General features: G+C 41.6%; 2 protein-coding genes and 1 long non-coding RNA gene across 25 annotated transcripts; 1 reads left to right on the top strand and 2 right to left on the bottom strand.

Annotated features, from left to right (window-relative positions):
• Positions 1 to 81,059: 81,059 nt before the first annotated feature.
• Positions 81,060 to 933,376, bottom strand: IMMP2L (inner mitochondrial membrane peptidase subunit 2). 22 transcript variants are annotated; one of them, XM_073328095.1, is made up of 7 exons: positions 933,083 to 933,345; positions 903,375 to 903,462; positions 896,563 to 896,700; positions 883,707 to 883,810; positions 328,045 to 328,110; positions 224,161 to 224,263; positions 81,060 to 81,701 (listed from the first exon to the last, which is right to left on the bottom strand). In XM_073328095.1, exons 2-7 carry the CDS (start codon positions 903,405 to 903,407, stop codon positions 81,582 to 81,584), a joined length of 564 nt encoding a protein of 187 aa, XP_073184196.1. In that variant the 5' UTR covers positions 903,408 to 903,462; positions 933,083 to 933,345; the 3' UTR covers positions 81,060 to 81,581. The 22 variants fall into 22 exon arrangements, 19 of the variants coding, with proteins under 19 accessions (XP_073184196.1, XP_073184194.1, XP_073184195.1 ...); XM_073328093.1 differs by lacking the exons at positions 903,375 to 903,462; positions 933,083 to 933,345 and adding exons at positions 753,384 to 753,473; positions 932,432 to 932,621; XM_073328094.1 differs by lacking the exons at positions 903,375 to 903,462; positions 933,083 to 933,345 and adding an exon at positions 932,432 to 932,621.
• LRRN3 (leucine rich repeat neuronal 3) lies at positions 453,954 to 499,514 on the top strand. Of its 2 annotated transcripts, XM_073328081.1 has the most exons (3): positions 453,954 to 454,326; positions 469,832 to 470,011; positions 496,540 to 499,514. In XM_073328081.1, exon 3 carries the CDS (start codon positions 496,901 to 496,903, stop codon positions 499,025 to 499,027), a length of 2,127 nt encoding a protein of 708 aa, XP_073184182.1. In that variant the 5' UTR covers positions 453,954 to 454,326; positions 469,832 to 470,011; positions 496,540 to 496,900; the 3' UTR covers positions 499,028 to 499,514. The 2 variants fall into 2 exon arrangements, with proteins under 2 accessions (XP_073184182.1, XP_073184181.1); XM_073328080.1 differs by lacking the exon at positions 469,832 to 470,011.
• LOC140905219 (uncharacterized) lies at positions 771,317 to 781,502 on the bottom strand. Its single transcript, XR_012156796.1, has 2 exons — positions 781,260 to 781,502; positions 771,317 to 772,497 (listed from the first exon to the last, which is right to left on the bottom strand). It is a non-coding gene; the product is annotated as an uncharacterized lncRNA (long non-coding RNA).
• Positions 933,377 to 1,021,946: the final 88,570 nt, after the last annotated feature.

Genomic DNA, 1,021,946 nt, shown 5'->3' on the forward strand with positions numbered 1-1,021,946 from the left:
AAACATACCTTCAACCTAACTTTTCCTTCTCTTGTTTTCCCTGCAGCTAAAATAGGTAATTAATCTTGGAAGTATATGTTCTGAGCTTTGCAAATGAGAAATATCACTTTAAAAATGTATCAACTATTATATAACTGATTTCATCTGAACTGCGCTTGAGAGCGCTTTGTTCGTAGACAATTCACCCACTGAAAATTTGCCCTAGAGCAACTGTCCCATTTTTTTTCAGTTTTTTCGTTTTTAAGCATGTTAATTGTTTAAAAAAAAAAGTAGGTCCAGATCTCCAACTGGTGTAAATCAGCATAGGCCCTTCAGCTGAGGATCTGGCCCATAGTCTTTATTTTGATTCAGATATTTTACATTTCACTAGGGACTATTGCCATTTGGTGCAAGTTAGCAAAACCTCATGGCTTTTTTAAACAGGGCCAGGGGGAAAAAATCCATGGTCTGTCAGTCCCACAGCTGCTTGACTGATCTTAAACCCAGCACAGAAGAGAATTTGACCTTGACTTTCTTCTTCCTATTTCAGTCAATACAACGGACTGCAAGGGTGCATCCTAAAAAATAAAGTTTACCACACTTTTCCAAACTCATCACAGATTCAGGTTCTGGTTGTGTTTTTATTTTCTCCTAACTAACCCATCCCTCAATGTTGTAGCATTTTTGACTGGAAACTCTGACACAAGCAGTGATCATATCTTATACTTTCTCTAATAAGAGGTTATTCCAGATCTGGGGCTCAACCCAACAAAACCTGACTAATGCCATGGTCTTTACTGAGAGTCATCCTATTAGGCAACAAGACTGCTTGCATGTCTGGCCAATCATCTGAGTAAAGGTTTCCAGGATCGGGAAACGCCAGAGTATTATACTTTTAACTTTACTTTTGTCATTGCCTAAAATATTAATTCATATATGTCAGGGAGAGAGTTATTAGATGTGAAAATTAAGGGCCGTATTCTCTAGTCTGATTGACCTGTGTTCTGTGCAACAATGGGGGAAGGGACAAAAGAAGTTATAGGTCATCTTTGAAGTTTCCTGATCTTAGGCTAGCTCAGAACTGGAATGGTCTCCAAGTACAGTTTGGAGTAGCTCCAAGTAGCTCTTTTGAGAAATAGAGATCATCAGAGTACAAGGCAGTTACAGCTACCTTTTCATTGGAATATCTGAAGACAGGACGGGGTGGCTTTAGGATGCCAGAGAATTTCCTATTTGGGAAGGCTGACAGGCAGCAGTTAGTGGGCTCAGACCAATTGCTATTCAAGATCAAAAGCTTTTTTAGGTTCAGGGCACACCACACATTCTAGAGTATGTCTGACCTGGAGAAGCCAGGCTATTTCCATTATCTAATGATAGGAACTGAACAGATGTTCTACAGTATATTTTGTTCTCAAAGAAAATCTAAGCAAACTGATCTGAACATTCAAAATTGTTTGAACCACATTATCTGTAATGTCAATATGCCTTAAAAAAACTTTGTTTCAAACTTTTAAACTTTCACTAAAGTGTGCCTAATAAATATTTCCAAAGAATAAGGTGAAGATTAAGTAATTAACCATCCCAGGCTCTTCTCAGAACCTCTCTCTCTCTCACACACACACACACACACACACAGACATTCCTGAACTAGCATCACAAGAAGCCTGTATCGACAGGAATGAGATTATAGCCTCTGCTGATCATCTAAGTTAAATGTTTTTACACTGAGAGACGAAAGATAGGAAGACTAGTAAGGGGTCAATATGGCTGCATCAGGAGCTCTTTAATGACCTGAACACCAAAAAGGAATCCTACCGAAGCATGAACAAATGGCTAAACATGAACAAATGGCTAAGGATGAGTATGAAAGAATAGCACAAGCATGTCAGGGCAAACTCAGAAAGACTAAGGCACAAAATGAGTTATACCTAGCAAGAGGCATAAAAGGCAATAAGAAGATGTTCCATAAAAACAGTAGGTGCCAGATGAAGGAAAATGTAGATCCATTACTTAACAGGGAAGGCTCATAATGGATGACATCAAGATGGCTGATATGTTTAATGTCTATTTTGCTTCAGTCTTCTTTAAAAAAGATAATTGTGACCAGATACTTAACATAATTTATATTAAAAGTAAAACAAGACAGAATAGGAAAAGAAGAGGTTAAAAATATTTAGGTTAATTAGATGTATTCAGATTGGTAGGACCTAATGCAATTCACCCTAGGGTACTTAAGGAACTAGCTGAAGTAATCTGGGAACCATTGGTGATTATCTTTTAGAGCGTATGGAGGACAAGTGAGGTACCAGAAGACAGGAGAAGGGAAAATTTAGTACCTATCTTTTAAAAGGGGAACAAAGAAGACCCAAGGATTATAAAGCAGTCAGCCTAACTTCAATACCTGGAAAGATACTGCAACAAATTATTAAAAAATCATTTTGTAAGTATCAAAAGCAGGATAGGCAAACTTTTTGGCATGAGGGCCACATTGGGTTTCCAAAATTGTATGGAGGGCCAGTTAGGGGAGGCTGTGCCGCCCCAAACAGCCAGGCGTGGCCTGGTCCCCGGTCCCTATCGACCCCACCTCCCTGCTTCTTACTCCCTGATGGGCCCCCCAGGACTCCTATCCCATCCAACCCCCCCACCCCCCGTTCCCTGTCCTGACGGCCCCCCTGGGACTCCTGCTCCATCCACCACCCCCAGTTCCCTGTCCCCTGACCGCCCCCAGACCCCACGCCCCTGACTGCCCCCCACTGCCCCATCTAACCCCTCCTCTCATTCCTGTCTTTCCCCCCAGGACCCCTGCCCCTTCCAACCACCCCTTCTCCCTGTCCCCTGACTGCCCCCAGAACCCCTGCCCCTGACTGGCACCTGGCGCCCCATCCTACCCCTCCTCTTCTTCCTGACTGCCCTCCCGGGACCCCTGCCCCCATTCAACCCCCCTGTTCCCCGCCCTCTGACCTCCCCGATCCCTATCCACATCCCTGGCCCCTGACCACCCCGTGAACTCTCCTGGCCTCTATCCAACCCCCTCCCGCTCCCTGCCCCCTTACCGTGCTGCCTGGAGCACCAGTGCTTGGCCGCGCTGCAGCCACACCGTGCAGCACAGCACAGAGCACCAGGTCAGGCCGGACTCTGCAGCTGCGCTGCCCCAGGAGCTCACAGCCCCCCCGCCCAGAGCATTGCGCCGGCGGTGCAGTTACCTGAGGTGCGGGGGAGGGGCCCTGGTGAGCCTCCCAGGACAGGAGCTCAGGGGCCAGGCCGGAGGGCCCCGCGGGCCAGATGTGGCCCATGGGCCGTAGTTTGCCCACCTCTGATCTAGAGGATAATTGTAGTATAAAGAATAGCCAGCATAGATTTCTCAAGAACAAGTCATGCCAGACCCAACTTAATTTCCTTCTTTGATAACATGACTGGCCTACTGGGTAGACGGGAAGTAGTAGACATGATTTATCTTCATTTTAGTAAAGCTTTTGATTCTGTCCTACATGACATTCTCATAAGCAGACTAGGGAAATGTGATCTAGATGAAATCACCATCAAGTGGGTACAAAACTGAAAGACCATACTCAAAGAGTAGTTATCAATGGTTCAGTGTCATCTGGAAAGATGTATCTAGTAAGGTAAGATGGAAGTCTGTCTTGAGTGAAGTACTATTCAATATTTTTATTAATGATTTGGCTAATGGAGTAGAGAGTATACTCATAACATTTGCAAGGCTTCCAGAACTAAATAAAAACAACATGCTTCTCAACAAGTCTGGAGATACTGTGTCATGACTAGAACACATCTGATCCCGCTAGTGGCCACTGAACTGCACTTTTTGTCTAGTGAGTTCAGGTCATCTCCATTCAAAATAGAGATGATTTCCCAATTAACCTTTCCTTGTAAATCCCAAAACAAAACCATAAGTATCCCCTTGCTTTTATGAACACTAATAGTCACGAATTTGAATAAAAATCTCTTATTCCCTTTTGGTACCAATAATTTAAATCTGTCTCTGATTTTATAACATAGTAGACCTGTTTGTTATTTCACTTATTAAATAGTTGCTTATCCTCACAACTCTCTCACACAACAGGAGATAAAGTATCTCAATACCAGGAGTGACTAATATAACTTTCAACTTTGTGGGAGTTGACACTGCATATCAGACACACTTCTTATAATTCTTGAACCTGGCTCAGCAATGTTTATCAAAATCTTTCTGAAGTTTTCTATCACTTCTGCTATGAAACTGGATGTGGTAATTAGCTCCTAGACTTCATGTTTTGAAACTTGAAGGCCAGTTTACTAGAGCACCAAGTACTCAAAAATATTTTATAGAAAGGTCAGGTCATATCTGTGTCTGCTTTTTCCTTTTTTCAACTGGATATTGTAAAAAATGAAAGACATTAGAACACTATTTACCTTGCCAAGAATAAATGTCAAAGTCATATCTAAAGGAAGAATGCTGGACTTATTATTGAAGGCCAACTGCCAAAAAGCAAATTAACACCTACTGAGAAATATAGGAGAAGACGAATATGAACTTAAAGGTTGATGGCACATGAAATGCTCATTAATATAATATAATTAATATAATATGGTAGCATACAGAACTTCCCCTTTGTGAGAAAGGATATTAAAATTGTAACTATTACACTTTTAGTTTGATTCATTATTTCAAGCACTTTGCTAGATTTAACTTCAGTACTCTGTTTTCTGGTGCCCCTTCCTCCTCCAGATATCTACTACATATTCCTTTTCTCCTTTGCTTCTGATTTTGAGTAACAGCTAAGAGGTAACACTGCATTTTTGCGTGCTCTTTAAATCTGGACTAAAATTCTATAAAGATATTTTTATCAAGCCCCTTCCCACAGCCCCTTCTCTCTCTGTGCTTGGTTATTAGAAAATGCCTATTCTAAGGTCATGTGCCAGTAATTGTATCTTAGCAGCGAATATTAGAACTACTGTATAGGACCCTGATCCAGCAAGGCACCTATACGTAGATGTAACTCTGAGCACATGAGAATTCCCACTGATGCCAAGATGACTACTCATGTATTCAGTTATACCTTTGCTGTATCAGGGCCTCAGTCTCCATTTGCATCATATAAACTTGGTTCTCTCATACACACATGGTTCACCCTAAGGTTAACAAAGAACAACCACTCAAGAAAAGAGGCTGGAGTTTCTTCCTTCAAGATTTAATGATATAGGTGAATGTGATGAGACAGTGGAATTAAGGAGATTGTAAAAACATATACAAATTTCTTTTCAGGTGTGCCACTCACTGCACCTATTGAAATCAGGCTGATAGGTTTTTAAAGAAGAAAAAGATTTTTTCATTTTATGGCCACACACCAAAGAATTGAGAGCCCAGAAAAATTAGGCAATAGCTGTACAAAGCTGTACACCTTTTGGTTATGCCAAGCTGCCTTCTGTGACTTTCATTTACATTTTTGGGGAATCATAAAGGGATTAAAGGGGGGGACGGATCGCTCAGTGGTTTGAGCATTGGCCTGCTAAACCCAGGGTTGTAAATTCAATCCTTGAGGGGGCCATTTGGGATCTGGGGCAAAAATTGGGGATTGGTCCTGCTTTGAGCAGGGGGTTGGACTAGATGACCTCCTGAGGTCCCTTCCAACCCTGGTATTCTATGATTCTAAATCCTTCTACATGCTACTGAAAATGTGCCTCAAAACATGTCCAATGAGTAGGGCAGGAGATTGCCTAATTGCTTTGGTATTTTGATTTTTTTTTTTAAATCACTGGGACAGAGCTGCAAATCCTGACCCAGCTAACATTTCTTTTCCACAGTAATAAACCCCGCCCCCCAGCTAAAGCAGCTTTTATAAAAAGGTCATAGCTTGTAACATGTCCTCATCGTTTTGAAGGCCACACAAAGATATTGACTAGATGCTATCATCCGAATGTGAATTATGTCCTCACATCTTTTAAGATAACTATCAGTGTGTGTGAACAATTCCGAATTAGGCATGCAAAGCACATTTACAGACTATCTATATCTCCCTTGTACAGAAAACAAAAGTCTCAAAATATGCAACACTTTCTCATGGATGCTGGCTATATTTTTAAAGTTCTTCATTACTGTAATTAATCAGCAGCTTTAATGTTAAACTGTGCCTAATGTTCATTCATGTTCAGGCCACTTAGTTTACACTAGATTTACACCGGTGTAACTGAGAGCAGAATTTGGCTGACTTCAGCTCCTCCTCCAGGGAATATTCTTTTATAATAACTATAGATAAGACAACGTAGATTATAATATTCTTTATTCCGCAGTGTTCTATCCCCTTTTGTTATAGGATTAATAATTTTAGTACAAAAATAATGTTCTAGCTTTGCTAAACTGTAGCTAAAGTTTAATTAAGTTTTCTTCCTCCATGAGCGAAAACAGCTTCATTTTTAGAGACGGTTAAATGGATCCCTATGGCAGTGGTTCTCAAGGTGGTACATCAACTCATCTAGATATTTGCCTAGTTCTACAACAGGGTGCATAAAAACACTGTAAAGCCAATCAAACTAAAATTTCATACAGACAGTGACTTGTTTATACTGCTCACTATACTACATTCTGAAATATAAGTAAAATATTTGTTTCCAATGTATTTATTTTATAATTAAATGGAAAAAATGAGAAAGTGCCATTTTTCAGTACTGCGACACTTCTGTATTTTTGTGTCTGAGTTTGTAAGCAAGTAGTTTTTAAGTGAAATGAAACTTGGGGTACGCAAGACAAATCAGAGTCCTGAAAGGGAAACAGTGTAACCGGACACACCAAAATGAGGGCCCCAGTTCTGCAAAGACAGACACATACTCACTTTCTCACACTGCAAGTAGTCCCATTCACTTCAAACGTGATTGTTGGAAGGAGTGTACAGTTAAGCATATACATATGACTATTTTGAAAAATCAGCCTGTTATAGATATTTTTCTCTTTCTCCCCATACATTGAAAAGTATCCCATAAAATTATATTGGCCCTGGACCAGGCCCAGCCAGGCAGAGTTCAGCCTTGAACCTCCTAACAGCTTTAGACATAAAGTTGTTATGGCTTTAAAAACCCAACTTTAGAAACCTTGGCAGGCTTGGATATAGGAGTTTATACGCATGGAAAGGGAAGCTTCAAAGCTTTCCAGTGATGTCCAACTTCTGTTTCCAGGTCTCTGGGGCTAAGGTGATGGACATTAAATTAGTGACATTATAGTCAAGTTATTTAAGGTAATTTTACCATTTACTATTAGGCTATCTATGAATGCTGTACAGTTGGTCTCGTGGTAACTAGGACGCACCTGATTTTACAGACAGGGATACAAGAAACAGTCCAATACTTTTTTCTAAACATTCCTAAAATGTTTTTTTCTATATCATATGTAGTGTGTACAAAATGCATGATGACATGGTGTAAAGACTTGATCAGCGCTCATTTGGGATGGACTGAGTAGCACATATAATGACTTCAGCACTGGTGACTAATGCAGCCCTCACAAACTCAAGCTGATAAAACTGTTATACCACATTCAAGTAGTCTGCATTCCCTACACACATGCGCATGCCAACGCCCCTTTCCCAAACTTGAGTTTGCAGGAGTGCGCATTAGTAACAGTAGGTGGGAAAGGCTGGTCTGCTTGTGGTGATAAGGAAGGATGGGGGGTCTGGGGAAGAGGGTGCTGGAAGGAGGGCCTCTCTACTGGCTCAGCATTAAAGCCGTGATGGTTGTGCTCGTGGTGAGTGTCTCTTGTGATGAGGGTCGACTAGTGGGAAGGTGGAAGAGTGAAGGCTATGTACTACTGTTGGGTGCCTTAACTTTCCATTTCTTGGCTTTTGAGATTTGTATAAGGGTATCTTTTCTGTAGGCCAGTCTTAACTAACACAAAACATAGTGTCTTTATGTATTTTTAGCTATATAAAGTGTTGGAACTTTGTGTGTGAGTGTGTGTGTGTGTGTACATATACATACACATATCTCGAAAAGCCAAAGATACCAGAGACAGCCCCTGTCCAAATAAAAATAACAGGTGAAGTTAACAAAGCTACAGACAGCCTACTGTGTTGTTGTCAGCAGTACAGATGCAGTATTTAGAATAAAGCTTGTCACTGTCCCATCCTCAATAGATTCCTTTTTGGGAGCTTAATCCATATAATGTGTCATATAGTATAGCGGAAGCAATCTAAATTAGAACACAAGTTATCAGAACATTTTATGACTGGAAGTCTAAAACTACAGTAACTTGCTCAGCATGAAATATTTTGAAGCTTCAAAGACCTTAACAGAAAATTACAACTGTGATACAGAGTTGAAAACTGATTGCTTTTCCTTTGCTTTCAGGAAAGCAAGCTGTTGTGGCCTGTGGGTGGTTGTTTTCTTTTTCTTTTTTCCTTTTGCTTTTGTTTTTTCCTCTCTCTCTCTCTCTCTCTCTCTCTCTCTCTCTCTCTTTTCCTCGCGTCTTTTTTGTAGGCAACATCGTGGCAAAATGCCAAGTTACAAATTGGGACGTAAATACTACTAGTTAGAAGATATGTATTATACAGTGAGTTTTAACTGCAATGCCAAACTTAGTGGTAAGCATATTTCCTAGTATTATCCCAGCTGGAATGACTTTTAAAATGCTAAAAGTGAAATGAATAATTTAACACCACACTGGGTATCTTTATTAATTAACTTAAGAACATCTACTGGAGGTGTTATTTCCAACCAACTCATGCCCCAAAGTATATACCTATTTGCATAAAACACTGAAAAGAAAAGAATCATGATCTTGAATAAAAACTTTGCATTTGTACAGAGCCTTCCATCTGAGGATTCCAAAGTGCCAATAAACGTTAATGAATTAAGTCTCACAACAACCCTATGAGCTAGGTATTATCTCCATTTTATCACTGAAGAAATAAAAGCATCAAGAGCCTATGGGCAAAATCATGGCCATGCTGCCGTGTAGCGCAGAGTCATATTCTGAAGGGGGTTCCATGCCTGGGTCTCTGATGATTACAATGGGGAGCCCTGTTCAGATGCAGGGCTAAACCAACTACATGGAGGTGTGAGGCAGGGTACTTAAAAAGGACTTAAAAGCCGAAACAGTACTGTTGGATAAAAGCTAGGAAATAGAGCGCTCATCTGGTTAAATGGCCATCATGGCTGAAGAGCTCCTCCCAGCTTTGGGCAATCAGCCCACCCACCCCTCTCTTAGAACCCCTCTGACAAAGTTCTTCCCCACGTTCCTGCTCCTTTCTCTCTGCTCTGTGGCAGATCCATGGGTGTGAGGAAGGCGATAGTGCAACCCCTGCAGGATAGTAGAGGCCAGACTAGATGATCAGTGTGGTGCCTTCTGGTCTGATAATCTATGAATTTGTGTGGCCCACAAAGGAGAGAGGGGGGCAGTATCCACAAACAAAGTGTTCAGGCTGAGAGGGGAGGTAGGGAGTGCAGTCACAGGAACTCCCCTCTGCAGTTCTATGGGTCCTGGTCATAAAGCTGCTGCTGAGCTGCCCTGCAACGTCTTCCACACAAGCCTCAATCATGTCAGGATAAAATCAGGTTGGTGTAGAGTTTCTTTCTGTCCTGCTCAGACAGAGCCAGGAATAGACCCATATATGTATTGATTGATAAATAATCATCATCGTCATGCTTTACAAAAGTAGAGGAGAATGAGAAAATAGACCAAATGAAAGCCAAAATTATGTTGGATTAAATGATATCATAGGTGGACTAAATGGTAGAGGCATGGAGAGTCCCATCCCTCCAGCACAAAAGACATGCATTGCTAGGATGATATGAGCAGTAGGGGGAAGGCTGGCCAATACTAACTATAATGTTCCAGGCCTCAGAGGAGGTCATGGGGCAGAGTAGACATGTTGGAAGAGTAGAACTGGGATGTGCATGGGCTTAGATTAGAACAGAGTGAATAGTAAAAAAAAGAAACATTATGTTATCATTCCATCCCACACAGGCAACTGAAGTACAGAGCGTGATTTGCTCATAGTCATGCAGGAATCCGTGGCAGAGCCAAGAACTGAATGAATATCTGCAGAGGCACAAGCTAAACCCTTAGCCACAAGACCATCCTTCCTCTCAAGGATGGCTTAGGGTCCATCCCAAACACATAGTCCATTGTGTCTGAGATTTTATTTTTGATAAAGCAGGAGTAGTTAAAGATTAAGGGTCTACTTAAATGTTTAGTCTGAAATTCTTCATTTCCTCCCTGTTGTATGTCCAATTTAGACCTTTAGCATTACTTGCATATGATACTGGAGACTTAATAGTGCAGCAGTAGCATTTGTACATATCTGAAGTAAATATCAATGATAGTTCTGGGAGTTATTAACACAAATTTTAAAAGAGATATCACAGTATGTTCTATTTGCAAGCAACTAAACTGCCTTTCTCTCGATATGTGAATTGGTAACTAGTGTCATGGGATATCTCCTGATGTCTTCTCAGAAACGATGTGCCCTTTTAATGTTGAGAATAAATATTTTTTTGGTTTTCACTTAGTGTCAGAATGTATTAGAGTCAAGAGTTCTAGTATTCATAGGTAAACTTTTTTCATAAGAAATGGTATTGACTTAAAAAGCATTAAATACCACTCTTGTATGTTTACAGCATTACTTGTTTACAGATTTAAAAAAATAAACCATTATTAAATACAAAATTATTTTGAGTTAAGTGTCAAGCCATTAAAAATAGTGTCTTTCTGGAACAGCTCTTCATGTCATTTTTTGCTGAGAAAAGGACTGAAAACTTGAAAGTATAATGTATGGATTATGCAGTATATACCTGTCTTTCTGTCATTACAGTTTTCCATCACCTACTAACCAGAACCATACCTCGTCATGCCCATCAACTGAATTCAAAATCACTGAACAAAAATTAATCGTCAAAAGAACATAAGAGAGAATTAAGAACACAAGACTGGGAGGGTCTCCTCCTATGCACCAAGAGCAAAAAATATGTGTAAGCTTATTCTGAGACTTTCACAAGTCTACCTCATTAAATTTCTGCTCTTTCTTTTCTCTGTTTCATCTCCATATGTAATGTTCCATTACCTAATATACTCACCATCAACTCATGTCTAAAGTTGAGAAAATACTGAAAAAAATCACAAACATGTTATCTGATTTTTTATATATATATTTGGTGAATATTCAAGAATTATTCACATGCCTCTAGAATCTTCAAATAATCAATCAAGATTATTTTGTGAACAATTTGCAAACAGAAAAAAGGAGCCCAAATTCATTTGAATAATTATTTCCAATGAATTGGACACCTTTCTGGAACACTTTACAGTAACATTTCATTTTTGTCAAACAGATAATGAAAAATATTAAGTAAAAAAAGAGTTTCTCATGATCTAAAAAAAAAAAATGTAGAACATGCAATGTTTGCCAGTGTAATGTCCAACTATTTTCAAAGCATGTGTTTTGGCTATCTGTTCCGTTACTATATTAACATAGTTACAGAAATAATGTAATGAATTATTAATTTATTTCTCATGTGTATAGTATAAAAATACAAATAAACAATGGCCCAAATCTTGCAATCTTTACTTGGATCCTGCAAACATTGCAGCACATGTAACTTTACTCATGTGTATGGGATCACTGAAGTAAATGGCACTACGCATGAGTAAACTTCTGTAAGTTATTAGGTATTTGCAGGATCAGGGCCTTAGCTTATATTCAGTCTTCATTCAAGCAAAACTCCCATTTACTTAATGTAAATACTTCAGGATTTAGTAAAAAAAAAAGAGCATAAGCAACCATGAGGTACAAGGATTTCATTCTATTGAAGCAGTCATAAGATTAGAAGCCACAAAAGAAGAATTCAAATGGCTTATACACCAAGCCCTCCAAGGTGGAGCTCATTGTATTACAATAACTTATTACATATTTATTGGGGTTTTTTACTAAGAGAAATTTAAAATGTTTCAGTCTTGTTGGTTTCTGTTCCACATTCAAAAGAGTCAGGGAGGGAACTGTAGAGTACTGTCATTTGATCAGTATGTGAATCCTGTAGGACCATCCACCTTAAGAATGAAAATTACAGTGACAGCTCTTACAACATTAAAGGTTTTTTTTGCTTTAAAAAGAGTTAAAGTGCCTTCTTTTTAGTATTGGGACATTTAGAATAATAATTACCAAGCAAACACAATTATTTGTGATAGTTAAGATTGCAGCAGGACATATCCCAGCCACCTAAAAGCCAGTACAAGCATGGAAAAAGGAAGTTAAGGAGGTATGCATTCCTTTCAACCTTTCTATTGCCTGCAACAAGCCAGCCAAATTTATAAGGTTTTCTGCGGAAAAGGACCTAGGGGTGACAGTGGACGAGAAGCTGGATATGAGTCAGCAGTGTGCCCTTGTTGCCAAGAAGGCCAATGGCATTTTGGGATGTATAAGTAGGGGCATAGCGAGCAGATCAAGGGACGTGATCGTTCCCCTCTATTCAACATTGGTGAGGCCTCATCTGGAGTACTGTGTCCAGTTTTGGGCCCCACACTTCAAGAAGGATGTGGATAAATTGGAGAGAGTCCAGCGAAGGGCAACAAAAATGATTAGGGGACTGGAACACATGACTTATGAGGAGACGCTGAGGGAGCTGGGATTGTTTAGCCTGCAGAAGAGAAGAATGAGGGGGGATTTGATAGCTGCTTTCAACTACCTGAAAGGGGGTTCCAAAGAGGATGGCTCTAGACTGTTCTCAATGGTAGCAGATGACAGAACGAGGAGTAATGGTCTCAAGTTGCAGTGGGGAAGGTTTAGATTGGATATTAGGAAAAACTTTTTCACTAAGAGGGTGGTGAAACACTGGAATGCGTTACCTAGGGAGGTGGTAGAATCTCCTTCCTTAGAAGTTTTTAAGGTCAGGCTTGACAAAGCCCTGGCTGGGATGATTTAACTGGGAATTGGTCCTGCTTTGAGCAGGGGGTTGGACTAGATGACCTTCTGGGGTCCCTTCCAACCCTGATATTCTATGATTCTATGATTCTATGATTCTATGATCTAGCTCCAACAGATATCTAAAGGCAATCCATAGGCTAGCTTGCGCAAACTTGAACTCTATTGCAAAACCATACTATAGAGCTCAACAAATAACTGATTTTTTTTTTTTTTGGTTGGGTGGCAGAACTGAAAAATAAATAATAAATTAACTGATTAGTTTAAAACCAACACTGACTTTTTTGGTGTTGCTTTTTATTTATTTATTTATTTTATTTATTTATTTATTCACTAAAAAAATAAAAATTAATGTGGGTCAAACAAAATGATATTTTAAATGTCAACTTGAATCATGAATAGTTTTGGTTGCTCCGAAATTTCATTTTTTGGCAAATATACTTTTACTATTCTCTCCCTCCACCCCAAACAAAAAAATTGCTCAGTTCTACTTAACAGTGACCTCCTATGTTTTTATAGCAATGATATCAATAGATCAGCACATTTGACTGCTCATAGTCCATAAGTTTGGGAAGTTATTCTGACTTAATAGCTGAGGTTATTATTAAGTTTTTGTATTAGGATCAAAGTCTGATGTTGGGGTCCCTAGCACCGTACATGGAACATAGAGGCAGGAGTACAGATTGTAGGAAGGAAGACTTTGGAGGATACACCAGGAAGTCAGCCTAGGTGCACATGGCTAGAATGCTACAGCAGATTCAGCATCTCTGTAAATGTATTCTTAATAAAGAGTCAGATTAGTTTTAGAAACATGGAGTCCTCTCATGTTATTACCCAGCATGTGGTACACAAACTATGTATGCATCCTTAATTATGGTAAAACTAACAATGCACTACAATAATAATTATTTATTATGTATATCACAAAGATGCCCAGTGGCCCCAATCAGGATCAGGCTCCATTGTGCTAGGTGCCATACAAACATATAGAAAAAGGTATCTCACGGAACCCAGGATGATGAAATCTTAAGGCACTCCCATGTATTTAAGGAAATTAGTATAAAATTGCAATGAGCTCTGTTATTTTTAGCATTTTCTTTTTAAGCAAGGTTCACTGGGGTCATTCAGACTGGGTAAAAGCAACAGAAATTAGAAAATAAAAATAATTTGCAATCTTGTTGCTTGGAAGAAACAATTCCTGCAATAGTGTGTCATGTCAAATAATCTACCAGCCATAAAGCATCCTGCCTGGAATGCAAATTAATGAGGAATGTTGAAGTCAGGAACAATTAAACCTTTCAGCTAAACTGCAAGCTATGGACATGAAAGGGTATAATTCTGTCCAACACAAAGCAAACATACTGTAGCTCTTAATGTACTCCCTCCAGATAGATTTGGTCAATTAAACAGGAGAAATGACCAAGAAAATAAAGCTTTCACAAATTCAGCTTGTTCCCAGGCTTCAGTTTCTCCAGAAAGAAGTTCAAACATTCACTATTTTCTATCTGTACAATAGTTAAAAGAGTGTTATAAAGCCATTGGGCCTCTTCTTGCTTCAGTGGGTGGAGAACACCCAAATCTGGCCTAAGGGCCTGATGGAACATGGAGGTGAAGATGATGACAGCACTGTTGGGATTACCTCTGAGACCACTTTCTATTCAGCTTCCCAAGAACTCAGTTTGACTTCAGACTTGGTCACTCGGGTATCTTTATTTGGCATACAGCAGTGCTACACTGAGCTAATCATACTCAGATACAGAGGGATGGATGCAGGATACATTACAGCTCCAAAGTTACACAGAAACACTCTCTGCTTACATACATGTATGACAAGCTTGACTAGGTCCAGACGCCCCGTGCTGAAGGGTTCGCTGCCCTGCCTTAGTCTGCCCCAGAAAAGAGCAGAGGAGAAATCCTCCAGGCAGCCTAGAGTGACTGCCGGGCAAACAGCCAATCAGAGGGGCTGCTGGAGTGGCCAGTCAGGGGTCAGGATGGCAGTATAAAAGTAGCAGCAGAGCTGGAAGAGAGAGGACCAGGTTCCTGGTTGGTTGGAAGAGCAGCAGGACCATGCACAGCTCAGTGCAGGGAGGGCTGCTGAAGACGCGGGGAGCTAAGAAGGAGCTCCTGGCTGGCTGCGGGGACCGAGTAAGGAGTGAGCCTTACCTAGCCAGACCAAGTAAGAGTACCATGATGGACCCTGTTGATCTGGTTAAAGACTGAGCCTGGGGGTGAGGGAGCTGCCAAAAATGACGCACCAATGGAGGGTATCGCAATGTACCCTGGTGGCCTGTTATAGAGGGCAGTGGCTCTAGGGAGGAAGCTTTAGAGGAAGATAAAGTCTGTATACCCTGGAAGGGGTTTGTTTTTCTGTTCAGCCTACAGACGGTGTGTGTGTCTTGGCCGGAGGGCTGAGTCACTGAAGACCTGCAGAAGAAACCATCAATCATGTGGGGCATTCTTGCAAGAGGCAGGTGCCACCCTGTTACAACATGACACATCTTATTGCATTTAATATACATTTTTCCTTGGCTTGGTTACTTTATAGGAACCAATCCCTATGCAGTAGACTCATTGTCCACATTCGACATACTCTTTACCTTACCTCTACATTCTTATCTGGTCCATTGTTATCTTGTTTGTAGTAAATGGTTCCCTGGGTGTTCTCCCTCTTATCTTAGCTGTCTCAGACATTCTGTCTTTTTAGCCTACTGACCGATTTTACTTAAATTATTTAGCACAAATGTTCTATTTTTAGTGTGTTGATTTGTTTACCTCCCTAATCCAATCTTCCAGAAACAAGGCCTCTCCCCATGTGTTTAATTACTCATGTCAGGCTAGCCCTACCTACAAGCACCAGATATAATTTTAAACAGTTATGCTTTGGGGCACAAGTGAAAGCACCAAGAGGATGATCAATATCCCATACAAGTCAATGGAAAGACTAACACTGTCTTTGGTGGGCTTTGGTTCCAGCCCCACACAGGTTAGAAAGAAACTTCCTCTATGGGCAGGGTATTCCATAATTGCCCACTTTCTTCAGAAGTATCTGACATTGACCATGGTTGGACACAGTATGTCAGAGCAAATGAGTGCTCCATCTAGTCCGGTTACCTAATTCCTATTTCCACCCTTCCCCAGACCTTCCACGATCCTCTCCATGGGAATAATGTGGGGTAGGGGCTCTGTGAGACTGCAGAGGCAGGTTGAGGGCAGGGAAATGAGTTGCTTTCCATGGCTTTCTCCCCTACCTACAGAGTGGATGTTACAAACCAAATTGATGCCTAAATTAAAGCTGTTTGAAACACCACTAGCTTTGGTTCTGCACCTGCAGAGAAGGTTATTTTGCAGGGGATAGCAAGCAGTGCTGGAGGCAGAAAAAGCAAAGAGAGTCTGACCTTCCATGGAGCTGTTCCTTTTCCAGTGCAACCTGGGCTTATAAACGGCTGAGAGGTTTCAGCATCTGCTTCCTCTCCTGCCTCCCCTGAGGGAAGAATTAGAAGAAAACTCCTGGCTGCATCTCTACCCTCTCTCATGGGTATCTCTAGGGAAGGGTACAATTTGGTTCTTACTAACTACAGACAGGTGAACCAGTTTGTGCAATACAGGAACTGACAACAACCTTTACCAGTGCTTTGAACTGAAACCAAACTGCCCCATTTCAGGGTTTGGAAAGCTTTGTTTAAAGCTTCCCCTCCCATCATGTTTTATTTTCACACATCTGCTGGGAGTGGAAACTATAGTGGCAGAGTACCAGGAGAAAGGCATAGTGTATTTCTGATCTCATCAGGGGAAGGAACTATCAGAAATCTGGCAAAATGAAATAAAATAAAAGCCTATCCCAATGAGATTTCCAGCTTAGCTTTATAGTGCCATGCAATTCATGTTATCACATCCCGTGACAGAGAAGATACAGAATTCAGATGAAATAAACACAGTATTTAGAATGCTGGATGTGCAAACGTTGTGGCTCTTCCTGCCTTGTGAGCTTCCAGAATGAGAAACAGCCTGTGCTGCACAATATCTGCCTTATAGCTTCAACTAGATTAAGCAGTCGTGGAGCGGAGACCTGACTATACTATGTGGGTTCCTTTAAATACATGTAAAGGAACCATGTCAGCCTTTGGCTCCCTGCTAGCACTGTGTAAAATACTTGTAACATAAACTGAAGCCATTCAGACTTTGCCTTTTTGGGGTTGTGTTACAAAAGATCAGATGTGAGAAAAGGTTAGTTAAGGTTCACACATTTTTGGGGGTTAACATAAGACAATTTATGGCAGGGATCGTCAACAGGCATACAGTGGGAAAAATCCAGACCGCCAGATGCTTTTCAGCAGACCCCAAAACCTTTTTATTTACTAATTATTGTTATTTTTTATTATTTTCTCTGGAGTCTGGACCTTGACTATAACTTGACCAAGAAACTTGGACCTTGACAAAAAATAATTGACAACCCCAGGTTTATGGTTTTGAATCAAAATGCTTTGAAATTCATAGTTCAACATAGTTTATATGTGAAACATAACAATTCGGTCAGAGTTAAGCTTGAAATTTGGTTCCAATTAAATAAAAATATTCAGAGGATCTGAAGCCAGGCAGACTGCAACGGAAGAAAATGTGAACAAATCCCTGTGAGGCAGAACTGTTGACTTTCACACAGCTGTAGTGCTTAACCAGGCTGAACAGCTCCTCTGAAAATTTTGAGGTTAACACATTACATTTGGTCAACATTTACATCATCCATGAGTCATTTTACTCTTTAAGAAATAGCATCACTTGTGCAAGTTTCAGAAAGCTTGTTTCCATTTGGCTCAACACAGTCAGTATGAGGCATGGCCTGAGAATAGAATTTATGATAAAAGACAGGTGTACTAAAAGGCATTAAGTTATCAAACAGATTACAGATGGACGTTGTATTAGTAGTGATGAAAACATCATGCAGAGCTTGGCAAGATGAACTCGGTCCTACAGGATGGCTTGCACAACAGCTTCCAGTAAGAAACAGACAAAAAAAATCTACTCTAGATGTCTTACTGAAAATAAATAAATAAATAAATAGGTATATAAAAATACGCAGGAGTAAACTTTCTGAAGGAACTCAGTCAGCACACTCAAAAGGAGGACATTATATAGTGTGATAGAGCTGAAGAAAAATAATGGTATTTGGGGAAATTAGCCTCAAATATTTTAATATAGTATCATTCATGGCTGGGTAATCATCTTTAAAGAAAGCTATACTTAATCGTGTTCCAGAATATCTTTTAAAGCTGGCTAGAAAGTTTCCACCAAAACAGAACCTCAATGAAAGTCAGGAAAAAGAATTCCTGAGAAACCTCACAGATAACATTTCCTAACTGATGCTAATATATTTAATACAGTACAGAGTGAAATTTTAGCTGGTAGGGGACAATATTGGACATTTGCTCTGTGGAGTACATACATATTACTATATCAAACACATACACACACTCACTCAGTGTTCGACCTCACTAACACTGACCTTTCATTCTCAGACTATCAGTGGAACTGCACAACTATGCCTCACAAAGACAATTATTCTAGCAGTAAGATGATGTTTTTACTTAAATTTCCCATTTTATCAACAATTGTTCATAGATACACAGCTTTTCGGTCTCCAATAACACAGATGATTTTTAAATGTTAAAAACTGGCATAAAGCATTTCCAGCCTTTAAAACTTTATAAAACGGAGAAACAAATTATATTAATATCACAGCAAATATTATTGCTTATGCTGCTTAAGAGTTGAGAGGGTACTGGATTAATAGTGTTGGAGAAGGGCACTTTCATTGCATCAGCCTTTTGCTATTAATATTGTAATATCAACCTCAGATCAGACATGCCCTTGTGCAACATGCAACTACCTATGAGAAAACGCATTACTGAGTGAATTATTGGACACATTGAAGTCAGTAAAAAGAAAAGAAGTACTTGTGGCATCTTAGAGACTAACAAATTTATTTGAGCATAAGCTTTCGTGAGCTACAGCTCACTTCATCGGATGCATTCAGTGGAAAATACAGTGGGGAGATTTATATACATAGAGAACATGAAACAATGGGTGTTACCATACACACTGTAATGAGAGTGATCACTTAAGGTGAGCTATTACCAGCAGGAGAGCGGGGGGGAGGGGGGGGAACCTTTTTGTAGTGATAATCAAGGTGGGCCATTTCCTGCAGTTGATAAGATCGTCTGAGGAACAGTGGGACGTGGGGCGGGGGGAATAAACAAGGGGAAATAGTTTTACTTTGTATAATGATCCATCCACTCCCAGTCTCTATTCAAGCCTAAGATAATTGTATCAAGTTTGCAAATTAATTCCAATTCAGCAGTCTCTCGTTGGAGTCTGTTTTTGAAGTTTTTTTGTTGAAGAATTGCAACTTTTAGGTCTGTAATCAAGTGACCAGAGAGATTGAAGTGTTCTCCGACTGGTTTTTGAATGTTCTAATTCTTGACATTTGATTTGTGTCCATTTATTCTTTTATGTAGAGACTGTCCAGTTTGACCAATGTACATGGCAGAGGGGCATTGCTGGCACATGATGGCATATATCACACTGGTAGATGTGCAGGTGAACGAGCCTCTGATAGTGTGGCTGATGTGATTAGGCCCTATGATGGTGTCCCCTGAAACCTGTCATTATGCAAGGCACTGAATTTAGCCATATGGGGTGGAAATCTATCAACTTCATGAAAAAACTCATACAGTTACAGACAGACATCTTCTTCCTTTCCAAATGCAAACAGATGGACATCATACCAAAAGGACTGAAGGTAATAAATCCATTACACTCTACATACTACACAGACTATGCCGGCAGCTTGTGCCACATGATCTCAAAGAAAAAACTGCGGAACCACCTGATCAGCATCCTCTACAGCAAACAGGGAAAGATTAAGAATGAGCTCTCAAAACTGGATACTCTCATAAAAAACGAACCTTCCACACAAACTTCCTCCTGGCTGGACTTTACAAAAACTAGACAAGCCATTTACAACACACACTTTGCTTCTCTACAAAAGAAAAAGGACACTAAACTATCTAAACTACTACATGGGCCACAAGGGGCCACAACAGTGGTTCCCTTAACCCACCCAGCAATACTGTTAATCTATCCAACTATACTCTTAGCCCAGCAGAAGAATCTGTCCTATATTGGGTCCTCTCCATCTGCCCCTCTACGCCCACGAACATGATACAGTTCTGTGGTGACCTAGAATCCTATTTTCGACATCTCCAACTCAAGGAATATTTCCAACACACCTCTGAACAACATACTAACTAACAGAGACCTTCCTACCAACACTACAAAAAGAAGGATTCTAGGTGGACTCCTCCTGCAGGTTGAAACAACAGACTGGATTTCTACATAGAGTGCTTCCACCGACGTTCACGGGCTGAAATTGTGGAAAAACAGCATCACTTGCCCCATAACCTCATCCGTGCAGAACACAATGCCATCCACAGCCTCAGAAACAACTCTGACATCATAATCAAAAAGGCTGACAAAGGAGGTGCTGTTGTCATCATGAATAGGTTGGAATATGAACAAGAGGCTGCTAGGCAGCTCTCCAACACCACTTTCTACAAGCCATTACCCTCTGATCCCACTGAGGGTTACCAAAAGAAACTACAGCATTTGCTCAAGAAACTCCCTGAAAAAGCACAAGAACAAATCCACACAGACACACCCCTGGAATGCCGACCTGGGATATTCTAACTATTACCCAAGATCCATAAACCTGGAAATCCTGGGCACCCCATCATCTCAGGAATTGGCACCCTGACAGCAGGATTGTCTGGCTATGTAGACTCCCGCCTCAGGCCCTACACTACCAGCACTCCCAGCTACCTTCGAGACACCACTGACTTCCTGAGGAAACTACAATCCATTGGTGACCTTCCTGAAAACACCATCCTAGCCACTATGGATGTAGAAGCCCTCTACACCAACATTCCACACAAAGATGGACTAAAAGCCGTCAGGAACACTATCCCCGATAATGTCACAGCAAACCTGGTGGCTGAACTTTGTGACTTTGTCCTCACCGATAACTATTTCACGTTTGAGGACAATGTATACCTTCAAATCAGCGGCACTGCTATGGTTCCGCCCATGGCCCCACAGTATGCCAACATTTTTATGGCTGACTTAGAACAAAGCTTCCTCAGCTCTCGTCCCCTAATACCCCTACTCTACTTGTGCTACATTGATGATATCTTCATCATCTGGACCCATGGAAAAGAAGCCCTTGAGGAATTCCACCATGATTTCACAATTTCCATCCCACCATCAAACTCAGCCTGGATCAGTCCACACAACAGATCCACTTCCTGGACACTATGGTGCTAATAAGCGATGGTCACAAACACCACCCTATACCGGAAACCTACTGACCGCTATTCCTACCTACATGCCTCCATCTTTCATCCAGACCACACCACACGATCCATTGTCTACTGCCAAGCTCTACGATACAACCACATTTGCTCCAACTCCTCAGACAGAGACAAACACCTACAGGATCTCTATCAAGTTTTCTAACAGCTACAATAACCACCTGCTGAAGTGAAGAAACAGATTGACAGAGCCAGAAGAGTACCCAGAAGTCACCTACTACAGGACAGGCCCAACAAAGAAAATAACAGAACGCCACTAGCCATCACCTTCAGCCCCCAACTAAAAGCTCTCCAGCACATCATCAAGGATCTACAACCTATCCTGAAGGATGACCCATCACTCTCACAGATCTTGGGAGACAGGCCAGTCCTTGCTTACAGACAGCCCCCCAACCTGAAGCAAATACTCACCAGCAACCACACACCACACATCAGAACCACTAACTCAGGAACCTATCCTTGCAACAAAGCCCGTTGCCAACTGTGTCCACATATCTATTCAGGGGACACCATCATAGGGCCTAATCACATCAGCCACACTATCAGAGGCTCGTTCACCTGCACATCTACCAATGTGATATATGCCATCATGTGCCAGCAATGCCCCTCTGCCATGTACATTGGTCAAACTGGACAGTCTCTACGTAAAAGAATAAATGGACACAAATCAGACGTCAAGAATTAGAACATTCAAAAACCAGTTGGAGAACACTTCAATCTCTTTGGTCACTCGATTACAGACCTAAAAGTTGCAATTCTTCAACAAAAAAACTTCAAAAACAGACTCCAACAAGAGACTGCTGAATTGGAATTAATTTGCAAACTGGATACAATTAACTTAGGCTTGAATAGCGACTGGGAGCGGATGGGTCATTATACAAAGTAAAACTATTTCCCCTTGTTTATTCCCCCCCCCATGTCCCACTGTTCCTCAGAGGATCTTGTCAACTGCTGGAAATGGCCCACCTTGATTATCACTGCAAAAAGTTTTTTTACCCCACTCTCCTGCTGGTAATAGCTCACTTTAAGTGATCACTCTCGTTACAGTGTGTATGGTAACATCCACTGTTTCACGTTCTCTATGTATATAAATCCCCCCACTGTATTTTCCACTGAATGCATCCAATGAAGTGAGCTGTAGCTCACAAAAGCTTATGCTCAAATAAATTTGTTAGTCTCTAAGGTGCCACAAGTCCTCCTTTTTCTTCTTGAGAATACAGACTAACATGGCTGCTACTCTGAACCCTGTCATTGAAGTCAGTGACAGTTTTGCCTCTGACTTCCATGGGACCAGAATTTCACCCAACTTAGACCACATCATAAACTACTGATGTTAATGTAATTGTTTTAATTGTATATCTTTAAACCTGTTATAGTAATGTTCTTGCCAATTGGAAATGTGGCGGTTCAACGATGAGACAGAACAGAGCTTTATGCAAGCAAGCAGGCTGGTCAGCTGAGATGGGCTGCTCTGCCCCCAGCTTTCCACCTTCCCCTTTTATTATATTTCTCCCCCCTATGCATTACATACTTCTACCGCAAAAAGACACACAAAGGAATGTATGACGTTGATTAATATACTTGTTTACCATCTTTTTATCTACTACAATCCTGGTTCTCAGGCCTTGAGCCTAGGCTAAGAAAGCCTCCCACGGTCACTGTCTTTTAATCAACTTCTCATGGTTCATATCTAGTCCTTGTCCTTGGATAGAGCAATGCTCTATCTAGCGCATTATCTATCAGCTCTATCTAGAGCATTATCTATTAGCTCTATCTAGAGCATTGCTTCTACAAAACAGTCAGGGTGTGCCCTGCCTGCTTCCAGGTGGAATAGCTAGACATGAACCCTTTATGGAAATATTACTAATAACCTTGGATTCCCTTCATTTCTCCAAACTGGAAGTATCATCTCCACCACTAGAGGCTCACGGAAAAACGGAACATAATTTCCGTAAATTGTTGCCTGTAAGGTTCGTCGGACGGCAATCGAACTGTGGGTGTTTTGAAAAAATATTGCTGATGGAAAGGTTAAATTTTAAATTTGATATTTATTATTTCCAATCAGTAGATACACTAATGAATGAGAATATGGAATTTAAAGGAAGGAAGGAAGCTCAACAAGAATAAGGGAAGTAGTTTTGCCAGTGAGTCACTTGTTATAAATGTCTGTGTTATACAGATATAAGCATCACTTCACTATACAGTTGACATTAAAGAAACCAGACAACTGAAAACAGGCGCATCAATCGCAAAGATTATAGATAAACAGGTGACAAAGAAGATTATGTAATATAATGTTTCACAAAAAATTGTGCACCAGCTGCAAAAGTACCTTATAAACTTCTGATTGCACTTTAAATTGTAATTGTTGTTATTTTGATGAGTGATGTCAGTGGATTTTTGTGACTCACCCTACAATTGATGGCATTCATATATATTTTTTTTTAAAAATTGCTCCTAAGCCACAGGGAGAAATGTAGTAGAGAGGACATTTTGACAAGAACTTCAGGAGTTATTGCCATTGGAATAAAAAAACTTCCTGAAGGTATTAATATTGCAATTGGCAGCATCATTCAGTAATATGAAAGTCATGAAGCAATCTTTTGAAAGCTTAGATTTCCACTGGAAGCTGCATGAAAATCCACAAACTAACCTAAGCAAAGAGCTGGCAGAGAGTGAAATCTATCTTAAGTGGGAGTATCTCAATGAAAGCTGAAAGAAATAGCATGGATCATCCAAATGTTAATTCTAAAGGTTTGTCACCTTGACTTTCAACAGAACCATGGCACAAACATCAGGGTAGAATAACTCATGTTATCTGTACCCAGGCTTGGAAGGATTCAATTTTTATTGGTAAACATCAGTGAACACCAGTTTCACCAGACACAAACCACTGGGTAAAAAAATACTTCCACTGACAGTAATTGAAATGTACAAATAAGCAAATGCTGCTTGAGAACTTATTAGAGTTTAATTTAAAGAAATGTACTTAGTGTATTTTGACATGTGATGTTGACAGTTTGTGTTTTATCAGCTATAAGGATTAACTTTTTGAATGTAAACATCTAGTGTCATTACATAATTATTTTGTCAGAGCCCCCCATAGTTTCCCACAACTGTGAAAATGAATCAACAAAAATATTTTAAAATGTTTTAAAATAAACATCAATATTATCCACTGAAATTGCAAATAAACAAAAATCAAATTCTTCCAAGCCTATTTGTAATGTATTTCTCTGTACCTGGATTGGCAACCTCTTTATATTACTGAACATTTGGATGGAAAAAAACTAGAACCATTTGGTTTTAAGCTTGGATTTGGCCACATTAACCAAATTTGAATGTAAGATATGCTTCCAGTGGACCAGTGACAAGAAAGTGTATATTAAGCCCTGTCTAGTGGGTCTCATTTTGTAGATTTAACTGGTGTCAATCATCATAGCTCCATAGCAGGGATCCTATAGGCCATCTCCTGCCCAGGGCTCCTCTGATGTTCAGTAATTACTCGAGTCTCCAAGCCAAGGAATCTGTCAGATGACTGCTTTCTTCAGTGTCTGAGTTCTAACTGGTCAGTATTGGGTAACATGAGCCTCTGCATAACATAACCACCACACAGGTCTTTCCAGAACCTCTTAAAGATACAATTCCTCACACCTTCCAGCCCCAGCGAAACATAACAATAACACCACCTAACAATCAACATTAACATAATATGCAATTTCAACTATGTATACCAAATTACTGAGGAAATAAATATGTTCAATTAGCCTGTGAGGTTCCCTGCCCTGTTGCTTGGATGTGGGGCTCCCCTGGAACATCAGCACTACTACTGTCAGAAGGTGGCAAATTCACTTGGTCCGGTTATTCCATGTCCATTCTTGACCTTCTGTGATTGTTGCCTGCCAGGGACCCTCTCATGCAAAACAGCATGCCCCTTACCTCGCTGTTTTCTGGGATTTGTAGAAGGTGTTGCCTATTCTTCCATAATGACAGGTTTCAGAGTAGCAGCCATGTTAGTCTGTATCCGCAGAAAAAAAAGGAGTACTTGTGGACCTTAGCGATAAATGAAGTTGATAGATTTCCACTCCATATGGCTAAATTCAGTGCCTTGCATAAGGTGCCACAAGTACTCCTCTTCTTTATTCTTCCATAGTATGTGACCGCAGGGGTCATGTTTAAAGCCAATAATTTTTGTGACCTGGCTCATGATTTTTGAATACTGGGAGTACTAATTTCTTCTCTTTTGCTAACTGTTTACAAACATGTACAACAGACCAGCAAATCCACTGTGTGCAAATGATAACAAAAGAGCTTTTCAAAATGGCTGTCAGAGTACTTGAAATATTCTCTAGTATTTACAATGCTTTTCCTCTCTGAGAGCATCCATGAGCCCATGCACTTACTCACTTGAATGACTCCAAATAAAAGTGATTGTGAACACCAGCAAAGCAAATCAATAACTTGTATTTACAAGAATAATCATGATAACTCTCCTGCTGTACTTGCCCAGCTTTACTCCATTTCCACCTGGAAAGGCATTACCACTTCTCACTCTTTCAGCAGTATATATAGACTATATACTATAGTGCAAGGAAGGAGAGACTGAGCAAAACTGTTGGAGATCAAAGCTTATCAACAGGCAGCCTCTGGGATTGTGCCATTTACCTGTCTGCTTTTGAGGTCTGTCAACCTTTTCATTTGAGGAGAGAAACAAATCAGGGATTTAGTATCAGGGCTTACTCATATTTCAGGGGGAAAAAGTCAGCAAAGTACATGCTGGTGCCTACACACAGTCTCGCTCATACACACACACACACACACAGAGAATTTCTCTTTATTTTGTGCAGCTACAATTATGACAGCTTTCAGCTGAAATTTTCCATGGTGTTTTTTCCAGCTCAAAGCTTTTAAAGAAGAATTTGATTCTTGCAGTATGAAAACTGGAAAGAAACTACTCTCACTTGACATACACAGAATTTCAAGATCTTATTTCATCCATTCTTAAGGTATTATTGTTGGCATAGTTAGAGGGCTTTGAAATGAAAGATCCCAGCCCATAAAGTGAGAGAGAATGTCCCTGCTCTTTAGTTTGTATTGATCTCATCCTGTGTTTTCTTTTCAGAAATAAACAATTTTATTCAAAAAGGAAATAGATTTCTTAGCTGACTAGAATCCTTATAGTCAGTAATTTTAATGCACACCTTTATTCTAGGAGTGAGTTTCTTAAATAACATCTATTTGCTCTCTGAAAGCATGCTAACAGTCTCATACAGCACATTCCATTAGCATGGAAATGGATTTTTTGGTGTGTAATTTACTTTTCTGTCACTGTATTATATTATAGCTGCAGTTATCAAAAAGGGACTGGAAAACACATGCTGTACTTTAAAGTGTATAAGATTCCAACTGTTTTTAATTGTAATTCTAATGTGTCTATGGACTGGCAACCTATACTGGGGGCGGAATTTGTGTGTCTTTGTTTATGCACATATATGCATACATACACACATCAGAAGGCTATATATTTTAGCAAGATGTAAGCCACCAAAACACAAAGATAAACTGCCTCATGTGTTTGTTTCAGAGATTAATTAGCATAATACTGTGAGGTGTTGAATTAGTATTCCAGAAAGACCAGTGGAGTGAAAACAACATTCGGTGGGAATGAAGAGATTACTGTATTCACCTGGAGCTATTTATTGCTAATGTAAAAAGAGTCCTTAAAATACGTACTCTGAAGGAAAGAATTGGTAGGAAGCATGCTACCCCTTAATTCAATGGAAAAATTTCTTCAGTGAGGCTGCTGAGCAATCATTCTTAAAACAAATGCAAATTAATAAAATTCAACATGTGGAGAGATCATCACTGCAGCAAAGGTTCATAATAAATGGGGAAAATGCAAACATTTTAAGCCAAATCCTCAGGACTGGTCCTTCTACACTCACTGCTACCTTTGCAGCTCCCTGATCCTTGTGCCACAAAGCATCACGCTGTAAGTTCTGGGAACTGCAACTGCCCTCAAGGGGATCAGCAGAGCATGGCAATGCCCCAGATATGCCCCCTTCCTCATGGGCTCATGCTCCTATGCTGCGTGTGGCAAAGAAGTTTGTATACTGACTCTATGCTACCCAGAGGAATCCCCAGGTTGCCAATTAAGCCATTATTAGGCTATTGGTGCCTCTAAAGCAATGCAAAGGTCCCTTACTAGGGGCCAGTTTCTGATCCATCTATCATACAGATTGATTGTGCAGCTTCAGAAAAATCCAGTGCCTACAGGTAAGTATGCTATTTAGGTGTTTTCAGCTGGAGTCATCATTGAGCCTCTGAACAAAATATACATTTGCTGGGTTTTTAAATGCACAATGGAGTACATCTTGGGAACACATTGGAGCAATAAAAACACCAGTTGGATGATGTGTGTACCTGGTAAGTTGGTTGTAACAATAATTAAAAGTAGACTAATAAAACACCAGGAAGGTCATGATATGAATTTTTGCCTGTATTCTGCAAAAGAAAACTGTGTCTCACTGATCTATTAGAATTTTTTGAGTGTCAGTAAAGGAGAACTAGTTGACACATTTTATTTTGACTTTCAAAAAAATCTTGACAAGGTCCCTCAGGAAAGGCTATTAATGTAATCATAGATGAGAGGGGAAAATATTGTCATAGAAAAAAACTGGCTAAGCGACAAGAAACAAAGGATAGGAATAACTGGTCAATCTTCATCTTGGCCAAAGGCTTCATATTAAGTCTTGTGTTGGTTAATATGTTTATTAACAATCTGGAAAGGGCATGAACAGTGAAGTAACAAAATCTGCAGCTGACACAAAGTTATTCAGGTTAATCAAGTCAAGAGGTCTGTGAGGAACTACATGGAGATTAACCAAGTCTGGTGATTGGACAACGGAAAATTAAGTTCAGTGTTGATAAATGGAAAATAGCACACACTGAAGGAAAACATTTGAACTACTCAAACACCATACAAGGTTCTAAACTAACTATAGTAGCTCAGGAAAGGTACCCAGACCTGATTGTGAACAAGTCAATGAAGACCTCTGTTTAATGTGCAGCTATGGTCAAAAAAGCAAACAAGATGTTGCGATGCATAAGGAATATAAAATAATACCAAAGTATTATAACACCATTATATGGCCTCCCTTAGGCTACTGTGTGCGGTACTGGTCACCCCATCTCAAAAAGGATACTACAGAATTAAAGCGGGTTCTGTATGGGACATAGAGACGCTCTTTTATCAGGGGTGGGCAAACTATGGCCCGCAGGCTGGATCCGGCCCATGAGCCGCTTTAAGACAGCCCGCGAGCCGCACCACGTGGCTCAGCCCCTCTCCGGCCAGGGCACTGTGTCGGGGGCCGCACCACGCGGCTTGGCCCCGTTCCGGCGCTCTGGCCAAGGCACTAGGTCGGAGGGCCGCACCCATTGTTGGAGACAGGACACTGGACTACATGCCCCTGGGGTCAAATCCAGTCTGGCAATTCCTATTCTCCTGTGTTTGCTATCAGTCCATCAAGTACTGCTTGCATAGCAAACACTGCTGCATGCGCAAGTAACTCACTGCACCTTTTTGTATTAATTATCAATGGGCCAGAATATAAACTTTTACTACCTGCTGGGACCAACAACTCATATTTAAGCCGGTCACTTAGGCCCAGATCCTCAGTGGTATTTAGCTGCCTAATCCCTATTGAAATCAAGTTTCTCCACCTGTAAATTGGGGATAATGGGTCCCTACTTCACAGGGGTATTATGGTGATAAATACACTACAGATTGTGAGGAGTTCCAATACCATGAAATGGGAGACATAAAGTAGCTAAGGCAGATAATACTTCCACACACCTGGGCTAACTGTATGGAAATAGTTTTATTATTGTCTCTCTTACCCCACGCAAGGACTTCTGGGATTTCGCCAGTTTTCACTCTCGGTGAGAACTATACACGCCAAATATTCACTGAACATTTTACTAGTACTTAGAGTCAGCCTCCATCTTTGTGAAGTGCTCAGCAACTGGTTGGTAAAGTTGTCTATGCTGACACTCATGATTTTCCTGTTTCTGTGACATAAAAAGTAGCTGCTTCCACATCATGTTCATGCCACAAGCACTCTTAGGAGATGGAGCCAGTGGCACACTCTGCGGCTTCATATGCCAAGATGAGGAAAATCAACTCAGTCCCCAAAACCTTGTAAGGCTGCCAAGGTCAGTAAGACCTCAGGTTATATGTTGCCATAAGTGATGGTTGCATAAGTTAAATATGTTTGTTAGGGCAATGCATGTTTTTCACTTGCTGTTCACAGATAGAGAGGTCTACATCAAAGTGTTGCTGCTATTGATTTATATTTTTACGTGCTATTTTCGCACATTTTCAGTCTATTTGCCTTGGAGCTTGTTCACTACAACATGTAGGCAAATTAACAACCAAGAGATGCGAAAGGAAAAAATGTTGGTTGTTAGCTGGTGATGTTGCTGAACATGGTAAGGGAATATTGTACAAGTATACTGCACTCAAGTTTTCAATTTAATTCACTTTGAACCAGCAGGAATAAGAATCATCAGTTTATTTCAGTGTGTTTCGAAATTGAGATGCAAAACAATCTTTAGCTACAAAAGGACTGATTCAGTTACAGATTCTGGCAGCATAAAGGGGCTGGAACTGTGTTGCAAAGGATCAACAGAGCATTCTTCTGACATCGGCACAGTGTACAACTAGTGTAAGAGACCCTGCACTGCCCACCTCCCAATATCCCAGCACAAGGAGTATGCCAGGAGTGGGGGCAGTTTCCATAGCATGCACCAATATATATTGCCCTTAGCAGGCTGCAGTAATTAAATAACCCCCTAGGTTCCCTAATGCCAGAGGTTGTTATGATCCCCAAATAAGTCCAGAATCCTGAGGATGGAAAGGTGGCATAAAGACACTTTTTTTCCCACTCGGCTGTGACTACTCTGCTGCAATTTCCAGAGGCACAGCAAAGAATCACACACGCAGTTTTGAGCATGCTATTACCCCAAGTTGGATTTGTATTTGCAAGATAGAGGTTCAGCAGGCACTGGTTTTGAGTGGCCATGCAATGCTGTTGTGGAGCTCTGTATTAATGGTTGAAAGCACATGCAATTAAGCAGGCAGTGCTGGCCTTTCTGTGGAGAAACCTGAAATAGGTCTGTGGCCTCAGCAGAGTTTCAGTGGGATTTGGATGACTGGACTGGGATATTAAGGAAGGAAAATAGAGAGGAAAGAGAAAACTGAGTTGCAAGGTAAGGAAATTGGAAGGAAAGGAAGAAAATATTAGTGTAAGGTGGGTCTGAATGAATGCTTCTCTGACGGCTACCTGAGAGGGGGAGAGACTTTGAGTGTGTTTATGTAAATACAGTTTGCTCCTGCCCTGCTTAGATATTCAGAAGATGGAGCAGTGTCAAAGCAATCAACTTTGGCTGGTGTTCAGTACAAGTCACTTTAGTCCTGAATACAGGGGTAGTGAAATACAGTTACCAATGCTGAAATTATTGTAGGAATACAGGAAAGCAGGACTGTGCTTAACCTGTCCCAAATAAGGAGGTCACCCTCAGCTGAACCTCGCTAAGCCAGGGGCTCAAATGCCAGAGCCCTACGAAAGTAAAAGGAGTGGGGCTAGGTGTCCCAACTAGGAGGCTACAAACCCTCCCCAAGGTTCCTTCCTGGACTGGTTAAACCAGTTCCTCCCCACTGTTCAAAGAAAAAGCTAAATAGGCTTCATTAGGAGGCTCTTTGTTATTTTAAATGTTCAATCAGAGCTGAAATCAGTTGTGGAAGAACTGTGTTTCTGCCTGGCCTGCTAAGAGCTAAAAATCACTGAGAGCTGAAATCACTTGAGATGGGGGTAGTGTTTCTGCCCAGCCTGCAAAAAGCTGAAGATTACTAAGAGACTGATGTGTACAGGTCACAGCAGAGAGGCAGGTGGCAGCAGAAAGTGACTGACAGTCACCTGGTGAATGAGTGGCTGGTAAGGCAGAGAGATGCAGTATGTGGGCAGCTGATGCAGAGGCGCAGCATGCATCCAGAAGGGCAGCTGGTGGAGAGGCGTGGCATGTGGCCAGCTGGGCGGTTGGTGGCGAGGGCCAGAGCAGAGCCCCACAGAGAGGGGCGAGTAAGGTCCCTCTTTACGGTCCCCTCCACCCAGGGTGGGAGGTGAACTCTGCAGATCATAGAATCATAAAATATCAGGGTTGGAAGGGACCTCAGGAGGTCATCTAGTCCAACCTCCTGCTCAAAGCAGGACCAATCCCCAATTTTTGCCCCGGATCCCTAAATGGTCCCCTCAAGGATTGAACTCACAACCCTGGGTTTAGCAGGCCAATGCTTAAACCACTGAGCTAGCCCTCCCACCCTGGTTCTGCAGTGACCAAGGACAGCAGCTGTGAGCGGCGTGCAGAGAAGGGTCAGGCACATGAAAGGGACTTTTGGATTGCTGGACTTATGAATCTGAGGGGGAAAGAACACTGCCCAACTTATTTGGGGCATGGATCTTTTGCTCATGGTTTATGTTTATGAACCCTGGTTGCAGTGTTTTCCCAAATTAACACCCAGTTACATCCCTCTTTTATTAAAAGTTTCTTTTCTACACTCAGATTCTGTGCTTGCAAGTGGAGAAGTATTGCCTCTCAGAGGCACCCAGGGGTGGTGTGTAATTTTCCCAGGTTACTGGGTGGGGGCTCAAGTCGATTTTGTGTTGTATCGATGGAAAGGAACCCCCTAGATATTGAACCCAGCCCTGGTTGCTGCTGGCTCCACCTGGCAGAAGGGTTACATTAGTAAGAGATGGTGCATTCCCTCACTACACTTTTTAAGGGCCATGTCTTCAGCTGGTGTAAATAAGCATAGTTCTATTGACTTCAATGGAGCTATATGGATTTACACCAGCTAGCAATCTGTCTGATTTTACAATGATCAGAATGCTTAATACATAAAATGGTCCATAACCTTGCCTTGAGTCAACTATACTGATTTATAACAGGCAAGGATCAGGCCCAATTATACAAAAGGAGGAGCCCTCACTAAGATTGCAAAGACAGACTTATTCTCATTAAATATATAAATAAACTGGTTCTGTCTGTGATTGCAGCGTCAGTGATGGGGAATGTCAGAGCCAAAAATTAGTCTGAGTTTTACAGCCAGCTGATCAATGTGAAATTTGGGTTTGTCTGTCAAAGCTTGAAAGCTGCATCGGTTGGTCTGCTTGAAAAGGGTAGCAAAAGGCTATTTGCCAATGTTTCTAGGCTGAAATGTTCTTCCCTTGCAACCTGATGTGAGCTTGAATGGTATTCACATAATCACATGCCTCCATCTTACTTTGCAACTACATCTGCAGAGTTAGGATCGTCTCGGTAAACTTATGAAAAATGTTTTCTCCATCTTTAGGTATTATTTGAGGAAGTCATTCATATATCGATTGCTGATGTTGCTGGTCTTAGCAAGATAAGACCTCTAATCCAGCCACTGACTGTTACTCTGCCAATGATTAAACAGCTTTGACGCCAAAAAAGATTAGTGTGCTGGTGGGTTTAGGAAAGTCTGTTTTCAGAAATAAGAGAAAAAGCAGCAATACATGCCTCTTTGTATGGGAAAGCCAATTGCTGAAGTGTAAAGTCCACTTTTGTTCACAAGGGGCTGGGTCATAAACATGGGAGCAGAGCAGCTCTAGCTATTAATCTGATTCTCCAGAAAGTTGTTTACATTTTACCTTTGTGAGCTAGTGTTTTTAGCTCATATCACAAAGGTGCAGCTTTTTTCTATCAATTCTTCACCCTTCTTGTTCTGAGATGAAGATTAATAGGATTTTCTGTTAGTAATAACCAGCACACTGGGTGAGCCAAATGCTGCTCTCACTTACGCCTGGGTAAAGCCAAAGCAACTTGACTAATGGCAGTGGGGTTGTTCTGAACTGAAACCAGTGTAACTGAGAGTAGGATCTGGCTATATTACTTTTTCTGTGGGGGGTGGGGAAAGGAAGGAGTGGGGCATCAGAGTGGACAGGTAGAACTCCCAGGAAAAGGAGAGAAAGCAGTGGCAGAAGAGAGCCTCAAAAGGGTACTTCAAGAGGGAAAGAAAGGAAGCACACAGGGAGAAAGGAAGAAAATGAGGAGAGTACCAGTATTTCAGTGAGGCAGGAGGCAAGATTTTAAGGTGCAAGAGGAAGAAGGGAATACAATGAGATGCAGTGAGAATGAGGAGAGGAGATTCATCAAGTCATCATTTGGGAAGCAGGCATGTTACTGGAACAGGAAGCATCACTACTGAATTTCTCCAAACAGTGCCAGCGGGAAGTAGTAAGTGGCAACAAGTAGCAGGCCAAGGAGCCAGCAACAAGCAAGGTGAACCATACTTGGTGACAGAGGTGGTGTGTGAGGTGGAAGGTTGCCATCCTTGATGTGTGTTGGCCCTAAGAAATTGAGTTCATAGAATCATAGAATATCAGGGTTGGAAGGGACCTCAGGAGGTCATCTAGTCCAACCCCCTGCTCAAAGCAGGACCAATCCCCAATTAAATCATCCCAGCCAGGGCTTTGTCAAGCCTGACCTTAAAAACTTCTAAGGAAGGAGATTCTACCACCTCCCTAGGTAACACATTCCAGTGTTTCACCACCCTCCTAGTGAAAAAGTTTTTCCTAATATCCAACCTAAACCTCCCCCACTGCAATTTGAGACCATTACTCCTTGTCCTGTCCTCTTCTACCACTGAGAATAGTCTAGAACCATCCTCTCTGGAACCACCTCTCAGGTAGTTGAAAGCAGCTATCAAATCCCCCCTCATTCTTCTCTTCTGCAGACTAAACAATCCCAGTTCCCTCAGCCTCTCCTCATAAGTCATGTGTTCCAGACCCCTAATCATTTTTGTTGCCCTTCGCTGGACTCTCTCCAATTTATCCACATCCTTCTTGTAGTGTGGGGCCCAAAACTGGACACAGTACTCCAGATGAGGCCTCACCAATGTCGAATAGAGGGGGACGATCACGTCCCTCGATCTGCTCGCTATGCCCCTACTTATACATCCCAAAATGCCATTGGCCTTCTTGGCAACAAGGGCACACTGCTGACTCATATCCAGCTTCTCATCCACTGTCACCCCTAGGTCTTTTTCCGCAGAACTGCTGCCTAGCCATTCGGTCCCTAGTCTGTAGCTGTGCATTGGGTTCTTCCGTCCTAAGTGCAGGATCCTGCACTTATCCTTATTGAACCTCATCAGCTTTTGGCTCAATCCTCCAATTTGTCTAGGTCCCTCTGTATCCTATCCCTGCCCTCCAGCGTATCTACCACTCCTCCTAGTTTAGTATCATCCGCAAATTTGCTGAGAGTGCAATCCACACCATCCTCCAGATCATTTATGAAGATATAGAACAAAACCGGCCCCAGGACCGACCCCTGGGGCACTCCACTTGACACCAGCTGCCAACTAGACATGGAGCCATTGATCACTACTCGTTTGAGCCCGACAATCTACCCAACTTTCTACCCACCTTATAGTGCATTCATCCAGCCCATACTTCTTTAACTTGCTGACAAGAATACTGTGGGAGACCGTGTCAAAAGCTTTGCTAAAGTCAAGAAACAATACATCCACTGCTTTCCCTTCATCCACAGAACCAGTAATCTCATCATAGAAGGTGATTAAATTAGTCAGGCATGACCTTCCCTTGGTGAATCCATGCTGACTGTTCCTGGTCACTTTCCTCTCATGTAAGTGCTTCAGGATTGATTCTCTGAGGACCTGTTCCATGATTTTTCCAGGGACTGAGGTGAGGCTGACTGGCCTGTAGTTCCCAGGAACTGGCCTGTAGTTCCTTGGCTTTCTTCCCTTTTTTAAAGATTGGCACTACATTAGCCTTTTTCCAGTCATCCGGGACTTCCCCCGTTCGCCACGAGTTTTCAAAGATAATGGCCAATGGCTCTGTAATCACAGCCGCCAATTCCTTTAGCACTCTCGGATGCAACTCGTCCGGCCCCATGGACTTGTGCACGTCCAGCTTTTCTAAATAGTCCCTAACCACCTCTTTCTCCACAGAGGGCTGGCCATCTATTCCCCATGTTGTGATGCCCAACACAGCAGTCTGGGAGCTGACCTTGTTCGTGAAGACAGAGGCAAAAAAAGCATAGAGTACATTAGCTTTTTCCACATCCTCTGTCACAAGGTTGCCTCCCTCATTCATTAAGGGACCCACACTTTCCTTGGCTTTCTTCTTGTTGCCAACATACCTGAAGAAACCCTTCTTGTTACTCTTGATGTCTCTCGCTAGCTGCAGCGCCAGGTGTGATTTGACCCTCCTGATTTCATTCCTACATGCCCAAGCAATATTTTTATACTCTTCCCTGGTCATATGTCCAACCTTCCACTTCTTGTAAGCTTCTTTTTTATGTTTAAGATCCGCTAGGATTTCACTGTTAAGCCAAGCTGGTCGCCTGCCATATTTGCTATTCTTTCGACTCATCGGGATGGTTTGCCCCTGTAACCTCAACAGGGATTCCTTGAAATACAGCCAGCTCTCCTGGACTCCTTTCCCCTTCATGTTAGTCCCCCATGGGATCCTGGCCATCCGTTCCCTGAGGGAGTCGAAGTCTGCTTTCCTGAAGTCCAGGGTCCGTATCCTGCTGCTTACCTTTCTTCCCTGTGTCAGGATCCTGAACTCAACCAACTCCTGGTCACTGCCTCCCAGATTCCCATCCACTTTTGCTTCCCCCACTAATTTTTCCCGGTTTGTGAGCAGCAGGTCAAGAAAAGCTCCCCCCCTAGTTGGCTCCTCTAGCCCTTGCACCAGGAAATTGTCCCCTACGCTTTCCAAAAACTTCCTGGATTGTCTATGTACCGCTGTATTGCTCTCCCAGCAGATATCAGGAAAATTAAAGTCGCCCATGAGAACCAGGGCATGCGATCTAGTAGCTTCTGCGAGTTGCTCGAAGAAAGCCTCATCCACCTCATCCCCCTCGTCCGGTGGTCTATAGCAGACTCCCACCACTACATCACTCTTGTTGCTCACACTTCTAAACTTAATCCAGAGACACTCAGGTTTTTCTACAGTTTCATACCGGAGCTCTGAGCAGTCATACTGCTCCCTTACATACAGTGCTACTCCCCCACCTTTTCTGCCCTGCCTGTCCTTCCTGAACAGTTTATAACCATCCATGACAGTACTCCAGTCATGTGAGTTATCCCACCAAGTCTCTGTTATTCCGATCACGTCATAGTTCCTTGACATCACCAGGACCTCCAGTTCTCCCTGCTTGTTTCCAAGGCTTTGTGCATTCGTATCTAAGCACTTGAGATAACCTGCTGCTTGCCCCTCATTCTCAGTATGAGGCAGGAGCCCTCCCCTCACAGACATTCCTGCCTGTGCTGTGGATCAGTTCAGAGTTAAACATCTGAACTGATCCTGCATGCTGAATTTCCACCAATTAGTATTTATCTTTGGTGTTCTTATGTGTATTTTAAGTACCAAGACTTGCAAGTATTTTTGTTGTACTGATACTAACTTGGTGAAGGGAAATAATTTTTAGTAGTATAACTGAGGAATCCTTATGTATCTTCTGAAATATAAAATAGTAGCAGAGGTGACGTGTAGGAATTTTAGCACAGCCACAGTACAATTTCTGGGCCAGATTTGTAAAGGGCTGCCTTTTTCTTAGCCCAACAATTAATTGTGGCTGCAGTTAATTGGAGGTACAAATTCTACCACACAGATGTTTGCATGTCTGATTTGCAATGACAAAACTACAGGCACACAAAAAAAGGAAGTTAGCAGTGAAAATCTGGCACTTTGTCATGAGGTGTGAGTGTGACTGGATGATTGATTTGTTGGGCTCAGAGAGCTAGATTTGAAACCAGTGGAAAGACTCCTTTTGAGCTTGATGGGCTTTGCATCAGGCACATAATGTAGGGTACCAATAACCCAGCAGGGCTTTCCAAATCATAAAGTAACATACTAGCAACGCCTTCTACTCCTTGCCTTGGCTTTCTTTGCTGACTCCTTTAGGCCCAGATCATTCGTAACTTTGCATGTCAGGAAAGTCAGCCAGTTTTTGACTGTGAAACTTTTTTTTTTAACATAAAAATATCAGAAAAAAATGCTAACCGAAATCCAGAAATTATCGTGGTTTTTCCCCACTCACAGAGAGAGGACCAAACCAACGTGTTGTCTCTATCTAATTCCTCAGCACATCTGAGCACCTCACAGTTATTAACAGACTTTAGCTTTGCAATATCCCTGTGAGGTAGGAATGTATTGTCTGCCTATTTAACAGATGGGCTTTTGCGGCAGAGGGTAGATTAGGCACAGGAGGTCTGTGGCTGAGCTGGGAAAGAATGCAAATCCCTAAGTCCCAGGCCAGAGCCTTATCCACTAGACTGTCCTTCGTCCCCTAAACACTTTTTTGATGTGCATCCAGAATCAGTGCTCCGAATCTGAATATTTCCTGGATTTGGGGAAGTTCAGATCAGGACTCAGCTCAGATTCATCTCTCCTTCCTAGGTCCAGTATACAGACCACATTAACTGTGTAGGGTGAGAGGATGTAAGTGGCAAAGAGAAATAGTGATTTATTTTAAAAATAAATGTTCCATTTTCTGCAAACCCTTCTTAGTTTAAGAGAAAGACTGGTTAATATAATATGCAAGCAAAAGTATCTGTGCTATTAAATGTTAATGTGTTAGAAATATTATATGTGAAGTCATTGCATTAATAGCATCACTTAACCAGAACATGTTTTATTCTACTACTTTAACCTTCATGTGGGTAGATATAATGTATGCAACTTTTTCAATTATCTATTATGTCCTGCAATAGGTTTCTTGTAGACACTGGGGAAACTGTTATGACCCCTTCAAGTCATGAGAAAATTTGCTTCACACCAGGATATGTTGAACAAATTATTTTCAGTTTTAACATTAATAAGTCTAAGAATTTCAGGTTTCAGAATGGTAGCTGTGTTAGTCTCTATCAGCAAAAAGAACAAGGAGTCCTTGTGGCACCTTAGAGACTAACACATTGATTTGAGCACAAGCTTCTGTGGGCTAAAAGCAGTTTCTACAATTAATTTGCAAACTGGACACCACTAAATTAGGCTTGAATAAAGACTGGGAGTAGATGGGTCATTATACAAAGTAAAACTATTTCCCCATGCTTATTTTCCCCCTACTGTTACTCACACCTTGTCAACTGTTGGAAATGGGCCATCCTGATTATCACTACAAAAGGTTTTTTCCTCCTGCTAATAATAGCTCACCTTAATTGATTAGTCTCATTACAGTGTGTATGGCAACACCCATTTTTTCATGTTCTCTGTGTATATAAAATCTTCCTACTGTATTTTCCACTGCATTCATCCAATGAAGTGGGTTTTAGCCCACGAAAGCTTATGCTGAAATAAATTTTTTAGTCTCTAAGGTGCCACAAGTCCTCCTTGTTCTTTTTTCTAAGAATTTCAGTGGCCCTGTACTGAAAGTGTAGAGTGCTGCTTTTATAATTTAAACCACAAATATATTTTTTGTAATATAAATTGAGATAAAAACTAAAGGAAAGTGGGATCTTTATCTTTTGATTTTCTTCTTTTTTCCCCCTTCTTTCTCTCTTTCTTCTTCTTCTTCTTCTTTTCTTTTATTTATTTATTTGTTGGTGTTCCCGTGCCACAAGGAACACTTCAGAGTGCAATTATTTTGTAGGACACTTGAACATTTCTATGGCTTGAAAGACTGTATTGCAGCATCTCATCTCTCTTGGCTAGTTAAAGCAATGCTGCAGTTTGCATTCATTAAAGCCTACTGTAGTTATGCATTTTATAATTAGCCCTATTGTCGTTCATTGAGTTTCAATTCCCAGTTTTTGTTCTGAATCCAAACGTTAAAAGCCCCTTAATAATGCAATGCTCTAATAAATTCTGTTTAGATATTAGCACACACTACTTAGGAGTCACTTGTGTAAATTCTACTTTAGGGCCAAATCTTGTCGGCTGCTATATTGGTATGCAAGGCAAGGAAGAGCACATATAAGGTCTCTATAACCTTTGCCCAAGCAGAAGACAAACACTCCAGAGCATTTAAGGGCAAACCAGGAAATACTTCCTGCCTATACACCAGCCACTGCATACCCACAGGAATATGGTCTGGAGTCCAGGGGTACGTCTTGCCCCATTTGCGAACTAGAATCTATAAGATACTTATCAGCAAGCAGTGGCTAGAAGCAAGCAAGTTGCCCTGAACTTCTGTTCAGAGCAGCAGCAAAGTGTGCTTAACAGTATATTATATCAGCCCCACCCCCATAAGAAACACTGTGTATCAGGCAGCATCTCTGTTCCCCAAATGATCTTCTGTAAATTTCATTTTTGTATTAAATGAGCCTGTGCCCAATTTCTCCTAACTTGAATGTTTGTACACAAAAAATTTTGCTCAAGTATTTGCAAAAAAGAATATAGAAGGGAAGGCAAATATAGTCAAAGCAATATTCTAGTTAGACGTCACCAAATGCTTTGCATAATACTCATTCAGTTTCATGCTCAATTTCAGGTACATTTTCTGATGGGACTCACTGCAGCTCATCTGATTCAGAGCAAAGCTGAAGATCATTACTTTTCATTTACCTTCCAGTGATTTTCACAATGCTATGTACTTCCTCAGCATGGCAAAATCAACTGATTCCGGGATACTGCCCTTCTGAGATCCATAGTCTCCTCCTCGACTCAGCCAATCAGATTGTCAGCATCCATTCTGGGAAAAAAGGTCAAATAATCAAGGTGAGGATCATAGAATATGAGGGTTGGAAGGGACCTCAGGCAGTCATCTAGTCCAACCCCCTGCTCAAAGCAGGACCAATCCCCAATTTTTGCCCCTGATCTCTAAATGGCCCCCTCAAGGATTAAACTCACAACCCTGGGTTTAGGCAGGCCAATGCTCAAACCACTGAGCTATCTCTGCATTCCTCCCAATCACGACCAGTGCAGTCTTTAAACAAAATATCAGTACTGACTTTCATTTTACAATCCCCAGTCCAATAGGTGGCTCTAGCCAATGTTTATGCAGGGGCTGGATCCTTCACTCAGAATGGTATTGACCTTATATGTTGCATCATCTGTTCTGTAAGGGGTGATGCCATCAATGCATGGTGCAAAATATGGATCCAGATATGGATGTCAAGGAACTCAGAGATCAAGATGTTCCGATGCACTATAAAGAAAGAGACCATCTGCAAAAACTGTATGGAGGTCTGGGGTGTAAATAGTAGCTCTGAGGTGAGGAGGTGAGCTAAGCACTAAGCCTGCAGTATCATCTGGCCAAGTGTGAAGCAGCTTACATTTATCAAATTCCTCAGCACAATATCTGAGCACCTCACAGTCATTAATAGACTTTAATTGGCAACATCCCTGTGAGATAGAGATATATTATCTGCCTATTAAACAGATGGGATATTGAGGCTGAGGATAGAATAGGCAATTTGTTCACAGTCAGACAGGAGGTTATAGACAATACATGACTCCCTGACCTTGTGCCATGCATTGATTAACAGGAAGTTGAAGTCCTGAGGTTTATTTTCAGCTGTGGTAAGCTTTTGTGAAGTGTCTTTTACAAACACGAAGTGGATTTTGCCTAGCAAGAAGACTGAACTATCACCTTCAGTTATGATCCATGCTGTAGTTTGCTAGTAAAAGAGAATCCAGAGCATTTGGGACCCCCTACCAACTGAGATTGTCAACACTTCCTTCGATGTTGATGAAGGAAGTCTGCCCTCCCCCACAAGGCATGCTCGAATCCAGTTAGTACTTAAGAAATGATCACTTGATACACCTGACTTCCCGAATTGCCTCCAACTATTTACTAGTGATATCCTGGCCCCTCCCAATCAGGCTTCAGACTAGGACTCTCTGGTTCATGACCAATTGAAACTCTTATTACTGTATCTATAGCTTACATTGGTAAGCATCTTCAACAAATTGAGATAGTTAGTTTTATTGAATTTGTATTAAGTTAGAAAGTAAGGTATAGAAATCTTAAAATTAAAGGTTGATGAACCTGGTCACCAGAAAACCAAGAGCTGTCTGAGACGTCTCCTGTGGCCTCATTTGAAAAAACTTGTCAATTCAATGACATTCACTGATTAGGCTCAGTATGACAGCTAAGCTGGAGCGCTGCAGAATATCCCATGATTCAACTTTATCCTATAGAATTCAAGCACTTGAACGAATAGAACAATTGCCTGTACTACTGAAATAAGATAAAAAATGTTCAATCTGAGAACACTGTGTCTTAATCTCATTCTAAATGAGGTTTTCTTGCTGTGCATGAATGTCGGAGAGAGCACTGGCCTCAGAGTTTCTGGTACCCTGAGTGAAACTAGATTATATAGTTCTCTAGAATATGAAAAGGATTTCATTTCTATTACCAAACAAAAAAACCCTTGAACATTTCACTTCAGAGTAGATATGTTAATAGAAGCCATCTCTTGTCTTCTTGGTCTTACTGGGAGGCAAAAATATTAACATAATTAGTGTAAAACATGGAAAGTTGGAGGAACAGAATTCTGCCTCCAGAGGCAATGCTACAGGGCAGGGACTATTTTAAATTTCAGGGGACAGATATAGTGATATTTTTGTGGAAGAAAAGTAATGCCACAGCACATTTACTTGGCAAGTAAAATATATACATATTTATCATTTTAGTTTTATCTGACCGGTGATCGAGAAAGAGCTGGAGGGAAAGAGAGAGAAATCCAGTAAGCTAAAAACAAAAGCTTAAGTGTTTCATTTTATTTTCTTAAAGACACGTTTGTTTAACTTTAGTTACACTTGACCTAGTCTCATATGTATTAATTGTAGAAGTCTATGTACAAATGTTGTCCTGGTGCTGAACAGTAGCAGATGTCTATGGCCTTGCAGGTGAGCTTCCCAGAGAAGGAATAATCTGTGATGCAAAGTCTGGGTATATTCTAATTGTGACTTGTTTTATTTACACATATATACCAGTCCTGGGTGGGCAGAAATAGCAGTCAAGACAGTCCCTTTCTTTCACAAAACTCAACCAAACACTATGCCTCATTCCCAGTGAGCAACTCTGCCTCAAAAATTGGCTCCAGTCAGAGAACAAGGCAGAGGACAAACTCTACTGCTGCTCAAACAGTCTTCATCTACCCAGAACCTGGCACGGAAACACTAACCACAACAATACAGCCTGTCTTCCCAAGACTAAGGACAAGTCTACACTACAGTTCTACATCAGCACAACTGCACCGGTGCAGCTTCACCGTTATAGCGCATCTGGTGAAGACATGCTATGCCGATGGGAAAGCTCTGGTGTGGATAACACAAAACTTGTGTTGCTGGGGGGGGGCGAGGGGTTTTTCACACCCATGCACGACATAAGTTATATTGACTTAGGCTGTAGTGTAGACCTGCCCTCCAAATTTGCTTGCATGCTAAGAAAAAAAGCCAGGAAGACTATATGTAACCATGTCACCTGGTGACATCTACCATAACACTACTCATCAACTATCCCTGCCAGGGGAAAAGTCACTGATGAGACTTAAGATGGCTGAGAAGTCCAATCCATGCTCTATAGGGTTTTCCATATATGTGAAGGTGGTTGCTTGGAGAAAGCACTACTGCTGGCCGGGATGCTGTACACTTTCCTTCCTTCTCTGTTGTTTCACAGCCTCTTGAGCAAGGCGATTCTTTTCAAAACGGGCTGAAGCTTGATGTATGATACGATGCCACCGCAGTCTATTGCCAGCCAACTCTTCCCAATTCATGGGGTCAATGCCTTCCTTCTTAAGCTATACTTTCAGGTGTTCTTGTAGCATTTCTTCTGTCCTCCACGAGTTCTCTAACCATGACTAAGTTGAGAAAAGAGGATTTGCTTCAGAAGACTGGTATCAGTCATCTGCACACAATGGCCAGCCAAGCAAAGTTGATGTTTCATAATCTTCGCCTCAATACTGGTGATGTTAGTTGCAGACAGAACTCTGTCACTGGTGGGACGAGCTTTCCCTTTGGTACAGAGAATCTTCCTAAGGCAATGCTGTTGGTCCCATCCAGACACTTAAGATGGCTTTGGTATGTCGTCCATGTCTCTCACCCTTAAAGAAGAGTGGGGATGACTACTGCATTGTAAAACAGGATATTTCTATCCTCGGATCTCTGTCAATAAACATATGAGGAAGCAACTTTCCAAAGAATGCACTGGCAGAATGCATGAATATATGTACTGTCACGAGTGTGGACATACCTTCAAAAATCACATTAAGTCCACTTTCCTGAGGAGCTAAAGATGTGTCCCTATAATTATGCCAGAATGTTTCTGTTACTTTCTTTCACATACCCTGACAAAATTCGTGAGTCGGTACATTTGGCTGGCAACCAGAGGATGAATGCTAGAATAAAGGGATGCTTTGAAAGCTGCAGAGAGGTTGGTTATTTTTGTTTATCTGCTCTCTCTATATGCTATTAGATTTCATTTAATTTGAATGGGTAAATAGGTGTCTCCTGTCAAAGAATTATACAGATGTACAAGACTAAAGTCAGCATTGATGTATGTACTACTCTCCTAGATATGGCTAAATATAAGAACGCCCTTTATTCACATTAATAAAATAGACATCTAGGGCAAAACATTCAGTTAATAGAGCTCCATTTGCCCTGGGAAAATATGCATTCAATTGAGCATCTATATTTCTACATGCAATTACCCAGGTGACATATCCATTTGCATGTGTCATTAACTGTGCATGAATGTCTGGCTTCATTTCTTCAAAATTTAGCCCACATGATCTCATACAGAAATCATTTCTGGAGTTGTCTCTGTAAGAAGTTGATATATAGGCCTTTTTTATCACTAGTCTATTCATGTGCTTGGATGGATTATCTGTGTTAGGGCTGAGCATCCATCAGGATGTTTTTTGTTTGGAGGAGGTAGTTTGGCAGTTTAATTAATTAATTATTAAACCTTTTTCTCTCCTCTGTTCCTTTTTTGCATTTTCTAGACTTCTAAGCCTTTTAAATAGCTGTTCCGTATGCGTGCAATACATTTATTATTGATTTCCATAGGTATACGACTGTATCAGGAATGAGTATGGCACTGTTGTATTTAGCAGATGTAATCTCTCCATTCTCTGTGTATTAAATTGTGTAAATAAATTTGCATATTTACTCAGTTTGGTGGTAAAGATTTTCACTATCTTGTTTTTGACATATCTGGTGGCACTGCCCTAGCCCATGGTAGAACGCATTAGTCAGGAGCACTCAACATTAAGGGATACATTTTTGGAAAAAACATCCTCGTCATGTTGAATAATCCTCATCCTACCTACAGTATCTATATTTACTTTACAGGCAGTCATAGCTCTATCAGTAGAACTGCGATTGATTCGAAACACAGAGTAGGAATATTTAAGACATGAGACCATATAGTGTGTCAAATCCTGATCCTAATCGCTTGAGACTATTTTGTTTTACTTAATTTGCTTTCATCTAGATCAAAATCAAACCAATCCATATATAACCTCTGAAGCCCACATTCTGGCTCTGCTCTCCAATTCACTCCAACAATTTATCCAGCTCCTTATTTAGCTAATTCAAACTCTTGTTAGAGTTGAAGTCCTTGACATGTTCCATATTTCAGCATCATGTTTATAGGCTTACTTATAGGTCAGTGTCCTATTTAACTTCAATCCATGACCTTTTGGTTTTGACTTAGTCACTGTTTGAAACACTGCTTAGCCATCAGTCTGTTTTTTTACTCTCAGAATGTATAATACATTCCAGTCATTGTTTAATTCTAATCACTAAAGGCAAAATCTGGCAAACCTCGTACAATACCTTAAACCTCGTACAGACTAAACTCTGTTTCAGTTTGGTGACCCTGTTCTGTGCTTTTTGAATATCTGAGATATTTTTTCTCTAAGATGAGGACCAAAACTAATGCATTATTTAAAGACAAAAATTCTGAAGCAAAAACAGCAGATGTGCCTTAAGACTTCTTCCTTAATTAAGATAATATCATTGATGGATTTAGTGTATTATCCGTAATAAGCCCCTGGTCTTTCTTCTGGTCTGGTATCTTTATTGTGTTCCAATTACATGTAAGTCCTCTGCTTATTTTGCTCCCTAGCTGCATTACCTATAATTTTCCAGCATTTGACTGGATGATTCATTAATAGTCACATAAGAGGCATCAGTCTAGGCCTGTTAGGTATCTAAGTAATTACACTTACTTCCAGGAAAAGTGTCAAATATTAAATAAATGAATGTACTAACAACATTCCAAAGGTACAAACGCCATCAGGAAAAAAAGGTAGCTATCTTATTTATTTAGATTAGTTCTTTTTTCTTTATGTCTGAAAAGTGGCGCAACATGAAAATCTCTTGTAAAAAAAAGGCTTCTGAAGCAGTAACAAAAAAATGTCTAGAGAAAAAGAAACAGGATGAGTCTGGAATTAAGTAATAGAGTGAAAACTGAGAATGGCAGGAACTAGGAAGTAAGAGTAAAAGGATTTTCATCAGCTCCACTCAGGAAAAAAGGTGATGATAATCAACTTGACCAGGAGTGCAAAAATAAAGCGGAATTATGGACAGCTACTAATGCACAAAGGCTGTCGTCGAAGACACAGAAGTCTAAAGTAAACATCAGAGCAATCTGAAGAGAGGTGAAGTGAGCACAAAACAAGAAGCTGTCGGAACAACATTTGCAGACTGATATTTTTTGTTTTTTTCAGTGTATTGATTGAATTCTTCATACTGATTTCAAACAATCAAATCTGAGCAACGTCACACGGAAGGAAGTTAGAAGACAAAGGGAAAGTACAGCACCTGGTGAGCGTGCTATATCATACGCCAGAAAACATGTCAAGACAGGAAGTGTGGCTAATCAAACGTATAGGCACTGTGCTAGTTTGATGAGCTTACAACTGCATTAGAGCTGTGTGAACTGTTTGATTTAAACCATTAAAATACCCAAAACTGAGTGTTGATTCAGGAAGTGGTATGCTCAAAATTTCCTCTCACCTCTGAGCTGCGTATAATTTTTTTGTGAAAATCGGAGCAGCTCGTTCCATTGACAACACCTCGTAGAATGGGCCTTGATCCTAGCTGGGGCCTTTTGTTGCTACTGCAATATTAATAGTGAACAAAAATCCAGCTTTAAACTTTGAGTGTGATTTAATGTCCAGAGAGACAATGGTGGTTCTTTTATTGATTTCTACTGGTGTTCGATTGGGCTTTTTATCAGGCTGGTTTAAACCTAAGACTGGTTAATTCAAAGAGGTGATTTTGCCAGTCACATAGGACTCTGACTGAGCAGAATCTTGTGATCAGTATTGTTAGCTCAGTTTAACAAAAGCTATTTTCATTTGCTTTTTCAGAGAGAGCTGGTATTTTAGTTGAGTCCTCTGATCCACCAGGAACAATCAAGCGAAAAACAGTTTCTCCTAGCTAGTGCTGGCTGAAAATTTTCCCTCAAAACATTTTTTCAATGGCAAATTGGGTTTTCAACTAAATTAAAAAATTTGCATTGAGGCTTTCTTTCCTAAAAAAGGTTCAGTCTTTTGACAGAAAAACAAGAACTCACAACACCTTAAAAGTCCTATTCTATTTTTTCACTAAAATGTTGAAAAAAGTCCTTTTTATTCATTTTGTCTACATTTTCTATGACAACACCCCAAATATTTTCCACCCAGCTGTCTTCCTAGACCAGGGGTGGCCAACCTGACCTGAGAAGGAGCCAGAATTTACCAATGTACATTGCCAAAGAGCCACAGTAATATGGCAGCAGCCCCACAGCAGCTCCCCCCACAGCTCCCAGCGCCTCCTGCCCATCGGCAACTCCGCCGATCAGTACTTCCCCGCACCTTCCGATCAGCTGTTTTGTGGCATGCAGGAGGCTCTGCGGGGGAGGGGGAGGAGCAATGTCACAGCAGGCTCAGGGGAGGGGGCGGGAAGGGTTGGAGTGTGGGCTGGGCCTGTGGCAGAGCCAGGGGTTGAGCAGTGAGCACCTTCCGGCACATTGGAAAGTTGGCGCCTGTAGCTCCATCCCTGGAGTCGGTGCCCATACAAGGAGCCTGTCAAGTTCCTTCCCCACTCTGAATCCTAGGGTACAGATGTAGGACCCTCATGAAAGACCCCCTAATCTTATTCTTACCAGCTTAGGTTAAAAACTTCCCCAAGGTACAAACTTTGCCTTGTCCTCGAACAGTATGCTGCCATCACCAAGCATTTTAAACAAAGAACAGGGAAAGAGACCACTTGGAGACGTCTTCCCCCAAAATAGTTCCCCAAGTCCTACACACCCCCTTTCCTGTGGAGGCTTGAGAAAAATATCCTAACCAATTGGTTACAAAATCATCAAAGACCCAAACCCCTGGATATTGGAACAATGGAAAAATCAGTCAGGTTCTTAAAAGAAGGATTTTATTTAAAAAAAAAAAGAAAGGTAAAAATCATCTCTGTAAAATCAGGATGGAAAATACTTTACAGGGTATTCAGATTCAAAACACAGAGGATCCCCCTCTGGGCAAAACCTTAAAGTTACAGAAAATAGGAATAAACCTCCCTCTTAACACAGGGAAAATTCACATAAAACAAAAGATAAACTAATCCGCCTTGCCTGGCTTACCTATATTGGTTGCAATATTGGAGACTTGGATCAGGATGGGTTAGAGAAGATGGATTTCTGTCTGGCCTCTCTCAGTCCCAAGAAAGAACAACCAAGTAAACAAAGAGCACAAACAAAAGCCTTCTCCCCACCTACCCCCCCCCCCAAAATTTGAAAGAATCTCAACCCCTTATTGGTCCTTTGGGTCAGGTGCCAGGGAGGTTATCTTAGCTTCTTAACCCTTACAGGTGAAAGGGTTTTGCCTCTGTCCAGGAGGGATTTTATAGCACTGTATAGAGAAAGGTGGTTACCCTTCCCTTTATATTTATGACAGAGCCGCATATTAATTTCTGAAGAGCCACATGTGGCTGGCAATCAACATGTGTGTTTTTACATTGTGAGGATCTCCTAGCTAATGGAAACTGTCATACTATCTATAATTTGTCCCATATGATAGTTGTATCCTAGTTTTAGAAATGAGGATTTCCCTCAGATCAAAGTTCTCTGGTCACCTCGGAAGTGAGGTGAAATCTCTGAATGGGAAATTGAAAATCTCACAGGGTCACTTTGCACCCAAGTCTCAAGTGGTTCTCCCCTGTGGTTATTAAGCATTTCCTGTGCTGCATTAGGACACAGCCCTGCAAGTCATACTCTTTTGGGAGAGGATTCCTTTTCCATGCGCTCTTGATGAAGCCTCCCAGTTGGGGTAGTTCACAGACACTGTTCCTTCACTACTTCTTTAGGAGCTGCAGGTTGCTTAATTTCCCCAGGGCCGGGCACCTGAAATTTCACAAATCATAGTGTAAAACCTCTTAGAACCACATGGGATGTAGTAAAACAAGATTAAGAATATAGAAAAAATCAAATTAAAACAAAATAAAGGCGTAGCATAACACATCTAATTAAGATAGCTATCATTCCAGGCAATAACAATACCTAAAATTTCTTCAAGCCATTCGCTCTTCTGCTTCTATTTTTCCTAACCCATTGGCAGGCCAACATATCAGAGACTCATTCTCTGGTATCAAATATCTCATGTCACTTTCCTTCCCCCTCATTCCTGACATACATTTGAACTATACCTTTATTTTAGTCATTTATAGAGTAAAAATGACAATGTTATTGCCCATTATAAATTGCTATGTCCTTTGTTACTCCTTTCTACTCACGACTGAGGCAAGATTCCACTTTAGTGTCCAATACAAAGTCTCATCTCCAACTTTACCCTGGTATAGTCTCATGGATCATCCATTTTCTACAAACAGCTATTCATATAAAAAGAATACTTTGTCTCTTTCGAGCTTATCTGCCAAGGTACTCACTTTTGCCATGATTATAGAGCTTTCTCGGCCCCTTTGGAACACTCAGTGCACACGTTCCTGAGATGTGGCACAATATAGCCAAATGAAATTGAGATACAGCATCTGGATAACATGTCTCCATAGCTCTTTGATTTCCCTTGCTGAAGTTTGGCATGTCTCCGTGTAAACTTCACAATGAGGGGATTTCAAAGTCCTTTTAGACAGAAGATATGTCTGTATCTTGAAGAGTGAAAGCCAAAGTAAGAACATGGAAATGACAACTTAATGAAACATTACAAAAGTGACTCACCTTATTCACTTAACATGAACATAAAGAAAAGGACCCATTCCTGGTATATTTTGTCTATCAATGAATATAAGTCTTCTATGGGCCATCATCAGATGCCATATAGAGGAACAATAAAGGATAATGAGCACATTGTGTACTGAACATCTGAGTAGCAAGATTAGTGTCATTCAAGTTTTTTCCTCAGCCTTTCACTTTCAATTAAATATATATTTAAATGTAATTAAAATGTAATCGTTCATTTTTCTAGTATAAAAAACTTTACCATCCGGCTTGAGAAAGAGTTAGCATGTGGCTAGGCTGTCCAATAAAGTACCACCATATCTTGTTAAGAGTGTTTTAAAACAACACTAAACCTAACTTTTACCTGGATTTTTTCTCAAAGTTTCTTTAGCACTTTGGTGATGGGTGTGATATAAGGAATAGAATAACACAGAGATGTGTATTTGTGCACATTGTTTAGATAGGCCCTTATTTGCTCATCAAAACCTGCTGACTGTGCTGGTTTCAGATAACATGCACACCTGTAATGAAAGCTGATCGCTGATATCTAGTCTACAAATATAAGAAACAACTCAGCTGAGAAATTTTCTATCAGAAATGGGAAACAACAGCTATCAGATGTTGACTAAATGTTACAGACTCATGCATATGTGGTTAATGGGCTTTTGAGCTTTTCTTTCCCATTAGGCACCACGGAGATGATATTTCTTCTCCATGTTTCTAACAGGCATAAAACATCACAGTCTATTCCAGCAGTCAAATTTAGAAGCATTAAACCCTGTATTTATTAGGGTCATGAAACTACCATGCTTATTGTACAGTTAAAAAGGTTGGGGTGGATCAAAACAAATAACATTTATCCAATGAACAGAATCACTTTCTCAGTTGTACAATACACATACAGCTGATTTTTTTCATATAAAATTCAAGGGCCAGATGTTTATACTTTTTTGCAGTTTAGTAGCACCTTACCCCACAAGTAGGTCCATTTACTTCAATCCACCGCCTCGTGGAGTATGTTACTTTTCAGTATGAGTAAGGGTGTCCAAATCCGGGCCAAATTAAATTGCAGGTAAAAGCTTTTCACACTGCGACAACTGCTTCATTAAATACATATTTGAGGTAGTATGGGGAAGCTCTGGGTCAGGTAGTGACCCTATGCCATCCAGAGTAAACATCTTTTCATATACAAATCTTGTTATGTTAGATTCATGAACTCTGTTCACTTTGGTAACTGCCAGCCTGTTTACATAATTGATCATGGGAGCTGCCCTTGGGATCCCAGTGACTGTCAATTATGTTTTTTTTCTCTGAACACTACAGCATGTAGATAGCTACAGGCAAAGACAGATGACATTGCTGCTTTAGGGTGACAGAATTTGAAAAGCATAAGAAATCCTTCTGGAAGCCAGAGCGGAATATACAGAAGTAAATCTCTCTTTACATCAGCAATATAATATTTAGCTTTCTCAGCACTGATAGCCTATAAAGAAGTTTCCTCTTAGATGAAACAGTCTGCTGAATTTAAAAATGTACATTTAGCCTTTGGAAACTGACAGGTATTTTTCATGAAAAGCTTGCAAAGATTTTTGTTTTTGAATGGCAAAACTAGCAAACAAAAATGGTTCTCACAGTCACTTCAAATTAACTGGGGGCATTAATGTTACCCATTTAATTATTTTCTTCTGCTGGTTTCTCTTGCATCATTTCATGTATGGAACAAGGGGAGCTGGCCTGTGGAAAATAATACCATCGTCGTGATCTCACATCTCTGTTAATAGTTACTGTAATGATAACATTCCTCTTTTTCCACCCGGAGAGTTTCATATTCAGATTTAAACTCATAGTGAGTGCAGATTGCAGCAACATTGTATATTCATATGTAAACCATAATTCAGCCATGTTGCACGTGACTGGGATGATTATGTGACTTATCCTCTTCATCCACAGAATACCACATTAAAGTTTAAACCAAGATTTATCACCGACTGCAGGCTCTCTAGGCTCAGTGGAAATCAGCAGGTACACAGATTTGGGAGCAGAGGGTATTAGCAAAAGCTTAAGTTTTCAGAATAGCTGTTTAATACGAAAAGTGCATGCATAAAGCATGAAATACTAACACTTCATCTCTAGTTTACAAGCAGTGGTACAGTTAATTATTGCTGGAGGTACGCTTGAGCACAGCTGTAGATAGGTACAGTAAATGAAGGAGCTAATAAATGAAAAGCAATACATGGATAATAAATAAAAAGAAAGAGATGGGACCTGCATTCTTTACGTGGGCAAACGTTCCACTGCTGTTAATGGCAGTTTTGCTTAATTCTTGTTATATAATAAATGAATTAATGTTCTATTCCTGTCATCATTTCAATTGTATAATGCGCTGTGCTGTTCTAATAAGCAGAGGGGGACAAGGTATCAGGAACAACTTTCTAAGTGATGAAAAAAATAATACACTTAAAGGTATATGCCAACATTTTCAAAATTAGAAGCTGAACGTTAGGCTTCTAAACCAACCATTAGACACCTACACAACTGGCCAATGCTCAGAAGAGCTTTTAGTCACTAACTACCACTAATAGTTGCTCCTCAAAACAGATAATACAAGCTAATTTTTTGTTTTCCTTATTTTCGCTTAGATTATAGCATGTCAGTTCTTTTCTCTCTCTTCAGTTATGGTACAATGCACAAAATCCTTTTATGATTTTTTTGCAAGAAAAAACAACTTATTGAAAAAAAAACCTTCTCAAAATGTGTCCTTTTTTGACAATGATGCAAACAAAGCTGCATTTATTTAAGTGTCTAAACATTTATTTTAGTGGCCTAACTTTTGGCTTCTTGGTTTGAAAATGTGGGTGAATAATGTTAATGTAGAAGGTGCTGTATTCTCACCAATGTATTGTCTATGAAATGCTTCCCCTTCCATAGCCTCAGAGGTGGTGAGGTTTGTTGGGTTGGCAGATGAAAGCAAAACCTTGGCTCCTATACAGAATGTGCACACACACTCGTCTAGTGGCCATTCGGTCTCTTCATGGGCTTGAGGAGGTGGGGGTCTCTGTGGCTGATTGGTTAGACAGACAGGTACTGTATAAGCCTATTGGCTTCCAAGGACCCAAAGGGAGGGTTTATATAAGCCCATCCCCCAACCTGGGAGAAGGGGTGCCATTCTGCATTGGAAAGGAAAGTTTCCCCCTTTCCCCTTTGGGATCAGAGTAGGATTAGGTTTGGGGGCCTTGCTGTGGGCATCTTGCCCATTCCCTTTTTTGTGGTGGGAAAGAATTTTTCCCTCGCTGCCAGATTTGCCTGAGTGGGTTGGGAGTTTTTCACCTTCCTCTTAGCAGCCCAGGCACCTGGGGGAAAGGTTACATTGTAAAATTCATTTTGTCACAACTTGGCAGGTGTGCCGTGCAGTTCAATAAGTCCCTTCAGTAAGGGATCCAATTCCCTGATAAACTGGAATTGGAAGCAGATTAGGAGAATTCATCTCCTAAAATGGGATTGGGGCTTTTACTGACTGGCATAGTGAGGGGAAAAAAACAAAACCTCTTCCCAAGCCCCTTAACCCTCATATGAGGGGAGGGCAGTGGGATCCCAGTAATGATGCCGGGACTACTTAATGGGGTGGGGTGCTGATGGGCACTGCCAGACAGAGCAATCACAAAGGAAAAATGACCTACACTGGATGAGTTATTTCCAGATAGCTCCCAGATGTGTTACTTAATACAGCTGTGGCAGAGTTAAATCACATTTCTGCTGTCTTTTTTTCCTGCAGGGTCCACTTCTGTGTATTAGAATGTGTAATTCTGAATATCTATGATTATTTGAATATACTAACCCATTTATTAATTCAAAAGGGAAAAGCAAAAAAGTATAATGTGCTGGCATTATGCTCCCTTGATCCAAAACCCAATAAAGCCAATGGGCATCTTTCTATTACCTTCACTTAGCTTTGGATCAAGCCCTAAGTCCTCACATTGAGGGTGAAAGTCACTCGTTAGAGAAGGGCATTAGAGAACCCCATTGCCGGGGCACATGTAGGTCAGCCATGCAGGGGTGACTTGTGCACCCTCTGCATGTTAGAGAAGTGGGCTCTCTGCCAGTATGGTGGGGAACAACACAGGCAGGACAATATCAACAGGCTTGTGCAGATCCTGAAGCTTAGAACCCCCCCGTACAGAGGAGCAAGCACTGCTATTCTAAGCCAAGGGCAAGTCACAAAATGCTACAAAGTGGTTGCACTGCAGACTCCATCCCCACCAACTGGTAGTTAGCTCCTGGCACAAAGTTCAAATACTCATACTGCATGCAGAAGTGATGTGAATTTCACCTATGGAGTATACAGCCACACATATACTTTTAGACAATTAGATACACTGAGCTCCAGATTTCCAGGAAGATTGACATCAGACCCAGTAAGTTATAGTATTCCACAGTATACTTTTAATTATTCTTCCTTTGAACATATTATCATCTGGGGATACACATGGCATCTTATTTAATAAATAAATAGCAAGTGCTTGGATTTTTTATTTTAATTAAATATAATTTGACAGTCCAGTATTTGTAGCACTTATTACTATTTAATGGTGTTAAACCACAAGCAAATCCAAGGAAATTCTATCATTGTATAAGTCCTGAGAGGACAGAGGATCTTCTAAAGGAAACTCAGAAAAAAATAAGTATTTGAACATCAAAGATGTGTTATTTATTTTATATTCTGGGAGAATGGAAAATTGATTCCTTAAGTATGTATAATGGAATGACTTTCTTTTTATGATATTTATTCAGAATCTTCTTCTGCAACTGGAAATTGTACCAAGGTAAAAAGACATTTCTGCTTGGATATTATAAATGTCTATGTTTTCTCGTGCCAAAAGATAAAATCTCTCTCTTTCTCCATTGCAGCCTTTTCCTTTCTCAACAGAATACTAACTACCTACATTAATTAAGGGAATTATACCATTCCTGTTCAAGCATTGGCAAGTCTTGTAATATGCTAAACCTTCGATGAGGCCCATCAACTTTGATTGCTATGTAACAGTGTAGTTTTCCCCCTGGTAGCAAATTAGTTTTATTCACATAGTCACCTTTCATTCATGCAGCTAGACATGAGTAAAACATGTATTTGAACCCATTCGAAGGCTGAAGGGTAGATTACTGGAAATAAACACTGTTCATCAGTTCAATATCTCCAATTTAGTTAATGGGCTGGTGTTTAAAGAGCTGAAGCAGCATCAGTGCTGAAAGTGTGGGATTTTTTTAATTAATTGTCTGTAATTCTAAACCCTTCAGTCCATAATTAAAGAGTTTGCATCTATATGGTAATTTAGAATAGTTTAACATTTCCACCCAGTCAGAATTTGGTTGCATTTCACTTGTCATCTGAGCAAGCCACTGTAGCTATCGGACAATTGAAAACTAACAACAGAAAACTCCATGCTTAGTATTTTCAGTCAGCGTTTGCTCTTGCAAGGTGCTGAGAACACCTTCAAAGTGATGAGCACCCTCATTGCCCAATGAAGTCTTGCTCAATTCCTCACAAGGAAGTCACCCTCATGCAGAGGGCCAACACGAGGTCTATGACCCACTTTAAGGTCCTCTTAAAGACTTTAGTGAGGCATTGGCCTTGAGCTGGTGCTTTGCACAGGAGTGAATTTCATCCAAGAGTGCTCAGCACTGTGCAGGATTGAGCACAGAGAAGGTTCTTTTCCATCTCTGTGAGTGTATGATTTAGTAAATGGTGTATCTCGTTTCAATTGATTTATTGATTTTTACAGTGATACTGCAAAGAATACACAGCTATTAGAGTGTTTTCTTTAAAGTTGTTGCTGATCTGGGAGATTTGCAAAAGCCATTATTTGTGCAGTGTTTGCAGCTGGTGACTGTGTCTGGGTGCAGAGGAGCTGAACTAACAGTGAGCAGAGGACATTGTTGCTGCCCTTAGAAAGAGCCCACAGACCTGCAGACAAGGCCAAAGTAGAGCTGATTTTTCCAAGGCTGCTAGGAAAGAAAAGCAGCCCTAGAGGAGAGAAGGACGGAGTAGTAGAGCAGATCAGAAAAACCTGGGAATGAGAAAGAGTCGATCTGAGGGAGGACTTTTTAAAACGAAGTTGGGAAGGAAAAACAAGAGAAGATGACATGTTTGAAACCCTGGGGGAAAGACAGAGGGGAAAATATTCAGGATCCATTTTAAAAGTGCAGAGATTACAAAAGCTCTCTGCAAAGAGAGATTTTAACTAAAGGACACCACAGAGGACCAGATGTGATGCTGGGATAAAAAGTATGCTACGAAGACTAGAGAATCAAAGGACAATAGTATCAGGATCCACCACCATGACTAAAAGCCACAAAGGCCAAAAGCCAGGAGCAGCTATTTACTGTGTGCCTGTTAAAATGCAAGTCCAAGGTGGTTATTTCATTATAGCCATTATATCTGTCTGTGACTGGAGAGTTAACTTCAGGACAGCCAGAGGAACTCAGTTATCCTGGGAGATGATACATGGTCTTTCCTGTATTAATGGGAGCTTATTCTATACAATAACAAGTTTTAGAAATACTATATTTTGTGGATGTTTTCTGTGATAGTTAAGCGTTGAATGATAGCAAAATAATGCAATTGTTTCACCTGTGTCATGTATGGGAGTTGACTGCAGTGTAATTTTGAGTACACTTTACCTCAAAGTGCAATAGCTTCATTCAGCCTCATCCCAGCCTCTAAAGCTACAGGCGTACATTGAATGTAAGGCATTCAAATTATAGATCCTGATCCTGCAACCAGATCCATGCAGAAGTCTGAGGCAGCCCCTGGGTACCCCCACTGATGTCAATAGGGTTGTGCAGATGAACCTGGGGCTGCCTGTATCAAACTGATGTATTATCAGGATCAAAGGTAGCACAACCTCTACCTTGTGTTTTGTGGGTTTTTTTAAAATAGGGCCTTAACTCAGCCAGCTGGTTAAGCTCACATCGAACTTCAAGCACATCAGTAGCCCTTTTGATTCAATGGGATTATTCACATGCTTAGGGTTGGCCGTGTGACTAAGTACCATTTTTGAATCAGGACGTACATTAGCTTTGTCTAGCCAACCGGTAGGCCATGTATCATCTGTCAGACATAGTTTGGCTGTGTAAATTGCTATGTAAGGAAAGCTCAAATTAAACAGACCGAAATGAAAAATGAGCACTGCACCTCTGATCCACACTCGCTAGCAATTCTCAAAGAAGAACAATGCCTCTGTGAAACACAGTATTTGGGTGCTGCTTCTTGTAATGTTGTCCATAGAAATTCCAGACAAATACAGGTGTGGACATCAAAAGGGCAACATTTACGACTTTGTGATTTCTAAAAGACACAGCATTAGTGACACAGTATTTTGCTAGACTAAGGAGAAAATTAAAATGTTAAAATTACAATGTATAAAATAAAGCAGAAATAACACGAGATCAAAAGAACCCTAATTAACGCAAGATGATGTTATTGTGTGTGAATCTCATCCCTATCTTATTCCCATCCTTTGGCAGTTCTTCTCTCACCCTGTGTCACCTCTTCTGGAGAAATACAAGGGTGGGGGAAGATTGGGGATGTAAAATTAAGCCCTAACGCAGATCCTAGATAGGGGATGCAGTGCAGCCGGGCCTTTCCACCCCCCAAACACTATGGCATACCAGACACTGTGGTATTCACAGCCCATGTTCATCTTATACAGTTTATTATGGTAACTGAAGTTTATAAAAATGGCTCCTGTTGCCTTTCTTCACCACTGCCCCTATGTGGGATAATGCCTGGACCTCATCTGCAATGCACAAAGGGCACAGGCTCCTCCTTGTAGCCCCCTTGCATAAGGCCCTCTACAACAAGGTGAATTCACCCTTTTACTGTAAACTCTTCCTTGCGTACCTGTAGTAATGGATTAGCTGTGATCAGGAGAATTGTAGGTTTAATATTTATAAGGAACACGTTTGAGAGGAACAAGTTCAAAAATATTATAGTTGCATATCACATAACTATATGGTGCAGCATCTCATCCAAGACGTGGGATTATTTGCTATAAAGGAAAGACTCTTTTCCCTCAAGCCCACTCAGCACAGGCAGGTAAGCCTCCTGTGACTTGAAAGTTTTTAATAGCTTTATCTCTGCCCCTCGGACCAAGACACCACTGCCCTCATGCATAAAGCAAGCTGGGAAACATTAACCTCTGCTCTGATGTCTCAAGCAACAATAGATAAACACAGAACGCAAAATAAGCAGAGAGAAGCCTTGCTCAGTACAGTGAGGTGAAAACTGATGAATATGTGCTGGGGGAGGGGACCATCATTCAGGCTCACAAACAATAATTCTTCCACACATTATCCCACTTTTTCTTACTTCGTGTTACCTCAGCATCACCATGCCTAAATTTTAGGTGCCTAGAAAAATCACTGGAATTTCCAAAGCCTGAGTTAGGCGTCCACACTTCATATACAATGAATGGGGCACCAGACAATGGGAATCACGAAAACCAGCATGCTAGGCAGTTCCCTGCTTAAGCGAGCCAATGGGAGGGGTGTGCCCTAAGCCCCATCCATCTCCGGGAGTTCAGCGACAAAGCCTGGGCTGCAGGGAGGCTCCTCTCTGTGTGGGATTTTCAGTTGCAAACCCTCTCTTGGAAATAGGCACCTATGCTGTTTTAGTGAGGACAACAACCTCCCTCATAAGTTTAGCCTAGTTGTTAGGGTAACATTCTGGGATGCGGGGAAAAAACAGTTCCGGTCCCCCATTGGCCTGAGGGGGAGAAGAGATTTGAACTGGGCTCTGGCACCTCTCAGGTAAGTGCCCCTGAAGCTAGGGTGTTCACTTGAGAGGTGGCAGATCCCTATTCAAATCCCTTCTTCCTCTTAGGCAAAGGACTAGGGGTCTGCTACATCCCAGGTGAGTACCTTAAACACTGAGTTAAAAGTTATGAGGCGGGAGCTCCGCATGCCCGCTGTTTTGTGTGGGTTTGCCTACGGGAGCCAGATCCATTAGGTGAGCTCTGAGCTCGCCTAGTGATCGGGCCCTGCAGGAGATAGGCAGAAGAATACCTCTCTTTCCCTGGATCATGCATCAGTCTGGGTTTAGCATCTGGATGCCTAGAGTGAGGCAGCAGTCTGCATGCACGGAAACGGAGCCCTAGGCACCTAGGGAACTTTTCCTGAAAAAATTTAGACACCTATAGGGTTCAGCAGCAGCTGAGTGGGGGTTTTGTGAATCCCAGCAAGGGCCTGATTCTAGGATTTACATACCTAAAGTGGCACTTAGGGACCTTAGTTTTTTTTATGAATCTAGTTCTGTGTGATCCTTTGAACTCTTGCTCTTGAACTCTTGCTCTTTCCTATATAGTACGTTCCTAAGATGCATTTCTCATCTCCACAATGTGATGTAATCTATCCAACGAACACATATGGTCCAGGGAAGAATTTAAACATTTATGTGAAAAGGAGAGATTAGTTTGTGGAGAAAAGAAAAACCTGATTTTAAAATCAGTGTCTCCTTGGATACTCTCAGGAAGGGAAAAAACCTGTCACTTAAGTATGTAATTAATTCTTGCAGGAAAAACCGGTGAGAGCAAAAACTAGTTTTCAAGACAGACACCTTAATTTGCCTGCTCTGATGGGTTCAAATGCAAGCTCAATGATTCCTCTGAGTAATATGAAAAGGTCCCAAGAATGAGCTGGCAGATGGTTGTGGGGGGGAGGTTACATTTTTAATTCCTTAGACAGATCTCTGAGTTATTTTGTGGTAACTTGCCTTGTAAAATTCCAGTCATATGAAAAGCTAGGATAGTCTCCAAGTATACTGTGGTGGGTTCTGTATATCTTGATGAGAGTGATCTGACACTTCTAATTACAAAGTGGGGTTTTATAATAGGTTTTTAAGTCTCCTTTGTCTTACAAGGCAGCAGCAATTTAAATTACTATTATTTAAAGGACCAAATATCGTTAGTTTTCTTCATTAGTTTTCTTTCTTTCTAGCTGAAAACATTCAAGGAGCATTTACATTCAAGTAGTGCTAATCAAGTGTTCGCTTTTCTCTTGGGGAGTCAGTTCACATCCAATAAGGTTGATTTAAAAAAGAAGAGATTTGAACTCTAGCCCAATTAGTCCTTCAAAGCCTCAGGTGTGAATGGATTTTAAAAGTTATAACAGAATGGGAATGCAATTCCCCTTGCTTAAAAGTTTTTCAGAAGAAGATCACTGCATGGCATTTAATGCACCTAGTGACCCTTTAGAGTTCTGGCAGCAGGAGGAAATCTTGATAATTGTTGAAATAAAGTTCAAGAACGTCTAAAGGTTTAAAAGCAGAGCTTTCTATCATAGTCATAATGCTGTCAGTCTTTGTGAATTCCTTTATTTTAAGTTTTCCCTTTTTCTATTTTTATTTTTGATGGTTCTTTCCCTTTGGAGACTTAACAACCTTCTTTGTACTGAGAATGAAACCCTGGTAAGAGCCATCCTAACTCCTGGGCCTCAGCATCTCTGATGTTAGCATAGGCCCTGCTGGACATTTCCAGGGAATAATTTGCCATTCTAAAATCATGCTTGGAGTCTTGTCAATGGTACCATGGTGACACATTAAAATAATGTCTTGTTAATTGGTATATGACAAGAGATTTCATTTTCCACAAAAATGTATACTCTGAAAAATGTGCCTTTGCCTGGGCATCAGTACTAGGTATACTGCACCCAAGTGGCTCCGCACTTCAGGTGCAATGCCTGACTTTGCAGAAGCAACTTTTCTAACCATTACAAGTTCTACTCAACTGGCAAGCAAGTTTTGTGTCAAAGCTTTATTTTCCAAAGAATCTTTACAGCAGTTGATAATTTCTTAATGAAAGATACTGTAGCTAGCGATTCCAGGATTGTCCACAAATGGCTGCTGAAAGACTAAGACACTGGGATAACAAAAGGCTAGGAATCTGACACGTGACCACACTCTGCCCCAATCCCTTTGATCTCCATCAGCTGTATTCTTATGGTATAAGCTATCATGATTATAGCTATATTAATAGTTTGCATTTATATAGTATTTTTCATCTACATATCTCAAAGCATTTTACAATACTTTCTTACCTTTGGTTGTGATTAAAATGTATTCATGATTGTGAGGTGCACAGATACAATGGATATGAGGGCCAGGTACATCTATCTAGCTCCATTTTACAAGTGGTTGAGACTAAAATTTTCAAACTCTAGTGAGCCAACCATCACTTGAAACATATCGGCTGACAGATTTTTCCTATACTGTGGTTGAAAGTAAGGATTAGACAAGTATCTAGATAATGAGAACATCCACATTTACATTAGAAAGGATCAAAAATAAATAAGGAAGTTAAATGTTCATGCCTGAAGGCATATGACTAACATTACCAGAGGTTGGAAAGAAACTTTCCCTATGGGCGAGTTAATACATAGTTGTTCATGATAGGGAACATCAGGTACTGACCACAATCTGAACCAGTGAGTTAATTCATTCCTATGTCCCTTTCAGGACCTAAATTCATACTGAAGGGCTCAATGAGAGAAAAAAGAAAATACATTTCTTTAATTATAGCCGTGTGAAAAGCAGGTTCAAGTAGAATATGCAGCTCTTAGATCTTTAGGCATCAAAGCACTCAGAATGATTTGGTAATAATTTGTATGATGAGCCCCTGTAATAATCAACTGTGTAAGGCTATGGGGAATGTTAAAAACAAATTTCTGTCAATTGCTTCATTTATTAATTGAAGTATATTTAAGAAAGATCCTGCAGGTGATCTATAGCAGCCCCCGAAGGATGTACAATTCAATTTTAAAGTCAATTAGAAAAATATGGGGCAAAGTTAGATGTTAAATAAAATGCAGAGCCATCTGTGACTGGGTTAAAGATGAGAATGCATAATGTGCAGTTTCAGCATGACTTCAACTAGTTAGCCAAAATGAAAATATTTTCTCAGCCCTCAGGTTTTTTTCAACTGTATTATTAAAACAGCCTGATATTTGGAAGAGGAGGTTACTTACTGTATCTGGAGGTTCTTTGAAATGTGTGGGCCCTATCTGGATTCCTAATGTGGGTGCGCATGCGCACCCTTCACTGGAGCTGGAACTGTTCATGGTAGTATCCGTTGACCCACACTTGCATCATGTGTTGATTGCATGGTGCATCCAAAGCTTTAAGAGACTGTACGTGTCGACGCTGCTCCAGTTCTATCGTATCAGGAAGCAAAAGAGTCCAGAGCAGAGGGGCAGGAGGGTGGGATTAGAATCCAGATTGGGACCACATATCTCAGAGAACCTTCAGCTACAGTAAATAACCTCCTCTTCTTTGAGTGATGGTCCCTATGTGGATACCAAACATGGGAGAGTAGCGAGCAGTGTTCAGTGCAGAGGTGGGTGCGAGGGCTCTTGAGAAGACACAGTTTGAAGGACCACCTGACCGACTGCCACATCTATCGCTGTGGCAGGAGTGATGACATAGTGGGTGGAAAAGATGGACAGAGGGCCAAGTGGCTGCCCTAAAAATGTCTTGCCATGGAATAGCCACAAGGAAGGCTGACATTGCAATATATGCTCAAGTACAGTAGGCTGCGACTCCCAGAGGGGGGGAACACAGGAGAGTGTATAGCAGTCCACGATACAACGAGCGATCCACTTAGAGAGTCGCTGGAAAGTTGAGGCCCCGGTAGCTCTCCACAATGAAGACTCAGTGGAGGTAAAGGGCTAATACGCGGCATACACTGAGGGTGTGAAATGTGTGCTCTTGGAAGGAGGTGTACAGTTTTGGGTAGAAGATTGGGAGGTGTTCACACTGGTTGAGGGAAAACGGGGAGGCCACCTTGGGGAGAAATTTGGGATGAAGACACAGGGAGATCTTGTCTAATGGTGGGTCCTGCCATCATGGCTGCCAACTTGCCATGATGAGGTGACACTAAAAAGATCACTTTAATGGAAAGGTGAATGAGGGAGCAGGTTTCAAGTGGTTCAAATGGAGGTTTAGTGAGGGTAGAGAGGACAAGATTCAGGTCCCAAGAGGGAATAGCTTTCCTCACAGCGGGGAAGACATTGAGAAGCCTGCAAAGGAAGCGGGAGGTAGTCAGGTGTGTGAAGATGGAAAAGCCATCCACAGGGGGAAGGAAGGCACTGAGAGCCACCAGATGGATTTGGACAGAGGAATGGGTGAGGCCCAACTGGCAGAGGTGGAGGAGATAGTCCAGAAGGACGGGAATGGAGACAGAGTCCACAGGTTGTTGGTGATGGAGTGCCCAAGTGATGAAGAGGTGCCATTTAGCTTAGTAACATGCCCAAGTGGACAGACCTCTGCTATGGGTAAGGATGTCGTGGACGGGGGCAGAGCATGCTCTGTCTACACATGATCCCCATCCAAATATCAAGCTATGAGATGGAGAGGGCTCAGGTTGGGGTGCTGCAGCCAACCATGCGCCTGTGTGAGGAGATCCAAACGGCCTGGGAGGTGGATCGGAGGGCAAGTGGAGAGGTGAAGGACATCTCTGTACCAGTACTGGTGAGGCCAAGAGGGGGCTATGAGAATAACCATCACCCAGTCGCACCACACTTTGCACAGAACTTGGGGAAGCAGAGGACTGGACAGAAAGACATAGAGGAGTTTGGTGGTCCAGGGAAGGCTGTTGTCTTGGGAACCTGGGCTGAGGGCCCCCGGAAAAAAAAGAGGAAGTTTGTGGTTCTCTGGCATCGCAAAGAGGTCCTAACGCGGCATACCTCATAGGCGAAAGATGGACCAGAGAGTGGGGTCATGGCGCTCCCACTTATGGTAGGCATGGAAGGAGTGGCTGAGCATGTCCAGTCCGTTAGTTGCTGGTACTCGGAAGCTGGACGGTGTGTAAAGTGGCCCCATGCCAGAGGCACCAATTACAAAGGAGGATGCTTGTCGATATATACAATCGCCCTGCTTGTAGATATATACAACCACTGTCATGTTGTCCGACACCAGTTAAATATGGCAGGATTAGGTGAAAGGCAGGAAGGCCCAGCAGGAAAGGTGGACCGCCCATAGCTCCAAGATGTTGATGTGTATCCGTACTTCCCTGGGTGACTAGAGGCCCTAAGCTGTGTGGCAATCCAAATGACTGCCCCATCTGATAAGTAAGGCAACTGGGGTGATGGTGGTATAAGGTGTCAAGGTTCCTCCCCCACTCTGAACTCTAGGGTACAGATGTGGGGACCTGCATGAAAAACCTCCTAAGCTTATCTTTACCAGCTTAGGTCAAAACTTCCACAAGGTACAAAATATTACACCCGTTATCCTTGGACTGGCCGCTACCACCACCAAACTAATACTGGTTACTGGGGAAGAGCTGTTTGGACACGTCCTTCCCTCCAAAATACTTCCCAAAACCTTGCACCCCACTTCCTGGACAAGGTTTGGTAAAAAGCCTCACCAATTTGCCTAGGTGACTACAGACCCAGACCCTTGGATCTTAAGAACAATGAACAATTCTCCCAACACTTGCACCCCCCCTTTCCTGGGAAATGTTGGATAAAAAGCCTCACCAATTTGCATAGGTGACCACAGACCCAAACCCTTGGATCTGAGAACAATGAAAAAGCATTCAGTTTTTTACAAGAAGACTTTTAATAAAAAATAGAAGTAAATAGAAATAAAGAAATCCCCCCTGTAAAATCAGGATGGTAGATATCTTACAGGGTAATTAGATTCAAAAACATAGAGAACCCCTCTAGGCAAAACCTTAAGTTACAAAAAAGATACACAGACAGAAATAGTTATTCTATTCAGCACAATTCTTTTCTCAGCCATTTAAAGAAATCATAATCTAACACATACCTAGCTAGATTACTTACTAAAAGTTCTAAGACTCCATTCCTGGTCTATCCCCGGTAAAGACCAGCATACAGACAGACACAGACCCTTTGTTTCTCTCCCACCTCCCAGCTTTTGAAAGTATCTTGTCTCCTCATTGGTCATTTTGGTCAGGTGCCAGCGAGGTTACCTTTAGCATCTTAACCCTTTACAGGTGAGAGGAGCTTTCCCCTGGCCAGGAGGGATTTCAAAGGGGTTTACCCTTCCCTTTATATTTATGACATAAGGTATGGGGGGAGATAAGGCGATGAGGACAGAGGGGGATATCAGGACCGGATTGTCTAGGTGGTCGGACTGGAGATCATAGACAGAGCGGAGACACAGCTGGAGACAATGCATATGAAGATGGGCATACGGTGTGACAGAGATGCAGGCTGCCATATGACCCAGGAGGGAAAGGCACCAATGGACACACGTATGTGGATGACAGCAGAGCTGCGCAATGAGAGTGGTGAGGTCAACGGAAGGTGTCAGAGGGAAGAAAGGCATGGGCCACAACAGAGTCCAGGTGAGCCCCTGTCAAGGTTCCTTCCCCACTCTGAACTCTAGGGTACAGATGTGGGGACCTGCATGAAAGACCCCCTAAGCTTATTCTTACCAACTTAGATTAAAAACTTCCCCAAGGTACAAACTTTGCCTTGTCCTTGAACCGTATGCTGCCACCACCAAGCATTTTAAACAAAGAACAGGGAAAGAGCCCACTTGGAGACGTCTTCCTCCCAAATATCCCCCCAAGTCCTACACCCCCTTTCCAGGGGAAGGCTTGATAATAATATCCTCACCAATTGGTACAGGTGAACACAGACCCAAACCCTTCATTGATCTTAAGGACAATGAAAAAATTAATCAGGTTCTTAAAAGAAGATTTTTTATTAAAGAAAAGGTAAAAGAATCACCTCTGTAAAATCAGGATGGTAAATACTTTACAGGGTAATCAGATTCAAAACATAGAGAATCCCTCTAGGCAAAACCTTAAGTTACAAAAAGACACGAAAACAGGAATATACATTTCCTCCAGCACAGCTTATTTTACAAGCCATTAAACAAAAGAAAATCTAACACATTTTCTAGCTAGATTACTTACTAACTTTACAGAAGTTGTAAAGCTTACATTCCTGATCTGTTCCTGGCAAAAGCATCACACAGACAAACCAAACCCTTTGCCCCCCCCCCCTCCAGATTTGAAAGAATGTTGTCCCCTCGGTGGCCATTTTAGGTCAGGTGCCAGCGGGGTTAATTTAGCTTCTTAACCCTTTACAGGTGAAAGAATTTTGCCTCTGGTCAGGAGGAATTTTATAGCACTGTATACAGAAAGGTGGTTACCCTTCCCTTTATATTTATGACAGCCCTTAGGAAAGTTACTGTGCGGGTAGGAACAAGGACTGATTTCTCCACATTAATGCAAATTCCTAAACTGTTGAGGAGGGTGCGGAGGGTCTGTAAAGTGGTAAGGAGGCGGGCATGGGATGGGGCCACAGGGAACCAACCGTCCAGATAGGGAATGACAAAGTGACCCAGGTGCTGCATGTAGGATACCACAATGGCAAAAACCTTCATGAAGACATGGGGATTGGTGGCAATTACACAGATAAGGACCCGAAATTGATAGTGGAAATGTCCCACCATGAAACAGAGGAACGTGATGAGCGGGGTGGATGACTATATGGAAATACGCATCCTTCATATCAAGAGCCACAAACCAAGCTCCATGGAGAAGAGATGGAATAATAAGTGGGAGGGGGAGCATACAGAAATGGCTTGTGGGTGAATTTGTTCAATGATAAGAGCTCCAGAATGGGGCAATGGCCACCCATGAGGAAATAAGGGAAGTAGAAATCTCGGCCCTGGTAACATCACTGGACATGTTCTATGGCGCTCTTTTGGAGGAGGGCAGCCAATTCCTCCCAGAGGAGGTGGCACTGGGAAGGATCTGGAGGGCATGCAGTGGAAGGGCTGCAAGGATGGAAGGAGAGGAATACAATGAGGTGCCCATGGTGAACAATGTTGAGCACCCAGCTATTGGTGGTGATCTTGCCCCAGTGGTGGGCAAAGAGGGAGGGCAAGATGACTCCCAAAGATAATCTGCAGTGTGACTGGAGAGATGGAAGAAGGTTAGAAGGTCTCGAGCAAAGAGTCAAAAGGACTGCTTAGACAGACATAGTGGAAAGGTGGAGTCAATGGAGGTAGTAGTACAGGCGCAATGAGGACACTAAAAGTATAGTTGGTGGCAGGACAATTCAGGCGTCTGTTGAGGGTAGGGCTAGTAGGCAGCATGATGACAGGGTCAGAAAATTGACCATTGCTGTCTGAGAGCAGGAGCTGGGATATAGATGCCTAGCAACCGGAAGGTGTCCTTGAAGGAGTGGAAGGATTTATCAGTCTCACCACTGAACAACTGATGATTGTCAAGAGTACCTCCTTCGGAAGCCTGCTGGACTGAAGAGTGGTGGCAGAGCACTACCCTGGATGCTAGAAGGTGGGGATGCAGTGTCAGCAGCATCAACCACAGCATAGAGAGCCATCTTGGCAACCAACTTGCCTTCATCTAGGAGATCTTGAAAGTTCTGTTGATTCTGCAGAGGCAGGAAGGCTTGGAAGTCTGCTACCTTAGAGTACGAAAGGAAGTCATAGTTGGCCAAGATGGCCTGATAGCTAGCAATGTGGAACTGCAGCCTTGCAGATAAATAGACTTTATGTCCTAGAAGATCCAGCTTCTTCGCAGCCCAGTCAGGAGGTGTGGACCACAAATGTTGCTGGCCAGCACACTCAGTGGCCACATTTACCACAAGGGAGTTAGGCAGCGGGTGGGTAAATAAAAAGTCCATACCCTTGGATGGCATGAAGTAGCAGCATTCTGCCTGCTTCAGGGTAAAGGTGTAGGAGGCTGGGGTGTGCCAGATAGTCTGAGCCAGGTGTAAGATGGCTTTGTGGATTGGCAGTGTAGTACAGGATGATCCCAGGGGTTGTAGAGTGTCCAAGAATTGGTTCTGGGGGCCCTGGATGTCCTCCACAGGATGATTGAGAGCTTCACCCATGCAGCTAAGTAATCCATGGCACTGGGCATGGCAGTTGAGTGGAGAAAGGATGGGAATAGAAGCAAACCATCCAGTGATGAGGAAGTGCCAGTGGGGTCTGGGGGTGCCACTGGTGCAAATGGTGCCAACAGAAATGGAAGCAGCAGTGGCATGGGTCATAGTTGACTGGTGATGTGGGCATGGTTGCACTCCATGGTCATGGTAGGGGTCCCAAGCAGCCCAGTAGGACCAGGTCTAGGGATCACTAGGCATCGGCAGCACACACAGGTAGCAGAACCATGGGGCGACTGACAGGTAGGGACAATGCAGAAAGTCCAGGCTGTAGGATTGGGCAGGTGAGAAGGCTAGTCTGGCTCAGAGGACCACTCCAAGGCCAAAGACAGGGCTGGCAGAGGAGGGGCCATTGGTGCCATTGGCAGAGCAGGACGGTACATGAGGAGAAGGGGTTCATCCATTGGGGGTGCTGGCAGAGAAGGTCAGAGAGAATGCTGGAGGAGTAGGAGGGGCTCATCTGCCGGAGACAGAAGTTTTGAAGCGGGCAGAGGACTGGTGCATGGAGGAGAGCCAGCGTAAGCTCAACTGTTGGCATAAAAGGGGACAAGCACCCCGGTGTACGTGGGTCTGGGCATGAAAGACCAGATGGTCCCAGAAGTGTCGACAGTGCCAGAGGAGAGGATGGTGGTGCAGGCCCCAGAGCTGAGGATGGCATCTGTGGAGCGGCTTGTGCTTCGTATGAAACTTCATTGCAGCAGGGGTATCTGCATCGATGCATGAATTCTCACCCGACTTGGCAGGGCTCAGGGAGATGAGGCTGCATTTGGACATGATCCCCAATGGGGATCCACCCTTATGCCCATGGCCATGCTTCTTATAGATGCATGGAGAGGCTTTGACGGATGTGCTGGTACTGTTGGTACTACATGGGAAAGGCCCAGAGAGACACGCACTGATGGTGACACATGCCACTCCGGCGGAGCCGGTGGTGCTGGATTTGACTGTGCACGTGGGCGCATAGCCTCCTCCACAACATACTTGAGGAAGAGAAGTTCTCAGGCTGCTCGAATTCTGGATGGGAATGAGTGGCAGATGGAGCAACAGGTGACAGTGTGGGCTTTGCCAAGGCAGTAAAGACAATGGTGGTGTTCGTCCCTCACAGAGACGGTGCACGGACATGAAGAACAGTTTTTAAAACTGTCCCATTGGGGCATAGTTCAGGGAAATGCCCCACAGAGGGGAAAGTCCAAGAAAAGACCTAACATTCTACAAATGGACAACTAAATACAACTAAAAACAAAAACTATATACAAAGAGCAGTTCTCTTAGCAAGCTAAGAGCACTGAGGGTTCATACTCTGGCCATGTGACAATAAGAGGGAACTGGAGCAGTGTCGACCCGCACAGCCTGTTAAAGCCTCGAATGTGCCACACGGGTGATGCATGACGCACATGCGGGTCAACAGTCTCTACTATGAACATTGCTGGCTCCGGTGCATGATGGACATGCGCACCCACTTTTGGAATCTACTTAGGGACCATCGCTCAGTGAAGAAATAGCTGCTGTTTTTTAAAAAAATAATTAAAGTCCAGGTTTTCAGCTGTTAAAAGATAGTAAAGCAGCCCACAAAAAAGTCCCAGCAAAAAACAACTTTGGACAGAAAAATTACTTGCTTAATGGCAATATTTGCCATGAAAATCTCTATCTTACAAGGTGAATCCTGAGTGACAGTGGTGATGATTTACCTTGTAAGCTAGTATATTTGCAAGCAAAACAAAATATAAAAACCTTCACTGCCCAGCTGGTAAGGCTGAGCACCACTGTTCCAGGCAACACAACTTTTTTTTTTAATTAAAAAAATTGACACTCAGCAGGAAAGGTTAAATTTTAAAAATTGACACCAAATTTACTGCAACATTCAGTAACACATGACCAAAGGCTGCAAATGCCTGTATGTATGCCAATCTCAACTCTCCCCACTAGCATCTAGCCTCTTCTCTTACCTTAAAACTCAAGCCTTAAAGCACTTAAAGGTTTCGACCCAGACTTCTTAGAGATGGTTGGATAAGCCTCCATATAGTAGGGGTGGGCAAACCTTTTGGCCTAAGGGCCACATCTGGGTGGTGAAATTGCATGCAGGGCCATGAATGTAGGGCTGGGGCAGGGGGTTGGGGGTGCAGGAGGGAGTGCAGAGTGTGGGAGGGGTATGGTGTGTAGGAAGGGGCTCAGGGCAAAGGATTGGGGCACAGGAGGGGTGCGGGGTGTATGCAGGGGCTCAGGGGAGGGGCTTGGGGTACAGCAGGGATGTGGCAGGGGGCTCAGGGCAAGGGGTTGGGGTGCAGGAGGGGTGCGGCAGGGGGCTCAGGGTAGGATGCTGGGGTGTGGGCTCCAGCCTGGCGCCGCTCACCTTGGGAAGCTCTGGGGTGGCAGCGATGCACAGTGGGATTAAGGCAGGCGCCCTGCCTGTCCTGGCGCTGCGCCACTCCCGTAAACAGCTGGCACCACATCCCTGTGGCCCCCGGGAGTGGGGGCAGAGGGCTCCACACACAGCTCTCGCCTGTGGGTACCTCCCCTGTAGTTCCCATTGGCTGCAGTTCCCTGTTCCCAGCCAATGGAAGCTGTGGGGGGCAGTGCCTGAAGGTGAGTGCAGTGCATGGAGCCCTCTGCCCCTCCCTACCTCTCCCAGAGGCCGCAAGGACTTGGTGCCGCCTGCTTCCGGGAGTGGCGTGGGGCCAGGGCAGGCAGGAAGCCTGCCTTAGCCCTGCAGCACCCAGGGGGTGGTAATCCCATGGGCTAGATGTGGCCCACAGGCCATAGTTTGCCCACCCTTGCCATATAGTAAACGTTCGGTTATGAAGGACTTTTCCCAAGTCTTTTACTCTGACAGCAACTGCATTACAGTGGTATATTGTCATGGACTTTAAGGTCAGAAAGAACCATTGTGATCATCTAGTCTGACCTCCTGCACTTTGCGGGCCACCCACCTACTCCTGTAATAGACCCTGACCCTCTGGTTGAGTTACTGAAGTCCTGGCTTAAAGAGATCAAGTTACAGAGACTCCACCATTTAGTTTAAACCAGCAAGTGACCCGTGCTGTAGAGGAAGGTGAAAAACCCCCAGGGTGTCTGCCAATAGAAACCATACCACTGAAAAGCATCATCTCATTCCTTCAGCAACCTGGCATAAGGAGCTTGAGCAATCTGCAATAGTTACCTGCTCAGCGGGCTGGATAGTTTTTCAATTAAGACAGTGGTCTGAAATCCAGGAAATCTTGGTTTAATTCCTAGTGCTGTCACAGACATTCTCTGTGACCTTGTGCAAGTAATTTAATAGGCCACACAAGGTGGAACACTGGCTAGTGACAGGATGGATTAGTAATTTTTCTGTGTCTGAAATATTGGTTAAATATGCCAAACAGTATCATTGATACACTAGGTAAGGAGACACTCAGGGATATAGCACAGGCTCAAAGGCTTGTGCCAGCAGTCTAGCCGACCAGTGGCTAGATTCTGACTCCATGCACTTACAGTAAATTTGGGACCTCCATGCGTTACTCCTGCTGTAGTTTGCTTCTGAAAAACACAGCAAGCGAGAATGCTGTTTGCACACAGCTTACACTCTTTATGAATTTTTCTGGGGGGAAAAATCTGAAAAAAAAACCCTTGTGAAAGAAAAATCAAAGACAAATATTCAGCAGGACAGCAACTGATTTTCCTGTTTTGCGCTCGCGTAGTTTGTATGTCGGTGCAGTGGTCTCTGATGCCTAACAGGGGAGTGGTATTCCATTCGTGTTCGTGCTTCAGGAACCATGTAACTGTGGAGTAAGCCATTATTTATTAAAGTACTGTGTGTTGTAACTGGGCCCTATGTTGCCCCTTCTAGTGCTGCACTGACCTCTTACCACTGTGTGAATTCTTCGTGTAGCAAGCACAGGCTTCACCACCGAACACATGGTGCTTTGTGAAATGCTATGCTAAACTTTCTTGCTACATTTCTAAGTATGTTACAGGAAGAATGACTGTAAGAGGGAGCTTGCTCTGTCTGCTCTGACAATTAATGTCTCTCTGTTGCAGGGAAATCCTGAAAGACAAATTTAGAGCACCAATGCAATCCATTGCACCTGCTCTCCAGTTTCTTTATTGCTTCCTTTTAGTGTATTGATGCATTGCAGCTGTATGTAATTTCATTCTGTCAGCCTCAGCTGTTGCTGCTCATGTTTGCCAGTAGTACCAATAGCTTGGCTGGTATACCCTGCCTTTCACTGTGGCTGAAATCTAGAACTCAGCACCAGGCCAGAATAGCAATGCTGCATAATAGGGAGGTGCACACGGGAGAAGGAATGCATGGCTGAAGTAACCTCTTCAGGGCACTTATGCAGCTCCCTGCACAGAAAGAAACTAAGATCTACATATGTATTTTTCTTCTACTGTTGTAATATTGTGGGTGTTGCCCCAGTAATTGAGGGTCTAGTCCTAATCTCATTGAAGTCAATGGCAAAACTCTTATGGACTTCATGGTGGCTTGACTGGGCCCGTAAGGCCAACCCCAGCCAGCCCCCTCCTCTGTGCAGTGGAACCAGTGCAACACGAGAGAAGGTTGAGGCATGGCCAGGGTGAAGGAACCTACCATTTTTTGTGTCTCTGTGCGGTTGCGGCTGCTTCTGTGTGTTCCTTTGTCGAACCTTCACATTCAGTGATGTGAATTTAGTGATTTTTAGGTGGCCTTAGTTGCAGTTTTGTGTCATGCTGTGAATAATCTCTGGTCATCATTTGCATTAGGACATAGGGGAATATGTCACCCACGTTTATCTGGTGCCAAGATTATAGCAGAACACTTTTCTGTTGCAAGAACTAGTTTTGCAGACCTAGCAAGGTCAATATACTGAAGACCAAATATTTTCAGCTCTTTCATCTGAATGTAATGTTTCTTGTGTTGGTCCAGGCAGACGGTATTTGAGGCCCCAAACCCACAGTTGGGTCCATGCATGCTGAGTTTTATACCTGTGATGAGTCCCACTGAAGTGAATGCAACAGGTGCAAGTGTCTGCCTGCACAAACTCAGTTGTATAAATTGGGGCTTAAGTTAACTAAGTACCAGGAGGTTTTGAAGCATATCACATCTGAGTCTATGGGACAGAATTTACTTTACCCTTTGCTCAATCCCTTAAAATCTCTCCCATCTCCATGCTCTGCCTTTCTGCCACTCTCTGCTACATGAAGAATAGGCTTGCGAACCTAAGGAATCTTATCAAATGTTCTTGTTGCTGTGCAACTGACTTGAATTGAAATATTATAATTAAGATAATCATGGTGCTTTTCATGAACTAAAAGGACTTTAGTGCTGTTGACAACTGTCTGGCATTGCTGAAGAATGGATGTCAGTGAACCAAAAGGGCAAAGAGGACTCTGCCAGCCTGTCAACATATGTGAGAGCTACTGCCTAGCTGATACCCAAGAGGCAAACAAGGATGAAAGGACTGAACTAGAGAATCAGAAAGAATGACAGACCTACTGTCACGGTTCCTCCCCCACTCTGAACTCTAGGGTACAGATGTGGGGACCTGCATGAAAAACCTCCTAAGCTTATCTTTACCAGCTTAGGTCAAAACTTCCCCAAGGTACAAAATATTACCCCCGTTATCCTTGGACTGGCCGCTACCACCACCAAACTAATACTGGTTACTGGGGAAGAGCTGTTTGGACGCGTCCTTCCCCCCAAAAATACTTCCCAAAACCTTGCACCCCACTTCCTGGACAAGGTTTGGTAAAAAGCCTCACCAATTTGCCTAGGTGACTACAGACCCAGACCCTTGGATCTTAAGAACAATGAACAATCCTCCCAACACTCGCACCCCCCCTTTCCTGGGAAATGTTGAATAAAAAGCCTCACCAATTTGCATAGGTGACCACAGACCCAAACCCTTGGATCTGAGAACAATGAAAAAGCATTCAGTGTTTTACAAGAAGACTTTTAATAAAAAATAGAAGTAAATAGAAATAAAGAAATCCCCCCTGTAAAATCAGGATGGTAGATATCTTACAGGGTAATTAGATTCAAAAACATAGAGAACCCCTCTAGGCAAAACCTTAAGTTACAAAAAAGATACACAGACAGAAATAGTTATTCTATTCAGCACAATTCTTTTCTCAGCCATTTAAAGAAATCATAATCTAACACATACCTAGCTAGATTACTTACTAAAAGTTCTAAGACTCCATTCCTGTTCTGTCCCCGGCCAAGACGACTACAGACAGACACAGACCCTTTGTTTCTCTCCCTCCTCCCAGCTTTTGAAAGTATCTTGTCTCCTCATTGGTCATTTTGGTCAGGTGCCAGCGAGGTTACCTTTAGCTTCTTAACCCTTTACAGGTGAGAGGAGCTTTCCCCTGGCCAGGAGGGATTTCAAAGGGGTTTACCCTTCCCTTTATATTTATGACACGCCCCCCAAATCTCAGCTAGGGTGAAACACTGGCTGGGATTTCTTCCTGGAGCTCTAGGAAAACAGAGTTAATAAGACACATGCATCTCTAAATATACTACCAAGTACATAAAGACTAACAATATTTTCCACATCTCAAGGACGATTTTAACCAGTTGATTCTGGGAAACTTTCACGGGAGAGTGCATCAGCCACTTTGTTAGAAGCTCCTGAGATGTGTTGGATGTCGAAATCAAAATCTTGGAGAGCTAAACTCCACCGAAGAAGTTTTTTGTTAGTTTCTTTGACGGTGTGAAGCCACTTTAGTGCAGCATGGTCGGTTTGCAGGTGGAAACGCCGTCCCCAAACATATGGGCGTAGCTTTTCCAGAGCGTAGACAATAGCATAACATTCTTTTTCAGTGACTGACCAGTTGCTTTCCCTCTCAGACAGTTTTTTGCTGAGAAACACTACAGGGTGGAATTCTTGATCAGGTCCTTTCTGCATTAAAACTGCTCCCACACCACGCTCGGATGCATCTGTGGTTACTAGGAACGGTTTGTCAAAGTCTGGGGCCCTTAGTACAGGGTCAGACATGAGTGTCGCTTTAAGCTTGTTAAAGGCCTTCTGACACTTTCCGGTCCACTGAACAGCATTTGGCTGTTTCTTTTTGGTTAGGTCTGTCAGTGGGGCAGCGATTTGGCTGTAGTGCGGTACAAATCGTCTGTAATAACCGGCCAAGCCTAAGAAGGATTGAACCTGTTTCTTTGACTTTGGGACAGGCCACTTTTGGATAGCATCCACTTTGGCCTGTAGGGGGCTGATAGTTCCTTGACCCACCTGGTGTCCAAGGTAAGTCACTCTGTTTAGGCCTATTTGACACTTCTTAGCCTTAACAGTTAGTCCTGCCTCCCTTATGCGCTCAAGGACTTTTTGTAGATGTTCCAGGTGGTCTGCCCAGGAATCCGAAAATATGGCCACATCGTCAAGGTAGGCGACTGCATATTCTCCTAATCCCGCTAGGAGACCATCTACAAGTCTTTGGAAAGTGGCGGGTGCATTTCGCAGCCCGAAAGGGAGTACATTAAATTCATACAGCCCGAGATGTGTGATGAAGGCTGACCTTTCCTTGGCAGATTCATCTAGCGGTACCTGCCAGTACCCCTTGGTTAAGTCCAAGGTAGAGATGAACTGGGCCCGTCCCAGTTTCTCTAATAGTTCATCAGTGCGTGGCATTGGATAGTTGTCTGGGCGAGTTACAGCATTTAGCTTACGGTAGTCCACGCAAAAACGTATTTCCCCATCTGGTTTGGGAACTAGAACCACTGGAGATGCCCATGCACTTTCAGAGGGGCGGATTACACCCATCTGTAACATATCCTGGATCTCCCGTTCTATAGCAGTTTTAGCTTGAGGAGACACCCGGTAAGGGTGGACCCTAATTGGGTGAGCATTACCTGTGTCAATGGAGTGGTATGCCCGTTCAGTCAGTCCTGGGGTGGCTGAGAACGTTGGCGCGTAGCTAGTGCACAGCTCCTGGATCTGCTGTCGCTGCATACGCCCAAGGGTCATGGAGAGGTTCACCTCTTCCACACCACCAGCACATTTCCCTTCGTAATAGACACCTTCAGGCCACTCAGCGTCGTCTCCTCCCTGGGCTGTAAACTGACAAACCTTTAATTCTCTGGAATAAAAGGGCTTTAGAGAATTAATATGATACACCTTAGGCTTTCGGTTGGAGGTGGGGAATGCTATGAGATAATTAACAGCTCCCAGGCGTTCCTGGACCACGAATGGCCCTTCCCATGATGCTTCCATTTTATGGGCCTGGAGCGCCTTTAAGACCATGACCTGGTCTCCTACTTTGAAGGAACGCTCTCTGGCATGTTTATCATACCAGGCTTTTTGCTCTTTTTGAGCATCCTGTAAGTTTTCTCTAGCAAGGGCTAAAGAGGTTCGGAGGGTGTTTTGTAGGTTGGTTACAAAGTCCAGAATGTTAGTTCCTGGAGAAGGTGTAAATCCCTCCCATTGCTGCTTCACCAACTGCAATGGCCCCTTAACTTCACGGCCATATACAAGTTCAAATGGGGAAAACCCTAAACTGGGATGTGGTACAGCTCTGTAGGCAAAGAGCAACTGCTGCAATACTAGGTCCCAATCATTGGAGTGCTCATTTACGAATTTACGTATCATGGCCCCCAAAGTTCCATTAAACTTCTCCACCATGCCATTTGTTTGATGATGGTAAGGAGTGGCAACCAAGTGATTTACCCCATGAGCTTCCCAAAGGTTTTTCATAGTTCCTGCCAGGAAATTAGTCCCTGCATCTGTGAGGATGTCGGAGGGCCAACCTACCCTGGCAAAAATGTCTGCTAGTGCCTGGCACACACTTTTAGCCCTGGTGTTGCTTAGAGCTACTGCTTCCGGCCATCGGGTGGCAAAATCCATGAAAGTCAGTATGTACTGCTTTCCTCTGGGTGTCTTTTTCGGAAAAGGACCCAGAATATCCACAGCTACTCGCTGAAATGGAACTTCAATGATGGGGAGTGGCTGGAGAGGGGCTTTGACCTGGTCTTGGGGTTTTCCCACTCTTTGGCACACCTCACAAGACTGGACATAGGTAGAAACATCCTTGCCCATTCCCTCCCAGTGGAATGACCCCCCCAAACGGTCTTTGGTCCTGTTCACCCCAGCATGGCCACTAGGGTGATCATGGGCTAAGCTCAAGAGCTTGGCCCGGTATTTAGTTGGAACTACCAACTGTCTCTGAGGATGCCAGTCTTCCTGGTGTCCCCCAGAAAGAGTTTCCTTGTATAAAAGTCCTCTTTCTACAACAAACCTGGATCGATTAGAAGAGCTGAGAGGCGGTGGGTTGCTCCGTGCCGCCGTCCAAGCTCTCTGGAGGCTTTCATCTGCTTCCTGTTCGGTCTGGAACTGTTCCCTTGATGCTGGAGACATCAGTTCCTCATGGGATTGTGGACCTAGGCTTGGTCCCTCTGGAAGCGATATAGGGGATGGAGCTGTTTCTGTTGACTGTGAACCGCTCTCCGCTGGTGCACTATGTTGGGATTCAGGCTCCGGCTGAGCCTCTTGTGTAGGGTTATCGGCTGCTGCCAGTTCAGGTTCAGTGGGGCCCTCTGGCATTGAGGTTGCAAGTACTGGACTCAGTGCTGGCACGGGGTCTGGTGTTGGTTGTTTGGCTGGTTCCGGTTCTGGGACTGGTTCCGTCTGGGTCTCTGGGACTGGATCCATTACTGCTGTTGCAGACATTGGCCTGGGGTCCGGGTCCATCACCTCTGACTGGGTCCTGATAAAAGTTTCCGGAACAGAGCTAGGCCTCACGGCTTGTTTAGCCTGGCTGCGGGTGACCATTCCCACCCTCTTGGCCTGCTTCACATGATTGGCCAAGTCTTCCCCCAACAGCATGGGGATGGGATAATCATCATAGACTGCAAAAGTCCACATTCCTGACCAGCCCTTGTACTGGACAGGCAACTTGGCTGTAGGCAAATTGAAAGAGTTGGACTTGAAGGGTTGAATCGTCACTTGGATCTCTGGGTTGATTAAATTGGGGTCCACTAAGGAAGCATGGATAGCTGACACTTGTGCTCCGGTGTCCCTCCACGCGGTGACCTTCTTCCCGTCCACACTCACAGTTTCCCTCCGCTCCAAGGGTATCTGGGAGGTATCTGGGCCTGTGGACCTCTGGTGTGATTCCGGTGCAATGAACTGTAATCTGTTGGGGTTCTTGGGGCAGTTGGCCTTTACATGCCCCAGCTCGTTACATTTAAAACATCGTCCAGCTGACGGGTCACCGGGGCGAGGTGGGTTGCTGGAGAACGGGGTGGTGGGACGATAAGGGGTCTGGAGGGTTCTTTGGGAGGTAGGTGGGGCTTTGGGCGGCCCCCGGTAATAGGGTGTGGTCTGGGGTGGTCCCTTCTGGTCTCCGCTCCAACTGCGACCAGTTTTCTTCTTCTCTGCCACCTCCACCCATCTGGCTCCAATCTCTCCTGCCTCGATTACAGTTTTGGGTTTCCCATCTAGGATGTATCTTTCTATTTCCTCAGGAACACCCTCTAAGAATTGTTCCATTTGCATTAGGAAGGGCAAATTTACTGGAGATTCAACACTTGCTCCTGATATCCAGGCATCCCAATGTTTCACAATGTGGTAGGCATGTCGGGTAAATGACATGTCTGGTTTCCACCTTAGGGCTCGGAACCTCCGACGAGACTGCTCGGGTGTTATCCCCATTCTGACTCTCGCCTTGGATTTAAACAGTTCATACTTGTTCATGTGTTCTTTAGGCATTTCAGCTGCCACCTCAGCTAAGGGTCCACTGAGCTGCGGCCTCAGCTCTACCATGTATTGGTCAGTAGAGATGTTGTACCCAAGGCAGGCCCTTTCGAAGTTTTCTAAGAAGGCCTCAGTATCATCACCTGCCTTGTAGGTGGGGAACTTTCTGGGATGGGAAGTGGTACCTGGAGAAGGATTGCTAGGGTTTGTTGGTATATTCTGCTGGGCCTTTATCCTCTCCATCTCCTCCACATGCTTCCTTGCCTCCATTTCCCTCTTGTGGGCAGCCTCCTGTACCTCCTTCTCCAGCCGCATGAGTTCTATCTGTCTTTCATGTTCCCTTTGTTTTTCCTCAGCCTGAAATTTGGCTAATTCCAGCTGTAGTCGAGCCGAGGATTTGGCCATTCTAACCTCTCTGTTTTTAACTAACTTTACACCCGAGGTTTAGAAATAAACAAACAAAACTTGGCTGTAAAATTTTGCTGTGCTGGAATAGAATACCTATTCTTTGATAGTGATTGTCAGCCTACAGAAAAAGACAATTCCCTTGTCTCTGCTCTGGGCCCAAATTAAAGCAAAAAACCTCCAACTACTTGGAAACCTGCTTACCCAGCCCAAAGAAAAAAAAAATTTCTTTTCAAACCTGTGCTCCTTGTAAAACAAAAAAAAATCAAAATCCTAAAAAAAACCCTGCCACTTTTGTCTCCAGGCAAATGGGTAGAGCACACACCCCCTATTTACTTTTAGGAAGAAAAGAAAAAAAACACCTCTGGGTTGGAAGACTGTGAATTTCCCTGCAGGAGTTAAGTACCCTGCCTCCAGGCAAAGAAAACCTGCAATTCACAAGATAATCCCCTTTTGTCTCTGCTTGGCCACAAAGCAGAGAGAAACCAAGCTGCTTTCAGTTTCAAAGCTGCTTTCTGGACTTCCTAAAAATTCCTTTTTAAAATCTGTATTTCTAGTTCAAAAAATCTCAACTGGATCTCAAAATGATTTCAGGTTAATCCCACCACTGTGCCACCATGTCACGGTTCCTCCCCCACTCTGAACTCTAGGGTACAGATGTGGGGACCTGCATGAAAAACCTCCTAAGCTTATCTTTACCAGCTTAGGTCAAAACTTCCACAAGGTACAAAATATTACATCCGTTATCCTTGGACTGGCCGCTACCACCACCAAACTAATACTGGTTACTGGGGAAGAGCTGTTTGGACGCGTCCTTCCCCCCAAAAATACTTCCCAAAACCTTGCACCCCACTTCCTGGACAAGGTTTGGTAAAAAGCCTCACCAATTTGCCTAGGTGACTACAGACCCAGACCCTTGGATCTTAAGAACAATGAACAATCCTCCCAACACTCGCACCCCCCCTTTCCTGGGAAATGTTGGATAAAAAGCCTCACCAATTTGCATAGGTGACCACAGACCCAAACCCTTGGATCTGAGAACAATGAAAAAGCATTCAGTGTTTTACAAGAAGACTTTTAATAAAAAATAGAAGTAAATAGAAATAAAGAAATCCCCCCTGTAAAATCAGGATGGTAGATATCTTACAGGGTAATTAGATTCAAAAACATAGAGAACCCCTCTAGGCAAAACCTTAAGTTACAAAAAAGATACACAGACAGAAATAGTTATTCTATTCAGCACAATTCTTTTCTCAGCCATTTAAAGAAATCATAATCTAACACATACCTAGCTAGATTACTTACTAAAAGTTCTAAGACTCCATTCCTGTTCTGTCCCCGGCCAAGACGACTACAGACAGACACAGACCCTTTGTTTCTCTCCCTCCTCCCAGCTTTTGAAAGTATCTTGTCTCCTCATTGGTCATTTTGGTCAGGTGCCAGCGAGGTTACCTTTAGCTTCTTAACCCTTTACAGGTGAGAGGAGCTTTCCCCTGGCCAGGAGGGATTTCAAAGGGGTTTACCCTTCCCTTTATATTTATGACACCTACAATGACACCAGAGATGGCATTCATGTAACATGTTCTACTTTTGTTTGTTTTTGTTTGCCCCGCCTCCGTCTTTTTCTTTAATGTAGGTTTGTATGTCCCTGTCTCCCAAACTAATTATAGCTGTGGCAAATTCTTTGAATCCATTCTAGTGTTCTTGATTAATTTGTGAAAGAATTACAAATCAGTGTTTTCAGTCTCCCTAAATAAATCCAAGTAATCAAAGACTGACTGTAATTAACAACGAAGCAAACCACATTAGTTTTAATAAAGGGGGGTGTCACACTGGGGAGAGGCTTTGGTGGAAGGAAAGGGAGCCTGGTCTAGGTTTATGATGTTCAAGGATACCAAAGTGCTGGGAGTCATAATAAGTAGATGGGGTAGATAGATAGATTTAGCAGTGGCTGGAATTATTGAGCAACCTGTATAGAATAGAATAGCTAAGTCCTCTCAGAAGTTCAGTTTAGCACTGAAACCCAACACCAGGCCTAGTTTCACCTTGTTTTGGAGTCTGATGAGAAAGGTTGCATAACTCTAGCGCAGGTGTGCCAGCTGTTGAATCCTTCTGAATATTATCCCCTCTGAAGTAAAATTCAGTATGTAGGAAATGAAATGTCACTCATCAATGGAAATCAGTCAAAGCCCCTTCACTGATAATGCGGCCTCTGGAAACTTGTGCATTAGTAGAGGAATGTGTTTATAATATTAAAGGAGCTTTTTACAAATTTCCAAATAAATGTGGCAATCTATATTAACACTAAGCGATTGTACTTAAGAAACCAACAGAGTGTATTTTGTGTAGATGCTGTGGTGTAATGAGTATTATATTTTGTTTGGAACTCTGTCTCAACAAATGGATATAAAAGGAATGTTTATATTAAATGTCAATGAAAAACAACATTTAAAATATTATGTATTCAATTTATTAATAAAAACAACAAGCTGCATTAAATGAAAAAGAAAATAACTGGATTAAAGATGCATTTTTATTCTTTTTTGGACAATTGTACAATTAGCTTTTCATCTATAGAAACGCTGCTTTTTCAATTTTAACAATTATAGTGCAATTCAAAATGATATATTATGAGTAAATGCTTCTACATATTCAGACAACTGAAATGATGAAGTACTGGATTGACTTCACATTTTTAACAAAATATTAAGTTTCAAGGATCTGTCAAGCTGTTAAAGAAACAAATCAAAACCAAAAGATTAAAACATTTTATAGACTGTTATAATGTCTTATCAACAGGAGCACTGGAACAGACAATGGCTCATATATTTTACTGTTTCTGGAAAATTGAACATTGGAATACTCCACAATCACAGAATAATTACTCCAAGACAAAATAATGCACCATGTGATTTTAAAGTGACACCTTAACATAAGGGAATTTCTGCTGCAGCAGTACCTGTTATAGTACAATTGGTGGTCTTATTTGTTGTGTTACACCATCAACCCCTCTTGATGGTTAATCCTAGTATCAATATTTCATTTCTCCATCATGTACATGTAGGTCATTCTTGATCACTGCGAAGTGGTATACGTTCTGGGGGCAGCATAGGTTGTAACTTCTGCCAGCGCCTTGGAGGCCACAGGATATGGGTAGCACGAGCATGTAAAAGCCCAAGAGAAACCTGCACCAACAACAGACGTTAATAAAATGTAACAATTATTTTTTGAAATAATATATAGTGAATGATTTTATAAGACAAATAAGGGCAAACAAAGCAAAGAATTTAGAACTGTATTGACTTGTGCTACAGACATAATGGAAGAGAAATGTAAATGCTATTTGCAAAATACCTAAAAAGACTTATGTTAAGTTCTAATGATTTTGCAGACCCTGGAGTTCAACAGAGTTTTCCCACATTCTGTTTAACAGTCATTCACTCAGTCATTTTTATTTTACGTCTGCAAACCAAAAGAGAAGCCATTATTATTGTTCTACTTAGAAAGTACCAAAAATTATAAACAACACTATATTTGGACAGCAAATATGGGAATTTTGGTTGACTCTGTGCTGATTTAAGGGCTAAAATGAAAAATTTGGGCACCTAACTTAACCCACATTTGATAATTGGACACAGTCTGTATCCTTTAAGCTCTGAGTCTTGACAGTTACTCACAAATTTTAGTTCTCTTATAATGCAAAAGCAGTTTTCCCAGACAAGATTTATATTTAATCAGAAAACACTTTGGGTACCTTCCTAGCCTCTTTATTATTAACCCAATACAACTACAGTAGACACGTATCTTCAATTCCATCGTCACTTCCCACCACAAAAAGATTTCTTTGAATAAGTAGGTATTTTGACATTTTATGCAAATAGACACCAAACAGACCCCTACGAATATCTTCAGCTAATTTTCCTGATTTAATTTCATAGGATTAGATGTATATACACCAATCTCTCTCTTCTACATAATCAAATCACTGAAGTTGAAGTGGCAGATATCTAATTCCATATTTTGTAGCTTGATTAAGCAGGTGCTGAATTACTTGCATATAATTTGGTGAGTTAACAAGCCACAGTATCTAACAGAAATTACTGTGTGTTATCTTATTTCACTTGCTGATTGCCTTGGAACACTGCAGTTTTCCTTTTACGTTAAGGGGGAGGCCAACTAAGTCCATGCTTCTGAGTGATCGTTGTTTGGTAGCTTCTTTTTGATAGACTTGTTACATTTTGATTTCAGTATTGCTGTTGTTCTGGATAGCTGGTTGAGTGTTTTGGGCATAAGAATACTCTCTATTTTAATTATCTCACTAACTGGAGTTCAGATGCCATGGCAGCACACTATCATCACAGGGATTTGTACTCTTAGTTAATCACATTATATGATATCTTTTACAGTGTTGGCTACAAATAATAAAATGGATGCAATCACCAGTGCAGCATATAAGAAGCAAAGATGTATTACTGATGTGGAGGACTACGTTCTCTTCTCACATCTAGCCTGTATTCTCTCAGTACATGGTCACCTGTTGATTTCAATTGAATTTCTCCATATACAGAGAGAACATAAATAATGGAGTCAAAATATATTTGAATCTGACTGTGAACACTGCTTCTGGCTGCATGTCCCCTAGTGTTCAGGCAATGGGGAGCCGTGCCTTAGTTTCTCCTCAGCCAGGTACAGACAAGTCAAACAGACCTTCTGGGTATTAAAGAGTACCCTCTTCTGAGGGGCTCATTTATTGACAACAGAAATTAATATAAACATAAGCAAGGACTTATTCTGGTACTCCCCAAGGCATTCACCATCCCAGCCTCAGTACTGTTGGAGACCCCAGGGCATGGCCACTATTTAAGTCGAGGGGATGGAAGGCCATAAGGGTCGAGGAAGTCTCCCTGCTGAAGGCCTAAGGGCTTCTTCTCAACCCCCCTTAATAGAATTCAGGCCTGGCTGGTTTAAGTAAGCTCTTTTGCTCTTAAAACAATGTTGCAGCCACAGATAATGCCTTATAGTGTAAGGTTTGCTGACGCCAAGTTAAAGATAATAGGAGAGAGCTACAAGGCCAGACAGAATGTGTTGGTTGTTCAAGTTGCTAGGAATGCTTGTCAGAGGTTGCAGGAAATAAACATTGTTGTAACCCATATAAGGAAGGCAGAGTATTTGTGCAAAGTTTTAATTGGCTGATGTGTAGTGCAGTAGCATTAAGGAACATAAAAGTGTGTGTAATGACCTGCTCTGGTGTGCAGGATTTGAGATTCTATTCTCCCTGTACCTTGTTTGCAGCTGCAAATAAACTTTTCTGCTTCTCCACCCCATTTTGATTATTGAGTGAAGCACACCGGGTAACGACCCCCTGCTGTTGTTTTGCCTCTCGGCACTGAGTGCCGGCAACAGCACAACTCTCTTTGGAGAGCAAACTTTTGGTTCCTACCTTCAGAACCACTATTCCTTCCCCTGGAAAGTCTCTAGATCCTTCTCTAAGGATATTCCTACTCCCTTCACCTGGGGAACAGTCTCTCTCTCTCTGGGTCCTTCCCAGTTTCTCCCTTTAAGCTACTCCTGTTCTCTCTTGGGGTTGCATTCCCCTTATAAGCCTTTTCTCCTCAGAGCACCTTCCTCCTGAGCACACTCACTGACTGAGCTCAGGCAGCCTGTTTTCTAGGGTGCAGATGCTCCTCTACTAATTGAACATTAAACACTTACCTAGGGCAACCAATTACTCCCAGGTGGTTTTTAGAGGGCCTCCATGGGTAAGCTAGGCCCTGACTCTCCTTAAAAGGCCAATGGCCCCATGACACTGACAGAATGTCATGCCCTGAAAATTGCTTCTACTGACCATCTTCTGATTTGTTTCAAGAAACAAAACCTCTTCCTAACAAAGCTGATTTACAGAGGAACATGACTAGTGGTATCCTGTGTTAAATGGGCATTTCTGGAAAAATGCTGGATTGGAAGACTAAAGTCAGCTCCTACTCCCCATTCTGCTGCTCCAGCTTCCACCCCACACTCTGTATCTCATGCCTCCATTTTCCTTCTACTGTGCATGCTCCCCCCTGACTTCCTTTGCCATCTTCTGCTGCTTTACTCCCTCAATCCCTGGATGCTGCCACTGGGTCTTTAATGGCAGAGACTAGGTTGAGACCCGGATTTCTGCACCAAAACACAAGGTGAGAAAGAACAGCACTGGGGAACACAGCTTAACTGAGACACTCCAATGAGGAACCAAGAGCATGGTCCTCACAGCAGTTTCTTTATTGCTAATACACATGGGCAGTTGATTTGCTCACATGAAGCAATACAGAGGTAGAGACACGCGCAATCAGAGGAAAGGGCAGAATTACCTATGTATCTCTACAGCATACCATCCCTTTTTGGCCTCTGACTACTTAAGTCTTAGGACCCTATTATAATTATACTAAAGATTCCAACAGAATGTAAGGGGAATCTTGGATTGTCCACTTTCTGTCAGAAGGTAGCAAACCACAAGCACAAAATCTAAAGCATAACACGAATTCCTCAGCATTAGTTTAGCACATTGTTCCCTTATTGAGCTGTATTTGAAGAAGAAAAGTCTAATGAGAATGTACTTCTTCTTGAGAAACACTAATTAAAAACATTAACTCTGACTGATCTTGTTTTATCACTTTCAAGCCTGTAAAAAGTTTAGTCTTTTTCATTTGTGTTTTGTCTTTTAGTCTTGTTAATGTGTATTTAAACTGTGTGAAGCCTATAGAATGCCATTGGCAGAGAGGAACTCTAAACTCTTTAAAAACAAAATCAGAAAGAAATAATACTAATGCCACAGGTTATATGGTATGTGAGAAATTCCATCAACTCTTAGAAAACAACATTGTAAAAGCATATGCCAACCTATGACTCTGACGTGTCTCTCGTGTTTTCACCCCTCAATTTGAGTTATAATCTATCTATATGCCACAGGCATTCCAAGTGCTTCAAAACAATGATAAACAAAGCACAAAGAGTAAAATTCACCCAAGCTTGGAACAAAAAAACAATAAGATCAATAAAAGTTGTTGTTTCTAATTAGGGTTTCTTTCCCCTGAAGTAGTATATTCATTAAACACTTTTTTTCTGCAAATAAGTTTAATAAAGGAGCAATGTGCAGGTCCAACTCTGTGGAATTCTTGTTACATTTTAGATTTTCTGCTCGCAGTTTGTTACCTTGTGACAGACAGTGGACAATTTTGGATACTTTTTGTTCTTTTAGATTAGTTTAACTATTTGGGGGTCCTATTCAGGCTAAACATTGTTGGCTGAATCCTGCATCCCACAAATTTCACTGCACAAAGTGGCCTTAAAACAGCCCTAAAAGGGCAAGGGAAAATTCCTCCAATATGGAGAAATCCTGGGCTGGTGTAAAGTTGGCATATCTGGGCCCCTTTCTCTAATGGCATTTTGGGGGCATTTGGGCCACAGAGAAGGTGTTTCAGAGTGGGGCTAGAGTGTTATGCATTTTGTTGACCTCCAGCCAGCACGAAGGTCCATAAGAAACTATTCTAGCCATCATAAATTAGTTTTATCCAGTGTTGTTGTAGGTGTGTTGGTCCCATTAGAGAGACAAGTTGGGTGAGGTAATATCTTTTATTGGACCTTAACACACTCAAAACCACCTTCACTGAACAAGGACACTCCACTAGAGAAGTAGATTGCATCATAGAACAGGCCACCCAAATGCCCTAAGAGAACCTGACCCAATACAGCTGTCACCTACCTCCCCACACTGCAACCCATATGAGGTATCATCAGACAACTACAACCCCTACATGTATGCCACATGAAGTGGACACTGATATGCAAAGGGACAAAAACACTGGAAAAATTTCAGCCCCAAAGGTGAATGCTTTGGAAAGTTATGGAGCAACTGAAAACAGGATCTTAGAATGGAAACACTTCCGCAACTAGCTAGTATGCCAGGTATAATACTAACCAAAATGTATTGTGCGGGATAGCTATGTGTCAAATTAGATCGTTTGTCTTTAAGAAAGACTATTACACAGGGTTTTGATATTAGATCGTAGATGTAAAACTGTCTCCGAGTATTTTCTCAGTAAATTAGCCTCTTAAAAAAATCCATAGTTTAATGGAAAGTAAACTGCTATTACATTTCATTTTTTGTACATTGCTGAACTTTGAATCAACCTCTCCCAAGTATAGCAGCAGGAGAAAAGCTCAATACACATAAAATCCTGTGGATTAAAGTAGTACCCCAGAGAAACCACTTCCTCCAGCTGAAGTACCTGTGGTAATGAACAAGAGTAGAAGAAGCAAATGTTGATATTCTTTCATGCATGTAAGAAACACACCAAGGAGAGAACTAAGGAATTATTTTATTTAAAAAGCACATGGCACCTCAAATTGTTCATCTTAAATAATCCTGCTGGCTGTTACTGCTGCAAGATGCTACCTTGTTTATCACAATAAAAATGCAGTAAGCGTGTGTCAACTACAGTAAGAAAAGCAACATACTGACAACTTCACTCATTCACCCCAGCCTTACCCCACTCCTACAAGTCAAACCTAATAGAGCCATCAACTGATGAAGAAAAGCACGCAGGACACTACTGTTGTTACAGGTTGAATCTCTCTAGTCTGGCTTTCTCTGGTCCAGCAACATCCATGGTCTGGCATGATTTTATTTTCTGTTTTGTTTTTTTTTTTGCTTTATCTACTTATTTCCTTGTGCCAATACAGTAAAATTGTGAAACAACACTAACACTTTGTTATGAAGAGAGCCGGTAAGCCTTGGCTAGGTGGCATTGCAAGTGTTCCGATTATTCACCTCGGCGAGATAAAAATAAAAAGAGACCCACTCGCTACATGTTGACCTCCCATGGTTCAGCAAATTCTCTGGTTTGGCACCGGTCAGGTCCTGAGAGTGCTGGACTAGAGAGGTTCAACCTGTACTAAGTGATTTGTTAGTATTATAGCTGGAGCAGTAGTTCCAACATAGATAAAGCATAACATAAGTGTTTCCATTCAAAGGCCCTACTGTAGACTCAAACAAGGATTCAGCTGGAGTTCCCAATATTCTAATGAGATCATTTTAATTTCAAACAAAACACACACACACACACACACACACAGAGGGATGGTGTAGTCATAATCATTATTATATGAATTTCAGACAGGTATTCTGTGACAAAATATAAAGAGTATTCTTTCTGAAAACCAGTTTTAACATTTTGTATATGCAATAGAGGTGGATAGATACACACACAAAATGCTGTATACATACTGTATGAGTTTGTGTGTACGTGCATGCATGTATATCTATATACATTTTAGAGATCTCAAAATCTAAATGCTAAGACCAATTCTCAGAATGAATAAAATTCAGTGTGGCATAGAATAGCTATTTGAAATTTGTAGAAGAATTGTACCTACCCCATTCCAATGTGTCTTTGCAAATTAAGATGTTCATATCAGAGTAGATGGGCACTAACTGAATTCTTAATAAGGTTCATATTCTTGACTGAATCAAAATAGGGTAGTGAATTAAGTAACAAAATAAGTGAACTGTGTTCTCTTAGTCAATCAGAACTGAGTGGCTAGATTAGGCCTGAGTTCTAAAAGGGGCAAAACAAAGAATTTTTTTAGTTATCAAATGATAAATTTCACACATAGATGAAGATATTACAGAGGCAAGAGAGAGCTTGGTTAACCTTTTATCATCACTTACATTCATAACAGTATCAAAGTACTGGGGATTTAAGGACATTAAGAAATATGCAGGATTTTTCCCTGCACTTTCATAAGGAAGCAGCTACGAATGCCAATGACTGACTTAGATAAACTAACAAAAAGGCCTGGTACATACATTCCTCTGACTGAATGCACTGAATTCTTGGAATTGTCAAGGATATGTTATTGAGATGACAGCAATAACTAGTAATGTTCTTTTTCCATTTCTTCCTCTGTCTTTTCAAAAGTCCTTTTTTTAAACTGAGGTTAATTTACAATATTTTATGGTAAAATATTGCTTATGGTTTACAGAACTATTATTCTAGATAGGCCTACAGAAAGATTTATAAATCATTCTACTATTTTAAAGATTTTTAGCCCAAAGAGTTGCAAAAATTAAGACAGACTTTGCTTTAGTGCACAGCATGATATGCTTGCTTGGTGCATATACCAAAAAAATGATCATTTAATAGTTTAGAGCTGTTTAATATTTCACTGACTGATGCACCAAAACTCTAAGCCTAAATAAGGCTGTCACTATGTCATGTTACTCAACAGAAGACCCGAACGTATTAATAGTCTTTATGAAACAGCCCCAGATTAAAAAGCACTAGTCTATATGCATTTCAAAAATGTAAAGAACTGGTAATTTAAGTGGCAGGAAATTGTCATTACAATACATTTATTATCTTCAAATAGAATGTAGCAGATACATCCCAAGTCTATATATATTAATTATTCAGAAATGCATACAAATTTTGAAACTTCTGTGTGAATTCCAGTCAAGCATACTTTGCACCAGTACCTTCTGAGAGTGTCAGTATTAGTTACATTTTTCACCTGATTATACTGCCTCTGATTGTGTAACATTGTCTGCTTTGACTGAACACCCCATTTAGAAATGCTGTACATTACACATGAAGTTGATTAACATATTTGTTCTGCTGCATGTCAGTAATATAAGGCTTAATTGTGCCATTTAGGCATGACATAGTTAGGGCCAGTGTGGAATCCTGCTCTCCCTAGGAAACACTGGAAAAACTGCTTTTGGAGCTCCTGGACACCCAAAAGCTGCACATTCACCCATTACATCACTCCTTTATAGGAAGGGCCTCTTCCCCCTGGCTGGCCGGTGCTTGGCACAGGAGGCAGGCAGGATATAGGACCATGGCTTCCCCTCCATTTGTGATGTTGGGTGCTCCCCAGGGAATATAAATAGAGTTGTTCCCATATTCCTTAGAGTCCACAAACTCTCATTCTGACTGGCCCATATGCAAGAGTACACAATGTGGGAGCGGCTCCTTATACCCTCTGCTTCCACTATGAACTCACACAAGTGTCAGGCAGAGTTTGGCTCTTAGAAAACCAGTCTTTAGTGTGAGTGTTACCAGCATTGCTGAGCTGAGTAAACTGGTTAAAATACAAATCAGGTTTTCATTGGGTTTTTAAGAAGTAGAAGGGGAGTTATATTTCAGGGTCAATGTTCACTATTGAGAAAAGAGTTCTTTTCCTGTCCAGGAACACTCTGACAGAAAACTGAGATCTGGACCTTATACACCCAGACCTTGTGCCCTATGAATAATATTCTGCCCTCCCCCACACACACACTATGTTCTACATTAGTTAGTATGAATATTTTCCAGTTCCTGAGTGGCTAACAGGAGATGTCCTACAGCACAATTCCAGGAAGTTATTTTTAATATTGATGTCTTTATTCTTTTTTATTTAAATGCAGAAGAGAAAAGATTAAAGCAGGGATGGCCAGCCTGTGGCTCCGGAGCCACATGCGACTCTTCAGAAGTTAATATGCGGCTCCTTGTACAGGCACCGACTCTGGGGCTGGAGCTACAGGCCCCAACTTTCCAATGTGCCAGGGGGTGCTCACTGCTCAACCCCTGGCTCTGCCACAGGCCCTGCCCCCACTCCACCCCTTCCCGCCCCCTCCCCTGAGCCTGCTGTGCCTTCGCTCCTTCCCTCTGCCCCTGGACCTCCTGCACGCCATGAAACAGCTGATCAGGAGGTGCGGGGTGGGAGGGGCAGTCGCTGATCGGCAGAGCTGCTGGCGCGTGGGAGGTGTTGGGAGTGGGGGTGGGGGAGCTGACTGGGGGCTGCTGACATACTACTAAAAAGAAAAGGAGTACTTGTGGCACCTTAGAGACTAACAAATCTATTCGAGCGTAAGCTTTCGTGAGCTACAGCTCACTTCATCGGTAGCTCACGAAAGCTTATGCTGTAGCTCACGAAAGCTTATGCTCAAATAGATTTGTTAGTCTCTAAGGTGCCACAAATCCTCCTTTTCTTTTTGCGAATACAGACTAACATGGCTGCTCTGAAACCTGACATATTACTGTGGCTCTTTGGCAATGTACATTGGTAAATTCTGGCTCCTTCTCAGGCTCAGGTTGGCCACCCCTGGATTAAAGGGTGCTCATACTTGTCTTATCAATATTTAAACACACTAGTCTTATGTTTTACAAGTCCAACACCTTCACCCACACCAAACAATGAGCAAGCAAAACAAAACAAGAACAATTTATCCACCACTCATCACACTCATAATTCCCTAACCTGCTCAAAAGTTGAGGAGAATAAAAATGTTTTGCTACATACCTCTTGACCTTGAGGGCACTGGCTAGTTCATACCAAAGTGGGGAAGCTCCAAAGAAAACAGATTCTCACAGAGAATGCCCCTCACTAATTTAACTGAGGGTGATATTGCTCAAGTGCCTTTGGTGATCAACATCCCTAACACAAGAAGACAGACAGGCAATCTTTTAGTTAGGCAGGTCTCAAGCCATTTATGGCTTTACTGGGCAAAATTTACACCTTAAACTCCAACCAAAAGCAACCAGCAGACAGTGCAGATCATAGCGCACCTCTGTTAAAATGCTTCTACCAAGATACAAACTGTAGAATTGCGCACTAGCTTTGCTTTCTGGGTGAATTCAAAATCTAGCCCTCCTTATAGAGTGTACTTATTTATTTTTATTTTTAAAACAAGATGGGACTTATCAAAAGCTCCATTTAAATTGATCCGTTTAAAATTACATACAAAATTAAATAATAAAATAAAGCATTCCAGTAAGCATTATCCCTTAATCTTCACCCATAATTAAAAAAAAAATCAGCAGCCCATTCCCCCTGTTCCCACTATCTGCCCCACAAGCCCAGGAAAATAGCTGGTCCTTACAACATACCCTGAATTGCAACAAATTATGACTATTTAGGACCAAGGAGAGGAGTGGATTTCAATGTTAAGGAACCCTTAGTGGACAGCATCCTGCGTGTATCTTCCTCTGTTTTATACTAGGAGGCTCCAACTTGAATGTTTCCACTGATGATAACTGTGGTAGTATCTGGCATTGGGAGAGAGAACGTCTCTAAGTAGATAGGTCCCATGCCATTTAGCTTGTTTCACTACTTTACATTCTGCCTGGAAGTTAACTGACAACCACTGTAAATCATACTGTTCAGCAGTCTAACCCTGAGGTGACAAAGACACAGATGATGCTAGCTAGGTTCACATCTGAAGAAACTGTTACAACCTCCTAGATATATTTAAATGGAAAAATCTGTTCTGAGAATTACTATTCCCTGATCAGGCCCTCTGATCCTGACTGGGATTTCTAGGCACTAGTGCAATAGAATAGCGTTACCAACTATACATATGAAATCATGACCTATGACCATAATTTGTTTCCTCTGGTATGACAGTACTAAGCAGTAGCTAGAGTACCTAGTTCAAGAAGACGTATGTTAATAAAAAATGGATGTGATAATAGACATTTTATCCTTGTTAAGACAAATTGGAAAAGCATGTTTATGATACTACAGTTTTGCCTGGTAAGAAGGAGATTTTTAAAAGGTAGATGAATTGTTTTAAAATTTTCAAAAGAACACATTTGTAGGTTGCAGCAAACAGATCTGTAATCACACTCATAGTTTTCCCAGTTCTTACGTACTATGCAAGTTCATGTTTTTTGATTGACATGAATCATGCTCTCTGGGTATTTTTATCAGAATCATTTTGATTTTCTCTTACTCGGCAGAAAAAAAAAAACACTCAGCAGACCATTCCACTTAATTAAATCTTTCAAAAAGCCCTACTGTGAGGCTTGTTTATATTTTCTTATATAATGACATACAAAAGCAGTCTGGCTTACAGAAAACATGCTGTTGAAAACCAATAGGGAGCAGATATTTGATGGGTAGCAAGGATATCAAAGTGTCATTAGATAGCTGCATGGTATGTTATTAACATTGTAAAAGACTTTCTGATATAGGTCTCTGTGTGAAGATACCCACAGCTCATTGAAAATGGTACATTCTATCAAAACCATTTGCAGTCTATATATACTCACACTGAGCTGAAAGATTTACAGGGAGAAACATAAATATGCTTAATAGATATTTGATTCCCCTCCAAAACACACACACCATAGCTAAAATAGACAGCTCAAAAGAGTGTTTAAATACCTTGAAGGATGATTAGGTGCAGGGAAGGGTGCAGAAGAAATTAACCTTCTTGCATCCTTTCCAGCTGTCCTTCAGCAAGAAAGACCCTCCTCTCACACAGGGATCTAGTGGGAGGTAGCAAAGGAACTGGTGAAGAGGCAATCTCCTCTCTCAGGATTTGAGCCCCACTGTATGAAAGTAGAGTCCAGCCCGATTGAGGTGCTAAGGCAGTTTTTTATGCTCATTGAGCATTTGGCATATCAATAGTTCAAGTATGTTCAAGTATGTTCTTGACTAGAAATACAGGAGGCCAAATTTATCCCTGGCTCAACTCCAGTGTTCAGGTACTACATTATCTGGAGAGCTAGTATCACCTGATGGTGCCCTAACTTTTACATATCTACATATTCTAACAGTGAAGGCTGAGAAGGAAGGATATTGCATTCTCTTGATATTTTACTGTGTAGTGTTTAAAAGCATAGACTATCATATTTATTCATTTCATATTCATATAAAAACTTAAACTTTATATAACTATCTTTTCTATTTCATTAGTCATGGCAGTAATAAAATATTTCCTATTATATATATTGTCAGAGTTACAATGGGAGTCTTAGACCCCATTTCAGACCCTCTCAAGTGCCCCCCTGAGATGACATGCTCAGCTTCCTTCACCTCTCAAGTGTGGTACACCATGGTCCAGCCACTCTTGGACTGGATCGCTTGGTTACAGACCCCTGTTTCTGAATCATGTAAACATGATAGGCCCAACTGTGTTTGGCACCTGCAAGGAAATGTCTCTCAGGAGCCTGTGGCCATTGGCTGATTAAAGTGACTCAAAACAGTTTTATCAGAACAAACCTCAGGTTTATTCACTCAAAGGTAAATAATAGACAGTGAAGATGGATAAAACAACAAAAGCCTATATGTCTGTGTCTGATCTAAACCTTATCCTTTGCTTGAAAGTTTTTGGTACATCCCACTGAGTTCAGAGACCTTACTTCTGGGCTGGGAAAAAACCTGTGCTGTTATATTCTGGCAGTGTCTCTGTCCGTCTCACCTCCAACAGCTGATGCTCTCTTCTGAAATAGGTGGAAGGGCTTAATAGTTTAGTGTCCCTTTGATCCTAAGCTCTGACCTTGGGAAAATAAATGTGTTAACCTGGCTAGAGCTAGGTAAGCATTTCCTGATTAACAGTCCCCCATTGTTCTCTAAAAGACTCTTGGAGGTATCTTCTCTCTGTCTGTTTCATTTCCTGCTTGTTCTCCCAAACTACCTTCTTTTCTTAACACTGTGGAGTCAGACGGAATCACATCAGGCAGGTAAACTGAGAGCCATGCTCTACATAAAATACATAATATGGATATCTCCCTCCTTCTCCATACATTATAATTGCATTTAAGCTACCACCGTGTCCTAAAAAGCTATAAAAAAAGGAGTACTTGTGGCACCTTAGAGACTAACCAATTTATTTGAGCATAAGCTTTCGTGAGCTACAGCTCACTTCATCGGATGAATACCAATGAAGTGAGCTGTAGCTTACAAAAGCTTATGCTCAAATAAGTTGGTTAGTCTCTAAGGTGCCACAAGTACTCCTTTTCTTTTTGCGAATACAGACTAACACGGCTGTTACTCTGAAACCTAAAAAGCTATGTTTTTCTCACTGAGATATTAGGTTCTACTTTTAATACACACACAGAGCTGTTCACCTTTTTGCAGTGGAAGATTAATGAATTCAGTTATTTGCGTAGTTAATAAATATTTTATTGTAATCATTCTTGAGCAATTAAGCCCAACTTCAGCATGTGCTTAACCTGAAGCATAAGGTTCATCTCTATTCAGCAAAGCACTTAAGCACATTCTTACAGTTAAGTAAGATAAAATAAATCAATTTTACATTCTGGTTCTGAGCTAACTGGTCTTAATTTGTTATCCTCTTAAACCACCTAATTTCTCAGTATTTACACAAATATCAGTACTTCCTGATGCAGTTGCACTGTAAATCATCACGTGGAGCTCTTTCACTTCTTGTCAAAATATTAACTAAATCCAACTGAATTTTAAATGTTTGACTTATTAAGTAACACAAATCTATTCAATATGCACTTGCCTCTGGCAGCTGTAAAACTCAGGAGTTATTTTGTATCTTAATATTTTGGGGCTTGAAATCACATTTTAGATCAACAACAGACTGCTTATCCATCACTATTTCTGCAATGCCTGGAGATCTAGTAGCATCTGAGAAATTAGCTGAGGAGACAGCAGTAATGAGATGCACAGATCACATGATCAGACAAATTTTCATTATTCTACTCTAGCGGAAGAAAAATCTAGGGCTCCTGTACATTCACTCTGAAGTTTAATTATGTTTCAGGGATCTTGAGAGTCTTACAAATAAAGTAGATGATCCACATATCAAAATCAAGATGTTTCTGAGACCATCACTAATAGAACATAGATTTCCCAGTTTGCTCTTAAGAGTCATAGAATCACATCAGCGATTCTTAAGGTAAAGGGGAAAGACTACAACTGAAACTGCTACTTTACTAATGGAGGTGTGCTGAACTATTTGTAAGGGGGCTCCTGTTCCTCAGCTACTAAACGACTTTGCTTAGCACATTTGGTCCTTGGTAAAAACTATACTGTCTTCTTTTCACAGTGATGTTTTGTGCTTTTTCTGTTGGGTTATTGTAGGAAGATCCCTGAAAAGGCAAACTAGCCACCAAAGCTTCTGTATAGCAAATAGCAGTAAGTACCCTGTGCTTCAGTATAGCAGCATTCTCCCGCTGTATTTTCAGTCTCCAGTCTGAAAGGAGTCACAGTCAGCCAGAGGTGAATGAGAAGTAGCCTTCTCTTCAGAAGCCTCAAACCAGATGATCTTATACACCATGAATACAGTTGAAGAAAGAAGAACTGGAGGTATATGCACCCTATGTTTCCAGACTTGAGGATATAAGTTTTAACCTTTTAGAAGGAACTACATACTGTGAGTCAAAATCATGCCATTTTAAATAAAGAATTTGAAAAGGTTAAGCATGTATCTTTTGATAGAAGAAAATGTGTTTCTTACAAGAACTGAAGGAAAACCAGGCCAAGGCAAGAATCTGAAGGGAGCTGGAATTAAGTAAGACATAGATAGAATCAAAATTTTGGATGGGATTACAGAGTTGCTTGAACTTTTATTTTAACTTTGATAACTTTCTGAAGATGGAGAAAATCTGTTGTCCCTGTTGCAGCTCCCAGTACAGAATGGAAATTTGGCAGGTGCCAGCTGCATTTGGACACGCCTTTCACCAGTCCCAGGATTTCAAGTAGGGGGATCAAGCTCTGAAGAGGACAGCACAGCACAAGGGGATCAAACTGAGCAATAACAATCCCTAAATTCTCCAATAATACTCTTTAAAAGTCCACTGCAACAACTGCCAAATTCTGCACCAATATTAATTTATTCCACCACTATCAAATAGTTTCATTCCCATCCCTTCCAATTCCCACACAACTACTGCTCAGTGACATATAGTTTATCAAGAATTATTTTTGACACTGATTATTTCTGAGCATGTTTTTGTCACTATACTTTCCAGTCACCATGGCTCCACTCCCTGAGCCACTGATCCTGTGATGTTGTCCTAGGAGCCCAGCTTAGAACCTCCTTCCCACAAGTGTGCCAGGAAAGAAGGTGACAGGTAGCTGTTGACGAGGACAAGCAGGCAAATTAATGGCAAACACATGGGATTGGCTTAAATGGCAAACAGCAACTTTATTAATTAAACCTTGGGGAGGTGCACCACACTGCCCTCAGCCTGCTCTCAAGTATCAGGCTTTTAATTTGTTCCACTGAGAGTTATAGGGCTTTAACCACAAACCAAACAACAACTCAGGGTAGAACCTCCTTACAGACTCAGCACTGTTGTGGAAACTTTTTGGAGTGATAGGAACCTCAGTCTGCAAAGACTTCAGGCTACTCTCCTTCTTTGAGTACAAAATCTAACTATACTATCTCACGTCTCATTTACCTCCGAGAGCTAGCCCTTTTAGCCTTTGCCCACACAGCACATGGGCCCCAAGTTGCAACAAGTCAGTAATTTCAACTGCATTATATGAACTTTGAATCGTACCATTTCTACCCAACTGTGCCTCCAAGAGGTTGCAAGGAAGGTTAAAAAAGACCAGACCACATACTAAGTTAGCCCCAGGGGAAAAATTCCTTCCCTTTCCCTAAAAACAGGAGATTGTTCAGAAACATACCATCATAAGCAGTAGAGCTTCTAATCTACTTTTAAGGGGAGGGAGAGCAGTGCAGCTAAGCAGAGAGAAAGAGGCTTTTTGAAAAGCCATGGCTAGCTTAAATAGGCAAGGGGACACCCAGCAGCTAATCAGCTGGCTCCACCCCACCCCTTTGTTCAGCCAGTGGCAAAATGGAAGGAAGGAGGGAATGGGAATGGGCAGGCCCTCTTTCCTGTTACACATGAGTTTTGGATTTTTCTCATTCCCTGCTGTCCAGGTCCTCCTCTGCTAAAAGCAGTAAAAGGGTAGCCTCAGTGGCTCATCTTCCAGGCTTCCTGGGTCTTGGCTACTACATTGTTCCCAAGGCAGCACAGCTTACCAGCCTACACTTCTAGCTTCCCCCACTCCCTGGTAGAGTTGGACTCCAGCTCTGGCTCCCTGATCCTTGGCTGGCTGGCTCTATGGAACAGTGCATCCACTGTAAACCAATTAACTCCCCTTGTGGGGAAAGCTGGAGAACAAGATGCCACAGCAGGTGGGTCCAGACAGAGCAGTGAGTCAGAAAACAAAATGCCCAGTATCTGGTTGCAGCCAAATGGTAATTCTATAGCATCCTGGAAAAATACTAAATTCTATGTCCACAGAATTATAGCATATACAGGGCCTTGACTGAGATTAATGGGGCAGGGCACATCTTCAAAGTTACTGTTTCAAACTTTCTGTAGACCCAGGCAGGTACCTCACGCATCTGTTTATCCTCAGATCATATTTTCAAGGTCGCCACCTCAGCTGTAAAGGATACTTTTTCTTAAGCTGAGATTCAGAAGCACAAGCCGGTGCCAAGGGATGAATTCTGCAGCCACAGAATCAGGGAATATCGGGGCCCTTATTATAGCAACAAGTATACAGAGCAGAAAATTACACATTTTACGCACAAGGAATATAGTTAACATATGTTGATCATTCTCACCACACAAAACAAAACAAAACCTAACTCATTTTAAAAAGCTGACATTATAAAACCTATTCAATTTCTGTTAAAAAAATCAATTTATCCTAGCTAGCTCCTTATGATAAAATACACGTAACTGAGAAGCTCCATGCAGCCTAAACTGCAGAATTACAACCAACACCTTCATCATCAGAAACTACTTATTAATTAAAAGCCTAAAGTAACTTGTTGAAACACATGAACCTATTAGACATAAGCAGAGCCCTTCTCTAAAAAAATTAAGGTTTACCTCAAAAGTAGGATAAAAGTAAAAATCAAACAAACAACTGGTTCCAGGCCTAATCCCCAATACTTTGTATTTCGTGCAGTCATTTACATTAGTGCAATGTGTGTGTAAAATGCTACCTGATTTGCTGTAAGGATCTATCCAAGGTACAGAGCAACGGAGAATCAGACCCTATATCTGAAACCTACAGTACACCAAGCCTTGCCTTAGTTGTTCTACTGAATTTATGGGTGCTACACAATAAAAGTTCATTCAGTATGATGAATATCATTTGTGATTTGTTACTTAGAGTCAAGGCAAAATTAACCCCCCATATTTAGCAGCAACTCTTTAGGAGGCTTAAAAATATCAAAACAAGAAGTCACACTCAGAACTTTTTGTAAATAATCTAAAATGATATCTTATAAATAATTTATGACTGGATCCTAAAGCCATGTCAGAAATAGTTTTCAGACAACAACATGTCACATTATTTTATACTTGATATGTTGCTCCAGTTAGAAACCAAAAAGTGACTTGTATTACTTATTCACTTACAAAAAATATTTTGTAAAGACTGAGTTACAGTTGCTGCCATTACAAATGCTCCCTTTAGTCTTCCAGAATATGAAACATAGACACCATAAACTCAAATGTTAGTCAACCAGGAAATGTTCATTTTAGATCCCATAGCATATCCCTTGTTGGGTGTTAAAATATAAGAAAACCAGGAAGTGCATAGTTAAGGTAGCACTTGCCCCACAACACATTCATACACCCTTAATTCTGCCCCTTATTAGGATGCCAGCATCTGGAGACACAGTACAATGATACTTGGTGAACTGGGTGTCACACCGCATCAATCAGGACTTTGCAAGTTTCTCATGACATTGGGACATTAAAGGATGTCAAGAGTTTGGATTCTGAAAATCCCTTCAGCCTTCAAAGTTTGGGGAAATTTTGGTTAAGCCCATCTCTACAATATTTTCATTCATAAATATAATGCACTTTATTCTTCATAACCAAGCTGCTTAGAATGAGAAAAACTATAATATATAAATGCTAATAAGAAGCATTAGAGTTACTTCCGTAATAATGTATTTGAATTTTGTTTAGTTTACAGAAAATATACTTCATGCTTGTTAAAAGTCTGTGAATATACTGCAATAAGAATAAATAAGTCAAATACTAAAATAAAAACAATGTTCTGATTGTTTAGTCATACTAGCAGGAAAGAAAGTAAAATTTAAAGATGGAATTAAACACACATATCCCATTAGGGTTTTTACTCTTTTGTTGATTGTGGTTATAATCCATAATGGCGACTGTTGTCTTCAGTTCACAAAAAATGGCAATTTAATAGAATATCTCCTGTGACTGCTGATCTAAACTCTAACCCCCTCCTGATGAAAAAAACAAAACTATTTATAGCCAAAAATATATTCCTATGTTCCTTTAGAATAATGGTATAACTTTAAAGATGAACTGTCACCTCAAACTGAATTTCTTAATCAATTAGTTTAGAACACAACTTTAACATTAAGGGCCTGAGCGTGCAAACCTCATACAGAGTACTTACTTGGCAAAGAGTCCCATTGAACTAATAGAATTAAGGTGCTATTCACCCTGAGTAAGGACATCAAAATCAGACCCCCAAAATATATTATTTTTGGATTTAATTTTCTTTAGAGAAAGAAAGAAAGAAGAATCTGTCTAACCCAACCTCATGAATCCTACTGGTTTCAACAGATAATACGTGGAATACTAGTAGTTGCAAGACTTGTCAGTACCATTACCCCAAGGTAAGTGGACAACAGTACATTATTGCGCTGCATTTTGCTTTTGACCAAGGATATTATTTCCAATGGGTATGATATCTAGCAGTGCCACACCATGTCATCACATCTCATGGAAACATGCACTTTTCTAATGAGTACAGAAGGAGATTTATGGAAATTACTAGTAGATAGTGACTTTTAAAATAACCTTCCTGAAGTATTGTGAACTTAGCTTTAGAAATAAATATATGGGAAGGGCAAGTTTCAGTAGAATTCTAGGTTTTGCCAACTTTATCAACATTTTTTCCAGAACACTTTAGGTTTGGCAGCAAAAATTTGAATGCCATGAAATCTTTTTGTCAGCATACTAAACCCATGTTTCTGATCATGGAGACTCACTCAAAAACATGCTTTTCTACCATAAAAAAGTCTTTATTCTTCAAACAGTGGGAAGGAAAAAAACACGGAAGACATCAGCGTCACTTGTCCAGTAATATAAGACCCAAATGGTGGCCAATTGCATCAGAGACATTTGACTGGGACAGCTACTGGTGTGTAATGCAGATTACTGTGACACTTGTAGATTGCACTAAAAATAAAATGCACCATAAGCCAGATTTAGTGATCACTGGATTCAATGGGAATCTTTTCGTTTACTTCAATGGGCACTGAATCCCTAGAATGATCAAAGCAAATGGAAAGACTCCCACTGACGTCAATGGGAGTTGGGTCAGGCCCTTGTATTAAGTATTCAAGGCTACACATCCATAAGTGGAGGGGGAGGGGAGAAGAGGAATGTTTGGCAACAGGACTATTTATTATTGCTACCCAAGGTTTATGCATTCTTTTGGCATTTTTTCTGATTCAGTTTTGTGTGGTTCAAATTTGTCTGAACTTAGGGTGTGTAGTGTTAACATGCCTTCTTTAAAGCAGCTGACTAAATCAACTGGTTACATCCATGAATTACCCTATCTGACACAAAAATTTGAGTGTTACTGAGCTTTTTGAAGGCTAATAAATTATGTACAGTAAGATTCCCGATTGTCCAAACATATGTAATTCCAGCCATCTAGGGTGGTGGGCAGGGCCGGCTCTAGGTTTTTTGCTGCCCCAAGCTCTGAGAAAGCAACCGCACAAGCGAAAAAAAAAAGGATGGCTGGAACGCCGCCTCTGGAATTGTGCCGCCCTAAGCACGTACTTGCTTTGCTGGTGCCTAGAGCCGGTCCTGATGGTAGGGAAAAAAGTAGAAGTAGTGGGTGGAAAAATGAAAACTTTGGTCTGGAATTTAAGTATGCTTTGATTCCTAATATATAAACTGGGAAGTGCAGTGATCACTGGATAAAGGCATTATGATTATTTGGATAAAGCCAGAATACTTGGATCTGAATTAGGTTTAGGCTAGAGCTCAGGCTTCAGATTTGAGGCTAAATGATCGCTAGTATGTGAGTTCTGATATTAGCACCATTCCTGGATGGTAGAAATCCTGAGTTCTGCTCTTCTAATGAGATTTCTAGTAAATTGGGAACTTAATCCTAGGTTAACAGAAATTTAATTTTCCCCATAACAAAAGCTATTTGGACAGACGATATGAAATAGAGAAAAGACATCAGGTAGCATAAAAAAAAATGGACAAGTTGGCATCACTTCCCAAAGGACTTGATCCCAAACTTATTGAAGTCAATGGCAAAGCTCCATTGGACTTCATTGCTGCAGGATCCGTGCACAGTCTCTAAGAATATGTCCAAACCACAAAGAAAACATGCAGCACCAAGTCTCAGTGCCTAGGTCAATTGACTTGGATTGTGAGGCTAAAAATAGGAGTGTAGGTGTTCCTACTTGGGCTGGAGCTCAGGCTTTGAAACCTCATGGCGTGTGTGTGTATCTGTCTCTTAGAGCCTGAGTTCGAGCCCAAGGGGGAACATTTACACTGCTATTTTTAGTCCTGCAGTCTGAGCCCCAAGAGCCCAAGTCAATTGATTTGGGCTCTGAAACTCAGTGCTGGAGGATTTTCTTTGCAGTGTAGACATACACTAATACTACATTTCTCAGTCTCATTAATAATTGGTTATTCCTCAGAAAAAAGTATAACAAAAGTCCTCCTTTTTATTGTGCAAAGTTAAAAGCGAATGACTGCCCTGCACCTTTAAGCAGGGGGGCTGAGGGTATATTTGGCTGGCTGGTCAAATGAAGGGAACAGTGCTTTATGGCTGGGTGGGGAGATGAAAATTGCTGTAAAATGGTCAGTGTGGTCACTGACTCATCCCCTAGGAATGCAGGGTTTAAAAGGGGTGGCTCTGCATCTGAAGCCTCTCTTTTACATGGAGCAGGCTGAAGCAGCATCCACCCTCCTTCCCCTTTAGGTGGTGAAATACCAGATTTGGTCAAGACCTGCTGTGGGCATTGCACTGGCCGCCCCCTTTTTAGGGGGTCTGGGAAGGAATTTTTCCATTACCACCATATTGGCTGGGTGCAGTCAGGGTTTTTTCATCTTCCCCGCAGCAGGCTCAGGAAGGGCTCTGTTCATCCCTGGCATGAAGGGCAGTAGGCTGTATGTCACAACTCATTATTTGCGGGTAGGGTGGGGGTCCAATGCAGGTACTCCATAGGAAAGGTATAAAGTGACTGGATAAATGGCTTGGAATGTTCATTAAAGGAACAAACTGGGGGCAGTTGAGGACTCCTATGATTGGTACGGCATGGAGCCAACTCCCCCCTTTCTTACAGCCCACCTTAAAACTCCTACGATGGGGGTGGGGTGTATGGTGAGGTCCCGGTAATGAATTTGCTGAAGGGACCTGGATGGAAAAAGAGGGGAAGGTGACAAAAGCCCCACGGGGGAATTATGGAATAAACATGGGGTTACCTGCTCTGTACACTTTTATCTGCCGGGTAGTCCCAGACAGATAATAAAGTTACGGCCCGATTAAACCCATGTCAAATGTCTCCTGTCCTTCTTTCGGTATAGCCGGACAATAACAACACCTGCCGATAGATCATCAAGGCAAGGTTGTGTGTGTGGTGGTGGTGGGGGGGGGTGAGTGTTGAAATCTGAGTGCCTTTGACTAGAGAAAAAAGATTCCCAAATACAATTCATTAAATACCATTATACCAGATAACAGTTCTGGGAGTGAGGAAGTATGAGAATATTAAAGCCAAAGCCTTGGGTTAGACACATAAAATGACTCAGAACCCGTCTAAATAACATATTTGTTATATCTAGTTGTGTGGCTTTAAAATTTTCACTCAAGAAACAACACAGCTCAGTGGTAGAGATACCCTCATCACAGCCATCACAAACACATTGCTGTATGCTGGTCAGAATTGTCTGTCTGTGTTCTGTGTCATGGTAACATACTTCCATTAAAAATAAAGCCGGCTCGTAGAAGGCTTGAATTAAAGATATTCATTTCTACTGACAAGACAACTCTGTTTAAAGAACAAAGGAATTATTGCCCATAATTAAATTCTAAAATATCTCTTTAAAATTATTGGTTTAATTTTAATGTCTAGTGTTTCTTTTTTTTACATTTCATTGCCTGTGTAATAGATAGTCCACATTTTGTCTAAGGCCCGGATCCTGAACTCTCACTCAGTCACGCATACTACTTGCAAAATTGCCAGTTGACCAAGTTTTACCTAAATACTTCAAGACTGAGGCCTAAAAATGACACCAAGCAGTCCACAGACACTGAAAGGCAAAAACATTAGAACCCCCTGGCTGTACTGCTGGGGATGGTAGATAGAGAGGCAATTTCAAGGCAATGCCATAGATTGGTGTGCCCAGTGTGCTCCAACTCAACAAGAGCACAGTGCCCAGCCTTAGGTGTCCATCCAGCTCCCACATGAAAAGTCTAGATAAATGGTATTAAAATAGCAAATATGAAATTCCATCAAGACCTGCCCAAGGGAAGAAATGATTGACGTGGAATGAGCATAAGATGGCCAATATAAATAGTTTGCTGTTTCATTATTAAATACTTGACAGAGTTACTGTCAGAAGTCTGGAAGCTTGAGTCCAATGTGACTATCTCTCCATCACAACATCGCACTGCAGAACAGTTTTGCTTTGGGTTAATGAAAATGTAACCTTTTGTAATGGTTTATGGTTATTATTTTTATAACATTTTATATAGTTGTGTTAATCCTAATAGAGTTTGAATTTTAGCTCTCTTTCACACTACTTGTATAATTTAACTAGAGAGCATTTTCTGGAGTTACAAACTGAGAAAAGGTTGAAGAGGTGGATATATTTAAAATTTTATGTTGCAACTCTGCATTTATTGTTAGTGTACGAATATTTTATTCTGACCTAGTAGGTCCCCACTATAATCTTTTCGTAATTTCTACAGGTCTATAAGAATCCACACAGACTGTTTACGCTAGTAAACTACAAGTAGAGAAAGACAGGTTTCAGAGTAACAGCTGTGTTAGTCTGTATTCGCAAAAAGAAAAGGAGTACTTGTAGCACCTTAGAGACTAACCAATTTATTTGAGCATAAGCTTTCGTGAGCTACAGCTCACTTCATCGGATGCATACTGTGGAAACTGCAGAAGACATTATATACACAGAGACCATGAAACAATACCTCCTCTCACCCCACTCTCCTGCTGGTAATAGCTTATCTAAAGTGATCACTTTCCTTACAATGTGTATGAAAATCAAGGTGGGCCATTTCCCATTATTTTTTCTTATAATAAACTAATAAAGGACTAACACCAACTAAATCAACCCAGCCAGGGCTTTCTCAAGCCGGACCTTAAAGACCTCTAGGAATAGAAATTCCACCATCTCCCTAGGTAACCCATTCCAGTGCTTCACCACCCTTCTAGTGAAATAGTGTTTCCTAATATCCAACCTAGACCTCCTGCACTGCAATGTGAGACCATTGCTCCTTGTTCTGTCGTCAGCCACCACCAAGAACAGCCGAGCTCCATCCTCTTTGTAACCCCCCTTCAGGTAGTTGAAGGCTGCTATCAACCTCCCCCCCCCACTCTTCTCTTCTGTAGACTAAACAAACCCAGTTCCCTCAGCCTCTCCTCATAAGTCATGTGCCCCAGCCCCCTGAGCATTTTTGTTGCCCTCCGCTGGACTCTCTCCAATTTGTCCACATCCTTTCTGTAATGGAGGGCCCAAAATTAGACATAATACTCCAGATGTGGCGTCACCAGTGCCAAATAGAGGGGAATAATCACTTCCCTCAATCTGCTGACAATGTTCCTACTAATGCAGCCCAATATGCTGTTAGTCTTTGTCAAGGTTCCTTCCCCACTCTGAACTCTAGGGTACAGATGTGGGGACCTGCATGAAAAACCCCCAAGCTTATTTTTACCAGCTTAGGTTAAACGCTGTCACCACCAAAGTGTTACACAAAGAACAGGGGAAGTGCCCACTTGGAAACGTCTCTCCCCCAAAATATCCCCCCAAGCACTACACCCCCTTTCCTGGGGAAGGCTTGACAAAAATCCTCACCAATTTGCATAGGTGAACACAGACCCAAACCCTTGGATCTTAAGAACAATGAAAAAGCAATCAGGTTCTTAAAAGAATTTTAATTAAAGAAAAAGTAAAAGAATCACCTCTGTAAAATCAGGATGGTAAATACCTTACAGGGTAATCAGATTCAAAACATAGAGAATCCCTCTAGGCAAAACCTTAAGACACAAAAATAGGAATATACATTCCATTCTGCACAACTTATTTTATCAGCCATTTAAACAAAACAGAATCTAATGCATATCTAACTAGATTGCTTATTAACTCTTTACAGGAGTTCTGACCTGCATTCCTGCTCTGGTCCCGGCAAAAGCATCACACAGACAGAGAGAACCCTTTGTTTCCCCGCCCATCCCCCTCCAGCTTTGAAAGTATCTTGTCTCCTCATTGGTCATTTTGGTCAGGTGCCAGCGAGGTTATCTTAGCTTCTTAACCCTTTACAGGTGAAAGGGTTTTTCCTATGGCCAGGAGGGATTTAAAGGTGTTTACCCTTCCCTTTATTTATGGCAGCCTTCTTGGCAACACAGGCACACTGCTGACTCATATCCAGCTTCTCACCCCCTGTAATCCCCAGGTCCGTTTCTGCAGAACTGCCGCTTAGCCAGTCGGTTCCCAGTCTGTAGCGGTGCATGGGATTATTCTGTCCTAAGTGAAAGACTCTGCACTTGTCCTTGTTGAGCCTCATCATATTTCTTTTGGCCCAATCCTCCAATTTGTCTAGGTCATTCTGGACCCTCTCCCTCCCCCCAGCTTAGTGTCATCTGCAAACTTGCTGAGGGTGCACTCCATCCCATCTTCCAGACCATTAATAAAGATGTTGAACAAAACTGGCCCCAGGACCAACCCGAGGTACTCCACTTCATACTGGACACTGAGACATTGAGCCGTTGATCATTATCCATTGAGCCCAACAATCTTGCCAGCTTTCTACCCACCTTATAGTCCATTCATTCAATCCATACTTTTTTAACTTGCTGGCAAGAATACTGTGGGAGACCATATCAAAAGCTTTGCTAAAGTCACGATATATCACATCCACTGCTTTCCCCATATCCACAGAGCCAAACTCTATATGGAAATCAGCAAGAAGTCAAAGCAAATCATTTAGCAATGGCATGATGTGCTTCAGACTTATTCAGTGATAGAAGATGATATAAATTTTGCAAACCTGGCAGACCCTGATCAGTAGCTGGCAGGGGAGCCTCCACACAGATCCTTCCCATCCTGCATAGAATGGGGTTAATACACCACTACCACAGTCTGTCTCCCTATACTGGACTGTTCAGGGCCCTCCATAGGCACAGAACATCTTCATCAAGGAGAGCACAAACTTAAGGTCAAGGGTATGCACATCTTCCTCCCCCAGGATCCCATATGGAATCTGGTGAAAAGTTAAGGTGTAGTATCAGACTTCTCTGCAGCCCCACCCCCTACTGGGGAAAGCTTCTGGAGGACAGTCCCAAGACAGTAGGAGTCAGGGGAAATCCTGACAGAGTGGCCAGAGGAAGAAGGAGGAATAGGGAGTGATTGAGCTCTGTGGTGTTTGTCATATGAGTGTGTGATCTGTCACAAACTGATTATTCAGCATTTTAGGAAAGGGTCTCTTCCCCCTATTCATATCAGGTAGTACATTACTACACCAATAATCCCATTGAAACACACAAGTTGGCTCACATAATAAGGTATTACTCTGTGTGCATAAGGACAGTAAAATTAGTCCCTTATTAAATATCCAGGCCTGATCCTCAGCTGGCATAAATCAGCTGATATTAATCAATACCAGTGGGGCTGTGCCATTTACACCAGGCTGAGTAACTCCCCACATCGGTAACTCCCAGAGGATTCTATACAATGCCCACTTCTGTGCTTGGAACACGGAAAGCAGCAAAGCACAGCAGCAAACAAGGAGACTAATGTAAAGTGAATACAGCAATATACCAAATGTAATTAATAACTCCTCAAGTAAAAGTACAAAAAGCTCTTGCCCTTGACATCTCCAAATCATTTTAGCAGCATGTAACTTATGGCCTTGAGATGGCAAACTTTTTTCTTTATTCATTTGTTTCATCCCCTGCAGGATGCAGAAAATAAAGTTTCCTACAAAAAGGCATGTTCCAGAAATATTGTTATAGCTGACACCCCTTGACAAAAACATCTTAGAATCCTTCTATTTAGAAAAAAATCCTACTTACATGCCCTATATTCTTCATCACTAACTGGTTACTGTTGAAATAACTATGTCAGAATTTTATGGTTGCTGGGGAATATTAAAAAATAAATGCCAGGAATGAAAAAGGTAGAACACATAACATTTATATAAATGCTGAATTGTTTAATAACAATTTGCTGTGACACATTATCCATTTTTAATGACTCTGCTTAATCCCTTAAACATTCGGATGTTTAGAATGAAGGATGATAAATTGCCCTTACGAGACCTGGATGAGAACAATTTTTCCTCTTCTGTGAAAATTAGAGATTTAAAAAAAAATCCCATTCCAAATTGGGACAAAAAGTCGATCACAAAAATGTTTATGAATTGAAAATCTGGGGAAAAAAAAAGATTTGGGTTAATTGAAATATTTCATTTCAATTTTGACCATTTACTATAATTAGCTTAAATTTCAAAACAAAAAAATAATTTTAAAGTGAAAAACGAATTTTTATCAATTTGAAATCTTTAAACCACGATTTGAGGACTTCAATAGCTCAGACATAGGTGAGAGGTTTTTCGCAGGAGTGGGTGGGTGAGATTCTTTGGCCTGCATTGTGCAGGAGGTCAGACTAGATGATCATAATGGTCCCTTCTGACCTTAATATCTAATTAAATATCTATGATAAAGTCAAAACAAAACATATAGAAACTTTCAAAAAATTTCAATTTGAGAAATTTATCAAAACATAACCTTTCCTGCAAAAGGGTTCAGTTTTGGTTAATGGCATTTTCCAGCAAAAAAAAATTCAGTTTAAAAATTCCTGAGCACTAGAGCTTACCCTGCTACCTGTGCAAAGGGATTTCAACAGATGAAATCAAGTAGCTAATTCCAGGAAGGTGCTACATCGTTAACTTTGAATTTTCCCGTTTTTTTGCTTTAAAGCTAGACCATGAACATTACATTAACATTGTATTAGGGAGCAGACCTATATGGGAGAGGGGTTCCCATATATAATTAGTATCGGAACAAATTCGGTATAGAAGTCCTGGTTGTCAACTCCCCTTCTTGTCACAGATGTATAGTATACAGAAGAAAACATGAGCTCCAGCTGTTATGGCTTATTATGTATTTAGGTGCTTGTAAATATATAGTTTTGTATTTATTTGCTACACTAGATTAGTTTCCCCATAGTTGATTAAGATTATCCATATTTACATAATTTTAAAAACATGTATCAGGTACTCAACAGATCACACAACACAGAATACATCAAGTAAATCAACAGATCCCAATCCAGACAGACAGATAGATAGAGAGATATAAAACTGAATATCTTGTACTGTAATTTGGGTGCCTCAAATGAAAACCCAGCAATGCTAACTGCCATATTTCTCTAAATCTTCAGTAAAGCATTCAAAAGCACAGATTTAGATTCCAGTAGAAATATGTTTAGGAGAGAATTTCACATTAAACCGGGTTTTATTCTTAACAGATAATATAATAATCATAATAAATAATTCATATGACATTCCAACCAGAAGTCATTTGAGTGCCTAACAAAAATATAACTAAAAGCATTACTTTCAGATGGTTGACTGTGATGAGAAGGAACTGAATGTCTCAGCAGTTGGATATGGAGACTTTCACCTCTGACCTACAGATTCAGAACTGAATGAAAGGCATTACAGTCTGATTGCTGTTCACTGGTATATGGAAAATGAGTCTTGGTCTTTGTTTACTTTTAAGCAGGTTAGCCAAGATACCCCCAAAAGCCCACCTACACCGGCTCCTGTTAGATCTAGTACTGCTCATGGATTCACACGTGACTTAGAATCATAGAATACCAGGGTTGAAAGGGACCTCAGGAGGTCATCTAGTCCAACCCCCTGCTCAGGGCCAATCCCCAATTTTTGCCCCAGATCCCTAAATGGCCCCCTCAAGGACTGAACTCACAACCCTGGGTTTAGCAAGCCAATGCTAAAACCACTGAGCTATCCCTCCCTGGGACTTTTCCCGGAGCAGACCATTCCATAGTTATCCATGCCTCTGACGCAACTGCCTGGACTACTGTGATATGCTCTGCGTATGCTTACTCTTGAAGCTGCTCAGAAGCTACAGTTTGTGCGGAATACATAGTTCTGTATTATAAGCAGGTTAGTATAATATGAGTATATACCACTTACAGTCTGCGCTCTGCTTTGGCTCCTGTTTGGGCTTGTAAGTGCAGTTCACAATGCGAGTTACCATTTATTCAGCCACAAATGGGCTTGGGACACAGCAATTTTAGCAACCACCTCTCCCCATACTCCTCCACAACAGTTACAATCCACTGATGCTTTTACCATCTGTCACCAGGGTTGAAATAGTTTCTTTACACATATCGAAGCCATAGAGGCTACTTCATATCATGAATGCAGACGCTCCCTATGGTCTTGTAAACATGGACTTCCTAAAATTCCCACCACCAGTGGAGTTCCATCAGTAAAAAGCAACAGTAGGGGATCTAGAGTAGTAATGTACCTGGAAAGTTTTTATGACCTTATCAGCTAGACTTGATCTTTGCAGAACTAGATGACATAGAAATGGCACCTTATCTACATTAAATCTCCCTCCAGTGGAACTGTACCACTGATATATACTACCGACAAATTTTAAAGTAAAAGCTCAGCAAAGACACTGCATATGAGGCAGCAGTGTACACAACCATCCAATTCTTCTGCCTTCCCAGGGGTGAAGTCTATGACTACTATATCCCATTGCCGACGTGACAAATAGGCTTTGGGGAATGAGATCAGGAGAGACTATGCTTTTGCAGTCCCTTTTCTGATATACCAGCAGGGTTCTTCCTTCTGACAGAGCTAGGAAGGACTGAAAAAAAAGCTAAATCCTTATGATCATTTCCCCCCGTAAATAAAGGGGAAAAGCTGGAGTGGACAGGTCAAAATCTGATTGCCAGCTTAACACCAAATCTTGGCTACTTGGAAATAGATTGCCTTCAGTTGTCTATCCCTTCCTGGAATAGGTCTGATGTTAATAGCTCCTTGTACTTCACTGTGCATTCTATTATTGGAATATCTAGTTCCTATTATATGTATTTACTTATTTTGTATAAAATGTGATAAAAATTCAAATGCCTTTGTTAAATGTAGATAGATAGAAAAAAAAACCCAAGACATGTATTAGATTTAGCACAAGACTAATACTATTCTAGGACATTTATTTTAATGATGATTTTTTTAAAGGTTGTCAGTCTACCCTGTAGCATATATGCCTCCTACATGTCACCTTATAGCAATCACGGAACATATAATTTGCCGCTGTGACATGGTACACTCCAAAACTGGATGGATAAAATTGTGTATGAGAAAACTCAGAGCTCTTTTTGAGTTCTCTTAGTGTAGGAATAGAGAAAGCAATCTAAAGCCACCAACTGGTACATCTAAAGCTTGGCAAAAAATATTAAATGTTTGTTGTAAAATAAATTGTTGACAGGATACGATTAGCTGCCACTTTTTTAGCTCAGATACATGTAGAAGTTCCATCACTTCACAAATAAAGAGTTTTGAGTAAGTTTGGCTGGCTTTTAATTACAGTGGCAGAAATATTCCACTGAAATAAAAATTTCCAGTATCCAAATGTTGCAGGGATTGCTTTATTGAGGATTCTGAGGGTGAGGCCAAATCTGAAGTGACAGTAATGATTTCTTTTGGCATATTTCCTTCTCTAGTATACACTTTTCACGCTTTCTGAAAAATGAAAGCACAGTTACAACTCCTGTATACTGATATGCCTTGAGCAGCACATCAACACATTCCGCCTATTGGAAACAGTTGCAAGAGCATATTTGTCAATGTAAAGCTACTTCACAGCAGTAGAGGACTGACTTGCTAGTCAGTTTAGTTCACTTTCGTAATAGCATAGGCGTTTTAAACAGGACTGTGCAAACAAAAAACAAACTTATCACAGCCAGTGAAACAACAAACCTGAAAACTTTGGGGGCAAAATTCTGGCTTGAACTGCACCTCTTCATGCAAATGAAAACAAGGTATTGTCTGTAAGGTGACAGCAGGGTAGAAATTATACACTGAGATATTGGCTCGCCTCCAAACTATAGGACTTCTATCTCTAAAACTACAAACAAACGGCATTCCAGGGCAGTATTTATAATAAAATAACAGTAATAATACCTAGCTCATATAGGAAAAAGTATTATGATCCCAATTTTACAATTGGGGAAACAGGCACAGAGCAGAAAATGACTCACCCATGGTCTTCCAACTGGTCATTGTCAGAGCCTGGAAAATAACCCAGGTCTCCTGAGACCCAGTCCAGTGCTTTATCCTGTAGATAACATTTACTCTCATTTAGGCATCAAGGTTTACTCATCTTTCACCCCAACTTAGTCCCACACAAAACTCCACTTTAGCTGATGACTTCCAGCACCAGGTCTTCCATAGGATTAAGACCTGCCAGAAATCGGCTCATGCTAATGATATGCCCCTTTTGTGGAAATTATGAAGCTTTCACGTCTGAACACAAATTCCAGTAGGGGAAAAAAAAACTGTGCTTGCCAGAGGGAAAGACAAATTTTCATGAATTCATTTGAAAATGTCATAGTTTGCATGTGAACACTGGCAAATCAATAAACCAGTAGTTTCACAAAGTTTTAGAATGCAATGTTAAAATAACGTACACAATATCTGGAGCCTACATAAGGAGAGTAACAAAGATTTATGGGAAAGATGCCTTACCTTACATGCTCTTTCAAAAATATATTTTCAGCCTTCTGTTAATTCTGCTTTGTTTTTCTTTAGTCTAGACATTTCAACTCCTTTCTTCAAGCCTTTTACAGACAAATTTAAAAAAAAAATTCAGCAGCCAAGCACAATCAAGAAGCTTCAAGGAAATGAGATGAAACATCCAGAAGAAACAAAAATAGGAGTATTGAAGAAAAGAGAAACTAGGATAACACCAATATTATTCATAGCTCAATGCTCAAAGAAATTCTTTTTTGTACACCAAGAGAACACACATAATATATTACAACAGGTTAACAAATAGATCCAGATTGGCACCCAGAAGCAAGTTAATGACAGAAACCTTCTGATGTAAGATTCTTTTAATAAAGTGTGAAGGACCAAATACTAGTTCTTCTGATGTCAATTGCAGAAATCTCATTAGTTTCTATGGGGCCAGAAGAATCACTGATAGTTCAAGGGGAGGCTAATCATTTAGAGCTGGTTTAGGACATGTGACTTACAGGCAGAGCAGCAGCACACCACGGAGAGCCAGTTGCATGGGGTGTACAGAAATCCATAACACCCTTTTAAGTGGTGCAGTGTATCATGATCAATAGAACCGAAGTCAGAGGACCCATGTTCCCTGAAGCGATTGTTATTGGGGGGATGCAATGAAAACAGGAAATGTGGGGAGTTGGGCTAGAAGCAGTGCAGCCATATGGACAGAGCAGTGCACAGGATTGAATAAAGTTCCGCGTGATCAGCTTAACCTGTATTCAGCTTCACGCTTTGCTAATGAAACATGGTGACAGTATCTGAGCTGTGAGTTCTCTGCAGTGCAGCACCTGGCAGCATGAGCTATGGAACTTGGTCTGAAGTCCCCCTGGATTTTGCAGACACAAACCTAGCCCAGAGATGGACCCGGTGGAAGGAGGAATTTGAGCTGTACACAGAGCTGGCCATGCAAGAGGATGGCAATAGCAGAAAAGTCAAACTGTTATTTTACCTTGTTGGGGAAAAGGGAAGAGAGGTCTGCACCACTCTGAAGCTCACCTAGGAGCTTTGCGGAACTATTTGTCTCTGTAATGGGGCACCTGCCCCACACTGGCCTCTCAAGGGTTAACAGAGCCCTAGGGAGGCTGTGCGGGAGACAGCAAATCAGAAAAGGGCTGTGAGGAGCAGCCGATCAGGGCCAGGCTAGCCCATATAAGAAGGGCTGCAGAGCAGCTTCCGTCACTCCCTGGAGCTTGAGGAGGGAGATGGAAGGGCTGCCTTGCAAGCTGAAGGCAGCAGGCACCCCGGACAGAGCAGTGCTGTGGCAGAGACCCGGGGAGCTAAAGGCAGCTTCTGGTGGGCTGCAAGGATCTGCAGGCTGAGGCCCTAAGGCAAGGGCAAAGAGGGTCCTGGGGCTGCAGGGAAGTGGCCCAGGGAGATCTACAGAGGAGTCCGAGGGGACACAGCAAGTGGTGGCCATCTACAGGGTCCATCACCACGAAGGATGTGACCAAACATTGGGCAGCAGTTGCCATTGAGGGAAGTGGCTGGATCATCAGACTGCAGTACACCCCCCCCCCCGACCCCTGGAAGTGAGGAGCACAGAGTGCGGCACTGCTGGAGGGCTGTGTCCTGAAGAGTGATATGGGTCCTAGAGCAGAAGTGATGGCGGCGAGACACCACCAAAAGAGGGCGCACTGGTGAACAGAGCTGATCCCCAAGACATCCAGCAGGGGGTGACGCAGTGGCGAGTGAACCCCATCACAGTCTCCAAAGCAGAACAAAACTGCAGAGTGACACAGGTTTTTCAGTAAAGACCAATCCGAAGGGGAAGGGTGTAGATCCCTTTCTTATTGTCTTACTGGCTGCTACAGGAGAGGGAGTGGGGGACTTGACAGACTCCCTAATTCAAAACAGGGATAGTCTGTGGCACTTGGGATCATAACCTCTGGGACCAGCTGCTCCAGGAAGGTGATCTCACATTAGACAGATGCTTAGAAATGGGGCATGCAGTGGAGGCCTCAAGAGAAAGGATGAAAGCCCTATGAGGCACAGTACCCCCAGAAGTACATGTCATGAGACAACAGCAAAGGAGAGCAGGTGGCAAGGGTTCCATACCATGGTGAGATGCATTACGGTGTGAGACAGCATGAACAGGTAAAGAAGTGCCCTGCACTAGAACAGCATTACAAGGAAGTGGCAACTTGAGCCATTTTAGCTGTGTGTGCAAGAGCAGAAGCAGTTCTCAGAAAGAAAGATTCAGTCAGTCATGTACATGAGAGGAATTGCACATAAGACAGTGGTCATGATACCATGACTCTATCCTTGAGTCTGAGCATATCGAGTTCAGGCTGTCAGGATAGGAAAGCAACAGAGGACAGTGCAAAATTCTGTGCATGTGACAACGGCAACAGGGAAATGCCCTGTGTGATTTCAGCTGGATAGTGAAGCCTCCTGCAATGTGATTCCTTGGAGTAAATTGGACTTGAACAAATGCATTACAAAGAGAAGGCACAGTCTAATGTACAACAAGAGCATAATGCAGCCCACCGGAAAACTGTGACCTCATAGTAACTAACCCAAAAAATAAGAGATAGCACCACTGCAGTTTGCAGTGGTGGATGGTAAGCACCCCAGATCCCTCTTGGGGAATACAGCCATACAGGCCACAGACAATGGAAACAATTTTAAAAGCATATAGGAAGTTCTCGAAGGCGATGGGCACCTCGAAAGAAAGCTGCAACTGGAAGTAGACCCCACAGTGGAAGTTGTGTGTTTACCACAAAGGAAAATTCCAGTGGCACTGTGTAATCCAGTACATAAGGAGCTTGAAAGTGTGCAGAGCAGGGTTACAATATTGCCTGCAGAGGCCAGTATATGCTGGGTAAGCAGCATGATGGTAAAGAAGCCATCAGGGAAATTATACATCTGCATATTTGTCCAAAGTCACTGGACTTAAGATGGACATGAGATGCCACTATCTACTGCCCACAATGGATGACATCTTGCCAGAATTCTCCAAAGTCAGAATCTTTATAGTCTGTGATGTCAGGAACAGCTTTTGTCACATAAACCTGGATAAAGAGTCCAGAATACTGACAGCCTTTGCAACACTATTTGGTCACTACAGATATCTATGCATGCCAATAAGCATAAATCCAGCTCCAGAGATGTTCCAAAGAAGACTCACCCAAGCACTGATAGGACTCCTTGGTGTGAAAATAATTCCAGATAATATTCTCATGATATTAATATCCTCATGATATTATCCTTAATAATTGCAGATAATATCCTCATGATAGGTGAGGTGATATCCTCATTGTATCATGATCACTGGAACTAGAGTCAGAGGGCCCTTGTTCCCAGGAGGGGCCATTATTGAGGAGACACCAGGAAAACAGGAAATGTGAGGAGATGGGCTGGAAGCAATGCAACCACATGGACAGCGCACAGGATTTACTAACGTTCCACTTTTTCAACTTAACTTGCATTTAACTTCACTCTTTGCTAATGAAACTCTGTGGGGGGTCGGGGGGGAGTTATGGTGCCTGTCAAGGTTCCTCCCCAGCTCTGAACTCTAGGGTACAGATGTGGGGACTTGCATGAAAACCTCCTAAGCTTACTTTTACCAGCTTAGGTTAAAACTTCCCCAAGGTACAAATTAATTTTATCCTTTGTCCTTGAAATATCCACTGCCACCACCAAACTCTAACTGGGTTTACTGGGAAACGTAGTTTGGACATGTCTTTCCCCCCAAAATCCTCCCAACCCTTGCACCCCACTTCCTGGGAAAAGTTTGGTAAAAATCCTCACCAATTTGCATAGGTGACCACAGACCCAAACCCTTGGATCTGAGAACAATGAAAAAGCATTCAGTTTTCTTACAAGAAGACTTTTAATAGAAGTAAATAGAAGTAAAGGAATCACCTCTGTAAAATCAGGATGGTAGATACCTTACAGGGTAATTAGATTCAAAACACAGAGAATCCTTCTAGGCAAAACCTTAAGTTACAAAAAAGACACACAGACAGAAATAGTCATTCTATTCAGCATAGTTCTTTTCTCAGCCATTTAAAGAAATCATAATCTAAAACATATCTAGCTAGATTACTTACTAAAAGTTCTAAAACTCCATTCCTGTTCTATCCCCGGCAAAAGCATCACACAGACAGACACACAGACCCTTTGTTTCTCTCCTTCCTCCCAGCTTTTGAAAGTATCTTGTCTCCTCATTGGTCATTTTGGTCAGGTGCCAGCGAGGTTACCTTTAGCTTCTTAACCCTTTACAGGTGAGAGGATTTTTCCTCTGGCCAGGAGGGATTTTAAAGGGGTTTACCCTTCCCTTTATATTTATGACAGTGCCACATACTTGGCCTTTGCCCCCAGTTAGGGTTGCTATCTTTCAAATACAAAAAAAAACTGGCACCCCCCCACAAGGCAAGTCTGCCGAAACCCCAGCCTCCAATCACCAGGCAACCCTGCAACTGCCCCTTCAACAGCCACTTATAGTATCTAGAGAGATTACATGTATAGATAAGATTGATAACACAGCACATCTCCTCACTCTCGCGTGACTCATAGCCGCTCTCACACACGCATGGTGCTCTTGCATGTTGGTGGGCAGACAGCTGCTGTATTTTCAATTGTTTAGATCTGTTATCATTTAAACTGTGGAAGTGGGAACATTGCAGCATCTTTAGCTGGATACAGAAACTTTTAATATTAGATATCCCAGTGTATTGTGATAATAATGCAAATCTTTAGACCCACATAAAAAATACTCGCAGATTAAATTATTTTTTCTGGCAACTGGCAAATCCATAAAAAAACCTGCCTGGCCAGTCAAATACCAGCTATGTGGTAACCCTATCCCCTATGAACCTAATTGTTCCTTGTGGAGAAGCATATCACTAAAAGCAGCTCAGTACTCCGCTGAGAACATGATCTGCGGTTCTGGTAGGCCTTTACATGAGCTACGTAAGGGGCTGGGAGAAAAGGCTCCTTACTCCATCCCATCACAGCTTGGCCATGAAAGGGCTGGCCAAAACCTTGCACTTCGCAAGAAATGGGAGAGATCTGCGGTAGAATGGAAAGCAGTGATTTGATGCTTTGTTAACAATCTTGCACTCTTTGCACATGCTAAACTCCCACTGAATAGCTGAAAAATCAGTGCAAGTTTGAGGTATGCAAGGAACGCAGAATCAGGCCTTCTGGCATTGTATTTATCCTACAATATGCATACATAATTTGCAGTAACATCAATGGGAAGTTATGCCTTTGTACTAAGAGAACAAAGCAATGAAAATTTCATAGTGAATAAAACATTTTCCTGTGTATTTACTACTTTCATATAGTATAATATTTAATTGCATTTATTCAATTTTCAGCTTGACAAACCAAACTAAATTAATAATGTATCATTTTTTACAAAAGACTATGAGACAACAGTGTGATTTTGAAGGTTTCTGCAACACATTTCGAATAGCACTTGTTTAATGTATCATCTAATTTTCTTGCATGAAGGTTTCCTGTTACGGGAACAGCCAACTTGAATTTTGTAAAATGGACTATTTTTTTAAAAAAATCCAGTTTTTGATAAAGCACCTTTAAAATAGCATGTACTGGATTTCCTTTGTTGTTTTAATTCCTTTTAAAAAGAACAAACCAAAAATGTTTTCTGCTCTCATACTCAGGTGCAAAAAGGGATATTTTCAGCACAGGGGAAACTCATAAAGGCCTTGATCCTGAAATTTACTGTATGGGGGTGAACAGCTGCATCTGCACAGATCCTCTTTGACTTTATTGGAGCACCATGTGGGCACAACAGTCTGCCTGTATGCAACATTGTCAAGGTTCCTCCCCCACTCTGAACTCTAGGGTACAGATGTGGGGACCTGCATGAAAAACCTCCTAAGCTTATCTTTACCAGCTTAGGTCAAAACTTCCCCAAGGTACAAAATATTCCACCCGTTGTCCTTGGACTGGCCGCTACCACCACCAAACTAATACTGGTTACTGGGGAAGAGCTGTTTGGACGTGTCCTTCCCCCCAAAATACTTCCCAAAACCTTGCACCCCACTTCCTGGACAAGGTTTGGTAAAAAGCCTCACCAATTTGCCTAGGTGACTACAGACCCAGACCCTTGGATCTTAAGAACAATGAACAATCCTCCCAACACTTGCACTCCCCCCTTTCCTGGGAAATGTTGGATAAAAAGCCTCACCAATTTGCATAGGTGACCACAGACCCAAACCCTTGGATCTGAGAACAATGAAAAAGCATTCAGTTTTTTACAAGAAGACTTTTAATAAAAAATAGAAGTAAATAGAAATAAAGAAATCCCCCCTGTAAAATCAGGATGGTAGATATCTTACAGGGTAATTAGATTCAAAAACATAGAGAACCCCTCTAGGCAAAACCTTAAGTTACAAAAAAGATACACAGACAGAAATAGTTATTCTATTCAGCACAATTCTTTTCTCAGCCATTTAAAGAAATCATAATCTAACACATACCTAGCTAGACTACTTACTAAAAGTTCTAAGACTCCATTCCTGGTCTATCCCCGGCAAAGACCCAGCATACAGACAGACACAGACCCTTTGTTTCTCTCCCTCCTCCCAGCTTTTGAAAGTATCTTGTCTCCTCATTGGTCATTTTGGTCAGGTGCCAGCGAGGTTACCTTTAGCTTCTTAACCCTTTACAGGTGAGAGGAGCTTTCCCCTGTCCAGGAGGGATTTCAAAGGGGTTTACCCTTCCCTTTATATTTATGACAAACATAATGCAGGATCAGGGCCTAAATATATAGCTTTACTGAATATATATAAAGTGCTATGAGATACACAAAGTAAACACTCTAAAAACATGGAGAAAATTCACCAAGTCCTGGTAATCTTAGGTCTTATTTATAGCGAGAATGAGACTAGCACATTCAGACAGAAGTGTGATTTTCAGGTTGAAAGTATCCTTTAACAATTGACACCACTTTTCCATGGTGATTTAAGGCAGCTTTTGTCCTATAGATCTTATAGTGCAATATGGACAGCAAATGTCTGGTAGCAACAGATGAGTCTACAAGTTCTGTGCCAAGCTAAGGCTGCCCTCATAATTAGGAATTACACATTCCTTAGAAGTACAAAACTCTCAGTGACTGAGCAGCTGTGGGGGGCATCTGTGGTTGCTACACCCTGCTTCTCCCAGAAGAGGTCCCCATGGTGTGGAAATAATTTCCAAGAGTGTTACAGAAAGGACTGCAAAACAGATTTAAATATATATATTTCTAGTCTTAATTCCAAACCAATACATTTATTAAGAGTGCAATTAAAAACTGATTCCACTATCCCAAAAACTCCAATCCCTTTCTAATGCTTAGAAGCATTATGTGCAGCCTAAACTTAAGAACAAATAGTTGAAAAACTTAAAATACTTCACAAAAAGCATAAAATAATTGCCAGATTTACGATGGAAAAACATGTGCTGTAGAGTTTTAAGGATATATATTGTGCAAAGATACCTCTGAGCATAGCAATAGTATTATAGCTAAGTGAAGGATTTCAGCCAATCACAGCCACATCCCCTTCACCCCACCAACATACTATTACAAAATCAAACAATGACTCACTCACAAACCAAAGTTCTTTTGGGTGCCAAACATATGAAATTTCTGGCTCCCTGAAGTCCAGAGAGACAAGCATGGCTTTTGGTAAAAAGCTCATCCTTCTATACTCAACGATATTTACACCTCCCTGTCACCTTACCTACTCCCACTCAGCCAAACCTGGTGACAAATGCTCAACGTTGAGACAATCTGGAGATTTTCTCTTGCTTGTCACAAAGTTTGTATCATTTAAAGTGCAAAGCATTCTTCCTGAACATTCAGGAAACTCATCTGCCCTCTGCCCACTAGGGTCTATCTCCTTAAACACAAATTTCTATTTCTAGCATTGAAATGTAAGTACATTTGCAAGATAACAAGTGAATCATGCAGAGAGTCTTCCACTACATTGCCTTCTTCACAATCCTGCCAGCTTGGATTTTACATCAAGATGGTGATGCTGTGAATATGATCCACAGTATCATTTCAGGTCCCTTCTGATGGATATTTTGAGGCTAGCACACTTTGGGACACTGTACAAATAAACTAATAAATAATAAGAAAACAAACTAGTAGTTTAAAGCTAGTAATGTGATTATTTTAGTAATCTCCAATTTATACATCAACTCATTATCTCTATTACAGGTAGTTTAGTCTTACATTGGACTTACAACTGTAGGATTTACCTCTAAGCACCAGGCAATCAGTTAAAAACTGGTACAAAGGAAGAATTCTAAGCCATTGTGTCCTCAGTAAATATCTCAAAAATCTCAGTCTTTTTCCAGTGAGAGTGTCAAGGACACCAAGACACCCAGGTTATCATCTGCTTTCTGAAACTTGTGGCAATATTAACTCCAGTGGGGCTGCCACCAGTGACTGCCAGAAGCAAGTTTCCTGCACAAGATGTACAAACTTCAAATATGTTCTTTGAAGGATCTATTAGATAAGCCACTAATGATTCTTGCTGTGAACATCTCCAGTGGAATTATAATGGTAGAGTATGAAAACCAACTGGAAAGATTAAATTAAAAGATTAAATTACATTTTAACTAAGCAAATGTTTATAATGAATTATTTTGTCAAACTACCCACCAGTCACTAATAAAATTTTCAGCTAACCTATGCCAGCCCCCAGTTTTGCAGACTCAAATGGGTGAGTTCCCATGTTCAGTGCAGTCAACTGCATTTCAGAAGTGGGCTTGCAAAACTCCAGGATGCAAAATTAAGACCCCCTTATTGAACTATTGAAATAGCTGCAGGAAATAAAATGGTATTTTCAATGCTGCTTGTTTCAATGAAACAAGATACTGTCAGAAAGCACCAGATCTCAATTGTATTTTAAAGATACATTGCTACCTATCACATTATTTTACTAATTTTTGCTTTATCCAGAATTAAAGTCTGAAGAGCCTTCTGTAACATTATAATGGACCTCAAGAGTCAGAGTTAGAGAAGCATGAGAATTCTGGGCTCCCTTTTGTACTTATTGGTATTCTTGCCAGCATATTAGTTTTTACACACCCACATGCTTGTGCACACGTGTGTGCACGCACACACACACAGTACTGATATGATACACTGGCAGATTTGGATTCTCTGTACTGCTCGCAGTGTTGGTGGCTCCAGTTTGCAGAATGTATGCCTTCACAAACTAGGTTACCTCTGAGGAATAACTAAAGGACATTCTGTTTATCTACTGCCATCATTTATCTTCTGTACTCCCATGTCTCATGAGAGTCACCAAAACCCCAATATTCATCACAACAAAGTAAAAGTTGGAGAAGTTCTGAGAAAATGAAATACAATAAAATGTTTCTGTTGGACAAATGAAAGATCCAAGTACAACACATTTGCTTTAAAATTCAATATTCTATTACAGATTCACTTTTTAATGAAGGAAAAGACACATATTCATCATCATTCTAGTAGCTTTATTGTATTTAATTTTGGTTTTGTTATCGCACTAGAAAAGGAATCAAAATTAAAACATGCTGAACATCCATTAGGCCATATGGTGAGGCCCATTATTGTATCACTCTGTTCCAGCAAAAGGGGCACCACAATTCTATCCAATGTTATGTAGGCAATAACCTGAAAGATCTTGTGTTAGAAGTTAGAGGAAACCCTGCAGTTTTCTGTAACAGCACATCCAAAGTTATCTGGCTGTCAACCAATTTTGATACTATACTGATTAAAGAATTTTTTGCTATAATTTCCACAATATTTGCCTAATCTAGGCCCAAGATGGTTCAAAATGATTTTGAAATATATTAAAAAATGTATTGAAATGATTAGTGAAAGCATCATACAGTTACAACATGATACACAGGTGAAAACATGTTTAAAATGCTCAATAAACCTTTATTTTATCTTTGAATTATGTATGAAATTGTTTATAAAGCCCAGAATTCTGTTCCATCTAGTGTCTATTATACACTAATTTTTTTCTCATTGATCATGCAAAACAGAAAATGTGCAATAACCAGCCATATCTCTCTATTTTGGTACAATTTCTGGGGCAAAACATTACCCCTCACCGCCAATTTTTCTATCATCAGTAATACTCATGGTTCAGTATAGATATTAATGTGTTCCATTTTAACTCTGGGCAAAGTAGTTGGATGATAAATGACTGATACTTTAAATTAATTTCTTCCTAAAGATTCATAGGTGCATGCATTTTCCTGACAAACTGCAGATTTGCCTTAGTGTCAGCATTGTAGAAAAATAGCACAGAAGGTCTTTATAACTTACAGGGAGGTTTTGATGTCTCAGAAGATGATAAATTTAATTTCTAACAAAAAAAGATAGAGTGGGAACACAGTAAAAGCTGCTTGCACCACCACATTTTCCTCACAATAATTAATATTTATGGGATATTGCAAGCACAACCATGTACATTGTCAACCATGTAGATTTTCAGGAAGCGACTTCACTGTTGTCTCCTAGACTTTCTTTGTTTGCTTTTTTCTGTTTGGCATTGAGTGTGAAAATGTTGGAAAGTTGGCCCAAAGGTCTGTACTGGGTTTAGAGCTGAGATGATTTTCTCCAAATCAATAATGTGGCTTTGATTGCCAACACCAGAGAAGAAAGGCAGTTAACCCAGTACTGACCTTGCGACGCGGGGGGGGGGGGGGGGCATTTAGGGTCCTGTGCCTCCCGAGATTTCCCACTTTGCTTGTACTGAGCAGGCTGAGATGGACTGAGCATCTGCTGAAGCTGCTGCCCTTACTGCCCCTCCTCCACTATGGGCAGATACGGGTAGCCTCTGGGGGGTGGGAAATTCATGTTTCTTTTATTAAAAACTGGGGGGACCATGGCCGTAGGCCCCCCCCCAGTTCCAGACCCAGTGGTGGAGGGTCTGGAGTTTCCCTTAAAGGCACTAACTCCTCTTGCACCTTTATCTAGTTCCCAGTCTCACTTTTTCAGCCTCAGCAGTGGCTCAGGATCAGTATCGGATGTCATGCTCTAGGGAGGGGCTCTAGAGTGCTTTGGAGAGGGGTGCACATCCCATTAATAATGACCAAGGAGACTGAACAGGAGAAAGGAACCTGGACAGCATCCCATTAGAGAACAGCCCTCAGATCAGAGTTAACCTTTTGTGGGGAAACAATCTCTTATCGCTGCAGATTCTCACAACAAAGAGAGGTTAACCCTTTGTGTGACAGACACATTTTTATACAAAAGATAACAGCAGGAACAAGGAAAGAGCACCGAGCTATGCAGCTAATGCCAGTAATGACTGGCTTAATAAAAACTAATTAAAGTAGTGATTCTCATCGGCAGGTACAATAGAGCTGCTTGAAGGGAGCTAGAGAATTAGTAACTTTTCAAAGCACCTTAGAAAGTAGATATGGGGAGACAGTGATCGATTGATGTCTGGAGAAAGAGATACTGATCCCTTTCTCAGGCAAAGCTCTACATGCTAAGGACCTCGGCATTTGAGGCATAAGCTTTTATAAAGTACGCCCCCAAAAAATGCACAGGAAAACACAGGCCAATATGCCTCAATGGTGCAGAGAAGCCAACAGCCATAAGATGCAGGAGCGCTAACAATAACCAGTTCCAGCAGCTTGGAGCACTCCAGCTGCTGCAGCAGGTCATCCTTGAGGTGGCCATGGCACAGTGGTGTGAACAAGGGGCAAGCACACAGGACTCAAGCTCCTGGCTCTTCTAGCAGCTGCGGTCAATCATTTGCAGGAGAGCTTTGCCTACCCACTCCTGAGTCCAAAGCACTCAGACTCTTACCCATGGCTGCAAGCCGGCTTTGAGGCCCCTTCTCCTGGCACTCGTGCCTTGCTGGGGCCAGTGGCCGCCAGCTTCCAGTGCTGTCTTCTTCCACTCAATCCCAAGAAGCCAAGGCTTTGTCCAGCCCAGCTCACGGCTAGGTGAATAACTCAGGCACCCCATGCCCAATTAGCAGGGACACCCAATAAGCAACCAGCCCCTGTTCTGATGTGGCTTCTGTCTTGGTCCCCAGCACCTCAGAGTTTCTATTCTTCCTGGGAATGATTGTGCCAGAGCAACGGCTTGGGCTCTGCTGCTATGGCTGGAGCACTTACCTGCAGCCCAGGGCTCACAGCTGGCCAAGGCATTAACGAGGGAGCTGTGACCCGGGAATTGCCAGATGAACAGGGCATGGGAAATCAGGCACCTTTGGAAATAACCATGGGAAATAACGTATGTTTATTTTGTTAAAAAGTGGGAGAGACATGGCCCCCTGCCCACCCACCACCCCTCCCAAGTTAGGGTGCTGTTGGGTTACACTCAAGGATTGTGACAAAGACCAGGAAATCCTTTCTTAATCATCTAAGATTCACAAGAAATCCAGTTTTATAACTGTTTTGCATTGTTAGATGCATGGAGCCTCAGTCAAAGAGTCTGCTGTAACTATTTACACACCAGGTGGGATAAATACCATGAATGTGCTCAAGCATTGGTTGGACTTGCATGAGGATAATTGATACATTGCTGAATCATTTTAACAGCACCTGTCAAAAGAATTTGATTACATCACCAGTGACACAGGGCTCTACCCCACCTGCTGTAGCCATTTTATAGGCAAAACGTTCATAGAGAGTGCAAGAAAATGCTGTGCTCAGCTGTCAATATTACAGGGAAACAGGCTGATAGACAGTCTACCTCTTCCAGCACCAGTTTCACACCTTTGCCCAGCCCCAGGATGACATTTTGGTCAAGATCTAGCCTCCCTGTTCATGCATCTGGACAAGTCCTTCCTGACATCTACATCATAAACAGGCAAAGAGAGTGATACACCACTGGAACCCATAAACACAGGAAGGATCATTTAATCTAGGCAGGCAGCACAGATTCAGGAAAGGTAAAAAGAGCTGCAGAGTTGAAAGAGGATCAGAGCATTGCCGTTCACATACAAGGATAAGATTGTGTGGCAACTGAAGTCTGGTACTATAAAATATGTTACAGAGACTAGCCAAGATTTTTGACAAGGCAGTAGATCAGGATAAGACTAACTGTGCTGAGCACAATGTACAGTGAAGCCTACAAGATTTCCTGTGCCACTATCATCCACCAAAGGTTCAATGTAGACCGGGAGGTGTTGCGGTTGACAAGACATACACACAGTTTCATGTTAATAAATCATGAAGGTCTTGATTCTTCACATTACAAGTAAGTCATTGTATAGGCAGACTGTTTCATAATCATTTAGGCAAAAATCATGGTAAAGACAAATGGAAATTTAAACATCACATCATTTTTCTAATCTTTAAGTTGGCAGTAAACTTTGAAAACAATAATAAAATATACATTTAAAACACAGTAGCAAGACCCATGCCTCAAAACTACAATCAGTGTTCCTGTGCTCCAGAATCCTGTTTTTTAGAAATCATGCAAGTTTTCATATTACAGAGCTGACAGATTGAAATGTTGTCTGAAACATGACTTTCCTCACCTCACCTTTCATTAACCATGCCATAAGAATGTTTGATGTCCATTGACACACTATCAGCAACTATGCCTACTAATAGACTTCCTTATCAATCTGAGGCAGGAGCAGCTACAAAGATAATTCTGAGTGAAAAGCACCAAATTCATTCTCAACCACAAGCTGAGTTACCATCACATAGATCAACAACGAGTGCGCTAGTTCTGATATGCAGTCAACTAGGACTGCCTACAATCCAGCATTGATCATAAAGAGAATACTGGATGAAAGTTCTAGAATGAGTTGTCCCTGGCCACCAACATCAATCAATTTAAGTGTTGATGCTGCAAAGTCTGTCATGCCAGTTGAATTTTACAATTCGATTGCCTGGATTTCTGGAGCAGCACAGGCACCAACTCTGGCTGGTTATGTTGATCTTCCAGATGATCTGGATCTTAAACTCATATCACTTTGCCAAGATATTATTTACCTCGCATCTAAGGATCAAAACCAGACACCTAAATCACTTTGCCTTGTATTGATAATTAGACACTTGATGGGATCATCTCAAGTGGTTTCCATTCTAAACAAACTGTGACATTATACTTCTTGGAATACAATAATTAGCCATGACACAAGCCTCGCTCACCTCTGGCCCTTGGCATTTGGCCTGTACCACACGAACACCCCACTCCTCCCCTGCATGATCTCAAGCCGGCTGTATAATCTCCAAACCGCATTTAGGAAAAAGCTGTACGTGCTCATGCTCCACACCTCTCATTTCCTCACCCTTGTGTCCTGCCCTGACACCGAGTAGTAGGACCTCCTACCACCTGTGGAGGATGAATAACTCCAGTGGGCAGGTCTGTCAACCGCCAGGAACATTAGTTGGCGGCTCCGTCACAGAGCCATGAGCATGGCCATGTACTTGGTACAGTTCACCCCCACCCTAACATCTGTACCGTTTGTGGCATGAGGGGGATTTTTGCACACCCTATCCATGTATCCACAAAGTCATGAAACCTCCTTGTCAACCTCCTCCAGGTGCTGGCCATGGTGGCCATCTATCATACCAGGAGGAGGAGGCGGATGCTGAACATGAGAGAGCTGCTATAATGAGACAGTGTGAAGTGATGGCAGGCATGACTGCAGAGGTACACAAACGGAAAAATCCATTTTAGCGTACATGATTAAGCTTGCAAGAAAGTACAAGTATATTCATTTGTATTTTGTCATAGATCAGTATCCCGATGTGAGCACCAAAAATATGGAACTGTCATACCGAGCAGCTTGTGGTTCCCAAACCCTACAAATTTATGGAAGGGACCAGAAAACCCCAGTCAGTAAAAGAAGTTTCTTCCTGATGGCAACAATAAGGAAACAATTCAGAAATTCTTGTACTCCATGTGGAAGGATGCAGATTTGCAAGCTGTAGGCAAGGACTCATAGCCCATGGAGAGGATGGTCACTGCCTGGTTGTACAGAATCGTTCAGTGACAGTCATAGCTGTTGAGAATTAAGTTGTGACCGTAAAGAATGTGACATGTAAATTTCTTCATTTGAAACATACTGCCAAGGACGATCAGAATGTGATAATTAGGAGCCCAGATACAAATATTGCTGTCATAAGCATCAGTCTTAAGTCACAACTGCCAGTCAATTTGCATTTCTTCTCTGGTGTTGGCAATCAAAGCCACATTATTGATTTGGAGAAAATCATCTCATTTCTAGGCCCAAAGGTCTGTACCTCCCTTATTGGACTCCACACATTCACAAGTGCCCTCTGTGGGTAGGGAAAGAGAAAGCATTTGCGGTGGCCTCAGAGTGAAGAGTTCCCTGATGTTTTCACAGACCTTGGGGAAAACTTCACAATTAAAGTGCAACATTCCTCATGCTTGAGAAATGTGTGCGCCAGTTGTATGGCCAAACTTCACCATAGGAGTCAATGATGCCATATACAAGGTGTTCTGTCTAGCATCACCTTCACTGACTTCACACAGCATGCCACCAGCATGTGATGCTCTACATCAACATAGCAAACAAGCAAATTACCAGCCTGCTATAAAGAAGCCCTCTCTTGTTAACAGGATGAATGTTCCTTCATCTGCTGGCCATGGATGGCATTTAGAAAACAAAGAGCTTGCCATCACTGGGATGACAAGTCATCCAACACCAGCTAGAATGTTGCAGGCAGTCCACTGTGCCTGCTAACATGTGAAATGTCAAACAGGGAGGTGTTTCTGTCTTGCTGTTAGGCTTTCCTGCACAGACTTGTATAAGTGTCAGAAGTGCGAGAACATTGTCAAAAAAGCTGCTGATCCTGTCATCCACAACGATGAGGTGTTTGACGAGAGTGACTTTGATGAGTAGGATGCCTTGATTGTCAGACTGTGAAATAAAAATGTATTTTACTCTGGGAATAAGCACTACAGTGCCAACAGCAAGGTACATAATTCAAAATGAACACTGCATTTGAATAACAAAACAAAATTTTGATTTATATCAATTACGCCAATTCATACCAGTCCAAATAAATTGTTATTTATAAATATTTGAAAAATAAATGTCATATAACAAGGAGATACCAGCAAAAAGGTCTGTGTTTTACTTTTTTCAGTGCTGTTGCTGAGGAAAATATGCTGGTTGTCAAAGAAAATAGCAATATACCATCAATAGCATCAAATGTATTAAATTTATCATTTCACGTAGTTACAAGTGTAGCGGTATACAAACACTTCTCCTGAAGGTAAATGGTAATAGAGTCCAGCTTACAGTGAAAAGTGAGTATTGCTAAGCTAAACAAATTATGAGGATGGGGTGCTGTGTTGATCTATACTTACTGCCAAAAGGTAGACATGGTAATTTATTGCACTTTACCTGTTAGACTGATGACTGAAGAAAATATGGATGCATAAAACACCACAGAAGGCCAAGAATTTTTAGTTCTTTATTTTACATAAGAACATAAGAATGGCCACACTGGGTCAGACCAAAGGTCCATCTAGCCAACTATCCTGTCTTCCAACAGTGGCCAATGCAAGATCCCCCAGAGGGAATGAACAGTACAGGTAATCATCAAGTGATCCATTCCATGTCGTCCATTCCCAACTTCTGGCAAACAAAGGCTTAGGACACCATCCCTGCCCATCCTGGCTAATAGCCATTGATGGATGTATCCTCCAGGAACTTATCTAGTTCTTTTTTGAACCTGTTATAGTCTTGGCCTTCACAACATCCTCTGGCTAGGAGTTGCACAGGTTGACTGTGCATTGTGTGAAAAAATACTTCCTTTTGTTTATTTTAAACCTGCTACCTATTAATTTCATTTGGTGACCCCTAGTTCTTGTGTTATGAGAAGAAGTAAATAACACTTCCTTATTTACTTTCTCCACACCAGTCATGATTTTATAGACCTCTATCATATCCCCCCTTAGTCGTTCTTATTAATCTGTCCTCATATGGAAGCTGTTCCATACCCCTAATCATTTTTGTTGCCCTTTTCTGAACCTTTTTCAGTTCCAATATATCTTTTTTGAGATGGGGCGACCACATCTGCATGCAATATTCAAGATGTGGGCATACCATGGATTTATATAGAGACAATATGATATTTTCTGTTTTATTATCTATCTTTATTATTTCTTAATGATTCCCAACATTCTGTTCGCTTTTTTGATTGCTGCTGCACATTGAGTGGATGTTTTCAGAGAACTATCTACAATGATTCAAAGATCTCTTTTTTGAATGGTAACAGCTAATTTAGACCCCATCATTTTATATGTATAGTTGGGATTATGCTTTCCAAAGTGCACTACTTTGCATTTATCAACATTGAATTTCATCTGTCATTTTGTTTCCCAGTCACTGAGTTTTGTGAGATCCTTTTGTAGCTCTTTGCAGTCCACTTGGAACTTAAGTATCTTGAGTAGTTTTGTATCATCTGCAAATTTTGCCACCTCACTATTTACCCCTGTTTCCAGATCATTAATGAATATGCTGAATAGGACTGGTCCCAGTACAGACCCCGGGGGACACCACTGTTTACCTCTTTCCATTCTGAAAACAGACCATTTATTCCTACCTTTTGTTTCCTATCTTTTAACTAGTTACCAATCCATAAGAGGACCTTCCCTCTTATCCCATGGCAGCTTACTTTGCTTAAAAATCTATGGTGAAGGACCTTGTCAAAGGCTTCCTGAAAATCTAAGTACACTATATCCACTGGATCGTCCTTGTCTACATGCTTGTTGACCCTCTCAAAGAATTCTAGTAGATTGGTGAGTCATGATTTCCGTTTACAAAACCATAATGACTATTTCCCAACAAATTATGTTCATCTATGTGTCTGACATTTTTGTTTACTATAGTTTCAACCAGTTTGCCTGATACTGAAGTCAGGCTTACCGGCCTGTAATTGCTGGGAATCACCTCTGGAGCCTTTTTTTAAAATTGGCATCACATGAGCTATCCTCCAGTCGTTTGGTACAGAAGCTGATGTAAATGATAGGTTACAAACTCTAGTTAGTAGTTCTACAATTTCATATTTGAGTTCCTTCAGAACTCTTGGGTGAATACTAAAAAATAAAAGGATTTTCATCCAGGTTGGCTATTTGCAATGTATTTTCTTTTGTCTGACTTTTAAGTTCCACATTCCATTCAGTCTTGCCTTCAATATATTTCCATATAATTTTCAATCATTTTCAGCCAATCTGGGTCTTACAAGGGAAATAAGAATGAAGTTATGAACAAGAACTCTTTGTTGGCATAGTATCAAAATAAGTAACTTTGGATGTGCTTTGAGAGAAAACGGCAGGGTTTCTTGCAGAGAACTGTTAACACAAGGTTTCTCAAGTTACTGGCTATATAAACCTGCAGAGATTAAATAGTGCCCGTGTTCCCAAACAAAACTCATTTTCTAAGCACACTAATAGAGCCTACATGGGGAAAGTGTCAAACATTATCACCAAGTATTTCACTTAAGGCTTCACAAGTCAGACACTACATAGCCAAAGTAGGAGATGCTACATATTAATAGCTTTGTAAATTAAGTCTCCCAGGCATTAATTTCTGAAGTGCAGCAGAACAGCTGGTTCATCCCAGTAATAAATTTCTATTCCAGATTTACACCTACAATATAACAAAGCCAAAATATCTAAATTAATTGAATGTGCAAGTTCTAATCTACACCCATGAAAGTCATGAGAATCAGAGATAAGGTTTACATGGCAGCCCTACCTTTGCCCTTTTGCGTAAATTCATTATGATGTATATACATATAAATCTCATGTACTACTTTGCATCTTTTATTTCATAAACGATGACAGCTCCATTGTCCTCTTTCTTCTTCTCCCATGGACACTTTTGTACCTTCCTTCACACTGCCCAACTGGCAGGGAACCACCTCTCAATTTTAGGGTTCCAAGTACCCTTCAGACTAACAGCCCACTAATGCCTCATAATTCAAATGCCTTCTGCATCCCAACATTATATAAGAGACAAAACAAGGAAGAGTAAAATAATAATAAAAATATTCAGTACTAACATCTCCTCCAAATCTCCTAACTTGTCTGGTCTGAGTCTTTGTTTTGTCCTATCGCTAATGTGTGCAAAGAGAGAGAGGCCTCCAGGGGCCTGGAAGGCAGTGTTTGTGTGGCTAGAGGCTGGTGTTTTCAGGGATCTGATCCACAGCAAGCATGCACAAGACTTCCTCATGCTAAGTGCAGGAGGTGAGCAGGTGCCTCACAATGCTGGGCACTCCAGGGAAGCATCACATATACACCACGCTGGGAAGAGGTGTATATTATATGAGAAATATAGATTTTGGAAAATGGGTTAATGTAGCAGCAAAGAAATATTCCATCTTGTCCAGGACAGTCATCATACAGGTAAACTGACACATTGTAAAACCCACACTCCTTTTGAGTTGCCAATGTTAAATTCTGAAATGCTTTTGATCAAAAATTTATAAATGTCCAAAATATATTTTTGTTTTACATTTTCATAATTAAAACTGGGCTGAATTGGGGAGGGGAGACAGTGGGAAGTGTTCTCTCTCAGATTTGGTGAAAAAATTCACTTTCAGATCCAATTTAAGGCCATAGGGAATATTTATCATAGAGTTCTATAATGGAAATACTAACACAATTATAGCATAGCTGTCAGGCTGCCATTCCTTGTCCTAATACTGTTTAGTTAGCCACCTAAATTAAGAATTTTTAAAACAAAAGAAACACCACATATAATATACTTAATGCAAACACAAGGAAATCTAGAGCAGAAAATATAAACAATTATGTGATCAAGATAATCACTAAAAAATGTAAACCAAATCAAGTTCATTTTTTCCATTATTTATTTTTTTATTATGGCTTATGAGATCTGTGCACCCATTTTAATCAACATTCTTTTCCTGTTTGATTGTATGCAATGAAAGTATCATCCTGTGTGTGTGGTAATATCTCCATGGTAACAGATTATAAAACATAAGTACAGGGTTGTAATTTCAATGCATGATCCCTGTTTAGAAAGGAAGATGGTTGAAAGTGAAGGAAGTTGCACATCCAATGCCTTTCATTTTCTTGGTATATCAGGAGAGATATAATATGCATTGTCAATCCCAAGAATATAAATAAAATACAAAAACAGCCAATCAAATTGAAAACAAACAGATGTCTTGATTTTTTTGTGCTGTCTTCTGATTTTTAGAGGTAAGAATACCCGCCCTCTCATGTCACTGTGACCCCAATCCTGCAAAAATTCATTCATGAGTGTAGTTTTAAGCATTCAAATATTCCCTTTGAAGTCAACTGACTCATAGCACTGATGCGCTTAAAGCTAAGCACATACATTTGGCTTCGCAGGATTGGGGTCCTTGGGAGCATTACCTATTGAATTTTCAACCTAAATTCAAGCACACATAAAAAAGTCAAACATCTCTCATTCCTATCCCATTAGGCTGCTTGGAGGTGGGGGGCAGAGGGGGAGGCAGCATATTTTTCTTTTTATCTCAAATGCATAGGAAACATCTCCACTTATCTCCTCCTACAGGAGAAGGAGCTACCAGCAAACTCTGGATCAGGAGGAATCTCCATGGGTTGGATTAGCATTGCCCATTCTACTTCAATGTGTAGGGTGAGGAACACACCAAGGAGGGAGTGGAATTATTCCGGCATGTCCGGAAGTTATAACTAAGATTTTTATATAGGAGGAACCTAAACAAAATCCATTTTTAGCTGATTATTTAGAAAAGTAACACTATGTAGACGTACTAGACTATGAGATAGCCTCTAAATGACAACCCTATTGTTTGAGCTATTTGAAAGGAGATTAGATAAATCTGAAAAGCCTGCCCTAGGGAACAAACCTGCTTTGCTAGTGCATGGACAAAATGCGGTCTGTGGCGTTTCCAGCCTCACCAATATTACACTTTTCTTCCATGAGCATGCATGAACTGTGAACAGTATGAAAGTTGCCCAAGTTCATGTGGTAGTTTACTTGCATTACTCATGGTAGTCCTCCAGCTAAATTCCTTCTCAGTGAGCTGAAAATGCCCACATGACTGTGTCTGTGGCACTTAAGTTTACTGAGATGAATAGTTATAGTAATACAGTGAGAGTCTCCTTTTCTTGATATGACCAGACCATCATCTTAACTTCTTCTGAGCTCTTGTACTTCTGGTCATTTGCCAGTGTCAAAGTATTAAGCCTCCTATTACCATGTTTCACATAGTGAAGTGTCACCTTTCCACTGCCTTTCAAATGTTTAGTTTATTTTTTAAAAAATTACAGTGTTCTAATGATATTTCTTAAAAAGTTTTACATATATGTCCTTAGCCCTAGCATAAGGAATGTTTATGCCTGGGAATATATGCATGGTGGGCATATACACAGCAAACACTCCTCCAGCAAAAGCAATGTCCCAGATTGATGTGGCAGCTGTCATAATCTACTTCATCACACAGTTAATGTCATCACACAGTTAATCTTTCCTTTTTCTAACCTGATAGTTGTGATTTTTGAGATGACTGGTTATGGATTTCAAGGAGAAAGCTCAATGCAAGAGCCAGTGAGTGAAAAAATCTAGGGCCTGTGTCATACAAGAGGCCAATCTAGAAGATCTAAAGGTTCCTTCTGGCCTTAAAAATCTATGAATCTACGAAAAAATGCTATGTCCATGTGGCGATGAGTGTCGGTGTGCTTATACAGCGTTTTTCATAGATTTTTAAAGCCAGAAGGGACCATTATCATCATCATCCAGTCTGACCTCCTCCATAACATAGGCCATAGATTTTCACCAAGTGATTTCTGCATAAAGCCATAACTTCTGTTTGAGCTATAGCATATCATTTAGAAAGATCTTGATTTAAAGACTTCAAGTGACATAGAATTCATCCCAGTCCAAGACAGTGGTGCAAGTATGGTGGTACAGTATGGTACACCGGACCAGTAAGATATTTATAGCCAGTATGGTGTACTGGAAAGACACAGGAGAAGCCCGCCCCCAGCCCTTCCAAGCAGCTGTGTCGTCTGAGTCCTCCTGCCTTAGGTCTGTACAGCAGCCTCGCCAGAGGACAAGGCTGCGGGGACCTGAGGGCGGTACAGCTGCTGCGCTAGAGGAGATGCTGGCGTGAGGCCGCCCGGCCACCCCATGTTCTGCTCCTTCCGCGGCTGTTCCTGGGAGATCAGGGCTCCCATGAGTGCAGCGTACCGACAAGAAATGATTTCTGTTAGTGCCACTGGTCCTAGATAAATTGTTCCTATAATTAAACATATTCATTTAAAAAAAAATTGCACCTTTATCCTGAATTTGTCTAGCTTCAGTTTCCAACCTTTGGATCTTGTTATGCCTTTGTCTGCCAGATAAAATAACTTCTTACTATCAAAAATTTTCTTCCCATGTAGTCACTTACACAATATGATCAAGTCACCTGTTAACTTGCTATGGAATACACTGAATAGATTGCGCTTCTTTATTCTCTCACTGTAAGGCAGATTTCCATACCTCAAATCATTCTTGAAGCTGAACCCCATCTAAACCCCATCCAATTTCTAAACCCCATCCAATTTATCAACATTCTTCTTTTACAGTGTGGTTACCAGAACTGGAGACTGTACTCCAATAAAGATCTCACTAATGTCAGTGTAATATATAACAGTAATACCAACCCCCTTATTTCTACTCAAATTACCCCTGCTTACACATCCAAAGTTCACATTTGTTCTCTTAGCCACTATATCACTCTCAGAGGTTCAGCTTAGTTGCTTCTCCACCATGATGCCTAAGATCCTTTCAGAGTCATTGCTTTTCAAGACATAATTCCCCATCCTATTATTAAGTATAACATACATTCTTTTCTCCTAGCTGTATGACCTTACATTTTAGCTGTATTAAAATATGTTGTTCCAGCGAACTTACTTTACCATGCAATCCAGATTGCTCTGTAGAATTGATTGTAGATTATAAAATTTTTGCATCATGATTACTTACTAAACAGTCCTCCAAATTGATGCTTAAACTTCTTTACCTCCTTTCGTCCTATTGTGCTGCCTTATCCTATGTGCACCACTTCTTGTCAACGTAATACTACACAACTTTATAACCCAGCAAGATTACATAAGGGCTCATAGTTTTGAATTTGAGTAGTTACTATCCTTGTGTGCTCAGTGGCATATATAATTTTCTTTTCCATTGGGATCTTATGCTGTAGAACACCGCAGTGAAAATTTCCAATATGATTTCCAACCTTCAGAAGCAGAGATGGTCAAAACTGGTTAATCTTTTCTCATGACTCACACCTTGAATCAGTTTAATTGTCCTGTTCTGTTCTGACAGATTTTGAATTCACAAAGGCCCTTTTATTCTATAAAGAACCCAAGGTTGATCTGTTAAAATTGGAGTTTTGCCATTCTGTTCACCAAATAACTCCTTCAGGTTCAATGTTCATAATTGTTCCTTTACTCTGGGTTGGTGAGGACTCTTTGTTTTATCAGCATAAACAAACATAATACAATTTGAAAAAAGCAATGGAAAAATTTAAATCTGAAATATTCTGTAACATTGAGCTCTAGCCAGGGATGGGATAGGACTATGAATCTCAAACAAAAAGGAAGAGTGGGATGGGAAGCTACATATGGAGATATCAGAGATGTCGTGAGAAGTCTTGTCTTATTTTAAACATACTGTATTATCCCCTTCAGTACTGCACATAATATACTTTCAAGGACCATGTGGGTTCAACAAGACCCCATTCATTTGAACAGAATGCATTGGGATATGTTAAACAAGTGGTCATAGTGATTCCATTTTGCAGTGTAATGCCTCCAGCCTAGTGAACTACATAATCCTTTCCACAGTTAGACTAAAACTATCCAGCAGATTGTAAGTGTGTAGATAGAACCTCTATTTTTGTCCTTTATCACCCAAACCTGCCAGATATCCTATTTGTTTGACATATGTCAATAAGCACCCAACTGGTGGGTTATGGCTCAGAAGTGGAATGAACGTTACAAATGTGCAACTGGAAACGTCACCAAATCACTGTTAAGGTAGAACCCAAATCAACTGTCTCTTTAACAAGTTTTCCAAACCAAAATTGACATGCAGGACCAAGACATGTCACATTTTCCAACAGAGAAACTGCTTTTTACTTCACATCTTCTTCTCTTTTTTCACATGTCTTTCCAGCAACTACTTTCCACTTTGCACATTGCAGCCCAGAGTTGCACATGCTCAGGGAAGCTAATGTCAGTCCAGTTCCTCTTCCTTCAGGTTTACAAAGTTTCAGGGCTGTTCGTTTGTTTGGGTTTTTTTCCAAATAGCAGATACGTTGAAGTTGAGGATTTCAAAGTTTTGTGATATACTATGCTTTGTAAAATACATTTTACAATCTACTTTTGAAGAGTCCACTGCATTCTGCAAGCTCCTTGTATGTTGTGGATGATATCACTAATAAGTCTCATTGAACTGTGACCATCTGCTGGCATGCAGGAACTAGATTCATGCATCTGGTCTGCCACAGAAAACTGAAGAGGGAAACATATTGTATAGAAAATGTTTTGATAAAAGATGGACTTCTTACTTTCAGGGAAGTGGGAATCTTTTCTAGATGTACTTATTTTTAAAGGTGGGAATACCTTAAGTGGGGATAGGGGCATCACTGCAAACTAACTCTAGCAATACGAAGTTCCTTTTATCTTTTTCAACTTAAAGAATAAAAGCTAGCCCTATTGCCTCTGTCCCAGTGTAAGCGGGTGTGGCTGTCCTTTCACGTTGGATTCTGAAAAAGGCCATGCCTCCTCCCAGTCCGAGTGGCAGGGATAGCCTCAAAAGAAAAAGTGGGTTTAGTGGTAGGCTATAATCCCAGCCCTTAAGCAGTGTGTGGCAGCGAAGAGTTAGGGCTCCGGCCAGCAACCATGGCAGAGCCGTAACAGGCTATAAGCCCAGGCAGGGGTAAGCATCAAAGCAGGACAGGGGTTCAGGCAATGGTGAGCACCAAAGCAGTCTGTTGTCATGGCTCCGGTGAGCGACAGACAAACGCAGGCCTCTTGGAAGAGGAGGAGTGCTGCCACTCCAGGGTTGGGGTGACAGGGTTAGTAGTGTTACACCCCAATGACCCCCTTCCTCTGGTTTTTTGGGGAAGCACAGTAGTAGTATACGTTGCTAACGCTGTTGCAAAATCAGCAGGGAAAGCGAGAAAGCAGATTACTAACCAGGCAGCAACCCAGGCCTATGTTCAGGACAAGTTGCAAGCCCTGAGACAGGACTTCCAGGCAGAAAAGGCAGAACGCACCCACCTGGAAGCACTGGCTAAGCAAGTACCAGTCTTTCAGGGACTCGTCAAAGAATTAACCCTTTGTACTCAGAATACGCCACAGCGGCAGTGTGTTCGTAATAAAAGGAAGATAGAATCATAGAATCATAGAATATCAGGGTTGGAAGGGACCCCTGAAGGTCATCTAGTCCAACCCCCTGCTCGAAGCAGGACCAATTCCCAGTTAAATCATCCCAGCCAGGGCTTTGTCAAGCCTGACCTTAAAAACCTCTAAGGAAGGAGATTCTACCACCTCCCTAGGTAACGCATTCCAGTGTTTCACCACCCTCTTAGTGAAAAAGTTTTTCCTAATATCCAATCTAAACCTCCCGCACTGCAACTTGAGACCATTACTCCTCGTTCTGTCATCTGCTACCATTGAGAACAGTCTAGAGCCATCCTCTTTGGAACCCCCTTTCAGGTAGTTGAAAGCAGCTATCAAATCCCCCCTCATTCTTCTCTTCTGCAGGCTAAACAATCCCAGCTCCCTCAGCCTCTCCTCATAAGTCATGTGTTCTAGACCCCTAATCATTTTTGTTGCCCTTCGCTGGACTCTCTCCAATTTATCCACATCCTTCTTGTAGTGTGGGGCCCAAAACTGGACACAGTACTCCAGATGAGGCCTCACCAATGTCGAATAGAGGGGAACGATCACGTCCCTCGATCTGCTCGCTATGCCCCTACTTATACATCCCAAAATGCCATTGGCCTTCTTGGCAACAAGGGCACACTGCTGACTCATATCCAGCTTCTCGTCCACTGTCACCCCTAGGTCCTTTTCCGCAGAACTGCTGCCTAGCCATTCGGTCCCTAGTCTGTAGCGGTGCATTGGATTCTTCCATCCTAAGTGCAGGACCCTGCACTTATCCTTATTGAACTTCATCAGATTTCTTTTGGCCCAATCCTCCAATTTGTCTAGGTCCTTCTGTATCCTATCCCTCCCCTCCAGCGTATCTACCACTTCTCCCAGTTTAGTATCATCCGCAAATTTGCTGAGAGTGCAATCCACACCATCCTCCAGATCATTTATGAAGATATTGAACAAAACCGGCCCCAGGACCGACCCTTGGGGCACTCCACTTGATACCGGCTGCCACTTGATACCGGCTGCCAAGACTGAACAATCAAAACATCAATCGGCTGTGCATTCAGGTGGCGAGCCTCACGGGGGATGATTCGGGTGACCCTTGTGAGGGCTTTAATTTCTCCCTTGGTGAGAATCCCCAAGTGTGGGTGGAACCTTGCTGTGTCCCCATAGCAGCCCTCATTAAGACCGAGAAGAGGTTCACTGAACAACTTCAGGAGGGGAACTGGATCCAGACTCAGCATGTTACAGCCAGAATTCAGAGTCCGCTGGGCCCGGCGGACATCTCCATGCTGGCTCGCAAGCTTGGTCCCTTTAAAATGGCTCTTTTCCCTCTTAAACATTATACATGTAAATAATCTGTCCCAGCAAAAAACTGAGCAAGTGCTCACCGCTGCCAGCCCGGAGCTAGCTTCCACCATAAGAATCATGGTGGCCAACTTACACGGATAGGGGTTGCTTATTGTTCAAACGGTGGCAAACGTCCTTCTCTCCACCAGGAAGAAATGAAAATATTTATCCAATCTAGATCAGGCCCCGGGGCAAACAGGGTTAGATTATTTTTATCAACAAAGTTTAATTGCAGCGGTCCTGGAGCAAAGCTGACCCATCAACGAGGCACAGCACCACTTGTCCCAGCTTCTGTGGGCTGTGGCTCAGTTATGGGAACTTACAGAAGGGATGAATACTTGGTGGAAGGATAAATTGGGGCTTTGGGCCGAGGGTGAACCGGTCATATGGGAGGCCCTAAAAAAAAAATTATGCAAATTACTAAGCATTTCAGGGAACCAGTGAAAAAGGCAAAAGTAGTGACCCTCCAGGCCAGTCCGGGGGAGGGAGGTGCCCCCACATATGCCAACTGGGTGCTGGCAGCAGGGGGAAAGGGATCAATGGAGAGCCGGTCCAATCGGCGCTCCAGGTAGAGCCAGCCCTCGCCAGTAACTGAAGTGGATAGGGAAAGAACAGCAATGTGGGTGTGTACACAAACTTGGTGCACCCTCCGGGCTCTGGGGGAGGATATAAGCCAGTGGGATAAAAAACCCACCATCCTGCTGGTGGAAGGGAGAAACGGGTCACTAGCATCCACAAGACTCGGGCTCATATGGCAGGTGATCAGCCGCCGCCACGCTGTCCCGTGGCAGCAGCCTCCCTGTCTGCCCCTCTGGTGGAAGATTATAGCCAGCTCTGTGACCAACTTCTATGGGCTGGGAATCCCGGGGAGGGCTCCAATTAGGGCAGCCCCATTGTCTGCCAGGGGTCCTGCTGGCAGTAACGGGGTAAAGTAAACTGGGACTCAAACCGCCGCCCCAGAATCGCTGTTGTGGTTGCTAAACATCCCTGCATGACCCTCTTGGACACTGGGGCTGGTATTAATGTGTTAAATTTTACCCCTGTTGAGGGGAATCTGGGACCCCCTACTTAGGTATCTGCCTTTAACTCAGGACCCCAGCAGAGACAGACCTGGGAGGGGTTACCATTGTGGGAACTGTTTTTCATGCCTCGTTCACCATTGATCCTTCTTCCATGGAAACGGCGATTCTGGGGATGCCATGGCTGCTGGAACAGGGCTTTGGTTTAATCCTTACAACCAAAGGGGCACATTATAGCAGGAGAGGTGTGTACCTCTGCCCTGAGATGAGAGGGGGAGGTTTGCAACCACTGCTGTAGCAGCGCTGACCGCAGAGGAGGAAGCATAGTGGAGACGGGCCATACCAGGGGTGTGGCAAAGGTATCCATCCGAGTGTGGAAGGCATAAGATGGCACTGGTCGAGGTGGTAGGGTCCCCCGTTCCCCCACAATGTCAGTATCCTTACTCCAAAGCCGCAAAGGAGGGTATAGTGGGAGTAACTGCTGACCTGGAAAAACAGGGGGTGCTCCGGACTATCCACAGCCCCTTTAACAGCCCAGTTTTCTAAGTGCTGAAAGCGGTGGGCCAGACCTGGCGCCTCACCATAAACTACCGTGAAATAAACCAAAATACCCCCATGATGGCACTGGTGGTCGCTTCAATGCCTGAGGTTTTGCTGCATGTGCAGCCACAAAACAAATGGTTTTCGGTAATCAATCTAGCTAACTGCTTTTTTGCTTTACCCCTTACCCCTCCCTCCCAGTACTACTTTGCATTTCAGTTCAGGGGGAGACAATTTACCTTTACCCGAGTCCCCATGGAATTCCATAACGCCCCCTCCATTGCACACCAACATGTGGTGGCTATGCTAGATAAACTACCTTCTGAAGTCCGTTGCCACGTCATTTTATATGTAAATAGTTTGTTAGTGAACAGGGAACCGAAGCCCCGGTGCGAAACATTACTAAAACTGTGCTACATAAAGTGGAGGAGACTGGGTTTAAGGTATCACTAAAAAAGGCACAACGGGTTCAGCGGTCAGTCATCTACCAGGGCATTACCCTGGGGGAAAACGGGAGGCTAGTAGAGGTAGCCAAAGTCTGTGCATTGTGTGAGATGAAGAAACCCACCAATTTAAAACAACTGTGCACCATTTTGGGGGGGTTTAATTTTATTCGGAATCACAGTCCTGATTTTGCCACTCTCACCCGTCCCCTGCGGGCATTACTCAAAAAAAAAAAAAAAAAAAAAGCACAATGGCAGTGGGAGGAACCGCACAAAATTGCTTTTGATGCCCTAAAGCGAGCTGCCTTGGAAGCACCAGCCCTCGCTTTCCCGGATACAACCAAACCTTTTTACCTCCGGCTGTCCTGAGGTCCAGAGGCACTGGGGGCCGTCCTCCTCCAGAAAAACGTGGTGGGTCGGCTAATCCCAGTAGCATACAATTCCCAGGCACTGCAGCAGCCAGAGGTAAAATATAGACCCTGTAAAAAGAAGTGCTTGGCAGCGGTATGGGCAATACAGACCTTCCAAGCATACACGGGGGCGGGGGGGGGTGGCACCAATCAGATTGCAAACCCCACACACACCCCTAAAATATATTTTAACCGGGTCCAAAATGAGCTCAGTCTCAAACACCAGCTTGGCACAATGGACCCTGTTTCTCACCCAAAGTGGGGTGACGTCGGAGAACAGGGTGCTAAAGCCAAAGTCCTGACTAAAAGATCACATTGCATTTTTTGCAAGGCTTTGACTATTACTGTCCTATTACTGTACTATTTTACTGTCCTGAGCAGACTATAACTTGTGTAATCATCTTTACTTAATCTATCATTTCCATCAATAGTTTCAGGTTGAAAATTATTCTCTGCATCCCCTCAAACAAACAAAACAGTTTTCCAGTGTTGCTGGTGCAGAATGGCTGCATGTCTGTTGGTAGGAGAGATGGAGTCATCCTATTTGAAATCAACAGAGAATGCCCTTGCTATAAGTGGGAGGGAGTTCCTGACAGTTTGTTCTTCATGAACAATGCAATTGACTATGCAATCTGTTTGCTCTAGTCCAGATTTATTAACCTTTTGGATATGCTACTACAACCATGTTTTCTAGGAGGCATTTGAGTGGGAGGTTGACTGAGAGGATGAGAAGTTATCATGAGAGTTGTTGGAGGTTATGAATTTATGATGTAATTAACAGATTGTTTGTCAGTTTTTATATTAGTAAAAGAACATAAATTGTAGCTGCTGTAAAAGGTGCCCAAAGCAAGGAATGGGTGCTTATTAAGTGATTAACATCTTCATAAATCAAAACTGGGATCCTTCTGAATTGTCAACACAACTAGGTATTCTTACAGTGGATCTTTCTATCACAGGATACCTATATCGTTTGGATAATTAAGACTTTGCTGAACGGGGCATCACAGATTTGCAGACTTAAGGTCTTTAGTAGATAATACATTTGTGATTACCCAGGGAACTGGGACACCTTGCCCATCACCAGTCAATTAAAAAAAAGAAAGAACTAGAGAGAAGGCAGGAAGGGAGAAGGCAGGGTGGGGAAATCAGCCAGTTGAGTCCTTTTGCTCCCCTTTCTGCCCAACATTCATTAGACAAAGTTTTACACACTGAAGCCTATAAGGACACAGTGTCTTCAATACATACAGGTCCCCACTGCAACCTTCTGTCCTGCCCCCACTAAGCTTCTCACCAGTTTTGCTGGCCACCTTTGCACGTTTGCCAGTATCTAGGAATCACTTTCTGAAACCCCAGTATCTAAAACAGAGGACCCATTTAAGGTGATAGGGAGTTCCAGGACAATGAGGATCCTATGAGATAGCACTGAACTGTTATCTAGAACTATTCCAAAATATGTTCTCCCTCACTGTAAACCTTCTATTTTTACTTATGCTCACCACTCCTCCAACTACCTTTTATGCCACCAAATATTTCAAAAGAAATTAGGGTGCATGCAGTTACTTACACTTCTCCTGGTACTGGAATAAACTCTGTAGGGTGCACTTATATAACTATGTTATTGAACTTTGTCAATGTTTTTAATCTCAGTGGATGAGAAAACTTTTTCTTTTTTGTTTACATTGGTAACTTAGGTGGAATTCTATGCTATTTGTGACTGTCTGAAGAAAATGAAAAAATGTTGAAAACCACTGGCTTAGAGAGATACAATACTTTAGAGTATGAGTAATGTTGCTGCTGAACTGACATGTCTTACATGACATTAGCTATACCCTTTGAATTGTTTTGACAGTAGTGTAACGATACATTTTTGCTACCTTTATGTGGACTACATAATATAGTGGAAACCAAAATACTTAAAACCCCATACTGACATTTTACCTTAGAAAGTTCACTCTCTCTCTTTGTCCACCTCCTCCAACGTATGTCCGAAATGTGATTACATTTGATACTCTTGTGCTCAGCTATCTAAAACTGATTTATCCTTGTTTTGAATCTGGGAAATAAGATGTGTTTTTCTCCCCTAGTTTCAGATGACTTTTGGATACTTTTGATTTTTACTTGAAGGTAATCAGTATTTGTTTTATTATCCCTTTGGGTATGTATAAGCAATTTAAAGTATTACATTGAGCACCAAAGAATGAGGCCTACTGAGTTAGGCAGAGGGTACTTCCAGGAAGCATGTGAAAAATTATTAATAAAATACAAAACTATTCAGCATTTAAAGTTTCTCTGATTTATCTGTTTTGGACCCCAAATGTGACAATCTCAGAATATCTTGTTATTTTGCTCATGCAGCATGATCCAGGGGATAGGACACTGGACTAGTTTTAGGAGATCTGGGTTCCAGTCCCAACTGTGTCTCTGACCTGCTACATGAGTTTGGGCAAGTCACTTTACCTCTGTGTAGTTCAGTTTCCCCATTTGAAGCATAGAAATAACAACATTCACTTCCTTTGCAAAGCACTTGAGATCCATGGATGAAAGCACTATGTGAAAATAAAATATTCAGTTTCATAGACTTTAAGACCAGAAATGGTGATTTAATCTGATCTCCAGCATAACACAGGCCATAAGGCTTCTGTGAATTAATTCCTGCTTCAATTCCAATATCTACGTTTGAAATACAGTACAGCCAATCTTGATTTAAAAATGTAAGTGATAAACCAACATAATCCTGGGTAAATTGTTCTAGTGGCTAATTATCCTCACTAACAATTTGTGCCTTATTTCGTCTGCAGTTGTCTAGCTACCACATACAGTGATTCAATCTTGTGATGCCGTTGTCTGCTAGACTGAAGAGCCCTCTATGATCAAATCTATATTCCCTATGTAAGTATTTGTAGTATTGTGACAGAGTGTGGCCCTCTGCTCCTGTCTTCTCACACAAATGGTTCTAACACTTCTGGTTTGTAAACCCCAACATGTAGTTTATTTGTCTCATCGCAGCCACCAGCAATTTACATCCCAGGCACGCAATCTAGGATGGCTGTTTTAGCCATACACATAGCACTTCCCCTGCCAAACAGCGTGCTAGCTGTAGGGCCCAAGTTCCCTTGTCCCAACCTGCACCCATAGCTACTCTTTCAAAAGTGACCAAGAATATGTCGGAGTCAACCACAGAGTCCATCTTATACAAATGCCCACCACCTGTGCCTGGTTGCCATTACCATACCTTGGATTAGCCGACACTGCACAGGAGCTTGCTCTCAAATACAGTGTTGTAGGTTTTTCTGTTGCTCAGCCTGCCAGGCAAGCAAGGACTATCTCTCCAGGGAGTAGGTCTGCTGGAAGGCCTGCAGGGTCTTCTGCATCTTCTGCTGTTCTTCAAGCCATTGCAATGTCTCCTCCATTGCCGAGCCTGCCAAACCTTTGCACTGACTCCCTTATCAGGTCCTCCATTAGCATGGATAAAGGAAAGATTCCAGACAACCCACCCCACCCCCACCCCATTGTGACAGGGCACAGCCCTCCACTCCGGTCTTCTTGCACAGATGGCTTTAACACCTACAGTTTGTAAGCAGCAATCCCTTTTATAGTGACACACAAACAACACCCTATTTTGCCAGAGAAAAGAGAGGGAAGAGCTCTCTCCACACAGATCTTCCTTTACGCTGGCCCTGCTAGCCTCTCCCTCTTTCTCTCTCTCATTCCCTCTTTTGCTATTTCAGTTAATAGGTTAACTAGCTCATTAGCTCTTCCAGCTCAGACTGATCTAGTAATTAGCCCCAGCTTTTCTCAGTCAGGCCTTTCTCTGGGGAAACTAATTGGATTGACAGCAACCAGAGTGCTGAATCAAACCTTCTCTTTGATAAATGAAAATGATTGAGCTGCTTGATTCTCTTGCTATAAAGCATGTTTTCCGTTAACCATTTTTGTGGCTCTTCTATGAATCCTTTCCAATTTTTCAATTTTCTTCTTGATGTGTGGACACTGGAACTGGACACAGTAGTCCAAAAGCGGCCACACCAGTGCCACGTACAAGGTAACATAAACCTCCCTTCTCTTACTCGAGATTCCCGTGTTTACACATTCAAGGATTGCGTTAGCTCTTTAGCCACAGCATCACACTATGAGCTTATGAACTATGACTGCTAAGTTGCAGTGGGGGAGGTTTAGATTGGATATTAGGAAAAACTTTTTCACTAAGAGGGTGGTGAAACACTGGAATGCATTACCTAGGGAGGTGGTAGAATCTCCTTCCTTAGAGGTTTTTAAGGTCAGGCTTGACAAAGCCCTGGCTGGGATGATTTAACTGGGAATTGGTCCTGCTTTGAGCAGGGGGTTGGACTAGATGACCTTCTGGGGTCCCTTCCAACCCTGATATTCTATGATTCTATGATTCTATGAAGTCTTTTTAAGACTCAGTGGTTCCCAATATAGCATTCCCTCATTGTGGTAGTACAACTTATACTCTTTGTTCCCCGATATACAACTTAAATTTTGGCCATAATGAAATGCATATTGTTTGACTGCACCCCGCTTAACAAGTGATACAGATGGCTTTCTATCAGTGACCAGCCCATTTCACTATTTACCACTCCGCCAAACTTTGTGTCATCTGCAAACTATCAGAAATAATTTTACATTTTCTTCCAGGTCATTGATAAAAATATTAAATGGCATAGAGTCATAAGCCAAATTCTGAGACCCCATTAGATGCACTCCTTCTCAATGACAATTCCCCATTTACAATTACGTTTTGAGATCTATCAATTAGCCAGTAATCAATTTAATATGGCCATGTTCATTTTGTATTTTTTTAGTTTCTTAATCAACAGGTTGTGTGATACCAAGTCAAATGCTTTTCTGTAGTCTAAATATATTACCTTTATCAACCAAACTTGTAAACTCATCAAAACAAAACTTGTTTGACAAGATCTATTTTCCATAAATCCATGTTGATTGGCATTAATTATATTACTCTGTTTTAATTTTTGATTAATCATGTCTCATATCAGTCATTCCATTATTTTGCCCAGGATCAAAGTCAGGCTGACAGGCCTATTACTCATGATATTACCTTTTTGAGCAAAACCAAGTCCATTTTCCACTGAGCACGAAAACGAATAGTTTAGAGGTAAAAATAATCATCTCCATGAAATTGCAGTTAAAGTAAAATTCAGAGGCTAGAAAAGCACATGAAACAAAATCACAAACTTTTGTCAAACAACAATTGTGACTTTGGAAACTCTCCAATATCTAACCTGTAGACTTTAGCAAACCCAATGTAAAACTCTGATTTGGATTTAAGAGTTGCACTGAAGATTCAACCAACTCTTATTTTCACCAAACTTGTATAACCATCCCTGTTCATAATTGCCTATTCGTAGTGACAAAAGTGAGGAAATTCAGAGTAAAATGTGACACTCAACCTATAGTATTTAGATATTATGACGATATAAGGAAAGGCATGATATTACACATAGTGCCATCTATGCCAATAATGTTGTTCACACTGCAGTATCTGAATGCAATTCTCTATTGTTCTCAGCTTTGCATGATCTCCTTATGGACCACTAAAACCATTTTTACTTACATATACTATGTGTGTGACATTAATAAGAAGCCACCTGAAAAGGCTGTGATTTTTCAAGATAAATTTATTCCCTATTATATTCCTAAGGCATCCAAGGAATAAAGTTATTAATTTGACAGATGAAGAAAGAACAGCGCATCTTCTTTTTTAAAAGCATAGAACATCTATATTCATTTGGTGTATTACTCTGGGTAAAAAAGTCTCAGCACATATCTATAAACATATATTCCTTCAATGTTTAAATATTATTAAATTGTGAATGTAAAATATGTACATTATTAGGTTTTTCAAATAATATAAAAGCCTATTAAGTCGTTGCCTAGTCTCTCTGCAGAATTCTGAATATCCTTTTCCTGCATTCCACCTTTGAAATTTTTTCAAAAATAGTGTGACATGAAAAGCAAAATAAATGTAGCTGCTACTAGTGTTTGGGGGTAGTCATCAGTAATGTGACAGTTCCCAAGACAAATCTTTGTAAAAAATATATTTCTATGGTGTAATATTTTGTCTTTCCAATCCAAAACTGAAAAATACCACTGGCAGAGTAGATTATGTAATTGATTTCTTATCTCTTGAAATCTGGTTCAAATACCACTTAGGCTATATATACCGTTATTTTTTTCTTAATAGCCTGAGTTTAAAATAAACACTTTGCAAAGTCAAAGGCAGGAGATGAAGAAGTTACTCACCTGGAGCAGAAACGATGGTTATGTGAGATGTGTTTCCCTATGGGTGCTCCACTGTAAGCATGCTAGGGTCCCTGCGCTGCTATCGGAGAACTTTGGTCTGTTAGGCACATGCAGTGTCTCTCCTTGTGCCCCACCAGTATGCCCTGGCTAGCCCCACTCAGTTCCTTTTCTATCGCAGAGTCATTGACAGGAACTCTGAAGTAGAGGGGAGGAAGGTGAGTTGTGGAGCACCCACAGGGACACGCATCTTGAAGAACCATCATTACTGCACAAAGTGAGTAACTTCTTCCTCCCCCTAAAATGCTGGCCTGTGCAGGTAAGCTAGTGCATGCAGTGCCATAATTTGCTGTGGGTATAGACCTGATACTTTGCTGCTGACATGGCGTCAAATTACTATTACATCCTGGAGAAAGAGGGAAAAAGGAAGGGGAACTGTGCTTCAGAGGGGTGTCATAGACACAATGCCTTCTGGAGTAATCCTGGAGTGGTGCAGCTTACACACCTGCCCTCATCCAGGGAAGTTCATAAAGGCACAATCTAGCCCTAAATCTAAAAACATATACTCTAAAAGTTTACTGCCCTGGTATCTCACATTAGTCTGTTAAACCCCACAGCAATCTGATCAAGTGTATAATAAACGGGCATAAATTTTGTTGGTTTCCATCAAGAAAGAGGGACCTTTGCTTATAGTGACATCTCCAGAATTAAACTATCATCAAAATTGTTCATATCATGCCAGCCATATCAGCCTCAGCTGAAAAGAATTATTCATTACATTTTAAGTTACAGGAAATTTGTTCTGTCTATATAATGAAATGTTTTCTAGCACAGTCACTTTGTGAGATACTGTAGAATAACATCACAATGGCAGATGTAAAGTACTGCAGCTTCATATATTGATTTCTAAGACTTATACTCCCTTTTTAAAAGGTTTAATTATCATTTGCAGTCATTATGGCCTGATCTTGGATAGAGTTAGAGACAGCATCTTTAAACTACAGCATAACAAATAAGGAAGTTTATTGTGTTAGTTGGAAAAGTAAATGCTTCCTCTCCTTTAAAAAATGAAATTATTTTATGGTACAGATGATGTAGAAGGGCTATCACATCCCATTGTAGAGACAGGTGCATTTTACTGGTGAGTGAGTGATTTCTGCATATTCAGGGTTCAATTCACTCTTCCATTTCTGCCAGCAGAATCTGCCATACAGGCACTTCATGATGGAAACAGAAGTGCAACCAACGGTTCGATATGGGGGGTAAGGCACAAGTGTGAGAATGTATCACTCCTACAATGCCATTGCTAGGGGGCACTGCAACAGATCAAGGCATCTGCCATCACTTCTCTGTTGGAAGGCCTCGAGCTAGGCAGTGTAATCCCCCCAAAATACAAGGTCTTGGCCAGGGAGAGTTTATAACAAGGGCACCTCCCAAAGAAGCTTGGTCACTGTGCTTGCCAATCAATTGCTCCCAATGTGATAGGTAGATTCCAAGGTTACTAGACAGGGGTTCAAGCCAGAGTTATTAAAATTTCAGAAAAAAATTGTGAGTAAGGACCTGGCCATTAATCACTGGCAGAAGAGTTACATCAGCAATAGCCCTTAACTTGCTGAGAACCCATTGTGTGGCACTGAGACTGAAGATGTGTGGTGAAGGCCTAAATAAAAGACAAAACACCAAACAATGGGAGAGGAAACTTTAAATGACATGGGATTTATTTGTAAGTTCTGTCTGAATCTCTTTTTCAAGATTTGGTATTTTCATGTCATTAATTTACCAAAAAATAAAAAAATAAAGAACAGGTTTGTGTTGAGACACAGGTAAATTTGGGTTTAAAAATGAGTGGCCCTGTAGTGAGATGTGGCAATATGATATATGTCATTGAGGTCTGCTCCAAAGTTCTCTGAAATCAGTGGAATTTTTTTATTGACTGCAACGGGCTTTGGATCAGACTCCTATACCATGCCTATTTATCAGAAGTGTCAAATTATACCTTCGTGCTACACAAATGAGTTCCACTGTGGGTCTTGAAATGAATTAGTAAAGAGGGAAATTGGCACCAGAGGCTGCTCTCTCCAGATTTTCCAGAATCACTTTGAACAGAAATTTACTAGGAGAGAATTAATATTCTCCAACTATAAAAAACAGGCAGGTGCTTACATATAGGTAAGTAGAAACTAAACTCTACAACCTAAATTAGCAATGAACTGCAAAGTGCCAGCATTGATTACAGGATATTAATATTCCTAGATAGTGGAAACACTACCAGTGTAGTGTTTCTGCATTATAGAACAGCAGAAGTTTGCTTCAGAAAATACAATGAAGCCAGTATTGCCAACTCCTATGATTTTTTCACAAGTCACAGGATTTTATCTGGGGTTGGGAGCCTGTCCGGCCTGCCCTCATGAAGATTTCAGGTCTGCCTGGGAGAAAAAGCCCTCTGTCTGGCTTCCCCAATTTCCTAGCGCCTGGTAAAGAGCAGCCAATCAGGGTTACTGCAGGAGGCAAGCAACGCTCTCTTCTCCTTCACCTCAGGAGCTAACACCATTCTTCCAGCAGGGGAGCAGCGAGCAGAAACAGCCTAGCACCTCAGGGTTGCCCGCTCCTTGTTTCCCACTCCCTTCCTGTGAGCAACTGGACAGCTGTTCTCTACTACTTATCACTGTCCCCCTGCCACACCCGCCATGCAAGAGGTAGGAGGATTGGATGAAGAATCTGTGGAGTTGCCCACCCCCTTGCAGTATCCCCCAGGTCTAGGAGAGGGGGATGAAGTTCCCCAGGAGATGCAGGAGGAGTACAGGTGAGGCTGGGGGGACAGAACTGATGTGGGGGCTGGGGTGAAAGGATTGATTTGTGGGTCAAGGGGATGGGCCGATGTAGGGGGGCCTGCAGCAGGGGCCAGAATCTCCTTCCTCTATGCATTTAGGAGATTGGGCAGCACTAATTGTCACACACATGGGGGGGCGGGGAGGAATTTAAGAAACAAAGACAAACCAATACTTCGTTTAAAAATCTCATAAATCATGATTTCGGGAGTCTGACTCTTGATTTTTGAAAAGTTGGGGTTTGCAATATGATGAACCTTAATCAATTGCAACCCAAAATTCCTCCATACCCATCTTGGGGCAGGGGAGATGTTTGACTGTTCCAGCAGGAGAAAACAACTGCTAGAGCCCTGCAAGGAGTGGGGAAGGGAGGGACAAGCTTCTGTCCAAAATACATGTGGAGACCATCCCTGGACAGGGAGGAGGGCTGTGTAGAAGGAGAGAATTCTCTGCCTCTCGCTGCTGCCATTGGCTAGGCTGTGGCAGAGGGAGGAAGAGTTGATTGTCTCTCATGCTCCTCCCCTTCCCAGATGTGAAACCCTCAGGCCATACAGTAGCAGCCTGGCCTTATGATAGCAGTATAATCTGAACTGCACTTCCCAGAGGCTTTGGCTCTGATCGGTCAACAGGTTTTGGAATCCATATGCAATTTTTCCATTCGGATAAGACTGACAGGGTGTCCAGCAGCTTTTAATTTTCCTTGAAGCATTCTGGAGGCCCATTTTCAGATTAATAAGAAGTAAAGACAGGGATTTTAAAAGCGGTGTGCGAGTTTGTCATTTCATGATGACTTGCTCCCAGTGTCCAATGCAGGTGAAAGGCTCAAAGGAGCCATGTCAGAGGTAAACATGAGACTGGGGAGGTGACTGGTGGACCATACTAACCTGGAAGAAGAAAGGGAGACCTTAAGTGTGCACACCCCTGCATGTGTAGACTCATTTCCCCTTGCAGTGAAAGGGAGAGAGGGTTCAGAGATGGGCGGAATCCCAGGGCTTAGGCTGAAGAGTGTCAACCCTGAATATTACTATTTGGCATGGTAATTATGACAGACATATCCCCACACTGGGGAGCAGTGTGAAGACGGACCACCCTGGAGGAAGCTCTGGAAGGCACTGGACTGGAAGAAGACACAATGACTTGTGCAATTTTGGGAAGCACAACAAAAACACAATAATAAAATCACAGAAAAATAGGACTTGAAGGGATCTCGAGTGGTCATCTAGTCCAGTCCCCTGCCCAGAGGCAGGACTACGTATTATTTTGACCATCCTTGGCAGATGTCTGTTTAACCCGTTCATAAAAATCTCCAGTGACAGATTCCACAAACCCCCTTAGGTAATTTGTTCCAGTGCTTAACTACTTTACAGTTAGGCAGCTTTTTCCTTGTGCCTAACCTAAATCTCCCTTACTGCAATTTAAACCCATTATTTCTTGTCCTATCTTCAGTGGATAAGAAGAACAATTTATCACACTGCTCTTTTTAAGTACTTAAAGTCTGTTATCATATCCCCCCCCGCCCCCATCTTCTCTTCTTCAGACTAACCAAACACAATTTTTTTCAATCTTTTCTCATAAGTCATGTTTTCTAGACTTTTAATCATTTCTGTTGCTCTCCTCTGGACTTTTTCCAGCTTGTCCACATCTTTCCCAAAGTGTGGTGCCCAGGACTGGACCCAATACTCCAGCTGACGCCTTAGTACTGAGTAGAGTGGAAGAATTACTTCTTGTGTCCTGCTCATTTGACTCATGCTAATATATTCCAGAATGCTGTTTGCATTTTTTGTAACAGTATTACATTGTTGATTCATATTTAGTTTGTGATCCACTAAAGGCCCCAGATTGTTTTCTGCAGTACAACTTCCTAGGCAGTCTTTTCCCATTTTGTATTTGTGCAATTGATTATTCCTTTCTAAGTGTAGTACTTTGCATTTGTCCTTCTTGAATTTCATCCTATTTATTTCAGACCTTTTCTCCAGTTTGTCAAATAATTTTGAATTCTAATCCTGCCCTCTAAAATGCTTCAACTCCTCCCATCTTGGTATCATCCACAAACTGTATGTGCACTCTATGCCATTATCCAAATCATCTATGAAGTTATTGAACAGAACTGGACCCAGGATGGATCCCTGCAAGACCCTACTGGATATGCCCTTCTAGCTTAACTGTGAACTCTATCATCTTCCAACCAGTTGTTCACTACCTTATAGGAGGTTTGTCTATATTTCCCTAGTTTGCTTATGAAAGGGTCATAAAAGAGGGTATCAAAAGCCATACTAAGTCAAGATATATCACATCTACTGCTTCTACCTATCCACAAGGCTTGTTACCCTGTCAAAAAAGAACATTTGGTTGGTTTGACAGGATTTTATCTTCTAGGTGCTTACAAATTGATTGTTTGATTATTTGCTCCATTATCTTTCTTGGTATCAAAGTTAAGCCGATGGTCTATAATTCCCTGGGTTGTCCTAATTCCCCTTTTTATAGATCATCATCATGTTCACATTACACCTCTGCTGTTTAGGGCAGCAACGAAGCTCCTCCACTCGTGTCTGTTTCTGGCAAGACGTTCAATAGTTCCCCAGCTGGGCCTCAGATTTTTCAGCTCAGCTTCCACAGCTCTTCGCCATGTTGTTTTCAGACAGCCTCATTTTCACTTGCCTTCAGGTGTCTATCTTACAGCTACTCTGGTGATGGAATCAGTTTTCATACGACGTACATGGCCAATCCATCTCCAACACCTCCTGGCAATGTGATGCCAATATTGTAGTGCCAATATCCTGCCATCTCCCCCTTCAAAGAAAAATAAAGGACCTTGATTTTCTCCTCCTTCCCTCCAAATCAGGGGAGCAGGCTGAGGATGTAGGGAGGGAAGTGAGAGCAGGCCTCTGGGTGCAGCTAAAAGACTGAGTAAGCCAGCTGAGAAGAGAAGAGAGGACTAGTCCAGACTCAGCTGAGAAGAGCTGAGCTGGCTGGAAAGGAGGATGAGAGGAGTAACCAGATCAAAGTGAAGGCCAAGGGATTAGCTTTGATTAATGGGTTGTAGAACTCCATGACTACAATAACTTTATGTTTTCACTAATGGAGGGGATGCCAGTCAACACTGGCCATCTTTGCTTCCCTTGTACATAAAAGGTGTAAACACCGAGGACAGAGAAGAAATATTTATAGGAAATATTATAGTATGGTAAAAGGAATTGCAAGTAAGAGGGAAACATATAGGCAAGATATTTAGAAAACCTTCATGGCAGAGTGATCAGTTTGAATCTGAAACAGTGTTCCAAGGGCAGATCAGGCAAGGTAATTCCAGTAGAAACAGAGATGTATTAATATCATTGTACAAGGTACTGATAAGATCTGATAGCACCCTTCAACTACCTGAATGGGGTTCCAAAGAGGATGGAGCTAGGCTGTTCTCAGTGGTGGTAGATGACAGAACAAGGAGTAGTGGGCTCAAGGTTGGATATTAGGAAAAACTATTTCACTAGGAGGGTGGTGAAGCACTGGAATGGGTTACCTAAGGAGGTGGTGGAATCACCATCCTTAGAGGTTTTTAAGACCCGGCTTGACAAAGCCCTGGCTGGGATGATTTAGTTGGGATTGGCCCTGCTTTGAACAGGGGGTTGGACTAGATGACCTCCAGAGGTCTCTTCTAATCCTAATTTTCTATGATTCTATGATCTCATCTGGAATACTGTATACAACTCTGATCACCCATATTCAAGAAAGATGAAATCAAACTGGAACAGGTACACAGAAGGGCTACGAGGAAGGTCAGGGGGAAGGGAGAACCTTTCTTATGAGAGAAGACTAAAAGATCTTGGCTTGTTTAGCCTAAGAAAATGAAGGCTGAAGAGAAGATACAATTGCTCTCTATAAATATAATGGCGGGGAGGGGACACGACACCAGGGAGGAAGAAGAGCTAATTAAACTAAAGGACAGTGTTGGCATAAGAACAAATGGGTACAAACTGACCCGAGTAAATTTTGGCCGGAAATTAGGAGGTTTCTAGCCATCAGAGGAGTGAGGTTCTGGAACAGCCTCCCAATAGTAGTGGTAGCAGGAAACCTAAATACTTTTGAGATGGAGATTGATAAATTTATGAATGAAATTATATGGTGGGGTTGCTGGCAACAGCAGGGAACTGGACTTCAAGACCCAGGAGGTCCCTTCCAGTTCTGTGTTATGTTATGTTGGCTGACTTTGAAACCAACACACTTCACCAATTCTCTGTTTATAAATAAATTAGCCAATCCCTATTTAAAGGATTTAGCCTCAAACCCCACAAAAAGTGAGTGGGAAGTTGTGGCCTCCATTTTCACATGTAACTAGTGATTTTAGGTGCTTCAGTGTTGGGGTGCCCAATTTGAGACCCTTTAAAGAGGTTGAATCTGAGAAAGTGCTGAGCACCAAACCCTGAAAAAGCAAGTCCCATTAAGGTGTCTCATCTTGGGGGCACAATAACTGAAGCACCCAAAATTCCTAGTAATTTTTGGAAATGTAGGTTTGAGGTGACTAATATCTGTACAACTTTGAAAATTGAGGGTTAAATGTCTTACTTTTGATGCACAGATTTTTGCTTGTTAAAATGTTTTGCATTTTTGTAGTGTATATTAATGTAACTATTCTAAGTGAGATGTTTGAATAAAACACGTCATAAAAGTTTTAAAAACTTTGTTGGGTTCTTCGTTGTACTTAACACTAAACACAGTGAGTTATAATGAAGCTAGTAGGCTGTTTATGAGTCCAACATTAATTGTCTAGTATGTAACTCGTAAGTTAAATTAGATTCTGGCATTGGATGATAATGGAAAAAATGGATCATAATAATAACAGCAAAGTCATTATGATAACATTAATTATTACAGTCATTGTGTGTAACAGCATTAAAATCATGCCAGTATATTAAAGTGCCACTTTATAAAGGTCAGCTATTTTCTGCTGGTATTGAGTCTTTTTAACATGAAATTTAGACAGATGGAAACAAGATTCTAGTAAAAGAGCAGGATTCAAGCACAATAGATGATTTTCAGGCAACAGTTATGTGGAGATGAGCAAGTGAGACAAATATTTCCTGAGCATTTTGATGTTTACTTAATTATTCTGTAAAAGAAAATGTAAAAGAGCTATTGTCTACAAGCTATCATTGTTCTGTCCGGTGTCTGAACTTCTCAGACCAAGTTCACTGTACAACATATTTGGAGAAAAATAAGTATGAGGGTGCTCTTTAAAAGAATTGCTTTCATAAAACATGGAAAGTTGCTCTGAATAGCATTGTTATGCTTTGAGGGGAATCAGACTGACGCATCAAAAGAGCAAGGAAGATTCTAGCTAAATGAGACAACTAGGGCAGAGATGGAAAAGAACTGGTCTGAGTGGCAAAGATGTTGTAATACTATCATGGTAGTAAAGGTGCATGTGTTAGTGATGCATTCCTTAGTCTAACACCAGGGTAGCAGATCAGGCTAATTAAGTTAGTAAGAGATAAACTAAATCAGAAAGTGAGACCTCATAAAGGGGAATTGTTACTTTAGTTCTAACACCACACTTCTAACTGTGGCTCATTGGGTGGTAGTCTCACTTTTACTTGCTGTCACTAATACAATATAGAACTAGGCTTATTATTTAGTAGCTTATCCTCTTTATTATTAGTAATGTTCAGTTCACTGTCTTCTCCACCTGAATCCATCTTTTCCTGTCATGAAGATGTAATAATATTGACTTGCAGGTGTGTTGTTTGGCCACTGGATGTCTCTGCGCTATGGGGAAGGAGTGTGGTCTCAGGGACAAGCCAGTATGGAAGAAGGCTTGTTTTTGTGGCGCTTGTACTACTCCTGTGCAGTTTTTGGTGGTCTTAAATGAGTCCTAAATCCTGTAGACCTACCTCAAGCACAACTCTACTGAACACAATGAGAAATTACAGACCAACCTGGAATCAAATAATAGGTGCAAATATGGATTCAAGCATCTAAATTCTCTCCTCTCCCCTTTAGAAACAGGGAGAGGTTTGTATGTAAGGGTTGAGTTTTGGCTCAATTAATTTTTAAAATGAGTACCATAACTGCTTTAACCAATAGTTAAAGTGGATGATGCTAAAAACCTTCCCCGTCTTGGGCCATTTGTAGCAGACAGGCACAATAGTAGTCCATGCATTCCCCAAGTTACTGACAGCTATCCCCTCCTACTTCCCCTGGTGCTCAAGGAGGATAGGGAAACAGCAGTGGCATGGTCCCAGGGGTGAAAGTAACTTAAAGGACTTACCGGTACCCCGGAGTCCTGAACAGGGGGCGTGGCCTCAACCGGAAGAGGCGTGGCCTTGACCAGAAGAGGCGGGGCCTTTAAATACACGAGCCCTTTAAATCAAGATTTAAAGGCCTCAGGACTCTGGCTGGGAGCCCTGGGGCCTTTAAATCACCCGCAGAGCTACCAGCTACAGAGGCAGCTGGGAGCCCCGGGGCTCAGGGGCAATTTAAAGGGCCCCAGCCGCTACTACTGCAGTGGAGCTCCGGGCCCTTTAAATCACCCCCAGAGCCCTAGCCACCACTACCCCAGGGCTCCAGCAGCAGCACTCAGGGGGTGATTTAAAGGGCCCGGGGGCTCTGGCCGCTGCGGGGAGCCCCGGGGCCCTTTAAAGTGGCAGCCTAGGGAAGCCGGTCCGGTCCGGCATGGCACACTGGCTCTTGCCAGTACACTGTACCGGACCGGACCAGCTTACTTTCACCTCTGCATGGTCCCCTCTTCCCTCTGCCCTGGTCAGCACAGCTGGGGGTGCAGGGAGGTGAGTGTGAGCTACTAAGTGACCCTATGGCAGAATCCCAAAGCAGGACTATAATGATAAGGCATCACTGAGCCCATTCTAGGTATATTTAGGGTAATCCCATTGTGATTTGTCTGCAAAAATCACACTGGAGGAGAGAAACAAAAAACAGCAAAAAAATACTTTTTTGATTTTCCACAACATAACAGCATTAGCCCAGTCCTACAGCCCTTAAACATGCATAGCTCCCACTAAAGTCAGGGGCAGTTTTGCATGCAAATATAAGGATTTGTAATAATGCAATACCATAGAAAACAGCTAGATAGTATAGGAATGGGAATTTACATTTTTATGTTGCACAGATGCTAATATAGCATGCTCAGAATGGGTTATTCAACAATATCAAGAATCAGCAGTCTGAAGCTGTCTCCTTTGCATGGCAACTTTAAGAAATGTAATATGTTGCTTCCTTATTTTAATAAATAGATGTAGGGAATAGATTAATACTCAAAGCACTACTAAAGAACTTGTTTTTCTTCAGTGGCTCCAGTCTTTTGCTTTAAGCTAAATTCAACAATAAATACAATTCAAACACATGACACCTCATTGTACTTGCATTACAGCATGCACATATAAATAAAATTATCACAAATTGGTGAACAATTAATGAGATTCATTGCTGAGACATTTCATCACTGAATGGTGTTTTCCTGCCAACTTAGATATGATGTACTTAATTCTAAATGACACCACCTGCTCCCACCTCTAAGTGAAATGAAAAAGCTGCCAAGGGGCATGTTGGGAATTAACTTGCAGGCTTTCTTTTAATCAGGCATTCCTCCATGATGCTGAAAGCCAACAATATTACTGAGGGGAAAATATAATTGTTGTATACATCTGCAGTTCGATTTAGAGCTCTCATTGTAATGGTTAACTGAAGCCTAATGCATTTTTTCTTGCCAGGTGATGTTGGTCACCAGCTACTTGAAGCCAAACCACGAAATGAATGTCAAAGCTAACATCTGACCAGGACAGGATAGTATAAAAAAACATTTTAAAGTGAAATGCAATTTTTTTCTTTTTTTGATCAGCTGCACAGACTTCTAATTTATATATAGGTGCTTACACTTCCCCTTTTTGCAGCATCAAACTAAGGTATCAAGGCCCTCTGGGGAAGGAAAAGACAAAAGCCTTGAAGAGTTAAAAATTCACACACTTTGAAAGAGTGTGGCAAATAAAAATGACTATTCTCTTCTATATAGCCATGCAGCTTCTGAGGACATCCTAATTAGGGGTGGGGAGAGGTTGATAACTTTGTGCTCAGATGCTCCCCTGCCCTCCAAGACTTCTAATAAAGAGGCAAAATGCAGTATCTTGTCAAACATAAGGTGAACTCTCACCTAATACAGGTGCATGTTGAATGCTACCTCTTGAATGTCACATGTGCTGTTTAGTAATAAGGACCAAGCTACACCACCACCACATGGGTTACTCTTTGAAAAAGATGTAATTATCCAAGTATTTTGTATGGTAGAAAAAAAGCAAGTAAACAACCTCTCCAACTTATAACTACTGGCAAGGAAGGCAATGCTGAGGTTTTGCAATGAGTCTTCAGAAACAGTACCTTGCAGAAATAGCTGCGAATATTTTCATTTTTATGAGCTACAACAAGATCATTTCATCCAAGTGACCCCCAAACAACAGGTGTGCTTCACATGTTAAATGCATTCCATTTAAGTAGCACACGTTTCAGGCTTTTTCCCCAGCATTTGCTCATGTTGGCAGCATGTTGGTGGTTGTTGTTTTTTATAAACTCACACACTCATGTAGTGACCATCACACTTTTCTGCACTGAAAGCAGAAAGGGGAGGAGGGACAGAAGAAATACAAGAATTTAGAAGACTGGGAGCACAGGCTTTCTCTGGCCCTGAAATACAGTAGTGTCCTTGGAGAGAGTTGGTTCCTTTCTCCACATCTGGGTTTCCTTTTCCCTTCTCCTCCTTCTGCTTTCAGAGGTCTGATCTGCAAGCTCAGCCTGGACCTGAACCAAAGCCCATCAAAGTCAATAGGAATCTTTCCACTGATTTCAAATGAGCATTAAGCTTGGGCTCTATCAGAGGGCCTAAGGGATGGCTAGCTAACACCAAAGCCAGCTCACCCTCACTTGCCTCTGGACTCACATACATCCCTATCATGGTGAGAGACACTGATCAATCACTTTCACAGTGCTGAATATTTCCTTTGGTCGTGCACAGTTTAAAGAAAATAAAAAGAAAGGGGAAAAGTTTGAACTTCACATTTTGCAAAGGTTTTCCCAGCCATTGCATAATTTCATGTTTTCGGTAAATCCAAGCTTATCAAAATATTACAGCCTTAGTCATAAGTTTGAGAACTAGAGAGGACTGAAATATTTGAAATTGTGAAAATTTCTATCAAAAATGGGATGTCAGGACAAATAGTGAAAATGTTCACAATTTTTTCCCCATTTTTCACCATCTCTACTCAGCATTCGTTCATGTCTTTCCAGTTAGAGCAGCCATGAACAATCTTGAGGAAAATAAGGTAATGTATATACACCAAAATGCAAAGAGGTAGTGTTGTGCTTTCTAATTTCACTAATAGAAACTCATGGAGCAATGCCATACTTCTTGCTGCAGAATCACCTTGAGTTGCAGCTTTGGGGTTGAAAATCAGTGAGATCGTCTAGGCAGAATGACCCAACTACAGAAAGCTATTACAAATGGGGAAAAGTTGGTTAAAAGATCAAAGAGAATAATTCTGACAAGTAAAGAGGGTGAAAGTGAGTTTGTGTACCAAATTGCTGACTAAAAGTAACAATGAATCAAAATGAAAACTTTTTAATGTAATTAATTTATTTACAGGAATTTTTACAGTGCTCCTCATTTTAATATCTACATTTCATATTCCATAATGGATTTCTCATTGCACCAACCTAGTCAGCTGAAAAAGGATGACTATGCCCATGTAATAGATAAGGAAGTGAGGCACAGAGTGACTTAGGTTACATCTACACTGCAATTAAAAATCCACAGCCTGTGCCAGCTGACTCAGGTTTATGGGAACCAGGCTAAGGGGCTGTTTAATTGAGATGTAGATATTCTGGATCAGGCTGGAGCCCAAACTTTAAGACCCTGCAAGGTGGGAGGGTCCCAGAGCTTGGGCTGCAGCCCAAGCACAAACGTCTACACCACAATTAAACAGCCCCTTAGCCCGAGCCCCAAGAGCTCGAGTCAGCTAGCATGGGCCAGCTGTAGGTGTCTAATTGCAATGTAGATGTACCCTAAGTGACTTGCCCAAAGTCACACAGAAACTCTGTGACAGAACCAGGAACAAAGCCCAGATCTCCCCAAGTCTCAGTATCTTATTCATAAGCTTATACTATATCATATGATAGAAATAGTCCAAAAAACTAACTGTAAAAATATATTTTTATTAAGAGGAATGCCTAGAAAATAACTTCAGGGAAGACTTCATAGACATCATCATAGTATGCAAGCTATAAGTATCTCTATGAAAGGCAAGCTACTGTAGTATTCAGATTGTCAAGGGGATCTAGAACTGTGAATGCTGCAATACACAACTGACTTACGTGGCTTGGACTCTAACATAAGCACTGAAGTATTCAAAGACTAACTTGTAGGACATTTGGGGTCAGGAGTGAATCAAGGATTTGTGGCAGTAAAGATGGTTATTATCATTATATGGGGTTACATGGTGTCTTGAAGGAACAAGTTAACTGGCCATACTTCTCACTTAACCGCTGACAGCCAGCTCAAGCACTGGCATATCAGCCATAGATCAATTGCTGTAGCAATACCCACAAACAAAAGCAGACATGTTAGGTACTGAAAAGAGGGAACAACAGCACTAAGTCTGTAGAAGTGGAAGAATTGTCACTGATAACCACAACTCAGGGTCAGACACTTCTGATTTTTAAACCAAGACCTGAGACTCTACTTTATGTCAAGTAAAAGATGGATAGTCTCTTTCAGGGGTCCCGAAAAATGTTTACTATTCTCATCATTTTGCCACAGTTAATACTCACACTGCACATAAATATAATACCTACCAGTCTAGATTTATTGCTTTGCAGCAATTTAGTAGTGCTTACTTCAAAGGAAAACATGACCCATGCCATACAATGGATGAGTGATGATAATGACAAATAAAAAGATATATTAGAAACTTTGTGAATAAAATACATGCTTATTCTGTAACAGCAAACTGTGTTCTACTTTTTTGGTCCCACACTGTTCAGGGATATGTTTCCAAGTTCTCTATAATAAGCGGCATCCTTACACAAGAGAAAGTCAATCCATTATCAGATAAAGAATAGGTCATTAAATAGCACAGTCCTGCTAATCAACAGGTCTGATCACTGTTGCCACTTTTCTATTTCTTTCTTTCTGTGTCTGTCTCACTTTCTTTCTTACTTTTTACCATGCAATATTTTATACATGCAATTTACCCTTTCCTTAAAGCATTTTTAAAAGAAACAATTATGTCAAACAACCGTAGCCAACTCAATGACTTTACTGATGCAAACACTGAAATCACTCTTTCAGTGGCCTCACATTCCATATATCAATTGGTGCCTGTAATATTAAAAACTAATTCAGTTTAAAAAAGCCAAACTACTTTAAATATAGCAAAAAAACATCCAACTGCAGCGTCGTACATAATCTGAATCTTCATCAACATCATATGGCTTGCCTTGTGCAAAACAACAGAACTTGGAAAGAAATTCATGTTGATGTTAAGAGAAGAAAGGCAATTAATCATCCCCTGTATTAAATGTTCTGTAGTAACTGTCATATACAATTTTATCAACTGCACTGAAGCCACAGCACAGTCTAAATTTTACACTTCAGGGCAGGACACAGAGATGCGACATGGCTGTCTGGGTTAAGCTGTGCTGTTTTGGTTAAGCTGTTTTGATTCCCTGGCTTCCATTAAGGGTGTTTGAGGTAATACATTTCAGATAATCGGAGGAAGAACTGATTACAACTTCTGCAAGTTTTCTTCAGTTTCAACCACAGGCACGTTGTCAAAATGTTGCAGAACCCACACAGGAGGCACTTGCCTTGTAGTCATTGCACCAATGCTGGTGGTTTAGTTTGTCTTTATGCTGAATGAGGTTTAGACATTTAAAATGATTAACACCTTGTCTAAACTTAACAGCACTGCAGAGCTACACCAGGGCAGCTGTGCTCCTGTAGCGCTTAGTGAAGACATTACCTATGCTGGCAGGAGAGTTTCTTCTGTCAGCATGGGTGCTTCCCCTCCCCAAGAGGGGGTCGATATGTTGACAGGAGAAGCCCTCCCATCGACATAGCGCTGTCTACACTGGGGGTTATGTCGGGATAGCTACATCGCTCAGAGGTGTGGATTTTCCACATCCCTGAGTGAAGTAGTTATACTGACATAAGTTTGTAGTGTACATCAGGATCAAGATATAATAAGCTGCATCCTTACACAAGAGAGTCATTCCATTATCAGATAAAGAATCGGTCATGGAATAGCACAGTCCTGCTAATCAACAGGTCTGTTGTCACTGTTGCCACTTATCTGCTCTATTGTATCTGTTATACAATAGGCCCAAATAACATCTGAGCAAGCAAAAAGCATGGTTATTAGTGTACCTGAAATGGATTATTATGATTAACTTACATGCAACAGGCATAAAACAGACATAAACCAGGCACGCTACAGCACTGAATAGGGTTTCTCTGTTCCTTCTCTCATGTGTTTTTTTAAATAAAATAAGTAGTTTCAAACTATAAACTCTCTTCTTTTCTGGAAACATACATACAGAACTAAGAACTACAGTCTATCTAAGTATTTAAATGGCACCCCATCACTACAGTTAGTGCCTACTTTTCTAGAGGATGCACTGAACTCAAGTAGTGAATTCATCACAGAGAAAACCAGAGTAGAAAGGTTGTACTTGAAATCTGTCTTTTGGAAATACAGTAACAAAGATGGATATGCGTGTTTATCTGTTTTCTCAGAGCTAAAGGACTTAGCACCCAGCCAAACATGGGGTTAGATCCTCACCTCTGTTCCTTTCTGCCAAGTAAAAGGGCCAGAATGGTGTAAAACAGAACTCAGAGCCCCATATCCAGCCAGGGAAGGGATCCCCTGACACAGGCTCTGGAGAAGACAGCCATATGGCTGCATCCTGATTACCCATTTTACAAGCTCCACTGTGGAGGTTAGGCTGTGATTGGGGCTGAAAGTGAAGGAGCATGATAGGACTAAGGCAGCTCACTGCGCAGTTGTGATTTTGGCTAGTGCTGAAGCCTATAGGGCAACCATGGGAGGCTGATGCAATGGAGATAGGCTCCCAGGACTGTTTAAGTTAAACAGGGGGTCCCAAAGCTACTCAGCATTGGAAGAGCACAAAGATGGCTTAAAATCATCTCAGCTACCCCTTTCCCTGGGAGTTCTGTGCTGTGTCTTTTAGTTTCTGTGCTGCATCTGTGATGCGCCTTTTAAATCTCATCTTTGCTGTTTTGCACAGGGCATCTTCTTGGATTTGAGCAAAGAAATCCTGCCCCATGAGGCCATGCACTGAGGGTGATGGGCAAGGAAACAAACCAGTTGTGGGCCCTCAGGCTATGTCTACACTGCAGCTGGGAGTGAGCCTCCCAGCCTGGGTAAACAGGGTTGTGTTAGTGAGGCTTGAACTAGCTCACTAAAAATAGCAATGTTGATGTTCTGGCTTGGGCTCAGAAGCTTAAGGGATTCTGTGTATGTGACAGTCCAAGCTTCCATCTGAGCCAGACATCCCCATTGCTACTGCTATTTTTAGTGCTCTAGCTCGAGCCCCACTAGCGTGAGTCTGTCTACCCAGGCTGAGAGACTCACTCCCACCTGCTGTGTTGACATACCATCAGAGCCCAGGATGAGTCTGCAGTACTGTTAGCTAGAAATGTACTGTAAACTGAGCATATTTGATCTGGAATTCATTTACAGGCAATTAACATGGAGCCACACAATTCTATTTTTACAGAACCACATTTCAGAGTAGAGCTGCACTTTGAAGCAAATCAACTTTTCCCCGCAATAAAAACTGGTTTCATTCCATTATAAACTGCTCAATGTCCAGGTGTCAGGCCTTGCTAGCCTAAGAAAACACTGGGGATGGAAATAACCATGCTACCAATGGTTCATTCCTACCTCGTGCCAGAGGTTCTCATATCCCTGCTGGGCTACTGACCTTTGGCACAGAATCCTTCTGCCTTCTTACATGTTTTGCTTAGAACAGAAACAACACTACAGCCACCATTTTCAATTATTAAGACCACATAGGAAATTGCATTTTGAAAGATCTGGAAAGTGCTGCTGACTTCCAGAAAGTAGTCAGTGATAGGCAAGGATTACATCTCCTAGAATAAGCTTTCTAGGCCTGCAGGTTCATTTTGTAGTGCCAGTTAAACTGAAGAATATCATTCAGTGGTAAACCTTCCATATTTATTATGTCAAAGCTGCTGAGGATGAAAAATCGCTCATAGCGTTAGTAAAACCACAAGCCAGTTGTGTGAAATGGGGTTTGTCAGAAAAAATTTCAGTAAAACAGTAATGTGTCACCTTCATAATGCCTTCAAAAACTTTTACTCATTCTTGCTTCCCATATGACTTGCTACAGTGCTGTTTTTATTTTGAAGCTTCGTATGCGCTAAACAAATTGTATTATAGATGTGGTGAATATATATTTTATGGCTTTTGAATCATTTTTATCAGATATTTATTATGGATAGTATGTGCAAGAATTGTCACAAAGGAGCATCGTTTTCTTGGAGTAGCTTACTTCTTCGTATTGAAGCATTCTGTATGGGGTAATCTCTTTTTGTGTCTCGGGAAAAATAATTGGTAAAATCCACAGTATGTGGCCTAATATTCAAATCTGCTACGTATTGAGATCCACACTGAATGTTCACAGCTTCTGTGTGTCGTATGTAGTGTGTAGTATGACAAGTGATGCTTTCAGCTTAATAGGACTGGTTTAAAAAACACGCTAAAGGTTTAAAAAAACAGAAGGTAAATACCCTATATAGTTATTTATTTAAATTTCATTATATTTAAGCCAATGTCATTATTTTCTAGGGTCTGACTCACGATTTTTGAACATTTAGGATTGACAATGACTGTCATATCCATACTTTGCTGGGTGCTATCTGTTTTCCACTTTCACAGGTGGTTTTCATAGTCTCATAAAAAATTGCTTTTTGCATTAAATGCAAGTTGGGAAATACCAAACTAGAAAGAAAATTTATTTTTAGTCTTTCTACAAAATTCACAAAAATATCTATATAAGCAGTTTCACTACATGAAAATGATCTGCAGACTATAGTGGAAATCTAATGTGATTTGACAGATACGATGTAACCCACAAGCTGTGAATTTTATTTAGGTAAGTGCAAACCAGTTTGGAGACAATAAGAACCGATTTGAAACTTTGCCCATAAATCAAAATAAGACTGACACAAACCTTTAGTGTGGTTTAGACAAGTTCAGATAATTTTATTCTTTATCTTTCATTTTTGCTTCCTGGGAAGTTCTTGGTTTTAGCTAGAAGCAAAAGTGCCAAATCCTACATGAGAGGCTTTTTTTTTTTTTTTTTGCAGCCTTTATGGCTGTACTGCAAGCAGGGAGCTCAAGTAATCTCATAAAACAATTTATTCTCATAAGATTTCCAACCCAGTTTTGCAGATTCCAGAGATTCAGATAAGCACTGAACTTTTGATTACACTTGAGCCACATCAGGTCTCTGAACTTGGAAGTTTGACCATCTCTAATTGTGGTAACATTTTCAAGCTATTACTAAGTAACTGGAGTCCATATTCTTGTTCTCAGTTACATATGCACAATCCCTCTGAACACAATGGGGCAGATTGTCTGCTATGACCAGCTTCTACTGAACAAAGCACACAGGCAGGGCTGGACAAAGGTCGTCGTGGTTCCCTGATTCTCTGTCCCAGCCTCAACACTAGCACTAATCCTTACAGACTACAGTATAGCCAGCTGTGAATTGCCAAAGCCCACTGTGCTCTAATCACTCTCTCTCTCTCTCCTGCTGCAGACCTGCTCCTCCAGTCACCCAATGGGAGAGAAATTTAGGAGAAAATTCAATTGGCTGTACACATGTTGGGACTCCCTTACACCAGGGGAATCCCAGACAGGAATTTGGAATTGATTTTGGTTTCCTTTGCACCACCTGAATGATGGAGGAGGAGCAGATCAGGGCAAAGAAACTGCCCCATTGTGTCTGCATGCATGTACATGAGAGTAGAATCTGGCCCCAAAATGATATAGAATTTAACATATCACTGCTTTTGTTTCTGACAATGTATTCTGCATGGTAAAGCCTTACAGGTATATTCTTATATATATATATATATACACACAAGTATATATGGGGTTTGTACCTTTTATGTTAATGTAATTTGTGGTGTTTCAGAAATAGTCCTTGTAAAAGATAAATGGAAAAGCCAGTTTTAAATATGTACAAGCTGGTTACATAGAACAGTGTGACGCACTCAAATGCCTTCCTAATAGGTTTGTCTTCACAGAGCATCTGTGAAAAAAAGAAATTAAATTTTGAAAAATTGATTTACAGTGGCACTAGCTGAAAAGTGTATCAAAACTTGAGAAAACTGCAGGCTTCACAGTGCGCGCCACACGGTATCTTTGTAGTTCTACAGAAACCCTGCACATCTCCACCAAATCCTACATTGGTTCACATCTAGCAGGAGTGAGACAGTTGTTGATCATGAGACTGGGTACACTGGAAACTATGTTGCAATATGGCAAATAATGAGGTAATTTTTGATCATGAAGTTGGGTACATTAGAAACAATGTTGCAACATGGTACGCACTCTGCAGAGCTCTGACAGGAAAATATAAGCAAAAGTAAACAAAACAACTGTCAATCAAATCTGTCAGCAGAGTGTGTAAAGAGTGTCAGAGACAGACAGATTTTGGAATGTGGTCACTCTCGGAGACACAGAAGAAGAAGCAGGAGAGAAGCAGCAGAGGAAGAAGAGAAGCAGAAACCTGAGAGGAAACCAGAGAGAGATGAGACTTAACCTAAAGAACAGCTAAGAACTATTGCCAGCAGCTGTCAGCTACCTGTGGAAGATTGGCCATCTGAAGTGGGGCGCAGCCACTTAGGATCATCTTAACTGTATGTTGTGGTTCAGGTGCTTTTTAGCTTGTGTTTAGAGGTTTGTGTTTGGACCACTAACGGGTGCTTTGTTTTGCAAAAGATACTACTTGTGTCAATCCTTTATCAGAATCCTGTATCTGTACCCTCTGGGGGTAATAGGTGAGCTGTTCTGGGGACTTTCTGAAACAGGGAACCCCTGGCAAGCCCAAGATTCTTTGACCACCCTGGAGATGCATCACTGATGAGAACAGATTGGTTATAACAGGTGAGCTGTTTTACAGGGGAAACTCTTGGGGAATATTTGAATTCTGTTTTTGAGGTAACAACTGATGTGCTCTATGCTCCCTCTTTAATATCATTAATGAAGATGAGGATAAGGCCAGTGCTAAAATCTATCCCTATAGTAACCCACTTGTCAAGTACCACAACCTAATATATTGCTATTTAGCATTACTCTTTGAAAATTGGCTAAATAGCCATAAACAGAGGATATGAGGGTATTCCTATCCCAGTCAATTTGAATTAATGTTTTTAATTACTATTTAGTGGGACACAGTTTCAAATGCTTTACAAAAAGTCAAATATATTGCATCTACTACATTCCCTTTGTTTACTAATTTTGCAATTCTATCAAAAAATTAGTGAAGTTTGTCTGACAATTATTTTTCATAATCCCACTCTGCCTAATTGCTCAGAATTATTTTATACTTTAGGAGTCCAACCCTGCTCCCATATAAATCAGCAAGAACTTTACCACTGTCTCCAGTGAAAACAAGATCAAACCCTAGATGTTCAGTGATTTTTTTCCCTCATAAAAATTCCATTATTTTGTTTAGAAGAGAAGGCAGATATATGGAATAGTAATTGCCAGGATCACTAATATTTCTTTATTGAAAATAGCCTCTGTAATTGCTTGATTTCACTATATCAATACTTAATCTTTTGTCCATGATTTTTCATAAATAACTTTTGGTGGTTCAGTAGGTTTGAACACCAATTTCCTTAATATCCTGACTATTCTGAATGGCTGCTTTGTATGTTTGCAAATTTTTCTTTGCCTGTTTGTTAGTTTATAAGATTTCCATTATTTTCTGATCATCAATATTTTCATTTTTGTTAGAGATTTTTAAAAGTTCAGTATCTCAGCCATTTTAATCATTAATTTTATCCTGTTCATGTATTAATTGACCTACTATTTCTACATAGTCAAGTCAATAGATGTCTTTCTCCACAGTGAAAATCAATAGTTACATACATGGGCACAAAATTGAAGTTACACAGCGGTGAATCAGACCCCTCCATATCGATATCCATACACCTGTATGTTCTATATTATGTGCAGGTAAGGAATTTTCACAAAACTTCGTTTTAACTTTTAATTTTCCAAGTCATTCTTCAAGTTCCACTAAGTGTTTCTATGTGGGCTATGCACAGTACGCTGGCTGCCTAATAAGCAGCATTTGAATGAGTCCTTTTAATATAGCCTATAACTATGGGCTATTTTCAGTTTGAAATTGCAACACTTTCTCAGGATGTGGCTATTATTATATCCAAATATCATCAGGGAACATTTCAAAGGTCAACCCCTCCTATCCATGGAAACAAGCTTAACAAAAATGTTTAATTAATTAATGGGGTATGAACTTGCTGTTAAAACCAGCAGTTACCTTATGCATTCTTTTTGACAGCACCTAAATGTGAACATTGTTTCATTAAAACTTTATGCTGATCTTTCTTTCTCTCCTCATGCCTCTCTATTCCATGTGGGGCACAGGGTCTCCACCACTGCCTTCCATCTTTGCTGGTCTCCTGCTGCAGTCTTATTGTGCATTTCCATGTGCAATTCTTCTGCCAGGTGGAGTCAGTATCAACAAGGACTAGGTTCACTATCCAGTGGTCCCTCTTAACAATACAACACAGAAACAGTTCAAATCCCCACCTAGTAATCTGGGAAAATTAAACACCACCCCGGGTGCCTCTAGGGGGGCAATAATCTAGGGTGCAATACTTCCCCACTTGCCAGCAGTGAATCTGTGTACAGCAGAGAAAACTTTTATTAAAAGGGAAAAGGAACCGGGCATTAATTTGGGAAAACATCACAACCATGATTTGAACACATCTGACCATGAGCAAAACTTCCACCCCAGAATACATTGGGCGGTGTCCTATGCCTCTGTTTCTCACCTTGTGTCCAACAAATGTCCTTTTAACATGCCATTCCCCTCTCCCTTCACCACACCCCACTCACAGCTGCTCTCCTTGGTCAGCGAAGACCCAGAGTTCAGAGTTGCATTCATGAGAGTTCACTTCCCACCCAGGGCGGAGGAGGGGAAGAAACATCATCAATCTAATGCTTCCGCTGTTGCCGCTGCCACAACAACTGCCTCACTGTTGCCGCCATCCACTCTGTGCCGCTGCCTGCTGCCACCGCACCATCGTTCACTCCGCTGCTGTTGTTCGTTGTGCCATCGTTCACTCCACCACATCATCATCTGCTCCGCTGCCAATGGCCCTGTGTCATCACCTTCTGCTGCCACCTGCCTCTTTACTGTGACCTCTGTGAGTCAGTCTCCTGAGGTTCCACCTCTGGCATCCAAACCCCCTGCTTGGCAAGTTCAGTTTAGTTGAGGTGAGCCCCCCAATCAGGAAACACTACATACAGTCCTGCTGCCCTTTACTCATACAATAAGAAAAACAACATTTCATTACCTACGCATTCAATACTAAGGTGATTTGTAACGCAACACCTATCAATACTGATCACTTTGGCAACACAACTGTCTACTGGATACCTAGGCAGAGTAGGTGTGTTCATGTAAATACAACCTGGCCCTGAAGTCCTTCCCCCCAACCTGCTCATCTCTAGATATCAGGGGAGAGCTCATTCAGATCTTGCTTACACTTGTCATTCTTGGCCTTTTGCCCTGCAGGTTCTATTGCAATTTCTGTCTTGTTAGGTTATTAGGATCTTTCCTCCATGTATGTCTTAGCCCTCTCCTCAATTTTGTTCCATAATTTCCAATCTTATTGGGTTCTGTTTTGTCCTCCCCCTATTTCTCTCTTTTGATTTTGTCTGTCCATCTGATATTGAGGATTTGTCTAAGGCAGCTCTTTATGATAACCTGGAGTTTAGATAGTAAGGTCTGAAGTCTCCAAGTTTCAGTACCATATAGTAAGTCTGATTTTACAATGGGGTTAAAAATTCAAAGTTTGGTGTGGAGCACAGATATCTTTTTCTCAAGTCTGGCTTTGCTATTCTGCCTTTTTCCACCTGTTGTATTTACAATGTTGCCAAGATATGGAAACAGGTAAAGAAAACTTTTACTAAAACTTATGCAGTAGTGCTGGGATTCATGAATAATCATCACAACAAATGTTTATCTGAGGATATATGATGGAAATAGAACTAAACTGAAACTAAATCAAAGAAGAACAAGAGCACAGACACTGAATCCAGGAGGAATAGGCCATAAAGAATAAAGTGTCCAAAAAGAGTGCTAGGAAGACTTTATAGACAAAATGGCAACAGATGCACAGACTGCTGCAGCACAAAGTGACATGGAGACTCTGTACCACATCAGAGGACAGTTAGATTTAGAAAAAACAAATACTAACAGACCAGGTCAAGACAATGAGGGCAACATAAAAATGAAGATATCAGAACAATTAAATATATAAAGGCAATACTTTTGTCAAAGCTACCTGAATGGTGAGCCAGTGGCCAATCCCTCCCTACAGAGGGGGAAGAAGAGCTGGATGTCAGCCTAGGACCTATCAGTGTTGATCTTTGCTATTTTTTTTAACCTTTATTCATTTAATTCAGCATCTTCTCTCATCTAAGTTCTTGTCTACATGGTGAGTTAGTGCACGGAAAGCCAGGTGAAAATCTACAATGCATCTGTAATAAATATAAAGGGAAGGGTAACTACCTTTTTGTATACAGTGCTATAAAATCCCTCCTGGCCAGAGGCAACATCCTGTTACCTGTAAAGGGTTAAGAAGCTCAGCTAACCTGGCTGGCACCTGACCCAAAGTACCAATAAGAAGACAAGATACTTTCAAATCTTGGGTGGGGGGACTGAGAGAGGCCAGACAGAAATCCATCTTCTCTAACCCATCCTAATCCAAGTCTCCAATATTGCAACCAGTATAGGTAAGCAAGGCAAGGCAGATTAGTTTATCTTTTGTTTTATGTGAATTTTCCCTGTGTTAAGAGGGAGGTTTATTCCTGTTTTTCTGTAACTTTAAGGTTTTGCCCAGAGGGGGTTCCTCTGTGTTTTGAATCTGAATACCCTGTAAAGTATTTTCCATCCTGATTTTACAGAGATTATTTTTACTTTTTTTTTTAATAAAATCCTTCTTTGAAGAACCTGACTGATTTTTCCATTGTTCCAAGACCCAGGGGTTTGGATCTTTGATGATTTTGTAACCAATTGGTTAGGATATTATTCTCAAGCCTCCACAGGAAAGGGAGTGTGTAGGGCTTGGGGGGATATTTTGGGGGAAGACGTCTCCAAGTGGTCTCTTTCCCTGTTCTTTGTTTAAAAAGTTTGGTGGTGGCAGCATACTGTTCAAGGACAAGGCAAAGTTTGTACCTTAGGGAAGTTTTTAACCTAAGCTGGTAAGAATAAGCTTAGGGGGTCTTTCATGTGGGTCCCCACATCTGTACCCTAGGGTTCAGAGTGGGGAAGGAACCCTGACAGCATCGTATGCTAAGCTTCATTCCAGGACTTTCACTGCACTCTAGCAGGGTCCACGCAGTGAGTTGGTGCTCAGCAAGTTAGTGAGCTGTAGAGTCACAACTGGCTTGTCACACACTGTTCAAAGCCCATGTTGTTAAGGCAGAGCCATCCCTTGGGTATGGTGAATCGGGATGACTGCCCCGAGCCCTGCGCTTTGGGGGCCTCCATGGGCCAGTGTGATTGGTGGGTGCGGCTGGTCCTGGAAGTGACGGATTCATCACTTCCACTCCAGGCCCCAAACCCCCCTAGGGACGGCCCTGTGCTGAGGACTCTGAAAAAGTGGGATAGAGGGTGGCTTGCAGTATTCACACAGCTAACATCTGAAAGAACCACAGGTACTGTAGAATAACTAATCATTCTTTCTTCTTCTAGCATGTGTCAGTGTGAATCCCACTGTAGGTGAGGGGCAAACTGCATCATCCTTAGATGGTGGTAGTGAGGAGTTTCATCTGTACTAGTGAAACAAAAAGCATAATGTTTAACAAAATTCAGTAGGTTGCTCCACATTGCAGATCTCAGAAATTTCCAAGTTCATAAATCAGGCCGAAGATGCTGCCTCTGCCCTGGTGGAATGCACTTTTATGTTCAAAGGGAGAGGTTTAATCTGTCAATCTGAAAGCAGATGGAAATGCACTGAGTGGTCCACTTAGATTATGTGTAATGAAATGGCTTGGCCTTTTGAGGGGCCAGTTATAACAACAAAGTGGCAGGGAGACTGCTTGAAAGGCTTGGTTCTTTCAAAATAATAAAGGAAAGCTCTGAACATGTCCAAAGTATGCAATTTCTTTTCCCCTGGCATCAAGGTAATTGATTGGTTCTGGTGGAATTCTCAGACCACCTTAGTGATGAACTTGAGTTGTCATTTCAGCACCACCTTGTCAACATAGAAGGATGTACATGAGGTCTTGGAGCTCACTGATTTACCATCTTTAGGTGATGACCATGAGAAAGACAGTCTTGTTGGTAAGGTGGTATACTGAGCACTCTGACAGTAGTTCAAAAGGAGGCTGCATGAGTTTCAGGACAACATTGAAGTCTCACGTGAGAGTCAGATCTTTAACCAGAGGGCAAGTTAAAGAGGATTTATTTGAATTTTGATATTCTTGATGGGAGATGATTGAATCCAACTATACTGGCATGTGACACACCAATACTGGTGCCAGAAGAACTGTGAGAGAATTAAATGGTAGCCCTGTATCCTTCACAAGCATCACATAATCTAGGATCTTCAGTGTGAATCTTAGGCACTTCTTGCAGCTGGAGGGATAGCTCTAAAAAGGTATGCACCCTGCAAGTTGAGAGCAATCACAAAACAATCTTGAGCTCAGAAAGATGGAATGATCTGTAGAAATTTAGCTTGAGCTAAGAAGTAGCAAGTCAGACACCTCCCAAGAGGTAACTGAGGGAGAGTCACAGTTGCCCCTCCCTTTGTGCTCTTGTACAGGAGCACAAGGAGGCACAGGCCACACATGAGGCCCCTATGGACATTGCTATTATAAAAATTCCTCTCACAAGAGTGAGGTGCATGCATACCTATTGTGAGATCCACCCCGACACATCCTCGAAGTAGTAGTAAAATGTCTGTGATTCCAGTGATACCGGGACTAAGTTTATATAAGACCAGACTCTGCCACCTTTGCTCAAGTAATCATAATGATTTCAAATGGGACTTCTTGTGGGGTAAAGTGCTACTCAGCAAGTGTTTGGGTTGCAGAATCTGGCCACAGTAATTATAATACAATAAGCCTTGGAAAACAGACATTTTAGATTTGAGAACAAAAGACAGAGAAACATAACTGTTTGTTTGTATCACTGTTCATCCTTTTATAAGGAACATCCACCCACTGTGCTTATCCCACAATCCTAAACTGCCTCCCAAATCTTGCCAGCTGCTAAACATGCCCATTGTCCTCTACCCACTACCAAAACCTGAGGCTCTCTCCCTTAAAATTTACACAAATCAGCTTTGCATTTGTAGTATAAATATCCACAGTGCCTTGAAGATTAAAAATGTAGGGCATTGTAACAAACTAAATTTAAGCTTGAACTGAATAACACAAGGAATACTGTAGTGATTGACAGGTTTCAGAGTAGCAGCCGTGTTAGTCTGTATCCGCTACAAACCCTACTCCCACCCCCTGCTCTCCTGCTGGTAATAGTTCACCTTACCTGATCACTCTTGTTACAGTGTGTACGGTAACACCCATTGTTTCATGTTCTGTGTGTATATAAATCTTCCCACTGTATTTTCCACTACATGCATCCAATGAAGTGAGCTGTAGCTCACGAAAGCTTATCTCAAATAAATTTGTTAGTCTCTAAGGTGCCACAAGTACTCCTTTTCTTTTTGATTGAATTACTTCTATATTATTCAACAGAGCACTTAAATTTATCTCAATCTGCAATCCACTGCAGCACAGTGCTGCAGAATCCAAGGGACTTTTAGAATTTAGGTCAAGAAGTACACACAGGGTCTTGAGCATGGGGGGAATCTTGCACTATATATGGACCCTTCTCAAGAAAGTTAATTAGTTGCAATGTTTACTACACAATTCAGGAGTCAGATTTCTCATGAGAGAAGGTAGAGAACTTTTATTAACTTAATGAGTATGCAGATCAGACTGAACCTGTTCAGGCATCTGGAAACAACTTGTTCGCACTGGGCATGCTCAGAGGTTTAAGGACTATTAGCATAGTTACTCCCATTCTAGTGACATGTTCTCTATTCTTACTATAGTCTCTGATTTCCTTGAGCAATAAATACACACAATGTTGTGTTAGAAAAAGGTATATAGTCTGGTAACAACCTCTTTCAAAACCACCTGGTTAGAATAATTATAAAGAGAAATAAATGTAGATGCTGGGACAAATTAAGCCCTGGGAGTTAAGTCTGCTTATTCCAGAACTGAATTGGCCTTTACTGTAAAGGTCACAGTCACCTGTTTTCTTGATGTTCATATGGATACTTCCAAAACAGTCAGTCATTAATGTAATGCTGAAAATTCAATCAATGAGAATTTTGACCTTTTGTGCCCCTTAAACATGAGGCAAATCGTATCAAGTATTCAATAAACTCTATCAAATAGGCACCTAAGTTCTACCCACAAAGGGGAATTTAAGAGCTAATATACCAGATCTCTATCTCATAGTTCAAAATACAATCCCAAGAACAGAGAACTGTGCAGAAGTTCCTGGTGAGATTTTATTTAATGTGTGCACAGTGAGACACACTGAGGACCATAAATGGAAAATACAGATATGAGGGGAATAACAGTTGAAAAATGGCAACAAAACAAAAAATGCAACAAATACAACTATGCTTTCAGTGTAAGTTTATAACGTACATGCATCATCAACCTCAGCAACCTTAACCCATCCTGGCTGTAGAAGCAGAGGAAGCCTATATAACCCCTTTGGCTTGTTCATCTCCTCCTCTGTGAGAATGATTGACTCCCTTGATTTTTACCGCTTTCGCACAAACGAATCAAGTAACACCAATCTTTCTTTGGACAGCAGCAAGATCTTGTTTACTTTCTGGTCCAAATGCATTGACAGGAACAAACTCTAGAGCGTGTGCAAGGAATCCATTAAAACATCTTCAAGGTTCCCATCAAAGTCAATCTTTGATCCCCATCAATTTCAGTGGGACTCTCAAAATAAAACAATACTGCTATTATTGACTATGATTGTTTTTCTGCAATTTGCTGTGCATACATTGAACTTCAGTAAAGTTCAGGGTATTGCAGGGAAAAATAATTTCAGTTTTCACATATTTGTAATATATTAACACAACTTCATCTTCTTATTCCCCCCCACTTCAGTCCTCTTCTGCTAAATTTTGCCTCCTGGCTTTCTGGGGAGTGTCCCACTATCTTGGGCTAACAAGCACTTTTCTGATATTTAAGAGTCCCTTCAAATCATTAGCTAGGATGCATACAAGAAAGCAGAAAATGAAGACTCTACAGGTGTCAAGGTTCCTCCCCCACTCTGAACTCTAGGGTACAGATGTGGGGACTGCATGAAAAACCTCCTAAGCTTATCTTTACCAGCTTAGGTCAAAACTTCCCCAAGGTACAAAATATTCCACCCGTTGTCCTTGGACTGGCCGCTACCACCACCAAACTAATACTGGTTACTGGGGAAGAGCTGTTTGGACGCGTCCTTCCCCCCAAAATACTTCCCAAAACCTTGCACCCCACTTCCTGGACAAGGTTTGGTAAAAAGCCTCACCAATTTGCCTAGGTGACTACAGACCCAGACCCTTGGATCTTAAGAACAATGAACAATCCTCCCAACACTTGCACCCCCCCCCTTTCCTGGGAAATGTTGGATAAAAAGCCTCACCAATTTGCATAGGTGACCACAGACCCAAACCCTTGGATCTGAGAACAATGAAAAAGCATTCAGTTTTCTTACAAGAAGACTTTTAATAAAAATAGAAGTAATTAGAAATAAAGAAATCCCCCCTGTAAAATCAGGATGGTAGATATCTTACAGGGTAATTAGATTCAAAAACATAGAGAACCCCTCTAGGCAAAACCTTAAGTTACAAAAAAGATACACAGACAGAAATAGTTATTCTATTCAGCACAATTCTTTTCTCAGCCATTTAAAGAAATCATAATCTAACACATACCTAGCTAGATTACTTACTAAAAGTTCTAAGACTCCATTCCTGGTCTATCCCCAGCAGAAGCCAGCATATAGACAGACACACAGACCCTTTGTTTCTCTCCCTCCTCCCAGCTTTTGAAAGTATCTTGTCTCCTCGTTGGTCATTTTGGTCAGGTGCCAGTGAGGTTACCTTTAGCTTCTTAACCCTTTACATGTGAGAGGAGCTTTCCCCTGGCCAGGAGGGATTTCAAAGGGGTTTACCCTTCCCTTTATATTTATGACAACAGGTCATCTCTTTGAAGAGCTTCACGTTAAGTAAAGTGCTAGTTCTACCACTTCTCGTCTCTTAAAACTCATGAAACCCTTATCTTTATCATGAACCAATGGAGAAAAACAGAGCAAATGTCCAGAGATATGTCCAGGTTACATTTGGTTTCCTACTGAAAAGCAAAAGTGAAGGTAATCCCTCTGTAGCTGCAGTGCAGATAATTTTCTTTATACTATTTCACTGAATACTAAACAGAAATTGGAAAAGTCTGAAAACATAATAAACAAACAGATGAGCATGAGCTTAAAAGCTCTTTGCATTTATCAAATAGATACGTTCAGAATCTCTGGATGTTTACCAAACAGTTAAAGGGGGGGAGGGGGAAGCCATTATAAGTATATATCTACATTCTCCTCTATCTTAATCTAAAAAAAAAGATGAAAATTATTGAGGAAGAAAAATTGAGGTACCCGAGCTATTGGTGTCACATACAAGTCTCAACAACAGCAGAAATGGATCGCGAGGCAATGCTGAACAAAAATAAGCAGATATCTTATCTTTAAAAAATGTGCAAACTCACATTTTATTTCTTAAGTAGATCAAATCAAAACTGCTCACATGGGAATGAACAGATTTAACATCTGTGAATACTAAAGATGAGGCAGGACTGAAATATCTGACTCATTAAGTGACTGTGTACTGCCAAAATAGTAGGTAATTAGGTAACTTAAATGATCTGTCACCCAGAGAACTGTAGGGCAGATTGCTATTCAATTCTATACATTTAATATATATATTGATTACCTTGCATAAACCAGTCTTGGCATCCTTTTCATTGCACATCCATCTGACCACTCAGGACAATGCCATCAAGGCTCATGTCTACACAAAAGCTTGATCCAAAACCCACTGAAGTCACACAATGGGCTTTGAATAGGGCTTTGGATACGGCCCTAAGTGGACAGGTGAAAATGTTATCATTAAATCATGGGTTATTCACTGATAGCGTGTTGATTTGAATTCAACACAGGTGGAAGTGATAGAAAGTAATCAATTGATGGCTTTTCAGGAGGCCTGTGTAATGAGATGCAGTCTCAATTTCATTCCTGCCATGCATGCATCTATAACACAAAAATCACCACGATTTGTTATTCTTAAATAAAAGGAAGGCCTGAATGGGATTAAAGACTAAAATAATCTCACAACCCTAGATATACAGTAGCAGAGCAGTATGGTGATACTTGTGTTGCTATTGTTTATGCTACACATATTGTGAGAATAAGCTCAACACTGAAGCTCTACTGACCACTACAGTCACCACAAAATGTTATAGAAGAAAAAAATTCATTGCAAATGATGCAATGAGAGCTCTGTCCCCGTAATACCTGCACCTTGAGACTGAAATTGGAGTTTTCTCATAGAGAAGCAGACACCCATTCCTTTTTTAGCTTGATTCAGAATCGACATGAGTGCTTGCCACTCCTACTGAACTTAATGCAAACTTCAGTATTCAGCTCCTCTCCTGGTTAAATCCAACATTTGTGCTGCTCTGGATACCTGGAGGCAGCTAGGGAATCAAAATTTCAGGGCCAATTGTGGAAATTAAAGTGACTTGAACTTGATCCCACTGTATCCTTTTTAGAGCCCCTCAGAACAGTGGAAGAAGAGGGAAGGCAAACAACCATAGAGCAGAACAATTAAGGAATAAGTCATCCACCTCCCAGCTGCAAGGCCTCCGGTACTATGTGCAGACCAAAAATAGTTGGTGGTTGAGATGGGAAGCAGTAAGATTCATATAGTGCAGGCCACATTTGGAATGGCTTGTTAGCTATTTCTGTGCTAGTCACAGGAAGGATGAAAGGATAGGGACTATCCTATTAAGATCTGCACAATCTACTGTGAGTATTACCTCATTTTGATGACTCCCTTTTGCATGTCAGGTGACTGGAGTTAGATTTGGGGATGCACCTTCTTATACCAGTTACCAACCCACATTTCAGTCGTTAGCATAATGAAAACCCAATCCGTTACACTCTGATTTTGGGTTCAACCCTTGCTCAGGGGAAGGATGATGTAAATCGTAAGGGGTCCATATACCTGGGGCAGGTTATTTCTACAGCTGGTCAAAACTCAGAAGTTGCATTCTGCAGATAATTTTAATATTTTGACATTTATTTTTGTTCACATTTGGAACAAAAACATACTTTCTAAATTTCCTGGGAAACAGTAATTTTGAAAAAAACCATTTTGCAAAATTTAGTTTAAAAAAATTTAAAATTTCCTCTCGGAAATTTTTTTGTTTCAGATTTCATTTTATGGGATTTTATTTTTATATTATGTTTACATTAATTCATGACATGTCTGTAGTAGTGGTGTATAATATGACATCATGGCCTCACATGACATGTCCTAATACAAGCTACTACTACTGACATATCATGAAGTAATGCAAAAACAATATAAAAATAAAACCCTATAAAATATATAAATAATCAATGGTTAAAGAGTCTGAAAGAGACAATTATTTTCATATTTTGTATTATTTTCAGTTAGACTGGACCTGATTCTGGGAAATATGCTGTAGAGAACAATCCTCTACTCTACTGGAAAGCAAATGGACTAGATACTCTTACGTGTCTTTTCTGTCTCTAAATTATTCTGACCTGTCATCAAGGCCTGTAAGCTGCTTTTTGTTACCAGTAATTCTATACATTTCCTTTTCACAGTATCATTCAGAAACCGCTTTTCTTCTCATGAATATAGAGCATTCTAACATATCTGCAAGTAGCAATCCAGAAAAATATGCTCCTTGTTATGAGATAACAAAAATAATTCACAGCAGAAATAGAAATTACAGAGTATTTCTAAAAGACACAGAAAAATACCAAAATGTTGTTTTGTGGGTTTTTTACAGAATGTAATGAGTACAATAAGGTTTTGTAAACACCAACTGTTGTTTTGTCACCAGTAGCATGGTCTTTCTGACTAATAAAGAAGGTGTCACAGAAAAGTCTAGAAATTGAATCTACTCACCATTAATCCAAAGAATTATTCTTGTGAGAAATGTGATAAAGGGTAATATATTCATAAACTAAACAAAGATATAAGAATTTATAATAAACAGCTATTATGATTTTTCATCACAGCTCAGACAATTGTGAAGCGCTTTAGATGAATACCTCTTTTGCTATATGCTAGAGCTACTTAGATTTTGTTGTTGCTCATTTTTGTTTTTTACACATATGTACAACAGGAAGTAACTGTGAGACGTATATAAATCTATTGGCCAATGTTGAATATTTAAGATGGATCACTGTACTTGTGCATCCATGGATATGTTTACATTTCTTGTAGAAGCAAGTGACTCCGGAATTTTGAAAATTTGGGCCTATAGGATGTGCAGTTATATAAGGAGATGAACAAGATGAAAAATATCTAACCGCTAAAAATATTAATCACAATATTATGTATTTTATACTGATTTTATAAATAGAAACCACTGAAACTTCACCTAAAGAGTTTGTTTTTTAGGATGCTCTAAGACCTTATGCAAAAGCTTTCAAATAAATTAATTATAAATCTTCACAAGGACCCAGTATAAAAGTCAGTATGTTTCTAGATATTAAGGGCTGCATTGTAACATAAGAAAATCAGCATATTGTGTATAACAAAAACATACTGGAGTTGAATAGCTGCTAACCAGGATTATTATTTTCTTCCTTTCTGTGCCTCAAAACACAAGTAAATGCAACCTTCTATACTGTAAGTATCCTTCAAGTTTTTCAAAGTACACAAACACAAATATCACTTCAAAGGACTGCTGAATTTTTCTCTATCTAATTAGCTTAATAAATCTCTTTCCAGCCTTAGGCAGAGCAAGGAAAAACTTTGTAGAAGATTTTGAGAAATAAATTATTTCAGTGTTTCTTCCTATATTTCAGACCATCTCTTGTATCTCCAGTGACAACTGCACTGTAAGAGAACTGTCATAAAATCAAAGACTATTTGGACTGAGACAGGATCATGAAGAAAGCTAACCAGCTTATATAAACTTGAGCCCTTGATAATTACCATTCACTTTTAATTTACATCTACATCAATAACTAATTAAAATTCGGAAGAATGTTCTTTGTTGTGGACTTCTTCTAAGTGACAATGAAAGGTCTGGTTAGAGTACAGGACTAGATGTCATAATACTGGAGTTGTATCCTTGACTCTGTCAAAGACTTCCTGTATCACCTGAGGCAAGGTACAATGCCTCTGAGCCACAATGTCATAATCTGTAAAATGAGGATAACTTTTGCCTACTTCAAAGCAACATTGTGGGGCTAAATTAGTGCTTGGAAAGTAATTTGAAATCTTTGGATTGAAGGTGCTATCTTAATGATTAATAAAGTATTAAAGTGATACCAAATTACTTTTTACTGGTTCTAAAAAATGCTAGTTTTCCTTGACATTTGACATGACTACTATAATTCTACTCTGCTGAAAATTTGTATTGTACTCTGTAACAAAAAGGTTGTTAAGAGATATCCACTTCAAAATGTCCTTGAAAATGGCTGGCTTCTCTAACTCTTGTATTATCTTTGGGAAATCTCTCACATTTTGTAGTTGAAAAAGGCAAGCTAATGGAAGAAAGCTAATGCTTTATTTTCATTCATAAAAAAATAACAACTGATCTAACGATACTCGGGGGGGGGGGAATCAACCCTGATAATCCTGTCACCTTGGACTAATCTGACATTAATTTAAATATTTTAAACACTTACAGGAACATTAACATAACAAACATTATTTGTATCTCACCTTTTTAAAAAAAATTATGGTTTTCCCCATTTTTTCCCTAGAATAAACAGTAAAGCGATCATTATATAATGAGGCCATAATATTTCGGTAAAAAGCAAGAAACCAAAAATAGGCTTTTTCTGTTCGTTTTAGGTTTTACTGACAAAAGGTAAGCATGCTAGTTGTACTGTATTTCATACTAGTGTTTTTAAATAGACTAACGCAGATTGGTTCAAATAAACTTGCCCTAACCTAGCTCACAGACCTTCTCTTTCCCTCCTGCAAATTCTTTGCTGTTGTAGGACAAGATTATGTATACATTTATGTGGGTATGCAAGGATTACAGTACTGTGTGAAGAGACGTGTGGAGCAGAACAAAAACACCATGTGTGCTACTGAGAGGGCTACAAAAAGCCCCTGAGTCAGTGTCAGTCCGCCACCACTACACTCCAGGAGTCCATATCCTTTCAACAACTGATTGAATCTGTGTTGCCACTTGTTTTAATGCCATTAATTAACTATACTTGCCCATCCTGCCTTCACCCTTCCATTCTTCTGTTCCTTGCCTATACCTGTTCTCCTCTCTTTCCATTCCTTTTTCTTGTTCCAGTCTTTTCTCCACTGTTCCTCTCCATCTCTGTGTTTTTCCTTCTAACATCTCCCATTTCTCCTCTTTCATACACCTTAGCTCCACACTGACCCTGTCCCTCTATTGACCATGTTAATTTATAAACAAGCAAAATATTTTAAAACAGGCTAGTGAGGTATATTTTATATTAAAATATCTATATGTGAACCATCAAAATGTACACCTAGCCAATCTACTATTAAGAACATAAGAATGGCCAGTTCCTGTCAGTTTAGGGAAACCCAGAGCATGGAGTTACATCCCTGCCCTTCTTGGCTAATAGCCATTGATAGACCTATCCTCCATGAACTTATCTAATTCGTTTTTGAACCCACTTATACTTTTGGCCTTCACAGCATCCCATGACAACAAGTTCCACAGATTGACTGTGTATTGTGTGAAGAAGTACTTCTTAAGTTTGCTTTAAAACTCCTGCCTATTCATTTGTCGGGTGACCCCCACCTCTGATATTATGTGAAGGGGATAAATAACATTTTCTTATTCATTTTCTCCACACCATTCATGATTTCACAGACTGCTATCATATCCCCCATTAGTCTTCTCTTTTCCAAGGTGAACATTCCCAGTCTTTTTAATGTGCACTCATATGGTAGCTATTACATACCCCTCCCTAATTATTCTTGTTGCCCTTCTCTGTACCTTTTCCAACTCTAATATATCTTTCTTTCGATGAGGCAACTAGAACTGCACGCAGTGTTCAAGGTGTGGACGTACCATGGATGGATATAGAGGCATTATTATATTTTCTGTTTCATTATCTATCCCTTTGCTAATGGTTCCTAACACTGTTAGGTTTTTTGACTGCTGCTGCACATTGACCAGATGTTTTCAGGGAACTATCCATGATGACTCCAAGGTCGCTTTCTTGGTAACAGGTAATTTAGATCCCATCATTTTGTACATAGAGTTGGGATTTAATTTTCCAATGTGCATTACTTTGCATTTATCAATATTAAATTTCATCTGTCATTTTGTCACCCAGTCCATCCAGTTTAGTGAGATCCCTTTGTAACTCTTCACAGTCATCTCTGGACTTAACTATCTTGAGTAATTTGAGTATTCTGTGCAAATTTTGTCACCTCACTGTTCACCCCTTTTCAAAGATCACTCGTTTGTTACAACTTTCATCCTCTTATTCCCCCATTGTTTGTTGCACTTGCCAATGGTGTTTTGTCTAAGAGCAGACCATCGCTGTATAAATGATGATACTTTTTGTGTGGCAGTTTACAAAGATTTAAAAGACATGGTCCCTGCCTTTAAGAGCTTACAGACTAAATCAGAGAGAAACAGAAAGTGAAGATAAGATGAAGGTGAAGTCATGGGAGGGAAGAGAATTAAACAAAAAGGATATTATGAGTTATGTTACTGTGCAAAGGAAGATTATAAATGGTGGTATTTTGACACTGAGACCGAAGGGATGAGTAGATAACACAGATTTGGTGTTCTGCAGTGGAAAGCAGTGGGCTTTGAAGGTGAAAAGTGAGGACTCTTAGCTGATAGTTTATGAATAGGGCTTCTAAAGTTGAAAGGGGATTTTCCACATTAACAACCGCCCACTGGACAAGTTTTCTGTTTCTATCAGTTTGATTGGCCGTGGTCTGGATAAAAGCTCTATTCATTAAAACAAACAAACAAACAAAAAAACCTACCACCACACTGCACAAAAACCAACAAAAACAAATTATGAATAATTCAAAGTACTAAATGTCATGGATAGATTAATATTTTAATGTATGTTATGTTTGTCTTTTAACAAGATGCAACTTGGAACATAATAAATTCTGTTTAAAGAACTGAAGATATCCATATCCTCTATTTTCCATCTTTATTTAACTATTTATTTTAACCTCTTTTTAAAGACTGGAATGTTTATGATCATATGCCCGTAGCATGACAAAATGCAGAGAAATACACTGAGATTGTCCCCAGCATTCTCTGCTCACAATCTGAAATCTAACCAAAGGTATCTGCTTTTTGTTAGCTTGTAAACATTTGCGCCACAACTTTCTATAATTCTATTCATAGAGCCATAAAAAGAGCACTCTACAGTACTTAGCAGAAACAAATGTGAAGAAATATTTTCTGAGGCTGGGCTGCAGGCTACTGAAATATTGCAATCCAGCTAGTGGAATGCTTCTGGGAATGTTCAAGAATTCAGCAGGAAGGAGTGATTCACTCACCTGTTTTTGTGACATGATTAAATTTATTTTGAGGAACTCATTGCTAATAAAGTGCAGACATTCTGTATCTCATAGTATAAAAACAAAAATTGAAAATGCTACCGGCCAACAAAAATACTGCGCTTTGAATCAAGTTGGACACACAACTAGAATCTCAAACAAACATGACATGGACATGGAGTTGTAATTTTCAAATTTCCCTATGTTGAGGGGCTCCAGAAGGACTGGATATTCTTCACTCTGGAGCCTTTCAACACTGATCCTTGCAACAGCCAGAGGCGATTTCTAAACAGCAATAGGAAGCAATACCTGCCCATTCTGACACTACACTATACTGTAGGTTTATCAGCATGGAGGCTTGTGACTGAACTTGGACACCTGCGATCACACTATCACTAGATCATGAAGCAAGCCTAGAATTCTGCTTTCCTCATCCACTGCTTTGTTTTGTGAATTCTGTGCTACAGAAATTAATTTCTGTTTCATTAAAATATATATTCCCAAACTATTGCAAGTAGAAGCATCTTGAATTAAAGATCATTGGTGAAGAATTCATTTCTAATTTTATCTAAAAGTTATTATTAGTTGTTCTTGCAACAAAAGCCTTTTTAAGTTCCCAAAATTTATAATTTATCTTAACATAGGAACGGTAGGCTGGAAACTGTAAGGAAAGGAGAAAAACCTTAGAACACACAAATTCTGGGTTGGTTTGTTGTGGTTCTTTTGCTGTACAGTGTTCAAATATTGCTTTAAGGTAACCCCTGAAGGTTGACAGTCTGATAAACTAGAATGTTGGAACATGACAAAGCATGTGCCAAGGTGTAAGGGGAGCCAATTTGGTTTCAGTATTACACTTATTTGTGTTAGTTCTGTCATATGGATTTTTTCTGATCCACCCATGCTTTCAACTGTTACTCCAGAGATATGGCATAAATGGTGGGAAGACAAAGGTAAGTGGGGTAAAGCTCCATTCAAGCTTCATGCCAGTGATCTGGATGCCTGTTTGGTCTCCAGGTATACAACCTTGGGTAGCTTCAGGAGCTGTAGCAGCATCTGCTACAGGAATTCAACTGGCTCCATTTCTCTAGAAGATTCTAGGATTTGCCCTCTAGAGCCAGAGCTTTCTCCTGCTAGGTTTCTCTCAGACTGGCTTCCTTTGTCTCTATTTCTTCAGCAGTTCATGTCAAAGCTGATATCTGGTCTTCAACTTCTTCTATTGGAGCAGTAAGACCTTGCTGTATAGACTGGACTATGCCCATGGTGGAGTTAATGCTGGCTATGTCCTCTGACATAGCTTTTAACGGCAAGTATGTTTGTTCTTGGCCCTCCTGTTTCATGGTCAGACTACATGAATGAGATTCCATTTTGGGGGCTGGATTCTTTAGTCTGCTGTGGCTGCTTTGTACCACTGAGAGTTTTGCTCTGCCTACCCTCCACTGTAAGGTCATTTAGAGACAGTGGCTTAAATTAGAGCAGTTACTGAGCTGTTGTAACTTACATCAAAGGTGGACAGTGCAGGATCAGGCAGCTGCAACAAGCTCATACAACCCTCCTTTCCCCCTACATCAAGTGAAGCCCAGCCACATGGGAGAATCAATTTCTCAGGGTATATTTGGTGTATGAGTGTCAGACACCTTGTTGAGGGCTATAGAGGCTTTGAGGTGAGAATCAATTTGGTAAAAATCTATTTTGGAGGAAGCCTGATCATAAGAGTTCAGAATCAGCCAGTCATCATCCTTCTCCAGTGTCTGAGGGCAAGTCTACACTAGAAGTGCTACATCGACTCAACTGTATCAATGCAGCTGCGTCACTGTAGTGCATCTGGAGAACATGCTCGATGCCAAAGGGAGAGAGCTCTCTTGTCGGCCTAATTACTCCATCTCCGTGAGAGGTGGAAGCTATATTGGCAGGAGAATGTCTCTTGCCAACATAGCGCCGGTGTGGACAGTGCTTAGGTCACTGTAACTTGTATCGCTCAAGAGGGTGCTTTTTTCACCACCCGGAGCTACATAATTTAGGTCGACTTAAGTGGTAGTGTAGCTCTGCCCTGACTCCCAATTAGTTTTGTTATACTAATTTATCAGGGTCTTTTTCAAATAATTTTCAATAGCTATTTAATCATAGTTGTTTTAGTACTCATCTCAAAAAGTTTCTGAACACATTTAAAATATAAATACAACCTACAGTTGCCATGCACAGCTTTTCCCCACAAGTATATGCAAATGAAGGGACTTATTTAGGTAAAGAATTGTGAGGAGGAAGAGAATTTACAGTGCGTTATGTTAAATTGTTACATTTAGGATATGTGTTTAAATTACCTCGTCAGCACTAAAGCATATGGATAGCCTTACCCTTTTGGGCATTTTTGTAAATTGAAATAAATAAAAATAAAATGACTAACAACAACATATTTGACATACATATCTAGCGTTCACAGTTACATTTCAGTCACAGCTCACAAGAATAGGAAGAGCCAAATCCTTCACTCTGACCCATACTGTATATCTTGTACCCACATTTATCAGAGATCTCTCTTTCACATGCTGCATTCTAGCTATGAATAAGGCTTCTGTGGATGTCATGGGATCTTTGCATAAAAACTATGTGTAGAATATCAAGAGATAACTATATCATGAATTCAAAGGCAGAAAACTGCCCCAAGGGTAATAATGAATTCTTGGGCTTTTAAATCAGAGTTTACCTATTATCAACAATCAGGAACTTGTCAAAGACAAGATGTTTAAATGTAAATTTAAAAAATTACCACAAACCGAAATTTTGCTTACAAAACTTTCTTCAAATATATTTTCTCACAGAGCATTTCATCCTGCTGCAGTTCAGTTTGGGAAGGAGGCAAAGTGAACATTTATAGAACAAATGAGCATTCTTTGCAAAAATAACAAGCACATAATGTTGCCTGGGAGCGCTGAAATTCACAGCCAAGAGTGAAATGTTATCACTGAACAACCTGCATTAAAGCACTTAGTGTGAAAGTGACTGGCCTCTGTAAATGAAGCATACATAAGATATTATGTGCGCTTGTCTGTCTACAATTCCAAAAAGGATTGTAATTCAGAACATATGAAGGAATCAGTTATGCAAAATGTGCTAACTAGACTTTCAAATATATAGAACAAAATAGACAATATGCATAAAAAACAGTTTGAGAAATACTGAAACCAGCTGAATAGGGACTTTCTGGAGAAAACATTTCTGCAATTAATTTCTTGTTTGTTTGGCTATTATAACATGTCATGAAACACTCACTGAACATAATTAGCTCCTTCAGACTCCTAATTCAAACCTCTTTGGATGCAGACACTGGCTGGCCAGATGGTGAGTAGCAGCATGATGTCTCACCAACTGGGAAATATGAGTTCAGGTTCACAAGCCACAGGACAGCAGAGGCTGTATGTGTGATGGAGGTGATATATGAAAACCATAGGGGCAGGAAGGGTCTGCCAGTTATATGGCTTTTGCCAGACAAGACACAAAGTGCTGCTCTCTCACGATAAGGAGTGTAATAACACATGGCACACCGTTGGGGGAACGGATGTGAAAGCAGGGAGTAAAAAGGGAAGGCACAACTTTTCAAAGGACAAATTAAAAATCACCACATGCAGAAACTGCATCTAAATTTATGAAACCACCTAGAGGGCCAAATTCCCTGCTAGATTCCCTGGCATAGCTCCATGGAAGTCACAGAATTTGTTCCACAGTTGTTGTTGGCCCCTCCTCCCCAACCATGCACGACTCTTGTGGGGTTTTTTAAGTTTTTTTTTTCTTTTCTTTTTTGGCCCCCTAATTAGAATGGCTGGTAGTCATGCAGCCTCATGCTTGAGCCTGACAGTGCTTAATGGAAAACCACTTTAACTGCAAAAAAGCTTGGGCTGAAAATCATTAGATTTTTCTTGAAAACGAAAACTTATGGGCAAAGCAGGACACTGAACTCAAAATAGCACAGTTGAAGATGCCTTAAATTAGAATCAGAAACCAGAGATTAGAATAGCCAAATTAGCTGAATTGGGTCAGATCAAAAATTTTCTCTGGGAAAAAAATACACACCAATATTTTTAGTTCTCTTTTCTTAAGTAGCTCATTATTTCTAAAGTAGAGATAAGAACCATATATATTGTCTTATTTACACATAACTTTGATTTCAAATGAAACAGGAAATAGCATGGTCACAAACAGACTTTGAGAGTCCCCTATGACATCCCCAGAAAGAGCTCTCAAGAAAATTTCTTTTCTCCAATATTTTCCTTAAAAAGTCAGGCAAACACACACACTGTGCAATCAGTACCCAAACCTGCAGAACTAAAAGGCAACTTGGCCCAGGCTCTAGGCTGACTTAAGAGCAGTTAGAACTTGATCCTCACATGTGCTCCATATGGGAAGACCAATGCATCAGCCCATAGCCCCACTGATTTCAATGGGGGGTTCATGAAATTTCTTGTAGGATTGGGGCATTAGCTTGCAAACTCATTTACACAAAGAGAGTCCTGTGCCATCTGTGAAATGTCTAGCACTCCCCTGGGTGACATAAAATAATAAGTAATAATAAATGTTCTGCACACTGCTAGCCTGACTCTAATCTACCATAAACCCCAAAATTCTTTAAATTGCTAGGCATTTTGCCAATAGAACGTAGAATTTCTTCTATTTAAAAATATCAACTTGACAATTAGTCTACTATTATGTTCAACCCTTTATCTTTTTCCAGTGTTTTACTTTATATAGTAAAGGACCTGTGTACTGCATGGTAACATGGCCCTTCTGTAGCAGGGTTCTCTGCACCAGGGTCTGGAAATTCGGCAGCAGCAACAGACAAATTAAAACATGGAGAGTTTTATGAACTAAATATGAAAATGCTTAATACAATCCATGTAGTACCTGTGTGTTATTAATTCTGGTGTTAAAATCATTGATTCCACTCCTCTCGTTTGTTTTCAGTGCACTGTGGATTTTTGTACTGGCAACATGGAAGCACGCTGTAGTAGCTGTGTGGGGGGCGGAGGAGGCAGCTCGATGTTTGGTTAGCTGTGTATAGGGCACTTTGTCAGGTGCCAAAAGCCCACTCAAAGTCCAGACACTCGAAGGGGAAAACAGGAGGTATGAACCACAAAAGAATAAGCAGTTGAATGAACTGATTATGTACAATGTTACTGTACTATAAAAGTATACGCAGTAAGCTTGTAGTGTCTGAATTCGATGATTATGATACAATATGTATACAGAGAATGTATTTGTGTATATATACAACTGTGCTCAATTTGTGCTACAACATTCAGCTCCAACCCACAGCAGGCTGGTGGGCAGTCAGGTCGGGAGGGACTGCATCCGTGATGAGACAGGACTAGTTCCAAGCACCTAGCATGGTACGAACTAGGAAAAGACAAAAATGATGGGCCACTGTGGTTTTGGGATGTCACTGGCTTCCCAGCTAGAATTTCCTCAATCTGAATAACCATTGAGTGACCATACTCAGAGAGAAGGAAAAAGGAGAAACCTTTTATAAAGGAAGAGGTTTGAACTGATGACTGAGGGACAGGTACTTGTTGGGTGTTCTCCATGAAAACACTGGATCCTCTCTATGGCAGGGGCAGGCTGGGAAAATATTCAAAGGCAATAGGTAACTTGTATTCGAAAACTGATTTTATCTAATTTGAAAGTGTAAAGTCTGAGTGTCTGTTGTGTCTATTTTCTGAGTAACTTGGATAGATTTGCTTTCTTGCTATTTCCTTTTTTTTCAGCTGTTGATTTTTATATTGAATAAACTTTTTGTTTATTTTTATCCTAAATAGGTCTCTGGTGTGCAAACTGTGTGGAGTGGTGTGCCAAAAGCAAGCTCGTATCTGGGGGTCTGGATTCACATGGGGGAACTGACAAACCATAGGGGAAAAGTCAGAGTGTTTGGTAATCAAGAACTCTGAGGGGATGGATTTGGGGAAACTTGGGACTGAAAGGGCTATTGGTGTCACCTTGCTATGTTATTTATTATTATGAAGGCATATTTCTTCCTACCTTTCAAAAGGAAAAAAAAGCAAAAATGACTAGAAAGTCCAGAAGTCACTACAATAGTCAGCATTTTACTGGAATCTTAATCCTTCTACATTTCACTAGATGATAGTATCTTTGTAGAGCCCGTAATATTTCTATCAAGCTACATTGTGTCTTACATTTTGATTCTGCTAAGAAACCTTGCTTTCTATTTACAGCAATGAGCTGACTGTCAGTAGGAAACAGTTTTGTGTGTATGCAAATATGACTACCTCATTTTGCTTTGCTAAATTCCACTGTAGAAGATTATATGGAAACTGAAGCCGTGGCAACATAAACCTTTTCTATGGAACAATGCTAACAAACAAACCCATAGAGGAGGACTGTGTGGTCTTCCCTACTGTAAAAGACTGGAGAGTGTTACATTTCTGCATTAAGATTCAAATTTGTCAAGATGCTAAGTGCACACTCTTCACTCTCAACCAAGATAAAGGTTTAACATGAATCACACACACTTCAAACATTACTGAGAACATATATTACTGAGCACTAAGCTCTGTCATGACAAATAACATTTATCTGACAAAAAGTAACTGAAGTGACAAGAAAAGGAGTACTTGTGGCACCTTAGAGACTAAACAATTTATTTGAGCATGAGCTTTCGTGAGCTACAGCTCACTTCATCGGATGCATACCGTGGAAACTGCAGCAGACTTTATATACACACAGAGAATATGAAACAATACCTCCTCCCACCCCACTGTCCTGCTGGTAATAGCTTATCTAAAGTGATCATCAAGTTGGACCATTTCCAGCACGAATCCAGGTTTTCTCACCCTCCACCCCCCCACACACAAATTCACTCTCCTGCTGGTGATAGCCCATCCAAAGTGACAACTCTCTACACAATGTGCATGAGAATAAAGTTGGGCCATTTCCTGCACAAATCCAGGTTCTCTCACCCCTCACCCCCCTCCCAAAAACCACACACACAAACTCACTATCCTGCTGGTAATAGCTCATCCAAAGTGACCACTCTCCCTACAATGTGCATGATAATCAAGGTGGGCCATTTCCAGCACAAATCCAGATTTTCTCATCCCCTCCCCCGCATACACACACAAACTCACTCTCCTACTGGTAATAGCTCATCCAAACTGACCACTCTCCAAGTTTAAATCCAAGTTAAACCAGAACATCTGGGGGGGGGGTAGGAAAAAACAAGGGGAAATAGGCTACCTTGCATAAATGGCACAGTAATTTTGAAAAATTATTAATAATTATGGAGTGTCAAAGGTGTATACAGGTTTTAGCAGACACATGAAACACATGGTCCCTGCCCTGAGAATATTACAGTCATTTCAGACAGAAAAATACAGTACTTGGGAAGTCAATTCAGACAGCAGTTGGCAAAAGGAAAATCACTAGTGCAAAGGTCAGCACTGGAAGGCAAAACAAAAGTTGTGAGTTTTCTTGAGGTATTGGGTGGAAGCAGAGGTGAAAGTAAGCCAGTACATCCTGGTACGGTGTACCAGCAAGAGCCGGTGTGCCGTACCGGGACCGGCTTTCCCAGATGGCAATTTAAAGCCCTGGGGTAGCGGCAGCAGGGCTCCAGCAGAAATTTAAAGGGTCCCGGAGCTCCAACCACCGCTACCACCCCAGCACTTTAAATCCCCGCCGGAGCTCTGGTGCAGAAGCCCTACGGTAGTGGCGGCGGGGCTCCGGAGGGGATTTAAAGGGCCAGGGAGGTAGCGGCGGCTGGAGTCCCGGGGCCCTTTAAATTCCTGACGGAGTCCGGCCGCCGCTACCCCAGGGCTCAGGCAGCAGGGCTCAGACAGGGATTTAAAGGGCTCGGGGCCCTGGCAGCCTCTACCACAGTCGAGCCCCAGGCGCTTTAAAGTTCTGCCAGAGCCCAGAGCCCCGGGGTAGCGGTGGCAGCCGGGAGCCCCCAGCGCTCCTCAGTGATTTAAAGGGCCTGGGGCTTTAAGGCCCTGCCTCTTCCGGTTGAGGCCCCGCCTCTTCCGGTTGAGGCCCTGCCCCCTGCTCAGGACTCCGGCATACCGGTAAGTCCTTTAATTTACTTTCACCCCTGGGTGGAAGAAAGGGAGGTAATTCAGGGAACTACAAAAAATATCTGAAGGTCAGCCTCAGTAGCATTTTATAAAAACCTCTACCTGCCAAAAATAAGATTAAAGGGATTATATTACTATATTGGTAAAAGAGACCTGGCAAAAGAAAATGCCTTTGGATTTTGTTAGTGATGCCATTAACGGAGTGCCTAATACTGCAGTTGTTCCAGCAGAAGGCAGCAAGATGAGACCCAGAAATATTAAGATTTGGTGGTTGTCATAAATATAAAGGGAAGGGTAAACCCCTTTGAAATCCTCCTGGCCAGGGGAAAGCTCCTCTCACCTGTAAAGGGTTAAGAAGCTAAAGGTAACCTCGCTGGCACCTGACCAAAATGACCAATGAGGAGAAAAGATACTTTCAAAAGCTGGGAGGAGGGAGAGAAACAAAGGGTCTGTCTGTCTGTAGTCTTCTTAGTCAGGGATAGACCAGGAATGGAGTCTTAGAACTTTTAGTAAGTAATCTAGCTAGGTATGTGTTAGATTATGATTTCTTTAAATGGCTGAGAAAAGGATTGTGCTGAATAGAATAACTATTTCTGTCTGTGTATCTTTTTTGTAACTTAAGGTTTTGCCTAGAGGGGTTCTCTATGTTTTTGAATCTAATTACCCTGTAAGATATCTACCATCCTGATTTTACAGGGGGGATTTCTTCATTTCTATTTACTTCTATTTTTATTAAAAGTCTTCTTGTAAAACACTGAATGCTTTTTCATTGTTCTCAGATCCAAGGGTTTGGGTCTGTGGTCACCTATGCAAATTGGTGAGGCTTTTTATCCAACATTTCCCAGGAAAGGGGGGGTGCAAGTGTTGGGAGGATTGTTCATTGTTCTTAAGATCCAAGGGTCTGGGTCTGTAGTCACCTAGGCAAATTGGTGAGGCTTTTTACCAAACCTTGTCCAGGAAGTGGGGTGCAAGGTTTTGGGAAGTATTTTGGGGGGAAGGACGCATCCAAACAGCTCTTCCCCAGTAACCAGTATTAGTTTGGTGGTGGTGGCGGCCAGTCCAAGGACAACGGGGGGAATATTTTGTACCTTGGGGAAGTTTTGACCTAAGCTGGTAAAGATAAGCTTAGGAGGTTTTTCATGCAGGTCCCCACATCTGTACCCTAGAGTTCAGAGTGGGGGAGGAACCTTGACATGGTGGCATAGTGGTGGGATTAACCTGAAATCATTTTGAGATCCAGTTGAGATTTTTTGAACTAGAAATACAGATTTTAAAAAGGAAATTTTTTTTTCCTTTGGAAAGGAAGTCCAGAAAGCAGCTGAAACTGAAAGCAACTTGTTTTTTCTCTGCTTTGTGGCCAAGCAGAGACAAAAGGGGATTATCTTTGTGAATTGCAGGTTTTCTTTGCCTGGAGGCAGGGTACTTAACTCCTGCAGGGATATTCACAGTCTTCCAACCCAGAGGTTTTTTTTTTCTTTTCTTCCTAAAAGTAAATAGGGGGTGTGTGTTCTACCCATTTGCTTTTTCTTTGGGCTGGGTAAGCAGGTTTCCAAGTAGTTGGAGGTTTTTTGCTTTAATTTGGGCCCAGAGCAGAGACTAAGGGAATTGTCTTTTTCTGTAGGCTGACAATCACTATCAGAGAATAGGTATTCTATTCCAGCACAGCAAAATTTTACAGCCAAGTTTTGTTTGTTTATTTCTAAACCTCGGGTGTAAAGTTAGTTAAAAACAGAGAGGTTAGAATGACCAAATCCACAGCTCGACTACAGCTGGAATTAGCCAAATTTCAGGCTGAGGAAAAACAAAGGGAACATGAAAGACAGATAGAACTCATGCGGCTGGAGAAGGAGGTACAGGAGGCTGCCCACAAGAGGGAAATGGAGGCAAGGAAGCATGTGGAGGAGGAGAGGGAAAAAGAGAGGAAGCATGTGGAGGAGGAGAAGGAAAAAGAGAGGAAGCATGTGGAGGAGATGGCGAGGAAAAAGGCCCAGCAGAATATACCAACAAACCCTAGCAATCCTTCTCCAGGTACCACTTCCCATCCCAGAAAGTTCCCCACCTACAAGGCAGGTGATGATACTGAGGCCTTCTTAGAAAACTTCGAAAGGGCCTGCCTTGGGTACAATATCTCTACTGACCAATACATGGTAGAGCTGAGGCCGGAGCTCAGTGGACCCTTAGCTGAGGTGGCAGCTGAAATGCCTAAAGAACACATGAACAAGTATGAACTGTTTAAATCCAAGGCGAGAGTCAGAATGGGGATAACACCCGAGCAGTCTCGTCGGAGGTTCAGAGCCCTAAGGTGGAAACCAGACATGTCATTTACCCGACATGCCTACCACATTGTGAAACATTGGGATGCCTGGATATCAGGAGCAAGTGTTGAATCTCCAGAAAATTTGCCCTTCCTAATGCAAATGGAACAATTCTTAGAGGATGTTCCTGAGGAAATAGAAAGATACATCCTAGATGGGAAACCCAAAACTGTAATCGAGGCAGGAGAGATTGGAGCCAGATGGGTGGAGGTGGCAGAGAAGAAGAAAACTGGTCGCAGTTGGAGCGGAGACCAGAAGGGACCACCCCAGACCACACCCTATTACCGGGGGCCGCCCAAGGCCCCACCTACCTCCCAAAGAACCTCCAGACCCCTTATCGTCCTGCCACCCCGTTCTCCAGCAACCCACCTCGCCCCAGTGACCTGTCAGCTGGACGATGTTTTAAATGTAACGAGCTGGGGCATGTAAAGGCCAACTGCCCCAAGAACCCCAACAGATTACAGTTCATTGCACCGGAATCACCCCAGAGGTCTGCAGGCCCAGATACCTCCCAGATACCCTTGGAGCGGAGGGAAACTGTGAGTGTGGGCGGGAAGAAGGTCACCGCGTGGAGGGACACCGGAGCACAAGTGTCAGCTATCCATGCTTCCTTAGTGGACCCCAATTTAATCAACCCAGAGATCCAAGTGACGATTCAACCCTTCAAGTCCAACTCTTTCAATTTGCCTACAGCCAAGTTGCCTGTCCAGTACCAGGGCTGGTCAGGAACATGGACTTTTGCAGTCTATGATGATTATCCCATCCCCATGCTGTTGGGGGAAGACTTGGCCAATCATGTGAAGCAGGCCAAGAGGGTGGGAACGGTCACCCGCAGCCAGGCTAAACAAGCCGTGAGGCCTAGCTCTGTTCTGGAAACTTCTATCAGGACCCAGTCAGAGGTGATGGACCCGGACCCCAGGCCAATGTCTGCAACAGCAGTAGTGGATCCAGTTCCAGAGACCCAGACGGAACCAGTCCCAGAACCGGAACCAGCCGAACAACCAACACCAGACCCCGTGTCAGCACTGAATCCAGTACTTGCAACCTCAACACCAGAGGTCCCCACCGAACCTGAACTGGCAGCAGCCGATAACCCGACCCAAGAGGCTCAGCCGGAGCCTGAATCCCAACATAGTGCACCAGCGGAGAGCGGTTCACAGTCAACAGAAACAGCTCCATCCCCTATATCGCTTCCAGAGGGACCAAGCCTAGGTCCCCAATCCAATGAGGAACTGATGTCTCCAGCATCAAGGGAACAGTTCCAGACCAAACAGGAAGCAGATGAAAGCCTCCAGAGAGCTTGGACGGCGGCACGGAGCAACCCACCGCCTCTCAGCTCTTCTAATCGATCCAGGTTTGTTGTAGAAAGAGGACTTTTATACAAGGAAACTCTTTCTGGTGGACACCAGGAAGACTGGCATCCTCAGAGACAGTTGGTAGTTCCAACTAAATACCGGGCCAAGCTCTTGAGCTTAGCCCACGATCACCCTAGTGGCCATGCTGGGGTGAACAGGACCAAAGACTGTTTGGGGGGGTCATTCCACTGGGAGGGAATGGGCAAGGATGTTTCTACCTATGTCCAGTCTTGTGAGGTGTGCCAAAGAGTGGGAAAACCCCAAGACCAGGTCAAAGCCCCTCTCCAGCCACTCCCCATCATTGAAGTTCCATTTCAGCGAGTAGCTGTGGATATTCTGGGTCCTTTTCCGAAAAAGACACCCAGAGGAAAGCAGTACATACTGACTTTCATGGATTTTGCCACCCGATGGCCGGAAGCAGTAGCTCTAAGCAACACCAGGGCTAAAAGTGTGTGCCAGGCACTAGCAGACATTTTTGCCAGGGTAGGTTGGCCCTCCGACATCCTCACAGATGCAGGGACTAATTTCCTGGCAGGAACTATGGAAAACCTTTGGGAAGCTCATGGGGTAAATCACTTGGTTGCCACTCCTTACCACCATCAAACAAATGGCATGGTGGAGAAGTTTAATGGAACTTTGGGGGACATGATAGTAAATTCGTAAATGAGCACTCCAATGATTGGGACCTAGTGTTGCAGCAGTTGCTCTTTGCCTACAGAGCTGTACCACATCCCAGTTTAGGGTTTTCCCCATTTGAACTTGTATATGGCCGTGAGGTTAAGGGGCCATTGCAGTTGGTGAAGCAGCAATGGGAGGGATTTACACCTTCTCCAGGAACTAACATTCTGGACTTTGTAACCAACCTACAAAATACCCTCCGAACCTCTTTAGCCCTTGCTAGAGAAAACTTACAGGATGCTCAAAAAGAGCAAAAAGCCTGGTATGATAAACATGCCAGAGAGCGTTCCTTCAAAGTAGGAGACCAGGTCATGGTCTTAAGGGTGCTCCAGGCCCATAAAATGGAAGCATAGTGTGAAGGGCCATTCACGGTCCAGGAGCGCCTGGGAGCTGTTAATTATCTCATAGCATTCCCCACCTCCAACCGAAACCCTAAGGTGTACCATATTAATTCTCTAAAGCCCTTTTATTCCAGAGAATTAAAGGTTTGTCAGTTTACAGCCCACGGAGGAGACGACGCTGAGTGGCCCGAAGGTGTCTACTACGAAGGGAAATGTGGTGGTGGTGTTGAAGAGGTGAAACTCTCCATGACCCTTGGGCGTATGCAGCGACAGCAGATCCAGGAGCTGTGCACTAGCTACGCGCCAACGTTCTCAGCCACCCCAGGACTGACTGAACGGGCATACCACTCCATTGACACAGGTAATGCTCACCCAATTAGGGTCCACCCTTACCGGGTGTCTCCTCAAGCTAAAACTGCTATAGAACGGGAGATCCAGGATATGTTACAGATGGGTGTAATCCGCCCCTCTGAAAGTGCATGGGCATCTCCAGTGGTTCTAGTTCCCAAACCAGATGGGGAAATACGTTTTTGCGTGGACTACTGTAAGCTAAATGCTGTAACTCGCCCAGACAACTATCCAATGGCACGCACAGATGAACTATTAGAGAAACTGGGACGGGCCCAGTTCATCTCTACCTTGGACTTAACCAAGGGGTACTGGCAGGTACCGCTAGATGAATCTGCCAAGGAAAGGTCAGCCTTCATCACACATCTCGGGCTGTATGAATTTAATGTACTCCCTTTCGGGCTGCGAAATGCATCCGCCACTTTCCAAAGACTTGTAGATGGTCTCCTAGCGGGATTAGGAGAATATGCAGTCGCCTACCTTGACGACGTGGCCATATTTTCGGATTCCTGGGCAGACCACCTGGAACATCTACAAAAAGTCCTTGAGCGCATAAGGGAGGCAGGACTAACTGTTAAGGCTAAGAAGTGTCAAATAGGCCTAAACAGAGTGACTTACCTTGGACACCAGGTGGGTCAAGGAACTGTCAGCCCCCTACAGGCCAAAGTGGATGCTATCCAAAAGTGGCCTGTCCCAAAGTCAAAGAAACAGGTTCAATCCTTCTTAGGCTTGGCCGGTTATTACAGACGATTTGTACCGCACTACAGCCAAATCGCTGCCCCACTGACAGACCTAACCAAAAAGAAACAGCCAAATGCTGTTCAGTGGACCGAAAAGTGTCAGAAGGCCTTTAACAAGCTTAAAGCGACACTCATGTCTGACCCTGTACTAAGGGCCCCAGACTTTGATAAACCATTCCTAGTAACCACAGATGCGTCCGAGCGTGGTGTGGGAGCAGTTTTAATGCAGAAAGGACCTGATCAAGAATTCCATCCTGTAGTGTTTCTCAGCAAAAAACTGTCTGAGAGGGAAAGCAACTGGTCAGTCACTGAAAAAGAATGTTACGCCATTGTCTACGCTCTGGAAAAGCTACGCCCATATGTTTGGGGACGGCGTTTCCATCTGCAAACCGACCATGCTGCATTGAAGTGGCTTCACACCGTCAAAGAAACTAACAAAAAACTTCTTCAGTGGAGTTTAGCTCTCCAAGATTTTGATTTCGACATCCAACACATCTCAGGAGCTTCTAACAAAGTGGCTGATGCACTCTCCCGTGAAAGTTTCCCAGAATCAACTGGTTAAAATCGTCCTTGAGATGTGGAAAATATTGTTAGTCTTTATGTACTTGGTAGTATATTTAGAGATGCATGTGTCTTATTAACTCTGTTTTCCTAGAGCTCCAGGAAGAAATCCCAGCCAGTGTTTCACCCTAGCTGAGATTTGGGGGGCGTGTCATAAATATAAAGGGAAGGGTAAACCCCTTTGAAATCCCTCCTGGCCAGGGGAAAGCTCCTCTCACCTGTAAAGGGTTAAGAAGCTAAAGGTAACCTCGCTGGCACCTGACCAAAATGACCAATGAGGAGACAAGATACTTTCAAAAGCTGGGAGGAGGGAGAGAAACAAAGGGTCTGTCTGTCTGTAGTCTTCTTAGTCGGGGATAGACCAGGAATGGAGTCTTAGAACTTTTAGTAAGTAATCTAGCTAGGTATGTGTTAGATTATGATTTCTTTAAATGGCTGAGAAAAGGATTGTGCTGAATAGAATAACTATTTCTGTCTGTGTATCTTTTTTGTAACTTAAGGTTTTGCCTAGAGGGGTTCTCTATGTTTTTGAATCTAATTACCCTGTAAGATATCTACCATCCTGATTTTACAGGGGGGATTTCTTCATTTCTATTTACTTCTATTTTTATTAAAAGTCTTCTTGTAAGAAACTGAATGCTTTTTCATTGTTCTCAGATCCAAGGGTTTGGGTCTGTGGTCACCTATGCAAATTGGTGAGGCTTTTTATCCAACATTTCCCAGGAAAGGGGGGGGGTGCAAGTGTTGGGAGGATTGTTCATTGTTCTTAAGATCCAAGGGTCTGGGTCTGTAGTCACCTAGGCAAATTGGTGAGGCTTTTTACCAAACCTTGTCCAGGAAGTGGGGTGCAAGGTTTTGGGAAGTATTTTGGGGGGAAGGACGCGTCCAAACAGCTCTTCCCCAGTAACCAGTATTAGTTTGGTGGTGGTAGCGGCCAGTCCAAGGACAACAGGTGGAATATTTTGTACCTTGGGGAAGTTTTGACCTAAGCTGGTAAAGATAAGCTTAGGAGGTTTTTCATGCAGGTCCCCACATCTGTACCCTAGGGTTCAGAGTGGGGGAGGAACCTTGACAGTGGTAATCTCTATTCTTTCTGCTGTGCACGTGCTTTCTCTAACAGTTTATTAATAATTATTATTTGTATTACAGTAGCATCTAGAGGGCCCAACAGTCTGAGGCCCCACTGAGAAAATATACAAGCTTACAACCTAAGAGCTTACAACCTGAAAGAGCTTACAATCTTAACAGATAAGACAGCCAAAAGGTGGAGACAAGGAAATATCATTATGCCCATTTTATAGATGGAGAATGGAGGCACAGAGGGATTACTGAGCTTGCCCAAGGTCATGCAAGGACTCTGTGGAGGAATCAGAATATGAACCCAAAATCTCCTAAATCTCATCTACAGTCTTAACACCCCAACTCTAAGAGGAATAATCACTGATATCTAAACCTGTTCCACTACACAAACATCATAGTAGTTTTCTTCATCACCAATGGAATTTCTGATCATTCTCTCCACGTCTTGAACTTACTATCATTCAAAATTATCGATAAATTATATTCCTTCAAAAGAAGAAGAGTCTCTTTAAGAGTTGTTACTAATTTAAACACAGCTAATGTCTACATACAGCAACTGATGGTAGTGTGGGGCAATGTACTACAAATTAGCAATCAGTAAATCTCAAGAGTGTAGATGTTTGGTTTCGTTGAGATAAGTATTCCAATGTGTGAAATCTAATCCAAACCACAATGATCCAGAAATCAGGTGGAAATCCTTATGAGGTCTGAGATAGTACATCTTCTTAATTTCAACTGTCCTAGAAGTAATGTGAGAAAATACATTAAAATATTTATCTGCTTCAGCTTCCGGAGGTGGAGGTGGAGTGGGGGAGGGGGAGGAAGCCAGATGCTCAGAAAACTTCAAATAAAAAAAGTTAAAGCCTGGAATTTCATAAATGAGAGCCTAAGGAAGCCAGACGCTCAGAAAACTTCAAATTAAAAAAAGTTAAAGCCTGGATTTTCATAAATGAGAGCCTGAGGTTGGACTTTTAAGTTCATAGTTAGGTACCTTATTAAGATGCCTAATTTTCTTAGATTGCTGACCACTCAGCATCTCTTAATGAAGTCAATAGAAAGAGCTAGGTGCTCAGCAGTTTTGAAAATCAGGCCACTTTTTAGGTCTGTAACTATGGATTTAAGAACCTAGCTTTAGACCACTCAGATAGTGAAAATCCTGGTCTATATATTTTCTTTGAAGAGTCAGGTTTAGCTTGACTGCAACTTTGGTTAAACATTTCTGTCAGTCCTGACATTATCAAACTCCTCTGTCCATCCCTCCTACAAAAAAATAGTACAAATTCATTTCAGATGGACCATTGGCTGGGACATTGTCACAGTTCTCGGCTTCCCTGATGAGACTGCAAAGAGTGCCAATTAGTGCCAGTTTAGTAGTGGTTTTTGTGATCTTGCCATGTACTCCAGAAACCAGGTTGAGAGCAGAGAGGTATTTTACAGAAGAGAATGTCTCTGGCATGAAGTATATGAGTTTTATACAGTCTCTGGCCCTGTGGTGTTTTCTGCCTGTGAAAGACAGAAATGGAAAAAAGTGCTGAAAAATATGCCATCCATTTCAAATATTAATGTTTTTCCCAGATGGTGTACTTCCCCTGATGTTCTTATTGTCTTAGCTGTGGTCATTTTCAATATACTTTCTCTCAGTTAAACTATTCCTAATTTGTAAATCTGCTTATGTGCTATTACTGAGAGCACTGTCTCATAGCAGATGCAACTGCCTACTCATACACACTACAACTACAACTGAACTCAACTGGGATTTTTAAAAGCATTTTAACTACCTTGAAGTATAGAAGACACCATATAAAAGCAAATTTTCTGTTCCATCTATATAAACAGAAATCTATAGTCCCTTTTCCTGTGAACTAACAATGGCTGCTGTGTCTGAGAGATGAAATGCCTTTCCAAAGGCTTATCACGTGAGACAGCCCTTTCAAATGCATCTAGACTTTCTCAGATGCTGAAAGAAAAGGAACCATGAATATCCACAGTTTACTTTAAAGAAAGAGATTTGGGGTAAATCAGACTCCAAATAAGATTAGGTTGAATGAAGGATACATTTGTAATTTATACCAGCCTTTACCATAATGTCTGAATCAGTCTATGAACCTGCTAATGTATAGGATAAGGTTTGGGTTTGAATATTTACAGATAAAAATTCAGTACCAAGTTTCACCTAATTTATATTCAATTATTTAATGACAGACAAGTTTTAGAACTAAAAAACACTCTCAAATCTGAAAGATTGTCTGACAGTATTATAATCTTGGCACAGGCATTATGGAAGAGAGCCATAAGGATGTCTTCTGAAAGCTGCCCTTACAAGGTCAGTCAGAGGGGACAGGTTGGGGCCAGAGCTAAGAATGGGAGGTGTGTGTCAGGAAAAGGGACACAGCACATAGCACAGAGGAGATTTTGAGCAGCATTGCATCCTATAAGGCAACCTTAGGAGGCTGCTGTAACAAACAGGCTCCCCAAGACTGTCTAAATCACACAGAGGCCTTTCCAACTGCCATAGCAGCCCCAGATTGCAAAGGTCCAAAAGTGCCGTAAAGTCACTTCTCCCCATGATATGCAACTTCTCTGCTGTATCTCCTGGAGTCTCAGCCAAGTCTTTGAGAAAAGATTGGGGTGAAATCCTGGCCTCCCTCCAGTTAATGGTGAAACTCCTATTGACTGCAATAGGGACAGCTAATGAAACTACTTCAAATACTTCAGACGACCAGAAGTCTCCATTCCCTCCACCCTGTTTGACACCCTGATGCCACACTACCCTGAAAAAGTTAATTTTGAACTTTGTTTACACTTTTAATATTTGACTTATTTCAAAAGTTTTCTAGAGCAATAGAAATGAACCTTTGTAGCAAATAAACAGATTCCTCTTACTCCTTTATGGAGTCTGGTAGCTCCCAAAGAGTTTGTTCAATGTCACTAGTACATTACAGACATCATCATCACCACCACTCCCATAACTGCATTCATTGTTGGGGCACCATCACTGATGACCAATCAAGCAATTGTCTCTACTCTTGACGATTGTGTGTCAGTGCTTGAGTCTCTGCAAAGTCCATTCCTGTCCACTCTTTTAAATTGTCAATCCTTTGTGTTGTCAATCTCTTCTTCTGTCTACCTCTTCTTCTCTTCCCCGTACTGTCCCCTGGAGGATGATCTTGGATAGGCCAGATGATCGTGTTACATGATCATACCAGTTCAGTTTGTGTTTCTTCACGGTTGTCAGGAGGTCTTCATATGACCCAGCGCATTGGATGACGATGTTGCAGACCTCTTCATTGGTGATGTGGTCTAAGTAGGAGATGCCTTGGATTTTACGGAACGTCTCATCTCTACTACCTGTATTTTCTGTTCAGGTTCTGCCATAAGGGTCCATGTCTCGCACGCATACAGAAAAATGGAGATGACCAATGCGTGCAGCAGTTTCAGGGAGATGTTCTTATTCCTCCAAATTGGCTTTAGCTTTGCACTTGCTGATGTCTGCGCAGTTCTTGCCTAAATTTCTGCCTTGGATCCTTCATCAGTGATGATTGCCCCAAAATACTTGAACGGTTTCACTGTCTCCAGCTCTTGTCCACTGACTGTGATATGTGAGCTGATCCCATCACGTTTGTTTGTCATCAGCTTGGTTTTCTCTGCACTGATTTCCATGCCATATTTTTCAAAGCTTTCATCCAATCGTTTCACAAGGTTGGCAAGTTCATCTCCGCTGCCTGCCAGGCCATCAGTGTAATCAGCAAACCGAAGATTTGAGATTGTTCGCCCCCCCGCAACGCTGACTGTGCATATGTGATTTTCTAGGGCATCAGTCATTATGTCCTCCAAGTAGATGTTGAACAGTGTGGGAAAAAGAAGGCAGCCTTGCCGGACTCCAACAGTCGGACTTTGCACCAATTTGGAGTCCGGCAAGTACATTACAGTACTTATTTGTAACTCCTTGTGACAGGGTCAGGACTTGGTACCCCTGCGGCACCTCCTGCTGGTTTCTGGGAATTAGCTCTGTTTCCAGCTCTGGAGCATCCTCTGCAGGCCAGTGTCCTGCATCCATGGCCCCCGTGCTCCTCCAGGACACCAGTGCCCCTTTCTCTTGGGGTGCTGCCCCCTGGCAGTAACCTCCACACTCTGGATCTCCCCTCCCAAGGGAACCCCCACCCTCTATCCCCACCTTGCCTCAGTCTTTGGCCACTGCCAGTCATCAACTAGCCCCCGTTCTCTGGGGCAGACTGCAGTACATAAGCCACTCAACACAGGTAAGGGGGTTTGGACCTCCTGCCTCTGTCTGCCCTTGGGCTGCCCTCTGGAACCCCAGTACCTTTCTTTGGCCTTACACTAGGCCTGCAGCATGGGGGGTTTCCAGGCCAGAGCTCCCCAGCTCCTCTGGCCTTCCCCCAGCCCTGCTCCACCTTAGGTACCCAGATACGCTCCCCAGCAGCCAGGCCCTTCTCCCACTAAAGGCCAAGAGAGAGTGTCCTCCTCCTTCTGGCCCACTGCCCTCTTATAAGGGCCAGCTGGGCCCTGATTGCACTGGCTACAGCTGTGGCTGCTTGACCAATCAGCTTTTCTCCAGCAGGAGCCCTCTCCTGGGCTGCTTTTAACCCCTTCAAGGCAGGAGCAGGGTGACCACCCCACTACACTCCCCTTAACAGCAAAGCTGATGGTACTCTAATTAGCAAACATTTCTGAAATTTTAAAATGATGAGCACATAATTGCTTGAAAAATATGAGTCTTCTCTCTTCTGTTCCAAACTTAATGCCAAAAGATTTCATGGAAATGAAGACTCATGGTAAGACATGAAAAGTAAAACTGTCATTAATGCTATGTAATATTGTTATTCTGTGAATCATTTAAATTAGTCCCCAGAAAGCTGGCACTGTTCCATTTCAAAGGCATAATGCAAGTTTTTATTTCAGAAACTATAGAAGCAACTCTGCATTTTTTTCAATGAAAATTTAATTGTTTTAGTTCCCTGTGTCTCATTTTAAAATACATACATTCAAATGTAGATTGAGACCTTCTCTAGATGGCTAAGTAGAAAGTCTTGTAAAGTGAAATTCTGGCAGAAGAGTAAACTGTTTGATATTATTCCCAAGAATTAATTTATCTTTCCTGGTTATCTTTGGATCTTCAATTACCTCAACTTGCAGACAATACTAATTTCTCTTGGATTAAATTGTTTTCTTTCAAAAAAAGAGATTGCCCATTCTGACACATAAAACCATGGATAATATTGAATATTCATATATTAATATTTCATATTATCCATGGATAATAATGAAAAAGTTTTTTGTCAAGTGAATTTGATATCTTTGAACACAATTTCACCCTAAGTAGAGTCATGTTATGGTTAATTTTGCATGACTGCTATTTCTCACTGAGGCAAGAGATTTTCTAGAACACAAGATGGCACTAAGCAAAGAAGAAACCATCACATACTATAGGAGACTAGTGTACAGTAGTTGTATTAGCATTTAAATGCTACAAAACAGTTGGTAAACAAAATTCAGCGCAATTACATACAAATTTAACCTACGGTGCTGATGTCTACTCAGACGGATGACTTAATTTGGCGTTCAGATATCAGCCACTGATGTGGAAGGATTTATTTAAAAACTTTTCATCTGATGGGTTGTTTTTACTAGCTCTTTGTTATACACAATAGACTCATAGCATAATTAGTTTCAGGGGAGGAATCATCTACTGTAAATGGTTTTGGGGGCCACACATGTGCTGTGGAAATGAGATGTGATCATTTGTCTTCTGTGATCTTACATGCCTTTGAAAATAGGAATGGGAAAATCCAGAAAAGTTGCATTTTGCAGAAGCTAAGGCATAGAGATTTTTATTTTTCCTCTCATTTTCCCTTTCTAAGCTGTAAGCTGCCATCAGATTCTCAACTTTCTCTGCAAACCGACAAGATACTTTATTAGAATTTGACATATGCAGACCTCGTAATACTCAGTATCTCAGTTTAACAGATGCAGGTTCTTTACTCTTTATCATCTGTACAACATAACTTGATTATTTTCTCAGTTTATCAAACAGTAGAGAAGAAAGGGAAACACTGGGTGTCAGGATAGATTTTTCTATTATTTTCAGAAACTTTCATCTTGTTTGTATGTTCTTAATTCTTTTGAGTTTTCAGAACTTTCAAAACTAGGTGAACAAAGTGGTTCTGTGCTGCTGTTTTATAAACATGGGCCTCCATTAAATTTCTCAGGAGAATTAGGAAGGTGAGCCCTCAATAGATGTGGGGTGATGCAGCTAGGAGAAGAGCTTGTAACAGTGGGCAAAATTTGTGTGGTATTGAATGTGTGTGTCAGGCTGGAAGGAATAATGCACTGTTTTTCAGAGCAATTGTTTTGAAGAACAAAACCCTAATAAGTTGATACATAGCAACAAGAGTAAAACTGATATCAGCATGCCCATGTAATTCAGATGGTGTTAATGTTCACAAAGAATTTGCAGAGCCTGTGAGAATGGGAACTATGTTTGGGTTATAGACTTCACTTGACTCTATTTTTTTCCTTTTTTGTTATGTGAAGTGTGATATTTCTGTGACTTCTAAAACTTTGTTCCTATCTAGTAACCCACAGCAATGGGCTGAGGAGTGGAGATTTCACACACACAGACAGCCAATGAGTGACAAATTGAAATGACATGCTCCATTGCTACTTTGTTGTTGAGGTAACCCAAGTGGCTTTTCAGTTTGTGATCCTGTCAAACAAATTTTTGTATGATGTACCAGGACAAAACTCTCAAAACCCTCCAACAAAAATAGAATTTCTGTTACATTGTATTTTTTAAGATGCAAGTCTTCTTTTATGTAGGTGCACCTTGTAACAGTGTAGTGAAATAAGGATCGCCATGACTGCCCAACTATATTAAATGATCAAGTAATTTGTTTATCTTTCTTATTTATTTAAAGAGGCAGCTTAAAGATGAAGCAATCTATTCTGCATTTCTTTATCACTTGAGAAATAAGAATTCCATCTAGTTTACTAATGCAAATGTAATACATTATTGCAGTAGAATGGTTGCCTCAGTTATTTAATATATTGGTATAGTACATCTTTAACTGAAAGTTATTTTGTTGAATGTACTTCATGCTAATGTACCTTATTATGATACCAGATAGTTCTGTATCTCATAGATATTGTGACAGTGGTTTAGAGGAAAGTGCAAGAAAGCCCGTAATGGATCACTATGCAATATCCTGTAAATAAGGGGAATTTCTTCCTAACCTATACAGGTCAGTGATTAGCTTACATTATGAATCATGATGATTTTGTTCCTCCTAAAAATTGTTTTATCCTTTATAATGTAATTGTGGATGTTCTCATTATCCATCTAAAATATCTACTCTGTTTTTGAATCTTACTAAGCTCCTCTAAATACAATGGATATTTTGAAAGCCAATGTAAAACTGAAAAATGGCAATCACAGAACATACACATCTTCGCAAAAAATCTCTACAGCAATAAATGACTTTAGGGAAAACAGACATCTTCTCAACAATTACTCCACCAATTAAGTATAATTTAATTTTTCTGAACTTGTTTGACTAATTAACCTTTATGGATCTACTGAGATAATACAAGTAGAATGGATAGTAGTCAGCAAAGAAAAGCTGGACATGCACAAGTCCATCGGTCCAGATCTAATGTATCCCAGGGTGCTGAGGGAGTTGGCTGATGTGATTACAGAGCCATTGGCCATTATCTTTGAAAATTCATGGTGATCGGTGGGAGGTCCTGCATGACTGGAAAAAGGCAAATATAGTGCCCACATTTAAAAAAGGGAAGAAAGAGAACCCAGGGAACTACAGACCGGTCAGACTCACTTCAGTCCCTGGCAAAATAATGAAGCAGATCCTCAAGGAATCCATTCTGAAGCACTTGGAGGAGAGGAAGGTGATCAGGAACAGTCAACATGGATTCACCAAGGGCAAGTCATGCCTGACCAAGCTGATTGCCTTCTATGATGAGATAACTGGCCCTGTGGATATGGGGAAAGGATGGATGTGATTATATCTTGATTTTAGCAAAACTTTTGATACGGTCTCCCACAGTATTCTTGTCAGCAAGTTAAAGAAGTATGGATTGGATGAATGGACTATAAGGTGGATAGAAAGCTGGCTAGATTGTCGGGCTCAATGGGTGGTGATCAACAGCTCGATGGCTAATTGGCAGTTGGTATCAAGCGGAGTGCCCCAGGGGTCGGTCCTGGGGCCAGTTTTGTTCTACATCATTATTAATGATTTGGATGATGGGATTAATTGCACCCTCAGAAAGTTCACAGATGACACTAAGCTGGGGGGAGAGGTAGATATGCTGGAGGTAGGGATAGGGTCCAGAGTGACCTAAACAAATTGGGGGATTGGTCCAAAAGAAATCTGGTGAGGTTCAGCAAGGACAAGAGCAGAGAGTCCTGCACTTAGGAAGGAAGAATCCCCTACAGGCTGGGGACCGACTGGCTAAGCAGCAGTTCTGCAGAAAAGGACTTGGGGATTACAGTGGATGAGAAGCTGGATATGAGTCAGTAGTGTGCCCTTGTTCCCAAGAAGGCCAATGGCATATTGGGCTGTATTAGTAAGAGCATTGCCAGAACATCAAGGGAAGTGATTATTCCCCTCTATTCAGCACTGGTGAGGCCACACCTGGAGTATTCTGTCCAGTTTTGGTCCCCCCACTACAGAAGGGATGTGGACAAATTGGAAAGAGACCAGTGGAGGGTAACAAAAATTATTAGGGAGCTGGCGCATATGACTTATGAGTAGAGGCTGAGGGAACTGGGGTTATTTAGTCTGCAGAAAAGAAGAGTGAGGGGGGAATTTGGTAGCAGCCTTCAACTACCTGAAGAGGGGTTCCAAAGAGGATGGAGCTAGGCTGTTCTGAGTGATGGCAGATGATAGAACAAGAAGCAATGGTCTCAAGTTGCAGTGGAGAAGGTCTAGGTTGGATATTAGGAAACACTATTCCACTAGGAGTGTGGTGAAGCACTGGAATGGGTTACCTAGTGAGGTGGTGGAATCTCCATCCTTAGAGGTTTTTAAGGCCTGACTTGACCAAGCCTTGGCTGGGATGGTTTAGTTGGGATTGGTCCTGCTTTGAGCAGGAGGTTGGACTAGATGACATCCTGAGGTCTCTTCCAAACCTAACCTTCTGTGATTCTAAGAACAATGAAACCATGTAACAGTTCACCACTGACTACATATAGAGCCCTGCAAATCCATGGATATCTGTTGTATATCCGCGGATATTCGCAAACTATTTTTGTGGATCGGATGTGGTTACAAATTTTGTATCCACACAGGGCTCTACCTACAGATTTTGAATATGGGAAAGGAACTTCCATTTCGAGCTTTTTTTCTATCTAAGAGCAAAGTACAGCTAAATAGAAACAGTATAATGTATTTAGCAACAGGGAGCTTTTATCCGTCACTGTGCAGTATGAACATACTAATCCTCACAATATAATGATCTCCATCTAGAAGCTGATGTTGACATTTGTGCCTATATTCCAAATGTGCATGGCAATTCTGGTGCATTTCAGTTTGAAAGTGGCACCTCTGCAAGGATATAGATTTTGGCTTTAAGCTGTATGTGGAGATCTAGGTTTGGAGTTGAATGAGTATTGGGGAACACGGCTGTATCAGAGTAAGTACATGGATGAGTGTGAAAGGAATGAGAGCAGTGCTATGAGAGCGAGGAAAGAGGAGTTGGAAATCTACACGAACTAAAGGAGGTATTGGGTCAAGGACAAACCTGGACGAAAAATCATTAGTGGATAGAAAGGTGAGTTAGTGGCAGTGAGAGAAGCACAACTCTACTACATTTATTTTTTTAAGGAACAGGGCTCTGATTTCTTATCTCTGCATTATTTCCTTCAACAAAGAGGTTGTATTGTTTTCAGGTCAACTGAAAGTGTCCTCGTACCTTCAGGTCCAAGAATCCTTTGTACAAGTTACCAGGTTGCCTTGTATTAGCCATCACAAAACACCTTAGAGTATCATGGAACAAAAAAGACCAGGCTTCACATTACTTAGATGTAAGGAGCAAACATCCCTTTAGAAGACACTTTTAACGGATCTGAATGTAAGCAACAAAGTTCCTAATACAATATACACAGACTAAAAAAAAAAAAAATTATGTGAAATTGAAAGATACAGGGAAAGAAAGCAAGAAAAGTTTTATTCTTTGGCACTAAAAATATGTCTACATTGCATCAATGTTACAAATGTGTAGAGTTTGGGGAGGAGAATCACACACACATGCTTATCTTAAAGTACTAAAGTATACTTTCATGCTCCCCTTCAGTTTGAGTACTCTTCTCACTTCCTTCCTATCCCCAACAAGCGGGAACCCTGGCTTCCAGTCAGCTGTTATTCCCTTATTTCTCCTTCCAACAGGCTCTCTCTCACCTCCCTAGCCTGTCACCCAGTTCCCTCAGCCAAGCATCAGAACATTTTACCTCCTCCTCCAGTGGCTTGATAGATTTGAAATTATCCAGTTGACAACCAACCAGGGACTAGCTAGTTTCCAAAGGGTTGTATTTGGAGTTCAAAACTTCCAGTAATTTATCTTCTTCCTTTGGCATCTATTTTCCTCCTCCTCCCGCTTTTCCATTCATTGTGAGCTATTGTGTCAATGTCTTACCACCAGAGCTGTTTGTGAGGGCTTTATGGACCACCACAGACCCATATAGCATGCAATTTGGCCCTATCCAGGAATTAGTTTTTAAAATTTTCATTTCAATGGGTTAACCTAGACCAGCTGCATTTCAAAAATCATCAATACATCACTGGCATGAAGTTCTTGGAATCAGGTTGTTTTCTCTTATTACAATTTCTCTTATTTATTACTGCCTAAATCCATCCTGCTCATACTGATGCTCCTCCTAATGAATTCCCAAAGACCTAAATCCTGCTGCATTCATAGCCTCTGCAGCTATCATTTCTTTGGTGAGAGCAAGGGGCATGCTCTGCATTTTCACATGCCAAGAAAAGAAAAATCTGTTTTGTTGGCCAAAAGGGCTACACTAAACACTATTTTTTGTCAATTAAAATCCAAAAGGCAGATAAAATCAACATGAGAGTTTGGAACAAGATCAACCTAGCAAATTGTGAAAAACAGCTCTTCCTCATGTAAAAACTGATCCACAAAGATGCCCAAGTCAGTGAGATTTGAAGTTAGCTATCACAGAAAGGCAAGCCATACAGGTAAAACTTTCCAAGCAACAGTTTTAGGGAATTTTGGAGGCAGTTACTTTTTCTGATTCCACTCTTCTTCCAGTGTACTACACCTTGTTTTGATCTTATGCGTCTCGTCTTATATTAGATATAGCATGTACATGGCCAAAAATCAATGTTAGATACTAGTTTCAAATCTGCTATAGAGCAGACCGACAGTCTATCACTTTGGCACCTAAATTATACAAATCCCAATCTCAGAAAAATGAAGTTATCTGAAGTTTCAAGCTATATAACCAACCCTTGGTATTAAAACAAAATATATCAATCGTCCCTGGCACAACACAAAACTGAATGCTCTAAACTGCTAACATTGTATTTGGTGAGCTTTCAGTCCTACTTCAAAATTTTCAACTAGCTTAACTACAGTGGAACCTGAGTGTGCTAGCAACATTGTGGAAACCCATAGCTCTTCAACCTTTTGACTTGGCTACATGCCAACCAAAAAGCTATATTCTACAAACAACATTTCTGAAATCCATACAGGAAAGTGTTTAATAAATTCCAAAAAGGTGTAATATGGCAGAAGTACCACTTAGCATACTCTACTCCAAAGGGGGGAAAGCAATGATTACAGGGATAATTTACTCTACTATTAAGAAATGCAATCGAGTGTCTCCTTAAGAAAATACTAGATAAATCACTTTTACATTATATGAATTCTAAGGATCTCTTTTTTTTTGTTTTAATTGCAATGAACAAAACAGATTTTCACTATTAATATAACTGGGTATGCAACTTCCACCAGTTTATATTATCTGTCATGACAGGTGATAGCAAAACATCTTTCTTTCCTTTCCAATTACTAGTCCAGCACCCGCACTGGCATTGGTGTATTTGTGGTAGCCTGCCCAGGGATTCTAGCCCCGTAGGCTAAGAAATATTAAATCTTAAAAATCACCTCATTTTTATACAATCTTGCTTCCCCTCCTCCCCCCATTTCAATCTGATAGGCATTCAGCAGCTGATATCTCACAAACCCACAAGGATAACCAGATCCTGCTTCAGACCATGTGTAAAGTGGATCTCCTGCTTCCAGATGGTATAAAGCTACAGCTCTTGTATACAGTTCTCCTACTAGTTTTCAAGACAGTGCCCACGAAAATCACGTTGGAACTGAAGTGGATGAAGGAAGAAAGAAAGTTAGTAATTAGAGTAGTGCAATTTTATATTTCAAAATCTTGCAATGTGACAAGCTCAGAAATAAATGCTATATACCTATGGCAGGTTTCAGAGTAACAGCCGTGTTAGTCTGTATTCGCAAAAAGGAGGACTTGTGGCACCTTAGAGACTAACCAATTTATTTCAGCATAAGCTTTCGTGAGCTACATCCGATGAAGTGAGCTGTAGCTCACGAAAGCTTATACTCAAATAAATTGGTTAGTCTCTAAGGTGCCACAAGTACTCCTTTTCTATATACCTATGGTTATCAAACGGTTGTAGAGAGTACATGCTAGTGATCTGTAGAGAGCTGCTGGTTCTCTTTTATGAGTCCAAATGCTAAACTGCATTAAAAGGCTGCTAAACATACGTTAAATACTTCCATGTAAGGAAGTGCTGTTGTCACAGAGTGGTATGTCACCATAAATGGGAGAGGAAGAGTACGTTTCTAAAATGTGGTCCACAATATGAACAAGTTTAATCCCACAAGAACCTCGATAAGATTCCCAGATTTATGACTGAACACAGCATTCGCTGGTAGCCCTCAAGGGTCACAATATGTCAGAGTTTAAAACCTCTTGCTGTTCCCCTGATCGGACAGTGAGAATTTTTGGTACTGGTCCATGACTGAATGAGATGATTCACTGAAAATTACATTTATTTGAAATCTCTGACAAAGGTTAATTTTTAAGCACTGAAAGCCCTGAGACCAAGTGAACAAAAATAACTATAAACAATGTTAGCAACACAAGGTGGGTCTTTTATTGGACCAAACTCGGTTGGTGAAAGAAACAAGCTTTCAAGCATACACAGAGTTCTTCTTCAGGACTGGGAAAAATATTCAGAGTGTTACAGCTAAATACAAGGTGGAACAGATTGTTTAGCATAAAGAGTTAGCACATGTTGCAACAGACCATTCAAGGTGAAGTGGACAGCTAACACCTCTACAGCTGTAGGACAAAGGAAGGTGAATAGGTTACAGATTGTTATGATGAGCCATAAAACCAGTGTCTTTATTAAGTCCACGATGTTTAGTGCCTAGCAAAGTTATGACTAATTCCCAGACTCGTCTTTTGAAGGTATTGTGCAGGTTTCCTTTGAAGATGAGGATTAAGAGGTCAGATATGGAGTGATCTCTTTGTGAAAAATGTTCACCCACAGGATATAGGGGGCTTTTGTCTTTTTTCATTTTCCTCTGCGAATTCATTCCAGAGCATAGTGATTCTCTCATTTCAAACATTAGGAAAGAGCTGCGTGGCCAGAGAACGGGGGCTGCTGGCCAGGAGCCCAGCAGCACAGAAGTAAGGGTGGCATGGTATGGTAACGGTATCCCTGGGATCCCAGTCCCACTGCAGGGCTCTACCCCCTACCTTTTTTTCCCCCACCCACCCCATTTTTCTGCACGTCCTCTTCCCACCAGCTTTGTACCCTAGGCAGCTGCCCCGCTCGCCCCACCCTGGTTATATCCCTGGTAAAATATGTGGTTGTAAACATCTAAGCCACTCTTTCAAATAAACTTGTTATGACTGAATGTGTTGTTAATGACAATAACTGCCATATATTCAAAGTCATAACAAGTTTAAAATTTAAAATGATATCATTTCTTGAGCCCTGGCACCTCTTTCATTACCAATTAAGCACCGGCTGTGAAATTTTTGCCTTGGAGTCCCCTGGGCAACAAATTATTTCAACAGAATGATCAGTTTAATAACCTTTTCCAACACAAAAGCTGTTTTTTCACAACACATAAAATAAGTATCTTTCTATGTCAGAGGAATGTTTATTATTCATTGTTACTTATCTGTACTGCATCATAGTTGCATGTGATACTTTATAAACAAGAAAGAACTTGAGGTACCTCTTTCAAGGATCTTATAAAGTAATTAACAGTTAACTAAAACAGGCCAGTGAAACCTCAGGACTGAGTAATATGGGCATAAAGCATCAATACACTGAATACAACACATCTGGTATGTTTGGATATACATGAACACAGAAATGTCAACAGCACTTCGGATGGATTTTACAAGAAGCAACATGGTTTACAAATTCTTTCAGTTTCTCAAACTTAAACCTGTTCCTGCTGTTTCCTAGAAAATACTATACATGTAAAACCTTAAACCTTTTATCAGGAGTGAATGAATTCATCTCTGAACTCCTGTTGTTTATGGAGTTTCTAAATGGTTTGGTCATGGCTCCTCAAACTGGAAATTCTGTCAGCAAGCATGAAGGATCAGTCAAATTCTTCCTTCCCTCTTTTCTGCCAGACTTGCTCACACTTAAGAGCAAATTTTTTTTATTATCAAGTACCATGGTCAAACATATTAAGTTTCTTCTGTCTATTTTCAGGAATGTTACCCGCTCTATCTTATATGGCTCCTACAATCCTAGTGTGAGAGTGCCTCACAACAAAGATTAATGCATTTATCCTCACAACATCCGTGTAATGTAGAGAAGAGGTTCCAGCAATTTTCTCCCAATAGAACCTTTCAGAGTGGAAGAAACATTGAGGTCAACTACTATATATCATAATTTTGAATCACACAAACCATTACAGAAAGAACTTTGCAAGACTGTTTGAATCAATATTCTTGCTCAGAAAAAAAAGTTGAACTTACATGGCCATTTTTAATCAATGAAAGTATTGTATTATTACCAACTCTCCCTACATTGAACCAATTTATTTATATTTGGGAACATTTTTATCTTATTCCTTTAAAAGGAACAAAATGTATATAACTATTAACATTGCTAATTCTATATTAACAGTGGACCACATATTTCACTAATGTTTTGCTTTTAACCCACTGCCATTAAATATACATTTCTGACAACATGACATAGGGTGACCACCCATCCCTTACTTCAAGGAACAGTCTTATTTTATTGATTTGTCTCTTAGGGTGACCACTTGTCCCTTATTTTAAGGGATATCCCTAGACTCCCTTATTTCATAAGTAAGAGAAGGCTGAATCAAATCTTTGCAGACCAGCATTAAGCAATGTTTTCAGTGTAGAATTCAGACTGAAGAAACCAATCTTAACAAAAACTAGCCACAAAGCTTTAAAAAAAGATTTTCCTTTTGCATTGTCCTAAGACTGCAATGAATTGCACACCTGCAATAAAAATCATGTATCTGGCTTCTTGTTTGAGACTTTGTTAAAACATGACATTACATATTCAGAAATTTCTCCACTCCAATCCTCAGCTTTTGTACTTGTAACGTAAGTAAGGAAGTGCTAAGAAGAAATCAGAAAACTTCTGGAAAGGGAATGGTTCTTTAGTGGCGAAATAAAGAGCACATGCTTGCCACATAAGGGCACTAGTATGTTTTATCCCAAAGAAGGCTCAGTGAATACTGTGTGCAGGAGAAGGGGTAGGCTTTGAAACATGGTAGCCAGCTCCTTCTCCTCATTTCTTAAAACTTGAGGAATTTATGCTCAAATGCAGCAGAGGAAACAATATTTTTCTTGTGTAAACATACCTGGACAGATTGCAGAAACCTGCTAAATATTGACAGGTTTCAGAGTAACAGCCGTGTTAGTCTGTATTCGCAAAAAGAAAAGGAGTATTTGTGGCACCTTAGAGACTAACCAATTTATTTGAGCATAAGCTTTCGTGAGCTACAGCTCACTTCATCGGATGCATACTGTGGCTACAGTACGCATCCGATGAAGTGAGCTGTAGCTTACGAAAGCTTATGCTCAAATAAATTGGTTAGTCTCTAAGGTGCCACAAGTACTCCTTTTCTTTCTGCTAAATATTGATTCTGTTAAGGCTGAGCTTGAAATTAAAGTTAATTTCAAATTGTACATGTAAGGAGTTTAATGAATGGATTTAAAAAAAAGTCAAAGATATTATGAGTTTTAATACATTTCACTATAAGTACTATTTTAAACATTAAATTGATGCTTATGATGATGGCAATGTATACTTGAGGGTAGTATAAAAGCACACACGAGAAAAAAATATACATGGTATGCCATGGGAAATGGTGTTTCCTTCAAGTGTCCCTTAAAATAAAGTGTCATCCCTTATTTTTCATGTGATTTTTTCCTTATTTCTGTCCAACAAAGATGGTCACTTTACATGACTACTAGTGATTTACACAAGGCATTGAGATCAAATGGACTAAATGCCTACCTTAATACTGAGAAACCCACAACATGGTAACATTTCTCCTATCTGAAAATAAAATCTGGTCAAAAATAATTCTTTATAGTGCTGCAGTCACCAAAACTGAAAACTGCATTTGAGTTAGTAGTGATGGAGCTATAGATACTCTTCATGCCCAGAAAACAAAAATAATCCCCAAAATGTACGTTCAATGAGTTTCTAAATTAAGTACAAGTATATCTTGCTAGGAACACCAGCATAGGTCAAAAAATCGTAGTGTGAAGCCATAGAAAAGTTCTATTTCTACTCAAACAGGATCACTTTAGGATCCATGTAGAAGAGGATATAATGCTGCAGATTCTGGAGAATGATTTATTAAATTAAAGAGCATTTCAAACTATATCCTGAGTACTGATAAAGTCAATGGAAAGTCGATAAAAGTCAATAGAAAGTCTCCCATTGGGCTTTTGTACAGAATCATAGGATTGGAAGGGACCTCGAGAGATCATCTAGTCCAGTCCCCTGCACTCATGGTAGGACTAAGTATTATCTAGACCATTCCTGACAGGTGTTTGTCTAACCTGCTCTTAAAAATCTCCAATGATGAAGATTCCACAACCTCCCCTTATTCCAGTGTTTAACCACCCTGACAGTTAGGAAGTTTTTCCTAATGTCTAACCTAAACCTCCTTTGTTGCAATATAAGTCCATTGCTTCTTGTCCTATCCTCAGAGGTTAAGAAGAACAAATTTTTCTCCCTCCTCCACGTAACAACCTTTTATGTACCTGAAAACTGTTATGTCCCCTCTCAGCCTTCTCTTCTCCAGACTAAACAAACCCAATTTTTTCAATCTTCCCTCATAGGTCATGTTTTCTAGACCTTTAATCATTTTTGTTGCTCTTCTCTGGATTTTCTCCAATTTGTCCACATCTTTCCTGAAATGTGGCACCCAGAACTGGATACAGTACTCCAGATGAGGCCTAAATAGCACAGACTAGACAGAAGAATTACTTCTCATGCCTTGCTTACACAATCCTGCTAATACATCCCAGAAGGATGTTCACTTTTTTTGCAGCAGTGTTACACTGTTGACTCATATTTATCTTATGGTCCACTATGACCCCCAAATCACTTTCCACAGTACTCCTTCCTAGGCAGTCATTTCCAATTTTGATGTGTGCAATTGATTGTTCCTTCCTAAGTGGAGTACTTTGCATCTGTCCGTATTGAATTTCATCCTATTTACTTCACACCATTTCTCCAGTTTGTCCAGAACATTTTGAACTTTAATCCTATCCTCAAAAGCACCTGCAAATCCCCCCCCCAGGTTGGTATCATCCGCAACTTTTATAAGTGTACTCTCTATACCATTATCTAAATGATTGATGACGATATTGAAAAGAACTGGACCCAGAACTGATCTCTGTGTGACCCCACTCATTATGCTCTTCCAGCATGACTGTGAACCACTGATAACTACTCTCTGGAACAGTTTTCCAACCAGTTTTGCACTATTCTTATAGTAGCTCCATCTAGGTTGTATTTCCCTGGTTTGTTTATGAGAAGGTCATGTGAGACACTATCAAAAGCTTTACTAAAATCAAGGTATACCACATCTACTGCTTCCTCCCTATCCACAAGGCTTGTTACCCTGTCAAAGAAAGCTATTGGTTTGGCATGATTTGTTCTTGACAAATCCATGCTGACTATTACTTCTCATCTTATTATCTTCTAGATGTTTGCAATCTGATTGCTTAATTATTTGCCCCATTATTTTTCCTGGCACAGAACTTAAGCTGACTGGTCTGTAATTCCCCATGTTGTCCTTATTTCCCTTTTTATAGTTTGGCACTATATTTGCTCTTTTCCAGTCTTCTGGAATCTCTCTCTTCATGGGGTCTTCCATAACTTTTCAAAGATAATCTGTAATGGCTCAGATATCTCCCCAGACAGCTCCTTGAGTATTCTAGGATGCATTTCATCAGGCCCTGGTGACTTGAAGACATCTAACTTGTCTAATTTTTAACTTGTTCTTTTTCCTATTTTAGCCTCCGATCCTACCTCATTTTTCCTGACATTCACTATGTTAGACATCCAATCACCACCAACCTTCTTGGTGAAAACCGAAACAAAGAAGTCACCTCTGCCATTTCCACATTTTTTGTTATTATCCCCCCACCCTTATTGAGTAACGGGCCTACCCTATTCTTGGTTTTCCTCTTGCTTCTAATGTATGTAGAATGTTTTCTTCTTACCCTTTATGTCTCTAGCTAGTTTGATCTCGTTTTGTGCCTTGGCCTTTCTGATTTTATCCCTACATCCTAGGGTTATTTGTTTATATTCATCCTTTGTAATTTGACCTAGTTTTCACTTTTTATAGGACTCTTTTGATTTTTAGATCATTGAAGATCTCCTGGCTAAGCTAGCGTGGTCTTTTGCCATACTTCCTCTCTTTCCTACGCAGTGGGATAGTTTGCCCTTGTGCCCTTAACGTCTCTTTGAAAAACTACCGTCTTCAATTGTTTTTCCCCGTAGACTTGCTTCCCATGGGATCTTCTCTACCAATGCCCTGAGTTTGCTAAAGTCTGCCTTCTTGAAATCCACTGTCTTTATTTTGCTGTTCTCCCTCCTACCATTCCTTAGAATCATGAACTTGATTATTTCATGATCACTTTCACGCAAGCAACCTTCCACTTTCGAATTCTCAACCAGTTCCTCCCTATTTGTCAAAATCAAATCTAAAACAGCCTCTCCCCTAGTAGCTTCCTCCACCTTCCAAAATATTTTTTTTCTCCAATATATTCCAAGAACTTGTTGGACAATCTGTGCCGTGCTATTTTCCCAACAGATGTCTGAGTAGGTTGAAGTCCTCCATCACCACCAAGTCCTGTGCTTTGGATTATTTTGTTAGTTGTTTAAAAAAAAGCCTCATCCACCTCTTCTTTCCTTGTTAGGTGGTCTGTAATACACCCCTACCATGACAATCACCCATGTTTTTTTACCCCTTTTATCCTTTCCCAGAGACTTTCAACAGTCTGTCTCCTATTTCCATCTCAACCTCAGTCTAAGCGTATACATTTTTAATATGCAAGGCAACACTTCCTTCCTTTTTTCCCTGCCTGTCCTTCCTGAGCAAGCTGTACCATTCTATACCAATATTCAAGTCATGTGTATCATCCCACCAAGTCTCTGTGATGCCAGCTATGTGCAGGCTCATTATGAAAGTCAATTGAACAAGTACCATTTGACTTCAATGGGCATTCTATCAGGCATTAATTGTGTAAAGCACTTTCAAATCCTAAACTGGGAAACATTCTGAAAAGTAAAGTAGTAGCTATAGAAGTAGTACATTTACAAAATGAATCCTGGTATTTAATTTGAAAGAATTTGTTATTACTACTGTGTAGTACTACTGCCACAATTCTTTCCCAAGAAACATTTCTTAGATGAACTCACAACTGAATAATAGCTTTACTGGAATTAAAAACATAAAGCAGTCTCTTAAAAGCAAAACCATATATCATCCAACACTGCATTCTTAGGTCTCTGTAATATTCCAATTAAACCAGAATAAGGTGATATAATAAATGTTTGGCTTTACCCTCATAAAAGCTTGAAAACAGAACTGGTTCACTGAAGATATATCACTAACCCAGTCCAGCTAACTGAACTAAAATCATTCTAGATGTAATTTTTTCATCCCTTAAATTAAAAAACAAAACAAAGGCGGCAAGGATCACCGAGTTCTTTTCGTGGTTATTGCCTGGCATTTAAAATAGCTTATTTCAGCCAATATAAATGGCAGACATGACTTGCAAAACTTATGCTATGTCTATACTGCCCCACAGTTCAGACTGTGGAGTTGTGAATAGCAGTGCATACCAAAGAGCTGTGCTGGAATTCCCCTGTGTGGATTGCAGGCACAAACTTAAAGGTTCCTAGGTTGCTTTATTATAATGCTCCACAAACAAGAAACTTTAGTTCACACCTTCAGAGTCCTATGTGGAGTGTTACAGCTCAGCACTTTGGTGTGCACTGCTATTCATTCTCCTATAGTCCAAACTGTGGGGCAGTGTAGAGAAGACCTCAGATTGAACCAGGCAATATCAAAGTAACAACAATGCAGTACCTTTTTGTCTGTGCTGCACAAAGCAGTTTTTTAAAGGACAAAATTCAACAACTGCATTACTTAAATAACTTCCTTGCATGCTGGATTACATTAACATTTAAATCAGTAGTCGTCCAGCTATACTATACAGTTATCTGTGTTACTAATTCAGCACAGTTTATAGATGTAGTGGTGTTTGAATTAAATTAATGCTTAAATTGAAGTCAGAAAAAAAAACCTACTAGACAGAGAGGAACTATAAAGCCATTTTGAGGGTCCCTTGACTTTTTCTGCAATATATTTTCACTACAGTTAAAAAAAAAGTATTTTAATGTATAAACTTGAGAAAAAAAGAAAAGGAGGACTTGTGGCACCTTAGAGACTAACAAATTTATTTGAGCATAAGCTTTCGTGAGCTACAGCTCACTCTTATGCTCAAATAAATTTGTTAGTCTCTAAGGTGCCACAAGTACTCCTTTTCTTTTTGCGGATACAGACTAACACGGCTGCTACTCTGAAACTTGAGAAAATTGTCTATACATGCCTTGAAATTCTCATCTTGGTCCTACTAAAATCAGATAGATACAAAAAGGCTAAAGGATACAATGGATAAAATGTTTTAGGAACTATATAATGATTATCATCATCTGTCAAAGGTCGTTCACATTTTAGGATTCATAACCCCCAAAGATGACATATAAATTAGCCCTTGAATGATCCCAATATGTTTGTCTTATCACCTAGTCCATTAAGCCATTACACATTATTCTACAAGTGAAAAAATGATTTCTATCTGTTCTCAATTCCATAATTTACATATATGCCCATGTAATTCATTATGCTTATCCACAAAACATAACTATATCTGACTTTATCTATAGTATATAAGCTTTTTTTTTATTGTAATTAAAGGAATACCATCAAAGTTAATAGCCCTAAAATGTAATCTACATTAAAGATAATTTTTTGTACTGGGCCCTTTTAACCCAGGAAAATGCATTGGTTCCTCCAAATTGGAGTTGTGGCACAGATAACATTCAAACTACTCTCTAGAGTGACCTCTATTACAACAAAGCAAGGACATTGGGTTCCTTTCTTGCCATTGTGCAGTCTTTTCATTCTGACTGACTGTTCTATTCTTATGAAAGAAAAGATATTAAAAAGAAGAAGAATATGCCTCTGAATGCCTTGAGAGTACAATCCTAATATATTCAGTATCCTACAAGAATTGGTCAGGCAGAGGAATGGACATTGTGATATGCCAATCTGTTCATAACATATGTAAGTCTGCCTCCACAAACCAAAACACGTGTAGGCGAAACATTAGTCAATAGGAGCTAAAGAATCCCTAAGTCTGCATTTTATCTTTTTCTGCAGATGTACATATTTATGATTTTTAGTCAATCCTCATAGCTAGTTTCTTCCCACAAGAGCGCGCTTGTCACCTTTTCCTTTATATTTTCAACTGCTGCTATAATTTAAATCTGAAGAAAAATATCTATTTACATTTGATACTTACTCAAAATTTAACTCAACCAATACAAACCTTTTAAATGGTTCTATACATATTTCCCAAAGTCAACTGTGTGGAATGCTAGAAAGCTTGCATTGTCAAAAGTTATCACAATAGTTCTCTGACAGTGCCTATTCACTCAGAAAAGAGGTGGGAACTTATCTCATGGTAACAAACATGAGGTAAATCGCAGAGAAAAGGTAGTTTATAGTTTTCACATGCATTAGCACAATGGGGGAGACTAGGATGTACCTTGACCTACCAACTCCTGTGAAAACTACTAACTGCCTTGTCTTCACTAGGATTTTATCACATGTTGTTTAACATGTGTTAGCTAATGCAAGTTAAAAACACACCTTTTTCCTAGTGAACAGAAGGCCTAAATATTTCAGAGTAGTTTTACACTGGTGAGGTTACCATGACAAAATACAAGAAGTAACAGGAAAATGGTGAGGATGGGATTGTGGGTATTGATGGGATTGTGAGAGAGACTGTGGATAAAAAGACAACCAGTAACAATACAGAGAGGGAGAGATATGCATGGGTCAAGTGGGAAAAAAAAAAGTCTAGTGGCCAGAAGAAGAAAAAAAAGAAAAAAAAGGGGAACTCTAAAATTTACTGTCAAAAAACTGACAGAGCAGAAAGGGAGAATAAAAAAAAAATCATTAGTGATGTGGCCCTTGAAGCAGATAGTGAGACAAACTACAAGGGAGGTGAAAGAGATTAGGGCAATAGCATCCCACTGGTCCAGCCAGGTCGAAGGTCTTTGAATCTTAGATACTCTCACGCTTTCCTCTTCATGTCACGTTATTGGAGGTAGATTATCAGAGGCCAAACTCTGCCACCCTCACTTAAATTGAGCAGTATCTACTCCACGATAGTCTAATTAAATTAAATGGCCCTACTTCAGATGTAAAGTGCTAACAGAATTTGAGTAAGGGTCACAGAATCTGGCATGAATTTCCCATGACAACCAGTCGTTTTATCATTTTAGAATAGAATCATTTCTAAGTAAAGAGGTAAACAAAACTGCATGTATAACATGAGAAAAATGATTAATATCTCCAGGGCAGAATGCAGAGAAGATGAGCCTAAATTTCTGTATGTCAGACAAAGTGAGCAATTAAAAAAAAAAAGCCAGAAAACTGAAACCCTGAAAAGGACATCCCGTCTTTCCATAGAGACCAAGTGTATCCAGGTCATGTCATTTTAGCACTCTAAATCTGAGTTTTTAGCTTTTGTTTTGTAAATACTTGTATGCAACTGGAGACACTCGCCATTTAGGGTGAGTTTTTTCCCTCTTACATTGAGAATTGATTAGACAGACAAAGTGCCCATTACTTCATACTTTCTTCAACATATTGATTTATCAGTTAACATTTGCTGAGTATCGTTATAGCCCACTGGCTCCAAATCAGGAGAGAACTACTGGGAGGGAAAAACTTGAAGTTGCATCAGCTGGCAACAGATCCTAAGGGACCATCTGTCAGCTGCCCCCATCCCTCAAAACTGCTTCCTCGCCCCTCAGTTCTTCCCTCTGCTTCTTGCAGGGGAGTTAAAGACAATCTCTGTTATTTGTGCCACTTAGGTAGTGCAAAGAGAATGGAGCAAGATCTGTCCCTCCATCTTGATTAGAAGAAACATTTCAAGGCACATGGATTCTCTCTAAAATCATGACTGCTAATACTGGAAATGAATACTTATCTGAGTAACGCATCAGATATGATTTGCTCTCCAACTGCAAACATAAAATGATACATAGTGAATGTGACTTACCGGGCCAAAAGCATTACTGTCAAAGCTGTGCCCGTGGTGATCACCTTCCACCCATATATGGCCATGAGGAATTTTCACATACTTGTTTTTGTACCCGATGGTTCTAAAAGACAGATGCAACAACAATTAGCAGTGTACATATATATATATACACACAGGTCAAAACAAATAAATAAACATAAAACATTTTTGTTAAGAAATTCCTGTTATTTATTACCTTGTGGCCTGATCCTTCAAACGGAGCTAAATGCATGCAGAATTTTACTGCTTGTGAGTAGTACCATTGACTTCAGTATGCCTACCACATGAGAACACATGTGCTAGTGTTTCCAGTATTAGGTCCTTCTTTAATAAACACGTTTTCTTTTTGCAAATACTTAACACAGCAAGAAACAAAAGACATGTACGTTACTGAATGACTAAGCAGGTAATCAACCTTTTCCATAATCATTAGTATGAACTCTTTGAAGCATCACATTTTCACTCCAGTAAAATTCAGGTGATCATATGTTGTACTTAAATATGAAGGTATTTTAAGACAAATTTCCTATGTGCAGTGCAATGTTTGCACCATCTTATTTAGCAAAAATAACCAGACAGCTCTGCGCTGGCTGCAGATTTAGCATTTAGACTCCTGCAGTCATGTGATCTTGGGTTATGATCTCCTCAAATTTCATAAGCTAAACAGGATTGAGTTGGGCAGTCCTTCAGGGGAAGCCCAAGTGCTGCAGAAAGTGGTACATGGGGTTCAAGAAGGGTCACTCTTTGCTGCAAGTCAGTACTGAACCAGTGCCCCAGAATGAGACTAGGAAGCACCATGTTACTAGATGTGTCAATTTTGGAGAAGAACACAAACCCAAGATCCTGAATACAAAAAACTGTTACATTTCATTCATGGAATTTAACATCAATTTTCAACATCTTTCACAATTCCAACCTGCCCAGTACCACACATAAGCTTGCCAACTTTCTAATTGCACAAAACCAAACACCCTAGCCCCACCCCTTCCCTGAGGCCCTGCCCCCACCCACTATATTCCCCTTCCCTTGCTGGCTCGCTCTCCCCCACCCTCACTCACTTTCACTGGGCTGTGGTAGGAGGATAGGGGGTGGGGGTTCCAGCTGGGGGTGCGGGCTCTGGGTTAGGGCTGCGGACGAGGGGTTTGAGGTGAAGGAGGGAGCAGCCATTCAGCATCAAGACAGGGGTCTGTCCTGTCTCCTTTTTTGTTTATGCTAGTCATCAACTATGGATTAAAACAATGTGACAGTGATACATACGGCCTAAAATGGAACAGTTCCTGGCTAACGGATCTAGACTTTGCTGACGTCATCACTCTTATCAATGAAGAAGCCAACGGACTACAAAAATGTACAAACCAAGTAAAAGAAGTAATGGAGAAGATAGGTTTGACATACCATAGGAAAAAATGTGAAGTCATGTTAATAGGGACTATAGGGACAGAATCAAAACTGAAGAGGAGGTAGTTGTCCCACACTATTTGGCACTGGTGAGACCTGAGCTGGAGAAGTGTGTCCAGTTTTGGGCATCAGACTTTGCTAAAAAAAATACTGCAAAGAGTCTAGAGAAGAGCAATCAAAATGATAAAAAGTTTTGAAAACCTGACTGATGAGGACAGATTTAAAAAACTAAGCATGTTTAGTACTGAGAAAAGAAAATGGATTGTGGGGGAGGAAGGGGCAAACAGTTTTCAAATACGTTACAGATTGTTACAAAGAGGATTGTGATCAATTGTTGTCCATGTGCACTGGAAGTAGGACAAGCAATAATTGGCTTAATCTGCAGTAAGGGAGATTTAGATTATATATTAGGAAAAACTTTCTAACTACGGTACAACCCAGTTTATTTGAGCCTCCATATTAAATGAACTGGCCATGTGGGGCTTGAGCTGTCAGCCCCAGATGGCCTGAGCCCTGCCGCCCAGGGCTGACAGCTGGAGATGGGAAAGATCTTTCCCCAGTCTCCTGAATATCTGAATTTTCCATTATCTGATCTGGCCCTAGTCCCAATTAGATTAGATAAACAGAGTTCCACTGTATAAGGGCAGTTCACCCCAGGAACAGGCTTTGAAGGGAGGTTGTGGAATCCCGGATACTGGAGGTTTTTAAATATAGGTTGGACAAACACCTGTCAGGGATGGTCTAGGTAGCTTTAAATTGCCTCAGCCCTGGAAGCTGGACTAGATGACCTCTCAAGGTCTCTTCCAGCCCTATATCTCTATGATTCTATGAAATTATCTGCAGTCCTTAGGCTTCTAGCAAGTTGTCCTGTGTGCAAAAGTTGGGCACAAATGACCTAGAATGTCATTTTTCAGGTTTACATGTAGCTGGTATAAAACAAACCTAAAATGTTCAGACCCTATCAGACATGTATGCTATACATTTCAATACAATGTTAACTCTACTAGAGGTGTAATAGAGCATGATGGTAAAGACTGTATTCATGCTTACTTCTGGTCTTAGATCAATAATTTTATTTTGGGGAGAAAGGTTGTTTATTCTAGTCAATGCACTGGATCTGGTTAAGGCTAAGGAGATCTGAAGAGTATTCCTGGCTTTTACACAGACTTTCCTCTGCGACCTTGGACAAGTAACTTAATTTCTTTTGTGACCTCAGTTTCCAATAGGTAAAGTGGGGACAATCATACATCTCTATTTTACAGGGATGTTATGAGGATAGTTACTGTTTGTGATGTTCTGAGATACTACAGTGTCCTGGAAAATAGTCTATAAATATATAAATTAAAGGTTCTTTTATGCTCAGATTCTATCTCTTGACCAAAAAAGTGAATTGGGCAATTAACTTCAATTTGTATTTCAATAACTATTGATTCATCAAGCCACAATGCATTTTTCATCTAATTTTAATCCACATTTCCAGCTACCTACGATGTGACAAGAGATACACTGAAAATGGATACATAACTCTAGGCAGGTTTTAGCTTGGAAGCAAGTAGGAAGTAATGATCAGCACTAATTATTTATTTTACAAATTGCAAACCCCAACAATCCCACTTTAAAATAGCTTTGTGGACAACTAAAAGAATGACGCCAGGAGAACTATTTTTTCAGTGGAAGTTCCTTCTGCAGTTCAGCTGACAAGGTAAGAACCCACTTCTTTGAAAATGGACTCAGAGACACACATAATCAGAAACTGGCCTGATTAAAGATTAGTTTCCAAAATTCAGTTAATGAATCAGATAATTTAACAGATCCAAAAAATGTCTTGGGTTGGTAAATATATATACCTTTTAAGGAATACAGCCCCAAATTCTGCAAGATGTAAAACACTGTGGCATTTTGCAATTCTACCCATGACTTATAATGTTTTATAAATGTGACACAGCTAAACTTCCTTGAAGCTATAAGGTTGTACTTATCAAAACATATTTGAGATAACAACAGAGATGTTTTCATGCTATTAAGAATTCTCTTAGGAAATAAGTTAAATGCTTTAAGCAGCTCCCCTGCTCTGTTTCAATAATACTTTTATAGAATACTATACAAGAACACGTTTTAATAAAGTATTTCAAAATGAAAGCCCAGAGAAGTGGTCTACTTGTCAAAATTATTTAATACCTACTTTCTATTCCACTACTGTTATGGACATAGCTAGACATCACTTAATTCCCACTTAAATTCTGTTTTGAAGGTAAGAGACTAAAGTATTCTACAGATTTTGGGCTGGCCCTCTGCACATGGGTGAATTTTACCTGGAGAGCTTAGGGACTTGATAAAGCCTGTAGTAATATTTTAACTCTACCCTCTTGTCTGTATGCAGTGCAATATGGTCATTAATAATATAATCACATATTATGATTGCCACAGACTCTCTGCTTCATTCAGTACATAGGCTGGTGAGTATGTAGTGAATGACGTAACGGAAATAACGAACAAGACAAAGGTACTACTATTCTTGACGTCATTGTAGCCCAAATTCTTGGCCCTATCATACTAACTCCCATATGAAAATTTTTGCTAATAAAATTTGATTGTTCATACGTTCATAGAAAGAACACAAAAGAGCATGAAGCAACAAACCAAACTATTCAATATTTTCCCAACTCCAGTCAAAGCAACATCCTCTACTCAAGGACCTCTTCCAGCGCAGCTCACTTTTACAGAAGTGCTCCTCTTTATTTCCTTCCCATTCTTCCTCCTACATTTCCCCAAATTATTTTCATGAGAGAGAGTGTGTCACCAGAATGGAAGGAAAACTTCACACAAATACTCGGGGGGATGGGGGCGGTGGGTGGGTTGTGGCACTCAAAGACTTCATTTGTAGTTCATAGATTCCAGGTCAGAAGGGGCCGTTGTGGATAGGCGCTCAGTTAAAAATTTACACTGTATTGCCAGTCTCAATTTGTCTAGCTTCAACTTCCAGCTGTTGGATCATAGTATACTTTTTTCTGCTACACTGAAGAGCCCATTATTAAATATTTGTTCCCCATGTAGTTACTTAAAGATGATAATCAAGTCAGCCCTTAACCTCTTTGTTAAACTAAACAGGTTGAGCTCCTTCAGTTTATTGCTATAAGGAATGTTTTATAATTCTTTAATCACCCTCGTGGCTCTTCTCTTCCTGAATTGTGCGCACCAGAACTGGACACTGTTTCAGCAGTGGTCACACCAGACCCAAATACAAAAGGTAAAATAATCTCTCTACTCCTCCTCAAGATTCCCATTTATGCATCCAAGGATCACATTAGGACTTTTGGCTGCTGCATCACACTGGAAGCTCATGTTCTGCTGATTATCCACCACAACCCCCAAATCTTTTTCAAATTTGCTGCTTTCCAGGATAGAGTCTTCCATCCTTAGGTATAACCTACATTCTTTGTTCCTAAGATTATACATTTACATTATGCTATATTAAAACACATATTGTTTGCTTTTGCCCAGTTTACCAAGTGATCCAGATTTCTCTGAATCAGAGACCTGCCCTCTTCATTATTTACCACTCCCTCAATTTGGGTGTCATCTGCAAACTTTATGTTTTTTATGATTGTATGTTGTTTTCCTGATCACTGATACAAGTGTTAAATAGCATAAGACCAAGATGCAATCCCTGCGAATGCCCACTGGAAATTCACCTGCTCAATGAAGTTTCCCAATTACAGTTACATTTTGAGACCTATCAGTTAGCCAGCTTTTAACCCACTTAATGTGTGCCATTTTATATCATTCTAGTTTTTTTAATCAAAATGTCTTCAAGAAGCCACCACAAAATCCCCAAGAATATCCTCTTTTATTATGACTAGCACACCTTGAGTGGGAGGAGAAACAGCTTTTCCAAATCTATTAACACAGAAATGCAATCTGATCTGTATGGGTGGATCTTACACCTGCACAGAGCTCCACCTACCTCAGTGGGGCTTCTATAGGTACAGGAGTGCAATCAGAGACTGCAGGGGCCTAGTGCAAAAGGAAAGTTGTCACAGGCACCGACTTTTCATTGTGCCGGTGGGTGCTTGACCCCCAGCTCTGCCCCAGGCCCCGCCCCCATGCCACCCCTTCCCTCAATTCAACACTCCCGCCCCACCTCTTTCCGCCCCCGCTCCACCCCCACCACTTCCTGCCCCCTCCCCCGAGCATGCCATGTCCTTGCTCCTCGCCCCGCTCCCAGCCTCCTGCACGTGAAACAGCTGACTGCGGTGGAGAGGAGGCATGGGGAGGGAGTGGGAGGTGCCGATCAGTGGGGCCTGCTGGCAGGCAGGAGGCACTCGGGGGAGGGGGAGGTGCTGACGGGGGGCTGTCAGTGGGTGCTCTGCACCCACCATTTTTTCCCCATGGGTGCTCCAGCCCCAGAGCACCCACGGAGTCTGCACCTATGGAAGCTGTTACAGATGATAGGAGTTATAGTTGGTCTTTCTTTTTACTTTTAACAATATTCAGTGCATAAGTATTTCTGCCCCTAAAATAAGACAGAAAAAATCTTTGTTACTGTATGTAAGAGGATTATGGACATTGTAGTCATTAAAAGGAAATAATCTGCAAAATTCTCATATTGAGAAGCAAAAAATAAATAAATTAAATGAGGATAATGATGTCATGGTTCTTGGGTACCCAGGACTGAGGTCCCCTTGTTACTCCCAGCCTCCAGCATGAGGGAATCTTGCCTTTTGCTGACTGGGTGTCAACTCCCTATCACCACCAGCCTTTCAGCCACTTAAGCTCTCTCCTCTAGACTATTCCAGCCCTATCTTTGCCTGGAAGGTTCACAGTAGGTACAACCCAGTCTTAAATCATTCCTCTGTAATATCCAGTTCCTGACATTGGCTACTCACAGAACTCCCAAATCCTCTGCTCCCAAAGGAGCAGTGTACCTCAGTTTACTAGTTTTACCTTAAACCAACACTCCTGTATAACACACAGCACTTGTGAGCATTTATCATAGAACAAAAAGTTGGTTTAAGAAAGAATACAGACTCAACTAGAAACAAGAGTGTCATGGAAGCAAATGTTTACAATACCAAATAAAATAATAAAATGTGAACCCGAGTCTACTCGTAACAGTTAGTTTCCTATCTAATATGGTAGGTTGCCTCTCACCCCGCCGCCAAAGTTTCAGTCTGCTGCCAAGCTAGCTGACTTCACAGGAAACAGGATCCAATTTTTCATGGATCGCCTCGCTCCTGAAGATGCTGCCACAGTGAAAGGATTCAAAAGGACTTCTCCCTCCCCGGTGTTTACTCAAACAGTCTTCTGTTTCTATTCATAGACAGGGCAAACCTCAGTCTTGTTGTAATGTTCCTTTTTTAACCTCCCAAGTGGTTTTGACTGTTTGCAAACTCAAAGTCTGTAATAAAGGTTATTTATATCTTTCATTATGTGCATTAATAGCAAGTTATAACAGTAAACTCATGCTAGTGTAAACTGGATCCATTACTTAATGCTGTTTTTAATTTTCAAGATAATTTCATTGTTGAATTACTGTGCAGCAAATCAATAAATCATTCCTGCAAGCAAGCTGGGCTACAGAGTTCAGAAACCCACATTTAGTTACTGACAGCTGTTAGTTTTTAATGACTTTTGTGAAGAAGTGTTTCAGATTTCTTAAGAAGAGCAAAAACGATTTGTAGGCTTATTTCTCCCCTGTCCCCTGCATCGCCACCACCGCCACCACCTCCTTAAGTCTAGCACATTTCCCATAATTACAATTAGTCAATTCATTGTTGACTCTGCTGCTTTCTCACAAGAACTTCATGGAAATTTAATACCCCTTTGGTAATAAGTAACAGTGAGGAGACCGCTTGCATTAGATGGTTGATGAGGCTCTCTCTCCAAGTACATCAAAACACCATTCATACATTTCACTAGCTAAGTGTTTTGGGCAGATATAGTGAAAGAAAACAATTCCCCATTTGTCTTTTCATATAATCACCCTGGGCAGAGTCACTAACTTACAACAGCATTTCCAAGCAGAAAAAGAAGGTGCAGAGTCAAGCACATTTTTCCAGCAAACTTCTGCAGGAAAGTGCAATGCAGCTTCTAGATTCAATAGCATACAAATAAAAAGTGGATGATTATGATAGAAACTGACTCTAAAAAATGGAAGACTGTAAGCAATAGCTCTGTCTCTCAAAAACAAACAAACAAAGAAAACCCCTCAAGTAATTAAGATATAAAGCACTTGAGGAACTATTATATTTAGTAGTAATTTTTTTTCTTCTGTACTTGACTTGTATTACAAAAAGTCCATTGAATGAGCTTTCATTCTGACTTTTGCAAATGATGCAAGTGGTTGGTCCTCTTCCTTAGTTAAGAATTAATATTGCTACAATTAACAACATTTCCCTGAAATCTTCCGCGCTTTGTGAGCTCTCGGATACAAAGCATTTAATGGAAAGTTTATATTATGTCTCAATGAATTCTTAGGAATACAACTTGCTTAAATAATTGCTAATTCAGTATTTTTTAATTTAGTAATCTTTTACTAACTTTCATGGGGTTACAATTAGACTTATTTTGGATGGAAGAACATCACTCTTTACAAACAATACTCTTAATTTCTGAAGCCTTACGTCTTGAAACAGAAGTAAAGAAAAATTATTTTTCCAATATCTCAGTCCCTTGGGCATCTCAGAGACACAACATGGGAATAACATAGAATGCAGATACTACTGTGCTCAGATGGAGGTACTTAGAGATGTGATGGGAGTCATATAAAGTCTATACCTCAAATGCTATCGCAGCAGAGCATCTACACAATATATATATACTAGCTGTATGGCCCTGAGGATGTCACATGGGCCACAGTTGTGTGCTGATTGGGCCGCAAGTGTCCCGTGGGTTGAGAACCACTGCTACAGTGCTTCAGCGTAGACACTCACTGTAGCAACAGGAGGGGTTCTCCCGTTGCTGTAGTTAATCCACATCTCTGTGGCATGGTAGCTAGGTCAGTGAAAGAATTTCTTCCATTGTAGTGCTGTCTACAGCGGGAGTTAGGTTAGTATAGGTATGTCTCAAGGGTGTGGATTTTTTACACCCCTGAGAGACGTAGGTATGCTGATGTAAGTTCTTAGTGCAGGAATAGATGAGACAAGGGAGAGATTCAGATCGCTGGCAGATCTATAGTGGAAACATATGCTACTACTGCCCACATATTATCAAACCTCTCACTATTACAGTTTTCAAGATTTTAGCCTCACCTTTCCTAAAACATGTAAATACCAAAAAAAAAAAAAAAAAAAGTAACTTGTTATGTTGAGGACACTAATCCCATTTAGGATCAGTGGATCTACAGAAGTTTTGGTATTTTTTAGCATCACAGAATATTTTTGAAATTAATTTGCTTAAGAAATTATTATGGAATCACTGCAAATCAAGGATACATTTCTAATCCAGCATAATGTTTTTACCTCTCTCAGATGATTTAATAGTTAACAGATGCTCTTATACCTATCCCTTGGCTGAGAAGTAATTTCAATCTTGACAGTCAAAAATGAGCTCTGTATGGTATTCTAACCACCTGCCCACAAAGCAAGAGGAATCTGCTTTTTTAGGGCTAGCTGTGAGTGCCAGAGAGAGAGACTTGGCTGAGACAAATTAGATGAGGAATGATTACCTTCAGTTTCATGTGACCTTGAGAAATCAGAAAGCCTTCTCAGTCTCTGTGCCTTTGGGTGTCACCAGGGGACAGACACTGCATGAATAAGTCCCTCTTTATACACAGTAGGTAAGTGGTTCTCAACCAGGGGTACGTGTACCCCTAGGAATACACAGAGGTCTTCCAAGGGGTACATCAACTCATCTAGTATTTGCCTAGTTTTACAACAGGCTACATCAAAAGCACTCTAGCAAAATCAGTACAAATTAAAATTTCTTACAGACAATGACTTGTTTATAATGCTCTATATACTATACGCTGAAATGTAAGTACAATATTTATATTCCAATGGATTTAGTTTATAATTATATAGTAAAAATAAGTAATAATTTTTCCAGTAATAGCGAGCTGTGACACTTTTGTATTTTTATGTCTGATTTTGTAAGCAAGTAGTTTAAGTGAGGTGAAACTTGGGGTGTGCAAGACAAATCAGACTCCTGAAAGGGGTACAGTAGTCTGGAAAGGTTGAGAGCCCCTGAAGTAGATAATGAACAAATGCAAACCCCTCTGTAACAAAGGTAATCTATAATGTATTTGTAGGGCAAATCCTCCTGTGGTCAGGTAAGGGACGTACTTGGGTGGCGCAGAGCTGCTACGGTCAGTCATACATCTTCTTCCCTACATTAGTAGCGGAGCATAGCTACAGAAAAGCAAGCACGGTCAGAGTGCCCCAGTAATCTCTGGTCACTGTAACAGCTTGTTTGGGGGGGTGGGGTGGAGGGGGCGCACAGGCTGCTGGTGTAAATCAAACCAGCCTCACTGTATTCTCCAATCAATATCTACCCCCATTGTTTCCCCAAGAACCCTTGACATTCTCTGTGATAGTTCATTTTTCTTTGCCATTGTTTCATTTCCTGCTGATTCACCCCTGAGGCCTTGTCTACATTACAAAGTTTTGTAGTGTAGACAAGGCCTGACAGCCTCCTTTGATTTAACTCTATGCAGCCATACAGGTAAACTAAAGTACACCTAATAGTTATATACATTATAATAGATATTTCCATCTCTCTAGATAGTGGGTTTGGGGCATTTGGAGTTGGGGGTGAAAAAAGAAGGGGGAGTGAAATGTTTGGAAGATTATATATGGCACTCTGGATGTTTTTATTATTAGAATACATTCTACTGAGAATAAAGTTGCATAGTAAAGACAAATTTTAAATAACTTCACGTTTATGCTAACTTAATTAAGCACTTGAGAATTAAGCACAAGAGAAAACATGCAATCTTTGAGGATGAGGTAGGCTTGAAAGATCAAACATCTGTCTTTGGGCTCTGGAGTGTTGTTGCCAGTGCCCTTACAGCATTACCTAAACTATTCCTGAGTCAATAATATGCACCTATTTTACTGCCAGAATGCAACTGAAATTTTGGGGGTTTGATTCCCAAGACTGAAAAGCCCCTCTGCTAAGCTCTTGTAACAGAGATCTAGCAAATCTCTGCAAACTTGATCATGGTTTTAGTCACCACCAATGAAATAAAAAAGAAAATTAGTTCACAGGAAACACTGATGGAGCGAGGTGTTGTATTAAATCTCCCACATCTATAGCCTGATGGCTAAAGCACTGGTTTTGGATGTGAGAGACCTATAATCACATCCCTGCTCCACCTGACTCAGAGTAACCTAGGATGAAAAAACCTGTGCTCTGAATCAGGCAGGGCAAGGACTTGAACCTGGATGTCCCATATCCCAGGCTAGTCCCACATGCACATACCCCCCTTTCCAAACAGAAAAGCTCAGGTTTTGATCCAAAAAATGGACATTCTAGCATCGGACATTCTAGCATTGGAATGTTTTTGTTTCACATTGGAATGAAATAAAACCAAAGTCTGAAACTTCAAAAGTTGCTGCGAGTTTGGAATTGTCACCTCTGGTCAGCTCTATAAATAATCAAGAATAGCTCTGGGTAAAGCAGTTGCCTGGAACATGATTTTACCTTTCACAGCGGATGGATCAACCCACCAGCTTACCATGCTAAATACTGTAACCTAAGCAAAATCTCATCTTAGAAACAGTGGGTGAAATCCTGGCCATAGCAATCAAAACGAATGGGTGTTTTGTCATTATGGGGCCAGGATTTAATCCAACATACGTTTAACAATTTATAGGAAAGCATAACTTACGTAAGCTGTTCATCGTTAAACGCTTAAAAAAAAACTGGAGGACATAAGCACATATAAACACAAAATGAAAACAGGCCTATTAAATCATTTCACATTAGTTTCTGATGTTGTAGCTGTGTATGGTGGTGACTAAAGCACAACCCTGTCACTTTTAGACATTTGTCTTAACATCCTGAAGATACTCAAATGAAAACAAGTCAGGTGATCTCATCTGCTTCCTAGTATATAGTTATCTATGTCACTGAACCACCATAGAGTTACTCCAGAACAAACAGAATAAATTTATTATTTTCCGGAAGACAAGTTAGCTGGAAAAAATATTCAACTTAAAGCTGAACTAGAAGTCAAACAGAGCAATAGATTGTAACATGCATTATATTTTATTGTTTATTATGTCAATTTTACTAATAAAGCCCAGTCTCCACAGTTAAAAGTCCATAGTCTCATGGAATACAACTAATAAGTTTTGTTTTAATTCCAGTTATTTTGTACTGTTGTCATAACATTAAGATGAATGCATTGCCTCTAGAGTAAGTGGGCATACAGGATTTACAGCCAACTCCCATTCTCCATAAAAACATTTTGGCAACAAAATGATTTCTGAGAAGTTTTCTTCTTCCAAAAATATCATTTTTTCCTTCTAAAATATCAAGTGGACTAATGTACTCAGGAATGTTAAACAGCTTTCTACGAAAGCTCTTTTGCATATGCTATTGATCTAATGCGTTAAGTCTAATGAAACTATTTGCCACTTTCATTAAGAATGGCAAAATTATATAAAAAGTGAAGAATGTAGGTATCCTGCCTAAAGAGATTGCACATAGCTCAGATTCACAGTTGCTCACTGCTCCTGTATTCACTTCTTTATGTTATAACAGAGAAGGAGATGGCAAAGAAAGAAAAGTCAGAAGGACCAAGGGGAGGACAATATGGTCTACAATTAAAGACAATGAGAGAAAAAGTGATCGCTGCTATGGGGAGGGACCACAATTGATCTGGGCTTCCTCATCACCTCAGTGTCTCAAACAAACTATGCTGTCCACCATCTGAATTGGGAAGCATCTGAGCCAGCCTTACCATAAGAAAGGAAGCACTGTCTCTTGACTCTTATTCAGCCTTAATAACATTTTACACTGAAATTTGCCCAAGTTTCTATTCAAGGCTAATTCCAGAACAGAACTGATTTAAACTCAATTAGTAGTGCCAGGTTTGGAGAGAGTCAAGACTGAAATAAACGGAATGTTGTGGATTAGGTATGAGGTGTCATCAGGAGAGTAATGGGGGAAGTTTGCATGATACTGGGAAAACTAGACCCTATACATTACTGAGCAAAATTCAGACAAACATTTTAACATTTCACAAAAACATTAAACTGAGGAGCTGGGGGCAATAAGCCTTTGCTGTCTGGCTCTGTGCAAATCCCATCCAATGACTAAAATAAAGTATTCCTCATGTTAAAAGAATAATTCATATTCTGCCAATATGCAGCGAGAGGGATCTCCTTCAGAAACAGCTATCCTCTTATAGATAAAATTAGGTAAATTTAGTATCCTCAACCTTTCTCCCATGCTTACAATGAAGCTCTATAGCTGCCCTTATCAATTACTAAAAAGTTTCAACAATCCTTCCTATAACAGTTGACTAATGTTAATGGATTATTTAAACTTTCCTAGAATCAATTGAACCAATGTATTTTTGGCCTAAGCAGTTGCAAGTCCATTGACTTACTGGAATTCTTCATCTTATGCCAATATAATATTGACCCAACATGATATTTTCCCATAAAAACTGTGTCACCATTTTGATTGCTCTTTTGCCTCTCTCTACACAATTTCAGATTTTCCTGCATCTTTTCTCTTCTGGTATTGTGAGTCTTGTGTCAAGAGCAATCAAACTCTGAATAGTCTATTAGGCATAAGACAATATTTTGGTGCTTTGGGACAGAATGCAGTTCCAATTAAAGTCAAAGGAAAGACTAACATTTAAATGTTTGTTGAACATGAACAATTTCACTTTTCATGTAAGAGTGTACCTAAAATTACACCTTACCATTTGTTTTTGAAATCTGAAGAAATGTATTTTGTGTTTCGTTAACTCATTTTCATAGGGTAACCTCAGTGGCTAACAAGTTGTTTTATTGCTGACATTGTATTAATACTAAAAGGACTTCAGTGCTATTGGATTTACATTACAAAACATTTTTTGGGGTGGGGGATAACTGAAAAAGCAGATTTTGGGGGGTTGGGAGGTCTAGTGTTTTACTAGAGATCCATTATCACCACTACTACTTTTCATGTACAACTGCACACGTATCGTGTAATTATATTACTCAATATTCAAAATGATAAGCTAAGTTTAATTTTTTTCCTATTTTATTTTTTATTCTAATAAGGATATAAAATCTTTTCTGTCTCATGTTTCTTTCTACATTCAAAGATCAGTCACTATCTTCAGATCACTCTCAGACTGCTACTATCAGTCATGTGAACATTTGTTGGTAATGCCCATAAATGTATCTTTTGTCCAAAGATTCCAACTTTAGTATCTTCAAGCCAGTTCAGGCTTCCTTTTGGTAGCTCGATGTTCATTTTGCCTAAAAAATAGTTTTAGGAATAACTTTCTCTACTCTAAATTATCTTTTCTTCTATCCTAAGATCTCAGTCTCTCTGACATCTCCTCATAGATGTCTAGCCATCAGAGCAAGCTCAACAGGGCTCTGAATCTTCCTCCCAATCTCACTCCACTACCTTCTCTCTCAGTCAGAGTAGACATCACCACTATATTGCCTGTCATTCAGGCCCATAACCTGGGTATCATCTTCAACTCCAACCTGTCTCTAGGTCCTCATATCCAGGCTAAGTCTAAGTCTTTTATAAGACCTCTAAGATATGGCCTTTCCTATCCATCCATATAGCTAGACTTCTTGTCCAAACTCTTATCATTTCAAGTCTTACAAATGCAATCTTGCTCTGCTCAGATCCATTCAGAATGCTGTTTCAAAGATCATTCTCCTAGCCCATTACTTTGACCATGTCACTCCTTCTCTTTGCATCCCTCTACTGGCTCATCTTGTCTATTGTATCAAACATGCTGTCCCTTGCCTTCCCTTTCAAGGCTTTTCATGGTCCATCCCCGTCCTACCTATCACCTCTTATTCATTATTGAATGGTCAACTCCCACCTCTGATTGGCCCCACAAAGCCTGCTTGTTAAATTTTCAAACAAGGGCTTACGAGCTTTCTCCCATGTTGTCCCTCATGCTTTGGGGGGACTCAGCAAAAACATCTGCAGGATGAACTCATTATCCTCCTCTGACGCCCGCAAAACTTGACAACAAATTAGGCTGTTGGTGTGCTGAGACCACAGCCTTAGAACTAGAGGTTGGATGGCCTGACCTAAGTAGAACAGACCAATCTCGTTGGGCACAAGAGGGCTAGAGTAGGGACTCAAACAGAAATCTATGGCCAGCAGAGTTAAGGACAATAAGGAGTTTTTAAAGTATATTAGGAACAAAAAGAATCCTAAAAATGGTATTGGTCCCTTACTACATGGAAATGGTAGAACAATTTACAGGAACAATGCAGAAAAGACACAAATGTTCAATAAATATTTCTGTTTGGTATTGGGGGGAAGAGAAGAGATGATGTAGTCATACCATACGATATCTCTTACCATTCCACTAGTATATCAGGAAGATGTTAAACAGCAGCTATTAATTAAGTCAGACATTTTAAAATCAGCAGGTCTGGATAACTTGTGTCCAAAAGTTTAAAAGACCTGGCTGAGGAGCTCGGTGGATCATTAAAGTTGATTTTCAATAAGTCTTCCAACACTGGGGAAGTTTCAGAAGACTGGAAGAAAGCCAAATGTTTTGGCAATATTTAAAAATTAGCTAATAGGCCTGTCAGTCTGACACTGATCCCAGGAATGATAGCAAAGTGGCTGATACAGAACTGGATTAATAAGAGTTAACCCGGGAAATACAATTGATGCAAATCAACATGGGTTTATGGAAAATAGATCCTGTCAATCTAATTTAAGAGATTACAAGTTTGGTTGATAAATGTAATAGTGTTGATATAATATACTTAGGTTTCTGTAAGGCATTTGAGTTGGTATCACATGACATCTTGATTAAAAAACTAGGAAGTAGAGCTGTCAATCAATCACAGTTAACTCACATGATTAACAAAAAAATTAATCGCAATTAATCGTGTTGTTAAACAATAGAATACCAACTGAAATTAAATATTTTTGAATGTTTTTCTATTTTCAAATATATTGATTTACAATTACAACGCAGAATACAAAGTGTACAGTGCTCACTTTAAATTAGTTATTACAAACTTTTGTGCTGTAAAAATGGTAAACAAAAGAAACAGTATTTCTCTATTCACCTCATACAAGTATTGTAGCACAATCTCTTTATCATGAAAGTACTACTTACAAATGTAGGGTTTAACTGCACTGAAAAACAAAACAATGTAAAACTTCAGAGCCTACAAGTCCACTCAGTCCTACTTCTTGTTCAGCCAATCGCTCAGACAAACAAGTTTGTTTACATTTGCAAAAGTTAATGCTGCCTGATTCTCGTTTACACTGTCACCTGAAAGTGAGAACAGGTGTTTGAATTGCACTCTTGTAGCCTATGTTGCAAGATATTTACATGCCAGATGCAGTAAAGATTCATATGTTCCTTGACACTTCAACCACCATTCTAGAGGACATACATCCATGCTGATGCCGGGTTCTGCTTGATAACAATCCAAAGCAGTGCAGATCGACACATGTTCATTTTCATAATCTGAAGCAGATGCCATCTGCAGAAAGTTGATTTTCTTTTTTGGTGGTTCAGGATCTGTAGTTTCTGCATCAGAGTGTTGCTCTTTTAAGACTTCTGAAAGCATGCTCCACACCTCATCCCTCTCAGATTTTGGAAGGCACTTCAGATTCTTAAACCTTGGGTTGACTGCTGTAGCTATCTTTAGAAATCTCACATTGGTACCTTCTTTGCATTTTGTCAAATTTGCACGAACGTGTGCTGGGCCACCATCTGAGACTTCTAACATTAAATATATGGCAGAATGCAGGTAAAACAGAGCAGGAAACATACAATTCTCCCCCAAGGAGTTCAGCCACAAATTTAATTAACACCTTTTTTTTTAATGAGCCTCATCAGCAAATAAGCATGTGTTCTAAAACAATGGCCAAAGCATAAAGAGACATATGAATCTTTAGCGCATCTGGAACATAAATATCTTGCAACACCAACTAAAACAGTGCAATGTGAACACCTGTTCTCACTTTCAGGTGACACTGTAATTAAGGTTTCAGAGTAACAGCCGTGTTAGTCTGTATTCGCAAAAAGAAAAGGAGTACTTGTGGCACCTTAGAGACTAACCAATTTATTTGAGCATGCATCCGATGAAGTGAGCTGTAGCTCACGAAAGCTCATGCTCAAATAAATTGGTTAGCCTCTAAGGTGCCACAAGTACTCCTTTTCTTTTTACTGTAATTAAGATGGGCAGCATTATCTCCCATTAATTTAAACAAAATTGTTTCTCTTAGCAATTGGCTGAACAAGAAGTAGGACTGAGCAAACTTGTAGGCTCTAAAGTTTTACATTGTTTTGTTTTGGAATGTGGGTTATTTTGGTACATAATTCTATATTTGTAAATTCAACTTTCATGATAAAGAGATTGCACTACAGTACTTAGATTAGATTAATTGAAAAATACTATTTCTTTTGTATTTTAGAGTACAATTATTTGTAATCAGAAATATAAAATGAGTACTGTACACTTTGTGTTCTGTGTTGTAATTGAAAATCAATAAATTTGCAAATGTAGAAAACATCCATAAATATTAAACAATAGAATACCATTTATTTAAACAGCATGATTAATCACGTGATTAATCACGTTTAATTTTTTTAGTCACTTGACAGCCCCACTAGAAAGATATCAATTTAATATTGCACACATAAAATGGATTAAAAGCTGGCTAACTGATAAGTCTCTAAATGAAACTGTAAACATGAGAACCATCAAACTGGTATGTTTCTAGTGGGGTTCTTGGCCTGAAGCTATTTAACATTTTTATTAATGACCTGAAACAAAATATCAGTGATAAAGTCTGGAGACAACATAAAAATTGGGGCTAAATAATTAAGAGGACAGGTCACTATACAGAGCGATCTGGATCACTTGGTAAACTGGGCTCAAGCAAACAATATGCATCTTAATATTATTAAATGTAACTGTATACTTCTAGAAACAAAGAATGTTTGATGATGGGTAAATTATCCTGGGAAGCAGTGACTCTGAAAAAAAAAATGGGGGTTATGGTGGATAATCAGCTGAACATGAGCTTCTAGTATGATGCTGTGGCCAAAAGGGCTAATGTGATCCTGGGATGCATAAATAGAGGTGTCTGGAGTATGACTAGAGAGATTATTTTTACACTTTTTTGGCACTGGGTGACCACTGCTGGAATACTGTGTCTAGTTCTGCTGTCTGCAATTTAGAAGGATGTTGATAAATTGGAGAGGGTGGAGAGAAGAGCATGAGAATGACTGAAAGGATTAGAAAAAATGCCTTACAGTGATAAGCTAAATAGATTGAGCTCCGTGAGTCTAACAAAAAGAAGGCTAAGGAGTGACTTGATTATGTCTATAAATGTTACCCATTTAGATATTGAAATTAAAGCTAGAAAAATTCAGACTGGAAATATTTTTAACAGAGAAAGTAATTAACCATTGGAGCAACTTACCAAGGGTCATGGTGGATTCTTCATCACTGACAGATTTTTAAATAAAAATTGAAGTTTTTGTAAACGATATGCTCTAGGAATTATTTTGGTGAAGTTCTATGCCCTTTATTATAAAGGAGGTCATATTAGGTGATCACAAATGGGCCCTTCTGGTCTTGGAATCTATGAATCATGCGGACAATATTGTCTCATTGTTTTCTTGTATTCCCCTAGTCTGTTTCCATCTAAGTGTAAGACAAGAGGCAACAGATTGTAAGCACTTTGGGGCAGGAATCATCTTTTTGTTCTGTGTTTTGCTCAGCAATTAGCACAAGAGGGTTTAGGTTCATGTCTGGGGTTTCTAGGTGCTACAATAACACTACTGCTAATAAAGAAAATAAAAGAAAATATCTTATTTCTTTATTTCTTGGGGTTCCAAAACATTATTCATAATGTTATTATACTGTTTAATGTATAGTCATATCCTGAGAATTTGTTTCATGGTCAAATTTTCCTACCTGGCAAACATGGATTATATCCTTTAAAACACCCCTTTTCTCTGATTTATAGTTAATGGGTTTAATTTTATCAAACTGCTTTACTTTCCATGCCCAGTTTTTGTACCCTTTTATCACAGATCTTATATCACATGGTAGTCTTCTTTTGTGTATCTGGCTATTTTATTTTCTGGTGTTATTCCTCGTGGTCTCCTCCACATACCATTTACTTCCTGCTACAACCCAAAATTCATTTGATCTTGCAAGAGTGTTACATGAGGTGATTCCTTTTGTAGATAACTTTTTGCTTAGTCTTTCATCATTCTGTAACAAGTTTTAATGATGCAATGTACAGCTGGAGCACAGATTTTGCACATGCCTTGAAATGCTTTTCCTGTATACAAGAAACCACCATACATTTCCTTAACTGGCTGTGGAACTGTAAACTGGGTCCCCTAGTTATCAGCCACGCACTCTACAGTTTAACTAAAGACTAGGCAATAGAAGCTAAAGCCACTACAGATAATTTTATAATTACTGGAATCAGATAAGTTACAGGATCAGGCACCAACCAACAGAGCCAGGAGGAGCTGTATTTTAAAAAATTGACTTCTCTCTGGGTCAGATCATCTTTATTCATCTTTCAGTTACTTTCCATGACATCTTCTTCCCTTCTCACAAAACATTTCTTTCTGACTCATTCAATTGCATTCCAGCTGAAACCGCTTTCAAGTCACTTGGCCTGTCATATACAGCACACTCAATGCACAGGGAATCTCACTTTTCCCCACAGCTCTGCTTGCATGAACAGGGGGAATCTAGCAAGCCTATGCTCTTAGCACTCTTCTTCCAGGAAGTAGAGATTCTTCTGCTCTTTTGGTCCAAGAGTTCAACCTCTAGCATTAGAAATTTGGTCACTGTTGAAGGCCCCAGAACCAGCCTGCCCCTTCCAACGCCACCACTCCTCCAACACTGTCATTCTTGCCTCTCCTGCACCATCCCTTTTACACTGTTTCCCCACCTCTTGGAACTACCTCCTTTTCACTGTCTTTCTATCCTTCCCAACACAGATATCCTTCTCACTATGAGTCTCCTCCACTCCAGTACTTCCTCAACCCTTTGTTTGAGAAAACCAGGAGGAGTTCTGCTGATTTGGATTTACAATGGCACAGCTGAAGGCAGAATTTGGCCCTTTATTTCCAGATTTGTTAGACTGATGCTATGAGACCAATACTAATGGGGTATTGTGGAATGTTTATGTCAGGCCCGTACTCCTTTCAATTAATGATCATTGTTACGTGTATCTGACACTACTGCATGCTTCCATTTTAAAGGAGTGTAAGAACATATTAAAGTTGCTGTTTATATATAATGTGCAATATGTTAACATTGAAAGATATGCACTATATTATGCAATCTAAAGATGTGAATGAAGTAAGTGAATACAAGTATTTCTACACATATTTATACATGAATCTTCACTGTTATTTGACATACTGAAGTTATCTTAGTCTACTGATGTGCACATTCCCCTACTCAAAAGAACTATAATTCTCTTTAATTTAAAAATATCGTTTTTAAAGACAGTAATTTTCTGTAGAAAAATAGCAGCAATTCACCTTTAAAAATCAGCTAATTTAAATGGCTAATGTGCCTGCAGATTCAGCAAAAGAAAAATAGAACACAATAAAAGTCATCTCTCTACTACGCTTATTCTTTCACTTGCAAATCTTTATTACTTCATTGACAATACCATACCCATCTTCCAAGTTATGATTATGAAAATTATTCTGCTTGCTATTTATTGATAAAAAGTACCACTGATCATACCAGTTCAGTACCTATTCACATTAGGAATTAACATGCTAGATTGATTGTGTTCCGTTTAGCACTACAGTACAATATTGTGAATGGTTAGCTACCACAGTTGCCATCTGTTGAATACATTATCACAAGCCACATAATTTTACCAGCATAAAAATATTTACTAGATATTCAGGGGTAACTAAATAAAAATAGTAAATCCTAATGGTGTTACTCAATTGGAGATTTTGCAAGTGTACAACAAAAGGATAAATAGAAGCAAAAAACAAAACCCAACAATACTGCTAACTGTATAAGTCAAGAGTTCAAATATCCATATCCAGTTTTTACATTTGATCTACTCTTAAAATTAAAATACATTGGGCAAAATTCTACTCACGTACACTGGTATAAAGTCTGAAGGAACTCCACTGAAGTCAACTGAGCTGAAGTAAACAGTCCAGATATACTCCAGAATAAGTGAAAGCAGTATTTGACCCAACAACCTCCTGCAGAAATGCTTTCCAATAGTTGATTACAAAATCCTCCTATCCCTCTTTATTATAGTAATGGTTCAGATTCTGCTCTGTTACTTACACTCATGCAATCCAATTACCTAAAAGCAGAGTTGGCCCAGAATCTATTTAGTATCACAACTTTATGTATTTTAAATTCTCCCAACCATTCAAATTTATTCTGCAGAATGTGCAAGTCTTATATGATGCCCTAGGCTATTCCTCTTAGTACTAATCTTTTGTTTATATTCATCTAGGCTTTTTTTCTTGACAATGCTGCCTTGACACTTTTTTGCCCTCTCACCTAGCATGTTCAGAAATTATTGTAAAAGCTCTTGACCCTACTATATTTTGACAGTACATTCAATAGTATAGAGGAGTTCTGGTTTTTATACTGAATGAATTTTGATATGACAAAGAGGCTGAACTAACAGAAGAGAAAGCCCCATCATCTCCTATGCAGGAGAATCAAAACTCAATTTTCTTCTAATCCTTCCAGTTGGAGGATGGAGTTTCTTCCCCACCACATGCAGATGGTTCAGCCCCTCAACAAATATGGAGGAAAAGAAAGGTCATCCTCAGACAGCCACCTGGCCTTTGCATTGCTACTCAGCCCCCTTGCCAGAGCTGCTCTCTGCAGCCCACAATGTCTATATCCACAGAAGCCTACATGATTTAAGGGGGCCTAGAGAGAGAGAAAGAAGAGAATTGCGGGGGGGGGGAGGTTGTAAGGGTAATGTCTAGCACTCTACTTTGTGAAAAGACCCTTTAGTGTAACAGATAGAAACAGATCCTTTGAGTTCAAAGTTAGTCACAGATTTTTCATAAAGATCACATATTCATGATCCCCATTACAGTGCTCAGTGTTAGTGTTTGAAATCTGTGAAAATGATGACCACAGATCTTGATTTTTCAGAAGGAACCCAAGTCAATTCACAGCTTGGTGGGAAGCTCTACCTGGCTTCTGCTGATAGCACTTGGGCCACCACTAGGCACCACACAGATGAGTGCCAGAAATGGAGATGGCTACACTGTTGAGCAGACAATGTGACTTCTGGCTGCACATTTTGAGGGGAGGGACAAGACAGCTCAATAACAGAAGAGGCACTATGGGCAAGTGCACTAAACAAATGGCTGAAACTGTGAGACTTAGGCATACTAATTAAACTCTGACACCAACTTTCTCTGTGGCCTTGTCATGTCTGTCTAACTTCATATCTGTAATAAGGATACTTGTACTTACCTACCGCACAGGATGAGTGATGAGTAAGTGGTTAAAGTGCTATGGATGTACTAAAATTCATGAAAATGCAGACTGAATCTTATAATAGTTGAGATAATAGTAGTGCACAAACCCTCAGTTTATTTGGGTAAATTACCCTTACAAAAAGGCCACTATGCACAGACCCCAGAACAAACAGCTCTGCTACACTACTGTCGCAAGAGTAAGGTGAAGAAAACTACACCTGACTTATACTTTTTAGGTGAAAAATTGAGGAATTTTCTCAGATTGAGGTGTCAATAGAGGAAATTTTGGAACAAATTTATAAATTAAATAGTAGTAATTTCTGAGGACCAGATGGTATTCACCCAAGAGATCTGACAGAACTCAAATATGAAATTGTAGAATTGTGGTATGTAATCTATCGCTTACATCAGCTTCTGTATCAGATGACTGGAGGATAGCTAATCCTGCACCAATTATTTGAAAAGGCTCCATGGGCAATCCTGGCAACTATAGGCCAGTAATGTTAACTTCATTACCAAGCAAATTGGTTGAACTATAGCAAAATTATCAGATACACAGATTAACATAATTTGTTGAAGAGACAACATGCCTTTTATAAAAGGAAATCATGCCTCACCAATCTATTAGAATTCTTTGAGGGGGTGAACAAACATGTGGACAAGGGTGATCCAGTGGAGAGAGTGCACTTGGACTTTTAGCAAACCTTTGACAAGGTCCCTCACCAAGGGCTCGTAAGCAAAGTACACAATTATACGATAAGAGGGAAGATCTTTTCATGGATCAGTAACTGGTTAAAAGTCAGGAAACAAAAAAGGTAAGAATAAATGGTAAATTTACACAGTGGAGAGAGGTAAATAACAGGATCCCCCAGGGGTCTGTACTGAGACCAATGCTGTTCAATATAGTCATAAATGGTGTGGAAAGAGGGGTAAACAGTCAGGTGGCAATGTTTGCAGATGATTCAAAATGACTCAAGATAGTTAAGTCCAAAGCAGACTGAAGAGTTACAAAGGGATCTCACTAAACTGGGTGACAGGGCAAAAAAAAAAAAAAAGGAGTAGATGAAATTAAATGTTGAAAGTGCAAAGTAATGCACATTGGAAAACATAATCCCAACTATACATACAAAATGATGGGGTCTAAATTAACTGTTACCACTCAAGGAAGATCTTGGAGTCACTGTGGATAGTTCTCTGAAAACATCCACTCAGTGTGTAGCAGCAGTCAAAAAAGGAAGCAGAATGTTAGGAACCATGAGGAAAGGGATAAATGATAAGACAGATAATATCATAACGACACTGTATAAATGCATGGTACCCCCACACTTTAAATACTGCATGCGGGTCTGGTCACCCAATCTCAAGAAAGGTATGAGAATTGGAAAAGATAGAGAGAAGGGCAACAAAAATGACTAGGGTTATGGAACAGCTTTCATATGAGGAGAGATTAGAAAGACTGGGGGTTTTGAGCTTGGAAAAAGATGACTAAGGGGTGGGAGATATGATAGAGGTTTATAAAATCATAATCATTTATGATGTGGAGAAAGTGAATTGGGAAGTGTTATTTACCCCTTCACATAACAAAAGAACAAGACATCACCCAATAAAATTAATAGCCAGCAGGTTTAAAAAACAAACAAAAGGAAGTACTTCTTCACACAATGCACAGTTCTACATTTTTCTATACATTGCCTAAAGCAGATTGAGTTTGATACTTTAAAAAATTAATGTTAAGTTATAAAGAAGGTATAACAATTAACTTCCATGTCAGGAGTGGTATCAAATAAGTGTGTATGTAGAGAATTATCTCTTGCATTTGGAACTATGCATAAATATTTTCATTTACTTACTTTTAACAGACACCTGATCCACTAGAACAGGGGTGGGCAAACTTTTTGGGCCGAGGGCCACATCTGAGAGGGGAAATTGTATGCAGGGCCGGGGCACTATAATCTGATTGTAAATGGAACTGCTATTCACCATTTTGAACTCTTACAAGGTTTTTTTTTAAAAGAGACATTGTGCTGTTTGATATGATAAGACTTCAAGTTAGCAGTTGTAAAATGCCATAATAAACTCTATAAATACTCTTTAATATTTGGTGAATCTAAGAAGCGTTCAGCTTTGGGAGGGGGGGTTTATTAGCATATAATAGTAATTAAATTAGTCATTCTGCACTTCCATTTCTGGTCCCAGGCCCAAGTGATGCCATGCTGTTCTGAGGAGAGTGAAAACAAACTGAAAAGAGTCAACTTGTTTTACTGAACTTGTTCACAAATATCTCAGGAAAACTTAGTGCAAAGTTTCATATTGGTCCTCGTTTTGTTCACATTTGCCAGACTTTTATCAGTTTCACGCTAATACCAAGATGTCCAAACCCTAAAATGCTCCCTTCTTTTTACTTTACACCAATTATTGAAAATCTTCTTTCTCAATTGAAAGTGTTAGTTGACTAGTCTAGTCATTGAGAATTAAATCATTGTTACAGTTCTCATGTAATTTGAGATAAAGAAATTCAGATATTTATGAGTTTTTTAAAAAACCCTCAGTTAAGTCCTACATCAGTAAAGAAGCATTTTAATTTGTGTAATTATGCAGAAAGTCATGCAAATATTTTTCATAACCGTTTCTAAATTACTTATTTTGAAAGTTCTGTCTCTTGAATATGAAAAGAGAGCTTTAAAGCAGAAGTAAGGCATCATTTGTCCTTTTTGTTTCTACAACTCAATTTGAGAGAAAAGAAAGAATATAAAATATGTTAGGGCTGCTAATGTAGAAAAGGTACCCACTTCCCCTCCCAAAAATAAATTATCTCTAGTACAGCTTAAATTTAACTCAATATCAATTTTACATGTCATCATTCTTTCAAAAGGAAATGCAAGGATGTATCCTAAATACTTTCACTTCCATGAATTAAAGATTGACACTTTACTGGCACTTGAGGCCTTTTGGCAGCATTTTCATGTGAAAGTATCAGGGAGGTTTTCAAAAGCGGCTAAAGGACTTCTGTGCACAAATCGTATTGTGAGGCAATGAGAGTTGTGCTCCTAAGTCCTTTTTTGGTGTTTTTTTTAAAAAAAATCTTCCTCAGAATTTCTTAGCCTTACATCTGCAGCCACATATATCAATAAACTATATTTACAAAAGTAACTTGGAAATTACTCACACAGTGCATTCAAATTAGCATACACTCAGCCACCATTTTTGCTGAAGAAAAAAGGCTGTAAGCTTCACTTATGTCAATGGAGCTTGGTGGCTAGAAAGTGGATATTGCATAGCAGCAGATGTACTCCCCTACTGCTCCTATTCACTGGAGATCTTTAAAGCATTATGAGAGAGATATGGCTGTTAGGTGTCAAATTCACATTTATCCCTTAGAAAGTCTCCCTCTCCAATGAAGGGTAGCACCTACAGGTCACAAATCAGCCACTCGTAATGAATAATCACTCTATTATATTCTGGCAGAAGAGGTCATAGTCTAGTTTCAGAAGAAAGATATCTTTCTGTCTCAGGACAGAAGGACATTGGATAAATAGGTTCCAGTGGCATTCAGGAAAAAAAGGTTAATTGTTATGCTCATGTACAGTTTCCCCAAAACTCTGCAGACTTTAGATATCAGATAAAAACAATACGGTGGTATTTTATAATTATTGTGTATTATTGACTTGTACAAAGTGTGATGTGTTAAATTAAATCAACAGCAATTCATTGGCAGTTTAACTGGAATTGTAAAGTGATCACCGAGACTCGACCTTTGTCACAACAGCAACATAAAGACAAACTCTGAGAAGAGGGTGGGTAGGAAGAGAATTACAATTTAAACAGAATCTAAGCCAAATTATTTTAGCTCCTGTCATAAATATAAGGGGAAGGGTAAACCCCTTTAAAATCCCTCCTGGCCAGAGGAAAAATCCTCTCACCTGTAAAGGGTTAAGAAGCTAAAGGTAACCTCGCTGGCACCTGACCAAAATGACCAATGAGGAGACAAGATACTTTCAAAAGCTGGGAGGAGGGAGAGAAACAAAGGGTCTGTGTCTGTCGGTATGCTGCTTTTGCCAGGGATAGAACAGCAATGGAGGCTTAGAACTTTTAGTAAGTAATCTAGCTAGGTATGTGTTAGATTATGATTTCTTTAAATGGTTGAGAAAAGAATTGTGCTGAATAGAATGACTATTTCTGTCTGTGTGTCTTTTTTGTAACTTAAGGTTTTGCCTAGAGGGATTCTCTATGTTTTGAATCTAATTACCCTGTAAGGTATCTACCATCCTGATTTTACAGAGGTGATTCCTTTACCTCTATTTACTTCTATTTCTATTAAAAGTCTTCTTGTAAGAAAACTGAATGCTTTTTCATTGTTCTCAGTTCCAAGGGTTTGGGTCTGTGGTCACCTATGCAAATTGGTGAGGATTTTTACCAAACCTTTCCCAGGAAGTGGGCTGCAAGGTTTGGGAGGATTCTGGGGGGAAAGACGTGTCCAAACTACGTTTCCCAGTAAACCCAGTTAGAGTTGGGTGGTGGCAGTGGATATTCCAAGGACAAAGAATAAAATTAATTTGTACCTTGGGGAAGTTTTAACCTAAGCTGGTAAAAGTAAGCTTAGTAGGTTTTCATGCAGGTCCCCACATCTGTACCCTAGAGTTCAGAGTGGGGGAGGAACCTTGACAGCTCCTGAAGCAGTTAAGAGTAAATTTGAGACAGATCTAATAAAGGTTGGCTGTAGAATTAAGTGGGGGGAGGGATGGCTCAGTGGTTTGAGTGTTGGCCTGCTAAACCCAGGGTTGTGAGTTCAATCCTTGAGGGGGCCATTTAGGGATCTGGGGCAAAAATTTGGAATTTTTTTTATTTTTGGGGGTGTGGGGGTGGGATAGCTCAGTGGTTTGAGCATTGGCCTGCTAAACCCAGGATTGTAAATTCAATCCTTGAGGGGGCTGTTAAGTTGATCTCGGGCAAAAAATGGGGATTGGTCGTGCTTTGAGCAGGGGGTTGGACTAGATCATAGAATCATAGAATATCAGGGTTGGAAGGGACCCCAGAAGGTCATCTAGTCCAACCCCCTGCTCAAAGCAGGACCAATTCCCAGTTAAATCATCCCAGCCAGGGCTTTGTCAAGCCTGACCTTAAAAACCTCTAAGGAAGGAGATTCTACCACCTCCCTAGGTAACGCATTCCAGTGTTTCACCACCCTCTTAGTGAAAAAGTTTTTCCTAATATCCAATCTAAACCTCCCCCACTGCAACTTGAGACCATTACTCCTCGTTCTGTCATCTGCTACCATTGAGAACAGTCTAGAGCCATCCTCTTTGGAACCCCCTTTCAGGTAGTTGAAAGCAGCTATCAGATCCCCCCTCATTCTTCTCTTCTTCAGGCTAAACAATCCCAGCTCCCTCAGCCTCTCCTCATAACTCATGTGTTCCAGTCCCCTAATCATTTTTGTTGCCCTTCGCTGGACTCTCTCCAATTTATCCACATCCTTCTTGAAGTGTGGGGCCCAAAACTGGACACAGTACTCCAGATGAGGCCTCACCAATGTCGAATAGAGGGGAACGATCACGTCCCTCGATCTGCTCGCTATGCCCCTACTTATACATCCCAAAATGCCATTGGCCTTCTTGGCAACAAGGGCACACTGCTGACTCATATCCAGCTTCTCGTCCACTGTCACCCGTAGGTCCTAGATGATCTCCTGAGGTCCCTTCCAACCCTGATATTCTGTGAAGTTTGCAAACTTTAAGGAATTGAGCCTCATAAAACCCTGTGAAGAAGGTACTGTTGATATGAGCAGAGATAAAGAGTGAGTTTGAATGGAAAAGAAGGCCAAAACAAAGCACAAGGCGCTGTGATTAAAGTTTGCCTCATGATCACTTGTGAAAGTAAAATATTTGGAAACAGGAGCTTATGATCTGGAGAAACACAAATGAGCAAGGTCTACTGAGACGGAATATTTAGAATATGGTGAAGGAAAGAAGTCCTAAAAAAACTGTGAATGGCTGTTACTATTAAGCATAATAGAACTGTGTAGTAGTTCAGTATTGAGTCTCTGGTCTAAGGGTGGTGATGAGCTGTTCATTGATTGCCACTAGCATCAAAAATCATCCTTTAGGGGTAGAACTTTGGGAAATAACTTTTTTTAAAAAAACAGGGAATATTAAGGAACATACAAATATGCTTGAACAAACAAATAAGTGTTTAGTGACTTGTTCCATCACCTTATGTGACTACAACACAAAGAAATTGAAGTGCATTTTTAAGAAAGCAATTCTTAATAAAAACTATAACAAAACACTTGAAACAGCAAAAGGAGTTCTCCTTTTTGCCAGAGATATAGGGAACTTCTGCCATGGCCATTGAATGAGTATTGGATCATATTGAAAAGCTGAGCTAAATTTTAGATAATAATTATCGATGAAATTTGGCTAATTCTGATACTCACATTATTCAGTCTAGTTGTATAGTGTGTATTAATGGCTCCACTGAAGATAGATCATTCAAATCTATCCAAAATTTAGATATGCCTGAAGATCAAGCAAGTCAAATTTGGACAAAAGAAAAAGACGTGAAGCTAAACATTTAGGCCTTCTCTACACTACATAGGTTTGACGACAAAAGTCAGGTTTCGTCAGCAAAACAGCGGAGATGTACACACTGAAAAACTCCTCCTGATGATGTAACTCCCCTACTATGCCGACAGGATGTGTAGGGCTTATGTCGGTGTAGTTAGGGTGATCTAGTGTCTGTGTAGACACTGATTTCCTTACATGACTGTTGGCTGTTATTTTTGTCAATTTCACAGCTCGTAGCAATTTTGTCTGAAGTGAGAATCTGCCACAGTGTACTGAAACAATTTTATAGGGGGGGGTGCTAATGATGAAAACTATGTTTTTGGTGTTTGTTATTACTACTGCAAGCCAGAGGGTGCAGCAGTACCCCTAGTTCCAGCACCACTGGCATGCCACTTTGCTAAAGTCTAATATACACAGTGTTCCAAAGAGACCTCAGTAATGATTTCTAACAGAGGACACACAAAATTACTGAATGGAAAGACTAAAAAAATCCCAATAAAGTCATTTTTATATTTCAGGAAGAGGAGTCTAAACATGTTTGGACAACTGAAGTCACAGGTGTCTAATTCCATGATTTCTTTACAATTCTAATTAAACTCATTAATTAAATGATGTTGGTATCTTCATGCCTGACACTCAGTACAAGCAAAAAACAGAGAGAACATAGTACACAACAGCTGGTTTTAATTTCCAGCCAACTGTCTAAACATTTGGAGCAACAGTTTCAAATTCTTCTCTTCCCCGCCCTCCATCCATTCTATAATCCAGATTGAAATGAACAGGAAGAAAGCCTCTCTCTCTCTGTTTCTATATTTCAAAGTACAATAAACTTAAATTTGTGTGTCTTGGTTTATGTTATTTATTCCACCATCAGGGAAGAAAGTAAAATTCAAGTCTCCCACTAGCATCTGTCTATAAAAGCAAACACAGGACAAGTAACGGTACTCAGGACAAGTGGTGATCTATGTCTCCTATAGCTCCTGTTTTGTTTTTTTTTGAAGTAAAATAGATTACAGTGAAAGGTGTATCTGAAGTGAGTTATCCTTTAATGACATGTATTTTAAATGATTGAATCTAGATTATTTTCCAGAAGGTTTCACTATTTAAATGTACTTTTATCATTTAAGGTAAATGTTATTAGTATCGAACAAACCCTTTCCCTGGAAGGATAACCTAAGATATCCCTTGGTGTTTCAGTTTAAGGGCAAATATGGGTACCTACAGAATGTTTGGTGGAAAATAACTCATCTGGAATCCCATTTGATTATTTTCCGTCAACCATGCCTATAGCAGCAGGAACTGCAGGTATTCATGAGTATTTTATTTGAAATTTATCCTGTCAAAAACAGACCGATTTTTACTGTTTGCATGTTGTAGCAGCCATGTTGGTCATAGGATATTAGAGAGAAAAAGGGTGAGATAATATCTTTTATTGTACCAACTATTGTTGGTGAAATAGACACGCTTTTGAGCTACATGGAGCTACTTCAGACCCAAGGAAGAGCTCTGTGTAGCTCGAAAGCTTGTCACTTTCACCAACCGTAGTTGTCCCAATAAAAGATATTATGTCACCCTCCTTGTCTCTCTATATTTGCTGAACATTGTTATAGTTGTACAGTTTTGACCTTAGAACCTACAGCAATGTGGGGCACTTCATAGGTGGAAAAAATTTACCTAGGGCTATCCTGACACCTTCCACAGTAGAATACTGCTTGTCGTTTGATTCCATCTTTAAACATTTTCCCGAATGAGTTCACTTGCGGGCAATCCAGCATTGGACAATAATAAAGAGTGCTTTGTTGAGCCTAAAAACCCCTTTAAAAAGCAGATCCTGTATTCTTAGGGTCGGGCATTAATGGAGGTTTTCTTTTTTCCAAAACTCAATACTGGGATTCCATATTGCTTTGGTAACTGCAAAACCCTGAAAAGTAGTGAAAACTTCAAACTGCAGATCCTCAAACAAGTCATCTAAAATCAACTATAAAAGGAAATGGCATTATCCTCAAAAATATTCTCTCTGCATCCAGTAACCTCACAGTGTTGAGTGAGCTGATCTCTCATTACGCTCGCCGATTTCCATCTCTCAGCATGGTTTTTCTGCTTTAATGTTACTAAACCAAGCAAGTGTTCATTCAATATGGAATTTTCAGACTACTTTGAACATCTTTACTTTAATACCAACAGAATATCCCAATCCTGTGTCCATTGAGTTCAATGGCACAACTCCCATTGACTTGAATAGGAACAGGAGCATGCTCCTATTGAGCTTTTTATTTGGTGCTCTCTCTTCTGAGAAAATTCTGTAGAATAAAAGGAATGGAAGAATTCTTACATTTCCTCTTTTGGAACTATGAAGTGTTTCAATGGATGTATTTCTGATTTGGTTTGGTGTAATCTTGCCTAGAGTTTTGTACATTGATCCTGAACTCTTGCTATAATTATCAACAAAAGCAGAAAAGAATCAAGACAGAGCAGAGAAACATATCACAAAAATGATACAATCAGCTTAAAAATAGTTTCATATTGGATCCTTCTCCCCAGTATGAAATCACAGTAATAGGAAAATGAATCTTGTATTATTTTCACAAAGACACAGTTGCAGCTGTTCTAGTTTTATTAAAATAGAAAAGTAATTTGAGAGACCTTTATATATGACCTGAGGCACCCAGCATGTGGTCTTTCTGGAATGAAGTGGCTATACTGTTATTAGCATGATCAGATGATCCTAAAGAAGCAATACAACAAGATTCAATGATGACAGGCAAGTTAGAGTAAAGAAGAGTCTTAATTCTAATAGACAGAGAAACAGACATGTTTCGGGTTTATCAGCTGCAGGGGAGAAAAAAAATCTATTTCACCCAACGTTGAAATCATAAGTCTAGCTAGGACTAATTTACGGGGGGGAAACTCCACTAAGTGGTTATGACCCTGAACTTATTGAAAACTATGGTCTTTAAACCACTTCTCTCCCCTCTTCTGTGGAGCGCAGTGGAGGGGGAAAGTTACTCATGCAAACCTGAGGCCGGGGAAGCATGTAGAGCAAACGATGGGAATGCAGCATAATCCCCGACACATAACTTCAGACATTTCATGACAAGAGCATATTTAAAAATACAGGTTATATGTATATGCCAGTCAGAAGAGAGTGAAATTAGGGATGAGTTACTCTCACTTGTAATAGAGTGTCTTTACCAGTCCTTTAAGGTTCAGCGGAAGAGCCAAGCTGTGCCAAAAGCATCCCATCCCAAGGTGGTCACTGAAAAGGAAACATATTAGCTATGTATCTACTGTAGGGTGATAGCTGGGACTAGTAGGGGTTAAATAATAGATATGCTGGGTATTCTGGAATATTTGTTTCTTTTTGGCTTTACTTGCTGTAAATTTAATGAATGAGAAACATACCTGGCTTGGACACTAGGTAGAGAAGGGCCCAGGGGTGCTTTCTGTATTCCCCTCCCCCTTTGTTAAGAGGCTAAAACAAACACAGCCCTGCAGTCAGTGGGGGGATGGGGATGACTTTATTACTCCAAGTAACCCCTGTCTTTTATGACAGAGAAGCCCAGGGTCACTACAGCAGCATGTTTTATAGCAATGTTCCATAAATTACACAGCAGCCTGCACTGTCAATTGATGCTGAACCTTTCATTAACTTCACCTCCATTGCTTCAGCCACACTGAAAAAGGAAATAATGAACAACCACAGCAAGGGAACCAAAAGAAGCATGGCACAAGGCAGCCACACTGCCAGTTCCGAAAGGATCAGAGGGCAATTGGATGACCTGAGACTCAAAGGATTGAAGACATCCTTTCCCCCAGATCCTTGTGCAGTAGTTGCCAGGAAAAAAAGTTTGCTGCAAGCATCAAGAAGAAAATTCCAACTTCCCCCACCCCTCATAGAGATCTTTGGCACAAGACCTGTATACTAGGCCTTTGCATACAGTGGGAAGATTTAGCCCTTAGTGAAGTGCATACAGTAAGTTTTGTATTTGCATACCCACTTTCCCATTGGTACTTTGATGCTGTATTTATGGTTTTGATGATGTCACGTCTTCAACTCTGAAACATGTCTTCAACTCTGATCTTCTTGGTCACCACTTATTGCAATAAACACAATAGCAAATACTTTATTATTAATTGTTTTACAGAAGTACCTAGAGACCCTAACGAAAATCAGGGCTTCACTGTGTTAGATGTTCTATTCAGCATATACATACCAAGAGAAGGTCCCTGACCAGAAGAGTTTACAATCCAAACAGACAAAACACACAAGAAATGGGAATAAGGAACCACCATTATCCCCATTTTACAATCACATAGGTAGATCTGGGAATTTAACTCTGATCTCCTGAGTGCTAATCCAGTACCTTAACCACAATACTATCCTTTCCCTATTTTAGTGCTTATGTGGCATCCTTTTATAGTGACAGCTTTAAACATGCATTTCCTCAGTTTTTATAGCAATAATGATTACCTTAATAGATCAAGAGAAACCAATTTTTATACCTTGTTCTAATAATCTACAACTGTATCACCAATCCCATCTGTTCACATTTGCATTTAGGAGTTCAAAAAAAGTGTTTCATCAGTTTTGCTGTGAAGAAAATAACTTTATTTCTATGGGCCCAATTTGGCACGTCCTTACTCATATGAGTAACACATGTAAGACTGGATTTTCGGAGTAATATATGCATCACAGTGCAAGAAGAGGTGCAAATCAAGATTAAAATGCAGCTTTTTGCACCACATGTTCTGAATCTAAACTAGAGATGAGCCTAGTCCAAATCTCACCTTGGACTGCTTCCAAACTGGATGTTTAGACTCCCATCTGCACTTAGTGGTGTGGACCCATTTGTAACAACCACAATGTTACTCACACAGGGTCTGTGGCATGTAGACATATTCCTGCACTGGGGAGAATGCAAAGTGGCCCTACTTCAGCCGGAGCAGTGAGAGCTCCCTAGTTGGGTTATAGGGGGGACCAATACAGGTGTGTAACACTGACAGACCCTGGTTGTTGCAGGATCAAACGTGGGACCTCTGAAGCTCAATGCATGAGCCTCTACTGCATGGCTGTAGCAGACACATTAATCTCTAAGTGGTCTCAGTACAACTAGAGGGGGACAGAGTACCACACTCAGGAGGTGTGTGGGTTACAGGTGCACAGAGTTTAAGGACAGAAGGGACCACTAGACCATCCAGTCTGAACTAGAGGGGGACAGAGTACCACACTCAGGAGGTGTGTGGGTTACAGGTGCACAGAGTTTAAGGACAGAAGGGACCACTAGACCATCTAGTCTGCCATCCTGCATATTGCAGGCCATTAAGTTCCCCCAGCTAACCCTGTATTGAGCCTAATAACATGGAATAGAATAAAGCATTTCAGCCATCAAGAGATTAAGCTGTTGTGTGCTACAGGCAGAGAACAGCAGAGACAGAGGTGCTATTAATGCCCGAGGCCCCTGAATGGCAGGAAATTGATTAGGTAAGAGATGATCCATGCCCCATGCTGCAGAAGAAAGTGAAACAATCCCAAGAAATCTTGTCAGTCTAATTTAGGAGAAAATTCCTCCCTGATCCCAATCTGGTTATCAGTTTGACTCCTAGCATGTGAGCAAGACACACCAGCCAAGCAGCTAAGAAAGAGGATTCTCTGTACTGCCTCAGAACACTAAGAAACCCCATGTTCAGTTTTGACCAATCACTGCTCTTCAGAGAAAGGCATGCTCCCCCGCCCCCAGAATACATTTGAACATCTTACAACCCTTTTTTGGAGGTGCAGCATATTTCCCTACTCCCCTTGCACAGTTTACCAGTTCTGCTGACCAGCATGTGGCAGAGGGAGATATAGCTCCAACCCTCCTTTAAGCTGAGTTGCTCCAGGACAGAAGCATCTCAGTAGTAGTCCTTGCATTCCCCAAGCCTCACGACTGCAATCCTGCCCCTGCTGCTCAGCTACTTAAGGGAGGGAAAACAATCTAGTCCATAATCATTAGCGTTCCCTGTCATAATGGAGAATCTTTAGAAATCATGTTGTGTGAGTGTCAGAAGAACATTGTTTAGTGATTTCTTGAGAAAGTTTGTTTGAGAAAATTGTGTAGGATCACTGAGTATGACAAATTAGATGTAAAAGTCATTCTGTTGTCTTATGGGAGAAAACAGGTGGAAAACTGGAATGGGAAATAAAACTAGATAGCAGAAAAGAAAGAAAAAAAAATCAACCCTCCCCCAAATTTGATGAATCAGTTATAGCGCATTTGAGGGAAAGGATACTCACACTATCATCTGCTATCAGATGTTAAGAAACTAAAATCTGATAGCAGCAGTTTATAATCTCCTGCCCCAGTACACATTCATTTCACTCTGCTATGCTTCTTCTAGGCTGATGAGTCAGTACAAACTACTGTATTAAAGCAGAGGCAGATTACAGTTTTGTGGGGCCCTGGGCAAGCGGCAGGCCCCTTCCCATCCCTTCAGCCTCCAGTAGTCCCCCGCATCCTCCCAGGCGCTCCTGCCAGGGAGCTGGGTCGGGGCGTGGGGATTTGCCCCGCTCCGCAGCAGGAGTGCTGGATGGGCAGGAAGAGCAGGACAAGCCCCTATGCCCTGACCCCGCTCCCCTGCAGGAGCAGGTTGGGGTGTGGAGGTGCCCATTTTTCCAGGAGCCTCCAATTGGCCAGGGCCCCTGGGCATGGGCCCCATTGGCCTAGTGGCTAATCTCCCACTGCATTAAAGAAAGACAATGAAAGGCAATGGAGTGCTTAAAGTGAACAGAATGTCACCACTGAAAAGACAAATTAGCTAAAGAGCTATTTGCAGTAATGCTGTGGTTGTGACAGAAGAAGTGACAAGCATCAGTAAGAGCGGCTTATAGAGGAAGAGGAAGGAAGTGATGGCTCTGCCTATACCATTTGCTCTGCCAGCTCACAGTAACTTTTAAGTTAAACCAATACTAGCAGTGATGTGCTGCTAGCAACCTGAGAGCAAAACTTGAAGAATTCCACAACAACTGAGTGGCCATTCCCCTGTGAGGCATTTGTGAAGTGTTATGGCTCATTTTGCTCATGGTCCCGTCTGTTTCCTGTTTGTTACCCTTCACACACCTTCCCTTTCTCTTTCCCATGTTACCAGACCCTTTGTGCTTCCTCATCCACCAACTCACTGTCTATCTGCTCTATGCTAGCCTTTGTGTTTTGCAGCAGCAGAAGAGACTTTCTGGAGGGAGGAAGCACCTCTTTTGACATTGTGGTATCAACCCAATGTATTTCGACAGAACATGCCATTTTTGTGAAATATCAGGGACATTTTATATGTCAGCCCCTTGCATAGAACATCTCTTCTTAACAAGGTCCATAGCTGAGCCCTTCTCTCTCTTCACAGGCCTGTGTCTCATTCACCTTTAAACGTCCATTAAAAGACTCCTCCATTCTTCACAGCTACAGCTATTCCCATATACTGGCCAGCACAGATGCACCTTCTAAAATACATGTTCAGTAGTCAGCCACTCCTCAAAGTCCCATTGGCTACGTGGCTCTCTGTTGTGTCTGCTAGTCTCCTGCCTGTCTATTCAAAATTGAAAACCTAGTAAATAATAAATAATAATAATAATAATCTGGCCCTGATTAGTGGCACCTCAGTATAGGTACCAGCAGCTGGAAGACAGAAGATTATCAGGTGGATCTGTGAGCCCCAACTCTCTGGGCATTTCTATGGCCACAGAACCCTAGGAAGCTATAGGGTCTCCTTGAGAGTTAAGGAAGCAGTGTTTGTGAAGGTGTAAAAAAAACAGTGAGTACAAAAATGATGGAAACCGTGACAAAAATGCATAAAGAAAAGCAGTTCCAGTGGGGATGAGAAGGAAGGGAAATGTACACCATTGCTAAGCAGCTTGAAAAGAAAAAACAAAAAGATCATTGGTGTAGGGCAGACATGTAGGGTTATTGCAATAACTGACCTGATGAGGCCCGAATATACTCCCACACAATTGCTAAACTATGAGTCTAATGATGATACTCAAAACCGTTTCAGCTGGATGTTCCACACCAAAAATCTATTGTTACAGGAAAACTTTCATAGCATGATTTTGATCATTAGCATTCAGCAACAGTACTGTAGCACAAAAGAGTAAGTACAGAAACAGGAGGAAGACAGATAAAAGAGAGCAGCAAGGGGAAAAAATACTGCAATGTGGACTTTCGAGCTTTAGATTACCTATCACTCCTGTCCTACACCTCTTTAGTAGCAAGTGACTTTGTAGATGGAGCATCAATAAGAATAGAAAAGTGCCACAACATCCAGATGTTGATAATATCCAGATAACTTGAGAACAAATATAATCCTATATTCTACTTGCCTTTAGTTTTCTTATGGATTTCCAAATATCCGGAAGCATCTCAGTCTAAGAGTACAGTTTAAAGATTTAGTAGCAGTGATGGAACCCAGGAGGAAGCTTGTGAGTTTGTCTGCCACAGGAGTGGAAGGGCGGCACGGGGGGAGGATTGTGGACATACAAGTCACCCATCCCACTTAAGAAACAGACCAGACGGATTAGGGAAGCTGATTTCCCTAGGACCAACAGCTACCTTCACAATAGCAAGTAAAGGTGACAGAGCTAGCTAGTATTTAGTCATGACTCTAAAAAAAGGAAGGCAAGTTCTCATGCCACACTCCAGGCATAAGTTTAAAAGGGGAGGGCTCCTGTGGAAGACAAGGCCAGCATGGGAGTTATTATATAGACCACTTTGTTGCTCCAGCTACTTCATACAATCAACACTTTTTGGATTCAGGGAGTCAGTGGAAATTTTTCCTCATATCCCAAGTGCCTGTCAGAGAGGAGTTTTTCTTTTCCATTCTCCTCATGGGCCAGAGAAGGGAGCCATTAGGCAGTCTCAGTCCCCTCACCCCCAGTTTCAGGCTAGAAGTGGGGAAAGTACTCAGGCAGCAGCTTGTCTGATCCAGGACGGCAGAGCTAGACCAGGATTTCTTTGATTACTCTCATGTCCTGCATGCCAACAGCAGCTCACAAAGGAATCAGCAGCAAAACATTTGGATACTAATCATGCTAACTCTTAGTACAACAGAAAATATGAAGACAGGACAAAATTTCAAACTTGGCTGCCTAATATTAGGCACCTGTGTCATGTACCCAAATTCTTCTATAATTTTAGTAGAGAAATTATGAAAGGAGATAAAAATGGAGAGACACCAACAAGATCATGAGGTCAGAGACACACGTTCCAGTGGATATTATTATTGCTTATTTCCAGTAGTGCCCGAAGTGTGTTAAGCACTGTAGAAACATAAAATGAAGACAATGTCTATGTCCCAAAAAGCTTACATCTGGAAACAGTAAAATAACTTTTTTTAAGGGTGGGTGGCTCAGAGGGTAGCTAATGATACATGAAAGCATTCACCTCTAAATCACTGGTTCAGATCCACTCCAGATCAATGGGGACTGAAGTTTGTTACCATTTGACCACAGTTTGCTGAAAATAGTTGGTGGTCTGAGTCTAGTTGCTAGTGGACAGTTTGTCCACACCACAAAACAGGGTATTTCCCAAACACCAGATGGCCTTTGGGATGTGGATAAAAAGGTTAATGCAACATTAAAGTGAAGAATTTAAAAGTAGGGATGTCAAGAAATTCAAAATAATGGATCCCGTAGATACTACAGCTCCTTCCCCTGCACATTACACTACATGCTGCTAAAACCTGATGCCCTAATAGAAACGTGTAATGTGATACAGTTACGGTTGCTATGGGAACTATAACATTGAATGTCCTGATGTGTGTGCATTAATTCTCAGATATGATTCATTAATGTTATTCCCCTCTCCCCCGCAAGTAAATCTCTCTCATATGCCAATGTCCCATGGACCATCTCTACACAAGAGGTAGATTATTCTCCATGGGTGAAATCCCACCCTGGTTAAAGTCAATGGGAGTTTTGCCATTGACTTTAGTGGGACCAGGATTTCACCCCATGTTTCTGTGCCAAGTGCAGTCACTTAGATAAATCCACCAATTGCTGAGTCTGATCTCACTTATATCTGTTTTACACCAAGTAGCAAGCAGAAAAGAAAACCTTCTGTGGCATTTCAGATTTATTGAAAAGAGCTTTTTATTCTGAGGCAACAAAATTGCCGAAACCACCAATCTTTGGCCACTTTCCCTGCATTCAGTTTAACAATCTGTAATCCCCTAATAATACAAAACCAAACAAAATGTTATAATCAGGGCAGCTGTTGTGTCTCCAGAGCTTTTCAAATTGAGGGTGAATTTTCAAATGTTGGCATTTTTCCCAGCAAAAGTGTTTCATGATGGGGCTTGCATTGCCAACGCAAACTACAGGGAGACCTGGGCATGAAGAAAAGTAAAGGATCCTCAGCAGTTGTGGGGTAGCACTGTGCTATTCTTCCCCGAGTCCCATCTTGCCTTTCTGGATAAAGGCACTCACATTTTTTGTGGATTACACACACAATATTATTACAGCTGGCGGTTGATTTAGGAAACAATCAACTTCCAGAAGTTGAAGAATGGTCCTGTGGTTAGGACACTAGCCTGGGTTTGATTCCCTGCTCTTTCAAAGATTTCCTATACACCAATGCAGCTGTGCCACTGTAGCATGCCTGGTGAAGACGCGCTATGCTGACAGGAGAGTGCTCTCCCATCGACATAATTATTCCACCTCAATGAGAGGAAGAATCTATGTCCATGGGAGAGCATCTCCCACTGACATAGCATGGTGCAGATACCGCTTTAAGTCGATGTAACTTATGTCACTCAGGGATGGGTTTTTCACACCCCTGAACAATGCAACTTACATGACTTAAGCAGTAGTGTAGACAAGTCTTACTTACCTTGGGCAAGTGACTTACTTTTTCTGTGCCCATCTGTAAAACTAGGATATAGCCCTTCCCTACCTCTAAGGGTGTTATAAGGATAAATTCAGATTGTGAGGGACTCAGACATATACATCAATATGATTTTTTTAAAAATACTTAGTTACTGGGGTAGATTTTACATGCCTATGAATGAGATCTTTTTAAAAATTAAGTACTATGTACCTGATTTCCAGAAGAGTCAGCCACCAACAACTTTAATTTAATCAATGGGAGTTGCAGGTGCTCAGCACCTTTGCAAATTAAGGACAATAACAGTATGGCTACACTGAAGTTGGAAGTGATTCTCCCAGCCTGGGCTTCAGTTGGCATGCTACAAATAGCAATGTAGACATTCTGACTCACGGAGAAGCTCAGGCTCTCAAGCCCATCCAATCCCCTTCAGTTAAGGGCCCATCCGGAATGTCCATTTTGCTATTTTAGCATGCTAGCTTGAACCCCGCTAACAGAAGTCTGTCTACCCAGGCTGGGAGGCTTACTCCCAGCTGCAGTGTAGACAAACGGTATGGCTAAGTCTACACTGCATACCTCTTGTGGTGGCATGTAGGGTATGTGTAGCTACATGTCATAGTGAAAAGCAGACTGAATCCACACTGTAGTGTGTAGCAACAATCAGTGAAAGAATCTGACAGGGGAGAGGCAGTGGGGAAAGGCTCAGCTACAGAGAGTAACCAAACCTTCCCTCCCTGGCTGGAGCTTTTCCCTACTGCAGTAATCTGTCAGTGTGGCAGGGAAAGGGTCCAGTAGCTCTGTGCAGCACAAGTCTTTCCCTGCTGCTGAAGTCTTTCCCTGTGGCAGGGGAAATCTCCAGTAATGGGGAGGTAGAAGGACACTACACTGCTCGAAATAGTGTATGCAGGTAGCAGTGCTGGGGCGAGGAGAAAACCCTGTAGGGTACATACCCATAGGGTTCAAGAGTATCTTTACTCCACTTGCCCACCGCATACAGAGTTATTTATACCCATGATAGTGTGTGCAGTGCCTGTACTCTACACACCGCTGAAAGGAGTGTACAAGGTAGCTGTACTCTAAGTGTCATACTATATACTACCATAAGTAGCATGGTCAGAGAAAATGGGTGTAAAGCTATTTCTGGGCTTTTAAGAATTTCCAGAACGTATACAGCAAACAAGAAAGAACAGTGTTGGAATTAAGGTAATAGACTGGACTGTTTGAATGCTAGGTTCAATTCCTGGCTCTCCCACACCCTTCCTAGTCACGTCATCTTTCTGTGCCTCATTTTCCCATATGTAAACTAAGGATCATAAAAATTCTGTTCTCCTACCAGTCATCTGTCTTGTCTCTTTAGGTTCCAATCCTGCAATGACCATCATGTAACTCAACTGCAATGACCACAAGCAACAAATTGAAGGACTGGGGGCTTGGAGTGCCGGGCAAGGGTTATCTTTTACAACACTAGTATAAGGCAATTGTAAATAAACCACAATAACTTTTAAAATACAGGTTTCAGAGTAACAGCCGTGTTAGTCTGTATTCGCAAAAAGAAAAGGAGTACTTGTGGCACCTTAGAGACTAACCAATTTATTTGAGCATGAGCTTTTGTGAGCTACAGAAGTGAGCTGTAGCTCACGAAAGCTCATGCTCAAATAAATTGGTTAGTCTCTAAGGTGCCACAAGTACTCCTTTTCTTTTTTTAAAATACAACCCCTAATGATTTTTCAGAAAAAAAAAACACTAGCTTAACCAGGGACCGTCATGTTCATGTAGTACAATCTTTTTGGTATAATATATCAATCCTTTTGAAATAGTGAAAGGCTTGTAATTAACTGAGGCAGAAATTCCACACTAATAGCAATTTTTTTTTAAACTTTGTGCAAGCTGATAGTTAGAGTTGCCAACCCTCCTGGATTGGCTGGGCGTCTCCTGGAATCGGCCTCAATCTCCCAGTGGCTATTGAAAGCAATCCAGCAGATTTTAATAGGCTGCTAAAAGTCTGGTTGGCGGCACAGCACAGCTAAGGCAGGCTCTCTACCTGCCCTGACTCCGCGCGGCTCCCAGAAGCAACTGGCATGTCCCTCTGCCCCTTAGGCACAGGGGTTGCCAGGGGTCTCTGCACTCTGCCTCCACCCCAAGTGGGGACTCCACAGCTCCCACTGGCCAGGAATTGTGGCCAATGGGAGCTGGGGGGACAGTGCCTGCAGGCAGGGGCAGCATGCAGAGCCGCGTGGATGCCCCTGAGCCAAAGAGCCAGTCACTTCCAGGAGCCTCCCGAGGCAAGTGCCGCCCAGCCAGAGCCCATACCCCAACCCCCTGCCCCAGCCCTGAGCCCCCTCCTGCACCCAAACTCCCTCCCAGAGCCTGTACCCCTCTCGCACCCCTGCCCCAGGCTCAGCCTGGAGCCCCCTCCCACACTCCAAATCCCCCAGCCCCACTCCCCAGCCCAGAGCCTGCACCCCTTCCAGCATCCCAACCCCTTGCCCCATCCTGGTGAAAGTGAGTGGGGGGGGGGAGCGAACGATGGAGGGAGGGGGGGCAGGGCCTCAGAGAAGAGGCGGGGCAAGGGTGTTTGGGTTTGTGCATTGAGACTGTTGGCAGCCCTACTGACAGTAAGATCTTTCAACCCTTAAACATCTCTCCCTTTTTACACATAACTCTTCTTGGAGAAGTTTAAATGTTAGTGAGTTGATAGAGAAAACACAAAGATTTAAAAAGCTGACAAGAACAAATTACCTAATATTCTATTTCAGACTTACCGCCACATTAAAATCTCAGACACTATACTTTTCTATTGTACTTTCAGTGTACCGGTCAGACAAAGTTCTTAACAGAATTTCAATGGAATCTTTTGTGAGAGCTTACTGCTTTCCTTTTTTAGATAATTCCAACTGATTGTTGTTACTATTCTATGAATTTACTTAAAAATTTATTTTTAAAGTATCTCAAGTTCTATCTTTGGCTAATCACATACAAAGTGTTTATTTCCACACCAAATGGCAAAAGGCAAAATGGGGGCAAAAGGCACCTTCAACTGCCTGAACTTTCGTGCATGTCACTTTTTATGACAACTGTCTGAAATGAAAGGTCCACATGACAGTAGTTTTTGATTATATGCAAGTGTTGTGTAAAACATTTCAAGGCCAGCGCACTAAGGAATAAATTAAGACTTACTCTATGAGATTTGAATATTTAAACAAAATACAGCTTACCTTTACCAGGTTTTACTATTCTGACACAGTAGAATGAATATAAAGGACTCCACATACAAAGGAGTGTCACAGTTCATCTGCACACACATGATTATTTTTAAGGGTCCAAGATATGGCATTCAGTAGATATATAATTATATGCATGCTCTGTCTGAAATAGGGAAACAGACTGGAAGGGAAAATGCAGGTCCTAATATCTGGATCTTCAGTTTCTAATGGGGCTATGCTTTTCTGTGGTCACCGCTGTAAATTATATCAGCAGAACACTGAGATTATTTTGTTAAGTAGCTGTCCAGCAATTATTGTACAGTTTTTCCAAGTCTATCATCATGATAGCACTCTGTTTTTTACTGTGACTGAAAGGACACTAAAGGGAAAGTTTAATGATGCCCTCTGTCATATGGACACAGAAGCTAGGAATATCAGTGTGATTCGGCATTTTACTATTTAAAAAAAAAATTGTATACTCAAAAGTACTATACTTGAAAAATAAGTACCAAAAGCATGTCCATTTAGTCATGTGTATGTATAGTATGGACTAAAGTCTAAAAATACAACTATTGCATAAGCATATGTACACTTGCCATGTTATGTTTTCCATTTATTTCATCCAGACATATGGCACACACTGATTAATTGTTCCTATTTCCAAACAGTGGCATCAGGTGAATTTGTCTTTTATATCTAGTAGAAAAACTGCAACTACTTCAACTGGTACCTACTGCACATCACTAAAGGTTGCTGTAATATTGGAGACATCTGTCTCAGTCCAAGGTTTATCAAACTAATGACCTGTTCTAAATTTGTATTTTGTCTGAGAAAATTGGGAGATAACTAGTGCTGCTCAGCTGCAGATGAATCTTTCTGCCCATGAAATTTATGGCGTTTCACTCCACTTCATCTTGCCACATTACAGAAAGATCCCTGGTTTGTACAGTACATGACTAGCTCTTTCTCTGATATTATCACATTTGATCTGCCAGCAGGTTTTGTTACATCTGATGGAGAGGTTAATAACATATGTTTGAGAGGTCTGAATTATATGTTGGGATATTCACATTTTATTACAGTGTGGTCCTGGATTATTTAATCAAAATTTGAAATCAAAATTTTTTGGTGGATTAGGTCAGTATTTGCTGAGATTCATTTCCTTCTTTACCTTATTAATATGCCTAGTAGCACTAGTTAATGACTGGGAAGACTGATCCTGACTGAATCTTTTCCTGTCGCTGCACATTTGATTCAGACCATAGTTATCTAACTCAATTTTTTTAATCTTTGTAGAGCTTCATTTAAACAATCGCCACAAAATATTACATGGGATACTTTTATTACAGTTAAAGTTACTTAGTAATAACATCTTACTGGAAGAGACATCAGCCTCAGCCTGATTAGATTCCTTTGTGATTAATTTAACCTTTTTATACTATGAGAGAGCAGTCCTATCTCAAAGAGTTTACAATCCATAAGGAAAACAGACAAGGGACACAAGGGGGAAAACAGAGGCATAGAGAAGTGAAGTGCTTTGCTCACTCTCACATAGCAAGTCAGTGGCAAAACCGTGCACAGAAGCCTGACTCCTAATCCAATGGTACCCTATTTACCAGACCACATTGCCTTGATGCCACAGAACATCCATTACCAAGGGATTGGGGTGCCATAGCAGTAGGTAAAACAAAATAAAAGTCTCAATTAGTAACTTCATTCAGTTTAAATTAATAAACTGTAGGATCTGCCAAAATAATTATGTAAAGGCCTAATTACACAGACATTCCTTATATTATGCCCTGTCCTTATAAGAAAACTAGTCTATGCCAGACAGAACTGAAGATCATACAGATAAATGTTTTGACACTTTTTCTTGTTTAAAACTGTTAGGGTGTGTGCAAGAGAGAGAGACTGGAGTATTTAATAGGGATATACAACTGAGCCTCAGTGAATGTACATAAACATCACTTTTGAGGGAAAAGAAAAGAGCAAGGGACAGAGTGGTGGGGGCTATTGATTGCTACAAGCCTTCAAAGCAAAATCTGTTATGTTCAGTGGAGCTTAAGAGATAGTGAGCCTGTGCTACCTGTATAGCATCTGTTCTGTGGGTAAGTTTAGTACAACTTTACTCTCCAAGGCTGCCAGGCCAGCACCTTTCAGTAGTCAATAACTCCAGATAATATGAAACAGTGAAATGCAGCAGTACTTTCTATCATTAGTCACACCTGCACATTTAATGAGAAGAGAAATCAAAAAAATTTTCATTTTAATTTACTTCAGTTCAAGATGCTTAGTGTTAAAAAAAAGTATTTTATGCTGAAGTGAGACAAGAGGGAATGTGAGGGTTGCCAAGTAGAGGGATCCTTCTCTTTTCTGAGTGGGAATGGATGGGCTTATAGGAGGAAGTTGCTTTCATCTTATTGTTACCACAGAGCATGGAAGAGTGGTCCAAGAACTGCATCTCATTTTATCTTGCCTTCTCTAGAGGCAGTGAAAAGGGAGAACAGACTGGTGGCTTTCTCTGAAGACCTGCACTGTAGCACAGACTAGTGACATGACACCAGGCTTGTTAAGTCACTGCATTATTTTCCAAAATTAAACTGGGAGATTTTGCTTAAATAATAGAAGGCAAGAAAAATATATATATAATTGACTTCTACAGAGATTAATTAAGCTCCTTATTATCAATGAATCATTTTCAAAACTTCCAAATCAGGAACTTAGAAGTGGAAGTCAGAGAGACTAAAAAAACACACACAAAGATAATTGAGCAGATGAGCTTGAACACCAGTAAAATCTAGGACAGGTTTAGAAACCTCCAAATAGTAGCTGTCATAATGAATACTAAGCTGGTCAACCATGAGAAATGCATTGATAAAGCCAAAACAAATGTGGGTCCTTTAGAGGACAACCCATGACAGTATAATGATTTTCCCGTCACAAAATGCATTTACCTTTTCTAGCAAAGGTTGAAATGGATAATTGAAAAAATAGGTCTCAAGAAGAAAATTTTATGAATGAAAATACTAAAAATCACCTATCAACAGGGCCAACTTTAAGGATTTTATCTCATACAAGTAAGTGAGGGGAGAGGGAGGAGGCAAATGTTTGCTGCATGTAAAACTCCCCAAAGTTTCTAAAAACTTAAGAAAATGTAACTGGATGAAGTCTTAATTTAGGGGCAAGAGAGAATAAATAAAAGTACTACTGGATCGCCTTTCCCAAAGAATGTAACCACCACAAATATTAAAAAATACACTATAGTCTTCATCCAAACAGTTCAGGTAGTGCAGCAAAAGAGATTGAATGTGTTTTCTGTATTGGAATACAAAGTAAATAACAGCAGCGTTTTGTAGTATAGAATTTACATATTTGTATATAATTTATAAGTGAGCAAAATTGGTCTTGATTTTTAAGATTGATTTTTCTCTTCCTAGCATCCATTAACATTTTAACTACCCTAGAGCATCTCCCTGACTAACAGAACATGGTTTTCAGTGCCTAATAAGGATATTGTGATATGCCATTGTCATAAATATAAAGGGAAGGGTAAACCCCTTTGAAATCCCTCCTGGCCAGGGGAAAGCTCCTCTCACCTGTAAAGGGTTAAGAAGCTAAAGGTAACCTCGCTGGCACCTGACCAAAGTGACCAATGAGGAGACAAGATACTTTCAAAAGCTGGGAGGAAGGAGAGAAACAAAGGGTCTGTGTGTCTGTCTATAGTCTGTCTATATGCTGTTCTCTGCCGGGGATAGACCAGGAATGGAGTCTTAGAACTTTTAGTAAGTAATCTAGCTAGGTATGTGTTAGATTATGATTTCTTTAAATGGCTGAGAAAAGAATTGTGCTGAATAGAATAACTATTTCTGTCTGTGTATCTTTTTTGTAACTTAAGGTTTTGCCTAGAGGGGTTCTCTATGTTTTTGAATCTTATTACCCTGTAAGATATCTACCATCCTGATTTTACAGGGGGGATTTCTTCATTTCTATTTACTTCTATTTTTATTAAAAGTCTTCTTGTAAGAAACTGAATGCTTTTTCATTGTTCTCAGATCCAAGGGTTTGGGTCTGTGGTCACCTATGCAAATTGGTGAGGCTTTTTATCCAACATTTCCCAGGAAAGGGGGGGTGCAAGTGTTGGGAGGATTGTTCATTGTTCTTAAGATCCAAGGGTCTGGATCTGTAGTCACCTAGGCAAATTGGTGAGGCTTTTTACCAAACCTTGTCCAGGAAGTGGGGTGTAAGGTTTTGGGAAGTATTTTGGGGGGAAGGACGCGTCCAAACAGCTCTTCTCCAGTAACCAGTATTAGTTTGGTGGTGGTAGCGGCCAGTCCAAGGACAACGGGTGGAATATTTTGTACCTTGGGGAAGTTTTGACCTAAGCTGGTAAAGATAAGCTTAGGAGGTTTTTCATGCAGGTCCCCACATCTGTACCCTAGAGTTCAGAGTGGGGGAGGAACCTTGACAGCCATGTTCCAGCGGTGTCAATCAATTTTTGCAGACCACAATGGATGTAAGGAATTGGATTTAAGTGTCTTTTCCATACAAGGCAGCTATTTGGGGTTTCAGAAGTTTCACAATGTACAGCCAATGAAGAACTGGTTTATAGGGTGAAGTTTAAAAACATGGGAATACTTGGCTAAATATAGTTCTATAAAATAGAGAATTCCTTTTATTGTATCCTCTTTGGTGCCATTCCTGAAATAAGATGATTTATGTACTCAAATGTGTACATGTTTCAAACCCATATCAACAAAAATGTGTTTTAAGAGAAAAAAATACATTGCTACAACAGTACCCACCCTGCTCTCTGAGGAAGGAAGAGGATTGATTTAGTTATGCCTCTGGTTGTTCTCTCTTTTCTCCTAACATTTTTTCAAGCTGACAATGTTTGCAGCTTTCACCACACATTTACATCCACTTAGTAATGTGACTCTTACGTCTTGAAATAACAAACAGGCTTGACAACCCAAAGGAGGCCACAAGGAAAAAACTATTTTGACACATCTCAAAACTGAATGTTGAAATCATTCTAGCGCAAGAGAGACAATCTGTTGAAAGGTGACAATGAAGTGCTAAAACAAGAAAGGGTCATGCAGATTCTCTACTTTCACTTCTACAGATGCACTTTTATTTAGGAATGCTAATCTACTGTATTTTCTAAGCACTGAAGCACACTTTGCAGGCTGATTTGTCATTGGGTAGACAGTAGCATATTGCCTAGTAAGTTAAGTAAGTCAAAGACATGCTGCTTCTCCAATGAGCTTCCTGGGATTCTCAGCATTGACCCCACCACTACTCCCAAATGCAGCGTGGATACCTCCCAGGAGTCTGAGTCCCAGGCTACCTCAGGCAACGAGGAGGACATCTTGGATGAGGAAGAGGAGGAGGAGGAGGAGAATGGGAGACAGGCAAGTGGTGGATACATTCTCCCAGAGAGCCAGGAACATGTGATGCCGGGGAAGGCACCCCTAGTGAGTATGAATTCCAGTTAAACTGTACGGGTTACATGCTATTCTATTTTGTTTAATCTGAAGGGGGGGGAGTGAGATGCAGTGGGTATCTGCTTCCCAGTGACCACTCTAGTTATACAGAGGGTGCCCCCAAGAAAAGACTGTTCATGTGCACAAGGACGGTATGGGAAACCTCTATGGAGATCTCTAGGAAATTTTAATGGAGGTACTCTGCAGTCCTTTGCAGAAGGTTTCTGAGGAAGGCTGCCTTATTTCTTCCACCAGGCTAGGACACTTTCCCATGCCACTCCAGAATTAACTCTGCTGGCATCATTGCAGTACACAGCATAAATCGTACCCAGACAATTGCAGCATCTGCTCCCTTACCACCTCTGTTACCCTCAGGAAACTGATATCACACAGGGGAGACGGTGGAAGTTTTCATTACAAGTGCTCATACAACAAACAATAGAGCATGTGCTCCACTATCAATGGTGACTTCTGGGTCCTTCAGCCACACTTTCCCTAACATGCGTGTGGTTCGGTGAGCAGGGATTGGCATTGAACTCAGATTCTGCAAGTCCAAGGTGACTATTACCAGCAGTGTTAAGGAAAGGGCGGGGTGCTTCCTGTATTCTCTCATGGTCACAAACCTCCCAGGCTAGGCGCTGCCCCAACACTGATCCCTGGTCTCAAAGCAACGTCCATGTTGCTAGGTGGAGGGGGTATTGTCCACCTGCCCACCTGACATGGGTTTCCCACAAGTTGCAGCACAAGGCTCATGTTTCTGGAACATACTCACCATTACTGGAAGCACAAATGAGTTCATTGAATAGCTAAAGATTCTGATTATGTTCTGGCTTGCACTTGAGTGCAATAAGGGGAGTGATTTTTTTAAACTAGAAACCTTGCAGTAGACTCAGGGTATGCACTGACAATGGTTGCTTTGTGCTTTGCATACCTGATAGTGGAAAGCTTGGTATTTAGCACATCCTCCATGCTGGCAGAGAGGCTTTTGCAGATTAGAAGGTGGAGAGAGAGAGCACATGATGACATGTTCAGTGAGATAATGAACTCCTCTGGGACCACTGACATGGAGCTAAGAGCCTGGAGGATTTCACTGTCTGAAAAACTGGACATGAGAACATCCCAGGAGCATGAGTGTGCCATGCATGATGAGATGTTGCACATTATGAAGTACCAGTGAGATATGTTGAAGCATCTTCTTGAAGCTCAACCAGAAGAGCTAGACTCCCTCTGCAGAACTGCCTGCAAGCATTGCCCTGTTCCCAATCTCCAATCCCCAAACATTCCAGGAGACGGCGGGGGGGGGGGGAGAAGAGAGGGGGAAGAAGAGTCAGTATCCCTTAGTTCCCTCTCCCAGTGTTGAGTGTAAGAACAAAAGGTGGCCATTCGAAGTTCTATTGGCAAGACTACTGTGCTTTAATAGACAAGTTGACTTGGGTTTTCCCCCTCCCAATTTTATGACACCGTTTGCCCAAGGTTACATTATTTTCTTGTTTCTTCAGGTTCTTTATGTTTATGCAATAAAAGTCAATGTTTTGAGAATGAAATACTCTTTATATATTCCAATCATGGGGTGGGGGTAGAGGGAAACTGATTCAATGGAGGGGATGGTATGGGAAGGCACAACACAGAGAAGTGGTGCGCATTGCTGTAGATCATTACTGAACGGGTTTTCAAAGCCTCCCAGAGACACAGAGCTCCTTGCTGGGCTTTTCTTATTGCCCTGGTATATGGCTGCTCAAAATTAGCTGCCAACCTATCTGCCTCCACCCTACCCCTGCAGAAACTTCTCTCCCTTTGCCCCACAGATACTATGGAGCAGAGCATGCATTGATAACAATGGGGATATTGCTTTCACTGAGGTCTAACCTAGTAAGTAAACTGCACCAGCAACCCTTTAAACATCCAAAGGCCCATTCCACCATCATTCTGTGCTTCCTCAGCCTATTGTTGAACCGCTCCTTACTGCTGTCCACTGTGTGGCTTCATGAGCCACGGGAGCAAGGGGTAGGCTGGGTCTCCCAGGATCACTATTGGCATTTCAACATAATCAATGGTTATTTTGCGATCTGTGAAGTAAGTCTCCGATTGCAGCTTTCTGAACAGACCTGTGTTCCTAAAGATGCATGCATTATACACCTTTCCTGACCATCCCATGTTGATGTCAGTGAAACGCCCCTATGGCCCACTAGTGCTTGAAATACCATTAAAAATCATCCCTTATGGTTTATGTACTCTTTGGATAGGTGGTCTAGTGCCAAGATAGGGATATGCATGCCATTTAGTGCCCCACCACAGTTAGGGAACCCCATCATGGCAAAAACATCCACTATGTCCTGCACATTGCCCAGAGTCACTACCCTTCTTAGCAGAAATCAATTAATGGCCCTGCACACTTGGATCACAACAGCTCCCAAAGTGGATTTACCAACTTCGAATTGATTCCCTGGTGACTGCCACTCACTCTGACAGTAAAGAAGTAGGTCTCATTTTAGTGTTCCTGTGTTTCATTGCAGGGGAAAGCTCTGCACAAACTTCCTTGAAAGTGGCCTTTCACATTTGAAAGTTCTGCAGCCACTGCTCATCATCCCATAGCTGCATAACGATGAGCTCCCACCAGTCAGTGCTTGTTTCCCAGGACCAAAAAAACAGCACTCCACCATGTTCAGCTACTGCATGACTGCCAGCAGCACCCGAGAATTGTTTCGTTCTATGGCTTGCAGCAGGACTGCTTGCAGGACATCACAATGTTCTGTATGGCAGCTCCTGTCTCTACTCTGGAAATGCTGCAGGATAAGGTGTGAGATGCTGGTAATGCTCACAGCAAGAGTGCATAGCTGAGCAGAGTCTACGCTTCTCGGGCTATGGTGTATGCATGGACAAACCAGGCTCTCGAGAAAAGGCACGAGAAAGTATGGATTGTTTTCCCTTGATACCAAGGGAGGGAGGGAGGTAGGAAACTGCATCATGGGAGGCCAAAGCCATGTTCCCATGCCCCCCTGCGACAAAATGTTTTGGTCCCATGAGGCGTTGCAAGCCCTTCCCAAAACCACCTGTGGCTAGTTGCACTGTGGGATAGCTACCCACGGTGCACTGCTCTGTGTATTGACGCAAGCGCTACTAGTGAGGATGAACTCCCCCGACACAATGAGCATGGTGTGGACACACATGACTGACTTCATTACTGTTGTGGCTGGATGTCAACCTACCTCTAGTTGACTTAACTTCATAGCGTACATATGCCCAAAATACTCTAGAAAAAAATCTGCACATGCAAAAAAAAAGAGAACTTGATACCAAAAGGTCTTCAAATAAGGAACAATGACATAAACCATAGCACAGAAATTCAGTTAGCCTCACACGTCATCCCTAGTGTCTTACTTGGTTGGAGTTTTGGATAGAGGAAGTGATATAAAACCAGCAATAAATCCAGCATCTCAGAATGGTTCAAAGCCTCATTAGATATTGTTTTCCAAAGAATAACGCTCTGAATTGTTGTTAACATTTAACCAATTTAATTGGTGAAGTTAATTTCCTCATGTTGTGCATTAGCAAATGAAAGAACTATATTTGATGGTCCATGTTCTCCAAAGACATATGCAGTACAGGGATTTTAAGGCTCCAGGATTGTATTTCAAAGCAACTGAAATAATTAATATTGAGTAAAGAAAAGATACGTTAGTTGCATTTTAATACAAACAACAAGACAGCCATTGGTTCTAACCAACATCTGTGCGTGCTGTGCTAGTCCTCTTTATTGCTTTCAAATTTTAATGTATTTTGATGTTATATTTTACGAATACATTTTTTTAAAAAAATTCAGAAAGCACCTGCAACTGGGTAACCTATTTAGTGAAATTTCTGGGTCACATATATTGTACTATATGTCAGATCTAATAAAGTTTTAGCTATTCCAGGATTATACATGAGCAGATAAAGACAACGTTATATTTTAAAAATACCCATGTGTTTATTTATATAGAAGATATTAGTACCTCATGTTTCATAATCCAAATTTATAGTAAAAATACTGCCCTCAGATTCTTGTATACCAATCCTGTTAATGCCAATGAAGTTCACAAGGGAACTTACAGAAAGTCCACAATGTTCAGTGAAATCTCTCTGCTTTTTAAAATAAGCAAAGTATCTTCTATTCTGTAAAAATAATTGTAGGTGTATATTTATGCATTTTAATAAACATCCTTTCTCAAAATATCCACTAAAATTTTAAGTAATGGGTTGGCTCCCAGCAGCCCCCTTTTATGTGGAAGAAAGCAAGGTGATATTAATCTGTGTTTGGAAGCCGATCAAAGAATTAGCTATCTAATTAGTACTTATAATTTTGAATCAAATTTACCAGGACTTTAGTAAACAAGCATTCTGCATCAAAATCTGCCTTCACAAGTTCTTCGATCTAGTACAGGTTTCAGCTCTTCCAACAACAGTGTGCAGTTTGCCACCAAGCTTCTACTCTGCCACAACCAGAAGGTCAGTCCACCACTGGGGGACAAATCAGCAGATTACTTGCTGATGCCATCTAACCAGTGGGTGATATCATGATCGATATTCATGGAGAGATAGGTCTTCACTTATGGGAGAGAAATATAAAAGGGATTTTTAAAAATTGAACAAGTTTATGAAACAGTAGCTCAAAACTGAGGAGGGTAAGGAAGGATTGGGATTTGTAGAATGGAAGGATAGGGCAGCAGCAGATCCTCTTTTACTGGAAAATGACATTTGCTGGATCTTAAAACTAGGGCTAGGGTTGAGAGTCTAAAGTTTACAATAAGGAGAGGTACAAGGATTACTTTTGAGGGCATTCTGTGCCAAAAAATTAAAAAATTATGCTAAATACTGCAAACTGTATTTGTTAAATAAATGTGGAGGCTCCAGTGTGGCATTGGGGAGCACAGGCCACTTGCTGCATAGAGGTGGGAGATCACTGTGCAGCTCCCCCGCACCAGGACACGGACTCAGCGGTGAGGCTGCACGCAACTCTGACACAGCGCAAGGACCGGGCCTGCCCCAGAAACACCCCAGAGCCCTGCCCCTCCATGCCAGGTGCACCAGGTGTGGGCAGGCAGGCTCAGCAAGGCAGGATCTGTGTGTGGAGGGGCTTAGTGTGGGGGGATCCAGGTGTGGGTTGAAAGAATTCTGTTTTGGGGGGAGATCTGGATGCACAGGGGCTTGTTGGGAGGTTCTGGGTACAACAGTAATGGGAGTTTGCAGGGGGATCCAGGCAAAGGTGGTTGGTGCTCAGCGGGGAGGGGGGCTGAATGTGGGGGGGATAGAGCTCAGCAGGGGGGGTCTGGGTGTGGGGGGGCCGTGTGGGAGTCCAGATGCTGGGAGAGTGGGGTTCAGTGGGTTTGGGATCCAGGTGCAACTGGTTGGGGCTCCATAAGGTGGGGATGCAGTTGCGGGTGGCTCGTCAGGGTGGTCCAGGTGCGGGGGGGCTTTGGGTGTGGGGGGGTGAGGGTCAGCGGGAGAGTCTGGGTCTGGATGCATGTGAGTTGGACAGCTAGGGGAGCAGCTCCCTGTACAGCTCCCTGCAGCTGAGGAGCGACCGGTGCAGGAAGCACTGAGGGCTGGGCAGGGGGAAGTTTGCCGAGCTTCCTACAGCTGGGGGAGAAATCTGGGGGTGGGTCTGACCTGGCCCCAGATGCCGTGAAGGGGAAGAGGAAGTCCCGTCCTCCCCAGCCCAGCCGGGACTAGCAGCTGAGCCTAGCAAAGGGTAGGAGCCACCAGCCGTGTCTTCCCCGTCCCACTCCACCCCACGGTGATTTGCCTCTCGGCTGGCTGCCCTGGGCACCTGAAAGATTCTGCTGGGGAGGGTTGCACGATGGCTTTGTGGATTCCTTTTGCTTCCCCATCAAAAAGTCATTTTTCCGTGGGGAAACAAAGAAATCTGCGGGGAACATAAATTCTGCGCATGCGCAGTGGCATACAATTCCTCCAGCAGTAAAGTCATTTTTAGAAGTGCTGTAGTAATACATTCATCCCCACTTCTGTGCTGTATTTGATGGGCTGCCTGAACAGGTGGCACCTAGTAGCAAAAAAATGATTGCACACTTACTCAACAGACTAGAAAGAACTGGATGGGCCAGAGGCACAGGCGTCTGTTTAAGCATGCAAGGCCATTTTCAACATAATCAGTTATCTAATTGCAAACCCAAACTTAGTCAATGTATTTGCACACGTAATTAATTACAATTTATTTAAAAGCACTCTGTTTGTAGTACTTTGTTCTCCATTTCCCACACATCACATTACCAAAGGATAGATTGGATTTTTGAAAATCAACAGAGACAAATGAAAAACAAACAAACAAAACAAACCAGCAAAACAACACATTAAATAAAAAGTTACTGAAGGGTAAAGTGTCATTCTAATAATGATATTCTACCATGGTGATACCCATGGAATAAAAGATTAGTAAGACAGATGGGAAAAAAATTAAATGGAGAATTCATGCAACAAGTTATTTTTTCTCTTCATATGCTTCAGAGGCTAACATTACATAATTATTCTGTCTAAAGGGAAAAAAATCATATTTTATTTTAATTCATTTTCATTGTCCAGCGTTAGGAAAATAATTTTTTTTAAAAGAGGTATTTTCCCTACTACTTGTTTTTTGTTTTAAAAGCTATTGTTTATGTGAAAGAAGGGGTGAGATTTGTGGGAAGCACAGAACTATCAGAAGCCATTAACATTGCATAAAAGAGAGGATGATACTGAACAAAGGGTGATACTGCACTCAGTTCAATGTGCAGAGTGTCTTTTTCCTATATACACTGCTAGGTATTATTGTGATTATTATCAAGCAGAGCTTTCCCGCCTCCCCTCTTCAACAGAGTCCAGGGCAATATGAGCAGATTTTTCTAGTGGCTCCATCTAAATGAAGCCCAGTGGTACAGCCTGAGCATGCAGCTCCTTTCAACCTATTCCCAGGAACTCTACCTTCTTCCCTCTAACATTCACTGTTTCATGTGTAAGTATTATTATTATTATTGTTTTTAAATGATAAAAAAGTGGAACAAAATGTGCCCTTTATAGAGAGGAACACAAAATGGCTGGATCACAAGTTTTTGCCTATTGCAAACAATTTAAAATGTCACTGTAAGGATAGGCATCCATTTGCTAATATCATGCTACTAGTATAGGATACTATAGGACAGATTTCTACAAGTGTTTAAGCACCTACTCTGCTTGAAAATTCACTAGACACCTACCTGCATCTTTAGGTGTCTAAATACCTTCAAACATCTAGCCCTCTATGAATGTGTTAAGCATCTGAGCATGCCCAATATGAAATAGATATTTCCAGGACATAGAGCAAACTCAGACTGAGCTGAACACTCATGCAATTAAAGTTCTGTGTCCTTTCTTCAACCAGCATGCCCTCAAGTGCTTATTCACTACTGCAGACAACATTGACAACTTATTACCACAGGTTGATCAGAACTTTAGGGGGAATTGGTCATGGAACAGGAAAAGTAATTTTTTTTCAGGGTCTAAAGCACATTGTCCTTGTTCATTCAATTTTTTCAGTTGTACAGGTATATATTAGACATCTCAGTGCACCAAGTCACTTAGGCACTTTTGAAAATATTGTTCTCTACATGGCCTTTTCATGTTTCACGACAATGAAATGCACATAACTACTGCAGAGAGAAGTCCAGGGCTTTAATCCTCCTGTTGCTACACACTGTAGTTTGAATATTTATAAACCAGATGACTATACGCCAACCCAAAATGTTGGGATAAAACATTTGTCAGAACCTAACTACAAATGCCCAATTTTGCTTAAGTAAGTCTCATTCTCAACAGAAAATAATTCAAATTAATTCTTCATGTCATTATCATGTAACAGCTGAACAGAAAATGTTTCTAGTGGTCATACTCTTGCCTATTCCTCCCAAACTTGAACCCTTCTGCCACATCCCCCGCAAACTGCTCCCCTTTACAATAGGGCTATTGACCCCTTTACAGTCCTATTTCTTCCCACCCCAACTTCTTGTCTCAGTTCCATTTTCCTTGCCTACTCAGTTCCAGTCTCCATTCCTCAAGCTTCCCATCCCAGTTCCAACCTCTTAGTTACGCAATTCAGACTCCCAGTCTCTCCTTCTCCCCTCGCAACTAGTCCCAGTCTCTTTACCCAATTCAAGTTTCCCCCCAGTAACAGCATGGCACCCACCTCTCACAAGCATCCCATTCTGTACTTCTCTCAGTTTATGGTGACTTCTTCTAGCAGTTTCTTGCTGTCCAATTGTGGGCCAATTCCCCAGTGCCTATCAGTGAAGGGGAGGACCCAGGCCTGCCCAGTACTCCGGGTCCCAAGCCAGGCTCTCTAAGAATAGCAGCCTCATGATGCCATGTCCCTTTAACTAAACTCTTTTCAGTTCCACGGGCCACTTCCCCATGGCTCCAGCCTTCACCGGTGCTTCATCCTTACTTCAGGGATCTTCTATTTTCAGGCCCAGTAGCCAGCTAGGAGCCCTTTCTTGCTCCCCCAAGCCCTGCCAGCACTGATCTGTCCGTGGTGCTGCAGTTCCCTTTGGCCAGCCAGGAATACACACTCCTCTTGCTCCAGCAAGGAACGGACTCTGGTCTACACTGCAGCTCCTTTTATGCTAGCCTGGAACCCTCCGATTGACTAGCCTTTGCAGCCTCCCCCGATTGGCTGCTTTCCTGCACAGTCTCTCTAGGCCACTTGGAGGACTTGGCTCCACTGCCGCTTTCCTGGGATGGGTGCTGCAAGACGGGTGCTGCAAGAGGTCTCATGTAAGGAGCCTCTGAGCCTAGTCCACCCAATCATATTGTCCAGTGTCTCTCTCAGGGATGAGTGTGGCAAGAGGGAGGGAGGGATAGCTCAGTGGTTTGAGCCTTGGCCTGCTAAACCCAGGGTTGTGAGTTCAATCCTTGAGGGGGCCATTTAGGGATCCGGGGCAAAAATTGGGGATTGGTCCTGCTTTGAGCAGGGGGTTGGACTAGATGACCTCCTGAGGTCCCTTCCAACCTTGAGATTCTATGAAGACCCTGAGGCCTCTAGTAGGGGGCCTCTGGGCCAAGCCCACCCAATCACATTATCCAAAGTCTCTCTCTCTCCCCCGATGCCACTGGCTCCTAGTCCCAGTCTCCCTCCTTGGGCTTCTCATCCAATCTCAGTCTTGCCAATTCTTGTCCCAGTCTCCTGCATCACTGGGGTCCTTGTCCCAGTCTCTTTGCCCAGACAGGCCTGGATCCCCAGTTCTTGCTCCATACTTCAGTTACATTTCAGATCACTCTCCCATCCCATCCCTTCCACACTCTAGCTCTCCTCAATTGTTCTTAGTGCCTGGTACAGCCAGTCCCAGTCTTCTTCCCTCCTCCCAGGTCCTAATCCAATCTCAGTGTTTCCCTTCCCCAGACAACTGACTGCCAGTCCCATACTGGCCAATGGAAATCTTAAAAGAAAAAAAAAGGTGACTTGAAAAATAACAATATCTACAGCACTCAGTAAACTCAACAATGTATGGGAATCAAAGACATGCAACACCACAATTGAATACAATTTTTAAGTCAAATGTAATTTCAGTGCTTACATATAGCTGGAGATCTATTAAAATATTAGAATCATGACTAGATGCTTTGAAAATAAGTGCCTGGGCATTTGTTGGAAAGACTATCACCATGTACCAGATCAGAGAACTCACTAACCAGTCTCCTGTCTCCACTAGAATTAGAAGGAAGTGTTGGGGCATGTACTCTACATGCCAACAAACAGACTCCCACATAAAGCTGTCAAGTGGAAACCAACCAGTATGAAAAAAACAAGGATGCTCAAAAGAAACCTTATGAAGAACCCTTAGCAGGGAAGGCAGGACAGTCAAACTTAACACCACAGTGCAGATAGAAGCAGCCAGTGACAGAGAGGGATGGAAGAAATCAGTTTCTACCTGCATAAGAAGGATGTAATAATAAATAATAAAATGAAAATATGTACATTAGAAAAAAATAATATGACAAAATTTAGTGAAAATTTAGGCTGAATAGAATACATAGATTATAAAGCCAAATGGGACCACTGTGATCATCTAATCAGATCTTGAAAAACCTTCCCAAGAGGAAGATTTATTAGATTATGCAAGTCTTCCTCGGGAAATGATGGAAGCCCCATCACTAAGGACTAGAAAACTCAACTAGACAAATCAATAGAAAATGTATGTCAGGTAACAATGCTGCATTGGCAGGTAGCTGGCCTAAACAACCTAATTTAATCTCTAACGCTGTGATTTCCAGTATCGTCCATTGTTCTGCTTGTTTTAGGTGCAGACCTGCCTTGAAGTGGGATTTTCATAACCAGATAACAGGGTCAATATGGCAAACAGGGTCAATATTTTACTCATAATCATAGCACAACCAAGTATAGGTTTCCATGCATTTTGTTTTATTCACCAGAAGAGTCATACTATCTATTTAATCCAGAACCAACTCCTTAGCCATTTCTTTTCAGGGCACAGCATACAATAGACACGACTGATAAGTAACTGCTTTCATCTTTATTTGAAAATAGTAATTTTTTGCCAAAATTACAGAATTTTTTGCCAACATACACATGTCAAGAAAATAAGATCTATATAATCTCTGTCCTCATTTCCCATGTCTTATTTGTTGTAAGTACATGTATACCCCAAAAAACATATATTGCATATGACCAATATACAGTATATTACAATATTTTGCACTTAGGTTTGCAACATTTTATGACATATGTCCTGTTTCTCAATTAAATAAGCAGCACATCACAAACTGGCTTATTAGCTGTGATATGTCACCCAAGCTGCAGCATACATCAATAAAGTGAAAGACATGTCACGCTGGGTTTTTGGTTTTGTTTTGTTTTAAATGGAAAGGCCTGATGCATGCCATAATATGCTCTTACTTTTTTAATATTATCACTTTCCTTTGCACTGTATTCTCTCATACCTGTTGTCCTAAATACATTCTTTTTAAAACCATGTATTAACTCTTTAGTGTTATGCTGCCCTTAGCTTACGTATTACATAAAAAGAGCATCCATTATCTAAATGCCATGGAAGGGAAAAAATGTCAGTGTAATCCATTCGTCAGTTTATTGACAAAAACTCTGCCAGCATGTGTGTCAAATCCATTTGATATTACTGAGTGCATGATTTTGTACCTTGACCTTTGATTTAGATAAACAATATGTAGAATAACAGGCAGGCAGGCGGCTCCCTGTTGATCCACATCTGAGAAAGCTCATTTACATTGATTATTCTGACACTATGTATGCAACATATCACACTCATCTAGTTAGATCTTGATAAGCTAGTTGTGGACAAGACATGTGGATAACAGATGTATTGGAATAAAATCTTTCAGGTCAAATATTGCCCCACTCATTACCACAGACTGAGGCACTTTAGACATTCATATCCAACCTAACACTTCCAGAAAAACTATCATGTCCTGATGGAGCAGCAGTTTCAGGCAGAGGCTATTACTAGCCCCTGAAACACACAGAGTATTTCAACTTTCAGTGCAACACAGTATGGATCACAGCACAGAATAAAGTACTAAATGAGGACGATTAAACATAAATTAACTTACTCAATATAAACTTCCTCCAGGCTAAAGCCCTGCAGTGTAATTTATTATTGTGCCATTCCATAGTAATAAAATAAGGAAAAATGTAAAACCTACTGTACTTGATTATACCAATGATGAGCTGGTAATGCAGTCACAGATTTGCTCTAGGGTTTTCTAGGTTACTGCTCTGCACTTTCTTGAAGCAAGTGACCACAGCAAAGAGAAGCTGTGAAGACTAGCTAAGGATTATTTACAACTACATTAACTATGTCTTATATAGTGATGCATTCAGCACATAGATCAAAATCTTGAAAATACTATTTTGGAATATCTATATAAATCAAAGTATGCCATCAAGACTCGAGAAAAATATATTTCTTATTGCATCTGCTCCTGACATATTGCCCATCAGGTGTAATACTGTGGCTGTGGAGATGCCCCATACTGTGACAAATTTCCAGAGGCTCTTCCAAAATACAGCTCAGAAATGACATCTGCATCCTTTATTTGAGTAGGATGTAGAAATATATGTCAGGTTTTCCAATCATATACACAGATAGAATAGGGCCAGCAGATTAAGTTCCACGGATACTCAATAGTGTATACTTGTTCATTTATATAATATAAACTATTTTCAGTGGTACAAACCCCAAACCACAAAAGGTGAAATCCTGACTCCATTGAACTCAGTGGCAAAACTCACATAGACATCAATAGGGGCAGGATTTCACCCTATGTTTTCTAAAATAACCTCTGAAGGGGAGTGGCCAGTCAGAGTGGAATGAGGAGAGCATGGGTGCCGACTCTGTGGGTGCTCCGGGGCTGGAGCCCCCACAGAAAAAAATAGGGGGTGCTCAGCACCCACTGGGATGACCAACGGTTGGCAGCCAGGGATCAACTGTTTTGCGGGTGCCTCCGCAGATGAGCTGTTTCCTAGGGGCAGCCTGCGGCAGCTGCAATCAACTGTTTGGCAGGCAGGCTCAGATCAGCTGTTTCCCACCTCCCTGCTCAGGCAGGGGCTGAGTGAGTCTCACAAAAAAAGCCTTAGGGTTAGGCATGGGCAGCAGTGCTGGGCTATCAGCAGCAGCACAGCCAGCCCCTGCTCACCAACTCCAGCCACAGCAGGCATCAGGTGACCCAAGGGAGCTCAGCCAGGCTAGGGCTGGGTGCAGTGGTGGATTAGGGGGAGGAAAAGCCCTGGACCCCGGCAGGAGCCGCGCTGGGGGTGGGGGGGGAGAAGCCCCAGACCCCAGCAGGAGCTGTGCTGGGTGGGGGTGGGGGAGGAGAAGCCCCGGACCCCAGCAGGAGCTGCACTGCAGAAGCGGAGAAGCCCTGGATTCTGGAAGGAGCCGCGCTGTGGGGGGAAGGGGGAGGAGAAGCCCTGGACCCTGGCAGAAGATGTGGGGCTGAAGTCCATGGCTCAGGAACCCCAGCCATCCTACTGGCAGAAACTGCAGGGCTGAAGCCCCAACCCCACCCTGTGTGGAGCTGGCCTGTGCCCGTATCTCTCTCCCGTCCCCCTGTGGAGCTGGCTCTCACTCTCAGGCTGTGGAGAAATTCTACTCACCTCGGTATCTCCATTTCCCCCATCATCACACAGCCATGAATGGATTTAGCCTAGGAGGCAGGGTCAGTATTGGCCCCATTTGGCAGGTGGAATCTAGGGCACACAGAGGTGAAGTGACTTCCCCAAGGCTAAGCAGGGAGTCTGTAGCAGAGCAGAGAATCAAATCCTGAACACCTGAGCCTGAGGCCTGTGCCTTAACCACTCAGCAACCTTCCCACCCAAGGTGTGGGGAAATCTCCTCTGCCACTTTGAGTGTGTGTGTATGGGGGGGGGAAGCTGGCACTAGACAGAGCCGTCAGGAGGTGGGGAGTAGAGAGAGATGGGAAAAGGGACATGGGTGGGAAGCAAAAGGGGGAAACATCAGGAAGGGGAGCAAGGACTTAGAGAAGAAACAAGAGAAGGGAAAGGGGCAGGGAGAGCGAAAGGAAGGGAAAGGAGAAAGAGTCTACTGCTTGTCCCGCCCAGCCACCTTCTTCCCACAGCCATCAGTGGCCTCAGCTCCCAAACAGGCTCTAAGCAGGTGTGAAGCCCAGAGTGAACGTAATGTCTTTCCACTGGGATGTTAGTGAAGACAGCTTGTAGCTGAGTGTAATGATTTTAATATACTGTAATTCACGATAATGTAATGATATATTTCATTACTATTTTAATGATTACATTAAGATGCCAATGATACATTCAATAACAGAATATGAAAGAAGTATACAAATATGCTGAAAATTGCTAGTTTTTGGGGGAGGCTGAGGCCCCCCCAAACACACACCCACCTCGCCTTCAAGGCAGGAGGAGGCAGAAAGGAGTGAGCAGTGGGCAGGAGATGCTCAGGGGAGAGGACTAAGGGGAGGGGGCAGAGCAGGGACAGGAAGAGGTGGAGTGGGGCAGAGTGAGGCGGGGCCTTAGGGAAGGGGGCGGAGCTGGGATGGGGCACCCACCAGCAAAACCAAAAGTCAGCACCTACGGGGGAGAGAGCTGGACAACTGCCCTAGTAGATTGTGAGCATGACAAGGCAGGATAGCAAGCCACATTGTGTCGTAGGGGTCTTGGATCAGTCTTTACGTGAGAAGGATTCCACATACAGGGATTGGATACAGGAAGGCTCCAATTAAAAGTTCCCGTGAGGAATAAGCAGCAGGAACAGACATTTTAAAAATGAAGATCTTTATCTTCTCTTTATCTGGTGTCCCTACCACTAAAATGAGAAGGAAAAAACCCTCAGACATATAATTTGTTTCGAAGTATCTTTCAATAGGCTTCAATGGAGCTATGCCAATGTACCATAGCTAAGGATCTAAGCCAATATCTTTTATTCTCTTTTTAAAAATGGATTGAAATGAAGCTAAGTTAGGAAAACGGCTTGGGAGAACTGCAGTTAGCACTGCCTCAGTTTCAATGCAACTAAACTGAAATTAACATGGTTTTCTGATCATTTAAAATAAAATGACTGCTCTGAAAATTTTTTTTAACAGAATCTGAATAAAGTACATTCTCCCCCTATGAAAGTAAACCTGATTTTTTTTAAGTATTCCAGAAGGAGAACTTCAAAATATAACAACCCTGAGAAGGAAATAAACACAAGTGTTGTACAATCAGACTAGCAGGAATAGAAGAAGCATATTCCAGAATTATATTCCCTAGTTGAGAGTATAACAGTAATCATGAGAAGAGACTGGCCTGAAGTTGGAGATATTTGCATTTTTGGTTCAAACAAATATTTTATTCACATTTCTCCTGCAATGGGGAGTGTAATCACAACTTTCACCTCCCGAGTCCCAGCTAGAGTCTGGGTGCAGTGTTACAGGGGTTCTCTCAGTCAAGTGACCCTTTTACATGTGCTGGTGCCACAAAAGTCTGTCATTATTCATGGGCTAGCCCTCTGGCCAGTCCCTATTCAGTTCATTCACCTTTCAGGAGATAACAGAAGAGTCCAGAAAATAAGAAACTCAAAAGCTAATAGCCTTCAAAACCATCTCCCAGCCCCTCTTTTATTCTGAACACCATGTTTCCCCTCTTGGTCTGGGGGTGGTGGTAGGGGAACTCAGGTCCACCCTCTCCTCTGGGTTCCAGCCTGTGGACCCTGTTCAAGTGGATAAGTACCATTCCTTCAATCCCTTTGTCACTTTCCCTGGACCACTCCTGCCTTTACCTTGCTCACTGGCATCTTCACCAGATCTGCAGATTTTGCTCCCCCACCTTGATGTTATGGCTTCTCATAGCTTCTGGGTCAGCTACAGAGGCATTTCCTAAAAGCCAGTCTCACAGCTGGATTGTATGGTTAGTAGTTTTCTCTGCCCCTTACCTTAAGACAGTCAGTACCTCTCACCTTAAAAAAGAAGTTCCCCCTGAGCCTTCTCTCTAGGACAGGAGCTATACCTCAGACAGCTTCTCCGCCTTACAGTAGTCAATATTACCCTCCTTCCAATCTGGAAGGTTCAGCAGGCCAGGCTTCTCCTTTCAGAGTTAGTCCTGCTATGAGGAGGAGGCAGCCTTTATGCTGTTCCCCTTCTCCCAATTCCTTCCCAATTGGTGGGTGAGAGGGAAGCCTTGCTCCAACTTCTCTCAAAGGCTCTTGGCCCTAGGTCCTTAAGATACAATAACAAGATTCCCTCTCCAAGCAGTCTTAGTTCCCTGGTTTGCTTGTTCCCTATCCCTATTCCGCTTAGATTTCTATATATCTTTCTACTGGACCTTTCAAACCTTTCAAAGGCCATGCCAGGTGGCAGAGTAGGCTGACCACTAGCACTAATGCCTTTGACAGTAGACTACCCCATCACAGGGAGAAAGCCCTTTCATTACAGCTATGAATGAAAAGTTACACTGCTTATAAGAAAATTTTGTAAAAATAGAATAAAATATTTCTTTAAAAACAAAACACAAATCCCTAAAATAATTTGTTTGTGTAAAAGTGCTCAGTTCTAATGTCTCAGTATAAATGAGACTCAGGCAGAAATGCATTAGAAAGAGTAAAAAAAGATGCCGATTTAATGAGGTATTTAATGCTTCTTGTCAGTTTTCATCAAGACACTAAAAAACACTTCAATCACCTCCCCCAAAGCACAAGCACACATTTTGTAGTAGTGGAAGTTTTTGAATCTGTTCCAACTTTTCAGTGGACCTTCAAAATCCAAAAGTGATGTGAGAAGAGGAGGAGCCATATGATAAATCAACAAAAGCTTTTATAATGCATTTAAAAGGAAGTAGCCCCTCCTAGCAAATCCTTTGAGCATACCAACAATCTACATTCTCAAACGGTCACTCCAACTATTTGATACTCAGTCCTGATTACTGAGAATAAATAATCCGAGCAACCACGAACAGCAGAAGCATCTTTTACATCCCATTTTGTGACACCAGTAATGTCGGGAGTTTTTTTTTATTCCAGTAATTGGATTTAAGCATCATTCAAATCTAGATTGCAAATATTGAGATTTCAACTGTCCTTTTCTGGTAGATTAAAATTGGCATATTACTCGCTATGAAAATATGACTGCTTTTTGGTACTCCACTGTTGCACAGAAACCCTGAAGCTAAAGGGTCCAACCATACAAGAGGATTCTCCCTGCCTAGGAGCATCTCTGTGTTGTCTTAGCACTTCCTATACTAACTTGCTTCTGATCCTTGCTGTCTGAGGCATGACCAAGAAAAAGGGACATGGCTGAGGCTTCTTAATGGCCCTATGATCTGGGAGTGCTGGAATGGCCCTGTTGAGTTGCTTGCTCGATATGACCCCTAAATCCTTCTCAGAGTCACTGCTTTCCAGGATTCAGTCCCCCATTCTGCAGGTCTGGCCTACATTCCTTGTTCTTAGATATATAACTTTGCATTTGGTTATATTAAAATACAGTTTGTTTGAATAGATCAAGTGATCCAGACTGCTCTGTAGTCATTATTTACCTCTCCACCATTTGTGTCATCTGCAAATTTTATCAACAGTGATTTTATAATAATTTCCAGATCATTGATGAAAACGTTCAATAGTGCTGAGCCTAATACCGATCTCTGCAGAACCCCACTAGAAACACTCTCCGCCAATGATGATTCCTCACTGATGACTACTTTTTGAGATCTGTCAGTTAGTTAGCTCTTAATATATTTAACGAATGCTTTATTGATATTCATAGTGCTAATTTTTTAATCAGAATGTCATGAGGTACTGAGTCAAATACTTTCCAAAGTCTATTTTATCTATACTTTTACCAGCCACAATACCATGATGACTGGCATTAATTATATTCCTATCCTTAAATTGAATCCCATACCAACTTTTCAATATTTTGCCTGTGATTAATGTCAGGTTAACTGACCTATCATTACCTGGGTCATCCTGTTTGCTCTTTCTAAATATTGGCGCAACATTAGCACTCTTCCAGTATTCCATATTATTCCCATTATTCCAAGATGTGTTTTGATTAGCAGGCCAGAGATCTCCTCACCCAGGTCTTTAAGGACTCTTAGGTGCAAGTTATCCAGCCTGCTGATTTTAAATATCTATCCTTAGTAGATGTTGTTTACCATCATCTTTGCTCACAAATGGACAAGAAGGTACATCCTCATCCTCATGTGACAGAATCATAGAATCATAGAATATCAGGGTTGGAAGGGAGCTCAGGAGGTCATCTAGTTCAACCCCCTGCTCAAAGCAGCACTGATCCCCAATTAAATCATCCCAGCCAGGGCTTTGTCAAGCCTGACCTTAAAAACTTCTAAGGAAGGAGATTCCACCACTTCCCGAGGTAACGCATTCCAGTGTTTCACCACCCTCCTAATGAAAAAGTTTTTCCTAATATCCAACCTAAATCTCCCCCACTGCAACTTGAGACCATTAGTCCTTGTCCTGTCATCCGTTACCACTGAGAATAGTCTAGATCCATCCTTTTTGGAACCCCCTTTCAGGTAGTTGAAAGCAACTATCAAATCCCCCCTCATTCTTCTCTTCTGCAGACTAAACAATCCCAGTTCCCTCAGCCTCTCTTCATAAGTCATGTGTTCCAGTCCTCTAATCATTTTTGTTGCCCTCCACTGGACTCTCCAATTTTTCCACATCCTTCTTGTAGTGTGGGGCCCAAAACTAGACACAGTACTCCAGACGAGGCCTCACCAATGTCGAATAGAGGGGGATGATCACGTCCCTCCATCTGCTGGCAATGCCCCTACTTATACATCCCAAAATGCCATTGGCCTTCTTGGCAACAAGGGCACACTGTTGACTCATATCCAGCTTCTCGTCCACTGTAACCCCCAGGTCCTTTTCTGTAGAACTGCTGCCGAGCCATTTGGTCCCTAGTCTGTAGTGGTGCATTGGATTCTTCCGTCCTAAGTGCAGGACTCTGCACTTGTCCTTGTTGAACCTCATCAGATTTCTTTTGGCCCAATCTGCCAATTTGTCTAGGTCCCTCTGTATCCTATCCCTACCCTCCAGCATATCTACCACTCCTTCCAGTTTAGTGTTGTCTGGAAACTTGCTGAGGGTGCAATCCACACCATCCTCCAGATCATTTATGAAGATATTGAACAAAACCGGCCCCAGGACCAACCCTTGGAGCACTGCGCTTGATACTGGCTGCCAACTAGACATGGAGCCATTGATCACTACCCGTTGAGCCCGACAATCTAGCCAACTTTCTACCCACCTTATAGTGCATTCATCCAGCCCATACTTCTTTAACTTGCTGACAAGAATACTGTGGGAGACCGTGTGAAAAGCTTTGCTAAAGTCAAGGAACAACACGTCCACTGCTTTCCCTTCACCCACAGAACCAGTTATCTCGTCATAGAAGGCAGTTAGATTAGTCAGGCATGACTTGCCCTTGGTGAATCCATGCTGACTGTTCCTGATCACTTTCCTCTCATCTAAGTGCTTCAGAATTGATTCCTTGAGGACCTGCTCCATGATTTTTCCGGGGAGTGAGGTGGGGCTGACTGGCCTGTAGTTCCCAGGACCTCCTTCTTCCCTTTTTTCAAGATGGGCACTACATTAGCACATCGTCTTGTTTCTTTCCAAATACAGAACAGAAAGGTGTATTGAACACTTGTGCCTTTTCCTGCATTATTATTAACAATTTTAACCACCTCCATCTAGTAATAGGCCTATACTGTTGCTAGGATGGCATAGACTCATAGACTTTAAGGTCAGAAGGAACCATCATGATCATCTAGTTTGACCTCCTGCACATTGCAGGCCACAGAACCTCACCCACCAATTTCTATATTAGACCCATAACCTCTGAGTTCTCAAATCATGATTTAAAGACTTCAAGTTATAGAGAATCTACCGTTTACACTGCAAGTGACCCATGCTGCAGAGTAAGGCAAAAAAAAAAACCAAAAAACCCCAGGGTCTCTGCCAATCTGACCTAGGGGAAAAGTCTTTCCCGATCCCAAATATGGCAATCAGTTAGACCTTGAGCATGTGGGCACCAGCCATATACCTGGGAAATAATTATCTATAGTAACTGAGAGACCTCCCCATCTAGTGTTCCCTCACCAACCATTGGAAATAATTGCTGCTAGCAGTCGCAGATCAGTAAGGTGACCAGATGTCCCGATATTACAGAGACCGTCCCGATATTCGGGGCTTTTTCTTATGTAGGTGCCTATTACCCCCCCCCCCATCCCGATTTTTCCCACTTTCTATCTAGTCACCCTACAGATCAGCTACATGCCATTGTGGGTAGTTTCATCATACCATCCCCTCCATAAACTTATCAAGCTCAGTCTTGAAATTAGTTAAGTTTTTTTGCCCGCACTGCTCCCTTTGGTTGACTGTTCCAAAACTTCACTCTTCGAATGACTAGAAACCGTTGTCTAATTTCAAACCTAAACTGGTTGATGGCCAATTTATATCCATTTGTTCTTGTATCCACACTGGTGCTTAATTTAAATAACTCCTTAAATATCAAATAAGAAATCTAAACATAAAATGTCAAAAACATTAATGAAGTGGGTGAGGTAATATCTTTTATTGGACCAACTTTTGGTGTCAGAAACAAGCTTTCAAGCTTACATGGAGCTCCTCTCTAATATCCTGGGACCGACATGGTTGCAGCAACACTGCATACAAAAACATTGACATAATTTTTAATTGCAGCAGAAAATGTTTGGATATAGTTTATATGAATAATTTTGTATTGTGAAATTGACAACATATTATATTCTCATTGGCAAGTCATCATTTCAACACAGAAAGAAATTTTGCCCACTTGTTTCCCAATTACTTTCTACTTATGTAAATATGTATTGCATCACTATTAGTTTCCTTGGATTTGAAATAAATCATTTTAAAAATATGAAACAGTTGTACCACACTGAAGAAAATGGAAACTCCAGTAATTCAATCAACATAAGAACATAAGAACAGCCATAATTGGTCAGACCAAATGTCCATCTTGCCTAGTATCCGGTCTTCTGACAATGGCCAATGCCGGGTGCCCCAGAAGGAATGAACAGAACAGGTAACCATCAAGTGATCCATGCCCTGTCGCCCATTCCCTGCTTCTGGCAAACAGAGGCTAGGGACACCATCCCTGCCCATCCTGGCTAATGGCCATTGCGTCAAATCCTAGACACTTTGAAACTTATTCTGACATTTAGGCTAAAGCTTCAAATAGAGGCAACTAAATTACACAGAAGATAAATTTAGCTAATGGTGCAAATTAGAAGGAAGAGTCTGTGTATGTCAGTGAGGAAAAAGGCAATCTGGAGACTAGAAAGGTATATTTGAATGTTCAGAAAATGAATGTAGAAGTGTAACATCTGTTTGGGAGTGTATTCATTTTGCACATGTAACTTAGTTACGGTGCCACATAAAGTGGAATCTAGGTCCAGTTGTGTTAGCCCTTAACTTCCTAAAATTCTTTCAGGGCTAAAATTGTCCATGCTTGGTGTAAGTCCTATTTGTACCCAAAAGGAGAATTGGTCAAGGACTTCCCCTAGTAGCAGTCTGTTTTACTACATATACATCTCTCCATTTTTTTAAATAGTTTGATCATTACTGGCAAAACTGATGTAAAATGTACATTTTGCTTGTTACCAGTCCATCATGAACTCTGATTTACTGGATTTTCAATTTCAAGGAAACTTTTATTTTAACAAAGCTTTGTCTGTAGGTTGTTGCTGTTTAATGAACAGTTTTGAAAGATTTAAGTTTCTTTGAAATGGGCTTTGGTAAAGGAATCTAGTCTGATCTGAGTAACTCTTAATGTAGATGACTTTTTATCTGCATGCAGTAATAATTCATATGATTGCCAGCATATGATGGCCTTATTTTGGTCATTAATAGTCAGATCATGGCCTTTATCTGTTGAGACACTGGAGAGCCCCTCTCAAATATTAACTTTCTTAGGGATTTAAACTGATTCTGGGATGGTGAATTTGGACTTTCTAGGGAAAAAGTGTTGAAACTGCAAAACTTTAGAGGTGAAAGCAAAGGTCACCCTGTGACACTGGCAATCACTCTTGAAACATCTTTGTTTTGTATGGAGGGTGGTGGCTCCTGTTAGGGCTCTTTGTTCTTAGCTGGTCTCTGTAATGGCAAGCATGTGATTCCTTCATCACTTCATCAAAGTGTCTCAAAGCAGTGCACGATGATTTACTGGGTTAGGAGACATTCCTAAATAAATAAGAGATTTTATTATGGAGCTCAGAGTGGGGTTCACACTTCACAGATATTGTGTGTCACAGTTGGTGATTTGGTGTTGATATATTTTTACAAGGATCTGGACTTCTTGGATGGAAGCAGCCACAGTAAAAGACATTTTTTTCAAATCTTTGGTGCAATGGCTATATAGGGGTGGATGAGAGGGAATTAATGAACAGACACATTTCATTTTGGCCTGGAAATTTGTCTGTCTTCTATATAATACATAATCAATCATCTAAGTCTCCCTTGCTAATTAAATTATTAGGGAATTTGTTTTGCATTGTATCGGACTCAATATATTTTTCACTCTAAAGAACATTCCAGGTATTAACAACGGCATTGCTGCTGTGTCCTCCCATTTCCAGGATGACAAGATACAAGGACTGGCATGGGGCGTTGAGAAGGAAATGTCAGTGATAACTAAATTCCTGTATTTCTGAGATGACTGAGAGAGTTATAGCTAACTGGAATATAATTTTTTGTGCAGGAATGTCAGATTTCCAATGTTATGTTGAGGTATCTCGGCTTGATGCCACATGGAAGTTCAGGCCAGGACTATGGTGATCCACAATGATATGCATTAACCCATCTCTTAAAACCTCTTGAGCTTGCTGTTGTGTAAGGACCTGATCAGATGTTCACTGAAGTTAATGGAAAAATTCCCATTGGCTTTATTGGTTTGGAGGGTCCCTTGGTAATATTTGCATGAATGGGTGTGAGACCCTTTTTTTTTTAAAGAAATATCTTGTCATTGGCCTTCTTTGGTGCCCTGAATGTAAGCAAATTGATTCCTATTTCTGCAGGGGATTCTTTGCAGCACACTATCATGGCACAGGATTTAGACAGTTAAAAGAAGTTAGACATTAGCTAAGTAATCAGTTTTCAAAAACTGACCAAAAAGATACAGGATCAGTAATTTCTATGCCGAAGTGGGGAAACTCTGTCCTGCACAACAGTAGGCAGCTTATTTACCTTCATAACCTTGCAGTTTAGAGTGTTTAAATTAAAAAAAAATAACATGTGAAAATCAGTATTGTTGCGTCAAAAACTGAAGTTGGGGTATTCTCACAAAACAGAGCTCTTGATCATTAAGTCTTATTGGTTCCTATAGGCTATTTGGTCTTTTATCAGGATTTCTCATGAATTGCATGGCAGATTAGATGGTGCAACACAGCTGTAATTTACAGTAGTTGTGTTTACACTATTTGTGTTTTCTTTAATTTTCAGGTGCACAGTTCTCCTTCTTGAGCTTGAAAGCCTAAATATTTAGCACCATCTGGTCTACTGGGTACATAGATGGGCTGTGGTTGTAGGCTTGGTTCAGAGCTGGGCATTGGCAAAATGTTGGTCAATGTGTTTTGATATGGTGTGCTTGGATGTGTTGGAATTAACCTGAACTGACATTCAATTTGCAGTGACAAGTCACGAGGTACTAACACATTTTGATATTACCTTTTGAAGAGCATGATCTGACAACTCATCCAAGGTTGACTTAATTTTAAAGATAAAAAGGAAACTTTGTTGCATGAAAAACCCCTCTCCAATAGGTCTGCTCAGAAACTGGGGTTGGCATTTTTATTTTAGACATCCAGAACTAATCAGGCCATTTTTGGTATGCCAGCAGGTTGTGGCTGTGACAGATTGGAAACATGCCTGTGTCAGATTGTGAACTCCATCTGCTTTTGTGAATGCCATTTCTTTTCAGATGCTCCACTCTTGTGCTGTAACATTCATTTTGGAGTATGACCTTCATGGTGTATGCCAGTGGCTCTCAACCTTTCCAGATTACTGTACCCCTTTCAAGAGTCTGATTTGTCTTGTGTACACCCAAGTTTTCACTTCAGTTAAAAACTTACAAAATCAAACATACAAAAGAGTCACAGCACACTATTACCAAAAAATGGCTGACTTTCTAATTTTTACCATATAATTATAAAATAAATCAATTAGAATATAAATATTGTATTATTTCAGAGTATAGTATACAGAGCCGTAAAAACAAATCACTATCTATGAAATTTTAGTTTGTACTGACTTCACTAATGCTTTTCATGTAGACTGTTGTAACACTATGCAAATATCTAGATGAGTTGATGTACCTACTGAAAGACCTCTGAGTACCCCCAGGGGTACATGTACCCCGGGTTGAGAATCACAGGTGTATGCAGCCTCCATTGTGGATAAGAGCATCCATTTTGTAATAGAAGCATAACATGTAATTGAATGGCTATGCAGACTGTAAGCTCTTCAAGTCAGGGTTCATCTTCTACTTTGTGTTTGTATAATATCTACCACGATGGAACCCCCACTTTTGACTGGTCCTTAAGCACTATCATAACAACATGTTAAATAAAGAAATAAATATATCTGAGAAGCTGGCATAGAGAAATCTAGTGCCATCAACTCTGATTGTCTCTCAGCTACTGGACCATCCACAAGAGCAGTGAACTCTCTACACAGAAGCCTGCCTGGAGGAAGGGACAGGAGTTTCTCACCCTGGTCACCTGGAAGAGGTCAGAGACATTATTTAAAGGAGGGGTGCTCTTTGCAAAGGGAGACTATCCACTGCCACATAAGGAAACCTGGCCCAAGAGTGAGAAGATAAGAAGGGCTGCCTAGCCTATTGGTACTGACCTAACCCAGGGCTCACAGGAAGGTGAGATCAGACTATCGGGGAAGTGTTCAGGACTCTTATTTTTCAAAGATCTGTAACTCTCCAGTGCTGTTTAAGATTAAAGTGCTGTGGTTAAAAAAGTCCTTTGCTAAGCCTGTCTTCCTTGCTCGCCTGCCACACCATCCCTAAAGGCATTAACTGAAAAGCTAAGGACACCTCATGGTGAGGTGGAACTCTGAGGGAACCTGTCTAAGCAATTTGGAGTTCTGGAGGGATGGGGATTGGTTTGGGGTGGGGCACTAGGTGGCTGGACTGCAGGGTCCCACTGCCCAAGGAGGGTGTCAGACACAGGATCTGCACCAGTCAGTATGACTGACAGATCTAGAGCTAGCAACTCTGATCTGTCACTGCTAGAGCTATATAGACAATGGATTTGAGGGGGGGGATTCGTCTGGCAATTCTGAAATCATTTCAGGTCAAACAAAGATTTTGTTTAAATTTTGAGTAATTAACTTATTTTAATTAAATAAAATTGTAGGAAATTTCAAAATAAAATATCAAAAAAATCAAAGCTTGTAATATTTTAACCCAGCTCTAGTCACTATCCAGACCCAGAGGTTTAGAAGCATGTGGGATCCATTGGTTGGGTCCACTAACAAGAGACTGGTGTCCCTCCAGAATGTAAGATTGGGCCAGGTTGTTACATATGGTAAGGAACATTCAGTCTGACTACTGAAGAGGTAGTCCATGTGTTTGAGTTATTAGTGAGGTCTCTAAACAAAGTCAATTTTGAAGTCTGCATGTAGTGCTGAGATTAATGATTTGTAAATATGAAGCTGTCATCCTGTAAATTGGGTGGGCCATAGGGCAAAGTATGACTGGGAGATTAGGGAAATTACTGCTTTGTACTCCCCGTGGAGAAGGGCAGAACTGTCACATTACATATGTGATCTTTCATGTATTGGAGCTGTGTAAATGTTCTCATTTGCAAGTATATTATATTCTGCAAAACTCTACGAAGCTATTTATTATTGCCTGCTAATTAGTATTGTGACAAAGTTCCTCCTCTACCTTGGTGGGTCTTGCGCTTATTGGCGGATTTGCTCACCTCAGAGATTCACAGCATTCCTCAGTTTGGCCATTTTCGTAAACCCACAGTCCAGGTCAACTCCTCCTGTGTCAGAAGGTTTGGGGGAAACCCAGACCCACCCTCTACTCCAGGTTCCAGCCCAGGGCCCTGTGGAATGCAGCTATCTAGAGTGCCTCCTGGAACAGCTGTGCAACAGCTATAACTCCCTGGGCTACTTCCCCATGGCCTCCTCCCAACACCTTCTTTATCCTCACCATAGGACCTTCTTCCTGGTATCTGATAATGTTTGTACTCCTCAGTCCTCCAACCGTACATGTTCTCACTCTCAGCTCCTAGTGCCTCTTGCTCCCAGCTCCTCACACGCCCACCACAAACTGTAGTGAGCTCCTTTTTAAACCCAGGTGCCCTGATTAGCCTGCCTTAATTGATTCTAGCAGCTTCTTGATCGGCTGCAGGTGTTCTAATTAGCCTGTCTGCCTTAATTGTTTCCAGAAAGTTCCTCATTGTTCTGGAACCTTCCCTGTTACCTTACCCAGGGAAAAGGGACCTACTTAACCTGGGGCTAATATATCTGCCTTCTATCACTTTCCTGTAGCCATCTGGCCCGACCCCGTCACAGTAGGTTAATTCTAATTAAATTTTATTGGCTAGAAAATGTGTTCAGGCTTGTCAATTCTTGGGGACACAGCATAAACAGCTAGCCCAAACTGAAATCAATGGCTATATGTCAATTTGTACCAGCTGATGATATGGCCCTTTATTTTAATAGTGTTATACATGCAGTTAAAATGACAAAGATAACCTCAAAGATAAAGTCAAAAATATTTATCATAGTAACGAATCAAAAGCTACACCATTGCCAAGATTTATTCAGTATGGCAGAAGAAATAACTACCATAGTGGGTAACACTAATATTTATCAGTGATAATACTTTAAATTGAAGTCAAAACCAAAAATAGAGTAACTATATTAAATTTATCTGACTTTCAGGGACAATTGCTGGAGGAGTCTCATCTTCACTATCAGTGAAAAACATTCTGTTCTTTCCAGGAACCTACTGGGACACAAATCCCATTTTCAACGATGTCCTGTTGATGATCATATTGTAGTAGCATAATAGAACAATTCAAGAACAACAAGACTGCACACAAAACAATTTAAGTTGTACAACGTAATTTGTTTTCAGATTTGCATTTATTGCTAGCCACTGTGACTGTCAGATGGGGAACAACAGGTACTTCAGAACATCTTAGCAATTTTTGGTTGTTTGGAAAGACATGAAGTCTGTTACTCCAATCTGTTTTGTTTAAACTAACCAGAATATCAGAATTTGTCTTCAATGAGCAACAGATGTTTTGAAGTCCTTGTAATTAGATGCAATGCATTTAAGCATATATTATATGCTTAATTTATGCTTTATAAATATACTTAGGCAAAAAGCTTCCATTCACTGTAAAGTGAGAAACAAGGTGGATTTTAAATAGTGAATAATTGAAATGAATCATGATTCTGTTATGCATATCACTTTTGTTGCCAGCAGGTCTAACTTACACTTTCACTCTTTAAAACTTTTGTAAGTTTTTCTTGCATATATAAATTTTCATACTGTTTGAATGATTCCATAATCTTTCATTGTTCCCCACTTCTCAGGACCAAATACAATATCTCAACATGGTGCAAAAGGAAAGAAATGTATAAGGAAAACTACAAGCATGACTTAGTAGACTTAATGCACCTTTGTATCTCCTATGCCATGTGACTGACAAGGAACAATTTATATAAAGAAATAAATAGAACTAACAGAAATATGAGCCTTTTCTCCCGCTGTAGATGATTATAGATTACCACATCAGCAGTTCTATCCAATCTCTTCTCCAAAGCAGAGTGACTGTCCTCAGAGAGGAAACCATGCCTGCTGATAGCGGGGTTGCAGACTGAGCATGTTCAGTCCATGTGAGCATGCTCAGTAGAAGACAAGAAGCAAATGGCAGGGCGGGGGGGGGCATAGAGGTCATATGTCTCCCATGTGTAGCCTCTGACTGTCCTTATTCTGCCCAACTGCAACACATAGTAATCAAAGGTTTGGTGAAAATAGGATGAATGCCCTGAGAACAGCCCATAGCTGTTACTAGCATGACCATTCTTGATGCCCTAGCCATGGAGGATTCTCAGGATAAGTATGGTAGGCTTTCATCAGCTACAGTATGATTTCCACCCACTGCTGTAAAATAGCTCTAAGCATATCTTGACAAGACACTTTTACATGTTAACATCTTCCAGTATGCAACACTAGAACTCTAGAAGCAGTAGAAGCAAACGGATTAGCTATATGCATTAACCTTATGATGATGCCACAAATAGAGATGTCAGAACATCAAGTAAGATTTTTAAAGGGTTATTGATTCAAAAATGTAAGCACATAAGGATCTTTGATGTTTTTTTCTTTCTTTTCCCCTTCCAGTACTCTGGTAGGATAAAACAAAAACAAAACAAAACGGATGCTCTCCCATTCTCCATCAATGAGTTACAAACCCAAGCCTGTAAGATTCACTGAAGTCATAAGGGTGTTACAAAGAAAATGTAAGAAAGCAAGAGCCTTCTACTTCATCAATCCACTTCTAAAGGCTGGTTACTTCTATTTGATGGTCTTCTTCATGCCAGCTGTATAAACTAGCTGAGCATGGAGGTTATGTTTTGTGGTTTACTGAGCCCTATGCAGTCTTCAAAAACACAGTAGCCACAGATTTTGTATGGTTATTTATGTTGATAAATGTAGATCTACCTATACTGAGCACCATGTGCACATGTAATTTAATTATTTCATTCAGAAATATACACATGATCTTACCCAGAAAGGCCGACTGTCAAAAGAAACCAAGATTTTCAAGTTTTCAAAACATTCCATGCAACACCATAAAGAGGCCTCTATAAAGTATCTCAGAATATGGGCACCCAAAATCTCCAGACATTTTTGACCATCTTGGACAGAGTCCCCCCTAGATTCAGGAAAACAGAAAATTAGCCCTCTTTATCTCCCTCAGACCCCCTTCTCAGAAAAAAACAACAATAAAATAGATAGGCCTTTCAATGTGCTCTGAATTTCAACAGGCCCAGCTTCCATAGCATCAAGGAAGAAAACTGAATGCCAACTTTGAGAACCCTCCAATAAGAACATTCTGCCTCAACACAAACATGTCCAGGGACTTTAAACTCAAGCTGATCTCAAACACAGGGATACAACATGAAAGAGTTGATAACTAAGATACAGAGGATCCAAACTTTAAAGGGCTTTATTGTCCAAAATATATCTTGAATTGCCCCTCCAAGTTACATAAAAGCCAATTCAGTCTTGTGAGAAGCCCTGCTGTTTAAATGATCCACTGCATTCTGCACCAGCTAATTTATCTGAATGGGCTTCACCTGTAGCCTCAGACAGAACACATTACAATAAGATGGAGGCAGTAAAAGTGAGGGTCACAGTGGTGAGGACCACGACTGACAGAAAAAGTTGCAAACTCCTGGCCACGTGATGATGAAGCACACACTCTGGCCACTGCTAACGCTGTGTCTGGACTATTGAAGCAGTTGAGGATCCAGTAAGACCCCTAAACTATGAACCTGAGAACCAAATGTAGGCAAACTTTCTTCATTAAAAAAGCAGATTTTATCTCTACCAGTTGTTTCTCCCAGTTTACAATCAGTACATCTGTCTTAACCAGGTTCTACTTTAATCAGGCAACTTTCAGAAAAGCTCCAACTTCACCTAAACTCTGGAAAGCCCTATCAATTTCACGATCCAGGTCTGATAAAACAGAGATGTAGTGCTGGGTGTAATGGTCATATAGCAGGAAATGCAGTCCTTCACTAACTCCCTTAACTGTCTTACATACAGGTTGAGAAGTGTAGCCCTATAGCACCCCACATGACACAGCTCTTAGGATAGAGGAGCAAATGCCCCATACTAACCTCTGACTCCTCTCAAAGAGAAAATAATTAGTTTTAGCTGAATCCAGTTTACTGGAATGTAAAATATTCTGGTGCCTAGATACATTTCCGTATCAATTTTTCTCTTTTCTTTTCATCAAAATGGCTCAAAGAGTTAACTGTACTGAAATACATATTAGCATAGTGCCTAATAATATAATTTTCTTACCTGGCTAAGAAACCTTGGCAGCAAAGATGCTAAACTTAAACTGTAGGATAACTTCTTAGGAAATATGCAGCAGCTGTTGCAAGATTTACTACAAATATGCTAGAAGCACTTTTAAAAATTAATACTATACTGCTATGCTTGGCTTAATTAGCTTTCTTCTTCATTTACAAAGCATATCTCTCTGGTTTATTAACTTAGTCTCTATTCCCCTTTCTTGCAAACCTGAATAATTAAACTTTTAACTGCATAAGCTTTAGAAACAGTAGAATGATTTTTATTGCTATAAATCCTAAATCCTCCTTTTAAACATGATCACACCCTATGTATATTATATTGGAAACATGACAAGAAATGGTTTGTAATACCATAGATTGCACACAGCATTGCTACTTCTAATTATAAGTTCCAGTCCATCTCCATCATGTTCTATGTAGGCAGTTTTATTTTTATTTTGCCCAGAAAGTTGCATTGGCACTGGAGCGCTGATTAATTTGTTCAATCCCCAAAGTTACCCCCTAAAGTCCAGTCAAGGTCACCTTTCTTTTTAGTACATACCTATTTCTAAATTGTTCATTGATTTCCTCATCCATTATTATATTCCATTCCCTTTATAGACCCATCACTTGTTAGAGTTTTATCTCTAATAGTAAGTCACTAGGCTTTGGTTTTCAATTATAGAAAATCCTATTAAAATCTATTTCAGCATATATCACTTGCTTCTCTTCATGTTATAGGATTAAACAGGGTGTGTATGTGTGTATCACTTGCTTCTCTTCATGCTATAGGATTAAACAGGGTGTGTGTGTGTGTGTGTGTGTGTGTGTGTGTGTGTGTGTGTGTGTGTGTGTGTGTGTGTGTGTGTGTGTGTGTGTGTGTGTGTGTGTTGAAGCCTATTTCCTAGAAATGCTACCTTGGAAATACCTGAAGTTCCAGAAATATTGAACATAGAATGTATCATCATACGTTTCAGGTTGCATATTAAAAAGCTTTTAGCATAATGGTCAGTGAGCACAAATTATTTGTGCAATCAGTACCAACTGAGTACACCAAAGCAGAAAATATTTTTGGCTCCTTAATATACAGATGCTGAAGCCCCAACTTCACGGCTTGCTACCTGACATACCCCAAATATACTACAGTTTCATCACACAATTTACTTCACTGAAAGTGTCAACAATAGTCAGTTCCATAATAATGAAAAAAGATAATAGTCATTTTCACTCCTATTCTCATTTGAATCGCATAACCAGTAAGATGATCAATTTCAAAACCTTATTAGTTCTGCTAGTGTGAACCATTCAGACCCACATTTCAATATCACTTTGCAGTGCAAAACTATAGAGGCAGTCTTTGTAATGAACAATTTACAATTAATATTTCTCCCAACATATATTTGCCAGTTTTACATAACAATAAACACAATCACTTCAAAGTTTAAAAATTAAAACATGGGTAATTATTGTTTAGTCTGACAAACAATGCAGTAATGTATGCGCCTGTACTAAATAGACTTGACAAAGTGTAATTTTAATGAGACAAAAAAAACAACAAATAGGGAATTTCAGTACCTTTCCACTGTATTTTAAAACAAAGGGTAGCAAACCCACTATTAGTCTGTATATAATTCTATATTCCCCCTTTCCAGGTATTTACATAATGGAGAAATTTTAAAATATAACTGAATAAAATCTTTAAAGCACTTGACTTTTTGTGGTGTACTGTAGGCCACATCCTACTTTCCCAAGGAAAATCTTGCAAGAGGGTAAACTCAGTATAACAGTACTTCAGTCAGTTGTGCAGCTGGAATAAATTGGCAAAACTCTGGTGACATAAACTATGACGGTTTACACTAGCTGAGAATGTGACCCTTTGAGTTTGAACTTGTGGAATTTTTGCTTAATTTTCCCATCATAGAAAACAGAGGGACTCAGAGAGTCAAAAGAGTTGCAAAAGAGTTGTGGCTTGCAAATCCAAAGCAGAGGACAATGAGAAGGATGCTCACCCGGTGCAGTAACTGAGGTTCTTTGAGATGTTTGTCCCTGTAGGTGCTCCACTTTAAGTGACTGCATGCCCCTCGACTTGTAATCGGAGATTTGTAGTAACAGTGCCTGGTTGAGCTGCACTTGTGCTTTCCCCGTCTCAAACCAGCTCAGGCAGTTACATAGTGCCATGCAACCAGCAACCCCCCCACAACCTCCTCCATGGTTCCTTCTCTGCTGCACAGTCTCCAGTGTGAAAACTCCGAAGTAGAGGGGAGGAGGGAGGATAGTGGAGCACTCACAGGGACAACCACCTCGAAGAACCTCAGTTACTGCACAGGGTGAGTAACCTTCTCTTCTTCTTCAAGAAGTGTCCCTGTGGGTGCTCCACTTTAGGTGACTATAGAGCAGTACCTCTCAGTGGAAGGAAGGGGCTTTGGAGTTGCAGTCGTGGTGGATGATAGAACTGTAAGTCTGAATAAAGCATCTGATGATGAATGCTGCTCTATGGCATAATGTTGTGTGAATGTATGGGCTGACGCCCAGTTTGCCGCTTTGCAGATGTACATAATGGGGACATTGTTAAGGAAGGCTATCAAAGCGGATAGTGCTATGGTGGGGTGTGTGCGGGTCCCTTGTGGGGATTGTAACTATTGTTGGTGATAACAAAAGTGAATGCAGCCAGAGATCCATTTAAACAGCCTCTGTTTAGATATGGCATCTTCTTTGATTGTTCTGTGATAGAAAGGAATAATTTTGGTGACTTTCTGAAAGTCTTTGTTCTCTCAATGTAGAAGACTAGCGCCCTTTGGATTTCTAGGGTGTGGAGTGCTGCTTCTCATTTATTCCCATGGGAATTTGGAAAGAACAATGGGAGATGAATGGGCGGATTCAGATGGAATAAGACGGCAACTTTAGGTAAGAACTTGGGACATAGTCTTAAGCTAACTTTGTTTTTGAAGAATGTTGTGTATGGGGAGTTGTGCAAGGAGGGCTCCCAGTTCCCACACCCGGTGGATATGCTGGTGATGAGGAAGGCCACCTTCATTGAAAGGTGGAGTAGTGAACACACGGCTGGTGGTTCAGTGAGGGCCCAATAAGGCCTCATAACACCAGACTGAGGTCCCATGATGGAGTAGGGGCTCATATTTGGGGGTTAATGTTACGAAGGTCCCTGAGAAAATGCTTGGTGACTGTGTGAGCAAAGATTGAGAACTCATCCACCTTGTGATGGAATGCTTGTGACAGCAGCGAGGTATACTCTGACCGAAATTATGGAGAGGTCCGATTTCTTAAGTTCCAATATATAGTCCAGTAACAGTGGTAGAGGAGGGAAAACCACCATGACTTGTCTATTTTGGCACCATGTATTGAATCACCTCCATTTGTGCAGGTATGTATGTTGCATAGATGGTCTGCAACTGTTTAAAAGAATGCCCCTTACTTCCTCTGAAAAGGTCATTTTGATTTCTTGGAGCCATGAAGTAGCCACGCCTTGAGGTGGAGTCTTGTCAGTTTTGAGTGGTGGGCCTGGCCCACATCATGAGAGAGGAGATGAGGTAGAAGAGGAAGAGTGCTTTGTGGGCACGTGGGCCTCTTTAGGAGGTAAGGAAACCACATTTGCCAGGGCCACATGGTGACTATCAAGATGACTCTGGAGTTGTCTGTCCTGATCTTGTGTATGACCCATGATAGAAGAGGGGTCGGAAGGAAGGCATACAGTAGGGGTGCATCCCATTAGATGAGAAAAGCATAACCCAGGGAACAGTGTCTTGATCTCGCTATGGAGCAGAAGTGTGGGCGCTGGTGTTTTGGGTCATTTCAAAAAGGTCTATAGTTGGGAATCCCCACAGTTTGAATATGCTCTATAGCAGTGCTACTCAAAGTGGTGGTCCGCGGACCGGTGCTGGTCTGCGAGCCATCAGCTGCCGGTCTGTGCGCACATTGGAAAAAAAATTGCTGGTCCCACACATCAGATAGCTTGAGAAGCACTGCTCTATAGTACTTCAGTGTTTATTTTCTATTAATGGTCCTGGGAAATTTTTCTGCTTAGTGCATCTGCAGTGGTGTTTTGGCCTCCTGGTAGGTTGAAGGCTCAGATGTCGATGTTGTGACTGATGCACCAATTCAATAGTAGCATGGCTTCCATGCATAGGGAGTGTGACCACGGCTTTCCCCTTGCCAGTTGATATAAAACATGCAAGTGACGTTGTCTGAGCGGATCTTTATAGTTCTGTCCTTGATCACAGTTAGGAAATGGGAACATGCACTGTGAACCACTCGTAGCTCCAGTAGGTTTATATGAAGAATGGATTCCGACAGGAACCAGCAGCCTTAGACAGTGTGATTGTACAAGTGTGCCTCTCAACCTAGTAGGGAAGCATCCATAGTGATTATCATCATTGGAGGGTTCTGTGCAAAGGGGACTCCTACGAAAACATCATTTGGTTGTGTCCACCATTGTAGAGAGTCTTTTACTTTGTTTGGCACCATGAGACATTTGTTTACGCTGTGTCTGTGTGGAACATACACTGTCCGGAGCCAGGCTTGCAGACATCACATGTGCAGTCTGGCATATTTGACGACTAACATCGTTGCAGACATGTGGCCCAACAGTTGGAAGCAGGTCCGGGCTGATGTCTAGGGACTGTCTAGTGTCATGGAGATTAGCTTTAGTAAAGTCGTAAATCATTGTCGATCAGCGAGGGTGTAGCCTCCAGAGAGCTGAGGTAGGCCCCAAAAAACTCCAGTCTCTGCAAAGGTGTGACTGTTGATTTCTGGGTGTTCATTTGTAGGCCTAGACATGTATAAAGAGCTGCTGTGTTTTGAGTAGCTTCTAGTGCCCCTTGTTAAGTCGATGCTTTGTGTGAGTAAACAATCATCCAAAAAGGGAAATATAATGATCCCTTGTCTGCAGACGTGAGCCACCACTACCCTGAGAATTTTTGAAAATACTCATGGGGCAGTGGACAGTCCAAAGAGCAGTACTTTGTACTGAAAGTTGTCAGCTCCTAACCTCAGGACCTCCTGTGGAAGGGACATATTATTATATGCATCCCAGCGTGATTAATTATGTGATTAATCGCAATTAATTTTTTTAATCACTTGACATCCCTATTAATTTCCTAATATTAGGGGGGAAAGGTTGTTTTTTTTATAAAGGAGAAAGAAAATAAACAGTGAAGGAGATGTAACTATAAAACTAACCAAAAACTAACTATTGACTAAATATCTAGACTAACTAGGTTAAAGTACAGAGGCTCTGCTAAGTGCTCCATCTCAAGCTAAAGGCGGTAGAAAAGGAACTGGGGTGGGGGGGTTGGTCATACGGTGTTCTGTAACCATCTGAGGCAGCGTGACTCCGACCAGGCAGTACTACTGCAAATATCTGATTACAAGTGCAGCGAGACACAGTTTCCTAAAGTATCAGGGGGTAGCCGTGTTAGTCTGTACCCACAAAAACAACGAGGAGTCCAGTGGCACCTTAAAGAGTAACAGATTTATTTGGGCGTAAGCTTTCGTGGGTAAAAAACCCACTTCTTCAGATGCATGGAGTGAAAATTACAGATGCAGGAATTATTATACTGACACATGAAGAGAGTGACATTACAAGTGGAGAACCAGTACTGACAGGGCCAACTCTATCAGGGTGGATGTAGTCCACTCCACTTATCAATAATTAATTGATAAAAAGGTGTTGTCAAGGTTCCTTCCCCACTCTGAACTCTAGGGTACAGATGTGGGAACCTGCATGAAAGACCCCCTAAGCTTATTCTTACCAGCTTAGGTTAAACGCTGCCACCACCAAAGTGTTACACAAAGAACGGGGAAGTGCCCACTTGGAAACATCTCCCCCCCAAAATATCCCCCCAAGCACTACACCCCCTTTCCTGGGGAAGGCTTGATAAAAATCCTCACCAATTTGCATAGGTGAACACAGACCCAAACCCTTGGATCTTAAGAACAATGAAAAAGCAATCAGGTTCTTAAAAGAAGAATTTAAATAAAGAAAAAGTAAAAGAATCACCTCTGTAAAATCAGGATGGTAAATACCTTACAGGGTAATCAGATTCAAAACATAGAGAATCCCTCTAGGTAAAACCTTAAGTTACAAAAATATACATTCCATTCAGTACAACTTATTTTATCAGCCATTTAAACAAAACAGAATCTAACACATATCTAACTAGATTACTTATTAACCCTTTACAGAAATTCTGACCTGCATTCCTGCTCTGGTCCTGGCAAAAGCATCACACACAGACAGAGAGAACTCTTTGTCCCCTCCCCCTCAGCTTTGAAAGTATCTTGTCTCCTCATTGGTCATTTTGGTCAGGTGTCAGCGAGGTTATCTTAGCTTCTTAACCCTTTACAGGTGAAAGGGTTTTTCCTCTGGCCAGGAGGGATTTAAAGGTGTTTACCCTTCCCTTTGTATTTATGACAGGTGTCAATACCAGGAGAGGGAAAGTTGGCTCACTGCAAAAGCAACTTTCCCTCTCCTGGTATTGACACCTGCAGTAACAAGCAGGAGAATTTACTTATGTACAGTGCTCATTTTGTTCCATATGTATCCCTTTGATTTGTAAAAATACCAAAGGCCTGAACCTGCACCATTAGAGTTAATGGGAGTTTTGTCTTGGATACATTGGGAGTAGGGGCAAGCCTGAAACACACCTAAATCCCACAATTTCAAGCTTGTCTACAATCTGCTACAGACAGTACCCTGAAACTTGCATTTATCAACTTTAAGGAGGATTAATGCACTGGGATAAGGAAGCAAGAGATATGGGTTCAACTAACAGCTGTGCCACAGGCTTTCTGTATGACCTCAGGCAAGTGACATAATCTCTCTGTACTTGAGCTCCCCATCAATCAAACTACTACTTCCTTTCTCCTATGCTTTGTCTTTCTTTTCTATTTAGATGCTGCAATGAAATTCAGACAGGTAAAGCTGCTATGCTCACACAGAGCCCCATTGACTTCAGTGGGACTGTTCATGTGCTTAAAGTTAAGCATATGCCTGAGTGTTCACAGGTTTGAGTCTTTACACTCTAAGCTTTTCAGGGCCGTGGCTGATTCTTACTTTGTACAGTGCACAGCACAATGGGGCCCTGATCTTGGCTGAGGGGTCTAAGCACTACTGTAATAATAATAAATGATGACAACTTTGACCATTAATACAGTCATTACAATATTTGTGATAATTCCCCCACCCCGTTTCAATTGGCAATTCTTAGATAAAGGAAAGTGAGGGTACCCAGAACTTCTGAAAAAACAGGCCATCTTTTATTTAGGTGCCTAAATAAGGCTATTGAAGCTTAGGTTTGGGCACCTAGGCTTGAAAATTTTTGTCTGTTGCAGAGATTATAATAAATGAAATAATATAAGTTGTGAAATGAAAATAAATAGAGTAATATGGTTGTTATTATTATTAAATACCTAGTTCTCAAACTTCCATGCATTTTACTGACTTGCTACTTATCTTTAAAAAAAAAGACTTCATAAAGACAATCTTTTTGAGCCTCCCATTGAGATTATTAGTTTCGTGTGTTGTTTCCAATCCCTGACATCTTGGCACTACATCAACTTTCATTGAAAAATAGAGATTTTTTTGGAAAGCAAAAGCTCTACAAATGATTGCATGCCCAGGTTTTCCCAAAGAAATCATGACAAAACTTCTATACCTGTCTGACCCTCTAACAAAGAAAGCACTACACCAAAAATGGGTAATGTGTCTGAAAACCAACAACAGACCAGGTGCAACTGGTATTTCCCTCCTCCACAACCTCTCAATAAGGAATCAACTTTATGCTTTTTGGGACGCCATACCAGCAGCAAGTGAGTGCCATAAGTAGTATCAACAGACAAAGAGAAAAACTTCCTCCAGTGCAGGAGACACATAGGGCAGTCATACTCACCCTTATACTTCCCACCACTTTCTGTGCCCAGAATTGTGGGGCGCATGCAAGGGATTGGGCCAGAAGAAAAGAGAACCACAGTGCCCTGTGATATAGCTATTCTGTTCTGCATGTAAGTTGTATGCCCCAGGGCTGCTGTAATTTACAGCAGGGATTGCACTAGCCCCTAGTACAGCCAGAATCTGGGTGGCCAAAGCCATTTTTTTGCCCCCTCGCCTCCTGAATCACACTTTGTGCTGTTCTTGGCATTAGGTAGTTTCTGACAAGAAAATATGAGCTTATGGATTTTTTTTTTAAATTAACTGCAATATCTTTCTTCAGATTCCATGCAATATTTACTAACACATTGGCAATGTGGTACTATACACCATTATTGCTAACAATATTTTATTGAATATTTGAGAGAAATGTTTGAAGAGAAAGAATTATGTCATTACTGCATCCACATACTGGTGTATACTGTGCAAAGAACCGTGCAGTGCTTTAGCCATATGATTTCCATATAAAGTCAGCAGGAATGCTACGCCTAAAAGTCTACATATCTTTTAAAAAGTTTTCTCCCCCATCATCATTAATGACAATAGTAGATTAGAATTATTTTTGTAGACCACAGTTCATAATTTTGTAGTCTTAAAAGAGATGCTGTCATTGAGTTCAGCGAACTGCTTCTTTAAATGTAACTCTCTCTCTCTCCCTGTTGCAGGATCAACTGTGAGGCAAATGCCATTTGTGTTTCAGTGCTGATACAAATGCTATCAAGTCAGAACGCTACCGAGAACGTCACTTTGTGTTCTCTCTTCCACAGAAATTTTATATTTGTTCTTTGTTTGAGCTCCTAGTTCTACTCGGAATAGCAACTCTGTAAAAATAGTGTTGTTGGGGTACCATGTTTATTGTCTCTCAGTGGTTTCTCTCTCAAACATTCTCATTTCACAAACAAGAGGATGTTTTACTAGAAGCCAAGCCTACACATTCTATATGGGGAGAGGTTTACAAAAATCAAGTGCAAAGCAATCACATCTCTTCTAGATCCTTAACAATAGATCTGAGTAAATTAAAATTTTGGAAGGTCAAGCTTTGTTGTCTGACTTTGGTCTCTGAGCCAACAGGCCAACTGATCCTTTGAAGCTAACTGTACACACAGGAAAACTAAACAAACTCTCAAAAGCATTGCCAGGATATTTCTCCAGCTTATTGATACTGTACCAATACATATTCATATCATTTTCATTTATAGAAATGGGATGCAATCATGTAAGGCCTCCATGTATGGAAATCACATTGAAATCAATGGAAATTCCAAGCCAGGAAGCTTTCAGGATTGTTTCAGTGCTGAAGACTCATGATCAAGAATTATAACTTAAGTCTAACTGAAGTTTACAGACTTGACAGATCCCATCAGAATCTACAAATTAGTGTTGATAAGTGTATTGCATAAGCCTTAACTGGGATGTTTCCTAAAACTCCAAACTAAAACTATGGTGAACTACAGATAGAAGACAAAGTGGTTCCACCACAAACGTTTAATTTATGGTGAAATTTCATAATACATACATATTTCACACACAAAAATTCCTACATTAACAGAACATTATTAAGGTTGCAGTGTCAAAAGTTGCACTCAAAAGTTAGGAAGTGCCAGAATTAAGGTTGCCCGAGCTATCTTATTAATGTTCTTTAACATAATGTGTGTGAGACAGAGAGAAATTTCTAAATTTTTTTTTTAAAGCAAACAAAATAAAAACATAAATTCCATCATGTGGCATTACACTGATACCTACATGAGTCATAAGCAGGCTTGGAACTTTTAGGTCCACCACAGAGACCTCTGCTACTTGAGCTAATGGAGTAACTGATAGCGATAGTAGGTTGTCATCCTCTCTGTGGACCAGAGCTAGAAGCCTGGGAAACAAGCAGGAAGAATTGGAAGTCCTGGCACAATCAAGGAATATGATGTGATTGGAATAATAGAAACTTGGGGTAGTTCACATGACTGGAGCACTGTCATGGATGGGTATAAACTGTTAAGGAAGGACAGGTTCGGGAGGAAGGGTGAGGGAGTTGCACTGTATGTAAGAGAGCGGTATGATTGCTCAGAGCTCCAGTATGAAACTGGAGGAAAGCCTGTTGAGAGTCTTTGGGTTGAGTTTAGAGGTGACAAGGGTGATGTCGTGGTGGATGTGTGCTATAGACCACCGGATCAGAGGGATGAGGTAGACGAGGCTTTCTTCAGACAACTAACTGAAATTTCCAGATCACAGGCCTTGGTTCTAATGAGGGACTTCAATCACCCTGACATCTGCTGAGAGAGCAATACAGCAATGCATAGAAAATCCAGGAAGTTTTTAGAAAGTGTTGGGGACAACTTCCTGGTACAAATGCTGGAGGAACCAACTACGGACCGTGCTCCTCTTGACCTGCTGCTTACAAACAGGGAAGAATTTGTAGGAGAAGTAGAAGTGGGTGGCAACCTAGGCAGCAGTGACCATGAGACCGTTGAGCTCAGGATCCTGACAAAAGGAAGAAAGGAGAGTAACAAAATATGGACCCTGGCCTTCAGAAAAGTAGACTTAGACTCCCTTAGGGAACTGATGGACAGGATCCCTTGGGAGGCTAATATGAGGGGGAAAGGAGTCCAGGAGAGCTGGCTGTATTTTAAAGAAGCCTTATAGATGGTGCAGGAACAAACCATCCCAATGTGCAGAAAGAATAGCAAATATGGCAGGCAACCAGCTTGGCTTAACTGTGAAATCTTTGGTGAGCTTAAACTCAAAAAGGAAGCTTACAAAAAGTGGAAACTTGGACAGATGACTAGGGAGGAGTATAAAAATATTGCTAAAGTATGCAGGGGTGTAATCAGGAAGGCCAAGGCACAACTGGAGTTGCAACTAGCAAGGGATGTGAAGGGTAACAAGAAGGGTTTCTACAGGTATGTTAGCAACAAGAAGGTGGTCAGCGAAAGTGTGGGACCCTTACTGAATGGGGGAGGCAACCTAGTGACAGATGATGTTGGAAAAGCTGAAGTACTCAATGCTTTTTTTGCCTCGGTCTTCACAGACAAGGTCAGCTCCCAGCCTGCTGCACTGGGCAACACAGTATGGGGAGGAGATGAGCAGCCCTCAGTGGTGAAAGAACATAAGGATTATTTAGAAAAGCCGGACATGCACAAGTCCATGGGTCCAGATCTAATGCATCCAAGGGTGCTGAGGGAGTTGGCTGATTTATTTGCAGAGCCATTGGCCATTATCTTTGAAAATTCGTAGCTATCAGAGGAGGTCCTGGAGGATTGGAAAAAGGCAAATATAGTGCCCATCTTTAAAAAAGGGAAGAAAGAGAACCCGGGGAACTACAGACTGGTCAGCCTCATTTCAGTCCGCAGCAAAATCATAGAGCAGGTCCTCAAGGAATCCATTTTGAAGCACTTGGAGGAGAGGAAGGTGATCAGGAACAGTCAACATGGATTCACCAAGGGCAAGTCATGCCCCGCCAACCTGATTGCCTTCTATGATGAGATAACTGACTCTGTGGATATGGGGAAAGTGGTGGATGTGATGTATCTTGATTTTACCAAAGCTTTTGATACGGTCTCCCACAGCATTCTTGCCAGCAAGATGAATGGACTATAAGGTGGACAGAAAGCTGGCTAGATTGTCGGGCTCAACGGCTAGCGATCAACGGCTCCATGTCTAGTTGGCAGCCGGTATCAAGCAGAGTGCCACTGGGGTTGGTCCTAGGGCCAGTTTTGTTCAACATCTTTATTAATGATCTGGATGATGGGGTGAATTGCACTATCAGCAAGTTCGCAGATGACACTAAGCTGCGGGGAGAGGTAGATATGGTGGAGAGTAGGGATAGGGTCCAGAGTGACCTCGACAAATTGGAGGACTAGTCGAAAAGAAATCCGATGAGGTTCAACAAGGACAAGTGCAGAGTCCTGCACTTAGGAAGGAAGAATCCCATTCACCGCTACAGGTTGGGGACCAATTGGCTAAGCAGCAGTTCTGCAGAAAAGGACCTGGGGATTACAGTGGATGAGAAGCTGGATATGAGTCAGCAGTGTGCCCTCGTTGCCAAGAAGGCCAATGGCATATTGGGCTGTATTAGTAAGAGCATTGCCAGCAGATCAAAGGAAGTGATTATTCCCCTCTATTCAGCACTGGTGAGGCCACACCTGGAGTATTGTGTCCAGTTTTGGTCCCCCCGCTACAGAAGGGATGTGGAAAAATTGGAGAGAGTCCAGCGGAGGGCAACAAAAATGATTAGGGGGTTTGGGCACATGACTTAGAGTCATAGATACTAGATCCTAAGGTCAGAAGGAACCATTATGATCATCTAGTCTGACCTCCTGCACAACGCAGGCCACAAAATTTCACCCACCCACTCCTGCAAAAAACCGCTCACCTATGTCTGAGCTATTGAAGTCCTCAAATCATGGTTTAAAGACTTCAAGGAGCAAAGAATCTTCCAGCAAGTGATCCATGCCCCATGCTACAGAAGAAGGCAAAAACCTCCAGGGCCTCTTCCAATCTGCTCTGGAGGAAAATTCCTTCCCAACCCCAAATATGGCGATCAGCTAAACCCTGAGCATATGGGCAAGATTCATAGAAAATTCTACAGAAAATTCTTTCCTGGGTAACTCAGATCCTACCCCATCTAACATCCCATCACAGGCCATTGGGCCTATTTACCATGAATATTTAAAGATCAATTACCAAAATCCCATCATACCATCTCCTCCATAAACTTAACCAGTTTAATCTTAAAGCCAGATAGGTCTTTTGCCCCCACTGCTTCCCTTGGAAGGCTATTCCAAAACTTCACTCCTCTGATGGTTAGAAACTTTCGTCTAATTTCAAGTCTAAACTTTTTATATCCATTTGTTCTTGTGTCCACATTAGTACTGAGCTTAAATAATTCCTCTCCCTCTCTGGTATTTATCCCTCTGATATATTTATAGAGAGCAATCATATCTCCCCTCAACCTTCTTTTAGTTAGGCTAAACAAGCCAAGCTCCTTGAGTCTCCTTTCATAAGACAGGTTTTCCATTCCTTGGATCATCCAAGTAGCCCTTCTCTGTACCTGTTCCAGTTTGAATTCATCCTTCTTAAACATGGGAGACCAGAACTGCACACAGTATTCCAGGTGAGGTCTCACCAATGACTTGTATAACGGTACTAAAACCTCCTTATCTCTACTGGAAATACCTCTCCTTATGCATCCCAAGACCGCATTAGCTTTTTTCACGGTCATATCACATTGGCGGCTCATAGTCATCCTATGATCAACCAATACTCCAAGGTCCTTTTCCTCCTCCGTTACTTCTAATTGATGCATCCCCAGCTTATAACTAAAATTCTTGTTATTAATCCCTAAATGCATAACCTTACACTTTTCATTATTAAATTTCATCCTATTACTATAACTCCAGTTTACAAGGTCATCCAAATCTTCCTGTATGATTCCCCTGTCCTTCTCTAAATTGGCAATACCTCCCAGCTTTGTACCATCTGCAAACTTTGTTAGCACACTCCCATTTTTTGTGCCGAGGTCAGTAATAAAAAGATTAAATAAGATTGGTCCCAAAACTGATCCCTGAGGAACTCCACTGGTAACCTCCCTCCAGCCTGACAGTTCCCCTTTCAGTAGGACCCGCTGTAGTCTCCCTGTTAACCAATTCCTTATCCACCTTTCAATTTTCATATTGATCCCCATCTTTTCCAATTTAACTAATCATTCCCCATGTGGCACGGTATCAAACACCTTACTGAAATCGAGGTAAATTAGATCCACTGCATTTCATTTGTCTAAAAAAATCTGTTACTTTCTCAAAGAAGGAGATCAGGTTGGTTTGGCACGATCTACCTTTTGTAAAACCATGTTGTATTTTGTCCCATTTACCATTGACCTCAATGTCCTTAACTACTTTCTCCTTCAAAAGTTTTTCCAAGACCTTGCATACTACAGATGTCAAACTAACAGGCCTGTAGTTACCCGGATCACTTTTTTTTCCTCCCTTCTTAAAAATAGGAACTATGTTAGCAATTCTCCAATGATACGGTACAACCCCTGAGTTTACAGATGCATTAAAAATTCTTGCTAATGGGCTTGCAATTTCATGTGCCAATTCCTTTAATATTCTTGGATGAAGATTATCTGGGCCCCCGATTTAGTCCCATTAAGGTGTTCGAGTTTCACTTCTACCTCAGATATGGTAATATCTGCCTCCATAACCTCATTTCCATTTGTCATGCTACCATTATCCCTAAGATCCTCTTTAGCCTGATTAAAGACTGAGGCAAAGTATTTGTTTAGATATTGGGCCATGCCTAGATTATCCTTGACCTCCACTCCATCCTCAGTGTTTAGCGGTCCCACTTCGTCTTTCTTTGTTTTCTTCTTATTTATATGGCTATAGAACCTTTTACTATTGGTTTTAATTCCCTTTGCAAGGTCCAACTCTACTTGACTTTTAGCCTGTCTCACTTTATCCCTACATGTTCTGACCTCCATAGGGTAGCTTTCCTTGCTGATCCCTCCCATCTTCCACTCCCTGTATGCTTTCTGCTTTTTCTTAATCACCTCTCTGAGATGCTTGCTCATCCAGCTTGGTCTACAACTCCTGCCTATGAATTTTTTCCCCTTTCTTGGGATGCAGGCTTCCGATAGCTTCTGCAGCTTTAATTTAAAATAATCCCAGGCCTCCTCTGCCTTTAGATCCATAAATTCTTCAGTCCAATCCACTTCCCTAACTAATTTCCTTAATTTTTGAAAGTTAGCCCTTTTGAAATCAAAAACCCTAGTTGCAGATTTATTTTTGTTAATCCTTCCGTTCAGTTTGAATGGAATTAGCTCATGATCACTTGAGCCAAGACTGTCCCCTACAACCATTTCTTCTATGAGGTCCTCACTACTCACCAAAATCAAATCTAAAATGGCATCCCCTCTAGTCGGTTCAGCAATTACTTGATGAAGGAATCCATCAGCTATCGCATCTAGGAAAAGCTGAGCCCTATTATTATTACTAGCACTCGTCCTCCACTCTATATCTGGGAAGTTAAAGTCTCCCATGATCACACAGTTTCTATTAGTATTTACTTTATTAAAAACATTAAAAAGGGCTCTATCCAGATCCAAATTAGATCCCGGCGGTCTATAGCACATCCAAGCACTATCCCAGGGGAGGCTCTAATAGTTTTCTTCCCCAATTTAATTTTTGCCCAGACGGACTCAGTCATATCCATTTCATCGCTTCTTATTTCTCTACATTCTACCTCATCATTGATATACAATGCTACTCCACCACCTTTACCTTTATTTCGGTCTTTCTTAAACAGCACATACCCTTCAATAGCTGTTGTCCTGTCATGACGACCATTCCACCATGTTTCTGTTATCCCTATAATATCTGGTTTCACTTCCTGCACCAGTAGCTCTAGTTCCTCCACTTTGTTACCTAGGCTCCTCGCGTTGGTGTACAAACATCTTAATTTTTGCTGTTTGCCTTGCTCACATTCTGTACCCGATTAGGCACGGTCATTCTACAGCCAGTATAACCTATTAGACTGGTATCCACACTGCCCTTCCTCCTTATATACATTCTCCTACCCACGGCTGTAACCTTTCTTACTTCGTTTTCTTCCCTCTCAATGCTAAAATCCGGTGTGGAGATTACCTGGACATCTCCCAACCATCTCCCCCAGATTCCTAGTTTAAAGCTCTCTTAATCAGTTGTGCCAGCCTCCATCCTAGAAGACTATGTCCTTCCCTCCTCAGATGAAGTCCATCCCGAGAGAACTGTCCTCTATCCATGAATGCTCCCAGTTGCCATACACCCCAAAGCCCTCCTTATAGCACCACTGCCTAAGCCATCTGTTGATAGTCATAATCTTGTCAGACCTTTGTTGCCCTTCTCTAGGAACAGGCAGAATCCCACTAAAGATCACCTGAGCCTCGATTTCCTTAAGCGACTTCCCCAGCCTAGCATAGTCTCCCTTAATACTTTCCAGCGAGAATCTAGCCATATCATTTGTTCCCACATGAAGGATAATTAGGGGATTCTTTCCTGCTCCCTTTAGGATCCTTTTCAACCTCAGGTCTACATCCCGTATCTTAGCACCTGGAAGACAGTACACCCTTCTATTCTCTGGATCAGCTCTGGTTACGGGCCTGTCTATTCTTCTCAGTAAAGAGCCCCTGATCACATAGACCTGCCTTTTCCCGGTGACAGTGCTATTTTCCAATCTATCCCATGTTCCCTCTGGCTGCAAGTTCTTTCCATTCCTATTCTCCCTTGTAATCCTCTTCAACCCAGCCTGTATCCTCCTGGGGCTCATATTTGGTGTAGTCTCCATTGACTCTTCCCCTTTTCCTATAGGACTAGCCACTCTTCTCTTTTTCGTTGCCCTTCCACCTTCAGTGACCACCTGCTTAGCCCCTTCTTCATTTTCCAACTCTGCAAAATTGTTCTTGAGCTCTATTTCTCCCTCACTAGCCTGTCTTTTCCTCTGCCTGGTTCTTTTAGTCACATGCTTACACAGACAACTTTCCTCACCCAGTCTCCCCTCAGAATTCCTCAGCCCTGCTTCCATCTGCAAGTCTGAGCTTTTCCCTTCAGATACCTCATGTTTTTGCTCCATAATCTGCTCGAATCCCTTTCTAAACTCAACCAGACCTGCATCTCCAACGTGGAGAGGTTGAGGGAACTAGGGTTATTCAGTCTGCAGAAGAGAAGAGTGAGGGGGGATTTGATAGCAGCCTTTAACTACCTGAAGGGGGGTTCCAAAGAGGATGGAGCTAGGCTGTTCTGAGTGATGGCAGATAATAGAACAAGAAGCAATAGTCTCAAATTGCAGTGGGGGAGGTCTAGGTTGGATATTAGGAAACACTATTTCACTAGGAAGGTGGAGAAGCACTGGAATGGGTTACCTAGGGAGATGGTGGAATCTCCATCCTTAGAGGTTTTCAAGGCCCGGCTTGACAAAGCCCTGGCTGGGATGATTTAGTTGGGGTTGGTCCTGCTTTGAGCAGGAGACTGGACTAGATGACCTCCTGAGGTCTCTTCCAACCCTAATATTCTATGATTCTATTATTCTAGAGGGGGATGGGACACTTTGCCAATGGTTTCCACAGATATTTGCTGATAGAAGGAATGGTGAGACTCGGCATTCTTGAGTTTTATTCTAGGCTCTGGAGGGGAGTGTGTTCTAGTGGACCCAGACTATGCTGCCCCATAGCCTCCATCCTCTCTTTGTCCCAGTCCCATCTCTTCCTCATTTCTGATTCCTTGTTCCAGCCTCATTCTTTTCACCTAGCCGTCCCAGTCTCATCTAGTTGCTCCTCTTCCAATTTCAGTCCCACCCATATCCTCCCCTAGCTCCCACTCCCCCTTGCCCACCCAGTCCCAGTCTCCCCCCACTATAACCCCCAGCTCCCCTCTTTCCTCTACCAACCTCCAGTCCCACTCTCACTGTCATTACAAGCTTTGTCCCAATCTACTTCCTCACCCGCTTGTGTAGATCCAGATCTTGTCACCTCTGAATTCAAATCAGGCAGCTTCCTCCTCCATGATGCCTGACACCAATAGGGAAGTCACTCAGAGCACAGGAGAGACAATCTTTGTACTCTCACTTCAGGTGCCTGAACCCAGCTCAGCCCATAGCAGTACAGTTCTGCAACTGAAGTGAAAATCCAGCCCTGAGCATGCAAATACCCAGTGTGTAAAATTTCAGCACATATGGCTATAATAGGAGGTGTCAAGCAACCTTAATAGGTGGTACTGCCATCTGCCTCCCACACCCCATAATTAGTACTAGAGATACAATCCCTAAGAGACACAGTCACTTCTCACACAACTACCCAAAGCTTCTGTTATTTGCACTTAGTTTGAAGATAGGCAGACAGATAAAGGGAGAAGCAACAGCAAGAAACACTTGAAAAATTCATTGATCTCATGTTGAAATATTCAGGATTCTGAACATCGACCTCTAATAATCTAATGATACCCCTGGACACAAGTCTGTCTGTTGTTTTTAATACAGACTTCCTGGGGTGGGGGAAAAGGGTCAGTCTATAGTGTAGAGCTGAATATCAAACTATGGTCTAAGTCAAGTAGACTCATAACATCAGATTATGGCAGTGGCCATAAAAAAGCAGTACAGTAGGTTATTAAATAGCCATCATTTTAAGTTTTACTAGTAAAAACCCAATTTTGGTACAGTTTTTCTTCTCATAAAACTTCATTATTTCTGGGACTGTACATAGCATGACTCAACTATCTGTGATAGATTACTATAGATTTTTGTAGCTTCAACAGCACGTTTAAGATAAATTGGTTTTAAAATGTTTAATTTCTAGTGATTCAATATGTTTTCTAATACCAGCACTTATTTTTAATAAATTAGATAGTAATGACTTTTTGTAACGTAGCCTCTCTCTTGAAAGAATTATCATTTAAATAGTCTCCAGTGATTTTTTTTAACAATTTCCTTCCTACAAAGTGAATTCTGCTGTGAATTCATGGAAGACAAATAAAGTCTTGTCTATGGGATATGGACTGTGTGAGATTTGCACACTGTCCATCAGTGCTATTAGTGTTAACCTATAACATCTCTCTAGGGCTGAAAGGTGATTTTCTGCCTGTTCTTTGAAATCTCCCAATGAAGAATTGCTGCTACCTACTGAAAGTCAAATGGTCTGTGATGGGTTGGTGATGTGGACTGCACTATGCTGGGAATTTAAAAGACACCACATAACTCACTTCATTGGGACTGCCAGCTAGACTGGAACCAAGCTCTCAGAAGTGAAATGCCAGGATTTTTTATTCACTGAGTTCGCAGTATTTTCAGTCCCTAACAGCAGGTTTTAAAGGATGAAAAAATGTGTGGTCTATTATTTTCGACTACATGGAAAATCTACAAAACAAAGCCACACTGGTCCCAGGGCTGATCTTTCCTCTGTTGTGGTCTGCCAAAATTACATCTGAACCCTGTATATTTTAAAGTTTATGAATTTATTATTTTATATTTAGTCTCTGCTTTTACACATGAAGAACGCAAAACTAGCCTTTTTATGCAGCAGGGGTCATAACAAATTAATATAAAAACAAACAACTGTAAAGAAACCTATTCTATAGACGTAACGGCTTTGCCTAAATATTACTTTCATTGTCTACAGTACTCAAGACAAGACATAATAAAAAGCTAGCTACACTTGTTTTGGTTAATGGCATGAAATACACAGCATTTATGACAACTTATTCTGAAAGATAGGTCAACACGCTTTTGTATAGTCTATTCAGAACAAGCGAGATAAAGATATATTGCTGTTCCATGACAGTTATTTTAAAGGCAGATAGCTTTTTAGATAATATCAAATTTAAAAGAAGCAGGATGCTGTATTTCTTTACACTGGTAACATAATCCAGTTTTTATGTCAATTTGTATTATGTTGTGTTTGTTGTATCTGATAACAGTGTGATTTAAGACCTCAGCTAAGCATTTTTCTTCACTTCTGTTTGTGTGTGTAACATTTCTCACAGCATTGTTCTGAGTTTGCTATTTCCCTTTCCCAGGTTAACACTAAAACCATATTAAACCTTGCACTCCCCATTATTACAATATGCAGCAGTGATACCCTTCATTAAGGGTAGGCTGGGATTAGAGCTGTGCGTATAATTGATTTTTTCAATTTGCAGGCAATCAGGAAAAAATTGTACTGAATTTTTTTTTTTAATTTTCTGTGAATTTAAAAAAAAACAATTTTGAGTTGAACAAAATATTTCAATTCACCAAAACTAAATGTTTTGTTTCAATTCTGAGCTTTTAAATCATTTAAAAAGTTAAAACTAAAATTGAAGAAAACTTTAAATTTAACACAAAGTCATTTTGAATCAAAATCTTGAAATGTTTTGTTTTTAAAAAGTGTAAATAAAAGTGTAGATTTTTTTCAATAGGTATTTTTAAGGGTATTTCTCAGCTGAAACAATTCAGTGAATTCAACATGAATTCATAAAATGTTTTGGTTGACCCGAATCTACATTGTTCTCCAAAAAATGTTCTGGTAGAAAAATTTTGCTCACCTCTAATTGGGATCCCTATTTGTTCAATTCCACAGATTATTACTCTATGGGAAATTTAGGCAGGGGGTCTGATACTTATAAAAAGAGGGAAAAAGACGGGAGGGACTTAACAGTAGCTGTTCTACCTTGAAAATCACTCTGCACCTTCACATTCGTGGGATATGGCAGCTCTGTTGTCAAGCTGCAGAACGGCTTTGAAAGTCGTGTCTGCTGGGGAGTGCACAAGGGTGAAATAATTGCCTTGCTCTCTATGAGAAAGTGCACCTCCCAACCACCTGAGTTCCTTCTCTGAAATCACAGGGTCCTGATGTTCTATAGACCACCAACATAGAGGGGAAGGTGAGTGAATAGCGTCAATATACCCAGACAACTCTCAAAGAACAACAGTTACTGGTAAATAACCTCTTTCTTCTTACAGGGCCTCTGGGCATTCCTCCTTGTGAGAGATTGATCAAAGTGAACTTCCAATTGTGATTATGTCTGCTGGGAGGGTGCGTGAGCTTAGTACTTCAAGGTAACTCTATTTTGTCTGTGGTCTACAAGGACAAGTCACTATCTCAGCTTCACGTCTACTGTGGTCGTAGATTTCCACCTATCTCAATGCAGAATTCTCACTCTCACCAAAGGAAGCATGTCATCAGTACCCAAGATGCAAATAAAGTGTTCTGTTTTTGCATGGAAAAGACCAAGCCCTTTAGAAAATCTAACAGGTTATTCAGAGAGATACATAGGAGAGATTCCTGGGAGAACCCATTACCAGACTTTCATACTGGATTAGGAGATGTATAGAACATTGTTACATCTTAGCTAGGAAACCAGTACTTCCTGGTTTAAAATCTACTCCATGAGAGCCTTAGGCACGTTCCCTTGGTGGAAGTGTCTAAAGTAGCAGCGTGGAATTCAGTGCACACTTTCACCAGGCATTACTCTTTGGACTTAGCATCATTCTCTGATGCTCAGTTTGGGAGAGCGGTGCTACAGTCCACATTTCGCTAAGAACTCCTTGCCCATCATCCACCCGGGGAAGCACTGCTTGCTAATCTCCCACTAGTTCCACTCCCTGGCAAAGCCCCTCTTATCACTGCCACAACTGAAATAACAAACCAATTGATTCAGTCACCCAACACCAATTTTTTCTGGCACTCCCCACAATACAAACCATTTCATTCTGTCTTCCAACGTTATTTCTGTTCTCACCAATCAGTACTTGATACAGACAAGATCCCCACACAATGCAGATCCTCACTACAACTGATACTGGCCACCCCATGCAGAACGACACACACACTCACACATACCTGTTACAAAACTGCTCGTGTTTGACAGACTGCACACACACTACAGACCCTCCACATACCCAAAGCTCCACATAAATCCACACACACACCCTCACAAAGACCTTCAGCCACAATCAATACACACACACACACACACAAACCTCCTCAACTGATATCACCCTACCACACACAATTAATACAAACACAGCCTCCTCCCCCACATCCCACAATTGACTTACTGCCCAAAGACCCCCTCAACAATTGGTACACCTCACACAGTTCTCTTCACAACTGATATGCACATGCACCCTAAGGCCTGGGGATATCCACCCCCCAGGCTGAGTGAGGAGTGGAGAAGGCAGGAGCTGCCATTACGCAGCCTACTCTTTGCTGGCACAATTCCAGTCCCATGATTTCCAGAAGAAAAGGAGAGGGAGCACTGGGTTGTTCCATGTGTTGAGGGAACAGCTGTCCTTCAGCACATGGAGCAGCTCTGATTAATCAGTGAAGTGACAGGTGTGGGAAATAATGAAAGTACCAGTGTGGCATCTGGGCACAAACCATCTGTATCCAAACCCTGGAATTAGGAGTGGAGCAGCTTGCACACTCGACCTCTAGGACAATAACAAGTTTTGTCCCTACCAAAAGAGTGTATGACCAATTAATTTTCAAAAGCAAGTTTTCTAAACAACTGTGGACAGTACCTCTACCATAACTCCTATAAACTGCTTTAAAACATAGTTCAAAGTACAGATAAACCTGAAGAGCAGCAAAATTCTTTCTAGGTACAGTAGGGTAATTTTTCTGCTACTGAAGTGCTCGAGACTTCCAAACATTTTCATTGCAATTATTCAATGAACTAAGCAGAGGATGAATTTAGTTCTCATGAATATATTTTGTGCATATTCCAATCTATGTTTAGTTTAACTCATAATATAATTTCATACTGGCCAGATAATTTGATACAACATATTAATGGATACATAATCATAGTATATTGGGTTGATACAATACTAACTTCATGTTGCTTCTGAAAAATACTTGTCTTCAGATTCATCAACTGGAAAGGAAAATGTCTGATTGTGTTTTTTTCACCTATCTTAGGTTACCAAATTTACTGTGACTTCCTGTTTGTTTCCATGTTTTAGTCACATATCTCCTTTTAATACCATAACTGAAAATAATCAATAAAAGAACTCAAATTTTAGGGAAAAATTGTCACACTTATATAAACCTGTATTTATATTCTGTATGTATTTCTACTCTCAACAGTTAAAGGAGAAAAGTTGTAAATTTTTCAAAGATCTGTTCCAATGGTACAAAATGTGTATAGGTAAGTTATAAAATGTAAGTATTTTTCTGAGGATGCTTCTAACCAGAAATTAACCAAAATAGTTCAAGAAACATTCAATATTGGAAGGCATTTGAGGTTTGTGTATATTTATCATCATGGGTGGGATTTTTCAAAAGTATCTCTGGGAACTGGATGACTAATTACCTTAGATGTTTTTGAACCTCTCCCCCCTCCCCCCCCCGATCCATCTACTCAAGAACCCATTGTAAAATGTTAATATTATAAAATAATAAGTAGGATAATTTGGGATTGATTTATTTTGCTATCCATTTTCAACAACATTCCTATGGAAATGAATGAGGAACCACTAAACTGGTTGTTAATCGTCCCCTTTTTAACTACAACATTTTGGCAAATATATTGCCAAATGGCACAGAAAGAAGCTATTGTGTGAAGACAGATTGCTATAGAAGGCGTCACTCAGTGCTGTTGTTTCACATAGCCTTCCAAGTATTATAGGGTTTTGGCATGTAAGCAAATGTTCAGACTTGGGAAGACATACTATGTTGTTGTTAATTTTGTTACTTTTTGTTATGCAAGCTTTGAGTGTAAGCAATGGTCCCTGGAGAGTCAGCTGTATGAGCAGCATCAGGGTTTGCGGTCCACATTGGTCTCAAAGTAGAATCAATTCTTGAAGCAAGTTGTTCCCTAGGAACTAGACAATGGTTTTGGGCTGGCAGTCTAGATTTCTCCTCCAATGACAAGCCAATCTGCAAGTCCTCATGCATCTGTGAATACTTTGCAGAGGGGCAATGCTGGTGCCAGAAGGAGTAACCACATTATGCATGCTAATTGTAGTGGGATCTTATTAGAAAACCCGGTGCTAATTGTAGTGGGGTGGTCACCCACTCCTGCCTTAAAAGGCTTAAAACAGCCCAGGGAGAGGGCTGTGGCAGAGAATGAAAGGTGGGGCTGATTGGGAGGAGCAGCCTCAGCTGGGGGCCATGCCCCAATCAGGCCACAGCTGGCTTAATCAGGGCCCAGCTGGCCCTTATAAGAGGGCAGTGGGCCAGGAGCACACAGAGTCTCCTCTAGCTGTGGAGGGAGATGGGCCTGGCTGCTGGGGAGTGTACCAGGGTACCTGAGGCGAAGCAGGGCTGGGAGGCTCCAGGCTGGAAAAACCCCAGGCTGCAAGCCTGGCAGATGGCCCAAGACAGGGTACTGGGGTTGCAACAGGGCAGCCCAAGGGTAGGCGGAGGCAGCAGGTCCAAACCCCCCTTGCCTCTGATGACTGGCTTATATAGACTGCAGTTGGCCCCAGTGAAAGAGGGCTAGATGGTGACTGGCACTAGCCCATAGGCTAAGGCAAGGTGGGGATAGATGGTGGGGGGTTCCCTGGGGAGGGGAGACCCAGATCTGTGGGATATTGCCTGGAGGGGCAGCACCCCAGGTAAAAGGGCACTGGGGTTTGGGAGGGACACGGGGGCCAGCAATGGCAAAACACCGGTATTGGGTGCTCTGGAGCTGGTAAAAAGAGCTAATTCCCAGACAGCCAGCAAGAAGCTGCCATGGGGTGAGTCTGTGCCCCGTTGCACTTCTCAAGAAGACAGACGTTCAAATACTTAGATTTCTGTCAATAACTGTCTATACAAAGGAGTGTTGGGCTTCAACCCTTTGGAAATTTACCATTTATTATCTATTATATATTTAGAAGACCAGTACACTGAGCTAACTGTAGTAATAACAAAAATAACTATCAGTGTACTTAAGGGTCTCTCTGGAATTCTAAATATATTGAACAAAGTTCTCTGCTGGCATTAACTTCACTGAAGTTAATAGAATTAATGCCAGCACAGAATTTGTCCAGCTGCAAATGCATACAGTTACCATATCCATAGATCTGTTGTGAGTCATTGTGGCCCTTGTGGGTGTGTCAATGGCCAGGTGGGTTTAAGGTTCAAATAAATAAGAACATATGAACGGCCATATTGGGTCAAACCAAAGGTCCATCTAGCCCAGTATCTTGCCTTCTGACAGTGGCCAATGCCAAGTGCTTCAGCGGGAATGAACAGAACAGGCAATCATCAAGTGAGCCATCCCCTGTTGCCCATTTCCAGCTTCTAGCAAACAGAGGTTAGGGATACCACCTGTGTCCATCCTGGCCAATAGCCATTGATGGACCTATCCTCAAGAATTAATTTAATTCTTTTTCTGAACCGTGATATAGTCTTGGCTTGTACAACATCTCCTATCAAAGAGTTCCACAGGTTGACTGTGTGTTGTGTGAAGAAATACTTTTTTGTTTGTTTTAAACCTGCTGCCTATTAATTTCATTTGGTGACATCTAGTTCTTGTGTTACGAGAAGGAGTAAATAACACTTCCCTATTTACTTTCTCCATTTAGGTCTATAAAATCATGACTGGTGTGAGGACAAACCTGTTCAGAGCCAGTCTCCCCCAGAGCCATATTAAACAATAGGCCCACCAGATTTAAGAATAAGTAACAGGATTTTGTGAGTCCCTTTTTTATTGTATTTTTTTATTTTTCCTTGGTTTCATTTTTGTTGTTGGGCAGGGCGGAAAGACAGGTGGGTGTGCTGAATAGGCAACAACAGCAGTAAGAGGTACCAGTGAAGAGGGAACTGAAGAATAGCTGATTAACCAGCTTAGTAGTCTCAGCTATGTTGGCCACTCTAGAGGTAGAACTCCAAGTGTCCAATTGCAGCACACAGTAGAAGAGTAACCTTTTGGCTGGGGCAGGGGGAGCAAACCAGAACAGTGAGAGGAGCCAAACAGCTAGGTAAGGAGAGCCAACTCTATGCAAAAGAAGTGGTTGTAACAGAGTGAGAACATGACAGCCTTTGATCTCTGAGCAAAGCAGGGACGATACTGACTTCCTCTGCAAAGCACTAGGAGAACTACTTATGAAAAGTGCTGCATAAGAGCAAAGCGTTATCATTACTGAGGGTTTAAAAATGTGTGGAAAATGCAAACACTTTTAGGCATCACATAAGCTTGAGCCTTAATTTCTCTTAGTCCTAGAAAAGTCTAGTTCCCAGGACATCCCAAAACCTAGAAACAGACTCTTCAGAGCTCAATTTGTCTATAAACCCTCCTGATACAGTGCTTTGCTGTAAGGGGGCTGTATATTCCCCCAAAAACCTTGCAATGACGATGGATACCTGTGTGAACCACTGTACTCAGTGTGTGAACTTTATATCTGCCAACCGCTCTATAAATATTATCAGTCCTACCAGAAAGACTGTGCTCACGTATAAAAATTCCTTTACAATTGCCTGGCATAAATTTGCAATGGGGGAATCAAATACTGTATACGGTGAGCAGGATTTGCACCTTCATAAGATTACCTTTGTGTAACATTTCTTATCTCATTCAAAAAGATTGACATGTACAACACTGACATTCCTGTTAAGAATATATAGCAAGAAAATACAAAAAGTTGTCATTTAGGATACTCATTCAAAATTTACTGAAAAGCCAGTGTTCCTATAATAAGTCAGATTAAGGCCAAAATACTTACTTGACAATGTCTCCTTCAAGAGCAATCACTCGTTTAATGATCTTCTGTTCAGGGTTTTTAGGAGACCTGGGAAAGGGATAAGGTTACACAGTCAGTAATGTGCCTGTTGTTTTAAGAAAATGAAAAGAAATTCAACAAAGAAATAGGCACTATTAAAGTCATTATGGGATTCCATGTTCTCCCTGATATGGCATCAATCATGATGTTCCAGCTCAAGTGAATCTATTGTTATCATTCTTATTTCAAACCATCATGAAAAAACTGAGGGTAAAATATCAGCTGAATACAAAGTCTAAGATAATCAACACTCTTTTTATAAAAAGAAAAGGAGGACTTGTGGCACCTTAGAGACTAACCAATTTATTAGAGCATAAGCTTTCGTGAGCTACAGCTCACTTCCTCAGATGCATATCGACGGCTGTTACTCTGAAACTCTTTTTATAGCAGAAGAAATGGGGAAGACACTTGACACTGATGAAGTTAGAATGTCCCATTATTGATGATGTGGGGACCTTTGCAAATAAACCTGAATTTTCCATCAAACTTTAATAGTATAGTGTATTTAAATATTCATGTCATTCATTCACTTTGAAAAAACTCAAAATGAGATTAATATTTATCAAACTAATTGAGGCAAATCTTGCATAGGTGAGCAAAGAAGGACTTTAGAAAAAACAGGTAGAATTTTCTAAAACTTTCAGCTTTATACAAAGTGCCATAATGTATCAAGTGTTAGCTGAAAATTGTTTCTCATATAACACTATGTTGAGTGTGATACAGTTGCACACTTAAGCATGCAATTATCAGGAAGCAAAGATAACCCTGCATATACAATCTGAATTCTACACCCTTCTGCATATACATTAAGATATACACTCATACTACTACTTAAATATGCAGTATAATATAAAAAAACATTTCTGTAATCTCACATTAGCATCATGTATCTTTTTGTGATATACTCAGACTTCCCCAGTTTTTGACTTGGAAATACTTAACTGTGCAAACAATATAATTTTTCCATGTTCTCTTAATATAGGTTTTCATTTGTTTACTTTTAAGAAAGGCCATCAGGTAGCCCATGTTTTGATTTTCTCCTGGCACTGACTGACGGTCTGTACTTTAGACTCCAAGCATGGCCAGCTTGTTAGAAATGTCACCACAGAGATTTGCATCACAGTTCCTGCTCCTGACATCCTGGGCCCTGTTAGTCTCACTCCAGAAATCCACCAGTGTCGTGGTGTCAGCCTCTGGCCAGCTGGCAGCATGTCTTCTTCTTAGGGCACATTCTTCAAAGGCTAAGCTAAGATGACTTTGGATGGGAAACTCACCAGAGAGGAGTTCAGTCATGAATACTGGATGCCACATGAAACTAGGGGGACAGAACACCAAGAAGGCTTATTTGTAGTGGTAGATGACTTATGATTAAGGTTACATTTATGTCACGGAGGTCATGGAAGTCACAGATTCCGTCACTTCTGGAGACCTCCGTGACTTTCTCTTTTTCAGCCCCAGGGGTGCAGGACTCTGGAGCTGTCAGCCAGCTGGGCCCTGGTAGGGTTCCAGTGACAGGCGATAGCAGCAACAAGCAACAGGGGGCACCCTACAAGGTTCTAAGAACAGGTGACAGACTCCTCAGGGTTCCAGCAATGAGCAACAACCTCAGGAGGAGAGGTGGGGAGGGGGGCACCTCGGGTGAATGGCTGGGGGTGTCCCATTTTCTCTTTGGGAAATATGGTCACCCTGTAGCTCCCAGCTTCCGTGGGTGGAGGGGGTCACCCTGCAGCTTCCAGCTGGCACAAGCAAAGGGGAAACCCCACAGCTCCCAGCCACCATGGTGGCGGGGGAAACCATGGAGTCACAGCAGCAAAAGTCACAGACAGGTCACAGCTTCCATGAATTTTTGTTTATTGCCTGTACATGTCCGTGACCTTTATTAAAAATAACCATAACAAAATCTTAGTCTTACTTATGGTTAGGAAACGGGCAAGAAAGGGCCACAAAGGTCTTGGATGATTATGGGAGACACTGGAGAACTGGTGCCCCAAGACTGTTGTGTTACAGTACTTATCTACAACCCTACAAACCCAACAGGTCAAATTAACAGCTATCAATAGAAATTCACTTGCGGTCTGTCCTATACCCCTGGTCATGCCAACTCATGTTACTACTACCTCCACACACATAATGGAATTTTGTTTGGAGGCATGGATCAAGTTAACAGGAACAATAATACAATACTTCATGTTAATTCAATAGTGAAGACAAGCCCAAGGAAGGAAATGTCATCTTAGGGACTGATGCAGATTCAAATCCACAGTTCCAGTCTCCATAAGAGAGATCAAATTGCTGAGAGGTCCAGTCCAGAGTCTCAGAAAGAAAGGGATCAAAGCAGAGAGACATCTGCGCAGCACAGATAAGGAAATTATAATTCCTATGTGGGAAGGATTCCTATGATCAAAGGATGTTTTCTCCGGAACAATATGTGGCCATGGCAGTTCGAACCTGGTGAGGCCATAATTTCAAATGTGATAATTCAGTCATTATTAGAATTAAGTCCTGATACTATTTACTGTCATTTAAAGTCATTTAATGTGACACTTCTTTGAAGTACCCTTCCTTCAAGCTAACTCATCTCATCTCTTCAATTTATCTCTACCAATCTGAGAATAGAGATGGTTTTTGTGACCCCTTTGCATGTCATTCTTGGGAGGAACCCACCACATTTTAGATGCCCACGTAGTCGCATCTAGTAGTTGGTGCACCAACAGTACTTGTCACTGCTACCATCACTAGCATCTCTATGTGCCACGGCTCACTTGAGATCAGGCCTAAGAGAAGAGCTATTACTTTTTACCCCCTAGAGTTAATGTAAATTAAACCATTTCAGTAAAATTTCACAGGTAATTTATTTAATCTCTTATTCATTTAGGCTAAGTATGAACTTGTACTTCTGTAAAATGTATTTTAACCAATGGGAAATAGTAATACATAATGTATGTGCTAAAGTGTGTGTTTGCTAAAGACTGAATAAAAACAGCCATCAAATTTTAAGTCTGCCCTTTCAAAATTCTATCTCACACATTACTTTTAAAGGTTCTTTTAAATTCCCCTCACAAGCATTTCTGTTTGATTAGCATGTACATTTTGTAATGTAATTACTGACCTCTGTGTTAATTTGCACCCACTCAGCAATAATTGTAATGACCTTGAATAAACATCATTCTAAATCAGAGGTAAGAACATTCATTCTCACTGTGGTCACTTTTCTGCCAGTAAGGACACATTAAAAAAACTGATTTATCAAAGAGACTTTCAAGAAACCCTTATACATCATTATTATAAATCACGAATGTTTTTTAACATCTGAAGCCAGAACAGATATAGTAATATAAAATACATATTATGTTCATATTCTGATTAGAATTCATTTAAATGGCAAAAACAAATGTAAGACAAATAAGAATTGGACTTAACAGGACGCAAAAATATAGATACTGCTAAACAAGGGATTTTCAGTTGGCTAAAGATAAAAAATAATAGACCGTAGATGAGAGAGAATATTCTAAGGTCACAGTTTTCCACTGAGCTTAGTGTAATCACAAAGGTTCACCTGAAAGGTGCTCAACGAAGGATAGGAACCTTAACTGGCAATGGAAGACATATAAAGAGGAAATACGTAGGCAATTTCTGGCTTCAGAATCTTTCTTACTGAATGTTACTGAACATTTTAGCCACTCTCTGGCTTCAGATCTGGTCAAAAAGTGAGAAAAAACATTAGACTCATAGACTATCAGAGTTAGAAGGGACCTCAGGAGATCATCTTGTTCAACCCCCTGCTCAAAGCAGGCACAGTCCCCTATTTTTTTTTGCCCCAGATCCCTAAATGGACCCCTCAAGGATTGAACTCACAATCCTGGGTTTAGCAGGCCAATGCTCAAACCACTGAGCTATCCCTCCCCCCAATTGTTTACAAAGTATTTACAATTATTTAGTGCAAATGTTGGCAAAGTTTGTAATTATTATTCACTCTTCTTTCTCTAGCTGTGAGATAGGCAACTCCTTCACACGTTTATTTACATACATTCTGTCAGGCATGCCTGTGACCAACACCCTCCATCAACTCCCGTCTCCTACTTGGTCCTTCAGTCTCTCCCTTTGTGTTCACCCGCCATACCCTAATGGCAACACCACTCTCTGGGACATCTTTGTACACACTCTGTACAGAGCCTGACGAAGGGGAACAGGTTCCAGAAACTCTTTGGCAACTGTCCTTACAAGTTATTAAGTGCTTACTCAGCTGGTCTCTCAAGCTCCCCTGATTCAGTGCCACAGCCTGCAACTCTCTCTCTCTCTCACACACACACACATTTCCCCTTGTTATGAAGTTGAGTATCTATCAAACTGTCCAGGAATATTACAAAAACTTTTAAAGCAGAAGCAATAGTAGGAAGCATATCAGTGACCCATTAGAAAAACAAATCTCCTGAAAACCATTTTAACATAGACCCAATTCCATTCCATCTCCCAGTTTCTCTCCTGATGAAAACTGTAGGAAAATAGGTGAGCCGTGCAGTGGGCCCCAAAAGTTACCAAATCTGAGAATAACTTGCTGCTACCCAATTCCTCTTTAAATGAGGTACTCTTGTCAGGACCCTACTTCAGGGGCACAGGTCAAGACCAGGGCTGGGTTGGAGGGGGACTCAAGAACATGGTCCAAGTCTAGAGGATCACAGTTAGAAGGAAAAGTTCATACCAGTGTCCCACTATAGGATCAGGTCAGAGTTGAAGTTGATCAGCCATATTGGGTCAGAGCCACATGAGCCAGCCAAAATAGGATTATTGAAACAGAAATGCAAAAAGTCAGGAATGGAGTGGGGACTAAGAACAGGAGAAGGACTGGGTCGGAAACCAGGTGCAAGGTATCTTGCAAGGTTTCTGCTCCCATGAGCCTTCTGAGAGGTCTGCCTCCTTTTCTACTACCTACCCAAACCTTTCACTCACTAAAACACCCACAAAAAGAAAAGGAGTACTTGTGGCACCTTAGAGACTAACCAATTTATTTGAGCATTAGTCTCTAAGGTGCCACAAGTACTCCTTTTCTTTTTGCGAATACAGACTAACATGGCTGTTACTCTAAAACACCCACAGACATCCATAAATCCATTCACTAGATCAGTTCAGCAGCACTCTCACTCATTTCACCTTCACACATTGACACACCCACCATCTGTACCTCCATATACTTCCACCACACACCTACTATCTCCATCCCATATGACACACACCACCAATTGCCCACAACTGTTTCTCTCTCAAGGCACTCTTATTACCCCTGCTTAGAAGTCCTTCACTTGCTGGGAAGCTCCTGCTTTCAGGGCCATTTCCCCTTGGTGTGGGGTGTCTCACTTCACCTTTTGGCTTGGGAGCACTTATCATCAGTGGCTTTGGAAGGAAAATGGGATATTTCTCCTCTTATCTCCTGGATGAGAGTGGATATTCTCAAAACAGGGGAAGAAAAAGAGTGCCTTCTCCCCTTTTTTCCTTAATGGGGATATATCTCAGTCAAGACACTCCAATGGAGTTCCTTATAAAAACATAAGAAGATACGAAAGGCCATACTGAGTCAGACCAAAGGTCCATCTAGCCCAGTATCCTGTCCTCTGACAGTGGCCAATGCCAGGTGCCCCAGAGGGAATGAACAAAACAGGCAATCATCAAGTGATCCATCCCCTGTCACCCATTCCCAGCTCCTGGCAAACAGAGGTTAGGGACATCATCCCTGACCATCCTGGCTAATAGCCATTGATGGGCCTATCCTCCATGAATTTATCTCATTTTTTTAACCCTGTTATAGTCTTGGCTTTCATAACATCCTCTGGCAAGGAGTTCCACAGGTTGACTGTGCGTTGTGTGAAAAAATACTTCCTTTTGTTTTAAATCTGTCACTTATTAATTTCAAACACTGTCCCCTACTTCTTGTGTTATGAGAAGGAGTAAATAACCCTTCCTTATTTACTTTTTCCACACCAGTCATGATGTTATAAACCTCTATCATATCCCTCTTTAGTCATCTCTTTTCCAAGCTGAAAACTCCCAGTCTTATTAATCTGTCCTCATATGGCAGCTGTTCCATACCCCAATCATGTTTGTTGCCCTTTTCTGAACCTTTTCCAATTCGAATATACCTTTTTTGAGATGGGGTGACCACATATGCATGCAGTATTCAAGATATGGGCGTACCATGGATTTATATAGAGACAATATGATATCTTCTGTCTTATTATCTATGCCTTTCTTAATGATTCCCAACATTCTGTTCACTTTTTTGACTGCTGCTGCACATTGAGTGGATGTTTTCAGAAAACTATCCACAATGACTCTAACATCTCTTTCTTGAGTGGTAACAGCTAATTTAGACCCCATCATTTTATATGTACAATTGGGGTTATGTTTTCCAACGTGCATTACTTTCCATTTATCAACATTGAATTTCATCTGCCATTTTGTTGCCCAGTCACCCAGTTTTGAGAGATCCTTTTGTAGCTCTTTGCAATCTGCCTAGGACTTAACTATCTTGAGTAGTTTTGTATCATCTGCAATTTTTGCCACTTCACTGTTTACCCCTTTTTCCAGATCATTTATGAATATGTTGAATAGGACTGGGCCCAGTACAGACCTTTGGGGGACACCACTATTCTGAAAACTGATCATTTATTCCTACCCTTTGTTTCCTATCTTTTACCAGTTACCAATCCATAAGAGGTCCTTCTCTCTTATCCCATGACAGCTTACTTTGCTTAAAAGACTTTAGTTCAATCTTGTCAAAGGCTTTCTGAAACTCTAAGTATACTATATTCACTGGATCCCCCTTGCCCACATGCTTGTTGTCCCCCTCAAAGAATTCTAGTAGATTGGTGAGGCATGATTTCCCTTTAAAAAAAACATGTTTCCAGGACCTCTCTCCTATCCTTCCCTATGTCACTGGTACCTACATGTACCACGACCACTGGCTCCTTCCCAGGACTACACATAAGTCTATCTAGATCCGCAACCTTTGCACCAGAAAGACAAGTTACCATGCGGTTCTCCTGGTCATCACAAACCCAGCTATCTATGTTTCTAATTTTCAAATAGCCCATTACTAATATCTGTCTCTTCCTAACAACTGGAGTTCCCTCTCCACGCGGAGAGGTATCCTCAGTGCGAGAGGATACTACATCATCATCTGGAAGGAGGGTCCCAACTATGGGATCTTTTCCCTCTGCTCCAGTTGGATGTTCTCCTTCCGTGAGACTTTCACCCTCCCCAACAGCACAGAGGCTGTCAGATTAGGGGTGGGACCATTTTACTGTGTCCAGGAAAGTCTCATCTATGTACCTGTCTCTCTTAGCTCCTCCAGTTCAGCCACTCTGTTCTTCAAAGCCCGTACATGGTCTCTGAGGGCCAGGAGCTCCTTGTATGGAATGCACACATAGGCCACCTGCCTATAGGGCAGGTAATCATACATGCTGCATTGGGTGCAATAAACTGGATAGCCCCCACTCTGTTGCTGGACTTCTGCCTGAATTATCTTTTAACTCCTAAAGCTCATTCCTCTGTTGTTCTTTGTTTTTTGTTTTAATCGGGGGGTGTTTGTGGCTTTAAGTTTAAAGAAGTTTAAGGACTGTTAAGTGTATCTAACCCCCTCACATTCCCCCTGTAAACTCCCTCGCAAAACTCCCCTGTTAGCCGCTCCTGTTTGCTAGCTCTTATGTTCCCTTACACCCCATGCTGGGACTCTCTTGGAGAAAAGAGGAGGGAATTTCAGAGCAACAGATGCAGAAGAATCCTCCCCAACCTACTACACCCATTTCAGAGCATGAGGAGCAAGCGAAGGAGCAGTAGTGCTTTATGTTCCCAGGCAGATAACCTCATCCGGAAGGCAACAAGCTGAGAGGGGGTGAGTATGAGGAATGTGTTAGAGAAGCTATTTACAGGATGAGAATTGTAGAGGAGAAGGAAGAGACAGAAGAGGATCTGAGCAGCTGCAGAACCAGCTAGAATGTCTGCTCTCAGATTAAAGGGCTGCAGAGTACCTGAAGGCTCTAGGCCTTTGCTTATACTGCAGCAGGGGGTTGGGTGGGCAATTGCCTTATCCTCCCATTCAGACTATTTACACTGAGTGGAAATCAATTAGCACAATTTCAAACAATGATTCTCATAAATTCATTTACAATTATAATTAAACTTCCATTGCATTTTTGCTTATATTATTTCAGATTCTACTATTCCCTTCATTCTTTGATTCATCTTAGTAACTTCTTCCCAATAGTTGTCTACAGCAATTTATGTATAAGAACTTGGAACTGATGTTGCGGCAAGCTTTTCCATAGACAGTGCTTATTACGGTCTGTCCCAAGGTCCCAGGAGGCTAAGTGAAAGAAGGCAGTTGCTTTATTTTTCACTCTCTAAAGGGACATAGGAACACATATCTCCAAATACCATGCAAGATCATAGCCTGCTGAGTGTGAGGCCTTTTATAAGAATAAAAAATAACCCACAGATCCTGGATAATGGTCATATACAATGTTTGATGCTCAGAGGCAGTGGATAAGCCAAAAGCAATTATGTTTTTCAACAGACATTAGTACTGTATCTGATACTAAAAGAATAAAGAAATTAGACTTGAATGCCAGCAGAGCCCATTTAAATTACTGCTGCATCATAAAATAAAGATCTACTTCAAAGAGCACCCAGGGTTTATAGGTGCATGTATGGAACAAAGAGAGGATAGTTTTACTATTAATCCACCATCAAGAATCATGTAATGCAATTTAAATAGAACTAGACTGCATTTGATGATAAGCAGTACTTGTTTAATATATTACATTTCCCTGGTAAGCTTTTATTTGCGGGGATTGTGCTCTCTTTTGATTTGTGATGTCAACTGATCATATATAGAATAGGTCCCAGAAGAGATATTTAAACTTCATTTTGAGAGGTGCCTGAAGATTACAGATCCTATGTGTCTGCATGTGGCTTTGCTCTTGTATACTTTGAGAATGTTTAAACAGCACGGTTTATTTTCAGATTATACCAGATGGGATTTATGCCAGCCAGTGACTTAACTGACTATTATTTACACAAAGAAAATCAAAACAGACAGAACACTTAAAGCATCTTTCATAGAGGACACTATGCTTTTAAGAATATTTTGAGCATGATTTACCCCACTGTTCCTCTCCCAAGAAGTTTCCACTACATCTTTAAATTCTAGTGGTGATGCCACAGGAGAGTGACCATTCTAATAGCATCAGTGTACAGGTACTGTGTTTGGCCTGCCTGATAATAAATCTATTATGATATTTGCTATGAGCCATGTGGTGCATGGAACACCTATTTAAGAGCTCAAAGAACTGCTTCAGAATTGGACCCTATTTTTACTATGTATTTTCTAATATGTTCTTTTGAGAAATACCCCATTTAGTGTTGTCCTCTTTTTCTGGCCATCATTATAGGAAAACCATCTATTTTCTGAAGAAAATGTAACTTGTATCATGGTAAAAGCTTGGATGTGAAATGAATAATCATGTAACATGACGCAGATTTAAAAAAGTAGGGGAGCTAGGTGAAAGAATGATTAATGCAACACATTTTCTCACATATCTTGTGTACTTATACGGCCCCTGTTACCATAGTATTTGAGCATCTCACAGTTTCATGTATTTATCCCTACAACACCCCTGTGAAATAGGAAGTGCCAAGACAACCTAGTTCAAATCGTAGTGTCCTCATTAGTGGACACCACAAAAACAGTAAACAGTCGCTCCAGATCTGTTCATAGGAAGTTTGTGACCACATCACAAAGCCATCATCAGATCATCCTTAGTTCCCATCTTGTTGGCACTCTCAACAGAGGGGTCAAGAATTGAAAGATCATGCAAAACACATTGCCTTCCCACCCTTAGAAGTGATTTCTCCAGCTCAGGACTGAGGGAGTGCCCATGCTGCACCTGGCCTCTAGCGTGACTAAAGTGAATGCATCCACTTCACATTAGCACTAAACGCACAGTTAGAAAATTAACCTTAAAAAAAAAAACTAAAATACATCACACATCTTGCTATGATTGACAAATTTTGCTCAGGAGGGGTGCTACAGTTATACTAGTCAACAGCGGGGGTGTTGCAAATCAGAAATGAAGTGCATTGACAACGGTATGTAGGAAAGCCTTTATAGCACTTGATGGCATTGCAGGGCAAAAGAGGTCCTTCCCTGACCAACCCAAAGATTGCAGAGAGAATGAAGGTGGGGTGGAGGAAAATTCCCCTTGGTACACAGCAGCACTGCCAGCATTCCACTGCCACAACTACATTCTGCAGTTACAGCCAGATCCCTTTCACATTCCCTAGCAGGGGTTTCAGCTCTATGGATATGGGATATGGTTGATCCACTGACTACTCCCCTACCCTTTTCTCTTCCCTGCCCCTGCATTGCTGAAGAAAGAGGCACACCAGAGGTATATTCCTTGATACCCTGAACTGCATCATTACTGTTGCAATTTTGTAGTGTTTTATGCCATTCTTGCCTACAGAGCAGGGGTAACGGGGATGACAGCATTTGGCTCAATTTCTGGCTTAACCTGTGCACCTTTTCTCTCACCCTTTCATAAGCGTGACATATATGCAAATTTTCCTAATAAAAAGTCTGCCAAGTAACCATCCATAATATTGGCACTATGAACAGAAAGTAAGAGCAACTCAAAACATTCTTCAATTGGTCTTGGATTCCTTGTAGGCTAAACTTGAAGAAGCAGACTTCAATTGTAATGAAAGCTGATTAAATGAATCATATGCTGAATATCCACTATTTTTCATCCATCTTGGAAACTTAGTCTCATTACACTTTAAGGCTGGAGTTGTGCCAGTTGACTGAGTGTAAGCTTCAGCAATGCTTGATTAGCACTGTATCTCCAGTGGAAAATATGTTTGCAGTAATAAAATTAATACCAGAAAAACTATTTTTGTAATGGCATACAGTAATTCTTGATTTTAATTCCACGATTCAATGTTCTGAACTATGTTAGCATTTCATATTCAAGCCTCTCGCTTGAAAAGCAAAATCTTGCAATAATCCTAGATCACAAGCTAGCCTTATGGGACAGGTACTGGGTATTTTGTTTTGTTTTTTTACATTTGTACAGCAACTAGAACAATGGGTCCCTATGACTTGAGATTCTAAGTGCTACTGTAATACAAATCATAATAAATAATAACCATCCAAATTAATTGCCTGTACAAAACTCCACTGTAGGAGTCGTGTGCCTAGCCAAATAGCCATGAAATCTTTTAAAGCAGCAATTGGCAGTTAAGAGATGCATACAATTCCTCAACCTCTACAGACTCCTGATGTACATGCACTCCACTCTCTAGCAATCCCTTAGTTCCCCTCTATTTCCAGAAGTCCTGTTTAGATTTGGGTATTGAAACAGAGTGGGAGGGAGAAGGTCAGTATCTCTCTTTGGACATAATTCATTGGGAAAACAAGAGTTGCTATTGATAAATAATCCCGTTTTCTCCTCCTTTGTGACAAATAGCACCCCTTTGGTAGGATACTAACTATAAGTGACTTCCTTTGTGAAATGGGATGAGGAATCAGCCCTGGTGTTTTTTAATATCTGCCAGGTGCAACGCAGAAAGGGTCACACTGCTCCAAATACTGTGAAGCGTTGACTGCTGAAGCTTCCAAAGAACATGAACAATTAAAGATTCTAACTATGTTCCCTAACCTAGACTGTAGAATTTTTATTTGGAAAATTTGCATATACACCTCTGACCCAATATAACACAAATTCGGATATAACGTGGTAAAGCAGTGTTCCGGGGGGCGGGGCTGCACGCTTCGGTGGATCAAAACAAGTTCGATATAACGCGGTTTCACCTATAATGTGGTAAGATTTTTTGGCTCCTGAGGACAGCATTATATCGGGGTAGAGGTGTATATGCCATGCTCATGAAAGTGTGAGCGATGAAGAGCACAGGTTAATGAAGAAATAGACATCCATGTCTACCCTTATCTGAGGAATGGGCTCAGAGAAAGGCATCCCCTTCAAGACATTTTCTGGCAGTGTCCTCCACCATAAAGAGTCTTTGTACCGCTGTGGGGAAATACTGGCACATACAGTCTATATGCAGACTCACCCACATTAGCAAAGGTTGATCTATAATCTTGTAAAGCAGGCAACAAAGGTGCTGGACAACATTAGGCCTAATACTTGCAAATTAAATCTCATTGGGACTTCTAGTCTGAATTTTTCTAGGTCCAGTGCCTGGATGAGATCTCAGCACCCAATCTGGGTGCAAACTAGGGCCCTTGTTTAATCTGGGAGCAGGATCTTAAACTCAGATCATCACGAGGGCCACATGAGGCCTAGCACATTGGCCTGAGGGCCGCATCACTGAAACCTTTTCATACAATGATACAAAAGCCCCCCCTCTGCCCCAGACCCACACCCACTCCACCCCTTCCATGAGGCCCCGCTCCTGCCCACCTCTTCCCTCCCCTTCCCTGTCCCCATTCCAAAGTGCTGGGAGGTAGGCGGAGGAGCAAGGACGCAGTGCCCCGGGATGGGGGGTAGGGCAGGAGAGAGGATTGGCTGCCCGTGGGTTTGGCGCCTATGGCAGGCCACAGGAAATAACTCCGCGGGCCAGCCACATGTTTAAGACCCCTGATCTAGGAAGCCTCCACAAAGGTTAGAAAAACCTGAGAGTTGGATCAATGTGTATATTTTTGTTTATTAAGTGTCCTGCCGCGGTGAGCTACTCCATTTTGAGAATGAATTCTTTTGAGCCAATCATCCAGATACAGATTATGGATTTTGATTTTACAACTGCCAAGTACTTGGTTAATACCCACAAGACTGACAGGATACTGTCTTCCACTTGCCCATAATGAACCTGAAGTATTTCCTGTGCTTTTGCCTTAATGAGACATGGAAATAAGCTTTTCAAAAGAGGAAGGCCCAAAACCAGTCCTGAAGGTTGAGAATGCAGAATAAGCTCCACAGGGAAAACCCTGTGAAGTTTGATTTTCCTTCAGTATTTGTTAAATTAGTGGAGGTCCAGAATAGGGTGCAAGCAACTATTCATTTTGGGCATAAAAGACTTTCCCTGAGGTAAACTCTACCACTGCCTATATGACTCCCATTTTCAAAAGAGCCAAGACCTTTACTTGCAAAGAGGAAGGATGTTCCAGTAGTTAGGGTGTAATTCCCTGCTCCATTACACACTGCCTACATCAGTGGTTCTCAAAGCCGGTCCGCCGCTTGTTCAGGGAAAGCCCCTGGCATGCCCGACCGGTTTGTTTACGTGTCACGTCTGCAGGTTTGGCCAATCGTGGCTCCCACTGGCTGCGGTTCGCCGCTCCAGGCCAATGGGGGCTACAGGGAGGGCAGCCAGCATGTCCCTTGGCCCGCGCTGCTTCCCGCAGCCCCCATTGGCCTGGAGCGGTGAACTGCAGCCAGTGGGAGCCGCGATCAGCCAAACCTGCAGACGCAGCAGGTAAACAAACCAGTCCGGCATGCCAGGGGCTTTTCCTGAAAAAGCAGCAGACTGGCTTTGAGAACCACTGGCCTACATGATCTTGGGAAAGTCACTAATCTCTGTGCCTACGTTTTCCATCTGTAATATGAGCTGTTGGAAGAATAAATACACTCAAGATTGTGAGGAGCTCAAACACTGCGGTGATGGGGCCACCTAAGTACCTCAGACAGATAGATGTAGCAGTTTCCTGCGAGAGGGATTTCTGAAACTGAAGAGAGTGCCTCAGTATGATTATTCCTAAATCACAGCAGTCTGAAGGAATGGTTTGCCATGTGTTAACAAATCTGGGACAAATGGTTCCCAAAGTGTGGGATAGAAGAGGAAGAATGAGAGGCTTGGGGTACTCTACGACTGATTCAGAGATCTTTGGTATATCCTTGACTTGTTACATAGCTGCAGTCTCACCAGTAGCTGAGATGGCCCAGATGGAAGATTTTTGTCACCTCTGACTGGTGGTGGAAGGTCTTTCCAGATTGGGTCTTTACCAGTAGCCAACTCCACAAAAGAAGTGCAGCAACTATCTTGTATGGAAACAAAATGGATATTTTCTATCATGAATCGAGCAAAGCCATCTTGGTATTTTCCCCCCCTTTTTAAAAAAAGTGGACCTAGCAATCAAAATTGTGTATCCTATATGTAGTTCTGAAAATCTGAAAGGCAAAGTCAAACGCAGGCTCAATTGAAGATGAGCTCTCATTTTCAGATTTCAGCCAACTGGCTCAAGTGCAGTAATAAGAAAAACAAAAAAGAAAATTGAAAGCTCTAATTAAAACACTTCAGTGCAATAAAATTAATGGGTAGACTGCAAAACAATGTGACTAGTCAATCTGAAAACCTGGAAGTACTATATTAACTTGAAAATATAACTACTCTTCTGAATTAAAATCTCATTTTAATTAGTTCCCAGCCCTCCAGTCTAATCACTCTGAAATTAAATGACTCAGCTGTTTAGAATGCAAACTGTGTAACTGCGGTGGTTATGTGTACTTGACCTCCTCTCTGTTAACAAAGAGACTCAATTAATTATCTGCTGTTTTACCCTTGCCATTTCACCTCACTTCCACCTTTTCCTAAAGTGTTGAAAAATTTCATCACCTCAACCTTTGCTTTAGAGAGTGCACTTAGAATTACTTACCTGCTGAATTCTAAGCCAAACTAATATTAAGCAAGCTAATCGGAGACCAGGGCATCTGGACTTCTTATGCTTGTTATGCTAAAGTAAACTATTGACTGACTGTTATATTATCCTGTTGCTTAGGCTTTTATGTGTGAACTAAACTATTTTTAACATAACTCCCAAAACACTTTATGCTATAACAGAAACAGAATGACTTAGTTCTGTTACAAAAGGTTGCAGAGTACACAATCAAAGCCTCTGGAAAGGAACAATAATAAAATACTCATAGAAAATTTCTGAACTCTAATATGAGTTTTTTATGTAATAACTGTAAGCTAGCTATACTTATTTTTAAAGTATTTTATACACTGAAAATGTACATTTCTGTGTTTTCATGCTTCCAGAGCATGGACTTAGTTTCTGCTTGGATTCAAAGTGTCCAGCTTCCAACAGAGAGGTGTTATCCTAAGCCATCCATAGTGGTTTAGTACAACCAAAATGAATAGTTTCCAAACATCCATTCTTTTCTACAAGGTTTCAAGAAGGTTCTTAGTGTAAACATCCCCACAAATTATTGAACAAATAATTGGTAGCAAATGTGTGTGTATGATAGATTTCTCAGAAGTGCCTCAGTGATTTAGGAACCTATGTCCAATTTTCAAAAAGAACTTGGGCACTAATGAGTCTACGCAGCCCAGCAGTCTGGACCATGGGGGTGTGAACTGCAGTGTGCACTAATATGTTGCGTTGTAATTCCCCTGTATAGTTCCCGTTAACTTAGCCCTGTTAAAGAGGACTACATTTAGGGAAACTACCTTTTAGTTTACACCCACAGCGTCCAGAGAGGGGACTTACTCCAGTTGTAACTATCCCTAGGGGAGAGAATCCAAGGAAGACAACAAAAAGCAAATAGAGTTCCAATCATGGAGTAAAGGAAAGACTAATACAAATGTGTGCTACTTGGTAAAATGAAGACTATAGGTCTGATCTTCTGAGGTGTTCAGCATTCTAATCTTACTTCCACAGAAGAAAGGGGTCCTGCACCGCAAACAGGGGATTGCACTGAGCAGAATGCAGGATCAGACCCTGAAAAGGGACATGAAAGCCTTCTTTAAGTATTTGAAAAGTATACGCACTAAGGAGCAAGACACATTTTACAATGGTGTAATTGGGTATCAAGTACAGTTTTGTAACCGCAAACTCCACTTGCTCATGGAATAGACTCCCATGAAAGTGGGAGCCCTATTGCCCAAGCCATATAAAATTAAACTGGACAAAATACCGAAGGCAAAATCCTGACCTCATGGAAGTCAATGACAAAACTTCTATTGACTTCCATGGGGCTAGGATTTTAGCCTGAAAGCATACTGTAGGGAATACTGCTACATTGGCTGGGAGATGGAAAAGATAACCAGCTGCTCCTTTGCAACTCTCATTACTAGAATTCCAGGATGTCACACAAAATAAGATGCTCAGACTGCCAGAAAAAATAAAAAATAAATTGTTTTAAGAGTAGTGCCATTATGTCAATGTAAATCCATTGAAAAACTCATTAAGAACAGCTCTTTTGAGGTCAATAGGAGTTTTACCCTTGTTATAATGATTCTTATAAAAAGAGTTTGGTGTACACAATAGATGCTTTTTCAGTGTTTATGTCTTAGGAAAATGAAAGCAAATTATTTTCCAGCTATCAAAAGGTAAAGACAAAAGTAATGGCAAATTGTATTTCTTAAAGTCAGCCTTTTTATTGCTATAGAAGTACAATCATGTATGAAGACATCATAAAAAGCTATATATATGGTTTACATGCAAAACACACACAAAAACAAAACCGAAAACCTGGTATTTCTGAAGTTATATAATGTTCTATTCACTTAAACCTTGTATGCAATGCTAAGGAGTTATAACAGTTCTAAAAGGAGCTGGAGATAATGAGACCATATTTATAGCCTTGACAACATGATATTGTAATAATAGAATAGAAAATGTAAATCCCCTGCAAAGTGGCCAAACATTTTTAGAACAGTAATTGTGAATGTTATTATACATTTATATCAATAGGCAAACTACCATGTGCAAAGCTTTGGAATATTGTAATAAGCAATACACAGACAGGGGTGGAGATATTTGAACATGCCAGCATCTAAAAGCTGTTTCAATAAAAAGAAGTTAACCTACTTTTTTTTTCTGTAAATAACAGCTTTTAGTCTAACTAGCAGCATTTGGTAAAAAGTATAAAATGAGCTTTGGCTGCCCATTCTACTGATCAAGTGAGTCTGAACTAACCACAGATGGGCTACTATGAATGACATGACTCTAATAGTATGGACTATGACCTGCATATGATTGCCCAGCAAAGAACACCAATGAGAAATACACTAAGAAGTACTTTTTTATATGGTATTTTTAGCCAGAAACTGACCTTCTGTGTCAGAAGGTCATGCAGCCTTTGGCTGTATTTGATACTAATTGCAATATTCTTCACTTGTTTTGTGTCCAGAACTCTCAGTGACATCAGTGGGAGCTCTGCACAAAAACTGCCCTAAGAGACTTTGGTCATTTGAGCAGATCCAAACAGATCTTTGAAGATTCTACAGAAACATCAGGATATCTTCTGCTATTCTCTCTAGGAGGTTTATAGGTCTCATACGTAACCCACAAATATTTTAGCCTACCCTCTCACATTTAGATATCTAGATTATTTTTCCCCACCAAAAAAAACAAACAAACAAACAAAAAGGAAACTCAAGGAAACAGAAACACAGCAGCTAATGGTACTAACAAGAAAAATAGATAAAATAGATAAAATTACAGATAATTTTCTTGGTTAATTAAATATAAATATTTGTGAGTGGATATTGCAGTCTGCCTGGTAGCACCCTCTGTTGCAGAGATGACTCAAGTGGTGATGGGATTCCTGTAGTTTGTAATGCACTTCGGGATCTTCTGGGAGAAGCTGTATAGTAAACATCTAAGATAACAATTACTATTTTTTAGAGCACCAGGTGCATGCACCCAGTAGGGGCATAATTTTCTATGTGCACAAAATAATGCATATGTCAAAGATCTATCGCACAGATAGTTTAACTGAAAACTATATCATAAAATAATGCACCCAAAATGTTTCCAGCTACCATTTTTGAAAATCCTGTGCCCATTTATCACCCACTAGAAACTCCAAAAAAATCACCCATGTGGCATTTGTCCACATGCACCATGTTTTATTTCCATGTGGAGAACACTAAGAATGATCTCACTTATTTATTGTATACATGGAATACAGGAGCAGATGAAAGAATCATTTACAGCTGTAATGTAAAATGGAAACTCAAATCAAAGTTCCTCAAATTGTATATCCATCATCTTCATAGTCATATGGTTCTTCCCAGACTTAATGCCTGAACTTACAAGCCAACTTCTACAATTTCATAAAATGGTAAACAGTTTATGCTCCTCTTAACTGTCACTTTTAACTAAATGACCATAATAAAATGTTTAATTCTTTTAGATTTTTTAAAAAGCTCTTTGAACAAAAAACAGGTAATCTTATAGACTGGCCAAGTGTTGGCAAAATAACCCCAAAACAACCTGAATGCTGGACCAAGTGAAACTTAGAAACTCACTCAGAAGAATGCAAATCTTTTTTTTAAAAAAGCATGGGGAGAATACTTTCATAGTTGAGTATTAGAGTATTTTCTTTGCTTTAGCATTATAGTAAATTCTCAAAATCTCATGACCTCCTGATTGCCTTCCATAAACCTCCCTTGAGGGTCACAACCCACTAGCTAAGAAACACTGCCTTGAAAGGCATCTAGTACTGGATGCTTTCAGAGACCAGTCTACAGATATAGGATTGTAATTCCTGTGTTCTTACTAAGGTCAAATAGAACTATCATTTGTAAAATTTATTTTAATTATAAGTTAAAGTGCCCCAATATTCTTGCATATGGTTGCCTGGAAATTAAAGTTATTATAAAAGAAAAACGTTTTCACCATGGTGAAGACTGTGTGGCCCACTTGAAGGAGGGACTAGAATAACATTTTGATGTTTAGCATGTTAATTTAATTTATTTCTCAGTTTGCAGTGACTGAACAAAACACACTGAGCAAAGAAAGCACAGCCTTTCCTAAACAAACTATTAACCAATTCCTACAGACATAGGTTTGTCTATTGGCTGATGGCCTCCTTATAACTTGACGATTGGCAGCAGAATCAGTTGATAGCAGAATTAGACTTCACAGGCCTTGCTTTCATATAATTCTCGTGCCTTTTAAGTACACCTCACTTCCCTTCCTCTCTTTATTTAAACAGAATTAGCCTCATCCCTTCCTGAGCACTGACATCGCTTTCCCATTTTCCCCTCAGATGGTTCAGAAAAGAGACTCATTCAAACAAGGAAGGGTAGCAGAGCTTCATCTTTCTACTTGCTGGATGGAATGCTATTTTCTGCAACAAGAACCCATCCATCCTGTGATCAATTTATTTTTATTGTGCAGATGTCTCCATGCCACAATGAACTACTCTGAATGCAATGTGCTAGCAAACAAAAGAAACTCCATTGGTGACAACTGTTACTATCCGCATTATCGTGTTGTGAAATGATTGTATTGTACAAAGCCAATTACATAAAGTGCCTGTTTCAGTTGTCATTGGTTTGCTTTTTATTATTAGGGTTTGAAGTGACATGTCACACCAAAAGAACCCCACGTGTGTGTTAGCAGTAAACCAGTAAGGCCAGGCAAAAGGTAAGAGTGCTCTGAGAGAACAAATTTGATATCCTAATGCAACACAGTTACCAGAAACATGCAACTGACTATTCATATCAAATCACTGCAGTATCTTAATTGGTTGGAGAATTTTGGGGTAAGAATAAAAAGTAGATATTTATAAAAAAGAGAAAGATTTCCCAGTGGCTTTACAGCTATTTTACTGGCTTAATCACAGAGTAAAATGAGACCATTTAAACAACTTCATAGGCATAAAAGAGGGTTCACCTTCCGAGCAGAGATAAGCCACAAAGAGTATGTCTACACTTTGAGCTGCAGATGTAACTTGCAGGTTGAGGAGACATACCCACATTAGCTCTGATTGAGCTAGTATGCTAAAGGTAAAGTGTAGCCGTAGTGGCAAGAGCAGTGGGAGAGTCTAGCTGCCCAGAGACACGCCTAGAATCTCAGACAAAATTGTACTTGGGGCAGCTAGTTCTTCACACCAATGTGGCTCTACTCCTTACAGCATGCTAGCTCAGTCACAGCTAGTGTAGGTAGGTTGCCTTGAGCTGGGAATTATACCTCCAGCTCCAAGTGTAGACATACCCCAAGACTGCATCTGGATTTTGTTAAAGTTTGAGTACTTAGATCTGGGGTTTTGCCTCAGGGCAAGCAGAAAACTTTGGATTCAGATCTGGATCTGAGCTTCCCCAAAGTTCAAGGGTGTTCAGACTCAAGATTTGGGTTCAGGCTTTTCTCACTTGTGACCTTTCTAACAGCTAGAAAGAAGCCTTGTTGCTCACTGACCCAGAATATAGGTTTGTGATTTTGATTCTGGTAGATCAGATGTCAGCTGTTGCCAAGTCGGTAGGCATCAGCTGAGCTCTGCTAAATTCATAGCTGGAAACCAGATCAGGTCACCTGGATTTTAGTATTGTTCAAGACAGATATTAGACTTGTAAGGATGTGTTTAGTCTCTATAAAATGTTGTAAGTTGCTGCATGTATAAACTAGAGTTTACTTCACTGCCTCTCTCCAGTGCCTAAAAAACCCAGCTCCCACAGAAAAGCACCTGGAGACCCAGAATTCAGCCACCGCAGATTTCCAGCAAGGGTTGCACAGGGTCAGCTTCCCCACAATCAAATCCAAAGGAATAAAAGAAATTAACTTAATTCTTAAGTATCAACGTTATAAAATCTTATGATAAAGAAACATAAAAATCTCTCAGTTAGCTAGTCAGCTAGCCAATTAACCAACCACTCCATTAATTATATATCTATATCTATATATGTCTATATCTATATCTATATATAAACTGTTACAAGAAAACACAAAGTTGAGGCTAGGAAAATAAATTACTCTTTCCCCATTATCACATTTCAGTAAAAAAAAGCTGGTGCATCACACTAGTTGAGACAATTTATAACAGTTTGGCTAACATCCAACAGCATCCAAAGTACAGAATTAAACTATAAAAAATATTTTTCAATTCCAGGTTCCCCTTTCTATAATTAACAGTCAGGGCTTCCTGCTTGGAGGGTTAACCATATCACTAACTGGCTGCCAAATGCTTCAGAATTAGAGAAAACAGCCTGGCTTTCTGCTCTTGGGGCTCAGCTTCTCCCAAGCCAGGCATGTCAGGAGGCCTTTGGCAAAGCAGCTGCCTTCATGGAGTCTGAGTCCACCAACAGGGAACCTGATGACCACGCCCAAAACTAGCACACCACCTTCCAGAAACTTCTGAGTGTGGACAGCTAACTGTGCATCTGCCTAGCAACAATGATCCCGACATCATTTATTCCTACCCACCCCCAATCGATCTCTTAAAGAGATATCTCCCTACTAGGCACACGGGTTACACATGCATTAATCTTACTGGTAATGTCTGTATCCCATGCTCTAAGGCAGTGGCCCCCAAAATTTTGAGGGTCATGCCCTCCCTTACCCTTGTCTATGCCCCCCCTTACCGCACCCCTCAGCCAGGGCTGGGAGCCGGGATGCGGCTCAAGAGGGGATGCGGACAGGGGTAAGGGGGCCGAGGCTCGGCCGAGGCTGGGGGTGGTTCTGGGGCCAGGAGCAGGGACAGAACCACAGTCAGGGGCTGAGGCGGGGCGCAGGACCGAAACTGCAGTTGAGCTGCAGTGGGGGCTGGCAGCCAGGCCTGCAGCCAGGTGTGGCTCTGCTACCGGTCCTGCCCCCACCGCTAGCCTCGGCCCCAGGCTGGAAGCAGAGCCGCGCCAAGGCTGGGTATAAGGCCAGTCTTGGGGCTAGGAGCCGGGACCTGACTGCAAACAGGACCAGAGCAGAGCTGGAGGCGGGGAGGGACTGAATGGTGCTCCCTCCCCACCCCCATGGGAGCAGGCCTGGGCCCCACTGTGCTCCCCCAATGTTTCCTCTGTGCCCCACTAGGGGGGTGCACCTCACAGTTTGGAGACATCTGCTCTACCGTAACAGGTAAGTTTTGCTTTATAACTGTAAAAATGCCTGCTCTGAACTTGTGAACCCAGGCAGGAGTAGTTCTCCTGCCCAACAAGAAGGACTATCAAAACTAAATGGGCCAGTGTAGAACATCACAATACAAAGACTGGGTTAATAGCCCTCACACACCCATGAAGGTGCTATATTCAAGAAAGGTCCTCCAGTCAGCTTGAATTCTGAAAGAAGGAAATAAAGATAGCTGACTTGAAAATTTTTCATCTCTGTTGTTTGGACTCTAAAATGCATCCAGTGCTGACAGATTACAACTACTCAATCACCTTTTGTAACCATAGACTGTATGTAACTCATTTGTGTATATATGCAGTGGTGAGCTGGAGCCGGTTCGCACCAGTTCACTGGAACCGGTTATTAAATTTAGAAGCCCTTTCAGAACTGGTTGTCCTGCTACCAGTTCTAAAAGGGCTTCTAAATTTAACAACTGGCCAAAAGTGGCACCTTAGACACCGACTCCATGGGTGCTCCGGGGCTGGAGCACCCACGGGGAAAATTTGGTGGGTGCAGAGCACCCACCGGCAGCTCCCCACCCCGCACCCAGCCCCAGCTCACCTCTACTCCACCTCCGCCCCTGAAAGCACCGCCCCGCTCTGCTTCTCTGCCTCCCACTTCCCGTGAATCAGCTGTTCGCACGGGAAGCCTGGGAGGGCTGAGAAGCAAGCGGCGGCTTCGCGCTCAGGCCCAGGGAGGCAGAGAGGAAATGAGCTGGGGCGGGTGGGGGGGAGCAGCATGAAGAGGGCCGCCCGCGCCGCAGCAGGTAACCTGGGGGGCACGCAGGGGAACCGCTCCCCGCCCCAGCTCACCTCCGCCTCCCTGGGCCTGAGCGCGAAGCCGCCGCCTGCTTTTCAGCCCTCCCCGGCTTCCCAGATGAACAGCTGATTCGCGGGAAGCTGGGGACGGGGAGAAGCAGAGCGGCGCGGAGCATAACTCAGGGGTGGAGGCAGAGCGGAGGTGAGCTGGGGCCGGGGGCAGGGAGGGGAGCTGCCGGTGGGTGCTCTGCATCCACCAAATTTTCTCCGTGGGTGCTCCAGCCCCGGAGCACCCATGGAGTCAGCACCAAAGGAGTCACTTTTGATGTGATCGGGGGGGGAGTGGCCACTCCCCCTCATCCCTCCCTAGCTACGCTACCCCGCCCCTAGCAGCCAGAGGTAAGTACCGCCAGGACTCCCCACCTCACCCCCCGGCAGGTCCCTCTAGCTCTTAGGGGTGGGGTGGGGTGGGCACCCACTACAGTGGCCCACAAGACCCTCCTGCCCGGTTCTAGGGACAGTCAGGGGAAAGGGGTGGATGGGACAGGGGTCCCCAGGGGGCATCAAGGAACGTGGGGAGTTGGATGGAGAAGGAGTCCTGGGGGGCAGGGGGTCCACAAGGGGGTCCACAAGGAGTCCTCGTGGGGTGAGGAGGGAACTGGTTGTTAAGATTTTGGCAGCTCATCAGTGTATATATGTTGCCTGCTTCAACTAGTAAATAGCGCTCTCATTTCTTTTCCTAATTAGTAAATCCTTAATTAGTTTACTGTAGGATTGGCTACAAGCATTGTTTTTGGTGTGAGATCTGAGGTACAAATTGACTTGGGGTAAGTGACTAGTCTCATGGGACTGGAAACAACCTGAATCTTTTGTATTGTTGGTGTATGGCAACCAACTATCTCTCAGTTATAAATCAATTTAATTAAACAAATGCAAATTCCTAATGTAGATACACTTAAACCAGTTTAATACTATTTTAGCATCCATAAATTGCCAAAGTAAGATAACTGATTTAAGCAGGGATGAAACCAGTTTAAGTAGATCACTTTAACATCAATGACAGGTTTCAGAGTAGCAGCCATGTTAGTCTGTATTCACAGAAAGAAAAGGAGTACTTGTGGCACCTTAGAGACTAAAAAATTTATTTGAGCATAAGCTTCCGTGAGCTACGGAAGCTTATGCTCAAATAAATTTGTTAGTTTCTAAGTGCCACAAGTACTCCTTTTCTTTTAACATCCATGTTGCTAAAACAGGGCAAGTTTTTTAGTGTAGACAAGGGATAAGAAGGATCACATTATAGATCAAAGTTAGTATTCATATTATCATGTATTTATTTTGTAGTAGTAGGGCACAGTAACAATGATAAGTAACAACAAGGGAAACAAAATGGTCCTTGCTCCCCCCTAGCTCAATGCCTCTTTGCTCACCACAGTCGGTGTAGACCTTAAACCAAGTACCATCATCTGCCCCAGAACACCAACCCAACTACTTTTCAGCTACTTTGCTTCATTAACCTTAAAGGTAATCTCATTAGGGATTCTCTATAATACATATAAAGAAACTGTCATAAATATAAAGGGAAGGGTAAACACCTTTAAACCCCTCCTGGCCAGAGGAAAAACCCTTTCACCTGTAAAGGGTTAAGAAGCTAAGATAACCTCGCTGACACCTGACTAAAATGACCAATGAGGAGACAAGATACTTTCAAAGATGGGGAGGGGGTGGGGGAAACAAAGGATTCTCTCTGTCTGTGTGATGCTTTTGTCGGGACCAGAGCAGGAATGCAGGTCAGAACTCCTGTAAAGAGTTAATAAGCAATCTAGTTAGATATGCATTAGATTCTGTTTTGTTTAAATGGATGATAAAATAAGTTGTGCTGAATGGAATGTATATCCCTGTTTTTTGTGTCTTTTTGTAACTTAAGGTTTTGCCTAGAGGGATTCTCTATGTTTTGAATCTGATTACCCTGTAAGGTATTTACCATCCTGATTTTACAGAGGTGATTCTTTTACTTTTCTTTAATTAAAATTCTCTTTTAAGTACCTGATTGCTTTTTCATTGTTCTTAAGATCCAAGGGTTTGGGTCTGTGTTCACCTATGCAAATTGGTGAGGATTTTTATGAAGCCTTCCCCAGGAAAGGGGGTGTAGTGCTTTGGGGGATATTTTGGGGGGGAGACGTTTCCAAGTGGGCACTTCCCCTGTTCTTTGTGTAACACTTCAGTGGTAGCAGTGTTTAACCTAAGCTGGTAAGAATAAGCTTAGGGGGTCTTTCATGCAGGTCCCCATATCTGTACCCTAGAGTTCAGAGTGGGGAAGGAATCTTGACAGAAACCCTTAGAGAGTCTTACTTTTTCCCAATAAGAGTTTATTTCTGCTTGTCTTTTACTGCACAGATATCAGGAATGTCAAATCTTGTTTTCCTTAACTTGATAGAGATGTAGGCTCAGGGCTTTCTCTTCCCTTAATTGCATAAGTGTGTAATCCTTAATAAAAAAACCTCATTTTTCACACTGTTTATTGTGGTTTTTGAGTTAAAAATATTCTAAACAAACCCGTTAGCCAAGTTTTTTGTTTGTTAAAATATTCTAAACAAACAATATTCTAAACGAACAAAAAAGAGAGTATTAGACAGTGTGGAGGGGTGGGTCTATTTGAATTCCAGTCTCTCTACTGGGACAGCAGGAAGCTCCACCCTAGTGGTGAAGGTTCATCATAAGAAGAACTGAATGCAGTATGAAGGACAGTGTACTTCATCTCATATTTTTTCACTCCTCTCAAGTTACATGACCATTCACTTGGTCAACCCCATAAAGCTGACATATTTCACTACTGTATCAAAAGATGTTTATGCTTCAAAATTGTACAGTTTTTGTACAGATGGAGGCTCCCCTTACCTTTCTCACATGACTACAAAATACAAGGGAGCCCTTTTTCATGAACACTGAGGTAATACTTCTCACCTTGACGATTTAGAATGAGTATGCACAAGATGAAATTCAAACATGTTAAATTCAGTATGTTTGTTTTGAGGACATACAGGAAGAACTACATACATTTTTAATAGTCACTTTAATAAAAGTATTGGAAGAGAAGTGTGCTATTATTATTACTAACCCTACTTGCCAGTAAAAATGAACGGACAAAGGATTTTCAAGCCCAATGACAACAGCAAAATGGGAAAACAATAAACTTCAAGATGTAGGTCAAGCCAATGAAGACTTATGACTCTGGCAATGTTCCTCTTTAATGTTCCTATGCTATTTTGGCCTCCAGAACAGTGAAATGACTAAACATCTCAAAAAGAGACAAAGTGAGTGCAAATTGCCATTGTGGCAACTTTACATGATTTAAATAATCTACAGAATACTGTCTGCAAGGCACCCAGACAGCACTAAGTGAATTTTCACAAGTAAAACTTTACTTGCTATTAGTCCATTCTTGTAAAAGAAAAGGATAAACAGATTTGACATGTATTCACAATGTACAATATTTTCCTGTACAAACCTATTTTTGAATGTACAAATACATTCTGCATTTTACAACAAGCAGTTGAAAGACCATACTGCTCTTGAGTTTCTATAAAATAAAGAATATTATTCTGTAGTTTCATAACAGAATCATTGAAGACCCAATGATCCTTGCAATTAAAAAAGTGAAATTAAATTTTAAAATTTAAAAAATACAAGTAATTAAGATAGAAGGTTTCATCCAAATGGGAAATTATTGAAACCTATTCAATTCCCCATTATTTGTATATTATGTTATTTACCTGTCACAATGATTATGTATGTACTAGTCACACAAATTTTATGATTTGTGCTCTAGCCTGCAAGGTGCTGTGAACTCCAGCTCTGACCCAGCAAAGCATTTAAGGATGTACTTGACTTTATACATGTTAGTAGGCTCACTGATCTGCAGGATGGAGGAGAGCTCTTTTTATATATATACAGGTCAGATTCTCTGCCCTGCTCTACCTTCCTTTCCTCTGCTAGGAATCTCCCTTGTGCTAGTGGGTCCTCAGGAGGCACAGAACTAGAGATTAGCCATAACTCCTATGTCATCCCCCCACAGCCCCAGTACAGGAGGCATGTCAACAAATGTTGGGGAGGGAGAGCAGAATGCTCCAAGTATCCTCAGCTGATAGGATACTTGGGGACTGTTGTCCCCTAGTGCAAGTTAGAACAACCCTGAGGATGAAGCTGGGCAGAAAATCAAGGAGGCATAAGCAGCTCCCTTACAGCCCCCTCTCTGCTGCATTGAGCAAAAACTCAGGGAGGCAGAGAATCTGGCCCATAATTTCTAATTAACATTCTTTGTAAAATAAATACATGCAAAGCAGGGGAAAAGTTTCTCTCTATTTTCATTAACTTCTGACAAAAATGTTATCCAAGGCGACTTGTGTCTATGCTGCTAGACCTACTAAACAATATTACCTCTCAACCATGTTATCCAGTCATGATTTCCCCCGGATGCCACTTTCTGCTACTATTTCTTGCACCATTTCTTTTGGGATCCCAAACTACAGTGTGATTAACTGTTTGGCTAAGAAGAGGTATCAACTGTCATGCAAGAGTTACCCAAAATTAATTGTAACTGGAGTTGGGCATAAGGGAACATTTCTTATTTAAATATAAATAGGTTACATTAAAAAGGCATTCATAATATAAAAATATTAAACTCCATAACAACAAATCATCTTAAAAGTGAGAGTGTGGAATTTTATCTAAAGGAAAATGGTGGAACCCATGTTGTTTGATCAGTCCATTTTTTCCTCCATCAGCTACATTGTTGAGGGATCTTGATCATGAACACAGAATGCCTTGCTTTCAAATTGTCATTTTAATATCCCTTTTCTTGGAAACTGCCTCTTACATATACTGATGTCAAAAATCAACCTTTTTCCAATTTTGAAGTATAATGCGATTCTATAGGGTAGGCAGAGGACCACAAAGAGACATTAGACACTTGGCAAAATGTTCAAAATGGAACCATTTTTAAGTATCGGATAGACTACAAAATGTATTTAAAATCTTCAGACAATGTTCTACTTACCAAGGACACAAAATTAAAAATATGAATGCATAAAGATTTATTTAATTACAGAGGGATCAAAATAAGCCTGACAGTGGGCATGTAGTAGCAACCTTAACTATGGAGAGACTATTACCTCTCTAATCAATGCATAGCTACATAAGCTAGGCTGGAACTGTGGCTCTTTGGCTCCAAACAAATAGGCTTCTACCATCTGAGCCAAAAAACAAGATCTTTGTTCACTGTCTTTTATAGAAAACCTCACCCAGTCAATAAAGACAACATGCTCCAACACAACACACACACACTCCCCTGCTGAAATAAATGGTAGGAAAACTTCCACTAATACAAACTGCAAAAAGATTGGGCCTATAATTCCCACTTGAAATACCTGGAACTGGGATAGAGCTTAAACTATCTACAACACAAAATTGTGAACAGCTTCACTTAACTATAAACCATTTTCTTAAATGTAGGTAGTGCATGTGTTTTTGTGGAGATTTAAGCATCTGGGTAAGTTGGAAGTTACAAGCCATTTTTCATGTTAGAACATTCGTCTTTGTCTTCAGAGATTTTAAAGCAATTTTCCAGACAAACCTAGTATAAAACAAAAGATATAAGAGTGCTGAAATAGAGCTCTTTAAAGAGAGCTGAAGACAACCTTAACTATGCAGAAACTGCTGCCTCTTCATAGAATATTAGGGTTGGAAAGGACCTCAGGAGGCCATCTAGTCCAACCCCCTGCTCAAAACAGGGCCAAACCCCAATTGTTGCCCTTATCCCTAAATGGCCCCTTCAAGGATTGAATTCACAACCCTGAATTTAGCAGGGCAGTGCTCACACCTCTGAGCTATCCCTCCCCCCAAATAGACAGGAAAGGTTTTTAAACTCTCAGGGATCTATTTTAACAATCCACAGGTGAGTGAGCATAGATTCCAAGGCAACAAAATGAGAATATACCTATATGCTATGGAATACCTAGTTTTAACATTTTACACCATAGAACTGTTATTAGTAATATGCATGAGAATTATTATTCATTCACTATCCCTTTTAAGAATGCCAAAGACTAGATATTTAATTTTCATCTAACAAAATGTCACAACGAAACAGCAATGCCTTTAAGAATGTAATCTAAACATTATAATGTAATGTACAAATATTTTTTCTTCTATGAAAGTAACTTCCACTGTTACACCTTTATTTTAGTTAACTGCATTCCCAAATATCATGGCAAGAATTTCATAGTGTACAGCACTTTCATTAAGCAGCTTTAATAAGATCACTCAAGCATTTGTTCAGATGAATAGTTCATCCAAACGTAACCAAATTTTCAGCCAATATCAAGACAGTTATGATTAAGAATATATTCAGGCATAATACTACTTTTAATATTTATTCAGATTGCCAACTTCACAGTGACTATAATAGTGTTGTCCTTGTATATCACTTGTATTCAGTCCCCAGAGTCAAAGTAATTTGGCTAACATCCAGCTACAAATCACTCAGTTAAAATTATCATTCCCTTGGTGAATATTCATTGCATCACAAAGGATATATAGTATGAAAGATGATTATAAGCAACTTGTAGCTACTTGAGCTTTAACCTAACCTTGTTGTTATCCACAAATGGATAGTTATTTTACATTCATGTAAAGGACTCTGTGCACTATTATTAATTAATTTACAAAATGCACTGCATCAAACCAAGCAATACTATACTTGACAAACCACACCCCTTAATAGATAGTTTGTATACTGTGAATTTTCAAAACAAGTAAAAAAAATAATTTAACAACATATTGGATAGCAACTGCATAGTGAGGACAAAGAATTATTTCCTTAAGTCACAAGGCAAAAACTGGCTCACTGTCTAAATAGTTATACGATTAAATTGATATGAGCAAAAAGCCACCACTGAAATAACATTAGTAAAGCACTTACTTTTGCTAACCTACTCTTGCCGTGAATAATTCAAATGTGCAGGTGTTTCAATAACTGTATTTGTTTAATCACATCCTGGGTTTTACTGAAAATCTCACCAGCTCTTAGTAAAATTACAGCAGGACATACACCCTTTGGATGCCCCCTGAGAAAGTACATGTTGTATAGGTGATGTGCAAGATCTCTGAACAGAAAAATGTAAAATACATTGTTTAATTTCCATTAGGACTGCACCTTTTGCCATCTATGGGGATGGAAGGAAAAGCATCACAATTGTCAGAGCCAGTCTTTCGCATTCTTTTATTTTATGTGACTCATTACGTTTGGAGATCCACTGAGCCAGGACTCAAACTTAAGCTTAAAAACAGTCACTAGAATTTCTTGTTTAAAAGTTAACTGCTTTTATTAAAACTTTGGTAATTCTACCAAAATTAGAGGGAGAAAAGCTCAGAAATGGTTTGTAATCTTGAACAAAATTGTTATATTTCTAAATGCCTGTAACAGCACCTATTATATTGATGGGCACCTATGGAATATATATAACAATAAATAAAATCATATTAAGCAATAACAAAAAATAAAATTAATAATGATAATTAGACACCCAGGTACAATCTTGCAAGCCCAGGAGGATCGGTGTTGTTCCTCTTTGGGGGTGTAAACTGGACTTCTAACTAATGGAACTAGGGTTTCTCCATGTTTCCTCTCAGCCACCAATGGCCTGTGTGCAATTGAGCATGCTCCTCCCCTGATTTGCCAGTGGAGCCTCTGGTCACATGAGCAGGCCTCAGGAAATGACTGTATGAATGATTTACTTAGCTGTTAGCTACTGGTACATAATGGGACAGGGAAAGATTGCACCAGGTTCTCTCCTTCACGGCAGAACCAAGTGGAAAAGGTGGAAAAAAAGTAAAAAGAAAGTGGAGATGTGTTTCTACTGTGGGATAATTAAAGCTATCCCTCTATAAATTCCTTGCAGAGATGAGGCACTGTCGTTTTTATATAAAATAAACGAGGCAAGATCAACTCCAGGCAAAGGGACAGACTGCTGTCCTCACCTCACTACCTCATGGTAAACACAACAGGCACCAAGACACTTGTAAAAGGATTTTGCAGAGAGATGATTACTGTGCATTTATTTTCTCTCTGTAAAAACCACCCTATTTAGCCGTGAAGAGAAACCTGAGGAGTGAACCCAAATAAGGGGAGAGAAAGGAGGCTGGACTTCAAAGGGGCAGAGGGAGAGGATGAACAATGGGTGTTCAACAGGAATTTAATGGGAACTGTGATAAATAGGAGAGAAGCAAAAAGAGATGGGTGGGATGATCCCTGAGAGACAATACAGGGGAAAACAAGGGTGAGAGCACACATTCCAGGTAGGTGCTAGCACCATCAGCTCTCATGACCATCATAAACCCATCACCTGATGTGAACACTAAACCATTTGAAGAATTAGACATAGATAAGGGCAGTATAAATACCCTGACAGACAAACAGGGAGGAAGGGAGAAGAGACAACATAATACAGGAGAAAATACAGAGTGGACAACAGAGAATGCAGGCAAATACCAAAAAGATAAAGAATGACATGAAATGAAACAGTGTTCATCAAAGTAAGACAGACCAGGAAAAAGAGGGAGAATAGTAAAACCAGGGAATCCATTAGTCAAAAAACAAGCAAGAGAACTGCATGAGCCTGGACAGAATGAGTCCAAGATTGGAGAAGAGAAAAGGAAAGGAAAGTCATACTCACAACTTTTAGCTTGATATATTTTCCTGAATTTATTCCCACCGCTAACAATTGTCAATAAGTCAGTTACATGCAAGATACCCCCCAGTATTCTCCAAAATTCCAGCCCTGACGTGTTGTCAGCAATAGGAAGAAGTCAGTAAAACATGGGACAAAGCAATTAGCATGAAAATGAAGACAGATCCTTAACCAGAGGGGGATGCTCTGTGGGATGCAGGTGGGCTAAGGAGAAACAGGAAGCCTGTATTTACAAAAGATGGAACTTTCTGGGCCCTGCAGTATCTGGTTAGTACATAGATTAAATCTCAAGGTTTTGAACTCTCCTGGCCTTTGTTGTGAGTCATTATTGGACACAGATATTGCAGAAAGCACATCCTTTAGTGAGCGATCAATAAATCTTTGTAAGTGGGGGATTTATATATATTGAAAAGCTTCTACCAAACATTAGCATTTGTCAGTTCAAAACCACAAAACTATTAAGTAGAAAAATCAGGCAATTCATCCCTGTAACATTGAGCTGTTCAAAGTAACAAGGACATTTTGTTTAACATAACAACATGTGCTTTGAAAGGGATATTTAACAATAGAATCAGTGGAAACGGGAGACCTTATTTTTTTTGTGATGGAAGGGTCACTGTTCTTTTTTTCAAAAAAAAAAATTGCTTTCCTACATGCCATTCATTTCTTCCAGTCATGTTTATTTGGTAAACTATTTTCATAGTTAATAAAGCTCTTAAATGTTAGTTACTATTGTCTGTTGTGTGAAATAGTCATCATCTTAAGCAGTAAATCACATTATTTCAGCAATACCCTATTTACCTATTTTGATTCTGATATGGGATTGGAGATTTAATGATTTTAGAATCATGGACCTGCTGGGAACCCTGCTGGGAACCAGTTCTTGAAATACACACAGCTCGCAAATTACAGCTCTTGCTGCTGCAGCCACAGTACTGTTTGGAAGCATTCCTTTGATAAGGACAGTTTAAATGTGTAAAATATAATTATTTATAATGGCTTTTTGTTTCTAAACGTTACCGAATAACATTTTGACTGCCACATGGAGCAGATTCCAGGATTAAATAGATTTCTGTTAATTCAATTAATGGGTTTTGTGACTGTCGACAATGGCTCCTTGGCATTTTACTTTCATGACTTTCCGTTACCGTGTCTTCAGTCTAACCATTTCTTTGGTCTTAATCATATTTAATTTCTATGTCCAAATTCACCTTATTTAAATTGGGTAGACCAGTTCATCTGCTCCACTTCAGGGGCCTCAGTTATGTCAGATCTACAGTGGAGTAAATAGGGCCAGAGAATGCTTTTCCCACCTTTTTGGCCCACTCCATTTAATTCCCTCTGCATCACTCTTACTTCAGCAGTTGCATTTCAGAGCTTGATAATTTTAGTGTTATTTGCATCACTGTAAATGCAGGATTCCACATTATTTCACATTCACAGATATGTCAACCTTGCTCTGAGATTTTAGGGATGTTTATGAAAAAAATTAGGGATGTTGCTTAAACCTCTCTCTTCCCCTGGAGCTTCCCAGGGGCTTCTCCCCCCTCCACTCCCCTTCCTGTCTATCTCCAAGGGGACCTGGACCCCCTGGATTACTCCATTGCCCCCCCCCAGACAGGGAGAAAGGAAGGATCAGCCCCAGCAAACCTGCCCTCCTATACCTCCTAGGGCCCTTAAATATCTTGGCCAGCCCCAGGCCTGGACCTTCTTCCCAGGATGATCCTCCTCTTCTTCTCCCTCTTCTGTCCAGATTCTCCTCCCACACAGGCTGTGTAGTGAGGTTCTGATAGGAGGCAAGCTGCAGCGATTGTCAGTGGTGCTTGGGGCACTGTTGGATTCACTGACCAAGCTGTAGGCTGTGTGTTGGGCTTGTGCTCTAAAGCCCTGGGTGGACCAGGCTGGTGCAGCTCTGTTAATGTAGCCCAGCAGAGTCCACACAAGGCAATAAAGCACAACATGTAGCTTGTGGCTTGTGCGGTAAATCCAGCAGTGCCCCAACCTATTCAAAATTGCTGCAGCTTGCCTCCTATGAGACCTTGACTGAGCAGTCTGCAGGAGTGGCGGGGAGGAGAAGCCATAGCACATGTCTGCGCACATGCCATAGGGGTGGTGGAGAAGAGTGCCCCCAGCCATGGCAAAGTTATTTGCTGTGTTCAACGGTCCCAAGTGGTGGTGATTCTCTCTCTCTCACACACACACACACACAAAATTAGTAGCTTTAAGCCTGAATTTTGTAATTACATGTAAAAATTGGGACGATTACAGAAAATTCAGGAGAGTTGGCATCTCTGAATTCATGAATGCTATCAATGCTACAGTAAAGTTAATTTTACTAAACTGTAACTTTCAAGTTTTTAAAAGGTAGCCACTGAACGACCAAATTAAAGCTTTCCTCTTCTGGAATCTGAGGTTTCTTTCCAGGCTTTCAGAGTGGATGATCAATTGTCTGCCAAAGCAATTCCATTATGGAGGCTCAACAAGAGGGAGAAGGAAACATTGCAAAAAGCACAGAGCATTTATGTAGATGGCCTGGACTTTCAAGAGATCACAGGAGAGCCACAGGTTTTGAATCCTATTTACATTCCACTGTTGGGGGAAAGGCAATCCCTCTGCCCAGAGGGAACAATCCGACAGTATCCCTCAGTCAAAACCCACAGCCGTTTCCAGCTCTCTACATAGGTAAAATCCAAGACAATCTGAGTCTTTTTAAAGTTATTGTTTCGTATCATTTATATAAAGCCATTGGTGTTCATAAGTCTTAGAATGTTATGACTTGCAAAACTTTGTTTTGTCTTACAATTTATGGAAGTAGCATCATTTCATACCTATGGCTGAATTCTGATGGTCTACATTGAGTTGAACAATTCTATTTAGATTTCCAACAAAGATTATGGGGGAGGAGATATCTTCCCCACCATACACTGTTTATAACATATTTTTCATTATGTGCACTAAAAACAGATGAATGGGCCTCTTATATCAACTTACGAATATGGCATCATTCTCAAATATTTTGACATAGAAAGTTGTGAGTCTTCTACATCTAGGGCCTCATCCAGAGCCCACTTAAGTCAATACTCCCATGAATTCCAATGCGCTTTGGACCACGCCCTTATAAATGTATTGAGAAAGAGTATGAAAAAAGAAAACTGACCAATGGTACTTGAGCATCCAACCAGAAAAATAATTATTAGACTTGCCTTGTCTGCACTTAAAATGTTACAGCGGTACAGCTGCAGTGCTGCATCTATGCTGCTATAGTGCTTCAGTGTAGACAATACAGCAATGGAAGGGTTTGTCCTGTTGCTATAGTTAATCCACCTCCCTGAGAGGCGGTAGCTAGATTGACTGAAGAATTCTTATGTCAGCCTAGCACTGTCTACACGGGAGGGGGTGGTGGTGGTTAGGTTGGCATAGCTACATCACAGAGGAGTATGGATTTTTTACACACCTAGTTATGTCAATGTTTTCAGTGTAGACCAGCCCTTAGATTAAGTAACCATTGTCCACAAATTTAAATGCAGAACAGATCATCAAATAATCAAAAAGGATACAACTGTATAATGAATTTTCCCAGACATGGTAAGCATTTGATTCAAAATAACAAGTGATCTTTAGCAACACCATCTTATTTCCATGGCGCACAATAAAGCAAACGTTTAAATGCATTTCCAGAGTCTTTGTGGGGCATTGGAAAGGCTTGATATAATTAAAACCTATCAATGCATAACTCTCAATTTACATGTTTTTCATACCTCATGTTATTATGTTCAATCACGTACAGCAATATGAAATATCACTGCTTCCTGAAAACTACTAAACATCTGCAGTTTTCTTGGTAAATAACAGACAACTCACCCAGTCAAAAATGGCTCTTGCCATACCCCTTTTCTGGATCATAGCATCCATCCTTCCCCCTTCCTTTCCCCACTGGCTCCCTCTTCCCTAACCAGTTACATTCACACCTCTACAGTTTCCAGAACCTCTGCCTACTCCTGTTCCTCCTCTTCTCCACCAGCACAAATCGAGGTTCCATATACATCTCCTCCTCTTTGCCTCTGATGACATCTGCCCAAGCCCCGGCACTCTCTACTCCAACATCTGCTCCTACCACTACTCTGCCCCTCATAAGCCTCCATTCCTAATCGCATGGCCACCTCCCTCCTTCCCCCTTCCATCCTCTCCTTCTCTTGCTGTCTCTGGGACACTCACTCCATCTCTAAAAAGATTACAGCCATCCATAGCCTCTTCATCTCTCTCCCTCTGCATCTCCTGGCTCTTACAGAGAGTGGATCCCTTCATCTGACACTGCCTTTACAGTTGCCTCTTCTGAGAGCCTCTTTCCTCACACTCAGACCATGTTACGGGGTGGGGGGTGGGGATGTTGAATCATAGAATCATAGAATCATAGAATATCAGGGTTGGAAGGGACCCCAGAAGGTCATCTAGTCCAACCCCCTGCTCAAAGCAGGACCAATTCCCAGTTAAATAATCCCAGCCAGGGCTTTGTCAAGCCTGACCTTAAAAACCTCTAAGGAAGGAGATTCTACCACCTCCCTAGGTAACGCATTCCAGTGTTTCACCACCCTCTTAGTGAAAAAGTTTTTCCTAATATCCAATCTAAACCTCCCCCACTGCAACTTGAGACCATTACTCCTCGTTCTGTCATCTGCTACCATTGAGAACAGTCTAGAGCCATCCTCTTTGGAACCCCCTTTCAGGTAGTTGAAAGCAGCTATCAAATCCCCCCTCATTCTTCTCTTCTGCAGGCTAAACAATCCCAGCTCCCTCAGCCTCTCCTCATAACTCATGTGTTCCAGTCCCCTAATCATTTTTGTTGCCCTTCGCTGGACTCTCTCCAATTTATCCACATCCTTCTTGAAGTGTGGGGCCCAAAACTGGACACAGTACTCCAGATGAGGCCTCACCAATGTCGAATAGAGGGGAACGATCACGTCCCTCGATCTGCTCGCTATGCCCCTACTTATACATCCCAAAATGCCATTGGCCTTCTTGGCAACAAGGGCACACTGCTGACTCATATCCAGCTTCTCGTCCACTGTCACCCCTAGGTCCTTTTCCGCAGAACTTCTGCCTAGCCATTCGGTCCCTAGTCTGTAGCTGTGCATTCGGTTCTTCCGTCCTAAGTGCAGGACCCTGCACTTATCCTTATTGAACCTCATCAGATTCCTTTTGGCCCAATCTTCCAATTGGTCTAGGTCCTTCTGTATCCTATCCCTCCCCTCCAGCGTATCTACCACTCCTCCCAGTTTAGTATCATCCGCAAATTTGCTGAGAGTGCAATCCACACCATCCTCCAGATCATTTATGAAGATATTGAATAAAACCGGCCCCAGGACCGACCCTTGGGGCACTCCACTTGATACCGACTGCCAACTAGACATGGAGCCATTGATCACTACCCGTTGAGCCCGACAATCTAGCCAGCTTTCTACCCACCTTATAGTGCATTCATCCAGCCCATACTTCCTTAACTTGCTGACAAGAATACTATGGGAGACCGTGTCAAAAGCTTTGCTAAAGTCAAGAAACAATACATCCACTGCTTTCCCTTCATCCACAGAACCAGTAATCTCATCATAAAAGGCGATTAGATTAGTCAGGCATGACCTTCCCTTGGTGAATCCATGCTGGCTGTTCCTGATCACTTTCCTCTCATGCAAGTGCTTCAGGATTGATTCTTTGAGGACCTGCTCCATGATTTTTCCAGGGACTGAGGTGAGGCTGACTGGCCTGTAGTTCCCAGGATCTTCCTTCTTCCCTTTTTTAAAGATTGGCACTACATTAGCCTTTTTCCAGTCATCCGGGACTTCCCATCATCCAATTGTTAAATTTTCTAACAAGCAGTTTCATGCTTTATCCCAGGTTGTCTCTCAGATATGGGAGAATCTCTCCACAAACTGTTGTGCTACAAATTCCTCTCTTGCTGTGATGCCTACAAAACACTTGACAATGGCTAGGCTGCTGGTGTACTGAGACCACTGCCAATCAGGCTGGCCAATATTATCTCATTATTTCCTTGTCACTCCCCTGTCTGTCTGTCTGTCTCCATCTGCTGTCTTTTGTCTTATACTTAGATGCACGCTTTTGGGGATAGGGACCATCTTTCTGATTTATGTTTATACAGAGCCTAGCCCTGTCCATGATGCTCTGGTCCATGCATAGAGCTACCTAGGCACTATGGTAATACAAATAAATAATAAAAAAGCAGCAATTGCTTTAAAGGGCTAGAAAGTCAGATAACAAAAAGAACACCACAAATTCAAAGTATGTCCTCATGAATTCCATATGCATTCCAGGCAATTCCTTCTTATATGTTTTACATCTATAAGACTATGTAAACTATAATTAGGAACAATCTGCGTAACTAATGAGCAGCTGACAAGCTTGGTAAAATAATATAATGCTTTGATCATTTATTTGTAAGTATTTATAAAGTAAAAATTTACGCATTGAGCACAAGAACTACTGGATGTCAAATTCAAATGGAAATGTTGGTCAAATAATTATTAATTATTTAAAGCTAAGAAGTTGCTAGGACTGAAGTCAAGGGTCTGTTCTTTGTGCCCCTTCCCACATTGTCCAAAAGCCCTCCCTCTTAGAATCATAGAATCATAGAATATAAGGGTTGGAAGGGACCTCAGGAGGTCATCTAGTCCAACCCCCTGCTCAAAAGCAGGACCCATCCCCAATTAAATCATCCCAGCCAGGGCTTTGTCAAGCCTGACCTTAAAAACTTCTAAGGAAGGAGATTCTACCACCTCCCTAGGTAACGCATTCCAGTGTTTCATCACCCTCCTAGTGAAAAAGTTTTTCCTAATATCCAACCTAAACCTCCCCCACTGCAACTTGAGACCATTAGTCCTTGTCCTGTCCTCTTCCACCACCGAGAATAGTCTAGAACCATCCTCTCTGGAATCACCTCTCAGGTAGTTGAAAGCAGCTATCAAATCCCCCCTCATTCTTCTCTTCCGCAGACTAAACAATCCCAGTTCCCTCAGCCTCTCCTCATAAGTCATGTGTTCCAGACCCCTAATCATTTTTGTTGCCCTTCGCTGGACTCTTTCCAATTTATCCACATCCTTCTTGTAGTGTGGGACCCAAAACTGGACACAGTACTCCAGATGAGGCCTCACCAATGTCGAATAGAGGGGAACGATCACGTCCCTCGATCTGCTCGCTATGCCCCTACTTATACATCCCAAAATGCCATTGGCCTTCTTGGCAACAAGGGCACACTGCTGACTCATATGCAGCTTCTCGTCCACTGTCACCCCTACGTCCTTTTCCGCAGAACTGCTGCCTAGCCATTCGGTCCCTAGTCTGTAGCTGTGCATTAGGTTCTTCCGTCCTAAGTGCAGGACCCTGCACTTATCCTTATTGAACCTCATCAGATTTCTTTTGGCCCAATCCTCCAATTTGTCTAGGTCCCTCTGTATCCTATCCCTGCCCTCCAGTGTATCTACCACTCCTCCCAGTTTAGTATCATCCGCAAATTTGCTGAAAGTGCAATCCACACCATCCTCCAGATCATTTATGAAGATATTGAACAAAACCGGCTCCAGGACCGACCCCTGGGGCACTCCACTTGACACCGGCTGCCAACTAGACATGGAGCCATTGATCACTACCCGTTGAGCCCGACAATCTAGCCAACTTTCTACCCACCTTATAGTGCATTCATCCAGCCCTACTGTGGGAGACCGTGTCAAAAGCTTTGCTAAAGTCAAGAAACAATACATCCACTGCTTTCCCTTCATCCACAGAACCAGTAATCTCATCATAGAAGGCGATTAGATTAGTCAGGCATGACCTTCCCTTGGTGAATCCATGCTGACTGTTCCTGATCACTTTCCTCTCATGTAAGTGCTTCAGGATTGATTCTTTGAGGACCTGCTCCATGATTTTTCCGGGGACTGAAGTGAGGCTGACTGGCCTGTAGTTCCCAGGATCCTCCTTCTTCCCTTTTTTAAAGATTGGCACTACATTAGCCTTTTTCCAGTCATCCGGGACTTCCCCCGTTCGCCACGAGTTTTCAAAGATAATGGCCAATGGCTCTGCAATCACAGCCGCCAATTCCTTTAGCACTCTTGGATGCAACTCGTCCGGCCCCATGGACTTGTGCACGTCCAGCTTTTCTAAATAGTCCCTAACCACCTCTTTCTCCACAGAGGGCTGGCCATCTATTCCCCATGTTGTGATGCCCAGCGCAGCAGTCTGGAAGCAGCCTCTTCCTGTCTATTCAGCTGTTTTTCTACAACCATCAACACCACAGTATTTGAGTACCCTCTATGAGGCACAGCATTACAGAATGTGTTCATCCTCACTGGGGAATCACAGAGTGATACATCTGAGAGAGAGCACCAGCTGGCTCCGTTTTTTACACAGTCCTGCCTATTGTAGTGGCACTGCATTGAAAAGTCCTCCTTCCAGCCTTGACAGGGTGCCTGCTCCAAAGTCCAGTGAATTAAAAAATAATTTAAAATATACAAAAATAAAATGTCTTTTTTGTTTGTTTGTTTCTTGAAAAGGGAAAACCCTTTTTTGTAAAAATGCAGGAAACATCTCTGGGAAAACTGAATTCCAGTGGAAGGAGGAGTTGATTGACACAAAGAATCATAGAATCATAGAACTGGAAGGGAACTCGAGAGGTCATTTAGTCCAGTCCCCTGCAGTCATGGCAGGACTAAGTATTATCTAGACCATCCCTGACAGGTGTTTGTCTAACCTGCTCTTAAAAATCTCCAATGATGGAGATTCTACAACCTCCCTAGGCAATTTATTCCAGTGCTTAACCACCCTGACAGTTAGGAAGTTTTTCCTAATGTCCAACCTAAACCTCCCTTGCTGCAATTTAAGCCCATTGCTTCTTGTCCTAGCCTCAGAGGTTAAGAAAAACAAATTTTCTCCTTCCTCCTTGTAACAACCTTTTACGTACTTGAAAACTATTATCATGTCCCCGTTCAGTCTTCTCTTTTCCAGACTAAACAAACAATTTTTTTTAAATCTTCCCTCATAGGTCATGTTTTCTAGACCTTTAATCATTTCTGTCACTCTTCTCTGGACTCTTGCCAATTTGTCCACATCTTTCCAGAAATGTGGCACCCAGAACTGGACACAATACTCCAGCTGAGGCCTAATCAGCGTGGAGTAGAGCAGAAGAATTACTTCTTGTGTCTTGCTTACAACACTCCTGCTAATACATCGCAGAATGATGTTCACTATTTTTGCAACAGTGTTACGTTGTTGACTTATATTTAGCTTGTGGTCCACTATGACCCCCAGATCCCTTTCCACAGTACTCCTTCCTAGGCAGTCATTTCCCATGTTATAAGTGTGCAACTGATTGTTCCTTCCTAAGTGGAGTACTTTGCATTTGTCCTTATTAAATTTCATCCTATTTACTTCAGACCATTTCTCCAGTTTGTCCAGATCATTTTGAATTTTAATCCAATTCTGCTCCCCCCTCCCCTCAACACCCATCCAGGCCAGCCATATGGCTCCTTCTTTGACCCCCCCAGACCCTTTGACCTGGGCTTATGCTGCCTCTCTGTCCCCCCATGATTGTCTCCAGTGTTCCCGGCAGTCCCCACTTCCTCTCTCCCCTGAGCCCTCCCATTTTTCCCCACCACTGCAAGAAAGAAGGTCCCCTTCTTTGCTCACTGGGCAGGTAGAAGCAGGCAGAGCGACTCCAGCGAGCTCAGGCAGGCTACTCTTGTCCAGGCACATACCTAAGCACAGCTGTAACTGGATGGGACAGACAGGACAGGGACAGCTTCCTCCCCTTCCCTCTGGAATGTGCCCCTTCCAGGAGTCTGGGAAGGGCATTTGACCATTCATGCCCCTCCCTAGCATTGCCCCTGGTTGAAGGCTAGGGGGAACACTTTGCACTGGGTTTCACGGGGTTATAACAGATCAGAATGTGTTTAATAATATTGTTGTTGGGATCACGGAAGTAAAGGAGACACTTCAATTAAAGAGGCCCCCTGGGCACAATTATCCCCAAAGGAAATTTTGATCAGTTGGATGCAGAATGGAGCATTAGCGATCCAGTCTGATACATTAAGCAATCAATTTGCAAACATCTAGAAGATAATAAGGTGATATGTATGGATTTGTTAAGAACAGATCAACCTGATAGCTTTCTTTGACAGGGTAAGAAGCCTTGTGGATGGGGTGAAGTGGTAGATGTGCTATATCTCGACTTTAGTAAAGCTTTTGATACTGTCTCACATGACCTTCTCATAAACAAACTAGGGAAATGTAACCTAGATGGAGCTACTATAAGGTGGGTGCATAACTGGTTATAAAATGATTCCCAGAGCGTAGTTATAAGTGGTTCACAGTCATTCTGGAAGGGCATAACGAGTGGGGTCCCGCAGGGTCGAGTTCTGGGTCCAGTTCTGTTCAATATCTTCATCAATGATTTAGATAATCATTGCACAGTGCACAGAGAGTGTTCACTCATAAAGTTTGCAGACAATACCAAGCTGGGAGGGGCTAGCAATGGGGAGGCGGTGTTTGGCGGAGGCAAAGCCCATGGGGGATGGGGGCTTTCTGTGGGAGAGAGAGGTTTCTTGGCCTGGGTTCCTCTGGCCACACAATAAGCTGGATGGAAATTCCTAATGTGCTTTTAGCAATGCACAGGATTTCTTTAAAGCCATAAGGGTAGGAAACAGGTATTTTACTTTAAATAAGGCCCTGCCTGAGTTCCAAATATTGCATGAGTGCAGAATCAGTCTCATATTTCATGAAAGGAAATCAAACTTCTCATATGATCTGGGCCAGCCTACTAGTAGCTAGTGGGCTTCAGCCTCCTCTTGTAACTGTTCTCTGATCCAAAGCTGTACAAGGACACAAAAGTGAAATGATAGTAAATATTTGTTTTACTGACTCTGATCTTGGGTCTGCATCATGTGTCAGTATTATTCCATCTTTGACATAAAATAAATAAATAATACATTTAGCTCTATCAAAATAAATAAATAAGATAATGATAGTATTATTCCACATTATTCACATTTTGAATGGGGAAACATTAATTTGATAGAAGTTTCTTGTTAGTCATTTCAAATACTCGGATTAGTGTGATTTTACCTGAATTGTACTTAGCATAAAGCTTATATGGGGTGGAGGGCAAGATTAGTCTTTTAGAGTACATTAAGGCTAGGCAAAGACTAGGAGGTCTGTCATTTAAAAAATATTTGCTGTCTTCAAAGGGGCCTCTCACCATTAGCCTACCCAGAGGAATTGGAAGCAGGCAAATGAAAGCCTTTGCCTTCACCTTCACAATTTTAATGCTTTCAAAGGGGAAGGAAAGAATTGATTGTGAAATGGACTTCAACTCCCAGTCCTACTGCTTCTGGAAACAGAGAAGTAGGACAATTACTGGGTTTTCTACATTATCCTAATGTCATGCTATGGTGGGATTCCAGAACCCCAAAATCCTAGAATTCTATTATATGTCATTTAATTCTAATATTGGGCTTTATTTCTAGCGGCCATGTAATCTTCCATTCTTTAGGCTCCCAGCAGTGGAAGGTTTGCCCTGGGAGGTGGCTGTGGCTGAAATCTCCCTTGTACTAAAGGACATGCTGAAAGTAGTAGAGAGGGAACATGGCCAGTGTAGCTATAAGATGCACATGCCTCAACAATCTGTACTCAAGGGGCTTCTAAAAAACCCACAGTGCAGATGCCCAGCCTGGTGAAAACCCAAAGAGAATGTAGATGATCACCACACCATCTGCCCTTCATTTAGGTTAATTACCCACTTGTGTGAAGGAAGGCATGCGGATGTAAATTATCCCCTCCCGTACCAGCCAGCTTCAATGACTCTGGCCCCCATTGTGTTTTAGGAGCCTTATACAGATGTGTCAAACTGCATGGAAAGAAAAATAATAATAATTAAACCAGTATTTAGTAAATTTAAGGTAACTTTATAGACAGTACATCAAGAAAAAATATGTCTCCATAAATAAATCTACAACAGAAAATATGCTCGGAGTAAATAAAGCATCTTGAGTGCAAGTTAAGAATCCTATGGTTATGATAGCAATATAACTGGCACTGAATAGACATTAAATAGAATCCCTGAACCTTGTTTGTGCTCTGTAACACTGCTTCAAGGCAATATTTTTATTTTTAAATATATTCCCTTATTTGCATAGTAAATTAAGACATGAAATCTCTGTGTCAGTATCCCTACTATTATACCAACCTACCCCCTGGCTTATTTGAAATTGGGTGGTAATTGGACAGCTATGGTTTTAACTGTATCAGCATGCCTACAGTTTCTTCAGATAAATATTCAGAAAATTTCCCAAATATGTCAGTGGCAAAAGAAAGAGTAAAGATATCCTTAAGGAAGGCTAGATTCACTATTGCATGAACATGCCATTATGTATGTCCTTTTTTTGATTGTGGTTTCAATATTTTTTTCATTTGTATTCTTTCACTTTTTTTTAGCAGTCTACAAACAAAGAGCAAAATGCAGCAGGTCTGTTCTTTAATACAAAGATATTTCCTTAGAAAAACTAAAATGATAGTGAAAGTGTTCCTAGTAATAGTATGCAGATTACAAACATTACTTGTTTTGAAGTATAAGTTGTAATCATCAATTCAATTGCACTTTTTAAAATTGCATACAATCATTTTAAGGAGTACGTGTGAAGTACACATTTTCACTATCTTCTCCCAGAAGCTTTAGAATAGTACAAAGATCAAATCTCCAAAACTATATGGGATATATATTTGGAGAGATAATGTCATACCGCTGCCTGAGAGATACCCTAATACTGCTGATTAGCATGCTTTTTTGGTAGTGCCAGGATACACAAATTCTCATCACAGCTTTTGATGCTCAGATACCATACTGATAAGCACAATATAAATGCTTAGGTAAACAGACACATTTAGATTGGAGTCTGGAAAGAAAGACTTCAGATTGTTTTATCCCCCAGCAGTGGCTCATCTGCTAGATTCTCAGATCAGTAGGTTAAAATGTGATGATATGAACCCATGCTAAGAAATGGAAATATACTACTGTCATAAATATAAAGGGAAGGGTAAACCCCTTTGAAATCCCTCCTGGCCAGGGGAAAGCTCCTCTCACCTGTAAAGGGTTAAGAAGCTAAAGGTAACCTCGCTGGCACCTGACCAAAATGACCAATGAGGAGACAAGATACTTTCAAAAGCTGGGAGGAGGGAGAGAAACAAAGGGTCTGTGTCTGTCTGTAGTCCTCTTTGCCAGGGACAGAACAGGAATGGAGTCTTAGAACTTTTAGTAAGTAATCTAGCTAGGTATGTGTTAGATTATGATTTCTTTAAATGGCTGAGAAAAGAATTGTGCTGAATAGAATAACTATTTCTGTCTATGTATCTTTTTTGTAACTTAAGGTTTTGCCTAGAGGGGTTCTCTATGTTTTTGAATCTAATTACCCTGTAAGATATCTACCATCCTGATTTTACAGGGGGGATTTCTTTATTTCTATTTACTTCTATTTTTTATTAAAAGTCTTCTTGTAAAAAACTGAATGCTTTTTCATTGTTCTCAGATCCAAGGGTTTGGGTCTGTGGTCACCTATGCAAATTGGTGAGGCCTTTTATCCAACATTTCCCAGGAAAGGGGGGGTGCAAGTGTTGGGAGGATTGTTCATTGTTCTTAAGATCCAAGGGTCTGGGTCTGTAGTCACCTAGGCAAATTGGTGAGGCTTTTTACCAAACCTTGTCCAGGAAGTGGGGTGCAAGGTTTTGGGAAGTATTTTGGGGGGAAGGACGCGTCCAAACAGCTCTTCCCCAGTAACCAGTATTAGTTTGGTGGTGGTAGCGGCCAGTCCAAGGACAACGGGGGGAATATTTTGTACCTTGGGGAAGTTTTGACCTAAGCTGGTAAAGATAAGCTTAGGAGGTTTTTTCATGCAGGTCCCCACATCTGTACCCTAGAGTTCAGAGTGGGGGAGGAACCTTGACAACTACTGACACCATAATCGAGTACAAAATTATGATCAAGAAGTGACAGTCTCATATAATTTTCCCCCTTTGATAGTACTGTAACAGGATACCCTTAGACTTCCATTGATTAAGCTACTGCATAAATGAATAATATTCTAGATAGCAGAGGGAGCTGTAGTATTTTATAATAATCTATTAGGATAATACAGTATGCAACACTTACTAATGTTGCTGAGTGCTTACTCACTTAAGTCAACCAGTAAAATCAGGGAGACTATTCATGAGACTAAGCATCAAACAACATGGTAAACCTTGCACAATTGACCCCAAAATTACTCATTATAATTTGTTTGTGGAGGAAACACTAATTTAATGTAACCATTTGTCTTGAGCTATTCACGTTATTTCTCTCTTGACTTTTTTTCATTAACATGGAATTAAGAATTATGAAAAACACAACACATCTGAGAGTAGCCATGATCTCCTGTGCTGCATTTTGAACTTTACTTGATAAAAATAATATCTAAAACCAAATAACTTGGGACCAGATTGCAAACCCCTTATTTCCATTGCTGAGCTGTGACAAACTGACAATATTCTGTAATACCCTGAACAAACCTTATGAAATTAAGATAAAGCTTACATTAATTCAATAAAATTTATGAAATTAGGGTTAGTACATTTGTGGTCCATTGTATTAAAAATGCATTTGTGTATGTGCAACTGAGGCATTGTACATACCTTCTCTAGCACGGAAGGGGGAGAATAATGTACTTCCTCCGTTATCAGCCCTTTGAAGCCACTAACCTGGAGAGGTTCACATAAACTAGTCCAAAGTGGTTTCTCCAGGGACCAACAGACAAAGAGAGGTATTTTTAGATAAATAGCCGGGTTTTAAACTGACTCAGGGCTTTCTTCCTCATCCAGGAAACAGACAGGGCCCCTGATCCATGGATGGCCCCAATCCCTATAGTAGGGTTGGAAGGACTGGAACTACTGAGGTCCCATAAGCCTGGATACTTGTTCTGAGCTGAAGCTTTGATGAACTCTAACCACCAGGAATCCCCTTGGATGAGGGGGTGAAGGACTTAGCCTGCCAGAATCCCTGTTAGGGTTGAGGTAACTTTGGTAAGCTTATTAGCATTGGGTAGATTATTTGATTGTTTTAATATATTTCTCTGCAATGCTTTTTACCTTCAGAATAAAGTAGGCTTGCATAGGAAGTGCTGTGTGGTCACATAACTGTGTCAATTACATCTGTTAACCGTCTCTGAAGGGAAAACAAGCAGACATCCTTGGGCAACCTGTCAAGCCCAGGATAACAGAGTAAGCAGGGAACTCTGCAACCTGGACATACCGCAGTCAGAAGGGAGGGAGACATATGTCTCCACCCAGAAAGGCAATGGCTGGGAAGATAGAAACTTGAGAGTGGGTGCCCTTGCTGGACCACTGAGGGGAAATACAGGTGCAGTGGCCCTGAACTGTGACAACTTTGAAGTCAATGGGAATTCTAGTGTAAGTAACCTGTCACCACAGGAATAAAGGTTTCACAATCTGCCTCTTGGTGAGTAAATGTTTGTGAATTATTTGTGACTTTATTGAAAATTAACTACCAAAATCACTAGAAATATGGGTTTATAGGAACCAAAAATGGCCATAATGTTAGCTGTCCATTGCTACCATTACAAGCATAACTTGTGTGAGTGCTGAAGTTGCAGTATAGTTTTTACAGTGATTTTTTTGACTTACACATTTGATCATCTTGCCATGGTTTCAAGATAAATGAAAATGTACATGAACTACACAGATGAAAGAGATTTGCCTCCATTCAGTGATATGCAGGAAATCAATCTGGCAACTCAGGAATTTATTTTCAGTGACCCTATCTGATGTGAGGTGCCTCAGAGTCATTTGGCTTCCTTGCATTAAGCCAAAGACCCAAGCATACTATAACTTATCATTATCTCCTTGCCAGGTAGTCAGTATCCAAGATTCTCTGAAGTTCTCTCATAATTTTGTGAATTCTTGAATGGCTGATAAGGAAGCATGGTTTTTCTATGTGCAACAAAATTCTATTATACAGTGAGAAGTGAGTTCTCACCTTTAAAAAAAATAGGGAAAATTAAAAACATACAGAGGGGCTGAGTATTCATTTTGGTAGAGAAACCAGAATAAGGAACAGAAAATTAAGATGAATACCATAGAGTTTTCAAATAACTGTCCTCTCAAGATGGGATGGGGAGAGGAGTAGAGAGACCAGGAAGTAGAGTAATCATGTGAACTACAGAAACAGCAAAAGAATTTGTGTACAATTTGGTAAAAGAAACGTTGCAAAGTTTAGACAGTTCTAGGTATAAAGGGTGAAATCCCAGCAGGCCCCACTGAAGTCAACAATAAAATTGCCATTGACTTTAGCAGGATCAGGATTTCACCCAGAGCCTCTAGATTAGAGATGCTAAGGGATCCCCAACAGAATTCAGCCTATATCATCACTGTGTCACATACGAAAGTGCCAGTAACTTCATTTCTTCACCACAATTACACAACACAAATCAGGGTTACAAAAGGTTATATCCCAATGGGGCCAGGTTCAGAATCCACTGACTCCAAGAGCTATTGTTACAAGTACAATAGTGTCCAATGGTTGTTACTATCTAAAGGTTGTTTGATAGCATATGTGAACTGAGTTGGTGGGCCTAATGCAGTCCTCACCAGAAAATGGCTGCATCATTAAAATCACCACTGTTGTTGGCACTTTTTGTTGTATCACAGATAGGCTAGCAGGTCAATGCTCATGGAAACTGAATTATCCTCCATACTTAAAGGTGAACCTCCAGGTCCAGGTTGGGGCAGAGTGGAAGGGCAGCATGTGCAATCCTGCACTGCTATTGCCCATGCACTAACTGTTGTGCGAATAGAGAACTTCAGTGTCAAGAGCTCTTAATCTTGTACCTTTCACAAGTACTAAATTCACACACAGAAAAGTTTTTAAAAGAAAATTATGTATTGATGTTTATGCTATGCACTCTTTGATGTTACCCATTCAGCTGAAGTAATTATAAAACAAATTGAAAGGATAAGGCAATCTCAGTATATTAAAGTGACAATTATTACAAGACCAGTTTTCATCAGGGTATGAATTAATGGACAACTGTTTCCAGTGAAGGATTTAATTTGTTTTTATGCTTGTCACATCTCTGTTTGATCAAACTATGCTGAAAACAGACTAGTAAGTGTCTGGTCCATTGAACAGTTATTGAAATGTCAACCTATTTCATTTGTTTAACTCTACAAATCATAGTCACAACAAAGTAATGATGAACACAGAGCTCTTCTCTTAGGGTAATTCTTCACATATTTTTTAAGTGTGTGACTCAGTAAGATTAAATAAATCACCTCAAAGCCACTTAAACGTATTTTCCAAAGTGATCAAGAGAAGACAACAGAATTAATTGAAAATGTAACACATGCACACATTTATAACCCTTCTCAAAGCTTCAGAAGAAGGGATAAAACTTGCTCATTCTGCTGCAGCATTGTGATAGCATTAATAAAGAATTTTTAAAGCCTGAAACACTTCAAAATCAATTAACATTGCACTCCAGAAGTGGCTGCATTTCAGTGGTGTCCAAGATGGTTTTCGCATTCCTATATATTTTGTAGAAAGAGTTGCTAGTTCTCAAGATGAAACACATTGGGCTCAATCCCTAGGAGTACTGAAAATGCTGGCTTCTAAACCACATTTCCTCCTCCCCCAAACATGGAGGAGCTATGGACCAAACCAGCCCCTAGTATAACAGCAATCTACTCTGACTTTTAATGGGACTTCAGATCCCAGATGATTCAAGAGCAGTGTGCCCCCAGCTCCTGACTCACCCACTATGCTGGAAGAGGAGTGGGTGACAGAGAGCCAGACATGCAGGTTTGAGCCAGCCTACAATTCCTCTACACCAGAGAAATCTTGAATTGCCACTTCAGGGTAGCTTTCCAGTTGCTTTGTGCTGCCTTACAAAGGCAGAGCAAAGAAAAGTGAGGCCAAAGAGATGGACCCTTATTACTCATTTTATTTTTTCAGTAACAGCATATATCCCATTGTGACACTTCCCTGGGTTGTAAGGCACCCCGCTTTAGCGTTAGGTAGTCTTGTCTGTACTGATTGTGGATCAGCTCTCTGAAAATAACCCAGTCTCTGGCAAGACAAACACTGCCTTCCAGGCCTCCACAGACCTCACTCTCTCTGTACAGGGTAACTGTAGGCACACTCCAATCTCCGAGTCCTCTGTGTGTCCCTCGGGAGTGCTCAGACCCTGCTCCACTGAACTCCCACAGAACTCTTAGATCTGCTATTCCCAAAGGAATAGTACCCAGCCGTTCGTAATATTCAATTCTGTATCACCACTCTGCTTAACACACAGCACACACACATACACATATATGAGCATTCATTGAAAATGATACAATACTCAATTTACATATGACCAGCCAGTGAGATAAGTGACTCTTCTCCCTGCCTGCCAGGAGTATGTGGATTACCTTTTAGAGACCTCTTAACTCACACACCTAGAGAACATATTTTTTGGTATGTATACATAACTCTTCACATATTTTCTATACATACATTTTGCAATGATTATGCTGACCAGTATGATGCAGGCTTTCATTAGAGACTTTTCATGACATTCTGTTGGAGAATTCAGGGGACCCTTGTATCCTATGTGCCCTGGTTCCTTCTGGAAGTTGGCATCAAGAGGTCTTTAAGTCACATCCATATATTGTACATAGTTTTTAAAGATACATAAATAAACCCACTTTTTTGAATGAATATTGCTATTGTATATTATCTTTTTCTTTTTACAAATAAATCCCTTCCTAGTTCCTAGTAGCCCTAACCTCTTGTACAAAATAATAAAGTTATTTCATAGTGAGTTTCACAGAAGTTGAATAGAAGTTATGGAATACCGTGTTAGCATGTCCTGGACTATAATTGTATGACAAAATTTAGTATAAAGTAAGAAATCTCTGCAGCTGTATGACTAAAGAAAAATTGAAACCAACAACTGACATAACACTTTTGTAGGAATCCTGGGCTCTGACTTAAAGCCCAGCTGAATGCTTCCAAACCTGAGTTGCATGAATTTTTATTTTTATCATTTAAACGTTGGTTGGCAAGTGACAGTACTTCACAATGATTCATTGTCTGAAAGGACATTTGAAGGAAGGTCATTTGATCTTGTGAATGTTCAGGAACTTCTCTGGTGGAAAAAACAACAACCCCACACAGCCTTCTAGCGTGTGAAAGCATTATAGGCCACATACATTGGCTGTGCAGCAAGCTGTTTTATCCAAATAAAAGACCTTTCCACTGCACAAGGCCAAAACAAAATAAAAATGAAAAGCAAATTCCTGTCTCCAAATCCCTATTTTCTGAGAGTAATAGTTCTCAGACATCATTACTATACTATCAACCCTAAAGCTGAAATAACCCTGTTAGTTAGTCAAGGTTTGTACCATGCCTTGAAGAATTAAAGTTGTTATTAATTTCCTGACTACTGACAATGTGCTTGGCATCGTACAAGACACAAAATGGGGACTGTTCCTGACTCGAAGAGCTCACCATCTAAGGCAATGTCTACACTTAGCAGTGTCGTGTAGCGCACATACACTGTGTGACCCCCTAGCATAGGTATAAATAGCAGTATAGGTGGTAAGGCACTTCTTCGGCAAGAAAAGCCAGACCCACAGGGTATATATTCTACATAGCTCTCTACATGCCCACACAGTACCTCCCCTGTCTACACTGCTATTTTTAGCAGTGTAGTGTCCTGCTGCCAGAGCCTTTCCCTCTTGCTTTTCACCCCCATGTGTTGATACACATACACACCTCAGTGAGCATGAACACAGCCTGCTTTTCACTGTGACATGTAGCTACACATCCCCTACACATCACCACCAGTGTAGACAAGGTGTAAGAGGAAGATTTAATGTTAAGCCTTTTTCCACCCCACACTTTTTATTGGCACTGTGAAAGAAGTGAGTCTTAAAAGCCAAGTATCAGCCTTGAATGGCGCAGTCCCAGCAGGAAGGATACACACTTTACAGATTTTTAATTATTGTGCATAAAGTTGTGCTTAAAATGTTAGTTCCTTTTCCCACCAATAAGTGGGGGCAGGCTGATGGGCAGGCTGATGGACCTTTGGGCAGAAAGGTCTCTTCTTCTTGACATCAATAACATTTTGATCCTGGTCGAATGTTAGGCAGGCGGGCAGGCACTTGCTCCGTTTAAGATGTTTGGCATGCTCAGTATATACCCAGATTGTCAAGAAATAGGTAGGGTAGACTCTGTGACTCCAGGGCTGGTTCTAGGGTTTTTGCCACCCCAAGCGCCAAGAGCACAACTGCCCAAGCAAAAAAAGAAAAAAAAAGGGTGGCTGGAATGCTGCCCCTGGAATTGGGCTGCCCCAAGCACGTGCTTGCTTTGCTGGTCCCTAGAGCTGGTCCTGTGTGACTCTACCTCTGGGAATAGGGTGGGACTGGGCAGCACATCACAGTGATCTGGAAAGGGTACTATCCCCTTGGAAAGCTGAGGGCATGGCTACACTCGAAACTCCCACAGCAGCGCTTTGAAGTGCGAGTGCGGTCGCGCGCCAGGGCTGGGAGAGAGCTCTCCCAGAGCTCCTGGTACTCCACCTCCACGAGGGGATTAGCTTAGAGGCACTGTTTACACTGGCGCTTTACAGCGCTGTACCTTGCTGCGCTCAGCGGGGTGTTTTTTCCCACCCGAGCGAGAAAGATGCAGCGCTGTAAAGTACCAGTGTAGCCATAGCCTGTGACTATGTAGGAAGGAGGCTGAGGAGTCTCCTTTAGATCAGCTCCATAGATGATTCGCTTCTTGACATGGGCCATGATTATAGCTTAAAATCTGAATTCTGACGTGAGACAGAAATGTTGACAGGTGAAGGAGACATCAATATTTCACTATGAAGCAGGGAAAGAAAATGTATGAATACAATGAAGTCCCTAAAGCTGCTTCTGTGTTTGTAATTGCAATGTAATCTTCAAAGCCATTGAATACATTTATTTCTGTGCAGTAAAAGAGCAATCTCATATTATTACTGTATTGTAGTAAAGATAAATGCATATCCTCCTCTTTTTGTAGCATTTCTGATAATATATAGAAGTATGTTCTCAATGCATGGAAAACAGTAATGAGGCAGCTAATCCAAATAAAACATATGTCAGTTCCACAGTCTGTTTACATGTAAATATGATTGCATTCCTTCTGCTATACTATTAGAAACTCCTCTCCCTGGCAATTACAGAAGGAGCTCAAGTGTTGCAATGGGTACATGTGCCATAAAAACTAAAAGAAAATTAAAGCAAAAGCAGGATGTACTTTTAACAAATACACATAAACCTTGTTCTCCCTATATAACTAATTAGATGCCTAATCATCAACAGTACGCTTCAAAATCCAGTGAAAGCACCTCAGAAGGCCCTGGAACAAAGACAAACGAGTATGAATAGTGAATTGAAGTTATTTCAGCTATTATGAGTAATCACAGATCTCTTCCGCCGACAAAGAGCGGCTACACTGCGCACCTTTAGCGGCATGGCTGTAGCAGCACAGCTGTGTCGCTAAAAGGTGTGTAGCGTATACACAGCCTAAAAGTCCTAGATGAGAGGTAAGGTCATATAAATTTAGAGTGACTCAACAAAAATACCTTTTCATCTCTGTGTAGGCTTCCAGCATCTGGGAACAGGGGTCTGAAGACCCCTGTATTCTTATGATGAGTCCTAAAAGTTTCTACTCTGTTATGCTGCCCTCTTCTCTGCCCACACAGTTAAAAGCATCATTCAGTTCAGGCCCTTATCACCCAATGTTTTTTTAGCTGTAAGTAAGCCATTATGGCTCCAGATTTAGGCACATGTTTAAATATGGGTACATAAGGAGTCTTTAGGTATGTCCCACAATTTGTTAATTGACCACATTTTAAGCTAAATTGACGTAAACCAGTTGTTACTGAATTTTAAGTGTGTACACAGAGGGGTTTGCACTGGAATAACAAATCGATTTAAAAACTGATTTTAGTTAAATCAGTGCAACTTGTGTGTAGGCTCATAGATATCATATTTTTTATAGTCAGAGTAGGCTTACCTTTAATGTAAACATTTCTATCTGCAAAATAAGTACATGGAAATCTTCCATATGGACTGGACCCAAAGTCCATTGAAGACAGGGGAAAGTTTCCCATTGACTTCAGTGGGCATAGAATCAGGCCCTCAGTGAAAGATGTATTCTCTATCTGCCTGATGTAAGGTATGCTACATCTTGACTCTCAACTCAATTAAATCCCAGTTTTCCACCATTTCCTATTCCCCTCTCTCTGTCTGAAACAAACAATTCAAATCTTTTTTCTTAGCATTTAGAAGCTAATAGTACCTTTTTCTCCCTCTTCAGTTGTTGTGCGATATCTAACATTGTATGGTACTGAAAAATAGCCACATTTAATCCTTAAAACAAAGTTTCCTTCTTTTTCTATTATTACACAGAAAAGTATGTTGCCTGTTTGCCCTCCGATGCCATTATGAATGGATAACAAAGAAAAAATGTGCAACTTAGATTACATTACTGGGCTGCTAGCAGGCTATTCAAGTACCAATTACAGAAGACTTGCCTATTTACATATAAATAGCTAGGAAATTCCAGCTCAGAATGTACCTGAAAACACTGAATCAGTAGTTCAGTAAAACAAGAATTAAGCATAGTTCAATTTGAAGCTGATTACCACAACCATGCATCTAACAAACAACAGAAAGAAACAGAACCATTAGAAAGTCTTTATTAGAAGAAATAAAACAACGGATTTTATTAAATATACTCCCACACCAACAAGAAACTTAACGTTACCAGTTCCCATTTCCCTGTACTTTTATTTAGAGTTAAAAAAATAATTCAACCATTTTGGGGCAGATTTGGTTTTAATCTGTCAATAACTCATACTTAGAGAGACAAAGTGGGTGAGATAATATCTTTTATTGGACCCACTTCTGGTGGTGAGAGAGACAAGCTTTGGAGTCACACAGAGCTCTTCTTCTTGGGACCAACATGGCTACAATTACACTGCAATAACTCATACTTGACAGAGTAGAAACACAGGTAAGAGGAAACAACTAAAAACAGAAATACTGATGCTTTAAAGACAGTATTTTAACATCTCCAGCCAGAAATAATTCACCTGCAAACCAGGATTCAGTCAGCTTGATTCCTCTGGGCTAATTTAAGCCTGGTCACCACTTAAAAGTTTTGCTGGCATAGCTACATATCTCTATCCAACATGGCTATGCCAGCAAAAGCCCTAGTCTAGACAGAGTTATACGTGCAAAAGAGTCCTTTTTCTGATATAGTTTATTGTGTTTGATATAAGGAATATATGCAAAATAACTCCCTCCCAGTGGACGCCAAGCATATATCAGTAAAAGAGTTATTTATTATATAGCTATACTGGCAAACCCTTTCTATCCATAGACAAGGCCCAAACTGTATGCAAGATCAAATTGGTATTTCAAAGACTTATATGCAGGGGAAAAGAGGGGTTGTTAGATTGTATAGGAGAAAATAACCATTTTATGGAGAACAGTGAGTTAGACCTCACTCTTCCCTCTCCACTGCCTCCCCCTCACACCGCATGGTACACTTAAAAAACATATTTTAAAGGCTGATTTGATAATGATCCTTTATCAGAAAAGATCACAGACTTTAAAGGACTGGAATGTGAGGGAAACAGGGGATACTTAAGACACCTGAAACCAGAGACTGCCCCTCTAAGACGCTTTTTGGCCATGACACTCAGAAGGGAGAAAAGACTTTCTATAAACTTAAAATGTTTAGACATTATAATTAAATCCAAAGGAGACCTATCTAGATGAGCTTGCTGAGTGTCAGACTAGATATGACATACAGAACATTTATTTTCTTCTAATCTTGAACAGCTTCTCTGTTCTTAATACATTTTTATTTTAATTGGACCACTCGAGTCTTAGACTTTGGTATGGAGAATTTAATGCACTGTCCCAAGGAAATTAAACCTTCAATCTCTAAGAGGAAGTAATGAATGAATGGTTGTCTGGACTCTACCCCTTTGGGGATTCTCAGATTTTTTTAAAAAAGGACTATGGAGCCCTCCTCATATAAAGGTCCATCACTTGTTGGGCTGTGGTCATAAGATGCATGGGAAACTGACCACAGACCAAAGACAAGAAGCAAGTTCAAAGAGAACAATGATGACATGCCTTTATAGTAAACTTGAAATAGTGTTCAATGTAGAATGTTCACTTCTTTTTTCTTTTCTCCTAATTTTAAATACACAGAGCAAAACAAGTAGTTCAATACAGATATTTAGAGTTAAGTGGCAAAGTCCCAAAATATGAAAACGTGATTGCAGAGACTAGAATTAAGTGCTGAAATTTTCTAAAGTGACTAGTGATTTTGATGGCTTCCATTTTTTTCTGTGTACAACTTGAGACACATTGAAGTGGCTTGATTTTCAGGAAGTGCTGAGCACTCACCTCTTGGTTTAGATTGATGATAGACCCAACGTCCTAATAATGGAGCCATGACAAACAGCATCCTTTGGAAGTTAAAATTAATACTGTCATCCTGTAAAGACAGTACAATGGGTAAGTGTCCACCCCTTCAATAAAGAAAGGACCTGTGTGTTTTAATAGCTAAAGAGCTTTAAAAATCTCTCTTTATTTAAATATGTGTCAAAAAATTATATGATAAAATATATAAGTAGCATTTTGCAGGAATTCTTGTGTACTGCCATGCAATCTTCTGTAATCTTCTTTCCTGCACAAGCATACAACGACACCACAAGGGAAAAGAATGAATCTTTATTAATGTTTGCAAATAAGTCATTGAATATGACTTTCCAAGTGTGGCACGTATAACATTAAAGAATACTTTGCCAGCTGTAATGAATTGTTATTTCTACTACGACAATAGTTACTTTCTAGTCACTCCCTGCTTTGCTAATTTTTCTGATACATCAGACACTGACAGCAAGTTATGTTACTGCAAACTAATTATTAATTTTTTCTTAGTGGAGACTTTGTCTGCAAATTATACAAATTTGATATTGCAATCACCATAGATGAGTTAGAGCTGCCATCACTATTGTATCTGCTTAATAATCATCTTCTTACAGAAACAAAATAAATATATAAACCAACACCAATGGCTAATCATAAAGTCTCTGTACTCCTTTCTGCATAGCTTCTTATATATTCACTACTGAATAAAGGTTCCTATGGGTCAACCCTCCCCACCCCAAAAAACCCTATCATCGTTATTCTCATTATCTCTGAGGGATCATCCTCCCCGGCCCTCCTCCATCTTTATCTATGTAAAGGAATTGTATGTCACTAATAAACTTCTATCTTTTTCTTTTAACCCTGTGAATTTTCCCTTCGTTGCCTTCTCTCCTCCCCTGATATCTAAGTATGTTGCTATAGAAAAGACATAAAAGTGAAAAGGAATAAAAGACATGTCTGTAATCTAAAGCAAGGCAGGGACTAAAATGGAAAAACTCTACAATAGCTCTGTGAAAAATGAGTTTGAGAGAAAAACAAAACAAAACAAAAAATCTCACAAATATTATTCTAACAACAATTACTCTACACGTATTTTTCTCCTGAGCTGAAAATGAGCAACTGAGATAGGCTTAGCGAACCCTACTGCAGCTAAGGAATACGCTCATAAAAGCCCAAAGCACAACTTGTAAGCAGCAATTTGTTCAAAAGAAGGGAGGGAAATTCCTCTTCTCTCCCACTTCACCCAACTGATGTGGTCCCTCACTCTTGTTCAGTAGCTTCTTAGAAAGGGAAGAATGTTCTCAATTCTCATATTTTTCTGTGGTCTGTTTCACCATTTCCTAAATATTTTATGATCTGCTCTGTACACCTCAGGTCCCAGTTATAGATCAAGAAATGACTAAGTATGAACTGAGCGCCATTATTGTGTCATTGATTTTTGAGCAAATTTCATCCTTGTGTCAATGGGGGATCCACTTTAAAAATAGACTTTAAAAAATCATGGTACGTTATTGTCCTAAGTTGGAGCTGCAGAATCTGGCCCAATAATTCTTCATTCAATGAATGCACAACAGTTATGTTTGATGAGCCTTAAGTGTATTCCATAAACAACTGTTTACATATTCTTACACATAATAATAAACTTCAATATTCAAACAATGCCACCAGTCATTTCCATTCAGGCAATGCACTTCTCTTTACACAGTGGTATTCAGACTCTTAGGAGCCACAAGCAGAGCTTTGAAACTCAGAGGTAATATGTCTAGTTTGAATTTATGCCATTGCAATAAATACGCAGTATCATTCCACATAAAACTGAAGAAAACTAAATTATCTTTATTTCTACCCCACGTTTGTTTTTGTTTTGGGGGTTTTTGGGTTGCTTGTGATATTGTTAATATTTGTCACATTTGTCCGACTTTTGTTACCACAGAATTTAACAGAGTATTACCACACTAGACTTACGCTACAGTAACTGAGCTACTGAATGATCATTTTCTTTGTAGTCCAGAACCATTTAATGTTTCTATTTAAAAACTACTATACCTATCATTTTAAATGAATCTTAAATTGTTTTTATAATGTTGGTTATGATTGTTTCTCATTTGTTTTGGAAGCTATTTGTAAATAATAATAATGTTATTAAACTAGATAACACCAAAGGATGAGGGCAAGGAAGAGGAAACACAGAGCACCAAGGGGAAGAAGATTAGTCTCTCTCATGGAATATTGCAGCAAACAGAAAATTGCTTAATTTGTAGTGATGGGACTAATGTCTTAAAGTGCAATACTGAGTTGGACTGTATAGCTCAAGGCAGGGTAATGGGATACTAAGCACTTTACTTCTAGGTCACTACTTGGAATCCAGCCCAGGTTAGGGTTGCCAATTTTGGTTGGACATATTCCTGGAGGTTTCATTACATGACATAGTATTTAAGTAACGATTAATCTTTTAACTCCTGGAGACTCCAGGACAATCCTGGAGGATTGGCAACCTTAGCCCAGGTCATTAGTACAGTATGCAATGATTCTCTGCTGCATATGTATACAGACACCCTAGTCATCGGTTAAATACAGAAGTAGGACATGGGAAACAGAATCCAAAGCATCCTTCTCTTGGAGAATTGATAATAGCATTCAGTACAAGCAAAATGGCCTCTATCATTTTTGAAAGCCAACCACTATAGAATGAGACATGTACAAACTATAAACATTCGAGCAGGTATGGTCCTATCCAGTAGAGAATAGTGATGTACATTCACCCAGGACGGTGTCAGAGAGTGATACATGTTCATCGGCTTATGTGAAGTGAATTATTGATGCTCTTAGTGTCAGTTCCCAGAGGAGAGCTATCCACATTACAAAGGGGAAAAAAAATACTTGTGGAAACTGGAAGCTGTGTTGGCAGTTTCAGCAGAGAAGCCAAGGCCTGTGTGAGTATGGAGACTGAACTACCCTGTTGTGGTAGGTTGGGTTAAACCCCATTGAAGGTGATGGGTGTAATGCCTCTCTTCATTTAAGATAGTAGGAACAGTTAAAATCCTTTATGAAATAAAAACAGATTCCTCCCAAAACAAGGGCACACCCTTCTAGGCTACTCAGAAATTTGAACTATGTGTTCAGATGTCTTTACTGGGTATTGTTTGAATATGGGGAGTGGGGAGGTGGGAAGAGAGGATGAAAGACAAGCAAAGCAGCATGCAGAAGCCATCTCTCTTATCTCTCTAAGCAAAGAAACAGAAGCAAATGCCAGGCAGCCTGGACAAGCAAAGCCTGTGGATCTCAAAGAAGGCTTTTGAATCTGGTGCTGATTAAAAGATGTTTGATTTTGTGAAAAAGAAAACTGTCTCCTGTTTGGTTCCTCTTATGTTCAGTACATGATTTTGTACATTGTTTGTAAATAAACAGGATTGTATCAAAGGTACCTGATGCCATCATCAGTTTCTCCTCCTAATTGGAACAATCTGCAAGACCCTGAACTTTGGCTAGCCACACAGGTCACAAGGGTTAACATTATCATACCAATAGGATATGGAAGTGGAGACGTTGTGAAGTACATAAGAGACAAATGCACTGTCATTGCCTGTGCTAGACCACTTCAATAGACAAATGGGGGATTTCCAGAGCAGATCCTCAGCTGGTAGAAACTGCCATAGTCCCATTGAAGGCAATGGAGCTCTGACAATTTACTTCAGCTAGATATCTCCCCTCAGTCTTCAGTGCTGTCATTCTGAATTCTTTCAAAAGCTGCAGTCACTTTCAAACTAAAGAATAAAAATATAACCTTGATTGTAACCATAATTTAGGCACAGGTTTCAGAGTAGCAGCCGTGTTAGTCTGTATCCGCAAAAAGAAAAGGAGGACTTGTGGCACCCTAGAGACTAACCAATTTATTTGAGTATAAGCTTTCGTGAGCTACAGTTCACCTCATCAGATGCATCCGATAGAGTGAGCTGTAGCTCACAAAAGCTTATGCTCAAATAAATTGGTTAGTCTCTAAGGTGCCACAAGTACTCCTTTTCTTTTTAACTTTGGCACAGAGAATATTCATAAAAGTTCCCACTGATTTCAACACAGTCTGATCTTGAAAGGTACTAGAAATACAACAACAAATATTCTGACGACCACAGGGCACGGAGTGGCAGGGATGTTGCCAGATAGTGATGCCTCTTTCAGAACTTGGAGAAGGTAGACTAGACATTTGAAGGATGTCCTCCAGATTTTTCCCATCAGCATCATCTCTGGTGTTTTCAGGACTGAGCTTCAGAAAGCTATCTTTCATACAAGCACCAATTTTGGTCAGATATGGTAAAAAGTCACATTGTCTGGGTCAGCTGAAATGGATATACAGAGCTGAATAACATCAGACTATAAATGACATTGCATCACTATCTACTCAGCAGTGTCACATGCCACAAATAATTAAGAGGAGTGATAGAATGGAACCTTGCAGCACTTCACATGACAGCAGCCACGGGCAAGCCTTTAATATTACATTTGGGGGGTTTTCTGAATGGCCTGTGATGGGATATTAGGTGGGATCTGAGTTACCCAGGAAAAAAATTTCTGTAGTATCTGGCTGGTGAATCTTGCCCATATGCTTAGGGTTTAGCTGATCGCCATATTTGGGGTCGGGAAGGAATTATCCTCCAGGGCAGATTGGAAGAGGCCCTGGAGGTTTTTCGCCTTCCTCTGTAGCACGGGGCACGGGTCGCTTGCTGGAGGATTCTCTGCTCCTTGAAGTCTTTAAACTACGATTTGAGGACTTCAATAGCTCAGACATAGGTGAGAGATTTCTCACAGGAGTGGGTGGGTGAAATTCTGTGGACTGCGTTGTGCAGGAGGTCAGACTAGATGAAAATGGTCCCTTCTGACCTTAGTATCTATGAATCTATGAAAATAATGAAGCCATTAACCCAAAATGACTTCTATCCCTGCCACATTCTTCAAATGTGTCAAAACCAACACTTGATCAATAGTATCAAAGGCAGCTGGGAGCATAAATCTAAAAGAATCAATATGGACATGTGATGTTTCAAGATCAACAAAAGGAGACTACTGACCATGAGACCAGATCAGTCTTTGTGCCCATACCCAAGTCTGAATCCAACTGACGGAGGTCAAGGTTCTCTGAGCATGGTGCCAGAGCTGTCTCAACAATCTTCTTAATAATTAAACTTTTGAAGAAAGAATGATTAGAGACAGGATGATAATCATTGAGATTGTCAGTGTCAAAAGATGGTTATTTGAGCATGTGGCTAATAATCACTCGTTTGGGAGAAGTTTACACCTTCTCCTCCAAAAGGAAGGCACTCACAATCTCTACCAAACAGATCCATGTGCTACCACAAGAGTTTACCAATGAAAAGAAGTATGGATCCAGTACACTGATCACAGCCAGAAGGTCCTGAGCTCCTCTAGAACCTCACTGAGAAGCATTTGTCCCCACCTTCCCATAACATCTGCTGTCACAGAGGTTGTCAATCGAAACTGAATCAGAGTGACTTAATCCATGAAACAGATTAAAACTTGATGCTGTATTGAAGAAGAGACAATTCAGTTTCCATTTCTTTGGCTTTTAGCAGATGATATATAATGGAGAAAAAGAACCATTTCCTTGCCTTCATTACATCCACAGGCTAAGATAAGAAACAATCATTCAGATTCAGAATGCAGTTTCTACCATCAGTTCTCTAGCCTCTTTCCTTCTTGAATCCTCTGTTACAGGTCATCCATATACTACATGAGGGTCGAACAAAGGGAGAAGGTGTTTCATCATACTGATATAGTCAATGACAGCAGAAAACCATAATTTTAAGTTAACCTTTGAGCGAGAGGTCTACTGGCTGAGCCCTATTTCTTAACAGGGGTCTGAAATCCAAATGCTCCATTATTCTCCAAGAGCAGACTAATAAAACAGATCCTCCACCCTAACTGGAGAAAACCTAAGAAAGACAAATAAATTGCAGAGGTGAACCCACTGGACAATAACCAACCAGGTCGATGCCAGTGCTGAAATTACACAAGGCAATAAAGCTTGATGACCCTAACCTCAGAAGAAACTAGGCTCAGTCAGGAGACATGAATTGCAACCAGGCACTCCGCACAACAGGAGAATTTCCATTATAATTCAAACCCAGACATACACATTAGGTGGACCCACTATAAGGAATTCAGTTTTGGAGTAGGAGATATATATTACATATAGTCATCATTTTTCATTAACTTTGCACACGATGCTAAATTAGAGGGCATCTCTGTTCATCAGGTTAACAACAGAAACATGTCTATATACCAGCACCATGGATAATTTGTAATGGAATGCACACACTAGAAAGTTTTAAGGAGATGCGTAAGACATTATTTAGTTGCCTTCAGAGGGTTCTCCTGCTCAAGAAGTATTTTGTAAGGCTATTTGACTGCAAACGAGAGTAGCTACGATGTTACCACAATCAGTCCCAGAATCATGATCAGATTCCTCACACTCTTTTTCCTGGCTAGGAAATTATCTAGATGTGGGTTAATGGAATGTTGCCATTAATATTGTAAAGCAGCCTCGTTTTTTAAAAAGGAACATTTTTAGCACACGCTTCCACAAGTTTGATAAGCTGTGCAATAAAGATAAAACAAGAAACTGGTGACTAATTTTGAATGCGAATAAATCCAAATGAGCACTTAGTTGTGTACATTACTTATATTACTCCACAACAAAATTCACTATGTGGTTATTGCAATTAAAAGGGAACACTTTAATTTATAAATATTCTTTAAGTGATACAGTGCTTTGCAACAAAATAAATGTTCTTGTAAACTAAATGTCAAGGATCAATAATGAGCAGATATCTAGGTTACAGCTCATAACACTCTGTTGTCTAGGCTCAGTCAGACTGAAAATGAAAATTTTTTACAAGAAAAAATTTAATTAACATTTTGCAGTCATTATGCTGCTCCGCTGTTACCTGATTTTCTTGATCAAGCTGTTAGCTACTTTAATATTTAAAAGGCTGAGCTGTCCTTTAACTACTTACAAATGGCAAAGAACATTAATTATAAGACTTATTTCTTCAAATGTGGGCAGGTGTGCTTTGTTTTGTAAATATACAATACCTCTCATGTATGTATTTCTCTTAGATTTGAAACACGACCAATGGGATACATAAAATCAGAGGAGAAAGAAAAAGGGGAGAAAAGTCTACTATTGGGGAATTATAAGATGTAATTGAGGCCAAAAGCAAAAGTCATTAATTTCACAAGAGTGCCTTGGATGGTTTTAAAACCCACTTCAGATGCATTAGCTGGATATCATTTTCCGTTTCAGTCGGAGTAAGATCAAATCAAGGCGGCTTCATAGCAAATGAATCCTACAGTTATATTTCATGAAGAAGGGTCATTTTAATTTCAGGGTCTTTTATTACACAGCAAGGTAACTGATTGAACTGTGAAATAATATTTACAGCATAAATAAACTCTGGTGTCCTCTCTTCAATGCATTTAGAAACCATTCAAGTATTTTTCTTTTCTGATACTTAAGAATTATTATGATTCCTCAATTATTTTTGTCTATGTAATATTTATCTGAAAGAGTGAGTTGATAAATTATATACCATTGCTAAATGTTTAGTACCACACACTACTTGACCAATCCGGTCAAGGGAGATGACTGTTTAATGTTTAGACCTGACAGGGTATTTGGAGTTCTTGTACAAGCATGAAGCTGTTTGTTACAAACCCATTACTCCATTTCTTACCTTTTGGAAGTACTTTCTTAGTGCAGCAGATTTTTGTAAAAGATTAAGAGCAATACATTGCAAAATAATGGACATTTCTATTATAGTAAAATTGCTCAAAATATAAAATGATAATTTCCAAAACTTCAGGAGATCGACTGTCCACAGAAAGACTAGAAAGGAATCATAGCTATTTTAGCTACTATAGCTATTTTAATATCTATAAACAATGAGGAGTCCAGAAGAACTCCAAAGTAATAGACTGACCTGACTTTTTGAGGGCATACACCCTCAACAGCAGAAGGTGCTATGAATGAATGAAATATTTCACTCTTCCTGTCAGCATTAAGTTAGGCCAAAAATATGATGCTACTCAAAGTGATGAGTGGCGGGAGGAGAGGAGAACAACCAAGAAAGCTATTAAGTATATTATCTATTCATAGCAGCTATCAACAATTTGGACTTGTGTATTTCCACATGCTGGTCAGTCAGGTAATCCAAAGTCTACACTGAAGAACTTAAAAGAATGTTTTGCTTTTAGCATATCTGCCCCTCCATCATTTTCCTAAAGAAACTACCAGTTAAACTGTTCAAAGAAAAGAAGTGCTTTTGTGGCACCTTAGAGACTAACAAACTTATTTGAGCATAAGCTTTCGTGAGCTACAAGCTCACTTCATCGGATACATTCAGTGGAAAATACAGTGGTGAGATTTATATACATAGAGAACATGAAACAGTGGGTGTAACCATACACACTGTAACGAGAGTAACTCTGAAACCTGTAACGAGAGTGATCACTTAAGGTGAGCTATTACCAGCAGGAGAGTGGTGGTGGGGGGGGAACCTTTTGTAGTGATAATCTACCAATGTACATGGCAGAGGACCATTGCTGGCACATGATGGCATATGTCACATTGGTAGATGTGCAGGTGAACGAGCTTCCAATAGTGTGGCTGATGTGATTAGGCCCTATGATGGTGTCCCCAGAATAGATATGTGGACACAGTTGGCAACGGGCTTTGTTGCAAGGATAGGTTCCTGAGTCAGTGGTTCTGTTGTGTGGTGTGTCGTTGCTGATGAGTATTTGCTTCAGGTTGGGGGGCTGTCTGTAAGCAAGGACTGTCCTGTCTCCCAAGATCTGTGAGAGTGATGGGTCGTCTTTCAGGATAGGTTGTAGATCCTTGATGATGCGTTGGAGAGGTTTTAGTTGGGGGCTGAAGGTGATGGCTAGTGGTGTTCTGTTATTTTCTTTGTTGGGCCTGTCCTGTAGTAGGTGACTTCTGGGTACTGTTGACTTCTGGCTCTGTTAATCTGTTTCTTCACTTCAGCAGGTGGGTATTGTAGTTGCAAGAATGCTTGATAGAGATCTTGTAGGAGTTTGTCTCTTTCTGAGGGGTTGGAGCAAATGCAGTTGTATCGTAGAGCTTGGCTGTAGACAATGGATCGTGTGGTGTGGACCTAATCACATCAGCCACACTATCAGAGGCTCGTTCACCTGCACATCTACCAATGTGATATATGCCATCATGTGCCAGCAATGCCCCTTTGCCATGTACACTGGTCAAACTGGACAGTCTCTACGTAAAAGAATAAATGGACACAAATCAGACGTCAAGAATTATAACATTCAAAAACCAGTCAGAGAACACTTCAATCTCTTTCGTCACTTGATTACAGACCTAAAAGTTGCAATTCTTCAACAAAAAAACTTCAAAAACAGACTCCAATGAGAGACTGCTGAATTGGAATTAATTTGCAAACTGGATACAATTAACTTAGGCTTGAATAGAGACTGGGAGTGGATGGGTCATTACACAAAGTAAAACTATCTCCCCAGGTTTATCTCCCCCCCCTCACGTCCCACTGTTCCTCAGACGTTCTTGTCAACTGCTGGAAATGGCCCACTTTGATTATCACTACAAAAGGTTTCCCCGCCCCCCAACTCTCCTGCTGGTGATAACTCACCTTACGTGATCACTCTCCTTACAGTGTGTATAGTAACATCCATTGTTTCATGTTTTCTGTGTACATAAAATCTCCCCACTGAATTTTCCATCGAATGCATCCGATGAAGTGAGCTGTAGCTCATGAAAGCTTATGCTCAAATAAATTGGTTAGTCTCTAAGGTGCCACAAGTACTCCTTTTCTTTTTGCGAATACAGACTAACACGGCTGCTACTCTGAAATCTGTCATTAAACTGTTCAGTGACTCAGTAGATAGGATTTGCTACTGTATTAGTGGTGAAACAGACAGCTTATTCCCAACTGCGAGACAGAGTTTCTGATCACTGAGACATTCTCCATCTCTCGTCTAAAGCAGAGTCACAACTATTTCCTGTTCTACTTCTGAACCATTCCTCCAGGCCAGCAGCTCTTCTCTTTAAAACTATGAATCCTAATAGTTTGAAGCACATTTTGTCAATTTCTGTTTGTAGCCTTCTTTACTTTTTTGTTTGTTTGAATATATGCATTTGTCATCAATATAAAGGGAAGGGTAAACACCTTAAAAATCCCTCCTGGCCAGAGGAAAAATGCTTTCACCTGTAAAGGGTTAAGAAGCTAGGATAACCTCGCTGGCACCTGACCAAAATGACCAATGAAGAGATAAGATACTTTCAAAAGCTGGGGGGAGGGAGAAACAAAGGCTCTCTCTGTCTGTGTGATGCTTTTGCCAGGAACAGAAAAGGAATGGAGTCTTAGAACTTAGTAAGTAATCTAGCTAGATATGTGTTAGATTATGATTCCTTTAAATGGCTGAGAAGATAAGCTGTGCTGAATGGAATGTATATTCCTGTTTTTGTGTCTTTTTGTAACTTAAGGTTTTGCCTAGAGGGATTCTCTATGTTTTGAATCTGATTACCCTGTAAGGTATTTACCATCCTGATTTTACAGAAGTGATTCTTTTACTTTTTCTTCAATTAAAATTCTTCTTTTAAGAACCTGATTGTTTTTTCATTGTTCTTAAGATCCAAGGTGTCATAAATATAAAGGGAAGGGTAAACCCCTTTGAAATCCCTCCTGGCCAGGGGAAAGCTCCTCTCACCTGTAAAGGGTTAAGAAGCTAAAGGTAACCTCGCTGGCACCTGACCAAAATGACCAATGAGGAGACAAGATACTTTCAAAAGCTGGGAGGAGGGAGAGAAACAAAGGGTCTGTGTCTGTCTGTATGCTGCGCTTGCCAGGGACAGAACAGGAATGGAGTCTTAGAACTTTTAGTAAGTAATCTAGCTAGGTATGTGTTAGATTATGATTTCTTTAAATGGCTGAGAAAAGAATTGTGCTGAATAGAATAACTATTTCTGTCTGTGTATCTTTTTTGTAACTTAAGGTTTTGCCTAGAGGGGTTCTCTATGTTTTTGAATCTAATTACCCTGTAAGATATCTACCATCCTGATTTTACAGGGGGGATTTCTTTATTTCTATTTACTTCTATTTTTTATTAAAAGTCTTCTTGTAAAACACTGAATGCTTTTTCATTGTTCTCAGATCCAAGGGTTTGGGTTTGTGGTCACCTATGCAAATTGGTGAGGCTTTTTATCCAACATTTCCCAGGAAAGGGGGGGGGTGCAAGTGTTGGGAGGATTGTTCATTGTTCTTAAGTTCTAAGGGTCTGGGTCTGTAGTCACCTAGACAAATTGGTGAGGCTTTTTACCAAACCTTGTCCAGGAAGTGGGGTGCAAGGTTTTGGGAAGTATTTTGGGGGGAAGGACGCGTCCAAACAGCTCTTCCCCAGTAACCAGTATTAGTTTGGTGGTGGTAGCGGCCTGTCCAAGGGGTAATATTTTGTACCTTGGGGAAGTTTTGACCTAAGCTGGTAAAGATAAGCTTAGGAGGTTTTTCATGCAGGTCCCCACATCTGTACCCTAGAGTTCAGAGTGGGGGAGGAACCTTGACATGGTGGCACAGTGGTGGGATTAACCTGAAATCATTTTGAGATCCAGTTGAGATTTTTTGAACTAGAAATACAGATTTTAAAAAGGAATTTTTAGGAAGTCCAGAAGGCAGCTTTGAAACTGAAAGCAGCTTGGTTTCTCTCTGCTTTGTGGCCAAGCAGAGACAAAAGGGGATTATCTTGTGAATTGCAGGTTTTCTTTGCCTGGAGGCAGGGTACTTAACTCCTGCAGGGAAATTCACAGTCTTCCAACCCAGAGGTTTTTTTTTTTCTTTTCTTCCTAAAAGTAAATAGGGGGTGTGTGCTCTACCCATTTGCCTGGAGACAAAAGTGGCAGGGTTTTTTTTAGGATTTTGATTTTTTTTTTTGTTTTACAAGGAGCACAGGTTTGAAAAGAAATTTTTTTTCTTCTTTGGGCTGGGTAAGCAGGTTTCCAAGTAGTTGGAGGTTTTTTGCTTTAATTTGGGCCCAGAGCAGAGACAAGGGAATTGTCTTTTTCTGTAGGCTGACAATCACTATCAGAGAATAGGTATTCTATTCCAGCACAGCAAAATTTTACAGCCAAGTTTTGTTTGTTTATTTCCAAACCTCGGGTGTAAAGTTAGTTAAAAACAGAGAGGTTAGAATGGCCAAATCCTCAGCTCGACTACAGCTGGAATTAGCCAAATTTCAGGCTGAGGAAAAACAAAGGGAACATGAAAGACAGATAGAACTCATGCGGCTGAAGGAGGAGGAGAAGGAAAAAGAGAGGAAGCATGTGGAGGAGATGGAGAGGATAAAGGCCCAGCAGAATATACCAACAAACCCTAGCAATCCTTCTCCAGGTACCACTTCCCATCCCAGAAAGTTCCCCACCTACAAGGCAGGTGATGATACTGAGGCCTTCTTAGAAAACTTCGAAAGGGCCTGCCTTGGGTACAACATCTCTACTGACCAATACATGGTAGAGCTGAGGCCGCAGCTCAGTGGACCCTTAGCTGAGGTGGCAGCTGAAATGCCTAAAGAACACATGAACAAGTATGAACTGTTTAAATCCAAGGCGAGAGTCAGAATGGGGATAACACCCGAGCAGTCTCGTCGGAGGTTCAGAGCCCTAAGGTGGAAACCAGACATGTCATTTACCCGACATGCCTACCACATTGTAAAACATTGGGATGCCTGGATATCAGGAGCAAGTGTTGAATCTCCAGTAAATTTGCCCTTCCTAATGCAAATGGAACAATTCTTAGAGGGTGTTCCTGAGGAAATAGAAAGATACATCCTAGATGGGAAACCCAAAACTGTAATTGAGGCAGGAGAGATTGGAGCCAGATGGGTGGAGGTGGCAGAGAAGAAGAAAACTGGTCGCAGTTGGAGCGGAGACCAGAAGGGACCACCCCAGACCACACCCTATTACCGGGGGCCGCCCAAAGCCCCACCTACCTCCCAAAGAACCCTCCAGACCCCTTATCGTCCCACCACCCCGTTCTCCAGCAACCCTCCTCGCCCCAGTGACCCGTCAGCTGGACGATGTTTTAAGTGTAACGAGCTGGGGCATGTAAAGGCCAACTGCCCCAAGAACCCCAACAGATTACAGTTCATTGCACCAGAATCACACCAGAGGTCCACAGGCCCAGATACCTCCCAGATACCCTTGGAGCGGAGGGAAACTGTGAGTGTGGGTGGGAAGAAGGTCACCGCGTGGAGGGACACCGGAGCACAAGTGTCAGCTATCCATGCTTCCTTAGTGGACCCCAATTTAATCAACCCAGAGATCCAAGTGATGATTCAACCCTTCAAGTCCAACTCTTTCAATTTGCCTACAGCCAAGTTGCCTGTCCAGTACAAGGGCTGGTCAGGAATGTGGACTTTTGCAGTCTATGATGATTATCCCATCCCCATGCTGTTGGGGGAAGACTTGGCCAATCATGTGAAGCAGGCCAAGAGGGTGGGAATGGTCACCCGCAACCAGGCTAAACAAGCCGTGAGGCCTAGCTCTGTTCCGGAAATTTCTATCAGGACCCAGTCAGAGGTGATGGACCTGGACCCCAGGCCAATGTCTGCAACAGCAGTAGTGGATCCAGTCCCAGAGACCCAGACGGAACCAGTCCCAGAACCGGAACTAGCCAAACAACCAACACCAGACCCCGTGTCAGCACTGAATCCAGTACTTGCAACCTCAACACCAGAGGGCCCCACCGAACCTGAACTGGCAGCAGCCGATAACCCTACACAAGAGGCTCAGCCGGAGCCTGAATCCCAACATAGTGCACCAGCGGAGAGCGGTTCACAGTCAACAGAAACAGCTCCATCCCCTATATCGCTTCCAGAGGGACCAAGCCTAGGTCCACAATCCCATGAGGAACTGATGTCTCCAGCATCAAGGGAACAGTTCCAGACCGAACAGGAAGCAGATGAAAGCCTCCAGAGAGCTTGGACGGCGGCACGGAGCAACCCACCGCCTCTCAGCTCTTCTAATCGATCCAGGTTTGTTGTAGAAAGAGGACTTTTATACAAGGAAACTCTTTCTGGGGGACACCAGGAAGACTGGCATCCTCAGAGACAGTTGGTAGTTCCAACTAAATACCGGGCCAAGCTCTTGAGCTTAGCCCATGATCACCCTAGTGGCCATGCTGGGGTGAACAGGACCAAAGACCGTTTGGGGGGGTCATTCCACTGGGAGGGAATGGGCAAGGATGTTTCTACCTATGTCCAGTCTTGTGAGGTGTGCCAAAGAGTGGGAAAACCCCAAGACCAGGTCAAAGCTCCTCTCCAGCCACTCCCCATCATTGAAGTTCCATTTCAGCGAGTAGCTGTGGATATTCTGGGTCCTTTTCCGAAAAAGACACCCAGAGGAAAGCAGTACATACTGACTTTCATGGATTTTGCCACCCGATGGCCGGAAGCAGTAGCTCTAAGCAACACCAGGGCTAAAAGTGTGTGCCAGGCACTAGCAGACATTTTTGCCAGGGTAGGTTGGCCCTCCGACATCCTCACAGATGCAGGGACTAATTTCCTGGCAGGAACTATGAAAAACCTTTGGGAAGCTCATGGGGTAAATCACTTGGTTGCCACTCCTTACCACCATCAAACAAATGGCATGGTGGAGAAGTTTAATGGAACTTTGGGGGCCATGATACGTAAATTCGTAAATGAGCACTCCAATGATTGGGACCTAGTATTGCAGCAGTTGCTCTTTGCCTACAGAGCTGTACCACATCCCAGTTTAGGGTTTTCCCCATTTGAACTTGTATATGGCCGTGAGGTTAAGGGGCCATTGCAGTTGGTGAAGCAGCAATGGGAGGGATTTACACCTTCTCCAGGAACTAACATTCTGGACTTTGTAACCAACCTACAAAACACCCTCCGAACCTCTTTAGCCCTTGCTAGAGAAAACTTACAGGATGCTCAAAAAGAGCAAAAAGCCTGGTATGATAAACATGCCAGAGAGCGTTCCTTCAAAGTAGGAGACCAGGTCATGGTCTTAAAGGTGCTCCAGGCCCATAAAATGGAAGCATCGTGGGAAGGGCCATTCGTGGTCCAGGAGCGCCTGGGAGCTGTTAATTATCTCATAGCATTCCCCACCTCCAACCGAAAGCCTAAGGTGTATCATATTAATTCTCTAAAGCCCTTTTATTCCAGAGAATTAAAGGTTTGTCAGTTTACAGCCCAGGGAGGAGACGACGCTGAGTGGCCTGAAGGTGTCTACTACGAAGGGAAATGTGCTGGTGGTGTGGAAGAGGTGAACCTCTCCATGACCCTTGGGCGTATGCAGCGACAGCAGATCCAGGAGCTGTGCACTAGCTACGCGCCAACGTTCTCAGCCACCCCAGGACTGACTGAACGGGCATACCACTCCATTGACACAGGTAATGCTCACCCAATTAGGGTCCAACCTTACCGGGTGTCTCCTCAAGCTAAAACTGCTATAGAACGGGAGATCCAGGATATGTTACAGATGGGTGTAATCCGCCCCTCTGAAAGTGCATGGGCATCTCCAGTGGTTCTAGTTCCCAAACCAGATGGGGAAATACGTTTTTGCGTGGACTACCGTAAGCTAAATGCTGTAACTCGCCCAGACAACTATCCCATGCCACGCACAGATGAACTATTAGAGAAACTGGGAAGGGCCCAGTTCATCTCTACCTTGGACTTAACCAAGGGGTACTGGCAGGTACCGCTAGATGAATCTGCCAAGGAAAGGTCAGCCTTCATCACACATCTCGGGCTGTATGAATTTAATGTACTCCCTTTCGGGCTGCGAAATGCACCCGCCACTTTCCAAAGACTTGTAGATGGTCTCCTAGCGGGATTAGGAGAATATGCAGTCGCCTACCTTGACGATGTGGCCATATTTTCGGATTCCTGGGCAGACCACCTGGAACATCTACAAAAAGTCCTTGAGCGCATAAGGGAGGCAGGACTAACTGTTAAGGCTAAGAAGTGTCAAATAGGCCTAAACAGAGTGACTTACCTTGGACACCAGGTGGGTCAAGGAACTATCAGCCCCCTACAGGCCAAAGTGGATGCTATCCAAAAGTGGCCTGTCCCAAAGTCAAAGAAACAGGTTCAATCCTTCTTAGGCTTGGCCGGTTATTACAGACGATTTGTACCGCACTACAGCCAAATCGCTGCCCCACTGACAGACCTAACCAAAAAGAAACAGCCAAATGCTGTTCAGTGGACCGAAAAGTGTCAGAAGGCCTTTAACAAGCTTAAAGCGACACTCATGTCTGACCCTGTACTAAGGGCCCCAGACTTTGACAAACCGTTCCTAGTAACCACAGATGCATCCGAGCGTGGTGTGGGAGCAGTTTTAATGCAGAAAGGACCTGATCAAGAATTCCACCCTGTAGTGTTTCTCAGCAAAAAACTGTCTGAGAGGGAAAGCAACTGGTCAGTCACTGAAAAAGAATGTCATGCCATTGTCTACGCTCTGGAAAAGCTACGCCCATATGTTTGGGGACGGCGTTTCCACCTGCAAACCGACCATGCTGCACTAAAGTGGCTTCACACCGTCAAAGAAACTAACAAAAAACTTCTTCGGTGGAGTTTAGCTCTCCAAGATTTTGATTTCGACATCCAACACATCTCAGGAGCTTCTAACCAAGTGGCTGATGCACTCTCCCGTGAAAGTTTCCCAGAATCAACTGGTTAAAATCGTCCTTGAGATGTGGAAAATATTGTTAGTCTTTATGTACTTGGTAGTATATTTAGAGATGCATGTGTCTTATTAACTCTGTTTTCCTAGAGCTCCAGGAAGAAATCCCAGCCAGTGTTTCACCCTAGCTGAGATTTGGGGGGCGTGTCATAAATATAAAGGGAAGGGTAAACCCCTTTGAAATCCCTCCTGGCCAGGGGAAAGCTCCTCTCAGCTGTAAAGGGTTAAGAAGCTAAAGGTAACCTCGCTGGCACCTGACCAAAATGACCAATGAGGAGACAAGATACTTTCAAAAGCTGGGAGGAGGGAGAGAAACAAAGGGTCTGTGTCTGTCTGTATGCTGCGCTTGCCAGGGACAGAACAGGAATGGAGTCTTAGAACTTTTAGTAAGTAATCTAGCTAGGTATGTGTTAGATTATGATTTCTTTAAATGGCTGAGAAAAGAATTGTGCTGAATAGAATAACTATTTCTGTCTGTGTATCTTTTTTGTAACTTAAGGTTTTGCCTAGAGGGGTTCTCTATGTTTTTGAATCTAATTACCCTGTAAGATATATACCATCCTGATTTTACAGGGGGGATTTCTTTATTTCTATTTACTTCTATTTTTTATTGAAAGTCTTCTTGTAAAACACTGAATGCTTTTTCATTGTTCTCAGATCCAAGGGTTTGGGTTTGTGGTCACCTATGCAAATTGGTGAGGCTTTTTATCCAACATTTCCCAGGAAAGGGGGGGGTGCAAGTGTTGGGAGGATTGTTCATTGTTCTTAAGATCCAAGGGTCTGGGTCTGTAGTCACCTAGACAAATTGGTGAGGCTTTTTACCAAACCTTGTCCAGGAAGTGGGGTGCAAGGTTTTGGGAAGTATTTTGGGGGGAAGGACGCGTCCAAACAGCTCTTCCCCAGTAACCAGTATTAGTTTGGTGGTGGTAGCGGCCTGTCCAAGGGGTAATATTTTGTACCTTGGGGAAGTTTTGACCTAAGCTGGTAAAGATAAGCTTAGGAGGTTTTTCATGCAGGTCCCCACATCTGTACCCTAGAGTTCAGAGTGGGGGAGGAACCTTGACACAAGGGTTTGGGTCTGTGTTCACCTATGCAAATTGGGGAGGATTCTTATCAAGCTTTCCCCAGGAAAGGGGGTGTAGGGTTTGGGAGGATTTTGGGGGGAAAGACGTTTCCAAGCGGGCTCTTTCCCTGTTCTATATTGGTGGTGGTGGCTTGGTGGTGGCAGCAATAAAGTCCCAGGGCAAAAGGTAAAATAGTTTGTACCTTGGGGAAGTTTAACCTAAGCTGGTAAAAATAAGCTTCGGGGATTTTTCATGCAGGTCTCCACATCTGTACCCTGGAGTGCAGAGTGGGGAAGGAACCTTGACAGCATTATTTGCTGAGACTCCCTGACCAATCATTTTGATGAGCAGTAAGGCTGTTTATTACAGTAAGGGCTGCCATGCTCTTTGTCATGTTGTTTCTTTAAAAATCAAACAAACCCAAATAAACAAACAAAAAAAACCCCATTACTGTTCCTACCTAATATGGTCTCACAGAAGTCTATTAATCCTTATGCTGTACAAACAACATGATTTATTTCCAGGAGGGACTGGGGCAAGAATATGAGGTTTACTTAGCAAGGCATTTTCAGATCTATTTTTGTTAATGATAAATAAATCACACCCAGGAGGCAACAGGATCAGATCTGGCTGATTATCCCTCATGTAAACGTTTCCGTTGAGTAAAATTAAAAGATGTGACCACTGCAAACTCCTAATTACTTGCTGTTCCTAAAGGGGACTTGAGTTGTGACCAGCAATAACATGACAGTAAGGGCTAGGGTACAGTACAAATTTAGGTCAGCTTAACTACATTGCTCAGGGTTGCAGAGGGCTACATATGCCATAAGATGTAGTTTCTGCTCCTGCACTTACCGAAGACAATGGCAAAATCCCAGGGCCTTCAGTGAGAGGAATACTGGGCGTATGGGTATTAAAGTATCTTTCAACTGAACCAATACCTAGATTTTTAAAATAGTTTCTAGTTAGAAATGTGTGATTCTTCTAAAATCAATAGGCAAAATCCTCAGCTGATGCAGTTCCACTGATGGAGTTCCATTGGTGGAGCTATGCTGATTTACACCAGATGAAGATTTGCCCTATTTGTAATACAATTTTAAGTAGCTGTACAAAGTGTTAACAATATTGGTATAACTAAATTATCGCACAGTGCCATTCTAAACCAACATTTGTGAAATGAAAATCTAAAGTGTGTGCCAATGATACTGTCATTCTGGCTGAATTGTGTATCACATCCTGTCTCTTTATATGAAATCTTCAGAAAGATGAGACTGCATAAGGATGTATTAGCAGCTAGGGCAGATATTTATAAACCCCCCCAAGGATAAGGAAATTGAATCATTGTTATCCTGGGGCTCATAAGTTCTTGCCTGTAAATATATCACTCATTTGTGGCCAACAGAAGAGTTTTGTTTGTAAAGAAACACTCCAAAGTTTGTCGAATAAAAAAATTAGTGTGAAAGGAAGATGTGATGATTCTGAATTATTTCGTTACTATACTGCGGTAAGATAGTGAGCCCAAACATTTGTAGTGTGTACCTTATTTCTTTGTTATAAAGACTTGTTAAGGCTTCCCTGAATGGAAAATACTCTATTGTGTTTATTTCACAGTTTTTAGCCAGCTATGTGGAATATAAACCGCAAAAGAGTCTGGGCTCAGGTATTATGCTGGGTGCCATCAGTTCAACATCAGTTCCAAAGTCACTTAGCAAGAAACATTGTGACAGCTTTATTTACATGCTACCAAAAATACCTAAACGTTAAATGAAATGCAAATTTGGCATCTGTTAACTCAAACCTACCCCCATTGCAATTGTGTGTCACACAAGCTGGCTGATCTGCAGATTTTGAATCTGACGAAAGTTTTTGTTAGCTGTAGATTCATTCACACCTTCATTCTTGCAGCCAAACCACCACCAGATAAGAGACAGATTTAGGCTACCAAAGGAAGAGCCTGTTGTGGAAATGAGATTTGATACTTTATGTAAGGTCATGAATACCTATACCAAAGGAACAAGCTGTACTAGTTGAAAGAGTAGAATAAGTCACCATTTTTTGAAAAAGGAAAGTATCTGGATTGCAGCAGTCAGTTGGGAAAATGTTTTCTATTCAGATGAAATAATAATTCAAATGCATTGAATTAACCAGCTAACTGGAATTCCATTTTAAATTTTCTATGGTAGTACTTGGACCATTTTCAGTGGTTAAACGGTTTAAAGATAAAACAATGTTCTTTCTCTTCAGACATGAAGATTTTTGTGACACGGAGATAGCTTTATTGCATACCTGGTATCTTCATTTTGAGCATCTCTGATTAAGTTCCATGTTACTTTAGTTATCATTAACACTTTGAGGGTCAGATCCTCTGTTTACTGTGACCATTTTGGAACAAACCATGAATAAAATCTGGCGCTCAAACCTCAGATATTTATGAAAAATTGACAAACTTCAAATCCTGATTTTCATTACCTGTACTAACTACCAGACAACTCTCTTTCTTTCTCTCTTTATATACATGCAGTTATGCTCTTACTCTTCTTTGAAAACACTTAAATTATATTTTAATGCCAGCCTAAAAGTCATTTAATTCAATCTTTTTAATTCTTAAGTCTCACAGTTATTTCACTGCCTCATGTGGACTAACAATACCTTTATGGTGGTTTAAGTGTTGATATTTTAAATGGATTTTTTTCTCTAGTCCATTTTAAATTTATAAGTAAACTTCCTTGCTTCATACACAAATCATTAATAATTGAACTAAAATAAAAGTGAATATGACTAGTTATCTGTCTGTAAGAATTCAGCTGTTATCTTTAAAAAAATCCTGCTCTTAGAGATCAAAGAGTTCTTCTGTTCTTTGTTATTTTGCCTTAAGGACTACCAATTAATGTTTGGATACTACCATGTGATCTGGTTTATTTTCCAAAATGCTGAAATTTATTTCATTGTGCTACAGTTACAGGAAGAAAAAGAAGTTTTGAATCATGACAAAGCTTTTTTCCCCCCTATCTCTTGTTTGAGCCCAGTATAATTCCAAGAAGAATTCCAGTGGTGGCAAGAGCAAGAGTAGTGAGCTACATTGAAGACAAAGTTGTTTCCAGTGTAGGAGCCATTCTCTACCATGGATTGTGAGTGAAGAAAACAAAATACAGCTACTAATTGTTGTAGGTATAATCTTCAACTTCCTAAGGCCCAAGTGTGTTACCCGAAGTCTGTGGCAGATTCATAAGGAGCACTTAGTTGAGTCCAGCAAGAGACATCTGACACTCTCATTCATGTTTGCAATGTTGTTGCTGTGTTGGTCCCAGGAGATGAGTGAGTCCCACTTTGTCTCTCTCATTCTCCTTAATCACAGCGTTTCCCCTGCTGCTTTATTTATAGAACAGAAGAAAAGATAAGGCACAGTGACTATGCTTCAGGTCCCAGGTCAGGTGCTTTTTCTTTAATCATTAAACTCTAGTAAGGAAAGAAAAGGAAACAAAAAACCAAAATCACAGACATTTGTGTTTTGTAGGCTTTCTATGATCACTCAGCAGATCCTTCTTAGGACACATTATATGCTTCTGGCAGGATTAATTGACTGGATAACTCAGACCACCTGCCAAGCAAACTCAATTGTTTACCTCTTCCTACTCTAGGATGAAATCTGCAGTAGATACACATTCCTTTGTGGGGACCAGTTTTGGATAGAGTGTCCTCAGCTCAGAAGGGTTCTCTCCTGAACCTTTAAGGGCTAGTATATAGAAAGCTACACCAAAAATAGAGAAGAATTAAGAGTGAATTAATGGAAAGGGAACACTTCTAGTATCCAGAGCTTCTAAAGCTTCAGTTTCAAGATTTAGTATTGCTGATGGCAATAATCTATGGTAATAAACAATAGTACAACAATAGATTTGTACAAGAGGGAAATTTAGATATATGAGTGATATAACTCTTAGAAAGATGGATGCCTTTGGGTAATGGCAAAGGCCACAACATTCAAGATTGATTGATTACATATAAGCTCCTGAATAAGAGTGGTCTGATAGTTCAGAGGTACTAATCACACACAGTTCCCAATGAAGTCACCAGAAGGTGCGCTTGCTTGGAACCTCTGAAAATGAGACTTTAGTTAACCTAAGTTTAGGCACCCAACTTCAAACATGTTGGTCTAAGTACTATATATGGTGAACCAGAAATATACAGTTTCATACAGAATGAACTGAAATTCCAGGAAGAGTAAAAGAAAAATAAAGAAAAGGACTGAGACTGCAATACATTAAAAGAGAGAAAATAAGGAAAATAGAGAAAAGGAGGTTTCACCATAGAACACGTTGAACTAAAGATTTTACCTCACATTGCATCCTTATGAAAGGGCTTTTTTCCAGTTTGCAGAACTGATTCTCTGTCTTCGGTTTTATAGGACAGTTAATCAAGGATTGTCCCTTGTAAAATACCTTGTGAGATCATTCTGTATACATTGTAATATGCAATCAAATGACCAAACCACAGTAGCGTACTGTACTTGTGTTGGCCCTGCTGTCACTCCGATTTCAGACCTATTGAGCTCTTATACCTATAACATAAGAGATAGCAAAGTCAGGAACCTACCAAAGAAACAAATAAAGGCCAAGGTTGAATTGATTTATCTGGCCAAATGAACCAGAGCAGCCATCTATGAATGCTGTAGATAATTCAGAAATTGGTCTTCTGAAACAGAAAAATAGATGTAACGTGTAAACACATTTCTGCATCTTCTCCACAAGTAAAGAGGCAAAAATGCTGTAGAGTAATGTTGAACAAATGTTGTACTATAGCAGGGATTGGAAACCTTTGGCATGCGGCCCACCAGGGTAAGCCCCCTGGTGTGCCGGGCCAGTTTGTTTACCTGCCATGTCCGCAGGTTCAGCTGATCGCAGCTCCCACTGGCTGCAGTTCTCCACTCCAGGCCAATGGGGGCTGCGGGAAGCGGCGTGGGCCGAGGGCCAAAGGTTGCCGATCCCTGTACTATAGTTCTCCTGTGACCTTAGCCATGGCCAGTTTCCACGGTATTCAAGCACATGCCTAACTTCAAGTACGTGTGTAGTTCTATTGAAGTCAATGGACTCTTGGAGTCAACTACTCGTCCAGACCATCTTTTCAAAAAGGGGCATAAGGCTGGATGTAGGAACTATGGAAATATTGTACTCTTGTTAGTCTCAGGAAAGTCTTCACATCTCTGTTAATGTCTCAAATCAATGATACACTTCATGACAAAGGGAAGGCTTTAGACCTTTAGACCATATAGTCAGTGTGGCTTTAGACCTGTTTGTTCCACTGTCAACCAGATCTTTACCTTAAGACAGATTTTTGAGAAGATGACTGAATTTAATAAGTCATACAAAGCACTTTTTATAGACTTCTGTGCATCAAGCAAGTTTGTGGGATCTGATGAGGTGACTCGGCATCCCTGAGAGGAGTGTCATTATAGAGTTCTATAATGAAATCAAAAGCTGTGTTCAAGGTGGTGGCAGTTACACAGCTTGGTTTCCTATCTCTGTGGGAGTTCAGCAAGGCTTCGTTCTGTTACCGTCATTGCTGAATATCAGCATTGATTCATAGATTGGTTGGTGGATAAGGATAAGCTTGAGGAGGCAGCTGTGGGTGGCATTGAGCTGAATACCATTCTGCTTCAAGAACTCATATACTCAACGCCACTGTCTTATTGGCTCAGTTTGGTGATTCACTGCAGCTGATGGCCAATCTGATCAGACAAGAAGCAGAGCACACTGGTTTGGTTATTAATCTGGATAAAACTAAGCCCCTGGCCATTACCATCAAGCAGCCTCTAGCCCCAGATTAAAAATAGCTCAGTATTAACCTGTCCTGACAGGACATCAAGCAGAAGGAACTGTTAATTACTTGTGCACTGTCATAGACAGTGCTGGAGGATGTTCAAAGGATATGGATGCTCATACAGCAGCAGTTTCTGCTGCCATGTTTCAAGCCTTTCAGCAATCTCTGTCAAGATGTCATGGCATCAGGCTTGCCATAAAATGGTTTAGTTACCTTCTCATAACTGTTGATCTTCGAACTGTGTTCCATATGTCCCTTACACTGTACATGTGCGCATGCCTCATGCATCAGCACCAGAGAGTTTTCCCTAATGGTACCTGTAGGAACAACCCTGCCCACTATTGAGTTTCTTATGCTGTGTGCAAGAGTAAAAAGGGCAGAGATGTCCCAGAGATGTCTGGTTACTTGGCAGTGGAAACTTACAGCAGACTCTGATGTGTCAGGAAGGACGATGGACTGTGTAACAGATATATGCAACACATCTCAAAGAACACCAGTGACAAGAAAGGTAAGTAACCATTTTTTTCTTCAAGTGCTTGCATATGTCCATTAAACAGTAGGTGACTCCCAAGCTGTTACCCTAGTAGGTGGGGCTCAGAGTTTCATCAGACCACCTTGACTACATTTGCATCTTACCTTGAGGAAGCAGACATTGCATAATGTCTGATGAAAGTATGGATCGAGGACCACATCACTGCTCTACAAATAGGAACATGTACCAGAAATGCAACCAAGGATAAATGTCCTCTGGTCGAGTGTTCCAGGAGTATATCAGGAGGTGTTACTCCCTTAGTAGTATAAGCTATTACTATGCAGCCAGAGGAACAGCACATCATTACAGTTGTTTCCATAGCTCTGGCAACAGTCCGGTGCATCCAGGAAACTCTGCAGTGCTGAATGAGCAATAAGGCAACCCTCTGCCATGAGCAATTGGAACTGCTTGACTAAATCTTTAGGCAACTTGGTGACAGAGTGTGATATGGCTTTCCCGTTGGAAAAGTCATATACATCAACAAGGTGTGATCGTTGGCTTGCTGTGGAATAAATTTTTCAGCCAAAAATGTCAAGCTTTTTTGTCTTTGTCCTTGAGGGTAGTACTGATGACTTCTCTCATTCACCATGGCCATGATTAATGAGCAAGGAATGGGATGTAGACAGACCTGTTCAAACCCTGGGACAGAATCTGGTATCTCTGTTCCATTTGTTTGGTCACCGGAGGAATGGAGGAAGGGGTCTGCCAGATCACTTTGGCTGTCTGAGTGATAATCTTGTTTATAGGCAGGCCACCTTCCCTGCCACAATGGGAAGGAGAATGTCAGTGAACTTGTGAGTGTGAGTGTATTCTCCGCTACAAATTCCATTTGAATGCACGGACAGGCTGCCATTCTCCTGAGTAACTCCTGGTATGCTTTAATGTCATCTGATACCAGGGATGATGCCACCAGTACCAGGGCCTCAGTAAGAGAAGAGGAAAAGACGATTGAACTGGAGGCAAAATGGATGGATCTCTGTGTTGGTCTTGCAATACCTGAATAGCCTATGGTACCGGGTGACTGTTCCCGAGCCAGCAATGTTGTCAAGTGTACGGGAATCAATTCAGTATGGACTGCCACTTAGAGCCTCCTGGGAGATCCTTCCTGGCACATCTACGCTTACAGTACAATGTGATATTGCTCTGAATGCTTGAGGCATTCCCAAAGGCAACCAGTAGGGCCATTGGGGTCAGACAGTGGGGGCCTGCTACAGTACCTGGCCCCAGCCTTGCCCAGCCCAAGTGTCCCATTCCCTGGATGGACCCTTCTCCAAGCCCTGGCAATGAGAACAGTGACGAGAGTGGACTCTAGACTTTTGGTTCCAGGAAACATGAGAGTCAATTTCAAAGTCAAAAGACAACTCAGAGTTCCTGGCAAACCAGGGTTGTGTGGTGCTATGAGGGGGTCTTCGGTTACCTTGATTGGGACCTATTCCTGGAGCATGGTTCTATGGGCAGAACAGACAGCATCCTAGCTGACAGTAATACTTAGCACAGGGGATCTTGAGTTGGCCCCATGGAAGGTGATAGTATAAGCCTGAGGCAGGTGGTGCCATGGACAAGCAGCCCAGTGCCAACAATCTAGAAGGATGCGTCAGTGCCAAGCAAGAGTCTTCACCCTGAAGCAAAGGCAACAGTGGTACTGACAGGCATAATAAGCTTCTAGCCATGGCATTAACCACTGTCATAGCTAGTACCGGGCTGTTGACCTACAGCGATCAGGAAAGACTGTTCTGTTGCCATTGGAAAGGTAGCCAGTCTTGAGAGTCCCTGAGAGGGCACTGGAATCAATGGCTCAGTCTTTCTGATTGAGACAGTACCAGGGCATGGCGGACCAAAGGGCATGCTCAACCTTCAGTACACAAAAGACACTCCATCGAAGATCCCCACACCAGGACCCAATTGCAGACTACTGCTTGTGTTTCTGAGACTGGGACTCCAATTCCCTGGGCCTCAAAGAGGATAGTTTCAGAGACCTTCTGCAGTCTCTTTCAGGTGACACAGCCAGGGGACCACTTCAGGAAGGAGTCTTCAAAGAGCTTCCCTTAACTAATTAAGGGGACTCTGCCACCAGTCTAGGGCCAGCCTCCATGAGGATATATTGAAGGCACTCCTCCCTCATCTTCTTCATCTTAGTCTTGAAGCCACGACACATAGAGCACCTTACAACTGATGTGGACCTCACCCAAACACTTTTGGCAGAGGGAGTGAGGGCCACTAGCAGGCATGGACTTCCTGCAGCCTGCACAAGGTTTGAACCTCAGGGACCTTGGCATAGATTCCCTGGTACAGGTGGGATTCAGAGACCCACCAGACTGGAAAACCCCAAATGATGGACTAAATCAAATGAAATCAACTTAAAATTATTTTTTTAAAACTTTACAAGAAAAGCAAAAGTCCATAGACTTTCTGAGTATCACTAGGTACATTGAGTAGTTAGTTGTTCTCAGGGAACACCAATGCTTCAACCACCGATAATCAGAAGGAACTGGAGGAGGGGCCAAGCTTCTACACCCTTCATACAATCAATCACAGCATGAGGAGGTCAGCGGTGGATGTACCTACTAGTTTCAACTGTTTTAAACTAGTTTTAAACTGTCTGGCACCAGTACACAAGGCGCACACACCTACAGTGTAATGAATGTATGCAAGCAGTCAACAAAGAAGCTGTGGAGCTCCAGAACTATAGTTATACCAACTCTATTGTACACAACTGAAATGTGGGTGCTGAACAAGGCTAAGGACATGATGTTTTCAAGTCTCCTCGTCTTTGTCAGCTGCTCCATATTAAATGGCAAGACAAGATCAAAAATAAGGATATTCAAAATCGAACCCAGCAACTACCTGCATCAGCACTGGTTTCGTTTTGGTGGTTTTCTTAGTATGGACATATTATTAGAATGAAAGACCAATGAATTCTGAAGCATGTTTACCAAGGAATGCCACTTCACAGCCAGTGATCTTGTGGGATCCAAAAGTTTGATGGCACGATAAGATTGCCAGTGATGATCTGAATATCCAATGAGACTACCTTACCGACGTAGCCGATACCAGAGAAATTCCCCACACTCCATTTTGTATTCTTGATCTCCATTTTGAATAAGCAAGAGTCACTCCACCATGAGAAGCTGCAGATCACATACAATTGGAAGATGTAGGGAACATGATATTTCTAAGCAACCAGTAGATCATAACTTTGAAGTAAACAGTGAGTATGAATGAATGTGTAGTATAGCAGATTGTGAATGAATGTGTAAAGTAAGCTGAAAGTTCAGCAGATTGAAAGTTCAGCAAGTCAAAAGTTCAGCTGGAGAAAATATATATATATATTGGCAGACAGCCAAACAGGTGCAGCACAACTCTGTGGTAAACAACTGAGTGATAAGAATGAGCAGTAAGGGGCTAATAGCTAACAGAACTGTATAAAAGTAGACAGTCAGAGCATAGAAAGTCAGTCAGGAGACGAGTGGACAAGGAGGTGAGAAGCTGCCAAAGAAGGAAAAGACGATGAAGCAGAACCAGGCAGAGCAGAACCTGATAGCTGACTGAAGCTGACAGTGGCGGAGAAAGCAGCAGCAGGCAGCAGCAGCCACAAGCAATGCAGCATAGTCCACAGATAGAAGAAGCTCGCTAGGTTTTTATTGTAGTTTAATATAGGATTAGAGTTAGAATGGGTGTGTTTGAAATGTATGTGTGTGTTAATTGTATTTTTCTATTTTTCCTATGTAAAAATTAAAGTACATTTTAAGAACTGCTGTCAGCGATCTGTAATGGACTGGCCATCCAGCATACAGAGTGCAATGCTTAGAATAATTTAAACTGTACACTATTGCAGTTTAAATGCTCTTTAACTTGCAATAAGGGATTTGTGTCTGGTTTTCAATTTAGGATAAATTGTAGTAGGAATTATTAGTTACATTAATAAAAAACATTATTTAAGGAAAATAATACTGCCTGTGTCAATCGTTTTATCAGAAGGTTACATTTGTGTCCTTTCAGTGTTTCCTTAACTACCCCAGAAACCTTTACCTTGGGAAGAACAGATGAAGGGGGCGATAGGCAGGTTATTCTAGGGATGCCCCCAAATCCATTTTTTGGGGTAACATAGCCAGAGATTTGATCCAGGTGGTGCTCAGTTTGCAAGGAGACTACTTCCCTTTGCAGTTTACCATAATGAGGATAAAATTAGGCCCTTCCATTTGCCTGTTAATGTAGGATTGTTCTCCATGGTATATTTTCTAGTATTTTGTCAGTGAAGTTTTGAATGTGATGTACAATGGGATCTTTTGCCAATTCTTTCAGGAGATCATTTCACTGTTTGATACATCTAATTCTGAGGAAGCTTTTCCCAGTACTCAGCCTAAATTTTCCCTGGCTTAACTTCAATCAATTACATCACTGGCGCCAGCTTTCTCCGGGCCCCAAAGGTGCTCAAATCCCCACTCCGTCCCAACCCCTATTGGACCCCTTCTCTGAAGCCCCTTGCCCCACCTCGTTCTGCCCCCCACTACTTCTGTGTCCTGTCTATTCCTTCCCTGTTCTGTAGGCCTGGGACCTGCTCAATACCCTCCCCCCTCCATCCCATATTAAACCAGCCTTGGGTGAAACTCAGGGAGTTCATCACTACAATTGAAAAAAGGAATGTTCTGCTGCTGATAAATGTCCCTAACGAAAGTTATAACCACCACGGTTGTAAAGACACTGGGAAATTAGGGAGGATACAGAAAGAGATTCATCAAATGGTAAAATAAGCTCTGACCAGCATTTTATGCTGACCAAATAGAGAAGGTCACAATTAAGTTACAATTTTGGCATGAAAGATAAAATGTAAAGAACTTGGGCAGAAAGGAGGACACCTAGATGCCAGTGTGTAATTGGTTAATTTTTTTGTTATTTAGGAGTGTGGGATAATGTGATAGGTTTAGTACATTTGAAGGAAGGAGCTAGTTTTACCTATATAATATAAATGAAAAACAATGCTCTTTGGGAACCACTTCCAGACTGCAGTTCAACATCAACCTGCTGGAACTTTGACCCCTACGCACAACTGTGACGTGCAGAGGCATCGCCGGGAACCCCCAGATGAATGAATCCTGACTGGCCATTGGGTGAAATTGGGAGTGGGAAACATAAGAGATTTGCTTGGTATGTCTGTGTTGCTAATAAATAAATGTTTAGAGCACAACTGTGTAAGGATCTTTCACTGGGAAAAGGTTCTGCAGACCCATAAAGCCCTGAGCCCAGAGGGAAAGAGCAGGTACTTAAATTGACCAAGTTTCTTCCTAAGCCCCATGGGTAAGGATAGGTGCCTTACATACTGAGCCCTTGGAAGGGAAAGGGTAGGGGTGCCTAAATTGATTGGGTCATGCCTTGAGCCCTCGGTAAGAACATAAGAAAGGCCATATTGGGTCAGACCAAAGGTCCATCCAGCCCAGTATCCTGTCTACCGACAGTGGCCAATGCCAGGTTCCCCAGAGGGAGTGATCTAGTGATCTCTGTCCTGCCATCCAGCTCCACCCTCTGAAAAACAGAGGCTAGGGACACCATTCCTTACCCATCCTGGCTAATAGCCATTAATGGACTTAACCTCCATGAATTTATCCAGTTCTCTTTTAAACCCTGATATAGTCCTAGCCTTCACAACCTCCTCAGGCAAGGAGTTCCACAGGTTGACTGTGTGCTGAGTGAAGAACAACTTTCTTTTATTTGTTTTAAACCTGCTACTCATTAATTTCATTTGGTGGTCCCTAGTTCTTATATTATGGGAACAAGTAAATAACTTTTCCTTATTCACTTTCTCCACACCACTCATGATTTTATATATCTCTATCATATCCCCCCTTAGTCTCCTCTTTTCCACGCTGAAAAGTCCTAGCCTCTTTAATTTCTCCTCATATGGGACCCGTTCCAAACCCCTAATCATTTTAGTTGCCCTTTTTCTGAACCTTTTCTAATGCCAGTATATCTTTTTTGAGATGAGGGGACCACATCTGTACGCAGTATTCAAGATGTGGGTGTACCATGGATTTAGATAAGGGCAATAAGATATTCTCCGTCTTATTCTCGATCCCTTTTTTAATGATTCCTAACATCCCTTTTGCTTTTTTGACTACCACTGCACACTGGGTGGACGTCTTCAGAGAACTATCCACGATGACTCCAAGATCTTTCTCCTGATTAGTTGTAGCTAAATTAGCCCCCATCATATTGTATGTATAGTTGGGGTTATTTTTTCCAATGTGCATTACTTTACATTTATCCACAGGGTATAGATGGGGTGCCCTCAATTGAGTGGGTAACAGTTCCACCCCCTCCCCAAGCACGCCTCATTCCCCTCCCTTCCAGAGCCTCCTGCATGCCACAAAACAGCTGATTGTGGCCAGTGGGAGGCACTGGGAGGGAGGGAGGGGGGAGCTAGCTGCCAGTGGGTGCTAAGCACTCATTGATTTTTTTCCATGGGTGCTCCAGGCCTACTATTTCTAGATTTATCTTCCTCAATCCTCTACCCAATTAGCAATCTTTTAGCCAAATTATAAACATATCTCTTCAGGAGCGCAGTGGCCAGACCTGAAAACAATAACCCAAGTGATGTCACACGAGAATGACATGGAGAGGAATTATTACCTTCCTGTTTAATGATGTAATGCCTTTACACATACAGCCTGTGACAGGGTGCTGGGCAAAGTGTTGCTGATTCAGCCCTCTGTCACGCCAGCTCCCATTTACGGGGATAAATTAGAGCCGGCTGGAGATAACCTGGCCCTAATTGCGGAAGCAGAGACAGCTGTCACCTAATTAGCTGGATGCTGTATAAAAGCCTCAGGGGAAGGAAGCCAAAGGGAGCAGAAAGAAAGGGAAAAGGCAGGGAGTGGAAGCAGAGAGATAGCTCGTCTCTCCTGCCTGCAGACAGTGAAGGGCCAACTGTACATGGTAAAATGGTGGCGGGAAAAGCCTGTGAATAAACTGTACCAGTGGTGACTAGCCCTAGGGTCTCAAAGTGACTTTGTGGACCTAGCAGAGGCAGGAGCTGGGGGGGGTCCTGCCGTGCTCTGCTACACAGCCAAAAATTACATTAACTAATTTTGCAGCCATGTAACATTGCAAACTTGCATCTAATATATCTGTATAATAATATATGTTAAAAAGAAAAGAGTTTAAGAGGCATCCAGAATATTAAAATATAAGAGTTCTTTACAGTACTAAGTACACTTTCAAGAGCCTGGACTCATAAGTGTTTACCATGTTTTGCCACCAGAGGCAACTTCTGTTACATTAATGGAAGAAATTTCATTCTTGCTGTGGAATACTAACAGCAGTATGGGAAAGTGTTATGACTTCTTTACACTTGATTAGCCAACTACAACTGTAGGAATTAGTCTGAAACCTTGAAAGAGTTGATGATTCAGTTTGGATAGATATCAAGATGTGTATACTTATCTAAACTTCATCTAGTCTCCTGTGATATGGAAACAAGGATGATTATTTCACAAGAATAGATACTTGAGAGATTTCATGGCAACACTTGTTTTGGAAAATCATAAAAACAGTCTCTATTGTGTGGTTTCTTGGTAAATCCAATTCCCAGCTGGAATCTGAAAGTGCAGAAGCATACAAAATAAATAAATAACCTTAGAAAATTAAAAAAATTAACTTTTTTTTCTGACCTAAGAAAGAGTAATATCCAGTTCAGTTTGGCCAGAATTGAAATATTCTTATTTTTCCTTTTCTCCATCTTAGTCTAAATCTCAAAAAGTTGTCATTTCACAGTGCTGCTTTGGCCCAGATTTAGAAAGAGACTCAGACAGGTGCCTAAGCTCACTAGATGTCTTGCTTGTGGGTCCCAATCCAGTAGGCATATTCAGAGACTGCCTAATTCCACAAAAAATAGGAGGAACTCTCCCTTTAGGCCAGCGATTAAGGAACTCAACAAGGATGCAGGAGACTAGTTCAATTCCTTCTCCCCCAGGATGAGGAGAAGCCATTTAAACAGGATGTTTTCTCACCTCTGAGGTCAGTGCCCTAGTCACTGGACAATGGGATATTCTGATGTTGGTCTCTCAATCTCTTCTGTTGAAGCTGTTCCACTTTTCATAAATAATAAATATGCATTGGGCCACTGAGTGAGAATGACTCTATAGGCCGGGGTTGGGGCACCACCTGAGGGGTGGGAAACCCCTCTTCAAAACCCTTGTTCTCCTCTCAGCTTTGAAACACTGATCGACTGCACCCTTGTATTCATACCCTACATGCTAATGTAATAATCTTTGTATAAAATATGCCTTGTGATGTATCGTTTGAAAAAATGTATAACTCATTGGTAAATAATATGCTGAAATGGGTGTAGCAACATTACATGTAAAGTTCGAACATAAGTGGAAATCATGACTGAAGTGTGTTTACCGAACAAGTCTGGGGAGTGAGTAAACCTGTTTCTCAAAGACAATGGACAAGCTGATGCCTCTGGAAGGTGTCATTAAAGTTGATGGGCCATCACCTATCAAATGGCCATTCTTTGGGAAGAAAGTGTGGGGCAGGAACAAAGAGATTTGCATCTTAGCAAACAACAGAATGCAACCTCTTTCACCACCAGACTCTTTGTCTCCATACTCACAGATGGAAGGAACTTTATCTCGGACTAACCCTCAAGAGAAAATGAAGAGCAAAAGCACTCCAGGTATTTTCCTTATCAATCTCTCTCCCTTTCACCCAAAAAGACAAAAGAAACAGCCTTTGGACTTGGGGAGCAGATCCTGGCCTGAGAATTTGGTCAGCAATGTTACTGGGAACATGTGGTAAGGGACTTTACCTTGAACTAAGTCTAGTTGATTAAGTTTTAGTACTAGTTTTAGTCTCTTGTAACCATTTCTGACTTTAATGCTGTGATGGAGTGCACTCACCTCTCATGAGCACCTCATTGGCTGGGTGAAATAATGCACTCTTTCCTTTCTCTGTTCCTGGAGCCCCACATTGGCTGTTGCCCTCATCAGGCGAGTTTTTAGTGGCTCAGCCCTTCCAGGGTAACAAAGGTCCAACAAGGCCTATCACTGTGTCCTTGTGATTATCTGCAGCCCTGTCTCTGGTCTCAGTTCTCACCCCCTTCTGGGCCAGCTTTTAAGTCTGTTGCTGCACTGTTTTAGAGCACTGTCCCCACAGCTTTGTCCCTGGAGACTCTTTGTCCTCAGTGGTTCTCTGATGTCCCTTTAGGTCCTCTCATTCACTTGGGGGTTCTAAGCAAGCCTTATCCCCTCCTCAAGGCTCAGGCCACTTCCCCAGTGATGGGACCCCAACCTGCCCACTACTCTGGGTCCCAACACAGCAGCTACATACTGCTTCCCTTTAATAGTTGTTGCTGCCTTCCCCGGGCTGCTTCCCACTCGGTCCCATCACCTTTTGGGTTCTCTGTCTTTTTGCTGCTTGAACAAGGTATCTCCCAGGCCTCCTTGCCTGGAGAGTTTCTCTGTGATCCAGTCCTTCTTCCCGCTTCTGGTCCCAGCCAGCAACTGACCTGCTTAGTCCCTGTAGCTCCTCTTAACTGAGCCAGCTGCATTCTCATTGGCTACTTCCCTGCAGCCTTTCTAAGCAGGCCTAGAGGACCCACCTTCACTGCTCCTTTCCTGAGGCAGGTGGTGGTAGGACATCAAGGTCTCAGGCTGGAGGCCTCAAAGGGCCTGGTACACCCCATTATAAATGCCTTGTAATTGTACTCACTTAAAACCTGTAGTTAAATAAACTTGTTTTATCCTCTAATCAAAACTAATTCAGTGTTGTGAACTATGTGGGTAAATCCATATAGGGTAGCACACTGTCGTATACTGAGCCTCTTAGAGGGGCAAAGGACCTAGTATATCTGAACTGTCCAGGGGATGGCAATGCAGAACACACAATTTTGAGGGGAAAATTTGGACTGGGAGTGGGCTGGGGTCATTCTGCATGTAGTAACCAAGGCTGCTGGAAGCCAGAGTGTGGCTGGTGTTTACTCAAGACTGCTGGGGTCCGAGTTGCTGGACCAGGGCTGTGGCTATACACAGACACTCCGAGTGTAACCTGAATGCTGTTTTGCTGTTTGTGAGGGGCCCAGGTTGGGAGCTACAGCAGCAGAGCATTTTGAGGCACCCCAGGGAAAGGGTGACATAGCCCTTCAGTGGTCTGGACTGCACCACAGAATGCCATAACACCTAAGTCCCTTTGTGGACTAGCTAAAAGTTACTATCACACATATTCCAATCCCAGAAGGAATCCTAGTGACTTGTCATTCCACGCAGGGGTAAGAATATGCACAATAACAACTATTTATAGAATCAGACCTGAGTAGTAACCCAGCAGATGATCATACAAATGAGAAGCTAAGAAGATAGGAACTTCAACACTACCTTTCAAAGACACAGAACAGCTGGTCAAGTAACCTCTGCGGGATTCTAGATTCTATGGATCACCATGTGATTGACATGAAATCTAGCATCAAAAAATCCTTGATAACTTCTGGGCTTTAGAAAAAAAGGAAAAAAGAGCAAACCCATTATAAAAATCACTTATTGATGGAGTCTTGAAACCTTAAAAGTTAAACAAATTAACTTTACATTTAGCATCTGTCAAGGTTCCTCCCCCACTCTGAACTCTAGGGTACAGATGTGGGGACCTGCGTGAAAAAACTCCTAAGCTTATCTTTACCAGCTTAGGTCAAAACTTCCCCAAGGTACAAAATATTCCCCCCGTCGTCCTTGGATTGGCCGCTACCACCACCAAACTAATACTGGTTACTGGGGAAGAGCTGTTTGGATGCGTCTTTCCCCCCAAAATACTTCCCAAAACCTTGCACCCCACTTCCTGGACAAGGTTTGGTAAAAAGCCTCACCAATTTGCCTAGGTGACTACAGACCCAGACCCTTGGATCTTAAGAACAATAAACAATCCTCCCAACACTTGCACCTCCCCTTTCCTGGGAAATGTTGGATAAAAATTTGCATAGGTGACCACAGACCCAAACCCTTGGATCTGAGAACAATGAAAAAGCATTCAGTTTCTTACAAGAAGACTTTTAATAAAAATAGAAGTAAACAGAAATAAAGAAATCCCCCCTGTAAAATCAGGATGGTAGATACCTTACAGGGTAATTAGATTCAAAAACATAGAGAACCCCTCTAGGCAAAACCTTAAGTTACAAAAAAGATACAGACAGAAATAGTTATTCTATTCAGCACAGTTCTTTTCTCAGCCATTTAAAGAAATCATAATCTAACACATACCTAGCTAGATTACTTACTAAAAGTTCTAAGACTCCATTCCTGGTCTATCCCCGACAAAGACCAGCATATAGACAGACACACAGACCCTTTGTTTCTCTCCCTCCTCCCAGCTTTTGAAAGTATCTTGTCTCCTCATTGGTCATTTTGGTCAGGTGCCAGCGAGGTTACCTTTAGCTTCTTAACCCTTTACAGCTGAGAGGAGCTTTCCCCTGGCCAGGAGGGATTTCAAAGGGGTTTACCCTTCCCTTTATATTTATGACACGCCCCCCAAATCTCAGCTAGGGTGAAACACTGGCTGGGATTTCTTCCTGGAGCTCTAGGAAAAACAGAATTAATAAGACACATGCATCTCTAAATATACTACAAAGTACATAAAGACTAACAATATTTTCCACATCTCAAGGACGATTTTAACCAGTTGATTCTGGGAAACTTTCACGGTAGAGTGCATCAGCCACTTTGTTAGAAGCTCCTGAGATGTGTTGGATGTCAAAATCAAAATCTTGGAGAGCTAAACTCCACCGAAGAAATTTTTTGTTAGTTTCCTTGACGGTGTGAAGCCACTTCAGTGCAGCATGGTCGGTTTGCAGGTGGAAACGCCGTCCCCAAACATATGGGCGTAGCTTTTCCAGAGCGTAGACAATGGCGTAACATTCTTTTTCAGTGACTGACCAGTTGCTTTCCCTCTCAGACAGTATTTTGCTGAGAAATACTACAGGGTGGAATTCTTGATCAGGTCTTTTCTGCATTAAAACTGCTCCCACACCACGCTCGGACGCATCTGTGGTTACTAGGAACGGTTTGTCAAAGTCTGGGGCCCTTAGTACAGGGTCAGACATGAGTGTCGCTTTAAGCTTGTTAAAGGCCTTCTGACACTTTCCGGTCCACTGAACAGCATTTGGCTGTTTCTTTTTGGTTAGGTCTGTCAGTGGGGCAGCGATTTGGCTGTAGTGCGGTACAAATCGTCTGTAATAACCGGCCAAGCCTAAGAAGGATTGAACCTGTTTCTTTGACTTTGGGACAGGCCACTTTTGGATAGCATCCACTTTGGCCTGTAGGGGGCTGATAGTTCCTTGACCCACCTGGTGTCCAAGGTAAGTCACTCTGTTTAGGCCTATTTGACACTTCTTAGCCTTAACAGTTAGTCCTGCCTCCCTTATGCGCTCAAGGACTTTGTGTAGATGTTCCAGGTGGTCTGCCCAGGAATCCGAAAATATGGCCACATCGTCAAGGTAGGCGACTGCATATTCTCCTAATCCTGCTAGGAGACCATCTACAAGTCTTTGGAAAGTGGCGGGTGCATTTCGCAGCCCGAAAGGGAGTACATTAAATTCATACAGCCCGAGATGTGTGATGAAGGCTGACCTTTCCTTGGCAGATTCATCTAGCGGTACCTGCCAGTACCCCTTGGTTAAGTCCAAGGTAGAGATGAACTGGGCCCGTCCCAGTTTCTCTAATAGTTCATCTGTACGTGGCATTGGATAGTTGTCTGGGCGAGTTACAGCATTTAGCTTACGGTAGTCCACGCAAAAACGTATTTCCCCATCTGGTTTGGGAACTAGAACCACTGGAGATGCCCATGCGCTTTCAGAAGGGTGGATTACACCCATCTGTAACATATCCTGGATCTCCCGTTCTATAGCAGTTTTAGCTTGAGGAGACACCCGGTAAGGTTGGACCCTAATTGGGTGAGCATTACCTGTGTCAATGGAGTGGTATGCCCGTTCAGTCAGTCCTGGGGTGGCTGAGAACGTTGGCGCGTAGCTAGTGCACAGCTCCTTGATCTGCTGTCGCTGCATACGCCCAAGAGTCAGGGAGAGGTTCACCTCTTCCACACCACCACCACATTTCCCTTCGTAGTAGACACCTTCAGGCCACTCAGCATCGTCTCCTCCGTGGGCTGTAAACTGACAAACCTTTAATTCTCTGGAATAAAAGGGCTTTAGAGAATTATTATGGTACACCTTGGCTTTCGGTTGGAGGTGGGGAATGCTATGAGATAATTAACAGCTCCCAGGCGCTCCTGGACCGTGAATGGCCCTTCCCACGATGCTTCCATTTTATGGGCCTGGAGCGCCTTTAAGACCATGACCTGGTCTCCTACTTTGAAGGAACGCTCTCTGGCATGTTTATCACACCAGGCTTTTTGCTCTTTTTGAGCATCCTGTAAGTTTTCTCTAGCAAGGGCTAAAGAGGTTCGGAGGGTGTTTTGTAGGTTGGTTACAAAGTCCAGAATGTTAGTTCCTGGAGAAGGTGTAAATCCCTCCCATTGCTGCTTCACCAACTGCAATGGCCCCTTAACCTCACGGCCATATACAAGTTCAAATGGGGAAAACCCTAAACTGGGATGTGGTACAGCTCTGTAGGCAAAGAGCAACTGCTGCAACACTAGGTCCCAATCATTGGAGTGCTCATTTACGAATTTACGTATCATGGCCCCCAAAGTTCCATTAAACTTCTCCACCATGCCATTTGTTTGATGGTGGTAAGGAGTGGCAACCAAGTGATTTACCCCATGAGCTTCCCAAAGGTTTTTCATAGTTCCTGCCAGGAAATTAGTCCCTGCATCTGTGAGGATGTCAGAGGGCCAACCTACCCTGGCAAAAATGCCTGCCAGTGCCTGGCACACACTTTTAGCCCTGGTGTTGCTTAGAGCTACTGCTTCCGGCCATCGGGTGGCAAAATCCATGAAAGTCAGTATGTACTGCTTTCCTCTGGGTGTCTTTTTCGGAAAAGGACCCAGAATATCCACAGCTACTCGCTGAAATGGAACTTCAATGATGGGGAGTGGCTGGAGAGAAGCTTTGACCTGGTCTTGGGGTTTTCCCACTCTTTGGCACACCTCACAAGACTGGACATAGGTAGAAACATCCTTGCCCATTCCCTCCCAGTGGAATGACCCCCCACAAACGGTCTTTGGTCCTGTTCACCCCAGCATGGCCACTAAGGTGATCATGGGCTAAGCTCAAGAGCTTGGCCCGGTATTTAGTTGGAACTACCAACTGTCTCTGAGGATGCCAGTCTTCCTGGTGTCCACCAGAAAGAGTTTCCTTGTATAAAAGTCCTCTTTCTACAACAAACCTGGATCGATTAGAAGAGCTGAGAGGCGGTGGGTTGCTCCGTGCCGCCATCCAAGCTCTCTGGAGGCTTTCATCTGCTTCCTGTTTGGTCTGGAACTGTTCCCTTGATGCTGGAGACATCAGTCCCTCATTGGATTGTGGACCTAGGCTTGGTCCCTCTGGAAGCGATATAGGGGATGGAGCTGTTTCTGTTGACTGTGAACCGCTCTCCACTGGTGCACTATGTTGGGATTCAGGCTCTGGCTGAGCCTCTTGTGTCGGGTTATCGGCTGCTGCCAGTTCAGGGTCGGTGGGGCCCTCTGGTGTTGAGGTTGCAAGTACTGGATTCAGTGCTGACACGGGGTCTGGTGTTGGTTGTTCGGCTGGTTCCGGTTCTGGGACTGGTTCCATCTGGGTCTCTGGGACTGGATCCACTACTGCTGTTGCAGACATTGGCCTGGGGTCTGGGTCCATCACCTCTGACCGGGTCCTGAAAGAAGTTTCCGGAACAGAGCTAGGCCTCACGGCTTGTTTAGCCTGGCTGCGGGTGACTGTTCCCACCCTCTTGGCCTGCTTCACATGATTGGCCAAGTCTTCCCCCAACAGCATGGGGATGGGATAATCATCATAGACTGCAAAAGTCCACATTCCTGACCAGCCCTTGTACTGGACAGGCAACTTGGCTGTAGGCAAATTGAAAGAGTTGGACTTGAAGGGTTGAATCGTCACTTGGATCTCGGGGTTGATTAAATTGGGGTCCACTAAGGAAGCATGGATAGCTGACACTTGTGCTCCGGTGTCCCTCCACGCGGTGACCTTCTTCCCACCCACACTCACAGTTTCCCTCCGCTCCAAGGGTATCTGGGAGGTATCTGGGCCTGTGGACCTCTGGTGTGATTCCGGTGCAATGAACTGTAATCTGTTGGGGTTCTTGGGGCAGTTGGCCTTTACATGCCCCAGCTCGTTACATTTAAAACATCGTCCAGCTGACGGGTCACTGGGGCGAGGTGGTTTGCTGGAGAACGGGGTGGTGGGACGATAAGGGGTCTGGAGGGTTCTTTGGGAGGTAGGTGGGGCTTTGGGCGGCCCCCGGTAATAGGGTGTGGTCTGGGGTGGTCCCTTCTGGTCTCCGCTCCAACTGAGACCAGTTTTCTTCTTCTCTGCCACCTCCACCCATCTGGCTCCAATCTCTCCTGCCTCGATTACAGTTTTGGGTTTCCCGTCTAGGATGTATCTTTCTATTTCCTCAGGAACACCCTCTAAGAATTGTTCCATTTGCATTAGGAAGGGCAAATTTACTGGAGATTCAACACTTGCTCCTGATATCCAGGCATCCCAATGTTTCACAATGTGGTAGGCATGTTGGGTAAATGACATGTCTGGTTTCCACCTTAGGGCTCGGAACCTCCGATGAGACTGCTCGGGTGTTATCCCCATTCTGACTCTCGCCTTGGATTTAAACAGTTCATACTTGTTCATGTGTTCTTTAGGCATTTCAGCTGCCACCTCAGCTAAGGGTCCACTGAGCTGCGGCCTCAGCTCTACCATGTATTGGTCAGTAGAGATGTTGTACCCAAGGCAGGCCCTTTCGAAGTTTTCTAAGAAGGCCTCAGTATCATCACCTGCCTTGTAGGTGGGGAACTTTCTGGGATGGGAAGTGGTACCTGGAGAAGGATTGCTAGGGTTTGTTGGTATATTCTGCTGGGCCTTTATCCTCTCCACCTCCTCCACATGCTTCCTCTCTTTTTCCTTCTCCTCCTCCACATGCTTCCTTGCCTCCATTTCCCTCTTGTGGGCAGCCTCCTGTACCTCCTTCTCCAGCCGCATGAGTTCTATCTGTCTTTCATGTTCCCTTTGTTTTTCCTCGGCCTGAAATTTGGCTAATTCCAGCTGTAGTCGAGCTGCGGATTTGGTCATTCTAACCTCTCTGTTTTTAACAACTTTACACCCGAGGTTTAGAAATAAACAAACAAAACTTGGCTGTAAAATTTTGCTGTGCTGGAATAGAATACCTATTCTCTGATAGTGACTGTCAGCCTACAGAAAAAGACAATTCCCTTGTCTCTGCTCTGGGCCCAAATTAAAGCAAAAAACCTCCAACTACTTGGAAACCTGCTTACCCAGCTCAAAGAAAAAGCAAATGGGTAGAACACACACCCCCTATTTACTTTTAGGAAGAAAAGAAAAAAAAAACTCTGGGTTGGAAGACTGTGAATTTCCCTGCAGGAGTTAAGTACCCTGCCTCCAGGCAAAGAAAACCTGCAATTCACAAAGATAATCCCCTTTTGTCTCTGCTTGGCCACAAAGCAGAGAAAAAACAAGCTGCTTTCAGTTTCAGCTGCTTTCTGGACTTCCTTTCCAAAGGAAAAAAAAAATTTCCTTTTTAAAATCTGTATTTCTAGTTCAAAAAATCTCAACTGGATCTCAAAATGATTTCAGGTTAATCCCACCACTATGCCACCATGTCAAGGTTCCTCCCCCACTCTGAACTCTAGGGTACAGATGTGGGGACCTGCATGAAAAAACTCCTAAGCTTATCTTTACCAGCTTAGGTCAAAACTTCCCCAAGGTACAAAATATTCCCCCCGTCGTCCTTGGATTGGCCGCTACCACCACCAAACTAATACTGGTTACTGGGGAAGAGCTGTTTGGATGCGTCTTTCCCCCCAAAATACTTCCCAAAACCTTGCACCCCACTTCCTGGACAAGGTTTGGTAAAAAGCCTCACCAATTTGCCTAGGTGACTACAGACCCAGACCCTTGGATCTTAAGAACAATGAACAATCCTCCCAACACTTGCACCTCCCCTTTCCTGGGAAATGTTGGATAAAAAGCCTCACCAATTTGCATAGGTGACCACAGACCCAAACCCTTGGATCTGAGAACAATGAAAAAGCATTCAGTTTCTTACAAGAAGACTTTTAATAAAAATAGAAGTAAACAGAAATAAAGAAATCCCCCCTGTAAAATCAGGATGGTAGATATCTTACAGGGTAATTAGATTCAAAAACATAGAGAACCCCTCTAGGCAAAACCTTAAGTTACAAAAAAGATACACAGACAGAAATAATTATTCTATTCAGCACAGTTCTTTTCTCAGCCATTTAAAGAAATCCTAATCTAACATGTACCTAGCTAGATTACTTACTAAAAGTTCTAAGACTCCATTCCTGGTCTATCCCCGACAAAGACCAGCATATAGACAGACACACAGACCCTTTGTTTCTCTCCCTCCTCCCAGCTTTTGAAAGTATCTTGTCTCCTCATTGGTCATTTTGGTCAGGTGCCAGCGAGGTTACCTTTAGCTTCTTAACCCTTTACAGGTGAGAGGAGCTTTCCCCTGGCCAGGAGGGATTTCAAAGGGGTTTACCCTTCCCTTTATATTTATGACAGCATCTTTTAAAAAAAATATAGTTAAGGTCTTTACAACTGCTGAGGAAAAGTGACCCAGAAAAGGCATCTCATTTTTAAAGTGAAATTAGATGGATCTATAGTATCAGGAACAATCGCTGAAGTGCTAATTTGCAGTAATAGGCAAAAGCTCAAATGGCACACCTGGGAAAGAAGCAGCTCTGTGGACTAAAATCTTTCAAGTCCTTTACACTCAGCACAGCCATCTTTATTCCAGCCAAGCACATACTAAGCCAAGCTCTCTCACTCTGTTAATGTTTCAACATGTAATAAAGTTAACGTTCCTACACATATTGATTTTTCACTTCATAAAAACATAAACTCTGTGGAAGAGAGATTCTTCCCATTATGTTTTATTATTTTATTTATTTATTTTCTTGGTTTTAGCCTACTTCGACTGGCAGCCGATGTTCCCCAATTCAAATGCTGTCTCCCGGTTGCACTGGCAGAATGATAGCTCCTGCTGTCCAGTTAAAGTAACACATTGCAAGTGTCAAGTTATTGGTATATGTAAAATCCCAAGGAAATATTTTGTTCTCAGTGACATGCAGTCAGTAGCAATGCACATGTCTAAGAGAATACAAAATATAGCTTAATTAGTGTACATGAAAGCAGTTTTAAATGAGGGATTCTCCACTTTCTGGGCTTGATTATACTCTCACACCAGGTTTACTTTGAAACACTATTCATTGAAATAGAATTGATCCTAATGTACACTGTATGAGAGGTAAATCACACCACCCTTTCTGTCCTTTGCCAAGAACTATTATTAATGTATATATACTTGAGAATTTTGGAATGACAAATGTTGCAAAAAACTGACAAAACAGAGTATTTTGATCTGCACATCTGTAAATGTCTGCATGCAGTACCAAGGATATCAAAATCCACACCAATGATATTCAAGTAAAAAAATGCTGCCTTGAGATGAATGACATCATGGCATCAAGCTGAGAAAGGTTTCTACAACTACCATCTCAGTCTTAGAAGAGATGCATTATGGGGATGGTACTTCTGGGAACAACATAAAATATGTTGGCCGCAACAACTGTTTCTAAGAGACCTGGGAAACAATGTATTGATCCCATTCCAGGGCCTTCAAACACAGCCAAATTCAGAGGAACTGAATGTCCTTTAACAGGTCTGATCTTTCTCAAGTTTATATTCACTGCATAAAGTACAGAGAGGATTTTATTAATACATTAGTTTAGTTCATCAGTGTTTATATTCTGTATCAATTGGTCCTGAACTTCATAGCCTCTTTAAGACTCATTTAAATTTCTTAGCTACTTACAGTGTAGTGACAGGTAAATCTCAGTGGATTTCATTTGGCTGAGCATCATGCTTTTTGAATCAGATATAAATGCCTCTATATCTAATCCTGTAAGTGACTCTAAGGATACCTTTGTGCGTCACTTTTCCTACATACTTTCAGATTCCACCCTCCCCCGGCCCCCTGCATTAGTTTGCATGTTTATCCCAATCTCTATTATATAGAACTCTTCACAATAAAAAAAAAATCACCATTTTAATGGTGTGGTACAAGTTAATTTATTGGTTGAACAAGAAATATTGGAAGCATTGCTAAAATAACAGGCCAACATCCCCACTGAGGCAAACTCAATTACCTTAGTGAAGGGGTTCCCAAACTTGGTTCGCGGCTTGTTCAGGGTAAGTGCCTGGCGGGCCGCGAGATACTTTGTTTACTTGAGCATCTGCAGGTACAGCCGCTTGCAGCTCTCAGGGGCCACAGTTCGCCATTCCTGGCCAATGGGAGCTGCGGGAAGCAGTGCGGGCCAGGCCACCGCTTCCCACAGCTCCCATTGGCCGGGAACGGTGAACCACGGCCACTGGGAGCTGCGAGCGGCCGTACCTGCAGATGCTCAGGTAAACAAAGCATCTTACAGCCTGCCAGGGGCTTACCCTGAACAAGCTGCGAACCAAGTTTGGGAACCCCTGCCTTAGTGCAACTCAATGCGATTACAAAAAATGTAACTGCAAGAATAGAATCTGCTCAAACATACTGGGACTCCTCATAGTAAGAACTAGGGGTCACAAAATTAAATTAATAGGCAGAAGATTGAAAAAAAAACAAAGTATTTTTTCACACAACGGCAGTCAACCTGTGGAACTCCTTGCCAGAGGATGTTGTGAAGGCCAAGACTATAACAGCATTCATAAAAGAACTAGATAAGTTCATGGAGGATAGGTCCATCAATGGCTATTAGCCAGGATGGACAGGGATGGTGTCCCCTAGCCTCTATTTGCCAGAAGCTGAAAATGGGCGACGGGGGATGGATCACTTGATGATTACCTGTTCTGTTAATTTCCTCTGGGGCACCTGGCATTGGCCACTGTCGGAAGACAGGATACTGGGCTAGATGGACCTTTGGTCTGACCCAGTACTGCTGTTCTTATGACACTTTCTGGGAGCACCCAGGATTGTGAATCACCTCATTACCCTCTTGCCTCAGCAAGCTGGTGATAAACTGATGTCAGGTCCCTGTCACGCCAATCTGCTAGCCACCCAAACGATCTACTCAGAAGCTCTACCAGTCTTTACTTCCCCTTGCAGGTTAATTTTAGGTGCACCCAAATCACCACCCACTTTGAAAAGCATTCCCCTGTAGTATCCAGTCCCAGACAGTCACAGAAATTACAAAGTTTTCTGTCTTCACAGAGACAGTGAGCATACCAGCCTGTTTGGTTCAGGGAAGAATTCACACTTCACTTTAATATTACAACACTGAGGTGACTATATAATAAGTTTATTAATAAAGAACAGAGATGCTAAGTGATGCTAAGGATAGTGAAAACAGAATTGGGTATAACACACTTCTAAGAGACGAAACATAACTTTAGCAGGCTACGATCCTTTGGCTAAAGCAGTTTTCTCACCCGTAAAGTCTGTTTATAGAGCTTGCTGGTTTTCAGTCAAAACCAGGATCCAAGAGTTTTCCTCAGTGCAATGGATAACAAAATGTCTTTTTGCTTCTGCTTATATGTCCCCCAAAATCATGGTTTTGACCCCAGAGATAAGACAAACCCATGTGGTTTTAGTCTCCAGTGTCTTCCCATGCTAATTTCACATCCCCCCATCAACCTGGCTTTTCCTGTTGACTTACATGCAAGTGTCTCTCCCATTGGTGTTTTGGATTTATAACTGCTTGATTTACATCAGAGACCGAGGCAGACAGGTAAATCAAGTTTCCTTTGTCTAAGGGTATGTCTTCACTACCCGCCAGATCGGTGGGCAGCGATCGATCCAGCGGGAATAAATCGATGTCCGAGCACTCTCCCGTCGACTCCTGTACTCCAGCGCCGCGACAGATGCAGGAGAGTTGACGGGGGAGCATCAGCAGTCAACTCACCGTGGTGAAGACACCACAGTAAGTCGATCTAAGTATGTCGACTTCAGCTACGTTATTCACGTAGCTGAAGTTGCATAACTTAGATCGATCCCCACCACTACCGCAGTGTAGACCAGGGCTAAGACAAATTTGTTTATCAACCCTGCCTTGTTACCTGGTTTAAACCCATTATTAGTACAAACATACATACAATTATCACCCATACATACATCACACAACCCTTATGATGACTAGAATAATATAAGCTTTCATTAGATACCTTACACAAACTTCTTTACAGATACATACTATGGCAACAATGTGTTAGAAGTAGTGAGTTTGTCAGGTTTGCTGTAACAGGACAGTGAACCCTTTGTCAGTTGACACTGAGGAGCTTTGAGGGTCTCAGTTTGTAACTCTGCAGATGCAAGGTTCTCAGTTTTCAATGAGAGACACAGAATTTTATGATGATTTCAGATGCTTCATTTCATCCTCCGTATTACCTTTCCAATAGGGTTTGTATGAACATTATTTCTGTAGAGATTCACAATATTTTCAGTGTCACTATTTTTGGTAGCCAAAATTTGGGTTGTTCAAAGTTGATTGAGGTTGTATGGGATTTTTTAATTTGGGATTTTTTTCATTTGAAGCTTAATAACAGACAAACTTTAGAATTAATTTAACATTTTGCATTTTATTCACCTACCCATTTATAACTATGTTTATGATTTTTAAATTACCAAAACATTGATTTTGTATGTGCATGAGTATAATATCCATTTACCATTGATGCTGATCTTTGAGAACATTCATGTTATTAACAAAAGCTAAACAGTTACAATAAAATTAGAAACATTTACAATTACACATGCTTTACTATGTATATTCTCACCTGTATTATATCCAATTATGCAAAAAAGCTACATTAATGTTATCCACAGAATTAATGTCAATATTTGACAGTACAGTAATTCAGTCAATTTGTTTTCTTTCTATGATCACCATTTAAACATTATCAGCCAATGACCAAACATAACAAAGTACTTCCCATCTAGAGAAAAGATAAAATAATTACAAGCCTGATGAACGCTTCACTAAATGTAATAAAATACAATTTTAGAAGAAAAAAAAGAAAGAAATTCAATGTATGAGCATGCCTGTTGTGCTACACATTATAAAGAAAAGTTAAGTAGCTTCCCTTCATTAGAACAAGCATAGTAACTTACACACACAGTATGTCTTCACTACCCATCGGATCAGCGGGCAGCGTTCGACCCAGCGGGGATCGATTTATCACGTCTAGGCTAGATGTGATAAAGCGACCCCCGAGTGCTCTCCCATCGAGTCCTGTACTCCAGTGCTGCGAGAGGCGCAGGCAGAGTTAATGGGGGAGCGGCAGCAGCCGACTCACCGCGGTGGAGACACCACCTTAAGTCGATCTAAGTATGTCGACTTCAGTTACGTTATTCACATAGCTGAAATTGCATAACTTAGATCAATCCCCCCACTCCAATGTAGACCAAGACACAAGGACAATCTGTCTTACTGCGACATCTTAGAAATTCAGCCTTGGTGTAAGCAGGCACAACTTCATTGACTTCAAGACAGTTGTGCCCTTTTCCACTTGGGATCAAATGGCCCTGTATATTCAGAGTTCTGTATAGAATTACATTTCTCTTTGGTGATACAACTGAGGATTTCTAACCTCATAAATACATCATAGGATGTGCCTACACTAGCCATTTTTTCCTGAAAAACCTCCGACCGTTACTGACACGCTAACAGGTCCATCAGTGATAAAAACAACAGGCACACCAGTGCAGCTGGGGCACCAGGCACCGGCTGGTATTTTAGCAGAAAGTCATCTAAACCTGCTCAAAACAGGTCTGTACAATATGGTAGAAAAAAGACCAGTAGCTGCCGTGCCTTGTCTACAGCACTTCCACCATTTTACCACAGATGGAGGTCTATCCAAGGGTTAAAATAGGTTGAAACAGGAGGCGGAGCTCTCACTGCACCAACCAGGGAGAAGAGCTTCTCTTATTCTGTTAGCAGCTACACACAATGAGAAGGGGGAGCTTTTCCTCTGGGTCCAGGAAGGAAGTGGAAGCTATGCTTCTCACTAGTTCCTTTCTACTTGCCAGTTTTATCAACCATGAGAAATTTTTCAGAAAAGAACCTCGTGTAGACAAGGCTTTCATGTTTTATTGTCATGGTAATGCAGCACAGCATTTTGCAGTTCAATTACTCATCAGCACTTGAAGTAATATCCTTCATTCTACAGTCAGTGTGAAATCAGTTTGTCAGATGATTTTACTCCTTAGTGTTTTGTCTCATTGCTTTGTCTCTGAAATCCAGAGGGTTCATATTTCTTGAAACTGTTTGTTTTGGTAGGCCCCAAATTATTACAACAGGCATGAACAAGACTACCATAATTTCCTTCCCTGGAAAAGCAGAACTGACTGTGGCTTAACACTGTCATCTGTAGAATTTACATAAACACATTAATTAGCTTTCCTTTGTTTCTCTCCAAAGCCATATTAAAATAATACACTGCTGTCTCAATGAGAAGTTAAAGCCATGTCCTTTCTAATTCATGGTGTCACACCAGTCAAAGGCAATTTCCAGTCATCTTGGTTTCAAAAGAAAGACAACTAATGAAAACATTACTATAAATTGTACACATACAAGTTTTACAGACATTGTACAACAACATTAATATCCATTTGAGAGTTTTTCTCATACTGCTGCGTAGAGATATGTCGGCCAGCATGCCTGAAGCTAATTCAAACTTCAGTTCTAATAGAACAGGCTGCTAGTATGAAAGAGAAAGCTAAAAGCTTTGGCCATTTTTTCCCCCACTAGGACATTATATTCTTCCATTCATTTGGTACATAAACTTATTTGACATAGAACATGATTTAAAGATAAGACAAATCTACTATTTTTGGATTGTCCAGCTATACCGAAAGAAGGACAACAGACATTTGACATGGGCTTAATCAGGCCGCAATTTTGTTTGTAGATGTCTGGGACTAACTGGCAGATAAATGTGTACAGTGCAGGTAACCCCGCTTATTCCATAATTACCCAGGGGGCTTCCACCAGCTCCCCTTCTTTTTCCATCCAGCCAATCTATTGCTCGGACCTTACCATCCACCCCGCCCCCTTGTAGAAGGATTAAGGTGAGCTATAAGAAAGAGGAGTTGGCTCCCTGCCACACCAATCATAGAAGCCCTCCCATCCCCATTCCCTTCCTTTAACGAACACCGCCTTTTTAAGTCCATTTCCAATCCATTTCTCCGGTCACTGTATATCTTCCCTATGGAGTCCCTGCACTGTACATCTGCCACATACTTATAGAATGAGTTGTGACATACAGTCTACCACCCTTCCTGCCACTCATGAACATAGCCCTTCCTGAATCTACTATGAGGAAGGCGAAAAAAACCAGACTTCACCTCAGCCAATCTGGTGGTAAGGGAAAAATTCCTTCCCAGACCCCATAGTAGGTCTTGACCAATGCCCACAGCAGGTTTTGACCAAACCTGGTATTTTTCCACCTAAAGGGGAGGGAGGGTGGGTCCTGCCTCAGCCTGCTCCATGAAAAAGGGAGGCTTCAGACATAGGGCTGCCCCTTTTAAACCCTTCATTCTAAGGGGATGGATCAGCGATCACGCGGACCCATTCTTCTTTTTTGCAGGAGTTTTCCTCTTCCCCCTCTCCCCCCAGCATAACGCACTGTTCCCTTCATTCGGCCAGGCAGACAAATCTCCCCCTTGCCCCCAAAGGTGTGGTGCAATCATTCTTCTGAATAGCAAATAATGACCACTGATATTGGCTGAACAGTTAACACAAATACAAACCTTCGTCATGGAAGGAGAAGGGGTAGCGGGAGGTAACAGGTCAGTCTGAGGAGAAGGGGATTACTGGTTCTGTTATTCTCATCATTCATAATTTACAAAGCACTCAAAAGTGTGCTAGCTGCCCTACAGATCAAAGGCAAAAGAATGGTCCTTGACCTAAAGAGTTTACACAATAACTTTAGATCTATCATCCTGAATGAGACAAACAGGAAAGACTGATATGAGGACAGACAAGGATCACAGTAATAAGATCACATGATTTCTAATTATGATGGGCATGCCCTAGAGAAGAAGTGGAGCGAGAAAAAGGTCTGGGCAGTGAGAGGGTTGCTTCTCTGGAGCTGGGGACAGGATTAACAAAGGTGTGCTGGTGAGGAGGGGTACGCAGCAGCAAGTGGGAGCAGCAGACTAATCATAGCATGTATAAAATGTGCTATGATAAGCACATGTGATGCCAGTCATCTTACCTAGTCAAGACTTGGGTTGTTGGTATTTGATAAATATAGCCTATCTAAATCAGTTCTCATTTGACTCTCATCAGCATAATATCTGAGCACCCATAATCATTAAAGCATGTATCCTTATGACAACGCTGTGAATTAGGGGCACACTATCTCAATTTTACAGATGGTGAACTGAGGTTCACAGTACATTTCTCAAGGTCACACAGGAAGCCTGTGAATGAGCCAGCGACTGAAGCCAAATCTCTTGCGTGCCAATTAACTGCCCTATCTGCTAGCCCATCCTTCCTACTTTGAATGCGATTTATCCCTTCCCTAATGTAATTTAATCATAGTGACCATATAACTTCCTGTGAGAATTAAGTACTCCTGCGGGAATTCTGTTCCCCCAAAAAATAAACATTCTGCACACAATATTTTAAAATTCTGCAAGTTTTATTTGTCAATAAATGAATGTAGTGGCTCCAACATGGCAGCAGGGAGCACAGGCCACTGGCTGCAGAGAGGTGGAAGATCACCCTGCAGCTCCCACTCCCGGGACATGCACTCAGAGGTGAGGCTGCACTTGACCCTGACAGTGCAAGGGCTTGGCCTGCCACAGAAACACCCCAGGGCCCTGTTCCTCTGTGTCAGGTGAGGGCAGGCAGGCTCAACAAGGCAAGATCCAAGTTTGGAGGGGGTCAGTGTGGGGGGATCCAGGTGTGGGGTGGGACAATTTGGGTGCAGGTAGCTCGGTGGAGGGTCCAGGCATGGGGGGGATATCTGGATGAAAATAGGCTTGTTGGGGCGTTCTCAGTGCAGGGGTAATGGGACTCTGCAAGGGGTTCCAGGTGAAGGGGGGTGGGGCTCAGCAGGAGGGGGTCTGGGTGTGGAGGACTCAGGGGGGGGGTCTGGGTGCTGGGGGAGTGGGGCTTGATGTGGCTGGGTCTGGGAGCAGCTAGTTGGGTCTCAGTGGGGTAGTGGGGTGGAGATCTGGGTACGGGGGGGATCATCATGGTGGTCAGATGCAGGAAGGTGGGGCTCATCAGGGTGGGGATTCGCATGCAGGGGGCTCAGTGGGGTGTGGTCTGGGTGTAGGGGTGGGGGTCTATAGGCAGGGGCCTGGGTACAGGGGGGCTCTTGATGCAGGGGTTGAGGTTCAGCAGGGTGGATTTTGGGTGGGAGGGCTGTGGGAGGGGGGTATGGGTGTACGGGGTGAGGCTTGAATTCTGTGAACGTGCAGTGGCACAGAATTTGCCCAGGAGTAAATTAAGGTATAAGAACAGAGAGAGCTCAGAGACAATAGATTCCAGTTAGAGAATTTATGGAACAAACCCTCTAGTTTGGTGAGCCTTTCAGACCTCACCTGCTCCCCTCCCCAGCCTATGGGGGAAAAAAACAATTTAAAGAGACACAAACATCAGGATACTCACAAGACAAAGACAATATAAAAGTAAGTTATAACTAAAAAATACTAATTACTTTGCAATTCTTTAATGCAATACATTTCTTGCCTTTCATCCAGCCATGTAAAACACTTTACGATCAATAATGAAGGGGCCAGATCCTGAAAGCACTTACTAAGGCATTTATATAAGCACGAAGCAATATTAACTCAGCCCATAATGAGTGTTTGTAAGATTGGGTCTTAAGTCCCTGTCCATAGAGAGTCATAGTTGCACTTTAAATCTTCAAAATGCATTACCCCCAAAGGTATTATGCTGTACATAAAAATTCTAGTCAAGATTATCTCTCATTTTTACTATGGAATTCTGAATTAGTCCTCTCTTTCTGAATGTATCCTACCTCTCTCTCTAATCTCCAGAGACACAATATTGGCAGGCTTTGATGTTTAATTAAACAATCACCTCAGAGGGTTGGAATACTAATCATAAACTAGTGCTAAATAACTTTACCGTATAGCTCAAAATACATATTAAGTACAAAAAGGCAGTGTTAATGCACCATTAAGTTTAGAAATTTAAATGCAGCAAAGCCAGGGAATGAAAAAAATAAGATTCTCATGGTCACAAGAGTGCAGCGACACACACACTTCTGGGATATACCAACCATTTACAGATTTAATCATAAAGGAGAATTTTCAGAAAATTATGAAAATTGGAAAACTAAGGATTATAATGGAAGCATGAACACTAATCTCTCCACTGGCCAAAGCCATAGATACCAGTTTAAGCTTTATTTTCTATTCCTGTACCTTATTTTAGTTGAGATTCCAACTCCACACCATTTACTTTTTAAATAGCTTACTTCAGTAAATGCAGCATCACGACAGAGTTTTTGTATACGCAACTTACGGTACCTACACGCAGGCTAACACGTACTTGTGGTGAGGGATTATTCTTGCCAAAATCTAAATTCTGTACAAGTGGCCAACATCACCTCATTATTTAAGCTACTGGAAAAGTTGCCAACATCTCTTTCACCAATGAAAAACCAAAGTCTATAACATATCACACTTGCTGATTTATTTTTTGTATACAGAGGAGTAATAAACTTCAACCAGGCCAACAAATCAAAGATTGTTTAAGATAAATATGCACTTGTTTCCAAGATGAATATAACCCAAACTTATTACTGACAATTCAGAGTAAACAAATTGTTTAATTATCTGTCTCATGTATGTAGGTGCTGCAAGCTACAGAACACACTCAATTTTTCAAGCTTATGTATATGTACTGATAAAATGTGATCTTTGCAAACAGCTGTAAGTATATATAGGTTTGAAAAACTGACCCCTATGTACACAGTGAGACAGATAAGCATGAGAGATTACCATGACTTCATGCAGCAGAAAGGTCAGACTAAAAGACTATATGTAGTATATCGTATAATATATATAAAAATATAACTTCCCTTCTCAATCAATTTCTTGATACCTGTGATGTCATAAACCTTGTTTATGTAGTTCTTTAGATGTCACTAGAAAGAGTAAATCAGTCCTGTATTTCTAATGATAAAAACAAGCAAATATTTGTTTGTTTGGGAAAAATTTTTTTTTACTCTCCTCACCCATGGCTGGAGCAACCGTCTGATCAGCCCTTCCTGATCAGCCCTAAAGCCATAAGCTAGAAAATAAACTCCCCCGCCCAGAAATAGTTCCGACCTGTTTTGTGCCAAAGAAAAGCAAAAATCAAGGCAGAACCCCTTTTCGTTTTCTTTTATAGGTCATCTTTAATATTATTATCCTTTGGTCTGAGTGGTTAGTCAATATTCAGGACCTTGCTGAGTTGTTTCCATTAGGAGGAGAAATTGCTGATAGTTGGGCGTTTCTTCAGTGCAATTCTGTCTATTTGCAAAGGATGTACACAAAGTCCTGTTTCCTTGAACAGAGTAGGAACAAGCAGCAGGAGGCAGCTTTTCTTATTCAGAAATCCAAGCCTGCTTTCCAGTCAGTACTCTGTCCATAAGGAGCTCTCTCTCTCTCTCTGCTTCCTCTGAGGGCCACATTCACACATCTTCTCTGAGTTCTGATCTTGTCTGATTCTGACACACAGCTACACGGGCAATGTGCTTTAGTGAAGATGCTCCTACACTGAGGGGAGAGCTTCTCCCATTGGCATAGTTAATCCACCTCTCTGAGAGGCAGTTATGTCAGTATAACTACGCTGCTCAGGGATGTAGTGTAGACCTGGCCCTATTCTCTGTCAGTTAGTTCTTGCTCCCACCTTACCATGTGGTGCAGTGCCTTGGGCAATGGCTTCTGTTGTTTCCGCTATCTCTACTCAAAAGGTCTTTAAATTGCTCTGTCATTTAGCCTGAAGGATAGGTGGCTAGCACACCTATTAGCTTCAGCAAGGTGAAGCTGGTTGTCCATAGTAAAGACATGCTTGCTGGCAGCCATCAATACCCTCCCACATGTCACTATTGTCGCTTACCTGATTTATCAATACCACTTTAAAAATACTGTAGTTTGAGCCTACACTATTGAAAGGCAGAGTATGGTAAGATTCGTACACTGAAAAGAGCTAATTTAAGAATGATTTCCCCCTTCCCCCATTTTTGCTTCATTGTTATGGCAAGTTATATACTGGGTTAAAGTTGCATGGTAAATAAAAATGTGTTCATTTCAACTCCGGTGATACTGGAACTACCTACATTGTATATTTTACTCCACTGCAATGCAGTTCTCTTTATTTTGTATTTCTTTTCTTTCCACACTTCCCTTTTTATCATTAAAGGTTTTAGCACTTGGTAATAGCAAAATAATTAGCAAAGTATTCAGTGATTGTATTTGAATTGCTGACTATAAACCAAATAAAATATTATGCAGTGTAAAATGCAGTACTGTGGTTTAGAATTTTAGTGTTTGAAATGCATTTACCAAGAAGGAAATTCACAAATTAAGCATTCAGGAAATTCAAAGCTTTACTTCACCCACATTGCATGACATGGATAGTGTGGCATTTTGGGTTAACTAGTTAAAGTACTTAAACATATGCCATAAAACATAGGAGCACAACGCCCAGGGAGCCTACAAACAGGTCATGAGGAGTCTTTATCACTCTCTCTTTCTTTATGACTAGATGGGAAGCGGGTTCCAGAACTAGGGGAGAAGAAATCTAGAACATTTTTCTGTTGTAATATAGGGTTAATGGTTGAGAATCACTGCCTTAAAGCATAGCATGGACACCGTGCTGCTAACACAACTGCAGAGTTTTGCGCAGCATTATGTGGGATAGCTTATACAAATTATTTATGAGCTAATTTACATATTTGCATAGAGAAGAACTTCAGCTTAAAAAATTGTCCAACATTAGCAATGTTAAAAGGCATCAGAATGATAACCCTGGTAAATGACATCCTATGTTTATCTATAGCAGAGATTCTCAAACTTCATTGCACCTTGACAACAAAAATTACTTCAGCACCCCAGGACGGGGACTGAAGCCTGAGCCAACCCAAGCCCCAGCGCTCCAGGCGGGGGGCCAAAGCTAAAGGTCAAGGGCTTCACCCCCAGGCAGGGAGCCAATAACCTGAGCACCGCTGCCCCTCGGGCTTTGGCTTCGGCCCTGGGCAGTGGGGCTCGGGCTTCAGCTCCGGGACCCAGCAAGTCTAAGCCAGCCCTGGCAACCCCGTTCAAATGGGGTTGCGACCCACTTTAGAGTCCTGACCCACAGTTTAAGAACCACTGATCTATAAGGTATCAGCAGGGAAAGCTTTTTCACACCTACTGCACAGCTATGAGGTGGAGAAAGTGGTTGACAACTCCACTCCACAGGCTCAAGGTAACTTTTCACCAGACAGGTAAAGCTCATCTGTGCAGGAGACAGAACGTTCTTGGCAGCTGGTCTGAGACTACAGAATGAACTCCCACAGGCACTAAGGATCTTCACAAGTCTCACCACCATCCGCTCAAAGTGTAAGGCACACTTCTTCAACCTTGCCATTTATAACATAAACACATAGCCGTGGGTACTTTTTATTATGTTTTTTTTTTTTAAAGAGACCCACAAAAACAAAACACGACCCTGCACACACTATTCTCCCCCTGGGGAGATGATGAGAGAAAGAACAAACCACAGATGCCAAATCTTAATGCTGACTGGAAGACACTCAGATATCATGGTGACGAGGGCCATATAACAACTTATTTATAATAAACAGAAAGATATACCCTGCCAGCATGGCTCAACCCTGATTTGACCATTCCTGTACAGAGACCCACCAAATTCCTCTTATATAAGGACCATCATATATCCCTTAGATGAGAACAGTATTTTTCTTACTGATTTAACACTACCATTCTATATTTGTGAAATATACAATAGAATGCATTGGCATAGATTATTGTGTAAGTTCAGTCAGTAAAGAAACTTGTGTTTTTCCTCAACAATTTAACAAATTGGTTATTGTGTCAATTTGAATTTACAAAATCAATGTTATTGCAACTCAGATGTAAGTTACATTACAAAGATGTTTTCACCTCATGCCCACCTCATTTAAAAACAGGGGAATCAACAAAACAAGAAAACTCATATTGGGGAGGAGGACAAAACAGGCAAAGTTTCAGATCAAATTTTGAGAAAGTAACAACTACCTGAAAACAGAACAGGAGTACTTGTGGCACCTTAGAGACTAACAAATTTATTTAGAGACTAACAAATAAATTTGTTATTCTCTAAGGTGCCACAAGTACTCCCGTTCTTTTTGCGCATACAGACTAACACGGCTGCTACTCTGATACCTAAACACAGTAGTTAATCATGAATCATTGCACCCAGCACCATCAACACATCTTAAAGTTCTGAGTTCATACTATTTTATGTGCTACTGAATGGCACATTCCAAACTTTTACTTTCCCTATCTCACCACCTGCTTTATTTATTCTCAGCAGTGTCATCCTTGTCACTAGATTACTTGCCTACATTTCAGTCATGAACCATTATCAGGCTCTGAAAAAAGAAAAATGTCCTACCCACTTTTTCTTGCTAGGAAAATCAGAATAAGTGTGTTATCTACTGTAAAGTTAGTTTCTTATAGATAATACAGCAAAAACAAAATCATTCTCTAGTACTGAGAATGTTCCTTGTTTTGACCCTGGGTACAGAAGATTTGTTTTGTATTAATATACTTTATTAGTTTTAGGGGTTTTAGCCACGCAGTTGTCATAATGCACTTCAATCTTCAACTTTGTTTTAATAGAGATTTTGCAGGTCACATGGTAAGAATGCTGACATGAACACTGGTAGTAAGTAATCTTGCTGGTATCCAAAATATTTTCAGAAGACTTTACTTTTTGTAGTTTTTGATTGGCTTTTCCATGTTTTTTGTAAATAATTAGGGGCCTATTTCATAACCCAATTCACATATGATCCTGTCACAATCCATTATTTAAATTTAAGTTAAACCATTCTATAAAGCCAATTATTAATGAAGCCTTGAAAAATGTAGCAGGAAAAGTAAGTTCATTTCAGTCCTCTACTCAGGGCCGGCTCTACCTTTTTTGCCGCCCCAAGAGGCAAAGCAAAAAAAAAAGAAAGAAAAGCAGCCGCCAAAGAAGAAAAATAAACCAAAGTGCCACCGAGGAAGGAGTGGTGTCCCAAGAACGGCCGAAGTGCCGCCCCTTCTGATTTGCCGTCCCAGGCACCAGCTCCCTTAGCTGGTGCCTAGAGCCGGCCCTGCCTCTACTGTAGCTCCTATGCTTTCACATTCCACTAATGCTTCCATCATTGAAAACAAAGGAATTTCAGGATTTAAATACCTGGTATGTTCAACAAATAGTTCATAAAAAATAGTATGAAAGTGAAATAATAAAGTGATACGAATGACAAAACCAGAAATAGCAGAATAAAGTCTGTGACAAAGAATGTGCACTACCTTATAAAAATATTGTACCACAGTATTCTCCAGTTATGGTCCAAATCATTATAATTTACAAAAGTGCTATTGTAGTATTATAGAAAATATTACAAAATATTGCTTTTCTCATATATAAGAATCTATTTATCAATCTTATGTTTTGTATAGGACCCATTACAATAGGATCTAAGCTCTTCATAATGAGAATGAACTACATCAATTCCTTCACAATATCACTGGAAGCTAGAGTTATTCCTAAGTAAGTTTAGCAAAAAAATAATGATTTTATTTTCTGCACAAAGTTTTGTCATGGTTAGAAAAAATAAGGTTATTGTTATGTTTTATGTATAGAACTACAATAAAAATTCTCACTGGAAAAGAGCATCCACAGAGAAATAAAGAGCCTAAGATACAGGCCTGGGATAATATAGTATCAAATTTGATCAGAAAGAAGGTGAACCGTAAGAAGAAACATATAAGAACCGTTCCATATAAAATATTAGTGGCTCTATTAGTCAATGTAGATTCTTTGATTATACTACAAACAATAGAGAGATCTAACTGCAAGACTGGCAAAGTATTTCCAGAAATCACTCATTCTGAATAGACCCTTCCACACTTGAAGAACAGCCTCATCACATCACATCACTGAGTGGAGCATCTCATACTTTGTTTGACAGCGGAGAAAAGTTAGCAATGGAATGATAGCTAGAACATATAGCCACCAAAACTGAAAACTTTCTAAAGAATTGCTTTTTATTTTGAAAGAAAATTCATAAATGCAAAGGGGAAAGCCATAGTTGCTTGAAGAGATCTATAGTTCAAGCCATAGTTGCTTGAAGAATAACATGAAAGATTAAATAAACTGCATGTAAATGAAACAAGTTAAATTGACATTTTAAAAATATATATTTTCCAAAAGCAGATATAAAACTCATTTTATCATTGTTAGCTAACAATATAAGTACATAGCAAGGGTGGCTTAATCCTCTAGTCCAATGTTACATATTTATGAGGCAACTTTTTAAAAATTCAAAAAGTCAAGAGAATTAACTGTACATTATGAAAAATAATGCTGCTTCCCTTTTTTATCCTTTGCAAATGCCCTGACACAAGTACTTGTGCCCTTCTAGAGGCCTTGGGTATACCTATGCCTCTGAATTTTTGAGCTACAGAGCTGGTGGATGGTCAGCAGAACTAAACATTTTGAAAACTAATCATTTTTTGGTTGTTGTATTCAAAGGGGAGGTAGGTCCATGCAACTTCAGTGCTTAAATTCCAAGGTGGCATGTGCCTTAGAAATATTTAAACTAATGGTATGACTAGATGTACTTAGATAGATAGGAGGATCTAAATACTTTGTTGAATGATAAAGTTCCAGAATAACTGGAGAAAGCATGATATAGAAACAAAGTGTACAATTGGAGAGGCAGAGAAAAAACAAAACTCTTGCTCACAGACTTAAAGAGCCAAATTTTCAAAGTGGGCTAAAACCAGAGAGTGAAATCCTGGTCCCACTCACGTCAATAACAAAATTACCACTGACTTCAATGAAGCCAGGACTTCAAAGGCTTTCAACTTGATTCATAGGTATTGCACATACAAAACTCACAATTGTGTATCTAGTAGGTGAAAAATTAGATGATCCCAACCAGCAAATATCTCTGTGTGCTCTGGCAAATTTATTGGAAATACAGTACAAAAAAAGAAAGAAAAAAAAAAAGCATGCCAGAGGTGAATGTAAACTGTGTGAAATCAAAATCTACCCAAGTACAGACAGAGCAAATAAACCCACAAGCTACATTTTTCAAAACCAATCTCTCTTCCTCTTTCAGGATCCCTCAGGAAATGGACTTCAAACTTCCTCAGATTGTCACAGTACTGCTTATGCCAAAATTACAGGTGAAATTCTGACCACATTGAAATCTATGGCTAAACTTCCATTGACTTCAATTGAGCTAGGATTTTACTCAGAGTTTACATTTACCTGTGTTTCTCACTATTATTTATTATATCACATAGTACATTTGTTTTCCAAATGCATAAAAATAACAAGCACCCTGCCTCACAGAGTTTACAATCTGATTTGGGAATTGGCAGGATGACACAAGGAGAAACAACTTAAACACAAGCCACCATTTCTCACTTTTCATGATGTCATTGGACCTCATCCTTAAATCCTCACTCAGGCAAAAGCAGATTATTACTGATTATCTCCATGTATGAACGCTTTTATTCCAGAATGAGAGTGCTTTATTTCTTTGCATTTTTTCTGGGAGGGAGGAGAAACAGACGGGATTATGCTAATTTGGGATAGAGCACTTTTATTCTGGAATAAAAGCATCCACATATGGAGTTAATCAAGAACAGTTAATCAAGCATAGCTATTTCAGAATAACTTCCAATGTAGACAAGCCCTAAGGAATGCCATATTGCTGCTATTGCTAGCATCTTCCCATCAGGAAACTAAATGCTTAATTTCCATAAGACCACTCTTTAGCAGAGCCAAATGTACTCAAAGCCCTATTCCACTGAGCTCCCAGTGTGACACTGGCCAAAAGAACTAATGAGATCCTACGATACATTAGCAGGGGAACCTCAGATAGGAGTAGAGAGGTTATTTTACTGCTGTATTTGGCACTGGTGTGACTGCTGCGGGAATACTGTGTCCACTTCTGGTGCCCACAATTCAAGAAGGATGCTGATAAACTGGAGAGTTCAGAGAAAAGCCACGAGAATGATTAAAGGATTAGAAAACACGCCTTACAGTAGTAGATTCAAAGAGCTCAATCTATTGATCTTAACAAAGAGAAGGTTAGGGGGCATCTTGATTACAGTCTATAAATATCTACATGGGGAACAAAAAATTAATAATGGTCTTTTCAATCTAGCAGGCAATGGTATAACAATCCAATAGCCGGAAGTTGAAGCTAGACGAATTCAGGCTGGAAATCTGGTGTACTTTTTTAATGGTGAGAGTAATTAGCCATTAGAATAATTTACAAAGGGTTATGGTGGATTCTCTCTCACTGTCAATTTTTAAATCAAGTATAGATGTTTTTCTAAAAGATATGTTCTAGGCATTATTTTGGGGAAATTCTATCACCTGTCTCATACAGGAGACCAGAGTAGATCATGGAAGTCCTTTCTGGCCTTGGCATCTACGAATCAAGCCACTGAGCCTTGGTCTACATTACAGAGTTAGGTCAATGCAATGCAACTTAGATCAATCTAACTATGTAAGTGTCTACACTAAAACTTCGCTCCTGCTGATTTAAATGCCTTGTTACGTCAACATAATAACTCCGCCTCCACAAGAGGCATAGAGTCAATGTTGATGTAGTTAGGCGGATGCATTGTCAGTGTAGACACTGCATTGCTTACTTTGACTGTTACTGGCTTTCAGAAGCCATACAACAATGCCCAACACTCACAGTACAATTGATACAAGTGCTCCTGGTGAGGACATGCTCCACTGACACAAGGAGCAAAGTGTACACACACACACAAGCGATGTAATTACTGCAGCAGCTGTATGCTGATGTAAATTAGGTTGACTTAACTTTGCAGTGTAAACATCTGAAACAGATGTTGTGCAGCATTTAAAAGCAAGGTGTCTGCATATCCATCATAGAGAATGTCTTCAGACAATTACAAACTAACTTTCGGTTGCCAAAAAAATCTTTCTATTTCTTGAACCTCTTGACAAAGTTTATGAAGATTTTAATAATGACACGATTCAGATGATGCTAAAATAAAAGAGGTTTGGTGGTTGTAACAAAAAGTATTACTGAGCCTTCTTACCCTAGATCTCTTTTCAAAGGATCTATTAATCACATTGTTTAATGATCATGACACTTTTACATTCAGCTAGCACAAGAAGAGTTAGTAATTCACAGTTACTAATAGGTGTAAGAAATTGCATACTTGATAGGATACTTGATTTTAATACCTTGACCTTTTTTGCACCCTGTCCAGTTGCTTTGTGTTGAGGCAGGTTGATTCCTGCACTTAACTCTTTAGTGATTTGTGTTTGAGAACAAAGGTTTCATTTGTGTTTGAGTACTTCCAGTATTGAAAAAAAACATTTGTTACTTAGGATGGCTTGGGAAAGCAATAAAAACTATCTAGAATAACGGATAACACTTGTGCCTTGCCTTAGCCAAGATCATAAAATTTTGAACTCAGTTTAACAGAAGCCTTCTACAGAGCATTTTTTAAACACAAAAATAAGAATGGAAAGTAAGTAAGTAAATATACTGAGGTTCTCCATATAATTTATAAAGAAATGATGACAATGTTTTGGAGTACTTATTGAACACTTTGTAGTATCATAATTTATTCAAGGCACTGAGCAGTTCAAAACTTATACAGACATAGGGCATTTAGATTTAGATCATCAACTTCAGAATCATGAGACATAGACCCACTGGAACTGGTGAAGAAAAAAAAATATAACAATAGTAGGCAGGTAGGGTGATAAGTAATAACCTCCTCCACCAGTTAACTGGGACATCCCAAGAGTATAGTGTGAGCAGCAAGATTGGCCTTAGCATTATTTTGCTATTCCTGAAAAACATTTTACCACCACTGAGGCACACCCCTGTCCCAGCCCCCCTTACACCTTCAAAAAATCCTTCACTGCAAACTTAGGTGGCCAGTCACAATTTAACCTGTCCATGTTTATCTGATCTCCAGACAGACTGTCTCTCTTTATAAGTTACCAGAAACCTTTCTCCCAAACTCACGGGCTCAGCAATCTACTGTTAACAGCGTCTCAAGTTCAACAGCACCTATCACCAAATAATACTGTGCTAGCTGTATCTGAAGTGGCTGTTAACCTTTTCTAAGGGTTTCCATCTCTCAGATATTTTAAGTTATTAGTTTAATCTCCTTTGCCACAATACTGATGGAAGTCATGGGCTAAGTCCCTATGCATTGTCTTGGAAATGCAGGGATTAGCTTGTAATGGCAATTATCAGTGTTACCATACACTCAGGCCTGGTCTACACTTAAAAAATCAGATTGACCTGTCTATGTCACTCATGAGTGTGAATAATTTTCCAACCCGAGCCCTGTAGGTAGGTAAATCTTAACTCTTGGTATAGACACTCCTCGATTGATAGAAGGATTCTTCCATCAACCTAGTTATCGCCTCTCAAAGTGGGAGATAACCTCCTTTGGTGGAAAAATCCCCTCCATCAATGTAGGAAGTGTCCACACTACAGCACGACAGCAGCACAGCTGCAGCGCCATTGTTGTGCTGTGGTAGTGGCTATGGAACAGGAGTCTCCTGAGGAGTACCCTTAGAATAGGAGTGCCCTTATTTCTTGCTGCAAGCAGAAATATAATGATAATGAATATCAGTGTTTTTAGTGTCCCAGGAGACACGTTCTGAATCCACACTACAAGAAAACAGAACATAACCAGGCTAGGAGTAAACCAACAAATATACCCTGGAATGTTAAAAATTGATATTTCTTAGAGGACACAATACAGCTCTGTGTCATTTAAAGTCGTCTACTTTATAACACCCAGAAATATTCAACTGAGTCAGCCCAGGGACATTTTATCTTCACCACAGCTGTCATTCTTCCTCTCTTCCACAAGTCAGGGAGTTAAAAGAAAATTTATATGAGACCATTTGCTTATTAATTGTGGGGAAAAAAGCCAGTTACTCTATATATACTAGCTTCAGAACAATTCTCTTGTCAGCAACAATGTCACCTGAACTACTAAACATACACTTAAAGTAAACACTCTGTGGACACATCAGACGCCCCCAACAGCTGGCAGCTTTAGGCTTCTCATTTCAAAATAAATTAAACAGTCATCACCTCCACCAGAAAAAAAATTAGCATTAGTAGAGCATGTTTGTACTTTCAGAGGAAATCAGCTTCTGTAGACAAACCTAGCACCATCTTTGATGTTATATGATTCCATGAAGTCATGTAAAAGTCCGAGGGCAATACTGAAGGATTTAAGTAATGTGATATCTTTTTCTGTCTGTGTCTTCAGTCTTATGTAATGTTTGCTAAGCTAATTCAGGCACTGACTTTGGAAAAGCTGAATAAGAACATTTATTTGTCAAGATGCACATGCTAAGATTTCTCCACTACTCACCTCATGTAGGGAAGGGGGAAAGAAGGAAGTAAACCCATTTGCACTATTCTTTGATTACATGCTTCCTACTTTAGTTCATGAACACTCATTATCTTTGAGTGTACATAGCAGAATATGTCTTAAGAGTCAATGCCTTCAGATTCAAATGCCTACGTTTGAGCATATTAACTGAGCACTATGCAGTCAATAATAGGGGGACATTTTAATTGAATTTTAAAATGGGGTTTGATTCAGAGTCATTGGCCAACATTTCTGGGACCTGGATGAACATTGTGGGCATCTGGAAGCTTGGCTTACCCTGATGGAATGTCAATGTATTTATGTGTGTATTGGCAGTTACCCTTACCAGTGGATTGGGCACTGTTGCCAAAAACATACAGACACTCATCTCCAAGAGAATGTGTGATCAGCTGTGGAATCCACAGACAGCATGATAACCACAATTTTGCCCTTGTTATTACAGCAGCGCCTTCTTTTATTTCACAGTGGTATCACATTTCGTTTCAGAGAGTAAGGGTATGTCTACACGGCCGCTGGCAGCTTGCCTCCCAACCCAGAAGTCAGATATGCACTAGCTCTGCCCTAGCTAGATCATTACACATAGGCGTGTGGACTTTGCAGCACAGGTGGCAGCCCGGTTAACTACCTGAGTAAGGCTCCAGGGAGTCCGGCAGGCTTGTTCCTGGGGAGCTAGTCCATGCTGCCAGCTGTGCAGCAACCATCCACACTGCTGTTTTTTGCACGCAAGCTCACAGAATGTGTCTGTCCACTCGGGCCGGAAGACATGATACCAGCTGGAGTGCAGTCATACCCCAGATCATTCATGGTCCATATTTGGAGCCACACAAGTTGCATGCTGAATTTCTCAGCAGTGTCATAGCAAGGGAGAAAAGGAGTATAGGTCAAAAAGTCTGCTTTACCTATTTTGTTTACTAACACATGGTCAGGCAAAGCCTTCAATTTTTAAAGGATCTGTGAAATATTGTGTACTCACACATCCAGTCACACACACTCTACCTCTTGCACAATATTGTTAGATTGCATTCGTTAAAGTTGTGGTATTTAAGCTTCTTTTGTTTTCCCCATTTCTTTCTCAGTGCCATAATGCAATTCTCATGGTTTGAGCACCAGACTTCAAATGAGAGCTCTATTCAAAGCATGTACAGACAAAATAAGTGGTTTCCTTAGTAATGGGAACTGTGTGAAAGCCTTTGAAACAGCCCTCTCCCAGTAAGTCCCTCCCCTGCCCAGTTTATTAGTGCACAGATAGGCTCACAGAAAACATCATGCAGCTTGTGAGAATCCCTAAAGTCTGTGATGGCAAAATTATAGAGGGTGGGGGTATATGTATTGCTTTGCTAATTAAACATATGTCCTTCTTCAAAATACAAGTGTAATATATTTGTGTCCTTTTATAAAAAATCATTTGCTGGATCTGTGGATTGAAAACCCAAAATTATGTACCATAATTACTAGTCAATTCATTTCAACATTCATTACATTTATATATATTAAACTGTACTTGATCTAACCTAGTATTCTGAGCTAACCATACTCTCAACATGTGCTGCACTCATCCTGCCTGTTCCTTGTTTTGCCTTGTTCATGCCATAACAATTATCCATGAAGTAAGTTTGAGTTTATGCTATTGATAAGGGAAAAATCATTATTTTACTTTTTTGAGCTCAGAAGTAAAAGTAAATGCAATCATAAGGATATCATCTACAATATCTAGAATGTGGTCCTGTTTATACAGGTTTCCAAGGCAGCAATATAGCTCCCATAAAGACAGCTGCAAATTGTAAATAATCTAGAATTGCTATTATCTCCCTACATAACATTGCAGAGACAATACTACGATAAAATAGCGTTAGTCTGATTTTAGCCAAAAAAGCTAGGAAAATCACATCTGAAATTCTGTCCTTAGGAGTGACAACCAACACAGACAGGTATACAACAAATAAGCTTAATATTGCAGAGGAAAATGTCCCATAAAAACTCAAAAAGACTAGGACCTGGGAGCATGTGACAATTTACGCCACCTGACAACCTGCCCCTAAGAATCTTGAACAGAACAACAAGGCCCTCTCTGGAGGAGAAACCTGGAAAATGGTCTCTACGTCTAGTACATTTCAGCTCTATAATCACTATTATATACTTTGTCAGACTGACAGGCAAACTGATGAAAAGTGAGTGAGTGTGTGTGTGTGTGTGTGTGTGCAAGAAAAGTCAATTTTGGAGAAGGAAGAGAACTTGCTGGCCTTGTTCAGTTGAATCTAATACAGTTTGACTGAGGCTGTTGAGAGAACCTTTACATTCTGGATGGGTCCTATTCCAAATCCAATAATTTTGTCCGAGGAAAAAGCATTCTTGTATTTCATTTTCAGCTGAACTGCCTTTGTCTCGAGAGAACTAAAATCCTTCAGTGTCCAGTGCTTATAAATTATACATTCATTAATATTATTAATATATTATGAGCCAAACATCTCAGTTATATCCCTGTGAAGTGGTTGAGAAGATCTTTCTGTCTTCAAAGATCTAATGTCAAACACAGCTGAGGCAAAATCAGTTTTAAAGTGTAATAAGGAGTACACTGTGCTTGAAAACATAAGAACCTGTGGTTCTTAAATTCCGATATGTTCTGGCTGCTTTGCACCACTGTAGCTCCTTCTGGATTCCCTTTGAATAAGGGAATTCCAAGGTGACACAGAGAAGCGGTGCAGTCTCTATTCCACTCCCTCGCAGCCCCAATAAAGGGACATGTTCTAAGGAAAGGGAATATGGACGGATCCCACACTTAGGGCTGGGGTATTTGGCCAGAAATTAAAGTAGTTCTGATATTTTTCCAAGCTGCACCAGGAACCAGACCAGTTCCAGTGCAGAACACATTCAGACAGATGCCTTCATGTCAACCTTGCAGACAACTTGCCCTGTCTGCGCTCTGTAGACTGCAGTTCTGGCATAACCCAGGAGTTTGCCCTAAGTCTTTATTTTGAATTCCAACATATGAAGCACAGTTGCCATTTGATTAAGAACTTGAGCACACCTGGAAACATGCAAAACTCCCATGGTTATCAAGTTAAGCAACAGATCATTAACTAAATCCATATTCAACCTCACTTAAGTCACCTTCAGATTTAAACATGTCTTATATGAAATTTAAACATATATGAAATTTGCCCTTATTGTGCTGCTCACTAAGGCCCAGATCTTACAAAGACATATATTTGGGTGGGCTCTTACACCCACACAGAGTCCCGCTGAAGTTAATGAGTCCTTACATGGATGTAACGGTAAGTCCATAGGGGATCCCTTTTACAGGACTGTGGACTAAATTTCTTGCGTCCTTCTGCTTAATTGCCACCCTTTTAGGATCAGTAACCCTTAGTACTTGCCAAAGAAGGAGTTGGTGGCAACACCCATATTTAGGTTGCCTAACTCTTTCCATATAAAAGATTCTAGCAAGCATTTTTAGAAGCTCTAATACCAGCAACACTTTGAAATTCAGAAAAAGCTTTGGGGCTAGAAACATGGCCTTTTTTTTTTCTTCACTCAAAAATCTGTTCATGTTTGGCTGAAATATAAACTATTAAAAATCGCTATTCCCCTTCCCTCACTTGTGTTCCTCAGGAAAATTTTGCCAAAGTGCCACAGTAATTTGTGAACATTAACATTCTAAGTCTGGGCCCATGCCACCACACAAACAGCAGCACACATGCTGTACTGGAAACTCCTGTGAGCTGCTGAATCAACTGTAGAGAAAGACTGAGGAGTGGGCCAGGCAAAGCTGTCATTATTCCTCACCACAACCCCCCCTGAATACAGTACTTGGCCCCAGTGGCCACCCTTCCATCTGGGACACCCCATATGACAGGAGCGCCTTCAACTCCTGGGGGAGGATGGAGACAGAAAGAGCTGGGCATAGTTTCCCCAACCAGACTCAGCACATAGCCCCAGTGGCCCATTTCCCTCTTCCCCACCAAAGATAACAGGCTTCTCCTGTAGTCAGCTACAGTTAGTTTTGTAGATCAAGCTGTACTGAAGATTCAGGTTTCAAACCCTGCTGGTGATTCATACAGTTGTAAAAAGTAGAATTTATTTCTATCTTTTTCCTTTAAACAACTAAACACCTAGAAAATTACATACATAACCTACATTAAAAGAATGTTGCTTAGATTGCAAAAGCACTCAAAAGTTATGAAATGTCAGATTCACAGTTGCCCATGCAACCTCAGTTCAACCCCCTTGTGTGTCTGCATTATTCTGCGTTACTTACACAATCACAAACTATGTTTTCCACAGAACCGCTGCCTCATGCAGTTCACAAGTTGGATGCAAAAGGAGGCAGAATCAAGGTTGCATGGAAACCTTAAATCTGGCATTTCCTAACTTTCAAGTGTTTGACTTTGCGACCTAAGAAAACAGTCTTTTAACATATTTTTTTAGTATGTAATTTCCATTAAGCTTTCTAAGCACTTCTGCTTATCTCTTCAACACAGTTCTGTGTGCATTCAAAGAGCTAATTTCCAAATAATGGCAGTAATAAAAGTTCTGTCACCATCAACTCTCTTAACAACTGTAAACATACAACACATTAATAGTCTAGTAAAGTGGTTCTCAACCTTTTCCATACTATGACCATGTGTTACAACAACAAAAAATTTTCAACCTCCCTCCCTCGCTATAGAGAAGAGTGGTTACAACTCCCAGATTAATTACCCTTGGTCTACTGCATCAAACTAACTCTCCATTTCAACCAATAATTATTGGGTTTGTTCTGATGTTTCACTCATCTAGTATGCAAAACCCAGTGAAAACAAACTCCATTTTAGTGTTTGCACATCTTATTTTCTCCCTCACTCTGCCCCTCAACTCACAGTCTGACGAAAAAAAATTGCAGAGTGAAAGCTAATAAACTATATATAAATCTGGTGAAATAAATTATGTTGCTATTTTAAAACTACCAAACATGTTGGTGAAATCAGCAGGAAAAGAGCTTCTAATGAACCTTAATCATCATAATTGTATCAGTTATAAAAAGTAGTTTACGTTGCAAGCATTTTGAAAACATCTTTAAAAAAATCTTTGGTATTAGCTGAAATGAAAATTAAATTATTTCTCTTCTTTGATATAATTAAAAAGTATATTCTTATATCAGTTAAATTGTAGTTTCACATACATGTCAATCAAGGAGGTATTTTAATTACATATCAAAACTTACTTTCCTTATGCAAGTGCACTCTAATTGATTTAATTATTTAGCCCTCCAAGTATATAGCCCATATGAATCAACCAAAATGAAACACTTATGTAGTAAAAATATAATCTGAATTTCATATATCAAATCATTGCATCAGTTTTTGCATGATTCTTACACAATATATGTTACTTAGAAACTGAAGTGTACAGCTCCTTAGTATTCTTGAATGATTCATTGAAATTGTGTGCGCACACACGTGCACGTATATAAAAGTAAGAAGAGACCTGCACATACCTTTAAACAACTTGTAAAAGATGTTTTCATCATTCAAAATAAATTCAGCATTGACATATTTTTGAAAAATCAAGATGTGTGTGTCCTTATATCTACTACTAATGTAAGTATCAGCAAGGAATGTGTGGGTTTTGCACCTATTTGCTCTTAACGTGTTATTCCAAAGCGACTTTTATTCCAAGTATTTAGCACTATTTTTAAATCACATGTTATAAAATAAGCAACTTTATAAAGCATAAAACCAATTCCTCAGGGAATTAATAAAGCCTATAATCTAAGATTCAATGTGATACTTAGTGCTCACAAAACAATAACTATTATTTTAATAGTACTGTGGCATTTTGTTGCTGTTTCATTTAGGAAACAAATATTGATCCCTCGTGCAATTAGACATGACTGTCAATCTTTCTTCAAACAAAGCTGAAGAAAATGAAATGAAAACCACATTTCATTTCATTCCACTAGAGGGTGGCCTGTCTCAGTCAGGGTTATAGTAGGAGATTTATGCAAGATTTATCCTTTCTAGTTTTGACCTGTTGATAAACAGATCTTTATATTACACTATTCTTTGTCCCCCGTTACAAAGTCATTTCTTTACACGATACAGTTTTCGTAATGAGGAGGTTTTTTTCTGAACAAGATCCACCTAATTGTTGTTGTTTGGGAAATAAAGTGGTAATAAATTTTTGGAAAACAAACATTTTCTGAACTGTTCTGTAACCTCAGAAGCCTGCACAGATGCATACTATAGTTTGCCTGCCTTTTGTTTACAGAGATACGGACAAACACAGTGTCTGTGCCTCTGCAATAGTCCCCAAAGTACTAAAGAAAATATTATAAGGAGGAAAAAAAAGAAAATTCTGTGCAGTCAATTGCTTCACTTTACTAAATGGCCATACAGTAACCAGTGAACTGGACAGGAGGGGGAAAAAAAACCCAATGATTTTTTAAAACAAATCTGTTCATTTTATTAATACTACATTTTACATGTGTAAAATTGATTTTTAGCCAACCAATGCACATAAAAAACTTTAATATTCTATCTTTTAAAAAGAGGGAAAGAGAGATTGGTAAATCATCTATACTGTCCAAAATTAAAACAGCAAAAGATACAGGAAAAAGAAAATGCTTTACCAAATGACTTCAATCTGTACGTGATGGCTTTTGAACTAAAGCAACCTGGGTAGAAGTTTAGTGATCTCTGATCTGTTGCTTTGAGCATAGATACCCTCCTTCTACCTCTTAAAGATTAAATTAAATATCCTACATTGTCCCACAAAAATATGAAAGCACTGCTCCATACCCTTCCCGAATCAGAAGAGATACCCAGAAACATATAAAGACTTGTTCCCTTTATTCGTACCCTAAGCAGCAATGTCATATAACAGACAGGATTTTTCAGCCAACCAGACTGGAGTAGCTGCGAGTGCTACATCTTGGCACTCTGAAGCTATTGGCTCCTCTCTGGGGAGTGGAGGATGTTCAGTTATTAATGACCGCTGAGCAGGCAGCACCATGTCAGTGTGACAACTGATCGGGTGAACGATGCAGCTCTAACCACCATGGAAACAAGGAGAAATAAGAAGAGCTAGCAGGCATCTTTCTCTTCACTGGATTGTGAGCCTCAGCCAGCCAGCAACAGAGCTCTGGCAAACATAAGGGATCTCAGCTGGCAGCACACAGATTCTCTCTTTTTGTAGGATATCTATAGATAAATGTATCCTATGCTATATATGCATGCAACTCTTCACACCCTGGCATTAACACAAGTATGTGGTTACCTGCACTAAGGAATCCAAATATACAGATGCAGAAGTCCTCCAGCACTGAAACGACTCTTGCAGGGTAAGTTTGTTTATATATATATATATAATGTGATGCGTTCTACAGTTTATATTTTCATTTACACAATCACTGCTTTCTTGTTTTCTTCAACTTATTCTATTAGATTCTTTCCAAATTTTAGTTTACGTTCAGAATACAAATGCAACCACCTTTTGGCTCACAGATGATCTAAATGTGTTTGCAGGTCTCTGAGATGTGTGCATTTGCTAGCTTGAAAGAACATCAAAGGATTTAAAAAAACAAAACAAAACATTTTCCCCAGTCCTTGCAACGCAAAATCAAATTACACAATTGCCCTGTGTTTTGAAACCAATAAAACAAGATACAGGACAGCTATTCTTTCCTCTCTCTCTCCAATGGTTGGATTAAGGCAAATGCCGTTGTCTGTCAGGACCTAAAGCCACTGAGCACCAAAGCTGAATGAGCATATCACAAACAGTTATTGAATTTCTGCCAGGTTACATCTTAGGGATTGTGGCAAATGACTTCCCCTAAAAAATATATTCCTTTTTAACAGTCAAAAGGGACAGTGTGAAGCTCTGATTGCTACGGTAGCTAGAACTGACACATACTAGGTAAAAAGAATAACATTAAGCAAAAGAGTTCTAATCTTTGGTAATTAACAAGACCACAGCAGGCTGGCTCTAAAGTACATTTTTCATTTGAGAAGAGTATTGTTCAAATCAATTGCTATATTTCCACTAGCCTGTTTTTCTACAAGAAGGCTTTTCAGTTTATTTGTAAGAAAATGTCTTTGTTTTCATATGTCTAGTTTTTGCCCAGGATTGCTGATCAGAATGAGTAAGAGCCTCACACAGGGGATGTTTGGGGAGGGGGGAGGGAGAAAAGGAGAGGAACAGACGGGGGGATAAGAGCTAAAAATTCTCTATATAATCAATATGAAATATCATGATTGATTTGATGATGCTTAGTATGTGTACTTGTGTGTCATACCTTTCACCCAATATAAGCAAAGGCTTTAGTATAACTCCCTTAAGATGAAAACATGTTCAGTAAAGTCCATCAGCATACATGGATCAGTGACTTAGGCAGCTGCGAAAGCTAGGTTAAGAGATTTTACTTCATAGCCATGCAAAGGGGAGGTTAGCTGTCTAGTGTATGCTTCCAAAGCTTTCTACATAGCTTTTCTGTTTTATGGAATAAAATGTAGGTATTAAAGCAGTTCACCCCGTTCACCCTACAAAAACACCAACAGGAATCTGCTCCTTTGTAGCAACATAATTATATGCTTGTACAATTGCAACTTCAGAGTTATTCTTTTCAATTTTCTTTTCAAATATGTCTTTTCAAATTTTCAAATTACAGTGAAGACAAACATGAAAAGACAGTCAACTGCTGCATACCTGTCACCTTCTCATAAACATATCAGAAAAGGGGTAGTGTAACAATATATACGGGAAGATGTCAATTAATTCAGATGACCCTTGTAAATGATGACAGTAAAGCAGCTCTGACAATATGCCACAGCATTTTATTTTCCCTCTGGAAAATATGCAAGCTTAATAAAAGGTTTCTTTTCAGAGTGCAAAATGAAAGGTACTGGGGCAAACTTGCTTTATGAATGGAAGACTGTTTAGAACATATACAGGTTTATCATACAACATAACTTCTCCTTTTATTACTTAAATCTACCTTTTCAGCCATACTGCATGGGGTTTTTTAGTTGTTTAAAGGAGAACTGCAACCCTGTGTTTTGTACTGGTACAATATGTGGCAGTGCAATGAGGAAATTGTTTCTTCTTGTTACATGGAGAGCACTATTGCATGAAAACTTTTTCTGAATTATATGTCACAGTCCAGAGTTCTGAATCTTTATTTTCATTCACATTTTACATAATCAATACCATTAAAAGTTAACCCTGATAACTTTAAACCTAAGACCCACTGTTCTTTTTTGCCACGAATACTATTTCACATACTGTTACACTATTTACAAAGATACTCCAGCTTTTGAAACATGCATTCATTGCACTCATGAGTACAGAGGAAACACAGATGTCCTGATAAACAGCTAAGACATTCTTACCCATTAACCCAGCCGAACTGTATTGTGACCCTATATTATGGTTAATACTCCCTAAAGCCTCCCTAAAGTATATCACAGTGTCAGAGACAATGACTGGCTGATATTGTTATGGCAACCCTCGAAGTACCCCCTTTCAGAGATGGTCGATTTGGGAATTACATCACAATTCTTGTTTGGAGTACCCAGGAGCATGTGGGTATTTTTGGTTTGTACCATATTAGACCAGACCATCTGTAACATGCTGCCACCTGCAATGCATATAATAAAGTATCATGCATAATCCTTATTAATAGGTTTAGCATAAGAAGCTTTATAAAAATATTAATGTACTGCAACCACCTTGTGATTAACAGGGGACACAGGAGGACAAAACTCAGACCTTGTGTAAATCAGAATAATTCAAATTAATGCAGTTGCACCTACTTTCTCTGAATTTGACCCCTAATCTGAATAATTTTATATGGATTCCAGGAACAAACATAATTCTGTTTTATTGATCAAAAAGAACTACTATCACTTTAAATAGCTGGCAGTTAAAGAGCTCGTTCAATAGCTAAGTTTTTGTAGAAGCTAATGTAATAGAATAAGATAAGCAGTAAAAAACACACAGCCTGGTGTCAGATAAGCACTATCTTGCTTCAATAAGGAAAGCCTCCAGATAGAGACAATTAAACATAATTTGATTTCTTGCATTGTATTAAGACATTTTTAGCAGGTTATGGGGCATCAGAAATATAGTTCAATGACTCCAGTAACTCATGTATCCCTCTTCTACCCAATAACGTATTAAGGTAAAGAAAAGCATAAAAATCAGAAGGCATAGTTAATATCTCTAGATTATTATCAGAGACACTTGTAAACTCTTCTACCTTGTACTCTGAAAATACTACTAAAGACAAACTACAAAGTGGCATAATGGAAAATTTATTTGACATAAATCACTCATAAAATTATTTTTTGTTTTTTGTATTTTTTGAAGTAAAAGATTTCTCAAAAGAAGGTCACCTTTTAAAATATACCTGTACAGTTCTTCCTGTATAATACACTCAAGCCAAACTGTTATTTAAAAAAAAATGTAAATTTCCTTTTAATAAGAGGGCTGTGGTTACATACATAGATTTGGGAAGAAATTTCAGTAAGCAATTAAAATGTTTTACTTTACTGAGTGGAAATGCCATTGGAACATAAAGAAGTGCAGCAGATGTCATTAGGTGCATCAGTATGAGAAAGAAATCAATATTGTTCATTGTAAGTCTTTGTAAGTGGGAAAATGCAGTACATGCTATTTATTTATTCAACTGAGCAGTTTGTAAACAGCTGAATGCTATTATTGTAAGTCATCTATAGGTCACAATGAGCATTCCTCAATGTTTTTGGTACCAAAAACGCTTTTTAGACATCTACAGTCTAGATCAACAGTTCTCAACCCACGGCCCACAATTGGCCAAATTAGCACACAGTTGCGGCCTATCTGTGTGCTAAAAAAAATTCAAAATTTGTGCTTTGATTTGGCTGGGGGCAGGGCTGGTTGAGGGGAGACAGCATGTGGCAGCCTGTGGGAGCACTCCTGCCAGCAGGGGGCTGGTGAATGCCACAGTGGGGCAGGGTGCAGGAGAGTGAGGCTCTGGGCAGGTTGCGGGGAGGGGGAGGGTGCTCTGGGCAATGTGTGTGGGGGGTCTCTGGAAATGAGGGGCTTGCAGGGATGCTGCAACACCCCGAGGTTTTACGTTGGGCTCTGCTCCTGGCCCTGGGCAGCTGGGACTCGGGTCCTGGCTGCCTGTCCTAGCACCCAGGGCCTGCCTGGCCCCGCTCTGTGGAGGTGTCTCTGGGCAGGGGGCACTGAGCATAGGGGGCTGGGGCTTTTTTGGGAGTGGTGCTGTGCTTCTCAACCTGCAGCCCACATCACAGGCATATGCAGCCCACAATGATAAATAGGTTGAGAACCACTGGTCTAGATGAACTGTAAGGTTACAAAGACACAATTTGAAAGTAATAGACATGCTAGATATCACTGATATCAACCTCCCTAATATACGGCCCTTTCCTCCAGTGGGATAAACTGGCACACATTGAGCGAAGTGAATGGAGCAATTTCGATTTGTATCAGTTGAGGATCCCTCCTGGATCTGAACTGGATTATTCCCACTTTAGGCTTTAGGTAAAGTAGCTGGGGTCCTAACTGGTGAGGAAGAACAATATGGTGAGAATACACAATAACTACAATTTTCTCAAAAGGCTTGTTAACTTTAACCTCTCCAGATAGGACTCCAGTTTGTACTAGTTGAGAGCTATGTTGAAAGATTCAAAAAGTGAAATAATAATAAAATTTTATTTATATACACATAAAATGTGGCACTATATAGTAAAACACCTAAAATCCAGTATAAAGTGAATGACAAAGAAAAACCATAGACTCCAGTTACTTGCTGTTGGAGGAGCAGTCCTTTTCCGTTATTCAAAGACATTTTCAAAGGCATCACTTGATAAACATGATTACATTTATCAGGCTGTTTTTCCTTCAACTATATGCTTAGTCTTAAATTATGAAACATTTGGAAACTGGCTTATTCTTGCATCTCTCTCATTCTTCCCACTCCCAGTTCTACTTATCAGTTTGCCTTGAAAGCAATTCACACTTATAAATACATTCAAATGACCCAATTTTGAATGGAAATATAAATAAAAGCACACAATTTTACATTAAAAAATTAAATTTTGGTATAGTGCAATATGGAGACATTTCTTCTTGATCTAACATTTTTATTCATTAACATATTTTCTTTTAGACAGCACATTTTCTGTAGCTGCTATGCCATGGGACATAAAGCTATGATCTAATGTAAACTGGTCCAAAACCAAATGCTGTGGGCTTCACATTATTTTTGTTACTACTATTTATGGCATTAAATGCAATCTTTGGGCCAAATTCTCTGGTGGTGTAACTCCAATGACTTCAGAATTATGCCAGAAGAGAATCTGCCCCCTTCTACTTAAATCAAGCTGAGAAATAGCTTTCAACAACATTAGTACAAAATAAATACTTAATCTCCTTTACTGCTTAAGCTTCTGTCTTTGGAGGTAAAGTCCGCAAATCTGAGTAAAAAAGCTGACAAAAAAAATCTTTCAAAATGCCTACGGTTTATTAGCATTATCCCAGGAGTCTTTTACTGGAGGCTTCTTCTCATGTGAATAACAACTACTCTGCCGGGAAATACATTAAAGTCTCTAAAGAAGTCTTCTAAGAAAAAAGTTGAAATATCAGCTTTAAGTTCAACTATATCAAGAATCCCCTGGACATCTAGCTACCTGCATTAAGAAAAAAAAATAACTTTTTATACAATACTCTTATCTAGGAGGCTGCCAATTTCTGCAAAGGCTTGCTGAATAAATTAGAGACTAACAACAACATGCACCATAATAGATACATAGAGAGAGATAGAGAGACAAATATACACAAACACCAGCAAAATCATCTACTGGGACATACTTTACTGAGCCTCTTAGGACCGAAAATCACAAGAGGGTGGACAGTGTCACTGAAAAGAAAACAGAAATCACCTTGTGGGAAATTCCTCATGCAGGGAATGTGGTGCTATTAACACCAAGTTCAGCAAATTAGTGGGCTGTTAGAATGATTTTATACAATTAGAGGAAATTGCAAATGACAATAAGGTTGGTTAGCTTCATCACTATGGTCATAGTACAGGAAAGCACCCAAGCATTCTCTTGAGTAAGGATAACTTAAGCATACACATGTGGTTTCCTGAATCAAGACCTATGGTTCAGTTTCACAGCAGTGACATAACTTTGCTGTGAATAGAACAAAACATTGCATTGTACATTAGGTCTGAGTTTCTCTTTCCTTCATATGCCATGTAAATTTGCATTGTGCTTAAAATCAGTGTGAAATTTGTCACCTGCGTAAGATTTTTTAAAATGTAAAGAGAAGTTTTCTCAATCCTTGAAAAATTATAAGGTTAGTTCTAAATTTAAAAGGATTTTATATATATTTTCCTCTCCCTTGTCCCATTCCTGTTCCCTTATTTCCTAATGAAGTGCTTCTCTACCTTCCCTGGCTCTCCCATCAACCCCTGAAAGGGGCTTCTTCCAGAGCAGGCATAGAATATCAGGGTTGGATGGCACCTCAGGAGGTCACCTAGTTCAACCCTCTGCCCAAAGCAGGACCAATCCCCAATTTTTGGCCCAGATCCCTAAATTACCCCCACAAGGATTGAACTCTCAACGTGGGGGTTAGCAGGCCAATGCTCAAACCACTGAGCTATCTCTCCCATCATTATCCCTAGCCTTCCCTGTGCTGACACTCGCCTAATCACACACATTGCCAGCAGCGGTGTGCTGAATCCTCTTCACCATCAGCCTGATGGCCCAATGCAAACTCTCTCCTCCTTCATGGTTCTGTCCTGGTGGAGAGGTCAGGAGCAGGCAGTGCAGGGAAGTGGAACATTTAGGAAGGAAGAGGGACCAGTCAGGACCTGTTCTAGACAAGAATCCCAACATGGCCCAGACTCCCAGAAACCTTTCCTCTACCCAAAACAGCAAACTCTAGCTGCTCTCATAACCGTCACAAAACAGCAGTCTTCTAGGTGTTCATTATGGAAAATAGCCAGACTCCTAAAAGTTGTTCCCCCCACTCCCAATTTTAAAGCTTAGAAAACAATTAAATGGGTCAAATTTTCATTTATTTTTCTTGCAAAGCTCTAAACAAAAATCTATTAATATGAAAAATAAAATATTGCAGACAGGCAGAGTTCCATTTCCAGCATTGTGGGAGTCAGATTAGATTCATAACTCCCATTAATGCCACTTAACAATAAATAGGAGCGGTGTGACTAATTCTCTATGCCTGGTGCTGAGAGTTTATCCCAGATACTTTTACTGGACTAAGCCCTTTAGAGTATATTTTTTCCCACATGACCAGGTATTAAGTTGAAAAACAACTGCTGAGCTTGTACAATAGTTATTTTTATGACACGTGCGCAATAAGGTGATTTCATTATTCACTCTAATTCCCTTTAACAGAATTTGCTAGCATGGTTATTACTTGATAAAGTGTGGAGAGATCACGCTGCCTTAAGAAAGGCAAAATGATGAATGATAGTAATGCTACTTTATGGGGACAATGCTGAGATGTGAGGATAGACAAAAATGATGTACCTGCAAATATGGGGCTAAGCAGATTCACCTGGCACACACTGCTCAGATTATGCATCCTCCTGACTGTTCCTTTGGTGTAGTTTATTCAGACATTATTTTTATATATGTTTTATATATATATCTGAAGTGTCAGAAGGATATGTACACACACACACACACACACACACACCAGCTTCTGACACTTCAGTTGCTTGTCACGTGTATTATAATAAGGGAAACATTTTGTACTTACCATATAGCCCAATTAAAGGCTGTGCACTGCAGATATTCATGGGGAAAAGGATCCTGTCCCTAAGAGTATCAGCAAAGTCACAGTATCCCACATCCATGAGGGGCAGAGAGAACAGCTAGCAGATCCATGTAATTACAGATCCATTGGCCATACTTCCTCCCTTCCAGAGACCCAATAATTCTCTGAATGTTTGGACCCGGAGATCCCTACCAAATTCCCTAAGCCCAGCCCCTTCTGTGCAGCTATACTGTAACATTGGTCACTAACAGGATTTGATCCTAAGTGCATAAGCCAATTAAGGCACTGTGTGAACTCTTCAACTTTTCTATAAAATATTAATCTTCACACCTGACCATGCATTTTGTTTTAAGAGTTACATTTTCAGAATGTGTACTGTCTTTTCCAAGCAAAATGCGTGCCAACATTTTGTCACCCCTCACCATCCCTTCCAATTCAATAGCAAGTTCAAATCCAGTAGGAAGAGGAGCAAATAAGTCACATTTGCATCCGCTTTGTAGCTGGCACTAACATACAGACACAACATGCACCCACCAGTGAGGAAGTTGAGCTTCCACCCACTGGAAACATACCCGTAAATATGATTATCAGATTCTGTAACATGTACATTTTTCTTTCTACAATACAAATTACATTATATTACTAAATACAACTCACAAAATGGAAAGAAATGAAAAGGGAGTAATAAAACAGTGCTAGTAGGGGTATAAGCCAAGGAAATTTTGCTTAACAACTCATGTTGATGTTCGTAATTCTTCCTCATTAGCAACAGATACTACAGCACAAATGGCCCTCTATCATGTTGTCTCTAAAGTGGGCAATTTCATATACTCCGGGTGATTTTGGTTTATGTTCAAGTATCCCAGTACAACTGAGCTGGATAAAAAACATCGTGGGAAGCCTTAACTGAAATTGCTCTCTTTTATTCATACTTGTTTTTCACTAATTGTGTTGGTTTCTGTTTCCCCTTAGCAACATTTTAACTGAGTTCTGTGTAAAGCTAATTATAAGAGAATGTTATGCTAAAAAACCAACAAAATGAAACTATTAACATTAAAACGTCTATAACAAGCAGAGCAATTTAAAATCCTTTCACAGATGGCCCTAAGAATTGCCACCACTGGGCCCAATCCTACTTCCATTGTAATAAATGACAAAAGTCCGAATGATATCAACAGAAGCAAGAGTGGGGCATTAAGAGCCTTTTCTTTTCACCTGTTGGTGTTTTCATCATTTTTCCATCTAAGAAAGCAGAACTCATCATGCTGCTTCATTTGAACTCATACAGGAAGGTAGCAGACACAAAAGAATAACTCAAAGAGGTCTTTTTTTTCATTGTTTGGAAAAATTCTAGTCATTTCACATATTTTAGTGCAATCCTATTTCTTCGTAGGTCTAGAGGACATCCAAAGCCTTCAGATAAACAGGATTTCAGATGAAGGGAGGGGGGGGTGTCAAGCCAGCCAGCTTTAAAAGGCCTGCCTTCGGGATCTCCATCCCCAGAATCCAGAGAAGAGTCCACCATCTGGTTTTTCAGATGCTGTGCTCTGAGAGATCCTGGGAGCATAACCAGTCTTCAGTTAATCAGTTTTTGGTTAATTGGAGTTTGATTAATTTGGGTTGCCTGTTGCGCATTTTACTTCACATGTGTGAGGGAAACAGTTGTGCAGGAAGCCAGCCAATAGAACATCTGACTGTTACTAAAGTATTACATTCTCAATGAGGAAGACCAAACCTCCTCAATATTTAATATGTGTCTAGCCTTGAAAAAATAATTCATGAGGAATGAAACACAAATTTCAAAAATGAGCATATATGAGTCCAGTACTGTAACATCACTATCAGTACAGCTTTCACACTTTAGCATTACACTAAAGGAGCACTTTTCGTTAATTTTATATTGCATATTTCAATGCACTGTAGTTAAACATATTTCAGTGAAGCACTTCATTATTTCCACAGCCAACAGAATATCTGGGTGAGGTGGGGAGGGGCACTCATGGATATTTCAGTTTTTGAAAGCTACAATAATTCACCATAAAAAGGAAGAACCAACTTTTACGTCACATTTGTGTGACCAGGTGCCTAATATGAGACAAAGTTTTGTGCTCCAGAAGTATTTTGAAATGTAGTTATAGAAAATAAACAAAGGATTTACCCTTATACTTCCGTTCGTAGTAATGAGAGTTATAAACTTGATTCCCCTGCATACTGAAAGCAGGGTTATGCCAAAAGCCTGCAATGAAACTTTGCCTCTACTTACTCTACACTCAGGTTTACTCTGAATCTTTTGGCAAACCTGGCCTGAACCAAGCCCACTCATCTCCCCATCAGCCTGAATTCTCCTCTCTGGTAACGGTTTATGTCCTTTGGGAAGAGGAAGAGGGATCGCAGTAGCACTCAAACCCCTTCAGCTCTTCATGTATCAGATCACAAACCCCTTCTCCTTGGTCTTTCAAAAAGATGTTATTACAATACTGAAACAAATACTACACAAAGGACTTAATTCTGCATCATTCACTCTTGTGTAAGTCAGCCATAATTCCACTGGAGTTACACTGGTGTAAAACTGATTCTAGTAACCTGAGAATCAGGCCCAAACTCTATAAAGAAACAATTCTCATAAGACCTGATTCTGCTACTTTTACTTACATTGTGCCACAAGTAAGACACTACCTAGCATGAGTAAAGGTGACTGAAGTGAGCTCAGATGCTTAGTAAATGTGACAAGAACACTGTATAGTAGATTATATTGAAGATATACGCAAACTCTAGGGTATATTTTTACAGGATATTTGCAGGGGTGATCAGAGTAACATCAGATTGCTTATCCTTGATCTTTGTGCCATTGCTGATATCATGTCTATTATTACTATTCCGAGACAGCATTAGGTTCTGTACTTCATGCTGATTTCATTGTTTAGTCTAAACTGGACACCTACATAAATCCATAGTGTACACATATGTAATAGCAGGTATCTTTTCTCAGCTGGATTCCTATTACTATTGCCTCCTGAAAGCAGTTGTAAGATGCTTTAAAAAGAATAGAAAGGCTTACATTATGCACCAGTAAAAACATGATTTTATTGCAGAACTTGACAGAAATAGAATAACTTTATTTTACAATAATTTCCTTAAAATTATGTATTTGCCACAAGCCAAAGTTTTCAGACATGGGTGTCTAAATTTAGGCTCCCAATCTATATTTAGGCATCTAAATAAAAGAGATTTGCATCTGAAGTTTCAACTGATTTCAGTGGGATTTTTGGTGCTCACTCCTTCTGAAAATTACTTTTATTTGGACATATAACTATGGATTTAGGAGTATAACGACATCCAGTTTTGAAAATGTTGGCCTTAATGAGTAGCATTCAATAGTAAGCCATGTTATACAAAGCACTGTAATAAATGTGGGTGTACTTTTAAAAAATTATTGGTTGAACTATAAAATTATCCATATGTTTTCCAAACTTTCAAGTGCTTTTAGGGCTCTGGCCCAGATCCTCCATCGAATTCAATGAAGTTGTACCAATTTCCACTAACCAGGGATCTGGCTCTCTGCTTCTGAATAAAAGTTCTTTTACTATTGCATTGACTGGAGAAATCACAATGTTACTGAGGGAGTGTTCTTTATATTTCAGTTTCTGGTTTTTAAGAGCTCTTCTGCATCATTACTCTGACACTCTCTGGGCCTGATCCATAGGCCAATGAAGTCAATGGGAATCTTTACACTGACTTCCATGGGATTTGGATCAGCCCCTAAGAATCTTATTTTTGGTATAATTTGCTTTTTATTGTTTTTTTCCAAATAACAAAATCGCAGTAATTATTTCACCCCAATAATATTAAATAAGGTATACGACATTACAGTTAAGAAAAAAAATCAACTGATATTATATATAAACAAAAAATATAAATATTCAACACAAATATGACAGGCAAATGTTTATAATTGGGTCAGGATATAAGACTACTTGATAAGAGCTAGGATATCATAAGTGTACAAGCTGCAGAATAAGCCTTGGACACCATTTTTAACCTCTCTTGCAGAGGCTAATCATAAACTTTCAAAGGGCTGACCAAATTTCATAGATGACATCAACCCTGTCACTGCATTGAAATGTATTTCTTTCAGGAGCAGCAATATGCCACTGACCAATATTCATGACTGAGGAAAATGTTAACTCCTGTAAAATCAATCTTGTTCGCAGAAAGACTGCTCATAAAACAAAGTTTTTGATAGACAGATAATATACTTTATTGCACCCACATGACCCAAAACGAACAGGGGATTTTCTGAGAATCCCAGTATTAAAGATCAGATCAAGTCAGTTTAGTATTTCATAAGCAAAGGCCTTGGAATTATAGTAATTCTATAATGTATGTGCTTGTATGCCTCCGATCGAGTACATAAATCCTACACAGCAGAACCCCAAAGCTAAAGTCCTTTCCTTCCATGGGGTAAGTGAAGAGCATTTGTTTCATCCCGCAAATTTGATTCAGCTGTCAGGCAACAGAGACTGATTAGGTATCCCAGCACGGCAGGAATCTGATGGGAGCCATAATATACTTGGAACAGGTGAAAGCAATGTTTCTGATCCTTCTCCTTGGGGCTTGCTACATAATTCAGGTCTCAAATTCAAAGAGGCAGCACTGAATAATCTGAGAACAGAGACAATTTAGCCCAAACACACAAAGGGACTTAGGCTTTGCAAAAGGGTTCTCACCAGGGAGGAGAGAAACTCAAGTTCAAATTCCTTCTCTTCTGGCAGCAGGGGGTATTGAATCAGGTCCCCGACATCCCAGGTGAAGCCACTAATGAGAAGGCTAAAGGTTAAGAGTTTCACTTCTGCCTCTTCCTCCCCTCATCCCACTGGTCATTTTGTGTGGGTCTAAGCATGCTTTGAGCACGCCTACTGGCTCAGGCATCACAGGCAAGATAGTCAGGAATTCAACAAGTTACATCTGGCTTAAGGATCCCATTGCAGCTTAAGTGTGAAATAGGGACTGGGCACCGAGACTGAGGCAACAGTGCGCATGCCCAGAGGCAGAAACTTGGGTGCCTCTGGGACTTTAACAATGGAACTTTAGTTGTCAAGGGGTTTTAGCCACCTCTAGGGTTTGGCAGCAGCCAAGTGGGGCTTTGAGGATCTCAGTGAAGTCTAAAGTTTAGATATAGGCACCTCAAGTGGGAGTTAGGTACCTGAGTCCTGTGGCTCTGGGTTTCTGCTCCTATGTTTGCGACGAAATTGACACCTGTTTATTCACAAGAAGAGAATTTTTTGTATTTCCCATTCTAGAGAGGGGTCACTTGTCACTGTAAGCTTCTTCTCCACCTCCCACAGTGGAGAGGTGGGGGTCAGTGCTAACGAGGCCAATTCTATTAAGGTGGAAGTGGCCTATTCTCAACAGTTGACAAGAAGGGGTGAATATCAAGAGAGAGAAAATTACTTTTGTAGTGCTAATGAGGCCAATACAATCAAGGTAGACATCGCCCACTTCCAACAGTTGACAAGAAGGTGTTAGTATCACCAGAGGGAAAATTACTTTTTTGCAGTGACCCATCCACTTCCAGTCTTTATTCAGGCCTAATTTGATGGTGTCCAGTTTGCAAATTAATTCCAGTTCTGCAGTTTCTCATTGAAGTCTGTTTTTGAAGTTTGCATTGGCCTCGTTAGTACTACAAAAGTAATTTTCCCTCTCTTGATATTCACCCCTTCTTGTCAACTGTTGAGAATAGGCCACTTACAACTTAATTGCATTGGCCTCGTTAGCACTGACCCCCCACCCCTACTTGGAAAGGCAACTCCCATCTTTTAATGTGCTGTGATATATATATATACTGCTTCCTGTATTTTTCACTCCATGCATCTGAGGAAGAGGGTTTTAGCCCACGAAAGCTTATGCCCAAATAAATTTGTTAGTCTTTAAGGTACAACAAGGACTCCTTGTTGTTTTTGCTATGTTTTAGAGTATCCATATGTAGCCAATCAATATCTTTTTATTCCCAACATTAAAAAAAAAGGGACAAGATTTTACTTTACACAAAGGATTTCAAATTATGATCTGATTTATAAAAAGAAAAGGAGTACTTGTGGCACCTTAGAGACTACAAGTACTCCTTTTCTTTTTGCGAATACAGACTAACACGGCTGTTACTCTGAGATCTGATTTATAGTACAGTACTTGTAACCCCACTGAAGCCGTATGGAGTGTAAATCGGGAGAAATTGGTCCCAAACATTAAATTCCAGAATTCTCAATAATGGTATCCATACTGTAAGACAAGTTTCATTTCCATTTTAAGGTATATCTCACTGTAATGAGTTGTACTTAGCACTAATTTTAGGGGGAACAGTCTTGAAGTATTCTTCTATTAGTCACTACTTTGGGAGTAGGGAATGGAGAGGGAGCTTTTCATGCTATTTTTTTTAATATTTTGAGACATTAATTATTTGCCCAATAATTTTATTTGATTATTTATATATTTCTACATTAAGCAAGTCTGTTGTCAGTATTACTAAAATAAGGGCACTGTGTGCACCATGAGTACCTGGAGACATGGCTCCTCCTACTCCACGCACCTCTCTGCTTTGCTCTCATAGAGGTGATAATAGAAGCACAACCTCCTGATCTCATCTCTGTATCCAGACCTACGATCTGGGTAGGTCCTGTGTAACTGCGCAGGGGACTTTTACTCCCCTTTACTGATCAGGACAAGGGCACAACCGAGCCCTTAATGTTTTGGTCCCTAATCACGAACAAATTAAATGTTCTATAGAATACTTTTCTGAAAAATTATTTCCTGAAAGAAATTATTCAACGAATAATCTTTACATGTGATTGGGGCTTAGATAGCAAGGTGAGAGAGGGCATAGAAATACCTGAAGATAAAATGATAAAATGAGCATAAAAAGATCTCCCCAATTATGCAACATAGGAATGGGTGGTGCAAAAAAAGGGCAGAATATGAGAAAGAGCAATCATTTGCATATTGAGATGTATATACTATATAGGTATCTTAATAGAAAACAAATTGACAAAACAAGAGTACATATATTACTGTTTTCCAGAACAGCAGTAGCTCATTGTCAATTTACATGTGTTTTACTCTTAGACTTACTCCGTGAATCACAAAAATTGGTTACCCTAGCAACTGCCACAGATTACTCAGCTTGTCTGTGAGACACAGAGCAGTGTCTGAAAAAAAAAATATTGCCATGTACTTTTAACAGAATCTCTCTATGCTGCAAAGATATGAGGATTAAGTGACACAACATGTACACATATTTCCCAAGAGTTTTAATGATAAGCATGTTCAAGAAAGGCTAGTTTTATATCAGTGTTTTGTATTTCAAAACATTTCAAAATTTCATTATGTCTAATAATGTATATGACGCTCAGAGAAAATAATAAAGAGTGTTGAATGGGGAGGGACAGTGTATTTGTCCAATCTCATAGTTGTTTTCTGCATTCCCTTTTTGTTACTGCTCTATTATAATGTTACATCGGTACCAGACATTGATGTGTTAAAATTTTCAAAAATACCTAAGTGGCTTCAGAGCTTTTGACAGCTTTCCCTATACACTCAAACCTATCGGAAATTAAAAGGGGATATTTACCAAAAATGGTCATATTGGTAAAACCATGATTAAGGAGCTTAAGGAGCAGGTTTTCAAAGGCCCAAATTGCAGCTGGGTGCCTGCTATTGACTTTCAAGGAATTAGGTGCCGAACTGCTATTTAGGCCTTTGAAAATCTACCCCTACATTTCATTTTCAAAAGTGACATAGGCAGTTGTACTCCTAAATCCCACTGACTTGCAGTGAGACTCAAGCTCCTAAGAGACTACATTACTTTGAAAATGAGACTTGGGTGCTTTTGAAAATTTGACCCACCATGACCAATTACTGAAAGGCCAATGGTTTTATTAATTTCTCAAAGTCTTCATGCAGAGACCATGCACAGACATATTTTGTTGAACCTGGGTCTACATCATGCTGTGGAAGATATATTTCGGTTTTGTGAATTTCAGGCTCATGAAAGATGCCAGACTGCTAGTCATTTGAGAGTGAAGTCTTTTTAGCCAGAGGAGAGATACAAGAAAGGAAGCCTAACTGCCAACATGTAAACATTTCTCCATAATACTCCAAATAACCTTGGGCTCTAGGAACTGACAGGTCCCCAGACACCAGAAGGTTGTGTGTCCATTCAGGTGATTTTTAAGTAAATTTTAAATAACTTTATATATTATATTTTAAATATATACTTTAAACCTTTAGGACCAGGATGTAAAAGCTGTGGGTTTAGATAAACATCTAGAAGTAAAGGATACTTATCTGAACCTTTGAAATCTTTCATAAGATGTGTCTGCCCAAGGCCACCTCAGATTGGGGCGGGGCATGTGTTTGCTAGGGGAGAAGCATATGCTCGCTCTTCCCCTACTTATGTACGTGGACTTCAGCATCTTTGAAAGGAGGACAGGAGTCATAGTCTCTCCTCCAGTATCTTCAGGAAGTATCTTCCTGTTTCTCTTTTTCTGGGAGATGGGGAGGCATGTGGCTTTCTCACACACTCCCTCTCTCTTTCAGCACAGAAAGCCTCAGGTCTTCTCTCCTCTTTTAAGGAGAGGGGCATTGCTTCTCCTCTAAGCTTCCCCATAGAGGAAGTAGTTTCAGGCTTCTTCATCTCTGCTTCCAAACTAGTACCTCACTGTATCCCTTTTCTATCCCCATCTTGTTCCCCCATCCATCTCCCATATATGTTTACTGCCTGTCTTCCTATAATCCCTTTGCTTTTGTCTGTGCCCCTTTATGCTGAAATGAGAAGAGGGAAAAATAATCAGTCCCCCCTGAATCTTCCCCATTCCCCATTTTCTGCAGCATTAATGGGCAAGAAGATGAGCAAATACAGCTGTTCTGTCTACTTTCCTTGCCTCTGCTGATTTCTGCTATGTCCTCAGAGACTCTGGGCCAGAGGAATGAGTCTAGTGGCTGAGGCATGTAGATGGGGGAGCAAAGTTCAGAAACATGTGTTCTGCATCTATCCATAGCAACCCCTAGGGGAGAAAGGACTTTTGAAAAACTTAACCAACTGCCGTTTATTTGGGCCAGGAAGTCAACATGCGCCACGTTCAGAAAGGCCAACTGTCACACAGAAAAAAAGCTGGATGGTGCGCATTCAATGACATCAAGGACATCTTCCAAGGAAAGATCAGCAAAACAACTTGTCCGAATCTTTTTAATTTGACCATGCTTCCAGTGATGTTATATGGCAGTGAAACATGGTCGCTGACAAAGATTGAAGAACATCAACAGTCTGTCACACACGGCGATGGAACGAACATTTTTGGGCATTTCACTCCGCGATCACATCCCCAGTGAAATAATTAGGCAGCAGTCTGGAGTGCAAGACGTTGTTGTTGAAAGCAGGCTCAGCAAAATGCGGTGGGCGGGACACATGGCCCGACTCAGCGACAACAGATGGATGGCAGCTATATCCGAGTCGTGTCTGTGAGAACAGAAACGGCCATGTGGTCGGCCTCCAAAGAGGTGGGATGATTTCCTAAGAAGGAGATATGGACAAGCATGGTGAAGGATGGCCAGAGCGAGAGAAGATTGGAAGACGTGTTGTGATCGGCTCAGTCTCAACTGATGAAGGACCAACAGTCTACGCAGCCTGCGCAGCCAACTGCCTGGAATTTGAATAAAATACAAACACCCAAGACTGAATTAAAAAAAACCACAACACATATGGCATTCCTGGCAAGAATACAAACATACTTCTTTATGCTGCTCTGCGAATGTGCCTCAACCATGTCCTGGTAGGCCTACCTCTCGGAGTGAGAGGATAGTCTTTTCCATGTCTGTTCCACACTTGGTCTCTCTCAAGACAATTTGCCAATTAGCACAAAACTGTAGTGATGGTTTATTTGATGTGGAAATCTGTCCAGGAACTGGACTAAGATCAAGTTCATTTCATAAGGACCACAAATAGCCATCTGATGATGGCAGAATGCAGTGGCTACCACACTTGCTGGATTCAAACTTGTAGTCTAAAGGTGAAAGGCGCATGCCTTTATTTCCACACAAGCAGAATATGTAAGTCCATGCTGCCGACAAATAAGCAATAAACATAATTAAGAAATGCAGATTCAATGTCTTAGAATGTGCCTGTCTAGAAAACAGAGAACCATAAAAAGTCATTAGACTCTTGAAAAACATACTAATTCACCTTCAGAAGTGTATAATAAAATGAATTTTTTCTGATGTTTAATTTAATCAAACTAAAGAAACAGAATAGTAAAATACATACAAATGGACTTTTTGCATTCCCTTGGGCCACAATATAGAGAAATCAATTGTAAAATAATTGGGGAAAATTTGTGTTTTGTTCAGAAGAGAGGTAAAGCATTCATTAATTCAGCAATTCCATGTAGAATCATTTGCTTAATGGCATTTCTAATATGCTATGCATTTATTCAACCTACTTCTCTATATATTAAGATGCAAAACAATTACTGATGGTTATAAATCCTAGTAAAATATAATCAAAGTTTCCATTGAAAACAGTGAAACCAAAGTCAAACTATTATATCATTTGCAATTTCTACCAAATAGTACATACAGTACTTGTTAGAGCAAAACATTTCACTCATCAGCTAAATGAGGTTTTAAGGCCTAATTCAAAATTTAGTCACATATATAGAATAGACATATAAAGCCAAACATGCACCCATTTCAACTTTGTGTGTGTGTTAACACTACAAAAGTATGTTTAATGTAGATCCATGTTCAGGCCATCCTGTGAGTACCAAAAAAAACCCTACACAACTTCTCACGGAGATCACATATAATCAGGTGCATGATTAATCTCAGTAGAAGAGTGGGGTTGGGGGTACTGAGTGAATTAGGACCTAACACTTTCCATGGTTCCCAGAGGACTTGCAGAGTGCAAACTATATGAATTTTGTGGGAGGGTATAAAGATTGCATCTTGTGGTTCCCCACATGCTTTTTAGGTACTTCTAAGCCTGAATCTGACCCATAGCCTAGAGCTATCTATATGTAATCATTCAAGAACAGTAACCCTATGCACAGCCAGTGCTAGGTCTATAGCACATTCCTTCTTCTAGTCCTTATATAATGCCACTTCAGTAGGACTATCTGCTCTCCTTAAATTTCAGTAGAAAGTTAATCTTATTTCCTTTTGAAACTGTAAAGTTATAGCTGTCCAGTCTCTAGCATTTGCTTCCTTTGTTACTCACACAAAATTTGAAAAATGCCTTGTACTTATGATAAAATATTGTTATATTGTATTTTACAAATAAAGTGACCAAATAAGTATATCCAAGAGAAATCACTAGCATATGAGGTGATGAGTGGGAAGTCTGTACAAAAACAACAAGCATTGTGCATTTTTCTGGCTTTCAAGAAAAAAAATTACATTAATTGGTAAGTTACTGAAATAATAATCCTGAATATGAGATTCAATAAATGCCATTCTTGCTCTGATTAAATGTCAAGGCCATAGACTTGTTATTTCAAAGCTAGTGAACAGTAATTTGGAGGTAAAATGAACCCTCTAAAGGATTTATCTCTGGAATCCTATTCCATCCATATCAAGGAGCCTTCATGGCCCACAGTTTTACACATTGTATTTTCTTTCTGCTGCTATGTTTGTGCTTAGTGTAATTAGGCTTTATTTCACAATGGTAGCAAGCAAAAACAAGTCTACAGTGATTTAAGGCCAGATTGTGCCTGGCCCTTATGTGTCTGCACATAAAGAAATCAAGGGTTGTAGTATTGGCTTCTGTGCCCATGTGGGCTCCAGAAGGCATTCTATATCCATATCCTCAACCTGGAGAAGTAAAGCTCATGCTTTAGCTCTCATCAAGCTAGCATGAGTATAAACAGCAACACAGCCAAAGTGGGTATGTACTCAGCATAGCTAAGCCATGCCTTCACTAGTGCTACGGTGGCTACACTGCTATTTATACTTGCGCTAGCTCGATGAGAGCTAGCACAAGTATAAGTACATGGGGCGGGGGGGAAGAAATCACACCCCTAACTCATAGTGTAGCTGTAGCTTAAGTATTCCTAAATGAGGGAGACCGCCGCCTAGCTGCACTTTGGCAAGGACAGCCAAACAACAAGCTAATCTGGGCACTTTTAGCTGAATCTAGTTCACAGAATGGACCTAGATGCCATTTAACCTTTTAACAGTGCCCATGAAGGGGAATGATATACAGTATCAAAAGAGTTCTTCGGTCCTGACAGTGTATTATCTAATCAGGTAATGCCACCACAGATGACAGTGTTGTGGGAGCTGAGTTGGGAGATCCCAGCACTCAAGTGCTAGAGGAACCTTTCACAAGCTCTGTTACTCCACAGCAGCTTCATAAGAAAGGGGTTTCTAAGGCAGACCAGCCTATCCTTTGAATAGCTCAGCCTGCTGTGAAGCCAGTGTTTGCAACCTTCCAGGGCTTGCACAGATCATAACGCTGCCAATATTTTCAGCTGGAGAACCAGCCTTATTGCAACCTTATCAGTATGTAGAAATAATCTTCTGGTTTGATTTCTTACATGTAAGCATGGGATTTATGTAACTGAAAAAACTCAGTAATATATTTTGAGACCTTAGTTAAAAAACTTGTTTAACAACCATTAGTAATGACCTCTTGTGTGATGTAACAGGGTACTCTTAACTAGGGCAGAACATAAAAATGATCTGTTTTAAACACTGACCTTTATAAGAAGTATCAGAACTAACAAAGCAAGGATTCATCCTAAGATGGGCAATGAGAAGCTTTACAGTGCAAAGTAGATGGTACCACATTCTATCAGCTCATTCTCTGCTGAAACCCTTTTTTACTATGAATCCAGCATTCTGAACAGGCCACACAGACATTTATCTTCTTTTTCACAAAATGTTCCATGTTTGAGATCTGCAACACAAATGGACTGCAGCAGAAATATTAATAGAAAGGATATGATTTTTTTTTATTTAATTTGCACATGCTAGACAGTAGAAAATGTGGAAGAAAAATATTAATAAAATGAATGAATTCTGATACTGCATATGGCAAGTTATTTGTATAACTAGGGCCGCAAATAGAATTGCCAGTACTGGTTGGATGTATACCTGGAGATTTCATCACATGACCATCTTTAATTAAAGATTAATCTTTAATTCCTGGAGACTCCAGGCCAATTCTGGAGGGTTGGCAACATTAGCACAAACCGGTCCCCAGTCTGATCCAATGCACTTGATGGACTATGCAGAGAATCTTCTATGACTTTAGGGGATAAAATACACAAAAGTAGTGGGAGTTTGAAAATTTAAGTGCAGCTGGACCAAAATAGTAAACTAATTCATTTTAAAAGGTCCACTGAAAGGATAAGGCCCATCTTGATATTTAAAATTCCCTTTTTTTAACCCCATATCATTGTTTACTAATTCTCTCCCCTATCTTCCTAGGAACCAAGTGAAGCCCTGCCTCTTCACTGTGATACCACAGATAATCCTCAGGTTCTTTTCCCCATCAGCAGTAACTAAGTGTCTGCTTCTCACTAGTATGAAAAAGTAGTTCTGAGGGATCAGAAAGACCCTTCTGCCGCCAAGAATATTTTGCTCACCCCAGAGTAGATTGAGTCATGGGTAGGATAAAGAGAAGCAACACCGTAAGCAGACAGTTTAATTTCATGTCAAGGTAGTGTAGATGAGACTGGAAAGTTCCCAAATTTTCCACAGTCCTGCCAGCATTATATCAGCTCCACAGTCATTCACACACTGGGTGACTACAAGGAAATGACAGATTCCCTCCCACCATCAGACAACTTCCAGCACTACCAGCAGGGCAAGCTGCCATCTGTAACCCTATGCAAGGGTGAGAAAGAGCTGCTGCTGGCTTCCCAATTTCCCCATAAAGGACCTGCTGCTTGTTAGCTATCACACTTCAGGGAGATGGCAAAAAGGGAAGAGGGAACAAGCTGGCCTCCATCACAATTCTGCACCAGCAGAAGCACAGCTAATACTCTGAAAGCCCTATTGGGGGAGCAGTTCACCTGGATAAAAACACTACAAATGCAGATAGTTCATAATCCTTAACTACAACTGTTTGATTTCTGGAGTGTTTCTTTGATAATATTCAATTTTAGACTAACCTTTATCAATGATAGTCAGAGTAATTTTCATATTGTTAACATCACATTTATTAACCGTGATTTAATTGATCAAGTCAATAACCCTGAAAAGCTGTATCCTGGAATGCTGAAGGCCCAGATTCTTATAGGCCTTACCCACATGGCTTTTTATCCCTGAGCACTATCTTCAGATTTATGTCTGAAAGGGTCAAGTAGATCATTTCTTGTTCTACTGACAGCTGAAATAACTTTCAAGCTCTACTTGATATTTCTTTCGCTCTTTCTTTATCTCATGTTGTCTCTCATGAAGGATGGGAGTTTGAAAAGCAGAAGATCCTATCACTTTTAAGAAATGAGTTAACATACTTTCCATGCTCCCAGTCACTCAGCTGTAGAATTTCACCCAATTGACTACTGCTGAATGGTCCAGGAATGCCATGTCAAACACACGGGCTGTGCTTCTGAGTGTACTGCATCAGCAACATTCTGCCATTTCATTGATTGCAATGGAATCTTGATGAGCAAGGCCAATACAGAAAGGGCAGTGAAGGAGGGTCAAAGAGGTTAATTGTCACTGCTTCCCATTACACAGAAAAAATTTCATCTGATTTGTCACAGCATGAAAACATACATGTTAGGAAGCTTAAGCAGCTCTGTACATTAAGTTATGTTCCACATTATCAATTTTAACTTTGGAGATACTTTCAAAACTTGCTTTTTCTAGGAGATATAGTATACCAGGATAGGGAGGTCAGAAATATAATGGTAAGAGATTAACAACAGAAAAGCTAAATGTACCAGTTTACTTGCTTCAACTTCAGCTTTGAGAATTACTGTATATTTGCTGGCATTGCTGGGCTAGCTACTGTATTTAATACCTAGCTTTCCATCAAGTAATGCTATTTTTTAAACATTCATAATTCACTTAGGCCTACTATTTTAGGCGCTATTCCCCATTATTGCAAGAGACTGAACCCACTTAGGCTCCATGTACAGAGGAATCATCTTTCCAAAAGGATCTCCTCTTCCTGGATGAAAGGGTGGGCGGGAGAAGGTGCGGGATCAGCCACCTCTGAGACACCATTTTCCTGCTCCCCAAGACTGATGTGTAGGAAGAGGAAGGCCTAAGAGGGCTGAGCATTGTCACTCCCCAAATTTCACAGGTAGTGCACTAGAAAGTTATGATACTTCATTGGCTTGGCTCCTCGCTGTGGGCAGACACTCTTCCCTTATGTAAAGGGTGGAAAGTCCATGACAACATTGCTCATTGGGGCCAGGCTGCGTGAGAGCAGAAGCTGGTGCCTCTACGTGGAGAGCCTTATGCCTTTAAAAGATCTTGGGAGTATGTGGGATTTGGGATCCATACCACTGCTTTTTCCACAGGGAATAATAGAGGCAAATGCCAACACCCCAAGGAAATTGTGGGACATCTCTATGAAGGGAAGCTCGTGGAAATTTCCTGCTCCCAGGATCCCCTCCCAAAGGAGGGATTCATCTAGCTTATTATGTGTAACTAAAATGTTTCTTCCATTTTGGAGATACATTACATCTCTGAACACCTGTGCAGAAACTTCCTTATGGCCTTCAAAACAGCAATGATTTTTTATTCTGCAAAAGTGAGCAATTTAATCAGCAATACAAATTTGATGACAATCCCTTTACTGCTACCTTCAATATAGTATATACTTCCTCTATGTATGCCTCCCCCTTGAGGATGGTACAGCATATACTTGGGGCACCTGATAAAAGAACTGTAAGACTTTTCACTATATTTGCCAGTCAAGTTCTTCCTTACAACAGCCTTATACATTCTGGAGAAGATTGCTTGTGAATTCAAAGAGCAAGAACAACATGCCAAGATCTATTAAATATAGATATTTTTAAGAGAGAACTGGAGTAGCATTTCTGTAATGAATTGTTTATGAGCCCTTTTTTAGTGTAGATCATTTCCATAATATTAGCATTTGGACACAGAGAGAGGAACAGTTCTTGAGTTTTTCAAAAGATGTGCCCTCTATTCACCTGCCTTTACAAATAATATATTAGGGCACACTATATTTTGTACCAACAATAATAAAACCTAGATCTCATATAGCACTTGTCACCCACAGATGGCAAAGTGGTTTACAAAAGAACATATTGCTATTCTCTGTAAGCTGAGGGAAGGGAAGAGTGGAAATTTCAAATATTTGCTGAGTTCAATTCTGTCTGTGACCTTTTATTTTCACTTTTCACAAATATTAATGGTTTTCATTCTCAGGAATATTTGTGGAATGGCTGTTCTTAAAACTATCCAGGTAGTCAACATGCAAAACATCAGTATTCCTTATTCATTCTCCTCTTGTTAGTGAAGTTTTAGACAATCACTTAGGTAACAGAAACAATACCACATGGTTCTGGGGACTAAGTTTAGGGCTGCAGGATTGTCATGGTAGTAAAAATGTCATGGATATTGGGATTTTTCTGTCTGTATGGGATTTTTCTTCATTTTCCAGGATTTCACAGGCTGCCCAGCCAGTAGGCCCACAGGGGACATGGCCCAACCACTTTTGCCACCACAGACCAGCTCAGGGCAGGCTATCCAGTGGTGCCAGGGCCAAGAAGGTGGGGGGATACGGTGAGGCATTGCCCAGGAGCAGGCCCCACCTGCACACTATGGCAAGAGGAATGGGCTGGAGCGCAGAACCTGACAATCCTGGGTGACAGGAGTTGCTGCTGTGGAGTAAGTGTGGACCAGGCTCCACTCTGCAAATCCCAGTCCCTCAGGGCCTCCGACCGCCCTCCCCTCATGGGCTGGACTTGACATGCACCATGTAGCCCCTGCACTTTAAATGGTACCCCATGACTTTACACACTATTTTTGCTCTAAATTCCATGACTTTTACTAAATTTACCATAACTGGTCCGAAATTTTTGATAAAAAATGCTGAGACAAATCTGCAGCCCTACCAATAGTACATATCATGAAAAATGAATTGTAAATAAATAAATCACAGAGTTGAATCAGACAGCTTGGGAACAATGTATTGGCTGAAGTATGTTTGCATAAACCATTTGCACAAATGCAAATATGAGTAAAAATCATAACATGGTTACAAATAGTTTGCAAACTGAAAAAAGAGCTAATTTTGTTGGATAATTTCTTCCCAGTGAATTTACAGTAGCTAAATCTCTGAAAGACATAGTAACTTGAAACAAGAAGAAAGTCAGAGAAAATGGCTGAATAAGATCAATCATAAATAGCTGAACAAGATCACTCATACCTAAAGTCAAACCTAGCTCAGTTTACTCAGACAAATTGTTCCACTGATGGGCAGGAGAATTTGACCAATTATGTGGAAACAAAAAATAAAAATGGAGAAATGAAGGCTGAATACAATGCTTTGAAATAATCCATCCTCCTTGACAGTTCTATAAGAAGTGGTCCTTTGACATGAATAAATAGTCATTACTGGTGTCCCAACATTCTATCTAGATCCACTATCTGGCTTCACCTTTACAAGCACAAACAGAAAGAATAATCTGAATGGCTAATCTCTCTCACTTCACCCACAACAAATAACAAGATTGTTCACTTTAACATCCCCACTCCCACTACTAAACATGAGAGGTATTTTCATATAACACCAAACTCAGAATTCTTAGTGTCCTTCCTTCCTATTGATTTGTAATAAGGGCCATATTTTCAAAGTTAGGTACATGCACCTACACACATACGTTTGTGCACGCCTAATATATGCCTGGGCATGCAATACCCAGCTGGCTATGCTCATGCACAAAAAGCTTATTTGTGTGCCTACATATTTGCATCATATACTAAGATGACACCAATGTGTAAGTGCACTTATGTGCACAAATTTGGAGAACCTTCCCTAAATCTTGAACAGACAAACTGATAACACAACGGGTCACGGTAAACTTATTAACAGTAAAATACTGTACAAAACTATGCAAGAACATGCACATTAGACCCAACATTAGAATTTATACTATAGATCATGCTCAGACATTGTGTCCAAAATGCAGAAAGACTGAGTAAGAATGATAAATGCTGGAACAGGTGAGAATCAAATACAAATTTATGATATGGATATGTCCTCGGCCTTTCAGGGAACAAATTAAATTAAAGTGATCCTGGCCAGTGACATTGCTAGTGAGCCAAATCATCTAATATTAAGGGATTTGAGTGATCCTGTCAATTTAAACAAAGCACAGAAAAAAATCCTTTTAAGAGCAAGTACTAAAAGGATTATACTAAAAAAAAAAGGAAATTGGCTGTAAGTCTGAACATCACAGATTGGTAAAATGGGTTAAGTGAGTTAGCAAACTTGGACTCAAATTACCTTTAGTTTAAAAGGAAAGCAAGAAGACTTTAAGGAGATTCAGTCAATGTTTCTGGAAGTGTATGATTAATTCAAGTTCAATACCAAATCTAGAAATGTGATATTGGATTTAGTTATATGTGCGATATAGTATATTTATCCTTCCCTTTTGCTCTTTTTTTAAAAAAAATAGAAAGGATTTGCATTCTAATGTATCTGTTCCTGGGACAATACGAAAGGAACCATAATAATCCTACATTGTGGATTAGAGCTGATGAAGAGTTTGAATATATTCATATAGGCATGAAATGACAATAACTTCAGATTTGGAAACATCATTTGTTTTGCTAATCATGTACAAAATCAACTTGAACATGTATTATTATTAATTAAGTGCTCAGCTGAGCAAAAACTATAATTAAAAATAAATACAAATCAAAACTCTTTCTGGAATTAGAAATGACAGTATCTCTACCAGCTGGTAATTTATGAGCATGAATAAATCACTCCAACACTGTAAAACACTGCAGAGACCAGAACTTACTTTTCCCATTCTTAGCAAAGAATATTATAATGAGTAATTTCTGCTTTACAAATGATCACTTGTCAATTTTAGCATCCCATAACTGTCTTTTCATCAATCCACTTCTTCACAATGCCTAAAGCAAAGTTAAAAATACCTATTTGTGTTTAACTGTCCATTGTAAACCTGTTTGCCCCTGTGGCTCAGGATAAAATTAATAACCCCAAATTATAAAGTAAAAGAAATTGGACCTAAATTACAGGGAAAAATACATGTCATATAAAACATTATTTTTCATCCACTATTTTTTAACACATCAAAATGAATTTAACAGTGCTATTTGGTGGACATTTCCACTTATCATTATGCCTAAAGATACAATTTACGAAGAACTTCAATTTACATTCCTTAAACTGTGTAGAATGTTGAGACAAAACATTAAGGGGTGTTGATTCTGTTGATACAAATTATAGTCACAATGCCTTTGTTGGTCTTTCAGGGTTTTCCGATTTAAAGCAATACAATATGCACTGGAGATGATTTCTCTCTTTAAAGAAAAAGATATTTAACATCATATGCCTCTCTCTAAAATTGACTCAAACTGGCACTACATCCATTATTGCAAGGGAAACTAACTAAACATTTGGGCCTAAAAGCCATTCCAGACATTAAAAACACTGACAATATAAAATAAATTAAATGAACATGACACAAACAGTCAAATAATAAATACATCTTTACCCATCTTTTAAACCTAAACCCTAGTCTTTGAAAAAATATATAAGTGAAGCAATAACCAAAATAAAGTCAAATTTTGCTATGATGGCTACTTTGTTATAGTTCCTAAGGATCTGTGTTTGGCTGAGTGATAAATCAAAATCCAGAAGGGAATATATTTAGGGGGAAATGTAATGTGATAAACACAAATCAAATAACCAAATTAAATGACTTTTTTCCCTCTATCTATAATGCAGCCACCTGAGGGCATCCAATTCTAGATGTTAGGTGCATGTTTATCATTCATGTTTTAGAAGCCATAAAGAGGAAAACATCAAATATACTTTTTGTCAGCCACTGTTTGAAACTGACTGGACTATTTTAACAGCCATAAGCACTTCATTTCTCCTGTATGGATTTGGTGCCTTTATATAATCATGCCCAAAGTGGCTCTCTTATCTTTAATGCTGGCCATCTGCTTGAAGAATCTGGTAACTGGCTACAATCACCCACACCGAGAACTTGACTGTTTCCCTGCCTATTACTTGCCTTGGTAACTGCCAGTAAATGCTTTCCAATACCGACATAATGACTGGCAAAGGAAGGTTGAGCCTCTATGGATGCACCTAAATTAAAATAAACTATAATTGTCTAAATCCACAGTTGTTTGCAGTGTAGTTGTAGCCATGGTAGTCCCAGACCTGAAGAAGAGCTCTGTGTAAGCTCAAAAGCTTGTTTCTTTCACCAACAGAAATTGGTCCAATAACAGATCCACACACTCTACAGTGGTACTATATTTGGCATAATTGTTCTGTAGCCTTTACTGGCTACATAGAGAAGTCAGTTAGGTGGTGGTGAAATGTTCATACAGCACAGCATTGTTAACATAACATACTTAGAGAAGAAAACCAAAGTTATAAGTATTTGGAAAAATTCTCCTTCCAAAGTATTTTTTGAACATTCTGACTATTTTTCTTTGAACTTCTGAGAAAATACGTTTTTTTATACAACACTATACATGCCTCACTTTCATGCTTAGATAAATGTATATATGACAAAATACTAACATTTTTATTGTAAGAAATGAAAATCCTTTGGGAATCAATATAGGTAATGCATTACTGACAAAAATTATACATAATAGTATCATGCATTCATCATATGATATTTAAATCAGGAATCACATAATCTAATCACATTTCAGATTCATTCTAAAGTTTCCTTTATAATTAGTCCAAATAGATGCAATTCACTAAACAGAGTCTAATCACTACAGACTGCAAGTAAATGCGGAGAATGAGCATAAATGAGAAAATTGCATATCTTGTCCACAATTTATTTCCAATTTAATTAAAGCCTATACTTTTTAATATGTTCCTATCATTTTACATTTTATCTCCACTCATTTAAATACCTCACCTGCCAGATTGTTTTGTACACTTTACACTGGGATTATTAAAGAAATGTAGCTGATCAAAATTCAGTAAAGGAGGTGGTTTTGTAGTGTTGAAATTAAGATTTCCCTCTAGAAAATATCCTTTAAGGAACTCTTCCCCTTCCCCCCCCTTATTTGCTAACCACTCAGACAAATTGTCAGAAATGCTCAATGGATAGAAAATTTCCAATTAAATCTAAAAAGCATATAAAACAGACATCTACATAGAGGAAATCTGAAATGTTGGAAAAACTAATCCAGGATCCTCCTGACAATGAACTCACATAGTAGCTTGCTACTGTAGTAGTTTGCTATGGTAAAATCAAATACTGTGCCTAACAGAACACCTTACCCTACCTGCTTCCTACAGGCAAGTGTCCACATAGCTAACTGCCACTTATCTGGTCCAGCTTTTACCAGCCACTGGCAACCTACTTCAAAATAAGTGGGGTAGAGGTGCCATATTAAAGCTCCTCAACTACTTAAGAATGGTCCTTTATCAACTGCTTATCCAAGTCTTTTGGAATGTTCTTCCAACAGAACACATGCAATCAATTCTCTGAGAATATAAACGTTCATGTACACTGCATCTCACTCTGCTGCATTCCTAATAGAGGATACCAATATATCATGTTATTTCTACTACTTGAGTTACTTTATTTTCCAATGCTATACATCTTATTTACTATAATACTTTTCAAAATACTACAAGAAGTCCTAAGTGAATAGGGATAATTTCTGATATAGGTTCCTGATATACCACTGCCTTATTCTAGTTCTATGCCTGTCCATAGATATAAGTTGATTAACTCCAGCACAAAGTGAAGGTCAATGCATTCGTGAATCGGATCCAACTAACAGAAAAGAAACTGTAGGCCTCTTTAAAACTGTAAATTCCTTCACACCTGTTTTCCAGAAATTATCTTTATTTTTAGATTAAAGAAAATCTCAAGTGCATGAGATGCCCACAGGTATAAAGTATTTTTTATGATGCAAGAATTCCTCTGATTGTTTTAAAATGAGAGAGTTTATCCTGTCTTAGAGTAACAGCCGTGTTAGTCTGTATTCGCAAAAAGAAAATTAAACGATGGTCACATAAACACAACCCTATACCGGAAACCTACTGACCACTATTCCTACCTACATGCCTCCAGCTTTCACCCTGACCACACCACACGATCCATTGTCTACAGCCAAGCTCTGCGATACAACCGCATTTGCTCCAACCCCTTAGACAGAGACAAACACCTACAAGATCTCTATCAAGCATTCTTACAACTACAGTACCCACCTGCGGAAGTGAAGAAACAGATTGATAGAGCCAGAAGAGTTCCCAGAAGTACACCTACTACAAAGAAAATAACAGAACGCCACTAGCCGTCACCTTCAGCCCCCAACTAAAACCCCTCCAACGCATTATTAAGGATCTACAACCTATCCTAAAGGATGACCCAACACTCTCACAAATCTTGGGAGACAGGCCAGTCCTTGCCTACAGACAGCCCCCCAACCTGAAGCAAATACTCACCAGCAACCACATACCACACAACAGAACCACAAACCCAGGAACCTATCCTTGCAACAAAGCCCGTTGCCAACTGTGCCCACATTTCTGTTCAGGGGACACCATCACAGGGCCTAATAACATCAGCCACACTATCAGAAGCTCGTTCACCTGCACATCCACCAATGTGATATATGCCATCATGTGCCAGCAATGCCCCTCTGCCATGTACATTGGTCAAACTGTACAGTCTCTACGTAAAAGAATAAATGGACACAAATCAGTTGTCAAGAATTATAACATTCATAAACCAGTTGGAGAACACTTCAATCTCTCTGGTCACGCGATTACAGACATGAAAGTTGTGATATTACAACAAAAACACTTCAAACCAGACTCCAGCGAGAGACTGTTGAATTGGAATTCATTTGCAAATTGGATACAATTAACTTAGGCTTGAATAAAGACTGGGAGTGGCTAAGTCATTATGCAAGGTAACCTATTTCCCCTTGTTTTTTCCTACCCCCCCCCAGACGTTCTTGTTAAACCCTGGATTTGTGCTGGAAATGGCCCACCTTGATTATCACACACATTGTAAGGAGAGTGATCACTTTAGATGAGCTATTACCAGCAGGAGAGTGGGGTTGGGGGAGAGAAAACCTTTTGTAGTGGTAAACACCCATTTTTTCATGCTTTGTGCGTATAACAAGATCTTCTATACTTTCCACAGTATGCATCCGATGAAGTGAGCTGTAGCTCACGAAAGCTTATGCTCAAATAAATTGGTTAGTCTCTAAGGTGCCACAAGCACTCCTTTTCCTTATCCTGTCTTATTCGCATATAAAACATTTTAAGCCTTTGGCTTTCCCTTAGGCAAAATCTAGACCAGGGAAGGAAACAGAAAGAAAGAGGATGAAGTAAGAGGGTAACAAAGTAAGATTAAACATACATGCTGAAGTAACAATTCAGCCACTGTAAATTGCTTCTAGTATATATCAATCTGCTGAATACAAAGGGTTTTGCTGTCTTCTTTGCACCCCACAACGTAAGTAAATGCCGAGCACTGCAAATTCTAGTTTCACAAATGAACCATTTGAAGACAGAACCTGAAATTTACCAACTTTTTTAAAAAAACCAACAATAAACAATAACCAGAGCTAAAATTGTCAAACATGACTAATGATTTTGGGTGTCTCAATTTCGGGGTGTCCAACTAAGGATACCTGAAAGAAGCCTAATTTACAAAAAGTGTTGAGCACTCAGCCTCTGAAAAGCAGGCACCTCTAAGGAATTTCAAGTTGGACATCTCAAAATTGAGATACCTAGAATTAATGGTCACTTCTGAAAATCTTGACCCATGGTTTTCAAGTGAGAACATATAACAGTCCCTTTCTCCTCAACTGTTAGGATCATGGCCATAAAAAGAAGCAGGATTCTAAATAAACTATTCCCATGTCCAACCTTGGAGAAGGAAAGAAAGCAAGCCAATGTAGTTAGGTTGAAATCCACTTCACCTTTTTCACAAAGCCAAAGTAACTGGACTTTAAGCAGCTGAAGCACAAGGGACTGAGCAGGTGAAATCCATCCCTTATCCCAGGACGAGGCCTATTATAAAATATCTGTTTGAATAAAATGTCTTTTGCTGGTTTATCCTGAAACTGCATCACTTACCTTAGCGCTGCTCATAGCTCATCACAAAAATCCCTGTTCCACTTTGTCTGTTAAAATCACAATCTCGCACCAAACATAATTCTTCAAATGCATCAAATAAATAGGGATTTTAGTTGTAAATAAAAAGGTTGCTTCCTGTTAACAATACTTCTCTAGTGTTAATTTTTCTTATAATATTAACGACAAGAAATATACCTAAAGAAAGTGTGTATTGTGCGTTCAAAAGGAAAAATGAGGAAGAAGCACATATTCTCAGCAATTGAACATGTGCAAAATTCCATCTATCTCAACTCAGACATGCATAACTTTTCCACTTTTCATTAGAAAAATGAACCTTTACATAGTGCTATAATTATAATAAAGCAAGGTATAATATCTTCCCTTCCCTTGTTTCTGGTTTAGTGACATGTTCAGAATTGTTGTCCAGTGAAACAGCTGAAAATGTTTGTAATGGCAGGAATTGAGAAATGCCCCTCTCAGGACATATCTGAAAGGTAGCTGTGTATAAACAGCTGTGCTTTGAAAATGCTTGCCACCTCAAAATTGGTCCTTGTGAATTGAAATGTTTGCCTTATTGCCAGCAGGGCATATTACAGTGTAACTGCTGCATTTTTACTTTTTATCACTGTCTCTCTAACTGCTGAAGTGGAAAAGAAAGATTGCCAAAGCCTGACATGCTTCTTTTCCTTTCTGTCCACTCTGACTTGGTTCTTAGCTGTCTGTTGCTTCAGTGATGAGAAACGACTTTCAGTTTATCCATTCCCTGAAGGTCTTTCCCAGCTCAAACAATGGTAACGCCCCCTTGTGAATCAATGACAGAAAGTGAAACAAAGCTAATTAAGGCATACCAATCATTGCTCACAGGACAGATAATTAGTCTGAAAAGGGTCACACACTTTCAAAGAGTACTGAACGTATTTGTTTAAAAAAACAACAGACATCACTATAATGAAGGAGTCTGGGTGGATTTCAACCAGTGGTAAAGGACTTCCAAAAAGGATAACAAACCTGCCCATAAAGATTTGGAACAGATTCAAGTTAGATTCCTAAGTAAATAAAGACAGTATTAAAATTATAAACAATACTTAGAGGTTTAGGCAAATAGCAGCAGACATCATGGACGCCTCTGTTTTGGATTCTTATATGTCTGTACTGAATTAGATGAGAAAATATTGTATACACACTAAAGGAATAGTTACTGATTACTCTATTCACTTGCATTAAGCATTCTTTATAATATAAAAGATCTTCACTAGCTCATAAATGAAAAGCTATCACATGAAAATTCCTACTTAATAGAACTGTGTAATTTTTCATTTAAATTAAATGTTGATGAAGCAGCACTACTTGAATGAGTGTGTTCTTAAGAAATTTAGCAAATGCCATACACATTGTTCATGGGATCTGGATAAATTCTCCTAGCCCTTCAGTTTCTCTTTGTATTTCTTATTACTACTTTCAAAATTGCAAGTTTAAAATTTATCCATTTCTATTAGGGACAAATCCAAAAGATTTTGCTCAGTTTTTATTCAGACCTTATTCAGGACTGTTGAAATGGGAGTTTTGTGTGAATATGGATTGAATAAAACTAAGCAAGTCCTTGTGGATAATTCCCCCCAAAACTCCAGATTGGGCTGCACAAAGATCTAATTTACCAAAGTATTTCAGCTTCAAAAAATCAGAAGTAATTAATACCAAAAAATGATAATTTTCAGTAGGAAAATTTTGGTTTGGAATTTGTATTGGAATTGGAGGGGGTAGGGAGAGTACCCTTTGTTTACTATTATCGGCAATGTTTAATGGAGACAGGGAGTACCAGTCAAGGTGTTCAGGAGACTCTTACCTTAGAATAAAATCATCTACATATCTAATAAATTTGTATTAAGCAGGAAGCATCTAACTGCACTACAGCAAGAAAATGACAAACCTGATAATTCCTCAGTATATGAGTTTTAGTTGACAGGTAATAGTACTGGATAATCTCTTTGCCAGAGGCATATTAGCTTTCACAAGAAGTCTCCCAGTATACCTGGGTATCTATTTTCATAGTTCATCCAATACTGCATATGCAATATAAACCTTGAGTAGGTACGTGAAGGTAGGTACAATAATCTCTCTCTCTCTCTCACACACACACACACAGAGTGGTATTTTGCATACAACGTTAAAGAGGCTGCACATTTTATATTGTTTCAAAAGTGAAGCCTTACAGAGTATTTACTTTCCAATATAAACATTTAATGCAGTAAGGCTTCATTTTTTAAAGGAAAATGAAATTTTCACACTCTAATGTTGAATGCAAAATATCAATTTATATGCAGGTTAGTTTTTTAAACAGTAAATTGCAGGTGACTCCTGACTTTGAAGTCCCTTGTACACCTCTGTTCAATCTTAGAAAATAATCATACCCAACACCCCTCCCACCCAAAAATCAATACAACCAGTTGACATAAAGAAAGTTCACAGTGGCCGGAGTAAGAAACATTTAACCTTCTACATATCATTTTATACATAATGCATGAATGCTGCACAACTTGATTCTGTGGTTTGGTTTCATAGTGTAGCACCAGAAAATCTACATTAGGAATCCAGGGATTTGCTGCTCTCCCATTCATTATGGTACCTGAAGTCAGACATAAAAATGTAATTATATTTTTTAAAAAACCCGCTAACCTGACACACACTTTACCACCCAAACGCCCCAATAGTCTTGTTCTGTACATTATCTATTTCCTTCCCCCACCCATGTTATTACCTGAGCATCTTCTCTTCTCATGATTAATCAAGGCTTAATCCTGCAAAAATGTATACACAGGCTTAACTTAATGCATGCAAGTAATCCTTCTAAAATCAAACCGACTACCCATATATTAAAAGCAAAGCATGAATGTAAGTCGTTGCAGGAGCTAAATGTCAGTCAGTAAGCTCTTTGGGGCAGAGACCATGTCCTAGACATTATGATCCTGATTGTGCAAACCCTGAAGTTAATGGGGCTGCTCATGTGCATAAAAATAAATACATGCATAAGGGTTTCTAGGATGGGCACTAAGTAAAGCACCCTGCACACGCATAGTACTAGATAAAATATTTAATATGATACTAGTAATAAATAATAACTCCATTTCAGATACAGAAATTGCCCAGGAACATTTTCAAAGCTGTCAAAATTGTAATATTATTATTCAAAACCAAAACCACATGCCTTTTAAAATGAAACATGGTATCTGCTAAGGATGAGTTTTGTGGTTAAGACTCAGGACTGAGAGTCAAGTATTTTAGGTACTTTCCTTGACTCTGCCACAGGTGTCCTGTTGGACTTTGGTTATAGAACAATCTTTCCGTACCTCAATGTCCTGTACAAAAGGAATAACAACACTTATCCTAAGTGAGTCTGAACTGATGTCTGCAAAGAGTGTGGTGATCCTCAGGCGAAAGATTTTACCTAGTCTAAATGAAAATTATATTTATAATAAAACAAAAAGAGAGGTTTTTGGTTCCCCCTTCCAGATATGGCTGGGATTTTCATAAAAGTCTAAGTGAGTTTGACCCCCAACTCCCAATGAATTCCAATGGGAGTTTGACACCTAACTCACTTTGGCTGGGAGTTTCAAAGGAGTCTGAGTGGTGCAGGTACCCAACTCATTAAATCTCAGTGAAAGATGGGTAACATACTCACTTAGGCTCCTTTGACATCCTCAGCCATGGTATTCATACCATTGCCTTTTTAACCCGACTATAGAGCAATTAATTATCAAGTGTAAGAAGTTCAAATAAGCTATCAGCAAAAAGATTGTTTTACTGAGTGCTTGCTTGGCCTGAGTTCAGGGATGAGTGACTGTATATTAAAAGTGACTGTAAGTGTTACTAAATGAGTCAAACATGTTTTAATACTTTCTCAGTTCAAGGGAAAGTGGTACTTGAATTTGTACTCTTCACTGAATCACAACAAAGAAACCAGTCCTTGGGTTACCTCTCACACAGGTTTTTAGAAATCAATCAATCGTGTCAGTCTCTAGTGGAACAATGTCAATTAGATTTCCTGCAATTCCTATCCAAGTGATAGAGCGGTTTGTAACAACATGTGGAAAAAACAAACAAATGCCAAAACACAATAATTGCTTTCAAATGACAAGTTAAAGAATTAGCCATACAAAAGCTTAAAGTAAAATCTAGTCCCCCTAGTTTGCATCTTGTTTTTTAATTTTAACCCCTACACTAACTGTAGGAGTATAATTGTCTTTGGGGAAAATGAATGGACGTGGCTTGACTCAATGATTATCAACAACACTGATTTGGCCCAGTTCTGAGGTCATTTAGGGCAGGTCTACACTTCTGCTTGTGTCAATATAACTTACATTGCTCAGGGGTGTGAAAAAGCCACCCCCACAAGTGACACAAGTTACACCAACCTAAGCGCTGGTGTGGACAGCACTATGTCATCAGGAGATGCTCTCCCACTGACATAACTACTACCTCTCGCAGAGGTGAAGTAATTACGCCGACAGAGAGCTCTCTCCCATCAGCATAAAGCGTCTTCACCAGATGTGCTGCAGTGGCGCAGCTGCATCAGTATAGCTGCACCGAGCTAGCACTGATAGTGTAGAGTAGCCCTTAAGGCTACATTCACAAAGGGGCTTAGGCATGTGGATTGCTCTGGGGCTCAGGCAGGAGCTAGGTATCCAACTGCTTAGAGTGAGGCAGCAGTGCACGCTCCCAGAGTGAGGAATATAGGCATCTAGGGAAGTTTTACTGAAAAATCTTGGGCACCAATTGAGTTTAGGCACCAATACACTTCAGCAGCAGTTAAGTGGGAGTTTTACGAATACCGGTGGCACCTAAATCTGGGACTTCCCTAAGGCCCTCTGTGAATCTGGCCTCAGTTAGGTAAAATTTCCAATGACTATTCAAATACTACTAGTTTAGTTTTGCATTTTTCATCCTTATAAAAAGGTTTGAATTCCACAGAAATTATTGTAATAAAAAACCCTAAGTAGAATACCAGAAATCAATAGGAAGTTTACCCAAGTGGGGATTTTGGACTGGGCCCATCTTTTTAGCCTTGCTTTTAACATAGGGAGTTGTGTCTGTGCATTTTGAAACATAGTTTGGTTATAAGGACGTGGCACTGCAAGCTGATCCCTGCAGATGGACCATTAGTAAATGGGGCAGTACACAGAAACAGGGGTTTGCATGCAAGCATCAGCTTGCAGGACTGGGACCTAACAGTCTGGTAGTAGGTTTAATTCCATGGGCAAGTTAATGAGAGAAAGGTAAGGGAGGTGTCATTTGATTTGTAAAAATCTAGAGAATTATAATTTCAATGATGTTACCCTCTGCAGCATGATGGGGGGAACTCCCTCTCCCCTCCACCCCCGCATCCAACTCCTCTGGCTGATAGAAATTTTGAAAATATAATGTCAATTGAAATGAGTCAAGTTGGGCTTCATTCAAAAGCTCTTTCCTTCCAAAAAATACAATAGTGCTAAACATGACAAATCTAGAACAATTATGTACATATATCTTTGAGAAAATGTTTTAAATTATAATTTTTAAAAAGTTGATTTTTAATACAAGCATGTCAAACCTTTGCAAAGTTAAATTGTGGCCCTCAATTGACAGTAGTGTGTTATCAGCTAATGCTTAGAATATGGTACTTTATTAATTTTTTTAATGCTACAGATTATAAATGGAAGGAGTGCTCCAAGTTGGTTTGCTATCACTGGCAAAAAAAAAAGAAGCAGTTCAGTGGTACTGATTATCAGCTTTGTTTATTATAACAAAAGTGTTGTAATGAGGCACTGGTTAAGATGTCAGCATCCAGCCAGAAATTACTGGAATCCAACTGCAAATGGTATGCACAGAGTTACATTACATACATTACCAAACATAATGAATAACAATCCCAAAGTAATTTATTACAAAGTCCTTATTTTTACTTTGGTCTTAGTCATTTTTAGGCATCAATGGGGAGCCAAAGAGTATTCACTAGTAGTTGGATCTTTGGCGGATACTACAGCGGAGAAGCTGGTTAAAACACAATGCTTGGTGGCACTTTACCGAACGTTGGCAGATGTTTTCCAAGAAACAGACAAAAAGAGAAAAACTGCCATTGACAAGGGGAGCATTTACCAATGGCAATTTATCAATCTATGGGATCCAATCAAAAAGAACAAACTAAAGTTGTGCTCAAATGCAAAGAAAAATGTCAGAATGAAGGTAGCAGGGCAATTACAGAGCTAACCACAGACATGTCATAGTTTGTTCTTCTCCTGGTCAGGTTGAGATCCCAGCATGATGTTGATCTACATAACACTTTGGGAAAGTACAAGTTCTCCATGGAAACACAATTGATATTCCAATGCAGTGGAACAATGCATATGTGCCAGGCCAAAAGAAAACTAATGCACATTCATACTTTTGTTAATCCAGCACCTGATGACACCTGTGTGAGGGTAATTTATGCCAGCAGAGACCTTTCAGTGAAGCAATCATAAATGGTACACTTGCAGTATGAGCTCTCAACAAACCAGAAACTTTCAATACCTGCCAAGACTTGGCTGAACACTTCATTATGAAGCTACAGAGAAAATACTGGACCAATGACAAAATCCACTTTGTGTTTGACATGTATGCAGAGGAATCAATTAAAGTATTACCAAAAAGAAGAGATTCCATGGTATTGCACCTGTCCAGTACAAAATCATTGACTCAATGAACATCTCCAGTGTCACAATGAAGAAGTCACTGTCTGATACTCCAACGAAGGTCTAGTTAACTGCATACGTTGCAGGAAAAAGCTCCAACATGCGAAAAATTGCTCAAAGAATTTCATTGTTGCATGGCAAAATGAAGCTGCTACCTCACACTGGTAAGTGGAGTTTCTTCATAATTCCCATGAGAAACTAACACTAAAATTATCTTGCATGCGATCATTGCCACAGGGAAAGGTGCTACAAAACTCTAGATCTTTTCACAAGACATAGATGTTCCAGTGCTAGACACTACCCAAGACTTCATTAATATTCTGTTTTAGCGTCTGTTGCTGCGGAACTGAATCATTTTAGATTCCTCAGAGATGTGTTCCTATCACTTGCACCATTCAAAGCACTACTAGGTTTCCATTCCCTTTCAGGATGTGACACTAATGGAAGGAAATTATCTTACTGGAAGGCCTTTGATTCAGCCTCCAAAGACTCTCTCCTTGTTCTGAAGGTGCTCGGAATAGCTGAGACAGACACTGATGAGGTAATAAATGCACAGGAGGCATTCATATGCCAAGTTTACCATTTGAAGACCAATATTATGACACATATAGACCTACTTTGGTGGATGTTTTCCAAGAAGTATCTGGAGAAAAACTGCCACTCATCAAGGGTACATTTATGTCTGCTATCAAGAGGGCAAATTATCAAGCAATATAGTGGCTCCACATGATCAAGCACATCCAAAACTACTCCCCTCCCACCATAGGGTATGGATGGGTCTTGCAGGATGGATTGATCACAGCAGTTATGCGTGAAATTCCATGCACTCCTTAAACAATCCTTCAGTTAATAAAATGCTCCTGTGCAAAGACCAGATGCTCACCACTCTACAAATATTTGGCCAACAGCCCCCCTTGTATGAAGATGTACAAGTGTGGCATGGATGAGGCTCAGTGTGACAACATGTCTAGCAGTTGTGCCTAGCTGGAAACGACACCAATGATGACTTTGATGAATAAACGTTTTCAGCCCTACAAGGCTAGGTGTCTTCTCAAAGATTTCCAAAATCAATGTATTTTTTTTTGTGGGCAATGCATCCCTATGTTAAAGTATAATTAAAAGTGTTCATTTTAAAACATTTTCTCTAATTTATATCTACATACTTGTTCTAGATTTGTCATGTTTGATACCAGGGTGCTCATGAAAAAGGGCTTTTGAATGACACCCAACTCAACACATTTCTGACCACATTGTATTATCAAAGTTTCCACCAACCAGAAGAGCTGGAGCTGGGGGTGGGGTGGGGGGTGTGTGTGACAGCACCACCCCCTGCCATGCCTCAGAGGGTGACTTCATTGAAATTATGATTCTGTAGATTTTTTTGAATCAAATGATATCTCCTTACCTTTCTGTCACTCACTTGCCCACAGAATGAGATTTTATTCCATTATGCTTCCAGACTATAAATTAGTAATGTGAGGATTTACCTAGGCAGTTAGAACGCGGTAGTAGGGTCCACCTGGAGACTTAGTGTGCAGCATGCTAGTGCACTGTATATTTAACTACCCAGCTTTTCGCACACTAACTCTCCATCTAGATAAGCCCATAGTTACAAGAATTAACTGACCAGGCATATGTTTATTTCTTTGTAAATCTAAAGTTTACCTCATTTCAAGAAATGAAGGAACAGATTATATTTTAATTATCTTATTTTGTACCAGGGTTTCTTTGCATTTCAGGATGATCTGGACCATTGCCGTAAAAATGTATTATAAAACTCCAAAGCAGCAGACTGTTTTCTGTATGTTTAGCTCACACATTTTCTGTTCATTTTATTAATATAGTTATATTGTAAAGTTAAGTGATGAAAAATCTTTACATGTATTCAAAGAGCAGACCTCAAAAACTTGCCAAATGTCTTAGATAATTATTAATTACTTGCAGTTATTTAACTATGGTATTTACAGTAATCAAGGTATTTGCTGGAGTAAGCATGAGGAAGTTGAAGAGAATGCTGAAGATACTAAAGCAACCTTATCTATTTTTCTTAAATAAAACTGACAACTTTTTAAGAGCCATCACTGTACCACAAAAAAAAAAAAAAACAACAAATCACATATATTTGTTAATGCAAGCAACTAAAATTATATACAGTATTGAATGGATAAGATGCAAATAAGAAACAGAAGGCAAATATTTTAAAAAAAGGAAAATATAGGCAGTAACGTAGATCTTAAATAAGTGGATTGGACACAAGATCAATCGGCATTCCTTCTAAAGCAGAAAAAGGAAAGGATGGAGAAATTGCAGTATGCCTCTCTTGCTTACTTCAGCAATTTTAATTTGAGATAGCTTTTATCACTAGCAGAACACATACTAGTTATCTGTAACATGAAAGTCAGTTTTATAGATAAGGACTTGGTGCCAACAAATGGCAGGAAAACAGCCAAATCAGATGCTATTTCAGATTTTATATGCTTTACATCTCTGAAGACAGGAACCTTTTGCCAAGTGTGGAGTGTTTCCGTCTGTCCATACCAGTGACATTTCAAAATGCATTTATCAATATTAATGAAGCACTGACCTTATCTTAGTGTTTGTAAACTATGCCATTGTGAATTTTAATACTAGAAGTAAAAGACAAAGTGAAAAATAAATGTATAAGGTATGGTTGATTCCAGAGACAGACACTGTATGGTGAGCTTTGGTACACAGTCTGCTGTTTTAAAATAAATGCAGTAGTATGTGTCCCATTTCATGCATAAAGACATCAGAACTTTCTCACACTATAGTTTTGAATGTGCTCAAAGCAGTTTCTTTAAGAGGGAAAGAGCTACCACACATCTGGAGACAGGCTATATTTTAAAGTATAATTCTACAAGATAAGCACAGCTCAGAAGGCAGTGAGAGCCCTCAGTACCCACTGAAGTCAGTGAGGACTGCGGAGACTTGGCACCTTAATGGTGGAGCTCAGACTCTGAGTTGAAAGCATTATCAGCTAAGTGTGCTTTTTTTCCCTGACTGCAATAAAGGCACTTTCCCTTTGTTATCCTAATGCAATGTAAGATTTTTCAAGTAAAAATAAGACGGGCAGTAATTAGATTGAATTTCCAATATGACAGACAATTTATTACAAAGTACACTTTCCCCTCCAATTATATCTTTAAAAATCAAGCTTGCTCCCAGAATAGCGGCTATAAAACAATTAGGAAAAGATAAAACACAGGCATTATCAATTTTGTATGTTACTGTATAAATATCTCATGGGCATGTCTCAGGATGCACTCATTTTGGGTGTATATTAATGCAACTGTTCCTTTTTCCTTGATTACATATAAATTGTGTTCTTTATATTTATAAACTCTGTGTTCAAAGAGTAAACATTCATACTCTGCAAGATTTAGCTCAGTGGTTAAGATTTCAAAGCCAATATAGCAGAGTCTGCTTTTAGTGATAACAGTAGGAAAGAAAAATATTTTAAAATAGCCTGAAATATGTGGAAAAATCTCAGTGATATATTTTGTTTTTTATTTTTTGGAACTTCAGCTTGCTGGAGAGCTAAGTACCCTAGTGACAAGCTGCAAGACATATTACTATATTAACTTTATTTATGCTGAATAGATGCCACTGCAATACTCTAGAAACCACAGCCATTTTATTTTCTTATGTGCAATAATTAATATTATAGAGAGATGGCTAATTATTTCCTCTTCTTATATTTTAGGTCATCCTGTCATTCCTGCCAACACTAATCAATCATGGGATCTGAAGTTAATACTAGTAAATAAATGAATTGCTTAATCTTCTATGACCATCTATACATGCTTCATCATCGCAAATCTTATCAGTTTTATGGCATCAAGGAGACAGTGACCTTCATTTCCACAGCATGCCTGTTATCATTGGACAAGGTGGTTACGAGGTTATCACTTATTTTCAGGAAGAAAGTCTTTGTGCTTCTTTGGCATTCATCATTTGACAAATGCAAGTATTTGTTTTATCAAATGACTAGCTCTTACTGAAGTTAAAAACAGCATCTGTGGTATCCTTAAGGGCCATTTACTTTTCTGAAGACTTGAGCTAAGATGAAGGACATGCCACTCAAAATTCATTTCCTACTTGGCCTAGCTATCACTGCATTTGTACAAGCTGTAGATAAAAAGGTAGACTGCCCTCAGTCATGTACATGTGAGATCAGACCTTGGTTTACCCCAAGATCCATATACATGGAAGCTCCAACAGTGGACTGTAATGATTTAGGCCTTGTTAATTTCCCAACGAGACTGCCTGCTAACACACAGGTTCTACTTCTACAGACAAACAACATTGCAAAAATTGAACACTCAGTATATTTCCCAGTGAACCTTACTGGTCTTGATTTATCTCAAAACAATTTATCCTCAGTGATCAATATTAACCTTAGAAAGATGCCACAGCTTCTTTCGGTGTACCTTGAGGAAAACAAACTTACTGAGCTGCCTGAAGAATGTCTGTCTGGACTGAACAATTTACAAGAACTCTATATTAATCACAATTTGCTTTCCACAATTGCATCAGGAGCTTTTATAGGCCTTGATAATCTTCTCAGACTTCATCTCAATTCAAATAGCCTACAGATGATCAACAGTAAGTGGTTTGAAGCTATTCCTAACCTTGAGATTCTCATGATTGGGGAAAATCCAATAATCAGAATCGAAGAAATGAACTTTAAGCCTCTTATCAATCTGTGCAGCCTGGTTTTAGCAGGCATAAATCTCACTGAAATACCTGATAATGCTTTGGTTGGCCTTAACAATTTAGAAAGCATCTCATTTTATGACAATAGATTTGTTAAAGTGCCCCATGTTGCTCTTCAAAAGGTTACAAATCTCAAATTTTTGGATCTAAATAAGAATCCCATTAACAGAATACGAAGAGGAGATTTTAGCAATATGCTGCACCTAAAAGAATTGGGAATTAATAACATGCCTGAACTAATTTCTATAGATAGTCTTGCTGTTAACAATTTGCCAGATTTAAGAAAAATAGAAGCTACCAATAACCCCAGATTATCATACATCCATCCAAACGCTTTCTATAAACTTCCCAAGCTAGAATCACTCATGCTCAATAGTAATGCACTTAGTGCCCTATACCGCAATACAATAGACTCTTTGCCTAACCTCAAAGAAATCAGTATACACAGCAATCCAATCAGATGTGATTGTGTCATCCGCTGGATTAACATGAATAAAACCAACATTCGATTCATGGAGCCAGATTCATTATTTTGTGTGGATCCTCCAGAATTTCAAGGCCAGAATGTGAGGCAGGTACACTTTAGGGAAATGATGGAAATCTGCCTCCCACTGATAGCGCCTGAAAGTTTTCCCTCAACTCTGGATTTAGAAACTGGCAGCTATATTTCTTTACACTGCAGAGCAACAGCAGAACCAGAACCTGAAATATACTGGATAACACCATCAGGTCGCAAACTTTTGCCTAATATGGTTACTGATAAATACTATGTCCATTCTGAAGGAACATTAGACATAAGTGATGTTACACAAAAAGAAAGTGGACTATATACATGCATAGCAACTAATCTAGTTGGAGCAGATTTAAAATCAGTTATGATGAAAGTGGATGGTTCCTTCCCCCAAGACAGCAATGGATCTTTGAAGATTAAAATAAAAGAAGTGCAATCTAATTCTATTTTGGTGTCTTGGAAAGCAAGTTCTAAAATTCTGAAATCCAGCATTAGATGGACTGCATTTCAGAAGACCGAGAACTCTCCGGCTGCACAGAGTGTTCGAATTCCATCTGATATAAAGGTGTATAATCTTACTCATCTAAATCCATCAACTGAATATGAAATTTGTATAGACATTCCCACCATCTACCAGCAGAATAAAAAACAATGTGTCAATGTCACCACAAAAGGATTGGACCTTGCAGTGAAAGATTATGAAAAGACAAACATAACAGGATTCCTTGCCTGCCTTGGAGTTCTTTTGGGAGTCATCTGTGTGGTATATCTCTACAGTTGCATCTCACAAGAAATTAACTGCGATGCAGGACACAGCTATTTAAGGAATTACCTGAAGAAACAATCCTTTTCACTCAATGAACTTTATCCTCCTCTAATCAGTCTTTGGGACACTGGCAAAGACAAAAGCACAGCCCTGGAAGTAAAAGCAACTGTGATAGGAGTACCAACGAATATGTCATGAAACATCAATGTAAACACCAATGTTGGAAAAGCACAAGACTGCAGTTGTGCTAAATAAAAAGGCAAAAAAAGTATTACTCTTTAGAGATCAGAAGTCTGGGCATTGCTGCTGGTGTTGACAAATGGGAATATGTACTGATTCAGCATAAAAAGATTTTTAACTAACTGGCTTCTAAGGGTATTGTGCCAACCAAATACAATTACTCCATTTTTTTAGAACTTCCATGTGACTTTTCAGTCTGGAATACAGTGCAAGTAGCCAAGAACATTTTCTGTATTTTTTTTATTTAAGTAAGAGTAGTAGAACTGAGCAATACCTCTTCCTGTGCTGTATTACACACACTAGCAGCGTGTTTTTGCAGTGACCAGATAAATTAGAATTGACACATGGTGTAATGAAATGGACAAATTCTGTAGAGTAGACGCAGTGAGTATGTGAAACATTTTTTATGAGGAAAAATACATTTTTGATTAAAATCAAAAGAGTTTTTGGCTTGTTTGTTTCTTAAAAAAAGAAAATCCATCTGGGAGCTCCTCTCTGACAATAAACAAATTCATTTTCATGTCTTATAAAATCTTTCTCTATAAATCTCTTTATATATTTTCCAGTTGAAATGCAGGCTTGACCGCATAGGAAATTTTTGCTGTTTTTTTAGGCTGTATAACAGCAATAAACAACACAATAAATACCTGTATAAAGCAGTTATCCATATGGTTAAGAAGTAATAACTATATATTTTACCTGTTGGTCATTAAAACACACACACACACACACACACACACACACACACACACACACCCCTCTCTTCACCCAAAGGAGAAACATACAGGGACCTACTGCTGTCAGCGAATTAGATTTATTTTTTTTACTTGGTGCCTGAAGATTGGATTTAATTATTAGACTCAAATAATGTAAATCCAATACTTTGGCTGCAATAAAAAGGCCAATTTAATTATTAACAGTGTCTAAAGTTTACGTTTCTTGGCACACAGAAAACTCGCACAATTTTTAACATAACTTAGCAATCTTGTTGACATTTAGGATCTCTATATGGGTCTGCACAATTCTGTTCTGATACAACAGCAACCACCACCAATTAAAGGTTTCTTAAACTCTCCAGCTTTGAAGATGTGACATGCAAATAACTGAATGATGTACACTGAAATAAAATGAATGCTTGATCCCACTCACAATGGCCTTCATGGCAAAATTCCCCTTGTATTCATTAGGAGTAAGGCTGGGCCTTGAAACAGCAAATGGACACTGTTGCTGACTTTAAATTTAAATCCTAATTCTGTTATATGGATGGAGTAAATCTGACTATTCCTGGATTCAGTGGAAAAAGTAGTTCAAAACTGAGATATGACATGCTAAAGGAGTGTTGACCTCCAGGTGGTAGAGACAGATGAAGAACCTAGCAGCAAAATTGATACCATATTCCAGTTAGTGGTTGTGTATACAAATACAGAGAACTAAGCCAGAAGGAAAAATGGAGTTTCCATTTAGGGAATGAAAACAGTACATTTAGGGAATTAAAAATTATTAAAATAACATGTAAGTCTCTTGCATATGAAACAAAAAATAGGACAAAAGGCATTTTGGTTTTTACTATGCTTTAATATTTTTAAAGTATTGTAATCAAATAGATTTTATCTTTCTGAATTCACCTGAAAGAAACATTTCTCTGGAATTATTGGCAGCATTTGTGTAGGTCAGAACCCTAACTTTGAAATTCTCTAGTGCTTTCTTGTTCATTTTTGTGTGTGTCCACTAGCAAACAGACATTTAACATTTCCACTTATTCATGGCCTGCTGCATAATGCCATTGGTCTGTAAGCATTCCTAATACAGAAAATCATCTCATTTGATGTATTACAAATGAATAATTTACTTTCAAGTTAAAGTTGACACTTTCTGATTAAATCCTAGTGGTTTCTGAGCATGTGCAAGTTATTTTCAGAAAGATGTTTAAAACTAGAAAGGAGAACACGCCAGTACTAATTTTAAAATATCCCAAATTTGGATCTTTATAAATTCAATACGTTTTGCTGAACACAAATTTTACAAACCTGATGAATCACTATCACACACAGGCTGGCATCAGAATTTATCAGCTAGACATGCTCATATATCATAAGAGATTTCAGAACCTTGGACAGAGCTTTTAGAGCCAAGCTATTTATCAAAAACACAGGAGTTGAAATATGACCTATTACAATGCAAGTACTGTATAGGTCAGCAAGAACTTGCTCATGTATCTTGTATGTTAATCTTTGGAATCTAGCTACATTTAGAACATGTTACTGATACAGCTCAGAGGTGAGAATCTCATTTGTTTCAAGCAACAGTAACTCAGCACAATGGTGTGAACCAGCACACTAAATGAACACCTAATGATAAGCACTGAAACGAAAAAAAAATATTTTTGTTTCAGCTGAATAAATACATCTGTTCACACCAAATCATCATGCTCTTTATTTAAAAATCTAGTCTTGACTTTCTATTAGTGAAGCAAATATGTTTGTTTGGCTAGTTAGGAGGGCATTCATTCTCTCCTATAACCCTGATACCTGACATATGTAATACCTAAATGTTGGTCAAAATCACACCAATTTTGAAAATATACTTAAACATTTAAATTAGAGATTGATAACTCTATTTCTAGCTGTTCAGATGGAAAATCTCTTGTAAGAAGGAGTGTCAAGGTTCCTCCCCCACTCTGAACTCTAGGGTACAGATGTGGGGACCTGCATGAAAAAACCTCCTAAGCTTATCTTTACCAGCTTAGGTCAAAACTTCCCCAAGGTACAAAATATTCCCCCCGTTGTCCTTGGACTGGCCACTACCACCACCAAACTAATACTGGTTACTGGGGAAGAGCTGTTTGGACGCGTCTTTCCCCCCAAAATACTTCCCAAAACCCTGCACCCCACTTCCTGGACAAGGTTTGGTAAAAAGCCTCACCAATTTGCCTAGGTGACTACAGACCCAGACCCTTGGATCTTAAGAACAATGAACAATCCTCCCAACACTTGCACCCCCCCCCTTTCCTGGGAAATGTTGGATAAAAAGCCTCACCAATTTGCATAGGTGACCACAGACCCAAACCCTTGGATCTGAGAACAATGAAAAAGCATTCAGTTTTTACAAGAAGACTTTTAATAAAAAATAGAAGTAAATAGAAATAAAGAAATCCCCCATATAAAATCAGGATGGTAGATATCTTACAGGGTAATTAGATTCAAAAACATAGAGAACCCCTCTAGGCAAAACCTTAAGTTACAAAAAAGATGCACAGACAGAAACAGTTATTCTATTCAGCACAATTCTTTTCTCAGCCATTTAAAGAAATCATAATCTAACACATACCTAGCTAGATTACTTACTAAAAGTTCTAAGCCTCCATTGCTGTTCTATCCCTGGCAAAAGCAGCATACCGACAGACACAGACCCTTTGTTTCTCTCCCTCCTCCCAGCTTTTGAAAGTATCTTGTCTCCTCATTGGTCATTTTGGTCAGGTGCCAGCGAGGTTACCTTTAGCTTCTTAACCCTTTACAGGTGAGAGGAGCTTTCCCCTGGCCAGGAGGGATTTCAAAGGGGTTTACCCTTCCCTTTATATTTATGACAAGGAGAAATTCCTTACAATAAAGTGGCTCTGCCACTCACCTCCCGTGTGACCCTGAGCAAGTCACTTCACCACTCCACATCTCATTTTTCCCAGTTCTAATGAACTTTAACTTCCACTGAAAAGCACTTTGATGTATACCAACAAAAAATGCTATGTGTTATTTTTAAATAGGGCAAGGCACTCCTATCCTTAAATGAGCATATATCCATTCACTTCAATGGGAGTATTACCTGCATAAAGACTATGAGATTTATCCATTAGATCAGTGATTCTAAAAGTGGGATCTATGGACCACAAGAGACCTGCGGAATTCTTTGTGGTGGTCCGTAGAATTAAATGTTTTGAGAACCAAGCAATAGGTTGGTTGGGAGCAGGGGGGTTGGGAGCAGGGATGTCCCAGGAAAGATCTCTCTCTTGTGATTTGATCTAAGGAGTGGAAAGTTTAAAGAACCCTGGATTTTGATGGTAACTTTTAGGGTTTACTAGTAGGAAACAAATGATACTGGTTGTTTTAGACACTAAGGAAAATAACACTATCCCATTATACAGGTATCATAAATTTCAGTATCATTATAGTTTTGTAGGATTCCATCAGAGTGCAAATTTGCTTTAGTCTGAGATTTTCCTGAAACTACAGGAAAGTGAGTAAGCAGAGTCACATTTTCTTTGATGAAATTCTGTTGACCATAAACATTAAATGGGAAAATCGTTTGGAGATGGGATCATTTAAAAACTTGTATCTGATCTTAATGTTTATATTTACTCACAGAAAGTTTGTTTCAGGGTTTTATTACAGAGGCTACATTTTTTCTCAGATCATATTTCTTTGAGTAGCTCTATGTTAAGATGGTGGCAGAGATCTATGTATTAACTACTCAACAGCAATTAAACAAAAAAAGGCCAGGGCTCAGAATGAGAATGTTACAACCCCATAACTAAGTATGTGCAAAAACCACATTGTCACTTTATTTAAACAATTACAGAATAAACTCAAACATTGCCATAAATTAGGCTCCCCACTTGTCAATTCTAGATTCTACACAGTACGGGCACACAGTTGTGCCTATAAGGATAAGATGAAGCATGATGAGCACAACAGGGATCTAAGGAAATCCACACCTGCATTAAAGAGAGTACGGCTGCACAGCCATCAAGTTACTTCTACTCAGAAACAGAAGTAAGAAGTAGATACGTGCCTCATTTTGATGTGAAGGGTTGCACTTAAACCCATATCTCCTCAGATGCACCCATTCTCAGACCCCTTTCAACCTGTGCTTTTGAATCATAGAATATCATAGAATATCAGGGTTGGAAGGGACCTCAGGAGGTCATCTAGTCCAACCCCCAACTAAATCATCCCAGCCAGGGCTTTGTCAAGCCTGACCTTAAAAATATCTAAGGAAGGAGATTCCACCACCTCCCTAGGTAACGCATTCCAGTGTTTCACCACCCTCCTAGTGAAAAAGTTTTTCCGAATATCCAACCTAAACCTCCCCCACTGCAACTTGAGACCATTACTCCTCGTTCTGTCATCTGCTGCCACTGAGAACAGTCTAGAGCCATCCTCTTTGGAACCCCCTTTCAGGTAGTTGAAAGCAGCTATCAAATCCCCGCTCATTCTTCTCTTCCACAGACTAAACATCCCCAGTTCCCTCAGCCTCTCCTCATAAGTCATGTGTTCCAGTCCCCTAATCATTTTTGTTTCCCTCCGCTGGTCTCTTTCCAATTTTTCCACATCCTTCTTGTAGTGTGGGGCCCAAAACTGGACACAGTACTCCAGTTGAGGCCTCACCAATGTTGAATAGAGGGGAACGATCACGTCCATCCATCTGCTGGCAATGCCCCTATGTATACATCCCAAAATGCCATTGGCCTTCTTGGCAACAAAGGCTCACTGTTGACTCATATCCAGCTTCTCGTCCACTGTAACCCCTAGGTCCTTTTTCTGCAGAACTGTTGCCGAGCCATTCGGTCCCTAGTTTGTAGCGGTGCATGGGATTCTTCCTCCTAAGTCCAGGACTCTGCATTTGTCCTTGTTGAACCTCATCAGATGTCTTTTGGCCCAATCCTCTAATTTGTCTAGGGCCCTCTGTATCCTATCCCTACCTTCCAGCGTATCTACCTCTCCTCCCAGTTCAGTGTCATCTGCAAACTTGGGGAGGGTGCAATCCACACCATCCTCCAGATCATTTATGAAGATATTGAACAAAACCGGCCCCAGGACCAACCCTTGGGGCACTCCACTTGATACCGGCTGCCAACTAGACATGGAACCATTGATCACTACCCGTTGAGCCCGACAATCTAGCCAGCTTTCTATCCACCTTATTGTCCACTCATCCATCCCATACTTCTTTAACTTGCTGGCAAGAATACTGTGGGAGACTGTGTCAAAAGCTTTGCTAAAGTCAAGGAACAACACGTCCACCGCTTTCCCCTCATGCACAGAGCCAGTTATCTCGTCATAGAAGGCAATTAGATTAGTCAGGCATGACTTGCTTTTGGTGAATCCATGCTGACTGTTCCTGATCACTCTCCTCTCCTCTAAGTGCTTCAGAATTGATTCCTTGATGACCTGATCCATGATTTTCCAGGGACTGAGGTGAGGCTGACTGGCCTGTAGTTCCCAGGATCCTCCTTCTTCCCTTTTTTAAAGATTGGCACTACATTAGCCTTTTTCCAGTCATCCGGGACTTCCCCGGATCGCCATGACTTTTCAAAGATAATGGCCAATGGCTCTGCAATCACAGCCGCCAACTCCTTTAGCACTCTCGGATGCAGCGCATCCGGCCCCATGGACTTGTGCTCCTCCAGCTTTTCTAAATAGTCCCGAACCACTTCTTTCTCCACAGAGGGCTGGTCACCTCCTGCCCATGCTGTGCTGCCCCGTGCAGTAGTCTGGGAGCTGACCTTGTTGGTGAAGACAGAGGCAAAAAAAGCATTGAGTACATTAGCTTTTTCCACATCCTCTGTCACTAGGTTGCCTCCCTCATTCAGTAAGGGGCCCACACTTTCCTTGACTTTTTTCTTGTTGCCAACATACCTGAAGAAACCCTTTTTGTTACTCTTAACATCTCTTGCAAGCTGCAACTCCAGGTTGGCCGTAAGGGTGAGGCCATGCAAGGCTTTTAAGATTCATTTCAGCTCATTAAGATTTTAAACAAGTCTCTGACTACAAGTAGCTTCCACTCATGTTTGTAATAGAGCAAAACAAACCTTACCCTCCCTCCTGTCCACCAATTGCACAACAATGTGATGGATTAAGACCCACAGGTGAAAACCTGGTCCCAGAGAAGTCAAAATTGCCATTGATTTTAATAGATCAGGATTTCATTCCAGCAGATACACTCCCCATTTTTTAAAGAAGATTCCAGTTCAGTGCATAGGTATGTAGTACATAGGAGGTGCCCAGTGAGCCGGTAACCACATTACAAACAATAGTACATTCTCCACTCACAATTTTGACAATATGGTATTAAGGTATATATCTGTGATTTAAGTGTAAATTCATTAGCTTTCATGAATTTCTGAATTAAAAAAGAAAAATTAGAAAGAAAATTAAAAATTAAATTTACACTTCTCAAACAAGGTATGGACTCTCACCCAAAGAGCGACCACAACTTTACTCTATTCCAGCAGATACAACACAAGTGAGCTGAGCTGCAAAAGCTAACACAATACAATGCACAAGTTAACACCACTAAAGCAAAAAGGCATAATATTTGGAGGTCTCATTCATTCTTCCATCAATTTCCAAACCACGAGTGTGTGCGTGCATGCTTGCTCACACTCACACTCACACACACAGACACACACACATATAAATTAGCCAAGAAATGATGGCATTAATGCTTTTTACACCACACTTGCACTGAACTCCTTTAAGAACTAAATTAACAAAAAATCTTGAAAAGACATTCATTAAGGAGATTCTTATGGTACCATTATAAATCATATAGTCATTGGCCTCCATTCATTGCCTTGTTTCCTCAAACTTTCACTTACATATGGTTGCATTGGGCATATTTTTACAAGATTAACTTTAAAAACTCCTATATAACATTGTCCTCTTTAGGCTACTACTACGTTGCTCTAAGTCCAATGGTGCAGTTAAAGTTGTGGCTGGTTGAGTAAGAGTCAGCTTGTTTAAGTAGTGAAAGCTTTATTTTTAATTTCCTAATTTCTATCAGTATTAATAGGATTAATTATTTGTATTACCAGAGTGCCTAGAAATCCTAGTCATGAACCAGGACTCCATTGTGCTAGGAGCTGTACAAACACACAACTAATGGTTGTTTTTAACGCAATGCTCATGAGATAGTATATGCTTAAAATCACCTGAAACCTCAACTCAAAAGCAAAAGTTTTTGTCTGGGTGTTTTCTAATTTTTCAAAAATATTTCTAACCTAGGACTGAGGGGAACAGGAAATGTTATGCAGAGGTGGGAGCAGACTATTTAACAAATGCCTCTTTCATAAGATCTACAGACACAAAGTTCTATTCTTCCATGATATGCAGGAGTGAAGCCTCTCTCCTGCAGACTTTCCATGGTTCACACTTTGTAGCTGCCTTATATGGCCTACTGAAAGGGGAGAGCAAGAGGATTATGGGAAACAGCCAATCAGAGGTGTTGCTCATGCCACTCCTGTGACTCTCCTCTTTCTTCACATGCAGTCCCCTAATAGGATGTGCAGAGAATACAGCTCCATGTGAGTAAGTGTACGAGTCACAGACTATCCTGAAGGGGCTCATTGTGCTGCCCCGCATGGAAATTGATGGAGGTCCCTCCCCAGACACACATTCCTGAAAGCCTAGGATTTCCAGTGCTCAACCAAACCCTCTTGTCTCCCTGAAAGTCTTAAGGAAGATTCTAAGCTCCCAAAATAAAATGACATCACTGGCCTGCTGATGAACATAAGTAGAATGGGCTGTCTCCCAATGATCCTGTTTAGGCTTGTCAGGGATCTGACAATGCTATTTAAGTTTGTCAGGGTCTGCCATGCCTAATAAGGGTCTGAATCATTAAAGGTGGTTGTTGTTTCTAAGCTTAATGAGGCTTGGTTCAATAATCACACTCAGGCTCACAGCAGGGCAGTGGGGTGCTGCTGAACTTTCCAAGATCATAGGCATTCACCAAAGGACCTGCAAAAGGGGAGAATTACCCCACTCTACCACCACCTTATGCCACCACCATATGCTCTTCTTTTCCACTATCTCCATATGCTCCGATTCCCATTGCTCTCCCTCCTCCACCACTTTCCCCACCCAACTGGAATTACCTATAGTCACCTTCACCAATGTCCTTCCCCTCCAAGCTCCATGATTTGCCATTACACTAACCCACTTCCTACAGTCTACCTAAGTTCCATAGGAAGTGAGCACACTAGGAGGCCTTAGGTTCTTGGGGCTAGTGGGGGGACTCAAAAAGGGCATGAGGAATCTCAAATCAGAGAAAGGAGGCAGTGTAAAAGGCAATCACACTAGTACTTAAATTTCAGCTTTTCAAGGATAGAGAATAGAATTGTTTTACACACAACTTTGCTTCTAAAAAAAATTTAGAGTTTGGAATGCAATACCATAAAATCAGTCTTAACTGACTTTTCACTTCAGTGAAATGGTCCCTGTCAAATGGATGAATGCAATAAAATTAATTTTAAATGTCTTCTACTTTCTGTTCTGAAACTAAAATCTGCCAAAAAACATTAGAAAAAACTTTCTATTAAATTAGTCTTTTTGAGTGTCTTAATTTTTAGAGAGATTAACTGATTAACTTCAATTTACATTTTAAGGATTTTTGCTATATGGCTAAAGGCTACATTTCCCCCCTCCTTTTATTAAATGAAAGCTTAGCTGTTCAGCGCTAATTTGTGCTATTTTGAACTCATCCAAAATTACAATCCAGTCTGATGTTACTATTTAAAATCTTACTAGTAGATCCTTATCTATATTGTGTAGCCCTTAAAGTTTAGTCCATTCTAATCTTTGGTCATATCTATTAGATCTTGATGAACTGAATCCAGTACATTAGATTTATCTACTTCCATCTATCTTCGTTTTTGTCTGTCTCTGCCCACTTCCTCCCGCCTTCTTCTGTAAGGTGGCAAATAAAATTTGAGAATGTTTTGGACTCTGGTTTCAGAGTAGCAGCCATGTAGCCCACCTTGATTATCATTACAAAAGCCCCCCCCCCCCACTCTCCTGCTGGTAATAGCTCACCTTACCTGATCACTCTCCTTACAGTGTGTATGGTAACACCCATTGTTTCATGTTCTCTGTGTATATAAATCTCCCCACTGTATTTTCCACTGAATGCATCCGATGAAGTGAGCTGTAGCTCACGAAAGCTTATGCTCAAATAAATTTGTTAGTCTCTAAGGTGCCACAAGTCCTCTTTTCTTTTTTTGGACTCTGGTGTACACCTCTGTTTAAGGTGTCTTATTTCAGGGGCCCCTGGCTTAATTTAGCTTCAGATATAATCCAATTTTCAGGCTACTATTTCTTTGTTTGTGGATTTTAGGTGACCGGGGGGGGTGGGGAGGAGGGGAGGGGGCTCAATCAGTTTTATTGTGGAAATTCAGTGACAATCTTAACTCTACAATGGTGGTTGTTACATCATGATGAATGCCTTACTTCATATTTACCCAAGGATTTTGTGTAATATGCTCTAAATGGTTCCAGTTCATGACTTTTCTGAGTTTCATGAAATTATATTCCTGAGTTTCTCAGTGCACAGTGAGTGACTTGGACAGTACTTGGGAATGCACAGCTTCCAAATTGCCACAGTAAAAGAAAAGGCAGAATAAATCACATGGATCAGCAAACTACTGACTAAATTTTTTTTCTGAAATTGTGTGTTTAGGATAGGTCTACATTATGTGACCAGAAACTGCATAGTTGACACAAATTCAGAACTTTCCCGAGAATTATCTATATTTTAATACCAATTATGATTTCAACCCTTCAAAGTTTTCTTGTCTTATTTTCTACCTAATCTTGCTCTAACTAGCATATTTATTCTGTACACTGTAAGCACAAACCACTACATAGTTATATTTCATTTTTTCAAGGATGGGAAATGGGATTATGTTACACAACTTTGCTTCTTTTCTTAAATAGTTATCTTTCAGGAATCCAATGCATTAAAGCCACTGTTATTGTAGTTTCAAACTATTAAATACAGAAGCTGAGCAGGATTTGAAATTTATTTTCCTTATCTTCATATTTGAATATCTGCAGTACCAGTAAAGTAAACCTCACTTTGGAATGTGGTACCAACTATAGAAGATGTTAAGGCAGTAGCTGGTTTTAAGATATCAGAAATGGCATTATCCAAGACAAGACTGAAAAGTCTTGTTGATGCAGTTTTTCAATACAACATATATAATACCCAAGTTCTTTCTGTTGGGCTGATATTACTACATCGATGAATACTGTGTTCTCTTGATATAAGGTTAAAACTTTACTTCCTAGTAGCTGCATTTCATATAAGAACTCTGGCATACATTTGGGCAAACACTGCTTAAATGCTAGTAAACAGCTCACATATATTTTAGTTTAGATAATTGTCACATGCAGCCAAAATATAACTCCAGTTATTACACAAAAGCCTTGGATTAGATAAAAATACACCCAACACACTGATTAAAAGGGCACCTAAATATATGTTTAAGTTATTCTTAACATATTTTTCCATTACTCACAAATTGTAAATGATCTTTATCAATAAAAGAATGAGTCAGTGGATGGGAAAATACACCTCTGTTTCCCAAGACATGATTTTCTGATCTCTCAGATGACTCTGACTAAGAATAAAGTTTTTAACATTTTTACATTTTAAAAAGGGGGCAGAAGTGGGGGTGGAGCCAAAGCTCTGGTCATGATCTGCAAAGACCAGTGTCCTATCCTGTCGCTTTGACGATGTCATGTCTCTTGTTGTATCCCTCCACTGCTTCCCTCTTCTCTGCCATATTCTAAGATACTTGTCTTCATTGTCAAGGTCTCACCCCACCTAACATCTCTCATTCAGTATTGAAAGGTTGACTCCCACCTGCAGTCGGCCCATGATGCCAGCCTGCATTGCCCACTTGTTAAGTTTTCATAGAATCATAGATTATCAAGGTTAGAAGGGACCTCAGGAGGTCATCTTGTCCAACCCCCTGCTCAAAGCAGGACCAATCCCCAATTTTTGCCCCCAAAACGAGCACCTTTGTTTTCTCCAATGCTGCCTCTTATGCATGGGAGGCTTTCCCCATAAACACCTGCAAAACTATCAGATTATCGTCCTTCAAATCCCTGCTTAAAACTTTCCTTTCCCATTATGCCAACAAAAAAAAACTTGACAATGGCTAGGCTAAAGATGTGCTGAGATCACAGCCTACCATGTTGACCAGTATAGTCTCATTGCTTCCTTGTAATTCCCTGTCATTTTATATCCATCTTTGTTTTATACTTAGATTATAATCTCTTTGGGGCAAGGGTTGTCATTTTGTTCTGTGTTTGTACAGCACCTAGCACAATGAGGTCCTGACCAAAACTAGGGCTCCAAAGCACTAGGGTAATACAAATAATAAATAATAATAATAAATAGCATTCCCTGCTCCTTCCGCCCAGTTGCTTCCCCTCCCTTTCCCCCACACTGCACAGCCTGCTTTCCCTTTAAGAAGGGGTTCTAAAAGTTCGGCTTTTTAATGTTGTTCAGTGCCCAGTTAAAGTATGACTGAAACTGTTCTAGTTAAAAGAAAATTGCTTTATAAAATAATACACTATATATGAATATATGCCCAATTTCAAAGCCCTAGTTCCCTTCCAGAAACTTATCCTTTACTCACCATGTGCAAATATTATTAGTATCATCAATGAAATATTTAAGTATATCCTCTAGTACGCAAAACATATTGCTCTGCTGCCAACGCTATAAAGAAAGCATCTTTGACAACCAGCCTGCATCCCGAGAGAGGATGAAACTGGGGGTAACACAAAAGATTGATGGTAGGGAAACCTATATTTACCCATCAGTAAAATGGGTCATTATTATTCAACAATTATACTTTCCTACCACACAGGGAGGCTGTGAGCCTTAGTCTACTAATATTTGTGAGGCACTCCGCTGCAATGGCAATGGTTTCAATAAAAAAAATTAATAACAGCCACCGTCACTAAAGATTGAAATGTATTTTTTTTGGAAGCAATACAAAGAAATCTCTCTAAAACATAGTCACTTCTGTTTACTCAAGAGAAGTCTGAATGCATTGTTTGACGCTGTCATTAATAATTATTACTTATAGTGCTATAGCATTCATGGCAATTTATTGACAAACAAAATAAGGCTACTCCTGAAATGAGGAACATTAAGTCTAAATTAATCTAGTTTAATTATCAATATTTCTGTTGCTCTTATGCTTTCTGCAGAAGGATATAGGAAATGGATTTTGCCATATCAAATCCAGTGGTCTTCCTCTGGCATTGTTCAATGCCCAGAGGAAGACAAAAATCCCACAATGCATCTGACCAACTGATTCCTGCAACCAGAAGGTGCCCTGAAGCAATAAAATCGATTACTCTTATCTTAGCTTGCATGACTACAAAGTTATTTTTATTTTAAAATTACCCACTTGCAACATCTGACACTAAAACCTTGTGCATATTCCACAGACTGACTAAACGCTATGTGAAGAAGTGTTTTTATATGGTTGAAATTTTTCTGGCATTAACTTCATTGAGTGACTTCTTATTCTCTAACTCTATAAAACAGTGTGCAAAGAGTAAATAAAATGTATGTGATTAAATTCTATTCATGAATAAAAGTCTGCTAGAATTCTCAAGCTATCACCAATAAATGCATAATGCAAAATATCATTATAACAAAGACAAAGCAAATTAAAAAATGCATATATATATGTATATATGGCAAAAAGTAATAGTGGGACTTGCCAGTGATTAAAGGAAACTGACCTTACAGTGGCTGATTGAACATATGATAGTACACAGACTACAAGAAGCCTCATTGCTATAAAACTATATTTCATTGCTAAAACCACAACATTTTCTGAAAACAAAAATAGGCTTCTACTTGGTTAAGGCAATGTCTTTCAAAAGCCACTTTTGACAAATTAAGAGAAAAAACTGCAAACAAAAGTAATGCAATTTCATGTAGTTGATTGCAACACTATCACAGAGGGATACAAAACTGCAATTGTTATAGAAAAAAGCTTTCCAATCTCCAATAGAAAGAAAAGGATTGATCTGAAGAAAGGAAAACTACAGAGATGGCTCCCAAATGATCACAAATCTGGACTGTGTTTTTAGAATAATGGAAAGCACTGGCTAACTTCTGCTATGAAAAAGCATGCAGTGGCACAGCTTTTGCCCACTGCCTCCCATGTAATTATTATCAGCATTTGTCAGAGCAATCAGAACCTGAGCAAAACCGAAAAATGGTGGCAATGGAATTTCCTTTTACTCCTAGTTACAGAAAAATATATTGAACAAGCTCAAAGTCTTGCTTCATGGAAAATATAAAATGAAAAAGCCTGTTTAACTAAAGAAAACCCAGCAAAACACTTACACATGGTCATAATGCTAAGCACATGGATAGTCCCACTTACATCTGTGGGACTCCTCACATGCTTAACACTGCACACATGCTTACGTACTTTGTTGGGCAGGGATCTACATGCTGTCTCTAATCTTCAATTTCATAGCTCTTGACAATGAGAGTTCAACCATAGACTGAGACATCTACAGACCTACTATTGCAGGTGTATGTATAAAGCTACACAAGCCTTTATTCCACATCATATACTGTGGGAGGGGGGGCGGATTTGGTAATATAAGAGGATAATTTTCTCCGTAAATCTTTAAAGCAATCATCCAGTAGTTTTTAGGCAGTCACAACACATAACTGTGTGTTTAATTTGCAGTAATAAAATCCCTGTGGAAATATTTTATTCTTTAGGGTAGGGTTAAAACACACCCTCTTCTACCAGTTCTTGTCATACAGTCTACCATATCGTTTTCCCTTGCTTGTGCTACAGAAAAAACTGTCTACAATAAGATACTATCACTACTATTTTCCACAGCCAATGAAAAAATACTTTATGCACATATATAGTCGCAGATTAGATTTTTTTCTCTCCAAATTTACTTTTTATGCCATATTTCTTCCCAATCTCAGACAATGCAAATGCAATCATGCTTAATAGAGCCATGAAACCAAAAATAACAGGAAAATATTCTGGGATCTAGAATTAGAGAGAGATTAAATTACAATCTCATTTTTCTGAGTGATGAAGGTGCAGTGTCAAAAGCAGTTTTATTTCCATTCTCCTTGACCCTCACTAACTTTTCAACATCTCTAAATCTAACTTGAGTTGATTGGAAATGGGTGTAGAGTGTTTTGAGAGCTGCAATAATGTAGAGTCAAACAATTTAAGAAGCTGCTTCAAATTCCCAGAAGCTGGGAATGCACGACAGGGGATAGATCACTTGATGATTACCTGTTCTGTTCATTCCCTCTGGGGCACCTGACATTGGCCGCTGTTGAAAGACAGGATACTGGGCTAGATGGACTTTTGGTCTGACCCACTATGGCCATTCTTATGTTCTTATGAGAATCAGCAAAGTTTAGCTTGAATCGTCACGCCTCCAAGATTTTTAAAAGCATTTTGGAGATATTTCTCTTGTGTTTGTTTACATGTGGTGATATCATAAACATATATTATAATCCGGTATACAACCATTAATTCTTCCTGAATGAACAGATTCCTTTCACTAAATGTTTCTCCCCTTCAGTCTATTGTGCACATGCATAAGAGGGTGACAGTTTAATAAACAAACACAAAACAGAAGCTCTGAATTTCTTTCAACATATTGCCTTCTGTCTAGTACACACCCTGCCTCTGCCTGCTGTAATTCATACAGAAGATAGTTTAGTACAAAGGCAGCCTGTCTTTATTACACAAAGGAAATACTACATCATTCATTCTTTCAATATCTAGAAATAAAGTGTGCTTTCATGTGTCATAAAATACTTCCAATTTTGTGACTGTCTCTCTCTATGTAAGAAAAAGCAAATTTAACCATCAAAAATAACCCTGAAGATATAATTTAATTTACCTATAATAAATGAATAATGCACTTAATCTACCAAAAACTTAAACTAACTTTAAAGGTCTGATTTAAACCTTCAGAACCAAAGATATTACTTAAGCCTATATTCTCCCCTTCTGCAGAGAAATCCCTGGAAGAGAATATCCTTTAAAAAAATCAAGAGTTTAAACAGATCTTAGTTCTTCACTCAGCATGTATGAAGCCACACCAAGAAAGTAAGCCTGCTAATTACACTGGGCCTGAGGACCCATGGATAAACCCTGCTGACCATAAGTCCCTTATGCAATGTCCATGCATTCTTCATGATGCTGCCTGCCCTCCTCTTCCTTCCTTTCAACATGGATTCTCTAACAGCTGCACATTTTTAACAATATATTTGTAAGGTCTGATCCTGCAAACACTTACATACATACTTAACTATATGTGTGCCAGTAGTCACAATGAAGTCACTGTTATTATTCCTATGCATAAAGTGAAGCATGCATGTAACTTAAGCATGTGTTTCTGGAGCATCAGGGCTGTAGTGATTTGTTTACATGAGATCTAACAGACAAACACTAACCCTTAAAATTAACTTGCCCAAATAAACAGAACTAACATCAAACTATGGTACCTTAGAATCATAGAAGATAAGCATTGGAAGAGACCTCAGGAGGTCATCTAGTCCAACCCCTTGCTCAAAGCAGGACCAACCCCAACTAAATCATCCTAGCCAGGGCTTTGTCAAGCTGGGCCTTAAAACCTCTAAGGATGGAGATTCCACCACCTCCCTAGATAACCCATTCCAGTGCTTCACCACCCTCCTAGTGAAATAGTGTTTCCCAATATCCAACCTAGAACTCCCGCACTGCAACTTGAGACCATTGCTTCTTGTTATGGCATCTATCACCACTGAGAACAACCCAGCTCCATCCTCTTTGGAACTCCCCTTTCATTTGTCCTTGTTGAACCTCATCAGATTTCTTTTGGCCCAATCCTACAATTTGTCTAGGACACTCTGGACAATCCCTACTCTCCAGCATATCTACCTCTCTCCGCCAGCTTAGTGTCATCTGCAAACTTGCTGAGGGTGCAATCCATCCCATCATCCAGATCATTAATAAAGATGTTGAACAAAACCAGCCCCAGAACTGACCCCTTGAGTACTCCGCTTGATACTGGCTGCCAACTAGACATCAAGCCATTGACCACTACCTGTTGAGTCCAACAATCTAGCCAGCTTTCTATCCACCTTATAGCCCATTCATCGTGCTGGCAAAAATACTGTGGGAGACTATATCAAAAGCTTTGGTAAAATCAAGATACATCACATCCACCACTTTCCTCATATCCACAGAGCCTGTTATATCATCATAGAAGACAATCAGGTTGGTTGAGCATGACTTGCCCTTGTTGAATCCATGTTGACTGTTACTGATCATCTTCCTCTCCTCCAAGTGCTTCAAAATGGTTTCCTTGAGGACCTGCTCCATCATTTTTCCAGGGACTGAGGTGAGGCTTACCAGTCTGTAGATCCCAAGTTCTCCTTCTTCCCTTATTTAAAGATGGGCACTATATTTGCCTTTTTCCAATTGCCCGGAACCTCCCCCGATCACCATGAGTTTTCAAAGATAATGGCCTATGGCTCTGCAATCACATCAGCTAATTCCCTCAGCACCCTCTGATGCATTAGATCTGGACCCACGGACGTAGGCACATCCAGCTTTTCTAAATAGTCCTTAACCTGTTCTTTCACCACTGAGGGCTGCTCACCTCCTCCCCATACTGTGTTGCCCAGGACAGCAGTGTGGGAGCTGAACTTGTCTGTGAAGACCGAGGCAAAAAAAGCATTGAGTACATCAGCTTTTTCCACATCATCTGTCACTAGGTTGCCTCCCCCACTCATTAAGGGTCCCGCACTTTTCCTGACTTTTTTCTTCTAGCTAACATACCTGTAGAAACCCTTCTTGTTACCCTTCACATCCCTTGCTAGCTGCAACTCCAGTTGTGTTTTGGCCTTCCTGATTACACCCCTGCATGCTCAAGCAATATTTTTATACTCCTCCCTAGTCATCTGTCCAAGTTTCCACTTCCCGTACACTTTCTTTTTGTGTTTAAGCTCACCGAAGATTTTACTGTTAAGCCAAGCTGGTCTAATGTGGTCTAGGGAAACAACCCCATAGTTGGGACCCTCCTTCCAGATGACATCATGGTATCGTCTTGCACTGAGGAACCCCTCTGGAGAAGGGGACCTCAGTTATTAGGATACAAAACCTTAACAAGCTAAATAGAAATTGAAACCCCTCAAATTTTCTGGATTAGTTGTTGGATCCCTCCAAGATCCTCTTGAGTCTTGACTTGTAACTGAACAGTTCTCATTCCTTGCTAATAAGCACTTTTGCAAATCTCTTATTCTCACTTGTCCAGACCTTCTCTCTCCCAGTTCTTATTATTTCACAGTCCTCTACTTGCAGACAGTATTGCCTTGATGCAGCTGCTCAATTGCTCTACCTTCCAACATCCCTTCTGCTCCCTAGCTTATCTCCCAGTAGCATTATTGCCAGCACTGTCACATCATCCCCCATGCTGCCAGTTAGGACAGATGCTAGTCTGACTCAGTAAATAAATTATCACTCAAATTCCATATTTCTCTTCTGCTCCACTCCCTCCCCCCACCAAAAAAATAAATAAAAAAGATGTTTTATTTGAATAGCAAAAGTGTAAACCTTTTAATAAGTTCTGCAATCACTTTTAATAAATTCTGCAATCACTGAAACACTTGGGTGAAATGTTAAAATCAGTGACTGAGAAAAAGCACCATATAAGGTATGTTTACTGCCAGTTAGGAAGATGCTAGTCTGACTCAGTAAATAAATTATCACTCAAATTCAGTATTTCCCTTCTGCTCCACTCACCCACTCCCCACCAAAAGAACAAAGACATTTTATTTGAATAGCAAAAGTGTAAACCTCTTAATGAGTTCTGCAATCCTTAAAAGAAACACTTGGTTGAAATGTTAAAATCAGTGACTGAGAAAAAGCACCATATAAGGAAGCAAAGCATAAACATACAATGCAATTCAGACAAAAATAGTGACAGTAATGTGGGAGTAAGGTAAAGCTGAAAACGCCAGGCAGTTTGGGTCAGATGGGCTTTACCAGGTCTTAAAATATCTGATTTCTTTCTAACGTTACGGTTTACGGGAGTGGAAAACAACTCCATCTGCCTTACCTTAAAGTAGCTATTGTTCCTCATTCATGTTGATAATTTCATGCTGTGCTCCAAACAGCCTTTACGCTTCTGGGAAAGTCACATACCCTACCTCAGCTGTGAAAGGAAGTTTGGCATTGATGTCCAAAAGATAGACATTACTTCCCATAACAATTGTAGCTCTTTGAGATGACTGTCCACAAGGATTCACACTATCAAGAAGTGTGCCTTGTTGGCATGCAAATTCAGAAGCTCTTAGCAAGCAGTGTCCACACACTCTCTCCCTTCATGTTGAGGTATAGATGGGAATATTACCCCAACTGCCATTTAGAACCTTCCATTAATTCAGAAATCCCTCAAAGAAGACACAAAAAAAGTAACAAAAAGGCTAACAGAGAACACCGATCCATATGGACAATTATCTTGAAGAACCATAGTTACTCTGGTAAATAATTGTGTTTTCCCCTTCAAGAATTGCCCAGGTGTGAGATTAACAAGAGTCTTAATCTCTGCAAAGAATGGCACTAGTACTGACATTTAAAGAGTGGAAAGAAAGAGGAGGATCCTTGCCAGGATTGACCAAACCGGAAAGAATCCATGGAGGCATAACTGGAACAAGTTCCTCTCACCACCTAGAAAATGTTTTTGGGGTCTATACCAAAGCCTTCACAGTTTTCAGTAAAGGGGACAATAGCAAAGGAGCCAATGCCAAGGCATCATCTGTACCAATCTCCATTAATACTGAAGTGTTGGAGAAGGATTAGGTCTCAATGCAAATGTAAATGTAAAAAAATCTCTTGTCTTCCTTGGCACTGTGTGGGAGCAGAGGAATCTGTCGGCATTATGCCTCCCTCTTTTCTTTCCAGATGGAAACAATTGTGTTCTGATGTTAAAATCCCAAAGAAATGTTGAGTTGGATTCTTGAGCTCCTGCACAGAGCTTGATACAAAAGAACATCATGCTCCTACCTAATTCAATAAGGGAGAAGCCAGGCACCAAAACTCCACTTTTTCCAGTCCCAAAGTAGCCACTTGCAGAGACCAGAATTTTGGGGTGAAAGCATCTTTCAACATTAGTGGCACTGGATGCTCAATACCAGAACTGGTTGACTGGGCAACAAGAACCTTATTCAATTAATAGAACATAGAGGCAATCCTCCCAAACTTTTAGATTCTAATGAAGAAGACAAAGCAGACAGAAAATCTGTCCAGGATATGGCCTTCTCCTAGGCACCAAAAACAATTAATATGTTTGCCAGTGATCACACAGCACAGGTTCATCGATTCCAAGGTCAGAAGGGACCACTGTGATCATCTAATCTGACATCCTTTAATAACACACGCCAGGCGGGGCCAAACTTACTGACCCTCCAAGTAATATACAACAATGTTCAGAAGTTTGAGAGCCAAGGTGCGCCTGCCAGGACTCGGGGCTTCAGTCCCGTGGGAGGTGCTTGTCGGGAGTCAGGACTTCAGCCCTGATCCTACTGAAGCCCCAAACTCTGGCAGGTGCACCCCGCTGTACAGAAGTCCTGAGACCGCCCCCCATCACACTCTCCTGCTTGCATGAGCTTCCCACAGTCTGGAAGATGGAGAACGGGGGAAGGGGGAAAGATGTGCGGGGCTCTGTGAGCCGCACTTTAGCAGTAAAATTGCTGCATGTGGCTCACAAGCCACAGTTTGACCACTCCTGACATAGGCCATCGAACTTCCCTAAAATAATTCCAAGAGTATATCATCTAGAAAAATCCTCAGTGATGGAGAACCCACCACGACCCTTGGTAAATTGTTCCAATGCTTAATTACTCTCATTGTTAACATTTTACACATTATTTCCAGTCTGAATTTGTCTAATTTCAATTTCCAGCCATTGGATCATGTTATACCTTTCTCTGATAGTGAAGAGATCATTATTAAATATTTGTTCTCCAAGTATGTACTTATTGACAGTTATCAAGTCACCCCTTCCCCTTCTCTTTGTTAAGCTAAATAGACTGAGCTACTTGAGTCTACCAGAATAACACGTTTTCTAATCCTTTAGCCATTCTCATGGCTCTTCTCTGAACTTTCTCAAATTTGTCAGCATCCTTCTTAAATTGCAGACACCAGAAACGGACACACTATTCCACAGTCACACCAGTGCCAAATACAGAGGTAAAATAACTTCTCTACTCCTACTCAAGATTCCCCTATGCAAGCAAGGATTGCATTAGCCCTTTTGGCCACAGTGTCACAATAGGAACTCATGGTCAACTGATTATTCACCACAATCCCCAATTGCTTCCCAGGATAGAGTCCCTCATTGTATAAGTATGGCCTACATTCTTTGTTCTTAGGTGTATACATTTATTTAAGCTCAGTTTACCAAGCAATACAGATCACTCTGTATCAATTATCTATCCTCTTCATTATTAACCACATTTTTGTGTCATCTGCAAATTTTATCAGTGATGATTTTGTTTTATTGCAGGTCATGAGTATAAATATTATAAAGCATAGAGCCAAGAACCAATCCCTGAGAGAGCCTACTAGAAACACACCCATTCAGTGATAATTCACCATTTATAATTACATTTTTATACCTAGCAGTTAGCCAAATTTTAATCCATTTAATATGTGCCATGTTAATCTATTATCTTTCTCGTTTTTAATCAAAATGTCATGATACACCAAGTCAAATGCCTTAGAGAAGTCTAAGACATCAACACTATTTTCTTTATCAACCAAATTTGTAATCTTATCCAAAAAAGATATCAAATTTAATTTGACAGGATCTATTTTCCATAAACCCATGTTAATTGGCATTAATTATATTACCCTTGTTTAATTCTCATACCTCACTTCCATATTAGCCACTCCATTATTTCGCCTGGGAGTGTAAGGTGGGAAACTGAGTAACAAGTCCACCCAATTTAGGCTTAAACAATTTTTGCCTTTATTTAAACAATTTCAAACAGAATTATTATCATTTACAGTATTTTGAACATACATTTATCACAGACAAATAACAGACAAGATGGGTAAATGGGCCCAAATTACCTCATTATGGGGCAACAAGAAGTTCTTGCACCTTTCATGATAATCGCCTCCTGGGCTGGTCCTTCAGTTTCTGGACCAGTGTTTGTCCAGTTCTAGGCCCCCATTCATTGGAAAATTACACATTTTCAAATTGGAGGAAAGCTGAGCAATGGCCAATCAGTATTTAACAAGTTACCCACATTAAATAACCTGTACATTATGTAGGTGCAAACTTGAGTTCCCTAACTTCTACATTTTTACTACTGGATTTGCATTTTTCTGGGTTGAGTCATCCTGGTCACCCTGTTCCTGAGTGTTCTCACAAAAGGGTTTTTTTATTTATCATTTCATGTTTGTATATCTCCTACTTACATCTTCCAACGTGACACATTAATTATTTTGCCATCAGTAACATCATCTTAAACAAATCAGCTGTTTATATGAAAGAAGAACTGGCAAAAACCACACTCATGCCAGGCCATGGTTTGTCTTAAGTGTTAACTTATCTATACTCATTCACTATCCATTATTAAAACTTATTAAAAATATTATCAAATTTTAATTTTAACATTAAACAATCCTTCAGATTTATTTCAATACATGTATGTTACCCAGCTCTACCCTTTAATCTATTAGAAAAAAGAGGGTTTTGGAGAGCACACTGTGATTCTTTAATGGTCAACATTTCTTTATCTTCTGCAAATATAGATTTGTCAGGGAATTTTATTATAACAAAATCCAAAAGCTTGTACTTGTATAATGACCAAATCTTGTCTGTTTTTTAACTTTTGGATACAAATGTTGAGGTGATTTGGTTTTGGGGCTTTGGTATTTAGTTGCATGTAATTCTACCCCAACACTGAGATTGATGTCAGACTGAGAGGCCTATAATTACACAATTTACATTTACCCTTTCTACATTTTGGCACAACATTAGCTTTCTGTCAGTCTTCTGGAACTTTCCTAGTATTCAAAATCAACATTAACAGACCAGTGAGTTCCTCAGCCAACTCTTTTAAAATTCTTGGATGCAAGTTATCCAGGCCTGCTGATTTAAAAATATCTATCTTTTGTATCTGATGTTTAACATCCTCCTGTGATATTAGTGGTATGGAAAGAGTGTTGTTATATGATATGACTACATAACCTTTTTTCCCCAAATAAGGAACAGCTTCTAATTTATATTCATTACTATCAAATTCCCCTTTCTTCTATTTATTATATAGTACTTTTTTATTGCTGTCTTCATTTCCCCTCTAACCCAGGCCAGTTTTTAACCAATATGGTCTTCTTTCTTCATTATAGCATTGTGGCTGTTGGGGTATCTAGTAAAGTGTTCTTAAAGACGTATTATCATTCACATCATTCTATCTCCCAGCGGGCTTTGGCTCATTATTGTTTTCAGCTTTGTGAAATTGGCACTTTTAAAGCACCATGTATATATATACTATTGTTCTGGACTTCATTTAGTATGCACTGCAGGACCTGTGCTTGTCCTTTCCATCAATTCCTGCAATTAATGGAAAATCCACAAGTTTGAAAGTATTTTCATCAGTTTTATGTTTTAAATATTTATAATATAAAAGACATTTCAAAACAAAAAGTAGTTTAGAAACAAAAATTAAAACATTCTATTCAGAAAATGTCAAAATGGAACCATTCAACATCAGAATGTTGTTTTTCTCTTTTCTTTTTTTTCCCAAAATTGAACATTCATAAAATTAAAAACATCCACAAAATGTTTTGCTCTCAATAAATAAATTCATCAGAAAATTCCTGATCAGATGTAATGGGTATGCATGTGACCCCAAAATAATATTGATGCCTGTAATCTGAGTTTCATGCTAGGGATGTATGATCCATGTGGGTAAACCGAGAAGAAAACATTCAGTATGAAAGTCCATTTTTGAAACAGCAATGACATACAGTCATTGTTTGTCTGTACTCATCTCCCCCATTCTACTGTAGATTCCATATAGCAAGCATTATAGCATGGGATTATTTCATTTTGTAGATCAAGGGTCCAATTCTGTTTCTTTTGCATGCACATTTCAACAGGTGTTGTGCTTATATATTTGAGTGCAGAATTTTGCCCTGTATTCTTATTACTAGGGCTGTTGATTAATCGCAGTTAACTCACGTAATTAACTCAAAAAATTAATTGTGATCAATCACACTTTTAATCACAATGTTAAACAATAGAATACCAATTGAAATTTAGTACATACTTTTGGATGTTTTTTTCTACATTTTCAAATATATTGATTTCATTTACAACATAGATACAAAGTGTACACTACACATTTTATATTATTTTTTTACAAATATTTGCACTGTAAAATGATAAAAGAAAAAGTATTTTTCAATTCACCTCATATAAGTATTATTATAGTGCAATCTCTTTATCATGAAAGAGCAACTTACAAATGTAGATTTTTTTTTTTTGTTACATAACTGCACTCAAAAACAAAACAATGTAAAGCTTTAGAGCCTACAAGTCCACTCAATCCTACTTCTGGTTCAGCCAATTGCTCAGACAAACAAGTTTGTTTACATTGATGAGAGATTAAAAAAGTGATAACAGGTATTTGCATGGCATTTTTGTAGCTGCCTTTGCAAGGAATTTATGTGCCAGATATGCTAAACATTCAGATGCCCCTTCATGCTTCGGCCACCAATCCAGACGACATGCTTCCATGCTGATGACACTTGTTAAAATGCATCTGAAGAAGTTGGTTTTTTACCCACAAAATCTTACGCCCAAATAAACCTGTTAGTCTTTAAGGTGCCACCGGACTCCTCGTTGTTTTTGTTAAAAAAAATGTGTTAATTAAATTTGTGACTGAACTCCTAGGGGGAGAATTGCATGTCTCCTGCTCAGTTTTACCCATATTCTGCCATACATTTCATGTTATAGCAGTCTCGATGATGACCCAGCACATATTGTTCATTTTAAGAACACTTTCACTGCAGATTTGACAAAACACAAAGAAGGTACCAATGTGAGATTTCTAAAGATAGCTACAGCACTCGACCCAAGATTTAAGAATCTGAAGTGCCTTCCAAAATCTGAGAGGGAGGAGGTGTGGAACATGCTTTCAGAAGAGTTAAAAGAGCAACACTCCAATGTGGAAACTACAGAACCAAACCACCAAAAAAGAAAGTCAACCTTCTCCTGTTGGCATCAGACTCAGATCATGAAAATGAACATGCGTTGACCTGCACTGCTTTGGATTGTTATCAAGCAGAACCTATCAACATGGATGCATATCCTCTGGAATGGTGGTTGAAGCATGAACGGACATATGAATCTTTAGTGCATCTGGCACGTAAATATCTTGCGATGCCAGCTATAACAGTTCTTCTTCTCCTGAGATGCCTGTTCTTACTTTCAGGTGACATTGTAAACAAGAAGCAGGTAGCATTATCTCCTGCAAATTGTAACCAACCTTGTGCTCAGTGCAGATAGAGAGGAGGAGAATGGGCTAGAACCAGGGAGAAGGTAGGTACCTACTCTATGTGGGCAGGGCCGGGATCCCAGACTGGCAGCGGGCTGAGAGGGGCCGGCAGTCAGGACGCTGCCTGGCAGGGGCCAGTGGATGAAACCCCAGACTGGCAGCAGGCTGAGTGGCAGCGGGTTGAGCCGCTCAGCCCACTGCCAGTCTGGGGTTCTGGCTGCCGACCCCTTGCCAGCTGGGGTCCGGGCCGCAGGCCTCGCTCAGCCCACTGCTGTCCTAGGTGAATGGAACTCCAGGCTGGCGGTGGGCTGAGCGGGCCGGCGGCGTAAGATCAGCATTTTAATTTAATTTTAAATGAAGCTTCTTAAACATTTTAAAACTTTGTTTACTTTACATACAACGATAGGTACAAAATATATTGTTTAGTTATATAATATATAGACTTACAGAGAGAGACCTTCTAAAAAATGTTAAAATGTAGTGTTGACACGCGAAACCTTAAATTAAAGTGAATAAATGAAGACTCGGCACACCACTTCTGAAAGGTTGCCGACCCGTGCTCTAAAGTTTTACATTATTTTATTTTTGAATGCCGGTTTTCTTGTACATAATTCTACATTTGTAAATTAAACTTTCCTGATAAAGAGATTGCGCTACAGTACTTGTATGAGGTCAATTTTTTTGTTTTTTACAGTGCAAATATCTGTAATAAAAAATAAATATAAAGTGAGCACTGTACACTTCGTATTCTGTGTTGTAACAGAAATCAACATCTTTGAAAAAGTAGAATATACCCAAAAATATTTAAATAAATGGTATTCTATTATTGTTTAACAGTGCGATTAATCGTGCGATTATTCATGATTAATTTTTTTAAACGCTTGACAGCCCTATTTATTTCCTATTTTAAGTATGAAGTGATGTTCAAGATAATTAACATTTACTTAGTGTTTTTCTCTCTGTCTCTAGTTTGAATTTTAGCTAAACTTAAATATATTTAGCTTATATACTTCTATCAGCAAGGAAACCGAGCTATTGTTTGGGAGGTCACCAAAGACAGTAGGAAAGAAAATGCTTTGATGAAGTTATAGTAATGACAGAATGACTTCATATTTATACAGAACCACAAGAGAAAAATCATGTAGTCCTATCATACACCACATTTAAATACATTACATACAATACGCAGAGTTGGCTGAAATATCATTTTTAAAGTATATGCAAAGAATCCAATAAATTTGCAAAAATAAAAATACCCATTCAGAAGTTGCTTTCTGTAAAATAAGGAATCCATCCTCATTAAACTACTATTAGGGAAACATTATGTTCTAGTCTATTTTATCTATTAAGTAATAAAGGGATTAAGTGAAATTAGACTGATTCACAGCAGCAGTCTGTTTTGTTAATTTAATTCTGCCCCAATATTTCTTGAAAAAAAAAGCAATAGATAAATATGTTGGTGAGGCGGCTATTTACCTTCTTGCCTTCTTAAATTATTTTACTAATAAAAATACTGTGACAGCTGGTGATAAAAATAAAATTCGAAACATTTATTATTGTTATTAATCTCTGCTTCATCAGACTAAAAATGGTTCTATAAGCTGTATCAGTTCTGTATTTTTTGTGTAGTTTGAAAATCAAAGTGCTTACCAACCTTAACATTTAAGATTCTACACATTTTAATTCCATAAATACCAAGAAGTTTTCAAACCAATAAATGTTAAGTATTAACAAATTATGTGCGTATACAATACGTTTGCACACATACAAGGGCACAAATTCAAACCCATTAACAATGGTGTTCAGGACAATGTAAAACTGAACATTTTCTCTCTTCCGATTTCCTAATTCCTGCAGATCTCCTATTACCACCTCTATAACATAGCACATTCACATCACTGCCTCAACTCAAGCTCTCCTATAATCCTCATCCACTTGCATGACTTTATCTCCCCATACCTTGATTAATGCAGCTATCTCCTCTATAGCTATGTCTCAAATCTGCAGAATGTTGCTGCCTACCCACTCACACATACATAGAAATATGATCACATTATCTCTGCCTTCAGTTTTTTCTGTTGGCTCCCCAGTCACTAAGGAATCCACTTCAAAATTGCCTCCTCCTTTCTAAAATCTTCAAAACTGATCTCCATTACCCTTCTCACTCCCTCCATTTATTTAGCATTGCTCTCCTGTCTGCCCTTCCACACAATCTCACCACTGGTGGCATGACATTCTTCTCTACAGCTACATTCTGTCTCATTAACTCCTCTATTTTTAAAATTCTCTTTTGAAACATCTCTTTTCTTCCTTGACTACTCTCTCTATTAATTTATCTCTCCCTGTGCTATTCTTTATTATTTAATTCTGCACAATGGTATGAACAACATGAAACAAAAGGGTTGTATTGTGTTATGGATTCGAGTGCAGATTTCAGGTATAATCACAAGCAGACTCCTTCTTTGATAATATAAAAAAGATGATACACAATAGTAGACTTCGCAAGCTATTCCTCATTATGAACAGCCCTACCTGTTCAGAGCCAGCCAGAGCACTGTGAAGAGTTTTACGCTCCCGGGCCAAATTTGCAAACAATAACTCTGGCAGCACTGAAAAGTCTGCATTCCAGTTCCACAGTCCATAGCTTATTTAAGTAATTAGCCCCTGATAACCAAAGTTTCTTGTAAACCAAAGCTCACTTTATGTCCCTGAGCTTTCACAAGCTGGCTGCAACATAATACTTCCACCATGCTCAGAGTGATTTTATATACATTCAGCTTGTATGATGTCTATATGAGGATGGTAGAGTTCTTATTATCCAGCCCGCTTGGCTCACAATCATTGGTTAAATAAATAACTGATCAAAAGACAGAACCAGATTTCCTAAAAATGCAGACAGGTGGCCTACTGAGATTTTCAAAAACACCTAAGAAGTTTAGGCATCTAACTTTCATTGAAAGGGTTTAATAATTAAAGGTTCATAAAAACAGAGGATGGTTTGAGTTCCAAATGGCAGCACAGGAACAAATAGAATTGTGCTGCTCAAATAAATACCTATTTACTAGTCAATAAGGCTGGACTTTATTGTCACTATTTGATAACTAACATGTGTCTCATCAACAGAGCTAGACTGGTCTGTCAGAAAGATAGTTGTAGATTCAAAACTGAAAAAGAGTCAGAAGTAACTTTGGAAATTTAAGCATAAGGATGGTAATCGAAGAGATGAGAACACAGGAAAACACCCAGGCCATTCCAACACTCATCTCTCTGATTAAAACTGTTTTTGCTCCTTGTTCTTAGTTTTATGTACCACTTATTCAGTGTTATTTGACAAATTCAGGGAGGTAGGCTGTATTGGTTCCTTCCTTTTTTTTGAAAAGGTCCTTCAGGCTGCCAAAATTTACCAGATTATTGTAGTGGAAGTTTTTTTGTTTAGCAATTCATTAAACCAATGGTCAGAGAACATCTGTTACATGTATTTGTTGGAAGACAATAAATTCCCTTCAGGTGTCTGGGGAGCCATACTTAGTTTCACATACTGGGTAGTTATGTTCTTCAGTGGTAGGAACCACACTGGGGGAGGAGATGTCATCCTGCTAGCACATATGAGGATTCATCAGGGCAGGCAGCTCATTTTCTTGAAAAGGAGCAATGTATGACCTTGTCTAGAAGGTGCTACAGACAGCATTGTTCCCTCTAGGAAATTTGTGACTCAAGGATCCAGTACCCCAACCAATCGAGCTATACTTGCAAAGAACCTAGTATAGGCAGTCAGAGTGGTATAGCTTATTATGTTTGGGGAAGTCGTATAAACTATACCAGCAAAAGGATTCTTTTGCCTGCATAATCTGTTTCCAATAGGAGGATGTGCCAGTCTAGCTATAACAATATAGCTATATCAGCAAACTCTGGGGAGACAAGGCCTCAGACTCAACATGTCAAAGGAAATCTCCTCTTTCCACTACACCATCGACTCTTAATAATTCCACTAGCTTTTTAAAAAAAAATAGGAGTACATGTGGCGAAGACAGACTAACATGGCTGTTACTCTGAAAACTAGCTTTTTTAGCATCCAAGTTCACAACTCTGGCATAATTCACCCACATTCACTCCTTCACGCCCATATCCAAACCAATGGTATCCTTTCTGCCAAAACAGTGGCCCAAGCCCTAATGTCTCTCACTTTGAGTACTGAATTCTCTTTCATTATGGACTATTCAGTTTTCTCACTGCATCCCTCAAGTCGAACCAAAATCATATTCCTCACCCGACATGCCACCTGTATAATCTCATCACCCCCATTTGAGAACTTCTACAGGCAGAAATAAAGTTTCTTGACACCTTAAATAACTGCTTCTTGGAGCAGTCAGTCCTGGGACCCACAAGAGAAGAGGCAATTCTTGATTTAGTCCTAAGTGCAGCATAGGATCTGGTCTAAGAGGTGAATATTACTTGGTAATAGTGATCATAATACAATTAAATTTAACATTCCTGTGACGGGGAAAACACCACAGCGGCCCAACACTGTAGCATTTAATTTCAGAAAGGGGAACTACACAAAAATGAGGAGGTTAGTTAAACAGAAGTTAAAAGGTATAGCGCCAAAAGTGAAATCCCTGAAAGCTGAATGGAAGCTTTTTAAAGACACCATAGTAGAGGCTTGACTTAAATGTATATCCGAAATTAAAAAAACACAGTATGTTAATGAAAAAAGTTCCACAGTGGCTAAACAACAAAGCAAAAGAAGCAGTGAGAGACAAAAAGGCATCCTTTAAAAAGAGGAAGTTCAATCCTACTGAGGAAAAGAGAAAGGAACATAAACTCTGGCAAATAATTATAATTAGGAAGGCCAAAAAAGAATGTGAAGAACAGTTAGCCAAAAGCTCAAATAGTAATAGCATTTTTTTAAAGTACATCAGGAGCAGGAAGGCTTGCTACGCAACAAATGGGGCCACTGGACGATCAAGATGCTAAAGGAACTCAAGGAAGAAAAGGCAATTGTACATAAACTAACGAATTCTCTGCATCAGTATTCATGGCTGAAGATGTGAAGGAAATTCCCAAACCTGAGCTATTCTTTTTAGGTGACAAATCTGAGGAACTGTTACAGATTGAGGTGTCATTAGAGGTGGTTTTGGAACAAACTGATAAACTAAACAGTAATAAGTCACCAGGGCCAGATGGTATTCACCGAAGAGTTCTGAAGGAACTCAAATGTGAAATTGCAGAGCTACTAACTATAGTCTCTAACCTATCATTTACATCAGCTTCTGTACCAAATGACTGGAAGAGAGCTAATGTGACGCCACTTTTTAAAAAGGGCTCCAGAGGTGATCCTGATACTTACAGGCTGGTAAGCATGTCTTCAGTACCAGGCAAACTGGTTGAAACTATAGTAAAGAACAAAATTGTCAGATACATAGATGAACATAATTTGTTAGAGAAGAGTCAACATGGCTTTTGTAAAGGGAAATCATGCCTCAACAATCTACTAGAATTTTTTGAAGGGGTCTACAAGCTATGTGGACAAGGAGTATCCAGTCGATGTAGTGTACTTAGATTTTCAGAAATCCTTTGACAAGGTTCCTCACCAAAGGCTGGTAACTGGTTAAAAGATAGGAAACAAAGGGGAGGAATAAATGGTTAGTTTTCAGAATGGAGAGAGGTAAATAATGGTGTCCCCCAAGGGTCTGTACTGGGACCAGTTCTATTCAAGATATTCATAAGTGATCTGGAGAAAGGGGTAAACAGTGATGTGGCAAAATTTGCAGATGATACAAAACTGCTCAAGCTACTTAAGTCCCCATCAGACTTCAAAGAGCTACAAAAGGATCTCCCAAAACGGGGTGACTGGACAACAAAATGGCAGATGAAATTAAATGTTGACAAATGCAAAGTAATGCACATTGGAAAAATATAACACATATAAAATGATGCGGTCTAAATTAGCTGTTACCACTCAAGAAAGAGATCTTGGAATCATTGTGGATATTTCTCTGAAAACATCCACTCAGTGTGCAGTGGCAGTCAAAAAAGCAAACAGAATGTTGGGAATCATTAAGAAAGGCATAGATAATATAAGACAGAAAATATAATATTGCCTCTATATAAATCCATGGTATGCCCACATCTTCAAGTTTGTTCTACTTAGCATCCAGAGCATATTTATTCCACTTTTCAAGGATTTAAGCAAAGGAGCAAAAAAGTCCCTGCTTTACCAGAGAGATTAAAAACATGTAAACAAAAAAGAAGCCTTTGTTAAAAAAAAAAGAAAAGACAAAAAAAAAAAAAGGAGCAAGGCAAGGGATAAGTGAAGATTCCATTGCATGAGTATCTAAACATGTAGGGAAGTAATCTCTGAAGCAAAATTGCAAGAAGAAAGCACAGCAGCTGAAAACATTTGGAAGAAAAATAAATTATTTGTAAAAATCAAAAGCACTGGGGTAAATACACTGTGGATCCACTGAAAACCTGAAAGCCAGGCAGACTGTACTAGAATAACAGTTTCTAGGAGCCTGCATACAAAAGCAGCACTGATGTGTTAAGCTGTTAGAGGCTTGCATAGAACTGCAGAAGTATTTTTGGTTAGCTAGTCCAAGCTTAGATCAGGAGTGTCCAATTAATTCCTAGTAAGTAGTGGAAGATAGGATGAAGTGGCTCTCTGAAACAGTAGAGATTTTGCAGGGAAGCCCTAGGAACAGCCAAGATTTAGGAAGAAAACAAAGTATAAACTTTGTGTTAAGTTATTTGAGTGACTTACCCATATTGCCAAACCCTAGTCACATTGAAGGTCTGGAAGTGTGTGCATCCTCTCTCTCCAATTTTAATAGCTTCCATTTCCTCTTAAGTGCAAATAAAACATAACTGACACCCACTCCTTCCAAGATGACAAAAACTATAGCTGTCCCCTAACAAAGCTATCAAAATCGCCAGCTGTCTTCCAAAAATTTCTAACATGCAACCATACATTTTTCACTATGAAATTTGTGGGACAGCATAACATAAATTGAATTTAAATTTAAATGATATTGTGCTAATTTTACTGGACTAGACTGGTTGGGGAAATTAAGGGCAGATACAACAGTTGTTACTGATACAACAGTTCATAATGTAGGTACCTTTGTATAATTCAGATTTAATGAGCCTCATCAGACATGAGGCATGCCCATAAGGGCAGTTACCAACCCTCTTCAGTCAGAAGTTGCCTTGTGCCCTGAAGCATAAGATTTTATTTCCATTACAGATTTTTATTCTACACAATGTAACCATGGATGCATTTATTCTATAAGTTGTCTAATTTGTCTCTGAGCAGTTGTGGACTTCATTTCTTCAGGTCTTCCTCTTCTGAGCCCCTGTGTTTTAAAACTGTATTCATAAGGCAGAAAGAAAACACCTTTCAAATATTCTTCCATATACAAGATAAATACTTTGAACTACTAATGTCTAATATTCAAGAGGACATTGAATATTACAATTTTTTCTATTCTTTGTTTTCCAGTCATTCCATGAGCACAACTAGACCTTTCTATCCCTCATTGCTCTGGATGATAAAACACATATGGTAAAGCCATTGACATACAAGAAAACAAACAGGTTCAAATACTTGCTTCCTCCCAAATACAAGAATGAAACTTTGATAATCCAGTTTTACATTGTGAGGTAAAAATCTTTCATCCTGTACTAGCACTGGTCATTTTAAAATATAATTTATTAGTTTTGTTTGCAAAACTAAAACTAAAGATTGCAACCATAATATGCTAAACATTTTCCTTTTCTTTCAGGCTTGCAGTTTCAGGCTGAATTCAGGTTTATTCTTGTGTGCAACTGAGGGGAGTCAACGACACAGGAAACATAAATCTACAGCTTTACCATGATGACAACAGAATCACTAAAATTTCAGAATTGGGGAAAGCACAGGAATATTGTGCAAAATAAATATGCTTTGAAAATGATCCAGAGGAAATCTCAAACCAGGACAAAGCCTGGAGTTTTGGCTGGCACTCTCGCAAAGGAATTTTCACCAAATAGTTAAAATATTCCCAGGATAGAAAGGGCAGCTACAAGAAGTAGATGGAGAAGGAAGGACAATAGAAAGAGAATCCACTTGTCACTTAAATGACACAGGAGGAGAAAGACCTGGGTGTCTCAGTTGATCACAGGATGACTATGAGCTACCAATGTGATGCGATCGTGAAAAAGGCTAATGCAATCCTAGGATGTATCAGGTGAGGTATTTCCAGCGGAGACAGAGAAATGCTAGCAACATTATACAAGGCGCTCATCTGCAATACTGTGTGCAATTCTGGTCTCCCATGTTTAAGAAAGATTAATTCAAACAGGAACAGGTGCAGAGAAGGGCTACTAGAATGATCCGAGGAATGGAAAATTTACCCTATAAGAGGATACTCAAAGAGTTTGGCTTGTTTAGCCTAACCAAAAGAAGGCTGACGGGAGACATGATTGCTCTCTATAAAAACAGCATAGGGATAAATATCAGGGAGGAAGAGGAGCTACTTAAGTGCGAATGTTGGCACAAGAACAAATAGATACAAATTTTAGGCTTAACCACCAGAGGAGTGACTTTTTGGAACAGCCTTCCAAGGGGAACATGGGGGGCAAAAAAAATCTAACTGGCTTCAAGACTGAGCTTGACAAATTTATGGAGGGAACCGTATGATGAGACTGCCTACAATGGCATGTAGCCAATCTGTGACTGCTAGTAGCAAATATATCCAATGGCCATGATGGGATACTAGATGTGGAGGGCTCTGAGCTATTACAGAGAATTCTTTCCTAGATCTGGTTGGTGGCTCTTGCCCACATGCTCAAGGTCTAACTCATTGCCACATTTGGGATCAGGAAGAAATTTCCCCCTGGGTCGGATTGGCCCTATTACAGAAATGGGTGGGTGAGTTTATGTGGCCTGCAACATGCAGGAGGTCAGACTAGACAGATCATGATGGTCTTCTGACCTTAAAGTCTATGAGCTAGAAGGGAGAACAAATGGCCACGGCCAGCTGTTGGGAAGAATAAAATAGGGAGAGTGGCTAGGTAAGAATATGATCAGGTCTGAAGTAGTAGTATTAGCAGATGGTGAAAAGGGAAATTCTAGAAAAGAAAAATTAAGATGTCTCTGATAAATTTAGAAAAGTTTGTTTAAGGATGCCTTGGAGGGATTATCTAAACCAATACTTCTCAATTGGTGGGTCATGACCGCAGAGGGATGATTAAAGAAAACGGGGTTGTGAGAAATTGAAAACTTTATAATAATTTAAAGCAAAACTTTAAAAAAAAATCTCACTTGCCCACTCCCCACTCTCTTTCAAGGTCAAGTATTTTCTGTCAATCTCTCGAAACAAATACACAGACACAGAAATAGATTATGTTGGCTCATCATTATCGCTGATATATATTTTACTCCTACTTTTGTGGTAAATGTAAGGAGGGGTATGCCATGAAACACTAATCTAAAACAGGCAGAATATCTCTATATTATGTATTTCTAATGAACAAATGATCATAGAATACAGGTGCCACAAACTCTTCTAAAACGACTCAATCAATAAAACTATCACAGGCAAAAGTACTTGAGATTAAGCATTAAACATGGTCTCTTACAGATTTAATTTCTGTCACTATATATTAAGTATAAATAACAAGAGACCTGTACATTCCAAGTTCCAAATATTTCAATCATTCATTTCACGATTTTTCCAAATTATTTTTTAATTTCTCTGTCATATGTATAACACATAGTGCACTCACACTGCAACATCACCATCACAGGCGACCAAGATTGATCAGTTTTAGGATCCTTGTTTCTGATGCCTGCTGACGAGTCACTTTGTCTATTTTCCTGTGAGACTTCAAAAACAGACTGCAGCTCCAATCATTTTTCTTTTCTCCACACGCAAATGAAGTCCCTGCCACCAGAGAGAACAACCTGTACTACTACCTTTGAGATCTTGTAACTAACCATTCAACTTGATAGCACAAACCAATTGTGTCCTGAGGAGCATGTTTAATGGAGCAATATATTAATTGTTTTTCCACCCTGCCACCTTTTTCAAAATTTAAAAAGGCATCCAACAAAAAGTATGCAGTATTCATTTTATCTTCTGACATTACTCTAATTAATCATTTTAATCACATAATAAACTATACTAATTTAGAGTTTGCTACCTTGTGCCCACCAAAAAACCAGACACAGCCTTTGCTTGTTTGAACCTTGCGTCTTCCTGACCTCAGTGCTGCCACTGATCTTGACATTACCTCTTGGTCACCTGGCACATTTAAAGTCTTCAGGAATCTAGTTCTCCTCATCCCAAAGTCAACCACTCCTTTTTGAGACTGGCAATGAATATTCCTTTGCTATTGATCCTCTCCTTTATGGGGTCTTCAACAGTTAAATCCATAATTAGCTCCATATTCTCTATTTATCTAATCTCTATAAATCCTTCTTATCTCATTTAACTTCCAGATGTTGGTAAACAAAAAACATTTCTACGATTAAAGAAGGAACAAATTTCACGTTTAAATTCTCATCTAATAAAACAGACACTAATGTGAAATTCATATTTTCTTTATAGGTACACAGTATAATAAATGCACAAATTTCCAACAAGTTACCAAGTCTAAGATTCTGCAAAATCAATTGTTCCCTGAATGACTACTCATATCCCCCTCAGCATGAATTCTTGCCTTATTAAGAACCAGGAATTTTCTTCCTAAATGCACACCACATTATACAGAATCTGGTTAGATGAAGCAGAAACAAATTCACATTTCCAAATCCTTATTCAAATTCTTTGGTCTAGAAATCACATTTTCTGATACTCTGGAGACATTCCATTGAGTAATTCTCCCAGTCAAATTCTTACTAACAAGTCTCTCACGTACCATTGCTTTTTTGCTTTTGTTTTAAAAAAAGATCCCCAGTAATTTCACAGTACAATGAGACAATCGTTACTTAATCTCTATTCTTCTCCATATTCCATATTAAAAATTATAGAAGCATATGTTCTGTAGGGTTACATTACTGTTTTCAACCATTTACTTGTAATAAATAAACAGCAACTACTAAATAATGTTAATGTTCTGTCTTAAAACAACAAAAGCAATAGCATTCAGAGTTAAGATTTATACGCTATAATAAGTTCATCTCTTATAGGAATATATTCACGGTTCCTCAGAATAAAGCGTGGCCTTGATCATGCAACCACGGACTTGGGGGCTACTCACTTGAGTAAAATTTAGCATTTGCTCACGTGACTACAGGATCAAGACGTATGATCCTCACACACAACATATGCTGCAATATCAAGACAAAAACCAAGACATTGTGTCAATTTTAACCGTGAGGTGAAATCTTGGCCCCACTGCAGCCAATGGGAGTTTTGGCTTTCCTACCATTGGTTTCAATCAGCAGTTCTCAGACTGTGGGTTGGGACCCCAAAGTGGGACCCCATTTTAAAGGGGTTGCTAGGGCTGACTTAGACTTGCTGTGGCCCAGGGACAAAGCCAAAGCCCAAGGACTTCGACCCTGGGCAGCAGGGCTCAAGTAACAGGCCTCCTGCCTGGGCTGAAGCCCTTGGGCTTGGATTTTGTCCCCCAACCCTGCCCAGGGCAGTAGGGCTTTGGCTCCACCACCCCCTCCCGCATCTAGGGCAGCAGGGCTTGGGCAGGCTCAGGCTTCAGTCCCCCCTCCTGGGGTCATCTAGTAATTTTTGTTGTCAGAAGTGGGGGTCACAGTGGAATGAAGTTTGAAAACGCCTGGTTTAAACTGATCCTTATTAGTATTTAAAAATGTTCTTGCATTTTAGCCTTTTTATTAAATTAGTAAATAAACTGTGAAACACTTATGTATTGGTAGCTCTGAACATCACAAGTATCCATAGTTTTAATAAAGAATTTGGAAAAAAGAACTGCAGCACAGTAAAAAATGATTTATTGTACCATGAAATTACAGAGTATTTATTTTTTTAAAGAAAGGACAACCGATAGCCCCAAAAGACAGGGACTCTAAAAGTAAATAGCCATATTGTACATCTTTCTCACTCCTGAAAATCAAGAAAGAACAAATAAATGAACAAACAAATGTTTTGGTTAACTCAAGTTCACACATACTTATGAACTAGATGTGAACTGGAAGTGCATTCTGCGTATTCATATGCAAATACTCATCCCAAATGTATGACTTTGCTTCTAGCATTACCATTCTAAGAAATAATGGCTATTTTAATGGGAATCAGCTCAGCAGCCGTGGAACACGTTTCTTTTGACATCTAATAGGAAGAAAAGTGTTTCATGGCTGCTGAGCTGACACCCATTAAACAAGCTATTATTTCTTAAAATGGTAGTGCTAGAAAGAGAAAGATACATAGCAAAGCAACTAATCTAGTACAAGTAGAGGACACAAAGTAGGGAGGGGGGAAAATTTTGATGTAAGAAACTTATTAAAATTTGACTCATGTACCATGCAGTGAAGTCTCTACACCAGGGGTAGGCAACCTATGGCACATGTGCCAAAGGCAGCACACAAGCTGATTTTCAGTTGCACTCACACTACCCGGTGCTGGGTCCTGGCCACCGGACTGGGGGGCTCTGCATTTTAGTTAAATTTTAAATGAAGTTTCTTAAACATTTTAAAAACCTTATTTACTTTATATACAACAATAGTTTAGTTATCTATTATAGACTTATAGAAAGAGACCTTCTAAAACGTTAAAATGTAGTACTGGCACATGAAACCTTAAATTAGAGTGAATAAATGAAGACTCGGCACACCACTTCTGAAAGGTTGCCAACCCCTGCTCTACATAATCAAAATTACAAAAATGCAATTTCTAGATCAAAGAATTTGAAAATGTAACCAACTAGATCAGTAGTGGGCAACCCTGTGGCTCGTCAGGGTAATCCACTGGCAAGCCACAAGACAGTGTTTACATTGACCATCTGCAGGCACGGCCACCTGCAGCTTCCATTGGCCGCGGTTCACCATTCCTGGCCAATGGGAGCTGCATTTCGTGCCCACCACTGAAATAGATCCTATGATAATAACTGCTAAATTGTCCAAAGTGGAACTCTTCAAAATGTCTTTTATTGTGATGGTGTAACGGGGTCGGCACCCAACTCTCGCAAGCGCCCTGTCTGGCTGGGTGTATCTGCGTTCTTTCCGTTCCAGTGACCCCTTTAGATGGTTTTCAGGCGGGTTTTTTTTAGCAACTCAGCCCTCCAGCTGAGTCACACACACTGTCTGCATATGAGCCAGAACAGATCCCTTCTGGGGCTATACAGTCCACCAAGACCTATCTCGGTGTCTTTCTGGTGGTGTCTCTCTAGCCCACCCTAGACTCAGTCTTTAACTAGTCCCAACCCCGGTATGGGGCCATATCCCCAGGGCTTCTTCCCTGGAGACACTATCTTCCTGCAGCCCTTCCCTGGCTCCGTCCCTATTCAGTCCCCGCAAACAGCCTGGAGCTCATTCATTGCTCCCCCAGTCCCTGCTAGAACACTGTCTTTGGCTTAGTCCTAGCAGCCAGCCAGGAGCCCCTCTTTGGTTCTGCTGCTCTTCCAGCCAGCCAGGCATGCAGTCCTTTCTTCTCCAGCTCCAAACAACAATCAATTTGCGCTCTGTTTTGCAGCATCTTTTTATATGGCTCTCCTGGTCCCTGTTGGCCATCCAGCAGCCCCTCTGATTGGTTGCCTCCTCAAAACCATTCTAGGTCACTTGGAGGACCTCTCCACTGCTCCTTTCCTGGGATGGGTGTGGCAGAACCCTGACCCTCCAATAGGGGGCCTTTGGGCCTAGTCCACCCCATCACAGATGGCACCAAAGAAGATGTGACAAAAGGTGAGCATGCCTCTAGTTTCTTTCATTCTAATTATTACTATACAGCCATAAGAAGAAAAACAAAACCCAAAACACCAAAACCCAAAACGCTCACACACACAAAACCATTTGGTGTGACTGACAGTCTCTTTTCAGGAAAGACTCAAAATCCATGCTTTGGCAAGTCAGTGTAAAGGCACAACTGTGGAAAACAACTTTCACAGTGTCCATCCCCAATGATTATCTCTGGCAAATGAATATGCCTTTGGTAGCCATCGTTAACCCACAAAATTGTTGTTTTAAAAAGTCCCCTAAAATGAAAACCAAACTATAGCAGTTTGGCTTTCTTGAATAACTGCTTAAATGTCAATTAAAAAATTCTTTGTGACTATTGTGTGCCAATAATTCTGAACTCCAGGGAAATTTCAGTAACTGTCTATTGCTTAATGGGATTGTTCACTTACATTTTTTTTTAAAAAAAATATAGACAGAGAAATATATATACAGTTGAGAGAAGAGAAAGAGAAAAAATATAACAAAGGAAAAACAATTTTTCACTAAAAATTACTTAACAGTGGGATACATCTGGAAATACACCTCTACCCCGATGTAACGTGACCAGACATAACATGAAATCGGATATAACGCGGTAAAGCAGCGCTCCGGGGGCGGGGCTGTGCGCTCCAGTGGATCAAAGCAAGTTCGATATAACACAGTTTCACCTATAACACGGTAAGATTTTTTGGCTCCTGAGGAAAGCATTATATCGGGGTATAGGTGTATGTATTAGTAGTAATAGTGATGTCCAGGTATATAATACTCTGGGATGAAAGTGTCTTTTACTAATATTAAGTAAGTGTCAAAAGTTATTAAAATAATTCTACCTTTCCTTGAATTTTCTACACTACTGTAGATAAGATACTGTAAGATTAATATATTAATATCACAAATACATTGGCTGGTTTCAATTATGAGTGAGTTGGTTACTTATTAATACCAAACACTTTTTTCGCAGCAGAAGAATCTGTTTACAGAGGAATAGACATTAGCAATAATATACACTAGCATGAATGCACAGTATCTGCCATTCACTAAATACTATAATGCAAAGGAATTGTGTTAGACAAAAGAAAAAAGGCATGCCTAAATGATAGATATATTTTATAGTTATAAATATTTGAAACCAATACTGCTACCAGTATGAGCCCAAGAAAAGATCAGTATATTTGTGAGTGAGTACCTTTACAAGACATTACTATAATCACTATTTGTTAGAATCCTTATAGTATGCAGGCTTTTTAATGCTTTCTTTCTTTTCTATTTAGAAAATGAATATTTTACTGCAGCTTTGCTATTCAGACACAGAAAGTGCTCCAGCATAGAATCAGAAAATTATGAAATAAGATTACTACTTTTTTGTATGACTAAGAGAAATAATGTGATTCTTTCCAACTGGTCAAATCAGTATATGTAGATTGCATTGTCTATAATTTAAAAACTGTAAAAGAAAATATACAAAACAAATTTCAAGGATTATATATTAATATTGTATAATGCAATCTATTATGCTACAGCATTTTTGAAATACTGTCACAAAAATTTAACAACCAGCATAAATTCTATTCCCCTACCCTTTATCATGATGACAGATACTAATCATAAAACAAATATACTTTTACCTAGCATCAACAACAACAACAGAAGCTTCCACATGGTGAATGGACAAGTAGAATTTTGCAAGGCAGTGCTACAGTACTTCTAATTTAAAAAAACCCTAACAGTTTCTTTATACCAGATCAGACCATCTTTCTAACCCAGTTTCTTCTCTGACAGTAGCCAGTACCAGATGTTTCAGAGGAAGGAGCAAGAAACCGTGTAGTGGACAATTCTGAAATAACTTGCCCAAGGGGATATTTCTTCTTATGTCCTGCCAATTAGTGGTTAGCTTATGACCTATATATTTTTTGTATCCCAACTACTTTAACAAGATGTCCTCATTATCCATAAAAATATCTCATTCTTTTTTGAACTCAACAATTTTTCGTAACCTTATGGCAATGCATTCCACAAGTTAATTATGCTTTGTGTAAAAAAAATACCATTTGAATCAATTTTAAATTTCTTGCTTTTCAGTTTTATTGGATGTACCTTTCTTCTTGGTAAAAGGTAAACAAGAATGCTCACTTTACTCTCATTATGCTGTTCATTATTTTGCATACCTCTTTCATAAATTGTATTACTGATCCACTCTCCAAATGAAACAGTTCCAATATTTCTGATCTCCCTTCATAAAGAAGTCTCTCCATGCCTCTAATTACTTTCATTGCTCTTCTCTGGACTAAGTGGTTAAACTTCATTTAATTTGGCAACATATACGGTCCCACTGCTCATCTGTAAACACTGAAATTGATCTGGCACCTCCTTCCCAAACAACAGAAGCCTTAGTGGGCAAACTGGGTCATCACCCCACTGTTAACATTTTGCTATGTTGAAAATTGACCATTTATTCCTATTATTTCAATTCCTTTCTACTTCTTTTTTTCTTTCTTTTTATCTGTTTTATGGCACTTCTCCCTTTACATGGTCAGAATTCTGCTTGAGGTAGGTTGTTGGGGGGGGGTTGTTGTTTTGGGGATTTTTTGGTTGGGAAGGGTTGAGAGGAGCTTAGGAATTAAAATTGTTCAAATTGTGAGTGTTACTTATGGTTTAAAAAAAATCAAAACAAAACAAAAAACTCATCTGCTGTTCTTTGTGCATGATGATTTGCAATTCAGAGTAAGACACAGTTGTGTTAAGTATCAGCATAATGACTAAAGTGATACGGTTTAGAACTGCAAATGATATACATATATCCTTAATCACATAAAACAAACAGATGAGAAATAGCATCAGATGAAGGAAATAAATCATGTAAGAAATTCTCGTGAGAAAACAATCTACTTGCTTCCATAATATCCATTATTACCAACAGCCTCACCAATTACAAGAACGAATTATGACCCCAGTTTACAGCTGCCATATTTTGATTAGTCCAAAATAGGAATACACATTTTCATTTATAATTGTTCTTAAACCTCATCTAGATGAGCTACTTTCAAGTTTGCTACTTTAGAAGTGCTTTTTGAAACAGCCACCTTTGTTACAGGCTTTTAAAATGGCCAAATTCATCTCCAGTGTAATGAATTTGGCAGTGGCGGATTTAGAGTTAGTTGGGCCTTCATTTTTGGGGCCCCCCACAGGACCCAGCCAAGAAAAAGAACATTCTCTCTTATCTCCTCTACCCCCAACCCCATTTTTCCTTCTTTTTTCTTCATCCTCCTCCTATACTATAAGCAATAGGAAGTAAATGAAAATAAAGTGAGGTACCTTGATTGTTTTTGTAGTCTAACTTTTTTTCCACAGACCACTTGAAAAGTGCTGAGGGTCTCGGCAGATCACTTAATGATCTTTCCAAATATTGTTTGTATCGTTAGCTAACTATTGTAAAGTGCCTTGGATAAGAGTGCTTTATTAAAAAAAAAACATAATAACCTCTCCTCGGTCCACCTGAATGGAGTTCTGAGACCACAGTTTGAGAACTTCTGCTCTAGATGAAAGCTTGTATTTGCATTATGCTAACATGAAAAATGTGTAAAAATAAAAAGTATAAATGATGCATGAATGGAAAAATAAAAGTTAACTTCCTCTGAAGAAACTTATTCAATTTGAAAAAAAAATTTATTCAGATAGCTTTTTTCTATACTTTTTCTTTACAAAATCATCAATTAAGTCACGTACAAGTCTATACAAATCAACTAGTGATCTTGAAGCACAAACCTCATCATTTTCAATGAAATGAATGAAATGTTTCACTTCATCTTCAAAAAGATTTATGTCTATGCCCATTCAGTAGAATTCACTTAATTTCTTACTGTAGTGTCTTTTAGCATTTTCGTCCATACTTCTGTCAAAAAACACGCAAAATAAATCAACAGTTTTCTTTAGAGATTCACCTCTACTCTGCAACTGCACTATTATTGTGTCACAAATAACATTAACTGTCTCAACCATGATCTTCTTTTTCCCTTTTAAATTGATTTCATTGTGTCTCGTTTCATCGAAAAATAACTTCCTGGTGTTTTTATGCTTCTCAACAGCTATATCAAAGGAAGCTATATTTTCTGTTAATGTTAGTGCCTCTGCTTTCACCGAGCTATAGTCATTTTGAACTTCTATGACAAAACTTGTAACCAAGGCTAACAATTGTGCAGCATTCAACAAGTTTGTATCAACCTTTTGCAGCGATTTGCTGATGGCATTAATTCTTTGAAGTAAATGGTTCCACAAAAAGGTAAAAACAGCAATATTGTACTGTTCAAACTTTTCTGCTAAGGATTTTGCTTCAGTTTTCACATGTGGTTTTTCAAAATTTGATGTGGCCCTGTGCTGGCTGACCCGGAGAAGCAGGCAGAGACCAGCGTGGGCTGAACACACACCGGAAGGTGAGGGGGGAGTATGGTTCCATCAGCAGCCACCTGGACGCCCTGCAACTTCTGCGTGCTCATCTCTGCTCGCCTATCCCGGCCAGCGCCCCTTCCTGTGGGCTCTGCACCAGCTCCTACGACCAGCCCCATCCCCTGGCTGCCCCCGCCACCCCCGTGGTCTGAGCCCAGCAGCTGCTCACCAGGCAGCGGCGAGTGGTGCCAAGGTAGGCCAGAGGTCTCAGGAGGAGCAGGGGGCACACAGGCAGCTGGTGGCCGGAGAGAAGTGATTTGTATCAAGTTGCATTTGGATGAAAATTGGAGCTCAATTAAAAATACATAAGACAACATTTAAAATTTGTTTTTTATTAGTTAAATAAAACTACTTTCAATATTCTGGATACAAAAGAAAAAAAAAGGAAGTTTATCAAAACATGTTTTGTATTTAAAACTAATTGATTTATTAAATAAAAGATTTATTATCTATAATTAGCAACTATGACTGGTCACCACATCCTTCAAGATTTTAGAATTAGTAGATTTCATCCTATCACACCTAATTTTTATTCATAGATTGGAAGAAGAAAACAAGCTTTCGTGCTTTTTAGCTCCTAATTACTTTCTCAACTTTGAATGAGCTAGTCATTGAACAAAACTAGTTGGATAAATTGAAATGAGAAATATATTCTCTCTGCTCCTGCAGAAGAGATCACTACTGCCGAAAGCTGGGTTAGCACGTCAGCAAACTCTATTTCCATGTGCATAGCAAGCAACTTCAACCAGTTGAGTGGTCTGATTTTCTTTAAAACTTCAGCAGCAAACAGGTACTGTTTGGGTTTTATTTTATTTAAATTATTTTAATATTTTAGTAAGTTTAGGGATTAATGTAGGTTGTCATAGTAATTTTTTAAAAAAAATTAAACATATTTATTTTAAATTTTATAAAAGCTACCAATTTTAATATATATATATATATTATATATTTTACTATTTAAAAAAATCAATTTTTATCCACTCAGGAAAAAGCCATGTAGCTCCTACAAACACCAATAGGTGCTGCTGGGTCAGGAAGAAGGAAAAGGGGGAATCATGTACCTTTACTCACTTCCTCCCACAGGGATACCATCAAGGACCTGGGACTTGAAATGGGAAGAAAAGGGTGGAACAAACCCCATGTCCTTCTTCGTCCCTGAGTCCCCTCTTAGCCCCTAAACAGAAGAAGAGAAAGGGGTGAAGAGAATACCGACTGAATTTCTATAGCAAGATACCTTGATTTCTGTTACACACCAACAATTTATTATGCAATAAATTGGAAATTCTAGGGTAGCTAGAAATGGTTGGAGAAGCATTGAAATACAGTGATTGTTATTGAATTGAACACAGTATTACATGTAATCAAGGACTGCCATGCGATATTGGATATTATTAATATTTCTATTTAAGTCAATAGAATACTTCTGTATTTCAATGCTTTTCATCCTACTGTAGAATTGCTAGTTTGCTACAAAAATCAAAGTCCCAATGAGCTGTTACAATCGTGTAGTCTAATCTCCTGTGTATCACAGACCATAGTACTTCGTCCACTGAACCCAACTTGTGAGAGCGTCTCTTTTAGAAAGGTTTCAGAGTAGCAGCCGTGTTAATCTGTATTCGCAAAAAGAAAAGGAGTACTTGTGGCACCTTAGAGACTAACCAATTTATTTGAGCATAAGAGTGAGCTGTAGCTCACGAAAGCTCATGCTCAAATAAATTGGTTAGTCTCTAAGGTGCCACAAGTACTCCTTTTCTTTTAGAAAGAAATCCAGTCATGGGCAGTGGGTATCATGGGCTAGGGAATGCAGAGACTCCCCAAACAGCCTGTAATGGCCCCGCCCACGCACAACCTACCCAATTCTCCGGGGCTCGGACTGGGGGCACTGCAGCCATGCTGCCCACCCGGCACTCAGGCTGGGAGTGCTGATGCCGCACTGCCCACACAACACTCCGGGGCTGGGGACGCTGGGGCTGCTCACCTGGCACTCCAGGGGTGGGGGTGCTCAGACAGCCAGGGCTGCGGTGGGAAAGCCGGCGGCCACAATGGGGGTGCTCTGGGCACTGGTGGGGGACATGGAGGAAAAGGGTAGGGGTAGGGGTGGGGTCTTGGGCAGAAAGGGAGAGGCTGGGGGCCTAGCTTCCCCCAAAGGCTGGCTCACCCGCTGCCCATGAATCCAGTCTTGATTTAAAGACTTCAGTGATGGAAAATCTACCAAAGTTCAAGAACAACACATAATTTAGGTTCAAACTGCTGCTAAAAATGTAGGATTCATGTTGTAGGCTCAGTCTATTAGTACATTTTTTTATAATTCAATAAAAGCTGAAGGCAAACTAACCTCCAACCAATATCTCTGTTGTTATCTGAGACTTGAAACTTGGCAAAAGCTCTTTTGTTAAATACATTTGAAAAAGTAAGATAGCATCTTGTGAGGAGAACAACTTGAGATCTGTATATAGAAAGGGACACTTAGAGTAAAAGGAATGATCGAAAACTTAATCCAGATTTCAACAAGTTTGAATTATTATTTTTTTAAAGTATTACCTCCCCCAGGTATAAAGAACAGATTTTTTTATTTTTATAATGTGTTGATTTATGCCATAGACACTGATCTTTTCCTATGCTTTCTCTGTGCTTTCCAGACACTACTTAGGTTATTGAACAAGCTCATAGACTACCATTACTAAATAGAAATCTACTTGAAAAACTGGCTAACAGAATGAAGGACATTCATTATCACGAGAGATTCCTCTGTTGATTTCTACCAGACAAATTTTGCTGTCTGTTGACATTGCAGAAGCAACACATTAATTTTACTTTCAATGCTGTTTTTATCCAAGACAACTTTGTTAAAAGAAAACTTGCACTTGGCAAAAAACATTTACACTTCTAAGGTAATAAAATAATCAGAACTTTATTTTGGTATGTACAACAAACCTATATTTTTTAGGGTGTCTGTCTCTCTTTTTTGTACCCTTCACCTGAATCCTTGCTCCTCCTGTTAAGCATTTTAAACTCATTTAGCTGGAAGTCCAAATTTACGATCATCCCATTAAGTATGTTACTAAGTAAAGAGTACAGCAGTAACTATAAACAGTAGACTTGGTTGGGAGCCAGTTTTGTAAGCTCAGAGTAGGTCAGTACATTTTAAACCCTCACATCATTAGAAAAGAAAGTAGCCTTGCCAATTGCAGCAAAGCCAGCTTGGTTTTCTTTCATGTGTTCCTCTGCAAAGAGAGAGAGTTATTGATATCCACTAAATTTCTATCACTAGTATTTCTACATTAACAGATGAACCACATTTAACTATGAATAAACTGTTTTTATTTATTTCATGTTTTAAACGCTTTTTAATCATTAAATCTAATCAGATTTCTCCATCTAATCAGATTTTTGAAAAATAGCCAGTAAATCCATTAGTGCCCTAAAACTGAACTTTATTTCATGAATACTGGTATTAACTTTACTATATTGGTGTTTTTGTTACCTCCCTTTCATTTTCTTGATATTATGTTGAAAGACTCTGCAGCCTGATCCTCATACTAATTCAAAGCCAGAACAATGTGTACCTGAGAATAGTGAACTACATTACATATTACATAAACTGAACGGCAGAACCATGATGACGTAGCCATGCCAGCATGTTGCACTGCCCTGTAGAAGAGACCCACCTTAGACGAATGAGCTCCGACGTAAAAAGAAAAACAGTCTCTGGTAATGTAGACCCATAAACCTTCACTATCCATGGTTTAGCACTGATCACATGGAGAGCTTATTATCTGCTCTGTTCCCTGGAGAACCAGAGTAGATGTTAGGGGGTAGGGTGCTATCGGCAAGAAAACTGAGATTTCCTGCAGTCACTGCCTTGAGGTATATCCCTATTACAACCAAGAGAAACAATGCCACAGCAGCAAATGAAAAAATAGTTCCTCTGAGAAGTTTACAAATTCAGCTGAAAAATTCAGCATCAAGGTATATTTGTTCCTGGAAACATGACAACTAACAAGTTTGTTACAGGAAACAAAATACTGACAGTACCAGCTGCTGTAAGTCAGCTAGTTTGATTGCTTGTTTGCTCATTGTCTGGCTATGCCGAAAGAATGACAGGAGACATTAGATATGCGTTTAATCAGGCCACAACTTTATTATTAGACAGATGTCTGGGACTAACCCGATGGATAAAATGTGTGCAGTGCAGGTGCAAAATTTATGTCCCTCCAGCAGATTCCCTGCCGGGACCTTACCAATTCCAGACAATTTGGGGGTGGGAGGGCTTCCACAGCTGCCCCACTATTTATCCAGGTCCTGCCAGCAATTCCCTTGCTGGGATCTTACCAATTCCAGAGAGGTGGGGAGGCTTTCACCACTTTTCATTCAGGTCCCTCCAGCAATTCCCTTGCCGGGACCACACCACCTCGTAGGAGGGGTTAAGGTGGACTATAACGATGGGAGGGGGTTGGCTCCCTGCTGTACCAATCGTAGGAGTCCCCAGCTGCCCCCGGCTTGCTCGATTACCAAGCACCTCTCCTTAATTCCTTTTCCAAGCCATTTTTTCATTCTTTTGTGCCTTAATTTATGGAGTACCTGCACTGAACATCCGCTATACACTTAAATGAAGAGTTGCAACATATGGCCTACCGCCCATCATGCTATGCATGAAGAGAGCCTACCTGAACCTGCTATAAGGAAGGCGAAAAACCCCCCACTGTACCTGGCCAAAGAGGGGAGGGACCAGGCCCAGCTGACCTTTGCAAACCCCTCGTTCTTAGGTGGTGAGTTATCCACCACGCTGACTGCTTTCTCAGCAGCCCTACATTTCCCCTTCTCCCCCAAGCCAGAAAGCATTGCCTTCTTCTCCCAGCCAGCCAGCCAAACTCCTCCCTGCTTAAGTGCAGGGTGGCGATTGCCAAAAACATTCTAACTTTTCACAATGATACAGTAGCACCAACATTCTGCAGCCTTTACGCTTACATATAAGAAAAAGGATTTTAAAAACAAGAAGTAGACCTGCAACAATCAGGAGATCACCAAAAAAAAAAAAAGGCTCAAATGATGATGATAATACTCATGGTTTCTCTCGACTGTCAAGTGGCAACCAACTGATGGCCAATTCTATGGATACCATACCCTCTCTGTCATCGTGTCATTTTTCTATCATAACAAAGCACTGCTGATATGATATTTGTTTCTTCATATCTGCAAGAAGAGTCCAGTGAACAAAAACACAGACAGAGTCGCAACTGACTAGATAAAAAATTTTGAAACTATCAGCTCTTCCTGGAGGTGCCTTGAAAAATTATGCCCTCAGATAAAATGATCTATATTATCCAAAAACTCTGGTGAATGCATGGATGAGCCTGTACAGGGAAAACAATGTGACCCTCCTGGTATTATAAGTTATTTGGACTTTTCTTTAAAGTAAGGTTAGATAAAGCAACTCATGACCTATCACTGAAACTGAAGTTTAAAATCCACTCAGGCAGATTTTTTAATACATCTCATTTAAGTGCATTAACAGAGGTGTCAGAAGCACTTATTAAAGGAAAAGCCCTTTGTGAATAACTGTGTGCTCAAAGAAAGACCTGCCGATAATGACATCCTGTTTTGCAGCTGCTCTTGTAAACCGTGGCATTAAAATTTGCATTTCATAGATTGAGGTTATGTACCAACCAGCACCAAACAAAAACATATTGTGTGTTGAAACAGACCTAAGCATTATTAGCACACTGTTAAACAAAGTGACAAAGTTTACCTACCTTACATTTGTCATAATTGTGATACCTTTTTGCAAAAAGGTTGCCTTGCATTTGTTGAGTTGCACACTCATGGGTGGAAGCAACATGGTTTTTGTCCTTCCACATACACACATAGCAACATAAAAATCACAATAGAAATTTTTTCCATAATATTATATTGTATGACCCAGAGATATAGACTTACCACTAACTGAATCTCAAAGTGTCAGAACACTTTCATGAGAAATGTCTTTGGTCACTCTTGGGTATGTAATGACAAGATGAACAGCACTGAACTGAAGCATGTTGGTCTCAGTGCCATGTAGGCAACACTCATGAATATGAACATTGGTCCAGAACACTAAGTCAGATTTTAGAAAGGTATTTAGACAGATAAGGACCTACTGGGATTTTCAAAAGTATCTAAGTTGGTTAGATGTCTAACTTCCATTGAGTTCAGTGGGTTGGGAGGTAGATGCCACAATTGCTTAGGCATTTTCATAAATCCTAATAGGTCTCTATCTGCACCTTTAGGGACCTAAGTAGCTTTGTAAATCTGGCCCACCTTTAATTTGTTCTCTAGTTGATTTTAAAACATGAGTTAAAAGTAGTTTCGGGTACTATATTTGCTTGAGTCCTACTGCCAGTAATCCTGTTTTGTTTTCTTTTTTAAATGCTTCCTCTACTGATCCTGTGAGAAAGACCCAGAGATGGTGTAGTCCACCATAGAGGGTAGCAGCGTCTAGTGTTCAGCCCACTCTGCCACCTGTCTTGGCCCTTTCTGGGTTTAGAAAAGTCCAAAACATACATGTAGAGAGCTAAGAGACCTGAGAATGAACGGTGCTCAGGGAAGGAATCAGGAAATTGGCCCGAAACATTGCAGAGAGGACAGGGCAAGGCTTCCCTCTCACCCAAACAATGAGAAGGGGCTAGGAGAAGGGGAGCAGCATAAAGACTGCCTCCTCCCTCGCAGCAGAGAGATGTTGATAGCAAAATACTGGCCTGCTGAACCCACCAGATTGGAAGATTATTAAGGAAGAGTGTTCAGTAAAGGGGAGCTGCCTTGCAATTGACTTAATGTAAGGCAGGGGGCCTGAGGCACACCCCTAGCTCCAGGGACAGGGGAATCTCCTGTTGGGAGGAGAGTAAGATAGATTACTCTAAGACAAAGAGGACAGAGACAACCCCAGTCCCAGAGAGGAAACCTCTGTTCAAAGGAGAGGAATACAGATTATTCTAAGGCAAAAAAGTCCCAGAGAAAGAGGGCTGAAGGGGAACCTGTATTCAAAGGAGAAAGCTAATGACTGTCTTAAGGCTAAGGGCAAAGAACTGCTAGTAATACAATCTGTGTAAATTCTAGTGGGTCTAGAACCTAAGCCGAGTAGGCAGTGCTGATAGGTAAAAGACACCTCCATGCTGCCACACAGCAACAGCTGTAACCACCTTGTGCTCCATTGCCCACAACCTTCTTTGGACACAGACCATGGGAAGTCCTGCATCAAGGGGTCTGACAGGCAATAGTCTCATGGTTCCTGATTGTCTTCCTGCCCTAAGGGGTGTCCTAGGAAGTATCCAGGTAACAGTATGGCTCTCCTGTAGCTGCCAGGAGCATTCCTGCTCCTGAACCCCTGGCTTTGACCTTAGTTTGATTAGGACTTTGCCTCTTAATCTGGAACCTGAAACAAGACTCAGACTCTGACTCTTGGTATTGACCCTGGCCTGGAATCTGACTACGAATTCCTCTGCTACTACCAGCCTCAGGTTTGACTTTGCTCTGATCCTTGGTCCTATCTGTCTTTGTCAGGATCCTGATAGTCCACTACAGAGAGGAACAGAGACTGGCTTGTAGGTGATGCGTCTGAGCTTGTCCCAGGAGAAGCTGTGAAAAATCACAGTGTCAAGGTGGGGGCAACAGAGCCTGCTGATCTTATGACGATGCTGATGAGTGAAGTAAAGGTAGCAGTAGCCCAGAGAAAATGGTGGAGAGATTGGAGGAACCTAAGTAGGGTTCCTGGGCTGGAACCCAGGGGAGAGGGTGGTCCTGGGTTCCCCTACCTCTTCTCTAGACCAAGATGGGAAGCATGAGTGACAAAGATAAAAGAAACCAAGAACAGCTAGAGACCATGAGACAGGCTTTGAAGCCATTAGGCTTTGAGTTTCCTGTTTGGGGGATTTTTCTATTAACCCCGAAAAGGGAAAGAACTGAATAGTGACCTGGCTGGAGAGCTAGGTCATATACAATGACAGACTATTGTGGCCCCTAGAAAAACAAAAGGGGGTGCTAGGCTTAGACAATCCCTGCAATACCATACCTGGACACCAGGAGACTCTCTGGAAGTGAAAGACTGGATGACAGACCCACACAAACAAAAAGACAGGGAAACTCACTAACTGAAACAGTGAAAATGACTAGATGAAAAGTGCTGTCAGATGTACACTTGAAAAAGAGAGATATTTTCTCTAATCTTTTTCAATTAAAATAATTGTGTTACTTGTAATTATATGTAACAAATGTTCAGATAGTATGTGAATTTTATATTGACAGTGTCCCTTCTACTGAAGCTTTAAAAAAAAACAACCTATATTAAGGTTACAAAGTTAAGGCACTCAAAGTCAGAAAGTATAAGCATTTAGCTAGAAGCAAAATTTTTCAGAAGTGACCAGTGATTTTGCCCAAACTGATTTTTTCAGAAAGCGCTGAGCAACCAATCTCTGAAAGTCATGATTTTAAGGCATCTCAAGTTGGGCACTCAAGAACTGAGACATACAAAATCACTGCTCTCTTGAAAATCTTGGCCTGAATGTGCAAGTTTTATTCTGGCCCCATGACTATGTACATCTCACATAGTCTCTATGTGACCACAAAACTTCCTCTCAGATTATGCAATACAAAATTGTAAAGCATTTTTCCAACACCAGTCTGGTCTGTCAGGGTCAAGGTCTTAGATATACATGTGAAATGGCCTGTAGGATTTCTGAAAACATGCGCAATGTTGTCTGGGTTGGTTCGGAGCTATTCATTGAGCTTGCTGGAATAATACCTAATGTTTTTTCATCTCTGCAAAAGCCTGGCTGTACAGTCTGAGTAGGACCTCATCTTTCCAAATCCACAAATAGTTTTCAGTTTAAGCCACTGAAAATGTTACGCTTTTCACCAAGGGGTTCTGCAGGAGCTTGCAGGGAAATGAGGAGGCAAAACTAAACCTGCAGGCTATCAGCACCAGGGTCACTGCCACGCAGCCCAGGGCTGCTTGTTCTGGTTCTATCCCTCTGCTGTAAGAAGGCTGAATGCCCACTGAATTACCCTTCTTGCATAGAAGAATCTATTTGAAATATGTATTTAAATACATACTCTTCCTCGACCATTCCACAACACCTCCAGAGCAATCAAATTCTCAGCACCTTTATCTCAACTAGAAAATCTGAATAATGATGATGCCTTTCATTTACCAGATGCTTTGTAATCTGTAGCTCTCTAAACACTTTAAAAACATGTGTAAATCTTATTTTTTAAAACATCTGTAAAATGGAGAGCATTCTTTGTGAAACTGCAAGAGGTAGCATTAGCAGCATAAGACCTCATCAATAGGAATAACAAAGTGCAAAGAATTATTTAAACCAGTCAGGAAAGAGGGGCAATAGAATGCAGGACCTCCTGTCACCCAGATCTGTGCAGAGTTCCATAAACCATTATTCTACTACTTGTAAGAGAAGGCTCTGTTTGCCAAAACTTGGGCTTCCCAAGATATACACAACATTTGTCTCGGTTGGGATCATTCTTATAAATTAGGAGTTAAGTACTTCACTTGTATGTGCTGTCCACCCTTTCTTGCATGCCTACTTAATATGCATAACCGAAAACTCTGTACCATATGTATGAGGTAGGTAATTTTCAAATGCTCATATCTCAGTCAAATCTAAACCCATTTCCTACAGAGTAAGGCTGATTTGACTCACTTTCGCAGTAGTGATAGCTTTTAGGCACTGACTATAGTGATCACTTATTAGTAATGGATAAGAAACGTTAAAAAAAGCAACAGTGAAAGGGTATAAATGGACAATATTTTTAATAGGCATACTCAAAAACAACTACCCATATAGACTGACACAGAGCACTTTACAAGTACAGCTTCTGATCAAACCTTTCAACAATGAAGAAAATATGCTGGATTGATAATAAGAGTTGGCATGCTTGTGCAACACAACATCTGATATGACTGCAATGGCAACCTCATTCAGTATACTCATCTTGGCCAGCAACAATAGCACACCTGCTCTAGCCATGGCAGAATGTGAAATCACAAAAGCTTACATTCTTAACTGGACTCACAAGTGATACAACCAACATTCTTTAATTGTGAAGTGGCAGCTTCATTGTCTGAAAATGGAAAGACTACAATGTCATGATGCAATGTATAAAAGAAAGTGAACAGTTTATAGTTCATTTTTAACTTGGGTGATAAATACTATATATAAAAGTTAGCAAATAACATAAGGACAAAATTAAGAGTGAAATAATAAACCAGAATTGCTACATGAAAAAGAAACCTAGTTCAAATGGTTATGGCGGAGATTAGGAAAAATGTCACTGAAGCTGGTGGGCATGACAGCTAGCTTTCAGTCAGGATAAATGTTAGAAGCAGTTAAGCTCCTTTCTGGAATAAGACAATATGCAATATGAAGCAATATGAGCCATAACCCAAAAAAACCAGGCCACATGCAAGGTTGGTCAGAAACTGACCTACGTAGGCAGAGTGATTCACTGGGGATTATTTGATGGAGCTGTATGTGTCGGTGAGCAGAAGCACCAAGAAGCAGGCAGAGAGAAGTAGCTAAAAGTCAAGCGGATAGCCAGAGAAGGACTAGTAAGGTGGCCCTGAGAGAAAGGGAAGAGAGGGAGCACTTTTGATTAAGTGCTGGCTGAAAGAAGCTTGGAGATGTGAGCAAAGAAACGGCTTACTGTTTGTTCCTACTGTGTTCTGGGAAACAGGACTTTGACTTCTTTGTAAAGAAACAAGATTGCATCAAAGAAATACCTGCCTTTATCATCAATTTTTCCTCCTAACAAACAACCCGCAAGACCCAGAATATTGGCTAACTGTTCGGGTCAGTGAGGGTAACAATATTAATACATTTTAAATAGGTATAGCACAGTGTAGAACAATTAAAAGTCAATTTGCACAAGGGTTGGCATGAACATGGAATGAAATATCTAAAGATCTAAAATTTCACTTTGGTTTGTTGAGAATAAGTACAGTTGTTGTTGTGGCAGAAAGGAAAATGTAACCTGCCAAGGCACTGTTATTACACCATGTGCCATACACAAAGGATGTCAGTGTACTCCACTGAAGAACAACAGTTAGGTGATAAAAAGTCTGTGGACACACTCATCTAAGTACAGTCTCTCCTTCAGCACTGATTCTGTTTATCCAAGGGCTATGATGTAATTAGACTGTGAATAAAAATTTATTTACAAAATTAAACTTCTAATTAAAATTGTACTCCCAAATGACCTCATTTTTACTAGGTTCCAGACAGCAAATACATATATTAAAAAATGCACCTTCTATTTTCATGTTTAACAAAACACTGACTCTAAGAAAATGATCAAAAGAAATGCATATGCTCTGAAATCATTTTCCACAGCAGTACTCAAATAGAGCAGTCCATGTAAATTGAAAATACATATAATGAGTCGAAAGGTTAATAAAAAGAACCATTATAACATATTGAAATAGTAGAAAATAAAAGCAAAATAAAGCACCTCATCCAGAGGCAATAAAAATGTGTAATGAAGAAAATGTGATCTCAGATTACTAACTTTGCTTCAGTTGTTTTTATGTCAGACTTTTCGAGGGTAGTTTAATTTTGTTTTGAAGGTGCTAATGGTGGTGAGATTGATGGTAATTACCAGAGTCAGGCATAGTGAAGGAAAACTGTACCACTTCTTCAAAATGTTCCAACTCTGGATCTTAGTTTTGGGCCCCAATCCTGTGAACACTTATGCCCATTATTAACTTTATTACCATGAATAGCCCCCTTGAAATCAAAGGGGTTGCTCATGGCAAGAAAGTGAAGCATCACACAAGTGTTTGCAGGCTCTGGGCCTTAGTGTGCAATACAACTGCTTATCATTTCCCCGTTCTGAGCTTCTTCTGAAGAGAGACTTAAAATCATACCAACACATGTAGCAGCTTTTTGACAAGGATGAATGTTCACCTGAGACTAAACTGAGACCAAACTCATTTTACCTGTGACTTAATCCCCTTTGGAACCCAGGTCTCCAGAAGTATACTACCCGTACATTATATCTACGATGCCATCTCGCTCACTCATTAACTCTTTTTTCTTCCCTTTCATTTCCTTGCATTTCCCTGATCAAAAATATAAACTTTGTAACTGAAAACAAATTTCTTAGATCAAAGGCCCAGTGGAAATTATACTGTATTGACCAAGCTAAAACTATCATTTGTTCTCTGGACAGATGATAAGGCCTGTGTGAAGAGAAACCCTTCTTCAGACAGCATAACAGATGATTTTCACGTAGCCACTGAATGGCACAACAGTCAGTAAGATTCATTGCCACTGTCTAGCTCATGCCACTTGACTTGACAGAATTTAGGTGACACAGGAGCCTCCTAATAGCAAATAGTTAAACACACTCACCTAATCAATAACCTGAGTAATGACCTTCCTTAGAAACATGAGGTACGTGTTAAAGTGGAGTTTATGGTTATTTACAATCATTACAACTTTAAATGACAGTCCAGTATTCTCAATTTATTTTAGTTAATAAACAGAAAGATGTAAGATGCACTAAAAACACAAAATAACTATAATTCATTCAAGCAACTATATTTGGTCACAAAGCAGATGAATTCAATACTATACAATAATTTAGACAGCCCTGGTCTTAAAAAGGTGGTACCATATGAAGCTCCTACATAATATTTGGGATTGTAAAGAAATTGAGCTAAAACAGAGACACTTTGTATTGAATATTTATATCTATATTCACATTTCCCTCCAGGTTCCAAAGACTAAAACAGGCTCTGTTTGTAAAGTGCATTGCATGTTTTGGGTGCTAATATCTAAAGATTCTCTGTAGCCTACATCATCATCATTTCCATGCTGAATGTACAAAAAAAAAAAACAAGAATAAAGACAAATTTGCTCACTACTCCTGCTTGCCAAAAGGCAGTGCTCATTGCTATATACTGTTGATTGAGAAATCAGCCATGCAATTGAACATATTGGCACATATGCACAATAGCTGATTTTATCAAATACACAGCAATTGCTGATGCATTCTAGAGGGCATGTTTGAACCTCAAGAGGAGCTAATAGCACTTCTAGAAATATGCAGCAGATGGAGGGAAATCTGGTTTGAGGAAGAGAGGTGGGGTCTCAGAATGCAATTTTTTTCATCTGAAATAATGGGCTTTGAGGGGGGGACGCGATAGGGTGTACAAACCCCACACTGGAGAACAAGGGTAAAGAGCAGCTCTGGGTTCATGGTGCCCTTCCCAGCCACCCCAGCACAAGCTGAAGGTGGACCTTAAAAGGGAAGCAGAGCAGCTCAGAAGAAGGCAAGCTGTGGAAGGGAACAGACCTTTGCTCTGAGCTTTAGGAAATAACGGCCCAGGGTCTCTACTTGCCTAAGACCTGACCACACTGACATGAGCACACCTGCAAAAGTGATTGGTGATTGTTTGCTTGGGAAGGTCAGAAGAAACTTTATTTTCAATTCAGTTCTTTAATTTATCCCATCAGAGGAAAAAAAGAGGGACGGCGGGGACCTCAGGTAAGAAGTGATCCAGGGAGGCATCTATTTAGCACTCCAATGTGCAGAACTTAGCTGTCCACAATTGGCCCTGGATCAGAGCCCAGTGGAGAGGGTGAGCCCAAGCTCCCCTATTAACTCCTGAAAGTAGGACAATAGGAGTCTACATATCAGTGGGGAATCTAGCTGGAGATGACTCTGACTACACAAGGGTCCAGACCCCAGGTCCCAGAGTTAAGGAGAAAGTCCCGAAGCTCCTGCAGGCATGAAAAGACTTCTGTGTTATTGAACTTCTTCTATGTATATCATAAAAAAAGTGAACCACAGTGTTTCTCAAATGCGGCCACCAAGGCCGCACGCAGCCACCAGGGCTTTTCTTGCGGCCATAGCCTCTGGGGCTGTGAGTGTGGGAGGGACCTCAAAGCAGTGGCCCCTTTTCCAAGGCCGCCAGCAGTGGTTGGGCCCTGCCCCCCTCCAGAAACACAAACGCTGGAGGTGCAGGCAGCTGGTGAATTCCCCACTTTCCCTGGGGTAGGCGAGGCAGGCTTTGGCCACAGGGCTGTGGGCTCCATCCATGTGGTGGCAGGCTCTGGTTTCAGGCTCTGGCCCCAGGCTCATCAGCCCTGTCATTGTCCCTGGGCCACACTGCCTCCCTTGCCACCTCCCCATCCAGGGCTTAATTTGTCTCAGGGCTTGCCAGGGCTGTTAACAAACATACAAATATCACTTTACACAGCAGAAGACTTACCAGCTAGCAAGTCTTAGAAGAAAAAAAGCGCAATCAAAAAAGCAAAAGAAGCAACAACAACAAAAAGATAAGAACATGCAAAGCACCTTATTTGTGTTTCTATTCTGTTTAGGTCCAGTGAAGAATAGCAACAACTGTAAATTATGATTATTACGGAGTCTGAAAAAAACCCTACATAAATAAATTATGATTCAGACATGTATATGTGCATATTTATTGGTTTTTCCTAAAGTTAATTAAGTATTTTAGGAAAACTTATCAGCGCGACCACCAGCATGTTGGTGGCCACACTCTGAGGCCACCAAAAATTTTGTTGTGAGAACCCCTGAACTAGAATGTGTGACCTGACTGAAGGGGTGAGCCGCAAAAGAAGAAACTGACGCCAATAGGTGGAATTGTAGACGATAGGGGGACCACCAGCCACACCCCTGCTTGACCACGGGCCAGCACTGCCAGTGAGGGTCACCTTTCACAGGGAAAAAACATTTTGCATGCAGAGGTTATTTAAATAAATAATTATTTGGAAAAAAATATTTCAAATTTTGAAAAATGTTTAAGGTGTTACAGACCAAAACCAAGATCAAAAATCTGCAAGTGACCTTTACAACAGTCCAAAATAAAACGCTAATCTTCCAAACACTTAGAGGAGCTTAACTTTAAGGAATGTGAGTAGCCTCACTGAAGTGAGTAAAGAACTATTCAAATGCTTAATTTTATGCATGTGCATGAATATTTACAAGTTTTAGGCCTACAGCTCCAGCTCTGAAAACTGCCAAAAGTTGGAAGGGTTCAAAACCCAAGTCAGCATCCACATTTTGTAACTTGAGTCTTTACTAGGCATGTGATTTTAAAAAGACTTTCAATGCTACCCACAGTGATGATTTAAGTGAAATTATTTTTAATTTGTGGAAATTTAGAAAAAATGCTTTTTACTTATAAATTACATATTCTGTCTATCCAAAATACAGCAAATGTACATTTATTTCTAAAGCTTTGGGGTTGGTCTGACTTTGCCAGTTGCAAGAGAAACTTTATCCAAGCAAAAGCTAAAGTGCTTTTAAATGTAAAATGTGCTTGCTTCCACATGAGTAAGCAGCCAGCAGCTAAAAATCCAAGCCATGGAATGGAAAGATAATTGTGGGATTTCAAACTCTCTCTTCAGAAGGTTCTATTCCTAACAAAACTTCTTAAGCAGAAGTACACTAAAAGGCACACATGACCTGATAAGTTGCCATCTTATTTTCCTCTGCACACCTGTTTTTCTGTTTTTAAAAGGAGCCATTTGCTCTTGCAGCAGGTACTACAAGGGTGAATTGCAGATCCTATAATTAGAAAATGCATAAAAATAAGGATACTCCATCTCCTAATTCATTTTTTTAGCCCCAAAATACCACATCCTAAAGCAGGACCATTCTATCGTCCTTCTGAATGTGTCTGGCTGGGAATGAGAATTTCTAGGACTGAAAAATACTACCACACCAAATTTGAACGAACTCATATAAGACAATATTGTGAATGGAAGAGGGTCAATGAACATGGAGTTAAGAATTACAGTCTTCTGACCAAGATTACACAACTTTATTAAACCTTTAACTTAAACAGGATCTTCTAAGGAAACCTGTCTTTGTAGCAGTGAAAGGAGGCAGGGGGGAGACCATAGCCACTGTGTGCAGTTACAAGAACTTCCCTGCTTTTGCTGCTCAAGTCCTGAGCATTGTCAAATATCTCATCTCCTATGTCAATCAAAGACTTATCAAGGCCTGTAGTCTTGTAAATGTAATTTATGCCCACTATAAGGCCCCTTTACACCACCAGAGCAGTGTAAAGGGGCCTCAGTATAAATGAGAAAAAGGGTCACAAGGATTTTTTTTAAAAAACTGCAATATTCCCTGATATACAAATCTATTAGCAACCATAACGAAAATATAATCTATGTGTTTTATAAGGCACTCACCACTGTTATATAAGCACTGTGACACTTTTTGTGTGTTAATACACATACTAACACACATACAGAGTTGGGCAAATAATACAGAAAGTGATTCATAAATATTTTTCCATATAAATAAATAAAGTTCAGTGTTCTGCTATTTTTGATGTCATGTTATTTCTTATTCATATATATTCAGACAGCCACCAGCTACTTGTGAAGATATAACCGAAGGGTCACACCCTCCTTTGCTCATGTACATTGAGCTGTGTACCCAGCTGCACCTCATATCCCCACTTCAACCAGCCCTCCCAACAGCCAGACCACTTCCCCCCATTCCAGCCAATCCGGTCTCCACCAACCAGGTCCCTAGCCAGGCTTCCATTTGCACTTAGAAATGTTAGATAACAGAGCTCAGCCTACATGAGCAACAAAGTGTGTATGTAACCTTCCAGTAAGCTCTAGTCTGATATGTGTAGACACTAACAGAGAATGCCAAAGAGCACAGTGTGGTCCTCACTTTAGCTTTTGAAGCTTTCTGTTTTTTGCCAATATCAATAGAGTTTTGCCCATCAGTACCTAGAACATACACTGAAATTTTGGAGTGGATTGTATGCAATTTTTGAAACTTATCACACAACAGACAGACAGATAAATGCCACTGAGTTGAGCGTACGACTTAGATTTGCTCAGTTATCTAGCTTTACCTGTGGTTACCTGAGGTAACTTAGCATAGGCATCCACCCCATTTGTTTTGTAATGAGTAATCAGATTCAGAAACTTGAAAGCAGATAAAAAATTCTCTCAAGACTTTGGACTGAAATTCACTTCCTGTTTAAAACCATGTACACCACATTTGGCTTTGATGATCAAAGTTTGATCAGAAATATACATTTGCTCAGTTTTGCTTAAAATTGAGCCCAGGTTAATCTAACAGCAGATATGAGTTCAAGTCACAAAATTCAGCTCAGTATCAAGATTTCAATCAACAGTTTTCAGTTGCCCCATTTTTAAGATAGTGGTCACTGGGGAAATTTAGATATGGGTGTGGCTTCTGAACACCCAAACGTTTGGCTATGTTTAGGTCTCAAAAGAAACTTGAAAGATTTACTTGATTTGAGAGTTTCATTGCAAATGTTTCACAAACCTCTACAAACATTTCCTACAATACATGATTTCTGGCAAAAGATGCCGAACAAACATTGTGGCATGCCCTCTCTATTTTGTTACAAAATAAGTTACAGTCAGAAATAACAGTAATAATACAATTTGTACACTTGGGACTATAATAAACCTAAAGAGAGAATATAGAGAATGGTAGAGAATATACAGTGGATAAGAATCAGCTTCCAAAAAACTCCCCTCTAAATAACATTAATATCATGAAGAGGTGCAGTAACAGCAAAGAAGAATGAATCATAAGACTAGCAGAACATGTGAACAACCTCATACAAACAACTACTGTACAAGTTTCAAGATAATACAGAAAAATATCAAGCAATATGAAAATTGTTTTTGGATAATATAAAAATAAACAGATGAAACAAATAACACATGAAAATAGACAGAACAACTTCTCTTACGGTTTTCTACCCCTATTGTCTATCCTTCAAATATTTTCCTTTTATCTAATGATTAAACCAATGTATGTTCAAATAATAATTATAGGTTTGTAATGATAAAAAAAGGATTGGTGGGCAAGGAACTATGTAGCCGAAGCATGTTCACATTATTGATATATAAACATTGCCAATTTATAGTTAGTTATAGAATATATTTAAAATTATATTAAATTAGTGTCTAACAGCAAAAAAAAAGAGTTTCCATTAAATATCTCCATTAAAATGGAAGTTTTATCTGTAAACATTTTAAAAATCTGGTTGATCTGATGACATCTGTCCTGTATCTACAATATTACTGTAAAAGCTGTGAGAACAAAAGTAACAACAACATCAATTTAATAAGAATTTATGATGGAGAAAAGTTTCTGTGCTAACTTAAACATCTGTCTAGTTTAGAAATCTGATTGTGTTTATACCAATAGTATTTTTTTAGTGTATAGCTAGTATATATTTATTTTATAAAGAGATTTTGAATCATATTGATCCTATGATCAGATGGATGTGTAGGAGAAGAAACAGTTTCCAGGTTGTTTAGCTATAGCCTGTGGCTATGGCTTTGATTAATAAAGAATTAAAGGAGGATAATATAATTAATGCTGATCAACATGGGTTTATGGAAAACAGATATCTTGTTTTAATAAGATTACAAATGTGATTGATAAAAGTTAATGCAATATACTTAGATTTCTGTAAGGCATTTGAGTTGGTAAAGTACAACTTTTTGATTAAGAACTAGAACGACAGAAAACCAACAGAGAACACATAAAAATTATTAAAAACTCTACACGGGGAACCATCAAGAAGGATGCTGATAAACTGGGGTTCAGAGAAGAGACACAAGAATGACTAAAGGATTAGAAAGCATGCCTTATGATGATAGACTCAAGGGGCTCAATCTATTTAGCTTAACAAACAGACCATTAAGAGGTGATTTCATCACAGAACCGAAGTGATATTCTTAAGAAATACACTGGTCTGTCATAAGGTTAATATTAACGTCTCTTGATTAAAACATGCTAAAAACATATAATAGTCAGACTAAACTCACTTCCCATTAATCTACTGGCTGTGTGGACTAACAAGCAGTAGCAGGACTCCTTGAATCATTCTCACTGACCCAAATGGAAAGCCTCTGGGTCCTTGTAGGAGTGTTATTGCAGAACAGAAGCTGCAATGCCCTATAAAAGTGTGCAATATGCAATTCCCTGGCTATCAGGGGATGGGCACTAAAACTAAGGTCCTGTCCCTGTGCTACACCTCCCAATGCCTTTGAGGAGCCTAGCCCCAAGTCCATGAACTTTGGGCATACATGGATTGGGATTGTGCCTTGCCCCTCTGAATGGGGAGGAGGGGAGAAGAGAGTGTTCTTTCTTCCGCCCTGCCCAGTGCCAGCCACTTTCTATCCCAGGAGTATTTTCCAAAGAGACTTTTCATAGGTTGTTTTTAATTGCTTGCACAATTTCCATAGAGGAAATACGTTTATGAAATAGACTGAGCATTAATGCAGAGACAGTGAGAGGGTCAAATTTGGCCCCAAATTTAAGTTTTTAAAACAAGCTTTAGAAAAGCTATGGTACCATTATAGTTTCTCCTTATGTTTCAGTGGAGACCATTTTTAAAACAAATTACCATTCCCCTGCAGTGTTTGTCATCCAAGGATTGCATTGTTATGCTGTCATGTATCCACAATATTGGTGCTACAACCCCAACATGGAGTAGTCTCTTAGAGAAACCCCTTTTGATGTGACAGACCCCCAGGGGATCTCACTCCTCCTTCAGGGTAGACTACACAGACTCATTACCTCTTGACACTGAACCTTGGGGACTTCAGCACTCCTGCTTTACACCGTGAGCTCTGCTCAGTGAGCTCAACTGAGACAGACTCCTAATAGAGTCTATTTGTACTTGGGGTTTAATGCACCTCATCAAGTATTTACTGCAACACAAACCACATTTTCAAAACAGTAGGGGTTACTTGTAAACTGGAACACAGCACAGGAAGTCCTTAAATTAGCATAGAGAAATTAAGGTTAAAACATAGGCCATTTTGGTCATTCCAGAGCAGTCCATTAGCGAAGCTGCTGTGAACTGCATTTTCAGGCTGTCTGTCTCTCTCACTGACTTCCTTCCTTAGTCAGTTCCCAGGCCAGCGAGCCCCCAGTGTCTTTCAGAAGCCAGCTCTTATTCTCACACTTTGTTTTCAGGCTAGGGCCTCTGCTCCATTTCCCTGCTAAAAGGTGGGGAAATTTTCCTCCATCTGGGTTGTTGGTTGCTAGATGTCAATTGGACTTTCCATTGATTGGACTTTCCATTGATATGGGTTGGCCGTGGCTAATGATCCATTCAGTCCACTTGGAGAGCTAGATGACACATACATCTCTTAGCCTGCACTGGGAGCAAACAATCCTTTTTTCCCCTACTGGGGAATACAAAATATAGGGGGAAACTGAGGCACACATAGGATTTTTAAAAATATTACAAAAAATCCCCACTTTCTCACATATGCTACCACGTGAGAGACAGAAAGTACCATGGAGTAGAAATTTAGTATAAATAAAAGTAAAACTGGTAGATTATTTTCATTTTTCCAAGCTGAAAAAAATCCACCCTGCGTAAATCATAACATGGAGATTTTATTTTAAATATGTTTTATTTCTAATATTTCCAAGTGTTCTTTTAAACTCAGGCACAATATAAAACACTATAAAAACACTGTGTGATGTACTGTGAACAGGGAGAATTTACTACATATGTAGTATGTCTATACATTTTAATTCTGGAGAGTGTATTGCATACCAATAATTATTTTTGACATTTTGCCTAAGAGCAAAACAGTCTGCCTATGAACACACTTTCCATCCTTATAATTATCTATGGCCAATGAAGGCAATCTCATGAAAGTATATTCTAGTCATAATATTAAGGACTCCTAGCCACTGTGTTGTTCTATACCAGAAAGTATTGCATGTGATTAAATAACAGCCTGTCTGAGCAGGGATAATTTATTCAGATGTCCGGTTTATAAATGAATACACAGAACACTGTTCATGATCCTCATCAAGAACAAACTCAAAAACACCTGAAATCCAGCCCAGCCTCTATTGCCACAGGAGCTACCTATGCAGCTGAAGTTGAGCAGTTCAGCTGCCCGGGGGTGGGGGAGGACCTTCAGTCTGCTTAGTGACCCCTGTTGTTGTTCAGTCCCAGCATGCAGTTTGCAAAGTCTCTATCCTTTCCAGATTTCCCCAAGGGGTGGGAGTGGGGGGTTGGAAGAACACGTTTTTGTGTCCTCCATAACAAGGTGATTGGTAGGGGAGCCTAGGCCCTCCCTATCCACTGGTCTCCTTTCCCGGGCCCTGTGAGAAGCAATGATGTCCAATACCCAGAAAAAAGAAAAGGAGTACTTGTGGCACCTTAGTGACTAACAAATTTATTTGAGCATAAGCTTTCGCGAGCTACAGCTCACTTCATCAGATGCATTCAGTGGAAAATACACTGGGGAGATTTATATACACAGAGAACATGAAACAATATACACTGTAAGGAGAGTGATCAGGTAAGGTGAGCTATTACCAGAAGGAGAGTGGGGGGGGAGGGGCCGGAGGGAGGACCTTTTGTAGTGATAATCAAGATGGGCCATTTCCAGCAGTTGACAAGAACTTTTGAGGAACAGCGCCGGGGGGGGGGGGGGGCACACGACACAAGTGACTTATGGCTGCATCCCTGGGCCACTTTCTACCACTCAGTACCCCACCAGCCTAAAGGCTCAAAAACCAGGAGGCAAATAAAAATAACCCACATTTATTATTTTTAATTACAATTTTTAAGCTATTCTCACGGTCTTCAGGGATATTCCTCATGATTTCTGAATGTTTGCGGTTGGCAATACTGCTCTGAGCCTGCAGGAAGATAAAAGCTCAGCCAGACTTTGACCTGGGGCATGGATTTATGGCTGCTTGTCACTGTTTACAAGAAGTATCACAAACATTTTCACTTTATTACTGTAAAGATACTTAGTCTGCATATCTTTAAAGTAAGGTGGAAGAGATTAAATACAAAACTGTAGAAAAACTAGAAAAAAACACACACTACTTACAAATGTCATTTAGTGTAGAGTATGCCAAAAAGGAGAAAACAAAAAGCATGTTCTATTCACAAATATAATTTTACAAACTAACTTGAGAAGACAGCATTGAGGGCTTTTTATCACTGCCTCCATATTATTGATTACTTCTTACACTAGTCCAGCATCAGTAGAATTTCCGGCTGGAGTATGCACGATTCAGACTTGCTAATATAGCAACTGTTGAAGAAGAGACATCACCAAAGAGGTTTCAAGGACATATAAACTAGTAAGGCTGATATAAACATTTCATCTCACCAATCTCTCTTATTTATACTAAAAATATGCAAACTGTTTCATAAAAAGAATAAAAGGAAACAGTTGCAGCCTATGTTCAATTTCTTTTCCATATGACATCCTACTTGCCTTAAAGAGGCTGCAATAATGCCTTGTAAGTCACTAATACAAAACACAGAAGCATAAAAAATAAAGTCTGCACAGTACTCGTGTTTTCCAGAGCACAGTAGGATAGTTGAAGGAATTTTCCAAGCTGTGAGTGTTAATGAGACTCTCCATGGGCACCAATAATATATAAAAGTAATCATTTACAGTACTCACCTTTCTAAATCTGTCTTTCATGTAATTTAGTAACAGTAAACATTAATAAAGACTAGGGACTAAATACCACCTTCATTTACTTCTATGCAACTCCACTAAAGGCACAGACGAGATAAATAAAGGCAAGTTCTATCCTTTGAATATACAAACATTCCAGTAACATAAGCAATAAAGTCTGAGAGGATTTGGGATTTTTAAGACTCTAATACAACAGTCCTAAGGATTTTTTTTCCTGATATGGTCAAGTCCTTTTATTGGAATTACTGGTTAAATGAAATGTTTTGTCTCTTTGGATCCCAGCTCTCTTATTACTTTGGATTGTATGGGTATGTGGCAAGGCACAAGATTTTGACAGTGGAGATCAGCACAAGGAAGGCCATAAAGGAGAATTCAATTTCTCTCCAAAATGTGTTTATCTTTTGGCTTACTTTTTTCTTCATTTAAATAAATGTAGCCAAATTCATTGAAAGCCCAACAACCTGCCTTGTTTCTACTTTCAGACTGCAGCGTCCCCAATATGGAGTCACATACTAAAACTTGGCATGCTCACTTAGTAGTGCCCAAAAAATGTTTGGTCTTCCCTTCCTCTGCATCCCATCAACCAATTACAAAAAAACAGATTTCACCACTGTTCTGGTTTCCATATAGCAGACGCTGAATTACAGGTCTTAAAGGCAGAAGGCTTTAAACACCATCCTTGTGCTGTGTTAAGCCACTACATCAATTACTACTACAAAAAGATTACACAGTCTCTTACATATAAGCTCCTTTTTTAATGAAAAAGTGAAATGCTTCCTGGACTGGCCAGACAGAAATTTGCCCAACATTTATAAGTAAAACTGCACTATCACTTAATAAATGGAGGAGAGAGATATCTTCATAGAGCTTTTCTTAATGTTTTCATTATCTGCTGCATAGATACTTCAATACTTGCTACAAGACCACTGACAAAGAGTGCCAAAATGGCCTGATCCATAGTCCACTGAAGTCAATGGAAAATCTCCCAGAAAGTTTAGGTTTACATACAAGCATATAAGTAACCCAAATCAAAATGACTTTGAGATGTTGTTTATGGTGCTTGCTTGTCCAGATGCTCTTCCATGACTTGATTCATATAAGTCAGGGGTGTCAAACGTACAGCATTTCATACAGCTCACAGACTTCCCATGAATCTTTGGACTTGTCTGCATGACCCTGGAGACCACACAATGGGGGTGTGATTTGTAGACCACACAAGTATGTTGTGCTCTAACTCCCCTATGCAGATCTTGGTAGTGTGCACTGATGTAGTATTGTTTCAAACAAGTTGGGGGATTGTATGTTTATGAGCATCTTTTATTTTTATCTAGAAAAGTTCCAGTATACTAATACCCCAGATATTGTCATACCTAAGGTGCTGGTGTTCTTGAACTGTCCTAAAAGAAACCTGTTATGAAGACTTATCCTCTGAAATAAAAGGATGTCTTCCCCTATCCAAATGCTTGCACACACAAACTGCTACCATAGACTAGCCTCAATATGTCAAGCTGCATACATGTATCATTAGGTTTTATTTATAGGACATTCCTAAATGTCAGCTTTTGGTGGTGTGTCTACTGATGAGATAATTTTTTTCTATTAGTACCAGTTGAAGTTACCTAAAGTGGTTGGTTGTCAGTGTGTCAAAACAAACAATGATACTGGATTTATGTTCTAAAGCACAGTTTCACACCATTTTTTACGCTAAATTAAATGTCTGGCCAGCAGCTAAGAACACTGAACACTGAGCTACTTGGTGTTAGCTATATCATTTCCTTATTTTTCAGAGTAGCTTGCTTGGAATTGTCTTTTTTCAGTGAGTTCTTCAAGTGTGTGATCTATTTTTCAGGCTCTAGTATGATGACAACAAAATACTTTTTTCTCTGCCTCCCCTAACGAGAATGTATATGGCTTCCAACACTTCCTGTTATATCTTATTTCATTGTAAATTTGATCATTGTTATTTTTTATGTTTAGAAAGATTAGTCTTGTCTGAGGGAGGGGGGAAAAAAGTTTTCCCTTACTCATATGACACGACTTTTCCCTAGCTGTACCTGCCAGAGTGATTCTGCAATACAATGTCTTTCTATGCAGAAATCTCACTAGTATCAATTAAAAATAAACAAAAGTATACACATCCAAAATTTTATCCTATTAAAATGAGGGATTATAAACACCATAAAAATAAATTGTTTAAATAGGGAAATATCAATAACAGAAATAGAAAGTAATCCCAATTGTGTTGGACCTAAAAGCTAGGATCAAACTATACAGCATTCTGTATACTCTATCTGGAAAATGGGTAGCAGACATACATGCACCAAAAGAGACAGACTGTATACACTAAGCAGAATGAGCTAGATATTCAAAAGCTGTGTCCACTGAATGACTAAAAAAAAAAAAAAAAAACACATTTAGGTGTGCAAATCAATTTTCCAGCTCCCAAGCAAGAATTTGGACGTAAACGGCATTTTCAAAGTGAGTACAAACCTACTCGGGCAACATCTTGGAAAATGGGCTGAGTGGATAGTGTTATGTATCTAGGGGTGCTAATGAAATCTTCAAAGAAAATATATGTAAATTCCAGATTCAAACTCATGCCTGAGGGCATGTCTACACTTACAGGGGATCGACACTCGGCAAGTGATGCACTGGGGGTTGATTTAGTGGATCTAGTGAAAACCCGCTAAATCAACCGCAGATCGCTCTCCCATCGACTCTGGTACTCCAGCGGAATGAGAAGCGAAAGGTAAGCCAACGGGAGAGTGTCTCCCATCGGCCCAGTGCGGTGTAGACACCGCAGTAAGTTGACCTAAGCTGGACAAAACACTAAAAAATAAACTTCATTAGAAAATAATTTTGCACTGCCAGGAGGATGGACAAGATAATCTAATAGATCTTTTCCATCTATAATTTCTCTGAGTCTAAGATAAGAAGTTTCTAAAATTGGGAAAGTAGTATTTATCTTCCACACAGGAGTCTGTTCACAAATGCTCACAAAGTGCTTTGAAGATGAAAACTGCTACATAAATGCTAATACAATTACTAATAAAATACCTCTAATTGTTTGAAAAGGCAAAAGGCTTTTGAAGGCCCAGTTTCATAAGACAGTTCCAGGGTCCCATCAATTTTGTTGTGGGCTCTGATACAAGTTTCTGTACAATCAGCCCATTTGCTATCTATCCTAACTCTAATCTCTGTGCTCCTCTCTCTTTCCCTTTCATCTCTTTACCCTGTCTCTGCCTCAGTAGTGTTTGCTCAATAACTCCCCAAACAAATTTTTTTTTTCCCATGTGTCAAGAATCATATGCAGTTGTAGGTGAGATCCTGTTAAGACATACTTATCTGGCTAGCATCTGTTGGGACCTCATTCCAATTCTCCAACTGGGCTCCAGTAGAGCTAGTCAGGAAATCACATATCCATTCCACTGAAAATTCTGATATTTCAAAATTTGTTTTTGTTCCACAGTTGGAATGAAAAGTCAAAATTTCTCATGGAATGGAAATGCTAAAAAATGTTGATTCAGAAACATCAAAACATTTCATTTTGGTAACGTTGAATCATTTTGTTTTGATAATATCACAATGTTTCATTTTGATAAGGTAATACAATAAAATATAATATTAAAATTAAATGTAATATTAAAATTATTATAATACAATAAAGTGGAAACTAAATGAAATGACATGTTATCTTATCAAAATGAAATGTGTCAACATCAAAACAAAACAGGAAATCAGAATGACCAGACGTCAAAATGATTCTTTTTTGCACATCAGAAATGTTATTAAAGTTAACATGTTCTTGCAAAACATTTTGATTTCAGTGAAACTCCATTTTCTGATGGAAAATTGTTCTCTCAAAAAAATTTCAACCATCTCTAGGCTTTAATTAACTCATTTTTGTAAAGTACTATACGTGTTGCCTTCATTACATTCCTGGCAATTTGTGCCTCAAATGATTACTCAGTGAACAATAATCAGCTGAGAGTAGCAAGACTAGTGAGATCTGAAAGTAACAGACAAAACTAGAGAAAGAAGCTGGCTGAGGTAATATCTTTTATTGGACCAACTTCTGTTGGAGAGATGGACAAGTTTTTGAGTTAAGAAAGCTCTTCTTCGGGTCTTGGAAAGGTACTAACAATGTCACAACAAAATACAAGGTGGAACAGATTGTTTAGGGTAAGTAGTTAGCACAATCCTAATGGACCATTGAAGGTAGGGTGGTCTGTTAACACCTCTGTAGTGATAGGACAAAAAAGAGGGGGTTAGTGGGTTAGATTAACGCGCCCTTGGGGAAGGCTAGCCCCGTGCCTCTCCCCCTGTGCCAGAAGCCCCGCCTCTTCTGCTCTCCCACTGGAGCCTGGAGCACACCGCCCTCCTCAGCTGCTGCCCCCCATGCATCCCCAGCCCCAGTGCTGGGTGGGTGAGCAGCATGGCCAGAGCAGCCCCAGGCCCAGCCCTGGGCAGGTGGGCAGTGTGGCCAGAGCGGCCCTGGCTCCAGCCCCGGGCAGGCGGGTGGCATGGCCGGAGCCACAGAAGGGAGCAGCAGGCAGGAGAGGGCCTAGTGGAGCGTGGGTGGGGCCACGCCAGGCTGCTTGGAGAGGCACAGCCGCCCCCTGCCTATGATACCTGCTGCCCATGGTTAGATTGTTGTAAATGCAGTGTCTCTGGTAACTGTCTAACAGAGTAATGCAGGTAAGCTCCCAGGCTCATCTTTTGTGCAGGTTTCCTTGCATTTTGCTGTGATGCTGGGAGTACCTTTCCCAGACCTGAAGAACTGTGTCTTTCTCACCAACAGAAGTTGGTCTAATAAAATATATTACTTCATCCACCTCGTCTCTCTAATATCCTGTGATCGACACTGTATACAGACAAAACTAACATGTAAAAACTCCTCTGAGTCCACTTTTAGCAACAGGCTTTATCTGTCTCAGAACAGGACAAGACTGGAACAGTTACATTCACTCCGGTTTACTCTCTGTGTGTACAGTCAGGACACAGCTTGGGCTAATATGCAGCGGTGGCAAACTGGCACCTCTCTGAAGCTGCCCTCTTGTTCTCCAGAATCTCAGTTCTATTTCTCCCTCTCTCTCTCTCTCTCTTTTTTTTTTTTTTTTTTAAGAAAGTCTGTGGTTGTGAAGAAAACCTCAGGGATGGTGTACACTGAACACTTACATCAGGATAGCTACATCTATCTCAGGGATGTGAAAAATCCACCCCCCGTGAGAGACGTAGCTATGTCAACCTACTGTATAGACCGCACTAGGTTGATAGTAGAATTCTTCCATCAACCTAGCTACTGCCTCTCAGGGAGGTAATAGCAGCTGTGCTGCTGTAGCGCTGTAAGTGTAGCCGTAACCTCAGAAATGTGCGCCAAGTGTAAGGAATACAGAGACATCTATTTGAGTCTGCAGAAATCCTGGAACAATAGCTCCGAGAGATATAAACTGCCCCATTCAACTCAAGTGTTAACTTGGATGTCCAGTTGAGCTCCCTAGGGGAAGCCCATTGGAGCCCAAGGAATATGCATGATCATATTCTGAACATTCATATCAGGGGTGGGCAACTTTAAGCTATTAGAGGGCCATAAAAACCACTAACTTCCTTTGTCAGGCCAGGGGGTCTAATTCTTGGAGCTGTATTGCCACCTTTTGTTTCCCAATTCAGCCCTATGTATAAGGTATGTCTGCCACAACAGTTATCACCTTTGATTTTTGTTGCTGCTGTTAAATGGTATATCTGAGATAATGGTTTTGTTACCAGTGATGCTGTGGATTTGATTTAGACAATGTACAAAAGGGAAAGTAATCAGTAGCATCCTGGAGTAGGAACTTCAGCATCATTCTTTAATTCTTATTTCAACAATCTGATGGTGGAAAATCTGCAACAAGAATGTGATGTAGATAACTGGAAAGTCATTCTTCTAAAGTTCGTAACAGACATGCTTGAGCCAATAAAATACTTATACTCTATGTCTTCTAGCGATAGGGATAAAGTTGATTAATGGGAAATCATGGATCTGAAGCAATGCTAGAAGTGGTGCAAATAATACTAAAGGGTCTCTGAAGTCACTTCAGACTCTTGCGCTCAAAGTTGGCCTGGGGGTTTTTGGGAGGCTTAAACCCTCCCACTCACACTTTCAGGGACACTCCTCACTTAAATGACTCTGATAAAAATGAAAGAGGGAATTTTCAAGACCGCAGCAACCTCCTCTCAAATTATTTAACTACAGAATCAAGAATAGCCAGAAGTATTAGTATAAATGCAGAGAATATCCATGCATTCTTTTCTCCCCAAGCTTGTAGAGACAGAGTGTGTATGTCAGGGAACCACATTTAAAAAAGAAACGGTAATAAAGTAAGTAAAATTCATTAACCTGAGAGTTTATCTTTTCTTACTTTATTCCTGATTTCACATCTTTCTTCTCTCTTTCTTACTCTCACTCTCTCCATTTCCATACCATTTTCTCTATTTCTCACTTCTATCATCATTTCCTCTGTATTACTCTCTGTGGAGGAACAGTCCCACTGGAGAGGACTAGTATTTTCTCTAGTCCAATATCATATCTCTGATAGTGGCCCATACCTCATGCTTCAAAGTTATGGAATATTTCTGTCCGTAAATGAAATGTTCCCACCCACTTGCGCTATCTTGTGTCCAGTGCCTCCAACCCCTACCCTCCTCTGTGCCCTCTGCCTATAAGAACATTCCCTGACACCTCATGTAGACCCGCCAAAGCTAAAGGTTTTCCTTGTAGAGAAGGTTTTTCCCACCTTCCTACAGGTACATAGGGAAAATCCCTAGTCTAACAGGAAGTCCCTTTTGCTTGCTACTCTTTTCCATTTCCCCTGTCTTCTGGGCCATAGATTGGAGCCTTAGCACATGGAACAGATAATGCTCTCTCCCCTTCCCTTGTTTCAGGGCTAGGAATACTTCTGTATGCTACAACCAGCTAGGGACTTGCTGCTGCTTCTAATTGCACCTCGTGCTTTGACTTCCAGCAGTGACCCTCCCTCCAACCCCATGCCTGGGAGGCAGGAGGAGAGGCCCCATTGCTGCCCCTCTCCCAAGCCAGTGGGGAAGGGCAGAAAAAGAAGAGGTTTCCATTATTAACAGAGAATTGGGGGAGAGAGGAGATAGACTCCTGGAACTACCCCCCACAGACTTTTAATGTTGAGAAGAGGGATTCAAATGAAATGCCTGGAGGGGTGAGGTTTAAAATGAAATGGCCTAGGGAGAAGCTTAATGGTTAGCTTAATCAAATGCTGTGAGAAGGCATTAAAATGAAATTCTTGCGGAAGAGAGTCAGATGGGGAGTAAAATGAAATGCAGAGAGGGATACATTGAAAATCCTGGTAGATGTTTCATACCTTATTGAAGACTTCTTTTTTATGGGATTGGGAGCCTGAGAAGGACAAAGACAGATCTGAAGTGTCATTCATGTCTAAGATAGTGGTCTTATTCCCTGGGGCCTCAGGAGGAGGTTGCCTGGGCAGAAGAGCTGGAACTGGTAGGTTCTCAAACACAAAACACAACTCTCCAAAGAAGCTGTCCAGTGACTGTTATATGACCACACCAACAGCATCACATTCTGGAAAATGGGGGGCTCCAGAGGGACTAGCTCCCCCAGAAAGGACAGCCCTAACGGATCAGCAGTATGCATGGCAGGAACTGGGTTGGCCCATATTGAAGGAAAGGATGGAGGGTTTGATGGCCTATCCATCTCTCGGGTGCAGGACACATGCCCTTTGGCCAGAATTGTCCGCATGTCACACAGGCCCTACTTTTGTCCATATCTAGTGCTGACACTGGTTCTGCTGGACAGTGCTCTACTCTCTCCTGTAACCCACGTGGTTGCTCAGCCCCTATGACAGCAGCAGCACATTGTGAGGACCCAGCTTCAGCCTATCTGCTCAAGTATAATGAGGGGCCCTCTCTGACCAACAAGGCCCACTGAGGATGGGGCTAGCACACCCTCCTCCTTCCCCCCCCCCCCACCGCGGACGCAACCCTTCTCCTCTGGGCACAAATATTAGCCACAAACTAACCTGAAGTCAAAATTTGGGGCCAGACTGCTGGTAGGAGTGGGAGAAGAGGAGAGCAGAGGAAAGGATGCCTGTTACCAAAACACAAAGGTCTGTGATCTAAATCTACCCACACAGAGCAGAGCTGCTTGCTGTGGCACAGAAGCAACAGAGTGGGAGGGTGATGCAGTTCCAGGGCTTACACAGGGAAACTAGTTTCAGAGTCTTTCTCCCTCCCTCCATCTGTGCCTCTCTCCTCAGGTCCAAGTAGTTTTATTTAAAATGCATACTTTTTTTCAAATGTATAAAAACCTACATTCTTCAGGTTTTAGCTGTGAGGATGGCTGCAGATATGTTAGTCTTGTCTGCAAGTGCCATGAATAATGTGCTTGGCAACAGGAAATGTTTTGGGATGCTAAAAGATGATGTAGGGTTGATACTTAACTGGTCCCTCCAACCATACTGCCAAAAAACCCCAAACCCTTCTTCTGCTCAGCCTACCATTGTGTCCTACCTCCCCCGGTGGGTACATCTTTACTGAAGAACTAGCCCAGGCGTCACTCTAATCCCCTTCTGTCCACACAGAAAAATCTCTAAAGCAGGCTTGAGGGTGATTTAAGCCCAAGTTAACTGGCATAGCTAAGGATACAGGCTTGAGCTTGGATTTTACTTCAGCCTAAGTTGGCACATCGAGAGAATGCAGGATGATCTAGCGTGGGTGCTGTTAGTCCCCCTGTCCTATCCCACAACTCTACCTGGGTTGTATTCTCTTGTCTAACTCCTCCCTTCTTCTGAAATGTGTTTTAACTCCACATTTGCCCCCTCCGTTTCTGCTGAACTTCCACAGTATTTGAACAGAGATACCATTCAGGAAATCCCTCTCCCATGCTGCCAGTTGGCCAGAAGTTTACGCCTGTGGTAAAGCTGTGGTATGATAGCCGTAAAACCTATAAGGGCACTTCCACATAGAAACCAAGGAAGGACAGACAAGTTCTTCCACAATACACTGCAAATTAATTCATAGAGTGGCCTAGTTTAATGCACCTTGTGACATCCTGCTAGAATCACATGACATCCTGCTAGAAATCCAGCCCAGCAAATGGGCGGATGTAGCCACACGGGTGCTGGCATGTGGGGATGCTCCACTGCACTAGGCCAGCCAGTGCTAACCTAACCTGAGCTAACTACTCTGCATGGCCAGTGAGGCGCACAAGCTGCAGGGTGATGGGGAAGGAGGGGGAAATGATACACATTAGGAAAACTGCAGGTGGTAAAAGACAACTGGCAGAGGAGCCTAGGGTACTTTCAGGGAGTAAAGGCTGGACCGCAGCAGGTATAAGGCAGGCAGAATGTGAGCCTCTTTTGTCCTTTTGCAGTGCAGTTGCATGTTCTCTAGCTTTGTAGCTAGGAAATGGTTCATATGGTATCAGAGAAAGCAGAGAAGGATATGCTTCCAAGACTCAGGACAAAGAGAGAGACATCTAGTCAGGTAATAAGTGTTAAGGAAGGTATCACCATTTTGAAACAGACTTCATTCATTCTGCTGTCCATGCTCACTCGCTTTTCTAATTCCCAACTGTACCCAACCACTCTCCTTCATCAGTAATTTATTTCAGCTATACGTATTCTGCCTAGTCCTCCCATTATTTTAATTGTAGTCTTCCACCCATGAATGGATTCCTGGTCTCCTAGCCCAAATCTCACAATAGCCTTCTAAAACTTCATTGATTGCCTTAATGCTCTTGCTTCACTGCATGTTAATCTATTTCTAAGACATAGATCTCTAGAGGACAAATCAAGTAACAGGTCACACAGTTCTATATCCTGTCTTATTAAACAGTAATCTGCTGTACACTTAATATTACATGACTGTGTCTGAATGACTGACTGTCCTTCCTATTTTGCCAGCACATATGCTAAGGCAATGATTTTCAAAAGTGACTTGTGATTTGGAGTGCCTAAATATTAGAGCGCCCAATCTGACACACCTTAAAGAGGCCTTATTTTTGGAAAGTGCTGAACTTCTACCTTTTAAGGTGTCTCAAGTTGGGCACGCAAAAACAAAGGCACCTAAAATCACAAGTCCTTTGAGAATCTTGCCCCAAATCCCTAGTTACATAAATTGAGTGTGTGTGTGTGTGTGAAGTATACCAAAGGGTATTCTGTTCATTAATTCAGTACACAGAGAATGCCAATTTGTATGGAAGCACAGAGCAACCAAAGAAAGGTAAGGAGCCATCAACCACTGCTGAAAGTCTTTAAACTGACAACACTACGTGAAAAAGTTACCGTTCTCATTCTCTTCAATTTCCATTTTCTTTTCCCTATGATAATCATAAGTATGATAATGTATAAAGTCTTGTAACAAGATGTATGCTAATTATGAATATTAACATTGATATTTATGTTTGTTTTTAGTATTTAATTGTTTTAATAGTGTCACATTCTGTCCAATTTGCTAAGCAAATTCAAGCAGGAATGAGAAAGCTGTGTGGTACAGAAAGAGGAATCTGGTTGAGTATCTTTTTTAAACTGAGTCTCAGCTAATCAAAAATAGTAGAGAACCGCCCATAATAAACTGGTCAATTTAAACATTGTTTTTATGTTGAAACATCATTTAGGCTCTAATAAACCAAGCTTGGTAAGGAAATCTCAGTGGACACTTTAGACTCAAATGTTTAGAAATCTAACATCCATAAATGCAGAATACATACAAAGCAAAAGGTCTACCGCCTTTTTTCCATAATGGATGATGAATTAAAAAACTCATGCATTGAAGTGGTATAAACATGTCTCCTTTTATTATAATGTGGTTATTTTTCCTGCATCCAGTTTGTTAAAAAAAATGAAACAAAACAGAACAGTATTTAATACGTGTGAAATGTCAGAAATGGTTTAAATTTCCCTGGGGCAGTAACTCAAAGTTTTCATTTTTGCACTTATTCTCATGTACACTTAGAAGGCTCTCTTGAAATCTGTCTACTTGAGGTTATTCACCACCGTTTTCAGTGATAAAGATAGTGGAAACTGAAATTTCATTAATACCTATGGAATATCAGATGCACTGTTGGGAATGGATTTTGGAATGTTGTCTGTTCTATTTCACTTGATGGCTGCTACTGTACATCTGGTACAAATTGGACTGATAGAAAAATGGGTGACTCTAAACACTAATTTCCAAACAACATCAAGTTCCATTGAATGCACAGAGACATATTAGGATAGTTTTCAAAAGTTGCTATTCATGGAACAAGGGCAATATGCTCATTAATTATAAATGAGTCAACAATTTTTAGCTGCAGATTTTCAATCAAAATCTTTTTGCCAACTGCTACACAAGGGTAGATTTTTGCCTTGCAACCCAGTCTTTACATTATTTAATAGGTTACAATTTTGAACAATTCTAGTTACATGTTTTCTGTTTGCTTGACTTTTACATCATGCTGAGTTGTTTAAAAATAGTTTTAATCAGAAAAGATTAGATTCAGTAAAATATAACCCCTCAACTTCCCCACAACTCTCAAAATTAGATATTTTGGGACTAACAGAGACTCAACAGTATGGAACTATGAGCAACATATTAATAGAGTTGATCCTAACAGTGTCAGACTTAAGCATCTAAAAGCAATTATCTTTTTGAATTACATAAATTCAAAGGTCACACTGCAATGTTTCAGTGAAAAATATATTTTAATAGACAGCATGCATTTTAGCCCATCTCACACACAGAACTAACAAGAAAGTCAAAGTAAATGTAGGAGAGAGATAATTAAAAGCACAAAAGCAACCTGGGATAAGATCCTTGAGTCCTTTGTTGTACTAACAGTCAAATCTACAACAGTCCCTAAATTTAACATTATTAAACTCAGTCACCATTTGCATTCAATAAAACATTGGTCAGACAGGCAGCATACCAAAATTTAGGCAAAAAGAATTGAAAGACATTGCATGTGACAAAACAATTAATAAAGGTATTTAAAATTATTCCAAATTAGCAAGTAGTGTATTTACAGTTATTGATAAAGTTCATAATAAACAGCAAAAGAAAGTTACCATTTCACTTTATGTTAATGATTGTTCCATATTTCTAGTGTGGTTTGTCCCCATATTCTGGCATCTTAGACTCTCCTCCCTAATATACATTGGTTCTTCTCTATGATGGTCTCTCAGACCACAAAGGACATAATTTAAAGAGTTCATTTAATACACTGACAATTTCTTCTAGCTTTACAAGAAAAGGAGGATCCACTGTATTGAACCTTTTGTGCCACAAAAAATTCACTCACTGAATAAAGTACCTTGGCATTTACTGTTCACATAAAGGAACCATGATGAACCAGTGGTTCCACAAAAATTTGGGAAGTTTCCTTATGTCCCCTTTTTCAATGTCATCATTTACACGGCAAAAACAAAAAAAAATTAAGCCGTCACAATTTTCAATGGCAATTCTTGGTTGCATTCAGAAGAGGATTATGGACTACTTTAAACAGTGGCTGTTCAATCAGTGTCATGGGAAAACAAGAATTCCTAGTTTTGGTCACGGTACACATAGGGTCAATTGTTCTATGTTATCATAGCAAGTGGGTGGTCATCCACTCACCAGTAAGAGTGAAAATGAGAAACTCATGTATTAAGCCTTTAAATAGGAGTCTTTTATGACCTAGCTGTAAGTCTGACCACATATGACACAGGTAATAAGGGCCACATAGTGTAAGTATCTGGAACCAAAAGGAACAGTAAAACCAACCATCTCTCATAGTGAAGGGTAAATAAAGGCCTTTACCTCCTCGGCCAGACAGCCTCCCCACTACAGAAAGGGAGAAGGAAAAAAGGAGTACATTACAGGATAAGAGGTGGGGGAAAGAAAACTATTCACTTTTCTGAGTTTGTTCCCCTCTTACAAGTTTTTCCAGTTCCAGGCCCCTTTACTGTATTTGCTATCTTATACCACACAATACCTGCTCCATTTCTGTGTTTATCTCTGTTCATAGTCCTACCTTATTCCTCATGCCTCCAGACTCGGCTGCCCACCATGATGGGATTTCTATTCTGAATATTCTGTGCATGAGAGGAAAGTGATCAGGAACAGCCAGCATGGATTCACCAAGGGAAGGTCATGCCTGACTAATCTAATCGCCTTCTATGATGAGATTACTGGTTCTGTGGATGAAGGGAAAGCAGTGGATGTATTGTTTCTTGACTTTAGCAAAGCTTTTGACACGGTCTCCCACAGTATTCTTGTCAGCAAGTTAAGGAAGTATGGGCTGGATGAATGCACTATAAGGTGGGTAGAAAGCTGGCTAGATTGTCGGGCTCAACGGGTAGTGATCAATGGCTCCATGTCTAGTTGGCAGCCGGTATCAAGTGGAGTGCCCCAAGGGTCGGTCCTCGGGCCGGTTTTGTTCAATATCTTCATAAATGATCTGGAGGATGGTGTGGATTGCACTCTCAGCAAATTTGCGGATGATACTAAACTGGGAGGAGTGGTAGATACGCTGGAGGGGAGGGATAGGATACAGAAGGACCTAGACAAATTGGAGGATTGGGCCAAAAGAAATCTGATGAGGTTCAATAAGGATAAGTGCAGGGTCCTGCACTTAGGATGAAAGAACCCAATGCACCACTACAGACTAGGGACCGAATGGCTAGGCAGCAGTTCTGCGGAAAAGGACCTAGGGATGACAGTGGACGAGAAGCTAGATATGAGTCAGCAGTGTGCCCGTGTTGCCAAGAAGGCCAATGGCATTTTGGGATGTATAAGTAGGGGCATAGCGAGCAGATCGAGGGACGTGATCGTTCCCCTCTATTCGACATTGGTGAAGCCTCATCTGGAGTACTGTGTCCAGTTTTGGGCCCCACACTACAAGAAGGATGTGGATAAATTGGAGAGAGTCCAGCGAAGGGCAACAAAAATGATTAGGGGTCTAGAACACATGAGTTATGAGGAGAGGCTGAGGGAGCTGGGATTGTTTAGCCTGCAGAAGAGAAGAATGAGGGGGGATTTGATAGCTGCTTTCAACTACCTGAAAGGGGGTTCCAAAGAGGATGGCTCTAGACTGTTCTCAATGGTAGCAGATGACAACTCAAGTTGCAGTGGGGGAGGTTTAGATTGGATATTAGGAAAAACTTTTTCACTAAGAGGGTGGTGAAACACTGGAATGAGTTACCTAGGGAGGTGGTAGAATCTCCTTCCTTAGAGGTTTTTAAGGTCAGGCTTGACAAAGCCCTGGCTGGGATGATTTAACTGGGAATTGGTCCTGCTTCGAGCAGGGGGTTGGACTAGATGACCTTCAGGGGTCCCTTCCAACCCTGATATTCTATGATTCTATGTCTTTTGTTTCTTTTTCTTACTTTGTCCTCAGCACCTCACTCTTCTCTCTTTCCCACTTAGTGCTATATAGATGGGCTGGTTCTTCCTTCCTTTATCATCTCTCCTGAAAAAAATCACTCTCCTCTTCCTCCCCCCACCATTCTCTCTCTTCTCCTCTTTCTTCCATCCCCCATATCCAAGGTACTTGGACAGGTGGAAAATTAGAGCTCTTTAGGCTGGTCCATGTGGCCAGTCTGATGATTAGGGACATTCCTATTGAACAGCACTATTTCTCAGTCATAGTGATGCCATCCTCCACTTCCACTTCCCTCACCCTTTGTTGAACTTAGGCATGCTAATGTCTGAGCAGATTTCACTGATGCCAGATATGATTTGATTTCACACAATATTTCACATGCTTTGATCTGATGCCAGAATTGATTTGACTTGACATGTTTCAGTTACACGAGTATGAAAATGGTCCCAATAAAAAGAAATTTGGAGAAGCAGTCCACATATAAAACTTCTGATAATTAAAATCTATGGAAATAGACACTTCAGGAAGGAAATTTAAAAAATGACCCTCCAGCATGAGATAGTCCATGTCATGTTAATTGTCAAGGGATCAATATGCTATAAACATCACATAGTCCACAAATCAACTGAAAGTGGTATTATTCTAGAGAGTCAAGCAATACTGCAACCTAGTATGGATTACACTATATATATGACCTATCACAAGTTCTAGGAATCTAGCAAACAATATTGCTAACATACCACTTATGAAAAGCATACACTTTCCCTGTCATAAATCAAGAAATGAAAAGTAATTCAGGGTCTGCAGACAGGAGCCTGTTATAATCAGAAACTGAGTATTCTACACTGGGAGTTGTAATCTTATGATGTAAAGGGCTGTCCATTAGGAGAGCATGTTAAAGCCACCAATCTCATTTCACTGGACATCATCTGAGACATAAACCACATTACTAGACACAAGATGTCACTGGTTTGTCCCTTAAGTAATTCAGATCCAGCAGGAATAGCAGTAGTAGTTTTAATAAAATGGGACTCGTAAGTTTTTATTACATTTATAATGAATGCTTTTCAGTTTTATTGGCTCTTGGAAGGAGCACTTTAGCATCTCTATTAAAACATTTCTTTATATCCTTCAGAACTTGTAGGCTTCAATTTTATGTTTCTAACATTATAAATATAAATGCAGATATTGAGATTTTAATAAAGGTATAACATTCTTTTCACTGATATATACAGTATGAGAGTTTAGAACATTACAGGAAAAGGAACAGAAGATTAAAATCTCTTCTCTAGTCTGATTCATTCAACATCGTTTTTGCAAAGCCCATATTCTCAAAATGGTTATCTGCAGTCATATCAAGTTATGTAATACATTTAGATATTAATAAACCTGACCTTATGCTGTTCAATTTTCACAGTAGAAAGCACAATGATATCTTTCAAATTCCTTAGTAATACCTTGGAGTAAAAGGTCCTTTTATTTAGGCACATGACCCTTTTCTTGGTTTATTTAATCTACTTGGGCCAACCGTATAAAATCTTCAACCAGCTCATTTTTATTTGCACTGAAATATAGATTGAATCAGTGCCCCTGTGCAAGTGGTACCAAAAGAGAACACCCAAAGACATCTCCTTATATTAGTGTATGTAAATCTGCCTTTACACACACACATACTACTAAACCCTTACCACAGGTTTCATTTCTATTAAAACATATTTTGTACAATTACAATTAATAATTTCCGTGTTTCTTCTTTTGCCAAAGACAAAGCCTTCTTCATGTTAGACCTCCAAATCCTTTTATCTGAAGAGTAACTATATAAAGTACTCTTAAATAATTATTTCCTCTTCTGCAAAAAAACTATTTCAGAAGGAAGCCTTATTTTGTATCCACCTACTTCATATCCCACTACTACTATCTTTAAATCAAGTTCTTGCATAATCCCTTCAGTAAATTTGTTTAAAGTTCTAATGTTTACAGCATAATTTTTACAGACTTACATGTGGAACATAAATAATGCATTAAGAAAACAGAATAATGAGAATCAATGGAGAATTTCTGTTCTTTCTATTCACTGAGGTAAAAGTACAACTGATATAAAACACGTTCTAAAATATGCAAAACTGGCCCCAGTCCTAATTAAAGTGATGCTAGATGATGCAGAGAAGCATATACTGAAGGGAAAAGAAAGAGCCTGTCAGCCTTCTAAAGGGACTAATATGGATTGCTTACTTCTAAATTCAAGAACTGTTTTTGAGGATTTGATCAACATCTCAGGAAGTAAGTTATCTAGGATGGAATATGGACAAGGACCACAACATGGTTTCACATGAGGAGAGCAGTGGCAGCCTGGAGCAAGAGGAGAACAGTGACTAGGAGATCAGTGGCAGGGAAAGTTTTAAACACCAAAATTAAAACTTGTAAGTTCCCTCTGCATTAGCATGTTAGAAAGGAAAATGGTTCTTTGCACCAGAAATATCAAATTTTAAACGTGATAGTGCTGATGCTGAATATTTTCCAATACAGAAGGTTGAAGCTGAAAGTCAAGTCTCTAGCACTGAAAACTTTCAGTCCTAGCCAAAAGATAGACATCAGTGACAATCAGGGTTCTTCTGATACTTTCCCCAACCTGATAAAAATGTCCTTTCTGAACAAAAGACATTGAAAAAATTCAGGTAGAGACTTGAAAATACACCACAAAGATATTCTGAAAGGAAACAAAAAAACACACCCAATGTAGTTCATTCCATACACATATTTATTCCAAGAAAAAAATTGTAATTCTGTGAGCAAAACACAAGAATACAAATAATCATTTCCCCAGCCTACTAAATTAAACCTGCCACTTCTTGTGTATGTCTTTAGCTACACTTAAGCCAAATTATTTGACTTTCACCACAAAGGCTATTACTAGGGTTGCCAACTGTCTAATCACACAAGCCCAAACACCCTTGCCTTGCCCTCGGCCCCTTCCCTGAGTCCGCAACCCTACCCCACCCCTTCTGAGGCCCCCACCCCCACTAACTCCATCCCCCGTCCCTCTGTCACTCGCTCTCCTCCACCCTCATTCACTTTCACCGGGTTGGGGCAGGGGCTTGTGGTGTGGGAAGGAGTTCAGGCTCCGGGCTGGAGGGTGGGGCCAAGGGGTTCGGAGTGTGGGAGGGGGCTCTGGGCTGGGGCACGGGTGCGGGACGGGCTGCAGCTCTGGGAGGGAGTTTGGGTGTGGGAGCAGGCTCAGCGCTGGGGTGGGGTTTGGGGTGTGTGTTCTGAGAGGGAGTTTGGGTGCAGGAAGGAGCTCAGGGCTGGGGCAGGGGGTTGGGGTATGGGAAGGGGTGCAGGGTGCAGGCTATAGGAGAAAATTTGGGTGAAGGAGGAGGCTCCGGGCTGAAGCAGGGGGTTGGGGTGCGGGATAGGGTGAGAGGTGCAGGCTCTGGTTCGGCAGCACGTACCTCAGGCAGCTCCCAGAAGCAACCAGAACATCCAGCTCCTAGGCTCAAAGGCGGTCAGATGGCTCTGCGCACTGCCCCTGCCTGCAGGCATGGCCCCCGCAGCTCCCATTGGGCATGGTTCCTGGCCAATGGGAGCTTGGGGCAGGGCAGTGTGCAGAGACCCCCTGGCTGCCCCTGTGTGTAGGATGTGCCGGTTGCTTCCAGCAGCTGCGTGGAGCCAGGGCAGGTATGGCGCCTGCCTTAGCCCCGCTGCGCTGCCGACCGGACTTTTAGCAGCTCACTAAAATCTCCCATATTGGTTTCAGTAGCCACAAGGAGATTAATTCTGATTCCAGGAGATTCCTGGCCAATCCAAGAAGGTTGGCAACCCTAGCTATTACAAAAATTCACTTGAGGTAATCTGACTGTGGTAATAATAAGCTTGCCTGACGAGGAGCAGGTTGGACAAAATCCTGACATCAATTGCGTTGTCTCTGGCGATTTTGCTTCCACCATTTCCTACCATTATAAGCAACAAAGTGTGACACAATCTCTTTCACAATTATAGATCTGGAGAAGAAACTTGGATCTTTAATTTTAAATGCTAGAAAAGGAAGGAAAGAAGAACCCAGGATCATGTCCCACTGTTCACATTTCAGGCTGTTCTTGGCTAAGTCTTCAGACCTTGCATTTGGTATCAGTCATGTTTGCTAAATAATGGAATAATGTGGTAGCTTCTCTAAATCATTTTTCAATTTTGTCTTTGTATTTTTCCAGGTTTTTTTTAAATTACTTCAAGCCATATTTCCACTGAAACTGCAACAGTACTGTCATCAGCCTGTAATCTGTCAAATCCTTTTGAAGCCTCCTTCATTTTTTAAAAACATTTAGTGCTTCTAAGTAGAGTATAAAGTAAGTGCTATATATTGAACACTCTCCTCATGCTCACTACAAATTCCAACATATTTATAGTAGATAGATGCAAATATAGAGATTCAAGGTGAAATCCTGGCTCCTATTGAAGTTAATGGGCGTTTTGCCATTGACTTCAATGTGGCCAGGATTTCACCCACCATCTTCCTCAGAGGTGAACTTTTTAACTTAGCCAACTATCAGACTGAGAGTGGCTACAGAAAAAAAACTGAGCTTCTATACTGTGCTTTAAGACTTTGTTAGAAACTGCTGCTTCTTCAAGAAGGTTAAAAATGTGTGCTAACTACCCATACATCAGAAGCTTAGAACGATTGCTCCTGAGAAGTTCTTTTCTCTGTTCCAGTTTTGTGGATATCACAAGACTTCATTTTAAAAATGTTACTTTTAAAGCGTTTACTTTGTCCTTTTCCATTTATCTTTATATTCACAGAAGATTAACTTTCCAGCTGATTTGATACTTGTACAGTCTGATTTCAAGACGGTGACAGTTTCTTAGTGATTGGTAGAATTCTGACATCATGGATGACTGTTAAACAAACAGCTGTCATTAACTACATGTCATTAACTACATGTCTACTATGATTAAATTACGTAAGATGAAGAGATCACAGCTGTGAAGCATAACCTTATAATTACATTATATCCATGAAACCTGAGTTTTCTTGCTTTCTCCTTTATGTCCAATATGATTGTTCACACTGAAGCGATCAGGGAAGGGTGGAGAAATGTTTTGAAATGGCCTCAACTTTATCACTGGAAAAAATTAGAAAGCTTTAAACTAAAAACAAAACAAAAACCATGAACAGCTTATTTTTATGTTTATGCTATAGCTGAGGAGCATATGGTGGAAGTTAATTTCCAGAGACATCATAAATTTCACCATTGTACTCCCACAGTCCTGGTTTGGTTATGTGCTGGTTGGTCCGCAGACATAAACTAGAGCAGTCTTCATAGATATACAAGCTGTTAATGGTCAAAATGGCAGCCACGAGTATAGTGTTGGTGCCTCAAGGCCTCACCACCTATACCAGCAAGCAGAGAGGGGTGGCATAGGAGCCTCTACACTAATTCTTAGTCACTGAAAACAATGCAGTGTAATGGGGTGCCATGAAATCATCTCCCAGGGCTGGATATGCTGGCTTTAGGACCAAAATTCTCTGGTGTTGGCATACCACATCAGAGAATCTGACCATAAAGGTACATGAGGCTACCAGGTGTATGTGCAGGATTATAAGGAGTAGAAGTACTTTAGAAACAGAAATATGGAAGAGTATTAAATGAAAGTGTAGTAAAGCTGCCCCCCTTTAGGATCTTATGGGGAAATCCTGATTACCATATTTGTTTATTTTAATTATTTTTTTAAACCATGGCTGGCAGTAACTGAAGTTTCACAGTTGCTAATATGTTATCATTACTCAAATAATTAGGCTTGGGAGCAATAGATTTTTTTTAATTAGCTATCTCAAAGCAAGTATCATTATAATAATCTAATTATCCTTTGAGGCAGCTTTATGCATAAATGCTTTAAACATTCATTGCCTTACGGCTGAGGCCCTGCCTCAGTGTGCATAGCTTAAAACAAAAACAAAGCTGGTGTTATGCATTGACACACATTTGTTAACAGAAAAATGTCAGAAACTGAAAGACTGATTTTAAAATTCTTAAATATTCAAAAGGTGACAATATAGAATTCTTTTTAGTGTTCACCAAAAAGCACCACTATGTAAACTAAAAATAAAATAGGTCAGATAAGGTTTTGCTGTCATTTAAACTCTCTGTACCTCAGTTTCCCCCTCTTCTAAAGCTAGGGTAATGCCACTTATCAAATGATTGTACTAATGAAATACTAAGTAATTTTAAATAAGCAAAGTTTTAGGTTTCCATGAACACTTATTAGTCACAGTTTATTAAATTTCAATATCTTAAAACAATGATTATAAAATGTATATAGCAATATTTAAAAACTAAAAGGACAAATGTAAATCAGAGTTTTTGCATGGTATGAAGGGACAATATGTTTGGTCCATGGTGTTTAGTAGGCACCTATTTATTTCAAAATCCTTAATTCTGAATAAATATTATGGTAGTAATCAATTTGTATATATTTAATGTACAGATATAGGAATATCTGATTCAATCTCACAAGGTAAAGTCTCTTTTCTCATTCACATCTTGTCTGAGAGTCTCCTTTCACCACTCCTGTAACCTTGCCAGAACTCATTCGTACTACAACCATGCTCCAGCTGGAATCTATATTCTTGCCTAAAATAATTTACTTTCTTAAATGAATTTATTATTATTTCCATGTCTTCTCTTTTAAGTTGACAATATGGCTTTAGAACCTAAAATGCGCTGGCCAAAATGTATTTAGGAAAAGGGACCAAATCACTCTTATCTTCCATCACTCTCCACTTGCTTGCTATAACTGAATCTACTTCAAAACTGGCTTCCTGGTTTTCATCTTAGCCTTCCGATCTGACATTGTATGTTCATTCTCCTTTTCTTCCCTCTCCTGCTCTACTCACCATTCCAGCTCATTTTTAGCTGGAGGTTGTTCTTTCACTTGCAATTCCTTCCTCTCCTCCCAAGAGGGAGTATTACTTTTATTTTGAAATCTTGCCTTAAAACTTTCAGGCATAAGTTTAGGAGTGTCTTTCTTTAAGTGTCTATCCTTTTTTGTAAGGCTCTGCATGACAGTGCTACATAGAAATAAACTGTATAGTACAGTTACAAAATGGCCAGTTGGAATCAAAGCCAGACAGCTCCTTGCCTTACTCCCAATTCACCATATTTAATAATAGATACCTTATGAAAAACATGTTAAAATGTCCCCATTCTCAGGTTTGGCAGATCACAAGTAGGAATGAATTTCAGAAATGGGGTCCCTCCATCTCTGCTGCAAGCCTCCTGTTGTTTAACTCTAGGGACAGAAAGATAATCTTGGCCTAATTAATTACTAAAAAGTGGTGCTAGTGATAGAAGGAAAGAGTCATTATTTGTGAACCAATAGCTCATAATGCAGCTGATAAGAAAATGCATTAAAATATAACTGTTCACTGGGCACTGGGCACTATAAATGCCCGTCCTGCCTAGTGATTTCTGATTTCAATACATATTTTACATAAAAAAGGTAAATAGTTTAGCTATTTTATTCTAGGAACAGTTCAAATCTCAATAGTAAGTATATCATCAGTAGAAAATCATTCAGAAAAGAGCACTGGGCACTATAAATGCCCGTCCTGCCTAGTGATTTCTGATTTCAATACATATTTTACATAAAAAAGGTAAATAGTTTAGCTATTTTATTCTAGGAACAGTTCAAATCTCAATAGTAAGTATATCATCAGTAGAAAATCATTCAGAAAAGAGGCCCTTCGACTTCAAAATGCTTATTTTTAATAGCTGATGTCCAGTCAATCAATAAGCATTTTGAAATTGACTCTTAAGATCACCAAGTAATGAGGGGCTTTTTGTATACAGAGAACAGAATAGTTCATTTAATGGAGTATGCTGCTTTGTACTATTGTTTATATCAAGGTTTGCTAGTATCTGTACACAGGTGTGCACTAATTGCATCCAAGAGGCAATTAAACCAATTGCAAATTCTTAGAGAAACTCATTCAATGTGATTCTTGCAAGATAATTATGTAGTTTCCATGTTAATTTAGAGGAATGAAATAGAACTAAGGTGCTCAACATTTTCAGAATACTAGATCAGAGAGCATTTTCCATAAATCTACTGTATTATACCCAGAAAAACTAATCTGCACCTATTCTCAGGATATGCAAGTCTTCCCTTGGTTGTAATTCAGGATTGTAAATTATTAGTAACATGAATACAATGGCAAAATGATGCTGATGCTCTCTATCAGTATATTTCACACATAATATAATAACAGAATCAATAATCAGCTACACTGTACTCAGGGATTTGTATCTTTGATTATTATATATGACTAATCAAAATAGCTACTCTCTTCTTGTGAAAGGATATGTGTACTAGTCATCTCCGGCAGCAAACTACCAATTTCAGGATAATGTTGCTAGAAAAAAAGAAGAAATAGTTCTAGAGAAGTAATTTATGTATTATAAACAAGAAGATTTGTTACAAATGAAAATGACTAGAAGCCTTCACTACTGTACAGAGCTCATTATTTTTGTATCTATAAATTACCTATTTTTTTCATATTTCTATGGCATCTACTTCAGATATGTAAGAGTAACAGGTTTTTAATAATGGTTTTGTACTGTTCATTTTTTCCTCTTCTGAGGAAAAAACTGTTCAAAGGCAACAATATTTTCTGTGTCCTCTTTTACTTCTCTATTTAATAAATAACAAAGAATACCATTGGGCTGCCAGGCTGTGCCTTAATTATCTAGCAAAAAGATGGAAGTTGTACAGTCATACCCATTTAAACTTCACAATCCATACCAGTATCACAACTCTTTATGAAAATAAATGTCTTAGTCATGAGAGAACTGCAAAGTTATGGACGAGGTACCTGTAGGTTTTATGTACTCATTATTATATAATTAATAAAAGTTAAGAAATATTTGGGGGATATTTTCACTGAAATTTATGGGGATTTAGGCATGCGTCAGCAATATTCTTCTTGTTTATTTTGGTGTAACCTTGGATATTCCTGGAACATGCATGTTTTACTCCGAGACAGATCGCATATAAGGATATGACAAATGTTTAAAAGTTCCTGTATCTTTAAAAGTAACTGTGAGTATAGATAATAAAAGGAAGCATTTCTGGAAGAGAGAATATTTTGAAGGCTAATCGTATAATATGTATGCAATGATTGGTAAGATGATAGCTTATTTTATTTGGTGAAAGTCAGTTACAGGTGCTTGAGTAACAATCAGTGACAGCTCAAAACTTTTATTTATCCTGGGTGTCCTTGAATTTAGGAGTTTCTTGTGACAAGGATCTGGGTCTTTTTATAGCTGAGGTGGTGTTCACTTGGACCCTAGACCTATAGGGCGAAATCCTGGCCCCATTAAAATCAATGGGAGTTTTGCCACTTCACAGACCTGTGAAATAAAATTTCTACAATTTATCCCAGATGGCTGAGGGGTACACCCCTTTGATTGGCTGCTTCCCCCACTTGCCCACCTCCTGGGGAAGAGCAGCCACTTATAATTGCTGCTGGAAGTAGACAGAGCTTTCTCCCGCTCCCTCAGGAGTTAAAGATTCTCAAAGGAGGAGGGAAGGGATCAGCTCAGGCCAGTTCTGGCTCCCTCTTCCCCCTCCCTTCCTCTGAACAAAAAAAACAGCTCCTCTGCTCCACCCTTCTCCTCCGGGTAGCACCGAGCCTTGGAAGGAGGAGAGGGTACCTTGCTGCAGTCCCCCAGGCCTGGCGAGAAGAACCACAGGATCTGCAGAAGTAAGCTGGGGGGGGAAAGGAGGGGGTGAGAAAAACTGATATGGGGCAAAATAGATGGAGGACAGGGGCAGAACAGACATGGGGGCTAGGGAGGGAGAGCAGATGGGGACAGGCAGATGTAATAGCACTTTCATTTCTGTAGAAAATGATAGACTCCCACTTTTTTCAGACCACTTTAAACACTGCATTTAGCATGTGCATTGACTGCAGTGCAATGCCTCACATGCTTAAATTTACTCATGTGCTTAAATGGTGTGCTGGACTAGGGCCTTAACTGGCTTTAGGCAATGTTGGAGGTAGCACAAGAGTAAGACAGAACTCTAGTTTCAATAGTGAGCTTTAGACTACCAGCCTTCCCAAGAAATGATGTAATAGACAAGTTGCTAAACTGCATACCAGTAGGTAAGATTCCTTTTGGTATTTGCATTTTATCAATTTTCTCCTTCTATTCTTTATAAACACTGCGGTATTTGTATATAAAGTTTCCTTAGTTCTTCAATTATATGTTATATTTTCATTAAACCAATATGAGTTATCCTGTTATTCAAATCACTATTATTATGCCAAAGTGGTGTCTTAACTAATTCATAGCTTTCTCTTCCAGACTGCAAAAACTTCTAAAAACTCCCATTGTTTATAACGTGGTAAATGTCCCCACCAATCTCACAGAGACTATCTGTGTGCTGTGGCTATTTGTGTCACCAGCACATGACATGTTAACAATGACAACCATCATGCTTTCCTGATGGATTGTACTATCATTTGGGCCTCCCTTGAGGGGGCCAAGGGCAAGCTGACAGATAAAAATCAGCAGCAACTGATTCCCAGCAGAAATCTTGGAAATTACAGACATACATCTTACTTGTCTCTTCAGATATAGAAATTACACTTTTCTTTCTAAGTATGTAATGCAATAGAAAATACCCATGAAGAACTGATGGATCCATTGAATACTTTTAAAGTACCATAAAACTGCTATATCTTGGAAAATGATAGCATGTTGTGTTATCGCCGTTTTCAAGCCAGCAACATGTACCCCAGAACTATGGTAGCTGCTCACTGAAAGTGAACTCTCAATTCAACCTTGGAAGTTGAAAATATAAAGATGAAAATGTAAATACACCTAATGTTAGACAAGCAGCACAGTCATGTTTATTGTCAGGCCATTGTGTTCACTTAGAGAGACTCTATTTGGCTTTACATAGATGTACAGTGGGGATGGGGAAGCACAAAAAACCCACATAATGGCCAAGCAGAGTTGCACTCCCCTGTACATAGGAACTGCTACATCCATACCCTTCCTGTGCCTTAAAGGGAACAGGAGGAGGTAGAGCCATGGTTTTACCTCCCCATGCATAGACCAACAGCAAGGGCTGAGGATGTTAGCTGCACCTCATAAAGAAATGCAGAAGTAGGCATGCATCTCTATGAGATAGAATATCTCCTGGTGCTGCCTGTCACCACGTTGTGGCTTTGTTTAAATGGCACAATTGTGAGTTAAATAACTCATTAATATCAGACAACTGCTGAAGACAGAATAGGTTGCAGACATTGAAACTGAGAAATGTGCAGCCCTGCCTATGCATTTGTTCTCTCTCTAAATCCAATAATCCAAGCCATTTATTTAGCTTTTCCCACCTTAACTATCGTAATCTAACTGCAGCAGTTTAAAGCAATCAGTGTTTTTCTGGCATCAAATATCTCCCATAACAACTGTCCACGCTGCTAAACTAAAAATGATGTCACCCACCTATGAGAGAAGACCGGCCCTGCTTGTGGATGAAATGTAAGAGTAAAAAGAAAAGAGTCACCTCCTATACTTCAAAAATAAAAAAGCTAAAAGCAATACTAATGTAGATGGGAAACTGTTCTCTTCTTTTTTTGTCTTTACAAAAATGTTCTAATTTCATGGCATGCAATGTACAAAAGGGAAAGAAATACATTTATCAAAGAAGAGAAACAAATGCCTACATATTCATAAGATAAGAATTTGGCTGGAAACTGAGACTTCATAAGATATTCATGTGAAAAAGCTTTCAACTCCCAAAATCACTAGTCACACAGAGAAATCATGCCCCCTCTTGTAGGTGCAGAGGGCCTTTTTATAGCATAACTCACCCAGATGTGCACAAAGAAAATGCAGCACTGGGGAAGAGCAATCAAATTTGAGGAGGTCTCATAGAACGTACACCTCCCCTATATAGCATGATCCTTCAGTTCAGCAGCAAATCTCTGTATTGTGCAGGAGGGCTTGAGGATCTACTTCATCCAGCTTCTCTGGTGATTCCTCATCACCTACGAGAGTCAAGCAGGCTACCTCAGCCATTAGACACATGCCATTCTCCCCTAAAGATCTCCACAGCCATGGCAAAATAATTCAGGGTGAGTGCTGGAGAGGAGCTTTTCATCAGAAAGAGATGAACCCTCAGGACCAAAACTATCTGTTGTAGAATTTTATTGATATTACTTATGTCATAAATATAAAGGGAAGGGTAAACCCCTTTGAAATCCCTCCTGGCCAGGGGAAAGCTCCTCTCACCTGTAAAGGGTTAAGAAGCTAAAGGTAACCTCGCTGGCACCTGACCAAAATGACCAATGAGGAGACAAGATACTTTCAAAAGCTGGGAGGAGGGAGAGAAACAAAGGGTCTGTGTGTCTGTCTATATGCTGGTCTTTACCGGGGATAGACCAGGAATGGAGTCTTAGAACTTTTAGTAAGTAATCTAGCTAGGTATATGTTAGATTATGATTTCTTTAAATGGCTGAGAAAAGAATTGTGCTGAATAGAATAACTATTTCTGTCTGTGTATCTTTTTTGTAACTTAAGGTTTTGCCTAGAGGGGTTCTCTATGTTTTTGAATCTAATTACCCTGTAAGATATCTACCATCCTGATTTTACAGGGGGGATTTCTTCATTTCTATTTACTTCTATTTTTATTAAAAGTCTTCTTGTAAAACACTGAATGCTTTTTCATTGTTCTCAGATCCAAGGGTTTGGGTCTGTGGTCACCTATGCAAATTGGTGAGGCTTTTTATCCAACATTTCCCAGGAAAGGGGGGGTGCAAGTGTTGGGAGGATTGTTCATTGTTCTTAAGATCCAAGGGTCTGGGTCTGTAGTCACCTAGGCAAATTGGTGAGGCTTTTTACCAAACCTTGTCCAGGAAGTGGGGTGCAAGGTTTTGGGAAGTATTTTGGGGGGAAGGACGCGTCCAAACAGCTCTTCCCCAGTAACCAGTATTAGTTTGGTGGTGGTAGCGGCCAGTCCAAGGACAACGGGTGGAATATTTTGTACCTTGGGGAAGTTTTGACCTAAGCTGGTAAAGATAAGCTTAGGAGGTTTTTCATGCAGGTTCCCACATCTGTACCCTAGAGTTCAGAGTGGGGAGGAACCTTGACAACTTACATTTCTCTAGGGATTAGTCTGGCTCATAATACTTCTTCCATGTGTATTGTACAGAATACTTGACTTTAAGAGAAGCTTTTAAATCTGAAGTGACCCCTAGGATACATCTCCCACACTAGTAGCTTAAAAGAAACTATACACTGGTCCCTAAAAGAAACTATACACTGGTTGCCAGACTGGAACTTTAGACCAGAATAAGTATATTTGCAAGAGTTTCCACAGATATTTCAGAGTAAATTCATTGCTGGTGAAAGCAGGTACAATTCCACTGAAATCAAAGGAGTTGTACTCACTTATGCAAACAGAGACTTATGTCCTTTACACAACTATTGGCAAGAAGACAAAAATTGACTTTCAAAAGAATTAAAGCTTTACCTCACAAAACTAATATAGTTAGATCCATCCTGTAGAGTAGGAAACAGCCTTTTGCTTTTTCCTCTGACTAAAAAAAGAAGATACTTAATAAAAATAATGTTTAAAAGACTTCCCCGGAACATGGGAGTAGTACATGACTTGGTTCCATCTGTCTCCTGAGTTCAGCCACAGAAATCCTCTCAGCAGTCCACTGGAAATCAAATCACACAAAGACCAATAACATTACGCTGTGATTTAAACTCACAAAGCCTGATAATTCAGAGTTAAGGCTGAAACTCCACCTTCTACAATCAAGTCCACTCACTGGTTGTTTCATTATTACCATCAAATCTTTTACTCCATATATTTCAACCAGTTTATAATTTTAGATAGTACATTTTATTGGCCATTTATGTTCAGTTACCTAGCAGACCTATTTTAAAAATCATGTAGAATGTTATTTGCTGATATTTCTACTGCTCTTTAAATTAGTTATCTAGTGAGCAAAATTTTACCACTGGATTTGAATCACTTGCATAAAATATATTAATACTCAGTTTCAACTATAACTAATGCTTGCTATGCAAATTCTTTCTCATGACACAGTGCCAGCAGCTACCCCAGACTCTTAAAGGGATGAGACCCTTAGGAACACTATGGCAGCCAAACGCCCCATACACTGGAGATTAGTTGAACCTGGTAACGTCTGGGTGCTCTGATTGTGACACCCAAGAGAAAGGGGGGCACAGTTCTTGCAAAAGGAAATTATATACAACCAGGAGCTGCGGTGAAGCCTTGTAGCCTAATTGTCCCCAGAGTTGTTAGCAGACTGCTAGCAGGAGCTGTACAGAAAGGACTGCCACAACAGTAGGGAGACAACTAGGGTGGCCAGCTGACCAGTTTTCAACCAGAAAGTCAGGTCCACTGACTGGACACCCAAAGTACAGTTACTGCGGGCAGGGAAGGTAGGAAGGCATCAGGTCATCACCCGTGCAGGACCCCTACTCAGCTGGCACCACCTCCTATCTGTGTTGGGCAGCTGCAACTCCCAGCCCCGGCTTTGCAGGTGAGTCCCTCCTGACCTGGATAGATTGGGACAGGGGAAAAGCAGTGAGTGATGTGGGGAGAGGGAAGAGGAGCAAATTGGGGAGGGGCCTTGGGAAAAGAGGCAGGGCAGGGAAGAGGTGGGGGCAGGGCCTTGGGGGAAGAGGCATGGGGGGGGGTCTGGTTTTTAAATATTACAAAGCTAGCAACCCTGTAGATAACCCAAAGGGGCCCTCAACAATATGACACAGACCATGGACTGATCCTGGCCTCGAAACTCACAGATACCTAACTGCCTCTAATTAAGGAACAGACAGGAAAGGGCACCCTGTGGAGCTGTATCCCTCTATAGGACTACTCCCAGGGACCAAGCTAGGAACCATTATGTTTTATCTTGATGTGTAACTGGTTAACTCACTGTACCTATGGTATTTACAACCTCTGTCTTAACCTGGCATCCCTAGAAAAATATCCCTTCCCTTTAGTCAAGTGTCTGAGTGATTACTGGAACTCACCAGAGCTAGCGCCTACAAGGGCTAGCAGCTGAACTGCCTTGAGCACTTACCTGCAAATCATGGCTCAACCCATGTACTATTGAGTACCTTAAAGGTTCAGTATACCACAGCTCTGTACCGCCATAATAATTACAGCTTCTCAAAGAGTACAGTTGGGTTCTAAGCACTTTTGAAAGCCCAGTCACTACATTTAGGAGGCTAAATGGGAGCAGAGCTCTTTTGTAAATCTGGCCCCCATTATCGGTACTGAACAATGCTGAAAATCTGAGCCCATATTCGTACTGTATTATAGAACACAGGATCACTGCATGTAAGAAAATTACCTACACAACATAAAAGTGCCAGTATAATTGAGCATCACATTCATAGCACAAGAATGACTTTACAACACTAAATACATCTGTAAATACTGTTAATGTCAATTCAAGCTCATTCCCTTACAAATATTCATTTGAGATACCAACAAAATTATTGCTGCCAATCCTTCAATTTTTTAAAAATCAACTGCATTCAGACATAAAGATGTCTATTCTTACACTTCCTACAACATTATGTTGTTATAAAGTCACAGAGCTTTGCTCTCCAGTTTTTTAAAAAAACCCTTAGAATTTTATTGACTTTTCATAATAATTACATCCATACACACATTGAAGAAAATTGCATACTGAAAGATGACATTCATTACGTTTATCATCATATTAACACCTGATCTATTAGAGTCTATTAAAGAAGAAAGAAAATCAAGGAGGGAGAGAAGACAAAGGATTTTTTTAAAATCAATCAGTTTGTTGCTGTTCACCACTAATTCCCAACACAGACTGCATAAGCATGTATGCTAAGCAAGAGAAAAGGTGGCCATCCCAGATGACCTTTACTCACTATACAACATATTATTGTCACAAGTTGCAAAGCCTGTAATGATGATTCTATATACTATTGCATAAATTTATAACAGGATAATTTTTCATACAATTTGAAAATGAAATATATTCTCAGGAAACATATCTATTTAATTAATGTAAGTATAGGCATTTCTCTGATGCTCACCATCACAGTAGACTCTGATACACAGTATTTGCACACAGATGTGTTGTACATACAAAAGTCAAGAGGGAAGTAAGATATCTGGCAGTGGTAATGGTAAATAGCAACTGTAAAATTTGCACTGAACAATCAGTTTTCACATCTGTTCATGTACCTCATTTAAACCCTAAAGATTGTAAAATTAAAATAAAAACAGTATTCTACAAGCAAGAGCTGCCTTTAGAAATAATTGTCAGAAATGTGTCTGGTTCTATATTTTGTAATAAAAGAAATCACAGTTAGCTTGTGATGAGGTGTCCATCCCACACAGGACTGGAAGGAGTTAAGATGGCCAGGTGGGCCAATTAACTCCACAAGTTGCATCCGGAGAGGAGCCAGGGAGCGGGGGATTGACTGGAAGCAGGCTCAACTGGGCAGGAACTGGTAGGACCTATATAAGCCAGGAAGCTGGCAACAGAGGAGGCTGCAGTCTCTCCCTGGAAGAAGGGAGGTGCATTTGGGGCTAAAGGGTAGTCCACAGTTACTCCCTGAGAGGTGTGAGTTGGGAGGCTGTGAACACAGGAAGGCAGGAAAAGGTTCAGGGGGAATGCAGAAAGGTAGGACAGTGCAGGCCTTGACTGCTGACTGGAGGGCCCCTGAGCTGGAAACCTGGAGCAGAGGGTGGGCCTGAGTTCACCTACCAGCCACTGGGGGTGAGGCACAGGCCAGCAGAGCAAAGCAGACTGCCTGGGAAAATTTGTCCTGGAAAGACTTCATTACACCACCCCTAGAAGAGGAACACATATGATGACCCGGCTGGAGGGCCAAGTCACAAAGAGGAGGCTACAGTTCCTGGAATGAGAGAGGTCTGCAGGACGAGAGGATGATGGGATAGACACTACCAGAGTAGGGCGCAATGCCTGGCCAGATCTAATTCTCAGCATAGCCAGGAGGAGGCACTACTAGCGGTGAGTACATCCTGTTACATAGCTAAATAGCTGCATACTCTCTGTAAGATCCTACCTTTTCTGTCCATCCATACAGCTAAATCTCTTGTCCAGGCCTTATCATCTCACATCTTGACTACTAAAACATCCTTCTCTCTGACCTTTTTTACCCATTCAAAATACTGCATGCAAATACCATTTTCTAGCTCATTGCTTCACTATCTTGTATATATGCCATCCCTCCACTGGCTCCCTCTCTACCAGTGCATCAAACGCAAACTACTTTTCTTCACTTTTAAAACGCCTTTACAACCTGTCCACAAACCACACAACTTCTTTTATACAGTACACTTTCACTCCACAAATGATGCCGGTCTCCATTGCCCATTTTAATTTTTTTCCAATAGCACTTTCTCCCATGCTGCACCTTAGGCATTGGAAGGAGCACCCCATACATATGCACAAAACCAGCTCATTGTCATCCTTCAAATCGGTACTTAAAACTCTTCTCTTTTGTGATGTCTATAAAAAACAAGAAATGATTAGTCAGCTGCTTTGCTTCAAATATAATGCTATAGTTATTTCAAATCTTTTTTAGTTTTGAAATTTAAGATGCTAATCGTCTGCTTTTATACAAATATTTGACAATTATGAAGAAATAAAGGTCACTCCAATGCTACTAACTATTGTGACGCTAGAAGTCCAGGTGCCACTTCATGCCAAGGTCCCCATGTAACACTGGATACAGAGGTATATCATTGGAATTAATGTAGCTCACTTGTGCATTAATATCGATTAAAATAAGTAGCAGAATTATAAGCAAGTGTTTAGTATTTAGACTATTGAATGATTGTTAGTTGCTACATACATTAATCTCACTTGTACTATTTGTGTGCCATACTGTAATGTAATATTTGAGTGGCTGTTTTGTGAGCCTCTGAGACTGTATGAATCTCCATACAGGAGAAGGACATCAGCATGAAGAGCTGCTCTTCTACAGAAATTGTTACACACCTCCTTACTGAGGAGACCCATTGATACCAGATAGACTAGGGTTGAATCTTACAACTGGAAACTTCCTACATCTGGATTGAGAAACCATCAACAAAAAGGACTAAAGACTCTTATTATTGTTCTACGTTCCTCCTTGTGAAGATGAATCATTCAAGTGGACTCCTCCTATTAGCTCAGTTTGCAGCTCAGAGCACATGGCAGGAGGGGGATAAAACCCCAAACCAAAAGAACTAAGGATCTCTGTTGAGCTTGGATTATGGGAGGCAAGGAGTTTCTAGACATAAGCAAGAGATCTCCAGCTGCTTAGCCTGGGTTAGCTCTACAGGACAAATAGAGCTTGCTAATCATAGAAGCCTATATTAATTTTTGAAACCTAACACTGTAACTCGTTCATGTGTCTGCTTGCTTGCTTTAACCTTGCAAATAACTCTCTAATTTCCTTTTCCTATTTAATAAATCTTCATATAGTTTAGTATAATATTGGCTACACGTGCTATCTTTGGTGTGAGACCTACAGCACAATTGACCTGGTATAAGTGACTGGTCCTTTGGGATTAGAAGTAACATGAATATTGCTGTGATTCTTAGTGTAAGGGGCCAGCTATCACAGAGATATGCTCACCTGAGTGGCAAGACAGACTGGAGTACCCATAGGGACTGTCTATGACTCCATGTTAAGGCTCTTAAAGTGCCTGAAGACTTTGCATTTGGTGAAGTTGGTTGGTAAAATCTAAGTTTAGAACTCACAACCAATTTGGGGTTTGTGGCCTTGTTTGTTTTTAACAGTCTGCCCTGGGGTTGGGACTCACGCTCTTGCATTGTCATTGGGAGCTTCATAACTATTACAACCTTCACTCTCTATGTGCCTCTAAGCTAAAAAAGTGAAGCATGATTACAAAAATTAAAGTATGTATTGCTTCTTCCCATAGGAAAGAGCAAAAGGAAAAGGAAATTTCCCACTAAGTTTTCCTCATAGATTTGTCTCCAATTGTTTCATCATGGCAGTGGGATTTGTTCCTTCCTCTCACAGAAAAGGATATGAATCCTGCCCCCGAAGCATCCAGGATATCTGGAGACCCCATGGCTGCATGCCAGCCTTAGCTCTTCAACAGTGCCATGTTTCCTGACAGTGCAGTTCCAATGGAGGCATGCTGCCAGAGCCTGCATTGCAAGCCACAGCCCTCAGGACCCTTATTAAAAACAAGGATCCCTAGTGCAGAGCAGGAATTGTAAGCTAGGGTCAGAAATCAGTGTTTCATCCAAATGGTATCATCTATTCGCATAGATGCTGGGAATAAGCATTTATACAAAAAGATATCAGGCTAAGGACCTAGTGAAAAACCAGGACATAGGTAAACTGTAAATCATACCTTTTAAATATTCCTGCGTTGTATCACTTTAGCTGCCATATACCATATGAGAGAGATCTTGCTATGTACTAGTATTATAATTGCTAGGAAAGATAAGTTTATAAATATTCAGAGCAAAAATGGTCCCAGTCCTACAAAGCCACACTGGGCAGTAAGGTCCTCTTATCCTCCCTATAACCACATGAGACCTGCGCACATTGAAGCAGATGAACTAGGGAAATTACCTGTAGCCAAAAATTTGTTTCCAGTGAAATTCAGACAAATGTTTTATGACCCCATCCAAAATAGTATAAAACCTGTACTTAAGGACTTAACAGTGCAAAAGCATTTTACACATTTGAAGCAGGTGTAAGAGCATCAGCTAATCCAAATATTTATTAAATCCAAACTTCTTTCAGTTAGGTTAAGTATTATCCACATTTTACTGGTGGGGAAAGTGAAGTAAAATATGACTTGCCCAAGAAGCCTGATAGTAGAATTTGACAGATAACAGATTGTTTGGTTCACTGGCAATTCCAAAAAAAAAAAAGAAAAAAGAAAATATGTTTTGTTTCAGATCGAATCAAAAATGGGTAATTCCTAGCAAAGTAAAGTAAAAAAAATATTGAGTTGGATTGAAGCAATGTTTCCTTTCGACCCAATATTTTTTGTTTTGATTTCAGGCATTTTTACAAAAGCAAAAGACTAGACTCACAAAGCAGATGGGGAATGGGTGATTAGGATACTCTCCTGAGACATGGGAGATATGGGTTCAATTGCCCCCACTCTGCCTGATGTGGAGAAGGGATTTGAACTTGGATCTCCCATGTTGCAGGAAAGAAGGCTGTGGGATGTTTTAGATCTTTCTCAAGCCTCTCCTGTTGAAGCTGTTCCATTGCGTATAAAAATTAGTCATTGCAACTCAGACTTGAACTTGAGTCTCCTACATTTCAGGAGAGTTCTAGAACTATCAGGCTGTAGAGTGTTCGTTCTCTCTCCTTGGACCCATGACTATTCACTGTTGTTCACAGTGGCACTTCACAGTCATTTATGATGACAATGGACAGTCACTGGGCCAGGGAAAGAGAGTGAGAATGACCGCTTCGTCCCTCAGCATTTTGTGAATCTATTCCTTTGCTTTTGTAAAAATGTCCAAAATCAAAACATCTAGGTCTGTGCTTATTCCCCCAGATCATTCTACCATACCAACACATAGAGAAGATGGACCAAAACCTCCCATTATATACTCAAATACATTCATGGCTCATGCAGCTAACAAAATCCAGTAGTCTTCTGCCTTGTTCTAGATGCTTGCTACTGGGGTGCATGGAGGAGTGTCATGACCATTAATGGGAGCTGTAAGCACCACAGACTAGGTGGAGAAAATATAAATGTCCAAATGTTTCTTATCAGTTCCTTTTTAATCCAGAGAATGAGTAATTCTTATTACACATAATATTTAAGATGAAGTAATGTCTGCAGTGTGTAATTCTGATTGGAAAAAATCTCCTCTCTTAAAGATATCTATCCTTTTTAAGGAATGACAGAGGTACACCAGTATTCTTTTAAGAGCTGTCTTGTAGACTTTTCATCATAACAAAATGTTCTCTATTTAATGCAAGGTATCTTTCTAAAGTACTTGTTAATATCCAGTTAAGTATTTGTGTAGGCTTACACACTAGATAATGCATTACAGAAGCTTGCCTTAAAACTGCATTCTGGCCGCTGTGTTTTCCATACAAATACAATGTCATACTATGCCAGAATGAAAGCTCTTTACTAGTTCTGCTTAAGCACCCTGACTGGAACCCATCATTACTTTAAAAGTCTATTCTTCTTGGAAGGGTAATTCAATAACTTGACATTTTATGTGGGTTTGCAATTTGAATCAGACATGTAATCAAAAATGTTTTTAAAAGAATTTTTCTTCTAATAGGAAAAGGTTGTTTTATTAAAGTTAGATGTTTTTGACATGACCACTGAAAAAACTGAAACATAGAAATTGCACTGAGGTAAGAAAAAAATTCACACCTTTTGCCTGTCATGCTTCAAACTCCTAGGCATGAACTTTAGTCAATCAAAAATGAGTGAAAAAAAATATTTTGTTCTGACATGATAATTACAAAGAAGGGCCTGGTCCTTGTACCCCTGCTCTTTTAACTTTGCACTCTGCCTCTGAACAAACTCCTTCATCAGATAGTTTCAACCACCATCTCTCTTTGCTGATAACTCACATATCTGTCTGTCTCTCCCACATCCTGCCCTGCGACCTATCTACTATCCCATTCCGTATCACAACCTATGCCTCTAACACCACTTCTTGGATGTCTCCTTGTCATCTTAAACTGAATGCCCCAAAATGAACTTATTAAAATTATTAACCTTCCAAACCATCTCTGCTTCTCCATTTTCTGATACACTAGTATCTACACTAGTATCCATATGTTGGTGGTGGTTTTTTTTAAACTTCTTCCTCTTCTTTGCCCCACATTCACCTACATCCAAATCCTACTACCTCCTCCGCCACGGTATCTCTAGGATCTGTCCTGTTCTAAGCACTCTTATTCTCCTCATCATTTTCCAATCATTGGCACATCCTTCTCTTTTGCATCCCTGCCAGCCACAATGACCTACCCCCACCATTCCAGACATGTTGTTCCTGAAGTCACTTTCCTTACTACTTTTTTGATTGTAGCAGGTTTTGAATCTTTCCATTTACTCCTGCCTTTGTATTTCATCAATGTCAAGCTTATCGTCACAGCTTTCAAAGTCCTCCATAAGTCTGCCCTTGGTCTATTTTCCATTGCCCAATTTCCTGCTGATCGTCTGCCTATGCCAGTCTTCTCGGCTTCTTGCATATATATCTGAGCCTTCTTTCAGAGCTCCTGGTATGCATGGAACACACTTCCTGAGCTTCTCCACCAAGCCACTACTTTCCTTCCAATTAAGTCTATCTCAAGACCCACTTTCTTCCACTCTGCCTACAGGGAATCTAGCTGATTTATACAGACAAGTAGATGTGTATGTGTGTGTGTGTGTGTGTGTGTACACACGCACACAAATACATATTTAATTATTTATACATTTATGTAGCTTGGAAGAGTTGGCTAGGTGGGTTGTAGTATGCATGGAACCAGGGGCTGCTGGTAGGGCAAAAGTAGAATCATAGAATCATAGAATCATAGAATATCAGGGTTGGAAGGGACCCCAGAAGGTCATCTAGTCCAACCCCCTGCTCAAAGCAGGACCAATTCCCAGTTAAATCATCCCAGCCAGGGCTTTGTCAAGCCTGACCTTAAAAACCTCTAAGGAAGGAGATTCTACCACCTCCCTAGGTAACGCATTCCAGTGTTTCACCACCCTCTCAGTGAAAAAGTTTTTCCTAATATCCAATCTAAACCTCCCCCACTGCAACTTGAGACCATTACTCCTCGTTCTGTCATCTGCTACCACTGAGAACAGTCTAGCGCCATCCTCTTTGGAACCCCCTTTCAGGTAGTTGAAAGCAGCTATCAAATCCCCCCTCATTCTTCTCTTCTGCAGGCTAAACAATCCCAGCTCCCTCAGCCTCTCCTCATAACTCATGTGTTCCAGTCCCCTAATCATTTTTGTTGCCCTTCGCTGGACTCTCTCCAATTTATCCACATCCTTCTTGAAGTGTGGGGCCCAAAACTGGACACAGTACTCCAGATGAGGCCTCACCAATGTCGAATAGAGGGGAACGATCACGTCCCTCGATCTGCTCGCTATGCCCCTACTTATACATCCCAAAATGCCATTGGCCTTCTTGGCAACAAGGGCACACTGCTGACTCATATCCAGCTTCTCGTCCACTGTCACCCCTAGGTCCTTTTCCGCAGAACTGCTGCCTAGCCATTCAGTCCCTAGTCTGTAGCTGTGCATTGGGTTCTTCCGTCCTAAGTGCAGGACCCTGCACTTATCCTTATTGAACCTCATCAGATTTCTTTTGGCCCAATCCTCCAATTTGTCTAGGTCTTTCTGTATCCTATCCCTCCCCTCCAGCGTATCTACCACTCCTCCCAGTTTAGTATCATCCGCAAATTTGCTGAGAGTGCAATCCACACCATCCTCCAGATCATTTATGAAGATATTGAACAAAACCGGCCCCAGGACCGACCCTTGGGGTACTCCACTTGATACCGGCTGCCAACTAGATATGGAGCCATTGATCACTACCCGTTGAGCCCGACAATCTAGCCAGCTTTCTACCCACCTTATAGTGCATTCATCCAGCCCATACTTCCTTAACTTGCTGACAAGAATATTGTGGGAGACCGTGTCAAAAGCTTTGCTAAAGTCAAGAAACAATACATCCACTGCTTTCCCTTCATCCACAGAACCAGTAATCTCATCATAAAAGGCGATTAGATTAGTCAGGCATGACCTTCCCTTGGTGAATCCATGCTGGCTGTTCCTGATCACTTTCCTCTCATGCAAGTGCTTCAGGATTGATTCTTTGAGGACCTGCTCCATGATTTTTCCAGGGACTGAAGTGAGGCTGACTGGCCTGTAGTTCCCAGGATCCTCCTTCTTCCCTTTTTTAAAGATTGGCACTACATTAGCCTTTTTCCAGTCATCCGGGACTTCCCCGGTTCGCCACGAGTTTTCAAAGATAATGGCCAATGGCTCTGCAATGGCCAATGGCTCTGTGGTACAGAGTAACACAGTGACAGTGCAACATGATGTTGTTCTTGCTCAGAGGAAGTGCATTCACAAGGTAGTGTGAAAACATATGCACTGTTGCATCCATGTGTGTGCACACACAGGGCTTCACAGGCTTGCTAGAGAGTTTCAGTGGTATTGGTAATACCAAAATGTATGGTTACTTGACCTACAGTAACTAGGTATGAATTTGGGTAGACAACATCTCTTGTTTGAACAGCAGCATCTGTTAGGGCCATACCTGCACCCTGGGAGCCCTTGCAACCATCATAGCTGAAAATATAAATGGAGGGTTGGCCTCAACTGCCTCTGAGTTTGCCAAGTGTCCTAAAAACTGCCAAGGCCCTAACAGCGAGGGCAGAGAGTGGGCCATAGAATATATGTGGTCAACACATCTTGAAAAACTATGATTACTGTATGGTAAGTAACAATACTTTCTTATTTGAGTGATAGCAAGCACTATCCTGTTCTTGGAGGTAGGTAAGAGACATCCTACTTGAATATCGACTGGAGGACCACTCTGCCAAAGCTTACATCTGACCTAGAGGCAAGTGTACCAAGGCATAGAGAGTGGTAAACATGTGTACTGAACTCCACACTGATCTACAAATCTCAGTCGAAAGTATAGTTCAAAGAGGAGTCACATAAGCTTGAGTCAAACTGGATTTATTGTGTTCAGATGGCTCTATATTCAAAAGAAAATAGCAGGTACATATTCTGTCCAAAACACACTTAGTTAGTCTCCCTGAGGATATCCGCTGTCCTCTTATCCATTCGGCAAATGTCACAAATAGTCTTGGTGAGGTTCTAATTTATCTGGTCCTATCCAAGTAAAAAGACAACAACTTAACCACATCTAAGGTGTGAAGTTTGGGTTCAGCCATTGAAGAATGACGTTTAGGAAAGAAGACCAGGAAATGAACAGATTGTTTCAGATTTTTATATTACTCAATGTTAGGCAGGAACTTAGGGTATAGTCTTAAAGTAACCTTGTCCTTGTAGAAAACGGTATAGGGAGGATCTGCCATAAGGGCCTGGATTTCCCCTATTCTCCTGGCTGATGTTATGGTCACTGATGTTTCGGTCTTCATTAAAAGTTGATTGACAATGGAGAAGTCTGGTCTGATGCATGACATAAGTACACTCCAGCACGCGTCCCAGAAGCTTCAGAGCGGTTTTCACTTGCATTAGTGGTTGTGTGTGAAGCTGTCATACGATATCTGTCATTGTTGGGAATCTTTGTTGCCGTTAGGTGTGCCTTTGCTAACCTAGCAACCTGACACTGCTCCTATTAATTTGATGCTTTGTGTCTCAGCCAGTGTGGATTTGTCTTTGTTGACCTTGAGGCTGGGGTGGATGTATCCTCCTGATTCAATGGCTGCCCTATACTAAACTCTAGTGTAAGTGTGATTTTAAAAAAAACAAAAAATAAATACCAAGAGAGCATGGAACAATGAGTGCCTGGGAGGCAGACTGACGGGCCCAGGCCAGGGCACAATCTAAGTGCAGGACCTGCTATGCATGCTGGCCCCAGGGCTGGTCCTTGTTACTTACAGCAGTGAAAGAGACCATGCCCAGGATACAAAGTAGGAGGCAGCTCCACTCAGCATCGAGACCCGTCTGCTCAACATGGGGAGAGGTTTCACCATGATCCCAACACCCTGTCCGCACTTTCCTGCTGCCTGGAGATTGGGGTGGGTGGGCCAGCCAAACCTGAATTAGTGGTGTTGGGATCTGGCCTGTGGAGTTGCAGCCTCTCTCAGTTTTGACCCAGCCACCCCTCCGTCATGATTGAGGCTGTTGGTGGCAGTGGTGGTGTTACGCCTAAGAGCTGGGCCATCACTCACATCTTTCACACCTTATCTGGTTCATGATTAAAGAAGTTGTCTCCCTGAAGTGGCAATTCCTCTATGGTCAGGGATGCCCAATATTTGCAGCCAGTAGAACCATCTCATTTTTCACCACTACTGCCATGGTCCTAGCTGCCATGTCTGACATGTCCAGTGCCTTCAGGAGCACAGTTCTAGCACTGAGCTGCCCTTTGGATCTTAGCTCCTCCTGACATCCATTAGGGAGTTTGTCTGCTAATGAGGAGAGTTGATCTCATAGCAGAAAGTTGTACTTTGCCAGGAGCACCTGATAGGTAGTGACTCTGAGTTAAAGATCCTGAGAAATACACTTTCCATCTGAAAAGGTCCAGTTTCTTAGGATTCTTTTCTCTGGAGATTGACCTAGTTTGTTATTTTGACCTCTCCTGTGCAGCTTGGGTGATCAAATATCCCAGGTGGGGCGCTGGAAAAAAGTACTCAAATCATTTTCCTGGCATCTGTTTCATCAGCACATTTTGAAGTGGCAGGATTCAATGCAGGAGTGTGCCAGATAGCTGGTTTTAGCAACCTCTCATCGATCAATAGGGCCATTGTACCTAATTGAGAGGACTGGAGAGAATGTCCAACAAGTTGTGCTTTTTTTTCTTGTATGATCTTGAACAGAATGTCAAGAGTATCTACTAGACTTCTACTCAAATCCTAAATGATTTTCAACTTGTCTAAAGAGGGTATGGATAGAGGGTTGGCTGCTTTGTGCCAGGACAAGAAGGATATGGGCACTGGCTGTTAGTGTTCAGGGAAAAGATCATCCACACTCATTTCTTGTTCTTCCTCTACTATGAGTTGTTGAGGAGTGGGCATCAAGGCCAGTTTCAGCAGGTGTTTGGGCAAGGATGTTCTTGGCTTGGAGTTCATTGAGGCAGCTGATGTATGGATTTACTCCCCAAGAGGCCCAATATGGCCAAGGTTAATATGGGTACTGGGCTGAGGGAGGGGCAAGGAGGGTACATACGTGGAAACCAGCTCAGTGTTTGTTTAATGAAATCTGCTGATCTGTGAGTGCCTCTTGTGAATTCCTCCTTGCATTGTCTGTTCAACACCCACTGAGTCACAGTCTGATGAAGATGGTCTGCTGCAATTGTCTGAAGACACTGGGAAAGCAAAATCATCCTCCATTGGTGGGGAACAGTGCCTGATGAGTCCAGTCTCATTACATCGATGGCCAGTACCAGTAAGTCATAGGATGGATCTGGCCTGTTGATTGTCTCTGTGTCTGTCTATGATCAGGGAATCCAGCACCAGTCCCATTCCTAATTCTTCTCATGTCAAGAAACATTATGATGCTGATGAGGCCATCGATACCAGTAAAGATGCTCTAGGGTGCAGATTCCTTTCGCTCCATGGTGTTTGGTGCCAATGAGCTCAGTGTTGGGTTCCTTGGTGTCAGTGTGGTTGGTACAGGGTCAGCTGGTTGGGCAGTACTAGGAGCAGCATGGTAATTACTCTAGGAATCAACCGTCAGTGCTGGTTTTGCTTTAGAGATTATACAAGGCTTTGTCTTAAGGCTCTGGTAAGTCAAAGCCTTAGGAGAGGCCTTCTGCCTCCTAGCTGGAGGGGGATGGCAGTGTGGCTCACAGGTCACCGGAGGAGTGGCTGGGAGGAAGGTCTCCCACCTGGCTTACCTGGATCTGAGGATGTTTGAATAGAGGTCTCCAGGATATCTAATGTCAGTCTTCTCTCACTGGCTTTCAGGGTGTGCTTTCAGAATGTCTTGCACACCAGGCAGCATTCAGGCACGTGCCCTTGCTTAAGCATAGACAACACCTTGCATGACCATCACTGATGGGCACTGCTGTGTCACAGGAGGGGAAGATCTTGAATCCTGGAGATTTGCCTTTGGCCTGGGGCATGGCAATGGTCCACCCAATTAGCATGCAGGCCTACCCAAAGTTCATCGGCTCCTGTCCGATGCCTCCTGCCTGCTGCCCACCACCCTGTTCAATATTTCTGCTTCCAGAAAAAGGGGAGGAGGCAGCACGCCTGGTCCCTTTCCTCTCCACAGCCAGAGCTGGGCCACGAGGGCTCCTGACCCATCCCAGCACTAGACTCTTCTCTTAGCCAGGTTCAGTGTGACTCCAGAATACAGCTGGTGGTGAAGATTTGGAGCAAGGGAAGGAAAGAGTCTGTCCAAGTCCAAGGACCTGGACTGATCCTACACTCAGCTCGGAGGTGAGTCCTGCCCACAGGCATGCAGGAGAAGGTGCAGTATCCCTTATGAGCAAAGTTTGGAGCCCAGCCCAGCCAGGGTTTCAGTCTCCAAACCCCTGGAGTTGTCCCAGTGACAAGGCAGGGATTCATTGTGGGGCAGATGCTTTTTTGCCACCTCCCAACACAGCAATACAGCCCAGGAGCCTTCCCTTCCCCATCCCCTTCCTCCACGCCTTCCCAGGCCTACTTGTGGCTATGCCCAAAGATAAACACGAAGACCCACTTCCCCATGCAACTGTAGGTAAGTTCAGCCTCCAACCCCATGAATTGTCCTAGGAACAGGTCATTTCCTTCTCTTATAAATTGAGGCCCACCCATATTTCCACTTCTAGTTATGTCATTACTTCAGTCATCTTGGTCTCATATACAAGGCAGTCTAGCCCTGTACAGGAGGGTGGGGAAAGTGCACAGAAACCCTATCCACAGGGAACTTCTATCTAAACTTGTTTTCGCTTTTAAACTAATGGGTCTACTACCTACCTATCTAGCTAACTACTAGGAATTAGAATAACAAAGCCAAAAAATCTCTTGCTGGTTAAGAGGTTCCACCACAGAGTTCCATCTCTCAGCAAGGGGCGGTAAGAAGGAATTGAGAGGCCAGTGAGGCAGCCCTGCTCCTAATAACCTTGGCTACAGTGGTCACACGGCTATTAAAAAGAATCCAATCTCCTATGCATCTGGTACATGCACACTGAGAATGGAATCTGTGTGGATAATCAATTGAAGAAGAACACCATATTTTAATGCAAACAAAGCTGATGTACTGTGTTTGTGACAGTCACATTGTTTTATGTTGGAAACAGTTCCACATCCTTTCAACAACTTCACACTGCCATCCTGCCTTTTATATTTGGCACCTACACGTAGCCTATCAATTTGATTCATATTAATGGTTTGTTCAATTATGTTTTCTTAAATTCTCCTCTGCAGTAAACACATCTGATATTGTCAAGACAATTAAAAACCCACACTGAAGTCTCTGCAGCAGTACACTGTACATTAACATCACATTATTTATCTGATCAGATTTACTGGTATGTCTCAGAGAGACAAACATAGAAGCTGTGCTTTGTTAGTTTTCCAAGTGCTGTCTATGAAATGCTTAAAGAGAGCACACACTATAAATCAGCTAACTCAGCAGTAAGAAAAGCCACTCTCCTACTGTTTTATTATTTTACATTTTAATTAGGCATTATCACTCCTCCACTTCCTTGTAAAAAAATTTTTTTGGAAGATGCCAAAAAGCAATAAAATGTAAACTAATTTGATCAACACGTGCATCTAGCACATCCCAGATTTGCTACTCATATATACACAGTACAAACTTGCTTTTTTGTGGGAATTATTAGCTAAATGATTGCAAGTGTGCTCTTTTACCTTGTGATACTATTTTACGCTCAGCTAAATTAAATGTGTACTTTCCCCTATGAAAGGTTATATCAGCAAACCACAAAATATAATTTAACATTAATTAGCATGATTATCTCTTTGCAAAAATAGCTCAGATTAGAAGTACTGTATTTTGGAAGGTAACTTGCCCAACCAACACTAGATTAGAGGTAGCTGGCTTAGAAGTGTAAGAATTTACATTGTCGCTCTCACTACCACACAGCCTCAGGATGAAAATAAGATATTATTTAGCAGTCCTAAAGATCTCTGGGCATGGTGTGTGGGTGTGTTTTTTAACAAGCATTTTTTACACACCCAAATAAACAAGTGCAAACATTTAGAATGGAAAATGTAAAGGCAGCAGGATTTCCAGCAGCTCATAAAGACATGCTGTTAAATTTCAAAGTGGCCTAACACTGAATGTGAAAAATGGTTACCAGCTGACCTGACTGTGGAAAATGCCCTTAACCAATCTATGAAATGGCTTTCCTTTCCAGATAATGAAGAATTATGCACTATCGGGGCTGTGAATCATGGAGCTGAATAAGAAAAAGTTGGGATAAACAATAAAAAAAATCCTAGAAAACAGAGATTCTTTTACTATAACCTTTGCTGAATATGCTTTAGGGAAATAGAGATGATAACAACATGGCAGAACAAGGACAAGTGTATGTTGTTCAGTGATCATTCAATTGAGCAATAACTCAGTCCCTTTTAGATGCTCTGAGTTTAATCTACAGCCGAAGAACATCAGCAAGGAGAGAAATCCAATCTCCTCCAAGATAATTTATAACAAAGTGCATCTAAATGAGGTCCAATTTGTTTATGGAATTGCAGTAATTCCATTTCAACTAAACAATAACCGAATCTATCTTTCATAGGACTAGTTCAGGGTATAAAATAAGAGGGAGAACAGATACAATGCTTCATTTATACACCAGAGGCTCAGTTAGAGGAATGATTGGATAAAGCAATCCTTTGGAAGTACGGAAATATCTGATGTATTGGAAACAGAAATTCTTCAAACCACATCTACCATATTCCTTTTATATTAGTCATGCTTCATTTAGTGAGCATATCATATTACAAAATATCCCTTGTTATCTTAAAACCCTAATTTTGCTTCACTATATTATAGTTGTCAATTTTATTCTACAACACAGAGTTTTCTAGTTTAATCAGACAACCAAAATTAGTCCATAATTTACATAAATTGTAAGAGAAACATACCTCTATTCAATTAAAAGAAGAAAAGAAGGCTTTCCTGTTTTCTAAGAAGACAGAAAATTAAATTTTCAATTTTAAACCTGTATTTTTAAACTCCAAACCTGCATGGATTTATGCTTGTGAATAGTCCCACTATTCATATGCATAAAGTTAAGACAAAAGTCATTGCAGGATCCAGGTCAACATCTTTTACTTACTATAGCTATCTGTTTTTCCCTCAAATACTCTGCTTAGCCTGTTATGTACATTCATTTTCTTCTAATTAACTATTCTGCCCTTAAGTTTACTTCATCTTAATTGCATTTTTATTTTTCAAAACTAGCGAAGTATAGTATTGGTTTATCTTATCATTAAAAAAAACAAACCCCATCCATTTTACCAGAATAGACCAGAGCACCATCCAGTTTGATAGCCTATCTTGGATAGTGGCAAGAACCAGATATTTTGGAGGACAGTACCAGTATAACTGCATCAGAACCAGAGTTTTCATTGGCATACCTATGTCAGTAAAAAGAAATCATAGCCCTGACCAACATCCCTATGCTGGCAAAACTTTTACCGATAGATCAGACCTAACTCTATTCCATCTTTTCAGGTACCCCTAGATGTGAATCAGGACCTGAATACGGAATTATATCGTTTGCTGATCGTTCCTGTTACATAGAAATAGTAGGGAATTAGGAAATCTCTCAGATATTCCTGTTGTGAATAAGAATTAAGCTATGTGGGCTAATTACAGAGATCAGGCTAATGAAGACTATCCAAGGTCACTTCTCCACTAATGATGTTAACTGGGCCACAAAAGGAGGCCCCAGGGGAGACTACCACAAAGAGAAGAATGTGTCAGGGTCACTTGCCCTTGCATTGGGAATTGGAGATCATATTAAGCAAATGCTGCCTCCCAACAGCTCTGGTCCAGCCTCAAATGGACTATTGTGGGGGCGAGGGGAGTGGGAAGCCAACTATGACTGTTCCTACCGACAATGGGTAGAAGTGATTACCCAGTGGAGCCTCCATAACCACCAAAGCATGCAATGAAGGCTGCCCCATAGTTATTGTGAGTTAGGAGAAAAGAACACCCCTGAAGATTTGTTTCTTAACCCTGGCATGCTATTTGGTGGGTGGACAAAAGGGGGAGAACAGATTTTATTCTTTTTCTGCTACTTTGTCTAGTAAGCTGAATTACAATTAACTGAGCATTTATTTTATTGGTTAAGCTATGGCAATTTTTATTAAAGCTTAAATTTGTCATCTCAGTTTTGAATTTCTAAGTGGGAACAAACTTGGACACAGTTTGGGATCTTTTTGCCAATTCTAGATCAAAACATGATGGATATTTAAAAATAAAATTCTGCTGGCAGCATGTGCTTAAACTGTACTAGTTCCATTTGGCAATTTGGAAAATATAAACCATTAAGGCAATTCAGTTTGACAAACAGCTGGTGAGCATATGTCGCATTGCTTCATATTTTTTTTTAGTCATGATGCTATTGACAACATCATAATTAAATTACAATGCCATTACAATGCAAGATTGCAATAGCAAAATAACTTCAAAATACAGTAACTCTGAAGAACCTATTACATTTTCACAGTGATAGCAAAATAATTCCAATGCCTGCCCACAGAAACCCAGTTTAAAACACAGTTGTGATCTGAGATTACAATAGTAAAGCAATTTCAGTGCCGGTCCACATAGATTCTATTATGATTATACCATTATAATGTTGGATTGCACTAGAAAAATGATTTCTATACAAGCCAGGGTAGTCCCCATTACAGTGATGCCTTTACAGTACAGTATGAGATTACTTTGGCAAAACAATTTCAGTATAAGTCTGAAAACTATCACAAAAGCCAAAAACAAGCTAAATGCTAAGTATACAGCCATGGGGGGGGGGGAGTAAATTTGGTACCAAAAATACCAAACAGGAAGACTCTTCTGCCATTCTTTTGCCCAGTTTACACTGCAGATCTAACATGTCAGAAGATCTGGTTACAGCACAATTCTCTTTTGTAGCATAGAAGGGTCTTAACAGTGTTTTATAACTTGCTATCATGAGCAAGACCTAAGCTTGGCTACAAGACACCATTAAGGTCCTGTCAACACTTCAACCATATATATATATACACAGAAAGGTTTCTAAGTCTACAGTATCCTAGCTCCCCACTCCTGTGATCCTTAAGAAGTCTGCAGGGCTGGATTTACACCTTACACGTCCCTAGGCACAGCATCTTGCCTACTGCTGACCTTCATGGTCTACACAGTTTTAGAGAAGTAAGGCACCCCTAGACATATGCCTACTGCACCTAATTGGAAATCCAGCTCTGGAAGTCTAATGGAATTGCTCATCTGGTCTAGCATCGAGTATGGATGGTCTCAGTTTCCCTTCAGGGGTTAGGTAGTTAATGTTATTTAGCCCTCTAAACCACAAAATTCTCCCATTCAATCTGAGGTAGTGAAAATTCCAAACAAGAAAACAGTTGTTTGATATTCCTCAAGCTAAACAGTCCAAGATGTGCCTAGGGACGTGTAAGGTGTTTTACAGGGGAGTGAAGGGATTTCCTGCCATCCTCTCTTGGACCCCTGGACCTGCACTCCTCAATAAGAGAAGTTGCACATACTAGCCTAAAACCATATAACATCTCTCATTCCAATCCATTTTCTTCTTCTGCTTTCACCATACCCCTAAATCATAAATTATCCCTCAGTGCAGTGCTCGCAAGCAGGCTTTTACACCACTATTTACTCCAAGCCCAGGTTCCTTCTTTCCCTCCTAGGCCTTTTCCAAAAGGACAGTCACTCCAAATCTTGTCTTTTCTTTGATCTCCTATGACTGGGCAAAGAGCTTTCCTTCTATAATTCTATCCCAACCCCCAGGAAGCTTCATTTCCAGCCTGTAGTCACAGAGGCCTGTTCCTGCTCCAATTTAAGTTAATGGCAAAAACCTTGGGTTGCCAATTTTGGTTGGATGTATCCTTGGAGATTTCATCACATGACATAATCTTAAAGTTTAATCTTTGATTCCTGTAGACTCCTGGACAATCCTGGAGGGTTGGCAGCCCTACAAAAACCCCGCTGGCTTTAATGGTGCATGATCATGCCTACAGGCCCTAGACTGCAAGTCGCAGAATTCTGTTAGTTCTTGAATAAACAAGGAACCCCATTAAAAGGGTAAGTACAACCTATTACAAAGTCGAAAGAAAATTCCCAGACATAAACATTAAGTAACAATTAGGACTGAAAGCACCTATCACAAACTCTAGCATTAAAGCCTCACAAGAATGTAGAGCTTTGTTTAAAAAAAAAAAAAGGGGTGGGGGACAGCACCATTGTCTCAGATTTTCAGCTGTTCACAGTACAGTAATAATAGAGAATATTTAAAGTAATTTGCATGGCTGTTATTGTGAATATTCTTGCTTTTGAATTTTTATTTTTGAAGGTTAAATTTAAATTATAATCTCTTGTCTCTACTTTTTTTTAAACAAAAGAACAAGCCTCATTGTGCAGTTGGTAATATTCAAGTAAATGACAGGTATTTTCAACCTTAAATACAGTTAAACAAAGTTTTTTATCTTGGCATTTCAAAATATGTGATGGAGTCTCTTTATTCTGTTCTCTTTAGTTTCTTACACAATACCCATCATCATGAGACCCAAGTGCCTGCTCAGATGAAATGTACTGCAGCTAAATATTAGACAGAACACTGTTGAATAAGTCTGTCACTGGACCTTTGAGATAAGCTGTTTCTAATATCTTTGCAGGTTACATTAGTTATGACATTTAACTATGTGCTATAAGGTTTATTCTATTAGGAAGGACACAACTTAAAACATAGCTAAGAATATCTTTAATTGTTTGATTTTCTTCTTAATGCACAGTAACATTTATCTAATCTCATTGCTTGTCTCATCTGTGAAGTTGGGGGAAAAGGCTAGAAAAATACATGAAAAAGCTTTCACAGATGACAAAATCCTTTGAGGCAACAGTTAGAGAAACAACTTTTTGTATTCAAGGTCAAATAAATCTGTCTCAATGGCAGATTGTCAAAATACACAGTATCTTACTGATTAGATAATCGATGGGTCTAGTGTATTGGAATTCTGTAGCAGCAATTCAAATTGGTTACTAGTGCTCATATAGAAACCTAAAAGTTTTCATCTCTTCTTGTGTCTCCTAAAATTGTATATGGATTCTTCAAACAGGAAAATACATCAAATATAGAGGTAAAAATAATATAAGTGGCACCTTTTCAATACAGGTTTTTAGAACAGAAATAAGCTCCCACATACACACAAATACAAGTTTTCAGTGACAAAACATATCAGTCTATCTGCCTTCCATTACACATACATTTTGGAAAAAATACTCCTACCCTATCCATGTTGCAAAGGAGGTCTAACAAAAATAACAAATATTGTTTTATATCAGCTCTGGTACACTATAACCAAATGGTTCTAGTATGGCTGAGCTATATAAATTCAGGAATTCCATTCACGCTCTCCTTTTCAGCACTCCTGGTACAGGAGACAGCATAATGCTATTGTCCAGTGTTTCTCAAACTTTTTGTGCTGGTGATCCCATTTGGACTTAAAAAATCATGACAACCCTACTAGTAAAAATTGAGAACCCTCCGTCCTCCCCCCTTCAGCCCTGTGGTGCTTGGGGCTTCAGTCCCACTAAGCACAGAGATCAGCTTCAGCCCCCTGCCTACCGCAGAGCTCCCGGCTGCAGCTTTAGCCCCCTGCCACCTGTGGAGCTCCCGCCTGTGGCTTTCTGCGCTGGCAATCCCATCAAAGCAGAGTCGTGACCCACTCTGGGGTCATGACCCACAGTTTGAGAATCATTGCCAGGTATTGCCAATGCTCCAGGGATAGCATACAATTAACTCCCTGGCATACCCCACGGGAAGCAGTTTCCTGGGCAAGGGGAAGTACAGATGGCCCCAAACCTAATAGCCACCAGCTGATCAGCACTGCCGCTTCTGTTGTACAAGCGTAAGAAGTGTCACTAGCCAGTGTACTCCAAACAGACATCCAGAAGACATTATGCTTTTACATAGGCATACTACTTCCCTTATTAGTGCTCAGATACTAAATGCACTCTGCATTACCACACCCAATCTCATATGCTTCCTTTGCAGTCAAGGGGAAAATTTGGCTCACAGTGGTTAGCACCTAGCATTTGATCTACAATTACAACAAAAGATGGTCACACACACTTACATTAAATGTCCATTCTGATAACTATTAAAGCCATAACCTTCACATTTTTTAAAACTATCAAAATGTTATTGCCTTGGCATATGAAAACCAATGAGAACATCAAGCTGGCTGATAGACAATATCTAGGATCAGCCATTTGTTGAATAAGCATTAAGTATCATTATATCGGGATAAACAATAAAGAGTAAAATAAGAATGATCACATTCAGAACACAATGCCAAAACCCATCTCTTCAACTTAGCTTTCCCCCATTAACCCTCTCAAACACATCAGCATCCCCACACCTTAAATAGTTATAAAACAAATAAAATAAAATAAAACCCCCAAATAGCTTTAAGCACGTTCCTGCCAGCAAGGCTGGAGGAGAGCTATCCCTGTGTTTTCTTGTAGAAGGCACCTAGATAAACCAAAAACATTTAGTGGATTCTGGATAACGAAAAAGTTAATGTTGATTTAAAAACCTACATAACAGAAATGTTAATGTAATATGGAGTATACAGCATACTTTCTCAAGTAAATATACACATGAAGCATTCTTGAAATAAAAAACAGACACAACAAATTTTTAAACTGAAAACCTCCCTAATACTTTGCAAAGGTTTCCTTGAAGGGGGGAGGGGGGAATATAGAAAGGGAATATGAATATTCCTTTAGGAACTTCAAAGTTCAAATCCTCAATCAGAAAGAAAGAAAAACCTCCAAATCATAAAACGTTTGCACTTTGGACATAGGTTTATTGGAAGTTAATACTGCCTCTTCCCCACTTGGATCTAGGATGCAGTTTATTTTTTGTAGTCAAAGATAAAGCGGCATATAAGTGTAAGATATTCTTATTAAAGAGCTCCCACCATAATCCTTCAGACATGGGAACTCCAGCATTCTGAGTCCAAGTATCAAGAGCATTGTATTGACCCCCAAGACTGTGTTTTCTCAGTATCATATCCAAATAATAAAGGGTCAAACCCAGGAAGGGATATATAGAGCTCAGTGAAAGCAGAATCGTATCAAAGATGAGACAGAAAAAAGGGAGTCCATGAAACATTGAAATTTCAAAGATTTCCTAGTAGAGAGATCTATCCTCAGAAAGGCCTAGCAGAGTGTCAAGCACAGGTCACAAAAAGTAAGTGTTTGACAAAGTAGGAGCAAACAAGGAGAACAAGGTGACTGAGATACCAGAAAATTGTGTCATAAATCAAGAAGGATGTCATGACTGAGAGTGTCAAATGTAGTAGTGCGTTTATAAGTATGAAGAGAGGGAGCAAAGGTTAGAGAATAGGTTGAAAAAGGAGAGTTTCACTATTATGAAAGTGGTGGGAGCCAGATGGAGTGATCTAGATGGTTAGGTAGGTTACATTATTACTGTTTCCAATTCTAAATTAATATATGAACTTTACAGTTGACAAATGTATAGTTATAGATATGTCAGCATTCCTTATCTGTTTGAAATAAAAAGTTATTATAGTTATTAACAAGCACTATCCAAAGAGATAAAACTCATTTTTTTATTTTCTGTATATTTGCAGCCTTTCTAGGTCACTTTATATAATTTGTCTGGCCTCCCTAGTATTTGCAACTTGTCCCACTTTAGCATCATCTGAGAATTTAATTTACTAGCTATTTGGTCTCCTACCAGATAATTAATGAAGATATTTAATAAGACAGGATCTATCCCTTATCACTCCTAAACTTGCAGTGAAATTTCTCCTCTATACAAAGTTTTTTAAAAAAAATCTATTTCTGATAGCAGTACACCTACCTGGGATCCAACACAAGCTCTTTGAGATGTTCTGTTCTTTCATTAAGAATAAACACAGTAAAGTAATCCTATAATTTGTTTATAGTAGTGTTATTAAGTTATTTCTTTTAAAGTTAAAATTAATACAAAAACATATTATGCTGCAGGAAAGACTGATTCAGGTCACCCGTCACAAAATTACACATTTCCCACTTTCACTGCATCTCATTAAACATGCTAATAAAAGTTTAAATAACTCCATGAATTCATTTGAACACTCAACCATTTTGTTATTGTTTACAGCAACCTAATTTGGCACATAACAATTCAGGCACCATTGGTTTCAAATTACACTGAAGTATTAATTTTTAATATATTTGCATTCTTTTGTCCAAAAAAGGCTTGTTCCATTGGGTTTTTATTCAAGTGATTCATAAGTTATTCCACAAGGCAAATTCTTCCAACTTTTACATCTTCTCTTTGCCCCACTGATTCCTTTCTCTCTAAATTAAAAACTCATTATGTGTTTATGTATACTAGCTTATTTACTTACACAATATACTGAATGATTGCAGTTGTGGGTACAAAATGCATCATCTTTTCATTTTTAAAAAAAAGAATATCTTAATTGGTAACAAGAACAACAAAATCCTCCCACCCCCAGTCCCACATCCTTTTAGGAACTCAAAAAAACCCCAAAAAACTGTATTCTGCTTCAAATACTGCAAGGAATTGTTTGCTTCCATCAACATTTTCAGAGAACACTAAATCATTTTACTTAGGCCTACAACCCTCAACGTACCGTTCCACAATTATGTAGCACATTGTCAGACATAGTTTACAGACTATTATTAATGTCATAGGAAGTGGCATATTGCAAATGCTTATATATTTGGGACTAGCCTGCACGGTTTCAGCAGGTACAAACTCAGGTCTTCTAATAATTCTTTTCAGAACCTATGAAAATGACACATCAGACTTTTAAAGCAATGTCGCACTAAATGGCTTGGTTTAACTGCAAACTGCCTTGAATCAAAACTTTACTTTAACTGAGCATATTGCGTCATTAAATAAACCCTCTGAATGACAGAAGCTACTATTTAACTGTTCTTCTCAATAATTTGTAGACAAGATACTGTATTTTTAACAACAAAATAATGGGAAAGGAGTACTACACTTGTTAACTTTTCATTGATCAAATGGTGAGGTTCTCCATGAAAAATAGTTTATAAGCTTGAAAAGAAAATGCAGATTGAAAACAGTTAAAACAAAAGAAATCCAATTATATTTCCAATGAATTTTCAAGGGTACTGTTATTTTTTTTCCCAGACAGCAATTGGATTTGAAGGACTGTGGGGACCAAATCAAGCTGGATTTAGCCTAAATGCTGCTATGATCCACCAAAATGTGAGACCCAGCTCTAGAGGTGCTTTAACCTTGCTCAATCATTCCTAAATTCTCCAGACAGATTCTACCCCCTATATTCCTAGTAGGGCCTTATCTTCTTTCTGAGTGACACAACCCATCCCATCCTAATAAGGTAGGCACTGCAACCTGCTACTCTACCCCTAGCTCACTGCCCCATTCACTCCCCCTATGACCACAGAGCCCTGGGAATCTCATTTCATGAGGCCACATTTGCCCACTTTAAGTTTCCATTTTTGTGTACTTGGGTAGCGACCTCACTAATAGGGAGATAAAAGTAGTCCGGAAAGATCTACAAATTCACTCTCGTGAATTTTCTTTTGTCAGTTACAAAATAAACTTGAGAAATGAGAGGATTTATTTGCTAAACCACACAGCAGGTATTACATGTTTTATCTTAGATTCAAATGGGTTTCTGAAATGGTTTCACTAGCCAGATCTGAATTAACTCAGAACAGTCTCCCAATTTCTATTTTTGGAAGGTTAAGGTGTAGTAGTTATTTTTCATGCATCTGACTGAAAAAAAGTAATGGACACAGCACAAGAAAACTTGTAGTTCATCCCATGAGATGGATCCTTGTTCTTCCATTACTTTCCTGTCTTTCTTCATCATGTTCAGGCTTCCCCTCCCTCTCCTAACGCTCTGCACAGAACCACTCAGACTCGTACCAATATCTCAGCAACTGCCTCCTTCTACTCCCCTTATGTGCTTACCTACTACCTAAGAAACACCAGAAAAAATGCATCAGGAGGGTGTCCTTTGCTCTACAGTGGCTCCCCTTTCAGTTTCAGAGCTTGTTAAAGATCCTGATACTAACCTCTTTGGCAATAGCCCCCGATGGCGGAACTCATTGCCCTGGAAGTCAGGATGACTCCTATTCTTTCCACCTTTGGAATCCAATACAAAACCTATCTTTGTCACAAGCCTGCCCACAAAAATCACTGCAGAATGTTGGTAATATTTACCTTCTGGAGACAAACTAGTGACAACAGTCACTTAAAAATATTGAAAATGGAGGGATGAAGAGATTTGGGGTTTGGATGAAATTTTGATTCTCTTAATTGTGTATATAGCACTTAGATTGGATAGAAAACTAAATTAAGTTTGCTAGGTATTTGCAGCATGCACACTAGATATCTTCAACTTATTTTCAGATGTGGTGTCTTTCCACAATAAGGTCTGAAAAATATTTGTGAAGTTAGTGTGCAGTCTTGTTAAGATTTTCAAAAATTGGTCCAAAACTACATCAAACATTAATGCAAATTTATGTAAGAGCACATTTATGTCTGAGGTTTCTATCTTATAGCATCATCATCATTTGTTTTACCATATCACATAGGAACCCAGTTATGGATCAGAACCACACTGTGCTACGTGCTGTATGAACACAGAACAAAAAGATGACCCCTGCAAGGAACAGCCTACAATCTAAGTATAAGACAACAGACAACACATGGATATAGACAGACAGTGGAGAACAAAGAAACAATAAGATAATATTGGTCAGCATGATACACTGTGGTATCAGCACACCAGCGCCTTAACCATTGTTATTTTTTCTTTAGGTATCATGGAAAAGAAAGTTTTAAGGAGGGATTTGAAGGAGGACAGTTAAGTAGCATTGCAGATGTTTACGTCCTCTCAAATATGAGGGGCAGCATGAGAGAAAGCATGAAGGTGCTTGTTTGAAAATTTAATGAATGGGTGATGGTAACACAGGCCAATCAGAAATGGGAGTCAACATCTCAACACTGAATGATAGGTAGGGTGGAGCCAGGCCGTGAAGGGCCTTGCAAGTGAAGACAAGTAGTTTATGTTTAAGATGGTAGAGAAGGGGAAGTCAAAGGAAGGATTCTGCCTGAGGTCCTGTGGCCTGCAATGTGTAGGCGGTCGGACTAGATGATCATGAGAGTCCCTTCTGGCATATGAGTCAATGAGATGCAAAGAGAAGGCTGACATGGTCAATGTGATAGGGTAGGAAAATGATCTTTGCAGCAGCATTCTGAATGGAAATGAATGAGGCAATATTGCATTTGTCAAGGACAGAGAAAAGGATGTTGCAGTAACCAAGAAGTGAGATGATGATAGCCTAGATGAGAGTTTTAGCTGTGTGGGTGGATAGGAAAGCCCATATCTTGGAGATGTTATGCAGAGTCAAAGATCATGCCCAGGTTATGGGCCTTAGTGACAGGCAGGATGGTGGTAGTATTGTGATCAAGCAATGAGATTGGAGGAAGGCTTAGGGGGGAGATTCAGAGCTTTGTTTTAGCCATATTGAGCTTGAGCCTATGACTAATCATCCATGAAGAGAGATCAGAGAGATAGGTTGAGATTTTGGTTCAGACAGAAGGAGACAGAGGTTTGGAGTAGAGGTATTTGTATTAGTAATTTGCATGATAAGAAAATGACTATTAATTTTGAGGTTATAAGGGTATAAAATTAATTATACTCATTTTTAGTTGAAGTAATGAACATCGGCAGATGTTTTGTGAGTATATTCAGTTATTCTGTCTTGTTTATTGAAAAAACTGGTGAAGTAACAGTCATTATTTCTAAGATTCCACCAGGAATAATGTAAAATTACATTTTAGAAACCATTCAGGGTTTTCTCCCATTTCCTTATTAGAGGTACAAAAATTCAGTACAACTAAGAACACACGCAACGTCTCATGAGAGAGCGTGTGCACATTATAACTGTAGTACAAGCAACTGCTATCGTTAAAAGAACGAGGAGTACTTGCGGCACCTTAGAGACTAACAAATTTGTTTGCGCATAAGCTTTCGTGAGCTATTATCAGCAGGAGAAAAAAAACTTTCGTAGTGATAATCAGGATGGCCCATTTCAAACAGTTGACAAGAAGGTGTGAGTAACATTAGGGGGAAAAATAGCATGGGGAAATAGTTTTTAGTTAGTATAATGACTCATCCACTTCGAGTCTTTATTCAAGCCTAATTTAATGGTGTCCAGTTTGCAAATTAATTCCAGTTCTGGAATTTCTCGTTGGAGTCTGTTTTTGAAGTTTTTTGTTGAATAATTGCGACTTCTAGGTCTGTAATTGAGTGTCCAGGGAGGTTGAAGTGTTCTCTGACTGGTTTTTGAATGTTATAATTCTTGAAGTCTGATTTGTGGAAGTGATTGGGGGTTAGTAACCGCACTGCTTATAGAACTGACTGTTGTCAGCAGAAGCAAAGGGGATTTTATCCATCTTGTGTTCCATTTGTATGTGGTAGCTATAACATTAGCTTGTACCAATGTATTGGATTTTGTGTTGCTCTGAAGAGCAAAAGCCTTTTGGTTTTTCAAAAAAACTCAACCTTTACTTCTTTCAGGAAGCTCGGGGGTGATTTAAAGGGCCTGGGGCGCCCTGCTGCCACTACCGCAGCTGGAGCCCCGGGCCCTTTAAATCAAGATTTAAAGGGCCCAGGGATTTAAGGCCCCGCCTCTTCTGGTTGAGGCCACACCTCTTCCGGTTGAGGCCATGCCCCTGCTCAGGACGCCGGCATACCGGTAAGTCCTTTAACTTACTTTCATCCCTGTATGTCTGTCTCAAAAATAACCATTGAAAGATTGCCAGGGAACACTACCAAAGCCACGATAAGAGAAAAAGTTAGACTTACACCCAAGACATTATTTCTTGCCTACCCAGTAGAGCAGGGGTGGGCAAACTTTTTGGCCCGACGGCCACATCTGGGTATAGAAATTGTATGGTGGGCCATGAATGTTCACAAACTTGGGGGTTGGGGTTTGGGAGGGGGTGAGGCTGGAGGCCGGAGGCCGGAAGGCTGGGGGTGCAGGCTCTGGGGTGGGGCCAGAAATGAGGAGTTCAGGGTGCGGGAGGGGGCTCCAGGCCAGGGCAGAGGTGTGAGGGCTCTGGCTGGGGGTGCGGGCTCTGGGGTGCAGGAGGGTGGAACCGAGGGGTTTGGAGGGTGGGAGGGGGATCAGGGATGGGGCAAAGGGTTGGGGCACGGAGTTCAGGGGTGCAGGCTCTGAGCGGCCCTTACCTCAAGCAGCTCTCCGAAGCAGCAGCATGTCCCCCCCTCTGGCTCCTACGTGGAGGCACAGCCAGGAAGCTCTGCGTGCTGCCCCATCTGCAGGTGTCACCCCTGCAGCTCCCACTGGCCCCATTTGCTGGCCAATGGGAGCTGCGGGGGCAGCGCTTGGGGTAGGGGCAGTGTGCGAAGCCCCCTGGCTGCATGTATGCGGAGGAGCCAGAGGGGGGACATGCCGCTACTTCCAGGAGCCACACAGAGCAAGCCCACAACCACGTGTCCCAGCAGGAGCTCAAAGGCCAGATTAAAACGTCTGAAGGGCCGGATGCAGCCTCCGGGCCGTAGGTTGCCCACCCCCGCAGTAGAGGATGGACACACCATAGGCTGTCAACATCTCTCATTCTCACCTCTGCTTTGGAGAAATTTTCAATAATAAATTACACACAATGCAAGTACAAATTTTCTGCTTACCAGGCAACAAATATATTACTACCTATACCCCTAATTTGTTCAGGTCTGAGCAATAATTTATTCTCCTTTAGACCAGTGTGGAAATCCGGTCTATGTCTAAATCAAAAACTGTATGCCACTGCTTAACAATTGTTCATAAAATTTTTTAAAGTGTTTATAAAAATAAACAGCTATATTTCAGTTTAACCAGGATATTCCTAGTGAACAAGTTCTATGTCTAAGGTGTATTTTAAAAATAGGTTCAGCTTCTACCTCAAACTCAACAATAAGAAATTCCTACATGGTAAGTAAAAAAATATAACCCATCCATAGAACTAAGAAAAAATCATGGATATAAAGATGTTTTAAATTATTAGCACTTTACTTCATGAAGTATGAAAGGTTTTATTGCTGCTAATTTGGGTTGATGAGTGTAGTTAATAACCAAAAGCAGAATCTTTCTGCTTCTTTCCCAAATCCCTACCCTCTTTTGTTTTTTGGACAAGCTGCTGTTGGACTCATTTACGCTAAAATAATAATCAAGCTCCCAAAGTAGCATTCGCTAATCCCCAAGCAGGACAGAGAAGGTTATCTACCGTTGCTCAGAGGGCTGTTGGGCTGTTACTAACAAGCTTTCCAAATTAAAATAGCTGTTATATTCTAATTAACAAACAGAAATAAATCACCAATATAGTTAAATCCCAGAAACCAGAGAAGAGGATGTTTGAGTATACTGCTGCGCTTGTTTTCTGAACTACTGTTTTGCAACCTTCAATTCAATAACCAGTCTTTAAGCAAATAGACATCTCTCCAAAGAGAGAGGAACAAAGATAGAAAAAGCCTTTTTTGCCTGATTCCCCACAGAAAGCATAAAGGTATAATGATTTAAAGTATTAACACTGTGCAAACAATAAAGACACCAACATTTCCCCCTCAGTATGTAAAGCACTCACACGCTATCATTTACAGCTTTGTCTTCTTGACATCTCCCAGCCTCAGACTCCAAACCAGCAACACCAAGGCACAACACTGCCTTTCCATTTGCATTGACATTCTAATCTTGAGATGTGTCAGAATTAAATCTGGCTTTCTTCCACTCCATTTGAATCTGATCACATTTGGAGAAATGTGCTTGTTCTGTGACCATTCATACTAATCTAGAACAATCTACCCATGGGACTCCCTGCAGTAACCAAGGTCATTATGTAAGGTCAATAAAATATTGCTGACCACTTACAAAAATGTTCTGAGGAGACCTACAAACAAATACAGTATTTTAATGTTATATTAGTTCTGTTTAAACAAATATCAGAGAAGCAGCTTGTCAACCTTTAAGATTACACTATCTGTGCCCTAGGATTCCTCCCATCTCACCACACAATTTTTAACCTATATGTAAATTTTGTATTTGTAAAAATATAGGGAGAGTAAAAAGAACAGGAGGACTTGTGGCACCTTAGAGACTAACAAATTTATTAGAGCATAAGCTTTCGTGGGCTACAGCCCACTTCATCGGATGCATAGAATGGAACATATAGTAAGAAGATATATATATATACATACAGAGAAGGTGGAAGTTGCATAGAAACTGTAAGAGGCTAATTAATTAAGATGAGCTATTATCAACAGGAGAAAAAAACTTTTGTAGTGATAATCAAGATGGCCCATTTAGACAGTTGACAAAGTGTGAGGATACTTAACATGGGGAAATAGATTCACTCTGTGTAATGACCCAGCCACTCCCAGTCTCTATTCAAACTCAAGTTAATGGTAACTAGTTTGCATATTAATTCAAGCTCAGCAGTTTCTCATTGGAGTCTGTTTTTAAAGCTTTTCTGTTGCAAAATTGCCATCCTTAAGGCTTTTACTGAGTAGCCAGAGAGGTTGAAGTGGTCTCCTACCGGTTTCTGAATGTTATGATTCCTGATGTCAGATTTGTGTCCATTTATTCTTTTGCATAGAGACTGTCTGGTTTGGCCAATGTACATGGCAGAGGGGCATTGCTGGCACATGATGGCATATATTGCATTGGTAGATCTGCAGGTGAATTTAGCCCCTGATGGCATGGCTAATGTGATCAGGTCCTATGATGGTGTTACTTGAATAAATATGTGGATAGAATTGGCATCGGGCTTTGTTGCAAGGATAGGTTCCTGGGTTAGTGTTTTTGTTGTGTGGTGTGTGGTTGCTGGAGAGTATTTGCTTCAGGTTAGGGGGCTGTCTGTGAGTGAAGACTGATCAGTCTCCCAAGATCTGTGAGAGTGAGGGATCATTTTTCAGGATAGGTTGTAAATCTTTTATGTTCTGGAGAGGTTTTAGTTGGGGGCTGAAGGTGACAGCTATGGAGTTCTGTTATTTTCTTTGTTGGGCCTGTCCTGTAGTAGGTAACTTCTGGGTACTCTTCTGGCTCTGTCAATCTGTTTCTTCACTTCAGCAGGTGGGTATTGTAGTTTTAAGAATGCTTGATAGAGATCTTGTAGGTGTTTGTCTCTGTCTGAGGGATTGGAGCAAATGTGGTTGTATCTTAGAGCTTGGCTATAGACAACGGATCGTGTCGTGTGTCCTGGATGGAAGCTGGAGGCACGTAGGTAAGTATAGCAGTCAGTAGGTTTCCGGTATATGGTGGTGTTTATGTGACCATTACTTATTAGCACAGTAGTGTCTAGAAAATGGACCGCTTGTGTGGATTGGTCTAAGCTGAGGTTGATGGTGGGATGGAAATTGTTGAAATCATGGTGGAATTCCTCATGGGCTTCTTTTCCATGGGTCCAGATGATGAAGATGTCATAAATGTAGCACAAGTAGAGTAGGGGCATTACGGGACGAGAGCTAAGGAAGCGTTGTTCTAAGTCAGTCATAAAAATGTTGGCATACTGTGGGGCCTGAAACAACTATGTTAATTCCACTCCTAGGCCTGTCTTGAGCATAGTGTGCCAAGAACAATAAGTAATGGTCTGATTAATAGAGCAGCAGAGAAAGTAGTGAAGTTCCCATCAAGGAGTTTCCTGAAAATATTCTCTGGAAGGGATGATAGTTGCAGACAGCAAATGTCACTGCAGTGAGACCCTCTCAACTTGCAAATACTGTGATCCCCAAGGAAAGAAACCTGGTCCACTCAAGCCAGAGTAAACTGTGATAACTGTGCCGACCTATCCCTGAAAGTATGGTTCAAGCAGCATTAGCTCCAACTATCATAGAATTATAAAACCGTAGGGTTAGAAGGGACCACAAGCATCATCTAGTCTAATGCACTGCCAAGATGCAAGATTTGTTGTGTGTAAACCATCCAAGACAGATAGCTATCCAGCCTCTTTTTGAAAACCTCTAGTGAAGGAGATTCCATGACTTCCCTCGGCAGTTTGTTCCATTGTCCTACTGTTCTTATAGTTAGGATGTTTTTCCTCAAATTTAATCTAAATCTGCTATGGTGTAGTTTGAACCCATTGCCTCTTGTCCTGCCTCTGTATCAAGAGAAAACAAATTTTCTCCATCTTTTTTATGGCAGCCTTTCAAGTATTCATGCCCCCCCTTAATCTACTTTTTTCCAAACTAAACATACCCAATTCCTTCAGACTTTGCTCATATGGCTTACATTCCATCCCTTTGATCATCTTTGTTGTTTGCCCTTCCAGTTTCTCTACATCCTTCCTATACAGCGGTGACCAAAATTGGACACAGTACTCCAGCTGTGGCCTAACCAGCACTGAGTAGAGCAGTACTGTCACCTCCCGTGACTTGCATACTACGCTTCTGTTAATACAACCCAAAATTAGATTTGCTTTTTTTGCAACAACATTGCATTGTTGACTCATGTTGAGGTTGTGATCCACCACAATCCCCAGATCCTTCTCAGCAGTGCTGCTGCCAAGCCAGTTATCCCCCATTCTGTATTTGTGCATTTGGTTTTCCTTCTCTAAGCGTTGCACCTTACATTTGTCCTTGTTGAATTTCATTTTGTTGTCTATAGCCGAGTTTTCCAATTTATCAAGTCCCTTTGAATTTTAGTTCTACCCTCCACAGTGTTTGCAACTCCCTTCCAGCTTTGTGTCATCTACAAATCTGACCAGTATGCTCTCTATTCCTACATCTAGGAACACAGATGTTAAATAAAGATGTTAAATAACACCAGACCCACAACAGATCCCAGTGGAACCCCACTTGAGACCTCCTTCCAATCTGACATCATTCCATTAATAGTTACCCTTTGTTTGCAGTTGTTTAACCAATTATGTATCCACTTAATGATAGTTCTACTGAGCCCACATTTTTCCAGCTTATGAGAATGTCATGTGGGACTGTGTCAAAAAACTTGCTAAAGTCTACGTATATTATGTTCACTGCATTCCCCCTATCCACCAAACCAGTTATCTTGTCAAAGAAGGAAACCAAGCTGGTTTGGCATGATTTATTCTTAGTACATCCATGCTGGCTGCTAGCGATCACCGCTTCATTCTCCGGGTATTTGCAAATGGAATGTTTTCTACATTGCTCTAGTAGCTTCCCAGGTATCGAGGTCAGACTGACAGGTCTCTAGTTCCCTGGCTCCTCCTTTTTAAAGATGGGCACTATGTTAGCCTTTCTCCAGTTTTCCAGGACCTCTCCTGTTATCCATGACTTTGCAAATATTATTGTTATTGGCTCCGAGTTTTCTTAAGCTAATTCCTTTAGCCCTGTGGGGTGAATAGCATCTGGCTCTGCTGACTTGAATTCATTCGAATTAGTCAGAAGATCTCTGACATAGTCTTCACTTATCATGATCTGCATCCCTTCTCCTTTATTGTCTATAATTTTGGTAGTACGGTCACATTTCATTTTTTGTGGCAGACTGATGTCATCCATCTCCATCCTGGCCCTGTACACAAAAATCCTTGGTGCTCTTTCCAAATGAAGAATGAGCAGAGGGGCATTTGTGGGGTCCCATCAAAACTGAGACAGTGTCACTAAGTTTACTTCCTCTTTCACATATTACTTTGAAACAAGAGAAGAAGGATGGTCTTGTGATTAGGACACTGGGAATCAAGTTCCATATCTGCCACAGATTTCCTTGTGACCATGGGCAAGCCATCAAATTTTTCAGTGAGTCAGCTACCCTTTGTAAAAGTGTATAATACTTCACTGCCTCAGAGAGATGTGTGAGAATAAATTCACTAATATTAGTAAGGAACTCAGATACTATGTTGATGTTGGCCATATACATTCTTAGAAGGTAGTTTGGGCTGGCAGCATCTAAAAAACTGTATGCCCAAGGAAAGGTGGCAGAGAATATGCTTAGATAGCTTTGACTGCCTTCAAAACAAACAGGATTTTTGGACATAACCATTTGCTGAAACATACAACATCAGCCAGAAACTTTATAACTACAAACTGCAAGGCAAAAGTAGGATTCTCACTGACCTCAGAAACTGCAGCTCTGCACCTGGACCTTGGCAAAGTCTTGAACCAATAACACATACTCAGCACTTCCCATGGTTACCTCATACCCTCGCACCATCAACTGGACTCTTCAGGGATCCTGCTCCCTCTCCAGAGCTGATGGAGACTTCAGGAGGACCAGTGCAATGCTAGCATCCCACTATATAATTACTGGAGACCTTCCAGACACCCATCAGCAGTCCACTGCCCAAATATGACTTACTTCTTCCCTCAGAGCTACTTGTCCCTCCAGAGCCACTGGTAGGTGTCTCATTGTACAGAGCTACTAAATATCTTCAGAAGATGGTCCAGCCATCTAGACTCTAGAAGAACAGAAGTGTTTTGGATAACAGCAAACATCACAGCTTGTTATACCAATAAAATAAAAACCAGCAGGATCTTATTAACAGGAATAAGGCAAAATGCCACATTTATTGTGAATACAGAAAGAATCATAGTAAGCAGTTAGTTATAGCTATAACATTCCATTCAATTTCATATTTATTCACACATTCATTCATACACACACACACACACAGGTTTTGCAAGCTTGTTATCATAGTTACCAGCCTTAGAGTTGCTCGTGCCAACCCACTGGCCATGTGGCCTGGACACAAGGAGGGAGCAGGGCCTTGTCAGATGCACATCTGATGCTCCTGGAAGTTTGTTTGCAGAATCAGACCCCAAAGTTCTCAGTTTCTAGAGTCCATTTTTATAGGAATTTATTCCTATGGCAGTCTATGGGAATTGCTTCATCATGCTGTTGCTGAATCAATCAGCAGACGGCACATTCCTGATGGCTCCGTGCTGCCAGATGTTATCTTGTTCTTCGGTTCTCCCATCCTTGAAGCAGTTAGGTGGATTCCAGTTTGCCCTCCAGGGGTCCTCTGGTTGTTTCCACTTGACGCCTTCTTCGGCGGATCGACACTGGATTCTTAGGCTGGCAGCTCCCTGATCATTCATTTATTATCTGCACCAAGCATCCATCACATACATCCTCTATCTCTATTTTAATCACAATTGTTAACAAAGCGAGATAAATACAACAAAAGGGTGGGGAATCTCTGTGTGCTGTTTCTGTTGTTACAAAGTATTGCTTTGAGTCTCTCTCTCTATGTGAGTAGTTGTTGTTACAAAGAATTGCTTTGAGAACAGACTCTGTCTTAGGATGTACTAACACAATTAGCAGCTTGCAAGTTTCACACAGAGAGGGAGAGTAAAAACAAGAAACCAAAAACTAAGAGACCTCTTAATTAGTAATACCCTGGAATTTAAACTATGGGGAATCAAACTCATTTGTGATTTTAATACAGAACTTCTTTAATATGATCCAACAAACTGACTTACATTTACATGAAGAAACAGCTATTCAGTGAGAAAAATATTTATGCGACTGTTATATTTTGGCTGCCCAATAATATGTCTTCTTTTCCTTTTTAGTGGCATGAAACTACACAAAATAAAAGTTTTTAAAGTTATATTAACTTGGGGCCTATCAACCTTAACAGTGTCTGATGATCTATTATTCAGGCTGGTTATCATGTGTAAGATGTGCATCCCTGGCATGGCTCCTTTATTCATTCCTTTGAGGACATAAGTCATCCTTCACATGTGTCTTGCCATTCTTCTGCTGAATTTCTTCATATCAAGTGACAAAATTATCAAGCAATATACTGTGGAAAATTCCACAAGCTGAAAAAATGTCGCATTATTTCAGGGTTATAGTGTAATGCACCCTATATGATAATAAGATTTCCATTTCCTAAAAACTACTGTACTTAGTACTGGAAAGTTTTTGCAAATGTATAATTATGTCTGTACTCTGCAAGAACATAGGTTTGCTTAATCAGAGTCATTAATCATGTTGGCAGAGTGCATTCTGTGTCAACAGAATCAAATATAAGAAAGCAAAATATGCTACCAGGTTTCTATCGATATTATATATATAGTCAGTTTACAGACTACTCACAGCTATGACATTCCTGCATATTACTTGCTTTTGTTCAGCTAATAAACAGCTGAAGAGACTAATGAAGTGACTAGGATGTACTCGTATCTTTGTCTTCTACTGGATTGAATCAAAACCACTTAACTATCCTAAGAGGCTCACCGCTAAGAATGTTTCTCCTCTACTTCAAATGGTATCAGCAGTGGCCTTTGTTTTAGAGAAGGAGGATGTAAATTCTATCACTGTGAAGTTCTTAATAGCCAACGTATCAAACAAAGTGACAAGTGTGTAAGTGCTAGGTGGCCACAGACATGTTGCAAATTCCTTATCTTGGGTAATAAATCATGGTACTGTTTTCCAACAAATGTTTTCCAACATGGCTGTAGCTAGTATAGTTTTGGGGTTCAGTGTGCCTTTGGATTGTTTAACAGAACTATGCTAACAAGAATCATACTACCCATTTTACCAAGTCTATAATATATAGTAAAAATGATTGGAATAAGTAATTTTCACTAGCTGGCAGTAGTACCCAAGAAATTATTTGCCAGGGTACAGTTGAAGCCCCCAACATTCCCTCTTTACTTCCCATCATATACATCCCTGTGCCAATGGCTGCAGGAAGGTTGTCCTAGGAACTGGCAAGATAGTAATGGTGAGTCACCACACCTTTACAATGCCTGAGTGGCAAAAAAGGAGCAAAGCAGGGGCTGAGAATCTGCCCCAAACACTCTTTCCTATCAGAATATATTTCAAAGACCCTATTCCTGCTAGCATTTGAACTGCTTGCCACCATTTTCAAACACATTTATGGCAAAAAAAGGATTATTTTGTGCTTGGCATCCACAAATAACACTGTGACTGAATCTGCAAACATGCACATGCGGAACTTTACTGGTGCCAGAAATCAACAAGTTTCCCCTGAAATACTGCTGGATCAAAACTAATCCTTACTACATGGCAGAGCTAAAAAAGTTAAGGAACCTGTGATTTTATCACTGGATTATTTTTTAGTACTTTTAGGATTTTGTACTCTGTTGTATAGGTTTTTTGCTTTTCTGGGTTTGTTAGTTCTGAACTAAATGGTTTCTTTTTTTTTTTTTTTTTGTATCTCCCTTTTGTAAGGGCAGCATGAAACTGTTATTTTGTTCTCTTAATTCTCTTTGAATCAGACACTTAAACTCACATCTAAACTACTTACCAAAGTGTGCTATGTAGCAAATCAAATCAAATTCTCTTATTTATTGTATTCTTGACCTGTATCAGATAATACATAAACTTCCATAACTTCCACAATAATTCAATCAGTTGGGTATCTTTGTGGCCCTTTAATGAATCCCCTACAATTATCCAACAGGTGCAGATAGGATTACTAATTCAGATACAGTTTAACTGATGCACAACAGAGAAATACTTATCCTCTTCCCAAGGATGTGCAGTGGTTTATGCCTACACTACAAGTGCTACAGAGATGGATGACATCAGTCTGTCACTGTAGTAAATCCATCTCTCCTAAAGGCGGTAGCTAGGTCAATGGAAGAATTATTTCAACCTAACTACGTCACATAAGGCATGACATTTTTCACAGCCCTTACCAATGTAGGTAGGTCAACCTACGTTTCAGGTGTAGACCATGCCTTAGGTACTTCTGAAGTGCCTATCACTGTGATATCTAAGTGCTGTTACTAGTTACATAACTTTCAAAAGCATAATTTTCAAAAGTAAACACCAAAAAGTATTATGTCTGTTAAGTGAGAGCACTGTTTCAAATCAATGGATCCTAGGAATAAATTTACTCTCCAAAAAATTCTGTTTCTGCTCAGTCACATTCCTGAATATTCGTTCTGATGCTCATGCATTTAGAATATGATCAAAATAACAAAATATATGTAAGATGTGATTTGTTTTCCAGGACAAATGTGATGTTTAATAAATCAAATATTGTTACATAGATTTTACTGAAGGGCAGCCCTACGAAAATAGTAAATGTAATTATTTTAAAATATTAATTTTGCTCTATAAGCCATATGATACTTAATACAAGATTTAGAAGGATGAAATGCATAGTTACGATTATTAGTTAAATAATTGAGCTGTAAAACACCAATCCTTCAAGTTGCTCTGTGTAGGTGAACCCCCTCCACTGGCATTGAACAAGTAGCAAGTTTAGGAATCCAATATGCTAGGTGCTTTTCAGACACATAGGGAGACAAGATCCCTTCACGAAGTTGCTTATGAGTCTGATTTAGATGCCATTGGGCTAATTTTGTCATTAGCTAATGAATATGATTTAGATGCTATTGCATTCTGCCCTTCATCAAACCTTTCTTAATTCAAGCTACATATTTTGGGGAATGTAAAAATGTGTTTCCAATTGGCTTTTGAGGGAGTATATTGCATAAAAGGGAAAAAAAGGAAAAACTCTAAAAATTATTGGGGAAATTGTCTTGATTTTAAACAAAATAGTTTATCTGGAAGTTTGAAACATTTCAAAACACATTAATGCATTTTCTCAATGCCCTAATTGTTACTTCATAACTGATCAATGGAAGAAAACAGTCTCCAGAGGAATAATAATTTTGATAAAATTGGAAGCCCAGAAAGATTAGATGTGCATTGACAGACTTCCTAGAAAGTTTTATACCAATGATAAATTATTTGGTGTATTACCGGATTAATCCACCCTCACATACACAAATGATTACTTGTGAATTCATTGGAAAATAGTTAACAATCTCCACTTTACTTGTTGTAAGCATATTATTTTTTAAACGTAATGAGAAATTTAGGATTTTCCATGAAGAAAGAGAGTTGAGATCACTTAAGGACTGATTATGTTCTGAAATTCACGAGAGTGGATCCCTGTGCCAGTGTGGCCTTGATGAGACTCCTGAGCCAATGAACTCAATTGGACTGCACAAGAAGGACTGTGGTCCATGCTTAGGGGTCTACTTAAATTGTGGAAAAATCGCACATTTTTCGTGGGTTGTCCACGACATAAATTGGAAATTTTGCAGATGGGTTACATCCACGAAATTTCCCATTTATGTAGTGACCAACCCATGAAAAATGTGTGATTTCTCCACAATGTTTCTCAAACTGGGGGCCCAGACCCAAAACGGGGTTGCAAGCCTATCGTACAGGGGGTCACAGTACAGGGGGTCACAGCATTGCCACCTTTACTTCTGTGCTGCTGCTGGTGGCAGTGCTTCCTTCAGAGCTGGGTGCCCAGCCAGCAGCCGCTGCTCTCCACTCTGCCTTCAGAACTGGGTGGTCAGAGACCAGATTTCACAGCAGAGACCAGATTTTGTGATGCAATTTTCACGGCCGCGAATGTGTAGACCCCATCCATACTACTGATTCTCAATGCATAATCCAGGCCTTACACTACAATTTCTTCAGAACAATCCTCATTCAAGGAGACTGAGAGGACTAGTTCAGAGAATGCATTAATTTGGAATTGGGATTAGCATAAAATTACAAGAAGGATTTTTATTTTCTAACATTGTTTTTTTTAATCCTCAATTTACAAAGGAGACTACTTAATGTTCTCTTTAAAACAGCAAACACACTTACAACCAGAAGGATATGAATACTTCCAAAATTGATATGCAACTAATCCAACACCATAGATATATCAAATATAAATGTTTTACTTTCACTCTCAATTTGACTCAGTCTGTCTTTCTGTGCAAGGATTATGACAGACATTTGTAAGAACTGCATAAATATTTTGCATTAATGAACAGACAATTCAATCAATGAGATGATAGCTAATATTTTAGCCTATGAAATCATTATGTAAATTAAGCTAGTTTCCACTGCAGTCATTTGACTTCAAACAGCTGTTCAAAACAAGATTTTTTTATTTTATTTATGAAGTTCCAAAATTTACATACCATTGCATTTTCTGTCAGTTATACAGCACTAGTTTTGTCCTTTTCCTGAATAAGACCTTCAAGCCACGGTTCATATTTTAGGTGCTGCTGTGATGTTCACCTTACCATCTGTTCACATAAATCTCAAGAACAAATCTGCTAAAAACTGTGCAATACACTGACAGTTTTACAATAAAATAATCTTCATAATTAGGAGTGGAAGCAAGTATTTGAAAATTAAAAGAGAAGCAGAGTTCTATATGTAAAATATATATCTAAATCAGTTACTTTTAAGCCCATATTAGCATAAACTGAGAGAGTCTTTGTTCTTTTGATACTAAAACGAAGGTCACAGAGAAATAAATGACTGGTGAAGTCATTAAATGGTAAATGCTTAGCTAGCCCATGTAGGAGTATAAAGTTCAATAGTCATTTTCTTCATTCATTTCTATAAGAACTCCTTCTAAAATTAATACTTAAAATGATTTTAAGAAGGAAGAGGAAAATACCCTTTAAAAGATTTAGGCTCTGTTTTTTTTTAAATAAAGAAATGTACAATAAAAATATACTTAGATAGCTATTTATAAACTTAACTCATTCTATTAATTTTAAAATAAGATTATAAGACTGCTGAAAACACATAGAAACACACCTATTTGAAAGTCAGGAAATCTGAAGTTAAGTTTGAAAAACAAACAAACCCTCCAACTAATTTTCATGTAAGTGGCACAGATCCCCACCATTTCAGAAAAATTCTGAACACTCTTATTAATTATAAGCTAGAGATCAGCCTTCCCCACTAGCCTCCACATATGGTCCACACTGGTACCAGACTCCTTGCTTTATCCCATTTCCTCTCCCAATATCCTCAAAACACAAACTTGATGTCAACTTTCTCCATGCTTCCTTTAAGATATGGATCACATAACCTATGCACCTTCGCAAGGGGGGCTTCAGATAAATTGGTAATCATACATACTAGAATGGTATGTGCAAGTTATATTATCATTCAACAAGAGATCATGCCATTATAATTTGTATGCACAAGAAGGAAAGCTTAAATTGAAATTTTAGAACCTAGTAAAGGGTCACACTTAGAGGCTAGATGATCTGCAGAATAATGACAGCAGTATCCACTCTTTTACAGAGTCTTTGTGGCTTGCCTCTGCCCTGTTGGTGGCTACTAACTTCCCTCCTCCTCTCTCCCCAACCCCAGTTCTCCCAGATGACATTGTCCACTGATTCATCACCCTTCCCCTGGAGGCTCCCCATCTCACTTAGTGGAACTGCTCAGCATCTTTTGCTCCTACCAGTTACTCTGCTCTGACTTTTTTTTTTCTTGGAGCGTTCTGCCTAACAGGACAATGTGCTTTCAAGGCTCTATGGGGAAACAGCAGCAGGCTCTTACTAGGTCCACCAGTGGCAAAAGCAGCAGCAGTACTATCAATTTACAAGGTAATACATAAACCTTTCCCTGTAGGTTCAAACACCAGCTTCTTTCACTCCACATCTTGGTCGAAAGGTTTCCCTGTCACTGTCAGCTTCTCTCCTGGTGTCACCTACCTCCAGCTGCTAGGGAGCCTTCCAGCACTCTCTCCTTTCCTTTGACTTTGCTACCTTACTAACAGTCCCTATTCTAAATTTCAACAGGTCCTATTTATGTGAAGTGCCCAATTCCTGTTTGGATGCCATATGGATACATATGATGCCATAGTATCCACTTAACTTCTTGTGGGACACCTGAAATGTCCTGGTTTTTCATTTCACGAATCATAACATCTATTTGTTTTTTAAAATTACAAAATGTTGTTTAAGGCATTTTGCTATAGTAAACACAATTTGCCCTGTTCAGGGGATCAAACAGTTCATGGAACAAGCATCTAATACAATGAAAAGTGTTTGCATGGAAGAGAAAACCCAAATGAATTTACAGGATAACTAAACTGGTCATTTGCTCAAAGAGAAGGTTAATGACAATTAAAGATAGACTAATTCAGACCACTAACTTACTGGAAAAAATCTTGCACTCTGATAAATATACCTGTATTGGGTTGAATCAAAAGATGGTGGTAGTGACCCCAGCATATATGAGGGGTGAAACATACTTTTGTCTTTTGTAACTACGGTCAACTTATATTTACACAGAAAGTAGGATGAGGCAGACAAGATGCTCACACTCCATAGAAGATATTAGACAAAGTAGTTGAGCATAGCCTGCTTTAACTTCTCCAAGAAGACATGAGATGGGATCAGACCTGTTGCCACCACCTGAAAGTTCAGAAGAGAGAAAGGGGGCAGCAGCCTTCTGTGGAAAGGTGTCTTCAACGGGAAGGTGAATTTCAGTCCACTGGGCCCCACCAGAATTTACAACACAGATAAGTGGGAAGATGGGATGTCCCACAACAGGCCCTAACATCTCTTAGTGAGAGATTTAACACAAACATATTTAAAAGGTTTGTTTTAGTAACAAAGCTGAGCTTTGCCTGATTTCAGGTTTTGTTATAAAAGTTTCTCATAGCCTTATTTAGTAAACATGGGTAAAGATGAAACATGCATGACTTAAATATTTTCTTACTAAGAGCAATTCAATTAAACTGCCCACAAGTCTTCATGCAAATGGTTCCCCTAAATTGTGGGTTTAGTTTCTAGTTTAGGAGTGCAAATGCCAACCAGATCTACCTTCCTGGGCCTCTGCAAAGTGCAACTCTCTCTGGTGCTGGTGCCTATGAATGTCATAGAGACATGCAGATAACCATCTATACTAGAGGGAGACAAGCTTGACAGCAACTGTAAGGGGCCACAGTGGGCCTTGCACAGAGGACAGAGTTCTTATTCCCTGCAAGGTGGAAGATCCAGGATGTGGTGAATGTACAAAAGAGACCACAAAAGAGGGCAGAAGTAAAAATAAATGGGGAGGGAAAGAGGTCTGGAGTTAACATATATGAACAGTTATTCTGAGAGAGAGAGATGTGGGAAAGAACAGAAGAAGCAAAATATCCCAGATATGGAACAACACAGAGAACATAACACTGTTTGTTGTACAGCCTCATGGTAGATAAGATAGCAAACACTGGTCCTCTTATGAGGACAGGTTTGTTTGTTTGTGCTTTTTCTATCTTCCTCACTCTCTATCACCAGGCTTTCTGGTTGCAAGCTGCATAAAGATTGAGAGACCACAAAAGAGTACTCATACAAAATACGAGGCACATTTCCAATACTTCCTTTCACTAAGAAAAGTACCAAAAATATTGCAATCCCTTCAGTAAAATACTGCAATAAATAGTCAAGTGTGATACTTTGCTTACTTGTGGACTGTATGTATTTTGTGACTCTTAACAACTATGTTTAGGGTACAAGTAGGGTTGCCAGGAGTCTGGTTTTCCACCGGAACGCCTGGTCGAAAAGGGACCCTGGTGGCTCCAGTCAGCACCGCAGACTGGGCCATTTAAAGTCTGATCGGGGTGCTGCAGGTCTAAGGCAGGCTTGTCCCGACCTCTCCTGGCACCGTGCTGCACCCCAGAAAGAGCCAGCAGGCTTGGCTTCTAGGTGGGGCGGGGCCACGGGGCTCCATGCACTGCCCCCACCCTGAACACTGGCTCCGCAATCGCATTGGCCAGGAACCATGGCCAACAGGAGCTGGGGGCGGGGGGCGGTGCCTGCGGGCGAGAGCAGCACATGAAGCCTCCTGCCCCCCCGCCCACCTAGGAGCTGGACCTGCTAGCCGCTTCCGGGACACAGTGTGGAATCAGGACAGGCAGGGAACCTGCCTTAGCCCTACTGCGCCCCTGACTGGGAGCCACCTGAGGTAAGCCCATGCCCCAACCCCTGCCCCAGCTCTGAGCCCCCCCCCCCAAACTGGAGTGCCTTCCTGCACCCCAAGTCCCTCTTCCCTGGCCCCACCCCAGAGCCTGCACCCCCAGCTGGAGCCCTCACTCCCCTGCACCCCAACTCCCTGCCCAAACCCAATGAAAGTGAGTGTGGGTGGGAAGAGCAAGCCGCCAAGGGAGGGGGGGATGTAGCGAGGGCTGGGGTGTTCGGTTGTATGCAATTAGAAAGTTGGCAACCCTAGGTACAAAAACTGGGAACAACACATCAATTCTTACTCATACATAAATTGAATGATAAGTCAAAACCCACAGTTTCAGTGAAAGATGATTTAATCCTCATATATCACCAATCAAAGTCACTGTGTTGTGTTATGTTATGTGTGTAAAAGAAATGTAAAGAAATCCCATTTGGAACTGAAAGCCAGAGCAAGACATATGGTAGGCACAAGAATGACTAAGAAGAGCCCTATATCTGGGCATATGGGTAAACATTGACTATGTTTGGCAGAAGTGTAGATCTGGGAATCCCACCCACATCTAGATCTACAAACAGCAAATCAGTGAAAACTGAAGAGCAGATCGATTTGAGGCAGGTATCATATGCAGTGATCCTACAAATAGGCATGTTAGGCGCATGGACCTTCAGAAGAACAGAACATAATCCTAAATATCTGTACATTTCTATTATTCATGATATTTAAAAAGAGTAAACAGGATGACCCAGATATTTACAGGCCTGCCAGTCTGACATTGATCCCGGACAAGAGCGGCTGATATGGGACAAGAATTAAAGAAGGGTAATATAATTAATGCCAATCAACATGGATTTATGGAAAATAGAGCCTGTCAAACTAACATGATATCTTTTTTTTTTTAATGAGGTTACAAGCTTTGTTGATAAAGGTAATAGTGATGATATAATATTGTTACACTTCTGTAAGGCATTTGACTTGATACCCAATTACATTTTGATTAAGAAAGTAGAATGATACAAGATTATATGGCACACATTAAAAGGACTAAAAGCTGTTGATAGCTCTCAAAATGTAATTGAAAACAGGGAATAATCATTGAACGGCTGTGTTTCCAGTGGGGTCCTGCAGAGATCAGTTCTTAGCCCTACACTATATGACATTTTTATTAATGACCTGGAAGAAAACATCATATAATCACTAATAAAGTTTGCAGATGTCACAAAAACTGGGGGAGTGGTAAATAATGAAGAGGACAGGTCACTGATGCAGAGCGATTTGGATTGCTTCATAAGCGAGGTTCAAGCAAAGATTAAGCGTTTTAAGATGGCTAAAGGTAAACGTATACATTTAGGATCAAAGACCTTAGGTCGTACTTATAGGATGGGGGACTCTATTCTGGGAAGTAGTGACTGCGAAAAGATTTAGGGGTCATGTGGATAATCAGCTAAGCATGAGCTTCCAGTCCGATCCTGTGTCCAAAACAGGGGAATCTTGAGTAGTAGTAGAGAGGCTATTTTACTTCTGTATTTGGCACTGTGTGACTGCTGCTGGAATATGGTGTCCAGATCTGGTGCCCACAATTCAAGGATGATGTTGGTAAATTGGAGAAGATTCAGAGAAGAACCACAAGAATGATTAAAGAGTTAGAAAACATGTCTTATAGACTCAAAGAGCTCCATCTATTTAGCTTAGCAAAGAGAAGGTTGGGGGGGTGACTTGATTACAGTCTGTACGTACCTAAGCGTGGCGCAGCACATTTAATTAGGGTGTGCACCCAGGGAATTTTTTTTTCAAGGCGAACATTTATTGAATAGTCAATCATAAAGGACTTTATTTTTATTCATCAAACAAACTAAAGAAACTAAAACTTAACTCAACTTAATTTTTTTTTAAATTAACAACTAAACTTTACTTAAAAAATACAAACTTAAAAAATAAGACACAAAATACCAAATTTTTGCTGTAGTGATAACCAGGCGTATACAAAGATACAGTCAATTTTCATGATCTTTACCTTTAACCAGATAATGAGCTAACCCAAATTGACCAAAACAGATTAAGCTTTCTTCATCTTCCTGTCCTATAGAATGAGATGTCGCTCACCAGGTGTTACGGACTTAAATTCCTCAATCATGTCATTGTAATTAACTGACAGCCAATTCTTGTTCAATGTACAAAATCATGAGTGAGTCGAGGCGCTGTTGGGACATTGTACTTCTTAGTTTGTTTTTTTACATGTGCTAGTTTTGAAAAGGCTCTTTCACATGAACAGCTTGTAACAGGTAAGACTGCAAAGCATTGAACAGATTTGTAAAAGGCCTAGAACATGGAAGACCGATCCGATTCCTTTAGCTAATCAAGCCACTCTCTGGTGGTGTTCGTAGTGCTACCTTTAGGAACAGATCCATCATAACCCCGACGCAATCCGACTTCAGCTTCCAACTCATCCAAGGACACTTCAGATTTGTTGGCAATGATTCTCATATTGTCCCTGCCAATGTCTAAGTTCAGCAGTTTTCCCATTGCAGTCACAATTTTACAAGTCTCCTGTTCAAATCGCTGGTCCATGCCGGTAATCATTGAGTCTAGGAGTGGGTAAAATGAAGTTATTTTTTCCTGCTCCTCTTTTGTATCAAAGTGATACTGGGATTCAAACGCATCATCAATATGAGTGGACGTTTTTCTCTTAACTGGAGGAATCGATATATCATTCTCTACACACATTTTCACACTGTCATTGAAAATAGATTGAAAATATTCTGGGCCACTTCTCGTCGCAGCCAAAGAGTTACACAAGCTTTTCACCCCTGTCATTGTAGTAAGTAAGTTGAGATCTGGAGCTTGAAGAGACTTACTCACTTTTACCACCATCTGGAGAATAGCTTGCATCATGTGAAAGGGCAAAGATGAACGCGAATGAATTTAGTTCATGGATAAGGCCCCTGGCTTTTATTTTAGCGTCAGCAAGGTGAGTTGTTTCAATAATCTCTTGTAAAGCTTGTAAAATGATGGAGTAGTTTTGTTTTACAGCAGCCACTGCTTCTGCTCTGCATGCCCATCTTGTGTTTGACAGGGACTTTAAAGTCTTCGACTGGGATCCTACTTCTTGTGAAATCTTCTCCATTACTGCATGTCACACAGGACTCCCCTCCATGAAGGCATAAAGAGTCTGAACAACACCAAAAAAATCAAAGACAGTTCTCTTTTGTTTACTTGAAGTGCATGCATCTACTAGGATGAGGTTCAAGCAATGCGCATAACAGTGTACATAGAGTATTTCATGGTTTCTTTCTTTACATTTCATTTGAACTCCCGCAGTACATCCAGACATAGTAGATGCGCCATCAAAACAGACAGATATCACTGATGACCAGTCAGTTTTAAGAATGCCAAGGACGTCATTTAACTGGTCAAAAACAGACTGAGCATCAACTGTTAATAGTCTCTGAACAGACATAAAATGTTCAACTGAACTATGTTTTTCATTGTCAAAATACCACGTCACAATGAACATCTGTTCATGGTGTTCACAGTCAGTAGTGTCGTTGGCAATTATTGAGACCATTTTTCCATTTAGTGGAGACACAATCTTTTGTTGCACAACGTTGTGCAAGGCTACAATTAAATCATTTTGGATGCGATTACTCAGATAGGTAGCGTTTCGAGGAGATTGTTGCACGTCCTTTGCCATTACGGGATCATATTTCTGGAGCATATTGACAAGTTTTAGAAATAAACCTCTCTCAAAACTGTCAGCTTTTTCATTGTGACCCCTGAATGGTCTCCCATTTTTCGCCAAACACAGAACAATGTCAGTCAGTCACTCCATTACACTTTGGTTATGGCACTGTTCTTCTTGTTTACACAGATAAGCCTGTTTGCCCTCATCCAACAATACATCAATAGGTTTTCCTTCATTAAAACTTGACCATGAAGAACAGCTCAACACAAGAGATTTTGACAGTTGGTGGTTTTTAAAACATTCGTTAGCCCTATGCCAGTTTCTGAATCCCTTATCAATAAATGCTGGATCAGTGTGACCTTTTTTGCTGCATCATTAGAGGAGAAGAAACCGCAGTAAATGCAAAATGCTGCATCCTTTGATGGGCTATATTCTAACCACCTACACTTTTCATACCAATCAGACTGAAAACTTCTTTGTTTATTGGCTATTTTACTTCTAGGAAACATGGTCAATCTAGGCTGATACGGACCTCTAGATAATTGAGACCGACATTCTAATCTATTTTTTGGAATATCAGAGACTGGGTCATCAGAAGGAATCTTTGATGGCTTTGAATAGGAACTACACTGACCTGAACTAAGAGACAAAGTCTGTTTCTGTTGGTCACTACTCAGTTTATTGCACTACTCAATTTATTGCAGTTTATGGAACTGGTGGCGGCACTATCTTCATGTAAATTCTTAACCGAGGAGTCCGAGGTATTTGCACTACTATCAGCACATTTATTATAATTCAGTTAGTCTGCTCCTTTTCTTATCTTGACAATGAACCGATCCATATTTTAAAATTAAAAGGGGGTATCATATGATTGAATTAAAAGTAAAGCCACGGGCTTGTTATGCTATTTCAGTAGAGTACACGCGACAAAGATTACAAACACTGTAGACACTGTGCTGGGCATGCCTGATGCGGCCGCTTATACAGGTCAAAGAATTTTCTAGTAGTCGGAGGGGGAAGGGAGGACCAGTGGTAATGCGGCGCTGCAGTAGTGGGACGCATGCTGTGAGTGAACACGGGCTTTCTATACATTTCTACAACATCTCTCTTATGTAATTAGGTGCTTATTCCATAAGACAACAATCGACACTTTAAAACTAAAAGAGCATATCATGCGATTAAATTAAAACACAAAGCTACTTTTTATTTTTTTGAGACATTAGGGCAGGGGTCGGCAACCTTTCAGAAGTTGTGTGCCAAGTCTTAATTTATTTACTTTAATGTAAGGTTTCACGTGCCAGTAATACGTTTTAACGTTTTTTAGAAGGTCTCTTTCTATGAGTTTATATATTATATAACTAAACTATTGTCGTATGTAAAGTAAACAAGGTTTTCAAAATGTTTAAGAAGCTTCATTTAAAATTAAATTAAAATGCTGATCTTATGCCACTGGCCCGCTCAGCCCACTGCCAGCCTGGGGTTCCGTTCACCTAGGCCGGCAGCAGGCTGAGCAGGGCCTGCAGCCAGAACCCCGGCTGGCAAGGGGTTGGCGACCAGAACCCCAGACTGGCAGTGGGCTGAGCGGCTCAGCCCACTACCACTCAGCCCACTGCCGGTCCACTGTCGGTCTGGAGTTCTGTCCGCCGGGTCCTGCCAGCCATGGTCCCGGCTGCCGGCCCCACTCAGCCCACTGCCAGTCTGGGATCCTGGCCCAGCCCACATAGAGTGGGTACCTATCTTCTCCCTGGTTCTAGCCCATTATCTTCCGCTCTCTCTTTGCACTGAGCTGAGGGTGGGTGTGCACTGAGCACAGGGCTGGGGGTGAAGGAGCAGGCTGGGGGTTAGGGGTTAGCTCCTTTCTGGCCAGGAGCTAGAATGAGGGAGAGGGCTCAGGGTTGGGGCAGGAGGTTTGGGTGTGGAGTGCTTACCTGGGCAGCTCCCATTTGGTGCAAGGGGTCCGGTGGGAATGTGGGGTGTGTGTGCAGGAGCTCCCTTTGGTGTTCAGCATGGGGGTGGGAGTGTGAGGGATGCAAGAGTCAGGGCATGGGGTGTGGGGGGGCTGGGTATGTGTAGGGGGTGTGGAGTCAAGGCTGGGGTCATGGGGGAGTGCAGGGGTCAGGGCAGGAGGCTGTGGTGTGGGGAAGTGCAGGGGTCAGGGCAGAGGGCTTGGGGTGTGTGAGGGGAGTGCAGGGGTCAGGGCAGAGGGCTGGGTGTGTGTGAGGGGAGTGCAGGGGTCAGACACAGGGCTGGGGGTGTGGGCTAGGGTCATAGGGGTGCTCCCAGCCCCCTGTCCAGAGTGGCTCACGGCAAGGGGCTGGAGAGGATATGTCCTGATTCCATCCCCCTTCTCCAAAGTCCCGTCCCCACCTCTTCTCCACCTCCTCCCCGGAGCAGCGAGTGTGCTGCAGCTCCACTTTTCCCCCTCCCTCGCAAGGGCCATCAGCTGATCAGCAGAAGAGAGGGAAAGGAGGAGGGGCAGGAACCCAGCATGCTGGGGGAAGAGTGGGGGTGTGGCACAGAGAAGAGCGGGCAGGATTTTTAATGGCATGCTGCTGCCTGCCGGGTCCCAGCCACCAGCCCCACTCAGCCCGCTGCCGGCCTGAGTTTGGCAGCAGGCTGAGCGGGACCGGCGGCTGGGACCCGGCAGGCAGCAGCATGCCATTAAAAATTGGCTCGCGTGCCATCTTTGGCATGCATGCCATAGGTTGCTGACCCCTGCATTAGGGTGAGCCTGGGCACACCCAGCACACCCCATACACACGCCTATGTATATGCACCTATGCGGTGAACAAATGTTTAATAATGGACTCTTCAGTCTAGCAGACAAAGGTATAATATGAGCCAATGGCTGGAAGTTGAAGCTAGACAAAGTCAGATTGGAAAAAAAAGTGTAAATTTTTAACACAGAAATTAATCTTTGGAACAGCTTACCCAGAGTCATGATGGATTCTCCATCACTGACAATTTTCAAAGCAAGATTGGGTGTTTTTCTACAAGATATGCTGTAAGAATTACTTTGAGGCAGTTCTATGGCCTGTGTTATGCAGGATGTCAGATTAGATTATCACAATGGTCCCTTCTGGCCTTGGAATTTATGAATCAACGATATTTGGTCCTGCGCCAGATAATTTCTCAAAGTTTTCCAACAACTAATTTCTGACACTAAATGAAGATGATGACCTTACATGGGCATAATTAGAAAAATATAAAGCACATCTAAAAGGGAGATAAAGTATTTTTTGTTTTACATTATATATGTATGTGAACACAATATTACAAGCAGTACTTAATTGTTCCATCTATGCATACGTAAAGGTTAGTATCTCTTGCCTCAGAACTCGAGTGATCCAGCCCTGAATGAAAATCATAGATCTACATGGTAATTGTTCAAAATATGTAATAGTAGTTAAGTACAGATATTCAAGGACTTGGACGTTCACTGTTCTCCACAAATGAAGTGAGTTTTTCGAAAAAGAGAAAATCAGCACCTTCAGCTGAAGTCTTGTGGGATTCCACAAAGGCTTTCTGCAGAGCTCAAAACATTTGCTGGGCAGCCATGGGGGGAAAAAAACCCACAACCTGATTTTGAAAATGCACATCCCTGAAAGTAAATCATAAATGTTATGGAGAACAAGATACATAAATTGGTCCTCTTGAATCTTACTGTTGGTTCTGGAGCAAAAAACCTGAATATGCTGGAAAAGTATAATGCAACATGACGACTAAGGATTCTGATATACTCTTAGAGCTTCACATACTTCAACAAATGACTCAGAAATTAAGATTGGCCTTTGGGAAACACTGTTACTAAAACTGATCTAATAGTCAGAGTCTGTCTGGATTATTATCATGAATTAAAGTAACCATATGATGCAGATTTTTTAACAGAATTAGAAGCTTTCTTTAAATGCTAAATAGTTGTCGTAGGGTAAGAAGTCAATGCTCAATGTTAAAATAACTTTCACTGAAATAAAAAGGGCAACTACAATTTTTCAAAATGGCAAATCCCCTGATATACATTATATTATTTTTAAAAAATCCAATATTAAACTTCTCCATTTTGAGTGCTTATCTTCAGTATTAGTTTTTGAAATTCTATTGCTGATATATCACATCACCATGATTGGTTTTATACGTAATGCAAGTACATTTCCGTATGGGCTTTTAAAATTGTATTTTATTGCTTATGTAAAGTGATAGATTGACAGCACTAAAAATCAAAACTGTTTATCTACAGAACAAGCACAGCACTGGCTCTAGAAATGAAAGTTCTTGCTCCCCCACTGCCATGCTGGTATGCTTCAACCCGGTCCTGAAGGGGCCACAGCCAGGTGCAAGAAGATAGTTCACGCTCCAGGCCGTTAATCACTGGCTTCTCTGCTGGTCTCCTCACAAGGTTGAGTATTTATACCAAAGGTGTTGATACTTTTTGTGACGTCAATATTTATCTCCTAGGAGCCGAACTGAGATAACCAACTCATCTCACAGACATCACTGACCAGCTATAATGTGTAATAGCTGTCCAATTCTGAACGACTGTCGAGGCCCCATGTACTACGCAGGTCATAAGATGCAAGTTATATGACCCTGAATTACTTGGCAGGAACCCTAGTGCAGTTGAGCCCTGCCCTCTCCCCATCACTCTTCACCCAGAATACAGTGCAATCCTCCTTCTGTTTATTTTCAGGTTACATTTAGTTTCCTTTACATTCCACCAAATTTTGGAAGTCCTGCAGATTATTCTATCAGCCCCAAACCAGTAGTGCATAGGAACCACAAACAGGCTGTATTTCACAAGCTGAAAATCGCCTAGCCTAGGAAAGTCCTCATCTGGTTTAACAAGCTTCTACATCATTACCAGTCCTGATGTTTGTATAGGGAACATACCAGGACAGATGGCAGGAGCGCTACTGTGTTCTCAGCTGACAGATTGCCTTTGAGGGGCCATTACCAGCTGGCATGGTTAAAACTGCATCAGGGCCAGAAGACGGCAGGTCTGAGAAATAGGTAAGCACCATCAGTTACTTCTTTGTCCATCCATTTCTCTTTCCACGCTAAGCCCAGCAGACACTATGGGACTATCTGGATAATCATCAGGGCTAGAGACTTTATTTTTAAAAACAAATGAAAGCTTAGATTCCACAGCACATTAAACAGCAAAATCAAAAAGAACAAATATTATGCTGCAATCTTTGGAGCCACACAATCACATTATGCAGTGAGCCCTAATTACAGTCCCAGAGGTGAAAAGCTCCATACCCTATTACCATTCTGGACAAGCACCAATTTATGGGACCTCAAACAAATTAGAAAACAGGCCACAAGAAAACTGCTTCTGCATCGTTAATCTTTAGCCATTTCCCCCACAAATTTGAATACAACCTGACTATGACCCTAAATGTTTTACTTAGAAAAATACCCCTTCCACATAATTAGATAATGTAAGCTACATATGAAAATAAAGGGGAAATGCTAATGATTGTTACATCCAATTTCAAAAGTTATCATTTGATAAAAGGATTTAAAGCAGACCTGATTTATTTGTAATGGGATTTCTCATATCAGAATGAATTAACAGGAAAGGGATAATTAATTATAATTAGTAGTAGCAAGCTCCAGACAGGGACATTGTGCCAGGCATTGTACAAACATATAATGAAAAGACAGTCCTTGCTCAGAGGGTTTACAATGATAAATAGTATTGATTCTTTTTTAGGTTTTTTTTCCTAATAATGGTAGGAAATAATGGTAGGAAAAGGAGAAAGGGATTTTAGGGAAACTGCTGACAGGTGTATTTGGCTTAAGTTCCTTTAATATGATATGATAGTATCATGAAACATAGTATCATGAAGCATTAAGATCAAATTGACGCAATGTAGTTCCTGTCAGTGAACATATTTCACTCCTATGTGGAACTATAAAACAGACTCCAAGAATTCAGATGGATATTTGTTTGAATTGTGTCCAAAATTATGTCCACATGTAGATGTGGTTGACAGCCGTTAGCCTTCAGTTCCAGCAAGCAGCGTACAAACTATCGACCAAAGCTATTCATCTAGAGTTGTCACTGTATTCTTTAACTGTTATTTTCACACCAATAAGAGAAGTCATCTGAAACACCACTGCCGTAGTATTTGCTGCTGCACAGAAAGACTATAATTAGCTTGTAACTTCTCTATAAGTATAAAACACAGGGTAATTTTAAATATTTCTTCATTTCTTTCATAGCTAAAGTACTCTTTTCAATATTTTCCATTATGAGACCCTGTTTTCAGTTGCTTATAACTTTACCAAACTTAACCGTTTAGACTGAAATTTTCCATGATATGTCCCTACTTCGGGTTGATTTTATTCATTTATTTTTAAAGTTTCAGCTAAAATGGCTCAGCTGTTTCTGACAATGAGGTAAGGGAAAAAATACATTGTTTTGCCAATATTATAAGATTCTTACAACCATTTCACTGAGAATCTTGAAGGCCTCTGTGCTTTGGAGCAGGAACTTGAAATCTGGCAGGGGGTCCCCCTTCTGTCAGGTTATACCTTTTGATGTTCCTGCGAAAATCCACCCAAATCTGGACAAGTTATAAACCCCTGAGAATCACAGTTTGAACATGCTCAGTAGAGGCTTGATAGAGACTGCAGCAAGGGCACTGGATGGACTGCAAAAAAGTTTGGGGAGGTGGAAGTGGGAGCAATGCTATTCACCCAAATTTGGCTCAGCCTCTGTCCTACCAGCAGGGAAGGGACTCCAGCCATTACACCACCCAGCTCTGCTCAGGGGCCAAGGGCCATGGGCTGCAGTATTATTCTCTGACAAGACCATCTACACAGAGCATGCTCCATCCCCTGACAGCTCCTAGATGTTAACAGTACTGAGCACACATAATTGCTATCAACTAGATCAACACCTCAGACTGAACGAGGAATCTCCAGAGCTAAAAGCATGAGTCTCTACAACTTGAGCTAACGAACCAGGCTCTCTAGTTAAGAACTGTAACAGACAACATCCTCTGTGGATCAAGCACAGAGGGAGACACATAACCAGGGATTCTAAAAACACAAAATTCTCCAATAAAAAAACCCAAAATTTGAAAATCCACATTTTTCTGCACTTAAAATGAAATGCTGAACATTAGTTTCCCTATCCACAATGTACAGTGGAACCACATTTATCCAATCGAATTGAGATTGGGGCCAGATCGGATAAGCAAAAATTCAGATAATCCAGAGAATGGGGATTCAGCCCCAGGTGGGGCTCCTGCTGTCACCCCTCAGCAACAGGGCTCCTGCCTGGGACTGACAGCCCGAGGTCTGCTGCCTGGGACTAAAGTGCCTTGCCCATTCTCCAGATTATCCAAATTTTTGCTCAACTCATCTGGTCCCGGTCCCAATTAGATCAGATAAATGGGTTCCATACATTGTAGTTAATATATGTTTTTATTTTTTTACAAAACATAAATACTAAAGATTCTCTGTAAAAATGTAAATTCTGCATTTTTCCATGGCAAACAGATTTCTAGGATCCCTACAGATAGCACACTGACTAGGGGGTTACACACACTCCATCTGAGCCACAGAGTATATAGGGGCTCAGCAGAACTTTTCTACCAATTACTCCTCTGCATGCCAGGGGTCCATTCTGGGCTGGGCCTGAGAACTATGTGGAGACTGTCTCTCCTGTAATCTCAACATCACCAGACTCCCCACTGCTGGCTGTACTTGGACTTGCTTGAATGGAAGTGTGAGAGAGGAGGACAGGGCAGGTTAGGACAGACAGAGGCAGACTAGGAGGTGCAGATGTGTGTGGGGTGGGGAAAGCAGACTGTGGGGTAAAAGGAACAGATGGAGACAAACTGGGAAAGGAGCAGCAAAAGGGTCTATGTACACTTGAGCAGTCACTCCCCTCCAGAACCTGAAATTGAATCCAGGATTCCAGAGTTTCAACATTACTCTACAGTATTTGCTGCATTTCCCAGCAAATATCTGGGAAATCCATTGTCAAAGTAGATGTCCATTCCCCTATACTGGCTGTTTGATACAGAGCCGAACAGAATCTGCTACTATTAATTACTTCATCAGATCAACCAAGAGAGAGGTCTGTGCTATGGATCTAAATGTTTCAACTTTCAACTTGACATTTCTTAACTTTTGAGTGTTTGACTTTGCAAACGTATTGTTCTTTTACTACAAGATTTTTTTTTAAATACAGAGATTGGTGTTTGCTTTTATCTTTTAATTTCCCATGAACCCTTAGTATGCAATATGCTGTTAGTAGGGAAAATAGTTTCATTTCAATGGTTGTTCTGCTATCCTCATTCTTCAGATGTGGTTGATAAAATAAAATATGTTTAAATGAAAAAGTATCACTAAATGTTCCATTATTACAAATAGATCCCAATATAGTTTGTTTAGCTATTAGATGATTATGCAATTAAAATAATTCAATAAACTGATTCAACTTTTAACTTTTTTTTCTTAATGAAGAAACATACTGTGAACTTCTCCTCCTTACTTATACTCAGGCTCCTGTTGGGTCCGAAAGAGACTGATTTTGTGGCCTCTTCAACCACCAGGGGCATCTACTGCCTTGGACCAGCCTACAGATCACACTCCACCACCTGAGAAGTTCCAGCCTACTAGCATGTGTAATGCCTCTGCTCAGCCCTTTCACTCTTTCTTCATGTAGAAGTGTTTCCACACCTCATCATTTTTATTGCCTGTCTTTAAACCCCTTTTATTTCTGCATTTTGGAAATGTGTTGGGTAGAACTGAAAAGAGTGACAGATGCAATGCTATAAACAACAGAATATTCAGAGACTACTGTATTAACTTCATAAATGTTATATATATCTTTATGGGGTTGTTAATGATAGTATTCCTAACTAAATGGTCAGATGCAGAAACTAAACAAAATGGCGTCACTTTCATAGAACATACAGAACTCACAGAGTCCACTGTGAGAACTGACAGGCATGAGACTGGGACCAACAGAAATAGGCCTGCCTATGGGAGGACCTGAAGTATAAACCTATCAGAGTCTCCATGTGGAAGATGGTTGACGACCTGGTAAACTAGGCATGCATGTAACTTATGAAACTTTTTGTATCATAGATTTCTCTGTTTCTACAGTCTATGGAATACTCATGAGATGTTCTTGAAATGAAGTCATACAGCATCAGTACCAGTGCTGACCGCACTTCATCAGGTGACCAAAATAACAGGTCCTGAGGTGGTGAAGTGGAACATTGTTGTTGGTCTTCCCCCAGGTCACATTCCATTGGGTATTCTTCCCTGTCTGGTGCTGCTGGTTTGGCCAGGGATGCCATCAGGGAATGAGATCTCCTTCTCTTCCTCGAATGTGGTGCAGATCAGCTCCTAGAAGCATCTGAATACAGACCCCAGTAATATCAATAAGACTACAACAGCATGCAATACCGTTATTGGCCAGTCCAGTGTCTTTCCTGGTGTGATGGTGGCTGAGTCCTGTAGGTAGAGGCAGCTGATCTTTCTGCTCTGGATCTGTTTGGGGAAGGTGAGAACATGTGCACAGAGCAACAGGAATATGGGTCTCTTCTAAACAGAAGAGACATCTGCTGTGCCCATCTTTCAGCAGAATTAATTTGTCACAGGATGGGCAGGGCTTGAAGCCCACAGGTTTAGAATCCAACATGTTAAGATGGCCTGTACAAGGAGCATTGACCATCAATATTCAGTCCAGAGAGGTCAATTTCCCTCATGGTGGTTCTTTATCATTGGATCAAAAGACTCCTGTAGCTTTTGAAGAATTTTGAGATGTAGCCAGAGCTAACGAGTAGCAAGTCAGATACAGGTTCATCTCATGGACATGGATGGTAAAAGGGAACTGAAGGAGGGTCACAGCTGCCCCACCCTTTATGGTCTCTCATGAGAGCACAAGCAGGCCCTGATGGACACTGATATTTAAAGTACCCTGATCTCACATGCATGAGACACAAACCCACACACAGTGAGATTCACACTGACATATACTTGAAGAACAAAACATTTTTATAAGGTAGAAACAATTTTTTTTAAATATATTTCATTTCTCGACAACATTTTTATGTTTTGTCCCAATTCAGGACAAAATGGAATTTTAAAATCTTAGCATTTTCTACAGGACAGGAATTCTGTTTTTCCACTAGCTCTAATGAACAAGTGACCTTAGGGGATTCATTATGGATACCAGACCTAAGATATAGGTACCCATTTCAAGAACCTGTGTTTTCTGACTCCAAAGGTGTGAAGGAGTGACTTATCAGCAGTCTAATGGAGATAACCACACAACCTTATTGAGGTTTCATTTTCTTCACCCCCAGGTACTAACTACAGTTTTGTTAAATACTTTCTCACCTTTGTTACATCATGTCTTAAAAGTTCTTTGGGAAAGGGACTATGTCCTCTTACTTGCATTGTGAGGTACCTAGCACACTTTTGTACATTGCAAAATAATAAACAACAGCAATTATTACTTCCTGCCCCTTTCTTAATAGTACATTCAAATATGTTGTTTGGTTTTTCGACCATCACTAAATATTGTTCAGGTGGTTTCATTGAGTGAACCACAGTAGCAGCCAGATTTTTTTTCCTTGATTAGTTACAGTTAGAATGCATTAATGTTTAAAAATAGTTCAGATTATTCCTTATGATGTTCATCAGATTATTTCTTATGATGGCATCTGTCAATCTTGAAGTTAAACTGGAAAAAAAAATATAATAGGCATCAGTTGTCTGGTAAGCTTTCCTGGCTCAGGTTCCAATTCATAAAGGATATTTGTAATCTGCTACTATGAACAAGCTTTTTTCATGATTAAACTTCTTGCAGATGGCAGTATAGTTATGTAGGGCATTAGCCATTTAAAGGTAGCAATGCATTCTGGTATTGATTTGTTTGGAATAGCCATAAAAAGATCCTCATCATCCCCTTTCCTCACAAAACAAGGCTAACAACAAAAGTTCTAGTGTTCACTGTATTTTCTACAAATGTAAATATGGTTTCTCAGTTTGAAAATGGAAAAATGTAAACAGCTGAAGTCCTTGAGATTCAGAATAACTTAACAATGGTATGTACTTGCACATTTTTAACAATGCCAAACATGGCTGTACAAGAGTGAAAACAGGATGTTGTTGTAAGTTAAGTTCCCCACTTAGAGAGTAGCATTCTTAAGGGGTACCGTACCTGCGTAATACCATTCATTGTCCCAAGTAGCTCACAGTTTAAAGACAGACAAGTAGATAGCAGGATGGGGGAGGGGAAGAAGAAGTGCATGGTTATGTTCAGTATCAATAAATAGGGCATGTAACTTATGCTCATGAGTGACAATTTAGCAAGTTTCTTTTAGGCATCACAGGAAAGATGGGAGGAATTTGAATGTAAAGAGGGCAGCGGTCTTGCAAATGGGCTGAATAAAGTATTTTCATACTGGGGCAAAAGACGACACAGAAGAGTAAGACCAATAAATTAAGGCCTAGAACTGAATGGAACTCTGGAAAACCGATGCCACCTGCCTTGTTAATGTGGCAAAGGATAAATAAAGGAATCAATGATGCCAGTTATAAAATTTACATAAAGTTACAACACTGAAGTATGTTCTCTAGGGTACAAGGCAAGATAAAACAGCTGAAAGCTACTGAAAGCCAATCTGACTGCTTTCGAACAAGTTGTTTAATTATATATTTTACCTTTAAATATAATTGAATCTTACAAGTGCTGCCACAGGCAAAGGTCATTCTCAACAACTTCTGTTTAATTAGTTTGCAATTTAACATATCAGCACTTGTTGTGCTTTTTCATTACTACAGGAAGTTTAAAAAAACTGTATAAAAGCATTGTATTATTAGCAGATATTTGTACTCTTTGAATAATTTAATTACAATTCGTAAAAAAATAAATTAAAGGGTTTTCTTACCTCAATCTCATTTGAAGTTGCAATAAACTAAGCATCTAGATTCTAAGCTAAAAACATAATCTTTAAGGTCAATTTTGAGTAGCTTCTTCCAATGTCAGGCTATAATCTTAGCTTGTCATATCTCACAGGCTAAGCAAAGCTACTTAGTACTTGGAAGAGATCGCCCCATTGAAATCTCCAGGTTTTATTGGAACAGGAGGATTGGATTCAGTAGGTGGGGTTCTTCCCACAGACAGTACTGAAGTCCTAGTCCCAGTATTAGCAGCTGCTGTCCTGTTGGAGGCGTCTTCTTATTTTATTTTTTTATGAGCAATAATAAATTATTTTTATTGGTATAACCACCGTGCCTAGGAGTCCTAGTCACAGATCGGGACCCCATTTTGCTCGGCACGGTATGAACGCAGAACAAAAAGCCGGTCCTACCCCGAAGAGCATCTTACAATTGGATGACAGGCAAAATTAAATTCCTCCAAATTCCTTGTAACCCACAGTTCAGATTGTACTACATGTCCATATCTGTGCCTAGTCCACAGAGGATATCTGTTACAGAGCCTGGCCATTCAGCTCAAGCTGTGGAGACTCGTTCTTTCAGATCTGGAGGTCAGTCCTCACAGTTACTCAGAATGGTGGCTGTCACACCTTTGGCACTTTTTTCAAAAGTAGCAGTAGCAACACGAGTGCCCTCAAAAGTACAAATCTTGTAATTACCTTCTGCATACCTAGAAGTTCATTATGATTTCAATTAGATACATTCTTCTTCACTTCTTTGGCCTAAATTATTGTGAAATGTTGCAATGAGTAATAAAAGAACGATTGTTTTCAAATCTATAGTTGGCTAGATTTCAGTGTGGAGAGGAAAAGGGAAGTAAAAAAAAATATTTACTTTATGTCAACCTTGTAAAATTCTCTTGGAAATTTACCAGCCCAGGCACAACCCCTACTTCTCCACTCTTATGAAGTTGACAATAATAATAGAAAAAATCAATGATATTTTATTCACTTGTCAGAATAAATAAATATTACTCCCCCCAGGAAAATGGATGAGTGAAGCTTAGCAAAGCTGTCTTACATTTTTGTTATTTATGTAGTGCTGTAGGTGGTCATGGCCCTTTACAATATGCACAGTAAGAATGGATTTAGAAGACATACAAAAACACAAACACACTGTAATGGGGAGGGACTCACCACCGCAGTGCCTCCTGCTGGCCGTCCTGGGAATTAGCTCTCATTTGGCCGGAGCACCCTCATCTAGTGACGTCTCACCCGTCGTCACTCTCGCCTCCATCTCTAGGATCCACGTCACTCCCCAGACCACAGCATCCTTTTCTGCACACAGCCCTCCAGTTGTGCCCCACTAAGTTCTCTCCCCAATTCTGGGGGACCCAACAGTCCTAAGTCCAGCCACTTGCCTCAGGGGCAAACTGCAGTCCATGCACTGGCCACTCCCCTCGGTGGCAAGTGGGGAAGACTGAGGACTGTCCCACACACTACTGCAGGTCCCAGCCCAGGGACCCTATAGCCAGAGGCCACATACTGCCCCTCCTCCTACTCCGCCATCTATTTCCCTGGGCCACTTCCCGGCAGCCCTAGCAGCTTCTCCGCCCTTGTGTCAGGGCCTCAGTCTGGCAGCTGTCAGGCTGGAGCTCCCTCTTGCTTCCCCTAACCCTGCCCAATACTGCTCTTTCCGTGGTGCTTTCTCTCTCAACCCTCCTACAGGACAGCCAGTCCTCCTCCTTGGCCTCCAGGAAGAGACTACCTCTGTTCTGCTCAGTAGCCCTCCTTATATGGGCCAGCCTGGCCCTGATTGGCTGCTCCACTAAGCCTTCTTCCTATTGGCTGGCTCAATAAGCCCTCTTTTAATTGGCTGGGTTCTGCGCAGCCTCCATTTAATCCTTCTTCTACCTGTGTGCGGCAGCTGCCCCATCAAAGACACAAATTCTTATTTTGGTTAGGCTGGTGTAATCCCATCATAATGCACTGATGTCAATACAGTTATCTAGACTTGTAAAGTGTTCTGGGATCTTTCTGTATTAAAGGGCATTATAGAAATGCAAGATTCAATTAAATTAACCTAAAGAGGTAGACTACAATGCACTTAGCATGATCAATATTTACAGACAGGTTATAAGATTAAAAAAGGAAAATCAATTCTTTGTCGCAGTCTTGCTCTCCTATATGAAAGCAAACATCTCTGTATGACTTGTAAATTCAGCCACAACCACTGCAAGCTCAAGTACAGTGGCTATTTTTATAAGATACGAATCAAAAACATCCACCTGCCTGAACACCATGGTTTTTTTATTGGAGTCACATTCTTCCACTTTGTCTTCAAAAGCTAAAATACAATTTTTTGATAAATAAAATTTTAACTACAAATTTTAACTAAGCAGTAATGAGATAAATGGGAAGGTTCTCTCATGGACTGGTAACTGGTTAAAAGATAGGAAACAAAGGGTAGGAATAAATGGTCAGTTTTCAGAATAGAGTGAGATAAATAGTGGTGTCCCCCAGGGGTCTGTACTGGGCCCAGTCCTATTCAACAGATTCATAAATGATCTGGAAAAGGGGGTAAACAGGTCACAAAATTTGCAGATGATACAAAACTACTCAAGATACTTAAGTCCTAGGCAGATTGCAAAGAGTTACAAAAGGATCTCTCAAAACTGGGTGACTGGGCAACAAAATGGCAGATGAAATTCAGTGTTGATAAATGCAAAGCAGTGCACATCGGAAAACATAATCCCAACTATACATATGAAATGATGAGGTCTAAGTTAACTGTTACCTCTCAAGAAAGAGATCTTGGAGTCATTTTGGATAGTTTTCTGAAAACATCCACTCGCTGTGCAGCAGCAGTCAAAAAAGCAAACAGAATGCTGGGAAGCATTAAGAAAGGGATAGATAATAAGAAAGAAAATATCATATTGCCTCTATATAATATAGAATATATCTTGAATACTGCGTACAGAAGTGGTCGCCCCATCTTAAAGAATATATATATTGGAATTGGAAAAGGTTCTGAAAAGGGCAACAAAAATGATTAGGGGTTTGGAACAGCTGCCGTATGAGGAGAGATTAATAAAACTGGGATTTTTCACCTTGGAAAAGCGATGACTAAGGGGGGATATGATAGAGGTCTATAAAATCATGACTGGTGTGGAGAAAGTAAATAAGGAAGTGTTATTCTCATAACACAAGAACTAGGGGCCACCAAATAAAATTAATAGGCAGCAGGTTTAAAACAAACAAAAGGAAGTATTTTTCACAGTTAACACACAGTCAACCTGTGGAACTCCTTGCCAGAGGATGTTGTGAGGCCAAGACTATAACAGTGTTCAAAAAAGAACTAGATAAATCAAGGAGGATAGGTTCATCAATGGCTATTAGCCATGTTAGGCAGGCATGGTCTCCCTTGCCTCCATTTGCCAGAAGCTTGGAATGGGTAACAGGGCATGGATCACTTGATGATTACCTGTTCTGTTCATTCCTCCTGGGGCACATGGCATTGGCCACTGTTGGAAGTCAGGATACTGAGCTAGATGAACCTTTGGTCTGACACAGTATGGCCGTTCTTATGTTCTTAAATGCTATTTTATATCATCATGAAATATTACACATCAATTTTTTACAGAATACATTATGTCCAGTCAGATATAGATTGTCACCATCATTTGAAAAAATACCCGACACCTACTAGCTTGAGGATTAAATCTGAGAACCCAGGTGGAACACCTGTGTAGCAATCCCAACCTCCCAGCCTCCCCTGAGAAATGACCGCTGCAACTTAATGTAATAAAATTGTGTAATGTCTGTCATACACCATACTTAGTTGTAACATACTGTCAATTATCTTTCAATTTAATAATTTTTAAGGAATTATGTCTCCTCCTTTTGTTATGTAGTCTTTTCTCAGTGAAATTAGAGAGGATACAAAAAACAGAAGACCCAATAATAATGGGGGGTTTCAACTATCCCCATACTGACTGGGTACATGTCACCTCAGAGTGGGATGCAGAAGTAAAATTTCTAGACACCATTAATGACTGCTTGTTGGAGCAGTTAGTCCTGGAACGCAATTCTTGGAAGAGGCAATTCTTGATTAAGTCCTAACTGGCATACAGGATCTGGTCCAAGAGGTGAATAGAGCTGAACTGTTCAGTAATAGTGACAATAACATAATTAAATTTAACATCCCTGTAGGGGGAAAATACTAAGCAAACCCACCACAATAGCATTTAACTACAAAAAGGAGAACTATACAAAAATCAGGGAGAAGTTAAATGGAAATGAAATGAAACAGTCACAAGACTGAAATGCCTGCAAGCTTCATGGAAACTTTTAAAAAACAACATAATAGAGGCTCAAATCAAATGTATACCCCAAATTAAAAAAACACACACAACAAGAGGACCAAAAATATTCCAGCATGGCTAAACAGAACAAAAGAAGCAGTTAGAATAAAAAAGCCACACTTCAAAAAATGGAAGTCAAATCCAGTTGAGGAAAAAAGAAACAAACACATTCTGGCTAAGTCTACCCTAGAAACTTCAAAGCGCTGCCGTGGGAGTGCTTTGAAGCATGAGTGTGGTCACACGCAAGTGCTGGGAGAGAGCTCTCCCAGTGCTCTTGTTAATCCACCTCGATGAGAGGAATGGCTCCCAGCACTCGGAGCCTGTCCACACTAGTGCTTTAAAAGCACTCAAACTTGCTGCGCTCAGGGGGGTGATTTTTCAAACTCTGGAGCCAGCAAGTTGAGTGCTATAAAATGTAAGTGTAGACAAGCCTTCTGACAAGTCAAGTGTAAAGCAATAATTATGCAGGCCAAAAAAGAATCTGAAGAACAACTAGCAAAAGACACAACAACAGTACAAAAAATGTAAGTACATCAGAAGCAGAGAGGCTGCCAAACAATCAGTGGAGCCACTGGACGAACAAGGTGCTAAAAGGTTCACTCACAAAAGACAAGGCAATTGCAGAGAAGCTAAACAAATTCTTTTCCTGGGTCCTCACTGCAGAGGAAATGAGGGAGATTCCCACACCTGAGCCATTCTTTTTAAGTGACAAATCTGAGATACTATCCTAGACTAAGGTGTCAAAAGAGAAGGTTTTGGAACAAATTGATAAATTAAAGAGTAAAAAGTCACCAGGACCAGATGATATTCACCTAAGAGTTCTGAAGCAACTCAATTATGAAATTGCAGAACTTCTGGTTGCAGTATGTAACCTATTGCTTAAGTCAACCTCTGTACCAGATGACTGGAGGACAGCTAATGTACACTTATTTTTAAAAAGGGCTCCAGATGTGATCCTGGCAATTACAGGCAGGTAAGCCTAACTTCAGCACCAGACAAATTGGTTGAAACTATACTAAAGAAAAGAAATATCGGACACGTAGATTAACACAATATGTTGGAGAAGAATCAACATGGCTTTTGTAAAGGAATATCATGCCTCTCCAATCTATTAGAATTCTTTCAGGGTAACAATAAGCACGTAGACAAGGGTTATGCAGGGGATATAGTGGACTTGGACTTTCAGAAAGCCTTTTACAAGGCCCCAACCAACAGCTCTTAAGCAAACTAAGCAGTCACAGAATAAAAGGGAAGGTCCTCTCTTGGATCAGTAACTGGTTAAAAGATAGGAAACAAAGGGGAGCAATAAATAGTCAGTTTTCACAGTGGACAGAGGTCTTCCAAAGGTCTGTACTGAGAACAATGCTGTTCAACATATTCATAAATTATATGGAAAAAGGGATAAATGGTGAGGTGGCAAAGTTTGCAGATGATACAAAATTACTTAAAATAGATAAGTACAAAGTAGAGTGTGAAGAGTTATAAAGGGATCTCACGAACCTTAGTGACTAGGCAAGGATATGGTAAATGAAATTCAATGTTGATAAATGCAAAGTAATGCACATTGGAAAAAATAATCCAACCTATGCATACAAAATGAGGGGGGCTAAATGGTTGCTAACATTCAAGAAAGAGATCTTGGAGTCATTGCGGATAGTTCTCTGAAAACATCTACTCAGTATGCAGCAGCAGTCAAAAAAGCCAACAGAATGTTAGGACCCATTAGGATAGAAAATAAGACAGAAAATATCATAATGCCACAATATAAATCCTTAGGACGCCTACCCCTTGAATACAGTGTGCAATTCTGGCCATCCCATCTCAAAATAGATATACTAGAATTGGAAAAAGTACAAAGAAGAGCAACACAAATGATTAGGGGTTTGCAACAGCTTTCGTATTAGGAGAGATTAAAAAGACTGGGACTGTTCAGTTTACAAGAGAGACAACTGGCAGGGAATACGAGAGAGGTTATAAACATCATAAACGGTGTGGAGAAAGCAAATAGGGAAGTGTTATTTACACTTTCACATAACACAAGAATTAGGAGTCACCCAATGAAATCAGTAGGCAGCAGGTTTAAAACAAACATAAGGAAGTACCTCTTCATACAGTGCATGGTCAACCTGTGGAACTTGTCGCCAGGGACTGTGAAGGCCAAAAGTATAATTGGGTTCCAAAAAGAATTAGATAACTTCATGGAGGATAAGTCCATCCATGGCTATTAGCCAAGATGGTCAGGGATATAATCCCATGCTCTGGTTATCCCTAAGCCTCTGACTGCCAGATGCTGAGACAGGATTACAGATAATTACCCTATTCTGTTCATTCCGTCTGAAGCACCTGGTGCCAGCCACTGTTAGAAGACAGGTTTCAGAGTAGCCATGTTAGTCTGTATTCACAAAAAGAAAAGGAGTACTTGTGGCACCTTAGAGACGAACAAATTTATTTGAGCATAAGCTTTCGTGAGCTACAGCTCACTTCAACGGATGCATTCAGTGGGAAATCAGTGGATTTTCCACTGAATGCATCCGATGAAGTGAGCTGTAGCTCACGAAAGCTTATGCTCAAATAAATTTGTTCATCTCTAAGGTGCCACAAGTACTCTTTTTCTTTTTGTTAGAAGACAGGCTATTGGACTGTTGGCCCAACAGTATAGCCATTCTTATGTTCTTACTACATACAATAGTTACGATTATTTCTAAATATGGACATGGAACGTAAAAGCTGGGATTGGTCCAAAGTTCAATGGTGTTCACATCCGAGGAGAAATCATGGCCCCGCTGAAGTCAAAACTCTCCTTGGCTTCAGTGTGGCCAAGATTTAACCCCTGGAGCTTTCTATGGTCCTGTCTTTAGTTGCAGTATATTAGAATTTCATAAAAGAAAAGTTTAGGATACATTTGCATATCTCAGAGCTGGCTTTACTGTGGAGTACTTAAAATCTAAAAGAAGATCAAAAGGAGTAGAAATCTTTGTTGACTCTGGGGACTAGAAGATTCTGGGGTCTGGGCAAGAGAAGCAAAAAAAGCAGATAACTTGCTGTGGATCCTTTATAATCATAGTAAATTTACTTTTATTGGGTAAAGAAATATGGCAAATGAAATATTTTCTTAGGACTGCTGTTTTGACAAACAAAACAAAATGTCAAAAATACAGAACTCTGTACAGTAAGTACTTTATAGAAAGAATTTTGCTTTATTACAATATAAATAGGTATAGGGATTTTACATGTCCAACTATTTCTTCATATATTTCCTTAGTGGAAATATCTATAGTCTTTATATTCTGAGTAAACATTTAAAGACATATTTTAATATGCATTTTCATGCATGTTTCACAATGGCTGAAAATGTATATTAATACTGTATAATTCCTGTAATGTGCAAGTCAATAATCTAGGAATCAGCATACAACATTTATGTACAGGTAGCGTTTTTTATAGAGCATTTTATAATTGAAATTATGTGCACAAAGTTGAACCCACTGTGGGATGGCCTCAGCAATGCTATGGCAGAATAATTTCCCTAATGCATGGAATGTAAGATACTCATATGTGCTGATTTGTTGATATAATTGATATGAGATCATTGTTCATAAAATGATATGAGGTCACTGTTAAGGTTTTACATTAGATTGCAAGGTTGAAGAAGTTGGGTATGTATTACTTCTGGTTATCTGCTGAAGATGGAATTGAAAGCCCTTTTTGGTACTGGAGTTTTTTATTGAGAGCGTTTCAGGCAATATGAAAGTGGAAAGGAATGCAAAAGTCTTTCCCCTCCACTTCCTATTTTTATTCTTTATCTTTTTGGGGAGGTGTCCTGCTACAACAGTTGTTTGCCAACTGTTTTAAGATTCTGTCCTTCTCTGTCATTGTGTTCATTTTTCCTCTTTCAGCATTGTGGACCCTCCCATTGACTTTTCTCCCCCATTTCTCCCCTCAGCAATCTCTTTGACCCATCCCATCCCTCACGCACATAGTTTTAAAAATGTACAAGGCACCTAGTAGTCAGTGGAACAAATTAGGACAAGAGTCCCCACTGCCTAGGGGCAATACCAAGGTGAAAATGTCCCCTCCCACTCTAGCTCCAGTGAAAGTGGAAGGTTCTGCAGTTCCTACCAGGATGGTATCCATTCTTTCCTCTCTACCTTCTTCATACTTGCCACCTTAGAGCTGCCTGGCTGCTGCAAGATAATGGTCTGAGGGTCTCTGATAATCCAGCTCTACCTCAACTTCCATTTTTGAATCTTCTTCCACAGTGAATAGCTCCTGTGTCTACCTCCACTGTTCTCATAGCTTCTCAAACTGCAGTATAGTGACACTGATCTGATTCTTATCTAGTTTCACTGATACCCACAGAGTTCTGCAGACACAGGATGATGACACTGCTCTGGTTTACATGTAGAAGTTTTTGTGTGCAAATATAAGAGGTAAAAACATATTTATTTTAAATAAAATCTTAAATTCTAAAATTGACGGCACATGCCCAGAAAAGATTCTTGCTCACCAACAAGTGGGCAAGTGGATTTTTCAATCCCCAATTACAAATAAAGCAACTTTGTTCTATCATTGTGTATCTGCTAATACTATGTAATTATTCATGATGTTATTTGCTGAAAAAAATGGGATCTTTTAGATGCAATTCCATTATTATAATTGTTAGTTCCCCCCAAAACAAGCAAATCAAAGAAGCAGCTCTGTCATGCTGTGCCAGAAATCCCACAGGCCATCTCTGAAAATGTGACTTTGCTCCATTTTAAGCATATGTGACTTTGCTCCATTCTCACTTCATCTTCAAAAGTGAGAAAAATAATGAGCTACAAGACTAATACAGCATTTATCTTTTCATGACGTCGGACAAGAAAATACATTTGTAATGAACACAGCAGTTTCTGTAAATCAGCCTTAAATAAACAATAGTAAATATGAACAAAAAATGCAAATTGTGTCACAAGTGTCAAAAGTACCCACCATTACATGTTTTGAAACATAAAAAGAGTAGTAAAAGAAAAATAAACAGATAACTGTACCATTCTGCCCTTATTTTCAATTACCTGAAGATACTGAGCTAACAGACTGGGATGAAGCTAGTCTGGCTTCTTTACCTGTTACAGTAACTATAGTTTTTAAGCTTTCTTTGTAAAGTAGGTGATGTTTAAGAAACAGACAGTAGAATCAAAATGTCATGTTGTCATGTCATGTCATGTTTAATCCCCCCCTAAATACATGGGGATTAAAAATGTAAACATGTGGAAAGAGACAGTTCAGACTATTCAGTTTTGCTGCTCTTACATGAAATAATTAAATCATATTCAGCATACAGTGAGAATGTGTATTACAGTTCACCAGACAGAGTGAAGAACAAAGGCTGCCCATCACCCTGAGACATTATCAAACCTGCATTGCTCTGTTCTGCTCTGCCAACTTCAATGAATTTGGGCTGCAGCTGCTGTATGTTACACACTTTTATATTCCTCTTACTCAAACCACTACAAAGAAACATGAGAAGTGAGGGCTTTCACTGCTTAAGATTGTTTCCTTTGCAGGGGCATCTCTCACTTCGATAGTTATGTGATTAGGGTGATCATTTCTGTGTCTCACTATCTCTGTGAAACATATTGCTGCATACCCAAAAAAGAAACATTTTAAAATATTTGAGGATGATAATGTCTCATATTTTTAGCCTGAATTTCTTCTGATGAATATTTCTTAAGTAATGAACATCGCTTTAGAAATAGACACACAAAGCAGACACACTTTCTCAGAGCAACTAAATTAAACCTATATTTTACATAGGTCACTGAACAGACTGGGACTTGCCTACCTTTGAAGCCACCTTAACCCAAACCCCAAAATAACTATACTCCACAGGAAAACACAGCTGGAAAAACCCAGACTCAGCTCTCAGGCAGGATCCTAGATGCGAAAACTTTTGCTAGGGGAGATCAGACTGAGCTAAGTTTGACAGCATTCAGTTCAAGGCATAGGTCACAATTTTTCAATTAAAAGTGTTCCACAAGAATAAAAGCAAACATTCTGTGTTGGTTCACATTCCTTTTTAAATCTATTAAATAAAAATTGTTTTAAAAAAACTGTATACAATAAAGTCATGCTCCTCTGCCTGGAGGAGTAAAGAGAAACAAACACCTTTTATTTCCAGGCTTTTGTATACCTTAATTTTATATAGTGCTTAGATACCTTCATGACAGGCACCACGTAAAAACCTAAACCAGACAGATTTCATTAATAGTTTCTACTCTAACAACACGTGTGATAGACAATACTACTCAATGATTGGAGATTTCTGAAATATCTTGGTACAGTGAAATGTGTCACTGACACATTACTATTTTAGTCTTAATTCTTAATTCCTTGTTTTAGTGTGGTTGAAGCTTTAAGCATGATGTTTTGTGTTCTAAATTTCATTTTTAGTGGTAAATGATAAAGCTAACCAGTAAACATTAAAAGATATTATATAGAGGAGTCTAAATTTTAATGTCTAACTGTGAGTTTTAGTCACTGCAAGGAATCATACAGTATTAATATACATTTGCAGCCATTGTAAAACATGCATGAAAATGCATGTTAAAAATATTTCTTTAAATGTTTACTCAGAATATAAAGACTATAGACATTTCCACTAAGGAAATATATAATGAAATATTTGGACATCTGACCAGCTTGGCTTAACAGAGAAACCTTCGGTGAGCTTAAACACAAAAAGGAAGCTTACAAGAAGTGGAAACTTGGACAGATGACTAGGGAGGAGTATAAAGATATTGCTTGAGCATGCAGGAATGTAATCAGAAAGGCCAAAGCACAATTGGACTTGCAGCTAGCAAGGGATGTGAAGGGTAACAAGAAGGGTTTCTACAGGTATGTTAGCAACAAGGAGAAGGTCAGGGAAAGTGTGGGACCCTTATCTAATGGGGGAGGCAACCTAGCTACAGGTGAAGTGGAAAAAGCTGAAGTAGTGCATGCTTTTCTTGTCCAGCTTTTCTAAATAGTCCTTAACCTGCTCTTTCACCACTGAGGGCTGCTTACCTCCTCCCCATACTGTGCTGCCCAGTGCAGCAGCCTGGGAACTGACCTTGTCTGTGAAGACTGAGGCAAAAAAAGCATTGAGCAACTTTAAGAAAGTTCAGAAGAATAATGTTTAGTGTTAGATTTACCACTGATGGGTAAAAAACTAAAGCTCCTGCTTTGTGAGATAGAAACAGGAACTAAGCCAAGGCACCAAGTATGCAAAGTTAACCCAGGGTTTACAAGATGATGCACAATCTCAGTGTGTGGCTGGAAGTTGGTGCTTTCCGAGTGTGCTGCCAGCAGTCAGTGCTATCCCAGCATGCTGCTAGAGGTATGTGACATCTTAGTGTTAACAAGGCGCAAAGAAGCAGCATGTTTTACATCTTGATTTGAAGCTATTACACCCAGGACAAATCTCTTGCTTCATTTGGAAAAATGAAATCAAGTGCAAGGCTTGCATGATGAAAATAAAAGCTTTAAAGTTAAGAGAGGAAGTGACAAATATCATTATTTGATGGCCCATTGAGACTTTCTTTCAGAGCATGAATGAATCATATAGTATATATGTAGTTGAAAAAAAAAGATCATAAATCATAGTAAATTTACTTTTATTGGGTAAAGAAATATGGCAAATGAAACATTTTCTAGTTAGGATTGCTGTTTTGACAAACAAAACAAAATGTCCAAAATACAGAACTCTGTACAGTAAGTACTTTATAGAAATAAATTGGTGAATTACAATATAAATAGGCAATAGGGATTTTACATGTAATAAAATAATAGAATCATAAAGGATTAGGGTTGGACGAGACCTCAGGAGGTCATCTAGTCCAACCCCCTGCTCAAAGCAGGACCAAACCCAACTAAATCATCCCAGCCAAGGCTTTGTCAAGCCGGGCCTTAAAAACCTCTAAGGATGGAGATTCCACTACCTCCCTAGGTAACCCATTCCAGCGCCTCATCACCCTCCTACTGAAATAGTTTTTCCTAATATCCAACCTAGACCTCCCCCTCTGCAACTTGAGACCATTTCTCCTTGTTCTCTCATCTGCCACCACTGAGAACAGCCTAGCTCCATCCTCTTTGGAACTCCTCTTCAGGTAGTTGAAGGCTGCTATCAAATCCCCCCTCACTCTTCTCTTTTGCAGACTAAATAAGCCCAGTTCCCGCAGCCTCTCCTCGTAAATCATGTGCCCCAGCCCCTAATCATTTTTGTTTCCCTCCACTAGACTCTCTCCAATTTCTCCATATCCTTTCTGTAGTGGGGGACCCAAAACTGGGCACAATACTCCAGATGTGGCCTCACCAGTGCCGAGTAGAGGGGAATAATCACTTCGCTTAAACTGCTGGCAATGCTCCTACTAATGCAGCCTAATATGCTGTTAGCCTTCTTGGCAACAAGGGAACACTGCTGACTCATATCCAGCTTCTCATCCACTGTAACACTCAGAACTGCTGCTTAGTCAGTCGGTCCCCAGCCTGTAGCAGTGTATGGGATTCTTCCATCCTAAGTGCAGGACTCTGCACTTTTCCTTGTAGAATCTTATCAGATTTCTTTTGGCCCAATCCTCCAATTTGTCTAGGTCACTCTGGATCCTATGCGTACCCTTCAGTTTATCTACCTTTCCTCCATTTTAGTATAACCTGTGAACTTGCTGAGGGTGCAATCCACCCAATCATAATGAAGATTTTGAACAAAACTGGCTCCAGGATCCGACACCTGGGGCACTCCGCTTGATACTGGCTGCCAACTAGACACTGAGCTGTTGATCATTACCCACTGAGCCCAACAATCTAGCCAGCTTTCTATCTGCCTTATAGTCCATTCTTCCAATCCATCCTTCTTTAACTTGCTGGCAAGAATACTGTGGGAGACCATATCAAAAGCTTTGCGAAAGTCAAGGTATATCATGTCCACCACTTTCCACAGAGCCAGTTATCTTGTCATAGAAGGCAATCAGGTTGGTCAGGCATGACTTGCCCTTTGTGAATCCATGTTGACTGTTCCTAATCACCTTCCTCCCTCCAAGGGCTTCAAAATGGATTCCTGAGGACCTGCTCCATGATTTTTCTGGGGGGACAGAGGTGAGGCTGACCAGTCTGTAGTTCCCCGGATTCTCTGTCTTCCCCTTTTCAAAGATGGGCACTATATCTGCCTTTTTCCAATCGTACAGGATCTCCCGCGATTGCCATGAGTTTTCAGAGATCATGGCCAATGGCTCTTCAATCACATCAGCCACGTTGTGTCATATAACAAACACTGGGCTTTAATAATATTGTTATTTTTCTTTCTTCTTCTTCTATACTCTGTGAAAATGTGCCATCTCCTCAGCAATAAGCAGAGGAAAGCATAAGAGACACATTTAATTGGAAGAGAGATGCAAAATGGCCACTTTAGACCTACCAGTCTTTGGCTTTGCAAAAAAGAAAGGGCCAAGCCAAGAAAGTTATGCTGGCTGTCCTGTTCTTCTGTACCAAATATGGACTGATCACAATGCCTGATTATACAAACCAGATGTGTCTGTAATAAGATCCTTTAATGTCAGATATGGATGAGGTTTATGTAAATGAGGTATTTTACACACAGCGCCACCTAGTGGCTGAATAGTACAATATAGTTTGCCATTCCATTACACTGGGAAAACCAATTCATTTCAAAAGGGTAACTCTATTCTGGGGAAGGTTATTTGGGTCTAGGAAGTCACCAGAGAAAGTGCTCCTCAAAAAGGATTGCCATGATGCCGTGCCTACATTACTACAACCACATGCATACAGAAATAAGCCAAATTTATTCTATTGCTAAAATGTATCTTTGTCTTTAAATGGACTACATAAACCCATGAGGCCAAATACAACAAAGATATTGTAAGAATGTTAATAATAGTTAAAAGAGTACAAGAGAGGAAGGGAAATACTGTAATTGTGTATAACAGTGAATGAAAGAATTGATAAAGGAGAAAATAATCCTTCTCCAAACCAAATACACAGTTTAGAACATTCATTTAATAAAATATGTCCATTTATTGAAGTCTTTGGATGTCTGCACAATATATAATTAAAGTACTTGTACTTTTAAACCAAAAAAGCTATACATAAACAAAATACTTTACCAGTCTCTCCCACAGTCACCGCTCACTTAGGTTAGTGCCTGTGAAATGAATTATTAATATATTAAATGATCTAAATCTGTAAATTGTTATAAGGTCAAATTCAGGCCTTGCACCAATTTTCCTGAGTGCAGGAGTACAATTAATACTGCAAAAGCAATGTCATTATGAGCCCATATCTCAGCTGCCCACGGCAGGAAAAATCTGTGTAAAATGTGAAGCAGCTACCGAGCTAGTTTCAGAATAGATAGTGTAAAAAATACAACATCACCACCCCCAGGACTCATGCAAACTACATCGTCTGATACTGTGTCCATAGTACATTTCTAGAGTACAAACTCTCTAGGTTTTAAGGAGCCAAGAGTGGGACTTAACATTTGGATACTACACTCCTAGTTGCCTCTTTTTACCTTTATATGTACCAGAATGGACTGTCTGAATTTGGCCAGTAAAATATGCAAATACTATACATGTCAAAATTCCTTGAAATCCATAGTGAGCCACTGTCTTTTATGCAACTTATCAGCAATTTTGTACTCTACATTTTATTTCTTGTTGCAATATGCAGTTTTCTGGAATCTCATGAAAACTTTGGTAAAAACATCCTCCAGAGCTTTACATTAAGCACTGAGATTCTAACATCAATAGTGCTGGCATAGTTGCTATAAAGGAGATGCAAGAAATAGTTTAGATGGGAAAGACAGGAAAGGAACCCAAAACAGCTCTCGATGTTCCTCTTTCACAGCCAATATTCTATTAGCTCATTAGGAATGGACAAAAGTGGGGACCTACTGGTTAAGCAGCAGTTCTGCAGAAAAGGACCTGGGGATTACAGTGGATGAGAAGCTGGATATGAGTCAGCAGTGTACCCTTGTTGCCAAGAAGGCTAACGGCATATTAGGTTGTATTAATAAGAGCATTGCCAGCAGATCGAGGGAAGTGATTATTCAGCACTGGTGAGGCCACACCTGGAATACTGTGTCCAGTTTTGGTCCCCCCACTACAGAAGGGATGTGGACAAATTAGAAAGAGCCCAGTGGAGGGCAAAGAAAATTATTAGGGGGCTGAGGCACATGACTTACGTGGAGAGGCTGAGGGAACTGGGCTTATTTAGTCTGCAAAAGAGAAGAGTGTGGGGGGATTTGATAGCAGCCTTCAACTACCTGAAGGGGGGTTCAAAAGAGGATGGAGCTTGGCTGTTCTCAGTGGTGGCAGATGACAGAACAAGAAGCAATGGTCTCAAGTTGCAGTGGGGGAGATCTAGGTTGGATATTAGGAAACCACCCTTTCACTAGGAGGGTCGTGAAGCACTGGAATGGGTTACCTAGGTAGGTGGTGGAATCTCTATCCTTAGAGGTTTTTAAGGCCTGGCTTGACAAAGCCATGGCTGGGATGATTTAGTAGGTGTTGGTCCTGCTTTGAGCAGGGGGTTGGACTAGATGACGTCCTGAGGTCTCTTCCGATCCTAATCTTCTATGCTTCTGAAAGTGAAAGGCCATATTAACCCAAATGAGAAGTGACCAAAAGTCTAATTTTATAGACAATGTTTTACGAAAACCATTGTTGAGGTGTCCATAGCTATTTCTTCTAATTATTCCTAACATTTTTCTCAGGAGGTTCCCAGTATTTTTAAAAAACAAAAGAGCTATCATAAACTAAATGGATGGATGGATGGATTCACCAAGGGAAGGTCATGCCTGACTAATCTAATCGCCTTTTATGATGAGATTACTGGTTCTGTGGATGAAGGGAAAGCAGTGGATGTATTGTTTCTTGACTTTACCAAAGGTTTTGACACGGTCTCCCACAGTATTCTTGTCAGCAAGTTAAGCAAGTATGGGCTGGATGAATGCACTATAAGGTGGGTAGAAAGCTGGCTAGATTGTCGGGCTCAACGGGTAGTGATCAATGGCTCCACGTCTAGTTGGCAGCCGGTATCAAGTGGAGTGCCCCAAGGGTCGGTCCTCGGGCCGGTTTTGTTCAATATCTTCATAAATGATCTGGAGGATGGTGTGGATTGCACTCTCAGCAAATTTGCGGATGATACTAAACTGGGAGGAGTGGTAGATACGCTGGAGGGGAGGGATAGGATACAGAAGGACCTAGACAAATTGGAGGATTGGGCCAAAAGAAATCTGATGAGGTTCAATAAGGATAAGTGCAGGGTCCTGTACTTAGGACGGAAGAACCCAATGTACCGCTACAGACTAGGGACCGAATGGCTAGGCAGCAGTTCTGCGGAAAAGGACCTAGGGGTGACAGTGGACGAGAAGCTGGATATGAGTCAGCAGTGTGCCCTTGTTGCCAAGAAGGCCAATGGCATTTTGGGATGTATAAGTAGGGGCATAGCGAGCAGATCGAGGGACGTGATCGTTCCCCTCTATTCGACATGGGTGAGGCCTCATCTGGAGTACTGTGTCCAGTTTTGGGCCCCACACTTCAAGAAGGATGTGGATAAATTGGAGAGAGTCCAGCGAAGGGCAACAAAAATGATTAGGGGACTGGAACACATGAGTTATGAGGAGAGGCTGAGGGAGCTGGGATTGTTTAGCCTGCAGAAGAGAAGAATGAGGGGGGATTTGATAGCTGCTTTCAACTACCTGAAAGGGGGTTCCAAAGAGGATGGCTCTAGACTGTTCTCAATGGTAGCAGATGACAGAACGAGGAGTAATGGTCTCAAGTTGCAGTGGGGGAGGTTTAGATTGGATATTAGGAAAAACTTTTTCACTAAGAGGGTGGTGAAACACTGGAATGCATTACCTAGGGAGGTGGTAGAATCTCCTTCCTTAGAGGTTTTTAAGGTCAGGCTTGACAAAGCCCTGGCTGGGATGATTTAACTGGGAATTGGTCCTGCTTTGAGCAGGGGGTTGGACTAGATGACCTTCTGGGGTCCCTTCCAACCCTGATATTCTATGATTCTATGATTGAAATTGGTTAGTTGGAGATAGTTTGTGGTATAAAATACTAAATGCCCGGGAAATAAAACACAAAGGAATTACAGATTTTACATCTTTAGAAATAACCTTCCCTCCGTAACAGCAGGGAAATTTAACAAGCATAATATAAAATCTATTAAATCCCAGAAGCAAGAAATCTGCAAACTAATGTTAAACTTCAAAAACTACTGTCAAGGATTTGTGAAGGAAATTAAGATATCACTTTCTCTACAATTTTCTCTCTCTTTCAATCTTTATAAGTGGAGACAAAGATTGAGAGAGAAAAAAATTGGCTGGACAGAAAAAGATATTATGAAATTAATGATATGGAGAATGAACTGCTGTGATTTTAATACACCAGATTTCTTCCAGCCAATCTTACTATACCAATATCATCATACAAAAGACAGAAAATTACTTGGAACTCATGAGAAAAAGTACATCTGTCATAAACTTTGAAACATTATATCATAAGGGAAGCTTCACAGAGGGACTTTATGGAGCCAAAATAGATTCTCCAATAATCACTTATGTTATTCTGAAATCTTAAAACATATAGACATAATTTCTATAAATTGCATCCCAGGTACTGCGAGCATCATTCCTTTGTGTAGTGCTGTGATAAGCAACCAGATTGTCTGAGGACTGCACAAGCTCAGATGAATAAAGAAGAATACCAAAGTACCACCATACTTAAGTAGTTATTATCTAGTTGAAACTACCATTTGAAAAGCAAGGCAACATTCCACACCTGGAGTCGTTATGTTTAATTTTGCTGACTATAAACTGGTGCATAATTAATTTAAGTACTGATTAATCAAATAAAGCTTCGAATCTCACCTGCAAATAATCCAATAAAGATAATAATTTGTCATATCCTTGTAAGACTGTTGTCAATCTAACTTTGAAAGATTAAACAGAAAAAGCACTAATAATTTCCTAGTTATGACTGCTTTTAATAATCCGTTATGTATATAAATAGACACTAAGGCAAGGGCGGGCAAACTTTTTGGCCTGAGGGCCACATAGAGTTTCCAAAATTGTATGGAGGGCCAGTTAGGGGAGGCTGTGTCTCCCCAGACAGCCAGGCATGGCCCGGCCCCCGCCTCCTATGTGACCCCCCAGCTTCTTACCCCCTGACGGCTCCCCCGGGACTCCTGCCCCATCCAACCCCTCTGTGCCCTGTCAGGCCCCCCAGGACTCCTAGCCCATCCACTACCCCTAGCTCCCTGTCCCTTGACCACCCCCAGACCCCGCACCCCTGATTGCCCCCCCTTCATTCCTGACTGCCCCCCCGGGACCCCTGCCCCATCCAGCCCCCCTGTTCCCCGCCCTCTGACCGTCCTGACCGCTATCCACACCCCCGACTCCTGACCACACCCCCGAACTCCCCTACCCTCTATTTAACCCCTCCGTTCCCTTACCGCGCTGCCTGGAGCACCGGTGGCTGGTGGCGCTAGAGCAGTGCCGTCCAGAGCACCTGGTCAGGACACAGTTCTGCAACTGCGCTGCCCAGCCACCCAGAGCGCAACGCGCTGAGGCTGTGGGGGAGGGGAACAGGAGGGGAGGGGCCGGGACTAGCCTCCTGGGCCAGGAGCTCAGGAGCCGGGCTGTAGTTTGCCCCCCTCTGCATTAAAGACATGATACATAATTTACAACTATTAAAATTCTAATGTAAAAGTATAATTAATAAACTAAGATGTAAAACCAGAACCTCAAAGGAAAAAACAGACTCACAATATATTTTCTTTGTGTCTGTTTAAGCTTTGTATTCTATAGCTGAAGGTAATATATATTATTATTAAATATATTATGTCATATATATGTCATATATATCATATATTATGATTAAATAAAGTATTTTAAATGCAAAGGGACCCATATAAATTCCACACGTGGACTCATGCGGGGGACAGGGGAGAAGGTTCCACACATACACAGTGCTACCTTATGGGCCAGAGACATTATGCCTATTCATCAGATCCAGTGCTCATTAAAGCAAACACTCCAGTAGACTTCAGTGGGGCACAGGATCAGGCTCAAAATGCCTCCAGACATTCTGGTGAGACTATAAAAAGAAAAGGAGGACTTGTGGCACCTTAGAGACTAACCAATTTATTTGAGCATGAGCTTTCGTGAGCTGTAGCTCACTTCATCGGATGCATACCGTGGAAACTGCAGCAGACTTTATATACACACAGGGAATATGAAACAATACTAAAAGTCTTTGCTCTACTTTTAGGAGAGGCACAGAACGTGTGCCATTTGGCACAGCTCTGCAAGAAAACGAGACACCAGAAAATCTTTGGCCAACTTGGAACTTGCTAACAGAGATGAGCTGCAGCAAAAACTTAAGTAGCTTGAAAAAAAAAATTTTGAGAAGGAAATCAAAGGATCACAAACTGCCACCTGTATGGGGAATTGGGCCAGTCAGAGAACTTGGCAAGACAGGACAATTACAATGCTTCTACCTCCTTTGTAACCCACCGAGACCTGAAGGGAGGAGGTCAGACTATCCCAGCCCAGGTAATATAAATATATTTCAGGGGAAAACTCCCTGGGAGGCTTATTTACTTGAGATCAACATCATAGCCCAAATGTATAGCTGGGTGATGAACAGAGTGAACAGTTTCTAGCAGCCAACTTGAATTGCCCAGATCTGATGGTGCTGCAGAATTTACAGGCAGAAAAAAGACTGAATTAGCCAGATAAGGTACACTCTCTTGATATGAAGTTTGGATCAAGCAATCAATCTGAGCTCGCCAAGACACAGCTAAGAGCTAGAAGGAGAAGAAAAGAAACACCTGAACTGGAAGAGGACCTAAGGAGACCTGTGTTCCTGGCATATCCAGATATCCATGAGGACTTCCAGGATAATTAGCAATGAATCAATTTATAAATGCTTAACTGGACTTGGACTTACAGATCAAGATCAGTGAAAGGAGATCAAGTATACTCCAAAAGGGTGTGGAATTTGTCACAAAACCTGAATCTTTCCTTGCAGCAACCCAACAATAAAGGAAGTAGCTGCTAAAGAGAAATAGGGAAGTTGACTGCCATAAGCCCTGAAAGTACAGCTCTATATTTAATATGTGTGATTGAAGAGGGTATTCTATGTGGTTCATGACACATTCGAACAATTAGAAAAAATGATACATTTGATTTGTAAATCAGGGGATAGTGGCAAAAATGCAAAAATTAGGGGAAGTAGTTAAGTTAAATGCTGGTACTGCAAAAAAAAAAAATGTTCCAAAAAGAAGGAAATGTATAAATTATAGGCAGGCCAATCTCAGCTATGGTTCTTTAGATTTAGCAATCCTCAGGGGCAATTCACCAGGTGGCTGGAAAAAAAGAAATGATATGATTTCCCAGTCACACACAGAGCTGGGCACAGGCATGGTAATACTGATGCCTTGTCCAGACACCCTTGTTAGAAGGAGAACTGAAACACTCCCCTAAGCAGGATAGCAAGGACTTGGTTGCTCTGGTGGAATGAGTGCGCTCAGGAAGAGATTGCTGTCTCCTCTTGGCCCATAATTTGCAGAACTACAAATGTTCCTGGTTCATCCGCTAGAACCGCAGATGTTGGACGGCAAGAGTGGACTGCAGAGTAGCCAAAAGTTTCCCAAACAACGGCCTGAAGTTTACCCAATAAGAAACCAAGGGGCTGTGATAGTAGTGAAGGTAATAGTGAATGAATGTTTCACCAGATCTGAGGTTCTGGGTGAGTTACATGCAAATCAAGAGAAAAATTTTGAATCTAATGTGTGAGATTCTAAGGATCCATAAAACTCTCACCATCCCAAAACACCCACGATTTGATCAGATAGTGGAAAGATTCAGTTCGACTCTGGAGGTTCAGCTGGCAACATTTGTAGAATACCACCAAAGGGACTGGGACCAGCTTATCCACATCCTTTTGATGGCTTATAGAACAGAAGTCACTGAGAGCAGAAAGTGAAACCCAGCACTCCTCATATTTGTGCATGAGTTAAGAACCCTAGAAAACCTCTTGTACGGAGTCCCTGAAGAGGAAGAAAGGAATCTGGACCATTTGGACTCTGTAGAAACCCGACAATCCAAAACTGAAAAAGTTCACATCTTTGCTAGAGAAAAAAATGAGGATATCCTCTGATAAAACGAGAAGACTACAATGTAAAGTGATAACAGGAAACTTTTAAAAGGCACCTGATCTGGGAGCCACAGTCCTAGGAGAAAGGGTAGGGACACTAAGATGGATAAACATCTGGAGGGACCAGATACTGTCTTAACATGAATAAATGAGGAGGATCTGGATGACCTTGTAAACTGGAGTAATAGCAATAGGATGAAATTTAATAGTGAGAAGTGTAAGGTCATGCATTTAGGGATTAATAACAAGAATTTTAGTTATAAGCTAGGGACGCATCAATTAGAAGTAACGGAGGAGGAAAAGGACCTTGGAGTATTGGTTGATCATAGGATGACTATGAGCCGCCAATGTGATATGGCTGTGAAAAAAGCTAATGCGGTCTTGGGATGCATCAGGAGAGGTATTTCCAGTAGGGATAAGGAGGTTTTAGGACCGTTATATAAGGCACTGGTGAGACCTCACCTGGAATACTGTCTGCAGTTCTGGTCTCCCATGTTTAAGAAGGATGAATTCAAACTGGAACAGGTACAGAGAAGGGCTACTAGGATAATCCGAGGAATGGAAAACTTGTCTTATGAAAGGAGACTCAGGGAGCTTGGCTTGTTTAGCCTAACTAAAAGAAGGTTGAGGGGAGATATGATTGCTCTCTATAAATATATCAGAGGGATAAATACCAGAGACGGAGAGGAATTATTTAAGCTCAGTACCAATGTGGACACAAGAACAAATGGGTATAAACTGGCCACCAGGAAATTTAGACTAGAAATTAGACAAAGGTTTTTAACCATCAGAGGAGTGAAGCTTTGGAATAGCCTTCCAAGGGAAGCAGTAGGGGCAAAAGATCTGGCTTTAAGATTAAACTCGATAAGTTTATGGAGGAGATGGTATGATGGGATAACATGGTTTTGGTAATTAAATATTCATGGTAAATAGGCCCAATGGCCTGTGATGGGCTATTAGATGGGGTGAGATCCGAGTTACCCAGGAAAGAATTTTCTATAGTATCTGGCTGATGAATCTTGCCCATATGCTCAGGGTTTAGCTGATCGCCATATTTGGGGTCAGGAAGGAATTTTCCTCCAGGGCAGATTGGAAGAGGCCCTGGAGGTTTTTCGCCTTCCTCTGTAGCATGGGGCACGGGTCACTTGCTGGAGGATTCTCTGCTCCTTGAAGTCTTTAAACTACGATTTGAGGACTTCAATAGCACAGATATAGGTGTGAGTTTGGGTTTTTTTTGGTAGGAGTGGTGGGTGAAATTCTGTGGCCTGCGCTGTGCAGGAGGTCAGACTAGATGATCATAATGGTCCCTTCTGACCTAAATATCTATGAATATCTATGAAATGAAGTGGTGTACAGAATACAATTGGGTCTAAACTCACAAGAATGATCTGAAAAGGTATCAGGACACAATCTCAGCTTGGCTGCCCGCAGACAGTGAGAATGTAGGTGTGGATGCTGAGATTGGAAGAGTTGTGACAGAGATTTTTAAAGAATTGATATTTATTTCAGCAAGACCCCACAGAAACATAAATACTGATCAGAGGTCCACTGAAAGAGACATCTCTCAGTTGGCTGAAAGGAAACCAGGCAGGGAGAGAAAAGCTCCAAGGAAAGTTGGATGGGAGTAAAATTGGTATGGGTTAGTGATGTGAAAATATCCTGACAGAACAACTCTAGGTAAATCTATAAATAGCTACGAATCATAGAACTTTTAATTTGTTAAATGATTGGTAGTTATTTATAGATTTACCTAGTGTTGTTCTGTCGGGGTATTTTGACATCACTAACCCAAATTTTAATTTGTAAAATGATTTATTTCCTTCCTGTCTGGAATCGGTCATTAAGGGTATCACCATTTTAAACTTCATGCAGGGTGAGCTAAAATACTGGAAAATATTAATGGCTGCTAGCAAGCATGTCTTTGATCTATAGTCAATCACAGACCTCATTAAAGCTGATAAGCCTGCTAGCCACCCTTCATTCAAGCTAATCAGAAGAAGCAATTAAGCTCTTTTATGGATTACAATTCCTAAAACAAGAGAAATCACCACCCAAGGCTCTGGGCTGCCTGGGAAGGCCTGATCAAGAACTAAGTCAGAAACAAAAAGATGTGTTTCCCTGAGATTGATTACAAATGCAGGGTCTGGGGAATTGAATTGTTGCATCTGTGTTTGTGCATCTGGCAAAGATTAACCAGAAAGCCAGGGAAAGGCAAACAGAAAACCAGAGAAGTAGACAGGACTTTGACTCCGAGAGAGAGCAGAGCCAGAGTTCCTTGGGGCACAACACTGGCTAGAAAGCAGACCTGGGTTTCTGAACAAGGTAACTGACTACTATAGTTTGTTCCTACTGTGTTCAAGAACACAGGACATTGTGTACACTCTTTATAAATAAAAGGATTACACCAAACAGATATCTGACTCTATCATCCATTTTTTCCCATAAGGGAATCATAGAATTAGAGTTGGAAAGGACCTCAGGAGGTCATCTAGTCCAACCCCCTGCTCAAAGCAGGACCAATCCCCAACTAAATCATCCCAGCCAAGGCTTTGTCAAGCCTGATGTTAAAAACTTCTCAGGAAGGATATTCTACCACCTCCCTAGGTAACCCATTCCAGTGCTTCACCACTCTCCTAGTGAAGAAGTTTTTCCTAATATCCTGGGAAATAACCTGGTAAGGTCCCAAATAATGTCTAACAGTTCGAGCCAAGGGGGCAATAATACATTTAAACCACTTAAAGACAAGAAAGATTGCAACACGTCCCATGAGCTTTTGAATAAGCTTTCAAAGCCACAAATACTTTTTTAATGAATGACCCTTCTGGTTGGATTTAGTTGGATAGCATTTATGGAAGCACTAATTATAGCCGCAATCCTCACATCTCCATCAGTTCTCATAAACTGTACATATGTTCTTTAATTAAAAAGTGCCAAATGACAAAGTAAAGTGCAAGTCAATTTATCATCCTTCCTTAACCTTTTGCAAAATAAGTCAGTTTTTACAAGGAAAAACAGTTGTAAATAAAATAAAAACACTTCAAATGGAATCCCACTACAATATGATGTCTTCTTGCATTTAATGATAATATATTAACTTCATCAAATGATATCAGTAACATATATATGCCTCTTTCACACACAGTTTCAGTTAGGTATGATTTAATTAAATAAATTAAATTAAATTAAATATTTTATTAAATAAAAAAATGTTATATTGTTTTAAAATAGCAGTATTCCCCTTCCTGTATAAGTATAGCTGCCTCAGCATAAAGCATCTTTATGCCAATAGAACCACATCCACATTAACAGGTTTGTACCATTTTCACTTTACTGGTATAGTTAAAGTGGTACAACTTGTAAATGTAGGCAAGCTCTTAAAAACGTTTTTGATGACATTCCGAAACACGTATCCTAAAGCAGCTTAGTGATTAGTGAAAATAGGGCTAAGCCTATGCTTATACTTAAAGTTCAAATTCTGATATATGTTGCCCAAGTTTATTGGAGGAATTGGAATACAGGGAACCTCTTGGTTCAGACTAATTAAATTTGTAACAGTCGTAACAAAGTTAGACAAATTAAGAGGACACACTTGTCCAGTACTTAATTTTTACTAAACTGAGAATTGCTGAATTTCCACAGAATAAACCAGGAAGTGAAGTGAAACCATCTGGATTTTAATCCCTTATGGCATCAGTATGAAAGACAAACCATAAATAATGATGCTGTGTGGTGAACTAAGAGACACAGCTAATCACTAAAATCTACAAACAGTAAAGGTAAATATTATAGATGTGTCCCAAATGGGACACCTGATATGAAAAAGAAAAAACACCCCAAGCTTGCAGGTGACTTTAGCCCGTTTTAAAAACAAGCCCAATTTTTCCAAAGTCAATAGGACAGGCTCTGATTTTGTACACTACAGTACCTGATGCATATGCACACATTGATGTACATAAAAACACGCAGACATAACAGGGAGCACTCTTAGAAGTGAGTATCACTTCTGGAAAATTTGAGCTGTCTGGTATCAAAGCCTCTAAAGTGTAAAGAATTAAAGCAGGAAGAACATCAAATAAACAAAGTAAAGTAGCAAAAATCAGATTAAAAACGCAGTAAATGTAATTCATAGAACTGAAGAATAGTAAGGAGGCTTCAAACGAACTGATTTTTGAGCTCTTGGTTCAGGATTTACCCTATAGTTGACTGTCTATATGTTTAGATTGCATAACTGTACTCATGCCTGCTTCTGTACTACACCAAAAATATTACGAGTTCCAGGACACAGACTATAAGTACACAAGGCCAATTCCAAAGCAAATATGGATTCTTTTTTCAAAAGTCTATAGAGGCTCATGTCTTTGCAGACCCTTAGCTCCTACCTGAGGGGTCAAGGGTGGTGTCTTATCTACTCATGAATGGAAAAGTAAGATTTTAATAGCTGCAACACAACAAATCCATTTATAGGAGGCAGCTAGTTTTGGTACATTATAGTCTGAACAACTATCTCGCAAGTATACCAATCGAAAGATTCTGTTGGATACTATTCTAGTCAACCAGGAAATCTAAAGTAGATAAGAAACTTGAAATGGTTGTGATGATCTGAGCTGAATTTAAAGACTAAAGGCAGATCTGATATCTGTTCTAATTTTTTTTTCTATTTTTTAAAAAAAGGCAAACTATCACTGTCCCTTTAAGAAGTGCAAGTATGTAGAACAGAATGATATAAGATGCACTATCAAAACCCTGGCAAAAGAATTTGATTGGCTTTTGAAAAAACTAAATCCCAACACTCTAAAGGAAAGAGAGCTGTAATGCAGATGTATGCATAGTTAAATAAAAATGTACAGGGAAAAATGTAGTGCACATGTGGACTGAATAAACCTGAGTGCCAAAGACAATAAATGTGCTCTCTCATACAAAGGACAGCAGGTAAAATTTTAAAACTTCAAAAAATCTCTAAACCAGCTTAATTCTTAATATCTCTCTCCCAAAAATGCTTCCTTCCCCAGTCCATTGAAAGAATGGGAACATGGTTTATATTCTTCAGGTACTCCCCCATTCTGAAAAGGTTAGAGCATTCAATAAGCAAACAGAAACAATTGCTTGTGACTTAGTTCAACCCCCAGGTAAAAAAAACAAATCACAAAGAACAAATGCTTGCATCAAAATTGTTAGCAGTCAGTCTCCAGTCAGAAAATTATTCACATAGACAACTCACTAAACATTTATGAATAGTCAACAAATGTGTAAAAATTAATTACCTATTTATGGATAATTCATGAAGAGAACGAGGTAAATTCACAGAATAAATTATTCATTGTGAATTGTCTGCCAAACTTCTTAGCCACCTGTAATTGTTAAAAGTATGTTCTTCTTTGAGTGGTTGCAGATGTATATTCTACTCAGGTGTGCACACACCTAGCGTACTGCAGCTGGGGCGCACGTGCTCTGCACCTCCTTGTGGCCTCCCCTGAAGCTACGTATCACCCTGACTTCCCTCTGTTCCTTCTCACTGCCATGGCTTTAGTTGGAGCTCCCCGGGAGGTTTACCGCACAGTTATTGCATCAACAAGTTTTCTCCTTGTCTTTCTTAAGAATAGTTAGTTAGTAGTTAGTATCCCGTAGTTAGCTTAAGTTAGTTTCATGCGAAGCCTGGTGGTACGCACTCACCAGGCTTTAACATGTCTGTCATATGGGGTAGCTATTAAAAATACTGACACCACCCCCCCCCGCCCACACACACACATTGCCCTTTGTGTCTCAGCAAGGGACACCTTAAAAAGAGGTACAATATCTGCTGTTCTTTCAAGAAAAAGATGCTGATAAGAGTTCTGAATCTCAAACAGCACCTCATATAGCAGGTGATGAGGTCTGCTTCAGCCACATGAAGTCTGCTTCATCTGATTGCCCAGTCACTCAGACAGTTATAGAGGCTATGGTAGTTTCTGACAGGCCTCTGGACTCAGATTCTTCTCCTTGGATAAAGAGAGGCCAATCTTCTTCCATGCAGCCTCCATAATAGAGGACCCATAAAACAAATTGGAGCCATTCCTGATCCATGAGAAACTTCCTCCTCCTCCTCGAAGAAGGGTTCGCAACATCACTGGGAATCCTGAGGTACCCAGGTTACAGCCAGGACCTCAACCTATGTCTCCCTGGTAACATGACAGGAACATATCATTGACTCCAGTACCATATGCGGAATAGCTACTGAGCCTGAAATCAATGCACATGACTGCAGCACTCACTTCTGCTCTAAAAAAAAAACTGATAAGACTTTACACTCATATAAGGACTCCTGTACTATGCTCTCTTAGTTAGTGTGACACTCAACACCCCAAGGGACACCTGTAACCCCCATATTCATCATTTGTATATAATTGTGATATTGCATATAAAACATGTCATGTGAGGTATCATGGGAAAGGTTATGATCCGCTGAAACCTACTGTTCTACATATTTTTATCATTAATGCAAATGAAGTTATGAGAATGTGTTGTATGGTTGTCCCTAAAATATGTTGTAAGTTGGGGAATAACCCAGATATTAGATCCCCAGAGACGAGGACAAGTGAGCTAACCAATGCCCAGGCGGGTGCCGAAAAAACATTACCAGCCACTGTCCAACAGAGGAGTTACAATTAAATGACTCACTCACAGGAGACACACCTGGGATATTGCTTCACCTTGTGACTCATCGATGCCCATCAGACATGCCTGGACTTATGTTCTCCAAGCACATGGGCAAAGGGTATAAAAAGGAACAAGTGGCCTCGTGCTTCCCCTTTTCTCCTTCCCCCACCTATGCTGCAAGCAACAATGATGCTGAGAAGGCAAAAGATTTTAACAAGGGAGACTGGCCCAGGTTTAAGGGACAAACTGTATATTAAGGACTGTAAGATCCAGTGGGGTGAGAACATTGCTTGATCTAATACTGTCTAGTACGATAAGGGTTAAGATTTAGACTGAGTGCTTATATTTTATTTTATTTTGCCAACCACTCTGACATTTTTGCTGATATATAATCTTATACATTTATAATCACTTAAAATCTATCCTTTAATCAATCAACTTGTTTTACTGTTGATCTTTACCAGTGAGTTTGCCTGAAGTGCTTGATAAATCTGCTCAGGTTTACAAAGGCTGGTGTATATCCACCTTCCATCGATGAAGAGGTGAAACAATTAATAAACTTCAATTGCTCAAGAAAGGGTCTTGAGCAGTGCAAGACGATATATTCCTGAGATACAAGGCTGGGAGCTGGGGGGGGGTGTGTGGCTGGTGCCTTTCTCTGTGTGATTCATGAGTGGCTCTGGGCGCATTCATGTAATCTAGCTAGCTGTGGGCCTCCACTGTGCTGAGTGATAACAGCACCTGAAGGGGTTTGCTGCTTGTCACTAGCAAAACATTGTGAGAGACAGCCTAGATAGACAGCCTGGAAAGTTAAGGGGGCACAGCAGTCCCACAGTCCCAGGCTGCACCCTGTGGATCCCACCACAGTTAGAATCTATACTCCAGCCACAAAAAGATGGCAGTACAGAGCCTGGCAATCACAGCAGTATCAACAATGCTCCCAGGAGTATTACAGGCTACATACTTATACTTCTAGACAACATGATTTTTCCAAGAGGAGGCATAAACTGCAGAGGAAGAGACCCTTTGGCTCCAAATCCAGCCAGCCAACTAGTCCTCAATCATTTTTTTGAGAAGCAACCCTTTTGACTTCCACCTCAAGGATAGCAATCCATTTAGGAGTGATCTTCCTGTCATTTTGCTCCTGTTTGGGCCTTACTGTCCCACTTCCTCAACATCTGGGAAGCCATAACCACAGTCAAGTGAGACTTAAAGTGCTGTTCAACTGGGACACTGTATCCAATTCCTCCCCATCCCCCTGCCCCACCTACCTACCCTGACCCCTCCCAACAAGGGTGAAAGTAACACAGAAGACTTACCAGTACAGGGGCCTGACTCCAGGCCCCTGGAAGGGGCAGGGCCTCTTGCTGAAGGGGCTGGGCTGGGGTCAGCGTCCCCCTGCCAGCCCATCACGCTGCCTGGCCTGCACCGCCCAGGGCTCCGGCGGCGATTTAAAAGGGGGCAGGGCTTCAGCTGCTGCTGTGGTAGTGGCGACAGCGGCTGGGAGCCCTGAGCCCTTTTAAATCACCAGGCCCTGGGGCAGCTGCCCCTTTTACCCACCCACCTTGTCAACAGCCTACTTTCACCCGTGCCTCTCACAGACATATCTCATGAGTCACCCCTTCTATAAATTCAGACTCTACTCATTTCAGGGGCCATAGAAGAAAGGAGCAAGAGATTTTATTCATGGTATTTTCTGATCCCTGAGTCCAATGGGGGTTTGACAACCATACTCAACCTTGGAATCTCAGCAAATCCATAAAATATATGAGATTTTGCATGGTCACCATAGAAAAAAATCCTTCCCTCATTAAATCATGACTGGTTCACTACCCTCGGTCTTCACAATGCTTACTTCCATGTGGCAATACTCCCCTTCAACCTGTCTTCCATTCTGTGTGTATTTACCAAATACATGGCAGTGGTGGCAGCTTATTTGAGGAGGGAGGGGATTCAAGTCTTCCCCTACTTCGACAATTGGATAGCGCAAGGCAGATCCGAAGGCCAGATTCTCTGCCACATCCAGTTCATACTATGTCTATTCTATCATTTGGATCTTGCACTGAACAAGGGAAAGTCCACATTAGTTCCAACACAGAAAATAGAGTTCATTGGGGTCCTACTCAATTCTACTAATTCAATGGCTTTTCTCCCACAAGATTGGTTTGAAGCAATTCACCAGTTTTTCCTGTCTCTCAAGTCTCACTCCATCACACAGTCTATGTTTAAGGCATCTGGGCCACGTGGCCTCATGTACTTATATAATTCACTACACAAAGCTGCATCTCTGCACTCTTCAGGGGTAGTTGATGTTAGTCTGTCACCCAAAATCACCATCCTCCAGACAAGTTGATCCAGGTTCATCCTGCAGTCCTAGAGTCCCTAGTGGGGTAGACAGATCAGAGCAATGTATGTGGACGTACGCCTTTATTCTCATCCTTCTTTGGCCAAAGCAATAGTTACTGATACTTCAGTGATACGCTGGGATGCATTCTTAGCAACTTTGTGAACCCAAGCATTATGGACAGAACAAGAGGCACTGCTACATAACAAACTCTTTAAGCACTGAATGATTTGCCACACCTGCCAGGCTTTCCTCACTAACATCAGCGACTTGCTGCTTCAGATACTTAGGACAGGACAACTGCAATGTAATACATAAACAGACAAGGTGGGGCCTGATCCAATCAGTTCTGTTAGGAAGCAATGAAGTGCTAGCATTTTTGCATCAAAGATAACATTGTCACTCATTTAGCTGGCTCCCAGAATCAGTTGGCTGACTATTTCAGCAGGAATTTTTCCTGGAATCATGAATGGTCCCTAAATAATAGTGTGCTGAGGACCATCTTCAGTACCTGGGGAATTCAGTCTGGGGACTTATTCACAACACAGGACAAGAAGAAATCTCAGTTCATTCTCAGGAATGTCACAATCCAGGTCCGCTTTTCTGCTGAGTCTGGGACAGAGGCTAAATATATTCTTTTCCCCCAATCCCTCAGATCATCCTCAAGTTGCGCCAAGGTAATCCTCATTACATCAGCATGGTCAAGACAGTGCTGGTTCTCTAATCTTCACAGGCTCTCAACACAATTTGCATGTCCTCTTCCACTTCTGTCACAAGACCATGGTCAAATATGGCATCCAGACTCGAGCAGCTTGTGCCTCACAGCATGGATGTTGAATGGTTAGATCAGTGGGTCTCAAACTTTTGTACTGGTGATCCCTTTCACAGAGCAAGCCTCTGAGTATGACCTCCCCCCCTTATAAATTAAAAACACTTTGTAATATATTTAATACCATTATAAATGCTGGAGGCAAAGGCGGGGTTTGGGGTGGAGGTTGACAGCTCGCAACCCCCCATGTAATAACCTCACGACCCCCTGAGGGGTCCCGACCCCCAGTTAGAGAGAACCCTTGGGTTAGATCAAGCAGAAAAGGGCTGTTCAGAGATGGTTCAACAGATCCTGCTTAATAGTAGAAAGTAGTCCACTAGGTCAGTTTACTTGGCTACATGGAAGTGATTCTTGATCCGGTCTGCATTTCAGGGAGTTTAGCCATCTATACCAAGATTCAAGACATTTTAGACGGAGAATCTGTTACACCTTAAAACTTCTGGACTTTCTAACAGTTCCCTGAGGGTCCACTTTAGCAACAATCTCAACAAGCCATTCTCCAGTTTAAGGAAAGTCAGTGTTCTGTAACGCCATGGTTGTCAGATTCCTAAATGGTGTTGTTTGTCTCTCCCCTCTGGTAAAGGACACTTCTTTTCTGGGACCTTAACAAAGTATTAGCAGCCCCGTTGGATCCACCATTTGAGTCTTTAGCTACAGGGTCTCTCTCTCACCTCTGTCAGAAGATGGTTTTTCTCATAGCAATAACCATAGCAAGCAGAGTTGGCAAATTTCAGGCCTTGATAGCAAGACCTCTGTATACCCAATTTTTCAAAGACAAAGTGGCCTTAAGGTCACAGCCTGATTTTTTAACTACATTTGTATCCCTGTTTCATCTAAACCAGACTATATATTTATCCATAGTTTTTCCAAAGCCACACTCAAATAGACATCCCTTGGCCCCCGCCGCTTTCCGCAGCCCCCATTGGCCTGGAACAGTGAACCGCGGCCAGTGGGAGCTGTGATCAGCCGAACCTGCGGACGCTGCAGGTAAACAAACCGCCCCGGCCCGCCAGTGTATTTCCTTGATGGGCCGCGTGCCAAAGGTTGCCGATCCCTGATATATAATTTTATGGAAACATCTATAAGGAATACTTGCATGAGAAACTAGGGTAAGAACACAATGAATACATCTCATTTGCTTATTTAAATCTTCAGCAGTTCTACACAGAATCTCCTTTCAATGTTCTAGGAGAAAATTCTATAATTCAAAAATGTGATTCATTTATTTATACTTAGATGTATTTATCAATCTGCCACTTATTGTTTCCTTATTGTTTCTGTACTCTGATTAGTTTGATGTTATCTTGTCATCAAGATTCCCCCAAATCACTTGAAATGTGCATAATTTTTTATGTATGTGCAAAATTTTATCAAACGTGATAAATTCAAACAAACTTTAGTGGACAAAGAAACTGTCTCACTTCTTTTATTCATAAATCTATTTGCACAGTGTTTTGTACATAAGTATGTCATTTAAGTTATAAGTATGAGCAAAAGCAAAACAAAACACAGCCCTAGACATATTTTATGGGATCTGCTTGTATGTTCAATCTATCCTCCAAAACAGAAAATACAATTTTGGTGAAGTATGTGTCTCATTACTGACATGTACAATACAATTTTCATATCAAGAGTAAAACGGATTTCTGACCAATTACTTCAATGACAGTGCAAAGTGCTATCATGTGAAGGATATGCATTTTGGAAAAAGAGTCACTCCATACGCTGGTTGAAGCCAGGATAATTACGCAAACAACAATTACAGGTGAAGAAGTAGCTCCAAGTGCTTGCTGGAGTTCACATGCTGCTAAAGGAAAAAGTAGCAGGGTACAGATTAAATGAAGGAAATACCTAGAGTATGAAGTCAGAGTCCAAATTAGAAACACTAATTTTGGAGGTAGCTTGCGATGCAGACTAACAAGACTTCAAAATGAAGTAAGTGTAAGTGCAACATGCCTCTATGGAATGGAGCTTCCCACATTGCACCTCAAGCATGGGGGTAGAGGGGATGAATAGGGGCTATGCACCCAGTATTCCCTGCATCCTAAACTAGTGGGTAGGGAAAGGTAGAGGCTTGGCATCAAATAATTTTGTCCAATTAAATAAAAGTTGTAATGATCTCAAAATTCACATTTTAACTTCACCCAAAGATAATATTTGGTTAGAATAAATATCACTGAATTTTCCAGATATTTAAGAATGAATTTCAGAAAAGTCTTTTGTAGTCTATGTTATTAATGATCACCATTCCCAAGTTCATTTTAAATATTCCTGTATGTGGTTGATTTCCTAGAGAAGTTACAAAACAATTCAATTTAGATAAAACCTACATTAATTCAAATGTGTTTCCAAATAACTTCCATCTTAAGAGCTTCAGGTCCCTCACCATATTATGAATCCAACTAATACTGAAAAAGAGCACCTTTGTGGGAAGAAAACATTTGTAAGCATGTTAGTTTTCTCTTTTTGTTTTTACTGTCACTGTTCTTGAGTGTTTTATCTTTCTGGAAATGTGGGCCTTTAAAACAAATCTAAAGGACACTCTGCTCTAGTAAAAATTGTATTTAGATATACTAAATGACTGTGAGTATAACAGGACATGATGAAATGTAATTAGCCTGATTTGTGACTCCCTACTGAAAAAAACCCAACCTACCCCTCCTGTTCAAACTTAAGGTGACCATTATGGAGACATAACCATTTGACTATTATGATTCTGTGCGGTACTGTATAGAAAGCAACAATATGAAACTTACATATAGATATGTATCATTCATATTATATTCACAGTAAAGGATATGTACCATTTTCCCCCACCAAATTAGAAATCTTTAGAAAATTGCACTGTCCTCATAGCCGTCATCAACAAAATCATCATCATAATTGGTAATTATTTGGCTTACTCTTTTCCTGAGCTCTACCTTGTATTCATAGAAAAAGCATTCTTTAGTCTCTGCAATTTTATCCATTATCTGTGCAAAGACTAGACCTGATATCCATCTGCTCAGCCTAATGGCATTTGAAAGCTTACCACCTAATGAACTCTCAGAGATGATGTTTTATAGGCACATGGAAGCTGCTTATAAAACCTGGATATTTAACACTCAGCCATCTGGCTCTTTTACAGGATGTATCCAATAAACTCCACCTTTGGTTAGTGCAGGAAGCCATGCTATATGGAATAAATCAAAAAAGAAAAATACACAAATTAATATGCAAATTATGCTGACAAAGCCCTACAAGGAGATAAAGAAGCCAACTGACTTTTACATTCTGTCTACACAGGAAGAAAATAATGTTTAAATGCTAGAAATATTTAGTTTTCACATTAGTCTAATTTACATCTTTCTGTTCACATTGCACTGAACTGTGTTTTTATCTAGTAGAGAAACTGTTACTCACTGATCTCACAAACATCAAGAAGGATCAGCAATTATGAATAGTTAATGAAAGTTGCAAGGGTAAACTAATAACTGTATTACTCTGAAACAGTTTACCATTATAGGCAACTAAGTGAAATTGAGATTAAGCCTTCTGGGTAACCAGGGATGCCTTTTATTTGTAAATAATTAGAATATGTGGGAGGTGGATTACACATAAGGTATTATTAGTTTCTAAAATTCACTCTGATGCACTGTGTCTAATAGCTCAGTAAAATATGGTTGTCAGTCTCTATACTGTGGAATTGTACAATGTTCAGCCAGAAGTTTGCCTAGTTCCCTAGTTTACCTAATATGTATTTCAAATGCAATTAAGCTTTTCTATTCTTTTTACAGCCGCCCAATATATAAAAAATAGAGCTGTCAAGTGATTAAAAAATGTAATCATGATTAATCGTGCTCTTAAACAATAATAGAATACTATTTATATAAATATTTTGGCTGTTTTCCACATTTTAAAAAATACTTTTATTTCAATTACAACACAGAATACAAAGTGTACAGTGATCACTTTATATTTTATTTTTATTACAAATATTTGCACAGTAAAAATAAAATAAATAGTATTTTTCAATTCACTTAATAAAAGTACTGTAGTGCAATCTCTTTATCATGCAAGTTGAACTTACAAATGTAGAACTATGTACAAAAAATAACTGCATTCAAAAATAAAACAATGTAAAACTTTAGAGCCTACAAGTCCACTCAGTCCTACTTCTTGTACAGCCAATCGTTCAGACAAACAAGTTTGTTTACATTTTGCAGGAGATAATGCTGCCCGCTTCCTATTTACGTCATGTGAAAGTGAGAACAGACATTCACATGGCACTGTTGTAGCCGGTGTTCCAAGAGATTTACATCCCAGATGCGCTAAAGATTCATTTGTCCCTTCATGTTTCAACCACCATTCCAGAGGACACGTATCCATGCTGATGATGGGTTCTATTCGATAACAATCCAAAGCCGTTCAGACCAACACATGTTCATTGTCATCATCTGAGTCAGGTGCCACCAGCAGAAGGTTGATTTTCTTTTTTGGTGGTTCGGGTTCTGTAGTGTCCACATTGGCATGTTGCTCTTTTAAGACTTCTGAAAGCATGCTCCACACCCTGTCCCAATCAGATTTTGGAAAGCACCTCAGATTCTTAAATCTTGGGTCGAGTGCTGTAGCTATGTTTAGAAATCTCACATTGGTACCTTCTTTGCGTTTTGTCAAATCTGCAGTGAAAGTGTTCTTAAAAGGAACAACATGCTGGGTTATCATCCGAGACTGCTATAACATAAAATATATGGCAGAATGCGGGTGTAAAACAGAGCAGGAGACATACAATTCTCTCCCAAGCAGTTCAGTCACAAATTTAATTAACACATCATTTTTTTAACGAGCGTCATCAGCATGGAAGCATGTCCTCTGGAATGGTAGCCGAAGCATGAAGGCGCATATGGATGTTTAGCAGATCTGCACGGAAATACCTTGGAATACCAGCTACGTAAGTGCCATGCAAACACCTGTTCTCACTTTCTGGTGACATTGTAAATAAGAAGTGGGCAGCATTATCTCCCGTAAATGTAAACAAACTTGTTGCTCTTCGTGATTGGCTGAACAAGAAGTAGGATTGAGTGGACTTGTAGGCTCTGACATAGTTTTGTTTTTGAGTGCAGTTATGTAACAAAAAAACCTGTAAATTTGTAAATTCCGCTTTCATGATAAAGAGATTGCATTATGGTATTTGTATGAGGTAAATTGAAAAATACTATTTCTTTTGTTTATCATTTTTACAGTGCAAATATTTTTAATAAAAATAATATAAAGTGTGCACTGTACACTTTGTATTTGGTGTTGTAACTGAAATAAATATATTTGAAAATGTAGAAAAACATCCAAAATATTTAATACATTTCAATTGGGATTCTATTGTTTAACATGCGTTTAAAGCTGCGATTAATCGTGTTTAATTTTTTTAATCGCGATAATTTTTTTTTAGTTAATCGTGTGCATTAACTGCAATTCATTGACTGCCCTAAAACTTATTAAGTATTTTCTGTTTGAAATTCAAAAGTTAGTCTCATAATAAAAATGTGTTATAAAATGACAAATAGTAAAAAGAGATGAGATATAAAATCTTTTGAGCCAAAGGGGAAAAAAAAATTCTATTAATGATTCGATACCAGAAAAACAAAAGCCAACAGAACATTTCATGGACAAAATGGATTTAAAGACCCATGTTGTATCTTCTTCCCAATCTCTCAAAATACCTTTCACCAAGTGTTATATGAACAAATGCCAAACATTTGTTGATACCACCCCTACTTGCTCTTTTCAGTGTGGGACATTTTATGAAATGTCCTTCTCCTAAGAGGTTCACATCAGCAGAGGAGTAGGGTATTTCATTCCTGGGATCTTTTTCAGATTCCCAGTGTCTTTGTGTGACCCCCACCCCCACCAAAGTGCAGATCTAAATAAGATATATATAGTGCTGCTCCTCTAGAGGATGGCTATTACATGTCAGGAAGTGCTTGAATGTTCATGTAATGCTGAGACATTCATTAAGTAAACAAAACAACACTGATCTTTACCTTACTTGACATTTAGCTGTCATTTAAGCTTACAGCATTTTCTTTTATTTTTTCATCATAGATATTTTAAAGCTTTAGCAATTTCAGATTATCTAAAGATTTTGTATGGAGCCCGACCTATCGTTTCACAACAAGCACTTTTCCCATAAAACTTAACCTATTCTATAAAGCCACTCAGTTGGAGAAATGCCTAGAAAACAAGTAGTACTGTACAAGAAAATTCATTTGACAAGAGACCTGACTTCTGTAGGAGGTTACTAGAAATGAGCTGAGGTAAGCTATCTTCTGAAGAAAATACCTTGCTAGCACATTTCACGCTGGCACCACATCATTCTTTCCCCACATTTGTGGGGAAACTTTCGAAGTCAGGGGTAAAACAAACACAATGGTATTGAATGGAAGTATAGGATAACCAATGGAAATTACATTTCTATTCTGCATCCTAAAATAAGTACATCTTTTGCCCACTAACATATAACTGCTTAGCATTAGTGCCCATCTCTACATGTCTTGATTTATTTTCTATGTTATTATGTTTGTCATAATATGAAAAATAAATGTAATTTGTTACGAAAGCAGCCAATATGCAAAATAAAGAAATATTCTGCTTCAGGGCATAAAATATAAAACAATTGTCAGACATTAATAATGTAGATAAAGCATTTTCAGGGAAAAATAAGGATCTGATGGAACAGAAGATAAATCATACCCAACTGCTCACTGTTTGTTGTTTCACAATCTGTTGTATTTTATCGAATATGACTAGTACAAGTCTGTTACATCCCTAAAAAAACATCAGCGGAAATTAATATGTAAATTACTATGGTGCTTGTGTGGGAAGCCATTTCATTAATTTGAATTCACTGACTTAACTGTGTACTCTAAATTTATGAGTTTTTTCAAATGCCATTCCAGGGAGATTACAGCATTTATTGAATTTTGCTTTAGAAGCATTATATGCATCAAATAATTTTGGCACAGCAATACTGTACATGAATGATTTGGGATTTAATCCATATGATATAATAAATATTTTATCTTTGAGTACATGTATATATCCTGAAATATTCTAGACGTCTTGTAGTTATTTCAATTTCAACTAAATTTAAACAGAAATGGATACCAAATTAGAAAAAATTCAGTTATTCTGCTTTCAGTAAACTAGATACTGTTCATTATTCAATTGCTGAAATAAATGCATTGCAAAATTTCTGTGGCTACACAACTGTCCGTCTGGAAAAACGACGTGGTAAGTGCGAAAGCAGTTCACTTACTATGCTGCAGCTTTCAAGTGGCTAGAAAGCCCAATTCCCAGTGACAGTTCTTGCCACAAACAGTGCAGCCATTAAATACGGGGCCAGAGGATGAAGCCATCGCACGACTAGTGCTTAAGGCTTAATGCACTTTCCTCTTTACTCTCTTCGCTTTCCTTTCTCTCAACCACCTCTCTTCAGCCTCAGACCCCCTGGTACAGCATAGCCCTCCAGCATAGCCTGTTGCTAGCTACATCTTCCCAGCTTGCGGTGTCGATGTTAAAAGTTTTCAAGTACCTCTTGAAAACGTCCTTAAACCTGAGACAGAGTCATCTCAGTGGCCTTAAGGCATCTGAAAGTTCTCCATACAGGAGATCCTTTGGAATGTGTCCATCTGGTGCAGATGACCAAGCCAACAGAGACATCTGTGTTTGAGAACAGTAATTAGACTTGGCAATTTTATTTTCTCAAGTGCTTCAATGTCAGGAACTTTGGTTTCCCACTTGACATTTAGAATATGATGAAGACAGTGGGCGTGGAAGGTGTTTAGCTTTCTCTCGACTCTACTGTACACAGTCCAGGTCTCGCCCCCACATAGCAGCATGCTCAGAAACGTCTTGTAGATCTATATCTTGGTGTTCAATGTTCACTTCCTGTTATCCCACACACAGTTGATCAGTTAGCTAAATGTGGCAGCTGCCTGCCCAAGTGAGAACTAATCTTGTCATAAAGAAATAAGTTATTTGATACAGTTGATCCTAGATAGAAGAATGTGTGCATGACTTCTAGTGTGGCGTTAGCTATTGAAACTTTTGGTGCAGTCAACACACCTTGTGCCATAATTAATAGTCCAAACTCATCATCATCTAGTGCAAAGCAATTGCAAAGTTGCTGGAGCTCCTCTTTACTGTGTGCAACAAGCACTGTGTCATTGTTAAAAAGAAGTTCTCCTATCACCAAGTGTTTGATATGCTTTTTGCTCTTAGACAGGTAGTGTTGAAAAGTTTTCCATCTGATCTTGTATGGAGATGTATACATTCAGTGCTAGGTGATAAAGCATGACAAAGAAGCAAACAGAAGAATATACTGAAGAGTGTTGGTGCCAAAACACATGAGTGTTTGACACCATTGCAGATTTCAAAGCTGTCAAGCTGATTACCAGCATATTGGACTGTAGCCTTCATGCCATCATGAAAGAATCAAATTAGACTGAGGAGGATTGCAGAGAAACCAATTATTTCTAGCACTTGGAAAACACCCTTTCTGATGAGCAGGTTAAAACCTTTGTGAGATCTATGAAGGCCAGGATATCAGTTATAAGACATGATGTATCTGTGGCCTTCCAATTAGCACGGGTATATCTTTACTGGCTTTGTGTAGCAGGTTAACCTATCAAGGCAATAATCAGCCTGCCTCTTGGAAACAAAGAGCCCAACAATATTGTGTCTCCACCAGAAAGAGTTGCAGAACTGAGAACAGAAAAGAGAAGAGATTTATGCAAATAATCCCAGAGTTTGCAACTATTGCGATCATCCATCTCGGCATTCAGGCCAATGCCACCTTTAGGAGTTCCAAGCCTTTTTAGTGCTGGTGCTCATGAGACAGACAGTTCAGAGCCAGACCATGGATTTAAAAAGTGGGGGGGGGAGAAAGGCGGGTGGTGGCAAAAAAACCCTGAAATTTGGAGCGGATTTTTTTTCATTTTGATCACCAGAGAGGAGAGGGAGAAAACTCCTGTTTTAACTGTCATTGTGTTGTGAGAGTTGCCAGCCAGGGAGAATCTAGTAAATTCCTATCAATGTTCTTCCTGAACCAAGTAACATTTAGATGCTCAAAATTAGTGGCTATCTTTGACAATTTTTGCTTTAATATCTGTGCCTCAGCTCCCCATCTGTAATATGGGGACAATAGTAAATCCTAACTCACAGGGGGGTTGTGAAAATAAATCTATTAATTGTTTGTGATGCATTCAGTGCTACAATGAGAGCACACAGTAAAGCCCATCAGAACATTAATAATTCTGTATTCAGTGCAAAGTCTGGATGACATGTAGTAAATGAGGCGTGTGTCACACACTGAATGATGAACCTAAAAAGAAATAAATAATTGCCCATTCAGTCAGCACCATCTGTCTTATGCAATGGATAAGGCAGAGGTCCTGTGGAAAAAACTGTAATTAATCATGTAATTAGAGACTATATCTTAAAGTATACACACAAGGGGGCTGAATTAAGGTTGCCTTGGCAACCTGGGTAAATATGGATTAATTCATCATCTGTTATACCCATGGGGTAACTTAGTTGATGACGGAATAGACCCACCTTTGTGTTCGATGCGCTATTCCTCTACTAATGAGGCCATGTGCATGGTTAGGTCTTGTGATTCAAGGGAAATGATGGCTGAGTGTGATATCAAGTCTGCTTTTTGACTGCTGCCAGTGAATCTGTTGGACTTCAATTTTTTGGATTTATCTTTCTAGGGACAATTTTATTTTGATAAAGATATGCCAATGGAATGTGCAATATCGTGGTCTGCATTTCAAAAATTTAGTACATTGATACACTGGGCAGTAATGCGGGAATCTGGATTACGGCAAGTAGTGTATGATTTAGATGATTTTTTGTTGATGGGCAGGGTAAAGTTGGATGAGTGTGTTAAGCTGTTAGACACCTTTCAGATTCTTGCTAAAAAATTGGGGTTACCCCTAGTGGAGGAAAAACATAGGGACGTTCCACTACACTAACCTACCTGCGGATCAAGCTCGACAAGAGGGCTGGCATATCGCAACTCAGGATAAGCTTCAGGAGCTATTGGGAGAGGTATCGGTACTAGGAGAGGTGTCGGAACCAAGTGAGTTACACTGTGAGCTGCAATTTATTATAGAGCACTTTAACTTTGTCTGCCAGGTAGTAGCCTCGGGGCAGGCATTCGGTGCCTGACTGACAGCAGCCATCACAGGCATAGAATGACCTCACCATTTTATAAGAGTTACAAGAGAGATGGAGAAGGATTTGGAGGTGTGTCATTATGAAGAGAGGAATGGTTACTGCAGGCTGATTTAAAAATCCACTTGGATGCTTTGGGAGTGATGGGTTTTGCACTCAGCAATGGCCCTACTCCTGGACACACAAAAGGATAGCATGGGGCATGAAATTTCTGGAATTTTTCCCCATTTTGGTTACAGTGGCCATTTTGGGAATGGAGTTTGCTAATAAAAGCATGTTATTTGAGTGCAACGACATGGTAGTGATACATTATCAATTGCCAGATCATAGAGGGTCATAAGGTTGGTATGGGTATGGCTACAATGTTTAAGCCTTAACATTTGCTCCTCTTCCAAGCATGTGCCCAGGGTTCATAACAGCATAGCAGATGCATTGTCTCATTGCCATAGGGATGGATTTTGGGAGCTGGCACCAGAAGCTTCTACTTCTAGCACTATGGAACTCACTGGCTCAATGTATGTTGTAGAGCTATGAAAAAAGTGTTAATAATTTTGTGCAAATTCAGGATCTGGAATGCCAGCCACCCATATGGCACAGAGGAATGTGTGCTGCAGTACATAGAGTCATTAGCAACCTGACAACTGGCGTCTTCTCCTCAACTATCTCCAATTGCTTCTCGGCCCTTACATTTGTCAGTAGGTTGAACAGTTATTCAGATCTCTACAACAGTATTAGTTTGAAGATTTCTAGCAGGGTGGTCACAAAGCACTGGCCCCAGGGAGGACGCACATCATCCCATCAAGGTAATATGCTTATAGAAAAGGAGTACTTGTGGCACCTTAGAGACTAACCAATTTATTTGAGCATAAGCTTTCGTGAGCTACACCTCACTTCATCGAATGCATAAAGTGGAAAGTACAGTGAGGAGATTTTATATACACACAGAACATGAAAAAATACACATTGTAAGGAGAGTGATCACTTAAGATGAGCTATTACCAGCAGGAGAGTGGGGTGGGGGGAGAGAAAACCTTTTGAAGTGATAATCAAGGTGGGCCATTTCCAGCACATTTCCAGGAGTTAACAAGAATGTCTCAGGAACAGTTGGGGGGGGGCGGGGAGAATAAACAAGGGGGAAAAGTTTTATTTAATATAATGACGCAACCACTCCCAGTCTCTATTCAAGCCTAAGTTAATTGTATCCAATTCGCAAATTAATTCCAATTCAGCAGTCTCTTGTTGGAGTCTGTTTTCAAAGTTTTTTTGTTGAAGAATAGTCACTTTGAGATCAGAAATTGAGTGACCAGAGAGACTGAACTGTTCTCCGACTGGTTCATGAATGTTCTAATTCTTGACATCTGATTTGTGTCCATTTATTCTTTTACGTAGAGACTGTCCAGTTTGACCAATGTACATGGTAGAGAGGCATTGCTGGCACATGATGCTGGCATATATCACATTGGTAGATGTGCAGGTGAACGAGCCTCTGATAGTGTGGCTGATGTGATTAGGCACTATGATGGTGTCCCCTGAATAGATATGTGGGCACAGTTGGCGACAGACTTTGTTGCAAGGATAGATTCCTGGGTTAGTGGTTCTGTTGAGTGGTGTGTGGTTGCTGGTGAGTATTTGCTTCAGGTTGAGGGGCTGTCTGTAAGCAAGGACTGGCCTGTCTCCCAAGATCTGTGAGAGTGATGGGTCGTCCTTCAGGATGGGTTGTAGATCCTTGATGATGCGTTGGAGAGGTTTTAGTTGGGGGCTGAAGGTGATGGCTAGTGGCGTTCTGTTATTTTCTTCGTTGGGCCTGTCCTGTAGTCGGTAACTTCTGGCTCCTCTTCTGGCTCTGTCAATCTGTTTCTTCACTTCAGCAGGTGGGTATTGTAGTTGTAAGAACGCTTGACAGATATTTTGTAGGTGTTTGTCTCTGTCTGAGGGGTTAGAACAAATGCGATTGTATCGTACAGCTTGGCTGTAGACGATGGATTGTGTGGTGTGTTCTGGATGAAAGCGGGAGGCATGTCGGTAGGAATAGCGGTCAGTAGGTTTCCACTATGGATGTAGAAGCCCTCTACACCAACGTTCCACATAAAGGTGGACTACAAGCCATCAGGAACACTATCCCCGATAATGTCACGGCAAACCTGGTGGCTGAACTTTGTCCTCACCTATAACTATTTCACATTTGGGGACAATGTATACCTTCAAATCAGCGGCACTGCTATGGGTACCACATGGCCCCACAGTATGCCAACATTTTTATGGCTACTTAGAACAACGCTTCCTCAGCTCTCGTCCCCTAATGCCCCTACTCTACTTGCGCTATATTGATGACATCTTCATCATCTGGACCCAGCCACCAGGTTTGCCGTGACATTATCGGGGATAGTGTTCCTGATGGCTTGTAGTCCATCTTTATGTGGAACATTGGTGTAGAGGGCTTCTACATCCATAGTGGAAACCTACTGACCGCTATTCCTACCGACATGCCTCCCGCTTTTATCCAGAACACACCACACAATCCATTGTCTACAGCCAAGCTCTACGATACAACCGCATTAGTTCTAACCCCTCAGACAGAGACAAACACCTACAAAATATCTGTCAAGCGTTCTTACAACTACAATACCCACCTGCTGAAGTGAAGAAACAGATTGACAGAGCCAGAAGAGGAGCCAGAAGTTACCGACTACAGGACAGGCCCAACGAAGAAAATAACAGAACGCCACTAGCCATCACCTTCAGCCCCCAACTAAAACCTCTCCAACGCATCATCAAGGATCTACAACCCATCCTGAAAGATGACCCATCACTCTCACAGATCTTGGGAGACAGGCCAGTCCTTGCTTACAGACAGCCCCTCAACCTGAAGCAAATACTCACCAGCAACCACACACCACACAACAGAACCACTAACCCAGGAACCTATCCTTGCAACAAAGCCCGTCACCAACTGTGTCCACATATCTATTCAGGGGACACCATCATAGTGCCTAATCACACCAGCCACACTATCAGAGGCTCGTTCACCTGCACATCTACCAATGTGATATATGCCAGCATCATGTGCCAGCAATGCCCCTCTGCCATGTACACTGGTCAAACTGGACAGTCTCTACGTAAAAGAATAAATGGACACAAATCAGACGTCAAGAATTATAACATTCATAAACCAGTCGGAGAACACTTCAATCTCTTTGGTCACTTGATTACAGACTAAAAGTGGCAATTCTTCAACAAAAAACCTTCAAAAACAGACTCCAAGGGGAGACTGCTGAATTGGAATTAATTTGCAAACGGGACAAAATTAACTTAGGCTTCAATAAAGACTGGGAGTGGATGTGTCATTACACAAAGTAAAACTATTTCCCCATGTTTATTCCCCCACCCCCACTGTTCCTCAGACGTTCTTGTCAACTGCTGGAAATGGCCCACCTTGATTATCACTACAAAAGGTTTTTTCCCCCACTCTCCTGCTGTTAATAGCTCACCTTACCTGATCACTCTCGAAACCCATTGTTTCATGTTCTCCGTGTACATAAATCTCCCCACTGTATTTTCCACTGAATGCATCCGATGAAGTAAGCTGTAGCTCACGAAAGCTTCTACTCAAATAAATTTGTTAAGTCTCTAAGGTGCCACAAGTCCTCCTTTCTTTTTACTGGAGTTAGTAGTATCACTGCAGGAGATTCTCCACTAAATCCGCAAACTCTCACCAGCTGGTCGCATTCTCTATTTAGCCAGCAGCCTCAAGAGGTCCAACACCCCGCGGGGTTGCTGCCCATAGAGGAGCTCCAACAGGGAGAACTTCGTGGACGCCTGTGGGACTTCTCGAATTGCCAGGAGTAAAGGAGGGAGCAGCTGGTCCCACTGGCGGAGGTCCTGGGTGGGGAAACGCCTCAACATTCCCTTCAGGGTCCAGTTAAACCATTCGACCAATCCGTCAGTCTGGGGATGGTAGACCAAGGTCTGCAATTTCTTAATCCCCAATAGGGCACACACCTGACGGAACAGCTTAGAAGTGAAGTTGGTCCCTTGATCAGTGAGTATTTCCTGTGGGAAGCCCACCCTTGCGAAGATCTTCATGAGCTCCGGAGCAATAGTGCGGGCGGTGATACTTCTTAAGGGGACGGCTTCGGGGAAGTGGGTGGCATAGTCCATCAGGACCAGGATGTATTGATGGCCGCCTTACTTTTTGGAAAAGGCCTGACCAGGTCCATTGCTACCCGCTCAAATGGTACACCTACGACTGTAAAGGGACCGGGGGGCCTTCCGTACCCCTGCCAGGGCTGCATGTTGGCAGTCCGGCACGACACACAGTAATCCCTCACCTCACGGTGGACCCTGGCCACAGTTTTTTCCTGCCCTAAATGGCCGGCAGCTGGGATGTCATGTGCAAGCTTCAGGACAGCCCGATGATGGATGCGGGGGACCACGAGTTGGGTCCAGACCTCTTGGGTCTGGGGGTCTCAGTCAAGGCGGTAGAGCAGCTCGTGGTTGAGTTCAAACCTAGGCTATTGGGTGGTGCATCGCACCTCCACGACCTCACCGTCCACCCGGGCCAGCTACTCATAGGCAAACTGTAGCATAGGGTCCTCCCTTTGATCTTGGCTAAAGTCCACCAGGTCAGGAGGGGGACCAGCCGTTTCCAGGCCATCCTGCCCGGGGGTGGGACCTGGGTCAACTCCAGGGTCGGACCTCGAGTCAGGGCCTGTCATCCTCTCAGGTGGGAGCTCCCTCGAACACCTCTTTGGTGGGTAGGGATTGGAGCACCTCGACGAAGTCTGGCCAGTTGCGGCCCAGGATCACTGGATAGGTGAGGGATGACGCCACTGCCACGTTCATTAACTGAGTTGCTCCGTTCACCGTGATGGGGACCTGAACCGTGGGGTACGATTTTACGTCTCCGTGGATGCACTGAATCCGTACTTCCCCAATGGTCCACTCGGTGTCTGAGAAGAGCGCCTGATGGACAAGGGTCTGCCCACAGCCTGAATCAACTAGACCAACCACGTGGATTCCGGCAACTCCCATGGGAGCTGTCAGTTTGGCCACGGAGGGCGGATGGGCCCGTCGCTCCCCAGTGCACACCAGGCCAAAGTTGCAGGCCATCGCAGACAGCCCCGTTGCAAATGACGGTACTCGACACATCAAAAGCAAGGTCCTACCTCTGGGCACCCCGGCCGCGTGGGTGCATCGGTGGGGCTGCAGGGATGGCTGGGGCCCGGTGGTCGGGTTAAGCATCCAGGGGTGTAACGCGGTGTGGACTCGGGGCATTGGGAAAAATCGGTCCTGCCGCCATCTGGTTGTCGGGTACAGTGGGGTGCGTTGGTTTGGAAGGTGGGCCCCCCTCCTTTCAAGTTTCTGTGCATTGGGTCCAGGGTTTGGGGGGCGGGCGGCTGGTCCTATCGGGGCCTCTGCCTCGAGAAAGTCCTCCATAAGCGCGACGGCCATGCTCAGACTTTGTGGCCGGTGCCGCAACACCCAGGCCCTCCCCTGGGTCGGCAGGATGTGCACAAATTGTTCGAGGATGACCTGTTCAGTCACCTCAGCTGCTGTTCGACGCTGCTGACTCCCTACAGCCCTATAGAGGGGCAAAAAGGAAAAGGGTTACCCCGCTCCTAGGGAAAAGGGTAGGCTGATTGGGGAGGTGGCCACAGCTGGCCCTGATATAAGGGGTAAGGGAGAAACTGGGTCAGTCTCACTCTAGCCTTGGAGTGAGAAGGACCTAGCTGCCTGGGAGCACAGTGTACCTGAAGCAGAGCAGTGCTGGAGAAGGGCAAGAGGAGCTGGGGAGCTCCAGCCTGGCAACTCCCCAGGCTGAGGCCTTGTTAAAAGCATAAGCAGGTACTGGAGCTGCAGAGGTGCAGCCCGGGGATAGGCAGAGGCAGCTGGTCCAACCCCCTTGCCAATAATGAGTGGCCATTACAGACTGCAGTTTGCCTCTGAGAAAGGGGACTAGATGATGAGTGGCAGTAGCCACTGAGGCAAGGTGGGCAAATGGGGAGAGGGAGACCCAGAGTGTTGGGGGCTGCTGTGGAGCAGCACCCCAAGATAAAAGGGCACCGGGGTGCAGGAGGGACACGGGGGCCTGAGGCAGGAGAGACAGCGGCTAGCAGGAGGCTCTCCGAGTGCTGGAATTGAGCTAATTCCCAGACGACCAGCAGGAGGTGCCGCGGCGGTGAGTGCTCCACCTTGCTACAGGCCCATAACTAAAACTGCAGCCACTTTGCACATGGCAACCAGGTTTCAAGGATCTAGTACCAGGGACCTTCACTAGGTTCATAATGATATAGACCCTAGAATTCCAACTGATAATGTAAGTCCACACAACATATAAATTTGCATCTACAGTATGAAATTCCATCCTTCTCAGTTCCAGCAATTCTTAATATTCAAACGCAGCAGTATTTTGTTGATAGTCACATTACATTAACCAAGAGCAACAAACATAATGCTGCTCTTCAAATACTAATATTCTAAGACTGGAAAAGAGAAAGTTAATTTTCCCAGAAGAATTTCTGTTCAATTTTCTCTTTTATATATTATTTAATGAAGACTATTTATTTAATCTCATGTAGAGTACTTGAACCTCACTGTGTGCATTTTATTTAAAGAATGATGATAAACAAATAATCTGACCAGAGTGTGTACAATTTAATGCTCTTTTGATGGTGGTCTACAAATAAAAAAAATCAAAACAATTGCAATGCGCTTTACTTGTCATCTAAAACAAGTGCCTCCCAAACAAAGTCTATACTAATCCTTAAGCAGAGGCTACACACCTTTGAATATAGGGAGTAAATATGATCTCCTTTCTGTAAATATAAATATTACAACACAACTGTTGTAAATTGCAGTGTTTTTCCACTGATAATAGTATAATCATGGTCATAAATCATTCTACAAGGTGTCTCCTCCATCCTTTTTAGAATATACAAACTCAATTGAGGGCAGATGTTTTCAAATATTAATCTATACTTGTGAGATACATATTGCTTGTATTTCCCACCTCTCAACCTTTTCCTTTATTCATATTAAGTATACTGAAATATCTTCTGAACAGCCAGCTATTAAATAAATTCCGTCTATAGTCATTTGTTTGTCTCACTTTTATAGCTGCAAATATAGAATAACTAAATCATCAGCTATTTCTTCAACATATTATATTTACTTATCAACAGCTTCTTATTTATAGTAGATATAGGCAGCAGAGTCAAACTTTCCCAAACTTCAGGGTTTTGGTTCAGCCCTGTTTGTAACTAATACTATAGTATTTATCATGCTACACCTCTCTCACAATTATGTCTTAATAAGAGCAAGTCAAAGGGAAAAAGGAAAAAAATATAGATAATTCATATTTGCAAACACTTAAGACAATACCAAGTCTTCCTGAGTAGGGTCAGATTTCCAATTAGGCACAGCAGGCATGTGCCTACGGGTGCCTTACCTTTCTAAAACACAAAGGTCAGCTGTAGGTGGGGGGAGAGCAGGTACTGAAGATGCTGTGCCTAGGGGTGCATAAGGTGTAAATCCAGCCCTGCCTGAATAGAGAGAACCAAGGATCTTCTTTACCTTCTCCACCATTAATTCCAATGCCCTAAGAATCCAATGACACTAATAATGTTCATGTCAAGACATTACAGCTGAATAATTTACAATCCCTGTAGACAGAGTTAGGGGGAGACAGCCTTTCTAAACAATACCAATTGATACCACTGAAGAGATAATAATGAAGAAAAATGGTGACTGGGCACTTCCTAGAGAGTGTCTGATTTCTTGGCCACAGAAAGAAGCAAAGCAAGGTGTGATCAGTATGTCTTGGTGTGATCTATGAGATGCTCATTAAAAAGAAAAGATGCTCCAATGCTATGTCAGCTAACCTACAAAATTTAACATTATTTCTCATATATAGGCATCTACAGGTCTAGACACTACTAATGGCTTAGGTCTGCTTGTTCTACCATTATGGAGGCAGTTTAGGGTTTTTTCCATGCAGCACCTTATCTGACCCCAGTTTACCTCCATCTGAGAGCAGCCTTAGGCTTACTCTTCTCCACTATAGAGAACTTTATAACATAAGAACTTCCTCTTCTAATGCTTTGGATTTTCAGTAATCAGAATCTGTTGACTTTCCTTTTTAAGCAGCTTTTGTGATGCGTTCCCTTCCTCCAGGTTCCCACAGAATGCATGTGAAGAGCAGCCTAGTCCAGCCCAGCATTTTAGCAAATCTACCAATGCCTTTACTCAGCTACTAGCAGAGCAGCATAGCTGATGTTGCCACTCTCTCTGTACCAACAGACCATGCAAATACCTGAAATCTGCAGAAAAAGCCTGAATTGCTCTTCCAGGTTTTCTCTGTGTGCACAACAGCAGTCTAGGCTATCATCTTACTAGTGCAGCAGAGAGATCTAGTAGGTCATACCACCAATCTGATACTGTCAGTGGACAATCTAAATGGTTGTATGCAGCATTGGTCCCAGCATATTAGCGAGACAAGATGGGTGAGATAATATATTTTACTGAACCAACTTCTGTTGGGGAGAAAGACAAGCTTATGAGCTTACACAGAACTCTTCCCCAGATCTGAAGAAGAGTTCTGTGTAAATTCAGAAGCTTGTCTCTCTCACCAGCAGAAATTGGTCCAATAAAAGTTTACCTTACCCACTTTGTCTCTCTAATCTAAATTATTTACATTCTATTGTTAAAAGGTCAGTATTAAGGCAGAAAAGTGCCCCAAAGGTGGCACAACTGTAAAGTTGCAGCTTACTTAACACGTGTGCACTCTGGGGTTGTACAATTACTCTCTCCATGCTGGTGCGACTTTGGCCCTATAAACATACATGTATAGAGATGAGCTTTAAAAACTAGACAGACTTTCCTAAGACAAACACCGCATTTATCTCTCATATTTCCTATAAGAAATATTTTAAATGAAGCAAATATTGAGGTTATTTAACTGCAAATACTTATTTAGACAAATAAGTAATTAGTACGTTTTTAAGGCCTATCACTGTATATGTACTTATTCAGGAATAAATTAAAAATCAGGAATCAATTACATTTTTTTTTGCAAACTATATGAACTACAAACCATTTATTTACCCCCTGAGTGACATGTTCTATTAGTCTAAACCTCTAATCCAAACAGCTTGTACTCAAAACTCATTAAAAAAAAAAAAAAGACATAGCCAAACACACAGAGGATAACAGGATACATGACAGCAGATAATTTTTTATTTTCATCCATTAAGTATGAACACTTTGTCTTACTCTGCAACTCGTGAAGTGTTCAGATCTCAATAGTATATGAATATAGAAAGCATATTGCAATGCCCATTCTCTTTTCTAAAAACCTAACATTTTATATGTATAACACTGTCTTGCTCTCACTGAAGCCTATAACAAAACTCTTCTGGACCTCAATGGGAGAAGAACTGGATCCAGGATTTTATGAAACTACTGAATATGTATAACCAAAGAATTATGAATGAATGACATAAAATACATATTGTGCAAAAAACAAACAAACTGAAAGTATGTTAAGGCCACTTCCCTCAATTGCATGAATATACAATTAAAAACAGACAACTAATATTTAAATATATGCAGTAGAAGGGATTCAATTATTAAATTAAAACAGAAAATATTATCCAGACAGAATGCTGTCTGTACTGACTCGCAACACACAATACTTCTACATACTATAATTTTTATAAGTATATAATATGCCATTTTAAGCTCAACAATTATTAAACCAATTTGATCAATCAATTTGACCTACTAAAGTCAATATTTCCATACTTTTGATATACACACAGCTTATCTTATCTGTTGCTTTATGGTTCCCAGTGTAATGAGAAAAAGAACATATAACAAAATCAAACAGAAGAGAAAAAGCCACACACTCACAGGCCCACTTTCTCTATCTATTTCATCGGAAGTTGGACAAGAGAAGGACATAGCAGGCTGGAAGACTACATTTAGCAGCATCTTCAAAACACTCAATAAATCAGATCCTCAGGTTCAATAAATCAGGTAGCTCTGTTAATTTCAGCAGAGGTATGCCAATTCACATGCACTCAGGACTTGGGTGGGAGTCTACTGGGAGTCTGAAAGACTTCAATATTAGAAATATAACTAACTCTGAGCATATCTGTCATATAAGCTAGCTCAGATATAAAATTTGTAAAGAGAGATTTTAATAGAAGGGACATGATCAAACTGAACCCCCCCTACATTTTTGCCTAAAAATTATGTACTACTACTGTTACTTGTAAAATATAAGATTACTAAAACTGAAATAATTTACCAAGAAGCATTTCTTTCTTTTTTCAGGTTGTTTAACTTTTGCATTTGACAGTATTTGGTATATAGTCAATTTCATATTTCCTTGTGTAGTTAACCTGCTCCCTGTCAGGAATTAGGGCCTGCAGCAGAACCAGTCTCCCGGCAACCTCATGAGTGCAGCTGTTGTAGGCTGCCTGATTGGCTGCCCTATCTGACTCCTACTGTAGGAAGAATCGGCAGATCAGCACTTCAGGCCAGCAGCAGTTTGGTGACTTCTCATAGCATTTGCCCAATGGCTGCAACAGTGCCTGTACCTACTTGTTCTCAACCTTGCTCCCACCTTGGACTCAGCCCTGGTCCTGCCCTGGCCCCAGCCTTGCCCATGTGTTGCCTCACTCCAGGTACCCCAGCTCTGACCCTTGGTTCTGACATCTGGCCTCTGGTTCTGTCTCTGGGCTCCTAGTCCTGGCCACTGACTCCTGCTCTAATCAGTAGGCCTGACTCCTGCCCCAACCAGATGGCAGTTCAAGCAGCCCAAAAACCCAAACAATATGGGAATTAGAGCATACACGGTGAGCATGGATGCTACACAGGCCAATACCTCTCTGATGGAGATAGTGGGAGCCCTACAGACCTTGCAGGCCCAAGTTGTCATCTTGCAAGTGCAGAATATAGTCTGGCCCTTCCTCTCCAACCCAGAAAAGAACCAATGCTGGGCATCAGATCTACGCCTATACTATGGGGAACCAGGACACTTTGCATCAAACTGCCCTGCCAAGATCTGATCTGTGCTCTGGTCAGGAAATACCAAGCTGCAGTCCCAATATGGGTATGTGGGTTGGGATGGTGCCCTTCTCCTCTCGCCAGCAGTCTGCACCAATACACTGGTACCCTGGTGATGACTAATCAGTGGCCAGTACATCTCTAACTCCCTATCCAACGCCAGCACCCTGCAATGCCTGACACCAATATGGAGATGCTGATGGACTTGAATCCTCAAGCAATTTCATCGATCTGGAGTTTGTCCAAGCACACAAGATCCCCAATGAATGCAAGGACTCCCCTACTTAGTCAGGACTTCCGCAATCATCATCAGTGCACTTGGAGACTCTCTACCAGAACCACCTCTGCGTGAAGCTAGAGAAATGCAAGTCTGATAAGGACACAGTGGAATTTGTGGGATATATCATCTCACCTGACAGACTCACCAGTGACCCACGTAAGGGGACAGCAATATCTGACTGGGCTGCACCCAAGGATTCACACATGGTGCAGTGATTCCTGGAGACTGCCAATTTTTACAGACAATTTACTAAAGGATTCTTTTATCCTGGTTGCACCCAAAACAGCATTGAGTAATTGTTACACAAATTCCCATGTAACTGTTACAACTTCAGTGTGCCTTGAGACTTACTTTACACACACATTTATCTAAGTATCAGAAAATACTAGAAAACTGGTGCCAAAAAAAGCATAAATATATGAATTCTTGCTGCCAGACTCAGAGATTACATAAATGGTAGTGTACATTACACATCAATAAGTGAGTCCAAGGAAGTTTAAACTGGCCATATTAATCAATTTTGCAAACAAAGGTACACCAGCGATGAGTTTGTTCCAGTGTCTATGGAAACCCAGGTTGGTGTAACTTAAAAGCCAAGACAGCAGAAAAAGAAGTAGAGGTATATTAAATAGAGTGGGTGTTACTTCAACACACTCTTCTGTCAGTAGCTTTTTCAAATTCCATCCATCTCTTATGCTACCTGGACATATTAGTTATGCTAGTTTAGATTATTTTAAATTCACATACACCTATGTACTGACCTGATATATCCTGACACAATCTTGCATAGCATCTGTGAATTTAACATTTGGATTTTAGAAAGCTTCATTTTGCCCAGCAATCCCAATCCAATCAAGTCTGTGTGTCAGGAAGTATTTTAAATAGACTTAGAAAAAGGGTTTTTAATCATGGGCACAAATTGGCCTTCAAAGAAGGGACCTGAACCCTCAAACCCAGGTCTCCCAACACCTCCAAGAGTGCCCCAACCAGACATCTGTAGTACAGGTCTTACTCTCTCTGGCCCAATGATTAACTATTTCATACAAAATGAAATGGCTTCAACAGGAGAGACTGAAAAAGACCCACTCCAGAATAAACAACAGACCAGTGCTCAGGGCATTCACTGGGGAGGTGGTAGAGCTGTATTCAAGTCCCTACTCTGAATCAGGCAGAGTGGGGATTTGAACCTGGGTTTTTTGTATCCTGGATTAGTATTCTACCCACTGGGATATGGGGGAAGCATATCCTCCATCTTTTGTGCAGGTTAGGCACGTTCTGAGAATGCCTACTGGATTGGGTCCCACTGGCAAGACAGGCAAGGGGAATGCCTCATTTGTAAATCCCAACAGAGCTTAGGTGTGATATAGGCCCCAGGCAGATTGGTGGTGGTCGTAGGCGGCTGTGTGCATGCCCACCAGCAGAAATTTATGCACCATTTAGACTTTACCAGTGGAAACTTTGGCACCTAGGGACTTTAGACTCCTACAAGGTGAGGTTACAGCTGAGCAGTGGTTTTGTGAATGGTGCCTAAAGGGGCAGTTAGGAGCCTAAGTCCTCTTTGTTAATTCCAGTGTATACTGTGTTGCCAAGAGTAATAGCAAACAATGTTTTTTTAGTCTAGGGTTATCAGGGCGGGTCTCCTATTTCTTTCTTTCTGCACATTGAGAAGCGGTCAGGAATGAGTAAGTGTGGACTGCATTGAGACTATCTTTTACAGAGCCTATGTGAAATCTTCATGTAACATACTTAAGTGTGCAAGTCTTTCTTTAAGAAACATTTAGGTGGCATTCAAACAGCATGCCTGGCCCAGTACAGTGAATATCTCAAGATTAGAGTTGGCTGATAGCTAAAGTCTTCCTCAAATGTCTCAGAGATTTAAAAGATTGACTCCTTGACCTTCAGAAGACAGAGAAATCTTATGACGTCTACATGCTAATATTACAATTTCTATAACCATAAAGATATCAAGAACCTTTTTTGTGTGTTGTGTTCTTGTACATTTAAACCAATAAAATCTTTTTACAACGTTATTTTGGAAATTCTGTAATTTGATTTACTAATTGCAATCTACTAATAGTTAAAAAAATGTATTTTGCTGCTAGAGCATTTTGGAAGTTTCCTAGCTGGCTCCTGGCTCTGTTTCTGAAACCATACTGCATCTAGTGTCCTGAGTACTAGTGTCCTACAATTAAGTCTCCGGATAGTCAATGGTTCTTGACTTTATAAAGCATAGATTTGAGACAAATTTGGCCAGAGCAAATGACATAGGTGTGGGCTCAGCAGCTACTGCCCTTAAAAAGGAGAGGTAGTGGACGGAGATGCCTGGAAACTTCTTATCACCTGTCAAGGTTCCTTCCCCACTCTGAACTCTAGGGTACAGATGTGGGTACCTGCATGAAAGACCCCCTAAACTTATTCGTACCAGCTTAGGTTAAAACTTCCTCAAGGTCCAAACTTTGCCTTGTCCTTGAACCCGATGCTGCCACCACCAAGCGTGTTAAACAAAGAACAGGGAAAGAGCCCATATGGAGACGTCTTCCCCCCAAAATATCCCCCACCCCACCCCCTTTCCTGGGGAAGGCTTGATAACAATGAAAAAGCAATCAGGTTCTTAAAATAAGAATTTTAATTGAAGAAAAAGTAAAAGAATCACCTCTGTAAAATCAGGATGGTAAATACCTTACAGGGTAATCAGATTCAAAACATAGAGAAACCCTCTAGGCAAAACCTTAAGTTACAAAAAGACACAAAAACAGGAATATACATTCCATTCAGCACAGCTATTTTACCAGCCAATAAACAAAAGAAAATCTAACGCATTTCTAGCTAGATTGCTTACTAACTTTTTACAGGAGTTCTGAAGAGCATTCCTGATCTGTTCCCGGCAAAAGAATCACACAGACAGACAGACCCTTTGTTGTCCCCCCCAGCTTTGAAAGTAACTTGTCTCCTCATTGGTCATTTTGGTCAGGTGCCAGCGAGGTTATCTTAGCTTCATAACCCTTTACAGGTGAAAGGGTTTGGCCTCTGGCGAGGAGGGACTTAATAGTTCTGTATATAGAAAGGTGGTTACCCTTCCCTTTATATTTAGGACATCACCCATACACTGTAAGGAATTGTTGTTTACCTGTGTTTTCCTTCAGATCATACTGTCAAGCATTTTGTTTGATGTCTCCTGTCTCTACTTCTTATGAATTATTGTATATGACATTGTGTGGGTATCAAAGTATTATTTCTATCATCTGCAAGTTCATGACTCTAGCAGCAGGGATTAGAATTGCTTCCTTTCCCATTCTCTTGACTGGGAAAACAGCCCCACTCTAGAGAAACCCAACATGGATAGTGGAGTGATCATCCTCCCAACCATCTCTTTATGGAAGGGAGCTGAAGAGTGTGTGTGCTTTCCTTGGACTGTGAATCAGCTCACAATCTGGGGCTGATGGCACCTGGATCTATGGAAGTAAGTACAGAGTCCTTCTATACAACGTCTGGCAATATCTCAAAAGTAGTGCAGTGACCCACTGAAGATTGCATGCCTCTTCATGCCTTTGGATTAGGAAAATCTGTTTAGGCTTCCAGACCTTTCAATTGCTATCAGAGCTCCCTGAACTTGAGAATAATTAAATTAGTTTTTTTCATATTAACATGTGGAAGCCTTTTCAATCAGCCATTTTTTAACTTCAGTATTTGCCTGTCCTCACTGGTGCATGTCCTCATCAGTGAACACACTCAACACCTTGGAAGCAAATTTCCAAATTAGGAGGAAAAAAATCTATGTAATAATTGTCATAATTATTCATTCTGTTATAAACATGATTAACTTCAAAGCACGCCAATGATAAGTTTATAATAAAAACCTGACTCAGAAAAGAGTGTTAAAATGTTCTACTTATTACATACAAATGAATTTACTTTTAGAACTTGAATAAACTCCTTTTAATAAAAAAGGATCATGACTCATGCCACGTCCATAATGACAAGCAGTTGTTTGCCACATTGTAGCAAAGTATTTGTAGCCCACTATTGATTTTATTTTTCTGACAAAACTATTACAGACACTCTTTCTAAAAAGAAAAAGTTACCAGGTCTTGGAGCATAATTTTAAAACAGTCCATTAAATGAATAACTATATGTTGTTTATCTTCAGCTTTATAATATGTGCCTTTGATATTATGTAGTGCTTCAGCTCCAGCACCAGCTAGTGATTGTGCACTTTTAGTAATGGATAAGACAGACCTATGCATTTTTCATTAGTGAAATGTTTTTAAAATAGCTTCACCTCTTCTAAAGCAAACTACTTGTCTGTTTGGCTCAACCCTTTCCCTAACACACCATCCCACCTACCACCAATTTACTGAAGTCTGCAGGAGATAAATCCCAACAGATCTATCAGGGCAGGGCTCTTCTTCTATGTGCAGTGTAATCTAATTAAAACCTTGATTACCCAGTCACAATCCGAGAAATCCATAAACAAGTCATTTAAAAAAGTGTTATAGTTGAAAGTGTGTTTCAAAAAAATTACACCGTTACAAATATTTCACACTTTAAAATTAAGTGTGGAAATTAACTACTTGGGATGCTGTCAGTTCTCCACTACTACTCCATCCAGTTTACACCAACCTTAATTTTGTTCCTTAATATCTGCAAACAATATATGAAACTACCAAAATAAACTACAAGATTGTAAAATTCCACTTCATATTCAAGGTATCCATTTCCAATGTACTTCAGAATTAACATAGTGTAATTAGTTGCTACACAGTATAATTAGAAATTGACAAATATTAACTTAAAAAGGCTACAACACCATAGAGGATGTTTTTTATAGTATCCAAAAATGGATCAGTCCAATGTTATTCTTAAAAGTATTCATCTATTTTACCAATACATCAAACTATGAGTAAATGTATATCACTCTGAAATTACTTAATATACACCGTATACGTAATATACTATATTCCTTTTGAAACCCTTTCTTCATATTTAACAAACAATGCAGAAAATCAATGACACACAGCCAACAGGTATATTAATTACCATTAGTTCAACTGTACACGGCTTAAAGGGAGCCATAAAATCCTCTACAAATGTACTAAAATAAATTCTCTTTAAGTTTTGATTTTTAAGTCTTATGTCTCAAGATCTTTCATACCTAGGAGCAACTGCTGCATCCAGTTAGAAAGTGCAGTTGTTTCCTTTCCCACTGGCATAAAGCTCTTATTTTTAACCCTGTGGGGCTATGAGATATTAGACCTTTAAACTGTGACACTTATGCACAGAACATGTCACTCATCCAGGACTGAATATTACCCATCCTAGCATTCTTCAAGCACGATGCATATGATATACAATCCCTCAAGTACAGTAAGGCATAAAATTTATCTAAGTATTATGAAAGCATTTTTGGTGTTCTACAGTTAAGGTTGAGTTGAGTTTTGCACTTAACACAGGGATCCTACCACTTTGCTAGGTATAAAGAATAATCCCTATCCAAAATGGTAGCATTACAGTCTTTTAAATTATCATTTTTTCCTTTTTGTATTCATAAGTGAAAGTTTCTCCTTTAGTATGGGCTTAGATGTGTGTTCCACTACAGAGAAAGCCACCTTTCCTCTTTCAAAGTGGCTATTTCCTATTGTTTTCAATGGGACTGAGGTCACACTTGCTCTTAATAAAGATGATTGCTGATTTCACTCTCACTGGAAATAACAGAAGACAGTGGCCTTTTTGAATAAGAGCATCTTGTATGAGGGCACCAACCTCTGCTGACAAACATTCAGTTATGAAAAATTACCAAAAATATATTTGATTCCAAATATTTCATTTATAAAGCTGTCTTACCAGACCTATTCAACAGCGGAGGTATGATGGAGGATACTGGTATATGCACAGGAGAATGTGGGGTAAAAAACAGATGGAGAATCTAAATGGTGTGTAGGATACAGAACATAGGTGCTGGGGAACAGGACAGAGGAGGAAACAACTGTGTGCAGCGGGGAATGTGGAGGCAGGAGATTGGAGGATAATGGGGAATGCATTCCAGCTGCTTTAGGCAGCACTAGTAATGAAAAAAACAGCCTGAAAACCAAGCTTAGCTGGCCAGTATGCTCTTGCTGCTCCACAGTAACATATAACATCCTGACCATACCAGTGAATACGGCCATAAAATTAAAAAATGTAAGATCACTGCTCCATATTCATATCATTAAAGATATCACATGGTAACAATCTCTTTGGATATTTTGTTTACTATTCATGTATGATGTTATTAAATAAAAAGCCAAGGAAATTCCCAGAGAAAAGCTACATTCAGATTGAGAGTGAATAAATTAGGGTGAAATACATTACTTGGATGCAGCAATTATCTCAGAATCACCTATAACAAAACCAGGAAATTTACACAAAGATAAATCTTAAAAAATCTATTTATTTTTATAATGTATTGAAAATATTATGATTAGTTTCCATTCATTCCCAAGTTTATTTAATGTAATTTATCTTACGTAAAATTAAATTGGAAATAAAATGTAAAATAACAATCCATTCATCAATTCTATAGGTAGTAAATGCTAACACAATACAATTCTAAGATTCATTTTAATGCTAATCTAAGATCACTGCTACATAAATTTACAGCTAATTAATTTTAAATCATGGGATACTGTTATCCCCTTTGGACTTGGCTTGTACATGGAATCCTTTCTTCAAACCGAATTATTATTATTTAAACAACACTTACCACAGAGGTACTGCTAACAAAATCAGTACTTACCTCAGTACAAGATAATTCTATTCATTTCAGGAAATAAAGCAAACTGAATTAAGTGACATATTAGTTTAATGGATCAAAAGAAATAAACTATATGTCCTTTCACAGGAGATTTGTGAAGCTTGACTCATTAAAAATCCAAACACCAAGAGTGCCAGTGCAGAGACTCCACAAACAGCTGTGATTCAGCATCAATCCATGCAGCCTAATCACGAAGCACAAATTCTACATTTAAGGCAGCTCCATTAGCACGGAGCTCAGTTGCTGGCCTCGGTCTGTCCACTTCTTTCTTCCACTTATGTAACATTTCTTTCCCCTACCCTTTGACCTGACTTGAAAGGACAGTTCCAATATCACTAGCTAGATGCCTCTGAAAAAGTTAAGGAAGCACACTATTGAAAGTTTATGATCCAAGACCTGGCCCTGGTTCACACATGGCATGGAACATTTCTGAGCTCACCGATATAGGATATAATGTAGCTCCTGAGTTGGTGAATCATAGAAACAGAGGATTGGAAGAGACCTCAGGAGGTTATCTAGTCCGTTCTTCCTCTGCTGAGGCAGGACCAAATATACCTAGACCATCCCTGACGCATTCTTGTCTAACTAGCCCTTAAAAACCTCCAAGGATGGGAATTCCACAACATTCTTAGATAACATGTAGCAGTGCTTAACTATCTTTACAGTTAGAAAGTTTTTCCTAATCTCTAACAAATTTGCCTTGCTGCAAACTAAGCCAATTATTTCTCGTTGGGTATGGCAGCTTCTTGTCCACACTAGTGCACAGTCCACTGCCACTGAGTACACCAGGGTGATGTCCGTAGCACTGGAGCAACTGATCCCCAAATTGTTCCTACTAACTTATGAATAACGTTGACACAAAAGTCTTTGCTTTAGAAGCGACTTTCTTGAGATCGTCATGAAAGGTCAGTGTTCAATCAAGAATGACACCGAGATATGTTGGCTTTGGATCATAATGAACAGTTCCACCACAAGACTCGACAGACAATTTTGTGTGATTCTGTTGTAAGGTGGAAAGTAGAGACTACTCATTCGCCTGGATTTAGTCTCAGCTGCCACTTTTGGAAGTACTCCTCCATGGTCTTAAGGTCAGAGGCAAAGGTCACTTCAAGTTCTTTCAAGCTATGGGCCTGAGTTGTGATTGCCAAATCATCAGCATTCGCACATTTCTACACTACTGTTTCAGACATATCAGTCATGTATACACTGAAGAGAATCAGAGCAAGTATAGAACCTTGTGGTAGCCCATTATTGAAAGTGTGTGGCTTGCTGGTTTGACCTCCAAGATATATGCGCATCCTTCGGCCACTAAGCATGGTGTTCAGCAGCCTTAGAATCCACACACACAGGATCACTTTGGCCAGTTTCAGCAACAGACCATTCTTCCAGTCTGTGTCGTGTGTCAATGACAGAACAAGGAAAGCAGTACTGATCCTGAGTTTTTTTGGAATCCAGCTTCAATGTTTGTAGCGAGGGCCAGCACCTGATTGCAGCAATTTCTGTGCACTTGAATATCAGCTTGCTCCTTGGTAGGCTGGCATCCACAATTGGCCCAATTTGGTTCAGAATCATATGCTCATCACGTTGTGGGAGGGAGACTGGCCTATAACCAGAAGGGTGGTCTGCAGGTTCTCCAGGCTTTAAGAGTGCAATGACCTTGACCTCTCTCCACATGTGAGGGGTTTGACTGGTCTTTAAGATGTTAGTGAAAAGCTGCATCACCTATTTCCATGCCAGTGGACCCAGATTATATAGGAACTTGGGATAGATACCATCTTTTTCCACTGCATTTTCCAATTTCATGGCTGCAATGGTTGCACTGATCTACTTATTTGTGAAGAGTCCAGACCAGTGGGATGGTAGAGCACATTTGGGCATACAGGTGCTGACTTTCTGAAGTGACAGGGAGTGCTCGACCCCCGGATCTGCCGCAGCCACCCACCCCACTCCAACCATTCCCCCAAGGTCCTGCCTCTTACCTTCCAGTTCCGCCCTGTCCCCTGAGCACCGCGTCCTTGCTCCTCCCCCAGGCTCCTGCACACTGCAAAACAGCTGAGTGCGGTGGGTGAAAGGCAGGGGGGCACTGATTGGGAGGGCCTGCCGGCAGGCAGGAGATGCTAGGAGGAGGGGAGGTGCTGATAGGAGGCTGTTCGTGGGTGCTCAGCACCCTCCATTTATTCCCCATGGGTGCTCAAGCCCCAGAGCACCCACAGAGCTGGTGCCTATGTTTAGACATCACCTGCGGGAGTTGATTCTGGACTTGTCTGAGATACTGCTTGTCCACTGGCTGTTTGGGTGTCCATAAAAGTTTAGCAGAGATGGGATTGACTGTCACCTGCAGCCTAGTGGCATATGTGGAATTTGCATCCCCGTGGTGTCTCAGTAAATTCCAGGCACATCTGCTCGAGTGTGAAGTTTAGATCTTCTACACATTCAAGCCACCATTTCTGCCTTGCTGCATCCAGTGATGCCAGAAGAGCTTTTCCAATTTCTGGGTCTCTTTACTTTTATTATTTGTGGAGGAGCTCTTGGCTCTCTGCAGTCCAACAAACAGTGTATAATGGCCTGTGTCCCTGGAGAATGTTCTTTTTTTCAGTGGATATTAGGAGCACAGTAAAATGGTCAAAAATCTTCACAATTGGGGGGATGCGGGAGATTATATTGCCTTCAGTAATAGTGAAAGTGGCCCAGTCTGCTCTTTTGAAGATCCAGTGTGGTGCCAGTTTTGAGTAGAGAACTAGAATTTGCATGCGAATATGGGTCAGTACTGGTCTGTACTGGCTGTTCGGGAAGTCATCAGGGATAACAGTTTAAAAGTATATAAAAGGTTGTTACAAGAAGGAGGGAAAAGAATTATTCGTCTTAACCTCTGAGGATAGGACAAGAAGCAATGAGCTTAAATTGTAGCAAAGGAGCTTTAGGTTGGACATTAGGAAAAACTTCTTAACTGTCAGGGTGGATAAGCACTGAAATAAATTGCCTAGGGAGGTTGTGGAATCTCCTTAGCCATGGTTCAGCTTCTAACCTACAATTAAAAGGATTTAAAATATGAAAATTGTTCTTTGAAATTACAGTTCATTTGATGGATTGGAAAAGGAAAAAGTAATCAGAAGGCTCTAGACCACTTACTGAAATTAACGTTATAGATGAGTTCACTTTTTATTATAAAGATTTCCTTCATAATCCCCTAAGTGTCTGATCAAACAAGCAGAAAACCCAAATCTCTCTACAACTATTTGTCTCTTCCCAATCTGAAATAACAAAGTGAAGGGGAAGGGGCATCTGTGACACAGACAATTTTAAGATGAACAGGTCATTAAGATGCAGAATTTGGATACGTAACTGTGACAGGGTGCTGCCCTTCATCATGCCTCTTTGTGGCCCTGCAGGTACACTGCACACAGCGGCCCCCTAGGTTCTTCTAATCAATTACTCACTTCCTTAATTGCTGAGTTCATGTCCACTCTACGTCCATATAAAGAGTCCTAGTTGGCTTCTTGCCCCTGTTCAAGAAGTCCCTTCCTGGAGCTGGGGTTCTATTTTAAAGAGTCATTCTCTGCCTCTCATTAAGCCAGGAGTCCAGCCCTGCTCCTGGAACTTGGGTTATTTGGTAATTTAGGTCAGCTGTAAGGCCTCTGCCAGATTCTCCTCCAGCTGGCCCTTTTCGCCTAAATAATTATTTTGCCTTCAGGCTAGGAGAGCTCAGCAGCCAAACACTGTCTTGCTGGTGTCTGTCCTGCTATAAGAGAGGAGGAAACATACATTCTATGCTTCTCCCAGCTGATCCCCGAGTGGTTGGATGAGAGGGGAGCCTTGTTCCTCCCACTCTGCAAGGCTCCTGGTCCTGGGCCCTGAAAGAAATAGTAACTGACTTTCTCCACAACACTACTTATTCCCAGGGACTTCTTCCTCTCTATCAATACTCCTTATTTCCTAGGTGTTTGCATATCAAAAACTCCTAAAACCTTTAAAGGCCATGCCAGGTGATAGGGGCTAAGCTGATATCTCGGTACCACTACCCTTAAGGAGGCAGATTACCACATCTCTCTCTCTCTCATACAGACACACACATACACACAGGCAACCTGTATCGAAAAGAGGGGCTCAACCAAAATTAACACCAGCCCATGATCTCCAGCAGGGGGGGACTGGGAGGGTACTTCCTGCCTGGTTGCTGCAAGAAAGTCCATTAAGTTCTTAGTAATGTTCTTAACTTCTTCACAAAAATATGAGGAAATTAAGCTTTTTTTCTTCTTCTCTTATTACAAGCACTCATCTGGTGAACTGTACTCCTTAGCGCATTATAATTCACAATATTCAGGGCCTTCAGACCATGTCCCTAGAGCCAGTTCTAACGTACCCAGCAAAATTGGGGCTTCATCCTGCTTAAACTTTGTAAAGGCTACCTCCTGATCTTTTGGAGACAAGCCCCCCCATTATGCACAAAGACTCTTACCCCTCTCAATTAAGGATGTTATCTATGTTCAAGCTCCTTTCAGAGTCCCAAACAGATTAAAAATTATGCTGTTTTAGCTACAGCCCTTAGAAGTTCACTCAGCAAAGCCACTGTTGTTCCTTTTGTATGCACAGTAGTCTGTGATATGTTTGGTACAAATGGGGATGCTCATCTTCCTTTTTCTTTGGGACAGATCCTTTCATTTCCATCATACTCTAATTGGGACTGACAATATCTTCCAACTCTCAGTAAGGGCTTTGTTGTTCTTCTCTCTTCCACATTCTAACTCTTAGTGATCCAGTTTTTTCTGCCCAGCTCACTCTGCCAGGCTTCTGGTCCCAGGCCCTTAAAGAAACAGGAAGTGACTGTCTCCAAAACATGTCTTATGCCCAAAAACATATCCTCTCCACCAATACCTCTTATTTCCTTTGCATATAAAACCTCTCAAACTTTTAAAGGGCCATGCCAAGTGACTGTGTGTGTTGGGGTGGGGGACCATTAGACCAAGTGGAGTGGAGAGGGAGCTGACCCTTATCCCATCACAGTAACTTACACACATTGAAAACAGTTCATGACTCTTTTACAATGAAGAGATCCATGAGATCTGATCCACTCATTTAAATGTATTTTAGGTAGCCATTGCAGGTACAAATAGGAACTGTAGTGATTTTGCAGCCTTGTAGGACTCATTTTTTATACAAAAGACAGAAATCTATCTGGAAACCTATGTCCCCGCGGTTCGAATCTATACTATCTTTCAGGTCATGGGAGTTTTTCCCTGGATGGATATATACAGGAGTTAGTCTGCATACTGGAATTTAAAGACCAGGGGTCAGACATACTAGTGCAGTGTTGCTGCTTTGCATTGCACCCCTGATATATCTGGCCCAGGATGATCACTCCAATCTGGTGACATAAAGGTTCCTATGGAGGCCACCTCCCTGCTGCCAGTGTAGGAGGGAAGAATAAGACAGCTCTATGCTATGGTGATTCCGAGCTCTGGTTTCAGCACGTTGGGGCCATTACCAGACAGAGTAAGTTGGAGCGATCTTCAGAATGCTCTTACCTATATTGTGGGACCAGCCCTGCACAGCCGTATCAGGAGAATGTAAAAGTGAGCTTTACGACATCATTGTACCTTTTTAATCATCCACTCAAGCCCAAAGATTTGGCCCATAATATTATAAGATATAAGGTAGTGTTGAAAAGTATTTGAAAACATTGTAACCCAACTCTGTGCTGAGGAAATTATGCTAAATATTGTTTTCCAAATGGTACTTTTTCCAGTTAACCTACTTGTATAACTTATACCCTAAAAAGCCAATGACCCAAAAATATAGGCTTGGACCAAACAGTACCCTGACTGACCCAGCATTTGGCACATTACCCAAATTAATAATTGGGATATTTGCCACTAATTACAATGACATTCTCTAGTTTTCAGAATCTGGCTTACCGTACAGAAAGAAAAAAAGAAAATCAATTAAGGAAAGACTGTGATGCCTGGAACAGGAAATTTAAGGAATAAGTGTAAAAAGCAGAAGTAAGCAGGCACTATGAGAAAATAAGAATGAAATAACACAGACAAGACAATAAAGAGGAAGCCATTCCACCCTACTCAAAGATCATGGGGCCAAATTCCACAGTGCTTGAAGCATCAAGTACTAATCAATCAGAAAAGCATTGTTAACAAATATCAGTGACAGATTAGGGTAATTTGGGATTCAGTGGGCCAGATACATCCCTGTACCAGCATAGGTACAGAGGGGAGATGGTTCTGCCTCACCCATTCAGAGTCAGCTGGGAGCTTCCATAACTTGCATCCCTCTTAATAATGGCCCTTCTTCCCCTGCTGCAGAGGTGATCACTTGATCAGTTGGCAAGAGCAAGTGGGAGAAATGCCTACTTTTGTCAAAAAGTGGGGTGCAGAGAAAAATGCGGTGGGGGGGGTGAGTGGCAAAGCCACACAGAGGGGGAGGAAGGACTTGGGTGGGGGGCAGGCAGGGCTCGGGCAAGCAGTGATGCCAGCCCTACATGGGGAAGGGGGCTCAGGTGAGCGGCTTGGGGCAACCCTGCACAGGTGTGGGGGGTGGGGGGGTTGAGGAGCTTAGGCACGCAGCTGGGGCCAGCCCTGCATTGGGGGGCGGGGGCACCTCAGGCTAGCCCCAAGCAATGTCCCATTTTCCCTTTTGGAAATATGGTCACCATAAGGGTATAAGTACATCCTATCCTACTCTCCTCCCACCTAAAATCTGCTCCATTGCTACTCAGGCCCATTCCTACCACACTCTATTATTTCTCCTACATCCAAGGCGGCTGCAGAGGCAGCACGAGATTTAACAAAATTGTCAACACCAGGAGATGGTTGCTTGAGTTTAATACTAACCTTCCCAAGGGACAAAAATAAAATTGTGGTAATCAATATTAGAGGCAACTGACATATCTAAAAGAATCAGCACAGACACTTCATCTTTGACCATTGATAGGACCAATATATGCCAATACCACCAACATAATCTTTCTACCGCACCTGTGCCTGAGATTTGATTGATTTAGGTTAAGGAAATCTCCAGAAATTGCCAAAGCTGCATCACCAAAACTCTCAGTGGCCTTTCCCAAAAAAGGGAGGTTGGATACAAGTCAATATTTATAAATATTGTCAGCTTCGAGATTAACACTGACCTCTTCTCAGAAATGCTGTCAGAATTAATCTTCATAAAGAATTTAAGATAAAAGTATTTGAAGTGCTAAGTATTTTTGTACAATACATTTTATGAAGACTTAAAATTGAAGACACTGTTGAATTAGATAATATTGTAAAGCTGAAAATAAAATTTAAAAAGATGTATTATGTTTACATTTAAAAACTATACATACAGATAATATATTCTCAGTGTCAGGGCCGGCTCTAGGATTTTTGCCGGCCCACGCAAAAAAAATTTTGGCTGCCCCCGCTTTTTTTTCCATGTGCCCTCTGCCCCCACCCCAACTCTGCCCCTTCCCAATCCCTTCCCCAAATCCCCGGCCCCACCTCCTCCCCCGGGGGGTGCTGCATATCCCCCACCCATTGCTTCCTGCGGCTCCGCCCGCAACCTCCCACCCTAGCTCACCTCCGCTCCGCCTGCTCCCCGGAACAAGCCGCCGCTCCGCTTCTCCCCCCTCCCTCTCAGGCGAGGGAGAGGCAGCGCGTTCAGGGGAGCAGGCGGAGCGGAGGTGAGTGAGGGTGTGGGGGGGAGCGCAGGAAGTAACTGGGGGGTAGAGGAACCTCTCCCTGCCCCAGCTCACCTCCGCTCCACCACCGCCGCTGCCACCTCCCCTGAGCGCGCCGCCGCTCAGCTTCTCCTCCCTCCCTCCCAGGCTTGCCGCAAGAAACAGCTGTTCGGCGCGCAGCAAGCCTGGGAGGGAGGGGGAAGAAGCAGAGCAGCGGCGGCACGCTCAGAGAAGCAGGCGGAGGGGAGCTGGAGCGGCAGAGTCATGTTTCTAGGGGCGGCATGGCCGGCGCCGGAACGCTGCCCCTAGAAATGTGCCGCCCCAAGCACCTGCTTGTTTTGCTGGTGCCTAGAGCAGGTCCTGCTCAGTGTACACAACATATTTAGGTGTATATTGTGCTATATCCCCTCAAAACCTAAACTGACAAATAATGTTACAGAAGCTTCAAATGACACTAATAGGTTAAAATATTCTCCCACTGCACCTGTCAATCGGAGGGATTGGCTGCTTTTGTATCTACTGTCACAAAATGCTCACCTTTATTTTTTCCACACCCTTTCCCCCTGATCTTTAAAAAGAAGCATAGAATCATAGAATCATAGAATATCAGGGTTGGAAGGGACCCCAGAAGGTCATCTAGTCCAACCCCCTGCTCAAAGCAGGACCAATTCCCAGTTAAATCATCCCAGCCAGGGCTTTGTCAAGCCTGACCTTAAAAACCTCTAAGGAAGGAGATTCTACCACCTCCTTAGGTAACGCATTCCAGTGTTTCACCACCCTCTTAGTGAAAAAGTTTTTCCTAATATCCAATCTAAACCTCCCCCATGTAGTATGTGCATGTAGTATGTGCAGTTATAAAGATCTCTCTGAATTTGAGGGATAGTTGATATAGAAACCGCATATATTTTAACTTGAAACAAAGCATTTTCGCTTAATTCTAGATGACTTGAACTGCTTAATATTATAGCATTGTACTAGTAAAAATAACTTCAAAAATAACGATTGTCTTATGTTTGATTAGCTGTATTATTGTTTTAAAAGAACTGCTGTTTGTATTGTAATGTTAGCTAAGGATGTGAGGAGGAGCAACTATTATCAGGAGCTATATTGAGGTCTGAGGATCAGATGGGACTAGGATTTGGTTTCGGCGTTTACTACTGCTGCATTTCCTGGGTGAGTTGTACTTTTGATTGACCACTGAGTCAGTTGCTCTGTCGGCACCCTTTCCTAGTGACAGACCTGTGCTTCTCTCAGGGTGATATCCCACAATTCACTCCACTGTTAGACTAGCACTCCTGTCCACCTACCACAAACCCTTAGCAGGTCCAAGTGGGTTTTGGCTCCCGCTGTGGACTTTCCTCCAGGAGATGTGAACAGTGTGAAAAGTAGTGACAGATAACAGCTTGTTCAAAATGAAGTATTGTTTATTTATCCTTAGGAACACAACAGGGAAGGAAGATTTAAAACAACAGGTTTACATGCCTATTATCTTACCTAAACTTCAGTCTTTCCTTGCAACTTTAGATAGCTTGCCATTGTTTCGACCACTCCCCCAGTATTAGTGTTGGAAAAGAGAAACTATACCCCTGTAGCCTCTGCTCCTCAGTTTTATCCTCAGCTTTTTCCACCCGGAAACAGGCAGTATTATATCCACTTCAAAGTCCCTGTATTTGTTCTCGGACACCTGAACCTAGTCAATCTGGTTTAATGCATCTCTCCAGGGAAGTCGGAGGAGGTAAACTGTCAGTAGTGGTTTTGCTGTATTGTCCATTTGAACTCTGGCAGTTGAATTAGTCCTTGCCTCATTCCTGGGTGTATGTGGAGAACTCCCTAGAACAATGATGTTCCATAGAGGAAACCATACAATAAATGGTTAAATACAGACGCACAAAACATTCATAAAAATAACACAGGTAACTCCCACTTTCTTCACAGAGGGACCAAAATCTTGTATATCATTCTAATTAATTTTACCCCAAAATGGTGGAAATGTCAAAAGATTTGCAGGATTTCATCTGCATCCAAACTGGAACCAGAAAATAAGTTCTTTATAGTTATGATAATACACTTAAACCAAAATTATAAACGGCAAGCAGTTCAGATTCAAAATTGAACTATTCTTTCATTCCACCCCTAAATTTGAACTACTTTAGCATTTTAGAATGGAGGTTGTGATTTTGGCTTCTTATAGCTTAACATATATATTTTCTTTTTATTCTGAAGGTGAATTATTTAAAGTTTTCAATAACTCTAATCATTTCCTCTATAGTTTACCAGTGTGTGCCAGCTTACTTTAAGATAAAACGACAGGAGTAGTTTAGGAGTTGCTCACGGGTGGGTAAATCATGGTGAAAATGTACATAATTATGTTCTTTAAAAAAAGCAAAAAAAGAAATCCTTCTCCTCCTCTAACCCCCTTAAAAATATGCAGCAGAAAAATATTTAATACAGCTGACATTTCCGACTTCCTGTAGTCATGGTTACTAAACAGAAATTGATGCTGGAGTTATAGATTAATGAAAGATCTTCGCAACTAGGATCACAATTAAAAGATGCTAGGAATACAAATAAAGTTAAACTACCATTACGTTTCATTGGGGAGTTCTTAAAACATTAAAAATAGCTGAAAATGTTAATAGTGATTTCTGTTTTCAGATATAATCTAATTCTACACAGAACAAACAGAATACAACTCTCCTTTCCTTGCAGTGATCTACAGGCTTCTGAGGAAGTAAAGCCTATAAAATGTTTGGTTTTCTCCAGCAAGACAAATGTCTATGTTTCGCTTTGTTGTTAATGTGATTATGTCATAGGACTGTATCAACTCAATTAGGTGGCTAATTTAGTTTATGAAAGTTATATTTTTCCTTTACTAATTAGTTTGTGCAGTTGGGAAAAGGTCACAAAACTTGATTTGGAAGGTTGGATGTTTAATTTCTGAGGTTGCTTTCTCTGAGTTATGTTTCTAGTTTTTCTCAGAATGATACAGGTAAATAAATTTCAGCAATTGATTTTATTCATAGAGTCAGATATAAGTTATAGAAAGAAGGGACCTAACAGGTCCTCTTGTCCACCTGTGCAAAATCTTTCCTTACAGTGCATTTTTTAGATCTTTTTTCCACTGCAGTTTTTAAACAAAGCAAAGCAGAAGTGATACATACTCAACAGATTTATGGTACAAAAAAAGTTAACAATAAAATAATCAGATTAGCTCTTATACCACATTCTTCATCTGTAGATCTCAAAGCTCTTTACAAAGAAAGGCATTACAGCTGGTTAAATATTTTCCAACAGAACAGATTTCCATCAGAAAATGCTGATTCAATAGAAGTCAGGAAGGCCAGCCTGTTTGCTTCCTTCTTTGGTTTCCTGCCAGCTCGCCCACCAGCCAGTTCCCCAGCTACCAGGCTGCATTGGCTCTCAGTCCACCCACCTGGCTAGGAGGATCCCAGGCTTCCTAGTTTCCTGGGCTACTCAGCTCCCCAGCCAGCTTTTGATCCCCACTCAAAAAAATTTTTAAATTCTGTTTCTGTTCTCCTGAAATGGAAGTTTTTCTAAAATTTCACAGAAAATTTTGCATTCCCAGCTTTTTTTCCTATTCAGAATTTAAAAAAAAATCAGTAACTTGACCAAGACCACACAGCAGTTGAATGGTAGAGCTGTGAACAGAACCTAGATCTCTTGACTCCAAGTCCAAAAGACTTGTATAAGTTGTATAAGGAGGGAATATATGTAACAAGATCCAATTAGAAATTGGATACCACTATGCCCAGTCTACACTTTAAAATCATCCATGACCCTGTAAAATCACATTAGTCCCCCAACATGGTTAAAACTCTTATCTTACAGTGGAGTCAGAACAAAACCTTATTGTAACTATGTCACTGAACTGTATTAAAGCCTTAGACTATTTTCAAATAAACGAAAACAGAAGGGAAAAATCTTTTTTTCTAAAATTCCATACAGCCAATATTAAAGCAATAAAATAATATAATTTGGTATTTCAATATCCTAATGCCTCACCCACACTGCAGTTTATCATTGCTTCCAGAATTTGGAATATATCATTGGTTAAAATCAACCAAGGTGAAAATCCTGACAGTGGCAGAAGAGATATTTCTTGAATATTTTCACAGCATTTGGTTGTTCGCTTTTCAGACTCTTTGTGTGTTCTCTGCGGCAATTCTTACATAATGCAAGATCCTTTTCATCTGCCAGTATCATGTGCTTTACTAAACATTAGCTTGTTTGAAAATTAACAATTATCAACTAAAGGCACAGAAATTGAGACAATTTCAATTTTCAATAGGTGATCACAACAAGAAGGTGAATTAACAATCAAACTGGGATTTAATTATTTCCTTTGCTTGGCTGACACTATCACATCCATAAACTAATTAATTTCAGGCATATAAAAAAAGCGCTGATGAGACCCACCATTACAGCAAAATGTTTTGGTTGTGCTTCATTTAGAATCAAACATAGACTGAAGTGTATTTTCAACTTGCACAGGATCGTTTTATGTCTGGATACCAGAGGCATATTCTGTGGTCCACTGCTCTCCAATAAACAACTGTTTGAATATGCCTTGTGTTACAAATAACATTAGATTTGCCTTCTGGAATTTACAGGACATTAGTTCCTAATGATCAAATTTAACACTTTGGCAAAATATGGAATACACAAAGATGTTTTTTTATTTTTTATATATATAAATAAAATAATATGTGGAACTTTGTTTGTAAAGCTTTAACTTCGTTGAACACTTCTGAAGTGTCACAAAATGTGCCAAAAGAAGATAGATCTATGAGGGTTTCTTTGTTGTTTCAAATATTAATCTTTTGTAAATGAATTTCATTTTTCATCCAAGATACTGAAAAAATGGCTTTGGAGACACTATGGCAGTGCAAGGAGACTTAAAATGGGCTTAAATTACATTTACACTCACTTTGAGGCCTTTTTGTGTAAATAAAGATCAGACCCAGAAGCCTCCTATTTAACCAAAACAACACAAGACAGACAAAGCTTACTTATGATACCTCACAAATGTGCTTTAACCCCAACTTGAAGGAATTCACTCCAAGATTCAGAAAGTAGTGCACTTTCCATGTCCATTCAAGTCAGAGTTGAGATCAAGACATTTTACACAGGTATGTTCCCACTACTACTGACCTGAGCTAAAGGCTCCATATACCCCGTTAATAGTCTCCTGAGCCATCTGGTTCCCCAAAACTGAGTTCTCACTTTATTATCTGTGCTACCAGATGCTACCGCTATGCACAGTGGGATAGTTAAGAGTTAGCCTCAACTTTCAGTTTAATGAATCCTGGACTTTTAAGATGCACTATTTCAATATTAGATTTTGATAGTTAATGATACATAACATATAAAGAAAAACAGATTAAGGGTGAATCCTATATAAAAACACAAAAAAATGGATACTCTACTTTACCAAGAATAATTATTTTGAATTATTCATCCGGGGTGAAATTAAGTGCAGGAAGCATGATTTTTGGAGGTGAGAGCTGAGCCTCTAAATTGGGACAAGGATACGGAGCTGCAACACAGTACGCTCTGAGACAATACTCCAGCCTATAGGCTGAACGGTGTTCACATCCCATCTGTGACACTTGCAGGGGATATTAGGGCTATTGGATCTGCATAAGCACAAATTACCTGGCCCACCCCATCAACACCCTATTAAGTACTCTGGCAAACCACTTCCCTTTTCTTTCTGCAGCATGCAGCACCTGTGCCATGGTGGCTCACCCTTGTTCCATGCACTCAAGTTGCATCAAGAGCCTTGTGTGGCCCATTCACACCAGTGTGAATGTCAGTTTTAAATTACCATTCTGTTGATCTAAAATAAAACTAAAAAAGTAATTAAGTCATTTAAATTAATTGATTAACCTTTTGAAAACATTTTTAAGACAAGTAATTAAACATACAATTTAAGAAAATGGTTGATATTATTCTAGACTGTATCCCATCAAGTAAATGTCAAGGAGGGAAATATATATTCCCCCCCCTTCAATGTACTGCAGTATACTCCTGATACACACACACACACACACACAGAGCATCCACATTCATTGAGATAATGTTGTTCTCCACGTCTACCATGCTTCCAGATAAAACTTACGCCATCATGACACTTGTACATTTTGAGTTTTTAAAAAGGTTCTTCAGCTCCACACCTTAAGGTGAATAACTGCTAGTCACCTAGGATAGATGTATACTAAAGCCTATTAAATAGGTGCATCAGCAATGTGTTATCTTTTGATAAATCTTTCAATATTGTGTTAAACTTTCAGCTACATATTTTAAATGAATGAAGAGTGACAAGTCCATCTCAATTTTATCAGTGTTGCATCACACATCCATTACACATCACTTCAAAGGCCTATACATTGGAAGACAGCTATTACATTGCCCCTCAATATATCCCATTTGATTTATTAATATAAAACAGAATATGATTAGGCTGCCACATCTCAGTGAAATGATGTTCAGCTACTTTAACATCAGTTTTATTTCAATGACACCTGACATGACAGCTTTCCTAATACCCCCCCACGAAAAAGTATTTTATATCAGACCACATTGCAGTCTTATTCTCCAGCCCATTACATCTATACACTAATTATTCCACCTTAAACTGAGCTCAAATCTTTGCAAATATGATTTATTTGATGTATCCCATCCGCAAAAGTGATGGCATCTGTGAAATGGGGATAATGATACTGATCTCCTTTGTAAAGTGCTTTAAGATCTAATGATGAAATGTTCTTTATAAGAGTTAGGTATTATTATTATGTTGTAACATTGTCATAATGGCAGCACTGAACCAATATGATTATGCTGCGATGCCAGCTCAGAGTGTGTTTCAGGATTCCAAGAATCAAGTTCATCAAGTTTTGTCATTAGAACTCAACCTAGTAATACCTGGACACTTCAAGAGCACCATGAGAAATCTAAGACTACCATAAGATAATATCCTACAACCTGAGCATGTTTCTTTATAGGGGTGTTTTTAAGTGATATACGAGTCCATGTGGACTTCAATAGGAGCTACAATTGGTCAGCATCCCTGAAAATCAGGTCTCTTATTAATGTGCCTCTGTTTCACACAAGTTTGAATATCTGGGATCAAGTTGTGCTACCATACTTTTTTTTTTTTTTTTTTTAACATATTCAGACAAGTTTAATTAGCCAATCTTCTTCCAAGCCTGAGTTAATTCACTGTTCATTACTTCTTGAGAGTGAGAAACAAAATTTTAGAATCAGAGCACAGTCTGCTGGGTTTGTCTCTAGTCTATTTAGTTACACATTGCTCCTAGCATAGAGCCAAGTGAATATTGTCATCTGAAATCATTCCTTCTGACTGTCCAAAACAGAAGACGAAAGGTTTACAGCTATGTGATGCAGTGGTTAAAGCCAAAGGAGTATGTTCAAAGCCTTGTTGAATACTGAACTATATGAACTAGTCACTTGATTTGACAGAATTAATTCAACAGGAAAACTCATTATAAAACAGATTAGAGATACTTCATTTGCGATTACTAGAGTGAATATATTAAAAAATTCTCAAGTCTATTTGATTCCGACTGTACAATAAACAGAAAAGAGACTGAATATACAATGAAATAAAATTATCAAGTATTTTTTTAAATTTGCTGGTTTTGGCATGTTCACTATCTGTGGATGACAACGAACACTGAATCTCAGCTCTCTCCTGATTAAGTTGGTGCAGCTGAGCAACTTACCTAGGCGCTGGTAGAGCTTGGAGTCTGGCTGAGAGCTCACTGGCTGAGACTCAGTCCAGATAAGCCTGAAGGAATGTGCATATACTGGGGGAAGCAAATGGAAGAAATGACAGAAGGAACAGCACAGAGGTGGCATGCCTGCCACTTGTTACTCCAGTTCTCATCCTACAGGTCATGATGAATTCCCATCTGCTCCTTGATGCCCAGACATCAGCAGTGGCCAAGACTGCTTTTATCATTTTTATGTGACAAGAAGGTTTAGATCTTTTATGTTGGATTTGGACCTTCCCACAGTTATCTATGTCTTGGCCACCACAGGGCTGGATTATTCTACAATTTAAAACCATTGAGAAACTGCAAGTAACTCAGTAATAGGTTGCCCTTCATAGGCAGTATACATAATACCTGTGCTCTGGTGGAGTACACATTATACCTATGCTCTGATTTGCACAGGCTACCTGTTGATGAAGTCTACAATGTTGATTTTAAGCTCTACAGCTACCATCTTTGCCCCTTCAATCTAGTTTTTCTTAGTTTCTTATGCTTTCCATGTTTTGGTATGACCGCAGTCAGAGTGCCAAGATTGCCTTCCAGGTTGCGACTCTCTAATCCATGTTTTTGACCAAGAGTCAAAACTGAGTTAAGGCTCTGACTCTTTGCAGCCTCTCCTCAGTTGTCAAAAAATGTTAACAGCTAGTAGCAATCATTGCAAAATGGTCAGTAGCTTCATTTAGCTTAAATAAAACAAAATTTGTTCCATCATGGAAAGAGAGAGACTCAATCAAGAAAGAAGTAAATTGCAAGTCTTTATACTGGTGTGTAAGGTTACTTCAGACATCTTTGGATTGGAAGAAGAAAACAATTTAAATAGAAAAAATGTTACCTTGGGTTCAACTGGTCCTTCCTTTTCCTTTTGGGTAACCTACTACTTTTGACTAGACCAGCTCTTAGACTTCCAATAGTTTCCCATTTCTCTGTGCGGAAAATATATTGCACAATATATTTCAAATACAATGTCAATTTATCTTTTGAGTAGGGTATAGCAAGCCCTTAAATCCTTCCTCGTGGTGACTCTTGTCACTCTCCTAACTCCCAACATATCTGGATCATGAGTCACATCTCCTGAACTTCTCTCTTCCTTGCAGCTGGCCTTTCCTCCCTTAATCTTAGTAACTAGGAATTAGTTCCCTTGACCTATTAGTTTATTCCGGTCAATAACCCAATACATGTCTATGGCCTGAGTAATGCAGGACATAAGACTAGATAATCACAATAGCCCCTTCTGGCTTTATAATATATCAATCTGTCACACAGCCAGGGTAGAACATAAGAAAAAAAGTAGACCAGAAGCTCAGGTCTAAATACAAAATCACCCTCCTGCGGTAGGATTTTACTATCTGGGTTCTCGGTTGACTCAAATTTGACAAAGGTTTCTAGCTGCATTTTTTCTGCAAAATTTTACAAGCAGTAAATTCAAAAATACAAAAAGCCAAAGCCATACAAAGTAGCTTTTATGCTTCCCCAGAGCTCTCTACTCTTGGTCAGCACAACTCCTTGGTCTCTCTCCCCTCAGAGAAAAATCCCTTCTTTTAAATTTTACATAAACCCAGCTCCCCTTAATTAGCTCTCAAGTGGCAGGGCTTCCTAGAGTTGCCTCTAAGTATTAAAAAGCATTAGAAACAACAAACTTGTAACTCATCCCATTATGCTTTATCACAACAGGATTTTGTTTCTTTGTATGATGCCTCTCTTCATGGAACGTCCCCGGCCGGAACTGAGGCACTTGTTCTGTGACAATTATGGATCCAGGTCTAAATGGGAGGGGTCTTAAAGCATGGTGTTCTCTGTGAAGGATCTTCAGCTTTGGAAGTAACTTCTCCGTGGTCCTACACAGCCAAGATTTGATTACCTTCAGGGCACAGTGAGGATGAAGTATTTTCCTTGGCATTCTTTTGGTTGTCACAGAGGGTTGACTAGGGTTTTGGAATTAACAGAAAAGGAGAAAATTTATTCTGGCGGAGAGGAAGGTCTTTATGAACCGAGCTTTGGATGCATTAATGACTATACAGTACAGAGAATTCTGTATAGGCACCTTTTATGAATTTAAATATACAAATGCATCTAGCCACAAATATTTCTCCATTAAAATTATATGTAGTCTGAGATACCACACCTAGAAAATATTATGGATTGCAAAATTACAGAAGTATGACAAATGTAGATAATGTGAAATTAGAAAACTTATTTCACTGAACTCAAAGGCTTTGCACTCAGGAGGTTTTTTATTTAATATAATTTTTAAAAATATACTCTGCAATTTCTTTAAAAGATTAACACATTCTACCTACTCCTTAACACTGTACTATAAACACTCTTGTGCAGTTGGCAACATCTTTTGGGGAAACAAACACTCTATTTTGTCTATACTATGTTAAAAAAGAAAATCCAAAATCCTCCATGTACCTATGGAAAAACTGACTCAGCATGAAGCCCCATTTCCTGGTAAGCAACAACAAGGCAAAATTAACTATCTGCAAATGCCTATGAAATTAAGTCATCCATACCAGATTAAGATGACCTTAAATGGTGTTAAAACATGCTAATTTGTGCAGCCTTTAACCATGTGTAATTGCCACATTATCAACCCTAAATGCATTCATGTCAGATATTAGTTTGTGCTTTTAGCACTCTGAACAATATCAACTGAATTAACCTATTTTATCTAGATGTTGTGTTCCTGCCCCATCCCTCCCTTATCTACAGACTACTAAAATTCTCTGGTGCCAGACATTTTATCTTTTTTTTATTACTCAAATTAAATCAATTAAGGAAATTAAGTGTATCAAAGTGCTGTCCACCAAGATGAACAATGCCATTTTCTTTTAAGTTTATCCCTAAGCTACAAATACCATTGTGATGAATCTACAGCAAACTAAACTAAGAAGTGATTGTTATAATGTACATTGCAGTGTGTTGTAGCTGCGTTGGTCCCGAGATATAAGAAAGACAAGGTGGATGAGGTAATATATTTTATTGGCTCAACTTATATTGGTGTTAGAGATAAGCTTTCAAGCTTCACAGAGCTTTTCTTTAGGTCTGGGAAAGATACCTGAGTGTCACAGCTATATACCAGATTGCTAAGCATAAGGGGGTAACACTTGTTGGAAGAAACTACTTAAAATGAAGTGAACAATTAACACCTCTGCAGTCATAGGACAAAGAAGGGCTAGTAAGTTACAAATTGTTGTAATGAGCCATAAAACCGGTGCCACTGTTGAGACCATGACTTTTAGTGTCTAGCAGAGATATGAATTTAAGTTCCTAGGTTCATCTTTTGAAGATGTTGTGATGGATTCCTTTGAGAATGCAGACTGAGAGGTCAGATGTAGAGTGATCTGTTCAGAAAAGTGTTCTTTTCTGAAAGAACCAAACACCCTATCACCAAAAGGTGATAGGGTGTTTTTGTCTTTTATCATTTTTCTGGTTGCGTTTATTCGAGTGTACTGGCTGTCTGTTTCCACGCACACAGTTGTTGTTGTGGCATTTGATGCACTGGAAGAGGTACACCACATATGTTGTGATAGGCATTTGTAGGACTCATGGAAGGTGTTGACCTCTGTAGCAAGGGAGATCTGTCTGCATGCTTTGCATCTGTTGTTCTAGCAGGGCCTGGTGCTGCTTTGAATTGGGTATCCTGGTCTGTGGGAAGCTTGCTTCTGATGATGAGCTTCCTATGGTTGGGGTGAGGGTTGTCTGAGGGTCAGAAAAGGGGGTTCAGGAAAGATTTCTTTCAGGATAGGGTCCCCATCAAGTAGGGGTTGTGATTGTTTGATAATACCCCATATAGGTTCCAGTGTGGGTTGGTAGGTGACAAGTAGGGATGTGTAGTCAGTGTTTTTGTTTTCTGTATTGAAGCAGGTTCTTTTGGGGTATTTTGGTGGACCATACCATGATGCAATAAACTTATCTGACAAAGTGTCCTCTTTTGGTGAAGATGGTTTTAAGTGTGTTAATGTGAGTATCTCAGACTTTCTACTTGGAAAATGTTCTGTGGAATATGAGTGCCTGGCTGTACATAACAGATTTCTTGAGTATCTGGGGTAGTTACTTGATCTGTGATAGTAAGTGTGGTGATCCATGGGTTTCTTGTATATAGTTGTCTGTGGGGTTTCATTGTTAAAGCTGATCATGGCTTCCAGGAAGATGGTACTGATGGGCAAGTGTTTAGAGATAATTCGATGGCTGATGGGGAGGGGAGGGTTGTTGAAGTTGTGGTGGAAATCTATGAAGGTGTTAAGGTCATGAGTCCAAGGGATGATACTATCACTGATGTATCTCAAGTACACCTCCACCCCGATATAACGCGGTCCTCGGGAGACAAAAAATCTCACTGTGTTATAGATGAGACTGCGTTATATCGAACTTGCTTTGGTCCCCCTGTTCCTTGTTCCCTGACCACCCCCTCCAGAGACCCCATCACTAATCACCCCCAGGACCCCACCCCTATCTAACCCCCCCTGCTCCCTGTCCCCCGTCTGCTCCGACCCTTATCCACACCCTTGCCCCCTGACAGGCACTCACTGGCAGCGGCGCGAAGCGGAGCAACCCGGCCCAGCCCACTCCACTACGCCACCTCCCAGCCACGGGTGCTCCGCTTCCCACCACCAGTGAGTGCGGGGAGGTTGGAGAAAGGACGCCGCCCCTGTACTCACCTGTGGCGGGGCCGGGCCGCTGGTGAATGCCGGGAGGTTAGAGAAAGGGCGCCCTCCACTTTCCTTGCCCTGGCCCCAGCCGTGTCGCTGGGGGTGCGGGGGGATTTGGGGAAAGGTTCCGCACTCACCTGCGGCGGGAAGCGGAGCGCCGCAGCTGGGAGCTGGCGGAGTGAAGTGGGCTGGGGCTGGGCTGCTCCGCTTCTGCTGCTGCTAGTGAGTGCAAGGGGGATCCCTTCCCCCAAGCCCCCTCCCCCAAGTGACACGGCTGGGGCCAGGGAAGCAGAGCAGGCTGCTCCCAGCCCCCCGCTAATCCCCCGGGCCACTCTGGGACTGCAGGGCCCCCAAAACTGCACCCCCAACAGCTCCTGCCTCCCAGACCCTGGGGGGGGAAGCCCCTGACCAACCCCAAGACCCTCTGCCCCTTATCCAACCCCTCGGCCCCAGCACCCTTAACACGCTGCTCAGAGCAGCATGTCGGAGCTTTACCACGTTGTATGCGAACCCGCCCTATATCGGGTCACATTATATCGGGATAGAGGTGTATATTATTATTAGTTTTGTAGTGCAGAAATTCTTCCCTGAGGTGGCATATTGGGGATCCATCCTAGTACCCATGGCTGTTGATATGGTTTGGACAAAGTGTTTATTGTTAAATGTGAAGTTGTTGTGGGTGAGAATGAAATTCTTTGGCCTATCACCTTAGTGGTGTTAATTGCCAGCTTCATTTTAAGTGGTTTCTTCCAACATGTTAACCCTTATGTTTAACAATCTTGTATTTAGCTGTGACACACTGGTACATTTTCCAGATCTGAAGAAAAGCTCTATGAAGCTTAAAAGCTTGCCTCTTCCACCAAGAGAACGTGGTCCAATAAAAGACATTACTTCATCCAACGGACATCTCTGATGAAAGTAATGCCCACTTTAACTTAGGGTCTAGGTTGTCATTCTTACTATATACTTTTGATGCATGCAATTTTTTTATCAGGAACAGTTTTATCAGGAATAATGTGCCACTAACATACCAATGTGTTCCAATGACCCTGAGAGCTGTGCTGGTGGTCTTTTCAGGGTCACCCAAGCCAGACAGGTCAAAAGATAGGAACCAGATGAAAAGCAGCGCACTACATCTTTAGGTTGCAGGATGGCAATACGCCAACAACCCATCCTCGTAAAAAAGTTAAGTTAAAAACATAAGGTAACCATTCTGGCCAACAGCATGACAGACAAGGATGGAGAAGACTTGTTCATTCCCTCAGTGATGTCTGAAAGTACAGGAAGAATTCAATTTCAGAAGGGAATTTTATGGGAACATAGGAATTGCCATTCCACATCAGACCAATGGATACACTTAGTCCAGTCTCCTATCATTGAAGTGACCAGTTGAAGATGTTTAGGAGAAAATGATAGAAATCTTGGGGTGGAAAATGTTTATCCTATTCACCTGTAATTATGGATATTCTTGTATTATATAAAATATCAGTGTCTCATCTACCTTCCCTAAACATTCACCAGATTGTATCTCTCCATCATATACCCTCAGACTTCTCTGTCCTCTCTATGTAAACAGTCCCAATCTTTACAATCTCTTCTCGTAAAGAAATCTCTGCATGCGTCCAGTCATTTTTTAGATCTTTTTCTAGATCCTTTCTTTTTCTGCTAAAACAGAGAGACAAAATCTGGACACATTAAAATCAATAGTACAACTCACTTGGAATAAATAGCCTCATAATATTTTCATTATAATTTTCCTTAATGCAAATCTTTATATCTCCTAACACACATTCTATCATAGTCTTTGTAATAAGAGGAGAGAAAGTCTGAGTTTTCTTTATGCACCTATTCATCAACAGCTTCACATCAATAGAGTCACTGTTTATAAAATGCTTCTAATGAAAAGTTCTTTTTAAAGAGAGAGACTTTGGCTGTGGAATGTAATTGAGACTTACTGAACAAACAAAATCTTAAATTTTGGGTATCACACACAAAAACATCATGCTTTTTTTAATTTTTCCAGTTTTATTTCAGAACAGAATAGTCTTTTTAATTTCACTTTCCTGTTCTGTTAGCAATTAAACCATCTCTTAATTACTGGTATATAAAGGTCTGCCTCGTCCATCTGAGACCATAACAGCCATATTTGAGATTTAAATTACCATGGCAAAGATACATTATGATATTCACAGATTTTATTATTAACTATATTAGAAATGTGTCAACTGAAAGGGTTAATATTCACTACAGGTAGTAAAAGTAAATTATGATAAAATATCCTTTCCCCCAAAAAGGAAACTGTTCTACCCACTCAGACATTGTGCCAATTGGTATAAGTGGTAGGACACACTAGTATTTCCTGGGAGAGAAATTTTGAGTTATTAGGGCTCTATGGTTCTTGCTTGAACAGAAATAGAGAATTTCACTTCCATGATGGAAAAAATTAAATCTGGAGAGGAGGCAATAAATGCTGGGCAGAAGAAAATCAAAGCAGCTTTAGCAATGTAGGAGATGAGCCGGCAACAGATGCAATATGATGCTAAGGCTGAAATCAAATCCAGTCAGTTGGATGCAAAAACTATATTGAGAGTATTTCAGAGTAGCAGCTGTGTTAGTCTGTATTCGCAAAAAGAAAAGGAGTACTTGTGGCACCTTAGAGACTAAATAAATAAATTTGTTAGTCTCTAAGGTGCCACAAGTACTCCTTTTCTTTATATTGAGAATAGAGACCCAGAAAGTGCAGTTGGAGATATAAAGTTTTAAACAGCTCAAATTAGTCTTGTAAATTGGATCAAGAGAGGAACCAGTTTGAACGAAACAGACAAAAACATTCTCCAGGATATGGGAAGAAATCCAACATTTGATCAAACTAGAACTTTCTAAAAGTTTCAAACCTTGAGAAACATTTGTCAAAAAAGAGGATTCCTAATCACCCTAGGAATTAACAGTTTATGTAAGAAACTGCAAAAGAAGTTGTTGGAAGAAACCACTTAAAATGAAGTGAGCAATTAACACTTCGGCAGTCATAGGGCTAGTAGGTTACAAATTGTTGTAATGAGCCATAAAACTAGTGCATCTGTTGAGACCATGATTTTTGGTGTCTAGCATGTCTAGTTATGAATGTCTAGCATGTCTAGTTATGTCTAGTTTGGTGTCTAGTTATGAATTTAAGTTCATAAAATAACTTTTTAAAAAAATATGTTTCTGCCTCTCTTGTAATCTATCCACTAACTCCAAAAGATGCTGCAAGGCTCAGAAAGGAGAGATCAGTATTCCTGTTTGAGTAATATAGAAGCTTACTATCATAGAAGACAAAACTGCTTGTGAAACTATTGTAAAAATCAGGGTCCAGACACCACAAGGGGAGAAGAGATGGTTTACACCCCAGAAATAAGCAGTTAAACCAACTGATTGCATACTCTGTTACTGTACCATTAAAAATATTGACAGGTTTCAGAGTAACAGCCGTGTTAGTCTGTATTCGCAAAAAGAAAAGGAGTACTTGTGGCACCTTAGAGACTAACCAATTTATTTGAGCATAAGCTTTCGTGAGCTACAGCTCACTTCATCGGATGCATCGGATGCAGCTTATACTCAAATAAATTGGTTAGTTTCTAAGCTGCCACAAGTACTCCTTTTCTTTCATTAAAAATATTAAATTCTTTATGAAAGTTTGTAATGTTCTGAACTTGATGGTCATCACAATATGTATACAGATGATGGTTATGAATTTAAGTATTCCTATGCTTTTAAAAAGGGCTCAAAATCTTTGGTGTGGTGCAACTTCAGCTCCATATCACAGCAGGATGGTGAGCAGTCAAGCAGGGAACTGCACCTCCCAAACCAGTTGTTTACACAAAACCAGCTTCAAGTAACTATCCATTGTCCAGCCAGGAAAAGATAATGGTGGACCATTAGAGTTAATGGAAAGACATCCCAGCTCTCCAACATCAAGTCAGGAAGACTTTCCCCACTCATGAGTAACCATACACAGAGAAAAGGAGGACTTGTGGCACCTTAGAGACTAACCAATTTATTAGAGCATGAGCTTTCGTGAGCTACAGCTCACTTCCTCAGATGCATATGCTTATGCATCTGAGGAAGTGAGCTGTAGCTCACGAAAGCTCATGCTCTAATAAATTGGTTAGTCTCTAAGGTGCCACAAGTCCTCCTTTTCTTTTTGCGAATACAGACTAACACGGCTGTTACTCTGAAACCTGTCATACACAGAGAGAAGAAAAAGAAGGAAAAAGTCTTTAAAAAAGCACGCTTGAGACTGAGGTTTTTAACCAAAACTTGAGGGACTGTCTCCAGGAGGGAGGCTGTCCAGGAATGCTGAACTCCTCCAACAGCTAAGGAGTGTGCTGGAAAACTATTTTAAGGCAATAGGTAACTAAGATTAGAAAAGGAATTATATCTAATATGAGAGTGTAAAGCCTGAAGTTGCATCTTTTTATTTCCTGTGTAACTTGTACATGTTTGCTTTCCCTTACTCTTTCATCTTTGAATCTCCGTTTTTTTCTATTAAATAAACTTTGTTTATTTTCATCCACAGCAGGTCTCTGGTGTGCAAACTGTGTGGAGTTTATATGCCAAATGAAGCTGGTATCTTGGGGCTGATTTCACATTTTCCAGGGTGATCAACCAAAGGGGAAAAGTCTGAATGTGTGATAGTTAAGAACTCAGGAACTGAGCTGGTGACAGCCAGGGTAAGACCTTATGCTTGTTGCCTGCCGACTGGTGTCATGGATCAAAACCATAGGTACACAGAACAGAGACCCGCAAGGATAAAGGGTAGGAGGTGACAGATTGCCTTACTGGAATGGGGGGTCCCCAAAATGTCACAACAATTTACCCAAGTTTAACACCACACCTCAAATGAATTATCAGAAATATGAACCAAGATGGAGACTTTAAGTGGCTGACTTATTTGGACCATCTCTAAATAGTACAGAAGAATGTACTCTCTAGAAGAGAAACTGAAATATCAAGCTCTTGATTTCAATGCAAGTTCTTCAGGTGAAGAAAAAATAAAGTGACACCAGCTATACAAGCAGAGGATCTGAGGAATTTGATTTATCTGGTATCACCAAATACCAGCAGACACACCCAGGATATACACGCAGTCCTCAACTTTATGACAAATGGCACTTACAACGTTTCTGAATTGACACCCTGATTTGACTAAGGACAATTGGTTTCGACTTTACGATGCTCGGTCCCGCAATGGAGTGAACTGTAATTCCAAGTTACAATGTTTCGACTTACAACGCAATTTTCAGGAACCAACTGTGTCGTAAGTCCAAGGACTGCCTATACTACCCAACTGGACTGGGTCTTGAAAAGCAAGACCATGAATGGAAGTTAAGGGCACTTGATTGGGCTATTGAATTTACTAAAAAACTAAAATAATTTCACTACAGCAAGGAGGCAAAAAACTGCTTCTGGAGAAAGTAGAAACAATGCCCTCTGAATTTTTTAAGTATGAATCTATGTGTAATGGTCATTATGAAGACAGAGATTTTAATTGGATGAATAACATTTTAGAGAGGTTTGAAATGTTTAGGAGAGTTATGGAAAGGATTAAAATAAGGCAAACAAGGAAACTAGTTCCAGCAGTACTATGAAAAATTGTCTATTTGTAAAAACACTTATAGTATGCAATCCAGTTCAAGTAATGAAAGCGAAACTATCAGAGTATTTGCATTCTAGACTTGTCTTCAGTACTCTGTTAAGCTAACAAAGTAAAATCCTTGTGAAAAAGGCAGCTTGTAGTTGCGGTTTTAATGAAATTTTGATTAAAAAACTAGAATGATATAAAATTAATATAGCACACATTGAATGGATTAAAAATTGGCTAACCGGCAGGTCTCAAAATTTACTTATAAACAGGGAATCAACATCAAGCAGGTGTGTTTCCAGTGGGGTCCCATAGGGATCAGTTCTTGGCCCCACCCTCTTAAACATTTTTATCAATATCCTGGAAAAAAACAAAATAATCACTGATAAAGTTTGCAGGTGATACAAAAATTGGGGGAGTGGTACATAATGAAGAGGACAGGTCACTGATACACTCATAGACTTTAAGGCCAGAATGGACCATCATGATAAACTAGCCTGATCTCCTGCACGCTGCAGGTCACAGAACCTAATCCACCCACTGCTGTAATAGACCCATAATCTCTAGCTGAGTTACTGAAGTCCTCAAATCATGATTTAAAGACTTCAAGTTACAGAGAATCCACCAGAACAATCTGGATCACTTGGTAAACTGACGGCAAGCACACCATATGTGTTTTAATATAATTAAATGTAAATGTATAAATCTTAGGTACAAAGAATGCAGGCAGTACTCACAGAATGGGGGACTCTATCCTGGAAAATAGGGACTCTAAAAAAGATTTGGGGGTCGTAGTGGATAATCAGCTGAATGTAAGTGACACTGTAGCCAAAACAAGTTAGTGTGATCCTGGGATGCATAAACATGGGAATTTTAAGTAGGAGTAGAGAGGTTATTTTGCCTCTGTATTTGGCACTGGTGCGATTACAGCAGGAATACTGTGTCCAGTTCTGGCGCCCACAACTCAAGAAGGATGTGGAGAAATTGAAGAGGGTTCAGAAAAGAGCCACAAGAATAAACTCATGGAGCTCAATCTATTCAGCTTAACAAAGACAAGGTAACAATCTAAAAATATCTACATGGGGAAAACAAACATTTAATAATGGGCTCGTCAATCTAACAGAGAAAGCTATAACACAATCCAATAGCCAGAGGTTGAAGATAGCCAAATTCAGACTGGAAATAAGGCATACAATTTTGACAGGGTAATTAACCATTGGAAAAATTTATCTAGGGTTGTGGTGGATTCTCTATCATGGACAATTTTTAAATCGAGATTGGATGTCTTTCTACACTATACGCTCTAGAAATTAGTTTGGGGAAATTCTATGACCTGTGTTATACAGGACATCAGATTAGATCAGTGATTTTCAACCTTTTGTCATTTACGGACCCCTAAAAATTTTGAATGGAGATGCGGACCCTTTTGGAAATCTTAGACATAATCTGCGGACCCACAAGACTCCATGGACCACCGGTTGAAAACCACTGTTTTATGGTAATGATAACCTTCACCAACCCTTACATATAGGGATCTGCAGACACAGGTTGAAAAACACTGGACTAGATGATCACAATGGTCCCTTCTGGCCTTGGAATCTATGAAAACCTATTAACTTCACTTGCTATCTGATGTAAAACTACAAGTTTACAAACTTCCCTAGTCTGTTCTGGGGAGTTTCTTGAAGGGCATACGGAGATCCTTTGTAAATCTTAGCAATTCTACTAGGGCAGGTCCCCTCCTTTCACTGAGCAGGAAGCGATTAATATAGGTCAACAACTTGGGAACCAGGAATAGGAGGGCTACTCTGGGATCTCTAGTCTGTTCTTGGGGGTAACAAGTTTTGTGAGAAATTTACTTAACTATCCATAATTTATCCATCTCTGAAATGGATAAGTGGTGCTCTGTGATCAGTTACAACTGGGTTGTTCCTCCACATATTCCAAGCATGTGGCTTCTTTTTTTAAAAACCTCTCTCTCTACCTGTTCTGCTTGCAAGTGCAGCTGTTCAGACAACGGACTGCCTCTCTAACTCAACCAACTGCACAAGTTGAGAAGACAAAAGATAAATTCTGATTAATAAACAGTACAAAAGATTAGCTTTCTCCAGGCAGGATACTTTATCTACTTATTCATTCAGTATACAAAAAATGGAAATTTGAGTTTTGTTTGGTTTTTCATTTTCTTCATTTTCCTTCCAACACCATATGAAGGGTTTTAATGAAGGAAAACCAAGAGAGATTGCAAAACTCTGTTCATAAGTCATATCAGACAAAGTCATATCTATGTTGAAGTAATGGATAAGAGAATACTCTGAAGACTAGGTAGCCGTACAGCAACATTACTTGAGTGGAGCACTGTGCTGTTCTGCACAGGAATGGTTACATGCCTGATTAATTGAGCCCCCACAGCAGGAGGGTGATCTTTTATGAACTATGTGTAGGCCTGACAAATTACTGAACTTATCCATCTGAAATCAGTGGATATGGATGCTCTTCACCTTTTTTCTTAGGTTAACAAAATAATCCTGAAAGTGCATTTGATTTTCATCAAGGATTAGTTTTGCATATACAGAATTTGAATGACCTGACTACATTTAAAGTTTGCAACTGATTCTGCTAGTTGTGGAAGGGTTGGCACAAAAGGAACACAAATAAATAGTGTGGCTCATGTGAAAAACTTTGTGGGGACAGAAAATTCTGGTGCAGCCTTAAGAATCATCTCATGTGGGGAAAAGTTGCACATAAGGATTTCAGATAGATAAGCCCCCCAAACTTACTAACTCTCCAAATACAGGGAAGTTGAGTGGGGTTTTTTGGTTTGTTTTTGAAAACAGTGTTTCCTGCTTTATAGCCTGGGGGAATCAAAGCTACCCTCAGACAGAGGGAAGGCAGACATCAAGATACCAACCACAGCCCGGACTGTCTTGAAACCCTGACAAACAGCTAGCACAAAATACCTGGTTATTATGTCAGTTGTTGGTGATTGAGGGGTGGGGTCCTGAATCACAGGTTTTTCATGCACCTATGCCTTATAAACTCCCTTGGAGACATTCCTGGACACCATATTTCACCTCTGCCAAAACAGCAAAAACACCCATGGATCTCTGGATTTTTGTTTCCAAAATGCCATGCCTTACTGCTGAAAGCAGCTTAAGTTTGACTGCGACAGTGCTGCTTTTGGAGTCAGCCCTTGCTACCATCCTTCACCTTGGCCTGGAGCATTGAATAGCCATGGCCAGCTGGCTTGGAGGTACTGCAAAGCCAGCTCCTGCTGCTGATTTCTGCCCCACACAGTTTAGGGCTTGCCTCCCACATTTCTGGATGAGGGCATGCATTATCGTGCAGCGGGGCTGCATGCAAGATCACCTTTGATCTTAGCTGGGCCTTCTACAACTGCTGTGTATTCTTCTAAAATACTGGTTTCTTGCATACGCCTGTTCTCTAAAAATCCTCTCCCTGTTAGAAAGGCAGGGAGCATGTAAAGAGAGGATGTAAAAGAAAGGATGTAAAAACAAAAATCATAATGGAAAAAGCTCCTGCCTAGAAACAGAGAGAGGAGAGGCCTAGAGCAGTGGTTCTCAAACTTTTGTACTGCTGACCCCTTTCACATAGCAAGCCTCTGAATGTGACCCCCCATGTAATAACCTCATGACCCCCTGAGGGGTCGACCCCCCAGTTTGAGAACCCCTGGCCTAGAGTAACCTCCTGCTTTGAGTGGAGGGGAGACATGGGACTATGGCTACATCTGCACTGTGAGCTAGGGGTGTGATTCCCCTGCTGTTTTACACATCCTTGCGCTAGCTCTCATCGAGCTAACACATATATAAATAGCAGTGTAGCCGCAGAAGCATGGATAGTGGCAGCAGAGACCCAGCTGAGCAGTGCCAAGTACATACCCACAGGTGTCAAGTGGCTGCACTGCTGTTTATACTCCCACTAGCTCAATGAGCATCCAACCATCCAACCTCTCCAAGCCCATAATCAGAAGCAAGCTCACCACAGGCCAGGACACACCAACTCAAAGTGGTACCAGACCCTGCCAGAAAAACAGATGCAAAACCTGCAAAGACATCTCTCCCCCGCTACAGTTATCAATACTCCAGCAATACCCCTTTCAAGATCTATGGATCTCACACATGCTTATTGCAACATGTGGTATAGTGTAACATCCAGTGCACTAAATAACCCAACAACAACAATGTGCGTGAAACCAGGCAATCACTATGCTTTCAAATGAATTCACACAGGAAAATGATAAAAGACAAAACACCCAGTCACCTGTGGGTGAACACTTTTCACAAAGTAATCACTCTGTATCTAACCTATCAGTCCTCATCCTCAAAGGAAAGCTACACAACACTTTCAAAAGATGAGCCTGAGAGATTAAATTCTTAACTTTACAAAAAGAAAAGGAGTACTTGTGGCACCTTAGAGACTAACCAATTTATTTGAGCATGAGCTTTCGTGAGCTACAGCTCACTTCATCCAGGAGCTGTAGCTCACGAAAGCTCATGCTCAAATAAATTGGTTAGTCTCTAAGGTGCCACAAGTCCTCCTTTTCTTTTTGCAAAGACAGACTAACACGGCTGTTACTCTGAAACCATTCTTAACTTTGTTAGACACTAAAAATCATGGACTGAATAGAGACAGTGAATTTATGGTTTATTACAATAATCTGTAACCCACTCCTTCCTTATGCCTGCGCCATTTCACCTTGAAGTGTGTGTTAACCACTTATGCTAAACTTTTTATTTAGCTGTGACACTCTGAGTACCTTTCCCAAACCTGAAAAGAGCTCTGTGTAAGCTCAAAAGCTTGTCTTTCTCACCAAGAGAAGTTGGTCCTGTAAAAGATACTACCTCACCCACCTTGTCTCTCTAATATCCTAGTGCTGACAGTGCTGCTACAACAACACTGCATTCATCAACTGTACCTAGGAATATATTATTTACAGTATTACTTTGAATATTATATTAAATCTTAAAATGACAACTTAAAACTTCATAACTGTCAAGGTTCCTCCCCCACTCTGAACTCTAAGGTACAGATGTGGGGACCTGCATGAAAACCTCCTAAACTTACTTTTACCAGCTTAGGTTAAAACTTCCACAAGGTACAAATTAATTTTATCCTTTGTCCTTGGAATATCCACTGCCACCACCAAACTCTAACTGGGTTGACTGGGAAACGCAGTTTGGACACGTCTTTCCCCCCAAAATCCTCCCAACACTTGCACCCCACTTCCTGGGGAAGGTTTGCTAAAAATCCTCACCAATTTGCATAGGTGACCACAGACCCAAACCCTTGGATCTGAGAACAATGAAAAAGCATTCAGTTTTCTTACAAGAAGACTTTTAATAGAAATAGAAGTAGATAGAAGTAAAGGAATCACCCCTGTAAAATCAGGATGGTAGATACCTTACAGGGTAATTAGATTCAAAACATAGAGAATCCCTCTAGGCAAAACCTTAAGTTACAAAAAAGACACACAGACAGAAACAGTCATTCTATTCAGCACAATTCTTTTCTCAGCCATTTAAAGAAATCATAATCTAACGCATACCTAGCTAGATTACTTACTAAAAGTTCTAAGGCTCCATTCCTGTTCTATCCCCGGCAAAAGCAGCATACCAACAGACACAGACCCTTTGTTTCTCTCCCTCCTCCCAGCTTTTGAAAGTATCTTGTCTCCTCATTGGTCATTTTGGTCAGGTGCCAGCGAGGTTACCTTTGGCTTCTTAACCCTTTACAGGTGAGAGGATTTTTCCTCTGGCCAGGAGGGATTTTAAAGGGGTTTACCCTTCCCTTTATTTTTATGACAATAACTTTTTTTAAAAATCTGTATTCGATGCATAAACAGAAGTTGTATTATCATAGGTGTAATACAAAAACATTCCAACCTAATAATTAACATTTAAATAACTGTAGGTTCTTCATCGTGTTAGAAAACAATGCACAATTAATTTGTTTTGACATAATATAAAATCCCTTAACTAACAACATTGATTTGGAATGGTAAATTGTTCACCTTGCTGCAGCTAATCTTTTAAAATTAAATTCAGTATGGGACTAATAGAATGCAATGATCTTTGAATAATTCCGAACTTCTGTAGTTTGCTCTACTTGAACAATGTAGGGGAAAGAGGTGGTTATTTGAAACTATTTAAGTTCTAAACACTGTCTGCTTCATGAATATAATGAATATTTTATGTATTGAAAAGATTTTTATTTATGCTTATCATTTGCAGCAATCCCACATCATAATGCTTTATTTCACCTGTTTGTGAAAGATAGCATTACTTTTCCCATAAAAAGCTGCTCATTTCACACCACACTAAAGCTGCTGTTGCATTTCCTGCCACTTAACAGCCAATCCTACTATTCAAACAAGAAATACTACGAGGAGAATATAAAGGATTACAGATGCAAAAATCAACAGCACTGGATTAGCATGTCATATTCTAAATTAAACCATTTGGTGTCCATACATCAATCTCCTCAGATAACCCTTGTAACCCCTGTTTACAGATAATTGAGCAAATAGATAATAAAGCATCAAGCATCTGAAATCAATTTATTAACAATAATGCATAAAAGTCCTCTCTGTTCACTCACCTAGCATATAACTCAGATTTTTCCACTAAATATTAGTGATTTTGGTAGCTGGTATGTATCTGACATGGAAAGTGTAAGAAAACTGTATTTTGTCTTTTCAATAACTCATTGATATTATGATGGAAGCATTTTAAAAATCTAAAAATAAACAACCAAATAAAAGCCTCAGAGCTTGGCTGGCATTCAAAGGGAAGGCACATATTCCAGAAGGTACGGGAAATAGATGAAAACGAGGAACCTCAATGTATTCTCTCCTTAAAAAAACAAGCAGAGCTGTTTCATATTTATGGCAAGAAGTAATTGTAAATGTGCCAGTATTTCCATTATGAATCACTACTTTCAAAATTTCTCATTCGACAAAAGGCAAAACATGTTCCAGACTGAATGGCTTATTATGCTGAGACGTGGAAGGCACTGGAAGGATTTTCACCAAGTTCTACTTTCTTTTCCTCCTGAAAGGTAGCTATAGATGATCTTTTGTTCTGTTCAAGCAAAAGAAAATATGAGTTTTTCAAAAACTGGATTCTAATATGGAGAGGATGCCCTTAATATGGATTCTATTCCATTCACATTAGTTATTAAAACAATTACTGACCCAGCAGACTCTATCATAGCAGACTGACTTATATACTTCTACTGAGATAATATATTTACTGAGATTTTTATCTAAGGTTTATCTCCTTCCTCATACATTAGCAGAATTCTCTTCACAAATAAAAAACAGCAAGAGGACCAAAAAAAAAAAAAAAAAAGTCACCATGGCTAAGCAACAGCGTAAAAGCAGCAGTTAGATGCAAAAAGGCATCCTTTCAAAATTGGAAGTCAAATCCTACCCAGGAAAATAGAAAGAAGCATCAATTCTGGCAAGTCAAGTGTAAAAGTATAATTAGGCAGCCCAAAACAGACACGGCTGGCCTTACCATGAGGCGAACTGAGGCAGCCACCTCAAGTACCAGACTGTGGGGAGGCACCAGTAGGACCCAGAGTGTAGAAAATTGTGTCTGCTCCTCATGCATATGTATTCTCTCTGCTCTTGATGCATGGAGATGGTGGAGTGCTGTGCTGGAGGAAAGTGACATAACAGGCAGGCAGGAGAACAGGTGAGAGGGAATAACAGAAAGCAGCAGGAGCTGCAGGGAGAGAGAGGAGGAGGAGGAGACTCTTAGGTACCTCTCTAGCACCCCCACGAGCATGGACTGATTAACACCAGCTTCTCAGGGAGCTTCCTTTTCCTACTGCTTCCCTGAACCCAGTTGAGGAGAATAGGCAGTCAACTGCCGTAGTAGGAGCCAGTTCGGCCCTTAGGACTTAAGATATTTTCCCTCACTCAGGCCCTGCTATCAACCTGCGTATTTGTCCCCTTCAACTGAGTGTTGAGAGCCACTATAGCTGGCACCGAACAGCAGTCATGAGTGAAAGAAGAAAACACCCCTCTGGGGCAGCATTCAGAAAAAGAAAGAAAGCAAAGGAAGCTTTTCTATCTAATCAGAAAGGATGTCTCCTGAGATACACAGACACAAATGTTCACGGTGAGCCTTCCAGCCCCAGTGAGGATGTGAGTGGTGAGGAGATGCCTGATATTCCAGTTAGTCAAGAGTGCAGGTGACGTGGCAGCTACTGCAGCATCCATATCTCCATCTCAAATGGATGTAACCATGCACATTCCTGAAGAAAAGTGGAGATCAGAGAAGAGTGTGGTGGAGACACAAGAAACAGCTGCTGCTGAGTTTAGTTCCTTAAGTCTAGGAAGTCTAGATGATCCAGGACTGTGGACCCACTTGAGCAGTAGCCTGATGGACTTCCTTGTACTGCATGGGCCACAGCAAGTGAAAAACTTCACATTCCCCAAAGACAATGAAAATAGAAGTTTCCATCCAACATATTACTGGTGTGAAATCCCCAACAGTGACAAAGTGGAGAAGCCACGACTTATGTACTCAAAAACCCAGAATGCTGCCTACTGTTTTTGTTGCAAACTCTTCCAGTCTAATGTTCCAGCCACACTGGGTTCTACAGGAAGAAAGGACTGGAAAAACCTGGCTAGAAATCTGGCATGCCATGAAAAGGCAGCAAACCACCAGAGAGCATTCCATAGGTGGAAAGAGCTTGAAATGAGACTATGGTTAAAGGCCACCATAGATGATCAGCATCAAGAGAAGATTGTGCATCAGAGTCTCTTTACTGGCAAAATGTTCTGAAAAGGCACATTGCCATTGTGAAAATGTTTGCTTCCCAAAACGTAGCACCGCGTGGCACTTCAGATCAGCTGTATGTGCCAAACAATGGAAACTTCCTTAAAACTGTGGAGCTGATGGCTGAGTTTGATGCTGTACTCCAGGACCATCTAAGAAGAGTCACCACCCAAGAAATGTACACACACTACTACCTCAGAAGAACAATTCAAAATGAGATCATTCAGTTACTGGCAAACAGTCAAACAGAAGATTGTGGCAGATCTGAAGTCAGAAAGATATTACTCTGTTATTCTGGACTGCACACCTGACAAGAGCCATACGGAACAAATTACTTTAATGCATTTTGTAACAACAGAACCTAGTCAAAATGTCCCTGCAATGGTGACTGTCAGAGAGCATTTTCTAGAATTTATCGACATTGATGATACTACAGGAGCTGGTATGACAAATGTGTTTCTTAAAAAGCTGGAAGATACGGGAATTGCGGTAGCTGACATGAGAGGTCAGGGCTACAATAATGGTGCCAACATGAGAGGAAAGAACAGAGAAGTGCAGACACGGATCCAAGAGTTAAATGTGCAATCACAGATCCCTCGAGCTTTTTTTGTCCCATGCAGTTCTCATTCATTGAACATGGTGCTCAGTGATGCAGCATCAGCTTCTAGTGAGGCTGCTGAATTTTTTAATGTAATTCAAAGCATCTATGTATTTTTCTCTGCATCAACCCATTGATGGAAAATTTTGAAGCAACATCTGGAAACATCCTCTCTGACACTGAAACCACTGAGTGCCACATGCTGGGAAAGTCAAGTAGAAGTGATAAAGCTTAGCAAACACCAAACTGGGAAGATAGATGATGCCATAGTTGCCATTACAGAGTATAATGCTGTGATAGAAACTGTTCATGGGAGAACAGTGGCAGAAGGAAATGGAATCACCAGAAACATACATAACTTCAAATTTCTGTGTGGCTTAGTGCTGTGGCATGTGTCATAAATATAAAGGGAAGGGTAAACCCCTTTGAAATCCCTCCTGGCCAGGGGAAAGCTCCTCTCACCTGTAAAGGGTTAAGAAGCTAAAGGTAACCTCGCTGGCACCTGACCAAAATGACCAATGAGGAGACAAGATACTTTCAAAAGCTGGGAGGAGGGAGAGAAACAAAGGGTCTGTGTGTCTGTCTATATGCTGGTTTCTGCTGGGGATAGACCAGGAATGGAGTCTTAGAACTTTTAGTAAGTAATCTAGCTAGGTATGTGTTAGATTATGATTTCTTTAAATGGCTGAGAAAAGAATTGTGCTGAATAGAATAACTATTTCTGTCTGTGTATCTTTTTTGTAACTTAAGGTTTTGCCTAGAGGGGTTCTCTATGTTTTTGAATCTAATTACCCTGTAAGATATCTACCATCCTGATTTTACAGGGGGGATTTCTTTATTTCTATTTACTTCTATTTTTCTTAAAAGTCTTCTTGTAAGAAAACTGAATGCTTTTTCACTGTTCTCAGATCCAAGGGTTTGGGTCTGTGGTCACCTATGCAAATTGGTGAGGCTTTTTATCCAACATTTCCCAGGAAAGGGGAGGTGCAAGTGTTGGGAGGATTGTTCATTGTTCTTAAGATCCAAGGGTCTGGGTCTGTAGTCACCTAGGCAAATTGGTGAGGCTTTTTACCAAACCTTGTCCAGGAAGTGGGGTGCAAGGTTTTGGGAAGTATTTTGGGGGGAAAGACGCGTCCAAACAGCTCTTCCCCAGTAACCAGTATTAGTTTGGTGGTGGTAGCGGCCAATCCAAGGTGAACGGGTGGAATATTTTGTACCTGGGGGAAGTTTTGACCTAAGCTGGTAAAGATAAGCTTAGGAGGTTTTTCATGCAGGTCCCCACATCTGTACCCTAGAGTTCAGAGTGGGGGAGGAACCTTGACAGCATGACATACTGTTTGGAAAAAAATGGTGTAAGCAAGAGACTCCAAGATGCTGACCTTGATATATCTGGAGTAATGGAACAACTGGACAAAGCAAAGTCATACCTACAGTCTTACTGGTCAGATGAGGGATTTGAAAACGTTCCGAAGAGTGCATGGAAGTTGACAGAGGAACTTCACACTGAAGCTATTTTCCCACCCATTCAAGAATACAAAAGTCACTGAAGAAGAGGACATTTTGATAACGAGGCACGGGATAATCCCATAAGAGACCCCAAACAACAATTCAAAGTTAAATTCTTTAACCAGGTGCTAGATTGTGCAATACAGTCAGTTGAAGAACGTTTCATGCAGCTCAAGGAACACAGCAGTATATTTGGGATGTTGTATGACATTCCAAAACTACTCACTATACCTGAAGAAGACCTACACCAGCAATGCAGGGCACTAGAGACAGTGTCGACACATGATGACATGCACGATATTGATGTGAGTGATTTAGGTGATGAACTGAAAGCCCTTTCAAGATACATTTCAGCAGGATCAACTCCAAAGGCTGTTCTGGAATATATGTGCAGAAATAAGATTACCACCCTCTTTCCAAATGCTTTTGTTGCTTTGCACATACTTTTAACACTTCCTGTAACCGTTGCCAGTGCAGAACGCAGCTTCTCCAAGATGAAGTTAATAAAAACACATCTATGCTCCACAATGACACAGGAGAGGCTGGGCGGCCTTGCAACCATCTCAATAGAGCATGACCCAGACTGTGGACCTTCAGGAAGCAGTTCAAATCTTTGCAACCAAGAAGGCATGGAAAGCACCACTTTTATTATTCAAACAGATAAAAATGCCAGTGTTTACTATGCAGACAAGAAAAGTTACATTTGCTGATCAGGCGTTTAAAAGTTAAGTATTACTTAAAATTTTTGAACAAGGCATTTTAAGTTGTTAGTTCTCCTTTATTTGGGTAGGTAGCAGAGCAGTACCATGAGAGGAGTAGAACAGGAAGAAGGCAGAATTGAAACCTTTCTAAGTTTTAGCCCAAGCAAGGGGGCATGGGGACGTCATTTGAGCTCCCCGCCTCAGGTGTCAAAATGTTGTGGGCCGGCCCTGAGGATATAAATCCTGTTTTCAGCCTCAACTATCAGGTGGAAGATCCTCATATACAATGTTACAGATCCGACCATAAAGTCAGTAAGTGACACTCGCTGGGAGAGCTGCATTGACAGCATAAGGTCAGTGAGGTACAAAGTGACTGAGGTTTACGATGCCCTGCTGGAACTGGCACAGTCAAGTAAAACCAAGGCCAGAATCTGACACAAGGAGCAAAGCCTGGCAAACCAGATCACTGACTTCAGATTTCTGGTCTCAATTGTGGTTTGACACAAGTCAATGTTCCAAGTAAATGTTGTAAGGAAGGCACTACAAACTTAGTCGGTGGACTTCACAACCACTACTACTTTGATGAAAAGCTGCCTTGATTTTGTTGTGGCCTACAGAGACAAAGGATTTGAAGATGCCATCACTGCTGCCACAGAAAAGGCTATAAACTTAGGAGTTGAACCTATCTTCAAGGAAACTCGTATTCATCGGAAGAAGAGATAGTTTGGTTTTGAGGGCAGAGATGAGGTGATGGGAAGCTTGGAAGAAAAATTAAAGAGGGAGATTTTTTGCTCACTTATTGACACGGCTTGAGTGTCCGTCAAAGAAAGGTATGGACAAATGAAGCACCACGAAAAGCACCCCCCACCCCCCCCGGCGGCCGCCCGAGCGCCCCCAGCCCCAGAGTACCGGGCTGCGGGTGGCACAGTCCCAGGTGCCCCAATCAGCCTGGGCCATGGAAGAGTGGTAACTGCAGGAGGGAGCCTGGGGGCGGAGCATGGGCAGGGCCATGTCAGCCTCCCCCAGCCTATGATACCCTCCACCCAGGTTTTGAAATGCATTTTCCTGAGAGTTAGCCCTATTTAGTTAATTCCCACTGTGAGACAAGAGCACACAAATGTGGCACCATCGCCAACAAAAACACTTTACTTCAATTGCTAACTACCCCAGCCTCTCTCTCAAATCACACAAATCTGACCTACCAGTAAGGACAGTAAGGACAGGAAAGTCCATTACACACACACACCATACTGCATCAGTCTCATGGTCCATCTAGTCCAATGTCCTGTCACCAACAGTAGCCAACACCAAATACTTCAGAGGAAAGTGCAAGAAATCCCACTGCAAGGCAGATGTGGGGCAAGCTGCTCCCCAGAACAGTCTCATCCTTATTCTTAGGAGTTAGAGGCTGGTTTAAAACATCCACATTTCACCTTTTTTCTTTCAATACTTTCAATACTCCTTTGTTATCATTAAAGATTATAACCCTGGATAGTTATGTTATTCATATAAACATCCAGATCCTCTTTGAATCTTACAAAGTTTCTGTCCTCAGTGATATCTTAGAGCAATGAATCCCACAGTCTAATTATGTTGTACGTAAAAAAGTATTTCCTTTTATTCGTTTTGAATTTGCCACCTTTTAGTTTAGTTGCATGTACTCTTGTTCTGGTGTTTAAGTCAGGGAGAACAGGAGTTCCCAATCTACCTTTTCTATTTCCTCTCCTTTCTAAAGTAAACAATCCCAGTCATTTTAATCTCTCTTCATATGAGAGTTTTCATTGCCCCTAATTCTGCAATATCCATTTTTAAGACAGAGTAACCAGTACTGCACAGATTATTCCAGATAAGGCTGTGCCAATGATATATATATTGATATTATAATATTTTCCACATTATTCTTCATTCCATTTTTATGCAGTCTAAAATCTTTTTTACCATAGCTTCACACTGAGCAGATATCTTGACAGCTCCTTTTCTTGATTCAATACAGTTAATTTATAACCCTATAAGATATAAGACGAACTCATTTTTTCCCTCTAATGTGCATTACTTTGTATTTATCAACAATTAACTTCAAATCCCTCTGAAGTTTCTTACAGACTTCTCTGGGCTTGACTAACCTAAATAATTGTGTGTCATCCACAAATTTTGCTACCTCACTACAGGTGACCCCTTTTTTCAATTGGTTAATACAATATTTTATATAAAAACTTACTCATTACAACCACATTCATCCAAACTATTTTGACACTCAGATAAACAGGGGTTCAAATAACTGGATAAAAGACTTGGTGGCTCACCCTGGTGACATAACTGAGACTTGGATAAAACAAGGCAGAATGAGCAGGCAACAGACATTAATTCCAATACTTTAAACTTACAATTCAGTATGGTTAATGAGGTATAATGTACCAACACTGATTCTGCTGCTTATTCTGTGCATCTGCTGTTTTTGTTTTGTTTCTCTTTTCCTTTAAAAAAAAAGGCAGCACAGTTATCAATAGACATGGAGATGCATTCACCAGAAAATTATACTAAAATAATACCAAGTGCTAGAGTTCAAAAATTTTCAGAATTAAAATAGAAATAATTGAACATTGATCTAGATTGACAGCAAATGTGTGAGAACTTAAGACCTTGCTTTCTGAGGCCAGCCCTCTAATCATGCAGTTGAGACAAGAAAAGCAACTTTTAAAGATGGATTATTTTTTCTTACCATGCCATGTGCCAATTTTGTCTTTGATCAAATAGACCCAGAAAAAAGTATCATACAACTCTAACAAAAGCCACATTAAAGGACCTTTATGGTTGCAAGAGAAAATATCAGAAAGCAAAAATAGGACAATTTACAATTAAAGGTTCCTCCAGCCAGACACACACAGTGCACAAAAATAGCAGTGAAAGGATGCCCTGTTGTGCTTCAGGGGACTCAGTCAATTATTTTGCTTTTGTTGCCATCTCACAACTATTATGAATAGGGGAGTCCCTTGATAATCCCATTAAGACAAATATAAATTAGTATTGCAGATCAGCATTAGCTGTTCCACAGTTCAGGTTACAACTAACTTTTCAACATCAAAAAAAGAAAGGAAGAAATGTTGGCCTCAAAACGGGCAAATGGATTTTAAAAAGTAAGGAACAAATTAAAATACATATGAAATAACAGTCTAGTTCTGAATAAAAACACAGCTAGGACTATTAAAATGTAGACACAAACTAAAATACACAGATTAGCATGTTATATATTGAGATAGTATTGTATAGTAACAAATGTCAACAAACAGTGAATTTGTATTTTAGTGTTATGTTGCCCTTAAGGTTAAAACTGACCAGTTGACACCATGTAAAACATGCCAGTCCCTGTCTATGAGTGTTTAACACCATGCTAGATGCTACAATTCCTTCAGGTTATGTTGTAATCCAACGTAATTTTCTGGTATAAATGTTTTTTAAAGAGTTGAAAATACGACATGATTTGGAAGAGATTACCATATTAAATATTTATAGTGGTATTCTGAAACTTCAGTATGTCCTCCTCACCCTTTTTTTTTTTTTTTTGGCCACAGTAGATAATGCAACTCCTATAAAGTTCATGGTGTCATCTATAATTTGCAATGTCAGAATATAAAAAGTTTGTTCTTTTATTAGAAAAAGTGTAAGTTTAAGTTGCTTAGCTTGGCTAATTTCCCAACTTTTAATCAAATTCCTCTGCCATCCATAGGACAAGTACTCTCTTTAGATATCTCCAAAGGTTTCCAATATGCCTGTGATTTTCAGAATGGCAATATATCATAGAATCATAGAATATCAGGGTTGGAAGGGACCTCAGGAGGTCAACCCCTGCTCAAAGCAGGACCAATCCCCAACTAAATCATCCCAGCCAGGGCTTTGTCAAGCCTGACCTTAAAAACTTCTAAGGAAGGAGATTCTACCACCTCCCTAGGTAACGCATTCCAGTGTTTCACCACCCTCCTAGTGAAAAAGTTTTTCCTAATATCCAACCTAAACCTCCCCCCTGCAACTTGAGACCGTTACTCCTCGTTCTGTCATCTGCTACCACTGAGAACAGTCTAGAGCCATCCTCTTTGGAACCCCCTTTCAGGTAGTTGAAAGCAGCTATCAAATCCCCCCTCATTCTTCTCTTCCGCACACTAAACAATCCCAGTTCCCTCAGCCTCTCCTCATAAGTCATGTGTTCCAGTCCCCTAATCATTTTTGTTGCCCTCTGCTAGACTCTTTCCAATTTTTCCACATCCTTCTTGTAGTGTGGGGCCCAAAACTGGACACAGTACTCCAGATGAGGCCTCACCAATGTTGAATAGAGGGGAACAATCACGTCCCTCGAACTGCTGGCAATGCCCCTACTTATACATCCCAAAATGCCATTGGCCTTCTTGGCAACAAAGACTCACTGCTGACTCATATCCAGCTTCTCGTCCACTGTAACCCCTAGGTCCTTTTCCGCAGAACTGCTGCCGAGCCATTCGGTCCCTAGTCTGTAGCGGTGCATGGGATTCTTCCGTCCTAAGTGCAGAACTCTGCTCTTGTCCTTGTTGAACCTCATCAGATGTCTTTTGGCCCAATCCTCTAATTTGTCTAGGTCCCTCTGTATCCTATCCCTACCCTCCAGTGTATCTACCTCTCCTCCCAGTTTAGTGTCATCTGCAAACTTGCTGAAGGTGCAATCCACACCATCCTCCAGATCATTTATGAAGATATTGAACAGAACCGGCCCCAGGACCAACCCTTGGGGCACTCTGCTTGATACCAGCTGCCAACTAGACATGGAGCCCATTGAGCCCAACGATCTAGCCAGCTTTCTATCCACCTTATAGTCCATTCATCCAGCCCACACTTCTTTAACTTGCTGGCAAGAATACTGTGGGAGACCATGTCAAAAGCTTTGCTAAACTCAAGGAACAACATGTCCACTGCTTTCCCCTCATCCACAGAGCCAGTTATCTCATCATAGAAGGCAATTAGATTAGTCAGGCATGACTTGCCCTTGGTGAATCCATGCTGACTGTTCCTATCACTTTCCTCTCCTCTAAGTGCTTCAGAATTGATTCCTTGAGGACCTGCTCCATGATTTTTCCAGGGACTGAGGTGAGGCTGACTGGCCTGTAGTTCCCAGGATCCTCCTTCTTCCCTTTTTTAAGATGGGCACAACATTAGCCTTTTTCCAATCATCCGGGACCTTCCCCGATCGCCATCCGCCAACTCCTTTAGCACTCTCGGATGCAGTGCACCCGGCCCCATGGACTTGTGCTCCTCCAGCTTTTCTAAATAGTCCCAAACCACTTCTTTCATCACAGAGGGCTGGTCACCTCCTCCCCATGCTGTGCTGCCCAGCGCAGCAGTCTGGGAGCTGACCTTGTTGGTGAAGACAGAGGCAAAAAAAGCATTGAGTACATTAGCTTTTTCCACATCCTCTGTCACTAGGTTGCCTCCCTCATTTAATAAGGGGCCCACACTTTCCTTGATTTTCTTCTTGTTGCTAACATACCTGAAGAAACCCTTCTTGTTACTCTTAACATCGCTTGCTAGCTGCACCTCCAGGTGTGATTTGGCCTTCCTGATTTCACTCCTGCATACCCAAGCAATATTTTTATACTCTTCCCTGGTCATTTGTCCCAGTCTTCCACTTCTTGTAAGCTTCTTTTTTGTGTTTAAGATCAGCAAGGATTTCACTGTTAAGCCAAGCTGGTCGCCTGCCATATTTACTATATACATATAGATGTTCTGTTAATTGCATGCCAGAACTGTTTTGCACACTACAACATGTAAATTATGCATGTATTTTAAATATGCAGGAAAATATTTTTAGAATGAATTAATAACCTGTTTAGATTTTTTTTAAGCCAGGCCTGAAGGGCACATCCTTTACAACTAAGAATTCCAATACTAAACACTTAGATTTAAAATTGTGTATGGAGAACTTCGATATTTCTAAGAAGTGAAAATGAAGACTTAGAGATTTATTGTTTCAATATATGGGGTATTATGCAGGTACAGTAACTCCTATTAGTACTAATGGAAGTTCTGAACATACATGCCCCACACATTAATGGGAGAACAAACCCTTAGGTCCTATTTATCAGCCACTCTAATAAACACTAGATTTACAAAACAATTTGGATCCAATGAATAAACCGTTAAAGTATGTGTTTCAAAATTAATTGATACCAAAACTCCCTGATGAGTTCACAGTGGAATGTGTCAAGCTATGAAAAAATTTTTAATGAGGGTGCTGTCAAGATATAAATATATTCTACATGTTCAATATTTTAAGCTAATTAAAAGTGGTATAGAACTGGCTAAGAGAAGCCCTTTTGCTTTTCTTTCTTCCTTTTTTTAATATAACATATTCAGTTTCTCTCCAGGATTGTTTTTTTATACCATAACACAAAATTGTGCATGTCCAACCACATATAACAGCAACCACGTATCCTACAGTAGTGTTTCTCAACAACCAAACCATGGACTGGAGCCAGTCCCTGAGATCTCTCTGACACGATTTAGGAAGGCAGTAAGCCAGTCCCTGGTATCAAAAAGGTTGAGAAACACAGTCTTACAGTATTGATTTGTTTGTTATTTTCTACCATTGCTTCAGGCAAATAGGTTTGTGTGAGCATCAAGCACTGGAAGAATATACAATTTAAAATTATTTTTAAAATCGAAGCGAGGCAAAGGATTTCAGACATCATTTGCCACACATTTGCTATATTTAAAATTAATTTTGACCGCTAAATTTGACAATGAAAACTAACCCTGACCCATTTAATATACTGTGCAAAAGTCGGAAGATATCAATCAGCAACCAGCAAATAATTTAGCATAATAGAACAGCATGGACTGTCTTTTCTGAGGGGATGACCAGTTTGGCTTTAGTCTTTTATCAAAGATGTAAATCACCTTTTAAGACCTGGGCTACACTGGGGGGGGGGGGGGGGTTCTGAGCTAAGATACGCAACTTCAGCTACGCTATTCCCTTAGCTGAAGTCCAAGTATCTCAGTTCAACTTACCTGGCCGTCCTCACGGCGGCGAGTCAACCGCGGTGGCTCCCCCGTCAACTCCGCTTACTCGTCCTGCTGAGATGGCGTACAGGCGTCGATTCAGGGATCGATTTATCGCGTCTAGACGAGACGTGATAAATCGATCCCTGCTAGATCGATCACTACTCGCCGATCTGGCGGGTAGCAAAGACGTACCCTAAGACTTTTAGTTGTGACATATAAATTGTAAGCGTGCTGAGTTTTTATTCATCCTCCATCCGCTTAACTACTTTAAATTCTCATGGTAGGCACCAATACATGCCAACTGTTCCAATAGTTCTATGACTATCCTGAGTTTTACATACCCATCACAGGCTCTATTTGCTGCTTCTACCTGCCATAAAAAGAGTAATACCATCTCCCAACATACCAAATGGTCAAGATATGGATGGACACTCCATTATTATCAGTTATTATCAACCCCAAGCGTTCAGTCATCATAAGTCAAACCGACAAAATCATGAAATGGACTTAAAAACCATGATATTAAAAAAATAATACATTATGCTTTCCACCTATCTTCTGATTTTTTTTTCACGTTTAGGGAGAGCTCCCCACCCCCAGTTTGCATGGGAGCATCTCAGGTTCCATATTCCATCTTAAATACACACACAAAAATGCAGGCCTACCAGTTTGCTACTTAGAGGGGACACCACAAACACACTCCTATCCCTAGGGTATGAGGAGCTGCCTTTCTAGCACTGTTGTGCTCTTCATACCTAGACAGGATACTTTATTTTCCTTCCATGCTCTCTCACATTATCCTGTCCCCTACGTAAATCTAATCATCACTTGCCTCCTGTATCTCCCTCACCGGGTATGTCTAAACTGCAAAGAAAACCCCTCAGTACTGAGTCTCAGAGGCCGGGTCAATTGACTCAGGCTCGTGGGGCTCAGGCTGTGGGGTTATAAATAGCAGTGTAGACATTCCCACTCCAGCTCTGATTCCTAGCTCTGAATCCTGGCAGTGGAGGAGGATCTCAGATGCTTATTCTAAGCAGAAACATGTCCTGCTAGTTTTACCCCATAGCATGAGCCTTGCAAGCCAGTCAATTGGTCCAGGTTCTGAGAATCGCAGCCACTTTGTGTGTCACTTTGTGGTGGGGTGTCTGCCCCACACTGGGCTCTAAGGGGTTAATAGATCCCTAGGGAGGCTGCGCAGGAGGCAGCCAATCAGGTCCATACTCACTCTGGCTGGTGCCGTGAGTGGCACAGTGCATAAGCACTTGTTTAAAACTTTTCAGGAACACGGGAAGGGAGTTCTGAATCTTAACTTTCACTTTCTGTTGTGACTATATTGCCAATGGTACCTATGTGTGTTTTAGCTACGCTGCTACCATAGAACTACGTCATAGAACTACGCTGCATCAGACCAAGAGCAAAGGGTCTAGAGGGTGAACACGGCAGACAGCCTGGAGAAGGGAAGAGTGGACAGGAGAAAGGTCCTGGAGTCCCAGCAAGAAAAGGAGAGGGAGGTGTATTAGGACGTAATGGGACTTATCTGACAGCAAACACAGACGCTGCAGACTCTTGTGGACCTACATGTTCAACAATCACGGGCTTGCCTTCCTTTGTAATCCAGAGAGAACTCTAATTACAGCATCTCGCTACACACAACATTAGCATTCCACATGGCATCAGGGCCATATTCCTTCGCCTACCACTCCTCCGGGGGACATTAAGGCCAACCAAGGTTCCCATACACTGATCTGTGAAAGTGGTTGTTGTATGTGAAGTTAAAAATGGACATGAATGTTCTTTCCCCTTGTTAAGTTCTGTGCCATTAATATATTAAGTTTTTAGTGTATTTGCTTTTAAATTACACAGAGTTTTCTTTGCACTGAATAAAACTCTATTATTTGGAAAGTAATTCCTCTCTACTAGTTCACATTATATACTGCAGAGTACCTAGCAGTTCTGAAAGCTTACTTGTTACTGTACAGTGTGATATAAGGTCATAACAAATACAGTGTAATAATCATAAATGTACAGCAGGCACTGAAAATTTAATAGGTGCACTGATCGTGTTGTATTTATAGATGTACACCAAGCACCACACAATTTCTAACAGGCCCCAAAACAGCAGGGTCAGGTAGAGCACAGTTCAGCACAACAAATTACTGTGGCTCACTGCTCTTTCAAAGCCTCCCTGAGTCATATAGCTACACCTAGAGCTTGTCTAATAGCTCTTGTGTATGGCTGTTCCCACTCAATAGATAGCCGCTCCATCTCCACTGTGGTGGCAACTTTTTCCCCTTTGCTTCACAAGTTATTATGCAGGAACAGCAGGCAACTATAACCACTGGGATGTTTTTTCACTGCGATCCAATCTTGTGAGTAAACACTACCAGTCTTTCAGTCTACCAAAAGCACATACAAATGTCATTCTGCACCTACTGACCCGGTAGTTCAATCTTTCCTTGGTGCCTTCGAGGTGGCTGGAGTATCACTTCATGAGCCAGGGGAGCAAGGTGTAGGCGGAGTCCCGCAGGATTACTACTGGCTTTTCAACATTGCCAATGGTAATCTGCTGGTCAGGAAAGAAAGTCCCTGCTTGTAGCTTTCTAAACAGTCCTGTGTTCTTAAAGATGGGAGCATCATGCACCTTCCCTCGCCAGCCAACATTTTGGTGAAGCATCCCTGGTGATCCACAAATGCTTGCATAACCATAGAAAAGTAGCCCTTTCTATTGATGTACTCTGTGGCAAGGTGATCAGGTGCCAAAATATGGACATGCATGTAATTTATTGTTCCACCGCAGCTTGGGAACCCCATTGCTACAATTCCATCCACTATGTGCTGCACATTGCAAGACTCCCCTCTCACTCAACCAATTGAGAATGAGCTGGAAGATGGAGATTAGCAATTTGTAGGCTTGGCTTAATTTGATTTTTATATATATAATTTCAATGGATAATATTACTGTTTCTTTTAAGCATTTAATTTTTTTATCTATTTAAATTTTCATAGTTGTGCAAAATTATGGGTTGTAAGCATTTTTTTTCTATTTTTACTTATCTGAATTTTCACAGTGGTGGGAAATTAAGTAATTATTTAATGACAGTGGATGCTGACATTCCAAAATACCAAAAGTTAAAGCTTTATAACCATCAACAACATATGTCAAAATATATGGCGAAAACAGCCTTAAATCAAACTCTACTAAAGTTTTCATGCAATGTTTTTCTTACTTTGCTTATCTGTAAAAAATCATTCATTTATGCGTGGATGGTGAAATCAACATTTACCAATAAAAGTCCAATCCTTCCAAGCCTACATATATGCTACCTACTCCCTCATAACAAAGCAGACACCAGCACAAAAAGGCTGCCAAACTCTCTGAGCCTGAGGACTAAGTAAGGCTAGATGAGGGAGAAGCTGGCTAAAGCTCTACACCAGGCTAAGGTACACCCTGTTCTAGGAGGAGAACTGGGGATACAGAGCTTAAGGAGAGAGACAATAGCTGCTTGAGTGACTCATGCTCAGGAGCCCAGTGTTCCATAAAGAGGCAGAGACTGGTGAGTTGAACCCAGGAATGGCAAAATACTTTTGTTTGTGTTAATGTGGAAGTATTTTTGAAAGGAGTATTTATTCTGGGACTTTCAGTAGGGGGACTGAACTTTTAAGTGACCTGACTGGAGGGCTAGGCCACAAAAGACCTAGAGAGAAGTAGCAAACAGGAGGCAGTGACCAAGGAGAAGGCTGAGCAACTCAGCCACAAGGCCATGCTGGCCAGTGAATTGTTTCTGGACACGTGGAGCTTGCTCTGTGGTGAGACCCATTTGGGTAAGGGTGTAAATTCATATTAAGAAATTAATGGGCACCATTAAAAAACAAGTATTGTGGTACTTGTGATAAAAATCACTAGAGTTAGCAATACTGGTTCACTGCTTTCCACTTCCCCTGCCTCATATGCTCCTCTGTATTCCTGCTGCAAAGTCTGATTTTAGAATAGAATGCAGAGTGGCACCAAGGCCATGAGAGGAATAGAAGAATTACTAACTATGCATCTGATGAAGTGCGCTGCAGCTCACGAAAGCTTATACTCAAATAAATTTGTTAGTCTCTAACAAGTACTCCTCGTTCTTTTTGCTAATACAGACTAACACGGCTACCACTCTGAAACTTGTAACCTAACACAGTAATAGCAAATCACCCCTTGTTTTGAAGCTGCACTACTCTTCCGCAGCACTCAGATCTTCTAGACCTGTGTGTATGTTGGGAGGGTGGGAAGAGAGAAAGAGAGTGCACATCAATTCCTGAAGGAGTCAAAGAGAGGCCATAACTTCCGATGAGATGGAGAGGCAGAGAAACTATAAAATCTGGAGTTGGGAGGAAAACCAAGACCATCAAAATCTGTTGCAGCTAGCAATATAAGTCGGGTAGGCACAGAAAAAATAGGAAAAGCAGATATGGAGGAATTTCAGAAAGAGGGTGGGTGGAAAGACTAGGATGGGCACAGAAAAGAGAGAGAGATAAGGACATATAGTAAGAGATTCCCGTGTTTCTATGTGCCACAGAGAGAAGGGAGGATGCCAGAGGAAGGAAATAGAACTATCTTCCTCCTGAACAACACACCAGATAATGGGAGTAGGCCACTAGGCCTTCTCATACAATTCTATTCTTACCTTGAGACAAGTATTGGTCAGGGATGATCCTGGTATACATAATCCTCCCTCCCTTATGCAGGGAATGGACTAGATGAACTTTTGAGGTCCCTTTCAGACCTATATTTATCTGATTCTCCTTAATTTCTCCCCGATGTCTCACGTAAACAACATTAATTTTTCATACCAGTTTCAAGGAACTTTAAATAAAGAATCAACATACATGGCTTCCTTGTTTACCTTCTTTCAAAATCCTTTTTCTGCAATGCATTATCAAGGACAGAATAAAGCTCTCCATCCTTACTCACCCCAAAGCTGCTTACTTAATTGCAGGATACTACAATCAACAAGACAGTCTGTGTATTATAAATCATTACAAACTCATTAGATAACTGGTCTTCAGAATTCATTCTGATGTTGCAATAAGTACTGTGACAAAGCTCTGTCCTTGTCTCCATGGGTCCTGCATTTCCTGGCGGATTTTCCTAGCCTCAGAGGCTCACTGTGACCCTCCACGTAACCCTTCTCTCTCTAGAGACAAGGGTCACAGTCTACTGAGCCATTTTCATCATAAGCCAGCGAGGGAGGTAGGGGGAAGCTATCCTCCCTTGCACAGTCTCTGTTGTCTCCCAGTCTCAGTGATTAATCAGAGGGGGCCCGGGCCCGCCCTCTACTCCGGACTCCAGCCCAGGGACCCTAATAGTATCAGCTATGGTAGCTGACTTTTTAGAAATATGACACGTACAATTCCCTGGGCTACTTCCCCACAGCAGCCCCCACTTCCTCAGGCTCCACTTCACCCTTACCTCAGGGCCTCCTTCCTTGTGTCTGATATGGTGTATACTGCTCAGTCTCTCCAACAGCGCAACTTCCTCCCACAGCTCCTGACATCCGCCCCCACCTGACGAACTGGGAGGCTTTTAACTAGTTTCAGCCAGTCCCCGATTGGCTTCAGGTGTCCCAATCAACCTAGCATTCTCCCTGCCTTCTGGAAAGTTCTTAATTGGCCCCAGGTGTCTTAACTGATCTGGAGCAGCTGCCATTTAACTTATCCTGGTACCAGCAATTTGTTTAGCCTGGAGCTAATATATCTATTTCCCACTACTTTTCTATAGCCATCTGGCCTTGCCTCATCATAGTACCCATTTGCGTAGCTCTCAGAGCATTGTGTATTTCTGATTATTTGTTAAATACGCTAACTTTCCTCCTTAGAGACTGAGGCTACTAACTTCATTTTTAAAAACTTCATCAAACTTAAAAGACTATTGAAAATGAAAATAAAATACAGTATATAAGTAAGTTAAAATATGTTGTAAGAAGTACCATGGTATTTGAGTGCCGTTTAGTAAAGTATCAATTGTTCTAATGTATTAAGAGGTGCCTCAAATGCCATGTATTCATTTATGACATCTGCTCTGAAAACTAAATGGGATCCAAACAAACATAAAAAATGCAGTATGCAAGTAAGATCAAATGAATCTGACAATCTGTATTTGTATTCAGAGGTCCACAATAACAAAGAGGACCACTGATGCGGTCTCACAAGATGCCACAATAAATCAGGTACTTCACCATTGAGGGCACGTGAAGCATGCTGCCCTTGCCTCTTCACTATCAGTGAGTATCCACCTCTTACTCCCATTTGATGGTAAGACTCTTGACCCAGTGAGACCCCACCTCCTAATGGAGGCTCCTTCATGTGCACCTTCCCCCTGACTATTCCTATATCTAGCTCAAAGCTCCACATTCTGCTATCTCCCAGTATCACCTGTCTTCTTTTGTTCTCTCTGGTTCCAGGCTCCCCTCCAACTCCATCTCTTCTCTGCTTCTAATAGCAGCACCTTCTTTCCCCTCCCAACTTCCCCTCCAAGCCCTTTTCTGAATAATCCTCTAGTTACTCCTTTTCCTTCCTTCTCCAACTCCTCCATGTGGAAGAAAAACAAAGCTCAGCCCAATTTCCTCTCTTGCTCAGAAGCTTGACAGGAACAGTACCTGGGCAAGTAAAAGTGTCAGGTTTCCTGACCACTAGAAGAAACCAGCTGGAGCTGGAGATGGGCGCAAAGACATCAAGCTGTCTGTCAGTAGGAAGGAAGGTACAGAGGGGTGAGTGCAAGCGGAGAAAAGAGAAAAAATTATTACTAACCTTCAGTAAGCATTCTTCTTTGAGATGTACTGCACATGTCCATTCTACCCTAGGTATGTGTGCAGCCTGAACACGGTTGCTGGAAATTTTTCCCCTCAGTGGTCCCTGTTGGGGCAACTTGAGTGCCCTTTGCTGCTGTGCACCTATAGCACCGGTATAAAATTCCCAGCCACCCCACACTCTGTCATTTCCTTCTTTCCTGAAAACTCCGATGTAGAGGGCCAAGAGGACAGGTTGCGCAATGGATATGTGCAACACATGTCAAAGAACAACAGTTACAGAAGATTAGTACGGTAATCATTTTTTCTTCTTCAGCTGGCTGCACATATGCATTCCACTCTAGGTGACTCCCAAGCAGTTGAATAGGTGGAGGGATAAGAGTTCATGGACACACTGGCTGAGAACAGCTCAACAAAATTTGGCATAATCTCTGGAATGCTGAGTGATGGCGTAATGGGAGGAGAATGTGCGTACCAGTGACCAGATGGCTGGTTTACAAATGTCCTGAACAGAGATCTGCACTAAGAATGCTGACGGTGATGCTCGTGACCTTGTGGAATGAGCAGTCAGGATAGCTGATAGTAAAACATCTGCCTGATTGTAACAAGCACAAATAGATGAAGTGATCCAGGATGAAATTGTCTGTGAAGATACTTGGAAACCCGTCCTCCTGTCAGCTACAGCTATGAAGAGTTTTGTGGACCTTCGGAATGGTTTAGTTCTTCCTATGTAGAAAGCAAGGGCTCGTCTAATATCCAGTGAGTGAATACATTGTTCATTCCTATTTACATGCGGCTTTGGGTAAAAGACAGATAGATAGAGAGCCCAGTTGCGATGAAATTGTGAAACCACTTTCGGTAGGAAACTGGGGTGAGGACATAAATAAACCTTATCTTTAAAGAAGACTCTGCATGGAGGCTCTGATGTGAGGGCACAGAATTCCGAGAGCCTTCTGGCTGAAGTGGTGGCCACTAAGAAAACCACTTTCCAGGAGAGGTATAATAAGGAGCAAGTTGCCAAAGGTTCAAAGAGTGGTCCCATAAGTTTCTATAAGACTAAGTTCAGGTGCCAGGGGTGAACGGGCTCTCTTACTTGAGGGACTAGCCCTTCTACACCTTTAAGGAATCAGACAGACATCATTTGAAAAAAAAGAACAGTTATCCACCATCGGATGGAAAGCTGACACTGCTGCAAGGTGAACCTTGATAAAGGCAATTGCTAAGCCTCGTTGTTTCAGGTTCAATAGATATTCAAGAATGTCTTGTACTGATGAACACATGGGCGAGACTCTGCGTTGGGATGCCCAGAGAACTGCTTCCACTTCTAGAGATAAGCAGCCCTGTTTGAGTGCTTTCTACTACCTAGTAGGATCTGACGAACTTGCTCTGAGCAAGCTTGCTCTATGGGATTTCGCCATAGAGCTTCTAGGCCATTATATGAAAGGAGCTCAGGTTTGGGTGCAGCAGCTGACTGTGGTCCTGAGAGATCAGGTCTGGGTGTAAAATAGCAGAGTGGGGGCAGGGCTGGGGCGGAGCAGGGGTGGGAAGATGTGAGGCGGGGGGTAGCTTTCCTGGCCGGCTCAGCTGGCCAGGGGATTGGGCTGGCCAGGGCCCCTTCTGACTCTGGGCCCAGCACCATGGCAAACCCGGTATTGCCAACGCCAAGGCACTCAGTGCAGAGTCTGAGAGGCCTGGCTCAGATGGAGGTCTCAGTGCCATTTCCATGAACAAAAACTTCATCCTGGCCTCCTGGTCCTTCTTAGTACAAGGCCTGAAGTCTCTGCCAGTCTGCAGGTCTGCATTCCCCAGTGTGAGCGTCTCTCTGGCACTTCAGGCTTGAGTGTGGTCATCAGGGGCATAGCCTTGTTGCAGGAGGGGCAAGGCTTAAAGTCTGGTGACTGAGGCATATCTCGGGACTCGGGAATGGACAAAAACTCTGCTAAAACACAAAGTTACAGAACTTCACTAAAATTAGCTCAAACTGACAACTACTTACTACCACTAACTATGTACAGAAATAGGAAGACCATCACTGAGAGAGCTTGCAAAGCAAGGATCGCAGTACCAGCAACTGTCATGGGAGGTAAGAAGGGAACTGAGGGGCACAGGGTCAGCTGAGTGCTTTATACCAGAGCTATAGGTGCATGGCAGCAGAGGGCTTTCGAGCCACCCCAATGGGTACCACTGAGGGAAAACTTTCTGGAAACTGTGCTCAAGGTGCGTGCACACCTAGAGTGGAATACACATGTGCAATCACTCAAAGAAGAACTGAAAAGCCTTTTAAAGGGGAGAGTGTGTTGGATCATATTAAAGAAGTTCTGTATTAAAATCACAAATGAGTTTGATTCCCCACAGTTTAAATTCCAGGGTATTACTAATTAAGAGGTCTCTTGGTTTTTGGTACTGTTTCTCTCCCTCTATGTGTGAAACTTGCAAGCTGCTAATTGTGTTAGTACATTCTAAGACAGAGTCTGTTCTCAAAGCAATTCACAGAGAGAGAGACTCAAAGCAATACTCTAACAACAGAAACAGCACCCAGAGACGCCCCACCCTTTTGTTGTATTAACAATTGTGATTAAAATAGAGATAGAGGATGTATGTGGATGGATGCTTGGTGTGGATAATAACTGAATGATCAGGGAGGTGCCAGCCTAAGAATCCAGTGTCCATCGGCTGAAGAAGGTGTCAATTGGAAATAACCAGAGGACCCCCCCGGAGGACAGACTGGAATCCACCCAACAGCCTCAAGAATGGGAGAACCAAAGAACAAGATAACATCTTGGAGCTGTCAGGAATGTGCTATCTGCTGATTGATTCAGCAACAGCATGATGAAGCAATTCCCATAGACTGGCATAGGAAGAAATTCCTATAAAAATAGACTCTAGAAAGTGAGAACTTTGGGGTCTGATTCTGCAAACCAACTTCCAGGAGCATCAGATGAGCATCTGACAAGGCCCTGCTCCCTCCTCATGTCCAGGCCACCTGGCCAGTGGCTTGGCATGAGCAACTCTAAGGCTGGTAACTATGATAACAACCTTGCAGAACCTGTGTGTGTGGGTGTGTATGTGTGTGTGTGGGTGTGTTTGTATGAATGAATGTGTGAATAAATATGAGATTGAATGGAATGTTATAGCTATAACTAACTGCTTACTATGATTCTTTCTGTATTCACAATAAATGTGGTATTTTGCCTTTTTCCCTTTAATAAGATCCTGCTGGTTTTTATTTTATTGGTACAAGTGGGAAGGAACTTATGGTCACAGCAGTCAAATCCCCACTACTCCTTACCAACATACAGAAGTCCACATAGCCTTGTATGGACCCTCTGAAAGAAGGGAATTTCAGCCTTAATTTCAAACGAAAAATACTAAGTTATGATTGTTATTACACTTATTTTGCACATAACATATCTGCTTTTAAAACTGAGGCACTGAAAAATCATGTGCAAAATGTTTAAACCCATACCCATGAACACTAATACTAGATTTGGTGAACACACATTGCAAAACAAAAGTGTGATAGAAGATAGACTATCCATGCTTTTTACAGGTCACATTATAAGCAACATGTTAAACAATTTATACTAAATTAAAGATATACATCAGCCAAAGGCAAAGATAATAAAATATTAGTAAATCTCTACTTACATGATCTACTGTAAAGAGATTAAAATTCTAATAATTGCACCTAATATGTATTTTGTAAGATCTTTTTTAAAAACTTTATCATATTAGCTACATCAAGCATTCATTTAAAATAAACAAATGTATAAGAAATACAGATCATTGATTCTATTTGATAGGCAGATGTGTACTGTAGATTCATATTCTTTAACTGTCCTCACTATTTCAATTAACTTTTAACATCTATCTATATTAAAAAAAAACAACAACAACTCCATATACACAACAAATCAATTCTTTCTGAATCAGCACAACGATGTCCTGAATCTGATTTCTACACCGCTTGTTATATGTGGGACTGCAGTATTGATTTCTTCAGTACTATGGCAAAGGTGAATTCAAATGTATTCAGACTACCCAGATGATAGACTTGTGATCTTTGAAAACGCAACAACATAATGGAGTAGATGTCTAATACGATGGTTATGTAGTTTGAGAAACAGACTCATGGATCCTCCAGTATTGTAAAAAATAACATAGCTCACAATAGTGCAGGAGTACACTATATTCCAGTTCCAGGGATAATCAACTACTTTGAAAGGTGGGAAGTGAACCTATTTTAAAGAACTAAAAGCACACAACATACATTATTGATAATGAACAGGAAATGACCACAGAAAAAGTAAGGCAGACTCCCTGAAATCTTGATGTAGGCCCTGTTTATTAGAGGTTAGAAACAATGATACCATCCTTCTCCAGAAACATGTTTAAACACAAACTTTCAGGTTAGTATTGACCATAAAAATACAGTACTGCTTACAGATCTGTCTATGCTGGCCACGGAAACCACGTTACAGGGTGCTTTTAGAGTGGGAGTGCTGATGCTGAAAACCATGTATTTGGTGTTTCTTATTTCTACTTCAAGCCAGAGTGTGCGGCACCACCCATAGTTCCAGCACTACTGACATGTTAGCACCCTTCAAGCAGAAACAGAAAGGTGCTAACATGGGATCAGACTGTTCCCATCAGATCCACACTTGGAAAGGTTTCCCTCTTCCCTCATACAGAACTGGCTCCTCTCTGGGATATCATAAAGGGGTGCCTGGGCCAAGCACACATTGATTCCCTGACACCCAGCAGCAATGCTAACACTTAACACAGCCAGACTGCAGAACTCCTTCTGCTCATGGGTATCCAACAGAGCTGCATCGCCTGTCAAATTGGTGCAGAGGCCAGGAGGGCTCAGAATCAGTAGGAATCCCTGTACCGCAGGAAGAGCTCAAAAGATCCAAAGATTTGCAGGCTGTACCCTAATGAAACAATTCAGAAGGAACTGTACAGATGTTCCCCACCCCCACCTGGATATTTCTGTGTTGGGCACACTGACCAATGATTTCTTATCTCTACAGACAGGAACAAAGTATACAATGATAGCAAGATCTTTTAAAGATTAGACAACTGTACAAACCACTTTTAGTTGAAATGTGTCAGTGTTAATTCAGTGAAATACTATTTTAAAATATATTACCTATTAAATACAAATATACTTAAAATTCTAACATTTCAGTTGAACCCAATCACAATGCTGGTCAGTTAACACCTGCAAGTGATCTCATCAATACTTGCATTGTCAACATCTTCAGTTGTGTTAGATTCCAGAAAAACAACACACTATTGTTGCAAGAATCTTCTGCATAAGTCATCTTTACTGCTTGTAGCCTTTATTATAACACTGACTATATTTATTTGCTCCTACAAATTGTAATGGTTACCTTGTCCCACACTTTATTACTCTTCCACCAACAAATATAAAGCCACTAAATTTCACAACACAGTACAAAAATCGGTTTTTATCAGTTCACAACAGCCTAGTAAATTAAAGCCTTCCAAAAGAAAAAGCAAGAAAAATCTTTCCATTTGTATGATCAGGTACAGACTCTTTTGAGTAACTGCTGTCTAAGTTCCCAGCCAACTTTGGCTGCTGGTAGAATTTAAGAATTAGACACGGACACAAAACTCCACATTGAGGCAATGACTGCACTTAAATATATCTAATATATTTACAAAAATTCTATTTTCCCTTATCTGTATTCTTTGTGTGAAGGTGTGACATTGCCCTCTGGTGTTATTTGGACCGGTGATCTGCTAGGTCACTCCAATCCTCGACTCCGGGAGCCAACCTTACCCTGCTCTGCTGTGAGAACCCCAACTCCTGGGCTGTTCATACACAGCCTCTGGCATATAAACTTCTCCTTGGATTGTGCAGTCGAATGACACTAGCCAGTATCTCTGGTCCCAGACACAACCCTAGGAACCTCCATCTTGCAGTGTCCAGTTATGCCCGCCGGACATTGCAAGCTTATATGAGCCCATCAGTTTAACAAAGAAATTGATATGTTATCCCAAAGGAAGTCTCTGACACACTTTAAACCAAATGCACTGCTTCAGGTAGAATAAACAAACAGATTTATTAACTATAAAGATAGATTTTAAGTGATTATAAGTCAAAGCATAACAAGTCAGATTTGGTCAAATGAAATTTTAAAAGGAAAATGCATTCTAAGCTGATCTTAACCCTTTCAAACTTAGATGATTCTCACCAAAGGCTGGCTGGTTGCTCTTCAGCCAGGCTCTCCCCTTTGATCAGCGCTTCAGTCACTTGGTGTGGTGTCTGTTGATGTAGGTGAGAGAGAGAAAGAGAGAGAGGAAGAGCATGGCAAATGTCTCTTCCTTTTATCATGTTCTTCCTTCCCTCTTGGCTTTGTCCACCCGCCCCCCACTTCAGAGTCAGGTGAGCATTACCTCATCGCAGTCCCAAACTGACCAAAGGAAGGGGGGTGACTCATTTGAGAGTCCAACAGATCTTCTGTTTTTGCCTAGCCCAGTGTCCTTTGTTCCTGTGAGACTGGGCTGGGTTTGTCCCATATATGCTCTGATGAGGTGTGAATTACCCTTCTGTTCTTGGAGAGTTTTTGCCTAGGCTTGCTTTAAGCCATGAGGACACATTTTCAGACTCATAACTATATACATGAAATTAAAACCTATTACATTATTATAACATTATTATAACAACAATGCTTGGTGCATCATGAGCCTTCTGAAGACACCCAACATGACAAGCTTTGCATTAGATACCACACAATCATATTATAAGGATGAACATGGGGGTGCTGGATGTTGCCCCAAGGTACAAAACATCACACCTCCCCACTTAGTTTACTGCAAGAGCGTTAGTCATTGACTACCTCAAAGGCAGTTTGTGTTATAGTTCTTTTGGAATCCAGCCATTAGGGCCATGAGGTGGTGTACCTCCGTTTCCCCATTCACACACAGCAAACCAGGGTTTTTTATGGTTTCTCTGCTGTGCTAAGCTTTAAACCTATTTAGAGGTATTAACTGAAAAGTAGCATCATCATAAGGTTTAACATCCATGTCAAAATTCTTATCCCCAAAACTTAACATTAATACCCACATTTTTATCTTAGATGTACATTTACAAGAACCTTTATGAATCCACACCCTCTGTTCAGATATTCTAGTTTGAGGTTAGCTTGTTCATTACCCATGGTGTCCTTTGACTCTCTCCCATGTAGTCAGTCACTGGCTTTTCCTTCCCTCCAGTGTTCCCCTTTCTGTGGGCTCTTAATTTAATTATGTTTCTAATTCCCTGAGGAATTTTGGTGCCTCAGGGTCTAGCAAGATAAGCATTCAGGGGGATCCTGCACATTGGCTGACCATTTGGGGAGTGGTCTCCCAACCCCAGGACTGTACATATGCAAAAAATCCAGCTCCCCTTTTGGGGTTACCATGTGTTTCCTCGTCCCAGAACTGAGTCCTTCCCTGCCCCCTAGAGAGCTGTGATCTGTGCTTTCTGGGCTAGGTGCATTTACCCTTCAATCAGATTAACTTTTTCCCAGCAGCTTTCCCATAACTGCTCTCTATGTCTCACCAGCCTTGGGGAGAACAACCCCTTCTCTGTCAGTTGGGTTATTTGTATTCTGGCAAACTACCACCTGGCAGTTTCCTGGTCCCAACCCCTCTGTTATCACTGGCATTGGAGCTGCACCTTGATTAAAAGAGACACAGTTACTTTCCAAAAACATATCAGAAATAGCATCCTGAAAAATTGGGCCCTAGATTAGGGTACACTCCGCCACCGCTTTCTCTGTCCCTGAAAAGTCAGCTGTGTGACTCCTCCTCTCCAGGAGGTCAATTATACAGTTCCTTCTCAAAACCTGGGTAACAGGTTGAGTGCCTTGGTGCATAGATGCTGACACAGCTGTCCTCCTAGTGTCCTGGGCATCCTGCCTCACGTGACTAGTGAGGTGACATTCCTGTACCCTCACTATTCCTTCCCCAGTTTCCTCCTCTGGGCCCCCTCCTCAGACACATTTCTCTGTGCTCCCTATGAAGGGTTCTGTCTCTTATTCACTGCAAAACTCTGCCAGCTAACAACTGGGACAGTTTCCTTAATCACTGACAACACCTCTCCTGGCCCTGTGCCTGAGGGCATGTTGCCTTCTGCTGGAAAGGAGCTAGTCTCAGCCCCTCCCATACTTGGAGTGGGAGTTCTGTTGGAGGAGAAGGTATTCTACTGGAGGAGAAGAGGCTTGTAGGGGCAGTGTGCTGGGAGAGAAGCTGAACCCTGATTAGGGGGTGGGGCCTCTCTGACTAGGGGTCCTATAAAGGTAGCCAGTGAGTCAGACAGCCGCACAGGAGCCAGCAAACAGAGCTGAAAACAGGTGAGTTTGAGTGGGAGCTTTCGGGGAAGAATAAGAGCCAGGCAAAGGAACAGACAGGCTCAAGAGAGTGTGTGGTGTTCTGGCAGTGTTTTCATGCTCGCTGGAGGTTTGTTTTGCTATGGGTGGGTGTTTTGGTTTGTTTGTGTTTCCAAGTCTAACAGGACTTAGGTGAGAAGGTTATGACACACACAGAGGCAGCAGTGGTAGTGATCCAAGTAGTGGAAGACACAATGAAGATGACTGGATGTGGAAAGTGTAGCACGTACATGATCCTGGAGGGGGAACCTGAAAAAGAATTTTGTCTGCATGAAGTGCTGCCTGATCGAGCTGATGAAAGAGAAGATCTTAGGATTGGAGACGCAGGTGGAGACTCTGATTGAGTTTACAAGGGGGTTTGAGCAGATGACGGAGCAAAGACATGAGCAGGCTGAAGGGAAAAGCTCAGACTTGAAGATGTAAGCAGGACCGAAGAACTCTGAGAGGATACTGCTGGGTGAGGAAAGTGGACAGTGGAAGCATGTGTCTAGGAGAACCAAGAAGAGGAAAGGACGGGGCAGTGAAGGAGAAATAGAGCTCAGGAACAGGTTTGCAGAGTTGGAAAATGAAGAAGGGGCACAGCAGGTGGTCACTGAAGGTGAGAGGGCAAGGAAAAAGAGAAGAGCAGATAGTCCTATTGGAAGAGGGCAAGAGTCAATAGAGATAACCACACCAAATATGAGCCCCAGGAGGATACAGGATGGGTTGCAGAGCATTGCAAGGGACAATAGGAATCGAGAGGACTTGCAGCCACATGGAACAGGGGATAGACTGCAGAATCACACCATCGCCAGGAAAAGGCAGGTCTACGTGATTGGGGACTCATTACTGAAAAGAATAGACAGGCCTGTAACAAGAGCTGATCCAGAGAACAAAAGGGTGTGCTGTCTGCTGGGTGCTAAGATACGGGATGTGGACCTGAGGCTGAAGAGGATCCTAACGGGAGAGGGAAAGAATCCATTGATTATCCTTCATGTGGGAACAAATGATACGGCTACATTCTCGCTGGAAGTATGAAGGGAGACTATGCCAGGCTGGGGAAGACGCAAAAGGAAATCGAGGCTCAGATGATCTTCAGTGGGATTCTACCTGTTCCTAGAGAAGGGCAACAAAGATGTGACAAGATTATGATGCTCAAGAGATGGCTCAGGCAGTGGTGCTATAAGGAGGGCTTTGGGATGTATGGCCACTGAGAAGCATTCATGGACAGAGAACTGTTCTCTCAGGATGGACTTAACCTGAGAAAGGAGGGAAATGGACTTCTAGGATGGAGGATGGCACAAATGATCAAGAGACTTTTAAATTAGGAATTTGGGGGAGATGGTTGGGAGATGTCCAGGTAATCTCCATGCCGGATTTTAACATTAAGAGGGAAAAAAATGAAGGAAGAAAGGATACAGCCATGGGTAGGAGAATGTATATAAGGAGGAAGGGCAGTGTGGAGACCAGTCTAATAAGTTATACTGGCTGTAGAATGACTGTGCCTAATAGGGTACAGAATGTGAGCGAGGCCAAACAGCAAAAATTAAGATGTTTGTACACCAATGCAAGGAGCCTAGGTAACAAAATGGAGGAACTAGAGCTACTGGTGCAGGAAGTGAAACCAGATATTATAGGGATAACAGAAACATGGTGGAATAGTCGTCATGACTGGAGTATGGGTATTAAGGTTATGTGCTGTTTAGGAAAGCCAGAAATAAAGACAAAGGTGATGGAGTAGCATTGTATATCAATGATGAGGTAGACTGTAAGGAAATAAGTGATGGAATAGATAAGACAGAGTCTGTCTGGGCAAAAATCACATTGGAGAAGAAAGCTACCAGAGCCTGCTCTGGGTTAGTGCTTAGGATGTGCTACAGACTGCCGGTATCCGATGTGGATATGGATAGAGACCTCTTTAATGTTTTTAAAGAAGTAAATACTAATGGGAATTGTGTGATCATGGGAGACTTTAACTTCCCAGATATAGAGTGGAGGACAAGTGCTAGTATTAATAATAGGGCTCAGATTTTCCTGGATACGATAGCTGATCGATTCCTTCACCAAGCAGTTGCTGAATCAGCAAGAGGGGATGCCATTTTAGATTTGGTTTTGGTGAGCAGTGAGGACCTCATAGAAGAAATCATTGTAGGGGACAACCTTGGTTCGAGAGATCATGAGCGAATTCAGTTCAAACTAAATCGAAGGATAAACAAAAACAGATCTGTGACTAGGGTTTTTTATTTCAAAAAGGCTAACTTTAAAAAATTAAGGAAATTAGTTAGGGAAGTGGATTGGATTGAAAAACCTGTGGATCTAAAGGCGGAGGAGACCTGGAATTACTTCAAGTCAAACTTGCAGAAACTATCAGACTGCATCCCAAGAAAGGGGAAAAAATTCATAGGCAGAAGTTGTAGACCAAGCTGGATGAGCAAGCATCTTAGAGAGGTGATTAAGAAAAAGCAGAAAGCCTACAGGGAGTGGAAGATGGGAGCGATTAGCAAGGAAAGCTACCTTATTGAGATCAGAACATGAAGGGATAAAGTGAGACGGGCTAAAAGTCAAGTAGAGTTGGACCTTGCAAAGGGAACTAAAAGCAATAGTAAAAGGTTCTATAGCCATATAAATAAGAAGAAAACAAAGAAAGAAGAAGTGGGACCGCTTAACACTGAGGATGGAGTGGAGGTTAAGGATAATCTAGGCATGGCCCAATATCTAAACAAACACTTTGCCTCAGTCTTCAACGAAGCTAAAGAGGAGCTTAAGGATAATGGTAGGACGACAAATGGGATGATGAAATGGAGGTAGATATTACCACATCTGAGGTAGAAGCCAAACTCAAACACCTTAATGGGACTAAATCGGGGGGTCTGGATAATCTTCATCCAAGAATATTAAAGGAACTAGCACATGAAATTGCAAACCCATTAGCAAGAATTTTTAATGAATCTGTAAACTCAGGGGTTGTACAGTATGACTGGAGAATTGCTAACATAGTTCCTATTTTTAAGAAAGGTAAAAAAAAATGATCCGGGTAACTACAGGTGTGTTAGTTTGACATCTGTAATATGCAAGGTCTTGGAAAAAATTTTGAAGGAGAAAGTAGTAAGGACATTGAGGTCAATGGTAATTGGGACAAAATACAACATGGCTTTACAAAAGGTAGATCATTCCAAACCAACCTGATCTCCTTCTTTGAGAGGGTAACAGATTTTTTAGACAAAGGGAACGCAGTAGATCTAATTTACCTCGATTTCAGTAAGGCATTTGATACGGTTCCACACAGAGAATTATTAGCTAAATTGGAAAAGATGAGGGTCAATATGAAAACTGAAAGGTAGATAAGGAACTGGTTAAAGGGGAGACTACAGCGGGTCACACTGAAAGGGGAACTGTCAGACTGGAAGGAGGTTACTCGTGGAGTTCCTCAGGGACCGGTTTTGGGACCAATCTGATTTAATCTTTTGATTACTGACCTTGGCATAAAAAGCGGGAATGTGCTAATAAAGTTTGTGGATGACACAAAACTGTGAGGTATTACCAATCCAGAGGAGGACTGGGATATCTTACAGGAAGATCTGGATGACCTTGTAAACTGGAGTAATAGTAATAGGATGAAATTTAATAGTGAAAAGTGCAAGGTCATGCATTTAGGGATTAATAACAAGAATTTCTGTTATAAACTGGGGATGCATTACTTGGAAGTAACAGAGGAGGAGAAGGACCTCGGATTATTGGTCAATCACAGAATGACTATGAGCCGCCAATGTAATATGGCCATCAAAAAAGCTAATGCGGTCTTGGGATGCGTCAGGCGAGGTATTTCCAGTAGAGATAAGGAGGTGTTTGTACTGTTATACAAGGCATTGGTGAGATCTCATCTGGAATATTGTGTGCAGTTCTGGTCTCCCACGTTTCAGAAGGATGAATTCAAACTGGAACAGGTACATGATCCAAGGAATGGAAAACCCGTCTTATGAAAGGAGACTCAAGGAGCTTGGCTTGTTTAGCCTAACTAAAAGAAGGCCGAGAGGAGATATGATTGCTATCTATAAATATATCAGAGGGATAAACAGCACGGAGGGAGAAGAATTATTTAAGCTCAGTACCAATGTGGACACAAGAACAAATGGACATAAACTGGCCATCAGAAAGTTTAGACTTGAAATTCGACGAAGGTTTCTAACCATCAGAGAAGTGAGGTTCTGGAACAGCCTTCCAAGGGAAGCAGTGGGGGCAAAAGACATATCTGGCTTCAAGACAAAGCTTGATAAGTTTATGGAGGAGATGATATGATGGGATAGCCTAATTATGGCAATTAATTGATCTTCAACTACTAGTGGTAGATATGCCTAATGGCCTGTGATGGGGTGTTAGATGGGGTGGGATCTGAGTTACTACAGAGAATTCTTTCCTGGGTGTCTGGCTGGTGAGTCTTGCCTACATGCTCAGGATTTAGCTGATCGCCATATTTGGGGTCAGGAAGGAATTTTCCCCCAGGGCAGATTGGCAGAGGCCCTTGGGTTTTTTTGCCTTCCCCTGCAGCATGGGGGACAGGTCACTTGCTGGAGGATTCTCTGCACCTTGAAGTCTTTAAACCACGATTTGAGGACTTCAATAGCTCAGACATAAGTTAGGGCTTTGTTACAGGAGTTGGTGGGTGAGATTTCATGGCCTGCATTGTGCAGGAGGTCAGACGAGATGATCATAATGGTCACTTCTAACCTTAAAGTCTATGATTCTGTGATTCTATACTTGGAAGCACCCTGCTTCCCTATGTTGGAGTGTCACAGGAATCCTCACCCACCTCAGTGGTTTCTGAGATCCCCTGCCCCTTCTCTGGGCTCTCCTCTGGGACACATTTCTCTATGCTCCCTAGAGCCGAGTTTATCTCTGGTTTATCTGTGACCTGTTGGCAGCTAAAAACCTGGACAGTTCTCTCCCTGCAAGGCATTACACCCTTCCTGATGTGGTGTTGCCTCCTGCTGCAGTGCAGGAGTTGACCTCAACCACCCTCTAACCTGGAAGCATGTGGCTTCTCCCTGCTACAGAAGAAACAAGACAAAAGAAAAGGAGTACTCGTGGCACCTTAGAGACTCAGGTGCCACAAGTACTCCTTTTCTTTTTGCGAACACAGACTAACATGGCTGCTACTCTGAAACCTGTCAGAAGAATCAAGGAGACTCTTCCATTCTCTCAGCAGTTCCTGAGACTTTACCCTTTCCCTCAGGGGTCCCAGCATAAAACTCCCTCCTGCTGCAGGCAAATACTTTAACCTGAGCTACACGGAAAAAATCAGTACCAAGAAGCAGGTCAACTAGGAGATGTTCTATCAAAACACTTTCCAAACCTTCCCAAACCACATGGATTTTAGCTTGTGGTATGAGGAATCTGCTTTCACCCACCCCCACAATCTCTGCCATAGCCTTTGGGACCATACTCTGCTTAACCAGAGAGATCTGGGCCCTTGTATCCCTCTGCCCCAAGTACTCCCTGTCATTGATTTGGACATTAATTTGGGGTGGAATGTGAGAAAAAAAATATTCCAAACCCTTAGACAGTACATAATACTTTTTGTCATTCCTCTTGCACTTGGGCAGGATGGTAGCAGTGTCTACCACGCTGTATAGGCTGGTGAGAGTAACGCTTCATTAAGGACAAAGCAGTCTTGCTCTGTGGGGGAGGTATGCAGAATATCCACCAAGGAATGTTGCAGTTCTTGTATTTCCTCCAAGGGGTTCTGTAGAGATTCTACTACTATTTTTTAAATCAGGTCTTAATCAGTTCATGCGCTTCTGGACAGGATCCTCCTGTACTGGTGGCTGTTGGTCTGTATTGGTCCTATTGTACCAGGGCACCCTATAATACTCATCACCATAAGGAGCCAAAAGCCCATTGTGATGGAGCACTGGAGAAGGGAATATTAGTGCCAGGGCTGACATGGGGGACGATAGTTCATTTCTGGGATCGCCTCCTCTGGAAACACCTGTAGGGAGGAGAGCTGGAATGGGTAGGTGATGGAGTCCTGGATGGAAATATCTGAATTGAAGACTATGTCATCTCCTGTATCCAATGGAGGACTTACTGAGATCGGTACCAGGGGCTGTGTCAGTACTAGTGGCCAGCGTGTGACTGGAAACCGAGTTGGTACTGGAGGTCAAGTGTTTAGGGGGTGCACTGACAGATACTCCAGCTTCATTTTTGGTGAGTATTCTCTCTTGGTATCCCTTAGAAAAGGAAACTGGGGTTCCTCCATGACTCAGAGTCCTCATGTGACATTAACTTGGTCAGTACCAATGAGCTAGGGCAGAAATCCACAGTGACTCTGAGCAGTACCAGAGATGGTATGGTTGAATGGTCTGTATGCTCTTTGTGACCACAGCAGGAGGAAGACAGTATCAGACCAAGTATCGAGGATGATTTCTTATAGTCCTTGTTTCTGCAGGAATAATGGGAGGGCTTCGATTCTGGTATCAACAATGGTGCCACATGGGGCTGCTAGTGGTGTCTCAATACTGGGTGTCATGGAAGCATTGGCCGCATGTACATCGGGACATGAGGTCTACTTGCTCCCTGGCCTTGAAGATGACTTATCCCCCCCCCCTTTTTTTTTCCCCTTTTGGAGTCTCTCTCAAGATAATAGAGTCTTTTTCTTTTTGAATGCTTCTAATGCTTCCAAGTGTCCAAAGGTGTCCATGGGCTCTGCTTACTAAGGCCTCATAAGTCAGTGTGGCTGATGTACTGGGATGGGGATAATCGGATCCCACAGGTTTCAGTGAGCGCTCCATTGGGAGGTGCTTCAGTCTATCTTCCCTCAGACCTTGCTCTTCAATGGGACATGGGCCTCTCCAAGGCAGCTGGAATGCCCATCGCTGACGGGACAAGACGTGTGGAAGGTATGACAAGGTTTGAAACTAGGGGTCTTTGAAACCTGAACAGGGAAAGGCTGCAAACAAACTAAAGGTGAAAGAGACCCTGTTCACAAGTAATAAAATTAAATAAAAGAAATACTACAAAAGGAGAAAAATAGAATAAAGCTGTAGCGCTAACCAGCAGACACCCAATGCTCCATCTGGAGTTGAAGATGGCTGAGAAGGAACTGGAACAACAGCGGCACCTCCATATATCTTTGCACCAGAGCACAAGGATCTGTAGGTTGCAGGCACAGACCCATAGACACTGCAGGCTAAAAATCTCAGATCAAGAGTGCATGGGTCCACACACATTCTCAGGTGGAGCACCCACAGAATAATAGCTCGAAGAGTGACATTTTATTGCACCACCTCTCATCAAGACAATATTGTTTTTCCTATGCATGGTTGCTGCTGATCTTAACCAGTCATTTGCTCATATGGGAAGCCAGCTGTGGTGGCTTTACTACATTAGTACTTAACTACTACTGCACCAACAAGCTTTATAGTATTTTGTTTGTTAAATTATATCATTTACATCCAAGTTATAATAAGACTAATCATCTCACAGTGGCCTAAAGTTTTAGAGAGAAATCAGATTGTGAATCTCTTGACTTTTCATGCATGCTTGCAGTTAAACAATGATTATCTGTCAGATTGTGACACAAATTTATTATGAACTCTTGTAGCATGACAAAATTATACATCAAAGAAATAGAATAAGAATTCCTATAACAGAATGAAAATACTCAACAGATCCATTGTTCAGGTAGGGTTTTCCTCCCTTTAAATTTGAGTACACTGAAATTTAACTTCCTGAATCACTATTCTGCTACACAGCTGACTTATATTATCAGCAGACTAGTAATCAATACATATACTAACAGCTATTCCCATGGCTCTTAAAAATAAGCACCAAAGTTACGTGGAATGGAAAATACCCAATCAAGTTCTCCTGGCCAATTTAGTTTGTTGAACTGTTGAATATTTTGACAAACTCACTAGTAAATTTGTGACAGAAAAATTAGTCCTTTAATTAGCAGTAAACTAATCCCAAAATCAGGCATCTGGTTTGCCCCTCAAATATTATGAAATTGCATTATGTCATCGGAAATTAAAAATACTGGAAATAAAGTGCTGCCTGAGAGGGCAAAACTAACCTGCTAAACTAGTTTTACAAAAAAAATCAGGTCTTCATGTCTTCTTCCCTAATAACAAAAATAGCCTTATTTGCATAGATAGTTGAACCAGTTTCCTAATATAATGGAGTGGTGGCAGTGGTATTGCATTATGTACTGCCAAAGACTATTTGTGAGGTGCCAGAGGGAATAGAAGACATCAAAGTGTTAGGTAACAGCAGTCCTTGTAAAAGATTATGTATGCATAGTTATGGCTGAAATGCAAATTCCATCATACCGCATCTTTTTCAGTTGCTTATAACTTTCCCAAACAATTCCTTTTGGACTGAAATTTTCCAGGTTTCGTTTCTGCCTTAAGACAAGCTTATTTTTTTAAAGGATTAACGGAATCAGATTGGACATTTTTTTTTCATTCCATTGTTGGAACAGGAGGGAGAAAAAACAGAAAAAGAACAACAGATAATTGAATAGCTGATTTTGTCCACATTGCTTCATATATCTGAATGAGGTCCAACAAACAAGTCAAGTTTAAAGAAAACTCATTTAGTATTTTTGAAGATGTGAATGTTAAGATAAGGATGTTGAAATTTTTAATTTTGTTTACTAGAGCAGATTAAATCCAGGGTAGTTAAGAACACTGTGAGGGCTGTGATGTGCTTTAGTAAACTGGTCCTATTTGTAGATGCCACACATCAGAATTCAAGACACCTAAAATGTCAGAATCAAAGGAGAGGAAGGTTGGTCTTGTGGCTAAGGGAGACACACAGAGGAGACACACACATTACTTTCTAACACACTGATAATCTGCGGTTTCTATTGAAATATCGAAGATGTAGGTGCTCAGCATTGTTGAAAAGCAGACCCATATAGTCTAATCTCTCCCACAGACTTCCAAGTGTCAAGATACTTAACAACTCTACGTCTCCAGTTTGCCATCTGTATGATGGTGTTCCACAGTGGTGTTGTGAGACTTCATTATTATTTGTAAAGCATTCACAGATGTTCAATCTCCAGCAACTAGAAACTAAATATATAATTTTAGACTGAGTCATAGCTAAAGTGGTTTAGAATGTTGGGTCATCTCAATATTGATATTCAAGGCTGTTTTAGGGCTATTTCATATGGGGGACCATTTTAAGTCAGAGATAACCTAAAAACTGAACATTGCAAACTGTTGTGGCCCTTTTAACTCTAAACTGTGCTGATTTTGTTCAACCTTGGCTTCTTCTCGAGACCTCAGTAAGAAAAAAAATCAGGATACAGTCTGATAGGTGTTGGGATTTTGGGACCAAGGGCACGTAAAAATGTCCTTTCACATGCTTTTACGTAAAATTATGTTGGGAGAGGGGCGTTGAATAAGAAAAACATTTACATGTTAGGTGCTACTGTCTTTTGCACGCAGGTTAATGACATTGGAAGTGGAAGTGTGTGGGCTGGTAGAGGGTGAAATGTTACGTAGATTTCTCTGGTGCTTGGGAAGAGAGTTGCTGGAATATTGTTACCCAATTTTAAAGTGTTTTATTGGTGCCCTGTCCTTGGCACCATATCATCCAAAGTTCTTAATTTTCAAACAAACTGAGTCAAACGTACAAGAAATGTCAAACAATATTAATTGTATATTAAAACACTTTCGACAACTTTGTATCTCGTCTTTGTTTTTCATAAATATTGATCGAACTGATCTAAACCAAACTTTAAAAAAGCAAATATAATTATCCATAGAAACCAAATTTTAAAATCTAATATGGTAGTACTCAGGCTAAAAAAACTTATGTGCTCATCCAATCAGAAAAAAGGAAATGGTACCATATGATGTAACTGGCTGATCACAATTTAGCAAAACAATTTTGAATACTTTTGGTGTGCAATCCCAACAGTATAAAATTCAAAAGATGTCAAATTTCAACAATGAATAAATTCAAGTAAGTCACAATCTGTTTGCAAATGTTGCACAAACAGAAAGAGGCTAAATTTGTCAAATAAATTATTCACTGTGAGATATTAGCTCAGCTCGAATCCTCAGGGTGCATGTCATATTGAAGCAAAGACATGTATAATAAGGGCAGCTAGAATTATTAGGGTTGTCAACCTATGAATGGCTATCCATAGATGTTAATCATATGATTTCTATTAACCTGAGCTAAGCAGCAGCTGAAAAGGAGGGAGGGGAGGAGTCGGCAGGAAGTATAAGAGAAGAAAATATGGGTTAAAAGAGAATACAGCACAGAAAAAACTGAACGTAATTACTGAGTTTTAACAGAATTTATTTGGCCAGCTCTGATTTCCATGGCAATAACTGCAAAAAAACTAGGACCTTGGTTGCAGCATGTTTTAATTTCCCAGATTTTGTCGATTTATGTTACAACAATTAAGTCATTTAAAAAGAATAAACAATTCAATACCAAAGGTTACTGTACATATAATACTGAAAGAAGAGAAGGGAATGCAGAATTTGGTATTTGGTCATTTGGAATGCAGTATTTTGTGGTTGTGAACTGTCAGAATAAAGTAATGCTTCCACATACAATGAGGTTCCTACAAATAACGTTTACCCACAGGATTTGAGAGTCTGTGTCCTAACATGGAAAGTACTTTGAGGATGGCTACAGATGCAATAGCATAGAAAAGGCTTTTAACTTTGGCTCGGTTCCTCTGACCATATCTACCTATGTCCTAAATTATAATCTCTCAAAGGGGCAACTGTCATAAATATAAAGGGAAGGGTAACCACCTTTCTGTATACAGTGCTATAAAATCCCTCCTGGCCAGAGGCCATATCCTTTCACCTGTAAAGGGTTAAGAAGCTAAGGCTATGTCTACACTACAAAATTAGGTTGAATTTATAGAAGTCGGTTTTGTAGAAAGTGTTTTTATACAGTCGATTATGTGTGTACCCCCACAAATGCTCTAAGTGCATTTAGTTGGCATTTAGCTGGTGAAGTGCGTCCACAGTACCAAGGCAACCGTCGACTTCCGGAGCACTGCACTGTGGGTAGCAATCCCACAATTCCCGCAGTCTCCACCACCCATTTGAATTCTGGGTAGAAATCCCAATACCTGATGGGGCAAAAAAATTGCCACGGGTGGTTCTGAGTACATATCATCAGGCACCCCCTTCCCTCCCTCCCTCTGTGAAAGCAATGGCAGACAATCATTTCGCGCCTTTTTTCCTGGGTTACCCATGCAGACACCATACCACGGCAAGCATGGAGCCCGCTCAGCTCACCGTCACCGTATGTCTCCTGGGTGCTGGCAGACTCGGTACTGTATTGCCACACAGCAGCAGCTCATTGCCTTTTGGCAGCAGACAGTGCAGTATGACTGGTAGCCATTGTCACCGTACTCCAGAGTGCTCTTTTAGCCGACCTCAGTGAGGTCGGTCGGGGAGCCTGGGCAAACATGGGAATGACTCAGCCAGGTCATTTCCCTTTTGAGTTTCATCTCATGGCGATTCAGTCCTGCCGGCAGTCCTACTGCACCATCTTCTAATGAGCAGCCAGGACACAATGATGGCCAGCTGTCATACTGCACCATCTTCTGCTGAGCACCCCAGCGATGATGATGGCCAGCAGTTCTACTGCACCTTCTGCTGCCAGCAAGATGTATAAAGACAGATCAAGTGGATCAAAACAAGAAATACACTAGATTTGTTTGGAGTGGGCAAATCTACTGTGAGGGCTGCTGTGATGCAAGTAGCCAACGCTATCACTGAGCTGCTGATATCAAGGGTAGCGACTCTGGGAAATGTGCAGGTCATAGTGGATGGCTTTGCTGCAATGGGATTCCCTAACTGTGGTGGGGTGATAGACAGAACCCATATACATATCTTGGCATCAGAGCACCAAGGCAGCAAGTACATAAACTGAAAGGAGTACTTTTCAATGGTGCTGCAAGCACTGGTGGATCACAAGGGACGTTTCACCAACATCAACATGGGATGGCCGGGAAAGGCACATGACGCTCACATCTTCAGGAACTCTGGTCTGTTTCAAAAGCTGCAGGAAGGGACTTTATTCCCAGACCAGAAGATAACCGTTGAGGATGTTGAAATGCCTATAGTTATCCTTGGAGACCCAGCTTACCCCTTAATGCCATGGCTCATAAAGCCATACACAGGCATCCTGGCCAGTAACCAGGAGCTGTTCAATTACAGGCTAAGCAAGTGCAGAATGGTGGTAGAATGTGCATTTGGACGTTTAAAAGCGCGCTGGCGCAGTTTACTGACTCAGTTAGACCTCAGCGAAACCAATATTCCTACTTGTTATTACTGCTTGCTGTGCGCTCCACAATATCTGTGAGAGTAAGGGGGAGACATTTATGGTGGGGTGGGAGGTTGAGGCAAATCGCCTGGCCGCTGATTACATGCAGCCAGACACCAGGGCAGTTAGAAAAGTACAGAAGGGTGTGGTGAGCATCATTTGAAAACCAGGTTCAGGAATGGCCAGGCTACGGTGTGAAAGTTCTGTTTGATTCTCCTTGATGGAACCACACACCCCCCCGGTTCACTCTACTTTCCTGTAAGCTAAGCACCCTCCCCTCCCCACTTCGATCACCACTTGCACAGGCAATAAGGTCATTGTTGATTCACATTCATGCATTCTTTATTTATTCATCACACAAATAACGGGATAACTGCCAAGGTAGCCTGGGAGGGGTGGGGGAGGAGGGAAGGACAAGGCCACACAGCACTTTAAAACTTATTGAATGCCAGCCTTCTGTTGCTTGGGCAATCCTCTGGGGTGTAGCAGCTGGGTGGCCGGAGGCCCCCACACCGCCTTCTTGGGCGTCTGAGTGAGGAGCCTATGGAACTTGGGGAGGAGGGCGGTTAGTTACACAGGGCCTGTAGCGATGGTTTGTGCTCCTGCTGCCTTTCCTGCAGCTCAACCATACGCTGGAGCATATGTGTTTAATCCTCCAGCAGCCTCAGCATTGAATCCTGCCTTCTTTCAGCAAGCTGACGCCACCTACCACCTTCAGCCCACCACCTCTCCTTGTGGTCATATTGTGTTTTCCTGCACTCTGAGATTGTCTGCCTCCATGTATTTTGCTGTGCTCTGTCAGTGTAGGAGGACAGCATGAGGTCAGAGAACATTTCATCACGAGTGCGTTTTTTTCACCTTCTAATCTTCACTAGCCTCTGGGAAGGAGAAACATATGCAGCTGGTTATGTATACCGATTTTGTGTGAGAGATCACGCATGCAGGGCCGGGCAGCAGAATTCGGCTTGTAGGCAGCCATGGTAAGCCACAGTCTTTTGGCTTCTTTAACCTTCGTAACATGTGGGAATGGCTTCAAACAGCAGCACTCTCATTTCCCATACAAAGTAGCCATTGGGTTGGCCATTTAAAATGGGTTGGCAATTTAAAAGGAGGGGCATACAGCAGAAACCCAACTAACCCCCCCCCCCCCACACACACACACACAATTCTCTGGGATGATGGCTTCACCCCTCCCCCCACCGCATAGCTAACAGCGGGGAAGATTTCTGTTCCGCCACAGGCAAACAGCCCAGCAGGAATGGGCACCTCTGAATGTCAGCTTACTAAAACAACCATATTTCAACCAGGTGACCAAGAATGATATCACTCTCCTGAGGGTAACACAGAGAGATAAAGAACGGATGTTGTTTGAATGCCAGCAAACACCAGGACCATACGCTGCAATGCTTTGTTCTGCAATGATTCCCAACTACATGCTACTGGCCTGGCATGGTAAAGTGTCCTACCATGGAGGACGGAATAAGGCTGCCCTCCCCAGAAACCTTTTACAAAGGCGTTGGCAGTACGTCCAGGAGAGCTTTATGGAAATGTCCCTGGAGGATTTCTGCTCCATCCCCACGTTAACAGACTTTTCCAGTAGCTGTACTGGCCGTGAATGCCAGGGCAAATTAATCATTAAACACGCTTGCTTTTAAACCATGTATAATATTTACAAAGGTACACTCACCAGAGGTCCCTTTTCTGCCTTCAAGGTCTGCGAGCCCACCTTGGGTGGGTTCGGGGGGTACTGGGTCCAGGTCCAGGGTAATAAACAGATCCTGGCTGTTGGGGAAACCGGTTTCTCTGCTTCCTTGCTGTGAGCTATCTACAACCTCCTCCTCATCATCACCTTCTTCGCCCCCAAAACTCGCTTCAGTGTTGCCTCTCACTCCTTGGATGGAGTCAAAGCACAAGGTTGGGGTAGTGGTGGCTGCACCCCCTAGAATGGCATGCAGCTCATCATAGCAGCGAGGGACAGCAGAGCAGCTCACAGCAGGAGTTTGCCTGGGACTGGTAAGTATCCGAGTGTGTGTTTGTTTGCTTGCTGAGGAAGTATCCGAACGTGTGTTTGCTGGGAGGGCAGTGTGAGAGCCTGAGTGAGTGTCTGATTGGCTGCTAGCCTGCAGGGGGCGGGCATTAGGGTGTCTGTTTGTTTGCGTCAGGGAAGCCTGGCTGTTTAAAAATAGCCAGAGCTTTGTGAACCAGCTGAGCGGCTGCGAACCAGCTGAGCAGCGGGGGACAGCAGAGCAGCTCACAGCAGGAGTTTGCCTGGGAGTTCGCCTGGAGTGAGCCCAGTGAGGCTTACGTCTTGCAAACTGCTCTGAGGAAGCTCATAGTAGGAAGGTGATATGGAAGGGGGGGGTTCAGCTGTTGTGACCTGCACTGGATGTGCCATGTTTGTCTTTCTTCCTCAGGACAGAAGCGACTTTGTACAAAGTGCAAGCTGGTCTCCATATTGGAAGAGAAGATTGAAGGTCTGGAGCAACAGATAACGACCCTGCGTTGCATACGAGAAACTGAGGATTTTCTGGACAAAACTCAGGATAGGCTTCTAGGGGCACAAAGCTCTAAAGATATAGAGCAGGTTGCACAGAGGAGCCAAGAGGCCAGTGAAGAAGCTTGGCAACATGTGACCTCCAGAGGAGGTAAGCGGAATGTCCGGGTTCCAGTAACACAGACACAGGTAACTAACCGCTTTCATGTTCTCTCCACAGGTACCATTGCGGAAAGTGGACCAGATGATATCTCTGGGGCGAGAAAGCAGAAGGAGATTCCGCTGGTTGGAAGGCATGAGATGCGATGTCCTGAGGTTGGGGGTTCCACGACCACCATTCCCAAGAGGAGAAGGCGGGTGGTGGTGGTCGGGGACTCTCTCGTCCGGGGGACTGAGTCATCTATCTGCCGCCCTGACCAGGAAAACCGAGAAGTCTGCTGCTTGCCAGGGGCTAAGATTCGCGATGTGACGGAGAGACTGCCGAGACTCATCAAGCCCTCGGATTGCTACCCCTTCCTGCTTCTCCACGTGGGCACCAATGATACTGCCAAGAATGACCTTGAGCGGATCACTGCGGACTATGTGGCTCTGGGAAGAAGGATAAAGGAGTTGGAAGCGCAAGTGGTGTTCTCGTCCATCCTCCCCGTGGAAGGAAAAGGCCTGGTAGGGACCGTCGAATCGTGGAAGTCAATGAATGGCTACGCAGGTGGTGTCGGAGAGAAGGCTTTGGATTCTTTGACCATGGGATGGTGTTCCATGAAGGAGGAGTGCTGGGCAGAGACGGGCTCCATCTTACGAAGAGAGGGAAGAGCATCTTTGCCAGCAGGCTGGCGAACCTAGTGAGGAGGGCTTTAAACTAGGTTCACCGGGGGAAGGAGACCAAAGCCCTGAGGTAAGTGGGAAAGCGGGATACCGGGAGGAATCACAGGCAGGAATGTCTGTGAGGGGAGGGCTCCTGCCTCATACTGGGAATGAGGGGCGATCAACAGGTTATCTCAAGTGCTTATATACAAATGCACAAAGCCTTGGAAACAAGCAGGGAGAACTGGAGGCCCTGGTGATGTCAAGGAACTATGACGTGATTGGAATAACAGAGACTTGGTGGGATAACTCACATGACTGGAGTACTGTCATGGATGGTTATAAACTGTTCAGGAAGGACAGGCAGGGCAGAAAAGGTGGGGGAGTAGCACTGTATGTAAGGGAGCAGTATGACTGCTCAGAGCTCCGGTACGAAACTGTAGAAAAACCTGAGTGTCTCTGGATTAAGTTTAGAAGTGTGTGCAACAAGAGTGATGTAGTGGTGGGAGTCTGCTATAGACCACCGGACCAGGGGGATGAGGTAGATGAGGCTTTCTTCCGGCAGCTCACGGAAGCTACTAAATCGCATGCTCCGATTCTCATGGGTGACTTTAATTTTCCTGATATCTGCTGGGAGAGCAATACAGCGGTGCATAGACAATCCAGGAAGTTTTTGGAAAGCGTAGGGGACAAGTGCTAGAGGAGCCAACTAGGGGGGGCGCTTTTCTTGACCTGCTGCTCACAAACCGGGTAGAATTAGTGGGGGAAGCAAAAGTGGATGGGAATCTGGGAAGCAGTGACCATGAGTTGGTTGAGTTCAGGATCCTGACGCAGGGAAGAAAGGTAAGCAGCAGGATACGGACCCTAGACTTCAGGAAAGCAGACTTCAACTCCAACAGGGAACGGATGGCCAGGATCCCCTGGGGGATTAACTTGAAGGGGAAAGGAGTCCAGGAGAGCCGGCTGTATTTCAAGGAATCCCTGTTGAGGTTACAGGGACAAACCATCCCAATGAGTCGAAAGAATAGTAAATATGGCAGGCGACCAGCTTGGCTTAATGGTGAAATCCTAGCGGATCTTAAACATAAAAAAGAATCTTACAAGAAGTGGAAGGTTGGACATATGACCAGGGAAGAGTATAAAAATATTGCTCGGGCATATAGGAATCATATCAGGAGGGCCAAATCGCACCTGGAGCTGCAGCTAGCAAGAGATGTCAAGAGTAACAAGAAGGGTTTCTTCAGGTATGTTGGCAACAAGAAGAAAGCCAAAGAAAGTGTGGGCCCCTTACTGAATGAGGGAGGCAACCTAGTGACAGAGGATGTGGAAAAAGCTAATGTACTCAATGCTTTTTTTGCCTCTGTTTTCACTAACAAGGTCAGCTCCCAGACTGCTGCGCTGGGCATCACAAAATGGGGAAGAGATGGCCAGCCCTCTGTGGAGATAGAGGTGGTTAGGGACTATTTAGAAAAGCTGGACGTGCACAAGTCCATGGGGCCGGACGAGTTGCATCGGAGAGTGCTAAAGGAATTGGCGGCTGTGATTGCAGAGCCATTGGCCATTATCTTTGAAAACTCGGGGCGAACCGGGGAAGTCCCGGATGACTGGAAAAAGGCTAATGTAGTGCCAATCTTTTAAAAAGGGAAGAAGGAGGATCCTGGGAACTACAGGCCAGTCAGCCTCACCTCAGTCCCTGGAAAAATTATGGAGCAGGTCCTCAAAGAATCAATCCTGAAGCACTTCCATGAGAGGAAAGTGATCAGGAACAGCCAGCATGGATTCACCAAGGGAAGGTCATGCCTGACTAATCTAATCGCCTTTTATGATGAGATTACTGGTTCTGTGGATGAAGGGAAAGCAGTGGATGTATTGTTTCTTGACTTTAGCAAAGCTTTTGACACGGTCTCCCACAGTATTCTTGTCAGCAAGTTAAGGAAGTATGGGCTGGATGAATGCACTATAAGGTGGGTAGAAAGCTGGCTAGATTGTCGGGCTCAAAGGGTAGTGATCAATGGCTCCATGTCTAGTTGGCAGCCGGTATCAAGTGGAGTGCCCCAAGGGTCGGTCCTGGGGCCCGTTTTGTTCAATATCTTCATAAATGATCTGGAGGATGGTGTGGATTGCAATCTCAGCAAATTTGCGGATGATACTAAACTGGGAGGAGTGGTAGATACGCTGGAGGGGAGGGATAGGATACAGAAGGACCTAGACAAATTGGAGGATTGGGCCAAAAGAAATCTGATGAGGTTCAATAAGGATAAGTGCAGGGTCCTGCACTTAGGATGGAAGAATCCAATGCACCGCTACAGTCTAGGGACCGAATGGCTAGGCAGCAGTTCTGCGGAAAAGGACCTAGGGGTGACAGTGGACGAGAAGCTGGATATGAGTCAGCAGTGTGCCCTTGTTGCCAAGAAGGCCAATGGCATTTTGGGATGTATAAGTAGGGGCATAGGGAGCAGATCGAGGGATGTGATCGTTCCCCTCTATTCGACATTGGTGAGGCCTCATCTGGAGTACTGTGTCCAGTTTTGGGCCCCACACTACAAGAAGGATGTGGATAAATTGGAGAGAGTCCAGCGAAGGGCAACAAAAATGATTAGGGGTCTAGAACACATGACTTATGAGGAGAGGCTGAGGGAGCTGGGATTGTTTAGCCTGCAGAAGAGAAGAATGAGGGGGGATTTGATAGCTGCTTTCAACTACCTGAAAGGGGGATCCAAAGAGGATGACTCTAGACTGTTCTCAATGGTAGCAGATGACAGAATGAGGAGTAATGGTCTCAAGTTGCAGTGGGGGAGGTTTAGATTGGATATTAGGAAAAACTTTTTCACTAAGAGGGTGGTGAAACACTGGAATGCGTTACCTAGGGAGGTGGTAGAATCTCCTTCCTTAGAGGTTTTTAAGGTCAGGCTTGACAAAGCCCTGGCTGGGATGATTTAACTGGGAATTGGTCCTGCTTCGAGCAGGGGGTTGGACTAGATGACCTTCTGGGGTCCCTTCCAACCCTGATATTCTATGATTCTATGATAGAAGCGGCATGTCTGGGGCTCTGAACCGGAGTGGCCGTTCGCCTCTCTGGTTTTTTGGTAGGCTTGCCCAAGTTCCTTAATTTTCATCTGGCACTGCTGCAGGTCCCTGTTATAGCCTCTGCCTTCATGCCATTGGAGATTTTTTCAAATATTTTGGCATTTTGTCTTTTCGAACGGAGTTCTGCCAGCACGGATTCTTCTCCCCATACAGCGATCAGATCCCGTACCTCCCGTTCGGTCCATGCTGGAGCTCTTCAGCGATTCTGGGACTGCATGGTCTCCTGTGACGATGAGCTCTGCATGGTGACCTGTGCAGGTGAGCTCGCCATGCTGGCCACACAGGAAATGAGATTCAAAAGTGTGCGGGCCTTTTCCTGTATACCTGGCCAGTGCATCTGAATTGAGAGCACTGTCCAGAGTGGTCACAACTGAGCACTCTGGGATAGCTCCCGGAGGATAATACCGCCGAATTGCGTCCACAGTACCCCAAATTCAACCCATCAAGGCCGATTTCAGCACTAATCCCCTCGTCGGGGGTGGAGTAAAGAAATTGATTTTAAGAGCCCTTTAAGTTGAAAAAAAGGGCTTTGTCATGTGGACGGTTGCAGAGTTAAATCGAGATAACGCTGCTAAATTCGACCTAAACTCGTAGCATAGACCAGGCCGAAGGTAACCCCATTGGCACCTGACCTAAAATGGCCAATAAGGGGACAAGATTCTTTCAAATCTGGAGGGAGGGAACAAAAGGTTTGGTCTGTCTGTGCAATGCTTTCGCCGGGAACAGATCAGGAATGTAAGCCTTCCAACTCCTGTAAAGTTAGTAAGTAATTTAGCTAGAAAATGCGTTAGACTTTCTTTTGTTTAACGGCCTGTAAAATAAGCTGTGCTGGAGGGAATGTATTTCCTGTTTTTGTGTCTTTTTGTAATTTAAGGTTTTGCCTAGAGGGATTCTCTATGTTTTAATCTGATTACCCTGTAAGGTATTTTCCATCCTGATTTTACAGAGGTGATTCTTTTACCTTTTCTTTAGTTAAAATTCTTCTTTTAAGAACCTGATTGCTTTTTCATTGTTCTTAAGATCCAAGGGTTTGGGTCTGTGTTCACCTATACCAATTGGTGAGGATTATTATCATGCCTTCCCCAGGAAAGGGGGTGTAGGGCTTGGGGGGGATATTTTGGGGAAAGACGTCTCCAAGTGGTCTCTTTTCCTTTTCTTTGTTTAAAACGCTTGGTGGTGGCAGCATACTGTTCAAGGACAAGGCAAAGTTTGTACTTTGGGGAAATTTTTAACCTAAGCTGGTAAGAATAAGTTAGGGGGTCTTTCATGCAGGTCCCCACATCTGTATCCTAGAGTTCAGAGTGGGGAAGGAACCCTGACAGCAAACTTTTCACATTTCTTCAAGGCATCTTCAAAATAAGTGCATCTTGTTTCTTCACAATAAAAGGACTAAGGGTATGTCTTCACTACCCACCGGATCGGCAGGCAGCAATCGATCCAACAGGGATCGATTTATCACGTCTAGTCTAGATGCGATAAATAGATCCCTGAGCGCTCTTCCATCGACTCCTGTACTCCAGCACCGCGAGAGGTGCAGGCAGAGTCAACGGGGGAGCCCCAGCAGTCGACTCACCGCGGTGAAGACACCACGATAAGTCGATCTAAGTACGTCAAACTTCAGCTACATTATTGATGTAGCTTAAGTTACATAACTTAGATTGACCCCCCCACCCCACCAGTGTAGACCAGGGCTAAATTATAGGACACTTTGTGGCTGATTGGCCACATTGCTAGATGCTGATAAATATACCTCTTTAAAAAGCTGCTTTCACCTTACAACTGTGTTTTGTTTGGCTGGTCAAATTAAAATATAAGTTATCAAATGTGTTTTAATAATGCTTAGTTTTATCTGAAATTACTTTTCAGTTCAAATTAAAAAAAACACTATAACCTAATTTTTGCGTCTGAGTGTGAAAAAGCTATCACTACAGCTGAGTAAATTTGAGGTTCCTCAAAATTATCCCAGATTTTTAAAGACAGAAGAGCTGAATACAGTCTATTAGATTAACTACTCTACAGATCTGTTTTATATACATATATATATAATAAAAGCCTCTAAGTTTCCAAGATGGGTAACTACTGTATGTACAATATATTATCACATAATAGAAAATACACAATGCATGTTTTACACAATGGGGAAAAGATTTTTATAATATGGTTTTATTCTGAGGCCTTGGGATTTTGCCACACTAAATTAGTGTTGTAGCACTAAGTCTTTACACTCTCTTCTTTTTGGGTAGGTCCACACTTAGAAAAGGTGAGATTTTACAATGTGATATTAACATGTAAAATCCTAGTGTAAACAGGGTAAACTGTCATTTTATCTTGATTTAGCTGGTTAAGGAAAACCCTAGGTGGAAGTTTAGGGTTCATCTCAATGAGCTAAATAGAGATTAAACTATAGTTTTTCCTGCGTACACTATGATTTTACAATATATTATGTTTTACAGCTTTTTCTTAGTATAGTGTTCAGGATTTCTTCCAGAAAGGTGGCAGGAAACAGAAGAGAAAACACAACTCATAATTCAGAGTATGCAACCTCCTGTGGTACACTGGACTCTTGCTAGAACGCAGGATTTGGGATCCATGCCAAGTACCGCGTTATAGCGGGAACCGTGTTAAAATGAAATTATTGTATACCGTAAATGTCACATCCATAAAGTATAGAAAACCTTAGAAAATAAACTCCTACTTGAAGGAAACAATAAATGAGAAAAAAAGGGTTGCTTTATTAGAGATTTAAAGTAGACATTACAATAAACTAGAATAGTTTTTCTTAAAAAAGCCGGTGAGTTGCTTTTGCTTCTTGCTGCTGTGCCACTTCCGCTCAGCAAACTGCAAAAGACTACGTAGCTGCATAATTTTTATAGGCTCAATATCTTGTATCTCAAACCATCTCAAAGCAGTCTCTAAGCCGGCTATGGTTGCAGTTGACGTTGGAACTACGTCCACTTCATCTTCCTCTTCTTCTTTCATGGCAAAGGCCAATTCTTCAGCTTCTGGAATGTTGTTTGGTTGTACTGCCTGAAGAATTTGTTCATCCGTTAGACTTTCAGCAACGGGACAAAATTCTTCTGCTTCATCGTTGCCTCTTGTGCAGGACTGAATATTTTGTGGCAGAACAGTTACCCCGAGCCCGGACAGTTGCTGACACACCTCCTGCATCCACTCCATGTCCGTTCTTCCAACTTCCTCCTCTGTAAATCCCTTAAAGTCTAAGTCCTCATCAGACTGTGATCTGCTTTCTTCATTTTCTTCCAGGAGCTGGTGGCCAAACAACCCTCTCAGTCCCACCATCCAACAGCGGTTTATCGTTTCAGCATGTAACAAATTCCAGGAATCGTCGCCAATGTAAAAGAAGTCTTTTATAGTCAACTTCTTCAGAAAATCGGTGACAGACAACTCACTTTCTATCATTTGTCGTACCAAGTTCCGTCGATAGTACTGCTTTAAAATGGCGATAACACCTTGATCAAGCGTGAACAGCTGACACTCTCCTGTCGACTGCGCTCGCGCTCCTTCTTCCCGTGGAGTACTACAGTCGACAGGAGTGTGCTCAGCGGTCAATTTATCACATCTATACTCAAAAAAATTGTACTGTATAGTACTTAAATTTGGGATCCATAGCCCCAGCCACGTTATATCCAAATTCACGTTATATAGACACACGTTCTAGTGAGGGTCCGGTGTAATTCCGTTCAAAGTCACGCTACCCCAAATATGCTTTCTAAAGTGAGTTTTTCATGTGACCGACAAAAATAGTTTAATAAACTTGCTCAAGGTTATATAGGGATTCAAGTGTTCCACATATATTAAAAAGAGCCAGGATCTTTCTGGCTCACAGAGCTTTGCTTTTAAGTACAGTATTAGACCATGCTTCTGCCTACAAATTACAGCAACTAATGAAACTATCCTAAACCAGACCGTCATACAGCACAAAGGTTAGCAGCCTTTGAAAAAGTCTCTAATCAACCACCATTTCTTTCTAAATAAACACATCTTCAATTCTGCAAAAGACACACCCCAGCTGTTGTTTTTATACAGTTGCATAATATACAATATTGCTTTTAAAATATTTTATGTAGGAAACATCCCATGAAAACAGGCAGAGAATTATGTTGAAAATATTACAACTAAAATGTTATGAAATATTCTCAAAACAAAACAATATAGTTATTCATTATCAGATCTTATTTACTTTAAATTACTCCTACATCACTTAACCATCTCTGCAGGAGAACTGTTTTAAATACACAACGTTAGGACCACAAAATATATTCAATTATTGCACTACACCATTGAGCATTTACATTACAATGCTATCTGAAATAACTACAAATCTTTCTAAAGAAGAAAAAGATCATGCAACCCAGTAATGTACAGTTTGCCAGAGTTCTCATAAGCAGTAATATTTCTTTATTTTACAGCTAAATGCATTCAATTCTCTTTAATAGTAATTCAACTGTAATCTTCAGTGGAATTTCTTTTTTGTAGAGTTTATGAATACACGGAGTCTGTAATAATGAGCCTACTTCTTTAACATTTTCAAACAGCTACAATTTAGCCACTAGTTATAGGAATCCGGCTAGCAGCATGAAAAAGGTTACTATTCAGCTTTATTTGAAGATCATCTGCTTCTGCTATTTTATCAGCCTCTTGGAGGACAACGAAGCACATATGTCTATGAATTTCGTTTTATATTAAATGCTCCTAATGCGGAACTATTATCAGCCTTTTCTTTCCTTTTATGATGAAGAGATTCTGGACCATGCCTTTATAGTGTCCCAAACAGATTATCGTAATTCTTTTTCTTGGCAATCCAACTAATTTGATTAGTAGGCAACAGTTACCACACACAGCAGCTAGAATTCTGACTACAGTTAAAAGGTTTAATCATGTAATCCCTGTCTTGGTCCAGCTGTACAGTTTGCTAGTGAAGTTTTCTATTAGTAATAAGGGTATGCTGATTTACAAACCTTTTATAGAAACAAGGTCTAATCGCCTCTGAGTTAAGAGACATCTTACTTTACTGGTTATCAGCTAAAGTCAGGTTCTTAATGTCTTTTTACATCACCATTCACAAAATGTATCATTTTTAGATTTCTTATGTGTTGGCTGTGCAGAATTCATTTTCCTACTGATCTCCACAACCAAGGGAAGAGGACTGTCAGGGAGCTAATTATTCTCTACCTGATTTTCTGCCACAACTCCATCTTCTGCACAAATTACAGCAGCTTTGCAGGAGGGGTGGGGGCAGCTGCTTTTAACTTTCGCCAGCTGAGTATGGTTCCCTAGAAACCATATGGCAGCTGAGGATTACTGGTCTGCATCACATGTTGGCCTCTCCTCCCCATTTAAGTTTACCCTTTGCCACCTCCTGTGCCAGGGCCCAAAAGGAGAAAAGAGTGTCAACATAGGAATCAGTTCTAACTCCAGCTCTGTATATGTTGGGGGCTCCTCCATGCTGGGGGTATCCTCAACAGGGAATTAAAGGAGGTTTCGATCACCATTGTGCTGCCTGAGCAGCACAAAGAGAGCAAATATTTCTTTCACTGACTTTAGGCCAATTTTAAATAATTATTAATTATACTGAATGAAACACCTGTTAAATGCTAACATAAAAATGGTCTGAAATGCCTTGGCATGCAAAGATGCTATAAAAGTTTAAGTAGCAGTAGCTGTTAAATGTGCTGCAATCAAAACCTAAAATAAAACTTTTTAAGTTCAGTAATCTCAGTTAAAAAGCAGACTATAAAATGAAAATGCAATGCCCATTATTAATATCGCCCTTCCTTTTTGCTGAATGTTCCAACAAGAATGTTAACTATTCAAGGACAGCATCTTACAAATTAGAGATGGGAACTGGAATTGGAGAAGACCTGCTACATCATCCATTCCTTCTCCCTGGCACTGTAGATCTGTTCTCTGCTGTCCATTACCTAATGTTTTAGTGTGGCTAGTTTTAAATAAGTGAAGAAATAGTTTTTTTGTAGTACTTCTTTTGGATAAGACAAGGGTTCTCAAACAGGTACCAGGGGCTTTTGACCACCCCACCCTTCCTATTTTGCTAAATGAGAGTGGTGACATGGCTAGAGAAGAGAGAATTCTCATAGGTACCTGGTAGGAAAAAGAACTCCTGGTATGGGAAAGGTTGGGAACCACTCGGATAAAGTATACAATTTAAAGCAACATCATTTGTTTATTAAAGATCCCATAACATTTTTCACAAGATGAGATGTGTTAACCCTGGAGTCCTAGCCAAGTTCTAGTTTTCAACTGGACACAGTTTGCATTGTCCCTTTCTGTTCCAAATTGTTGTGCGGTGTTGAACAGCTGCCATAGTCCTCCCTCCCTCTCTCACACATGCACACAAGATTAACGTTACACCAGCAATACAGTGGATTAACAGTATGGTGAATCATGCCAATGACTCCTAATTTAAAAGCACAATATTTACTAAGGGGTTGGGTTTTTTTGATGAGGGATGATAGACTGAAGCAGGTAAGTACAGGCAAGAAGGGAAAGTGCATTTAGGCTGGCAAGTTAAACATCAATCCTGAAAATTTAACGATTAAAAACAGCCAATATTTAAGCTTCAGAAAATGGAGGTTTATAACAGAATTGCTGACAGACCTTTAACAGTGTTACTGGGCACTGCTCTAATAAAGTCACAAGCAAATTTTATTAACTATCGTCTCTCATCTAGCAAGCACTATATTTGACTGTCAGAAACTAAATGCATGCAAGATGTCAGCAGGATATAACGAATACCAGTAGTATCCCCAGCTTTTCCAATCAAAAGCCACTCATTTACACAAATAGCTCTGGATAGCTTGTCTTTTGCTATTTTTCTCCATGCGTTTAGTTCCCCAGATTTCATTTTGAACTAAGCAGCTGAGGCCATTATGGATACTTCAGCTTCCATTTTTGTTTACGCAAAATACAAGAATCAACCACAGTAGTGAAGCTCTGTGCCAGAGGTAAGGAAAGTGATCCCAAATTTCTAATGAATGCTAGATAGGCAGTGACAGTGGAAAACTCCAGTAAGTCTGCTATTTCCATTTAGTAGTATTTAAAAGCTGGAAAGGCCTCACCTGATTCATGTTAAGCTGCTTCTGTAGTACAAATGAGATCCCTTCTAAAACAATGAATTTCCACATTTGTACTAGACAATAATATGAACTGCAACTTACAATTCCCTAAAGGAATTATGTCAATTGGCATTTTAAAAATGAATTCAGTGACCTACAATAATATGAGTTTCTTATGCACAGTATTTGTCAGTAGGCAACACGGAAAGTTCAGAATTCATTTAGAAAGCCTACGCTTTATAAAACCAAACAAAAGAATACTTAAACCACTTCCTCTAACTTGATACGTATCTTACACTGAATGGCTGCCTGCAATATAAGAATGATGAAAAACTGATAACAGGAAACGGAGCTGCACTCAGCACAGTTAAAATGCAGGAAAGAGGGGAAAATAACCCTCCAGATAATATATGCCCACTCAGCGGCCTTACTGACCTGATGAGACATTTATAGTTTGTGGAAATTTCACAACTTTTTGGCAACTATGGTTTAGTGGGTCTCATGTGTGCTTGCACAGCTTATTTTCAGTCACTAAGTAGAAAATTTGCAACTTTAAGTATTCTTTTATTCACTTTAAGTAGGCCTTCAGGGATAGAAATGCCCATCTTGAAAGGGCTTAACATTCAATTAACCCATGCTCCCTCCCTCTGGACTTACATTCCACCGAGTATAACTCTGCTCCTTGAAATGTCAGATATAGCACTTACTGGAATAGACTGTGTATAGGGTACAGGCACTATGTCCAAACAAAGAGACAGCTAGCATTTCCAGGTTCTGCTGTAATAAAAAGCACAGTGGCTTTCAGAGGACTACATCACTGTTAATCCTCTGAGTGACCCCTTCAGACTCCTACTAAAAAGAATTCTCACTATTTCATGAAGTATATTATTATACTGTGTACATTTTAAGGCAGGACTGATACGTACTGATATAGCTGAGGATTGGCTAGGTTGCCAGGACTAGAAAAGGGGATGTGGTGCTCCAAATCAGGATTTAGGTGCACTAGCCAAGCTGTAAGAAAGTCCCCAAAACTGAAACAACAGAGGTGTTATAAATAACGATTAAATAGTAGTGTTACGTTTGGACCAAGCACTGGAATACTCAATGTATTCAACATATGCTGATGCCAAAAGTACACTACTTGTTTTAACAGCGAAGCGTGGGATTTTCAAAAGCACTAACCAGCATTGGTCTAAATGCTCCCATTTAAGGTAAAGGGAGTTTTACCATTGACTTCACTGGGGCCAATACTGAATGCTTTAAAAAAAAGCTCACCCTAAAACTTTAAAATCCTGATTATAATATGCTTCTCAAACTTTTCATCATATATACAAGCTGTAATATTACAAAAACAAGATATATTAAATATTTTAAAATTTTAATTGATATCTTGTTTTTGTAGTATTACAGCCTGGTATACTTCATGAATCAGGATTTTAAAGTTTTAGGGTCCTAAAACTAACCATATACTATACTAACCATTGTTTCCTCTTAGAAGAAACCTTAGGATAATATCAAGAACTCTATGACAACACATTACAGGTATAAATAGCTAGATATATAGGGGCCAGTAGATCTTCCCCCAGTGAAAACATGCCATTTGCAGGCTTACTTTCCTCAAGTGGCTTAGGAGCATTAAGTATAACTTTATAATTCAACCTCAGGTTACAATTTAAATACCCTACATATAGTCATCTTCTGCTGAATACCTTAGATGCTGAAGCACACTGAAAAATGGTCAAGTAACCATCACATTACACCAGAGACACAGCACTCTTTAAAGAAATTGTTCAAGATTTTGCTGAAATTTTGAATTTTTTTGTATAAACTATTGCCAACTCTTGCAATTTTTTCATGAGTCTCAGAATATCTGGTGCTTTTGTTAGAGTCTTAGCTGCTGAAATCAAGTTATTAGTTAAGAAGTTCAGTTTTCATTAAAAAAAAAAAAGTTGTTAGCCCTTATGGAAACAGAGAAAAGCTTGAAAACATGAACCCTAAATATTCCAGTACCAAAAAGCAACAAAATATAACCTACCACTTATTATTTGTTAAGTACTGTATCATGAATTTTAAGTCAATCTCACGATTTGACATGAGTCACGATTTTTGAATGCTTGGGGTTGGCAATACAGTGTATATATTCCTATATTTGTTTTTGACAACAGAGATATAAGTGGCACTCGCCAAATGCTTTGAACAGTAGGCCAGAAGCGTACAATTTTCTTCTCTTGACTTGAAGTCAAGGGGGAAATAAATCAGAATAATACAAGTAAGAGATAGAAAAGACCTATTTATCACCCAGTATGTCTTCCTAAATTCCAGTTCAACTCTCTATTTATAAATAATACAGACTTCACATTTTGGTGCATAATACATTCCATGCAAATTTTTTTTAAAAAAAGCAGAAACTTGATCTTCATATTTTTTTCTTGTGATCAAAGCTATATTCCAGATGTTTTCCCGTCTTTTCCTTCAGATGTGTGTGAAAGGGCTGTGGGCAGCAATGCTGACTGGATATATAAATGATAAGAGTTTGGGCTGGGGGGAAGTCTCCTTCCAGAATGTCTATTCAATTTCTAGTGAATAAAAATAAATGTATTACCTGTCTGGAGTTACTAACCCATGTTCTACTTTACACAGCTACAAAATAATTAAAATAACTTAAAGAAAAATAGTTTGAACAGAGTAAACCAATGTATTTCCGAAGTTCCCTTCACAGAGGTGCGGTTCTCTCTTCCGAAAAGTAAACTGCTTATATAGTTAGCTTCAAGGATTGTTTTTAGATAACAAAGCCTACTGCTCTGACTAGCTGAGTATTGCAACCATATCTGCCTTTCCTCTATTTCAGATTAGGGTTGCCAGGTGTCTGGTTTTCGACTGGAATCCCTGGTTGAAAAGGACCCTGGCGGCTCCAGGTCAGCACTGAGGACCGGGCCGTTAAGAGTCCGGTCGACGGTGCAGCAAGACTAGCTAGGCTCCCTACCTACCATGGCTGCATGCAGCTCCCGGAAGTGGCCGCCATTTCCCTGCCTCTGCACGCTGCCCCCACCCCGGGAACCACAGCCAATGGGAGCTGCAGGGGCAGTGCCTGAAGGCAAAGGCAGTGCGCACCCCGCAGAGGCACTGGCCGTGCCTCCACCTAGGGACCGGACATGCTGGCTTCTTCTGGGAGCAGCGCGGAGCCAGGGCAGGCAGGAAGCCTGCCTTAGCCCTGCTGCACCACTGACAGGAGCCCCTGAGGTAAGCACCACTTAGCCAGAGCCCGCACCCCAGACCTTCTACCTCAGGTCGGAACACCCTCCCGCATCCTAACTCCGTCCCAGACCCTGCACCCTCCACCCACACCCCAACCCTCTGCCCCAGGTCAGAACCCCCTCCCGCACCCAAACTACCTCCCAGAGCCCATATCCCACACCCCCTTCTGCACCCCTGAGCCCCCTCCCACACCCAAAATCCCTCCTGGAACCCACACCCCTAACACTCTCCCACACCCCAATCCCCTCCCCCAGCCCTGAGCCCCCTCCCACATGCCAAACCCCTTGTTCCCAGACCAGAGCTCCCTCTTGCACCCAAACCCCTCATCCCCGGCCCCAGCCCAGAGCCCATACCCCCAGCCAGAGCCCACACCTCTTCCCGCACCCAACCCCCTGTCCCAGCCTGGAGCCCCCTCCTTCATAGAATCATAGAATATCAGGGTTGGAAGGGACCCCAGAAGGTCATCTAGTCCAACCCCCTGCTCAAAGCAGGACCAATTCCCAGTTAAATCATCCCAGCCAGGGCTTTGTCAAGCCTGACCTTAAAAACCTCTAAGGAAGGAGATTCTACCACCTCCCTAGGTAACGCATTCCAGTGTTTCACCACCCTCTTAGTGAAAAAGTTTTTCCTAATATCCAATCTAAACCTCCCCCACTGCAACTTGAGACCATTACTCCTCGTTCTGTCATCTGCTACCATTGAGAACAGTCTAGAGCCATCCTCTTTGGAACCCCCTTTCAGGTAGTTGAAAGCAGCTATCAAATCCCCCCTCATTCTTCTCTTCTGCAGGCTAAACAATCCCAGCTCCCTCAGCCTCTCCTCATAACTCATGTGTTCCAGTCCCCTAATCATTTTTGTTGCCCTTCGCTGGACTCTCTCCAATTTATCCACATCCTTCTTGAAGTGTGGGGCCCAAAACTGGACACAGTACTCCAGGTGAGGCCTCACCAATGTCGAATAGAGGGGAACGATCACATCCCTCGATCTGCTCGCTATGCCCCTACTTATACATCCCAAAATGCCATAGGCCTTCTTGGCAACAAGGGCACACTGCTGACTCATATCCAGCTTCTCGTCCACTGTCACCCCTAGGTCCTTTTCCGCAGAACTGCTGCCTAGCCATTCGGTCCCTAGTCTGTAGCGGTGCATTGGATTCTTCCATCCTAAGTGCAGGACCCTGCACTTATCCTTATTGAACCTCATCAGATTTCTTTTGGCCCAATCCTCCAATTTGTCTAGGTCCTTCTGTATCCTATCCCTCCCCTCCAGCGTATCTACCACTCCTCCCAGTTTAGTATCATCCGCAAATTTGCTGAGAGTGCAATCCACACCATCCTCCAGATCATTTATGAAGATATTGAACAAAACGCGCCCCAGGACCGACCCTTGGGGCACTCCACTTGATACCGGCTGCCAACTAGACATGGAGCCATTGATCACTACCCGTTGAGCCCGACAATCTAGCCAGCTTTCTACCCACCTTATAGTGCATTCATCCAGCCCATACTTCCTTAACTTGCTGACAAGAATACTGTGGGAGACCGTGTCAAAAGCTTTGCTAAAGTCAAGAAACAATACATCCACTGCTTTCCCTTCATCCACAGAACCAGTAATCTCATCATAAAAGGCGATTAGATTAGTCAGGCATGACCTTCCCTTGGTGAATCCATGCTGGCTGTTCCTGATCACTTTCCTCTCATGGAAGTGCTTCAGGATTGATTCTTTGAGGACCTGGCTCCATGATTTTTCCAGGGACTGAGGTGAGGCTGACTGGCCTGTAGTTCCCAGGATCCTCCTTCTTCCCTTTTTAAAAGATTGGCACTACATTAGCCTTTTTCCAGTCATCCGGGACTTCCCCGGTTCGCCACGAGTTTTCAAAGATAATGGCCAATGGCTCTGCAATCACAGCCGCCAATTCCTTTAGCACTCTCCGATGCAACTCGTCCGGCCCCATGGACTTGTACACGTCCAGCTTTTCTAAATAGTCCCTAACCACCTCTATCTCCACAGAGGGCTGGCCATCTCTTCCCCATTTTGTGATGCCCAGCGCAGCAGTCTGGGAGCTGACCTTGTTAGTGAAAACAGAGGCAAAAAAAGCATTGAGTACATTAGCTTTTTCCACATCCTCTGTCACTAGGTTGCCTCCCTCATTCAGTAAGGGGCCCACACATTCCTTAGCTTTCTTCTTGTTGCCAACATACCTGAAGAAACCCTTCTTGTTACTCTTGACATGTCTGGCTAGCTGCAGCTCCAGGTGCGATTTGGCCCTCCTGATATCATTCCTACATGCCCTTCACTCTGAACCCCTCATTTCTGGCCGCACCCTGGAGCCCGCACCCCCAGCTGCAGCCCTCACCCTCACCCCAACCCCCTGCCCCAACCCAGTGAAAGTGAGTGAGGTGAGGGAGAGCAAATGATGGAGGGAGGGAGGCTGGAGTGAGGGAGGGGTGGAGCCTGAGAAAAGAGGCCAGACAAAATAATTTGTTAAAGGCAGATGAAACTTGTTTTATTATTCTTATTAATAATGAGACAGTTTATAATCAGGTAAAGTAAGCAATCTTAACTAAATTCTGTGAAATAAAAGGAAATAAATCAGTTACATAGAAGAAACCTTATAAGGAGTTGTCTTGGAGACAGGCCAATTATGAATTTTAATAATCTTAAATTCAATTAAATCCCCTTATCTCTCTGTTTACCAATATTTAGCCCTTGTCTTATCTCCAGGAATACATGATCGAACCATTTGGTGATTAACAGGAGAAACTGTTAATATTTTGAGTTATAACAGCATTTCCATACCCCAATAAAGTCATAGCAAAAGTTTTAAATCTAATACCTTGGCAGCATTTTAGGTAACTTTCTTTTACAAATCCATGTTTAAGGCTCGGGGAGGTTTTCCTTGGGCTGTTTTTTTCTTGAGTCTTCTCTATTTTTCTTAGCTGTTGTGGCAGCTTGCTTGTGCTGGTGGGCAGGATAAGTTGATGAGTACTGTTTGAACAGAGTGTTGGGCCTGTATGAGGGGTGCTCACTTCAAATATATATATATATATATTTAATACTTCCTCTCTTTCCTGTTTCCATGAAAATTATAGGAAAACACACCTCTTTCAGGCTTGCTTAGATTCAGGTTGGATGCTGTCACTTTTTCGTTGACTTCATGCTTTAGTGGTTTCCTTAGGTAACACATTCAGCTCCTCAATGTGCAGTCTGCCTAACGAGTATGAAACCCTCTTCTAATTGCCTTTATTCATTTTGTGGCAGGAAAGCATTAAAATCACTTTTAAAGTTTGTTTTATCTTCTTTTTCATTCGGCCCATTCTCTGAGATATTCCTTCAATTTTATTAGTTTGACAAAAATGAAATTCTGTTTTGAGAAAAGTCAAAATACTACAGTTCTTTATATCGACATTTTTTGTTTATAAAACTATATTTTAAAATTAAATAATTCTTAAAGACAGTCTTTAGATTAAATAGTTATTAAATGAGTTGTTGATTCTACATGGAATATATTGGAAAGATGATTCTTCCTGTCTTCCTGAGTTCATAGAATCATAGAATCATAGAATATCAGGGTTGGAAGGGACCCCAGAAGGTCATCTAGTCCAACCCCCTGCTCAAAGCAGGACCAATTCCCAGTTAAATCATCCCAGCCAGGGCTTTGTCAAGCCTGACCTTAAAAACCTCTAAGGAAGGAGATTCTACCACCTCCCTAGGTAACGCATTCCAGTGTTTCACCACCCTCTTAGTGAAAAAGTTTTTCCTAATATCCAATCTAAACCTCCCCCACTGCAACTTGAGACCATTACTCCTCGTTCTGTCATCTGCTACCATTGAGAACAGTCTAGAGCCATCCTCTTTGGAACCCCCTTTCAGGTAGTTGAAAGCAGCTATCAAATCCCGCCTCATTCTTCTCTTCTGCAGGCTAAACAATCCCAGCTCCCTCAGCCTCTCCTCATAACTCATGTGTTCCAGTCCCCTAATCATTTTTGTTGCCCTTCGCTGGACTCTCTCCAATTTATCCACATCCTTCTTGAAGTGTGGGGCCCAAAACTGGACACAGTACTCCAGATGAGGCCTCACCAATGTCGAATAGAGGGGAACGATCACATCCCTCGATCTGCTCGCTATGCCCCTACTTATACATCCCAAAATGCCATTGGCCTTCTTGGCAACAAGGGCACACTGCTGACTCATATCCAGCTTCTCGTCCACTGTCACCCCTAGGTCCTTTTCTGCAGAACTGCTGCCTAGCCATTCGGTCCCTAGTCTGTAGCTGTGCATTGGGTTCTTCCGTCCTAAGTGCAGGACCCTGCACTTATCCTTATTGAACCTCATCAGATTCCTTTTGGCCCAATCTTCCAATTGGTCTAGGTCCTTCTGTATCCTATCCCTCCCCTCCAGCGTATCTACCACTCCTCCCAGTTTAGTATCATCCGCAAATTTGCTGAGAGTGCAATCCACACCATCCTCCAGATCATTTATGAAGATATTGAATAAAACCGGCCCCAGGACCGACCCTTGGGGCACTCCACTTGATACCGGCTGCCAACTAGACATGGAGCCATTGATCACTACCCGTTGAGCCCGACAATTTAGCCAGCTTTCTACCCACCTTATAGTGCATTCATCCAGCCCATACTTCCTTAACTTGCTGACAAGAATACTATGGGAGACCGTGTCAAAAGCTTTGCTAAAGTCAAGAAACAATACATCCACTGCTTTCCCTTCATCCACAGAACCAGTAATCTCATCATAAAAGGCGATTAGATTAGTCAGGCATGACCTTCCCTTGGTGAATCCATGCTGGCTGTTCCTGATCACTTTCCTCTCATGCAAGTGCTTCAGGATTGATTCTTTGAGAACCTGCTCCATGATTTTTCCAGGGACTGAGGTGAGGCTGACTGGCCTGTAGTTCCCAGGATCTTCCTTCTTCCCTATAAGAAGGAAGATCTTATAGGGAAGAGTTGGGTGAAGGAGTTGCTTGAGCAATGCCAGTAATTAATTTTCTATTAACAAATTTTCAATAATTAAATGGCTATTAGTTTAGCAAGGTTATTAGATTCCAGGTGGATACCTAAAGTATTTTACCATTTACACAGCAATGGTATTAGGAAATTATATTTGAAGCTTTGCATTAACTAACATATTTGTAAGAATGAATTTCACAACAGTGTTTGCCATTTCAACATTTAAGAAATAAGCAAAAGCTTCAAAACGTTTCCAACTTCATGTTTTCCCTAGAGACTTTTCTGAATGAAGATTTTAGAGCAAATATACAATTAACTTCAACAACAACATTTCTATAATTTTTTGTAGGAGGTTACTTAGAAATTCTTCTTATGGAGGTGACAAAGCCCACTTTACACCTACACATATTGTTCACATATAGAATGATCACTCTGTGAAAAGGGTTTGCCCATGTGTAATAGTGTATTTTTTAATTATTATTCTGTGGGAGTTCATTCAAGAGCATAGTGATTCTCACATAGTTTTTGGGGCATATGATGCACTGGATGAGGTACAGCACAAGTTGAATAGGTATATGTATAACCCATGGATCTTGAAAGGTTTTTTGTGAGGGGTATTGATCATCATACCTGTGTACATGTCTGTAGGTTTTGAATCTGTTGTTCTAGCAGGATCTGGGTGCAACTTTGAGCTCGGGTGTCCTGGTCCATGGGGAGGTTCTTTCTGATGATGAACTTGGAGAGGTTGGGGGGTTAATTGAAGGCCAGAAGAGAGAGTACTAGAAAGATTTCTTTCAGGATGTTGTCCCCAGCAAGTCTTGGTTGTAATTTTTTGATGATGGGTTCTGGTGTAGGGTGGCAGGTGATAACTAGGGTTCTGCAGTTAGTGGGGTTTCCACCCGCTATATTGAAGCAGATTCTCCTGGGGTATTTGGGTGGCCCGTTCAATGATGCAATCTTCTTCTCTGGTAGGGCGTCTTTGTTTAGTGAAAGCAGTTTTAAGTGTTTTTAGGTATCCCAGACTTTCTCTTTGGAGTACATTTTGTGGTATCTGAGTGCCTAACTATAGATAACAGATTTCTTGGTATCTGGGGTTGATGTCATCGAATCTGCATTTTTTTTTTAACCAAAAAACAGTTTTGGTCAAAAAAATTTGCCCAACTCTATTTAAAACCTACATTTAGGTTCCTGTTTTGTTTTAAATCTTAGCCCATGGCTTTTTTCCACTCTGAGGAAAGAGAGAGTCCACCACATTCACAACAGAGGTCACTGTGAACATCCCCTGCCAGTTGTGCTTCCTCCAAAATTCCCTTAAATTTTCAAGACTATGTACAATAAACACCATTCTTCCAGCTAAGCATGGGAAAAAATACTTTTTCAGCTCTTAAATTGCACTCACTGATTAGCTAAAGTAATTGCCACTGGGTAAAGCATCACATTCTTTCTCTTCTAGGAGCTGAGCTTTCTGCCTCCTCAGACAAACATCAGTTTGTTTATTTTTTTTAAACATCATCCACTTAATCCACTTAAATGAAGGAGCCACGGTTGTTATAGGCCATGTCTCTCACTGACACTTGAGTTTTCAAATGGTCCATCAGTTAAAAATTAATTTTGACTGATATTTCATACAAAATCAAGAGAGTGTTCAAAAATATTTGAAATTAATACAGTAGTTCAGAAAATTTCAACAATACAGCAAATAGACACTCACAAAGAATCTAGAAGGAACAAAACAGAAAAAAATGGTAGCAAGATATCCTTAGATAGTACCCTGAATACATGCTTTAAAGGGAACAGAGAGTTTCAAAGGGAATTGTCTGGTTATGCTGGAAAAAGACACTGGATGTGGTTTAATTAGGCCACAATTTTATTCTTAAATGTCTGGGAGTAACTGGCCGATAAAAGTGTACAGTGTAGGTAATTCCATAATCATTTCAATATATACCTGGGGGGCTTCCATTAGCTCCCCCCCCCCTTTACCCATCCTGGTTCTCCTTACCCACTGCTGGGACATCACCATCCCCCCACCTCAAATGAGGTTGAAGGGGGGAGGCAGGCTCCCTGCCATATCAGGCACAGGTGCCTCGAACGCCCCCATTTCTGCTCCTTTAAATAACAGTTCCTTTAAAACTTTTACCAATCCATTTTATCTGATCACTCTATCCCTTCCCCACAGAGTACCTGCACTGGACATCCGCCCCACGTTTACATAATGAGTTGTGACATCACAGCCTAACTCCTATCTCATGTTTGCCCCAACTAAGCCCCCCAAACCTGCTGTGGGGAAGGCAAATAAAACCCCACTTCACCTTGGCTAATCTGACAGTGAGGGGAAACAGTCCTCCAAGAAAGGAGCAACTAGCACAATGCCCACAGTGGATCCTGACAAAACCTAGTATTTCACCACATCTATGGGTGGGAGGGTGGGTGCTGCTCTGCCTGGTCCAGGAAAAAGAGGCCTTTCCTGCATCAACATGAACCTATAGTATCCTCCACTTTCCGGTCACCTGGCAAAGGATGGGTCAGCGTCCCCACTGCAGCTGCAACAGAAAGCCATTCCAGCTCTCTAGTGCTTAAAAGGGCACACACCTTTGAGCAAAAAGCCAGAAAATGGCCCCCACTGCTTAATGTGCTACGAGGTCATTATTACAGTTAACAGCAAGGAAAGCTCAGAATATTCATACCAACAATACCACTTTGAAAGGCATACAAATAAGGTTTGACTAGGGCTACACTGTCCAACAACAATCAAGCAGGTTTCAGAGTAACAGCCGTGTTAGTCTGTCTTTGCAAAAAGAAAAGGAGTACTTGTGGCACCTTAGAGACTAACCGATTTATTTGAGCATGAGCTTTCATGAGCTACAGCATCCGATGAAGTGAGCTGTAGCTCATGAAAGCTCATGCTCAAATAAATTGGTTAGTCTCTAAGGTGCCACAAGTACTCCTTTTCTTTTAACAATCAAGAAGAGTACTATCCGGGGTACAAGAAAGGATGCATCTAAAACTGACAGTGATTTTGGCCCCATATTCTCCTATGGAAGTTGGCCATCAATTCAAAAATATCATAAAGTAACAGAATATGCTTTAGAATAAGAAATGTTAAACCAGGAATCTAGACTCTGACAACTATAAAGAGCACATTTTCTATCTACCTTAAATACTCCACTGTGGTTTCAGCTGAATTACATTTCACTTTCTGCCACACAGTCTTTTACAACGCAGCCATTGCCCAAGTATTTTGGAATCAAACGCAAATTTAAGAATTGTGTCGATTTGTCTGCAAAGGACTCAGGTCTCCATCCTTCCTTGATTCAGCCAACTTAAGAAGGGAGTTTTTTCATTTTTCTTTCTCCTTTGCTATTCATATAAAATTACGCTGCATCATTCTTCAGTCACTGTTATTTAAAGAATTTATGGATAGTGCCAGATGAAAGCAATATATACATTTAAGTCATTATCATTAAGCCATAAACTTAAGACAACTTTGGAACATAAATAAATCTTGTTACAAAATGTACCATACAGGTTCCAAAGTACATAGCTTAAATACAGCATAAAGCACGTGCCCTGTAACTTTAAGGCTTACTCAGTTACCAACATATATATAGGTCATTCACAGATGAATCCAACCAAGATGAAACATTGTCAGTCAGCCGGTAAGTCAAAAGTGGGCACACTCTGTAGGCTTACAAGTCTAACTTTATTCTTTTCTTCTAAAATTACCTTGGACTCCTTTAGGGACTAAAAACTATACCGTTATCTCCAAATTCTAGACACAATCTAGTAGAGTATAGGTCTAAGAAACAGTAGTCCATTTCAGTTAATATGAATTTTTACTTCTATAAAGGTTTCTTTCTTTTCACTAGACCAATCATATAGTTTCAATGACTTCAACCTCTTCTACTAAAAACTGGACTGGCTCAGTTTTCCAGGCCCCTTTGAGAATCAGGTTCGGCATACAGTCTCAACGTAGTTGCAGGCATTTATGATCCAGTATGCTTGATTCCAAACTACTACTTGAGGCCACTGAAGTAGTGACAAAAACAGAACTCCTTATGGCTTATAATAATCTTAGCATAAAAATGGAGTCCCAATCTGAACAATGTTTTTTTCTTTACCTTACTAAAGATCACCCAAAATGAACACCAAAAAAGACTGAAAAATAACAGATTCAAGGGACTTGAAACATAAAGGGAAAATTAATGAAGTGATTTTAATTTACATATAATTCCTTGATGGTTATGAAAAGTATCGTTTTCAGCCAAATGAAAAATTGCATCATCTTATTTTTCAAATAGTCTAAAATCCACAGAGGTGTTTCCAAAAAATGTAATTTGGATGCCCCAGTTTTAGTAAAAGGGAAAAGATAAATTTGATGATGATCCAGAATCTGACACGCTATTTTTGTATAATCCAGTAATTCTGATTCTGGATATTTTTAACTGAAGAAAGGAAACTAAATCATGAGTGAATAGAACTACTATAGAGGGTGTTCGTTAACACAGACCCCTGTGCTTGCAACAGCCTCCCACCCCACCATAATTACATTTGATGATGTAATTATCTTCCTATCCTGTCCTTCAAATCTGTCAGACCTCCTTATGGTGATCTTCCAATCCACAGATTCCCCATCTTTTCTTGCATTTGCACTGTTATCCAAAATGTTATAGTCATTAGAATAATGATCCAACCCTATGAGGAATTCTACCCAGACACACCACTAAACCAGTGTGGAGTTCCTTGAAGGACTGAGTCTTAGGTCATAAACTCTTTGGGGGAACAGGCCTGGTCGCTTATGTTCTGTAAATATTATGTATATTTACAGCATGCTACAAATAATACCACTTACATCTTTGGTATTTACTGTTCATCTTGAAAAACAATGCATACTGAACATATAAAATACTGTATTTTTTTGAGATAGGACTTGTCTGTATGGTGAGTTAGTGCATGGCAAGCTGGGATCTGCTAATCTGCCACACACTAATGCTGGCCCTGCTATTGCTCATAAGAAGATGCATAGCGTGTTTTGATCTACTCTACTTTGAAATGGGAGTAGATCAAAGCACACAACAGAATTTCTAGTGTGCAGTAGCAGAGTCCCCATGGCCAGACTGTAGCAGGCTTGTGTGCTACAGATTTACATTTTAGCTTGCCACACATTCACTGACCATACAGACAAGTCCATAGAAATATCATTGTGTTTACTAAAAATGTGAAGTCACTGACGCTTTAATAATTTCAAAAGCTGCCATGTCGAGAGGGGTTTTTTTAAAACAGAATTAGACTAGTCAGAGAAACATTGCTGACATGCTCCGTTACCTGGCTAGAAACTATTGTCACATAACAGTTTCTCCAGCCAATAAATATGATGTCACAAGAAGACAGTATGCTTCCTTTAGTTCATAGAAAGTACGGAATTTCAATTACAAAATTCACACAGTAGTGAACCAATATAAATGGAAAACTCATAAGAAAAATATATTAAGTTTTCCCTCTTTGTTTAAAGGGAATCTACACAGAATAGAAACAAATCTAAACCAAAAGTAATGATAGAGAAATACTGTCTATATAAATTTTTAAATGATATTCAGAAAAGGTAAATATATATTCATAGATTCACTGAGCATCTATATATATGGCAATCTTTTACAGGGCTTGAAAAAAAAAAATCCACTTGGCCCACTTGAGAAGGACTCTTTCCCTGGGAAGAGAAGAGGTCTAAAGTTCATTATATTCTGCACACTTTAACCTTCCTTATAAAAAGCAAATTTCCAGCCATCATGTTTACACAGATACCATTCCATACGTGAACTGAATTTAAATGGATATAGCGAAGTCTTCCTGAATCTGCTGACTGACAACTACAGTTTCTCTGCTGCCACTTATAGCCTTATCAAGCAGTAGCAGAGTGGACATGGCAAAACCATATTAAATTTCACTGCTTTTCAGAGCACTATAGATAGAAGTGAAACTAAACAGAATTATGTCAATCTGACTGGTGTTGCTGATGTAAGCAGTCTGAATGAGCTCTCCCCCGACATCTAATGGTGAGCTGTGGACAAGGACTTCAGGAGCTGATCTCGTTTGCATGGACACACCCACCCTGCCTAGGTGCTCAGCATGATGGGATTGCTTACCCAAATGATCATTTGTGGCTGGTGTCGGATCCCCAGTCTCCTTGTTATTGGGGCAGGAGTACTAAAGGGTTGGTACCCTTGTTGCGTGAACTGAGGGCAGCAGAACTGCACCTGGCATACCCCAACAGAGGAACTCACCCTCAACTGAACGGCACTCATTAGGCAGGGGACATGGGTTCCAAAGCTCAATGATTGAGAGAGGGTAGGGACAGGTATTTGCACTTGGTGCTGTGGGCCCTGTTTAAGGGTTTTAGACACCTTTTGATCCTTCCATGGTATAATAAAAGAGCTAGACTCAATTGAGAGTCTTGTTACATGCTGTAAAGCTGAAATCACTGATACCTAGATCTAAATATTAGACCTACTTTGGAACAGAGTCTCTATTGCAAGAGACTACCCAGTGTGTACCAGCCAGTGAGACTCCTCCACTAACAACTGAAATCACTGAGAACTGTGTTAAGTGGGGTGGCCCTTAAGACATGGCCAACCGGGTGGCTGATGGAGAGGTGTGGTCAGCAGGGTGGTTGGTGGGGAGGGCCAGGGCCAGGGCCAGAGCAGTGCCCCACAGAGAGGTGTGTAAGCAGCCATTGGGGTGACAAGTGAGTGCCGGAGCAGTGGAACGTGTAAGGTGCCTCCTTGGCCCCCCACTTCCACTCAGGGTGGGAAGTGAACTCTGCGCCTGAACCTCTGAATTCTGGGGCTGCACTGGCCAAGGACAGCAACTGTGAGTGGGGTGCAGTGGTGAGTGGGGCATGTTAAAGGGATTTTTGGGTTGCTGGATTTAAGGACCAGAGGGGGAAAGGAAACTGCCCAACTTACTTGGGAGTGGGTCTTTTGCTCATGGCTTATTATTATGAACCCTAGTTGCAGTGTCTTCCCAAATTAATGCTGAGTTACTTCCCTCCTTTTATTAAAAGTTTTTGCTACAATCAGACTCTGTGCTTGTGAGAGGAGAAGTATTGCCTCTTAGAGGTGCCCAGAGGGTAGTGTGTCCCAGGTCACTGGGTGGGGGCTCAACCCAGTTTTGTGTTGTATTGTTGAAAAGGAACCCCTAGATACTGAATGCGGCCCTTGCTGCTGCTGGCTCCACCTGGCAGAAGGGTTGCACTCAGGAAACAGCAATTGCCAAGACATTGAAGCTGTTGTGCCTCAGTCTCAGACGGCCCTCCCTCTTTCAATGCCCTTTCCTATGTGCTTTTGACTGGTATGTGTCTGATAAATTTTCAGGCCCTAATCTTTTTAACACTTACCTTTTTTCCTTCATAGTCAGGTTGTACAAAGAACTAAGGCAATATTCATCTTCAGCACTTTAGCTACAGACAAGCTAAAATAGCAGCCACAGCACATTCTGTCTATATGGTATAGTGACACAATACTGAAATAGCTGCTGTACTGAAATATGCCATTCATTACTGAGCAGAAATGTTAATAAACACTGACAACTTTCCATCATTTGAAATGTATCAGATGAGGATATATACTATTTTTATTCAGAAAGCTTTCTCTGATGTTTCCATGTGTAAACTTTTAATCAACCAGTGATAGAAACCTCATGATGAAAAAGCCTTTTCTTTTGCATATATAATATTTATAACACATATCTGCTTGCATATACAGTATCTAGTAGCCATTTATTATGTTTTAAACTAAAATGAGTCTTATTCTAAAGCAGAAAATCAATTTCTTGACCCCATTTCTATCAGAATGAGAGTAGTCTGCCTAGAAGCAATATATCAACAGCAAATTTATGCCTCAATATGGCTATCAGCCACAGCTAAAAATTTGCAGATCTATATAACCAAGCACATTAAACAGTCCTCTTGGGTAACATATAAGCAAAAGTAACTCTCATAATACAGCACATACTATGGGTAGAGCTATTACAGCAGTGTCTGTTTGCCTTTTTTTGGTCCAATCCATTTTCAAAAGAATCTGTGCATATCGTCAACATAATGAATGAAATCACAAGTCTCCTCATAAATTTTAAATGGCTTAAAGGATTTCCTCACCTTCATGTGAAAATTTGAGTACTCTATGCTTAAACTGAAGTGGCTTTTGGAAAAATTAAAAATGATGCATTTTGATGAAACTGCCCTTTTATTGACTACATCAGCATTCTGTAAAATCCCTGGAACAGAAAATAATTCAGCAATGTTATAGCTTTGTTTTCGTAAGTTAGCTAGATTCAGTTTACTGTACATCTCCTACCATGAAAATATTTAATCATTCTAATGCAATTCTAATATGAGTGGTGGGAGCCCTCGAGTTCCGAGCCCCTGCAGGTGGTGCAGGCTCCAGAGCTCCGAGCCACCATGGGGGCCCCAGAGAAGTTTCCTCTTAGATCATCAACTCAGATCAGCAGTGACAAAGTTTTTACCTTCTATACCTGGGTAGATTACAGGCTTGTAATAACTATGGAAATTTGTACTGGTATAACTACATTGACACACATGCTGCAACCGGGGAAAACAGTATTTGCACTTACCGTGATACATTTATCTACCCTGGTAAGCACATCAGCACTGGCTATTTGCAGCAGCATAGCAACACCACAGCACAGCTAGGTTCTAAGAGAAAAAAGATGATTTCTCAATACAATTTCCAGCAAACAACTTCCATGTCACTGAAACAACAGTAAGAAAGGCCAAAGACAGAAAAGACATTGGGGCCATTCTTTTTCAGGTCAAAAGGGGACAGAGGGATGTTTCAATGCTGCAGCATACATTGTACATGATTTGTGGGTTTTCAGAAGGAATATTGTACCTATAAAAGTAAAGATCAGCTTTTAACTCTCTCTGTTAGAGACTTTATTTGCCACTCAGACTTCATTAGCCATAATACATTTTTATTGGTTTATCAATACCAAGGAAGTTGTTTGAGTGATTTTCTTAGTGATAGAAGAACTGATACTCTAATGGACTACTAAGAAAGCATTGATGTGATGTTTTGGGGATCACCCAGACCAGAAAGGGGTTTTGTCACTACCTGCCCTATAAACTTGGGGGCCCTTAATGCTGTGCTGCAATGGCTCATAGCCCTCCCCCAGTGGCCTGCCCAAAAGCACAAAGTCTAACCCTAGCTTCCACCAGCCTAGTTACTCCTTGCAGGATAACACCAACCGCCCTTCCAGTCCTAAATCTCCCCAAATCCACCCTTCCCAAGTTCTTAACTACCGCACACTCAGATTTTTCTCCTTTGGTTCATCACCCCAAAAAGCGTGCAACCTGTCCCCCTAGATACCAGCTTCCTTTGGCCCCCACACTCCACACAATTTGCACAACAGAGGCCTGCTTGGGGTAAAAATTAACAAAGGGTTTATTTAATAGAAAAACTACATATTCAAAGATGAAATAGTAAGGAAGAGCAAACGTTACTCAGTAAATAAACATAAAGATGCAACCTCAGGGTTTACATTTCCATATTAGATAACCTGTATTAGAAAAATGATTTTATCTATTGTCTTTGAACTGGTTCCCAGCATTCCCCCAAGCTAGATGGGGGGATCCCAGGTTCCTAGAAGATTAGGGTTGGAAGAGACCTCAGGAGTTCATCTAGTCCAAACCCCGCTCAAAGCAGGACCAACCACAACTAAATCATCCCAGCCAGGGCTTTGTCAAGCTAGGCCTTAAAATCCGCTAAGGATGGAGATTCCGTAGGTAACCCATTCCAGTGCTTCACCACCCTCCTAGTGAAATAGTTTTTCATAATATCCAGCCTACACCTCCCCCACCGCAACTTGAGACCATTGCTCCTTGTTTTGTCATCTGCCACTACTGAGAACAGCCAAGCTCCATCCTCTTTGGAACCCTGCTTCAGGTAGTTGAAGGCTGCTATCAAATCCCCCCTCACTCTTCTCTTCTGCAGACTAAGTAACCCAGTTCCCGCAGCCTCTCCTCATAAGTGTATTTTTATAGCACAGTGACATTGTACACAGGCAATTGATTCAACTGCTTATTCTTTGGGATTCAGACCCCCCATTCTCCCCTTGAGATGTCTGGACCCTGATCGTCCCAACAGGATAATCAAGCAGTACGTGAGATTTTTCATACTTTTAACTCTGCTTGGCCTGATTTAATAAAAATGACTGGGGGTGCCCCAGCAGTTGTGAATTAATCGAGTTGTTAATTTAAACTGCAGTACATTACATTTGTTGGTTGAGCAACATGCAATGCCTATCTAGTATCTGTCAACAAATGACTATGCAAATAAAAATCAATAACTGTAAAGAGGGACTCAGTAACTATCCTACTACAATACATATTGAAACCTTATTCGGGCATACAATGAATGAAGTTTGCAAAGTATTGTGGAAAGAAAAAGATAAAAACAATGGTCTTTCATATTAGTAATTCATAAACAGACTATGCTAAATGGAGTTCATGTGTGCTTTATTTTCTGAATTAAATGTTTTGGTGTCTGTCAGATGCCAATGTCAAAGTGACACAGTGACTTGACTATAATTCTTAAAATATGGTAAAGACTAAAGACCCTTAAATTAGCAGACTACAGACTCATTAAATTTCAAGCACATTATTCTAGCATTCAGTTTTTCCCTCATTCTTCTGCTTCACTTATTCTATTATCTGGGAAGAAACTGATATTTCTTTGGGCAAACAAGAAGTATTGTTTCTAAACACCAAAGTGGAATCACTTTGCTAATGAACAATTATTGATCTGTGAAATAAGCAACATTCTGTCAATAGAATTCAGTTCAGCCCCCCCATACCTTTCACATAAGCTTACAGCTCAGGGATGATTGGACTAAGGGGGTTCTTCACCCCTCCCACCAATCACAGCATAGCTTTGTATGGGACCTTATCATAGGTCATTTCTTAGGCTTTAAGGAACCTTGTAATTGGCTGGGAGGGAGGGAACTGCATTCCCCTTCACATTTTGCTTGACAAGCTGTGAAGAACCATTCAAGCGCTCCTGCTTGCAGCAGGGTTTTCATTCCCACCCACCCACACATGCGGTGCAAGGTTTGGGGCAAGCTCTTGATCCATGTCCCTAAGAAATGTTATGCATTTCCCTGTGGAATGCATGTTATGTTTCCTAACCATTGCATTTTCTTTTTATGTCAAGCCAGAATTACATTCAGATATATCCGGTTCATTGTGTTAAGTCTTTTCAACTTTGGGGGACTATACAGTCTTTGCAGTGGGTTAAATCTATTATTCCGTTTGGGCAGAGATGGTTGAAAGGGATATGTAGAATTCTGTGTCTTGTTGGGACAGAGACACTCCTCTTGGAGAGATGGTTGAAAGGGATATGTAGAATTCTGTGTCTTGTTGGGACAGAGACACTCCTCTTGGAGACTGCTTAAATTTAACACATCAGTGGCCCTCTCCCACCCTGACTTGTAGAGGGGGGGAGAAGGGAGAAATGTGGGGCTGTGAGTCCAAGCCTTGTGTCCAACCTGAGTGGACCAGGAAACTTATCTGTTTGGGTAGCTATTTTGACCTTTGTGTTTGCCAGGTAGGACAAAGTGTGGCTTACAGATGGGGCAAGAAGCTACAGTCATCCTTTGCTTCACAAGCTATGGGCTAGATTCACAAAGTTACTTAGGGTTTGTCAACACTTGAAACGTTACAGCAGCACAGCTGAGGCACTTCAGCCTAGACACTCACCACAGCAAAGGGAGGGGTTCTCCCATCGGCATAGTTAAGCCAGTTCCCTAAGAACTGGTCAACAGAAGAATTCTTCCATTGAACTAGCACAGTCTACACTACACTAAACCAGTGGTGAGGACAGCTTACCTGCGTCACTCAGGAGTGTGGATGTTTGGACATGCATCCATATTTGTGTCACCAGAATACCTAATAGCCCAGTGGTAATGGCACTCATCTGGGATGCAGTAGACCTGCATGCAAGTCCCTACTCCAAAACATGCAAAGCAGGGATTTGAAACTGGGTCACCCGCCTCCCAAGAGAGTATCCTAATCACCAAGCTATTAGATATTGTGGACACAAATGCACACTTGCCCAAGCCCAAAAAATTCCCAACCTGCTCGCCTTGGCTGTCTTTTGTACAGAAGGAAAGAGAGACTGACGCAATAGCCTGCTGACTAGGGCACTCCTAGAGACCTAGGGACATAAGGTCAGTTTCAAGTGTCTGCTTAGCTTGCGGGCTTCTGAAAATCCCTTTCTTAGGCACTTCACTTCTCCCATGCATTGTGGTGGTGGGGGGGGGGGGGTTGGGCATCTAACTTCTGGCTGAAAATTCCATTAGATAGCAGGGTGCATAGGAGTTAGGCACCTAAGTACCTTTGTGAATCTAGCCCTATGTTCATCCTCCTTGATACAAAAAGCAAGCACTGATGGCTTAGTACAGTTGATGCCTCTTATGCCATCAATTATTCATAATTTGTAAATTGTCTTCTTTGGGAGTCTGAGAAAAAAGGTAATCCTACCAGAATATTTACATTTATTAAACTTATTCAGATAGTAATTTCAAGTTTGACATTGTCATTTCTCATTGTTTTTGTTAATAAAATAGTTTTACATTTTGAAAGCAATGTACAAAACAACAAATTAATTGTCACAAAACCTCAGCAAGGTAGGTACGTTATTTTCCCCGTTTTATCAATGAAGATTTCAGATTTTTTCATTGTTTTAGCATTGTTATGTAAATCACTCAAAAGATTTAATAAACTATGTTTGGCTTCTAGACCCTGTTAAATTGAAAATGACCTATATTCTTAAATGATTCCAAATATTGCTGTGGAGTATAACAATGCCACACCACTGCTCATGTTTTGCAGAAGTATTCTTACACAGTGCCTTTCTTTAAAAGGAAATTGAGACAAGCATTCAAAGAAGCTTCACATATGATAGTAGAAAGATTACTATCTCTAAAGTGTCAAGTATCAGAGGGGTAGCCGTGTTACTCTGGATCTGTAAAAGCGGCAAAGAGTCCTGTGGTACGTTATAGACTAACAGACGTATTGGAGCATAAGCTTTCGTGGGTGAATACCCACTTCATCGGATGCACGCAGGTCCTGCCTCTGGAAATTTCCACTAAATTTCCACTATATACTATAGATCTGTTAATCTATAAGGTGCCACAGGACTCTTTGCCACTATCTCTAAAGTAGTTTTTCATAAGGCTATTCAACTAGTCTCTGTGGTCAAAAGAAGTATATTAGTATAGTAGTATATACTATTAGTAGTATATAGGTTTCAGAGTAACAGCCGTGTTAGTCTGTATTCGCAAAAAGAAAAGGAGTACTTGTGGCACCTTAGAGACTAACCAATTTATTTGAGCATGAGCTTTCGTGAGCTACAGCTCACTTCGATGAAGTGAGCTGTAGCTCACGAAAGCTCATGCTCAAATAAATTGGTTAGTCTCTAAGGTGCCACAAGTACTCCTTTTTTTTTTTTTTAGTAGTATATAGTGGCCCAAAAGAAAGAAAATGTCTGGGGAAAACAAGTAATTCATATGGGGCTAATTAAGGTTACCAGAGAGCGGTGTATCTGATCACAGGACTGTAAATCAGTAGCTCCTGTACTCTAATTAGAGCTGGACAAATAACAGATTTTTCATTTGCCTGGTAATTCTTGGGGGTGGAGCGGGGGGGGGGATGGTTTGATCTGAATTGAAGCTGAATTTTTTCAGAATTTTCAGCAAATCAAAAAAGCCCACAAAAATTAATTTCAGTTTAACCCAAAATTAAACATTTAGTTTCCAGGCACTTTCGACTTCTTTTAAAAAAGCAAATGAAAGGAAGGACTAGATCGACAAAACAGCAGGTGGTGGTGCAATGCCCCCCATCCTACTTAATAGCCTAGTGGTTAGTGCACTCCCCTGGGATGCCCAATGACTACTGAGGTATTTTATACAAAGTAGAACAGCTTCCACAAGAAAGATTAAGAAATCCCCACCCCATAACAGCAAATAGCTCAGTGGTTAAGGGACTCCCCTCGGATGGGGGGGAAACCTAGTTCCCTGCTACAGAACCAAATCCCATATGAATGCCATAAGCACAAGTAAATTGGGTATGGGGGTGCCACTACCAGGTTCTCCTATGGCATATGGGTGCCCTTGTGAATCTAGCTCAAATGTTTTTCTACAAAACTATTCAGTCAAATCAGCAAATAGCGTCAGGTGATCCACAACTACATTTCTTGGAAAATAAACTATTTGTCCAATAATTTTTTCTCAGCTCTAGTTATAATCCCACCTCCGCATCTGAGGTGAGAGTTCAGTGATGTTCAAAACACTAGTAGGTACCTAAATACCTTTAAAAATCTGGCCCTGACTCTTGTAATGGGACCTCTGACTCAGCTTCCCCAATGTAACATAGGAAAACACTGCTTACTTAGTTCCCAGAGGTATGAGCTGCATGAGTTTGCACTTACAGAACATCAAAATGAGAGGGACAAAAGGTTAATCTGTGTATTTCTATATAATTTTCCAGTGTTAGCTTTTATTTTAGTAATACTTCTGGAGTTTGACTAAAAATCACTGATAGAAAGGAATGTTACATTGCTTTCAGTATTCTACAGTGTATTAAGAGATCCCCACCCCATAACAGCCAATTGCCCAGTAATTAAGGGACTCACCTTATAAATCCATGGTACATCCACACCTTGAATATTGCGTGCAGTTCAGATCCCCACTCCCCCATCTCAAAAAAGATATATTAGAATTGGAAACGGGCAACAAAAATAACTAGGGGTACGGAACATACGAGGGGAGATTTAAAGGTTTGGGACTTCTCAGATTGGAAAAGAAATGACTAAGAGGGGATATGATAGAGATCTAATAAAATCGTGACTGATGGGGAGAATAAGCAAGTGCTATTTACTCCTTCACATAACCCAAGAACCAGGTATCTCATGATGAAATTAATAGGCAGCAGGTTTAAAACAAACAAAAGGAAGTATATTTTCACACAACGCACAGTGAACTTGTTGAATTCGTTGCCAGGGAATGTTGTGAAGGCCAAAACTATAATGGGTTAAAAAAAGAACTAGATAAGTTCATGGAGGATAGGTCCACGAATGGCTATTAGCCAAGATGGTCAGGAATGCAACCCCATGCTCTGGGTGTCCCTACTCTCTGACTGCCAGAAGCTGAGAGTGGACAACAAGGGCTGAATCACTCAATGATTGCCTGTTCTGTTTATTCCCTCTGAAGCATCTGGCACTGGCCACTGTCAGAAGATAGCATACTGGGCTAGATGGACCATTTGTCTGACCCAGTATTGCAGTGGATAAGACAGCTTCAGGTACACGCCTTCAAAGCAGCTAAGAGAACAATAGAACCATTAGTGGGAGATGCTACTTCCAAACACCAGGAAAGTTAATAGGTTTTGTTTTGCCAAGCCGGGGGCATCAACTGGAAGTGGGGAGAGTAGGTGGCCGTGGATGTATCAGTGAAAAAGAATGTTTCTTTAAGAGACAAAGAGAGAAGACTGCAAGCAGCACAGAACAGTGGTTTTCAAACTGTGAATTGGGACCCAGTACTGGGTCACGGAATGTAAGGCACCGGGTCGCGGCGGCTCTGGTCAGCACTGGCGACCGAGCAGTGCTGCCCGGCTAAGGCAAGCTAGTCCCTACCTGTTCCGACACCGTGCTGCACCCCAGAAGTGGCAAGCAACCGGTCCAGCTCCTAGGCTGGGAGGCCACAGGGCTCTGCACCCTGCCCCCACCCGCATTACCGGCTCCATACTCCCATTGGCCAGGAACCTGCCACTGGCTGTTTCTGGGATGCAGCACAGTCTGCAGTGCCAGGACAGGCGGAAAGCCTGCATTTGCACCGCGGCTGTGCTGCTGACTGGGGACCGCCAGAGGTAAGCTGGTGCCGCAATCCTACGCCCCCAACCCCTACCCCAGCCTTGGGCCCCTCAAACCCACAGCCCCTTCCTGCACCCCAAAACCCTTATCCCTGGCCCCAGCCCAGAGCCCTGACCCCCTCCTGCACCCCAGCCCCCTGCCCCAGCCCAGAGCTCCCTCCCATATCCCAAACCCCTAATCCCCAGCTCCATTGGGTCATGGGCTTCAACAATTTTCTTCAACTGGATCGCCAGAAAAATAGTTTGAAAACCACTGGCATAGGCTGTTCCTCAGAGATGGGGTGTAAGCTGGACCCACCTGAGCTATGTGGATATGATCTGAGTGCTGATTCAGGAATTTTCTGCTATCCAGCAGTCCAAGTTTAAAGGTTAAGTTTAGGTAAGGGAATATATAGTAAGGTCTCTGCTATCTGAAATCCACTTCTCTAAGTGCTGCATTCCTTTTGGGCAAAATAAATCATGCTTTTTTTTTCTTTTTTTTAAAAGCAAACACTTTCTGTCTCACTGCAAATGTGTTACACAAACATATGCTATCAAAGGCTTCCAGAGGAAAACTCTTCCATGTGCGAAGCCCATTAGTCCTGCTAAATAACATAGCTGGTAACCACAGTCTAACCAAGAAACCCAGTGGGAGAGTAGTTGGATCAGGAGATCTCACCCTAAAGAGAACTGGGGGCACAGGCCTGCTACTTGGAAGAGTTCAATTTGGGGGACTGAAAGAGGGTCTAGGCGGGGGGCAGCCTACCCAAGGACCACAACGCATGAATCTGTTATATTCTCTAGTAGGTTTATATGTCAAGGGAACACAGTGCAGTCCAAAATGAGCAAGGTCTGTGCTGTTTCTATTTTCTTTGACTGCAGTTTAAAGACAATCTACCCAAAAATGTGTGAAAATTCCCTCCAGTACAAAAATGTCAGTATCACTTCACATGCTTTGCTGCACAAGCTAGTTTGTCACTTGAAACCCCAAGTATTTTTGGAGTAGGCAAAAGAGGCCGAATATTCAAGATATTTCAAACACATTTAAAAGTTATTGTTTCCCCATTCATATTTAAGTCATTTGGAAAGTTGTTCTCCCTGCTTCACATTTTTCCAACATATTGGGAAAAAAGTGTCCATTTCATTTTGTTTCTGGCTTAAAACTAAAATACATACGTTCCTTATCTAGGCTAAGCTGAAAATGTCATTCACAAAATAAGGATGAAAAAGAACAGCCAATACAGTTAGAATCCCTAGCAAGATAAAATGTAGTAAGACTTTAAATTTTGATTGATTATGTCACTTTTATTCATATCTTCTACTGTATGCATAGTGATACATGAACTCTGATTTCCAAGCACTATAGGAAAATGTGCAGGAATATATAGCACTATCTCACATAATATAATATCCCAGTGAAATTCCTTCAATTTCTTGAACAGAACTATGGAACAAAGAAGAGTCTGATCACAGTGATTTCTTTCCAGGTTTTACTCTGAGCTCTGTTTCAGGACATTGAGGCCTACATTTCCTAAGAGCACACACACTTTTGCATGCATTCAACCCCAACCTTACACATACATTCAGAGTGTGCAAAACTGAACAAATGTATTTTTGCAAAATTACACTTAGGAGTCCAGTCAGTATTCTATAAATAATCAAGTACTGCAGATAAGTTCCATAGATCAGTTTAGTCTCAGGGCTCATGATACAGAATAAACACATTTATTTTGCATACATTTCAGTTAGCACAAGATGGTTCTCTGCATCACAGACGTGAATACAGGAGACATTAGCCATGGGGTCTGGTTCTATACTCTACTGCTTGCATAACTCCCACTGACATCCATAAGAGTTGGGCACACAGATGGAAAGGGGATAGGGGCCACATTATGCTTCATTCTGATAATATAGGCACAGCTTTGTAAAGATTAACGCAGGAAAGCCCATGACTTACAAAGACAGCATTGTCAAAGCTGTTTTAAGTTACTTCACATTAAAGTGAACTTTTTTCTACTATACAATTGCCTTCGCTACGGTTTTTAAAAATAAATTGTTCATATACCCTTTGTACTACCTGATGATCAACTATAGCATAATAGTTGGGTAGAGTATTTTATCATTTTAATTGTTTTAACTTCATGTTCATCATTGTCTTTATAGTTACGTCTCCAGCCTGTTCCTTGCATTATACGAAAACAGAACTGCCTCAGGCAGAAGGCAAGAATGCCGAGCAGTTATTGACCCATAATTGTATACTAATTTCTCAATTATACAATTTCCTGCACTCTGACTGGCTGAAGAGAACTGATTTACTTAATGGCTGCATGGTTATTTCTCAGTGACCACACAGTGAAACCTTTCCACTTTGTCAGTAGTCCACAGAACTTCACATCTACATACAAAACATGGCCACATCAACTTCTAACACCTTCTCCCACTGTCAATGTTCTTTACTTGTTTAATAAAATTCGATTTAAAAGTTAATTATTGTTGGTGTGGAGATCACGTTTTGCAATAGGCAAAACAAGAAGTGAGGTTGGAAGGAAAAGAATGATCACATTTCAAAAAAATAATGACAAATCTACAAGCCTCTTTGTTGATCCAGCAAATAACCATATTCTGGTTTAATAAATGTGAAGGGTGAAATCCTACCCCTTCAGTGAGGTCAGACTTCACCCTAAAAGGTCTAATTTTATTTACCAGAGAATAGGAAAAACTCTGACATCGTCATTTAAGTAAATCTTCATCTATGTAAACCACAGTAGATGTGACATGATTCAAAACATTTTCAAACACAGTACTTCACACTTTAAATAGTTTACAGACCTGTCTAGAAAACAAGCACAATAAAAACCAAATTCCCAGCTCTCATTTTTCTCCACTACTTCCACCATGTTGGATGACTACTCAATTTAAACCTTCCAGGTTTACAAGCATCACATTATTCTGTTTAAAGGTATTACATATTTTGATTTTCTTCTGTAGTCTCAGTATAGCAGAATAAAATAAAGTGTACACTTTTCTCTACAGAATGACTGGGATATTTCACTGACAATGCTGTTATGCCAAGCAAAATCTCTGTCAAGCCATTTTAAGTTTCATATAATTCAATGCCATTAAAAGCAATTTCCAACTTAATGGTACACTAGCCTTGTGTAACTCTGGCATCCCCTTAAATTTATTCTATTAGTCATTTCATGAAGTCTTTTTAACTTTCCTTCATCAGTTGACCTCTGGTTTTCAATTTATCAATTCTTCTGCTTACTTCACAAGACCATATTTTACTTTCCAATAACATTCTTCATTTAAATGTTCAAAAGTGTAAATCTGACTCTGTAAATCTGTAGTTGATTATTACTTCTTTGCCAGCCTTCTGTAGGTAGTACTTACTACACACAGAAAGGTTAGCACTAAATCCTTGCCCCAGTTTACACAGTAATGAGGTTCTTAGTAGCCCTACATGGAAACCAGCAGTGCACCAGACTGACTAATACTGATGACAGGTGGGCTGGGGCACAGTACATGGGAAATAGAAGGATCCTGATCCAATTGACAGAAGATTTACAGCCGACCAAAGATAATTCTGGTAAGTTCACTCACCTCATAAAACAGCTCCAGGCCAATCCAAGTCTCATTTTTTCCCCACTCATGTAGAGTGTTGAGACATACTACAGTTCTAGAATAATGTCCAGGGACCAGTCCCTATGTGGAGGTTATTAGGTGATAACACATCTCAGATCATCAAACTGATTAATCTTCACCTTGACAGTCCTTATCTCCACCCCCTGGCTGAAAGCTCCATGGCAAAGCTGTAAACCAACAGTACCATTTTAGGCACAGTTACCCCACATTCCAATCTGTAGAGCCCTATGTGGATACAAAATTTGCATCTGCATCCGATCCACAAACATGGTCCGTGGATATCCACAGATTTGCAGGGTTCTCGACAAAATTTAGATCCACATCCATCCGGGAAATCAGCAGATTTGCAGGGCTCTATCAATCTGTGGCTGAGATGATGGGAGAATATTATAAAATCACCCCTATGGGAAATTATTCTAATTGACATCTATAGGAGCTTGTGCTGACCAGTCCCTTTCAGGAGACACTAATTTTTCTCACTGGTCCACATATATTATCATCACTTTAATACCTTCCTGAGCTCCAACAATATTTATTAAATTAATCTGCTTTACAAACAGCCAACTCAAAATATTCTGAACCAATTTTTTATTACAAATGTCAAACCTCTTGGGCCAGGTTCTGATCTCACCTATACTAACGTAAATCTAGAGCAAGTATATTGACTTCAGTGAGGTTACTGGGATGGAGGGCTTTTCCATGGGAGCTGGGAGCCTTAAAACAGAACTGGTATTTTGTGCAAAAAACAAAAAAAAACAAAAACAACTTTTCAATTTATTCTAGCATGAATAGAATGTAGATGAAAGACCAGATTCTGATAATGTACACCTGTGTTAACCAAGAGTAACCTAACTGAAGTCAATATAGTTGCTCTAGATTTACATTAGTGTAGGTGAGATCAGAACCTGGCTCACTTATATAATTAGAATGACGGTGATGCAAGGCAGCTTACATAACTCTGCAGTGTAGACCAGGTCTTAAGACTCCACCATCTGAACACAAAGGAGATACAAATTGAGGAGGGCACTAATTTCATCTACCAGTCACACACCTAATCAGTCTATAAAAGTTTTGCACTGAAGAGAAATGAGAGCAAGGTTGATAGTCAAGTATTGAGATCAAATCCTGAATCTGCCACTATATCACCGAGCCTGATTCTTAATTACTCTTTTCCTGCACTTGGGGCTTAAAACCATTTTTGTGCTCCCTGTATTCTGGGGTTATGCAAGGACTGTCATGACCTATGAGTCTAAGATCTGGGTCTTCAGGGTTTATAGGAGCAGCCATGCTCCAACCTTCCATTTGGCAGCCCGCTGATGTTTACCTAGAACCCATTAAGCCCAGCCCCAGTTTGAGGCTCCACCCCTGCAGACCTATTGATGGAGTCCTGGAGCAGCTGATTGGCCTGCTGGCCCTGCTTAAGCCAGCAGCAGGAAAAGGAAGCTGTCTAAACAACTGGGCTCCACCCTGTTCTGGACTGTGTGCTTGCTGCTCCTACTCCCTTGGCTTGATTTCCTGGTATCCTGACCCAGTGTGACTCCGATCATCTGATTTGTGGTTCTCATCTCCAGTCCCCTTGAGGCTTTCCTGCTTTTTTTCCCCTTAGGGCGAGGCTTCTTATTTTCCCAATAAGAAAATCTCTCTCTTAAGGTGTCCCCTGTGTCCACCAGCGAAACACTGCTTTGCTCAGGCTTCTGGCCTCCTGACCCTGGGGCCTCTTTTCTTGTCCCAGCCTCTCTGCCCCTGCTCATCTCCTGCAGAGTCTTGAGCAAATAATGCTGCTCTTCAGCTAACTGCTTCATATAGTTCTACGCCTCCCACTGTCGCTGCTGGTTCTTCCCCTTCTGTGGTTTCAAATTCTTTTTTCAGCCAACTTAGGCAGTCTTCCCATTCACTGCCTAATTGCCACATCCTCAGTCTCAGGCAGTCTTCCCACTTACCACCTGATGGTACCATATCCTCAGTGGTTGGCAGGGAACCCAGGCCTTTGCTCTACTCCAGGTTCCAGCTCAGGGACCATAAACTGTGGTTCTGCTTTCCCTCAGGCCCTGTTGCACCTTCCCTGGACTCCCTCTTCCCAGGAGTAACTATAGCCTACTGAACCCTGTACCCTCAAACATACTCCCTTCTCCCAGGGAGTGACTGCAGACTACTTCCCTGCAAGCTGCCACTGTTGCCAGCTTCCTGGCTTTATAAGCCTGGCCCTGCTCTTCCCCCAGCTGGACTCATCAGCCAATTAGGCATTAGCATTCCCTGGCTTTCCTGCAGGTGCAGCCTCTAGGTTAATTGGCTGCCCTAAAGGGGCTCCGGCAGGAGCAAGGCACAGTGGCCTCCTATGCAGCACACTTACGCTGCTTCACAATGGATACAAAGAACGAAGCAGCACAGCTGTACCAGTTACGAGGGGGCTTGTGGGAACAAATCAAAGATGAACTGGCCTGTGTAGAGATGCCAATGGGGCTAGATGCCTTTGTGGATCTCACCATCTGCATAGATAATAGTCTCAGAGAACAAAAAGAGGAGAAAGGAGGTTGCCTGCAGCCTTCCTTACCACGTACCATGACTCCAGCTTCTGTATCACCCACCAAACCCATGCAAGCCAGTCTGATTCACCATTGACTCACACCTCAAGAAAATGAACAGCGCTGCCAGTGCCATCTGTGCTTCTACTGTGGTGAAACTGGCCATGTCATCTCAGCCTGCCTAGTATGAATGCTGAAGAGCATGGGGAAAGAAGCCTACCCAGACTTGGTCAGGGTAACCAGCCAGGATCTTGAGAGATGAGAATTTCCCCATACCTTACTCCTCACTGAGGCACACCCTGATCTCCATCCACAAGCTTCCCATTTGCAGGTGCACATTCCTGGGGGACCCCCACCCCTCAACAGATTCCCCTCCAACTGACTCTCCGAGTCAGGAGTGACAGACAATTTCATGGATGCAGCTACAGCTCAGGCCCTACAGATCCCCAGCTACGCAAGACCAGTCCAGACAATCAAAACTACTGACAGCTTTCTGGTGTCCTCAGGTCCAGTTGTGGAGGAGACTGTAACCCTACCGGCCTTATTCAGGGAAACAGAGAAAAAAATACAATTCCATGTGATGCACTCCCTACATTTTCCCCTGATCCCTGGCAACTCCTGGCTGACCCTTCATGACCCCCTCATTCCCTGGGGAGAATAAAAAAATCACTTTCCCATCAGAACTCTGCAGGGGGGCCTGGGTGCAGGGGAGTCTGGGTGCAGGGGAGATGGGGCTCATCGGGATGGGGGTTTGATAGGCCTGCTTAATGGGGAGGCTGCAGCTGCTGCCAAAGGCATGCCAGGCTACCACTTCCCTCCCGGCTCCCCTATCCCTTTCTCTTCCTCATCTCATCCCCCTTCCCCACTGTCCCCTGCCCCATCCTTTCCCGCTTCCTTCCCCACTGCCTCTTCCCTCCATCTTACCCCTTTCCCTGCACCACCACAAGAACTCACTGTTGTACAGAAAACAGGATGACTCCCAGCACACAGAAGGGGAGCACAACCAGCACCAGGACCGAGGAGGCAGCATCCAGTTGCAGAGTCAGCAACAGCCAGCTGAGCAGCACCTTCCTTCAGCCAGGCAGCAATGTGCTTGCAGAAATGGAGGGGGGGGCAGTGGCACATGTCCCCATGTGCTTCTCCACATCTCACCTCTGTTTGGTGGGGCAATGGCCCCCAAACTATGCCCAGGGGCATCCCCAGCCCTTCCCCAGTGCGGTTTCCTTTTGCTTCCCCATCATTTTCTGCAAGGAAGCAAAGAAATTGGTGGGGGAACACATTTTCTGGATGCACACAGTGACGCTGAATTCCCCCAGGAGTAGATACCCATTTGGATAGATATAAGCAATGTTGTAGCCTGAACTGGCGGCACTGCAAGAATATCTCCAAGAGAACCTGGCCCAGAGGTTCATCTGCAAATCAACTTCACAAGCTGGCATCCCAGTCCTTTTTTTTAACGATGGCAGACTCTGCCACTGTCTCAACTACCCGAGCCCTCAATCAGATAACAATCCAAAACGGTTACCTGCTACTTCTGATCCCCAAGTTGCTGGACCACATGGTGGCTGTCTGCATATTCACAAAGCTGGATCTTCAGGGAGCTTACAATCCTCATCCATATACAAGAATGTGGGGACTGGAAGACCACCTTTTGGACCTGGTACGGCTACTTCGAATATTTAGTTATGCCATTTGGACTGACTAATGCTCCAGCAACGTTCCAGCATTTCATTTACAATGTGCTATGAGACCTACTGGACAATTCCTGTTAGTGTAGTGTACTTAGATGATACATTTATATTCTCAGACGACCTGGACCAACACATCATTCACGTCTGCACCATCCTGGAGAGACTACGACAACACAGTCTCTACCCTAAACTAGAAAACATGTATGATCAGACCTGGGGTTCATCCTGTCTCCACAAGGCACCAAGCTGGATTCGTGCAAGGTCCAGACTGACTGTGACTAGGGAGCCCCCCACAATGTGTGTGACCTACAACATTTTTTAGGCTTCACAAACTTCTGCTGGAGTTTCATTTAGAATATTTCCAAACAAAACAAGCCCCTCACTGCCATACTCCGAAAAAACACCAATTTCCATTAGTAGTCTGAGGCTCAGCATGCATATGAGCTATTGAAGCTTGCCTTTGCCACTCCAATGTTGTCCCTCCCTGACATGACACAAGCTTTCGTAGTGGAAGCCGACGACCCTAATGCAGCGATCAAAGCAGTCCTCTCCCACAGACATGGACCCAAGCATATACTGCTTCCTATCGCCTACTACTCAAGGGAGCTCAGATCTGCTGAGTGAAACTATGAGATCCTGAACAAGGAGCTCCTGGCAATTAAAATTGCCTTTGAAGAGTTGCAACATTATTTACAAGGGGCTCGTATCATGTTTACTGACCACAAGAATCTGGAGTACCCCTTTCTGCCTACCATCTGCCGTCAAATGGAAGTGAGGAGACACCTTGAAGAGGCAAAGAGGGACTACAAAAAGCATGTGGACAAACACAGACAACAGGGCCCCCACCTACTCCATGGGACAAAAGGTATGGCTTTCAACAGAACACCTCCACACAGACAGACCCTCCCAGAAACTAGACTACTGACATCTTGTTGACAAATCAACCTGGTCACCTTTAAGTTTCAGCTCCCTTCATCCCTTAGAGTCCACTTCTGATACCATTCACTGAGAGCACATTTCCCCATAGATCCCAAGCACCACCCCACACCAGTAAAGGTACAAGGTCAAGAGAAATATATTGTACATGAAGTCCTCGACTCTAAGATCCAATGGCAAATTATGGTATTTGATAGGTTGGGAAGGTTATGGCCCACAGAAATGCACGTGGGAGCCAGAGGAAAATGCCTGCCCTTATTTGAGCCTTCCAAAGGAGCCACCCAGAGACACCTGGACCCACATTACCCAGAGGGCTCCCCTAGGAGTGGGGGTTGATGTCATGACCCACAGGTCTCGAACCTGGGTCTGCCACGCTCCAACTCTCCATCTGGCAGCATGCTGATGATTGCTTACCTGGGACCCATGAAGCCCAGCCCCAATTTGTGAGAGTCAGGTAGCAGCTGATTGTCCTGCTGGGCCTACTTAAGCCAGCAATAGGCACAGGAAGCTGTGTGAACAATTGGGCTCCACCTTATTCTGGACTGTGTCTTGTGCTACCTGCTCCTTCTCCCGCTCCCCCAGTTTGATTTCCTGACATCCTGACCCGGCGTGACTCCTGGCATCTGATTTGTGATTCTGACCTCCAGTTTGTCTCCTGACTCTGTCCTCCCGGTATCCTGACCCAGCCTGACTCCAGTCTTGTACTGCAGACTCTGGCTCGAATACGTCTGGCCACCCATGACCTGGCTATGACAAGGGCCTGCTCAGCCCCCAGTGTAAATTAGCCTACACACTGCTTAAATATTAAGTAGCAAAGCATTTAACACGTACACTTTTAAATTAAATGTTTCTCTCTATTTATCTTGACACAAAAAGTTGAGTTTTCCTTTAAAGCACTCATACAAAAATACTGCTTCAAATCCTTCTTAGATCAGTTCAGTGAGAAACTAATTAAATCAAGTTACTGAACTGTATCTATAAACAGTGGCTTTAATTCTGTCAACTTAATACCATTAATGCCAACCATAAATTGTCATGTTTACAATGAAACCATGAAAAAGTCACAGCTTAGCTACATAATAAGTTATGCTCTCTTGTGTGACTTTAATGGGCTCAGTTAGCGTGATAACAGCAGCCTACCAATTTAAAATGTTCAGGTTTCATTTTGTCAGCATCTGTGATCCAAGGGATCATTCATGAAGTTATGACCTTTTTCCCCCATGTGGTTTATCAACTTAACAACCTAAAAAAACAAAAAATACAAACAAACAAGACAACCCATCTAAATCTGAGCATGGAAACAGTATGAAAGACAGCCAACACTACCCATTTAGTGTACTACTAGAACTAATTAAACAGATGATTTATCATGGCAGGAAGAAAAACATATGGTACCATTAAAGACTCCTGCTGGCATACTCTCTTTTTCATTTTATTTTTTATATCACTTTTTGAAACAGACTACACAGTGATTGTCACTTTAAGGAAAATCTTCTGACTATCACACTAGGAGGTCCCAGAACTGTGTAGGGAGAGGGAAAAAAAGAGATATTTCACATACTATAGGATGGAGAGAGTCATTACCTGTCAAATTTTATTAACAACAGTAGTGGGTAAATTATCGTGCCAGGAATACTTATTTGAACTTTTCCCACTAAATTCATTTTTAAATTTCAACAATAAAAGGCCCTATTACGGCATTCCCAAACATAACACTCATAGGACATTTCATTTTGGGAGACAATTTCACAGATAAATCTAAGTGACTCTTGAGTACCTAAGTTGGTGTTACTTACACCTTCTTCTGGCCCTTGAGGATATGGCCTGTGCCAGCTGACTTGGGCTCGCAGGGCTCAGGCTAAGAGGCTGTTTACTTGTGATGTAGATGTTTGGCCTTGGACTGGAGCCCAGAGTCTAGGACCCTGCAAGGTGGGAGTGTCCCAGAACTTCGGCTGCAACTCAAACCCAAACGTCTACACCTCAGTTAAACAGCCCCTTAGCCCTACTCAGCTGGCACAGGCCAGCCATGAGTTTTTAACTCTAGTGCAGACATACCCTATGGTGGAAAATTTTCTAACAGTTTTCCATCAGAAAATACTATTCAATGGATTCAAAAGGTTTTGTGGGAATGTGTCAACTCCATCAAAAAAATTTATGAAAAACAGGCAGGTAGGCTCACCTAGCTCCCCAGGATCCCTGATTGCTTCACAATCCACTCATCTGTCTCGGGGGAGCAAGCCAGCTCTAGGAGCATGGCAGGCGGACAAGCCCAGGCAGTAGTGGATTGTAGCCTGCATATTACATTTCAAAAACATCAAAATAAGAAAGTTTTGGAGTTTCTGAAATACCTCAGAATTTTCAGTTCCACAAAAAATTTGACTTTTGAAAAATTTTGGAAACTTGACATTTTTCACAGGATGGGAATTCCTTTTGTTGGCCAGCTCTAGTAGTAACTGTCACAGTTCAGGGCAACTGCAACAGTATTCCCCCTTTGTAATTCCTTGAGAGCACCCACTCTAGACCACTGGCTCCTCAGCAGTCACCTCTCTTCAAACTAGTCCCACATCTCTCTCCCTTCTGACTGGGGATTTTCAAGGCTGTTCCCTGCCTCTACTGTGATATTTCCAGCAACCCAGACTGCCTAAACAGGCAAGTGTTTTCGCTTTGATTTCTCTCTGTGGGCTATGAACAGTGTAACTGCCAGTAGTTACAAAGTTACCTCACAGCTCTTTATAAGCAAGCACATTTATTCTTAAAGAGAAAGCATTACAGAGAAACCTATTAAAAATAATAAAGGATCCTACACACATGCTTAAAAGCTTACCAGAGATAACCCCAACCCCAGCCTCAGGATCTGGTATGTGTCAGTCCTTCAAAACTCACAAGTGGTTTTTCTCCACAGTTACAAGTTCATTACAGTCTCTTACTCAGAACCAGAACAACCATGAAAAGTTCCATCTTTCCTTTTCATGGTGTGGTCCTTTACATTCCTTTGATCTTGGCCTTACGTAACAGGTGATCAGCAGACAATGGCTCACTCCTCACATTGAAGCTTCAAAAGGTAGGGTTGTTGCATAACCTGAGGTGGGGAATTTGCTTTCACCTCCCACTAGAAATTCCCCAGGAAAACTACTTAACACTTTTTATTCCAAGACTCCATTCTTGTCTGACACATTGTTCAGTATAGTCCCTTGAACCCCAGGTCTCACATCTGTCACATCTCCCCCCTTAAGAGGTTACATACAATCCCTGGCCCACAAGAATACATGAACTTAATGCAGTAAGATCTCCCAAAGATATTGAAGGAAACTGCCATATCTGTCACATACTTAGGTCTTATGTAGGATATGACCATGTTAAAGTAGATTAGAGCAAGAATAAGATTTTCAAAGTGCCTATGTGACTTAAAAGTCTAAATTCTATTTTCCAAAGATGCAGGCAATTAAGCGCCTCAGTTTGTTGACTTTCAATGAGACATAGGTTCCTTTGTGCCTGCATCACTTTTGAAAATGGGATTTAGGAACTTGTGAAAAATTTACCCCTAAGCTCTAAGGGAAACCCCACATTTCTCAGACCATGCTCCCTTATGTTTTCCACTACTTCACCATCGAGAGGACTATGCATGGGTGAAGACCCTATTTCCCCTGACTTCCTAATGGCCCATAAGCTTACTTTCAGAGCTCTGCAGCCTTAAGAGAATTCCCCATATAACTGGAATCCTACAAACAACTATACCAGTGCCCCTAGCAACATCTGTATCTAGGGCTATGCAGAGTTCACAATTCTATGAGATCCCACAGATACTTAGAAACCACTTTTAATTACTAAATAATTCCTTCTATCTACCTCAAACTTCACAGGCATAACTGAAGGCACCAGCCCACAGAGAGACCAAAAGATTAAAACATATTTGGAGACAGTAACCCAAGCTGTTTTTGAGTTATAATTTACCAAAAACAAACATTTTGGGAAAATATTCATGATACTATCACATCTGTGCCTGTTTTGTTTCAGGGCTTGTCTATATGAACACTTAGTTCGGCGCAAGTTGGGGTATAAATCTACCCTGCACTGAGTGTCCATATGCACCATACTGTTGGATCATATTAAAGAAGTTCTGTATTAAAATCACAAATGAGTTTGATTCCCCACAGTTTAAATTCCAGGGTATTACTAATTAAGAGGTCTCTTGGTTTTCGGTACTGTTTCTCTCCCACTATGTGTGAAACTTGCAAGCTGCTAATTGCGTTAGTACATTCTAAGACAGAGTCTGTTCTCAAAGCAATTCACACAGAGAGAGACTCAAAGCAATACTCTGTAACAACAGAAACAGCACCCAGAGACTCCCTGCCCTTTTGTTGTATTAACAATTGTGATTAAAATAGAGATAGAGGATCTATGTGGATGGATGCTTGGTGTGGATAATAACTGAATGATCAGGGAGGTGCCAGCCTAAGAATCCAGTGTCCATCGGCTGAAGAAGGCGTCAAGTGGAAAAAACCAGAGGGCCCCTGGAGGGCAGACTGGAATCCACCCAACAGCCTCAAGAATGGGAGAACCAAAGAACAAGATAACATCTAGCAGCACGGAGCCGTCAGGAATGTGCTGTATGCTGATTGATTCAGCAACAGCATGATGAAGCAATTCCCATAGACTGGCATAGGAAGAAATTCCTATAAAAATGGACTCTAGAAAGTGAGAACTTTGGGGTCTGATTCTGCAAACCAACTTCCAGGAGCATCAGATGAGCATCTGACAAGGCCCTGCTCCCTCCTCATGGCCAGGCCACCTGGCCAGTGGCTTGGCATTAGCAACTCTAAGGCTGGTAACTATGATAACAACCTTGCAGAACGTGTGTGTGTGTGTGTGTTTGTATGAATGAACGTGTGAATAAATATGAGATTGAATGGAATGTTATAGCTATAACTAACTGCTTACTATGATTCTGTCTGTATTCACAATAAATGTGGTATTTTGCCTTTTCCCCTTTAATAAGATCCTGCTCGTTTTTAGTTTATTGGTATAACAATACTGCTGCACACTAGAAGTTCAGTAATGAGTTTGGTCTATATTTCAAATTCATAAAGTCTAGATATTTTAATAATCTAGTGTGAGGTGAGGAAGAGGAAAAAAATACCAGAATACTTAGAATTTGACTGCCAAATTTGTTAGAAAATTTGCTTTAATCTCAAGTGTCCAGAATTCACCTATTAGACATTTGGCAAGTCAAGGACTGAAAACACTCAAAATTGCCATTCACGGCTACAGTGAGGTAAAAGTGAGAAGAATCTGCCTATTAAAATACAAACGCTGAAAAAAGCGGAAGTCAAGGGAGATTTAAAGTGTCATACAGCTTTATCAATCTTTATGTCTACTTTTTTAAAAATTATCTATTCAGTGCTGAAGATGGACAAGACAATTTTTTAACTCTACCAGCACTAGCTATACAGTACTGCCTAAGCAGAAAGTTTAGATGCTTTCTAACTCTAATACAGAAATAAAATGCCATTGAAATAAATAAAGTCCTATGGCTGTGTGTGAAAGAGATTGAATGAATTGATACAAAACTTAAAAGGAATTTTAAAACTCTACAATTCTCAGCGCTTTAATTTGTGGTGAATCCCTTTTATAGAGCCCTATCCAGCACAAATCTGCCATTGTTACAGTTTCACAGTACTGTTGGGACATGTTAGGGGTAACTAACAGACAAGGAAAACCGCTGGTGTGCTGGCATGGTATCAGGGAGTAGGCCCAAGCACACACTATTCCTTCGCTTAATAGATAAAGTGTTACCCCTTTCCCCTCCCTTCTCCTTGTTAAGAATTGGTAAGTGTTGCAGCTGCATAAAAAATGTGGGGATCTAAAGGATACCTTTTGGATAAAGAAGTGTTATCTCCTCCTCCCTTCCTTTCCTAGCTACATAAGCGAGCCCTGGGTCATAGCCCCTTCCTCCCTCCACTGAGAACTGCTCATGGCCCCTTCTTCCCTCCCCTGAGAACTGCAAATTGAGGGAAATTTATGGCAACGGATTGTTGCAAAGAAATGTATTTTCAAGGCAAAAATGCTTGTATGACATGTGTAATGCTGCAAACAATGGAGAGGGGTAGGTATACCAACAGTATTGGTGTTTCTATTACTTAATAAGGGTTTTTGGGGTGCAGTAACAGATGTACGTGTTTACATATTAACTTAAATAAAAAGAGTGTGATGTAATTAATCTAGTGCTTGTTGGACAATTGGATCCAGGGGAACAAGTATCGCAATAAAGGATTCCATCTACTCAATCCGCGTCTGGGTCAACCTGCTCTTTTTTCTTCTAACAAGTGCCAGGTAGGTCACAGATACTGGGCCTGCAGCAAACTAATCTACGAAGTGGAACAAAGTGAACTACCTTTACTGATCACACGGAAAAGTGGTGAGCAAGTGGTATGTCTATAGCTCAGAAATCATCTTTGCAGCTTAAGTGTTTTTTTTGTAATTATTTTCTGAGTAGGTGCTAATTTTGCAAATTTTTATAATATTCAGAGACTAAAAACAAAGATCAGCTATAGTGTGTGTGATCTTCCATTTTATGGTTTCTTGCCGCTACAAGTTATGTAATTTACTAGAGAAAGTTGTATGTGCACATAAATATAGCAAATGTGTACAGTTTGGTTCTAGCATAGTTACAGCTACCACTCAAATAAGCATAATCATGCTAATCACTGCCTCTGTTTTGCCAATAATGTCAGTTTGGATTGCCCATTTACATTTGCCCCTTTACACTTTATCCCATGCCTCTCTTTTATGCATAGGACGAAGACCCATAAAAATCCACAGGACATCAGATTGTTCCTGTCATTAAAATTCACCTCTGACATGATGCCTAAAAAAAGACTGACAAAAAGTTACACTACCAGTTATCATGTTGTTCTAACGTCTCACTGTTACCCAGTGCTCCCCACATCTATTTGTAGTATCCACCTGATGTCTATAATCATGTATTGTACTTAGACTGGGCTCTTGGGTCCAAGACAATCTTCCTGTTAAATGTTTGTAAGGTGACTAACACAAACGGGCCAGAACCTCTAGGCCAGGGGTGGGCAAACTTTTTGGCCCGAGGACCACATCTGGGTGGGGAAATTGCATGCAGGGCCATGAATGTAGGGCTGGGGCAGGAGGTTGGAAAGGAGTGTGGGGTATGGGAGGGGGTGCGGTGTGCAGGAGAGGTGCGGGGTGTATAAGGGGGCTCAGGGTGGGTGTGGGGTGCAGCAGGGGGCTCAGGGCAGAGGGCTGGGGTGCGTGCTCTGGCCCAGCACTGCTTACCTGGAGCGGCTCTGGGGTGGGAGTGACGCGCAGCAGGGCTAAGACAGGCAAACAGGCTCCCTGCCTGCCCTGACCCTGCGCCGCTCCCGGAAGCGGCCAACACCACGTCCCTGCAGCCCCTGGGGGGGGGGGGGGGCAAAGGGCTCCGTGCACGTCCCTCACCTGCAGGTACCTCTCCCGAAACTCCCATTGGCCACAGTTCCCCATTCCCGGCCCATGGGAGCTGCGGGGGGCAGTGCCTGCAGGCGAGAGCAGCACACAGGGCCTTAGTTTGCCCACCCCTGCTCTAGGCGCTACTGCAATACAAATAGGTAATAATAATAATAAACTCAGACCCCATACAAATATGGTAGCTTCTGCTTAGAGGACTGAATTTCTCAGGCCAATGTAGAAAAGATGACTTGAGGAATAAGTGAATAATATCACACATTTTTCCATTTTGTTTTTAACTAATCATTTCTGAAGCAGAACAAGGCCTCAGTTTAGGTCCTTGCTTTTTCAAAGTCTGCTCCTCATCCTATGAGTACCATGCCACATTTGGTCAGCTAAGGTACTGGGCTAAGAGCCCTCTGCTTTACACAGAAGGGATGATATTGCTGAAGAGGTCTCAGCTCTGAAATGCACTTCCTCCCCCACCAGAATACAGATTTAGTAAGCTTCACACTTCACACAGCTGCAAAGTTTATCTGTTCTCCCATGTTTTTTCTTGCAGGGTGGGATGAAGGGTTGACTGTTGGGTACAGTCTGGGGAAAGGTATTTAGATTTGTAGTCCATTTTGCACTTTGCATAGAGTAGTTTTACTAATATTTTATCCAAGAATCCATATGGTTAGATGGACACACCTTAGATAAATTGAAATGAAGTCTAACCAAATATATTTTTATTATTATAGTATCAAGTTGTAGATGTCCACTACGCTGGTCTGCCAGTGATACCAGCCTTCATTACCCACTTGCAATGGATTGCCATGAAGGGGTCCAAAAACTGAAGCTCTGTAGAATTGCATACAGAAGAGGAGTCTATAAGTATGTTGCCCTAGTGACTAGAACTGGGTGAAATTTTCCAACTGAAATTTTTCAGTGAAAAATGCAGATTTGGAAACACAAAGATTTTGTGAATTAATGTCAACTTCACCAAATCATTTGGCAAAAAAAGACCAAAAAAATACCCCAATGAGAATTCCAAATAAACTGACACATTCTGTCAGATATTTTTTTTCAATGAAACATTTTGATTTTTTTATTCAATATTACTTTTTTCAAAATGTCCTTAATTTTTTTTTAATTTAAAAACTTTAAATGTCTGACATCAACCCAAAACATTTTTTTAAAATTTATAATTCACTAAGAACTTATAGAAACTTCTTTTCTGGTTCGACACAAAACATTTTCCCTTCCCACCCCCCGTTTTTTTGGAACTGTCATCAAACTAAGAAATCTGCTATTTGCCCACCTCTACCAGTGACATCTTTTCCATGAGGTCTGGGCCTGACCTGGGCCAAGGTGTAGTTGGAACATTAAGAGCCAAGAGCTGGAGGCACTTAGTTCCTTTACACTCTCCTCTTAAGTCAGTCTCCTGATCACTTCTGTTGCTGTTCTGTGAGCTCACTTCAGATTATTAATACCTATCTGAATGCAATACTCCAGGGACAGTCACTACTGAACTGAATAGAGAAACTCTCTTACCTTATGTTATGCCTGTGAATGTACAGCCCAAAACTATATTAGCCTCTTTTACTGCCACCCTGCATTGCAAATTCATTGCTAATTTTCTGTTCATTATTAGGAAACTGAATAATTCCAAATTAGATTTACACCGAGAGGCAAATTCTCCAGTAGAGTACCTTTATTCTGCATTTAAAGTCAAGGAGGTCCAGCAAATTATCATTGCCTTTGATTATCATTTCACTAATATACCATTCTTTGTCATTAGCACAGTTATTCACAAAAAGGGTAATATATATTTATCTTTGAAATAATTAAAAAACCTTTCCCCCATGAATTTTACAACTCAAAGCCCTGATGATCAATATATAAGCCCCTTTTACTCTTGAGCTTACACATCAATGAGGTGAGCTCATTTTCAAGTGTTTTGGTTCAAAATAATGTATACACTGTATGTCTGGTCATTGAAGACCAGCTATTATTTTAGAACTGTGTTTAGATATTTTGTTTTTCAAATCTGACTGGCAGAAAAATTTTAAACATGCTTTTAAAATGGTTGTGTCTAGCTTACCCTGGTCAACTAAATAGCTTTTAAACTCTGTTAGCCTGAACCATTTTAAAACTGTTTAAAGCCAGGACAAACCTTTGTACTGTACAAATGGACACTGAGTTTGGAAAATAAAATATGACCTACACAGTCAAATGGCAATTATAAACTGATCTGAAAACTAAATTCTATGGTTCATATTGTATCTTAGTATTTATACTGAATGAGAAACCTTACAGGTAGGACTCCAAAAATACAAAAGGCACACAACACTGAAAAATAACTGAGGGTGAATTAATTCAATATTTTACAATCTTTGTTCATTTCAGGTTCAGTCCTAAAAAAATCATGAATTCAAATGACACTCTATTTTTTCTGACTCAGTTTGTACTCCTTTAATAATTATGCTGAATATTATTGATAAAATTTAAAGTGTTTAGCTTCTGAAAAAGAATGTGTAGCCTTCATTTTAAATTGAATGTTTGATAGTTCTGTGACCACAGTTTTAAAATTGATAAGGTAGAAAAAAAACGTTACCTACCTTTTTGTAACTGTTGTTCTTCGAGACGTGCTGCTCATGGCCATTCCATTTTACGTGTGCACACGCCCATGTGCACAGTAGTCTGAGATTTCTGCCCTAACAACATCCGTAGGGCTGCTGTGGTGCCCTCTAGAGTGGCGCTCCCATGAGGTGGTATATCTTCTTGCCGGCAACTCTGACCGAGGGGAAGGAGGGTGGGAAATGGAATGGACATAAGCAACATATCTTAGAACAACAGCCACGAAAAGGTGGGTAACTGTTTTTTCTTCTTTGAGTGCTTGCTCATGTCGATTCCATTTTAGGTGACTCACAAGCAGTATCCACGGAGGTGGGCTTGGAGTTCACAGCTTAGCGGCTTGCAGTACTACCCTACCGAAGCCAGCATCGTTCCAGGCCTGCTGGGTCAGTGCATAGTGGGATGTAAAGCTATGGACAGATGACCAGGTGGCCACTTTACAGATGTCCTGGACAGGCACATGGGCCAGAAAGGCTGCCAAAGAGGCCTGTGCCTTGGTAGAGTGAGCAGTGATGACCACAGAGGGTGGCCCATTTGCTTGGTCATAGCAGAAGTGAATGCAGGCAGTGATCCAAGAAATTCTTTGAGAGGATATAGGGCAACCTTTCATCCTGTCAGCCACAGTGATGAATAATTGCGTCGACTTATGGAATAGCTTGGTCCTGTCAATGTAGAAGGCCAGAGCCCTCCGGACATCCAGGGCATGTAGCCTACGCTCCTCCTCCGACTTCTGTGCCTTTGGAAAGAAGACCGGTAAGTAAATGTCGTGGCTCGAATGAAACGGAGAGACTACCTTGGGAAGAAAACCCAGGTGCGGTCTTAGCTGGACCTTGTCCTTGTAGAAGACCATGTACGGCAGCTCTGAAGTAAGCACCTGAATCTCGGATACTCGGCGGGCCAACGTCACTGCAACCAGGAACACAACCTTCCAGGAAAGGAGAAAGAGAGAGCAGAAAGCCAGAGGCTCAAAGGGAGGACTCGTGAGCTGTGATGTGAGCTGTGAGAGCACCAGATGCAAGTCCCACAGCGGGATGGGGTCCCTGACTTGCAGGAAGAGGCACTCTAGGCCCTTATGAAATCTGACCGTGATATCCTGCGCAAAAACCGACCTGCCCTCAAACGGTGGATGGAAGGCTGAGATAGCCGCTAGATGGACCTTGATCAATGAGAGGGACAAACACTGGAACCTGAGATGTAGGAGGTAATCCAGAATAAGATGTAGTGAAGCCCGCTCAGGACAAACACCTCTGTCCGCAATCCAGCAGGGGAACCATTTCCACTTGGCCAGGTAGGTAGGTCGCTCTGGTGGAGGGCTTCCTACTTCCCAACAGGACGCGCTGAACCTCAGCCGAACACTGCTGCTCCTGCATGTTTAGCCAAGCAGCAGCCGGGCTGTCAGATGTCAGGTTGGGTTGCAAATGACTGCCGTGGTTCTGAGACAACAGGTCCGGGGTGCCGGGCGGATCCCTGGCCAGGCTGGAAGATCTGACTGCAGCGGTACCCCTGTGAAGCCCTGAAACTGGCACACAGCCTGACACGGGTCCTTTGCCTGTAACCCTCTGTCCTTCGGTGCTGAGGGACTCCGCTTTATCTGCTGCTTCCCTGGCACCAGTGATGGGGAGCAGTGCCAGGCAGAGTCCGGTGCTGGCATTGCAATGCACACCGAAGCCAATGTACACGGCATGAGATCCATGGTGGAGGGCTCCGACATGGGGCGAAGAGCAACCTCCATTAGGAGGGGCCTCAAGCAGATAGCCCACTCCTTCTGGTTCCAAGGGTAAAAGTTCTTGCAAATATGACACTTGACCTTTCTGTGGCTTTCTCCCAGACACTTGAGATAACTGCCATGGTGATCGCTGATCGGCATCGGCCTGCTGCATGCTAAACACAACCGGGACAACTAACTAACTTAACGCTATGACTACTAAGAACTATATAAAACAACCAGAACAAAGGCTATGAAGAAAACCGCTACTGCTCTTTCAATGCAAGACAAGGCGCTCCAACCAACAGTCATGGGCAGTAAGAAGGAACTGAGAGGTCACAGGGCCAGCGGCACCTGATATACCGTCACATGGGAGCGCCACTCCAGAGGGGCACCACAGCCAGCCCTATGGATACAGCTAGGGCAGAAATTTCCAACTACTCTGCACGTGGAAAATAGATGGCATGTCACAGCCGAAGTTCTCAACATCAGGCTTAAGAGAAATGTTGAACACATGCTGAGTATCCTGAAGACTATTTCTGTAGTCCTGAACAAAATGCAGGGAAATAGCTGTTTTATTGCTGATGCTGTTGAAATTTGGAAGGAACTGAATGAGATCTTAAAAAGAGAAATATGCAATGACTGAGTTAAATTACAAGCATTAAAAAACTGAATGGGACAAGCACTATCTCCAGCTCATTTTCTTGCAAATATTCACAATACTCGGTACTTGGGTCAAACCTTAACTGCTGAAGAGGAGGAGCTGTCTATGACATGGACATCCAGCAATCATCCCTCCATAATGCCAACTATAATAAACTTCAGGGCTAAGGGTGAACCATTCAAGAAATATACGTTTGCTGATGTTTTAAAGAAAGTCACAACAGTCAACTGGTGGATGTCACTTAAGCACTTGGATTCACAAGACTGTTGAAGTGATAATCTTCACTTTTAACAGCAGTAGTTTCTTCTGCCAGTGTAGAAAGAATATTTTCTTCCTTTGAACTATTCCATTCCAAACTGAGAAATTGTTTGGGACCTGAAAAAGCAGGAAAGCTTGTTTTTCTTTTCCAGATTATGAAAAAATAGGAAAATGAAGGTGATGACGACTGAGTTAGCTGCAGAAGCCAATATTTTACGTTTCTCATACTGACCTGGCTGACATAGTCTAGTTAATTTTTGTTATTTTTTAAAAAATATTTCATTTAACTATTTTAGTTAAAAACAAATTTTAACAAAAACAAACCTGATTTTAAAAAACTTGAATGTTTAACTAAATTCAAAAATGCATATGCTTGTTTTGTTAAAATATTATATGTTTGCAGTGAAGAAAAAAATCTAGAATACATAATGTTCTTGTTTTAGTTAAATAAAACAATTTAAATGTCTGCCTGGTGATGTTCTCCTCCTAATACAGCATGCAAGAAAATCTTCCAAATATTAATGATTAACCCGTTGAATTGGAGATAGTTCACCCCCAATGACTTCATAAATATCTGCTTCAATTACCTTTGGTAAACGAAATAACCAAACAATCATTCATTTTCTGATATAGCTGTGTAGTGAGGCGGTGTGGTTCCCCGCCACCCTGGAGAGAGACAAGCTCCTCCAGTCACCAGAGTTGGCAGAGCCAGGGAGCCCCCGAGAGGGTCAGGCGTTGCACTGGAAGTATAAAGGCCCGACCTCAGGGCTCACTGAGGAAGCAGCCGCCAGGGAGGCCAGACACCTCTGGCCTAGCTTGCAAGTGGGAAAGCCCAGCGGCCTGCGGAAAACCTGAGGACTGACCCGACCTGCCCCGGCCTGGCTACCCGGAGGAGTCACCAAGCCTACCCCGCGCTAGCTACCAGAAGGAGTTGCCAAGTCTACCCCTGGCCAGCTATCCTGAGGAACCCCTGGTGCTGGACCCCCCATGAGGACACCACTGTGACCCAGGTACCTCAAGATGGGTTGTCTGGAAGTAGCCTGAGGGCAGCCAACCCTAGTCTGGCTGCAGCACTGCCAGAACCCATGTCAGTGTGTTGCAGCCAGGATCGCCACTGATTCAGCAGCAGGTCTTCTGCCACTGCTAGGGCCCCAGGCTGGGACGCAGTGGAGTGGGAGGGCCTGCATCCCCCTGCCACCCAACTCGCAGGTAGCAGTCTCCCCCTCTCCCAGGCCCTTTGGAACCTAGGGCCTGGGCCTACTGTTTCTATACTGTTATTGCTCAGCCCCTGCCTGAAGGCCTGAGCACCTGACCCACCAGTGCCCCGCCCTGATCTAGGCCTGGGCTTACTATGGTATTTCCACCTTCACAAAGGCCACAGAGGATGACTCCTGTGGCCAGACTAATTCCCCGCAAGACCTATTCCACAATTTAGTGAGGCGGTGTGGTTCCCTGCCGCCCCGGAGAGAGACGAGCCCCAGCTAACCTCTCTACAATCTGTAAAACTAATCTGAATAGTTTTCAAAATAAATCACTTTAAAAATGTATAGTGTGTACCTTCTAAAAATGAAACCTACATATATCTCTGAGTTGTGAAGAATATGTATTAAGGTTATAACAACCAACAAGAATGCACTTTTATGTAGAAATCCATGATTAAATCGAGTCTTCCTGACTAGTGATTTAAATCATGATTTAAATCAAATCCTCCCTGGATTTTGATACAATATTTGATAAACTGCAAAACAAATACAAATAAATTTACTTAACATTTCAGCTTTAACTGTTTAAAATGTTTTGATTATAAACTATGCTAAAACTATACTCAATTTAGACCTAAAAGAAAGGAATACTAAAAAGCTTCTCCTGGCTTGTGGGGAAAAAAACCAAATTATCTGTCTTGTCACAAAGCAAGATGACCTTTATAGACATCAATAAATATCAACCTTATAAAATGCAAAGCTTTTCACACCTGGGACTCCCACACTTTGATGATATGACTTATAGGCAAAGGAAGGTTACTCCTATGAAATACTGGAAATATGCAGTGAATGATTTTATAATGTGTACATATATAATGTGTACATATATGACATTTTGGAGCCATTCCGATACTGCATGACAAGTAAATGCTTCAGGATGTGAACTGTCTGTGTATAAAAATTGAATATTTACCTAATAAGCTATTTTATTGTTATATGTATATAACAAATTCAGTCTAGCCTTTCATTTTTAACCAGTAATACCCTGTTACTGGTCCAGAATGAAAGGCTAGACTGCATTTACTATATTCATAAAATAAGCATTATCCAAATTAGAATGCAAAGGACCTTGTATTTGTTAGCAGATATCACAATCCTAACAATACTGGAACATAGCGCTTTGTATGATCATATTTCAAACCAACATCTACCAAGTTTTGGTTTATTATATTCTTAATCAATGAAAAGACTTTTGTGTTCATGTTTTATGTTGTAACAGAATATTGTTTGAGATTTAATGTGTTTTTATGAACAATGAAGCTACAGAGAGTTGACTGGAGGATTTAGGCATAGGAAGCAGGGGTTCATGGGGTGCTGCAGCACCCCCAGGTTTTATGCGGGGCTCCGCTCCCGGCCCCATATGCAGGGTCCTGGCCCCCAGTCCCGCACCCAGGGTCCCGTCTGCAACCTGGCACCCAAGGCTCTGCTGATGTCCCTGCACCAAGGGTCCAGATTGCCGCCCCGCGCCCGGGGCTCCACCTCTGACCCCATACCCACCCCCAGCTATGTCCCCAGCCTCGGCCCCTTTACCCCTGTCTGGGTCCCTGCATCCCAGAGACACAGCCCTGCTTCCAGCCCCAGCTTGAGGGGGAAAAGAGGTGGACAAGGGTAAGGGGGCTGGCTTTCAGCAACCCCACTATTAAAAATGTTTCAGTGACACTGGACTTAGGGACAGATAGTCAAGCTGGTGAAAATCAATATTTCTCCACTGATATTAACAGAACCTCACCAATTTACACCAGCTGAGCATTTGAGTCGTAATATTGAAACATAAGTTCCCAACAAAGTTAATCAACGTAAGAATAATTTTGCATCGTTGTAGTGCTGATACCATAGAGATGCCAAATTTTTGCCCCCACTGGTTACAAGATCAAAATCTTGAAGCCACTTTCAAACTCAGGTGTCTCATGTGTTGACAAAGTAACTAGCTATCATGCCAGTTACAGAGTACATAACTTGTTCTCATAGCTTTTTAAAGGGGAGGGAAAGAGTTAAGCTATCCACATTAAAATATTCCATAAATAGACTACCCTAGTCTTATCTTCCTGAAGATACAGTTTACTACAAAAAATTAATGGCACATTATTCATTTGTATTTGTTTATTTTAATTCTGTTCTATCCTGTCAACTGCAGCCATGTGATTCTGCAAGACTGTGGAAAACAAAGCTTAGTACTTTTACTAAACCTGTGACACAGTCACAGTTGCAATGGCATTAAGATACCACACAAAGCAGGACTAAAACTAATAGATTAAGGATACCCAGATGGCATGTTTCTAGCCTAAAGTAATACTTTGTACTAATCAGAAGCCTAAATGCTCACTGTATGTTTTATGATTGCCAATGGCTGTTACATATGATTGCTAACAGTGGCACAAGTACCTAGAGAATATATTTGTTGGTGCAACGTACTACCTCAAGGGCTCTAGCAAACAGTATACAGCTGAATATAGTAACACTCAAGCAATGCATTATGAGTAAATATGGTTACTGGCAGAAATTTCTGGAACAATATCCCAAGAGAGCTTTTACAAATCATGAGATGAAGAGTCCCTTCAACTTTAAATTTCCCTTGTCATTTAACTGTTGCTATATTAGCAAATTCTGTGAACTGAAAAACCCTGCTGAGTTGTCTTGCATATAGCTACAACCCCTGTGTAAATCCTTAGTACAACAACAAAAAAAAGAGCCTTTACAAGACACAAACTTTTTCAAATACATCTAACTTCATTCATACATTTTACAGATTTTATTTTGTTTTGCACCTGATCTTCAACCACACTAGAAAACCAACTAGAAAAAGCCTATACGCATACCAATCAACAAATAATATTCACTTCTCAAACAGTAACAAAAGAACTGTGACTACTTTGAATCAGAACTTTCTGTATTGTCATGAGGGAAACCAGCTTTTGCGGGAGACAACTGAGAAAATCTCTATAGCTATATAGTGGGTGGGTGCTGCGGGAAAGAGGGATTTAACAGAAATAAGGGTCACTAGTTAGTGTGTTGAGAACAGACTGGGTGAAAGGGGGGAGTGTGGTACAGAAATGTAAAGTACTGTTTTTAAAGTCACTGTTACTAATCCTAAAGGGAACCTAGAGGAGACTAGCAGAGATTCAGAATTCCTGTTATGTTAGCAGTTTCTTTTGTTTTTCTCTGACCTTCTCTTATATTCTTACTCATTCTTGTTTTAAACCACTTGAGTCTGTGGGCTTGTGCGCAATTCAGAATTACATCACATCAGAACTCAGTTTTGACACATGGTTGCGGACTCAAATTTAAACAAAACTTAGCACTCAGTATAGGTACAAATGGTCATGTTTAAATTCATTCATTAACGTGACTCATTATGGCTGCGTTCTAACATGACGTCATAGAGTTTAAGGCCAGAAGGGACCACCAGGTCATCTACATTGACCTACTGTCTATCACAGGCCACCATAACCTGCACACTAAACCCAACAACCAAAATTAGACCAAAGTATTACAGTCCAAAGGAGATCACACTATTATAATGGGTCACAGGGAGAGAACAAGGCACGCCAATGCCCAAGGCCCCTGTAATGGCAGGGCAATGATTGAGATATACCCAGATAATACTGGCAAGTGACCTGCCCCTCACATGCTTCTCCCCTCATCTCCTAGTTTAAAGCCCTTCTTATCAATCATTCCAATCACTTCAATGGAGTCCACCAGTCAAGAAGAGTCTTCTTTCTGTGAATGAATCCCAATGGTCAATCATCCCAAAACGAGCCCCACAGCACCAATTCTTGAGGTGCCTGTGGATCTTTTTTTTCTATGTAACACCTTCATCCTCCTTCTGTAGGGACAAGAAGTATTCACTTCTTTAAGCGTCTTACCCAGCCAAGTGTAGTCATCCTTGATCCATTCCAGTGGGAATATAGCGGTGTCAGTCATCCCAACATGCAGCACAGTTAATTTTTCCCCACTTCCATCAGGGTCCTTTTCAGCATCATGTCCACACCTCATAAACACTAAGGTCAGAACAGACCATTCATAATCATCTAGACTAAGTTCCTGCACATTGCAAACCACAGACCCTTGGCCCACCCACTTCTGTAATAGACCCCAGAACTTCTAGCTGAGTTACTGAAGTCCTCAAATCATGATTTAAAGATGTCAAGTTACAGAGTCCACTATTTACACTAGTTTAAACCTGCAAGTGACCCGTGCCCCATGCTGCAAAGGAAGTCAAAAAACCACCGGGTTCCCTGCCAATCTGAGCTGGGGGGAAATTCCTTCCTGACCCCAGAGATGGAAATCAGTTGTACCCTGACCACGTGGGCAAGACCCACCAACCAGATAGCTGGGAAAGGATTCTCTGTAGTAACTCAGAGCTCTCCCTACCTAGTGTCCCATCACCAGCCATTGAAGATATTTGCTGCTAGCAGCTACAGATTGGCTACATGCTATTTTAGGCAGTCCCATCATACCATCCCTGCCATAAATTTATCAAGTTCAGTCTTGAAGCCAGTTAGGTTTTTGTCCCCATTGCTCCCCTTGGAAGGCTGTTCCATAACTTCATTCCTCTGATGGTTAGAAACTTTCATCTAAGTTCAACCTTCATCTAAGCTTGTTGATGGCTAGTTTATATCCATTTGTTCTTGTGTCCATTGGTGCTTAACTTAAATAACGCCTCTCCCTCCCCGGTATTTATGCTTCTGATGTTTTCATAGAGAGCAATCATATCTCCCTTCAGCCATCTTTTGGTTAGGCTAAACAATCCAAGCTCTGTGAGTCTCCTCTCATGAAGTAGGTTTTCCACTCCTCGGATCATCCTAGTAGCCCTTCTTTGCTCCTGTTCTAGTTTGAATTCATCTTTCTTCAATATGGGAGACCAGAACTGCATACAGTGTTCCAGATGAGGTCACATCAGTGCCTTGTATAACCGTACAAATATTTCTCTGTCTCTACTGGAAATACCTTGCCTGAGGCATCATAGGAATGCATTAACCTTTTTTCATAGCCACATCACGTTGGCAGCTCGTAGTCATTCTATGATCAACGAATATACTCAGGTCTGTCTCTTCTTCTGTCACTTCCGACTGATAAATCCCCAGTTTATAGTAAACATTCTTGTTAGTTCCTAAGTGCATAACTATTGCACTATTAAATGTCATCCCATTTCTATTACTCCAGTTTTCAAGGTCATCCATATTTTCTTGTATGATATTCCAGTCCTCCTCTGTACTGGCAAAATCTCCCCACTTTGTGTCATCTGCAAATTTTATTAGCACCCTCCCACTTTTTATGCAAAGGTCATTAATAAAAACATCAAATAAGATTGGTCCCAAGACCAATCCCTGAAGAACCTCACTCCAGCCTGACAGTTCACCTTTCAGTATGACCCGTTGTAGTCTTCCCTTTAACCAGTTCCTTATCCACATTTCAATTCTCATATTAAGCTGTCTTCTCCAATTTAACTAATAATTTCCCATGTGGAACTTGTATCAAACACCTTACTGAAATCCAGTTAGATTAGATCTATTGCATTTCCTTTGTCTAAAAAATCAAGTATCTTCTCAAAGACACAGATCAGGGTGGTCTGGAATAATCAACCTTTTGTAAAATCATGTTGTATTTTATCCCAATTACCATTTAACTATTTTCTCTTTCAAAATTTGTTCCAAGACCTTGCATACAGTTGAGGTCAAACTAACCGGCCTGTCGCTTCCCAGATCACATTTTTCCCCTTTCTTAAAAATAGGTACTATATTAGCAATTCTCCAATCCTAGTGTATGACCCCTGAGTTCACAGACTCATTAAAAATCCTTGCTATTGGACTTGCAATTTCATATGCCAGTTCCTTTAATATTGTTGGATAGAGATTATCTGGGCTCCCTGATTTAGTCCCATTCAGCTGTATGAGTTCGTCTTTCATTTTGGATGTGGTAATTTCTATTTCCATATACTCATTACCATTAGCTACCCTACCATTACCCCTAAATTCTTCATTACCCTTATTAAAAACTGAGGCAAAGTATTTGTTTAGATGTTGGGCCATGCCTAGATTATCTCCATCCTCAGTACTTAGTGGTCCCACTTCTTTCCTTGTTTTCTCTTTATTTATATGGCTATAGAACCTTTCACTGTTGGTTTTAATTTCCTTTGCAAGGTCCAGCTCTGCTTGGGTTTTGGCAGTCCTCACTTTATCCCTACACTTTCTGACCTCCAAGAGGCAGCTTTCCTTGCTGATCCCTCCCATCTTCGATTCCTTGTAAGCTTTCTGCTTTCTCTTAATCACCTGTTTGGATTCTTGCTCATCCAGCTTGGTCTGTAACCCTTCCCTATGAATTTTTTCCCCTTGCTTGGGATGCAAGCTTCAGATAGTTTCTGAAACTTTTACTTAAAGTAATTCCAAGCCTCCTCCACATTCAGATCTTGAGTTCTTCAAGTCCAGTCCACTTCCCTAATTCCCTTAATTTTTTTAAATGTATCCTTTCTAAATCAATTACCCTAGTTGCAGATCTATTTTTGTTTATCATTCTATTTAGTTTAAGCTGAAAAAGCTCATGATCACTTGTACCAAGGTTGTCCCCTACAACCAGTTCTTCTATGAGGTCCTCAATACTCACCATTACCAAATCTAAAATGGTATAACCACTTACTGGTTCACCCCTGCATCTGGAAAACAGCTCACTCTTCTCTTCTCTGGATCTGGTCTGGTGACAGTCCTATCAATTCTTCTGAGCATGGAGTCCCCAACCACATAGATCTGTCTCTTCCTGGTGCTGGTATGAATCTGTGTTATGTTTTGTCCCCTGTTCAGTCCCCTCATTTTTCCTTAGCCTCTGGTCTCTGGCTACCTCCATCACCTCTTCTTCTCTTCTGTAGGGACTGGTGTGCCTATTTTTCTTCCTAACCACCTCACCTTCTGCCAGTATCGCCTCCTCATTCCCCACTGCAGAAAACATGTAACTGAACTCGATTTCACCACCACTAGCTAGTCTCTTCTTCTGCCTTGTCCTTATGTTCACGCTCGTCCATGGAACACTCTCCTCGTCTGGTCCTTTTTCCCCTGGGAAGTGTCCACAAATTTTGAGTTGTCTGCAGCACCTCCTCTCTCCCACCTGCATTATACCTACAAATCCCTGTCTGAATTCCATCATCATCTCTAGCTGTATTGCTAATCCTTGAATCTTCTCTGTCATAAGTGCTATCAGGTGACATTTCATGCATAGGTACCTTCTATCAGATACCCACTCAAGGGTAATGTGCCTCTAGGGTCACCAACTCTCCAGGATTGTCCTGGAGTCTCCAGGAATTAAAGATTAATCTTTAATTAAAGATGTCATATGATGAAATCGCCAGGAATTTGTCCAACCAAATTTGGCAACCCTGTACATCCCACAGCTCCTGTAGCCTACCATATTATGTCTCCTCTCCTCCTTGGTTCACTTCTGGTGCTGCCTAAGTAGCCAGCATTGTTTACCTAGACCCTACTTCTGGAAGAAACAAGAGAGAAGGAAAAAAATTCCTCTACCGCCACTTCCCACAGCAAATCTCCCACTTACAAACTTCCAAAGAATCCCCAGTTAGCTGCTAGCTATTCACAGCTCTCATGTTTGCTAGTCGCTGGGTTTTAAACCAAGACAAACGAGATCAGTACTTCCCTCTTGTTAAGGGATACCAGCAAGCACTGAAGCAAGCCACACACCTGGAACAAATAACTGCACCATCAGAACACAAAATCACCACTCTCTTTGAAAACCAAATTCCCACAGAAACTCCGCTTTAGCTGCTAGCTGATTGTTGATGTAACTCCATGTAGACTCCATAGACTGTTATTTGTAGAATTTCATACAGACTGTTCCGGCTGTTTCACAAGCACTGTAATATCTAAAGCCTTATCTACACTGGTAAGTTACCATGTTAAAAATGTATTAAGTAATGGCAATGTTAAACACTGGTAATGTTAAATAGTACTGAACTAGACAAGGACAAGTTGTGGTCCACTAGGATTGACCACAACCAATTAAGACTTTTTAAAACATGATTTCTCCTTGTCTACACTAAGTGCTGTGTCATATTTAACACTTTATTAGTTGAAACATGTTTGTTAACACATTTTCTAACATGATGTCTGACCATCAAACCATTAAAAAGATGAAACTATGATTTGAACTCTTTTCTCAAGGCTTCAACCAAAATATTACTTCATTAAGGATATGGAACATAATTTTTAATTAAAGTTTTCACATTTAATGTTAAGCAAAGAAGTCTTTGAACTCAGGAAAAGTGCACACTAATACAAATCTCCTGTTGAGGTGGGTGGGAGGGGAAACTTAGTTGTCAGCGTCCTATAGCACTGAAGAACACAGCATGCACAATCATGCATTTAAATATGTTCCAACAGCATTTCTTTACTAAGGTCATACCCAGCACCAATTTAAAAATAGACTGCTCTGAGGGTAAAGGGATCATAAGCAGACACAAATATCACAGCAGGCCTTCTGGGCATACAAGATGCTATTATCATTTGCTTGCTGACAATGTACTTTCTGATTGTATTCTGCAGTACCACACTTCTCTCATTACAGTTGCCCTAGTTCTTGCAACATCCAAATTATTGTTCTGTCTCAAAATGTCACTAATTTGTCCCTTAAAGCAAAACATATAAAACACTATGTGACACAAGAAATATGTTCACAAGGTGTCACTTTTATTTGCTTTAAGATATGCATTGTTAACCACTGAAGCCCCAAAGGGCACTAAGCTACATATCTCTGTGGTAACTGAGGTACTATTTAAGTATTTATTCTCTACCATCTTCAAATCCAGATTCTTTTTCACAGTAGCTCCCCAGACATTCAACAAATGTTAGATTTATACAACTAATGTGATCATGAAATAATGAGAAATGGCTATACAGATAAACAATGACATGCTAGAACTACAAGGTAAACTTTTTAGTTGCATGTGAAACAAATATAATACAATACTCATTAATATAAACTGCACAGGAAGGAACCCTTAATGAAAGGTGAAGTCTGGATTCTCTGTTACTTGAAATCTTTAACTCAACATTGGATAACTTTCTGAAAGATATGCTCTAACTCAGCAGTTCCCAAAGTCCCTTAGCTCTCCACCTACTACTCACATAAAGCCAATCCTTCAACCAGACCACTCTCTTAATGCTGTATCTAGAGACAACAATTATAGAATCTTAAGAAATGTAGGGCTGGAAGGGACCTCGAGAAGTCATCTAGTCCAGCCCCCTGAACCAAGTAAATCTAGACTATCCCTAACAGATATGTGTCTAAAAAAACATATCCAATGACAGGAATTCCATAATCTCCCTTGGAAGTCTATTCCAGAGCTTCATGACCCTTACAGTTAGAAAGATTTTCCTGATATATAATCTAAATCTCCCTTGCTGCAGATTAAACAAATTATTTCTTGTCCTATCTTTAATGGATATGGCGAACAATTGATCATTCTTTTCTTTAAAAACAGCCCTTAACGTACTTGAAGACTTTTGTTACCAGGGTCCCCTCATCCCCCCCCCACACACAGTATTTTTTTCCTCAAGACTAAACATACCCAATTTTTTTAAAACCTTTTTTCATAGGTCAGATTTTCTAAATCTTGTATCATTTCTGTTGCTCTTCTCTGGACTCTCCCCAATTTATGCACATCTTCCTTAAAGTGTGGCGCCCGGAACTGGACACACACAGTACTCCAACTGAGACCTCACCAGTGGTGATTAAACGGGATAATTATCTCCAGTGGCTTACATACAACACTGTTAATACAGCCCAGAATGATATTAGCCTTTTTGCAACTGCATTACTTTGGTGACTTATATTCAATTTGTGATCCATTATAAGCCCCAGATCATTTTCAGCAGTATTACTGCATAGCCAGTTATTCCCCATTTTGTAGTTGTACATTTGATTTTTCTTTCCTAAGTTCAGTACTTTGCATTTTCTTTATTGAATCTCATCTTGTTGATTTCAGACCAGTTTCTCAATTTGTCCAGGTTGTTTTGAATTTTAATCATAGAATCATAGAATATCAGGGTTGGAAGGGACCCCAGAAGGTCATCTAGTCCAACCCCCTGCTCCAAGCAGGACCAATTCCCAGTTAAATCATCCCATCCTATGTTTCAAAGTGCTTTCAACCCCCCCACAACTTGGTGTCACCACCAGATTTTGTAAGCATTCTCTCCACTATTCACATTCTACTATCCAAGTCATTAATGAAAATGTTGACTCATACTGACCCCTCTACGACTCCTTTAGCATACCCTCCCAGTTTGACAGCAAACCACTGATAGCTACTCTTTGAGTAAAAAGAAAAGGAGTACTTGTGGCACCTTAGAGACTAACCAATTTATTTGAGCATAAGCTTTCGTGAGTGACAGCTCACTTCATTGGATGCATCCAGTTAAATGACCTATAGCTCATGAAAGCTTATGCTCAAATAAAGTTGTTAGTCTCTAAGGTGCCACAAGTACTCCTTTTCTTTTTGCAAATACAGACTAACATGGCTGCTACTCTGAAACCTGTCTTTGAGTATGGTCTGTCAACCAGTTATGCACCCACCTTACAGTAATTTCCTAGTTCCCTAGTTTGCTTATGAGAATGTCATATGGAACTGTGTCAAAAGCCTTATTAAAAATCAAGATATATCACATCTACAGATTCCCCTTTATCCACTATGCCAGTATCCCTGTTGAAGAGGCAACTTAGCTCGGTTTGCCATGATTAGTTCTTGACAAATCCATGCTGGCTACGCCTTATAACCCTATTATCCTCTAGGTGTTTACATCATGTCTTCATTGCTATATACAGTATATATTCTCACCATTTGCCATTTTCTCCTCATTCACCACCTCAAAACAGACCAGAGACTCCACTGTACCCTGTGCATTTTATATAGGCAACACACTATTCCGTGCCATTTTCATATTTTCCAATCTTATATTTGGAATGGAAGTTTCCCATACAGGCCACACATCTATATAAAGCTCCCAAACCCTTGCCACAGAACAGTGTGTTAGAATCCAAGCTGTCATTTATAAACTTGAATGAAGCTTGTCATTTATGGTTGTGAGAAAAGTCTTCCAATGTTGTTTACTCAGTTGGAGTGAAGTGATTTCTGACAGCGTCTGCAGACAGCTTGAAATAATAGGGCCTCATCCACAGCCCACTGAAGTCAATAGGAGCCTTTCCATTGACATATGCAGCCTCTGGATCAGAGCCTAATGGTCCAGTCCTGTTTCCACTGAAATTCCCTAGAGGTGTGCCCTTGATTTCAGAGGGAGCAGAACTAGGGTGTCAGGATGGTTTCACTTCAATGGGGTGCTAACTTTAAAGCTTAGTGATAATAATGCAAATATCAACATTCTTACATTATTTTATGGATGATCATTTCAAAAACGTCCAGATAATCTTATTTTATAATCCCAAGCAGACTCCTGCACCACCCCAGGTGTCAGAATGTCTCCAGTTTCCCAAGACAGTTCCTACAATGCACTCATGTATTTTCAATACAAAATTCTGCAGCACTTACAAAATTTAGAGGCAGTGTAAAACTCCTTAAGTTGAATAGCAAAAATAAAGATACAAGAAGTACAGCATTGACTGAATAAGGTATCCTCATATTAAATTCAACAGAAACATTATGGTCTAATGGAGTTGGTGGGGTGCAGCATTCCCAGACTGCCACACCAGAATACTGCTAAATCCAGAACATAGATAATGCGTGCTGTGATGTACAAGAGTCCTTCCTTATATTCCATCCACCCTACAAACTGAACAAAGAGAGGCCTCACAACAGCTACAGTCGATACTAATTACCAAAATTAAAAGTGCTTTCAGTGAAGTACTGCACTCATAAGAGTGCAGAGATACATTTCATGTGGCCAGAGTCTCAGGGCTCTTTCTCCAAAGCAGTAAGAACAATGGTGGGGGTAAGTCACGAATTTCTGTGACCTTTGGGTGGCACTGCAATATAAATCAATACTAAGGCCATGTCTACACTACAGAGTTAAGTCAACTTAAGTTATGTCAATGACCATAACAAAATCGGTTGTGCACGTCCATACAATGCTCCTTGTGTCAGCGGTTCACATCCACAGTCTTTGCTTTCACATCGACAGAGAGAGCGTTGCATAGTGGGTAGTTATCCCACTGTGCAACTTGCCACCCTCTGTCATCCTCGGCTGCTGGGAGCTCTTGGAGTGGATTGTGGTACTTCATGGGGTCATGCATGCCATCTCATGATGCAGGTCTTTCCGTCCCATCATTCAATGAGCTTCCTACTTCATTTCACATAATTTTTTAACTGCCCTTGTAAACTGTGAGCCTGCCACCTCTGCCTGACCGCATGGATTCTGCGCTGTGGACCAGTCTGGTGATGAGTGTTATGAACACAGCGCGCCTGCAGTATTTCATGAGCTGCAAAACAGAGAGTGAATCAGTGATGCCTGCCCTGCTGTTTGCCATGGAAACAAATAATTCAAGATTGCTGCTGGCATTACAGAGCAGCTTGCTATGGTGGACCATCACTATAGGCCTAGGAAACAAGCACTTAGCGGTGAGATTGCATCATGATGCATGTATGGGATGACAAGCAGTGACTGCAGAACTTCTGGATGCAAAAATCCACCTTCATGGAACTGTGTACAGAACCCACCCCAACACTGTGGCAGATGACACCAGAATGAGAGCTGCCCTCACTGTGGAAAAGCGAGTGGGGATCACTGTGCAGAAGATGGCAACTCCAGACTGCTACCAGTCAGTCACAAATCAGTTTGGGGTTGGAAAGTCCACTGTGGGGGTTGTAGTGATGCAAGTGTGCAGGGCCATTAATCACCTCCTGCTACGAAGAATGTGACTCTTGGTAACGTGTAAGAAATAATTGATGGCTTTGAGGCTTTGAGGCAATGGGTTTCCCTAACTGTGGCGGGGTGATAGATGGAACGCATATCTGTAGCCGGACGCGGCCCCATCCATGGCTTGGCCTTCCCCAGACAGCAACAGCTCCATGAGGAGGAGGGGCAGCCCATTCCCCCCCATCAACTCCCCCCTTTTGCTCTTTCAAATGCAGTCTGTGTAGGTTTCCTGTAATGTCGTTACCTTGCTCTTGAAGTGCAATTTGCACAGTTTCCTGTCAAAACCACAAGCAGTGAAAAATCCCCAGTAATGTTATATGCCTACTTAAAGCTATATTACCAATTGTATTCATACTTATGAATATACAACCAATTAGTGCAAGGAATGAGTGAGATAGTGTAAGAAACCAATCGCACGGCTTAAACCAAAATATTACCAAAGGGACTTCGGGGATTCTCGTCGCCTAGCGGGCCGATCTCTGGGCAGCTGTGGAACCTGGAAAGTCTCAGCCACCCAAAATTAAAACCAACATCCGCGTGCCTGCAGTCTGCCAGCAGTATGAATGGGATGTGTGTGAGAGTATAATTGCGCAAATAAGGGAAGCAAGTAATAAACCAATCCTCAGTACTGCTCTAGTTCAACCTTTGTTTGTAGTTATTTCTTGGCCAGATTCCCAGAGAATGGGCAACAATATCAAAATTTTGGCCCCCGACCATCTTGTGACGGAGTACATCAACCAAAAGGGCTACTTCTGCATGGTCTTGCAGAGCCATTTCACTGACATCAATGCAGGGTGGTCAGGGAAGGGGCATGATGCATGCATCTTTCAGAACACTGGACTGTATAGAAAGCTGCACGCTGAGACTTTCTTTCCAGACCAGCCAATTCCAATGGGGGATGTGCAAATGCCCATAGTGATCCTTGCATACCCTGTCTACTCCTTGCTCCTGTGGCTCATGAAGCCTTACACCGCAAACCTAGGCAGCAGCAATGAGCACTTCAACAACAGGTACAGAATGACCGCTGAATGTTCCTTTGGCCGATTAAAAGGTCACTGGTGCTGTCGTTTTGGCTGGTTAGACCTCAAAGAGGAAAATATTCCAGTGATCCTTGCTGTGCTCTGCATAATATTTGCAAAGTGAAGGGGGAAAAGTTTCCCCAGTATGGACGGCTGGCTGCTGATTTTGAGCAGCCAGATACAAAGGCAACTAGAGGGGTGTGTGACGTTGCACTCTGCACGATTTTATGAAAGTATGCTGATGAGTGTGAATATAATTAAAATATGCTTCATGCGAAAGGTCTCTTGTAAGGTATCATTACAAAGCTTATAATCTACTGAGTGTGATCATCCTATTTGTATAAATGTATCACTCTTGTATCTGAAACTAGAAATATGAAATATAACTAAGAGATCCTATTGTAGATATGCGAAGTGTGGGCCATTAATCGTGGTTTGGAATCTTAATGGCTCCCATTAACCAGGACAACTGAATGCTGATGGCTCTGTTTTACTTGTAAGTCTTCCTGTGTGCTGGCAAGTGAGTAATGAAGTCTTACAGTGACATGTGATCATGTCACCTGAACTGGAATCCATCTTTAACTTGGTGCTTTTCCACTGAGAAGGAGAGGTGGGAACCCAGAGGGACAAAGGATTCCCTCCTTATGCAAAAGATATATAAGTGGGTGGAACAGAACAAAGGGGCAGCCCCCATGAGAAATCCCCTAGCTACCACCTAAGCTGGAACAAGGGCTGTACCAGGGAAAAGGATTGTACCCAGACTAGGAAGGCATCCAGTCTGTGATAGAAACTTACTGAAACATCTCTGAGGGTGAGATTTTATCTGTATTCAGTTTTATTACTGTACTAGGCTTAGACTTGCATGTTTTATTTTATTTTTCTTGGTCATTCACTTTGTTCTGTCTGTTACTACTTGGAACCACTTAAATCCTACTTTCTGCATTTAATAAAATCACTTTTTACTTAACCCAGAGTATGTATTAATACCGGGGGTGGAGGGACAGCTGGTGCATATCCCTCTGCCAGTATTATAGAGGGCAAACAATTTATGAGTTTACCCTGTATAAGCTTTATACAGGTAAAAAGGATTTATTTAGGGTTTAGACCCCACTGGGAGTTGGGCAACTGAGTGTCAAGGACAGGAACACTTTCAATTAAGTTGCTTTCAATTAAGCCTACAGCTGTTAGGGGACATGGTTCAGACCTGGGTCTGGGTTTGCAGCATGCTAGCGGGTCTGGCTCAAACCAGGCAGGGCACTGAAGTCCTAAGCTGACAGGGCAGGAAAGCAGGAGCAGAAGTAGTCTTGGCACATCAGGTGGCCATCCTAAGGGGGTTTCTGTGATCCAACCCGTCACAGGGTGCAGCAGGAGGCTATTCAAAACATGGAGGCTTTAAAGGAGCATTTTGACAATGATTCCCTGTAATATGTCTTTATGTCATGCATTCAGCCAGGCAATGATTATTTGTCACGTTGAATTAACCCTGTAGTGCTCGCTTCCTGAGCATTAATTGTAGTGAGCAAATATTCCTATTTACATCAGGCAGTGTTATCACTGAAACATAGTGGCTATATGCATGTCACAAAGAAACAGTCATTTTATTTTGAAGGCTCAAGTTTAACAACAGGACAAAACACTAATTTTTGGTGAAACAGGGGACATGACAATAAGGAACAGTCTCACAGTTAGGGCTCTCATAGCTGTGTGTAACTCCAGCTTTTGCTGGGAAACCAGTTCTTAACACTGAATGTACAGAGTACTGTGAGGGACAGGGAACACAAGAGGACTACAGTGGAGGAGTTTCGAGAGGGTATGGATAGGAGTTCTGTAGTGGCCACAGGGAAAATAATGCACGAATGTGCTTAGATTGCAGAGTAATGAGGAACTTCCTGGTCTCTGTCTGGCCTTCCAGAAGCTTTATCATCCACTCCTGCCCCCAAGTCCTTTCCAGGCTATCCAGCCTCAGCCTTCCATTAAATTGTCTCCCTCCATGCTCTTGTTTCGCTATGTGATGCATCTGATGAATGCAGCACTTTGCAAAACATATCCTCTTTACTCCTCCTGGTTCACCACCTTATCTGACAAAGGTGCTCTGCCAGTGTGAAGGAGTGGGTCCTCAAAGGCACATCTGCAGAAGCCAAAGAAATAATGAACAGAGACAGTATTGTGAGTGCGCTCACAGCCATGAATCACAAAAGTTACACACAGCTTTCTTGCTGACTCTGAGCTAGCACACAAGTTGGTGTGAGTCCCAAATATGATGAGTTCATGGAGGGAAGTGGTGGCAAGAGGAATGGGCAAGAAGGGACAAAGGATGGCTTGTGAAGGGGGTTACTACAAGTGACTAGGGAGACAATTCTGAATATTGGTACCCTTTCCCACAGGCTAAGGTAATTGAACCAGATATCTCACTCCTAAGGGTAACTCAGGATGCAAGAGTGCATCTCCTGCCTGTGTATGGTTTCAGACCGGCTCTGTATGCTGCTTTCCTGTGTGCCGCTCTGATCCCTGCAGAAATAATTGCCAGGTGGCGCGGCAAAGTTTCCTACAGCAGGAGGAAAAACAAGGCAGCTCTGCCAAGGAATCTTCAGAAGAGGATTGCAGAAAACCTACAGGAAAGTTTCCTAGAGATCACAATGGAGGATTCCAGGGACATCCCCATGTACATTAACAAATTTTCCTCTGTGGACCCACAACATAGATGGACAGGCTCTGTTACTTTCTGTCCCTTATCCCTGCTCTACCATGCAACAAAGTACATGAGAGCTCAATCTCCTCTCGCCGTGCAGTATCAAAGCAAAATGAGCAAGTTACCAGAGCTCCCCTCTCCTGCATCCTGCATGCCAGAGCCATAGTGCTGGGATTGGCTAGACCCCTCTGGAGTAGAAAAGAGATCCTGATGCACCGGATAACCAAAATACCCTGTCGTGTGCTCCACATCATCCTCCAGCTCCCACTTCCTCGTCCACCACTTCGTCCTTGGGGTTGAATGCACTGGCCGCTGCCTCCAGCCCCGCAAAGCATGCACGGGGCTCTTGGTGGTGGAGGTGGGGTGGCTACCGAGGATGGTATGTAGCTTGTTATAGAAACAGCATGTCTTTGCCACCACACCACATGTCTTTGCCACCTGTCTTGCCTTCTGGTATGTCTGCGTCAGCTCCTTGCTCTTAGCAGGACACTCCAGTGTATTCCTCTCATGCCCCTTCTCCAAGCAATAAGCCCATAAGTTTCAAAAGTTCCTACAGCCGGAGCAAAGCTGTGACTGCACAGCCTCCTCCCATAAAAAGAAAAGGAGGACTTGTGGCACCTTAGAGACTAACCAATTTATTTGAGCATAAGCTTTCGTGAGCTACAGCTTGATGAAGTGAGCTGTAGCTCACGAAAGCTTATGCTCAAATAAATTGGTTAGTCTCTAAGGTGCCACAAGTACTCCTTTTCTTTTTGCGAATACAGAGTAACATGGCTGCTACTCCTCCCATAGACTCAGCAGATCCAACAGTTCCGGTGTTCTCCATCCGGGAGAGCGTTTACTGCAGAAAGCCAGCATGGTCAGCTGGGAAGATTCTGTCTGAACTGTTCATGCCAAGCAAACAGAAAGAGGAATTTCAAAAATTCCCAGGCCTTTAAATGGGGGAAAGGTGCACATCTGTGTACCTTCAGGGCAGCAGATTTCAAACTGCTGACCAGAAAAATGAGGATGGGCATTGTGGGACACCTCCTGGCAGCCAGTCAGGGTGAGATAAGCAAGTGCAGTATCTACACTGATGCTGCATCACTCTAACTATACTGCAAAAAGCTCTATGACACTCATCCAAGTGATTTTATTCTGTCATTGTAGGGCAGTTACATCGGTGGGAGGAGCATCACAGTGTTTACATCACTGTTTTGTCGACGAAAGCTAACACTTTGTAGACAAAACTGCGTAGTGCAGACAAGGCCTAAGAAACAACAGCAGGAGAGAGAGAGAGAGAGAGAGAATATCTATTCCACTTTATATGTGGAATGCTAATGGAATCTGAGGTAGATAGGCAAGGGTCAGACCATTGTAGAAAGAGTTAAGATGTAGTTCGAACCTTAGCTACAAATTTCCAAAAGTTAAATAATTTTAAGATAGATTTTTGCTTATGAAGTGTAATATATATTTTATGATGGGGAAAGTGCACCAGAGAAGGAAGAAGTGGCTTGCCCAAGGTCATACAGCAAGTATGTGAACGCATTGTTTAAAATCATTGTCTGAAGATCCTGTCCTCCAATTCTATTCTAGGCCCTCTCCTACACAGCTTCTGCCCCTTGCACTCCACTGAAACTCCCAAAGTCTTTAATTACCTCCTCCTAGCCAAAACTCAAAACCAGTACTCCATCCTCATTTTCCTTAACCTGTTGGACACTTTCAACACTGTTGATCATGCTCTTATTGAAATCTTGTCATGTCTCAGTTTGCATTATGGTTTCCTCTCCTGGTTCTCCTCCTACTTCTCTAATCACTCCTTCCTAATCACTCTAATCACTCATAGCAACCTTTGGAGGATCATCCTCATCTCTCCTCCAACTTTCTGGTGAAGTTCCACAAGGCTGGATCCTTGGTCCCCTTCTCTTCTCCTGTAACACATTATCTCTGGGTATTCTCATCCACAAACACAAATTCAACTTTGTGCTGACTCACAGATTAATACAATTTTGCTGGGGAAGAGTCAGCACGACATCTGTAAAGGGAAATCATGCCTCACCAATCTATTAGAATTCTTTGAGGGGGTCAACAAACATGTGTACCAAGATGATCCAGTGGATATAGTGTACTTGGACTTTCAGAAAGCCTTTGACAAGGTCCCTCACCAAAGGCTCTTAAGCACATTAAGCAGTCATGGGATAAGAGGGAAGGTCCTTTCATGGATCAGTAACTGATTAAAAGACAGAACACAAAGGGTAGGAATAAATTATCAGTTTTCAGAACGGAGAGAGATAAGTAGTGGTGTCCCCGACAGATCTGTATTGGGACCAATGCTGTTCAACATATTTATAAATGATCTGGAAAAAAGGGGTCAACAGTGAGGTGGCAACATTTGATTCAAAATTACTCAAGATATTTAAGTCTGAAGCAGACTGCAAAGAGTTACAAAGGGATCTCACAGAACTGAGTGACTGGGTAAGTAAATGGCAGATGCAATTCAATATTGATAAATACAAAGTAATGAACATTAGAAAACATAATCCCATCTATACATATAAAATGATGGGGTTTAAATTAGCTGTTACCACTCAAGAAAGAGATCTTGGAGACATCACAGAATATTAGGAACCATTAGGAAAGAGATCGATAATAAGACAGTAAATACCATTATGCCACTATATAAATCCATGGTGCGCCCACACCTTGAATACTGTGTGCAGTTCTGGTTGCCCCATCTCAAAAAAGATACATTAGAAATGGAAAAAGTACAGAGAAAGGCAACAAAAATTATTAAGGGTATAGAACAGTTTCCATATGTGAAGAGATTAAAAAGTCTGGGACTTTTCTGCTTGAAAAAAAGAGGTGACAAGGGGGAACATGAGGTCTGTAAAATCATGAATGGCATGGATAACCTGAATAGGGAATGTTATTTACTCCTTTATACAACACATGAACCAGGGGTCACCCAATAAAATTAATAGGCAGCAGGTTTAAAACAAACAAAAGGAAGTACTCCTTCACACAACACAGTCAACCTGTGGAACTCATTTCCAGGGGATATTATGCAGGCCAAAAGTATAACTGTGTTCAAAAAATAATTAGATAAATTCATGGAAGATAGGTCCATCTATGGCTATTAGTCAACATGGTCAAGGATGCAATACGGGTGTCTCTAAACCTCTGACTACCATATGTTGGGACTGGACATAGGGGGAATGGATAACTTGATAATTGCCCTGTTCTTTTCATTCCCTTTGAAGCATCTGGCATTGGCCACTGTCTGAAGACAGAATACTGGGCTAGATGGACCATTGGTTTGACCCCCCCATGACCATTCTTATATTCTTATGGCAGGTCACAAATCTACCTTTGTACTCCAGAGCAGTCTTCTGTCCAAACTAAAACCTCAGCCTGTTTCTTGGATGTCTCCTCATGGTTATCTAGCCATCAGCTCAAGCTTAACATGGTTAAAACAGAGCTCCTAATCACTCTTCCTCTCAAGCCCCCTCCTTTCATGATCAACATCTCCACCCTGCATGTCACTCTGGCTCATAAGAAACCTCTCTCTTTGTCCTCACATCCAGGCTCTCTCTAAATACTGCCAATTCTTTCTGCATAATTTCTCTGAGATACAGCCTTTCTTATCCATCCACAAAGCTAAACTGTCATCCACATTATCATCTCACACTCAATTAGTGCAACATCCTTTTCTCTGGCCTTGGGAAATTCAAATTTTACAAATTCTTCCCCCACTCATATCCATTGAGAATGCTGCTGCTGCATACCTCCACTGGTTCCCCTTTTCTATTGCATCAAACATAAGCTGGATGCCTTCACTTTCATGGCCTATACACACCCAACCGATCATTTCATTCACTATTGAGATGTGAGCTCCTGCCTACAATGGGCCAATGATGCTAACCTTCACACTCCATTTGTTAAAATTTCAAAAAAGCTACTTGATGCTTTCTCCCACATACTTAGGAGGAGCTCCCCGTAAACTTCCACAAAGCTACCTCATTATTCTTTTATAAACTCTCCTGAAATTTCTCCTTTGTCATGATGCCTACAAAAAAACTTTACAGTTAGGCTGCTAGTGCACTGAGACCTCTGCCTATCATTCTGGTCAGTAATAGCTCATTATTTCCTTGTACTCTTCCATCTATGTCTCTATCCATCTGTTGTCTCTCATCTTAGATTGTAAACTCTCTGGGGCATGCACCATCTTTTTGTTCTGTATTTGTACAGCACCTACCACAACAGGGTCCTGATCCATTCCTAGGGCTTCTAGGCACCACAGTAATACAAATAAATGTGAGTAGAACAGAACCTAGAAGTCATCACTCCCATAATGAGAGATAATGCTTCCCCTAAAAGAACTAATTAAAGCAAGGGTTCTCAAACTGGGGGTTGTGACTCCTCAGGGAGTCACAAGGTTATTATGTAGAGGGTCGTGCACTGTCTCCCTCCACCCCAAAACCCCACTTCACCTCCATCATTTATAATAGTGTTAAATATTTAAACAGTGGATTTTTAGTTTATAAGGGGGGGGGTCGCACTCATAGGCTTGCTGTGTGAAAGGGGTCACCAACACAAAAGTTTGAAAACCACTGAATTAAAGTCAATATAAAGTATAAGTTATATCAGACACTGGTCACTAACGGATAATATTATAAAAAAGACAACACAGTTATGTCTCATTCATTTCTTAAAAATCTCCATTGCTAAAATATGTTTAATCTACAAACAATGCTATAAAAATATACAGCCTTCGCTGAGGTTTGCATCAGCTGATTTTTTCATTTGGTTTTTACCAGTTCCATTCATTACCAGTATTTCTTTATGTACAATGCATGTATTTCGGTAGAGTAGGTTTCCAGTACTAACTATTTGCATTAAAAACAATGACAAGATGAATTTTTCATTCATGTCTATTGGCTAATATCACTTGCCTAGAAAATATAGCAACGATCATAATTACCATTTTAAACTTGATTTTTGCCACGGTCTTGTGTTTGTTTTTTGAGAAGGGGACAGCATAATACAAAATAAAGACCAGGCTCACTTCTTACATGTAAAAATATTCAGACTGACCATTTATTCACTACTGTTCCTGACCCAGGGTTTTCTTTTATCTTCAGTTAGATTTTAAATAAATGTTTTTGATATGTAAGCAGAATTCATTTTCCCAGCATATATACTTGTTGAATGGTTCCTAGAAGTAACATCCTGCAATTAATACTTATGGTTGGTCATAATATGACTAAGATGGCCTAAGGGAAGTTTGTTTCTCATCTAAAAGATATGAGATCAGCTGCAACAGACTTTGAAGATATGTAAATTATTAAGTCATTTCTGGAATAATGTATTGTGTGAAGAAATATCACATATAGTGATATATCAGATCAGTATTTCTATGATTGTATGGAAAGAAAACCAACAAACCGTATAAACATGACTAAAACATTATTAGGATCAATTTTTTTTAAACCTACAAGCTGCAGAAGCAATTCCATTCTTACAGCAGCATTACCTCAAGGGAACTACTGTTTTCCTGTTAAAGTCACCTGAGTATTTTGTTTAAAAGTTCATGCTTCGTTGCTTAAGTGAGATTACTCCATGTTAGCTTCCGAGTGTAATAAACCAAATTATAAACCCTCTACATGCATTTCTTCGTTAACCCTTTGGTGCCATTGGAGCCATCCTTTCCAGAATATTTTAATATATTTTGTGTAGCAATTTAGCAATGGAAAATGCAAACCCTGATATCAAGGGACTGACATGCTTCAGAGGAGAGTAAATTCACAGAAACTAGAACAAATGAGGTAATCTCAAAAGGGTTATCATCACTAGGAAAAGATGTTCCATTTTTTCCATCCTTTTTTCGGGGGACAATCTTCAGACTGGATTGTTGTAGTGGTACATACATATAGACAGATTTTTTTTATTTTGAATTTAATTCTTAAATTGTTTAAAATAAATGAAAAGGAGGAACAACTGGGCCACAATCCAGGAAGCTGCTCTTTGTGAGCAGATCTTTGCACTTGGAGATTCATTGGCACCACTGGGACTTAAATGCTTTGAGAAGGCAGCATCTCAGATTATGCTTAAGAGGAACATTAAGATCACAAGCACAGGTTATAGAACGTGAGATATACAACAGAGTTTTTCAATGATGAAACTGCATGGTAAGATAGAAGTTGAGTAGCTCAGAATCTAATTTTAGATACTTTTTTGGCAATTTCCATATATACACCTGTAAAGAGGTCTGCTCCCCACTGGTACCACCTAGTAGTTGGGCAAGGACATGACATTCTGGCTCTGTGGCCCCTGTTGATAGCTGCTCCCGTCCTGTGGTGATCTTTCTGCGACTCAGCTCTCCATCTGGCACACAAGTTGCTTCCCACCCTTTCCGAGGTATGTAAAGAGTCCAACAAAGGCTAGTTCCACTGCTCTGTAAAGAGCTTCAGTCTTCACCCAACCAAAGCCCCAGAGTCATGATTCTCTGGGATATGGGAACTTCTTAGTCCTGAGCCTCTAGTATGAGGGATAGGCTTTTTGCCTCCAGCCTCATCAGAGAGTGAGTAGGGGTTCCAATCCAGAACCCAAAGGTAGGCAGTTGAGTCCTGCAACCTGTAGTGCTATGTGACTGCCTCCCAAGTTCACTTTCTACCAGCCTCCACATGCAAGAAGCCTCCCCGTGGCTGCCAGCCCCCCCTCCCGCCCACCCCAGGGCCTTCAGCCCTGGAGTGCCAGGCCCCATGGCCCCAGCACCCCCAGACTCCCCTGAGCACAAGGCAGACAGCCCCAGCACCTCCAGCCCCCAGAGCACTAGGTGCCATGGCCCAACCAGCCCAAGTGCCCAGGGGCCCCCAAGTGCTAAGCAGCCCAAGCCACCCTAACCCCATCCCTAGCACACTTCCCTGAAAGGAAGCAGCCTGCCTGGGCTGGGGCCAAGAGGGAAGCAGCAAGCAGGAGGGGGCCTTGGGGCAGAGCGTGATCGGGGCCAGGCGGGGCTGTTTGGCGAGGCTTAGCCTGCCCCAGCCTATGATACACGCTGCCCATGGTAATCATCAAGTGATCCATCACCCATTCCCAGCTTTTGGCAAACAGAAGCCTCGTCTCTTAATATCATGGGCCTCATACAGCTACAACTACATTGCACAGAAAAAACATGGCAGTTCATGTACATGCAGGACGGGATTAGCACCCTGGAACAATCAGTGAAGGACAAAGCCGAGCTCCTGACCCTTAGATACCTGCGCAAAGGAGACTCTCCAACCACATATTTCACCTCCTTTCCCCGTGGAAGGGTGCTATGCCACTGAAGGCTGTATAATCTTTTCTGCAGAGGGCAGCTGGAGCTAGGGGTTGACCCCAGTCACATGGTTCACCACAATGCAGAGGGGTGGGGCTGTCAGAGGCACACAGAGCCAATCCTGGAGCACAGATCACTATTCAGGTAGCTGTGGGGCTCAGCATGGTTTAGGGGCCACAGAAAGGCCCAAATGTATACAGAGTTAGTTTCCTCCCATGAATCTAGTGAAGGAGGGAAGATCTTGGCCCATGCTCCTTCTGTAACAAGCTAAAAGGAATATTTATTATAATATTCCTGGAATTTTCTTATTTTAAAGAGGCAAATTTATAGCTTTTCTATATTTTAAGTAACCCCCTAGGACCAGATTCTCTGCCCCACTTCAGGCCCCTCTCTTCAGTGCAGGACTGAATCTGGCCCTTAACAAAGGTCTACAAAGGTGTAGAGAAAAAAGTCAATGTTCCCCTTATTATTCTAATATAAAAAGCTACTATTTATTGTGGGGTTTTTTATCTGGGCACCTAAACTGACCACCACATACTCCTATGGGCACTGAAATCCTCAATTTGTTGCTGAAGTACTCATTTTAGCTGCCAGTCTGAGTGCAGGATTGTGTGTGACACTCTGGCAGACCAGGTGCGAGCTCATGACAAGGTCCCTGGGACTCAACTGAGCACTGACAAACATACAGCTGGAACCAGTCTGGTTCACCTGTATGTTACCATTATTAAAACACACGCTAAATTTATAAAAATGTGTTTAGACTTTATGAAACACTTGTAGGATGCTGCATGTATGAATCTCACTTATAATACCTGTACGCCACATTATACGGTGATAAGTGCTTGCATTGTAATCCTCTGTAATTGTTTGAGTCATCAAACAGGAAAGAAGCTTTAATTAATGTAAAATGCTGGCTTCCTACAGAAGGGGCTAGGTGCTGCCCACCAAGAATGGCCACTGAAACCAAATGAGCCATTCTGAAACAAAGACTTCGTTAACTGCAATCTTCCCCACCCCTCCATGAAGAGGAGACATTAGCATGAACACATCCTATCAGTTTGAGCTCTGTGGGGAAGCAAATAAAAATCCCCCAACAAAAAGGAATTGTCTCTCTATACTGCTTGGATTTTGAAAGGGCAATTTTTCTAAGCATAAGAAAGGAACCCCCAGCTATTGAGCCTGGGTCAGCCCTAAAGGACATATACAGTTTGCATATTACAGCAGCCTCTAACACCTTTTTAAACATAAAACTAACTCCTTGTGTGTATGTTTATCTGCTTTAACCTTGTAAAAAACTCTCATTTCTTTTTCTTAATCTTTAATAAATCTTTAGTAAATTAATCTTAATCTTTAGTAAATCTTTAGTTAATCATAGGATTGGCTACAGGCATTTTCTTTGGTGTAAGATCTAAATTGCAGTTAATCTGGGGTAAGTGACTGGCCCTTTCTAATTGGGAATAATCTGAATAATTGTGATTTTTGGTGTGAGGGACCATCTATCATAAAAGAAAGAGTGCCTGGGTGGCAAGATAGATCAGAATACCCAAGGCAACTGACTGTGACTCCATGGTTAGCCTATTACAGTGCCTGGGGAGTTTACACTTGATACTTGGTTGGCAAAATCTAAGTACAGAACTCCCAACCCGTTTGGAGTTTGTGTCCGGCTTCTTAACAGTCTGCCCTGAGTTTGGTACTCATGCTCTTGAGCCATTCCAGATGGCCTGGCAGCATGCTTTATCCATTATACTGAAGTAAACAACTTTTAACAGGGTACCTGCATACCAGTGCCCCTGTGTAAATAATCTGTACACACTTGGCTGCAGCAAAGCATTTTATTGGTTTATCTGATTTTAAAAATTCTGCTACCAAATTACCCACATTCTTTATATGGATAAAAAATGTCTAAGATGTGTACTCTGTTACCTTACTGTACATACAGCACAGCAGGCATTTATATAGCATTAGGCTCCTCTGAAATCAAAGCAAGTTCCTAGGATCAAAATTATAAATATTTCAAAAAGTAAAAATGACATCTTTCTAAATCAGGACAGCTTTTAAACTCCATTTGCACAACATGACTTCCAAAGAGTAGTCAACCATCATGCTGTAAGTCAGCCACAGCAACAGGATCACAGATGGCTTTCCAGCCAGTCAAATCACAGGTGTAATCTCTGCAATATTTCAAACAGCTGGCTGCCCATTTAGACCCACTATCTTCAAAATACTATGACTGCTGGTCATCAAGAACAAGAGAGAAAACCCCATTCTATATTGCTTACTATTCCACTGAATAACAGAAAGAATAGTAAAAGTTACTTCATTTGTAGATTTCTTTGGATTTTTCCCCCCACATACTGACAAAAAAATTAAAGGAGACCAAAAAGAATAAGAACCTGATTTCATTTCACAAGTTAGATTTAGAAAATTGCTGGTCTTCCCTATATATTTACATTGCTCCCACCACCATGGTACCTGGTCACCTTATAAAATTTATATGAGCTCATACAAATGGTCACATACAGACCTAATTTTTTTCTCTCCTCTATCCCACTTCCTAGAATCAATTACATTTCTGGTGGGAACTTAATATAACCCTTATCCTTTTATTTTTCATTCACAACTGAATACTGCCATGGAAGACAACAGCATAACTCCCATTTATTTCAGTATGAGCACAGTCAGGTCAGAAGCAAAATCTTTGTAATGGCAAGTGCGCATTTGTACACATGAGGTTATAAAAATCTCAGGTAAAATCCTGACCCTGTCAGTCAATGGAAGTTTTTCCAGAGGTTATGACTGAATTAGTCTACAGGTGTCAGTCTGTGTAGAAATACACAAGTGAAATAATTGTATTATATCTAGTATACCTGTTCAAAACTTTATTTTTTACCCATTGCTACCTTTTAAGGAGAGAATAAAAACTGTACACACACACATGCAATAATAGCAATAACTAAACACACTGTGATAATAAATGATAGTTTTTTCAGCACACTTCAGCCACTGCATTAGCAGTACTTTAGTTGGATGAGGATTGCAGCCTGCAATCTCCCGGTAAAGAAGTTAGCCAGCCATAAACAAATATACACATGTTGGGGTGTAATTAGTATACACAGTCATATATTTTAACAGGAATTTTTGGCTATCAAACTCAGATCCATATACTTAGGGAAGGTCTACACTACGGGGTTAAGTCTACCTAAGTTACGCAACTCCAGCTATGTAAATAACATAGCTGGAGTCGATGTAATTTAGGTCAACTTATTGCAGTGTTTACACTCTCCCATCAATTTACCTTATGCGTCTCATTCTGGTGGAGTACCAGAGAAGGGAGAGCGATCTGCGGTCGATTTAGCAGGTCTTCACTATTGACCGCAGCATTCATCCACAATAAGTGTAGACATATCCCTTAAATAAGGGATATCATTGGAATAAGGCTAATAAAGGTAATCATTTCCTGTTGCTACAGTACCTCAACATTTATTTTTGAAGTAGAGGATATTGATCCTTTTACAAAGTTCTGTTCTCTGTTATATTACACCTATTATACCAAATGACTGATGTAATCATTTTATCTAATAGATGTTGCTGCAGTAGAAAGACAGTTGCTTCTTCTATCAATATTGATTGGTATGTTCTGGTCAGCTTCAACAACAGGCAAAGTGCTTGCTTCAGCCAGCCAGATGAGCTTAACCATGGAAGTGACGGTTATTTATTTATCAACCCGTAATGTGTGCTAACAAATAAGATAACAAAAATTGCAACCAGTGATAATTTACTATTTAACTTTTCTCAGTAAGTGGCAAGCAGATACCTGGATGACCAGTCTAGTACAAGAACTGAAATAAAATAGAACACAATATGGTGGTCTCACTGGCTGGTATACTTTCCATTTGTCATGCTATGAAAGTGGATCTTTCCACAAATTATTCCATTACAGCCATTCCTTTCATCAGGTTTTCTAAATCTACAATTCATTTCCGCACCTAACAGGAACCTAACACGAAACAGACTACCTCCTTTCCAATTCTAAGGATTAATTGTGAACTTTAAAAAAATCTTTAAACACAGCCTGTCCATACATATGGTACTTTTTGGCTCAAGGAATCCAGCCTTCCACTCATAAGGAAAGATTCTTGCAATCAAGTCAAGTGATATTCCTGGTAAAGCCTGCTCACTTCATTTGGCAGGAGGGGCAGGAGGAGGAAAGGAGGAAGAGGGAAGACTAATTGGGGCAGCTTTTCCCCTCTGTAACTTCAATTTCAACAGTACAACAAAAATTGCCTGTCTAGAGCACGCCTGCTTCTAACATTTTTTTTAATGAAACCCAGGATTGTGTACAGTACTTGAAAACCTTATTTGGGAAACAGAATTTACCCACTTTACAAATACAAGGTACAATAGGTTTGTCTTTCCCCAACTCTATAAAACCTGTAATATATAGTATAATATCTAATCTAAGAAAAGACCATAAAGTACATAAGATAATAAAAGTAGAATTACACACATGATTTTTATCAAGAAAAAACAATGAAAATTCTGTCTCCAGCCAAAGAAAGAGAAGAAAAGAGGAGGATCTTTTGAGGTCACCAAGGCCCAAAAAGTAAAGTGATTATTTCACTTCTATGTCAGCACAGCTTCTTCATGCAGTGTCCAGCATCCGAGAAGACTATATATTGAGCCCTAAATACAAACAATAATAGAACAGAAATAGGCAGACTCCAGAAGGTCAAGCAGAGGTATTCTAGTTCAATATTTGAGACAGGAAAAAAGTTTCTGAAATCTTAAGAAATAAAGCATAAACTATGATCATCACACTGCATTCTAAATGCTAAGTTTACATTTATATAGGTTCTTTAGTCTCCCAGTCTTGGGAGTTGTGGTGACAGGACTCATGGTAGTACGCTAAAAATAAAATATGAATGACTGTTCAGAGTAGCAATGGTTGATCAAAATTCAGTGTACCTTTCAATAAATACATTTGTATGGATTATCTTTTTACACTTCTTAGGCACAGACTCATTAATAAAATAACTGTAAAATATATAGGCTTTTATGAACATTATATAGGGGGTGGTGGAAACTGATGACAAGGAAGGAAACTTTTGTTAATTCATGATTTGAACACTCAAAATGTTGGTTTCCATGAAATTTATAAGGCCTAACATATTTCTCAGTTTGTATCATAAATTTCAACTTTATTTCAAAATGTTTGGGATTTAATAATTGTGACCATTTTTCTGACCATAGCAACTACCTTTAGAAATTCTGACCTGTGGAAAGAAGTCAGAGAGCAACAGAGATTGTCACAAACACACCTGTAACAAATATACACAAACTGGTACAAGTATATCAGATATATGTATAACTGCATCCAGAAGTGAGCCTCCCAGCTCAGGTCCAGAGACTTGCATTAGCATGGGTTCACCTTAGCATGCTAAAAGCAGTAGTGTAGACTTTGCAGTTCGGGCTAGAGCTTGGACTCTCAAGCCCACTCCCTAGACTTGAGAGCCTGAGCTACGTCTACATATTTTATTTTTAGCAGGCTAGCATGAGCCCTGTCACCACAACTCTGTGGAGCTGGACTGGGAGGCTCACTCCCAGATGCAGTGTAGGCATACCTATAGAGACATGGCAGATCACACAGGGACAGAATGGCCAGGGTTCCATGCACTCTATCTCCAGAAGTATTTGACAAGCAAAATAACCATAAAAAACACACTCATCCAACTCTATATTATGATGATTTCACAAGAGACTCAGCATCTTTACATTTAGCATCTTTGTGCCTTCAAATGATTCCCAAATACTATATTTTTAAAATCACAAAATTAATGTTGAGTTGATTCTGGTGTATGGGAAAGACTCTCAAAAGCATGGAAGTCACAATCAAATTTTATCTAGGCCATGCTGAGGCAATTATCTATCTGAATTTACTGTATAAAGCTCCTAGATGAAACAGAATTTCATCATGTTGTATAATAGTCATATCTCAAAAAGAAAAACAAACAGACTTAATCTCATAGGTTTAGTTATATGTGAATTGACATTGTGTTTAGTGAACATATGACTCAGAAGGTTATAAATGAATTTTTTCTATTACAGGCAGTACAGCTCGTGTGTTTGCCTAGTAAAATATTCTTACTTTTATTAAAAATGGTCTTTTTCCATATTTTATCTTTTTCTCAGCAAGTCCAAACAAGGTAATAGTTGTTATTTTCTTAATTGCGAATTTGCTCCCATGTAAGCAGTTAAGCTAAATTAGTCACAGGGCACTGGTTTGGCTTCTGCATACCTAAAATTCCATCTATAGTTTGAATTCTACAAGATTCTTCATTTCCTCACCTAATTAGTCATGCATATTTGATGTAAACTGTTTAAATAGTTGCTGCAATTTACTGCAATGATCTGATGGTTGTATTTAAACAGTGACTAAAGTTATTCTTTAAGTGTACATTTGAACAGGAGCCCAAAGTGCTTGATAAACTGATATACAAAATGGAATCACAGGCAGCAGAGTGGTGTAGTGAATTAAGCATGGGACTGGGAGTTTGTAGACTAGAAGACTTTGAAACTCATGCTACATGAGCCGCAAACAAGAAAAATCTCCCTGCCTCAGTTTCCCTGTCTGTAAAATGTATATAGTTTTATAATGCTCAATATTTCAAATATGCTATCTACATACTTTTATCACAGAGGTTTTGTTAGAATTTATTAGGAAATGTCTATAAACTGCTTTGACTACAGCCAGAGACAGTGTGGCCTAGTGGACAGTGCACTGGACTGGGACTTAGGAGGTCTGGTTTGAATTTCAAGCTCAGCCACTGGCCTGCTGAGTGACATTGAGCAAGTTGCTGTGCCTCTCTGCCTCAGTTTCCCCATCTGTAAAGCAGAGATAATGATACTGCCCTCCTTTGTAAAGCATTTCAAGAGCTACAAAAAAAAGTTCAATATAAGAGGTAGGTATTGTTATAATTTATTTAATAATTATTACCCTCCTCAATACTTCACTGAGTATTGAAATGCAGCTACTAATAGTATGTGGGGAAACACAAGCTATGGAGTAGTGCACATCAATATTTCACAGTAGTTCAGGACATGAAGTACATAATGCTATTTGTGAAAGTTTCCAGATAAATGGCATTATGTAAATATTTTCATTAACTTATTTCCTAAGCCTAGTAAAGGTTATATAATTATATAAATTACACATCAACAAGATCTTTTAGATCATTTATTTCAATATTTCCAGAGTTGTCCCTTATAATATATATTTTAGTGTTCTTTCCACTTCAATTTCAGTCTTTTAGAAGGTTTAATTTCAAACCTTTAGAAGGACCTTAGCAATCAATATGGATGACTTCATGCTGTAACTATAGGAAGTTTCATTTTTCACTTTAGATAGCGTTCCTGAAAATTGCTTAACTGGAATCCAAGTGTGCACACATTGGTTTTTTTTTTAAGATTTCATTTGCATGCCTAGGTGTATAATCTGCTTCATTAGTCGTAAGTCACTGTAAAATGAGCAGTTTTTAAGTGTGTAAATTAAGCACAACATTTTGAATGTTAAGTTAGTTTCTACATTCAGCATTTGGAATCAGAGCAATACTATTTCCACTACTAAACTGAGTCAAACTGTCCCAGCCATTAGTGAACTGAATGTAGTAGTACAAGAAGCTGTGACAGAGAGAGCTATATTAAAATATGTTATATGTCTGCTGTTTTTAAAGTTTGAATTAAAAAAGTATAATGTCAAGTTTACTCATCCCAAAATTTGACCTACCCTTTTTTTTCTTGCCATGCCCGTATAAAACTAATTCCAAGTGTGCGCACTGGAGAAGGCTCCAAAGCAAATGTTCCAACCATATTTTTCCACAGTAAATTAAAAATACCAGTAACTCTGGAAGAGAGGAGTGGAAATTTCATTCCCAGTCACCACAGATTGTCAACAAACACATGTAAAGTAAATGTTAGTGTTATAAATCATTCCTTGGCAATGTCTTTTTAAATAAAAATATTACACAAGATATCCCCAAACCTATACTAGGCATCATGGCAAAATAGGCTCCAATTCTGCAGTACACTATGTGTGAGTGGAGCCTATTAATTTCAGTGGTGCTCCACACAGGTTGAGAGTTCTACCCGCACAGAGGTCACCATGATACCTATTGCAGGATCAGGGACTATTTTACCATTAATATGACCTCTCTTTTTTAATTGTGTACACCTCAATGAAGTTCTTGGATTCTAACCACTGAAGATAACCTAGACGCATTTAAAAAAAAAAAAAAGAAAACAAAGCTTTATATTTTTAGATACAGGCTACCCAACATAAATATGTAAGGAAAGCACCATGGCAGAAAGCCACATGTATCACACACACTCAATTAATTTACTTCATATTCGTACTTCAGATTCATTTAATTACCAGAAAAAAAATCTGTCATTAGACCTTATTCATTTTAAATTACAGCCTAGTAATTCAGTAATGTCCAAGTTAAGGGCCAAATTTTAGTGATGGTTGAATTCATTTTGAACCGACTCAAACATGGTTTTGAAAATTTGGCTCACCTTATATAGGATTTATGCTCTGCTTAGATGAGATTGAGGGGGGAAAGGCATTTTTTATGTTTTAACATATGCACTGCAGAAAAAGATCTTTGCCTCTAGCAGTCTGAATTACCTCATAGACACCTTTAATAAAAACTTGCAGAAAAGCCTCAAAGGGTTTAAAAATCAGAAAAAGTTATAATTCTCTTAGCTGGACAATTATAGAGTGGTGATTGAATCAGGACCCTTTTGGAATGCTTAAAACAGTAATAAGTTTTTAAATTAAAGCTTTAATAAATAGGAATTAACAATAGTTTAAATTTAGAAAATCCAAAATGGCTGACCAAAATTTTAGATTCGGGGATGATGTAGTGGAGGAGTCCATTTCTAAGAGACACAGGGAGCCATTACCTATGATGTAATAATTTCACTTCCTGTGACACAATGGTAAATTCCACTTCCTGTGGGGAATGACTCTGCAAAATCCCATAGGAGTACATAGAAGCCCCAGAGGAATGCATAGGGATGATGCAATAGGGGAACAGTGTTGCATCATTTCCAGATGATGTAATAGAGATACAATAGTGCATCACTTCCGATGGGGAATATTTCAGCAAAATCCCATAGGAATGTATAGCAGCCCATAGGAATATATGAAACTTCCCATTACGTGTAGGTACATGTGACTGGGCAGGGCCAAATTCACATATGCTAATCTCTGAAAGCTGATTGGTCACTCAGGCTCAGCCAATCAGTATACAAGAGCGACAGCCAAAAGGCTAAATTTGTAGTGGGATTGGGACCTTCAGGAAGAACAAGAAGCTGTGAGATACCTACAAGGAAGAAGCCACCTCAGAAGCAGCAGCAGTAGAACTCTGCAAAGAAGCAGCTGCTTGTAAAGGAGCAATAAAAGCAGCAGCAATCATGGAATTCCAAGGTTGTCCTGGACAACAGCTGTTCCATCTACCTAGCCAGCAGGAGGCCACCGCAGCAGCAGCAGCCAAGCGGGCTTCATATCTGCCACCAGAAACCAGTGTTCACCTCAGTGGCAGCTCCTCACCTCAGAAATAGCCAGCAGCTTGCAGGGAGGAAGCCACTGGCTGGAGCAGACAGCACTCTGTTCCTGACAGAACAGAAGGACCATTTAATAGATGAATAAGAGGGACACAAAGGGAAGGAGTGTAAGTCTAATCTTCCATTTTACCTTTTTATTCCTAGAATGTGTGGATTTTGTCTGTAAATAAAGCTGGTTCTTTGTGGTCTGAGTGAGATCTTCCCCTACCCATCTAGTAACCGCCTGGCTAGTGCTTACTGGATGATTAGTGTTAAGTGCTTAACTGTTAAATTGTCTAATGTTTAATTATTAAAGGTTAAATATTGAATATATGGTTAATGATAAATGTTAAATAATTATTGTTATACGCTATAGAGTGTTAAGTATATGGTTATATCACGGGGGTCTCAAACTTCATTGCACTGTGACGCCCTTCTGACAAAAAATTGTCTATTGTAGTCTGTATTGCAATTGAAATATTTTTATTACAAGTATTTGCACTGTAAAAGTGATAAACAAAATAAATAGTATTTTACAATTCACCTCATACAAGTACTGTAGTACAAACTTTTGTCATGAAAGTGCAATTTACAAATGTAATTTTTTTTTTGTTATATAACTGCTCTCAAAAACAAAACAATGTAAAACTTCAGAGCCTACAAATCCACTCAGTCCTACTTCTTGTTCAGCCAAATCACTAAGACAAACAAGTTTGCTTACATTTATAGGAGATAATGCTGCCCTCTTCTTAATTACAATGTCACCAGAAAGTGAGAACAGGCATTTGCATGGCACTTTTGTAGCCAGTATTGCTAGGTACTTACATGCCAAAAATGTTGAACATTCTTATGCCCCTTCATGCTTCGGCCACCATTCCATGTTGATGACACTTGTTAAAAAATAATGCATTAAATTTGTGACTGAACTCCTTGGGGGAAAATTGTATGTCCCCTGCTCTGTTTTAGCCACAAATTCTGCAATGTATTTCATGTTATAGCAGTCTCGCATGATGACCCAGCACATGTTGTTCATTTTAAGAACACTTTCACTGAAGATCTGACAGAACACAAAGAAGGTACCAATGTGCGATTTCTAAAGATAGCAACAGCACTTGACCCAAGGTTTAAGAATCTGAAGTGTCTTCCAAAATCTGAGAGAGACAAGGTGTGGAGAATTTAAGACTTTAAGAAGTCTTAAAAGACCATCACTTCAATGCAGAAACTACAGAACCTGAACCACCAACAGAAAATCAACCTTCTGCTGGTGGCATCCAACTCAGATAATGAAAATGAACATGCATTGGGCCACACTGCTTTGGCTTGTTATCAAGCAGAACCCATCATCAGCATGGATGTATGTCCCCTGGGACGGTTGAAGCATGAAGGGACAAATGAATCTTTAGCACATCTGGCATGTTAATATCTTGCGACACCGGCTACAACAGTGCCATGAGAATGCCTGTTCTCACTTTCAGGTGACATTGTAAACTAGAAGTGGCCACCATTATCTCCTGCAAATGTAAACAAACCTGTTTGTCTGAGCAATTGGCTGACCAAGAAGTAGGACTGAGTGGACTTGCAGGGTCTAAATTTTACATTGTTTTATTTTTGAATGCAGGTTTTTTTGTATATAATTCTACATTTGAAAGTTCAGCTTTCATGATAAAGAGATTACACTACAGTACTTGTATTAGATTAATTAGATTAATACTGGTTTTTTTACAGTGCAAATACTTGTACTCAAAAATAAAGTGAGCACTGTACACTTTGTATTCTGTGTTGTAATTGAAATCAATATATTTGAAAATGTAGAAAATATCCAAAAATATTTAAATAAATGGTATTCTATTATTAACAGTTCGATTACTTTTTAATCGCTTGACAGCCCTAATATATATAACACAGGTTGCACATCCATCTATAAGCATGGATTAAAACTAAAAAGGAAACTATGAAATCACATTAGGTTTTACAAGCCTCCATACTACACAAACTTCATCTCTACTACCAAATTCTTCCATCAGTAACTCACAGTTACTCATCCACATTGAAGACAGGAGAGCAACACCCAGAGCCAGAATCTGGCCCTGTATGTCAATTTATATTTTTAAGGACTGATGCCACTGTATAATGCATCTCATCTACAACCAGTGACTATGTATCATGTGGGTGTACATGCAGTTGCTGATTCTGTAAACTGTGTAGCGACACATACCTGTAATCTCGGAATCCAAAGGAGTCCTCTAACAAGCAGTATAGCGATGCCCATATCAAACACTCAATGCAAGAATAAGCTAGTAAAATTACACACACAAAGCATATGTAGTGACCACTGAATCATATAACTGTAGGTGGGGAATCAAGGTGAGTAGGATAAAGAAATTAACCCATTTACTCAATAAAAGAGACTCATGTACCAGAAGTTAATTCTCTAGAATTAATAAACATGTGCCTGCACAATTTCGTTTCACCTGGATACTACATCATACAAGGCTCACCACATCATATTGTTATACTCAGACTTTAAAATGAATAATGATATATTGGCATAAGTCACAAAATTTGGATCTAAACTTCTCCAACGTTTGGAAGGAAGTAGGGAGAGGCCAGCGTCCTAGTTTAACTCAATTTCTAATGAACCCATATAATAAGATTCTCTAAATTAAGTAATGACATATGAAGCCTTTAATAGTTCTACATAAAAAAATATACTGAATCTTCTTAAATTTCACCTCTTTGTTTTCCTCATAGTGACTTTTGAGCATACTATTCTGTGCCTTCTGTACACTTCCCAAGGAAAAAAAAAAAACTCAGTACAGCTGCATGGCTACTATGTGACCTCTTCCACATGGGTGGATATTCTTTCCACCACCAACTAACTGAGGGAACAACCCTGTCAAACAGAAGACAAAAGAGTAATGAGGACACAACTGTATAACCCAGCGTGTAAAAGGCTGGTAACAAGAACGTTTCGAAAACAGGGCATCTGTGTGACAAAATGAAAGTAATCCATGCAGATGGATCAGACTTTAGAAGGGAACCTTTAAAATCATAATGACTGCGTAACATTGTTATTCCACTTTGTGCCTGGTTAAACTCACTGACCTTCTATTCAGTCCAATAATTACTAACCAGATACACTACTGTATTTAAAGTAACCTCTAAGATGTGACTTGGGCAGAAGTACGTATACACATGTAGAATCTGCTTCCACACAGTCAGTCAATAAACTGGCCTTAATTTGGAGGCCCTCCATAAAATGTAAGGTGTCTCAAATATGAATAATATACTACTTTAGTCAAAGCATTTAGAAAAATCTGTCAGAAAATGCAGCAGCCCATTCAAGAACCAGAAAAATAAATCCAAAATAATCCTACAAAAGAACAGCGTGCCTTAGAGTAGATTTTTTTATATTTGCTTAAACAATTGGTAGTAAAATTTAGATATTAATTGCCACCTCAGTAGACAGATAGCCATAACAATGTGGTCCATTAAAACAGATGTAAACCTAAGGAATCTAAGGAAATTAGCTTTAGAAGACAAGTTCAGTTGAAGTCTATATACTGTGCATTTTACTTATAAAACTAAACACCTTAAGCTTAAGCCATCCAAGCATATACTATGAGAATGTATTATATCATTGTGTCAGTGATACACACTTTGACATTCCATTTCTATATTACATTAAGACTGAAATGGAATTTTTGTCCTCTAATGGTCTTGAATATTTTCAACAGAGAAACAGTGCCACCTTTTGGCTTGATACATAAGCCTCCATGTTCTAATTCATAAGCCGTTTTTTATAAAGTTGTACTTTAAAGAGAAGTCTGGTTTTTGTGATCTTACTTAAACTTAAATGTGGTAGTTAGACTTTTCCAAAAAAAAGTTACTGTGATATGTGATAAACAGTAAGAAAACAGAAGGTTTTTCCTCCTGAATTAAATATCCATAAAGCAACATGACTTAAAAAAATACTCTCTTCATATACTCCATTAATCCATGTATTTTTTTTACCTACTGTATTCCAGATCTATAATCATCATTGAACTGATCACTCTACTTGATTAGAAATCTGAAATACCTTACCGCACGTCTTTTTCTTGGCAGTTCTTCTAAACATCTATATAATACCACACAGTACTTCACATTTTTCTCCTTTCAAGCAAATAATGAACCCTTTGAAGATTTCTTGTATGGTGAAAATTTACAATAATAATGCATTTGTTGCTCATATGATCAATCTTCTCTATAGCGTTATTGCCAACATGCAAAAATACAGCGTGGCATTACAGATAAAACCTATTACAATGCTGATGGTTCAAGATGTGCATAAATATGAATTGAATGTATTTGAAATTACTTACACTAATGACACAATGTCTCCACGTTGCACTTCATAATTCCTAATACTCCAATGGTTTAAAAGCACCACATCAGATACCTGTCTTTCCCCTGGATTCAAGGAAGGCTAAGGAAAGAGGAAAACAGTTTTAGGTTAAAAGTAAGAAATTCAACATTTCTCCTAAAACGCCTCCTCTCCAGCTTCCTTCCCATTTCCTGGGAGGTCCCAATCCTGATCCCATTAAAGCTAATGAAATTTTTTGGGCCATTGGTTTTATGGGACCAGAATCTGAATCACTGGTGAGAAGAGTATGTTCAGTGGAACTTACTTATATTAGGTGCTGATATAGTTAAATGCCATATATTTATAGTAAAGTACAATGTACATCTTGCAATACAGCACAATATGCAAATTGTAATTCAACTGCAATTCCATACTCTTATTAGGATACAACAGGAATCAAAAAGAAAAGAAGTAATTTATTTGAGCATAAGCTTTCGTGAGCTACAGCTCACTTCATCGGATGCATCCGATGAAGTGAGCTGTAGCTCACGAAAGCTTATGCTCAAATAAATTGGTTAGTCTCTAAGATGCCACAAGTACTCCTTTTCTTTTTGCGAAACAGACTAACACGGCTGTTACTCTGAAACAGGAATTAAGAATGCTTTGCACTACAACTACTCATGAAGAGTGACACCATTTTTAGAAGAGCCATTCCACCATAGTGTGTATCAAGTATCACTCATGTTGTCCCTGAAATATGTAATGGAGGTCATCTGCTAGCATGCCTTTTTGCTTGACAGATTTAGAGTTTGTGAATGTACTCAGTCAGGTTGGCATCAGTCCAACCAAATACCTGCCTCTTGAGAGAGCTTTGAGACTGCTAACCTCTTCTTCAAGGACATAATAGACAGTCGCCAACAGAGCTGGTCGAAAAAATGGCATTTCCATCACGTGGAAAATTTTGAAAAAAATCTTTTGTCCTGAATCAGAAGTTAAAAAAAAAACTTTTTTTAAAGGCACAGGACAACCAAAATGTAATTTTTCAGCTTCGTCCCAGCTGCTCTGGGAAGCAGGGAGCACCCAGGCTGGCAGGAAACAAGGTTAGTCCGCCTACCTGGTTTCCACTGAAAGTTTTGACAATCATTATGCTACAGCAGAATGTCTTGATTCTACCAAATCAGCATTTTCCAATGGAAGTGTTCCATCAGAAAATATTCAATGAGCTCCAGGTGTCATGTTACAGTGCTAACTGACATGTATCTTGATCTGTGGCAGAAAAGACTTTAGACTTCACCTTACAGTTCTCTGTTCTTTGACATTTATGTGGAGCATTCCACCAACAATGAGCTATTAGCTTCTGGGGTTCTCCAGCTCACATTGGATATATCTATGATGATCACAACAAATGGGCACAGTGCATTGAAATGAAGTCCTCACAACACACTGTCTTAGAGCTCTCATCAATCTGTCATCACTCAGTGTAGCCTCAGTTTACTTATATTCACAATAATTATTTACAAATTATGTTGCTAAATCTAAAGACTACCTAGAATTTCTGACAAAGAATTCAGCTTCACTAAAGTAATTGTAATGATTCACTATTTTCTCACCCGCCTCTCCTTGACTCTGTTTTCTATTTATAAAGCTGCTTAAAATCAAATGCCATTTTTATTCATTATAAACAGAGTTTCCTCATTCCTCTTTTATTTCCTACCCAGACAGAGGCAGACAAAAATTTATTTCAAATAGGACTTGTGTGATATTAGCTTATGGACATAAGACAAAAATGGATCCACCAAGGTTTTAAAGCACCTATAAGTGACATTAACAAGAATGAAGATCATGCATAGACATCAGCATCAGAACAAGGTATAAAACATTTATTTATGATACATTATTTTAGTCGGGTACTAATTACTAAAGATAGTTTCCTTTTTATCTGCAGGTTTAAACTCACAGGGTCAAATTTCCACTGGTGTAAATTGGCAAAACTCCAATGCAGGTCAATGGAATTTGATCTATAATGTTTAGAAATGGCAGGTATAATCATAGTTATTTCACAAAAACTATATGTACAGTAAGCACCAGTTAAGGGAAATCAGCTTATTACAACTATATTTCAGTGGACATCAGAATTTTTTAAATGTTATTTCCTACTTATAATACTTTCCATTTTTGCAGCATCTTTCATCAAAGGCTAATATCTACATTTGCATAGCACTTTACTTTGCAAATGATTCACAAACTATATTCAGGCCACTGAAATGCAACCACCTCTGGACTGGACGGTAGCATCCTGCATGATAGTGAGAAGAAAGGATATTGAAGCAATGACAAAAGCACAAACCCCTAATCTAATTGAAAGTGCCATAGAATCTCTGAAGTCTATGTAGAATGCACAGACCCTATTTTTTATTTGTAGGGCCCTTTTATTAGAGGGGCCTCTGAACTTTATTGGGAGTGTTCCAGCTGGGAAGATCCTGTGTGCTGCAATCTAGCCTTAGAGATTACAACTCCCATGATGCCTTAGGCAAAGGCTGAGAGACTTTCTCTTCCAGGGAGTGCGGGGAGAGGAGGCAGTGGGCTCCATTTTGGGGTGGGGGGAGAAAGGAGCCAGACTGCTGGTGTGGCGCTCTGTCACAAATTCATAGATATTTAGGTCAGAAGGGACCATTATGATCATCCAGTCTGACCTCCTGCACAACGCAGGCCACAGAATTTCACCCACCACTCCTGCAAAAAACCTCACACCTATAGCTGTGCTACTGAAGTGCTTAAATCATAGTTTAAAGACTTCAAGGAGCAGAGAATCCTCCAGCAAGTGACCCGTGCCCCATGCTACAGAGGAAGGCAAAAAACCTCTAGGGCCTCTTCCAATCTGCCCTGGAGGAAAATTCCTTCCCGACCCCAAATATGGCGATCAGCTAAACCCTGAGCATATGGGCAAGATTCACCAGCCAGATACTACAGAAAATTCTTTCCTGGGTAACTCGGATCCAACCCCATCTAATATCCGATCACAGGCCATTGGGCCTATTTACCATGAATATTTAATTACCAAAACCATGTTATCTCATCTACCATCTCCTCCATAAACTTATCGAGTTTAATCTTAAAGCCAGATAGATCTTTTGCCCCCACTACTTCCTTTGGAAGGTTATTCCAAAACTTCACTCCTCTGATGGTTAGAAACCTTTGTCTAATTTCTAGTCTAAATTTCCTGGTGGCCAGTTTATATCCATTTTTTCTTGTGTCCACATTGGTACTGAGCTTAAATAATTCCTCTCCCTCTCCAGTATTTATCCCTCTGATATATTTATAGAGAGCAATCATATCTCCCCTCAACCTTCTTTTAGTTAGGCTAAACAAGCCAAGCTCCTTGAGTCTCCTTTCATAAGACAAGTTTTCCATTCCTTGGATTATCCTAGTAGCCCTTCTCTGTACCTGTTCCAGTTTGAATTCATCCTTCTTAAACATGGGAGACCAGAACTGCACACAGTATTCCAAGTGAGGTCTCACCAGTGCCTTGTACAACGGTACTAAAACCTCCTTATCCCTACTGGAAATACCTCTCCTGATGCACCCCAAGACCGCATTGGCTTTTTTCACGGCCATATCACATTGGCAGCTCATAGTCATCCTATGATCAACCAATACTCCAAGGTCCTTTTCCTCCTCCGTTACTTCTAATTGATGCGTCCCTAGCTTATAACTAAAATTCTTGTTATTAATCCCTAAATGCATAACCTTACACTTCTCACTATTAAATTTCATCCCATTACTATTACTCCAGTTTACAAGGTCATCCAGATCCTCCTGTAGGATACCCCTGTCCTTCTCTAAATTGGCAATACCTCCCAGCTTTGTATCATCCGCAAACTTTATTAGCACACTCCCACTTTTTGTGCCAAGATTAAATAAGATTGGTCACAAAACCAATCCTTGAGGAACTCCACTGGTAACCTCCCTCCAGCCTGATAGTTCACCTTTCAGTAGGACCCGTTGTAGTCTCCCCTTTAACCAATTCCTTATCCACCTTTCAATTTTCCTATTGATCCCCATCTTATCCAATATAACTAATAATTGCCCATGTGGCACGGTATCAAATGCCTTACTAATATCTAGGTAAATTAGATCCACTGCGTTTCCTTTGTCTAAAAAATCTGTTACTTTCTCAAAGAAGGAGATCAGGTTGGTTTGGCACAATCTACCTTTTGTAAAACCATGTTGTATTTTGTCCCATTTACCATTGACTTCAATGTCCTTAAATACCTTCTCCTTCAAAATTTTTTCCAAGACCTTGCATACTACAGATGTCAAACTAACAGGCCTATAATTACCCGGATCACGTTTTTTTCCCTTTCTTAAAAATAGGAACTATGTTAGCAATTCTCCAATCATACGTTATAACCCCTGATTCATTAAAAATTCTTGCTAATGGGCTTGCAATTTCATGTGCCAATTCTTTTAATATTCTTGGATGAAGATTATCTGGGCCCCCCAATTTAGTCCCATTAAGCTGTTTCAGTTTCACTTCTACCTCAGATATTGTAATATCTACCTCCATATCCTCATACCCATTTGTCATGCTACCATTATCCCTAAGATCCTCTTTAGTCTTACTAAAGACTGAGGCAAAGTATTTGTTTAGATATTGGGCCATGCCTAGATTATCCTCGACCTCCACTCCATCATCAGTGTTTAGCAGTCCCACTTCTTCTTTCTTTGTTTTCTTCTTATTTATATGACTGTAGAACCTTTTACTATTGGTTTTAATTCCCTTTGCAAGGTCCAACTCTACTTGACTTTTAGTCGGTCTCACTTTATCCCTACATGTTCTGACCTCAATAAGGTAGCTTTCCTTGCTGATCCCTCCCTTCTTCCACTCCCTGTAGGCTTTCTGCTTTTTCTTAATCACCTCTCTGAGATGGCTTGCTCATCCAGCTTGGTCTACAACTCCTGCTTATGAATTTTTTCCCCTTTCTTGGGATGCAGGCTTCCGATAGCTTCTGCAGCTTTGATTTAAAATAATCCCAGGCCTCCTCTGCCTTTAGATCCATAAATTCTTCAGTCCAATCCACTTCCCTAACTAATTTCCTTAATTTTTGAAAGTTAGCCCTTTTGAAATCAAAATCCCTAGCTGCAGATTTATTTTTGTTAATCCTTCCATTCAGTTTGAATGGAATTAGCTCATGATCACTTGAGCCAAGATTATCCCCTACAACCATTTCTTCTATGAGGTCCTCACTACTCACCAAAACCAAATCTAAAATGGCATCCCCTCTAGTCGGTTCAGCAATTACTTGATGAAGGAATCCATCAGCTATCGCATCTAGGAAAAGCTGAGCCCTATTATTATTACTAGCACTCGTCCTCCACTCTATATCTGGGAAGTTAAAGTCTCCCATGATCACACAGTTTCTATTAGTATTTACTTTATTAAAAACATTAAAAAGGGCTCTATCCATATCCAAATTAGATCCTGGCAGTCTATAGCACATCCAAGCACTATCCCAGGGGAGGCTCTAATAGTTTTCTTCCCCAATTTAATTTTTGCCCAGACGGACTCAGTCATATCCATTTCATCGCTTCTTATTTCTTTACGTTCTACCTCATCATTGATATACAATGCTACTCCACCACCTTTACCTTTATTTCGGTCTTTTCTAAACAGCACAGACCCTTCAATAGCTGTTGTCCTGTCATGACGACCATTCCACCGTGTTTCTGTTATCCCTATAATATCTGGTTTCACTTCCTGCACCAGTAGCTCTAGTTCCTCCATTTTGTTACCTAGGCTCCTCGCATTAATGTACGAACATCTTAATTTTTGCTGTTTGGCCTCACTCACATTCTGTACCCTATTAGACACGGTCATTTTACTGCCAGTATAACCTATTAGACTGGTATCTACACTGCCCTTCCTCCTACCAACGGCTGTAACCTCTCTTACTTCGTTTTCTTTCCTCTCAATGCTAAAATCCGGCGTGGAGATTACCTGGACATCTCCCAACCATCTCCCTCAAATTCCTAGTTTAAAGCTCTCTTAATCAGTTGTGCCAGCCTCCATCCAAGAAGTCTACTTCCTTCCCTACTCAGATGAAGTCCATCCCGAGAGAACTGTCCTCTGTCCATGAATGCCTCCCAGTGGCCATACATCCCAAAGCCCTCCTTATAGCACCACTGCCTAAGCCATCTGTTGATAGTCATAATCTTGTCATATCTGTCCATACCAGGAGCTGCTGCAGAAATCCTGCTGGGGCTTTGATCGAGCAAGGAGCTTCAGAGATGGTTTGTGGCTTCACTGGAGCCAGGGGAAAGACTATTGCTGTGCCTGGAGCTGACTGAGGTGAGCCTGCCATGAAGGAGCTGTGAGTAACCCCTACTCATGTTTGGGAAAGTACTTGCAAGGGAAGGGGCACAGCAGAGAGACTGAGTCTGAAAAGAGGCAGAGTGATCTTCCTATCAGACCAGGACCAAGAGCTGCTGACAGTTGGTGGGGCCAACTCCAATCTTCAGAGGGGCTGTGCAGCTTGTTGCCTTGGCTGGGATGATACACAGAACCAACAGAGTGCTGTCTCCAGCTTCAGATCTTCAAGCATGTCCATGCAAGCGTCTAGGACTCTGAAATCCCAGGGAGCTCTACTCCGGGGTGGGGTAAATGGTGACAGTGTAAATGCCAGTTAGATAAGTTTCATTTATTACTCTACACTATATTATTTGATTTTATTCAACTGTCCCCTGTGGATTTAAATTAGTAGTGGCATTTAATCTCAGTCAGTTAAGAAACTCTGTTTCTTTAAGTAGTTAAGTAAAGGTATGTTAACTCTAATATTAGTATATTGGATGTATATTATTTGTAATTGGTATTTTTGACTTAGACCCATGCCACAGATTATTGTTATTAATATTACAAGAATAGGTTTATTCCTGAAGGTTCCCAAGGCACGCCATTGAGTGTGTACAGGGGCCAGCCAGGTGGAGGCACTACCAATTTTAAATTCCTTTAGGAGTAAAGGGACTGCAGTAGAGGGGTGGACAGAGTATTCCCACCTATCCAACATCACCACTGGGATACTCAGGATCTCCTTTAATATCAACAACATCAGGTGCCCAGGCACACAGGTTAGCATTGCCTGTTCCCAAGTAACCCAGGGAGGAAAGCGGTGGGGAGGGCTACATAAAGTTTCATCTAAAAGACTCCCACAAGTGCACTGTCTGGTACTCAACTTATCTACCTAAGGGCTTGTCTATATGGAGACTTAGTGCACAGAAAGCCAGGTTGTAAATATACAGCACACTAGCCTAAATGTGCACTAACTCACTGTGTGGACCCTGCTGCCATGCACTAAAAGTTCCATAGTGTGCTTTGACATACCGCTGTTTGAAACATTCACACCCTAGCTTGCTGCACACTAAGACTATGTCTAAACTAGAGAGCTTACAATTGCCAGAAGCTGGGAATGGGCAACAGGATGGATCACTTGATGAATACCTGTCCAGTTCATTCCTTCCGGGGCACTTGGCATTGGCCACTGTCAGAAGACAGGATACTGGGCTATACGGACCTTTGGTCTGACCCAGCACGGCCGTTCTTATGGCACAGCTGTACCGATGCAGCTGCGCCGCTGTAAAATCTCTTGTGTAACTGCTCTATGCCGACGGGAGGGAGCTCTCCTGTCAACATAATTAAACCACCCCCAACGAGCAGCAGTATTTACGTCGGTGGGAGACGCGTCACTTATGTCACTCGGGGGGAAGGGGGAGTCACACCCCTGAGTGACATATACTTTGCCAACATAAATGGTCAGCATGTAGACATAGCCTAAATCTTTGTGTGAAGAAACCCAATAAGGGTGGAGGGTGGGTTCGATGCAGTTGGAATTTGAGCCTCTGGCTCCAAGAGTAGATGCATTTCACACTTTATGCTTACACAGCTTTCAAAATACGAAGTCAGCATTCATCAAAACTCACAACCCCTGGTCCCTGTGAGATAAGTGAGTATTATCTTCATTTTAAAGATGGAGATTTTAAGGCATGGAAAAGTAAGCTGATCTACCCAAGGACAAACAGCAAGTCAGTGACACACAAGTTACAGCCTGGCAGTTGCCTCCCAGCCTTCTGTTCTAATGAGCAGTGACATTATACACACTCTTATATTTTAAATAGATGTTGCTATATTAATATCATTGTATTCCACAGCATTCTAAAACTTACACCAAGTTTGTGAAAATTATACTGTTTTTAAAAATGTATTGCTGACATGGTTTGTTTGGAGGCAGAGGCTTGGTACCCAATTCATTAATAGCTATGTTTTAATATTACATCCAAGGGACCCAATGAAATTTATAACAAGCTTTGCTACCCCACAACAGCATCTTGATATAATGAAATGACATCTTACTGAGGCATATAGAAACAGTTCTTTAGGAGAAGAAGGCGTGAAGAAGGGAGGAGAACCTGAAGGAGAAGACCCTCATTTCACGTTAACCATTACAGTATCCCGCAAACAATAATAAATCTTCTAGCAAACAGTATAAATTGTGACATCTTTCATGAACACTAACACCATATATAAAATTGTGTTTACAGGTAACTTACACTCCATGCTTTTTTATTAGCAGTAAAACTCCAAGTTCAAAAAAAAAAAATCCACAAACACACCTAACGCTATTTCTGAAAGAGGGTTAACAAATGGACCCATAAATGCTGTTATTTTTAAGGAAACAAAATCCAAGAATGTTGCATACATAGCTCTAGTCTGAAACCTCTCTAGTTTGTTCAAGCTCCTGGCTTAATAGCTCAGTATAAATGGAACACCTAGGTCCTAATTTAGGACAAGGGTGCAGAAGTCACACAGCACTTTGACTCTCCAATTACTAACCAATCTAATACTAAAAGCATGTAAATTGAGGTCCCAGTCATATGATGGGAGCCTTACAGGTCACAAGCTTCTGTAAGTAAAAGGGAAGCAATACATCCTTTAACAATAAATAATAATTAACTTGATATTTGTTATGCTGCTGGTGGACACCAGAAGGTCAAGGCTTATTTTCTTATAGCTTGAAGAAGAGGAGAAATATTCAAAGCAGCATATAGTCACAGTAATCCTAATATTACAATAATAATGTAAGGAGAAATTGCCATAGAATAAGTAATTACAACAGGTACACTGCATAATGGATTATAATATTCAAAAATATTTGCTAATGTAGAGTTTACAGTGGCAGGTGTACTTTGTCTGAGGTTATTGATCATCAGACTGAATTCCTAGTTTAGCACACTCAATTGTTTGTCGCTGAACTTGGAAATAAAATCACAATCTAACATTTCAAAGCAGCTAATTTGGATATATGAATTCTTACATTCATTAACCATCAGGGGGTTCCTTTTTCCACAGGATTAGGATAAACATGATCAATCCACTGAAGTATAAAGAAACTTTAATGTATCAGACAAACAGAAAGCATTGTAACTCAACAGGAGAAGCCATGAACAGATATAGACTGAAAAGGAAGGTTCATTTATATAGGACAGTAACCCTATAAAACATCCGATGAAGTGAGCTGTAGCTCACGAAAGCTTATGCTCAAATAAATTGGTTAGTCTCTAAGGTGCCACAAATACTTTTCTTTTTGCAAATACAGACTAACATGACTGTTGCTCTGAAACCTATAAAATAAGTATATAGTCAACATTACACGAAAAACTGCAAGATCCGTAACAGTAAATTACTAAATTTTCACACCAGCTGTTTCTGTGTCACATCTATTCAATGCTGTAAATCAACACAAATCCATTTGAAGTTCAGTATTACTAACAAGATGTTAAATGAGCACATAACTCTGACCATCTAAGAAACAAGCCCTCAACTAGAGGTTTAAAGAAAAGGACATTTAAAAAGAAAAAAAAAGTCAGATGATGAAGCAGTAAAGTGTGGTCAAAAAAAAAAAAAACACACTGAATGGTGCATTACTTTACAGATTAGTGATAAATACCCATAAAGAGGTGACTGAGCGGAAGAAAGGTTCCAATAGGTAGTTCTCAACATTGTGAAAATGTGAAATCAACATGAAACAATGAAATTCGTGAAGTCTGCCGAAATGATTGAGAATATCTGTTTTCTTGAGGACCTCCACGCAGTCTATTTGCCAGAGTATCAAAAGAGTTACAATCTTTAGTGATTATGAAGCAACATTACACACATTCCGGGTTCAAAATAAAAACAAAAATCAGAAAATCTGAAAAGAGAAAGCCCTATTCCTTGCTTCTTGACATAACTTTTAATTTCAAACTCAGCAGGAACCAGAATGATGAGTGCAAAAAGCCAGGAGTCTAAGCGGTCTAGTACAAATCAAATCTTGGAAATCATACAGTGAGAGCTTTTGATTCTATTGGTAAATAAGGCTACACACTGACTAAATTTCACATTCCCTTCTATCTTATAGCTTTCAAATGCATTCAACATAAATCACTTTCTGGAGTGCTAGATAAAGAAATGGCATTCTAAAGCAGTGACTTGTAGTTTTCCTTTCTCAAGCTCTGCAGTATGAGAGAGAGATACATTTCTTTAAAATAACATACCTGCTAAAAGATTGGTCTTGTTTGGATCTAATAAACCTTCACATCAAAATAACTGAATGTTTTATTACAATGTTTAAAATTAGTTAAGGTTTGTAGTGTTCTGAAAAACGTCATGACATAAGAATGTGAGATATGTTATATAGCATAGAAGTATAACTTTGTTTTGAACTATGTTTTTTGTGTTATTCAAACTTATCTTATACAAAAGATCATGTGGACTCGCTTTTAACACTCATCCCTCCAAATTAGCAGTAAACCAGTATTCCAGCTTGGTGCTAGAATGTATTGTATTGTTGGAGATAATGCCTTTCAGGAGATGTAAATCTGAGGTCCTGACTCAATGGGCTAAAAAATTAACATACATTTTTCAGCTATTGGACAAAAGTAGAGCTGGCAAAACTTGAACTCGTTTAGTGGGAAATGTCAACATTTTGAAATTTGGTAAACCAAATATTTTTGAAGTTTCCTATAAAATGGAAATACCATGAAATTTTTGTTTGAGAAACATCAACACATGGTGTTTTAAAAGTAAAATCTGCTCTCCAAGACCTAGGTCTCTTCTCCTATGTTCCGGGGTCCCATAGTCCTGTTTCTGGAGTCTGTATTCAAGCACATTTCTTTTCCCTCATTCAGGAGTCCCACAGCCCTCCTTCTGGGACCTATGTGCTAATTTCAGGCCCCTTGCAGCCTTAGCCAGCTTCTCCCAGCTGGCCCATTTGCAACTCAGTCCTTTCCCTCTTGGGCTGGCCCAAGTCAGCAGGCTGTCCCCTGCCAGCATCTCTCGTTATGATAGAAGAGGAAGAATATATAATGCTCTCTTTCCCAGAGCTTATCCTGTTGGCTGGGAGAGAGGGAAGGCCTTGCCCCACACTACACTACAAGGCTCCTGGTCCCTAAAAGAAACAATAGCCTGAGTTTTCCCCAAGACCACTTCCTCTCTCCCAACACCTGTCTCTGCTCTTCCTGAGATCTTCATCTACTCCAGAAGTCCAGGAACTTTAATGGAACAGAAGTTGATGCATCCCTAGTCGCTATTATCCTTAAAGAAGAAAGGGAAGACAATCCCCTTGCTACACGAAGGTAATTTTCACTGGGGGACAGGCGATTGCACTGTCAGAAGAAGATAGGTACTGCAGCTACACACACTGGAATATGGTCATCAGAATGCAATGAAGCAACGGACAAAGAGAGTCACTCTGACAGAATTGCAAAATTGAAACAGCATCCATTTGAAAAGTCCCAACAACACAGTAAGGGGAAGCAGCAGTGGTTTTCAGTAGCAACAATTTTTTCTTTCCTTTTAAATGTCCCTTTACACCGCAAAAAATATCAGAATATTCATGTGCTTTAGTACACCAGTTTATATATCACGAGCATACACTATAACCCCACTAGACTATCACTTTCCCAATAAATAAAATAAGTGTTAGCACAATTTCAAGACATCTATTTTCCAGCTTAACAATATAAGAACAGCCATACAGGGTATTAAACCAATGGTCCATCTTGCCCAGTATTCTGTCTTCCGACAGCGGCCAATACCAGGCGCTTCAGAGGGAACTAACAGAACAATCGTCAAGTGTTCCATCCCCTGTTGTCCATTACCAGCTTCTGGTGGTCAGAGGTTAGGGACACCCAAGGCATGGTGTTGCATCACTGACCATGTTGGCAATGCTAACCATTGATGGACCTATCCTCCATGAATTTATCTAATTCTTTTTTGAACCCCATTGTAGTTTTGGCCTTAACAACATTCCCCGGCAACTAGTTCCACAGGTTCCTTATTGAAATGATACCTGTACACAGTCATGAGTAATAATAGGTCTGGTAATAGTTGTTTTTTCTTTTAAAATTAAAATGCATAGTGTTTTAAATAGAACATTTCATAAACAAACAACTCCTCCACAGACCCCAAATTCTACACTGAAATTTTTACTACTGTAAAATGAGCATGTCTGGATTTGCCAAAATTTTAGCAAGATCTATTGTTGAAAAAATACCTTTTTGCTTTCCTTGGAATTATAGTATTCTGTGAAGTTTTACTCCCAAGAGCCTTTTCTTGCCATACTACAGAGTACCCGTGTGACATATTAGAAAGCAGACCACTCCATGACGTAAGGCCCTGTCCATACATTTCATTTTACTACACAATATCAGGAAGGCGGGGAGAGAGAGAATCCTTCTCAGCTGCACCCTCCACCTTTAAAACTGGGTTATCAGTTATTTAAAATTGAGACACAGGCCTTGCTAAAAACATGGATTTAATTTAACAGTAAATAAAGCTTTGTTACCTGCATTGATGCTCCTTCCACTCTTGCTACACAGGCCACTCTATCTAGAAAAGTCACTGTCACAGGAACAGCAACAAAGAAGCCTTTAAAAAAGGCTTTAATGTATCTCCTCCCCAAGCCTTGAGCCTGTGCCATAATCTGAAAAGATGAAGGAAGAAAACAGAAACGCTGTAAAAACAAGTCTGAAATAATAGCAGGGTTTTTCATCATAATCAAGCAATGAACTCTTATTGATCAATGAACTATAATTTGTCAGTGCTCCTCAGCATCTGCTATGAAAAGATGAATGTATACAACAGAAGAAAAAGTCAGAAACGTGCAGTGATTAAAACAGGTTATGTATCTGCTGATATAGACAAATGGAGTTTGATGTATGGCATTCTCTCATTAACTTTTTATCTATTTTAACCATTTTATGTGGATTTTACTTTTAGAAGTAAGTTGGATAATAATGAGTAACAGTCAAGCCATTTGCTTAATGTAACTGTTAGCAGTAAGAAAAGGAGTACTTGTGGCACCTTAGAGACTAACCAATTTATTTGAGCATAAGCTTTCGTGAGCTACAGCTCACTTCATCAGATACATTCAGTGTAGCTCACGAAAGCTTATGCTCAAATAAATTTGTTAGTCTCTAAGGTGCCACAAGTACTCCTTTTCTTTTTGCGAATACAGACGAACACGGCTGCTACTCTGAAACTGGTTAACAGCAATATAGCCAGATAAAACCCAGTTATGTATCGGTAGCAAAAACTTATCGACTATAAGGAAACAATAAATTGGAGCATAATGAATCAGAGTATAATGTCAGTGTTTCCAAATATTTTTTCCCTGCCATTGGAGATTATGAAATCTATGGCTAAGAAGAGAAAGAGTTAGATTATGCATATGAAAGATGTAATTCATTTTGTAACACAGGACATAAAAGTTCATCCCAACGTCGTACAGTAACACATACACAAAGTGTGTAGCAAACACCACTGCAATTGTTTCAGACACCAGCCCAATGTAATTAGTCATATAAGTCACGTGGACATACAGCACTGCTGTAACTCCTTGATTTATTGCCAAAACATTAATAAGTTAAAAGCAGAGTGTAAGATTGGACAACTCAGTAGGCTGGTGATGAAATAGACTTTTCAATTCTAAAGTCACCACTTCATATCCAAGTCTCCTGTCTTGATTCCTGAAACTTTATCCTCTTTCATCCTTGTAACATCCCATCACCCACCACTCCACACAAAACACAGCTGCTAAGTGCATCTTCCTTGCCTGGTATTTTAACGACATCACCTCACTCTTTGAATCCATATACTGACTACACTTGTCCACCATATTAAATTCAGGCTTCCTGTCTTAAACTGTCACAGTGTGAAAGACCCTGCTTGTGCAAACTCCAAAAAAGTCAGAACTTGATTTTATAAACTTATTTTTCCAGAAAGCAAGCCTCATTCTCAAAGGTATGTCATTAGCCCTTAATGGGGACTGGCTACCTCAGGGCATTGCTAAAAGCAACACAGATTTTCCCTTGTCAATCATCCAGTTTGAATTTCTGTTTCCATCTAATAGATAGTTGGTAGATTTTATATGAGAGGAATTTGGTGAGTCCCAGTTCCCACTCCCATATCACAAACTCATCACCATGCTTTGCAGTACCAGTAAGCGCTTCAGGAGAGGCACTGTCTCTTACTATGTGTTTGTATGGTGCCCAATCTCCGTTTGGTTCTGAAGTGAGAGATTCTGCACTTAAGGCCAAAATCATTTTATTTATTATAAATTTGCAAGAGTTGGCAACACTGTGTGTGTGTGTGTGTGTGTGTGTGTGTGTGTGAGAAAATTACACACACAGGAGGTGGATGGGGGAGTTCAAAAAATCAGGAAACAGACCAAAAACATAAATTTAATTTTTAAAAAATATCTAACTTTGAGTCACTTGTAATTTTGAGGATGCTTGATTCATGATTTTGGGCTTGGGATTAATACATTTGTGTCATGTACAAAACCAAGCAATATGTCAGCATTTACAGAAGAGCAATTCATATATTAAATACAACTGATGGCCTCAGTCCAGTTGCTAATTTACATGTGTCCATATCTCTCTCACACAGATCACCAGCACAATCAGCACATTTTTTTTTTGATGCTCTCACAGATGAGAAACAAATGACTGGATGAATATGACTGAAATACCCCTCCATCCCTAAAAGTGTTCCCTGAAACCCAGTGTTGAAGCACACTGGGGGAGCAAAGTGAAGATATTTATACCTGTGTTTTGCCCATTTCTCTGGTTAAATCAAGTTTACCTTCAGCACTTTCAGTATACCATATTTCTAGAACAGTAGTTCCCAAACTTGTTCCGCCACTTGTGCAAAGAAAGCCCCTGGCGGGCCAGGCCGGTTTGTTTACCTGCCGTGTCGGCAGGTTCGGCCGATCGTGGCTCCCAGTGGCCGCGGTTTGCTGCTCCAGGCCAATGGGAGCTGCTGGAAGCGGCGGCCAGTACGTCCCTCGGCCCATGCCGCTTCCAGCAGCTCCCACTGGCCTGGAGCAGCGAACCGCAGCCACTGGGAGCCACAATCGGCCAAACCTGCGGATGCGGCAGGCAAACAAACCGGTCCGGCCCACCAGGGGCTTTCCCTGCACAAGCGGCGGAACAAGTTTGGAAACCACTGTTCTAGAGCACTAAAAGCTACTTTTTAAGAAGCATTTTAACTTACTGAACTCTCAAAACATAAGATTTATTCTCCTCGCCATGTGTGCAACTCTGCTAACTTTAATAGGAGTTATTTGTGCATAGTTAGGAGAATAGACTGGGCCCTCCTCTGAAGTCTAGAGTCATCCAGTATGACTATGTGGAATGAACAAAGTATTTTTGGAGGAAAATATTGTAGTTCTTTTAATAATTTGGTTCAATCTTCTTAACTACAGAATTTTTAAAGGTTTCAGAGAAACAGCCGTGTTAGTCGTATTCACAAAAAGAAAAGGAGTACTTGTGGCACCTTAGAGACTAACAACTTTATTTGAGCATAAGCTTTCGTGAGCTACAGCTAAAGTTGTTAGTCTCCAAGGTGCCACAAGTACTCCTAGAATTTTTAAAGTTACATATTATAATTTCTTATTGTTCACTCCTTGTCAGAAACACAGTTGTGCTACACAGACTATTTGTCTTGTAAGACAGTCAAAGTATATTTAATTAAATAATATTACAAATTGCATTTCTGTCCCAGACATGGAAGAGTAGCTTCATAAAGTATTAAACTTGTGTAACAAGAGCCAGCTCTGCAAAATAAATAAGCACGTTTTTCACTTGCTTGGGCGCCAGGTTTGTATAATTTTTGGTGGTGCCTAGAACGCATCCAAGTCTCCCGCACACCTGCCTTGTAAGCCGATATTTTTTTTATTAAATAATGTAAAAATGGACTGGAAACAGTAAGCGTTTAACAGTTTCCCTACATTGCACAATGTGGGGGAGTGTGGGGGGCATGAGGGCTCTGGCTGGGGGTGAGGGTTCTGGGATGGGGGGTTGGGTGTGGGAGGGGTCTAGGGCAGAGGGTGCGGGGTTGAGGGCTGCAGAGTGGGGCCGGGGATGAGGGGTTCAGGGTGCAAGACTGGTGAAGGGTCAGGGCCCAGGGGGAGGGCTGCCATCATGTCACATGTGCCTCCTCCCTCCGCAGACCACAGCAGCGGCAGCCACCTCAGCCTGCCCCGCTCCCTTTTAGCCAGAGTGGTGCTGGTGGGCACAGCATGAAAGGAGCCAGCCAGCAAGGGAAAACTGCGCGGGGAACAGCAGCCAGCCGCTGCCCAGGGACGAACCAAGGGAGGTGAGCGGAGGCAGTGGGCAGAGCTGAGGGAGAGGCCCAGCCCCAAACATTGGTGGAGCCAGGCCCCCATGCTCTGAATATTGGTGGAGCACGGGCACCACAGGCCCATGTAACTCACTGCCTATGTTCACTTGAATTCTTTACAGATTTCAATATTTTATCAATGATAAGATCTTTCACCCAAAAGACTGAAATATCTTTTCTATCATTCTTGACGTTAGCCTTCCATGAGATTTAAAACTCTTCTCCAAATGATTTTCCTCATGTGGATCTTTATCACCATCTGTGATACTTGGTGATAAGAGAGGCATAACTGATGTACAGATTTAATATGTCTACCTCCATGATTCAGTGACTTTTCTCCCTGTACATTAGAGTTCATTAACTCATTTTCTCTGAAATCATTCTCAATTTGCTTCATTTACTTTTGCAAAGTATCTGAAACAGGTTGTGAAGCACAAAGTTAAAAACTTACTGATCCTAAACAAATTTAACAAATACTGTATTTCCATCTTATTGTTTTAGAACAAACCATTGGCTGAATCAGCTGAAACTCACTCCTAGAACTATTCCATACAAAATACAGCCTCTGAGATCACCTTCCTTGCCCATCAAACCAACCATGTCATACCACCCTCTTTCATCAGTCCCCTCACTGGCTCCCCCTTCTCCACTGCATCACTTCCAAGTTTTCTGCCTTCACTTTCTGGGCCCTGCATAATTCTACACCTCCCTATATCCAGTCTTGGCTCTTATGTCCCTTCCCGCCCACTCCACTCCTCCAGCGATGTCAGCCCTAGTACCCTGTTTGTGCACTTCCCGCACCACCAGCTCCACCAATTCCTATGCACGGATGACCCTCTGTAAGCTGCTCTGCCAGACTACTACCCTCTCCTTGTTTAAATCCATCTTGAAGATACACTTCTGTGATACCTACAAGAAACTATCCAAATACATTAAAAAAAAAACTTCTTTAATCCATCAACATATGCATTAGCCTTCACCAACTACATAATATTATTGGTGTTTCCCCTGTCCTTCCTACACAAGCCCACCCTAATGTCTTGTTACCCACTTGTTGCTTCATGCCTAATACTAGTTTGTAAGCTTTTTTGGCCTATGACCATGTCTTATCTGTGTTTTAAAGCACCTCACACACTCTTGGTTACGTGAGATAATTAATAACCAGCATGACTAAAGGACTTAAGAGCAAAACTAAACGTTAAGACAAAATATTGCATTCCCAATGTATATCACATTATATATAACCCCTAATTACTTTGGGGGTGGGAGGAATAAATATTTTTGTCAGTCACTGACTAAGCTTCAGGGATTTGATGCGAGATGTAAGTGCTTTAAGAATGTACTGTATGTTACCATGCGTACATGTGACTCATGGAAAAACAGCAGCCACCACCAGAAGCTGAGCTCAATACAAGTAACAGGATTCCAAAGTCCCCTGGCTCCAGTGACAGTTGTTCTGCAACGTCTCCAGCACTTTCCTTCTTTCACTACCCAGCTTAAGATGCCTGCAGAAGTCAAAAGCCTCAGGTTTCTCCTCGCTCCGGTAGAGCATGCAACCCTCCTGGCTCCCTACTGAGCTTCCTTGAATCACCTGCCTCCTGCCCCCAGTACAAGATATGCTTCCCTTTTTTGCATTTGTTTTGTTTAACATTATCAGGAGCTGAAGTGGACCTAAATAGAGTATACATCAGATCCATGATTCCTGCTGACATAGTAAGGCTCACAATGCATTCACTGGCATTTAGAAGTTTTGCAGGGAGGCAAAGCTGGGAAAGGAAGCAGGAGTCAAGATTCAGAACTTAAGGAGCAAAGTGAGGCCAGAAAATTGGGTTATCTAATTCATGAAAGCAAAGGAGCCTGGGGAAACATGGAGATAGTCAAGACAAATTCCTAGTTTAGAATTTAAAGATTTATTGTTCGAAGGCTGTTACTAACCCGTTATCACATTTTAAAACTCTAATGTGGATAAGGCAGTGCAGACTTTAACACACATTAAAGTTGTTGAGTTGCAGACTATGCTGCCACTAGCATTTATCTTGTCCAACTAATACATTAAAATACAACTTACTAGTGTTTTAAAATGTGGATACATTTTTCATCCCAATTTAGACAAGCCCATTGTCTCTAGACATACCCCTAAACTCTATTGGGTTCCTTGCTCCCTAAATCACACCATAAAGCATAATTTCCCCACCACAATAGTGCCTTACAAGCTTAGGAGTCCTGCAGGGCACTCTGCTCACTTCCTCCCAGTACATGCCAAACATACTATGACTCAAGAACCTTAAAGCTAAGTAGAAAGAGGATGCAGAAGGGTTACACAGTGGTGGACAACCTGCAGCCCACAGGCAGCCCGTCAGGGTAATCCACTGGCAGGCCGCAATTTGCCGTTCCTAGCCAATGGGAGCTGCAGGCAGCCATGACTGTGGACGGTCAATATAAACAAACCAACTTGTAGCCCGCCAGAGGATTACCCTGATGGGCTCCGTGCACCCCACGGGCCACAGGTTGCCCACCACTGGGTTACAGAAATGTCCTGAGTCTGCTAAGTACATTCTAGCTCACAAAAAGCATGTCATCTGATCTCTTAAATGAAAATTGGTGTCACACTGGTCATCAATATCATTGAGAAACACATATATTGATGCTGCATAAGGAGTTATGCATATACGCTGAAAATATGTTGTTAAAGTTTGTGTCTGGGGGTTGGTCATCAGTATAGGTGAAAAACAGATTTTCTGTCAGACAAGAGATGCGTATCCATCTATCTGTTTACATGTAAATTGAGTCACCTTGTTCACAACAGGTCTCTTATCACTTGTCTGAACTGAATGAAAACAAGAAGACTGTGAGAACTTCAGAAAGAAACTAACAAGAAAAATGGTGGAAGGAGAGAACCATATCTTGAGGTGCACATTAAAGGTTTGCTCTTCTATATTTGGAAGACAAAGACGACATCCCAGTATCCCTCACCCAGGAAGTAAATGGACAGCAAATTTTCTTCATGAAAGTGTGATCTCGACCAGGCTTCACTGGAAATGCTGATACTCCCGGAGGAATTCTGCACCAAAAAAATTTAAAGTTCTGCATCTTTTGTCAAAACAACACTATATAACCATACCCGTTTCAATTATTTGGGTAATTTATTTCAAAATATCTGTGAGCAAGTCCATAACAATACAATACAAAAAAGATTCCCCTACGTGCACAGGGATAAAGAAACCCCTACGACAACCCAGTTCCTGTTTCTCTATTATGCTTTTGCTGGGCACCTCCGTCTTGGTGTATCATTTGTCAGCTGGGCACATCTTGGAGGAAAACTCTGCCGCTTCAGGCTCTGACCCCCACACCCCTCTTTCCCCACCCTCCCCCCGAGCCCAGCCACAGGGCACCCTCACCAGCCCAAACACTCACACTCCCTGCTCTCAGAACCCCCCCAGTCCAAACACCCACACCTCTTATCCCCAGAGCCTAGCCGCAGGGTGCCACTCCAGCCCAGACAACCACACTCCCCTACCCTTCAGAGCCCAGGGATCAAGAGAGAAAAAGTCCGATGCTGGGTCCCGGGCTTGTATGGAGTTTGCTGCATGCCTCCTCCTTCCTTCAGGATGTGCTCAGAACTGCAGCTGCCCAGAACCCTCCAGCTCCCCCTCTCACTCCCCTTTGGCAGTGTCCTATATTTACAAACTGGAGAGTTGGTCTCTGCTGGGTCCAGTGGCCCCTAGTGGCAGCCAGCAGTTCTGCAGCACCAATTCTGCAGGGAAAAATGAAATTCTATGTAGAACATTAATTCTGTGCAAATTCTGCATTGCGCAGTGGTGCAGAATTTCCCCAGGATTAATGCTGGAAAGAACTTTGGGTGAGATAAACTTCTTTAGACTGGAGGTTAACCTGTTAGTCAAGTTTAGTCTCTGAAAAGCATGCTATGATTTCGTTTTATATGTAAATGGAGGTTACTTACCTGTAATTGGAAGTTTTTCCAAGATGTTTGGTCCCTAGCTGTATTCCACACATGAGCACCATGCTCCTGAATCTGAAATTTTCTTGCAAGCAGAGTCTGTTGGTCCACATGTGCACCATAGCTCTCCTTGTGCTCCAGAGGGTAGAAAGGACAGTGTGTACTGATGACTTTCCAATTCCTACTCTTATTACAAATCCAGAGAAAGAGGATGGAGTGCAGGTAGTGCAGTACAGATACAGATCACCCATCTCAAAGACCCTCCAGTTACAAGTAAGTAACCTCCATTCCTTCTACAAGTGATGGTCTCTATGTGTATTCCACACATGGGAGATTAACAAGCAGTGGTCAAACAGGACGTGGGTGCAATAATACAGAAGTGATAGCTGACTAAAGTACTGGTATTCCCACAGCTGTATCTGCAGTAGAAGACTTAACCAAAGCATAATGTCTCATGAAGGTGAGCAAGGAGCACCAGGTAGCTGCCTACATATCTCTAGTAGCAATACGTCTCTCAGAGATGAAGTAGAGATTGTCTGTGCTCTGGTGGAATAATCACTCACCCCCTGCAAGGGAAAGATGTGAGCTGGTTGGTAGTAGAGGATAATACAGCCAGATATACATTTTGAAAGTCTCTGCACTTTATATATATCAAGATATATCCTGACCTCTTGAGCTCTCTGTTACAGAAACTAACAGTTTAGGTGCCTACTAATTCTTGTTCTTCATAGAGAAAAATCCAATGCCCTTCAGATGTCCAGAGAATGACGCATCCTCTCTATCAGAGGTATGCAGTTTAGGAAAAAATATTAGCAAGTGGATGGTTTGATTCATCATATTAAACTTAGAAACTACTTTATGGATAAACTTTGAGTGGTGCCATAGCAAGACCTTCTCTTTATGGAAGATAGTATATGGCAGGTCCACAATGAGTGCCCCAACTCACTGACTTTTCTGGCTGATGTTATGGCAATGAGAAAGGCCACTTTCATAAACAGATTAGCCACATGCTCTGTGGCCTGAGCTTTGAAAGGAGATTTAGTGAGAAACAAAAGAATGAAAGCTCATGCCCCAATGGGACCTCAATTTACTAATGCTGGAAAGGTGCTACAAAGTGCTCATGCCCTTTAAAAATGTAGCTGTAGCAGGGTGAATGGAGATCATGCAGTTATCCACTAGAGAATGAAAAGCACTGATTGCTACTAAGTGAACCTGAAGAGAACTAAAGAGAGACTCAAACTTTGAGAGACTCAAAGACTTAAGGGTAAATAAATATTCCAGCACAGCAGGGACCCAGCAGGATTCTGAAGATGGGCTCAGCAACGCAAGTTAAGAGGAAACGCCTCCATCTTACTGAATAACATCTCCTAGTAGACTTTCCTCCTTTGATTGAGAATGGATTGCACCATTCTGGAACATTAGCACTCTATGTCCAATATTCATCCAAATACCAGGCTTTGAGCTGCAATTCCAGACTGGGATGCTCAAAAGTATCCTTGTTTTGTGTTAGAAGGTCTGGAAATGGGCAGATTTTTAATAAGTGGCCAAGCTGAGAGCTTCAGCAGATCCATAAACCAGAACTGTCTCGGCCAGTTGGGAGCAATAAGGATTAGAGTTCTGTCCTGACAGATTTTCTGTAGGACCTGTAATATTAATGGAAAGGGAGCAGCAGGGCATCTCACATCAAGCCCCTGCCCAGAACAACTAAGAGTATATGTTAGTTGCATATGGACAGCAACTAAGAGTATATGTGAGCAGATCGATAACTTTCACAGTAGGAGTACAGAAAACAGTACAGAATTTTAGGTTTGGACTTGTGAATCAAGGTGAAAATGAATATGGAGTTTTAGGAGCAGGCACGATAAGAGAACTCTAGGGTGGATAAAAATCAATTTAAATAAAAAACAGGATTTTTTTAATTTAAATCAGTTTTTTTGATAAAATGCTTTTTGAGAAAAAAATCTATCTAAAGATAGTTTTAGATAAGATACATTATAGCTCAAAGATATCTCATCATCGAATAGGAATTCAAAATTCTAATTCTATAGTAGGAGGCAATATATTCATGTAATGTTTAAGAAAAATTTTGTAAATGAGTTCCAAGAGTTCATGGATTAGGGACCCCAATCTTATGGGGTTCCAGGGGCTTCTGAATCGATTTAGGTTAATCTACCCAATGGGACCTAGTGCTCAGTCTAGAAGATACCATCAGAGATGCTTAGTTTTGCAGTTCTCAAACTGTGGATTTGTCTCTCCAGAGATAACATGCTTGTTAACAGCAAAAATGTTTTAAAATAAATAAATAAATAAATATATAGAGGTGAGAAATAACAGACCACAACCCTACTGTCCTCTGCAAATTTGTGTACACAGAGTTAATCCCTTACCTCTCTCTAAAAGTGCAAAGTTTCAAAAAGTTCAATGAACAGAAGATTGTTGGGGGCAGAATACATCAGGACAAGGAAAAGAAGTCTGGAGATAAATGTGAGAAGGGAGGGATAGGCTGTAGAAACAAAAGTAAAACTGTTTGAGCAGCATATTCCAGAAGTCTTGAGGTCTTTCTGAGTGTAGCCTTCATTGATTTGAGATCTCTCACTAGAACGGAAAACCTATAATGGCAGCATCCCATAAAAGAGACACAGTTTGGGAATATTTTAATGAAGTTCCTCTACCTGTGGGTAAGAGGCATGCATGCAAAATGCAAACAGTGCAAAAAAGAAATGCAAGGCCTGCTTGCCTGTACGAAACAACATCATGAGAAGTGTTTCTTCTCAGGAGAAAGCTGTGTTGAATATGATGGAAGGAACATGTCTCAACATGCAGGATCTTCAGATTGATAAACTTTTTTATTTCATACTTCTTTCTTAAGGACTGCCTGTCTTCCTTCTGGACTATTCTTCAATTCTCATGTTTGAGCAAAAAATATAGTTGTTACTCTATGGTACTATCATTTTAGATGCAGTTGTGATAAAAAATAAATAGCTGAAATAGGCAGATCTTCCTTTTATGATTTCACCTTTAAAGTAGTACTGAATGTCAGTGCATGCAATGAGTAATACTAAATGAGCGGTATGGTAATAATAATTAAATAACTGCACTGACTTATTTTGTTTAGGAGAATCCATCCTCAACATACAGGATTCTGAACACTATCCACCTTCAAGATCACCATCATTTTCTATAGTTTCAGAGTTACCTGCCAATGTTAGTGTTTCAGTCACATCATATATAGCCACAGTATATCACCTGTAGCAAAAAAAAAAAAAAAACTCCATCATCCAGAAACAGCCATAGATAAATTTGTCATAAGAACCATCAGATTACAAAACGAGGTAATTGATGAAAATATTGCCCAGTTTGTTTATGCAACAAACTCTCCTTTCTGTATAATTGAGAACGCATACTTCATTAATATGGTTCAGTCATTAAGACTAGGATACAGTCCACCCAACAGAGCAGATGTCGCAGGCAAATTGCTGGATAAAGTGTATAAAAAGAGGAATTGAGCAGTGTGCAAGAGGTCTAGAGGGTAAAATTATTAACTTGAGTCTTGATGGGTGGAGCAATGTCCACAATGATCCTCTTGTACGTGCTTGTGTGACAACAGAAGAAGGGAATGTCTTCCTTACAGAAACAATTGATACATCAGGAAATGCACACACAGCAGAACACTTACAAGTAGCAGCAGTAAAAGCTATAACAAACTGGGGGGGAAATTCAAATGTCTAGTACGCAGCTTGGTCACAGACAATGCTGCTAATGTATCCAAGATGAGAAGAAATTATTTAGAAGAGAGTCCGAAGCTAACATACAGTTGCAGTACTCATTTGATGAACCTCCTAGCCAAAGACTTCAGTGTTCCAGAAATAAAGGCTAATGTTGTTGAAATTGCAAAATATTTCCGTAACAACCACTTTGAAGCAGCTGCTCTGAAAAAATGGGAGTAACCAAGCTAACTCTCCCACAAGACACGCGATGGAATTCATTAGTGGATTGTTTTGAGCACTATATCAAGAACTGGCCTAATCTGATGACAGTTTGTGAAAAAAATCATGAAAAAATAGATGGCACTGTCACAGCCAAAGTTCTCAACATTGGGCTTAAGAGAAATGTTGAACAGATTCTGAGTACCCTGAAGCCTATTTCTGTAGCCTTGAAATAGCTGTTTTATTGAGGACGCTGTTGAAATTTGGAAGAAACTGAGTGAGATCTTAAAAAGAAAAATATGCAATGACAGAGCTAAATTACAAGCATTAAAAAAATAAAACCAATGGGACAAGCACTATTCCCAGCTCATTTTCTTGCAAATATTCTCAATACTCCGTACAGGATCAAACCTTAACTGCTGAAGAAAAGGAGCTGGCTATGACATGGACATGTACATCCAGCAACCAGACAGCAATCCTCCCTCCATAATGCCAACTATAATAAACTTCAGAGCTAAGGGTGAACCATTCAAGAAATATATGTTTGCTGACGATGTTTTAAAGAAAGTCACACCAGTGAACTGGTGGATATCACTTAAGCACTTGGATCCACAAGACTGTTGAAGTGGTAATCTCACTTTTAACAGTAGTAGCTTCTTCTGCCGGTGTAGAAAGAATATTTTGTTCCTTTGAACTAATTCATTCCAAATTGAAAAATCGTTTGGGACCTGAAAAAGCAGGAAAGCTTGTTTTTCTTTTCCAGATTATGAACACACAGGAAAATGAAGGTGAAGACGACTGAGTTAGCTGGAGAAGCCAATATTTTAAGTTTCTCATGATGACCTGGCTGACATAGTTGAGTTGAAATATTTTTTAGAAAAAAAAATGTATTTAACTCTTTTAATTAAAAACAATTTTAACAAAAACAAACCTGATTTTAAAAAACTTGGATGTTTAACTAAATTAAAAAATGCATATGCTTGTTTTGTTAAAATATTACATGTTTGCTGTTGAAGAAAAAAATCCAGAATACATAATGTTGTTTTAGTTAAATTAATGTTAATTTAGATGTCTGTCTGGTGATGTTCTCTTCCTAATACAGCATGGCAAGAAAATTCTCCAAATACTAATCATTAACCTGTTGAATTGGAGATAGTTCACCTCCCAATGACTTCATAAATATCTGCTTCAATTACCTTTAGTAAACGAAATAACCAAACCATCATTCATTTTCTGGCATAGCTGTAAAACTAATCTGAAAAATTTTCAAAATAAATCACTTTAAAAATGTATAGTGTGTACCTTCTAAAAATGAAACCAACATCTATCTGAGTTGTGAAGAATATGTATTAAGGTTACAACAACCAACAAGAATGCACTTTTATGTAGAAATCCATGATTAAATCAAGTCTTCCTGACTAGTGATTTAAATCAAATCCACCTGTATATAATACTGTATATGAATTTAAAACCATTACTCAAGACTAAATGTTTCATTGGTCCCAAACTGACAATTTTCAGAATTTTTATTATATATATATATATATGAGGAATTTCCCACAGAATGGAATTTCTGGTTCCCAACGAACTCTAATCATAACTATTTGGACACTATTTGCACAGCTTATAGAAATTTACTAGGCTTTTTACTCTAAGAGCAATGAAAGATAATTCAGTTTCCATATTAAACAGATATTTTGCAAGTCTGATGCACAAAACAACTTCTTAACATAAAAATTCAACAACAAAAGATAGCGTATCAAAATACTTATAGAAAGATTAGATTTATGATGTTTCACAACATTATCATTATCATTAAGTGATAATGGGTTTGAGCAGTTTGGGTTTTTATTAAATTTCACAGAAAAAAACTTCAGGACAATAAGAAAATACATTCTGGTAAAAAATCTCTCCATACAAATAGTCACAAGAAGTGATTAATATTAGTGAATAAAACAAAAGTTTTAGAAGAGTTTAAAATCTAATAGCCTTCTGTGATAATTTGATTTCAAAATTTCACACTGGAAAGTTCTTCTGCTTCCCAAAATACATAAAAAAGAGTTTATGTAGCTCCTGAAGCACACAAATAATTGTAGATTTTATGCCAGCAGGGAACTAGCCTAAATGTGGCTAGTGTGTCAATGGAACAGGCTAGGTATTTACCCTTCCAAAGAGTCATTCCTTGGGGCGGGGAGTAAATAAATTAGAGGACTTCAAACAATTCAACAACACAGCACATATTCTGGATCGATAACCAGCCAGAAGCACCTTGTATATATTAACAAGTCATAGCACATGAAAATGCTGCTGCAGGAACAATTATTGAATAGCAAGGGTAGACAGAAATAACCTGGAAATGTGTGCCCTTTTCACAGTGTTTACAAATTAGTCTTTTTTTTAAAAAAATGTAAAAACAAGTAATAGACAACTGATCATCATAAAACAGCAACCTTGCTAACTCGAGATTTAGTACAGAAAACTTGTTTAAAATCACAACACTGCACAGAATAGCAAGGATCAAGTGTTGGTACATAACAGGTCAAAGTACAAAGAAGTTCACATTGTGCAACTCAGAGATTAGGGCAGATGGAGCACAGCATTATCTGGACTGAAGTGTTTGGTGCACAAAAGGTCCAAGATTATAATGAGCCTCTAGTGGGTACTACAACATATGGAACAGAGATGCTATTTAGATTGCTCTCTACATATAAATGTTATTTTGATTCCCTATGCTTGCCTGCACATTAGAAGACACTGTTTATCAAGCAGCCTGCAGAATCCCATCAAGTAATATGCAGAAAGCCCCAAGTTACAATATATTTGCAAATATAAGCACTTAAAAATTACTCTCAGAAGTGCAATGGGAAGCATAGCAGTAAAAACACAGTGTTAGCAGTCATCCACAAAGAAAAGAAAATGACCCCCGATGTTCTTTTACAAGAAAACATCTGGGGGAGAAGAGGCAAGCAATCACAGCCTACACGTGAAACAACTACAAAACCAAAAATTATATCAGTTTATTTTAAACAATCTTTTTCTTCCTCTCTTCTCCACTTAAATAACTAGTTTAGGTCAAAAACAAGTGACTATATTTACATTACAAAATTCACTTTAAATAAAAGGCTACAGGGTAATGTGGTATTACACCACCGCGGGTTCGGCTCTGGGAGTAACAGTTTCAAGCTTAACAGAAAGAAAAGGAGTACTTGTGGCACCTTAGAGACTAACCAATTTATTAGAGCATAAGCTTTCGTGAGCTACAGCTCACTTCATCAGATGCATATCGTGGAAACTGCAGCAGGCTTTATATATACACAGAGAATATGAAACAATACCTATTCCCACCCCACTGTCCTGCTGGTAATAGCTTATCTAAAGTGATCATCAGGTGGGCCATTTCCAGCACAAATCCAGGTTTTCTCACCCTCCACCCCCCCACACAAATTCACTCTCCTGCTGGTGATAGCCCATCCAAAGTGACAACTCTTTACACAATGTGCATGACAATCAAGTTGGGCTATTTCCTGCACAAATCCAGGTTTTCTCACATCCCCCCCACCCCCATACACACACAAACTCACTCTCCTGCTGGTAATAGCTCATCCAAACTGACCACTCTTCAAGTTAAAATCCAAGTTAAACCAGAACATCTGTGGGGGGGGGGGGGGTAGGAAAAAACAAGAGGAAACAGGCTACCTTGCATAATGACTTAGCCACTCCCAGTCTCTATTTAAGCCTAAATTAATAGTATCCAATTTGCAAATGAATTCCAATTCAGCAGTTTCTCGCTGGAGTCTGGATTTGAAGTTTTTTTGTTTTAAGATAGCGACCTTCATGTCTGTGATTGCGTGACCAGAGAGATTGAAGTGTTCTCCGACTGGTTTATGAATGTTATAATTCTTGACATCTGATTTGTGTCCATTTATTCTTTTACGTAGAGACTGTCCAGTTTGACCAATGTACATGGCAGAGGGGCATTGCTGGCACATGATGGCATATATCACATTGGTGGATGTGCAGGTGAACGAGCCTCTGATAGTGTGGCTGATGTTATTAGGCCCTGTGATGGTGTCCCCTGAATAGATATGTGGGCACAATTGGCAACGGGCTTTGTTGCAAGGATAAGTTCCTGGGTTAGTGGTTCTGTTGTGTGGTATGTGGTTGTTGGTGAGTATTTGCTTCAGGTTGCGGGGCTGTCTGTAGGCAAGGACTGGCCTGTCTCCCAAGATTTGTGAGAGTGTTGGGTCATCCTTTAGGATAGGTTGTAGATCCTTAATAATGCGTTGGAGGGGTTTCAGTTGGGGGCTGAAGGTGACGGCTAGTGGCGTTCTGTTATTTTCTTTGTTAGGCCTGTCCTGTAGTAGGTAACTTCTGGGAACTCTTCTGGCTCTATCAATCTGTTTCTTTACTTCTGCAGGTGGGTATTGTAGTTGTAAGAAAGCTTGACAGAGATCTTGTAGGTGTTTGTCTCTGTCTGAGGGGTTGGAGCAAATGCGGTTGTATCGCAGAGCTTGGCTGTAGACGATGGATCATGTGGTGTGGTCAGGGTGAAAGCTGGAGGCATGCAGGTAGGAACAGCGGTCAGTAGGTTTCCGGTATAGGGTGGTGTTTATGTGACCATTGTTTATTAGCACTGTAGTGTCCAGGAAGTGGATCTCTTGTGTGGACTGGACCAGGCTGAGGTTGGTGGTGGGATGGAAATTGTTGAAATCATGGTGGAATTCCTCAAGGGCTTCTTTTCCATGGGTCCAGATGATGAAGATGTCATCAATATAGCGCAAGTAGAGTAGGGGCTTTAGGGGACGAGAGCTGAGGAAGCGTTGTTCTAAATCAGCCATAAAAATGTTGGCATACTGTGGGGCCATGCGGGTACCCATAGCAGTGCCGCTGATCTGAAGGTATACATTGTCCCCAAATGTGAAGTAGTTATGGGTAAGGACAAAGTCACAAAGTTCAGCCACCAGGTTAGCCGTGACATTATCGGGGATAGTGTTCTGGACGGCTTGTAGTCCATCTTTGTGTGGAATGTTGGTGTAGAGGGCTTCTACATCCATAGTGGCCAGGATGGTGTTATCAGGAAGATCACCGATGGATTGAAGTTTCCTCAGGAAGTCAGTGGTGTCTCGAAGGTAGCTGGGAGTGCTGGTAGCGTAGGGCCTGAGGAGGGAGTCTACATAGCCAGACAATCCTGCTGTCAGGGTGCCAATGCCTGAGATGATGGGGCGCCCAGGATTTCCAGGTTTATGGATCTTGGGTAGTAGATAGAATATCCCAGGTCGGGGTTCCAGGGGTGTGTCTGTGCGGATTTGATCTTGTGCTTTTTCAGGGAGTTTCTTGAGCAAATGCTGTAGTTGCTTTTGGTAACTCTCAGTGGGATCAGAGGGTAATGGCTTGTAGAAACTTGTAGAAACCTATTACCAGCAGGACAGTGGGGTGGCAATAGGTATTGTTTCATATTCTCTGTGTATATATAAAGCCTGCTGCAGTTTCCACGATATGCATCTGAGGAAGTGAGCTGTAGCTCACGAAAGCTTATGCTCTAATAAATTGGTTAGTCTCTAAGGTGCCACAAGTACTCCTTTTCTTTTTGCGAATACAGACTAACACGGCTGTTACTCTGAAGCTTAACAGAGTGAAAGTTCATCTAAATCTAAAGCAAGTAGGAGAGTATGTCTACACTTGCCAGTTTTAGCACAAAAAGTTAGATTTCTATGCAAAAACTATGCTAGCATCTTCACTGGAAATCCATATTTTACGCTGAAACTACTGAGTTTCAGCGCAAAAATAAAACCACCCCAACAAGAGTCTTTTTGCACTGATGCTTTTGTGCTGATGTGCCAGTGAAGACTCTTGGTTGCTTTTACAGGTCTAATTGCCCTCTGGAGCTGTCCCACAATGCAGAGCGGGAGTGGCTACTCTTTAAAATTCAGCAGTCCTGCCTGCACGTATGCGCCCCCCCTCCCCTTTAGCTCCTTTCTGACAGCCGGTGCTGTCACTGCTCCAGGACACAAAACAAATCATTATTGTGGAATGCTCCGGCTGCCTCCCACAATACAAACAGAGGTAGGCAGACAGAATGTGCTGCGCAGAATTAGGGAGGGAGGCGGGGACTGAGGTCAGGGTCTCCCTCTCCTTCTGCCTCAGGACTGGTTGCTTCTGGCGGCTGTCACACACTTATATCCACCCCTGCCACAATAATGATTTGCTTTGTATCCTGAGCAGTGCATAATGGGATAGCTACCATAGTGCACTCCTCTCATCCGCTGTGCAAGTGCTGCATATGTAAACACGCTCTGATGCCTGTGAACACAAACCAGTATTTTTCTTTTAGCACTTTCCTGGCACCGACAAAACTGTCAGCGAAAAAACTCTGCAAGTGTAGACATAGACTTAGAGTCTCTAGGAACACAAGGACCAAGGGAGTGACGACCACATATATTCACAAGTAGAAGGTTTAGTCTCCTTTACAAGTTTTATTAAAGTTACAATTAAAGTTATGAATACCCAAGCACATAGAAATTCTCTACATACCTATGCACAAGTTACAAATATAAATATACTCACATCCTTAACAGTAGTGTTAGGGTCTGATGGGTCTCTCATGGTTTGATCATCAGTAGACGGATGGTTCCTGCTGGAGTTTCCTATAGGGAGCTCAATATTCCCACTCTGGGTACCCTCTTTTATAATGTAATTCTGACTATACCCGATTAGCATTTCTGCACTTGGTGCACTTTGCAGTTAGGGTATGTGTTAGAAAAATGTGATTACCGGGTATCTTGTAATTACTTTTACTGTTAATTTTTCCGCAGTATCACCCATTGATACATCTCTTCCCGTAATCTTAGGGCATCAGGTTATTCTTTGGTCACTTCCTTATGTCAAGCATTTCTTAGCTCCAAGGCCTAGTATGGCTAAGCTAAAATCTTTCTGCCTGTTGGCCTTGCATTTCATCCCCACGTACTTAGAAGGAATAATCATGCATTAGATATCTAACTAATGATCAATTTCATACTTCTATAATCCTACAATTTAACTCTGTGTAACATACGATTATATATGACATTACATGTTAGTTAATTATAATCACACAATAAATGAATAATAAACTAAAATCATTGGCTACAACCTTATCTCCACAAACCAATTAAATGTCTGGTTTTTGGTCAGTTTATCAGAAGAAAAATAATTTTGTGCGCGTCAATGTCACTGTGGAAGCATCCACATCTATGTGATTTGCAAGGAAAACAGGGAAAGATTTCAAAATACAAAAGTACAACAGAAAAGAAAGTGAGCTTGGTTTTGCTACATGCTGTGAAATATAAAATCAAGTGGAAAACAGAACTTTTCTGCTTTAAGTATGACTGGTCCAACTTGCAAAACTAGTTAATTGCTATTCTAGCAGCTGTAATGAATGAGATAAAGCTAATTGTTAACCAGTTACCTTAAAAGAAAAATTGTGTGGCCTCTTTACATCCTTGTGCCTTTTTTGTCATCTTTCAAAGGCGCTTTAAGGCCACAAGGGACAACTATGATCATGTAGTCTGACCACAAACATCTTCAATATTTTGCATTGTGCAGGTCAGTGGTGGGCAACCTGTGGCCTGTCATGGTAATCTGCTTGTGGGTTGCCAGACAGTTTGTTTACATTTGCCCCGCCACCCACAGCTCCCATTGGCTGGGAACGACAACCCGTGGCCGCTGGGAGCTGCGGGCAGCCAGGCAAATGGAAACAAACTGTCCGGCGGCCGACCAGGGGATTACCCTGATGGGCTGCGTGACACCCACAGGCCACAGGTTGCCCACCACTGGTGTAGGTGCATGCATACAGATTTAACAATTATTGTCTCATTTATGAGAAGGTGCATATCTGAGGCACACAGAAGCTATATATATAGGCAGGCCGAGGGACTACTGGCCGCCGCTTCCAGTGGCTCCCATTGGCCTGGAGCAGCGAACCACAGCCACTGGGAGCTGCGATCGGCCAAACCTGTGGACATGGCAGGTAAACAAACCAGCTCGGCCCGCCGGGGGCTTTCCCTGCACAAGCGGCAGAACAAGTTTGGGAACCACTGCTCTACAGAGATCCGCTTGAGAGGGGAAGGAAGACTTGGTCCATTCAGGAGGCCGAACTGTGCCTACTGAGCTCTATGGAGCAACAAAAACTGTGGGGTATTTCCCCTTTCCATCTCCCATACTGGCCTGTGATGAAAGTAACTCAATAGGCTGTGACTCTTGCCACTACACTGTGAAAGGAAGGTCACATTGGGGCCTTAGTGAGTTTCTGAGGCCCCTGGATCCACCAGGAAGTGAGGGACCCACACTTAAAGGCTCGGAACTTTGTCACTATATATTAGTTCTACATAAGTTTTCATTTGGGAGTGTTTTCTAGTTCCAAAAGGAGGCCTATTAATCTTTTTCCTCCTATAGTTTTCCCCCTACTATTCTTCTACCATACCAATTTATCTAATGGCACGTGTGCGGGGCATGATGCTGATACAGAATAATTCAGGAATACTGCTCTGTATTAATGTATGAGTACTGTGTGTGACTGGCTTATGGGAATGTTTACTGTATAATAATACAGGGTTATTTTACTGCATGCGTTAGCTTAGTTTAACAACAGGGCTATCAGGAAACAAGCAGGAACACAACACGATGGGTTCAGATAAAACACCTCCTAGTAAATGGGTCAGAAGGTTAAGAAATAATACCTGGGCTTCCAGCTGTGAAAATACGACTTTTTGGTTCCAACCCAAAGTTACACAGCTGTTTTGCCAATGCTGGGAGTGGACTTGATACTGTCAAAAAGTAAGTTGATGGGGCAAAAGGGACAAGAGCAGCCGTCAATGAGCTACTCACAAGGGGCAGAGTAACACATGCAGGCCCTGCGGAGTGGGTCTGAAGCAGCTGGGCCTTCCTAAGCTTTCAGGGGATGGTAAACCTCAGGTAAAATAGTCATGAGCATACACTGTTTAGTTGTTTTTAAATCCTTTTCTGTGTTCTTACTGCTAAGATTGAACAACACTTTTTTTTTTTAAAAAGAAAGCTACCTGGTCACTGTATTAACTCCTGATCACAGCTCCCAGAGGGAGGTCTTGCAAGTACCAAGCCCAGCTGGTTCTGCTGGGAAAATCACAGTTGGTACACAGGGTGCTATAGCAGGAGACCAAGTCTCTTCTAGATGGAATCCCATGATTCTCCCAAAGATAGGTTAAGGCTATAGGCCTAACACCTGACAGGAGGTGCATTTAGAAGCACCAGAGAGGGATTCAAGGTGCAGCTAGCCCTGAAATTGTTTCAGCAGAATTCTTAAAGTCCATCTATGGAACATTATAAACATTCACCGGTGCAGCAAACAGAAGTCACCAGCCACCTTAAGGACTCAATATGGTCTAATCCAGGGGTCGGCAACCTTTTAGAAGTGGTGTGCTGAGTCTTCATTTATTCACTTTAAGGTTTCACGTGCCAATACTACATTTTAACGTTTTTTAGAAGGTCTCTCTCCATAAGTCTATATATTATATAACTAAACTATTGTTGTATGTAAACAAGGTTTTCAAAATGTTTAAGAAGCTTCATTTAAAATTAAATTAAAATGCTGATCTTACACCGCCAGCCCGCTGCTGACCTGGGGTTCCATTCACCCAGGCCAGCAGTGGGCTGAGCGGGGCCTGCAGCCGGGACCCCAGCTGGCAAGGGGCCAGCAGCTAGAACCCCAGACCAGCAGCCAGAACCCCAGACCGGCAGCGGGCTGAGCAGGCCTGGTGGCCGGGACCCCAGACCAGCAGTGGGCTGAGCAGCTCAGCCCGCTACCGGTCTGGGGTTCCATCTGCTGGCTCCCAGCTGCTGGCCCCGCTCAGCCCGCTGCCAGGTGGGGTCCCAGCCCTGTCCACATAGAGTAGGTTCCTACTTTCTCCCTGGTTCTGGCTCATTCTCGTCCTCTCTCTGCACTGAGATGAGTGTGGGAGTGCACTGAGAACAAGGCTGGGGGTGAAGGAGCAGGTTGGGGTGCAGGGTCTGGCCAGGAGCTAGAACGGGGGAGGGGGCTCAGGGTTGGGGCAGGAGGTTTGGGTGTAGAGCGCTTACCTGGGCAGCTCCCATTTGGTGCAAGGGGTGCAGGTGAGAATGTCGGTGTGTGCAGGAGCTCCCATTTGGTACTCAGGGTGGGGGTGGGGATGTGGATGTGGGGGTGGAAGAGTCAGGGCACGGGGTGGGGGTGGGGGCTGGGTATGTGGGGGGTGCCGGAGTCAGGGCCAGGGCGTGTGGGGGTCAGGGCAGAGGGCTGGGGTGTGTGTGTGCAGAAGCTCCCGTTTGGTGCTCAGGGTGGGAATAAGGGGGGTGCAGGAGTCAGGGCAGGGGGCTCGGAGTGTGTGAGGAGGGTGCGGGAGACAGGCGGGGGGTTCCAGGTATGTGGGGGGGGGGTGTGCCAGAGTCAGGGCTGGGGTTGTGGGGGGGTGCAGGGATCAGGGCACAGGGCTAGGGTGTGAGGGGAGGTGCAGGGGTGAGGGCAGAGGGCTGGGTGTATGAGGGAGGTGCAGGGGTCAGGGCAGAGGGCTGTGGAGTATGGGGGGTTCAGGGTCAGGGCAGAGGGCTGTGGGTATGGACTGGGGTCATGGGGGTGTTCCCAGTCCCCTGCCCTGAGTGGCTCACAGCAGGGGGCTGGAGGGGATATGCCGATTCCACCCCCTTCCCCAACATTGCCGGAGCAGAGAAAGCGAGCGCGCTGCGGCTCCACTTTTCCCTCTCCCCTCAGTAGCCGTCAGCTGATCGTCAGCTGATCGGCCGCAGGGAGGGAGAGGAGGAGGGGTAGGAACCCAGCACACTGTGGGAAGAGGCAGGGAGGGGGAAGCTTGCCTGCCCTGCAAGGAGAGAGCAGTGAGCGGGGGCAGGATTTTTAATTGCACACTGCTGTCCCCAGCAGACTGCCATTAAAAATTGGCATGCGTGCCATAGGTTGCTGACCCCCGGTCTAATCTCACAAAGAAAAAACTTTTACCTTTTTTTACCTTGTGGTTCTGACTTCCCAATATCCTGACCCAGCCAATTCTTGACTCCTGTCTCATGAATGCAGACTCTGGCTCTAACCAGTACGTCTCGCTGCCCACAAACTGGTTGTGGCAGTGTGCCTAAGTTGATAAAACTTAGGCGTTCCCTATAATGGTATGTCTACACTGCAATTCAAATCCCACAGCTGGCCCACACTAGCTGACTCTGGCTTGTAGGACTCAGGCTAAGGGGCTATTTAGTTGCCGTATAGATGTTCAGACTTCGGCTGGAGCCCGGGCCCTAAGACCCTTTGAGGTGGGAGGGTCCCAGAGCTCAGGCTGCGGTCTCAGGCCCAACACCACCACCACATAAACAGCCCCATAAACAGCGAAAACCATAAACAGCCCTGTAATGATGCATGACTCACCCCTGGGGTGCCTCCTGATGGCTGTCTGCAAATTAGCTAGTTTTCCAGCTCCGGAGCACCCTCTGCAGGCCAATGTCGTCGCCGCTGCTGGCCCCCGTGTCCCTTCCGGACCCCGGTGCCACTTTGTCTGGGGGTTCTGCCCCAGCAGTACCCCCTCAGCCTCTGGGTCTCCCCTCCCCAGGGAACCGCCAACCCCCTAATCCCACCTTGCCTCAGTGCCTACTGCCAATCATTTAGCCCCCGCTCACTGGGGCCGACTGCAGCATGTAATGGCCACTCATCTTTGGCGGGGCGGGAAGGGGGAGGGTGTAGGACCTGCTTCCTCTGCCTAGCCCCGGGCTGCCCCAGAACCTGGTTTAGGCTCCACACAAGGCCCTGCAGCCTGGGGGGTTGTCAGGCTGGAGCTCCCCAGCCCCTCTTGCCTTTCCCCCAGGTCCCTGCTCAGCTCCCAGGCAGTCAGGTCCTTCCCTCTCAAAAGCTAGAGAGAGTGTCTTAAGCTTCGCTCACTGGCCTTTTATAGGGCCAGCTACAACCTAATTGGGGAGTGGCCCCAGCTGTGGCTGCCTTTCCAATCAGCCTTTGCTTCTCATTCTCCAGGGGAAGCCCTTTCCCAGGCTGGTTTTAGCCCTTTCTGGTCTGCAGCAAGCCCCTTAACCAGAGTCAGTTGCCATGGGCCAGCTGCAGATGTCTAACGGCAGTGTAGACATATCCATAGAGAACTGAGCTCTAAGCCTACTTCTGTTAGAAAGGATCTTGTGCAACCACTCAGTTATGCCTTCTGTAAAAAGAGATGAAGCTGATACTTGCCTTCCTCCTAGAGGAAGAGCATGAAGCCTTACTCAATAATAAGGGCTATAATAGTTCTGTGCACTTTAACACCAGTCAGCAGAAGAGGTTAATCTAAAACTCATGGGGTGAAATCTTGGTCCTATTACCAAAACTCCCACTGACTACACTCATAATTTGACTCCCAGAGAGTGCACTTTCCCCTGGGCCATTTTGATAAGAAGATGAGCAGAGAACACAGCAGCCAACCAGCCACCATTTTGTCTCTGTCTAAAGGTTCTGTTTGGCTGCTTCAGAACAATGCAGAAGGCTCAGTGGACCATGATGGTATGTTCCATGCAATTGAAACGTTCACAAAATTAAGGCATAAGCCTTTGTATGTTCTACTGTACACTTGCAAATAGTGATTTTTATAGTTTGTAACAACCAAATTTGGACATAGACTTTCCTGAGAACAAATTTAGGCAAATCCAAAACAAAACAAAAGCCAAATAGTGAATACTTCCCATTTACCTTTGCTTAAATAAAAATATGTAAATATTCGTGAAGCATCAATAATCCTTGTTAAAAAGAAAATGAAAGACTGCCAACTCAAAACATGGAAATCTCTGAATCAGACTTTTCCAGCACATTTTGCAACAAGGAACAAATCTTCACATAACGTGGGAGGGATAGGAAGTTTCTGAATTCTCCTGGGTTTATGGACAATTAATATTTGAGAATATTAAAGCAAGCCTCTCTCCTGTGCAAGTGGCCTACAGGGATCAATGTGTATGACAATTTAATGACTTAGTAAATGTTGTTACATTTATTTTAAAAATTGTACCAAAGGAAGAAAACAATGAATGACGCTTAAGTTAGATCATCACAGAATATCAGGGTTGGAAGGGACCTCAGGAGGTCATCTACTCCAACCGCCTGCTCAAAGCAGGACCAATCCCCAGCTAAATCATCCCAGCCAAGGCTTTGTCAAGCCTGACCTTAAAAACCTCAAAGGAAGGAGATTCCACCACCTCCCTGGGTAACGCATTCCAGTGCTTCACCACCTTCCGAGTGAAAAAGTTTTTCCGAATATCCAACCTAAACCTCCCCCACTGCAACTTGAGATCATTACTCCTCGTTCTGTCATCTGCTACCACTCAGAACAGTCTAGATCCATCCTCTTTGGAACCCCCTTTCAGGTAGTTGAAAGCAGTTATCAAATCCCCCCCTCATTCTTCTCTTCTGCAGACTAAACAATCCCAGTTCCCTCAGCCTCTCCTCATAAGTCATGTGTTCCAGTCCCCGAATCATTTTTGTTGCCCTCCGCTGGACGCTTTCCAATTTTTCCACATCCTTCTTGCAGCATGGGGCCCAAAACTGGACACAGTACTCCAGATGAGGCCTTACCAATGTTAAATAGAGGGGAACGATCACGTCCCTCGATCTGCTGGAAATGCCCCTACTTATACATCCCAAAATGCCGTTAGCCTTCTTGACAACAAGGGCACACTGTTGACTCATATCCAGCTTCTCGTCCACTGTAACCCTTAGGTCCTTTTCTGCAGAATTGCTGCCGAGCCATTCAGTCCCTAGTCTGTAGTGGTGCATGGGATTCTTCTGACGTAAGTGCAGGACTCTGCACTTGTCCTTGTTAAACCTCATCAGATGTCTTTTGGCCCAATCCTCTAATTTGTCTAGGTCCTTCTGTATCCTATCCCTACCCTCCAGCGTATCTACCTCTCCTCCCAGTTTAGTGTCATCTGCAAACTTGCTGAGGGTGCAATCCACGCCATCCTCTATCATTAATGAAAATATTGAACAAAACCGGCCCCAGGGAACTCCACTTGATACCAACTGCCAACTAGGCATGGAGCCATTGATCACTATACATTGAGCCTGACGATCTAGCCCGCTTTCGATCCACCTTACAGTCCATTCATTCAGTCCATACTTCTTTAACAGGGTATGCCAAGTTAGATGGCACTTTCCATTTGCAGAGCGTTTACAAAAATTAACTAGTCCTCCCAGAATCTCTGTAAAGAAGGAGTTTGGGCTTTTTAAATTTTTATCAACATTTCACAAGGGATAAACTTGAGGAATATACAAGACCAAAGACAGAATCAGAATAAAGTCACTAAAACATATTTTTCATGCACCTCGCAACAAGATATCAAGGTACAAATTATTACTGTACATTATTTGCTAATGATGCCAAATTGACTGTCATAATATGGAACTCAGTGTTTCTACAGATTAGTTTCTTAAGTCATACGATTGTATCAAATTTTGATTTTTTTTTTAAATATTTCCTTTACCGTGACTTATTAATTTTATCCTTGAACATTAGCGGGCACTATGAGATTGCAATAGCAACCGCAGTGCATTCTGCATAGCGGTATTTGCTGCCATATTGATTTTGAATCTGACATTCATGGCAAGACGCATGCTTTGCCAGTTGCCATATCCATTTCTTGACACTGAAGGATAAATGTACCTTGCTCAAGCCTAATAATTAGTAGTAAATATTCTTTGGGAAAGGTATGATACTAACTTTGGAGAAAAACACATAAGAGAATTAAAGTGTCCAGAAGTTATGTTCCTGACATTAGAAGGAAGGCAAGAGCAAAGCGCTGTTGTTATTTTTCATTTGTAAATATGTTAGATGGATGGCAAGCACTACTTTCACAAAGCAAAAGATACATTATCCTACTTCATAACATGGGAGACGCCATATTCTCCTTCATATTGAAGGATCAAAACAACAGATCAGTGAGATGCCAGTTAGAAGTATTTGATCTCTTTGGTTCAGATGGCAGAATATTGTGCATTTTTTTGTGGAAATATATATAACTGTTAGAACCACACAATTTTCCAAATATTTTAGATCCTCTAACGTGTATGCCAATCTATTCAAATTGACTATATTTTCCTCAACTGATGGCACAGTCTTTTTTTTTTAAATAAACAAATTGTAAAACAAAGAAATACATGTCTGTACATCCAAGAATATTTACTCTGCAATGACTGAAATGAAGCTGTTTGATAACTAATTAACAGGAGGTTTCATTGTTCAATTTATCTAATCATTATAATTCCTAGTACGTATCCCATGGAAATATATATTATCAATTAATTTAGTTCTTGTAGCGTTTAGAAAATTGACCTTCACATTTTGATAAATTTATCTTCAATACAAAGGAAGCAATTGCTTAGAAACTGAAGACTCATCAGTTCCTGCCAAGTTTTCAAAACTTGGGGGTTGGGGGAGGGGTAGAATCTAAACAGCCTCTATAAACATCAGTTAGTAGGGAAATGTAGTTTTCAGACATTAATTAGAATTGTCACTATGCTTAATAGGTCCTGAATGAACTCATAATGCAATGGTGTCTGACATACTTTTTAAGATGAAAACCCACTGCTGAACCAAAGGCAAATTAGGAGATATGGGTATTTCAGAAACCATTTGAAACCTCTTGCACATGAACCCCAGGGTCCTCACCAAACATCCCAAATCAAAATTCCAATTATGCTCAGAACAAAGGAATACTCTGTAGCTAGTGACTAGTTTTATCATTAAAAGACAATTTGACTATGAAGAGTTTATTTTTTTTCATAACTGTTCATATACTGCACAATGCTTAACAGAGCTGGATATTTCTCACTTCTGTATACACTATGTATACAGTATACAATAATTTCTCCAACAGAATATTGTAAATTTCTTTAAATAACCACATAAAATTATGCAAAATGATTGAACATTTAAAAATTGAGTAAAATAACTTAAAAGACTGAAAATCTGATCATAATGGTAGTAGTTATGTTGTTTAGTTTTAAAGAATTACAGATGTTGGATGCAGGCTGGAGCAGCAAAGATAATTCCAAAGCCTCTCATATCAATCATTCTGCTAATTTATTCTGAAAATCCCTGTGAGGTTTCTTCTCATCTTATTTTGCAAGTCTCTTTTATTCAAAGTCTAATTTAGGGGTCTCAAACTCAATTTACTTTAGGGCCAGTGCCAGTCCTCAAATCCTCCCAGGGGGCCAATAATGTCACTAAAGATGGTGTTCAGAAAAGAAACAGTTTATACTGTATTTTTTATTTGGAATTTCTTAGAAATACTAAAACTGTTATACAACTTTATACAATTATTCACCTGCCAGAGAGTTTTTAGTGTTTGCCAGACACCTGACAACACTTCAGTTCTGTCACTTTGTTGATGTTTGGCCTCAGTGACTGAACAGTTAAAGCTTCAGGATTGTTGCAAGGTGTGCATCAGACAGTTGTGTTCAATATTTTGACTTGTTTATATTCATTGTGGAAAAAAGTTTCTCACAAATGTAAGTACTGGCAAACAAGGACATGATTTTTCTGAAGGTTTTGCAAAGATTTGGGAAAGATGGTGGTAGCTGTCTGAAGAACTCGGTGACATCCTTGGTTTCTCTGAACTTAATCTTTAAAGATCTGTTGCGCTGCATATCAATGAGTTCCATTTGTAAATCACATGGTGCTGTTTTCACATCAACAGAAAATGGATTAGCAAACATAGAGAAGCTTTCTTCGTGCTTTCTGACATCTGCAAACTGCTGATCAAATTCTTGTAAAAGCAGGTCAAGCTTAGTCATGTATTCAGAACCACTGAACTGTATTTCAGAGCCGAGCTCTTCCACAAGTGACTTGCATACTGGGAAATGAGTGAGAGTCCCCCGAGAAATCTGATTTTTCCACAATTTTAGTTTAGTTGTGAATGCTCTCACATCATCATACACTGCTGTCCCCAGCTGGCCCGGACCTTGCAGCTTCAGGTTTAGCATATTCATCTCTTGTTACGTCAACAAAGAAAGCAAGATCTGTCATCCATTTGTGATCTTCAAATTGTGGTACAGGCATTTTAATTTCTTCCATGAATCTTTTCATCTCTGTTTTCAATTCAAAGAATCTCTTTAAAGTAGAACCCCTGCTTAGCCAGCGCACCTCAGTGAAGCAGAGCAAATCACTGCATTTAGATTCAATTTCTTCCAAGAAAACACAAAACTGTCTGTGCTGCAAGCAACTTGAGCAAATGTAATACACACATTTCGCAACAACTGACATGACATTGTCAAACTTCAAAGATTTACTGCATAGTGCTTGTTGGTGAAGGATGCAGTGTAATGCTATTTGTTGTTCATCATTTTGCTCGGCCATCTTTCTTTGTACTAGTGCCACCAATCTGTCTTTTTGACCAATGATTGCTGGGGCCTCATCAGGGGTCAAGCCTGCTAACAAGTGCCATGACAGACCATATTGTGCCAGTGCTTCTGTGAGGCAGTGAAAAATTTTACTGGCCATTGTTCTACCACACATTGTTGGCAAGCTGAGCAATTCTTCAGTTACTGCAACGTTTTCATCAACGCCTCTCACAAATATGGCAAGCTGCACACTGTCAACAAAACCGGTACTCTCATTAATTGAGATTGAATATGCGTGGAAAGCTGTGCTTTTCTCGAGGAGCTGCCCATCAATATCTTTAGAGAGCTCAAGAATACGCTCTGCTACTTGTATTTGGAGATAGGAGAGATGTTTTTAGCAATATCAGCCTATTGGGATATACAATCTCACTGACTTTAAGAAAGAACTGTTTAATAAATTCACCATCAGTAAATGGCTTCCCACACTTAGCAATCATTTCACTCATGACCTAGCTTGCCAAAACTGCTGACTCTCTTTTCTCGCCTTCTGAAAAAGCCACTGCTGCTTTGCTAATTCTTTTTTCAATTGTAAGACCATCTTCTCTCTCTCTTCTCCCTGATATTTATCATATTGCTCTGCATGTTTCGTTGTGTAATGTCGTTTGATACTGTAGTCTTTTAAAACAGCAACTTTGTTTTTGCAGATCAGGCATGAGGCAGTCTGTACCCAATGACAAAGTAATCAACAGTCCACTTATCTTGGAATTGGCCGTGTCCGTCGTCAATTTTCCTTTTTTTAGGTTGAGACATCTCTCTGTAAGGCTGTTTACAAGCAGAGTGTGTGTGTGTGTGTGTGTGTGTGTGAGAGAGAGAGAGACAGACACGGGGGGGAGGGTATTATTATTCGTGGGACAGCAGGGGAACTGAGGCCTTGCCCAAGGTCACACAAGACATCACTGGCAAAGGCAACGCCAAGAATAGAAACCTGGTCTCTCAGTGACCACCAAGCACCATCCTACCATAAGGCAGCTCATGCTCCACTTTCCACACTACATGCCCTGCTGACAGAAGGACCTTGCTGGGCTGAGCCTCCTTGGGCACAAAAGCGGCTGAGGAGGAGGCACAGTCATGGTCTGCCCACTGGTCAGATGCAGGGGGCGAGAAGCATGGCTACTATCCTAATGAGATGGGGCAGTGGGTGGTTCTGACCCTCCCTGTGTGTTTGGGATTATGCTCCCATCAGGTTCAGTGCCCTCTGGTGCTCCTGGTAAGATGGCCCTCTCCTACACAACCTACCAACATTACATGGGACACTGGGTAAAAAAGTAAATAAAGGGCCCCATTTCATTACACAGACCTGCAGCGCCAACAGCTAGAAAGAACCTAATTCCTTTCTTCTTATCTTCACCTTATCTTATCCCACTGGCCACGGAGTTAGTGCTCGGGGAGGGGGAACGGAGGCAGCATGCCCCCTTGAGCTGTCATTGGAGCCTCACAAGTCACGCCACCTCCCAGCCTGTTTCCCACCCTTTTCCCTCGCTCCCTTGGCCTCATGCCACCACACCTGACTCTGCCCAGCAACTAATGATGGTATCTCTGTCCCTCTCCCCCAGCCAATGAGAGCTGCAAGGGGCGGAGCCTGCAGCAGAGAGAGCCAGCAGCATGGCTGCATGGGTCCCTCCTCTACGGCTGTGCCAGCAACAGCAGGGATAGGGAACCGCTTGCAGGGAGCTGAGCTGCCCGAGGTGAATGGACCCCAGGGCACAGACCTCAAAAGTTTTATGAATGACACATTGACAAGTGCAACCCCTAGGAGGGTCCTAGGAGCAGCAGGATGGAGCAACATTGTCGGGAGGGGCATGTGAATCTCTCCTGCCCACTCCCGGTCCCACCTCGGCTGGCAGCCATGAGGGTCGCATGAAAGAACTTTTTTAAAAAGTTTCTCCACACAGACTTTGCTGACAGCTTGTGCCACACACTCTCAAAGAAACTGCAGAACCACCTGATCAACATCCTATATAGCAAACACGGAAAGATTAAGAATAAGCTCTGGATACTCTCATAACAAAACAACCTTCCACACAAACTTCCTCCTGGCTGGACTTTACAAAAACTAGACAAGCCATTTACAACACACACTTTGATTCTCTACAAAAGAAAAAGGACACAAAACTATCTAAACTACTACATGCCACAAGGGGCCAAAACAGTGGTTCCCTTAACCCACCCAGCAATATTGTTAATCTATCCAACTATACTCTTAGCCCAGCAGAAGAATCTGTCCTATCTTGGGGCCTCTCCTTCTGCCCCTCCACCCCCACGAACATAATACAGTTCTATGGTGACCTAGAATCCTATCTTTGGCATCTCCAACTCAAGGAATATTTCCAACACACCTCTGAACAACATACTAACCCACAGAGACCTTCCTACCAAGACTACAAAAAGAAGGATTCTGGAAACTTCCTACCAAGACTACAAAAAGAAGGACTCCTCCTGAAGGTTGAAACAACAGAGTGGACTTCGACATAGAGTACTTCCACCAAAGTACACGAGCTGAAATTGCGGTAAAGCAGCATCACTTGCTCCATAACCTCAGCCATGCAGAACACAATGCCAGAAACAACTTTGACATCATAATCAAAAAGGCTAACAAGGAGGTGCTGTTATTACAATGAATAGGTCGGAATATGAACAAGAGGCTGCTACGCAGCTCTCCAACACCAAATTCTACAAGCCATTACCCTCTGTCCCACTGAGGGTTACCAAAAGAAACTACACCATCTGCTCAAAAAACTTCCTGAAAAAGCACCAAGAACAAATCCGCATAGACACACACCACTAGAACCCCGACCAGCGGTATTCTACCTGGAAATCCTGGTCGCCCCATCATTCAAGGCATTGGCACCCTGACAGCAGGATTGTCTGGCTATGTAGACTCCCTCCTCAGGCCCTACGCTACCAGCACTCCCAGCTATCTTCGAGACACCACCGACTTCCTGAGGAAACGACAATCCATCAATGATCTTCCTGAAAACACCATCTTCGCCACTATGGATGTAGAAGCCCTCTACACCAACATTCCACACAAAGATGGACTACAAGCCGTCAGGAACAGTATCCCCGATAACGTCACGGCAAACCTGGTGGTTGAACTTTGTGACTTTGTCCTCACCCATAACTATTTCACATTTGGGGACAATGTATACCTTCAAATCAGCGGCACTGCTATGGGTACCCGCATGGCCCCACAGTATGCCAACATTTTTATGGCTGACTTAGAACAAAGCTTCCTCAGCTCTCGTCCCCTAATGCCCCTACTCTACTTGCACTGCATTGATGACATCTTCATCATCTGGACCCATGCAAAAGAATCCCTTGAAGAATCCCACCATGATTTCAACAATTTCCATCCCACCATCAACCTCAGCCTGGACCAGTCCACACAAGAGATCCACTTCCTGGACACTATGGTGCTAATAAGCGATGGTCACATAAACACCACCCTATACCGGAAACCTACTGACCACTATTCCTACCTACATGCCTCCAGCTTTCATCCAGACCACACCACACGATCCATTGTCTATAGCCAAGCTCTACAATACAACCGCATTTGCTCCAACTCCTCAGACAAACACCTACAAGATCTCTGTCAAGCATTCTTACAACTACAATGCCCACTTGCTGAAGTGAAGAAACAGACTGACACAGCCAGAAGAGTAATCAGAAGTCACCTACTACAGGACAGGCCCAACAAAGAAAATAACAGAACGCCACTAGCCGTCACCTTCAGCCCCCAACTAAAACCTCTCCAACGCATCATCAAGGAGCTAAAACCTATTCTGAAGGACGACCCATCACTCTCACAGATCTTGGGAGACAGGCCAGTCCTTGCTTACAGACAGCCCCCCAAGCTGAAGCAAATACTCACCAGCAACCACACACCACACAACAAAAACACTAACCCAGGAACCTATCCTTGCAACAAAGCCCGTTGCCAACTGTGTCCACATATCTATTCAGGGGACACCATCATAGGGCCTAATCACATCAGCCACACTATCAGAGGCTCGTTCACCTGCACATCTACCAATGTGATATATGCCATCATGTGCCAGCAATGCCCTGTACATTGGCCAAACTGGACAGTCTCTATGTAAAAGAATAAATGGACACAAATCAGACGTCAAGAATTATAACATTCAAAAACCAGCCGGAGAACACTTCAATCCTTTGGTCACTCGATTACAGACCTCAAAGTGGCAATTCTTCAACAAAAAAACTTCAAAAACAGACTCCAACGAGAGACTGCTGAATTGCAATTAATTTGCAAACTGAACACTTTAACTTTGGCTTGAATAGAGACTGGGAGTGGATGGGTCATTTACACAAAGTAAAACTATTTCCCCATATTTATTCCCCCCTCCCCCACTGTTCCTCACACATTCTTGTCAACTGCTAGAAATGGCGCACCTTGATTATCACTACAAAATGTTATTTCCCTCCCCCGCTCTCCTGCTGGTAATAGCTCACCTTACCTGATCACTCCCATTACAGTGTGTATGGTAACACCCATTGTGTCATGTTCTCTGTGTATATAAAATCTCCCCACTGTATTTTCTACTGCATGCATCCTATGAAGTGAGCTGTAGCTCACAAAAGCTTATGCTCAAATAAATTTGTAAGTCTCTAAGATGCCGCAAGTACTACTTTTCTTTTTGCGAATACAGACTAACACGGCTGCTACTCTGATTACCGACATATATTACCGAAAGGAATATTACCAACCATCTGACCAGGACGGTGATAGTGACTGTGAAATCCTCAAAAAAAATTAGAGAGACTATTAAAATAAAATCAATAATAAGGGAGGATTTCAACTATCCCCATATTGACTGGGTACATGTCACCTCAAGACATGATGCAGAGATAAAGTTTCTTGACACCAGCTAGTCCTGGAACCCACAAGAGGAGAGACAATTCATGATTTAGTCCTAAGTGGAGCACAGGATCTGGTCCAAGAGGTGAATATAGCTGGACTGCTTGGTAACAGTGACCATCATATAATTAAATTTAACATCTGTGTGGTGGGGAAAATACCACAGCAGCCCAACTCTGTAGCACTTAATTTCAGAAAGGGGAACTACCCAAAAAAGAGGAGGTTAGTTAAACAGAAATTAAAAGGTACAGCACAAAAGGTGAAATCCCTGCAAGCTGCATGAAAACTTTTTAAAGACTCCATAATAGAGGCTCAACTTAAATGTATATCCCAAATTAAAAAACACAGTAAGAGAACCAAAAAAGTGCCACCATGGCTAAACAACAAAGTAAAAGAAGCAGTGAGAGGTAAAAAGGCATCCTTTAAAAAGTGGAAGTTAAATCCTATTGAGGAAAATAGAAAGGGGCACAAACTCAGGCAAATGAAGTGTAAAAATATAATTAGGAAGGCCAAAAAAGGATTTGAAGAACAGTTAGCCAAAGACTCAAAGAGTAATAGCAAAAAAAAAATTTAAGTACATCAGAAGCAGGAAGCTTGTTAAAAAACCAGTGGGGCCACTGGATGATCAAGATGCTAAAGGAGCACTCAAGGGTGATAAGGCCATTGCAGAGAAACTAAATGAATTCTTTGCATCCATCTTCACAGCTGAGGATGTGAGAGAGATTCCCAAAACAGAGCCATTCTTTTTAAGTGACAAATCTGACAAACTGTCCCAGATTGAGGTGTCAGAAGAGGAGATTTTGGAACAAACTTATAAACTAAACAGTAATAAATCACCAGGACCAGATGGTATTCACTCAAGAGTTCCGAAGGAACTCAAATGTAAAACTGCATAACTACTAACTGTAGTCTGTAACCTATCATTTAAATCAGCTTTTGTACCAAATGACTGAAGGATAGCTAATTTGACATCAATTTTTAAAAATGGCTCCAAAGGTTATCCCAGCAATTGCAGGCCGGTAAGCCTGATTTTAGTACCAGGGAAACTGGTTGAAACTATAGTAAAAGCCCCTTGTTAAAACATCCCACCATGAAGGCCATTTTTCCAACTAAAATAATGCTATATCTGTATTGCTCCTCCAATAGTGGGTATTGTCACTGCTGCCTCCTCTATCAGTAGCAACTCTTTTGTCAGACGCCTCTGCTCTAATCAATGTCTCACTGAACCATAGCAAACAGGGAGCAGAAGGATACCTCAACATGACGACATCTGGTCTCTTACTCACTTTCTTCCTCTCCCCTCCAACTTTGCCTTTAAACACTTTCTTTCTCTCTCAAAAAAAAAATCGAGAGAGAGAGAGAGAGAGAGAGAAGTCAAACACCAAGAAGGAATCTTAACAGGGTAAGCGGCAAAGAAACTCAAAGGATGGGAGGGGTCCTGCTGTGACATAACACCTACTAGAGACTTGATCCTGTCAGCAAGGAGGGGGAGTCAGATTAGTGGCAGAGTTGTTTTTAAATATATAGAACAATTCTGAAGGTCTTCCAGTGTTTTGTACCCTTTAGGATGTATTCTTAAAAATCCCACTTACAGAACTTCCTATGAATTGGCTGTATACTCCAGCAGGCTGAAGCAATACAGCATAACTTGCTGGCAGGCAGCAAAGCAGGAGTCGGCCAGCACAAAAAAGACCTCTCAAACAAGAGCAGTGTACCTAAGATCACAGGCAGCACGCCACATGCCACTCTGGCCCCTACTGTTTGATACACTGTAGCACCTGTGTTTCTGCCAGCGATTAGGATGAGCTGAGTCTCACCCGCGGCAGTCTTATACTTTGCAAGACTCGCCTCTTCCTGAAGGGGTCGCCAGACCGGACAGGCCGCGCTCTCCCAGCGTTCCCCGCAGACTAAACTTTCTAATACGCTGTAGAGGAGAAAGGGACCGTTTTGCTCTGGTTGGGCTGGGTCCTTAAGAAAATGTTCCCGTGGCGTGTACGGGGGAAATCCCATAAAACCATTTGTCAAGACGATTTATTTTCGGGTCACCTTCTAAGCAGGGTTCTCGGGTCGTGACCCTTCCCCGCTGCCGGTGACGTGAACGCGTGACGCTGGAGTTGTTATTTCAAGGCGCCTGCTAGTGCCGAGCGGGTCGGTGGGGGCCGTTTGGCTGCAGCCGCTCCCGGGTTTCCGCTGGGGGACAACTGGGAGCGAACGGAGCGAGCACCGCGCCTGGCCAGGGAGCAGCTTTCCTCGGGTTATTACTACAGCCGCAGCGCCACGCACGCACGCACGCCCCGGCCTCCTCCTCCTCCTCCTCCTCTTCTTCTTCTCTTGGGTCCCCCGAATGCACCCACCCGGGAACTCCGCTCCCTCCCCGCCTATCTAAAGGCCCCTCCCCCACACACAGCGTGCGCGCCGCTAGCGGCCCAGACTGTTCTGATCCCTCCCGGCTGCCGTTGCTTTCCTCCCTCCCCCTCATCGCCGCGCGCCGCCACTTACCGCAAGTTTTCAGCGCTCCCAGTTTGAACGAGCTACTGACGCGAGCTGCGGGAACGCGCTCGTTACGTGCGCGTAACACGTGTCCTCCAGAGGGGGCTGGGGCCGCGGGGTTGGTGAACCGCCTCCTCTCGGTCACGTGACCAGCAGTGCGGCGCAGGCTCGGCCCCGCGGGGTTGTGGGGGAGGTGGTCGGGTCGCGCGGTAGCTGGAGATGAGCGAGCACGGGGCGAGGTGGAGCAGCCCCTCAGCACAGGGTGCGGCTCGAGGACAGCCCCCACCTTCAGCCTGGGCAACGGGCCCCAGCTCACTCCGCAACCTGGGGCTTGCCCGCCCCACAGCTCCCCGCAACGGGAAACCTGCTGCAGCCAGCTGGCTCCCGGCCAGGGCCGCCAGCCAAATCATGGCAGCGTAAACGGAGGCTCGTTGATCCTGCCACACGCTTTGGCTCATGCTGCAGCAAACAGGACAGGCCCTAGCACTGCAGCATGCACCTGTGGGGAAAATATTTGTCTACAGTGGCTTTCTCTGACCTTGTCATTCAGTTCCCATAATAGAGTGTTCACGGCCAATGGTGTCCTCCGGGGCCTGTCCCCACACCTGACCGTGCCCTAGCGTGGCCAGCTCGCCAAACAGTTCAGGCTTACTATGAAGCAGAATTCAGGGTGGGCGTGTGTGGCAGGGGACCCAGCACGCACAGCCAGAGCTCTCTGTGTTTGCAGGTTACTGAGCTATGAGTGGTGGAGTGAATCACCACTGGCACTGCTCCTTTTCGCATTTCAAAAGTATTAACCTTTTTGCAGGTGGCTCACACCAAGCTAGAAGTCTTGGTCTCTTACCAGTAGTAGTATAGGACATCTTTGTTACAAGTTGTCCCCAATTTTTGAAATATAATAAATAGTGCTTTTCTCCAAGCGCTTGGCAAAGGAATTAAGTATCATCCACATTTTACCATTGTGGAAAGGAAGGCACAGATAAGGGAAGTGGGTTGCTGGGAATAAAACCCAGGCAGCAGGGGCGTGTGCAAAGGGGTACAAACAGGGGCATAGCCCCCCCCCATTAGTGGGGGCACAGAACTCTGCTGGAATGGGAGATGACAGCTCCTCCAGCCCTGGGGACATGGGGGAGCGGGAGGAGAGCCGGCTCCTCTGGCCGTGAGGGGGATGGGAACAGAAATTTTCCCTCCAAAAGCAGCCAGATTTTTATTCCTGTGCACACCCCTGCCAGGTAGTGGCAGTACTTGGAATAAAACCCAGGTTTCCAGAGTCCTCATCTAGGGTTCCAAGGGCAGGGGTAGGCAAACTAAGGCCCAGGGGCCGCATCCGGCCCTCCAGATGTTTTAATCCAGCCCTCAAGCGCCTGCTGGGGAGTGGAGTCCAGGACTTGCCCCGCTCTGGCACTCCAGCCAGGGAGGAGGGTCAGGGGCTTGCCCCACTCTGCATGGCTCCCAGAAGCAGCAGCATGTCCCCCCTCTGGCTCCTACGTGCAGGGCTGTCCCTAGCTATTCTGGGGCCCTACGCAGCCACACACACACCTTGCGGGGGGGGAGCCTGGCCCCAGACCTCCAATGGGGGGGGCAGGCTTGGAGGGCAAGGCAGAACTGCCCCCCGGCAGCGCTGCACTTCCTGCTGCCACTGAGTGCAGGCCCAGCCCTGCTGCAGTCCTCAGGGGAGTGGGGATGGAGCTGGATCAGATCAGGTGTGGGAAGGAGTGGAGTGGAGACAGGGGTGGGGGCTTTGGAGAAGGGGTGGAGTGGGTGCAAGGGCGTTGGGGAAGGGCGGAGTGAGGGCAGAGGAGGAGTGGGGGCATTGGGGAAGGGCACAGTGGGGGCGAAGCAGGGGCAGGGGCTGGAGCAGCATACAGCTGCGCAGGGCACCAGGAAATTTGGTGCCCTCAATTTCCTGGTGCCCTACGCAGCTGTGTAATTTGTGTATGGGTAGGGATGGCCCTGCCTAGGGACGGCCCTGCCTACGTGTAGGGGCAGCAAGGGGGTTTTGCATGCTGCCCCCGCCCCAAGCGCCTGCGGATGGGGCAGCGTGCAGAGCTGCCTGGCTGCACCTCCACGTAGGAGCGGGAGTGGGGACATACCGCTGCTTCTGGGAGCTGCTTGAGGTAAGCGCTGCTCAGAGCCTGCACCCCTGACAACCCCCCCCTGTGCCCCAACCCCCTGCCCCAGCCCTCATCCCCTCACACCTTCTGAACCCCTTGGTCCTAGTCCAGAGCACCCTACTGCACCCCCAACCCCAGCCCCACCCCAGGGCCCACACCCCCACTGGAGCCCTCACCCTCCCTGTACCCCAACCCCCTGCCCCGCCTGGAGCCCCCTCCCGCATCAAACTCCTCATTTCTGGCCCCACCCCAGAGCCTGCACCCCCAGCCAGAGCCCGCACCCCAACCCCCAATTTCGTGAGCATTCATGGCCCACCATACAATTTCCATACCCACCTGTGGCCCTCGAGCCAAAAAGTTTGCCCACCCCTGTCCTAGAGTTACCACCTGGCTAATATTTGACTGGCCTGTCTGGTTTTTTTTACTGATTTGCCAGTTGCCTGAGTAATAATCTGCCAGGGTATTTTTATGTGGGTCTAAAGATTTGCATTACTATCACAATACACAGGGATATCTAATATTAAAAGTTTCTGTGTCCAGCTAAAGGTGCTGCAGTTTAAGCGATAACAGATCAAAACTGTTGAAAATACAGCAGCTGTTTGCCCACCACACGCAAGCGCACCACATGTGTGTGTGCGACAGGATTTTGAGTCACAGGAGAGTAGGGTGACCAGATGTCCCGATTTTATAGGTACAGTCCCAATTTTGGGGTCTTTTTCTTATATAGGCTCCTATTATCCTCCACCCGGTCCCAATTTTTCACACTTCCTGTCTGGTCACCCTACAGGAGAGTGAGGAGACTTGTTATGTTAATGATAGCAATCTTATCTATATGTGTTATCTCTCTAGATACTATAAGTGGCTGTTAAAGCTGTGGGAGGGGAGTCCAGAGTTGCCTTGTGGTTGGGGTTGCAGCAGGCTTGCCTTGGCGGGGGCGGCTTTTTTTTTTTTTTTTGCATTTCAAAGGTGGTAACCCTAAACGTTACATCCAGTAGGTCAGCAGCTTTCAACTAGGGGTCAGTATCCCTCTGGGGTGCCATGAGTAGGTTTCAGGCAATCCGCCAAAATAAACCAGAGAGCAGTGCTGGTGTTAGACACACTAGGGCCCAAGGCAGAAAGCCAAAGCCTGACCCCACCGCCTGGGTCTGGAACTGAAGCCAAAGCTTGAGCCCTACCTCGCAGGGCTGAAGCTAAAGCCCGAGTAACTCAGCTTTGCAGGGTCCCTTGTGGCATAGGGCCCCAGGCAATTGCCCTGCTTGCTACCCCCTAATGCCCTCCCTGGATTTTAACCTACTGGATATGCAGAAAAAGTTGTTGGGGCACAGGTGGGCCATGAAGTTTTTATAGCATGTTGGGTGGGGAGGGGGGCTCAGAACAAAAAAGGTTGAGAGAAGGCCCCTGCAGTAAGCCACACTTGTCTCCCCTATTTCAACATTGTTTCTATTAAATAGCTGATATCAGTACTGTGAACTGCCTGAATTTTTGGAGAATGAGGAAGACCTAAGCAACATACATAGATATAGATGCTAAAAATGAAGTGTGAGCACAGTTACTGCAAGAGGTACTGATCCTCCCCCACTTCCGCAGCAGGAGAGCTGTCCATGAAAGAACTGCTGGAAGCTTTAAAACATAAAATGCAAGCCTCTCTGGAAAGCAAGTTTTAAATTTTTGATAATAAAGTGAAACCTTTTGTTTCATATACCATCCGCTGGATAACAACATGTTTCTAAAACTAAACTGGTTCTTTATTAAGAGAACTAGTTATAGAGATGCTACAACTGCAGTTAGCATTCAAGCCAGGTGCACACAGACAAGCTCGCTGGTGCATCCTCCAAACTCTTCCCTCCTGCAGTCTGTGCTACTCCCTCCAACTTCCATGCTGGTTGCTATAGCTTTCCTTTCAACGATTATTGTGTTTTTTATGCAAACATTTGGTGACATGCCCACTGTAGGGACATGACTTTACTTCCAGCCCCTTGCTGTCTGCTAGGTCTCATAGTCTTTCAAATATGCTGGTCTTTGAAGCAGTCTCTTACTTCTTGTTTGTGTTACAGCTACTGGTGGGGAACTTGCTTCCACGCTATGGCTGTCTTCCTTCTGTTGGATGGCGTCCTGTTGGTTCTCTTTATTGCTCTTGAGCCACATTTTTTCTGATTACCTCAGGCCAAAGGATGGCTGAGGCTTTTTCTAAGTCCTCCTGGCCCTGGTCTTGTCTGAGTATACTCGCTGTCTGCCAGAAGTACACCATTGTCCTCAGTTTCCTCTCTACCTGAGGCTGGAGACTGTAGCTTAGCTACCTCATATGACCCGTGTCCAACTTTAGTTTGGACTATTGCCTTTTGCCATTTCTTTGTGTGGCTATTTGATGGTTGAACCCAGACCTGCTCATCTGTGCATAGAAGCCTCAGGTCCTTGGCTTCTTTATTGTAACGGGCTGCCTGCCTAGCTTGGCATTCTCTTAATTGTTTCTGTATCCTGTCCATTGCTCCTCGACTGGATTGCAGCAGATGACCCCCATGGGAAGCAGAGTCCTTGTTCTGCAGCCTGTCACTCCCTATGCTGGGCTACTGTCTAATCCCTGAGAGAGAATATTGTGATGGTCCAGCATTGCCAGATAGGGATTCCTTCCTCTGTCCGTTTTCTGTTGTCATCAGTCTCTTGCCTGTCTTTACTGCTGACTCTGCCTTCTGATTGCTTTGGGGGTACCCAGAGGAAGATATCTTGTGTTCAAGTTTCCATTTAGTACTAAACCATTTTAATTCTGCTGTGATGTACTGTGGCCTATTGTCTGTACATAGCATGTCAGTTATGGCTAAGGCTACCTTTTAGTCACGGGTATTTTTAGTAAAAGTCATGGACAGGTCACGGGTAGTAAACAAAAATTCACAGCCCATACCCTGTCCATAACTTGTACTATATACCCCTAAGTAAATCTTGGGGGGGGAGGGGGCAGCCTGGGGGTGCCGCAGGTGCTCGGGGGGAGGCCCAGGAGGTGCTGGGGGTGCTCGGGGGGCGGCCCAGAGGCGCCGTGAGTACTGGAGGGAGGCCTAGGGGGCACCGCAGGTTCGGGGGGGGGGGCAGCGGCGCACAGCCCGGGACCCCTGCTGGTGCTGGGGGGGTGGGGGTTGGCAGGGCTGGTAGGCTCCCTACCTGGCTCTGTGCCTCCCCAGAAGTGGCAATGTCCCCCCCCCCTCAGCTTCTAGGCAGAGCCATAGCCAGGCAGCTCTGCGCACTGCCTCTGCTTGCAGACACCAGCCCTGCAGTTTCCATTGGCTGCTGTTCCCACCCAATGAGAGCTGCAGAGCCAGCACTCAGGGCGGAGGCAGTGCACAGAGCTGCCTGGCCACGCTTCTGCCTAGGACAGAGGTTCTCAAACTTTTGTACTGGTGACCCCTTTCACATAGCAAGCCTCTGAGTATGACCCCCCTTATAAATTAAAAACATGTTTTTATATATTTAACACCATTATAAATGCTGGAGGCAAAGCGTGACATCACCTCCATATTGATGCACATAACAAAATTAATGGCGGGGGGCGCTGACGGGTTTGGATTGTGGGAGGGGGCTCAGGGCTGGGGCAGAGGGTTGGAGTGTGGGAGGGTTAGGGTTCTGGCTGGGGGTGAAGACTTGGGGTGGGGCCGGGATGCAGGATGCCGCAGGGCTACAGTGGAGAGAGAGGACTCCCCACAGTTCTCTCTCCCCGCAGCAGCACCCAAGCTCCCAAGATAAGCGCTGCCCAGAGCCTTCACCCCATCCCATGCCCCAGCCCCCTCCCACACCCAAACTCCTGCTGCTGCTGAGGGAGGGGGGCATGGTGGCCTGAGACTGCCCCAGCAGCAGCCTGTGCGACTGGCTCAGTAGCTGCCTGAGCTGCTCAAGTCGTCCCCTGGCTAGGCACACCGGCAGCTGCAGAAGTCATGGACCGTCACAGAATCTGTGACCTCCGTGACAAATGCGCAGCCTTAGTTATGCCGTACCTTGCAAAATGTGCCTTCAGTTTTCTGATTATAGTTCTTGCCTGAATGTCTGGTAGATAGACTACTCCAGTCTGTGAGAGTGCTAATCTACTGTGACCAGGTAAAATGTGTGTGTCTTGGTAAAATATGCGTGGAAACATTGTATGTAAAGTTATAAGATTCCACTGCATGGTGTTACCAATACATGTTCCAACTCTGGGGAGTGGCCAAACCAGTTCCTCACAGACAAAGGGCAAGCTGACCCCTCAGCCAAGTGTAAACAAGGGCAATTGGCCATTACCTGCTAAGTGGCCATTCTTTGGCAGGATAAAGGGTCAGAGTGAAAAATCTACATCTTAGGAAAGAAATAGCATGGCATACCCTTCCACACAGACTGCCTGTCACCTTTACTCCCAGCTGGAAACGCTCCTCAAAGAGGGGACAGGACTATAAAAAGAAGGGGCAGACACCTCTTTCTATCTCTCTCTCTCTGTGTTCATTGATTCAGTGCACAAGAAGGGACAAACGAAGCATCCATAAAACAGAAGAAGGGGTCTTGACCTAAGAAGTTTGGTCACTAAGACTGTTGAGAAAAACTATGCTTTGAATTTGACATAGTTTGTTAAGGACTGTGTTAAGATCATGCTTGGTAAATAAAGAAATAAAATGTTGAATCAGAAATCAGTGAACCGAAATTGGTGTTGGAAACTCGGCCTCTGTGATCATCTGGTCTGACTTGCATACACACAGACTATAGAACTTCCCTGAATTCATTACTCTTTGAACAAAACATATATTTTAGAAAAACATACAAACTTAAATTAAAAACTGCCAGTGAGGGAGAGTCCACCACAACCCCTGGTAGTTGTTCTCAGGACCGGCCTTACATACGGGTGAACTGAGCAAAGGTCGGGGGGCATTATAAACAGGGGTGCCCTTCCCCCGGGGTCTGCAGCCCCTCGGCTCCTGCCCCCTGCCTTGGAGCCGCCCCTGCAGCTGCTCCCAGGAGCTTCCTGTATGCTGGGGTGGGAGCGGAGGGGCACCACTGTCAGGCTGTCCCCTGCCCATGTACCCCATCGCCACAGAGCAGGGTGTGTGTGTGGGGGCCGGGGCACAGGGCTCACCAAGAGAGAGACGGAGCTGCTGGCGGCTGCTGCTGTGTCTGAAGGAGCTTTCCTTCAGACTAGTGAGTGCTGTTCTCTTAAAGGGGCAGCAGGCAGTCTCTCTCACACTCCCTGAGCTCACACACTGTCTCTTTCACCCTGGATTTGTGCTGGAAATGGCCCACCTTGATTATCATGCACATTGTAGGGAGAGTGGTCACTTTTGATAAGCTATTACCAGCAGGAGAGTGAGTTTGTGTGTGTGGTTTTTGGAGGGAGGTGAGGGAGTGAGAGAACCTGGATTTGTGCTGGAAATGACCCACCTTGATTATCATACACATTGTGAAGAGAGTGGTCACTTTGGATGGGCTATTACCAGCAGGAGAGTGAGTTTGGGGGCGGGGGGTGAGAAAACCTGGATTTGTGCTGGAAATGGCACAACTTGATGATCACTTTAGATAAGCTATTACCAGCAGGACAGTGAAGTGGGAGGGGGTATTGTTTCATGGTCTCTGTGTGTATATAATGTCTACTGCAGTTTCCACGGTATGCATCCGATCAAGTGAGCTCATGAAAGCTCATGCTGAAATAAATTGGTTAGTCTCTAAGGTGCCACAAGTACTCCTTTTCTTTTTGCAAAGACAGACTAACATGGCTGTTACTCTGAAATCTTTCACCCTCATCCCCCAACACATACTTATATTGTTGTTGTTGTTACTTGTTGGTACTTCCTGCAATGCACAGATATTCTCTGTAATTTTATTCTTTCAAAGTGCTGTTATTTTAGTTTTTGACTTTTGTCTGCTAGATGGAAGAGCCCATTATCAAATTATGTTCCCTACGCACATACTTTTAAACTGTGATCAGATGCATTGAAATGCATATTGTTTGTTTGTGCCCAGCTTACTATCCAATCCAGGTCACTCTGAACCAGAGACCTATCCTCTTCACTATTTACCACTCCCCCAATGTTTGTGTCATCTGGTAACATTAAAAGAAATAATTTTATGTTTTCTTCCAGGTCATTTATAAAAATGTTAAATAACGTAGGGCCAAGAACTAATCCCTGCGGGACACCTCTAGAGACACTCCCAGTCAATTCTCCATTTACATTTTTGAGACCTGTCGGTTAGCGAGTTTTTAATCCATTTAATGTGTACCACATTGATTTTGTATCTTTCTAGGATGTTTTTAATCAGAATGTTTCATGGTACCAAGTCCTATGCATTACAGGAATCCCACTATATTACATCAGCACTATCACCTTTATCAACCTAGCTTGTAATCTCATTTAAAAAACCCCCACAAAGTTAGTTGGACAATATTTATTTTTCCATAAATCCATGTTGATTGACATTAATTATATTACCTTCCTTTTAAAAAAAATTAATTCCACTGTTTCCATTCTTGTGCTGCAATATGTGGAAATCCAACATTCCTAGTAGTCTGAGCCTGTTTGCTCTGTATCTAGGCGTTGCTTGTTTTCCTGTTAATAACACACTCTTGCTGTGGGTCTCACTAGACTGACCATTACCACCATGTTTCATATGCTACATGCTGGGTAACAACACGAGAGGACTCCATATTTCTAAACTTAAACTGGCTCTTTATTAAGAAAGCCATTTACAGAGCTGCTGTGCACACAGATTGGCTTCCTGGTGCTTTCTCCAACTCTTCCCTTCTGCAATCTATGCTCTTCCTTCCAAGTTCCACACAGGTTGCGTTGCTACTGTTTTGTCACTTAAGATCTCCCCAAAGGGTGTTACATGGTGAAAAACTGGAGACTTGTTTACAGTGTCTGGGGGCATGGGGAGGAAGAACTACCAAGAGACAAGATGGTGATAGAATCAGTATTTTAGAGGCTTTTGTAAAACCAAAACAGAGACCATGTCAGCAAATACAACTTCAAAATTAGGTGACACCTACAAATTTTGGACTCCTATGAATTCTAGAAGCATCTCTGTTTGTGTGTGTCCTAACCAAGTAAGGGTGTTTGGTCAGGCAGGTACATATAATTTGTAAAATAAGTTGCTCAACTTTTAATAATATTTAAAACACTTCAGTAAAGCACATTAAACTTTGAACATTTTTCAAATATTTAATAATCAGTCCTTACAACACCCTATTGAGGTCGGTAGGCATTAATATCCCAATTTACAGAGCGGGAAATGAAGGTAGAGAAGGTAAGTGAGTTACCTAAAGGCTCAGAGGAATCAAAGTAAAGTGTTTGGGATCAGAAGTCAGGGGTCTGATTATTCTGAGAATTGCATGCAAGTCCCTGAGTTCTAAACATAGCTCTGACACTGACTCTGCTGTAGTCCTGAAACCCAGCCTTGTGCTCATTCCCCGAAGCCACACCATCTTGCCTTCGAATTTAAAAAAAACTTGATACTTGTGTTTCACTTAAACCATTAAAGATAAGTATCTGTGATTTTCTTCTGTTGTATTTCTCCACTTCTTCCCTTTCCTCTCCATTCTTCATGTTCTTTTCCCCTGCTACACCTTGCTTTTCCTCCTCAACTATCTTCCTATTTTGTTCACTTCATCACTATTTAAATCTACCACATTTTCCTTTCTTCCAATCCCTGTCTACCAATTGGTATCTTTTTATCATTTATTTATCCAGATATTGACAAAACTCGGAAATAAAAACCAAGCGTATTTTTGAAGATTCTCTTTACAATTACTTACACACTTAAACGGGAAGAGGGAAGAATTGCAATCATGTTGACCGTCAAAATCTCCTCTTCCTTCTTTGAGAAACTGCTTTCTGAAGCCAGACTGGAAGAGGAAGACAGTTCGATACAGAGAGAGAGAGATTTACCTTAGGAAATGAAGGTAAACATCAGAGGAAGAAAAAGTGAGGATGGAGTAAAGAAAAGGAAAAACTCCAATAACTAAATAATTGATTGAGGAAAACATAATAAGTTTGTATATTTGGGATACAGTAGGTTTGGGGATAATGTTTTCCTTAGATATCAAATATCAGAGCATATAGGACTTGAGTAGTGCTTCTATATTTTCATTCTACAGAGCAATTGGTATGAGACATTCTTGTAGAGACGCAACTGTCCTCTCAACATCCTAATTCTCCATGCTTAGCTCTCAGATTTCATTCCACCAACCACTCAAACGCCACCAATACAGCAGAACTTCCAAGTTGCTGAGCTAGAGAATTAGCATAGCAGAAAATTTAAATGTCGTTTCTCTAATAGGTTGTGTAACAGGGCACACTTCATCCCCAACTGCCCCAGAAACCTCTCAGACTCTCTCCGTTGGGTAGCAACTTCATATGATTTATTTACATTCCTATTACCAATACAGTCCCATGCAGCAGTATTATATATAGTGCTTTAACCATTTCCTGCCAGGCCAGGGAGGAACAGAGGGTTCCCATCCTTGAGATGTCTGAACACATTGGGCTCAGCTAGCCCTGGTTACTCCCTCTCTCCCCCTTGTACTTCTTTCCTATGTCCTCTTTAGGGCGACCAGATAGCAAGTGTGAAGAATCGGGGTAATAGGTGCCTGTATAAGAAAAAGTCCCAAATATCAGGACTGTCCCTATAAAATGGGGACATCTGGTCACCCTAGTCCTCCTTATACCACTCAGTGCATGGACTAACTGGCTTACCCAGCTTTCCAGCCTGATCAGCCAATTAGCTTGCACATTCCCAATCATCCTTCTCCAGGAAGCTGATTGATGCCTCAGTGGCTCACCTGCTAGCTTCCAACACTCTATCACAGGTTAATTTAAACACATACATGCTTTCTATAAGTTATACCAGGCGCTATCCCACACACACTGTTTATGGTAAATGGACTGTGTTTAACAGCAAGCAAGACCCTAATTAGAATTGTATTAAATTTCCATTATGAATGCTCAAGCCATGAAAAACCTGTATGTTTTATTTGGGGGGGCGGGGGCAGGGAGAGGAGGCATTGCTATGAAAATAATACTCAAAGATTTGGGAATGTCATTGACAACTGGACATCCTTCCTCCCAAATTCCCAATATGCCCTGTGTTTCTTCACACACTTTACCCTTACAGTAATTGTGACAGTGCTCTGCAAACTCCCTTCAAATGTCTCCAGACATTTTCAGGGCAGCAAGTCAGCGCATTTCCCCCACCTGGCATCTTCAGAAGCTGATTTACTCCTTGCAATTTTAATTTTGGGAAAGAGCCAAACAAGCAAGCCTCAACACTTACCATCAAGGGAGTGGGCCACCTATCTTCATTCAATAGGTGTAGGACAGGTCAACCCACCGTAGCCTTCTTCCTGTACATGTGTGGTACAGAGCTGGGTGAATAAAACATTTTTTTTATTCATTGGCTCACAACTAAATGTTTCATTTAAATTTCAACCATGTAAAGGGTTTTGATTTTTTAATAGTTAACAAATTTAAAACAAAAAGTAACTTCAAAACCAAAAATTCAAGATGTTTCATTTTGACATTTTCTTAAGAAACATTGTGAGTTTTTTGGAATTTTTGAGGGGGAGGGTTTTTGACATGAATAATTTGGTGAAGCTGATACAAATTCATGAAATGTTTTGGTGTTACCAAATCTGCATTTTTCACCATAAAACTTTCATCCCACTCCCCAAAAAATTCACCCAGCACTACTGTCAATAGCATTTAGTGTCTTCCTGCTGCTAAATGGAATGTGAGGGGGAAGCCACCCTCCCTAAATATGTTTGCAAAAGAGAATGGTCTTACCTTGCCCGTTCCCAAATTGGGGGAGGAGGAAAGACGAAACACACAAGGGCTAATCAGCTGCATCCCTATGGGCAACATTTTCAAAAGTGATGAGTGATTTTTGCATGCTTCAATTTTTGAGTGCCTGGCTTGAAACATCTCAAAAGGGCCTAATTTTCAGAAGGTATTAAGAACTCAGAAAATCAGCCCCCTTGATGGCACCTCAATTTGGATACCCCACATAACTAGCCATGTTTGAAAATCTTACCCTAGGTTGTAAGGTGGGGTGCAATTCACTGGTTCTGAAAAGGAACTAAGCAACATCACTACATTTACTTAGAAGTTTCAGTCTAATGCAGTTTGAAATAGCCCATCCATTAAGTTCCAATGCTTATGAGCCTCTATCTCATCAGTTGTGCACATACAACTCTCATTGAAGTCAACGGGAGTGGTGTGTGTATAACTGCCAGGATAATAAGGTCCGAGGGTCTTACATGGAAATGTCAACTAACTAATTATTAGCAACACTTCTGATACCATGATAATCCAGTGTCAAAAACTTGCTTCCTAGAGAAGCAAAATCTGAGGTCTGATGTAGCTAGTTCTGACAGTTTGTCTTTTTTCAGTTTCCTGTCATCGAGAGACATCATATAAATGTAAAACTTAGTGAAATCATAAAAGCACTTACTCCAAAACCTAGAATCTTTTATGGAAGTGGCATGATGAGAATTCAATGATATTTGAAATCATTGCTGAGGTCTGTGGGGCAATTTTGCTTTTGAAAAGAAAATGAGCTTAAGGCCTCAACAGGAGGCAACATACTGTATATTGCATGTTTTCTCTGCAGTGGTAACTAGACTGTCACTTAGGCCTATTGATGTGGATCACACCATAAATCAGAGAATCCTTTTAGCTTTTTTGCTTCACTGTGACAGAATGCAAGGAACTGTAAAAGCCCTTGACATTTCCTTGTACATTAGTAGGCAGGCTGTCTAAAACGTCAAGGATAACATTTATCAGGGTTGTAGAGGTTCTCTCTTTTTTAAAAATTAAAGTTGGTGTTCCCATGGTGTGTTTTGTTGAGTATTGGAAGAATGTACATATAAAATATGACATCAGTCATGCCCAAATATAGTGAAATACATCCAGCATTGCACTGCAGAATTGCAAAATGCGTGGGTATATAAATCCTGCCTAGAGGCAGACATCAACCCTACATAGTATAGCCCTGCTTCACAACTGACCTCAGAATGAAACAAAATGTTTTTGTCTCATCTAAGAGCAGCACATTGTATTCATGCATTATTAGGACTAACACATAATATACAACATACTCTCTATTATAGTTTTTGAAGACGTGATATTTATTCAAAAATCCAAGAGAGCTTGAACAAATTCTTGTGTGACACCCAAATCATAACTCCAACCAGGGATGCAATGGTGGAGAGGGAAGGAAACAATTTGGAAATTTGGCAAAGAAAGAAAGAACAATCAAATACCCTCATTCACTTCTGGTGGTGGGTGCAGACACAGCGGGAAGAGGAATAGCTCAGTGGTTTGAGCATTGGCCTCCTAAACCCAGGGTTGTGAGTTCAATCCTTGAGGGTGACATTTAGGGATCTGGGGCAAAAAAAATTGGGGATTGGTCCTGCTTTGAGCAGGGGGTTGGACTAGATGATCTTCTGAGGTCCCTTCCAACTCTGATATTCTATGATTCTAAGGCTGGGGGACTCAGCCTTCCCCCTGCCAGGTCTCTGGCTGGAGCTGAAAATTTGACTCAGTGTGACACACTGTACCCCATGTTCACCACTTTTATATGGCTATGATATATTTTGTACAAAGTATGCATTGTGAGGTAGCATTTCAAAGCTCATAATCTGCTGAATATCATTATCCTGTTAAAATGTGTGTAACAACACTGTGTGTAAATCTATGATATTTTACTATATGTGTTATTGAAATATGGTGCAATTCTGGGGAATGTCCACAACTAGCTCCTCAGAGACAACAAAGGACTGAGCACAGGTGTTAGAAAACTATTAACTGCTGAAACAACGATTCGCCAGCAGGAGAGACTGTAAACAAAAAATGTACATGTCATCTTTGAGACTGCTCAAATTTCAAATATGCAAAAGGTGTAAGCAAGAAATTTACAATTCACCTAAAAGACATTTTGCACATCATGTACACAGGACTGTTTTATCTATACCCCAGCTGGAAAAGAGGGGGGAAAAGGTATAAGAATGGATAACTCACAACACACAAATTACCTCCTCCCCTCACCCCCATCTCTGCTCATAGCAACTACAAATGTGAAAGAATAAAGGAAGCTTTTGGAACCAGGGGAAGGCTTTCCCAGCCAGCACGGACTGCTGTAAGCTTTGGGGTGAGGAAACCCGCCCCCTCCTTTTTTATGTTTGTTTTCAAGATCGCTTAGCTTGGTAAAGTTTAAGAATTAGCTTGCATGTTTATCTTTTTATTTCTTTTGTAACCAATTCTGACCTTTATGCATCACCACATATGATCACTTAAAATCTGTCTTTTTCTAATTAATAAACTCATTTTATTGGTTTATCTAAACTATTGTGTTTGATTGAAGTGTTTGGGATACCTCCACTTGAGACAACAAGACTGGTGCATATTCATTACCTATTGTAGGAATGACAAGCTATTTATGGGTTTGTATGGTCCAGTGGGCTATTGAATGGTACAAGACACATTTCTTGGGGGGCCAAGGCTGGGACTGAGGGATATGTGGGTGTTGTCCTATATGTGATACATGGGTGGCTGGGCACAACATTCATATACTCAGCTGGGAGTGACTTTGCCTGCTCGCAGCTGTGAGCAGAATGTGGAGGTGTCAAGGTTCCTTCCCCACTCTGAACTCTAGGGTACAGATGTGGGGACCTGCATGAAAGACCCCCTAAGCTTTTTCTTACCAGCTTAGGTTAAAAACTTCCCCAAGGTACAAACTTTGCCTTGTCCTTAGACCCTATGCTGCCACTACCAAACGTGTTAAACAAAGAACAGGGAAAGAGCCCACTTGGAGACATCTTTCCCCCCAAAATCCTCCCCAAACCCTACACCGCCCCCCTCCTGGGGAAGGCTTGATAAAAATCCTCACCAATTTGCATAGGTGAACACAGACCCAAACCCTTGGATCTTAAGAAGAATGAAAAAGCAATCAGGATCTTAAAAGAATTTTAATTAAAGAAAAAGTAAACGAATCACCTCTGTAAAATCAGGGTTACCTGCTTACCTTCCAGGGTAATCAGATTCAAAACATAGAGAATTCCTCTAGGCAAAACCTTAAGTTACAAAAAGACACAAAAACAGGAATATACATTCCATTCAGCACAGCTTATTTATCAGCCATTTAAACAAAAGGAAATCTAACGCATTTCTAGCTAGATTACTTACTAATTTAACAGAAGTTCTGAAGAGCATTCCTGACCTGGTCCCAGCAAAAGCATCACACAGACAGACAGACAGACCCTTTGTTTCCCCCCCGTCCCCCTCCAGCTTTGAAAGTATCTTGTCTCCTCATTGGGCTTTTTGATCAGGTGCCAGCGAGGTTATCTTTTAGCTTCTTAACACTTTACAGGTGAAAGGGTTTGGCCTCTGGCCAGGAGGGATTTTATAGTTCTGTATACAGAAAGGTGGTTACCCTTCCCTTTATATTTATGACAGGAGGGGCTTGTTGTTCACTAGCAAAGCAGTATAAAACGCATCCCAGGCTGAAGTGTTCAGGTCGCACCTGGGAAATGTCACACTCGGTTTCACCTCTCTTAGGACATAGGAAAAACCAAACCAAATTTTAGTGGTGCTGCGACTCAGTGCACCTCGTTGCCTCCTCCCATGTTTACAGTCCTCCTGGCACACAGGGGAACCAGGCAGCCCCAGCCCTCAGGGAGAAGTGGAGTGGGCAGGGGTGGATGGGGAACAATCAGTCCCCAGGAGGGTGGGAAGATTGGATCCAGGCTTTTGTCATTTCCCGGGGAAATGAAGACACAGAAGGAGGGTGGGATCGGAGACTCCCAGAACTAGCCTCTCCCCTGGTGGGGATGCTTCTCTTCAGCCTGACTGCCTCTCTGGGTACGAGCTCAGGTCTGAGTGTGGGGCAGGGAGATCACAGGGCTAGGTGCAGGGCAATGTGAGTGGAAGAGCACGGGGCTTGGTGTGGACCAACAGGCAGGGAGTGTGCGTGGAGCAGGGGGAAAAGCAGGGGGCTAGGTATGGAGCAGCAAAGGGGGGAGAGAGAGTGAGTGTTTGCGCGCGCACACACACAGGAGGGAGAGTGTGGGGCTGGGTGCAAAGGCAGCATGAGAGCACTCAGAACTGGGTATGGGGAGTGGCACAGGGAAAAGAGCTGGATGCAGCACAGAAGAGGGAGAATTCTGGGCACTCCTACTTAGGAATTATTCCGGTTGCACCCTGGATCCATCAGTTATTAAGAGAGAGAATAAAATACATACTGACTCTGCCGATAATGTTTCTCACAAATGCAGTTACCATGGCAATTCTGATGAAACCAATTTAGTTCCTGGAAGTTTCTACTTTCATTTTTCAGTTCAAACGCTTTGTTTAAACTGTATAAATAGCATGCCATCTGGAAAAATAAAAAACAGTTTTGTTCAGCTTTTACCAGCTTTAATTCATTAATGCATATTTGTTTGCCCCTAGAGTAGTGACTCCTAAGTGCTCTGAACATATTACACAGTACCTGTTGCATAAGGCTCCAATCCTGCATTTTCCTTGCATTAACAAGGAACACAGGACTGGGGCCTATGTCTAATACATATGCAAACACCAGGTTTTGTGCATTTCATTTAGATGCTTACTGGGTTTGGATATTTTTATAAGCTACCATAACAACCTTCCCCTTATTTTTAAATTATGTTTTCAGAATATTAGTTTGAGGATTTGCCTGTTTTGTGTTTTAACTTCCTTTGTATGGATACTTTTGATTTGTTCTCCTGAGAAGTCAAGTTATCTTAGTTAATGAAGTAGCAAGTTTGAATTAATGAACAAAGACACTGAGATTTGCCATTAACCTTTCAAAATTTAGCCCTATATACCTAAACTGCCACTTTAGTAATCTAAGTCCTGGTTTTAGGCCCTATTGGCATTCACAAAACCCCTGCTGAGCTACTGCCTAACCCTGTAGGTGCCTAAACTCACTCAGTAAGTAAGTTTTGCAGTAAAAGTTCCCTCTCTGCTTGGACTCCTAAGCCCCAGTTGGTGATCCACAAACCAGGGGAGAATAGATGCTCTTTTGCCTATGTCACATTTGGGGTCCGATCTAGTAGATGTGCTCAGAGGCCATCTCGCTCCACAGAAAACAGCTAGAGAAGGAGGACGTCCCTCATAACTTTTAGCCTAGCAGACAGGGTACTCTGTAGGTGCCTAAACTCACTCAGTGAGTAGGTTTTGCGGTAAAAGTTCCCTCTCTGCTTGGACTCCTAAGCCCCAGTTGGTGATCCACAAACCAGGGGAGAATAGATGCTCTTTTGCCTATGTCACATTTCGGGCCCGATCTATTAGATGTGCTCAGAGGCCATCTCGCTCCACAGAAAACAGCTAGACAAGGAGGACATCCCTCATAACTTTTAGCCTAGCAGACAGAGTACTCTGTAGGTGTCAGGCTCTGCTTCCAATAATCGGGCCTAGTGGTTGGAGTGTGGGTCACAGCTAGATGTAGGTTTGGGCCTGGGCCAAGGGTGGTCCTGGAATCGAGGTCTGGGACAGACCGGGGAAGGCATGGGTCAAAACGGAGATCATTGTCCACAGACAAATGCAAATCAGAACCATAGCCAGAGTCCACTTGAAGGCCAGAGGTCTAAGGGAGGTGGTCAAAGTTCAAAGACAAGTCAAGTCAATACCAAAGCTGGAGTCCAGATAAGTGCTCTAACCACTGAGCTATGGACTATTTTGATGTGGGGCTCCCTCAATCTTTCCTGTTAAAGCTATTCCACTTTTTATAACTAATTAGAGCAGGGGGTCTGGACTCTGGGTTTCCTACATCCTGGGTGAGTACCCTGCCCAGAGTCAGTCTGATACTCTCTCTGGCCCAATGCCTGTTTAAGTATGTGTTCACAGCTCTGCAGCTTCAATGGCTAGAAGTTGAAAGCAGACAAATTCAAATTGAAAATAAATTGCAAAATTTTAAGAGTGGAGGCAATTGACAAAGAGATAAAACGATGGGGAATCCATTGTAATTCTTTAAATCAAGACTGGCTGTTGTGACAAACTGGGAAATATCTGTATTATTTTTAATGAATATGGTGCATCTCTCTTTGTGTTTGTTTCTGAAGGGCTACTTGCTATCCAGGTACATCAAAAGAGATTCTTAAAGGAATCAATCAAGAAAAGTAAAACAATAACACACATAAAAGTCCTTGAGGATACAATGGGGAAATTATTTATTGGGAATATACCTACCTGGCACTAGTCAAATTGAGAGTGGTTTATTCTTCCCAAGGCTAAGTCTAGGATCAAAAGGAGGATATCTAATATTAGATAACCCCTGGCCTAGAAAATGGTGGAGGCTGAGTGAACAGCCAGAGACTGTCTAGGGAGACATGGGGTGGGGGGGGATGGGGGAGAGAAATTACAGTGGGGTAGTTTGCATCTCTTAATCCAGAGATAAAGGTAACTGGGCTAGCTGAAATGTATGAAAGCTTACAAGGAAAGATTAAGGGTTAAGGAAAGGGGAATATGCATGTAGACCTTTATTTATTTTACCCCTCACTCTATGTGCTATGTACCTTTGAGTGAACAAATAATACTTTCATTTGAAAGTGAAAGGGCTTACAAGTGCCAAATCAAGTTGGGCCTGTTGCGTTAATACTGTTGGAAAAAATGGACAGGCTGAAGTTTGGAGACCAAGTCCCAGAGTGGTTGAATCTTGTGGTTTCACCCAGATTGAAGTGCAAGAAGCCTGGCATGTCAGCTAGGGGATGCACTTGCAAAGAACTAAAGGGATTGAAAGTGTAGCTTATACTGTAACCATGGCAGATGGGTTTCTAAAAGATGTGCTCTCACTCAATCAGAAATTATAGGCTTAATACAGGAATTCTTGGGTGAAATTATAATAGCCTGTGTTATGCAGGGGATCAGACTAGGTTATCTTGTCAAACTAACTTGATTTTTTTTTTATGAGATTACAAATGTGATTGATAAATGTAAGATACTTAGACTTATGTAAGGCATTTGAATTGGTACCACATGATATTTTGATTAAAAAACTATTAAAAAGAATTAATTTTATATATATATATATATATATATATATATAGAATTATATAAAATTAACATAGTGCATATTAAATTAATTAAAAACTGGCTAACTGATAAGTCTCAAAATGTAACTGTAAATAGAGAATTGTTATCAAGCAGGTCTGTTTCTAGTGAGGTCCTGCAGGAATCAGTTCTTGACCCTACACTATTTAACATTTTACTCCTGGAGGCATTCTATGCCAAAAAAATTAAAATTCTGCAATCCTACCTACCTACCTACCTACACAATCCTACCAGTTTCAATTATTTTGGTAATTTATTTCAAAATACCTGTCAGCAAGTATGTCTATAACAGACACACACAAAAAATACCCAAGGAGTAGAGTTAAAGAAACCCCTATGATAAACCAGTTCCTGTTTCTCTGCTCCCTTCCCCACAGAGCCCAGCCATGGTGCCCCCCAGCCAATACACACAAACCCGCTCCCCACAGAGCCCAGTCATGCCCATCCCAGCCCAGATACCCGTACCCTCTCCCCCCTGAGCCTAGCTGCGCCCCCCCTTGCCCAGATGCCTTCACCCTCTCCCCCCACAGCCCAGACATGACCCCCCCTTGCCCAGATACCCACATTCCCTCCCCCCCAGAGCCCAGGATGCAGAGGGAGAAACAGCCAGATGCTTGGTCCCTGGCTTGCATGGAGTTTCTTGCGCACCACTGTCCCCTTCCCTCAGGGTATGCTGGGAACTGCAGCTGCCAGAGACCCTCTACCTCACTGGTTCCCAAACTGGGGGGCGTGAAGAAATTCCAAGGGGGACACAAGGCTGCCCGGCCTTTAAGCTCCCGGCCGGGGAAGCTAGCCCTCGGCCCCTCCCCTCCTGTTCACCCTCCGCTGTGGCTATGCCGCTGCGCGGGCAGCGCGGCTTGCACCCGGCCACCTCCCAGGTTTTCCAATAAGCCAGTCTTGCCATTCTGAGCAGCCTGGTAAGTGAGCTGGGGGAAGGGGGTTGGATAAGGGGCAGGAGGTCCCAGGGTGGGGGCAGTCAGGGGACAGGGAGCAGTTGGATGGGGCGGAAGTTCTGGGGGGTGATCAGGAGACAGGGAGCAGGGGGGGTGGATATGCATGGGAGTCCCAGGGGGCCTGTCAGAGGATGGGGGGATGGATATGGGTTGGGGCAGTCAGGAGACAGGGGGCAGGGGGGGTTGGATAAGGGGTGGAATCCCTGCGGGGTCCTGGGAGGGGGGCGGTCAGGGGACAAGGAGCGGGGGGAGGGGTTGGATGATGGTAAAGGAGAGGTGGGGGCGTGAGGGTTTCTCAAAAATTAAAAAGGGGGCGTGATGCCAAAAAGTTTGGGAACCACTGCTCTAGCTCCCTCTCCCTCCCCCTGTCAGTGTCTTTTAGGTGCGATCTGGGCTCTGCGGGGTCCAGCGGCCCCTAGTGGTGGCCAGCAGCACTGCAGTCCATTTCTGTGGGGGAAAGGAAATTCTGTGTGCAGGTTAATTTCTGCAAAATTCTGCATTGTGCAATGGCACAGAATTCCCCCAGGAGTAACATTATCAGTGACCAGGAAGAAAAGAGAAGTTTACTTACCCTGTGCAATAACTGAGATTATTCAACCTGGCTGTCCCTGTGGGTGCTCCACTTCAGGTAAATCTGTGCCTCTGCACTTGTAATCAGGACCTGTAGTAGCAGGACCTGGTTGGGCTGCACATGCGCTGTCCCCATCTCATGCTGCCTAGGGAAGTTCCATAGCAATGTGCGACCAACCCTCCCTCCATCCATCAGTTCCTTCTCTACTGCAGAGTCTCTAGCGTGAAAAGTCCAGAGGGGAGGAAGGAGGGTAGTGGAGCACCCACAGGGACAAGCATCTCAAAGAACCTCAGTTACTGCACAGGGTGAGTAACTTCTCTTCTTCAAGGACTGTCCCTGGGGGTGCTCCACTTTAGGTGACTGTAAAGCAGTGCCCCTCCGTGGAAGGGAGGGGCTTTGGAGTTGCAGTCATGGCAGGTGATAAAACTGCAAATCCCAGTATACTGTTTGATGTCAAGTGCTGCTCTATGGCATAGTGCAGTGTGAATGTATGGGCAGAGACCCAGGTTGCTCCTCTGCAGATGTCCACAATGGGCACATTATTGAGGAAGGCTATCAATGTAGAAAAAGCTCTGGTGGAGTGTGTGTGGGTCCCTGGTGAGGTTTGTATCTGTTGATGACGATAGCAAAAGTCAGTGCAGCCAGAGATCCATTTTGACAGCCTTTGTTTGGATATGGCATCTCCCTTAGATCATTCCGTGATGGAAAGACTTTGACTTTCTGAAAGACTTTGTCCTTTCAGTATAAAGGCTAGCAGCCTTCAGACATCCAGGGTATGAAGTATTGCTGCTTGGTTTGTTCCCATGAAGTTTTGGGAAGAATGATGGCAGATGGATGGGTGGATTCAAATGGAATGACAAAACTATTTTTAGGTAGGAACTTGGGATGTGCTCATAGAGTAACTTTGTTTTTGAAAAATATTGTGTATGGGGGATGTGCCATGAGGTCCCTCAGTTCTCCCACTCATCAGACAGATAGCGAGAAGTGTAGAAGTGAGTACATTGCTAGTGGTTCAAAAGGGGGCCCTGTAAGGCATTGCAGCACCAGATTGAAGTCTCATGAGGGAGTGGGGGCTTGTATTTCAGGGTAGAGGTTGTGAAGATTCTTGAGAAAAGGTTTGGTGGTAGGGTAGGCAAAGATTGAGAACTTGTCCACTTTGTAGTGGAATGCAATGATTGCTGCAAGGCGTACTCTAATCGAACTAATGGAGAGACCTGATTTCTTAAGTTCCAGTATGTAATCCAATACCATTGGTAGAGGAGAGGTAGTTGCCATTGTTTGCCTATTCTAACACCATGTATGAAATCTTTTCCAGTTGTGAAGGTAGGTATACTGCATAGTGGACCTTCTGGTGTTTAAAGGAATGTCCCTTACTTCCTCTGCACAGGTCGTTTCACTGTGTCAGAACCCTGGAGTAGCCATGCCTTCAGGTAGAGTGGTAGACCTGGCCAGCATCCTGAGACAGGAGAAGTGTGGAAGTGTGTGTGGTGGGCACATATCCATCTTCAGGAGGTAAGGAAACCATGTTTGTCTGGGCCATGTGAGAGCTATGAAGATGACTCTGGAGTTGTTGGTCCTTATCTTTTGTATGATCCTGACTAGGAGAGGGGTGGGGGAAAGGTGTACAGCAGATGTGTATCATTTGTGGAGAAAGGCATTGCCGAGATAACGGAGTCCGAGTCCCACTCTGGAGCAGAAGTATGGGCACTTAGCATTCGGTTTGTTGCAAAGAGGTCTATAGTTGGAACCCCCAGCATCTGAATACATTCTGCAGTACCCTGGTTTCATTTCCCACTCGTGGTCTTGGGAAAAGGTTCTGCTCAGTGCATCTGCTGTGATGTTGTGGCATCCTGGTTGGTAGGAGGCTAAGATGTCAATGTTATGGCAGATGTACTATTTCCATAGTCACATTGCTTCTGTGTGACCATGCCCCTCCTCTCTCTCCTTATCTATCTATCTATCTATCTATATATATATAGTGACAAAGTTCCTCCTCTACCTTGGTGGGTCCTGCACTTATTGGCGGATTTGCTCGCCTCGGAGATTCACAGCAGCCCTCAGTTTGGCCCCTTTCATGGCTCAAATCTGCCGTTCACTCAGATAACCTCATCACTGGCCAGCATGGAGAAAAGGAGAACAACCCGCCCCCGCAGTGTCTGCTGATCCACCATGTGGGTAGGGGAACAGCCCAGAGACCTTCCTCTCTGGTGGAACCCACAGTCCAGGTCAACTCCTCCTGTGTCTGATCAGGAGTTGGGAGGTTTGGGGAGAAACCAGGCCCACCCTCTACTCTGGGTTCCAGCCCAGGGCCCTGTGGATTGCAGCTGTCTAGAGTGCCTCCTGTAACAGCTGGATGACAGCTACAACTCCCTGGGCTACTTCCCCATGGCCTCCTCCCAACACCTTCTTTATCCTCAACCATAGGACCTTACTCCTGGTGTCTGACAACTCTTGTACTCCTCAGTCCTCCAGCAGCACATCCTCTCACTCCCAGCTCCTTATGCACCTCTCCCTAACTGAAGTGAGCTCCTTTTTAAACCCAGGTGCCCTGATTAGCCAGCCTGTCCTAATTGATTCTAGCAGCTTCTTCTTAATTGGCTCCAGGTGTCCTAATTAGCCCGCCTGCCTTAACTGGTTCCAGCAAATTCCTGCTTGTTCTGGAACCGCCCCTGTTAGGAAACGGAACGTCTTTTGCTTGCTCCTCAGCTATCTGCTTTCTATACTTTCCTAAAGCCCCCTGGCCCGGATTTTCTTACTTTTTGGACCTGCCTTAGTCCCCCCCCGACCGGGCCAGACGCTTTTTTGATTTTTCTTTTCATTTTTTGTGTTTTTTTTCCGTCTACGTCCTTCGCCGGCCATCCCCCCCCACGCCTGCTTTCGGGCGCAGCTATTTGCCTCAGCTGAGCCCCCGGAGGAGGGGGGGGAAGATTGCCGATTTTGCTGTCCGGAGGGGGGAGTGGAAACCCCCAGACCCAGCCGTTTTGCCAGCAGCTCGGACCTTACAACATTCTTAACATACCGGAGGACTTGGAACACAGCCAACACAGCCGGAGACGGAGATTTCATCGGACAGAAGAAATAATATAAATCATCGTGACGAAGGCCGTCAGATTGAGTAACTTTCTGAATTATACTCTCGTGGGGGGGAGTTTGACTGTGATTACTTGCGTTTGTGGCGGCACAGGGGGTGTGGCGTGGAGACCCCCACCCCCGATCCATCGGTGCCCCTACCCCCCCATCGTTATTACAACTGTCACGGCCCCCCTGCAGTCTGTCCCTGCTGGCAATCTGCCATCTCCCTTCGGATCCAGCTGTTTGCTTTGAACTTTGCCTTCCGGACCGAACCTAACAACCGACCAACTGAGACTCTTTGGACAAACGTGTGTGGGTCTGCACCCCCCCCCGGATTGCTTATCCCACAACTTGCCCCTTTTACTGGACCCCGATTTTGTTCCCCCCCTCCTCCCAGCCCCCCTCCCTCGGCATTTTTTCCCTTCCCGTCCGCAGCCAGCGGAAGGAGGGGCTATTCCGCCTTTTCCCCTCCCCCCTCCTCCTTCCGGTGTCTCCCTGTCTCTCCCTGCTCACAATGGCGGGGAACGAGAGGGGCGAGACTGCTTTAATAAAATTAGTTGTCCCTTCCCCACCACCACCCCTGCCCGACCCCCAAGGTCCCCCCCCTACTACTATTGTTAAGGTACTTGCCACCCCCCCTGCTGGGGCACCGGTAGCAGGAGGCACCAGGGTGATTGCTGCTGCTGCTGCACCCACCCCCCCCCCCAGATTCTAGGAAACCCCCCCCGGTTCGCCAGAAGGGCCAGGGCGGGTGGAAAGGAAAGGGCCCCGCTAAAACCACTGAGCCCTCCATGGCAGGGGCTGCCCCCACCGCTGCGGCCTCGTCATCAACCGTGGCGCCCCTCCCAGCGTTTCCCTCCACCAGCTCTGCGATTGTCCCTCCCCCGGCCCCCAGGACGTACGCCCGGGCGGCAGCGGGCTCCCCGCTGCGTGCCGCCTCGTCATCTCGCCCCCCCCTGCCTCCGCCACCATCACCAGCGGCCGAGGCCCTTTCCCCGCCTTGACCAGGAAGCACGGCGTCCGTTGCCTCCTGGTGCCCGCCTCGCCCCGCGTGGAGACATACGTGCAGGCGTTGGCGAAGGTGGTAGGACCCACGGCTATTGTGGCGGCCTCCAAGATGTATGGGAAGGTCGTTTTCTTCTTAGCCTCGGAGGATGCCGCCCAGGAGGTGGTGGAGAGGGGCCTGACGGTAGGGGGGGTGTTTGTCCCCCTAGAACCGTTAGAAGACCTGGGCGTTCGCCTCGTCCTTACCTCCGTTCCTCCCTTCTTACCCAATGCTGCCCTGTTACCCGCTCTTTCCACCCTGGGGAAACTTGTTTCTGTCATCAGCCCTCTCCCGTTGGGCTGCAAGGACCCCACCCTCCGTCACATTTTTTCGTTCCGCCGGCAAGTGCAGCTTCTACCACCGGCAGGGGCGCGTGACGGAGAGGCGCTTGAGGGGTCCTTTCTAGTCCCCTACGAGGGAGCCCGCTATCGGGTCTTTTATTCTACCGGAGAGGCCCGGTGCTACCTCTGCCGCTCAGCGGGGCATGTCCGCAGAGACTGCCCTTTGGCTCGGGGGGGAGGGGCACCCGAAACCCCGGAGACCCGGCAGGACATCGGCCCCGTCGCTGCCGACGCCCCTGGCTGCCCAGTACCTGAAACCAACCCTCCTCCTACTCGACCCATCGCTGCTCCCGTCCGGGCCCAAGAGATACCTTCCCTACAATGCCCGGGCGAGCAAGGGGTTTCCACCCTTGCTAGTACCACCCCAATAGAGCCCATGGAGGAGGGTGTGGCAAGGATATTATCGGGTATAAGAGAGGGCCCTCCCCAAGGAGAAGCCCCCGCCCCTCATGTTGCCCCACCGCTACCTCCCCAAACCCCTAAACCATTGCCTCCGCCCCCCGACACGACCCCTGCTAACCAACCCCCAGATGATGCTATGGAGGGCTGGACCCTAGTCCAGGGGAAGCGAGGCAAGCGGAAGGCTCGAGCTCCGCTGCATCCACCCGACGCGGAAGCCCCCCGGAAGACCAGGAAAGGAGGCACTGCTATCGAGCCTCCCGCCACGGCCGCGAGCGAGATCCATCTGCCGGTGTCGGGAGGGGAAGACGGACTGGCATTGGAGGGCAGAATCCCCCCTCCACAGGAAACCCTCCCCTCCGAGACTTCTGAGGACACCCCTTCTGCCTGGACGCTACCCGAACCCCCCGCGGACCCCGAGGCGGCCGTTGAGGCAGGCCCTAGAGGAGAGGCCCCCGGGGTGGCAGGAGTTGGCCTCTCCTCCGTGTATGCGGAGATTGAGGCCCTAGATTTGACCCCGGTCACCCAGGGAGGGGATGATTTGCTGCCGGCTGGCCTCGAGCTGGGCAGCCTTACCCCAGCCTCCCTTTCCCCATGCTCCCTCCCCCTTTTTGCCTTCCCGGGTGAGCACCCTGCAGAAGGCGGTCCACCACCTGATGCCGTGACCGCTAAAACCACCATGGAGCCAGCACCTAGCATTATTGGGAGCCCCTCCCCTTCCCCCTTAACCCTTGACTCTGCTCAGGAGGCACTTTTCTTTAGTTGCTCGCCTCCTGCACCCCAGAGCCTTACCCCTGCCCCTGCCCCCACCCCTGCCCCTGCCCAAGGTCCCTCCTCTTGCAATGTTAATGCCGCCCCTGGGGTTATTTCCTTTCTGCCTTTTGCAGACTCCCCCCAGGGAGCAGTCTTTGCACTTTCTAGTCGCGACCCGTTAGGAGTGGCAATTTTTCCCCTGCCATCCCCCTCCACCCCAAGCCGTGAAATGAATTTAATAACCCCAGCCTGTCAGACGCCCCGTCGGTGGTCCGCACCCTGTCTACCTGCCTTAGCGGACCACGAGGCTGTATTAAGAGGCCCATCAGGGAATACCTCGGGAATTGTAACCCCACCCCCCCATGAGCTGCGGCATGCGCTACGGAAGTTCCTAGAGCACTCCCGTGGCGCCCGCGATAGGGCACAGCTGGCTCTTTGGCTATGGGGGGACTTTGATCAACTCCTCCAGGCCACAAAGGCCCTTATAAAGGAGGGCAGGGGGCAAGGAAAGCGCGGTGCTGCGGCCTACGAGCGAGCCCGCAGCTTCTGAAGCGATCTACTCACCCACGGGATGGGTCATGGGTTGCTGTGCAACCCGCCGGGGGCCCTGAACCCCCCCGCCAATACGAGACCCCCACCCCCCCAGCCCTCCGTATGACGCCTCTTATTATTGCGACCCTGAATACCAGGGGCTGTAGGATGGCTCTCCGCAGGTCCCAGGTGCTCTCTTACCTTCGGGAGGGGAGGTACTCTGTAGTTTTCCTGCAGGAGACCCATACAGACCCGGCCGCCGAGGACAGGTGGCGGCTGGAGTGGGGGGACGGGGTATACTTTAGCCACTTTGCGACCTGGCAGGCTGGAGTGGCAACCCTATTGTCCCCCAACCTACGGCCTGAGGTGCTAGGGGTCAATGAGGCCGTGCCGGGCCACGTGCTGCACCTTCGAGTCCGTATGGAGGGGCTCGTGGTTAATCTTGTTAACATCTATGCCCCGCAAATGAGCTCCAGGCGCCCACAATTTTATCAGCAGGTGTCCGACTTTCTCGGCACCCTGGATTCGCATGAGTGCCTGGTCCTGGGAGGGGACTTTAACACCACCCTAGAGGAACGGGACCGCTCAGGGGCCGAACCGAGTCCGGCCGCCGCGAATATTCTCCAAGGGATAGTCGACCATCACTCCCTAGTGGACGTCTGGCGCGACCATCACCCAGATGACACCTCCACGTTCACCTTTGTCCGGGTGGAGGCCCATCGGTCACACCACTCTCGGTTAGACCGTATTTACTTATCCCGTTTCCATCTTTCACAGGCCCACTCCTCCGCCATTCGGCCGGCCCCATTCTCCGATCATCATTTAGTCGCTGTAACGGTTTCCCTCCGTGCAGAGAGACCGGGGCCGGCCTATTGGCACTTTAATAACAGCCTGTTGGAGGATGAGAGCTTTGTGATGTCCTTCCGGGAGTTTTGGCTGGCCTGGCGAGAGCAGTGGCGTGCCTTTCCCTCGGTGCGGCGATGGTGGGATCTCGGGAAGGTGCGCGCCAAGCTCTTCTGCCGTGACTACACTCGGGGCACCAGCCGACGGCGAAATGCGGCGATAGAGCAGCTGGAACGGGAGGTCTTAGAGATGGAGAGGCGCCTGGCCGCCGATCCCGAGGACCCGTCCCTCTGCGGAGCGTGCCGGGAGAAGCGGGAGGAGCTCCGGGCCCTTGAGGACCACCGGGCCCGAGGTGCCTTCGTTCGATCCCGCATCCGCCTCCTTCGGGAGATGGACCGCGGCTCCCGCTTCTTCTATGCCCTGGAGAAAACGAGGGGGGCCAAGAAACACGTCACCTGCCTTCTTGCGGAAGACGGCACCCCCCTCACGGGTCCGGAGGAGATGTGTGGGAGGGCCCGTGACTTCTACACAAGCCTTTTCTCCCCGGACCCGACCGATCCTGACGCTTGCGAGGTGCTCTGGGAGGAACTCCCCACGGTCAGCGTGGGCAACCGAGACCGACTAGAGCTGCCTCTCACCCTGGCCGAGTTCTCGGAAGCCCTCCGTCGCATGCCCACCAATAAATCTCCGGGCATGGACGGGCTGACCGTGGAGTTTTACCGCGCGTTCTGGGATATTCTCGGCCCAGACCTAGTCACCGTCTGGGCTGAGTCCTTGCAGAGCGGGGTCCTCCCTCTGTCATGCAGGCGAGCGGTGCTCACTTTGCTGCCGAAGAAGGGGGACCTCCGCGATCTACGAAACTGGCGTCCCGTCTCACTCCTTAGCACGGATTACAAAATCGTAGCGAAAGCAATCTCGCTGCGGCTAGGGTCCGTGATGGCGGACGTGGTCCACCCAGACCAGACCTATACTGTCCCGGGTCGCAGCATTTTTGACAACCTCTTTCTCGTCCGAGACCTTTTGGAACTCGGGCGGAGAGATGGTCTATCGTTCGCCCTCCTGTCTCTTGATCAGGAGAAGGCGTTTGATAGAGTAGACCATGGGTACCTCCTGAGCACTCTGCAGGCGTTTGGATTTGGACCTCAGTTTGTGAGTTTTCTCCGGGTGCTGTATGCCTCCGCGGAGTGTTTGGTTAGGCTCAACTGGACCCTGACTGAACCGGTCAGCTTCGGGCGAGGAGTGCGGCAGGGGTGCCCCCTCTCGGGCCAGTTGTATGCTCTGGCGATCAAGCCTTTCCTCTGTCTCCTCCGCAGGAGGATGACAGGGTTGGTGCTGCGGGAGCCGGAGCTGCGGCTGGTCCTGTCGGCGTACGCCGATGACATACTCCTCGTGGTCCAGGACCCGGGCGACTTGGCGCGAGTGGAGGCATGCCAAGCCATCTATTCGGCAGCCTCCTCCGCCCGAGTCAACTGGGTCAAGAGCTCTGGCTTGGCGGTGGGGGACTGGTGGCAGGTGAGCTCCCTCCCACCCGCACTTCAGACCATCCGGTGGAGTGCGGGTCCACTGCTCTATCTCGGCGTTTACCTTTCCGCCACGCATCCTTCCCCGCCGGAGAACTGGCAAAATTTAGAGGGCGGGGTGATAGAGCGGATCCGGAGATGGACGAGGCTTCTCCGATGTCTCTCCCTCCGAGGGAGAGCACTGGTGCTTAACCAACTAGTCCTGTCCACGCTCTGGTACCGGCTCAACACCCTGGCCCCGGCCCCGGGTTTCCTGACCCACCTCCGGAGATTGATTCTAGAGTTCTTCTGGTCAGGAATGCACTGGGCCCCTGTTGGAGTTCTTCATCTACCCCTGAAGGAAGGAGGGCAGGGCCTGAAGTGTCTGTACACTCAGGTCCGCGTTTTCCGCCTCCAGGCCCTGCAGAGGCTCTTTTATAGTGCAAGTAGTTCGGCATGGAGCATACTGGCGCACGCCTTCCTGCGCCGTTTCCAAGGGCTTCGATATGACCGGCAGCTCTTTTATCTTTCTCCGAGGGGTTTTCCGCGAGACCTCTCCGGGCTGCCGGCCTTCTACCAGGACCTCCTCCGGACCTGGAAATTGTTTCTAACAACCAGGTCTGTGGCGGCCACCGTGGGGGCAGATCTCCTCACGGAGCCCCTGCTACACAACCCCCAGCTCTGTGTGCAGGTGGCGGAGTCCCGCTCGGTGCGCCAGAGGTTGGTCCTGGCGGAAGTTACGAGGGTCGGAGACCTCCTGGACTACGACCGGAGAGACTGGCTGGATCCCCTGATGCTCGCTCGGCGCATGGGGCTCTCCAGCCTCCGTACCCCCCGATGCTCGCTCGGCGCATGGGGCTCTCCAGCCTCCGTACCCCCCGGCGCGTACTTCAGGAGGTGAAGGCCGCCTTGACCCCCGCTGCTCGGGCTTATGTTAGCCGAGCCTTGTGCGAGGGCGCACCCCGCCCATCCCTTACCCCAGGCCCGCCGGACCTTTCCATCGGGCCCCCACCCCGTAGATCCCAACACACCCCTCACCCTTTCACTGCAAGCCAGCTGCACGAACTGCAGCCGGTTAGCTTTCAAATTGCTTCACGGAAATACTTATATACACTTACGCTTCACACCCTTCACGCCCACACCCTGGTGTCCCGCCCCGATACAAAGTGGCGGGATCTCCTGCCACCTTTGGAGGGTGAGCAACCTCGGTGGGCCAGCCTGTATTCCACCCTGGTCCCAAGGCCCGTCGGGGACATCAGTTGGCGGCTCCTTCACGGAGCTGTGAGCACGGGCGTGTTTTTGACACGGTTTACCCCCATTCCGGACACTTGTCCTTTTTGTAATGTGAGGGAAACCCTGGCGCATGTGTATTTAGAGTGTGCCAGATTGCAGCCCCTTTTCCGGTTCCTCACAAATATTTTATTACGCTTCTGGCTTCATTTTTCCCCCCACCTTTTTATCTATACACTTCCCATTCGTGGCCCCACAAAGTCGCGGGATCTTCTGGTCAACCTCCTCCTAGCTTTGGCTAAAACAGCCATTTATAAGACCAGAGAGAGGAGGTTGGCCCATGAAGTGTCCTGCGATTGTGGGGCCATTTTTCGATCCTCAGTACACTCACGTATCCGAGTGGAGTTCCTCTGGGCGGCGTCCACCGACTTCCTTGAAGCCTTCGAGGAGCGGTGGGCGCTGTCTGGGGTTCTCTGCTCGGTGACCCCGTCCGGTTCCCTCCGTCTGACCCTTTGATTGAGGGGAAGAGCGAGAGACGCCAGCCCCAGCCGTTTGCCGCTATGGATACCATCTTTCCTGTCATCTAGGAGGGGTCCTATAATACATGGGTGTCTACCCCACCCTCCCTAAACTGCCCACCCCGCAGCCGTGCCCATCTTACCGGGCACTCTCAGGAGGGGGAGGATCGGTGACACTGGGCGCGGCACTGGGTAACTCGAGGGGGTGGAAGACCACGAGTGTCGAGGAAGCCCCCCCGCTCTAGGCCACCAGGTAACTCAGGAGGGTGGAAGACCACGAGTGTCGAGGAAGCCCCCCCGCTCTGGGCCCAGGCTAGCCTGAACACTTCTCCCTCCTGAAAGCTGCTGTGTTATACCTTCTGATTGCGTTGTTTTGTTGCATAGTTGTTTTGTTTCCTTTGGTAATTCTGTAAGCGTTACCAATAAACTTTCTTTCTGTTTCAAAAAAAAAAAAAAAAAAAAACTGCCCCTGTTACCTTACCCAGCAAACAGGGATCTATTTAATCTGGGACTAATATATCTGCCTTCTATCACTCTTCTGTAGCCATCTTCTGTAGCCAAACATGCAAGCGACGTTGTCCGTCAACACCTTTATGGTTTTGTCCCTAATCATGGGTAGGAAGTGTGAGCATGCACTGCAGATTGTCCACATCTCCAGTAGGTTTATGTGTAATGTTGCTGCTAATGGGGACCATAGAATCATAGAATCATAGAATATCAGGGTTGGAAGGGACCCCAGAAGGTCATCTAGTCCAACCCCCTGCTCGAAGCAGGACCAATTCCCAGTTAAATCATCCCAGCCAGGGCTTTGTCAAGCCTGACCTTAAAAACCTCTAAGGAAGGAGATTCTACCACCTCCCTAGGTAACGCATTCCAGTGTTTCACCACCCTCTTAGTGAAAAAGTTTTTCCTAATATCCAATCTAAACCGCCCCCACTGCAACTTGAGACCATTACTCCTCGTTCTGTCATCTGCTACCATTGAGAACAGTCTAGAGCCATCCTCTTTGGAACCCCCTTTCAGGTAGTTGAAAGCAGCTATCAAATCCCCCCTCATTCTTCTCTTCTGCAGGCTAAACAATCCCAGCTCCCTCAGCCTCTCCTCATAACTCATGTGTTCCAGACCCCTAATCATTTTTGTTGCCCTTCACTGGACTCTCTCCAATTTATCCACATCCTTCTTGAAGTGTGGGGCCCAAAACTGGACACAGTACTCCAGATGAGGCCTCACCAATGTCGAATAGAGGGGAACGATCACGTCCCTCGATCTGCTCGCTATGCCCCTACTTATACATCCCAAAATGCCATTTGCCTTCTTGGCAACAAGGGCACACTGCTGACTCATATCCAGCTTCTCGTCCACTGTCACCCCTAGGTCCTTTTCCGCAGAACTGCTGCCTAGCCATTCGGTCCCTAGTCTGTAGCTGTGGATTGGGTTCTTCCGTCCTAAGTGCAGGACCCTGCACTTATCCTTATTGAACCTCATCAGATTTCTTTTGGCCCAATCCTCCAATTGTCTAGGTCCTTCTGTATCCTATCCCTCCCCTCCAGCGTATCTACCACTCCTCCCAGTTTAGTATCATCCGCAAATTTGCTGAGAGTGCAATCCACACCATCCTCCAGATCATTTATGAAGATATTGAACAAAACCGGCCCCAGGACCGACCCTTGGGGCACTCCACTTGACACCGGCTGCCAACTAGACATGGAGCCATTGATCACTACCCGCTGAGCCCGACAATCTAGCCAGCTTTCTACCCACCTTATAGTGCATTCATCCAGCCCATACTTCCTTAACTTGCTGACAAGAATACTGTGGGAGACCTTGCGTACTGTGGTTGCACAGGTGTGCCCCCCAGCCTAGTAGAGAGGTGTCCATTGTGAGTATCACTGATGGGGAGGGGCCGTACAAAGGGAACTCCTGAACAGACATTGTGTGGTTCAGTCCACCAGTGTAGAGAGTTCTTTACTTTGGTTGGCATGATAAGATGCTTGTTTATACTTCGTGTGGAATATATACTGCCCTGAGCCAGCCTTGCAGGCATTACATATGTAGTCTGTTGTGCTTGATGACAAATGTCATTGCTGACCTAGGGCCTAATAGTTGGAGGCAGGGCCTGGCCGATGTCTGCAGGCTGGCTTGGATTTAATCAACTTAATTGCTCTGAGTGGTAAATCTGTGCTGAGGCAGAGAGGCTGCAGCCTTTGGAGAGTCGAGGTAGGCCCTGATGAACTCCAGTCTCTCCACAGGTGAGAACGTTGATTGTTGTTGGTTTCAGAGTAGCAGCCGTGTTAGTCTGTATTCGCAAAAAGAAAAGGAGTACTAGTGGCACCTTAGAGACTAACCAATTTATTTGGGCATAAGATTTCGTGAGCTACAGTGTGTAAAGAGAGCTACTATGCTTTGGGTAGATTCTAGGGCCTATTCTTGAATCAAGGCTTTGAGGAGGCAGTTGTCCAAATAGGGGAATATTGACCTCTTGGCTGCAGAGGTGAGCTGCCACTACCGCAAGGACTTTCAAGAATAACTGTGGAACCGTTGACAAGCCAAAAGGAAGTACTTTGTATGAGTGTTCCCTCTAATTTTTTTCATCAATGAATTTTGTTATGTGCACTTGTCAAGGTTCCTCCCCCACTCTGAACTCTAGGGTACAGATGTGGGGACCTGCATGAAAAACCTCCTAAGCTTATCTTTACCAGCTTAGGTCAAAACTTCCCCAAGGTACAAAATATTACACCCGTTATCCTTGGACTGGCCGCTACCACCACCAAACTAATACTGGTTACTGGGGAAGAGCTGTTTGGACGCGTCCTTCCCCCCAAAATACTTCCCCAAAACCTTGCACCCCACTTCCTGGACAAGGTTTGGTAAAAAGCCTCACCAATTTGCCTAGGTGACTACAGACCCAGACCCTTGGATCTTAAGAACAATGAACAATCCTCCCAACACTTGCACCCCCCCTTTCCTGGGAAATGTTGGATAAAAAGCCTCACCAATTTGCATAGGTGACCACAGACCCAAACCCTTGGATCTGAGAACAATGAAAAAGCATTCAGTGTTTTACAAGAAGACTTTTAATAAAAAATAGAAGTAAATAGAAATAAAGAAATCCCCCCTGTAAAATCAGGATGGTAGATATCTTACAGGATAATTAGATTCAAAAACATAGAGAACCCCTCTAGGCAAAACCTTAAGTTACAAAAAAGATACACAGACAGAAATAGTTATTCTATTCAGCACAATTCTTTTCTCAGCCATTTAAAGAAATCATAATCTAACACATACCTAGCTAGATTACTTACTAAAAGTTCTAAGACTCCATTCCTGTTCTGTCCCTGGCCAAGACGACTACAGACAGACACAGACCCTTTGTTTCTCTCCCTCCTCCCAGCTTTTGAAAGTATCTTGTCTCCTCATTGGTCATTTTGGTCAGGTGCCAGCGAGGTTACCTTTAGCTTCTTAACCCTTTACAGGTGAGAGGAGCTTTCCCCTGGCCAGGAGGGATTTCAAAGGGGTTTACCCTTCCCTTTATATTTATGACAGCACTATATCGAGGTAATATGCTGTGGTGGAAAATTAACCACATGTTGTGTTTGAAACCAGAAACACCTGAGGATCTTTATTCAAGTATATATATACAGGGAGAGTCAGCCATAGCTGCTCTGCGTAAGCAGAAAATACTGGAGTTTATATAGCTGAAAACCCAAAACACTCCGTGGAGATGGGGTACGGGGGACACTCTGTCATCAGCACCTCTTTCCCCATGCCCCCACTCTGCATAGTAAGCAGGAGGCTCCTGGGAGCAGCTCCAAGGCTTCAGTGCTAGGAAGTGTGCATCCCTGCATATTGATGGCAGTAGAAGGGACTTGGTCCAGGTGACACTGTTTCAGATCCAGGGTGAACCCATTATCTTCCTCGAGGATGGGCAAGCATACCACCATCTCAGCATTCCCATGGGTTTCTGCATCCAGCAGACACCTGAGGATACCACCGCAGAGATCCTAGAGATGTGGCCAGGATCAACTCCTCCCTACTGGCACCATGGCAGAAGATCAATGCTTTGAACACCTTCCTGATCCCCCATATCTCATTTGTCCTGAGGGGATCTGCCGTGGTGAAGGTACTTCTTAACAAGGCAGACAACACCATCAGGCAGCTAGTGAAGAAGTGAATGTTTCTTCCCCAGAGAGCCAGCAGTGAACTGGTGTACATCTTGCACAGGCAGGGCGGCACCAGTCTCCCTCGTATGGATGATCTCTGTGACGTTGCAGTGATCACTCACACCTTCTGTCTTCTGATGTGCCCGGATGCCATGGTAAGAAACATCACAGAAAGTGCTAAGCAGAATGTCATCAAGAATAGAATCGCAAGGACCCCATCCAACCAAGATGTCGCCACCTACCTGAGCAGGCAAATTTGGAAGAGACAGGAGAGACTTTGCTTTGCCTCTGGAAGGCAAATTTGGAAGAGACAGGAGAGACTTTGCTTCGCTCTGGACTCGTGCCCACAACGCTATGCGACGACTGGAGAAGCGTATCAGCTGCCGCTGGACGTGGTGCGAGGAACGCCATGAGCTGGGAGTCCTGGTGCCACAGGTGAAGAACATGGACCACACAATTATCACTCCAAGAGCCAGAATCATGCTGGTGAGGACCCTGAAGGATGCCATCTTCTGCTAGTATGTGGAAAACCTGAAGTGGAAGACGGACCAGGGCAAGGCTTTTGAGGTAACGTGCAAGTGGGACACCAGCAACCACTTCCTCCCTGGGGGCAGCTTCACCTGATTTGCCAACTGGAGGTTCATCCACAGGGCCCGGCTCAACTGTGTTCCGCTGAACGGAGCTCTCCGTCATGGGAATTGGGACAAGCAATGCAGGAAGTACAGCTATGCCAACGAGACACGACCTCACGTCCTGTGTAGCTGCAAGCCCCATTCCAGAATCTGGCAGCTGCGACATAATGCCATCCAAGATCACCTAGTCAGAGCCATCCTGCCACCTGTAGGGAAGGTGGCAGTAAACTCTGCCATCCCTGGAACTGACAGCCAACAGCAACCGGACATCGTCATCACCAACGAGGACCAGAAGATCATGATGGTGGATGTCACAGTGCTCTTTGAGAACAGGACCCCGGCCTTCCACAATGCCCAAGTTCGAAAGGTGGAGAAATATGCCCCTCTGGCCGAAACCTTGAGAGCTAAGGGTTACCAGATTCAGACACATGCGCTGATCATTGGAGCCCTGGGTTAATGGGACCCCAGTAATGAGCAAGTATTGAAAGAATGCATAATCGGTCAGTGCTACGCTCGGCTGATGCGGCAACTCATGGTGTCGGATGCCATCAGATGGTCGAGGGACATCTACATAGATCACATCACCGGACATCAACAATATCAGGAGGGATGAGCTGGAGTTCTGATGAGAAGTGCAGCCGGGAAAGTAACTGAAATACTTTCCTCATGGATTGTATTTTCTAAATGGACAACCTACCCTAAATTCTCAATTACTGAGGGACAATCTTCACTCATTGCTATATTTGCTTTTCACAACCAACTTTCTGTATAACTTGTATTCAGGTTCATCACTCATGACTTGGATGCTAATATCTAAATTATATTCTTAAATTTATTCACCTAAATTTGGGTTATTGGTGATTATGCACTATACATATCTTATGACTTTAAAAACAAACATATTTGTGGATACTCTAAGCACTATACCGAGATGTACAGACACTCTTTTCTTAATCTGTGTATTATATAATTTTTTAAATTAGCTTTAACAAAATTTTTAAACCTGTACTACTTTGTGCAATCCAGAGAGTTGGAGCCAGAAAGCTTGTTGCGTGATTACAGACGTGACGATGGAACATGCCACCATGTCTGCTGAGTCCAGGTAGGCTTGTAAGGCTGTTGAAGCAAGAAGGTGGCTCTCCGAGATGGTTGCTTTGAGTTCCTCTTTTTTGTCCTCAGGTGAAAAATCAATAAATTCAGACATTTTGAATAATTTGTGTATTTTTGGCCATCAATGCCTTGTAGTTGGCAATCCTAAATTGTAGGGTCGCTGACAAGTAGGCCTTATGTCCAAAAAGGTGTAACTGCTTCCAGTCCCTGTCATATGGAGTGGTTCTGGATTGATGTTGTCTGCCCCTTTCATTCACAGCCTCTACCACCAAAGAGTTTTGCGTGGGATGGGAGAACAAAAATCCCTCTAAGGAAATGGAAACCTAATATTTTTTATCGACCCTTTTACATGTGGGTGGAATTGTTGCCGGAGGGGCATGATGTCTTCATCCAAAGAGGAGGATGAAAAATTGGTAGCTGAGGTGACTTCTTGATCTGAAGTCTCCTCCAATTCCTCAATTGCTTCTTCCAGAGGTTCAGAGAGTCCAGGTATAGAGGGTGATGGGGAATGCCCTGCTCTGTCTCTCTGTGTGAACTGGGAGGCTTAGCATAGTATTGGCGGTATGCCACCCATGGGTCCCAGTAAGGCCACTGTCGTGGGAATGGCAATGGTGGTGGTATCCATGGGTGTCTGTAGCACCCTTGAGTTTCAGGTCGGGGTGATATTCATGGTGTTCTGGTGGACCTGGTCTGGTAACTGTGGCTAGCAAGGAGTGATAGGAGGAGTAGATTTCATCATCATCCTCGTCACTGGATAAAGGAGGAGGTGATCTGGGTGGTGTAGTAACTTGGAATAGTACAAGTCTAGCCTAAGCCCATCACAGTACCTCTAAGGAACAAATATTTAATAATGGATTCTTCAGTCTAGCAGACAAAGGTATAACATGATCCAATGGTTGGAAGTTGAATCTAGATAAATTCAGACTGGAGATAAGGTGAAAATTTTTAACTATGGGGGTAACTAACCATTTGAACAATTTACCATTTTTTTATTTTTAATGAAAGAGTAACTCAAGCAATTTTTTGTTTCCATACTGATGCAGCAAGCCCAAAGGTGTCAGGGCTATGAACCACCAAGCCTAGAGGTGCTAGGACTCATCCCTGGCAAGCCCTGAATTTACCAAGGGTTCTGGTGGATTCCCCATCACTGACAATTTTTAAATCAAGATTGGACATTTTTTCTAAAAATATACACTAGGGCGGGTTAGTCAATTATTTTTTGTCACGGTCCAGACTCCAGAGAAACATTGGTCATACCACACGTGCCCCTGTTCAATGAACACATACAATGATGTGTAATATATCCAGGGCCTATTGCTTATTTTTAGTGCATTAAATGAAACCATTGTATAACCTAAAAATAACCTCAAAGAAAGATGTAATATATCTGAGACTTTGATGGAGATAAAATGTCCAATAGATGCAAATAATAGCATTAAAACACTTTCAGACAACTGTTTTAAGTTTTGAATTTGTTTTGAGTTTACAAAGGGTATTAACGTTGGTTTTGTCAAATAAAATTATTGTAGGCGTATAACCCCCCAACTGCCCCCCACCCAGCTTCCCTCCCCTAACCCTCACCACCACAACTCCTCAATCACCTGCCAGTTCCCTGCCCACCTCACCCAGAGGGACCATATTTCCCTAAACTGAAAATAGGACATGCAGGGCTGGGCCGAGTCACCTGGTATTGCTGCCCCACCCCCAAAAAATGTTCCTCTGTGCCCCCAGTGAGCCAAGTAGCAGAGATGGGGGCTGGCAGGAGAAGGAATGGGTATGGGCTGGGATCTGGGCAGCAAAGCAGGGTGTCTGTGTGAGTTCTTTGGAACTTGGAGCCAAGAGGTGAAGCTATTGGACCATGATCCAGCTAGCAGTGAGATGGACCCAGGAGACTCCAGATAGCAGCCCTGGGGAAGTCGGGGGAGGAGACTGGGATGTGGCAGAAGCAGGCAACTGGAGGCAGACTGGCTAGGGAAAGAGGTTGGTTGGGGGGTGGGGGGGGGGCTAGAGAAGGCTCTGGGTACTGGCCCCAAAGGATGGTGGTGGGGAGGGCACGAGGCTGGGATGGGGTCTGCAGTGGGTGGTGGGGACATGCCATGCTTGGTGCCCCAATTCAAGTGGATGCTTCAAGACCCGGTAGGGCACTTACTAGCTGGGTTGCCCGGAAGAGCCCAGAGCCCACTAGTCAAAACTCCCTGACCCCTACAGCCACTGCCCTCTGAATGGGCTGCAGAGTGAGCACATGACACGCCATCACTCCCTGATTGGAGGGGCAGGGTGTAGTGGAGACAAATTAGACTCCCCACAGGGTGTGTGTGGAGACATCCCCTCCCCCAATGCCACCGCTCCTGCCATCCCTGCGCTGCTGCCAGTGGGAATGTGGCTGCACAAGCAGCCGCCCAGGGACACAACTTCGCCCCGCAGCCCAACCGCCCGCCCCTGAGCAGTTCCCGGAGCCCCTGCTCACCCCGGTCTAGTGCCCTCAACCCTGATCGGTCCAGCTCCACAGCTTGGCTTCAGCCCCCACGGTCCACTGGAAAGTCTGGTGGTCTGGATTTGACCTGCAGTCTGCCTATTAACCACCCTTGAACTAGTAATTATTTGGGAGAAATTCTGTGGCCTGTTATATACAGAAGGTCAGACTACATTATCACAGTGGTCCCTTCTGGCCTTAGAATCTATCTATCTATTCTAGAATCTTAGCCAACATCATTTTGGTTATAGCTAGTTAGGAACAGGCACACTGTGTGAATCAATTTTTATTATTAATTATTATTATTATTAGTAGTAGTAGTAACTAACTGTTCTTCTCTTTATCCTATTAGCTTCCTTTCTTCCTCGTCACTCACCAAATTGTGTCCTCTCAAAACTTTCCCTGTGCTTTCTTTTTTCTCTAAAATAATACATTATGAATGTTAATTACTGCAATCAAATATGAACACAAGCCACTTCCAGAACATGGTCTTAACCACTATATTTTACAGAATATATTCCTCAATATGCTAAATGTGTAGTGGGGCTGGTGTAAAAAATTTTCAATATGTAGATGTGTGGTGCCAATCAGCATAGCAACTGGGTGTTATGCTAGTTTTTAGTATAAGGTATGCATTGAAGAAACCACTTGACCCTTCATTTGGTGTGCATACAAAACAAACCAATGAGGCAAGGAAAAGAAAGGCTTAGTTCTAAACATTGGCTGACATCCAACATGTGAAGACATTGCTCCTCTAGAGTTGAATGTGGCTTAGGGAAGAACACTGGTAGATATTTAACTTGGTTCAAGTGAAACTTGGAAACCTCCTTTGATACAAACCCAGGGTGCATCTGCAGGGTTACTTTATCTTTGGAAAATTGCACGTAAGGAGTCTCTGCCATTAAAGCCTACAACTCTCACACTCTCCTGGCAGATGTTAGCACCACAGGGAAGGCAGTTTTCTGACACAGAAGCAAGAAAGAAGAAGATGCCAGAGTCTAGAGCAGGGGTGGGCAAACTTTTTGGCCCGAAGGCCACATCAGGGTGCCAAGTAGGGAAGGCTGTGCCTCCCCAAACAGCCTGGCCCCCGACCCCTATCCGACCCCTCCCAGTTCCCGCCCTTGACCGCCCCCCCGGGACCCCGCCCCATCTAACCCCCCTTGTTCCCCATCCCCTGCCCCCCCCAGAACCTCTGCCCTATCCAACCGCCCGCTGTTTTTCCCCATCCCCTGACCGACCGCCCCCGAACCTCCACCCCATCCAACCGCTCCCTTTCCCTTGACTGCCCCTCAGGACCCCCGGCCCCCTTACCATGCCGCTGAGAGCGGCATGTCTGTCAGCCACGCTGCCCGGCTGGAGGCAGACATGCTGCCGCGCTGCCCTGCATGAGTGCTGGCGGTGCAGCAGCATTGCTGCGGGGGACGGGATGGGGGCAAGCCTCCCAGGCCAGGAGCTCAGGGGCCCGCGGGCCGTAGTTTGCCCACCTCTGGTCTAGCGTCAACAGCAAGTAAGGTCTGGAGTGGAATCAAGCAAGCAGTCTGCATTGTTGCTCAGACAGCTCCCCATGATTGGCCGAATCTAGTATTTAAACCAGGAAGCAATCAGTGGGGTGTGAGGGGCAGCCACTCAGGCCCTGCGGGACAGTACTTCCTGCAGGTCCTAGCTTCACAGGGTCCTCCAGCAGAAACCCAGCCTAAGCTTCCAGTGGCAATGCTGAAATGGTTCTAGTCCCACAAGTTCTTACAGATTGCTTCCTGACAAAACATGCTGGAGTGTGCTCCTCCCCATCTGTTTACATAATATATCACAGTGGTATTGCCAGTGAGTATGAGAACCCCTGATGTGATCCTGAAAGGTCTGACAGGCGTTGCAGATGGCACAAAGCTCCAGGACACTGATCTGCAGAAAAACTTCTCAGTCCGACCACAGGCCTTGAACTTCCAACAAATCCAGATGCGCTCTCCAACCTATTAAGGAGGCATCAGTGACTATCGTCCAGGTCAGTGGAGGGCAAGCAAACGGAATGTCTTGGCACACTTTGTCCTAAATTGTCCATCAGGATTGCAGGAGGCAGTTGGACCATCATATACGAGGGATAGTGATTTGGATGACTGACCAACTTTGGCCACATCTGAAGAGGATGCAGGCACAGCCTGGAATACTGGACTGGCCATATGGCCTATCATGCTCAGGATGTGGTTGAGGTTTGTGACTGCAACTCCAGATAGAGGTGGCAGATTGCCTGGAATTGCTTGGTTGGTAGAAACACTCTCAAGCTCATAGATTATTAGAGCCCAGTGAACTTGACTCTTTGAGTTAGAACCAACATTGACTTCCCACTGTTTAGGATGAGACCTAGATAATAAAGTAGATGTAATGTGAAGTGAACATAAGAGAGAACTTCCTCTCTGGACTTGCCCTTCAATAACCAGTCATCCAGATATGGGAAGATATGAATTCCACCTCTTCCAGAGTTATGCTGATACCACAGTCATACACATGGTAAAACCTTGGGGAGCGGAAGACCAGCCAAAAAGCAGCACAGTGTACTGGTAGTTTCAGCCACCTACAACAAACCTCAGGAACCTGTGGTTTGGCAGAATTGCTATGTGGAAATAAGCATCCTGCAGGTTCAGGGTAGCAAACCAGTCATGATTCAAGGCAGGGAGGATAATTGTTGGGTGACTGGATGGAATCTCACGTATTTGATGTATTTGTTGATATTGCGGAGGTAAAGGATAGATCTCATCCCTTCCTTGGGCTTAGGGACCAGGAAATATGACTGCCTCTGATGCTGCAAGGGAACCTCCTCCGGGGCCCCCAGTGTAATTAGAGACTGAACCTGCTTGAGAAGCAGCATCTCATGAGAGCAGTCCCTAAAGGGAAGCATTGTGGGAGAGGCTGAGGAGGATAGATGGAGAGGAACTGTATGGCATAACCCAATCTGACAGTGCTTATGACCCAGTTGTCTGTTGTAATCGAGTGCCTAATAGTGTAAGAGCAGGTCAGCCTGTCCCTGAATAGGGAGGATGGAGAAGGGAGAGGTTACTACTGCATCGCTGTCCTGGACACATGAGTCAAAATGAGTGTTTACTAGACGCTGGTGGGGGTGGCTAGTTAAACCCAGAAACAGAGAACCTTCTCCATTGATATCTGTGACTCTTTTTAGTGTAGTCCCACTGCCACATAAGAAGGGAGGATTGTCTGGAATAACAATGTGAGCAGCATTGCTGCTGACCACTATAGTTGATTCTTTTCACAGCCAGAGTACATGCTTCCAAAGCACGTAAAGTAGCTCAGGAGCCTTTAAAAGAGTGCAAGATTTTGGTGGTCTTTTCTGAAAACAAAACCTGACCTTCAATCAATTAGTCCTCAGTAGTCTGTTGCATGTTGGGTACAATGCCAGTGTTCTGCACCCATCAGGCCCTCCTCACGGTCACAGCCAATGCCATAATTCTGGCCACCACATCTGCCATGTCCAGAGCGGCTTGCAACAAAGTACTGGCCACCAAACAGCCTTCTGAAATGAACACTTTAAACTCTTTCCTAGAAGTTCTGCCAACTTGTCTGTAAACATAGATGTGACTGCCAAATTAACAAAGACATATTTAGAGAGTAATGCCTGCTGGCAATGACCATCTGCAGGAAGAGGAGGTATAAATCTTTCTCCCCATCAAGTTCATCCTCTTGGACTCACTGTCCTTTGGTGTGGATTTATACCTTCCCCGTCATGACCTGTCATTTGCTGCAGTGATCACCAGGGAGTTAGGAGTCTGGTGGGAGTAGAAACCCTCAAATCCTTGCATGGGAATGAAGTACCATTTCTCCAAATGCTTCACTGTAGGGGGAAATGAAGCTGGGGTATTCCAGAGGGCCTTTGCAGGCTCCAGGACAGTCTCATTTATCAGGAGGGCTACTCTCCATGGAGCTGATGATTGGATAATATCCAGCAGCTTATGCATATTTTCCTGCAGGAATTCTGCCTGGATATCCAAGGTAATGGCCATACACTTCAGGAGGTCTGATACACCTTAAAGTCAGCAGACACTGAGGGAGAGGAAGGTTCCAGCATGGTAGAGTCATCCAGAGAAAACGAGGGGCGGTTTGCTGCACCAATGACAGATCCTGTTCTTGTACCATAGGATCCAGTCAGAAGAGCCCCATACGTCCAGGGTTAACAGACTCAGCAGTCACTTGTAGCTGAGATTGTTTGGGAGCAGGAGTCACTGTCAGGACTTGTAACCTCTCTCTGGGGTGGGTTGAGGAGCGGGACCTCAGGGACTGAGGAATGTTCCTGGAATTCCATGGAGGCTACTGGGTATACAGACAAAGCATTGGTGACCAGGCCAAGACCCCTGGTCCAGACTGTGGGTCAGATGCCAATCTTGGTACTGATAGTGATCTGAGGGCAATCTCTGGTGCCAATCTGATGAGGAGTGGGAGGATTACTCCGACCTGGATCTTGAGGAATCCTGGAAATTCTGTGGTGACAATGTGGGAGCCAGCCCTGATGGAGCAAACAGCCAGTCAGACTCATCTGAAACCCAATGAGGAAGCGCAATTAATGCTGAAGAGGAGTGGGGCATCAACACCAGTGGCACAGCCCTACCTGGTACTGGGAGAAGTGAACTGTTGCCAAGACAATGAGGGTGTCAAAGGATGCACCAGCATAGAGGGGACCTTTGGTGTCAGGCCGTGCCTTGAGTCCATAGTCAATAGTTCAGGTAGTGAATGCTGCGTGCTATTGGACCTAGCAGCTCTGCAACATGCCCAGAAGGTGCCAGGGGCACAATGGAGGATGAACCAGTCAAAGCCGTACCACCAGAGAACTCCTGACCCAGCAGTTAGTCCAGGACTGAGAGGCAAAGTAGTCCTGGAATGGTGTTGGCACTGGTGTGATGTTGTCAGTACCATACTCAGATGCCCCATAGCCAGAACTAGAGTTGATGGTATGGGCCTTTGCTGCTCTTGGTGTGGTACCAGGCAGCAATTGGACAGACCTGTTAAATCCCACATGCCAGAGGAAGTAGGAAGATGGTCAGCCCTCCTCCAAGAAGAAGAGGAGGAGAAGTGTCTCTGAGCCTTTGAATTTTCCTGATTCATTTTATGGAACCTCTTCTTTGCCATATCAGAGGAAGGTGAACAATGGGAGAAATGCCTGAGCCCAAGCATGGAGCAGCATCGCTTGCAGGATCCAAAGGTAACTGCCGATCAGATGAGACCTCAGTGCCAAAGTGGGCCTCAAGGCCTGCTCCAGAAGGTGCCGCTTCAACTGCAAGTCTCTCACCACCTGAGTCCTCTTTGTGAACAACTAAAAGATTGAGCACCTCTCTTTATTTTGTCCCCTGCCAAGACACAACAAGCACATTGTTGGGGGGTCACTGCTGGGGATGGCCCCCCTACATAACGAACAATGCTTGAACCCTGGTGAGGGCATCACACAGGGAAACCAACTACTCTACTAACACTAAACTAACACTTAAGATAAAACTAAGAGATTACTACTACTCTATACAAGAAAAGCTTCCAGAGAACTGAAAGTGAAAGTCTGACATGAAGACACCACACAGAGCTCCAACTCTAGCCCTGGGTGATGAGAAGGAATTGAAGGGGTCAGGTGGCACCATCCTTATATGGCCAGGGGAGTGGCTATGCCACATAGCATGAGTGCCACACCCTACAGGTACTGCTAGGCAAAGTTCTCTGGCTCTGGTGCATGGAGTGTACACACCCAAATGGAATACACAACTGTATCTAGTCAAAGAAGAAATACTTATTTCCCTCAGGCTAGTGTGGAACATAAATCTAAAATTTGGTAACTTAAACCAAGTGATAAAATCCCTTATTGTCCAGAGTAAGGATTCCAATAACCTACAGTATTTCCTGTACCCACTCACTCTTTATAGACACTTCCCTGTCTTTCTACTGCCATACAACAGCTTGCTCTTTAAGCTTCCATGCACTGAAAACAAGACCTAGCTGCCTTAATTGGGATACTTAGGAATCAGCTGTCATGTTTTAAGCTTTGTCTACCCTACAATAGCTAATTATGGTTGTGACGGTTCCCCCCGGGGGTGCCAACTGCAACTGGGGTACCACTGAGCTCTCTGACCCACCAGCCTGGGCTCCCGCTCACACTGTGCTGCTGTGACAAATTACAAAGCCCTCCAAGCTTGCACTTTCACCTGCATTCACACAGGTAGGGACACACCCAGCTGCAGTCACATGCAGGCTCTGTAACCATGAGCCTCCCAGCAGTACCATCCAGCCCTGGTCAAATCTGGCCAGTATATGGATTTAACAACTGGTCTGCCTCTCCCTCAATGTGAAGAGGATCATGCACACTTGTGGTAACCATGCTGAGATTTTCCCCAGACACTTTAGTCAAATGCATGCTGGTTTGGATTAAAACATAAAATAAATTTATTAACTACAAAAGGATAGATTTTAAGTGATTAGAAGTGATAAGCACAGATCAAAGCAGATTACCTAGTAAATAAATGTAACCCCCAAGGAGATTACATAGATTCCTGGGACTCTGTCTGCTAGCAACTCAGGGAGAGGCACGCTGTCCCTAGTAGGGAGGGGGAGCCAAGGCGGACTCAGAGTCGCCCCACAACCCGTAGGGAGTGAGAGGCCCTCCCAGAGAGAAGCCATTTTGTAGTCAGTCTGGAGCCAGCCAGGAAAAGGGCAGGACTGGCTGTGTAGGGAGCTGGTGAGTCCCAGGCCTGCATGCAGGGTTCCCCCTGAGAAGGCGGCCTCTAGGGACCTGACAGCCAATCCCTCAGCTGGGTTTTTCTTTCCCCATTGATGATTCCCAATTTGTAGCGTTTGCTGGGAAACTTCCCAGCCAGGCTGAGTTTACCCTCCAGCTCTCTAGGTGAGACCAGTCAACCACATGGTCAGCTCTGCTCTGTCTGCTAAGCCAGGGAAGCTGCCTGCTGAGTGTGTGACTGGAGGCTGGGCTAGGAGGCTATAGTTTGGATGTTAGTGTAGTTGTGTAACCTACACCTTGAGCCCTGCACCCCTTTGTGGTGAGGGGAAATCCTGGGACCGACTGCCTGATTCCTGCCTTGGGAGGATCCTTACCAGCAGAGAGCAGCCCCTCTGCAGTGACTGAGGAGTCCAGAGTCATCTTCAAACCTGAGGATCATTTATGGAGTTTGTGAGTGCACCATCTTTTAGTTAGTTAGTCAGGGAATTTGTTTTAGGGACCCGGTACTCAAGCCAGGAGTAAGGGTTTGAGGATTTTATAACCTGATGCATATTACACCTGTGGAGAGATTTACCACCTTCTCCCACTTGTGAGTCCTTTGGGCTGTACTGAACCCAGTCAGCCACACTGCTAAACCACTGCAGAGAAGAATTTTGTGGTTATAGGTCATCAAGGGCCCCAGCAAAGTACGCATACCAACAGGACACTAATTGTACATTTGCTACATCAAGTCATGGGTATTTGCAGTGTGGGCACCGGTGACCCTAAAAATGTGTTTTATCCTGTTATGTTGTATTTGACTCCTGTTTAATATAATTATTGTGTTGAATATATTTTTATGTGTTTGTGTTATTTCTTGGAAGTCTCCAACTATTTGGCAAGTAAAAGGGGATTACTCTGTAGTTAGAATTTTCCGCCCAAGCTGCCCTGGTGACCCTGCCAGGAAGGAGCGAGGGGGATGGAGGCACCGCCAAATAATTTCATAGGAAAAAAAGAGAAAGAAAATACACCCCGGTGAGTGGGTGGCGGGATCCAAAAGAACCCAGACCTGTCCATCAAAATCTGTAAGCGGATTGGCATTAAAGGAGGTAACCAGGTGGAGAGGGGGCGCTACATAAACAAAACTGTAAACTGAGTTTAACATACTAGATAGCTAGGATATGAATTAACAAATTCTCACCTCAAGTGATAAACAGGCTGGCAGATTCTTAAGGCACAAGCTGCCTTGGCTTTGCAGCTTGAGTTTCCCTGGTTTTCATACACAGTCTAGAAATCCCTTAGCCTGGGACTATCACTTCCCCCCTGTTCAGTCTTTATTCCTCAGGTGTTTCCAGGTTTGTAGTAGGGAGAGTGAGGTCCCATCATGATGTCATTTCCCCCTTTTATATCTTCTTTCCACTTGCTGGAAAGCTTTTTTGCTGTGACCTGGATGGTCAAACAGTTCCCATTGTGTAGTGCTATCTCTGAGAGGTTTCCATTGTACACAGTTCTTGGGGTAACCCTTGTACTTGTGTGCATTTCTGCAACATGCCATTAACATTGTTTGGCCTTTTTACTGTTGTATATGAAAGGCTGCTTGTGGGTGTTTTCAACCTCACATGTTTCAGTAACACATACATAGCCAAACTTCATAACTTCACATACGACGATAGCACATACAATCCAGCGAGATACTAATGTCTAGCAGATCAAGACTAGTTTCTAGTAGTTCTTAGCCCTAAGGAGGACCATATTTTTCTTCTTCATTTCCACGCAGTTTCTTCCCCCCATCCCGCAAAGTTTTTACAACTGCTAATCATGTTTTAATCTGCCAACTAGAACAAGTTTTAGAACAACTAGAACACTTAACAGTGGCGTTAGTAATGTAGACACTACAGAGAAACCCCCCCCGCACTTTTTAGGAAAGAAATATTGATAACGCTGTTGATGGCCCAAGAGCAAGTTATTTCCTTTTATAAAAAACTTGATGCATGGTATACTATTCTTCATGAATGTGGCTGTATATCTAACTCCTCATACTCAGCAAAATGCAACAAAATATACCCCAATAACCCTCCTCACCGACGGGGTCCCAGAGCCTAGGCTCCAGCCCAAGCCTGAATATCTACATTGCAATTTACACACCCTGTAGCCCAAGTCTTGTGAGCCCGAGTCAGCTGACATGGCCCAGCCATGCATGTTTAATTTCAGTGTAGACATACTCTTAGCCCTGGTCTACACTAGGACTTTAGGTTGAATTTAGCAGCGTTAAACCTGCACCCGTCCACACAATGAAGCCCTTTATTTCGACTTAAAGGGCTCTTAAAATCGATTTCCTTACTCCACCCCTGACAAGTGGATTAGCGCTTAAATCGACGTTGCCGGCTCGAGTTTGGGGTACTGTGGACACAATTCGATGGTATTGGCCTCCGGGAGCTATCCCAGAGTGCTCCATTGTGACTGCTCTGGACAGCACTCTCAACTCAGATGCACTGGCCAGGTAGACAGGAAAAGAACCGCGAACTTTTGAATCTCATTTCCTGTTTGGCCAGTGTGGCAAGCTGCAGGTGACCATGCAGAGCTCATCAGCAGAGGTGACCATGATGGAGTCCCAGAATCGCAAAAGAGCTCCAGCATGGACCGAACGGGAGGTACGGGATCTGATCGCTGTTTGGGGAGAGGAATCCGTGCTATCAGAACTCCGCTCCAGTTTTCGAAATGCCAAAACCTTTGTGAAAATCTCCCAGGGCATGAAGGACAGAGGCCATAACAGGGACCCGAAGCAGCGCCGCGTGAAACTGAAGGAACTGAGGCAAGCCTACCAGAAAACCAGAGAGGCGAACGGCCGCTCCGGGTCAGAGCCCCAAACACGCCGCTTCTATGATGAGCTGCATGCCATTTTAGGGGGTTCAGCCACCACTACCCCAGCTGTGTTGTTTGACTCCTTCAATGGAGATGGAGGCAATATGGAAGCAGGTTTTGGGGACGAAGATGATGATGATGAGGTTGTAGATAGCTCACAGCAAGCAAGTGGAGAAACCGGTTTTCCCGACAGCCAGGAACTGTTTCTCACCCTGGACCGGGAGCCAGTACCCCCCGAACTCACCCAAGGCTACCTCCTGGACCCAGCAGGCGGAGAAGAGACCTCTGGTGAGTGTACCTTTTAAAATACTATACATGGTTTAAAAGCAAGCATGTGAAAGGATTACTTTGCCCTGGCATTCGCGGTTCTCCTAGATGTAGTCCTAAAGCCTTTGCAAAAGGTTTCTGGGGAGGGCAGCCTTATTGCGTCCTTCATGGTTAGGACACTTTACCACTCCAGGCCAGTAACACGTACTCGGGAATCATTGTAGAATAAAGCATTGCAGTGTATGTTTGCTGGCATTCAAACAACATCCGTTCTTTATCTCTCTGTGTTATCCTCAGGAGAGTGAGATATAATTCATGGTCACCTGGTTGAAATAGAGTGCTTTTCTTCACGGGACACTCAGAGGAGCCCATTCCTGCTGGACTGTTTGCCTGTGGCTAAACAGAAATGTTCCCCGCTGTTAGCCACAGGGAGGGGGGAAGGTTGAGGGGGTAGTCACGCGGTGGGGGGAGGCAAAATGTGACCTGGTAACGAAAGCACATGTGGTATGTATGTAATGTTAACAGCAAGGTTTACCCTGAAAGAGTGTAGCCACTGTTTTATAAAATGTGTCTTTTTAAACACCGCTGTCCCTTTTTTTTCTCCACCAGCTGCATGTGTTTCAATGATCACAGGATCTTCTCCTTCCCAGAGGCTAGTGAAGCTTAGAAAGAAAAAAAAACGCACTCGCGATGAAATATTCTCCGAGCTCATGCTGTCCTCCCACACTGACAGAGCACAGACGAATGCGTGGAGGCAAATAATGTCAGAGTGCAGGAAAGCACAAAATGACCGGGAGGAGAGGTGGCGGGCTGAAGAGAGTAAGTGGCGGGCTGAAGAGAGGGCTGAAGTTCAAATGTGGCGGTAGCGTGATGAGAGGAGGCAGGATTCAATGCTGAGGCTGCTGCAGGACCAAACCAGTATGCTCCAGTGTATGGTTGAGCTGCAGACAAGGCAGCTGGAGCACAGACTGCCACTGCAGCCCCTCTGTAACCAACCGCCCTCCTCCCCAAGTTCCATAGCCTCCACACCCAGATGCCCAAGAACGTGGTGGGGGAGCCTCCGGCCAACCAGCCACTGCACCACAGAGGATTACCCAAAAAAAAGAAGGCTGTCATTCAATAAATTTTAAAGTTGTAAATTTTTAAAGTGCTGTGTGGCATTTTCCTTCCCTCCTCCACCACCCCTCCTGGGCTACCTTGGTAGTCATCCCCCTATTTGTGTGATGAATGAATAAAGAATGCATGAATGTGAAGCAACAATGACTTTATTGCCTCTGCAAGCGGTGATTGAAGGGAGGAGGGGTGGGTGGTTAGCTTACAGGGAAGTAGAGTGAACCAAGGGGCGGGGGATTTCATCAAGGAGAAACAAACAGAACTTTCACACCGTAGCCTGGCCAGTCATGAAACTGGTTTTCAAAGCTTCTCTGATGCGTACCACGCCCTCCTGTGCTCTTCTAACCGCCCTGGTGTCTGGCTGCGCGTAACCAGCAGCCAGGCAATTTGCCTCAACCTCCCACCCCACCATAAACGTCTCCCCCTTATTCTCACAGATATTGTGGAGCACACAGCAAGCAGTAATAACAGTGAGAATATTGGTTTCGCTGAGGTCTAAGCGAGTCAGTAAACTGCGCCAGCGCGCCTTTAAACGTCCAAATGCACATTCTACCACCATTCTGCACTTGCTCAGCCTGTAGTTGAACAGCTCCTGACTACTGTCCAGGCTGCCTGTGTACGGCTTCATGAGCCATGGCATTAAGGGGTAGGCTGGGTCCCCAAGGATACATATAGGCATTTCAACATCCCCAACAGTTATTTTCTGGTCTGGGAAGAAAGTCCCTTCCTGCAGCTTTTGAAACAGACCAGAGTTCCTGAAGATGCAAGCATCATGCACCTTTCCCGGCCATCCCACGTTGATGTTGGTGAAACGTCCCTTGTGATCCACCAGAGCTTGCAGCACTATCGAAAAGTACCCCTTGCGGTTTATGTACTCGCCGGCTTGGTGCTCCGGTGCCAAGATAGGGATATGGGTTCCGTCTATAGCCCCACCACAGTTAGGGAATCCCATTGCAGCAAAGCCATCCACTATGACCTGCACATTTCCCAGGGTCCCTACCCTTGATATCAGCAGATCTTTGATTGCGTGGGCTACTTGCATCACAGCAGCCCCCACAGTAGATTTGCCCACTCCAAATTGATTCCCAACTGACCGGTAGCTGTCTGGCGTTGCAAGCTTCCACAGGGCTATCGCCACTCGCTTCTCAACTGTGAGGGCTGCTCTCATCTTGGTATTCATGCGCCTCAGGGCAGGGGAAAGCAAGTCACAAAGTTCCATGAAAGTGCCCTTACGCATGCAAAAGTTTCGCAGCCACTGGGAATCGTCCCAGACCTGCAACACTGTGCGGTCCCACCAGTCTATGCTTGTTTCCCGAGCCCAGAATCGGCGTTCCACAGCATGAACCTGCCCCATTAGCACCATGATGCATGCATTGGCAGAGCCCATGCTTTCAGAGAAATCTGTGTCCATGTCCTGATCACTCACAGGACCGCGCTGATGTCGCCTCCTCGCCCGGTATCGCTTTGCCAGGTTCTGGTGCTGCATATACTGCTGGATAATGCGTGTGGTGTTTAATGTGCTCCTAATTGCCAAAGTGAGCTGAGCGGCCTCCATGGTTGCCTTGGTATGGCGTCCGCACAGAAAAAAGGCGCGGAACGATTGTCTGCCGTTGCTCTGACGGAGGGAGGGGCGACTGATGACACGGCTAACAGGGTTGGCTTCAGAGAGCTAAAATCAACAAAGGGGGTGTCTTTACATCAAGGAGTATTTCAGGCAGGACTTCACGGAGGGTTCCAATAAGAAATGGTGCACCTAAGTTATCGTTCTTATTAGAACAAGGAGGTTAGCCTGGCCTCTGATTGATACATGGCTAGATTTACCTCGCTGCACCTTCTCTGTGAGTGACTGCAGTGTGACCTAGAAGAATGAGTCCCCTAGACAGGGGAGGAGGCAAATGAGTACAAAACAAATCTGGTCTATTTCTTGTTTTGACCCACTCCATCTATCTTTTACATCTTTGGCTGGCAGCAGACAGTGCAGAAGGACTGCATGCCATCCACATCTCATGGCTGCTTGGCAGAAGATGGTACAGTACGACTGCTAGCCATCCTCATCTCTTGCCTGCCTGGCAGAAGATGGTACAGTACGACTGCTAGCAGGCCGTATCGCCTGCCTGCTCACCATAAGACGGTTCAATAGGACTGACTGCAGGACTAAAGAGAATGACCTGGTCAAGTCACTCCAAATTTAGTCCCTGCACCCATGTCTGCCCAGGCGCTCCCAGCCGACGTGGCCAGGAGCACCTCGGACATGACGAGGATGACTACCAGTCATACTGCACCATCTGCTGCCAGAAGGCAATGGGTTGCTGCTACTGTATAGCAAAGCCGTACCGTGTCTGCCAGCACCCAGGAGACATAGGGTGACGGTTACCTGAGCGGGCTCCATGCTTGCCGTGGTATGGCGTCTGCACAGGTAACTCAGGAAAAAAGGCTCGAAACGATTGTCTGCCCTTGATTTCACGGAGGGAGGGAGTGAACGGGGGCCTGACAATACGTACCCAGAACCACCCGCGACAATGTTTTAGCCCCATCAGAGTGCTCCATTATGACTGCTCTGGACAGCACTCTCAGATGCCCGATTGTTTGCTGTTGCTCTGATGCAGGGAGGGGCGACTGAGGACACGGCTTACAGGGTTGGCTTCAGGGAGCTAAAATCAACAAAGGGGGTGTTTTTACATCAAGGAGTATTTCAAGCAGGACTTCACGGAGGGTTCCAATAGGAAATGGTGCACCTAAGTTATCGTTCTTATTGGAACAGGAAGGTTAGCCTGGCCTCTGATTGATACATGGCTAGATTTATCTTGCTGCACCTTCTCTGTGAGTGACTGCAGTGTGACCTAGAAGAATGAGTCCCCTAGACGGGGGACAGGGGGAAGCAAATGAATACAGAACAAATCTGGTCTATTTCTTGTTTTGATCCACTCCATCTATCTTTTACATCTTTGGCTGGCAGCAGACGGTGCAGAAGGACTGCATGCCATCCACATCTCATGGCTGCTCGGCAGAAGATGGTACAGAACGACTGCTAGCCATCCTCATCTCTTGCCTGCCTGGCAGAAGATGGTACAGAACGACTGCTAGCCATCCTCATCTCCTGCCTGCCTGGCAGAAGATGGTACAGTACGACTGCTAGCAGTCCGTATTGCCTGCCCGCTCACCATAAGACGGTTCAATAGGACTGACTGCAGGACTAAAGAGAATGACCTGGTCAAGTCACTCCAAATTTAGTCCCTGCGCCCATGTCTGTCCAGGCGCTCCCAGCCGACGTGGCCAGGAGCACCTCGGACATGACGATGACGGCTACCAGTCGTACTGTACCGTCTGCTGCCACAAGGCAAGGGGTTGCTGCTACTGTGTAGCAATGCCGTACCGCGTCTGCCAGCACCCAGGGGTCATAGGGTGACGGTTACCTGAGCGGGCTCCATGCTTGCCGTGGTATGGCGTCTGCACAGGTAACTCAGGAAAAAAGGCGCGAAACGATTGTCTGCCCTTGCTTTCACGGAGGGAGGGAGGGAACGGGGGCCTGATGATATGTACCCAGAACCACCCGCGACAATGTTTTAGCCCCATCAGGCATTGGGATCTCAACCCAGAATTCCAATGGGCAGCGGAGACTGCGGGAACTGTGGGATAGCTACCCACAGTGCAACGCTCCGGAAGTCGACTCTAGCCTCGGTACTGTGGAAGCACTCTGCCGAGTTAATGCACTTAATGCACTTAGAGCATTTTCTGTGGGGCACACACACTCGAATATATAAAACTGATTTAAAAAAAACCGACTTCTATAAATTCGACCTTATTCCGTAGTGTAGACATACCCTGAGTGTAAATGAGAAGCAGGTTGTGAGTGTCATTAAAACCTGTGAGAAACACCACAGTTAGCATTCAGGGGAGCTAGGCCTGGGTTCCCCAACTTCTTGCTGGCTAATTCTATACACTTGTAGCCTTTTATGCAGGGCCACCAGCAGTCACACAGCCTGTCTGCAGGGCAAATTGTATCTGCAGGGCTCTCTGGGGTGCAGCTGAACGGCAGCCAGGACTGTTAGTAAGTGCTAGAGTAGATACAGGGCAGGACCTACACCATTGGTATTTATACTGGTGCAATTACTATGGTTCAGTTTTTGAAAACAAATGCAGGCCAAAAGAACTAATTCCACCCCAATTTGGTGTAGGTTATAAATTCTGTGTGGAAATACCAAAAATACAATTGGGAGAACCTTAGTACAGCTGTATTCCTCCGTTCTTGCTAAGCTATTGGCTATCACATTTACTGCTCTGGTGTATATTAGGCATTGTATGCACTGAAGAAAAAAAGTGGTAAGAATAAGACTAGGAAGTTGATTCTCAGGCAGAGGGGAATGAAAATGTGTAAGCAAACACCTCTTTATTGAGGGAAATGGGGAAGGTGTAAATGGCAGGAGCATGGATCTGAAAATCTTGACCCACAGTTATTCCACAGATCCACAAAATTCAAAGGGCAGACAAATATGTAAATACCACAGCCCTAAGGAGTAATGTGTGTGGACTTTCTGTAAAGAGTGGTAATATCCTAAATATTCAGGACTAGGAACATAACTCAGACATGACACTTAGCATATCTGCTTGTCTTATTTTACCAACATTAATTCACTAATCTTGAACATCCTCTTGAGCTGCATAAGCATTATCATCCGTGTTTTACAGCTGGGGACATTAAGGAAGAGAGATGATGTGACTTCCTTAAAAGCGAAGGGCAAATGGGGGAGGAGACATTGTCAGAACTAAGATTAGAATACCAGTGGTCTGTACTCTTACTACAAGATAGTCAACATTAATTTGCTATGAGATTCCTTTCCTATGACATTCTTTACTGCTAGGGACTACTTAAGGAGTTAAATCTCACCTGATTGGCATCAGTAATCACTATCCCCCCCTGCCCTCATTAGAGAAACTTAATTATGACTCATTTTTCTTGTATGGGCATTTTAAAGACGTGTAATTAGCTGGTTACAGGTTGTTAGGCAGTTGATGAAGCGTGAACCAGCCATTGACTTGTTCCTTTATTTACAATTTTCCTGAAACACTCAGAGATGACAGCAGGCCTGTTTTTCATTCCCTTCTTCATCAGATTAAAAAATGATTTGTGAAGCCATTTTTAATTCCTCAAATTCCATTAAAGCCAAGTATCCAAGAGAGCCCTAATCAAAATATAATAGGTGCTAAAACCCAAACACCCAACAGCACTTTTGACACACTTCTAACTGAGATACAATGTTAAGAAGCTGCCTTCATTTATCTGACCTGTAGCAATAATACTGACCTCTTTCAGAATCAATGTTCTGCACAAGGCCTTTGTCCAACCACAGGCCACTAGCATAAATTATCATGTTTTGGTTAGCATATAGTCCACAAAGCACATATTTTTAGGCATATATTTCACAGGCTGCACCCGCTGGTTCAGTGAGAATAGTGCACAAATCAAAGTCCACCCACTGTGGGGTTAGTAGAACAACAAAGGTTCTTCACTGTTTGCATCCAGATTTCCCCCCACTCTGTTAGCAACTTCCTTCGTTTCCTCTTTTTTGCACATCCATTGGACCTTGGAGTGCAATGAGTTCCCACTGAATTTGTTCCCAATCATCTAACCTCGCTCAATTTAGTTACATAATCCTATTGACCCATCAAGAGGCGGTGTGGTGGAAAGGGTTGTAGGCCTTCCCTATATGTGAACAGGCCTGTAGACCCCTTCAGAGGGTATTTATTTTTCACTTAGGGTTATATTATTTTCAGAATGATCCCAGATTTCGCACATAATATTAATTTGGGTGCCACCGAAATTTTCTGCCATGTTTGTTTATTGCTCATGTATGTAAAAACAGCTGAGAGATGTGGAAACGGTTTATCTCAGCATGAGGATGTGCTAAGAGCAGCCTTCAGGAAGCCAACACCATTTCTTCTTCCTCTGTGCAAGTCTCCTGTGTCTTATAGATTTCAGAGTGGTAGCCGTGTTAGTCTGTATCAGCAAAAGGAACGAGGAGTACTTGTGGCACTTAGGGTATGTCTACAATACGAAATTAGGTCGAATTTATAGAAGTCGGTTTTTTTGAAATCGGTTTTATATATTCGAGTGTGTGTGTCCCCACAGAAAATGCTCTAAGTGCATTAAGTGCATTAACTCGGCGGAGCGCTTCCACAGTACCGAGGCAAGCGTCGACTTCTGGAGCGTTGCACTGTGGGTAGCTATCCCACAGTCTCCGCTGCCCATTGGAATTCTGGGTTGAGATCCCAATGCCTGATGGGGCTAAAACATTGTCGCGGGTGGTTCTGGGTACATATCGTCAGGACCCCGTTCCCACCCTCCCTCCCCCCGTGAAAGCAAGGGCAGACAATCATTTCGCGCCTTTTTTGTCTGCTGCCAGCCAAAGATGTAAAGGATCGATGGAGTGGGTCAGAACAAGACATAGACCAGATTTGTTTTGGACTCATTTTCCTCCTCCCCTGTCTAGATCACACTGCAGTCAGTCACAGAGAAGGCGCAGCGAGGTTAATCTAGCCATGTATCAATCAGAGGCCAGGCTAACCTCCTTGTTCCAATAACAACGATAACTTTGGTGCACCATTTCTTATTGGAACCCTCCGTGCAGTCCTGCCTGAAATACTCCTTGATGTACAGGCACACCCTTTGTTGATTTTAGCTCCCTGAAGCCAACCCTGTAAGCCGTGTCGTCAGTCGCCCCTCCCTCCGTCAGAGCAACGGCAGACAATCGTTCCGCGCCTTCTTTCTGTGCGGACGCCATACCAAGGCAAGCATGGAGGCCGCTGAGCTCATTTTGGCAATTAGGAGCACATCAACCACCACACGCATTATCCAGCAGTATATGCAGCACCAGAACATGGCAACGCGATACCGGGCGAGGAGGCGACATCAGCGCGGTCCTGTGAGTGATCAGGACATGGACACAGATTTCTCTGAAAGCATGGGCCCTGCCAATGCATGCATCATGGTGCTAATGGGGCAGGTTCATGCTGTGGAACGCCGATTCTGGGCTCGGGAAACAAGCACAGACTGGTGGGACCGCATAGTGTTGCAGGTCTGGGACGATTCCCAGTGGCTGCGAAACTTTCGCATGCGTAAGGGCACTTTCATGGAACTTTGTGACTTGCTTTCCCCTGCCCTGAAGCGCATGAATACCAGAATGAGAGCAGCCCTCACAGTTGAGAAGCGAGTGGCGATAGCCCTGTGGAAGCTTGCAACGCCAGACAGCTACCGGTCAGTTGGGAATCAATTTGGAGTGGGCAAATCTACTGTGGGGGCTGCTGTGATGCAAGTAGCTCACGCAATCAAAGATCTGCTGATATCAAGGGTAGTGACCCTGGGAAATGTGCAGGTCATAGTGGATGGCTTTGCTGCAATGGGATTCCCTAACTGTGGTGGGGCTATAGACGGAACCCATATCCCTATCTTGGCACCAGAGCACCAAGCCGGCGAGTACATAAACCGCAAGGGGTACTTTTCGATAGTGCTGCAAGCTCTGGTGGATCACAAGGGACGTTTCACCAACATCAACGTGGGATGGCCGGGAAAGGTGCATGACGCTCGCATCTTCAGGAACTCTGGTCTGTTTCAAAAGCTGCAGGAAGGGACTTTCTTCCCAGACCAGAAAATAACTGTTGGGGATGTTGAAATGCCTATATGTATCCTTGGGGACCCAGCCTACCCCTTAATGCCATGGCTCATGAAGCCGTACACAGGCAGCCTGGACAGTAGTCAGGAGCTGTTCAACTACAGGCTGAGCAAGTGCAGAATGGTGGTAGAATGTGCATTTGGACGTTTAAAGGCGCGCTGGCGCAGTTTACTGACTCGCTTAGACCGCGAAACCAATATTCCCACTGTTATTACTGCTTGCTGTGTGCTCCACAATATCTGTGAGAGTAAGGGGGAGACGTTTATGGCGGGATGGAAGATTGAGGCAAATCGCCTGGCTGCTGGTTACGTGCAGCCAGACACCAGGGCGGTTAGAAGAGCTCAGGAGGGCGCGGTACGCATCAGAGAAGCTTTGAAAACCAGTTTCATGACTGGCCAGGGTACAGTGTGAAAGTTCTGTTTGTTTCTCCTTGATGAAACCCCCCGCCCCTTGGTTCACTCTACTTCCCTGTAAGCTAACCACCCTCCCCTCCTCCCTTTAATCACCGCTTGCAGAGGCAATAAAGTCATTGCTGCTTCACAGTCATGCATTCGTTATTCATTCATCACACAAATAGGGGGATGACTACCAAGGTATCCCAGGAGGGGTGGTGGAGGAGGGAAGGAAAATGCCACACAGCACTTTAAGCACAGCACTTTAAAAGTTTACAACTTTAAAATTTATTGAATGCCAGCCTTCTTTTTTTTGGGCAATCCTCTGTTGTGGAGTCGCTGGTTGGCCGGAGGCCCCCCACCGCGTTCTTGGGCGTCTGGGTGTGGAGGCTATGGAACTTGGGGAGGAGGGCGGTTGGTTACAGAGGGGCAGCAGTGGCAGTCTGTGCTCCAGCTGCCTTTGCTGCAGCTCAACCATACACTGGAGCATTCTGGTTTGGTCCTGCAGCAGCCTCAGCATTGAATCCTGCCTTCTCTCATCACGCTGCCGCCACATTTGAGCTTCAGCCCTGTCTTCAGCCCGCCACTTACTCTCTTCAGCCCTCCACCTCTCCTTCCGGTCATTTTGTGCTTTCCTGCACTCTGACATTATTTGCCTCCACGCATTCGTCTGTGCTCTGTCAGTGTGGGAGGACAGCATGAGCTCGGAGAACATTTCATCGCAAGTGCATTTTTTTTTACTTTCTAAGCTTCACTAGCCTCTGGGAAGGAGAAGATCCTGTGATCATTGAAACACATGCAGCTGGTGGAGAAAAAAAAAGGGACAGCGGTATTTAAAAAGACACATTTTATAAAACAGTGGCTACACTCTTTCAGGGTAAACCTTGCTGTTAACATTACATACATAGCACATGTGCTTTCATTACAAGGTCGCATTTTGCCTCCTCCCACCGCGTGACTACCCCCTCAACCCTCCCCCCTCCCCGTGGCTAACAGCGGGTAACATTTCTGTTCAGCCACAGGCAAACAGCACAGCAGGAATGTGTCCCTGAAGAAAAGCACCCTATTTCAACCAGGTGACCATGAATTATATCTCACTCTCCTGAGGATAACACAGAGAGAGAAAGAACGGATTTTGGTTGAATGCCAGCAAACATACACTGCAATGCTTTGTTCTACAGTGATTCCCGAGTATGTGTTACTGGCCTGGAGTGATAAAAGTGTCCTACCATGAAGGACGCAATAAGGCTGTCCTCCCCAGAAACCTTTTGCAAAGGCTTTAGGACTACATCTAGGAGAACCGCAAATGCCAGGGCAAAGTAATCCTTTCACATGCTTGCTTTTAAACCATGTATAGCATTTTAAAAGGTACACTCACCAGAGGTCCCTTCTCTGCCTGCTGGGTCCAGGAGGCAGCCTTGGGTGGGTTCGGGGGGTACTGGCTCCAGGTCTAGGGTGAGAAACAGTTCCTGGCTGTCGGGAAAACCGGTTTCTCCGCTTGCTTGCTGTGAGCTATCTACAACCTCCTCCTCCTCCTCATCTTCTTCGTCCCCAAAACCTGCTTCCGTATTGCCTCCATCTCCATTGAAGGAGTCAAACAACACGGCTGGGGTAGTAGTGGCTGAACCCCCTAAAATGGCATGCAGCTCATCATAGAAGCGGCATGTTTGGGGCTCTGACCCAGAGCGGCTGTTCGCCTCTCTGGTTTTCTGGAAGGCTTGCCTCAGCTCCTTCAGTTTCACGCGGCACTGCTTCGGGTCCCTGTTATGGCCTCTGTCCTTCATGCCCTGGGAGATTTTCACAAAGGTTTTGGCATTTCGAAAACTGGAACGGAGTTCTGATAGCACGGATTCCTCTCCCCAAACAGCGATCAGATCCCATACCTCCCGTTCGGTCCATGCTGGAGCTCTTTTGCGATTCTGGGACTCCATCATGGTCACCTGTGCTGATGAGCTCTGCATGGTCACCTGCAGCTTGCCACGCTGGCCAAACAGGAAATGAGATTCAAAAGTTCGCGGTTCTTTTCCTGTCTACCTGGCCAGTGCATCTGAGTTGAGAGTGCTGTCCAGAGCGGTCAGAATGGAGCACTCTGGGATAGCTCCCGGAGGCCAATACCATCGAATTGTGTCCACAGTACCCCAAATTCGAGCTGGGAACGTCGATTTAAGCGCTAATCCACTTGTCAGGGGTGGAGTAAGGAAATCGATTTTAAGAGCCCTTTAAGTCGAAATAAAGGGCTTCACTGTGTGGACGGGTGCAGGTTTAAATCGATTTAACGCTGCTAAATTCGACCTAAAGTCCTAGTGTAGACCAGGGCTTAGAGACTAACAAATTTATTTAGGCATAAACCTTCATGAGCTAAAACCCACTTCAGATGCATGCAGTGGAAAATATATATATACAAAGAACATGAAAAAATGGGGGTTGCCATACCAACTCTAATGAGACTAATCAATTAAGGTGGGCTATTATCAGCAGGAGAAAAAAATCTTTTGTAGTGATAATCAGGATAGCCCATTTCAAACAGTTGACAAGAAGGTGTGAGTAACAGTAGGGGAAAAATTAGCATGGGGAAATAGTTTTTAGTTTGTGTAATGACCCATCCACTCCCAGTCTTTATTCAAGCCTAATTTAAAGGTGTCCAGTTTACAAATTAATTTCAGTTCTGCAGTTTCTTGTTGGACTCTGTTTTTGAAGTTCTTTTTGTTGAAGAATTGCGACTTTTAGGTTTGTAATTGAGTGTCCAGGGAGGTCGAAGTGTTCTCTGACTGGTTTTTGAATGTTATAATTCTTGACGTCTGATTTGTGTCCATTAATTCTTTTGCGTAGACACTGTCTGGTTTGGCTGCAGAACTGGAATTTGCAAACTGGACACAGTTAAATTAAGCTTGAATAAAGACTGCGAGTGGATGGATCATTACACAAACTAAAAACTATTTCCCCATGCTAATTTTTCCCCTACTGTTACTCACACCTTCTTGTCAACTGTTTGAAATGGGCAATCCTGATCATCACTACAAAAGTTTTTTTCTCCTGCTGATAATAGCCCACCTTAATTGATTAGTCTCGTTAAAGTTGGTATGGCAAACCCCATTTTTTCATGTTCTCTGTGTGTATATATCTATATCTATATCTATATATCTTCCTGCTGTATTTTCCACTGCATGCATCAGATGAAGTGGGTTTTAGCCCATGAAAGCTTATGCCTAAATAAATTTGTTAGTCTCTAAGGTGCCACAAGTACTCCTCATTCTGTCTCACAGGTATTTTTACAGGCAAAGCTGAGATGAAGTTGTACTGGCCCAGAGGACGAAACCAAAAAAAGGCCTATAGGCCCCATTATGAGCCCCAACAAGCTAAAAAGTGAATGGAAATTAATTTCCTCTGCAGTTCATTAAAAATGTGTTTATGAAATGTAATGCTGCCCTGTAAGATTTGTGATTTTGCTCCATGAAAAGTGGGTTTTTTTCTGTGAAAAACAACACTTTTACTTCTACTATATTTCATAAAATCAGCATGAGAAGGCTTTTAAAGAGAGTGGGAGTAAAATGGGAGTAAGGGTAGCAAGGTGAAAATTACTGAGACAGAAAGATTGAACAGTGAAAGTATGAGTAAATTAAAAACTGAAACCTGAATGGCTAAATAATGGTAAATAGGAGTGGGAAAATTAGGAGGGTGCATGTGGGGGTTAGGCAACTGGAGCAATAACTGAGAGTGTGGGTGAGTCAAATGGCTGAAGCAGTCTTTCATAATATACAGGAACCATTAAGCTGTACAATTATGAAATCCTACTGTGCCTTGACTCCTGTGGAACTACTGAATCGACACTTATCCTGAGTGCTGCATACTAAGGAGGATGCCAACAGTTCTCTCTCTTTTACTCCAAACTCTCCCCTCTTCCACTTCACAAAGCAGTGACATGTCCAATATTGTTGTCTACAAATGTGAAACAAGTGCCTTTCACACATGCACAATAGTATATTAGTTAATCAAAGTGTTCTCCCAAGGAAACAGAGCTGAGGGGACAGATATAATAAATTCCTAGTCAACAATGTGACCCTGGCTAAGGCCATTATAAAAAGGTGCTTTAAAGATGGTTGTGCCTCACTTATTCCACATTGGGCTTTATTTATTTTGAATTGCCTATGTTTTGCTTAATTCAGGCCCTGTAATACATTCAATTCACTACATTTATAAATGACAGTCAATGTTACACTTTGGAATCCATGCTTAGAAAACTTGGCAGCTACATTTATTCTGTCATTTCCATAGGCTAGATTTTTCTAGGCCCTGATGCAAAGTGACAGAACATCCTGGCTCTAAGCACATCCTGCTTGCTGAACCAATTTAAATTCCTGTTGGAATCAAGTTAGCCAGAGCTGCTTAAAACTGTTTTAAATCAGACCAGCAAATACAGTTTGAACCCCAGTTCCTCTAATGGCTTTCAGCAACCATTTTTGAAATTGCAACTTTGATCTCCCATGTGAGACATCCTCCATAAATGCTCACTTCGTAATGACATTGAAAGAAGCCCATACTGGAGACATCTATTTTGCACCAATAAATACAAAGAACAGTTATAGCTTTGGGGATGTATGGGATTTTTTGGGGTCTGTATTGAGCTTCCAAGTGTTCGGTCCTTTCCACAATGTACAGCACTTCTGAATGACATCATCACCAAAATAAATACAGAGTCAGAAATAGTTAATCATGAGACTCACCATAACCTTGGAGAGCAGGAGCCCAATTCTGCAACCTCTACCTATCTGACTTAAAGGGGACTTCAGGCTAAAGATTGCTGCAGTGTAAGCTGGTCTTTTGCTACAGAGGTTGAATGGAAACAAACATCCATATTTATTATTTTCATACTTTGCACAAAAAGCAAGTGTGTTTCTGTTCCCATAATATTCAGTATGAAACAAAGGCCAGCTCACCTAACCGAATTCCTTAGTAACAGCCAATTCGAGAAATATTTAATTCCCAGTTGGTATTTAAGATGTATAATCTACTGGAGTGGGCATCGAAGGAAATTTTCTATGTGGCCTTCTATTATTGCAGAACACATCACATTCTTATCACACACTGGTAGAACAGTAAAATCTTTTGTTAAAATAGCATAAAAAAGCTCATGTCAAAGCACAGCAATCCTGTATGTTGAGCAATATTTTTCTAGCCTCTTTACCCAAATTTGTCGAATGTCTCTGCCTAACATTAGGCACTTAAACAACAGTAATGTGATTTTCACAGGTGCTGAACACCTGCAGCTCTAGTGCAATTCATTTGTTCTTTGGAAAGACGTTTTGGGCCCTCACTGGCAATTTCTGCAACATCAGTAGCCTCACGTGATCTAGATGTTGTTCCAGAATTGAGAAACAAAGTTCTTTTGTGTTTAGATGGGGATGCCTGTGATGGTGGATGTTGTGTGGAATGCCTTTTGTCACCTAAGGTGGTGCCAGTCTTCTCCCACTTTTTGTCTTCACTCTGGCGTCACCGCTCGCCTCTCCTTCTGCAATGGTCCACTGAACCTCAACAGGACATAACATTTGCCTTTGAAGTGTCTGGCTGGCAGCCACTGACTTTTGTGGTGGGGATAGGGGGAGCTTCTCGGGTTTAAATGTTTCTGGCTCATGGAACTAGAGAAAGGAAAAAAAAAATCACTATTAAGCTATTCAGTTACAAGCAGGAGGGATGCAGAGCAAACTGCTTTAACTTACACTCTGTTTCCAATCGGCCCAAGGAAGCAGAGAATAGCCATAGCGTACATCATTATGGCAATGCCCTGATCCATTCACTACACTGTGGGCTGGGAGAAGAACCAGTACAGAGCCCTTTATGACAGTGCTAAACTGGCTGGGGAGGTCCCTTGCACAAGGATTATTTTATGTGGCCATTTCTACTGACTACAGCTCTCTTTATGCTGCCAGAGGAGACAAAGGGTACATAGGGCCAGATCTTCAAAGAAGATTTAGGATCAGAGTTGCACTGCCTAACTTTAGGGGCTCTGCTGCCTATTGGAATCCACAGCTCCAAGTTAGGGTCCCCATACACTGCATGGCAAGAGGCACATAAGAATGGAATCCACAAAAGCCAACATTCTAGGTGGGGAGCCATCTAAGCTAGTTAATAAATACTGGGGACAGGAGGTGTGACCTAAGCACCACCCCTCAAAAGAGCTTAGGAGCCTAAGGCCAGGTCTGCACTACAGATCTCTATCGGTACAACTATGTCACTGGAGTGTGACCCCTGAGCAACGTAGTTATACTGTCCTAACACCCTCCCTCTTGTTGACAGTGCTATGCTAATGGGAGAGCTTCTACCGCTGACATAGCTACAGCCTCTTGGGGAGGTGAATTAACTAAGTTCACGGGAGAAGCTCTCCTGTTGGCGTAGTAGTGTCTTCACTAAAGCACTAGAATGGTGCACTGCACCAGTAGACGAAACTAAGACAAACTAGCATACAGCCGCCATGCTAATTGTCCAGGCATGCATTTAAGAACATAAGAGCGGCCATACTGGGTCAGACAAAAGATCCATCTTGCCCAGGATCCTGTCTTCCAACAGTGGCCAATGCCAGGTTCCCCAGAGGGAATGAACAAAGCAGGTAATCATCAAGTGATCCATCCCCTGTTGCTCATTCTCAGCTTCTGGCAAACAGAAGCTAGGGACACCATCCCTGGCTAACAGCAATTGATGGACCTATCCTCCATGAACATATCTACTTCTTTTTTGAACCCTGTTATAGTCTTGACCTTCACAACATCCTCTAGCAAAGAGTTCTACAGACTGACTGTGCGTTGTGTGAAAAAATACTTCTTTTTGTTTTAAATCTGCTGCCTATTAATTTCATTTGGTGATCCCTAGTTCTTGTGTTATGAGAAGGAGTAAATAACACTTCCTTATTTACTTTCTCCACACCAGTCATGATTTTATAGACCTCTATCATATTCCCCCCTTAGTCGTCTCTTTTCCAAAATGGAAAGTCCCAGTCTTATTAATCTCTCCTCATATGGAAGCCATTCCATACCCGTAATCATTTTTATTGCCCTTTTCTGAACCTTTTCCAATTCCAATATATCTTTTTTGAGATGGGGCGACCGGATCTGCACGCAATATTCAAGATATGTGAGTACCAGGGATTTATATAGAGACAATATGATATTTTCTGTCTTATTATCTATCCCTTTCTTAATGATTCCCAACATTCTGTTTGCTTTTTTGACTGCCGCTGCACATTGAATGGATGTTTTCAGAGAACTATCCACAATGACTCCAAATTCTCTTTCTTGAGTGGTAACAGCTGATTTAGACCCCATCATTTTACATGTATAGTTGGAATTATGTTTTCCAATGTGTATTACTTTGCATTTATCAACATTGCCACTTTGTTCCCCAGTCACCCAATTTTGAGAGATCCTTTGGTAGCTCTTTGCAGTCTGCCTGGGAATGAACTATCTTGAGTAGTTTTGTATCATCTGTAAATGTTGCCACCTCATTGTTTGCCCCTTTTTCAAGATCATTTATGAATATGTTGAATAGCACTGACACCACTATTTACCTCTCTCCATTCTGAAAACTGACTGTTTATTCTTACACTGCGTTTCCTATCTTTTAACCAATCCATGAGAGGAACTTCCCTCTTGTCCCATTACAGCTTACTTTGTGAAGGAACCGTGTAGAGTCAAGCACAGGAGTTTATTACGCACAGCACTGGCAGAGTGTCACTTTGCTTATTAGGCTCAGAGACACTGCAGAACAGCTGATACAAGAGATTATATAGGGTGCTCATTGGGTGGAGAGAAGCGATGGGGATGGGATTTTCCAAGCCCCTGGATAGGTTCTAGCAGCAAGACAAGATAAGCACAATAAGCTTATCTTTTATGGTCTAAAAGATTACATAATGGCTCCGCCCATGGCTCAAATTAACATATTGCTGAGACACAGGTAATTACCGTCAAACTATGTCTATTAAAGTATATAGGTTAAATGCTAATTTTGGGGTTCAAGGAAATGAGGTAGCAGCTCTCCCGGTTGACCAACAGGTACATTCCTGAAGATTTAAAGCGAAACAGCAGTAATTAGTACTTAATAACAATAACAATTGTTTATAATTTTACTCTTGCATTTCTGTGGGCTAGGATTGGCATACATCTGTGAGGGGAGGGTGTCATAACTCATGTCAATCATATTAGGCCTCTCCCCGAACTCTGTCTGGAATCTGAGGGGTAGTGTACCGCTATCTTCTCCCTGCATTAGGGAGTTAACTGTGAGGCCTTTCTCAGCACTTCATGTGTCTATAACTCGCGATAAGGATGCCCAATTACATTCAGAGTTATGTTGACTCCACTCACTGACTTGAAACACACAAGGTTATCTGTTTACCCCAGCTTTCTCTTAGCCATGTATTGTTCTTTATTAGCTACCCCTCATCTAGGCCTATATGAAAAGTTCTAAACCAGGGATCTCAAACTCAAATGACCACGAGGGCCACATGAAGACTAGTACATTGGCCCGAGGGCTGCACCACTGACCATCCCGACCCCCCGCCCCTGCCCCGCCTCTTCCCACCCCTTCCCTGCCCCCATTCCAACCCCTTCCCTGAAATCCCCACCCCAACTCCGCCCCCTCCCTGCCCCCAGGGGGTGCAGGAGGGGTGCAGGGTGCATCAGAGGGCTCAGGGTAGGGGGTTGGGGTGAAGGGGGGCAGTGTTCAGGGTGTGGCAGGTGGCTCAGGTCAGGGGATCAGGATGCGGGGGGGCTCAAGGCAGGGGGTTGGGGTGCAGGAGGTTTGTGGGGTGCAGCAGGGGGCTTAGGGCAGGGGGTCAGGGTGCAGTAGGGGTGTGGGGTTCAGTGGGGGGCTCAGGGCAGGGGGTTCAGCTGCAGGAAGGGTTCATGGGGCGGGTCCAGCCCAGCGCACACTGGGGGCATGGCAGGCTGCCTGCCTGCCTGCCTGCGCAGCCCCCGCGCCGCTCTGGGAAGGGGCTGGGACCTGGGGAAGCCGGGGGGCACAGGGGTCTGTGTGTTGCCCTGGCTGCTCCTCCAGGTACTGCCCCTGAAGCTTCCATTGGCCGGGAACGGGGAACCGCAGGGAGGGAGCCTGCTCTGCCCTTGGTGCGCACCAGGCCGGAGCCACTCTAGGTAAATGCTGGGAGGGCGGGGGGGCTGCGGGGAGCTGGTGGATAACCCACCTACTTATCCAAGTCAGATATGATGAGGATTAATGAAAATCTTACTTCATCATATAAAAAAGTTCTATCAATCCCAAAGGATCAGACACATTACCTCCCAGGTTAATGAATATTCCAGATCTAACCCAAATACACGCTTACAGCCAATTCTTATTAACTAAACTAAATTTTATTAAAAAAGAAAAGAGTGTATGGTTAAAAGATCAATATACATACAGACATGAGTTCAATTCTTGAGGTTCAGATTCATAGCAGAGATGGTGAGCTTTGTAGTTGCAAATAGTTCTTTAGGTTATGGTCCAATGTCCAATATTATATTCAGTGTGTACCAGCTTAACTGGGATCTCAATCTTGTGACTCAAACTGATGAAGTTTAAGCAGATCTGAGATGACAGGATCAGGACCCAGCTGCAGTGGCACAGGAGCTAGCAAACAGAGCTGTAAACAGGGGAGTTTCAGTGGGAGTTCTGTTGGAGGAGAAGGTATTTGTATTTGGTTTTGTATTTGTATGTGTAGAGGCTTGCAGGGGCTTTGTGCTGGGAGAGAAGCTGAGCCCTGATTAGGGGGCGGGGCTTCACTGACTAGGGGTCCTATAAAGGTAGCAGCCAGTCAGGCAGTGACACAGACAGCTGCACAGGAGCCAGCAAACAGAGCTGTAAACAGGGGAGTTTCAGTGGGAGTTTGCCTGGTGGTGCTTGTTTGGGGGTTGTTTTTGCTGTAGGTGGTGGTGTTTTGGTGTGGTTAATCTGGGAAACACAAACAGGACCTACGTGAGAAGGCACTGGCAGAGGCAGCAGTGGGAGTGACCCATGTAGTGGAAGACACAATGAAGATGACTGGATGTGGAAGCTGTGGTATTTACATGATCCTGGAGGGGGTACCTGGTAAGAGTTTTGTCTGCATGAAGTGCCGTCTGATAGAGCTGATGGAGGAAAAGATCCGAGGTTTGGAGATGCAGGTGGAAAGTCTGGTAGAGTTTAGAAAGCAGATTATGGAGCAAAGACATGAGGTATCAAGCAGATTATGGAGCAAAGACATGAGGTATCTGAAGGGAAAAGCTCAGACTTGCAGATGGAAGCAGGACTGAGGAATTCTGAGGGGAGACTGGGTGAGGAAAGTGGTCAGAGGAAGCATGTGACTAAAAGAACCAGCAGGGGAAAAGATGGGCTAGTGAAGGCGAAACAGAGCTCAAGAACAAGTTTGCAGAGTTGGAAAATGAAGAAGGGGGTTAGCAGGTAGTCACTGAAGGTGCAAGGGCAAGGAAGAAGAGAAGAGTGGCTAGTCCTGTAAGAAAAGGGGAAGAGTCAATGGAGACTACACCAAATATGAGCCCCAGGAGGATACAGGATGGGTTGAAGAGGATTACAAGGGAGAATAGGAATGGAAAGAACTTGCAGACAGAGGGAACAGGGGATAGATTGGAGAATGCACCGTCACCAGGAAAAGGCAGGTCTATGTGATCGGGGACTCTTTACTGAGAAGAATAGATAGGCCTGTAACCAGAGCCGATCCAGAGAAGAGAAGGGTGTGCTGTCTTCCAGGTGCTAAGATACGGGATGTAGACCTGAGGTTGAACAGGGTCCTAAAGGGAGCAGGAAAGAATCCCCTAATTATCCTTCATGTGGGAACAAATGATATGGCTAGAGTCTCGCTGGAAAGTATTAAGGGAGACTATGCTAGGCTGGGGAAGACGCTTAAGGAAATCGAGGCTCAGGTGATTTTTAGTGGGATTCTGCCTGTTCCTAGAGAAGGGCAACAAAGGTGTGACAAGATTATGACTATGAACAGATGGCTTAGGCAGTGGTGCTATAAGGAGGGCTTTGGGATGTATGGCCACTGGGAGGCATTCGTGGACAGTTCTCTCAGGATGGACTTCAATGAATCTGAGTAGGGAAGGAAATAGACTTCTAGGATGGAGGCTGGCACAACTGATTAAGAGAGCTTTAAACTAGGAATCTGGGGGAGATGGTTGGGAGATGTCCAGGTAATCTCCATGCCGGATTTTAGCATTGAGAGGGAAGAAAATGAAGGAATAAAGGATACAGCCGTGGGTAGGAGAATGTATATAAGGAGGAAGGGCAGTGTGGAGACCAGTCTAATAGGTTATACTGGCTGTAGAATGACCGTGCCTAATAGGGTACAGAATGTGAGCAAGGCCAACAGCAAAAATTAAGATGTTTGTACACCAATGCGAGGAGCCTAGGTAACAAAGTGGAGGAACTAGAGCTACTGATTCAGGAAGTGAAACCAGATATTATAGGGATAACAGAAACACGGTGGAATAGTAATCATGACAGGACAACAGCTATTGAAGGGTATGTGCTGTTTAGGAAAGACCGAAATAAAGGCAAAGGTGGTGGAGTAGCATTGTATATCAATGATGAGGTAGAATGTAAAGAAATAAGAAGCGATGAAATGGATATGACTGAGTCCGTCTGGGCAAAAATTACATTGGGGAAGAAAACTATTAGAGCCTCCCCTGGGATAGTGCTTGGGGTGTGCTATAGACTGCCGGGATCTAATTTGGATATGGATAGAGCCCTTTTTAATGTTTTTAATAAAGTAAATACTAATGGAAACTGTGTGATCATGGGAGACTTTAACTTCCCAGATATAGACTGGAGGACGAGTGCTAGTAATAATAATAGGGCTCAGCTTTTCCTAGATGCGATAGCTGATGGATTCCTTCATCAAGTAGTTGCTGAACCGACTAGAGGGGATGCCATTTTAGATTTGGTTTTGGTGAGTAGTGAGGACCTCATAGAAGAAATGGTTGTAGGGGATAATCTTGGCTCAAGTGATCATGAGCTAATTCCATTCAAACTGAATGGAAGGATTAACAAAAATAAATCTCCAGCTAGGGATTTTGATTTCAAAAGGGCTAACTTTCAAAAATTAAGGAAATTAGTTAGGGAAGTGGATTGGACTGAAGAATTTATGGATCTAAAGGCAGAGGAGGCCTGGGATTATTTTAAATCAAAGCAGCAAAAGCTATCGGAAGCTTGCATCCCAAGAAAGGGGAAAAAATTCATAGGCAGGAGTTGTAGACCAAGCTGGATGAGCAAGCATCTCAGAGAGGTGATGAAGAAAAAGCAGAAAACGTACAGGGAGTGGAAGATGGGAGGGATCAGCAAGGAAAGCTGCCTTATTGAGGTCAGAACATGTAGGGATAAAGTGAGATGGGCTAAAAGTCAAGTAGAGTTGGACCTTGCAAAGGGAATTAAAACCAATAGTAAAAGGTTCTATAGCCATATAAATAAGAAGAAAGCAAAGAAAGAAGGGGACTGCTAAACACTGAGGATGGAGTGGAGGTCAAGGATAATCTAGGCATGGCCCAATATCTAAACAAATACTTTGCCTCAGTCTTTAATAAGACTAAAGAGGATCTTAGGGATAATGGTAGCATGACAAATGGGAATGAGGATATGGAGGTAGATATTACCATATCTGAGGTAGAAGCAAAACTCTCTAACACCTTAATGGGACTAAATCGGGGGGCCCAGATAATCTTCATCCAAGAATATTAAAGGAATTGGCACACGAAATTGCAAGCCCATTAGCAAGAATTTTTAATGAATCTGTAAACTCAGGGGTTTGCAGATCCGGGTAACTACAGGCCTGTCAGTTTGACATCTGTAGTATGCAAGGTCTTGGAAAAAATTTTGAAGAAGAAAGTAGTTAAGGACATTGAGGTCAATGGTAAATGGGACAAAATACAACATGGTTTTACAAAAGGTAGATTGTGCCAAACCAACCTGATCTCCTTCTTTGAGGAAGTAACAGATTTTTTAGGCAAAGGAAATGCAGTGGATCTAATTTACCTCGATTTCAGTAAGGCGTTTGATACCGTGCCACATGGGCAATTATTAGTTATATTGGATAAGATGGGGATCAATAGGAAAATTGAAAGGTGGATAAATAATTGGTTAACAGGGAGACTACAGCAGGCTGTACTGAAAGGGGAACTGTCAGGCTGGAGGGAGGTTACCAGTGGAGTTCCTCAAGGATCAGTTTTGGGACCAATCTTATTTAATCTTTTTATTACTGACCTCGGCACAAAAGTGGGAGTGTGCTAATAAAGTTTGCAGATGATACAAAGCTGGAAGGTATTGCCAATTTAGAGAAGGACTGGGAAAATCATACAGGAAGACTTGGATGACCTTGTAAACTGGAGTAATAGGATGAAATTTAATAGTGAGAAGTGTTATTAATCCCTAAATGCATAACCTTACAAGAATTTTAGTTGTAAGATGGGGACGCACCAATTAGAAGTAACCGAGGAGGAGAAGGACCTTGGAGTATTGGTTGATCATAGGATGACTATGAGCTGCCAATGTGATATGGCGGTGAAAAAAACGAATGCGGTCTTGGGGTGCATCAGGTGAGGTATTTCCAGTAGAGATAAGGAGGTTTTAGTACAGTTATACAAGGCACTGGTGAGACCTCACCTGGAATACTGTGTGCAGTTCTGGTCTCCCATGTTTAAGAAGGATGAATTCAAACTGGAACAGGTACAGAGAAGAGCTACTAGGATGATCCGAGGAATGGAAAACTTGTCTTATGAAAGGAGACTCAAGGAGCTTGGCTTGTTTAGCCTAACTAAAAGAAGGTTGAGAGGAGATATGATTGCTCTCTATAAATATATCAGAGGGATAAATACCGGAGAGGGAGAGGAATTATTTAAGCTCAGTATCAATGTGGACACAAGAACAAATGGATATAAACTGGCCACCAGGAAATTTAGACTAGAAGTTAGACAAAGGTTTCTAACCGTCAGAGGAGTGAAGTTTTGGAATAGCCTTCCAAGGGAAGCAGTGGGGGCAAAAGGTCTATCTGGCCTTAAGATTAAACTCGATAAGTTTATGGAGGAGATAGTATGATGGGATAACATGATTTTGGTAATTAATTGATGTTCAAATATTCATGGTAAATAGGCCCAATGGCCTGTGATGGGATGTTAGATGGGGTGGGATCTGAGTTACCCAGGAAAGAATTTTCTGTAGTATCTGGCTGGTGAATCTTGCCCATATGCTCAGGGTTTAGCTGATCACCATATTTGGGGTCGGGAAGGAATTTTCCTCCAGGGCAGATTGGAAGAGGCCCTGGAGATTTTTTGTCTTGCACTGTAGCATAGTGCACGGGTCACTTGTTGGAGGATTCTCTGCTCCTTTAAGTCTTTAAACCGTGATTTGAGGACTTCAGTAGCTCAGACATAGGTGAGAGGTTTTTCACAGGAGTGGTGGGTGAGATTCTGTGGCCTGCGTTGTGCAGGTCAGACTAGATGATCAAAATGGTCCCTTCTGACCTTAGTGTCTATGAATCCTTTATACAATTTCAAGTCTTCTTTGACAGGTCGGAGTCCCTTGACTTACAATAGGTAATTGTGGCAACTTTGAAGTAGGTCAATCTCCGGTACTTAGCTACACAAATCAACATAAGTCAGTTGCCTGTTTTTACACCATTTGCAGATGATTAGCTATACATTTTAAAGAGAGATGAATACAGCAATATTCCATGTTTACAGTTCTTTTGATCTCTGAATTAACAGAATACAGCATAGATGGGGACTGTTGAATTACATTGTTGACCCCTACCAATATATATGTAAATACACAAACATCATCTCCCCATATGTTTTTAGGGGTTGAATTTGAGTCATTTATGCTGCAGGAGGATTAACCCTTTCTGGTCATGCATCACAGCTCCTCAAAGAATTCTAGTAGATTGGTGAGGCATGATTTCCCTTTACAAAAACTATGTTGACTCTTTGTCATAAATATAAAGGGAAGGGTAAACCCCTTTAAAGTCCCTCCTGGCCAGAGGAAAAATCCTCTCACCTGTAAAGGGTTAAGAAGCTAAAGGTAACCTCGCTGGCACCTGACCAAAATGACCAATGAGGAGACAAGATACTTTCAAAAGCTGGGAGGAGGGAGAGAAACAAAGGGTCTGTGGGTCTGTCTATATGCTGCTTTTGCTGGGGATAGACCAGGAATGGAGTCTTAGAACTTTTAGTAAGTAATCTAGCTAGGTATGCGTTAGATTATGATTTCTTTAAATGGCTGAGAAAAGAATTGTGCTGAATAGAATGACTATTTCTGTCTGTGTATCTTTTTTGTAACTTAAGGTTTTGCCTAGAGGGATTCTCTATGTTTTGAATCTAATTATCCTGTAAGGTATCTACCATCCTGATTTTACAGGGGTGATTCCTTTACTTCTATCTACTTCTATTTCTATTAAAAGTCTTCTTGTAAGAAAACTGAATGCTTTTTCCTTGTTCTCAGTCCAAGGGTTTGGGTCTGTGGCCACCTATGCAAAATTGGTGAGGATTTTTACCAAACCTTTCCCAGGAAGTGGGGTGCAAGGGTTGGGACGATTTTGGGGGGAAAGATGTGTCCAAACTGCATTTCCCAGTAAACCCAGTTAGAGTTGGGTGGTGGCAGTGGATATTCCAAGGACAAAGGATAAAATTAATTTGTACCTTGGGGAAGTTTTAACCTAAGCTGGTAAAAGTAAGCTTAGGAGGTTTTTATGCAGGTCCCCACATCTGTACCCTAGAGTTCAGAGTGGGGAAGGAACCTTGACACTCTTCCCCCAAGAAATTATATTAATCTATATGTCTGACAATTTTGTTCTTTGCTATCATTGCAACCAGTTTGCCCGGTACTGAAGTCAGGCTTACTGGCCTGTAATTACTGGGATCACCTCTGGAACCCTGTTTACAAATTAATGTCACATTAGCTGTCCTCCAGTCATTTAGTACAGAAGCTGATTTGATAGGTTACAGACTATAGTTAGTAGTCCTGCAATTTCACATTTGAGTTCCTTCAGAAGTCTTGGGTGAATACCATCTGGTCCTAGTGACTTATTACTGTTGATCAATTTGTTCCAAAACCTCCTCCACTGACACCTCAATCTGGGACAGTTCCTCAGATTTGTCACCTAAAAAGAATGGCTCAGGTTTGGGAATCTTCCTCATATCCTCAGCCATGAAGACCGATGCAAATAATTAATTTAGTTGCTCCGCAATGGCCTTATCGTCCTTGAGTGCTCCTTTACCATCTTGATCGTCCAGTGACCCTACTGGTTGTTAAGCAGGCTTCCTGCTTCTGATGCACTTAAAACATTTTTTGCTATTACTTTGAGTCTTCAAATTCTTTTATGGCCTTCCTAATTATATTTTTACACTTGATCTTTTGCCAGAATTTATGATCCTTTCTATTTTCCTCACTAGGATTTAACTTCCACTATTTAAAGGATGCCTTTTTGCCTCTCACTGCTTCTTTTCCTTTGTTTTGCCATGGTGGCACCTTTTTGGTTCTCCCTGTTTTTTAATTTGGGTTAGGCATTTAAATTGAGCCTCTGTAATGGTGTCTTTAAAAATTTTCCATGCAGCTTTCAAGGATTTCACTTTTGGTGCTGGCCCTTTTAATTTCTGTTTAACTAACTTCCTCATTTTTGTATAGTTCCCCTTTCTGAAATTAAATGCTACAGTGTTGGGCTGCTGTGGTGTTTTCCTAACCACAGGGATGTTAAATTTAATGATACTGTGGTCACACCAAAGCAGTCCAGGACTCTCTTTCTTTGCCACACACTTTCACAAGCTTGGCAAAAACTCATGTTAAATATGGACAAATCAAATGAAATGAGGGCTATTTCCATGCCAAATTTAGTTTTTTTCCAACCCTCAAAATGTTGCGGCTACACAGCTGATTAAAAAAAAAAAGAAATCCCTGCGTGTTTTTGAAGTTGTAAAAGTTTTTCCCCATTCACTTTGTGTAAAAAAACAAACCTGCACCCATACACTTTCCACAAGTATTCCACTTCAGGCACAGCCTGTGGCCTCAAGCCTGCAATCAGCTCTAGGAAAGCAAAGCCTTGTGACCCTACAAAACCCCACTGAAGAAGTCAAGGCCTGGTCTACACTGGCAAGTTTTTGCACCAAAAGTCAGCTATTTGAATTAAAACAACAGAGGTGTCCACACTAACAAGCCACTTTTTGTGCCAAAACCCCTAGTTGCAGTGCTGTAATAAAACTATCCCGAAGAGAGTCCTAAAGGTTTTTGCACTGAGGCTTTAACACTGTAGTGCCAGTGTGAATGCCTTGATTGCTTTTATCGCTGTAATTGGCCTCCTGAAGTGTTTCACAATACCTGGAGTGACGGCTCTGCTCATTGGTTTGAACTCAGCAGCCGTGCAGGCATGGGCCCCTCCCCTTTCAAAGCTCCCTTCCAGCAGTCAGGGCATGCTGTGCTGCTCTGCTCTGGGATACAAAGCAAATAATTAATGAGGAATGCTCCTGTCGTCTCCCACAATAGGAACAGAGGCAGGGGTGCATATGTGTGTATGTGACAGAGAGAGGCTGTGCTGTGCAGAGCTAGGGAGGGAGGCGGGGGACAGGGGGCTGACAGAGGTTGGGTCTCCCTCTCCCACATCTCAGAACTGGTTACTTCTGAATTTACGAGACAGCATGCAGACACTGTCCCCCAATACACACACTGTCTCTCCCCCCTCCCCCATACACATGCTCACTGTCACACAATCTCCCCCCCCATCCCCCACTTCAGTTGAAAAGCAGCTGGCAATGGGATTGAGAAACCTGCATCATGTGAGGCTGTACCTGCCCCATGAGGCATTGCAAACTCTTCCCAAAGCACCCCGCAGCCAGTTGCACAGCGGGATAGCTGCCACAGTGCACTGCTCTGTGTGTCGTTGCAAGAGCTGCTAATGTGGATGTGCTCCAGCGACACGGAGCTAGTGTGGACATTCAACTGTGCTTGTAATTAAAGCGCTTTAATAAAAAACTTTGCCAGTGTAGTCATACCCCAAGTCACAGATCTCACAAGATCAGATAATAAGAATAGAATATATGTAAAATAGGGAAGCATCTGGAAGCTGTTCTGGAACCTTCAACTATGGAGATATTACAAACACACAACCTCGTTATCAAAGCAATAAGGAAACATTGAGCTCAGGCTTTCAGATTTGTCATTAAGAATTCACCAAGATGGCAGTACCTGCAGGTCATTTTTACCAATCTGCTTGTATTTGTTAAGTTCCACAGGGATATTTTTCTTCTTGAAAGCTTTTAAAGCTCTCCCTAAAGCAGGCTTTGAGTAGAGTTCATTCAAAATAAAATCTTTAAGGCTTAGCAAAGAATATTTCGGAGCCTGAAGATCAAAGGCTCATCACCTGAGTATAGTATCTGCTGATAGTGTGTGAAATGGCTTTCAATTAGGACCAGGTGAAGAGTCCTTGTGGCACTTTAGGGCATGGCTACACTTGCAGATATAGAGCACTTTGAGTTAAACCAGCCTTCACAGAGTGCAGTAGGGAAAGCACTGCAGTCTGTCCACACTGACAACTGCAAGCGCACTGGCATGTCCTCATTTGAGGCACTTGCAGTGGCATTGGAAGCGGTACATTGTGGGCAGTTATCCCACAGAGCACCTCTTCCCATTCTGGCTTGTGGGAAGGGGGACAGGGCATTCTGGGTGCTGTCCCAACACCCCGTGATGCACCGGTTTGCATCCCGGCAATCCCTCTACTTCCACCCACAATTGGCACCATCTTTCAAAATGTTTTGTACTGCGGAGCAACTAAATGAATTATTTGCATCGGTCTTCATGGCTGAGGACGTGACCTTTCGGTCTGCGGGAATGGAGCCTGACCTGCTGAGGAATATGCTGACGAGTCTCATCAGCACATCATGTTTGGCAGTCAAGTTACTCCTTAAGATCCAAAGTGACAGTGAGGGCTCAGACGAGGATATTGATGCAAGTAATGCATACGACAGGAGATTGCTTGTGGCATTCACGGACATGCTCACCACCGTGGAACGGGGCTTTTGGGCTCGGGAAACAAGCACTGAGTGGTGGGATCACATCATCATGCAAGTCTGGGATGACGAGCAGTGGCTGCAGAACTTTCGGATGAGAAAAGCCACTTTCATGGGACAGTGTGAGGAGCTCGCCCCCCACGCTGCAGCGCAAGGACATGAGATTGAGAGCTGCCCTGACAGTGGAGAAGTGGGTAGCTATTGCAATCTGGAAGCTGGCAACTCCAGACAGCTACTGATCAGGCACTAACCAGTTTGGAGTGGGGAAGTTGACCACTGGAGTTGTGTAGGTGCAAGTTTGCAGAGCCATTAATTGCATCCTGTTCAGAAGAACCATGATTCCGGGTAATGTGCATGACATTTTGGCTGGCTTTGCACAAACGGGTTTCCCTAACTGCGGAGGGGCGATAGATGGGGATGCATATTCCAATTCTGGCTGCAGCCCACCTAGCCTCCTAGTACGTTAATCGGAAGGGCTATTTCTCTGTGGTTCTCCAGGCGCTTGTGGATCACTGTGGGTGTTTCATAGACATTAACGCAGGCTGGCCTGGAAAGGTGCATGTTGCACACATCTTTCAGAACACGGGCCTATTCAGGAAGCTGCAAGAATGGACACTTTTCCCAGACCAGAAGATCACCGTAGGGGAAGTTGACATGCCCACTGTGTTCCTTGGAGACCCCGCTTACCCTTTAATGCCGTGGCTCATGAAACCCTACACAGGGAACCTTGACCGCAGCAAGGAGCGGTTCAACAACAGCCTGAGGCGGTGCAGAATGACTGTGGAGTGTGCTTTTGGCTGTTTAAAGGGCCGCTGGCACTCTCTGTATGGGAAGCTGGACCTGGCCGATAACAGCATCCCCACGGTTATATCCGCGTGCTGTACCCTCCATAACATTTGTGAAGGGAAGGGTGAAAGATTCACTCAGGCATGGAACTCGGAGGTTCAACACCTGGAAGCTGAATTTGAACAGCCAGAGAGCAGGACTATTAGAGGGGCCCAGCGTGGGGCTGCAAGGATTAGGGATGCATTGAGGGAGCAATTTGAGGCTGAAAGCCACCAGTAATGTCTGGTGCCCTGCACGGGAGTGAAGTGCAGTGGTTCAAATGATAGTAGGAATCTGTGTTTACTACGTATGATACACTGACTTGCAGTGCCTGTAGCTTTCCTTGGCTAAAGTATCTTTTAAGTTATGCAATAAAAAAGAATGGTTTCAAAGCAAAAAAATCCATTTAATGAAAAAAGTTCATTTATTGAAAAGAAACACAACTGCTTGGGAAACACAAAGGTCAAGGGGGTAGGGTGGGGAACGGTACAATCACAGGTTTGCGTATGTCCTGTTATCATACTCAGCCCTCCTGTCTAGAGTGCTGTGTAATGAGTGCTGCACTTCAGGATGGCTATATACTGCATGGTGATGGGAGTTGAGTGCAGTGGGTAAGGGTCATAATTTTCAGGGCTGGGTGGTGAAGCTACAGGTGTTGGAGGCAGCTGGTGGGGATAAGAACCCGGATGTTGGGGAAAGTGGGTTGGAGGTAACATGGAGGCACAAGGGAAATAATTTTGGGACAAGGGCTGCAGGAAGAGCTCACTGAAGATAGAAGACAGTGTTGAAGGACCTATGTTCTGTATGAAATGGAGGGGCATACATCTAATAAGTAATTCTCCTCATGCATTGTATAGAGATCTTGGGTGCCTATTTGGGTTTGTGAATTCCAGTAAATGGCAAGGCACCTCTAAAATAGAAGTGTCAGCACCTAAATCCCCCTTGTGAATCCCAGTTAGAGTATATAACAAAGCGTCGGTTACCATGACTCCTCCAGGTTACATTCTAACACAACACAGTTTTTTACTACCCCCGTCACAAACGAATATGAAGATTCCACTACTTAACTTAGATGTCTTCAGGGTAGAATCCAGTGATTTATTCCCTCCGTTCAAGTGCCAGGTAGCTGTCTCCTTAGCTACCTTCTGCACTGTTCATGAATTTGTAGCTGTATGAACATCCTTATGCCATATTCATGAAGCATTTCCATCATCCAACACCAGATATGTATGAGTAATGCAAATGTTTCACACTGTCTGCTTGATTCTATTGACTCCAAATTAACATTGATGGCTTATTTAATTGAGGATTTCTCTCTAAATGTCAATGTCCTGCAGATCTCTTCAAATTATACCTTTATTCTACTCCAAGTTATAGCAGTGTAAATCCAGGGTAACTCTACTTAGTCCAATGAAGTTACTCCATATTTACATCGGCATCACTGAGGTGAGAATCTGGGTGACTGACTTCAATCCTGCAACTAAATCAGTGTGTGGATAACCTCTACTAAAAGACTAATGTTTTTTGTGTTAAGAATCAGAAATGTTAACTTTTGTTGTGGTCGAATGAGATTTGATCCCTAGGATTTGATCCCTAGGATTGTGTATCAACAGCAGAAAAAAACCCAATACTTTAAAGGTGAAACTGAAAGCATTTGAAATACAATTGAACCTCCTTTATTTGTGGTCATGAATGGGAGATCCACAGTGGAAAAACTTGCCAATTAAAAATGAACAATAAAAAAGCCAGGAAAAGGCAACACACAAACTTTTGATGCGTGGTATTTTGTCAGCTAAAGTTTAGATTTAATCATACATAATAATACTTTGTAACATATTAGTGAATGTTCTGTGATATACTTCATACAAATAATGCAATGATAGTAATCTGAGACTTCATGACACATCTTTGTTGAGAGGCGAGGAGAGAGCCTGTTTGTGTGCTGATTATAAAGTGTGACATTTCATAAAGTAAAGGTGAGTGAGGTTCTTCTTCAAAATGGTTTAAGATCACAGATCAGTAAGGGTAAAATGCACTACTTTTCAGGGAACTAGCAAAAGGCCTGTGCACCATGTAAGTGCCATTTACTTCCTATTTCAAGAATGTAAATAGCACTTACAAGGTGCATAGATGTTGGGTAGCACAAGAGTGAATTTCACCCTAACGGAATATACATGTAGACTAAAAATGTTGTGACAGGGTGGGGCCAGATGGCTACAGGACAGTAATAGAAGGCAGATGTATTAGCCCCAGGTTAAGCAGGTCCCTTTTCCCTGGGTAGGGTAACGGAAGGTTTTTTTTTTTCTTTTTTTTTTTGAAACAGAAAAGAAGTTTATTGGTAACACTTACAAAATTACCAAAGGAAACAAAACAACTATGCAACAAAACAACACAAACAGAAGGTATAACACAGCAGCTTTCAGGAGGGAGAAGTGTTCAGGCTAGCCTGGGCCCAGAGCGGGGGGGCTTCCTCGACACTCGTGGTCTTCCACCCCCTCGAGTTACCTAGTGCCGCACCCAGTGTCACCGATCCTCCCTCTCCTGAGAGTGCCCGGCAAGATGGGCACGACTGCGAGGTGAGCGGTGGGGGGGGAGGGGGTAGACACCCATGTATTATAGGACCCCTCCTAGATGACAGTAATGATGGTATCCACAGCGGCAACGGCTGGGGCTGGCGTCTCTCACTCTTCCCCTCAATCAAAGGGTCAGACGGAGGGAACAGGACGGGGTCACCGAGCAGAGAACCCCGGACAGCGCCCACCGCTCCTCGAAAGCGTCAAGGGAGTAGGTGGATGCCGCCCAGAGGAACTCCGCCCGGATACGTGAATGTACTGAGGATCACAGCTCCGTGAAGGAGCCGCCAATTGATGTACCCGACTGGCCTTGGGACCAAGGTGGAATACAGGCTGGCCCATCAAGGTTGCTCACCCTCCAAAGGTGGCAGGAGGTCCCGCCACTTTGTATCAGGGCGGGACACCAGGGTGTGGACGTGAAGGGTGTGAAGCGTGAGTGTGTATAAATATTTCCATGGTGCAATTTGAAAACTGACCGGCTGCAGTTCATGCAGCCGGCTTGCAGTGAAAGGGTGAGGGGTTTGTTGGGATCTACAGGGTAGGGGCCCAATGGAAAGGTCCGGCGGGCCTGGGGTAGAGGATGGGCGGGTTGCGCCCTCGCACAAGGCTCGGTTGACATAAGCCCGAGCAGCGGGGGTCAAGGCGGCCTTCACCTCCTGAAGTACGCGCTGGGAGGTACGGGGGCTGGAAAGCCCCATGCGCCGAGCGAGCGTCAGGGGATCCAGCCAGTCTCTCCGGTCGTAGTCCAGGAGGTCTCCGACCCTCGTGACTTCCGCCAGGACCAACCTCTGGTGCACCGAGCGGGACTCCGCCACCTGCACACGGAGCTGGGGGTTGTGTAGCAGGGGCTCCGTGAGGAGATCTGCTCCCAAGGTGGCCGCCACGGACCTGGCCGTTAGAAACAGTTTCCAGGTCCGGAGGAGGTCCTGGTAGAAGACCGGCAGCCCGGAGAGGTCTCGCGGAAAACCCCTTGGACAAAGATAAAAGAGCTGCCGGTCGTATCGGAGCCCTTGGAAGCGGCGCAGGAAGGCGTGCGCCAGTATGCTCCACGCCGAACTACTTGCACTATAAAAGAGCCTCTGCAGGGCCTGGAGGTGGAAAACGCGGACCTGAGTGTACAGACACTTCAGGCCCTGCCCTCCTTCCTTCAGGGGTAGATGAAGAACTCCAACAGGGGCCCAATGCATTCCTGACCAGAAGAACTCTAGAATCAATCTCCGGAGGTGGGTCAGGAAACCCAGGGCTGGGACCAGGGTGTTGAGCCGGTACCAGAGAGTGGACAGGACTAGTTGGTTAAGCACCAGTGCTCTCCCTCGGAGGGAGAGACATCGGAGTAGCCTCGTCCATTTCCAGATCCGCTCTATCACCCCGCCCTCTAAATTTTACCAGTTCTCCGGCGGGGAAGGGTGCGTGGCGGAAAGGTAAACGCTGAGATAGAGCAGTGGACCCGCACTCCACCGGATGGTCTGAAGCGCGGGTGGGAGGGAGCTCACCTGCCGCCAGTCCCCCACCGCCAAGCCAGAGCTCTTGACCCAGTTGACTCGGGCGGAGGAGGCTGCCGAATAGATGGCCTGGCATGCCTCCACTCGTGCCAAGTCGCCCGGGTCCTGGACCACGAGGAGTACATCATCAGCGTACGCCGACAGGACCAGCCACAGCCCTGGCTCCCGCAGCACCAACCCTGTCATCCTCCTGCGGAGGAGACAAAGGAAAGGCTCGATCGCCAGAGCGTACAACTGGCCCGAGAGGGGGCACCCAGCTGCACTCCTCGCCCGAAGCTGACCGGTTCAGTCAGGGTCCAGTTGAGCCTAACCAAACACTCCGCGGAGGCATACAGCACCCGGAGAAAACTCACAAACTGAGGTCCGAATCCAAACACCTGCAGAGTCCCCAGGAGTAACCCATGGTCTACTCTATCGAACGCCTTCTCCTGATCAAGAGACAGAAGGGCGAACGACAGACCATCTCTCCGCCCGAGTTCCAAAAGGTCTCAGACTAGAAATAGGTTGTCAAAAATGCTGCGACCCGGGACAGTATAGGTCTGGTCTGGGTGGATCACGTCCGCCATCACGGACCCTAGCTGCAGCGAGATTGCTTTCGCTATGATTTTGTGATCTGTGCTAAGGAGTGAGACGGGACGCCAGTTTCGTAAATCGCAGAGGTCCCCCTTCTTCGGCAGCAAGGCAAGCACCGCTCGCCTGCACGACAGAGGGAGGACCCCGCTCTGCAAGGACTCAGCCCAGACAGTGACTAGGTCTGGGCCGAGGATGTCCCAGAACGCACGGTAAAACTCCACGGTCAGCCCGTCCATGCCCGGAGATTTATTGGTGGGCATGCGACGGAGGGCTTCCGAGAACTCGGCCAGGGTGAGAGGCAGCTCTAGTTGGTCTTGGTCGCCTACGCTGACTGTGGGGAGTTCCTCCCAGAGCACTCCGGATCCGACCAATCCTAGCGCTTGCGGGGAGAAAAGGCTTGTGTAGAAGTCACGGGCCCTCCCACACATCTCCTCCGGATCCGTGAGGGGGGTGCCGTCTTCCGCAAGAAGGCAGGTGACGTGTTTCTTGGCCCCCCTCGTTTTCTCCAGGGCATAGAAGAAGCGGGAGCCGCGGTCCATCTCCCAAAGGAGGCGGATGTGGGACTGAACGAAGGCACCTCGGGCCTGGTGCTCTTCCCGCTTCTCCCGACACGCTCCGCAGAGGGACGGGTCCTCGGGGTTGGCGGCCAGGTGCCTCTCCATCTGTAAGACCTCCCGTTCCAACTGCTCTATCGCCGCATTTCTCCGTCGGCTGGTGCCCCGAGTGTAGTCAGGGCAGAAGAGCTTGGCGCGCACCTTCCCGAGATCCCACCATCGCCGCACCGAGGGAAAGGCATGCCACTGCTCTCGCCAGGCCAGCCAAAACTCCCGGAAGGATGTCACAAAGCTCTCGTCCTCCAACAGGCTGTTGTTAAAGTGCCAGTAGGCCGGCCCCGGTCTCTCTGCACGGAGGGAGACCGTTATGGTGACTAAATGATGGTCGGAGAATGGGGCCGGCCGAATGGCGGAGGAGTGGGCCTGTGAAAGATGGAAACGGGATAAATAAATACGGTCCAGCCGAGAGTGGTGTGACCGATGGGCCTCCACCCGGACAAAGGTGAACGTGGAAGTGTCATCTGGGTGATGGTCACGCCAGACGTCCACTAGGGAGTGATGTTCAACTATCCCTCGGAGAATATTCGCGGCGGCCGGGCTTGGCTCAGCCCCTGAGCGGTCCCGTTCCTCGAGGGTGGTGTTAAAGTCCCCTCCCAGGACCAGGCACACGTGCGAATCTAGGGTGCCGAGAAAGTCGGACACCCGCTGATAGAATTGTGGCCGCCGTGAGCTCATTTGTGGGGCATAGATATTAACAAGATTAACCACGAGCCCCTCCATACGGACTCGAAGGTGCAGCAGGTGGCCCAGCATGGCCTCAGTGACCCCTAGCACCTCGGGCCGTAGGTTGGGGGAGACATGGGTCGCCACTCCAGTTTGCCAAGTCGTGAAGTGGCTGAAGTATGCCCCGTCCCCCCACTCCAGCTGCCACCTGTCCTCGGCGGTCGGGTCTGTATGGGTCTCCTGCAGGAAAACTACAGAGTACCCCCCTTCCCGAAGGTAAGAGAGCACCTGGGACCTGCGGAGAGCCATCCTACAGCCCCTGTTATTCAGGGTCACAATAATAAGAGGCGTCATGCGGAGGGCTGGAGGGGTGGGGGTTTCTTGTTGGTGGGGGTGTTCAGGGCCCCCGGTGGGTTGCACAGCAACCCGTGACCCATCCCGTGGATGAGTAGATCGTGTCGGAAGCCGCGGGCTCGCTCGTAGGCCGCAGCACCGTGCCTTCCTTGCCCCCTGCCCTCCTGTATAAGGGCCCTTGTGGCCTGGAGGATTTGGTCAAAGTCCCCCCGTAGCTGAAGAGCCAGCTGTACCCTATTGCGGGCGCCACAGGTGTGTTCTAGGAACTTCCGTAGTGCATGCCGCAGCTCATGGGCGGGTGGGGTTACGATTTCTGGGGTATTCCCTGATGGGGCTCTTAATACAGCCTCGTGGTCCGCTAAGGCGGGTAGACAGGGTGCGGACCACTGACGGAGCGTCTGACAGGCTGGGGTTATTAAATTCATTTCACGCCTTGGGGTGGAAGGGGATGGCAGGGAAAAAATTGCAACGCCTAATGGGTCACGCCTAGAAAGTGCAAAGACTGCTCCCTGGGGGGAATCTGCGAAAGGCGGAAAGGAAATAACGCTAGGGGTGGCATTAGCATTGCAGGAGGAGGGGACTTGGGCAGGGACCGGGGTGAGGGCAGGGGCAGGGGTAAGGCTCTGGGGTTCAGGAGGCAAGCAGCTAAAGGAAAGTGCCTCCTGAGCAGAGTCAAGGGTTAAGGGGTAAGGGAGGGGGCTCCCAATAATGCTAGGCACTGGCTCCATGGTGGTCTTAGCAGCCATGGCATCAGGTGGTGGACCACCTCCTGCAGGGTGCTCGCCCAGGAAGGCAATTAGGGGGAGGGAGCATGGGGAAAGGGAGGCTGGGGTAAGGTTGCCCAGCTCGAGGCCAGCCGGCAGTAGATCATCCCCTCCCTGGGTGACCAGGGTCAAATCTAGGGCCTCAATCTCCGCATACATGGGGGAGAGGCCAGCTCCTGCCACCCCGGGGGCCTCTCCTCTAGGGCCCGCCTCAATGGTCGCCTCGGGGTCCGCGGGGGGTTCGGGTGGTATCCAGGCAGAAGGGGCGTCCTCAGAAGTCTCGGAGGGGAGGGTCTCCCGTGGAGGGGGGATTCTGCCCTCCAATGCCAGTCCGTCTTCCCCTCCCGACACCAGCGGATGGATCTCACTCGTGGTCGTGGCGGGAGGCTCGATATCAGTGCCTCCTTTCCTGGTCTTCCGGGGGGCTTCTGCGTCGGATGGATGCAGCAGAGCTCGAGCCTTCCGCTTGCCTCGCTTCCCCTGGACTAGGGTCCAGCCCTCCATAGCATCATCTGGGGGTTGGTTAGCAGGGGTCGTGTCGGGGGGCGGAGGCGATGGTTCAGGTGTTCGGGGGGATAGCGGTGAAACAGCATGAGGGGCGGGGGTTTCTCCTTGGGGCGGGCCCTCTCCTATACCCGGTAATATCCTTGCCACACCCTCCTCCATAGGCTCTGCTGGATTGGTAATAGCAAGGGTGGAACTCCCTTGCTCGCCCGGGCGTTGTAGGGAAGGTAGCTCTTGGGCCTGGACGGGAGCAGCGATGGGTCGAGTAGGAGGAGGGTTGGTTTCAGGTGCCGGGCAGCTAGGGGCGTCGGCAGCGACGGGGCCGATGTCCTGCCGGGTCTCGGGGGTTTCGGGTGCCCCTCCCCCCAGGCCAAAGGGCAGTCTCTGCGGACATGCCCCGCTGAGTGGCAGAGGTAGCACTGGGCCTCTCCGATAGAATAAAAGACCCAATAGCGGGCTCCCTGGTAGGGGACTAAGAAAGACCCCTCGAGCACCTCTCTGTCACGCGCCCCTGCCGGCGGTAGAAGCTACACTTGCCGGCGGAACGAAAGGACGTGACGGAGGGCGGGGTCCTTGCAGCCCAACGGGAGAGGGCTGATGACAGAGACAAGTTTCCCCAGAGTGGAGAGAGCGGGTAACAGGGCAACATTGGGTAAAAAGGGAGGAACGGAGGTGAGGACAAGGCGAACGCCCAGGTCTTCTAGCGGCTCTAGGGGGACAAAACCCGCCCCACCGCCAGGCCCCTCTCCACCGCCTCCTGGGCGGCAGCCTCCGAGGCTAAGAAAAAAACAACCTTCCCATACATCTTGGAGGCCGCCACAATAGCCGTGGGTCCTACCACCTTCGCCAACGCCTGCACGTATGTCTCCACGTGGGGCGAGGCGGGCACCAGGAGGCAACGGACACTGTGCCTCTTGGTCAAGGCGGGGAAGGGGCCCCGGCCGCTGGTGATGGTGGCGGAGGTGGTGGGGGGGGGCGAGATGACGAGGCGGCAGGCAGGGGGGAGCCCGTCACCGCCCGGGCATACGTCCTGGGGGCCGGGGGAGGGACAATCGCAGAGCTGGTGGAGGGAAACGCAGGGAGGGGCGCCACGGTTGATGACGAGGCCACAGAGGTGGGGGCAGCCCCTGCCAGGGAGGGCTTAGTGGTTTTTGCGGGCCCCTTTCCTTTCATCCCACCCTGGCCCTTTGGGCCAGCTGGGGGGGTTTCCTAGAATCCGGGGGGGCGGTGGGCGCAGCAGCAGCAGTGATCACCCCGGTGCCTCCTGCCGCCGGTGCCCCAGTGGGGGGGGAGTGGCAAGTATCTTAACAATAGTGGTGGTGGGGGGACCTTGGGGGTCGGGCAGGGGGGGATGTGGGGGAGGGACAACTGATTTTGTTGGAGGGGCCTTGCCCCTCTCATTCCCCGCCATTGTGAGCAGGGAGAGACAGGGAGACACTGGGGGGAAGCAAAGTAACCGCTCCTCCCTGCCGGGCTGCAGGCGAGGGAGGAAATGCCGAGGGGGTCGGACTGGGGGGGGGGAAACAAAATCGGGGTCCAGTAATAGGGGCAAGCTGTGGGATAAGCAATCTGGGGGGGGGGGCAGACCCACACACGTTTGTCCAAAGAGTCTCGGTTGGTCGGCTGTTATGTCCGGTCCGAAAGGCAAAGTTCAAAGCGAACAGCTGGATCCGAAGGGAGATGGCAGGTTGCCAGCAGGGACAGACGGCGGGGGGGCCGTGACAACTGTAGTAAGGGTGGGGGAGTTAGGGGCACCGATGGATCTGGGCGGGCTCCGCGCCACACCCCCTGTGCCGCCACAAGCGCAAGTAACCACAGTCAAACTCCCCCCCACGAGAGTATAATTCAGAAAATTACTCAGTCTTACAGCCCCCTTCACGATGATTTATAGCTCTCCTGGATTATTTCTCCTATCTTCTGAAATCTTCTTCTCCAGCTGTGTTGGCTGTGTTCCAAGGCTTCCGGCATGCTGAGAATGTTGTAAAGTCCGAGCTGCCAGCAAAACGGCTGGGTCTGGGGGTTTCCACTCCCCCCTCCGAAAAGCAAAATTGGCAATCTTCCCCCCACTCCTCTGGGGGGCTCAGCTGAGGCAAATAGCTGTGCCCGAAAGCAGGCGTGGGGGGGGGCGGGTGCTGGCAGCAAGCTGAGGGCCGATTAGCACGTAGACGGAAAAAAATAACAAAGAATCAAAACAAAGCAAAAAAAGCGTCTGGCCCAGTCGGGCGGGGACTAAGGCAGGTTCAGAAAGTAAGAAAAATCCAGGCCAGGGGGCTTTAGAAAGGAATAGAAAGCAGATAGCTGAGGAGCAAGCAAAGGACGTTCTGTTTCCCAACAGGGAAGATTCCAGAACAATCAGGAACCTTCTGGAGACAATTAAGACAGGCTGATTAGAACACCTGCAGCCAATGAAGGAGCTGCTAGAATCAATTAAGGCAGGCTAATCAGGGCCCCTGGGTTTAAAAAGGAGCTCACTTCAGTTTGTGGTGCATGTGTGAGGAGCTGAGAGTAAGAACGCGGACCGTTGGACTGAGGAGTACAAGCATTGTCAGACACCAGGAGGAAGATCCTGTGGTGAGGATAAAGAAGGTGTTGGGAGGAGGCCCTGGGAAAGTAGCCTAGGGAGTTGTAGCTGTCGCACAGCTGTTCCAGGAGGCACTCTAGACAGCTGCATTCCACAGGGCCCTGGGCTAGAACCCGGAGTAGAGGGCAGGCCCAGGTTCCGCCCCAAACCTCCCAACTCCTGGTCAGACACAGGAGGAGTTGACCTGGACTGTGGGTTCACAAAAACGGCCAAGCCCCAAACCTCCCAACTCCTGGTCAGACACAGGAGGAGTTGACCTGGACTCTGAGTTCAAAAAACGGCCAAGATGAGGGCTGCCATGAAGCTCCAAGGTGAGCAAATCCACCAATAAGCGCAAGACGCATCAAGGTAGAGGAGGAACTTTGTCACAATGTACATTTAGCAAAATAATTACAAATCATATACTTCTCCACTTGTCTGATTGGTGCTGTCTGCCCAACCACCGATCAACATATACCTACCCACAATAGAGTTCCAATTTTTTACGTGGCTGTGACATCATCACATTTTTCTAAAAGATGTTCTGTAGTTCAGCACTCCCAAACTTCATTAATTTACATACCTTCTTAAAATTAATAACTATTTATCAATCCGTGTGCCACTTT

This window comes from Lepidochelys kempii, chromosome 1, assembly GCF_965140265.1.
Source record: "Lepidochelys kempii isolate rLepKem1 chromosome 1, rLepKem1.hap2, whole genome shotgun sequence".
NCBI classification, from domain to species: domain Eukaryota; kingdom Metazoa; phylum Chordata; order Testudines; family Cheloniidae; genus Lepidochelys; species Lepidochelys kempii.

What these genes read in the sequence shown, in the direction of transcription:
- LRRN3 (XM_073328081.1), top strand. Translation starts at nt 496,901, where the DNA reads ATGAAGGACATGCCACTCAAAATTCATTTCCTACTTGGCCTAGCTATC.
- IMMP2L (XM_073328082.1), bottom strand. Translation starts at nt 932,593, where the DNA reads ATGGGATTTCCCCCGTACACGCCACGGGAACATTTTCTTAAGGACCCA. An exon ending in TGGAAGGAGCATCAATGCAG is followed by an intron (nt 883,811 to 896,562) that starts GTAACAAAGCTT and finishes CTCTTTCCTTAG; the next exon opens with CCTTCCTTGAATCCAGGGGA. An exon ending in GGAGACATTGTGTCATTAGT is followed by an intron (nt 701,071 to 883,706) that starts GTAAGTAATTTC and finishes GCCCCTCTATAG; the next exon opens with GGCTGTAGGGAGTCAGCAGC.